Source organism: Microcebus murinus, chromosome 14 (assembly GCF_040939455.1).
Source record: "Microcebus murinus isolate Inina chromosome 14, M.murinus_Inina_mat1.0, whole genome shotgun sequence".
In the NCBI taxonomy this organism is placed as follows: Eukaryota; Metazoa; Chordata; class Mammalia; order Primates; family Cheirogaleidae; genus Microcebus; species Microcebus murinus.
In genome coordinates, this window is record NC_134117.1 from 66,505,509 (window position 1) to 67,641,890 (window position 1,136,382).

General features: G+C 46.2%; 2 protein-coding genes, 1 long non-coding RNA gene and 1 pseudogene across 6 annotated transcripts; 1 reads left to right on the top strand and 3 right to left on the bottom strand.

Annotated features, from left to right (window-relative positions):
• Positions 1 to 216,283: 216,283 nt before the first annotated feature.
• Positions 216,284 to 889,920, bottom strand: GRID1 (glutamate ionotropic receptor delta type subunit 1). Its single transcript, XM_012788001.2, has 16 exons — positions 889,439 to 889,920; positions 887,121 to 887,276; positions 743,941 to 744,225; positions 680,593 to 680,798; positions 474,398 to 474,451; positions 440,793 to 440,963; positions 427,956 to 428,117; positions 426,572 to 426,691; positions 326,211 to 326,312; positions 324,551 to 324,748; positions 321,186 to 321,510; positions 319,878 to 320,016; positions 257,789 to 257,984; positions 232,710 to 232,876; positions 226,696 to 226,936; positions 216,284 to 219,557 (listed from the first exon to the last, which is right to left on the bottom strand). Exons 1-16 carry the CDS (start codon positions 889,515 to 889,517, stop codon positions 219,129 to 219,131), a joined length of 3,030 nt encoding a protein of 1,009 aa, XP_012643455.1. The 5' UTR covers positions 889,518 to 889,920; the 3' UTR covers positions 216,284 to 219,128.
• A 38,479-nt stretch (positions 889,921 to 928,399) lies between these two features.
• On the bottom strand, positions 928,400 to 929,399 carry LOC105884257 (heterogeneous nuclear ribonucleoprotein A1-like; annotated as a pseudogene).
• Positions 929,400 to 967,080: 37,681 nt separating this feature from the next.
• On the bottom strand, positions 967,081 to 1,051,871 carry WAPL (WAPL cohesin release factor). 4 transcript variants are annotated; one of them, XM_076010193.1, is made up of 19 exons: positions 1,051,733 to 1,051,871; positions 1,048,107 to 1,048,627; positions 1,027,903 to 1,028,946; positions 1,023,784 to 1,023,902; positions 1,003,852 to 1,003,947; positions 1,001,625 to 1,001,777; positions 1,000,864 to 1,001,000; positions 999,980 to 1,000,091; positions 997,362 to 997,589; positions 991,709 to 991,820; positions 991,270 to 991,367; positions 989,948 to 990,024; positions 986,437 to 986,606; positions 984,693 to 984,808; positions 984,147 to 984,311; positions 976,339 to 976,546; positions 973,854 to 973,942; positions 969,789 to 969,884; positions 967,081 to 969,424 (listed from the first exon to the last, which is right to left on the bottom strand). In XM_076010193.1, exons 2-19 carry the CDS (start codon positions 1,048,603 to 1,048,605, stop codon positions 969,359 to 969,361), a joined length of 3,585 nt encoding a protein of 1,194 aa, XP_075866308.1. In that variant the 5' UTR covers positions 1,048,606 to 1,048,627; positions 1,051,733 to 1,051,871; the 3' UTR covers positions 967,081 to 969,358. The 4 variants fall into 4 exon arrangements, with proteins under 4 accessions (XP_075866308.1, XP_075866310.1, XP_075866307.1 ...); XM_076010195.1 differs by lacking the exon at positions 1,051,733 to 1,051,871 and adding an exon at positions 1,051,338 to 1,051,594 and having other exon boundaries at positions 1,023,784 to 1,023,884; XM_076010192.1 differs by lacking the exon at positions 1,051,733 to 1,051,871 and adding an exon at positions 1,051,338 to 1,051,594.
• Positions 1,051,872 to 1,051,887: 16 nt separating this feature from the next.
• On the top strand, positions 1,051,888 to 1,058,341 carry LOC105884253 (uncharacterized). The gene is made up of 3 exons (XR_012922911.1): positions 1,051,888 to 1,052,037; positions 1,056,788 to 1,056,848; positions 1,057,807 to 1,058,341. It is a non-coding gene; the product is annotated as an uncharacterized LOC105884253 (long non-coding RNA).
• The last annotated feature ends 78,041 nt before the right edge of the window (positions 1,058,342 to 1,136,382 follow it).

Genomic DNA, 1,136,382 nt, shown 5'->3' on the forward strand with positions numbered 1-1,136,382 from the left:
AGAAACAGATTCTAATAAATTCAATTAGAAATGAAAAAGCAGAGGTCACTACAGACATCAAGGAAATACAAAACATTATATTTGAATACTTTAAAAATCTACATGCCCCCAAACTATAAAACATGGAGGAAATGGACAAATTCTTAGAAATATACTTTTCTTTTTAGAAAACAATATCGCTGAGCTTCAGTGCTTGCCTTGAGAAATCAGTGAATGTAAACATTCCAGCAAAGATCCACAGAACAATAGGAACAATGCATGGCTTGCTCCTGGTAACGCAACCACATGAAAGAATGAGTTTAGTTGCAATTTGTTCCTCTCTAACTGGAAAGTGCTAATCCATTCAGGAGTTTCTCAGAGTGAGGAACTCTTAAAAATGCAAAGATTTCTATCCAAAGATTCTGTACGTACATAAAAATTGGATACATAAGATTGAAATTCTGCAAGTTTCCTTTAATTAAAAAAATTAAAATTAAAATTCTACAAGAAACTACACAGGAGAGATAAAAAAAATACAAGATGTGCTAAATTGGATGCTGACTATAGGGAGATTGCAGCCAAGTTTAAACTGCAATTATAAAATGTTATTTAATTTTAAACAACATTCAGAGTTTGGCCAAGGGGTCAATCTGGGTATAAGAAGTATGAAATAAGTGCTCACCTACCTTTTCCTGTTGTTTTATTGTTGCTAATCCCCAGCAGTTTGAAGAATTGCAGAAGTTTCATGCTTCTGAGAAGACCCTGAGCAAAATGCTTGACATGCACATCCCCCAACTGTTTACAAAATTAGTAAAGGACAATATGAAAATGGCTTATATTTTAATTCATGTTTTGTGACCCAAGCACTAGAAGTCACTGGAAGTCAGGTCCAACCCCAGCAAGCTGACGCTAAAAGTAGACATCCAAGAGAGAAGCTGAGATTTGTGACAACTAGTCAGGGATTGAGGGAAAATTGAAATTAATCCTGCTGAAAGGTTTCCCTAATTCTGTGGTTTTTGAGTTACATTAGGTTAAAAGCGGCATTTGTGATTCCCACAGGGAGAGTTTGGGAGAGAATCACTGGCAGTGTGCAGCAAAGAGCGCTGCAGTCCAGCCAGGCCTGAGGAATTTCTGGTCATCAGCTCTGGTCTTGAAGAGGAAGCCATGACTGTGAAGCATGATTTGCCCTTAGAATAAAATCCATACTCCTCATCCTGCCCCTGGTCTCCGTCTATTCCTCCAGCTGCACACTACACCATTCAGACCCTGTTCATCATACTTCAGCCATAGGAGTAGCCTCCTTTCAGTTTCAGTAGCTCAGTAATCATAAATCACTCCTTGATTCAATTCTTTATATCTAAAATCAATAGAATATAAGCTCTTTGCAGGCAGGACCCTGCCTGAATTTGTCACCTCCTTATGGCCCATGTATGTTAGAGTGGCTAACACATTACACTTGCTCAAGACATATTTATTGAATGAACGAAGGAATGGATGAATAAACAAAGATCTGCGATATGACACTTACCACGGCCAGCAGCTAAAGCACAAGGCATATATCCAAAGTCTTCAATATAGAACTTTACTGCAACACTAGGGAGAAATATATTATGAATTATCTTTAAAATTTAATCATAAAGTCTGTGAATATAGCCTTTTCTCCTCAGGATAACATAAACATCTCTTTACAGTTTCTTTTTCATTTTCCAAATGAACCTCTTTGCTGATTCCCACAGATGTTTATGGGTTTCTGTGCTCCCTTCTCTGCTTGCTTCTTTGTACTTTGCTGAAATTATGGGGTGGCAGCTTCAGCATTGCTTCGGCCTTGTACAAGTCTATATTCATCTGGGCAGTGGGCAAATCATACAAAGAAATATCAAGAAGTTGGGCCTTGTATCCAACTCGGGGAGCAGGCTCTCTGGAAAGGAACAGGCAGCAGAGAATGCATGCCCCAACGACATACTGGCAGTCAGTTCTGGACCTTCAAGCACAACTGTGTATAAAGGCTCTACTATTGCACAATTCATAAGAGTTCTTTCTAAAGTAATTTAGGGGGATAATGCTCCCTCGTAGGCCACCATCCTACTTAACTTATACCAGGGCTGAGGCCCTGGCCCTGAGTATTGAAGCAGAGCAGCCTCAGAGCCAGAAAAGTGCTCCCTGACAAGTATCGGTTATGTCCAGGGACAAGTCCACCTAACACTTAGACACTGTCTACCCATCAAGGTAAAGGACAAGAGACAATGAGGAGGGAGGAAGAGAAGTATTAAAGGAATAAGGAGATAGGGAATGTAGTATGACAACAAAGAGGCAGACAGAAAAAAAGGACAAAGAGAATGAGATGAGGGAGATAAAAAAAAAATCAGGAATCTAAAATGAAAAATGAGGGTTGAGTAACATTTAGGAAAACAAAGCAATGAATCGGGATAGCCATAAATATCTCAGGATTCCTGCTTCTCTCCCCCAGCATAGGGTAGTGGCCATGTTCACTTTCTGTATTTTTGTCACTTCTGGGGAAAATTTGGGAATTCACTTAGAATTCTCATTTACCTTCAGGTCCTCACATTTGGAGTAAAAGATTAGATGAAAGTGCAAGAGATGAGCTAGAGGATGCCTAAAGTTACTTCTCAGTTTTTCCCCAGGAATCTTAAGACCATCCTGCAGCCTGAGAAGAAGCTTGTTGGGAAAATTCTGACCAGGCACTTCACTCATGAGAGATCCAAGCACAAAGCTGCCCCAGGGAAGGGAAATTCTTAATGTAGAGGAGACATTTAGCAGCAACAGACCTCAGCTGGATATTCATTCTGTAATTTATCATCGATCCAACCCCTCCCTTGGTATCACGAGAGGAGACCCACACACCTACGATGAATCATGAAGCATGCCAGAGCTCGGCTGTCTGCCTGCACACTGGGGACGGCCTGGACAGAGGGATGATGCAGGCAGTTGGCCTTCCTGAAGGCTTCTCCCACCTCTTGGTCATCTTACGTTTCCAGCCAGCCTCTAATTCTGTTCATCCCAAGCATATTTTTAGGAGTTGATTACCAACTACTTGGTGACAACAGGGGAAGCCATTTTGCTCATATGGAGGAACCATGCAATTTATTATCTAAACCAAGCACTTTGGCAGTGAGAGAAGGTGCTGTCAATGACTAAGCTCGGATGACAGGCATGAACAGGACTGTCTGAGGCAGACCAGGATGCACAGTCACTCTGCTCATGACGCTTTCTACACTGATCACAGTGGCTCAGGTCAAGGGCCCAGATCTAAGCTGGGCCAATCAAAGGGATTTTGGAACTGGCAGTAAGTAGGACTGTCCTCTTTCTGATGTATGAAGCTATTGAGTGCCAACCTGTCAGAGGTCATGCTTTTTACAATGTGTCCTGGCGAGACGGGGAGGGCAGATACGGGGACAGAGCAAGAGAATCAGGAGCAACACAGACCCGCACATTTGGCTCCAAGGTTCCTGCAGCCCAGCTCCATGACACCTTGGATGCTCCTTTCTCTGTAACATCAAGTTGCCCTTTGGAGAGGAAGAGGAGGTAGTGAGAGATACCAGAAAGACTGAAAATGTCTTCCAAAGAGACTCACTTCGCACTCACCCACACTCATAATCACCTGTGCTTAAACATCAATGACCTCCAAGTTAACCCGAGCCTTCTCCTATGCCCAACACTGAACAAAAATGTTTTGAGAGTCTATTATACTCCCATTCCTGGGATAAAAGTGGTGAACAGAAGCAGAAGAGACAATTTCTCTGCCCTTATGCAGTTTACATTCTAGTTGCAGAAAACAGTGAATGAATAGATAAATAAAATATGCCCAGGTAGCAAAAAGCATTAAAAATTAAGTCAGGGTAATGGGAACTAAATACGTAGTTCTAAGTACTAAGTACTAGTACTTTGTTCAATAGAAAGTGACTACAGAGAGCATTTCCCACAGCTAAGGTGGTCAGAGAAACCCTCTTTGAGGATATGACACTTGAATTGACACCTTAGTGATGAGAGGTATTATTTTAACTGGCTCTACCAGGTGTTCAGCCAAAGTAGAGTTATCACATTCATTTCAAAAGCTCACCTGGGCAGCATCCTCCTCTCTACCTCAAATTCTCTTCTTGTAGGTCTCAGTGTCACCAGCTATTCATAATTCACCTTCAAACCAGAAGCCTTCCATTCCTCCCTTTTCTTTATCTACAGCCTTTTAATTGTCTGCTGAATACTGTTGAGTCTATCTCCAAAACATCTCAGCAGTCCTCAACATCTACTGTCGGGACACGGGACACCAGCACCTTGCTCTGTCCTTGGTCCCTGTAAGCATGCCCAGGTCAGGAAGCATTTCCAGGTTCTTCACCACTGAGCCTCCAGTGTCTTACGTGATGACATGATGCTTGACACAGAGTAGGCTCCAACCTACCTTGTTATTGACCCAAAGAGCACATCTGATTATGGAAATGATCTTAATTGGTTTCTGTTTCCTATAGGATAAAAGCTAAACCCTTCATGAAGAAACCGCAGATGATTGCCTATCCATCTTCACCTCTAATCACTCTAAATTGACCATTCCCTATGCATGCTCTGTTCCTTCACAATTCAATGTACTTTAACGCCTGATATTTTGAATGCCTAGTTCATCTGAGAACAAACACCCCAAAAAATCCAACTCTCATCTTAAGGATGCAGCTGAAATATCATGACCTGTATGGAGACCTCCTGGAATCCGTAACTGTATTCCCATATTACTAGATGTTGTAGCATCAGCAATTGTGTATTGCCATTGTGCTGTCTCGTTCATTGCAAATTGCTTTAGATAAGAAGTTTGATCCCTCACATTACTGGCTACCCAATATTTATGGCAGTGGCAGGCACAATAGTAAATGCTCAATAAATGCTCATTGAAGAGATAACATGAGGTTTCTGCTACTTCATTTCTAAAAATAATGACTATAGACATTGATCCAGTGGATCTATACTTTTAATAAATCATTGACTAGAGAAGCACTAGTTATTAAGACCTAATAGAAATCAAAACAATCAGTCACACAGCATGCCCAAAGGTGCCTTAAAAATCTTCCCTGTACAGTGCTTAGATACACGGTGGTTATACTTTTTCCATCATCATGTGACACCAATGAAATGTGGGTCACAGCATGTGAAGATTGGTTTGTGTTAATATTAATAAATACGCGCTCGCGCGCACACACACACACACACACACACATACTGCTGGCCCTAATATATTCTGGAATTTTTTAATATCAAAGACCAAATAATATCTATATTGCACAAAACATTTCAAAGTAAATTTAAAATATTAGAACTAATTTGCTCTCTTCATATTATGAAGCAAATGTGACTTTGACTCTCAAATATGATGAAGAGGCAAAAAATATGATAACAGACTAATTTATGACAATACAGGACTATTTTCTCAAACTTACCTTACCCAACCTATCAATCTGTTTATCTATCACGACCAAAATGACTTGCCTTTTAAATAGAAAGGAGCCTTAATGCAAGTATACTGCAATAATAAAATGTAATTCCCTGAGTGCCAGTTTGCTTATCTCCAAAGTGGGAATAATATCTCATGCATACCCACCTTGTGTATTTTATAAGGATTAGTGAGTTAATATATGTAGAGTCCTTTAAAATACTGCCTGGCAATTACTAAATACCAATAAATGTTAGCAATCATTATGGGTAGTGGTAATGTTAGCGATAGTCATAAGCACTAATGTGTCTCATACCTTATTCTAAATATTTTTTGTATATTAATTTAATCCTTTCAACAACTCATTGAGGTAGGTTATGGATGATGTTCCCTTTTATGAAAGGGAAATTAAGGCTAAAAGGCTTTAATTTTCCTAAGGTATCATTGCTAGAAAGTGCTAAAACTGGATCTGAATTTGTGCAGTCTCTTTCTGAATGTTCATGCTTGAACATCTAGTTATATTGCTTCTCAGAACAGAAGAAATGGACTTTTTAAAACTCAGCCTCCTATTCATTAAAATCTCACTATGTTTATTTGTTTTACTCTCCAAATAACTACTATTATATAATATAAATTCCTATATTTAGTGAAATGTAATAGTATAAAGTATATGTATATTACACATTTTACATGTATTTTATATTATATATGTTCATATATTAATATGTAAAACATAATTGTTATAATAAATAACATAATAAATTATAGTTGTAAAAAGTATATAAATAGATATTGCATTATGTACATTATAGATCATATAAATATACAAAGTGAAAGCAATAACATGAGGAGGAAATAACCAATGTTCATATTTTAAAATTTATTTTACATATTAAGTATACAGCAAAACTTTTCAAAGGTAAATATTCTTCTTAATAACAAAATTTTGATAGGCGATATGTTTGAATATGCATCATTATTTTTAAATATTATTGTTTAACTCTTGGTGATGTAGAGCTTCAAAAATCTAGTTCTAAGTTCAATTTATTTTGATTTTTGGTTTAATGTCTGTAGTATATAAAATATGTGGCCCACAAAGGTTCACCAATCCAAATGAAGAATGTCATCATATGCTGTGTGTAATTAATCATAATATGATTTTTCATCCCCATTATGCAGTGATATTTGCAGAAATTAAACTTGCATATTTCCATGATTCCTGAAGTCAATCAGCAGTTCTTACACACTGAGAAGATAATTTCATTTTGATATTTTAACAAATTGGTTCTGCACTCATTGAAACTCTATATTTAGAAAAATTTCTAAACACATAAAATTCCAATTCCAACTGACAAATAGATTTTATGATTTTATTTCATTTCTTTAATTGGTTTGTTAGGTATACTGATTTATTTTGTGGTTTTAGTAGTCACTTTGGGTTTACAGCATGCATCATTAACTTTGCACAGTCTTGCTTCTTGCAAAGAACCATACAACAATGTCCTTCCACTTCCCCTCTATTGCCTTTCTGGTACTTCTACACAAGTTATATAAACCATATAATACATTTTTTGCTTTAAATAATTAATTTTCTTATAATATAAAACAAGCAAAAATATTTTATATTTACCCACATATTTAGCCATTTCCAATGGTTTCCATTATTTCATGCAGAGCCAATTTCTATGTCATATATTTTTCCTTCTGTCATAAGTAGTTCAACATTTCCTTTAGTGCAAGTCTCCTGGCATAAATTCTTTCAGCTTCTATAGGCCTGAATTTTTTTTTACCTTCATTATTGTAAATGTCTTATTGTGTATAGAATTCTAGATTGATAGTTTTGTTTTATTTTGTTTCTTTTAACACTTTAAAGACATTTTTCACTGTCTCCTACCTTACATTTTTCTAAGGAAGTCTAATGTATCTTTTTTCTTTTTTGTTGTTTATGTTTTTGTACCTTATCTAAAAAAATCTTTGCCTAATCTAATCTAGGTTACTAAAATCTACATGTAAAACCTAAGCCTATAAACCTTTTACAAAAAGTATAGGAGACACTTTTGTGACCTGGGTTTGTTTTTGTTATTGTTTTTTGCTTTTTAAGTCACTACTAGTCAGAAAATAAAAATATAAGCCACAGATTAGGAGAAAACATGAGTAACACAAATATCTTTAACCAGAATATAAAAAGAACATTTAAATCTAAATAAAAACTAGTATTAAAAAAGTAACCATATGGTATATATACACAACGGAATACTATTTAGCCATAAAAAATAAAGTCCTGTCATTTGCAGCAACACAAATGGAACTGGAGGTCATTATGCTAAGTGGAATAAACCAGACATAAAAAGAAAAATATTGCACGTTCTCACTCATTGGAGGAGCCAAATCAGTAGAGAGTAGAACTGAGAGATACCAGAAGCTCAGAAAAAGTGGGTAGGTGAGAGGGGGGGTGAAGGGGACAAAGAGAGATAGGTTAATGTATACAAATATACAGTTAGATTAAAGGCAAAAGCTCTATTTTTTCAACAGCAGATAGAATCATTATAGATAAAAACATGTATTATATATTTCAAAGTAGCTAGAAGAGAGGACTTTAACTGTTCCCAACCACATAGAAATGATAAATACTCAAGGTGATAGATAACTCGAATACTCTCACCTGATCATTCATTACTCATTCTATTCATGCAACAAAATATGGCATGTATCCTATGAGTATATAAAATATCACGTATCAATAAAGAAAAAAATGAAAGAAAAAAATTTTAAAGCAACTAAAAAACAGGCAAAAATGTAAGTGGAAATTTGAACAATAAAAATATATAAATAGTAAATAAACAAGAGAGAAGATTCGCATCATCATTCAACATTGGGAAAATGAAAATTATGACCACAATGAGAAACTGCTATTACACAGTCACTAGGAAGGCTAAAATCAAAAAGACTCACAAAACCATATATTGCAATGATATGGAGTAACTGGCACTCCCCGATTTTGTTAATGGGAATGCAATTTGATAGTTTCTTATAAAGTTGAGTATGCACTTGCAATACTAGACCCTGCAATCTTACTCCCAAGTAGAGGCCTAAAGAAAATGAAAACTTATATCTGCACAAAATCTTGCATGCAAAAATTTATAGAAGCTTTTTAAAAAGTAACACAAAACTGGAAATAATTCAAATATCCACTCAGAAGGTGGATGAGTAAATCACTTGTGGCATATACACAAAAAGGAATGGACTAATGATGCATGAACCACATGACTAAATCTCAAAGCACTGGACACCATAAAAACATACCATGCTATCTGTCAATTTAAAAGAAAAAGAAGAAAAAGAAACAAAATAAATGGAAGAAATCAGATGCAAAATATTGCATTCTGTATGATTCCATTTATATTAAATTCCAGAAAAATCAAAACTATGGTGATAGAAAGCAAATCAGGGTTAACTAGGTCTGAAATATGGAGAAGATATTGACTGCAAAGAAACATGAGAAAAACCTTGGGAAATAATGGAAATGTTTAATATCTTGACTGTGGTGATTGGTAAATACTTGCTTGCATTTATGAAAACTTATCAAATTGTATAATTAAAATTAACACATTTATTGAGTTGTACAAAAATAAAGCTTTTTTTTTTAAAGATGAAACTCCAAAATGATGTTTTGATACAGACATACAATGGTAATTAATCAAATCAAGGTATTTGGGATATCTATCACTTCAGGGATTTATCATTTCTTTGTGTTAGGAACATTCTAATTCCATTCTTTTAGTTCTTTTAAAGTATACCCTAACTTATTGTTGATTATGGTCACTTGTGTGCTATCAAATATTGTTAATTCTATCTAACTTCCTATATTTTTCCTCATTAATCATTTCCACTTTGTTTCCCTTCTCTGCTACCCTTTCCATCCTCTGGTAACCATCATTCTATTCTCTGTCTCCATGAGATAGATAGTTTTTAATATTTAGTTCCCATATATGAGTAAGAACATGTGAGATTTGTATTTCTGTGCTTGGCTTATTTCACTTAACATAATGTTCTCCAGTTCCATTCATGTTGTTGCTAATGGCAGGATTTCATTACTTTTATGGCTGTATAATATTCCATTGTGTATGTGTATGACATTTTCTTTATCCATTCATCCATTGATGGACATTTAGGTTGATTCCAAATCTTGGCTATTGTTAATAGTGATGCAATAAACATGGGAGTGCAGGTATCTTTTCAATATATGAAATCCCCTTCTTTTGGATATATACCTTGCCATGGGATTTCTGGGTCTTATGGTAGTTCTGTTTTTAGTTTTTTGAGGCACCACCATACTGTTCTCCATAGTGGTTACACTAATTTGCATTCCTGCCAACAGTGTACAAGGGTTCATTTTTCTCCACATCCTTGCCAGCATTCATTATTATTTGTCTTTTTGATAAAAGCCATCTTAACGGGGGTGAGATACTATCTCATTGTAGTTTTGATTTGTGTTTCTCTGATGGCTATTGATGTTGAGCATCTTTTCATATACCTGTTGGCCATTTGTATGTCTTCTTTTCAGAAATATCTGTTCAGATCCTTTGCCCATTTTTTAATTGGATTGTTTGATTTTTTCCTATTGAGTTGTTGGATTCCCTTATATATTCTAGTTATTAATCCCTTATCAGGTAAGTAGTTTGCAAACATTTTATCCCACTCTGTGAGTTGTCCTTTCCCTTTTTATTGTTCCTTTTGCTCTGCAAAAGTTTTTGGCTTGATGTGATCTCATTTGTTTAATTTTTCTTTGGTTGTCTGTGCTTTAGCAGTATTACTCAAGAAGTTCTTGCCCAGACCAATATCCTGAACCATTTCCCCAGTGTTTTCTTTTAGTAGTCATAGTTTTAGGTCTTAGATTTACATCTTTAATCCATTTTGATTTGATTTTAGAGTTAAGGATCTAGTTTCATTCTTATGCATATGGATATCCAGTTTTCCTGGCACCATTTACTGAAGAGAGTGTCTTTTCACCACTGTAGAACTTGGCAACTTTGTCAAAGATAAGTTCACTATAGTGTGGATTTATTTCTGAGTTCACTGTTCTTCTCCATTGATCCATATGTCTATTTTTATGGCATTATGATGCTGTTTTGGTTATCACAGCTATGCAGTATAATTTGAAGTCAGGAAATATGATTACTCCAGTTTTCTTCTTTTTGCTAAGGATGGCTTTGGCTACTCTGGATCTTTTGTGATTCCATATAAAGTTTAGGATTATTCCTTCTATTTCTGTGAAATGTACCATTGGTATTTTGATAGGGATTGCATTGAATCTGTAGGTTGATTTGGGTAGTATGGACACATTTTAACAATATCGATTCTTCCAATCCATAAGCATGATATATCTTTCTATTTTTTGTTTTCTCTTCAATTTCTTTCATCAATGTTTTATAGTTTTCATTATAGAGACCTTTCATTTCTATGATTAAGTTTATTCCTAGGTATTTTATTTTATTTGTAGCTATTGTTAATGGGCTTTTATAACATTTTATAACCAATTATTTTAAACATGTGATAACTCTGCATTTATTGTAGAACATACCTTGTGTTAATGAAATCTCTCAGATTTGTTTATCTGGGAAAGTTTTTATTTCTCCTTCATGTTTTTGCAGGATATAATATACTAAGGTCAATGTTTTCTCCTTCAGGACTTTGAATATGTCATGCTTCTCTCTCCTGGTCTATAAGGTTTCCACTAGGAAGTCTTCTGCCAGACATATTGGAGCTCCTTTATATGTTTTTTTTTTTTTTCTTGTTTCTTGTTTCTCTTATGAGCTTTTCTTTATCCATGACCTTTGGGAACTTGATTATTAAATTCCTTGAGGTAGTCTTGTTTAGTTAAATCTCTTTGTTGTTTTATGACTTTCTTATTTCCTGAATATTGATATCATTCTCCATGTATGGAAAGTTATTTGTTATTATTTTTTTTTCAATAAATTTTCTACCCCAATATCTCTCTCTACCTCCTCTTGCAGGCCAATAACTCTTAGATTTGCCCCTTTGAGGCTATTATCTGAATCTTGTAGGCATGCTTTATTCTTTTTTATTCTTTTTTCTTTTTTCTCTTTTGACACTGTGTTTTTGAATATCCTATCTTCAAACACACTAATTTTTTCTTTTGTTTGATCAATTCTGCTGTTGAGAGATTCTGAAGTATTTCTTAGTTTATCCATTCAATTTTTCAGCTCCATAAATTCTGTTGATTTTTTTACTATTATTCCAATCTCTTTGTTAAATTTCTCTGATAGGCTTCTGAATTTCTTCTGTGCTGTCTTGAAGTTCATTGACCTTCTTTAGGACAGCTACTTTGAACTCTTTTTCTGAAAGGTCACATGTCTCCATTACTCCAAGATTGGTCATTGGTATCTCGTTTAGTTCATTTGGTGAGGTTGTGTTTTCCTGTATGTTCTTGATGCTTGAGGATGTTCTGGGCATTGAAAAGTTAGGTATTTATTCTAATGTTCACAGTCTGGGCTTTTTTGAACCCATCCTTCTTGAGAAGACTTCCCAGATATTCAAAAAGAATTGAGTGGAGTGCTGTGATCTAAATCTTTGGTCATTGCAGTCGTATCAGCACTGAGGTTGCCCCAGGCACAATAATACTATGACTTATATAGACCCCTGGTGGTATACAACCTTGGCAGAGTTGGATAAGGTGTGGGAGGATTCCCTGAATTATCAGGCAAAGTGTCTCACTCTTTTCCCTCACTTTCTGTGCTGGGCTGCTGGAGTTGGGGGGAGGGGAATAACATAAACACTCCCTTCTGGCCACTGCAGCTAGGACTGTGTGGTTGATCACACTTTAAGCCAGCCTAGTCTCACCCAAAGCCATGGTGACTGCTGCCTGGCTGCCTCTGATGTTTATTCAAAGCCCAGGAGTTATTTAGTCAGCAGGTGGTGAATCCTGCCAAAATTGGGTCCTTCCCTTCAGGGCATCATGTTTCCTTCTTGCTCAAGGTGAATCTAGAAATGCCATCTAGGAACTATGTTCTAGAATCTGAAGCTTCAGGAGTCTGCTTGGTACTTTACTGAGGCTGAGCCGGTATATAAGTTGTAAAATAAAGCCCTCTGAACTCTTCTGTTTCCTTTCCCCAACTGGAAGAAGACACTTCCTGCACTGTACTGCCTGGAGTTGGGGGAAGGTTGGCACAGGAACTGGCTTGGCCACCAGTGCTGGTGTCTCAGTGGGCCCACTGACTCTGAGCCAGCGCAGCCACAGGAATTGCCCAAGGACTGCAGCTGTTGTGGCCTGACTGCCTTGAGAATTTATTCCAAGCCCCAGGCCACTTTTTGTCAACAGGTGGTGGGGCTAGCTGGAACTCAGTTTTAGGATGGAAGATTTCCCTCTGGCAGGGCAGATCTAAATGCTCCTTCTGTGGGAGCTGCCAGTATCCTCTCTTCGCTCTGTTTCCCTGTGACAGAGCAGTCCTGAGTTCCAAGGCAAAGTCTTACAATCACTTTACTCTCCCTTCCTGAGTACACAGAGTCTCCCTCCAACCGCACTGCCCAGGGATGAGGCATAGGGACCATAGGCAATGCAAAACTCTTCTGCCTTCTTCAGTGTCTCTTTCCTTAAGGTTAAAACCAGGCACTGTGGTCACTTTTGGTTCTTCTGAAGGTGCTTACTTGCTTGGATAGTTGTTGAATTTGGTGTTCATGAAGAGGGACAATTGCCGGAGGGTTCTATTAAATATTTGGCCACCTTGCTCTGTCCTAATCCCACAATATATTCTTGAAAATGAAAAATAAAAATACTGATCTTAAAAACATAAAAAATACCATAAAATGCTAATATTAAAACATATAAAAACACTATAATGACTCACCAATATAGTTCTCATGTATATGAAAGCAGTTCAATGTAAGCAAAAAAAAAAAAAAATCCAAATAATAAAAACAAGTAAAATTTATTATATGATTACTGTAATTTCTGATAACTACTCTATATCCATGTAAACTTTGTTTAAATATAAGCTATAATAAAAAAAAGAAATAAAAGACACCAATTTATTGGTCTGAAAAATTCTCTAGCCTATATCATTATATTTTAACCTAAATAAGATCAGAAGGAAAAGGATTACTTTTTTGTCCCCTTAGTTCTCTCTATGACAATTAGTAAAAATATTTAATAGTTTTGTTCATTTACAGGTGTTTAAAAAAATTTAGTAAAATTAAATGGGTATGAAAGAAAAGAAAAAGAAAAGTACAAGAGAAAAAGAAAAGAAAGACATACACTATAGACACCAAGAGCTTTTTTATTAAGAGTAAAACAACAAAACTGTAAATATTAAGAATAAATGCCTTTCTTTACCAGATTTTTATAACATACAATTCCTTTAATGTCAAAAACAAGCTATGCCATATTTTAATTTAAACATAAAAATTAATATAATTAATATAGAATTAAAAAGAAGTCTAGATATATGCTGTATTTAGAAATAAAATTTAAAAACAATTTTATAAATTATTTAAAAATAATTTAAAAATTTTATAAATAATTTTTGAAACAACACATTAGAAGATATGCAACAGAAGAAGAATAGGCATTGGATATATTTTATTAAATTAATTGAATATTGAAGTGATTTTGACAAAATTTTTATGCTATATAGATGCAAGTATACCAAATACCCAAATTATACTAAAAGAAATGCAAATAATTTCCAGCTATTGAGAGACTTAATATTCCTGCCTATTAGAAAGTCAAAGTAACATCAGAAAGAAGTTAATTTTGATTTAGATGTAAATTCAGAGTTTTTAAAATTATGTGGAAGAAGTATACAATGGAAGGGAATAATTTAAAATTATAAACAAAATGACATAAAATAATTTAAAATGTTTCAAAAAGAGGAAAGTATGAATAAAGAGCTGATTGAATTCAGAAGAGAAAGTGAAACAAGAGGTGTTATCTCAGCATTGGAGACTAAATTACATGGCGCCTAAAGCACAATGAATTTATATAATAAAGGGAACATTGAAGAAAAGTATGAAAATATTCAACAATAGAAAAATGATATAAAGAAGTAAAAATGATTAGAGACAAAGTGATAGATACTGAAAGCAGGAAGATTATCAGAGCTAGATGGATAGATGACAGATATCCCCCTTCAAAACTAGTAATAAAGAGAAAAATCATAAATTGAGACAGGAAAAATAGGTGGTAAGAAGCATGCTAAGGACAGAACTACAAAGATAAAGATGACAGCAGATTTTTCATCATCTTTAAAAATCTTTAAAACACTAAAAGAAAAAAATTTATTGAGCAAGAATCTTACATCTTTTGAAAATATCTGTCAAAAATAAAAGAAAAATAAAATCTTTCTTCAGACATACATGTGAAAGAATTAATTACCAGCAGACCTATCCTATTAATATAAACATTGTTAAAGGAAGCCCTGCCAAAAAGCGCAAATAATATCAGATGAAAATAAGGATTTACATAAAGTACAAAATAAAACCAGAAATAGCTTATATGTGGATAAAAACACGGGAAATTTTTTGTTGTTATTTACATATTTTTAAAGGATAATTCATTATTTGAACAAATATAATAACAAGGTAGTTTGGAGTTTATAATATATGCAGGAGTAAACTGAATGACAAAAATAGGAAAAGAGCAGAGAGTGGGAGGATGGAAGTGTACTGTTTTTTTAAGTTGTCATACCACTCTTGAAATGCCAAGCCACTTAAAGGCAGACAGCAATAAAGTAAAGATGTATACTCTAAACTCTAGAGCGGTCAATAAAATAACAAAACAAAAAATTATAGCCAGTAACCCAACAAGGAGATAAACAGAATCATAAATAATATTCAATTTATCCAGGAAAGGGAACAGGAAAAAGAAACAAAGTAGAAAAAAAGTAGATGGAACAAACAGACATAAATAAGATGGTAAATTTAAACTGAAACATGCCAATAAACATGTCCAATGTAAAGGGGTCTACTGCTGTCTCCCACAAACACAAAGTGAGACAGAGTGAAACAGCAAGATCAAAATATATGCCACCTACAAAAAACTTACTTTAAAAATAATAATACATGTACCCCCATAATATGCCAAAATAAAAAAAAAATAATAATAATAATACAAATAGGTTAAAAGTAAAGGGATGAAAAAATACACAATGCTAAAACTAAATAAAAGAAAGCTGGAGTAGCTATATTAATATTAGATAAAGTGGATTTCAAAGCAAAGAATGTTACTGGGATAAATAAGTTTAGATCATAATGATAAAGGAGTCAATTCATTAAGAAAATATTACAATTATAAATGTTTATGCACCCAATAAAAAAAGCTTCAAAATATATGAAGCAAAAACTAATCTAACTGTGAAGATAGACAAATCCACAACTATAGTCAGATACTTCAATGTCTTCCTTTAGATAATTGATGGGAAAATTAGACAGGAATTCTGTAAGGATACAGAAGACTTGGGCAACCATAACAAAATTTGACCTGAATGACACTAATAATGCTCCATCTCATAACAGTGAAATACGTATTTGTTTCAAGTGCACACGGAACAGTTACCAGGATAGACCATATTCTGGGTCATAAAGTTGATATCAATAAATTTAAAATGATTCAAGCCATTCAAAGTATCTTCTCTTACCAAAATGTAATTAAATTTGAATAAAATAACAAAAAGACTATTTGGAAAATTCCCAAATATTTTATAATTAGGTAACATACTTCTAAATAGTGAATGAGTCAATATGTAAATCGAAAGGAAAGCTAGTAATCATTTTGAACTTCGTGGGAACAAAAATGCAAAATATTAGAAGTTGTAAGGCACTGCCAAAGCAGTGCTTAATGGGAAATTTATGGCACTAAACATTTATATGAGAAAAACAAGAAAAGTCTCAAATCAATGACCTCCACTTTCACTTTAGGAAACTACAAAAAAAAGAAGAAACAAAGCCCAACATAAGCAAAGTAAAGTTTGACAGTTTCTTAAAAAAATTATATATGCACCTACCACATGACCCAGCAATCCTCATCCTAAGCATTTACACAAAAGAAATGAAAGCATACTTTTATTCAAACATTTATAGAAGCTTTATTTGTAATAGCCCCCCCCAAAAAAAAAATCCAAAAGTCTTTAACAGATTAACAGATAAACCAATTTCTGTATGTCCACGAAATGGAATACTACTCGGCAATAAGAAGGAATTAATTATTGAAACAGGTAATAACATGGGTAGATTTCAAAATAATTATACAGAGGAAAAGGAACTGGATCCTCCCTCCAAAAGATTCCCACAAACATTGCACATCTCGCTCATTGTGTTTGTATATTCCCATCCCCTCTTCCCCCTTCCACCTGCCCGACACCAGATAAATGTTATTCCTCTATGTCCACTGAGGTGTTGATCCATTAATACCAATTTGCTGGTGAGTACATGTGGTGCTATTTTAGAGCAGAAGAAAGGTCTCTAATCATTGACCTACACTTTGAACTTATAAACTTAGAGAAAGAGGATAAAAGCAAACACAAAGCAAGCAGAAGGGAGGACATAAATAAACATTATACCGGAAATCAGTAGAATGGAATATAGAAAAAGGAAAAGAAAAATATTATCCAGGCACAGTGGCATGCACCTACAGTCCCAACTACTTTGGAGGCTGAGGCAGGAGGATCGCTTGAGCCCAGGAGTTTGAGGTTGCAGTGAGCTATGATGATGCCACTGCACTCTAGCCAGGAAACAAAGCAAGACCTTGCCTCAAAAAGAGAGAGAGAGAGAGAGAGAGAACACAAATTATCAAAATCAGACAAAATCAGGAGGACCGAAAGAGTAAGCATCACTACCTTCTATATAAATCAAAAGTGTTTAATGGAAATACTGCAAATAAATATATCAACAACTTGGCTGAAATATAACTTATTAGACAAAAATTATCACAGATGACTCAAGAAGAAACAGAAAATCTAAACAGGCATAGAACAAGTATATCAATTACATTAGTAATTTAAAATATTCTCACAAAAATAAGTTCAGGCCAGATGATTTCACTTGTGGAATCTATAAAATATTATAAGAATAATACAAACCTTTCACACATTGTTCCAGAGAATAGAGACACAAGGAACACTTCCCATCTATTCTGCCAGGCCAACACCACTCAGCTACCAAAGCTATGAGAATAAAAGAAAGTGACAAACAGATGCAAAAATCCTCAACCACATATTAGCAAACATATTACCAATGACACATAAAAATAATGACATACCAAACCAAATGGAATGTATACTAGAAATATAAGATTAGTTTCACATCCAAAAAGCAGTTAAAGAAATATACCACATTAATAAAATAAAGGACCAAAAATGATCATATCAATAGATGCAGAAAAGGCATTTGACAAAACCCCAACATTTATTTATGATAAAAATCTCTCAACAAACTGGGAATAGATGGGAATGTCCTCGACATGATAAAGGGCATCCATGAAAAACCTACAGCCAACATCACACTCGGTGATAAAAAACTAAAGGTTGTCTCGCTGAGATGCATAACCATGCATAGATGCCTGCTCTTGCCGAGAGAATGGCAGAAACATGAAGCCAGGTGCTGAGGAACAGAACAGCTACCTGACTCGGTAAATACACTCCACGGTTTTAGCCAGTTTGAATTGAGTCATGTGTTTCTTGTGACTTAAATCATTTCAACGTGTACAGGCTCTGACAAAAGCAAGTTTCTAGAATTGTAGAAATGAGAGCCTGTCTCTGGAACAGAGTGACTATGTAGGCTTCCTCCTTGTACAATTTTCAAGGGGTGCTCTCGACATATCTAAATTAGAAAAACAGGGTATGAGTGATAAAAAATGTTTAAAGTCAATGTTGACAAGACTGTGGAGAAACATGAACAGTGCACATTGTTTTTGGCATAGCAGATTGGTTCAATCTTTCTAAGGAAAAATATGTTGCTATGCAATAAAACCTTTAAAATTGTTCAGTTTTCACCCAGAAATTCCACTTGTGTGATTATATCCCAAAGAAAGTCTTCTGAATAAAAATAAATAAAATTTTTGGTACTCATAGAAATACAATGGAAAATAGAAAAAAAAAAAACTGGTAAATAACCCAATTACTGAGTAAATCAGGAGGATGATAAATCAACACAAAGAAAAACCATGTTGCCTTTCCAGATTTAAAAATATATATTGGAACTATGTCCAACTTGGAATGAATATGAAATGAAGCTAAATGAAAATAGTAGAACACAAAATAGTAAGAACATATTATTCCCTAGCACATCAGCCTCTATTCGTGTGCTCATAAATTACCTAATCAAATCATCTTCCACAGATGTCAGGGAAGGTTACTAAGGTTACTATCCTATAAACATTCTCACTCTCTCTCTCTCTCCCTCTCTCTCTCTCTCTCTCTCTCTCTCTGCCCCCCCCCCCTCACTCCTAGCCCCCAGCAACAGATACAACAGCAGCAATTTTGAGCCAGGCACTTAGCTATGCAATGGAGATACAAAGGGAAAAAAAGATAATATATGTCTTCATGAACTCATAGTGGAGTATGGAGCACAACAGATCATCAAGAAATCACAGGAATGAACAAGGTAGTCACAAGTTATGATAAGTTTGGTGGTAGTAAGTCAGTAGTGGGAGTGTGTAATTGGGTGAATGTGGTCGGATTATGTTATAGATTGAATGTGTCCCCCCCACACACACAAAATTCATATGTCAAAACCATATCTTCTAATGTGATGTTATATGGAAGTTGGGCTTTGGGAAGGAAATTAGGTTTAGATGAGGTCATCAGGATGGGGCCTCCGTAATGGAATTAGCGTCCTTCTGAGAAAAGGAGGGCTGGAGCTGGCTCTCTTTCCTCTGTGTGAGGACACAGCAGGAAGACAGCCACATGCAAGGCAGGAAAAGAGCCCTCACCAGAAGGCTTTATCTTGGACTTTCCAGCCTTCAGAATTGCAAGACATAGATTTCTGTTGTTAAAGCCACCTAATCTATGGTATTTGGTTATAGCAGCTCAGATTTCTTTCGATTGGGTGGCCAAACAAAACCAATTTGTCTAAGGAAAAGATATTTAAGCTGATATTTGAATAATGAGAAGAAGATTTTCGAAGAACTAGAGAAGATATTTTATGTACTGAGGTGGGGAAGATCTTAGCATGTTCTAAAGAAAAGCTTGTGCTGCTCCAGGGTAGCAGGGGCACACTGTGGCTTTCTAGAAGGAGCCTGGAGCCATATCATGCCACAGGAAATAATTGAATTTATATGAAGCATAATGGAAGCCAGTAAATGAACAGGGGAAGGAAATCATCAGATTTATTTTTAATGAGATCACTCTTGCTGCTGTGCAGGAAGTGACTGAATTATAGGGCCCAAGTTTGGAAGTAGGGACACAGTGAGGAGGCCACAGCAGTCCCAGCAAAATATGGTGGTGGCTGAGGAAAGGGTGGTGACGATGGCACTCAGGGCAGGAGAGCACATGTGGAGTAGCATCAGTTGGACACATAAATGGGTTCAAGATGGAAGCAGAAAGCAGGAGAATTGCTTCCAAGGCCAGATCCCAGGAGTGTGTCCTGCTACTTCACTGTAGTTACAGAGCCTGGAGTCTAAGGGACAACACTAATGAGTGAGCCCGCGTGATCTCCAAATGAAATGCACAATCTATATCTAGGGAGCTATGTGCAGAAAGCATATGATGAGAAGCATGAACCAAGACACTAAACTAATGGACTCTGGAATTGGAGAGTTGAAGCCCAGAGTGAATAGGAGGACCATGGATTCTTTGAGCTTTCCAGAAGCTGCACACTTGTTGTTGTTGTTGTTTTGGTTCCTTCTGCAGTGAGCAGAGACAGAGACTGAGGCAAGTTGTCCTCGGAAGAAGGTCCTTGCCTAGACTCCATCTCCCACCTTTGTGCTATAAGCTTCTGAATCTGCACTTGTACCCCAGAACTCCCTCCAAATACCCTGGGTCACAGTGAACAGTGTTCTCGTAGACACTTTTATCTGGGTATCCTGCTGGCATTTGATAATCTACATGTATAAAAGAGAATTAGCATCTTGTATCACCTTGCCCAACAGCTATGCCTATACACCTTACTTCGTTTAACACAGTCTTCTTGCACTGCTAGGTTTTTCTGTTGTTTCAAAGAACATTAATGTCTGCTGGACTTGCCATTCAAAGCTCAGAATTGCTTATCTCCCTGTAAATTTTCCCTGGTCTCAGGTCTTTTCTTGGAAGTGGCAGTCATTCTGTTCTATTCCCTGTCATGTAACCTGTATCTCTTTTTACCCTTCACCACGTGTTAACAACTATCTGTAGACTATTTCCACCTGCATCGTTCATCTCTGTATTCACAGAATCTGATAAGTGAGACATATTAGATGTTAGGTGCTCAGTACCTATTTGCTGAATGATTAGATGCAAGCAGATCTATTCACTAGCAGGCAAGGTCATCTGGAGAAATGAACTATCACAATTGGAACAACATGTTTGATGGAAATAGAACATCATGGGGATGAAGCTGCCCAAAGAGGACTTAGAAGAGGCTCTCACCGCAGCCATGCTGTGCAGTCCTTCTCCTGTGTTACGTGGATCCAGTGTACCAGGCAGGGCTCAGTTGGAGCCATAGAGCACTGGTGGTGTCAATGTCCTGTAAAATCCCAGGACCCTGGTCACAGGACTAAACACACACTTGGTCCAGAAGTCAGAGAAGCTGAAGGAGGACCCAGGGCAAGGTGGGGCAGGTGCAGGCCAGCTGCGGCGTCAGTTGATCAGCAAGTGTCCGCGCTCCGATATGGCCACTCCTTCCTTTCTGCCTCCAGCTCTCCCACGCATCTCCCTGTGGCCTGCCCTGCCCAGACACACAGAGGAAAGGGAGTTCTTGGAAGCGTAGTTTGGCATAAGCAAGCTGACCAAGCCACTGCCCCCAAGAATGTTGATGCTGGAGTTAAAGAAGGGAACCCTGGAAGCTCTGAGCTTTGATTATCTTACTGGAGCTGGTTACCTGATGCATCGAAAGGACGTTAGATTCCCTGCGACAGTCTCACGAACACATTATTTGTTAATCCTGCAGTCCCTCCATCACTCTAATAAACAACATTCAAATACTGAGCCTCAGACTTCACGGCCTCTATTAATGCCTTCAAGCTGCAGAAAGGCATGATCAAGGTCAAATTTGACAGGGCCCTTACTCCAAAAAGGGAAGAGTTGAAGGCCCGAGGGCCCTTGCTCAGAAGATGACGCAGTGCTCCAAACCCTGTGGGACGGGCATAGCCAAGCCTAATCGTAGCTCTAGGCTCTGCTTCCCTGCATTACTCTGCGATGACTGCATTGATTAATGACAGATGGTGAACGGAATGGATGGGCTCACACCTACTTACGTGCGTAGCTGACAGTGTCCACAATATAAAAACAAGATAATTGATCAAAATTATGACTCTTATTAGCGTTGAGAGTTTTTCCTGGGTGTTGTCATGCAGAGGACCATGCGTGAGTGTCCTCTGCTACATTCTGACAGTCCTTAACATAATAAGTTTCACGGGGCTATTCCATATAGTGCCCTTCAATTTAATCAACAGGCACCACACAAAAGCGCAGTTTAATAAAGTGGTTTACAGGGGCCCATGATGCTGTAGCTGAGCCAGAACAAGATTTTAATATATTAAACAATGTGCTTATGTTTTCCTGATACTGATTTTTATTCCCTGTCCTTACCCAGTTAAGCTTCACAGGAGGGTTATTAGAATCTTTTAGAGTTTAAAAAGTGTAATCCTTAGAGGACCAAGGTCATCCAATTAAAAAAAATATCTTGGGGAAGAATATGGCTGCCAGCTCCAGGCATATGTTCCCCAAGGTCCCCATGTTATGAAGAGGAGAGAAGCTAACAGGGACATGGTGAGGAGCAGAGGTTGCCAAAGGCAGGGCTGGGGTGACTGGCACTGAAGGGGACAAACAGGCAGAAGAGGAAACAAGTCAGTCAGAGCAATTGAGCATGTGCTGCAGTAACAAACAGCCCCTAAATGTCAGAAGCTTCAAACACCAGCATTTATATCTTAGTTCTTGTGCATGCCCGTGAGGGTCCTTGGCCGGACTCTGTTCACTGCAGGTATTCAGAGACCTGGGCTGACAGGGCAGCTGCCATAGTGAGTGTTGTCAGTTACCATGTCAGAGAAAGAGAAATCACTGTTCTCAAACTGGGAATTAAATGCTCCAGCCAAGAAGATACATATTCCATCTGATCAAAACTCACTGGACAGCTGGGCGTGGTGGCTCACGCCTGTAATCCCAACACTTTGGGGGGCTGAGGCGAGAGGATTGCTTGAGGCCAGTAGTTTGAGATCAGCCTGTTTGAGCCACATAGTGAGACCCCATCTCTACAAAAAATAGAACAATTAGCCAGGTGCGTCAGCATGTACCTGTAGTCCCAACTACTTGGGAGACTGAGCAGGAGGATAATTTGAGCCAGGGAGTTTGAGGTTGCAGTGAGCTATGATGCTGCCACTACACTCCAGTCCAGGCAACAGAGCAAGACTCTGTCTAAAAAAAAAAAAAGAAGCCACAAAAAATAAAAAAACCCTCACTGAACAGAGCTACCTCTGAGGTCCAGAGGAGCCATCCTACTCGAGACTGGAAAGAGGAGAGCAGTGGCTGTCTATGGGCAGCACTGATGGAAACCCCAGTCAGCACCCAGAAGCAGCACGCCCTCGTTTGCATGAGCATCTTGGAAGCACATCCCGAGCCCCCTGGCTTCAGTTTCCTTTAGGGGAAGTATTGGGCTTCGTCCACATGGAGGCGCTGATTTCAATGTCCTCCCCATTGCAGTCCATGAGGACCTCTCATGGACAGTAGCCAGTAAATTGCCTGCTGATTTTCATGCAGGAGTTAAGTCTATTGGCCCTATGAGATACTGCCAATTTACCTTCGAAAATATCCCAGGATTGTAAGTCCCTAAAAGAGAGACTTTGGTATAGGGCACTGCAGCAATGATGGAAAAGAGAAAGGTTATTCTGGGTGGAGTCCGAAGTATGCCCCATCAGGTAATAGCTTCACCCTGGCTGTAGTCATTCATTCACAAAATGTTGCTTTGGGGTAGTCTCTCTCTCTCTCTCTCTCTCTCTCTCTCTCTCTCTCTCTCTCTCTCTCTCAGTTTCTGTGGTAATGGTAGGCAACGAGGCATTTTGCTACACTTAAGAAAATTTCCCAATCTTTGGAAGATATACAATGAGGTTATATTAATTGAAAATTTCAAGATTTCTTTCATTTTAACAATTTCATGGTAAGTCTAGGAGCGCACACTATACATGCAAGCAAGCATGTGTGACAATAAAACACAGATTTCAAAGTCAGGCAGAATTGCATTAAATTCTTTCCCTAGATAGCCAGTGATATCTCTGGTAATATACTTTATCTCTCCTAACTTTTCTCATGCAAAATGAAAATGTTTTTATATTATGGGGTTGGCTTCACTTATCTTAAAATAGAGATATCATTTATATTAGTGTTGACACTTGGATTAGTATTTATAAATGTAAACTGATTAACACAGAGCATTGCACATTAAAGAAACTATTGTTATTACATTATAGCTACTCTATATGTAAGATGTGCATTAACTGGTTTCAGTGAACATTTATTCATTCCTGCTATTGATGAGGCCTTATAGAGGTGAATCGGCTGGGGCTTGGGGGTGCTTAGGATCTCCCTTTTAAGTGATGTTGGTTTAAGATGGGTGCAGAAAGGGGACCCAGTGGAGGAATCGGTGAGAACTGCAGTCACTGGTAAAAGCAGGTGAGGACAGGAGCTTAATAAGGACAAAAAGGAGGCATCCAATGTTGAAAAGAAGATACTGAAGTGTGAGTATATCCACTACAGAAAAGGACAATGCATAGAATTTGGAATGGATAAAGAAAAACTGATGGAAAGAAATTACTAGAGAAAGTTAGGTGAGCTAAATAAGTAATGTGGAAATAAACATTGGTTCAAATGTTTACAACTTTATAATGAAATAAGTAATTTGGGATGGAAAAAGCTCCCTGAATCTCAGCACCATACCTGAAAGGCAGGAGTTCTAAATCAATCTTGCAACATCTAAGACAATAGGTATTTAATAAGAGCATTAGATTTTTTGGTTCTTTCTTAATTGGCTTTGTTAGACTATGAGCATGTTATCAATGGAAATTATGGCATTTAATTTTCCCAATGTCTTTATAAACAGTAGAAAAGACATCACACATTAGGTGTTAAAGTCTTTATTAATATTAATTTTTACTCTATAATCCTGCTTCTAAAAATCCACCATTAAAATTAATCATATCTGTGCCCAAAGATTTACTGTCATGATATTCATCTCAACTGCCAAAAGGTTGTAAACAGTCCTAATATCCTCCAGCCCAGATTGGGGGGTTGGGGGAGGGATTTCAATAATTTATGGTCCATCCTATAAAATATTGTGCAGACGTTAACATTTAAGGTTTGGAATCCGTATTCCCAGGGAAGGTAAGGCGCTGTCCTCTTTACACGGCTGTGAAGCTGTGTTCTCATGCTGTCCCTGACAGCGAGCTAGCTGACCGCTCCTGTTTCTGTCCCCTTCGGTGACTTTTCCTTCTCCCACCAACTGCAGAATTCCTCCCAGGGTCTCCTGTGACCCTGTTCTCCAAGTCCAGGGCCAACACCAGTGCTGAGGTCGAGGCCCCACCTTCATACCTCCAGTCTAGACCTCTCCTCTGAGCTCCAGGGGAGCAGATCAAAACACCTCCTCAAAACTTCCGCCTGGCTGTTTCACAGCCTCTCGAACAGCACACGCCCAAACCCAAGGTGAGTCTCTGCGTTACCCCACGTCTACCTCCCCTCAGGAGTCAGTTCGAACTTAGCCCTCCTCAGCCTGATCCGTGTCAGTAAATATCACCACCTTTTAAAAAATTGTGAAGCTATAACTGACGTCCCATACCCAGCCATTGTCATAGACAGTTGGTAGACATCCAAAGTACGTCTCAAAGGTTTGAATCTTTCTCCATCTCTGATGCTAACAGCCCACGTGGAGCCACCATTGCATGTTGGCTTGATGCTGGCAGTAGTTTCACACTTCTCTCTGCTTCTGATTTGTCCCCTTACTGTGTCTTCCACACATTAGTCTTCCACACGTTGGTCAGAGGGATGTTTTTAATAAATGTATTAATATAAGATTAAGTAGCATGCTCTTTGCTTAAAATCCTGTCCTCCTCATCCAACCTGACTCCTTCATTCTCTCTTTCTGTCCCATATCCCTCCCTGTCCTTCATACAGAGCGAGTTCCTGTTCACACTGAGGCCTCCAGGTTGCTGTCCCTTTGCCTGGGACATTCTTCTCCTGGCTGTCCCATCCTCAAACCAGGTAATTTTGTTTCCCTACACTTAGGGTCTATCTTAGTTGATAGAGGGGCTTCTGTTGGGGTCTCTTAGATCACATGGTGAAAAGAGAAGTATGGAGGGAAGGATTGTGTACATGCATGTGTAAAAAGATTGAAACCCAAATCTTCACATTGGTAATTGATGAGTCAGATATTATTTATAAGTGACTTAATTTTTTTTTCTATTTTGCAAAGATTCTTCAGTGCATATATATCTTGAAAAATAAGGGAAAATGTTAGTTTTAAAAAGACATCAATTTTAAGTGAAAGTTTTCGGTAGGCACAAGTGACCTGGCCGATCCCTGGAGGTCGTTGGTAAATGCTCTGGTTCCCGAGAATCCCTGTCTCTCGCAGACATAATGAGCACATCCTTGAGTCTGGCCAATCTGTTGATTTTGATTTGCTCAGGAGTGAATCTGCTTCCCTGAGGCGTGACTTCTTCCCCCCACATTTCCTCCTTAGTGAGGTGAAGAGTCCCTGGCTTCCTCCTGCTTCTCTCTCACCTGGACTTTTTCTTATCTCTTGCAGTAATTGAAGAACGTTAACCCCAGATCAGAGGACAGAAAGGAGATAACGCCTTGAGCTTAATTCAACCTGCATTTTAACAAGCTGCCTTCTGGTTTCACAGGATACACCCCACAGAGGCGATTACAGAAGCTGCCTCCCTGCCCCGCTCCCTCCCACCGAGCCTCTCCTCTCTCCACCTGCGGGAGCTGTCCTGCCCCAATTCCCAGGGCAGTCAGGTGGCAGGGCCCTGAGTCACCCTCCCTGGGGACTGACCTAGAACGCAGAGTCCCAGCACGGACTGGCACTGAAGGCCTGGGCTCCTGTCTCTCAGTGGGAAGCGTGGGATGTCGCTCCAGGCCAGCCCTTTTGTTTCCATTTCATTTATGGGCACTTACCCCATGTTAATTACACCAGGAATGTGTGAGTCTCTGCAAGTGAGCTCAGGTAACCTCATGTTACTTTTCTGACTGCTTCTTCCTGTAATATGCATAGCTTTTCCCTGCCCTTGTCCAAATTAAAATTCTATTCATCCCTAACAGCTCATCTCTAGAACCATCCCCCAGATACGCGCCCCGTGTGCTCCTTTCTGTGTCCTCCACGTCCTTTTGTATGTCCGGTGGAGTAACTCACTCTGTCCTGGACAGGGGGGAGGCAGCTGGCCTCCTCACAGACCACACTAGCAACTTGCACATCCAAACCGGCTGCCAATTACTAGGGAAAGAGCATGCACTCCTGGTATCGGCTAAGATTGTTCTTCAACATAAGGATCCTCTATCATCTCCCTGGATCCTCTATCCTCTCCCTAACTCTCCACTCTCCTTCCAATATCTGGAGTTTCCCATTTCCAGCATCAGCTTTGACCCCATTGGATTGGGGACTCGAGGCTTGACTGGCCTTGAGGAATACGACTCCCAGCTAGACCCTCACAGTCGTCAGCCCTTCAGAGTTTGGAATTACTCTAAGTCACAGATGTTTTCTGTCAAAATGATACACATTCTTCTCTCTCCGCCAGGGGAAGAGAAATTTGGCCATAAGTGAGGTGTGTCTGTTTATATTTCTGATTCCCCCAGCGTACAGAGCTCCCTGAGGCCGAAGACCTGTCCCCATTCTGTGTGTGTGACATTTGCCTGGCAAAACACCAGCAGCTGGTGGCAGAAGGCTAGGGAAGATTTGGCTATGTCGAGGACAGAAAGGGAGTTCATGGTCCTAATTGGTCCCCCGTGCAGCACAGAGGCAGACCCCTGGTCCCAGCGTAGACCTGTGGGCTCCACCACCCCTGAGGGGAGATTGTCAGCATCATCTCGTCTCTGTGGCCATGTAGAGAAGGGAGCCTCTTTGTAGCTACAGAAGTGGACCTCTGTCTTGGTCCTGGTGCTAAGATCCCAGCCATCATACTGTGTGCATGTGTGTGCCTGTGAGGTATGTGCGTGTGTGTGTGTGCGTGTGTGTATGTACATGTGTGTGCATGTGCGTGCCTGTGCATGTGTGTACATGTGCGTGCATGTGCATGTGTGTGTACACGCATGCGTGCGTGCGTGCGTGTGTGCGTGCGTGCGTGCGTGTGTGAAGGGGGCTACCTGACTACTGAATTACTAAATCCTGGCCTCCTGCCTAGACTCTGGTTACTGGCTGCCTGCACTTTGACCTGGACCCACCTGTGGGTGTCCCCTCACTTGTCCCTCTAAATCACTAATGTTACTGTTTCCCTGGAGCTAAAGATGCCTGTGCAGTGAATTCTTTTTTTTAACATTCCCATCCTGTAATAATTTTCAGTATTAATCATGATAATAATAATGGCCAGAAATTTTTTTAAAAAAATGAATGGTTAAAATTCACTGTCTATTTGAGTATCTATTAATTACAGATTTTTGGAGATAAGTATAAAATGACTGTTTCTGTTTTAAAATTTAAACATAAATTCCATCAGAAGTAACTCGAGTTCTATTTTATTTGCTTGTCTCCAGAATTACTGTTAATTTCTAATCTACCATTTAAGCAGTGGTGCTCAGAGTAGCACAGGGCTGGGAGACAAGGGCTGTGCCAGCAGTGAGCTCAAATGACTCCAAACCTTTAAGAACTTTCTCTCAAAAAGCCAATGTGCAGCTGCGTTTACAGTGTGCCGGGGGCCAAATGGATAACTGGTGTTTCTCTAATTAAAGTTGATGTTGTTAGATATAATGTTTATTGAAGGGTAAGTAGAAAACCTCAGTAACAGCTGGAACAATCATTTATAACTTAGATCACAAAAACATTTAGAGGGGGTTATTACTGAAATTGTTGAGACTTGGTGGAGCATGGGCCTAATACAGTTGTGGGCTGAATTGTATCCTCCCAAATTGGTAAATTGAAGCCCTAACCCCTAGTACCTTAGGATGTGACTGTATTGGAGATAGGACTTCTCAAGAATTAATTTAGGTAAAAGGAGATTGTTGGGGCAGGCCCTAGTTCAATATCACTAATGCTTTTATAAGAGGATGAAATTTGGACACACAGAGAAACACCAGGGATGTGTGATCACAGAGGCAGGACCAGGTGGAGACGCGGTGAGAAACAAGCCACTTGCACGCCCCAGAGAGAGGCCGGAGAGGAAACTAACCTGCCCACGCCTTGACCTTTGACTCCCAGCCTCCAGACCTGTGAGCAAATAAATTTCTGTCACTGAAGCCACCCAGTCTATGGTGCTTTGTTCTGGCAGCCTGAGCAAACTGATACAGATATAAAGCAGGTTGATTTTCAGAACATTGCAGAATTCCTTTTACTCTCCATGGACAACGCAGCCCGGGGTGGACTCTGCCTTCTGCTTGGCCCGTCAGATGCTGCTGACCCTCTGCTCTCTGTGGGACTGCCCAGGAGCCCTCCAGCCTGGCTGGCAGCTCCAGCGCTAGGCAATGTCGATCCCCTCATTAAGGACAGAGCGGCTCCCTGATAAATCCTAACAGATTACTGGAACGTGCAATGTTCCGTAGAAGAACTCCACCTCCATCACAGAGGCAGAGACACATCTCAGGAGATACCTGTCCAGGGACAGCAGGAAATGAGGAGGCTGTTCCATGGGAGAAGCTCATTGCAGGTACCCCAGGACCACAGGCAGACCCTTCACACGCCTGCTGCCACGCAGGAGGTCACAGAAGCAAAGGCAGAATTGTCTACAGAGATGTTCCCTAAACACAGCCTTACATGTGTCGACAGATGGTGCAGAGAAAACGCCCCTGTCTGCGATCACACACTCACCCAGGGATTGACCTCAGGTCCAGCGCTGGAGCGGGAGCCAGCCGGACATCAGTGAGTCAGACACCAACAGGTCCTTCAGGAAACACACTCTAGCCTGGAGATCAAAGATGCCCTGCAGAGATGATCGCCCAGACTCAGGACAATGACATCCTATGGTCAGGGAAAGGAGCAGGAAGGCGCTGACAGCCAGCCTCCCAGAACCTCCCTCTTAGACGCCTGTCCCTCCGTCTACCCCCAGCTTACTACACAGCTGCTTACCTCTCTGTCTTCAGGGTGTAGGCATAATTTCTGAGCCTGTTTGAGGATGCTGTCCTCTTGCTCTCTGGCTTATGTCACAAGAGGGAAGGCCATTGTCACAGGCCTTGGAGCTGAGACATTTCATAGGGAACATTTCATAGGGAAGTTTGCCAAGGTCAGATAACACTCTAGACAGTGCACCAGGGTACAAGGGCCAGAAATGTTTTCTCTGAAACCTCTGACACTATCCTCTGCTTTTTTTCTATGCAAGTTAGTACTTCTCTAAAATGGAATGGGATTAGGAATCTTAAGCACTGACCCAAGTGAGGACTGATCAGTGAGAAAGGCAAAGAACAGAGGTGAAGGCACAGTTCACCCAGAAGGTGCTAGCTGGCCTACAGGGGAGCTCACACGCTCTGTGACCCTCTCCCCCCCCCCAGTGGCATAGCCATCCACACTCCCACCCATCTGCTCCCTCTCCCCATCCCCGACTCAGAGCCCCCCTCTCTCTCTCTCTCACTTGCCAGTGCACTGTCAATAATTGCATGTACAGTCTGGGTCATTACGCTGCCCCCGGGGATCCCACTGCTGAGCTCATTCTGGCTGGCAGTTGCTTGGGAGAGGCAAACACCCCAAAGGGAGCTCAGTCAGTTTTCAGTTATAGATCAGTAGAAATCTCCCTGCTGAGTGTGCTTCTTCAGAACACCTGTGGGCAACTGGCGCTGGCTGGCAGGTGGGAAGAGACAGGATTTTAGCTTCGGTAGATGCTACGCACTGGGAATTCCTATCCAGCTGCCCCTGGCCTCTCCATCTATTCTATTATGGCCTGCCTGCAGTGGCATATAAACAGTGGCGGGCATAGGGGTAGGTACTTCCACGGGGAGAAGGGTTTGTCACTGACATTAGGTTTTCAATTGCCACAGCATTATGGTAATAAAAAGCAGACCAACTTTTAGTTGATGTTACTATTGTGTCTAAATCCCCCCCAGGCAATGCATGCTCTAATGGTGAGCACCCAGGGCAGGCTTCCCCACTGCCGACTGCCGACCCTTGCTGCGGTGCCGCGCCTGGCTATCGGTGACATTGCACACTGGTAAATGCAGCCAATCACCATCTTGGGATCAGACCAGTCAGATTGGCATCTCTTCGCCCTCAGGCCTGGACAGAGGGGGAACTGCCACGAGAGGTGTCCCTTGAACCAGCAGGGAGCTAACAGCTCCTCTTCCCTACAGGACTTCCCTAGAGACCCTTCAGAGAAACAAAACCAAATTGTGGCCAAGAGAGACGCAGAGTGGGACCTGGAGCTCTTGCCGAGATAGCAAATGTGGTTTCTCAGTTAACATAGCAGCTTTCAAACCTGGATAGGTGTTCATCTATTTACTTCTAGACGATTTCACATGACTTTTTCCATCAGAACCAATAAAGGGTTCTGCTATGTGGATACTAAGGTTTCACTCTCCTCCCCAGGAGGTCTGCTTGGCAAAAGACAAGAAAAATAAAATAAAAATAAAAATACACACATAACAACAGAATTGAAGGAGGCAAAGAGGTTGAAAGGACTCTGGAATAAAAGAAAGGAGACCCGGTTTCTAATCCCGGCTTTCCCACTCACGCACTGGGTGTCCATGTGTGCTGGTCAGATCCGCCTGCTACAACACAACCACACAGACTCGTTGGCTTAAACAACAGAAATGTGTTTCTCACAGTACGTCAGCTCTAAGTCCGGCATCAAGGTCCAGCAGCGGCTGGTTTCTGGCGAGGGCTCTTACTGGCTTCCCTTCTCTCTTCTCCCCGTGTTCTCCCGTGGGAGGCGGGAAGTGGGAGGTGAGAGGTGAAAGGTGAGAGGTAGGGATGTGGGGTGGGGAGGGATAGGGAAAGGGAGAGATGGCTGGTGTCTCTTCTTTTGAAAACACTATCCTATCAGTTCAGGGCCCCACCTTTATGACCTCATTTACCCTTAATCACTTCTTTAGAGGGCCCACCTCCACACATAGCTGCACTAGGGGTTAGGGCTTCAACATAAGAATGGAGGGATGACACGAACATTCAATCAAGGACACCTTGGAAATTATTTTCATCACACTTAGCTCCAAAGATGTGGGGAAATACATACTTGCCTTGCTTAAATCACCAGTAAGTGAGAAAATAATGGAAAGAAACATAGCTAGAAATGCATAATACCGGCTAAAGAAACTATTGTCATTATTATGCCAGCTTCAGAATGTTAAAATCAGTGTGCTTTGAGGAACCAAATTTAAAGATTTCTGAGTCTCATCTTCACAATGTAGCACGGAGGAAAACTGAGGATGAGAATTTAGTATCAGGAACATGGACTTTGACAGGGGTTCAAATCATGATCTATTAGCTATGCGGTAGTGCAATATTATTACACTTTGCAACAGTTGCCTCATTTGTGTAAAGAGAATAGCTATTTTCCCATAATGATGATATAAGGTATAAAACTGGAGTAGTCATATCTCTTGTGATGGACCCTGATTTTTCTTGCCCACGTAGTTTGGATTGGGCTGTTCCCAGCCTGTGCATGGGAGATGGTCAGACAGACCAACCCTCAACCAGTCACCGCTCTTCACGTCTTTGGCCATAATCATTGGATTAAATATTGATAAACAAACTAACCTGATCCAATGAGTAGTATAATCCAAACTTTCAATGATAGAGACCCTCCCTTCTTCTTTCTGTTGCTTAGAGGAGGAAGATGCTCTCTAGGCTTGAAACTGCACCTCCATTTCGCCACCTCGAGTGGGGAGCCTGCCTAGTACAGAGGCAATCAGAGCAGTCAGGAAAGTAGAGCTGGGAGATAAGGACATATTTGTTCCAAATAACCTCGTTTGAGCCTGTGGATGCAGACATTCTAAAAGTCAGCTCTTTGCTGGCATTTCAGTTACACAGACCAATAAATTGCTTCCTTTTTTTTTTTTTTTTTTTTTTTTTGAGACAGAGTCTCACTTTGTTGCCCAGGCTAGAGTGAGTGCCGTGGCGTCAGCCTAGCTCACAGCAACCTCAAACTCCTGGGCTCAAGCGATCCTCCTGCCTCAGCCTCCCGAGTAGCTGGGACTACAGGCATGCGCCACCATGCCCGGCTAATTTTTTATATATATATCAGTTGGCCAATTAATTTCTTTCTATTTATAGTAGAGACGGGGTCTCGCTCTTGCTCAGGCTGGTTTTGAACTCCTGACCTTGAGCAATCCGCCCGCCTCGGCCTCCCAAGAGCTAGGATTACAGGCGTGAGCCACAGCGCCCGGCCTGCTTCCTTTTTTTTAAAGGATGTTTTGAGGATGGCACAGTGGCTCACAGTGGCTCATGCTAATCCTAGCACTCCAGGAGGCTGAGGCAGGAGGATCACTTGAAGTCAGGAGTTCAAGATCAGCCTGAGCAAGAATGAGACCCCATCTCCTACAAAAAAGAGAAAAATTAGCTAGATGTGGTGGCTCATGCCTATACTCCCAGCTACTTAGGAGGCTGAGGAAGAAGGATTGCTTAAACCCAGGAGTTTGAGGTTGCTGTGAGCTAGGCTGAAGCCAAGGCACTCTAGCCTGGGTAACAGAGACTATCTCAAAAAAAAAAAAAGATATTTTGAATTTGATTTATCTTAATAGCAACAAAAAAAACAAGGAACCATTAAATTAATTGGACTCAGGAGTGGGCTATTAAAAGTTACACACCCTAATATGGAATTGACTGTATCACTGTAAGACCACGAGAACGCTTCTATTACTGGCTGGAAATTTGTTCTTTCATGTCATGCAGACACGAGTTATATATAAATTCACTTGTATCCTGGGACTCAGGCTACATACCTACAGAGGCTCGAGTGGCAAGTGACTCCATGAGAAAAAATCAAACAATGAGATGCTAGCCTCTGGCTGTATCCGCCAGTCTTCACTGAGCTTGCATTGCTTTGAATCCCCTTAGAGCAGGACCGAAATGGAAGCCACTAAGGTCAGACTCCAGAACATCGAAGCCTAAAGCTTAGCGAGCAGAAAACCCTGGTGAAAGCTTTACATCCAAGTAGTCATACGAAGAGGGAAGAACTGAGAGCAGCAGATATGTCTGTGGTTCAGTGTTCTGTTTCTACAAAAGTCACAGCCCCCAGGCTCCAGGGGCCCCCAAATCTGCCCCTGCACAGCCACTTGCTGAAGTGAGATTTGCCAGGCAGGCCTCGCTCTAAATCCTAAATCCCAGTGAGGGAATGAGTTGTATCTCCATCGTCACTGCCCTAGCAGGCCCTGGAAGACAGGTGCATATCATTTTGTGGTCCACTCTGAACCCAGTGAGAGCAGGACAAGATGAACACAGGGATCCTAATTCCACCAGGAAATTCAGCCAGGAACCCACGGAGGAATTACGCTGAGGAGACACGCAACAACCGCATGTGTCGCAGACACTCGGACTGGAGCACAGATAAATTTGCAATGGAGATAGTTGAAATAAGTTCACTGTAGCATCCAATGGAAGAAAACAAAACTGTACAGTAAAAATCAGCGTAATTACATGCTCAGTTATGGCCAATCTTGAGGATTAAGTGCCCTAATCCAACAAAGGAGATTATTTTAAAGGACTTTAATAAATATTGAGACACAATGACTGGCATCCCTCATGCTTTTACCTTCTGACATTTGTTTTCATTGGAGAGCTGACTGTCAGGATAATCAAGCTGAACTAGTTGGAACCCTGGACTTTGGCCACTAACTGTTGCCCACGTAATTTGGCGGTCTATTCACCGCCCCCCCCCAACTGATTGCTTCTTCCCTTACAAGGGGGTAGTATATATAACAAGTATATTGCAGACTCTGACGTGCACTTTTTCTCACTCCAACCCCAGGGAACGGTCAGCAGGGAGGATCAGGGGCAGTTTAGGGCTTCCCTTGTCCTCGGAGGTGTGAGCTCAGTCTCTGTTTACCTTTCTCGGAGAGCTGAGGGCAGGAGCCACCCAGGGAGCTCTGCAGTTTCCATTCTCACCTTCCAGCTTCTGTGTGTCTCCCTTGTTGTGAGTACAAGACCAAGAAACCTTCACTTTTTCAGAATTATTAGGCTGCACCTTTGTTTGTTTTCAATCTATTCTCTTCGAGAAAAAGTGACCCTAGGAACATGGGTGTTCGGTGCTGAAGGGATCTAGGAAAATGACCTGGCACGGACACACTTTCCTTTTTACTTTTGCTCACCTTGGGGCTGCTGGATCTGGATACTTGGTGCCATTAACTCAGTGTAGTTTGCACCTTGCTGCCATGACCTCCTGCTGCAACTGCCTCTAACAGCCATGCTGTGCTGCCCCTTCACACCAGAAGGGGGCGTGCTGCTTGCCCCCTGGGAAGCGTCCACTCCTGCTCTCAAGGCAAGGACTTGCCCAGACTCGGGAACTGTGCTGAAGGCTTCAGGGTCAAGAGAGGGGGCCGGAACCAGGCCCACGGGGTTCCTGCACCTGTTGCGGAGGGGAGCAGTCTGAGTGGGCCTGCAGGGGGAGAAATCAACCCCAAACCCCCATTCTGAAGAGCTCTGCAAAGAAAGGAAATCTCACCTGCTGAGAGTAATTTCCAGACAAATCCGACAGAGGTCAGTGGATCCTTTGACGCTCTCCACTCACTTTCCTCAGCGAAGTGAAGGAGAGATTAGCCACGGGCAGGCAGGGAGATGCTTCCAGGCCTGCGGCACACATTCAGCCCAGCCAGCCACCAGGAGACCCCTGCGGTTACCATGGAAACAACTGTGGGTAGCCAAAGAGTAGATGGAATCCTTTAACTCAGTTTAAATGCAAATTCTGAGGGTAATTAAGAGGCAAACCACAGTAAGAGCATTAGAGGAGATATATAGTCACTGGAAAGGTAATAAATGCCTGCCTTGAAATGGATGTAATGAAAAATTTGACAGTTTGTCTCTGTAAGAAATTTTGTCTTTAAAAAACTTCAACCTTTTCTATCTTCTCCTCCAGTTTTAGAAATTGTCGTTCTAGTTTTTTGGGTTTTTTAAAATACTAAAAATTCAGGCCTGCAATGGTTTTAAACCTATTCTCATTAGCGAGTATCTCCTATCTTCTCCAGAGTTCTCTCTGGAACCTTTCATGAGCTGGAATTGCACGGACTTCAATTTTCTTGTTGTTGCTGAAGAATCAATTGGTTTGAAGGGAAATTTTCTCTTCCATCGATTTCTCCTCAGACTTGTTCCTTGGAGCGAGCACCCATGTGGGCTCCTCAATTACTAGGCGCTTGTGCTCAGCCCAGCGCCGGAGGGAGCCCCCCACGCACCCCAACTCACCTCCGCAGCCCCCAGTACTCTCCCAAGTAATCAGAAGATTCCTCTCAATAAACCCAATCAGAAGTGGAGGAGCGGGTCCAATCAAGGCATATTTTGGCTGGGAATTAAAACTTCAGCGACGTGCACCCCTCCAGCTGATTGGTCTGGATTAGGTCTGAAATGGCAGCAGGCTAGGCCCATGTGGCTGTACTTGAAACAGTCAGCAGCTCCTTAATTAGGGTTTCATTGCTCTTTTGCGCCTACGCACCTAATGAGGGGCACTTGGCTCTGAGTGGAAGAGACTGTGATTGCGGGCAGAACAGCTTTCCGAAGAGTGGCTCCCACCCCCACGCCCCGCGCCCGCGCTGCACAGGTGTGGTCCCTGCTTCCCCTAGGCCTGTGCCAATGAAGACGTTGGCCCTCTTGTGCCTTCCTAACATTATTAAACCCACATTTTAAACTTCACATACTGAAGCTGGCCACTTTAGTGCAGTAATAGAGTCTAGCTGAAGAGGCTGGGTTTTTAGAGTTGAATAAAATAGCAGAGATGGAGAGAAGAGTAGTTTTTTTCTTAACTCCTTCCTTAGAAATCTCATAACTTATGTCTGCATAATTAAAATTAAAAAGGAATCACAGGAGCTAAGAACTAGAAAGGATATTAGAATTTATCTAGCCTGTGATTTCTTAATTTAGGGCCCATATATTAGTGTCAAGGTAATCAGAAACACCTTGAAAACTAGGATGCTGCTTATTGCTGACATCAGAAGCTAAAATGGATCCATAACATTTTTAAAAAATGAGAGGAAGAACTATTGCTGTGACATCTAGCACAGACTGAATACCTAAAACTGTGTGATTAAGGCTGAATGAATTAGTCCTCCTAAAACACTTGTCTCTGTAGTATTGTCTCTACTTTTCCCTATCAGGCAGAAATAGTGCTGGGAAATTGGACAGTCACATGTAGAAGACTGAAACAGGATCCACACCTGTCACCTCTCACAAAAATCAGCTCATAATGGATAACAGACTTAAACCTAAGGCATGAAACTATAAGAATTCTAGAAGAAAATGTTGTAAAAACTCTTAAAGACATTGGCCTAGGGAAGAATTTATGAAGAAGACCCCCAAAGCAATCACAGCAGCAACAAAAATAAATAAATGGGACCAGATCAAATTATAAAGCTTCTGCACAGCCAAGGAAACTGTCACTAGAGCAAACAACCTACAGAATGAGAGAAAATATTCGCATTCTACACATCTGATAAAGGGCTGAAAACTAGAAGCTATATAGAACTCAGGAAAATCAGCAAGAAAAAATCAAATAACCCCATTAAAAAGTAGGCAAAGGACATGAACAGAAACTTTTCAAAAGAAGACAGACTAATGGCCACCAAGCAGATGAAAAAACGCCCAACAATTCTAATCATCAGGGAGATGCAAATCAAAACCACAATATCACTTAACTCCAGTGAAAATGGCTTTTATCAAAAAGTCCCCAAACAATAAATGTTGGCATAGATGTGGAGAGACAGGAACACTCATACACTGCTGGTAGGACTGCAAACTAGTGCTACCTCTGTGGAAAGTAATGTGGAGATAACTCAAAGAGCTACAAATAGAACTACCATTTGGTCCTGCAATCCCATTACTGGGCATCTACCCAAGGGAAAAAAAGACATCTGCATTAGAATGTTTACAGCAGCACAATTCACAATTGCAAAGATGTTAAAACGACCCAAGTGCCCATCGATACATGAGTGGATTAATAAAATATGATATATGTATATCATGGAGTTCTACTCAGCCACAAAAAATAATGGTGATCTAGCACCTCTTGTATTATCCTGAATAGAGCTAGAACCCATTCTATTAACTGAAGTATCACAAGTACGGAAAAGCAAGCACCACATGCACTCACCAACAAATTGGTATTAACTGATCAACGCTTAAGTGCATATATAGTAATAACATTCATCGAGTGTTGGGCAGATGGGAGTGGGGAGGAGGGGATGGGTATATACACACCTGATGGGTGTGGTGCGCACCATCTTGGGGCTGGACATGCTTGAAGCTCTGACTCAGGTGGGACAAAAGCAATGCATGTAACCTAAACATTTGTACCCTCGTAATTTGCTGAAATAAAAAAAAATAAAAAGGGGATGGAGACCCTGAAACTAAACACCTACAATGTATTTTACAGAAAATAATTAAATGAAAAGACAAAAGGAAAGCAAAATGGCAACTAAAAGTGGAGATAGGGATGCGGTTTTTGCATACCATCATATCACCGTTGCCATGTGAAAATGAAAATACTCTTGTCCACAGGGCATTTTGCCCCCTGTGGCTGGGAGAGTCCAGGGAAAGAGTCCAGGGAAAGAGTCCAGGGAAAGAGTCCAGGTGCAGTCTTCAGAGCTGGCCTCAGCAAAGATATTTTCTTTCCCCCCAAATTACCAAATAATGTCTTGAAAAGACATTTCTCATAATGTTAAATCCATCTGAAAGCAATCTAGAGAAAAAAATCCAGATAAGTAATTAAAATGGAAGTGAACAAAAACTGGCAACTCATGTTGAGAATTCACGGCAAAGAGCAACATCCTAAACCAAGCCACCCCACTGCAGCCCAGTACGGAGAGGAGGAGGATGGGACAGCCAATGAAGAGCTTTGGTTTGCAGGTGTCAGCCCTTATAACATGCCCCTGCGTAAGTCATCAAATCTTATTGAAGACCCAAACTCAGAGAAGGAGATGGAGAGAAGCTCTAGGAAGGACGTTCTGTCACCTGTGCAGGTGAGAGGTAATTTGCCTTTGAGAGATGAATATGTTACCACTTACAGTGGATCAAAAACCAGTGAAATCTCAAACCTTCACTGAATCATAGATCCTCCAACTTCACTTCGACTTCAGTTTTGTCACTTGTCAGATGCAAATACTGTCATTTAATTTGTTGGTCTGTTTTGTGGACCAAATAAATAATATAGGTAGAGGCTTGATTCCTCACCTAACGGGTGCTAAGAGCTTACTAGAAGGCATCTAGCTCTTCCTCTACCTATTTATCCTGAAATGATCCCCTAAACACCATTAGAGACCAGTGCTTTAGATGGATTGCTATTTATATGAGGTAGACCCTCTAGTGGCTCCAATTATGTTAAGAGGGTTTTTATTTTCTGTGGCAAAAATTAATTTTCAATTGCTTCTATTTGAAGATAAACTAGCTAAAAGAATTCCAAAGAGATGGCAGAATAAGATGAATAACAAGGAATGTGCTTCCCTTAATGCTCATCGTCATTACTGTTAAATCATCTAACTCAAGGAGTTTTTAGCAGCAACAGCAGCAGCGGCAGCAGTTACAGGGAGTAAGGAGGGCTCCCAGGAATGGAAGGCAGGTAACATCTTTTCCTGTCCGCCACTCCACCCCCCAGCTCTGGGGAGCTGCTGCTGTTCAGCCAGCCCCCCTCTTAGGTAGCAGCGATCTGCTCCCTCTCCTTGTATGTGCTGCAGCTGAGGATCTAGGAGACTGTCTAAGAGCACCTGGGCCCCTGGGCGGGTGTCAGGGGCAGCTGCCACCTCTCACCCAGCTGGCATCCAAGTAGAGTCCCTTGGCGCAAGTAGACAGCGATGATGTCTCTGACTGTCCTAGAGGCCTCCCGAGCCTTGCTCTGCAGCCCAGTCCAGGTAGCACTCCACACATGGACCGAGGCACAAAAGGACCTGAGCCTTGTGAGGCAGCTCAACCTGTTCTGCTTCCTGCCCCTGTGTCAGGATGGGTTCTTCATCAGCTCAACGTGTACAATAAAGAGAAAAGTATGACCTCTCCCATTGACGTCTTCTTTAGAACTAGATCATGTCTGCTGGGAACCAGCTGTAAAGGCACCTCCTGAAGCCACCCAGGGAAAAGTGAATATCAGCACATCACACCGAGGACAAAGTCCTGCTGCTTATAACAAACTTGGAAGCACAAGACACCACAGCCAACCAAATAAAAGCAATGCTGGAATAAGTAAAATGTGACTCTTCAGAGAACTAAATTGGTGATGAAAGATAAACTTAAGAAAAAACAGTCTACAAACAGCCCCGGCATCACCCGAAGCCCCCATCCTTTGTATTCCTGGTACAGTGGACAGGTCCCCATTCAAGCCCTGCTTGCTCCGGAAATCTGTGTGTCTTTTCACTACTGAGATCCTGAGTGACCAACCATCCACCTCCGTTATCTTTCACTCCCCAGTGTCTGGTAGTGCCTCTTTTGGGCAGGGATGTTTGGGGACTGTTTATTGAGTGAATGAATAAATTCCCAAATAAAGAAATGAGTGGATCAGGGAATGAATGACAAGACAGAACATGGAGATGCAGCCCCAGAGGGTCAGTATTCCCAAGGATAAGCATTGATAATTAAAGACCTAATAGAAGAAAACTTGGCAGAATGGAAAAAAAAATATTAAAGAGATCTGAAATAAGAAATTGAGAGGGATTATCACATGCTCAACAGAGTTAATAATAAGAAAATATGCCAAAGTATATCCTAGAGGGAGGGGGGAAAGCTTTTGATTTCAAAGATAAAGACTCCTTTAAGCTTTCAAGCCAAAAAACAATATATATATATATTACATACTGTCCTTAAAAAAGATTCTTTGACTTACAGGAATAAAACCCTGAGTATTTCTGATTCAAAATAGAAGAAAATGGAGCAGCTGATGTTACAGACAGGGAAGGTTTTGGGAAGAGATTGTCTTTGTTTTGGCATAACCTGTTATCCCTAGGAGGAGCGGGACTCCTCCACAGGACTCTCTTCAAAGGCTCCACCCAGTGCCTAAGAACCAGCTGTCTCTGCCTCTCTAGGGGTATGTGAGACCCAGGGTAACTTGTCACAGCCCCAGCACTCTGGGTTCCCACTGAGCCACTAACTGTCCCGTGGAACACAGGATCCACAGCTGTGCAGAAAAGAGTTAACGCTGCAGGTCTGAACTGTTGTCCTTGGAAAGGCCTGCTTGCTAGGTGGCCTCTTGGCTGGTGTTTAGGAACGTAGACTTCAGAGGATTCCCATAATTACCTGATAAGAGTGTCTCACTGTGCCTAGGCTGTTCGTGGTTTATATTGAACATCTGCTTTCCTTCTGAAGTCTGGAATTTTGGTACATTCTGGGCAGAGGCTGCAGACATGATTGGCCTGTGATAAAAAACTCTGCCAGTCTCTAATGAGCTGTTGTGATTAGCAACATCTCTTGCCTGTTGCTGGGGGAATTAAGCACATCCTTTGTGATGCCAATGGGAAAAGATTCTGGAAGCTTGAAGATGGTTTCCCCCAGATTTTGTCCCATGTGCTTTCTTCCCTTTGTTAATTGTTTATATCCTTTTGTTGTAGTAAATTATAGCTGAGTATGTGTTGGCTTCTATTAGTCCTCCTAGTGAATTCCATCCACAATTACTACACTTTTTACTTTACCACTGTACTGTACAGACTATTCTAATTGTCTCCATCTAGGCAAATATAATAATCTTTTAGAGCAATTGTCTCCATGAAATTCTACAGGCAGACAAACTGGAGACCAGCGTGGTAAGAAAAGGAGGAGCCAGGAAGAGGCAACCTCTGGGTCCCAAGACTATCGTGCAGACATCTTTGGCAAGAGAGGGGCCTGGAGACGATTCTCGAACGCTTCATCAACTTGTCAAGCAGATGCTCCACATTCTTCCTGAGCACCCCAGTGTCCTGCCAGGTCCTTGCCCACTCCTGCTGGGATGATAAAGAGCTTTATAGACCCTCTAAAACACAGACATTTTTTTCCAGCTGTGCCATCTGGTGGTTTTTCTTTTTACAGGCAGTCAGCAGAAAGACTCATCTGTTGAGACATAGATGGAGCCGTGTGTGTGTGTGTGTGTGTGTGTGTGTGTGTGTGTGTGTGTGTGCTCATCTCTTTATATGTTGGGCAGAAGAGTCTCAGGGTGGTATAGCAGGAAACACACAGGAAAAGTATTCTGAGACACATGGGAAAGATTAAGCCTCAGATGTTCCCAAGGTGCCCATGCACTAGTGCCAGGAGCTGGTCAATGGCAGTCTCCTCCCACCCCACCAGCCCTGCTCGGACCTCCCCATAGTGCTAGCTTTGCTCGTATTCTAAGAGCAAACCAAGGGTAGCCCATGACATCGCCAGCAGCAGGAAGCACTACACCTGTGACTTTGCAAGTCAAAGCTGGGTGCTGTGCTGATGAGAAACATTGCTGACCTTGGGGTGGTCACAAACATCGTACCCAACTCTCACAATCAACTGGCCATTATAATCTGTTAATTTGTGAGCACATCTGCTGTCAATATCTGCCAAACACATTGGAGACTGAGGACCCATTTTTTTCTTAGAAATATAATACTATGGATTCAAGAGACTATCTCCCTAACTTTGCCCATATATCTGAACTATCTCTGAAATATCCAAAATATTTTTCTGGATATATAATAATGGGTACTCAATAATGCTTACTGCTTTTCTGTAAGTTTCCAGGGAAGGCAGTTCTTCTACAATTGCTCGATTGGTATCAAGTATTACTGAACATTTACTGCATATCCAGACCTTTTGCTGGTCCTCATTAGGCAGTTCTCCAAAAATGGAGATTCACAAAGTCTTGTAAGGGTCACAGCAAGTAAGTGGAATTATCATGGTTTAACCCTATGTCCACTTGACTTCAAGCCTGTGTCCTTTCCCCTAAAGCAGGATTTCTTAACCTCGACACTATTGACATTGCAGGCCAGATAATTCATTGTGGTGGGGATTGTCCTGTGCATTGTAGTATCTGTAGCAGCCTCCCTGGCCTCTGCCCACCACATGCCAGTAGTACCCCCTCTAGTTATGACAGCCAAAGAGAGTCCTAGACACTACTACATATCCTCAGGATATGGGGTGGAAAACCTCCCATCCTCCCAGCCCCTACCCTGTGCTGAGAACCACTGCAAGATAGCAGACCACCTTTGAAGATTTGCTACTCAAAGTGTGGTCCAGGGACCTGCAGCTCCAGCAACAACAGCATCACCCCAGAGCTTGTGAAAGATGCAGAATCCCACACCTCTTCTCAGTCCTACTGAATCAGAATTTGCCTTTTTTACCAGATCTCCAAGGTGATCTGTGTGCACACTCAGGTTTGAAAGTACTATTACATGGTACCTTGTGATCACAGTTGTTCCCCACAAATTTTACCAGACAAGCTCAGTTTCTGGAAGTGAGAGTCCTAAAAAAGAAACACCTGTACATTAAATCACATTGTTTCAATCATATTGTTTACCAGATTTCTATTGAAAGATCATAATTTTTTAAAGTCTCTTTGAGCCAGAATAGCCAAAGCAATCTTAAAGCAAAAATAACTACAATATATTTTTAAAAAGCTAATCCTCTGGGTTAAGGCAAGTAGGACAAGGGGCTTTAATTAGTTCATCTATTGGTTAATTTGTTAATGCTTGCTGAGGAAGTTCATTGTGCAGAACACTAGAGGTGTGGGGGTACACAGAGCCTGGGCTGCCAACTGGAAAGCCCATCCTGTCATTCCACTTTCCATCGTGCCCAGAATATAGCTCAGGGGTTGGACACAGATGTTTCTCTGCTTTTCTCTGGCCTCAGCCAAAGTTCACAGTCCATACATTCCTGAGAACACAACCTGGACTCACTGCATCTCCACAGAATCCTACTGCATGGGAAGGGAATCTTGACTTTCAATCCCTCTGTTGCTTTACTTGAAATGCACAAATAAGGGCCAGCCAATGACCCTAAGGTGAGTGACTGTCTGAGTCACTGTAGCCCAACATACAATGCTCTAGAAAAAAGAATACTGGGGAGGGTTTAGGTTTGGAAATCAGGGTTATTCCCTTTTCCCTACCAGTAATTTGCTAGAAACCATTTAAGCATGGCACATTCACTGTCTATTAATGTGAGAATGTTTTAAAAATGAAATTTGGAATAAGGAGGAGGGAACTGTGCCCTTAGCAGCATAAGGCCAGTGTTATTATTCCGTGAGAATTAAGGATGAAAACTCGAGCAGATGGTCTTTAGAATGCAATTAATTCTCACAAAAATTAATATTTCCAGGCACAGCCCATGTTGGAAGTCCTCCCACCCCCTACCACCACCACCAATTTACCTGCCCAGAGATCATTTGGGGCCAACAGAGCTGTGGCTAGAGCCCATTCCCTCCTGGCCTCCAGCGGAAATCAAGAAGAGAATGAACTGAAGCTATGAACTTACAAGACATAAGAGCCCCTGAGGACCAGACTGAACTCTGCCCTGAAGTAGGAGGGATAACGTGTTCCAGGAAACTCAGAGGCAGAATCACTGGACAGGGAGGGCTGAAAGGAAGGGGAATATGCAGAGAAAACAGGAAACGGAAAGGTCCAGGGGAGGAGAAGAAGCATTTGGGGTAATGGTGGTAAAGCTTTCTGCTCCTTAGGAAGTTCAAGGCCAAGCGGGAGAGAGACTGGGAGCCGCGAGCCTTCTACTCATGCACGAAGACACAATATTCACCTTGCATGGCCTTGAACACAGTTCACTTTCTGCACCTTTCAGTCAAGACTGATGACTTCCCTTCTGGGTTAAGTATGTTTCCACTCCAAGATGGAAGGGAGAGAAGTTTCTCAGAATGGGACAACAAACCCACCCACGATCATCCAGTGGTATTAGCTCACATACTCTTGCCTGTCCTCTGTGGTACGGCGCCTCTGCAGACATGAGTATGTACAGTGAGCCATGATTTTACATATAAATACAATATTATGTATTTCAGAATGGGTCTATATTATATAACAGAATCTCAGAAATAGAGAAAGAAAGCTAGTGAAATTAAATGCTGAGCCCCCAAGTTGAAAGTCCATTAAAAGAATCAATAATGTCTCCAGTTTTCAATTGCTGATTTAGACTGGCGAAGCTCTCATTGCCCTTCCTCAAAATTCAGGAAGAAGAAATGACGTTGTAATTTTCTTCCTAAGACCCAATGCAATCTGTGCATGGTGCATGCGCAAGTTAGCAAGATCGAGTTGCATGATGATTAATGACAATTGGCCAAGGACATTCTTTTAGTCAAAACAGAAAACACTGGGTACCTACGTGCCAGGGTTCTGTACTTAGCATTAAGAATGCAAAGGCAAGAAAATCACACTTTCATCTGGAAGGGACGTGATACCATGGGGAAGACAGCAGTGGGATATGTCCGTTCTGACGCACACTCTGTGCTGTCATGGACATGCAGAGGTGTCACAGGCACCAAGAGCCCTCCATCCTCAACCGTACCTTTCGGTGGTCAGGGCTTTGGAGAGTCTTTGGTCACAGAAAGATGTTAAAAACCAGTCTGTACTGCAGTCACTTGAAAGCCTTATTTGTTTTATTCCTTTCTCTTTGTTTTAACTTTATGATCACCACTGCCATCATCAGAACAGTGAATAAGTCATGGAGCAAGTTTAGTACATTTTAGCAAAGTGTGTGAGTATTTATTCTTATATATGTGTGTGCACATATATACATATTTATATAGTTTATATGTATAGGTATATAATTGGTGTGCTCACATCCCATGATACATATGTGTATATACATGTGACTATATGCATATATATGTATGCATGCATTATATAACACATACACATGCACCCATCATGGTCTGTAGCTATTAATAATGGAAGGATATGCATATATATGTATATGTGCGTGTACACATATATCCCCTCGCATACTGTACAAGCCCCTCCTGGTTCAGATTTCTGCCATTATTTTAATACCCACAACCCATGATGAGTCCCTGGGGTGTTATCCAGATCTGGGAGCCTGAAATATCAACTTCTCCCTACTCCTTGACAAGATACCTGTGCTCAGAAGCCTCTCTGGGATCTAATTTGCCAACTTGAGGGCTATAGGCATTTTTGAAATGCAGCATGTGGCCAAAAGAAATCAGATTTTTCAGTGAAATGAGAGCCGTTTTCTGGGTCTCAAGTAGAGGAACTCCCCCAAAGTTCAGTAGATGAGAGGGGGATAAAAATGCAAAGCTGAGCCTGGAACCTGGGCACAGAGAGGCGCAGGCAAAGTCTTCCAGGGCGGAAAGCTGCAATGACCAGGGGTGGCGTTCTGTAACGGACGGACGGCAAACGGAGGAGGCTGCAGAGCTGTGACACGGCCTAATCAAAGGCAGGCATGTGCCAGGCGTTGCGAGCGCCAGCACAGAGACCAGCAGAGCTTCCCCACGTCTAGCTGGAGCCCTCTCAGCATGGATAAAGTGCAGTGGGATGAGAGGGAAGAATGGAGTGACTGAGGAGTCCTGTAATTGTGCCTCAAAAGAGGTGACATTTACAGCTAGGGGCTGTGATCCCTGTAAATGACTGGTAGAACTGATTACCCAGTAAAAGCAAAGGCAGATTTCAGGCTGCCTGGGCCTAAAAATTATGAAAGTAGATGTTGCTAACCCTTTCCCTTCAATTCTCCTCTGGTGTCCTCAGATGCTTCAATCCTATAAAGCAGTCATCCTTTCCTCAGTTTCCCCAGCTTCATCCCACTATCACTTCCACACTGGCCTTCCCTTGAGGCTCCCGGCTCACCTACTGCAGCATGAGCAGTGCTGGACTGATCCTCACACCCCTGGGGCCCGTCACTTCCTCCCCTGCCCATCCTGTGATCATCCCCCTTAGGACTGTCCTCACACCTGTCACCCTGCCCAGAACTCCTAGCAGCATTGCACAATCACCGAAGTCCTCATGCACCTCTCGATTTCCATCCACTACTGGTGGACTGGGATGGAGAAGATTTCATATCTGGGGCCAAGTGTGCTGAGAAGACCAGGTGTCTTTAGCGTTTGAACCGGACGTTAATAGGTGGGGAGGGGTGTGTTGGGTGGTAAAAAGGAGAAGGGCCTCCAGGCAGGGGAAGCAGCATGTGCCAGGTGCAGAGGGACAGAGAGGGGGAGGGGACTGAAGAAGCGGTGAGAGGAGCTGAGGGGCTGCAGCTCAGGGCTTCTGAGGAGACAGCGGTGAAACATCTGTAAAGTATAGTTATGACATCATAAAGAAAAGTTATGACATCATAAAGAAAAGTCACTCTGGGAGGAAAGCAGCTAGGGTTGTAAGCAACGCTTCTGAGATTAAAGCAGCCAAATCTATGATGGGATGGTTATCGGCAGTCAAAGAGAAAGAGAACTTGAGAGTGTCCCATGAGACTGTTAAACTGATTTAACTACAATTTATCAAAAAAGGGAACACCAACTGCTCCGCACCCCGCACGTTTTAATACTCGAGGTCTGTGCCTGGGAAAGTCCACGTGCTTTTCCTTAGTTGATGCTGAGGCTCTTTGCCTGCCAGAGTCAAGAATGTTCTGCTTGGTCAAAGAACATGCCAGGATTTTGGAAAAACCAACAGAGGAACAATTCATCTCCCCACAGAGTAGTCCTGAGTTTTGATGTGCTATATGCTATTCCACCAGATCCGGGGGAAATTATAGTAAAACTTTTTTTTTTGAGAATTGTCATGAGATATGTAGTCGACCAAGTCCCCTCCTTATGCTGAAGATGTGCACTGGCCTGGCCTGGACTCCTTGCTTGGTCAGTATTTACAAAGTCAGGCCAGGTCGTCCAGCTGCACTGGCAGTGGCCGGCCAGGCAGGGCCAGGACGGACCCCATTCCACTTGGGTCCTTCGTGCCAGGGCTCCTGCCCTGTCTGCAGAGGGACCTGGCAAGAAGCAGCCCCAAACGCTCAGTTGCAAGGCTGTAAATTTCAGCGAGGCTGTTCAATATTCATGTAATTACCCCGGAAAGCACATTTGACATTTCATAAATACAGTGGAATATTTAGCATTTGTCTCTCCCTCTCTGCTACCTAAGCATACATGGAAAAATAATTCCCTGGACCCTGCTGTCTGAAATGGCAACAGTTATTGAATCCATAAATTTGATGGATCAGAGTCTTCCCCCTTCATCCCTTCATAATTTACAAACGTAAGCGAGACCATGTAAACGAGGTGGCTCTCGGGCCTTCCCCACTGAGCACGGTGACGGTCCCTCGGAAGAGGCCGTCTCCCGCCGGCTCTGCCTGCAGCTCAGCCTTCCCCACAGACCCGCACAGGCGCGTGAGGGGCAGCGTCGGCCACAGGCTGGTGCTCCAGCCCCAGAGCCACTGAACACGAGCTCAGCTGCCCAAGCACTCTGGGGCTCTGTGGGCGAGTTGACAGGACCAAGGCCTTGCGCACGCCCTCCCCAGCCTCCTGCTGCCCACGCAGGCTCCAGAATAACCACTGCCGCGCCTCAGCTCCACACCTGAGAGCGCATCTCTGCGAGGGAAGCACCTTGCACGAACCAAGCCAGGTCTGCATGGGCCAGCGCTGAGGACAGAGCTGCTGTATAAGGAAAGCCCATCTCACGTCGCCTGGTGCCACCCCAACACAGGCCGGCTCTTCACCCCAGCTGGGGAACGCCCGGCTCCTCTGCCCAGACTGGGACGTAGTATCTCTCTTCCATGCCTGACGTGAAACAATGATTTCCTTTGCCACCAATAGGCTAATGAAGATGACAAAAGTTGCACGTCCACAGCTTGGGTGTTTTTCCCCAAAAGAATTAACAGCAGTAGTATTCCACACATGCGACAATAGGTTGGTCTGCCAGAGAGTTATTTTCAGAGCTATGTGGGAATTCTCTTGACTTGTCTCAGTATTAGAGATGGATTCTTACTGAGTAAAAAGTATATTTTATATAAACACATGCGCACAAAAGTACATAAGCTATATATATATATGTATATGTATGTCTGTGTCTAATATTGTGGTGTGTTTGAGAGTAAGTTGATGTATGTTCATGTATGTGTATGTTTAAGTGTATATTTATGTTATATATATATAAATAAGTGTAAATGTTAATGCTATCCATGGACACATATAAAATCATTGTATGTATTGGTATTTATCGCCGTGTATGTGCTCACATATATGCAAAGAGGTATGTGTGTATAGGAATGCATGCAGGCATGCATATGAATGAGTGCCTGTGGGTCTATGTATATGTAGTTTAATAATAGTTTATATTTAATTTGAATTTATCTATAGCTAAATACATGGCAGTTACTGGTTTTTACAGACATTATCTCAGTTTATTCTCACATCATCTTTGAAAATCCATAATTACTTTCACTTTACTGATTCCAAAAGTGAGCATCAAGACAGCTAGAATGGTTTGCTCAGGATCACACACAGGTAGCAAAACGTAAAGTTGGGATTAAATCCCTGGTCTGACACATGGTAAATAAATCCAATGTTCATAATATGTATGTGTGTGTGTGTGTGTTTGTCTAGACACACACATGCATGTTGTGCAGAGATGTGTTTTGTGTGTGGATGGGTGCATATGCACCTGCGTACAAAAGGGGCCCCTGCACAGGGTTTTCTGTGCCTACAGAGGCCCAGACAATTGCATGTAAACAGGATTCAGCTGCATGCTCTCGGAGTCTAAGCCACCTCCTCTAAGTGATCCATTTGTTTTCCTAAAAGCCTTTCACCTTCACCCAGCGTCTCTTCACAGGATGACTGTTGGTCTGTGCCCCCTTGGCCCCTTTACTTGAAGCAGCAGCAAAAGCAAAAGTCAGATGTGTGACTAGCCACTTTTGCAAGACCACCCCAATTTGTCCGCCACCTACTAAGGGCCTGCAGAGCCAGGGGCAAGGAGGACCTGGACGCCACGGGGTGAGCCTGGGCCACAGAGTAGGCCTGCCAGCTCGCTCCAGTTCCTGAAGAAAGTGGGCATCTTCAGGTTGAAAGTTGTCATAAGATGGGGCCGCTGTGTCTCCTGCCTGAAACGGCTGATGGAAGAAAGCCAGCCAAGCTAGGAGTGCCTGGCATAAGGCCACGCAGACATGGTGCTCTGAAAGCCAGTGTCCTCTCCTTGCTGTGGAGACACAGTGAACTGCATCAGTGCTGCCAACAGGATATTGTACTACTTATTTTCTTTCTTTGAAACTGGTACATTTTGTATGTGAGTCCACTTCCAGCCTGCATCTCTCTCTCTCTCTCTCTGAGAACTGTCCCTGTGCAGCAGGGAGCCCTGCAGCACTGTTGGCACCGTGATTCGACCTTCCTCCACTCTTGGAGTCAGGTGATTGGAGAGAGGGGGGACTCCCACAATGACACCGGTGACATCTGGGCCCCAGGAATCTAAATGGCAGTTGAGGGGTTCTGCCGGCCTCTGTGGTCCATTGGAACAGAGAGCCCAGCTACAGCAGGGCTGAGGCAGGGGTGGAGAAAGTTATATGTAAAGGAAAACAAAACATGCAACTGGAAGAAACAGAATAAAGAGACCGTGTGGCCCCTAGAGGACAGGCAGTGACCTTGATTCTTGACTCTTCCTTTCTGTGTTCGTTCTCTCCCAGACCTGACTGTAAGGCCTCACCTTGGGTTCCTTGAGGAACCGCTCCCTTTCAAAGGAGCCTCCTTTCTGCTCGTGCTGCTCTTGCTGGTTCTCTGTTCCTTGCAATTCAATGTTGCCTGAATAAAAAATGCTCAGCTATCTCTGAGGCACTGAGAGTTCTAGAACATTCCTAGAACCTTGTTCTGCTGTTGGTGAAGACACACCATTTCTGACAGCCTTATGATCTGGTACCATCGAGTTTACAGTCCCAGTGACAGCAGATGTAGAAAAACCTGGCTGTAGGCTGTAGGAGGCTGTAGAAAAACGTGCAAGACCAGGACATCCTAATATCACCGAGCAAGAAAGACAGCCCCCAAAATTAATGATATGCTTAAGGCTCCCACATTCAAAATATCCTCAAAATCAGCTGCCCACGTTTATCCTGAAGATGCAGTATCTGCATGCTGTATTCTAAAAAGACATCATGCATGCAAATATCATGGCAGTTGGCATCTCTCTGTTCTTTACTATTTAAATAAAATTTGTTCAGAAGTGTATGCTTTTCTGTTCTGAAGTTTAATATGTCCTCATATTTTTGTGGCTTCCCAGGGGCTTAGGGGTTTATGTCACCTAAAAGTGAGCAAGAACTAGCTTGTCCTCTTCTCAGCAGCTGCAAACACAAGCACCACCCCCGCCCCAGCACCAAGCTCTCTCTCTGGTCCGCTAGTGCTGCCCTGGCCCTCATCCCTCGCCTGGCTCTGCACCACCCTGCTTCTCCTCTCCTACCCACACTTCCCTTTAATTCCTCTATGCACAGACGTTATCTCTCCTCCACATCCCCCAACCCACTCAGACAATCCCCACGGGGCCTCCAATCATACCCAAACAGGCCCATTAAGCCTTGTTTTTAAACAAGCACAATTCTCTTGCTGAGTAGAATTCCACTCCCAACATCCAAAATAGCATTATTTCCCTCTCCCTTACACAGGCAACTAAGGGAAGCAAGCCCCGCTTGAAGAGCTCAGGGACCTCTTTCTGTCCCCGATCTCCTTCCCAGCTCTGTCCCCTGACACCTCTCTCCTGACAGCCTACCTGCCTTCCTGCTCAGTTTCTCCGGCTCCCCAGAACAAAAAGCAGGCCTTGGATGGCCCAGCTCCTTCCCACGGGCCTTTCCCTCTGCCTGGAATATCTGGTCTTTTCAACTGTCAAATTCCCCTCATGCTCCTGAACTCAACCAAATATCACCTTCTCTGAGAGTTCCCCCCAATTCCCTGCACCGAGGAGGAAGCATTCGTTAGTAATAGGTGCCATTGTCCCTGAGTTTTCTCGGGCCTTCCAATTCCTGTCAGGAACAATTGCCCCTGTGGATCTCAACATACTTGGGAATTTCCACCTTCCCCTTCCCACCTAGGATGCTTCCCACACAGGAGCCAGGATTTTCCCATACCCTTATCTCTGTCACTGCAGCTGACAAGTAATTACTGCTCTGAAAACAGATGTATGAATGATGAATAAGTGGCAGTTACTTGGTCAGTACTCTAAGCATCCAGCATGTTCTAACTTGTGTAAGTACCCACGTGTACTTGCTCACCACAACCCTATGAGGCAGGAAATGGTATTGGGTGTCTTACACATATGTGTCCTGAAGCTCATCAATGTTGAAGAACTTAAACAGTTGTCACACAGGTAGAAAGGACTGGAACCAAAGCCTGAACCCACCTAGACTCCTAACAGTTATACTGGACCCTAATAAATGAACATTTTTAAGGAGGGGCAATGGAGGGTTTTTTTTATGGACCATGATTTTAAGTTCACTCATTCATGCAACAGACATCTACTAGGGGGCTGTGTTGATATGGGATAAAAACACACAAAGACATCTGTGCTTTACTGCAGCTGTGGCTGTTACATACTCTGGAGTCAGGCAGCTTTAGTGGGGATTCCTAGCCTGTCTTTGAACTGGTGTAAAAAGCATCTATCATAAATACTCAGGACTCCATAAGGACAGCCATTTTTAATCTTTAATCTCACTGCTGTATAATAGAGTAAGGGAGAAAGACACACACACACACACACACACACACACACACACTACAGCAGGCCTACCAAATGATACAAGCCCCGCAGACTAATCCGAGGCCTTGGTTGTTACAGCAACCTAGGGTGGGCCTTGGCCATCCAGACAAATGCCCCTGGTGCTCTGGCTGAAACCGAGGAACAGAAGGACAAGAGCCCAGAGCCATGACCATGGGCCTCTGCCCTGTGGGGCTGGCCAGGCTGGGAGGGAGCTGAGCCTTTCCCTAACACTTTAATGTCACTTGAATTGTGTTCTCTTTGCCAAAAGAAGTGTCTGCCTCTTTGCTAAAATCAAACTCTGAAGCTCTCATAAAAATATTCCAGTTCCATAAGCCAATATTGACACAAGGACAATGAGCAGCATGTGTAAAGAGAGTTCATTTGAGCCCATGGGAACAAATGTTTCCTGCTATCACTTGTTAGAATCAGCAGCAGCAGCCTGCAGGGACTTTCCTCCATGAACACGTGGGACAATATGAGGAGTGAGCACATGAGAGTGCACATAAGGGAGGGAAGAGGGCACTACTCTGGATGTTGCTGATCATGTTTTTCTGCTTTCTGTAAGTAGCACTGATAACACGTTAATAGCTGTATCAGTTAGCTATTGCTGCATAACAAAACACACCAAAATTAAAAACTTAAATAACAACTATGTATTATTTCTCAGGAGTCAACAGGATGGCTGGGTGGTTGGCTAATCCCAGCTCATGCATCTGTGCTTAGCTGGCCAGCGGCTGGGGCTCACTGGTTTACAATGAGCCCGGCTGGGACGACTCTGTTCTGTTCCATGTTGCTTTTCATTTGCTAGCAGGTTAGTCCAGGCTTGTCCTCATGGTGACTGCAAAAGCGAACACGTACAAGGCTTTTTGAAGGTTGGAACTAATGAACTGTCACTTCTGTCACTTTCTTTCGCCTAAAACAAGCCAGGAGGCCAGCCCAGATTCCAGGGGTGGGGAAGTAGACGTCATCTCTTGATGGGAAGAGATGCAATCACTTTGCAATTCATTGTTTACACTGCTCAACGGTAATAGGTTGATGGGTTCACTAACATCTGCTGAACATTTAGGAGTTGCCATTACCTAGTTATTATTACCTCCACTTTCATGGTGAAGAAACTAAAACTCAGAGAAGTAACCTGACCAAGACAAGAAAGCTGGAAAGTGGGAGCACTGGGGTTTGACACAAGCAGCACTTGACCCTCAAGCCTGTGCCTTTTCCATTCTGCCAAACAGGCCTGACAGCTCTCTGTGCTCTTCAGTACTGACGTGAAGAAGCAATTGTACCTGACTCTGGGTGTTCACCAGGGACGTGTGACGGGAGGGAGGGTTAGCCTGGGCTCTGGGGAATAGGCAGTGTCCAGGAAAAATAGTCTGGCACAATAGAAAGAAAAATGGCTTTGGAGTTAGACACTGCCGGGTCCACACAGCTATAAATCTTTTCTTCATCTGCATGATGGTGATACCAGACCCTGTTCACAAGGCTGAGTGAAGAATAAATATGCTCTGGCCCCCCTAGTTCCAGATGCACAGTCTGCTAGTGGCTGTGTGTTTGACCTCAGGCAGGTTACTCTGCTGCCTTGTGCCTTGATTTTCTCATCTGTAGAATTGGCATAACAAGGGTACTTGTCTCATAGTTGTGAGACCTAAATGAATTAATTTCTGCAGAGCTCTTAGAATACTTGGCCGCCCTGCTATATAATAACCAACATGCAAATATGCATGTATACCAACAGTGCCACAGTTAGATGAGGTCATACAAGGGCAATGTGCTAAGCCTTATAGAGGACCTGGTGAAGGGCCAGGCACAGGGACCACTTTGTAAATTGCACCTACACATTTAGGCACTGAGGGATCTGACAGTTAAAATCAGAGCTGGAGACACACCCTGGTTTCAGGCCCTGTTTGAGGAGTCATTGCCACTGCCCAACTGAAAGGGCAATGATGTAGGTGGGTTTCAAAGTCATTTTATGTACAAGTACTTAGAGATATTTTGCTCCTTGCAGGAAATAATCATCATGCTCCATAGAGGTACACAGCTCGGGGGTTGCTCGTATGTAGTTATTGAAAAGTAGGGGGGACATATTATCAGGGAGCAAACTGGTCACTTCACATTCATCCATACACACAAACATGAACATACGTTTTCACACACATATGTATGCATATACACAAACATGCATACACGAACATACATATATATGTATGCATATACACAAACATGCACACATGAACACATGAGCACACACCTACACATACAAATACACATGCACACACATACATATACACATACACAGATGTGCACATGCACATACATATGCATACATACATACGCACACATATATACTTGTGCATATATGCACACATATGCATGTGAACATACACACATGTACACATGCTCACATATGCAGATGCACACATATGCACATATACACACATGCATATACACACGTGCACACATATATCCACATACACACATCTACATGCATACACACACATTTCTAACTGGGTAGTTGGTAGTATTTGAGGTGAAAATATACAGAATAAAATTAATGTTTTACACTGAATTGTGTCCCCCCAAATTCCTGTGCTGAAATCCTAACTCCCAGCACCTCAAAATTGACTGTATTTGGAGATAAGGCCTTTAAGGAGATAATCAAAGTAAAGTGAGTTCACATGAGTGGGCCTCGTCCAATGTGACTGGCATCTTATAAGGACAGGAGATTAGGACACAGACACAAGCACACAGTGAGGACACAGGGAAAAACAGTCATCCGCAAGCCAAGGAGAGAGGCCTCAGAAGGAGTGACACATGCTGACACCTTTCAGCCTCCAGAACTGTGAGACAGTAACTTTCTGTTGCTTAAGCCACCCAGTCTGTGGTCCTTCATCCTGGCAGATTAATTGGCCATTAACTTTATATCAAATTTCAGTAACAGAATCTGAGACTCCCAGGCCCAGTCTGCTTTCCCCAGGTCAGGACAGCTGTGACTTTTTTTAATAGTTGCATAATAATTGTGCGTATTTATGGTGTTCATGTGATAATTTTGTTATATGCATGGAATGTGTATGGTCAAGTCAAGGTACTGAGGACATTCATCACCAGGGGCTTTCGCCATTTCCCTGGAGCCATGGATTCTTGACCAGAGGGGTGGAGGGTGTGGCCCACAGAGCTGTGGGCAAAGGGCTGAGCTGGAGGCACATTCCCATCCTCCTCGCCACTCGAAGTCCTTCAGACACGACCATGCGCTCCTGGTCGAATGCTTGTTTCTGGGATTCTCCCCAGTCTGTGCTCATGGCCAGTTTGGCCTCAGCCCATGGCCTGGATTTTCCACCGTGGCATCCTGCTCCTCCCAAACCTGCCTTTCCCCCTTTCTCCCACTAGACGGGCAGCCCAGACAGGGAGGCTCCTGCCTGCCAGCCCTGCTGTCGGCACATCTCCCCACTTTGGGGCAATAAAGTGTGAGGACTGAGCACTATGTGCACGTCCATAATACCTGCTGATTCTGCAGGCCCCTTGGCTTGTAACTCACTTCACATTAGCATGAACAAGTTGACATTTTTAAGGTTGATGACCCAGTTGCTTATAAGATAGGAGGGGTTTGAAATCAAACTGGAAGCCTGTGAAACAACCTTCATTATGGTGCTCGAAATCATCCGAGAAGACCAACTCATCCTTTGGCACCAGTACAACCATCTAGGACCCATGTCCTCCAGCTAATTTGCACTTTGGAAAAATTTCCCCAAGTCTTCTTATTTCTGCAAGAGTCTTGTGGTTTTTTAAAATGATGTACTTCATGACTCAACTTGTTGCCACCACTGAAGGTGAGCGAGGGCTTGCTGAAATTGAAGGGTATAAATAAATAGCTCTGCAGGGAATGGCTACAATGGACAACATAGAGAAATTATGCTAATTTATAACAAATATAAAAATCATCCATTTTTTTACCAATGAATTAAAATTGAGAACTTTTCAACGGCACTGCAAGTTGCACATTATCAATTTCCTCATTTCTTCTTAATTTTAAGAGGCTGTGAAGTTTGCAATCTCCTTGCACATCTTCCTACCCCTGCCAGTCCCTTTCCTATTTGCAAGATGTATCCTGAATCAATGCAGCCAAAAATTGAAAATCAAAACCCCAAACTGATGTCTGTCAAAGACCAACTCTGCATGTTCCCAGGCCTCAGCTTGCAACCTGCTATTTCCTAATGCAGAAGGCTGTGCTGAATTTTACTTCCCTATTTAATTTTCTACTTTTTTCCTTTTAAAATTTGTTTTATTTTTTTAAAAAAATTAATGATGCACAGTAGTTTTAACATATTTTAAAATGTAAGGTTCTAAAAACATTAGTGTTGCCTCTTCTACCCACCTCCTAATCCCACTTGAGTTATTTGAGTTAAATAGCATTAGAAAGCTTGATTTGTGTGTATACATCCTCTCCTTTCTCTCTGATCATGTTGTCTTCCATTTCTTATTGTTTTACGGAAGTGTGAGGCTGCTATTCACATGACAGTGCACTTTGAGTTTTTCACTCAATGACCCCACAAGGCCATCCCTCCAATCCATACACACACACACCTCATTTTTCCTTTTTAACTATAGAACAAAATTTGATAGTAAGAGTGACCTGGGGTATAATCAACCATTCCCTTTCTGGTGGATATTTGGGTTGTTTTGTCTTTATGCTTTTTTTGTTTTGAATACTACAAACATTACTGTGATAAACATTCTTGTACTCTTATGTTTGTAATATCAACTTCCAAAAGGTCAACAAATATAGATATTTTTAGTTGCATTCAGTACAATGACCTTATTTTCCTAAAAATTTGCAGCAATTTATAGTTTATCAGCAAAGTGATCCCCACACCTTAAGTCATTCAGTTATTATCCACCTAGACAACATATCAAGATGCAGGAAACCTTGACATATCGGGAAATTGACCATTCATGCCATATGCAATTTCAATTTCCAGCTACCTATGAATGCCCCTAAATTTTCTTTCAACTTAAGCTAGTTTTACTTGTATTCTTTCACTTGCAAGAGACCTGGCAATTTTGCCTATATAGAGAATGTTTTATTTTATAATTTGAGTTTTCTTCCTAAAATGTGCCCACATCCAACAATTCTACAATTATTCTCCTAAATTTTCACTCAGAATTTTCATTTTTCAGGTAATTTTTCTGTTGGTGTATGGCTTTAGAAATAAGTATTCTAAGAGTTTAAGATGTTTTTTGATAGCACAAAGACATTAGGCATGTTCACACATCCATACCGTCCTCAAAGCTTTGTACTCGATATTTCACATAAGAGGGCTCAGGAAATATTTGTTGAAGAAAGAAGGAGAAAAGATTGAATAAAGAAAGGAAGAAAAGGAGGGAGGGAGGGAGGGAGGGAGAGAGGGAGGGAGGAAAGGGAAAAAAAGAGAAGAAGTTGAAAAGAAGGATGGAAAGATAACATGTTTCTAATTCTTTAGAAAAAAAATATTTTTCTATATTTCCTGAAATGGTTAGTCCCGAGTCTATCATAGCTTTCATGTCCATTAAGGTTGGAGGGGGAGGGAGATCTGCCCGTACTGATGATGACTGTTCTTCGGTAGCCTGGGCATGGGACTTTTAAAAGTTCTGGCATGCTCAAATTCAAAGCTCAAATTCAAAGTCAGGTGAATTTGAGCTTCAAATCCGTGATCTTTCACTTATTAGCTGGTTTTCCTTGGAAAAACTGTCTAGCATCTCCAGGGCCATTCTTCCCAGCTGTAAAATGCGCCCAGCAGCACCACCCTGAGAGCTTAGCCAGGGGCTTCACTGGGATTACAGGGGCAAAGGCTGCCTGAGCATGCAGCACAGACGAGCCCGTGCTGCCTCCGCCCGTGGTTCCTCTCCCAGATGGCCTGTGCTGGGCCTTCCTCTTGAGAAAGAGGAAACGCCGGAGCCTGAGGAGTTCCCCACACATCCCACCTCCTTGCCCCCACTCCCCCACTCCCCGGGTTTCCCGGAGCTCAGAGTATTCCAGGCACCACGCGGCTCCCTCTGTGTCCCGGGGTGCCCTCCAGCACTCAGAACCCCTTTGCTGTTCTCTGGATTACAGGGCTCCTTGAGAAACTGGTGAATGTTTGTATCCTACCTCAGAGGTAATAAACACAAAAGCATCTCATTATGACTGCGTGCAGTGCTGCTGTCGCAGACACCTCGCGTGGAGCCCATCCTCAGAAGTCAGATAAGGGCTGGATCTGGAAAGTGGTGGGCACCAGGCAAAGCCAGGCCCTGCCTCCTCCACAGTTGATGTTTTGAACCCAAATGCTCCCTTCCGTGGCCACAGTGTGTCCATTAGCCACAGCTGAATCGTACATGCTCGCCCCACAATGTGAGTGGCAGTGCCCATGTGAGCTTGGCAGAGGTGACTGCCCTGTCGCCATCAGCCAGGCCTGGGTGGAGCACTCTGCCTGGGGTGGGGAAAAGGTGCCCAGAGAGTTCTCCTGCTCTCTCCCTTGCTTATTCATCAGGTCATCAAATAATCAGGGAAAATGCAAAGTGACTACCTTGTTTAAGTGACTATATTATTTAACCCCCATGACAACTCTGAGCAAATTTGTTATTTTTTCCAGACTATATATGTGAGCGTGGGAGGGATGTGACTTGATCAAGGTGACATTAAAGAGAATGAATAAGAGTTAGGAGCCAAATCCACACCCAAAGCCTGTGCTTTCATATTCCAGAGCAGGTTAGTCCAAACCAGATTGGTGCCTGTTCTAAGGCTCAACAACCTACTGATAAAATTAGGATGCTAACCAAGGAGAAAGAAGGAGCAACTCTTTCTCACAGGTGGATTCCTATATATCCAGAGACACATCCAGAAGACCCAGTGTTAAGGTAAAATGTGTGAGGCCTCACTGGCTGCAAAGTCTCTGGGGGCGAGAATCTGAATGAATGAAACTGAGAGTGACCTCAGGGGAAAATCTCAGTAAATCTCACTGCAGACACAGCAGTGCCCAAAGCCAGCCTGTGCTGGTGCTAGAGATGGAAAGATGGATGACCCTTGACCCTGGTCTCCAAAGAGTCCACACCTCATGAGGATGATACGTGCAACACATAAGGTATCTGCAAAGTGCTGCAGTGGGGGAAGAGAACAAGAGATTATGCTTAAAAGTGATAGAAGGGGCGGAGCAAGATGGCGGACGAATAACACCGCCAGACAGAGGGTCTCTGCAGAAAAGACCGATTCTAGCAGAAACTAGAGGAAAGAAGCAAGAAGACGAGCATACAGCGGACAAGGGCCGGAAGGAGGGGTACCTGAGACCCCGGGAGACTCCACGGGAGGAGGCTGCGGAGGAGAACTGGAGGCTGAGACCACCGGAGCAGCCCGGAGACCAGCGGCAAGGGTAGGTGGATCTGCTGTTTCCCCTCCCCTGCATTCAGGACTGCTGGTGGGCTCCCCAGCGGGTGGAGAGACCTGCGGACATCAGCCCAGAGACTGCCGCCGCCTGCCAACGGTGAGCCTGTAGCAGACGTGGCACCAGGTTCCCAACTTCCTCCGGGCACCTCCGTGTGCACGGACCCGAGCCGCGCGGCAGGTGCCATATTGCCTCCTCCTCCCCTCCGCCGACCCTACCCGCGGCTGCCCAGAGAGACAATACAGCCACCAGCCGGAGGCACCTCCAGGGAACGGGACCTTCCCGTTTGGGACCCCGCCCGCCCTCCCAGGTGCTGCTGGCACCGTGTTCCCAGGAAAACGGTGCCGACTCAGAGGCTGAGAGACATAGACCAAGCTTGGGCTCCCTGTGGGTGAATTAGGACCGGAAATCCTCTCCCTGGTGGGAATACAGTTTGAACTCTGGGACCCAGAGGTCGGACCTGCAGACCAGACCAGATCCCCTGCACCGAGGGCTAGCATTGCCCAGGGCACAGAAGGGTTATATGTGAACAGCCTACTGAGGTCTGTGTGCCTCCAGGGGCGGATCGGGTCCTAGAGGGCAACCCTCCTCCCAGGAGGAGGCCGTGCGCCCAACCCAGGTGGCGTTCCTGTGCAGGGAATCTCCCCGCCGGCATCACAGTCCGGGGAGGCCTGGCGGCTTGTGGTCTGGCCTGCTGGCAGAGGCCCAGGAGTAGCTGCGGAGTTGGGGAGGGTGGAAAGAAGCGAGGCCTGCTGCAGACTGCGGGTCTCAGACAGCCCCACCCCCACACCCAGACTTTCTGGCTGAGCAGGATCATTCCAGCCCTGCCCTGACAGCTCTCCCTGGAAGCAGAGAACAGAACTTTGACCCCTGCTAACGGCCTGAGGGCAGGCTTACCCAACCCAGCTCCGCCCAGAACAAGAGCTGATAACAGGACTCAAAATCAACACCATAGCCTGTTCCTCCAAGCAAACGCCACCTACTGACAGGGACGGCATCTTGCACAGCCTTTCCAAGGCACCCACTGACTCAATATACAGGGAGTGGTCCAATTTCACCCACAGGCACCACCTAACGCCTCAGAAACTAAACAAGGTGTGTGAATACCCAAACAATAACCTAAGGAAAGAAACAACAACTGATCGACATGGGAAGAAATCAGAGAAAGAACTCAGGAAATATGAAGAACCAAACGGAAAACACACCCCCAAAGAGGAGCACCAGCCCCCTAGAAACGGACACCGACCAAAATCAGGCAACCAATATGACAGAAGAGGAATTTCGTATGTGGAACATAAGAACACTCACCCAGCTGCAACAACAACTCAATAACCAACACCAAGAAACCACAAAAAATCTCCAGGATATGAGAAAAGAAATAGACACATTGAAGAAAAGTGTAGCCGAACTCCTGGAAATGAAGAATCAATTCAAGGAACTACAAAATACAGTGGAAAGTCTCAAGAACAGGGTAGATGAAACAGAAGAAAGAATCTCAGAGCTTGAAGATAACACCCTCCAATTAAATAAATCAGTCACAGAAATAGAGCAGAAAAACAAGAGAAAAGAGCAAAGCCTACAAGAGCTGTGGGATTATGTGAAGAAACCTAATGTGAGGGTCATAGGGTTACAAGAAGGGGAAGAAGACAACACTCAAGGGTTGGACAAGCTGTTTGAAGATATAGTAGAGGAAAATTTCCCAGGCCTTGCTCAAAAGCTCGATATACAAGTTCAAGAAGCCCAGAGGACCCCTGGGAGATTCAATGCAAACAGGAAGACGTCACGTCATGCAGTCATTAGACTGACCAAAGTATCAACTAAAGAGGCCCTTCTAAGAGCTGTAAGACAAAAGAAGCAAGTGACATACAAGGGAAAGCCAATTCGAATAACATCAGACTTCTCTAATGAGACTTTACAAGCAAGGAGAGACTGGGGCCCCATTCTCACTCTTTTGAAACAAAACAATGCCCAGCCTAGAATATTATTCCCTGCAAAACTAAGCTTCATATATGAAGGAGAAATAAAAACATTCTCAGACAAGCAAAGGCTCAGAGAATTCACCAAGACAGGACCAGCCCTACAAGAAGTACTTAAAACAGCGTTATGCGCGGAACATCATAATAATAACCCACGGATATAAAAACAACCAAAACCCAAAGATATTAAAGGCCAGATATTACAATGGCTCAAGACAGAAATCATAGCAACAACATCCAACCCAACAGAATGAACAGTAATCTACCTTACCTATCAGTTCTCTCAATAAATGTGAATGGCTTAAACTCTCCACTCAAGAGACATAGGCTGGCTGAATGGATAAGAAAATACAGGCCAAGTATATGCTGTCTTCAGGAAACACATTTAACCTGCAAGGATGCACATAGACTAAAAATAAAAGGGTGGAGATCAATATTCCAAGCAAATAGAAGCCAAAAGAAGGCTGGTGTGGCAGTTCTAATTTCAGACGATTTAGTTTTTAAACCAACAAAAGTAGTAAAAGACAAAGAGGGTCATTATATAATGGTGAAGGGCACAGTCCAACAAGAAGAGATAACAATTTTAAATATATATGCACCCAACTTAGGTGCACCCAGATTCATAAAGCAAACCTTACTGGAGCTAAGCAAATGGATTAATAGCAACTCCATAATCGCCGGGGATTTCAACACCCCACTGACGGCACGAGACAGATCCTCCAAACAGAAAATTAATAAAGAAATAATGGACTTAAACAAAACTCTAGAACAATTGGGTCTGACAGACATCTACAGAACATTCTACCCAAAATCCACTGAATATACGTTCTTCTCATCAGCTCACGGGACATTCTCTAAGATTGACCATATCCTAGGACACAAAGAAAATCTCAAGAAATTTAAAAAAATAGAAATCATACCATGTACCTTCTCAGATCACAGTGGAATAAAACTAGAAATCAACCCTAACAGAAACTCACATTTCTACACAAAAACGTGGAAATTAAACAACCTCCTACTAAATGATTACTTCGTAAATGAAGAAATCAAGACGGAAATAAAAAACTTCTATGAAGAAAACGACAATGGAGAGACAAGTTATCAACTCCTCTGGGACACAGCTAAAGCAGTTCTAAGAGGAAAGTTTATCTCCATAAATGCCTATAACCAAAAGGCAAGAAGATCACAAATAGACAATCTAATGAAACGACTCAAAGAGCTGGAAAAAGAAGAACAGACCAACCCCAAACCCAGCAGAAGAAGTGAAATCAACAAGATCAAATCAGAACTAAACGAAATTGAAAACAGGAAAGCTATTCAGGAGATTAATAAAACAAAAAGTTGGTTCTTTGAAAAAATAAACAAGATTGACATGCCATTGGCTAAGCTAACGAAAAGCAGAAAAGAGAAATCTCTAATAAGCTCCATCAGGAATAAAAAAGGAGATATCACAACTGATCCCAAAGAGATACAAGATACAATTTATGAATACTACAAAAATCTTTATGCACACAAACTGGAAAATGTGGAGGAAATGGACAAATTTCTAGAAACACACAGCCTCCCTAGGCTCAACCAGGAAGAAATAGATTCCCTGAACAGACCAATCTCAACAGCTGAAATACAAACAGCAATTAAAAATCTCCCTAAAAAGAAAAGTCCCGGTCCAGATGGCTTCACACCTGAATTTTACCATACTTATAAAGAAGAACTAGTACCTATCTTGCAGAAACTATTCCACAACATCGAGAAGAACGGAAACCTCCCCGACACCTTTTATGAAGCGAATATTACTCTGATACCAAAACCAGGAAAGGATGCAACAAAAAAAGAAAACTACAGACCAATATCCCTAATGAATATAGATGCAAAAATTTTCAACAAAATCTTAGCTAACCGAATCCAGACTCTTATAAAAAAAATAATCCACCACGACCAAGTGGGCTTCATCCCAGGGATGCAGGGATGGTTCAACATACGTAAATCTATAAATGCAATTCACCACATAAACAGAAGCAAAAACAAAGACCACATGATTCTTTCAATTGATGCAGAAAAAGCTTTTGACAAAATTCAACACCCTTTCATGATACGAACACTTCAGAAAATAGGCATAGAAGGGACATACCTAAAAATGATACAAGCCATATATGACAGACCCATAGCCAACATCATACTGAATGGGGAAAGATTGAATTCATTCCCACTTAGAACTGGAACCAGACAAGGCTGCCCACTATCTCCACTTCTGTTCAACATAGTGCTGGAAGTCTTGGCTACAGCAATCAGACAGGAAAATGGAATCAAAGGTATCCAAATAGGGGCAGAAGAGATCAAACTTTCACTGTTTGCTGATGATATGATATTGTATCTAGAAAACCCCAAGGATTCAACCAAGAAACTCCTGGAACTGATCAATGAATTTAGTAAAGTCTCAGGATACAAAATTAATACACAGAAATCAGAGGCATTCATATACGCCAACAACAATCTAATTGAGAACCAAATCAAAGACTCAATTCCCTTCACAATAGCAACAAAGAAATTAAAGTACCTAGGAATATATTTAACCAAAGAGGTGAAAGACCTCTACAGGGAGAACTATGAAACACTGAGGAAGGAAATAGCAGAGGATGTAAACAGATGGAAATCCATACCATGCTCGTGGATCGGCAGACTCAATATCATCAAAATGTCTATACTACCCAAACTGATCTACAGATTCAATGCAATACCTATTAAAATCCCATCAGCATTCTTCACAGATATAGAAAAAATAATTTTACGCTTCGTATGGAACCAAAGAAGACCCCGAATATCAAGAGCAATTCTAGGCAACAAAAACAAAATGGGAGGCATTAATATGCCAGATATCAAACTATACTACAAAGCTGTAGTAATTAAAACAATATGGTATTGGCACAAAAACAGGAATATTGACCAGTGGAACAGATGTGAGAATCCTGATATAAAACCATCCTCATATAGCCATCTCATCTTTGACAAAGCAGACAAAAACATACGCTGGGGAAAAGAATCCCTCTTCAATAAATGGTGCTGGGAAAACTGGATAGCCACCTGTAGAAGGCTAAAACAGGACCCACACCTTTCACCTCTCACAAAAACCAACTCACGCTGGATAACAGACTTAAACCTAAGATATGAAACTATTAGAACTCTAGAGGAAAAAGTTGGAAACACTCTCCTAGACATCGGCCTGGGCAAAGAGTTTATGAAGAAGTCCCCAAAGGCAATCACAGCAGCAACAAAAATAAATAAATGGGACATGATCAAACTACAAAGCTTCTGCACAGCCAAAGAAATAGTCATGAAAGTAAACAGACAACCTACAGAATGGGAGAAAATTTTTGCATCCTATGCATCCGATAAGGGACTGATAACTAGAATATACTTAGAACTCACGAAAATTAGGAAGAAAAAATCAAATAACCCCATTAAAAAGTGGGCAAAGGACTTGAACAGAAATTTTTCTAAAGAAGACAGAAGAATGGCCAACAAACATATGAAGAAATGCTCAACATCTCTAATCATCAGGGAAATGCAAATCAAAACCACAGTGAGATATCACTTAACCCCAGTGAGAATGGCCTTTATCAAAAAATCTCCAAACAATAAATGCTGGCGTGGTTGCGGAGAGAGAGGAACACTCCTACACTGCTGGTGGGACTGCAAACTAGTTCAACCTCTGTGGAAAGCAATATGGAGATACCTTAAAGCGATACAAGTGAATCTACCATTTGATCCAGCAATCCCATTGCTGGGCATCTACCCAAATGATCCAGTGACACTCTACAAAAAAGACACCTGCACTCGAATGTTTATAGCAGCACAATTCATAATTGCAAGGCTGTGGAAACAGCCCAAGTGCCCATCAATCCAAGAATGGATTAATAAAATGTGGTATATGTATACCATGGAGTACTATTCAGCTCTAAGAAACAATGGTGATATAGCACACCTTATATTTTCCTGGTTAGAGCTGGAACCCATACTACTAAGTGAAGTATCCCAAGAATGGAAAAACAAGCACCAGATATATTCTCCAGCAAACTGGTATTAACTGAGTAGCACCTAAGTGGACACATAGGTGCTACAGTAATAGGGTATTGGGCAGGTGGGAGGGGGGAGGGGGGCGGGTATATACATACATAGTGAGTGAGATGTGCACCATCTGGGGGATGGTCATGATGGAGACTCAGACTTTTGGGGGGAGGGGGGGAAATGGGCATTTATTGAAACCTTAAAATCTGTACCCCCATAATATGCCAAAATAAAAAAAATAATTAAAAAAAAAAAAGTGATAGAAATTCCCTGCATGTCGGTGATAGGACAGCTGGGTATAGAAAAAAAAATGTAGCTGCTTACTGTGCAGCAAAGAAAAAGGGGGACATTCCAAGCAAAGGAAAGAGCATGAAAGTGAACAGTATGTACTAGTAACAACAATGTCTACAAGGTCAGTGGCTTATGACAACGAAGATTTATGTCAGCCTACTTCACACAGATAATGAGGGCCTGGGGTGGGGCTGGGAGCGAGGATGCTGCTCCACACAGTGATGATGGGACCTCGGCTGAACGCACAGCCTCCAGGGTCCTCAGGAAGGGGATGCGACAGTGGGAGGAGAAACACTGGCTGCTAAGAACTCAGTCCGGGAGTGACACACTTTATTCCCATTCCTATATCATTGGCTAGAACTGGCCGTTAGACCCCACATAACTCAAGGACACCGGGAAGTGTTTTCCTGCGAGAACTCCAGAAAGAGAGCAGAGCCGTATCTAAGTGAACGCTGGCTGTCTCGCCTGCAGTTGGCTTAGGAAAACGCGAATGGTTTGATTCGTTGGATCACAGCCATATGTTCTGAGCATACCAGGACAGTGTGCTCTGAATAAATGTTTTGGGATCCTTTCTGTCTCGACTCTCTGTAAAGCAATTTGCCCTGATAATTAATTGGGGAAGGACCATATGTGTTTGCATAATAAATGAACAAAAACAAAACATTCTAATTTGTGTTCACAGACCCTCAGAAGAGCAAGGAAACAAGTCTACGTCAAGCAAATGCCACATGTGGAGCAGGGCATGCAGGACAAGTGAAAAGAATGATCCTATCCTGAAAAATCTCCCAAAGACAAACTTGGTAACAGCTTGAAAAACCCAGTTTCCTAACGTGGTACCTCCAACTGCCCAGAAATCATCTCACCTTCCCTGAATTCCTCTCCAGCTGGAATCCTTGGCTGCAGCACGAGGCAGTGGCTCCTCTGATTCACTTCCCAGCTGGACCCAAGTCTGCTCAGCCCTGCAGCCCCTCCCCTCCCATCCCACCAGTGGCACCGACATTACCCATCCGTGTTTTGGTTTCTGTAGAGCAATCTGGCCCCTCCTAGACTCAGGGCTTTGGTCTCTCACCGCCAGTCTCTGGGGTGCACCTGCCCTCTCCTGGCCTGAATCCTCTTTGGATCCTCAGCCTCACATCTTAGGGATTTTCCTTCCTTCTTTTCTGCACGGTCATTTCATTCTCTCACTGTAGCTTTGCTTTCCCACTTCGGCCCCTCAGGTCAAAAGCAGTGCCATTGGGGAACCACCCCATGCTCCTGCCCAGCCCGGCCTCTAAGCCACTCAGACCCGAAACACTGCAGGAACCTTTGAAGCAGCCTGTCCACACCCAGGCACGCCCTGTCTAATCTATTCTCCATAGCTCAGCTAGAACCAAAGCGCAGAACACAGTGGGTAAAGGGGCAGGCTTCTGCATCATCTCGAGTCCTAGGCATTTCACTTCCTTGGGCCTTCCTATCTGCAAAGGACAGATAATCACCAGACCTATCTCAGTCATGTGTTGTAACTGGTAAATGCAATCGTGCACAGGGCACTTACCATGGTTCCTAACAAAGTGCACGTGTTCCATATATTTCACCCGTCATTATCATCATCATCACCGTTGCAGATCCTCTACGCTCAGAATTGGCTCAGCTTCTCCTGCTAATTGGACAGAGAACAGCATGAATCTCCATGGCTTCAGGCACCACAGCTCTAGAAAGGAGGTGTTCTTGCTCCAAGCTCCTGCTCACGGGGCCCACACTGGCATGTCAGCCCCTGAGACTGTGGCCAGCCTGTCAGGCGCCATCACAATTGCACAGCACTAGCTGGACGTTGGGTTGCACAGTATGACATACAGCACCATTCCTGAGAAGTCAGAAACCCTGTGTCCACGAATGAAGGTGAGTTTGAGAAGTGGCTCCTTCAAGCAGGTATCAGTGACAAGATCCCGTGCACAGATGTAGGACAGCCCAGACACTTGCGCAAGCCTCCGCAGTGTCTGCGACGTGTAGTCTACTTGTGTCACCACGTGTTATCTCAGAGATACAGCCAATCTCAGCCCCTCAGTCTGCAAAGCTTCCTGAATCCTTTTCTTTTGGATGAATACATTTCCTGGCAAAACAAGACCCAGGGGAAAGGTTTGAATCCATATAATAATATATCACTGCATTTGCCACAAACTCTTGATTCAACAGAACGAATTTTGTGTGCTTACTACTCGCCCTGGGGACAGACCGTGAACAAGAGAGACAAGGGCTCTGCTCTCACCACCCCAACCTTTAGCAAGAGAGATAGGTGATAGACTGGGAAAGACACAAATGAGTAATAGAGCTTCGGAAGGTGGTAAGAACAACAGATGAAATACAACAGAGTGACGAGATAGAGAAGGTTAGAGGGAGAGAGGACCTGTGAAGGGGGCTGCATGCGGCCACGGGGAAGATGACAATGGTTGTAATCCAAATTATCCAAATTATGTGTGCACGGGACAAGGACACACAAAGCAGGCTACTGTGTAGGAAGGACAAAGTGATGTGCGCTGGCACCGAGGAGCTCAACACATGATGGGTGTTATGTTTGAATATACTGGGTGTCACCAAGGGTGACCCGGGTACAGAGCTTCTGGACTCTGGGGAAAAACAGCCAGATAAGAAGCCAAGTTGGAGGCACCTCTTCCCAGGGGACAGCCCTGCGACAAGCTGTCGGTGGCCGTCCCCTGCATTCAGAGTCGCTGCCACCTGAGCTGCCAGGTTTCACTTGCGTGTGGCTGGCTGGGAACCAAGCGGCCTTTCTCTCATTAAAGCATCGCGGTCTATTCTGTTCTCCTGCCATGTCATAAATAAAGGCACCTTGATCTCATAAAATGGCATCTCTGGCTTTGGTGCGAGTGGGTGCCTGAGGACAGATGACTGTGCCTACGCAGGATAACCGAACACAGAGGAGTGAAGCCCCGCCCTGGGTCTCTGGGGGGTTCTGGAGGGGGCAGCCAGCAGCCCCCAGGGCGCTCTGGGAAGTGACATGAAAACAGCCAGCAGAGCATCTGGCAGGTCAGGGCCGAGCTCACACGCCTCGGAGCTCTTGTTCTTCCTCACTAATTGCACTCCCGCTGGTGTCATGGATCAGAGAGCAGCGGCCAAGGCCACGGGCACAGGAAGCGCAGGTTCACAAGGGCAGTCCGCATGCAGGGACAAGAAAAGTAATTAGGAAAGGCTGGCAGGTGACCGTGATCCACCTGGCCTTCAACCTCATCTTTCAGCACCTGCTCGGGACCTGAGAAAGGCCTTCCTGTTTCCTGTGGACTGAACTAGAGGCAGCTCCGAGGGCAGGAAAGCCCCTAATATGCCTGGCTTAAGATTCCGGGAAGGAGAATCCTAAAAGCGTGCACTGGCATGTATGGCTCAGTGCTATTCTTTTCTGGAGAAAATGTGCACAAATTTTACTCAGTCTCAAAAGCACCTATGGCCCCAAATAACGTTAAGAGACAGAGCTCTTGCAGCTCACTGTGCCAGATGGTATCCAAGCCCAGGGACCACCTCTCGGGAGAAGAATCTTACTACAGAAGGGACCGGAAGCAGAGAGGGAAGGGAAACTGCCTGGTCCCGGCCCTGTGTCTGCTGCTTCACACCCCATGTCTAGTGCACTCATCCTCAGTCAGTGTCAAGGCTGCCTCGGTTTCCCTACTTTACAGACAAGAGAACCAAAACTCCAGACAGTTAAGCAGGTTCGCCAGGATGGACATATACTGTGACAGATTTGGACTCAAAGTTGTCCTGTTCCAAGCCATGCCTTCTCCTCTTCCTCACAGTGATTCTTTCAAGTCACCAGCACCGTGGGGTGATCCTCATGGCCAGACCACATGAACACGTCAGGTCCAGACGGGCCAGCCCCACGCCGTCCACACGAACTCTGACACCACTTTTCCAGGGCAACATTGTGAATTCAAATCATCACCCTCTTCCCTCAAGCAAGGGCAGAAAACTCCAAATGACTGCAAGGGAAGAGCTCCCGGGAAACAAGGATTCTGGGGCAGATTCTTCTATTGAAGCTTCTGTGATTGAAATCTCACAGGGAGGGCTTGGGGGCTTCCCTCTCCTTAAATGTCTCTTCCAGTCCTGAGGTTCCACATTGGGTCCCCACACATTGTGGGTCTTCTGGAGCCCAAAAGTGCCTGGATGGATGAGTGAATAACGTTCCTGCTGGCATAAGATTTTAGCAAAGGCAACATGAATGGCATAGCTTCTACCCCATTCAAATCCCTGTGTCACAGATGGGAGAATTGGGGCAGGATTAGCACACAGCCTGCCCAATAGCAAACCCTATGTTTTGGTGCCTGCACTGGGCTCAGCTGGAAGGCAGATCCAGCGTGACATGCCCAGTGGGAATGGCCTTTTCCTTTCTGCCTGCCTTACCTTCTCATGCCATTCCCTAGCTCTGGCTCAAGCCTAGAGTGCCCTGTCTCACAGTTCAGGTGTGATCCCTGCACCTGTAACAAGGTACTGTGGAAGGAGTACGGCTTTGAAGTTAGATCGCTCTGGACTAATTCATCTCTGCCAAGGCTGAGTGTGTGACCCTGAGCAAATGTCTTACCATCTCTGACCTTCGGACTCTTCCTATAGAAAATGGGAATAATACCTATCCCCCCAGGGAGTTGCAAGAACTCAGGGAGATGGAGCATAGAGAGCACGTGGTGGGCTCCAGTGCATGGCAGGAATCTCTTATACTCCAGCCCTAATCGTGACTGCGGCTGAGCCAGCAGCGCCAGCCTGGAGTCGGAGACACGGCTCCGCTGGCCCCAGGTGGAATCGCCTGCCCTTGGGCTGGTCACGTGCTCTTCCCTTGCCGGTTGCTCTTTAAGAGGAACCAATTTCACACTTCCAGATAGATCCACACTCCAAATTGTGTTTGTTTTAAAATAATGAATAGTGGCATTATTATCCCCGCCGCTCTCCAGGGCGCTCTGTGCTGAATGTATTCCTCGGGCCTTAGCAGAGCTTCACTGCGGCGGATAAACGGGCCAGCGCCTGAGCTGAAACACATGAAAGAAAGGAAGTCTCCCTCCGCCAGTCTCCCGCTGCTCCTGGTGCAACCCTCCTGGGAGGCTGCCAGCAAGGCCCTGGATGCTCAGGGGAGCAGTCACATGTTTCAGAGGGCTCAGGAGTGCTGGGCACACAGGAATCACTTACTATCCGGAAGGATGGGCCTGCCTGGTATGTGCACATCATGTGCTGAGCTAAGGGCTACCAAACGTGTCTCTGTTTTGGATGCCACCTTCTCGCCACACTGCGAGGACGCCCATGGCTACGGCAGCTCTGAGTCATCCAGCGCCTGGAGACACAGGAAAACCACTGGGTGACTGCCTCCGTGATGAGGGGCTCCCAGTGCGCAGTTCCCGACGCATGCATGTGTCTTCAGTACAATGACACCCAAGTCCTACAGCTAACCTGAGTGGCTGAAGGAAGGAGACAACCCAACACACAAATTTAAATGTGCATTCTTTTCCTGAACCACTATCCCATACATAGTACTCACTACATGAGGTGTTTTGTTTTTTGTTTATTTCAATTGTGGGATTATATTACACGATGCTATCTCTGCTTTATTTTTGTTAAAAATACTAATTTGTTTAAAGTAAACATTTAATATCTATAATGTCTGTGACCATCTTTTCAATTTCTTCATGTTTTGTGACATACCAGGAGTCTCAAAGATAGACGTGTCTTGGATCTCTCTCAACCCCTCCGTGGTCCTGCAGGAGTGAGCATGCCCCCCAGCTCCCTTCCCTATCCTTTGCCTCATGTGGCAAATGCTTCCCATCTCAGCAATTCTTCTCTGCTTCTTCCTGCATGCGTGGCCTCCCCAGGACTCTGGAATAGAGTTCTGAGGCACAGAGGTGGGTTTTCAGGTGGATGTGGTCAGAGCAGGTGATCTGCCTGAGGTCAAGATCTCTGCAGGTCCAGGCGGGTGTTCTGCACGTGTTCACTGTGGCTGATCAGAGCTGTGCTAGGAATACAACACGGCTGCTTTGCTTGGCTTTGTTCTCTGCACATATATTTCCCAGGAGGCCTTGTAGGGAAAGCTGACTTGTCAATGGCATCTACAATGAGTTTGGTTGTTGCTGGATCCTTTTGTCAAATATCACCAGAATATCAGCTGGATATCTCCAAATAGCTTTGACAACCAGCATAGTGCCAGCTGTCATATGACCAAGATTTTGCATCTATTCAAAATCCCCACTAAAAGGGCCACCCACCAAGCCGTGGGGTTCTGAGGATGTGGAACTGAGCTTTGCCTGGTCTCTGCCTTAATTGTCATCTGACCCACATCAGACATCAGTAGATAGAAGCAGAGCCACATCCACCGAATGAGACCGAAGAGCCAGAAGCATCTGGCTGGTGAGGTGCCCTTAGGCCTCTTGTCTTTAATTTTCTTTCCTGTGGCCACTGGGCTGGTGTCCTGGTACATGTGCTGAGATCCCTCTGCCTGAGCACCTCCCTCGTGCCTGTTCTGTTCAGCAGTGGCTGGAGACCAAAGCTTTGGCAGGTTCCTCCAGTTCCTTGGTCTCAGAAATGAGGCATGACCTAGAGTCTCCTGTGTAGTCCTCAGCCAGGGCGCTGGCAGAGCACTAGAGGCTCATCTTAAAATAGGGACCTGAGGTCCCTGCAGAACTGTCATCTACCACTCTCTCCCTGCTGAGAACCCCTGGCCCTCCAGCTATCCAGCACTTACACTCAAAAGGTTTAGGTGAAGTTCAAAGAGAGAAGTGGAGCTTTATGTATGTAAATATCTTCTCTGTCCCCACACCAAGCCTCCAAGTCTCCGAGCTGTGCTGTCTTCCTGGAGAGGCAGTGAAGAGGGTACATCGTTTCCACACTGGCCTATGACACCCCTAGTGGACCTTGGGTACCAGTAGGAGCTGTACCCACAGATTACTCTAACTCAGTTGCTCCCAGACATTAGCTAGCCTCAGAATCACGAGTGGGCCTGCTCAAATGCCGATTGCCGGACACCTCTGTAGGTGAGCCTTATTCCACAGATCTGGGTTGGGCTTGAGAATTTGCATCTCTTAAAATTCTGGGTGGCCCTGAAGCTGTGGTCCAGGCCCATACTTTGAGAACCACAGTTGGAACTCACTTCAGGGTAGAGTCATGATACCTGCTGGAAGCCACACTGGGGCAAATCTGTCCCTCTCCATTTTGGATTTGCTCACTGTGCTCCTTTCCAGAGACTCTGGCCTTCCATGGCACCAGCTCCCTTAGAAATGCTCCTCACTTGCCCCAAGGCCATGTCCTTGGACCTCTCTCAACTACCCCTCCCTTCCCTAGGAATAACCCAGCATGGGGGGAGGTGGAGTAGAGTGGCAGCTTCATGTGCCAGGTGGGCTGGGGGCTGCTTATCCAGGATTCTGTCTCAGCCAAGAGCTGGGTTCCATTTCCCCACAGATCTCTCTGTGTCGTTCACTCAGAAGCTCTGCCTCTGTTTTCCAGAGAAGCTGTCTTTCCCAGACTGCCAATCAAACATCTCCATGCCTCTTGTGCCGAGAAAGGATCAGCATAGCCTTTGGGGAATTTTATCACATATAGGAAAACAGTGAAGTTTAGGCACAAATGAGACTATGTGACCCAAGTATATTATTCTGCCACTAGCATTAGACATTTCTGAGTTCCAACAGTTGCAGAAGAAGAGGGACACAGCAGTGGGTCTGATTCAGCTGGATCCCACCATCCTCTACTGAGAAATCCCCATGTGCCGAGTGCTGACGTGCCCCCGAGATGCCTGCTAGCCACTGCCCCACTTCATTAGAATGGCCATAATGGAGCCTGGTGTTGCATTACTGCAGGATCAGCGGCAGATGTGCTTGCGCATAGCCCACCTTCCCCTCCCATCACAGATGCCGGCTGGAGTCTTACGATCTGGGCACTGTGGATCTGGGGGGAGAAGAACACAAGTTCAAGGAAAAGTGGAAGATCACACTGTCTGTCAGAGTACTGGTAGGAAATGAATGGCACACTCCAATCAGACACTTTTTAGGAACATGCAATAACAGGACTATTTGCAAAGATGTAGGCAGGGTTTAGGAAAAGGAAAACAAAGAATGGTGCAATGTCCTGGCTGGTCAGTAGCAGCAGGATGGGCTCCCATTGTCGTGATACAGTGAGCAGAGGGCAGGGGAAGATGGTAGGTGCCTGAAAGGAGCTGTGGCTTTGGATAAAGGAAGCAGACAGCCTGCAATGGAACCACTGTAAGGAGAGGCCAGAACAAATGGCTCTCTCTCCTTCCCTCCAGTCTCCTACTGGGGCTGCCCATTGGATTCACTCAAACAAAGCTAGGCAGCAAAGGAGCCCATCGATGCAAGCCATACACTCCAGCCTCCAGTCCAGGGACATGGGACAGGGTGAAGGAGAGTGGGTAACAGAGTGAGAGAGAGAAACAGAAGATGCCTGGCACATTTCCCAAAGACTGAAACTACCTTTGAGAAGAAGGGAGCCCTGAGGGGGGACATTTAATCTCAGATGGGAAGGTAGGGAGAGCTGGCTAATACAAAAAATTCAAAAGACTCTAAAAATGGCTACTCAACTTGGTGTTCCAAATATTTTTTCGAATGAAAGAAGACAGGGCTACAAACCTTAAGGATCACAAGACACAAAATTATACCAAATGACTTGACTCTCACTACAACAAAAGCTCCACTGCCATATTCAATATTGGAAAATAGGAGAGGGCAGTTTAATAAGAAGGTAGGTAGGGACCTCATAAGGGATTGAAAAGGTGTTAGTATTTTCTTTGAGTCTGGAAGGAAGAGAAAGCACTTCAATAGGAAGAAGGTCATAGCATGTAGGACATAGTTTGAATAAAGGCAGGAAATCAGAAGAATAAAGGTGTATTCAAGGATTGGTGAATTGCCAAGAATGCACAGTACACTGAAAGGGGAGTGTAGTGAAATTCATACAAAAAAGCAGACTGTTGCCAAAGTGAGAAGAGTTGGGAATGCAAAAGAAGCACAGACTTTGTAGTGTATGCAATGGAGCATGTTTGAGCGGGGAGTGACTTGCTCAGTCTGAAATGTGCTGTGACACCAACCTGCCAGGTAGCTTAAGTGTAGGACAGGGTAGAGGACACTGAGGCTAGATGTAGAAGGTCAGCCAAGAGGCAGACAGTGAAGAAGGAAAATGACTATGGACAGTGGGCATGGGAGGAAGGGAAAGCTGCAAAAATGCTGCAAGGTTAGCAAGCAAAGCTCATGGGCCGCTAGACATCAGGGTGTGGCGGAGAGGAAGAAACCAATTTTGCCTGTGAAGTTTCTTGAGTATCTTGCTATGAAAATGTTTATGCCATTCATCATGACCATGTGGGGTGAGGTGAGGGGTGGAATTCAGTTGTAGAAGTAAGTTACTGTATGACATCCAAGTTGAAGTGCTAAATTTGGTACCTGGGAGTATGGATCTGATGTGAGAAGCTTCGATGAGGTAATGGGTTTTAAGGGGGTGAAAACTGAGGCAAGGTGGTCAGAGTCAGGGACCATTTAAGACCGCAACAGGTCTGACATAGGCAGCTCTGCCTGGGAATGGCTCCACAGATTGTCTGATGAGCTCAGGGATGAATGTGGAATGGGAGTAAAGAAGGAGGGGTCCAGTGGTGACAAAAGAGGGTTTAGAATTAGGCAGCCGGGTTTTAGCAGCATCATTCACTAGATATTGAAAAGCTCTGAGATAAAAGCAGTGGAGAACAGGTACGTGTCCCTGGTTATGGAATAAAGTGCATGGAAGACCAGGCCCCTTCCAGTTTAGAGTCCACGCACCTCTGTGGACCAGCTTCTGGTTCCTTCTCTTTAGAAAGTATTAGTTTCCTATGGTTGCTATAACACATCACCATAATCGTGGTGACTTAAAACAACAGACATGTATTATCTTTCAATTCTGGAGATCAGAAGTCTGTAATGAGTCTGGTGGGGCCAAATCCAAGTTATTGGCCAGGCTACGTTCTCTCTGGTAGTTCTAGAAGAGTTCCATGCCTTTTCCAGCTTGCAGAGGCTGCTGGCAATCCTCGACTCCTGGCCCCTTTCCTGTGTCTTCAAAGCCAACAGATTAATGTCTTCAGATTGTGGCCCATCCGCCTCCTGCTGTCCTGTATAAGGATGCTTGTGATTATGCTGGACCTACCTGGACCAACCAGGATGCTTTCCCCATCTCAAGATCCTTAACTTCATCACCTCTTCTATGCTTTGTTCACCTCGTAACATATTCACAAGTTCTATGGATTAGGACATGGACATTTTGGGGAGTTATTATTCTACCTATAATAGGGAATACACTTTGCCCTACTTGGAATGCCCTAGAATAGTCCAGAAATCCATTAAAATGCAGCTCACATAGCACCTCCTTGGGACTCATTTACTGACACCCCCAGGCAGCTCCTCCCTCTCTCCACCCTGCTCCTGCAGGATGGGGTCCAGGCCTTGGGAGAGCGTCAGGCCAATTCTACTGTCACCATGACCTTCCCCTCTGACAGCAAGAGCCAGAAATTGGTCCAGTCACTTCCATATGCTCAGGGATCTGCACAGGCTTGGTTTTTAAGATGGATAGATTTTTTTTGTTTTTTCTTTAGGAAGATAAGAAGGAAGGGGAAAACAGAAGAGCTAAGCGGGGGTCGGGGGAGAAAAATAGGAAGAGAGGTGGAAGTGGTGGTTGAGTCTATTAGATTCAGGTCTTTTCTACATTGGTTTTGGTTTAACTCCCAAACCATACAGTCTAGCAAGCATTATAACCTTCCATATTTTACCGCTGAGCAGATTGGGACTCGGGAAAGAGAACTGCCTTGTCCCAGGTTGTGCTGGGGAGCTGGGAGCTGTGGGCTTGTGCGGCCCTGTTGTCAACCGTTGTCCCCTGTGGCACTCCTCCTGCACCAGGCTGGACAGTGGGCCATGCTGTGAACACATCCCTCACACCCATGACAGCGTCTGCGTGCTTGCCACTCGCTCTGCTAGAATATTCTCTCCACGTTGTCACATCCCTTGCTCAGTAGCTCTAGGTGTCTGATCAACTGTCATCTCACCAGTGTGGCCTCTTGTGACCATTCTTTGTTTTCTTCCTTCAAAAACACTCTCAAACCCCTTGCTCTTGTGTGTTTCTCATCATAACATTTTTCACTAGCTGAAATCAAATGATTTTTTTTTTTAATGTAAAGGTCTAAGAAGGCAGAGACTTGATCTATCTTGTGAAAAATCTGTCCCCAGAACCTGAAAAGTATCTAGCCTAGAAAAGGTACGTCTCAGTCAGTGTCTATTGCGTGAATGAATGAATGAGGTGTGAGATACAGTAATGATACAGGAATGTTAAGAGGGAAACATGTGCTGGGGAAGAGGAACCATTAGGGGTAAGTTGGCACTTGGGGTGATTCTCAAAGTAAGCTTGGGGGTAAATATTCACTTTGCACCAGGACAAAGTGTGCAGCTTGGCAGCTGTGTGGGCCCTTTGGAGGAAGTGAAATACACACGTTGATGAGTACAGACATTTTGTTCCCTAATGGCCTACTTCGTTCTGGTCCGCGTGAGACCTGACATCTCAGACAGCAGAGTCCTGTGGCCGAGGACATGGCCCTGGAGCTAGGCCAGCTTGACCATCACAGCCACGCTTTGCCACTTGCCAAACTGCAGCAAGCCAGTTACCCTCTCTGACCCCAGTTTATTTCATGAAATTCAGATGATAAATTCTAGTTTCCAGCATTTCCATAAATGTACAAATTAGAGGAGGTATTTAAATCCCCAGGTATTTAAAGAGTGCTAAAGAAATCTCAGTTCTCCCCTTCCCACCTGCTTCCCTAACTGGCCTAGACCAGGTCTAGTTTTTTTTTGCAGAGTGTGCTGACATGTTTTTATTCTCAGTAATTTCTTTAAACTTCAGGGTCAGATCTAGAGATTATTATTGTCTCCTTCAGCTGCCCCAGGGGGATGACTGTGTTTTAATGGAATCACATTCCTCCACAGAGCCTGCCCTGTGGGGCTGTAGCAGGGTGGCCATCAGCACTCCCTGTTCCTCCTGACCTTGGCTAGAAAGGATGACATAAGGTTTCCCCTGGGCCAGCCAAGTACACAGGGAATCAGATGAAGTGAGGCCAGCCTGGCTTTGCTTCCTGTCAGCAAGTCTGCCTCCAGCATCCTTCCTCTCCCCACAGACCAAATGTGCTGCAGCGGGAAACCAGGAAACCGTTAGTGCAGAGCCACACGGGCCCTGGGGCGAAACTCTAATCCTATTACCCACCAGTCTCCATTACAATAGAGAAATTAGAGCTGGGAAGGTCCCATAGGGTGTCTAGAACTGTCGCCTCTTCTGTCCTGAAGAGGGTCATCCCACAGTCAGTCAACAGCAATAACTTCTTAGAGAATAACATTTTTTCATGAAAAAGTCCTTTTAAAGGCGTGTAGCTCCAGGCCCCTTCCATGTTTTCTTCTATCACTTTCTGCTGTTTCACTGAGTCACCTGGAAAAGGCCAGTGCAGATGCAGGACCACTTCTGAGCTATGACGTCAGGCTGGCCCAGACCACAGAGCCCAGCGAAATGCACATCCAAGTGGCTGGCGCCCCTGGAGAATCTCGCTGACCCTCTAACACAGAGAGAACTTCTGCTTCCTGCCACCTTTCTGCACAGAGGAGGGAATCCAAGATGGTTCTTGAAGCTGGGTTCTCAGACCAGTAACCTCAGAATCATTGGAGAGCTTGGTAGAAATGCAAATTCTTGGGCCCCAGTCTAACCTATAGTATCCCAAGCTCTGAGGGAGAAGCCCAGCCCTCTGTGTTTTAGTAAGCCATCCAGGTAACACATATGTGCACCCACTGGCCTGGAAATCCTAGCTCTTTGGAAAGTCACCAAGAATCTGGGGAATGCCTGGTGTAGGCAAAGAGGAAAACTAAGGAGGTAAGGACATGCAGTGAAGGATAAGACCTGTTTGCAGTGATTGACAACTGGCCAACCCAAGACAGGTCAGCTGGCTGACTCTGCCTGCAGCCCACTAGCTGCAGTCCACCCAGAAAGACCCTCGAAAGGAGAAACTCTCACAGCCTGGCTCCAAGTCACAATGAATTCCTTGGCATTCAGGTGATTCTATTACAGTCTGGGGGATGACAAATCATGACCCAATCTCAGCCTTCTGATGACCCTCGTGTTCCCAATAGTGCATTAACCAGAGGATAGGAGGGAAAAATGGAAAATTCCAACCATCCCAGCCCTGAGGTTTACTTGGGTTTTCTCTTTGACTGAATTTTTTTGGGGGGGTGGGGAATTTTGATGGAACGCTGCCTGATGCTACCACCCACAACTTCCCTCTCCAAGTCTTCCAAGTCTGTCTCCCAAACATGAACTTTTTTTATATTAGGAAGTTTACTGTGTACACACAGCAAATAAAGAAATCATTTAAGTTTGTTGCATTAGACAAGAAAGATGGGTTCATGCTGCAATAAGAAATGCCTATGTCTCGGTACTTAGCACACGATGCTCACACAAAGTCTATAAGGTCCAGAGGTTCTCCAGGGCACCCCTCTTTGAGCAGTGATTCAAGAAGTCTGGGTTGTCTCATCTTCTGACACAACCAACTCGACAGGGAAAAGAGTGCCAGAGAGGCCATGTGGTAGTTTTTACTGTCTCAGCCTGGATGTGTGTGATGCACATCACATGCCCTCACATTTCATTGACTACAACTGATGTTATAAGTTCCACTAACAGCAAGGGGCTGGGAAAGGTGCAGTTTTAGGTGCCCTGCAAGACAAAAAGTTTTGGTGAACACACAGTATATTTTCCAGCAAACATGGCTTAAAGAAAATAATAAAATGAATATACACACTTGCCATTCAGCATTCAGCATTCATTCAGCATGACAAAGAGACTTCCATGGTATCAGAGAAGCCCATTGCCTTACCCATTGCATCACCCTCTCTTAGGAAAACTCTGTCTTAAATTTTGTGTTAATCATTCGCTTCTCTTTGCAATAGATTCTAACACTTGCCTGAATTTCCTTAAGAAATATGTATAGATTTTCTGTTCTTGAACTTTATATAAACAGAACATAGTGTATATATTTTTTTTCATGGTTGCTTCTTGGCTCGATATTATGTTTTTGAGATTTATTCACACTGCAATGTGCTACTTTAATTCATTTATTTTCACTGATGCCCATTATTGTAGTGTGTGATTTGCCAATATTTATCCATCCTACTGCTTATATACATGTAGGTTGTTTCCATTTGCTTGCTAACTTGAATAAGGCTATTATGAACATTTGTATATGTATCTTCTCATGAACTTTATCAAGAGTATTTTAGGGTATACACTGTTGAAATAAATTGCTAAGTTATAAGATATCCTCCTTTTCAGTTTCACTAGAGACTGACAAAATGTTTACCCATAAATGAAATTGGAAACTAACCGATATTGGTAAGGATGTGTAGCAATGTAGACTCTCCTCTACTTTCAGTGGGAGCATATATTGACACAACCACTTTGGAAAACACTGTATAAATAAGTCCCATAGTCATAACAATGTTATTTGGGACAATAGAATAATTAATAAGGCATTCTAAAAATCACTGGATGGTGATTCTGGAAGAAGCATTAGGATATTAAGGCAAATCCATATCCAAGGATCTCCAGTGAGCACAAACACATCCATAATGAAAGGCCTATTCCTGACAGAAGACATCATTGCAATTAACCTGCCACTAGGTAGCTGGTTGGTTCCCCTGTGGAATGTGGCTGTATTGGTAGCTCAACATTGGTATCTGCCATTGTCAGATAGATGAGCAAACGAAAACATGTCCAGGTTAGTGTTGGCCAGGGGGAACCTATGTTGTTTAGCCCATATATACTGCTCATCCCTGCTGCTCTGGTCACTTCAATCTTTAAACAGATACTTTAGTGGCTGTGGTAAGATGTTGACTATATCCCCAATTTTGTCATTGTGTCCACCTGATTATTGAAAGACTCTACTATAGTGAATTTCTTTTGTTGTGCATTCACACAAAGAAAACTATCCTCCAATTTGAGTCCATATTGATAGATTCACCCATACATCTCTTTTTCAGATCTCTTTGTCACTGATTCTCAAATCTTGCCATTCCAAGTCACTGACCATTAGGCATAACCATTAGCCATTGCCCGTGAATCAGTGTATATCTATACCTCTGATTATTTCTTCTTTCAAGCAAAATGAGCAAACACATTTACTGACCAAAGTCTTGCCCAATGATATAATACATTTTCTCAATTGCAAATGATGGCTACCCCTGATTGTGGCCATAAAACTGGCCCATGTGAGCATATTGTCAAAACCACATATAAATTAGGACTGAAATATTTGTTCACAGGTGACTCCTCAGTTGGTTGAAAATGTGTGTTGAAAGAGGGATGTCAATGCAACAGAAGTGGATGCCATGGGAATCTTGTCTTTTCAGGATCTGCTTAAGCTGGATCTCACATAAACTACTTGCAGGTGATAGTCATAGCATGACAGGTATTACAGTGTGATGGATTATATAGCAAGTTCCACAACTGCTACAAAGTTCCAGTAAAAACCAGAAATGATTTTTTCAAAAGGAAATATTTGATAAGGGACATTAGCAAAATGGTAACGTTGGTAGCTACAAGCGCCTATGCCTCCACAGCAAGATTAAAAACCAAGCAGAAACTATAACGTGCAAATTTGCCAGAACTCTGAAAAACAGTCAAAAGATTGTAATAATCAAGAAAATACCAAATAAAGAAAAAGGCAACTTCAAAGTGGTAAGAAAACATTATATAATAGCATTTTTAACTTTTCTTTGCTCCATATTTGCCCAGTATAAGGGTGATCTTGAAGACAACAGCCTACATTTCTGGAAGGGGACCTGGTTTTGCTTCTAGATGGAGCACAGCAAATCTCACAAGTTATTATGTTTGCTCTAAGATGTCTGGGAACTACCTGGAGGACTTATACCAGGCACTTATCTCTGTTTGTCCTAACTTGGAACTCACACAGGGTAGGAAAGCAGAAAACAGTGCTAGAAAATGTCATAAGGTGAATGAAAGATCTGCAGTCACCTTGGACAAAAGATTACAATTAAGAAACACAATAAATCATCTAAAGTCTATAGGAAAAGCTGGAGAGGGAGTTTTTTTGTTTTTGTTTGGTTTTGTTTGGTTTTGGTCTTTTGTTTTTGCAGGACAGGGGAGTGTTAGGACATTCAAAAGCACCATGTACATGGCCAGGGTAGGATGCAGGCTCAGAGAAAGCAGCCTGGCATAGTGTTGAATAAACACCTAAACACAAAGCCAATTTGAGATGACTATAAGATGTGGTGATTTGGTTTGAATGTTTCTCCACTCCTAATTCCATGTTGAAATTTGATTCCTGGTGTTGGAGGTGGGGCCTAATGGGAGGTGTTTGAGTCCTGGGGACAGAGGTCTCATGGATAGTTTAATGCCCTCCCTGGGTTAGGGTGTGGTGAGTGAGTTTTCATTATTAGTTCCCATGAGAGCTGGTTGTTAAAAAAATTCTAGTACTTCCCCCATCTCTCTCTTGCTTCCTTTCTCACCATGTGATCTCTGCACCTGTGGGCTCCCGTTCACTTTCTGCCATGAGTGGAAGAAGCCTGAGGCCCTCACCAAAAACAGATCTTGGTGTTGTGCTTCCTGTATAGCCTGCAGAACAGTAAGCCAAATAAACCTCCTTTTTTATAAATTACCCAGTCTTGGGTGTTGCTTTATACCAATATGAAATGTACTAAGACAGGTGGTTTGTTTTTATTGTTGTTGCTTTATTTTTAGCTTTGGAATTCAAGGTAACCTTTGTGAAAACACTAGTTGAACACAAGCTGAAGTCTCAGACACTGTAGGGGCCACGTAAAACAAAGAACATAGTCTGCACAAAAATAGTTAGGAAAAGTTACTAAACAAATGGATAATTGCAACCTTAAAAAACCTAAAGTGACAACTCTAGGAAAGGGAGAGAATCTGATTTCCAGAATTACCACATCATAATACTTCAATGTTCAGTTTTCAACAACAGCAATAATCACAGGGATGCAAATCAACAGTTAAGTTTGCCCCATTCAAAGAAAAAAACAACTAATTAACATAAACCATCCCTGAGGAAGCCCAGACACTGGACTTATAACAAAACTTTAACTGTCTTAAATATGTTCAAAAAGCTAAAGGAAATCATGTACAAAGAACTAAAGGACACCAGGAAGATAAGGAATGAACAAAAATGAGAATATCAGTGAAAAGATAGAGATTACAAAACCAAACCAAATAAAAATTCTAGAGTTGAAAAGTACAATAACTGAAATAAAAAATTCACTAGAAGTATTCATCAGCAGAAATGGATAGGCAGAAAAGAGAATCAGTGAATTTGAATATAGTACAATTGATATTAACCAGTTTGAGGAGCATAAAGAAAAAAAGAATGAAAAAAAGTTAACAGAGCCTAAGAGACCTGAGGGACACCATTAATCAGACCTCAATATGCATTAGAAGAACTCCAAAGTGAGAAAAAAGAGAGAAAGAGAAATAATATTTGAATAAATCATGGTCCAGAACTTTGCATATTTGATGAAAGATATAAATCTATAAATCCAAGAAGCTCAATCAAGTCTGTGTAGGATAAACTCAAAGGGATTCATATTGAAACATATTATAATCAAACTTTCAAAAGCCAGAAAAGTAGCAAGAGAAAAGCACCTTACCACATATAATTGTAAGATTAATAGCTAATTTCATAAAAGAAACAAAGGAGGCAAGAAGGTAGTGAGATGATATTTAAAGTGCTAAAAGAAAAAAAACACCTGTCAATCAAGAATTTGATAGCCCAAAACTATCCCTCAAAAATGAAGAATAAATTAATACATTCCTAGATAAACCAATCTTGAGGAAGGTTGTTACCAGTAGATATCCCCTATGAGGCATAATAAAGGAAATCTTTTAGGTTGAAATTAAAGGACAAGAGATGGCAAATCAAAGCTGTACAAAGAAACAAATATCTTTGGTAAAGTTTTCTACAGAGGTAAATATAAAAGCAAATATTTTTACATTTTTGATTTGTAACTTCACTTTTTATTTTAAACATGATTTAAAAGATAGTCCCTTTGATAGCTCAGCTGGTAGAGTGGAGGACAGGAACTAAATCTTTAAAAGATAAATGCAGTTGCACCAGCAGTGTATGAGTGTTCCTATCTTTCTATGTCCACACCAACATTTATTGTGGGACTTTACTGGATAGCCACCTGAAAAACATCACACCATATATAAAAATTAACTCAAAATAGATCACCAAATCTAATCTAATCTAGATCATTAAATCTAAATGCTAAAATCATAAAATTCTTAGAAAAAAAGCATAGGGGTGAATTTTTACAAATTTGGATTTGGCAATGGATTCTTTCATATGACACCAAAAGCATGAGAAACAATAGAAAAAAATAAATTGAACTTTATCAAAATTAAAGTTTTATGCATCAAAAGATAATTTTCATAAATTAAAAAGACAACCTACAGAATGAGAGAATTTGCAAATCATGTATCTGATGAGAGTTTAATATCCATAATGCATAAATAAATCTTATAGTATAAAAACAAAAAGACAATCCAATTATTGGCAAGGACAATGCTGGAGAGATATTGGAATACTAGAGATAGTGGAATCAGTATTCATTGCTGGTAGGAATGTAAAATGGTCCAGGTGCTGTTGGAAATAGTCTGGCATTTCCCAAAAAAGTTGAAAATAAAATGATTATGTTACCCTGTAATCTTATTCCTGGGAATATATATATATATATATATACCCACAAGAATTAAAAACAGGGACTCAAATAAGTACATGCACATCCATGTTTTTAGCAGCACTCATAAGTGGAAACAGCTCATATGTTCTTCAGTGCAGTGGTCCTCAACCTTTTTGGTACCAGGGACTGTTTTCATGGAAGACAATTTTTCCATGGACTAGGAAGGGGGTAAATGGTTTCAGGATGACTCAAGCACATTACATTTATTGTGCACTTTATTCTGTTATTATTGCATTATAAAATAGAATGAAATAACTATGCAATTCACCATAGGTTGGGAACTGTTACCTCAGTGGATGAATGAATAAACAAATTGTAGTATATTCATACAATGGAATATCATTCAGCCATAAAAGGAATGAAGTACTGACACATGCTATCATGTAAAGGAATCTTGAAAATATGGTAAGTGAGGAAGCCAGACACAAAAGTTCTGGAATATTATATGACTATGGAACTTCCTTCATAGATAAATCCATAGAGACAGAATGGTAGTAGGTGGTTTCCAGTGGCTGTGGTAGGAGAGGGAGGAGAAATTGTTTAATGGATAAGGGCTTTTGTTTTGCAACAATGGAAAGGTTTTGGAATTAGAGAGAGATGGTGGCTTCACAACATTGTGAATGTACTAAATGCCACTGAATTGATCACTTTAAAATTGCAAATTTTGTTATGGGAAAGTATAAAAGGAACCAAGGGTAGTTGTCTGTAGAAGACATGCCTTTGCTCTGAAATCTTAATGATTTTGTGCTATACTTCTCCTATCATGGTCTTGCCAGGGCTCCATACAGCGTCCTTAGAGATCAAAGACACTTCAAGTTCCACTGGGTTTGCTGCATTGTAAGACACAAGTGGCAAAACAGGAGCCCAGTCCTGCTACAGAACTTCTTTTGCCCTGTGTTCCTCTAAAAGAACAGTGGATTTATGAATTACCTAGTAAACAGTTTCAAACAAATACTGAAATGTGGTATACATGGCCTCCATAATTCAAAATGGCCCACCAAAATAGCCTACAAAAATTTCTTTGTGTCTGTTTTTGTGGCTATGAATAGTATAACCTTCAATATGGAGAAAACTAATTCAACCATTTCAACCATTTCAACCATTTCTATTGGTTTTGCTTCCTACTTATTGGCCTTTATTTATATTCCACAATGGGTACTACAGTGATACTACTACTAATTAAACAAAAGTGAGAAGGAAAAATCTGAATAAACTTCAGAAACAACCTCAAAATTTACCAATTTTTTAAATGGTGCCATATGATGATTTTATGCATTTACTGCAGGAGTTGCATTTGTATAAAATAAAACATGACTTTTCATTTAGATCAAATGACTGCTGTTCAATTGAATTTCACTTATATTTGATTCTAAATTTTCTTATAAATATACAAAGAATATAGAAATTTGCTAATAAGTTGTCTTCTTTGATAAGAAAATGAAGATTTTGCAAGTAGTTACATGAGGTGAGACTTTTATAAGTACTATCAGATGCTTCAAACAGAATACTAGTCAAGTTAATTCCAATAATGGGTCAAATTTCAGTCCACTTAGAGAATCTAAATAAAGTGGTCAGAAGTTCATTTTATTGAGAGAGAGAAACATGATGTTATTGTAAACGTAATTCTAAATTCATCTAAAAATCTATTTTCAGAATTAATTTATTGTGTAATAAAAATACAAATACAAATTTTACTGAAGCAGAACCTTACATTCTTTAGTAAAAAGAATATTTTTACTAAACTAATGGACCGATGTAATAAAAATGTAATTGGAATTGTTTGTAGTACACACATAATTCCTAATTACTTTGAAACAAGCATCACTATTCTGATGATCTAGATTAAAAACTATAGTCAAAATATATAAATGTTTACATATACAGAGTAACTGAAATACAATTAGCGTGACAAAAATGTTGACTAGAAAAATTCAGCTTGGCAGCACATGCTTTCACTCTTTGTTGTTTGACATCAGTCAAATTTTAGAAATGTTTGAGTCTTTGAAGAAGTACTTTGTAAATCAACTTAAATGTCTTACAATGGTATTGAACACTGTTTAAATGAGTTCTCTAAATTGGGCATGTGTTTTATGAAAATCAGCTGTAAATCTTCAATCAGCATATTCAACAAATGGAGTACCAAAAAAAATCGGCTTTTGAGATTTTAGCAAATTGAGACTTTTGAAAGCAAAGCTTGCAAATAGAAAGACATTTAAATTTAATTCTATGGAAGCAAAAATGAAACTGAACAAATTAAACAAGAAGAATTAGAATAGTTTTCAAGATTTTTAAAAATTCTATAATTACTTTTCCAAATATCTCAACTTATGGGAATAATCTTCTGGTAGCAATTCCATTTTTATTTCAATACATTGATATTCAGTGACAGAGCAGAATAAAATTGAGATGAATGCTGGTTTTGCAGCATCAGCATTTTATGAAACAGTCAAGAAAATAAATACAGATAACTTATTTGATGATATTTTGGTTGTAAAAATATTTTTCAAAGAAAGGTACACTTGACTGAGGCAAAAAATAACAGTCTTGTGAAAATACATGGCCCAAAATACATGGTGATTTTAATACAAAAAAAATAGAATTATAAATAACTTCCATTAAGCAGTATTTTCTCTGAAATTAAAAGTATCTCAGCACTTGTAAAGACAGTACTTTTTCATTTAGACAATGACGGTCTACAGGGAAAGATTAATTGAAAATGTCAAGTTTGAAAGTCATTACCCATAAAATACAACTTTGAAAACTGTTCAGACAACTTTTTAAAAACTTAATAAACTCATACTAAAAATAAAGTCTTCAGGAAAAGTCAGTAATACAAGTAAGCCACCAAACTGATGAAGATACATGAATGTGTGCCAAGAATAAATTGCTTTATTTAATATTATTTATTTTACATAATATAAAGTTTGCCTTATTTTGCTTTAATGTACACAAAAAGATATCATTATTTTGTTTTAGAAATAATTATGGAAAATATTTTTTTAAAGAACCATGTTAACTTATACATCTACCAACAAAATTAATTCATCTTGCTAATTGATATACACATATTTCACAATGATATCATTATAATTCAATAAATTACATGGTGAGCCTAGCTATTAATTACCCTCCTTAATTCCTGACCTTGAGCTAGCAGTCACAGGGTGCCAAAGATGGATCACCATGTTATCTCCAAGACCCACTAAACAAACAAAAAAATAAATAAACATACGTATGAGAAAGAATATAACTTGGGGGTTAAGATAATGGATTCTGGGCCCCATTCTGGTGGCCCCAGAACTGCCACCCTCTGTGTAATCTTCAATGTCCTCATCTGTAAATGAAAGTAATAGCCCTGGCCTTGTCACAACAATCAAACGAGTTAACACATGCAAAGCACTTACAGCAGCGTGGGACCTAGTACTGTAAGAACAGGATAACCACTGTGGATCTTCCTTTTGTAATCTAAGTATTACAACTCCACTCAATTTCCCTAAGTTTCTCATTTTGTGCAACTTAAGAGCTGCCACTATTTGCCAGCTTGAATTCTACTAACCATCTTCCCTTCCCTGTATCTTTAGGGCTTTTGGGGGGGAAGGTTGTTTGTTTGTTTGGGGATTTTTTTTTGTCTGTTTGTTTGTTTTGGTTACTCTGTCTGACTCTTTCCATATTTCAGGCTGTCTGGTGGCAAACCAACCTCAAGTCCCAACTTTTCCTTTGCCTCAAACATAGCATGTCAGCAGTGAGGACACTCCTGAATGCGGTCCACCCGCGGAGTAGGAGTAATGCAGAGAAATCAAAATTTCTAGAGGAGAGTTTTGAAGGCTCAAACAGAAACTATGATGGGCTTCTGCTGCCACTCATCCCTAAGGTAGAAAACAACAGATTTATGGATAGTGTCATCATCCACATGTCCCCAGGTCAGTCTAGCAATTCTCTTGTTTGGTTTGAATCCGATGGCTGTTATAATTAATGAGATGGCTTCATGTATCATTATGCCAAACAGAGTCTTTATTTGTTTGTATTTAGAATTCTAGCAAAAGGGAAGCAAAAATGGCTTCTAGCCCAGGGATGCATTTGCTAAAAACCAAAGCAAACAAAAAGGGCAGGAAATGACTGGCCAGAAGTTTTAAACAAACTCTTCCCTTTAAGAACATTTACTGGTGAAACAAACACAGAATAGGATGACTGTGCTATGATCTCATGGAAAGAATCTGGCTAAGTGTTTTTAGCCAAATGGAGAGCTTAAGTTTTCCTAAGTGCCAAGCAGTGAAATCTCTTCCACACTCCAAGTCCTAAGGGCCCCTGGCTGTAGGCAACTGAATCACAAATGGCATCTGATTTTATAAAGGTAAAGTCCTACTAATAGAGGCAGAGATTATCATCTCTAACTACAGAATTATGGGAAATCCAGTAACAATTTTTTTCTCCTCTCTTCCTACAGGTCCTTGCCATGCTTGTTTTATCTGTGTTATTCACTGTATGGCTGACTGGCTTCCTTCTCCTTTGCTCCTTCTCGTGCTGGGTCCTCACTCTCTATTGGGGACAACTCTCTTACTTTCTCCTCCTCCTACTTGGCTTGACACTATGACTCTGCGGCTTCTCCCAGTCACAGACACTGGCCACATTACTTCCTGGTTTCCAGTTGTGATGCTCTTTTGTCTCCCACATTTATGCATCTACTTAACTCTCTCCATGACACCAAAGTAGGGAAAAAATCTCTTCTCTTAAACCCCAGAGTTTTCCTCGAGCAGAAGGTTCCTACTAGGCCACAAGCAGGGCTGCCATGTGCTCTTTCTAATCTCATCTTTGGAACTCAATCTGCATTACACTCAGAAAACCAGACTAAAAATTTCCCCGTTCCTCCTATAATCGAATTTTGTCCTAGTAGCAAGCTTAGATGCAATATCTTCCTTTTACTTTGGCCATTCATTCAACAATCATTTCCTTAGAATTCACCTTGTGCCATGCTCTGAGTTAGAGGCTAAATGCATGGATAAGAAAGATACTGTCCCTGTTTGTATTAGCTTCCTAGGCTGCTATTTTTAAAATACCACAAACCTGCAGGCTTAAAACAACAGAAATTTGTTGTCTCACAGTTCTGGAGGTCATAAATTCAAAATTAAGATGTCAGTAATGTGAGTTCATGCTGAAAACTCTGAGGGAGAACCTGCCCCATGCCTCTCTCCTAGCTTCTGGTTGTTGCTGGCAGTCCTTGGCATTCCTTGACTCATAAATACATCGCTCCAGTCTTTGCCTCTTTTGTCATATAATCTTTTTCCTCATGTGTCTCTGTATGTTTATATGGCCTTCTCATAAGGACACTAGTCACTGGATTTACGGTCCACCCCTACCCAGTACGACCTCATCTTATGTTAACTAATTACATCTCCAAAGACCCTTTTCTAAATAAGGTCACTTTCTGGGGTTCCGGGTGGACATGGGTAAAACGATTCAACCAAGCACATTTTTTGTTAAGGATTCCACAGTTTAGCAGTAGATAGAGATCATTAAGGAATAAATTACCACCCAATTTGATGTGAGATTTGAGAAAGATAGGCTAGTATGCCACAGAAACATGAAGGAGGGACACCCAACTAGCCTGGGATTAGGAAAAATCTCCCCTGAATAGTATGCTCTGAAATGAGGGTGGAATAATAAATATAAATCAGATAATACAGGGGAATATAGAAGGTTACTAGGAAATATCAATGCCCAGTAGATGCTGGAGACCGTAAATCTCAAGTAACACCAAGAGGTTTGTCTAATATTCTCTAGGTATAGCAAGCAGTCCCGAAGCAAGAGAAAATGAAGGAATATGTTTGTATTTATCTAGGCTGACGATGCCATGGAGGGCCAGAGGGAGAAGGGAATGAGGGTACTGATGATAACACTGCATAGAAAAAAAGAATTGAACCTGAGAAGACATTGGCAGATAGGAGAACATAAAAAGTGAGGGTATGCTGCCTTAATAAGTCAAAGGATTAAAAAAGGCATCTAGATGTCAGGAGGCACAGAACTTTAAGTAAGTTCTTTAAGTAAGTTCTCTTACTAAGAACTTTAAGTTCAGAGAGTAAGTAAGATCCAGAAGTTGAAAGATCCTAGGTGTCAGAAGGTAAGATGGGTATTTCTGCATGTGATCTGGTATAAAATCGTAGAGCAGAAGACTAGACCGGCGTTCAAGTTCCTTAAATTGTGACAACTGACCAAACAGGTAGTAGAAAAAGAGAGGTAGAAAGTTGTAAAGTTGGATGTCATGAGCTTCAATAAACCACCACAACTGCTAACATTTGTTAAGTGCTTTCTGTGAGCTGGGACTGATACATATAATAATTTAATCATCAAAATTGTCCCTATGGGTATCTACCATTATTTTCCTCAATTTACAGATTAGCACTATAAAATGGGGTTAAATAAATATTTAGCAAGTAGTAGAACAGCATTTTCATTCAGGTGTCTGAATGTCATGCACACCTAACTACCGCCTCAAATGAGGAGTCTGGTTTATTTGGGTACAGAGAAATAATTTGGAAGAGGCCCTGAGGATTTCCTACAATGAAATGAGCATCTGTTGAAGAAGACTGCCATTAATCAGTGTCAACAGAGTATATGGAATCTTAATTTTATCAGATAGAGGGAAAACTCAGCGAGGACTTTGACAATGGGCATGTGCTGATCTACCACACAGCAAGACATTAAAGGCTCCAATGATAGAGAAAGTTCAACAGTCTAAAGGTGGATTTTGGAAACAGAGAAACTCTAAAACAACATGGGGTTAAGAGAATGTGTATGTTTTATGACAGAATAAATAGCTGCAGGGATATGAGGCAGGAAGAGTTGGCTAGTTCTAAGATTTCTCAAAAGACCATGGATAGAGCTGTTTACTACCAACATGGACTGTAGCCCAGTGAGCCATCAGAGGCTTGGTGATGCCACTGGACAAGACATTGTATTAAGACTTTCTCTAATGCATTCATTATCTTTATGGTATCAGCTTTGCTATGGTATATTTATATTCATAATAAAGCTCAGCTTAGATTCTCTCTGGGTCGTAAGTAAAATTAAATAAAAGGTAAGACTGTACTCCATTTCAAGGCTACTTGTAGCCTGGTCTGGTCCTTCTTTGTCTTTGTCATTGGCTGATAAGCTAAGCTTGGCTATGGAAATCACATACCTGGCTTGCAGGTAGCTGAGACTTAAGGAGGCCTAGGATCATCCTCCAAGCTACCATTCGGAGCCATGGCAACCCAGATCTTATCCATTAAGTAGATGCAAGGAGGCAGGTCTGGTATGAATTCAAAGACAAGAGGACTCAAATAAGTGATATACTAGATTACAGAGATTTCCAGTATTGATCACATTCTTGTCCAAGGAGAGCATGGTTTTTCACATCAGATTCCAGTGAATGAGCTCATAATAATATTATAAAACCAAAATATCCAAAACCCTTACACAGGCAAAAACTCAAATATAAACACACATTCAAGACCACCTAAGACACAGACAAATGCACCATCTTCCAGACTATGCAGGATTGACTACAAATCTGCATACATATACACATGCACATGTGTACATGAGTGCGCACACACACCCACACACACATACAAGAAAAGCGATTGATCAGGTCTAATGCAAGAGAAGGGGAACCCTTAGCATGCTGACTAACTACAGAAGGAATAATAATGTTAGAAAATCTCCACAGACACTAAAACTAGTGAATAAATGCTTCATGGGGAAAAGGATATTTATGTAGTCTCAAAATATCTTCCCACAAATTATTTTTTTACAAAAGGGAAAAAGAGTAATTTCACAGTTGAGAAACCTGGTGAACACCATGTTATCCAAGAGATTAAAGTTAATATCACTAATATTGGGAAATCTGGAATCATGTGATTTTTGATATGATGCCTTGAGAAGGATACAACAGCTCTCCTGTTCCATTACTGACAAATAATAATAACATAAATATAATCACGAGAAGACATCTAACGAGCACAAATTGGTAGGCATTCTACACTGTGCTTGTACTTTTCAGAAAATATCAAGAAGAAGAAACACAAGGAAATCTGGGGCATGATTCCATATTAAAGGACACTGAAAATTCATGACAATTAAATACAATGCATTTAATATTGGATTATTAAACTGGGAAAACAACTATACCAAGGACATTATGTGACAATTGAACAAGGAACTTAACCATTCCATGCTTCATTTTTCTAAACTGTCAAACGTGGGTAGACCCATTCATCTCCAGAAGTTATTAGTGCATGAAATGAAGTATCTTTGTAAAGTATGTTGTACAGATCTGAGCATAATAAATATCTAATATATGGTCACTGATAGTTTCCTTATTCACAACAGCCCTCTTTCTCCACACTATAATTTATTTTTACTTTGTGGCTGGGCTCATTTTGCCAATTTAATTTATACTAACCACTTAACCATGGGGTCACTTTTACAACTGTCCTTCCCAATGTCAGGTGGTGATAACTTAGCTTTTGCTTACTTCCCCACCTATATACAATGTCCATGTCTGAGTGTCTCCGCCTTCCCTCCTGATATTATCTATATTTGTACTCATTTGTCTATCTTCTCTTGAAAAGTTGATGTCTTTTGCCCACTTTTTAATGGGGTGGTTTGTGTTATTCATGCTGATTTTTAGAGTTCATTATAGATTCTCGATATTAGCCTTTTGTCAAATGTATACTTTGAGAATAATTTCTCCGATTCTGTAGGTTGTCTACTTGCTCTGTTGATTATTTCCTTTGCTATGCAAAGCTTTTTAATTTAATTAAGTCCTATTTATTTATATTTGTTATTGCTCTGTTTGCCTTTGTGTTCTTAGTCAAAAATTATTTGCCTAGCCCAATGTCTAAAAGAGTTTTTCCTACATTTTCTTCTAGAGTTTATTATGGTTTCATGCCTTACTATTAAGTCTTTTACCCATCTTGAATTAATTTTGTGTACGGTGAGAGATAAAGCAATGGAAAAGTCCTTTTCCATTGCTCTTCAAATGGCTATCCGGGTTTCCTAGCACCACTGAGGTATAGGACTTCCTTTCCCCAGTGTATGTTATTATGTGCTTTGTCAAAGATTAGTTGATTGAAGGTATATGGTTTTATTTCTGGGTTCTCTATTTTGTCTCTACTTTATATGTCTCTACTTTTATACCAATCCCATGCTGTTTTTCTTACTATAACCTTGTAGTATATTTTGAAGACAGATAATCTGACACCTCCAGATTTGTTCTTTTTGCTTAAGATTGCTTTGGCTCCTCTAGCTCTTTTTTGGTTCCAAATGAAATATAGAATTATTTTTTCTAGATCTGTGAAATATAACATATTTTAATGGGTATTATGTTGAATCTGTAAATCATTTTGAGCAGTATGAACATTTTAATGATGTTGATTCTACCAATCCATGAGCATAGGATTTTTTTTTCCATTTGTGTCATCTATGATTTCTTTCATGAATGTTTTGCAGTTCTCCTTGTAGAGATTTTTCATCTCCTTGGTTAAGTATATTCCTAGGTATTTTATTTTCTTGGTAGCTATAGTAAAAGGTATTGAGATTTTAATTTGACTCTTAGCTTGAGTGTTATTAATATATGGAAATGCTATTGATTTATGTACATTAATTTTGTAACTGAAGATTCTGTTGGATTCATCAATTCTAGGAGTTCTTTTGAAGTTTCTTTGTGGTTTCCTATAATAAATACAAGATCATCCCATCAGCATACAGGGATAGTTTCACCTCCTCTGTCCCAATTTGGATACCTTTATTTTTTTCTCTTGCCTGATTGTTTTGGCTAGGACTTGAAGTACTATGTTGAATAGAAGTGGTGACAGTGGGTCTCATCTTATTCCAGTTCTTAGTGGGGGTGGTTTCAACATTTTCCTATTCAATATGATGTTGACTATGGGTTTGTCATATATGGCTTTTATTACTTTGAGGTATGTTCCTTCTATGCCTAATTTTTTGGAGGTTGTTTTATTATGAAAGGGTTCTATATTTTATTGAATACTTTTTTGTATCTATTGAGGTGATCATATGATCTTTGTTTTTGCTTCTGTTTATGTGGTGAATCACATTTCTTGATTTGTGTATGTTGAACCATCCTTGCATCCCTGGGCTGAAAGCCATTTGATCATGGTGAATTATTTTTTTGATGTGACGTTGGATTTGGTTTTCTAGCATTTTGTTGAGGATTTTTGCATCTATGTTCATAAGGGATAAAATGTCACTTTCTTAGTAATACTTTCTCCAACTACATAGTAGATAGAAAACTACTGTCACTCAGCAATCTCTAATCTCCTTTATTTTTCTTCATTTTTCCTAATATTTATCCTTTAACATATTTTACATATTTGTTTTGGAAATTTTTTGTCTCCACATCACTGGAATGTAACCTCCATGAGAAGAGATTTTTTTTGTCTGTTTTTTCACTGATATATCTCCACCATCTAGAACAGACCTGATACTTCACAGATACCCATTAATAAATATATGTAAATGAATAAATTTTTATCACTTCTTGGCAGATATCCTTATACTTCCTTTGGTGAGACCTATGTGCCACATACAGCAGCCACTGTGGACCAAAGTGGAAATTTATGGATGTTCATTGGGTTAATCAGTATTTCTCAAACTGAGTTTCACAAATAGAGACTTAATAATTAATGAGTTTGTGTAAAATTAAAAAGATAAATTTTCTAATATCTTTTTGGAGATAAGGAATTATAGAGATATGGGTAGAATTTGGCAAATATAAGAAAATGAAACTTTTCCAGAGGGTCTTTTGCTTTAAAAAAAAAAAGGTGGATTACCTTGTTGCATAGAAAAATGAGACCAGTAGACAGAGTCCCCATTCAGATGCTAGAGATAAAAGAAAAATAGAAATACAGTGATATTAAATGACTGCAAGGGGAAGAAATGAGTGTCAAATTAAACCTAATGATTTAGGTATCACTGTAGTAATTTTCTAAATATTTCAAAAAGAAGAATATCTTAAATGTATACTTCTAAAGAAAAATATGAACATGCTAATTTTTCTGTGCCAAGGAAACTCTCATTCACAATTTCAAATTAAACTTTAAAAAAATATGTTGTTGTAAAAACTGTTAATGTGAGACCTATTTGTTTAAAAATATTTTTAGTTTACAAGACCTTATTTTTAAGTCTAGGTACAATATTGTGCAGCAGATCTGTAGAGCTTATTCATCTTCCTTAACTGAAACCTTATGCCTATTGATTAGTAACTTCGTATTTATCTTCCCTCCCATCCCTAACAACCACCATTCTATTCTTTGATTCTATGAATGTGACTATTTCAGGTACCTCATAGAAGTATAATTATGATGCATACGTCTTTCTATGACAGGGTCATTTCACTTAGCATAATATCCTTAAGGTTCATCCATGTTGTAACATATTGCAAAATTTCCTTCTTTTTTTAAGACTGAATAGCACTCCATTGTATCTATATACCACATTTTCTTTATCCATTTGTCTGTCAACATGCATTAAAGTTGTTTCTATATGTTGACTATTGTGAATAGTATTGCAATGAATAGTATTGACATGCCAATATTTCTTCAAGATTCTGATTTCAATTTTTTTTGATAATTACTCAGATGTCGGATTGCTGGATCCTATGGTAATTCTGTTTTTAATGTTTTGAGAAACCTCCATACTGTTTTCATTATTTTGCATTCCCACCAATAGTGCACAAGAGTTCCAGTTTCTCCACACCCTTACTGATACTTGTTGTCTTTTGTTTCTTTGATAATAGCTATCCTGACAGGTGTGGGTGATATCTCATTGTGGTTTTGATTTTCATTTCTCTGATTATTAGCAATGTTGATCATTTTTTCATATTCCTGTTGACTATTTGTAGGTCTTCACTGGAGAAATATCTATTCAACTCCATTGCCCATTTTTTAACCTGGTTGGGAGATTTTTTTACTACTGAGTTACATGAGTTCCTTGATATTTGGATATCAGTCCCTTATCAGATATATGGTTTTCAAACCATATGTTTTCTTCCATTATGTAGGTTGCTTTTTCAATCTGTTGATTGATTCCTTTTATGTACAGAATCATTTCAGGTTTTTATATAATCCCATTTATTTATTTTTGTTTTTTACTTCCTATGCTTTTATTGTTATGTCCATGAAATCATTGCCAAGACCAATAACATGAAGTTTTTTTCCTCTGTTTTCTTTTAGTAGTTTTACAGTTTCAGGTCTTATGTTTAAGTCTTTAATCCATGTTGAGTTGATTTTTTTGTGTATGTTGTAAAATAAGATTAAATTTCATTCTTTTGCATGTTGATATCCAGTTTTCCCAATATCATTACTTGAAAAGACTATTTTTTTCACATAGTATATTGTTAGTATCTTCAGCAAAGATCAGCTGATTATATATATGCATAGATTTATTTATGGGCTCTCTATTTTGTTTCTTAGTCTATATGTCTGCTTTTATGCTAGGACCATATTGCGTTGATTACTATATTTTTGTAATATATATATTTTTAAATAAGTAAATATAATATCTTCTACTCTATTCTTTTCCAAGATTGATTCAGCTATTTGTGATCTTGTGGGATCTATATGAATTGTAGAATTGTTTCTCTACTTCTGTAAAAGATTTCATTAGAATTCTGATAGGGATTGTATTAAATCTGTCAGTGGTTTTGGTAAGTGTGGATATTTTAACAATATTAACTCTTTCAATCCATGAACATGATATGTCTTTCCATTTGTTTATGTCTTCTCTAATTTCTTTCATCAATGTTTTACAGTTTTAAGTATGCATGCCCTTCTCCTCCTTATTTAAGTTTATTCCTAGGTATTTTATTCTTTTGATGCTATTGTAAATGAAATTTTTCCTAATTTTCTTTTAAGATAATTCATTATTAGTGTATAAAACACAAGAAATTTTATAAATTTTATGTTGATTTTGTATCCTACCTCTTTATTGAATTTGTTCATCAGTTCCAACAGATTTCTATAAAGTCTTCAGAAATATATGTGTGTGTATGTTTATCTATATATAACAACATGACATCTGCAAACAAGGGCAGTTTTACTCCTTCCTTTCCAATTTGGATGCCTTTTATTTATTTATTTATTTCTTATCCAATTTCTCTGGTTAAGACTTCTAGTATATAGGCAAGAGTGAACATCTTTTCTTTGTTGCTCATCTTAGAGAAAAAGCTTTCAGTTTTTCACTATTGAATAATATTAGCTTCAATAATATATCAAAATAATATTTCACTATAGAATAATCATTTCACTATTGAATAATATTGAATAATAATATTAGTTAATATTATTAACTAATAATATTAGTTCATAACTGAAAAGTTCAGTTATGAACTTTTCATATATGGCCTATATTATGCTGATGTAATTCCCTTCTAAACCAAATTTGTTGAGAGTTTTTATCATATAACCCTGTTAAATTTTGTCAAATGCCTTTTCTGCAACCATTGAGATGTTCACATGATTTTTGTCCTGTCCTATATTCTGCTATCTTAGTTAGTCTAAGAGTTTATCAATTTTATTTATCTTTTAAAAAACAACCTTAGTTTAAGTGATTTTTTCTATTATTTTTCTATTTTCCCTTTCATTTATTTCTATTGTAACCTTTGTTATTTCCTTGAAGATAACATAAGAACATATGAAACTCACTGGTAAAGGTAAAATATAGACAAATATGGCACAAATTGCTATTGTAATGGTGTTGATTAACTCACTTTTAATTCAGTATAAAAGTTAAAAGACAAAATATTAAAAATACGCATAACAAAAACATGTTAAAAGATACACACTATGAATAGATGTAAATTGTGACAATAATAACATAAAGAATGAGGAGGGGAGAAGTTAAAATGTAGAATTTTTATATGTTATTGAATTTAAATTGTCATCAGTTTGAAATAGTCTGTTATAAATAAAAGACATTTTATATAAGCTCCAAGGTAAAAAAAAAAATACCTATAGAAATACCTACAAGAATAAGAGAAAAGAATCAAAGCAGATCAATATATAAATCAACAAAAAACAAAGAAGACAATAACAGGAAGACATACAAAAGGACTATAAGACTAATAGGAAACAGCTAACAAAATGGCAATGGTAATCCTTCTCTATCAAAAATTACTTTAAAAATAAATGGATTAAACTATCTAATCAAAAGACATAGGATGGATAAATGAATAAAAAAATATTAAGACCCAAAATAAAACCCAAATATATGCTTAAAAATAAGACCCAAATATATGCTGCCTACAGAAAGAGTAAAATACTTAGGAACAATTTTAACCAAGGTGGTAAAAGATCTGTAGACTGAAAAGTATAAAACAGCCATGAAAAATACAGGGCAAGATGGTGGACTAGAAGCAGCCTATGCATACCACTCTGAAGGAGAGAATTGAAAATTGCACATGAATGCCAACTAACAGAAGGACATTCTTGAAAGAGCATTGTGAATCATCAGAGAAGCAACTGGGGACATTCATAGTGAAGGAGAAGGTGAAGGGGCAATCCAGTCAGCAAGATCAGAAGGTATGTAGGGGAAGCATCTACAAGTGGGGAAGGACAGAAGAGAAAACTAGGGCTTCGTGCTCTACTCACAGACACTGTGGCTGAAGTTTTGTGGGGCTTCCTCTGCCATGACAGACCTACAGGCTGATCAGAGATCCACTTGGCATCTGCTTGGAGACACTGCACCAGAGAATGGGCACAGCATAGACCTGGTAGCTTCTGTTCCTGGGCAGCTACAACTGATGCCATTCTGAGCTCTCGGGTCCAAAACACCAGGTCTACACAGGGCTTAGTTTTGCTGTAGATACCTCCACATCACCCTGGCCAGGTCAAGAAGGGAGCAGGTAGAGTGGACTGGGAGCAGAAAATCCCTTCCCTCACAGGAGGATTTGAGAGAATGGGCATTGTAGATGCCACCTGAGAAACCCTGCAACCCCATAGCTCTATCCCTGAGGCTCCAGTGCTGCTGCTGAGCTCTACAGCCCTACCCTGGTGGTTCCTGTGATGTTGTCCAGCCCTGTGGCTCTGTCCCCAAGCCTGTCATGCTACCACCAGAACACATGGTACTGCCCCTAAGGCTCCTACTGGCCACCTGGTGGGACCTGCCCATGTGGCCCAAAATTCCATCAGTGACCCAGTAGCCTCCAGCTGCCGTAGCACCTGGACCCAGTTGAAATGAACACCCCCAGCCCTGATGCTCATGTCCACCACCTAGAGAGCCCTTCTCATCTGCCTCTGTCATGCCATAGGGAGACCTGGGCAAAGCCATCTCCAGCAATGTAAGTTTTGGTGGAGAGAGACTCGCCCAGCCCCTAAACTGAGCATATACAGGCACAGAGAGATATATAATTCATTGGAAACCAAGAAAGGGGGAGTGTGAGGGGTAAAAATTTGTCTATTGGGTACAATGAATGCTATTCTGGTGATGAGCCCATAAAAAGCTCTGACTTAAGCATTATAAAAGCTATCCACGTAACAAAAACATTTGTACCTTCATATTTTGAAATAATAAAACACTTAAAAAACCCTCAAAAACATTAATGAAAGACATTGAAGAAGATACAAATAAATTGAAAGCTATTCTGTATTTGTGGAGTACAATAATTAACATTGTTAAAACATCCATACTTCCCAATCTATAAATGCAGTAGAATCCTATCAAAATTCCAATGGTATTTCTCACATAAATATATAAAACAATCCTGAATTTTATTTGAAATCACTAAAGACCCTAAATTGCGAAAGTAATCTTGAGCAAGATAAACAGAGCAAGAGGCATTATATGTTCTGATTTGAAAATATATCACATAGCTATAGTAGCCAAAACAATGTTTCTGGATAAAGACAGACATAGAGACCAATGGAACAGAATAGATAGCGCAGAAATAAACCTTTACATAAATAGTCAACTAATTTTTAACAAAGGTACCAGGAATACCAAATGGAGAAAGAATTGGATTGGTCAAACTGGATATCTACATGCAAAAGAATGAAATTAGACCCTACTTTATATGAAACACAAAAACTAACTCAAAATTGACTAAAGACTTAAATGAAAGACCTGAAACCATAAAACCCTATGAAGAATACATAGAGAAAAACTCCTTTACATTGGTCTCGGCAATGATTTTTTGAGTTTTACACTAAAAGTACAGGCAGCAGAAGCAAAAATAAACAAGTAGAGCTACATCAAACCAAAAAAGGTTTTGCACAGCAAAGAAAACAGTTTACAAAATGAAAAGGCAACCCTTGAAAATGAGAGAACATATTTGTATACAATAAATTTTATAAGGAGTTAATATCCACAATATATAACTCATGTAACTCAATAGCAAATTATATGTATAACTGGAATTTAAAAGATGTCCAATTAAAATAAATAACATTTTTCCAAAGAAGACATACAAATTTTCCAAAGAAGACATACAACAGATATATGGAATGATGTTCAACATAACTATTCATCAGGAATATGCAAATCAAAACCACAATGAGATATCGCCTCACACCTGTTAGGACTGCCCTTATCAAAAAAGTCATCAGATATGAAGTATTTATCATTACATGTATATGTATATGTATATGTATGTGTGCATGCATGCGTGTGTGTGTGTGTGTGTAGCAACATCATTCAGCTTCAGAAAGAAGGAAATCGTGCCATTTGTAACAACAAAGGCAAACCTGGAGGATATTATTCTAAGTGAAATTATTCTAAGCCAGACACAGAAAGAAAAATACTACCTGATCTCATTTACGTGAAATTTAAAACAAAGTTAAACTCACAGTGACGAAGAGTATAATGGTGGTTATCAGGGGATACAGGATGGAGAAAATGGGATATATTGGTCAAAGGGTAGAAACTTTCAGTTATAAGATGAGTAAGTACCGGAGATCTAATGTACAGCATGGCAAAGACAGCTAATTATAATGTATCATATGCTTGAGATTTGCTGAGTGTAAATCTCAAATAGTCTCACCACACAAATGAAAATGGGAACTATGTGACATGATGCATTTGTTAATTACCTGAATAGTGACCATCATTTCACAATGTATACATATATCAAAATATCATGTTACACACTTTAAATACATACAATATTTATCAATATTACTTCAATAAATATAAAGAAAAAATCATTTAGCAAAATAAGATACACACAAAATGGCAAAAGTAAATCCTTTTCTGTCAATAATTACTTTAAATGTAAACGGATTAAACTTCTCTCTCAAAAGACAGAAGGGCTGAATGGATAAAAAATAAATAAACAAACAGACAAGGCCTGACTAAATACCATCTACACGATACTCACTTTAGATCTAAGGGCACACATAGGCTGAATGTGAAAGTACAGAAAACGATATTCCATGTAAATGGTGACCAAAAAAAGAACAGAGTTGGCTATCATATCCGTCAAAATAGACTTTAAATTAAAAAAATGTCACAAGAGACAAAGAAAGACATTATGTAAAAACAGGGTCAATCACCAGGAAGATACAATGATTACATATACACCAAACACTAGAGCACAAATTTATGCAAAGCAATACAACAATAACAGGAGACTTCAAAACTCCACTTTCAGAAATGGACAGAGCATCTAGACAGATCAATTAGGAGACAGAGGGCTTGAATAGCTCTACAGACCAAATCAACCTCACAGACATACACAGAACATTCCACCCAGCAGCAGCACAGTGCGTAAGCTCAGGTGCGCATGGGTCCTTCTCCAGGATAAATCACATGTTAGGGCACAAAGAAAGTCTTGACAAATTTAAGAAGACTGTCTTTTCTGACCACAACACAATGAAACTAGAAATTAGTAACAGAAGGCAAACTGGAAAATTCACAAATAAGTGGAAATTAAACAACATACATTTAACAACAATCGGGTCAAAGAAGAAACAAAAAAGAAAATTAGAAAATACTTCAAGACAAATGAAAATTAAACACAGCATACCGAAATGTATGGAATCTAACAAAAGCAGTACTAAAAGCAAAGTTCATAGCAATAAATAATTAAAAGAGTAGAAAGATCTCAAATAAACAGCTAATTTTATATCTCAAGGAGGTAGAAAAAGAGGAATGAACTAAGCCACAGTTAAATTCTTGTTGGGGAAATTTCTCCCAGTGCAGAGAAGTTCATGGATCATATACCACACATAACTGGAATAGACCCACTAGATGGAGTGACATCTTGGTGATGCTGACACCAAGAATATATTTTTCTTTTTCTTTTTTTCTTTTTCTTTTCTCCTCTATCTATGAGCCTCTAGATAGCAATAGGACTCCACCATGATCTTTGATTAACATTAGTAATGTGAGTCTAGATTATACCTGTACTGTATTCTAGGAACAAAATTTTAACAGAAAAATTATAAATTTCCTTGTTTTCTACGTTTTGTTCTTGTTAGATGGACACTGTGATTCTTATGTGATCTTGTGGGCTCTTCACAAATGTGGGACACATAAGAGGTGTGAAGACAGATAACTCAGTTATCTGTGGCTGGCACCACATACTGTCCATTACACCACCTTTCCTCATATTCTCTGCTGGGCAGCATGGGGGGGGAGGCTTGATATGGGGTGTATACTAGAATCATGGGTAAACTGTTTGATAAGGAACAAAACTGACTTTAAAATTTAATTTAATTAATAGACCACTCTAACTCATTTCAGAGTTTCCTGGGGACAAGGGATTCATATCTGAGCTTCCTACCTCTAATGAGGAAAGGTTTAATGAAAAGAAAAACAGGATTGCCCCTGGAAAGTCATAGAATCTTCAGCCTCTAAAAGGACAGCTGGAGTTCTGGTTGATCTTAACTGTCAAAGTCAATATAACAAGTTTAAATATTTTGGACAATGCCAGGGAGATCCAATATTTCCCTGTGTTCACTCTGTCCATAGAAAGCGTATTTTTATTTCATTCCCAGAAGAAGAAAATATTGGAGTGAATAATTTCAGCTCCTGCCTGCACTCTTCTATGTTCGCTTCCCATACTGACAGTCCAGGATACTCGCTAGGTTTGAAGAAATAATTTGCATCAAAACTGGGATCAGATTCCTGATCTCCCCCTTTTCACCTCCTGATATCTAGATCTAATGCAAAGATATTGAACTCTGTTTTCTCACCCTGTGCACTAAACCCAGGGACCGTCTTTGCCCCCTTGCCCTCTCCTTCATAGGAGAGTGACTGGTGGTCCTATTTTGGTTTCAGTTACCTGGAGCTCCTATATTTCCGGACTACAAGTGTATCCTGGAAACACATTGATCAGACAGATATCCATGTATTTTGCTTTTACTGTTAGAACTCAAGAGAGAAGTGGGGGGCGGTATATAAGTCACTCCTCTCAACTTTAACAAAAGCGATTCTATAATGCAAGCTTTCAGATGATCTAAAACAAATTAGGCATGCAACAGTATTTTGATATGGAAACACATCCCCATAGATCAGCTTTGCCTTCTGTGAAGACATGGAGGGAGAGCGAGGGAAGACATAGAAGGAGCTGCTGGAAAGGAGGGGGTGGGTGAGGAAACCTCATTTTTAGCAAGGGTAGTGCTGGCTCGCCCTGGCTGGGCCAGCCCTGGAGGGAGGCGTGTGGGCTGGCTGCAGAATTAATTGAATTTCACAACTTGCCTCACATTCCTGCTGACACAAAGTGTCTTGTAAGGAGGGAGGCAACACAGGAGGCCAACACAGTGGCAAGTCCAAGGCCGGGAACTGCTGTGAGCCTTTCTTTATACAACTCTTGGCTCAAAATAGCTTTCCTGTTATCACCCCAGCTGAGAGGCCCCACGGGCAAGGAAGGGAAATGTGTGCCGTCTCTAAGATACCGGCTAGCCGTCTGCTCCGGGAGGAGGCCCTGGACCTGCAGTAGCCCTTCCCTCCTCAGAGCTCGCAAGAACTCACCTATGAAGTAGGTATTTGACCACATGAATTCTAAGTTCCATCCAGCTGTGACACCATGGCCCTCTAATGTTCTGAGAATCAACTCAAGACCTCCTTTAGCACCAGACCCTCAGCCCCATTCATGTGCAGAATCCATGTGTACTCAGGGCCCGGCTTCTGCCTCAGTTCTCACCGCGATGTCAGCCAGGGGCAGAGCGCGGCTATGCACAAGACACCCTGCACGTCTCCACGCAGGTTACCATATGTAAAACGGCGTGAATGATGAGTCTCCTAACAAGGAGAGCTCAAAGATTTTAGGGGACTTGACTAATGCCAACAAATTTGTATAAAAAAAAAAAAAGAAGAAGAAGAAAGAAAGAAAAAAGAAAAGAGCTGGAATTTAAATTTAAGCTATACAACTCCAAAGCCAGAGGCTGTTTCCACAGAACTATTCCAGTCACACAAAACCTGAACTGCTTCTGTGACCATTCCCTCTCCCATGGTACTTTTTCAGTACCTGGAATAACACCGTTCCTAAATACATGTGTATTAATGAAAGGCTGTCTAAATTAATATACAATTTAATGGGCTAAGAATATTAGAGCATTCGATCAGTGAGAAGAAGCATTGTTGCTAATAACATTTCTTGCCAATAAATTCTGACTGCTTAGAATAATATCTCTGAGAATGCTTCTGTACAACCTTCTTTTATTCATGGATTCATGCATTCAAAAAAATGGCACCTACAAGCAAGAGGCTAAAAGCTCTATGCCAGGAGTTGGTTCAAAGAAGAAATACTCCCAGAATGCATAGCGCACACTCTTGTGGGAGGACAGCCTAGATGAAATGAATGTGCAGTTAAAACATGCATCTGTGCTGAGAGGGAAAGCTGCCCTGGGAGTTGCGAATGCGCCCTGGGCAGTCGGGGTGTGCTTTCCTGGGTGCCTGGCAACTCCCCCGGATATGCAGACATCAGCCAAGTAAGGGAGGCTGAGAGGATGTCACCGTGTGCAGCAGGCAGCAGGTGCACAAGTGCTTTGGCAGGAGGACTGTGATCCATCGCAGGAACAGAGAGAAGGCTCCAGAGGCTTGAGGTGAGCCTGAGAGTCTCGCTGAGGACGAAGACGGCCTTGTGGCCCTTAGACCTGCAAACCTTGTACTCACACTCATGTGGACCTTTTTCAAGCACCCTTCTCTAAGGAGCTCCTTCTTTTAAAGGCCACTCTATTCATGGTCTGAATCTCACTCCTGCCATCTTCAAGAATTTAACATTTTTGTAGTTTCCCCTGGGTTTAGCCTCACTGATGTCCCTTTCCCTTTTGCATAATTGCCATAGTAGATAAAACATGCCCCAATATATCCTACATAAACAAAGAAGAAAAGAAATTCTACCATTGCCCACATTCCCTTAACATCTATCTACCAAACTGCTTTTCTCTTTCTTATAGATAAAATTCATTATAAAGTTGTCTTCATTCGCAATTTCTCACCTTCTATTCTCTCTGTCTCTCTCCCTTTCTCCTCTCTGTATGTGTGCATGTCTCTCTCTCACACACACACACACTTTTTAAAATTGAGACATATGACACACATTTGGAAAAAGGTACTAACTAATTAATTTCCACCCAGGGCAAAAATACAGCAACAGAAAAAAGTTAGCCCCTCAGAAGCTCTCCCTCTGCCCTTCCCAATTCTTCACCTTCTCCACTCCAGAGTTAATCACTGTTCTTAATTTTACTTGTACAATTTCTTACTTTGCTTTGTAGTTTTACCACCTCTGTATATCTTCTTTTTTTTTTTTTTTTTTTTTTTTTTTGAGACAGAGTTTCGCTCTGTTGCCTAGGCTAGAGTGAGTGCCATGGCGTCAGCCTAGCTCACAGCAACCTCAATCTCCTGGGCTCAAGGGATCCTTCTGTCTCAGCCTCCCAAGTAGCTGGGACTACAGGCATGAGCCACCATGCCCGGCTAATTTTTTCTATATATATTAGTTGGCCAATTAGTTTCTTTCTATTTATAGTAGAGACGGGGTCTCGCTCAGGCTGGTTTTGAACTCCTGACCTCGAGCAATCCACCCGCCTCGGCCTCCCAGAGAGCTAGGATTACAGGCGTGAGCCACCGCGCCCGGCCTGTATATCTTCTTAAATACCATGGTTTAGCTTGGCTGGCACTGCCTACCGTTTTAAATTTATATAAATATAGCCATAAGCATGAGATTTTATTTAGCTTCTTTCCATCAACGTCACGCTTGCAAGAGTCATCCATGTTATTTCACAAAGCTATAATGTATATATTTTTTTCTGACAAAATCTTCCATTATGCAAACATACCTCTTTCTCCATTCTACTTCTGATGAATATTAGATTGTTTCCAACTTAGAGTTCTTATGAATAATGCTGCTATGAACATCCTTGCACAATTCTATTGGTAACTGTCAACATTCATTTTAGGGGTAGCTCAGTGTATAAGTGAGGGGTCGTAGACTTCACATATCTTTAACTTTAGTAGACAATGATAAACATTCTTAAAAATATTTATGCTAATTTACACTCCTACTAGTAGTATACAAAAAGAGTGTCTATTGTTTCACATCATATTTTCCAGCACTTAGAATCATTAGTCTTTTTCTTTTTCTCTTAGGCATTCAGATGGGTGGACTGTTGTACTGTGTATAATTTCAATTTGCATTTCTCTGATTACTATCATAAAATTGTGCATTTTTAAAAATATATTTATTGGCCTGCTGGACAAACACTTTGGTCAAATGCTTCTTCAGATCTCTTGTACATTTTCCTATTGGCTAATCTATTTTTGTTAGAGGTAGTTATACATTCTGTACATGAGTTCAGTATTTATTATATAGGCTGCAAATACCTTCTCCCACTCTGTAGCTCACTTTTTTCTTTTCTAATATTGCATTTTATGAACAAAAGTGTTTAATTTTAATGTAGTACCATTTTTCAATATTTTCATTTTTACTTACAGATATTTATGTCTTCTTTTAAACAGCTTTTCCTACACCAAGGTTATAAGCATATTTTTATATATTATCTTCTAGGAGTTTTATTGGTTTATAATTCATATACAGATTTGCACCTCCTGTAAAATTTATTTTTGTGTTAGGTACAAGATAGGGGTCAAATCTCATATTTGTTCATCTGAATATCCAGTTGACCCAGCACTCTTTACTGAAAAATCCTTTCTTTTCCTACTGCTGTCTAGTTCTTTCTTTCTTTAAAACAAGTGACCGTTTATAACTAGGCATAAATCTGGGTTGTTTATTATTTCTTTGGCCTACTTGAATACCTTCATAATAATATCACATACTGCATTATATATGACATTTGGGACTAAGATTCTTTATAGATATCCTTTATTAGATCAAGGAAATTCTCTTCTATTCTTAGTTTTCGAGACATCAAAGATGAAAAGGATATTAAATTTTATCAACATCTTTGCATCTTTTGCAATGATCATATAATTTTTCTACCTTATTGTATTAGTGTGGTAAATTACATTATCTGATTCTCTTCCAATCTTTAAACCACCTGGAATTAACTCAACATGATCATCAAGCTTCATATTTTTTATATGTATATTGAGCTATATTTGCAAAACTGTTTTAGGCTTTCTGGGTCTTTCTTCAAGAGTGAGATCATCTTGTAGTTTTCATTTACATACTCGTCAGACTGTGATATTTAGGTTATTCTGTATACATGCAACAGAAAGAGTAGCAATCTTTATGCTTCTCTTTGGATGAAAAATTTTGTTTTATTCCAAATTACATAAAGAAAGCTTTAATTTTTGCCATTATATTTGCCTAAAAATTTGTAGAATTTTCTAAGGACCTGTCCATCTGGATATGCACTTTTCTTTGTTGAACTATTTTCAATCACAGATTCACCTTCCTTAACATTTACAGGACTCTCAATTTTCTCCTTTAATCAATTTTAGTATTTTATTTTCCTAGGTATTTTAAAATTGAGTCGACATTGTCAAATTTATTGTCATAATGAGTAATCATATATTCTCATTATCTATCTCATAACTTTAGCATCTATATTACCACTTCATTTTATTCCTAAAAGTGAATATTTGAGTCATTTTTTTTCCTTGTTAGGATCTTAACAATTTTATTAGTATTTTCAAAGAACAACTTTTAGCTAGTTAATCCTCTTTCTGCATCCTGTATGGTGTCCACCGCTAAGCTGCATATAACTGCATGTAAGTGTCACCTGTTTTATTTTTTCTAGCTTTCTGAGATGGATGTTTAGGTCACTAATTTCTAAGGTTTTATTCTTTCATAATATCTACATTTGAGGTTATACATTTCTTTTTAATTATGTATTTACTTACATCCCAAGTATTTTGATATATAGTAGTTTCATTATCATGCAGTTCAAATATTTTCTAACTATATTTGATATATATTGATGCATGTCCTTTAGAACTGTGTTTCTTAATTTTTCAGACAAATGGGAACTTTCTAGTTATCCTTTTCTTATTGAATTCTAGCTTAATATGAGTGTGGTCAATGAAGCTAGTCTGTAGAATTTCAATACTTAGCAACCTGTTGAGAGTCCTTTATGGCCCAGCCTGTGGTCAATGTTGGCAAATGTTCTATTCTTACTTGAAAATAATGTTTATTCTGTATTTGTGTTCTCTTTGTTGCCTATTTTGTCAAATTTGCTAATCGTTAATCACTGTGTTCAAATCTTTTATATCCTTACTGATTATTTTGCCTGCTTGTTTTGTCAGTTACTGAGAGAAGTGTTAAAATTCTCAAATATGATTTGGATTAGTCTTTTTCTCTCTTCTATCAGTCTTGCATTAAATTCAAAACTTTGACATTAGGGACACATACCTTAGAATTTATAATTGAGCTTTTAGCATTATGAAATGTCTCTCTTTAATTGAATATCTTCAGACCTGACCACTCCTTTGAACTCTAGACACATAAGTCCAACTGCTCACTCAATAGCTCCACTTAATGGTCTAATGAGCCTTTAAAATATTACATATATGAAACAGAAGTCCCGATTTTCCCTCTTAAACTCACTCTTCCTCCAAATTTCCCTCTTTAAATAAGTAGCACTACCAGTCCTCCAGTTACTCAAACCGTAAGCATAGAAATACTTCATGATTTCCCCCTTTCCCTCAAGCTTTCAAGTCTTTGTGTTAATACCATGGCCGGCAAAGCCATGGATGACCCAATCTTGGTGTCTCCTACCTTGCTTTGCATCACACTCCTTTCTGTGCACTGTATTATACTACATTGCTTCGTTCAGTTCCCTGTGCTCTTTTCCAACACGGGGTATTTGCACACACTCTTCCCTATACTTAGACTTCTCTTGCCCCTATTCTTCTAGTGAGTTATTCCTTTTCATTAAAGGAAAGTTTTCAGGATGGACTTTCTTGTCTACTCATTTCCTTAAACTCTCATTGTCTTGTTTGTGCCCATTATTGTTATTATGCCTTGCAATTATCTTATGTCTTTTCCTTTGTTTTTGTTTCTCTCAGTAGTAAGTAGCTTCTTAAAAAGAGGAATTGTGCTTGCTTTGCTCTTTTCTGTAACCCCAGTGGCTTGAATAGTGTTTAGTATAGGGCAAGCTGTCCACAGATACCTGTTAAGAGAATGAACCAACAAATGGTTCGAAGTTGTTTAAACACTTTGGTTTTTATTCTAATAGTGAGGAAGATTTTAAAGGGAAAAAAATTGAGGAGGTTGGACATGGCTGATGTGTTAAGAATGGTTCAGAGGAAAGCAAGAATGGATGCATGAAGGCCAGTCCACGTAGGACCAGGTGCCCACTCAATCTTAACTTTTTGGTTTAAGAGTAAAGATGAGAGGAACTTTGGTTTCAGGGACAAATAGGTATGGAGAATGACAATTACATTTCTTCTCTATGCAACTGAATGTTTATGCTATTTCCTGAGTTAGGGAACACTGGAAGAGACTGCCTATTGACAGTTAGCTATAGGTTTAAACTTAGAGATACTGAATATGAAGTATCTAAGAGACATCCAAGTGAGGAAATCAAATAAGATATTGGTTATACCTTGGGTGACCACAGGTTTGAGTTTGCTTTGGACAGCTAGTTCATATCAATTTTTTCATTGTTATAATTGATAATGCCTTCTTCCCCTCTCAAAAATAGTTCTTTACTGTAAGTATATGGCATCAGAGTTTGGTCAGAGTTGAAGACATACGTGGTAGTCTTCTGCATCTAAATTTAAGCACTTGCGGTGGATGTTGTTGCTTAGGAGAGAGCATAGAGTGAAAAAGAAAAGGTTCAAGAACCACAGCTGAAAAGAGCAGTGCAAGATGGAGAACTAGAAGCTGCCTGCACACACTGCTTTCATGGGCAGGACAGAAAGTGGCAAGTAAATATTCATCTTTGGGATGAATCACTAAGACAGAGCATTAGAAATCAAAAGAGAAGTGACAGGAAGCACCCAAAGTGAAGAAGAGGGAAGTAGGGTGACCTGCTCGCCAGGATTGGAGGTACCTATGGGAGGAGCCCAAACATGGGAGAGGGGCAGGCAAAGAGAACCCCAGGGCTCCACACTCCCCCTTACAGACATTGTAATCTGAGCTACAGTTGGGTCCCTCCATCCCCTACAGGCCTCTGGACTAATATAGGGAGCTGCCTTGAGACTGTGCAACAGCATTGCAGAGCAGGGACCCACTGGCCTCTGAAAGCTCAGTGCCACAGCTGGTGCCATTCTGAGGGACTAGACCCAGAATGCTGCATCTGCCCAGGGGGCAGCTCCATTGCTGTAACTTCCTCATTACTGTTGCCAGGCGAGGGAGGGAGCTGGGAGGCTGAGTGCTCTTGTGTAGGAGCAGGTGCTGCATGCCAATGCCACTACTGGGGTTTCTGAGCAGACAAAATGTCTTGCACCTTCTGCCACCACTGCAAGCTACTACCTAGAGCTGCTGCCTAGAGCCACCATGACTGCCACCACCACTGCCATCACTGCAGGACATGTGCAGAGCATATGCTCACAGCTCCTGGCACCCATTACCACCATTGAGGTAACCAGCCCCAGGCACCATAGCTGCCACTGCCAGGGTCAAGCAAGCCCCACAGTAGCTCATCTCTACAAAGAGGGAGCCACCCTGCTCCCAGCCAAGTTGTAAGCAATGGCCTAGGGACAAGCCCACCACTCCACACAAATATGCCCCAGCACCTGCTTGGATTGTAACAACCACAGGGGAAAGGGGAGACACAGGAGAGCTATGTGCATCTACCCCCTACCATCTTATCAATTTTTCAGAATGGTACTCAAGTATGTCATCCAGGGACCTGGAAACTAGAGACTACATAACCTAGTCTACTACCACTGACATCTGAACACCCTCCCAGGGTTCTGAGTTCCAGTTAACCCAAATTGCCAGCAAAACCACAGTGGATACCTACTGGCATGAACCAAAATGCAGTTTACCTCTCCCTGTCTTCACTGAACAACAGAGTTTTCAGCAGAGGAGAACAGATGAAACACATAGCTATCTGTTTTGAACTGAGGGAAGAGATCCCAGATGAGAAAGAGAAAGCACAAACACTCTGGCAATGTGAAAAAAGAGGCTATTTGACACTGCAATAGGATCACACTAGCTCTTCAGCAATGGACTCCAACCAAAAAGAAATTTATGACATGTCAGATATGAAATTCAAAATATGGATTATAAGTAAGCTCAGTGAGAGTTGAGCTGATGAGTTGACTGATGAGAAAGTAAAAAACCAACACAAAGAAACCAAAAAACAATTCAGAACATGAATGAAAAATTTACTAAAAAGACAGTTTTAAGAAGTAATAGAACTTCTGGAAATGAAAGGATCATTTAGAGAACTACAAAATACAATGGAAAATTTTAACACAATCTAGACCGAACACAAGAAAGAATGTCAGAACTTGAAGGCAAGTCTTTTCAATTAACCCAGTCAGTCAAAAACAAAGAAAAGAGAAGAAAGAATGAACAAGGTCTTTGAGAAGTACAGAACTATGTAAGATGATCAAACTTAAGAATTATGAGTATCTCTAAGGGAGAAGAAGAAAAAACAAAAAGCATGAAAAACATACTTGAGAGAATAATGGAGGAACACTCTTATCTTCCTAGAGATTATGACATACAAATATAAGAAAGTCATCAAACTACTGCAAGTTCATTGCACACAGGACATCTCCAAGGTGCATAGTCATAAGACTGGCCAAATTCAAAGTGAAGGAGAAAATACTGCAAGCTATGAGATGAAAGCTCCAAGTAACATACACAGGAAACCCCATCAAACTAATAGCAGATTTCTCAGAGAAAATCTTACAAGCCAAAAGGGAATGGGATCCTATCTTTACTCTTCTTAAACAGAATAACTGTCAGCCAAGAATTTTGTATCCTGCAAAACTAAACTTCATAAATAAAGGAGAAATGCAGTCTTTCCCAGAAAAATAAACACTAAGGGAATTTGTCACCACTAGACTACCCTACAAGAAATCCTTAAAAGTGCATTGAATATATCAATACCCACCAGTGTAAAAGCAGGTGAAAGTAAAAACTCACAGTTCTTATAAAACAGTAACACAAGGGAGAAAACAAACCAACTAAGAAGCAACCAACATGATGTTGATACAATATCTCACATATCAATATTAACATTAACTGTAAACAGTCTAAATGTCCCACTTAAAAGATGTAGATTGGCAGAATGGATTGAAAAAACACAATCCAAACATATGCTGTCTCCAGAAAGCCCATTTAACTCATAAAGATTCTCATTGACTCAAGGTAAAAAGGTATAAAAAAAATTCCACTCAAATGGAACCCAAAAGCAAGTAGGAGTAGCTATGCTTATATCAGATAAAATAGACCTTAAATGAACAACAGTAAAAAAGACAAAGATAGTCATTATATGTACATCTAACACATGAGCTCCCAGAATCATAAAACAAATACTACCATACTTAAGGAAATAAATAAATAATAACATCATAATAGCTGAGGACTTCAACACTCCAACGACAGAATCACAGATCACTGAGGTAGAAAATCAAGAAGAAAACACTGGACATAAACAGGATTCTAGAACAAATAGGCCTAACAGACATTTACAGAACATTCTACTGCATTCATACTACAGTGGAATAAAGGTAGAAATCAATTTCAAGAGGAACACTCAAAACTACACAAATATATGGAAGTTAAACAACTTGCTGCTGAATGATCATTGTGTCAATGATGAGATCAAGAAGGAAATCAAAAAAATTTTTTAAGAATGGCAAACGTAAAAAAAAAAAAAAAAAAGAATGGTAAACGTAACACAAGTTATCAAAATTTCCAGGATACAACAAAAGCAGAGTGAAGACAGAAGTTCATAGTACTAAATGTCTAGATCAAAAAAAAGAGAAACATTACAAATTAATATCTTGATATCACACTTTAAGGAACTAGAAAAAGAAAAACAAACCAAACTCACAGTTAGCAGAAGAAAATAAGTAACAAAACTCAGAGCAGAAATAAACAAAATGGAAAAGAAAAAAGTATAAAAAGGATCAAACAAGAGTTGTTTCTTTAAAATGAAGAGTTGTTTCTTTAAAAAGATAAATGAAATTGATAGACCACTAGCTAGATTAATCAGAAATATAAGAAAAAGGATTCAAATAAAAATGAAATGAAAAAAGACACAGTGCAATTAATACCACAAAATAGAAAATATTATCCAAGAGCACTATGAAAACCTCTACACACACAAACTAGAAAATCTAGACAAAATGGATGAATTTTTGGAAATACACAACCTCCCAAGCCTGAATCAGGAGGAAATAGAAATCTTAAGAAAATGGTAACAAGTTGTGAGATTGAAAGAGTAATATAAAAATATCTCACCCACAAAAGCCCAGGACCAGATGAATTCACAGCCAAATTCTACTAGATCTTCAAAGAACTGGCACCTTTCCTACTGAAATTGTTCCATAGCATTAAGAAGGAAGGAATACACACTAACTCATTCTATGCATCAAATATCACTTTGATACCCAAGTCAGGAAAGGACACAACCAAAAAATAACACTACAGACCAATATCCTTCAGGAACATTGATGCAAAAATCCAAAATTCTCAACAAAATACTAGCAAACTGAATTCAACAGCACATTAAAAATATACTTCACCACAATCAAGTGTGTTTCATTCCAGGGATGGAAGGATAGTTTAACATATACAATATGTTTATGTGGTGAATAAACATGATTCACCACATAAATAGAAACAAAGACAAAAACCATATGATCATCTCAATAGATGCAGAAAAAGCATTCAATAAAATACAGCACCTTTTCATGATAAAAAACCTCAACAAACTGGGCATAGAAGGAACACAGCTCAAAATTATAAAAGCCATAGATGGCAAACCTACAGCCAACATCCCATACTGAATGGGAAAAAGTTGAAAACATTCCCCTTAAGAATTAAAACAAGACAAGGGTGCCCACTGTCACCACTTCTATTCAACATAGTACTGGAAGTCCTGGTCAGAGCAATCAGCCAAGAAAAAGGAGAAAAGGACATTCAAGTTGGGAAAAAGGAAATCAAATATTCCTGTTTGCTGATAATATGATCTTGTGTCTAGAAAACCCGAAAGACTCCACCCAAAAGATTCTAGAATTGATAAAATTAGTAAAGTCTCAAGTTGCAAAATTAATGTACACAAATCAGTAGCATTCCTATACCCTAATAACAGTCAAGCTGATAGTCAAATCAATAACTCAATACCATTAACAATAGTTGCAAAGAAAATAAAATACCTAGGAATAGACTTCACCAGGAGGTAAAGATCTCTACAAGGATAACTATAAAAAACTGAGGCAAGAAATCAGACAATACAATCAAATGCAAAAACATCCCATCCCATGCTTATGGGTTGGAATAATAAATTTTGTTAAAATATCCATACTGCCCAAAACATTTAAAGATTCAATGCAATTCTCATGCTATTTTTCTCAGAAACAATATCAATATTATTTTTCTCAGAATTATAAAAAAACAATCCTAAATTTTATGTGGAGTCAAAAAAGAACCGTAATGGTCAAAGAAATACTAAGCAAAAAGAACAAATCTGGAGGTATAGCATTCCTCAACTTTAAATTATATCAAAAGGCAATAGTAACTAAAACAGCATGGTACTGGTATTCTAAAAGACACATAGATCAATTGAACAAAATGAAGAACCCAGAAATACAACCATATACCTACAATCAACTAATTTTTTACAAAGCAGATGAAAATATACACTGGGGAAAGGAAGCCCTATTTAATAAATGGTGCTGGGAATATTGGAGTTGCCACATTCAGAAGAATGAAACTGGATCTCTATCTCTCAACATACACAAAAATTAACTCAAAATGGATAAAAATTGTAGAAGAATATATTAAAACTCTCTAGACATTGGCCTAGGCAAAAAAATTTATGATTAAGATCCCAAAAGCAATTACAGAAACAACAAAAAAATCAGTGAATGAGACTTAATTAAACTGAAAAGTTTCTGCACAGCAAAGGAAATAATCAACAGGGTAAACTGTCAACCTAAAGAATGAGAGAAAATGTTCTCAAACTAAACATCCAACAATGGACTAATACCCAGAATCTAGAAATAACTCAAACAACTGAGCCAGAAGAAAACAAAAGTGGGCAAATGACATGAACAGACATTTTTCAAAAGGAGATATATAAATGCCCAATAAACATATGAAAAAGTGCTCAATGTTACTAATCAGCAGGGAAATGCAAATTAAAACCACAATGAGATGCCACATTTATCTCTGTCAGAATGGCTATTATTAAAAAATCAAAATGGATGTTGGCATGGATGCAGTGAAAAGGGAATGCTTATACACTGTTGGTGAGAATGTAAATTAGTACCTCTATGGAAAACATCATGGAGATTACTCAAAGAACTAAAAGTAAACAAACGATTTGATCCAGCAATCCCGCTACTGAGTACATACACAAAGAAAAAAGAAGTCAGTATATCAGAAAGACACCTGCACCTGAATGTTTATTGCAGCATAGTTCACAATCATAAAGATGTGGAATCAACCTAAGTGCCCATCAACTGATGAGCAGATAAAGGAAATGTGGTATATATGTCAAATGGAGTACTACTCAGATACGAAAAAGAATACAATAATGTCTTTTGCAGTAACTTGGATGGTACTGATGACCATTATCCTAAGTGAGGTAGCTCTGGAATGGTAAAACAAATAATATATGTTCTAACTTATAAGTGGGAGCTAAACAACGGGTTCATGTCATCACACAAAGTGGAATAATGGAAATCAGAAACTAAGAAGAGGGGAGGATGATAGGGGGATAAGTGAGGGATCAAAACTACCTATGGGATACAATATATACTATTCAAGCAATGAGTACACCAAAATCCTAGATTTCACCACTACATAATTTATCCGTGTAACACAAAACAGTCATACCCTCTAAATCTCTTGGGAAAAAAAAAATAGTTTAAAAAATTCCAGTAACAACATTGAGAATGATGAACCTGCAAAGGAGATAAAGTCATATCTAGTTCTATTGAATACAAAAAAAAGAGACAATAATTTCTATATTTTTGTGTAAAAAAAATAGCAAATGACTCCAAGTTGACAAAACCTCAATAAAACTTAAGGTTAATAAACAATATTCACAGGTTTGATTCTAGGATCCTTTCATCTCTTCCAAGATATTGCTCTCTGAGGCAGCACTAGCATATTATGAGAAGAGAGCGATCAAAGTTTGGAGAAAAGAAGACAGGAGACAAAGAAAGAGCAATTTTGATCCAGGCCTGAGCCAGAGGGGAGGTCTGGTCATTCTATTTGGTGAAGCAGATTGTGGGGAAGTTTGGACAGGTGTGAATTTCAGGCTATAAAGACTTCAGGCCATCTTCCAGGGTCACTGGACATCCACAGCACACGCAATAGTGCCAAGGACATAGCAGCACCTTTATAAATGTTGGTGCATGAAGAAAGTGATTGGTTTGCGTGGCTTCTAATTAGATCTGAGTTTTTACACTCACTGGGATAGACAGAACAATGGACCCTCAAAGATGCCCACATACTAAATTCCCAAGCTGTGAATATGTTACCTTACATGGAAAATGTAACTTTGTGTAAGGGATTAAGAATCTTAAGATGGAAAGATTCCTCTGGGTTATCCAAATGCACTCATTATTATCACAAGAATCTTTACAAGAGGGCAGCAGGAATGTTATAGAGAGATTTAAAGATGCTAGTTAGCTGGCTTTGAAGATGGACGAAGGGATCATGAGCCAGGGCACGCACGCAACATCTAGAACAGGGGTCCTCAAACTTTTTAAACAGGAGGCCAGTTCACTGTCCCTCAGACCGTTGGAGGGCTGGACTATAGTTTAAAAAAAAACTATGAACAAATTCCTATGCACACTGCACATATTTATTTTGAAGTAAAAAAACAAACGGGCAAAAACACCAGCATGTGGGCCGCAGGCCGTAGTTTAAGGACACCTGATCTAGAAGCTGGACAAAATGAGGAAAGGAATTCTCCTCCAGAGCCTCCAAAGGAAACAGCCTGGCGTGACACCTTGGTTTTAGCCCAGTAAGACCCATTTAGGACTTCTGACTCCAGAGAAGTTTGAGAATAAATTTTTGCTGTTTTAAGTCACTAAATTTGTGGTAATTTAGTACTTCAGCAATAAGAAACTAATAATATATCCACACACCGAGGAATGCAAGCTGATACACACTTCTTCATGCTCTGAAAGTATAACAATGACTCCTTTTCAGGGAACGCTTTCCGAGGATCCAGGTTTCTGAATGCTAACTGGGGATGTTCCTCAGAAGATAATATAAGCAAATTCTACACATAAATTTAGACTTTTAAGCCAAGAAAGACTGAAAAATCTGATTCCACAGAAGAGTCACTTACCGTGACTCATATAGCCAGGCATTGCCACGTTGGCAGTAGAAGCCACATCCACTTAAATCCCCATCAGTGCTTACTGTTTTCTACTGTCTTTTATTTATTGATTCTGTGTACATTACACCAACTAAGCACATTTCACTTTGAAAGAATGTTTTATTCCTTTACAAGACCAATTGACGTATGATTTATGTTATAGGGTAAAACAATAATTAACAAAATGTAGTTCAGGGAATAGAAAAATTTTTACCAATTTATTAAGTCATTCATTCAACCCATTATTCACTTATTCACTCATTCATTTAGCAAGCAATTATTAAGTGGCTAGGATGTGCCAGACGCTTCCAAAGAGAATGGACATAGAATTGACTGGGAAAGCCAGAGTTATATTTTCACAGAATTTTCATTCTAGAAGGAGAAGGCAGATGACACAGACCCAAAATAAATAGCAAGCTGCCAAGTAGTGACAATGACCATATTGTGGTGGAGAGCACTGCAGGCCCGGAGTGGTCATAGAGCATCTCTGAGGAGATAAAGGTTTATGCCTGAATGAAAAGAAAAATCCAGCCACAGGAAAAAGCATTTCCAATAGAAGGAAAAGCAAGCTTTACGGGGAGCTGTGTGGCCACATGGACTGGATCTGCACTGTAGAATGCAACGCACTAAGACAGGCAGATAAATTACAATTTTATTACAAAAGAATATGTGATCATAAGCAAGTTACTTATCTGAGACCCAGTTTCTTTATTTTTAAAATGGGGTGATTAAACATACTCCATTGAGTCGTGGTAGACTAAATTAGACAATATTTGTGTAGATGCATAGCATACAGTGGAGAGCTCGGTGCAGTGTAGACTTTTTTCCTTTGAAAGAGAAGGCACATAATGCTTACTCTGGTACAATTCCTTATTTCAAAGACACCCTCCTAAAAGACTCAAGGGATATAGGGGAGTGGAGTCACAGAAGAAGACCCAGGGGGAGTCACAATCTATTCACAGCTGAGAGGGGAGACTGACTGTGAGGTTAGATGGCAGTCAGTCACGGCTGGGGAAACATCTCCACTCAAGGGGACAGAGCTCTGAGATGAAAAATGCTGAACAGAAAATAGCAGTTGTGCAGATCAGGTAGTCAGCAGCACAGAGGAAAAAAGTTTAATTTGTACAACATCCAACTCTAATTCACCCATTAAGAACAATGTCCTTCCATTGATTATTTCCCCAAACCAGCTAATTAAATATGTCTTCACCCAGTGAGATACCATGATTGACAACAACCATCTCTTAAACCTACAGCTGTTTAACAGCGTGTTTCCTTTATTCTAACATTTGCACTTATAATGGATGAATTGCCATCGCTCTGAAATTATATGAGCGCAAGCAACCTTGTGTATGTTGCAATGTCCTCCTAGTCTCTCCGGGATGGCAAGCAGCAAGCCCTCGCTGGTGAGCAGGCTGAGGTCAGCCGCAGCAGGGCTGGGCTAATGGCGCTCACAGCATGTCAGGCACCATCAGGAGGCACTGTCAGAAGGCCAACTGCAGGAAACTCAACAGCCGTTCCTAGGAGGAGCGCCAGGAGCGGCTCCCCAGAGAAGCCAGAGAAACCCAGACTCCAACGGGGCAAATGGGAGTGTTATTAAACATCTGTCACTTGTCAGATCCTCCGCAGGGGATGATCAGGATTGTGAAATTCATCAAGAAATGCTATCTTTCCTTCAAGTTCAGATTTTTTCATCGCACGACCACTGCTCAGCCAACACAACCTATCTTCCATTCCCACCACTCACTGACACTGACCTGCCTAATGCCAGAGTGTTGTCTGCATCTCAGACACCTACCAGGGCAAGTTCTTGACATTCCTGCCGTTTTCCTTTCCTATGGATATGACAAACAAAATATCATTGTCTTGCCACTGTTTCTCTGTTCTATATTAGTCCCATTCCTAGATCTTGGCTTTTACCTGACCCTTAGATACGTTGTTCTCCTGAGACTAATTTTGAGTCTCTTCCATTCTTTTTTGCATGCTCCTCCTGGCAACCCAACCATGTCCATGGAACCAACTGCCAACCAAATGTTGAACACTTTTTCTTGTGGAAACGCTTGTGCCACCTCATCATTCACAGATGTGCACAGGCTGTGAATAGACAAATGAGCAAGGGTTTTATTCTCTTGGTAGCTCAGAGCATCAAAGGGACATTCTACACCAGCTAGCTAGTCATCTTGCCACCTAAATACAGACTCCACACAGGGGCTGATAGTGAATCTAGAGCCACTTACCTAAATCTCTAACTTATTCCAAACATCTAAGCAATCTTACAATTTGAATCAGCGTAAGTCTTGATCCAATGGTAAGAAAAGCATGTGTAACTCGACTGGCCTCTCCTGGCCTTTTGATACCTTGTTAAGATCACCTCTAACCCTATTTCACATTGTGTGGAATGTCTAGCTTTTTCAAAGATTATTTTTAAATATGTAGGAGTCTGAGGTACTCATGGTGGCCTTTAGCTCTGGTTTCAGCTACTACTGGTGTTACATAATTTCTAGATTATTTTGCTTTGTCTAAATGTCATTTCTAGTTCCTTAGTATGATGCTGTTAAAATCATTCACTTGAATTTTATTTTCTGTTTCTATCTGTCTCTCTCTCGCACACACACATAAACACACTTGTACACACACACCTTTATTCTTATTTGGCAGTTCTCAACACACTAACAATTGTGTCCATTTGAATCTGTGGCGAAATTTATGGGAGTTGGTTGTAGATGGGAATAGGGAGGTTAAGAAAAGTGTTAACCTAGTAACAATGCAAAACAATAGACAATCTTATTCTTAGATTTTCTTCTCTTGAGGATTTCTTATCCAGACGAGATGTCATAGGCCAGTGTCTCCCTCATTCTCCCCACTAAGAACAACCTGAAAATAATGCAAAAGGCAATCAATGAGAACTCCAAACGATGGAAAGAGAAGGAGACTGGTGAAGGAAGCCAGTACTGGAGGAGCAACCTAATGAGAGGGCATCTGCAGTCCCTCCAGTCTACCCAGGAAAGGAAAGCAACCCAGGCCCAGCTTCTTCCAACCCTCAACCCAGTAACAGAAAGCAGCCCAGGTAGTATCATTCCTCTGCTGGATTCAATGAGGGTCCCTCTGACAACACCAGGAAAACTTGATAGCACCAGCTGTCAATTGCTGGCTTATTATTGGTTCTTGATAAAGAATGAGTACTGACAACGGGGCACAGAGTGACTGTGTGAACTTCACAAATTGGGTGCTCTGTGTGCTGCAAATTATGCCAATTATAGATGCATATGGCATTGAAAGATAGTGGGGAAGTGTCAGATTTTCAAGCGATGCATCTTTTATCTTTTTAACTAGCTTCACTTAAGGATACATGGTTAAATGTATAGATAGGTACTAATCCAATACAGTGGCTAATTATTTGGCCAACTGGCTAGGACATGTGCAGTTACTTGTTCCCTAAATGCAAAGCATCCACTGCAAAAGAAGCTTGCAAATAATCAGGTATGCAAGACAGCTCATTGCATGGATAACATGCCTCTTTCCTTGGCCATCCTTTCACTTGATCAATGGGTCCATGAGTAGAGTGGCTTTGGTGCCACTGATGGGGCTAAGCACAGCTTTAACAACTTGGATTTCCCTTGCCAGTGCTGACCTGGCTCCTGCTTGCACTGAGCACCCACCCTGCCAACAGCACTGCCCAGTGCTGAGCCCCTGAGTTAGCACTTTTCACTACCAGTTAGCAAGTTCATTGGATCCTTTCCATTACGGAAGGAGCAGGGCAACAGTGATTTATCTTCTTCACAAGGTCAGACATTTATTCTGGTTGTATTTGCTTTCTTTATTTGAAATGCTTCTTCCAGTACCACCTTTCACAGTGTCTTATGGTCCTTTCATAGCATTATTTCTGACCGAGGACTGTTTTTTGTAGCAGTATAGGTTTGCCAGTGAACTCATGCCCAGGAACTTCTCTGACAATATCACATAATCCGTCATCCAGAAACAGCCAGTCTGATAGAATGTCTGACTGAAGGGGCCAACAGCCTGAGAGTTAGGACTGCTGCCTGTAGGATGCAGTATACACTCTGAACCAGCAGCCAACATTTATTGGCACATTGCCTGGGTGCAGTACCCAAGGGGTACTACCTAACATGCCATTCAAAACCTTGTGACTTTCAATTCTTGTGACCTCAGGTTCTCTGGGTTTAGAGGTCTTGGTTCCCTAAGAAAACATGCTTCCACATGGTACTCACCAACAAGTCCATCGAACTGAAAGTTGAGGTTGCCTCCTGGATATCATATGCTCTTCAGGCCACTGGACCACTAGGTGGAAAATAAGATGCTGTCCTACCTGGAATTGATTAATACCAATTAGCAAATAAGAATTAGGATGCTTCCACCAGATAAAATTGTAGAAGGGAAACTCTGTGTGGAATTGTCAAGTTGTATGTCTGGAAACCTGGGGGCTGGCTAGAGCGGCCATATCTAAGAGCAAAAGTTAATAGAAGGTAACAACAATCCAACAGAGACAGGACTACTAAGAACTCAGACCTCTTATAAATGAAGATTTACATCAACCCTCACCTGATAAAGAACCCCAACCAGATGAGGTGCTGAGGGTGAGGAAAACATGAAATGTGTTTTAAAAAAAGAAACTACAGCCCATAGCTAAGTACATAAATTAAGACTAGCAGCTATGCACATTTTTGTTAAATATATCAGTATGTATCCATCAGTTACTTCTTTTCTACTTTCCCTCTTCCTTCATCACTTCCAGTGCACTGTGTAAGTGGTGCCTACATGTACATTTCAGCCCACACGCCAAATGACCATGCAAAGCCACATCTAGAACTAATGGGGGAAATGTTCTATCTCCTGCAGGTGGTAGCCTCTCAGAGGGGCACAGTCAATGACGGGTCATTGTGTTTCCTCTTTTGCCTCATGACGTGGCAATTGTATGCTACTTAAATAAAGGCAGGAGTGGGAGAATTGTTGCCGAGGCACAAAGGTGGACTGTGCCCATCTTATCTGTTTGTTTTCATTTCCTGCCCAGAGTCCAGATAGGAAGAAATGTGAGCAATGTGGCAGCAGGACTGAGGACAGAGAAGAGGAATGTTTTCAAATATACGGGGTGGGCTGAGGAGAAAGAGCCAGTATTGTAATTTCAGTAACATTATCAGGGCAGAATCAGACTGCTGGCAACTGAGCCATGAGTGAGTATTTCAGCCCAAGCAGGAGATTAAGATCCCTCTTTCAAGACAACTGTGACTGACATTCTAAGCAAGAAGCATGGTGCACAATGGGGACAGAAGTCTTGGCACAGCAGGTGGTGGCTGTAGACAGGGTGCCACTATGTGGGATGGAGAAAGAATGGACTTGGGAGTCAGGTAGGTCTTGACTGAAACTAGAAACAGCCACTCTGCAGGTGCCTTACTTGTCTGCATTTGACTTATTCACATTCAGGTGAGTTCAGTGTTGTGTGAGTTCAAACGAAGTACTGGATATGAATACTGCACAACTGCTGGCTCGTGAAATTAAAATACAGGTGAGAGTTGGCTCCATGGGGGTGGCAGTGAGAGGACCACCTTAGCAAGACTCGGGACTTTTTCTCTGCAAATCAAGGCACTTGAGAACAGAGGGAGAGGAATGGGGCACTAGAGGTGAAAAAGAGAGATGCTGAGGAACTGACATGAGCTCACAGAGCAGGGTCAAAATAGCAAGAACTAATGGGTGGAATCTCAGGGGCAAAGTCGGTTTCATGTAAAGCATGTGCACAGATAGAGTACTATCAAGTGATATCAAATTCACAGAAAACACAAAATCAAACACTTGGAATTTAAAAAATGGAAACTGAATTCCTCATACTGTAGAGCACACAGCTGCCTGCCCAAGCAAGTGGAATGGATTGGGGAAAAAAAGAAAGACCCAAAAAGGCAACCGGGTGAATGAAGCTCAGTAGGACTGCCCAGAAAGACGGAAGAAATGTGCTGGGCGAGCCTCGGGCACAGGGCAGCTGCTGGCCTGGGACTGTCCTGCTGTGTGGGGGAGGCTATGTCCATGGCCAGCAGGATTCCTGGGCACTGAGTTTGCGTTTGTAGAGAATGTTATTAGCTCCACCAAATAGGGAAAGCTCCCCTGAGCAACTACCCAGCCTTCAAAAACGACCAAATGAAAAGAAAGTATGTCAAGCTCCCTTTCACACAGACGTGGATCACACCCACTGTGCTCTTTGGAATGATTTCAATACAAAACGATAGCATTTGGCATATACATACACAAATTTCTCCCAAAAGCAAATAGTGCCTGAGCACCTACTGTTTGCCTAGTCCCACAGACCCCTGCAGGGAGGAAGGGAGACAGAGAAAGCCACTGTACGCTGGAAGGAAAATGTGACAAGTACTTAAATATGTATAAGGAAAAGCAGAAAGACGTAAGGCCACTGCAGACAAGGGAAACAGCGTTATTGTTCGAGCTCCTAGTACGTCTCAGACTGCCTGGAACTGCCATTTGCAGGTCCAGCTGGAGAGACTGATTTCTCTGCCCTGTGCTGCGCTTGTCTTCCCTTCGTACTCACTCGCTGCACCGGGCGGCTTCCCCATTGCGTCCGTGTGACCCAGCATCAGCCAGTGCACAGCCAGACCTTGCGCTGGGGCTCCTGGCTTCGCCGTGAGGTGAGGCTGCAGACATCACCCGCAGACCCACACTGTTAACAGTAGACCAGATCCAGCCCTACATGAGCTTTTAAAATCTTTCTTCAGCCACGGCATGGACAGCTTTACATAAGCCACTGCCGCAGGACAGGGGCCACAGCACCTTGTCAGCCTTGTGCCCAGGCGCAAGAACCCCGCCTTTACCCTTGCTTCACGCAACATGCTGGCTTAGGACCCACCCCAGGCAGCGGGGTGCGTTTGGCTTCCGTGACCCCACCGATGTCATGCTCCAAGCTTCTAGAAGCAGAGCCCAGCAGGCCTGTGACTTCCGCTCTGCTCACCATGGAAGCTTCAGTTACGCTCTGGGCCCCCAAGAGGCCCCTCTGGCTTGTGAGCGCAGCTCATCCATCATGGCTGTGTTTAGCGCAAAGGGAGGTTCGCGGCGTGAACTCCCAGTGCCATTCTGATCAGTGGTCTGTGTCATCCCGTTTAATCTCCACAATACTCTGGGGAGGCCAGGAATGCCATAAATCATAGACTATATTTCATATAAAAATTATTAGAATGAAACAATTCACAGGCAGTTGTTTAGGTTGAAGAAGCAGGAGTTAATATCTGTATTTTACCGATGAATACATTTGCTCAAAAAACTAAAACCTGACCAATACCATGCCTTTACCAAGGTTAGAACAGAAACTTGGCTCCACACCTGTTGGGCTGCAGATCCTGTAGACGATGTTGCCGTCCAGCTTTAGGAGAGTGCACAAGGACCTTATTAGTCCATGAAAAATGAGTATGGGATGGCAGCCTTTTAGACGGTGTGAACCTATATGTGAAAAGTTCTGGATATCAGAAATAGCAGATATATTTCCAAAAAAGGCCAGTTCTCCAAACCGAAGTATCCTTCCCTCCAGCTGTCAGTTGGCTAACACATCTACCCCATCAACTCCAATAAATTCACAACTTGTGTTGGGTATTACTACCTGCCAACCGCTAGACACTGAGCATGCAGATGATGATTAAATGTTGTCCTGTCTGTAATGTTCCCACAGACTGGTAAGAGAAAAAGACATTTTAACAAAAATGTTTACTACTGTCTATATGTTAAAAAAAAATGATAGCAAATGACCAGAACATATTAGAAGCACAGAGAAAGACATTATCAGTCCTCTGTAAGGAAAAAGGTAAGTCTTTATAGAGAAGTCAACATTTGAGCTGGTTCCTGCAAGATGTACAGAGCTGCAAGAGGAGCAAGGGATGCGGACTCAGGAAACAGCAAGTGCAAAGGCCAAAGGTGTGAACAGACTGGAATTGCAAGGGTCCTGTGGGTCAGATCCTTTCTCTCACCCCCTCCTGCCCAGGTGCAAAGACTGAGCCGGGGTGGAGAGGAAAAGGAATCGGTTCAGGCTGGAGGAGTAGTTTGGGGCTTGTCTCCCCGGAGACTGAGCCCCAGCTGAAGCTACTGCACCCACGGGTCAGAAGCAGGGGGACAGGGATGCTGTGGCTGAAGGTACAATGACGCTGCTCTCTCCGGTTGGTCCTAGGCTCATTGCTGGGCTCTTCCAAGAGCCCTCCCTGAGCTGTGTGTCTGTGGACATGGGTCCGACACACAAACGAGAACACTCATTTCTCCAACTGCTCGCGCCTTGTTTTCCTCTTCCCACGTCAGCAGAACCAGGAAGAGACGCTGGTGAGGAATGACTTCACACGGGAGATTTGTCAAAACACAGTGCGTTGTTGCAGAGACTTGCCACACAAACAACTGCCCTCTCGCCCTGTGCCAGTCTGGGCAAAAGGTAAGGTGAGGACATGCAGGGGGCACTCCGGAGCTGACACGGCTGAAAGCAGGGCCTGGCAGAGGGGCAGATTTAGGGAGGGTGCTGGCGGTGGGGGAGCAGGGTGGTGAGAAAGACACATCTTTCTTCAGTTTTCCGTTTTCTTTCAAATTCTTCACATTATCTGACTTCACAGCCAACACATCCTCCCAGGCCTGCTGTGGCTATTTCTAAATACCTATTTTTGTGTGTGTGTGTCATTTTTCTTTGAGTCCAGTTCAACAAACGTTTACCCAGCCCCTTCCCAAAGCCAGGAGCTGTGCTGAGAGTCGGGGTTCAAAAGAAAATAAGGCACGAACTCCATTCTCGTGGGACTCCCGATCTAAAGAGGAAGAACGTGACTCAATGCGACAAATAAATACAATACTGTAAGTGCAACAGAAGCCTGCGGTCTGGAGCCCGAGGGAGGTGTGCGCAGGGAACCAGGCACGCTGCTTAGGGGAGGTGCCTCCCCGGCTGTATATTTAAAGATAAGTGGGAAGTATTTTGAGTATTAATGACATTATTGATGATGATAACTGCTCTCAACAGAACATCATGAAGTGTTTATGCTGAATAGCACTGCGTCAGCGCAAATGTGACAACCGCTGTAATGTGAGGATAAATTAACAGAAACATAACCAAGTTAGGAAACTAAGCCAATTCTCCACATCTTTAACAGATCAAATAGACAATCATAAATGGGTTTTAGGAAAACAATAGTACAGTAAACAAAGTTAATCTGCTGAATGCGTATAGTTTGTACTCCACAATCTTTTTAAATGATTGTGGAATATCAAAAACAAATAAAACATAAGATTACATTCTAGACACACAGAGACCCTTAATTCAATCTAAAAGCTGAAATTATATTAAACTAAAACACAAATTAGAATTAATACCTTTATGAGTCTTTGTAAATAACAATAAAACAAAATTCTGACAGTTTTAACTAAGGGGCTAAATAAATGCATCAACTTTGGGATTATAAAATGGGCCCTGCTATAGATTCAATTGACTGGTATTTTAAGAATTTTTGAAGATATGTTCATGGGCAATACTGGTCTGTAGTTTTCTTATAGGTGTCTGGTTTTGGAATCAGGTCAATGCTGGATTCATAAAATGAGACAACCAGCATTTGCTCCCCCTCTGTTTTCTGGAAGACTTATCTATGATTGGAATTCTTTCTCCCTTGAATGTTTGGTAGAATTCACTGGTGAAACCACATGGGCCTGGCATTTCTTTGTGTCTCTTGTAAAGAGAAGAGTTGGATTTTGCTTTTTTTCAATCTGTGACATTCTGACATTTAATTAGAGTAGTCCATTTACATGCTATGTGATTATTCTGATGGTTTAAGTCTCCAATCTCGCATTTGTTTTCTTTTCTTTTTCTTTCTTTTTTTTTTGTTCTGTTTTTTTGTTTTGTTTTGTTTTTGTTTTTTTGAGACAGAGTCTCGTTCTGTTGTGCAAGCTAGAGTGCCATGGTGTCAGCCTCGCTCACAGCAACCCCAAACTCCTGGGCTCAAGCGATCCTTCTGCCTCAGCCTCCCAAGTAGCTGGGACTACAGGCACGTGCCACCATGCCCAGCTAATTTTTTCTACATATTCTTAGTTGTATGGCTAATTTCTTTCTATTTTTAGTAGAGATGGGGGTCTTGCTCTTGCTCAGGCTGGTCTCAAACTTCTGAGCTCAAACAATCCTCCCACCTCAGCCTCCCAGAGTACTATGATTATAGGCGTGAGCCACCACACCCAGACTCGCATTTGTTTTCTTGTGTCTTCTGTTTCTGTTCTTATGTTGTTGTTTTCTTGCCTTTTATTTTTTGGATGAGGGTAATACTGAAAACCAATAATCTTATTTCCTCTATTAATGTTTCAGCAGTACCTCTTTTACTGTTTTGTTAGTAGTTGCTCTAGGGTTAATAATGTACACTAAACTTTCAATATCTAGTTAGATTAATGGTGTACCACGCCATGCCTGACACTTGCCACTTGTGAAGCTTCATCTTTCCACTATACTCTTCCCACCTCCCACTTACCACTTTTCAAAGGTAATAACTAAAGAACAGTAAAATTTTATGTATACAACTGCTTTCTTTAGTGTTATCATGCCATTTTTTTATTGCTACACACATAATAAATTCTATCTTATGCTACTATCATTGTTTTAAGTGATCAGTTATTATTTATAAAAATTCTAAGCAGAAAAAATGCTTAGTCTTTTATATGTTAAGAACTTCTTTTCCATTTCTGTTGCCTTTCTTTACTTTCTGTGTATCTGAATTTCCTTCTGATATCATTTCCCTGTAGTTTTAAGGACACTATTTTGAATTTCTTTGATTGTAGGTCTTCTGGTGACAATTTTTCCCATTTTATTAACCCCTCATTTTTGAATAATGTCTTTAATTTTTATGGAATTCTGGACTGACCGATCCTACCCCACCCCAGCACATTAAAGATGTCATTCCGTGGTATTCTGACCTCCTCTCTTCCTGATGGGGAAGTTAGTGGCCATTCTCATCTTTGCTCCCATGTAAATAATGTGACTTTTTCCCACCAGATACTTTCAAGATTTTCTCTTCCTCTTTGGTTTTCAGAAGTTTGACTATAATAGTGGTTTTCCTTGTATTTATTCTGCTTGGGGTTTATTAAGCTTCTTGTATCTGTAAGTCAATGTTTTTCATTAAATTTTATAACTTTTCAATTATTACTAATATATTTCATATTGTTTTTCTATATCCTTATTTGTCTATTGTTCTGGAAATCCAATGTGCACATATTTTAGACCGTATGATATTGACTCTCATACCCCTGAGGCTATGTTGCATTTTTTTCTATCTTTATTTGATCTCTTCTTCAGATTAGATGATTTCTTCAGATCTGTAGTCAAATTCAATATCAGTTTTTTCTCTGTCTCCAATCTGCTGATATCACCATTCAATGAATTATTTCATTTAAGTAAATTCCAAAATTTGTATTTGGTTATTCTTTGTAGTTTCCATTTCTCTTCACATTAATATTATATTTTATTTAATTTTTAAACATATTTCCTCGAGTTCTCTTAACACTTTTATGATTGCTACTTTATAGAGTTTGTATGTTTATGTGTCTGTGCAAGTGTGTGCTTGTATTTCTGCTAAATTCATATTAAGGGCTATCTTGCGGTCTGTCTCTACTGACTTTTCTTCCCCCATGACTAGTTATGTCCATGTTCATCAGTTTCTGATTTTTACTAGATATTGTTGTGTTAAGTTGTATGAACTTTAAATTCTGTTATCTTTCTGTGAAGAGTGTTGGCTTTTATGCTAGTAGATGGTTTGAGAACTGCCTTGCTGACCTTGGAATTGAGTAGGTTTGGTGTACATTTTATTACGGAAGATCTGTTGAAAGCCAAATCTCTTTCCCTAGCCTCTCTAAGTTGGCAAGACACAACCTCCAAATGCTGTCTCTATTCAGAATCTCGTTAGAGTTTGCTTTCAGGTTTTGTTAGAGAGATCTAACGTGTGCCTTACTTTGGAGTTTAATCTTCCCTTGTGAGGGAAAGCCTAAAGGTGTCTCAGACAGATGACTGCAACATCCCTGAGTTCTGAGTGAACACTAGTATCTCTTCCATTCTCTACCCTACAGCAACTACATTTTCTAAGTCTCACTTTAAACTGGCACGTCTTAGCTCTTCATTAGGGACTCACAGGGACTAAAGAGGAAACCCCTGCTCAGCTGCTTACCCCTAGAGCCTGCCCCTTACATTCCAACACCTTTAGTTTCCTCAGGCCCTAATACCTGGCCCCTGTAATCGGTGACACTGCTGTTCTCTGCTTGGACTCCGGCTCACTGCCCTGCTATCAGGAAATTGTCCCCCATACAGAAAGCTGAGGCCACAGTGGGGTTAGTCTAATGAATTGCCCTTCTTTTCCAGTAGCTACCACGATGTTTTTAACAGTGGTTGCACCATTTCACATCCCCACTGGCAGTGAACAAGGCTTCTAATTTGCCACATGACTTGCCAACACTTATTTTCCATTTTTATGATAATAGCCACCCTAATGGGTATGAAGTGGTATCATACTGTGGTTTTGATTTGCACTTCCTTAGTAATTAATGATGTTGCACATCTTTTCATAAGTTATTGACCATTTGTATACCTTCTTTGGATGAATATCTATTCAAGTCCATTACCCATTTTTAATTGAGTTGTTCTGTGTTGTTGCTGTTTTGAGTTGTAGGAGTTCTCTGTATAGTCTGGTTATTAATATTCTTGGAAGAAGTCCTACTTTTACATAATAACCAAATGAATATTTTAAATATGTCAATTATATCCTGCCACTGCATTGCTTAAAACTCTTTAGAGGTTTTCTTCTGTATTTAGCATGAAGAATTTGCCATTGCCCGCCAGGTCACTGTCAGGCCCCTGTCTGCCTCGCTAGCTAAGGAATCTTATGATGCCTCCTTGGAAACTCTTTTTACCTCTGAATATTTGCACCTGCCAGATTCCTGCATTCCAACTGCCTCAGGTGTCCATTTGACCAACTCTCACTTTCCAGAATTCAGTTTAAACATAAGCTTCTCAAAAGCCCTCTACCGATCACTTTATAAAAATAACAACTCCTCCCCCAGGAGGATCCTGTTTATCCCTTTTGTGATAGCAATCACAGTTCAAATATTGTATTTACTTACTAATATATTACCTATTTCTCCTGCTAAGAGGGGAGATACCTACTTCCCTCACTGTGGTGTGTGATCCGTGAGTAAAGAACTGAACCTCTCTCACTCACTCTCTTGTTGCCTTAAGCAGAAATGCACAGAAGCTCAATATTCACAAATTTGTTGAGATCATTAACCATCTTTGTAGGTCAAAAATAATTTCAAAAGCTCCTGATAGAGGCTTTGATAAAATTAAGCATCTCTACTTGGCAAAACTTCAAAATCTGAAACAAGGTAAAATGATGTCAGTGTTACTGAGTATTGATCTGGAAGTGGAACCCAGTATGATTTGGGTGAAAACAAGAGTTGTAGATATTAGAAATGAGGAAATGTGCTACCCTAAATGACCTTACAGTGGGATTAACTGGCCCCCTTTTTCCTTGGCAGAGTAGGTTAATAGCCAAGATCCTGTACTCTGAAGTTAACACACGTTGGTTAGAAGTGTATATTTAAGGCATAAGTGAGTGTGTGTGTGTGTGTGTGTGTGTGTGCATACAAGTGTGCCTCTTACTTGCTCTGCCACACTGGTAACTCAGTCACTCTGAGTCTCAGCGGCAATGAAACGAGTAATTAATTCCCTGTGCTCAGGGCCTAGCAATCAAGTGGGAACTTAGTATCTTTTTTAATGTTTCTAGGAAGAGCTTTTATTTTGTGTATAAGAAGAAAGCCTATTAAAAACCGATATGAAAAAACAAAGAATGAAGACTAAAGAATCTTAAAAGTCAGGACTGGTGAAAACCCTGTCTGCTTCAATCTGCTATCTCTTGCTTAAACCTCCTTTTTCTATCAGAGTTTCACTCGATACTAGCACTGAGTCTGCAAGACACCTTAGCAGTAACAGTGAGGGAGAAAGCATGGCACGGTGGGGGGACGGGCATACTGGTGTCTCCCTGCAGCTACTGGCAGAGCTGTGATCTGACACGGGGTCTCTTCTAGGCTGTCCCCTCTGCCAACTGGTCTTTGAACTAAAGAGGGGTATTGTCCTTGTTTTTCCTTTTATGCTCAGTACGTAGTACCTAGTACCTTGTCCTTGGTACCTAGTTTGTGGCTTAAAAGGAAGGAGGGAAGGGTGCACAGCAACAGAGAAGGAGGGAGGAGCGGCAAGAGGAAGAAGTTTGCACAGACCTACTTGGTCATGTAACTAGTGGGTTATTATTATATTGAATTCCTCGCCCTTTCTTCTTCGGCAGCAATTCTTTAAATAACCAAAAGCTGTGATCCATGAAACTAAGCATGAAAAGAAGTCAGTGGCAATCTGCTTTTCCCCAGACTCCCTTCTCTATCTTCTCTGAGGCAACTGGGAACAACGAGAGGCTGTCCCAAGTGGGGGAAGTTGAGTGTGGGCTGCCAGAGCAGCGCCTGGCTTGGGACAGGGCCGTGCTTAAGGCAGGCCTTGTTGAAATTTCTGGAAAACAGTTAGTCTCCAATGTTCTCTCAATCCCCCGACAGCAGGAGAGCCATCCTCAGCGTGCAGGCGCTTCATCCCCCTTCTTCATTCTGTGCACCTCACGCAGCTGACGACAGACCTTCCGTCAGAGGTGAGAGCACTTAGCAGAATCAGTGGAAGTCTGTAAGCAGCCAGACAACGCCCACGTTATCCTGAATTGTTTAGATGAATTAAGGCACAGGCAAAATCTGAGTTCACAACAACAGAGACTCCCAAGAAGGTACTTAGAAGGAACCAGTCATAACACTTGGCTGTTGTGAAATGGGTCCAGCCTTTTGCTGGTTTGCTACGGCATAAGTGTGAGTGTGTATGTGTGTGCGTCCACAAGTGTGTCTGCTTGAGTGTGAGTTAGTGTGCACCTGAGCGGCTGGGAGAGCAACGGGAATAATAATAGAGCAACAGAAAATGCTAAGTCTCTCTCTCCCTTTTTCTTCTGTGTTCTATGTACTGTTCTAGAACATTCTGGAAGGGGAACAGTTAGAGGAGAAGGACATGCTGACTGTTACTCTTGTGAGTTGAGCCCTGTGCTCATCTGTGCTGGGGACGTAAAGCTCTGCCCCTGAGGGACAGACAGTCCCTCAGATAAGACAACTCCAAAACTGCTGGAACATATATCAAGCATGGTTTAGAGCTACTGGTGAGAATAAATATTAATAATACAGGAAAAAAAAATAAAGAAGATGAATTAAGAGATCTGTGGGCATTGAGCTGACCAAATGGATGCTTTCTGAGACTGGGAACAATTTGGACAAGCAGGAAGCAGCGGAAGGAGAGCGTGCCTGGAAGCGGAACATGAGCCGTGAGCAGTGAGGGATGGGCAGACTGAAGAGGCGAGGAGGGGCGAGGTGGGGCAGGGCTGCAGCAGGGCCCCGACAGGAGCAGCAGCAGGAGGACAGGTAGGGAGAGGCTGGGAGGAGGGGCACAGAGCACAGAGACTTGATCTGGGTTCCAAACTTTTAGATTTAAGACTCACACTACAAGTTGGAACATTTTTCCTTTAAACCTTATGGCACAGAGACCGATATTTCAGGAATATCCTTTCATTTAATTCCTTTCATAGCTCTGGATGGTGTTATTATTCCCATTTCACAAATAAAAAAACAGAAAAGTTTGAAGGAGGTTAAGGAATATGCCTATGGTGTGCACCAAAACCTGTGTGTTTTTATGTTGTTGTTGTTTTTCTTCTATCACATGACCTCTGTCTTGGAGAATCTGTCCTCTGGTTCTCCTGTCTAGGAAGTATGACAGTGACACTTCCTAGACAGGGGAGCCAGAGGACAGACTGTGGGGTGACTGTAAATCCCATCTTGCTCTAAAGTTCTAGGCTTCCCAGGTGGGGCCAAGGGGAGAGGACCCAATTAAAATGTATCACTAAAACATATAAAATTGAAGCTGATTTGTGGTTTGCTGTGTGCTAGAGCATGGTCATTAGAATGCAGAAATTGCCCCTTCAAATCCCAGCTGTGTCAGTAACTGTGTGAGCTTGTGCAGTTTCCTTAACGTCTTTGGGCTTCAGTTTCTTGATCAGGCAAATGGGGATAATTGTACTTAATTAAAACAGCTGCATGATCATCGCCTGAAACGGCCCTTCCATTCCTTTGTAGAAAGAAATGGCCGGTCTCCATGCACCTGGTCGGTCTGTTGCTAACACAGGGTGCGCTGAAAAATCAACTGACGAAAGGCAGATTAATGAGAGAAAAGGCATGCAAACTGTACTGATGTGCACAGTCGGTAAACTCGCAGAGGGATTACCCGAGAAAGCCAGTGTGGCACAGAAGCTGTTACACCCTTCTTCACAGGGAGGGTGGAGATGGGAACTGTAGACGGTTCTTTTGAGGTGCAGTAAATCAGGGGGTAGAATGAGTGGGCCCTGGATAGGGAGGCAGACACTAGGGGAAGGTGTGAGGGTGTCTTATTTGATGCAGATAAAGTCCCCAGTTAATCTCTGGGAGCTGCTCCCGAAGAGCAGATGCCATCTGGGCCTGGCGATGACTCCCGGTCTCTTCCCAGGTGTCTGACCTTTCCTGGCTATCGATGAGACTCCCGGGGAGGAAATCTTAAGAAATTGCATTTCCTTTGGAAAGAAGCTTTCTCAATCAGCTAAGAAAATTCCAGAGAGAGTCTCTCCTGATGCTTCAGGAAAGACGACCAGAGAGACAAGAAGGTGGGGGGAGAGGTCAGAAAGAGACCATGGATCAGAGGCTTATTTTTGAGACCTTTCAATTTTCAAAAGCTCTCAGCATGGAGCCCTATGCCGTGTTTTGGGGTATCATTTTCTGCACCCTAACATTAACAGAAAGGGCCCATCCTGGTGGATTCTGCTGGCCCCGTTCTCTGCAAAGTGAAAAGGAGTACATCCATGCCTGCAGACCCTCGCATCTCCAAGAGAGGGCTGAGCAGTTCCCGCAGATGCTCTGTAGTGAGATCCGATGAATGAGAGTGCATTCGGAGCTCAGAATCAGCTCTGGCTTGCTGGCAATACCCACGCACTCTGCAGGAGGTGTCAGTGGGAGGGTGCCAGGCTGGCGGGATTTGTACAGACCAGAAATGTTCAGAAGGTTTCAGAATGCGCAGGCTGGTGACACCACAGGCCCTCACGTACCACTAGGAGCCGAGCACCACTGGCCCAGTGAATCAGGATTGCTCATTTGGAGTCACTGACAGGTGGCGACCTCCACCGTGTTCTGCCCCGGGTTGGGGACACAGAGCTACGTCCAGTGTCAAAGGAGAACATCATTGCCTTTGTACGAGGCCAGAGAATGTCCAGTTCTGGGCCCCAGAGGGGACATCCTCACCACGGTCAGAATGTCTGAGTTAGAGAGAAGGAAACCAAAATATTCGTCTCTAAAATACTGGGATTGCTGAGCTGCAGAAGGTTAGGACAAAGGGGGTCCCTGCCCCTCCCACCACTCTCCTAATGGCGGGACAGCAGTTCGCAAAGGCACAGGCCCTCCCGCCCTCCTCCCGCCGTTCCTGCCTGAGGATGGGCCCCTCTTCCATGCTTGCTTATTGGCATGAAAGCACAGTTCAGCAACAACCATGCTAGGGGACTTTACTCTTCCCAAGATGTATCTTCCCACAGTTCCCTGCCTTTGGAAACCAAAGGTGCGCTCTTCTCTGTCTTGTCACTAGGTAGGATTTATGGGTCTTTGCTAAAGTACTGTTTAAGCAAGGTCCCCAAGCCGCTGCCTTGAAGAGAGAAAACCTTCTGCACCGCGGCCTTTTCTGGATAATGGGCATGATGCTTGCGGCATGAGAGCACAGAGCACAAACTTCTGCTTGGATTTTTCTTGTTAATCTGACTTTTGTTTTCAGCAGAGTGTCTTGACTAAGAGCCTCTGAAGGAAAGAAAATAAATTCCATTTCCTTCCTTACAAAAGGAGGTGGCTTTGTGCGTGGAGAGAAGATGAGGAAGGACACCCCACCTCCAGAAGCCTTCCTCTTTTGGAGCGCTGGCCCTGAGACGGGAGCGAGGAGAGAGGGAGGGCAACTGCGGCCCGCGCAGGCTGTGGCAGCTGTGAGGCCCAGAGAGCAGCGCGTGCAAGGCCAGTGGCACAAGCCCTCCAGGACTGCAGGAAAGCCCTGCAAGAGCCCCTGAGAAGACTGCTGTCCCCGGCCATGCCTGGGGGAAGAGGGCTCAGGGGTCAGGTAGGGCGCTAACGGTGAAGACTTGCCTGCACCTGTGTATCTCATTACTCTCACTCTGAGACTGAGAAGAGGTGATGAGGCTTCACGGTCAGAGACAGACCCAGAATCAGGCATTCTGTAGGCACTGGGAAAACATCCTTTAAATGGATGAACGAGATTATTCTCCTTTGCGATTCAGGATCAGATAGTCGCCAGGCAGCATCTTATTCAGTGGCAGGAGTCAGAGGTAACACGCTTGTCAGGGCTTAGTGAGCCCGAGGGCACGTCCAGCTGGTGACCAGGAGCGAGGCTCGGTCTAGGATCTGGTCCGAGGTGAGGCTCAGGTCAGACTAGGGGCTCATCAGCTTTGTGCTTCAGCATCTTCCTCCCACCCCTCAGAGTCTGTCCTGCAGACTCGGGTCTCATCTCCCGCCCACGGCTCCTCCTTGCTCACCTTGGAGTTGGCATCTGTGCCACCGTGCCTACTTCTTCCACATGCGTCCTCCCCCATTGCAGACCATGGCGGCCTGGCGTCGCCAGCACTATGCTCTGACGCACGCTCAAAACAGAAGAGACCCTCCACAGTGGCAACACCTGGATGATACAGGACACTGCCTCCTGGACAGCTCGTTGTATCCTCATACCTTCCACGTGTAAAGACGTGTGACTTTGCATAGCAGCAAAACACAACCTGGGGATGGAAAAGAACCCAATTAAATCACTGGCAATTTAATTGCAGTTAAATTTAACTGCAATTAAATTGCCAGACAAAATGTACTGAAAAGGCAACCTTGAGTGGGTCTTTTTCCCAGTCCCCTTCTGCGCGTCTCCTGGTGGCCCGCAGAGATGGAGGTGCAGCTGGAGGCACGGGGAGGTGGCTTCCCACAGCACTGGTTCCTCCTCTGCTGGCTCTTCCTCATTTCCTCCCTAAAGACATACAGACAGAATCCAAAACTACCGTGACCCAAATGTGTAACATACGGTGCAATTAGTAAAAGTGCATTAAGAACCAAATTGGTCCTCCACTGCCACTTTTCTGATAATGAGAGGGAGGAAAGACTAGGAGAACAATTGCAAAGCACTAGCTGGGACATGGCATGAACTTCCCCAAGGAAGAAGGCCCTGAGGCTGGGCTCAGTCTCAGGATCCAGGGCCACTTTTTGAGAAAGAAACCTTGTAAAACTTTCTTTCCAGAAAACAGCATTTCTGGAAAGAAACTTGGCAATGTGTAACAAAAGTCTTTAAAATGTTTAAGACCTTTTGCTCCACTACCTTTACTCCTAGGGGTTTATTGTATGGCAACAACAAAAAAAGTGTAAAAAACTGAGATTTATTTCAACATTGATCATAACAGTGAACACTTGAAAATAACTTGAAGGAACAGCAATATGGGAATAGTTAAGGAAATTATAATGGGGACAAACATAGGAAAATTATGTCACCATCAAAAATGGTGTTTACCAAGAATCCTTAATAACACAGGGAGATGCTTCTGACAGAATTTCACACCAATCACAGCACATAAATCTAAAAGTGCAGTGTGATCTCAGCTGTTTTATCTACCAGTTGATGTCTTCATCTAGTTTGAAATCTCATTGTAAATACATAAAAATTGTAAACAGTAGTTATTGCTAGATTTTGAGCTCTTGGGTGAGCTAAATAGTTTTTTTGTTACTTTAAGTATCATGCAAATGATTCATAAAACATATGCAATGCTTTAATAATCTGAGAAAAAATATGCACCCTTTGGAATAAAAAAATGCATCTCCTCCTCTGCCTCATCCTCCTCCCATACTAAGTAAGGCTGCCTTTGAGATTGTTAGCTTAAATAATAAGTGACTGAAACCGAGAGAGTCACACTCAATTGAGGTTTATTAAGCCAAGATTTTTAAAGACGTGGTCTGGAAAAGCACAGCCCACAAAGAATCTATTGCAGACTGAGCTCTCCATAGAAGAGGTTTGGAACTTCTCATTTAAAGGAAAAAGGGGGTGGGAAGAAGAAAGGGGTGACGGAGGTGAGCAGTGAGGCAGTTGATGATATTCTTGTGAAGTTCTATCTGGTGCTCAGTAAATCCACCTAAGCTACGATGAACATTCAACAAAGGGGAAGAGGAAATAGTCAATGTTGTGAACTTCTCAGGGTGGGTGGAAGACTGATCACATCTCTTCCTTGATTTGTATCTGTGGAGATAAACTTATAATCAATATTTAAGAATTTACTTAGGCTGTAGTCCCAAGGTTATAATTGACATGCACTGTTGTATAGGGGGTGTATATTTTGAAGCCCCCACCCACAGGGCTGCAGGGAATAAATATTTTAACCCCAGATATATGTCTTTGTCCTATCTGGACATGGCTATGGGCAAACAGAAATAATGTGGCGAGGCGGCTGTCCAGGTGGGGAGGTAGGGAAAGAAATGTGCATCTGTAGAGAATCTCTGTTAAAGGCACCCCACCCTGGCCCTGCCTATTTGATCTGGGACAGGTTTGCTGAGAGGCTGAGCCCCTTAAAGTCTGAGTAACAATATTTCCCTGAGGTCTATTGCAAGGCTTATCTGCATAACTAGACCACCTTCCCAGCCAGGCTTCCTTTCTCCCTCCCATACCCAGTGCACCAAAAACCCTGTTTAGTCATTATCTAAGTCCCTCATTTCTTAAAAGAGAAGCCCTGTACCTCACTGGGGAGAGGATTGCAGTGCTCGTGAGACTCAGTTCTCACTTTTGGCCTAATGACTTTTAAGGGGTCCTGAAATTTTTATTTTTCCTTTACAAGATCCAGGAACCTAGACTTTTTCTTGCAACCAAAGCCTTCCTCAGCTCCCAGAAGGAGGAATTCTGATGCCTCAAAATGCAGATTCTCTGAGGTTCTCCAGGGCCCAGCTCAGGGTGATTCTTTACCTTCATAAGGCCAGGTCACCTGCACATCCGAGTTAGGGCAGGGTGGTTAGAGCCAGCAAGATGAGGACCAGGTAGCAAAAACCTTTTGAAAGTGCTTTTCAATCTCCAAATAGGGACTGGAGAGACCAGGGTCACAGCCCCAATCTCCTAAAACCTTTTTGCAACAAGAGAGGTCCCTGAGTCCTCAGCATAAGCAACACCCAGGAGCAGGTTAGAGATACCAATGAGTGGTATCTCTAACCTCCTGATTTGAATCTGCAGGTGAATCTTGTCCACATAAAAGTTTGGGAAATTCTGTTCTGTAAGATAGGTTTGCAGCAAATGCAACAAGCACAAGATGATGAGACAGGTCACCTGGTCCTTGGTGCCAGCTCCATAACCAAAAAGCTGCACAACCTTGAAAAGCCGATGCCCTCTCCTGAGGGCTATCTATCTATACACATCTGGATTCTAGTTTCCACATCTGAAAAATGGGACTAATGCAATATCTCCATTATAAGGTTTGGACGGATCAAATTAGGTAGTGTGAAGCCTCTAGCAGACTACCTGGAACAGGGTAAGAATGGAATGATTTTTCTCATCATTATTATGATTAGACATGACAGTTGTAAGGATCAAATGAGATAATGAATACTCAAAGCTGCTACAGATGTTAGAGATTCTTACGCAGATGTGAAGAGAAATTATTTTACAGATGTTAGGAATCGTGCACATCCAGAAAGCCAACTGTGAAATGATGGCTGGGAAAAAGACACTGAAAATATAGGCTCTTGTGGGAGACTTTGGATTCCGGGGGCCTGATCTCACAGAAAGCATCTGCAGAGGCAGGCAGACGGGCGCAGCAAAGGCTTGCCAGGCTCACGGCTTCCTGCACTAATCTCAGTTCCTTCTCACTCAGGGAGAAGAAAGACTCCCTCGTTAGGAGAGTTAAAGGATTTTTCAGGGACTCTGCCCTCTCACTACCCCAGGGAGGCTCACTAGACAGCCTCCCGCCCCTGAGGCTGCCTGTGAGTAATCTTTGCAAATTTTCCCCATTTGGGGGAGTTAGGAGGTGCTGAAGTGGAACCTTGAACTAGAAGGAAGGAGAGTCTATGCTTTACACAAACCGTGTCAACGGGGAAATGGATAAAAGAAACGCTTTCAGAAATGGTTCACCTCCCCTCGGCTTTGAATGAAAGCCCCAGGAAGATGTCCAGGGAGGGGAATGGAGTCCTGGAGGCAACAGAATGGGCCCGCCTGGGGCAAAGTGGATGTGAAGTTTGACATTAGAGGATCAGGGATGGAAATTGATGGAAAATAGGTAACCAGCGTTCTCCCTTTAGACCTGGATGTTGACCAAGTAAACAAGATCTCAATTCTATTAGAATCCTAGTGGAGAAGTCAATAAAGCAAATTGACTCTAATGAACTTGGTCCTTAAAATTCTGAATTCCTGCCCATGCCATAGGGATTGCTTTTCTGGTACAGTCACTGGGCAGGACCTGATTTGCTTTTGTTCAGTGCTGCACCCAACAAATGCTTTAAATGTGCATCCCACCTGATCTGTCTCTGACATTGGACTTGCTGTTCACACTTTCCTCTTTCTGCTAAGCAGCCATGCTTTCTCCTGGCCTCACTCATGCCCTTCTGACTGCTCTTCCTCCCATCCTTTTTATTTAGTCTCCCCCAATGGACCTGATGTCTACAGAGTCCCATTGTCTATGCTCTGACAGAGGGGGTAAACCTAACATCGTGAGGGGCAGGGAAGGAAGATGGGTGTGTTAAAGGATCAGAATGGAATAGGCAGTGGTGTGGAGCACGGAAGACTGGAAATGGTATGTTCTGCTGAAAAGGATTCAGGTTTCCTTTTCTGAAACCATTGTCCCGGCCAGCTTTGTCCATCTCCCATCTCTGGCCATTGTCTCTTCTGAATGTCCATCCCCAGCGTTTAAGTCAAGATCCTTAGCCTGTCTCAAAAGGGAAACCAAGTTTGGATTTCTACTGAGGTCAGTGAGGTCCCAGGAGGCCAGCAGCCTCCACGGGACCTGAGGTGCAGTCATTTGAATGATTTTTTCTCCATTTTCTTTGGCCCTTTGGCTAGCTTATTTCAGGCCCCCCCTCTCAATTTTATCTTGATCTCAGCTGGGTCTTCTGGGCTTCCTAGCAATGCCTGGCAATCAAGGAAAACCTAGTCCCAAAATCACATGCGTGAACCATGTGTGACAGATGCCTCCAGCACTTCTCACTTCAGGCCAGCTGCAGTGGTTGGTCTGACGAAAGCTGAACCTCACCTTGCAGGGACAATGCCCCATTTCAAGCAGGAGCCAGGCATCTATCAGCTTTGCTTCTCTGCCAGGACCTTGTCAGACACTGTGGTCATCTGTTCAGGCTGTGTGTGAGCACAGTCAATAGTACCTGGGAAGTAGACCAACGTTTCTGTCTTCTTGTGCTTTGTTCTCACACAGCGACCTCCCATGTCTAAGCGTCTCAATCTGTCCCTTAGTGTAACACACTAAGCATATGCTTTGTCCTTCACTTCTTCTCTATCCACCTGCCTCATTTCTATTTATTTTTCACAATTACATTCATTTTTAGCTCCTATAAAAAGCCTTTTGTCATTCCCCTAACCTCTTCTTCCATCTGTGCTAGGTCCTTTGCTGTGTTTGTATTCTTCTCTGAATCTTGCCAACATAGAAGTAATTATCATTTTTTCTTATAATTGTGGGGTATAAAACATTTATTTTCTTTCCCTTTTTAGGTTACAGTTTTATTACTATATGTTAGTCAGAATTTTAATACTTAGTGACCTTAATTCAGAGTGAAAACTTAAGAAGTAAGCAATTTTCAACTGTCAGTCACATACTGGCAGTTTATGAATACACATTTTATAACTTTTAGAAACATAGGCTTTCTAATGGAAATTTTTTTTACTGTAGAATAGGACATATTTACTAACAGATCTAAATGTCTTCTGTTTCTCTGAAATAAGAAACCAAAAGTATGTAAGCTTAAACTCATATTTAGTAATTAATATTTTAATATTATATTCTATTTGAAAAATGATCTACATATTCAATGAACATCATTTATTTAATTTAACTTGGCAAAACTCTTAGGGTATAGTTACCAAAGATATTTGAGAAACTTTTTAAAGTAAAACTTATTAGAAAACATATTATTAAAGTTTATATATTATTAAAAGTTTGTATATAAATTTTTATCTCATTTTTTACATCTGTTTTATTTATTTAATTTTAACAATTATGTTTGGAAAGTTTCATGAGACATTAGGAAAATCTAACCATCATCTCAAGTGAAATTTTCTATTAACCATTTTTGTATGATTTTATGTTAGGCAAGTATCATAAAAGCAAGAACCTTAAAGTTAAATATATGTATATTTTGGTGATAACTCAAAAGATATAATCATTTTTATTAAGCCAATAATATGAAACTAGTTTTATTTAGCAAAAGATTTGCTTAAGTCACATGAACAGGAAAAATATTTGGACTTAAGTATTTAATTTATGAGCACTGATCTATCTTTAAGTTAATTTAGTACCATGTAGACAATATACAAACATGTATAAACATATATATACATATTGACACAACATATAACATACACATGTACACATGTATGTATATAAAAGCCAAAGAAATCAAGGAGTTTAATGTAAAAGAGAGTAAAGCTTAAACCAGAGAGGAGCCTGTCTATCCACAACTCTTAGAGTTCCATGAGGAAGAACGGAGGTTCCCCCAAAAAAGAGGAGTCTGTGGCACCTTTTCTGTTTTCCTCAAGGGGTTTCAGGGCTGTCATGAACTTTCTTTAGGTCCCCTCATATGGCATGGAGGGTGGCAGGAGGAAGGAAGGACATATGGAATTAAATAGAAGAACAAACCTTAGAGGCAAAAATTACATCAACAAGAGGAGAAAGAGACAGAGGGAGCACATATGGTTAGCAGGGGTTTAAGAAGAGAGGAATTCAGTCAACAGAGAAGCTTCTATAGAGAGCAAACAGAGGCCTTAAAAGTATGTATGCATATATAGCCCAAATATCAGCTTTTAATTAAGTCAACTTTTGACTATAGAGCTCTTTAAAAAATCTTTTTACCAGGTTTTAGCTGGACAATAGCAAACATCCTGTTTCTTGACTTTTCCTTTCTAAAATTTACACCAAGAAGGGGTCTTGAATGTGGGGCATATTTATTTATTAGAAGTTAGTGTAAGCACTATTTAAAGCTCTTTGTCTTTGAAGTGTTTTTTTTTTTTTCTATCTTTTTTTTTTTGCCTTTTCATTTTATTTATTTATTTTTTTTAATTATTTTTTTTTATTTTGGCATATTATGGGGGTACAGATTTTAAGGTTTCAATAAATGCCCATTTCCCCCCCTCCCCCCAAAAGTCTGAGTCTCCATCATGACCATCCCCCAGATGGTGCACATCTCACTCACTATGTATGTATATACCCGCCCCCCTCCCCCCTCCCACCTGCCCAATACCCTATTACTGTAGCACCTATGTGTCCACTTAGGTGCTACTCAGTTAATACCAGTTTGCTGGAGAATATATCTGGTGCTTGTTTTTCCATTCTTGGGATACTTCACTTAGTAGTATGGGTTCCAGCTCTAACCAGGAAAATATAAGGTGTGCTATATCACCATTGTTTCTTAGAGCTGAATAGTACTCCATGGTGTACATATACCACATTTTATTAATCCATTCTTTGATTGATGGGCACTTGGGCTGTTTCCACAGCCTTGCAATTATCAATTGTGCTGCTATAAACATTCGAGTGCAGGTGTCTTTTTTGTAGAGTGTCACTGGATCATTTGGGTAGATGCCCAGCAATGGGATTGCTGGATCAAATGGTAGATTCACTTGTATCGCTTTAAGGTATCTCCATATTGCTTTCCACAGAGGTTGAACTAGTTTGCAGTCCCACCAGCAGTGTAGGAGTGTTCCTCTCTCTCCGCAACCACGCCAGCATTTATTGTTTGGAGATTTTTTGATAAAGGCCATTCTCACTGGGGTTAAGTGATATCTCATTGTGGTTTTGATTTGCATTTCCCTGATGATTAGAGATGTTGAGCATTTCTTCATATGTTTGTTGGCCATTCTTCTGTCTTCTTTAGAAAAATTTCTGTTCAAGTCCTTTGCCCACTTTTTAATGGGGTTATTTGATTTTTTCTTCCTAATTTTCGTGAGTTCTAAGTATATTCTAGTTATCAGTCCCTTATCGGATGCATAGGATGCAAAAATTTTCTCCCATTCTGTAGGTTGTCTGTTTACTTTCATGACTATTTCTTGGGCTGTGCAGAAGCTTTGTAGTTTGATCATGTCCCATTTATTTATTTTTGTTGCTGCTGTGATTGCCTTTGGGGACTTCTTCATAAACTCTTTGCCCAGGCCGATGTCTAGGAGAGTGTTTCCAACTTTTTCCTCTAGAGTTCTAATAGTTTCATATCTTAGGTTTAAGTCTGTTATCCAGCGTGAGTTGGTTTTTGTGAGAGGTGAAAGGTGTGGGTCCTGTTTTAGCCTTCTACAGGTGGCTATCCAGTTTTCCCAGCACCATTTATTGAAGAGGGATTCTTTTCCCCAGCGTATGTTTTTGTCTGCTTTGTCAAAGATGAGACGGCTATATGAAGTGTTTTAATGTTCTTTTGCTTTTTTTTTTTTTTCTCTGAGTATATGGTTCCACTTAGTTTAGGAAAGAAGGCTAAACAAGTAAACAAAAAAGTTCTTATCACACTTTAAATATAAACCAAAATTTAAATCAAAGATATACCTTGATTATTTAAAACAAATAATTCTTATAAATATTTCTCTCCTGAGCTAAATGTATCCACTTATGAAAGGAATTTTGTGGTTGGTTCAAAGGACTTTAACTCTGTTTCAAATTCTATCTCAGGTGGAATGCTGCTTAGCTAATTCCCTGGATGTTAACATTTCAAAGTCAGGGTAAGATTTACATCTCTAAGGGACTGAAAGTCTCCTCTAAAAAAAATACTTTTAGATTAAAAGGCCCAAATTTCCAAAGGTATATCTACTTTAATTACAACTCAAAAGCAGTAAGCCTTTTTATGGTTTATAACCAGATGCAAGAAATAAGTCCCCAAAGAGGGTACAAAAATGCATTCCCCTTCAATATCTGAAGTTTCTTCCAAAGACAGCCTAAGAAAGGCAAGACCTAATTATTAGCAAAGCAATGAAGATTGAGACAATTGTGACAAATCCCCAAGAGCCAGCGCATTTGGACAACAGACGTTTGGGACCCGCGACTGGACTATTGGCTGGCTGCCTGACATAGCCTGACACCTTCTCCCCTCTAGAGTTGGGGAGTCCACAGAGTGCATCTGCTGGTAACAAAGCCAACCCACTCCAGAAATGAAACAAGATGAAAAAAGAATCTCATTATGATTTCTCACTTTATGGCAAACCATACAAAGGACAAAGACAAAAAGAACAAAGACTAGCTTTGGAAAACCAAAGGTAATAACCAAATAGGTACCTGAAACAAATCCACAAGAGTCACATACTCAAACAATTAGTTTGATTTTTAAATTTTTATTATTTACAAATATTTTTCTCCTGCCAACTTGAATCTGGAAAAGGAAAAATATTTACCTTTTCTCTCTCAACTGGAGACCACAGATGGCAGTCTGGGAGAAGCTGACTTTGCTAAAACCCATCTTACTTTTTTCCTGCTGGTTTCTGCCAGTGCTCCCAGGATTCCATCTCTAGGTCCCGGAGTGAGTGAAGTGTCTCTCTTGGACCCACATTGGGCACCAAATTGTAGAGGAGAAAACATAACTTCTTTTCTTACCCATTTTAGGTTCTTGATTGAGACACTGTCCTGAAAACAAAAGTCAGATTAACGAAAGTAAGCAGAAGTCGATTAACACATGCTGTACCCATCACAGGGAGAGGCCCCAGCGCACCAGTATTTCTCTCTCAAGGTAGTGGCTTAGGGGTCTTGCTTTAAATAGTATTTAAACAAAGAGCCATAAATCCTATGTAGGGACAAGATAAAGAAGAGAGTATCTTCAGGCTTCCACAAGGCAGGAAAATGTGGGAAGGTAAACTTATGGAAAGAGTAAAGTCCGATCCTTGCTCTTCTGGCACTGCTATCTCTGGACTCTGTTTCTGAGCTGATAAGCAAGTGTTATAAAGGGGCCTGTCTTTAGGTAGGAAAGGCAGAATGTGCTCCTGTGTGTTGACCTGTTAACTTTAACTGAAATCCTGAGTATTTTAGAGAGGATATTTTGGTTTCCTTCATTATCAATAATTTTTCTTTCTCTCCCACATATACTGGAAGCTCTGTAAAGAACTTTTCAATCATCTCTGTGTTTGCATTCCTAGTATGTGAAAAACAGCTAGCGCTAAGTAAATATTTGTAGAGTGAATAAATGAATGAATAAATGCATGATGTACAGTTATGCTCAGAATCCTACTGGCACCGACCAGTATCAAAATTAGTAAATATTTCTTGGGAATTTATTTGCCACATAGAAGTCATTCAATAAATGCTAAACCCTTATTTGAACTACAAAGAAAAAAAAAAAAAAAAAAACTCACCCAAGAGAGTGAGGGAAAGGAATATAAATGCAATAGGCCTGACCATAAGGGTTTTAATTATTTAACGAGTCTCAGAATGGGTAAGTGCATGACTGATTACTTCATAGAACCCACAGGGCTATGGGAAAGGGCCAGAGTTAGCTAGAGACCAATATTATTAATTCAAGAAATTCTTATGTTGTGCCTAGTTAATGCCAGGTGAAGTGTATAATAAGACTGAGCTTATATGATGAATGGCTCTGTATTCACCAAGTTGTAATTACTTTGAAAGTAAAATAATGTTTACTTGATTTTAATAAATTTTAAAACTTTTAGTATCCTGAAGGTAAAATTGGAGTTCAGGGCAATTGGAGATCCTAGCACTGAATGGTCCCTAGTTCCATCTTAGGTTTTGGTGACCACAGGCTGCCTGAGTCTAACCACTAAGGATAATTGTGAAATTAATTATTAGAATTAATGCCAAATTTGTTGATGTATATGGAAAGAAGAAGAATCAAAGCACTTAGAAATCTCTTAGGCAAAATCCTGAATTTGTTGCTGCATGATCTGAGCCCTAAGGTCACTGTGACAAAGGTAGAATTGCTGTTGCTGTAGTAGTGGTGTTGTTAGCTCTCTTCCTCACTGGTGTACCTCTGCAAATGTCTAGCGAGGCAGGTTTTGTAACAGAAATGTCATGGGCTTGGAAACAAACTTGAGTCTGCCCTTTATTTAAATGTTTGTTTTGCAAACTTGAACACATTAGTTTTGTCCTGGAACCTTGGTTTATTTACCTGAAACATGGGGCCAAAATTGCACCTTTTGCAGAACCAAATGAGGTCACAGTCAAGTAGGCCTGGTGAGGTTTCTGAAAGCAGTGGCCTGACAATGACAAAAGGTTCCCCCTTTTTCCTTAAAGAGCCCTTCCATAGGGATTCTTCACCTCAACTTCTAAGATTGTTGCTATTTCTGCTCCTTCCATTCGTCTGGACAAAAGTTCAAGGTAAGGAAGAATTAAGAGGCAAAAGAGTTTGGAGCAAAGAACCCAAAGTCAAGAATTCCTCGTCTCCTCTTTGTACTTCTAAGGTCTGCTGAGCTGCACATTTTCTTGCAGCTTGAAAAAGGAACAGAACTGGAGATTCTGGTTCGCTTTCATTTACGTAAAATATGAAAATATTTGAAATGGATGTGAAAATGTCCATTTTTTTATTATTATAATCTCATGCTTTATCTTCATTACTGATTGCTGTTTAGTCAGCAATAGCTTAGAACACTTCAATTTTTAGTTTCTTCCTCTGTTAAGCAAGTAATGATCTGTAAACAAACACTTCACTAAGTGCTACTTAAAGGGACCTTTCATCCTTTTGTAATGTAAAGCATCCTTTTATGGTGCAAATGAGTCCACCCTCTAATTTAGTTTTTGCAAGTAGGATATTCAGAGATTCCACTTACCTATTCTGTTTAGAACTTAATTACACATGAAAGAGATTATTATTTCTCTATTGCTGGTGTAATAAATTACTATAGACTTAGCATCATAAAAAAATATATATATATTTTTTCCTTAGCTCACACTTTTGTAGGTCAGAAGTCCAGTACAGGAGGGGCTCAGCTAGGTTCTACGCTCAAAGTCTCACAGGTCAGAAATCAAAGTATGGCCATACTGGGCCCTTTCTTAGAGGTTCTGGGAGAGAATCTATTTTCAGTGTCATTGAGGTTGTTGGCAGAATTTAGGTCCTTGTGGCTATAGGTGCAGCTGGGGCCGCCCTGTGCTCCTGGAGACAGCTTGCATTCCTTCTCCTGTGGTTTTCTCTGTCCTCCCACCAGCAGCAGTGCACTGAGTCTGTCTTTCTTCTTATATCTGATTTTTCCTCTGCTTTCCTCCTCTTCCACCTGTTAAAGAAAAAATTATTCAGTGACATTTGTTAAAGCACAATAAGGGACTTTATTCAGGACCATCATGGTAGGTGTGGGGACCACAGTGATGGAATTTTGCAGTGGGGAGAGATTGGACTTCACTCTGAGTACACCATGGGCAAGTGGAAATTGTATAGCAAGGAAGCAGAGTAGGTCAGTGGATGGAAAATTGCTAAGAGGAAACAGCAGGAATGCAGGAGACTGTGGCTAAACGGACCTAACAGAATTCTTGCTGGACACAGGCCAGGACGATCAGACATCACCTGGGAGATGATGCTTCTAATGGGATATAGAGGATGATAAGATACCAAGGTTGAGGAGTTCTTGCTAAAATTGGATTTTACAAGGAAGTACTCAGGTAGGCCTACGAGAAGGTTCAGGAGCCTGAATAAAGTTTGGTCAAGCAGAGAATGTCTTTCACACCAGGCAGAGAAATATGTGTGCATTTAAGGACTTATCATTATATTAGTTCAACCCAAATAATTTCCTTTTTCAAGGTCAACTGTGCTATATAACATACCATAGCCATGGGAATAATATCTGTTCCTAGTTGTAAGTTCCAGCATGGAATCTTGGCTGCCATTTTTAGTAATACTAGCCACCACAGGTAGCTCTCTACAGAGAGATGGCTTCAAGCTGTCTCCTCCGTCTCCCCTTTCATATTCTCGAAGAGGGTACTGACATCCCTGGCAAGAAAGACTGGGGAGGTGAATTAAAAAGCAGCAGTGGTAGAAGAGGAAATCAAATAAAAGCAGGGATTTCTCAATAGTTTCCTTGAGTTAACATCATTGAAAAATAGGACCTCCTAAGATTGAGCCCAAGTACTGAAGTATCTCCAAAGTGAAGAGGAATATGCACAAACTTAAAGTTTCCTTGTATTAGAAAGAGTAAATTCATTGTTAAAGAAAAAAGCAAACTCTGTAAAATAATTTAAAGAGGTTTAATCTAAGCCAACATGAGGGACTGCAACCCAGAGACACACAAACCCAAGAAGCCTTGAGTAAGTGGTCCTGAGGTGGTGGAATTACCGTTTGGTTCTATACATTTTAGGGAGACAGGAATTACAAGTAAAATTATAAATCAATACATGGAAGGTATACATTGGTTCAGTGCAAAAAGATGAGACATCTCAAAATAGGGACATACAACTCCTAAGCAGATTTAGAGATTGTCCAGTTGGCATTTGGTTGAGCAAATTAAGCTTTGTCTAAAAATTTGGAGTCAGCAGGAAGGAATATCTAAGCAAAAACAAGAAAGTTTGCTAATCATACATCCAACAACAATATAGGGACTCAAAGAGATCTGTTAAGCAAATCAATGGCTGCAGGCATGACTTAAACTTTGTCCTGCATGGCCTTAGGTCCTGTTTAAAATGTAGTGTCCTTGAGATTCTCAAATTGGGTTTAAAAGAAAAGAAAAAAATAAAATAAAAAAAAATAAAATGTAGTGTCTTATTGCTACAAAGAGACTGTCTTGTCAGTCTTATGGTCTCTGTTCTAACATTAATGCTGGTCATTTGTTGTTTCCAGACTCCAAAAAGGAGGGGATATGATGAGAAGTGTCTGACCACCCTTACATGAATGGGAATTTCAGTATCCTGGGCACCCTTCCCTTTATGGCCAGGAACTCAGTTTTAGGATTTTTCTGGGATCCCCTTGGCCAAGAAGGGGGTCTGTTCACTTGGTGGAAGAGCTTAAGGTGTTATTTTTAGTTTATATCATTGAGGTCCTAGATTATATATTTCCTGACAATCCCCTCTGGTTGAAGTGAGCACTCACCATTTGTCTGTGGACTCTTAGATTAATAAGGACTAGGGTACAGAGTTAACTGAGAAAACTGATAGGTAAGAAAGTTTTTCATTAAAACTAGATGCTTATTTCTTTATGTATTAATTTACAAATTTACCTGAGTTATCCATTTACATTTGAATATATTCCACAGTGTGTTGTAGTTAAAGCTGAAATAATTCACTAAAATTGTACACGTGCTGTGGGCAGACAAATCCTTCACAAGGCACAGGCTGAAAAGAATACAGGCCAACATTCCAGATTATCCTCATTCATTCTTCAGTAATTGCTGAGGGCTCACCTTGCCCCAGACAGCTATGTGAGTGTGGGAGAGACAACAAAGAACAAGACGTGCCCAGTCCCTGTCCTCACAGAGTTTGCATTCTAGGGCCCTGAAGAGTGAGATGCTGCACAGGTCCAGATGCACCGACCATGAGAGGCAAAGCTGAGTCCTGCAGAATAGTGACCCTGCAGGAGCAGGGCCCAGGGACCCATGTCATGTTGGAGATCATGTCAGGCTCAGATTTGGTCTGGAGAATTTACAGCTGAGCCACTGTCCCTGTTACACGTGGGAAGTACTCTGTCACCTCCTGCAAACTCCAGAGCTTATTGGTGCCTGCTCTGGGAAGGTGAATAGATTCCAACAGGAAGGCTTCACCTAGAGACAGCAAGGCTTAGGGGGTATATGAGCTTCATATCATTTAAGACATAAAACAAAATTTTGTCTTGCATGGGACTTTGGCTGAGATCGCAATTTGAGCACAGGCTTTTCGCTGCCTTTCTCTCCATTAATTCCATTAGAAGAATTGATAGGTAATAAAAAAAATCGGAAAAATTATCATTAGACCTGTGCTGTAATCAAAAGTGAAAGAATGAATTTGAAGGATTTTTAGATCACACTTTATTTTCATCCAGGGAAAGATAAAGAGGCGTGCCTAGGCCGGGCGCTGTGGCTCACGCCTGTAATCCTAGCTCTTGGGAGGCCGAGGCGGGCGGATTGCTCAAGGTCAGGAGTTTGAAACCAGCCTGAGCAAGAGCGAGACCCCGTCTCTACTATAAATAGAAAGAAATTAATTGGCCAACTGATATATATATAAAAAAAATCAGCCGGGCATGGTGGCGCATGCCTGTAGTCCCAGCTACCCGGGAGGCTGAGGCAGAAGGATCACTCGAGCCCAGGAGTTTGAGGTTGCTGTGAGCTAGGCTGACGCCACGGCACTCACTCTAGCCTGGGCAACAAAGCGAGACTCTGTCTCAAAAAAAAAAAAAAAAAAAAAAAAAAGAGGCGTGCCTGCATCTCCAGAGGGGCATCAGGTAGGCTGACAAGCACAGTCAAAAAGAGCACCGGTTCCTAAACAAGCTTCAGAACGTGAATTTGACAATCTCTTGGCTGATTGGGATTTGCAGAGGCCGGGAGAAAGCACCAATGACGCTGGAAATGCTCCCCTGGGCCTAGCAGTAAAGACAGCCCCCTGCGCCCAGGGAGAAAGCACAGCAGCTCTTCTGAGACCAACAGCAAGAGCAGCTCTCACTCAGCACACACTACAGGGGTACCACAATTGCTCCATTTTACAGATAAGGAAACTGAGTCACATTCACACAAAAAAATACTTCCTAGTAATACACAGTTAGTGAGTTATAGAGCTAGGAGTCTAACATGACAATTAGATCACAGAGGCCAAACTCTTAGTGACTACATCCAATTGCCCCTTTCAGGAAGAACGCTGGGCCCTCCTGGACTTACAGCCATGTCTAAGAGGAAGCCATTGCAAAGAGCTGGCCCTGGTGCTACCTCCCCAAACTAAGACAGTAAAGGGGGTCAGGACATGCCACCCCAAAATATTCCACTCTGACATATGGATAATTTTGATCTAAAGGCAACTGAGAATCAGCAGTTGCAGAAAGGACCTTTTTGGAGCCTCCCTTATCTGACTAAACGCAGAAACTTTTGAGAAATGAGCTGCTATAAATCCTCTCTCCAGTGGAGTTTTATGGCCACAAAGAAGATGGAAAGGCAGCACCAAGATGATTCTAGACAAACAAACTTACTAAAATAACCCTTACCTCCCATTTGTCTCCCCATATATTTACTTTCACACAATTTACTGCCCCTGGAAGCCCAACCCCCCTTTCTATCCATTCTATAGTCACTTCCCCATAATTTATTGCCCTTTATTGAAATAGTATATAACCTTCCAAGTTATACACCATTCAGTTCCTTGGGTTTTCCTTTCTTTTTTGTAAAATTCCCATTCATATAAAAATTAACATCAATAAAATTTGTATGCTTTTCTCCTACTAATTTGTCTTCTGTCAGTTTAATTTGCAGACCTCAGTTACTAATCCTAAGAGAGTAGAGGAAAGGTTTTTTCTTCCCTCCCCTACAAGAAGAAGAACTGCAGAGATGATTCAACCCTATAGGATTTCCCAAGGTCATAGCTCCCTCACCATTCTGCTCGGGCTGCAAAGTTGCTGGATTTGTTTTGTCAATTACTGGGACGTGAACTTCTTTCCCCTCCTTGTGTGGACTGGGAGGATTGGGTTAGAGGTAATCATAATTTCCTGACATAACCCACAGCAGTTCCTATTTCACTGGCAGATAATACTGGCTAATGGTGGGATTGGGTTTTAAGGGTGAGCAAACCTCAGGAAACTATACTTCTTGGGAAGACAGCACTGGAGAATCAGGAGGGAGGGAATCTCCACCTTCTGCCTGGTGTCTTAACCAGAAAATCAGCAAACCCAGGAGGGCAGGGGACTGTTCCCATTTGGCCGTGCTCCAAGGTCCCTGCCTTCTCTGATGCCACCCGGCATATGCAGATGTGGAGAGAGGAAGCAGCTGGCAGCTTTAACCCTGAGGGTGAGAGAAACGTATCTGGGCTCTGTTGCTCAAGAGAGGAAATGGAATGGATGGAGACAATAATACGGAGGCAATGACCCTTCCTGGCTCTTGAAAGCAGTTTCCACAGCCAGGCTGTTTGAGGAATGGAAGGGGAGATCTGGAGTGAGACAGCCCTGAGTTCACATGCCTGCTTCCCGTTCATGGCATGAGCAACCTAGAGCAGTGGCTCAAGTTGCAGACTGCTCTGCCACAGGAAGACCACCCGTTACCTGTGTCCTCCGCCGCCGTGGGATATCGTGCGGTGGGTGTGGCACGTCAGCACGGCAAGGGCTTGCCATGCACGCACAGGTCATTCCTAAGCTCGCTCATCCAGCTTATTCTCCACACCCCAGCAGGGCACCCAGTGTAAACCTTTTAAGTCATGAACAGAACTGTGCAGTTTCTCTATTTCAACCCTTCCCTGGCTTGCCATCTCCCTGGGAGCAAATCTACCATCCCCCCAAAGTCTACACAGTCCACCCATGGCTGCCGTCCCAACCTCCTCTCACCAGCCTCCCCTTTGCCCACTGGGCTCCAGTCCCGCTGGTGGCGTCACTGCCCTCACTGGCCAAGAGTGTGCCTACTCAGGGCCTCTGCACATGCCGTCCCCTTACTCAAAGCTCTCCCCCAGATGTCCACACGGCCCGTTCCCCCAGTTCCTCAAGTTCTCTGCTGAAAAGCCACATCTCAGAAAACACTTTCCTGAACAACCTAGCAAAAAAAAAATGTTTTAATGCTTGATCTCCATACCCAGCATTATACATTTATTTATCCATCTATTGTCTGTTTTCTGTGACACACTGTGGGTTCCAGTCCTCTCTATCCCCATGCCAGCTCCGCGCTGGCACACAGAGATAATCAGTAAACACAAGTTCCCGTCGCCCTCCTTTTCCATTCCCCGTCCTCCCCCCAACTGCAGAGTCTCATTTCAGAAGACAGGAGAATCGGAGCTGTGTTCTCGTAACTGCAGGAGCCCAGCGATTGCAGGCACTGCCGCGGTCGCCTGTTACACCCGCATGGAGAGTCCGCGCTCTGTCCTCCGCTGTGTCCTCACCACGTGAAGCTTCCTGGGCACTGCGATTTATCCCCTGCTCGGAGGAAGCTGGGAGTGACAGATTGCTTCACACAACTGCCTGCCCCGTCTTTGGGCCTCCAGCTGCAGCTACCCAGTAAGTGCCTAAGTGTCCCCGTGTGCTCTGCAGCCAATGGCTGGTGTCCTTGTAGGCACCTGGTAAGCTTTATGAGCCTTTATGGCACTCAATCCATAATAAATAATAATATACTGCCAGATGATTACTCGATGACTGCTGCTATGATGAACCATTCAGGAGGAAGTAATAACCATGAGCAAATAGAAAAGCAAACAAAGAAACAATCTGTTGTGCTGCACCTAAAAATAAATCTAGGAACAGAGAGAGATTCATCAGGGAGTGAAATATTTTGTTGACAAAGCCACGGGGATAATAGGTGTGTTTAAATGTGCCTTTTTCTGCACAGCTTTGCCGTGCTGTGCCAGCACGCTGTTCTCCTGCCCTCACGGCCACGTGGAGGGAGAGGGGCCACACGGGGGTGGGGAGGAGACAGACTCGGTCCCCTAGTGGCAGATTGTGACCTGAAGCCATGGGGCAGCTGGAAGTGGGTTTCACTCTGACTCCATCAGGCCAAAAGGCAGGTGCTCAGAAATGGACAATAACGGGGTATGTGGTCCTTTAACAGACCCTAGTGAATAAATATATCCTGTGCTGTAATTCCTTCTTTTTAAACTCCCATACTTATCAGAGAGACTTGGGGAAGGGGCATTATGTTACAGTTTTTGTGCCACTAACGGTATATTGCTGGATGTCTGAATGTCTAATAGCAACAAAACACATGGTGCCAAAGATTGGGTTCTGTTAAAAACTAATGGATATACTGTATGCTTCCATTTATAGAACAACCTTGAAATGACAAAATTACAGAGATGGAGAACAGATCAATGGTTGCCAGGGGTTAAGACTAGGGGGAGTGTGATCACATAGAGGTAGCATGAAGAAGTTTCTTTGTAGCAGTGGAAGAGTTCTATATCTTGATTGTGGTGGTGTCAACACAAATTTATACATGTGGTGAAATCCCACAGTACTATACACCACCACCAGCATCAGCACTACCAACAACAACAAAAACTGATGAAAACAAAATAAGATCTATAGTTTAATTAATAGTGCTGTACCAGGGCCACTTTCCTGGTTTTGAAAATGTACTCTGGTAGGTAGGACGTTATTGTCGGGGAAAGCTGGGTGAGGCATACATATTCCCGTACTATTTTTGTAACTTCTGTGAGTCTTAAATTGGCTCAAAATAAAAAGCTGAAAAAAAAAAATGCAAAAACAGAAAAAAACAAAACCCTGATGGATATGTTCCAGTTCTGTGTTCTTTGGAGTAACTACGCTCCTGTTGTCTCTCCCATGCCGTGACTAGTAAACCAGGACAGAATACACATGGGAGTTATTCTGGGGCAGTGAAAAGTAAACAGTAGCAGGTGGATTGGAAAAGAAGACCAGAATTCAAAGCATCACCAAAATGGGCTGAGTTTATGGGTTTCTCCTCCAGGGTCCTCTGGTCTGAATGCGATTCAAACTGAAACCCAGAGGTGGATGTCAGCACAACCCAAGAGGCCTCCAAGAAAAGTCCTCCAGCTCTGGCTTCAGGAGCTGGAAAGGCAACTCTAGGATCTCACAGAAAATGTGAAAATCCTCCGTCATTATTTATCCTTTTTTTCTGGCCTTTCATGTCCAGCCCTAAGCAACACCACAGCACCAGGGCAGAGGCCTCTCTAGTCAGTGGTATTGGAGAAAACTACAATTGCCTTTTTCCTCATGTGTCCTCCTTCCACTTAACCCCAGACAAAAGTGCAATTGTGGAAGTTCATGGCAGGGCAGACAAAATAAAGCCACAGCACTTTGTCTGGAGGACAGAAAAGAGGAGTTCCAGGGAGCCTTTGGAGTCTTCGTAACTGAGGGATGTACAGTGCCTGGAGGAGGTGACGAGGGAGAAGACCAAGAAAACACCCCATAATGCTGTTTGAGATCCCCTGGGCTCACCTTCAAACTGCGGATGAATGGAAATGATTCTACTGAGCATGCAAAAGATGTAGAGAACAGAACTAACAAACCCATCATTGTCCAAGTCTCAGACTGACCGCAGGGTGGCATGCAAGTGGGACAAATCTGAATCGCACTGTGAGGCTTTGAACAGTGAACTGAGATGGGATTCACAGCCCGCAGACAGCAAAATGAAACTTGCAGTATGAATGTCACCAGGACAACTGGCTCCTAAAAAACAGTATCAACATTTGCCATAGAATTTAAATAAGACCCGGAGTACAAAACATAATATTCAAAATGTCCAGGAAGCAATCCAAAATTACTTGCCACAGGAGGAAAAACACAAAAACAAAAACAGGAAATGCTCAACTTTCATGGGAAAAGACAAATAAAAGACTCACATGTCAAAATAACACTCATGTTGGAATTATCTGATAGACTGTATAGCATGTGTTACACAAATAGTCCAACAAGCAACGTAAACATTCTTGAAAAAACTGGCAAAACAGATCAGCAAAGAAATAGAATATGTAAAGAAAACTCAAATAGAAATTTTAGAACTGAATGGTACATTAACCAGAATTTACAGCTCATTAGATGGACTCAATAGGAACAACAGAGAGAAGAAAGATTAGGGAAAAAGGTGAACTGAGCCCCAAAGAGCTGTGTGACAATATCTAAAGACTTAACATTTATGTCATTGGAATTTTAGAAATACAGGAAAATCTTGGTAAATATAATCAACTGTTCTCTTGTCAAGTGTTCAAAATGTATTCAATGGCTGAAACAAAAATTATGACATTCAAATGATGAAATTTTTAATGTAGGTTGCTGTAATGTGTCAGAAAACTGTAACATAAAGGAAGGAAGGAAGGTAAGGGGATCTATGGGGTGATAGATCCACTTGGTGTGGTAAAATTCCTAGGTATCTATGAACAAGAAAGTATGCACATTTATAATTGTGAGACCAGCCACTAACGAACAGGTAAAGTAAAAATCACAATAGATAAATTAAAATTGGAATAAAAAAACATGAAAGTCACTCGATGAGGGCGAGAAAGGAGAAATGGGAATGATCAATAGAGGCATCAGTCAGAAAGAAGATAACGAAATAGTAGAGCTAAATCCAGACCTGCCAATGGTTATTTTAAATGCAACTGGTCTAAACACATTAAATAAATGAAAGAAATTTTCAGAATGGGATTTTTTTTTAAATGACCAAACTACATGCTTATTACAACAAATTCACATCAAAGATACTAAAATAGGCAAATTAAAATAAAAGGATGGACAATTATGTCCCATGCAAACATTAATCCAGAAAAGCTGGAGTGGCTATATTAACATCAGCAAAAGAACACTTGAGAGCAGAGAAAATTACTAAGGATTTATTACAAGTGTCATTGTATACTGATCAAAGTCTCAATTTATCAAAAAAAATAATTGTCCTATATGCATGTGTACTTCACAGCAGAGCTTCAATAGGCAAAAACTGATAAAATTAAAGAAGACATAGAAACATTCACAATTATATTTGGAGACTTTAAAACATCGCATAGTAATAGATAGAACTAGACAACAATCAGCAAAGATATTAAAGAGAGAAATAAAACTGCCAACCAACTGTATACAATTGGTGTTTATAGAACACTACACCCCCAAATAACAGAAGATCCATGCTTTTTAAGTCCACATGAAACACTCATCAAGATAGTCCACACTGTGGGTCTTATAGAAAAAAAAAACTTTAAGAAGTTTAAAATAATTAAATGCTACAAAGTATGTTCTCAGACCTTAATGGAATTAAGCTAAAAATTAATAATAGAAAGATAACTGGCAAATCTTAAATACCTGTATATCAAACACCACACTTCTAAATAATCCATAAGTCAAAGAAGTCCCAAGATAAATCAGAAAAAATTAGAACTTAAAGAAAATTAAAATACGAAGATATTAAGAGTTGTCAGATGTAGTGTAAACAAAGCTTAGAGTGAAATTCATAGAAATAAATGCTTTTATTAGAAAAGAAGAACGCTCTCAAATCAAGAACCTATGTTTCTAACTCAAAAAATAAGGGAAAAAAGAGCAAAGTACAAGATAAACTCAAAGCAAGCATAGGATGAAAATAATAATAATTAAGATAAAATTCAATAAAATTGAAAACAAAAAAATTAAAAATCAATGAAAATAAAGGCCATTTTCTTGAAGAGGTCAATATAATCAACAAGCTCCTATTAAGACTGCTAAGGAAAAAAGAGAAAAGACACAAACTGTCAATAGTAGAAATGAAAGAAGTGCTGTCACCAAAGATGTTATGCATATTAAAAGACTAATATGTGAGTATCCTGCCCAACTCTAAGGACTCTATTCAACCATCTATCTTAAATGATGCAATTCCTTGAAAATTATAAACTAAATTCATGCAAGATTAAATAGATAAATTAAATATTCTTATAAATATTAAAGAAAGGAAATTTGTAGTTTAAAAGTCTTCTAAAAAAGAATCCTCAATCCCTGATGATTTCACAGGTGAATTGTACCAAATATTGAAAGGAATAACACCAGTTGTACAAAATGTATTTCAGATAATAGAATAAAAACAAACATTTCTAAATCATTTTATGATACCTGCATCACTCTGTACCAAAACTAAACAAGGACAATATAAAAACGGAACACTACAGACCAATATCCTTCATTAATAGGCAAAAGTATCACTAACAAAATAATATCAAATGGCATTAAGCCATATAAAAATCATCATAATCATAATATACCATGACCAACTGAGATTTCTCCCAGGAGAGTAAGGCTGATCAATGTTTGAAAAGCAATGGATGTGATCTGCCTGAATTCTCAGAGTCCAAAGAAGACAAAGTATATTATCAAGTCAATTGATAAAGGAAAAGAGTTTGACGAAATTTAACATCTATTCATAATAAAAATGTTTTGCAGACTAGGAACAGAAGGGAACTCCCTGAATATACTAAGGAGCATGTACAAATAAAACCTGCAACTAGTATCATACTTAATGGTGAAAGACTGAATGTTTTCTTCTTAAGACTGGGAAAGGCAAGTATTCTATTGTCACTACTTCTATTCAACATAGTACTAGAAGTTTTAGCCACAGCAATAAGCAAAAAACAATAATTTTTTTTAAATGTAGATTAGATTTTTTCTTGCTGATTTTCTTTTCTACATAGATTCTAGTTATCAGCCCTCTATCAGATGTGTAGAAAGCAAATATTTCCTCCCATTCCATAGGTTGTCTATTTGCTCTAATGATAGTTTGCTTGGCTGTACACTCCAGTGAGAACAGATTTTATCAAAAAGTCCCCAAACAACAAATGTCAGCATGGATGTAGAGAGATGGGGACATTCATACACTGCTGGTGGGACTGCAAATTAGTATAATCTCTATGAAAAGTAGTATGGAGATGCTCAAAGAACTAAAAGTAGAACTACCATTTGATCCATCAACCCCACCACTGGGTATTTACCCATTGGTAAAAAAGACACTGTACAAAAAAGATATCTGCACTCAAATGTTTATAGCAGCATAATTCATAATCACAAAGATGTGGAAACAACCCAAGTGCCCATCAATACATGAGTAGATTAACAAAATGTGGTATATGTATGCCATGGTGTACTATTCAGCCATACAAAAATGGCAAACTACCTCTTGTATTATCCTGAATGGAGCTGGAGCCCATTCTTCTAAGTGAAGTATCACAAGAATGGAAAAACAAACACCACATGTACTCACCATCAAATTGATATTAACTGATCAACACTTATGTGCACATATGGAAGTAACATTAGTTGGCTGTTGGGCAGGTGGGAGGGAGAGGAGGGAGGAGGGGGTGGATAAATTCACACCTAATGGGTACAGTGTGCACTGTCTGGAGAATGGGCACGCTTGTAGCTCTGACTCAGGCAGCACAAAGGTAATTTATGTAACCAAAGCCTTTGTAACCCCATAATGTTCCGAAATTTATAAAAAAAGTAGATTAGAAATGAAAACATAAAACTATCTCTATTCACTGGTGACATAATTGTCTGCATAGAAAATCACAGAGAATAACAAAAAAGCTCTTAAAAACTTCCAAAAATACTATAAATAAGTTTACCAAGGTTGCAGGATGTTATTCAATGCATATAGAAAAAAATCAACCTTTTTTCTATATACTAATAATGTATAACTAAAATCAGAGACTAAAATAAAAAAGGTATCATTTACAATAATCCCATCAAAAACTGAAATACTTTGTTATAAATTTTAAGAAATCAAGTACAGAATCTGTATGCTGAAAACTACAAAGTACTGATGAAAGAAATTAAAGATCTCGATAAACAGAGAAGACTACCATGTTCGTGGCTTGCAAAATTCGATATGGTAAAGGGACTAATTCTTCCCATGTCAATCTGTAAATGAATGCAATACTAACAGAAATTCCAGAAAAACTTTTTGTAGATATAGACAAGATGATTCAAAAATTTTTGTGAAAGGGCAAAGAAAACTGAATAGCTAAAGCAATTTTGAAAAGAAGAATAAATTCTAAGAAATCACGCTGTCAAATTTTAAGTATTACCTAAGTGTGTATTAATCCAGACAGTGTGGTATTGGTGAAGGAATAAACATATAGATCAATGGGACAGAATAGAGTGTCCAGAAATAAATCCACACAGATATGGCCAATCGATACTGATAAAGCTACAACAGCGATCCAATGGAGAAAAGTACTCTTTTCAAGAAATGGTGATAGAACAAATTGACATACATAGATGAAAAAATAAACCTTAACCTACATCTCACACCTTATACAAAAAATTAACTCAGAATTAATCACACATCCAAATGCAAAGTTCAAAACTATAAAAATTTTAGGAGAAAATCTCCATGACTTGGGGCTTTGCAAAGAAATAGAATTCTTAGACATAACAACAAAAGCCTAAGGAATAAAAGAAAAAAAAAGATAGATTATACTTCATCAAATTTAACAAGTTTTGCTGTACACAAGACACTTTCAAGAGGATAAAAGGCAAGCTACAGATTGGGAAAATGTACTTATAAATCATATGTCTGACAAAGGACTTCTATTCATAATAAACAAAGAACTATCAAAACTCAGCAGTAAAAAACAATTTTTTCTCCAAATGAGCAAAAGTAGTTGACAGACACTTCATCAAAGACAATAACATGGATGGCAAAGAATCACACAAAAAATTGTTCAACATCATTGGCCACTAACTGAAAATTCAAATCATGATGAACTACCATTGCGACCTATTGAGTGCCCAAACTAAAAATGACTGATACTATCAAGTCCTAGAAAAGATGTGGAGCATGTGGGTCTCTTATACATTGCTGGCAGGAATGTAAAATGATGCAGCCACAATAGAAAAGGGTTAAGTGGCTTCTTCTAAAGTAATCATATACTTATATAGCCCAGCATCTCACTCCTGGATATTTACCCTAGAGAAATAAAAACTCATGTTCACACAAGAATCTATTCATGGATATTTATAACATCTTTATTCCTAAATGTCAAAACCTAGAAATAACACAGATGTCTCTTAATCAGGGAATGGATCAACAAACAGTGGTGCATCCATACAATGGAAGTGTCCCTTAGCCATAATAAGGAGCAACTATTGATACACACAAAAACATGGATGAGGCCGGGAGCGGTGGCTCACGCCTGTAATCCTAGCACTCTGGGAGGCCGAGGTGGGCGGATTGCTCAAGGCCAGGAGTTTGAAACCAGCCTGAGCCAGAGGGAGACCCCGTCTCTACTATAAATAGAAAAAAATTAATTGGCCAACTAATATATATCTATAGAAAAAATTAGCCGGGCATGGTAGTGCATGCCTGTACTCCCAGCCACTCGGGAGGCTGAGGCAGAAGGATCGCTTGAGCCCAGGAGTTTGAGGTTGCTGTGAGCTAGGCTGACGCCACGGCACTCACTCTAGCCTGGGCAACAAAGTGAGACTCTGTCTCAAAAAACAAAACAAAACAAAAAACATGGATGAATCTCAAAAGCATTATGCTGAGTGATAGTGGCCAATTTCAAAAGGTTGCATATTATATGATTTCATTCATATGGCATACCCCCAAAAAACAAAACTTTTGGGTGAGCGGGAGGTTAAGTATAAAGAGGTTACGCAAGGGAGTTTTTTAGAGTGATGGAATGGTTCTGTATGCTGATTATGGTAGTGGTTACATAAATCAGTACATGTATTAAAATTCATAGAAATAACAGTAATAAAGCCAGTGGGGTATTCTCAAAAAATAGACAGATCAATGGAGCAAAAAAGAAAACCCAGAAATAACCCACATAAATATAGTCATCTGATCACGGAGTGAAAGCAATTCCATAGAGAAAGGATAGTCTTTTCAACAAATGGTGCTAAAACAAGTGACATCCACATACAGAAATAAGTAAACAAATCTAAACAAAGAGATTACACTTTTCACAAACATTAACTCATGTGGATCATAGACCTTAATGTAAATGTAAAACTATAAAACATTTGGAAGATGCAAGATAACACGGGAGAAAATCTAGGTGGCCTTGAGTTTCATGATGACTTCTTAGACACAACACAGAAGCATAAGCCATGGGAGAAAAATTCAATATGCTGGATTTCATTAAAATTAAAAATTTGTGCTCTGTAAAAGACACTGTGAAGAGAATAAAAAGATGAAGCACAGACTGGGGGGAAATAGTTGCCTAGAAGATATTCAATAGCTAGCATCCAAAATATACAAAAGAACTCTTAAAGTTTAAAAACAAGAAAGCAAAAAACTAAGGGTAAATGGTCAAAATGCCTATAAAGATAATTCATCAAGAAGATATACAGGTGGAAAGTAAGCATTTGAAAAGATACTCAACAACATATGTTGTTAGGTAATTGAAAATTAAAATAACAATGATAAACCACTACACGTCTTTTAGAATAGCTACATTCCAAAACTCTGACAACATCAAGTGCTGGCCAGGATATGGAGCAACAGGAACTCTCATTCCTTGATAATGGGAATGCAAAATGGTACAGCCACTTTGGAAGACAGTCTGGTAATTTCTTACAAAGATAAACACAGTCTTAACATATAATCCAGCAATCACCAAATGAATTTAGCCAAATGAATTGAAACTAATATACCACAAAAACCTGCACAGGAATATTTACAGCAGCTATATTCACAACTGCCAAACCTTAGAAGCAACCAAGGTGTTCTTCAATAGGCGTGTGGATATATAAACTATGGGGAATCAGTACAATGGAATATTATTCAGACTATTAATAAAAAATGAGCTATCAAACTACAAAAAGATATGGAGGAACCTTAAATGCATACTAATAAGTAAAACAAGTCAGTCTGCAAAGGCCTCACACTGTATGATTTCAAGTATATGATTTTCTGAATTAGGCAAATTACAGAGACAATAAAAAGATCAATGGTTGCTAGAAATCAGGGCGATGCAAAGAAAGCAGGGATGAGTAGGTGGAGTACAGGCTTTTTAAGGTAGTGAAACTATTCTGTACAACACCGTAATGGCAGATACATAACATTTGCATTTGTCAATGCCCACAGAACTGCATAATCCAAAGAATGTATCCTAATGTAAAGCATGGAATTTAATTACTAATAATATATCAACATTGATTCATCAATGATAAGAAATGTACCACATTAGTGTAAGATGCTAATTGTGTGCAGGGTCTGGGGAGAGGAGTGGTATATGGAACTCTACTTCCTGTTCAATTTTTCTGTAAACCTAAAACCACTTTAAAAAATAAAGTCCATTAATTTAAATAACAGAACTGTACACTAAAAAAAAAAATCCATGTCACTACATTGATTCACAAACAAACTGAAATCAAAAGCAACATAGAGGAACAACAGGGGAAAGTTTGTGTGCATTTCCAGGCAAATCCACTCATTCATCATTCAACAAATATTTACTTAGATCTCCACGGACCTTTTGTGACACATTAAAGTAAAACATCTACTCTCAGGGTATCATAATTTTTTTCATCTCTTTTCAGTCAATTAATTACTGTCACTTAATCCCACCTCATGAGACTGTACAGTCCTGTGGAACTTTTTTCATTCTTCCATAGCCAGCTTAGGTTTTCCCACTAAGCTTTTCCTCCGCTCCCTTGCCATCACCCTTGCCTTGCTTGTCCTTTTGCCAAACCTACCTGTAGCCATTCCACTATCTTCGTTCTTCACCTTCACTCGTAGCACACTGAACACCGCTGGAGAAACCCTGGAGCAGATCCTTGGCATGGTGGTCGCTGCATCTTCTCTGATTTCGAGGAGGTGCGCAGTACTACCCGGACTCCTGTGCCGTTATCCCTGTGAGATTATCCTCCACAACGGTGATTTTAAATTTTCTCCATTTTTTAAAATCACTCTGACCATAATACCTTGCTTGCTCTTAGCAGTTAAGATTTCTATCACAACTGAACTAGGAGTCATAATATGAGATCTACCCCAAATTCTCACAACTAACCTGACACATGTAGGCTTGTCCAGTAGTCATCACTGCCTGTTATTCCCCCACGGCTGCTCTTGCTTCCTGCAGACCTCATCCTGCCATCACTTCTCTCTCTATTATCACTCTATTATTCTCAAAGGATCCCTCTCTACAAGCTTTTCCCCCAAAGCATTTACACTTTCCCAGTTTGGGGAAAAAAATCCCCCTTCAAATAAACACCAGAGTTTCTGTCCTATCTCCTATCTTACTGACAGCCACCTACTGTCATCATCTCTCTTTTCTCACTTTCCAGTAAATTCTCCACCAGGTCATCTCAATCTTTTCCATTTCTCTATGAAACTATTTTCAAAAAGAGACTAATAAGTGGTTTAATGATGATCTAATGGACAGTTTTTCATCTTTATTTTCCTTGATCTTTTGTCAGCACTTAAATTTTTCTTCTCTTAGTTGACGTGACTTCATACTCTTCTCCTATTCCTCATTTTTTTTGGTTTGCTCCTCCACAGACTCCAAGGTCAGTCTTTTATTCTTTTATCTTTTACTTAAATGGTGGTTTTAATACTCTACATATGCTCTCTGAATCATCTCTTTGACTCCTATAGATCCAATTAAGTATCTTCACTTCAGTGTACGTCTCTCTCCTGAATTTGTTTTATAACCACCCTCCTATTTTCAAGAATAAATTAAAATTAAAATTAAAATCTGAACTCTTTATCCTCTCTCCTTCTCCAATAGTTTCTGTTTTAATTGTCTATCCAATTATCTAAACCAGAATCCTGGGAGACATTCCTAACATATTCCTAAAATGCCTCACATCCAATCAATTCCCAAGCCCTCTTGATTTTACCTCCTAAATATCTCTTGAATACTATCAATTACTCCCCAGTGTCAATCACAACCTCAGTCAAAGTGTCATCATATCTCATACGAATTATGCATCTTATCCCTTAAACCGGTTTCTTGCCTTTAAGTTCATTTGCCTATGGCTTATTTTATTCACACAGCAACCAGGGTTATCTTTCCCAAGCAGGATTCTAATCACATCACTCCTCTGCTTAAAACAATTCAATGAATACTCTTGTGTTTCAGCTAAAATTTTGTCTCCTTAACAGAGCCCACAATCTTTCACAATGTGATCCCATCAGAACTCCCCTGACTCAGCTCTCACCAGGTGCTGTTCACACTCGATTGCCCAAACCATCTGAACTCTGTGCAGGTTCCAGACTCACAATTCTATCTCATGCTTCCAGGCCTTTGAGAATGGTGCCCCATTGTCAAAGAATGGATGCTCTTGAACTCTTTTTTCTTTTTTTAAACCACCCTAGCTTCTATTTACTCTTTACTGCTGAGTTCATATACCACCTTCCCTAGACATCTTTTTCTGGGTAAAGTCTGCTGTGACTTCAATCTTTCACAGTCCTGGTCACACTATGTTGTAACAATTGGTTACTTGCTGCTCTCACACCAGCGAAACTTCTTGAGGGCAAATTTAAAATGCTATGTCTTATTGATCTCAGTATTCTTGCTGTCTAGCCCAGTAGACAATCAAGAAATGTTTAAGAAGTTAGAATATCAGGAAGGAAGGAAGGAAGGAAGGAAGGAAGGAAGGAAGGAAGGAAGGAAGGAAGGAAGGAAGGAAGGAAGGATTGACTAACCAAGTACATGCCCCTAATTATAGCTATGTAAAGTTACATAAATAATAACAGATTATTTTTCCTGGCATAAGATTATGGGTGATTCTCTTCTAGTTATAAAACTTTTTAAAAAATGTTATAGTGTTTCTGTAATTAAAACAAACTGATTCATGTTCTACAGGTATATGACTGGTACTCCTGGTATTGCAGAGACTGTTCTATGTTCTTCTTCTAGGCACACACCTGGCTGGATTTCATGGCCTTCCTCTCTGTAAGTATGATAAGGAAGACCACCATCTATTACCTGGTGCATTAGCCACCTGAGACCCCTAGCCCTTGGAAGACCCTCATCAACATAATACTAACCTATTACCTGGTGCATCAACTAACCTATTACCTGGTGCATTAGCCACCTAAGACCCCACCCCTTGGACCACCCCAACCTAATAAAAGTGGGAACAATTGGGTAGACGGGGCTCAGAATTAGGTGGCAAGGCCCCTCTGAACCCACTGGCGAATGAACCTTGATTCTCCAAGTGCCACTCGGTTTGTCCTTGGAACCACCCACTGTAACACTTGCTGTAACAAGTATAGCCCTGTGACCAAATTCTTGCAAAGAGAGTGTGAACAGTGACAATATGTGCCACTTCAGGACTTGGTCCTTAAAGTCCCTTCACAGAACAGATCCTCTGTTCTCTCTTCCTGTCTGGAAGGTGACTAGAGAGAACTCCAAGAGCCTAAAGAAGGGAAAGAATAGGAGATGGAGGAAGGAAAGCCACCTTACCACACTCCACTGGACTTGACTTGTGTGAGAATTGGTTTCTGTTGAGTGAAATCATGGAGGTTTGAGGATTCATCTACATGGCAGTTAAGCTGAAGTAATACACCTGGTAAACAGTTTAATATGGCCTCAACTAGAGTCTGGGATCACCTTGATTTATAAATCGTTTGTTGTAGGGCACATGAGAAACTGACATCACCAAACCCGATTTCTATAGCTCTGGAACGATGAAATTTATAAATTAGTGAAAATAATTCTATCAGGTACTGTTTGAGTTGAAGGGGATAGTGGGACTAACACCGTCCGCCCCTCCACATTACACACGAGAACTCCCAGGCGTAGGAAGAGAAAGACTGAGTCAAATGTTGCTGTTTTACTCCATGTCTTGCTTCCAACTCTCCCAACTCACACGCTAGCACGCCTTGTCTGGGACAACTCAACATGTGTGTTCTGGCGGCCGCCAGGCGACCTTCTCCCTGATCCCCCATGGGCACTCCTCCTGAAACCGCCTCTGTGGTTGAGGATGCTCGTCTTCTCAGAGGAGAACCGTTCCTTGACCAAGCACATTCAAGGAGCTGAAATTTCCTGCTAGAACCTTTAGAACAATAAGCCCTCAGCCCAGAACAGTTCTTGTAACTTTGGGCTGAGAATGAGCTTCCTAAGCCAGGTGTAGAAGAAAGCAAATACTATGAGATGAAAATGAATCAATTGTGTTACATCATATTTAAGAATTTCTGTTCAGTAAAGGATGCCATAGATTTTGTTAACCAATGACAGACTGGGAAAATATTGTTGAAAAAATATAATTCCTCATCCATTTCTAGTAGAAGTGTAAAACAAGATGCCATTTGGAGCTCTCTGATTTAGAGAAGTCTGGGAGCGCCCAGGGAAGTTACTTGTGCACACACTCTAGGAGCCTGCAACACACAAGGAAAATTCCCTAGGAGCCCACAACACACAAGGAAAATTCCTACCTAGAGGTTGGGTAAAAGGACAGAAGGCATTTATTTGTCCATGGCTAGAAGAATAAAAAGTAAAATGGAAGGGATGAATATAGGAATACAATGCAGCACTCAGAATCACTGAAGATCTCATAGTGCAACACAGTTAAATATTATAAAACAAACAACCAAATCCTTGAAGGAATAAAGTATAAAACAAAGCTATTATATATATCTTGTGTGTATGTGATAAATATATATATATACACACACAGAGACATATCTATATATAATGTACATTTAAATACATACCAAATAGTATAAAATTATTTTTTTCTTTTTTATCAAGAACATTTTCAGTCATACAAAAGTATACATAATTTAACCAAAAAACCGAATACCTTCCACATAGCTTAAAAATAAAATATTTCAAATAAAATTGAGCCACACATGTAAGTGAAAATTAAACCTACAAAAATATGTTCCCTCGTCCCTTACCAGAGTATAAAATTAGCCCACCCTTGTTGATTATTTATACTTTTATACTCTTGCAATTTACTTATTCATGCAGAAATATATATGGTATTATTTTATAAGTTTAAAGCTTTCTAAAAAAATCATACTGCACATAGCCTTTTGCAACTAGCTTGATTTAACATTGTATTTTTGAGATTTACCTCTGCCCTTACTTATACATCTATTATAGTTTGTTCATTTTGACAGTAGTGTATTTCATTTTATGCATATACTATATATTATTTCCCCTGTCTTATTGATAGATTGTTTCAATTCTTTGGCATTACAAATACTTTTGAAATGAGCATTTTTTATACATCTCCTTGTTCATATCTATATGAGTTCACCTAGGTATAAAACTAAAAACTATGGTATAAAACTATGGCATTGGTGTTTGCATTTTACTGGATATTGGCAAATGATTCTCCAAGGTGGTAATTCCAATTTACAGGCTCATTGGTGTTGCATGCATGTTCCTGTTCCTTGTTCCTTGCTCCTTGTTGACTCCTTGTCTACAGATGGCACATTCAGGGATTGCTAGCTGCTCTTAAATTTTATTTATCTGATGAATATGAAAAGTCTTCTGAGGTTGAGAATCTTAACATATATTTATTGACTTTGGGGGTTTGCCTGTTCAAATCTTTTGTATATTTTTTCAATTTTCAGCTATTTATGTATTGATTTATAGTAATTTTTATATACACTGAATGCTAATACTTTGTCAGTTTTGTATATTGCAAATATCTCTCCTGATCTGTGGCTTTTCAATATGTTTATGTTTTTTGATAAAGAAACTTTTTTAATTAAAAATTTGAAATCTGTCTTTTCCTTTATTGTTCACATTTTTCTTGATGTATTGAAAAAACACTCTCCAATATCAAAGTTATAAAGATATTTTGCCACATTTTCTGCTAACCATTTTAAAATTTTACTTTTTACAGTTAGCTCTTTAACTGACTAGAATTGATTTGTTTTTATAGTATGAAGATAAGAGCCAATATTTTTTTCATATGGGTAAGCTATTGCTCCAGAACCATTTGCTGAAAAATCCCTTCTTCCCAGCTGGTTTGTAATGCCAGCTCTGTCACATATCAATTTTCCATTCATGTATCATGTTTTATATCATCTACCATATCTTCAACTCTATTCTAAGCATTAGTTATATAACAGTGATAAAATAATTATGCCTGAATCTCATTCTGGGTTCCCATTCCATTGCTTTACTTAAGTTGCTATCTCCGTGCCTAAAACCTTACTCTTTTAATAATCATTATGTTTATTTAGTCATGTTATCTACTCAAGAAGCTCCCCTCCCCTCAATTCTCCTTTTCTAATTATTCTGATTATTCTTGGCCCTTTTAGCTTATATATATTACTCATAAATATGAATCAAATTGTAATTTCTATAACAAGACTATGTCTTATGTTGGAATCCCAAAAAACAGAGCCCGAGAGAGGGTCCTTGTGAAAGCGCTTCACTTACAAAAGGAAGAATGAGGGAAGCAAGCAGCAAGGTGGGCAGGAGAGGAGTCTCCACGCAGCCAAGGGCAACACTCCAGTGAAGGGGCAGCTGGGGGTCTCCTCAGTCAGCATTCACGGCAGTCAGGGGATGTGGTGAGGGACCACCATTGTCCATTCTCATCTGTAGTATTATTTTGTAAGAATGAATATATACCCCAAAACATGTAGATTTTACACATTAAGGTCAATGTGATGGGAACAGACATGGAGTTAGGGATGGGTGAAAAAAAAAGTCAAAAGGGTTTTGTACTCAGGGTTGAATGGTAAAGTCCTATTAATAATGCATATCTCTGGATCTGCGATACAATAAATGACTGATATAAATGAAAACACAGTGATCAATAAATATGCCATGCCATCCCCAAACACACGCTTACCCTTTACAAGCATTGCTTTGCCAAAACCGAGGAAGCCTTGTGAACAGCTGAGGTCTATAATTTAGGTGGCTTTTGTTGAGCTTTTGTAACTCTCTACTAATGAGTCAGTGTTCAGCCACTGTTCAGTCGTAGCTTTTAATTGCAAACTTTAGGACACTCTAAATTAGAGGCGAATAAAGCCAAATTCACTAAAACCCAGTACATGCTGATGGGCTTAATTTTTTCCCTGGTGTGGACTTATTTTCAACCTCAACTCTTACACGGTTTTGCATATGAAGAGCAATAGTTTTAGTGCTCCAATTTACTGAAGCTTAACTCCACAGGCGCATTCTTTGCTAAGACTTGTATGAGAGCCAAGATGTCTTAGGAGTAGTGGTTTTCTATGCTGGCTATCTTGCAAACAGAGTAACATTTACGTTGCACAGTTTAGTCACTTTGTTCTGTTTCCTGATCAGCCAAGTGCATTGTTACCTTACTGTGACATCCAGATTAATACTGTCACCCTCACTACCTCATTTGAACCACACAAGTAAGACTCCAGTCTAACTTTTATAAAGGTAGCCTAGAGTCAGGACCTCGGCAACATGGTGGAAGGAGTTAGCAAAATCTCTATCCCAGTAGAGTATCTATTGTAATGTTTGAAAGCAAAGGAAGTCCAGAAACAATGAGTAAGGTTAATGGACTCATAAGCCCCTACGATGTCACTGCAGAAGCTTGGTGTGATGGCATGGCAGAGCAAGGCCTCGGAGGACCGGGGTCTCAGTGCTGTCTCAGAAACAGAACACTTAGCTTTGGGCCCAAATTAATCAGGGAGGGTGGAATGAGGCCCTGCTCAGAACCAGAACCATGGAAGGGCTGTACCTGAATGACAGGAAGAAAAGATGCCTGCACGCCCTCCTCATGACACTAGGAAATGAAAACTGAACATGCTCTGCCTAGGGCTTTGGGTGGGGAAAAATGTCTTCTAAATTTCCTATGGAAATTAAACTCATAAACCTATTTTCATGTATAAGAATAAAGTCAAAATTCACTCTACTCATACAAATGAAAAATAACTCGCAAATGGAAAAAAAAAAAAGCAAAATCTAGATCCAAGCTGTTGAAACTCAGGCTCTCTAGTAAAACTAAATGCAAAGCAAACCATATTAAGCATTATGCAAATTAAGGTGTATAGGATACAGACAAAAATAGTCTCTGCTGAAGATGTGCTTATATAATAAAATGATCTATCATGAGCTAGAATCAAAAGATACAACAAACAGCAAATTTAACCCCAAAAGAAAGCATGAAGGAAATACATAAAGAAAATCAACATGATAAGAGACAAAATTAATTAAGGAGAAAACAAAAATATAATCAAGAGGATTGAAAACAACAACAGAAATTGATTCCTTAAAAAGAATAAAAATATTATTTAAAATATTTTAATATTGAAGAAAAAAGGAAACGACAAATTTGCAAAATCAAATATGAAAAGGAGCACATCACATTTAAAAATAAAAGATATAATGATCAACTTTTTGGCAATAAATTTGAAAATTTAGATGAAGTGAATAGATTCTTTAAAAAATGGTAATTCATGAAAACTGACATAAGAACAAGAAAAATGCAAATAGTCCTTTCACTGAAAAGGAAATTGTATCCTTAAGCAAGCAAAGAAACAAACAAACTTACAAATAAAAGAGCCATTTCACATGATTTCACAGGAGAAGCCTGGCAAACTTTAAGGAAGGACTAACACTAAGCTTATAGAAATCTTTCCAGAGAAAGAAAAAAATGGAACATTGACCATTTTAAGAAACTAGAATTAAAACATGGTATTAAAATATGATGAAAGGATTAGACAAAAGGAAAATTACCAGCTAGTCCTACTTATAAATGAAAACTCTTAAAGACATATTCTTTAAAAATCTAATAGTATATAAAAATTATAACATATTATGTCCAATTAATATTTATTTGAGTATTAAAAAGTTGATTTAACATTTAAAAATCAATCAACATAATATTAATATATCTTATTAACAGAATTAAGGAGAAAAATTATATTATCTCAATAGATGTCCAGGTATTAATTGATAAAAGTCAACCTTTTTTGATGCAAAAATTAAGACTTATTTGGAATATAAGACTTATTTTAGAATATAAAGATTTTTATTAATCTATTAAAAAAGCTTCCAGGGAACACTCATTCTATGGCATAGAATGAAATGCTCTTCAAAAAAGCAAAAACAAAAACAAACAAAAACCCTTCTTATATTCATATTTACCAATCAGAATGTTCACTCATATTTCTGTTTAATTTTGTACTGGTTTTATCACATAGAAATGAAGGCAAGAAAAAGAAAGCAAATATATAAGGATCAGGAAGTAATAAATAAAACTATAATTATTTATAGATGATATGGAATTTAAAAATAATTTCCAATGGCAAATACTCATGAAGAATAGAATGAGAAAACAAATTCAAGATATCCTTACAATGGGTATTATACAGCTACAAAAAAAAAAATGGATGAACTAAGATATTACATAAAAACATGGTTGATTCTTACATATATATTTTTGAGCAAATAAGCCAGACCCAAAAAAAGTCTGTATAATTTTATCTACACAATATCAATAGCTGGCAGGACTAATCAGTAATGGTAAAAGTCTGGATGGTGGTTTTATTTGGGAAAAAAGCAGAGTGTAGTGACTGAAAGGGGACATGAGGGAGGATTATGGGTTTCTAGTAACATTTCATTTCTTGGAAATCGTAGCAATCATACCAATGTGTTCCTGTATAATTATTCACTCGGCTATATTCTTACTATCATCTGTATTTTTCTGTATTAAAGGATATGTTTTTATTTTTTTAAGCTCATAATCAAACAGGGCAAAGAACAGGTTTTAGAATCTGACCTTTGGTATAAGAAAGGGTAGAAATTAATACCTACCTATCTATATCATCTGTCGCACACACACATGCACGCACTGAACAAGAAGCAATGCACAGTTGTTATTTTTCAGAAAGAGTTAAAATTCTCACAGTATGCTTTTTATACACTTTCAATTTTGAACCAAGTAAATATTTTACATATTTAAAGATAAGATAGACTTTAAAAAGTAATTCCTAAAATGAAAAATCAACTGAAACAGATCTTTTTGGTCTGCAAATATTTAGAAAGTTGAACAAAACCATTGTTTGTATACTATCAATCAAAACAAGCTGTTTAAGCAAATATCTATATCTATATATATATATATATATAGAGAGAGAGAGAGAGAGAGAGAGAGATTCCCCCTCCCTAAGGGAGGGAGAGGGAGAGAGAGTTTTTTTTTTCAAAGCCTCTCATAAACTTAAGAATGCAAATGCACTAAATTCCAGAAAGGGATAAACACATTATAGGATAAAAGAGATCAATGGCTCATGAAGAAGTGTGAAGAGGAAAAATTTATGATGGATGGGTTTTAGGAGAGAGTACACAAACTCTTAACAAACTTGCCGTGGCCAAGCATGGGCCTGCATGCTAGTGTGGAATTCCAAGGCACTGCACCTGCAGAATAAGTCTGTACCAGCCACCTACCCTTTCTAGTGGGTCCCCACTGAGTGCTCCTGGGTAGCACATGAAAGACAGAAGGCAGGACAATTGGGGGGGGGGGGATGCCACTGAAGTGCGTGGACCCTCCCCCAGTGCAGGGCCGTACACTCCATGAGCAAAGGCAGGAAGGGAACTGAGAGATGTGGATCTGTCAAGGCAAGACAGGCTTTCAACAGCTGAATAGCTGAGGGAAGCGCAGAAGAGCCAAAAGAAACTGTAGTTGGATATTTTTATATTCCTCTCTGATGAATTGATAGAATAAGTATACAAAAATAGGTAAAATACAGAATTCGAAAGACACGATCATGCAACTTGACCTAATTGTTATTTATAGAACACCTCACCTCAAAACTGCAGAATAAAAAAAAATAAAAAGCAAAACCAGTTTAAGGAGAAAAAAAAAACAAAAAAAACCCCGCAGAATACCCATTATTTTCAATTGCATATGGAGCAGTCACCAAGACAGACCAACATTCTGGGTCAAGAAAGTTTCAATCAATATAAAAGAATGAAATCATTCAGAATATATTCTCCAACCACACAGATTTTAAATTAGAAAGCAATAGCATTAAGATATCCAGAAAATCCCCAAATATATGACAAGTTAGTAATACCATTTTAAATATCCCATTAGTCAAACAAGGAATAAGAAAGAAAATTGAAAGCTATTGCAAACTGAGTGATAATGAAAACACAACATAACTAAATGTGTGGATTATGACTAAAGTGCTTAGAGGGAATTAAACAGCTTTAAGTGCTGTCAACGGAAAAGAAGCCAAACTCTGTAAAATAATTTTAAGGAGGCTTATTCTGAGCCAAATTTGAGGACCATGACCCAGACCTACGCCCAAGAAGCCTTGAGCAAGTGGACTGGCTGTGGCTGGGTTATAGTTTGGTTTTATACATTTCAGGGAGACAGGGGTTATAGGTGAAGTCATAAATCAATACATGGAAGGCATATGTTGGTTTGGCTCAAAGAGATGAGCTATATAGAAGCAGGGCCTTACAAGTTAGAGGTGGGTTTGAATATTCTTTGACTTGTAATTGGTTAAAGACATGAAGCTTTTGTCTAAAGGCTTGGAATGTTAAGATAAGTAAGTCTGTAAATCAGAGACAAGCCATTGGACATATATTTGTTGTGTAAATTGAGGATCTGCAGGTTTGTCTTGCAGAGCTTTTGGCCTGTTAATGGATTACAAAGGATATCTCCAAGGGAGGAACGTCTGACCTTAGCTCTGCTCCTCCTGGCAGGCAATTTAGTTTTAAGACATCCCCTTGGCCAGAAGGGGCTCCATTCAGTCAGCCAGTGGGGGGAAAGCCTTAAGATTTTTAGTTCACAATGCTTATATTAGAAAAGAAGAAAGGCCTGACACCAATTATCTTAGCTTCCAACATAAGACACTAGAAATAAAGCAAATTACACCAATAGTAGGTAGACAAAAACTAATAAATGTTATAAATCAATAAAATAGAAAACTGACACAGAAAATATTAATAACTTAGATCTTTGAAAGCAATAATAAAATTGATTAAAATCTAGCAAGATGGCTTAAGATAGAGAGACAAAACAAATTTCCAACAGGAATAAAAGAAGGGACATAATTATAAGTTTATAAACTTTGAAAGGATAATAAAGGAATAGTATGAAGAATTTTATGACAATAAATTCATCAACATAAATGAATAAGCCCTGCAAAATAAAACTTAACCATAGTTAATAGAAGAAGAAATATAAAATCAGAAAAAACCAATATCTACTAAAAATGAACTCATAATAAAAAATCTTTCCATAAATAAAATTCCAGCTCCAGATGAATTCATAATAATTATATGAAACCTTAATAGAGATAATGCAAATTCTACACAAACTTTTTCAGAATAAAAAGAGAAAAATTCTACACAAAATTTTTCAGTATTAAAAAATGGGCTCTTCCTAACATATTTTATAAAACTGATAAAATACTGATACTATTACCTGAAAAAGACATTAAAATAAAAAAAGTTACATATCCATACCACTCATGAACATGGACATAAATCCTTAATAAAATGTTAGTAAATCTTTCCCAGAGATATATAAAAAGAACAATAAATCATGACCAAGTAGAATTTATCTCAGGAATGCAAGGTTGTTTTAACATGTGAAAATCAAGCAATACATTACAATGTACCATTGTACCATAACAGAATGAAAAGAAAAAAAATGATGATCGTCTTAGTAAATATAGAAAATCACTTTAAATTTGCAACCTCTTCATGATAATAACTCTCAGGAAACTAGGAACACTAGAAAAAATTCCTCATTCTCAAAAAGGACATTTACAAAACAAAAACAAAAACTAAAAACCACTACAGCTAATATCATGCTTAATGGTGAAATATTGAATGATTTTCCACTAAGAGCAGAAAGAAGGTAAAAATATCTGCTCTCCTAATTTATATCCAACATTGTACTGAAAGTCCAAACTAATGAAAAACAAGGGAGGAGGGAGGCAGAGAAGGAAAGAGGAAAAAAGGAAATAAATATTAGTTGGAAAGAAGTTAGTTAAGAATTAGTTAGAATTAGTTGGAAAGCTAAATTATTAGTTGAAAGAAGTTAGTTAAGAATTAGTTGGAAAGCTAAAATTGTTGACTGTTATTATTTGTGATAATGATTGTGTATGCATAAAACCCAATGGAATCTACTAAAAACTGCTAGAAACAAAAATTAAATTTATAAAGTTCACAGGAGGCAAAGTCCATATACAAAAACCAAGTATATTTGTAATACTAGCAAATATTTCTAATTTGAAAATAGGAATTGGCAAAAAATGTATAAAACAATAATATAATCAACAATAACAAAAATATTTAGGAAAAAATTAACAAATAATATGCAAGTCTTGTAAATTGAAGACTAAAATATTGCATTTAGTGATGGTTCAAAGAATTATAGAAAGAATCTTAAAAGCTTAAAAGTTAATATTATATCAGTTGATCATGAATGTAAAAAACACTGTGATAGCTTTATTTATCCTTGTCCTTTGAACTATTACTGTCTATGCACATAACATATATGTATATGTAGAATTTTTGCTTTAGAAAGTTATATCTTTTAAAGAAATTAATAGAAGAAAAATTATATGACCTTTCTCATTTCTCCATATACTTATTATTTCCTGGGATCTTCATCTCTTTGTATTAATCTGAATTTCCATATGATGTCAATTTTCTGCAGCCTGAAAGCAATTTCTTTAGCTTTTTGTAGGGAAGAGATGTAGAAACAAATTCTTACAATTTCTTTCTCTGACAATATTTTTGTGATGTTCTTATGAAGAATAAATAGTTTTTCTGGTTATATACGTGTGAGCGTGCACCTCCGTCTTCTGGCCTCCGTTGTTTCTTCTCACAAGTCAGCTGTCATTCAAATTATTGCTCCCTTTTGTGTAATATACATTTTTCTCTAGCTGCTTTATAGATTCTCCCTGCCCTGGCCTCAAAGCTTGACGATGATCCAAAAAAGATGTGATATATTTGTCCTGCTCCTAAGAAGTTGTCACTCTAGGGTGTCAACTGATCAACTAAAAGCCCAGGATTTTCACAAGGTCTTGTCACTCTGAGCTGTTCTAACTACCTATGACTGGCCATTTTGCAGCCTCAGAAATCTCTATTCAACCCACAGTTCCGCAGCACTTTTGTCTACCTGAGTGTCAACGTGACAACAACTTACTGTTTAGCCGACACTTCAAGAGGCCTGCTGCAGGCTTTTGAAGTTCCTTCTCTAGACAGCTCCCTCTTCTTCGGCACCCCCGGCCCTGCTCTCTGTAACCCGACTCAGCCTGTCAGAACACCTGATTTCTGACATCTCAGTTCCTCTAAGCCCCTGGACTTGCCTAGGTTTCTGACTCCCTGCATGGCAGTCCAGAGTGTCCCCAGGCAAAATGCCGGAGCTATCACAGGGCCTAGCTCATGTGTTCCCACTATCTCAGGAAGCACATCGCTGTGTTGCAATGTGATTCTGTAATCTAGCAGCTTTGTCTCCGATACATTTTGCAATTCTTTGTATTTGTTTATGGCAAGAAGAATTATCTGCTACTAATTAATCTATCCTGGCAGAGGCAGAATTTCACAAAGTCTTGTTTTTCAAGTTTTCAAACATCTAGAAATTGTGAAAGAATATTAATAGTGAGCATTTTGCTACTTTTTAAACATTCATTTCATATAATTCTTTACAAGGACATTTTAAATATTTTCAAACATAATAACAGTTCACTCATGAATGCTTCATACATTTCCTCTGAATAAAGACTTTCTCCAATATAATATGCCATTATTATACTTTATTTATAATCCCATGATAATATCTAATATCCATTCTATATTCAAATTTACCCATTTGTCTTCAAATAGGTGATTTATTTGTCTGTTTTGTTTGCTTATTTAATTATTTATTCCAGACCCAGGGTCCAATCAAGGTGCATGCATTACCATGCTTTTGTTTCTTATTTTTTTGTAGTATCCTTTAATCTAGAATAGCAATCTTATTTTTTTGTTTGTTTCTTTCTTTCCTTTTAAAGAGTTAGGCTACCAGTTTTCTTGTTGAATTTTCTACAATTTGAATTTTTCTAATTGCTTACTGATGGTACTGTTTAACATGTGCTTCTATTTCTGAATTTTAACTACACTGACCCTTAGAGCTGTGATTTGGCTACTTTAAGATGAAATATTTTTGTCAAGAATGCTTCATAGATGATATTGTAACCCCATATAACGTCTTATCAGGAGGCAAATGCTGTGAAGTTCCACATCAAATGATGCTAGTTTTGATCAGTTAGTGAATGTGTTACTCCCTTCTCTTCACTTTAAGAAAATATTTTCCCTTTATATTTAGTAAATAACTGAGAAGTTATATTTGTCACTGTGTGAATTTCATTTTTTTCCCAAAAACATTTCACCCAAAAGTTTTTGCATCCACTGCTAGTATTTGCTTGAATAAGTTTTTATTAGGGGGTTATAAATTAGAGATTTTCTAATTCTAGCTGACATTTTTATGAATAAATATTTTCCCCTATTTCCTATAATTTTGATACTTCAAGAAACTGAAAGGTAATGAATAAAAATTAGAAAAATTTATCACTTCCAAAATCAGCATCTGCAGGTCATTCATCCTTGCTGGGGTGTCCTATATAAAGTTGGGCTGCCAGGTGTCAGGGCAGTCTGGCTGCAGTGTCCTTCATCCCAGCCAAGATGGCAACTCCGTGCTCCGTGAAGTTCCAAGAGCCCTTCCCCAGGGCTCTCCCATGGGCTCTTCAGTTGCCATGGAGCTGGTTCTGTAAAGGGCCTTTCCTTGTTAGAAATGCCTAATTTTTGCATGGGGACATGTGGGCTTCTGGGTTGCAGTGGATCCTGAGGTGTGTGTTTTCCCACCTGAGTAAATGCTTGCCAACCAACTTCTTTAAAAACAGGTTCCATGCCCAACGGCACCTTCTCCTTTCTGGGCTGATTATTCTCTATCAAGGCTAAGAAGAAATAATCCCTGACAAGCACTCTTGGGCACGATGTAACACATCCTAGTCCATTTTACCTCTGCCCTTATTGGTTTGGAATGGTCATTCCTTCCTTAACAGAAATTTGGAGTGGTTACTTTCCTTTTTAAAACAAAAGAATAAAATAAAATAAAATTTCAGGTAAAAAGGTTAGCTCTTCTGAGAATCATTCCTGTATCTCAGACACTTCAAACCAGAGAGATGTCATCCCAGCCATTCTTCCAGGCAGGAGGGACCCCCTGGGGCAGTGGGGAACCCAGTGCCAGACTCCTCACAACCGCACGGTGAAGAAGCTCTTTCGACCACATCTAACTCCCTATTCCTACGCCCTGGTTTTCAAACGTGACTTCACTGCCCTCAGTCATGTAACTTGGGACAAACGACCCAGTGTCTCAACAATTTATTTTTTTCTTATTTCTAAAACAAGGAAAATGGTAAGAATATTCCAAGTGAGTATTAAAGGAGACATTATAGTGCAAACAAGTTCCAAGAGAATGTTCCATGATTTTAGTTCTTTGTTCTTTCCCCTCCAAGGCTCATCACACACCTGGCCTCACAGATACCACACAAGAGAGAAAGCCCTCTTCCTGCTTCATGCATAAGGACACTGGCTGGAAGAATGAATTGACTGCAGTGACAAGCACTGGGCAGCCCTGCCCTCTCTCCTAACCCTCGTCATGAGCCTCCCATGAAATCTACATCGATGACTCATTCCTACCCTACTCACTCCACACTGAAGTGTTTCCCGGAAGTAGGCCTTTCAGCACTAAATCCAGACAATCCTGGGCAAACAGGGATGGTTTTCACCCTGGATTTCGACTCCTGCACTTAACTATCATTCCGTGTTTATTTTTTTCTTGCTGAGGGGGCCTCCCATTGACTCTACCAGTTAACCCAATAAAATCCTTATTCTGCCCAGAGAGCATCTCTGCTGCCCTCATACATCCCAGCCCGATGCCATCCCTGTGTCTTGCTAGTCCTCAGCTATCTTCTCATTTAATTTGGGTTGTTTAAGCCAAAGAGAGAGATGGCTAGCTGCTTCCCTGCCATGCAACAGTCTCCCGTTAGATGCAAGAATGATAGACCCTGCTCTTTTATCTTCTTGGAACTTTTCCCCAGCCTTATTAAGGTATAAATGACATATAAATGGGTAAAGAAAATGTGGTATATATACATAACAAAATACTATTCAGACTTAAAAAGAAAGGAAATCCTGTCATTTGTGACAACATGGATGAACCTGAACACAAAAAGGTAAATACCACACGATCTCACTTACATACACAATCTTGAAATTGTGCGTTTCCAGCCCAAGGGAATCCATCCGCCCTAATAACATGCATCATCGCTTTCCCGATAGGCCTCGGGCCCATGAGCACCCAGTGCTCTGGTCTGACACACCAGAATCCCACCTTGGTCCTCGGTATTCCACACGTAGGTGGTCTTCCAAGCTATAAATATATGATCCTTTATGTAATTTGTTCAAACTTTCCAATAAGTTCCGCAAAAAACAAAGCTGAAAGAACACACAACACACATACACACAAAACAGGGGAAAAACACACCATGGAGCACGGAGGCCTTAGATTCCATAACACCTGGGTTCATATCACTTTGTGTGATTTTAGACAGGGCATTTACTTCTTTGAGTCTAGTTTTCATTGCTATAAGAGTGTGTGATGGTTAAATGATTTGCTAACAGTAACGGCTTAGTTCAGTACCTGCAGCACTGAGCACACAGTCGGTGCTTACTAATGGTGAGCCTCTTTCTTCTCTTAAGCTAGGAACCCAGACTCTTCTTCCCCAGGCCTTTCAGGCTATGGTGGGCACCCGGAAGTGGGCTTTACTGAGTTGCCAACAGAACTGGGGGGCCCTGTGGGTGCAGATGTGGCTGGTGCCGGCAGGGCAGCATGGGTGCTGTCTCTTAGGGGCAGAGTCTCTCAATCTCCCGGGCAGGACACATGGCGACCAGACACCCTGGGAAGCACCTAGAGTCACTCCCAAGTCCACCTGCGTCCTCCATGACCACAGTGCTGGATGCCCTCGTGGATACTGATTGAATAAAGCTTTCTCAGAATCAATATGGCTTGACTCCAAGGAAGCCTACTGTTTAAATAAGCAAAAGGAAATGCTACTCATTGGCCTCTGCTGTTTGTCTCCTAATTACAAACGTATTTGGCCAACTCAGAACCAATTTATGTGCAGAAACCAAACAATTACAAATGCCTCATTACTAAAACCTGGGCATCCTTTTATGCAAATGATCGCTGTGATACACCAGGATTTTCCATAAACAAACAAAGCTGGAGTTGAACGCACGTGTACTTCCAGTCAAAGGAAGGACCCAACCGGGAGAGCCCTGGCTGCCTTTGCTGTGCCTTTTGTGGCCCAGGGGAGGCCAGCAGCACCGGCTCCAGCCTACAGCCATGGCGCCCGCGTCGGCAACGAGGACAGAGCAAGGACACTGTGACCCACCAAAACAGCCATGTGAATGGCCCTTTCTATACTCCGGTCTCTATTCCAAACCTTCTTCATGCCAGAATTTTGCACTTCCACACATTTTCAGCCACTCCCAGTCACAGCCACACCTTGAGGTCATATCATGATGATCATAAAAGAGTGTAAATACCCACCTGCTCCCAGAGAGCTTACCATATACTACCCTGTGCTAAGTGCTTTACCACGTTTAATTCTTGCTATGAGCTTTTGACATAGGCACTATTATTATCTCTACTTTATAGATGATGCAACTGAGCTCCAGGTTCACACAGCTAATAACTAAGAGACAAGACTCATACACGGATGTGTCTAACATCAAAGTATGTGTTTTTATCGGTTTCACATTACTGTTTCTTTTCTACATGCTCTAACTCAACCTTTCAGTGTTTGATTAAAGTTTGTCCCTTCCTCTATCCCAACAAAACTGCCCCAGTGCAAGCTCACAGGGCGCCCCAGTCTCCCAGTTCTGCTTTGTCTTCCCGGCCCATCCACCTTGCCCAGCTTCACCTCCTTCCTGTCACCCTGGGTGCTGCTGTCAATCATTCCAACACTGTGTTTACCAACTCCCCAACTCCCCTGATCCCTTAATCTTTTCCTTAACAGACTGTGATGATGTCCAGGTCCGGATTAATACAATCACCTGTTTTTCCCATTGCTGCCCTAGGAGTGCGGAGGATAAAATCCACTACACGTGTTTGCAGTCTTCGTTGAGCTTTCAGTATCACTGAAAATCCTTTATCCTGGTGAAGCTGTCTCTCCTCTCTTTTCCCTTCAGCGATGGCTCTCAGCCTTGCCTTTGCCTTCCGGCTCCTCACCAGGCCCCTGCCCTCGTTCTCTCAGCTGATGAGTAAGTGCTCTATGTCACTGGGAAAATGAGATCCTTAAGCACAAACTCCTTCAACTTTCCTCTGAAAATACCTTCTGTCATTCTGTCCCCACCTGTAAGTCAGATGTCAAATGTTCTGGTCTTCAGCAGGACCTCACTTTGTCAAGCCCTCCTCCAGCCCCGTCCTGCCATTCAGTGTCCACTGCATTCTTATGTTTATTGTTGGTCACTCATTCCGTGCCTCCCCGAGTCCCCTGTGGAAAGACTGAGTCCTACTCCACTCCTCGCCTTGGTGGAGGGTTGAAGTTCCTCATAACCCTTACCACATTCTCCTCTACCACTTCCTCTCCCCGACCTCTGTGATGACACACTCTTCATCTCTGGATGGCTACTCAGGGTCTTCTTTTGTGACCCCCTTCTCTTCTCACTCTTCTCAGTCCCCCACTGGTACCCAGTAGATTTTGTTCACATCCATGAATGCAAATACCATCCATATGCTGATGACTCCAAATCAATGTCCCAAGCCCAGATCTCCACTGAAGACTAGTGATCTGCACTTACATAGCAAAAATTATGTGTCAAGAATAAACTCCACCTCCTCCTCTTAAATCTAGTTTTATGTAAAATCTCTGTTTTTGTTAATGGCATTAACATTGATCAAATCACCCAAGGCAGAAACTTAAAAATCACATCTTACTTTTTCTTATCAATTACTCCCACGCATATGCCTAACCAATATTAAATCCCATTGACTTGATCTCATTGAATCATTTATTCCAAAATATTTATTTGAAATTTCCTCCATGTGAAGAAAATAACCCCAGTTGCAGCGATGCACAACTCCAATGGTTTCATGCGTTATCTGCAACGTAATGACTCAGTGATACATATGGTGATACATATGGGGGATACGAATAAGTAATAAATGACATTCCCTGCCCTTATGGCTTTTAACATCGAACAGAGTAGCATAAACATAAATGGTAAGTATCACATAAGTGACAAATTGCAGGGCGACATCAGGAAATGATGATCGAGCCAAGAATTGAAGGCTATGGGGAAAAAGATAAAAAGTGGAATAGAAGAAAATAAATGGGCTCAGGCAGAGAGTGCTGTAGGCAAATGCCCTGGGGCAGGCGCATGAGGGGACATAACTGTCACCAAATGACCAGTTGGCTGAAGCAGAAATTGGGGGAAAATTGTGCAAAATGAGACTGGAAATTAGGGAAGAAGCAGACCATGCAGAGCCCAGACCACATAAAGGAGCTATGTTTCTGTCTGGTCTAACAGCACTGGCAAGACTACAAAAGCAGTTAGGGGTATTAAACTTGAGAAAGAGAGAAAGAGATAGAGACGGGAATTTGGGATTTTGAAAAAAATTACTCTGGATACAGGGTGGCAGGAGAAGGATAAATGTGGGGAAATGTTTAGGCAGCTAAACATTCTCGTGAATGTGAGCTAAACAGTCTCGTGAAGGCAGTGGGACGGGAGACAAGGGGATAGGTTGGTCAGTTATTTAGGAGGTAAAATCAATAGGACACAGTGATGTGCTGAATACAGGAGATAAAGGAGAAGATGGTATGTCAGGTTCCTGGCGAGATGGCTTCCTGGCTTTTATAATTGGATGGGTGAAGGTGCCATTCACTGACTCAGAGAACAAGGAAGCAGATTACGTGACGGAGCTGCACACTGGGAGACTGTTAGGGAGATCTTGGTTTCAATTCTGGACATCCTGGTTTGCGGGGACTTTCAGCCTTCCGAGAGGAGATACAAACCACAAGTCTGAAACTCGGAGGAGGGACGAGGCTGCATATACATGCCTGTGCTGTCTGCATATCGATGATAACTGAAGTCACGGTGTAGAGAACAACGTCCAGGGAGAAACTCGATTGAGCTGAGAAAAGAGCCAGTGACCAAACTCTAAGCACTCCATCATTCACTGGTTGGGGAGAAGAGAAGGAGTCCAGAAAATGAACCAAAAAAGTGGCAAAGGGAGTAGGAAAAAAATCAGGAAAGTCCTGGCTCGTGGAAGCCAAGGACAGAGAGTGTTGCAAGAAGCAGAGAATGATCACCTGAGCCAAAGGTGCTGGGAGTTCAGAAAGACATACGGAAATACCTGTATGCAGTAGAGCTACCTGGAGGTGGGATTATGGGAACGAAAGCCACATTGGAGTAGCTGAGGGATAAATGGAAGATGAAGAAATAAGAGCATTTTCTTTTAAGAAATTTAGGAAAGAGAAAGAGAGACAGAACGAGGCTAGGGTTTGACTTGTATTTAATGGAAAGGGCTTAAACACAATTAAAAGCTAGTAAATAAATCTGATAGAACAAAGCCATGTATAAGGAAAAAGAAAGATAATTAACCTGTGCTTTCATGCTCCTGGGGAAGCCAGAGTGGTTGGCACCTGACGTGCTGGACAAGGTGTGCCCTTAGCTCCCAGGAAAGACCCTCCTCTGTCATAACAGGGAAAAGGGGAGAGACTGGGGGATGACGCAGGTCATTCATAAATTTGTAATTAGGATGATAATCAAATTCTTATTTGGCAGCTTCTATTTTATTTTATTCTGTGAAGTGATTACAGAGTAAACTAAATTGAGCAAGGATTTATACATCCAGGAAGATGGAGTAGATGTACTTTTCCCTATTCCTCTTTCTAACTACAGCTAACGAAAATCCCTGGATATCATATATGTAAAATAAATAGAAGACTGTGAAAGATGGAGAGAAGGTAGCAGACCAGCTGAGGTCTTAGGATGTGAATAACACAATGGTGTTATTTTTGTTCATTGTCATTTTAGTTCATTGTTTTTTTGTTTTTTTAGACTCGTAGCCCAGACTTGGAGCTGAAGAAGCAACTGGGAAACAGCAATGGGCACAGACAAAAATAGCTTCCAAAAGGACTGTTCTCTCTACCCACAGAACCAGGAAACAGACGGCCTAGCAAGATAGAAGACTTTAGGCAGTAACTGCTCTACTATAGTGAAACATCACATAAAAAACTGCGACCCACATGAGCAAAATGAGGATTTTAGACTTCCACCCTTGTCAGGTTGTGATGAGGCGTCTCTCTCCCACCTGGGGTGCTACCAGAGAAGGGAGAGTAGGGAGCCAGAAAAGCCCCCCCTCCCCCCAACCACTGAGTAGGTGACGTGGTGGAGTCATGCTATTTATGACTACCCAGTAATAGAGAGGCTCCCTTCACACAGCATCAGTGGAGACCTAGGTGATAAATAGATGCCAACACTGAGATAACAAAGATGTTAGAATTACCTGACAAAGATTTTATAGCAGCTATCATGAAATACCTTTCAATGAGCAATTAGGAACATGCTTGAAATAAAGGCTAAAGAAATAAGGAAGGAAAGAAAGAAAGAATAAACAAAGAACTAGAAGGTCTCTGCAAAGAACTAGAAGGTATAAATAAAAACCAAATGGAACTTTTGGAACTAAAGAGTATAATAACAGAGGTGAAAATATAATAAAACAATGGATGGGCTCAACAGCATGTTGAAGGGGACAGGAAAAAATCAGCACAATTAAAGACAAAACAATACAAATTAGACAATGTGAAAAGAGAGAGAAAATAGACTAAAAATATGAGCAGAGGCTCAGAGATCAGTGGGACAATATATGACCTGGCATTCATGTCACCAGAGTCCACAGAGGATGAGAGAGAGGAGAGGATTTAAAAGTACCCAAAAATAATGGCTGGAAACTTTCCAAATTTCACAGAAGACATAAATCTACAGATTCAAAAAGCTAAAGAAATCAAAATAAGATAAACCCAAGGAAATCCACATAAAGACACATCATGGTCCAACTTATGAAAACTAAACACAGAAAATATCTTGAAAGCAGCAAGAGAGAAATAACACCTCAAAAAATGGCAGACTTAAGCTTTTGCAAATTAATAACCATAATAAAGAACAGATATTTTCAGAGTAGATTAAAATATGACCCAACTATATACTGTTTATTTTTTTAAAATAATAATATACAGGCAGTTTGAGAGTAAAAGGATAGAAAAGTTATATCATGCAAACTTTAATCAAAAAGGTGGTTATCTTACTATCAGATGAAGTAGACTTTAGGGCAAAGAATATTATCATTAGACACAGAGAGGGAGGGACATTATATAATTCAAAAAGGGTCAATCCATCAATAAGACAAAGCAATTCTAAATATGTATCTGTAAACATCAAACAACAGAGCTGCAAAATGAAGGAAGCAGAAACTGATAAAACCAAAAGGGGAAACAGATAAATTATAGGTAGAGAGGAGACTCCAACCCCCCACCCCCAGAAAATAAATTGAACAACCAGATCAAATATCAGCAAAGATATAGAAGAATGGTAAAACATCACCAATCAACAGGATTCAATCAACATTTATAATAGAACAACTCATACAACAACAGTGGAATATACATTCTTTCTAAGTGCTCACAAAATATATATGAAGATAGACAATTTCCTGGGCTATGAAATAATCCTCAACAAATTTAAATGAATTAAAGTTATAAAAGTTCATCCTTCCACCACGATGAAATAAAACTAGAAATCAATTACAGAAGTATAATAGAAAGAATCTCCAAACACTTGGAAACTAAACGGTACACTTCAAAAGTGTACCAAAGATTAAAGAGAAAATCTCTAGGGAAGTAAAAAAAAAAAGATTCATTGAATAGAAAAATCAAAATTTTGGGGACACACTAAAGCAGTGCTAAGAGGAAAATATATTGTATTAAATACATACATTAAAAAAGAGGAAAGTACCAAAGTACCACCTAGAGACCTTAGTATGGGGAAAAAACAAAATAAATCCAAAGCAAGCAACAGGAAGGAACAGATAAGAGCAGAAATCAATAAAATTGGTTACAGAAGAACAATAAAGAAAATGAGGGAAACAAAGATCTGATTCTTTGAGATAGCAATAAAATTTACAAACCCCTAGCAACACCGACAAAGACATAAATTACTAATGCCTGGAATGAAACAGAAGATATCACTACAGACCTTGCAAACATCAAAAGGATAATAAGAATATACTATAAACAACTCTACAGGCCGGGCGCAGTGGCTCATGCCTGTAATCCTAGCTCTCTGGGAGGCCGAGGCGAGTGGATTGCTCGAGGTCAGGAGTTCGAAACCAGCCTGAGCAAGAGCGAGACCCTGTCTCTACTATAAATAGAAAGAAATTAATTGGCCAACTAATACATATAGAAAAAATTAGCTGGGTGTGGTGGCACATGCCTGTAGTCCCAGCTACTCTGGAGGCTGAGGCAGCAGGATTGCTCGAGCCCAGCAGTTTGAGGTTGCTGTGAGCTAGGCTGACGCCACGGCACTCACTCTAGCCTGGGTGACAAAGTGAGACTCTGTCTCAAAAAAAAAAAAAAAAAAAACAACTCTACAGACATATATTTGACAACTAAGTGAAATGTGCCAATTTTTAAAAAAACACAAATTTTAATAATTTGTTCAATATAAAGTAGATAATTTTAATAACTTTATAACTATTAAGAAATCGAATTCATTATTTATTCACCACCTCAAAAATATGAAGTCCCAGAAACTTTTCACTGATGAATTCTACCAAATACAAAAGAATGATTAACACCAATTCTACACAATCTCTCTGAGAAAGCAGAAGAGCAGGGAACACTCCCCAATTCATTGTATGAAGCTCATACTACCTGACATCAAAACAAGACAAAGAGCAAAAAATGAAGCCTACAGACCTATATCCTTGATAAATATAGGTCTAAAATTATTAACAATGTATTAGTAAATAGAATTCAGTAATATATAAAAGTAATTATACAACACGAGGTAGGGGTTTAGTCCCAAGATGCCTTAATATTTGAAAACCAATCAATGTAACTTAGCACATTAAAAAGCTGAAGGGGGAAATATCACATGATCGTATCAATTAATGAAGAAAAAACATTGACTAAATTCAATACCCATTCATGACAAAACTTTCAGGAAAATAGGGATAGAGAAAAACTTCAGCTTCATAAAAAGCATATACAAAAAAATCGACAACTAACATTAAATTTAATGGTGAAAGTTTGAACCAAGAACAAAGAAAGAATGTTCATTTTCTGCAATCTTATTCAACATAGTCTAGGATGTTGTAGCTAGAATAACAAGATAAGAAAAGACAAGAAAAGTCATGTTGATTGGATAGGAATAAATAAAACTGTCTTTATTTACAGATGACATGATTGTCTACATAGAAAATACTAGGAAATCTACTAAAATCTTCCTAGATGTAAAACACAACTTCGGTAAGATTGCAAAATATAAGATCAACCTATGAAAATTAATTGTTTTGTATATCCTAGCAATGAACACATGGATACCAAAATTTAAAATATAATACCATTGATTTTTTAAAATGAGATACTTTTGCATGCCAAAAACTACAAAATGTTCATGAAAGAAATCAAATAACATCTAAATAAATGGAGAGATATATGTTCATGGGTTAGTAAAGATGTCAATTCTCAAATTCAGATACAAGTGTAATTTCTATCAATTTACTGCGAGAATTCTGTAGATATAGACAAGATTATTCTAGAACATATATGAAATGGCAAAGAACTAAAATAGCTAAAAGAATTTTGAAGAAGAACAAAATGTAAGAAGTCAATTTGTCTGATTTCGAGATACATCGTACTCACTGTCTTGGTGGAGGGATGCACACCTCCACTAATGGAACGAAATAAGGATCCCAGACATAGACTTAAACCAATATGTCCACCTGATTTTGGTGTCAAAAGTCAGTCAATAGGAGGGGGCGGAGCAAGATGGCGGACGAATAACACCGCCAGACAGAGGGTCTCTGCAGAAAAGACAGATTCTAGCAGAAACTAGAGGAAAGAAGCAAGAAGACGAGCATACAGCGGACAAGGGCTGGAAGGAGGGGTACCTGAAACCCCGGGAGACTCCACGGGAGGAGGCTGCGGAGGAGAACTGGAGGCTGAGACCACCGGAGCAGCCCGGAGACCAGCGGCAAGGGCACCACCTAACGCCTCAAAAACTAAACAAGGTGTGTGAATACCCAAACAATAACCCAAGGAAAGAAACAACAACTGATCGACATGGGAAGAAATCAGCGAAAGAACTCAGGAAATATGAAGAACCAAACGGAAAACACACCCCCAAAGAGGAGCACCAGCCCCCTAGAAACGGACACCGACCAAAATCAGGCAACCAATATGACAGAAGAGGAATTTCGTATGTGGAACATAAGAACACTCACCCAGCTGCAACAACAACTCAATAACCAACACCAAGAAACCACAAAAAGTCTCCAGGATATGAGAAAAGAAATAGACACATTGAGGAAAAGTGTAACCGAACTCCTGGAAATGAAGAATCAATTCAAGGAACTACAAAATACAGTGGAAAGTCTCAAGAACAGGGTAGATCAAACAGAAGAAAGAATCTCAGAGCTTGAAGATAACACCCTCCAATTAAATAAATCAGTCACAGAAATAGAGCAGAGAAACAAGAGAAAAGAGCAAAGCCTACAAGAGCTGTGGGATTATGTGAAGAAACCTAATGTGAGGGTCATAGGGTTACAAGAAGGGGAAGAAGACAACACTCAAGGGTAGGACAAGCTGTTTGAAGATATAATAGAGGAAAATTTCCCAGGCCTTGCTCAAAATCTTGATATACAAGTTCAAGAAGCTCAGAGGACCCCTGGGAGATTCAACGCAAACAGGAAGACGTCACGACATGCAGTCATCAGACTAACCAAAGTATCAACTAAAGAGGCCCTTCTAAGAGCTGTAAGAAAAAAGAAGCAAGTAACATACAAGGGAAAGCCAATTCGAATAACATCAGACTTCTCTAATGAGACTTTACAAGCAAGGAGAGACTGGGGCCCCATTCTCACTCTTTTGAAACAAAACAATGCCCAGCCTAGAATATTATTCCCTGCAAATCTAAGCTTCGTATATGAAGGAGAAATAAAAACATTCTCAGACAAGCAAAGGCTCAGAGAATTCACCAAGACAAGACCAGCCCTACAAGAAGTACTTAAAACAGCGTTATGCACGGAACATCATAATAATAACCCACGAATATAAAAACAACCAAAACCCAAAGATATTAAAGGCCAGATATTACAATGGCTCAAGACAGAAATCATAGCAACAACATCCAACCCTACAGAATGATCAGTAATCTACCTTACCTATCAGTTCTCTCAATAAATGTGAATGGCTTAAACTCTCCACTCAAGAGACATAGGCTGGCTGAATGGATAAGAAAATACAGGCCAAGTATATGCTGTCTTCAGGAAACACATCTAACCTGCAAGGATGCATATAGACTAAAAATAAAAGGGTGGAGATCAATATTCCAAGCAAATAGAAGCCAAAAGAAGGCTGGTGTGGCAGTTCTAATTTCAGACGATTTAGTTTTTAAACCAACAAAAGTAGTAAAAGACAAAGAAGGTAATTATATAATGGTGAAGGGCACAGTCCAACAAGAAGAGATAACAATTTTAAATATATATGCACCCAACTTAGGTGCACCCAGATTCATAAAGCAAACCTTACTGGAGCTAAGCAAATGGATTAATAGCAACCCCATAATCGCCGGAGATTTCAACACCCCACTGACGGCACGAGACAGATCCTCCAAACAGAAAATTAATAAAGAAATAATGGACTTAAACAAAACTCTAGAACAATTGGGTCTGACAGACATCTACAGAACATTCTACCCAAAATCCACTGAATATACGTTCTTCTCATCAGCTCACGGGACATTCTCTAAGATTGACCATATCCTAGGACACAAAGAAAATCTCAAGAAATTTAAAAAAATAGAAATCATACCATGTACCTTCTCAGATCACAGTGGAATAAAACTAGAAATCAACCCTAACAGAAACTCACATTTCTACACAAAAACGTGGAAATTAAACAACCTCCTACTGAATGATTACTTCGTAAATGAAGAAATCAAGACGGAAATAAAAAACTTCTATGAAGAAAACGACAATGGAGAGACAAGTTCTCAACTCCTCTGAGACACAGCTAAAGCAGTTCTGAGAGGAAAGTTTATCTCCATAAACGCCTATAACCAAAAGACAAGAAGATCACAAATAGACAATCCAATGAAACGACTCAAAGAGCTGGAAAAAGAAGAACAGACCAACCCCAAACCCAGCAGAAGAAGTGAGATCAACAAGATCAAATCAGAACTAAACGAAATTGAAAACAGGAAAGCTATTCAGGAGATTAATAAAACAAAAAGTTGGTTCTTTGAAAAAATAAACAAAATTGACACGCCATTGGCTAAGCTAATGAAAAGCAGAAAAGAGAAATCTCTAATAAGCTCCATCAGGAATAAAAAAGGAGATATCACAACTGATCCCAAAGAGATACAAGATACAATTTATGAATACTACAAAAATCTTTATGCACACAAACTGGAAAATGTGGAGGAAATGGACAAATTTCTAGAAACACACAGCCTCCCTAGGCTCAACCAGGAAGAAATAGATTCCCTGAACAGACCAATCTCAACAGCTGAAATAGAAACAGCAATTAAAAATCTCCCTAAAAAGAAAAGTCCCGGTCCAGATGGCTTCACACCTGAATTTTACCATACTTACAAAGAAGAACTAGTACCTATCTTGCAGAAACTATTCCACAACATCGAGAAGAACGGAAACCTCCCCGACACCTTTTATGAAGCGAATATTACTCTGATACCAAAACCCGGAAAGGATGCAACAAAAAAAGAAAACTACAGACCAATATCCCTAATGAATATAGATGCAAAAAGTTTCAACAAAATCTTACCTAACCGAATCCAGACACTTATCAAAAAAATAATCCACGACGACCAAGTGGGCTTCATCCCAGGGATGCAGGGACGGTTCAACATACGTAAATCTATAAATGCAATTCACCACATAAACAGAAGCAAAACAAAGACCACATGATTCTTTCAATAGATGCAGAAAAAGCTTTTGACAAAATTCAACACCCTTTCATGATACGAACACTTAAGAAAATAGGCATAGAAGGGACATACCTAAAAATGATACAAGCCATATATGACAGACCCATAGCCAACATCATACTGAATGGGGAAAGATTGAAATCATTCCCACTTAGAACTGGAACCAGACAAGGCTGCCCACTATCTCCACTTCTGTTCAACATAGTGCTGGATGTCTTGGCTACAGCAATCAGACAGGAAAATGGAATCAAAGGTATCCAAATAGGGGCAGAAGAGATCAAACTTTCACTGTTTGCTGATGATATGATATTGTATCTAGAAAACCCCAAGGATTCAACCAAGAAACTCCTGGAACTGATCAATGAATTTAGTAAAGTCTCAGGATACAAAATCAATACACAGAAATCAGAGGCATTCATATACGCCAACAACAATCTAATTGAGAACCAAATCAAAGACTCAATTCCCTTCACAATAGCAACAAAGAAATTAAAGTACCTAGGAATATATTTAACCAAAGAGGTAAAAGACCTCTACAGGGAGAACTATGAAACACTGAGGAAGGAAATAGCAGAGGATGTAAACAGATGGAAATCCATACCATGCTCGTGGATCGGCAGACTCAATATCATCAAAATGTCTATACTACCCAAACTGATCTACAGATTCAATGCAATACCTATTAAAATCCCATCAGCATTCTTCACAGATATAGAATAAATAATTTTACGCTTCGTATGGAACCAAAGAAGACCCCGAATATCAAGAGCAATTCTAGGCAACAAAAACAAAATGGGAGGCATTAATATGCCAGATATCAAACTATACTACAAAGCTGTAGTAATTAAAACAATATGGTATTGGCACAAAAACAGGAATATGGACCAGTGGAACAGATGTGAGAATCCTGATATAAAACCATCCTCATATAGCCATCTCATCTTTGACAAAGCAGACAAAAACATACGCTGGGGAAAAGAATCTCTCTTCAATAAATGGTGCTGGGAAAACTGGATAGCCACCTGTAGAAGGCTAAAACAGGACCCACACCTTTCACCTCTCACAAAAACCAACTCACGCTGGATAACAGACTTAAACCTAAGATATGAAACTATTAGAACTCTAGAGGAAAAAGTTGGAAACACTTTCCTAGACATCGGCCTGGGCAAAGAGTTTATGAAGAAGTCCCCAAAGGCAATCACAGCAGCAACAAAAATAAATAAATGGGACATGATCAAACTACAAAGCTTCTGCACAGCCAAGGAAATAGTCATGAAAGTAAACAGACAACCTACAGAATGGGAGAAAATTTTTGCATCCTATGCATCCGATAAGGGACTGATAACTAGAATATACTTAGAACTCAGGAAAATTAGGAAGAAAAAATCAAATAACCCCATTAAAAAGTGGGCAAAGGACTTGAACAGAAATTTTTCTAAAGAAGACAGAAGAATGGCCAACAAACATATGAAGAAATGCTCAACATCTCTAATCATCAGGGAAATGCAAATCAAAACCACAATGAGATATCACTTAACCCCAGTGAGAATGGCCTTTATCAAAAAATCTCCAAACAATAAATGCTGGCGTGGTTGCGGAGAGAGAGGAACACTCTTACACTGCTGGTGGGACTGCAAACTAGTTCAACCTCTGTGGAAAGCAATATGGAGATACCTTAAAGCGATCCAAGTGAATCTACCATTTGATCCAGCAATCCCATTGCTGGGCATCTACCCAAATGATCCAGTGACACTCTACAAAAAAGACACCTGCACTCGAATGTTTATAGCAGCACAATTCATAATTGCAAGGCTGTGGAAACAGCCCAAGTGCCCATCAATCCAAGAATGGATTAATAAAATGTGGTATATGTATACCATGGAGTACTATTCAGCTCTAAGAAACAATGGTGATATAGCACATCTTATATTTTCCTGGTTAGAGCTGGAACCCATACTACTAAGGGAAGTATCCCAAGAATGGAAAAACAAGCACCAGATATATTCTCCAGCAAACTGGTATTAACTGAGTAGCACCTTAGTGGACACATAGGTGCTACAGTAATAGGGTATTGAGGAGGTGGGAGGGGGGAGGGGGGCGGGTATATACATACATAATGAGTGAGATGTGCACCATCTGGGGGATGGTCATGATGGAGGCTCAGACTTTTGGGGGGAGGGGGGGAAATGGGCATTTATTGAAACCTTAAAATCTGTACCCCCATAATATGCCAAAATAAAAAAAAAATTAAAAAAAAAAATGTCAGTCAATAGACATAGGTAACCTTAGAGAAGAGGTAACCTTTTTAACAAATGGTGCTGGAGCAAGTGGATATCCTTAGGAAAAAAAAATAAAACTTGACCTAAATCTCATATCTTGCATAAAAAGTAACTCAAAATGGTTCACAAACTGAAATGTAAAACTATAAAACTTCTATAAAACACATAAAATATAATAGGAAATTTGAAAGACCTAAGGCTATGTAAAGCTTTCTTAAACATGACACCAAAAAGCTCTATAAAAGAAAAAGTTGGTAAACTGGACTTTTTCAAATTTTAAAACGTTTGTTCTGCGAAAGTTCCTGTGAAGAAGGTGAAAAGAGAAGCCACAGACTGAGAGAACTTATTTGCAAACCACACGTTTGATAAACGACTAGTAGCTGGAATATGTAAAGAACTCACAAATTGAACAGAGAAATAATAATACAATTAAAAAACCGGCAAAAGACAAAAATAGACATCTTCACCAAAGAAGTTGCAAATGGCAAAGAAACATATGAAAAGATATTCAGCAACATTAGCCATTAGGAAAATACAAATGAAAACCACAACAAGCTATTATTACAAACCTATCAGAATGGTTAAAATAAAAAATAGTGATAACACTAAATTCTAGCAAGGATGTAGAGAAACTAGATCAACTCTACATTGGTGGCGGGAGTAGAAAACGGTACAGCCACTCTGGAAAACACTTTGGCAGTTTCTTACAATACCAACATGTTACCTACCACAGCCATTGCTACCCAGCAAATTGTACTCCTGGGCTTTTATTCTAGAAAAAATTAATATTATGTTCACATAAAAAACTGTATGTCTACAGGAGCTTTATTTGTAACAGGAGAACCTGAAAACAAACCACATGCCCTTCCGTGGGTGAATGGTTAAAGGCACGGCAGTACATCCACGCAGTGGAATGTTACTCAGCAAAGGATCAAACTGTTAAAGCACAATGACCTGGAAGAATATCCAGATAATTATGCTGCTTGATGAAAACCAATCCTAAAAAGAGACATACTGTGTATGGTTCCACACGTATCACATTCTTGCAATGACAACACTATGGAAATGGAGACCAGCTTAGTGGCTGCCAGCGGCTAAGGAGCCACAGAGGGCAGTGGATGTGACTGTAAGAGGGCACCATGGAAAATCCTGTAGGGATGAAAATATTCTCTATCATGACTGAATCGAGGTAAAATCCTGGTTTTGATATTGTACTATAATTCTGCATGTTACCAGAAACTCAGTAAAGGGTATAAAGAATCACTCTGTATTATTTCTTACAATTCCATGCGCATTGACAATTTATCCCACAATAAAAACATTTTATTTAAAAATGTTGAGTGAGGGAGAGGAGGCATGTTTATGCATTTAAAAAGTGTGAACAGTTTGTGGGGAAAGTAAACAATGAATTGGCCAGAAAGCCCTGGTAGAATTTCCAGGTCTCTCTGAGATAGGTGACCATGAATTTATAACGGCAGCAGTCTGCTCTGCGGTGCTTTTGTCACCCGTGCTCCGCTGTCTGGGTACAGGAATAGAGAAAGCAGGCGGTTGAGTTGTTCAGGATACAGGTGTACCAAACAGGTGCGACAACAAAAACAAGAAACCAAGGACGACAGTTTTTCTCGAATCCATCTCTGTGCTTTCCATCCTCCCTGCTGTTGTCTTGGCTGAGAATTGCATTTTCCTATCTCCTCACGCTCTTCCTCGGGCTGGCTATTCCCGCATCAGCCTTGCAATTTAACCATCTTGCCCTTCAAATTTCTGTGCCCAGAAGAAACAACAGCTTCTGCAACTATGTCCTCATAGGCTTGTACAGATAGTAAGTCTGTTGTATTTGTCAGGGTTCCCCAGAGAATGAGAACCAGTAGGATGCGTGTTTAGGTAGATAGAGAGATAGCAATTTCGAGAGATAGTGACTGGTTGATGGATTAATTTTAAAGAACTGGCTCCCATGGCTATGGAGGCTGGCAAGTGCACACTCTGCAGGTCTGGAGTCTGGAGACCCAGGGAGGATGTTGGAGACCATGCTGGACACCATATTGCAGCTCGAGTCTGAAAGCAGTCCTCAGGCAAAATTCCCTCTTCTCTGGGAACCTTAGGGCTTTTCTCTTAAGGCCTTCAACTGGTTGGATGAAGCCAAACCACATTATGGAAGTTAATCTGCTTTCCTCAAAATCTATTGATTTAAATGTTAATCTCTTCTAAAAATAATACTTTCACAGTGACATGTGTTTGACTGGTGTTTGACCAGATATCTGGGCATCATAATCCCAGCCAAGTTGACACATAAAATTAACCCCACATCCACTAATAGCTAGAGTGACCACACAATTTATCATTCTAACAGAAACTACTAATAACTGCTAGAACACAGTGGGCATACATCTGGACTGTCTGTGGCAAACCAGGACGTAAGACTACCCTCATTATTACAGTCTCAGCACAATGTGTTTTGATATCTCCATGGGAGCTTCTCTGCATCTCTGTGTCCCCACATGCCCTACACATTTTTGTGTTTTATAAATATTGACTACCCCTGCTGGCCCTTCTCGGTTTTTATTTATGTCTGCAGTCTGTCCTCACCTCGAAGTCCATTTCAGGCACCCCCATTCATCTGAGATCTCCCGGGCTTATCCAAAAGAGAATAGATTCATAGATTCATTTCCTGAGGCTCTGCTGACACATCTGAAATGCCTCCGAAGGAACATTACTCAAAAACAAAGATAGAAGAAACTATTATCTTCAACTTAAGTGTACACAGGACATGTCCCCGGGCTCAAGAGTAGCTGCCATTTGGGCTGATGGCCGCTGCATTCAGGCCCCTGCCTGCCTGGCCTGAGAATCCCACTCTGCTCTGCAGACCCTTAACTTGGGGTCTGCGTGTCCCACCTGGGGGACACCTTGCTCCTAGGCCTGCTCACTTCCCAGCACTCCATAACCATGGGAGCCAATTCCTTAAAATCAATCAGTCAATCACTCTCTCTTGATACTGCTCTCTCTCTACCTATACCTGCATCCTATGGGTTCTCATTCTCTGGGGAACCCCAGGTGTTACTGCTCCCCCAGCTCTCAGGTCTTGGCATGAGCCTCGCCACACCTAAGTCTCTCTGTCCCTCTACCCTTCAGAGCCCTGTATAATCCTGAAATCACTATGACACAGTGCCCTGACTGCTAGTTCTATTCGGATCAAATTGCCTCTTCCTGCAAGCAGGAGCTCTGGATCATCCCAAGGACCAGACTAAAAACCCTGCCTAGAACATCAATTCCTCTGAGACTTGGCCCTGGCTCTTGAAAGTCACTCACTGTGAGTGCAGCTACCAAGCCCCAGGGGCAGGGTTCTGATGACGGCTCTGCCATATTGCTGGTTCTAGACTCTTGTGCTCTTGTGTCACTGTGCTGTGTCCAACAGTCAAAGAGCCACCTAAGATGAGCCACCCCACCACACCCCACCCCCAGCTTCCTAGGGCTTGCTCTTTTGCAGACTGGGCAATGGAGGCTGGCAAGTGCACACTCTGCAGGTCAGGAAGGAGGCTGGAGACCCAGGGAGGATGTTGGAGAAGATGCTGGGGCCATGACAGGGTCTATTTGCATGTCTCATGTGGAGCCACTGTGTGACCAGCTCCAGCACCAGTTCTTGGACTCCACCACACTGAGTTTTCTGCTCTCAGTAACTGAAAACCTGTCACTCCAATTACTCTAGATCTGTCCTCCATTTTGTGCTGCTGCGGGGAGGATATTTAGTGCAAAGATTTAAGAACAAAGATTTAGGGGTTAGACTGACCTGGGTTGCCATGCAGTCTTAAGTAGGTTGCATAAAATCTCCTAGCCACCGTGATCTGATCTCACAGTGTTATTGTGAGAATTAAATGATGGAACATATGCAAAGAATTTAACACAATGCCTATTACTGAGTCAGCCCTCAATATCTATAACCTATGCGGCTTGAAATCTGCCCTAGTTTTCTGCCACACGTATCTTCTAGGTGGTAGTATGTTGGTTAATGTTTTACAACCAGCTCTCTGGATGAAACAAAGCTCTGATTTATAATGCTTGCTGATTTCCATGGTGTAAATACTCCGATCACAGCCAATTTTGTGGCACTAATGTAACATTACTGAACACAGGGTTGCGAAAAGGCTCCTGTGAGCCGGTAAGAGCAGGAGCACTGGCGCTACCCTGGGCCAGTGGCTACGTCCTGCTTATTTCCTTTTACAAGGAATTTCTTTCTGGTCTATACCCCAAAATCTGCCTCTCCACGATGTCCATGTTAGAGGGCTGCCGCCTTCCTTCCCCTGGGAGTAACTCTGGATAAAGTACGTGGTAGTCTCATCTCTCCAAATAAGGTATTACAGATGATTCTGATCTGCAGAGAAAGAGAACCTCTTCCAATGTGGCCGTGGGTCAGCTCGTGATTTCGATGGCAAGGACTGTCCTCTGGGAGCTTCCCATAGTTATCTACATCTCCTCCACTTGTCTCGGACTTGCTATGAACTCCGGCCTGCAATTTTTCCTTCTTGTAACTAAGTGGCCCCAGAACTTCCATTTTGGAAGTATTTAACACCAATACCTCCAAGAGTAATGACTAGGAGAGCTGATTACAATAACAGGAACATCTGCTCGCAGCTCTTGGAGACCTACAGTAACAGCCCAGAGTCGAGGCCGTGATGCCGTGGGGAACCACCTGGGGCTTTTCCCATGGGCGGATGGCATGCAGGTGAGCAGCACACAGCTGAGAGGCCAGCCAGGAAAGGGCGCAGACCCAGGGAAGGCCATTAGCTAAGCAGAGCTTCCCATAGATCACAGAAGTGGAGAAACAAGAGCTGGAGTTTGGGCCAATCAAGGCACCCAGATCTTGAGGAGCTAGAATCCCAGAGAGCACCGTGAAAGGAGAACCTCAGCCTCACTGTGTGCCAGTTTTCCTGTGGAGACATGAGGTTATTTTTAAGTAGTGTAGGAAAAGAGACCAAAAAAGGGAGGAAAAAAGAAACAACAAAAAAGTGTAAGCAGAGTTTTTGGCCAGCTCACTGCACTGGGGAGACAAAATGGAAGATGAGAACAAGCCAGTAGGAGGGGTGTTGGGCAACATACCAGGTGTTCAGCCATGATCCCTGGAGGGCAACGTCTGGGAGTGGGATGAATCAGGAGTAGACGGAATCTTATAAAAAGTGAAGCACAGGCTCAGGTAAGATAGCTTGTTGTTGCCAGCTTTCCTAGTTGTTACTCCAGTCTTGTATGTTTCGAGTCTTGCCCGTAAGGAGCCTGGAGGGCATCACTTACAATTAGTAAACAACAAGCAAAATACTGAACAAACTGAAACACCAACTCATCATAGATCTGTCAGAAAAGTGAGGTCACAGGGCAAACCACAACCCCTAGAATTATGGAGACAAACCAGTGGATAAAGAGACTCACAACTTGCCATGTTAGAGACCCACAAGCAGAATCCCACAGCAGGGTAGGAAAATCCAGCTGTAAGCGCTGAATTGCTGCAGGCGCAGTGTGGACAAGCCTGAGTGTTTGTTAGAAACTCCAGGAGGCCCCTCACTCTTCATGAGTTTTACCTCCCGGTAGCTCTATCGGGTTCTCAAAGTGAATTAAAGAAAATTCCCCCCATACTTCCTAACAAGAGAGGGGAAAGGCAGCCATTTTGAAATATGCTCAGCCAGAGCATTCTGCTGTCCTTAAAAAGGCCTGCAGTCAAGAGAAACTGTCTTACCAAAGCCTGGTCTACTGGGGCTTTTATTTAAAGCCTAACCAACCTGGAGGAGAATAAATACCCAACTCTAAGCCCCTCTGATCACCCTGTCACATCTGGGGCAGGAGTGGAGGGAACTGAGAAGCACTTGTGAAGTTCATAGCCAAGGGGCATAAGCTTACAAAAAGGGGTAAACCTAATCCTGGGCCTGTGGAATGCTGCCCCTTCCCCACACCTTCCCAGCACATCACTAAAGGCCTATTTACCAGAGCTGCTTTTACTGAATACTTCATGTCAGGCTTACAACAAAAAATTACAAAGTATACCAAAGGCCAGAAGCACAATCTGAAGAGACAGTGCAAACCTCAGAACCATAGATCAGGAGTGTTGGACTTCCAGGACCAGGAATTTAAAACAACTATGATCAATATGCTAAAGGCTCTAATGGAAAACTAGACAACATGAAAGAACAAAGGGATAATGCCAGCAGAGAGATGCAAGTTTTTAAGAAACACTCAAAAAGGAATAATAGAAATCAAAAATATTGTAACATAATAAATAATAAATATTGTAACAGAAATAAATACCCTTGGCAGGCTCATTTTTAGACTGGACATGGCTGAGGAATGAATCTCTGAGCTTGAGGATATATTAACAGAAACTTCCAAAACTGAAAAGCAAAAGTAAAAAAACACTAAAAAAATGGAACATAATATCTAAGAATTGTAGGGCAACTGTAACAGGTATAATGAATAAATAATGGGAATACCATAAGAGGAAATAGAGAAGGAAACAGAAGAAATATTTGAAGCAATAACAACTGATCGCAAATCCAGGAAATTCAGAGAACACCAAACAGAATAACATCCTCCCCTACCCTGTGAAAAAAAACCCAAAAACTACACCTAGAAATTTCATATTCAAACTGTGGAAAATCAAAGATAAAGAAAAAAAAATGATGAAAGAAGTCAAAGGAAAAAACAACTTATCTATAGAGGAACAAATATAAAAATTACATATGATTTCTCACAAACTATGCAACCAACATAGTGGAGTAAAATATTTAAGGTGTTGAGAGATTCCATCAATCTAGAATTCCGTATATTACAAAATTATCTTTTAAAAGATAAGGAAAAATAAAAACTTTCCCAGGCAAAAAAATTGAGGAAATTTGGTAGACTTGTGTTGCAAGAAATGTTAAAAGGTCTTCAGGCTGAAGAAAATGATATAGATCAGAAACTCAGACCTACACAAACAAAGGAAGATCAAGGAGAAAGAATAAGCAAAGGTAAAATAAAAACTTCCTTTTTTCTTCTTGTTAAATAATCTAACAGAAAACAATTTGTTCAAAATAATAATAGCAACAATGTTTTAAATGATTCTAGCTTATGTACAAATGAAATGAATGACAGCAATGATTCAAAGAACAAAAAGAAGCAATCAGAAATATTTGTTATTGCAAGGTACTTGCACTGCCTGTGAAGTGGTATAATGTTATTTGAAAGAGGAATTGAATTAGTTGTAAACGTATATTGCAAATTCTAGGGCGATCGTTAAAAAAGAAAAAAGGAAATATAAATGATATGCTAAGAAAAAAGATAAAATGTAATTATATAAAATGCTCAATTAAAGCCACAAAAGACAGAAAAAGAGTAGAAGTTAAAAGTAAGAACAAAGACAATGAAGAGGATAAAGTAACAAATATGGTAGATATTAATCCAACTATATCAATAATAACTTGAAACATCAAAGATCTAAAAAACCCAATTAAAAGACAGAGATTGTAAGAATAGGTAAAAAAAAAAAACTCAGAAGAAACCCACTTTAAATATAAAGACAAATATCAATTAGAAGTAAAGAAATGTAGAAGCTATATTCTGCTAACACTAATCAAAAGTAAAAGGAGAAACGATTATACATTAATTTCAACAGAACAGACATCAGAGCAAGAAAAATTATCAGGGATCCAAATGAGTGAGATGTGCACCATCTGGGGGAAGTTCATGCTGGGGGAAGGGCATTTATTAAAACCTTAAAGTCTGTACATCCATAATATGCTGAAATAAAAATAAATAAATAAATAAAAAATAAAATGAAAAATATTTCTGAGCAAAAAAAAAAAAAAGAATGGCATTGGGTAATGATAAAAGGATAGATTTATAAGAATATGCCATAATCCTTAACATGTGTGCATCTAAAAACAGAGAATCAAAATATGTGAGGTAAAAAAATGACAGAACTCCAAGAAGAAATAGATGAACCCATTACTCACCAAAATAGACCACATTCTGGGCCATAAAAAATAACATATAACATATTTTTAAACAATAGAAATAATACTGTGCTCACTCATGGACCATAATGGAATTAGCCTAGCAATCAATAACAGAAAGATAGCTGAAAAATGCCAAAATACTTAGAAATTAAACAACAAATCTCTAAATAACACATGGATCATCAGGAAAATCTAGAGAGAAATTGAGAAATGTTTTAAACTAAATTAAAATAAAAATGCAGCTTATAAAATTTGCAGGATGTAGCAAAACCAGTGCTTTCAGAGAAATTCATAGTATTGAATCCATATACTATAAAATAAAACAGATCTAAAATAAATAATCTATGTTTCTACTTTAGGAAACTAGAAAAAGAAGAGCAAATTAAGTCCCACATAAGTAGAAGGAATAAATAAAAATTAAAGCAGAAATAAATGAAATTAAAAACAAGAAATCAATAGAGAAAATCAAAAACCCAAAAGGTGATTCTTTGAAAAGATGAATAAAATTGATAAGCCTCTAGTCAGGCTAAGAAAAAAAAAGAGAGAGAGAAGACACAAATTACTAACTTCAGAAATGAAAGAGGAAACATCACTACAGATCTCATGGACAGTTAAACATAATAAAAGAATATTATGAACAACTCTATGCCCTCAAGTTTGAAAACCTAGGAAAATAGACCAAATTCTTAAAAGACACATATGCCAAAACTCATACAAGAAAAAGTAGACAATCTGAATAAGCCTATATCTACTGAAGAATTCAAATCAATATTTAATAACCTTCCAAAATTGAAAGCATCAAGCCCAGATATTTCCACTGTGTCCACCAAACATTTAAAGAAAAAATTATAATAATCCGCCACAATCTCTTCCAGAAGCAAAAAGCAGAAAAAAAATCCTGACTTATTCTGAGGCCAGCATTACCTTAATATCAAAACCAAAGACATTATAAGAAAATAAAACTACAGACCAATATTTCTCATGAATATACATGTAAAAATCCTCAAAAAATTAGCAAATTAAATCAAATAATGTAAAAAAAATATACACCTTGACTAAGTGGCATTTATGAAAGCTGGTTCAAGTTTCAAAAATCAATTAAGTAGTCCACTCTATCAACAGCCTAAACAATAAAAGAAAAAGCACATGACCAAATCGATAGATGCAGGAAAAACATTTGATGAAATTCAATAAAATTCATGGCACACTAGAAATAGAGGGGAACTTTCTGAGCTTGATAAAAAACATCTACAAAAACATATACAGCTAACATACTCAGTGGCGATAAGCTAGAAGCTTTACTGCTAAGAACAGGAAAAAGGCAAGGATGTCCCCTCTCCACTCCCCTCTCCCCTCACCACTCCTTTTCAGCATTGTTAAAACTATGCAATAAGCAAGGTAGTGCACTAAGACAAGAAAAGGAAATAAAAAATATAAAGATTGGGAATGAAGATATAAAACTATCTCTGTTCACAGACGACACAGTTCTCTATGTAGAAAATCTGAAAGAGTCAACAAAAGAACTCCTAAAATTTGTATGCAATTATAGGAAGATTTAAGATATAAGGTCAATAAACAAATTCAATCAACTTTCTATGTACCAGAAATAAACAAGTAGAATTTGACATTAAAAACATAACACCATATACACTAGTGTCCCCAAAAATTCTTGGGCATAAATCTAGCAAAATACATATAAAATTTATATGAGGAAAACTACAGAACTCTGATGAAAGAAATTGAAGAACTAAATAAATAGTTATTCCATGTTCATGGATAGAGAGACTCAATATTGTCAAGATATCAGTCCTTCACAACTTGATCAATAGACTAAACACAATCCCAATCAACATCCCCATAGTTATTTTGTGGATATTGAAAAACTGATTCTAAAGTCTATATGGAGAGGCAAAAAACCCAGAATAGCCAAAACAATAGTGAAGATGAGAAAAGTCAAGAACTGATGTTATCAGACTTCAAGACTTACTATAAAGCTATAGTTTGGTATTATCAAAAGAACAGACAAATAGATCAATGGAACAGAATAGAGAGCCCAGAAGTAGACCCACATACATGTAGTCAGCTAAATTTTGATATAGGAACAAAGGCAATACAATGGAGAAAATATAATCTTTTCAACAAAGGGTGCTATAACAACTGGACATCCATTTCAAAAAATTAAAAAGTTTCAAAATGTAACCAAAATGTCTAAAAAAAAACCTCTTATTGAGAGGTGGGCAGGTGGGACGGGGGAGAAGGGGAAGGGTGTATACTTACATAATGGGTGTGGTGCGCACCACCTGGGGCTTGGACACACTTGAAGCTCTGGCATGGCGGGTGGGGGAGGGGTGCCAGGAGCAATATATGTAACCCTAACAATATTTGTACCCCCATAATATGAGGAAATAAAAGAAAAATTATTTTTAAAAAAGTCATTCAAACCAAACCCCTGATGTAGAAACTGACTACATTATGTAGCTCACAGTCTAATGTAAATATAAAAATAAAAGAAAATAAGATCATGAAAAAAAATTAAAAAGTATCTAGACAGAGACCTTATACCCTCTAAAAAATTAACTCAAAATGAATCATAGATCTAAGTGCAAGATGCAAAACTATAAAACTCACACAAAATACTATAAGAGAAAATCTAGATGAACTTGCATATGATGATGACTTTTTAGATACAACAGCAAAGGAAAAAATCTATGAAATAAAAAATGAATAAGTTGGCTTTATTAAAATTAAAAATTTCTGCTCTTCTAATGACACTTTCAAGGGAATAAGAAGACAAGCCATATTGGGAGAAAATATTTGCAACAGACATACCTGATAAAGAATTGCTATTGAAAATATGCAGAGAACCCTTTAACTCAACAATAAAAATGAACAACTATCACGAGAGCAAATGGACAACCTACAGAATGGGAGAAAATATTCCCATGTTACACATCAATAAAGAACTAATAACTAGAATCTATACAGAACTCAGGAAAATCAGCAAGAAAAAATCAAACAGCCCTATCAAAAAGTGGCCAAAGGACATGTACAGAAACTTTTCAAAAGAAGATAGACTAATGGACAAGAAACACATGAAAAAATGCTCAACATCTCTAATCATCAGGGAAATGCAAATCAAAACCACAATGAGATATTGTTTATCTCCGGTAAGAATGACCTTTATCAAAAAGTCCCAAAACAACAAATGTTGGCATGGATGTGGAGAGACAGGAACACTCCTACACTGCTGGTGGGACTGCAAACTAGTACAACCTCTGTGGAAAGTAATATGGGGATACTTCAAAGAGATACAAGTAGAACTACCATTTTGATCCATCAATCCCATTACTGGGCATCTACCAAACAGAGCAAAAGACATGCTATAAAAAAGACACCTGCACTCGAATGTTTATAGCAGCACAATTCACAATTGCAAAGATGTGGAAACAACCCAAGTGCCCATCAATACATGAGTAGATTAGTAAAATGTGGTATATGTATACCATGAAGTTCTACTCAGCCACAAAAACAATGGTGATTTAGCACCTCTTGTATTATTGTGGATAGAGCTAGAACCCATTCTACTAAGTGAAGTATCACAAGAATGGAAAAACAAGCACTACATGTACTCATCACCAAATTGATATTAACTGATGAACACTTAAGTATACATATAGTACTAACATTCATTAGGTGTTGGGCAGATGGGAGGGAGGAGGAGGGGATGGGTATATTCACACCTAATGGGTGCAGTGTGCACCATCTGGAGGATGGACATGCTTGAAGCACAGACTCGGGTGGGGCAAAAGCAATATATATAACCTAAACATTTGTGCCCCCTTAATATGCCAAAACAAAAAAAGAAAGTGAAAAGAAAGCAAAAAAAGAAGATAATTAACATAGAACAAGAAGGACAAATAGGAAAAATAATGATTATAGATGTAAACCCAAATACATTAGCAATTATATTGAATTTGAATGAACTAATTACTTTAAGGATTTTAAAAGACCATATTAAACACACACATACAACTTCATTCTGCTTACAAATGTCACACCTTAAACATAAGAACACAGAAAAGTTGAAACTAAGAAATAGAAAGGTGGTAATTCTCTCCAAATTTATCTATGGATTCAATGCAATTTTAATTAAAGTCTCAAGAGGATTTTTGTGGAAGATAAGATGGTTAATTCTAAAATTTATGTGTAAATGCAAAAGACCAGCCTATATAGCCAGATATGAAGATTGATTACAAAGCTACAGTAACTAAGACAATGTGGTATTAATGCAAAAGTAGACAGATCATCAGAGCATGATATGAAAACAAGTCAATGTATATAACATCACTTGATTTGTTATAAACCTGACACTACAATGTAATGAGAAAGGGATTGTTCTATAAATGTCCTGTAATCATCAAATACCCATATTTAAAAATGTATTATAACCTTATTCTCACATCACACTCAAAAATCAATTCCAAGCAGATTGCTGATGTAAAGAAGGCAAAACAAACATCAACAACAGAATATCCATAAGATGACAGGAGACTACCTCTATGGCCTTGGTCAGGCAAAGCTTTTAGAAACAGAACACATCTATAGCAACAAGGATAAAGAAAAAGTGTATACATAAACTTACAGTTTAATTAACAACTTCTGTTCATCAACAAACATCAGAAAAAGAATGAAATGCCAAGCCATGATCTGGAAGAAAAGAGATATCTCACAAAAGTGATATGCAAATAAGAATACATAATAGCATCAATCTCATTAATCATCAGTAAATGCAAATTAAAACCACAATTATGTATATCATATTCCCACTAGAAAGGCTGAAAATTAAAATATATCATAGCACCAGGGTTAGTGAGGATGTGGAACAGCTACAATTCCCAAACGTTGGTGGTAAGGTGCATAAATCAGTATGACTGTTTCTGAAAACTTATTAGCAGTATCTACGTACAGTTGAACAAATGCACACCTAAGACCAGCAATCCAACAGAAAAGCAAACATAAATTCACCCAACACCTGTACAAAAAATGTTTATTGGGACACTGTGTGTTATAACCTAAAACGGAAACAAACCAAAAGCCCATCAACAGTAGAATCCATAAAGTGTGGCGTATTCATGTAATGAAATCCTATACAGTGATGAGAGTGGACTTCATGGAAAAACACAGATAAATCTCTAAGCCAATGTTGAAGGAAAAAAAGCAGACCAAAGAAGTGGAATGAATTCTATCAACATAATTTCCAAAATACATGAACTTAATCAATGGTTCTGGAACTTACCGTATTGGTTACCTTTGGACTTCCTGGGGTGTCGGCTGGGAAGATACAGAGATTTCCCCAGGAGGGCTGGCGATTTTCCACTCTTGTTCTGAGTTTGGGACGTCACAAGAGCACTCACACTGCTAGAATGAAGTGAACTCTACACTTATGATTTATGCCCCTTTCTGTGTGTATTTTATATATTTTTATAAAGTATATTTTAAAACTGTGGCCTTGTATTTGGGCCTCTTGTGTCCATATTTCCTATACTAATAATTGCCAACATGATTGAGCACTTGCTATATATCAGTCACTGATGCTGGTACTAGTTGCTCTATTCCAAGTTTTTTTAGTTCGACTTTTGAGACAAAATTGCTGCTCTCATTGGAGAGATTTCATAAATCCAGAAGCTGGTGTTCAGAGAGGTTAAGTCACTTACTCGTGGCCATGGAATTAAGAAATAGCAGAACTTGACTTCAAAAGCACCTTTCTGATTCCAACATACTGGCTCCTGTGTAGTCCAGGCCTTAGTATTCTTTAGGAATCTGTTCAGAAGAGGGACCTCCCACAACCAAATTAGGGTTTTGCAGGATACAATCATGTAACCCCAACTGCGAAAAGGCAGACTGGTGTTTTCTCCACGAATGCTGCACTCCACTCTTGCACACAGGCTTGTAGTTTTTGGTGGCTGAAACCCAAGTCTAGGGAGGTGACCCTCTCCCTGACGTGCCTTGTGTCTACGTCTTCTGAACACGGGGGCAATCCAGGGTGGAAGGGGCATGGGCTTTATTTAGACTGGCCTACTAGTTGGATGGCCTTAAGCAAAACACTTTGCCTAAGTCTCATTTTCTGCATTTGTCACAATGAGATTTCTTAATTTTCCAGTGGGGAAAGAATGAGTTAATTCTCCTAGGACATGGCAGGCATATAATCCATGTGAATCGCTTTTCTTTCTCCCCCGGGCCCTGCTATGCTAAATGTCTTATTTCTCCCTTGCTGCACACCCATTCTCCATCTTTATACACCTGAACTGCCTCAGTGGGCTCCCTTGCCCTCTCCTCTTGGCTTGGCAGGAGGTTAGGGGGTGGGAGACCAGTGAAGCCAGAGAGTGTGTTTCCCCAGCTGGCTGCTTGTGGGGTCACTCTGGAATGGCTCGTCCCTGGAGCTGTACTTGGCTCCTGCCGGGCAGTTACCACAGTTAGAACATGTGCTCCTCCTTCCTCCCTTTCTGGGCCTTCAAGGTGGTCAGGGAGCAGGTGCCAGGTGGTCAGGGTCAGTCTCTGGCCCCAGGCTTCCCACCGCCCTCGTGACTCTCCTCTACCTGCCGCAGCTCCCGAGTAGTCCCCTCCTCGGTCCCCACACCCCGTCTCTCTCTCTCACCGTGCAGGTCCTCACCCACACCGCAGCTCGCTGTCATCTGCTCTGGAGTGCAACAAGCACCTTCCACACGAGATCACAGCCCGACCAGATGGCAAGTGGCCGCTGAGGAAGATTCGGCCACCACTGTGGCTTTGGGCCTAAGGTAGAAGCAGGAGCTAACAGACAGACACAGAGAGTAGATGTAAAGTAAATTCAGCACGCATACTCCTCACAGCTCTAAAATTCCCATAAAACCAAAGGAGTTGGGTCCGACCTCAGAAGCAAATGGCCGTCACCCCAGGAAGCCCCTAAAGCCTGGCATTTACAGAATATGTGGCCATGAACCTCACCCCTCCACCCACACTGTGGGGGGCTCGTTGGTGCCTCCACCAGCAGTAGCGACGCTGTCCCCTGGTGCCTTAGCGTCTGCATGTCCTCACGCACATGCCCGCAAGACGCTGAGAGGGCACAATCTACAACCGTCCTCACCCGGTGAGCCAGGCTGCTTTTCATTTGCTTTCTGGGAACAATCAGAATTATTCCCTGAGAGGGTCTCAGGGACAGAGGCGAGGGCTTGTGGCACCGTCAGCTCCCAGCAAGACAAGAACGAGGTCCATGGCACACATCCCAGTTAAATAGGGGTGGAAATGGAAGTGTCCCCTTCCTCTGTCCTGGCAGACAAGCTGGCAGGAAGTGGTCTGTGTGAATGTTATGGGTGACATGGTTGACTAAGCTCCAAGCCTGGGCAGTTCACACCAAGACGCGGGGCGCCACAGGTGTGCAGATCACAAGAGCTGCTGTCTATGAGAGCATATCTGCGCAGTCACTTTACCTGCATTGTCACTGATCCTCAACCCAGCTCAGGACCCAGGATCCATCTATAGGTGAGGGGACAGAACGGAGGCACAGAGACAATACTGATAGGACTCAGGATGCGCATCCAGTGAGTGGCAAAGACCGGATTTTAAGCCAGGTCTATCTGACCCCAGTCTGCCCTACTGAGTGAGCACTGGGCCCACTGCCTTCCACGAAGGCTATGTGGGAAAAGTAATTTGCCATTTAGCAAAGGCAAGCAGGGCCTAGCTTGTCAGGAGCCAGCTCTGGCCTTGGGGATCTGCTTAGGTTCTGCAAGAGGCTCAGCTGGCAGAAGAGGGAAGTTTATGAATGGGGAAAACATCATTCCAGCGGCCGTGAATCACAGATTCATTCGGATCACTTCAAATCCAAGATCACAAAGCTGGAAAGTCCAGAGCCAAAGTGCAAAACCAGGTCTCACTTATCTTTTTGACATTCAGCATTTGTCTAGCATTTGTCCTAGTCCGAGGAATACAGCTTTCCTCTTTCTGAACTCCTTGCCCAGGAAGCCAGGCCTAGGAGAACAGAGCAAGTGCTGACAGGCCCCAGGCTCAGCGCTGACGCTTGCACATGTAAGGTAGTAATACAACAGCATGCACTCAGGCTGCCTGGACACCACATCTCGTCACCATGTGCTATAGTCCGAATGTTTGCGCCCGCTCAAAATGCATGTGTTGAAATCCTAACTCCCAAGGTGATGGTATTATGTGTGGCCTTTGGGAATTGATTAGCTCATGAGGACAAGGGTCTCATGAATAGGATTAGTGCCCTTAATAAAGGGACCTGGAGAGACTACAATGTGAGGAGAACACAACAAGAAGGTGCTGTCTATGAACCACAAAGGGGACCCTCACCAGACTCCAAATCTGCCAGCACCTTGATCTTTGACTTCCCAGACTTCAGAAGTGTGAGAAATGCATTTCTGTTGTTTATAAACCACCCAGTCTATGCTACCTTGTCATACAGCAGCCCAAGCTAGGACGTCACACAAGCACACCTCTGAACTTTTCTGAGCCTCATTTTCCTCATTGGCAACCATGTACCAAACTAGCAGGAGCGAATGAGATGAGATGATACAGGAAAAGCTCCGGCACAGAGTAAGATTCACTAGCTTGCAGCAGTCATTAGGATTACCAACCGTGGAATTCTCATAAAACACAAAGAGATAGGTATTCTTGTCACAAATATATGAATGAAGCACTGAGACTCAAAGAAGTAAAAAAGAATGTGCTCAAGATGTCACAACCAGTAAGTGCCAGCAGTAGGATTCCAGCCTGGACCCGGCCAAGTTCAATCTACTTTCCTGCGCCGTGTCTCGGCCACCTTCCTGCATGCCAGGACCAGGCAGCAGCATCGCCCCATCACGCTGCATCTTGTGGACCCCAGGATGCCCTGCCGGTGGGTCTTTCCACCTCTGGGCCAGGTCTCCAAGGGCCCTACCTGCATGCATTTCCCACACTCCCTCCTTCTACCTGCCCTTTTGTTTTCCACCTTGCATGGGCACCAGAACAGGATGACACCTCAGCACTAACGTTGGAAGAGGGAGGCATGGAGGCCTGCCTGACTTCTAGCTCTTAAGGGCCGTGGCTTAGGGCTTTTATAAGAGAATTTTAAGAATATTTTGGAAGATATAAACCCCATTTCTGGAGAAAATGCACACATGTACGTGCACTCAGCAATTTGGAAAATAATTTTAGGAGGCTCTCAGCCACCTCTGAGGTCTATGAAGGGGTTTGGGGGAGGAATCCCTGCTCTGGGGGAGAATCCAAAAGCTTTCTAGAGCACTGATTAGCCTTAACTTAGCACTCCCGTTGGCCGATACACAGTTTACCTTCTGCAGAAGGAGGGGTGCTCCTTGGGCGTCAAGGGGAAGAGGCAGCCTCCTTGGAGGAACAGCCCCTCCTGTGAGCAAACCGGGCACGGCCTGATGGCCCGCCTGGCTGGGGGCCCCAGGACCGTAGCAACCCAGCCCGTCTCTGTGGTTAGCAGTGACCCTGGTAGCGCAGGCTAGCCACAGCCACCACAGGGGTGTGCAAGCAGACACTCACCAACTGCCCTGAGGCCACTGGAGAGGAGGCAGCAGAAGCGGAGGCTGAGGGACCTGGCGGGCTGGCGGCAGTGAAGGTCAGCACAGGTGCAGCGGCGGCGGCATAGCGGGCGTCCTCCCTGGAACAGAGAGCCAGCTGCGGGGCGGGAGCACACGCTGAGGAGTCAGACAGACATGAAAGCGTGAATCCCAGCACTCTCTCTTACCAGCTTTGGGACCGTGCCTTTTTGAGCTTCAGTCTCCCTGCCTATAAATTTGGATAATAATTTCTACCTTGCACTGCTGATTTGAGAATAAGAGAGCATTTATATTTACAGGGTATAGTACAATCCCTGGAACATGATACCTAATCAATACGTGGTTGTCGATATGGGTATGATGCACGGGCAGTCTCATTTCAAAGGAGTTACGATGACTTGGAGAATGCTTGGGACTTCTTTGCATATTTCAGGGATTCTGGTTGAAAATCAGGATGTCAGAGCAAGGTATGGATGACAAAGAAGGGTTTGCTGTGCACGCCAGGTAGCCTGGCAGGAGAGAGGCCTCTTTGCAGGAGGTGTGCCTCCCTCGTGGTGGCTGATTGCAGAGAACTGCTTGGCTGATTGCTGCATTGAGACTGCACTGGACAGGGACGCTCTGAAATAGCCTCTTTTCTGTTTTTGAGCTCCGATGAGCAGGTCTCCACCGGCTTGTGTCACCAAAGTGCATTGCTGTGTGCTTTCAAACTCCACATGCATGTGCCTGATATGGTTAGAGTGTCTGCATGGGCCCGGGTGTTTGTGCATGGGCATGCGCCTATGTGTACATGTGTCCGTGTACATTTATCTTGGGTGCCGGCAAGTCTCAATGTGTTGGGGAATATTTTGTTTTCCTCTGAGTTTGGACACCTCTGAGTTGCCCCTGGCAACTGTATCTTGAACCTGGCAGCAACTGAGCTCTCCTGGGGTCACATTTGATCGCTCACCCTAAGTGGTCCAGGCCTGTCTGTTGCCCCCACTTCCAGATCCCGGCCATTGGCTTTTGCAAATTTCTGTAGCTGGTGTTTCATTTCTCTTTTTGTTGTTTTAGAGCAGATAGAATTTCTACTCTCCTTGGAGCTCAGTGCTCAATATCAAGTTCAGAGGTGACAGGATAAAATCTGAGGGGGTGAGCAGAGGTTACAGACAAATGTTCCTTCTGATTTTGTAGGAAGTGACTATGAGCTCACCTGATTTATCTGAAATAGGTTCACTTCTTTCATAAAAAGTCTCTTCTGACTAAACACTGAGAGACAAAATAAATAAATAAATAAATAAGGCAATGATTAAAGTTACTGGCACAGGAAAGAGTGACTTATCTGAAGTTTCTTGGCATGAAGGATGAATGTGATAAGAATCAGACATAGTTTTGTGTATTCAAAACAGCTAATGGCATGAAATAAAAGGATGTCTTGGATATAAAAATGTGACACTAGGAACAAAAGTATTATGTCTTTTATTGTGTCCATAGCAATGAAAGGTCAGTTAAAATTTTTTTTGATCTTTTATCTCATCTTCTGTTGCCAAAGTTAGGAGCACAAAACAGGCTTTAGTTTGGACATGGATGCAAATCCATGAGCTTTACTTATGAGAGTGAAGGCTGCCTGACAGCGAAGGCAGCGGCACTTGATTAAGTGACCCTTAGCTTGGAAGCAGAAAGTCACGCAGAGACTGGAGCTATCCATTAGACACTGTCCATCTCTATTATTAAATAAAATGTTTAATTATATTTAAAATATAATGATTAAATTTAATATTTTAAAATATTTAATAACATCTCTGCCATTTATTATTAAATGGAGTGATTAGTAAATGAATCCCACATTCCTCTGTCATCATGGCCTTTGGGTCCAGTGGTCTTTTCTTCTCTAATGTGTCCCGAGTTTTCAAGAAGATTTGAGAGCCTGAAAAGGCAAATGTTAGGTAGGGAATTAGTTTCCCCTTGGCACAATTTGGGGGTTCTCGAACCTAGGAACTGGGCAGCTTTTCTTAAGAAAATAGAGACCTTTGGGAACCCCTGCAGCTGCTCCTGCCCAGCTCCCTCTGTCAGCTTAGTCTGGGGGCCCCGTCCCCTGACCCCCACCCTCTGTCTGGGGAGAAGCCCCTCATGGGCTCAGGGCAGAAGAACTAGGGCCATTCTCTTTTCCGTTCCTGCGAGATGAGATCTTGCTCATGGAAACCAGTCTCCCCGGGTCAGCCCCGCTGAGGGTCGCTCTGCCTGGAAGTTCCAGATGGCAGAGGGGGGACTCTGCCATGTCGGAGGTGGGCTTGGGGGTACACACGCCTGGGGGCCAGGCTCAGGGTGCTGGTTCCAGGCCTGTGGGACGACTGAGCATATGGGGTGTCCACTGGGAAAAGGAACCCACAGACCCCGTGAGGGCTGGACCTTGAAAAGCCAAGCTGTGGGTCCCCTAAGGACAATCCTTAGCCCCATGACCTAAGCGCTGGAAAGCGACTTATCTGACGTGAGAGTGAGTATAGAGCTGGGAGAAGAAACAAAGTTAGCTGACAGGAAAAGGATCTTCACCCTACCAGGGAATGGGGACAATTCTCTGTGTATCATGGCACCCTTCTCAGGTCTTCCAAGAACTTAGTGTTTCAAAGAAAATTGTTATGTTAACCAAAATTTAGAACTGCTGCTCGGCCTGTCTCTCACCCGTCCCTGCTTGACGTCAGGGGATTCTGGACGTACACTGAGGGAGGAGGGCATATCTGAGACCCTCCTGGGGAGAGCAGTTTCCCTGGTGCTGTCCACACCGAGGGGACAGAATTCCGCCGGTGACTTCGGCCTGCCTGGAAAGGAGCAGACAGTATTTTTCCATCCCAGAGAATAAGAGCGTAGGGAGCAAAGACAAGATTTATTATTAAACAACTTTAATCCAAATGCTGATTATTATTTGCAGTGTCTGAAGGCACAAAATATACCTAAAATGTATGGAATAGTCTAAACAGAGTTATAAATCCAAAGAGCAAAGCATGAAAAAAAGATACATTCTGAGCTGACACAGAAATCTCAGTTGGGAAGATTTTTTTTTTTTCCTAGAGAACTTGCTTGAATATCAATCATTTCCCCTCACGCCAAGGGTAGAAAATTCGAAAAAAAAAAAATTAACATAAACATGGTGAAGAATAATACCATGAAGTGTTGAGGATTTGTATAAGCAGAATACTGTTCTCTAGAAGATGCTGTCTCTCTGTCTCTCTGTCTCTCTCTCTCTCTCTCTCTCACATACACACACACACAGACACACACACAGACACTCCATCTCTTTCTTTCTTCTCCCCAGCACCCGTTCTAAGTAAAGCCATCCAAGAAGACAACATGCTATACCCCAGAAGACAGGTCATCTCAAGGGAAAACAAACCAGACTGAGGTGCGAGATAAGGCAATGAAACCGGAGTTTGATTGAAAAAATAGAGAGAGATATATATGAAAAATTGACCATCCAGGGCAGGGCCCCCAAAGTGCCGATGGAAAACAAAGCCTGCTCTTTTTCTGGGCGATGGCAGACCACCAGGCACGCCAGGCTCCAAGCTCCACACGCTATGATTGGTAAAATGCCAATGGATTGCCTCGGTAGCACGAACATCAGGCCATTCTCAGCATCCAGAGATAAATAACATAATTATAAACACTCTCTCCCCCAGGGTGCTTTTAGCTGACTGTGTGATGTGGCCATTCCTTACTGCTCAATCATGTCACTCAGGACTTTAGGAAAGAGATCAATCCTGGGCTAGTTATCGCCCTCATAAATACCTCTCTCGAGTGACCGTACAAGGCTGTAGGAGCGCCGATCAATAGGGCTTTGTATTTCTCCATGGCCACACGGCCGGCTCCCAGCTCCCTGATGGCTGCTGGGGTGGAGGTGGGAGCTGCGAGCTGCATCCCGACAGAGTCGCCTTTGCCTTCAGGAGAGCCACGGAAGTGGCGCGGCTCAGACTCCTCCAGTTCCACTCCTGATGGCTCTTTCCTGGTTCTACAGTTTAGTTGCCCGGGAAAGGGCGCCGGCCGGCGGCGGGGCTGTTGGGGTGTCCTAACCTCACGACACTGGGTTTCCCGGCAGGTCCAGCAGCACAGGGATGGGCCTGGGAATCGCAAAGGACGTGGGGTCCCTCATGGGGAAGGCCCTGGCTTTGGGGCCGGGGGGCTGCTTGAGGACTCCTGGTCTGGAACGTGGGGAAACGCGGAGAGAGGGTTGGGGGCTGCCTGGCAGAACGCCTGCGGGACTCTCAGCCCAGAGACACGCCTTTGCTTTTGGGACCACAAGCAACTTCCCTGGGGGCGGGGGTGGGAGTACCTGTTTCACATCACGCAAAGTCATGTTTCTCTCCTAAGGGCCAAGGCCTTTTCCTACCTGAACGCACAGTGTCCCCTTTCTCCCCCCGTCAACCAGGCCACTCAACTGGGACAACTCCCCCAACTGCTTCCAACAGGACCCTTTCACTGGAAACAGCAGAGCCTTCACTCCTGCGTCTGTGACCACGCTTTTCTCTCACTCGGGCCCACGGGCCCAAATCCAAGGGAAGAGTCTCCCCTAGCTGGCTTCTTGTCCCACTGCCACACCTGGGCCACACAACCAGCCACACCTCGCATTTCCCTGTCCTGCAGACCTTCCGCCAGGCCGAGCCGGCCTCTGCCCAGCCTCCCTGAGGCAGTGATGGGGCCTGCCCTCCTCCCCCTTGTTCCACGGCTTATTGATGCTTCTAATCTGGGAAAGAAAGTAAAAAACGAGGCCAACAGGATGACACTAGAACACATCGGCCCTCAGAGACTGTTACCTGAATATGGGCAGCTCCTCTCAGGCCCATGGGGCAGGTGCGCACTACAGTACACTGTGACACACAGTGAGGTCACCGTGCCGTCCGGGACTGCCCAGGACACCTCTGCAGTCCCAGGGTACCAGGAGCAGCTGATCACCCTACAGCACAGCGACCCGGCCGGCCAGCCCACGCCGGCGCCAGACTCGCTCTTTACCTATCTGCGTAGACCAAGGAGAACAGGGGCCAGGAGCAAAGAAGGGGCAGGAAGCCGTGGGCCAAGGCAGCAGACGGCATGTGGGGCTCAGGTTCCTCTCCCCCCGGCGGGAAGGGGGCTCCTTATCTGGTCACTCTTCCTGCCCTCAGAAAGGCCCGGGAACCGGGGCTCCTTTGGCACTTCAGAATGATCACAAGTAATTTGCCTTTTTATTCATATAGAACAAAATTTACAAAGTCATTCATACAGTTTTTGTGTTTTTTTTTTACTGACTTCGAAAATTGGGAATATTCAAAATACACTTTTACCCCACTCCATTCTGTCATTATTTACACGTATGTACAAGAAAAATGAAAGAGTCTCTGTGTGTGTGTGCGTGTGTGTGGTCTGTGTTGTCATCTTCTTGTATTAAAAAGCTCTGCTGGTCGGGTGGGTGGGCGGGCGGGCGGGAGGGCAGGCGGCGCGCTCAGATGGAGGTGCCGTGGGAGGTGTCCAGGGCCTCTGGAAGGACGCCTCCAGGCACGGGCTGGAAGGACATGGGGATGGGGGTCTTCACCGGGCTCTGCCGGAACAGCCCCCCGTTGGGCGACCTGTGTTTGCACTGCATGGAGGGCATGGTGGCCGAGCTGCTCAGCGGCAGCGGCAGGTTGCTGCTGGGCCCTGACGAGAGTGTCCGGCTCGTGCCGTGGCTGCTCTGCTCCGGCAGGAAGGTGCTGACCGACAGCTGGGTGTTCTGGTACTCCCGCGTCGGCTCCAGCGCCTGGCTGGGAGCCAGGCCCCCCATCTCTAGGGCCGAGAGCTCGATGGACGCGGGGGAAATCTGCTTGTGAGCAATGTCTTCGTCCATCAGGCTGTTCATGCGCCGGTGGACCTGCTCCAGATTCACCTCTTTGTCCTGGAGGGAGAGCACGGAGAGGTCAGGTCAACCCCGAACGGCGGGCCCAGGCTGGCTCGCCACACACTCCGGCTGTCTGAAGACCCCAGGCCTGTGCAGCCTGTGGGACTGCGGGTGAGCACCTTGCACCCCACAATGCTCCCGCCTCCCCCCAGTGGCACGGCTAGCCCACAGTTGTCTGGGGAAGCCACCAGCTAGGACCTTATCCCCGTAGCAAAGGCCCTGCCAGCAGGCCTGGCTGCATCCTGCCTCCCCACATCCAGAGGCGACCTTGGGACAAGATGTTTGAAGAGCTGGCAGAAACAGAAGGGGAAAAAAAGAGTCCCACGGGAATGCAGGGACTGGGCCTTGAGCCCCTGGCAGGCCCTGTGCATTAGCCCTTTGAGTCACAAGTCTGAAAAGACTCCAGGTGATCATTCCCGCCTTACACAAAAGGAGACTTAGGTTCGGGAAGGTCCGGTGACCTCCTGAGACTCATAAGCCCCATAGTGTTAGAGGCAGCCCAGAAGCCTGGAGCAGGAGAGAGTCCAGACTCACCTGTGACCACCTCCCCAGACATGCAGGGAAGGGGAATGTCTCTGTCTGGAAGGCTAGTGGGGCATGGGTTTCAGCGTGGGGAGAAGGGCCGGGGAGGGTGAAGAGACGGACTTCCCCAGGGCCAGCTCACTCCTGTGTCATGGGGGTTTGAGGCTGTCTAACTGGGTGACCCTCACACCCCACCCCACCTCACCGTGATGGGTGGCATCACAGGAAATTGTTTGCTTTGTTCATTTATTTATTTGCTTAAGAAAGAAAATAAAACAGAATATTCCTGCCAAACACTTAATGATTTGCTTACAATGTCAGAATAAACCAAGAAGGAAGATGTCATCTCCTTCCTTGGTTTCCCCCCAGTGTGGTGGGACACAGGACCAGGTGCCCAGCAGAGGAGCCGTGTGAGCCCTGGCGAGGCCGAAGCCGCGTCCTGCTGTGGGCAGCAAGGGTGCGGCCGTGCCCGGCATGGGATGACCGCGGCCCGTCCCTCCCTCAGGCCAGACTCCAAGAGAAAGACAGCGTCAAAGCTCAGCCCTAAGACGCAACCCCACAGGCGTGCTTGATGGTGATGTCACATACCGGAGAAAGGAACCTACCCCCTGTCAGCCTTGTAAGGGAATGAAAAATACCAAGAAATTTAGAAGCCCTGAATATGATTTCATAAGGAAAAGAAAGAACCATGTGAGCTGAAGGGCCATTCCAGTGACTGCTTTGAGCTCCATGGGGCTAGTGGAGGAGGATTTCCCCATGAGGAAGTCACCTGAATGATGGGCATGAGTCCCCGAGATGAAGGCGCCAGCCACAGGGCTCACCCCCGTGAAGGCTGAACCCAGAGTTTCTCAGGCAAGCAGGTGAAGTGCTCTGCAATGCACGCCTTGCCACAGTGCCCCCGGCATGGAGGAGGGGGCCACTGCTCTCCCCGCACCTCTGTGAGCTCACGGCTGGCACACAGAGCTCAGTTTCTGGAGGAACACCTGCTGCCGTTCCCAGAAACTTTCCCAGGACAAGGAAACTGAGAACACCCATAAGACACGGAGAACTCATTCTGGGCAGGAGGACATCTGAGCACAGGAGAGCTGGCTGGATTGAAGGAGGAGCAGACTATGGGATGTGGCTCTGTGTCGCAGGTGGGGAGGACAGCAGGAACCACTGGCACAGCCTCAGAGGCAGAGCCACGACCCCAGTGACCTGAAGCCCCACACAGGCAGGGCTCAGCCCGCTGGTGAAACTGAGAGAAGTGGTTGGAGAAGACCACACCTCTACTCTGGGTGGCTAGATATCGTTCGCACAGTGCTTTCACTGACCCCTTCAAAAGTTTGTAAAATATGTAACAAACCAGATTCAAGTTCTTTTCTAATTACCTTACACCATTGTTAAGCTAAATCCGGGTAACTGCCCCTTTTTGTGTATTTTATCTGTTTTGGTTTCATTTTTGCATGTGAAACTATTTTTACTAGTATTTCATAACTATTATATTGGGCATTAGTGGCTTGGACTTTTTCCTAAAGAAGTCCGTGGTTTATTTGCTTTTAGGGAATTACTATTCCTGGGATGGTAACAGTTTGGCAGGTGACCTGCCTACCTAGCCAAGAAACAGAATCATGACCCTAACAAAGACAGTAGGATTAAATCTGAATCCTGAACAAAGAGAAAAAGAGACAAAAAATGGCTGGTGCTTCATCTGTTCCAGCAGCAGTGCCCCACCACACTTTCTTGTCCACTGCCATGGTCTTGGCGCCTATGGGGGCTGGAGGGGAGATAAGAAGGACAGGAGAAGATGGCCTTGTTTGCAAGCCCTGGAAGGATGGTCTTGTATGGGCTAGGACCATAGATTTAGCACACATAAAGTGATGTCTAGCTGCACCTCTGCGAGTCCAGCCAGGGAAGGAGGAGGCAGGGGTAATAGGCCTACTCAAGGAAAGAGGCAGGAGTGATTTGAGTAATTATCTATCTTTTAGGCAAAATGGTGTATTCTATTATGTTATGCAAATTCAAATAATGGGCTTTCTTTTAATGTGAAGTACATCAGTTTACAGCCTCATTATCCCCTGGTTCAGTGTTCAGCCAGGTAATGACAGCTGTGGAAAGAGACCTGGAAACTTATTGCTGCCTTCATTAATTTACCGTAGGTAACTGACCTAGTCAAACACCCCTGAATCTGACATAAAATTCACCGGCTGTGTTTGCCCACGAAGCCGGCCGCACTGCAGCTCTGCGTCTCTCGCCCCGCGTTGAGCAGGGCAGGGTTACCGCGGAGCCTCTCCCAGGCACTGTCTCGCGGAGAGATAAATTCTGTAATTAAGCCTCTGTTCACCAACGTGGAAATAATACAGTGTATTGGAAAACGGTAATTAACTAAACTATCATCTCTGTAACAGCCTGTGGCACGTGGGACTCATTAGAACTGGCTTTGTTTGGAGTCCAGCGGCTCCTACTTTAAGTCGGGCAGGAACAAAACTAGAGCTGAGAGACTTCCCATCTGACGGGGAGGGCTGCGGGCAGCATTCTCCTGTTACCACTGAGATCAACCAGGTGGTAAATGAGACCCAGCGGCTGGGAGAGATGCCACCAACATGATCTTCTTAAGTGACGCTCCAAATACTTGCCTGACCCCAAGGAGCTGGGCCTGGGGTCTGAGCACAAGGGCCGGGCGAGAGCAAAGGAGCCGTGTCAGTGCAGAGATCTTGGGAGAGGGTGGACGGTTTCCCAAAGCAGCAGGAGAAAGAGTTCTGCTCGCTCAATCACAGACTGTGCGGGCCGGGCGACCAGCACCACCTCACCTCAGAGGTGGGAGCAGCAGGTGTACAGAGTGAGCTGAGGCTAGGGCTAGAGGGACTTGCTCGGGGTCACACGATGCCACAGTAAGTGGAGCATCAGGACCAGAGCTCTCATCACCCAGGCTCCAAAACGGGGCTCTTTCCCACTACACCCATTGTCAAGGAATCCATCCTCCCCACACCACCACTCCGTTACTCCCAGTAGCTTCTCACCTTGAAAGACTGGTGAACATCGGTGGTTTTCCTCCTTGGGAGGACACCAGAAGCACAAGTGGAGATTTTAGAAATGATATAGCCCAGCTCTTCCTAATTTGACCCATTGGGGAATGGGGCCCAAGCATATGTACTTCTAAACGGCTGCAGAATTAATCACCTCTGATGTGCGGCCAGAACTGAAAGCCATTGATCCAGCTGCAATGATTACACAACAGTTTAACATTAATAACGTTTTCTTTATCGGAGCCCAGACTGGTTCATTCATTCAATAAACACTTTTGAGCTCCTGCTACCAAATGAACTAATGTTCTTGGTAAAGCATCCATCTTGGTCCCGGGCACACAGAAGGTGCTCAATACTTCAATTATATCCATCACCCCTTAACGAGAGCTTCCGCTTTGGCGAAGAATGGGCAAATGGATGGGAATGCAGAGGTGAGGAGACTCGGGCAGCCTCAATGCAGAGACAGGCAGGTAAACAATTATCGCCAGTGGAATCACGCCGGCCAGGGAGGCGGCTGGCGGCGGGCAGGGGAGGCTTTGCCAGTGAGCTGCTTGTGAGCTGCACAGTGGCGTGTGATAAATGTCCAATGCCTTCTTACTGGAAGACCCTGGGCCGAGGGGTGAGACACACACGCTCACTACCCTCACCCTCCTGCCAAGCCGTCTGATCTCGGCAGCTCAGCTGTCAGGCCAGGCCCAGTTTCCCGCATAAAAGAGAGACTGCAGTTCAGAGCATGTAAATGTCTAGCCAGGAGCCAGGAGCCTGGCCCAGGGAAGAACACTGTGGCACACCCTTCATTTCCCAAACCCTCTGGAAAACGCTATGTAGGAACACGTGCTCACGCGCACACCCGGTGCACAGCCCGGCGCCCAGGCTTTGACGAGCCTGCCTCTGGGAGGCAGCGGGTGAGCGGAGCAGACACTCCATTCACAGCCCAGCTCCGCCCTTGCCGCTCCGAGTCCTCTTTCTCCACGCGTAATGGCGCCTTCTTTGAATGTTGCTGGAGAGGGATGAGAAGATACCGTGCGATCTGCCCGGCTCAGAGAAGGAGCCCTGAGCTGCTGCGCTTTGCCTCCCCGTAGTCCTCAGAGCCTCGGGCGGGAGTAGCCCCTCGGCTACCATTAACCAAGCAACCCCTGGCCCAGATACCTCCTAAGTCTCTTTACACCACTTCCCTGCTGAATCCGCAGTGCCATACTGTTGGGTTGGCATAAATGAAGAGGGGAAAGTGCAGGAGAGAAAAATCTTTCCATGCAGTTGAAGAAGGCGTCCCAAGGAAAGGTGTGGAGTGGAGGGGCCTGGGTCCGCTCTTCCATGGAGAGCTGTGTGTGGGGCCACGCCTGCAGATGCGGGCCCACGGCCCAGGGCGAGAGGCCTCCCGGCCACGCTGGACTCTATCAGCTCCTGTCTGTGATGGACACAGGGCCTGGGGAGGGCAGGCAAGGCAGGAAGCAACAAGAATTCCAAGCTCCCAGCCCAGTGATGGATGATTCATCCCTCACTCCTCATGCCATCTCCCATTTGTGCTGTTCTCATCTTTATTTCATGAATATTTTATTCTCAGAGCAATGGCTCCACATCCGCCATAAATCTAGCGGGCGGCTCTTTACTGCATGCACAGAGCTTGCTGTGCTCACCGCACTGGGTAACTACATAATCGTCTGATTCCTTAGAAAAAATATGAGTTCAAATCCACATGAATATTAAGGGGTTGAATGCACATTACTACTCTTCCTCAAGTAGGTGTCTAAACTCTGAAGACATCCCAGCGCGAGCCATTAAACACAACTTGGCTCCACCCTAAGACAGGTTTTCTCGGCTCTTAAGAAATATGGCCAGTGCCCCCAAATGCAACATTCTTAGATTAACCAAACACTGTCACCTAATTGCAAACGGTGCTCCATAAAACACAGGCAACCAGTAGCACCAAGCAGTTCTGGATTAAATGCCATCATCATTTTTCGAAGGTTTTAAAGATGTGCTTCTGAAATACTGATGTTTCGTCCCTTTCCTGGTTCTGGGACTGCCACACCCTGGCTGCCCACTGATGCCTCTGTCATATAGCCCTGGGTAGTGACAAGCAGGGTAGGGTCCCCTGGTGATGGCATGGAGGGGGCTGCCATGATGAGTGGGCTGGAGAGGGGAGATGTTTGTGGCCCTTCCTTAACTACTCGTCAGAATAATTCACTGTCCCTCCTGGTAACTTCTTCACACAAAATTTTCCAGTAGCTGAAGAAGTTTAGGGCAGAATTATCAACTGTTCCTTTTAGTAGGGTTCCCTCAAATTTCTTCCTTCCTTCTCTCCTGAGCTCCAGGGGTGACAGGAGAGCCACCAAGGCCGTGGCAGATCCCAGCCTCACATTCCCTTACATGGAGGAGCACAGAAGGCAGAGGAGGAAGACAGATGTCCCAGGAACATTTTGGATGCACTGAGTCAAGCACTGCCCTCCTTCCAGGGAAAAGAAAGTGTAACTGCAGAGAGCTCAGTGCCTGAGAGTCAGACTGGAGCGAGGGTGTCCTCTGTCACTGTCCTCATCCCCAACCCACCAGGAGCCGCCACAGACTGAAGAACGGATGTGGACCAGCCAGAGATGGTGGCCATGTGGCTCCATCCTTACTGCTGTCTCCTCTACCGCTGAAACTGTTTCCTGAACTGCCATGTTACCTGGGCCTCCAGCAAAGACAAAAACAAGACAGAAGTGATTCTGGATTTAATGCTGGTTGTTTCCCTGTTTCCTGTTTGAGACTGACATCTGTTTGCACCAACAGGATCTATAAGTAGAGGTGCAATTCTAGATGTCACTGAGGTATATACGGCAGGAAGTGACAGCCCTACACGCGGCGTGGCTGGGCTGGTGCCTGTGTGCAGCTTTCTGCCGGCAGAGAATCATCCCCAAATGACGCCCCTTGCCACCCTCCCTTGGGGAAAAGAGACCTTGGTGAAGGCTTTAAGAAAAAAAATATGAGCTTGAAGAAGAACAAAATCCCAATGAGAAGGAAGCTTCGAGGGCCAGATCAGCCTGTGGTCGGTGCACAAATCGGGGAGGAAGGTACCCAGAGCCTGGAGTCTGGACAGTGAGTGTGCCCCGAGCCAGGTGAGCCCAGGAGGGATGTGAGCAAGGCTGGGCCCTGCAAGGAAGGGGGAGAGAGGGAGGAAGGGATGGGGATCCCCCTACACGTGCGAGAGCAGCGCCCATGGCCCTTGGCGAGAAGTCAAAGAGAATCGGAAGGAAGGAGGAACGGGGCTCCTCTCTTACCCTACAGGTGGTCTCTCCAGGTCAGGGTGGAGGCACATGGGCGGGGCAGGGTGGGGAAGGGCTCTCTGGCGCTGCCCACGCTGTATCTGCTCTATAGATAAATACAGGACTTTAGTGGCCATGGCTGGCACCTCAGCACCTAGTTCAAGCATGAAAACATCCCCTATATTTTTTCTCTTGCTTCAAACACAAAATAAAATCATATCACAATACCCCAGCATAAAAACTGCTGTGTCCAGACAAGATGACTCAGGTAAATACTAACTGGGAAAAAACCGCCCTCCAAATGGCCCGGTGTGACTCTCCTGCCTCTAGGCTATAGAAAGGAGAGGCAGGACCCAGGGTACAGACCTCTTTGGGGGTCTCCTGGTGGCACCGGTTGCTGTTCCACCACAACTCCAGGGCAGCCACCAGGCAGGCCAGGAGGAGGCCGATGGCCAGGATGCAGAAGACCCCGGCGAAGCTGTGCAGCTTGAGGGACTTGCCGTCGGCCTGGGCGCTGGCGTGGCTGGTGAGGTCACAGCGGCCGGTGTGCGGCCACCACTTCTGCTTGAGCACATCCAGGTCCCCTGTGTCCTGCAGCTCCAGGATCCTGCAAGACACAATCCAGGTGAGCTACAGCCACTGGCCGCGTCAACTCAGCTGTGGGGCCCGGCCCTGCCCTGCCCTGCCGGGCTTCCACGGGCAACACCGAACCGTCCCAGCGGCTTTCTGCCTCGGCTCGTCCCCTCCCACTGCGAGCAGAGTGCTCGTCCGGAACATCAGGTTTTGCCACCCCCTCCTCGACAACCCCCTGCCCTCCCTCACGCCCCACAGCAAAGCACACAAGGCCCATCACCTGGATTCTGCGGCAAGAGCTCGGGATAAAACAAAGACAGAAATGAGGGAGGCAAACACCCAGACTGGCAGATTTAGGATGTTTGTGATGGCAAACACGCTTTCTTTCTAACTTCAGTAACTAGCTATATTCCAAGCCTCTCCCCTAGGATTAACCATATCATTCATCCATTGGATTTGAGGAGCTTCTGCACTCTGCCAAGTGCGATGTCCAATACTGCAGAGCTTATGGCCCAGAGATGCAAACACCAACCCTAAAAACTATTAGAGCAATCAGTGTGCAGACAGACGCCGTGATAAATACAGCCACATGAATGCAGGGGTTTTGGGAGGGGTGGCAAAGGCTGGGGGATGAGGGGAGACCTCAGTGAGGAGGTGACAGGTAAGTGGAAACGAGAAGGTTAACTCATCGTAAAAAAGCTCACACAGGTCTAGCAGGTTCTATGTGCTAGGGAATAGTCTACATCCTTAGAAAATAGTGTCAAATCCTCATGTCCATCCTTTGGGATGCTTATTTCTATTTTCCCACTTTTGCACAACCAGAAATCAAGGCAAAGAAGGGTGATCTATCTTGCCAAGCCACTGTGAGGGTGGCAGGGACGGCATTCAACTAGAGGAGGAAGAAGCTTCCTGAGACTGAAACCCTGTGCGAGAGTCTGGTCCGGGCAGAGCTCAGCGTGCTGAAGGAGCCGCAGCGTGGCCGGCGAGGCCGCAGTGTCTGTGAGGAGGAGCACGGCATGAAGGGACGACGGTGAGGCAGGCAGAGCCCAGACATGGGCTCCAGAGGGCAAGGGGGAGTGTGGGTTTATGCTGCATGCAGTGGCGGGGCAGCCCCTGCTGCGCACATGTTCCCCGCGGTGTGTTTCTTCTGTTGGGGTATCTTGGGGTCTCAACCATGAGCCAGTGGGAGCTGGTAGCATCCAGACTCCAAACCTCCAACCTCTTCCATTTGGGGCGTGGAGCTCTTAAGTCCTGGTCCATGGCGATATATTCAGCTAAAGACATCTGTAGTGACCTCTTTAACCCTCTGAGTGTGCGCAGTTAGAGGCAATTCTTCGCAGCCCAGAGAAGCGCACTGACAGCCACATGGTTGAGCGGTGCCCACCCTGCACCTGCCATGCAGACCAGTTGTGACCACAGGCCTGAGGCTGGGCTAATTCTCACGCATGAGCCTGTGTCTGGCGGAGACAAAGGGTCACAGCCCCGAGGGGTCCCCTGACCTGTCAGCACTGTGGACCCAGCACGGCATGGCCTCCTGCTGGCTAGAATGGCCTGGCTGAGTGCAAAGATCCGGCTTGGGGAGCACCAGACCTCAGCTGTGACTCCTGGACCAGGGACTTGCCCCTGCATGACCTCGGTGATCTCATCTGTGCTGCACAGGCCGCCAATCCCTCAGGACAGGGGCTGCGTGTCACTCTCCGTGATTTTCCCTGAGCAAGCACAGAGCCTGGCACCACTGAGGCTATCCACAGATGTTCGTTGTGTCAATAAATGCATGAATGCATTAATTGAATAATGAAAACTTAACAAAAAGGGTTGTTGTGAGATGGTGACATGGTGGCCACTAAGTGGTCAGGGCACTGATCGTCATGAAAGAGCTAGAATGTGGCTGTGCACGCAGAGACTTGGCTGAGATCAATGCATGGTTTACGGGGCATTTGTGTGGGTTTGGGGCATGCTCCTGAGCACCAGATCTCTCTCACATGCCACATTCCATGGTTAAGTGGGCAGCTGCAGTGTTGCTCCTCGTCTCGTGGCTCACAGCGTGCCGGGAAGCTGCGTGCCTGTATGTCCACTGGCCTTAATCAGCCTTTGCCGGTAGGGTGAGTAGGTTGGGCCTTCTGGCACCAGGGCCTCTGAGAAGGCCGGCAGCTGAATGACTAGCAGACTATGGAGAAACAGCAGAGCTTGGTGTTCATGGATATCAGCCTAAATCCCGGCTGGGAACCTCTCGATTTTAGCTTTCTCATCACTAAAATGTGATGTTTTAATAAACGCACCTACTTCACAAGGTTATTGGGACAAAATGAAAAGAGGGAACACACCCAGACCATTAGTGCAAGATCGGGCAGGTAATAGGAGCTCCATAAAAGTGGGTTAGCAGTTGTAGAGTCTGATGGCCACATAGACCGGCAGCCCCATCAGGCCAGTGTAGACATGAGCGACTGTGTATTGAGAACATGGTAGGGACTGATCGTTTTACACTGTTTGTATCCTCATAACAGCCTGCAGACTGGTTCTCATTAAGTCTATTTTATGTCTTGAAGACCCGAGGCTCAGACTCTAGATGACTTGCCCACGCTTGCAATTGGAAGGAGGCAACACTGACCGTCAGAGCTGGGTGGTTCTGACCCACGTGGACGTGCTCTTTCCAGAACATCAGTCTGTTCTCGAGGGCCAGGCTCTGGCCTAGGGGACAGTGAGGCTCCAGCCACACCGTGACTGTGGGGTCACACCCCCACCCCTCTGCTCCTTAGGCAGCTCCTGTGTGACATCAGGTGGCTGCTTCATTTTACTCACTGCCTCCTCTTCCTGCTACCCACAATCGATGCATTTATTATGCCCAATCTTATTCCAGAAATAATAGGAGACAGCACAGAACAAAAACAAACAAACAAACAAAAAAGGAAATTTGAATATGGAAGTGACAGAGGAAAGATAAACAGGTCACGGGTACAAAATGACTTTGAGAATGAGGCTACGCCAATGCGAACGCTAATATCCCATACTCCTGCTTATGAGTAAGCCGGAGTGATAATAGCCACTTCCTGAAGCCAGTTGTTCTATTTTTCAGACAGATATAATTGCAGGTGCTTATCTTGGTTCAATAGTTGTGGAGCCTGCTACACAGTAGGTGCTCAATAAGTGGCTATTAAGTTGCTAAACATTTATTGAATGCCCACTCTGCATGCCGTGGTCTGCAAGCCTGTTACAGCACATAACCCATGCCACACACACACACCCACACAACCTGTTCTCTGCCGAAGCAAAGGAGCGTATCTATATTCGAGGAAAGAGTTTAGTTCCCAGGATGAAGGGAAAGACAGCCGCAGCAGTTCCAGACAAGGCTGAGAGCTATTTATACCAGGCCCCATTTCCTACACATGGCAGGGAGCACTGCTCCCCGACCTCCCTTGCACTCCCCCAAGGCGTGCCCTGGCGAGGGGCAGCCCACAGCTCTGCACACCCCACACAACAAAGCCCCTTAGAGAACCACTGGCAGCAGGCAGTGGGCAACCTGAGGTCCAAGGCTTCCCCGGAAGCAGACGCCGCGTGCCGCGTGCCAGGAGGAGGGTGACCCTGCCCAGGAGGAGCTGCACCATGGAGGAACACGAGGACACTGTGGGAGCCAGCACAGCCCACCAGGGACATTTTCTTATAGTCACAGAGCACATGGCCTTCTGATGAAAGCAAACAGTGATAAACCACTTCTTTCCCAAAGACATGGAAATTGGACTAGCCACTTTTGATTATGGTGATCACTGGGGTGGGGAGGGCAGCCCACAGGGTGTCTGTTGGGAGAAATTTTGCATGGAGACCTCACGGTCAGCAAGCGGACAGGCAGCGGGCAGGCCTGGTCCAGAGCAGCCTGCTCTCTGGGATCCCGCCCCCCACACTGGTCCTGGCCCTTTGCCCTCTGGGGCCATGCAAAGGACATGTCATTCCTTTGGCACCCAGCAAGCCTTACGGCACTGGAGGTGGACAGCTCACCCCTGCCCACTCACCTCTGCCCTCTCCAGGTTGAGTTTTCCTGGTCCTCCTTTGACCTGGTGTGCGCCCCTCTGCCCTGACTCCACTTAGCAGCCCAGCAGAGACCCACACTCCCCGGCCAGCGTCTGCTCTGTCCTCTCTCCGGCATGCCAACGTCTACTTTGGCAGACTTATAGGGCGTATCTGAGCAGGGTGGGCACACGGGGACTCTAACCTTCCCTCACTGAGGACCTTGTGCTTCCATGAGCGGTGAGCGCTGTCTTGGGGCCCATTAGCCGTCCTGGTGTCGCTGCTGTGTTGGCCCCAGGGGCTTCCTTACCATCTGCTCTAGAGAAATGCTCACGGGTCCACGGTCTGTGGAGTCGCCCTGAGCCTCCCATCTTGGAAAATCAACTGGTGTAACCTCAAGAACACCAACGTGTTATAAATTCTGGAGAGAAGCTATTGTTTCTTCATGCCTTTAATCTGAGCAATTGATAAATCACCACTCCTCCTTCCCTCTTGTCATCTCTCTCTGCTCCAGGGATCAGAGGGAGGAACACAATGTATACTTGATTAAATCCAAGAGAAAACCCAAAGGCCTCATTTACCTTAATTAGTCCTACTCTTTTTTTCAGTTTTGCAAACAAACCACTGAATGGACTGGCCGTAGCCTTCCTCCTGGGCCTTCCCCTGCCGGGGCCAAGGCTCAGGTGCTCACGAGCAGAAGGGAACAGTGTGGACATCTGGGGGCAGGAGAAGGCAGGTGGACGTGCTTGGAGATCCAGCAGGAACACAGGCACAGCACCGCGGCTCAGGACACCTGAGTCTACTCCCAGCTCTGCCAGCAGCTGGCTGGGCGACTCGGGGTGTCAATTACTCTTTCGGAACTACAGAGTATTGGAGGCATGGTTTCTGAGTATATTCACCCCATAAAATAGATGCTCCTTAGTGTGGAATTCATGCGTAAATCAGGCCATTAGGATTGCCTCTGAGCCTGCCACTACTTTCACTTGGGTGCTCCTGCCTCATTTTGCGTTTAGGTGGACCAAGGCAGAGCTGGTCCTTGGGGCTTCTCACTGGGCTCTGCAGTTCCACTCCCTCCTCCCAGCAGGATGCCACCTAGCAGATATGTGCAAGAAGAGAGCCCAAGACTCAGACTTGCTTAGGGAAAGGACCCCTGCTGGGGCTGGCTACAGAGAAAAGGCCACTGAGCTACCCATGCCCTTCACTTCCACCCTCTCTGGCTTAAGGACAAGTCCCTTCCCCGCCCCAGCAGACCACCCCTCCTGGGACCAGGAAGCTGCTGCCCTGAAGTCAGCAGCCCCCACCCACCACGAGCACATGCATATGGAGGCATTTTGCTTCTCTGACTCTACTTTTTTGTCTACGTCTCCACATTGGCTATTGCCACTTTGCAGATGCATTTGTCTTTAGAAGTGATTAGTAGGTCCTTATCAGATCCTATACATTATTCATTTTTCTGGCTAACTGCCACTCATTCTCTAGGCCTCAGGTGTCACCTCTTCTGGGAAGTCCTCCTAGGTGTCTTGCACCCTGGCAATGTCCTCACATCCCATGTACGCTGGGCTGGCACTGCCTGCTCACATCACAGTCCCCACAGAGACCATGTGCCCTCATGGAAAGGGACCATATACTTCCTCTTTATGTCAGCACCCAGCACAGGACCTAGGTGGGGGTGGAGGGAGTATGCAGTGGTATACAGTAGGTGCTTAGGAAAGTGGGATGAATAAATGAGTTTTTGTTGGCTCCTCTCGCCTAAGAGAAAGTTATTCTCCTACGCCAAGTGTTGGAGTCGCCAGGCTGCCCCCGCCTACCTCTGGGAGAAGAAGTCCCTGTAGGGGCTGCCGTGCTGCAGGGCGATGCCGTAGCCCTTGCTGCTGACGCTGTTGCTGATGACAGTCACCGAGCAGTCGTCGTCCGTTAAGGCTGCGTACTCCACCACAGCCACGTCCCACAGAAAGGCGTAGTTCCCCTTCTTTGCCTGAAAGACCAAAACCACCAGGAAGTCAGACAGGCCAGGCCTGCTGTGTTAGTGCTGAGCAGGGAGGCGGCTGGAGGGTGGGATATGAGGGCCCCATCCTCAGGGTCCTCCTGCCCATCAGACAGCGCAGCCCGCTCTCCTGCCGTCTGCTGGCCTGCAGACGCCACCGCTGGCTGATGCCACTCATTGTGGTTAGATATAAAAGATGGGCAGGCTCCAGCCACAGCACGGCTCATGGAGAGGGGAAGGGCAGATGAGCTGGAGCTGGGCTGTAAGACCAGATTCCTGGTCACCGTGGCATGGGCCTATGTCCCAGATTAGAGGGGTTGCGTGAGCAAGGGCCCTGAGTTCAGTGCCCCCAAGTCATGGTGACTTAATATCAAGCGCAGGCACATGTCTGGAGCTCCTGTGCATTGGGAAGAACCCATTAAGGACAGGGCCCCAACTACCGTGCCCCGTGCCAGGCTTCCGCCACTTGCCTTTCACTGCCCACGTGTAAGGGTGTGCATGTGCCTGCACACACATACACATGCACATATACACAGGCACACACATACACGCAGTCATGCACACATGCATACACACATGCATGTTTGCATACATACATACATACACGCACACACACAGAGGAGTGGGTGTCCGCAGTGTCAGCGTCTCGGTGTCAGTGCGGTGGGTGCAGATTATTCCATAAGGAGTTTGCCTGAGGCCACAGTTAAAGTCCTACTCCATCACGCCCAGCCACTGCAGCTTTCGATTCTATCTTGAGCCACGATTCTAACTTTGCCTGGAGGTTGGGCACTCAGAGGGAACGCAAGCTGCTTTGCTTTCTGGGAGGAGATGCAAACTAGACATTGTCACTTGGCCGTCTTAAAACAGAGCATAATGTGTTTAGTGTAGCAGAGCGCCTGGCTTTAATTCTATAGTGAGGACACAGGCCCCTCTTTGCCTTCCCCGTCCCTCCTAGCATGGTGCACGCGAGATGCTGGAGGACCTCAGCATGGGTTGGTGATGGGGGTGACGTGTCACAGACAGCAACAGGCAAGCCGGCAAGCTACGGCCTCCTTGGCATGGTCAAGGGCATCGTCCCCGGCTCCTGCCTCGGTGTGGTTGACTCTTTGTGTCCACTGAGACTTCCCAGAGGGAGTGCCACAGCTCCTCTGACGAAGCCAGCCAGGATTTTATTTCTCTCAAGACCCTCAGTGCCCATGGCCTCAAATGGCCCATTTTCTCGTCAGGTGTCCATCAGAAGGATTTGTGGGCAGAGCGTGACCTCCCTCAGGGGAGGAGGCTGTTCCTAGCCATTCACACAACTTTGCCAATGACCTTGTGAGAAACGGCACACGGCTGTGCCCACCACCGACCTGCAGCTCAGGGAGCTGTTGCACCGACGTTGCACCAAAGCCTCGCTCCTCACCCAGTCCCTCTCAGCAGTCCTAAAGGACTTTGTTCCACCCAGCCTGCAACATTGCACACATCTCTCTCCTCCCATGTAGGAAGATAACAGTCTTTGAAATTTTTTCCTGCTGGCAAACAAGTTTTCTCACAAAAAGATATAAATTTTCAGCCTCTCAGTAACCAAGTTTCTCAGCAAAATGTTGACTTACGACCTAATATTTGGCTTCAGTCAGATTTTGGAGCATTTCACAGCCATGCTCACAATTCAACATGACAATCAGACATTGTTATTTGTACGATTTGAAAAGGGCATGTCACGTTGAAGGAAGAATTAAGATCAGGTTCATTTCTGCCTTTCAAGTGATGTTCCACGAAGGAAAACAAAGTGAGCTGGCTCAGACCGAGTAGGAGCTGACTCTGAGGAAAGCCCGGCGCGGCCACTCGAATGGGGCACTGGCTTCCCGCAAGGCGCGGGCCGGGGTGAGGCAGGAGAGCGAGCTGCCTGCGGGAAGCTGCATTTATAGTGCTGCGAGGAGGAGGAGGAAACATCCGGAAGGGAGGCTGGCGAAGACTCAGCCTCAGATCCCTGCTAGCCAGGAAGACGATCAAGAAGACAAGACAGAGTTGGGGTCTCCTTGACCTGCCAGGATGACCCTAGACACTCCATCTCCCCATTTGAAAAACAGGGACCGAATGTAACATTATATTTCTTTCTCTTTTTTTAAGATACAGAATCTCGCTATGCTGCCCAGAGACTCCTGGGCTCAAGCCATCCTCCCGCCTCAGCCTCCTGCGTCGCTGGGACTACAGGCGCGAGCTACCGCTCCAGGCTGCCGCTCTGTGCCGAGCGTCCACGTGAGGAAGCGGTGGCCGGATCCCTGGCCTACCTGAGTGCAACAGGGCAGGAGGAGCCGGAGAGCGAGCGTGGTGCGCACACTTTGTGGTGGGGGCCACATCCGAAGCTCCTGCTGCGGCGCGACAGGCCAGACCCTAGCTGTCCTCATGAAACACGCTCCATTCTCAACGCGTCTTCTTTGCTTCCTCGGCACGCCGGAGCTTCCTCGGCCCCTCTCAGGCCAACGCTGAGCAGAGGGCAGCACCCAAAGCTCCCCTAGGCTCCCAACGCCCAACAGCTTCCAGGGGAACGTCCCGCCCCTTGCAGACCCCTCCGCAGGCCTTCGGGCGAGCCTGTGCCACACATGAGGCTCCTGAGGGCTGACCTGCTGCCAGGAGCATTTCCGCTGCCAGCGGTAAGAAGTGAAAACAGCCCCACCCCGCATGGCTCTGTCACCTTCATAGGGACCCTGTGCTTGCCCTTTTGAAGAATCAGCTCTATCCCTCTCCCAGTTAAATAAATAAGTAAACAATGAAAAAATCTCTAAGGTGTGTTTCTTCGTTGTGGAGTCAGAACCAGTTTTCCATGTAGCCTCCAATGATTATGAATTCACCTCTTTACTGGGTGCTGCTTACCCACAGGCCTGGCTCCCCCATCAGCGGGGGCATGGAAGACATCAAGCATTTGTGCCCTGGAGATCCGAGCGTGTCGCCTCTTCCCCGACCCTCCCGTCACGAGCTCAGCGTCCTCTTCCTTGGTCATCGGCACCCCGCCCTTCGGCTCCTGGTGTCTTGTCTGGCGTTGGTTTGACCAGGACAGCATGCCTATTCCTCTCCCTCCATCCTCCACCCCTTCAAGTCCGTTTCCGAAACCTCTCACACCACGTCTGCCATTTCCTAGTTATGTTGGCTCTTTTCTGTTAAGGATGGTTTCCAGGCTCTTGGGAAGACAGAGCACAGGCAGAACCCAGCCTCCTCTCGACCTTGTGCCACGGCTGGTACTCGTGGAGGGAGAAGTGTGAACTCAGTCACCTCCTTCAGGTGTCGGGACAGATCTTTCGATTTGCTGCATTTGCAATCATGCCTGCTCATACCAGCCCTTGCTCCCTGTGTCTCCTGGCGCTGCCCTGTTCCCAACTCCCCGGCGGCGGCGGCAGCAGCGGGTCAGAGAGGGAGGTCTGAGAGCAGGCAGGTAGGTGGTGAGCTGCTTACAGATAGATCGTTGGCATTTTGTTTCATAATGTCTGAGAGATAAAAGGGAGGCCACAGACTTGGATTCTGATACTTAAGACAAAAACAAACACCGTGCTTTCAGTGGGCTGAATCACCTTTATCCGGCCAGCCCATTTATAATTAAATGCATTCTGAATTTCAGCCACTGAGTGAGCATGGATCAATGCGTTGGAATGTGGCTGTTGGGAAGTCAGACTGGAGATCGGCTGTGCAGAGAGCCGAGCCTCCCTCGAGCCCTCAGCTCTGTGCAGAGCCTGGGTAGGCACAGAAACACCACTGTCCAGCTCCTTTGACCCCAGAGAGCCTTTTGGGGCTAGTTCTAGGACTATAGCCTAGTTTTTTTTTGTTTTCCATGAGCAATAACGTATTTGCAGATTATGCAAGAAAGGAGAGGTGTGAAAGTTAGTATGGTTTAGAAATGTCATTTGGCTACTTACATGGTTCTATTTATTTTTAATTGATAACATCCTGTGGTGAAGAAACTATGGCAAAATGGACACGATCCTTCCTGGCTATCGGCATCGCAAAATGACACAACCCTTCAGAAAGTAAATGATAATACGGAACAGGGATGGTTAAATCTGCTCATGTGTTTTCCCTGGAAAATTGAGAGTTTAACCTAAAAAGTAACCTGAATGTATCCAAAATGTATGACAAATATTCTAAATCTAGAGTGGACATGCCAAATAGGGAAATAATTTCATAAATTACAGTTCATGAATGTGATAGCATTTTGTGTCACAGATAGTAATTATAAAGGCTTTGCAGAAACACTATATACATATTTGATCACTATATATATATACACACACACGCACATGCACATACACACACTTAATGAAAGTAGCAGAAAATAACAGGATGGACACACTATTAGTGATGGATACGGCATTATTGCTGTTTGTGTATGTGTGAAATGTAATGTGCCAAGAGATGGGCAGTATCATTACCTAATGGAGAGGCATAAGTGATGATCCTTAGGACAAGCTGATTAAAATGTTTTCTTTAATCTTGTTTTACAGTCTATACTATCACACACTACATGGGCACCAAATCTGACCCGCGTCCCCCTGGGTGCTCCTGGCTCCACTGGAGCTGTGCCCGGGCCCACCGACAGGGCACAAAGGCCTGGCAGAGCTCTCGAACCTCTCCGGGACACTGGCTTCCCGACAGCACCCAAGCACTTGGGAAAGCTCCCGGACATCCTTGGCCTGCTTCTAAACATTTCGCTTCATTTCATTTTCCTCTTTCCCCAAAAGAAAAAAAAAAAGGCTTTGGTTCAGACACAAAAACAATAGATGCAAGGACTTTAGGGAAAGGAGGAAGAACATCTATCTGTGGCATTGAAAAAAGTCAAGGGCATGTGGCCATCCATCCACAGTATGCCAAGACAACGGCAGCCAGAGAGACCGCCCCTGGCCTGACTCCCAGCAAGCATCTTAGCAAACAGAATCCAAGCCCAGCCCTGACATCCACTCCCTCCCGAGTCCACCTGAGCCCTGGAACATTCTAAAAAGGAAAGGAATTGAGACAGCGAGGAGGTCTGGGTTCAGCACTTAGTGCATCCTTCCTAACGTTTGGGGGACCATGATCAGCCTACGTGGCTGGAGGAAGGTTGGTCTCCCCTCACAAATCCACGGGTAAGCTGGGATATTAGACAACTTGCTCACTTTCCATCATCCCACACTGGTAATAAAATGAGACTGCACCGCCTCTCATTGCTCCACTGACTCCATGCCTTCCAGAACTCACTCGGAGTACAAACTTTCAGAGGCTTCAGCCTCTGAGGCAAGAACCTCATTACACCCTTCTATTCCATCCTAACTGCTTTGGAAAGGGACAAGCAACCCCATTGCTCCCCCAAACAAGAATGCTTGTGCTGCAAACATCAGTCACAAATGCCACCGGGAAAAAGCACTGAAGGAAGCCATGCATCCACAGTGCAGGCGCAGGGGAGGTGTGAGGCACCTGCCGGGTGCCAGGGCCTTTAGGAACCTGACGCCTTTTCATCCATGGAACAATTCTCAAGGACAGAAGATTCATCCCCTTTTACACATCAAGAAACTGAGGCTCAGAAAAATAAAGTGACTTGTTCCAAACAAGGCCAGGTAACGAACAGTGGAGTCACGTCAACCTGAGTTCTATTTTGCTCCAGAGAAGTATGTGCCATCCCCTCTGCCCCGCTGGGACTCAAGAAGGAAAGGCTGGGGGAAATACACCTACTGTCTTCACCCTTGGACCACTTCCCAGGGGACATTGCTGGTGAGAGATCACACATGAATGGCAGTGCCTGTCTTTCCCCAGTCTTACAAATAAGAGTGGTTCATGGAACCAGTGAAACCCTAGAAGGGAGGACACAGGGACTGCAGTGTTTCTGGACATCAGGGACTCCTTGGAAATCTGATGCATCCTCATGTGCTCTTCCTGTCTGTGTGGCACACTCGGTGCCCCCCCCCCCACTTACACCACCCTTCCTCCCAGCAAAGCAGAGCTCAGCCTTTTCAAACATCCCAAGTCTCAGCTCCTGGTTATGTTCGTACAATGGCAACACGCTGTCATACACAGCCTGAACCCTGGCTACACTGATACCTGTATTACATATGCACTGTGCCAAATTACAAGATGCAACAGTAAAAACCCAGACCATCTGCAGATAAAAAGACAATTTTGCAGTCTTCTGGTGGGAGTGTGGGCTGGCATGATTTTTCTGGAATGGCAATTTAGTGGGGAGAATTGAATGCTTTTAAAATGTGCATATGTAGCAATTCCACTCCTTGGGCATTATCCTAAGGAATTATTCGATTTTTAAAAAAATGTTTGTATAAAGATTTTCAGGACAACACTGTTTAAACTAGCCAGAAAATGGAAACAACCTAAATGTTCAATAATTGAGAATCAGCTAGGTAAATGCCAGGATTAGACGATGGAATATTACATTACCATTAATACAATGTTTCAAAAGAGCATTGATTGCTAAGAAAGAGTCCCCTGGTAAAAAAGAGGCAGCCCTGGGCTGTGAGCCAGCCTGGGTTCTGGAGTCTGACCGCATGGGTTTGAGTCCGGCTCCACCGCCTGCCGGCTGCGGGAGTGCAGGCACGCTGTTTAACATCTCTGGGCCTCGGTTCCACCGGGTGTAAACTGGTTCATATCTCAGAGTTCTGATGAGGATTAAGACTCCTCAATGTATGGCACATACTTTGGATCTTGCCTGGCATATGGTAAGTCTAAACATGACAACCAATAATATACTACTTAGTGGAAAAGAACCTGTTAGAATAGAGTACTGACACCGTGGTATCTTTTTAAAGATATTACGTGATATGTTTTTAAGATATTATGTGAAAGTTTTATGTTCATGAAGAATCAAAAGCAAGTACCAAATACAAACAAGGGTCATTGGGGGCAGTACCATCATGGGTGACCTTTGCTGCTGTTTTAGAATCTCCACGTTGTCCGTGTTTCCGCCAGCAAACACCTGCGACTGCCACGTCTAAGACGGTGATTGCAGAGGTTGGATCTCACTCTTTGCACAGAGCGCACTGAAGAGAGCAGAGTGACCGAGGCAGGCAAGCTTCCCACCCCTCCCCACCATCTGATCCCGGCTCTTCTGGGAACCTATAGTCTTGGGGGCAGAGAATCCTTCCTAGGAGGACGACTGTGGGTGGGAAATTGCAGAACGCCAAGCACTGCACCTGACACAGCATGAGGGCTCAACGCATCTCCGTTTCCTTCTCCTTCCTCAGTGTCCAGATGGACCCAAGGGACCAATCTGTCAGCTGTTCCTAAAGCACCTTTCTTTCCCCCGACTGCCCTCCCACCTGTCACTCTCCCTTTTCAAATCAACAGCCCAATCTGTGTGAGTGTGCAGAGTCTGTGTGTGAGTGCGTGTGCATGCATGAGAGTGAGGGTTTATGTGCATGAGAATTGTGTGTGCGCACATGTGTAAGTGTGGGAGAATGTATGTGTATGGGTGTGTAAGTGTAGACACGCGAGAACATGTGTGCATGTGGGCATGTGAGTGTGTATGCACGTGAGAATGTGTGTCCGTGTGTATGTATGTGTGCATGTGTGTAAGCGTGCAGGGACATGTTGGCATATGTGCATGTGGGATGGTGTGTACGCAGGTGTGAATGTGTGCGTATGTGTGTGAATGTACGTGAGGATTATTGACTGAGTGCATGTGTGTGTGAGGGAATGTGTGTGAGTGTGTGAAGGTGTGTAAGTATGTATGCATCACAGAATTGTGTGAATGTGTGTGCATGTGAAAATGTGCATGTAGCTCTGTGAATGTGTTTATGTATGAGTGTACATACGTGCATGTGTGAGCTTGTGGGCCACACAGCCCCCCGGGAGACAGCAGAGACATGGACTCAGGTACCTAGCACCTAGAGAAACACAAACAGTTCAGAAAGGATGGGCCTACAGCTGGAGATAAGGAGCTCACCTTTCCCTGGGCTCGCAGAACAGTGCAAGGTGGTGGCCCCAAATGACATGAAAATGTAAGGCAGGCCATCAGCGAGACACTCAGAGGCTGTTCACAAAGGCCAACCAGGAGGCTGCCAGGAAACCTGCTGTGCAGGGAGTGAAGGATAATGACCCTTTATCCGATCAGTCCCCGTCCCCGGCCCCGGCCCAGCAAAGGAGGCAGCCCAGCAAAGGCTCGGCGGGAGGGAGAGAGATTGCAGCTGAATGAACTCTCCACAATTACTGAAAAAGCTGCTCTCCCAAAGTGGCCATGGGGTGTGAAGTCAATTTGGCTCCTGGCTTCAGGCCACAGTGAACAGGATGGAGCTGGACAATGAGATGATGCAGCCAAAGGGGCAGCAAGGCCATCTGGGAGAGGGATGTCCCGTGGGTATGTGTGGCCACCTAGAGCACGGGCATGAGGGCAGCCTGCAGCTTTGTCACGGGGGCCCCAGTGAGGCCACCCACCTCCTGGACAGGAGGACTGAGATGACAGAGACAGCCCACAGCTACAGCAGTAGAAAGTGGCTCCTGCTGGCCACTCTGGTGTTCCTGTGCCCTGGAGTGACACAATCAGTAGTGAGGAGCACAGCTGGGACCAGAGAGAATGACGGTAATTTTGCATCTCAAAAGGCCACCAATGCCTTTTCTTTTATATTATCTGCTCTTTCATTTCTTAACTTCCTTTATAGAATTTTCTCTCCACTTTCTAGAGAGAATGACATAGTGTGTTGGTGAGAGCAAGGGTTTGGAGACAGGCAGACCAGGCCTTCCCCTTGTCCTTGGCCAGCCACCTGAGCCCTGTGAGCTGAGTGTCCTCACCGGGAAGACACAAACAGCATGCCCACCTCACACACACTTAGCCAAGGAGAGAGAGTGTGGGAAGTGCCTGGTGCGTTGGAGAAACTCAAACAATAAGACATTGTCCTCATGGTGATAATCATCACCAATATCATCTCATAGCTTAAAGTTTGGATCTTGAATAAAATGCAATTGCCTTGGAATAAATAACACTTGAAATTGTCCTCAGTCATCAGCCTGGTAAATTAGAAAGACTGCAAGACTGGGTTGTAGTCTTGGCCCAATTACTGACTCACTGTCAATTTATAAAAATGAAAGAGGAGCCAGATGGTTCTTAGGGTCTTCTCCAGGTGTGATGTTCTAAAAGTCTATGCTATTGACTAATGGTTCTCAAAGTATGTTCCCTGGATCAGCAGCAGAAGCTTCCTAGAGAATTTACTAGAGAGGTAAATCCTCAGGTCCCACCTAGATCCACTGAATAAGAGCCTCTGGAAATAGGACCTAACAATCTATGTTTTAATAACTCTCCAGGTAACCCTGATGCATGCTAAAGTTGATATGTAATGATATAGACAGCTAGGCCAATTAATTTCTGATCTTCTCTAGAAAGCAGGTTTAGAAAGAGGAAAAGTACTAAAGTTCTGGGGTCTTGGATTGGGACACTAAATGGAAGAAGGGGAGCCATATGGTAGAAAGACCAAAGCTACTGAAAACAAACTTTAAGGGAAAATCACACTGAACATCTTCTTCCCCAACAGTACTCTGCTGGTACTTCCCCATCCATTTTCTTCTTAGAAAGTTCAGGATAAACTTCCATGGTACAAACTGTGTCCATTTTCTACTCAAGGAAATTGAGGTTCAGAAAGAGCTATGCCCAAGGCCACAGAATTAGCTCTTGGCAGAGCTTGAATTTCTCCCCAGGTCTCTGTGACTTCAAATGGCCTTCCTCCCTGCCACTTCAAAAGTTCAATGTCAACACCCCCAAAGAGCCGCATAGAGCCTCCTTAGCAACTGGCTCTGTTCTCATGCTGTTTTGTTCTCTTCTGCTTCCAGATTCTGGCTGAGCTTTTGCTAATGACATCTGCCTCCAGCACCTGACCCTATGGAGGCATTATTCCTTTTGGGGCCTCTGGCACTCTGGGGAGAAATAGTCTTTTTAGTAAACCAAGAAGTATCCTAGTGGGAGACGGATTCTCACATCTCCAAGGGAAAAAAAGCTGGTTTGGTACAAAGAAAAAAGAAAAGTCCTAACTTGGAAGAATCAATGGCTCCTTTCTCAAAATCTGAAATTGTACACCATCAGCAAAACTTGAGGCCATAAACAACCTTCTCAGCAGGGCAAAGGGACACATTGATTTTCAATGAGTTGTCAAAATTTTAAATTGTCCAAAGACTATGATAAACAATAATCTAATCTGAGTTATTCCCTGGGAAAAATTAAGAATGATTTAAAAGAAAGAGTAATTTGGTTTGCCTAGATATAAAATAGATTACAGAGGGAAAAGAACACAGAATGAAAAATGCCATCTCAGGAAAATGAAAAAAACCTAAGAACACATGAATTCAGAGTGCACAGAAGAAAACATCCCTGTGGTCAAACATCCCATAAAACACAGAGCTAGGGCTGTGCGGACACTCTCTGTATGCCATGCACACACACACACACACATGCACATGCACACACACACGCACATGCACACACACAAACATCCAGGGAAGAATGCAGGTTCCTTGGCCCTGTTCACTCCCCTAGCAAGATGCTGGCATAGAGTTGATGATGGATAAATATGTGTAAAGTGATTGAATGAAAAGCTGGAGGGACCGAAACTATGATCCGGGAAGTCGGGTGGGGCTGGCCATGTGCCATTTGCCCCTCTGGGTCTGGCCTCCTTCTTCCTCCACCCTAAAGCCTCCTCCAGAGCCTCATGTTCAAGGACAGCATCAATGGGTACCCTTGGCCTCTAAGAGTCGCTTTCTAAAATTCAAAAAACATCAGGTCCTCATAAAACAACAATCGTAACACTAAGTGCCGTTTGTTCAAGCAGATGTTCTCAAAGTGGAGAAAGCATGAGGATCCCCGGGAGGGCCCGCGGGAACACAGATCAGGAACCTCCCATCGCCCAGCTTCGGGCTCATGAGATCTGGAGAGAGCCCAAGAATTCACATTTCTAACAAGTTCCCAGATGCTGCTGCTGCGGCTGGAACAAGGCCCACCCTTTGATAGCGGCCGTGTTAAAATACACTCTGCAAGGCACAGTGCTAATCCCTTCACAGCAACTCTGGCCAGTCCCAGTGTTATTATTACTATCTCTCAGGAGTCAGTTAATTTGCCCAAGATCTCACGGTTGGGAAAAGATGAATGCAAGAGCCAAACCCAGTCCTCACTGACGCAAAGCCCACGCCCTAGTCACCACGCTACGCTGCCTTAACTGAGCATTTGACTTCGCGGAGACCAGTTCAAGTGAGACTCATGAACGAACATGCGCCCTGAGGCTAGGGTGGCCTTGCCTTCTTTTAATGTCTCTTTAGCTATAAAGAGTTGTCGGGACTCGGACTATGCTGGAAGGCGGGAGAAGCAGCAAACTTTCATGTGAGCATAATTAATAGGAAAGAATGTCCCTTAATGGGTTGGCAAACCATCCCTGGGGGTTTATGTGGAAGAGCCTCAGTCTCTCACTCCATTTGTGGCTAATTATTCCTTTACGGACTTTGCTAAAATGTCAGAGCTCATACAACAGCCTTAGAGCACTTTGAAGGGCTATAAAAGTGGTCACATTCTGACCCGAAAGATCCAAATGGACTCCCATCCCTCACGGCCGAACAAGCTCTGGGCTCTGTCTGTCAGGGTTTACAGCTTTATAAAGTCAAAGGCATCATAAAAGTTACCACGAGAGGGGCCTGCAGGGGTGGCGGGTCACACCCCTGCACGGCCCTGCTGGGTGGCCCAGGGATGATGGCATCTCTGTTCTTGCTGGAGAGTCCTCTTATTACGACGTCCTCACCTCACTGACTGAGGCCCGGCGTCTGGGCTGCACGCAATGGGTCCAAGTCCTCCCCCACGTGAAGGCTCTTCAAATACTGGGGACTCCGAATGCTACCACTGGGGATGTTCTTCATTAAGCACAGCATTTCTGCGTCCTCTTTCTGATCCTCAGCAGGCATCTCTCCTCACATTTCTAGTACTTCTCCTGGTTTGAGTGGATCTGCCTCTCACCTCCTTTCTGTCTGTCTGTCTGTCTCTCTGTGTCACACACACACACACACACTCATACACACACACCAGTTTTAAAATGTAGAGCCCAGAGCAAATCTTAACATGCCCAAGTTGGAGAGCAGAGAGCACTATCAACTCTGTCAGAGGTCCCACCCCAGTGGAAACTACAACTTCCACTAAAATACGTTTTATCTTGTTGATGATGATGATGGTATTAATCATAGTAATAATGGTAAAACACAAGGATAGCAGAAAGAGTCAGATAATTTTAGGGCAAAGGGTTTAACTTTTCTGAGTTTTGCATTCATTATTTGCAAAATGGAAATATCACAAAACGCCCTCAGTGAAGGCAGAGTGCATGAGCATACTGCTGCACCTAATTATTTCTTTATAAATGTTATTTTCCTGCCTCCCTTTCTCCCTTTTTGTTCCTGGACAAACAACATCATACTAATAAAGTGAAAATAAAAATAAACCAAACAAAAATTGTCAACAATGTGGTTGACGTAATAAATCAAAATTGTTTTCACCAGCAATTTGTGTCTTCATTTTGATGTAATCAAATAACAAAACAATTCAGTTCAAAATGCAAAAACATAAGTCATAAAACCCAAAGCAATAATGCTCAGTGGAACAAACAGAATGGAATCGGCCCACATTTACAGCCAGTGCTAAGGTGAAGCATATCAGACCCGGGTACAAAGCAATTACAGGGCAGAGCAAATCTGAAAAATAAAATCAGATTTAGGGGGAGTCAACATCCTCCCACTCCCTCTAATGAGGAGCTTGAAAATAATCAAAGTTAGCATGATGGCACGGATATTGGTTTGATTCCAGAGCTTACCCTACCAAATTATAAAAAATCATAAAAGAAAGTAATTGAAGAATTCATAATGAGGTTTGCTTGGCAATGCTGAAAACCCAAAGCAAAGTAATTTAATAAGGGAGCACAGTGGGGGCTTTCCTTGATCTTTCGACTATATTATCCCAAACAATCATCATCAGGCAGATTTAAGCAGCAAGGAGTTATGAAGAGGCCACCTTAGTTAATGTGTGGTGACTGGCATCGGCAAGACTGACTGTGCCCCCCAGGCCCAGGGCAGAGGACCCCTCCCCTCCCGGGTACCCCTCCTCTCTCCTCACTCTCCCTGCGACCGGACCCCAGCAATCCTGCTGCTCATTCGTGCTTAAGAAAGACGCACATGACTGCATTTCCACCCACTTACACTGATTACTCGTTGAACATTTATTTCGTTTGATTTTAGAAAGGGTCGGAGGCTTCGAATGTCCCCGTGCTATATCTGCCCCTGTGCTGCCTGAGGCCGCCCTGGGGACAGACACATGAATAAGAGCCAGGCCCCACCCTAGAGCAGCTCCACGTCTGTCGTGACGGAGCCTGGCCCTGGGGCTCGGATGGCCGATGGCGAGGCTGCGCTCTGGGATGCCCAGTGTGGTGCGGGCACGAGGGCGCCCAGGGAAGGCTCAGGAGAAGCGAATGCTTCCGTTAAGGCTCCAGGGGTGGCCAGGAAGCAGTCTGGCAGACAAAGAAAGGGAACGGTGCTGCACCGCACCGCGGTGCACAAGAGGTGTGGAGAGGGGAGGGAACCCTCCGGCTCCGGTAACACGGTGGGCCAGTGGCGTGGGAGCTGAGCACGCGTGGGAGCTGAGCACGGGTGGGAGCTGAGGCTTCCTTCAGGAGTCTCGTCCATTGCCGCAGAGACTCACAGGGTAAGGACAAGGGCACCCGAGTGAGAAAAGCTCAGCCCGACTCCAGCTTGATCATCAGCAAGCCCCTAACCCTCCTGGGACGTTAGTTTCCTCACGAGTGAGGAGACCTGGTTGTGCTGAAGCACAGTCTCGTGGATGCGGGGGAGAAACTTAACCCCGGCCCCGGGCAGTCCCAGGCCTCTCTAACGGTAACCGCTATGATTCGATTAATCTCCTGATTGTCCAACCTTTGACAGGAGGCCCTGTCCGAGGAAGGCCGTGGTAAAGTAAGAAAAGAAGCAAAAATCTTTATTTTTGAAATAACATACTGTCCCAAATTGGCCTTTGTCTACTCTTAACAACTCAGGTTTAGGAATAAAGTGCCATGTCCACTTTTACATATTAACTGAGCTCAGCACTAGTAAATAAGTTGATGGATAAATGAATTAAAAAATGTATAAAAACCCAAATACTTTAAATAGTAAATCACTGCAGAAAGACAAATTTGGGGAAGGGGTCTGTACATGCATCACTTCTGAATTTTAAACTACTATAGACTTCTAACCATGATCTTATGCAATATCCCCAAAATCACCATAATTTTTTTATCACAGGTTATGGTGGCAATGTTCAAATGTGGTTCTAGGGAAAAAAGGATTGAAAAGAAAATGTTTGCTGCTTCACACTAGTCCCCAGAATAATAAAGCAAAATAAAGCAAAAATGCATGCACATACAAATGCATAACGTACATTTGTAAAGAGAAAGAAAAAAGTCACAATGAATAACATGAGAAAAATAAAAAAATACCAATTTATAAAAAGACTTCTATATAAGATAAATCACAAGAATTTGACTAAATTAATCAACTGAAACATGGATATTCTTTTGATTACAAAACTAATAATATAATTCATCCAAGCCCTACTTTTGGCAATACTCAGTGATATTTTGCCAAGAGCTTTAAATGTTTATATATTTTTGACACCATAATTCTACTTTTGAGAATTAAACCTACAGAATAAATATAGTAACTAGAAAAACATTAGGCATGAAAATGTTCATTACAATGTTATTTATATGTGGAAAAAATTGAACTCAAATGACAATTGAGGAGGGAATGCTTGAATAAATTTTTTACCTCAAATAGTTTATATCTATTTGATGAAGTATTCATTAGCCACTAAACAACTTTTATAAATTTTACAACAATGTTAGAAAAAATGCAAGTTAAAATATATTTTCTATAACACTATATAATTATATAGATTCTTTTTGGAAAATAAAAAGGGATTTCATGCAAATACACAAAAAATTTCTTAGAATTGTATTTAGGTGGTGAACAGAGATGTCTGATTAGTTTTCTTCTGCTTATTTTTATTTCTTATGTCCTGGAATATTTTACACTTTTCTTAGTGGCGACATATTATATGTAAATTATAAACATACAACTTAAAGATTTCTTTTCAAAACTGGTTATTCTTTTAAAGGTTGACACTAACTAGGGGATGTTTAAGCGCATTTGGAGTTGGGAGGACCACAGAGTTACGCATGTGAGGAAAAATCAGGTACATTTTACCTGGCCAGGGAAGGCATCGAGGACTTAGGAGGCAGAATCTCAAGACCAGGAAGGGATCCGAAGGCAGAAACAGTTAAGCAGTGAAAACACCACTGCCCTCCTTCTCCTACAAGGAGTTATACATTTAGCAGAAATGAAAGTGCATTTTGTTCACTTGACGTTCAACTCTCCGCCTCTCTGATTTCCATTAACTTTCTATTTTATTTTCTACTTGCCAGTTTTCTCCCACATTCCACACTTTTATCTTCAAAACAGAAAACAAATTAAGGCATGTGGATTATAAAATGCGTGTCCATGACAGCACTATCTTAGGAAGCTTCTTCCAACCACTAAGCAGAGTAGATCCCTGCTCTGGGCATGCACAGGCTTCTCAACGCCACACCACAGCCACGTGCTGCCCTCCGGAATTCAGCAGGGATACCCCGAAAAAAGGATTAAGCCCGAGACTTCAATTTTGAACTAAATGATAACGAATACACAAGATATAAAAATTCATGGGATGCAGCTAAAACAGTGCTTAGAAGGGAAATTATACCTCTAATGCTCTAATGCTTATATTAGGAAAGAAAACAAGTACAGAATTAATGATTTAAGTTTTAACGTTACAAAGCTATTACAGAAGAAGAGCAAATTATAACTAAAGTAAAATAGAGGTAATTTTTTTTTTTTTTGCAAAAGAGCTGAAATCAATAAAATATAAAAGCAACAGTGAAAATCAATGAAATCAAAGTTTTTTTGTTTTGTTTTTTTAACATAAAAACAATGTTCACAGACTGGAAGATTCAGTATCGTAAAAATATAAATTTTCCGGCCGGGCGCGGTGGCTCACGCCTGTAATCCTAGCTCTTGGGAGCCCGAGGCGGGCGGATTGCTCAAGGTCAGGAGTTCAAAACCAGCCTGAGCAAGAGCGAGACCCCGTCTCTACTATAAATAGAAAGAAATTAATTGGCCAACTGATATATATATAAAAAAAATTAGCCGGGCATGGTGGCGCATGCCTGTAGTCCCAGCTACTCGGGAGGCAGAGGCAGAAGGATCGCTCGAGCCCAGGAGTTTGAGGTTGCTGTGAGCTAGGCTGACGCCACGGCACTCACTCTAGCCTGGACAACAAACCGAGACTCTGTCTCAAAAAAAAAAATAAAATAAAATAAAAAAAAATATATATAAATTTTCCTCAAAATAATCGATATATTAAATGTAATAGTTACCAAAATCTCAAGAGGCTATTTTGAAGAAATTGGAAAGATGATTTTAAAATTTAAATGGAAATTCAAGGGATCTAGAGTTGTCCACACACTAGTGTAGAAGAAGAACAAAGTTGGAGAACTCAAACTACCTGATCTAAGGAATTATTATAATACTAAAGTGATCAAGACATTTTTGTATTGCTATAATAATAGATGTAGATAAATGGAACATAATAGAGAATCCAGAAATAGAACAATCTATCCATGGCCAGTTGACTTTTAATCTAGGTATATAGCCAATTTGTTGAGTAAATACAAGTCTTTTTAACAAATGGTACTGATTCAATTTGATATATGTGTGTGTATATATATATGCGTGTATATGTATATATAATATATATAAAATAATACAATACAAATATTTACAATATAACACAATAAAAATCTTTTTGACTGTAGACAATTTAGTGGGTGTAAACAGATATCTCATTATTGTTTTAATTTGCATTCCTGTGGTGACTAGTGAGTTGAGTACTTTTTCACATGCTTATTGGTCATCCATGTATCTTCTCTCATGAAATGTGTGCTCAAGTCTTCTGTAAATTTTTATTGGGGTCTTCATCTTTTCCTTGATGATTTATATTAGTCTTTTAAATATTTAGCATGTAAGTCTTTGACCAAATATAAGTGCTACAAATATAATTCTCAGTCTGTAATTTGCCCATTGATTTTCTTAATGGTGTGTTTTGAGGAATAGACATTTTTAGACTTAAAATTCCATTTATCAATTTTTTTAGGGTTATTACTTTTTGTATCCTGCCTAAAAAGTCTTCTCTATTCCAAATTTGCAAAGTTTCTTCTAGAAGTTTTTACATTTAATTCTACGTTGCATCTCAAATTAATATTTTGTGTATGAGATAAGAAAGTGGCCCAGGTTCACTATATATATATAATACATATATATGTAACTTTATATATGTAAATTTTATATATATATATAAATTTTAAATATGAAAGCCTTGATCTCCTGGGTCCTAGGTAGATGTGTGCTCACAATTTCATGGAATATCTCATAGACATTTTGTTGGATAAAGGAAGCCAAACACAAGCACCCATATTCTATGTGGTTCTATTTATATGAACTACAAGAGCAGGTAAATTTAATATGTGTTGCTAAAAATCTGCAAGTAATTGTCTCTGGGGAAGAGGAGAAGTGTCTGGCAACACTAATGTTGGTTAGAATGTCCAGCAACTGGAACTTACAAGTATGCAAGTAGTATGTTCCTAGCGCACGTATGAAATAGCATAATCACATTGGAGTGGTTAGGCAATGCACACAGCAGTGAACACACTACCTTAGGACCCAGGAATTCCACCCTTTCATATTTAGCACAGAAAAATGAAAGCTAAATACAAACACATATATTTTATATGGTTCTATCTAAATGAACTACAAGAGAAGGTAAATTTAATCTGTGGTGCTAAAAATCTGCGTGTAGTTGTATCTGGGGAAGAGTAAAAGTGTCTAGAAAGTGACAGGAGAAAGCTTTTGAAGGTGATGGAAATGTTCTATATCTTGTTTTACGTGGTTATTACATAACTGAATTCATAAAATAGACATGTGTGCATTTTACTCTTGGTCAATTACACCCCATAAAAAACTAAGTGCTATTTGTCTTTATTCTTTTAATATCATTTTCCTAACATGTATTGATGCTAAGAAAGTTTGCTGACGTCTACTGAATGCATTCCTTGTGCTACAATCCACACCAGATGCTTTAGCCCTTATGCAAAGGTAAACTCACAGCTAATCTGGGCAGGCTTTCTCCACTGTCACAGATGGTCTGGAAAGGTGAATTGACTTGTTCAACACCACGGATTAAATTAGGTTGAAAGTGGAATTTAAACTCCCATATCTTAACTCCTAGAAAGAAGAAGCTACTCAAACTACGTTTCTGGAAGGGGCGAATAAGTTCACAGGTGAATGAAGAAAGAGAAGATACCGTCCAACTTGCAAAGTGGATATAGAGCCTTTTCAGCAAGTAGGAAAGGTGTAGAGATGAACTATCGATCATCCAATGTGAGTGGCTGGGAAGGAAGGAGACTTATAAAATCCCCAATCCGCATTGCCTTGGAAGCAGAGAACGGACAAAACTTGTGTCTCGGATCATGCCTGCAAGGCCCCTGCTGTTGCTGAGAGCAGTGTTCTTGCTTTTCACTACACAGGGCTACCTAGTTCTTACTAGTCCCTTTCCAGGAGGGCCAAATCTGCACCCCTCCCAAACTCTCTTGATCTTCAAATCTGGCATCCCAAAAGTACAAAGAAGTATCATCCCGTACAAGCCTCTCCCCATTCCTCAGTACGTACTGCCGCATGCCTTGGAAACAGGATGCTGCCACATGTGTGGCCACCTTCCTCACCTTGCTCCTTCCAAATGGAGGGTGCCGTGGGGTGCCAAAGTTCCCGATCCTTCTGTGAAAGACTGCCGTCTTTTCTGAAGACCACACCACATTCTCTGCCACAGAGTTTGTTCCGTGACACTGAGCAGGGACTGTCTACAAGGAGAGCAGCCCCGTTACAGAGCGGGAAGAAGGGAACAAATGCAGGTGCTGACAGGTTATGCCCACATACAATCTGATGCCAGGGCAAGCTTTAGATCAGGGATAAAAATAAATAAGAACTGTGGGTCCGTTTTCTTCCTACATTTGCATTCACACTTTATGACCTCAGCTGTATTTACTGAGCGGAAAACACCACCTTCTGCTGTAACTGCTGGCCTCCAGAGCTACTTCCCTCTGAAAAATACTATCTCCAGCCACAGGGTCTGAAACAAGCTACTCACTTATTTATTCAAAGAACTCAATGAGCTGTGAAGATTGACATTTAAACTATTAACACTATATTCTATGTGACAATGTTATTAAATATTAGGTCTGATTTATGGAAAGGCTTAATCAATTGGTGGTCCAGGTCAGCCCTGGCACTGCACAGAAATTGGGTTATTCTGGATGTTGCTTGATGGAGTTGATCAAGTTAAAGAAAAAGAAAAAAAATCCCACCAGCATCATTAAAGTCTGACTTCTTATGACAAAGTTATTACCATATAAATTTGAACCACTTGCCAGCTCAACTCTGCATCTCAAAGTTTCTCTAATTGATATTTTAATAGTTTGAAAAATCGAAAGATAAAGTCACAGACTTAAATAACCTTTGCTATGACACATGGAAGGAGGGGTAAGGCCTTTAAAAATGACAGCATATATCTTGCTACTTTGGTGTCAAAGAAAGGAAACACAAGCACAAGTAAAGAGTACACAAGGGGGAGGGGACACACGGAGGTATAGAAAAGACAGTGCCACCCTGCGGGAAGAGGCAGGGTTGGAGCAAGGTTTTGATGACCATGTCACTACTTACTCCTGTCTGTGTGACCTTGGGCAAGTTACTGCATTTCTCTGAGGCTCAGGTCCAGTCACTACATAATGGGGACAATAATAATCAAGTAGTATACTTAGCATGAAAGCATGAACGTGTGTAAATCATCTGGCACAGTGCCTGGGACACAGAGGCTGCCCTATAGATTTCAGAGGGAGGCCAGGCCAGGCCAGGACTAAAGAAGGGTCCCTGTGCAGCGATGGAGAAGTTTCCAGGCCACCAGAGTCAGAACTAGGGACAAGCAAAGGCAGAGCCCACATGCCATTAGATGGTGCAGCCAGAACAGGAGCTCTGCCTGTGCACTGTGAGATGATGGAGCCTCAGAGGCGGTGCTGCTCACTAACGGGGCCTGTGATGAGGACGTGCAGCTAGGGCCAGCGCCCCTGGATTGCCTTCCTGTCTAAACCAGAAGTCCTCAAACTTTTTCTGTAAATGGCCAGATAATAAATATTTTAGCATTTGTGGGCCACATGGTCTCTGTCACAACTACTCAACTCTGCTGAAGTAGCAAGAAAGCAGCCATAAATAGTGTGTAAATTAATGAGTTTGGCTATTATCCAATAAAACTTTATTAACAAAGACAAGCTGTGGGCCAGATTTGGCCATGAGCCACAGTTTGTCAGTGCTTCATCTAGTCTTTCCCCAGGCCTGGTAGGTGCAGGTGGCTGAGAGGGATGAAGGGTGTCTCTCTTTGTGACACATCTTTCAGAACCCACTGGGAGGATTTCCTCCCCAGGAGCAGGTTACTAAGAGACAAGCCTGACAGGAATCCCAGAGCTATTTCTCTCATCCCTGCCGTCATGGGATCTAAGGAAGGTGATCTGCTAAGTGATGACAGGAACCATGGCCCCGTTTATCTGCCTCTGTTCAGTCAGACAGCAAACAGATGACTCACTCTGGAGCAATCCTGTATTTATTGAGACTTACTGAGTGCCAGGTAGGTTTGTCATAAGAATTGCTTGTTGTAATCTCTTAATAAATAAAAATTCCAATTCCCTCCCCTTCCAGATTCTTTCATATTCTTTTCACTAGGGCCCAGGAAGTTCTGCTCTTATCCCTACCTAAGTGGCCATTGGCATGAAGGACTGGGTCTCAGAGGCGGGGCAACCATGACATCTCTTCGGTTCTGACACTGTAGAAAAGTGATCACTCATGCTAGGCAACTCCCCAACTAAATTGGTTTCAAGTCATTAAAAGCCTTAGCACTCCCAAGGAAAAAGTAATAGCAGCTCTCCAGGGTTACCCTTGATACCAGGCTACTGGCTTTTGAAGCAATTAGACATCACTCCACTACTGAGCTCTCTCTCTGAAAACAGAGACAAGTCACCAAAGAGCAACTGAAAATTAGACGTGTGATTGTCGATCCATCACCAAGGAAGCTTCCAGGAGAAGCCCCTCAGTGTGCATCTTCTCACCTTTGCTGGGCTCCTGCACTGCCAGAAGTAGGCTCTGTTGGGATCCAGAGAGGTTGCTCCTCCCTGAATATTATTCTCAGGCCCATAATTCCCTCGATGCTGGATTTTTCCTATAGTTTCTGGATTCAAGTTGTTGACCTCACGTATGGCACAGCCATCCCCAGCCTGGTCTGCCCTTGACATGGGCCCGGGAACTCACAAGGTTGCTGAAGCCATGACCTGGGGGCAGGGATGAGAGGGCAGCTCTGCAGGAGTGGGGAGAGGAAGAATTCCAGACGAGCATGTGGGTGCAAGGGCCATCCAGCAGACACAGAGGAAGAGAGATCTGAGAGTGAACCTGAGCTTTTCTTCCAGTAAAAAATGCAGCACATTTCATTTTCTGACAATACTATAAACTCCCTTTTATGACACTAGTTATAAAACCCTTAACATTTTTCTAGTGCTGGCAGTCAGTTTTGCTTGTTTTTGTGTCTTTTTTTTTTCTTAGAGACACAAATGCAAGAGAGAGATTTGTGATCACGAAGCCGGCATGGGGTTTATAAAATGAAGGTGTCATAAAAGTAACACATTCTATGTACCGAAGAAAAGAGTAGATTCTGTATCATGATGCAATAGGCATTGATAAGGAAACATCTGCATCCTTCACAATTTTTAACATTGTTTTATTCATGAGTAAGAGCCTAGATATCAACAGAGGGTGAACGGTTTCTTACATGCCACCAATTGACTAAAAAGGATGACAAGGAGACATATCTCTAATGACCCATGTCCAGAGTGATCACCCTCCAGAGGGTTTTAAGTGCATGTGCTTGCCTTGCTGAGGCACACCAGGCTGGAGGAACAAGCGAGTCCATGGAGGGAAGGGGCTGGCACCTGTGACAAGCCAAACTCTACCTGGCTCGGTCTTGACTTACATATCTAGAACAGAATAGAACAGGTGAATCCAGAACAGGTGAACAGAATAGGATTTAAAACAACGCCTGCTATGGGACACCCATCCATTTGTCCAAGCATGGGCCTCTGTTTTAATTAACTCATTTATTATAAGAAATTTAAAAAATTAAAAACTCTCATGCTAATCTAAACTTAACACCGGCCCTGACTTACATCCAACAACGTGCTTCTTCCTGCTGCTCTGCCTCTTCCATCTGTAGCAAACACTGTGGATAATCTTGTATTTATCATCACTTTGGATGTGTGTATGACTGTATCTTATATGTTGTTAAAAGGGCATATTGTTCTAGTTTATTTTCTATTAGTTTGATCCATATGAAATTGACTTGGTTTTTGATGCAATATTATTCTGCTAAGATTCACCCATACTATTGGATGAAGATGTAGTCCATCCATTTCACGGCAGAAAATATTTTCTTACATTGTTAAAGGGTCATTGGATTGTTTCCAGGGTTTTGGTTCTATAAGCAATGCTGTCATAGCCCTTCTTGTGTCTAAAGTGCAAATGGACATTTATTTGGGGTGGATACAGTGGAGCGAAACTGCTGAGCCATAGGGTATGTGAATGTTCCATTTTTTAAGAGAATGGTAAACTCGTTTCCAAAGTGATGGCACTGAGTACACTCCCACCAGCAATTAACCACCTGTTACTCCACGTCCTCTCCACCACCTCTCATTTTTTACCAATCTAATTGGTGTAGAACGATACATCCTTATGGTCTTGATTTGCATTTCACAGATCACTAATAATTCTGAACATCTCTTCATATGATTATTGGTCATTCGTGTTGCCTCTTCTGTGAAAGGCCTGTGCGAGCCTTTTGCCCATTTTTCTTTTAAATTGTTTGAGCTTTTCTTATAGATTTGTAAAACTTCTTGATGTATTCTTCATATTAATCCTATATTGCTAACATGTTATAAATATCCCCTCCTCGTTCTTTAAAGTGTCTTTTAATGAGAAGAAGTTTAATAAAGTCAAAAGTAGCTATCTTTTCTTTCATAAGCAGCACTTTTTGTAGCATTTTGCAATGAATCTTCATGAGATCCGGTGTGGATGGGTCTGCTGAAGCTCTCTGAGCAGCAAAGAAAGCCAGAGGAGGGAACTCCAAGGCCATTTGGCCCAGGCCTTACATTCGCAAGAGGCCTTAAATCAACCTTGTATTCATTATCTCCAAATGAGGTCACTCTTCCACCACAAAGATTCACTGTCAGGGATGAAAGAAGACCCTGCAGCTCAGGGTTAGAGCGCCACCCTTTGCCGTGCTCCAATTAAGAGGTTCTAATAAATCCTGTACACACAAGAATAACACAGCTACATTGCATTCTATTAGTTTTGTTAAAGTGTCACTTGGTTAAATGTAGACATTCAAAATCTACCACAATATTCATATTTTGGATATTTTAAATCTCTAAGGAGACCCTGAACAGAAAGTTGCCAGGTCTTTCTCAACCCCGAGAGGTTCCAGATGGGAGACAGATGTGCTCCCTTCACACTGATGGTCAACTGTGAAGCTGGAATCCACACCCCGAGGTGTCAGGATCCAGAGCCTACACGCTTTATGCTGTTCAATGTGGCTAAATGGCAAGGAAAGGTCACCTCGAGACAAGGGCTGCAGGAGAGCACGTTCCCGGTGGGCACTCACTCCACAGAGCACAGCAGCCAGGGGACAAAGGGCACACTCTGTCCTGATGCCCACATGCTCCCAATGCAAAAGGGACTCAGGCTTCTCCCTGGGCACCCCCTGGGGCACTGCTGTAGGAGCTGGCCAATTGCTGAGCACCTTACACACCAGGAAGAGCAGCGCGGTGGGCCCTGGTGTCCCCAAAGCTTGCTCCAAGCTATCCTGACAGCCATTGCCCTCTACAGGAAGGCCAGGCAGTCACCAGTGGATGGGGAAGGGAGGGCAGGGGTGTGTGTGTGTGTGTGTGTGTGTATGTATGTATGTGTGCGCATGTGTAAGACAGACAGAGAGAGAGAGAGAGAGAGGAGACTGCACATGACCATGCATGTGCGAGTGTGTGAGAAGGTTCCACAGAGGTGAGGGGTGAGCAGAGTAGGAAAAGGCTGGGAGGAGACACTGAGGCAGCCAGTCTGCTCATGGTGGCAGCAGTGCTGGCCAAGGGCTGCACATCTCTGTCACACCACTCACTAATGACCTCAGGGAGAACAGCCGCCACATGTGGGGGCCACTGGACAGAAGGACGCCTCCAACAACAGCATCATGATGCCCGCCTTCACCCCACCACATTCCTCCTCACTGAAAGGGCTGTACAGCAGTACCTGGTGGGTAAGTGCCACATCCTCAGCCTGGAACCAAGGAGCCAGACCCTAACTTGGAAGCACACCTCTTCCCCACGCTGCTCTTGCCAAGTGCTCTCACCTGGGGTGGGCAGAGCCCTGTGCCACCAACCTCTGAGCCCATGAGGAGGGAGGGCTGAGGCTCAGGCTTAATCTGTCTGTTCTTCTGCAGCCAGCACCCTTTGGAAACTCAGAAAGTTCCCAATGAGCACAGACTCTGATCCTGCTGCCCGGAATGGGTGAACGGGCACCCACATAAAGAATGTGTGAAGATGGATGACCCTGCAGGTGACAGGCGACCAGAAGGCAGATGCCGATGGAGAGGTGTCTCCCACCAGGGCGATGACCACGCCCATGGCCCTGTCACAGTGCACGTGCCTGAGTGCCAGTCCCGCCTACCTTCCTGATGCCCTCCGAAGGACTGGACACGCAGTTGTCAGCCCCTCCGTTCTTGCTGATGGTTCTCCAGAGCTCAGCGAACGTGCTGTCCTGCTCCAGGGGGTTGGTGCCCTTGGCTCGGAAGTACTCATAGACAGCCGAATCCCGGACCGTGCCGTAAGACATCTCCACTTGTTTGGACAGGTCCTGGAACGTCCTGAAACGCAGAAAGGCAGCGAGGCATGGGTACGTGTCCCGCCCCACACGCTGCGGGGATACAGATGGGCTGCAGGGCGCTGCTGAAGCCAAGCCCGGCCACGGCCCACTGTCCGTGTTCTTCACTCCAGATGCCCCACTGCACGAGTCCCTCAGCCCAGTGAGGCTTACTGGAATCTCATTCTACCCCAGTGTGTTTCCCCAGGGTTAGATTAATTCAGCAAGGTCACCAAGCACCTAAAACTAGGCTCTATGCTGAAATCCAGGGATTCAGGATGAATAAGACATGATTCCTGCCCTCAAGGAGCTTACAGTCCAGCTATAGAAACAAACAGAGAGGGAGAATTGCAATATAGAGAGTCAGGGCTGTATGCTGAGATCTCCAACTCAGACACCTGCAGAAGCTGGGCAGTAAAGAGACTCATGCTGGCAAGACCTGCGATGACCATGGCTGGCCCCTGACACTCGGAACTAGCTTGGGGAAGAAGCCCACTCAGGGGCTGGGTGGGCTCAGAGGCATCCGCTCCAGAGCTTGCAGCTGCACTGGGGTTCCCGCCACTGCCAACTTTGAGCCCTGCTCACTACTGCTCCCAACCAATTTGGTTTTCAAAAATATAAAGAAAACTAGATTTTTATATGACATCTGATTTTTAAATGTTGACAGGTACTTAAAAGCTGATGAAGATTTACAAAGTGCTTCAGGGGGCCTTGGGTCTACTGCAGTGGAGGAGGGGCGGGAGCCCGGCGGGCGCACAGCGGCGGAGCCAGCACACTGTGCAGGCCGGGCACCCTGTGCACTGGGCAGGCCAGGCACCCCATGCACTGGGCAGGCCGGGCATCCTGGGAGCCGACTTCCCAGCTGGGAGCAGAGGAGACTTCTCTGGGGAAGGAAAGACAGCTGGAGCAGGAAGAACTGATTAATTGCTAAAAAGTTCCTACTTGCCCCAGAAGGGCAGTACCCGGCTCAGCGTGTTGAGAGAATGTCGCATACCAGATAGAACTGAAAAATAAGAAAAGCCCAGTGGGGAGCCGGGCTGTCTCTCCAGACTCCTACGTGTTCGCTCTTTACTGATTTCTCTTGCGGAAATCGCAATGTCCTTTATCAGCCTGCGTCACGATCACCGCCTTTCACTGAGTCACGTTCCCACGAGAAGAGCTGATCTTCCCAACCAGATCTACGCAAGCCTCCACCTCTGGTCTCAACAGGCTGTTGTCCCCACCCAGAGCACCGTGTCAGTCCTGAAATGAGAAATCCCCCACCTCTATCCGTGGTAGCAGGCAGGGGCGCTCCCTCTGCCCAGAACCCCTTCATCTCACCCAGCCACCCTCACACCTCTGCGAACCCCGGGAAGACCCAGCTGCTGCCTCTCCCCGTGAGGGCCCTGCTGGCCTCCGCCTCCCGGCGCTGCTCTGCGGTGTGCAGGCCCCACGGCAGCATGATCTCTCTGGGGTTTCAGAGCGTGGCGTCCCAGAGCAAGGACAAGCAGGAACGCCAGAGCCCGGCTGCCCGCCCTGCCTCCCAGCCCCAGCACCCTAAGACTGTGGGCCCCGGAGTGTTGGCTGACTTCTCTGTGCCTCAGTTTCCAAATCTTTTAAAAATAGGGAGAGAAGCAGAACCTGTAGCAGGGGTCACTATGAGGATTACGTGGGATCTGCGTTCAGCTCTTAGAGCAGGGTCTGGTGCAAAGTCAGTGTTTGATAGCTGGCAGCAACCGTTCTGAGCTAGGATTACCCGTCTGGGTCCCCAGTAGACCATGAGGATTGGGGGACTGGAGCGGCAGCCCCGTTGTTGCATCCACAGGGCTGACAGCGGCTGCACAGAAGCCCACAGAAGTCCAGCCCTGCAGCCCCCTCCCGCTTGGGAGACACACGCCCGGCACTGCTTGGTCCCTGCGATGCAGCCCACAAACAGAGCTCAGCATTCGTTTCAATACATTACAGATGAAAGGAAACATGAAATAATAAATTCAATGAAGAGATCTTTGTAATTATTGTTCATTATTTATATCTAATTGAAGCAAGATGTTCCTTCGCTTGAAGGGCCCCAAGGGTTGTAACTCTGTCGTGATTTGCCTGTAATGAAAGAAGGGGGGATCTTTTTTTCCCCCACATTTCTTATTTTTCTCATGGTAATGCAAACACACACAAGGCTTTGATGAATGGGAGACATCGGGATGAATTACACAGTTGGGTCTCAATACTGAACTGCTCTAAATTACTGCAGTTTCTATGAGTGTGGAACGAATGGGTAACTGCCGAGGAGCTAGGGCATGACGGTTGCATCCCCACATTTGAAATGGAGATTTCCTCTTTCCTCTTGGTATTTATTCATGATGGTGCCCACGGCCAGAGGCTCAGGAAACATCTCTGGATAACAAGCAGGCAGCCCGAATGTTTATGGCTCCACATACACTTCTGCCCCAGCATAGCTTATAGCTCCCACCCCGAAACGCCACCCGTCTTCTCTTCTCTGACTGCTCAGACCCAGGGGCTCCCTCCACCCATCACCTCTACATCACCAGCTACAAATCCACCCAGAGGGAACCCTCCTGTCTCAGATACACACTCTGTCTTTCGGCCAAGGCTTCCAAGCTCACTAGCATGCCTGGCACACAGTAGATTCTCCCATCCTACTTTAGGGTGAATAAGCTTATATACAAGGCTCTCTGGGGGTATGCACACGAGGGCCCAATGATGCATACCCCACAGCCACCATCTCCCTGGGACAGTCATCCTCTTGTCAGGTGCACAGTTTGGGAAGGGACACCCAGAGAGGAATAGAGGAGGACAGGGACAGGCCGGCAGCAGAAGACAGATGTTGAAGTCAGACAGGACACTCGCCAAGCAAGGAGGGAAGCTTTGCCAGGAGGCGGCTGTGTTAGCAGCACACTCAATTTAGCACTTTTCTGAAGTCAGTCTCTTCAGCGACCACTGCCAGAAAGTGTCTGGGCGCTCCCGCCAGACAGATGAAGGAGCCGTGCCCATCACAGGTGGGGTCTCTGTTAACCTGAAATGCATGATACGACACACTGAAGTCATTCACCCAGCTCTTTCACCAACAGTTCTGGAAAGTCTACCAGGTGAGGCACAGCGGTGCTAGAGCAAGGAATGCACGGTGGGCGTCCTCGGGAGGTCTATAGCGGCGGGTAAGTGAATGCTCAGAGGCGTAAACCAGCAAGGACTACGCAGTATGGGAGGGGTGAAAATCCAGGTCTGTATGGGGGATCCCGGAAGCACAGTGGAGAAAAACAGTCAACCATGGGCCGGAACCACGGAAAGGTTTCTGAGAAGAGGAATTATACAGCTGAGTCATGAAGGATGGGTAGAAGTGGCCAAACGGAGAACCAAGGCCTAGGATGTTCCGGGAAGAGAGGGTATTACCTGAGAAGGCACTGATGTGTGAAGAGACGTGGCCCATGTGGGACGCACCCCAGGGGCAGTTCTTATCGGCCAGAAGGACAAGGTTATGGAACCTGGCAGCCCTGGGTGTGTAGCCTGCCTCTGAAAACCTTAGCCGTCTGACATAGACCAGTAGCGCTCCAAGTGTGGTCCTTGGAGTTACAGCACTGGTGGCACCTGGGACCTTATGAGAAATGCAAATTCTTGATCCCCATCCCAGAGGTAGCGAATCAGGACCTCTGGGGGTGGTGCTCTGCAGTCTGTGTGTTTACAACCCTGAGGTGATTCTGACGCACACAAGTTCCAGAACCAATCATGAAGGCAAGTCATGTAATGTCTGAAGTCTCAATTTTCATAACTCATACCTACCCTGCAGGGTTGGTAAAGATTAATAATCACAAACATACACCCAGAGCATAGCCAGTGTTCAACAAATGCTAGCTCTTCTGTTAGATTGACTATTCGTAGTTCAAATGGTGGAAGCCAGGGGCCCATGTGAAGGGGTCATGGGTACACGGTCCAGGGTGCTGACATCTGGACAGAAGCAAGCATGGGCAGGTGGCATGTCTAAGCTTCAAAACTCATGTGACTGCAGCCCTCTGTCTCCCCAGGGAGGGGCAGGAGCCTATAGCCCTTCTTATGGTTTCCACTTTGCTTCCAAGGGACAAATGCTTCCCTGTCAGCCTGCAGTCTGCTGCCTTGTCAACGGCTATACTCCAGGGCCCAGGGCACCTGAACTGATGACCTGGGAAGTCTGAACTCAGGATGAGCCCACAGACACCAAAACTTCTCTGGCAGGCAGTCTGGGCCCTTTGCTTTGTGGACCATGATGGTAACGGCCTAGCAGAGGCCTCCCTGGGGAAGTAGTGAGCACCTAGGCAAGGAACTGCTCGGGGACAGTGGCTTCGAAGGCATCAGCCCCAGGCTTCCCACCAGGATCTGGATTGGCTGATGAAGCATCACAGCACAAGAGTGTGTACCTGGAGGCCTAGCCCACTTCTGCCGCCTGTTTTCTTACTTTACCTTTTCATAATGTTTTGCATTGGAATCTTCCCCTGGCAAAACCTACTCTCTCCTCCAATCTTACTTTTGAATCAGTATCTTCCACTCAACTGTGCTCTTCCAAAACTGGATTTAGTACCAACAGAAGCTGCTTCTATCTCCTGGCCTGGATTACTGATTTTTGGGGTCTCCCCAAGCTGAAAACATAGCTGACACTTAAGTGCACATCAGACTGTCTTGCAAAAGGACTTCACAAGCATCCCTTGCCTCTGAAAACAGTTTCCTCCCATTAAACATGCACCCCTGGAAGAACCACGAGGCCCCTTCAGCGGTGGCCAAGGACAGCTTCCCCAGCTCGGCACCGCCTCCCTCCCCTTTCTCCATAAATCAATCTTATTATTTCCTAGATACATTTTCATTAACAAAGAGATAAATGTGTTTACAGTATGAGAAAAATCAATAATACAGAACTTATAAATACATTTTTGCATGTTACAGAAATATTTACATTGGCAATGGAGATAAATACACTTGCAACAAGAGCAGAATCAATGCACAGCACATGTAGAACAGATTTCAACAATGCTGGGGAAGCCATCATCATGGCCTGATTCATCTAAAGCCCGACGCCCTATTATTCTTCCTCAAGGAGAACAGAGTGTGGTGGAGTGGCCCAAAAGACGCGGGAGGGAGGGGACACTCACCCTGGTACCGTGGCGCCGCCTTGGCCGCAGCCCACAGATGCCTTCGCTATGACTCCCGCAGTCTCGGCTTCCTAGCCAAGTCCGGCACCGCAAGAGACAGTGCTGCGCAAAGTCATCGGGAATGCCTGGCTAGGGTTCCACACCCTGCTTCCAGAAGGCACTGTGACACTCCCCTGTCAGCCCCTAGCCCCCGTCTGCTCCCATGCCCCTCCCAGGTTTCTTTCCCAGGGCTTTCCTGTGTCCACAACCTCTCTGACCTTTCTCCCAAGAAGCATAAGGCTGCCAGGGGTCTCCCTTCTCCATTCAGTCACCATCCAAACAACCCTATTTCCCGTGCACCTGCTGTCTCAGACGCCACTCTAGGCCTGCTCCTGTGGGGTTTACATAGTGGAGGAGAGGGGAGAGAAAGAGCAATGACAATGACAACACCGCCACAATTAGGTAAAGCCATGGTCAGCAAATTTCCTGGAAAAGGACAGATAGTACATATGTGGGCTCTGAGGGCCACATAAGACTGGGACATATTCTTTATTTTTGTGTTTTTTTCCAACACTTTAAAATGTTTAAACCCAGAAAAGCAGTCTTAGCTTGCAGACTGTGGGGAAACGGACTGCCGGCCCATGTGGCCTGGGGGCAGGGGTGGGGGGCGGTCGGCTGCCACCTGCTATCAGGGAGCAAGCGATGAACATGCTGTGACGATGAACAGACAGAGGAAAGGTTAGACAAGCGACTGGATAAAGTAGCGAGGTGGCCGTTTAGCCACTGGGGCTGATGTGTTTTTCCGGTTCCTTTCCTTGCTCTGAGAAGAGTCGGGGGGGGGGCATGAGTGTGCAGAGGCGGGACTGGGCCCACAGAGGCAGCAATGCAGGGAGCACAATCCAGTGCAGCTGGGGAGTCGTCTCCCAGCCTCCCCCAGCTCGAATCATTTACCCAGGACCTTCCGGGAAGCCTGGAGGAGGGGCTGCTGGGGTACACTCAGGCACTACGGTTTGAATATCTGTCCCTTCCAAAACGCTTGCTGAAATTTAATCCCCAGGGTGGTGGTATTGAGAGGTGACTGGGTCTTGAGGGCTCTGCCCTCACCAATGGACTAATTCGTTCCTGGTCTAATGGGTTTTCATGGGGCTAGAACCAGTATCTTTATAAGAAGAGAAAGACGGGTCTGAAGTAGGACATGAGTACACCCAGCCCCCCGCCACCAGCAAGAAAGCCCTTGCCAGAGGCAGCCCCTCCACCTCGGACTTAGCTTCCAGAACTATAAGAAATAAATTCTTTTTTTTTTTAAATAAATTACCCAGTTTAGATATTCTGTTAAAAGCAACAGAAAACAGACTAAGATAACGGGGCTCCTTTGTATTATTCAAAGGCTAGTTAGGGTGTGATTCTGAGTGGTCAGTAGAGTAACTGCAGATCCACTATGAGGACACTTGGTGACGCCCCAGGGTGAGGCTCATGTGGCCTGTGGAAGGAAAATGACACAAGGTTCTTCTCTAAACTTATGCCTGAAGGCCAGCCCTGGAGGGCCACGGGGTGTATGCCCTCCCTCCTTAACCTTCCTTCCCGCACATTGTTCTCCTCCAAATCCCACTTGTTCAATTACTATTGAAATTAAAAAGTACTCAACATAAATTACTCAAAGCCTTTGTACATAGTATATTTCCATTCAAACATTAATAAATGTAAATAAATGTAGAAACAAAAGTAAGAGGAATAAGCAGAGAACAGTTGTAAGGCTTCCACTTCTTACAAATGCATTTCTCTAAAATTTGCATTTTTTTAATTTTGTTAACAAAAGTGCTATCTGAATGATTTTAAATATCCACCTGCTGCCCAGCATCACTCTGAGCCTTGGGAACCTAGCCCCTTGCTCTCCTCTCTTCTCCACGCCCCCTCTCCTGGGGCAGCCTCCCGGTCAGCCAAGACCGCTGAGAGGAGGAAGCCTCTCTCTGGCCGAGTCAGTCACCAGCTGGCCACAGGGCTCCGAGGGGCTGTAGGTGCTGCAGCTTCAGTCTTCAGAGCAAGACACGCATGCCCAGGCTGACCCAAAGCGCTCCGAGGCCCATCAGGGCTGAGGCTCCCACACCAAGGCAAGCCGGACTTCCCTCACTTCTGCAGCCCCTGCCGGGGTTCAACCCTAGCAGACTCACGGGGTGGCCGGCATGAGTTTCTGAAAGGTGGGCACAGCATCACGTGCTCCTGATTTGCCAAACTCAGCCTAGTCAATCTTGAACTGAGCAGGGCTCCGTAATGGGAGCTATGAAATCCCCCAGAAGAGGTCAGGTAACCACGGACCAGGGGCCCAGCTGAGGTCCTGGCATGTGGCAGTGGCTCCATGCCCACAGTCCTCACTAAGCCAAAGCTGGGGCCTCTACTGCCCTCGGCAAGGGAGGCTCAGCCTGGAAGCCTCTGTGCTCCAGTGCTGCCTCCTCTAGCCTTTTGGGGGCTACTCTGCTGTTGGGGTGCCAGCCCAGCACACCTCGGGCTCTCTCAAGTCTATGAGGCTTCCCTCAGGCTCACTGTCTACCTGCTGCACTGTGCCCGGCTTTGTTTAGGTGACTAAAACCTACCTGCCATGGAGGACCCGGCTCAGTTTGTCACATCCTATAGGGAGCCTGGATCTACGCCTACGGGATCAAGCCCCACGGGCTCAGCCCCATCCTCACGTTCACACTCTGCTGCACTCTGCGTATTGTCCACCAGCACCCTTGGGGCATGGACTCCGGGTCTATCTCTGCATCCCCATCGCTCCACATAAGGCCTGACAGACAACGGGCTGAGTTCATGTTTTCTGGAAGAATCATCTCTGGTTTGGAACAACTGTGCTTATAGCTGAAGGGCTGAATATGGCTGTGGGAATCCAGGCTGGAGCCCAGCATGGTGAGGGTCTAATCACCCCCTACCCTCCAGTGGGCCCGGAATCCCGGCCTCTACCCTTCCGTGCACCCTCAATATTGCCTGGCGATCTTCTAAATCTCCCCGTGCGGTTCGTTCTCCCACTCTCAGATGACTCTCTGACCATGAGCCTGCTTCCCCCTTTCCTAAGAAGGGAGTGGCCACCAGTGGAGAATGTTGCTTTTCTAAAGAACTCCTTTTTCCAAAACCACCAGATACCCGCCTGCCCTCCCTTGAAACAGCAGCTTTGCTTTTGCTCCCATTTAAGTCCAACTCTGTCTCTTGGACCCCAGATTTCCTGGCCTTCTCAAAATGCATTGCTCTTCCTGTCTCCACCTCTGTCTCCCTCATCACGAAATTGCTCCTCTATACGGATCATTTCCATACGCTTCAGAACACATACATCTTCCATCTTACAATAGAAAATCCTGTGAAATCCAACCTCCTCCAACCACCCTTCCAGTCTTCCTCTGGAGAGCTATCTGTGGTCACCGTCCCCGTCACCCTCCCCCCATTTCTCACGGACCTCCCTCTCGCCACCTCCACCCCACCACTGAAAGGAAGCTGCTCCTGCCAAGGTCATCAGTCATCTCCCAAATTCGTTGGCCAATGTCCAGTCTTCACTTTCCCGCCCAGCAGCATTTGATGAGCTGACCGCTCTCCCCTTCTAGATGTCCATCCTTCCCTCGGTTTCCAGAACTTCACTAGGGCGCAGTTCTCCTCCCATCTCACAGGCACCTCTGAGTCCATCTCCATTCCTGATTCTTCTTTCTTCCCAGACTCTGACTCTCAGGTGTCCCAGGGCTCAGGGCATAGATCTTTTCCCTTCTGTGGTGACAGCCCCTTTGCTGTGATTTCATCCAGTCAGTTGGCTGAACTTCATCTATACACCTGTGACCCCAATGCCTACCTGAGCTGACCCACCCCATCCCCTCCAGGCAACTGCCCACCTGACAATTCCACTCAGATGGCTGACAGGTCCTCAGACTGAACATGTTCAAATTTTAGCTAATCCCAAACCTATCACCAAGGCTGCTCTTCCTCTAGTTCTCCCGTCTCAATCAGACATGGCCCTATTCTTTGAGACGCCGTGGCCGTAAGCCTTGGAATCACTATGGACTTCTCTCTTTCTTACAATATCGCACATGTAATTTCAGCACATCCAATCTCTTCTACCAAGGTAGTTCTAGAATCTGATCAGTTCTCATCACTGTCCTCATTACCCCGACCCTAACCATGATCTTCTCCTCACCCCTTTGCTTCTTACCTGGATATTGAGACTGTCTCTCTAAGGGTGTCTCCCTGCTTCTACCTTTAACCCCCACCAGTCTATCCGCTGGAGGGCAAACAAAATGAGCCTTTTGAAATCTATATCAGATCATGTCACCCCATTGTTCAAAACCCTCTAATGCCTTCTTGTCTCTCAGAGGAACATCTGAAGTCCTCACATGGCCTGAAAGGTCCCACGTGGTATGGACCCCAAATCTCTGTCCTCCCTGCCTTTTCACACTGGGGCCTTTGCACTTGTTTTCATCCTCATCCTGACACACTCTTCCCTAAGACCCCTAGTTGGCTCCTATCCCAGGGTCTTGGTTCTCTGATCAAATGTTACCTTCTCCATGACAACCCTAAACAAAACATAACCCTCCTTAAATTACACAGTACAAATAAACATATCACAGCCTGATATGTAATGCCAGTTCTCCTCATAGAATGGGACTTGGCTGTTTGCTTTATTGCTCTATCACCAGTGCCTACAACCTGGGTGACCAATGATCCCAGTTTGCCTAGGACTGAGCAATTTCCTGGGATACTAGACTTTCATGGCGCTAAAATCAGAAAAGTGCGGGGCAAACTGGGATAATTTCTCCCTACCCACCACAGTGCCCAGCTCATAGTAGACGCTCTAATGAACAGGGGTTATATGCATGAATGAATGCATATAGGAATGAGTAGCCTTCTTATTGCCTTTAAAACACCTTGGTTAGATAGTCTATCGGAAAAGTCTTTATCTTAGATTGACCAGTCTCCTTTCACGATAACTGTGTGTCGGTCATCTGCTGAGAAGCAGGCGTAACAGTGGTTTGAAGGGCTTGAATCAAAAAGCCCTTCCTTGACTTGGTTTCCTGGCCCCGAGCCAGGGGCGCAGCACAAAGTTGTGTGGTTTAGAGTCAGCCCAGGAATGGATCAGCAAGGAGCCCAGGAGTCAGGCCTGGTTCTTCACAGGGTTCCTCCACCCTCAGCGTGTTGAAACTTCTAGACCCGGCTTCCTCACGGATCAGCATCCACAGGCTGACAGAATTCTCCCGGGATATGGCCGCTGTCTGCCTCCCTGGCTCCTGTGTCCTGTGTCCCTGCCACGCCGGGGGAGCCCTGCACAAACAGCTCCGCCAGCCGGCAGCTCCTACATGCCAAGAACACAGCCGGCTCCCAGCTCTCAACACCCGCAAATATTTGCTGCCACAAATCAATACAAAAGCAGGATGCACCATTAACCTTTAATATATCAGTGCGGGGCTCTTAATCCATTATGAGGCTGTCATAAATGTCACTGAAATGCAAATCAGAGCGGCAACCCTTCGGGAGGCTGTGAAGGTGCCTTCCCTCCCCCTGCACAGCCTGCACCCCCTCTGCTCCAGAGAAACAGCCCGAGTCTCTTGTCTCCCTGTGCGGGTTTGTTTCCTCCATCCCTCCATCCCTCCGCTCCTCCTTGCAGATGTCTGCCTAAGCCCTCTGCTGTGTCAGTTCCCCGGCAGTCACTTGACGTGCTGGAAGAAAGACGCAGCAGGACTAACGTCAGGACCCCGTGCTAACACTCCCTTTGTATTGTTCATGTGACTTTGGCAATACCTTCTCCTGAAGTTATTGGGGGGTAATTATTGCTCTCCCTTCATTTCACAGATAAAGAAACCAAGGCTCCAGGAGAGTAAGGAGTTTATGGGAGGTCACACAAAACCCTGTATGCTTTAGTGTTATCCCACGGTGGTGCCAAGTAGCTCATAGCTAAGCAAGGGGGGTGAACAAACAAGTCCATGGATGATTAGAAACATCATGCAAAATGCAATGCTAACATTAAGCAGAGTCCTGGGCACACGACGTTGAACTGGTCCCTGCTTGGCAGATGAGCCAATGGGGGCACAGGCAAAACGGGAGGCTTCCTGGGGAAGGCGAGGCCAGGTTGGGACTTAAGGAGAAAGAGGGAACTGACATGTAGAGGAGAAGGATGGAAGATGCTCTGAGAAAAGGTAACAGTATGTTTAAATCGCCGATGTGTGTGAGACAGAGAAACCTTCTGGGAACTACTAACAGTTTACGAGGAGGGAGCAGAAATGGCACATAGCTAAGCACTAAGAATGGGATTGAGGGACAATTGCGCATAAAATACTTAGAGCATAGTTATAATGGAAGTTGTGTAGAAGTGCAAAGATAATGAGAAAGAGAGAAACTGCCAACGTCCCCCAGATAATTAGGAAGCTGGAGAATGTGTGAGCTCAGCAGGTTGGCACGTCCTGCACTCTGGACGGTGGGGAAGCCACCGCAGGAAGCATGTTCCGTGTGTTGTAGGAGGCAGAGCTGAGGTGGCAATGAGTACAGCGTGCACGCAGGCATGCATGTGCACGTGTTCAGGCTTGTGTGTGGGGTGGGGAGGTGCACTCAAGGGCCCTGGGGCAGGAGGTGGAGAGGAGACAGAGGAGAGTATTGCAAGAGAGACAGGACACTCTGACCGAGGGACATCATCTGCCATGACTGTGGGTTCCTCAGCAGTGGGATGGGGTGGGATAGGGACCTCATAAGAGGCAGATTTGTTGTTACAGAGAAGCCAACCACAGTAGCCGGCGCAGAGATCATGGCACATAAGACATCTGCCTGCCTGGGCTTGTCTACGGGTCTGAGCAGTCAACACTCATGGCACAAGAAAATATACCCAGCTGGAGGGAAAACACTGTGACTGACTATCACAGAGGAGCCAGTTATTAAACAATGCAAAACCAGCTGTAATTAAATACGAAGCTACAAAATGCTAGCTGTTTGCAGAAAGACCATTTTAACAAGGATATAGACTCTGCTGGAGAGGTTAGAAAGGGAAGTTGGGAGGATAAAGGCATGCTCTGTCACTGAGAAGTCATGTTTGAGTTCAGCAGATGGAAGGAGCCCTACTTTGGGCCAAGTGCTGTTCTATGAGTTGGCTCATCTCGTCTTCAGAACTACCCTTTGTGATAAGTTATTCTTCCCACCTCATAGATGAGCTTTTCCGGAGCTGGTCCATGCCAGCACCACGTTGAGCTTGCTGGGCTGTCTGGTGCTAAGCTTTCCAGGCCTGGATCTCCAAGATTCCCGAGACATCTTCCCAAACCAGCTCCAAGTGGGGATGCTGTCCATGTCATGGCCGTTCGGTTACAGCTGGTTTTCTCTTAGACAAAAGGCTCCTGTGGCACTATTAGCAATGCCCGCTGCCCGCAACACCACCCCAGGGGCTCCACAAGCCACAGAGCATCGACCTGGCACTCTCTGGCCGGTGGCAGAGACTGGCTGCTGCAGGTGCCTGCGCTCCCCAGGCGGCATCAGGGGGGCCGCCGGTGCCCCGATCAGAGCAACATTATCTACAGCTGCAGCGCCGGGATGCTGGCAGGACAGAGCACGGCCCTGCTTCTTGCTCTTTGAGGTAATTATTCATCCCATTAACTTTTTAGAGCTTGGGCAAGGCACTCAGGATAACTCTGCCAGTGTCCAACAATAGGCCGTCCCACGGGGGCAGAACGCCCGGCTACAGAGCACTGGATAAAGCACCACGGAAAGGTTGCGGGAAAGTCCATGGAAGGACACAAGCATCTGGGGGCATCCAAATACAGCCAGACCCGGCACTAGTCCCCCCTTCCACGGGATCCTTATGACAGCCCTGGGAGGAGGTTATCGCAGGACCCTGAGAAGTAAACCAAATTCCCTAGGCACCGGAGACTCGCACTAACTTACCCTGGACCCTGCAGCTGCCCAGAACCAGAGCTGAGCATGCACACCAGCTACTCTGGCTGCAAAGCCTGGCTCCACACCTTGAACCCCTTGAGAAGCAGGAGAAAACTGGGAAGAAACGCAGGCCGGTTCAGATGCTATCTTACTGGGAGTCCAGGGCCTGGGTCCTGGGCCCTGCCCAGGAGACACGGCACTCCTCTGCTCTGAAGAGCTCCCACACTGGAGTGGCGGTGCAGCGCAGGGGTTTGGAGCTTGAGCACTGGCATCCGGCTGTGGTTTTGAATATCACTCTACCACTTGCTAGCTCTGTGGTCTTGGACAGCTACTTAACCTCTCTGTGCATGAGTGTCCTCATCCACACAATGGGGACAGTCACAGATCAAGTGAATTCAGGCAAAGCACTGAACATAGCCTGTGACAAATATTCTGTAAGTGTTAGCTATTGTCACGAGCTTCGGTTATCTCAATTATTGAACGAGAAAATTGTGCTATGTCAGTGGTCGTAAACTGCCGGTCCGCATGAGTGGCTCGGAGGTGGCTGGTTTGGCTAGCCCACCATTTGTCTGTTTTGAATTTGCATTTTTTAGCCTGGGCATTTAATTTCTGGGGCATCACAGGCTTAGCACTCTCTTTGGTCTTAGAGCAACATTTATATTCTCTGCTTATCCCTGCAAACATTTGCAATGGAAACCCTGGACAGCATGATCTGTCAGGGCATCCTAGCTGTGCTATTTCATGATTCTGTGAATCATAGAACTAAAACTAAAACTGGTCTGGAACTAGAAACCTTATCTTGTTTACTATTCTTTCTTCCAGCAAAGCAGCACCATGGACTGTTTTCTCTGAAAACGGGAATCTCATTTTGCAGTGTCTGCTGGTACCCACAGCTACCATGGGGAGGATCTCACAAAGAATAGACCTCTAATGATTAAAATCCAGTTTTTCAGTTACCAGGAGCTTCGCCCCTGCAGGGTGCTGGCAGCCACCTCCCCAGAGGCAGGGCCCCAGGAAACTTGTCCCCAAGTCACCCCAAGGCTGCAGCCATACAGCACCCAACGGGGCAAAGCAAATTAACCACCTTCAAAGACATCAGCTCAGGCCACTGCAGGTGTCCCTGAAACATAATATTGTCCCCACTGTGCCTTGCAATAAAAGATAATGCACAAAAAACAGCCACAAACGCAAAGCCAAGCCAATGCCTTCTCAGTGAAGCAAGGATGACTTTCAGCAGGCAGAGTGGTGGTGAATTTTGGGGCAAAGCTACCTGCCAGTCTTCAGGAGAAATGAGCGTTCCATGGCAACCTCAAAGGACTGTATGCAAAGACGGTACTCTCTGTGCTTGCCGTCTCTCCAGACTGCTGTGTCTGCCAGATGCACGGATCTCTCTGAAATGTCCCCTGTCGTGCTCACAGGGCATCCGGACAGGTAGAACAGGGGTTCAGGGCCTGGAGCAGCAGGACCAGGCTCCACCTGGGTATTTGTGCCCAGGTCCCAAGAGCTGTGTGGCAGGCACAGGCACTGGCTTCTGACTGCCTGAGTGGATGGGCAATGTGTGAGCCATGCGGCTCACTGCCTCGGCCAAGCTCTCCTCCCCTCTCTTCTGTTCCCAAGGCTCCAGTCCGGTAGATAAGCAGAGATGCTTACAGTTGTCTATAAAGGCATTTCTGGTAACTCCCTTCATGGGTTTGGCCAGTCAGGCTGGAAAAGTAAAGGCAAAAGGACCAGAGGGCGCTTGGCTTGAGGAGACCAGCAGGTAAGAGGGTGTGGATACAAGGACAGGATGCTTCACAGGCCAAGTGACCGCAACGAGAGAAGCCAGTGAGCCAGTCAGGGAGCCGCAGCCAGGACAGGCCCATCCCAAGGGAGCCCCGCTCCCTGCAGCCCTGCACACCATATTTCCATCACTCCTCCCACCCCACGCAGCCAGTGCCAGCCAGAGACGGGCTCCCTTCTCCTTCCAAACCACAGGACTCCTCTCCCAGGAAAGAGGCCACATCCCCCCACCCCGTGCCTAAACCGAGCCTCGTACAGCCTTTTCCTGGTGTTAGGGAGTAACAGGGAAACGTGGCTGGCACAGAGCTGTGCAGGTTGTAGGAGGCACAACCTGCCATGCAGCCGTGACAAGATTCTCGGTGGGAGGTGGTGATGGACCCTGACCGTGACGCTGTCTGGACAAACCTTCACTGTTCCCCAGCCGCCCCAGGAGGAAGAGACCCTCCAAACATGACTCTAGGCCTTGCAGGATTTGTCCCCACTTAGTCCCCCAGCCACCATCCCGATAGTCCATGTGCTTGGCAAGGAAAGCTTTTGTTCTCCAAGCCCACAGCGCTTTCTCTGGCCCCTGGTCCTTCTCATCTGCCTCCCGGAACAGTTCTGCTTCCGAAACATGTGGGAGCTCCTCATATTCCAGGTCTCATGCTATGTATCCCTACCTCCAACACCCTGCTGCAGATATTCCCAGTATGGGTTGAATTGCACCCCCTCAAAACAGGCGTGCTCGAGTCCTAACCCCCAGTGTCTGTAAACACGACCTTATTTAGGGGATCTTTATCAGAGGTCATCAAGTTACACAAGGTCATCAGAGTGGGCTCTATTCCAATACCACTGGTTTCCTTATAAAAAGTTAGATAGAATGAGCAATAGTTGATAGCTCAGCAAAGTGACTATAATCAATAAAAAGTCAGGGTATACTTTAAAATAACTAAAAGAGTAGAAGTGGAATGTCCTTAATACAAAGAAATGCTAAATGCCTGAAGTGATGAACACTCCGATTACCCTGATTTGATTAATTCACATTGTATGCTGTACCAAAACATCACATGTGCCCTATAGATATATACAACTAGTATATGCCTGTAATAATTAAAAATAAAAAGTTTTTTACGAAACGGGGAATTTGGACGCAGACATCTGCACAGGGAGAATGCCACGTGAAAATGAAGGAAGAGTCAGGGTAACGCAACTACGAGCCAAGGAGTGCTGAAAATTGCCAGCAACCACCAGAAGCTAGGGGAAGGCCAGGGACAGACTGTCCCCGACAGCCCTCAGGAGGATCCAGTCTGCTGGCACCGTGACCTTGGACTTCCAGCCTCCAGAGCTGTGAGACAATAATTTTTTCTTGTCCAAGCCACTGAGTTTGTGGTACTCTGTTATGGAAACGAAGGCAGCCCCATGTGCTCCAACAATCCCAGACACTTCCCTAATTACAGCACGTGTCTCGAGGCACCGTATTGACTCACTCTGTTCCTCTGCATTGCCAACCGCCACTCCACGAAGGTGCAGACCATGTTTGCTCACTCACCTCTATATCTGCGGAGTCTGACACAATGCCAGGCATGTAATAAGAGCAAAGGATCTCTTCAGTGTAGAAATGTATAAAAGAATGAATGGATGAGATGAGATGAGATGAGATGAGATGAGATGAGATGAGATGAGATGAGATGAGATGAGATGAGATGAGATGAGATGAGATGAGATGAGATGACTTCTGACTATGGACAACCCTTGCTATATGGCATTATGTTGGTTACAAGGTGATGTCAGTGCAGTACTGTTACCCCACCAATGCCTAGCCCCATCTGGGTACCAAACAGGCTCAGTGACTGCATAATGGGTGAATAAATGAGTCGATTAACCTGTGAAGAGACAAGGAGACACCTCCAGGAGTGTAAAAGGCGCAGTGCCCCTCTATGTGAGTTCGCTCCTGGTGCCATGCTCCTGCCACTGGAATAGTGATTCCATCTTGACATGCAGCAGAGCATCAACACAGAGGTGCTGAAAGGTCCAAAAGGGAGCTCCTCACTGGCAGTTCAAGATTACATCTTCCATGATCCATTAGTCTGAGAGTCAACACGTAAGAGCCTCCGACAAGAGAAGCCATGCTGTTTAAAGAATGCCTACTACGTATCAGGCACTGTAAAACCTTCGTGAAACCCAAGACAGGCAAGTGTGAACATCTGCACTTCCCTAGGAGGAAGCTGAGGCATACAGGATGGTAGTTTACTTGTGGTCTTCTAGCTGGTGAGGGTGTAAGCAAAGATTTCTACCCAGCAGTGCCTAACTTCAAAACTCTATTCCGTTGGAATTAGAGCATTACTTTGAGGCTAACCTTACATCTCAGACTTCACAATCTCTGCTTTCAGTTCCTTATCTCTTGTAATGTCTGAATGTATTCATGTCTTCTTTCCTGCGTGGTTTGATGAGGCATTTTCAAAGTCCCAGCCAACATTAGCTTTGCTTGGGGGACCCAAGCGATGAGCTCAGTCTCTTTGCTGAGAGCCGAGCTCGAAGCCACAGCCATGAGTACCTTGGAGGTGGCAGGGCAGCGATATCAGAATCTGAGGTTTCATTTCCCTCAGAGGAAATGAAATGCAGGACGGCACAATAGGTCACCCCTCTACTTGGAGAGTTTCCTTTCAACTTTTCAGCATGAATATTTTATTAAGTGATGCAAGTTAGTGAAAAGTATTAGAGCATTGGCTTTGATTCAAACAAGCTTACATTTGAATCCAAGTTCTGCAACATACCAATTGTGTGGACTGGTTCTCTGCCTCAGTTTCCTCATTTGCAATAATAGCTTAATGTGGTAAAAATTAAATGATGTAATTAAGAAGAGAGCACTTAGGCAGTTCCTAGCCCATAACTGTATAGATGGTATGACATTGAATATACACACACATACACACACACACATACATAAGTATATAGTACATCGTATAATACAATGTAAAATAATAGTAAGTACTCAATTAGTGACACTCATTGTTTATGTCATTATTATAGCTATTATTATTAGTGCTACTGTTATAATTGAGGCAATTTCCCTTACAGGGTCAGGAAAACAGGTCTGACTCATGTATCAGTAGACTCCCTCTCTGTTGGGCAAATGCACTCCAGTTTCCTTTCCACATAAGCAAACCCCAGCAGGCCCAGGGTCACACCTGGACGGTGACCAGCCCACAACACAGGCGCAAAGTAGTGGGGCTCAGGACCAAGGGCATCACCATACAGACCCAAACCCCTCTAAAGAACCACACCGACACACACGCACACCCCCACTTTCCCCTCTTCCCGTGGTCCTAAAGGGTTAACATGGTAATTAAAGCATGGGATCCTAATTCTTGTGATATTAATTAAAGTGAAAACTGCAGATGGTGTTTAATAACAACTAGGTCCCAGTAGGTTCCAGGCACTTTACCTAAATCAAACATATTATAAAGTTGGCATGAGAATCGCAGAGCCTGGCCCTGTCACATCTGGCCAGGAACACGCGCTTTCACCTAGAGTGAAAGGAGCAAACCCTGTCTATTACTTATGCATATGTGGTCTTAGATTGCTTGACAGTCTGATTCTACCCCACCATCTTCTGGAGCCAAAAATAAAGGAGTATTGATTGCAAAGATTAATAACGGAGCTTAAGAAGGAAAACGGTGCAAAACACCTTTTTTCTCTCCCTCTGTGATGTAAACGCCTGCCACCCCTGCAACCTAATTTTGTCACCCAGCACATGGGAGTGTATTAATTAAAGTGACACTAGGGACAGGAAAATCTGAGCTCTTGGGGTGATGACTGGAAATACATAAATATGCATCCCCGGGATATGCTGTCTCGGGAAGGAAGGCACGTTGCCAGGCAAGATCAGCATAATTCCACCCAGGGGAGGGCAGAGACGGGTGTGCACAGCTCACCCCCGGAGGTCAAGGCTCTGGTTCTGGCAAACCCCTCCCACATGCAAAAAAGAAACTAGGCAAAGAGCAACTCTCTGATAGTCCACCTCTTTTGTAAAGAACCGCACCATCACTTTAGTGACACCCCCCGATACGGTCTGGAGAGGAGCTAATAGGTACTGAGTGTTTATTACGCACTCAATCTCCAGAACATACTGGCAGAGGTAGTGTGGTGCCATTCGAGAGGTGAGGAAACTGAGGCCCAGTGTGGTTAGTCAATGGCTCAGCCAGAATTCAAATCCAGGTTTCACTAAAACCACCCCCCCACACTGTTCTGACAACACAGGAGGCGTGGGAGGCCAGGATACAGTGAGCAGGTGTTTCCCAGGGGCCCAGTCCTGGAACAGTTCTCCTGTGCAGAGCCCCCCCCCCCCCCCGCTGCCTCTCCCCACAGCAGATTGAACTGGGACTCGACTCCCCAGCCAGGGAGACTCCTCACCCCAGCAAGGGGCAGGAACTGGAAACCTTGGGTGGAGAAGTAAGAGATTTAGCTGGGGTTGGCTTGTAAGGCGTCAAGGGATGTTGGATGATTTTAGAGACATTTGCGTTGTTTTATGTAGGTCAACTTAACTGTAATCAATAAATCAGTTTCAATAGCCAACTGTGCGTTGTGCCCTGATTTCAGCTACTGTAGCTCCCTCACTGTCATCACCTGTTGGGCATCTCCACCTGTACATCCCTGGCACCTAATACTCACCTGGTCCCAGCTAGACCTCATGGGCCCACCCAATCCACCCCTCCCCTGCACACCTCATGCCAGGTGCATGCCAGACATGTGCTCCCCATCCATCCAGCCCTCGAGCCAGGACCTGGGCTACCCGGCCCCTCACTGCAGCCCTTCTCCCTTCTGCCACGCCCCAACAGGTGTGATCCAGCTGAGCCCCTCAATCTTGCTCGGCTCTCCCTCCTCCCCCAATATCAGTGCTACTGCCCTCATTCGGGAAAATGCAGAGAACATCCCTTAGGCTGTAAAGAGAGAGAACTGCGTGCGCAGAGGCAGGGAGGAGCAGACACACAGAGAAGATCTGAGTCTCAATAATAGCAGAAAAGTAGGGTAGACCCCTCCCTCCAGCTCCTGGAGCTGCCAAAGGGACAGCGTGGCTACACAATCCACACGGGGGTCTTGGGTGCAAATGGGCACCACGTCTAGCTCCTAGGGGGCCTGCCTATTCTCCGTCGCCTGTTCTTCCTGGGAGAATGTTCCCTGGCGTCCTCTGTGATGCTCAGGCTGGGGGAGGCCTCCTGGTAGGTAGCACCCCCTTCCTTACCAAAGCCACACACACGTTATGTCTTCTATTTGCTTGCTCCCCTAATAGGTTTTATTTCTTGAAAAAAGAATAACGACAGATAAGAGGAGATTATTGCTGAGTGCTTACTATGTATGGGGCACGGCTCTGAGTATTTACAGAACAATTCTTCTAAGTAGAGCCTATTACTATAGTCAAGCTACGGAAGAGGACTCCGTAGCACGGAGGTTAATTAACTTGCCCAAAGTCACACGTCCATTAAACACTGGGCCCAGGGCGTGCGCCCAGACAGTCTGTCTCCAAGCCCGCTCCTGTGCTGGGAGCTGGTGAAGACAGGCAGCGGGTCTGGCCCTTCCCCGCTGTGCCCCGGATCTGAGCACAGCACCTGGCACAGGGAAGGAGGTCAAGAAAGACTTTGCGAATGAATGAGTGGATGAGTCCAGCCTGTCCCGTTGCTCTGCGTGTCACTGCTGGAAACCCCGACAACTGGATCAGGCTGTCTGACTCAGCTTCCCCCTCCACAGGGAAAGGCGCCTCCTCCCTTCCTGCTTCTCCAGGGACTCACGTTGAGCCAGTGCTCTCGCTGGGGGAGCACCCACGCCCCGCCCTGCCTGAGCCCCGAACACGGGCCAGCCGTGCAGAGCTCACGCGCCATCTCGCCAGCTGAGTCCCCTCCACGTTCAGAGGAAAATCCCCGCTAACCCGCTGTGCGCCGCGCCTGTTTGCGGGAGATGAGGTGCATTAACGGAGTGAAGGCAGGGGCTCGCAGGCTGCGAGGGGAATGCTCCACCGGGAGGCTCCAAGAGGGAATCCCAGGGCAGGAGCCGCAGCCCCAGCACAGCCGAAAACAGAGACCAGAGTGACAGAGAGCAAAGCAGAGGTTCCCTCTGCGCATCAGCACCAGAGCCCCCGGCTGTGACACTGATACTGGTGTGCGCGTGTGTGGCCACCCCTGAGTAGGCGCCTGTGGGCTGGCATGCGCCCCTCTGTGCAATCTGAATAGAAGGAAGGACGTGCACTTAGCCGTGACCCCAGACAGACGGAAGCCTGTTTTCCCAGTGGGCCGAGCCCAGGGAAGCCACGTCTGTGATGTCCTAACCGACTGTGTGGACCAGAGCTAGAGCTAAGTTACTGATAAGCGCATACACTGTCAAAGCGGGAGGCAAGTTTAGAAATCTTCCTATATTGTAAAATCCCCTTATTTTATAGATCAGGAAAACAAGGCCCAGAAAAGACAGTCACTTTCCAAGGACACACAGCTAAGGAGTAGGCCAGGGCTCTGGGCCACGCTTGGCGGACTTTGACAACGCCCGGGATGGCTGCAGGACCCGCTGCTGCTCACAGGCAGGCTCCGTCTCACTGCTCGGCAACGGCAGTAGGACACCACTTCTGAAGGAAGGCCACCGATACTCAGGCCCAAGTGGCACATCAAAGAGTCACTCTGGTTGTTGTGTTCTCAATGGCTCATGATCCCTCCCCTGAGTCTAGAAACTAAGTCAGGGCGGTGGAGTGTGGTCCAAGTGGCTCAGATCTCAGAAAGACAGAGAGAAAGTAAGTGACCCTGAGGACACATCAGCGACCACACTGGATTAGCACGGCAAAGCCAGGGGTTTGGAAAGCATCACCCAAAGGAGGAATCCCGCTGGCCCACGAGAGGAGGGCAGGCGGCTCGATAATCACAGCATCCCCCACGCCCGGCCTGAATGAGCATGCGCCTGACCCCACCTGGCTTGACTCTCGTGTCCCAGGGCTGTTCCACGGCTGATCCCAAATCCAGGGCAATGCCCCCCCCCCACCTTGATCCCACCAGGTCCGCTCCAGATGGGACAGTGAGGTGAACAGAGGTGGGGAGGCGGGGAACCTCCTGCTCAGCGAGGGCCGGGCACTGTGCGCAGCATGTCACAGAGAGCAGCCTGTCCACAGCCACCGCCGGCGGGAAGTCGTCGCTACATCACGGGGGAGCAAACCAGGGGTGTGACAGGCTCCAAGGGCTCCCCCGGGGGTCATGAGGATAGGCGTACAAGACAGGTGATTGCCAGCGTGGACAATTTGGCTGGGGACAACAAACAGCAAATCACATAAAGCAGCGTTCACGCTTTCTGCAGCCACACCCCTCTCCCCGGCTCCGGCCCGTGTTCCATGCCGAGCCTCCGCAAGGCTCCGGTCTGTTGTGGCCCTGGTCCTCACGGCTTGTCCTGCTCCGTGGGTCCTGATGTGACCCACCTTTAGGCCAGACTGTCGAGGGGAGCACGCCGGCTCCCGTCCCCACACGGATCTGGTCCTGCCACCACCTTCTGTGCCTTGCCCTACCTGGGAGCCACCTTTAATACCCAGGACGACCATCGGTGGGGAAGGCTGCTTTGAGGAATGAGATTGTTTGTGTGTGTGTCACTGAGGGGGTTCCCTGATCCAACCCTGCAGACTATGCCACAAGTTCCTTAAGGAAGATGTCTGAGAAAATGACAAAGCAGGCTACTTAAAAGGCGTTTATATGGGGGAGAATGAGCCCCCACCTCTCTTCCCATCTTCGTCTCTCTCACTTAGAGGGAACCCATAAACGCAGCGAGTTTCACATTCAAGCTTCAGGGAGAGGAATAGGGCCCTGCCAGTGTCCAGCGGGGCCCTCGTACAGAAGTGCCGCAGAGCTCGGTATGACATTAAACTGACAAAGGACACTGGAGGCATCAGCTTCAGTTGTTCACAAGAAGAACGGGTGTGGTTCTCAGCTGTTAGGCAAAGTCAGGGGCCAGGGTGGAGTCCATGTAGGAACTAAGCATCCAGTGGAGGCCCGGACTTGCGTGTGAGGCTACTATGCAGAACTGAAGACTGTTGTCAGTCCGAGTTCAGAATCTGGGCTTGTTAAAGGGCATTTGGAAAATTCTGCCTCTTGTCCTGTCCGTGACCAAGTGATTGTCACTAGAAAGGCTGTCCAGTGCCCCAGGGATCGGCCCTAGCAGGAGGAGGGGAGGTGAGCCAACCTGCAGGGGATACTGCTGGTGCCCAGCCTGGAGCCCCCTCTGCACGGATGTGCCCCGTGAGTGTTGACCACTAATGGTGCAGGAGCCTTGCCCTCCACCGAGGGCAGCTGCACCCCCTAGAAATGACCCCCACACTCATCTCTTCCGCAGGAGGCAGCCCACAGTCAACCACTGAACCACAGGGAGTGTTAAGGCAGACCCTTTCCCTGAGGGTAGGGCCAACTCTTTGACGCAACTTGCACTCTGGAGCTCTTGTGGGAGCAGACTGGAGCTATTATAGTTTCCAGCTGACACCACATTCTTGCTTAGCATTTTTTCTCTGCCTTACCATAGTTCCCTCATTCTGCTTATTTTGAGATTACCCCCTCCACCCAATAAACTGTTTGTGCAAGAATCCTCAGCTCAGGTTCCACCTGCAGGAACCTCAACCAGAGGAAGAGGCCTGGAGCTTTGTGGTCAAACACACCACATGGAGATGTAGCTTCCAATGAGCCTCGGCTAGCCCTAGGCTGGCCGCTGGAGGACAGAAAGAGAACGGAGCATGTCATAGCACCCATTAAATCCTGGAGGTCTGACTTGACTGATAAAGCTCCACAGTTTCATGTGCTTGGTCCTTTGCATGCCTGCATTTCTGCTCTCCCCAAGTCCTCAGGAGCCAGTCTCTGCAAGGACAGTTAATTTCACTTGCTCACCAGATTCAAGCACAATTAGTCACTGGGTTCACCATTAGTTAATGGCAGGCAGAGCTACCAGAACCATCATTTTACCTCTGGGGAAGGAACAAAATAAATAAAGGCTTAGGAGAAAATCTGAACCCATGGTGGCTGTTGTTTGCATCTGAGCAGAGGCACCAATTTGTCAGCCCCTGTGTTTGGACTGCAGATTCTAGGCTGCCTGATGAGTTTGGAATGCATGACAGATCTTCTCTGATAAACTCAGCCGGGCAATCTGGCCCCTGAAACAGCCAGAGCCTCTTAAGTGCTAAACCTGGGATCTATTTCAAAAACAAAATCTCAACTGCCATAGTGTTTAACAGGACAGGAGATAAAGTGGAACTAGGGCAGGTGAGTTTTAATAAGACCAGAGTCCAGGTGTGATGGCTGCCGGAAGGCCAAGAATGGCCACCCAGCCAGCGTGCCCAGCCCTAAGTGGCCAGCAAGCAGGGGGGTGGGCTGAATCACCCCTGTGATTCAGTTGAGGGGGGAGTATGAATCAGAGCTCAGTAAGTTCCTGGATACAGCGAGAACTGGGAATTGAGAAGAGGGAAAGGGAAAAGGCAGTGACTTTGATGGAGCACCCGCTGTGTGCTAGAGGCGTTCACGGAGCTGTCTCCATTAACCTTTCAGCAGCATTGTGCAGAAGGGATTCACTATCTGAAACTCATTCCTATCTGAAACTCAAAGGAAGCAAAGCTGAGGAGATACAAACCCACACCACTTGAGTACCACAGTCTACATGATTTTTCCCCACCAGGGTTTCACTCTCAATGTTTTCTGGAACCTTAGCTGGATGGGGCCTTCCCTGGAGAGAGCGGAGCCGTGGGTCTGAACCCGCGTCTCCCCTAGGAAGCGTTTATGAACTGAGCTGTGGATGAAAAGTAGAACGTTGAAGGCAAATAAACTACAAAGAACTTTCCATGGAGCAAGACCAGCAGGAGCAATGACGGGAAAAAGACACGATCCCTATTTAGTCTGGTGAGATTAAAGAGAAGTGGGTTCATAGAGCTGTACGTTGGAACACAAAACACAAGACACCTGAGAGAGCCATGGTGCCAGGGCCTCCTCCTCCACCAGGACTGCACTCGAGTCTGCAGAAGAAAGGATTTATCTAGGACACGTGCGGGCAGGACGTTGTTTCTAGTCTTTAGTTATTGGGAACTCAAAGGTCAAGAATCCCATTTCTCCCCGCCAGCACTCCGCCCGCACCCGCACCCCCGCTCTGAGTTGGCCACGCTGCGCCAGGCCTGCATGGGCTCCCTGGGAAGGATGGACCCACCCTCAGGAGCTCTTCAGCCGAGGGTGCCGTGGGGCCTTGCCAGACACTGAGAGGACTGATCACCTTACAGGCCAAGGAGCCCCAGGAGATAGCCTCAACTGGCATGATTCAGCGGAGAAGTGATTTTTTAATATATCCTAAAGGAAAAGATCACAGGCTGGACACATGCGCTACTTTCTCCTCCTCCAGCCTCCTTCACACACATACAAAGAGAATTACGGCCCCAGGCTGTGCTTCCCTGTGGCCTTTTCTCAGGCCCAGGAACAGAAATTGTTAACTGGGAAGAGTAGACTTCTAGAAGGTCCAGTGCCCAGAGACGGGGTCTGGCGCTTGGCTCCTTCTGTGGTTGGTGGCCTGCAGAGAGGTCTGATGTCCCAGGTGACCTCAGCACCTGTATTCCTGGTTCCCTTCGCCACTGGAGTCTCAACCTTATTTTCATTTTCTCTGATCGCTTTAGAGCAGGGGTCCTCAAACTTTTTAAACAGGGGGCCAGTTCACTGTCCCTCAGACCGTTGGAGAGTGCACACTGTGGGCCCGGGATGAGTCGGCTGCTAAGCAGGACAGGCAGCGATGGCAAAAACACCCAGAGGGCCTAGGTGGCCCCCGTGTGGCCCGTGGGCCGTAGTTTGAGGATGCCTGCTTTAGAGGCTTTCTCCCCTCCTACTGCTACTGCCTTCTCTCCCCGTCCTCTCAACAATGACACGTCCTCACTTCTTCAACTTTGGCTCATATACCTTGAAATTTAGATTACACCCTTAGCATGCAGCTAAATTTCTCTCTCAATGGATACAGGAGAGGGAACTACACTCAGCTAAGTCCCACGCTGCTGCTTAACACACATCGTTATAGGTAATCTACACCTGACATAAAACAGGCTCTCGATGCGGGTGCCTTACTCCGTCATACAATCCAGTACTCTTCCTAGCCTGGCATGCCCCGGCACATCTGGGGGTAGAACACCCTCCTGCTGTGACTGTCAGGGCAGTGATTCTCAGTGGTGGTGGGGAGATATTTGTTCCAGAAGCCCAGGGGAGTCTGATACCAACCCCAGACTGTATCCTTGCCCCTGCTGCATCCTGCAAGACCTGCTCCCAGACACCACAGCGTCCCGGCCCCCCGGGCCTCTGCCCCCTCCCTAACCACGGGCCTCCCTCACCTTCTTCTGCCCTACTCTCCATGTGCCTCCTGTCCACACCCTCCTGGGTTTTAGTCCACAGCATCTCCACCATGATGAGCGTATGTCTTTGCAGGGGACTCTGAAGGCTCTGGGTTTAGGAGCCCTGACTTTTCCCAGACCAACAGGTGCCTGTTTCCAGCTGTTCCTCAACCCAACCCTAACGGATCTGTGAAGGCCTCTTAAGGAGGGAACAACTGAATTGGGTCTTGTGGGACAGACACCAATATCAGCGCCCTGGAGAAGAGGAGAGCAGGGCCTTCAGGGGGAAGGCCAGGGTGCGTAACACAGGATGCAGAGGCAGGGAGCCCTGGCGTGTTGGCAAAATGTGTGACTGCTGGGGTAAGGAAGTGGGCGAGGCAAGAATGATGCCAGAGAAAATGCCACCCTGCCAGCTAAGAAGTAGCTACAAGAGGATCTAGTGATATGGCCAAGGCAGAAAATGTCCACAAACTAACATCTGGCCCCACTGGCAAAGTGCCTGTAGGAGTCACTGTGGGGATGTTAACACGCTCCAGGGCCTGCCTCTAGGGCAGCCCCACCCCTGCAGGACATGGCATGAGAGAGCAGGCAGGTGACGACTGTGATGGGCTCAGGGCGAGGCAGTGGGTCAGCATGGAGGTCACAGAAGGAGTTGAGCGGCATATACTGTCACCCGCCATGCCAGGCCCACACTGCCAACCGCTCCTGCTCTCAGTGCCCAGGCCTGCTCCTCCAGCTGCTCCAGGGAGGTCCTGGGGCTCCCGAGAATACTGAAGGGTTAACAGGACGGGGTAAGTGTGTGTGGAGGGGAAGGAGGGTGCAGAATGAGGCCAGGGAACTAGGCCCCAGGCAGATCCAGCAAGGCCAAGCTTGAGTCCCTCAATTCTCCCCTTTCCAGGCCACATGCCACTGGCACCCAAACTCCACCGGTCACCCTCTGCTGCATCTGCTTCCACGGGCGCCCTCCACTTGGGCTGCCTCCTGGAGACACGCCCTGGCCCCTTCCCCAGCCCAGAGTCTCCGGCTTTCCTCTCCAGCTTGTTCACACAATTCATCTCCCAAGTGTGCCATCTCAATCACAGCCAACCCCTGATCAAAACGCCCGCTCAGCGGCCATTCTGTGTGCGAACCCTTGATCTTGTACTCAAGGCCCCTGTGACGTGGCCCAACCTCGCGTCCAAGCGGGGCCCCTCTGAGCCCGTTCTCCCCCTAATCTGAGCCCAGGAAGAAAGCACTGAGTGTGTTCTCTTGCACCTCCTCGTGTCCAACACGGCACCAACATTTTAAAATGTATTCGATTTTTCTTTTCCTAATCCAAACAATCCTCATGAAGCAAATATTAGTATTTTCTTTATTTCTGGAACAAAGAAAGAAAGAAAAGAAACAGGTTTGGAAAAGTTAGGTTGCCCCAGGTTTTTTCACTTGCAGGGAGGGACTCGCTTCTTTCCCCACAACCTGAGACTTCTGCAGAGGTTTCACCTGGCGTGCTCTGCCGCTTTACCTGGAATGCCCTGTGTACCGTCACTTGCTAAATCTGCACCTCCTTCACGGCCCGGCGCCTCTCCTGCCGCCTCGGCTGAGGGTAATTATTCCCTCCACGCTGCCTTCGACCCACGCACCTGACACGTAGCTCCGGGTCGTTCCGCTGGCATTTCTGTTTCTTCTTCTTTCCTCATGTGAGACGGCAAGTTCCCTGACACAAGGACCTTTCCAAGGAGCATAGTGTGTGGCCTGCTCTCCCCACACGTGCTGGGTGCCGTGTCTATGCAGAACAGATGTGCAACCAGAGTTGAGTGAATGGCAGGTGCCCCCAGGCAATTCATGCAAACACGTGCTCTCGGCGCAATCCCGGGCAGGGCTGACAGCAGCAAACACCAGGAGAGCCCCCGTCCCCTGTCTCATGGCTTGGAGCATTCTTGAGTGGGGGAAGCAGCAGAGGGCAGCAGACTCTGGATGATGGGGACAGAAAAGACAGTCTTGCCCTCTCAGAACCAGCGGCTTCTCTGTAGCAAGGGACAAGGGTCCCAGGCAAGATCTTGAGGATGCAGGGAACAGGCGATGCACTTACGTGAGGAGTGGGCACAGAACAAGCCCAGGACCAGGGCTTCGGAGAGCTGTCAGGTAGCCGTGAGCAAGTCCTCATTTCCCATATCTTCTGTTTCCTCCTCAGTGAAAGGGGCATCAGACAGTACCCGCCTCCCAGAGAGCTGGGAAGACGACGTGAGACTGCGTCTGTAAGACACCACAGTCTAGCACAATGTGCGCAGCAAGTGTGGTCTGTGGTCAGCTGGGTGAATGTTCGGCAACAGGCTCTCCAAAAATAAGTAAGTAAATGAATAAAATGCCCTGGGCTGCAGAGTTTGCTGATGTCTAGGCTATAAACACTCCCACCACAGCCAATTGAAGCTGGCAATGTGATGTCACTGAGTTTGCGCCAGCTGGCTCCAGCACACCCTGCTTGTGGATCACAAAATACAGGAAGAACTTTGCCACTCTCTCCAACTCCCCGTAAACACAGGCAGACTTATTTTCTGGTGGGAAAATAAATTAACAACTGTGACTTCCAATGGGGCGCACAGGGGAGACAGAGACCTCAGGCACCCTTCCAGCGGGGCAGAGGCCTGCCTGCCTGCCCTGGCTCTGCAACACAGCATCGGGCGGGCTGAGTCACTGTGCTGGGGGACAGCCAAGCTCCCGGGGTGTAGGTGCTTGGAAAGAATCACAAGCCTGCTTGTTCTGAGAACCCTCTTCAGATGTGCAAGAAGATCCGCCTTCTGGCACCCTTCCCCAGGGAAGATTACTCATGGCTAGACAGCCTTTCAATTTTGGTCGGTTTTCACTTTCCAAGGATGTGAGGAACATCCTACATTTCTCCTCGTGATTCATTTCTGCTTTGTTTCTCTGCTTGCTTCATTCAGCCAGTATGGCAGAGCAACCTTTTCTTTACGATCAGTTACCTAAGTGATATCTGATTCCCATGGCAACAGGCTAGGCCAGCAGCCCTCCACCCAGCTCACCACCACCCTGAGATACCCAGCAATTATAACAGAGCTTCCTTCCTTCCACCTCTGCCTGAAACTTACCCACCAAGAGTGACCTCCCTTTCTAGAAAGTTCTAGAGGCAGGCATGCAGAGAAAAAATAGAAATGCAATTTCACTGGACAGAAGCAAAGGTCATCTTCCCCCTCTACAGACATATTTTGAGTGTCAAAATAGACAGGGTGAGCTCCATGTCTCTCTCAACAACAATATGCCAATCCAATTGAAGAGAAGATCTCTAGGCTTTGCCAGAGGAATTTTTGGAAGTATTGGCCTGACAAAGAAAACATGAACAAATCTTCACAATATTGTTTTAGAGCTCCTAGACGTGGTGTGGAACATGGGCAGGGTCCTCAGGACCTGTGAGCTAGGACATGGCCCTGTGGACCATACAAAAATCATGAAGCCATCTCTAAAGCAAACATGTTTTCTCCTTTCCCCATTAGAAGTAGCAGAGATAAAGAAAATTGCCACACAATCCTTGTGACTCGCTTTTCATGCTCACTGACTATGAACAAACACTTAAAACTGCATTGAAGATCTCTAGTAAAATCTGACATAAAAAAATTTAAAAACTGGAATAGTCCTATAAGTATTAAAGAAACTAAATATATATTTTGAAACCTTCCCACGTTGAAAACCTTTGGCCCAGAGAGCGTCACTGCAATTTTCTACCAAATATCTAAGAACTAAATCTTTCCGTTCTTCAACACCTCTTACAGATGATAGACAATGAAGATTCTCCCTGTGAGGAAGAGCTTAAATGCTCTTTAAACCTATTTCCTCTCACTAAACACAAAGGAATGTTACATACATTTTGCAGCCTCCCTGGCAGTTTGGTTGGAGCCATGGGACTAGATTCAAATTAATGGGATATGGGCAGAAATTATGTATAAAAATTCCAGACCAGGCCATAACACCTGACTCCATGTATTCTTTCCCTTTCCATGGCAACCTCAGAAACCACCCATTTCATGTGGGAACCTCACCAATGTGTTATACATAGTCTAGATCTCTCAGTCATCCCTATGATAAGAGAAGCTGCCTGAACTATTAATATATTGGACTGTGATGCAAGCCAGAATGAATTGTGCTAAGACATTTTGTTATACTTGTTACCAGACATGGCTTAGACTTAATCTGACAAGTATACACACTCCTAACATAATTTGTGAAATTGGCATAACTTTGATAACAAAATTTGATGAAATACATAGAAGAATGGAAAATTACAAGCCAAACTTACTTATAAATGTAGATGTAAAAATCCTAAATAAAATATTAGGAAAATGAATATATAGCAATGTTTTTCAAAGATAAACACTGTAACCTAACTGGGTTTCTTTAAGAAATGTAAAGTTGGTTTAACATTAGAAATATCAATGTAATTTGCCATATTAGCATATTAAAGTAGAAAAAACTATGATCATTTTCATAGATGTAGTAAAAGCAGTTAATAAAATATAGTGTCTATTCACCTTAAGAAAAAAAAAAAAAAAAAAAACCTCAGCATCATAGGAATGAAGGAATTTCTTAACTTAATAATGGACATCTATGAAAAATATCAAACATCATCCTAAATGGAAAAACACTGAAAGATTTCCCTCTGAGGCAAGAAGCAAGATGAATAGGCCCACTGTATTAGTCAGCTCAGGTTGCCATAACAAAATACTATAGGTTGGGTGGCTTATATCAGAAATTTGTTTTCTTACAGTTCTGGAGGCTGGAAGTCCAAGGTCAGGGTGCCCACAGGGTGAGGTTCTGGGGAGGGCTCACTCTGGCTTGCAGGCTGCCACCTTTGCACTGTGTCCTCACATTGAGGGGAAGAGAGAGAGAGAGAGAGGCACAGATCTCGCTCGCTCTCTTCCTTTTCTTACAAGGCTAAAATCCTTTCAAATTAGGGCCCTACCCTATGACCTCATTTAGTCTCAATTACCTCCTAAAGACCCTATCTCCAGATACCTGCCACACTGGGGGATTACAGCTTCAACCTACAAATTTTGGGGGGGGGGGTCACAATTCAGTCCATAGTATCCTTTAACATTGCTTTTATTCAAATTGTACTGGAGGTATTTTTTAATGCATCATCAAGAGGGAGGAAAAAGCCCTAAAGATTATAACAAATAAACAAAATTCTGATTTTTTTCATAAATGATATGCTTGTGTACATAGAAATTTCAAGACAATTTATGCTTAAATTATTAGAATTAATAAAATGGCTCATAAATATAACTGTATTTAAAATCAATATACAAAATCATTTTCTCTATATAAGCAACATAAAGGTACACAACAAAAATTTATAAGATATCATTTAAAATATTTTTAAAATGTCAAGCACCTAGTAATAAATCTAACAAAAGGTGTCTATGGCTTTCCAATAAAAACATTGTTGAGATAAACTGAGAAAAAGAATGCTTAAGTAAATGGAGAGGCTATCATTTACATGGATTGGAAGATTCAATATTATAAAGATGTAACTGCTTTCCTAGTTAATCTTCAAATTCAACACAATCAAACTACCTGCAGTAATATTGTGTAAAATTTAAGACCCTGATCCAAAAATGTATATGGAAATGAAAAGAGTGAAGAGTAACCAAAATACTCTTGAAGAAGAAGTTGGAGAAGTGGATATAACAGATTTATTAAAAAGTAACAGGATTTAAAATAGTGTAGTATTTTACAAAGATGGCTAAATAGACCAAAGGGACAGAAATAGGAAGGCTAGAGATATCCACACACACTTTATGACTAAATGGCATGGTACTGAGGGAAGGGCTATCATTTTCTGATAGGAGAGCAACAGTGTTTAGAAAATGTAGCAGAAAAAAACGTACTATTCATGATAATACAGATGTTATGATAGGTAGTGATATATCTAATAAAAGAGACACAAGACATGTTAAAAAACAATATAAAACATTACTGAAGAAAAAACTAAATGGGAAGGTAGATATACTATGTTCATGAATAGGAAAACTCATGTCATAAAGTTGCCAATTATCCCCAAGTATCTTGTGATTTTGCTTTTGTGAAATCTAAGAACCTGACTTTCAAATATTAATAAATATGAAAGAATAGAGCTTCCAAGCAGTTCTGGAAAGGAGAAACAAAGATGGGTGTGACAAGTGCAAAAATATGATAGTGCACAGGGAGAAACAAATGGATCACTGGAGGAGAGCAGGAAGGCAGAAAGCATCTCAGGTACCTGCAAAGCCTGCTTGTGTGATTTAGGAGACTGTGGAAGTCAATGGTGATTATCAAAATCCATAGACAGCACAAAGAGGGAACTTTAATGCATACATACAAATTTTTTTTTTATTTTTATTTTTTTTATTTCGGCATATTATGGGGGTACAGATTTTAAGGTTTCAATAAATGCCATTTCCTCCCTCCCCCCACAAGTCTGAGTTTTCAGCATGACCATCCCTCAGATGGTGCACATGTCACTCGTTATGTATGTATATACCCGCCCCCTTTTCCCCTTCCCCCTCCCCCATACCCTATTACTGTAGTACCTATGTGTCCACTTAGGTGCTACTGAGTTAATACCAGTTTGCTAGTGAGTATATGTGGTGCTTGTTTTTCCATTCTTGGGATACTTCACTTAGTAGTATGGGTTCCAGCTCTAACCAGGAAAATATAAGATGTGCTATGTCACCATTGTTTCTTAGAGCTGAATAGTACTCCATGGTATACATATACCACATTTTATTAATCCATTCTTGGATTGATGGGCACTTGGGCTGTTTCCACAGCCTTTACATACAAAATTTTTAAAACCAGCCAAGAATTCAAGGGAACCCAGGATGGAATGTAGACAGTGTCACAGGAATCTAACTATATATAAATTCATGACATCACAACTAAAGGGCATGGGGGAAATGAGCTAACCTAAGTAACATCAGAAAACAATGTTTTCACTGAATTGTAAATCTAAAGACAAAAGGAATTGTGCATAAGCATTGTTCTAGTTGGTAAATTTGTTTCTCATGAAAGGATATTTATTATTCCGAAATTAGTGTCCATATACACTAGGTTTGAACAAATAAGTAAATAGATGGTGGCTAGTGGGATCCAGGTTTCTGGCTGTTGCAGAGGCAAGTTACAGATAAGCCAGAGGAGAAAGCTAGAATGAAATACATAGTACTGGATTGGAGTCAGAGACAACAGTGTGAATTCGTGTGTAGTTTAGTAAATATATGCATTAATAGATAAAGACACAATCATAGGTACATGCGTATTCACGGGTTAAGATATGCACAGCTACTTCCTAGCTCTAACCTCCAAGAGGAGCGACAAGCTGTGATGCCCCACAGCAACGAGCATGACCAGAGCCCATGTCTTGGATTCTAATATCACTCTAAATAGCAGGAACCAAGCTTCTTGTAGAGACAGTTGACCCTAGGGCTGCAACACGGAATAGACAAGATGGGTTTGGAGCATCTTACAGTGTCAAGAGGCCAGGAAGTGAAAAGGCAGGAAGGGGAAGAAGAGAATTGGGATGTGCCAGAGGGAATCAGGAGCCAACCCAAAAGAGCTCCCGATGGCCAAAGCTGAAACAATTGGAGCAACAAAAGAAATATGGTAGTACTGGATTATAATTTGAAGAATAAAATATTCAAGGGGCTATATTGTTACAAATAACTACAAGAAATACACAGGGAGAGGAGAGATAAAACTCTCCTCTAGAGAAGAATTTCAAATAACTTATGTAGTTACTTCCTCCTCCAAGAAGTGGAACTTAATATCCCCTCAACTCTGAACGTGGGCCACACTTAACTGAACTGCTTCTAGAAAGTAGAATATGGGAAAGAGGCATAAGGACTTTCACACTGGAGAAACCTGGCAAACACTACCTGACCCAGAGAACAAGGTTAACATCACCCATGGTTAAGTCATGTCCACAGCGTGCAAACCCAATTGGATATGGGGAGAATAGCATCTCTCTTCGCTATGGTCTTCCTCCCCAAAACCCATAAACTCAGTCTAACCATGAAAAAAAAAATAGGTAAACCCAAATTCAGGGACATTCTACATTAATACCTGACCAATATGCTTCAAAAATGCCAAGGTCTTGAAAAACAAGGAAAGTTCGGGAAACTGTCACAGACCATAAGGAAGTAAGGAGAGATGATGTCTACGTGTAATATGGTATCCTGGATGGTCCTGGAACAGAAGGATGGGAACTGGTGAAATCCACATAAACTGTGGGGGTTAGTTGATAGTAATATACTAATTTGGATTGTAGTCATGACGATATTACCATTGTAATATAGGATGCTGACAATAGTGAGTGAGGGGTATGTGGGAACACTCTGTATGTTCTGTGCAACTTCTCTGTAAATGTAAACTGCCACATTCTAAATAAAATATTTATTTAAAAAATCAGAGGAGAAATCAAGGACTCTCCAATAAATGGCATTGTAAAAATTGTTTATCCATATAGGTTAAATGATATTCTCCAAATTAAATTCAAGATGGATAAAAGATCAACATGTGAAAATCAATACTGTACAATTTTTTAAATAAATTATATGACCTGGAGTTAGGGATGATATTTTTAAAGAACACACAAATAAAACAAACCCTAAAGGGAATAATTTATAGAGTTGACTCTATTAATATTAAAATCTTCTCACAAGAAATACACTGTAAAGAAAACAACATAATTAGCCACAGACAGGAAGACAATGTTTATGTACATGCAAATGTAAGATAAATGTAAGACTGATAATATTAAAACAAATAATGCAATTCAACAAGAACAAAAAATATGAATAGGAAATGTCCAAAAGAAGTCCAAATGGAAATAAAATTGTGAAAAAATGCGTAGCCTCACTTGCAATCAGGAAACTGCAAATCAATATAAGATGGCATGTGATACCCATCAGATTTTCATAACTGAAAGTGTGAAATCATCAAATATTCACAACACTGATAAACAATGTGTACTCTTATACACAGCTATTGGCAATGTAAATTTTCAAAACCACATTAGAGAGCAATTTGGCAATATCTAATAAGATTCAATGGGCCCATACCAATGAGCCAGCAAATCTATTTCAAGGTATGTATCCCAAGGAACGCATCCATGTGTCCACAAGATATATATAGGAGTCCACACTGTAGCACTGTTGACATTGGCATCCTGACAAAATACCGAATCAATCCAAATGTCAGTAGAGGGATAGATAAACATAATATGGTCGTATGGTCACAATATACTTCACTATATGGCACCTAAATAAATGGACTAGACTTATATGTATCAATAATAATTGTAAAAAGCAATACATAGATGGTTTTCTATTTACATATATTTTGAAGAAAATAAAAGTAATATAATGAATGTTAAATATATTAAAGATATAAGGCTATCAAAGACAATAAGATATTAAAAATATTAAAATATTAAAAATAATCCTATATTTTATTTAGTAGCATATTATCTATGGTAAAATTGAGAGACAGGGAGAGACAGAGAGACAGAGAGAGGGAGAGAGAAACTCAATATACTCTGAATCATGTCAATAAATGCCTGAGGGCAAAACAGAAAAAAATATAACTGGGTATAACTTCAAATGTGTAATTAACTGTATCTATTTAATGTAAGATTTTATTTCACAAAACATAATTTGAAGCAAACTGATTAAGCAACATTTGTTACATGTGGATGGTGATGCATAAGTGTTTGTTATATTATTTTTTAAAAATTTTCACATGTTTAAATGTTTGGTACAAAAACTAAGATAGTTAATGAAATGTAAACTATGACAAAAATACAAGTATTGAGGAATCCCTGAATCCATTTATATATAGAACTAATATTTAGCAACTCTGGGTAACTATAGTTATGGAAAAGGAATATAAATTAATAATTTTTTGCAATGTAAGGATGTCTAATAAAAAAATGAAAAGTAGTGGTTAGGAAAATAGGAGGATATTTGCCTGTGATAATCTTATCTCCCATAGTAGAGATTCAAAATGTGAAGCAAGTAGATAAAAGTACTCCAACTTCTTCAGTTTTTTTAGATTTGACTATGTAACTACAGAAAGATAATGTAGGAACTAATACTTTCTGTATTAAAGAAATATATATCAAAATTCAGCAGTACCTGTACTTTTACTTATAGTCATTTTTCCTCAAAGTCAAGTAAAAAGGAATGTAATGATTTTTACTAAAAATACATTTATCATATGATTTCTTTTTTTTCCTAGATTACCTCTATCCATCCATAAAGAGGCAGAGCCAGAAACCTAAAATGGTTTTCTCCAAATAGAAAACATTGATTATCTGGGAAAAGGGAATAAATGTTGGTGATTATTTTTTATTTTTTGAATTTAAACTTTTATGGTAAGAATAAGAAATATGATTAATAACAAAAATAAATACATCTATTATTATTGTAAAACGAATAAGGCAATAAGAATAAAGTACAACATGGTAGAAGCAGACAGCATGTGATGAGATTTTAAACAGAGGACAAAGTTGGAAAAGTTCAGGAGAGGACAAAGAGAGAGGACAAAGTTGGAAAAGTTCAGGAACAATTCAAGGAAGAGCAGGCTTTAACCAGACCCAGAGGAAACGTGAAGCGAGAAAGTTTAAAAAGAACTGAAGGAATGAATGCATGTTGGGGGCGGTGCAGGGAACTAATCTGAAAATACCTGGTTTGCAGACAGCGACATGACTATGTTTAAAAGCATAGGGAATAGGGCACATTAATGACATGATTCAGCAGAGGGAGCTGGCCAGTAATACTGAGACAAGTGTTGTGGAAGCACAAAGATACAAGGTTGCTCAGAGGCTGGTGGGTCATAAAGGATTCACAGAGGATGGAGCATCGGAGTGGATTCTCGGATGGAAAACGAGAGTTTTCCAGGAAGATGAAGGGAGTAAAGTATTCTAGGACAGAAAAATAAAATAACAACAAAAGCACAGAAAGGAGACACCTGCTGTGATTCACACCCGGGTGTGGAGAGGGACTGGAGAAGGGGGAGCTCGAAGGCCGGCCAGGGCTTTCAGTGGCTGCTGAGGCGCTTGGACTCTTTAGGTAGGGACAGTGACAGACTTTCTCTCAGGGAGGAGGGGTGGGTGCTGGGAAATCATGGGGTCAGACTAGTCTTTCACAAAGGCACTCAGAAGGTATCGGGTGAAAGAAAAGCAGAGAAGGATAGGTTTAGACACATCCAAGAGCAGGGAGGAAGCCGTCCAGGGTGTGAGCATCTGCTCCAAAAGTAAAGGGAGGAGGGGAAGATTTTGAGGAGTATTTATGAGGCATTCTGAATCTCTAGGTGGTAAGTGATGCCCTGTGGAAATGAGGCCAGGCTGGGGTTGAGGGTGACTGAGTGGCCACGATAGTGATGCTCTTCAGCTAATGTTGGTAGGATGGTTTGGGGTCCAGCTGATGAGCTCAGGGTTGAACAAGTGCAGTTTAGGGGCCTGGTCTGGACTAGAGCTCCACATGGCACACCCTCAGCATCTGGTGGTAATGGAAGTCTTCACCACGGGTGACATGCCCAGGAAGGTCAGGGAGTGAGCTGAACAGTGAGAAGGATGTATAAGCCTCGAAATACGCCAAGTCAGGCATCCCCTATCCTGTACTTAAGTGGCTGATCATTTTTAGGCAGCCTGTCATATTTCATTTATCCATTTGTTGGTTTCAGCACTTTGGTCCACCTTGTTGACAACATTTTGAATTTTGATTCTATCAGTCAACATATTAGCCATCCCAGGCTTTCCAGTTTAAATGCTTTCTGTCTAGCACCCGCTACTCTCCCAACTTCCTGATAAAATAGCCATAGAAAACGATAACATATCACACCATCACTCAACACTTACAACTTTGTAAAATAGCAAATGTGCCATTTCCTTACAAGCATTTTTTTGGAACTGGTACAGAAAAGCCAAGAAGAAAAGAACCAGACCTGAAGAGTCAATAGGATAATATGTGAAGGGAAATGGTTAATAAAATGAAGAATTGCAGGGGAAAAATTGAAATTGCTCAAATGAAATCCACATGGAGAGCAGAGAAAATAGAATAAGTTGTATAAAGGACATACTTCAAAAGCTGGCTCTGAATCCACAGTAAGAGAACAAAGAAATGAAATGAAAGTGAAAAGAAAAAGACAATAGTTACAGAGGCCAGGGAGCGGAGTGCCACCCTTACAATATAGGACTCGTTGAGATACACGCAAATGACTACAGTAGATGTGATAACCAAAGTTATAATTAAAAAGAAATCCTCAAATACAACAACAAATAAAAACCCCAATGAAAGAGACACATATTATTTGTATACATGCTAATGAAAATCTGTCATATATATCCTACAGGAATATTAACAAAAATGGAGGTGGGAGGGAGACAAAGGAAGAAAAATAAAGCAAATCATTTCTCTCCTGCGGAGTCCTACATGCTAGAGAATATAAACTTAGATTCAACCAGTCAAGTTATCCTTCTTATATGAAGAACCAGAAATGAAACAAAGCTGCAGAAATGTAGGAGTTTAGAAAAGAAAATGCCTGTGTTCTCTTGTTATTGAAATAGTTGTTGAAAACACAATTCAACCAGTCAAGAGTAAAATTGATAGCAAGAACCTAAATACAGAGAAACTGTATATAAAATGATTCTCAGATTTTCCAAAAGCACTATCAGCAGGAACAACACCCATCTTATCAAAATTATTTTAAGGAGAAAGGTTTTAGCACATCACCCCTATTTGAACTGGCCACGATTTAAATCTGCAATAAAATAATTATACTTTGAAATGTAATCTCATATTTTTGTACTTTTATTTTTATATTTTTTCTTTTGTCAAGATTTAATTGTTTTTAATCAGTATATATTTTAATAATAAACTTTATGTAAAACATATATGTCCTTCAAATTTTATATCATCTGTGAAATTGATTAGTATATCTTTGCTATCTGAATATAAATCTTTGATTATTGTTGAAAATAATGGTTCCAAGGTTAGAGCTTTATGACATTCAACTAAGCAACCATCTGCCAAGTTAACCCAAAATTTATTTTATGAATGTTCTAGGTCTGTTTCCCCAATTGTAAATCTATTTAAACATGTATCACATTTTCCTACCTATCCATAAGATTACTATGTAAGACCATCAAATGCACTGCTGAAATCAACATACCCAATGTATATAGAGTTATTCTGATTTACCAACCTAGTTAGTCTATAGAAAATAAAGAAAAACAAATTGAAAGAGGTTAGCATAACCCAACATGATTTGTTCTTGGGGAATTGGTACTGTCTCCTATGGATCAGTTTTCTTTTCTAAGTATTCACACATCTCCTTTCAAATAAATCATTTGTAAATGTTGCCATAGTTGCACATCAAACTCACTGGCGTATCAAATCAAAAATTCAATAATTCAACTGCTTTTCAAAAAGTTAGATATTTCACTGTCTCTAATACTCTGATACCAGTTTGATTTTCAAATGTCAGTAGTTTGCAGGTATACATTATATCTCCAAATTATTCCAATGTCTTGGAATCGTTTTCTAATTGAATCTCAAAGCAGCTTTTAAAAGTCACCAAGGGAATGATAGATTTATTTAATTATTGAGGACCAACTGAATGCCAACACCATGTTGGCTCTTACGATATCCAATTTCAGTAACTGACATAATCCACTATTGAACTGGTAGGATTGTGTCTATTTTGGAGGTGAGAAAGCTTAAGACTCAGATCCATAAGTGACCATCTAAAATGACACAGCCAGCAGGCCACTGTGCTAGCACAAAGATAGAACCAATGATTTTTACGGCAGCAGTGATTCCGCTTTAGTTTATTGCCTGTTAGCGCCACCCAGTATTACCTAAGCGTTGACCTTCTCTTCTACTAGGGTTTAAAAATCAAATCTGCCAAAACTTTACTTCTGCTTTCTTTAGCATTTTTCCCTCATTGAAGTGTATTCTGTCACTTGGCCCTACTAGCATGTGCTTTTGAGGGGGTACCCTGATTTGTCTTAGTACCCTGTGTACTAACCTTCTAACTTCTGCACTTGTCTTTTAGCCATCTAAACCCCGCTCTCTGAGCCCCTGGGTGTCTGCCTACTGTCCCCTCCTCCCTACCACTTGTAATTAGACTGCTACCATTTCATTATTTAAAGACTTTCCTGGCCAGCCCGGTGGCTCACGCCTGTAATCCTAGCACTCAGGGAGGCCGAGGTGGGAGGACTGCTTGAGCTCAGGAGTTCGACACCAGCCTGAGCAAGAGTGAAACCCTGTCTCTACCAAAATGAAAAAAAAGAAAAGAAAACAAGCTGGGTGCTGTGGTGCTCACTTGTAGTGCCAGCTACCCTGGAGGCGGAGGCAAAAGAATCGCTTGAGCTAGGAGTTGAGGCTGCAGTGAGCTATGATGACGCCACTACACTCTACCCTGGGCAACAGAGTGAGACTCTTGTCTTAACAACAACAACAACAACAACAACAAGAAAAAGTAACTGAGCACCATTCCTTACAACCCCCACCCCTTCATGTAAAAAAAAAAAAAAAAAAGACTTTCCCCTCTGGAACCACAGCCTGGGACCTCACAATGTGTTCCCTTTTCTGAAATTGCTGGGACTCTGCTTTCCTGTCAGCTGAGCTGTCAGGTCATGCCCTGCTCCGTCTTTTATTTCTACATTAAATTTAACGTCTACTACATTGCATTTCAAATTTCTTTCTCCCAAACTTCCCATTACTAGCATTATCAGCAAATTATTTTCTTTACCACATTTTTAAAATGTAAACAGGTCCACATAGCCCCAAATGTGCCCTAAATATTCTGACTGTTTTCCAAGACACTTGCCCAGGGCTTGTTCAGAGATAGATGGGTCCAGAGTTACCAAATACCAAAAGCAACGACCAGGTCACCTAAACCACCTTGTTTCCACTTCAGAGGATTCTGGAAAAAGAGTCCCCTTGGAACTGGCTGTGCTCACTCTCAGCTGTCCCTGTGTCCCTTTCAATAGTTCCACATCACACTGTGCAGAGAGCTGCTTTTGAGGCAGCTCATTCTCGACAGCTGCGATGCTTCTCCTGGTTCCACCGTCAGCTCCGTTTGTGCCACTTGCTCTCCGCACCTGCCCTTTTCTTCTCCTGGCTTGCAAAGCCCATTTTTACTATCCTATAGGACTGACTCTAGATGGCCTGAGTCTCTCAAGCTCTGTTGTCCATTCATTCATGAATTTACTCAACCTCTACTAAGTGCTAAGCTAAGTGTCAAGCCCTCTGCTTAGCATGGAGAATCCTAATACAAATGGGACATGGTTTCTACCCAAAAAGAAGTCACAGTCCAATGAAAGAGAGAACTTATAAATGAACAATAAAATTCAATTTAATATGTTCAATGATAGAAACACAAAGAGAACAAATAAACAGATAACATTCAATTTAAGGCATTCTATGTACGAGGTGCCATAGAAAAATAATAAGGAAAAGAAAATCTTAAGATAAAAAAATCAAAACAAAACAAAAACAGCATCCTGAAAAATTCAAACTGTTGAACTAACAAAGCGCAGGAAGTACCTGTTCATTGACATATTCCCCAAGGCTCGGCATTCGAGGCATCACGGATCGTGCATGTAGCTATAACAGCGAGGCTAGCAAGCGGCCGTGGACCAGAGAAGGTGCTGTGCTAGGAAAGCTCCACCTCAACCTGAGCATCAGGGCAACCCCTGGAGGTTTACATGCAAGGACTGACTGGATGGGAATTTATTTACAAATATTTTTCTACTGACAATATGGAGAAAGATTTGAAGGAGTGAAAAGAGAAGGACACAGGTAAGTCGGGAGGCTAGTGCAATACACTGATTGCTCATCAGGGCCCGAGTATGACACAGAATGTAGAAATGGCATGTGGTTGAGAGATTTAGGAGGTGGAATGGATAAACTCCATACTTATGGGGAGTTTGGAGCAGGTAGATATTTAGAATGATCCCAGTTTCTGCTTAGTTAAAAAAATATTTGGGAAGAGAGAGAGAGCAGGATGAATGGGTAGAGCACAGGGACTTGCTGTACAGTATATCTATGAGGTGTGATACTATAACAGTGGGTAGATATCGTTATACATTTGTCAACACCCACGGGATGTACAGCACAGAGAGTGAATCCTAAGTAAACCATCACCTTCAGTTAATAATAACGTTTCGATATTGGCTCATCAACTATAGCAAGCGCACCACACTAAGATGTTAATAATAGGGAAAAATGAGGGGAAGAAAAGATAGATATCTGGGAACTCTGTACTTCCCACTGAATTTTTCTGTAAATCTAAAACTAAAACTTCTCAAAAACATAAAGTTTATCAATTTTTTAAAAAAATAGGAGGTGGGAGAAATGCCCATTTGTGGTTTCCCTGCATGTTGAACATTCCAACTTTAGGTTAGCCGTAGGGGAGGGCAATCTTTTGAACACAGTTGCAGAGTGAGCCTGTGGAAGTGCTGTCTCTACACTGCCGCAAGAACTTAGCATCTGCTTCAGGGGGGCTGGACTCGATGCCTCTGACGTTACTTTGGCAACGGGATGCTGCAGGTGATGTGGGAGAAGTGGGCATGCACCCATCGCAGGAGCTGTACAGCACACTTGCCCCTAGGAACCTAGCTTTCTCGATTTATATAATTCTTACCAACATATGTGCATTCATAAGCCTGAACAGGAATACAAATTCTACATCCAGGTTGTGCATATGGATGACTTATCACGGCTATAAAATGTGCATGCTATCAATTCATGAATCTCACTGTTCAAATGTGAAACAGTACATAAACCGCAGACTGCATTTCACACAATTCTAATGGATCTCTGAATACAGGAGAAATAGAAGAATAAAAAGTAAGAAAAATCAAAAGATGTGGAAAATCTCCAATTTGACCTTTAGAAAAAGGCGTCCTGTCAACACTTTCCACAGCAGGACACTGATGTGTATACCTGACATAGGCATTTGTCCTCGAGCTAAAAATAAATAATTAACAAATAGGAAAAACCAAAGACAAACCAAAAAACCCACTCCAGCTCCTCCTTACAGGCAGAGCTATAAACGGCACGTGGCCCAAGGAAGAGGGAGCACAGGATACATGAGTTCAGAGTTTACAAGAGACTTTCAGGATTTCCCAGCTACTGCCGACATACCTCAGGGATGTGGAATTCATCACCTCTCAAGGGTGTTTACTCAACTTTAGACAGTTCTGAAACCAAGAACAGAGTTTATATTTTCCCTCTGAACTAAACTTAATCTTGAACTATCCTACCCAAAGTTCTCAATTCTCTATATATAGACCAAAAAATATAAGTCTGCCTTCAGTAACTAATTCATCCAATTAATATATGTATAAGGCATGTACACTGTGTCAGGCATTGTGTATACAAGGAGAAAACAAACTCAGTCCCTGTCCCTAGATCCATGAAGTTTATTATCTAGAGATATGAGTGCATATTAAACAAAAAGCAAGCATATAAATACACTACACATTTGCACACTATAAAAACTGCTAAGAAATAAAAGCACTAGGGTCTACATAAGAGAAAAATAGAGAAGGATGATTTCAATTGAGATGTATCCATAAAGGCCATTCTAAGGAGGTGACATTTGAGCAGAGACTTGTAGGATGAGTCAGAGTTCGTGAAAAGTAGAGAGAGAAAAGAGTGTTTCAAAAATATGGACTAACTTATGTGGAGGCCACAGAGCAGGAAACTACCCATGATGTTCAAGGAAGAGACTCACCTACTAGGGAAATAAGAGCATTGGGAGATGAGATTAGATAAACCTCAAGACAGGGCATGGAGAATGCCCCCATTACTATATAGAAAGTCTTGAATTCAGACAGTGCTTGTTTTCCAACTTTGTTCTTCTTTTTAAAAACATAACGAGTGAGATGTGCAATGCTTGGGGGATGGTCATGCTTGAAGCTCTGACTTAAGGAGGGAGGGGGGCATGGGTAATATATGTGTAACCTTAACATTTGTACCCCCATAATATGCTGAAATAAAATAAATAAATAAATAAATAAATAAAATAAAAAATTATTTTCTCTATTCTGGATCCTTTGCATTTACATATAAATTTTTGAATAATTTTATTATTTCTATTTTCTAAAAAAGTCTGCCAACATTTTGATAGGGATTGTCCTGAATCTATAGCTCAATTAGAGAGATATGCCATCTCAACAATATTGAGTTTTCCAATCTATGAATATTGGATAGCTCTCCATTTATTTAGATCTTCTTCAATTTTTCTCAGCAACATTTTATAGTTTTTGTACATATTTAATCAATTAAATTAATCATTACACATATTTTTAATGGACTCTTAAGAATTGTATGCTTTTGATGTTATTGTAATTATTGGATTTTTTGTTTGTTTGTTTTCCAGCTGTTGGTTGTTAGTATTTAAAAATACAATTGTTTCTTATATAATGACTTTGTTTCCTGCAACTTATGAAGATTTATTTATTAGATTTAATTTTATTAGAAGGTTGTCACCATTTTCTACAAAGACCATTATGTCACCATGAACTACTGTTTTACTTTCTTCCCTTCAAGTCAGTCTGTCTTTCATTACTTTCCTTGCTTGTTGTTCAGGCAAGGACCTCTGCCACAAGGCTGCTCCGATCTTGGGGGTGGTATGGGGGGGGCAATAGTCAAGATTTCATCAGTAAGTATATTATTAGTAGGCAGTTCACAGTTTATTCACTTTATTAAGCTGTGGGAGTTTCTTTTATTTCTTTATGATTATTTATTTTTAATCTTAAATAGGTGCTGAAGTTTTCCAGATGCTCCTCTGCATCAATGGAGATGATCACATGATATTTCTCCACTATTTTGTTAATGTGAATTACACTGATTGGTTCTCAAATGCTGAAACAAGCTTGTATCTCAGCGATAAACTTCACTTGAATATAATGTATTATATTTTTTATATATTGCTGGATTTCATCTGTTAATACTTTATAGAGGATTTCTATATGTAAGTTAATGGAAGATATTGGTCTCTAATTTTCTTGTACTATTGTTTTATGCTTTCGGAATCAGGGTTATCCCAGTTTTATTAAATGTATTAAAACAATCATTTTCTCCTCTATTTTATAAAAGAGTTTGGGATTGGTATTATTTCTTCGAATGAGGGATAGAACTAACTATTTAAACCATCTGGACCTGAAATTTCACAGGTGGCAAAGTGTTTGCTTACAAACCCAGGATCTTGCTTTGGAAGAAATTTGTCCATTTCCTCTAAGTTGTTGTGTTTATTGGTATATAGTTGTTCATAGTATTGTCTTATTAACCTTTTAATGTTTAAAGAGTATGTAGTAAAATCTCTACTTTCATTCCTGATATTGGTAAATTCAGTTTTTTCTCATTTATTTTTCTTTATTAGTTTTCTTAGAATTTATTAACTTTATTAAACTTATCAAACAATGAACCTTTAGCTTTGCTAATTTTCTGTGTTGTTGTATATAGTCTATTTCTTTATATCAGATTATTGAGTTAGGCTTATTCTTATTTTTTCTCTTCTTAAAGGGGAAACCAAGAATCTTGAATTTAAGCAAAAAAAATTTTTTTCTAATATAGGCATTTAAAGCTATAAACTTTCCTTTAAGCATGATTTTAGCTGTATTAGCTAAATATTTAAAAATTAACTAATGTTTTTCTAAATACTCATTAATAGTATTTAGCTAATCCTTTAGCACTATTTTACCTGAATTGTGTATTTAAATTTTAGTGTGGGTTTTTTAGGTTGTTTATTTTTATTCATTTCTAATTTAACTTAATTGTAGTGATAGGACCTACTCTGTATGATTTCGCTCTTTTGAAATTTATTGAGATTTAACTCAATGGCTCAACAAATTGTTTTTCCTGGTGAATGTTTTGCACATACTTAAAAAATGTGCATTCTGCAATTTTTGGGTGTAGTGTTTGTTTCATAAATGCCAATTATGTCAAGTTAGCTGATAGCATTATTGAGCTCTTCCCTAGCCTTAATGGGTTTTTGCTTACTTGTTATGTCAGCATCTAAGAGAATAAAATTAAAATTTTAGATTTTTCCATTTTCACGTTAGATTTGTCAGATTTCACCTCATAAACTTTGATGCCCCATTATTAGATGCATACGTATTTAGAAGTGGTGTCTTCCTGGTGAAATTGCTTCTTTTGCCATTATGCAATGACTCTCTTTACCCCCATAATACGCTGTGGTATACAGTCCACTCCGTCCGATCTTAGCATAGCCTCACCAGCTTCCTTATGCCTACTGTTCGCAAGGTATAACTTCTTTCCCTCTCAATCCATCTGTGATTTTTTTGTGTTTAAAATGCTTGTACGTAGAATTTTTTTCCAGTTTCTGTTTTTCCAATTTATTTCTCTTTTTTTTTTTAAATTCAGACTATTATGGGGGTACAACATTTTGGTTACATATAATGTCTTTGCCTCACCCAAGCCAGAGCTACAGCATGCCCATCCCCCATACAGTGAGCTCTGCACCCATTAGTTGTGAGTTTACCCATCTCCACCACCACCCTCCCACCGGCCCAGCACCCAAAGAATATTACTTCCATGTGAGCGCCTAAGTGTTGATCAGTCAGTATCAATCTGATGGCAAGTACATGTGGTGCTTGTTTTTCCATTCTTATGATACTTCAGTTGGAAGGATAGGGTCTAGCTCAACCCAAGATAATATAAGAGGTGCTACTTCACCATTCTTTTTCATGGTTGAGCAGTATTGCATGGTATACATATACTACATTTTATTAATCTAGTCACATATTGATGGGCATTGGGTTGTTTCCATATCTTTGCAATTGTGAATTGTGCTGCTATAAACATTCAAGTGAAGATATCTTTATTGTAAAGATTTATTGTCTTTTTCCCTTTGGGTAGATGCCTACTAGTGGGATTGCTAGATTTTAGTTCTTTGAGTTATCTCCAAATTACTTTCCACTGAGGTTGTACTAGTTTTCAGTCCCACCAGCAACTTAAGAGTGTTCCTATCTCTCCACATCCACACCAGCATTTGTTGTTTTGGGACTTTTTGATAAAAGCCATTCTCACTGGAGTTACATGATATCTCACTGTGGTTTTGATTTGCATTTCCCTGATGATTAGAGATATTGAGCACTAAATTCCAGTTTTAATAGTTGATAATGATGTGAAGTCTAGTTCCATACATGTTACTCTATCATGGCATGCAGGGGAATTCACACAGTATCTTTTTCATGAGCACCACTACTCTGAACCACCTTCCTTTCTGGTCTGTGGTGCCCTAAAGGCAGGCACTGGTATGTGGCTGTTAAAATATAGTTTGTTAGATAATACTTCAGGCCATCAGAATTTTATAGATCTTTTCTTTTCTAACCAGAGGCACTGCTTTGCAAACTTTTATGTAAATTAAAATCACGTGTAGATCTAGTTACATACAAATTTTTATTCAGGAGATCTGAGAAGAGGCCTAAGATTTCAGTTTATACCAATAATGCTGGTTTATGTGCCCCACTTAGAATAGCAGGGATTTATAATGCACGTTAACTTGCCAAGAGTCGTTCAGGTCTTCTGTGTTCGACGCTACAAACTTGAATGGTTGTACGGTGTGAGGTTGGTATGTGAGGATATGAAGCCAACAGATGTCAAAAAAACAAAAAAAAAAGATGAAAATCAGGGCAACCTCAAGAGTATAAGCACCACTCAAAACACCAAATTAAACAATTTAAAACACCTGTGCTACCAAAAGACAAAGCATGTGAGACAAATTCACATCATAGCCAGCTGTTTATAATTCCTGTTCAATGTCTTTGTCCATATATTCATTTAAAAAATGGAATCCTCTATGGAAAATAGACACAATGAAGAAAAGTGTAACTGAACTCCTGGAAATGAAGAATCAATTCAAGGAACTACAAAATACAGTGGAAAGTCTCAAGAACAGGGTAGATCAAACAGAAGAAAGAATCTCAGAGCTTGAAGATAACACCCTCCAATTAAATAAATCAGTCACAGAAATAGAGCAGAGAAACAAGAGAAAAGAGCAAAGCCTACAAGAGCTGTGGGATTATGTGAAGAAACCTAATGTGAGGGTCATAGGGTTACCAGAAGGGGAAGAAGACAACACTCAAGGGTTGGACAAGCTGTTTGAAGATATAATAGAGGAAAATTTCCCAGGCCTTGCTCAAAATCTTGACATACAAGTTCAAGTAGCTCAGAGGACCCCTGGGAGATTCAATGCAAACAGGAAGACGTCACGACATGCAGTCATCAGACTGACCAAAGTATCAACTAAAGAGGCCCTTCTAAGAGCTGTAAGACAAAAGAAGCAAGTAACATACAAGGGAAAGTCAATTTGAATAACATCAGACTTCTCTAATGAGACTTTACAAGCAAGGAGAGACTGGGGCCCCATTCTCACTCTTTTGAAACAAAACAATGCCCAGCCTAGAATATTATTCCCTGCAAAACTAAGCTTCGTATATGAAGGAGAAATAAAAACATTCTCAGACAAGCAAAGGCTCAGAGAATTCAGCAAGACAAGACCAGCCCTACAAGAAGTACTTAAAACAGCGTTACGCACGGAACATCATAATAATAACCCACGGATATAAAAACAACCAAAACCCAAAGATATTAAAGGCCAGATATTACAATGGCTCAAGACAGAAATCATAGCAACAACATCCAACCCAACAGAATGATCAGTAATCTACCTTACCTATCAGTTCTCTCAATAAATGTGAATGGCTTAAACTCTCCACTCAAGAGACATAGGCTGGCTGAATGGATAAGAAAATATAGGCCAAGTATATGCTGTCTTCAGGAAACACATCTAACCTGCAAGGATGCATATAGACTAAAAATAAAAGGGTGGAGATCAATATTCCAAGCAAATAGAAGCCAAAAGAAGGCTGGTGTGGCAGTTCTAATTTCAGACGATTTAGTTTTTAAACCAACAAAAGTAGTAAAAGACAAAGAGGGTCATTATATAATGGTGAAGGGCACAGTCCAACAAGAAGAGATAACAATTTTAAATATATATGCACCCAACTTAGGTGCACCCAGATTCATAAAGCAAACCTTACTGGAGCTAAGCAAATGGATTAATAGCAACTCCATAATCACCGGAGATTTCAACACCCCACTGACGGCACGAGACAGATCCTCCAAACAGAAAATTAATAAAGAAATAATGGACTTAAACAAAACTCTAGAACAATTGGGTCTGACTGACATTTACAGAACATTCTACCCAAAATCCACTGAATGTACGTTCTTCTCATCAGCTCACGGGACATTCTCTAAGATTGACCATATCCTAGGACACAAAGAAAATCTCAAAAAATTTAAAAAAATAGAAATCATACCATGTATCTTCTCAGATCACAGTGGAATAAAAGTAGAAATCAACCCTAACAGGAACTCACATTTCTACACAAAAACGTGGAAATTAAACAACCTGACTAAATGATCACTTCATAAATGAAGAAATCAAGACGGAAATAAAAAAATTCTATGAAGAAAACGACAATGGAGAGACAAGTTATCAACTCCTCTGGGACACAGCTAAAGCAGTTCTGAGAGGAAAGTTTATCTCCAAAAATGCCTATAACCAAAAGACAAGAAGATCACAAATAGACAATCTAATGAAATGACTCAAAGAGCTGGAAAAAGAAGAACAGACCAACCCCAAACCCAGCAGAAGAAGTGAAATCAACAAGATCAAATCAGAACTAAATGAAATTGAAAACAGGGAAGCTATTCAGGAGATTAATAAAACAAAAAGTTGGTTCTTTGAAAAAATAAACAAAATTGACACACCATTGGCTAAGCTAACGAAAAGCAGAAAAGAGGAATCTCTAATAAGCTCCATCAGGAATAAAAAAGGAGATATCACAACTGATCCCAAAGAGATACAAGATACAATTTATGAATACTACAAAAATCTTTATGCACACAAACTAGAAAATGTGGAGGAAATGGACAAATTTCTAGAAACACACAGCCTCCCTAGGCTCAACCAGGAAGAAATAGATTCCCTGAACAGACCAATCTCAACAGCTGAAATAGAAACAGCAATTAAAAATCTCCCTAAAACGAAAAGTCCCAGTCTAGATGGCTTCACAACTGAATTTTATCATACTTACAAAGAAGAACTAGTACCTATCTTGCAGAAACTATTCCACAACATCGAGAAGAACGGAAACCTCCCCGACACCTTTTATGAAGCGAATATTACTCTGATACCAAAACCAGGAAAGGATGCAACAAAAAAAGAAAACTACAGACCAATATCCCTAATGAATATAGATGCAAAAATTTTCAACAAAATCTTAGCTAACCGAATCCAGACACTTATCAAAAAAATAATCCACCACGACCAAGTGGGCTTCATCCCAGGGATGCAGGGATGGTTCAACATACGTAAATCTATAAATGCAATTCACCACATAAACAGAAGCAAAAACAAAGACCACATGATTCTTTCAATAGATGCAGAAAAAGCTTTTGACAAAATTCAACACCCTTTCATGATACGAACACTTAAGAAAATAGGCATAGAAGGGACATACCTAAAAATGATACAAGCCATATATGACAGACCCATAGCCAACATCATAATGAATGGGGAAAAATTGAAATCATTCCCACTTAGAACTGGAACAAGACAAGGCTGCCCACTATCTCCACTTCTGTTCAACATAGTGCTGGAAGTCTTGGCTACAGCAATCAGACAGGAAAATGGAATCAAAGGTATCCAAATAGGGGCAGAAGAGATCAAACTTTCACTGTTTGCTGATGATATGATATTGTATCTAGAAAACCCCAAAGATTCAACCAAGAAACTCCTAGAACTGATCAAGGAATTTAGTAAAGTCTCAGGATACAAAATCAATACACAGAAATCAGAGGCATTCATATACGCCAACAACAATCTAATTGAGAACCAAATCAAAGACTCAATCCCCTTCACAATAGCAACAAAGAAATTAAAGTACCTAGGAATATACTTAACCAAGGACGTAAAAGACCTCTACAGGGAGAACTATGAAACACTGAGGAAGGAAATAGCAGAGGATGTAAACAGATGGAAATCCATACCATGCTCGTGGATCGGCAGACTCAATATCATCAAAATGTCTATACTACCCAAACTGATCTACAGATTCAATGCAATACCTATTAAAATCCCATAAGCATTCTTCACAGATATAGAAAAAATAATTTTACGCTTCATATGGAACCAAAGAAGACCCCGAATATCAAGAGCAATTCTAGGCAACAAAAACAAAATGGGAGGCATTAATATGCCAGATATCAAACTATACTACAAAGCTGTAGTAATTAAATCAATATGGTATTGGCACAAAAATAGGAATATTGACCAGTGGAACAGATGTGAGAATCCTGATATAAAACCATCCTCATATAGCCATCTAATCTTTGACAAAGCAGACAAAAACATACGCTGGGGAAAAGAATCCCTTTTCAATAAATGGTGCTGGGAAAACTGGATAGCCACCTGAAGAAGGCTAAAACAGGACCCACACCTTTCACCTCTCACAAAAACCAACTCACGCTGGATAACAGACTTAAACCTAAGGTATGAAGCTATTACAACTCTAGAGGAAAAAGTTGGAAACACTTTCCTAGATATCGGCCTGGGCAAAGAGTTTATGAAGAAGTCCCCAAAGGCAATCACAGCAGCAACAAAAATAAATAAATGGGACATGATCAAACTACAAAGCTTCTGCACAGCCAAAGAAATAGTCATGAAAGTAAACAGACAACCTACAGAATGGGAGAAAATTTTTGCATCCTATGCATCCGATAAGGGACTGATAACTAGAATATACTTAGAACTCATGAAAATCAGGAAGAAAAAATCAAATAACCCCATTAAAAAGTGGGCAAAGGACTTGAACAGAAACTTTTCTAAAGAAGACAGAAGAATGGCCAACAAACATATGAAGAAATGCTCAACATCTCTAATCATCAGGGAAATGCAAATCAAAACCACAATGAGATATCACTTAACCCCAGTGAGAATGGCCTTTATCAAAAAATCTCCAAACAATAAATGCTGGCGTGGTTGCGGAGAGAGAGGAACACTCCTACACTGCTGGTGGGACTGCAAACTAGTTCAACCTCTGTGGAAAGCAATATGGAGATACCTTAAAGCGATACAAGTGAATCTACCATTTGATCCAGCAATCCCATTGCTGGGCATCTACCCAAATGATCCAATGACACTCTACAAAAAAGACACCTGCACTTGAATGTTTATAGCAGCACAATTCATAATTGCAAGGCTGTGGAAACAGCCCAAGTGCCCATCAATCCAAGAATGGATTAATAAAATGTGGTATATGTATACCATGGAGTACTATTCAGCTCTAAGAAACAATGGTGATATACCACATCTTATATTTCCTGGTTAGAGCTGGAACCCATACTACTAAGTGAAGTATCCCAAGAATGGAAAAACAAGCACCAGATATATTCTCCAGCAAACTGGTATTAACTGAGGAGCACTTAAGTGGACACATAGGTACTACAGTAGTAGGGTATTGGTCAGATGAGAGGGGGGAGGGGGACGGGTATATACATACATAATGAGTGAGATGTGCACCATCTGGGGGATGGTCATGATGGAGACTCAGACATTTGGGGGGAGGGGGGAAATGGGCATTTATTGAAACCTTAAAATCTGTACCCCCATAATATGCCGAAATAAAAAAAATAAATAAATAAAATTTTAATAAAAATGGAATCCTCACATCTAAAATGCCAATGATCCATGTGTAAACAGAACTTATGCTCAGTCTCCAAAGAGCAATCCATCCATCATAGCCCTTACGCAGTTCATGTTCTCCCCAATTTATCCACAAATACATCTTTTAAAGCCTTGACATAGGAGTTATTAAAACCTATATATATTTCTATTTATCATAAACATTCACTTTTCAACATGCATTTAAGTTTCCATCATGTTCTTTTGAATTTTGACAGCTCATATCTTTTCAGCATTGAATAATATTCCATAGTCTGGATGTACCACAGTTGATTTATCCATTCATCTACCTATTTTTTTTTAAGAGACAGGATCTCACTGTGTTACCCAGACTGGAGTGAAGTGAAATGATCATAGCTCACTATAGCCTCAAACTCCTGGACTCAAGCCACCCTCCTGCCCCAGCCTCACAAGTATCTGAGGCACACCACCAAACCCAGCTAATTCTTTTTTTCATTTTTTGCAGAAATGGAGTCTTGCTATGTTGTCCAGGCCCAAACTTCTGGCCTCAAGCAATTCTCCTGCCTCAACCTCCTAGAATGCTGGAATTACAAGCATAAGCCACCACACCTGGCCTCCATTCACCTATTGAAGTGCCTCTTGATCGCTTCCAATTTTGAAAATTATGAATAAAGATGCTATAAACAGGTTTTTGTGTGGATATGTTTTTCACACATTTGGGTAAGTAGCAATAAGTGCAATTGCTGGATCATATGTAAGAATATATATTTAGTTTTGTAAAAACTGCCAAACTGTCTTCCAAAGTGCTGTATCACCAAGAATGAATGAGAGCTCCTGTTGTTCCACACACCCTAACCAACATTTGGTGGTTGATGTCAGTGTCTTGGAGTGTGGCCATTCTAATAGGTGTGTTAGAATAGGTCATTCTAATAGGTATCCCAATGTTGTTTTGACTGGCATTTCTCTAAGGACATATGGTGCTGAGCATCTTTTCATGTACTTTTTTGCCATCTGTAAATCTTTGCTGAGGTGTCTGTTTAGATCTTTTATCCATTTTTCAAATGGTCTATTTGTTTTCTTATTGTTGAGTATTAAGAGTTCTTTGCATATTTTGGATGCTGGTTATTTATCTTATATGTGTTTTGCAATGATTTTCTCCCAGTCTGTAACTCATCTTCTAATTTCCTTAACAATGTTTTGATAAGAAAAAACATACCGAACAAACTAGGAAGATAAGGAAACTACCTCAATATAATAAAGGGTATATATAACAAACCCACAGCTAACATTATAGTCAATGATGAAAGACTGAAAGATTTTCCCCTAAGATCAGGAACAGGACATGGATGCTCACTTTCATCACTTTATCCAACATACCGTGTTTCCCCGAAAATGAGACCTACCCATAAAATAAGCCCTAGCAGGATTTCTAAGCATTTGCGCAATATAAGCCCAACCCCAAAAACAAGTCCTAGTGATGGGCATGGCTACGCAGCGTATCCATACATTTTGTTGCGGAGTGGTAAAGAAGACGAGCAGGTTACATGGATAAGAGCTGCTCATTTAATGAGAGCTCTATTGCTCAACATGAGAGATTGGGGCCAATGGTTCTAAAGGAAATAGAGTAACAAGAAATTCAGGATGGAATTCGGGGTTTGGAGAGTTATGATGATGTTCCAGAAGAAGATGACTTAACTATATTTGAATTAATGTACTTAAAAACAATAACACATCCCCTGAAAATAATTCCTAGGATGTCTTCCTGAGAAAAAGTAAATATAAGACCCTGTCTTATTTTTGGGGAAACACAGTAGTATTGGAAATACTAGGTAGGTAATTAGGCAATAAAGAGAAATAAAAGATGTTCAAATTATAAAAGAAGAAGTAAAGTATTACTATTCTCAACAACATGACTGTATAGGTAAAGAAAATAAAATCACACACACACACACACACACACACACCTGTTAAAACTAATAAACAAATTTAGCAAAGTTGCAGTATAAAACAATGCACAAAAATCAGTCTGTTTCTATACATTAACAATGAAATATTATATCTGAAAAGAAAATTACAAAAACAATTCCATTTACAATGATATCAAAAAATAAAATTCTTAAGAATAAACTTAACCAGGGAGGCAAAAGATATATATCCTGAAAAGTACAAAACATTCCTGAAAGAAATTAAAGAAGACACAAATAAATAGACATCTTGGGTTCAGGGACTGGAAGGCTTAATATTGTTAAGATGTCAATACTGACCAAAGTGATCTACAAATTCAATCCAATCTCTACCAAAATTTCAATGATGTTACTGAAATTTTCTATTGAAATAGAAAAATCCATCCTAAAATTCATATGGAATCTCAAGGGGCCCAACACAGCTGAAGGTTTCACATATCTTGATTTCAGATTGTACTCCAATGTCTAGAAGAGTATGTCCAACGTTTTCCTCTAGAATTCTAATAGTTTCACACTTTAGGTTTAAGTCTCTTGCCCAGCATTAGTTGATTATTTTGAGAGGTGAAAGGTGTGGGTCCTGTTTCAGTCTTCTACATGTGGCTATCCAGTTTTCCCAGGACCATTTATTGAATAAGGATTATTTGCCCAGTGTATGCTTTTGTCTGCTTTGTCAAAGATTAGATGGCTATATGAAGATGGTTTTATATCTGGGTTCTTTGTTCTGTTCCACTGGTCAATGTCCCTATTTTTATGCCAATACCAAGCTGATTTAATTACTACAGCTTTGTAGTAGAGTTTGAAATCTGGCAAATTGATATCTTCCATTTTGTTTTTATTGCCTAGAATTGCTTTTGTTATATGGGGTCTTCTTTGGTTCCATATGAAGCATAAAATTATTTTTTCTATATCTGTGAAAAATGATGTTGGTATTTTAATAGGGATTTTATTGAATCTGTAGATCAGTTTGGGTAGTACAGAGATTTTAAGAATGTTGATTTTGCCAATCCACGAGCATGGTATGGATTTCTATCTGTTTATGTCCTCTGTTATTTCCCTCCTCAGTGTTTCATAGTTCTCCCTGTAGAGATAAGATTGTACTCCAAAGCCATGGCAATCAAAGCAATATCAATATAGTACTGGCATGAAGACAGATATATAAACAACTGGAATAGAGATCTCAGAAATAAGCCCTCTCATGTGTGGTGAAATAATTTTCAGCAAGGGTGCCAAGACAATTCAACAGGGAAAGGACAATCTTTTTAACAAATGGTAATGGGAAAACTGGATATCCCTATGCAGAAGAATGAAGTTGCACATTTACTTTATATCACACAAAAAATTAACTCAAAATGGATCAAAGACCTAAACCTATAAAAATCTTTGAAGAAAATATAAGGGAACAGCTTCATGACATTAGATTTAACAATGATTTCTTACATATTATATCAAAAGCACAGACAATAAGAGACAAATAGATACTTTGAACTTCATCAAAATTATAAATTTTTCTGCATCAATGGACATTATCAACAAAATGAAAAGGCAACCCACAGAACAGGAAAATTGTTTGCAAGTCATATATCTGATAATAGATTAGTATCCAGAATGCATAAACATTCTACAACTTAATTACAACAAAAAAATGATCCAATTAAAAATTAGGCAAAAGACTTGAACAGAAAGCTCCCCCAAAGAGATATGCAAATGGTCAATAAACACATGAAAAAATACTCAACGTTTTAATCATTAAGGAAATGCAAGTCAAAACCACAATGAGATACTACTTCACACCTATTAGAATGGCTATTATTAAAAAAAACAGAAAAGAATTATTGGCTGGCTATCATGTAGAAAAATTGGAATCTTTGTGCATTGCTGGTGGGAATGTGAAATTATGTAGCAGGTGTGGAAAATGGTATGGTATTTCCTCAACAACATTTAGCATAGGATTACCAAACACTTTTAAAGATTAATCCCAATATTTCTCAAACTCTTTCAAAAAATTGAAGGGAACACTTGCAAACTCATTTTATGAGGCCACCATTACCCTGATACCAAAGCCAGACAAGGACACTACAAGAAAAGAAAATTACAGGCTAATATCCCTGTTGAACATATTAATAGATGTACAAATCTCCAACAAAATACTAACAAACCAAATTCAACAGCACATTAAAAGGATCATATACCATGATCAAATAGAATTCATCCATAGGATGCAAGGATGTTTCAACATATACAAATCAATAAATATGATATACCACACTAACAGATTGAAGAATAAAAATTATATGTTCATCTCAAAGATGCAGAAAAAATACATTTTAAAAAATTCAATATTCTTTCATGATAAAACTTACAACAAATTATAAATAGAAGTTATGTACCTAAACACCACACATCACAAGCCTACAGCTAACATCATGCTAAATATTGAAAAGCTGAAGAAAGCTTTTCATCCAAGATCAGGAATAAGATAAAACACACCACATGTATTCAATATTGTACTGGAAGTCCTAGTCACAGAAATTAGGCAATAAAAAGAAATAAAGGACATTTACATCAGAGAGGAAGAAGAAAAATTATTTATTCAGATGACATGATCTTCTAAATAGAAAACCCAAAACACTAATAACTGATTGCAGTAAATTTGTAGAATACAAAATTAAAATACAAAAATTGAGTATGTTTCTACACACTAATAACAAACTATTTGGAAAATAAATCAAGAAAGAAATCCTATTTAAATTAGCATACAAATTAAATTCTTAGGTATAAATTTAACCAAAGAGGTGAAAGATGATCTTTCTGCATGCTGAAAACTATAAAACATTGGTGAAAGAAATTGAAGAATATATAAATAAATGGAAAGATATCCCATGTTCATGGATTGGAAAAATTAATACTGTTAAAATGTTCATACTACCCCAAACAACCTACAGATTCAGTGCAGCTACTACCAACATTCTAATGACATTTTTCAGAGAAATAGAAAAAACAGTCATAAAGTTGCTATGAGGCTACAAAAGATCTCTGAATACCCAAAGCTATCATAAGCAAAAAGAACAAAGCTGGAGGCATCACACTACCTGATTTCAAAATACAGTTAAAAGCTATAGTAATCAAAACAGTATGGCATTGGCATATGAATAGATATATAGACCAGTGGAGGAGAACAGAGCTCAGAAATAAATCCATGCATTTATAGTCAATTGATTTTTGACAAACTTGCCAAGAATATACAATGGTGAAGACAATCTCTTCAATGAATGGTGTTGGGAAAATTGAATATTCACATGAAAAAATGAAAATAGACCTTTATTTCACACCATATACAAAAATCAACTCAAAACAAATTAAATGCTTACACATAAGACCTGAAACTGTAAAAATTCCAGAAGAAGAACGATATTTAACATTGGGCAATGATTTTTTGGATATGACCCCTAAAGCATAGGCAACAAAAGCAAAATAGACAAGTGAGTTTGCATCAAACTAAAAGTCCTATGCACAGCAAAGTAAACAATCTACAGAGTGAAGAGACAACTACAAACTGGGAGAAAATATTTACCAACCATACATCTGATAATGTGTTCATATGCAAAATATATAAGGAAATCAAGCAACTCAATAGCAAAAAAACAAGTAACTCAATTTAAAAATGGGCAAAGGATCTGAATAACATTTCTCAAAATAAGACATACAAATGGAAAACAGGTATATGAAAAGATGTTTGTCACTAATCATCAGGGACATGCAAATCAAAACCACAATGAGGTATCATCTCACAGCTGTTAGAATGGCCAGTACAAAAAAGATAAAAGATAACAAGTGATGTCAAGGATGTGGAGAAAAGGGAACCCTGTACACTGTTGGTGGGAATGCAAATTGATATAGCCATTATCGAAAAATATAATAGTATGGAGCTTCTCAAAAACTTACATATAAAACTAACATATGATCCAGAAATCCCACTTCTTGGTAGATATCCAAAGGAAATGAAGTCAGTATCGTGAAGAGATATCTGTGCTTCCATGTTCACTGAAGCACTATTCACAATGAACAAGATACAGAATCAACCTGTTTCCATCCACAGATAGCTGAATAAAGAAAATGTGAGATAGATAGACAGATGTGTGTGTGTATACATACAACAGAATATTATCCAGCCTTAAGAAAGAAGGAAACTCTGTCATTTGTGGCAAAAATGGATAAATCTAGTGGACATCATGTTAAGTCAAATAAGCCAGGCAGAGAAAGACAAATACTGCATGACTTCACTTGTATTTGGAATCTAAAACAGTTGAACTCATAGAAACAGAGGGTAGAATGGTGGGATTGGGTAAATGGGGAGCTTTTGGTCAATGAGTATGGAATTTCAGTTAGGTATGATGGATGAGTCCTGGAGATCTAATGTATAGTATGGTGGCGATAGTTAATAATACTGCATCATATACTTGAAATTTGCTAAGATAGTAGATCTTAACTTTTCTCATCACACACAAAAAACAGTGACAACTATGTGAGGTGATAAGACATCTTACTTAGCTTGACTGTGATAATCATGTCATAATATATATATTATAGTATATAAGCATATGTATAGGTAGTCAATGGAAGAAGGATAGTCTTTTCAACAGACAGTGCTGGAGCCATTGTGTATCCACAGATAAAAATATGGTGGTGTGGGGCTCCACCCTAAACCTCAAAGTTTATACAAAAATGAATTCAAAGTTGATTGTAGACTGAAATGTAAAATTTAAAACTAAAAATGTTTCAGGAAAAAAATAAATAAACAAGAGAAAATCTTCAGGGTCTCAGGCTTGGCAAAGTCTTGGCATCAAAAGCACACCCCATGAAAGAGTAAGTTTCTAAACTGAACCTCATCAAAAATTAAAAATTCTTCTCTGTGAAAGACTCTGTTAGGATGTTGAAAAGACAAGCTACAGAATGGGAAAGAATATTTGTAGACCACACATTTGACAAAGAACTAGTATGTAAAATATACAAAGAACTTTAAAAACTCAAAAGTAATAATCAAATAATCCATTTAGAAAATGGGCAAAAGATAAGAACAGACATTTCACTGAAGAGGATAGATAGATAGCAAATAAGTATGTGAAAAAGTGTCTGATATTATTAGTCATTATGGAAATGCAAATTAAAACCACAATATGATATCACTCTACACCTATCAGAATGGTAAAATGAAAAATAGTGACAACACCAAATGTTGGCAAATACACAGAAAAAACTGGATAATACCTTCATCTCTAGCACAAATGTAAAATGGTACAGTGACTCTGGAAAGTAGTTTGGCAGTTTCTTATAAAACTCAACAGGCAACTGTCACATGACCTAGCAATTGCACTCCTGAGGATCTATTACATATAAATGAAAGCTTATGTTTATACAAAAATGTGCACACAAATGTCAGTAGCAGTTTTATTCATAATTGCCAAGAACTGGAAACAACCCAGATGTCCCACAGTGGGCAAATGGTTAAACAAACTGGGGTACCTGGGATATGACTCATCCATAAAAAGCAATGAACTGTGGATATGCACAACAACCTGGATGCATCTTTAAGGAATTGTGCTTAATAAAGAAGCCAAAGCCAAAAGATACAATTCCATTTATGTAACATGTTTGAAATGACAAAATTTCAGAAATGGGGGACAATGAATGGTCTCCAGGGGTTGGGGACAGGGTGGCAGAGGAAGAAATGTGATAGAGGTGGGGGTGGTTATAAGAGGGCAACACAAGGGACTCTTGTGGTGATGGACCTGCTCAGTATCTTTACTGTGGTGACAGACACAAATCCACACGTGACAAAATTGTATAGAGTGAAGTGCACGCTTACATACATACATACACATAGAGATGAGCACAAGGGGAGAAATCTGAATAAAATCAATCAACTGCATCAATGTCAATACCCTGACTGTGATATGATACTAGAACTCTGCAAATTGTTACCCTCAGGAAAACTGGGAGAGGATCCTACGAGACCTTTCTGAGTTATTTCTCGTAACTGTATGTAAATCTATAATTATCTCAATAAAAATGTCAATTTGATAAAGATACTAGATAATATCATACTGAATCTTGAATCCTAGTCATGGAGTTTGAACTATTTTATTTTATTTTATTTCAGCATATTATGGGGGTACAAATGTTAAGTTACTTGGGAAACATAGAAGCTGGTTGAATACGATGGCTTGATTAGAGCTGTGGATCAAAAGCACCACATGATCATAGTGAACATGATGGACTGAGGGAGAGGTTACTAAAAGGCGGGACCTCAGGAAACCATGAGGGGAGCTCAAGTGAGAGTTAATATTGAAGCCAATAATGCACCAAATGAAGCCCAGAATAGATCCACGCCTGTGGCCACTTCAGCAACCACATGTCCAACCCACATCCACTTTGTTCAAGTTCTTTTGTAATTTACACTGACTTTGGGAATCTGATAATAAAATAAAAGCATTTCCAACATCACTTCTCTACATTAAACTCACTCTATTATACCATAATTTTAACATTTTGTAAAAATTAAGACAATTTTTAGTCTTTGGTTTCTATAATTTTATAAATGTAAGTGAAGTACGTTTTCTAATAATCATGATAACTGGCATGTTCTTAAAATCATTTTAAGGTATTTGAAAATTGGAAAAATACATTAGACTTCTGGTTTTAATTAATTTTAACTAAATGTTTATAAAATTTTTATTAAATGAGTTTGTAATCAATGTTTAAATGTCTGAGAAAATATAATTTAATTTTAATGTCTTGATTTATTAGTTTTGTAGGCAGCATTTCAATTTTAGAGAAATATTTAATGAATTTATACATTTATGTAATTATGCAAGAGATAAAACACAACAGGAGTGAAGCTCTTCTCCATGCACTAGAGATTCTGACAGATCATCAATCTGCAGACCCAGGATCCGAGTCTGTCTCTCCCCCGCCCCGCCCCACCCCCACCCCAGGCTCTCAACGACATATGGCTGCCCCAGAAGCCTTGTATCCTCCTTAACACCTCTCAGGGCTGATGGTTCCAGATCTAGAAGGTCAACTAGGCTTACCTTATGGGGTTGTCCATCCTGGACACTGTGAGGAAGGCAGCGAGATTGGCGGTGTAGGAGGAGCACACGATGAGGGTGAAGAGCCACCAGCTGCCCATCACGATGCGCATGGCCACGGAGTTCACGGACGATTCGCCACCTGCAGGAGGCAGGCAAGGCAGATTGGCCGGGGCCTCTGCTCTCCCAGCCCACGGAGACGCTCCACCCTGCGCCAGGCACGCAGGCCGCCACTGGCGATGGGCTGGGGACCAGGAAGGGACTGCCAGCTGGCGTGGGGGACTGCGCCAATTCTGGGAAGGGTCCTAAAACCATAAATCTTGGAAAGGCATGGAGGACCACAAAATATGGAAAAGTCAGGATTGGCCTTCTAGCTATATGAAGTTTGTTAATGCACCAAGGATAGAGTTATGAATATCAAAATCTTCCAATTAGAAGATTCTACCTCATAGTGGTAAGAACTTCTAGGTCTGCGACTCAAATTCACACAGAATAGACTTTGGAATTCTATAAATACAGAATTACCTCCTACCCAGAGGGAGCCCTAACTTTCTTTTAAACCTCGAAATGAGATGTGCCGTATCACTTTTCTTAATATTCAGCTCTCACTAGATAGCTTTGTTCCCCCAGGATTTTCAGAAATCACTGATGCGTCTTTTGGTCAGAAGCTGCCTCTTTGAGGTAAGTTATTTCTCCCTGGTCCCTCAGGTGGTAGCAAAAGAAAGCTTCTCACTGTCTATTCTCCTTATATAACTGTGCAAAGCTTTTGCCACAGTGCAAATAGGGCCAAGACTCACGTTAGGAACTTTGCAATTTGCTGTTTCCCGTCAAAATTGCACAACTCTGCAACTCACCACTGGATAGAAGAGCTATCCAGACCTCTCAGAGGCAGGAGAGTTTGTATCTCAAGCATGGCTGGAGTACTGCTTAGAGGATTGCAACACAATTGTCATTTTTTTCTCCATTAAGTCTTCAAATTTAAGCAAGGTTCATGGTTTCATTTGACAATCTCATGTGCATAGCAATCACTCTGATGTGGGAGGGGAGCAAGGTGCAAAGCAGAACTCCAAAGTTAATTTTATCTAAAGTGGAGAATCAGGATTTAAAGTTGAGTTTCTTGTTGTCATTTCATTTAATTTCTGTCTGATATTACTGAGAGAATTTGGGTGCAGCGTGATATTAGTGCTGTCCTAGAGATTAGATAAGATTGCATGTAAAATGACTTTGGTTAAACACGTCTGAGAACTTTGCCAATGGATAAGCCTCCCAGGCCGCTGCTGCTATTCGAGCATGGGGAAACCAGGAAGGTACCTTGCTGGACGAAGGCTCCGTAGACAATCCAGATGGCACTGTGCAGGGTGGCGGACGCGGACGGCCGGGGCTGGGCAGCACTCTGAGCCCTCACGGCCTGTATCCTGTTCAGCACGAATATCAGCACACCCACCACAGGGATGGCCGCGGCGATGCAGGCCCACACGGCGAAATCAAACGGGGCAAAAAGGGAGAAGATGCTGATTTTCTCCTCAGGCTTCCTGATTAGAATCCCCACGGAATAGTCCATGTACCGCTTGCTGAAGTCCACGACGCTCTCCCGCTCCGGCGTGATGGTGATGGCAGAGATGGCCAAGTCCGCTCTCTGAAAGGCAAACACGTCATCAGCTGCGGCAGTCGCGGGTTCCTGCGGGGTTCCTGCCTGGGTCAAGGTCTGCCCTCTGCCCTTCCAGCTGTGCTTCAGAAGTTGGATGGTGAATTGTGATGACTGCATGAATCCCGTTAACATATCGGTCCCTGATGGTTTTATAAGCAGCCTCTACACTAGAGAGGAAAATAATCCAAGAGTTAAGGGGTCATCTACCTATTTCTATCTTCCACCACCCTTGACCCATTTCCTACAGACACATGGGTTCATTCTTCCTACAGTAAAACCATGTTGTCAAGAGTCTCTGTGGCCAGGCGTGGTGGCTCATGCCTGTAATCCTAGCACTTTGGGGGGCCAAGGTAGGAGGATCACTTGAGGCCAGAAGTTAGAGATCAGCCTGGGGAACAGTGAGATTCCATCTCTAAAAAATAATTTTTAAAAAAATATTAGCCAGGTATGGTGGCATGCACCTGTAATACCAGCTGTTTTGGGAGGCTGAGGCAGGAGGATCACTTAAGCCCAGGAGTTTGAGGTTGCAGTGAGCTATAATGATGCCACTGCACTCTAGCCCTGGCAACAGAGCTAGATCCTGTCTCGGAAAAACAGAATAGAATAAAAAAGAGTCTCTTGGGACATGCTATACTGTGACCTCAAAATTATCTCCCCAAACTTTTGTTTTCCAAAATGGGTTTTATTATAAAAACAAAGACCCTGCTAAGGTGGATCTAGACTGTGGGATGAGATTACGAGGGTCATGCCTAGATGGGTGCATGGCAGGAAATAATGGGGCCTAGAGTCCCCCTTCGACCACAAGAACACTGAAAGGCACAGTCCGTCCTGATCTTGGCTCTTGGGACCCCAAGTAGAAGGCATCAGCAGAACCAGGTTTGCTTTAGAATAATCAGTTGTGACAACTGATCCAACCTACCTGCTCAAGTTGGGGAAACACATATAGAAACATTTTGTAAGGTTTAATATATGGCTAGGGGCAGATAGACTGATGTACTAAACTGAAATCCAACAACATATCTAAAGTAAAGAGAAAAGAAGTGTTGCAGGTGACCACATCACAGCTCTCCTCGTACACTTGCCGCATCTCCATCTCTGGCTCTTCTTGCCTCTCTTCTCAAAAACCCAGCCTCTGGGATCATTTTTAGGATTAGGACAGTTTGGAACATATTGAAAGGCTCAGAAAGAGATTTAGTGGAGCAAGATAGGTATACAATACAGGGTGGAAGGAAATCAATTTACAGCAAGGCCCAAAAGAGGCACAAGGGAATTGACTCATGACACAGGTGGAGGGCTCGGCTCATGACAGTGGGAGAAGCTGATGGGGGAGGGAAGGTGACCCTCCCTTCTGGAGGGGGTGCAGGTGCCTGTAGATGTGAATTTCATAGGAAGTGGAAGTAGAATTTCACACCCAGAAGTCTCAATTTCTTTCCCTGATATCTTTTTCTGTTTTTTAATTGAAAAGGACAGAAGATTATCAGGTAGCTCAAGCAGAGAGGTAAACTTAGTCTCTGCGAGACTTAGCGAAGAGGCCCAACAAAGGACAAGAGACTCAGGCTCTACTGAAGGTCCAGTTGACATTGGAGACCTCACATATTTTCTACATCAATCTGGACAGATTTGTAATTTTCTTCTCTAATTGCATACAGCAACCTGGACATCAGAGTCAAGAGGTTAGATAATAGAATCAATTCAGGGTTTGGGTGCAAGAACACAGGGAATCACAAGGGATGAAGGGGACAGGGGTTTGTCTGGTTAACCACGGAGGGCACACTCGGCCGGGAAGGATGCAGCATCAGAAAGGCACGGAAATAGAAGCAAAGGGTGAGCCTCGAATACAGACACTACACAGCAAGAACCAGACGTAAGAGATCACATCTCCCATGACTCCATTTACAGGAAATGTTCACTAAAGCAACTCTGTAGGAAGAGACTGATGGCTACCCAGGGCTGGGGTGGGAATGGCATTAACCGCACATGGGAATGAGCAATCTCAGTGGGGTGCTGGAAATATTCTAAACCTAGATTACGATGACAGTTGCACAATTTCCTACATTTACTAAAAATCATTGTACATCTAAAATGGGTGAATTTTGTAGTATGTAAATTTCATTACAATAAAGTTGTTTTATGTCTGCCTTTATAGGTTTAAAAAGCAAAGCACCTATGTTATAGGAGGAAAGGCTCAGAGGAGTCAGAAGGATAAGAAGCTGTGGTCATGGGGTGGGCTATGACGGTGCCAGGTAAGACACCGACAAGATGCACGTCACCAACACTGGAGCAGAGCGGGACAAAGGTCCCCACAGGCAAGGAGGTCCAAGCACCAGGAGCCAGGGCTGTCCTCAGGGATGGCAGAAATGGTCAGAATGGTGGCAGCAGCAGTATTGGAGAGGGAGGGTTTGAGTCAGGTGCCACCATCATAAACAGTCATAGGGAAAAGACCCAGAGGTCATGAGAGGACAAGGACAGGGACGGGGCATGATGAGTTGGCTTCCTGCCATGTGTTTCAATGAGGATGCAGATTCTGCGGGAGGGAGGAAGAGTGGCGATTTGAAATGACTGTGAGCTGCCGGGGAGGCCACTCCACCCATGCAGGGTAATGCGGACACACACACATGCACAAGCTCATTCACACACACGCGCGTGCACACACACACGTGTTCACACTCGCTGTGGTCTGCCAGGGATGGGAGAATAACCTCTCACCAGTACACCCCCCTGGGTTCCTGTCTCAGCCAACTGTGGGGGGGTCCCTTGAAGGGTGTATTGCAGAGCAGGCCCAGGGAATGGCTTCGAAGGAGTGAGAGCAGTGGGCAGGGAGGGGAAACAGCAAGCCAGGTAACAGGAAGCCAGAGAGCAGAGATGGGTATAGCAGGGGAGTTTGGGGAAAAGAAGCCTTGGTAAGTGGAGAATGGTGGCTGCAGCCTGTTGAGCTGGCCCCACGGTTCCAGCTGCATCATGGGCCAAGTTCAGATATTACCCCACATGCTGGAGTACCCCTCCCTGTGGACCTGCTTTGGGGACCTACCTTACTGATGAGCTCCCCGATCATCCCGTTCCAGGAGGTGTTATGCAGCTGGTGACCATACCTGCCGTCGGGGGCCTGGTAAATCTCATATTTGAAGCCCAGAGCCTTGGCCAGTGCATCCAGGACATCTATGGAGAACCCTTTGTAGCGCTTGGGCTGTCCAAGAATGTTCTCAGCCACCATCACGAAAGGCTCTTCCTGAAGACAACAGAATGAATGTTCTTCAATTAAATAACAAGTTCATTAATGCATATTTCCAGGGTATTGCTGGAGAGACCAATCTGATGAATCCTAACTTTAGAACATTTGTATTCACTCAATTCAGGACTAAATTTAGGACAAATACTCAACGTCACTTCCCTTTTCTAAAAGCCGTTTATGGACACTCAAGGTACTGTGCACAGGATGATCTCTCCGACCAGCAGATGGATATGGAGGAATGGAGGTTTACTTGTCTTGTGTTATGGTTAGCTGGACTCTGCCCCAAACCCCAGGTCCTGGAATAACACGGTTTGTTTCCATTCCTTCATCTGTAGCATTCATGAAGAACTAGGATTATATCCTTAGGAAATGCCAAAATTCAATGAGACCCACATAGGAAATATGACACTTTTCATCCAGGATAATAAATGCCAGTAGAGCTCTGTGATTTTAGATTGAGAGAAGAATTATACTATCAGGTTGTACTAGAAGATGAATACTGATTAATGGGCCAAGGCCAGACCAGAGGTCAAAGGGCAGGACAGGACCCAAACCCACAGTTCCTGAGCCCAAAGCCACGCCGTGTTCACACTCACACATGCTATGTGGCACCACACGCAGGGCAGGTGACCATCTAGAAACCACCCCAGCCCACCCCTCCATTCCCCTGCTTGCTTGTGTGAAACTAAGCAAGAAGGGGTTTTTAGCAAATGGCCACAGAGAATATGGATATATCACATTAATTTAGTTTTATTGGGAAAATATAAGCTTTCTTGGTGTTGTGCACACAGAGAATGCACAAACGCATCTCAAAGGCTTCTGAGCCAAGGAGGCACTAGTGCCTGCTGTGACAGAAGGGAACATTTGGACATGTCTGACCCAGGCAATAAGAGGTAAATCTAAAATACTTCCTATAGTTCTTTTAAAAATCTGAAAAAAAGAAATCGAAAGGAAGATGCATCTAAGGTCTCTTACAAATGGAAAGATCTGTGATTCCAGGACAGCCATGCAGAAAAATTGCACCTACCCAGTGGTCTTCATTCTGAACTTGTGCCACATGGCCCATCAGTGGTCCTGCGTGCTAGAAGACTGTCCTCCTCCAGCACCTTTCTAGAGACCTGGCCACCAGCACAGCTCTCCTAAGGACTAGCATCAGGTCAAGAGCAGTCTACATATAGGAACCAGTGGAGCAGCTGGGCCCCTCTAGCACTCAGAGTGGATGTGGATGATGGGGACTTCTCTAGAGGACCTCGTGTGGAAGGCCTCAGAGACCCTGGGGCAGAATCTCCAGCCCTACTCTCCTCTCATTATCCTCGCTGGTACTTAAACGAAAAGCTTTAATGAAAGCTGCAACCACTCTTCAAGACCCCCTTCTCTCCAAACCCTGCATTACATAGAAAGCAGCCACTGACTCAAAGGCCTGGACGGCGAAGCTTCCAGAATATCCCCATGATCCTACCAAGACAGTCACCACTTTGAGAGTCAGTCCTTGGAGGCGGCTGCCCATGGGCCTCTCTTGCAGGCTGCCGTTCAGGCCCTTCTCCGAGTCCCACGTAGCCAGCTGCGAAGGAAAACAGGGAGGGTGAGGGATGGAACAGGCCCTGTGCACACCTTAGGACCCTGACTCCTAAACTGCGTCCTGAATCAGACAGGGAGGTGGACAGCAGCGCTCTGGGTTTCCCAGAGGACAAAGCCACCTCAAACCCTAAAGAGAACAGAGATGGAACAGACGAAGGTGGCCACCTCCTCCGTCAGCTTTCCTGGATCTCTAGAACTCGGCACCCCTAAAAGGAAACCAGTTGGTGAGACCACGTCTCTAGCAGGAATGCTGATGTCCAGTTTTATTCTGTCCACCCATGGAGGCCAGGTCACTGTGTACCCCAGAAAGTACCCTCTTTGTTTAACTTACTCCTGTGACTTGCCCGGGCCACAGGGCACTTGAGTTTAGCCATTGTTGTGTCTGTGAACAGGATGAGGCTCAGCAGGAGAGCAGGTAACGCAGACGCAGGTGCACAGCTCACCTTGTACCCCGGTGACTATCGCAAGCAGGGCCCAGAGCCTCCTGCCTGTTTTCACTGGCATGCAAGCTCCATCAGTTCCCCTGATGTGCAGGCAGAGGCTAGTAACAGCACAAATCTGCTATAGTCTCCTCAGCCTGCAGGGTGTGTCCAATAGCTAACAGCATCTCTGACTGGCACCCTCAAGTGGCCAAGGAGACCCTAGCCTGGCTCAGAAACAACAGGGACACAGTTGTCCTTGGGACTGCTTTCCCTCCCTGCACCCCTGCAGCGTTTATATGACAATATCAAGATTTTTGTCTGGTCAATGATCTCAACTATTAACTGGGGAGACAGAAAAAGAAATGCAGACACCCAGCCCCATCTCAAGCCAACTAAGTCAGGACCTCAGGGCCTGGGCATGGGGAGTGATAATGCTTCCCGAGTGACCCTAATATCGAGACCAAGATTGAGGGCCCCTGCTCATCTAGGTTTCTGGGAGACTAACTTGGCTGCAGATCATGATTTCTTAAGGGAGCTTTTAAAATATACTGGAGGCTGGACCCCACTTCCAGAGATTCTTATTTAATTGGTCTGTAGTGAGCTAGAAATGGATATTTTAGCTCCCCGGGTGATCTGAATGCACAGCCAGACTGTGAACCACTGCTGTAGATTAAAGCAGTGATTCTCAAACTATGACGCACACTGCAATCACCTGGGGATTTCACACGCGCTTCCTCACTCAGGAGGCCTGAGGTTATTCACGTTTAACAAGCTCCCAGGCAACACCACTGCTGCTGGCCTGTGGACCACCATCTAAATAGCAAAGGGTTAAATGATCAAAGTGCTACAGGCAGCATCGACTGTTTGTCAAGGAAAATCCATAAGACCCCTACTTAACCCAGACAGAAGAAGTACCCGCTGTGGAGAGGTGCCACTGGGGCCCTAAAGGAGCCACCAATTGCAATTGCTCCACTTAAGGATGCTTCTACTGCCTTGGCATTTCACATAGTCCTGCCATCTGCAGCAGAGTCTGCACACTGCGCCCTGACCGTAGGCCACGGTTCCAGGACCTGAAGGCCCACTCCACCTGGAAGATTCTACAATCTGAGGCCTGAAGCAAAACCATCAGAATAAGGTATGGAGTTCCACAGCCAGTTGGAAAGGAACCTGCTGTCACTTTGGACATGATACCCACCAGCACCCACTCCATTCTAAATAGGATGCTTGGCAGTGATAAATGAGCAATTTAGTTAAGAGCATCGTCATGTACTCTGAAGAGCCCCCCCAACTACTAATTAATTTGGAGGGGGTGGCACTGCAGCAAAGAACAGATGAAGTTCTACCCAGAATTCTGCTCAAGGACATAAAAGATGCCAAACATACCACACTCTGGGAGTTGGTACAACAAGAAGGAAATATCATGGCTGTTTCTACCTTGGGTCTTAAGAAATAGCGCTGGGACAAAGAATCTATTCCTGCCTCTGGACTAAAATGTTCATCAAAGGGAAGAGGACAAACTCAGATGGATAGAGTCACAGAGTTGACTGCCAGCATTCTTTGGATGCTCCAACGTGGACTCGGGGAGCAGGAGTGGGCATGTATGTGGCTGCCTGCATCCACATCCCCATGATGCTTAGCCCAGGCAGGGCGTTCCTTACCCCTGACCTGTGGTCTGCTCCTCCTCCTGGGTGTGGGTGGCACTACAAAGGTCCTCGTCACAGTCGCCATGCTCATGGAGTCATAATGGAGGCAATTTTGTCAAAATGATGATGTGTCGGTACCAGAGACTAGATATTCTAACTTACATGCACCAGGACGTGAATTCCTAACTTCTGGTGCCAAACCTTGCTGGCACGGTGAAGGGGCATCTTGACTCCTTGCTCCCTGGCGTGGATGAGCGCCTAGAATGGGGCTTGGCTCAGCCTTGGTCAACCAGACATCACCTGTCTTTCTATTGGGATTGTAATCGGGGATGAGAATGGAGAACGGAGGCAGGAAGAAGCAGTTGGGGTTAAGCCATGTCCTGCTAGGGTTTCAGCTCAGCTCCAAGAAGGGCTCTGCCTCTCGGCGGCTCTCCACACCACCCTCTGCTGCTAGCCCCTGCCTGGCTCCAGACAGCACCACCTCTGCCCAGACCTTTGCAACAGCCTCCTCACTAAGTCTCATTCCCCCGACTCCTCTCTCTGCTGGCCCATCCTCCACCATGCTGTTATGATCTTTATAATAATAAACATGAACTATGTTAATGAAAATCTGCTAATGAATTTCCACTTCCTACAGAATAAATCTGAACATTTTTGTGCTGTCTTAGAAGAAAGGCCTTCCTAATCTAGAACTAACCCTGACTCTCAGCCTCATTTCAGTTTATGTAGCCAAAGTATACTACAGTCCCCACCAAATCCCTCACCCTTATCTCAGACACGTCATTTTTAAAAACAAACTTTCACTTTAGAATAAATTTAGATTTACAGAAAAGTTGTAGAAATTGTACAGATTATGTCTATATATCTCACAACCAGTTCCCCCCCTTTGTTGAGATGTTACATTAGTGTGATATAGTCATGGCAACTAACACATCTTTAGCCCAGTATCGGTGGCTTTTGCAGAGCTGCAATAGAAATGATGCCCAGGGTCTTCTACTCTGGGCCTATATCTGTGAGCCAAGTGTGGGATTGGGATTCTCGCTCTGTTCTCTGGAGTCACACCCTGTCTTCATAAGCTGTCTAGAAACTCAGGCTCCTGGGTTGGACCCTGTCTTGCTCACTCCTGTCTCAGGGTCTCCAACCTTGCCTCAAACACCAGGTTTTCCTCTCCAAGAACAACTTTTATAACTGGTCTAGAAAATGGGAAATTGGAAACATGAAATTAGCAGATGTCTATGAGTCAGTTGACCTAGGTTCTAGCTATTCTTACCACTTACCTGAGTGACAACACAGTGCTTGGAATGTAGGAGGCAGTCAACAAATATTTGTTCAATAAATTAAAGTTCACTGAGATTCCATTTTCTAATCTGCAAAGTGGAATAAAAATATCTCTTCTGCCTACCAGTAAAAGGATGTTCAAAAGAGAAAATAATCCTGAAATAATCTATTATAAAATATCTTAATTAAGAATCACAAAAATAAAGAATCAGGATATGCAACGGTGTGTACAATACAACCTTAATTATTTTTAAGCAGTGGTAAATATGGGAGGAGATACATCAAAATGTGGTACATGGGTATATGTATTACAAATAGGCAGTGGAATTATAAATAGTCACTGTTACCTTCTCTAAGCTCTTCATCTTTTAACAGGTTTCTCGCTACTTTAATAGGAAGGAAATAGGATTTTGATAAAAATAACTAGCACAGATGATTAAGCAATATCCCATCACATGTCTTTATATGACTGAAAACTGAATGTCAGGGAAATGATTGGAGTGAAATTATCTGTCAGTATGTCAAGGCCAATCTGAGAGTGAGACACCATTAAACCAGTGCTCTGGCTCCAAGGAACTTTGGCCTGGGAGTGGCTCATCTAGACGCGGCATGCTGTTGGTTTTACTAACCAGACAGCAGCTCCTGTGCTGAGAAACTCAGAGGTGGCGCGGGGCTCCACAAACCTGCAGGGTGGGAAGATGGGAAGTGGCCACAGCTGAGGCACAGACGCATGAAGATAAGCAATTTTTCTCCACTAACAAAGAGGAACAGTACCAACTCAACTCACCTAATATCCAGACAACCTGAATGCCAGAAGGCGCTTTAAATCAAAGTGGAACTTCATGAGAGGAAAAATAAAATTCCTCAAAACCTGTTATCATCCTTATCTTTTTGTCTAAAAGTGTTTAGAACCTAAAAGTTTTGTTGTTTGTTTGTCTTATTTTGTTTTAATACAGACTTCTCTCTCCCTGGCCTTTAGGCATCCTGTTCCTTGACAAAGAAAGAACAAATACTTCAAAGAGAAACCACAATTCTGCCTTAGACACACATCAAAGTGCAACCATGGTCCGGGATCCAGGATGGTTGGTGTTGGGCAGGAAGGTTTACTGTTCCCTCACGTCGGGCTGAGGCCGGTGCTCCAGGCAGAGCGAATCTTCCTATTGCAGCCAGCCAGGGTTTGGAAAGGCTGCCGGCACCTTTGAGGGCGCCCAGTGCCCCGTGCCCCGTCCAGCACGCTGGAAAATGTTTCAGTCAATAAAACCCAAATGAGGCTGATAGGCTTGATAAATGGGAAGCCAGAAAAACCTTTTACCCAAAGAAGTCCTGACACTTAGTCGTATGGCTGCAGACCATTTCATTTGTACATGAGTGTGTCTACTCTCACTTCCTCTTGTATTTTGCAGACGGAATGTGTTTTATGGGATCGATGAATTTATGGCCACAGACACCCACTTTTGACAGCTGACCTGTCAAGATCAGTGCCTGAAAAACTAATTTCCAGCACTATTAAACAAAACAAGTACTGCTGCTATTCGATAAGACAGCTATGGTTTTCATTCATCGCCAAGATCTGCTCTACCCAGACCAGAAATGTGGATGGAGCCAGAGGTTACAGCACAATCATCACTTGAACGGAGATATATGGTCTCAAAATCTGATTATGACAAACAACTGTTCAAGAGATCAGCCAGTTGGAGAATATATTTCATAAACCACTGGTCTCGGGAAAATGTATTTCCTGAGTCAATCGGGGTATTCTTCATGTTAATGTTTCTGACTTGTAAGATGTGGGGATTTGGGACTTTGTGGCCCTGTTCTTAATAAACACAGGGCTATTAAGCCTAATTGGGACAGGCCTCCTTTGGAAGATTGGGCTTTGTGATCTGCAACCCAGTTATAGAAGTGTCTTAAGATGTCATCTCTTTTCATGGGGAGGGAGGAAGGAAAGAGGAGGAAATCCAACTGCTTTATAGCCCAGACACAGAACATGACCAATTTCATACAGAGAGCCTTGCCCATTCCTGGGGAGGCAAGGAAGGAGGGGGGAGTGAGAGAATAAGGGAGAGAAGGAAGAGAAGAAAGAAGGACTTAACCCCAAATCTCATATTTAACACTATCCAACAAGACAATAGATCAATAGCCTGTACTGTCACACTTCCACAGCTAAGTGAGGAATATTTCGTTGGTAAGCTTGTCTCAGGAGAGTACTGGAAACAAGAGGTGAAGATTTTATGACCATGTTTATCTGACCTCACAACCACAGCTGAAGCCCCATGAGAGCTGTCCCCTTATCAGCTAGTGACTGCCATCCACCGAGGGCGATGGCCTCGGCTTCAGGAATGATGACCATAGTGGGTTTATCCTCTTGTCAGTACCATGGACTTTTCTAAAATACTATGTCTTCTGCTAGTTTTTTCCCCCTTGTCTATTTGTACTGGAAAACAAATGGGCTTAATATACGTTTCAAAGGATGACAGCCATGGATGGGGTTGGGGTGAAGGGGAACCCACTTTCCTGAATCAGCTTGAATTGCACATTCGGCCAGCACTGATTTCAGAGAGTTGATTACAAGTCTTCAGCTCTAGCTGAATGCAGGAACAACATGGTTAGACACAAACACAGCAGCTCATAAGGAGAGTGTAGAATCTGAGGGTAGAATATCATTATCTTGTAATATTATCTGAGGGTAGAATATTATCAGTGGCCAGGGTTCCTGGGGTACAGTGTAATGGTACAGTTTATTTGGGAATTCCAACACATCAGGGTCACTAATGCTGGGCCTTGGGGGGCATGGACCACAGCAGCTGGAGGTCAGTATCAGGGTCACGCACCTACCGAGGAAGGGGCCAGGACCTCTCCCGAAGCTCCCAGACATGCCGTGTAGGAAGCGGTGGTTCTCACTCTGAGATGGAAGAGATGAAAGTCTCATCTCAGCCAGGACCAGCTGCACAGGGAGTTGAGCCTTTGCTGAAAGTTGTACTATCTTAAAACAAGCCTCACAAGAACTTGCACTAAATGTCCAGAGGATAGAGTTGGAAGAAACTGGAAGAAGAATAAAATAGGCAGGAGGGCTATCACACATAGGGCTTATGAAAAACCTTTGGCAAGGATGAGAAAAAGATACTTCCCCAGTGGTGTCGGAGAGAAAGATAATGAAAACTGGCAGAAATGCCTTTGGCCCTGGCAACAGATCACTCGTGATGGAGGCAGTGAAAATGGCCATGCCTAGTCTCTGCTACTGAAACTCCAGGGCGGGAGGGGCTTGCTGGGCTCACAGAGGGCCAGAAGATGGACCAGCTCTGATACTGCCAGCAGCAGAGTCTGTCTGTCACACTAAGAGCGAGGATGGGGACAGCTCCACTTCTGCTTACAATACGTAAAGCAGAAAGAGGATGTTGCTCCCATTGTAACAAGAACAATAAAAGCCAGATAACCAACAAAACCATAAATGCTTTTTAAAAATTTAGCCTATAAGAAAGCTGTGGTCCTAAGACCACCTGGTGAACTGAATTTCACAGGGTAGGAAGTCTCTCCAAGGACAGGACATAGCTTCTATGGCAAAGCATGGGATGAAAGAGGTGGCAGTCACAAAAGAGCGTAAGAAGGAAAAACTCCTGAAATTTAATTGTCTTAAAGGCCGAGCGTGTGCCAGCAGGAGAATGAAGCCTGGGGAGCATCAGACTCAAGGGAAGTTACACCCAGTCATCAGCTCTCCTCCTCCAAATCTGCACTGGGGGAGTGAGAGAAAGAGAAACATTAACAGCAATGAAGTGACCAGACAATGTCAAACATATGTATGTCCAATACAGGGCTTATATCAGGTACATGTGAAGAAAACTCACAACTCAATTATAAGAAAAACGATTTTTAAAAATAGAAAACTGACTTATTTTTTCCAAAAAAGACATATGAGAGGCCAATATGCACATGAAAATATATATGTTTCATATCATGAATCATTAGGGAAATGCAAAATAAGATCACAAGGAGGTATTCTACCACTGAACTTCACTAGGATGGCTAAAACTCAAAGACTGACACTACTAAGTGTTGTTGAGGGTCTGGAAGGCAAAATGTGCAGCCACACTGGGAGAACACTGGGCAATTTCTTATAAAGGTAAACATATACCTGCCACACAACCAGCAATTCCACTCCTAGTGTTCCTACAAAGATCTGTATGGGAATGTTCACAGAAGCTTTCTTCATAATGGCCAAAAATAGTAACTCCCCAAGTGTAGATCATCTGGTGAATAGATGAACAAAGCATGGTATATTTATACAAAGAATACTATTCAGCAAGAAAAAGCAACAAACTATTAGCACATGCGACAACACGGACGATCTCAAAAGCATTGTGCCAAGTGAATGAGGCCAGACACAAGAGACCACACTCCGTGATTCTATGGATAAGGCCTTCTCACAAAAGCAATGGTTTAAAACCACTGAAAATAGATCAGTGGCTGCCTGGAGGTGGCACTGGAGGAGAGAGAGTATCAAATGCAAAGACAAAGAGGGGGTTTGGGGGGTAATAAGAATGCTCTATATTTTGAGTGTTCTGTATACCTACTACAGTATACATTTGTCAGAGATGATCAAATACTGTACACCTCAAATGAATGGATTTACTATATATAACTGCAGCTAAATAAACTTGATATGTATATAATAATTTTGAAAATGATAGAGCCATGTGCTGGGGTGGTGGGTAGTGGTATTAAGATGTCATATGACCCAACTATGACCCTCTGGCAAGGATGATTAAGACCCCCAAATTAACCTTAAGACTGACATTGGTACCCTCAGGTAATCGTACTTTAACTACCTGAAGCTCGTAGTATCAAATGGCCAAGAAATTACCTAACAATCTTAAAGAACTGGATGCATCTTCATAAGGTTTTAAGAAGAACTTAAGTGCAGTTTTACCTGTAAATAGTTCCATGGTGTGTGCAAAAAAAATAAATTACATAACATTATATATGGTATAATCCAAATTTTTAAAGCTTATGTCTTTGTGAGATGGCACATGTGTATGCCTAAGACACAAAAGTGGCTGTTTCTGGAATCGAGTGGAGCAATGGGATTACCGGGAATGTTCATTTATTGCATGATACAAACCTATAACGTTTGAATTGTTTTACAGACAGGAAGCATGGCTTTTATAATCAGAAGAAAAACAATGGAGCAGTTTTCATTTTGAAACTGCATTACAATCTAGCTTATGACTGTAATGTTGATTTTTGTGTCCCTCTTTAATTGTTTTAGGTGTATTGGTTCTGTCTCTCTAAATAAACTGCAAGTTCTAGCAAAGGCAGTCTTGGTAGCAGAACAAACCAGGCCAGAATTCTATTTCTTCCACTCGTGAGCAAGGGGACTTCTGGAAAATTACTTGAACTGGTCATATTTTTCCTCCAGGCTCATTTCTTCATTTGTAAGTTTCACTAAATACTAGTTATTGTTATTAACAATACATTTTTTTCCTCTCAGATCTCTACTATGCTGAGGCCCATACTAACAGCTTAAGAAATTCTTGTTAGATTGAACTGACTAGAATTAATGGCACTACATACACTATGCATCAGTCTGAAGTCTGACAAGACACTTGCAACAGCCAGTTCTATGAGTTCTTACATTGCAAAATGTGTCAGGTCTCTTCCATTATATTCTCTTCAAACTTTGGGCCATCTCCTCTCCCTGGAACAGCCTCCTCTTCCCTTGTTCTCTGACTCCTGGTCATCCTTTGATTATCATTCTAGAGGTCTTTCCTTGCACCTCCAAGAGCTAATATCTCCCTTTGCAAGCCCACAATGCCCTGACCACAGCCCCATGGAAAAGCTTTTCACAATATATTAAGATTATTTTTCTATCTATTCACAAATAAAGTATATCTCTGTAAATGAAAGACTATCTCTTCTTCATTTTTATTCACTCAATACGATCTTATTAGAAAGATTTATGAAACTGATCATCCCCTGGCAACCTCCTCATTAACTGGCTGGAATTTCATGCTTTTCTCAAACTCTAGATCCCAGGTTACGCCTCATATCCAAAGCTCTGCAAAAGGCTTTCTCGCTTGACACTTATTTACGGTGGTTGAAAGTTCCTGGGGGGATTTTCTCTTTGCATGATTTTGTGTTGCAAACTCACATTAAGACTTCTAGTTGTGAAAAAGTGTTAGCAAAATGGGTGATTTTTAAAATCCCACATTATATAAGTCTTTGCCTAAAGGTCCTGGTGAGTGTGTGGTCTGTGGACCCGGAACATCGCATCTCGGATCCATCCCACATCTACCGAAGCAGGGTCTGCATTTTAACAAGATGCCCCGGGGATGCACAGGCACAGCTAAGTCTGAGCAGCACAGTTTCTAGATCATACCATTATGTCTTACCTAGGAGTTTTATTAGCTGCCTTACCTATCTCTTGGTTTCTCTCTTATTCACCAGCTTTCTAATCCCCATCCCCAGCAGCCCATTTTCTTTCTAGCTTTTTCTTTTAAGAAAATTCTTAATTTTCTTTTAAGAAAAATTAATTCTTAAATTTCTTTTAAGAAAATTGATTTATTTCACTCTCCTTAGAATTCTCAATTGGCTTTCTATTGCACTTCTATTATCCTTTCCATGGCCTGTAAGTCTCACCCAGTCTGCTCTTCAAACTCGTCGTACCCATCACACTTTCCACCTTGCTCATGACACCCCACCAACACTGGCCACCTTTCACTTTCTCTCTCAAGCCAAGGTCCCTCCTGCACAGGAACTCTGTGCATACTCTTCACTGTCCCAATAAGTCACATTTCTACCATTCATATCCCACGCTTGGCTCCTCCTGATCTGGTGCATCATGCCTGATGAGTTTTACTCTTGAGAAAGCCTTCCCAGGTTACTCTTAAGTTTCTGGCCCACAGCATGCACTTAATGCATATTTGTTGAATAAGCAAATAAATTAAAGTATTATCCCAGAGATCAGCAAACTCTTCTGTAAAGGACTAGACAGTGAATATTTTAGGCATCTTGGGCCATATAGTCACTGTGGTCAACTGCTCAATGGGGCAGCTGGGTTCTAATACACTTTTCTTACAGAGTAAGTGGCAGGCTGGATTGGGCCCAAGAGTCATAGTTTGCTGATCCATGAATATCAATACCTTCACTTCTATTATTCCCTCTGCCTAGAATATTCTCCATACAATTGCACTTTCCAAAGCACTACCCTTCTTTCAAAGTTTGATTTGTCATTTTTAAAAATTGTTTAATTGCCATGTTTTCAGGAAACCCCATTTTACCTCTCCAAACAGAAGTGACAGATCCTCCTGCATCTTCAAGGCGTTATGCTTACCCTTTCTCAGGGCACCGAGCACATTCACATTTCCCTGACAGTTCCTGTAGCAGATTGTATTTTCTAAAGATGGTTGTGACAATATTCCCCATCCCACATGCTCTTCTATAATGTGATGCCTCTGCCTCCTAGCAGGAAGTGGAGTCTAACTCCCTTCCCTTTAAATCTGGCCTGAATCTGATGCTGCATGTCTTTCAGGCTAGGTCAGAAAAGGCCATGAAGCTTCTACCTGGTTCTCTTGGGATGCTCACCCTAGGACAAAGCTTTTCAACCTAGACACCATTGACATTTGGGGCCAGATAATTAATTGAGGGTCAGGGGGAATGTTCTGTGAATTGTAGGATTTTGAGCAGCAATCCCTGACCTCTTCCAACCAGATGCCAGTAGCACAACCACCACCCCCACCAGTGTGACAACCAAAAATATCTCCAGACATTGCCAAAAATCCTCTGAAGGTGAGAATTACACAGCCTACCCACACCATTGTTGAGAACCACTCATCTAGGAGAATCTAGCTGCCATGCAAAAGGTACAACCACGCTGAGACCATGATGCTGGAGAGACCACCATGCTGGAGAGACTACATGTGGATACTCCCGTCACTAGTACCATATGAGTCCAGCTTCCCAGCACCTCTGCCAAAGCACTGGACACGTGAGTGAAGCTACCTTAGAACCTTAAGGCCAGTGCATTAGCCAGTGGAGTGTCAATGAGTGACCTCAGCTAACATCAGAATAATCACCAAGACAAGCCTGACCAAATTTCTGACACATAGAATCCATGAGATATAATAAAAGTGTTGTTTATTATACTAAAGGTTGGATCATTTGTTATGCAGTAATAGAAACTTGAATGGAATTTGCTATCTGGAAATACAAAGTTACATATAAAAAAAATTATGTGGGATTAGCTTTGGAGCTATGTAAGGGAGGAAGCTAGAAGAACCTTAAGGAGACTTTGGTGAAAGCAGAACTCAAGAAAACTTACTGTAAGAGTGTAGCGGGGAATATAGAAGCTAGGAAAAAAAGCTACCTTTGTTATACAGTGGCAGAAAATTTAGGAAAATTTTCAACCTGCAGTAATACAGGAAGTAGACAATCTCTTAATAAACTGATGAATCTAACTAAAAAGATGTATCTGAAGGTGAATCTAACCAAGCAGAATTTTGGAGAGTCCTTTGTTTTCTCTTAGCCGCATATGACGACGCATGCATGGATGCACAGATAGTTCATAAATTAACGGAAGAAGGAATTCTGCTTTCAAGCAGAGTTCAGAGAAAATAAATAGAAGCCAGGATTATGTTGGATTCAAACATAAAGCTATTTCTCATCCTCAGTCTCTTCAAGCAGAAAAATTCCAAAATAAGAGAGGTGCTCAGTGCAAAGATCAACTCCTGCAGACTACTCAGAAAACACAGACCCATGAAATGAAGAATCTGAGTATAAAACTCTTTCTTAAGACCTCATAAATATTTAATGTTGTACCTTGGAGACCTTTCAGAAAGACAAAAGGCTTCCCACAATCTTAAAAGTGACTATCACAGACCCTATCAGTTAGACAATAGAACTTCCAAGAATCTGCACAGCCTATTTGAGAATGCAAGGTAAAGAAGACGCTGCCTCAAAGAAATGTGTAGGTGTGGCTTTCATCTAATGTGGTCAAAAACCAACAAGCTTAATTTAAAAACCCACACAGTTTTTAAAGGAAATGTAGTGACCGAAAGCACAGCCAGGTTACATTAAATGGTTCAGAGACAATGGGGAATGAGAGAGACTTTTAGATCCCTAAACTTCTATGGGCAGAAAGCAGATGGGAAAAGCATTCTGCAACAAACAGCCCCTTTTTATTTCATGGAAAAGTAAGGGTGACTTAGAAGGAATCAAGAGCTCAAAGGGCGGAGTCAAGAAACAGAGTCATTGCCCAGAAGCAGTAACAGGTCCTAATCCAGGAGTTAATGACCGCAGTCCAGCTGGCTGTGAGAACTGCTATAGACTAGTGATCAACATGTGCTTCCCAGCTCCTCCCTCCTTACGGGTGGGGATAGTTGCGGCAGTTACCCTACTGCTGACTTGCCTTTGTATACTGAATGTAGGGAATCATATAACTTGTCCTTTTAGACTGAGGTCTTCAGTTGAGAACTATACGTGGGGAGCTGTATCAAAGAATCTATATTCAAGGAGCTTCATTTGTACCTCAACCTGACTTAGATGAAAAGATGCCAAATTTTGAGTCGATGCCATAGTGGAATGAGACTTGAGGGTTCTCGAGGGAGGGAGGAAGATTAGTTTTCATTCAAGAAGGGTGTGGATCATGGTGGCCACAAGAAGCAGTATCGCAGATGGTGTCTTCCAAGAGTAGCAACAACATCATCTATCTCACGTGCTCTCCTGGACTGTGACCTTGTTACTCCTCCATCAACACACAGCGTCTACCCCCTCCACTCCTCCTTGAACCATGGCTGGTTTCATTTGTAATTTTTAAATTGTGGTGGAAGTGACACTTTGTGACTTCAGAGGCTATATTCTAAATAACCGTGCAACGTCCACTTGGTTCTCTTGTCACTTTTGCTCTGGGGGAAGCCAGCTACCACGCAAGAGATTCAATAGGCTGAGACCACCGTGATGAAGACATTCCCTAAAGAAACACCCAACCACAACCAGGCTTTGTGTAAATAAGAAATAAATCTTTATTGTATTAAGCCTCTGAAAATAATATAGTCTAGCCTATCTTGACCATAATCCATCTCTCACATAGGAGGAAGAGTGACATTTCAGAAACATACATCATTTCATATCACTCCTTCACTTAAAATTGCCATCCATTTAAAATAAGATCCAAATTCCCAAGCATGACCTACAACATTCTACATGATCTGACCTCTGCCTAGAGGTCATCCTACCACTTCCTCCTAGTTATCTAAAGCGGCCACACTGGCCCTCCTTCTGTTCCTCTGATATCTCAGAACTATTCCCAGTTTAGAGCCTTTGTGCATGCTCTTCTTCTAGAGACATTTTTAACCCAGAACTACTCTTAGTTGGCTTCTTCCATCAGTCAGTCTTCATTTTCTTCAAAGGGACATTTAATTGCTAAAATTTTTATAGATTTATTATCTATCTCCCCCCACACTGGAATATAAGCTGTATGAGGACAGAGTACTTTTTTATCCAGTACCCTTATAACTTAGTAAAATGCCTGGCACAGAGCAGGCACTCCATAAAAGCAGACCATTATTGTTACCATTATCATAAATAATAAATACCTGTTTTTACAGATAGCTGAATCCTGGCATAAGCATCTGTCCTTGGACAGGTGACTGAGGTCTGGGAGAACTCTAAAATAAGATCCCATGGAGTTCTCCCTCAACCAAAATTCAAAGAAGATTCAATTATGCTCAGAATCACAAGACTCTCCTGACACATTATCAAGTAAGAATTTGGGCATCCGATCATCAGCTATAATTAGTTGAAAGGTGTGATACTCTTGATTTAAGAACAAGGCTTTTGTCCCAGTCTCACAGGCAGAACAACTTGTTTGCAACATAAAACATGTAGAAACACTGAAAGAAAGGAAACCAGAACAAATACATCCACAAAAGAGAATATGCAATTGCCTAACAAGCAAGGACATATGTTCAATCTAATAACATAGAAAAGGCAAGTTGTAGTGATACACTATTTCTTGCTTTAAAATTTTTTTAAATGAAATATCTAGTGATAACACAGTGAAATGAGCACAATATTAAACAGGGCAAACTGATATTCTGCAGAGGGCAACTTAGCAGCATGCACCAAGAGCATAACAAATATACTTCTTATTAATTAATTATTTGTTGATTTTTTATTTTTTAGAGATGGAGTCTTGCCGTGTTGTCCAGGCTCATCTCTAAATTCTGATCTGAAGTGGTCCTCCTGCCTAAACCTCCTGAGTAGCTGAAACTACAGGCAGGCACTGCCATGCCCAGTTCAAATATACCTCCTAGGGAATATACATACCTTCTAGGGAACTTTGCTAGGGAAGAACGTCTGTGGCAAAAACAAAACTTACGCACAAAGGTGATCATTAGAAAACTAAACATAGTGGCAAAAACAAGAAAGGAAAATCAGCTGAAATCCAACCATATTAGAAATGTTAAGTAGTTATGATCCACCTTCTGGATATAACATTAGGCAGAATTATTAGAGATTGTATTAACATTAGAAAATGTCATGACCCTTAATGTTGAGCAGTAGTAGCAATGGTGGGTAGACTCTTTTAACTGGTGAAGAAATGTTTAGTTGGTGGAAATAGAACGTGTTGTGTTGGCAAGTTGAGGGGAGGCCCCGGAAGGAAAGGACAGGAGCTGCAGAGAGAGATTCTGGATGTTTACATTCTTGCAATCTCAGGAGACAGCAGAGCCAAGAGTGTATGAGAATCCAACCAAGTGGAGCGGAAAGTCTGGCTGAGTCTGAATTGCAAAGGCATCTCTTCTGTTGCCCTGGTTACAGGCCCCCTTCTCTTGGTAGTGATATTATAAATGAGACAAGTCACATGCAAACGAAGAAAGCAGAGCTTAGGATAGAGCCAGGTTGGCTCTGAGAAGCTCTGCCTTGGGGGCGGGTCTGAGGAAGAGTTTGGGAAGTGTCTGTGCAGGAGACGAAGGTGACCTTAGAAAGAGAGTATCACATTCAAAATAAGAATAGAGGGCTGCTGCAAGCTCGAGAACATCAGATCTGCTGCCATCCCACTGAGATGGTCCCCACAGCACCACTGAGCCACAGGGCTTCGCCTGTTCAGTCTGGTCCCTTTTGTTGCACAGAAGAGGAAACCCCAGGACCAAAAATTAATACAGCTCAATCTCTTTAGAGGCTTTTGGAGTAAATGTAGGTAAAAGGTAGGGAACTGAGATTACATAATTAAAAATTAAAAAATTAAACAAAAAGATAAATATATATTCATATTACAACCATATGCATATTTAATATTATATATTTATTATATATGTTATATGGGGATATATAATACACAGATAAATGGATAAATCCAAAAGTTAATAATTTAGGTAACAAATTTATTGCTGAATTTTTTCTTTAGAATTAAATGCATTTTTTAAAATATCTATAATGAGCTTGACTTAATGAGAAAAACAAAGTCTAATTTTAAATAAAGTATGAAATCAAATACTTGTCGCAAGCCCACAGTGTGGACTTGCACTGCCACGTCAGTGACCAGCTGAAAGTAATCGCCACGTCTGTGCTAGTCGGCTGCTCTGACGGCCAGGACAGAGCCACGCCCGCCTCCCCAGATGGTTTTCCTTTAATCCACATTCTTTAATGAAGCTTGGAATAGACAAACTGTACAAAGAGTCGATGTGCCTCTTGAGTGTGTCTTTATGATCCCTGTAATTGGTACAAGACCAAAGCACACACAGTGGCAGCCCTCGGGCCCTTTATGAGTTAGAATTGGTGGGACACGCATCCCTGGCGCTGAGCAAACACCCTTGGAGACTCACACTCCAACTGCAGGGAGCCCAGCAATCTTGACCTGCCCTGGCAGGGTAAATGTTGAGACGTGGCTGACCACCTTTGGGGCTTGGAAGGCCTCGGAGGGGATTGCACGCTGTGGCCTGCACCTTTCCTGAACACCACCCCTGCGAGAAAACGCTGCACCTCTCACCAACACACGGATGCTTGTTCACAAATGACATACATGCATAGTCTAACAGATTGTATATATTACAAAATATATACAGAAGATATTTTTACAAGTGGAGATACAGATAAAATAAGTTATTTTTATTGAGATCATATTGTCATTAATGAATATTTTAAGACCCAGCAGTACATGCTTAACACAAGGTTCATTATTGACCACTACAAATTTCATTTGCTATTTTAAATAGTTTTATTGCTAACCAACACCCTATACTGTCACTGTTTTTTAACCAACGTCCTATATTGTCACTGTTTTTACCTCATGGCATGGCTGACGAGAAGCTGAGACCGAGGCCTGAGAAACGCGCACTCACGCTCCATTCTCACGCGGTTAGCGGTGTTTGCCTTCCTGGGATCATCCCCACTCTGCCCGTTGTTCACAGGTAACCATTTTTTCCATCCTCTAAGGGTTATTTAACTTAAAACTCAATATTATCCATAAATCCTTTTCCAGGTAAATATGAATTACAGGACACTACAACTTATCGCAGTCAAAACTCAGGGCACTGTGGGAAACCGTCTGTGTGCTGGGATCCCTACTTTCCCCTTGGGCACCCCACATTCCACGCTTCAGCGCCACTTGGCGTGTGGCTCACGGACCAGTGTCACCCTTCAGACCATTTGCAGTCCTCAGTGAGGTAAGTGAATAAATCAAAAGTAAATGTTTATAAACATTTAAAAAAACTGACAGATTATACTGCATAATCTCATTCAACTAAAAAGGGGAGAGGCTTGTGTTCAGCTTGTATCAGGGAAGGACTGGGCTGAGGGAGGGATGGCACGACACGCTCACATTCAGGCAGCTGATGACTTATAGACAGAGAAACGAAGGGCAGCTGACGTGCCAGCTCCCCAAGTCCTTTGCCCACACCCCAAAAAAGATGACCCTGAAACCAAAGAGTGGATGGATGGCAATGGCTCGAGTTGTGGGACACCCCACTGCAGAGGAGCCAACTCCAGACTTCCCCTCCTGGTTTTGTAGCCTGCAGTCTGTCCCGAGAGGGGCAGGGCAGGAGGCTCGGGCCTCATCGGACCCCAAGGAGCAATAAGAAACGGACTCCGGCCAGCAGCCCAGTGGCTGGGGGACAGTGGGAGACGGCTCACAGCAGCGGCTCACGGGCCTGCCCCCTGGCGTGCCGGGAGGGGCCGAGGCGATGCACCAGGACTCCCGTCAGCGCAGCGCAGGCTTTGCCCGCGTGGCCGTCTGGATACATGCGACGTCAGCAGGGCACCGAGGCAGAGCCGTTCCCAGCGCCAGTGCCGATCCACACAGCAAAATATCGCAAAGCTTAATTTCCTTCTCAAACTTTAGGGAAAAAAACCCATAAATAAATTTTCTAATTTTATCCTCCGTAACCCAGTGGTGTGACCAGCCCACTCATGACACCACTGATCTTGTGAAATCTCCGTACGAAGCCAGAATCCACGTGCCACCAGCCTAAAGGACAACACAGACATTCAGCCAATGAGGGGAAGGGGACTCTCTTCCATCAGAGACGCCATTTTTAAAATCTGGGCAATGGTTCACAGATTTGTTCCTTCTATCAAATCACCAATATATTCACTAATTAAACAAACACTTACTGGAGCCTGCCACCGGCCAGAATCTGACCGGCGCAGGTCACAAAGACGAATGAAGCACATTCCCTGTCCTAGAGAAATGTGTGGCCTAGGAGGGGGAAAGGTAAATGAGAGGAAGTAGTTAAAATCGTGGGTTACACATGAGAAGAGGGTTTTTGTAGAGGACACGGGGGAAACAGAGAAGAGAGCAATCCTCTGAGCCTAGTGGACCAGGGAAATGCATGATGAAGAGAGTGAGATATGATATTGACGTTAAAGAATGAATAGGATTTCCCCAAATACAGGATGGCATAAAGGCCACTGCTTGTCAAAGAAACAACCTATGCAAAGCAATGGCGGTAAAGGAGAGCACGCTGTGCTTAGACATACTCCCTTCCCCTAGTCCCCCTCCCTCAAGACATAGCCAGTGGGCCAAGAGAGACACCAGGCATAACAGACAGGAGCTGGGATTGGGAGTCAAACGTTCTTTCAAACTCTATTTCCTCCCCTTACAGACAGTGTGACCTTGAGCAAACGGCTTATCCTCTTTGTTTCTATCTCTTCACCTGCAAAAATAATGAAATTAATGCCTACTTACCTTTAAAAGTTATTTACAGGGTTAGAGTAGGCTGCATATAAAATGACTGGCATATTGAGGGTACTAAATTTATTTTTATCATTGTTACATTTTCTTAGAAGATCTCGGGATGCTTTTGAGTCAACCTAGGCTCTCTGGCATGCGACAGCCTCTTGGTATGTGAAGCAGCCTCACTGTGTGCCTCTGAGTATTCAGCCTTTTCCTCTCACCAGTTCCTCCCACTGTGCCTTAGGAAGCACATGTTTGGGTCACCCGTTTTCTCATGATGGTAGAGGGGAAGCTGGAAAGTGGCCTAGAACTCCAGACCTTCTTAGACCTGGACAAGTGTTTCAGTCACCTATTGCAGCAAAACCAACCACCCAAAAAACCTAGTGGCTTACAACAACTAGAACTTATTTCTAACAATTCAGTGATCTAATGGGGCTTCCCCTGGGACATCATGCAGCTGGCAGACCAGGACTGTGCAAGGTCAGCGGAGTTGGCTGCGATGACCCGACCTTTCTCTCCACCTGGTTTCCATCCCGGGCTCCTCGGTGCCTAGCCAGCTCAGGGCAGCATCCAAGAGAGCAAAGTGGAAGCCACAGGGTTTCCTGAGGTTCCAAAACTTCCACGACATCACTTCCACCATGTTTTGTTGGTCAAAGCAAGTCGCAGTCAGCCCCGATTCCCAGAGTAGAGCAAAAGTCCCTCTTCTGGAGGCTGCTGACCTCATACCCTCACACCGGCACGGGGCGCGCATGCCGAAATGAGGGGTCTGCCGCTGCCGTCAGAGACCCTAACGCAGCAGGAGATGGCGCCGCGCTCATTTCTCAGGTTCTGAAGCGGCGCTTCTGCTTAGACACACCTGGGCGCCTCTGCAGGGAGCCCAGAAGGCAAAGCAGATCCAAAAGCACACATGGGGGCTCAACACCCAGTGTCCAAGCACCTCATTTTCTGATGACCTAGATGGAAAAGGTCTGGGATGAACTTCCTCTGTGAATTACACAGGCCCCTCCTGTGGCCCTGGGCCTCGGGCGTCCAACAAAGGGGCGGTACCTAGATGTCTCAGAGTCCATCCCACAGACAGAAGAACACACTGAGACCCTGAGACCCTGCCATGCACTGGACACCACTGGAAGTGGCTCAGAACCTTCCCTCACTGTAGTGATCTCTCCCACCCTGCCCACACCTGCTCTCCCTCGTTCCCCACCCACATGCAAGGCCGCCCTCATTCAAGGGGGATACATTATGCTCCTAGACCTACAGTGATGCCTGAAATCACAGACAGCACCGAACCTAATCGCTGTCAATTGGAACATGTTTCTGCTCATGTTTTCCTTCCATAAATGTAATACCCTTTTCATCTTAACTAAGCACTTATCACATACTGCAGCCATGACTTTTGCAGGTTTAGGCGTGACAGCAAAACTAGCATGAATTTCTTTTTCCTTCTTTACAATTTCACAGATAAAAGATTCACTCTCACCATGGAACTTAGAGACCTCAGGATAGGAATTTGTTTTCTTTCCTTGTTTAGAGTTTTCACCTTTTCACTTAAGGGAAGCACTTTATGGCTTCTTGTTGGTGTATCCAAATTGCCAGCATCACTGCTCTTGCACTTTAGGGCCATTATTAAGTCAAATAACGGTTACTTGAACACAAGCACTGCAATCCCAAGACCATTGATCTGATAACTGAGACCGCTACTAAGTGACCAACTGAGCAAGTAGTGTGTGCAGCGTGGATATGCTGGGCAAAGGGAGGATTCATGTCCTGGTCAAGACAGAGTAGGATGGCATGAGAGTTCATCACACTGCTCAGAATGGAGTACAATTTAAAACTTACGAATTGTTTATTTCTGGAATTTACCATTTAATATTTTCAGACCACAGTTAACCACAGGAATCTAAAACAGTGAAACTGTAGATAAGAGGGGGCTATGGCATATACACAGGCATTGAGCCATTTGTCCACGTGTCATTTACACTGAGCTAACACTTGCATAGGTTATGCCAGGTGCTGCTCTGAGCACCGTACACATATATAACAGCCCTACTCCTGCACCATCACGGACTCCACATACAATGGGGAGACTGAGGCAAGGGAGTGATTTTTAAGATTAAGGGTTGATAGCCTTTTTTGATCAAAATGACATAGACTGTCTGCTACTTTCATACAGCCCTGCCAAGGATCTAGCTTCTCTGATGTGCCCTGAGCTAAGTGCAGGATCTAAAGCCTGAGAAGCACACCAAGCCCTCAGAGGGGAATCCGGGCTCCAGGTGCACCCGCTCAGCAGACGCTTCTCCACTGGCCTCGGGCACAGTCTCAGTGCTTCTACTTTCCCTTCGAGGTGCTACCACCTCCCCTGCCCAGGAAGAACTAGCCTCTCACTTAGGAACACCTGCCTGCTCACTTTCTGTGGGTGAGAAGAAAAGACTTCCCCGAGGCCCAGCGGAAGCTGAATGTTCACACAGCTGGGAGACAGCCCGTGGGACCTGCCGCTGCTGTTGTGAGCACAGACTCTAGGATCTGAGAGGCACTGCCTCCCAACCTGCACAGCAGTGGGGTGAGGGCAGAAAATCCCCCCATCTGTCTGTCCACTATGGGAGTTGGCATGCACAGGAAAACAGAGGTAATGGTCTCTGATCAGGGACACGATAAGAGGCTACCAAGTCTTGGTGGTCACACAAACGTTCAAAGCATCTCCAGGATGGCGGCTGGCATTGATGTTGAAGGAAGGGTAGGAGGCAGCTCAATCTGAACAGAGTTCAGCAACAGCTTGAGTAGTGTGGCAGAGCCTGCTGGGTCATGCTAAAGGGTGGGGACAGGAGACTAGACGGGTCCATGTACTGTGCATGATGGTTGAGCTGAACCAGGTTCAAACTCCAGCTCTCCAAACATGTTATATAAACCCGAGCAAACTGCTTGAATCTCCATGCTTCAGTTTTCCTGCCTGCAAGGTGGGAGATACCATCCCTACTTGCTCTCAGATTATATGACTAGCCTGCTAAAAACTGCCCGGTACATTCCCATAGTTCTGCAAACGCTGCAGCATGCTCCTATGCTGGAGGTACTCCAAGGGGAAGTGTAGCTCCAACCAGAACAGGAAGGCCAGGCGGGCAGGGGCCAGGGCTTCCATATCATAGCACTCCTTGTGCATCCTCACGCAGGCTGCCCCTGATTAGACAGTGAGGAAATCCTTGCAAGTGCACCAACAGAGCCAGCAGAGAACGGTGGTTAGCGTGCATCTCTGCGCTCCCACTCCTTGATTCCATCTCCGCATCTGCCACTTCCTAGCTGTATCATTTGGGGCAAGTCCCATAGCCTCTTCATACCTTAAATCTTTTTCTCCGGAAAGTGAAGTTAATAACTATTTTAGTTATCTTTTGCTATATTATCAAACAATTGCAAAACTTAGTAGCTTAAAACAGCAATCACTTTCAAACATGGTATTTGCTCACGCTTTTGCAATTTGGACAGAATTTGGCAATAGCTTGTCTCTGCTCCGTGAGCCATCAGCCAGCAGGGACCACTGGGGGTGGGCAATCTCCTTCCAAGAATTTCCTTCCCTCACATGGCTGGCAGGTTGGTGGGGCTATCAGCTAGAAGCCCAGCAGGGGTGTTGGCTGGAGCCTCAGTTTCCCTCACTGCTGAGCACAGTGGCCTCAGGGCACTCAGACTATGTGCATGGCAGCTGGCTTTCCCCAGAGGGCAAAATGCAGGCTGCCAGGGGTCTTAAGGTTGAGGTGCAGCGCTGTCACCATATCAGTCCTGCCACATACTGTTGATTCAAGCAGGTCACAGGTCAGCCCGGGTTCAAGAGGAAGATACCACAAAGTTGTGTGACTACTAGGAGGTGTGACGCATTAGGGACCATCAGAACGGCAGCTCACCCAGGCCCATCTCCTTCATAGGACTGTGGACAGGACTAAACGTGTCCGGGCATCTATGTCCCTTGTCAAGTTGTGAGTGCCCTCCTGGCTGTGAAGGGCCAGAGGGGGGTGGTCGAAGGTGGTGGGGGGACTCCAGCCCAGCTGCTCCACTCTCACCACTTAGTCGGAGACAAGCTACTTCACCCTCATGTGCTTCAAATTCTTCATCTATAAATGGAGATAATAATAGCACCTGCCTTGTGGAACTGTTGTGAGGACGAAATGAGTTGATGTTTGTAAAGTGCTGAAAACCATGCCTTGGACTTAGCCAACAGGATGGCAGTGCCTGCTCTCATACTGCTAGGCAGAGCCACTCCAATCCCTAAGTCTCGGCCCTGATGTCTAAAGACACATTGTCTTCCCCTCTGCTTCTGGGTGTCCCTCAGGGCCTTTTCCTCTCCCTGCCACCCTGGTGCTCCCTGCCAGGCAGGCCGTCTGCTGGGCCGCAGACTTTTACTGCTGGGTCTTGGAACAGCCCTTGGCCATCAGGGCCTGGGCAGGCAGCTGAATGCATCTGCTCTTGCAGGAAGACCTGCAGCCACACCCAACTCAGCCCCCACCACTCTGTCTTACTGAAAACACTTATTGTGTTTGTGTTCATCAACAACCAACTCCCTCTCGGAATACGGAATACGTCTCCCTGACTTTCCTTTGACTGATCACTGCATGAAAACAACCTTCACTAACCAGAGAAAACTGTCTTCCTGGGTGGTAAAAGGCGATTTGCACAGCGATAGAAAAATAACATTTTTTATCTAATCCATAATTAGGTCTTGAAGAAACAAATTAAGTGAAGGCAAAATTATGTTTCTTTAAAGCATGAATACTGATCTGCATAATGATGTACATTTAATGGTTTTAATTTCCAAGGGAAACTATTTTTAAAATGAGTTTGGAAAATGTATTTTTCCCTTCAATTCCACATCTATAAAGTTAAATCTCCAGGCCTGGTACTGCAACATCCCAGCCTGCAATCCTAGCTAATTAGTGATGACATTTTAAACCTAACAGAGCAAAAGTGTATTCCACCTCTGAGGGCACCGTGCCTTGCCAGGTAAAGAATTAATGCAAGAAAGAAAGAGTCCCCAAAGCATGGTGCCTGGGGACCTGCCCTCTCTTTGCCCACATCACCACCACGTGCTCAAGTCTCCAGACCCAAGCTTTCTCACTGGGGCCCTTGGTAGTGGCAATTGTTGTTATGAATATATAAAACAGCACTCTGACATCCATTTTTGTTGGTAGCACTCTACCTCTTTGAGAGGTGGTGTTACAACAGGAAACTTGGAGTCAGGCAGCTCTGTCTGACCTAAGTTAATTCAGCCACAAATGAGGTACATGGGAAGTGTTGACCCTCAATTGTTTTTGACCTATACAGATGGCAACTTTATATTATTCAGGTTTATTAAATGCCTGACATATGGCAAGCACTGAATAGATTTTAGTTATTATTATTATTGTGGTTGGCATGATTTGGGAAACACAGTTGTAGATGGAGATAGTACACCGCCTGCTTCCCAGGTTGTTGGGAAAATGAGATGAAGGCAGATGAGATAATGTGCTTGAGATAATGAGTGTGCCAGGAACCCCACCCGGCACACCGGCCACTTTCAAAACAGTTTAGTTGCCTTCCTTTGCCCATTTTGGGTTTGCCCCATTTGTTTGCTGCCAGGTAAACTAGAGCAACTCAGCAGAAGTTGCAAGGAGCCCTGCACCCCTTTATCCTCAAGCCTGCTGTGTCTTGGAAAAGCACCTGAGATTGCCCACGGCCACTGAGTTAGCCAGTGAGATAGCAGTCAACAGCAAGAGTATATCTGCAACACATTCCATGGTTTCTCGAGCACGACCTCCCTAATTTCCCTGTTTGATCTCTCCTAAGAGCTCCACGAGGTAGGAGTTATGCCTAGATTTCCTGTCCAGTAGCCACTCTGCTCAGCTGTAGCAATGTGAGGGTTCTGGGCTTTGGTAAAAATGTCCCCGCCAAGGAAAACTGCATCTCTTGGATACCAAACCCCAACAGGGCATTGAATTCCACCTGAAGCTGTGAGGTTCTCAGTTGGAAGCACAAGTCAGAGGGCATTTCCTCAAGGTGGGCAGATTTGCCCACTGAGCACTCATACCTGTGAGATGTGGCTTCAGCACCATGGCACTGAGAACCCAATAATAGGCTTTTGGGTTCTTGAATTCTTAGCCAGCTCTTCAAAAGATCAGGAGACTCTGAGCTCAGCTGAGCAAATACAAAGTAACTTTTCATTGATATGCCAGGAAGAATGGACCACCCGCCGCGTGCCAAGCCCCTGCCATACACTATTTCAGGTTGTCCTCTCAGCAATGCCTGCAGCCAGTTTTACAATCCCCATGTGCCCAGAGAGACTAACCAGTTAGCTCCCGGGCAACATCAAGTGGAAGCGTCCTGTGTTAATAATGGTTTTATCACACTGCCAAGTCAACGATGGCAGGTTTGGAGGCAACTTGTTTGGGCTTTGGCATAGCTAGGAGGTGTAGAGAGGAGGAATGGACTCCTGTTCTTTCTGGTTTTTGATCGCCCATTAAGACGAACGTTTACTGAGCCCTTTCTATGCAGCTGCCACACTGGGGGCTGCAGAGCCAGTGCCGAGCCCGAGGACAAGGTCACTCACTGCTCTCTCACGGTGCCCATGACGTGCGGAGGTAACAAGCGTATAAATTAGCAATTACATGGTTGTGCTGTGCAAGCAAGCGCAGGGCAGCCGACCCAACCCTGGTCATGGGGGGGGGTTGGCTAAGGAAATAACAAGGATGGTTGAGTTCCAACAGGTGTTAGCCAGCCAGGCCCAGGAGGCAGACAGCCCTGACTTGGGTCCCTGGTAGGTCAGCGTCCAATAGAACAAGCTCTGAACACCTTGAGCTCCAAATTGCCACAGTCCATCTGTTCACCACTCAGTCCCTGTGCCATGCCCTCCAACTCCCCGCAAAACACACGCTTTCAAAGTCCCTGTTCAGAAGCTTCCTTGAGTATTCCAAACTGAATCTGAACCCTGCAATTCAGAAGAGGTGAAGACACCACAAGAACAGAGAACAAAAGAAATGCTTAAGACAGAAAAACATTTTTATCAGTCTACTTGAAATGTAGTTTGTTCCCCTCCAATATGTTGAAAACATTGAAAAGCCTTTCCAAATATCTCAAACATCTGCTGAGTAGGCCAAACGCCCCTCCATTTGCTCCACCCACAATGTCTGCATCCATCATGCCTCATATTAAGTGATGTTCAATTACAACCTGTATAATTTTGCACCACGCTCCTCAATTAAGGGCCCACGCTGGAGAAGTCCTTTCCCCACCATCTCCTGGGTGCGCATGGTGATGCGATGAAATGTACATGTATGATAATTAAATCTGGCATGATTACTTTTCCAAATGATCACTGGCACTCCATTGTTCCAGAAGGATTAACCCTCAGAGCCTTCCAAATGCAATCTGGAAGTTCCTGGATCTAAATGAGATTTCAAAGAATGTAATTTATAACAACACGATCCCTAATGCACACTTTAATATATCCTTTCTTTCTTACAGTCATTTGCTGGTAAAATCTAGCTGAATTAGAATTCTTCTGGGGTGACGAGCTACCTGTCTGGAGGTGCCAGCTGGGCTGTCACAGACATTCCACCATGGAGCTGAAACATGCGAGAGTCACTTCCTGATCAGCTCCGATCTGGGAACTGTGCCTCACCCAGCATCCTCTTTCTAGCTAAGCCCCACACTGCTCCATGTACCAAGGAGACAGGAAACGAACTGCTTGCTCCCTGCCTGTTGACCTGAAAAGGGACTGGGGCTTTGACAGTCATGAGACACCAGGACAGAGTGAAGGCAGTGGGGAAGAGAAGAGAAACCCCCTTCTTGACGTTGTAAAAATGCACGGCCCGTCAGCTTGGAGGATGGGGAGAAGTGAGTGCCAGCTATGAGCCTGGGGACTTGCCAGGTGCCTGATAGACATTAGCTCACTGATTAAGCACAATCACCCCGGGAGACAGACGGGAGGCCCCTGAGCAGCCTCAGGGTGAAACGGGGCACACTGTATGGGGGAAGGACACACTTGTAGCCCTGGCTTGAGTGAGGCAAATGCATTTCATGTAACCCAAATATCCTGAATTAAAAAAAAAAAAAAAAGCTGGGCAACCATCACACACGCAGCAGGGCTAGGACTTGCACCTGTCTGTATAGGACTACAGATCCCCAGGCTCTTTCTGGAAAGTAGGAGATTGACACAGAGCACAGCTTCTGGGGAGAGGTGGTGGGTGGAGAGCAAACAGGCAAGGGCCTCCTGCGGCCAGAGCAAGGGTGCTGTCCTTCCTTGGAAATGGAGACTTGGCTTCCACGAGGACAGGCCGGGCAGTGTGTCCGTGACCCTGAGCCAGCTGCACACCCTGCAGCCCTCATCATGTTTCCTCTGTGTTCCCGCCTGCCGTGTGCTCTGCATTCTGCTCCTTGGGGGAAAGGCAGTTAAGGTCATCTGCCGGAAGATGCCCACCGAGAAAACAGGTCTCAGCTATGTGGTTTTCTCTTATGAAGAAGAGCACATGCTACCATCAACCTTTGTGAGGTTGTGGGAGGGAAGGACGGGGGACCCATTCACCCTTCCTCTCCCTGCCACCAGTGCCACTGACACACTGATGTCTGAGTCTGCATTTTCCCATCACACCCTGACAATACTCCCCTACTCCCTTCTGATTTACAAAATGCGACTCCATTTCACAAAATGTTTTCCAAATCGTACGCCAGTTTCTCACAATAGTACCGATTTATCTAGCTTAGAAAACTCCAAGTGACAAAACATCCTGTGGACACCACCCACATGGCTCTCATTTATAACACACATTTGTACCTTATTCACTAGAAATGGATAGCACAAGTAACATTCACACGGGGATGTGGGTATTCCTGCTATTTTGAACAGCATCCTCTGCATTCATTATAATCTTCAGTATTTAGACAAATTTGAATATGTATAACATTTATTAACGGTAACATTAGCTCTGACATTTCAGCTTAATCAGTGTTACTACAGACAAGGAAAGTAATTCCCTTGTACTCATACATAAACAGTATTATCTTTTCATTTCCAAAAGGTACCATTTTGTGATCTAAGACGCTCAGGGAGTAATTTCGCCACTGTGTGGGGAGGCAGATGAGACAAATCCGTCCAGTCTCTGGGAGACCACATTTAAAGATTAAATAACACGTAAATTACAGATGAGGCCTCAGAGAAAGAGCCCACTGGAGACTGCTGGATGTTTCAACATTAGTTCTTAATAAAAGTTAAATAGATGTGCTTTGTGCCGTAGAAATCCAGTTTGTTCAGGGACAGGACAAGGAGCCTCTGAGACTTTGCATCTTTCATGAAGGCTGGTGGGAGGTGAAGGGGTGCTCCATAAATCCTTCCAGGACAAGGGGCAGCCACGTTTCCTAATCAGAGAGACCCAGTTTCGTTCTGTGCTGCTAGGCGCTGTTCCGCAAAGTGCTGGCTCTACAACAGCAGCACAGAGTCGCCCTGGGGAGGGCATTTTTAGTGGGGACACGTCCGGCAAATGAACCCAGCGCAGGGCCTCAGGAGTACATGTGGGGCTTCGTGTAGTCCTGCATGGCACCTTTAGGCAGCATTTGCAAGCCCTCAGTGAGATCCCACGGGGACAGAGAGAGCAAGCCCAGGGTGAATGAGGCTTCCATGGGCCCTGTAAGAACCAGCCTTCTTGGTATGGGGAAAACCAGCCTCCTGGGCTGCTGCAGGCGATCCCCAGCCCCACGGGGTCCAGCACAAAGCAGGGACCAGGAAATGATGGTTAATAGCAGCAGATGAATGTCCAACATGTGCTGAGGAGCCATCCAACCCCTCACAAACATCTGTGGGCTTTATTCCTAAATCTAAGTTAGTAAACTTGTGGCCTCAAGTTCACCCTCCTCTATGCTAAGTTAGCACCTTCGTGCCACTCTCGAAAAGCAAGTGTTTTGAAGCCACAGTTTGCCCTCCTTGTAGCTTGCACTCCTGGGTAACGTTGCGCATCAGCCACAGCACAGACCAGGTACGGTTCAAGGAAAAGAGAAGGGGAAAACTGAAAACAAAATTCAGTGTCACTAAATTCAAAATTCTACTTGTCCGAAAATAGGAAGGGTCATCAGACTATATAGCGTAAATGCAGCAGGGATTTTTCTTTTCCCAAGGAGGACAAAGCACACGGTTAGATGGTCTCTTTGACGATACCCAGTGCATCTTTACACCTGATATTTATTTAGAACTTAGGATGTTCCTGGCATTGAACACGGCAAATTATGTATATCTCATTTAATCCTCAAAACCACCCCATAACTTTGTGTTACTAATATGTCAGTCTCCAAACAGATGAAACTGAGGCTCATAGAAGTTGAACAACTAGCCCACAGTGACACAGCAAGAAAATAGCTCAAACAGTCCCCATGTCCTGCCTCTAAATCGCCAGCGTTAAGCCTCTCAGACGGCACCGGAGTGAGCATGGCTACAGGTAAAGAGCTCTGCGACCAGAGTGAGATTCGACTACAGGGGATGAGTTAGGCCTCATCTGTTACTGTCAGTTGCTAGGAAAGGGCCCCAGCAGTGTGTTCCCAAGTGTCTTAAGTTCTGTGAAATTTGCAAAAGCAAGATGCAATTTGAGCATCTCTAATCTGAAAATTCAAAATCCAAAGTACTCCAAAATCTCAACTTTTTGAGTACTGACATGACATCATAAGTGGAAAATTCCACATTCGACCTCATGTGATGCAATCAAAGTTTTGTTTTTGTATCATATTATTAAAACATTGTGTAAAATTACCATTGGGCTATGTGTATAAGGTGTATATGAACTATAAATGAGTTTTATGTTTAGACTTGGGTTCCATCCCCAAGATATTTCATTATGCATACGCAAATATTCCAAAACCAGAAAAAAATCTCAAATTCAAAACACTTCTGGTAGCAGATATTTGGTACCCGATACTCTTATTTCAGATAAGAGATTATCAACCTATACTAGACCACTCTTCCACCTAAGTTTCCTTTAGCCACATTTTCATGTTTACTGCTTTTATAGCAGCTGTTAGAAATTTTAGGAAGTTGAGTTTTGAATATGTTTGGTTTCACATTAGTAGTATATATTCCCATGGTCTAATGCCAGTTCTGTGCATAGATAGCTAATTGCTGGCTGGCCCAGGGTGGAAATCCAGGCATTATTTAACCACTCTGTGAACTGACTCACCTGTCCTCATACTATAGAGGTGCACAGGTGACGCAGTGTCGTGACAATACATATGCTGCGGCGCTGGCATCACAAGTATGTGGTAGTGGAGGAGAAACGAGGTTTAAAATAAACAAAGTTGGAAGCTAGCCATGGAAAAATCTTGCAAATCTTCCAACTCACGTATCCAAAAGAAACTTGGAAAGGTTTTCTTAAATTTGACAATACTTTTAAATTCACAACACATGAACAATGATGAGAAGCTAAATAAAACTTTTCTAAACAACTATTAATAAAAAAAAACTTTCAAGCGGCCATACTCGAGGAAAGATGTAGTAATCTTTTCATTTTCTCTACAGAACATTAAATTCAAAAGGACCGTCATATGACGAGAGGATCCAAGAGTGGCCCAAAAATGTAGGGGAAAAGTATTACAGAGCTGTGTGCAAAGCAGTTTTTTTTTAATATATCTGTCAACTTTTTCATGTTTTTAATGATTTTTTTACTATAATTTGTTTTCCCACTGAATAAATATTCACTTTAAAACCTGACTTTTACATTCACAATTTTATGGTCTTTTCCTTAAAAAAAAAAAAATCTTTGAAATTGTGTATGCACTTCATGAAAATCTGGATTCGCCCTCGCCCGTGAGGCTGACTGGACAGGAAGCACCTCGTCCTCCATACGGTAGGGACATGTCTATGCCGCGCCTGTTTCCTGTAGTCAAATCCACAACTGTGACTGTCAAATCCCAATGAGGTCTAGAACTTTCTTTGTACTGAGCATTTGAACCTTTGGCAGAACTAAGCCCCAGAACTCTGTGTCAGGACAAGCAGGGCTTTTCACGTGCAGTTTTCATCCCATAAAGGTCATAAGTAACATTTCTCTTTTTGCTTTGCCTGGTAGGAAATGTAGAGCCAAATTTGTGAGCAACGTAGCCATTGCACAAACTCACGTAATTTCCACTTCTATGAGCCTGTCCTCCTCTCACACTGTCAACGCCCCACCAGCTTTATTAATTTCTTGTCCTTCATTATCTAGGCTCCAGTTATGTTTTTTTTTTCTGATCCTTTTTGGTTTTGTAAGCTGACTCAAATTTTTTATTGAATCAGATTCATTAAAAATGCAAATAAGTTAAATAGCATATTTAATACTCAATGAGCAAGCTTATATTTATAATGGGAAAAAGAACTTTATGTAGAAACACAAAAATAGAGAAAAATGACCCAAAACACCTGAGTCATTTTCACTTTGCTGGAGATTTTAGCTTCTTGCTAATCACTCCACCCGCAGAGGTTGCTGGGTGGGGAGGATGACAAAGGGGCAAGGTGGAATTCAAGGGGAAGGAGTGGACATTTCTTCAGTTATTTTTTCATATGCTTGACAGCTGGCAATTTCTTCTGGCTTTATGCACTCACTTCCCAAATGTGGCCCTTATGCCACCTTTGCTGTTTCTGTAGGCTGGCAGCACCCATCCTGATGCAGAATCGTTTGGTGGAAACTGCAAAGCGTGAGATACCTGTTGAGAGCTCTCTGCTTGCAAATGGCTATGGTTGGTGCTGTAGTTGTAATGACTACCAAGGCACATCAGACTCATGGAGTCTTTACATTGCTGTTTGCAAAAACAGAACCCTGCTGGCAACGGAAGCTAACTACAAAAGCTTGGAAAGCAGAGTGGCAAAGTTAAGAGATGCATAGTGATCTCAAACAGAACAGGAAATGCAACACTAGGGGCTGCCACAAAAAGTTTTACTGCCAGTACCTTCCCAGCAAATCTCAGGCTAAAATCCATTCAGATGGTATAAAAGTTGAGAATATTTTTCTTCAGCCAACTCCTAAGGAGGTATAGACTATATGAAGTATTTAATAAATGATGTTGTAGTAACTGGGTTGCTATCTAGAAAAGGTATTAAGTGGAATCCATTTTTCATACAAGGCCCACAATCCATCAGGATGAATTGCAAAAGGATCAAGAATTTAAATGCATCAAATTGAAACTACAAAAATACTAGAAGATAACTTGGAAAAATTATTTAAAATTTAGGGTTCATAAAAGAAAAAAAAATAATTGGACTACATAAAAACCTTCCATGTGGCAAAAAAAATAATAAAAATGATCATAAGAAGAAGAAAAGTCAAAAGACCAACAATATTCTGAGGAAAATATTGGCAATGTACAATACAAAGGGTAATCTCCTTGATGTATAAAACTCCTACAAATCAGGGAGAAAGAGACAGATCAACAATCCAATTTTTAACATGGAAAAATTGTATGACTACCAGTTAACAGGAAAGGAAAAACGGCTCTAAAATATTTGAAAAGATACACGGCCTCACACAGGATAAGAAAAATACAATTTTCAATTATTCCATTTTTCACCTATCAGGTTAGCAAAAATCCCAAAGTTTGGTAAAACGCTGTGTTAACGAGACTGTAGGGAAACTGGTACTCCCATGCATTGCTGAGCAATAAGGAAATGAACTCAACCCCTATGGAGGGCAACTCGGCAATATTTAGCAAAATCTCACTCACACACACACACACACACACACACACACACACATCCTTTCAACCAGCAATTGTATTTGTAGGTGTTTATCTTAAAGTTATTCTCACATACTTGTGAATTAATATATGGTCAAAGTTATTCACTCAATAATGCTTTTAATAGCAGAAGGTCGGAAACAGCTGAAATGGCCATCGATTGGGTACTGGTAAAATAAATCATGCCCCATTCACTCAAGGGAAAGGATTATACCTGTAAACAAGCAGACAAAAAACCTGTAGTACTATACCTGTAAAACAAGAACCAATTCTTTTGGAACCAATATGAAAATAACCACAAGAATATTGGCGAAAATAGGAAAGGTAAGGAATATATATTCCAATTTATTTATGTGTGGTTTAAAGAACGGTACATGAGAAACTTACCACCTCTTAGGGTATCTACTCAGACAGGAAGGAAGTGACAGCTAAATACAGAGGAGTTACTCTATTTGTGGGGGGGAGCAGAATTTTCACTATGGAATACTTTTAAAAAATATTTTTGAACCATGTGAATGTATTACACAGTCAAATAATTTAAAAAATAAAACAATTTTAACCTGATGGATTTTTTCAAATAATATTTGCCTGAGATCAGAGAAACACATGACCACAAAAAGTCAAACATTCTCTGTTGGTGGTCTCCTTAGTGCGGTGTTCTAGTTATACACTACACACGGGAGACCGGTTTGTGTCCCAGCCTGCACACTGACCAACTCCACACTGCTGGCCACATGGCCAACACCCCTTGGCTCCGCGTGTTGAAGGAGATACTATGTAAGGTCTCTGCCGCTCTGAGATTTAGGAAGCAGCCCTTGATGTTAGAGGCCCCAAAATAAGCACTTCACATATGCGAGATGAAATAAAAATTAATCCTCAAAGCAATCCTGTTTTATAAGTGAGAAGAGTAAGGCTCTGATCAATTTCATGATTTCCACAACAAAGACATGGAACAGACAATTGATAGAAGATAAAATATAAAAGGTTACTAAATAAATAAAAACTCTTCCTCCCTCCCTCCACGAACTGTAGAAATAGAAACACACGTGTACGAGGCAGTGCCAGGGTCCTGGCTGGGGCGGAGCGGAGGCCAGCTCTGCAGACAGCAGTGATGAGGTGTGGTGGCCCGTGCAGAGCCCTCCAACGCAGCACCCAGGGCTGCAGGGGCAGCAGAAGGGGAGGCTGCTGCTCGCAAGCCAGACCCCAAGATGGAGAGCTCCCCCAAGCACACTGACCACAGCCCCAGCTCAGGTTGTCACGCCTGGACCCTCCAATGGCAACAAATAAATACCACAGGGGATCCAAGTGCCCAACACCCCCTCCCAGGGCAGAGGAGGTCACCCTGCAAGGGGCTTGCATCTCTGAACTTAGTGAGGAGAGGCAGGGATGAGGTTCACAGACACATTCCAGCATGGTCCTCACATCTCTGCAGTGTCCCCTTAACCCCACATCCACTTGTCCCTGCGTGGCCTGCTCACTAGCCAAGAGCTCTAGGGACAGAGGGATGAGGAAGGCACACTGCAGTGAAATTCCAGCAAGAGAAGTGCATTTGTTAGCCTTAGCTAAAATAGGTTGTGGTATCAGGAGCTAAAATCATTATCCAGATAGAAACAAACAACACAGCCTGAGCAAGAGCGAGACCCCATTTCTACAGAAAAATAGAAAAATTAGCCAGGAAAGGTGGTGTGCATCTATAGTCCCAGCTACTCAGGAGGCTGAGGGAGGAGGATCACTTGAGCCCAGGAGTTTGAGGTTGCAGTGAGCTATGATGATGCCACTGCACTCTATCCAGGGCAACAAAGTGAGACCATGTCTCGAAAAAAAAAAAATCTTGACAGCCTATATCAATAAAAGTCACCATTTCTACTGTAACAAGTAAGGGGCTAGTGCCAGCTCAAACCTCCACCTCCCTCCTTCTCCCCTTCATATGACCACAGCCGGGCACTGTCTCCTCTGGCCTGCCAACCCTGCCCTCGCCCCTAACATGTGGGCCTCTAAGCCAGGGAGATGGGGACATTCCCAGCATCCACAGGTGGGCAGAGGCCAACTCCCAACAGAAACTTGCAGCCGCTGTCTGTCCTAGGCCCTCCTCTCTCCCAGCTGGCCTGCAACCTTGCCACCAGCGCTTTCTCCACCTCCTGTCTATTCGACAATCCATCCACACCTGGAGAAGCCTGCACGGCTCCTTTCACAGCAGGTCCCACCTCTGCTGAACTCTGGGATCCCCAGAAGACTTTCAAATAGTGTGATGCCCGCTCCCACGCACAAGCTTATGATGTCAGTGGGTTGGGTAGGACCTGGGCATTGGGATTTCTAAGAGTTTCCAGGTGATTCTAATGTACAGCAAGGCCTAGAGGCCTATGTCTTATTGCTGTCTCATTCTGTTTCTTTGAAGTTCTTATCATCTGTCTTCATGGAAATTACAATCTAATGGAGGAGGCAGCCATGATGTGTACAGCAGCAAATACCTGACTTTACTTGCCTTTCATCTACTAAAGAGACTTCTCAACTGGCTGTAGCTCAGGATTGGAGGACGCACTGACCCTGGGACTCTCCCGGTTTTAGCACTGAAAGTCCCACTTGATGGGAAATCCCTTAGTCCCAGGCAAACTGGTAATGGTGGTCACGTAGCTTAAGATATGGGGTCACTGAGCAGTGGTGGGCAGACACTTAGCAATCACTGGACAGCCTTGTGTGCAGACGTTTAGCCCTAATTGAAATCATGGGGTACAATGAGGAAAGAACAAATCCATGCCCCAAATATATTTCTGTGCCTGGTCCATCATCTCATGGCACATTCATTTAACCAATTCTTGGGCACCTCAGCGCCAGGTTCTGTTGCCCTCGGGGTCTCCAGGAAGTGCCCTGTGTAGAATTCAAGGGAAGAGACGAGAATGGGATCCGGGCTGTCACAGAGGAGGAGGGAGTTCTGAGGAGCACACAGGGAGCACCTGCTCTGGTAGGGCCCTGGAGGTGTCAGAGCAGCAGTGAGAATCCAGGCTCCTGGGAGGAGACCACGCCTGGCACACCTGTGAGGCAGGAAGGAATTCCAGTGACACCTGGAAATGTCACTCCAGGGCCAGGATGGTAGGGACCATGTAGTATTCATATAGATAGATAGATAGATAGATAGATAGATAGATAGATAGATAGACAGACAGACAGACAGACGGACAGAGGTTCTCTTTCCTGCTCATCATCGTAGGTCCTCAGGATACTGTGATGAGCAAAAAGATGTAGTTCCTGATCTCAGGAAAGCTCAGTTGTTAGGATATGGGGGTGGGGGAGCATAAGAAATAACTTCCGGTCAACAGGACAAGCGCACCGTGTGTGCTGTGCCAATGGCTTGGATTTTAACTTGCATTCAATGGGAAACCAAGAATTCCCAGCAGGACGGTGACCTCAGCCGGTGATTGAGAAAAACATCCACGGTGGAGGGAAAGTAAATGAAAGGCCTCCAGAGCTGGGGCCTGACAGACGTCAATGGGGAAGAGTGTGGAGCGAAGACGGCATCTCCAGGAAATAGTAACACTGATATTTAGAGGAGGAGGAAGAGGGGGGAGGCACCTAAGAAGCCTGAGAAGCAGCCAACCGCTTAGGCAGAGGATTGTTCTAGAAATGGTGTATGTTGTCATTTTTCAAAGTATCTTCAGTGAAATAAAGTGCCTTTGCTTCTTCCTGCTGTCCACCTCACCGGCTGCCGTTGGAGAAGACGGGCCGGGGAGCGTGGGCGCGAGCTCCAGCCGGGAGGCCCGTCTCATTTGCTGGCGTTTCTCGCTCTACAGAGGCCTCCAGGCAAAGCACATAAAACACATCAAATGGAAACAAGACTCAATTTCTGTTCCCCTGCTTCACTCGATTGGAAAAATCCAAAGCCTGCCTTGGGAGAGTGAAATCCCTGTAGGTCGGTAACAGGGGGCCTTCTCGGTTCTCCCGCCCGGCCCCGCCCTGCCCCGCCGGCCGCGCTCCCACGCTCGCCGCCACTCCCCGATGTTCCAGAAGGACAGAGACCAAGAGAGCGATAAACTCCTTTGCAAATCAGAAAGGACAGGCTCAACCGCTCCTCTCCCTGCCCAGCCCGGGCTTTTCTGTTTTAATCAAAATCTGTTGAATACCAGAAAGATTGGACAGCGTTTGACAGCGGCATCCACGCTACAAGCAGAAATGTGACGAGGTTAATTACACCGTCTAAAGAGGTCCTAACTGCCCCTTCCAGGCATGTTCTCCTATCAGCGTGCCCCCAGTGAGCAGTCAGTAATTCCTCCTAATCTCACACAACAGGCACTGGCAGCACGGCCACGCGGCGCCAAGGACAGACAGGGAAAGGGACACTAGACGTGGAAGTGGCGGGTGGCTTTCATGGTGGCACCATGTTCAGGGAGGTGGTCCTTTGCACCGGGGCATGGTTAGCTTTGCACACTAGTGGGGTCTGTGGGATGACGGAAGATGCCTGCTGGGGAACGGGAAGGGGTGACACCTGGGGCAGGTGCGGCCCTGTGCAGACTCGCCATCCCATCTGCTCTGCAGGCGCTGGCCCAGGCTGTGTGCGCCCCTACAGCCCGGGCTGTGCCAGGGCAAGACTGAAGGAAACAGAAGGAGCAAAGCAGCTCCACCTCTTGTCATGCTCAGGGCTGGGAAGACGTCTTGGGACCCTGTGTACCCCTAGCCCCAGGCCCTCAGAGCCACTTGTTAGGCAGGAAAGGGGGTGGTCTGTCCACTCAGCACCCTGCTGCAGTGAGCACAGCAGCCCAGACAGACCAGAGCCAAGGCCACCAGCAATGGGACTCTGGAACATGCCCGGCTTCAACTGCCACCAGCTCTCCACACAGCCACAGCCCCAGGCCTGCTCAGAGGAGGCTGAGGAGGAAGAGAGACTGCAGGGAGGAGAACCAATGTGATCTAGCGTTACAGAGAGCCCGGTGTCTTATCCTGTACCAGCGGGTGCAAGTCCTGCTTCTCCTGATTACTACTCATGTGACCTGGAGCAAACACTACATGACCCAAACAGGCCTCCGTTCCTCCAGCAGTAAAACGCGGACAAATCCTCCAATGGGGCAGTCGCCAGCACTGAGAGTCACTGTGTGCGAAGTGCCCGGCACTCGGCAGACCCCATATGAGATCAGATACATCAGTGGCACCCACCAGCCAACTTTGTGAACGTCCGTTCTGGAGGCAGATAGTAAAGATCAGATCCTGTCTCCACCCTGCCAAGCTGTGTGGCCCTGGAGAGCTAAGCCTCCCTTCGTGTGGAGGCCAATGCCGGTCTAAATAATGGAAGCCAAGGCACAGTCACGGTGGTATTGTGAGTATTAAATTAGTTATTCAATGTAAGATAGTTCAAAGAATTCATAGTAAGTGTTAGTGTCTTATAAATATTTCTTGCTATCATGATTTCCAGGAAAGCAGGGACCCTGCTTGGCCCAGCAGGTGGTTCCATGTGGACCGTGCCTGCAACCCCAGCCGGCAAAGGAGGTCAAGCAGCCGCCCGCTTCGGGAGCTCATTCACCGGAGTGGGTGATTCTCTGCGTCACACAAGTTTCCTCCAATCTTTGCAGAGCTCCGGGGGCCTCATCTGGGCTCCCCATCCAGAAGGAAAAATGAAAAAGTAGGTGCTTGTAGAATTAAGAGCCAGCATTTGAATCTCTGCTCTCAGATTGCGTGTAAAGGTAGCAGAACCCAATTTTAAAAAATCAATATCGAATCAAGGATAATTTTTCCTCTATTCAAAAGAAATAAAAGCTAATTCCCCTGGACTCCTGAGTCATAATATCATTTGGGGAAGAATATTTCCCTTCAAATACTGAGACACCTCTGTCTGCTCCCACCACACTACATAAGCACTATTAGCATCGCCAGAAATTAATCCTTTGTTCTTTGTTGTTTTTTATGTTGTGTCTCTGACAAATTAATCATCTTAACTTTTGTAAAATACGACATTATTGATCACATAAGCTGCAATATGGCAGTGCTTAGCCAGTTGCAAACATGCAGTTCAGATGATAAAATCCTGTCTGATGCCGGATAGCAGTTAATAGCTGGGTTTGGGGGGTTCGAACTCTCCAACCAGAGGGTTCAGCTCAGGAAATGCTAACTCATTCCAAGTATCTTGAGGAAAACTTGTATTTAATGAACACTTACTACATGCTTGGCCTTGTTTTGGGTACTTTACACAAAAGATCATGTGTATAAGCCCATGAAGTAAAATCAATGTCTCCAATCTCCAGCAAAGAAACAGATTTATTACACATTAAAAAAACAAAAACAAACAAAAAAAAAAACCTAGTTCAAGGTCACACAGTCAGTAACTGGCTGGGCCTGGATTAGTACCCAGAACTGTCTGGTCTTAGAAGCCATGATCTTAATCACTTGCCCCTGAGAGACTTTAATGGTTATTTAGGAGGTCAGGAATTCTCCATAGTTTAACATTGGTTTGACCTATTTTTGTTAGTCTTTTGTCTCAAAATTAATCTTCCTAAAGGCATAACTTAAAAGTTTAATTATAATACATCCAAATTAATGTTCTCACAAGAATTTTATAACATTCCTAAGTGGAAAAGCCAGCCAGGTCTAGGAGCCATACAGTTAGCACAAAATGACAGTGACAGCCATAGTACTAATCACACCACTTAACAATTAACCCTTGGACCAGAAATGTGTGTGCGTGCATACACACACACGGTCACACACAGTAGTGCGAGTCTACATCATAACATCATGCCAAGGCAGTGCTTGGAATGTTGGCAATCAATGCTTTCCACAAGATCTCTGAGGGATGGGCGGTATTATTGTCTATTGACAGCTTGAAAACAGAATTTCTTCATTCATTCAACAAATGTTTATTGAGCATGTCAGGGCCTATTCTAAACCTTGGGGACCCAGCAATAATCAAAACAAGCAGCAATTGCTGCTCTCCTGTATGTTACAGTCTAGTGGAGGGAGACCAACACAGATGTTATATGGGAAGAGCGACGGGGTGTGTTAAAGGGTTGAAATTGTAACTAAAGTAGACAAAAAAGCCTCACGGAACAGGTGATATTTGAGTAGAAACCTGAAAGATTCGAGGCAGTAAGCCCAGTGAATATCAGGAGAAGAGCATTGCAGGCCTAAGGAACAGCAAGTGCAAAGGCCCTGAGGTAGGTGCATGCCTGGTGGGCATAAGGAGCAGCAGGAAGGCCAGTGCAGCTGCAGTGGAGTTGGGGGGTCATGAGCAACTAGGTCATATTGGCCTCAGGGGCTTCTAGAAAAGGTTTCTGTACAAGTCAGTATATGTGTCTGTCTAAACCTTCTTCCAGGAGGGATTTGGGGCAGTTGACCAAAGTTAATTGCAATAAAAGAGCATCCATTGACACAAGATCAAAAGAAGACATAAGATAAATAAGGATGGCGATAAACTTGAGCCAGAACCTCACTAGGGATGCCTACAGAGATGACCTCCACATCTCCAGCAGGTGGGCCTCACCTCTCCTCCCAACTTCCTAAGAGTCAGAACCTTCAGGAACAGGGAAAACCCTGTTAGTCACCAAATTCACGGTACCCAGAAGATAAGCGACAACAGCTTACTCTGGGGAATTACAACTGTTTTCGGCATTGTAATCGGACAAAGACTGTCTCCTGGGGGATTGTAAACCTAGACTCTAAAACAAAGTGGACAACGGCGTCACTAGCAGCACCTTTGCAATGAATGCAATGAGAAGCTCCCCAGACCCTGTTTCTTACACAGCAAAGTGCAAGTCACTCAAACCAGTTCTGCCAAGGGGACAGGGAGGGCCAGGCATGTGAGGGTGTCACCTCAGACAGGCAGAATGAATATAAAAAATGTCTATAATATCAAGATCAGAGGTGAGACCTCTCATCCTTCATGCATCCTGACCGAATGAAGTTCTTGCAGCATGCTTATGGGCAGAAAGCATGACAGTGAGCTCAGGACTGGCCCAGCACTGCCCCAAATCTGCTGGGGTACAGCTCTCGTGGTTGCTGGGTGAGGAGCAACCTCTGCGTCTTAGCAGAAAATAGAGTCAAGGTGGAGATGACACACTTTTGTAGAAGCCAAGGGTCCTGCAGGGAGCACATCCACTTGTGTCATGAGGTGAGCTGAGGATCGCCACCAGTGGGGACGGGGGTCACCTCAGAAATGCCAGTGAATCTGCTTCAGTGCACTAACAAATGAGAAATCAGGAACTGCCCAACACTCTCTTTTCTTCCAGCAGGGCTGGAATTGTTTTACTCTGAAAACATATAAAGCCATTGTCACCCAACACTTGAGACAAAATAAAACCCTCCAAGAGACCCAGAGAAGAGCAGCCTTTGAGAGAAGGCTGGCCACTCCCAGGACAGCACATGCCATGCAGGGGTTATTGGCCAGTGCAGCGTAGAAAGATGCCCCTGGCATCAGGGACAGGCCCAGAGCCTTTAAGACCAACAGCACGTGATGTCAATGTCTGCATAGTTTCCTAGATGGGGCTGCCATGTAATTTCTCTCCAGTTACATGTCAAACTTCCAGTAAAATCTGCTCCTGATGAAAAAAGACCTAGGAAATACCTAACAAAGAGAATAACATACATTTTAAGAAAGTTGAAATGTGTATATGTTGGAGGGCTTATTGCCTAACCAGGAAACTTCCAGCTCAAGATGTTAAAGGCATGTCAGATACATAATACATTAGAGCATCTGTACTCTCATGTCAATAGTGTGCATGCGCATCTATTACTATTTGCATGTGTGCATCACAAGCTCTGACTATAAACCGACCCACAAGCCCATAAACAGACATGCCCACTTCACATCGCCCATCTCAGATGTGTCCCTGGAGACCAATGGGGAAGGACAAACCCCCAGACAGAGGCTCCAGGGCCATGGAGGACAGGGGTCAGGGACGTTTCTCCCAGAGAGCAGAACCAGAGTCTCCCCAGGGAGCTTTGTCCCCTGCCAGGGCAGAGGAGCTCACGGGGCCTGCCAGGAACTCTGCATCACCCTGAATGAACCCTGTGTTCCTCCCGTCCTTTTCCCTCCCCAGCAGGAGCATTTGCTGCATTTATCTGTCAAGTCCAGGACTGTGTCTGGGGTGGTTTTGTGGGGAGGGCTACAGACAGCCAGGGGTATCGGTTCCTGGTTTTAGCTCCCAGGTCATGGTACAGCAAAGAGCCCTTCTTAGGCTAATGGAGTCTGGAAGTTCTGGCCTTTCCACTGGATCCAGAGGCTGGGTGGGATTTGGGGGTTGTCTGATTTAGGGGTTATGCTGCATGTAAGGGGAAAAGAAGGGAATCTTACTGAACAGAGGGCTAACTGTGGCAGCGTTTCAGCTGATCAGCAAGTTCCTGTTCGTTTCCGTCTGAGCACATACTTGGACTGCATTTCCAGCCTCACTTCCACTTCTGCCTGGCCGTGTGACTGAGTTCTGCCCAATGAGATGTGACAGGTGACACTTCTAAGCCTGGCTACACAATCGCACAGGAGATCCCTTGTCTTCAGACAAGACACTCTCCCCCAGTATGGCTTCCAAACAGTCATTTGATCTGGGGCTCAGCGTGACTGACTGACACGCACACGCGTGCACACTCTCTCGGGTACTGTAGCAATCAGGAACAATCCTTACACATTTGCAGGAATGAGAAATAAACTGGAATAGGATGGAGATGCTTTTAAACTTAAGAGGCTAAATACTCAGGTAAGGAATTCACTATGCTGGTCTCTGAACACCCTCACACCTTCCCTGAAATTCTGGGTTTGCAACAGCTCTGTGTGGGGAACACTTTTTGTGAATCAAAGGAAAAGAATCTGGGGGCAGAGGAAAGAGATCCACAGCTGGAGGCAGAATGATCCTGACGTGAATTCCATGGAGGAAGAAAGGCAGGGGCTGGAGGAAGCTCCCCTGGGCATTTCTGGAGCTCTGCTGGGGGCAGGGTCTGGGGTTCCATGTCATAAGCTGTGTGAGGATTCAAACCATTATTGAATATTGAAGGGAGCATGACTTCTGGAGACTAAGGCTCACGGGCTAGACTGAAACAGTTTGTCCCCCCCAGTCCCCAAGGACAGGGATGCTGGCTTCCTTTCTCTGTGTCCTGCTGTCTAGTAAAGGAGCCCCAGTGCACTCACAGTGAAGCCCTCAGTAATAAATTGTTTGGCCCGACTCTCCACCACGACCGTCACCAACCCCATGCTTCCAACCTTGGAGTCAGGAAAACTGCGTGGCTCAGGATAAGACTGAGGACAGATTAGCTCTCTTCCAACAGAAAAGAAAAAATGGCCCAAAATGAACCAAACAAAGGCATGTACCAACTATGCACACACATCCACATGCACATACACTATACATATACCACACATGTAGCACACCAGACACATGTATACACACACCACACACACACATACACACTCCCACCTATACACACACTATATATACCACACACACGCACACACACAGTCTCCAGCCCAGCTACTTTATGCTGTGTAAAATGAAATTTTTTTCCATAAATTATTCCCCCAAGCAATTATCTTTCCCAAATTACAGTGGCGTGAGTGCTGATTCGTGGATAGAAAGCTTCCTCAATCAATAGCCAGCCTAAGTGACACCATATTTTTCTTACGTCATTTCCACGTCATTCACCAAACACTCACTAGGCACCTACCATGTGCCAGACCCTGCATTTGGCATCAGAGAGACGGGAGTCGAGGACACCATGCCCGCTCCTGAAGAGCTCTGCGGCCAGACGGCACTGCTGCGGCCGGCGCTGGCCCAGGGGGCCGCTCCCTGGCACGGTAACGGCTGCCACTCTCGCTCTGGGGCTCAAGGCGACCTCTCCACGGGGAGTCCCTGACCCCTGGGTCGATGTGACAAGGCCTCTCCTTTCCCAGTGGCCCAGCGGCCCACCCCTGTGGGCACGCTGGAGCCCGCGCAGCGGGGCGTGCAGAGGGCAGCAGGGCTCCCAGGGGCACGCCGGAGCTGCTCGGCCTGTCGGCGGCCCTCCCCCACCCCCTCCACCCTGCTCCTCACCCAAGGGCTTATTTCTATCGGCAATCTCAGTAGTGCACATCCACATTTAGATAAGTGGCACTAAAATAAAATGGACTGTAATTATTGTTATAGATTACAGTAATTACAGACGGGGAAAGGGCCGATTAGATTAGCACGCCCCACCCCCCAGCAGGCCCCGGCTGACGTGAAGGAGATTTGTGCAGAAGGAGATGAACCCGCTGTGAGCGTCCGATGTCACTATGGCCTCCCAGGGCCCAGGCTGCAAAGGGCAGGACAGGGGAGGGCTGGTGGGAGGGAAAGGCGTTCGACCTGAAAGAAAACCAGCCATTAGGGAGCGGGGCCTCTCGCCAGCCTGCTGGGGTCACGCCCTCGTGAGGGGCAGAGCTGTGGCCGGGCTCGCCCAGGGCCTGGGCCTGGCGGTGTGGACAGGCTCTGCCCTGTCCCCCAGCTGCCGTCAGCCAGCTCCCTTCAGTGCCTTGCGGGCCTGGCTGGAATGAAGCACCTACCAAGGACAACCGCGACATTGAGCAAGTTACTTAGACTCTCTCTGAGCCTCCTTCTGCCTGCTGGTAGCTGGGGAGACCATTCCCATTCACGCAGCGTGCGGTGAGATCACAGACACGCAGCGTGCAGGCCGGGCGTGCCTGGCGAGGAGGAAGGGTCTGGGAAACGTGCCTCTCCTGCCCCTGCCCTGGCTGCGCCCAGTGCCCAAGTCTTGCCACGAAGTCTGCACGTCCTGTGAGTCTACTGTCCACTGGGGCCCCATTCACAGAAGGCCCTGTGGGTGAGGCCACTGAACTGAGCAGCCCCTGCCTATCCATGAGCTGGGCACCGCCTCCCTGCTGGACTCCAAACATCTCAGCCTCATTCCTGTCACCCATCCCTCCTACAGGAATGCGGGGTGGAGTAAACGGGGCTAGCGTCGTGGAGATCTCCTGCGAGGGAGCCCCGATTCCGTTCCGGGAGCGTGCCCAGCTTCTGTGACACCCACTACTCCAGGCCACCCACGCCAGTGAGCCAGGCATGTGCCCAGCCCGGCACTCCCCGCCACCCCAGGCCAAACCGTCCCCCAGCCAGCCTGAACAGGAGGGTGCGCTGCCAAGCCCTCCCACCCGGCCCCTCTCTGCTGCTGTGTCCTGCTGACACGGACAGGCAGGGCCCCCACGCTGCCAGCCACCCCCTCTGCAGTTTCTTCCTACTCAGGAGGCTTCTGCCTCTGGGTCTGAGACGGTCCCACCCACCCCCGGCCCACAGAGTCCTTTCCTGTGTGACTCCCCGGGTTTGGCCCTGGCTCCCTGCCCCGTTCCGATCTCCCGTCACCCCTGCAGAGCGCTTACCACATCACAGGATCTGCTTACTCATCGGTCACCCTCTGGAGACTATAAACTTCGTGAAAAAAAAAGTTATTTTGCCTTTTAATTACCCCTTAGCAGAGTGTCTGACACACAGAAGACACCAATTAAGAGTTGATGAATGAGTAAAAAAAAATCAGGAATTACTGACTGCCTAGAAGCTTGCCAGCCTTTTCCTTTCTAGATGTACGCCTTCTCTGTGGGGAAACTGGCCTTGTGGCAGAGGCAGACATTCCCGCGGTGCTGCCCGGAGAGGGGCGTGGGGCTGGGCCAGCGAGTCAGGAAGGAAGGGGGTCCTGGCCCACCGCACGGGCGGCCCCAGTTCTCTCTGGGCTGGAGATGAAACATTCAAATGGATCCTGAAAGCACAGGAAACTCTTGGCTCTAATTGTACCCCCTGGAGAGACGGTCTTAGTCTATGCAGGTAAACTAGCGGATCTTTATTTCCAAATGGTCTCCCCTCCTCCCTGCTAGCCATTCCTGCATGGGCGAAATCCCAAGACTTGACGTGGGGCTCACACAGCTTGGTCTGTGAGGTGGGATTGTCATCTCTGCTCCTGGCACTCTCCAAGAACCAGCTTAAATGCTTTCCTAAAAATCTCCAAGTTGCTACTGGGCTCGTTTTTGTTTTCAGGCTCAAAGGTTTGCCCCTCAGCCCCTGCCCTCTGGATAGCGAATCAGAGCACAGATGTGTCCATAACCCAAGAGCGTCGGCTGTGCGGCCAGGCAGCTCCAGCAGCCAAGCCCTCACCCTTCTCCCCACCGCCAGGCGTCTGCAGGCTAGCACACCCGACACACCTGACCAAACCTGACCTGGGGCCACCTGCAGCAATGTAGAACCTCAGAAATATGATTGCTTAGTGGACAATCTCAGGATCCTGCCTCCCATGGGACAGATCACACCAAAGGTGGCCTGTCTGCCCTCCACATCCACCTAATGTCCCTGTTGCTCTCTCCCAAAGCCAATATCTGATAAGAGAAGTAGAGTAAGTCCTATCTGGGTCCTTGTGTCTCATGCAATGCCCACAGTCAGAGCTCATGGGGAATGGGGCAGGCAAAGTCACTTCCTCCATGTCATAAATGCCTGCTTTGGCCTCCTGTCCTCTGTCTTGGGGACTCATGCTTCCCACTAATGGGTAAACTGAGGCAATGGTTGGTGGGGCGCTGCATACAGTTACTCACTGTGTAACCCTCTGAGGGCCCATGAGTTACAATGCATGTGCCCACCCTGCACATGCATTGTATATTTATCTTTCCACCAGCTTCATCTTGCATCCCTGCCCTCATTTTCTCTTTGCTCCGATTTCCCTCATTTCTTCATTAGGAGAAAAAAATTAATAATAAAAAAAAACCTCCAGTCGTACACTAAGTATTTCTGTAGGCTGCCATTAATCCTTTTCTGGAATGAGGCAGGGTATACATAAATAAATATAAATAAATAAGCAAGCTTCGTCTTCCCCAGGGTGCCCCACTCCATTTGGATTTAGGTCATCCACATGTCTATTTATGATCTATTTTCGAATTTCAGGATTCTGACTGTGTAAGCAGGAACCGCAGAGCTGGCTCTGGGGCCGAAACACCTGCCAAAGCTGACGCTCCACGGAGTGCCACCGCTGCGACCCCAGAGGCCTCGGGACGATGCTGGCGTATCCACAGAGCACAGGGCCTGCAGCACAACAGGGCCAGGGCAACACCGGGAGCCCAGAGCTGCTCTCTCGGGGTCTCAGCTTGAATTTATGAAAAACGAGGGTTTGGGACAAAGACCATCTCTGAGGGCGAAAGTGGCTCTCAGGAAGCCCCTGGCACAGCGCCTGGGGCCATGTGTGGTTCCTGTTAGCAAACAACTCATCAGGCAGCTACAAAGGCAGCAAACACTCTCAGGGTTCAGAATGGAGAGGAAGGGACCAGGCCAGCTTCAGACATGCCCATGGGGTGGGACAGTCCCCCAGGCACCCACGGGATTTAGGGGCCACACGGTCAGGGTGGCAGAGGTCCAGAGCAGGAGGTGAGCAATGCTCCAGGCTCCAGCCTCAGCTAGTCCCGAATGCCCCGGCACTGTGGCAGAGTGATCTTGTAAAACACGAACACGTACGCTCCAAACACAAGTACAGTTTGTGGGGAGTCTGAGTGACTGGGCCTTATGACCCTCTGCTTCCCCTGCGCTGAAGGGCCCTGAGTTCTGTGGCAGCAGCGCCCCTCCCTCATGCCTCCAGGCATCACACCTGCTCCTCCTCCTGCAGGGAGCCCTCTCCCATGCTTTGTCCAGGAGCCTGACGTGCGCCCCCCAGCCAGGTGGGGCCCACTGCCCCATCACAGCACGTGAGCATCACTGAGCCTCCCTCCCAAAGGAGACAAGTGCCGTCCCCTGAGCCCTAAACTCGGGGGGCAAGGCTGTGTCTCCCTTTGTCCCCTGTCATTTTCTAGCACCTAACCCCATGACTGGCAGATACCAGGAACTCAATAAATATAGATTGAGCAGAAGAATGATTAAATGAGGTGACACACAGTCTGCGTACCAGCAGTTTGTCACTAGGCAATTGTCCTCAGGGGAACTGGCTCTACACCCCGAGGCCATTTCAGGCCTTAAAAAAGGGAAACTGGCAAGAAACAAACAAGGTCTGCATCTGTTAGGAGACACAGGAAAGACGGATCATGGTGGAGATTCAGAACTGCGCAGAAAGAATGTTTGGCACAGGAGTGGCGGGGCTGGGCAGAGAGGTTGGGGGCTGGGGTTCAAGCCCCGTCAGTGTGGGGGTTGTGACCGTGCTGCTCTGTAATTGGGCATCTATGGTAGAGAACAGGCATCCCAGCTTGCATCCCTCTTTCTCCACCACCCCCACACCACCCCGCCCAAGGCCTGGTCATGGGCTACACAGAGCCCTCTGCCACCCAGGCTCCTGCTCTCCTGGGAGATAAGCTTGTCGTGACACCTGCCACGGCCATACTCTACCTGAGGCAGAGAAGACAAACTTGCTGGGCTTTTGTCTTCGTCCTCCTGAGGGTCTGGAGGGGACACACTCTATCGCCCCCAACCATAATCTTTTCCCCTCCTAATCCTGCCTTTCCCAGAGACAATGAGGGATGTTCCCCCCGAGAGACTCCAAATCACAGTGAAGGAAGTACACCCGCCGGGTGGTGACACCTGAGTGCTGAGGCAGACGCCGATGCTGGCCCTGGCAGCTCAGGCACCGAGCAGAACCAAGATGTCCCCCGACATCTCTGTTCTGTGTTGCAGGAGCCCAGGGAGTGAGTGAGTGATACCCCTGTGAGGCCAGGTCCGCCCCACGTGTAAGGCACGGCCATGTCATGGCCTCCAGCCACAGCCCAGGCCCTGAGAGACGTCCTGAGTTGAGATGGGACAGAGGAGCTGAGGGCAGAGAGCCCAAGTCATGACATGTAGGATGAGGATCTACTAAGAATTTTCTGTAAGTTCCCTCAAGTTTTGAATCCTGAAAATTATGGGGCGATACACACCCAGGACAAAGTGAATTGCAAACTTGGAGAGAGGTGGAGGGTTGCCCCAGCCGGCTCCCCCCGGCCCCCAATCCCTCCCCACGCTCTCTCTGCAAGGGAGCAACAGTGAATATATGAACAGAATTTCCTCAAGAAATGGGTAGAGGAAAGGGAGAAGCTGGCATGGGGAAGAAGGGAACAGCAGAAAAAGCAGGTAATGTAAAATGCATCACAAGGAATTATCTCTCAGGGGGAGAAAAAAAGATTCAGAGTTCAGACAAACATTCTCCCTAGTCTCTAAGAAGTAACAGATAACATGGTCTCTTGAAGGAAAAAGAAATCTAAGAAGTGATACAAGAGTTCAAAGAAGAGATTATAAAACAACAGACGGAGATGAAATGCAAACAGTTGAGCTCAGAAAAGAGACACAGCCAGGGGACCCCGGGCTTCTGTGCGGGGTCACAGAGGGAGGGCCGGGCATGGTCCAGCGGGAGGATGCAGCCCCGAGAGGAGAGGGGGCAGCTGAGCCCTGCGATCCAGGCAGGAGGCCAGGCCTCCGGCCCCAAAAGAGCCCCTGCCTCAGGCTCTGGACGCTGAAGTGCACCCAAGCTAGGGCCTAAGTTCAGGTCTGTTCCCAAGTCAGCCACCAGTGAAGCCCGCCCTTCCCCAAGTCCCTCTCCCACAGGCCCGGAATCCCGGCCTCCGTGGAACACTGTCTACCCCATTGGACAATCACGCCCCAACCGCCAGTGCCACCAGACAGCCATCTTGACACGTGAAGCTCAGATGGCCGCAGCAGCAAGAGACACGCTGTTGCTGTCAGCCCTGAAATGCAGTGTTGTCCCCACGGCTGGATGAAGCCGCAGGGCTGGGGGCCCAGGTAATCTTGTATCGATATTTCCACCAGTGGGGGGCACTGGCAAGGGGCTTTACAATATTCCCAAAATGATTTTTCCTCTTGGCTGTACTTCGTAAGTCATCAGACTTGCTGGAATGATTTATTCTCTGGCAGGGTGCAGGTGTACGACTCCGGAATCCAGCTCACAGTCGAAGCTGAGAGCTTCTCAAGGCCTCAGGACGCTGGTGTCTCTCTGTCTCTGTCTCTGTCTCTCTCCCCACTCCTCCCAATGCCGGTGAGATGAAGCCATGGCTGCGGCTCTGCCCAAGCACGGAGACCGACAGGTTCAAAGACAGGGCCATGCCAGACCCCCTGACAGGAAGCTGCCTTCTTCCCCTGAAGTTGAAGGTGCTTCCTCCTGCTGCCCCTCCCTCCCACCTGCTGCCCCTCCCTCCCTCCAGCTGCCCCTCCCTCCCTCCTGCTGCCCCTCCCTCCCACCTGCTGCCCCTCCCTCCCTCCAGCTGCCCCTCCCTCCCTCCTGCTGCCCCTCCCTCCCTCCTGCTGCCCCTCCCTCCCACCTGCTGCCCCTCCCTCCCTCCAGCTGCCCCTCCCTCCCACCTGCTGCCCCTCCCTCCCTCCTACTGCCTCTCCCTCCCTCTCTCCTGCTGCCCCTCCCTCCCTCCTGCTACCCCTCCCTCCAGCTGCCCCTCCCTCCCTCCTGCTGCCCCTCCCTCCCTCCTGCTACCCCTCCCTCCAGCTGCCCCTCTCTCCTGCTGCCCCTCCCTCCCTCCCTCCCTCCAGCTGCCCCTCCCTCCCTCCTGCTGCCCCTCCCTCCTGCTGCCCCTCCCTCCTGCTGCCCCTCTCCTGCTGCCCCTCCCTCCCTCCCTCCCTCCAGCTGCCCCTCCCTCCTGCTGCCCCTCCCTCCTGCTGCCCCTCCCTCCCTCCCTCCCTCCTGCTGCCCCTCCCTCCTGCTGCCCCTCCCTCCCTCCCTCCCTCCAGCTGCCCCTCCCTCCCTCCTGCTGCCCCTCCCTCCTGCTGCCCCTCCCTCCTGCTGCCCCTCCCTCCCTCCCTCCCTCCTGCTGCCCCTCCCTCCCTCCAGCTGCCCCTCTCTCCTGCTGCCCCTCCCTCCCTCCAGCTGCCCCTCCCTCCTGCTGCCCCTCCCTCCTGCTGCCCCAGCAGAACAGGGAAATGACACCCCTGAGTCCTGCAGGGAGGAAGCCACAAGCCCCCACTCCAAGTCCCTTTCCGACACAGCCACGCGAGTGCTGAGCTGCTGAGGACGTGGCGGGCAGAGCAGGAGGGGAAGGGCCGCAGAGGCACCGGCCCATCACAAGGCGGCAGCGAGGCAGCAAGACCTGGGGTCAGTCAGATGCCCACTCTGCCCGTCCTCAGCTTCGGCTCTGCCACACCCTCAGCCCAGCGCGCTCTCTGGAGCTCAGCACCCAAGGCCGGGCCTCGGCCGACTCTTCAGGCGTCTTCCACCTTCCTTTCCCAGGGCTTCTAGGATCCGGCCATAAGGAACCAAGCGCCGCGGCCCGCAGCAACCGCTGGCGCTGGCTGCACCCGGCCGGCAGCGCAGGTGTGCTCGCCCCGCCAGGCCGTACCTGAACCTCCGCCAGTCACTTTTACCCCGCTCCTGTGGCGCGCTGGGGCCCTTGTTTCTTCACGTGCCTGTCGCTGCTCTCCATCTTAAGCCCCTGGAGATGAAGTCTCTATACCTTGTTCATACCTTTATCCACAGAGTCCAGCGCAAGCTTGGAGGAGGTCGGGAAAGGTGTAAAGTGACAGGCTTTACCTGCTCTCCAACCGGCCGACAGCTGTCACCGGAGTCCTCCAGCCTCCTCAGCGCCCGTCCCTGCAGGGCCCCGGCGCGCCCCCACCCCATGCTCATGGATAGCCTTAACCTTCACAAGGCACAGCGCGAACCACGCCTGCCACAGCTACCACAGTAAAAGCAACAACATTCCAGACAGATCATAAGGAGTACATGAAAAAATAAAAGCATTATTATAATGGGAGTCAACCAATAATAGAAAGAAAAACTCACTGGTGTTAGCTGGGAGGATTAAACCTGGTATTTTCTGAACTGACTGAACCCCACAGAGCATTCCTGGGCTAGCACTAGGATGAGGGACAGGAACAGCAGCGACAACAGAAGCCCTGAGGTAAATGAACTTTGGAAGAAAAAAAATGGACACGACAAAAACTAAACAGATTTTTTCAACACAGATTTTTAATATGCTGATGTGTGTTGTGAATCATGATAAGATAGATTTGACATGCCGCGTTCCCACCCTTAGTTCTCCCCAGGGCCTTTCCTTCGGGAAGCTTCTCCTTCAAGTACTGTGGCTCAGAACACACTTTTGGAAATGCTGAATTAATCTCTCTGTCAGAACAGGTGTTTCAATGGACTGTTTTTATCCAAATAAAGACTAGATTTTCCACGGCTGAGGTTATTTGGTTTGCCTCTACCCAGCCTGCCATAATGATTTAAATATCAACTCTGTCACCCATCATTTTAGCTACTTAATATGATCAGTAACCTAATCATTTATATGATTTATAACATCGTAGGACAAAAACAAGCATAGCTATTTCCATCCCTGAATGAAATGAAGAGCAGAGCATCCGTGCTTAAGGAGAAAACAGGTGTCAGGCAGCCAATGTTTTCAGCATCACGCTCACAATAAAGCCAATGATGAGTCTCCTAAGCATATTTCTAGCCAGGTCCCTGAGTGGCAGCCAATGACATCACACCAAACATACTTGATGAAATGAGTCTCCAAGGAGGAAAGCAATTCTCATCAGAGGAAGCTCGCTGAATGCCCACCTTTACTTGATTATGAACATTAGCACCCAAAGGACTGATGGATTGAATAGCTTTCAGGTAATCTACTAAAAATATTGTTTCTCTCAACCTACCTTTGATGGGGATTAAGCAGTGGCAAGCTCAAAGTTTTACGGCTACACTAGTGCCTGGGGTATAGCCAGCAGTACTTACACCGCTGGGTGCCGATAGAGCCCAGTGCTGCAAAGGCAGCGTACACAGAGATACACCCTGCATTTGCCGGCAGTAATCAGGAGCCAGCACAGCCATGCCCTTGAGGCCAAACCCTCATGGAGAAGTGTGGAGCTACATACTTCCAAGGGATTGCTTCTCCTGCCCATGTGAGATAGCAAGTTCAGTGTAGATTATACACCAACTTCTCACAGTGTTTCCAAAGGTCTCTGGTTTAAAATGGCAGATGACACATTCTCCCCCAACTTCTAACTAAAATATTTACAAAGGCACAGAAATGATGAAAAAATAGGGGAAAAAAGGATAAAGACATTACTGACAGTCATCCTCTTGTCAATATTGCACATTTCCCTTGAAAATATGGGGGATGGATATGGGTTGAGAAATAAAATCATTGGGTGATGACCTGTGCTTTTCGACAAAAGACAGGGCAGTCTCATCACTCTGAAGCCCCACAGGAGGACAGTCTAACACCACTCATTCCCTCTTTACTTGTTCTCCAGATTGGAGGCCCAGGGTTTGTACCAAATTGAATAGTGCACAGCACTTCCTCTACTGTGTGCTTTCTGTCCTGAGACAGCCATTTTCTCTACCTCCGCAAACATGGGACAGCAACAGCCACCACATGTGCTCTGCAGAATCTATCAGACTTCCAAGATGTACTCCAGAGACCTTTGACCTTTGTCTATGCCCATCTCAAGGAGCTACAGAGCCATCAAAGGGTCTGGAAAGCCATTCAGTAAACAATCCTGTTGTGGTTTTGTTTGATTCAATATGTCTTAAATGCAATTGACTACATGGCATTTTTATTTTTACTTAACATCTATATACATCCTAAAGAACTAGTGTTCCCTGAAACATATTTTCAGAAAAATGCTATAAATCCATTTAGAGAAAACAATTTCCAGGAAACTGTAAGACAGGAATGGGAGGAGAAAGGAACAGGCAATGGCTCATTGAATCCTGGGAAATGCAATCCCCACCAGCAAAGCGCATTTGGCTGAGACAGACTTAGAAAGAATCTCACCATCTTACAACAGGGCTTGCAGTTGCTGGCAGAGTAATCCAGAGAAAGTGACCATGGATAGAACAATGAACAGTGTGGTAAACAACAGCTTCAATATAATTCAGAGAACCTGTTTTGTATGGAACTGTTACAATGAACTAAAACACAAAGCAGGCTAAAATGGAGAGTTGTGGGAAAAAGCAGAAAAATAACAAGTGACCTTAAAAGGGGAGTTGGTAAATTAAGGAAGGAAGGCTTGCAAATAAAACCAAACTTCCAATCCCAGCAGTAAAGTCCACATTGGAATTGACAAAGAGAAGAGAGGATGGGTGATTGGAGGCCTCCTCTCCCCAACAATTTGAAAGGTATGAAGGCAGCAAGGACCAGGACTGAAGTAAAAGAAATGGAGGGAGCATAAAATGCAGATCAAAGCCAGAATTATGGAAGATTCTGGGAAAACAAATGCACAAACCAGAAAATTCACAACAACTTTGACAGGACCAAACAAGATTCAAGTGAAGAAATATTTTTTTAATTTTAAAAGAATCAACTGTAAACCAAAGGGACATACCAATGCTCCAAACCAAATGTTAAAAATAAATCTAAACATATTCTGGTAAAAATATTGGAATTTAACAAAGAATACATAATGTAACCAATGTGTATGCAGAAAAAAAATGGTGTTGGCTAAAAATCTGCTTGATAATCTGCTGGATCCCAGGGTTTCCCTTTTCACACTACAAACAGAAAAAAGAAAGAGTAAATGTCTCCAGCTTAGGTGATGACACAAAAAGCACATTCTAGATTAAGAAGGACATTGCATAGACTCAGGAATTAATAAAAAGTGACAAACTTAGAAAAATAGGATTAAATACATAATGGAGCCACCCAAAACAGAGAATGGAATTAAGAAATCTAGATGGACAGACCACAGTAGGAAAGCAATGGCACCAAATAGTGGGATAATTTAAGCACACAGTTAATGTTTTAACTCAAATTTTTGATTTCTGATAATTGACTGCCAATCTGCCACTTTTTGCTTAAAAGTACATAGAATATCAAGAAGCAATGCTAACTACCCTCATTTGCAACACGGGAATGCAGGGCACAAGACAGTAACAGAAGCAGAAGGCACCACTGAACCAAGGATGGGGAGGAAGGAAACAGACAAGCGGTTTGTGGGGGAGGGCATGAAGCAAGGAGGAGGAGAAAGGAGAAAGAGGAAACCCTGGAGATAAACCTTCAGAGACTTCATGAAAGATAAATGGTCTTGGATAGAAATTGCCAAAGGATAAACTATATGGAAATAAGAAAATGTAAGCATTGATATCATAGTGAAATTTAAGAATATCCAAGACAAAGGAAGAGTCCTAAAAGCTTCCAGACAGAAAGAGCAAATAACTTTTCAGGACAAGTTGACATCAGACTTCTCAACAGCAACATTAGGTTCAGTAAAACAATGGGATCATGTATTTTAAAGCATTTTAAGTGAAGGAACATTAAACCCAGAGTTTTATATCCAGCCAAATTGCCTTTCAAATGTCGTAAAAATATTTTCAGACATAACAAGACTTCATTAGATTTGTCTCATAAAGACCCATTTCAGAAATACTTTGTAAGAAAGTAGTCAAATGAGAAAAGAAGCAAACCTAGCAGATTAGAAGACACATGAAGTACAGGAGATAAAATATCTTGAAAGTTTGCTTTTGTCTTTTAAAAGACCAAAAGCACCCTTAAACAGGGAAGAAAAAGTATATTCAAAGCAAACCAAAATGAAAATTATATATAATAACCAGATGATGTGGGGAACACTAATGGTATGAAGCTGCTAAATTTCTTATCATTTGAAAAAGGCAAAACAAATTAAAAATAGAAAAAGTTAGATAATTTAAATCAGCACTTCAAATGATAGAAAAATTCAAATTTTTAATAATAAATATTACCTCCAATTTAAAGGCAATGATTGGGAAAAATATCTGCCATATGTTGTTTTCAAATTGTGCTATAAGGACACAGAAATTTTCAAAATAAAAAAGATAAGAAAGATAATATCAAAGCAATACTAATAAAAAGAAAAACTAAGTCAGTATCAGACAAGACGGACATCAGTATAGAGGATATGTACCCAGTACTGGGGTTGTTGAATCATATGGTAGTTCTATTTTTAATTTTTTAGAAGCCTCTATACTTTTATCCATAGCAGCTGTACTAATTTACATTCCCACCAAAAGCGTATACAAATTCCCCTTTCTCCACATCCTTGCTGGCATTTGGAACTCTTGTTTGTTGGTAAAGCCATTCTAACTAAAATGAGCTGCTGTCTAATTGTGGGTTAGATTTGCATTTCCTTCATAACTAGTGACATTGCACATTTTTCTAATATACAGGTTGGCCTTTTGTATGTCTCCTTTTGAGAAATATCTATTCAGATCTTTTGCCCATTTTTAAATCAGATTATTTAGGGTTTTTTTTTTTTTTCTATTACTGAGTTCCTTATATATTCTATATATTAACCCCTGGCAGATGCATAGTTTGTGAACATTTTCTCTAGCTCTGTAGGTTGCCTCTTCACTCTGTGGATTGTTTCCTTTGCTGAGCAGAAGAAGCTTTTCAGTTTGATGTAATCCCATTAGTTTATTTTTCCTTTTGTTGCCTGTGCTTTTGAGGTCTTATACAAAAAATCCTTGCCCACGCCAATGTCATGAAGTGTTTCCCTTATGCTTTCTTCTAGTAGTTTTATAGTTTCGGGTTTTACATTTAATCTATTTTTAGTTGATTTTTGAAAGTGTTGAGAGGGAGAGGTGTAGTTTCATTCCTCTGTATGTGAATATCAAGTTTTTCCAGCAGCATTTATTGAGGAGACTGTCCTTTCCTTAATGTCAGCTCTTGGTACCTATGTCAAAAATCAGTTGGCTATACACGTGTGGATTTATTTACTGGTTCTCTATTTTGTTCCAATGGTCTATATATCTGCTTTTATGTCAGTACCATGCTATTTGGTTACTATAGCCTTGTAGTATTAGTTTGAAGTCAATTAATTGTAATGCATCCACCTTTATTCTCCCTTTCTCTCTCTCTCTTTTCTTTTCTTTTTTTTTTTTTTTTTCCTCTTTTTGAGACAGGGTTTCTCTCTGTCACCCAGGCTGGAGTGCAGTAGTGTTGTCACCACTCACTGAAACCCCAAACTCCTGGGCTCAAGCAATCCTCCTGCCTCAGCCTCCCGAGTAGCTGGTACTATAGGAGTGTGCCACCATGCCCAGAAAAATTTTCTAAATTTTTTTTTGTAGAGATGGCCCCATCTTTATTCTTTTTGCTCAAGATTGCTTTGCTAATTGGAGTCTTTTGTGGTTCCATACAAATTTTAGAATTATTTCTTTCCATTTCTGTGAAAAATGATTATGTTGAAGAGATATCTGCACTCCCATGTTTACTGCAGTGCTAAACACGACAGCAAGATATAGAATCAACCAAAGTGTCCATCAACAAATGAATGGATAAAAAATGTGGTATATATGTGTGTGTGTGTATATATATACACACACACACACATATATGTATGTGTGTGTATAATGGAACATTATTCAGCCATACAAAAGGATAAATCCTGTCATTTACAACAACATGGATGAACCTAGAGAACATTATGTTAAGTGAAATAAGCCAAGCACAGAAGGATATATATTGCATAAACTCACTCATATGTAGAATCTAAAAAAGGTGATCTCATAGAAGAGTACAACAACAGTGACTGGGTAGAGCAGGGAGCCAGGAGGAAGAAATGGGGAGAGGCTGGTCAATGGGTATAAAGTTACAGTTAGATAGGAGAAATAACTTCTGGTCCACTATTGCACAGTAGGATAGCTATGGTTAGCAATAATGTATTTATATATTTCAAAATAGCTGAAAGAGAGAATTTTGAATGTTTTTACTACAAAGAAACAATAAGTGTTTGAAGTGATGAATATGCTAATTATCATGATATGATCATTATACAACATATACATATATCAAAACATCATACTGTTCCTCATAAATATGCATAATTATTATGTCAATTAAAAGGAAAATAAAACTTAAAAAGTATAGTGAATAGTCATCATGAACGCTGAAGGATTTAATGAATCCAAAAGACATAATATGTCAAAACAATTATTTACCTAATAAATTAGCCTCGAAATTTATAAAGTAAACATGTGTAGAATTACAAAGAGAATCTTTTAAAAGATCTAGTAAGTGAATAATTTCTAAGGAACTTTCTCACTGGTCAAGCAAACCAAATAATCACCAAAGATATAGAAGATGTGAACAGCACAATTTAATGAACATATAGTTATTATGGGACAATTTAAAAATACACATTCATTTATAGATTTGCATATGTTGAACCATCCCTGCATCTCTGAGATGAAGCCCACTTGGTCATGATGGATTATTTTTTTGATAAACACTGAATTCAGTTTGCTAGGATTTTGTTGAGAATTTCTGCATCTATATGCATAAGGGATATCGGTCTGTAGTTTTCTTTTTTTATTGTGTCCTTTCCTGGTTTTAGTATCAGGGTGATATTGGCTTATTAATGTGTTGGGGAGGATTCCTTCCTTCTCAATGTTGTGGAATAATTTCTGCAGGATAGGCACCAGTTCCTCTTTGTAGATCTTGTAAAATTTGGCTGCGAAATCATCTGGTCTGGGACTTTTCTTTTTAGGAAGGTTTTTTATTGCTGTTTCAATTTTGGTACTTGATATTGGTCTGTTCAGGAATTCTATTTCTTCTTGATTGAGTCTAGAGAGGCTGTGTGTTTCTAAGAATTTGTCCATTTCCTCCACATTTTCCAGTTTATGTGCATATAGATTTTTATAGTATTCACAGATGATATTTTCTATTTCTGTGGCATCAGTTGTAATTTATCCTTTTTCATTCTTAATGGAGCTTATTAGAGTTATTTCTTTTCTGCCTCTCATTAATCTAGCCAGAGAATGTAACTCACCACATAAATAGAAGCAAAAACAAAGACCATATGATTCTTTCAATAGAAGTAAAAAAGCACTTGACAAAATTCAACCACTTTTTATGATAAGAAAGCGTGAGAAAATAGGCATAGACGGGACATACCTAAAAATGATACAAGCCATATATGACAAACCCACAGCAAACATACTGAATGGGGAAAAGCTGAAAGCATTCCCACTTAGAACTGTAACCAGACAAGATTCCCCTCTATCATTGCTCAACATAATGCTGGAATAGCCAGAACAATCAGACAAGGGAAGCAAATCAAGGGCATCCAAATGGGGGCAGAAGAGGTCAAACTATCTCTCTTTGCTGATGATATGATCTTATATCTAGAAAGCCCCAAAGATTTTGCCAGGAGACTACGGGAATTGATAAACAAATTAAGCAAAGTCTCAGGTTACAAAATCAATGTACAGAAATCAGTAGCATTCCTATATACCAATAAAACTGAGAACCCAATCAAGGACTCCATACTCTTCACAATGGCAACAAAGAAATTAAAGTACCTAGAAATATATTCAAATAAGGAGGTAAAATACTTCTACAGTAAGAACTGTGAAACACAAAGGAAAGAAATAGCAGAGGATGTAAACAGGTGGAAAACCGTACCATGCTCATGGGGTGGCAGAATTGTTAAAATGTCTATACTATCCAAAGTGATCTACAGATTCAATGCAATCCCTGTTAAAATACCAACATGATTTTTCACAGATATAGAAAAAATAATTCTATGCTTCATATGGAAACAGAGAAGAATAGAGCAAAAGCAATCTTAAGCAAAAACAACAAATTGGGAAGCATCAATTTATTAGATTCCAAGCTATATTACAAGGCTTTACTAACTAAAACTGCATGTTACTGGCACAAGAACAGAGACATTACCAATGGAACAAAACAGAGAACCCAGATATAAAACCATCTTTATATAAGCATCTAATCTTTGACAAAGCAGACAAAAACATACACTGGGGGAAAGAATTCTTATTCAATAAATGGTGCTGGGAAAACTGGATAGCCACATGTAGAAGACTGAAACAGGATCCACACCTTTCATCTCTCACAAAAATCAACTCACAGTGGATAACAGACTTAAACCTAAGGCATGAAACTATAAGAATTCTAGAAGAAGATGTTGTAAAAACTCTTAGAGACATTGGCTTAGGCAAAGAATTTATGAAGAAGATTCAAAGGTAATCTCAGCATAGCAAAAATAAATAAATGGGACCTGATCAAATTAAAAAGCTTCTGCATAGCCAGTGAAACTATCATGAAAACAGACAACCTACAGAATGGGAGAAAATATTCCCAAGTTACACATCTGATAAAGGGCTGATAACTAGAATCTATATAGAACTCAGGAAAATGAGCAAGAAAAAAAATCAAACAACCCTGTCAAAAAGTGGGCAAAGGAAATGAACAGAAACTTTTCAAAAGAAGATAGACTAATGGCTAACAAACATATGAAAAAATGCTCAATGTCTCTAATCATCAGGGAAATGCAAATCAAAACCACAATGAGATATCACTTATCCCCAGTGAGAATGGCGTTTATCAAAAAGTCCCAAAACAATAAATGTTGGCATGGTTGTGGAGAGATAGGAACACTCATATACTGCTGGTGGGACTACAAACTAGTACAATCTCTGTGGAAAGCAATATGGAGATACCTCAAAGAGATACAAGTAGAACTATCATTTGATCCAGCAATCCCACTACTGGGCATCTACCCAAAAGAACAAAATACGTTCTATAAAAAAGATATCTGCACTCAAATGTTTATAGCAGCACGATTCACAATTGCAAATGTGGAAACGACCCAAGTGCTCATCGATATATAAGTGGATTAATAAAATGTGGTATATGTATACCATGGAGTACTATTCAGCTACAAGAAACAATAGTAATATAGCACCCTTTGTATTATCCTGTATAGAGCTGGAACCCATTCTACTAAGTGAAGTAATCCAAGAATGGAAAAACAAGCACCACATGTACTCACCAGCAAATTGGTATTAATTGATCAACACTTAAGCGCACATATAGGAATAACATTCATTGGATGTCAGGCAGGTGGGAGAGGGGAGGAGGGGATGGGTATATACACACCTAAAGGGTGCGGTGTGCACTCTCTGGGGGATGAACACGCTTGAAGCTCTGACTCAGATGGGGAAGGGCAATATATGTAACCTAAACATTTGTATCCCCATAACATTCTGAAATAAAAAAGAAAAATAAAATAAAAAATACTATCCATTCATTAAAAAATAAATAAATAAAAATAAAAATATAAATTCTTCTCAGACACACCTTGTACATTTTCAAAACTGATTACATTCTAAACAAGAACTATGTTCTTGACCAAAAGTTATAAGTTAATAACAAAAACATAAATAAAATAGTCCTATATTTAGAAAGAAAAGTTAAAGTACTTCTGAGTAACTCAAAAACAATGGAAAAATTCATAATAGACAGTTCAAAACCACCTAGAACTTAATAATAATAATGATATCAAAAACAAACAAAACATAGCAAAATTTATAGAATACAGCAAGAGTAGTAAATTGAGGAAAATATGTAGCTTCCAATTCTTATATAAGAAGATCTAAGAATTTATAAGAATAACATTAATTCCAAAAATATATAGGATAAGAACAGAAATTAACAAAATTATTTACTCAAAAATCTTTATATATCACTGTCTGTGTGCCAGGCACATACATGTGTTACAATTATTAACTCTTCTAATTGTCATAACAACCTATGATGTGGATACAGTTACCATTCCCATTTTACAGAAATAGAAACTAAGGCATAGAGAGGTTAAGAAATTTATGCAAGACAGCACAGCTTGTAATTGCTGGAGCTAGGATATGGCTACAAAGTTTGGACATTTTACTTTATTAAAATAAAAAGACTTAAAAAGAGCTAAAAGCTATTTTTTATTTTTTTAAGATAGGCTCTCATTATGTTGCTCATGCTCATGTCTAACTCCTGGCCTCAAGCAATCCCCTCACTGTGGTCTCCCAAAGTACTGAGATTACAGGCATGAGCCACTGTGCCAGGCCATTTTTTTTTAAAAAAGAACAACAAAATAGATAAGTCTGTGGTTATTGATTTGTCAAGTAACAAAGCAAAAGAAAGAAGACAAATAATATTATAAGTGAAAAAGTGACACAATTACCAAACAACACAAATTTAAAATGAGAGACTATTATCAATTCCCTTATGCTAATAACTTTTAGAAGTTAGAAATATATATATATTTGTAAAACTAATATAAAAATAACTCAAGAAGAAATAAAACATGAAAATTCCTATAGCCTTTAATGAAATTAAAAATTTCCCACAAAGAAATTCTTAATAGTTTAACAGGCAATTTTTACTAAACTTACAAAGGATATATACTTTTAGAAATTTTAAGAAAAGGGAGCAAATCCTAACTTATATTATGAATCCAATATAACTTTGATATGAAAAGAAACAAAAATAGTACAAGAAGCAAATTTTACAGGATCATTAATTTTATTCAGAAATATAGATGTAAAATATCTTTAAAAAATCTAAAAAAACCTAAATACAACAGCATATAAACTGGATTAAACAAATTAGTGGAGAAAATCCATGTCACAGGCAGAGAAACCTTTCATAATATTTAATATCTATTTATGAGAAAAATAATACATTAGGAATAGAAAGAAAGTTCTTTACTTTGATAAAAGGGATCTACAAAATACATTTAATAAACATAATCCTAAATGGGTAAATAGTAAAGTAATTATTTAAAGTCAGAAATACGAAATGATGCTCACTATAACCAAAAATAGTCAACATTATATTAGATGTTCTAGAATATACAATATGCAGTAGTAAAAAAACAATCTAAGATTTAGAAATGAGAAAATATAAGTTATTATTTTCATATTACATGATTATATATGCAACAAATAAAATAATCTTGACAAAAATTTTATATTAGCTATGAGATGAATTTAGCTAAATTAATGAATATAAAATCTTTATATAAAAGTTGATTGTATTTCTATGTACCAGTTAGAAAAAAATATCTTTCAACGACAGCATTTACAACAGTAAATAAATATAAAATATGCGTAAGATCTGTATGGGGAAAATTAGAAAAATTACTGGAGGTCATTAAAGACTTTTTAAAAAAGATAGTTAATCCATGATCAAGGAAAGAAAAATATAATATGGTAAGGATATCAATTCTCTCTGAATTGATCTATATAGGCAAAAAAATGTTAACCAAAGAAGCAACATTTTATGAGAAACTTGGAAAAATAAAGACCTAACAATAGCTAAGACATTCCCTTAGAAGAATTGGAAGAGAGACCCAAACTTAACAGAGAGTATGATTTATACGATTTATTATTAAACCACAGAAATCAAGATAGCTCAGTAATGGTACAAGGATAGATTAATTTACCAACATAATAGAACACAGCACCCAGAAGCAGACCCAAATGTCTATGTATATGGAAACTTGCTTACAGAAAAGAGGCGTTGTGATAAATCATTAGGGAAAGGATTACTTGATAAATAGAACAGGGGTAAAATGCCTACCTATAACTTTTAAAAACAAAATTATATCCTCATTCATATTATGCACAAAAAAGATCTCCAGATGGACTGAGACCTAACCTTTAAAATTAAAAAGTTTAAATTGTAGTAGAAAGGACTCCGAATTCTGGCCACAACAGAGTAATTGGTACCATACTACTCTTTCCACCACAAGTAACTAAAAAGGTGGACTAAATATACAAAATGACTATTTTCAGGCATTGGCCAAGCAGCAGTACAAGACTGCAACCTTGAGAGAAGAGAGACAGATGAGGGCAGTCCGCCATCTCACCAGAATCCCAAGCAGGGTGAACACACACGCACACACACACATACACGCACGCAGGTGAGCACACGCAAGCACGCACATGCACACGCATGCGTGCACATCATCCATCATTACATCTTTCCACACCACAGCACATTAAAATCAAATTGCTTAAAAGAAGAGAAAATGTTAAAAATCAGGCAAAGAAAAAAGAAATATTATTTAGAAGAGTAAAAATATAAAAATTACTGTAGACTTCTTTCCAGTTACAACACAAACCAGAAAATAACGAAACAAAATGGGAAAAATATGTTTAATTATCAAAGTAGAATTCTATATGAAGTTAAAGTAAAACTCCTCAAAAAAAGATGGAATGATAAAAAACATTTCCAGACAAACAAATGTCCATGAAAAATTATTAAAGGAAGTTTTTCAGACTGATGAAAAATAGTATCACATGGAAATGCAGATCTCATACATCCATAAAAAGTGAAGGAAAATGTATACATAAAATGCCTTTTCCCATTTAAAAAATGTTTGAGTCTGTAAAACAAAATTTGAAATAATAAACTTTTTGTTTAAAACATAAGTGGAAATAAAATTATTGACAATAATAAAGTATAGAATAGTGAAAATTGAAAGTATAAACTATTGTAAGGTTTATCCATTATGTGTTAATTAGTACAATATCATGTCAGAGTAGGTTAGAAATGAAATATGCATAAGATAAATCCAAGAACAACTATAAAAATAAATTTAAAAATCAAAGACATATATTTAAAAACCAATAGAGAAATTAAAATGGAATACCAAATCATAATGGAAAAGAAGATAGGAAAAGAGAAAAAAAGAAACAACAATAATAAAAAAAAACCCAGATGGCATAAATAGACAGACCCAAACCTAACCATATAAATAATTACATTAAATGTAAATAAAATAAACACATAATCAAAAGGTGAAGACTGTCAGGATAGATGTTTTTAAAGCCAAACATGTTGTCTACAAGAAATGCCTTTTACATGTAAAGGAACAGGCTAACAATAAATTGACAGAAAAAGAGATACCAACAAAATGTTAGCCACAAAAAAAGGATATAGTGGCCATATTAATACCTGACTAAGTACACCTCAGAGTAATGAATAAGAATTTTCATAACAATGAAAGGAATAACTCACTAAGAAGCAATGATAATCTATGTATGGTATGCACCTAATTAAAAACATAAAAATACTAATACGTGAAGCAAAAAAAAAAAAAAGGCAGACATTCCAACACTTTTCTCTCACTAATTGGTATTTTTAAAAAACCAAAATACCAGTAAGAATATAGAAGACTTGAACAACATCATATACAAATTTAACTTAACTGCCATTTACTGAACACTATGTCTAACAACAGCAGTACAAATAGACTTCTCACCTAGATTAACCAGTAGCTGTTTTTCTATCAGATAAGTCTCATTATCTTTAAAAAGGCTAAAATCACACAAAGGATAATTCAGAAATTAAAAACAAAAGCATTTTCACAAAAGCTATAAATAATGAAATTTAAACAACATATGTAGATATAAGCAGTGGGTCAAAAAATTATAATAAAAATTAGAAAATATTTTGAGCCAAAAGTTAATGCACAAATATCAAAGTTTGTGAAACACAGTTAAAGCAGTACCTGTTTTAAAAATTATAGTTCTAAATATTTATACATTTTTATGAAGAAAAAGGTATAAAATCACTAACCCACACTTTTGATTTTGCTTAGAAGAACAGCAAATTAAACACAAAATAGTTAGAATTAATGAAATGCTAAAGAGGGAAAATCAATGGAAATGAAAAATCAATGAAGATAAAAAATTGTTTCTTGAAAATAACAATAAAAATTGATAAAACCCTCTTTAGGCTAATGAAGAGAGAAAAAATGAAAAAAAGCATAAATTACTCTCCTATGGAGTAAAAGAGAAGGCATCACTACAGATTCTACAGACATGAAAATGATAATTAAAGGATTGTTATAAATAATAATATGCCAATAAATTTAAAAACATAGAATGGAAAACATTATTTTGAGATCTAAATTACCAAATTGACCCTAGAAGAAATTAGAATTCTGAATAGATCTATATAACCTTTATAGAAATTGAATTGATAACTTAAAAGCTCTCCACAAAGAAAACTGCAGGTCTAGATGGCTTTATACAAACACCCATTTGCAGAACAAACAATAACCAATTTCACAGGAACAATTTCAGACAAAGCAGGGGAACTGGCACTTCCTGACTCATTTTATATGGTCAGCAAAATGCTCATTCAAAGCCAAAGGCATTGCAAGAAAAAAATTCATAGTTTAATACCTCTTATGTTAGTAAATCAAATTTACCTATATATAAAAAAATATAACAGCATCATTACTATATGGATATTTGTCCTAGAAGTATAAGTTTTCAAAAAATCAATCCATATAATTCACCACACTAATAGAATAAAGCAATAAATTAACATAATAATTATGATAAAATGCAAAAAACAAATTTTTATAACATTCAAAGCTCATTTATGCTAAAAAGTCTCAGCAAAGTAGGAACCAGATAAAGAACATGTTCAAAAAACCTCATTTCACATCATGCTTAATAGTAAAAGTCTGAATACTCTGGTTAATATTGAGAACAAGGCAAGGATGCCAACTCTTGTCATGTCTTTTCAACATTGTATTAAGACACGATGTCAATATACAGAAATCTAGTATATGTCTACATACCAGCAACAACAATTGAAAAATGAAATTTAGAATATTGTTTGAAACAGTGTTTAAGAACAGATTTGATAAAATATATGCAAGACCTGTATACTAAAATCTATACAATATTGATGAAAAAAACTGAAAGCAAACTGAAATAAATGTAAAGCTTTGCCATATTCATGATTAAAAGAATCAAAATTGTTAAGATGTCCAATAAATCCCAAATTGGTCAAAAAGATTTAAAAATCAAAAAATAATAATAATAACCCCAGAAGGTGTTTTGAGAAATTGCCAACCTGACTCTAAGAAATTATGTGAGTCTAAAAATTTAAGGAACCTAGAATAATAAAAATAATTTTTACCAAGGCAATAAAAGCAGAGAATTTACACCATGTGCTTTTAATATTTACTAAAAAGCTTCAGTAATGAACAAAGTGTGGTATTAGCATAAGGATAAATGTATAGAAAAAGGGAACAGACTAGGAAGTCCAGAAAAAGATCCACACATACATGCTTAATTGATTTTCAAGAAAGATCCCAAAGTAATTCATTAGGGCAAGAAAAGCCTTTTCAATAATTAAATATCACATGTAAAATAAACAAAAAGATAAATGGATTCATAATAATCTGATTCCTATCTTATACCATACAGAAAATAAATTCAAATTTAATCACAGACAGAAAAGTAAAAGGTAAAACTACAAAATTATAGAAGAAATATTTGTGATTTTGGAATGGGCAAAGAGTTTTTTATAGAAAACAAAAAGCACTGGCCATGAAAGAAAAATTGATAAATTGGACTGTGACTATCATGTTCTTTATAAAAAAAAAAAACATTAAATAAATGAAAGACAAGAAACCACGAAGTGGGAGAAAATATTCATAATATTAATACATACATACAACTAATGATTGATGATTGTTATCCAGAATATTAAAAAAAACATACAATTCAAAAGAAGAAGACAAACAACCCAGTGTTTTAAATGGACAAAAGATCTGAATAAACATCTTACAAAAGAACGTATTGGGAATTTCCAATAAGCACATAAAATGATGCTTAACATCATTAATCATTATAGAAGAGGAACCTGAAAACATAAAGAAATACCTATATATCCACTAGAATGACAAAAATGAAAAACACAGTCATACCAAATCTTAATGAGAATGTGAAACAAATGGAACTTCCATACATTTCTGGTGGGAATGCAAAATTTGGAAACAGTTTGGCAATTTCTTAGATTGTGTTCTTGAACTATGGCTAGCCATACACTTGTCATAAGTTCAGGTATTAAACCAAGAGAAATTAAAGCACAACTTCACATCCACACGAACAACTGTATGTGAATGTTCTTAGCAGCTGTATTCATGATAAAGCAAAATTGAAAAAAACCCAAATGTTCAGAAAATTGTGCTAATATTAATATAATGTAATACCGCTCAAAAAAAGGAACAAACTACTCATACACAAAATAATATGAAAAACTCAAAAGCTTTAAGCAAAGTAAAAGAAAGTTGATACAAAAGATGACTGAACTTTATTTGGATATTCTAACATAGATAATATTTATCTATAGCAACAAAAATCAAATCAACATTTTCTTATAATGGAAAGGGGCATTGAATTGAAAGGGGAAATGGGAAAAATTTTAGTTTCATGAAAAAGTTTTATCCTTCAAATAGGGTGGTAGTTACCTTGATGAATACATTTATCATTACTAATCCAACTGTGCAATTAAAATGGGTACATTTTAGTATTTGTAAATTATGTCTTAACAAAGTTTTAAAAAAAAACTTTACTAGAAAATATTTTAAAAATATCTTTTTACCTTGGATTCAGACAAACAGTACTAATATTAAATGTAAAAAAAAAATCTTACTTTATTAAATAGATTAAGAATTTGTTATTTTAAAGAAGCCTTAAAGAGATGGGAGGAAAAAATTTGATACAACTTCACGGGAGATAATTGCATGACTTAAATCCAAAAAGTTAAAAGCTCTAGACACACACGAAGAACTCTCATTAATCAATACAAACCAGAGAAATATCCAGCAGAAAAGAAACCAAGCAAAGGAAATTAATATTAACTGGAAAAACATATGCTAAATTAACATATGAAGAGATGCGCAATTTTCATAGTGATCAGGGATATGCAAAGTGTGATCAAAATGTGATACCATTTTACACTCTCTTGACTGGTCTAAATAAGAAGTCTAAAAAAGAATAAGGGGAGAAGAAGACGTAGATCAATGGGATGTCATATTTATTGCTGAAAGTATAATTAATATAACCCCACTGAAAAACAAATTGATATTATAATTATTAAGTTGATTTTTCATAAAAGTCAGAAATTTCATATCTGTACACAGTCAGGAAAACCTCTTGTACATGAGCACATATATTCAAGATAAATAATGTTAATAACAGTAATGTTTATTATAGAAAAAAACAACCATTAATAAACAAAGTGGCCATGTCCAGGGAAATATATAAATTATTAATGTATACTCAGAAAATAAAATGCTATACAGCAATTTAAATTAAGAAACTTAGCTAAGCACATAATAAGCTTCATTAACATAACAATGGTGAATTTAAATTAAGTCTGAGGAGAATATTTACAACATGATACCCTTATTTGAAAATTCAAACTATCTAACCTGCACAATGCTTTGAGGTAGAGTATAAATAAAAATATACTAGAATCTTAAAAATAAAAGAAGTTCTCATACTAAACAACCATAAAGTCTATTAAACTGTACGAAATAACTGATTTTAGGCTTTAGGTATCAAGCAATACAAGGCTACATTTGAGATAATGAAAATAACATGACAGGAGCCTCATATTCATACCGAATGTTCTTACTCGAGGACATTTTCCAATCAATTTTGCATGGAAAACAAGCATGAGCAAGGAATGTCAGTCTCACTAGGCAGAGGGAAAAGAGATGAGAGTTTATGGTACCAAAGTGAGAAAAAATTGTTAAGTATGTTAAGAGAGAAGAACAAGCTGAAATAAGTCCAAAATATCTCTGTAAAAATTGTGTTCTAGTTCTTAGATGACTCCTAAGAGGTGTCTTTTGTTTGCAAAGAGTCTAAGATGATGTAATTGACTGTTAGGAGACTTGGAGAAATAGGTAGATACTCCCAAGATCACAGAATCATGGAGATATATTAAGCTTTCCACCCAGGCAAAGTATAAACATCTTGATGATACTAATAACATTCAAATGAGACTTGAAGGAGGCAATGCCCACAGTGTAAGCATGTTCTAAAAGCACAGAAAAGACTAAAATCACCATAACAAATTCTAATACCCAGTATCAGCAAGATCAAGACAGTTTGTTGATAACATAAATGTCTGTTAGTACAGCATTTTAAAATCATTAGAAGAAAAGAACATAAGCCAAAGACACTAAAATATATCTCCCAAAATGTCCAATAATAAAAACTAACATAAATACTAACTAGCATACATGTGAAACAAACAGAAAATGACTGATAGTCAAGAAATCAAACAGTCAATAGAATTAAACCCTTACACGGAGAAGATATTCTATTTGAGCTAACAGGTCAGCATTTGAAAATAAATATTATGTCTATGTCATAACTATATGTTAAAATGAAAGCAGAGAAAATGAGGGACAACCTGAATGAAAACATGAAAAATTTGAATCCACAAAAAAGGATTATGAATGTAGTTAAGAACTGTAAAATTAAAATGTAAAATCAAATCAGTTTTGTTAATACCGATTCAGCTGGATAAAAAACATATGCTTCCTAGCTCTCTGGGAGGCCGAGGCGGGTGGATTGCTCGAGGTCAGGAGTTCGAAACCAGCCTGAGTAAGAGCGAGACCATGTCTCTACTATAAATAGAAAGAAATTAATTGGCCAACTAATATATATAGAAAAAATGAGCCGGGCATGGTGACGGATGCCTGTAGTCCCAGCTACTTGGGAGGCTGAGGCAGAGGCAGAAGGATTGCTTGAGCCCAGGAGTTTGAGGTTGCTGTGAGCTAGGCTGACACCACGGCACTCACTCTAGCCTAGGCAACAAAGCGAGACTCTGTCTCAAAAAAAAACAAACATATGCTCTCTTGAAATGGGCAACAATAAGACTGATGACTGACTTTTCAAAAAATAAAAAATCTAGCTAGATAAGAAGATTGACATCAGTAAGATGGCTAACTAGAGGCACCTGGTATTTGTTCACCTAATAGAAAAGAACCAAGGCAACAAATAACTAAAATTGGCCACAGTGGCAGGAGAGTTCTGAAATGCAACAAAGGAGTGGTGAGGTCCTTGTTGTGCTTAGAATCCTGGAAAGGCAGCATATAGAGAAGAATGAGACATCTTACCTCTGCCACCCAGTCTCCTTCACTAGGACTGGCTTGGAGTGAAAAAGGGCTTCCCTTGCAGGGAGAAGGTGAGCAAAAGACCCCTTCCATTCCCCATTGCCACTACAGACACTGGCAGTCCTTACTACAGGAGAAACCCACAGTCCTCACAAGCTCTGAGCCTAGTTTGGGGAGTTGCCTGAGATTCACACGGCTGCAATGCTCTGATTAAGAACACAGTTGTACACTCCCCACCTCCAGGACCCTCCATGACCCAAGCTCCTGTAGTATTGAGCCATGTTGAAACCAGAGCCACTAGTGGAGTATGCCCTGCCCTTGGGGCTCGTAGCAACTGCACCCCTCCAGCCTTAGAGCTCTGCCATCATTTCACCATGCCCATATAGGTGGCTACAATGCTATGGCCCTGGCTGTTCAGAGCCTGGGCCAAGCATCTCCATGACTCTCATACTGCACAGCAGGGAAACCAGACCCAGGCCAGTTGAAATTCTGTGTGCCCACACCCTAGGCCAGAAAAAGAGCCCAGCAGCCCCGCCCAGGGAAATCTCACCCTTAAGCCAACAGAACTACTGTGTGCCCTCAACCCTGAATGGAGAGGCAGTGTGGCAGACCTGCCCTCAAGAGACATGTTCTGAGCTTCTGAGCAGCTGCTGCCATGCACCAAGCAGGAGAAACAGTCCAGTGGACTCATCACCAGAAAATGAGCCCTTGAGTCAGCCAAGCAGCCATGCACCTGAGCCCCTATAAAATTTGAAGAAGCGACTATTCCACAAGATGCATAAATATCAATGTAAGGACACAACAAACATGGAAAAATCAAGGAAACATAATACCTCCAACAAAACAATAATTCTCAATAATTCTCTAGTAACAGACCCCAAATCAAAGAAAATACAGAAAATTCCAGAAAAGGAATTCAAAATAATAATCTTAAGGAAATTCAGCAAGATAAAAGAGAGTACAAATAAATAATGCAACAAAATCAGGTAAACAATTCATGACCTGAATGAGAATTTCAACAAAGATAGAGAAACCATTAAAAAAGAGGCAAAGATAAATCTTAGAGCTGAACACGTTAATGAATGAAATAAAAATACAATTGAGAGCTTCAAAGAAAGACTATACCAAGCAAAAGAAAGAATTTCTGAACTCAAAGACAGCCCTTTTGAAATAACCCAGGCAAATCTAAGAAAGAAAGGAAAAAAGGAAGAAAGAAATAGAAAAAAGAATAAAAAGGAATAAAGAAGAAAGCCTGTAGGACATCATTAAGCAAATAAATGTTCACATTATGGGGATTCCAGGAGGAGAAAAAAAGGGAAAAGGCATAGAAAACCAACTGAATGAAATAATAGCTGAAAACTTTTCAAGTCTTGAGAGGAAGATAAACATCCAGATCCAGGAATCTCAAAAATCCCCAAATAGATTCAACCCAAACAAGTCCTCTCCAAGGCACATTATAGTCAAATTGTTAAAATTAAAGACAAAGAAAGAATTCTAAAAACAGCAAGAACAACGCATTGAGTCTCACACAAGGAAATCTCTATTAGACTAAGAAAAGATTCTTAGCAGTAATCTTATAGGCCAGGAGAGAATAGGATGGTGCATTCAAAGTACTGTAAAGGAGGAAAAAAAGTTAGCAGCCAAGAATACAATACCCAGCAGGGCCAAACCTTAAAAATGAAGGAGAAATAAAGTCTCTCCAGACAATAAAAATTAGGGAATCCATTATAATTGAACTGGCTTTACAAGAAATGCTTAAAGGAGTCCTACATGTAGAAGAAGCAAAAAGATGGTAATTACCATCATGAAAACACAAAATTATAAAGCCCATTATTAGAGCAGATACACAAAGGAGAGAAAGATATTAGGCTTTGTTGTGATAAGAGAACAATTAAATTACATTTATAAAGTAATAAAAGAAAAATAAGTAGAAACCTAGAATTTTATACCCAGTAAAAATACCCTTCAAAAATGATGGTAAGGGTATATGTTTGATGATGGTATATATGTTGTGATAATGGCAGTGTTATACATTATTTTTGGATGCCCTATTGTAGATAGTGATTTTGAGTACTTTGTTATTTCTTTTCTTCTCAGTTTATTTAAAAGACATGACTGGAATTTCAATTCTGCTATGGTGGCATGAGCCTATTATAGCCCATCCTCCTGCTTATTGGAACTATAATTTCTTGAAAAAATGAAGGGAACAATTACCTGAGGATTTTAAAGTATGAAGACATGCAGACAGATTGTGGAAGGGAGTTAAAACCAGAGAAGCAAATGGGAGAAGTGCCTCTCTTCTCTCTTCTCTCCTCTCTCCTCTCTCATCTGTCTCTCTCTCTCTCTCCCCCCCCACCCTTTCTCTACACACACACACACACACACACACACACACACACACACACACACATATATATATTTCTCAACATTGTCCTTGAGGGCACTCCCATTGTGTATCAGCATGGTGGTGATGTGAACACTGGGTTCAGTGAATTCATTTTTTTCTTTTTTTTTTTTCCTTTTGTTTCATCATATTATGGAGGTACAAATATTGCTAGGGTTACAAACATTGCCCCTGTCCCTCCTCCCTCCCCCCATGTGTCCAATCCCCAGGTGGTGTGCACCACACACGCCATGTAAGCATATACCCCTTTCCTCCTCCCCCCTCCCGCCTGCCCACCACCCGATAAATAAAAAGTTAGTTTTTTTTCCTTTTTTGTTTTCTTGGTTTTGGGGTTTTTTTTGACATTTTGGTTACATTGTATATCCTTGCCTCTCCCTAAGAAGGGTTAGAGTTATGCCCTTCCCCTCTAAAAGGCTCACCACATCCCTAAGATTGGGTCGTGCCCCTGCCCCCCAATCCCTGGTGAGCATTGCCACCATTTGAAAACCATAGTTTTAATCAGTCAGTACATCTGCACCCGAATGTTTATGGCAGCACAATTCCCTATTACATGGTCATGGAAACAACCCAAGTGCCCATCAATTCATGAGTGGATAATTAAAATGTGGTATATGCTCACAATGGAATATTACTCAATCCTAAGAAATGACTGTGAGCTAGCACCGTTTATGCTATCCTGGATTAAGCTTAAGCCTGTTATCCAAAGTGAGGTGACACAAGACATGGAAAATGGGCTCCAGATCTACTCGCCATCAAATTGGTACTGACTGATTAAAACTATGGTTTTCAAGTGGTGACAAGGTTCAGTGAATTCAAATACAGAGCAATAGAAACTATTCAATCTGAAAAGACAAGAGGGGGCAAAAGACTGAAATATAAAGACCAGAGCCTCCAGAACCTATTGCACAATGCTAAAATGACTAATATATGTGCCACTGGAACCCCAGAAGAAGAGAAAAAGTTTTCCCACGAAAAATATGTAAAACAATAATTACAGAAAATTTCCCAAATTTGGTACAAGACATACAATTGCTGATTCAAGACACTCAGTGAACTCCAAAAAGTATAAACATGAAGAAAATCATGCCTAGATACATCTTAATTGAATTGCTGAAAAACAAAGAAAAAGAAAAATTCTTGAAATCAGACAGAAGAAAACAGCACACTACATACAGGAACCAGGACTGGAATTTCCACTGATTTCACATCAGAGAATATGGAGGCCAGCATGAAACGGAGCATCTTGTAATGTGGAATACTGAGAGAAAAGAGCTGTCAACCAGGACTTTATATCCTGTGAAAATATCTTTCCAGAATGAAGAAAAACTAAGACCTTCTCAGAAGAAGGAAAATATAGGGAATTTTTTGCCTGCAGGCCTACACTATAAAAAACGTTAAAGGAATTGTTGCCAGCTAGAGGAAAACAATACCAGAGAGAAACTTTTAACTTCAGAAACGAAAGAAGAATGAAATAAATAGTAAATATCTAAATGCTACTTTTTTTCAATCTTAAGTGCTTTTAAATGTTGAAATAAAATATAATATTACAATAAAAAACATTGAAATATAATGTTGAAATAAAAAATAATATATTATCTGGTATAGTTTTCAATATATGCAGATATATATATAATACCTATAATACAAAAACAACAGAGGTAATGGAGGAGAGTTATAGGGACCTATATGCTACAGGGTTTCTAAATTTTATGTAAAGTAGTACAATATTAACTCTGAATAAGCCCCTTAAATATTAACACAAAGGGATATACCCAAAAAGCAAATAAATAAAATGAAATATCAAAAAATATTCAAATAACCCAAAAGGCGGCAAGAAAGTATAGAGTATGGAGAAACAAAATATAGAACAACAGAGTTGACAAAAAGCAATACTCTGCCATACGCTGCCTATACGAATCACAATTTAAATATAAATACCAAATAGACTGAAAATAAATGGATGGATAATTGTACACTTATAAAATTTTTGTGGAATGTAGCCAAAGCAGGACTTAGAGGAAAATGTGTAGAATTAAATGTTTATGTTAAAGAAAGAATAAACATATAAAATAAGTAAACTAAGTTTACACTCTATGAAACTATACAAAGAAGAACAAATTAAATCTAAAACAAATAGTAAAAGGGAAATAGAATAAAAGCATAAATCATTGAAGTTAAAAACAAAAATAATACAGAATATCAATAAAACCAAAAACTGATACTTTTAAAAGATCAATAATATTGATAAACCATTTATCAGACTGGCAAAGAAATAAATAAAAGTGACCCAAACTACCAATATTTGGAATGAAAATAGGACATTACCACAGACTTTCAAATGATAGTGAGGGAATACTATTAACAATCCTATGCTTATAAATTAAACAACTTAGATGTAAAGGACCAATTTCTTGAAAGACACAAGCTATCATAGTTCACTCAAGAAGAAATTGGCAAACAGAACATCCTTCATATCTATTAAAGATATTGAATTTGTCATTAAAAACCTTTCAAAAATAAAACTTCAGACCCAGATGGTTCCACTGATGAAATCAGGAAGAAAGAATATCAGTTCTACACAGTCTTTCCCAGAAAATAAGAGAGGAGGTATGCTTACCAATTCACTTTATGAGGTCAGCATTATTCCAATACCAAAACCAAAATACATTACAGAAAAACTAGAAATCAAGATATCTTGTGAATATAGGTATGAAGCCATCAACAAAACATCAGCAAATTGAATTGAGCCATACATAAAATATATAATACACCATGGCCAAGTGGTGTTCATCCCAGAAATGCAGGACGGCTTTAACATACAAAGCTCAATCACTGAATTCATCATCATGTGATCATATTGGAAACCTGACAGAATATATATATATAATATATATGTGTGTGTGTATATATATACATATATATATCATATACCATCTCAATGGATGCTAGAAAACATTCAACAAAATTCAACATCTATTCATTATAAAAAAAAAAAAACTCTTAAAAAACTAAGAACAAAAAGGAACTTCCTTGACCTAATGGAGGGCATCTAGAAAAAAATCTACAGTAATATCATATATAATGGCATATATAATGGTAAGAGACTGAATGCTTTCTCTCCAAGACTGGGAACAAGAAAAATATGTTCTGTCTCACAATTCCTAATCTCCATCATATTGGAAGGCCTTAAGTAGTGCTATAAGAAAAATAAACAAAAAAAGCACAAATTGGAAAGAAATAAATAGAATTGCCTCTATTCACAAACGAAATGATCTTCTATGTAGAAAACCCTAAAGAATTACATTAAAAGTTACTAATAAGTAAACTAGTTGATTAGCAACCTAATAAGTAAGTTTAACAAGGTCACCTGATACAAACTCAAATTGGACCATAAACGTAAAACTTTAAAACTTCTAGAATAAAACATAGGATAAAATCTTTATGATCTTATGTTTCCAGAGATTTTCTCACAGGCACAATCCATAAACAACACAACAAAAAACATGATAATTTAGAATTTATCAAAATTCAAATAACTTTTGCTCTGCAAAAAAAAAAAAAAAAAAAAAAAAACACTATTAAGAAGATGAAAAGCCAAGTCAAAGATAGGATTTTTTAAACACTTATATAATGAGCAACTTGTATCAAGAATATAGAAAATTAACAAACATCTATAATAAGGTAAAATGCCACCATTTTAAAAAACTGCCAAAAAAGCTAAACATCAGAAAAAAAGATACACAGATGGCAAATGAGCATATAAAAGATGGCCAGCACCATTAGTCATTAGTTAAAAGCAAATTAATTCTACAATTAATTCTACTACTACATACCTATGATAATGGATAAAATTTCAAAAATAATAATAACCTGACAGTATAAAATGCTCACAAGAATGTAGAGCAACATGAACATTAATTCATTACTGATAAAAATGCAAAATTGCACAGCCACTTTAATAAAGAATTTGGCAATTTCTTGTGAAATTAAATACACACTTACTATATGAACCATCAATACCACTTCAAGATATTTATCCAAATGAATCAAAGCCTTATTTTTACATAAAAGCCTTTACACAAATGTTGATAGGGTCCGTATTCAGAATTGCCAAAAGCTAGAAACAATAAAGATGTCCTTCCAGTGTCCTCTGGATTAACAAACTCTGGTACATCCAGACAATGGGACAATAAAAGAAGCAGGAGCAAACATTCGACTCCACATCAGCATGGATGAATCTTACATGGGTTTTGATAAATTCAAAAAAGAAAGAAGACAGACTCCAAAGGCCACATATAACTCATTTAATGTGAAATTCTTATACAGTCAAAACTATAAAGACAAAAACTGACTAGTGTGGTTGGTTGCCTGGGGTTTCTAAGGGTAGGGAGTCAAATGGAAAGAGGTCACACAAGACAATTTTTTGGTGATGAAACTGTTCTTTATGTTAACATGTTGGATACATGATACTACGCATTTATCAAAATTCGTAGAACTGTTTGTATACCACAAAAAGTAAATTTTATTGTATTTTTTTAAAAAAAGTTATAGCCAGAATGTCAGTAGATTCCAGGATGAAAGCGGGCTGTAAAAATATGAATTTTCTTGCATTACAAACGTACGCCACACCCTCACTGAAGGTGGTGTGGGAAAAGGCAGGTGACCCAAGCAGCTTTGGGAAAGAGTGTTGTGCTTGGATACTGTGAAGCTGCATCCAAAAACAGTTGTATTAAAACACTGCTCTTTAGTTGGTAAATTTGTTTCTCACAAGCATGCTGATTAGCAATTCTGACACTCCATGAATCCAAGGATTGGACAAATAAGTAAATAATTCATAGACAATGGGAGCTGGCTTTCTTGCTGTCAGAGTGTGAAGTAACAAATATGTAAGGAGACAAGACTAGAATGAACCCTTCATGATGAAGGAGTTAGAAATCATAAACATTTTTACATGCATATGTGTGTGCTTGCATCTATCTGTATATTTCCATCTATTTGTATCTGTATCTGTGTGTAGATGTGCATCTACACACACACACACACACACACACAGATGGATGAATAGATAGGTAGGTAGGTAGATGATAGCTAGATAGATATACAGAGATATAGACGTGTATATACTCGGGTTAATATATATGCATATATTTCCTCACTCTGTCCACTGAAAAGGCCCAGAGAAGCAACGGTAGCTCAGTAAAAGCAAATACATTAATCACTCAGTTTTAGTTTCTAAATACCATTCCCCAATAAAATGAGCCAGAGATCCTTAAAGAAATGTCTAATTCTAGGGCAGAGTCAGGGAAAATAAAATACAAGATGAGCCCAGAGCATGTTATAGCATCAGAAAGAAAGAAAGTCCTCAAAAAGGAGGGGGGAGACATGTACAAAGGAGACAGGAGGCTACTTGGAACAGCTCCCAGTAACCAAAGCTGGAACAGTATAGCAATGGTCTTTGCTTAAACCCAAAGATTCACATAAATAGCCATGAGTTCATGCTGATATAATGCACGTTTGAGCAAATAAATAAATGGGGCCAGGGGAGAGACAAATCTTCCTTACAGAAAAGTAGAGTAAGAGGCACAGAGGAAATGGAAAAATCACCACAGAGAGCACAATAGTAATAATCGCTGTGTGCAGGATCTCCAGATAAATGCTAAAATGGGTGGGAAAATTTTAAAGAGAAATAGGTTATTTGCACAGCTTCAAATATCTTCCCCCAGTTGTTTATTAATTATTGTGATGATTTTGACAAATACCCACAAATTTTTGACACTCTTCATGCCAAGTGATGGAGCTTAACTCCGCTCTCCACAAGCAGAGTCTAAACTTAGCGACTTGCTCGTAACGAACATTGTATGAAAAAGAAAAACAGTAAGTTTACATTGGAGAACTCTCACAGATACCACTCTAAACACATGGTTATGGTTAACATGACCAGTAATGCCTAGATATAACACAGCCCCCGGAACGATGCAGTTAGAGGGCACTTCAACTCAGCGGTGTTCTTCCCCAAAATCCACGACACCTGTCTAGCATAAGAAGAAAACTTCTGACAAATGAAAATTATGGGACATTCTACCAAATACATAAACAGTACTCTTCAAAATTATCAAGGTCATTAAAACAATGAAAAATGGAGAAACTGTCACAGGCTGGAGAAGGAAGAAGACACAGGAGTGACTAAATGCTAGATGGCCCTCCTGGGAAAGATCCTGAAGCAAAAAAATAACATTGGTAAGAAAACAGGCAAAATCAGAATAAAGTCCATAGTTCACTTAATAATATTGTTTCAAGGTTAATTTCTTACATTTGATATATGTACAATTATCATGTAAGATGTTAAAATTAGGGGAAGCTGGGGAAGTACATGCAAGAATTATCCATGCCATCTCTGCAACTCTTCTGAAAATCTAAAATTATTTCAAAAAAATTTTAAATCACAATGTTATGCTACTATATTTCAATTATAATGGCTAAAAATGTTTAAACCTGCCCATACCAAATGTAGGCAAGGATGTGAAAAAGCTAAAATTCTAATACATTGCTTGAAGAATGATTTTAAAAAAAGAAGAAGAAGAAAATAGAAATGGAATTAGCAGTTTGAAAAACAACTACAAATTTTCTTTAAGAATTACATGTCAGCCTACTATGAGACCCAGCCATTCTCCCTCTTTGGTATTTATCCAAGAGAAATAAAAATATACGTTTATACAAAGACATTTTTTACACAAAGGCTTGAATCAGCTTTATTGAAAATGGCTAAAATCTAGAAACAACTCAAATGTCCATCAACAGATAATCTGATAAAGGAATTACAGTTTTCCCATATAACAAAAAAAGATTCAATAAAAAGAAAGGACTTTTTAACAAACATGAAAACACAGATGAGCCTTAAAATCCTTATTCTAGGAAAAAGAGTTTAAAAAGCACATCATAAATAATTCTATATTTATATGAAATTCCAGAAAATACCAAAATAACTGCTATAACAGAAAGCAAGTCAGTGGTTGGCTGGCAGTGGTGTGAGATGGAGAAATGGATGACAAAGGGGCAGAGGTAAATGCTAGGGCCATGCAAATGCTTGTTTTCTTGATTGCAATGAAACTTTCTTACATGTATGAGTGTATATATATATATATATATATATATATATATATGCATATACAGCCCAAAACTCATTAAAATGTACAGTTTTCAATATTCTCAATTATTTTATTTTATTTATCGCTCAACAGAGTTGCTAAGAGTCACTGAAGTATACACTTGATGTGGGTATATTATACAATGTATAAAATATGCCTCAATAAAGTTAGTGAAAAAATCATGATAATCTGCTCAGGAAAATAAAAGAAAAATTACAGAAAAGTAGAGGGAAATATAGGTAATTTGAGAGATAATTGGGATCTAGTTGAAAGATACGTAAACAAAGTTAAAATAAATAGAAAATAAAATGATGCGTAATGACTAAAAACAAAGAGAAGGGGGGAAAACATTAGCATGTGGGTTATGCTTAAAAGCTCTAAGGTGTGTAATCAGTGTTCCAGAGAGAAGAGAGAGATTCTCTCTTCCAAAAGCAATAAGATTAGATAAAAACGGAGAACTATCCAAAACTGACAATATATTTGAATCCAAAGAATCAAGCAAGTCTATAAATCTCAAGCTTGAGAAATGAAAAAGAAAACTATATCTAGGTACAATAAAACCACTGGAAACTTAAAAAACAGCCAGAAGAACAAGACACTGTCCCTTTAAATGAGAAACAATGAGACTGACAACAGCCTGGACAACATAGTGAGACTCTATCTACAAATATGAAAAAAAAATTAGCTAGGTGTCTTGGCACACGCCTATAATCCCAGGTACTCGGGAGGCCAAGGTGAGAGGATCACTTGAGCCCAGGAGTTGGAGGTTACAGGGAGCTATGATTGTGTCACTGCACTCCAGCCTGGGTGACAGAGTGAGATCCTGTCTCTGAAAAAAAAGAAAGAAAACAAAAAGACTGATAGAAATAATGGAATCAAGAAGAAAGTAGAATGATACTTTTAAAGTTCTGAAAGAAAAATAACTACTAACTTAAAAGTCTGCACCCAGTGGAAATAACTTTCACCAATGAGTGTTGGATAAAGTTATTTACAAACTAAGAAAGACTGAGAGGAGCCCCTGGTACCAGCAAGTCTGCATCGAAAGAAACAGTAAAGGAAATTCTTTGAGTAGAAAATGATCCTAAAGAAAAACAGGAAGGAACAAGAATCACTGAAAAAGTAAATATCTGGAAAAATGTAATTAAATAGTGATTAAATAATGTTTACTCAAAAAATAATAGCAATATCTTAAGGAGTTTAAAATATGCACAACTAAACCAAATGACAATAATAAGGCAAAGAAGGAAAGAATTTAAAAGAGATTAATGTTGAAAGGTGCTAGTGTTAGTGGGGAGGAGGTAAAAGAAATAATTAACATTAGACTGTAATGAGTTAAAATGTATGTTTTAGTCTGTGGAGTATTTACCAAGAGAATAGTGAAAGTTAATGTGAATAACAAGTTAACAGACAGGGAAAATAGCTCATTTGAAAAAATGATTAATCAAAAATATGGCAATAGAGAAATAGAACAGAAAACATAATCCAAAAGGGATTGAGCAAAAGACAACTGGACAGAAAAATACATGTGCAAAGAATATTGGTAGAATATTGATTGTATAAACTAAATATTAATAACATGAAGCATTTAAAATATAGTAGATTTAATAGTCATGAGAGAGAAAATAGAACAATATCAAATAGAAAACATAGGAAAATGATCATCATAAAGCCAAATAAATCAGTCACTACGGTGAATGTAAATAGGTAAAATACTACAAGCAAAAGTCTAGAATTGTCAGAGTAGATCTAAAAAAAATCAAAAATAACAGTAACTGTATGCTGCTTAAATAAAACATATTTTCAACATGAGAAAAATATTTAAAAATTAAAATATGTAAAATGATAGACCATGCAAATATTATATATAATAAATCAAATATGCTAGTTATTTAATGTATCATCAGACAAAATAGAATTTAAGCAATAAGTATTATTAGACATAAGAAAGGGCATTTCATAATAATAATAAAAGGTTAGTTCACAAGAAAAATACCAAGATTCTAAACATGTAGCCCCAATAAGATAGCTTCAAAGCAACAAACTAGACTTAGAAGGAGAAACTGACAAATCCACAGTCACAACAGGAGACATTAAGACAAAACACAGTGTTCTCAAGGGCACATGGAATATTTACCCAAGACAAGCAGATGGTGGCCATAAAGTAAACCATAATAGCTTTCAAAGAGCTAATATCACTCGCAAGTTCTCAGATCATGATGGAAATAGCTTAGAAACCACTAACAAAAGAATGACTAGAAAACTGCTTGAAAAATAAGCAATACACTTCGAAATAAACCCTGGGTCAAAAATAAATTTTTTAAAATGAAATAATATTTCAGCTGGATAACATGGAAAGTAAAATATATCTTAAGTATATGAAATGCAGCTAAAACAATACTGTGAAGAAAATTCATAGTTTTAAATGAACAGAAGAAAAGCAAAAAAAAAAAATAAATGATCTAACCACAGATATCAGAAAGCAGGAAAAAGAATAGTAAATCATAGTGAGAGAAATCAGAAAATGAAATAAATAAGAACAAAGATCAGTAGACTTGTTTAAACATAATAAAATAATAAATAAAGTCAAAATTTGTTTTCGAAAAGAACAAGGATATAAAGTATAAATAACAAAAATTAGGAATAAAAAGGACAATGTATTTTGTGCCATTATATTTGACAATTTAGATAAAGCAGACAGATTATTTCGAAATCACAACAAAACTGACTTAAGAAATGATATAAAATCTAAATACACATGCTAAGGTGTGTACATATATATACAAATACATATATTCACTGTGAGCTTGATTCACTAGTAAATTCTTACAAACATTTAAAGAAGAAGCTGCACCTACTTCACACAAAACCTCCCAGAAATAGAGAAATAGGACACACTTTCTATGTCATTTTAAGAGCCCCAGTGTCTGATAGGCTTGATGCTGAAACCTAAAAGGATATTACCACATGGGAAACATATAAATTCTCCATGAACATAAAGAAATTATGAATAAAAATATTATAAAATTAAATGTGGTGATATTATTACAAGAATAAGAAATTATGATCAAGCATAATTTAAGTAATGATAAATGGCCTTCCGAAAGTCCCTCAATGTGAGAGTTTCCGAATAAGATGGTATAGAATGATTTCTCCCTGCTCCTCCCTGCTAAGTACAACTATAACCACTGGAAATAATGTAAAAGACAACCAAGGAAGAACTCTGAAAGATGGAAAGCAAAAGACAAACCAGTAGAGAAATACAACACTGGAGGTAAAACATAGTGACAGGATGTCTTGTGGATTCCAACCAATGGAAAAAAAGGAACTCAGGCCTAGAATTTTCTAAATTCCAATTTAGCATCAGAAGATGACTCAGGCATACTCATGCTTCCCCCTGCCAGGCCAGCCCAGCAGCACCAACAAGGATAGTTAGGAGTTCCATTAAAAAACAGATGCTATAGCCCTGGGAATGGAGAAACACTGTCCTTCCACACCAACCTGAGATTCCCCTGACCCTCACAGAGACACTATGCAGCTGAGCAGCATTGGCAAGGAGATCACCATTGTAGGCACACAGCCCAGGAATACACATTGTCATTGTGGGTCTAAGACTCCACTCCCCCACTGAGAGACACTCGGGCAGCTAGGTAGAACAAGCAAGGGTGATTCCACCACAAGTGCTCAGTGCATGGAAACTCTTCGTCCTCATGGGCCTGAGTCTCTCCTCCTCCACAAAGAATCAGAAAGTGGCACTGGCAAGGGGGATCCCGGCACAACCAAGCCCCAGCCAAGAAAATGCAATCCTTTCCCTGTAGGCAGGAGGGTCTGGCCACAAGTGCCCAGCCTGAGAAGTGCTTCTCATCCTCACAGGCCAGAGACTCCCTTTTCAACTAGAGGTACCTGGTGGCCCATCTTGAGAAAACTCCTTTCATGCTCAGCAGGAAGCATGAAGAAGAAACAGTGGGAGCCCCAATAGCACCAGATAAACTAAGCAGACCAAAATAGCACCACAAAAATAACACTGGCTCTTTTTTTTCTTATTTTTGTTTATTTATTTATTTATTTATTTATTTATTTATTTATTTAATTTATTTATTTATTTTTAGCGTATTATAGGGGTACAAGTGTTAGTGCCCATGCCCCCCTCCCCCCTCGAGTAAGAGCTTCAAGCATGTCCATCTCCCAAATGTTGCACATCTTACTTGTTGTGGTTGTATATACCCATCCCTTCCTCCCCCCTCCCACCCTACTGACACTTCCTGTTACTTCTATATGTCCACTTAGGTGTTGATCCGTTAATACCAATTTGCTGGTGAGTACATGTGGTGCTGGTTTTTCCATTCTTAAGATACTTCACTTAGTAGAATGGGTTCCAGCTCTATCCAGGAATATACAAGAGGTGCTATATCACCATTGTTTCTTAAAGCTGAATAGTAGTCCATGGTATACATATACCACATTTTATTAATCCACTCATGAATTGATGGACACTTGGGTTGTTTCCACAGCTTTGTAATTGTGAATTGTGCTGCTATAAACATTCAAGTGCAGGTATCTTTTTCATAAAGTGACTTTTGATCTTTTGGGTAGATGCCCAGTAGTGAAATTGCTGGATCAAATGGTAGATCTACTTGTATCGCTTTCAGGTATCTCCATATTGCTAACACTGGATCTTAAAATTAAGTAGTCATTGAAATCACAGCAGACAAATGTAGGCCAGACCTATGTGCTAGGACTAACCAGGGTAACTCCCTACTAAAACAGAAGATTTAAATAAAACACAGTCTTCTAAGACAATTACCACAATGTTCAAGATATCAAGAATTACCTGTCATAACAAAAACCAGAAAAATCACAACTTGAGTAAGAAAAGACAATCAACAGATGCTAAAACCAATATTAATGAGATGTTTTAACTATTTGGTGAGAATTTTAAATAAGTCATTATCAACATGCTTCAACAAGAAATTACAGAATCTTTTGAAACAAATAAAAATGGAGAAAAATCTCAGCAAAGAACAAGAAGGTATAAAATAGAATTAAAAAGAAATTATGTAGCTGGACAAAATAATAAAAGAACCCCACTCATTGGATGAAATAAATCATAGTGTTTAGATGACAAAGGATAGAGTCAGTGAACTAGAGAACAGATCAATAAAATTTACCCAATGTGGAAAACAGAGAAAAAATAGATTTAAAAAGAAGTGAACAAGGCCGGGCGCTGTGGCTCATGCCTGTAATCCTAGCTCTTGGGAGGCCGAGGCGGGCGGATTGCTCAAGGTCAGGAGTTCAAAACCAGCCTGAGCAAGAGCGAGACCCCGTCTCTACTATAAATAGAAAGAAATTAATTGGCCAACTGATATATATATAAAAAATTAGCCGGGCATGGTGGCGCATGCCTGTAGTCCCAGCTACCCGGGAGGCTGAGTCAGAAGGATCACTCGAGCCCAGGAGTTTGAGGTTGCTGTGAGCTAGGCTGACGCCACGGCACTCACTCTAGCCTGGGCAACAAAGCGAGACTCTGTCTCAAAAAAAAAAAAAAAAAAAAAAAAAGAAGCGAACAGAGCCTCAGGTTTCTGTGGGACAGTAACAAAGGATCTAACACCCAACATTCATTCCACTGGAATACCAGAAAGAGAAGAGAAATAGAGTGGACTAAAAGACTATTCAAATAATTAATGATTAGCAGTTTACCAAATTTAGTAAAAGACATAAATCTATAAACTCAAGAAGACAGGAATCACAAACAAAATAAACCCAATGAAAGCCACATTAAGACATAAAACTTCTGAAAATTAATACAAAACAAAAAAATCTTGAAACTACCTAGAGAAAAGCTACTCAGAGGAATACCAATTTATATTACTATAGATTCCTAACATGAAACTATGGCAATCAGTAGAAAATGGCACAACACTTTTAAAGTGCTCAAAGAAAAGAACTCTTGGCCATAAATTCTATGTCTGGCAAAAAATCCTTCTAAAATAAGGGGAAAGACAAACATTCTCAGATGGAGAAACACCAAAAGAATATGTGGCTAGCAGATCAATCCTTCAAGATTAGTTAAGAAAGTTTACTAAGCAGAAAGGAAATGATAGTAGAAGGATTACTGGAGCATCAAGAAGTAAGAACAACAGAAGAGCAGAAATATAAGTATATGCTATTCTTCTCCCTGTGAGTTTTATAAATTAGATTTGAAGATTGAAACAGAAATTATAACTAAGAGAAAAATGCAAGTTTCCCACCACACAGACATAAACACTGAGCTGGTTGTGAGTGTTTAACAAAATTGTTACAAAATAAATTAAGATAGCCATCAGGCACAAGAGATGTGCCTCAGCACTTTCTTGCTTGAGGTGGCTGGCTTAAACCAGCCCTGACTGCTTTAGGACCACTTTAATTGTCCTGTAATACCTGTTCACTAATTGCAATACTAAAATCTTCACCCAGTGTAAAGTTATAATATCATTAACATAACATGGATTGTATGATGGCACGTGATGATTGTATTATACATGCTTGATTTGCTTCAATGTGAACATACAATGAAATACCATAAGAGCTCTGTGTCACTCATTGTGAAGGGATTTAAGGCAAAAACACAGGGAGGGAAGATGTGAGTTTTGCAAGCAAGAAAGCCCCTCTGGATAAAGTTCCTGTGCTTCCCAGGAGCAAGTTCCCTTGTAAGTAACCTCTGATAAACTCATCTAACTTACCAAGCTGGACTTGTATGAGTCATTTTTGGTCTCTCAACTCCATCTTAATTTAGGGGCAGTTCTTCCAGGATATTCCTGAAACAATATTGTCTGATACTGAAGAAAATGATATTCAAAAGTGGGGAAGGTAAAGAGATCTAATGGAAGTAATATTTCTACATTTTCCTCAAAGTGCTAAACCGTTGATACCAATAGACTGTGATAAGTCACAAATGTATATTATAATACCCAGTGCAACTACTAAGAAAACTATACAATGATATACACTAAGGAACAATATAAATAAATTAAGATTTAATCTTTAAAATATTCAAGTAACTTAGAGGAAAGTAAAAAAAAAAAAAGAGAAACCAAGAAATGAAAAACAGAGGAAACAAACAATGCAATTATGATTTACCACTTACCTAAGTGCTAAAACAATAATTACTTTAAATTTTAATAATGTAAATACACCATTATTACATTAAAATTTAATAGTGTAAATTTTATAATGTAAATAATGTAAAATGGAGAGATTAAAAGAGTGAATTTAAAATGATCCCACTATATGCTGCTTGCAAGAAACTCACTTCAAAGGCAATGACATAGAATTAAAGACAAACAATATAAAGATATTCCACACAAACATTAATGTTTGAAAAGCAGGAGTAACTGTATTAATATCAGATAAATATAATCACTAGAGATAAAGAAACAGATTATATAATGTTAAAAGGAGCAATCCACTAGGAAGACATAGTGATTCTAAGTGTATATACTCCAAACAACAGATCCTCAAAATGCATGAAGCAAAAATTGATAAAGCAGAGAAATCTACAATCATAGTAGGGGACATAAACAATCTCATCACAGTGTCTAGTAGAACTAATAGAAAATCAACAAGGGTATTGTAACTCTGAACAACACAATCAACCAATAATATCTAACTAACCCATGTAGAACATTCCCCCCAATAGCAGCAGAAAACACATATTTTTCAAATGCCCACTGAACATTCAACATGATAAACCATAACCATAAAGAAGCCCCAATAATTTTTTATATGTGATTAATATTTTTGTTTATTTCAGGTTATTATGGGAGTACAAACATTTTGGTTACATGTTATAACTTTCCAACACCCATGCCATGATTTGAGGTGTGATCTTTCCCCCTACAATGCTCACCGCTTCCATTAGTTGTGAGTTTACCCATCCCCAACCCCCAGAGATATAAGGTTGGTTCAACATATGCAAATCTATAAATGCAATACATCTCATAAATAAAAGCAATAACAAAGACCATATAATTCTCTCAATAGATGCAGAAAAAGCATTTGACAAAGTCCAGCACACCTTTATGATAAAAACTCTTAACAAAATAGGCATAGACGGGACATACTTTAAATTCATTAAGGCCATATACAATAAACCCACATCCAATATCTTACTGAATGGGGAAAAATTGAAACCATTCCCACTTAGAATTGGACTAGATAAGGTTGCCCACTATGCATTTCTATTTAACAAAGTGTTGGACATCCTTGCTAGAGCACTTAGAATGAAAGAGGGGAATTAAGGGTGTCCAAATGGGGGCAGAAGAGATCAAGCTCTCACTCTTTGCTGATGATATGATATTATGTCTAGAAAACACCAAGGATTCAACCAAGAGACTCCTGGAATTGATAAATGAATTCAGTAAAGTCTCAGGATATAAAATAAATACATACAAATCAGAGTTATTCATATACACCAATAACAGTCAAGCCGAAAATCAAATCGAAACCCAATAAATTTTTTAAAATTGATATCTTACAGAGTATTGCTCTAATCATAATGGATCAGACTAGAATTTAATAATAGAAAAACAAGAGGAAAATCTCTAAGCTTGTGGAAATTAACAACACACTTTTAACTAATCCATTGAGCAAACAGTAAATCTCAAAAGAATTTTTTAGAAAATATATAGAACTGAATGAATATGAAATATAACATATAAAAATACGTGGAATGCAGCCAAAACAGTTTCCAATAGGAAAATTTATAGCACAAAAGCCCACATTAGAAAAGGGTAAACATCTCAAATAATCTAAGGTTCTGCCTAAAGAAACTATAAAATGGCAGAGCAAAATAAATCCAAACCTAGCATAAAGAAACAACAAAGATAACAACAGAAATTATTAAGATTGAAAATAGGAAAAAATAATAAAGAAAATGAATGAAACAAAAAGCTGATCCTTTAAAAAAATCAATAAGATTGATAAATTTCTATCAAGACTAACAAAAATAATGAAAGAGAAGACAAAGCATCAAAGTCAGAAATAACACAGGAGATATTATTATAGATGCTGTAACAATTTAAAGGATAAAAGGGAATAATACAAACAACTTTACACTCATAAACTGGACAAGTTAGAAGAAATGGACCAATTCCTTGAAATTCACAAACTAATAAAATATAACCATCATGAAATAGATACTCTGAACAGACCAATAACCATTAAAGAAATTGGATTTGTAATTAAAAGGCTCCTAGAAAAGAAATCCCCAGGCCATAATGATTTCACTGGAGAATTCTATCAAACATCTAAAGGATTAAAACCAATTCTACATAATCTCTTCCATAAGATGGAAGACAAAGAAGTATTTTCCTACATATTTATGAGGCTAGTACTACCCTGATGTCTAAAGTAGGCAAAGATAGTACAATAAAGGAAAACTACACATCAGGATTCTCACGAGAGTTGAATAGAAATGTCTTCAATAATGTATTAGCAAATACAATCCAACAATGTACAAAAAGTTACAGTAATCAAGAGAGTATAGTATTGGCAGAGAAATAGGCACATTCCTCTAGTTAGTAGAACAGACTAGAGAACCCAGATACAGACCCACACAAATATGTTCAAATGATTTACAGCAAAAGTCAAAAGCAACTCAGTGGAGAATGGATAGCCTTCTAAGAAAATGGTGATGACTCAATAGGACACCCATATGCTAAAAAATGAACTTCAACCCAAACTTCACAATTTATAAGATAATTAATTCAAAATGGATCATGGACCTAAATGTAAAATGTAAACATATAAAACTTGTAGAAGACACATAGGAGACAATCTTTGGAATGTAGGTATAGGCAAAGAATTCTTAGACTGGACATCAAATGCATGACCTATAAAAAGAAAAAATGATAAGCTAACTTCATCAAAATTTAAAACTTTAGCTTTGTAATAGATCCTTAACAGAGAATGAAAAGACAACTACAGAGTGCAATGAAATATTTGCAAGCCACATATCCAATAAATGACTCGTATTTAGAATATATATAGGACTCTCAAAACTCAACAGTACAAAATGAGTAATCCAACTAGAAAAACAGGCAAACGACATGGACAGACATTTCATTGAAGAGGATACCCAGATGGCAAATAGGCAAATAAGCACATGAAAAATGTTTAGTAGCATCAACCATTAGGAAGCACAAGTTAAAACCACAATAAGATATCTCTACATAATTATTAAATCAAAATAATAATAATAAGACAAAAATACTGGTGAGGATGTGCAAAAACTTTCTCTTATGAATTTCATGGCTGAAGTATAAAATGGTATAGCTACTCTGGCAAACAGTTGGGCAGTTGTTTGTTTGTTTATTTGTTTGTTTTAAATAACACTAAACGTGCAATTACCACATGACCCAGCAATTGTACTCTTGGGCATTTATCCCAGAAAACCTGTAGACAAAAGCTTATAGCAGCTTTATTCATAATAGCCCAAAACTGCAAACAATTCAGATGTTCTTCATTGGGCACACGGTTAAACAAACAGTGGGACATCCTTCTCTAAAATATCACTTAGCAATAAAAGGAAGAAATGATTGATATATGCAACAACTTATATGAATCTCAAGGAAATTATGCTGAGTGAAAAAACCTGATAAATTATAATTCTATGTGATTCCATTGATGCAACACTTTAATAGGGAATAGAATAGATTATTGGTTGTCAGTAATTGGGGATGTGAAGGTCAGAGAGACGTGAGGGAGGTACACGTGACTATAAAAGAGCAAATGGGGAATCTTTTTGGTAGCAGAACTATTCTGTGTCTTGACACTGGCGGTGGGTACACCACCTTACACATGATAGCACTGAACAGAACTAAATGCACACAGACATGCAGGTACAAACACAACTGGGGAAATGTGGATCCACATCAGACCCATGGGTTGCATCAATGTCAGTATCCTTGTGTTATTGTACAACAGTGTTACGAGATCTTACCATTGGGAGAAACCGAGTAGAATTTCGGTTCTAATTTTCAATTCTAGAAGGTAGAATCTCTCTGTATTATCTATTACAACTGCATGTGAATCTATGCTAATCTTAAAGTGAAAATCTAATTAAGAACATTCTGAAAAGAAAGAGAAATCAGAAGATAACCTTAGCAAATATTAGAATATATTATAAAATATTAAACAGAACAGTAGAATATGTTGTTGATGCAAAGAAAGAGAAATGAGCAGCATCAAAAAGAAAAATCAATCTACATAATTTATATTAAGAAGAAAAATAAAAATTGCAAAATTAGCTGGATAGATGCTAAATAGCCTTTGACTAAACACAACACTTAATCTAGACAAAAATATTAGCAAACTAGAAATTTAAGGGAATTTTTTAATCTGAAAAAAGAACACCAATCAAAATTATGTAGTAAATATGTTAAAGAATGAATTATTAAAGGCTAGCTTGCAATAACAAGAAGATAAGGATGCCCACTATCACTGTGTCTATTTAATTTGAACTAAAGATTCTAACTAGTGCAATGAGATAAGAGAAAAAATAAAAGGAATAACAATTAGAAAGGAAAATATAAAAGTTTTATTATTCATAGTGGATATGATTATATATATAGAAAATCAAAAAGAATCTACAGGTAAACTAGTAGAATAAATCAGCAAATATAGTTGGTCCACTAGAAATACATTCAATATATAAAATGAACTATATTTCTATATACACATAATAAACAAGTAGAAAAATCAATTTGAAATGTACTCTATATAATATAATCATAAATATCAATATCTAGGAATAAATCAAAAGTTATTCAAATCTTCACAGTAAAAGCTACAAAACTTTACTGAGAGAAACTGAAGAAGCCATAAATCAATTGAGGAATATACTATATTCGAGAATTAGATTATTCAATATTGGTAAGACATTAATGCTCTCCAAATGGATCTAGAGTCAGCATTATCTCAGTCAAAATCCAAGGTTTTTTTTGTGAAAAATGAAAATCTAACTTTAAAATTTATAAGAAAATGCAAAGAGCCAAGAAGTCAGTCTTGAAAAGTACAAAACTTGCCCATCTTTTCCTCTGCCTCCTGACTGACCCTGTTACATCCCCATGTGGCCCCGTGTGGCCCTGTGTGGTGTGGTGTGGCGTGCCCCCTCCTCATGGGAACTGTGAGTAACAAACTGTCTTTTCAATGGTATCATCTTCTGATTCACTGGCTTCTCCATACCCTAATAATAATAAAACCCCCATATTCAAACACAACAAGAACAAGTGGTCCACAACTCTATAAAACAATAATAATTAGAAACATAATGTTGAGCAAAAGAAGTAAGAGTATAGAGTATTTGGTATCATTGATATCAAGTTAAAAATAGGAAAAATTAATAAAGGGCAGTAGACATTGAAGCTGGTTCTACTGAGTGTAGTGACCAAAAGGGGGCACAAGAGAGACCTGGCAGATGCTGGTGAGGTTTCTCTATGTAAGTGTTGATTGCATGGGTGTGTTTACTTTTGAAAACCCTCTATGATTCACTTCAGATGTAGGCATTTTTTTCTGTGACACTGTTACACTTCACTTTACATTAGGAAAACCATTAAGAATTCAGTCCCAACTATATTCAGAATAAAATATACAGCATTCCCAAACCAGAAAGAGTAAAATTAAATTCACTTACACCTCATACTAGAAGATTAAAAAAAAAACTAAACAACAATAAAACAAATACTAGGCAGTAGACAGAAAAAAAAACATAAATCAATTAGAGTAATACAAAATACAAAACCATTAAACAAATTATACCTAGTTATTTGAGAAAAATCAATTTAAAAAACTTGTATCAAGTCTAATAAAGAAATAAAGGGAGATAGAACAAATATGTAATAGTAGAATGAAAAGGGAGATATTTCAACAGCTAGATATTTTAAAAATCATTTGCAAATACTACGGAGACCTGTTAGTAATGACTTTGAATACTCCAGTGAAAGGCAAGATTTTCAGTGAAGTAGATTACTAAAAATGACACAGCGAAATGCAGAAACCAAGAAAGAAAGTTTCCAAGATATCAAAGTAATAGCTCCAAAACTAGCAACTAAACCAGATAATTCTGCAGTGAAATTATTTCCAGCTTTCAAGAGTTCTGTCCGTACAAGTGCAAAAGAATGAGCATTTCCTTATCCAGGTTATGCAAAGAGCAGAAGCCTAACACGAGCTGAACATATTCATCTGAGAGAGAAATTGTGTCACTGTTACACTGACCTAGGAGGAAACCTCAACTGCAGTCACCTAAAAGCCAGTGTGGATGACAGAGAAATGGGAAGCCAGGACCAACTCCTAGGAAAGGGCCCCTCACTGATGGAGAGGAGATACACAGAAAAGAGTAAATTTTTTTTTCCATTTACAGCTATCTTTCTGGGTATGACAGCTGGGATTGTCATAGTCATTCTGAAACTATAAGAAAAATTAAGACCATGCCCTAAGAATAGCCGGGCAGAAAGATGAAAAAGACCTAAGCCTTTGATCTTGGCACTGAATGGCTGAATTGGCCAACCCTGCAGCCACCCTTGCTCCAAGCCTCTTTAATGTGAGACAGTAAGTCTTCCTCATTGTTCAATCCCTTTGAGGTGGACATTGTTACCTGCAGACAAGCACATTCTAATAATGTACAAGAATGAATTAAATTTAAGCCAGGATAAAATAAAAAAGGAGATAAAAAAGACTAACAGTTTTAGAAAATCAATGAGAAGATATGCAAATTTTAGTATAGTATATATAAGAAAGTGTGACATTTTAGGCAATGAGGTAAGGAAGGTTTACCATATAAATAGTAATGGGAACCATTTATTGAAAAAATGTAAAAGCTAGGCCATGTCATAATTTACCCCAAATCCATTCCAGATGAATGGCAGATTTTGCTGGAAAAAAAAAATCAAAGCATAAAAATAACTAGAAGAAAGTATGAGTAAATAGTATTCACTTGGTGAATTGGTTATGACTTTCTAAGAAATACAAACAGAAAAACATTGCAAATTAATAATCTAATTATTTGACCACATAAATTTTTTTTTTTTTTTTTTTTTTGAGACAGAGTCTCACTTTGTTGTCCAGGCTAGAGTGAGTGCCGTGGCGTCAGCCTAGCTCACAGCAACCTCAAACTCCTGGGCTCAAGCGATCCTCTTGCCTCAGCCTCCCGAGTAGCTGGGACTACAGGCATGCGCCACCATGCCCGGCTAATTTTATATATATATATCAGTTGGCCAATTAATTTCTTTCTATTTATAGTAGAGACGGGGTCTCGCTCTTGCTCAGGCTGGTTTTGAACTCCTGACCTTGAGCAATCCGCCCGCCTCGGCCTCCCAAGAGCTAGGATTACAGGCGTGAGCCACAGCGCCCGGCCTGACCACATAAATTTTTAAATGCCCCTATGTAAAAATATTTTTTTAATTCAAAGACAATTTATTACAACAAAATATTTGACACAAATAACTATGTATTCCCTCTGAAAGAGAGGTTATATGAATATACAAGAAAAATTTCACCCCCAATATAAACATGCAAAGGACTTGAAGTATAATTTACAACATGCAAAATACAAATGATCAATAATTATATTTTTTAAATGTATACTCTCACAAGAAATCCAACTTTAGCACATTGTTTTTTTCATACTGCCACCAAATTAGCAAAAATGTTGACCATATATCAATCAGTTTCTTCAGCATAGGATGTAGCACAGGCATAGTACTTCTGATGTGAAAATTATCAAGCCTTTCTATAATCAATTTGAAAATATATATCAAGTACATTGAGTACCTAAAAGAATTATTATTTTTGGTCTGGTAATTCTACTTCTTAAAAAATATAAGAGAATAAAGTACAGAGATAATTAAAATTATATGTATTTTAGATGTTCATGATTACACTCTTCTATAATAATATGGTAAAATGCCCAAATACTTATCATATAGCAAGATAAAATAAATGATGGCTGCCTATAAGTTGAGTAATGTGTTTCCATTAAGAAAAAATTCATAGTTATAAAGAATAGTTACAGAAATGAGAAAATACTCTCAATACAGCATTTAGTGGGAAAGTCAGGATATAAACTATATCTACCATAAATAGCAATTTGATAAGTATACATATCACTACCTCTATCTCTATGTATAGAGGGAGGAAAAAAAATAAAGAAAAATGCACCAGAAATGCTAACAGTATTTATTTCTTGGTTTAAAGATTATAGCTGACTTTTATATTCTTCTTTTCATTTATCTGTATTTTCTAAACATTCTACCCTAAAAATGAGCATGTATTGATGAAATGTTACTTAAAATGAAATATTTAATTGCATTTTTTCCTTATCCCTTCACTCAGACAAAGCAGCAGTGTTTGTTTTGGTTCTCAACTCTGTCAAAAACAGTCTGCACAAGGGTTCAGAACAGTTGACATTTTACTCAGGATATACGCTGGAAGAATGTTAATCCATGAGGGGACTTTAGCTTTTTCTCTACTGAGACCCGGCGTGCACAGCCAGAGTCTCTCTGCGAGCAGCTTAATGGAGACGCTGCACAGTTCTGGGGCTGGGCCCTCCCAGCCCACCTCCACCCACAGCCCCTCCCCACACACGGCTCGCCCACTGCCAGGCTGCCACCAGGTAAAGGCAGCATCCGCTTCATTACCAGAGCTCGCCTTTTCAACCTGCCCTCACCTCTTGCGACTTCTGAACCCGGCGAATGTGGGACAATTTGTAACACAGTGTAGCAGGTCTGGGCGGGAATGTTAATGATGTACTTTCAAGCTCGGGAGGCCTGGGGTCCTGCCGCGTGGCAATCGCGGCGCGATGCGCAATTATTACTCCGTGAATTATCAGCAGCCACAAGGCTCTCCCAGGGACACGGCATCAAGGGGGGCATTTGATTCCCATCCAAAGCCAGCTTTTATAAAGAATCGAAATTGACAGAGAAGATAGAAGAAGCGTCTTAAACAAGTAAAGGAGAATGAGGCCCTTCCATTTCCCAGGGAAATTGCTGGAACGGGGAGGCCTAGCCAAGGGCAGTAGTGAAACTTTAAGTCAGCAGGCTCCACGCCAAGGAGAAGGCACGGTGACACTGATGCTGCCTCTGGGGGAGGAGAAGGGGTTGGGGTGGGGACGGTGGAGGAGACAGCGAGCTGAAGGGGAGGAATGGCACCACCTAGAATTCGGAAAAGATGTTCTAGGCCCTCTGCCAACCCCCCACCCCCAATCCCCCACCCCAAGAAACCTGCCTAATCAAGTCTCTCCAATCTCTGGGCCCAAATGGAGCTGCGCAGAAAACCACAGAGACGCAGAGCCTGTGAGGTGAGCCTCGGAGCTTCCCACCCCAGCCCCTGCCTGCTGCAACCACCACCTCTGTGCTTCCGCGGCTGTTTAATATATTTGGGTCCCAGCAGGATTCTGCTTGACCAGCCCTGGGCCAGGGAAAAGCTTAAACCCCAAAGGACTAAATACTTCCTCAGCCTCTCTGGGCCCTAACCTGATTCTTCTCTATAGGGGCAGAAATCAGCCGTGTCTTCTCACAGTGCACCAGGGGCTCCGCCACCCTGGGATGCAAGGCAGAAAGCAAACCCACGGCCTTTCCGGATGCACCCACCCACGCCCACCCTCCTGCCCAAGGACACCCGCAGCCTCCGCTGAGCCAGTGAATCGGGCGGATGCCACCCAGGGAAAAAGGGGGTCACATGGCCTGTGGGCAGTTGGCAACTTCCCCAGGGTTTTGCTGCACCAGGGACCCGGAGTCGGTGGGAGGGTAAGTTCCCCACAACACCAGGAGGGAGAAGGACAGGCAGCCTCAGCAGTCAGGTCATGGAAAATGCTTGCTTGGAGCTGTAACTGGTGCTGCCATCCAGGCACATCACGCTTGTGGGGAAACAAAAAGACAGCCGTGTTTTCCTTCTTCCACGGATCACACCGACGCTGGAACAGCCCTGAACATAAAGTTGCATCGGAAGTGAAGCCCCACAGCCCCCTCTCAGCCCTTGGTCTCTGCGAGGAGTGGACATCTGCTTGCAGGCCCAGAGGGGAGTCTGGCACTGTCCCAGCACCCGGAGCTTAGTGTCCCAGCTGCGCCTGCTCGGCCGCACGGCGGCTGCCAACTCTGGGCTCAGGCTTCAGCACGCGGAGGTGAGGAGCTGCGTGGCAGACGGCTGTGCTCTGGGCCTGCACGGCCTCTCTGCACCATGGGGCCTGGGGTGGACACGCTCAGAGAAGGCATACGGCCCCTTGTGCCACATGGGAGAGCTCTCACTGCCAAGTCCTGCACAGCAACATTACCCTGACTGACCCTCTCGTCAACAGGTAGGCTCAGATTACCTGCGCCTTGCACCTGAGTAAACTGCAAACTCTCAGGAGAGTTAGGTCTGGGAGTGACATGATGGCCCCCGGTCAACGACACAACATCCTATAATGTACCTTTGCACACAGTAGGTGCTCAGTAATTCCTGCTTCACCCCCTCTTGTCCTACATCAGACAGCTTCCCACACACCCCACCTTTGGAAACTTTACTACGGGTGGCCTCCAATAGATCTGTCAGAGCTCATGTCATGCGCTAAAGACATTTGCATGGACAAGCTCATGGGACCCTCCTTTGGAGATTTCTTTCTGAGCAAAGAGAAGCAGAGCCAAGTAGAAACTTTCGGAGCACCTGTTACAGTTCTGAGTCCTGAAAAAGCATGCCTCTGATAGGAAGAAGGAGGGACAGCCCTCCATACACTCAAGATAAATGTCAGGCCAACTCCTCTGCAAGCTGGAAGTGACTTTCCAGCAACCCCTGCCCCTGGTGGCAGACCCATGCCAGACAGCTCCAAGTACAGCACAGACAATTAATATTTTGCTTTGAGTTACACAGCAAGCCAGGGACATGGACCTTTGATTTTGCCATCCAGCACTTCCTCAACAAGAACGCACTTCCTGGATGAGATAATTGAATTAGTATTCGCCCAGCACCCTGCAATGCAGGCCGATCACCCACTCCTTCCCCCTGATGAAGGGGCTGAGTAATCCACAGTCTCTTGATGCCACTTAATCTAAAATATCTGGGTGACTCACCCTCCCCGAGATTTCCCTCCAGGGTATTTAGTTTAAGAAAATATCTATTTGCTTCTTAATTTAAATGAGTTCTATTTGTTTAAATCTTAAAGAAACTACTAGGTCTTTGACTGAATTATTTCCCACATTGTTTTGCAATCTATATTGAATGTATATGATATATATAATCTTTGCAGGGAACCCCTGGCCCTGCCCAGAGTAAAGCATGCAGGATCTGCCCTATTGCAGCTGTGCCCTGTGCATGGCCAACACAGCTGCGATTGCAGGTGTCCTCAGAGGGCTGATCGGCCCTTGTGTGGCTCAGGACCCTACCCTCAAATCTGCCACTCAACCTCAATCATTTCCCCTCTATGTGAATATGCTTTATTTTTAAGTCACCCTGGTTCCCCAGCCCCACCCCTCCCAGCCCCCTCTTCCACCAGGAGCCACGCTCAGCCCTGCCTTCAGCTGCCGCCTTTCCCTGTGGCACCGTCCTAATCCCCTCTCCTTGCTTCATCTGAAACCTTCCAGACCTTGCTTTAATGCACCCTGGGCCTGAATAACAAACATTTGCTAAGGTAAATCCCATTCCCTGCTTTCCAGATAACTTCTCTTTAATAGCGATAAGCTGCTAGGCAGACAGATAACAACTGGGATATGCAGTTATTAGGGGAAGATTTTCAAATGACAAAAGGATACATTTTAAAATAAAGCCCACTTGAAAATCAGTTTCCCTTCCAACTCAATTATGTTCAGGCCTCCTGCTCGGAAGCTCCTTATACTCAGAGATTCCAGCTCCCACTGGCTTCAGGGTTTTTGAGTAGCGTTGCCTTGGCAACATGGAAGGCTCAGACACCTGAAACAGGAAGTGCAGGACACAGGGCCTCCTCCTCTCTCAGGCACCTGGAGTGGCCAGCAAGGCCCCCCGCACAGAGCTCAAGAGTCAGCCGCCTAAGACTGCCCCCACGACCAACAGTCCCACCCACCTCGAGGACACTGGGATTATAGCTGAGCAGAAAGAAGGTGAGTGGGAGATAGCAAAGGAGCCAGCATGCTGGACCTGTCTGTCACTGACCTCAGAGAACACTGAGGATGAAGGCGAGCACCCCAGGCAGATGTGAATGTCGCTTCTGCAGGCAGCTACTCTCCGCAAGCTCCTTCAAGTCAATGGGACTGAAGAGCTCCCCTTGCCAGGTGGGAGTCCAACGCAAGCCAGCTTCTCTTGCGGTCATGACCCAGACCCATGCTGACCCCAGCCCCCACCAAACCTCCCTGCTTTGGCCAGCCTGGCAGCAACAGAGGCCTTGGCATCACAGGCCACACCCTGGCCCTCCAGGGGGTCACAGGATAGTCACGGGCTGACCCCCTCTAGGAGGCCACCAACAAACCTCTGAGCTCCAACATGTCATCAAGCCAGGTGTGTCAACCACTGTGTCATGACCAATTATTGAACCTTTTATTATTTATATGAGCAGCCAGTGACTCCATCTTCCATCTCTATCACAGGACTAGCTGGGACGTCCCACCCTCCCTGTCACACGCAGGCCCAGGGCACCTGGCCTCTCGCTGAGGACCATTCCTCCTCCCAGTCTGTCACCCGTGAGCCCTGTGTCACCTCCTCCTTGCTCCCCAGCCTCCCCTACTCCACCCTCCACACGTGTCCTTCTACCCTGGCCCTGCAAAGAAGCCCTCACCCAGACTCCCAGTACTCAGTGTCACTTAACACCTGCCAACCCTCCACCACCCCTGGCCATGCTGGAGACCAGGTGGAGGCCCTTTGAAGGGGGTACTTGCAACGACTTTCCTTGATCTCCCAGGCACTGTCACTAGTAGGGACAGCTTCCTCCTGAGGGTAGAGAAGTGCGTGTGAGAGTACACGAGCCCACGCCTGAGTGTATACCCACCAACTAACGCGCTCATTCTTTCCTGAGACACCTGAGCCCTGTGGCCCTGATGCCATGAGCACATGGGCTTCCTGTGCAGGCCATTTCTGGTAGCGCACCCAAGCCAGCCAGGCTGGCACAGCCTTTGGCAGCCAACCACTGACCCCCCTAGACTTCACCCCTCCAAACGCACAGTGACCTGAGTCCCTCACTTGGAAACTGACCCCTCGCTTGCCACAGTGACCTCCTGGCTTCACAGATCACCTTAACTTTGGGGACCCCCACTCTGGATAAAAGGCTCCTTCCCCACTATCTTTAATCCTGAAAAACTGTTCTCCACCCTACAAAAGAGGAGGAAGAAGAGGCAAAGTATCAGTGGAAGGACACCCAGGTGTGCCACCTGCACCAGCATCAAGTACAAAAGCCAAACCTCACCCCCCAAATCTCACCCGAGTTGATCAGCTCATCTGCATCTCTCTTCTCTCTCCACTGGGCTCTGGTGTCCCCACTTCCCACCCTCTTGTGGCTCATTTTTCTGTTCAGGGTCTTGTTTCACGCTTGGATCTGGTGGACACCCTGGCTGCAATCTCTGTCTCCTGCCTCAGCCACAAATTAACACCCGTCCCCACAGTTGGCTGATTTTACTGCTCTGGGAAAACACGCTGCCCCTTCTAGGGCCTCCAAGTGGCTCCCCTGGTACAAGCAGCAGCACCCAGTTGTGACCAGGGGCCCCTGCTGCACACAAAGAGACTACATTAGTAGCAATTTCTGTTTGGAAGCCTCTCTGTGCCTCCTCCCTAGCATGCCTGATAAACACCAGCCAACGGCAGCGCCAACACAGAGAGACCGGGATTGGGGATTTCCAGAACAGTGAGCAGTCATCGGGAACGTGGGGGTCCCTCGGGCCCCTGCTGTCTTCAGTGGCATCACAGCAGGAAGACTGGGAGGTGGCGACCCTGAGGCTTACCTTGCGCATGTCTTTGCCAAAAGTCTCGCTATAGGTCGTGCCAAGGATTTCAAACTGGACGTAGGGATTCGAGCTGTCCTCCCGAAACTCCATCACGCCAGTGAGGCCGGTGATGTGGCCCTGCAGGACAGGAGGAAAAACCAATGGAGGTCCAAAAAGTATGACTGGGGTAAAGGACAGAGTCCTAAAGGCTGTAATGAGGACAGAGTGGCTGGCAGTCCTAGAGCCTCGGAGCAGGATCCTGCTTCCCACGCCCTTTGCTCAGGAAATCCCTGAGGCCTGCAGTCAGTATGCTTGGATGGCCTGCTATGTTCCGGGCACTGTGCTAGCCACGAGAGTGGAGTGACAGCTTTTGTCCCCACCCTCCTGAAGCTTAGTCTTCCGCTTGCAACCTGCTCTGGGACTCACCTTAGTCTGACCCTAAGGGGAGTCAAAGGTCAACAAGGGCCATATCAGACACACAGCAGACAGTTGCAGGGCAGCAAGCATGGGCACTGGAGGCCCAACCCAGCTTGTGTCTGGCTTTGCCACCTGTGCCACCTTGGGCACATGCCAACCTACCTCCCAGCTTCAGCCTGAGCTAATTATCTCCATGACACGGAGCCTGCGAGGACTGAAGGAGAAAATGTGTACAAAGCGTGGCATCTGGCACAGACTGGCTGGGGGCCCTGCGCCTCTCCTTGCCGGCGCAGTGGGTATCACAGAAGCAGCAGGGGACAGAGGGCTGAGGGCGCCCTGGCGAGCCCCTTCCCTCGTCAAGACTGAGGGTCTCTCCAGCCTTGTCTCCCATAGTCTCTGGGACACAGAGGGGCCCCGCGCCTCCCGTGGGCACAGTAGACCCAGCCAACACCGGGACACGTTCGCTGCTACTGAACCACACGCAGTTTATCGTGAGTAAAATTCTTCACATTGCAGAGCTCCCTAAATGCTCTTTGGAAGCCTCCAAAAGCCAATTCACTCTAACAAGTCTTCCATGGATTATCCAATTCACTTCAAATCCAGTCTTCTCCCTTGGTGTCACTCCTGAGCACGTGGGACACATCACAAGTACAGTGTGTGGGCATGGCATGGCATGGTGGGGTATCGCAGACATGGGATCGGCAGCTGCCCCATTTTTTTACTTACTCGTGACCTTGGACAAGTTCCCTAACCTCTCTGAAGCCCAATCTCCTCCTATTAAAATGAGACAATACTAATAGCACATATAACAGCCTTCAAGAGCCAGGATAGGAAGAGCGGCAAGAAGAGAGGTTTGGAGGGGCCTGCCAGGGCAGCCACGCAAAGGGCCCAGGCTCAGGCCAGCTGCTGGTGGGGGCAGGGAGTGGGTGCTATGAGGAGGGGCCTGTCTTTGGCCTTGGCCTGGGCAGGGGTCCCTCACACTCACCTTTTTGATGGTGTCCAGCATGGACCGCCCTCCATTCCACGGCTTGGTGGACTTCCGTATGCAGTTCAGGCTCGCCATGCTGTGCCACTTCCGGTCCTCCAACTTCCTGTGGAAGGCGTTGGCCAGCATCAGAACGCTGTCATACAGGTAGAGGTTGGAGATCTGCAAAGACAGAAGTGGTAAAGCCCTTTCCACAGGTGCATTACAGAGAGAGCTGGAGAAACCCACAGAAAGCTGGGGAAATGTGGGGTGCCAACACTAAGATGTGGTGCCAGGATCCTCTGGCTTCCAGGTGTTCCTTCAAAAACCTAGCCCAGCGCTAGAGTCCTGAGTAGGATAAGACCTTGCTCTGTTTCAGGAACTAGGAGGCACATCCACACGGCAGCAAGGAGAACCAGCATGCTTAGCACCTGACTAAGCCATGCACACAGACCAGTTACCTGCTCAGGTAAGAAGGCTGGAGGGAAGAAAGGGTGGGAAGCTCAGGTAGAAGGACTAGCAGGATAAAGGGAGGGCACAGCATTTGCAAGACATGAAGGTATCAAGGAGCAGGACCGGTTAGGGCAAGATTCACCAGAACTCTCTGTAAAGGACCAGACAGTAGAGATTTAGGTTTGTGATCCTTTGCAACTGCTCAGCGCTGCTGTTATAACCTGGAAGCAGCCATAGGCAATATGCACACACACAGGGCAGCCACGTGTTAACAAGCATTATTTGCAGAAACAGGCAGTGTGCTGAGTTCACCCTGTGGGCCACGGTGGGCTGAGCCCTGGGTCAGAGGAACTGAAAACAGTTCAAGGTGACTGTGTCCATGGGTCTGGTGGGGAAGGGCAAGCCCGAGGAGGAGGCAGGGATCGGGCCATGCAGAGCCTGTGGGCTTTGCTAAGAAGGAAAGACAACAGGGGTAACTTTAGGGAGAAGGGCGCCATCGCTGAGTCTGTGCACAGGGAGCTGGCAATCAGACCTGGGCCCCAGAAAGATGGTGGCTGCACAAGCCTAGGGTGACGATGGCCTGATTGACCATCTGGCAACTAGGGAGGTGGTAACAAATGGCAGAGATTCTGGTGTCTGCCATGCAATGGAGTCACGGCCACCCAGGGGAACCCATTTGGGATTTGCAACCTTGCCCGTGTGAGCACCACCCTCTGCTTAGCTGTCTGCAGCGAGGCTGGACCTAGGGTAGACACAGCCCATGCCGGAGCTCCAGAGAGTGAGATCACGCGTGAGCGGCGGGAGTGATAGTATGAAGAATGGGACTGCAGTGTGCGGGCCGCTGCGGGATCCACGGGTGGACAGGCCGGCTCACCCTCCTGACTGTGACTACAGACCCAGTCTGGAGGAGCAGGGCGGCCCCACCTGCCCCCTGGGGGACCCAGCCACAGCCCTCTGCAGGGAGGAGGCACCCAGGCCTCTGCAGGGCACGGGCACACAGCAGAGGAGGAGGGCAGGGCTGAGGGAGAAGGAATGTCCACCCTGGGTCAGGTGAGTGGCCCCCGCTGGTAACTGTTGCACCAACAACCATCTGTCAAAGTGGGTCAGGGGGACCATGCTCGGAACACCTGAGCAGCAAGTAGCCTGCTAAAAATATTTCAGAAAAACAAAATCACCAGATAAAAATAGGAAACTATGCCGGCCTCACAGGACTCCTGGGAAGATCAAACAGGCTCCTTGGGATGCAGGAAGAACCCCTCTGCCCCCAGCCGCACCACCCACCTCCCCAAAACGTCCTCACACCCCAACTCTCCATGCCTTGTTCTCTGCACGCACTTTGCCCACACGTCTCAGTCTGGGTGCCCCAAAAGCAGAGCCCCAGACAAGAACTTGGGTGGTGGGAATGCTCCCCAGCAACTGGACCTGATGTCTGGGACATCTGCTGTGTCGCGCCTGTCCGGCCACCCACGCTGGCCCTCAAGGGTCATTCCCACCCTGTCATGTTTAACCAGAGCTGACCGTTTGCCCTGTAGGTCTCCCTGTGCACGGGCCATTGCTGAGGAACACTATTCTGGCTGACATCGTCCCGTGTGCCTGCTAGGACCACTGAGGGCCTAGTGCCTGTGCCTCCCCGTGTTGGAGTGTGAGAGCAGTGGGGCGTGGCCGGGTGTTGCAACAGCAGCAGGATGAGCTGACCCAGGGCCTCGGGCTGCCCCTCTGCTGTCTTACCTGACGACAGAGAGGAGGGTGATTCCCACCACCCGGAACTCGTCCCGTCCTGCAGAGAACACCGCGACACAACAGGACTGCGTCCTCAGCCCCCTGAGGCCTGGAAGAGCATGTCCTCATGAGCAAGGCCAACCGGTGCCCTGCTCCTGCCAGCTCCCCAGCCCCAGCAGCACGCACCACTGCAAAACTGCTTTGCCACGTCTCCCTGCCCTCTGGAAAACAAACCCGCGATGGAGATGTTGCTAGAAATGTCTAAAGTAAGCCATTTAGAATTGGCTTGGTTTTTATTCTTTTTTTTTTTTTTTCCCCGAAAAGGACAACTGGAAGCTGAGAGTCCTTGATGATGTGAAACTGTCTCTTATGAAGACATTCATGGGTCTCCCAGCCACCCACTGAGAGCCGACGCCGTTCAGCCAGCCGGGAGCGTCCGCCGGCACCCCACCCACGCACACTGGCAGTCGCAGAGCCCACGCACCGCCTCCGCCCAGCCCCGGCCAGCACCTGCAGGATTCCCTTTCTCCCTCCAGCACTTCTGTTCACAATGAATTAAGGTACTCAGCAAACACATGAATGCAGAGAGGCCTGCGACGGAGAGGAAAGAGCAGGACGAGACTCAGAAAGGCCAAGGAAGCCCTCAGTCCTCCCACAGCGTGTCTGCTTGCAGGGGGAGGGCACTGCGGTCACAGGAACAAGACTGAGTAATGCTCTTTTCCAGGCACGGATGGAAAAGAGCCCTCCTCCTGCCCTCACAGCACCCTGCATGCCCCTCTTCCATGATATTCTGCATGCTGTCAGCTCACAAGTGTGCTTACGTCAGCAAACTTTGAGCTCCTTAAGTGTTACCTCCAGAATCCAGCTCCTACCAGGCATATGGCTGGTGCTTAATGTACGTGTGATGGGTGAACGCATGGCAGATGCATGTATGCACGGGCACAGGATGGAGTGATGGGCGAATGGATGGCTCTTCTTCTAAGAAAGTACGTAATAACTGTGCTTTGTAAAAAGAGAAAATATTGAAAACAGCAGAAAAAAGAAATACGTTGCCTCCAACTTTGACTTGGGAGGCCTCCTTTGTTCAAATGGCAGTTTGCTTCTCATTTATAGCCTGTTCAAAATGTCTTCTTGATCCTCCCTGGGAGCTGTTTCCATCCACTGGTCCCCTGGTAAGATGGTATCTCCATACTCCCCCGCCTGGGGCAGAAGCTGACACTCCAGTATTGATCTGTGGATCTGCTATCTGCTCCTCAACCTCAGCATCCTCGCTTAGTTGCCCCACACCACGGTGCAAACAGACCAGCTGGCGTGCACTCGTGGGGAAGGCCCTACCCTCACAGTCCGGTTGGCCAGAGAAGGGATCGTTGGAGGAAAAGACCAAGAGGAGTTGGCAGAAAGGCAGATGCACCAGATCCTGCTAAACTTAAGAGAAGCCATTCCTCAGGGGAGATGCCAGGGCCAGGGTTGATAGTGCAAGGGCCAGGGTTGATCGTGTCAGGCCTGTGAGCCCGGAGGAGAGGTCTGGAAGGAGAGAGGCTCCCAGCTGCACAGACACTCACTCACCATCCACCACTCAGGGCCAACAGCTCCAGCTGGAGCCACAGGCTACAGGGGCAGTGTGGGAGGGGGCCTGGGATGAAGGACTCCTTGCCCCCCTCCTCACATCTCAGGTAAGGCATGACACTGAGTTCATCAGCAAAGGTAAGAGAAGCAGAGCAGACACTATTGCTATCTAAATGCTCATCCCCATGCAGGTGCAGGGCCTAGGAATAGCACAGCACAAAGTTACAGGAACCAAGAAAGCATTCCAGGCAAGGGTAAATTTGAGAAGCAAAAGAGAGGTCAAATGATCAAGACCAAGGGCAGAGGAGGGGGGGAACCCAGGGCAGACAAGAGCCAGAACCAGGAGAGTGGCCCCTGGCTTTCCCAGGAGCTGTGGGCGCTGCTCTGAGTGGGAGGGAGCTGGAAGCGGGACTGGCTGGTCCGTTTAGCCACCCTCGAGATTTAGGCCAAGTCCCTCTTTCACTCATTCTCATACAGCACAACCCTCATGCTACCGTGTCCAGCTTAGGCGGTGGCCTCGTAGGATCAGCAAGAGCTTTGGAGTCATCACAACCTGGGCCACCTCTGCTCACTGCTGGGCCCTGGTGTCTACAGCCATGCACGGGTATAGCAAGTACTCACTAAATGTTTCCTGAATGGGTGAAGTAAATCTCCACCACACTCACTTGCTGAGTGATGCTGAGCAAGCCATTCAACACCGTTATACTTATCCTGATAACAATAAAATACCATGGGACTGATGTGGAAAATGTCAGGCACCGGGACGTGGCCGCTTGCCGCCTCCCCGTCGCTCCGCACGTCCGTGGGCCAGTGCTGTGAGTGGCCAGTTGGAGGGACGCTGCTGGGGCCGCCCCGTGGCAGAGAGCCAACCCCTGTCACGCCTGCCCGAATGCCCCCAGGCCCGAGTGCCGCTGCCTGTTTCCGGCCACGCTTTGAATCTCCACTGTTTTTGATTGGATGTTAAAGCTTGATGCTGATTGGATGTTAAAGCTTGTAGTTGATTGGACGCTTTTTAAGCCCTACCAAGAGTATAAAATCAGGAGGAGAACAAGGAGGGGGCAGAAGGGTCAGAAGATCAGAATACAGGAAGAGAGCTGTAACACTAGGTGTGCTGGGCCTGCCAGAGGAATAAAGGTTGTTCTCCGAGTTTTCGTGTGCCGCTCGGTTCTTTCCCCAGTCAAGAGCTGTAACACTAGCTGTACACACTGCCACAACAGGACCTGGGTCCCTAGAGAGGTGCAGTGTGGCGGCTCTGATTTACTCGCCTGTAAAATGCAGATGGTATGCCAAAGACTGTCCCTGATATGCCAAAGACTGTCCTGAGCTCTTGGTGTGTATTTTCATTCTTGGAGGGATCAGGGACAAATAAAGGACCTAAGCTGGCTCCTGACTTCAATGTGAGGGAGCTGAGGGCTCTTCCTGGGTGTCCCCAGTAGCTGGGGCCCAACAGGGGTCTGGCACACAGAACATGGGGACGACTGGGAAAAGGAATTTGTATCTGCCAACATCATTCATCTCCCACCAAGGCCCCGTGGTCCTGACGCCTCCCAGGGGCTTGCAGGGGGGATCATGTCTGGCTTTTGCAGTTTGTGGATAAAGGATTGAGTAAGAATCAGGCATTAATCCCCAGACCCACTTGCAATCTGCTCACCTGGGCACCTGGGCATGTGTCCTGGACCTCTGGCCACAGAAGCACAGCCACAGCTGCCACCGCCCCCGAGGCCTGAGCCTGGCCTTGCAGGGCTGCCTGCCTTGAGGTGTTGCAGGGCTACCCTTTGAGGGAAAGGCCACTTCTCTGGCCCCTAGGATGTTTCCCAAAAAGTAACAATCCAGGAGGGCCCAGAGTGGGGTCAGGTGAAGCTGTACACTACCCTGACCCTGCTTCCTGAGAGGGAGGCGGCACGGCCCACTGCAGTCAAAGGCCAGGCACGTGCACTGTGGGGCTGGCTCAGCACCGCAGCTTTGGCACAGCGGATCCTGCAGTGAGACCACCCGGATGTGCAGGAGGGGTGGGCAAGGCAGGCAGGATGTGGCTGTAACAGGGGTCGGCTGCAGCCCAGCACCATGGAGGGCACGTGCTCTGCACTCTGCCTTCTGAACCCATCCCCTGCCGGCTCAGAGGCTTCAGCTCCAGGGAAGCCTCCCTGATGTCCTCACCTAATGGTCGCCTCCCACCACTGCAGCATGGTTCAGGCACCCTCATCACCTCCAGGGAGATGGTAACCACTGCTTCCCTTGTCTCCAGGGCTTTAAAAGCCCTCCCTTTAAAGCCACACTGCACAGAGCTTTCTTTCTGGAACCCACATCCTGACATATCACATCGCCAAGGGCTACACCTTTCTGGCTGCCCTCCTCTCCAAGTCACCTCCCAACGCTTCTCACCTCTCACCCCTTGCCTTGAGCACGCTGAACTCTGCCCCTGCTCTCCCGGGCCTCTGGGCCTCTGCACATGCCCAACTCCCCAGTCAGAATGTGCTCCACAATGGAAATTAAAACTCCCTATTCTGAAGGGTTTGTGAGAATGAAGAGAGAATATTTGTGAAATGTCTAATGTAAGCACTGGCACATAGTAAGTGCATAAATGAGTATTTGTGCAATTAGTGGAAGTTGAGTGAATAGCTCTAAACATGTTCTTAGAAACACAAAGGCAAAGAGATGTCAAGGTGTTTGCAAGATGATGCCTCTTAGAAGAGGCATGGTGGCTGATGGAGGCCACGCTGGGGACAGAGACGGCAGCTCTGTGCAGCTATAGTCCATGTGGAACTGCTCGTCTTCCCTCAGAACTCAAGGATATGTATTTCCCGAGATGGGAGGATCCTGGCAAGGCACGAATTTTCAAGGTCAGTTACCCTGTAGGAGGTGGGTCCTCAGAAAGGTAGCGGGAAAGGTAGGATGCATCTCTGGGAGGCAGAAGAGAGAACTCAGCCAGCCATGAGCTCTTGCTGGGGCTTGCAGCTCTTGAGAAACCCAGGCAGAGGACCAGGACTGGAAAAATGGGCTTTTTTTAAAAAAAAAAAGTTAGCCCCAGAATGCACATTACATCAGTAGCTATATTTTATTTAGGAAAATACCTTGTGTCAGCAGGAGCAAAGGCCACTGGTAAGATGGTTAAATTTATCTTCATGAGAAAATAAGAAGAATTTACTTTGGAGTCAAGACCCCGAGGGAGAACACAGAGGGAGGACAGGGAAGCCGGCAGACGGAGGGATGAGGGAGCACCCAGGCCAGGGAGCAGTGTCCGGGGCCACTGAGTGTTCCCAGCAGGAGGGCGCGTGGAACATCAGAGGCTGTTCGTGCAGCTGCAACCCGAATGCCCCGCCCAGCCCCCACACGCGCCACGCCGTCTCTGAGACTCACAGGCTGCCTTAGTCCACTCAGGCCACTGTGACGAAACACTACACACTGGCTGCTGGCTTACGAACAGCACAAACTTCCTTCTCACGTTTATGGAGTAAGCTCCACGGGCCTGCAGACCCAGTGAACGGGGAGTACCCGCTCCTTGGTTCAAGATGGCACTTTCTCTCTGTGTTTCCACGAGGTGAAAGGAGACACACTCTGGTCTCTTCGGCCCCTTAGAAAGGCAGCATTAACCCCACTGATGCGGGCCCCACCCTCACGACCAATCTCCTCCCAAAGGCCCCATCTCCCTAAGACCATCACCTTGCGGATTAGGTTTCAACATATGAATTTCAGAGGGACACATTCAGGCCATCGTGGATGTCTTGAGTGAATAGGGATTTGTTGTCCTGTTGACACCAGGAAGGCACTGATATTCCACCTGGGCAAGCACAGGGTGGGGCAGAGGCAGCCCCACCTGAAGCCCAGGTCCTCTGGTCACTAACTGGGTCCTTGGAGCAGGATTAGGATCAGAGGAGAAGAAAATATAAGCCCCTCGTGAGATGTGCTGAGCTCTTCAGGAGAGCCGAGAGCCCCCAAGACCACCTGGCTGTCAGCAGGCTGCGATCTCTGCCCCTCCACACTGGAAGGGAGGGCCCGGAGGACAGGAGGACGCACCTGCCTTGCAGCCGCTGCCCGCCTTCCTGGCGCTCAGCGCGAGTCCTCTCCGTGGCGAGTCTGAGACTCCAGTCAAAACACATTAGGGTGCTGCAGCCTTGGATCTGCTGTGCTCTAGGGCCCGGGGAGTTGTTGTGCATCCACATTACCACGGTAAAAAATCATCCTTGAAGGCAAAGGAAGATGAATCGCAGGCCAGGTCAGACCAGACCATTATCCTCCCAACACCAAAGCTGGAAGTGCGGGAAATGTTTTCATCGGGAAAAGCTGCATTTCCTCCAGGCGTCTACAGAGCTCAGTTTTCTCTTCCCTCCATCGTTAATCAAGCCAAGTGGACTGACTGTCCAGGGGCCACCACAGGGGCAAGCAGCAGGAGCTGACCCTGACCAGCCCCCAGACAGGCTCGGGTTGGCCGGCAACGTCAGACAAGCAGCGACAGAGGGTCCAGCTGGGCAAACAAGCTGACGCCCAGATGTCACAGCTTGAGGAATCCATCCCCAGGCGAGGACTCTCTGCCAAACTGCTGCCGACCCACCTGTCCTGAGACAGGGCACCATGGTCAGGCCTCAGGAGGGAGCAGCTGGTGGCAGAGGGCAAAGGGGACGCAGCGAGCTGTGCTCAGCAATGAATCTGGGTGAATGGTGTGGAGGGTGGAGGGGGGCATCTGTCCACACCATGACCCACACCAAATGCACACATGGCCACCTGCCATCAGGACAGCACCAGCTGCACCCAAGGAGAACACAGTGTGACTGTCACAGACAGTGTGACTGTCTCCAACAAAGGCTTCCCCGCTCTCCTGGTTAAATGCTCCTGTCTGAATCTTTAGGGTTAAGTACAACATTGAAAGTGACGTGAAATTCAAGGAAATGCTTCCACTGACAGGTTGATAAAAAACTTGTAGCCAGGGAAGAGTATGAAAGCCCTAAAGAAACAGGGATGTTGTGGGGAGGGGTGTTGAAATGCTTTAATAGATCGAGCTCGGGGGAGAAGTGATTCCATCAAGCCATTCAACAATTTTAAAATGCACAAAGAAGAGAAATTCCAACCTGAGGGAGCATTTTATAATAATGCCACATTAGCCCTCACAGCTTAATTCAGGGATCAGGCTCCACAGTGACCAGACAACACATTTTATATCATTTTGCCTGTCACCCTTTGGAAACACATTTGAATATAAACGGGGTGGTAGTGTGATAATATGTCTGTTACTTCAACTGCAGCCCTGAAGTCGCCAGGCAATGCAGTTCCAAAGACAGAGTACGCTGCAGATTCTCCTCTGAGCAAAGATGTCCGTGAAACCTTAGCAAAGTCTCCAGGTTCTGAGGGACTGGTTATCACTTTTATTACTGGCTGAGTCAGACAAGCCCTAAACTAACTTGCCAAGAAAACAAGAGTGAGAAAAACCCAAATAAGACAGTGCTTTGTAGGGAAAAATAAACAACAGTACTGAACGCCAGCAAATGCAATGTTTTTGGAGCCACTAAGAAGCCACATATTTAGGTATTTTTCTTCCAAGGGACTTTCTATCTGCTAAATAGGAACCAAATTGATTTGCTATAATAGCTCCTGGTTGGCACTAGAGCATAGAAAGCCCTAACCACAGGCCGAATAGAGGAAGACTGAGTTTCTGAGGCCAGCTCAGCAGAAGAAGCCAGGAGATGGATGATCTTCCAAAAAGTCCCTGGTCTTAAAGGTCCTCCCAGAAACTTCTAAATCAGAACTATCACCCTGTGTGCAGGGGAGAAAATCTAAAGATGGACTAGAGAGCTCCATTTCCAAAAGGATTTTCATTAATTTCATCAAGACGAAGTTAATAATCCATGACATAAATGGTTTCTTTTTTCCTTGAGTTAGTTGTTCTAAACATGTTAGAGCCTTCTCGATAAATCTCACAGCTAGAGGCTAGTAGAAATTAGTTTGCCTTCCACACTGTCATTAAGAAGAAAGAAGTGGTAATAGCTCCCGAGGAAACTGGAAGGGAATGGCTTGTAAATGAGATGGATCTACAAGCTGCCCGAGTGGTCGCTGGGCAGGATGAGTAAATAAATCCACATTTCCCTCTCATCATCCCTGCCTCACAAGGGTGCACATGCAACATGCAACAAATGGAGATAGAGATTCTTTTAATAAAGCATTTCATTTATATATATATTATATATATGGGGGGTGGTTAGCTTGTGTTACAACCTGCATCCTTAACAGTTCCACCCCGTAAGCCCGCACTAGAGATCTTCAACGAGCAGGATCTTAACTGCAGAGCTACCTGGGACTAAATGACATGTCCTCTCTTCTCCCAAGCACGGCAGCTATGATCAAGTGCCCACGGGAGTGATGTGGACAGGAAGTGGTGCACAAAGCCTGTGATAAGGCACTAGACAAATGGGACCTGCTCTCCCACCAGCAGTGATGCTTTTAAAAAGCATGCTCAAGAAGAAAGGGAAACTATATCATACCAAATAAATAAATAAACAAACGAGGCTATGCTCAGCCTTTCCATGCAAAGGAACCTGGCCATCTTGTCAGTAATGATAGTAACTGGTTGAATATCCCTTATCTGAAATGCTTGGGGCCAGAAGTGTCTCAGATTTGGGGTTTTATTTCAGATTTTGGAATATTTGCAGTATACTGGTTGAGCATGCCTAATCCAAAAACCCCAAATCCAAAATACTTGCAGGAGCATTTCCTTTGAGCATCATGTCGGTGCTCAAAAACTTTTGGATTTCACAGGGTTTCAGATTTTCAGATTAGAGATACTCAGCCTGTACTGCTAATAGCTCAGTCCTGTACTGAATGCCTTCCATGTGTTCTCTCATTTTATTTTCATTATGACTCGAGGGGGTAGGTAATATTCTAACATTACCTATTACTGGTAATAGGTAATAATCTAGGTAATAATCTAGTATTACCAATTTACAGAGGAGAAAACTGAGGCACAGAATGACAAATAAATAATAATGATGAAATAATTAGTTAGTAATTAGAGTTTCTGGGATCTGAACCCTGGCAATCTGGCTCTTGTTCTGCCGCTGCTGTCACCACAAGATCCCTTAGCGTTGCTCTTAAACTTTGCTCTTTACATAGTGCCCGGGTCTCAGCCGGCAAGAGAGAGGCAGGGTGTCCCTAGGGCTCCTAGGTCTGATGCCTCAGTTGTCTCATGCAATGATGTCCAGCTGCACACCTGAGAGCTGCACCTTTGTTTCTCCCCCTCCTGGGCGTGTGTCACTGAGTAAGCCCTTGGCTGGGCCCCGCAGCAGTGTCCTCTGTCTCCCTCTCTTTCTCCCCTCCAGAGGACAGATTCTTTGCATCCCACCTGTCTGACATGCAACCGCAGAGCCCATCTGCACCTCACAGCCCACTGCAAAAGGAGGCATCATAGCCCTTGGGGAGAAACACCTTCCCCTCCCCGAGGCCCACCTGTGCTGTGCACCCCTGTGCAGCAGACAGCGGCCCCGTCTTTGGGCTCCAAGTGGACTGAGTGCAATTTGATGGAGCAAAAACTGGAGGAATGAATCACAGGACACAAGGCAAGATGGCGTGTATCTGGGGAGGGATAAAGCCCTTTGAGGTGGGGAGAAGCTGGGGAGACCTTTCAGGTAGTGAAGGGATCCCCTCTCCTCCTGCACTGGGTGAGGGTGGGTGCACACTGCCACTGTCTAATGCCACCTCTGTCCACATAGAGTGTTGGAGCTATGGATACAAAGGCCCAAGGAGGGGACTTGTCTGGCCCTCGTTACAGCTTCCAAACCCCACAGAGGAGGAGGGCAGAACAGACCAGCAGCATCACAAAGTACAAAGTCTTTCATTGAGGGCCTGTCCCATGACCCATGTGCTCTGGGCACTCAAGTCGCCGGGTCCTGCAGAGGCCTCAGGTCCACTCTCTTGGCTGACCCTCCAGCACTTCAGAAATTCTCCAGACATTCTGATGGGCTCCTGGAGGATTGGGCACTGGCAGAGTGGGAATATTCCAGCTAAAATCAGTGTCTGCTGTGTCTCTCCGTCAACCAAGAACATATTTTTCATGTTTACCTTCTACTGAGGCATGTTTTGTTTTTTTCCCCTCAAATCTAAGACTACAGAGTAGATTCAATACTTTGCCATATTACACATGTCCACAGCCTGCTCAAGATTCCAATAATCCCCTCCCCAAAACGTGTGGGCCCCGATATGGTGATACTCAAATGTTCTGGGGTGGGGCTGACACTCATGTGGCAGATACAGCTGTCTCTGTCCTCAAACCCTGGTTTCTACTCCTCCCTCTTGGCTGGGTAAAGTAGCTGCGACCAGTTTCAAATGCTGACTGGCAAGTACATCCCAGGCACAAGCTTCTGGGTAATTCCCACAAATCTAAGTGGGAGAAATTTCCTTCGTCCTGTGGCTCCCACCGAGCATCAGCGAAAATTTTCTTATGCACGACAATCCTCATGGAGAAGCACTGGCCACACTCTTCCTCATTGCTCCCAAACATCCAGAGAAAAACCACCGCCCACAACAGGCACGTCGCTCTCCATCCTACCCGAAGTCCCCAGGGCAAGCTGATACAGATTGCACTCGTGCTGGGGAAGGGGGCGAAGGACTGACCACAGACACTGGGTATCTCTGGCCCTGGAAAGAACAGGGCAGGTGGGCAGGTCATGGTCTTGCTCTCTTGTCCCTCCCTGCCCAGCTGGGAATCCAGCAGTGTCCTGGGTGACCGAAGCCTCAGCACTCAGCAGATGTGCAGACCAGTCCCCACTTGTTTTGCAAGAGCCATGTCTGTGTTAGGAAGAGCCTTTTAAAAGAGGTTCAAAATGATGACTTCCTGAAGTATGACTCCATCCCCACAAAGCAGTCAGCACAAGGGCCTCGGAGACAGGCATCTCTTTACCCCCTAAGGATGTAAATTTTAAATACCAGAGGCACCCAGTGAGCCAATAGTCCCTGTCTGCCGGCAACAGGCATAATTGCCTGCTAATGCCGCTGGAGACACTGCCCAGGCGACCGGTTTCAATTTCAGCAAATGACAGAGTTAGGTAATTAAAGCCGGTGGGCAATGGCGCCCCGTGTCTCCCGCGGCAGGCCGAGGGCGTGGTGGGACGCCTGCGCGGAGCGAGCCAGCGCACTGACCTGCAGCATCTGGAGGTAGCCTTCCTGGGGGTCGCAGAGCAGGGAGGAGATGCGGTGGTTGTTCCTCATGCATTTCTGATTGTCCTTTGCAGACGGGAAGATTTGCCGGACCACGGTCATCCTGCCAAGGGCACTGTGGACCAGGTCCAGGATCTCCGGGTCGCTGATTTCCTAGAAAAACAACCAGACCCAGGCTTACCATCAACTCCAGAACCGCCTCTGCAAAAGGCCTGTGAGGAAACGTCTAGAGACCCATGGCCTCGGGATCCAATGCCTGAGAGGTTAAAGATTGGGCCCAGGCCACACAGTTCATTAGTTGCTTATTTACAAATAATACTTGCTATCCTCACGGTACAAACAGGATTAGTCAACATTCTCCCTGAAGGCCAGAGAAAGACGGCTAAGGATAAGCCACGGCACACCGGTTCCACGGTGTCAGGCTCTTAGGTGGCACGGCTGTCAGTGGCATGGCAGGCAGCGGCCAGACACCAAGGCCGCCTTTCCCTTTGGGAGCCCCCCGCCTGGCTGAGACAGGGAAGCTGCCTTTCTCTGAAATAGCTGATAAAAATGCAACGAGCTTCCCTGAACTCTTTCATAATTACATAATATTTTATTAAAACATTTGTATACAAATTTTGAAAATACATCCCTCCACTCCTTCGCTCCACAAAATCTTGCCCGCTCTCCGAGGCTGGCTCCGCACTAAGCACTGGGGACACGGGGGACACGTCAGCCTGACCCCACCCTGCAAACCTCGCGGGCATCACGGGATGGAAGGTGCCGAGTCCGGGGCGCGGGCGACCCCGCGCTTCCCGTGGCAGACACGCGCCAGGCTCTCCGCACACACCGGCCCACCTATTCAGTGCCCGCGACACCCCTAGGAGTGCCGCCAGGTAGACGCTGCCGCCGCTGCCATCCTGCCACGGAAAATGGGCGCCGCCAAGCACAGAGACAGCAAAGGGGCCGCAGGCCGAGGCTTCCATAGGGCTCAGACGCGCACTGAAGCCGGAGGATGACTGGTCGGGGAGTGCCGGTGTGGGGGTGCGGCTGAGGAGCTGGTGGCGCTGGAAGGGGGGTGGCACCCTGTCTGGGCAGCAGCAGGCGGTGTGCGGTGCCACAGGCCTCCCCAGCCGGGAGGCGCAGGGCGCTGGCTGGCCCAGCGGGGCCTGGGAGGGGCGCGGGAGGGGCGCTCCGAGTGGGACTAGAGCCAGACTCAGCGCCAGACGTGGGGACGGGGTCCGTACCCCAGCTAACGAGCCCACACCCAGGGAGAAGTAGAGCCCTTGAAAGGAGCTGGGCACGAACCAGCCGCCTCCGCTTTACATTTTTGAAAAGCTCTGGCTGTGACCTGGAGAGTCCAAGAGGAGGAAGCGAGGGCAGAGGAGAGCGCCAGGCTCCACCGGGAGGCGCACAGGAGCCACGGAAAGATGGAAACTGGTGCCCGCAAATGCTCCCCCGCTTACCACGGGGTTATGTCCTGGCAGACCCGTCCTAAGTTGCAAATACCATTTGATACACCTGATCCAACCTACCTACCACTGCCTACCGTCACAGCTCAACCCGCCTGCCTTAAGCATGCTCAAAACACTGACGTTCGCTGCGGTTGGGCAAAATCACCTAACACAAAGCCGAGTTTACAATGAAGTGTTGAATATCTCATGTAATTTATTAAATAATGTACTTAAAGTGAAAAACAGAGTGGTTTCATAGGTACTCATGGTATGGTTTCTACCAATTGAATCCCTATTGGCTTTAGCACTATCGTACTGTGAAAAAATTAAAAGTCAACCTGTTATAAGTTGGGGGCTGTTTATCTAAACGAAGGGTTTCAGTGGGGAGAGAAGGACAGTCGGTCAAAAAACGCTCTGGTTCATGGACTGCCTCTAAGAAGTGATTGGACCAGTGGTTGGTTGCAAGATCATATTTTTAACTGAGAATGACTATGTCTTAAAATAGATCTTAAATCCTTCTTTTTCCAGATGACACTGTCCAGCTTTGAGACACTGTGATGGTACAAAGGGAATTAACGAGGTTAGAAATTAGCGAACAGTGGTTTCAAAATCATTTAAACCAGAAAGTAACATTTTTAAGGATATGATGGTAACCAAAGCATGTCAGAACTGTCTTATTAAGAAGCTGACTGTGAGAAGCCTGGTCAGTTGAAACCACGTGGTACATCTGGGAGAAAGTAAAACTTAAGGATTGTGTCCTTTTAGAACGATCAATTGTTCCCCAATATACTGAATTACAAGGATTGCAAAAGAATTAAAGCACTATTACATATTGAATTTGGGCTTCAATTACTAAACTTTGTATTTCAGACAAAAGTCTGTTCAAAGGAAGATGATCTTGTATCAGAACCAACAGACAAGCCAAAGTGGGGCAGTTGGAAAATGTCCACAGCTCAGGACCAGCAGATGGAAGGGCCCAGAACACAGGTGGGCTTTGGGAGGGGGCAGAGGGGACAGCTGAGCCTGGAGGTGCAAGCTTGGCACCGCTCTCGGCTGCCCTGGTGGCCAAAGCCCTGCCCGAGCACAGGATGCAGATGAGAGAAGTTCATTGTCTGTGGTTCCAGTACAACAAGACTGTGGCTGAAGACACATGTTCCCCCTAAACAGGGGCAATCAGATCTCGTTCTCTTCCTGTGTGTCCTCTGCAAAAGGGACAATTTTGCTTTCAATCGGTGAATTAAGTATGTGCCATTTCTGGTTGTTGATATGTCAGGAGCTTCTCCGTGTTGGAGTCTGAGAAGGTCTGCTCATTCCTAAGAAGACCTGGAAGAGACAGCACTTTCTGCCTCTGGAGTCTCAGGTCATGGGCAGATTCGCCCAGGGACAGGGCTATCACACTGCAAAAACAGGGCTCCTGAGGATGCTGTCTGGACTCTGAACCATCCTGCCCTGAAATGTCATGACCTACCTCTGAGCATTCTATAAAACGAAATGATACATTCTGAGATCATTCAAGGAAATTTGATTCAGATCTTTCTGTTACCGTAGCCAAAAACAATTGGACTGATACTGAATCTATGGGACTTGTAATCGAGTGCAGAGCAGATTTCCATTGTATCTAAAATGGTCAATTTCTTAAAATATGAGATCTCAAATATAGCAAAATTTGACTGGTGGACATGTGGGTGCTTTCTTATATCTCTGTACCTTTTAAGCTTCTTAGAAATATTTTATTGAAAACAGAAAATTGCTGCAGAGGTCTGACTCCAAGCTGGGGTGAGTAGCAAAGAGGATAAATTTTTATAATGAGGAAAAATTTTCAAAATGGCAATTAAAGTGGTAAGGATATCTTTTATCTAAATATACATTTTGGCAAAGCTCATGCAAAACTCAAGCACAAAGAAGTTTTGTCTGATCTGTAAGACTTCAGTAAAAATTTCTGGTATCAGGGGAAAATATTATTAAACATTTATATAGATTTCTAAACTTATATAGGGCTATGCAATCACATTATTAGTCATTTCCTTTTATTTCTTAGAAAGACCTAGATCTATCAAATATCTGTGTGATACCAGCAGTATTCCATCTCTGGAGAAGTAATAAAGTTTATTTTCTTCCTCTGAACCATTGCATCAGTAATCTAAAGTTGATGAAGGAAGAAGGGAAGGGAAGGAGGAAAGAGCGAGGGGGAAAGAAGAGAGGAAGGGAGAAAAGGAAAAAGGGGAGGAAGGAGGGAGCTCTTCAGAATTACACACACACACACACACACACACACACACAAAATGAACCTCAAAAATTTTAATATTAAAACTTGACCTAAGTTACTATCCCCATAACACAAAGCCAATGCTTTTCATTCTGTTGTTAAATTTTTAAAAGCCAGTTGGGCCCTTTAATCTGCAGCTTAATCCCCAGGCAGATATTCAAACAGAAAAATAAATATAATAGCGGCTGATCCTTCACAGGACTCATTTGCTTGCTTGTTACAAACCACTTTAATTATTTTGTTTGTAATACCTATTTGTTTATCTCAGGGGAATATTTAAATCTGTTTCTATTTGTGCACCACTATCCCTACCACTAGGAAAATGAGACCTTATGTTTCACATTAACACCTCATGCTTTTTTATCCCCAAGGAACTGACAGAAAATTATAATTTTAATTGCATATACAACTTTAAATGCTGAAAAATTACCCACAAAATTTCCAAGGATGATTTGAAAATAAAATTGCACAGCCCAGAACCCTGAAGTACACGGTTCTGAAGTTTTCAGCCCTGTGTTTGACATAGCAAAGTCCTTCCATCTGAATGAGAACCAACTGTGTAGACCTAAGTGTAAGGATCTGAGAATATAAATTCAGAAGGACATGTAGCATGATGATTAAGAGTGTAAATGCTGACCACAATGGATTAATAGGGGCTGAATTTACCTATCACCTTAAATAACTAAAAACAAACAAAATATATGAAACAACAGTTTTCAGACACTGGACGACAAGCATAATTAGACAGTGATGCCCAAGAGAAGAGAAACAAATGAGGTGAGCCTGAGCTTATTGCTTCGAGAACTTTCTCTTTCATAGCACAGGAAGGAGAAACTCAGGAAGAGCCTGATGGTCTCCACGAGTTGAAGAGAGAATTTTGAGGTTTTAGGAGGCCAAGGCAGTTAGAATTCATAAGGCAAACCTCCAGAGAAAAGACAGCTACACAGAAAAGTTCTCCAGAAATCTGCTGGGATTTCTCTTTGAGTCTATGAGTATAGATCAGCATGTGTGTGTGAGGAAACCCTGATTCCAAGGAAAGGACACCTGAAAGGAACAGGTGCGGCATCCTCAGTAATGGCTCCAATCAGCAACAGACTAAAAAGATACGCCTAAGAAAGCTTCAAGCAAGTCTTAAAAAATCAAAATATTCCTAAGTAACTTAACTGTGTCCCAAGGGAAGAAAAAAGATATTTAAAGGAATAAAAATGAATAAAACACCAAACCATGTAAAATCACAATGTCTGGCATCTAATCAAAAATTACCAGGCATGCACAGAAGCAGGAAAATACAGTCCATAAAGCATAGAAAAACCAAGCAATAGAAACAGACCCAGAAGTAATACAGATGGTAGAATTAGTAAAACAGGACATTATAACAGATATTGTAAATATTATAAATCATACCATATGTTCAAGAAGATAAAGAAAAACATGCACATGATAGGGAGAGAAATAAAAGACATAAATTGAATCTCTACAGATAAAATACACAATATCTGAGATGAAAATACACTGGATAAAACTGACAGCAGATTAGATACTGTAGAAGCACAATCAATAAACTGGAAATTATGGCAACAGAAACTGTCCAAAATGAATCACAGAAATAAAAAAAGACTAAAAAACTCAACATAGCATAAGTAAGAAGGGGACAATTTCAAGCAGCCTAAGGCATGAGGGAGAGAGCGGGAAGAACTGAAAAAATTTTGAAAAAATAGTGGCAAATTTTTCCAAATTTCATGAAAACCACACACAAGCACATAATCAAAGAGAGAAAAAGAAGAAAAAAATCTTAAAAGCAACTAAAGGAAAAAGACATAATATGCAGAGAGAAATAATAAGAATGACAGCTGACTTTTCATCATAAACAAGGAAAGCCTCAAGTCATTGAAGTGGCATCTCTGAAGAATAGAAAGAAAAAAAAAATATTTACCCCAATTTCTATACTCAGCAATAACAAGGTAAAAGAAAGATGTTTTCAAAATAAAACCATATGGTAGAGAATTCATCAAAAAATATAGATTACCTGAATAGTCCTATATCTACTAAAGAAATCTGATTTGTGGTTAAAAATCTTTTCAACCTAAGTTACATATAGGAATAACATTTATCAGGTGTGGGGGAGGAGGGAGGAAGGAGGAGGGGATGGGTATATACATACATAATGAATGAGATGTGCACCATCTGGGGGATGGTCACACATGAAGCTCTGACTTGAGGGAGCTGGGGGGAATGGGTAATATATGTAACCTTAACATTTGTACCCCCAAATATAAATAAATAAATAAATGGATATATATATATATATAAATAAAAATCTTTTCATGAAGGGTCTGTAGGGGAACTTTTCAGGTCCAAATAACTTCTTGGTGAATTCTACATGCAATTATGGAAGAAATAATAACCAATTCTACACACATTCTTTCAGAAAATTAAAGAGGAGGAAACACATTGCAACTCATTTTAGGAGGCCAAAATTACCCTGATAACAAAACCAGACAAAGGGTTTACAAGATAGGAACACTACAGACCCATATCTTTCATGACATACATACAAAGTATCTTTAAAATACTTTAGCAAATACTTCAACTAAAAAAACTTTAGCTATTGTTGATTCTAATAATTAAAAAAAAAAAAAGGATAAAACATCATGACCAAGAGGAGTTCATCCCAGGACTACAGAATTGGTTTTACATGTGAAAATGAGTCAACTTAGTTATCCATACTAAAAGAATAAAAAAGAAAAAACAATCATCTCAATACATACATAAAAAGCATTTGACAAAATCCAACATGGAATTATGCTAAAAACTCTCAACAAACTAGGAATAAAATAAAACTTCTGCAAGCTGTTAAAAGACATCTATGATCAATCGACATCTAACATCATAATTAATGGTAAAAGGCTGAATAGTCTACATAGACAAGTCCCAGGAAATCTGTTCAGCAAGGTAAGGGACACAGGGATTCAGAAATCAACTGTATTTCTACATCCTAGCAACAAACAATTGCAAATTTAAATTGAAAAAGCAACACCATTTACAATTGTATCAAATATATTCAATACTTGTAGATGGATTTAACAATCAGACCTGTACACTTAACACTGCAACACATTGTTAAAACTAATTGGAGAGGACTTAATAAACAGAAAGACACACCTCACTCATGGATTAGAAGACTAAATGTTAAGATGTCAATTCTCCCCCAAATTATCTCTAAACACAATTGAAATTAAAACCCTAGCAAGATTTTTCTACAAACTGACAAATTAATTCTAAACTTTGTATAGAATGTCATGTCACACTCCTCTGGGACACAGCTAAAGCTGTTCTGAGAGGAAAGTTTATCTCCATAAATGCCTATAATCAAAAGTCAAAAAGATCACAAATAGACAATCTAATGAAACGACTCAAAGAGCTGGAAAAAGAAGAACAGACCAGCCCCAAACCCAGCAGAAGGAGTGAAATCAACAAGATCAAATCAGAACTAAATGAAATTGAAAACAGGAAAGCTATTCAGGAGATTAACAAAACAAAAAGTTGGTTCTTTGAAAAAATAAACAAAATTGACACGCCACTGGCTAAGCTAACGAAAAGCAGAAAAGAGAAATCACTAATAAGCTCCATCAGGAATAAAAAAGGAGATATCACAACCGATCCCAAAGAGATACAAGATATAATTTATGAGTACTACAAAGATATTTATTCACACAAACTGGAAAATGTGGAGGAAATGGACAAATTTCTAGAAACACACAGCCTCCCTAGGCTCAACCAGGAAGAAATAGATTCCCTGAACAGACCAATCTCAACAGCTGAAATAGAAACAGCAATTAAAAATCTCCCTAAAAAGAAAAGTCCCGGTCCAGATGGCTTCACACCCGAATTTTACCACACTTACAAAGAAGAACTAATACCTATCTTGCAGAAACTATTCCACAACATCGAGAAGAATGGAAACCTCCCTGACACCTTTTATGAAGCGAATATTACTCTGATACCAAAACCAGGAAAGAATCCAACAAAAAAAGAAAACTACAGACCAATATCCCTAATGAATATAGATGCAAAAATTTTCAACAAAATCTTAGCTAACCGAATCCAGACGCTTATCAAAAAAATAATCCATCATGACCAAGTGGGCTTCATCCCAGGAATGCAGGGATGGTTCAACATACGCAAATCTATAAATGCAATTCACCACATAAACAGAAGCAAAAACAAAGACCACATGATTCTCTCAATAGATGCAGAAAAAGCTTTTGACAAAATTCAACACCCTTTCATCATACGAACACTCAAGAAAATAGGCATAGAAGGGACATATCTAAAAATGATACAAGCCATTTATGACAGACCCATAGCTAACATCATACTGAATGGGGAAAAACTGAAAGCATTCCCACTTAGAACCGGAACCAGACAAGGCTGCCCACTATCTCCACTTCTATTCAACATAGTACTGGAAGTCCTGGCTACAGCAATCAGACAGGAAAGTGGAATTAAAGGTATCCAAATAGGGGCAGAAGAGATCAAACTTTCACTGTTTGCTGATGATATGATATTATATCTAGAAAACCCCAAAGATTCAACCAGGAAATTTCTGGAACTGATCAATGAATTTAGCAAAGTCTCAGGATACAAAATCAATACACAGAAATCAGAGGCATTCGTATATGCCAACAACAATCAAATCGAAAACCAAATTAAAGACTCAATACCCTTCACAATAGCAACAAAGAAATTAAAGTACCTAGGAGTATACTTAACCAAGGAGGTAAAAGACCTCTATAGGGAGAACTATGAAACACTGAGGAAGGAAATAGCAGAGGATGTAAACAGATGGAAATCCATTCCATGCTCGTGGATCGGCAGACTCAACATCATTAAAATGTCTATACTACCCAAACTGATCTACAGATTCAATGCAATACCTATTAAAATCCCATCAGCATTCTTCACAGATATAGAAAAAATAATTTTACGCTTTGTATGGAACCAAAGAAGACCCCGAATATCAAGAGCAATTCTAGGCAACAAAAACAAATTGGGAGGCATTAATATGCCAGATATCAAACTATACTACAAAGCTGTAGTAATTAAAACAATCTGGTATTGGCAGAAAAATAGGATTATTGACCAGTGGAACAGATGTGAGAATCCTGATATAAAACCATCCTCATATAGCCATCTAATCTTTGACAAAGTAGACAAAAACATACTCTGGGGAAAAGAATCCCTTTTCAATAAATGGTGCTGGGAAAACTGGATAGTCACTTGTAGAAGGTTAAAACAGGACCCACACCTTTCACCTCTCACAAAAATCAACTCACGCTGGATAACAGACTTAAATCTTAGGTATGAAACCATTAGAATTCTAGAGGAAAATGTTGGAAACACTCTCCTAGACATCGGCCTAGGCAAAGAGTTTATGAAGAAATCCCCAAAGGCAATCAAAGCAGCAACAAAAATAAATAAATGGGACATGATGAAACTACAAAGCTTCTGCACAGCCAAAGAAACAGTCATGAAAGTAAACAGACAACCTACAGAATGGGAGAAAATTTTTGCATCCTATGTATCCGATAAAGGACTGATAACTAGAATATACTTAGAACTCACGAAAATCAGCAAGAAAAAATCAAATAACCCTATTAAAAAGTGGGCAAAGGACATGAACAGAAACTTTTCTAAAGAAGACAGAAGAATGGCCAACAAACATATGAAAAAATGCTCACCATCCCTAATCATCAGGGAAATGCAAATCAAAACTACAATGAGATATCACTTAACTCCAGTGAGAATGGCCTTTATCAAAAAGTCTCCAAATAACAAATGCTGGCGTGGTTGTGGAGAGAGAGGAACACTCCTACACTGCTGGTGGGACTGCAAACTAGTTCAACCTCTGTGGAAAGCAATATGGAGATACCTTAAAGCGATACAAGTGAATCTACCATTTGATCCAGCAATCCCATTGCTGGGCATCTACCCAAATGATCCAGTGACACTCTACAAAAAAGACACCTGCACTCGAATGTTTATAGCAGCACAATTCATAATTGCAAGGCTGTGGAAACAGCCCAAGTGCCCATCAATCCAAGAATGGATTAATAAAATGTGGTATATGTATACCATGGAGTACTATTCAGCTCTAAGAAACAACGGTGATATAGCACATCTTATATTTTCCTGGTTAGAGCTGGAACCCATACTACTAAGTGAAGTATCCCAAGAATGGAAAAACAAGCACCAGATATATTCTCCAGCAAACTGGTATTAACTGAGTAGCACCTAAGTGGACACACAGGTGCTACAGTAATAGGGTATTGGGGAGGTGGGAGGGGGGAGGGGGGCGGGTATATACATACATAATGAGTGAGATGTGCACCATCTGGGGGATGGTCATGATGGAGACTCAGACTTTTGGGGAGAGGGGGGGAAATGGGCATTTATTGAAACCTTAAAATCTATACCCCCATAATATGCCAAAATAAAAAAAATAAAAAAAATTAAAAAAAAGAATGTCATGTCACAACTAGGGTAAGGCGCTGCCACAGACTTGCAAGTAAATTCATCTTAAACGTTCTGCTCTAGGTGCCTCACCTGCCTCCCTCTAGTCCCAGCCCTTGAAAATATGAAGGACCTAGAAGGGTCAAAACAAAGTTAAAAAAAAAAAAAATGAAAAGTGGAGAAATTGTTCCACTTGATTTCAAGACTAATGACAGTGCTATAATTACTAAGACAGTGTGGCAGTGATGGGAATTGGACAGATAGCTCAACAGAACAGAACAGAACATCCAAGAATAGATCCCCATGTTAGAGGCCAGTGTTTTTTTAGCTAAGTAGCCAAAAAAGAAAGTACAATATTTTTAATAATTGGCTCTGGAACAATGAAATAACTATGTAATAAATAAAATAAAAATTAACCTCGACCCCTACTTCACATCACATACCAAAATTAACCATCAACATACACAATATGAATGAACTTCAAAGTCATTATGCTGCATGAAATACGCTCAACAAAAAAGAGTGTACATTGCATATGACTCCATTGACATAAAATTCTAGAAAATGCAAATGCAAAGTAATCTATAAATGTCAGAAAGCAGATCAGGATGCCTGGGGAGTGGGTGGAGGGAAAATTGATTACGTGGAGCGAGAAGAAACTTCTGCGTGATACAAATGTTCGTATCATGATTGCGGCGATAGTTTCACTAGTGTCTATGTCAAAACTCCAAGGTGTACTCATTAGATTGTGTAGGTTTTTAAAATGTCAATTATATGCCAAAGAGTTTGTAAAATAATAACAGTATAGGCAGTGGAGTCGGACTACCTGAGTTCAAATCCAGAGCTTTCTACCTACATGAGATACCACTCTCCCCGCACACACCCAAAACCTCCATCTCCCTCCTTCTGCTTTGAACATTTGCAAGGTGCTTGCCCTTAAGCTGTTTGCCCTTTGGCATTTGCCCTCTCTGTGCGTCAGTTGGATCCACTGTCAGCAACTCCAGAATCTGAGTAAATATCCCCTCTGCTTGGATCATGCTGGTCCACGCCAGCATCATCTCTAATTAAAGGCCCTGAGTTTTTAACTGTTTTTCCTTTCTTTCTACCCTTTCCCACCCCAACCCCTGTGGTGCTTTTCCACACAGAAGTCAGGGGGGTCCTTTTAAAGCATAATTCAAAGCACATCAGTCCTCAACTCAGCGTGCTCCAGTGGCTCCTCAGCTTGGCCAGGATAAAGGCCGGCGTCCTTGTGGGAGCAGGTGCCACAGGATCTCCTCTCGCCCCTTCCCGCATTATCACCTGAAGGTCCTGCCCAATGCTTACATGTCGGCCCATAGTTTCGTCACATTTCCCAGCCCATGTGGCTCCCAGCTGTGACTGTTTCTTATCTGGGGGACACAGGCCCCCAAACTGTATAGTGTGAGCTGATGTACAGAAACTTAATGGTTAATAGAGCCCTTCTGCCTGAAGCCAATATTTGGGAGAAAAAAATGGCATTTCCTATTAAACTGAACCACTATGTTAAGTTGAAAATTTCCTTTGAGGCATTCAGCGATACGAAGTTCCATAGCGAAGTGCCTGACCCAAATGCAGATCGTCCAAAGGAAATGGCTAAGAATCAATCTCTTGTCTTCAACAATCCTCACTCACAAGGAGGACGTGCAAAGTCCAGAAGAGCCAAAACTGTGGGAAAGAGGATTTAGTGTGGAACATTTCTCTGGGGGGCAAGAGAACGTGGACACGATCCCAGTCGTGTACTGGCGAGGCGGTGCCTTCTCCTCACGGAGGTCTTCAGGCCGGGGCAGCACAAAGGCCACTGAAGAGCCCGCACAGCACAGCCAGGCTTAAAACGAGCAGGATTCTTTGGGTTTAATCATAAAAGCTACTTTATATTGTCTTCCATTGGCCCTTTGAACCTGCTCATTCATTCCCTTCTAGTGGGTGAAAATTTGGGCACATTTCATGATGTTTCTGTCTATTCTTAGTTAATAGAAAGTTAACTTCAAGTTACAAAGCCAAGTTTGGATTCAGAAATTAAAATGATCTACTCCAAAATAATAATCAGAAGAGTCACTCGGCTTAATGTGGAAATGTTGACCCTTAAAAGACATACATCAACACGTGTCTCCCATTGAGGCAGGACTGGGCTGGCTCCAAGGTGGTAAGAGATGAAGACAACACAGACTACCGAATCACACCAGCCTGGGCTTAAAATGCCAGCTTGTTTTTATATAGCTGCGATATCTGAGATTTTTTTCAGAGCCTCAACTCATTATCTGTACTTAATTTTTAATAATATCTCTTTTATAAGGTTTCATAAGGTTGTTGTAAGGACCAAGTTATATAAGACTAATACATCTGCACAAAGGACCTGGACAAACAAGTCACAAAATGAGAAGCAGACATGCTGGTCAAGAAATAAATATTACTAGTGTTTGATTTGACTAATAAGCAAACAAATATAAATTTTAAAAATATACCCTTTTTCATCTATCATGTTGGTAAAAATGAAGAACAACTGATCATACTCATGTTCACAAGACGCAAGAGTGAGATGAGACGGGCACTCTGATGAAAGTAGTCTAGGCTCTTTGAGAGAGAGTGCCCATACTTGGAAACAGTATTATTACCATCACATTGTTATTATAATACCATCATAAGGAGACATCAACAGATCAAGGTATAAAGATGTTGACTGCAACATTATTTTCAGTGGCATTAACCAACCTAAGTCTCCAACAATGGAGAAGATTTGCACAAATTATGATGCCTCCTCCAAATGACAGAACACTACAAGGTCATTAAATATGATCTCAAATGCGATTTACTGACATGATAAAATGTTAATGATATATTATTAATTGAAAACAGTAGGACAGAAAACGGAACACAACAGTGAAACCTCAATTTGGCAAAATAAAGCGCATCTATCAGGCTGTTTGAAAAGATAATTCACCGGCATATTAATTTACATTTTGTTTTACTATTAATAGAAGAATCAGAAAGAATTAGAGCACTATTTGCCTGCATTCCTCCTATCCGTGTCTCTCCCCCTCCGTGACGCACCCACCCACTCACACCCACGCAGTGGTAGGCGACACTTTACGCTCTAGAAAGTCTGCGCTCTTCTTTCTCCCAAGATATTCTCTTTCAAAACATACAACTGACAGTGACGGTTGGCTGGGAAGTCCCGTGAGCCGTGGACATGGGGGTGGTCAGGTGGCCTGACCCAAGGAACTTCTAGTTGAGGCGAGGAGGGAGACAGCTTGTGGGTCTACACAACCCGATACACACTGGTCCCCACGGTGTGACGTCGGAAAGGGGTGGCTGACGGCCAGCTAGGAAGGCTGGGCCTTAGGCATGGGTATCTCAACCTTGGAAAAAGAAATCACCAACCTGAGGCCCAAAGTGGGTTGGAGTTAATGTTATTGAGTACCTACAGAGGCTTTCTTTTTATATATTTTTAATTGACAAATAAAATTGTATATATTTGTGGTGTACAACATGATGTTTTTGAAATATGAATACATTGTGGAAGGGCTAAATCAAGCTAATTAATATATCTATTACTTCACATAGTAATCATTTTTTGTGATGAGAATACTTAAAATCTACTCTCTTAGCAAAACTCAAGCATGTGATGCATTGTTATCAACTATAGTAACCACATCCTGCAGCAGATCCCCTGAACTATTCCTCGTTTCTAATTGAAATTTTGTATCTTTTGACCAACATCGCCCCAACCACCACCCCCATCCCTGGTAACCATTATTCTGCTCTCTGCTTCTGTGAGTTTGGCTTTTTTGGATTCTATACACAATCATACTGAATGACAGAGATAACTTTTGAGAAATGCATTCTTAGAAGGCTTCATCCTTGTGCAAACATCACAAGGTATACTTAGACAAACCCACATGGTGCAGCCTGCTACAAACCTGGACTATATGGTACAGCCTATTGCTCCTAGGCTACAAACCTGTACTGCATGTTACTGCTCTAAATATGATAGACAGTCATAATGTAATGGTAAGTATTTGTGTAGCTAAACGTATCTTAACATAGAAAAAGTACAGTAAAATGCAGTATAAAAATAAGAAATGGTGCACCTGTATACGGTTCTTACCATGAACGGAGCTTGCAGGAGTGGCTGGAAGTTTTGCCGTGGGCGAGTCTGTGAGTGAGGCGTGAGTGAGTGTGACGGCCGAGGACATTGCTGTACACTACCGTAGACTTTATAAACACTGCACACGCAGCCTATGCTACATTTATGAGAATCATTTTCCTCCCTTCAATAATAAATCGGTCTTAACTTACTTTAACTTTTTTACTTTATGAACCTTTAAATTTTTTTAACTTGATTCTTTTGTATTAACACTTAGCTTATAACACAAACATATTGTATAGCTACACAAAAATACTTTATATATTCTATAAGCTTTTTTCTATTTTAAAAAAATTTTAAACATTTTTGCCAAAAACTAAGATACCCAGGCCAATACAGGGTCAGATCATCAATATCACTGTCTTCCACCTCCACATCTTGTCCCACTGGAAGGGCTTCAGGGGCAGTGGCAGGCGTGGAGCTGTCATCGCCTCTGACAACAATGCCTTCTTCTGGATACCTCCCGAAGGACCTGCCTGAGGCTGCTTTACAGTTATGATTTTTTGTAAGTAGAAGGAGTACACTCTAAAATAATGATAACAAGTATGGTACAGTGAATACATAAATGAGTAATGTGGCCATTTATTATCATTATTAGGTATTATATACTGTATGTAAACCAGTAATATAGTCATTTATTATCATTATTAAGTATTACGTACTGTACATAATGGGGTGTGCTACACTTTTATACAACTGGCCGCACAGTAGGTTTGTGCACAGCAGCATCACCTCACACCCCAGCGATGCACTGTGCTATGAAACAGCATGATGTATCCTGGGTTTTGTCCACGGTTCCTGGATTATAACTCCCATAGCCCTCGTTTCAGTCTTTTGTTACAATGTTGAGGGAGCTGACCTCAGGAAACAGAATCTCTCTCTGAGTTCTCCTGTCCTTCTTACACCTGCGACTTTTATCTGATCATGGGTCAAAAGCCCCTCATTTCAGAGAAGGTCCTGCCCCAGACCCTGGAGGAAGGAATGCTGCACACAGAGGCCAAGAAAAGTCTGAACAGACAGGCCTTGCTGGGTTTAGATCATGCACTTTTTGTCCAGTCACATTTCTACAAGATTATCAATCATGCCTGTGTAATGAAGCCTCCATAGAAACCCAAAGGACTGGGTTAGGAGCTTCCAGACAGCTGCACGAGAGGAGGCTCCCGCAGAGTGGTGTACCTGGGAGGGCATGGAAGCTCCGCACCCCTGCCCCACTCTCTCCCTGTGCATCTCTTCATCGGTATCCTTTGTAATATCCTTTATGAACAACCAGTAAACATAAGTAAGTGTTTCCCTCAGTTCTGTGAGCCACTCTAGCAAATTAGCGAAAACCCAAAGAGGGGGTCCTGGGAACCCCAACTTGAAGCTGGTCAGTCAGTGCCCGAGAAGACTCAGTCCCTCCAGAGGCACAGATTTGTGACAGGTGTCTGAAGCAGGGGACAGTCTTGGGGACCGAGCCCTCAACCTGTGGGATCTGATGCTATATCCAGTATCAGCACTGAGCTGGAGGACACCAAGCCGGTGTCCACTGCAGCACCATCGCCGGCTTGGTGATAGGGAGAACACACACACACACACACGCACACACACATTTGGTCACAGATCTTCTGTGCTGAGGGTTGCTGTGGCGTGAAAGCAGAGGGAAAATAGTTTGAGTTTTTTTCCAAAACACACTATGATGTTAGGGCATCTACAATATCACTAGGTGATAGGAATTTTTCAGCTCCATTATAATCTTATGGGATCACCATTGTCAATGAGGTTTTCTGTTGGCCAGAATGCAGTTGGGCAGCACATGACTATGTGAGTGAGATCACGCAGTGTCTGTCTCTCAGTGCCTGGCTAATTTCACTTAGCATAATGCCTCTAGGTTCATCCACGTTGTTGCACAAGGTTGCCTTCTTTTTTTCAAGGATGAATAGCATTCCATTGTTTATATATACATTTTTTTAATCCATTCATTCATTCTTGAACATTTAGGTTGATTCCATGTATTGGCCACTCTGAATAGTGCTGTAATGAACATAGGAGTGCAGGTATCTCCTCATTCACCTATTTCATTTCCTTTGCATATGTGCCCAGTAGTGGCATTGCTGGATCTATATAGATCTTTCTATAATTGATCTTGTTAGTATAAAATCCAGGCACCTTTGCACAACCTTCAGGAGGGGAGAGAAGAAACAATCCTATTATAACTGGGATAAAATTTCTCACCATCTCTTTGAGTTCATGGACAGATGAAATTTGTTTTAAAATAATGTCTATAGGCCAGGCACAGTGGCTCACGCCTATAATCCTAACCCACTGGGAGGCCGGGGTGGGAGGATCACTTGAGCTCAGAAGTTCAAGACCAGCCTGAGCAACAGTGACACCCCATCTCTATTAAAAATAAAGAAAATTAGCCAGGCATTGAGGCGCACACTTGTAGTCCCAGCTACAAGTGCTGGGAAGAATCGCTTAAGTGCAAGAGTTTGAGGTTGCAGTGAGTTATGATGACGCCATCGCACTCTACTGGGGGCAAATTTACTGGGGGTGACAGAGCGAAATTCTGTCTCAAAAAAAAAAAAATTCTACAAAGTATGCAAAGGAGGGCCCTGCACAGAGCAGGTATTTAGGGATGTGTGTTCCCTTGCTTTTGAGGGCAGCCACTCAGCTGGCTGTTCTTGCAATGCCCACAGCAAGCAAGCAGAAACGTGAGGGTCAGGAGGGGGTCCTCCAGAACCCACCATCCTCACAAGGTGGCTCTCGGCAATTCTTGACCAGGAGGAAGGTCAGGTATGAGAGTGGCAGCAGCCACTCCCCCACTGCCTGAGGAGACTCAGCCCCTCCTTGCTTCAGAAGCTGGCACGCTGCTCTCCAGGGCTGCCGGAAACTGCACGCTAGCTCTGATCCCGGCAAGTAGACGGTTTCTCCCTCCGCTTTCTGAACCTGCGTGGGATTCACTTGGGATTCTCCGAGCAGCTCTAGAGCCAGGCTGCCCCGGTGCACACAACACCCCCTGGTTTGAGGCGGCAGAAAAGAAGCCAAAGCTGACGCTACTGTCTCTGCGAGCCCTCCAACATCCTTCAGGACACTTTACACGAAGAAGTTCTGGTGGTTTGAACTGTCTCCTGCTTCTGCTTCTGTGTCTGTGTTCCAGCTTTGAAAGGACAGTCCGTGGGGAGCCCCACGAGAGGTCTGCAGCTCCCACGCTGTGCGAAGGCAGCAGCGTGTGTGCGTGCGTGTGCGTGCAGGCGTGCTGGCCTCTGCTCCGTGTGGCGCATAATGATTATCCAGCCTGGCAAAGGAGGAGTAATAACAGGGTAGAAGGCACAGATAACAGAGCTCTTCTGGCATACGCAGCAGGTTCATCCGAATCCACCCGAGCCCATTTGTGGGAAGAGCGATGCACGGGAAAATGCAGAAAGGTAGATACTAACCTTGAGTTTTCAGATCCATTTGCTACACATGGTAATTAAAACTATTTTTGAAACTCCCTAAGTGTCAGCATTCTCTTCCCCAAGCATTCTTCTGCCAAAACTCTGCGAAATGGCAACACACATGTTGGGACCCATTGACTCACATCTGAAAACATGGTCCGATTTCACAGCCGTGGCGGGTTGCCTGTCTGCAGGGAGTTTGAACTTGAATTGCAGGGGATCAGGAGAGGCTCCTGCAGCCCTTGCTCGGGTGTGTGAATAATTTAGTGATCCATGGACACATGTTTTTCACCCACAATACTATAAGCTCTCTGAGGGTGGGGGACACATTTTAAATTCTTATGAGCATTCCCAGTGTCTCACAGGTATTTAGGACATGTACGATGAATGGATGACAGCGTGTCAAGAGTCATATGTCATGGCAAGGAGACAGGACATAAAGGAAAAAGTTAAGGACCGCTGAAGAGTCACAGCCTGAGTCCTCTGGGCTGTGGGAAGGAGGGAAGGTATGGAAGACATCAGTAGGTATTGCAAAAAGGGTGAGGGGCAGTAACTGGAGCTGAGCCTTAAAGGGTGCGCAGGAGTTTGAAAGGCAGGGCTGGGGCAACTAAGGGTCCCAATAAGCCCAGAACACAGACAGAAATGCAGCAATTCAGATTCGTAACAAATAACAAAAGGAATCAATTCCTTAAGTCTCCGTGTTTTCTTGATCAAGATCCAAAGGCTAACTTTCCCACAGGAAATCAGTTACTTGCACTAAGAAGAGCTGCCTCTTAAGAGTGGCTGCTATCTGCCAGGTGCTGTGCGGGGCCACTTCCCGTGTGTCAGCTCATTGAATCTTCCTGGCTGTCCTAGGAGGGGGCTACTACGAACCGTACTGAACAGATGAGGAGAATAAGTGTCAAGGAAGGAAATGAAACAGCCTGTCCAGAGTCAGAGAAGTGGTGAACGCTGGAGTCAGAATCACATCCATGGCGTGTTCCCAAAGACTGGGATCTAAAACACAATGCCACACCACTTCTTCCCAGACCTGCTCCCCAAACCCACCATCTGTGCCGCTGCGTGGGGCTCTGAAAGAGCCAATGAATGATATTATGGAATAACAATGTCCTCATAGACCTGTTACCATAAATGCTAAATCTCATAGGCTCCTTCAGGGCTGAGAAAGGAAAATAGATGTACTCTGGTTAACGAATGGTAGTGTATTTCCAGCGAATATAGTTTCTTTCCTTCAGTTACTCCTCATGTGACATGTAACTTGTTTGTGTGGGCTTTTACAAGGTTCTTTTCACCTTTTCCATGAGAGATTTTTAAAATAAGCTACTAATATACAAGATGCATAAAAGGAAGAAATCTAATCAAAACCACAATGAGATATCACTTAACTCCTGTGAGAATGGCTCTTGTCAACAAGTCCCAAAACAACAAATGTTGGCGTTGATGTGGAGAGAAAAGAACACTCATACACTGCTGGTGGGACTGCAAACTCGTACAACCTGTATGGAAAGTAGTATGGAGATAATTCAAAGAATTAAAAGTAGACCTACCATTTGATCTAGCAAACTCACTACTGGATATTTACCCTAAGGAAGAAAAGACACCTGCACTCAAATGTTTATAGTAGCACAATTCACAATTGTAAAGATGTGGAAACAACTCAGGTGCCCATGAATACATGAGTGGATTAATAAAATGTGGTTTATGTATATTATGGAGTACTACTCAGGCATAAGAAAAACAGTGAACTAATACCTCTTGTGTTAACCTGGATGAAAACGGAGCCCATTCCTCTAAGTGAAGTATCATAAGAATGGAAAAATAAATACCATGTGTACTCACCATTAAATTGGCACTAATTGATCAACACTTATGTGCACATATGGAAGTAACATTCATATGAAATCGAGCAGGTGGGAGGGGAAGAAGGGAATGAGGAAACTTATACCTAAAAAGTACAATGCACACTATCTGGGAGATGAGCACACTTTGACTCAAATGGTACAAAAGCAATTTATGTGACCAAAACGTTTGTACCCCCATAATAATCTAAAAACAAAAAAATTAAAAATAAATTAAAAATTTTTTAAAAGAAAGAGATCTAATACAACAGTCCCCTCCCCTTATCCTCAGTAGATATGTGTCAAGACCCCTCCCCACCATGGATACCTGAAACTGCAGATAGTACCAAACCATATATGTACTGTGGTGGTTCTATCTGATAACCAACAGGGCTAAGTGACTAATGGGGGGGGGCGTCTACAACATGAACACACCGGACAAAGGGATGGTTCACAGCCCTGGGAGGTACAAAGTGGGACAGCACGAGATTTCATCAGGCTACTCAGGATAGCACCCCAATTTAAGACTTATGAATCATTTCTGGAATTTTCCATTTAATATTTTTGAGCTGTAAGTTGACCACAGGTAACTGAAACCACAAAAAGTGAAACCACAGATAAGGAGGGATGACCGTAATAAATAACAAAAGTTTCACAGTAAGACTTTTCATAATAAGAGCTATATTACTGCTTCCAAATTTTGAAAAAGTTAAATGTCGCTGGGATTCGGTCACTTACGCAGCACTCAGTTAGTGCTGGGTGCCAGGGGAAGGTGGGGGAGGGGCAACGTGGCATCAGTTGTATACTTCATAAATTCAGACAGCTCGGATCCCAGTTCAAATCCTGATTCTGCCCTGACTGATTATGTGATGGTGAAAAGTGAATCTGTCTCTGAGCCTCTGTTTCCCTTTCTGTAGGAAGGAGTAATATAAGCTGCAGTTCCGCAGGCTCAGTCCTCTGACATTTCCCAGTGCTCTCCCTCCAGGTCACGCACCCTCCCGGCAGCGGCCCCTGACATCAGTGACCTCTCCCAGCCTTTTGAAACGGCTTCTTCACTTGGCTCCTGGGACTCCACCCCTCCCTGTTTTCCTCCTCCTCCTCAACCTGCTCCTTCTCAGTCTCTAAGGCAGGTTTCTCCTCCTTCCTCAGGCTTGGTGTGCCCCCCAGGGGTCAGGGTTTGGGCTTCCTCTCATTTTTGGCAAGGCACCCCCTTGGTGATCTCATCCAGTGCCAGGATGTCAAGTATCCCCAAATGCAGATGGCTCCCAAATTCATACCACCACGTCACCCAGACTTACACAGCCATGCAACTACTCAACTTCTCCATTTGACAGTCCAATAATCACCTCAAAATTAACACAGTCAAACCAAATTTTTTATTTTGCCCCTCAAATATCTACCACTGCAGTCTCCTCATGTCAAGAAATGCCTCCTCCTTTCAGTTCCTCAAACTAAAAACAAATAAATAAAAACCCAAGAGTCATCCTTGATGTCTCTCCTTTCATAACTCACACCTAATCCAACAGTAAATCTTACCTGCTGCACCTCCCAAGTATATCCAGACTCGAACTACTTCTTACAACCTCAATTTTACCCCCATGATCCAAGACACCACACTCCCTCCTCTGGATAATCATAATATCCTGAAAATGGTTTCTCTCCCACCTTACCTCCCCAACTATTCTTAAGGAAGCTACCAGAGTATATTCTTTAAAAATAAACCCTATCTTGGCAATCTTTTGCTCAAAACCCTCCACTTGATTCTTACTTCATGCAGAATAAGAGTCACATGTCTTACGACGGTGAGCAAAGTCCTACGTGACCAGGCCACCTACCGTGCCTCCAATCTCCTCTCCCGTCTATCCCACCACTCACTCTACCTCAGCCACACCAGCCTCTGTGTTGTTTCCAGAACCTGCCCACCAGGTGCCCACTCAGAGACTTCACACCTGTTCTCTTCCTCACTCCCTCGCTTCTTCAAGTCCTCGTTCAAGTGTTACCTCACTGACGAGGTCATCCATAGCCACCCTATATAAAGTAGAAACCATTCCTTCTCCCTCCTTCCTCCTTACATGGTTTTATCGTTGTATACAGAATCTGTCAAATCCATCAAATTACATAGTTAATCATTACCTGATCATCTGTCTTGCTCCATTCAAAATATGCTCAACAAAACCAAGGTTTCTTGTGAATGAACTAAGAAAGATGATTTCCATAGTTGACCAAGAGGGAATAAGAAAGACTGGATTTACCCTCCTGCCTGAAATAACCAAAAGACTAGACAAAATATATGGAACGACAGTTTTCAAGACACCGGACAACAAGCAACAAAGGATAGTGACCATTCAGGACAGGAAACCAGGTGAGTCCCCATGACTGAACTAAATGACTGCCCTGAGAGAGCTTCTACGCCATGGTACACGGGGGGAGGAAACACACAGAACCTTGGACCTCATGTATTGAGGACATGGACCTGCGAGACTGGAAGGCCAAGGCAGTTAGAGTTCACAGGACAGAGCACCAAGTAGGAGAGAGGTGCATCGAGAGAGAAATGTGGTCATTTCGGTCATTTCCTTCATCCCCTGGATCCTCAACAGAGTTCTTACTGGGGCGTGCAGGGAAGGAAATTATCTGAAGCTAGAGAAAACACCAACCAAAAGGATTAGAGGAATCAGTGTTTGCAGCTCACACAGGGCTGGGGAAAATGCCTCTTCCCACCAGCCAGACTAGAAAACCTCATACTTCATGTGCATTGAGTCAAATACTCTGGAAGTTTAGCCCTGGTAGTGTGGAATGATCAGCCCCAAAGTGAGGCCTACTTGATAAACACCTTAAAAAATCACAAAAGCAAGAAGGTCAAAGTGTTTCCAAATAACTGCATCCTAGGGGAAAACTTAAGAATATAAAAATATCCAGCACCCAAGAAGGTAAAATTCAAAAAATTTGGCCATATATCAAAAATTACCAGGTATTCAAAAACCAGAGGATCAGAAGCCATAGGAGAAAAGTAACCAATTCCTCAAAGCTGACCCAGAACTGCAACAGAAATTAGAATTAGCAGACAATGACCTTAAATTGTTATTATAACTGTATTTAATATATATTAAAAAATATAATACAGACATTGAACATTTAAAAGACTCAACTTCTAGAGATCAAAAATACAATGTGTGAGATGAAAAACACACTGGACAGGATTATTGGCAGATTAAACATTGAAGAAGAAAATATCAGTGAACCTGAACACAAAACAATAAAAAATATGCAAATGAAACAGAGGAAGAAAAAAAAGAGAAGAAAAATAACATCAATGATATAGGTGGGACAACTTCAAACTGAAGTTGAATATATGTTGAAGCTGAATATATGTGTAATTGGCATTCTCAAATAAGAGGATGGGAGGCAGAAAAAATATTCGAAAAATCAAAACATGTACATTTTCATATATTTGACTAATAATGGATGAAAGTTTTGATAAAAAGTGTAAACCTACAAGTCTAAGAAGCTCAAAAAACTGTAAGCACAAAAAAAGGGGGGGTGGGAGAGAGAGAAGAAAACTACACCCAGGAATATCAAAATCAACTTGATCAAACCCAGAGAGAGGAAATATTAAAAGAAACCAGAGACAAAGAAGATGCTTTGTACAGAAAAACAAAAGTAAGGATAACATCAGAGTTTTTTCAGTAATAATACAAGTAAGAAGACAGTGAGGTGACATTTTAAAATTAGTGAAAGAAAAAAACAACCTGTAACCTAGAATTCTGTACCCAGCAAAAATATCTTTTAAAAATGAAGATGAAATTAAGTCATTTTCAGACATACAAAAGCTGAAAGATGTCAAGAGCTGAAAGGATTTATCACTAAAAGAGCTGCATTATAAAAAATATCAAAAGAAGTCCTTCAGACAAAAAAGAATTGATACCAGATCAAAATATGGATCTTCACACAAAAAAGAGCATCTGAAATGGTAGCTACATAGGAAAGTATGTAATTATTTTCTTATTACTTAAATATCTTTAGAAGATAATTGACTATTTAAATAAATATAACAGCAATGTATTTATCATATATAATATATATCAAAGTAGTATTTATGACAATAATGACATGAAGACCAAGAGAGGAGAAATGGAAGCATAGTATATACTGTACTCTATGTGTAGGGGTATACTATCACTTAAAAGCAGATTGTAGTGAATTAAAGGTATAGAGTATAAGTCCTAAAGCAATTACAAAATTTTTTTAAGAGTCATAGCTAATATGCCAATAAAAGAGTTAAAATGGAATCATAAAAAGTTCTCAATTCATCCAAAGGAAGTTAAAAAAGAGAAAAAAGGAACCAAAGGGGAAGAAACAAATAGAAATCATCAAGAAGACAAACTTAAATCTAACCATATGAATGATCGCATTAAATGTAAATTATTTAAGTTCCTTAATTAAAAAACAGAGATTGTTATAATGTATAAAATAGCAAGACCAAAGCACGTGCTACCTTTAGGAAATATACTTTAAACATAAAGAAAGAAGTAGGTTAAAAGTAAAAGAATGGGTAAAAACGTGTTATGTTAACACTAGTCAAAAGAAATCTGGAGTGGCTGTGCTAATATCAGACAAAATATATTTCAGAAAAGAAGAAGTTTCCAGGGATAAAGGAGGTCTGCTCATAATGAGAAAGGGTCAATAAAGCAAGAGGATGTAAAAATCCTAAACATTTATGCTGCTTGTAACAAAGCCTCGAAATACAGTAAGCAACAACTGAAAAAACTGCAAGGAGAGATGAAGAAACTCACAACTAAAGTTAAATGTTTTAATAATTGATAGAAAAAGGAGACAGAAAATCATAAAGGATACAGAAGATACAAACAACACTGTCAACTAAATTGGCCTGATCCCATTTATAGAACATTCCACATAACAACACATAATATGTCCTTTTCAAGTGCACATAAAACATCTACCAAGAAAAACAATATACTGGACTATCAAATTGGTCTCAACAAATTTAAAAGGATTTAAGTAATAGAAACTGTGTTCTCTGACCACAATGGAATTAAATTAGAAATCAATAGCAAAAAGATACTTGAAAAAAAAAATCCCCTAATATTTGGAAACTAAATAACACACTTCTAAAACCCATGGGTCAAGGAAGAAATCAAAAAGTAATATAGAAAGTATTTCAAACTAAATAATAAAAACACAACATATCAAAATTTGTGAGATGCCAGTAAATCACTTAAGGAGAAACAGCACTAAAGGAAAAGAGAGGTCTTAAATCAATGATCTCAGCTTCCCCCTAAGGAAGTAGAAGAAAGAAGAGCAAATTAAATCCAAAGTAAACAGAAAAAAAAGGAAATAATGAAGACAAAACTATAAATTAATATAAAAGGAAATAGAAAAGCTGTAGAAAAAAATCAATGAAACAAAAAACTGGTTCTTTGAAATCAATAACAGCAATAAACCTCTAATCAGACTGATCAAGAAAGGAAGGAAACACAGTTATAAATATTAGGAATGAGAAAGATCATATATCTACAGATTCAGAAAATATTAAAAGGACAATAATGCAATGTTATAAACTTTATACCTATAAATATGACAACTTAGATGAAATGAAAAAATTCCCTGAAAGACACAAATTACCAAAACTCACTCAAGAACAAATAGATAGCTCTATGTCTACTAAAGAAATTTAATTTGTAGCTAAAACATTCGTCCAAAGAAAACCGCAGGCCCACATGGCTTTGTTGCTGAATTCTAACAAACACTTAAGGAAAAAATAATAACAATTCTGTACAAATTCTTCCAGAAATGGAAAAGGAGAGAATACTTCCCAACCTATTTTTTGAAACCAGCATTACACTAATATCAAAATCAGAGAAAGACATTAAAAGAAAAAAAATATACATAAGGACCGATATCCCTCATGAACACAGAAGAAAAATTCTAATCAAAATTTTAGCAAATCAAGAGCAAAAATATATACAAAGGATAATATATCATGGCAAGTAGGTTTCATTCCAGGGATGTCGCATTGCTTTAATGTTAGAAAATCAGTCAGTGTAATATAGTATATTTACTGAAAAAAGAATAACCATAGGATCACCTAAATAGATGCAGAAAAAGCATTAAACAAAATCCATTATCAATTCCTTATAAAAAGTCTCACCAAATAGGAATAGAAGAGAAATTCCCCAATCTGACGAAAGTCCTCTATAAGCAACTTACAGCTAACCTGATCTTACTCGTGAAACATTATATGTGTTCTTGATATCATGAACAAGAAAAGGATGCCTGTTCTCACCATTCATACTCAACACTGTACTGGAGGCACTAATCAGTGCTATCAGGCTAGAAAAAGAAACAAAAGTATCCAGATGAAAAGGAAGAAATAAAACTGTCATATTCCCAGACGACTTGATAGTCAAGAAAATATTTTCAAAGAAAATATCGTGGAATCTATGAAAAACTACTAGAATTAGTAAGTGAGTTTAACAAGGTTCCAAGATACAAGATCAATATACAAAATCAATTGCATCCCTATATGATACCAACAAACAATAGCATCAACAATATAAAATACTGAGAGAGAAATCTGACAAGAACTATGAAATATCACTGAGAGAAATTTAAAAAGACCTAAATAATTGGAGAGATATACTTTGTGGGTATAAGAAGACTTCCTATTGTTAAGATGTCAATTGTCTCCAAATTGGACTACAGATTCAATGCAATCCCAAATAAAATCCCAGTCAGCAATTTTTGTAGACATTGACGAGGTGATTTTAAAATTCATATGACAATTCCAAGGACATAGGATACCCAAAACAACTTTGAAAATGAAGAACAAAGTTGAAGACTAACAAAATCTAATTTCAAATCTAATATTATAAAGCTATGGTAGTCAAAAGAGTGTGGGATTGGAATAAAGGTAAGAGAAAAATTGATCAGTGGAACAAAATAGAGTTCAGAAATTTTTCTGGTATTACCCTAAATTTTAGCACAATCCATTTTAAAAACTGACAAACTGGACTTCATCAAAATTAAAATGTTTGCTCCTCAAAAGACAGGGTTTGAATGAAAAGACAAGCCATAGACTATAAGAAAATATTTGCTGAGTATTTATCTGATAAACAACTTGTATCCCAACTATATAAAGAACTTTCAGAACTCAACAAGAAGAAAACAAATAATCCAATAAAAATGGGCAAGACATTTAAACAGATACTTCACCAAAGAAGATATATAGATATAGACAGCAAATAATCACATGGAAAGATGCTCAGTTTCTTTAGTCATTAGGGAAATGAACATTAAACTCACAACAAGAAGAACCATTGCACACCCATCACAATGACTGAAATCAAAAAGGTTGACCATACCAAGTACTAAAGAGGATGTGGAGCAACTAGAAGTCTCATCAACTTGGCAGTTTCCTAAAAAATTAAACATACATCTGCCATATGACCTAGCAATTTCACTTGTAAGGATAAGCCCCAGAAAAATGAAAGCACATGTCCATATAAAGATTTATACATAAATACTCATAGTAGCTTTGTCATAGCCAAAAATCTAAAAGAAGTCAAATGTCCATCCACAGGTGAATGAATAACCAAATTATGGTATATCCATACCATTGAATACTCCTCATCACTAACAAGGAAAGAACTATTGCTATCCATTGCAATAGAGATGACGCTCAAAATAACTACACTGAGTAAAATAAGACATACCAAAAAGAAAAAAGAGTACATACTATATGATTCCACTTGTATAAAATTCTAAAAGATACCAATAATCTATAGTGCCATAAAGAGATCAATGTTTGACTAGGGAGTAGGAGAGGATGGGGCAGGAGAGTGGGATACCAAGTGGCATGCGTACATTTTTCAGGTGCTGGATATGTTCGCTATCTTCATTGTGGTTATGGTTTCGTGGGTGTATGCACATGTCAAACGTAACAATTTGTACACTAAAATATGTGCATTTATTATATGTCAGTTAAACCTCAATAGAGCTGTTAATGTTTTTTAATTTCCTCTTACTTTATTCTGCTGCTAAGCCAGAAATTCACATTTCCTAGATCATTATTTATTGCCATGGAAATTGTTTTGTTACATTTCTTTTTAAATTTTTTTTAATTTCAGCATATTTCGGGGGTTCAAATGCTTAGGTTACATATATTGCCTTTGCCCCACCCAAGTCAGAGCTTCAAGAGTGTCCAACCCCAGACTGCTCCCATTCGGTATATATATACCCATCCCCTCCCCCTTCCATCTGCCCAAGACCAATGAATGTTATTACTATATGTGCACTTAAGCTGTTAATCTTAAAATAAAAAATAGATAATGAAGGTGATGCTTGAAAACAATGTCCGGCTCTAATGTCTGATAAATGGCAGCTCCTGTTCTTCAGTCAAGGGTTCTGGGGCTACAGAGGTGGGTAGGATGTGGTCCCTGTCCTCAAAGACTCCTCAGTTGGGCTGGGGAGAGAAACAAGTGAATAGATTACAATGCACCTAATTGTTTTTGAGTGTTACTAAATTAAATTTGAAGACGGTAAATGGCACAGGGACTGAATTTTCAAACAGAATTGGAATCTTCAAAATGAAAGGAAGAAAAAAAAAATCAACACTTTTCCCTTCCTCTCTTCCTCTGCATCCCAAATAGAGAATCTTAAAGCTCTGTGATTCTGCATTCACATCATTGTGTTTTTTCTTTTGTTTTCTTCAGTTAGAGCTTTAGCATAGTCTTCCTCCACACCTACTCTCATATTCATTTGTGCTGACTCAGCGTGTGCTGGGTAGGGAGATGTGAAGGTCTGGAGTGATGGCCATGGACTGTGGACAGAGCCCGCCCTGGGGCAGACCAAGGTCTGGCCGGCTGCGGGAGCCTCACTGAGTACTGGTTGGTGACACACCAGTGAAAGTGATAAGGTGGGGGTTGGGGGTGCGGCCTGAAGGCAAGAACAGGAGAACATTCTAGGCAGAGGGGCCTGCAGAGCCCCCCACACTCCGACCAGAGGACCCCATGCTTGGGGTGTACTGGATGATCCCTCTTAGGATACGGTCAGGCCATTTAACCCAGAAAAGTCCTCCATGTGTGAACCCCTCGTGCTGGGAACTTTAGGGAACCTGAGAGAGAGGAGACCTAAGCCCTCACCAACAGGTTGTTCAGGGAATCAGGCACGTGCGACAATTCCCCAGCACAGCAGGGCTGGGGTGAGGAGCGCAAGACAGCACAAGAATAACTCTACTGGGGAAATCCGGAAGTCTTTTTGGCAGAGACAATATTAAACAGGTCCCAGCAGGTAAAGGTAAGTCCTGGACAATCACAGATTCAAAAGGACACACCAGGTGGAAAGAAAAATCCTGGCAAAAGCTCAGAGCCAGGAGGGGAAAATAAACAAGGAAAATAAGAAGTCGCCAATCCCCTTGCAGGCATGAGCTGTGAGACAGGGAGCAGAACGGTAAGTAAATAACGGTGCAAAGGTGGGATCAGGGTCCACATGCAGCGGGCCGGAATGGGCTGCATGATGGGGGCTCTTCTCTCTGGCTGGGGACCCAGCCAGAAGGACAGGGATGGTGGTCTCTGAGATTGGGGAGCACTAAAGGAGACCCAGGTTTAGGGAGAATGGTGAGTTTGAGGTGGTGATGGGGCTTCCCAGCAGCCAAGTCAAGAAGGATCCTGAGTCAAGCGAGATCTCTGGGTGTGGGGCTCAAGGGTGAGGTCTGGAGTGGATGTGGGATGCGGAGACACTGGTGCACGCTGACAATGGGGGCAGAGAGCAGAGGGCCTGCTGACAGTGCCTCCTCCCTGCCGGAGCCCACCTCCTCCTGGCCCTGCTGGCCACACATCCCCACTCAGAGCCTCGCTCGCCGAGGAAACCCAGGCGGGTGCACAGGCTCTACGTGCACTTCCGCATCGCTTGTTAAGCTCTCAAGCCACTTCCACCCGACTGTGCTTTGGTTCCCTGTCTGGAAGAATTCACGTAACCAAGAGAGCTGCCCAGCAACAAGGAGAGCACTTCCGTCCCTGTCACCATTGGTTCTTCAAGAGGCTGGAGAGTCGCGCTGCATGTTCCATAAAAGAATTCTCAAGGGGCCAGACTCACACGATGAGGCACGTGTCTCCCGCCCAGATGCAGGGCCCCGTGGGGAGGGCACTGTCCTCCGCAGCCAGACTCCGCCCAGCGCGAGGACACCTGTGGGTCACGGGACCAGCAGGGCCGTGGCTGCCCTGGGACGTGCTGAAGGCGGCACAGGGAAGACGCGCCCCGCCCCAGCTGACAAAGGTGATAGAGCCGCGCAGCTCGCCCAGAGTTGAGTCTGACTGGCCTTGCACTGGCAGCTTCTGATGAACGGCCCAGAGCAGTCCCCTCTGTCTCCAGGACTCTGGTCTCAATAGTTGCCTTTGTCTTTGCTCTGAGGCAGATGGGGAAGTGCCTGTCAATGCAGCTCGCTCTACTCCGTGTCCATCGACCGGCCTTCAGCCAAGCCTGTTAGGAATCTGTTCTTTGCACAAGGCATTGCGGGTTCGGTGGTGAGCTGGAGCTGACCGTGCCCTCAGGGGACCCACAGTCTAGAGGCCACCATGACCAATGGTTCATTTTGTTTTCCACAAGTTCTTTTGAATTCCCCGCCTTCCTCTAAGGTAACTTGTAACTTAATCAATCAGTGAGAATATACTTTATACCTGAGAATGCATCTGCTTGCCTGTGTCCCCACAGAGGTGTCCAGAGACCCGCAGGACTGTCAGTGGGGCTCACAGACCCACCAGCCACCCTCTGTAGCCAACTCCTTCTCCAGATAACACAGGTCTGGAATATGCAACACCGATACTCACCCAGAAAACCGCTGCATGGGGAAAGCAAACAAAAACATGTGCCCGTGCGAGTTTATCTGGAATCCAGGAAAATGCACTGCGCAAGGCAGATACAGGGGAGGACACTGAAGGGCAGAGGCTGTAAGGAAGGAGGGAGCAGAGGGCAGGCCGGGGGCCACCTGGAGGCCCAAAGACGAACGTGGTGGGGGTGGGGAGGAGACATGGGCCTGCCTTTGAGGGACTGAAGTTCCTCCAGAGAAGTGGAGAGCTCCTTCAAGAAGTAGGAAGACAAGGACTCGGTGTAGCGGCTGGATTCTGGAGGCCACACCAGAAAGTGAGCCACCAAATGTCTGCTGCAACTCTGAGTTTTTTTTCTTTATTTCATCCAGAGTCATCATATATGACCAGCCCAAAGTGACTGAGAAACTACTAGTGCTTGTCTGGTACTCCACACTTCATAGCTTAAGAAATGTGCGCAGCCTGAAATGACGCAACACTGTAAGGAGAGTGTGAGGTGCCCTGCGGCAACAGTGGTCCCACATGCAGCTGGCTCCTAAGGACAGGCCACGTGTGACTTGGAGAACACCTCAGTCATCACCAGGCTGCACTGAGTCCACGGGCAGGAGCTTGATGGGAGGCCCTATCTTCAGACTGCACACTTCAGGAACATTCGTGAGCCGGCACCAGGGCCAGCCCAACAGTGTTCCCGTCAGTGTCATACCTGAGCCCCGCAGACCAGCTTTACTGAATCAGACAGTGATCATGAGTTAAGGATCTTTGCCAAGGTCATTGCATTATGGTGTCATTTGGTGAAGAGGGTTTTGGAACCAGGCAGTCTTCCATAGAATCCCAGATGCACCATTTAACAGCTGCATGACCTTGGGCAAGTGATTTATCTTCTGGGGCCTCTGTTTCCCCATCTGTAAAATGAGGATGACAATAACTGCCTACAGGGTTGTTGATGAGGACTAAGCCAGGCAGCAAATGCACTGACAAGTGCCTGGCATAGAACAGGTGACTAAGAAACATCAGCTGTTGTCCCTTGCCACTCAAGGGGAAGATCCCCCTCACAGAAGAGGAAGCCAGGAAAGGAGGCGCCGGCGCTTCCTGGAGCTCAGGATACTCGCACGGTCAGTGTGGGCTGCCGGGACAGCCCAAGGGGCCCTGCTGCTCACTGTGGCACAGAGTCACCCTCTCGGGTGAGGCTGCTCCTGGGTGGCTCTGACAGGTGCACCTCACATCTGACTCTGCTGGTGACACTGAGCCCTGGGTTCCAGCTGCCCCAAAATGCCAGTGTCCCTACCAGTATGGAATGCCGTGGGCATCTCCCACTGGTCAGTCTGAAGTAACTTCAATCCTAAAGGAGTCAGGAGAAACAGGGTAGCCTGGGGCGGGCAGGGATTCAGAAAAGGAGACTCATTAGGAATGTGAACGCGGAGCACTGGTTTGAAGACTGGCAACAGAGAGACACTGGCATTCAATTTGGATGAGTCATCAAAAAAGTAAAACCAACACTAGATATTTGGCTTAAGGGACACAAGAGATGCATCCTTTCTCTGGAACAAAGGAAATTGGATTTTGAAGAAACTGTAGAGAAGTCAGCAAAGCCCAGAGAATCAAAACTTTCTAAGGATCAAGGGGGCCTCAAGCAGACTCCAAAGAACAGGGGGGAGGTTGTTGTGTCCTTTGTAATTACCAGCACAACCATCACACCCCTCGATAAATGGACGGTTCCCACGCACGACCCAACTGGCCTCTGAGGACATGGAGCTAATAAGATGTGAATTCATGGAAGAAAACAATGAAAAGTGGACTTGCAAGTGGTTACTGATACTACCTGTACAATTATTAAAGTAAGCCACCCAGGACTATTTCAGCCATATTAGCACTGAACTAATGAAGAAACAGACATCATAAAAGAATAAATTACCTACAGAATAAACCTTGCGTCTCCCAGAATAAAGCCATTAGAAATTGATCAGCTAATTTGGAGCAGCTGAAGGCCACAGCCCTGATGAAAGCACATGCCAGGAATGCCCCCGAGTCAGCTCTGCGTGCTGGCACTGGGGTCACCGCGGCTGGCCTGGCTGGTGCTCCTGAACAGACATGTAGGCAGAGGGGATTCTTCAGGATAGTGGGGGCGCGTGGTCACAGCCACTGCTGTGCACGCCTGCAGCGTGGAGGAGGCCAGGGCCGGGCAGGGTGCAAGTACTAAAGAGCAGACGGGGCCCCAGCACACCTCGTGTTCCCGCTCCTACCGGGGCCAAACCCGAGGGATGGCCAGGCCTGGGGGAGACTTCCTGTTCACTCTCCTTGGAATGGGTGCACTGAACCTCGCCTGCACTGGCTGCACACACACATGCACACTCACACACATGCACATTCAACTCACATGTAACACAATCCCACACAAACACTCAAACACACATACACACACTCACATGTATACACTCACATACACTCACACATACACACCCTCACGTACGCTCACACACATATATGCACACACATGCAAACGCATACCCACTCACACACACATGCACACTCACATGCAAACCCACATACATATCATCACACACATAAAACTCACACACAAATAATCAAACTGGTATACACACACATACACGCACACCCACACATGCACACTCCTACACATACAACTCATCCACACACTCACACATACCGATACACTCACACATGTGCACACCCTCCACACACGCACGCTTGCTTACTCTCACACACTCACATAACCCTCGCACACACCCTTAACATCCTGCATGAAATGCGGTCTCGCCCCAGCCCCTCTGCAGCCCACTTTGTCACCTGCCCTGACTTCTTCCACTCCTGGCCCCCAGTGGCTGCCTGGCCTCGCCCCACACACCTCACACCTCACACCACTGCCCAGCCTTGGGTCATCCTCGTGCACTAAGGTCTCGCTCCTTCCCCTGGTTCCCACCTGCTCCAGGGGAGCATCCTAGAAGGTCAAGCCCAACGCCCTGACCTCGTGCCTGGGCAGGGTGCAGCCCCAGGCTTCCCGCCAGCCCCCACGTCAGAACAGGCCCTGAGAGGGTCGCCCTGAGCTTCCCCGGGGACAGGGGCTCACTCCATGCCGCGCCCCCCACCATGCTGGGACTCTTACCTCGTTCACAAAGACCCAGTGGCTGTCCTTGGAAGCCAGGTTGGTCTCCACAGCCTGCGGAGAGAAAAAGAATGAACATGAACGGAAGCAAGACAGACGCTGGCAGACATGCAAGATGATGCCAAGACAGGGCTTGATGAATATTGTTCTCGGAGGATTTTTTCCTCACAAAACACGCTGTCCCCCTGGGGCCTGCTCTGGCTGCCTGAGCCACAAGAAGCATCATCTGAACACAGACACCTCATTTCCCGCCATAGCGCCATGCGCTCCTGCACCGGCCCAGAGCGGCACGGGGCCACAGGTGCGGACACAGCCTCCCTCCCCAAGAAGGCCTGCAAACCCCTTTCTGCAGGTGCGCTTCTGGGAGGAGGCCCATCACGGCCTGAGGCTGCAGAATCAGGAAACTGGAATGAGGGATTTATGGTGGCTACTCCAGGCCAGCCATGCTGAGTGGCACCCAGGAAGACAGCAGCTCCCAGTCCTCAGGTCTTGAGGACCCACAGAACTGGGCTCTTTCAGCTCCCAGGCAGTGGTCGCGCCCTAACATTCCCTCTGCTTTGTTCTGTTTCTTTCTAGCACTTGCCATGCTTGTGCTGGGATGGTTATCAGTTTATTTCTTATTGTCTGTCTCCTCTAGGAGGCTGGGGGCTCCATCAGGTCAGGGTCACAGCTGTGACCCATAACCTCACACCATAAGCAGCACATAGTAACTGTTCAATAAATATTGTTGACTATATGAAGTAGGAGGCCAAGGCAGGCAGGACCCAGTTAATTATTTTGTCTCCTGTATGTGTTTATGAGTGCTTGGTCCCTCCTTTAATTGGAAAGGCAATAGACTGGAAGAATTGGAAGGGACTGATGGTTTTCAAGCATGTCCCGTAAGAATACGCCCAGCGAGCATGTGCCAAGCGCTTGCTGAGCCGAGGCACTGTGCCAGGCCTCTACCAGCCTGAGAGAGAGCGGAGTGCTATCAGATTATGGTCTTCCTGTTTCCCTTGTATTTTGTAATGTAATCTTTATTACTCTTTTCACTGGAAAAAAATACAGAAAAGTAAAAATGCTCAAAACCATCCCATAATCCCTCCTCATTTAAAAAACTTAGTGAAAATTCCTCACGTATCCCTTTAAATTCGCGCCGCCCAGGGGTTTTTTGAGTTGTCCCCTTCCGGGACCTTTCACAGTCACATCTGCAAGTACGTGACTGCGGAGGGATATCTGACAGGGGTTTTTATTAAAATCAGACCATGGCACACACATCAAGTTAAAGCCCTCATTTTTGATTTATCAATGTCAGAATGTATCTTTCCTCGTAGGTACACAGAGCTCTGGCTCATTCCTAACAGGAGCACGGCGGTGTTAGGGCCCGCCCCAGCGACCCAGACAGCCCAGGGCCCGGCCCGCGGCGTGAGGCCCCCACGCAGGCACCGCGCACGGTGCTGGGCCCTCACCGCTCTCAGGGGACAGGTGTGCTGGCGAACACAGGCACGTGGCCGAGCAGGGCCCGGCCGCGGCGTGAGGCCCACACGCAGGCACCGCACACGGTACTGTGGGCCCTCACTGCTCTCAGGGGACAGGCGTGCTGGCGAACACAGGCACGTGGCCGAGCAGGGCCCGGCCCGAATGCAGGCACCGCGCACGGTGCTGTGGGACCTCACTGCTCTCAGGGCACAGGTGTGCTGGCGAACACAGGCACGTGCGAATGGAGGCCGCGGGGGTGCCCCGGTGAGCTCTAGCACCCAAGTCCTTCACAGACCACACCCCGCAGGAAACCACGGGTGGGCGCAGGGGCATCCCTGGGCCTTGTCGGGGCCGAGGGACGGGGGGCACCAGCCCCTGTGAAGACCAACGGGCGGGAGTGTGGACTGGACAAGCACTGCTCCCCCTCGCTGTCGTTTAATCTCATCTGCAAGGTGAAGACAGCACCTGCCCCTCCCTCTCCGCCAGGGCACGTGACCTACTTTAAGCTCTCAGTCTCGGGAAGAGGAAAACACCGCACACCCACACCCGTGCTGGGCTTTTCCCGGAAGCAGTGACGGGAAGTTGGCCGTTTCCACCCTGTCAGGGATCTAGCCTCACTCGCATCCTAGCTAGTACCTGGGGACACTCCTCGAGCCCTCCCTCGTGCTTCCTGAGCCCGCCGCGGCGCGGATCCTCTCTGCCCAGGATACAGGCCGTGGGCCCAAACTCCCTGGCGGCTCCCTGCGCGCCTCCGCCAGCAGCTGCGGGGCCGTCCCCTGTGCGCCCCAGCAGCCGGTCCTGAAGACACTTTCTGCCCCAGTCTACACTCTCAGTGAACCGGGCTCTCTCCAGAGAAGCTGCGAGGACTCAAGAGCCAGAGGCTCTCGGAGGAGCCCTTGGTCCGGTGGAGATGGGAGGCACGGAGGGCGCTGTCCCGGCCACCAGCCCAGAGCCCCTCCCCCTCCACACGCAGATCGCGCACACGACTTCAGAAACCCAGGAAGGCCCAGGGCGCTGGGTGGTCTGAGAACGCTCTGAGCACGGCCCTGGGCTCGGCTCACCTCGACTCCCAGCAGTTCAGCCTTTCCTTGACACTCGCGTGAAGGACACTAGTGACACTCTTTCAAGTCTGCACATGATACCGAACTGGGAGGATGTCGTGACATCTCAGATGCTGGAACACCAAACTGAATCTAAAGAGATGCATTTAACAAGGCTGAACTCAAAGCCCTGTGCTTGGCTTCCAGTATCAGAAGCGCACACAGGGAAATACAATTTGAAAGCAAAACCCTTGAGTAAAGACTAAAGGTTCATGGAAAGGAAGCAGGTGGAAGGGGTTGATCTGAGTGGTCACCCCACTTGATGAAGGAGCCCAGTCATGGGGGTGGGGCGGCCTGAACCAACTGCCAGTTAAAGTGACCAAGGAGGCATAGAGGCTGGGACAGTACGGGTGTCTTTAAACACCGGCATGTGCAAGCGAGATTGAAGTCTCCCTGTGCAGCCTCTGAGAGCTGATTGAGAACCAATGGCTCCAACAGTCTGGGAAGCAGACACCACCTCAGTGCAGGAAAGAACTTTCTGAATCTCCACGTAGTTCAAGATGGAACAGGCTGCGTCAGGATCAGCAAGGTCCCATCACAGGAAGTGCCTGAGCAGAAGGTGGGCAGTGCCTTGCCACAGTGGCACACGGGTACCTGAGTGTCAGCACGCAGGCCGACCCCAGGTGAGGGGTGAGGCTGCGTCATGCACTGGCATTCTCAAGTCTGGCTGCACATAAGAACCTCCCAGGGAGCTTGTGCCGCAGGCCCCCCACCTGCATGGATCCTAATCCACTCATGATGGCGATGTGCCTTAGACCTTGTGTCGTTTCCGAGCTCTGCCCCTGACTCAGCCTCAGCGGCTGGGAGCCCTGCGTCAGCACCGTGCCATGACGTACCTGCCTGAAGGTGCAGGTACACTTGTGTGTGGGAGGCCCTCCGCTTGTCCCTGCAGAAGCCAACACTGCAGACGACCTCGGTTGCCAGGAGATCCCAGGGAGCAGGTGGGAGCCCGGCTACCCTAAGGCGTGTTCCCACCTCATGTCAGACTCACGCAGGGAAGATATTGGTAGAGAGAACTGATCAGAAAACCCCACAGGACAACTGGCCAACTTTCCTGCCCTACTTTTCCTCACCAATTAAGCATCAGCTAATTTGTTAAGCCTGTTTCCACCCCATGGAGATAAATAGCGCTTGACTGCAGCCTTTTCCAGAGGGTGCAACTCACGCAGAGCCTGAGATAGACGGGGAGAAGGAGTAGCTGCAGCAGACTCAGTGAGAACACCACCCCTCTCCGCCCCACGGTTACTGGAGAGCTGCCAGCTCTGCGGGAAGAGCCCTAAATGTTCTCAGTCCAGCGCACGATGTCCCGTCCCCTCTGCTCCCAGCTGCATCCCCAGGTAGTGGCAAGTCCCCCCTTTTGTCTGCAGGGTGAGGACAGTGTGCAGAGTCCTGCAGGCAGGCAGAGTGCTCTCCCAGGCCTGCCACTGCTCAGCTGGGCGCTCCTGGGCGAGCTGTTCCACCTCTCCGAGCTGCCGTTTCCACACCCATCAGGCATTGGAATGGCAGCAGTTGCCACAGATGCTCTGTCCATGCCCCCTGGAATCCTGGGAGAGTTCACTGACGCCCCATGTGTGTTCATGCCTGGCAGCCAACACCCCGACTCGGCCTGTCGGAGCCCTGCTTGGCACTCAGGCCATCTGAGAATTTACACCCTAACCAAGGACGGAGGGTGCCATGAACACAGGTCCCAGCTGCCTTGCTGCCTGATGGGGACTTCTCCTAGTGCGCTCCCCGCTGTTTCCAAAATTCCTCTGTAGGACAGAGCCAAAGTCGCCTCGCTTGGCTTCCTGTTCCAAATCTGCACACGTCTGCTGTCTTTAATTCCCCTAACTCTTAATAAATCATTGTCACCCAAATCCTCATCTCAAAGTTTGCTTCCTGGAACCCAACTTCAGACAAACACCTCCCACCTGCAGCTATTGTTAAAATAAAATGAAATTACATGTGACGCTTCCAGCCAGGAAGGTCACCAGAGATGATCAGTTTGTGCGGAGCTCCTCCCCACCCCTTCTCCACATGTCCCTTGTGAAAGTGGCCCAGTGCACAATCCATCCTTCCTTCCTTCCTCCCTCCCACAGACAGGCCCCCCCCGGCTCTGAGAAGCTGTCCTAACTCTCCTGGATGGGGAGTGACCATGAGCTTCGTCTCTGCCACCATAGAGCCACCAGTGGCACAAAGACCAGCTGTAAATACAGCCTTGCCAAGTGGTAAGACCACCTCCTCCATGAGCCCAGAGACCCTTCAAGGCAGCACAACGTAGCACGTTCCCCTATCCTGGCCATGGTGTGGGTCCACAGACTATGGTGTCTGCAGGGAAGTGCCGACCCAACAGACAAGCAAGGGCAGGTCCTGTGTCTGGGTCCCAGTCACTGGCCCTCAGCAGGTGGGGCGGCTCGTTCCCTGCAGCTGAGCTTCTCTCCTGGAGCTGGGCACCGTGGCTGGGGGACAACCCTCAAAGTAAAGTGAGGCGGGTGGTGGCGGCTCCCCTGGCTGGGAACTAGGTCTCAATCAGCCCAAAGGGTTGGCTGCGGTGGCCCGATGTCAACAGCTTCGCTCAGTTGCTGTGAATCCTGCAAGGCCTCACCAAACCCTCAGAGCCCGCCTGCCGCTCCTGCGCCCTGTCGTAAAGTGGCAAACAGAGAACTAGGGAGAAGAGCTGAAAAACTGGGAACTTCCAAAGGGCCAAGCTGACTTCTCTTCTAGGCCCTTTGGAACAGAGGAGGTGGCAGATGCTGGCGGTGGTGACTGGCCCATGAACCGGGTGGGAGGGTGGAGGCACCAGCCAGTAGTGAAAGGCATCACTGCATGTCCACACCCGCGCTGACTCGTGGCCATACACATACTGACACCCGCATTCCACTGCAGAGAAAAGCGCGCCGTCTTCGGCAGATGCGGCTAGGGGAAGCTGAGGACGGCTGACACTCCCAGGCCTGGGGAGGCCACGCGCGCAGGGGACTGTGTCTCCTCGTCTGTGAGCGGCAAGCCCAGTCTGAACCTCGGGTGCCTTTTCCCGATGGCATCCACAGAGCTGGGGTGTGAGTGACACTGGACACCCACATGCCATCCTGTGGACCCCTGCGTGCCAGAGGACATGTGGGCCCTGCTCTGGCCACCGTAATCTCACAGTTTTCATAGGGAAATAGATGCAGGCCAAGCACCATCTCCCAGCTCCCAGACCGGCTTTGGACGGAAAGCAGCCACTGAACGCTACGAGAATGGCAGGTGGGAGGGCCGCTCGCCTGGTTGGGGGCTGGGGGCCACGTGGTGGTCAGGATCAGCTCCAGGACCCCCCTACAAGGCAGCAGAGAGGACGGGGTGCTGAGTGCCTCAGAGGAGTCACCTCCAGCCTGGGCCCCTTTCCTCTGTTCATGGCCTTTCATGAAGGACCAAGCTGAAGCCATTGCCAAAGGTGACAAGAGCCTGCTTTTATTAATCACCCTCCTCGAGCACCTATCGACACTTAGATACAACATCGCCTCCACTTCACAGCCACAAGCCTCATTTACGCCCAGGAACCCAACAAGTCAGGCGCTGTGCTCACTCCCGCTCCCCAGACAGGGGCCCGAGACCTTGATCTAGATGCATATCTTGCAGTGGGTCCCTTAGCCAGTACTCAGCAGAGGCTGGATTTGAACACAGGTCCAACTCTCCCCAAAGCCTGTGTTTTTTCCCTCAGTCACGCTGCTCCCGAAAGACTCAAATGACAGTCCAGAAAAGTATGTAACTTTGGGCCTGACCCTGGCCCCTGATAATGGGAACAAAATGCTCTCTGTGCCCATACCTGAGAAAACACCATTATGAGCACGAGTGCCTCCTTCTCCAGGTTAACTGTTCATAATCCTGAGACCATTCTTCCACTCTCATTTCTTAAGTACGAGCCTGCTTCACTTGATCTTGGCCTAACGGAATAGTACATGGGGTGGAAAAACCTCCAGGCAGAAGCCTTACAGCAACATTGTTGAGGATTTATTTTACAAAGTGCAAATGTCACCAATTATTTATGTATGTGTTAATTGTTGGCCACTTATCTAGGCACACACCCCCCCAACGATAATGAAAGCTTGTCAGCAATTAGCATCTTTTTAAAACCCCAACTCTAACATTTGAGAACATTCCCTCCATGGAGCCCAGGGCCTGGCATTTTCCCAAGGACAGATCCTGAGCTAACTTTAAAGACCCACTGCTGCCTTTGCAACAAAACGCTATTTAGGAACAAGCCTCTCCATTTGCAAAGAAAGAGAGTAGCTGGCTGCATTGCAAGATGATGGATGGTTTGAGGAGCCCATTTATAAGGGGATCAACCACACAGCCACCAGGAGGCCCAAGGTTCAGAAGCTGTTTCCAGAGCCACGAGGAAATGCATCAAGAGCAGTTACCACTGACCGTCTTGGGCTGTCCTGTGCTTCCCAGGGCCTGCCTTCTTGGGAAAAGAGCCCAAGACGCTGGCCCAGCTGCTTCCCCTGTTTGCTCCCGCCTTGTCTCTGTTTGCTCCCGCCTTGTCTCTGAAACCTCTCTGGGCCTTGCCTTCCCCTGGAAAACTGTCCTGTCCTGAAGGTCCAAGTTTCCCACGGCTCCCGCCTCAGCCCCATCCTTACTCCCAGATCCCACTGGGAAATTTGGACCCAGCAGGTCTCGTTCCCAGCATCTCCTCTCAGGCCCTTCCCAGGAGCCAGGCCCTCCTGACCAAGTATAAGTCACCTGTTCCCACCTCACCTGTCTCTCTTCTGGAGCTCCCCTGAAGCCCAGAGCCCCCGCCCTTGGCAGGGACAGGAAGCACACAACCTGGGCACAGGGAAAGGCAGTGTAGCACTGGGGGGGGAGGGGCTGAAGGACGGTGGATACCAGGCAGTCAATCCCAGCTCCAGCAATGCCACCTGGGAAAGGGGAACAGAATGTGCCCTGTGAGCTCTAAACCATGGCTCTGGGGGATCCTAAGAGGCCCTTTTTGTTGAGAGAAAACTGAGCCTGTGTCCGGGAGCTCAGGGGAGGTGCCAGCTGGGAAAGGCTAGAGCTCCAGGCTGGTTGTGGGCTGGTCATAGGCTAGGGGCAAGTGCTGGCACTTAAAAGACGCCTCCTCCAGCCCAGACCCTGCGCTAAGCAAGCCCTCTACACACGCTCCCTCCCTGAGGCCTTACAACAGCCTGCCAAAAGAGGCTCTGATTTGCCGCCCACAGATGGGGAAACCAAGGCTCCAAAAGGTTGAAGGACTTGCCCAAAGTCTCCCAGCAAGTCAGTGTAAGCACGCCTTTCAGGTGTAACCCACGTGCCTTCTACTACATCCCACCAACGTGGGGACGCAGAGAACACAAAGCTCCTTCTCAGCACTTGCCATAGGTTCAGCGCGAACGCAACAGCCGAGACAGAGGCAGTGCAGCCGACGGCAGTGCCTGCAGAGTGGGGCCTGGGAGCTGCGGGGTCTTCTGCAGAGTCTGGTCCAGGCTCCCAGAGTTTCCTGCCACCCCCCTCCAGAGCTCCTGGGTCAGGTAGACCTCCGGTTGCCAAAGGATTTCTGCATATGGTAAGCAGCCTCTTGTCCCTCACTAGGAAGTGACTTCCCTGAGGTCCAAAGCCTGCTGTGATTACCACGGGCCACTTGTGGAACACAACACCTAGCAGACAGTGATGTCCAAAATGTGGCTATGGAATGAATGAATGGGTGATTCACACTCCTGCATATTTCCCTTGTGCCGAGTAGGAGGAAGGCTGGGCACATGAGTGGGAACCCTAGTACTGCGAAAATATTGACTTACAGACGGTCTTTGCTTGGCACAGTACCATGATAACCAAAACCTGCGCGTAGAGGACCTGTGTCCTCACTTTGCATGGACTTGATTGCCCCCTTGATTTTTGGTTAACACTATGCCATGCAAAGTGAACACTGCCTGTATTTGAAAATAACATCCTTTTTTCTACACATTGGAGAGAACCTGAGAATAAAACAAAGTGAACTTGAAAATGAATAAATGCAAGATGCAATGACCTTTGGGAGCTGATGGAAACATGATCAAATTCAGAGCTTTTCCACCGGGACACAATTGTTTCTTCTTCTGTGCCATGTGCCGATCCTCCTGGTACAAGTTCCTATACATCATGCTTAACAACACAGTAAGTTCTGGACTAGTTTGGTCAATCAATGGCATTTAAAAAGATATAACTGTAATACTAGAGAAAGAGTGTTCGGCATTGGATTTTTTTTTTTTTTTTTACATTGGCTAGGATCTCAGAAAAAGTATTATGTTGCTATGGGAAAAAAAAGCAAGAAAGCAAGCATTATGCTTTCTAATTCACATAAAAATCTGACAGACGTGAACAATTCCTAGCCCATCATTAGACCTCCCGGGCCTCGGGCCTCGCTGTTGACCAAGCCTGAGATAAACAGTGAGTCCGAGCAGCCTTTCTCGCGTGCACACAGACGGCAGGAGCGCCAGTTCACAGCCTCCGGGGATGAAGATTCATTACAGATCATTTGTGGATCCTTTAGATGAAATAGAGGCAGGTTCCAGGGCTGTGCAGGAAGTGCAATTTACTATAATAAAAAGTGAGAATATGCTACATGTGGACAATTTATGAAGAAACGTTAATATCAGCAGAAAAATGAAATGCAGTCTGCTCGCAGGCACGATCTGTTTAATAAGATCAACTCGGAGAAGTGAAGCCAGGCAGTGCCGATGAGTATTGGCTGATGGATACTTGGATTTTAATCAATGGCCCATAATTTCCCTGCCACCTGGAGGGCGAAGAAGCCAAAGAAGGCCCCCCGTGTTCTCACTCTTGCAGACACCCAGGCTGTGTGCTGATGGGAGACGAGAGCAGCCGGCTTTTCTACCCGATTTTGTCTCACGGAGGAGTGAGGCCTTCAGGCCCTTGGCCCCGGGGATGCCGTCACACGATTCCTTTCGAGGACCTAGATGTTCACTAGAACAAATCACTTGTGAGATTATTTATGCCCACTCTGCTTTGGCGAAAGCAGCTGCCAGCCTCTGCAGTGTGGGCTGTGAACAATCTCATGACTCGGTCCCCCGAGGGCAGGGGACACAGCCCTTGGGTGGCAGGCGGCGGCTGCCAAGCCATTTCTCATACACTTTGCTGTTCAGCTCCAGCTTCAAGCGATTTTCATATACAAGCAAAGCTAAGTTCAAAACTGATTAGAAACGTTTTCTTCTCCCTCCCACGGGTATTTCCGCATTCATGCTGGAGCCTGAGAAGCCGCTGCCCGCATCCAAGGGCCAGCTCTGGGAAACCACAGCACCAGATGCTGCTGAAGGGAGGTGTAGGGGCTGTTTGGGACAGAAGAGTCCCTCCCCTCCTGGTGCAGCTGTCAGCCCCAGGGACCCTGACCCGCAGGGATGTCCACTGGGAGGAGAGCTACACTGCCTCGCTACTCAACTAAAGCATCTGCGTTCAAGGTTAATTCCACGACCCCTTCAAATAGCGCTCAGGCAAGCCGCTTCTGCACTTGGATCTAATTCCTTTCCTCAACCCAAATTGTTTTTAAAAGATGGAAGATGTGAATTCTTTTTAAAGCAATAAAGTTGAAAGTAGCTATTCTTTACCGAGCTGATAAGAGCTGTTGAGTGTAATTTGTATTCTTTTTTATGAGCCTGACTTTTAGAGAATGAAACAGAAAGAAAAATACCTGCTATTCAGTTCTGGAGACAAGAGCTTCTTCCTCCTCGGGGTGCTGGGGAGGAGCTCCTGGCCCAGGAACTGTCAGGAAACACGTCCCTAATTTGTGACATGAGAAAGTGGGGATAGGAGTGGGCAGCGGGGACAGCTGGGGCATAAACAGCTGCTCACCTGGGCCACGTTGATGCTTAGCTTAGGACTCTGGCCCCGGGGAAAATGATGAAGAGGCCATAGTGGGCTCTGAGGTCTTGGGCACAAAGGAGGAGAGAAAATTGCAAATTTAGCAAAAAGAGAGTGTGGGAGAAGAAATCTATTTTCTTTAGAGTCCACAGTATAAACTGCTTTACAATCAGTAAGACTGCGTCTCTCCAAGCACAAAGCCCCATGCAGCTGAGTTCTAGACCTGATTCGGCCACGAGCTTAGTTTTGCCCAAAGCTTTCTGGGCCCCCCAGTAAAGCCACACAGCTCTGCATTTGCTCCCAGAGGAGGTAGAAACAGAATCAGGAACCAAATGTGCATCAGCTTAGTCCTCCGGGTGTCACCACCTGCCCCACCCCAGCCCTATGGCCAGCACCAAGCACCTGGCATTGGAGAGAAACTGTGAACACAGGGCTTCTAAGGAGACAGTTTGCAGAAGGCTAGAGGTGAGAAAGGGCATTAGGTCTGTGGGGACAGGCGTGGAGTCACATCTTCACGTGCTGTGAACGAGGATTTCACACGATGAGGCAAAATCAGTTGGGCAAAATTAGCCGTGAAGATTTCTAAACTCACGGATAATGTATGGTACAGAAAACATAATTTGCATAATATAAGGACACATGTATCTGTTCCCCTCACCTGTAGCAGTGACTATTTCTCTACTGCCCTCCGTTAGAACTTCGCTTTCTTCCCTGAGGGTACTGACTAAACCGTCACCCGCTTGTCCAGCCCTGCCCTCTCAGGTCACTGCTCTCTGCAAAGGGTCAGACCCCTCGGGAACCTCTTCCTGCCCTGCAAGTTAGGACAGGAAGTGTGTGTTCTGCTCTGCCTTCCAGGGAGGGCAGCCCGGCCCTGTGGAGAAGCCCTTGAGCCCACGCACACTTTCTCAGGGGTTTCTCAGGCTCACACTGTGTCGGGCTGCACTCCGCCCGCCACCTGCTGGGGCAGATGAGCACTGTCTGGCCTGAGGACCACTTGGCTGCAAGTTCAAAGTGCACACGAGGCATCTCCACCCTTGGTCCTGCTGTGGCTTAAAATCCAAGGGGGCGGATCCATAGCACGCGGCAGGAGTTATTCCCTGAAACGCGGCCAGGTCCCAATGCGCAGCGCCTTCTGCCAGGCAGCGGGGCCTGGTTCTCGCCCTGCTGTAAATCGGGAGTCCCCAGATTGTGTTCCATGGAATGGATGGGTCTTAGAAGATGCTAAAAGTTTCTTATAACAAGAAGGAAATCTGTGGTCAGAAAGTTTGAGATGCAGCACATTTACACCCCACCTCCAGAATCACAAAGCCCACTAAAAGAAAACTCTTTTCACAGAAACTTATCAAACTTGGTTGAACCCAGTGTTTATCAAACGCATTTCCCCAGATTATTAGCTTTCTTTATTCAAGGCACATATTGAACTTTTGTAAGACGCTAAGGTTACACAAGAGCAGAGCGGGGCAAGGCAGCTCCAGGCGTTGGGGGCCCAGGAGACAGGGTTAGGGTGGGGCAGGCCATGCAGGTGGGTTCCCCATGGTTTGGGGAACTTGGGGATTTGGGAGGGAGGGAAAGGGTGTCCCACATGGAGGGTGTGAGAGACACTCCCAGGATTTTGGTTACTCAATATCAGAGAGCCCCTGATTTGTGGAGATGCCACTGTGTGCATCTTGCAGTGGTTGCAAAGCGGGGACAAGGTCCCTCTCTCCAGCCCTCAGAGGCCGGCACAGGACGTAGGCTTAGCCTAAGGGATCCCTGGAATCTTGAGCGAGTGGCCCAGAGCACTAAATCATTCACAGTGAGAAAGGCAGTCTTGTGTCCAATGACGGTATCTTAAACAGTGTCACCTGAGGGTGATCCTGGCCGTCTCTGTGCCCATCCAGCCTCCCACAGTTTTCTGGGCCTAGCTATCCAGCATTCTGCCTACCTCTGTGAGTTGCCCAGTACCATTTGAAGAAATTCCTTTTATTTCTTATTAACTCTGTTTTAAAACTTAATACAAACAATAGGCAAAATAAATTTATTTTTTAAATTTGAATATTAAACACTAGTAAGACCAATGTGCTCAATAAGAGTATAATCAAATGTTTTAAAAGGGAAAATAAACTGAGTAATTTCAAAGCACAATGTGACAATTATAGACAATAGTTTATAAACCTATGCTCAATCATAATTTTTAAAAAGCAGAATTAAAAGCCTTCTATTGACAAATGGCAGTCCCTGGTCCTACTGCCACTCCTAGTCCTGCTCCCCAGGGACAAACACTTGTAACTCCTTCATCTATTTCCTTGAGATTTATTTCCATGTTTCTTAATCATAATCAATCAAGTTCACTCTGCTATACTTGGTTGATCAATTTTAAACATTAGCACTATCTAATATCTTCCTGATGTGGTACAAGGAATTTAAATCGCTCATCCAATCACTCACCCTTTTGTTTCCGTTCCCAATATTTCCATTTTAGTTGTATCACAATTTTTAAATTAAATCAAAAGTGTTGACTCTATCCTGGTTATGACACTGTTTGTTACTAAGCCAAATAGTGGACTACGATTATATCATTTCTTTGCTTATATAACTTTGGCTTTTCTTGCATTAACAGTTGCCTTGATTAGTAGCTATTTGTACAAGTCCCATAATATATTTTTGCAAATTCTCACCCATGTTAATAGGCTTTCATTTTCCCTCTGCCCTGGAGACCACCCCTCACAGCTCCCCCTGCTGCTATATAGACCCGCGGGTCCCCAGTTGGGTGACAGCGGCCGTCTGAGACTTGCCTTTCTGCTCCAGTGGTTGGATTCTCTGCACCTGCTGTGGCTTACTTTTATCATTTTGGGGTTTTTAACTCTATTTTTCTGAAGCCCATCCTAAGAAAAGGTGCATCGGATATACATTTTTGAGTCTTGTATGTATGGATTCTTTTTATTTTGATATGTTGATTGATAGCTTCACTTGGTACAGAATACGTTAATATTAAATTTTCCACAGAAACAGCACTTCCCCAGTATCTTCTAGCATTGGTGTTACTCTTAAACATCCTAACGCCATGCTGATTCTTGTTCTTTTCTCATCACCTGCCCTTCCTCCTCCTCCTCTTCCTCCTTTTTCTCTCCCTTTGCTCCCTGCTCTAACCTGATGCCTTGGTGTGGGTGTTCTTTTCAGTTACTTCGACTAAGAGCTAAATGGTTATAGGACTCTTTAGTCTGGAGACACGTGTCTTTTAGCTCTGAGACATTTTCCTATTTATTTCTTTGATATTTGCCTTTTTCCATTTTTTTCTGTTCTCTCCCTAGAATTTCTATTAGAAGAATATTGAACTTCCTGAATTGTGCCATGCATTTTTATCAACTTTTCTCTCCTATTATGTACCTCTTTGCCTTTTTGCTTTATTTCAGCTGGATTTTTAAAGTTTCAGTTATCATGTTTATCTTCAGTTGCCACTTTGTGCCCTCTGTTCTTTTCCATAGTATCTTGTTCATGCCTTAAGGGTACAGTATGTTTGTATCTCTTTAAGACTATCAATAAGAGGGTTTTGAAGTTTTCTCTTTTTCCCTACATTGTTCAGTTTGTCCCGGATCCCTTTTGTATGTTTACTTTGTCCTCTGTCTTTCATATAAGAGACATTCCTCAAAGGCACAGTGCTTCTTAAATGTCCTATCATATTTGAAGTAGGGCATGACAAAGCTCACTGAAGGGCAGGCTGTAGCTTGTGGGTTGGTGGGCTTCCTGGCCTTTGCACTGGAAGACAGCCCTCTCTTCCACAGTGCCAGCACTGGGGAGTCATTTCTCCAGAGTTATTCACTTTCTCCAGAAAAGATTCCTCCGATACCCTGTCTCAAGGGTGCACTCCAGCCACTGGTATTCTGGAGCAGATAAGAAAAAGAAGCCGAAGGTCACACTACCCAACACATAAATCTCTGCTTCATTTCCCCTGGTTTTCTGCCACGTGTCTCACCCCCACTTCCTGGGATCTCTGGTGCTGAGGGTCTCGGAAGCTCGGAGGCGGGAAGCAGCTCATTTCCCAGCACCTTCATTATCCAGCACTGAAGCTGGAACAGCCTCACATCTGCTGAACAGCTGTCCGTCCTCCATCCACTTCCCATTTCCCAAAAACTGGCCCTAAGCTCTCGTCCACTGTGGACTCCTCTCATGAACTCTTTGATCTTGTGGGTTTATAACATCTTAACCCTGTACTGTCATTTCAGCATAGTTTATAGGAGAGAGAAATAAATGGGGACAACCAATGAGAACTGTCTAACCAATCAGAAGTCCATAAATCCAAGGTCAGCCAAAAGGCAATACATTTTCCTTTTGCTGAAGCTGACTAGAGCAGGCTTGCTTAAGTTACCTGGAGCTAACAAATAGAAGGAGGCTGGAGGGGGCACAGCAGGGGCTGGGGCTGGCAGAAGAGGGCAAGTTAGTGGCCAAACCAGAAATAAAAGGAATACTGGTTTTCTGCACTGTGTCTGGAAAGCTAGCTGAGAACCCAACTCTAACAGTTCTTACACAGAACTTGCAATGGTCTGAGTGTTCCCCACAAAGCACATGTTGGAAACTTAATCCCCGATGCAATCGTGTTGGGAGGGGGCTGACAGGAGTTATTCCGGTCAGGGGAGCACAGCCCTCAGGAGTGGGTTAATGCCACATCGCAAGAGCAGTGTCCTTACAAAAGGATGTGTTCAGAGCCTCTTGCTCTTCCTCTCGCTCTCGCTGTCTCTCACCCTCTCTGGCTCTCCTGCCTTCCGCCAGGGGGTGATGCAGCACAAAGGCCCTCTCCACATGCGGGCCCCCTGACCTTGGACTTCCCAGCCTCCAGAATTACAAGAATTAAATCTCTGCTCTTTATAAACTACCAGGTCTCAAGTAGAGACCTGAGATAGAAGCACAAAATGGACTAGGACAGAACCTATTTTCATAAGCTTTGGGAAGGGGGGGCTTGTGGCCAGGCTTTGGGATGAGAGGAGGACAGCTCTCTTCTCTGCTCCAATCTGCAGGCCCTGAGGCTGAGGCTGTTCGGGACTGTGTGTTCTTAGGAATCGAGCAGTGGAACAGGCACGACTTCACAGGGAATTCTTGATCAAGCCCACAAGTCCGTCTTGAGCTCTGGCTCTGTTTATCACTCGTACAGGGGAAGGATGTCAGATTCTTATCCTACAACTTCATTCCATAGCCCATTTAAATGAACATCCATCAGGCAACCCAAGGTAAGGGAAGGGGAGGACCCATCAGTAACCTCAGGACTGACATTATATCAACAGGATGTGCACGCGGGCTGGGGATTTATAATAGCCTGTTCAAAGAAATAGTTCAAACATACTGGCTCACTTTGATCAACACATCTTTCTAGAAGGATGAATGACTTAAAAATGTACAGAACAGGGGACCTGAGCTCCTTGAGCATAAATACAGGCTGGGTGCTTCCTAGGTGTGCTGTCCTCAGTGACGGTGAGTGTGGGGGCACAAGGGACACTGTCTCTTTCCGCAATCAGATTTGGGGGCGAGAGACTGTGGGTGGGTGACCGGTCTCAAGGGGCCTCTGCTGGGAGAAGTGAGAGCAGGCTGGAAGAGTAGGAGAGGCTTCATGGAGGGTCTGGAAGGGTGAGGAGGTTTGCATAGATTTCAAGGAGGAAGGAGGCCACTGAAATCCTCTGAAGCCAAGAAAGAGCAAAACATCTCCCTGCCCTCAAAAATAACAATACATGCATGGATAAATTACTCTGAGTCCAATGCGCCCACAGGGAGTCCCAGAATAGGGACTGGAAGGACCCCAGCCTGCAGGGATTAGAAACACACAAAAAATGCAACAAAGATAAACAGCTTTCCAGTGACACACCGCCAGGCCAGCTGTGGATCAGAGCTAGGGTCTGGACTATACTGTAGGAGTTTGGCTTCTCATTTATTGCCCCAGCACGAATCGTACATTCTTCTCAACAAAACCACTTTACACATCACTATCTGTACAAATATGATGAAAAGTACTTAACTTTCCTTTCCTAATCCCTTTTTTGTCGAATACCTCTGTGTCTTTCAGAGCAGAAAATGCGGTTAGTGTGAAAAGGGCAGTGAGGAGCCACAGGCAGACAGAAGGCCAGTCCAACCAGCCAGGGTCACTGGCCAGGCACGGCCCAGGGCCAGGCAGCCCACCTGCTACTGGAGGGCCAGGTGGCAGGGGCTGTGCAGGGAACTGCTGCCACTCGGGGGGCAGGTCAGTGAGCACCAATCCCTGCCCGTGGTAAGGCCCGGGGACTTTGGTTGGGAAAAAGCCACTTTGTAACTCTAAAGCCTCCAGAGTTTTCCTGGCTGTTTTTACAAAGATGAGTTCTAAAGAGAGTTCATATCATGGATAAAAATGCCAGGTGTAGACTTCAGAGAAGTGGGTTTGCAAAGCCAAGAGCAAAAGCATTTAACATTGACTGCGTGTGACCACGTGCAGGTCCCAGCTAACCACTCTGTATGGATTGCCCCACTGAATCCACAGAGCCACGCATCACGGGTGCCACCATCACCTCTGTTCTGAAGACGGGACAGCTGGCGCAGGAGGTGCTGCATCACTCACCGGGGTCTCACGGGAAATCAGAGGCTGAGCTGGGAGAGGATGTCAAGTATGCTAGCACTCAAAGACTCCCCAGTTGACTTCCAAGGGCAAGCACGGCAGGGTGAGACACACCCGAAGGCTGGAAAGCCTCAGAGACGAAGTCCTGACCCAAGGATTACGAATGTCCTCCCACAAACCCGCCCCAGTGTGGCTGGACACAGGGCTCTGAGAAGGACGCATGGGGGTGCCCGACCTCCAGACGGAGGTGGCCTCGAGTGCCAGTATGCAGACAGTGTCAGCCCAGTTCTCTGCACACCGGCAGCCTGGGCACAGGGGCTGCTCTTGAGTGACCACAAAGTGGCTGTGTGCCAGGCCCAGCCCAGACCACAGCCCAGCCCCTCTGCCCACAACCCTGGCAAAAGAGCCAATGATAGCCAATTACATGGCAATTTCTGTGTGCCACGCACTGCACACGATATGTTCTCTATGGCAACTCCCTTAATCGCCTCAGCAAGTCTTTGAGGTAGACACTGCTGCTAGCCCCATATTACAGGTGAGTAAACAGAGGCACAGACTGATTCTTACTTGTCCAAGGCAGCAGAGCTAGACAGTGGTAGAGGCTTAAATTTGAACCTGGGAATCTGGAGCCAAAGCTCGGAATCTAACCTCTCTGCAAACTATCTTGCCTTACACCAGGAACTACTCTACTCTGGGCATGCCTAGTCAATATCTGTAAAGGCCTACTATGTGCCAGTGCCAGGGTGTGAACCGGAAATGCAAACAGAACTGAGATCCTGCCTACTTTTCAGGGTCCATCGTCTTCAACACAGACACATAATCAGGTATAATAAAGTGCGGGCTCTGAGGAGAGGGGTGTGCAGGGCACCATGGTGGCGCATAGTAGGGCCCCTAGCTCGCTCTCAGAGAGTCAGCGAAGGTTTCTTGAAATGGACAACAGTGGAGCTACATCTTAAAAATTAAGTGGAAGCTAGCCAGAAAAACAGCCTAAGAAACACCAAATTTTAATTCTTCTAAAGCTTTTAAGCTCTACTTTGTGCCAAGTCAAATCCCTAGGAAGCTCCAAGTCTGGATGATATCATTTCAGCTTTCCACAGAAAAATTCACGCTGAACTAGAGTATCACACTGTTTATGCCTTTGGCTTTCAGCCAGAGCTGATATAAGCAGCAGCCATTTGATCACATTTACATTGTTTGTAAAACTGCGAGCAAAGACACTATCCATTATGTTGTTCTGTGTCCCTTATCTAGAAACTGGTGTGATAAATGCCTCCTAAAAAAGCACAAAACTAAAAAAAAAAAAAAAGAAGAAGATAAAAAATAGAAGCCTCTCTCCCAATAGACTGGTATTCTTCTTTGTGGTAAGCATTGAGGGCTACACATTCTATACTATTCTGCTTGTTGCCTTGCCTGCCAGGAAGCTCAGGGCACAGTTCGATGTTAAGAGCTTCCTTTAACCTATTTTTTCTGATATAAGGATCCCTTTTGGTTATTTGGCTCTTAGTTATTTGGCCCTTAACATTGTAACTGTGTTTTAATGAATTTATGGTTTTATATCTTTTTGTAACTAGGCTTCCAGTTATCAGTACTGTTGCGGCACAGTGTAGCACATGGAAAACAGCCGAGCAGGCTTGCTTAACACTCAAAGCACAGCCTGCTCCCCAGCTCACCGATACCTACCACTTCTCAGTCTTTATTTCCTTCAAACTTGAGTGTCCCTTTATAACCTGAAGTGATGAGTCCAGATCTGCAGTCAAATATAAAGGTCCATGGGCAACTACCCCCATCTGCCGCCTGTGGGTGTCTCCCCAAGACACTCTTGGCATCTATGCCAAGGTGTCTCCCCCAGAACAGAAGAGAGACTCAGCCCTCACCCCTCTCCAGGCGTGACCCTGGCCACCCCAGGACTTCAGGACTGCTCTGAAGACTTGTTCCTTAGGAACTCCAAGCACCAGGGCCAGCTGCTGACAGGCATTTGAGGTCACTCTGGTGAAAGGGGGTATGTGGCCGCCTGTCAGAATGTGTATGTATGTCTCTGTATCACCCCAACTCTGATGCACACCTTGGCCTGACCCATGATTTTTTATCCTTATACACAAAATAAAGTTGCTATGAAGCATTACGAACATGATGCATGCGAAGCACCTGGCATACAGCTGGCACTTAATAAAGATGATCTCTTCCTTTGTCCTTTCTATGCTAGACTGCAAAGTCCATGGGGGAGGACAGGGTCTGTCTTACTGACTGTTGTCATCCCAGTGCCTGACGCACCCGTCCCCCGATGGCGTCTGAGTGAGCGGTGGGTTCCTGCCCGTGTTTGCGTGGAGGGGCCTCGGAGCCGATCGCTGTCCCGACACGGCTTCTCTGGTCTCGTCCTCCCCTGCTTGTGCTGGCCTCACTGCAGGGGTGGTGGCTGGGTCAGGCCTGGGGGCCCTGCCTTGGTGACTTGGAGCCCATGATTCTCAGACCCCTCTTGAATTTCTGTCGTATACTCTCTTGGGATACAGCTGGCACCCCCCACCCCAAGGTCCCTGTAGGAAGGACATTTCGTCCTTCTCCATGGTGGGTTCTGATCCAGCTTCCTTCTGCCGTCTCTAGGGGACATTGGAGAATGTTCAGATTCCTTACTCTTTTTCCCTACTTCCTGGCCTGGATGAATGGATGGACGGACAGACCAAAGGCACACATGTATACTTCTTGTGTCATATATTATTTCCTCAAGAAATTGTTCTTCACCTATCTGCCTCCCAAATTCTATGTGCTGGGCACATGGCAGGCCACCAGAGCTCTGTTAAATGGAAGTGAGCTTCGCTGAATGAAACGCAATGAAATTGGTTGAAGTGGATATAGATCACTCCTTATTCCCAAGTCTATGCTGAGGAAAACTGGAAAAACTACAGTTTTTTAAAAACTAGCTTACAGAACACATACAAGAAAAGAACTTCACCCTACCTTGAGAGAAGTGAACTTGCAATAATTTATATTGAATTATTTTGATATTAAATTTTAAAATATTTGATTATAAGTGAGTTTTAAAATGATATGAATACACACTCTCTCTCCTGGCCCTCAGTTTAAAGATCAGTTTAGTAAGTTCATTTTGATTCACACTTGTTTTTCAATGGAGTTTAATTTTATAAATGAAAACAATGCTCTGATTTCCTAGTGGAGCCATGACCCAACTTGACTGATGTGAACCAGCCCAGACGTAGAAGGAGCACTCTCCGGAGGGAGGTGCCACCGTTTATATCTTGGTCCCTTCGCACAAATCCTCGCTCAGGCTGTTCTCTCTTACTTGGGGCCACTGGTTCTCAACCCTGCACACCTGATTCACCCGGGCAGCTTTAAAACATCCCTGTGTCCAGGCCCCGTCCCCAGCAATTCCGGCCTGATTCGTCTGGGTGGGGCCTGGACAAGCATCAGCTCTTCTAGGGGACAGCAAGGACGCCAGAGATAGAGGCAGCCAAGAGCAGCAAGATCTGAAAACTGCCCAGTCCAACACAGAAAAATCCGACACAGAGGGTTCCGAATGTCAAGCAGCCTGAGGTCATTTGCTGCAGGGGCAAAAAGTAGCACCGTCCGGTTGGCTTCTGTGGGTATCAGGAAACCAGAACTGACCCATATGCACAAGAAAAGGACCGTTTCTCTTTGCATCCGGCAAAGAAGCTGTGAAGAAGGCCCTGCCCACACCCCCCCATCTCATCTGTGCTCCTGCTCAGGGTCGGCCGTGTGGCTGACCAGACTGTGCGATCATGGCCCACTGCTCTCAGGGTCTCTCCTGCTGAACTGTGAGATTCCTGATGCTAGGAGCTGAGTCTGATTAACTTTCGTAGCTGCAATGCCTGGACCAGTGGTTCTTAGCTGGGGACAATTTTACTGCCCCACAACAACCCAAGGAGCATTTGGCAATGTCTGCAGAGGTCTTTGGTTGTCATAATTTGAGGGGAGGGGTCTGAGGGGGGATCCAGTGGATGGGGGTCAGGAAAGCTGCTAAACACCCTACTGTGCACAGGATAGCTCCCCACCACAAAGAATTACCTAGCTCGAAATTGCAATAGCTTCAAGGCTGAGAAACCCAGGGCCAGCCCGGTACTCACACAGAGTAGACACTGCGTCTCAGAAGGCTGCTTAGTTCACATCAAGCACTTTCTTCTTCCCACACTGATTCATCTTCCAGATAAGGCCCAACATGATCTATCGACAGCCAGGCTCTTCACGCCAGACCTGCTGGCTGTCTGGTGCCAATGTGACAAGAATTTGAACTTAATGTTAATACATTCTACAACGCCAGCCCCCAACAGCGTTCCCGCAGGAGGTCTCAATGCCTCCCTTCCGACGATAACCCCACAGATCTTGCCAGGGGAAATCTGGATGGGAGAGCCTGGCTCTCTACACAAGCTCTCCAGGAAAATCCGCCAAATTCAGGAGGAAAATATCTGTGCGCGTTTATTATTTATCAGTAAGACCCAGTATTGCGGGAGAGGTTCAGCCACGCCCATTCCTCCCTGTGGCATCACCAGCGTCTAGACCCACGGATGGCATTAAAGTCCAGTCTCTACTCCTGCCCTGCCCTTCAACACAGCATTCTCCAATTTTCACATTACATATTCCAAAACTAGAACAACAATAAGCAAAATCTTTATTTTTATTGTGCACTTACTCCATGCAGAGTTTGCCATAGCTCGGCTCCTGTTATTCTCACAGCAACCCTGTGGCGTGGTTTCTATCCTGGTGCCCATTAGGCAAAGGAGGACAATGAGGCCCAGAGACATCATAAAATGCCAAGACCCAACACAGCCAGGATCTGACCTCAGGGATGTGAGTCAACATGCCAAAAAGGTATGAAAGGTTCTCCAGTTCCAGATCAGCAGTGTCCTGAGAGCCAAACAATTAACAGCCCAGCCACCTGTGGGACATCGCCAATACCAGCAGACTGGAAGCAGGCCAGGAAACAATTCTGCTGGCCCTTAGCCGGACCACTGCAGCAGTCTCCTAACCCTTGAGTCAAAATGCTTTAAAAAATTAAAACTTCCTAATGCCAGCAATAAAAATCTCTCCTATCAACCCAAAGAAATCATACAGAAATGCATTAAGTAAAATCCCTTTTTAAAGTTAATTTACTAAAACAAATTAAGTGAATAGTTGTTCAAATCTGTCAATAGTTGATTATTTAAAGAATGGATTATGACACTGGTAGCCCCCCGGAAAGCTGGGCCTTGCCAAATGGCTGTCCCCTAAAGCCAATCCTCCACAGGCAGGTGGTTGCCCAGTCCCAGCCCCCCCTGGTGCCTGGTCTGCAGGACGCCTCCCTGCCAGCCCACCTGAGCTGCCTCTCACCTGGACCAACAACAAGGTCAAGGTCTTTCCCGGCTCACCCCACTCAAGTAGGCCTTACTGGGCCCCGTGATGCAGACAGAGATGTTCTTAGCACATGGAAAGGCTACTGCCTGTGTTAGTTCTCTCCTGGTGCTGCAGCAAATTACACAAATTCTGTGGCTTAAACAACACAGGTTATAAGTCTGTAGGTTAGTAGTCTGAGATGGGTCTCACTGAGCCACAATTAAGGTGTTGGCAGGGCTGTACACAGTATTCCTCTCTGGAGGCCCTAACAGAGTCCGTTCCCTTGCCTTTTCCAGCTCCTAGAAGCCTTGCGTTCCTTGGCCCCTTCCTCCGTCTCAAAACCATCAGCAAAGCATCTCCCTGTGCCTTTCGCCGGCAGTCAAGCCGCTTCTCCTCTGCCTCCCTCCTGCACTCTGACAGTCACCTGGCATCACATCGGGCCCTCCTGGATAACCCAAGCTATGCCCCCTATTTAAGGTCAGCTGATTAGCGACGTTAATATTTGCAACCTTAGTTCTGTTCTTTTTGCCACGTAACATGACTTAGCCGCAGGTTCCCAGGGTTAGAACGGGGACGGCTGTGGGGCGGGGTCATTATTCTACCTATCACACTTCTTGGGTGGGGTAGCAAACTATCAGAGGAATCATCACAGTAATTTCTTGATTCAATTTGAATGCCCTCTGCAGTTTTACCACTTTCTGTCATCACTGCTTAACCCTCTGCCTGAATTTACATTATCTGCCTAGCCCAAAGAGGCTTCTGAGGTTTCTGACCCAGGTGTAGTGAATCTCCAAGAAAGGGCCAGTCTTGCTGAGCTTCAGCTAGTCTCTTAGGAAGCTGAGCTCACAGGAGTGACCTTGTACGCAGACCCTGAGCGCTCCTGGCACCATGCCGCCTGCAGTCCTCTAGTCCTCTCCAAAGCTACTGGGGTGAGTAATGAATGCAGATTCTGGGGTACACACTGATGTGGCTTCTGAAAAAAGAAATTGGAGAAACAACAGTGTCTATTGACGTTTGGGTGACTTACTGCTCTAGATATATATCTCTGGAATGATTTATCTGAATTTTATAGAACCTACACTTCTCCCAGCCGAAACCCAGTTACTGCCTCCACAATAACTCACTGGATGGATTGCTTTAAATTTAAAGGGGTGCTGGGAGAACTCTGCCTGCACAATTTAAATTTTGTCCCCTGTGGAGGTTCTGTCACACTTCCAGATGGCCTGGACAAAAGCATTGTGGACCCACAGTGACAAGATGGTGCCAGTGGGGTGGGAAACACTAAGGGATGGAGCCTGAGGCTGGCCGGACGTCTCAGCCAGGGCCTTGGAGAGGAGACGACCAAGGCAGAGACGCAGGATGCCACAGGGGCAGCTCCAGTGGCAAGGGCTTCCTCAGAAGGGCGGTTACAGACCAAGACTGACTGCCAAGAGGTGGAGAGCCTGGCGGAGCGTAACAATTGTCCTGTTTGGGGAAGGCGAGATTAGGAGTGGGGAGCGTAGACAAGAACTGTATTTATTAAGGACCCACATAAGTCAGGTGCTTTATATCACGCTGTGACATTTACTCATTTATTCTTCCAACCTTAGGAGGGTTGGTCTTAGTAACTAGGAGGACATAGGTTCAAATCCCAGCTGCACCATATACCTGCTGGGTGTCCTTGGGTAAGATACTTACCCTTCTGACCCTCATTTTCTCATCTGTATTTAGAAATTACAGCATATCCTTCAACAGAGCACATGCCTTTTAAAGGGTGTTTTCAAAGAGTATTTAATAGCATGGGGGAAAGCTCATTAACAGCATTAAAAGGAAAAAACACATGATGATAGAAAAAAATGTAATTCTCATTTTGTAAGAATATACACATTTGGAATATATGCATATCTATATCCTTTGGAGATATATACATAAATAGGTAAAAGAAAAGAAAATATTAACAATGGTTATTTCTACATGGTAGGAATTCAGATGATTTAATTTTCAAATGTACTTTGTATTTTCCAAATTGCCTACAATGAACATGACATACTTTGAAATATTTTTCTAGATTTGCATTTTTATTGCAAAAGTGATCCATGTTCAGTGTAGGAAATTAAACTTTGTTACCACCAGAAACAGCTTGTTATGAATCCTTCTGGATATTTTTCCATACTATCTAAATATATATATATATATATATATATATATATATACACACACACACACATATACACATACACATATATATGTAGAAGGCATGAATTTCACAGGCCACAAACTCAGGTAGTGTGAGAAAGAGCATCTTTAGTTTTTCACTACTGAATTTTATTTCTATCCCACACCCCCATTCCACCTAGTGGTGAAAACTTAATTTTAAGCAACGAGGAGTAATCTCAGGCACATAAGAATTATTTCAGTCAAACAAGGGTTTTCCCTGTGGATTTAACTCCCTGTCCCCTCCTTCTTCACCCTGGAATTGCATCTCACCCCAGGGAGCTCATGCTGCATCAAAGTGTGCAGTGGGGTACATGAGGAGCCAGAGCTCGCTCACCTCCTATCCATGCTAGTTGGAGCCAAGATCTACTTTTCCCTGCCTGTGGTCTTCAGGATCTATCCTAATTAACAGACTCTGAGATACCCAAAATTCCAAATCTACTTATCAGTCCATGCTGGATCCAACACTCTGGAGCACCCCTTTCTCAGCTGTGGGCCCTCCGTCTCTCAAAGGCCCCCAAGGGAATCCATGGAAAGCTCTCTCACGCTCCCCTGGGCAGGGCATTCACAGGCTCTCTCTGCCTGGACATACCTCCTACCCCCACCTGCCAATTTCTCCTCTTCTCATGCTGCAGCCCTGACTCGGGGTATGTGAGTGAGGGTGGCGGCCTCTACAGAGTTCAGATGGGGCAGACTCTCACGTTTCCCACCATCTAGGGCCTGTGGTCCAGACCTTCCTTCCCCACCTTAGGAGGACCTCAAAGACACAGCGCTTCTCAGGTGCCCATCCTGCACTCTCCACTCAGATTCCTCTCCGTCCCGCAGCCACCTCTGCACGGATCTGGCACTCAGTGAGCCTGGGTGTCCAAGGTTTGGGACATGAACCAGATGCCGGAGTACTTTGACTCTACCTTAAAGACTATGCAAGCCTTCCCTTCAAACCCCTCAAACCAGCGTTTTATCATAGATTATAAATGTCTATTGTGGAATTAAAAAGTCTGGATTGCCCATGTGACTTGCTTTGGCCAATGGTAATGATAACTTCAGTTCAGGCAAGGATGGGAAGAAAATATTTTCATCGTTGCATGCTGAAAATTAACTTTCGTTCTATGGTCATGTGTGTTCCCTGAAGACTGGGTTGGGGGAGAAGAAGTCAGGCATAGAAAGAACAGAAAAAGCAACTGTTAATATTTAAAACTTATCAAATACTATATATGTGCCTTTGGTTGTGTGATATAAAGACACACAGATCGTTTAGTGACAGTGTAGTAGTGGAATCATACCATACGTACTTTCTACAATGTTCTTCACTGAACAATATGTCTTCAGCTGGGGCAAGAGCAATATATGTAACCTTAACACTTGTACCCTGTAACATTTGTATGCTGATATAAAAAAAATAATTAAAGAGAAAAAAAGAAGCTGAACAATATTATCCTATTTGGTTATTTAATCATTTGTTTCAAAACTAGAGCTGTTTCCAACTTTTTTTAATTAATGCTGCAGTAAACATTTTTGTACATATCTCTTGGTCGATTGTTTCTGGAAGACAAATTCTTAGAGGGGGAATTTTTTTCCAGTGTTTCATGGGGGTACGAATGTTTAGGTTACATATATTGCCTTTGCCCCACCCAAGTCAGAGCTTCAAGCATGTCCATCCCCCAGACGTTGCGCACCGCACCCATTAGGTGTGTATATACCCATCTTCTCCTTCCCCCTCCCACCTGCCCAATGCCCAATAAATGTTACTACTATATGTGCACATAAGTGTTTATCAGTTAACACCAATTTGCTGGTGAGTACATGTGGTGCTTGTTTTTCCATTCTTGGGATACTTCACTTAGTAGAATGGGCTCCGGCTCTATCCAGGATAATACAAGAGGTGCTAGATCACCATGGTTCTTTGTGGCTGAGTAGAACTCCATGGTATACGTGTACTACATTTTATTAATCCACTCGTGTATTGATGGGCACTTGGGTTGTTTCCATATCTTTGTAACTGTGAATTGTGCTGCTATAAACATTCTAGTGCAGATATCTTTTTTATAGAATGTCTTTTGTTATGTCAAAGGATATTGCCAAGTAGCACCCTCCTCCCCCCTCCCACCAAAAAATTATTTACGGGAACTTTACCCAGATCAAAAATAATAAAAATAACATTTCACTTTCATGGGGAATAATGATGCTTTATTTAATAAGTAAGTTTAATAAAGAATACTAGAATAAATCAAAGATATATAAGATAAATGCAATATTTTTAAAAACTACATGTCAGATTAAATAGAAATAATAAAATAGCTATAATCTGACAAAAAAATAACAGAAACAAAAGTATTATCTTGTAACTAGGAAGAATTTCTTAAGCCAGATCATTTTTAACATAGTAAAAGATGCCACAAAGCCAAAAGATAAATGAAAAATTAGAGAAAATATTTGCAATGTACAGTTGACCTTTGGTATATGCTGGGGATTGGTTCTAGGACCCCACATATACCAAAATCTGCGCATACTCAAGACCAGCAGTCAGCCCTGAGGAAACCACACATGTAGTCAACCAGTGTAGTGCAAACCTGTGTTGTTCAAGGGTCAGCTGTGTACGGCAGGCAACTGGTTAATAACAGTAAATAATAAAGAACCCCTTTAGAGTTGATAAGGAAGAAAAGGACAAAGGATTGCAAAAGCAATGGGGAGAAAAAGAAATTGAAAAGGCTAATGCAGTAGATTGTAAACAACGGCTACACAATTTCCCCTTCCATCAGGAGGGATGTCTATTTCTCCAGCCCCTGAGTCTGCATTGGCCATGTGGCTAGCTTGGCCAAAGGGAAAGTAACAAATATAGCTGAGCAGAGAATTGAAAAGTTCTTGGCATTGGGGCTTATTCTGCCTCGCTGCTCTGAGAAACCTGGACACAGCCATCCCGTGAACAGGCTCCGGCTAGCCTGGTGGATGGGAGACACAGGCAAACTCGCCTCCCTCACCCTAGTCAACAGCCAGCCAGAGCCACCTAACTGGCCGCCAGCTGACTCTAGACCACTCGGGCAGCTGGGCCAAGACCAGTGGCAGAACTGCCCAGTGGAGCCCAGCCCAAACTGGTGACCCACAGAATCAAGAGCTAAATAAAAGGTTGCTGTTTTGGCCACCGAGTTTTGGGGTGGTTTGTTATGCAGCAAAAGCTGACTCAATCAGCTAATAAGTAAAAATATGCCCAAGCTCACAAGGAGAAAATTTAAGCACAGCATCATTTTTACCCATGAAATTGACAGAAATGAAGAAGAAAGATAACTTCAGTTCAGGCAAGGATGAGAAGAAATAAATATTTCCATTCGTGGCTGTGTGTAAATTGCAAACTTATTTGAGGAGTAATGTGACAGTACCTATTAGAACTGAAAATGCATACAGCCTTTGACCCCCTTTGGGGAATTTTTCTTACAGAAATAAAAAATATATGAAGATATTTATTGGAGCATCAAAGAAAGAAGAAAATAAGAAAGGAAGGGAGGGAGGGAGAGAGGCAAGAAGGGGTGAGAGAAAACCCAAAACAGACGTGTCTATCTCTCAATAACAAAATGCTTACTGAAATGTGGCATGTGCACATTATGGAACCCCACATAAATACTAAAGGACACAGCTATATCTGCTAATTTGGAATGATAAATATGATTTACTGTTGAAGTTTTTAAAGCAAGTTACAATGTAATGGAGATAGTATATTTCATTTTTCTAAAATAAAAAAGATGACATAGGTGCATGTGTTTTAGCAAAACAACATTGATATGTTTTAATTTGACTGACTTCTTTTATCCTGTGGCCCTCCTAAAGACATGGAAATAGCACGGCAGATTAAAGAAACAGAGGTTAATTCATGGCTTTTGAGTTCCGGATGCTGAGGTCCTCACCCTAACCATGACTACCAAACATCCCAACCACATACACCTATCAGTAAGACCTCTGAGGCAGATGCCCTACTATATGTGTACTTACCTACTAAAAAATTGCATACGTGAATTACGACAGATTATAAAACATATATGAAAATACAGGTATTAAAGGAAATCCAAAAGAGGAAATAATTTTAAATAAGTTACATATGATTAATAGCACAAATTATTTTTTCTATTACTAAAAACATATATGCTCCATCATAAAAAATTTAAGCCCAGCAGTATAATTGAAATGCTTTATTTTTTTAAAAAGTTCAATTTTCCTGCAGTAATTCAAAGCACACTTCCAGTTTCTATTTATTTCAATACTTGATTTTAATGGCCATTGTAGCTGAAAGAGATAACTCTCAGAATCGCTTACGTCCAAATTGAAGAAGTTCTTTGGTGGCACTGCTTTCTCAATCTTAGCTACCAAAGAATATGTCAAAAAGTTGGCTAACACATTTTTATCTTCCTAGATATTAATCAGTTCTTCTTGCAAAGGCCTTCAAACACACTGAAATTTCATGTTTTTAGGAAGTCATTTTGAAGCCTTTTATTCTAAAAGATTCTTAGTCATGGGTCAGAAAATTCTGTTTCCTACTGTTGGGGGATATTGAAATTTTCATAGTTTTAATATGTAATTTTAAAACACATTGAAACTCTTCACTGTGGAATATTTTTCTATATGAGTTAGAAAATTCTGTTTCTAAGGGTTTTATTCTTTATATGCAGACATATAAAAAATTTTAATTTTTTTTATTTCAGAAAATTACAGGGATACAAATGTTTAGCTTATGTATATTGCCTTTGCCCCACCTGAGTCAGAGCTTCAAGCATGTCCATCCCCCAATGGTGCACACCGCACCCATTAGGTGTGGATATACCCATCCCCACCTCCGCGCTCCCACCTGCCCGACACCCGATGAATGTTATTACTATATGTGCACTTAAGTGTTGATCAGTTAATACCAATTTGCTGGTGAGTACATGTAGTGGTTGTTTTTCCATTATTGGGATACTTCACTTAGTAGAATGGGTTCCAGCTCTATCCAGGATAACACAAGAGGTGCTAGATCACCATTGTTTTTTGTGGCTGAGTAGAACTCCACGGTATACATATACCACATAAGGGTTTTTAAATTATTATTTATGAGTAACTCTCACTGTTTTTAGAAGCAATAAAATATAGTGGAAATACTTCCAAATACTCATTTTCAAAACCTTTACCCAGAGCAAGAGTTTCTTTCAAAAAGCAAATACTTTCTCATGCATTGTTAAAACACTGAAGGGACAGATTAAAATATATTGAATTGCAATGGAAATGAACAGGAACTTTTCCAAAGAAGACAGAATAATGGCCTGCAAACATATATTAAAAAATGCTCAATATCTCTAATCATTAGAGAAATGCAAATAAAAACCACAATGAGATATCACCTAACCCCAGTGAGATTGGCCTGTATCAAGAAATCCCAAAACAACAAATGCTGGTGAGGATGTGGAGAGACAGGAACACTCTTATGCTGCTGGTGGGACTGCAAATTAGTGCAACCTCTGTGGAAAAGAATTCAGAGATACCTCAAAGAGCTAAAAATAGAAATACCATTCTACCTAGCAATAGCATTATTAGGCATCTACCCAAAAGAGCATAAAACATTCTATTATAAAGACATCTGTACCCGAATGTTTATGGCAGTACAATTCACTATTACAAGGGCGTGGAAACAACCCAAGTGCCCATCAATTCATGACTGGATTATTAAAATTTGGTATATGTTTACAATGGAATATTACTCAATTCTAAGAAATGACAGTGAGCTAGTACCACTTATATTATCCTAGATTAAGCTTAAGCCCATTATCCAAAGTGAGGTGACATAAGATCAGAAAAACAGGCTCCACGTGTACTCGCCATCAAATTGGTACTGACTGATTAACACTATGGTGCTCAAATAGTGGTGGTGTTCACCAGGGATCGGTGGCTGGGGAGGTAGACCCATATCTGAGGGATGTGGTGAGCATTGTGGAGGGGAAGGGCATACTTCTAACCCCTGCTAGGGAGAAGCAAAGATATAAAATGTAACCAAAATGTTAAAAAAAAAACACAAACATTTATCAGGTGTTGGGCAGGTGGGAGGGGAGGAGGGGATGGGTATATACATACATAGTGAGTGCGATGTGCACCATCTGGGGGATGGACACACTTGAAGCTCTGACTCAAGGGAGGAGGGGAGGCAAGGGCAATATATGTAACCCTAACATTTGTACCTCCATAATATGCTGAAATAAAAAAAAGGAAGAAGAAAAAAATATAAAAAGATATGAATAAAGTATGCTCTTGATTAAAATATATATATATATATATAGAGAGAGAGAGAGAGAGAGAGAGAATTGTAAAAAATATCTGCCTGGTAGCAGTCAACTGATATTATCTTATTATCACAAAAGAAGTCAGTATTCTCGAAAGTCTATTTTTTAATGAAAGAACAATAGCTTAGCATCAAGTTCCAGCCGTTTCGACACTTTGCCATGAGGCTGTTGGTGACACCCTGGATAGTACAAAAGAGTTAAAAATGTCCTCCCCATTTCATTAGAAGGTAGTGTAGAGTTTACCATTGAAAGGTCTTATTTTGTAAAAAGTGATCAGCTAATGGCATCCCACAACAGATTAAATGGGATGTGCTCGATAAATAGAGAAGATAAACAGGCACTTTACCCAGCTGCACACTCTCCTGGGCATCCAGCTCAAGTGAAATATTAAGACAAGAAGCTTCACTCCCTTGCTTTTTGACTTAAAGAAATAGAAGTTTTAATATTTTCCTTTTACACCCCCAGGGAATCAAGTGTGTAAGCCACTTTGGAGATCCCTGCTCTCGATAAACTCGTTTGGGAAAATACTTTTTATACCACAAGAAGATACAAATGGTTAAATATGAAAAGTCCGATTTCAAATCAGAAGTGTAGTTTATTATATCTCAAACAACAAGCAGTACAATTAATCAGTATGTGCCTAGGCTATCAACATAGTTTTGCCATCTTAATAGAAGCTTGTTTATGTCAGCAGCAAAGAAGCCTGGAGAGCCAGTGGCAATGAAATCATGAAGGGCGTTTTCCACAGCTTGTTGAGAATTGAGTATTTTTCCTTGCAAGAAGTGGTCCAAAGCCTGGAAGAAGTGGTAGTCAGTTGGTACAAGGTCTGGTGAATACGGGGATGACAAGAGTTTCCAAATCTAGCTTCTATAGTTTGAGCAGCGTTGTCTGTGCCACATGTGGTTTAGTGTTGTCTTGAAAGAAGATTGGCCTGTATATTGACCAGTCTCACTGCTTAATCGCAAGGATCCTCATCATTTCATCCAACTGGTTGCAGTAGACATCCGCTGTCATCGACTGACCAGGTTTCATGAAGCTGTGGTAGATAATCAGCGCTGGACCAACAAACACACACCATTAGCTTTTGTGATGAATATTTGGTTTGGGACTGTGTTTTGGCACTTCCTCTTTATCCAACCATTGTGATGAATGCTCACGATTGTCAAAAAGAATACATTTTTCAAAACACATAACAATACGGTATAAAGAGCGTTCACTTTTATGTCCGCCACAGCAAAGAAAGGCAAGCTTCAAAACGATTTCTCTTCTCATGCTCAGTTTAATTCATGCAGAACTCATCTATCCAGCTTCTTGCAGATTTGTTTCAAATGGTCCAATATTATTGCAAAGTAACGTCAACCCTTGCCGCTAATTCAGGTTGAGATGGATTCGCTTCCACTACAGCTTTCAGCTCATCATCATCCACCTTGGTCTCAGGTCGCCCACATGGCTCATTTTCAAGTTTAAAATCACAAGAATGGAACTTCTCAAACCATCGATGTACTGTGAGTTCATTAGCCACATCCTTCCCAAACACTTCGTTGATATTTCCAGCTTTCTGTGCAGCCTTAGTTCCATGACAAAACTCATATACTAAAATAACACTAATTTTTGACTTATTCATGATTTCACATAAATTGCTCTAAAAAAAAAATTTTAAAGATAATCACAACCCAAACCATGTGTTTGAAAGAATGAGGATGTACCTTTGCAATAAAACAAGAATTGTCAAAGTGAAATGTCAGAGATATCAACTGCCAAACCTAGTACTTAAGGAAATTGGACATTTCATACTTAATAACCTAAATAAAATGGCAAGAAGACACAGCATGAAAGATTTGAGTAACAGAGTCCAGCAGTGTCTTAGAAAGGGGTACTGTCCCCGCTCCTGGACATTGGCTCCAAGGCCAGGGAGTGGGTATTGAGGGACCCTCCCAGGCAGTCTTGGGTGGCTCTAAGAAAGGACAGTGGTCTTTAATTTCATCAGGCACTTATGATGCCAATAAACCTAGTGTTCCCAGGCATCCAGGAAGACAGACATGGGCTGTTTCTACAACTCCATCCACAAGCCCCAGTGTGGCCCCTGGAGTTGCTTGGTGACCTCAGAGTCCTGGAAAGGACATTCATAGGTGAGAATGAGAAGGACATGGTCACAAGCTCCAGTGACTAAAGACATGGAAATGCGGACAACTTGGAGAGATGACAGCAAGTTCAGTGCATAGCTCTTTGGGGGACAGATGATGACACTGTACGAAAGCAGTCCCACTGTCACTACCCTGCCCCACCACCATTCCATCACCAAATCAGAGAGGCTCCTCCAGGAGAAGAGAGGAAACTCAGCATGGCCACGACCGTGTTCTCTGCCACCACACAAAATGCAAGGTGAACACTGTCAGCTCTAGACATAGAAAGTTACATGAAAAACTTCCGAATTTGTGGTTTGAGACACGGACATGTACAAGGGTACATTCCAAGTTGTGAACACATTTCTGTAACTTCTGTAACTCAGATAAAATATAATTTTAAGGTATGGACTCAGCATTCACCAGCAAGGCAGCTAGTTTTGCAAATAAAGCTGTGACTACAGATTGCCCTAGAAGCACCAGTGTTGCTGCGAGCACTGTGGCTGCCCCACCCCCACCCCCGCGGGCACAGAGGGGTCCTACACGGAAAGTGTTTTGACACTTCCACAGGATGCTGTACCACAGGAAGGCGAACGAGAAGCAGCACCCGGATGCTTCAGTCAACTTCAGGGAATTTTCTGAAAAATGCTTAGTAAAGAAGACCAGCAAGTCTGCTAAGGAAAGAGAAACCAAAGACGCGGCAAAAGTATAAAAACTCGTTATGAAAGCCTCATTCCCTTCTAAAGGAGAAAGAAAGGAGGATCAAGAATCCCAATAACCAGCGAATAGCCTCCTTCGACCTTGCTCTTGTTTTGTTCTGTCGACTGCCCAGAAATCAAAGGAGAGCATCTTGGAGATGTTGCAAAAGGACTGAAAGAATACTGAATAACACTGCAGGTGATAAGCAACCTTATAATAAATCTACTAAGCTGGGGACATTTCTGAAAATGATATTGCTTTGCTGGGTTAAAGCCTGACAAAGGAGAACAGAAAGTTGTCCTAAATGCAATGTGGTATCTTGGATTGAATCTGAGAGCAGAGAAAGGACATTAGTAGAACAACCTGGTGAAATTCAAATGAAGTCTGGGGTTTAATTAATGGTTATGTATTATTGTTAGTGTTTTAGTTTTGACAAATGTACCATGGCAATGTAAGATTTGATTAGATAATTAATATCAAGGGAAACTAAGTAAGGGGACAGATGAAAACCCTCTGTCCTGTGTTTAATAATCTAAAATTATTCCAAATGAAAGGTTTATTTTAAAAAAGGAGAGAAAGTGTTTCCAAGGATAAAAAGAACAAGACCAAGGAAGAAGAAGATGAGGATGAGGTGGTTGAAGATGATGTTGAGGCATTAGGTATTTCTAGAGCAAGATCTTGTCTTCTGCAAAGGCATTAACTGCCGTATACCCTTCTCACATGTTTTTTCTTTAATTGAAATCATAAGGATGTGTAAGATAATTTTTTGTATAATAAACCTAGTATTAAGATTAAGACATTATTGGCCAGGCACGGTGGCTCACACCTATAATCCCATCACTCTGGGAGACTGAGGCGGGCAGATTGTTTGAGCTCAGGAGTTCGAGACCAGCCTGAGCAAGACCAAGACCCCATCTCTACTGAAAAATAGAAAGAAATTAGCTGGAAAACTTAAAATATACAGAAAAAATTAGCTGGGCATGTTGGTGCATGCTGGCAGTCCCAGCTACTTGGGAGGCTGAGGCAGGAGGATCCCCTGAGCCCAGGAGTTTGTGGTTGCTGTGAGCTAGGCTGATGCCACGGCACTCTAGCTCGAGCAACAGAGACTCTCTCTCAAAAAATAAATAAATAAATAAAGATTAAGATATTATTCGCCTGTCTTTTAGAGGTATTTTCAATAGCCATTAACCTTGTATCATATAGTAGGGCTATAAATTGGCATAGAAATTTAAAGCAGATCATGTATAACACAAATTACATAAGGCATGATAGTTTTGCTTTTGATACAGCTTATATCAAATAATTCTTCTGTTAAGTGAGTATCAGTCTATAATTGAAGGGAAGAAGTGCAGCTATTTTGTCATCACTCTGAATGCTTCTAAGTATGTATGATTTTTTTAAAATTTTTAAAGTAAAAACATGTACTTTAAGGGAAAAATAAATATATGTAAATTTTTAAGGAAAAAATAAATATATGTAATTTTTCCCCCAAATATCTTGACCATTCTGAAAGGTAATATATGTTGTTGTTGTATTAATTTACATTTTTTAAATTATGAAGTATTACTTGATAATCAGAAACAGGTATACAAAAAGTCGCCTTAAGCCCACATGGGAAATACACACACTGGCGAGGAGAGACGCCATCTGGACGAGACTGGGAGGTCTGAGCAGTGAGGACAAAGGGGAGCTTTCCCCGGGGGCGCTCTGGCAGGTGCGGCGGGCGGAGGGGACCGAGGATACCAGCCCTTCCTTGGCATCCAGATGTGCTAATTGGAAACAGGCCTTTCCATTTGGATGAAAACAATACCTATTATTAAAATAATAATATTTGTATACATTTCAAAACAGTTTTCATTGAAAACTCCTTTCTGTTCCCCACTCTCACCTCCCAGACGTAATCACGAGTAGCTGCACACTTGTGGGCATCCTTCCAGACTCTGCATATGTAAAGACATAAGTACAACTTTAACAGAAACAGGATCATAGCATAAGACCATTGTATAATTTTCTTCTTTTTGTCATGAAACAATAGATCATGAACATTTTTCTACCCTTTGTGTATACAGGTCTAATTCATTCTTTTGAGAAGCTGCATTGTATTTCATATTGTGGATAAATCTTAAATTATTTATCCAAATTCCTATTGATTTCCATTTGCAGTGTTGCCAGTTTTTTGCTATTGTAGATGGTGCTGTCACATTGTTTGTGCTCTGATGAGCACAATCTTTACATCAAACCCTCTGGGCTTTCTGCCTGGCACCTCCAAAGACTAGCTGTGTATTTCTGGACAGATTATTTAACCTCCCTGCAACTCAGTGAATTGAAGATAAGATTATCTACTTTATACAGATATTATGTGGATTAAATGAGTTTATATTAATGACCGAAATAAAATAAACAAAAATGTGTATTCGTTTCCCTGATACCTGTGTGTCTCTCTGTAAAAAGAGAAGTAAGAAGAGACAAAGAGAAAGAGGGATAGGAAAGGATGGGTGGACGGATGGATTGACAGATGAATAGATGACAGAATGAGAGATACCTGGTGGGTAAGAAAGCCTGGTAGCATTAATTCTTCACGAACAGGGCATGGGTGGAATTTTATAAATTAATGATCAATAAACTTAAGTTCCTTCCTTTTCCTTGCACAGAAATAAGGAGCAGAAAAAGATACAAGAGGAAATTTAGATCAACTAAGGTATCTGCTTGGAGAGCCATTAAATTCAGAGCAGTGCTCCTGGAGTGACAGTTGCCCGGCTTAGAAGTGACGGAGGAAATGCCACTGTTCTGGACCTGAGGAGACACAGTTCAGGAAACGGAGAGGCAAGAACACTGACAGAAAGTGGTCCTGTCATTTTAATAGCATGTGTCAGCCAGAGAGGATAAAGCTCAGTACAATCACAAACGCAGCCCAGACTGTAGCCCGAGAGAGCGTAAAATACCCAGAGAAAGCAAGATCTAACTCCGTGGTCTCAAGACTTAACAGTGACACAGTGAGAGACCTGGGAGGCTCCGAGAGTCCCAGCCTGGCCAGACTGCAATGAACGGTCTTGGCGAGGAGCGGAGGGAGAGGAGACCGCAAAGGCCTACAAGACAACAAAACATTTCAAAGCAGGAGCACAGCCTTGCAGACGCCTTTGATTCATCCTTTAACAAAATCAGTTCTCAAATCCGGAAAACCGTATGCCCTGTACAGACTTCCTGCCATACTGATCTTCCGAAACCCCACTGTCGGTCACGCCGGCCCCATCGTCCTCTGTGGCTCACAGGGTAGAGTCTAAAGTCCTGGCCCAGCATTCAGAGTCCTGCAAATCTGGCCCGGCCTGATTCGCTCCATGCTTCTCCACACAGCCTCGGCTCTGACCCCGGATCACTGATCCCGCCAGAGTCTTCTGCGAGTAACACGGCGCCGGCGCCTGACTTGTGTGCTGGGCCTGGAGTGGGGGGCCTGTCTGGCACCCCAGTTCCATTAAGAAACAGCCCCTACAGGACCCCATCTGGCTCTGCGTGGACACCGCTCACAGATCCCACTCCCACCCGCGGCCACAGGATGTTTCCATCCTCCTGTCCACAGTGACCAGCCCACACGATGGGAACATAACCCAAGCAAGGTCAGACCGGGTCACTATCTCCCCTGGGCTGGGGCTGATGGCCACCACCCTGCCTACCAAGAGGAGAAACAGACTCTGGGCTCCATGAGGGCAGAGGATTCCTGTCTCACATATAGTGCACACATGTTTGTTGAATGAATAAGTGAAAATGATAGGATGGAGTCAGCTCCACAGGCAAATGAAAGGACAGAGCTAGTGTGCAGAGAGAGAGCGAGAGCTCTAAGCATGTACCCAAAGACCTCCCAATTAAGTGTGCTCACACGTTCCATGTCTGCTTATACTAGCTTGAGTTGGGCTTCTGTCATACCCTTCCCTACTCACGCTCCAAAGCTCCAATCTCCCCAGGTTTGTTTCGCATGCTGGTTCTCCCATGCAGTCTTCCACATCAAACAAGCTCCCAGATCAAGCTAGTGTCTGCTCCTGCAGAACTCCCACTGCACATTATCTCATCCTAGTAATGCATTCAATTTTTTTGCCTTTATTTAAGGCTGTTTATAATATTTTTGCAGCTGCAGCAGACACCTCTGCTGTCCCACCTTACACACACCCCAGGACCCCTGTCACTGGCCCTTCCCCCATGGCTCCAGGTGCCAGCTAAAGGCTCACACCTGCAACCTGCCCCGGAGAAGTGAAGCCCAGAGGCACCCAGAGGGCCACAGCCCCACCCGGTGGCCAGTGCTGCTGGAGAGCAAAAGCCGGCCCTCACCTGGGGGTGAGGACACGCGGTGCCATTCTTGCTCCTGGGGTCAGGCCGGCACCTTAATAAACAGTAAATATATTTTTTCTCCCTTATGATTTTCTTAATAGCATTTTCTTTTCTCAGCTTACTTCATTGTAAGAATACAGTGTATAATGCACACATCATACGAAATAAGTGTTAATCAATTCTTTATGTTATCAGTAAGGCTTCCGGTCAATATTAGGCTATTAGTAATTAAGTTCTGGGAGTCAAAAGTTACACATGGATTTTCAAATACACAGGGGTCAGCACCCCTAACTCCCATGTTGTTTCAAGGGTCAACTGCAGATTCTAGGACATTTTTCTATCCCCCCCCCCCCACAGCTCCTTTATGAGTTTCCCCCTCCCTCAATAGTGCTCTTCAGTCTCCACGCCAGGCGCTGCTTCTAAGGAACCGTATCTAAGGTAACAAAAATCCCATCTTCCCAACAAACCTCTTAAAAACAAACTGCATGTCGACTCCCCCTTCTGCTCCTGTAGCACCGGGAGGAGCATCCCCTAAAACCCAAACAGGAGGGCAGTACACGGGTGAAGGAATGAAATAGCAATTGAATGGAGTTAATCATTTTTAGCAAACAAGGAGGCACAAATGTAAGGACACAAACCTGGAGACACAGCATCGGGAAGCAAACTCCTAGAACAGATCAAAACTGTAAAACAATTCAGAAGACAACCAAAAAACATGGCTTATTTTTTTACAGCTCTATCCAGAGGAAAACGTAGACATGGAAATTTAGAAATTCCATGTTTTAGAAATTCTTCTTTTCTTTCAGTGATCCTCTCTGATGTTTCCTAAATTCCCCAAATTTAGGAAAAATGATGAAATGGGCACATTGATATTCACCCCACTATTACTGCAATGCCTTCAGGTTTAAGTGCAGGATCTGCAAACAAACCTATTTTTTAAGGTTTGTTTTTCTCCAAAACTTGTCTCCCTCTCTAAATAAAGCCTTCTACCAAAAGAGAGAGAGGAAAAAAAAGAAAGAAAAAGAAACAGAACAGGGTCTTGCAGATTGAACTACATCTGTGTTCTGTGGGATCTCCCTGGAGTATGTGTCTTCCCCCTCCCCCCACTGATCTGGACCTTGGGAGAACTGTATGTAACCGCCCCTTGACCAACACGGGTTTGAACTGCACGGGTCCCAGGTCCACCTATACACAGATTTCCTCCCGCCTCCGCCACCCCTGAGACAGCAAGACTCACCCCTCCTCTTCCTCCTCCTCCTCAGCTTACTCAATGTGAAGATGACAAGGATGAAGACCTTTATGATGATCCACTTCCACTTAATGAAGAGTAAATGTATTTTCTCTTCCTTATGATTTTACTGATAACATTTTCTTTTCTCTAACTCGCTTTATAGTATATAAGAATACAGTAATAAATGTGTTAATCAGATATTGATGTTTTCAGTAAGGCTATCGGGCAAGAGTAGCTATTAGCAACTGAGTTTGGGGAGTCAAAAGTTATATACATGGATGTTCAAGTACATGGGGGGGGGCTGGCACCCCTAACTCCCACATTCTTTCAAGGGTCAACTGTAGTTTCTAAGATATTTTGTGAGAAGAGACTCCCAGCCTATGTGTAACTGAACAAGGCTTTCCCACTGTGCAGAATCCATGGCCTCTGGGGTATCCTAGCTTCCCTCCATCAACTCCACTGAAATCCTTCTCCCTTGCCTCAGCCCCTGACCGATGAAGTGTTTAACCATGTCACAGTCTGTCTGTGTGGGCCCACCCCTAACGCGCATGAAGGTCCAGGCATAGCTCCTTCCCAGGACGGCACAAGCACACTCTCACAGAAACATCACGGTCTGGTTTTAATATTCATCGGCTTCTTCTCCACCCTGAGCTCCTAATTCTCAGTGTGGGACAATGTTTTCCTATTAAGCATTTTCCCCTAAGCCTCATTACCTCTCTGTGGTAGAAAATCATTGCCGTGCTTTGGCTGTCTTAGCAGGAAAGGAAATTAATTTACAAAAGAGGGCAAAATAATCTCCAAATAACAAATCCTTCTGAACTTGGAATTTGGCACTTTACAATCAAGGCAGCTAGGAGGAGGGGAGCCCAGGACTGCTCTGCAATTTACAGCAGTTGCTGAAACTGACTTGAAATTAACAAACATACAAAATGGTGGGAAGAAAGGGACCCTGTGGGAATCTCTGGTCCAAAAACCATGCCATGAAAGGCCATTAATGAAGATAACAATTGGATGGCAGGTGGGCGGCAACAGAAAGAGGATATTTCATTAAATATAAAATCTAACCATCACTTCCTCTGCAAGTCAATGGCTGCCAATTATTGCATCAAACAAGCATGCCAAGTGGTTCTGAACACTGTCTCTCCTTGTCCTAACTAGTTAATGGGCTGAATGTAATTGACAGAGATGGGGAATCTTCAGAAATTAAGTCTACCTGAAAGCTGAAGTCATAAATACAGGAAATACAAATAGCCCTTTTATTAGCACTATAGACATGCACCAAAAACTTTATACCTTCTTTATATAGGAAATTATCTTCCAAAACACTGATAGTTGGCCCTCAATATATTTGAAAAAAGCTATCCCCAAATTTGACAACATCACTGTGTCCTCTGGATACACAGAAAATAGCAAAATCAGGTGATTCTTGTCCCTACATAGCCTCCCAGGTCCTTACAAGCTTGTGGAACTATGTTAAACCCCCCAAATGAAGATCAAGGTAGCAAATTACACGAATAAGTGTTGAAGTAGTGTGAACACTTACTCACCGTGTGATCTAGAATAAACCATTTAGTCCCTCTGAGCCACAGCTCAGTTCCCCATGTGTTGTTGCGAAATGTAAATGAGACCATGGATACAAAGTGTCAAACCTACTGCAGACACTTGTTGAACTTGTTTTTTCTCCTTTTCTAGTACATACTTTGAAATAGGCCTAAAAAAGTTTGAAATCTCCAGGTACAAGTATACAAAATGCTACCACATGTCATTGTCGGCTCTCAGCCCCTTCCCAGTGCTGGGCAGAGCGTGCGCATCACAGAGAGGAGACGCCAGATCCCCCTCAGTGTCCCCTGGTTTCAGATGATGAGCTTCCGGGGCCCGAAGGAGAGACTCCATCTCCCTGTCCCTTGAATGGTGCAGGGAAACACTTGCTCGCCCAGCAGAAACTGGGGCAAAGAAGCTTTTCTGCCTTTGCCCCAGAGTCCCAGCCCACAGGGACTCACAGCCAGCATCCAGGGGGCGAGCCTCTAGCCATGAGCAGGCAATACGTGGGGACACCAAGAGGCCCTCAGAACCTGCATCCCGGTTGCCAAGCTCCAGCCGTGAGAGGCAACCTATGGAAGAACCAACAACCTCCATGCAGCGGCCTCCTCTGGGAGTGAAACTAGTGAAATCAATGGTGGAGGGTCTGGCTGGCCCCTGCCCCAGCCCCTTCCCTAGAAGGGTCTCTGTAGCCAAAGCAGAAACAGCGAGGCCAGGGAACACGAGCGCAGCCTCATTAAGAGTATTGTTCTATTCAAAGATGCGGGGTGTAGTGAAAGAGGGAAAAGCTCTTCCAGGCCTTAGAGCAGGTGGAGACTTCAGGCTGCCCTTTTCCCATTACTCATCCAGTCAGTCGGACAGTCGGTCAGCAGCTTCCCTGAGCTCCTCACATGCCAGACACCTGCGCCGTCTGCCAGAGGCGCACTGGGTAGTGCAGCTGACCCATCCCTGCCACCCAGGAGGGGGACTCCTCCCCTTCTCGCTCCCGAGCACCCACCCACTGCCAGACCCCCCCCCACAGGCCGAAGCTCCTCCAGCTCAGCCTCCATGAGAGGGGAGCCACCCATCGTGCACCCCCAGGCCCTCGCTCATTCTCAGTGTGGGGAGGAAATTAGGATGGGACATGCACGGCAGTTTCTTGTGAGCGCGACCAGCTGGAGTCACTGCCAGGTGCCCTGGCAGCACTGATTCCAGGTTCCGGAAGTCGGGGGCGGCTGTCCTGGCGTGGTTACTCAGGACAGTCGATGCCCCTGGCCTCACTAGCTCACCTCCTAACTTCCAACTCCCATTATGCTCATGGTTTGTTATCCAAATACTTATTCTTGTTTTAATTTTAACCAAAATAATTTTCTGAATCAGACTGTAAACTACTGCCGCAAATGGTCTGCATCTGCCGGGCAAGTCCTGGACTCTGGGAGTCCAGAGGAATTTCCTCATAGCTGGGCACCACGGGCTACATGAGTCTCTAGTTGCCTGTATCAACTGCCTTCCGGAACAATCCCTACTCCAGCAAGCTCCTGCTAGCCCAGCCCCCAGCACTCTTCACTAGAAACTTGGAAGCTGCCCATGCTCATTACTCTCAAAGTTTGTGAGGATGTTGCCAACTTCAAAGAGAGGAGTTACAGAAAGGTCTTATCTTCAAAAAGTGTAAAATAGATGCTCAGGATTTCTCTTTCCAAATGGGGGCAGGTGGGAATTAAGTGCAGTTTTGACTCCAATGGCCCATCTTAGCCTGGTTTAGGCTCATGCATGTGGTCTGATTACCATAAGCTGACCAAACATTCCGTGGTAGCATGAGAACAGCCCCTTCCTATCCCAGCACTCTACAAACTCTAATCGAAAAAGGTCCCCTGAACCTAATTGAAACTGCCCCTTCTTTCATCAAGCAGTACAGAACAGGGCAGGAATGGGAAGCCCCAGTTTGAAATGGATCCAGCAAGAACGACTGGGCTCTTTAGTGCAAGCAACAGAAATTGACTCTAATTAAAATTGGGGAATTATTGGAAGGACTCTGGGAACGCACAGAATCACTGCCAAAGCTGGAGAATGAAGCCCGGATATGAGGCAGCTCCCTGGGGGCTTTGGAGAACAAACTACAAAAATAACTTCGGAGCAGGAATGGTGTGGCCAGAATGTTCCCCTGCTCCACACGCCCCGTGAATGAATTCCAGTGGGATCTCTGGTCCTCACGGTCTCAAAGCCCCATGAGAAAGCATTCGGCCAGCCAGGTTAGCTCTTGGTGCCCCCTCTGGTTGTACAAGGCAGTTTAAAAAGAAACATCTGGCCCCTCTGGCTTCTGTAAACAGGAAAATCCCCCAGATTATCCATGGGAGCAAGAGGGGGGTCCCCAAAAGGAAATCAGAGAGCTGTGGGAGGAGAGGATGGATGTGCTCCCCCGTGAAAATGAAGATGAAAGCATCTTGACACGCCAAGCCCACCTGGTGGGCTGCACCCCACCTAGAACAGGTTTCTACCAGGGCTGGCGCGGAAGGGCAGTGCAGGCCTCTCTCCCCCTGCAGCCATCCTGGAAGTCAGCCACACTCCGCTAACGACCCCTGCCCCACGTGGGCGATGAGGGGCTCCTGGCAAGGCTGGAGCAGGGACCTTCCCCACAGTGAGCCACTCTGATTTAGGCAAGAATGGAGCCTGTGAAACTCCCCCGAGGGAGGCTGGGAGACCTGGTGGCCAGTCAGGCTGACGATGGCAAAACCCAGATGCACACAGCAAAGGCAGACCTCACAGGCCCGGTGCCACTGTCCTCGGGAGCCCCTTCTGACCCCTGGCGGGTCAGGTCACCCAGGCTCTCCAGGACCCCACATGGCTCCGCTGTGAGAGTTACTGGTTTGAATTTTACGTCCGTGGGCGACTTTTGACTGACAATGGTCTCCCTCACTGGAATGTAATCTCCTCACAGACACGGACCTCAGGGGTTAATGACAAACTACTCTCCCCTCGCACACAGGTACCCCAGCACACTGAACCTGTGTGAACACACCAAATAACACCATACCCCACTGTTGCCTCAAGCCCCCCAGGCAACGACACTTGTGACAGTCAATTTTATGCATCTATTTGACTGGGACACAGGGTGTCCACACCTGCTAATCTGGCTGTGTCTGGGAAGGTGTTTCTGGATGAGATTATCATTTGAACTGGTGGACTGAGCACAGCAGATCCCCCCCACCCCATGTGGGTGTGCCTCGCCCAATCAGTTGAAGGCCTGAACAGAACAAAATGGCTGACTTAGCAGTAACTGGCTGCCTGACAGTGGCACCAGGACACCAGTCTATTACCTCAAACGGGAACATTCAGACTGGAAGTTACACCACTGGCTCTCCTGGGTCTCCAGCTTGTTAACTACAGATCTTGGGATTTGTCAGCCTCCAAATTTGCATGAGCCGATTCCTTATAATAAATCTCTTTCTCTATGTATATACACACTGGTTCTGCTTCTCTGGAGAACCCTGACTAATACAACAACCCCCAGTGACACCCATCCCCTGTCCTGGCCACAGTGGACTTCCCCTGGGAAACCTTGGGCTTCTCCATGCTCTGGCAAATAGAGTAAGATGAGGCACAGCTGGGGACTCTAGGATGTGGTCCAAAGCCCTGCCAGTATCTGCTTTGAGGTGTGCAGAGCAATGCACTGACAGGTGCGGACACCTGCACGCCCACCACGCCAGTCATGACATGGTACATTTCCATCACCTGGAGAAGTCCCCTGTGCCCTCCCTGGTCAGTCTCCCACCCACTCCACCCCAGGCAACCACTGATCTCTTTTCCATCCCTATAGATCAGGTTAGTATTTTCTAGGGCTTCGTAGGCATGGAATGACACACAATGCACTCTTTTCTTGTCTGGTTTCTTTTGCTCGACATAACGTTTTTGAGATGCGTCCTTGTGCTGTGTGTGTCCCCAGGCTGTTGTCTTTCCTTACTGCGTACTTTCCTATTACCTCAGTGCACCACAACTTGTTTACTACTCGCCTGTCAGTGTGCATTTGGATCACTCCCAGTGTTTTGCTGTTGTGATTAAAGCTGAGCTAAACACTCATGTCCAAGTCTTTGTGTGGATATATGTTTTCATTTCTTCTGGGTAAATATTTAGGAGCAGAAGAGCTGGGTCATAAGGAAATTTCATGCTTAACTTTCTAGGAAGCAGACAACTGTCCTCCAAAGTAGCTGCACTATCTTCCATCTCCACCAGCACAGTGTGATGCCACTCTGCCAGCACAGACAGGTAGACAGGTGCACAGATGCTACCTACAAGCCATGGGGCAGCTGTGACTGCATCACTGTACAGCAGGCCCATTCCCGGCCAGGTCTGCAGCCCTCTCCTTGTGGAAACCTTCTCTGGCCCTCAACTCCAAAGTCCCCTCTGTGCCTCCCGTGTGTGTGTGTGGGGGGCAGGTACCCATACAGCACTGGCCACACCAAGGCAGAGAGAGCCCTGTGTGTTTCTGCCAGCCAAGGGCTCCAGGGCAGGGCCTCATCCCACTGACCTGTGTGCCTCTTCCCTGGCCCCACCCCTGAGAATCTCACCCTATGCCTGGCATTGCCAATTGCTGATACATGTGGGTGAACCACCCAAGGGATGAACAGAAGGATGGTGCCTGCTTTAATCACTCCCGTCGCCACACCGGCCTCACTGGATTGGAGACTGCTTTCTCCCCTTGGGTGCACAGCTGTGAGCACTGACTTCTCTCAGGGAAAACATTTCTTTCCGTCTTTGGAGGAGAACCTGCCAGGCCTGCTGGTGGGGCTTGGGGAGGGCGGAGAGCCACTGCTAACCCACACCTTCACCTGAGGGCCCACAGGGAGGCTCCGTGGTGGAGTCGCTCTTTCTGCACCCGGGCTGGCCAACAGCCTCCCGTGCGGCTGTCCGGTCTCGCATGCAAGGCCCCGGGGCCAGTCGCACGACCCTCAGAAGTGGGCCCTGCCGTGGTAGAATGGCAGGACTATTCTGAGCCCTGGTTTTCTCCTCTGAACAGAGCAGTGCGGTAATAACACATTCACAGTGTCGCTCTGAGGACAGAAGGAGATCATGTACATGAAAGTGCTTTGAAAACACTTAATTGCTCCCCAAACGTAAGGTGCTGTACGCACGTGGCACTTGGCTCTCCGCAGCCTGCCCGCCTCCCTTCCCAGCGGCACCGCCAGGCGCATGCGCTGAGCCCAGCAAGCGCCTGCTCCCGCCGACCCAGCGCAGGACCCCGCCAGCGACCTCTACCACCAGCAGGAGCACGGTGACGCCAGACCACTTAGGAGGCTTCCGCCACTCGGGCCCCAAGGCAAGGGAAGAATGTGGCCCAAAGCCACGGACGACAGGACCACCGGGCCACCATCTGTCCCCCTTCCCTTCTTTCCTTCCGTTTCCCCTCCCTCTTCCTTCCCTTCCTCCCTTTCCCCCGTGATCTTTCCCAGCATCCCCAGGGGCAGTGCTCCCACCTACAAAGTTGCTCAGTCCAGCTGGACTGAGACGGGCCTCCCCTACAGCCTTCTCGCCCAATTTCCACTTTGCTTCTCTACTTAAGGAGACAAGCGGGACCTGCTAGTCCCTAAAATCAGAAAAAGCCCCAGCTCGGCTAGGTGGCACTGCCAAGTACCTGGCAAATGTCATGACTGCCCAAAAGCTCCACTTGACAACTATCCCCAGAGAATTAACAATTTTCTATCTCCCGGATCCATATCGGCTCCCTAAATGGAGAGGGAGGGAAGAACACACCATCCCAGATGTGTGTCCAGCACAACCTGGGCCTGCCAGGTTCCCTTTCCTCCCAGCCCTAGCCTGCCACACAACTGTTAAGCCCCGACTCTGGAACAAGCTGGTGACGCGGTGAGAAGTGAGACTTGGTTCCTGCGCTTAAAGCACTCACAATTTATAGAAAAACACTGGCAACAATGGTCTTTTTCAGAACAACTTTTTCAACAACAACTTTTTCAGAACTCTGGAAATTAAACAAAGGTGTGTAACAACCTAAGGAGTGTTTATGCAAGAAAAACTGCTGAACTTTGATAAGAATATCAGGATTTTGGATGTTTTAATTTGACCTCCATCACTTTTTCCCCAGCTCCAGGGTAGCCTTAAAAATGAGCAGTCTCTCAACGCAGAAAGTTACGAAGACCATCATTCTTGTAGCTACTGTGTTTCCCTGAAAATAAGACAGGGTCTTATATTTATTTTTCCTCAAGAAGACACCCTAGGGCTTATTTTCAGGGGATGTGTTATTTTTTTAAGTATGGTACAATGATCTACATTTATTCAGATATAGTTAAGTCATCTTCTGGAACATCATCATAACTCTCCAAACCCCGAATTCCATCTGAATTTCTTGCAACTCTATTTCCTTTAGAACCATTGGCCCCAATCTCTCATGTCAAGCAGTAGAGGTCTCATGGGGCAGAGGAGAAGGACTGCTCGTCTTCTTTACCACTCTGAGACTAAATGCATGGGTTGTGCAGATACGCTGCGTAGCCACGCCCATCACTAGGTCTTATTTTCTGGGTAGGGCTTATATTGTGCAAATGCTTAGAAATCCTGCTAGGGCTGATTTTATTGGTAGGTCTTATTTTTGGGGAAACATGGTACAAGAGGAGGAAAATGAGTGTAAAGCTCCACAAAAAGTTTCATTCTCCAGAGCACTGTCATAATTTGATATGTTCCGTAGCTCTGTGGAAGATCCTTATTCACAGGTATTGTCATTATTTGACCTGGCTCATAGCTCACTCTGTGGGAAAGACCCTATTGCTAAGGTGTTTGTTGAAAACAACAACTAGTCATTGTTTAGCATCACAAGTGCCTGAGGCTATAATAACAGCTGGGGCAAACAACAGCCTGGCCAAAACTTAAAGGGAAGACAGGGAGAATGAGATACCCACTGGGAGGTTTGAGATCTCTGATACATTTCTGGAGATTTAGAAATCTGTGTGAGGGAATGATCTGAGAAAGCTCCAGTATCTTACCTCTGGCTGACCTTGAGACCCTACACAAGCAGAAAGTGAAAAATAACACTGAGTTGTAAAGTGCCTACATGAGCATCTAAAGCATGACTAAAACACAACAGAACCAACTGGGAAAGGGTAAAAACCATATTGGCTAAAAGTATTTAAAGAAATAACTGACCAATTATTAGCTAATTACCAAAAAACTGAGCGGAGACTACAAGGATATATACTATATGAAATACAGACATCACAAAACTCGTCCATCAAAGTCACTAAACAAACGTACAACAGCAACAACACCAAAAACAAAGAAAAAGGCAACAAACCTTGTGAAATGGGGACTGATTTTCAGAGTTTGTTATCACATTAATTATCTAAAATTTCTAGTTTTCAACAAAATTTATAGAACATTCAGAAAAGCAGGAAAAATGTATTCAATATAAATCGTCCCTCAGGGGGCCAAGATGTTGAAATTAGTACACAAAGACTTTAAATAAGCTATTTAAAATATTTTCAAAGAACTAAATTAAATCATCTCTAAAGAATTAAAGAAAAGTATAATGATATTATTTCACCAAATGTGGAATATTAATATAGAAATTATTTTTTTAAAAAACTAAATAAAAATTTTAGAGTTGAAGAGCACAAAAGCTGAAATGAAAAGTACTCTAGAAGAGATGAACACCAGATTTGAACTGGCTTAAGAATGAATCAGTGAACTTGAATATAGATCAATGGAGATTATTCATCCTGAGCAACAGAAAGAAAAAAAAAAGAAAAATGAACAGAGCCCCAGATACCTGTAGGATATCATTAAGCACATCAACATATGCATAACAGGGGTCTCTGGAGGAAAGAAAAAAGAGAAAGAGAAAGAGAAAGAATTTTGAAAAAAGAATGGCCAAAAACTTCTGAAATGTGATGAAAAGCATTAATATACACATCTGAGAAGCTCAATCAATACCATGAAGGATTAACTCAGGGAGGCCTACATGTAGATATATCATAAACCAAAGATAAAGAGAGACTCTTGAATGTAGCAAGAAAAAATGACTTATCACTGACAGGGATAGGATTGTCATCTGACTTCTAATTAGAGACCATGGAGTCCAGAAGGCAGTGAGATGACATATTCAAAGTGCTGAAAGAAAAAGACTTTCAACCAAGAACTACCCAGGAAAAAAATGAAGGCGAAATTAAGACATTGCTAGGTAAACAAGAATGGAAAGAATCTGTTGTTAACATATTTGTCCTACAAGAGATACTAAAAGAAGTCTTTTAAGCTGAAATGAAAGGAATTAGACAATAATCAACATGAAAAAAATAAGCACTGATAAAAGTATAAATGTATTTGTAACTTTCTCCTTCCCCTATTGATTAAAAGACAACTGCCTAAAATAATACTTATAAAACTGTGTTGACAGGCTTAAAATGTATAAATATGCAATTTGTATGGCAATAATAGTATAAAGAAGGAGGAGAAAACAGCTATATTAAAGTTTTTGTGTAGCATTTGAATTTAGCTACTATTAATCTGTTCTGGTTTGTTTTAAGCTAAGATGTTTATTGTAATCCCCAGAGCAATCACTAAGGAAATAACAAAAAGTATACAGTAAAAGAAACAAGGGAATTAAAATGTTATGCTAGAAAATATAGATTTAATGCAAAATAAGGCAGTAATGGAGAAAAAGAAGAACAAAGATGTAAGGCATTTAGAAAACAAACAATAAAATGGAAAGTGCACAGTCTCCTCTATCAGTAATTACATTAACTGTAAATGTATTAAACACTCCAATTGAAAGGCAAAGATTGACAAAGTGATTTTTTAAAAAGATCCAACGAGAGGTAATCTACAAAATACACACTTTAAATTCAAAGATATAATAGGTTGAAAATAAACAAATGGAAAAAGATGTACCATGCAAACAGTAACCAAAAGACAGTTGGAATGGCTATACTAATATCAAAAACAAAATAGACTTTAAGATAAAAAGTGTTATTGAAAACAAAAAGGAACATTTTATGATGATAAAGTATCCATCCATCAGGAAGATATAACTGTTATAAACATATAAACATATATGCTAATATTAGTACCCCAAAAACACAGGAAGCAAAAACTGATGGAATTGAAGGCAGAAATAGTAATTCCACAATAAAATAATAAGAGGCTATAAATCTCACTTTTAATACCTGATAAAACAAGTAGATAAAAGTTTAACAATGAAGCAGCTTGAACAACACTATAAACCAACTACACCTAACAGACATCTTCAGAACACTCCATTCAACAAGAGGAGAATACTCATTCTTCTCATGTGCACATGGAACCTTCCCTTAGGACAGACCATGTGCTGTGCCATAAAACAAGCCTCAATAAAATTAAAATTATTAAAATCATACAAAGTTTGTTATCTTACCACAATATAATTAAATTATAAATCTATAACAGGTGGATATTTTGAAAATTCATGAATATGGGAAGAGTAGACAACAAACTCCTCAGTAATCACTGGGTCAAAGAAGAAATTACAAAACAAATTTTAAAATACTTTGATATTAAGATTCTAAAATACTTGTGAAAAATAATTTTTAAAAAGAAAGCAAAACAATAATAAAAAAATGAACAAAAAAAGTTTGATATGAATGAAAAAAAAAACTCATAGCATACCAGAACTTATAGGATGTAGTAAACGCAAGGCTTAGAAGGATATTTGTAGCTATCAAAACTGAAAAAGAAGAAAGATCTCAAATTTAGTTTCTTATACCTTAAGAAAGTTAAAAGATGAAGAGCAAATTACTCCCAAACAAGAAAAAGGAAGGAAATAATGGAGTGAAAATAAATGAAATAGAAAATAGAAAAACAATAGAGAAAATCAATACAAAAACTTGGCTCTTTGACAAAATCAATAAAGTTGACAAACCTTTAGTTAGATTTACCAAGAAAAAAGGAGAGAAGATTCAAATTACTAGAATCAGGATTGAAAGAAGGAACTTCACTGCCTATCTTACAAAAATAAAAATGAATAACTGTATGGTGGGTGACAATTTAATAATTTAGATGAAATGAACAAATTTCTAGAAAGACACGAACTACTCGAACTGTCTCAAGAAGAAAAAGAATGTCTAAATATACCTAAGACAAGTAAAGAAATTGAATTAGTAATTTTAAAACTTCACACAAGGGAAAGTCAAAGTTCAGATGTCTTCACTGATGAATTATTTCAAATATTTAAAGAAGAATTAGCTCCACGCCCTCGGAGGAAGTCTGACAAAGGATGTTAGACTTGCGTGCACGACTTCCTAGTGGCCAGAGAAGCCCCGGCCCCATTTCTGTTCTGCCTGGAGATGGCAAACTTTGGTTACGGGTTGTGCCTGTGCTGCCCTCTTTGAGCTGAATCTTGGGTCTCTCACTTCTGCCTTGGAAAGCACATGTGGTGATCCTGGAAACTGAGTGCTACCCTCACTCCCATTCCTACCCTAGAAAAATTCTAGAAAGCTGACTCTGATCTGGAATACATTCATTACAGGCTAGAATATGAAATCAGACTAATCATCCCAATTCAGCAGGCAAGAAAAATGCAGTTACACTCACCCTTAAAGGAATTGTCAGTGATAAAAGTCTCAACATCAAACTTCGTATGCGCGCTTTAAACCAGTTGCTGTTGAGCACAAAGAGACTAAGGGCTGCGTGTGTGCCACTGTGAATAAGCCTATGACCATGACACAAAAACCACAAAAGCAAACAGACCTGGAGCTGTCACTACTGGCTGAAGAAGAGAAAACTGCAGCCAAGCAACTGAAATCTCACGCTCCAGACTTAGGAAGAAATGGACTTCCGAAAGGGAACGCTAATGCAGAAGAGATCAATTCCAGAAAAACTTAGGAAGATGTCTCTTAACACTTGATGACTGGAGGTAGGGGTGTGAGGAAGGAGAAGGAGGTTTGGCTTGAATGACTGGATAATGATGCCTTTCCCATGAGAGAAGAAGGGGGGATGTATACATATAGACAGACTTGTAATTTTAGGCAAGGAAGTCCTTGAGGCTAGTTTGTATCTGTTTTCCTTTTGTGTGGTTGGGATATTGTAGATGTCCTGGCCTCTCATAAAGGAGTTTCAGCCAGTCAACATGTGACCGAGCATGCTTTGGAAATTAAAGGATAAGCAAATATTTGTGTTGTACATCATATATAATTTCATTTTTGAAAATGTTGATTGCAGATGTGGTCTGATTACTGGTGAGACTGCTAATGTCAAAACCACAAGGGAGTTTCAAATGGTCTGGCTCCATTTGCTGGCTGCACAGAGATCCAATTATTGAGTCAATGAGGACTGCCAAGGAAGAAAGGAATTTTTAATATGACAGACTTCTTGTTGTCTTGTTGGGAGAAAGGGGAGGAGCTGCCTCAAGTCCGTCTCTCTGACTAAGGGAGATCGTGGGCTTCCAAAGGAGGTGCCCCGGGCCGGGGCTGGTCCTGCTGCCTCTCACAAAGGGCTGCACACCCTGGGGGCAGGCTGCCCAGATGGCAGTGAGTCTTGGCGGGGAGTCTGCCCAGGGGCCTTCAGGATCTCCGCTCCACTGTCTTGGGGAAAATCTGCCATTTCTAAGAAACAACTTGAAAGGTCAAGTAGGTAGTTAAGGACAGAATTAGATAGGGGTCATTGAAATTTGTTCAGTGGGGGGTCTGTTATGCTAACAGATGACCTGCAACTTCCCACAAAACCTAGCTAAGTGTAATAAGCTGGATTTTCTGTGATAGCTTCACATACATTTATTCACTTATTTTTATAATTATTTATTTAATACCCTGGATGTGCTAAGAGGACTTGCTTTTTTTTTTGAGACAGAGTCTCACTCTGTTATCCTGGCTATAGTGCTGTGGCATCAGCCTAGCTCACAGCAACCTCAAATTCCTGGGCTCAAGCGATCCTTCTGCCTCAGCCTCCTGAGTAGCTGGGACTACAGGCATGTGCCACCATGCCAAGGTAATTTCTTCTATATACTTTTAGTTGTCCAATTAATTTCTTTCTATTTATAGTAGAGACAGGGTCTTGCTCTTGCTCAGGCTGGGTTGGAACTTCTGACCTTGAGCGATCCACCTGCCTCGGCTCCCAGAGTGCTAAGATTACAGGTGTGAGCCACCACACCCCAGGCTAAGGACTCGCTTTTATTTTTTTCCCTATTTCTTCTGCCTGCTAATGTTGAGTACTATGAGCTTTCTTTCAAATGTTATTTTAGATTTTCCCTGTTGTATTTCTTGTTCTAATTAATTATTTTGGAGATGTGGCCTCACTCTGCCTATGTTGCCTGGCTGGCTTTAAACTGCTGGGCTCAAGTGATCCTCTCCCCTCAGCCTCCTGAGTACCTGGGACTATGGGTGTGTGCCGCCATGCACGGCTTTTGTTGCAGCTCGGTAATACCTTTGTTCTCCTTCAGCCTTTATTATTGGAATTGTTCACTCCATATGAAAGCTAGGAAACTGAAATTAGAGGAGCACTTGCCTGCTACTTGCCAATTTTGTGTGTGTTGTGTGTGTCAATTTCATTATTTATTTAAAAATAGCTATTGACAAAAAGGTAATTGCCTAAAGTTGGGACAGCTCTTGATACAAAGATATTAATCGCAGGCTTATTTATAATAGCAATACATATACACAACTGGCGAACAGGAAAGTAAATCATGTTGTATTTATACAATAAGAGGTCAAGTTGCTAATACATTATTACTGTTAATGTTCTGGGAAATGCTGATGTTTATTAAGATGGGGAGAGGAGAAGCAGGTATTGAAGTTCTGTAGTTAATACCGGGCTTTGGAGTCCTACTTGAGATATAAGTAGCAGGTTTTAAATTTTAGCTGTTATCCTAAGCAAATCACGTAACTTCTGAGTGTCAGGATGGTTGGAAGGACGAAATATGAAGTGTTAAAGGGTTTGGTATTTAGTAAGCCTTCGATGAATGATATTTACATATACATAAGAAAAACTAGGCATTGAAAAGACTAGGAAAAATGTACCAAATATTAGTTCTTCAGGTTATAAAATTATACTTTTAAATTATAATTTAAACCCTTCTGTTATGAGCATGTATTTGTCCATTACAAATTTTTTTTCACCTTAGAAACTTTTTTTTATTTCGTCATATTATCGGGGTACAAACATTGTTAAGGTTACATATATTGCCCCCGCCCTTACAAAATTTTAATAGCTGAAAAATAGGGTTGTGAGAGTAACTTCAGTTAAAATTGCCATGTCTAATTTGAATATTTCAAGAACAGAAAGCCTCCCTTTTTTAAAATTACAAAGTAAGTTATACCTTAATATCAGATATTAATTTTTTTCAGTACTCAAACAATTAATATTAAGGAAGCTCCTGTCAAGGGATGACTCTAGGGTGTGATGTTGATTGGTGGGATTGAAAAAATGGTATTATCATTAAGAGAGCATAACAAATTCTTAATTCTGTAGTATTAAATTGGTTTTGCTTTCACTCTGGGGGAAAAATGAGATTATACTATTTTTCCTCTATGATTTCTGTCACAGTTATCTTCTAAATGTTCTTCTCCTCAACACCCTTAAAACTGTTCTCTACATATTTCTCAATATATTCTTTTGTTTCCCAAGCCTCAAGCCTCTTTGTGGATAACTACCAAATATAATTTCTTCCACTAGCTTTAGGTCCATAATTCCAATAAAAACCGCCTACATGAATATTCAAATTTAACATGTCTGGAATACTTTCTGATTTTATTATTATATTTTGTTAATAGCCACTACTCTGTGAGCTAAAACTGAAACCTGTACAACTAATTTTCATCCCTTTATCTTCTTAGTCAATGAAATCGTCTCTGAAATTGTCATAGTAAAAAAAAAAATGCCATGCCCTCATAAACTCTTCCAAAAAATAGAAAATTGATTTCATGCATTCATAGACTCTTCTAAACTCATTCAATGAGGCTAGTATTACCCTGATACTAAAATCAGACAAAGACATCACAAGCAGAGAAAACTATAAACCAATATCAGTTTAGACACAAAAATTTTCAACAAAGTACTAGCAAACTAAATCCAGCAGCATATGAAAAAGATTACACACGATGAACAGTGAGATTTATCCTAAGAATGCAGGATTTGTTTAACATCTGAAAACCAGTCAATGTAATACACCATATTAACAGAATAAAGGACAAAAAAACTACATGATTATCTCTATAGATGCAGAAAAAGCATCTGACAAAATCCAACACCCTTCCATGACAAACAAAACACACACACACACACATATACACACCAAGTTAGGAATAAAAGCAAACTCCTTAAACCTGATAAGGGGCATCTGTGAATCACCTGCAGTTATCATCATACTTGATGAACGACTCAATGCTTTTCCCCTGAGATCAAAAACAAGACAAGGATATCCACTCTTGCAACTTCTACTCAACATTGTAAGTTGAGTAGTTCTAATCACTGGAAGTTCTAATCATGCCAACTGAGCAAGAAAAAGAAATAAAAGACATACAGAAAGAAGGAAGAAGGAAGAAGTAAAGCTATCTCTATTTGTAGATGACATGAGTTTATATGTAAAAAAAAAAAAAACTCCCAAGTTATCCACAAAAAAGCGGTCAGGACTAATAAATGAATTCAGCAAGATTGCAGGATATAAGATCAGTATATAAAAATCAACTATATTTCTATATGCAAACATGAAGATGAAAATACAATTAATAAAACAAATTCATTTACAACAGCATGAAAAAGAATTAAAATTTAGGAATAAAATCAACAAATCTAAGTGAAAATAGGTGCAGGGATTCCCAGGTGACAATCTTTGCCCAGAAGTCATTTGTCTTCAGACCTAAATGTAAAAGGTAAAACAATAAAGCTTCTAAAAGAAAATACAGGAAGATAGCTTTATGACCTTAAGCAAGGCAAAGATTTCTTAAATAGGACAGGAAAAGCAGCAACCGTACAAAATATCAATTGTGCTTTATTAAAAATAACTGTTGCTCATCAAAAGATACCACACAGTAAAGACAAGGAAAAAAATGACAAGATATTGATAATACATATGTCCCCAAAAGACTCATATTCAAAATGTATGTTTTTTTTAAATTCTCCTACAAGTCAAAAAGAAAAAAGACCAACACCCCAATTGAAAAGTAAAGTGGGGAAAAAAATCTGAACAGGCCTTTTACAAAAGAGGATATCCACTTGGCCAGTAAGAATGTGAAAAAATGCTCAACATCTTTAGTCATCAGGGAAATGGGAATTAAAACCACAGTGATACTCCACACTACCCCTTTCAGAATAACTAAAATTAAAAGACTAACCACACTAAGCGTTGTCAAGAATGTAGAGTATCTGAAACTTTCAAGCATTTCTGGTGGGAATAAAAATTGCTGCATCTATTTTGGGACAATGTTTGCCAACAACTTCTAGGATTAAACATATCTTCTCAAGACTAAACTACTTTATAATCCTACAATCCATTCCTAAATATATATCTGAGAGAAAGGGATGCATATGCCCACCAAAACAACATGAATAAGAACATTAATAACAGCTTTATTCATCACAGCCTAAAACTGGAAATAACTCAAATGTCTATCAACAAGAGAATGGATAAATAAATTGCAGTATATACACACATTGGAATTCCACATGGCAACCAATAAGGAACAAGCCCCACAGACACGACGAAATCTCGAAGGTATTGCGTTGCTTGACAGAAGCCAGACACATCCTGTGGGTCTCATACTGTGTCTCAACAAAGGCATTCAAGGATTTTCTGGTCCTGTTTTCTACTGACCCATAATTTTGATGGCTCCTAGTGAACCTAAAGTCAACTAACACTCCTGAGTCTCTTTTTCCCCGTGCAGAGAGCTACAACCCATCGTCCTCATTCTGTTCTTTTGCCTCTTTTTTAAATTTAATGTTATTATTATTACTTGTTATTGTAAAATGTAACAACCCTAATTTGAAATCAAAGACAAGTGGGAAGAGGACAATTTCCCACAGGTCTAACCATCCCATAAACTGTCAAGTTCCAGTGCCCTCCAGTCCCGGGCCACTTACATATTTAATTTTTATGTACTTATAATCACCTCACAGATACCATTTTGCTATTTTAATACTTATTGTAATATCATAAATATTTTCCCACAGTCTTTGCAATCATTGTCTTTATTGGCTACAGAATAGTCTATTGTGCGGCTATCCCATAATTTACTTAGCTATCCCTGCACTGAACATTTGGGTTATCTCCAATTTTTCAGCATGGTAGATATCACTACAATAAAATCCTTATATACTCATGTTTTTCTCATTTAAATTACACTATTGGGATAACTTCTTACCAGAGAGATTATTAGGTCAAACGTATGAACACAGTAATGATTCCAGGTATGTTTTGCAAAATGGTTTCTCCAATTGCCATGGCCACCAACAATACATAAAGACACCACTTTTGTCACAACCTTGGCAGCATTATTATGACTTTTCATTGTATACAGTAGACATAAGATGACTGCATGGATTTCATTTTATTTTGCAATTTGTTGATTATTCTTGAAGATGTTCATTTTGCCCCCATTTATTTTGAAATCTTGGTATTTGGCACAGGGCTAGGCAGACAGCAGGAGTGTGCTACATGTCTTTTGAGGTGAACTGAACTTTAATTCTTCTGATGTCAGTTGTTCATTCACACATTTCATCTATTTTTAAATCAGGGTTCTGGTGTTGGCTTCACAAATTTGAATGAGGCAAGGCAAATATTCCCCCTCTTGTTATATTTGTAACAAATATTTTTCCCTCCATCATTTTTTCTTTCATTTTTTGTCTTTATAAAAAATTTTATAAAGTTGTATCCATTTACCTTTCTAATATTTTTATGACTAAAATTTAGGACATTATCTTGAAAAATCTTAGAGAAGTCTTAGAAAAATCTTATTTTTGCTAGTTTTTTGATAATTTTTTATATATGATGCCTTAAAAGGACTATTATTTACTTTTGGTTCATGATGGGATGTGTACCTATTTTTTTCCCAAATAACTAATGCATCTTCCAACATCCTTTATTACATAATACTTCCTTTCCACAGGGTGTTTGATTCTTCTTCATCTTCTCTTAAGTCTCTTAAGTTATTTTATGTTTTAGGATCAGTTTTAGGATCAAACTTTGCCTTTCTGTTTTCTGTACCAGTATCTCCCTGATTTAATTATAATTACTATTGGTTTAAATGTTCTAAAATCTGTTAATACTGGCCCCCTTCATTATGTCCTATTTCTGAGTATTTCTATATAAACCAGCTTCCTTTACTTCCTAATCATCTGGTAAATATCCAATAAAAATGTGATTGGAATTTTTTGAAAGATTGGACAATTACAAATAGAAAATAGATTTTTTAAAATACAACTACAGTGGGGAATATAGCAGGTCTCTTCAGTGCTCTCCTCTTACTTCTTTCAATGAAATATGGTAAAGAGCCAAAGCGCCTGGGCCCTGGGGTCAGATTAGCTGGATTTGGATCGCAAGTCAGCTGCAAACTGGCAATATAGATCGGTAGCGCTACTAAGTGACAAACAACCACAAAATCTCAGTGGCACATAACGTTGAGGGTACGTTTCTCACACTCAAAAGTCGCTGGGTCAGCTGCATGGCCCCACTCCACACACCTCATTCTTGTGCTCAGGTATGAGGACCTGAACTCAGGTACTATTACTGTTTTTAATTGTAGACCAAGCACTACAATTGACCTTTTGAACCCAAGTGGAAGACTTTCAATTTTTCCATGTCATATTTTACCTTGTTATCTCTGACACAGTGTTCCAGTCCTGGGAGATATTTGGGATCTTCATCTGTCAAGCAAATACACAAATTCTAGAGCACTACACTCGGTAGGTTTCCACGTATTTCCTGGTGGCTGCCGGGCACCAATGGCACTGCGACCCTCTGACGTCCTGCAACCTGCACGTTCAGTCAGTGCTCCACCACTCCAGTGACAGATGTGTTGAAGGGGACAGGAAGCCTTCTTTTGATTGACATCAGTCAGGGAATTAATAACCTCTGGGTACATGTGTTTAAAGCTACACATCAACCTAATTGTCCTGCTTAAAATTCCATGTGTCCCTATTTTCTCTACAAGGGCTTCACCCAGGGCCTCATACAAATCTAAACATGCTGCCTCATCGCCATTCCCATCATTTGCCCATCCCCTAAGTATGAATTTATCCAAAAATGTCTGTGTGTGGCTCTGTTGGTCTGTTCCAACCTTCCCTGTCTCCACTTAGGGCGTTCGTAATTATTTGCCCACGTTCAGTTCCAAGTCTATATAGCCAGAAGATCTGTCTTCCCTTATTTTTACAAAAACTCTGAGATTTCTTGGGGCTTTCTGAAACCCTCCCTGCCAAGATCTAGGGTGAGCAGTGCTTGCATATCTTTCCTTCCTGATCCTGGTAAACTGAAGGGTCACAGGTCAGAGCAGCCTGCCACTACACCCCTCTCTCCTCTAGCTGACCAAGTGGCTCCTCCAGGCCATCCACACCTAGGGCCAAGATGGCAATTGTCCTCAGCAGATCCTCTGTCATACAGGAAACAAAATAACATCAGAAACCTGTAAGATGCTTAATGAGACCTTGCAGGTGGCCTGTCTGTGATTGGGATTGGCTAGAGTTAGCAAACAGGAAGCCAAATGACTTCTCTGGATGATGAGTGGGGTCCAGGGAGGCTACCCTGGAACCCCAAATTCCAGGCACCGATATTCCTTGGTGCAGGCCTATGGCCAGTGGGTCTCCAAGTAGCCCTCCTTCAAATAAACTCCCAGGAGGCAGGAGACTGCCCAGAAGATGATCAAGAAAATCAACCCCCAAGGCCAAGCACTCCCATGGGCCATCTTTCCCAAAAACTTAGTTCATGCTCCCCAAAATAGATGACAGTGATTTCTTTACTATAAAAACTATTTCATCTACATGAAAATTATTAACATATTTATACGGTTTTCCTTTATTATTCTTCCAAAACCCGTCCTTGAGAAATAGCGTGCCGGGTGTGAGAACACCAGCAGCCCGAGAGCTCACCCGCGGCTCAGGCGCCCTCTGTCCGTGCGGCCAGCCGGGCACTGGGCTGGCAAGTGCTGTCCGATAGACGCTCATGCCTCTGTGTAGTGGGCTTTGTCTTTCTTACAATCCAAACAATGTTTGTGCAATTCTCTCCTCTTTTTCTCCTCATTAAATATAAAAGCATTTATTTTCTCTAATTTGATTATGGTTTTTTGTTGTTGTTGTGTTTTCAAGTAACAACAAAATGACCAGAGATCAAACTGTGATCATTTCCTACAGCAATTAATCTATCTGCAAGGCTGTGTTCTGCTGGGCACTTTGATCCAAGTTAATCAGGACTCTGAGGATGCTCCATCAATACGTTACAATTACTGGCATGGCCTACGGTCAAATGATTGGGAGTCACTGTCCCCGAGTAGCAGGGATGCTTCCAGACTGGGCGAAGGCAGGCTGACCTATCACTCTCCAGACACATGCCTGGCTCGCTCCAGAGAATGGCAGCTCCTTCCCAGCTCGCACGGACTTGAAGGAAGGCTCCAGATACTGGCTGGAGGGGGCAAGCTACTGCTTCCTTGTCTTGTCTTAGAAAACCTAACCACCACCCCCCATCTAGCTTCTCTACCCCTTGCCACCCCATGGCATCCCCATGTGTGTGCACCAACAGAATGGCCCCCACATCCCAGGCTGATACACATCAGGACAGCCCTCTTGTGCACCCCCCAACCCTGAACTCTCCCCCCCACATCCCTGAAGCAGCCCGAGAAGTGACAGCTGCTCTTGGCCACAGCCCTGAGCAGGCTTAACTCCTTCCCTCTGTGTATGCTCTTTGCAACATTCTGCCCTCAGGGCTGACAGTCTTCAAAAGTCCCACATGACAGGCAAAAACAGAAGCACAGTGTTTCCAAGGCCCCGGAAAATTGCAACATGTAGGCCCAGGTTTGCTCCAGCCACAATGGAACCTGATCACCAGGCTGTGGGACCATAAGTGATCTGCAATCACCAAAGGCACTGTTTTCCTTCTGCTGCCCCCCACGGAAGGCACTTAGAAGGAGGCAGGTCTAAGCGGCTGGCCCATGGGTTCCAGCACAGTCTTAGCCCCTTAGCTCCTGGGGAGAGGCAAAGCCCAAGAAGCCCATGAAGAAGCCAGGGCTGCTTGAATCTTGGGACAAACTCTCTTATGCATTTGATTTGGGGTTCAGTCCCCTCCATTGCAGATCTGATTAATGTCTACACTACAGGGTTGATATAAAGTGTGAAGAAGATTAGTCATAAAAATGCTTGGAAAAATGGCTGGCACATGATAGACGCCCAAGAAATCTTTTCCTTCCACCCTAAAGCCTATTGTGATCAAGGTTGTGGAGCTGACTATTGTAGTCAAAATGCAGGTGCTGGCATTTTGCCAGCAACACAGACTCTGTCCCAGGCAAGTCCCACAGTGAGGAGTGGGCAGAGCAGGCAGCGCCGAGCCTGCAGGAGGGGTGAGGCCTGTGCCTAACCCAAGGGTGCAGACCCCGCCCGCCCAAAAGCCCCCCAGCATTATAGAAAACACCGCGCCAGCCGCACAAATACACCTCTGAGCAAATTTTCAACTCTGGAGGAGAGAAGAGCCTGGAGAAGAAAGGACAGAATCATAGTTACATACAGTGAGGAGTCGGCCCCCACGCTCAGACTGGAGCAAGGCCCCACGCACGCTGCACAGCCTGGGAGCTCTCCCCGTGCACACACACGCCCGAGGCTGCCCCTCTCAGAACCAAGTGCGTGGGCCTGTCTCCCTCGCTGCCCTGGATTCCATCACAAGCCCCGTTCACATCCAGAAATGCCCGGCCAGTCGTCACGTAGCAGTCAGTGTAAAATCCTCACCTGCTACTTGAGCACGATGCCGAGTCTGACCCAACTGTGCCCTCGTGGGCCACGCATAGGAGCCTGGCAGACGCCTGCTCTAGCCAATGCCCCAAAGGACAGGCGTGATGGCAGAGGTGATAACAGATACACGAGCGCCCAGGTGAATTGGGGCCAGAGGGCCCACAGGGCCGGGGATGTAGCCAGCTCTCTGAATGCATACCGACAACCTTCTAGGGCCCCCACATACCCAGGTTATTCTTAAAGTTCTTGCTCGGTGTGCAAAGCCATCAATGAGTAACACGGAGAACATTTTCCCAATCCCTGCAACATCTTCCTTCCTCAACCCGCGATCAAGAAAATATCCCCCAAAGCACATCCTTGGGGTCCATGCAGATGCCAGAGCTGCTCCACTCACCTCCAACCATCTGCCGCCACAAAGGACCCAGGACGGCCAGAAGCTGCGCTGCCCGAAGTCCAAAAACATATTGCGTACACACAGGAACATTTCCTCCTGCGCTGGGCAGCTTACCACACAGAACATATTTAATCAACTCGCGCAACACAAACAAAGCATCATAAATTAGAACCAGGGGAAAGTGGAATTAAGCTGCACAAACGTAAGAATTAACGGACTTGACCTTCCCAGCAGCAATGGCAAGAAGGGAAGCACGTGGCCACACCGATCGCGCCAGGAAGGAGGCGGCAGACACTTCCTACATTCTGAAAGACGCTTCTCTGACTTGTGTCATGGACAATCACTGCAAGGGGAAAAGCAAACACCATGTGCCAGAAACACCGTGGGACACCCGACATACAGGCTCCTCCCCGCTCGCAGGAGCTTTTACTCAAACTAGAAGCAAACGCCCAGCGTGGACGCCTGGTAGCCGCGTGCTATGCGGTGCGGACCCGCCCAGCCACCCTTGTGCCGCACGACCAGCCCAGCCGCCTTGGTTACGAATACCCTCCCCGCACCCTTACAGTACCCCTCCCATGACATCGCTCCACTTCACAGATAAAGACACTGGGGCCCGGAAGGTATAAGTGTCTCGCCCGAGTTCGCAAAGCCAGTAAGGACAGCGCCCCATTCTCGGACTCTATGCCACTTGTTTGTTGGAGCACCCTTGACAGGAGCTGACTTTGTGCTGGGGGACTCTGTATAAAAGGGGTCTGGGGACACAGTGAAGGCCAAGTGCCTTCAGAGGTGTCTGGTGGTCTGGCTGCCCCCAAGGATAGAGCTGAGGCCCCCGGGTGCAAACGCGCAGGGCAGGACCCGCTCGAGACCTGCGCTCTCTGGCCCACCCCCGCAGCCAGGCCCCCATCAGCGTCACCCAGAGAGCCCCCACCGCCGCTGCTGCACCTGGTCATCTCCATGAGTGGGCCTCAGGTGTGCTGAGATTGTGGAGGACCCGAGGTTTCTGCAGGAAGAGACGGGTGGGGGGTGTTGTGCTAGGTCTGCCGTAACAAAGCACCACAGCCTGGCGGCTCAGACAACTGCATTATCTCACAGTTCTGGGAGCGTGAGGTCGGAGAGCAAGGTGCTGGCAGGGTTGGTTCCTCTGGGGGCTGGGGGGAAGGATCGTCCCAGGCCTACCTTCCTGGCTGGCAGATGGCCACCCTCTCATCTATGTCTTCACATGATCTTCCCTCTGTACATGCCAGTCACTGTGTCCAAATTCTCCCTTTTATAAGGACACCAGTCCTATTGGATTAGGGCCCCCCAATGGCCTTATTTTAACCTGATCAGCTGCAAAGACCCCATTTCCAAATAAGGAGAATTTAGTACGTGCTAAGGCACTGGGGTTAGGGCTCCAATGTATCTTTTTTGCAGGGGACACGATACAATTGATAACAGAGGGCTGCAGCACTGGGACCCTCCGTGGGGGCAGACACTGGTCCATAGGGCTCAGGAAGGGGCCTGAGAGTGGGTCTACCCAGCGCCCTATTCCAAGCCACCTTCATCTGTTGCCAAAACAATGTCGGTAGCCTCCTAGCTGGTCTTCACTCATGCACAATTGCTACCTCCCACCCAGGTTCCACATAGCAGAATGAACTTTCCAACCAAAACAAAAATTTGCTGACAGCAGTCACTGCTTAGAAGCCCTCGATGGCTGCCCATTAGTGTCAGGGAGGCACAAGCCGATCACCCTCTTTACCCTCCAAACGCTGTGTGCTTCCTGGACACTCTCCCTTCCTGCTCCCCACCTGGGACTTACCTAGACCTGGTGACCATAGAGTCCCAGCTCAGAGGGCTTGTCCTAGGGTGTGATTCCTCCACCCCGCGCCACCCCAAGCCCCGATGGGAGAGCATCAGGGCTGCCTTGCTCACCACCTGATGCCCGGCTCCCAGAACAGCGCCTGGCACGTGACAGTGAAGAAGTGGGACCGTGGTGCTCAGTGCGTCGTCCTGGGTGGCTTTTCCTCTCCCTGTGAACCTACTATGCATTAAGGCCCCACACTGGGAGCTTTAGATACAAGGACGGCTTCTATTTCCACACAGCAGATGAGGAACAGAGTGTCCCAGGCCAGAAAGGACTTGTCCATGGTCACACAGCCGATGCTGTCTCATTCCTCACCCCAAGTTCTCGGCCACAAACTTCAGGCTCCCCTAAGCTGGGGGTTCCCATCCCGCACAGATCCAGTACCCCTTCTTCAGCTCAACTCTGGGGGTGTCTGGACAGCACACGACCCTCCCTGCTCCTTCTTCCCATGGAAAACACGCTCGTGTTCCCACCCAAGGCCCTGGGCTGAAGGACAGGGCGTGCTGGCTGTCCCCAGGCGGGGTCAGGAAGAGGGGCATGCCTCCTGAATGCAGCGTGATGAATCAAGTGCTGAACTTGAAGTCCCAAAGTGAGACTTTAGCTTCTGCCACGTGATAGGCACAGGACCTAGGGAAAGTCCCGAGGCTTCTCTGAGCCCCACTTTCCTGCTCTGCAATACGTGAAAGAATATTGGAGCCCCCCTCACAGAGAGGACTCGAAACCGGGACAGTGTAAACGCCCAGCCAGGTGCCAGCCGCTGTGGGCACCTGGGCAATGTCAGCTGTCTCTTCCCATCCTCCAGCTGGGCCGGAGCTCGGGCAGCTTAGCGTGGAGGGGCCGCTCGCCCCCAGTGAAGCTATGGGACGGGGTGTGTGTGAGGATGAACCTCGGTAGTCCGCTGCAGGAGGGCACCGTGAGCACAGAGAATCGAGAACCGACCAACCAGCTCCGTGTTCTGGCCCAGGCCCTGGAAGAAATGAACCCCCCCGCAGCCGACAGTGGTGAACGTGCCCCTCCACACCCCGGGGCTCACCCACTCCTCTTCAAGCGCATATCCTCAGTCAGACACACAAGCTGAAAGGACAAGACCTGCTTGGTTTTGCTGTTTTATGTCTTGAAACTCGCAGGCAAAGGACACGCACCGCAGTCACTCCAGGGAAAAGCCCTGCGACTGTCAGCCTTTGTAGAAGGGAATCTGGAAGCAGCTGCTGCCAAGGACGCGAACTTCACAAGAGCCGCGTTGCTCTTTTGATGGAAGCCTGGTGGCCACTAGGAACCGTGGCAAAGGGCCTCATGTTGGCCTCCTTCGAACGGTTCCAAAGCCTTTCCTGCTCGGCCTTCTTGCCCCAGGCTCCCTGGCCACCCGATGTCCTTACCCCCAGATGCCCACATCTGGAAGCTTTGTCTAAAGGACACAGCTTTCCCTTTCCATCACCTTTGCTCTTTGCGTCTCCCCACCCCCACCGCCCCTTTGATCCTCTGTGCATTCGCCAAATCCTTCACTCCCCAGATGCTCTGAGAGCCCACCATGTGCCAGGCACTGTTGCAGGCATTGAGGGTACAACAGGGACAAGATGCACACAGCCCCTTTTATTACAGCCTGGTGGTGAGGAGACAGTCGCCATCCAATTGACATATGACACAATGTCTGGTCATGACAAATGCTTCGGAGTAAACAGGGCAAGGGCCAGAGCAGAGGGGGTGCTATTTTAGGAAGGGTGGGCAGGGAAGGCCTCTCTGATGAGGCAGCATTGTGCAGAGGCACCACTGGGGTGAGGAAGCTGGCCCAATGGGAATCTGGGAAAAGAGTGATCCAATTAGAGGGGATAGCCAGTGCAAAGGCCCTGGGGCAGGAGCTTGCTCGGCATGTCTGAGAACAAAACAGGAGGTGCCATTGAGCTCGGAGGGTGGAAGTTAAGAATGAGGCCAGAGGGAGCAATGGCCTTTTATGGGGGCCTTGAAGGTTAGGAAAAGGATTCTTGCCACAAAACGAGATGGGTTAACTATGTGAGATGATGGGTATGTCAATTGGCTTGACTACAGTAGCCACTTCACTATCTGCACTTATATCAAAACATCACACTGTATACCTTAAACATACACAATAGTTTTTTTAAAATGAAAAGACTTTCAATTTTATTCTGTGAGAACAAGAACTACTGGAAATATTTTAGAGCAAAATGATCTGACAGATATGCGAGGGTTCGTTAGTCCAGATGCTCTATGGAAAGTTGACCCCCAAGGTCAAGGGTGAAGTGCAGCCCCTCTGCCCCTCAGACTCCTGTGGCCATGGTCCACCAGGCGAGAGCTGAGGGCAGATGGGTGGTACTGTGGGCTGGTGAGGAAAAGAAGGGACCAGTAGTGAGCCGGCCCTTGGCAGCTGTGTGATTTGGCACAGTCTCCGACTTCTCTGAGCCCCAGAGTCTCCCTCTGTGCGGTGACAGCAATGCCGGCATCACGGGGGTTTCTAGAAGGACCATACTAGCTAATGTGTGCAAGCAGCTTTGCACTTGGCTCATACGAGGACCCCAGCAAAGGTGACTTTCCCTCCCCGTCTGCCAGCATCTCTGCATTTGGGGGGAATTTCTCCCCACAGTGGCTATTGTCATTGGAAAAGGGACTCCCTCCCTCCCAAGTTTCTCAGCAAGAGCGAGCCACAGGCAAAAACAGGAAAACTCAAGAACCTCTTAAATCAGGACTGTATAAACCATCATAAAAAAAAAACCTGGCACTTTTATGACTCCCTGAAAACACTTTAGAAACCCACGTGGCGTTTCCTCCCAAGGCCCTCTGTTGCCGATCCAATTAGCCGATCTGGGGCACACGAGCAACACAGAGTTCCAGAAACTAGAGGCCCCTGAGAGTGGGGAGCAGGCACGGGCCACACCCCGGACACGGGTCTCTGTGGGGAGCAGGACGGCAGCCCGCCCGGGCCGGGCACCTTGTCTGAAGGGAGGATGACTTACGAGCTCTGCTGAGGTCGTGGTTAAGGAAACGGAGTCTCTGCCACCCCAGTTAGCCCTGAGCCTTGGGTAGGACCCACTTCAACCAGGAAGGCTGGGAAGCCGCTGGCAGAAGGCAGGGAGGGGAGAAAGGAGCGGCACACGAGCAAATCCACCCGGTGAGATGGGCCGTGTGCCCCTGCCGGCTTCCCAGCTCCCAGCAGGCTCTCCTCGCTCTGCAGAGACTCCTGCGCTCACGGCAGGCACGCTCCCGGGCACAGCCCTGTTACTCTTCACAACTGCCCTGTGAAATGGACAGGGTGGCAATGATTGCCCCCTTTTAAGGAGAAGGGATGTGAAGACTTGATCAGGATGCGCCTCCCGCTGAGACCACCCACAAGGCCCCATGGCCCATCCTCTCATGGGTGTCACCTCCAGGGTATCCAGGCTGGAATGAGCCGGGGGCCCTGTGGATGCTCAGCAGGAAATCGCAGGCCATGGGAGCTCCCGGGGGGCTCTGAGGCAGCCCCCAGCCCTCCTCAAGGGCACGCTGCCTTGCTCGAGTCTTGGTCAAGGGGAGGAGGACCAAGACTCACCAGAGAGGTGACAGCCCTGGGGACTGCTGAGAGAAGAGGCCCCCTTTCCACCCTTCGCTGCACGGCACCATCCTCCCCATGCCCATGGGACCCTCACCCTCAGCATGGCCAACTGAGGTCCCCCTCACATCTTCCCCTTCTCTCCTCCTCTGTCCCCTCTGGACAGCAGGGTGGCAGCCTGTCTCCTCCACGCCCGGCCCCTGAACCTCAGGAATGCGACCTGGATCCCGCTCTCCTCTCCATCACCCTCCACAACCTCCCAGCAGCCCCCTCACCTCTCCCTGGACCACAGAGAGAGGCTCTAACCCATCTCCCTGGCTTCATCCCTGCCCCTCTAAGCTCCCTCTGTTCTTGCTGCCAGTGACTCTCATAGGCTCCTAACAGATGCCCTCTGCCCTTGGGACCCCAGGCCAGTGGCCTCAGAGAAGACTTGGAACCAGTTAACATAGAGCAAGGGAGAGACACAGGGTTCCCCTCCTATGGATGCACCACACCCAGCCTAAGTCCAGGGGTCTCCTTCCAGACTACACCAGGCGGGTTCTAGCATCCATCTACCACCTGCCCATCTAGGGCCAGGGCAGGAGCTGCCTGTGCCAAGAAAGAAGCCCAGGTGCCAAGAGGTCTGGGGAGGAAAGCCCTCTCCCAGCTCCTGGGCCTGCTCCCCAGCCGCAGCAGGCCGGCGGGGTGGACGTGGAGCTGGGAGGGTGGGCAGCACACACGTGCCAACACATGCAGGTGTGACGGAGCCTCGGCCTGCCAAATCCCAGCCATGCCAGCGCCTGGGAGGAAAGGTCAGAGCCAGATGGCCCTGGGAAGCTCTGTTGGACACCACTGCAATGCAGGCTGGGAAAGCAAGGCCCAGAAACGGGAAGGGAGTGTCCCCTCCAGACAGACCAGGACACCTCCCAACAGCTACACACAGGCACTTCTGCAGCCCACAGCCCGGGTCCCAGGGGCAAGCGGCGGGGTGCCAGAGTGCCTGGTGGGAGCCCCAGCAAGGAGTCCTCAAGCTCTTAACACTCTGTGTCGAATTCAATTCGCCTTGGTTAACACCCTCTTGGTGCCAAGCACTAGGTGACACTTAGTCATTTACACCAGGGTTTCTCAACCTAGCACGGCTGGCATTTGGGGTTGGACGATTCTTTGTTGTGGACAGCTGACCTCTGCATTGTAGGATTTTTAGCAGCATCCCTGGGCTCTACCCACAAGATGCCAGTAGCACCCTATCCCACTTGTAACAACCAAAAGTGTCTCCAAACACTGCCAAATGTTGCCTGGGAGACAAAACTGCTCCCTGGTGACTACCAGTAGCAGACACTACTTAATCCTCACAATAGCAATAGATATTTCTATCTCAAGCTGCAGGCGAGAAAACTGAGACTCAGAGAGGGTTCAGTGGCTTGTCCAAGGTCACTAAGCAAGTAGCAGACTCGTGTCTGAACCCAGGGCTTTCTGATTGATTCAAAGTCTAGGGCATTCTCCACTGTACGACTCCATTGCCTGACACAAAGATCAACACCAAGCTGCTGCCTACCTCCGTCTCCCCCCGCTGTAAGCTAGAGGGAGATATCTGGATTGGATCAATAAAATGGAAATTGCCCCTGTGAATCCAACTAGACTATGGCCTTCAGAGGCCAAAGGTAGGGCTCACCGCATGGTACCTTGATCTCATGGGCCATGCCCTCCTTGAAGGAGCCACTTAGAGCACAGGGCCAACACTCACTGTCCCAGGATGGCTGCTCAGTGCCTGAGAGGCCCCTGCAATGCCACCCCACCCACAGTTACCCACCTGGCTGGGCATCCCTTTGTGTCCGTCTCCCCCAGGCACCCCCACTGCAAGCTCCTCTGTTCACTGCATCTTTCCATCCACAGGGCTTCAGCCAGCACCTGGAGGACGTCCCACCTGCAGACACAGCCCCAGTAGGGTCCTGTATCCCGGGTCTGGCTGCCTGACCCCAGGGAAAGACAAAAGAACAGCTCAGCTGTTGGCTGCCTCTGTCTCCCCCAATGTCAGGTTCACATGGGGAAAAGAGCAAGGCCTGGTCTCTTGGTACAAATCCAGACAAATTCAGACTGCAGGGTTTCATTTCTCAAAGCATTAATTTACTCCCCCAAAGAGGAAAATAATAATACCCGTCTCACAGGGACGTGGCAGAAATAAAGGGAGGTGTTGGAGGCTGAACGCCTGGCGCAGTGTCTGTTGCATTCAAGGTGCTCAGTGAATCATTCGTCTAATAAAATTATGAAACGCTAAGTAGACAAGGAGAAAAGTTTTGCATGCCTCCCAGGAGTTTTCAACTTACAGATGGATTGGGTGGATACATAAATATATGCTAAGAAGTCCACAGTAAGTCAGTCTCCCGTATTTGAGGCAGCCCAAATTTAACCTAGAAAACCCTGGGAGGTAATGAAGTTGTCTCAGACTGCCTCTGTCTTAAAGGCAACTGCCTGCAGAGAGCAAGCCCAGAACATTTCCAAATGAAATGCCCTGGGTGAGCCCTCGGTGGGCACCGAAGCAGTTAGTCTGAGAGAAGAAAAATAACACAACTACAGGTTGTTGTCTGAGACATTTGTCTGCGCGTTCTGTTGGGGAAATAGCATTAGCTGCAGAGACAGGCCTGCGGGGCCAGCCGGGAAGCCGGCGCATGGCAGTCGGCACCTCAGCAGCGTGAGGAAGCTCAGCCTCACCCCAGCCTGCCCGCGAGCCGCCCCCCACCCCCTCCAGCCACGCCGGCCAGGTCTGAGCAGGCGAAGGCCCGTCTGTGCCAGGCCCACGGCGTGGGGACAGCAGGCCCAGACGCCCGGCCCCTGAAGCCCGGCGGCTCCCGGGCCGCTGAGCCCGACGCACCTGTGTGTGACTCGGGCGCGGTGTGCTCACCCCACGAGCACTTGCTGAGCGCCGGTTAAGGCCGAAGAATTGTTCTAGGCACTGAAGATTCCGCAAAGGACAGCACGGATGAGGCTGCCTCCTCTCTCGGAGCCTCCATTTGAGTGGGGAAGAGTAACCACAGAGTCCATTCGCTCCGTTCATCCCACAGAGACCCTTCGACTCGGCACTCCCAGAGGGGCAGCCGCACCCCGCCCGGCTGCATCTCCCGCCTTGGGTGCTGATTCCTAGTGAGCTTTTCCAGCCCGAGCTCTGGAAGGAGTCAGGATCTGCCTTCCCTGCCCCACCCTAACCGGCTCCTCCTCACCTAGGGCCGGTCGGGGGTGGTGGGGGGTGTGCAGGCACCCAGCAGACCCCAGGGCAGCCCTCCATGCCCTGCCTCAGAGTGGCCCCGGGTCACCAGCCCAGCAGCTCAGTGCTCTTTCTAGAACCCACCCTGCACTAGGACACTTGCCCCACCTTCTAAAGGCCACTACGACAAGGATCAGGTCCGGTCCTCACCTGGCACAGAGGCCTTGCCCCACCCCCACCCCAGCCACACCTGCCTCTCCCACCCCCCCCCTCCCCTTGCTCACCCTCCCACCCCCCTCTGCCTGGGATCCAGGACGCTCTCCCCCATCCCATCCCTGCCTTTCTCACACATTCTCACTTTCAGGACTGAGCTTACGTGGAACTCCCTCGGGCTTTCCCAGAGCCGCATCCAAACCGGCAACACCACGGCACAGCCTAACACCCGGACGGCCCTCCGTCCTCCTAACTGAGAACTCCACGCTGGAGGCTGACAATCAGGCGTGTTCAGCACCAAACCCTGCCCTGGCGCAGAGACTGGCGTTCGACTGGGGCTCAGGAAACAAACAGCGCTCAGCAGAAATGAAAGAAAGATCTGGGGCATTTCCTCTGCCCGTTACTCACTCATCCCTACTCATTCTTCGAAACTCAGTTCAAGTACCCTCCTCTTCTGACCCCCTCACCCCCTCCTGCCAGATGTGGGTGACCCCCTCACACCCTCCTGCCAGATGTGGGTGACCCCCTCACACCCTCCTTCCAGATGTGGCTGACCCCCTCACACCCTCCTGCCAGATGTGGGTGACCCCCTCACACCCTCCTGCCAGATGTGGGTGACCCCCTCACCCCCTCCTGCCAGATGTGGGTGACCCCCTCACCCCCTCCTACCAGATGTGGGTGACCCCCTCACCCCCTCCTGCCAGATGTGGCTGACTCCCTCACCCCCTCCTGCCAGGTGTGGCTGACCCTTCACACCCTCCTGCCAGATGTGGCTGACCCCCTCACACCCTCCTGCCAGATGTGGGTGACCCCCTCACCCCCTCCTGCCAGATGTGGGTGACCCCCTCACCCCCTCCTGCCAGATGTGGGTGACCCCCTCACACCCTCCTGCCAGATGTGGGTGACCCCCTCACCCCCTCCTTCCAGATGTGGCTGACCCCCTCACACCCTCCTGCCAGATGTGGGTGACCCCCTCACACCCTCCTGCCAGATGTGGGTGACCCCCTCACCCCCTCCTGCCAGATGTGGGTGACCCCCTCACCCCCTCCTACCAGATGTGGGTGACCCCCTCACCCCCTCCTGCCAGATGTGGCTGACTCCCTCACCCCCTCCTGCCAGGTGTGGCTGACCCTTCACACCCTCCTGCCAGATGTGGCTGACCCCCTCACACCCTCCTGCCAGATGTGGGTGACCCCCTAACCCCCCCTGCCAGATGTGGCTGACCCCTCACACCCTCCTGCCAGATGTGGCTGACCCCCTCACACCCTCCTGCCAGATGTAGGTGTCCCCCTCACACCCTCCTGCCATATGTGGGTGTCCCCCTCACCCCCTCCTGCCAGATGTGGGTGACCCCCTCACACCCTCCTGCCAGATGTGGGTGACCCCCTCACCCCCTCCTGCCAGATGTGGGTGACCCCCTCACACCCTCCTGCCAGATGTGGCTGACCCCCTCACCCCCTCCTGCCAGGTGTGGCTGACCCTTCACACCCTCCTGCCAGATGTGGCTGACCCCCTCACACCCTCCTGCCAGATGTGGGTGACCCCCTCACCCCCTCCTGCCAGATGTGGCTGACCCCTCACACCCTCCTGCCAGATGTGGCTGACCCCCTCACACCCTCCTGCCAGATGTAGGTGACCCCTCACACCCTCCTGCCAGATGTGGCTGACCCTTCACACCCTCCTGCCAGATGTGGCTGACCCCCTCACCCCCTCCTGCCAGATGTGGGTGACCCCTCACACCCCCTGCCAGATGTGGCTGACCCTTCACACCCTCCTGCCAGATGTGGCTGACCCCCTCACACCCTCCTGCCAGTTGTGGGTGACCCCTCACACCCCCTGCCAGATGTGGCTGACCCTTCACACCCTCCTGCCAGATGTGGCTGACCCCTCACCCCCTCCTGCCAGATGTGGGTGACCCCCTCACCCCCTCCTGCCAGATGTGGGTGACCCCCTCACCCCCTCCTGCCAGATGTGGGTGACCCCCTCACCCCCTCCTACCAGATGTGGGTGACCCCCTCACCCCCTCCTGCCAGATGTGGCTGACCCCCTCACCCCCTCCTGCCAGGTGTGGCTGACCCTTCACACCCTCCTGCCAGATGAGGCTGACCCCCTCACACCCTCCTGCCAGATGTGGGTGACCCCCTCACCCCCTCCTGCCAGATGTGGGTGACCCCTCACCCCCTCCTGCCAGATGTGGGTGACCCCCTCACCCCCTCCTACCAGATGTGGGTGACCCCCTCACCCCCTCCTGCCAGATGTGGCTGACCCCCTCACCCCCTCCTGCCAGATGTGGGTGACCCCCTCACCCTCTCCTACCAGATGTGGGTGACCCCCTCACCCTCTCCTACCAGATGTGGGTGACCCCCTCACACCCTCCTGCCAGATGTGGCTGACCCCCTCACCCCCTCCTGCCAGGTGTGGCTGACCCTTCACACCCTCCTGCCAGATGTGGCTGACCCCCTCACCCCCTCCTGCCAGATGTGGGTGACCCCCTCACCCCCTCCTGCCAGATGTGGCTGACCCCTCACACCCTCCTGCCAGATGTGGCTGACCCCCTCACACCCTCCTGCCAGATGTAGGTGACCCCTCACACCCTCCTGCCAGATGTGGCTGACCCTTCACACCCTCCTGCCAGATGTGGCTGACCCCCTCACCCCCTCCTGCCAGATGTGGGTGACCCCTCACACCCCCTGCCAGATGTGGCTGACCCTTCACACCCTCCTGCCAGATGTGGCTGACCCCCTCACCCCCTCCTGCCAGATGTGGGTGTCCCCCTCACACCCTCCTGCCAGATGTGGCTGACCCCCTCACCCCCTCCTGCCAGATGTGGGTGACCCCCTCACACCCTCCTGCCAGATGTGGCTGACCCCCTCACACCCTCCTGCCAGTTGTGGGTGACCCCTCACACTCTCCTGCCAGATGTGGCTGACCCCTCACACCCTCCTGCCAGACGTGGCTGACCCTCCTGCCAGATGTGGGTGACCCCCTCATCCTCTCCTGCCAGATGTGGGTGACCCCCTCACACCCTCCTGCCAGATGTGGGTGTCCCCCTCACACCCTCCTGCCATATGTGGGTGTCCCCCTCACACCCTCCTGCCAGATGTGGGTGTTCCCCTCACACCCTCCTGCCAGATGTGGGTGACCCCCTCACACCCTCCTGCCAGATGTGGGTGTCCCCCTCACACTCTCCTGCCAGATGTGGGTGACCCCCTCACACCCTCCTGCCAGATGTGGGTGTCCCCCTCACACCCTCCTGCCAGTTGTGGGTGACCCCCTCACACCCACCACTACTCTCCCTCCGCAGCCACAGCTGCCACACGGAGGCCCCATCGCTGACTGACCTTTCTGAGGATGGAGGGCACAGGCGGCCTAACCTGGCTCAGTGTCCCTGCCCTTCACACAGAGCCTGGCAGAAGCTCAATAAATGTTGCATGAAGGAATCATAAGGATGAATGAATGAATGAATGAATGAATGAATGAATGAATGCATAAAGTAAACATGCAGGGAGGCTTTCCTCAGGCTCTTCAGCGCAGAAGCTCTGATGCTGCGGCAGAGGCTCCATCATCACATAAACTATTTACAAGAAGGAAAGTGACGCTGTTACACTTTCTGGACGTCTGCTCCTCCCCCTCCCCCCCCGCCCCCCCCCCCGGCCTTCCCGCATCCCTGGGGCTGGGGGCTGGGGAATGACAGCGACATCCACAGAGAAAGTGTGGCCACTCAAGGTGCCCAGGGGCTGGGTGGCTCCGTGCTGGGGAGGCCCTGGGCCTGGGCCATGTCCCCAGGACACATGTGGATGGGGTGAAGGGGCCCTGGGGGGACTCCAAGTTTGTCCAATGGGGAGGTTTTCTAAATGTGTACCTGGGATTTCAAATTTATTGAGGCGTAGCAAGACACAGACACAGAAACGACTCTCCCGAAGGAAGAAGTCTGCCGCCCTCGCAGACCCCTAGGGCAGGAGGTGCCGACTCCTTGCAGGCCGCGCGGGAAGCCCCGGTCGGTCAGCCGGGCAGGAGCAGCAGGAGGAAGACGTGGACATGAGCCTTTATTGTGGTTTGGGGGAAGAAATGGGTGAGGCAGAGCGAGCAGGCTTAGGACCAGCTGCTGTGGGTGGAGGGTGGGTGGATAATTCCAGGGGCTCAGGGCTCTGGGGTGTCAGGGGCTGTCTGAGTTGGCTGCTGCCTGGCCCTGAGGCGGTTAGGGGAAAAGTGGCTCTGGAGGAGGTGGCTGGGCTGTGGCTTTGGATGGGTTGGTTTGCATATGAAAGCTGTGTAGGGGAGTTAGCTGCCATCTCTAGGATGCCATCCCTCTCTCTTAGCTGCCCTCCCTGGTAAGGGCAGTCTCTCCCAGGTTGGCAGTGCCCCAAGATATGAAAGCACCATAAAATACAGGAGATAAAAAAAACCATGATTGATACAGAGGTGTTCTATTGGAAGGAAAAAGAGAACACTGTTTTAATCTTACTGCCAGGGTTGGACTGTGTCTCCGCAAGATTCATAGGTTGAAATCCTAACCTCCAAGAGGCTGCTATCGGGGTGTAAGGCCATGAGGGCGGAGTCCTCGTAATGAGATTAGCGCTCTTATAAAAGAGCCCCAAAGAGCTCCTTTGCCCCTTTGGCTATGAGAGGTTACAGCAAAAAGACAGTCGTCTCTGAACCAGGAAATAGGCTCCTCACCAGATGCTAAATCTGTCAGTGCTTTGATCTAGGACTTCCCAGCCTCCGAGCTGTGAGAAATAAACTCCTGTTGTTTATAAGCCACCCAGTCTATGGTATTTTGTTATGGCAGTTCAAACACAAGACGACACTTACTTTTGCAAATTTTTCAAAAACACATGACCTTGTTGATCACATCGCCTTAGAGGGAACCCATGGAACAAATGGCCCTGAAACTCAGGTGTCATTAGCTTCACAACGCCCTCACCTCTGCTCAGCAGAGAGGTCAAAGTATCTTCCTACTCCGTGCCCAAACCCAGGAAGAAATAGCCCTTCACAGTGGCATCTGTGAGTCAGCATATAAAATGAATTTTATTCTTACCCCCAACAGATACTCATTAGCAGCCTCACACATGCAGACCTTGTGTTAGGCTCAGGAGGGACAACTGTGACCAGTGCAGAAATCATCTGGCCTAATGACTCACTAAAGGAGACAATAGACAATAAAACAAGGAATCCAACAAATAATCAAGTGACATGTGCTAAGATAAAGACAGAAAACAGATCATGAGAGAGGATTTATGTACCCATCTCAAAAACAAGAGAATTGTGGCTTGGAAAGTAAAGAGACTCACACGAAGTCCAAGGCAGGGACCCCTTTCCACTGTCGAGAATATTCCACAGATGATGTCTCTTTGCATGGCATCCTGACACAGAAGTTGTGCGCCCAGCGCTGCCAGGCAGCTGCCCCACCCAGTGACCAGTCCAGAAACAGAGCAGGAGCCCTGCCGTAGAGATGGAGGCCACGACTTTAAACCTCACCAGACTCTCACCTGCTGGGCCAGCTTCCATGATGAACCAGCTAATCAAACACTTCCCAAGCCAGGAGCTGCGAGCTGCTTCAATTTTTCAACCCACCAAACAACAGGAAAGAAAAATGAGCAAACTGGACCCAGAAGGAGGCTCGACCCAATGCCCCCACATAGCTCTTCCAGCTCAAGAAAACAGACCGTCTCTCTGTCTGGGCTCACAGATGCTGTGCGAGGACCCGCAGCCTGGCGGCCTGGCCCGCGGGGGCTGTCCTGAAGCTCCCCCAGCGTCAGCATCCATGGGCAGACAGAGGCAGGGCGGGGAGGTTCCAGGGGACACAGCTGGCCCGGTATCAAGTGGACTCAAGATTGAAACTGTCTAAAATCCAGCCAGTGATACCCAATAACCGCAGTCTCAGCACCCAACATCCCTGCCCTTAAGTCACACACCTGGAATCAGATGCTGGGGACCACACAGAGCCCCACTGCCCACTCCTGTGATAACATAAAACTGACCAAACCCAGAATAGACTGGGAAGTCCTGAGATGAACACATAGAGGTCCATTCTGGGCAGAACACCAGATACACACACCCTGCTACTTACTGATGAACTGTTAGATACTCAGCACATGAATGCATAATTGTGGCAGTGGACAGAATGCTTGGTCACCCCAATGGTCACCTGATGGTCCGTGAACCATGGCTGGAACCTTATGTCCAGCTGCCCATGTAAGAGTAGGCAAGGTGGCCTGTGATTTTTAAAAAGAGATCCTTCTATGAACCAGAATTCTCTACTTTAGAATTCAACTTAAAGGTTCTTGCAGCAATGAAAAGTACCTAATCTGGGAGATTTGTTAAAAAGAGAAGACAGTATCTTCAGTCCAAATGCCATTGGGCTTATATTTTTAAACATTTCCACCAGCCCAGACCTGGCTGAAACAACTGCAAATATAAAATTAACCTTCCTAGACCCTGTCGGGCTTCACATTCTTACTATAAAACTTTTTAAAGACATATATTTGTGTTTTATGTTCTTTTCATTTATTTTCATGTTAGGCTTAAAGATTTTTATTTTAAAAGTGATTTTCCAGAAGCAAAACCCTGCATCCATAGAGAACAAGGCTGCACCCATAGAAAATTGAAGCTTCTCTTATAAATTCAACTTAGAGGCATCTTTGAGGAAGAAAGTGATTTTCAATAATAGATCACTAGTTGTGGAACTTTGATGGAATAACCATCAACCGGCTATCCTATATTTCATTTCTGGGTAGACCAAGTGTCCTATAAATATGCTGCCTAGATGACAAGTCCCCAACTAGCGAGCAGGTGGATGTCCCTCCTCCCCATCTGTTGGCTCTGTCTTAGTTTTCAGGTACTTCCCCACCATAGCTACCCTGTTCAAGGGTCTCTAGCCTAAGGGGTGAGGAAGGGTTGTGAACTCCACTTAGAGAGCTCTATAAAAACTATGCAAGGGAAAAGAATGTTCCTTAGCTGATTTAGATGTGCACATCTGGTTAAGAAGCACTGGCCAGGTATGATGGAGCAATAACACACCACTATGACTCTCACCCTGAATGCAGTCATAAAATCTGGACAGAATGCATGGGGCATTCAAGGAATTTGACAAGTAAATAGCAGGCAGATGAGGAAAAAGAACAAAAATTAAAACTACACCAAACTGTCTCTAAGTTTATCAAGTTTATAACTTCTGATCTCCTTGCCCCTTGGGCCTGGAGGCAGGTGCTCATAGATGGAAAGGATCCTAATCAGCATATAAAAAACTGAGAATAAAATCTGAAGACAGATTACCATTGGGTTTCGGACTGGCCACTGGATGGCACATACAAGGAAACATTCAAAGAGCCCTGCAAATGCTCTGAAACCTGAGCTGACATTGGAAACAGCTCACAGACGACATGCTGGAACTTGTGGCCTGAACCCAATCTGCTAAAGCAAAATATCAACATGCTCCACAGGATATAAATGAAACCAAGAGTCCCATAATATTAAAAATTTTCAGGATAAAATCCAAAATTACTCAGAATAAGAGCTAGCAAAATCTCAACTCACATGGGAAAAGATAATAAACAAACATCAACCCAAAGATAACATAGATGTTGTAATTTTCTGGCAAAGGCTTTAAAACAGCTATTATAAAAATGTTCCAGCAGGCAGTTGTGAATATTCTTAAAAGAAATGGAAAAATTGAAAGTCTAGACAAAGAAATAGAAGAGCTTTTTAAAAACCAAACAGGAATTTTATGCTGAAGTATTCAATAACTGAAATTTAACAACAACCAAAAAAGCCTGCATTGAATGGGCTCAATAGAAGACCGGTGATGACACAGAAAAGAATCAATAAACTGGAAGACACATCAATATAAATGATTCAATCAGAATAGGGGAAAGAAATATTTTTTCATAAATATGAACAGAGCCTCAGGGAACTGTGAGACAAAAACAAAAGGTCTAACATTTCTGTTATCAGAATCCTAGAAAGAAAAAATATTTGAAGAAATAATGACCAAAACTTCACAAATTTGGTGAAAGACAAAAACTTACAGATCTAAGAAGTTCCGCAAACCCCAAACAAAATAAACCAAAAGAAACCCATGTTCAGAAACATTACTATCAAACTTCCAAAAACTAAACACAAAGAAAAAAAATCTTAAACACAATCAAGTCTACATATAATAGACTATTCCATTGAGTTATCTCAAATATATGTGACAATTAAAAGTAAAAATCATAACACTGTCTGATAAGGTTTTCAATGTGTACAGAGTAAAGGAAAATACATGGTGGTAAGATTCTACATTCCACCTGCAATGGTAAGTGATCAATTCTTGGTACACTTCAGAAAGATAAGTATGTATATCATTATCTCCAAGGCAACCATAATAAATATAATCAATTAGAGTTAAAATCACAATATATAAATGCAAAAGGAATATTAAAATGTTCTAAGAACCTAAAAGAAGGCAGGAAAGAGTTAACAGAAGGGAAAAAACAGAGGGAAAAAACAGAAAACAAGAAAATGGAAGACCTAAATCTAAACAAATTAATAAATGCATTCAATATAAAAAGTCTAAATTTAACAACCGAAAAACAGATGGTCAAATAAATTTTGATATAGAAAAAATAATTTTACGCTTCGTATGGAACCAAAGAAGACCCCGAATATCAAGAGCAATTCTAGGCAACAAAAACAAAATGGGAGGCATTAATATGCCAGATATCAAGCTATACTACAAAGCTGTAGTAATTAAAACAATATGGTATTGGCACAAAAACAGGAATATTGACCAGTGGAACAGATGTGAGAATCCTGATATAAAACCATCCTCATATAGCCATCTCATCTTTGACAAAGCAGACAAAAACATACGCTGGGGAAAAGAATCTCTCTTCAATAAATGGTGCTGGGAAAACTGGATAGCCACCTGTAGAAGGCTAAAACAGGACCCACACCTCTCACCTCTCACAAAAACCAACTCATGCTGGATAACAGACTTAACCCTAAGATATGAAACTATTAGAACTCTAGAGGAAAAAGTTGGAAACACTCTCCTAGACATCGGCCTGGGCAAAGAGTTTATGAAGAAGTCCCCAAAGGCAATCACAGCAGCAACATAAATAAATAAATGGGACATGATCAAACTACAAAGCTTCTGCACAGCCAAAGAAATAGTCATGAAAGTAAACAGACAACCTACAGAATGGGAGAAAATTTTTGCATCCTATGCATCCGATAAGGGACTGATAACTAGAATATACTTAGAACTCACGAAAATCAGGAAGAAAAAATCAAATAACCCCATTAAAAAGTGGGCAAAGGACTTGAACAGAAATTTTTCTAAAGAAGATAGAAGAATGGCCAACAAACATATGAAGAAATGCTCAACATCTCTAATCATCAGGGAAATGCAAATCAAAACCACAATGAGATATCACTTAACCCCAGTGAGAATGGCCTTTATCAAAAAATCTCCAAACAATAAATGCTGGCGTGGTTGCGGAGAGAGAGGAACACTCCTACACTGCTGGTGGGACTGCAAACTAGTTCAACCTCTGTGGAAAGCAATATGGAGATACCTTAAAGCGATACAAGTGAATCTACCATTTGATCCAGCAATCCCATTGCTGGGCATCTACCCAAATGATCCAGTGACACTCTACAAAAAAGACACCTGCACTCGAATGTTTATAGCAGCACAATTCATAATTGCAAGGCTGTGGAAACAGCCCAAGTGCCCATCAATCCAAGAATGGATTAATAAAATGTGGTATATGTATACCATGGAGTACTATTCAGCTCTAATAAACAATGGTGATATACCACATCTTATATTTTCCTGGTTAGAGCTGGAACCCATACTACTAAGTGAAGTATCCCAAGAATGGAAAAACAAGCACCAGATATATTCTCCAGCAAACTGTATTAACTGAGTAGCACCTAAGTGGACACATAGGTACTACAGTAATAGGGTATTGGGGAGGTGGGAGGGGGGAGGGGGGCAGGTATATACATACATAATGAGTGAGATGTGCACCATCTGGGGGATGGTCATGATGGAGACTCAGACTTTTGGGGGGAGGGGGAAATGGGCATTTATTGAAACCTTAAAATCTGTACCCCCATAATATGCCAAAATAAAAAAAAATTAATTAAAAAAAAATAATAAATTTTGAAAAACTCTGGAACCAATTTTATGCTCCCTACAAGAAACTTACTTCAAATATAATGACATAAGTAGATTAAAGATAAAATGATGAAAAAACATATCATCATATCATGTAAATACTAATCAAATGAAAGCTGGAGTAGTTCTATTAATATCAAACAAATAAGATATTAGACAAAGAAAATTACCATGGATAAAGAGGAACATTGAAGAATGACAAAAAGTCCAATTCCCTATGAAAACATAAAAATATTAAATGTATATGTACCTATTAATAAAAACAGAAGTTCAAATATGTGAAGTAAAACTGGAAGAACTGAAATAAGAAATAAACAAATTCATAATTTTAGAGACTCCAACACAATTTTCTCATTAATGGATAGAATCAGTAGACAGAAAATCAGCAAGGATATGGAAGAACTAGATAACCCCATCAACTTATTAAATCTTATTTATAGACTACACAACGGCAAAATATACTTTATTAGCAAATGCACATGAAATATTCCCCATGAAAGCCCATATCCTGTTTCATAAAACAAATCTTAATAAATTTAAAATAATTGAATCATACAAAGTAGGTTTTCTGACCATAATGGACTTAAACTAGAATTTGATAATAGAAAGATAATAAGAAATCTACAAATACTTGAAAATACACATAAATAATCCATGGTTCAAAAAGAAAATATAGATGAAAGTTAGAAAATATTTTAAATTATATAAAAAAAGAAAATGCACATTTCAAAATTTGTGAAATGCAGGTAAAACAGTACTCAGAGGGATATTTGTAGTATTGAAATATTTATTTAAAAAAAGAAAGATTTCAAAGCAATACTCTAAGTTTTCATCTTAAAAGACTAGAAAAAGAAAAGCATATTATTAAACCCAAAGCAATCAGAAGAAATGAAATAATAAAGATAAGATCAGAAATCAAAGAAATTGAAAACCTGAAAACACATAAAATAAATGAAACCAAAACTGGTTCTTTGCAGACATAAAAAAAATTGACAAACCTCTAGTAAAACTAAAAAAGAAAAAAGAGAGAGAAGACATAAATTACCAACATCAGGAAAGTTAAATGGGACATCACAGCAAACTTCACAGACATTAAAAGGATAAATAAGACAATACTACAGACAACTTTATATACAGAAACCCAACAGTTTAGGAGCCATAGAACACCATTTCATTGTGAAACATAAGTACAAACTTTATCCAATATTAAATCAATAACCTGACTAGTCTTATAAGAACTAAATAAATTTTATGCATGGTAAAGTCCTTCCAAAGAAATCTCCATTCCTAGAGGATCTTACTGGAAAATTCTACTGAACATTTCAAAAACAAAATAGCACCAATTCTACACAATCTCTTCCAGAAAATAGAAGTGTACACTCACCACTCATTTTATGAGGCCAGCATTATCCTCTACCAAAACAAAGACAGTACAAAAGCAGAAAACTGCACGTTAATAGCCCTCATGAACATAGACACAAAAAATCTTTAAGAAGATATTAAATATTAGCAAATTGAATCTAATATATAAAAATAACAATATGCCATGGCAATGTGGAATTTATCTCAGAAATACAAGACTAATTCAGTATTTAAAAATCAAGCAATATAATATACTATATTAAAGGTATAGAGAAGAAAACCACACAATCACATCAATAGCTGCAGAAAGGGCATTTGACAAAATTCAGCTTTCATTCATAATAAAAAAAAAATCTCTCAGCAAATAAAAAGAGAACATCCTCAACTTAATAAAGGGTATCTATTTTTAAAAAGCCCTATGGCCAGCATTATACTTAATAAAAGACTGAAAGCTTTTCTCATTAAGAACAAGAAGAGGAAAATATGTACACTTTCACCATTCCTATTTCCCATCTTATTAGAAACCCAAGCCAGTGCAATAAGGCAAGAAAAAAAAATCAAAGCATACAGATTGGAAAGAAAGAAATAACTCTCCCTACTCACAACAATATTGTCTATGTAGAAAGCCCCAATTAAACCACAAAACAATTGCTAGAACCAAAAATTAAATTTAGTAAGGTTGTAAGATCCATATGCAAAATTCTGTTGTATTTCTATGTACTAGCAATGTAGAACTGGAAAACAAAAATTTTAAAACAATACTATTCCTAATAATGCCAAAAGGAAAGAAATAAGTTATAAAGATCACATAACTTTACAGAATCTGTAAAAAACACTGATGTAGGAAATCAAAGACCTAGGTAAATGAAAAAATAACTTGTGTTCATAGATTAGAAGATTAAAAATAGCAAAAATGTTAATTTCCTCCAAATTGGCCTATAGACCTTAGGCAATTCTGACTAAAGTCCCAAGAGGAGTTTTCAAAATATAGACAAGTTGTTTCTAAAATGTACATGTAAAGGCAAAGGAATTACAATTTTGAAAAAGAAGTGGAAGGAATCATTGTAACCAAGTTTCACACTTACTATATAGCTATAGTGATCAAGACAGCATGGCATTTGTAAAGGGATAGATATCAATGGAACAGAATAAAAAATACAGAAATAGACCCACCCAAATATGGCCAATTGATCTTAACAACAGTGCAAAAACAATTCAATGCAGAAAAGATGGTCTTTTCAATAGTGTAGAAACAACTAGGCATCCACATACAGAAAAAAAACAAAAACAAAACAAAACAAAAAATCTTGACTTAAGCCTCACCTCTTACCCAAAAGTTAACTCCAAATGGATTCTGGAAAAGTTTGGCAGTTTTAATAAAGTTAAATACATATACATACTTATCCTATAACTAAGCAAACCCACTCCTGGGTTTTTACCATAGAGGAATGAAAAAAATCACATAAGGTAATACTCTTAGTGGCACTATTCATAATCACCAAAAAATGGAAACAACCCAATTGTCCTTCAGCAGGTGAATGGATAAATCTCCTAGGATGCATCCAATGAAATACTATCTGCAATAAGAAATGAACTATTGATACACACATCAACTCAGTTGATTCTGAAAGTCATTATTCTGAGTGAAAGAAGCCAGTCTCAGAAGGCACATACTGTCCACTTATATTTATATGACAGTCTCAAAATGATGAAACTATCATGATGGAGCACAGATCAGCAGTTGCCAGGGGTCCTGGGTAGGAAAAGTAGTGTGACTATAAACAATTTTTTGATGGAACTGATCCATATCCTTATTGAAGTGGTGATTCCATTAAATTTTTTGGGGGGGAAGGGAAGACAGAGTCTCACTCAGTTGCCCCAGCTAGAGTGCCATGGCATCAGCCTAGCTCACAGCAGCCTCAAAGTCCTGGGCTCAAGTGATCCTCCTGCCTCAGCCTCCCAAGTAGCTGGGCCTACAGGCATGAGCCACGATGCCTGGCTAATTATTTTCTATATATTTTCAGTTGTCCAGCTAATTTCTTTATAATGTTTTTAGTAGAGACAGGGTCTTGCTCTTGCTCAGGCTGGTCTCGAACACCTGAGCTCAAACGGTCCGCCCACCTTGGCCTCCCAGAGTGCTAGGATTGCAGGTGTGAGCCACCACACCTAGCCAATTCCATGAATTTTTATGTGTTAATATTCAGAGAACGGCAAAGAACAGCAAAACAAGCAAGCAAGCAAACAAAATCATGACATAAACCACACAGGGTACCACATCAACCCTCAATCAGTCTCTAAGGCCCTGAGTAAGAGCTTTTCAGGTTAAAAACTTACAAATGAGACCAAAAAAAACACACATTGGAAACTAGAAGACAATGAAGGAAGATTGAAAGGACAGAGGCAGGTCCTTGAGAACTTCTCCTGACTTCATGTCCAAATTTCTCCTGAGCCTGAACACCATTGAGCCAACATTCCCCGAACTTGGCAAGTCCTTAAAGCGCTAGTTCTCAAACTTGCTTATATGTCGAGAGTTTGCCAAAGATTTCCTAAAGAAATTTGGCCTTACAGAGGAAGGGCATCTGTGATTCTGCCACACAGCTTAGCACCCAATGATCCAGAAAGTCCCCTTATCATTTGTGGGATATGCCTGACAATTAGCTTGACTGTTGAAACCGATCAGCTACCTCATGTGTATTAGTTTGCTATGGCTGCTGTAACAAAGTATCACAAACTGGGTGGCTTAAAACAAACAACAACAAAAATATTCTCCCCCAGTTCCGGAGGATGGAAGTCTGAAGTCAAAGTGTCAGCAGGGCCATACTCCCTTCAAAGCCTCTAGGGCAGCAGTCGCCAACCTTTATGGCACCAGGGACCAGTTTTACAGAAGACAATTCTTCTAAGGACCAGAGTGGGGCTGGGGTGGTCTCGGGATGATTCAAGCACATTATATGTATTGTATACTTTATTTCTATTATTACATTGTATTACATATATTACATTGTAATATATACATAATGAAATAATCATACAACTCATCACAATGCGGAATCTAATGCCTCAGGCAGGAGGTGGAGCTCAGGCGGTGACCTGAGAGATGGGGAGCAGCTGTAAACACAGATGAAGCTTCGCTCGGCTCACCTGCTGCTCACCTGCTGCGCGGCCCAGTTCCTAACAGGCGACAGACCAGTACTGATCTGCAGCCCAGGGGTTGGGGACTACAGCTCTAGGGGAGAGGCCTTCCTTGCCTTTTCCAGTTTCTGGGGCACCAGGCACTCCTTGGCTTATGGCAGCATAACTCTCATCTCTGCCTCCCTCTTCACATGGCGTCTCCTACCTGTGTATGGACCATGACGTGGTGTTCTCCTCTGTGTATGTGTCTGTCTTCAAATTTTCCTTTTTATGAGGACACTATGCATTCGAGTCACCCTAATGAACTCATTTTAACTTGGTTATATTAGCAAAGACCCTATTTCCAAATAAGGTCACATTCACAGGAACCAGCAGTTAGGTCTTCAACATACCTTTTGGAGGGATACAATTCAAGATTTTATAGAAAATGAAGGGCCAAACGATAATGCTGGCATTAATTTGTTTAATGTACTAATAGCAATTGATCTTACAGAAGTTCATTGACATTAAGTCCATTCTTTCCTTATCCTGAATTGCATTTTCTAATTGCTCAGAAAAATAAAGCCTCCCCTGAGTTGTATGTTTTTACACAATACGGGTGGCACCTCTTTTTAAAGTTTTCAAACCAGCACTCACAGATGTAAAATCTAATGGGTTTTTTTTGCACTTGCATTCTCCTGTGTTTCAATTTTGCAAGCCTCAGCAAAATCCTTGTTTAACTGCCTGGCCCTTTCACAAAATTATCATGGCAGTTACTGGGCCTGGGAGGAGTATAAACAAATGTCTCTCCACTTACAACCCCCCAGACTCAGCTCCGTGTTCTACAGAAGAAACAAGCCATATCGATTCTGTGTTCTTTTGTTTAAAGGGACTGTGCTAAACTATGCATACATAAAAAGATTGTGGAATTAAAACTTTCAGTATACAGATACTAACGTAGCATTTCAAAACCATAGTTGATGAAAATCATTGCACTTTCCTCCACTGGTTTATTTATTCACTCGGTAAATATTCCCTGAGCACATACTATGTCCACAACCCATGTATTATGCTGGGGATACAAAAATGAATATGACAAAGCCATAAAAACTCATGAAAATTCAGTGTTTTAGGTGTCGTCAAGAGGTTAGCACAAAATAAATGGACATATAGGAGTAACATTTATCGGGTGTCAGGAGGGTGGGAGAGGGGAGGAGGGGAGGGGTATATACAACAACAACGAGTAAGATGTGCAACATTTGGGGGATGGACATGCTTGAAGCTCTTACTCGAGGGGGGAGGGGGGCATGGGCAATATATGTAACCTTAACACTTGTACCCCCATAATATCCTAAAATAAAAAAATAAAAAAATTTAAAAAAAAGATCTTGTGGCTGTCCCTAACTCATCCTGCAGAGCAGCAAGGGATGACTGCCCTCCCACTAGCTTGAGTCATTTCACCAAATCCACAGCAGACCCACAAGGGTGAAGATGTCTTCCCCTCCTCTGTCTTGCCAACCCAGTGCAGCCCAGAACCAGACTGATCCAGAACCTCAGGGACAATGGAGACACCCAACACATCCCTTTAACAAATGCAAGTGCACACTACACTGTGCCAAGCATGGTGCTGGGCAGGGGGGGCAGAGTGAGGGCGCAGAGCCACGTAGCTGTCCTCACTGAGCCTGTATCTGCTGAGACCTGCACTTGGGAAGCCAGGGAGCTGGGAGAACGGGGAGCCCTTGGCACATCAGCCGCTGGGAGAGCCCGTGAGGCAGCTGACAGCTGCTCATCCATATATAGCCCTGCTGTCCTGAGAACATGTCAGCTTCTTATTCAAAAACAAGAAGTATTTTTAATTCTCTGGCACTTGTGCCCTATTTAGAATATTACTTCAGTCACTAATCAGGGAAGCCCAACTAGTCCAGACTCCTGAGAGCTCAGGCAGCTTCTTAAAGCTACCAAGGGCACCAGAGGCCAGCAGGACGCAGGGCAGACAGCCCGTGGAGCCCTGGTGGGCCTGACCACCTCCCATCTGTTCCCAGCCCAAGTATGTGAAGAGGTTGCCATTAGCAGACACCAAATGTGAGGGCAGCTCTCTTTCTATAAGGCTTTAGAAGCCAATGGCCAATGAGCATCCAAAAAGACATTCAATCATCTATAAATGGGTAAATGCATGTTATAACAAGGCACCACTTATACCCATCTGACAGAGATTTCAAAGTGTAACCGTATCAACCAAGTATTTGCAAAGATGTGAAAAATAAAGTATAACTAACTTGGAGATCGCTTTGGCAACACCCAGGGAAACTGCCAGCTTGCCTGCCCTACACCGCACACACGGGCACGAGGAGAACGATCGGATGGTGCCCACAGCTCTGCCTGTTACAGCAAAGCATCAGGAACTCCCCTGTGTCGAGCAGTGCAGGAACAGAAAGGTAAACTCTTCATACACAGGAATCCAATCAACAGGTAATGCTCACTGCAACCCTGTGAGGAAGATGTACTATTTACCCTCATTTCCCAGTGAGGAGGCTAAAGAACAGAGAGGGTAAGTAACTTGGCCAGGTTTACACAGCTAGACAGAGCCAGGGTTCAACCCAGGCCACCTCTCCGAACCTGGCCTCTTACCTGCTCTGCAAACCTGCCTTTGCAAAAATGTGCAGGATGGACGAGGAGATTTGTTACAATTCTCCCTGATGTTTATGAATGTTTGAAAAATGACCTAATTACCACAGAAGAGATAGAAGCGCTGCAAAAAAAAAAAAAAAAAAAGAGCTTCCCAAAGCCCCTCTGTAATGGTTCCCTTTATATGTCCACTTGGCTGGGCCACAATGCCCAAATATTTGGTCAAACATCCCAGATGTTTCTGTGAGGTGGTTTTGGATGAGGTTTATATTTAAATCCACTGACTATGAGTAAAGCCGATTGCTCTGCATAATGTGGGTGGGCCTCACCCAGTCAGCTGAAGGCCTCACTAGAACAAAAGGCTGACCCTCCCCCAGCAAGAGGGAATTTTCCCGCAGATGGCCTTTGCACTTCGTCTGCATCTCTGCCTCTCTCCTGGGTCTCCAACCTGACGGCCACCATGGAGATTTTAGACTCTATAAGTGCATGAGCCAATTCCTTAAAATAAATCTCTCTTTCCACACATGCACACACACGCGTGTACACACACACATCCTGTTCACACACACACACACACACACACACACACACCCTGGCTCTGTTTCTCTGGAGAGCCCTGACTACCACGCTCCCTCTGTCCTTGCCTGGCACTGCAGCCGCTGAGGCACAGGTGGAAAGTGGCCTGTCCAGGCTGCACCTGCTGCCTCCTGTCTGGAGCCTGGGGAGAAGGAACCACGGGAAGTCGTGGATCACCATAACATCACACTCTGAGGTAGCTGTCATCGATCCCACCTTTTAAGAAGGAAAACCGAGACTTAGAGAAGCTGAATAATTCCCAAGGTCTCACATCAGGCAAGTGATGAAATACTTTCAGGCTTGAACTCCACATCTTTCCCTTGAAAGCATGTGACAAGGGCCTAGATGGTGGACATGCTTTGTCCCTGCAGCCATCAAACACACATGGGCAAATGCCATGAATCCTGAGAGCTGGTCAGTGTTGGTACTAGGGTCACTGGTTGGAACAGTTCTAGAGATGACCCTACAGTTGACCCACAGCTCCAGCCAGCCAACTGCAACAGCTCCTGCCCTGTGCCCACGGGGAACACATTTGTAATGGTTCGCAGTGACCAGCTCCACTCAAAAAGTACTTGTTAAATGAAAGGGAAACAAAGGCAAAAGGCATAGCCCCTCAGAAGGGGGTACCCCTGACATAGTAAAGAGAAAGACCAAAGGCAAGGGTGAATGTTGCAGGGTAGAGTACTGGTTAATCATGTAGATTAGGTAGCAGGTGAAAGAGGGTGTGGTGTGATTGAAACTAGAATATGTAATAACAAAGCACAGGATACCTGGACTACCAAGAAATACAAGCAAACGTCCATAAAAATCACTGATAAATGTACTGCTAGGCCCAGATAAGGGATCCCACAGCATGGTCAACTTCTGATGGGGGTCACAGTGAAGGCTCCAATTCACTCATAAAGACTCAGCCATCATTCAGACAAATATCACCATAATCTTAGGTAAGAGCAGGCACTGAATTAAGACAATATACAGGAATGTATAATATTATAGTGCATAGCTCATTGTATGACTATCAAGGTGTAAGTGACAAGGCTTTGTATGATAGCAGGCAAGAGAATTATTGAAACACAAGGCCCTATCCAGTCTCTAAAAATTGAAACAAATGAAGACATATACCATAATCTTGAATAGGAATATATAATCTTATATAGATGTAAATTCTTCTCAAATTGATCTGTATATTTAATGCAATTCTATTCAGTATTCCAGTAAGATTTTCATGGATGATAATTCTAAATTACATGGAAGAATAAAGAACAAAGAATAGTCAATACACTTCGAAGAAAGAAGAGTGAAGAGGCTTGTTTTACCAGATATTGAGAATCATTATGATGCTACAGCAATGAAGAAATGGTGGTACTAGTGCTGGAATTAATAAATTAACCAGCAGAATAAAATACAAAGCCCTAAAACAGATATTGTATATATACAGAAATTATCTAGGTATCAGAAATGACAGGTCAGATCACTAGACATATGAGAAATATTCAATAAATGGAACCAGAAAATATGATTATCCACTTGGGAAAAAAGTTAATCTCAGACCTAACTCTCTCCAAAACATAAAAATTAACTATAGTTGGATTAAGAATTTAAATGACGGAAGCCAACTTGAAGACTTTTACATGAGTGAATATCTCTCTGATCTAGGAGAAGAAAAATATTTCTTTAAAAACAAAAAGAAAAAAAACTATATAAAATAAACGGTTGATAAATTTTACAACATCCAAATTAAAAACTTTCTTTTAAGTTTCAGAATGCTACAGGGGTACAAATGTTTTTGTTACATGATTTGTTTTTCTGCTTTGAATCAAAGCAGAAAAGAATCAGAGATATGTGAATCAAAAATATGTGTGAGCCCATCATCAAGATAGTGTGCATTGTACCCATTAGATGTGAATTTACCCATCCCTTCCTTCCCCTTTCCACCTGCTTGGTTTCACTGAGTTTTACTATTATATGTACACATGGGTATTGATCAATTAGTTCCAATTTAATGGTGAATACATGCGGTATTTGTTCATTCTTGTGATACCTTGCTTAGAAGAATGGTCTCCAGTTCCATCCAGGTTGTTGCAAAAGGTATTAGTTCACCAATTTTTATGCCTGATTATACTCCATAGTATACATATACGACATTTTATTGATCCACTTATGTATTGATGGGCACTTGGGTTGATTCCAACTCTTTGCAATTGCAAATTGTGCTGCAATAAACATTCCAGAGCAAGTGTCTTTTTGATAAAATAATGCTTTCCCTTTAGGAAAACACCCAATAGTGGCATTGCTGGATCAAATGGTGGGTCTACTTTTAGTTCTTTGAGGTATCTCTACACTGCTTTCCATAGAGGTTGTACTAGCTTGCAGTCCCACCAACAGTGTATAAGTGTTCTTTCTCTCTGCATCCACGCCAGCATCTGTTGTTTTGACACTTCTTGATAAAGGCCATTCTCACTGGAGTTAGCTGACATTTCATTGTGGTTTTGATTTCCATTTCCCTGATGACTAGAGACTTTGTGCGTTTGTTCATACGTTGGTTGGCCATTACTCTACCTTCTTTTGAAAAGCTTCTGTTCATGTATTTTGCCCACTTTTTAATGGGGTCGTTTGATTTTTCTTGTTGATTTGTTGTAAGTTCTTCAGAGATTCTGGTTATGAGCCCTTCACTGGATACATAGCATGCAAATATTTTCTCCCATTCTGTATATTGTCCACTCACTCTATTGATTGTTTCCTTGGCTGTACAGAAGTGTTTTAATTTAATCAAGTCCATTTGTTAATTTTTCTTGCTGCTGTGATTGCTTTTGGGGTCTTCTTCATAAATTCTTTGTGTAGGCCAATATCTAAAAGAGTTTTTCCAATATGTTCTTCTAGAATTCTTATGGTTTCTTGTCTTAAGTTTAAGTCTGTTATCCACCGTGAATTAATTTCTGTGAGTGATGAGAGGTGCAGATCCCATTGCAGTCTTATATGTGTGGCTATCCAATTTTCCTAGCAGCATTTATTGATTAGGGATTCTTTTCCCCCGTGTATGTTTTTGTCTGCTTTGTCAAAGATTAGATGGCTATGAGGATGGTTTTATACCAGCATTCTCTGTTCTGATCCATAGGTCTGTGTCTCTGTTTTTGTGCCAGTCATATGCTGTTTTGGTTATTATAGCCTTGTGGCATAGCTTGAAATCTGGTGAAGTGATGCCTCCCAATTTGTTCTTTTTGCTTAAGGTCACTTTGGCTATTTTGGAGTCTTTTCTGGTTCTATAGAAAGCAAATAACTATTTTTTCTAGATCTGCAAAAAAAATCACATTGGTATTTTAACAAGTATTGCATTGAATCTATAGACTACTTTGGGTAATACAGACATTTTAACAATGTTGATTCTGCTGAGCCATGAGCATGGTATGGTTTTCCCTCTGTTTACATCTTCTGCAATTTTGTTCCTCAGTGTTTCATAATTCTCCCTGTAGAGGTCTTTCACCTCTTTGTTAAATATATTGCTAGGTATTTTATTTTCTTTGTTGCTATTATGAAAGGTATTAAGTCTGTGATTTGGTTCTCAGTTTGACTGTTGTTGGAATATATGAATGCTACTGATGTGTGTACACTGATTTTGTAACCTGAGACTTTGCTGAATTTATTTATCAATTCCAGTAGTCTCTTGGCAGAATCTTTGGGGTTTTCTAGACATAAGATCATATCATCAGCAAAGATCAATAGTTTGACCTCTTTTGTCCCTATTTTGGATACCCTTGATTTCCTTCTCTTGTCTTGTTGCTCTAGGACTTCCAGCACTATGTTGAATAGAAGTGGTGATAGTAGGCAATGCTGTCTGGTTCCAGGTCTAAGCAGGGATGCTTTCAATTTTTTCCTCTTCAGTATGATGGTGGCTGTGGATTTGTTGTATATGGCTTTTGTAATTTTGAGGTTAAGTCTCATCTATGCCTATTTTGTTAAGCATTCTTGTCATGAACAGATGCTGGATTTTGTCAAATGCTTTTGCTGTGACTATTGATAGGATCATGTGGTCTTTGTTTTTGCTTCTATTTATGTGGTGAATTACATTTATAGATTTGCACATGTTGACCGATCCTTACATCTCTGGTAGAGAGCCAACTTAGTTGGGGTGGATTATTTTGTTGATGTGAAGCTGAATTCAGCTTGCTAGGATTTTTTTTTTTTTAGAATTTTTGCAACTATATTCATAAGGGATATTGGTCTCTAATTTCCTTTTTTGTTGTGTCCTTTCCTGGCTTTGGTATGCAGGTGATATGGACTTTGTAAAATGAATTGGCAATGACTCTTTCCTTCTTGATGTTATAGAATAATTTCTGTAGTATAGGTACCAGTTCTTCTTTAAAGGTCTGGTAAAATTCGGGTGTGAACCCATCTGGTCAATCAGGGACTTTTTTTGTTGGAAGATTTTTTATTGCTGCTTCACCTTCGATACTTAATATTGGTCTGTTCAGGAATTCTATTTCTTCCTGGGCCTAGAGAGGTGTGCTTCCAAGGATTTGTCCATTTTCTCCATACAAGTTTATGTGCATAGAGATTTTTACAGTATTCTGAAATGATATTTTACATTTCTGTGGTATCAGTTGTGATTTCTCCTTTTTCATTTCTTTCTTTTTTTTTTTTTTTTTTGAGACAGAGTCTCGCTTTGTTGCCCAGGCTAGAGTGAGTGCCGTGGCGTCAGCCTAGCTCACAGCAACCTCAAACTCCTGGGCTCGAGTGATCCTTCTGCCTCAGCCTCCCGGGTAGCTGGGACTACAGGCATGCGCCACCATGCCCGACTAATTTTTTATATATATATCAGTTGACCAATTAATTTCTTTCTATTTATAGTAGAGACGGGGTCTCACTCTTGCTCAGGCTGGTTTTGAACTCCTGACCTTGAGCAATCCGCCCGCCTCGGCCTCCCAAGAGCTAGGATTACAGGCGTGAACCACAGCGCCCGGCCTCCTTTTTCATTTCTGATTGAGCTTATTAGAATCCTTTCTTTTCTGCTTCTAATTAATCTAGTGAGAGGTCTGTCAGTTTTGTTTATCTTTTCAAACCAACTTTTTGTTTCATTAACCTTCTGTATAATTTCTTTGTTATTGCTTTCATTTAGCTCTGCTCTGATCTTGGTTATTTATTTTCTTCTGCTGGGTTTGGGATTGGTTTATCTTTCCTTTTCCAGATCCTTGAGATGATTCATTAAATTGTTGTTTGTGATCTTTCTGTTTTTTGGATGGAGGCATTTAGGGCTGTGAATTTTCCTCTCAGGACTGCTGTAGCTGTATGCCACAGATGTTGATAATTTGTGTCCCCTTTATCATGTAGTTTGAAGAATCTTTTGATTTCCATCTTAATTTCCTTCTTTACCCAGCTATCATTCAGCAGTAGGTTGTTTAGTTTCCATAACTCTGTGTGTAGATGAGTGCTTCTATTCGGGTTGATTTCTAATTTTATTCCACTGTGGTCTGACAAGATACATGGTATAATATCTATTTTTTTAAATTTGTTGAGACATATTTTGTGGCCTAGGATGTAACCAATCTTGGAGAATGTTCCATGAGCCGACGAGAAGAGCATAGTGGTTTTTGGGTAGAATGTTCTATAGATGTCTTTTAGGCTCATTTGTTCTAGAATTCTGTTTAATCCCATTGTTTCTTTGTCTATTTTATGTTTGGAAGATCTGTCCTGTTCTGTCAATGGGGTGTTGAAGTCTCAGCTACTACAGTGCTGCTGTTTATCACTTTAAGTCAAGTAGGGTTTGCTTTATGAATGTGGGTTCTCCTGGGTGAGGTACATAAGTATTTAGAATTGGTATGTCTTCTTATTGAATGGTTCCCTTTACCATTATATAATGACCATATTTGTCTTTCTTTACTTTTGTTTATTTGAAGTCTATGTTATCTGATATGAGAACAGCTACAACAGCTTTCTTTTGCTTTCTATTTTCATGAAACGTTGTTTTCCCTCTCTTCTTCTTGAGTCTGAATGAGTCTTTATGGGTTAAATGTGTTTCTTGGAGACAGCAGATACTTGGCCTCTGTTTTTTAATACTTTTAACCAGCCTATGTCTCTTCAGTAGGGAGTTCAAGCCATTCACATTTGTTGAAAGAATTGATAAGTGGGGTGGATTTCTGTTCATCCTGTTGAGTAGAACTTTATTGCTGTCTTTTATCTCTTGAGCCATTTTGGTATCTGTGCTCTGACCTTTATATTTTGGGTGATTTTACACTGATGGGCAACTATTGCATTGATCCATGTATAATGATGTTCTGAGAACTTCTTGCAGGGAAGGTTTGGTCTTGACAAATTCCCCATTGTTTGATTGTCTGAGAAGGTCTTTATTTCTCCCTCATATGGGAAACTTAGTTTTGTGGGATACAAAATTCTACACTGGCTGGTATTCTGTTTGAGAAGACTGAGAATGGGGTCTCAATCCCTTCTGGCTTGTAAGATTTTAGTTGAAAAGTCTGCAGTTGGTCTGATAGGTTCTCCTCTATAAGTTACAAGATTTTTTCACCTTGCTGCTTATAGGAGTGCCTCTTTCATGTTTACTTTGGCAAGTCTAATGAGTATGTGTTAAGGTGATTGCCTCTTTGTGATGAATCTCACAGGAGTCCTTTGCCCTTCTTGTATCTGGGTTTCCAGATTTCTAGCAAGGCCAGAGAAATTTTCCTTGATTATTCCTTCAAATGATTTTTCAACCCTTATGTATTTTCTTCTTCACTTTCAGGGATGCCTACGATTATTATATTTGGCTTCTTTATATAACTCCACATTTCTTGTAGGATTTGTTTGTTCCTCTTATTTCTCTGTTCTTTCTCTTCGACTCAGTTGTTTAGTTCAAAGATGTTTTCTTCAATCTCTCAGATTCTTCCTTCTCCCTGATTTTGCCTACTGTTAAGGCTTTCCATTTTTTTTGTAAATCATTGAATAAATTTTCATTTCCACAAGTTCTGTTTGGTTTTTCTTTTATAATTCAATTTCTTTAGAAAATTTTTCATTCATTTCTTGCATTGTTTTTATGACCTCTTTGTGTTGGGTTTCTATTTTCTCTTATATTTCATTGAGCTTCCTTAAAATCCATATTTGAAATTCTTCATCTGTTATTTTAATCTTTTACTTTAGGTTGGCATCCATTGGTAAGGAGTTATTGTTTTTCTTTTGGGGTGTCCTTTCCCTTTGATTTTTCATATTTCTGGAGTTTTTCACTGGTTCCTTCTCACCAGGCCTCTCAGTCAAGAAATGGTATGCTAAGGCTGGCTTATTGACCTTCTCTGAGTCACCAAAGATCAGTCTCTGGCTGTGCCAGGGAGAGAAGTACTGGTTCTGAGTTTCCTTTGGGATGCTTTAGCAGGTTTGATGAACCTCTCAGGTTATGCCACTGCGGTGGCTCCACTCTCAGTGGCAGGCTCAGGCAGGAACATATCCCCACCGCTAAGTAACAGGCTTCTCAGCACCAAGTACTCTCGTAGTTGCTATGGGGACAAGAGGCCATGGCCTCCATGCAGTGCTCTCATGTCTGGGGGAGCATCAGATCCTGCCCACCTAACAAAGCCACCAGCAGGTGATCCCATAAAATGCCACTGTGGCCACTCTGCTCTTAGTGGCTGGCCCGGGTGGGAACAGGTTCCCACAGCAGAGAAACAGGCTTCTTTCTCAGTGCAGAGCACTCTTGTAGTTGCTATGGAGGAGAGGGGCCATGGCTCCAGGCTGGCTTGAGCCAAAATTACTTCCTGTAGTGCCAAAATTGGAAGAGGCATAGAGGATGAAGCATCTAGGTGTAAGAATGCCAGCTCTCTGGTCTCTCATGGCACTGTCCCAGGATGTGAGAGTTTTATGTCCTGCTGCTCACTGGAGTCACCCATACAGGGTAGGGGAACCCCCCCTTACCCTTTCACTGGGCTCCCATCCTCTCTGGATTTGGTCCACCACTGTCCTCTCTTTTCTCTTTTTCAGTTTCACAGCTTTTCTCAGTGGGGTCCACAGATGCCTCTGCTCTCTCTGTGTGTGATCCACATCCCAGCAGCAATTGTTCTCTGCTTTGCACAGTCCAACCTTCCAGCCTTCAGCTGGAACAATCTATGTCCCTAGTTGGCCATCTTGGCTCACTCCCCCCAAATTAAGAACTTCTGTTCATCAATGGCAACTTTCAAGAAAGTAAAAAAGACAAATGAAAAAATAATATTTGTAACAGTTACAACTGATCATGGATTAATATTTATAATACATAAATAACTATTACAAATCAATAAGAAAGGATGTCTAACCCAATAGAAAAATGAACAAAGACATAAATGGCCCTGTTCACAGAAAAGGAAATATCCATGAAAAATAAAACTATAAGACTTTACTTTCCTTGGTGATCAGACAGATGCAAATCAAGACCACAATAAAATATCATTTTATACACATTCTGTAGACACAGATTAAGAAGCATCCATATGTTTCAGAGTATGTAAATCAAGAACATCTCCCATACTTTGTGGTAGAAGGATAAATTGATATAATCAACTTAGAAAACAGGTTTTTGGTTTTACATAAACATTCATGTCCCCAACAATTCAACAATGGCCCTCCAAGAGAAAGTCTTGCATGTGTATAGCAAGAAGCATGAACAAGAATGTCCACAGAAGCACAGTTCATAATAGCAAAATCTTGGCATCACGTCTAATGCCCATCAACAGGAGAGTGGATTAAAAAGGAGGCACTATTCACAATAGCATCCCATTGTAATATTATATAGCACTCAAAATGCTATATAATGCTGGCCACACATAGTAATGATAAGAGCGTGTCGTGAACCAAGGATTGTGAATAATCCAATTCTGAGGTCCAAAATATGAGTGAAATTAAAGAGAACTTTTTCCAAAAGGATATTTATCATTCCCTGGTCAGACAAATGCTGTGATCTCATCATTGTAAGTGGCATAAATGTTTATTGCTGAAGAATTTTTTAACAACAATCCCTCTTGACATTTCTCAAACCAATACCATAAATGAAATTTTTACACCACCATCCCAGAGTGAGATAAATTGGGATTTAAATGGCAGAGGCTGGGGATTTAGCTACAGCCGTTTTTATTTATGCATGAATTCAGGTAGAGAGCTAAGGGAGAATTCTATGGTCCTGATGATAAAAGTTAACAGAAACACCAAGCTATGGAATTTGGGAAGGAAATGGCTTGCAATCAGTCGGTCTTCTGGAACCGATTGCCTGAGATAAAGCCAGGTCATGCTATTGAAGATGGATAGTCAGGAGTTTGGGGGACAAATGGAACAGCAGTGATAAAAGAGGTGATGTTGTTGCCACGAAGGAAGGTAAATATAGCCGGAACAACAGAAAAAGCTGCTATTAGATTTCAGTTTTCCAAACACTATATATGTTCTTCCCCTGCAAAGGCTTTCTTACCCCTCCCGCAAGAACTTTGGAGAACCAAAGACATGGACATATTGTCTGGAATTTTCCTAACCCAGCCTAAGCTAAGTTCTGTAAACTGCCTAAATTCTCTTCATAAGACAACAGAATGGAGAAAAAGGAGGATCAGCCTGAAAAGATGGCTCTTAATCATGAGCAGATAAATAGGCACAGAGCTTCCAAGGCTGAAAACCTTTGTCTCAATGATCTCCAAAGGGCTGATACAAAAATGCCACCTCTCCACTTCCTTGACTCCAAACAGTGATGTAAAACCAACAACCACCTTTTCCAGGTGTGAATAGCAGTCACAGAATAGGATCCAGAACAAAAAGACCCAGGCAACGGTAACACCCATTTAAAGACAAGATCAGTTCACTTCTTAGCTCAAACTCTTTCTCCTCCAGGAAGCCATCCCTGACTTCCCCTGGAATCCTTGAAGGGCCTCTTTCCCAACTGACAACAGTATCAGTAGCTACTCTTACTTTGGCACTTAAAGTCTGAGCAACTATTAGGATGGGTATGATGTTATTAATTCATTAGACAAATTGAGTACCACGTGCTGAACAGTGCACTGAGCACTGAGGATATGGCACAAACAAGGTACCTGGGGCCTACTTATTAGGAAGACAAACCCCTTCATCAGACTGTCATAGTACGGTATGTTTGATAAGAAATCAAAGAAAGGGCTATCAAGGGCTGGCAGGGTACTGAAGGACCAGCTCACGTTGGCAGGAGTGAGAGTGGGGATCAGGAAGTCATGTCTCAGTTAATTTCTCAAATATAAAAAATAAGCAATGAGCTGAAGAATGTGTGGGCAGAGGGACAAATAAGGCAGAGGAAATATGCTCAGAGTTAGGTGGTGGATGGACCATGAAGGCCATGTTCAAGATGCTGGCCTTTACCTTAAATTCAATAGAAATTCTGAAAGGAATTTGGGGTAGTAGAGGGTCAGTGCAAGGGATGACTTTCATATTTTGCACTCTGGATGAAGATGAGGGGTGGTCAAGGTGAGTATGTGAGGACAACGTAACGGCCTATTGCAATAAAAAATGGGAGGAATCTGAGGCTGATGTCCTGGCCCCCATTGGAGGTTAAAGTAATGAAAATCTTACTGGGATTAGGAAATGATAATACTTGGCAGTGATGAAATGAATCATTAAATTATCACCTGTGATCATCTGAAATAAAATGTCTGCTAGATTGGTTACTCCATGAGGGCAGGGATTTTTGTTTGGTTTTTTTTTTTTTAATCTCTGCTATATCCTAACACCTAGAACAATACCTAGAAAATTATAAATGCATATTAAATATTTTCTGAATGAATGAACTGAAGGCAAGGCTTTGGGACACTAAGGCTTCACTCCCAAAGAAAAGTATGAAAGGCATAAAGAGATTAATGACAATAGAATGAGTTAGGGTGGCAGCTTCTAACCATCCTGTATAAATGAAAGAGAAAAAAACCTCAAATATCTAAATTCTAAGCCCAACATATGAAGTGAACATAAAGGACTTTCTATTACTCTGCTAAAATAATCAAATTCTGTTATACTTTTAGGTAGCCAATCCAAAGCTATGATCCTATGGATGCTGAATTATAACATTAGTTGCATTTATAACCTAAGTCTCTTATGTTGAAGTTGGGGCATTGCCTGGGAATAAGCAGGGGCTGAGAGTTGAAACAGATATTAATAGGAGGATTTAAGAGGACAGGCAGTCTCACTGCCCCAACCTCAATCAGCCAGAGCAGTCTCTCCTCTCTTTTCTATCCATTCTCCATTGTTTGAAGACCCCATAACTCCCTTAATTGAGGCTTCTTGAGAAACAAAAGCTAGTCCTCATCCTGCCCTAACACTACCCCAATCTCAACTCTCTCTCTCTCTCTCACACACACATACACACACATGCACACACACACACACACACACTTCACTGTCTCTACATCTGTAACTAGAGTCTTATCCTGACATTTTTTGGAAGGCCAATCACAAAGGTAAGCTTAGAGAAGGATTGTTCGCACATAAAAATATAGTGGGACTTATCTCATTAATACCAGGAATATATACATAGGAATGAACCTGAGAGGACTGCACCAAAGAGGGAAGAACATAACTTCAGATCAGACTAAGTTCACGGACATGGAGGCATGTACCGGAATTCTAAATTCAATGCCCTAGCTCAAGCAGCCAAGAGCAGTTCTAATTGTTTGCCCAGCTATTTAACAGAAATAATCTAAACGCAACAGTGATGAATCCTATATGAAGCTGAGATGCCAGACCTTCTTGGACATAATATAGAGGGAATAATCCAAAAACCAGAGGAATACTAGATTCAACTCACCCTGCACACCCATAGCCACACTCCCAAAGCCACCCCCTTCACCAAGTGCTGATAAACACAAACGTTTTAGAAAAGCGTTTAGTGCCAGGGCTCTGCAGGCTGTAAAGTGCCATTCCACCGCAGTTGAACCTGGCCCCAGGGCAGAGGCTGAGGGCAGCACACACTCCTGCAGTGGAGGAGGCCTGGCACCAGCAAGGACCAGCGGAGCCGGCGGGGTCAGCTCCGACCCACAGGGACAGCTGGCAGAGGCTAACTGGCTGTGAGGTCCCCCAAACCAAAGATGAGCCACAAGACCCCATTTAGTTTGTTTAACTGGGGAAAGGGGTCTTATTAAAGCTAAATGATGGGGCATAGCCTGTTTTCAATCAATGTCCAAACACTGAGTCCTCTGAATGACCCTGAACGCTTTAGAAGAAAGGAAGCCCTCTACTCACCGTAAAGCATCACAATTAAGCATCACGAACACTCTTCTTAGCCTTCTTCAAAGGGACCTGAAGCTATTTGCTATGGGCTGAATGTTTGTGTCCCCCTAAAATTTCATATGCTGAGATCTTAGCCACCAAGGTGATGGTATTGAGAGATGGCACCTTTGGGAGGTGACTAGAGCGTGAAGGCAGAGCCCTCGTGAATGAGACCAGCGCTCTACGCAAGAGGTTCGAGAGAGCATTTCTGCCCCTCCTGCCCTGTGAGGACTCAGTGAGAAAACGCCTTCTGCGAACGAGGAAGGGACCCTCACCAGACACCCATCTGCTGGCCCCTTGATTGTAGACTTCACCGTCTTCAGAGTGTGAGAGATAAATTACTGATGTTTTTAAGCTACCAAGTTTATAGTAATTCGTAATAGCAGCCTGAACGGTCTAAGACACTGTTTATCAGGATAACTTCGTACCAGCGGAAAGGAAATACCATCACTTTTTAGGCACCACTGACTGCTGAATCCTGAGTAATCCTAATTGCTAGACACCTAAGTCTGCCCAAGGGTCAGAGCAGCGGTAATGGAGGTCAGGTGAAAAACAGAGTTTCAATCCTATTGAGTCTCACAGTAAGTCCAGGGGGACCTCATATCTACTCAATAATGTTTTCCCATATCCTGAGTGTGTGTCTGGAATAGATATTTTCAGCAATATGATGAACTTCCCAAGTGGCTCCATAGAAATTGAGCAAGGACTAATAAGGCCAAAAAGGCAAAATGTAAACCATTTCTGTCTTCCTACCAAAATAATAAGCAAAAGCACTACTACACCCCTAGGGAAATCAGAGAAATTAACTCCATCATTAATTTTTTTTACTTTGTTTTTCATTACTACATGTGCTCAGCTAATCATTAAATATGTGAAAGGTGCAAAGCAGAAGACTGCAGTAACTCTCCTGTGTAACTTTCTAGGTTGGCAGATACAAAAGATAATGAGTCACACAGAGTGACAGTGAATTATCATAAACTTAATCAGGGGGTGACTCCAACTGCATCTGCTGTTCCTGATATGGTCTCCGTATTGGATCAAATCAATATAGACCCTAGCAACTGATACACAGTTATTGATCTGTCAGTATTTTCTTCCTCTAGCCCAACAACAAAAACTACTAGAAGCAGCTCACTTCCTCCAGGTGAGTATGGCAATAAACGGTCACTACCCTGCCTGAGGTCCCTATCTACTTCCTGGCTTTGAGCCACACAGTTCATAAGAATTTGACTGCCCAACCATAACAGAACATCATACTGATAAGACGTGGAGCACAAATTAGCAGGTAGAGAGTGCCTTGGTGCGATACAAGTGTATATGGTAGAAAATAACTTCTATGAAAGTATGGGAACCTGCCAAACATGGCTCAATTTGTTGGAGTCTCAGTGCTGTGGGGGCTGTCAGAATATACTCTGCATATAAAGAACAAGCTGCTGCTCCCTGCACCCCACACCCTTCACAGAGAGGCACACCACCAGGGGAGACTTTCCAGATCTGGAAGCAGCAGACAGCACACTTGGGTGTGCCACCCCAGCGCACTCACGGGACGTGTTGAAACTCTGACAGCTTACAGTGTGCCCACATCCTTTCCTCCACCTCGACCAAAGGCCGTCCTGTGTGGGTCGATGAGGGCTGACAGAGGTGCTGCAGGGCCAGGTATACAGACAGTGAGACACCTTTGTGGCTTTTGCACCCGACCAAACATGACCATGTGTGCACCACTTCCTCCCAATGACACAGTGCTGACGCGCATGCCCAGACTTTTCACTCGCAACCTGTAAACATCCCGTCTACACTGGGCCAGCTCAGCCCACATAAAGAGCAGGCTCCCTGCTCTGTCTGGGCTGTGGCACAACAGCTCTGACACTCAGCTCCCTGACTGCAACCCAGAGTGGCCACACTGGTCAGGATGCTGTGTGGAGCCCACGCGGTGAAACACGCGGGAGATTCACAGGGCTTGGGAGCCAAGTCATGTCCTCTTTGGCAAGTAACTGTTCTCATTCTGCAAAGCAGCTCCTGACTCTCTGGCAGGTTTGGGAAAGAAGGAACGCCTTACAGTGGAAACTGTATCAACACGGAGGCTGCGCTGGCCCAGTGTAGACTGGATGTTTACAGAATGAAAGTGAAAAATCTGGGCATGTGCGTCAGCATCGTGTCACCAGGTGGAAGTGGCATATACGTGGTCATGTGTGGTCAGGTCCAGAAACCACGGGAAAGCCACGAAGGTGTCTCACTGGCTACACACCTGGCTCTGCACCCTGCCTCTCTCTCGGCCCACATCCACCCATACAGGGCTGCCTTTAGTTGGGGCAGGAGGAAAAGATTTGGGCAAACCATAAAGACCACTTGGCAAAACCTACAGACACCATCTGGAAGCGCGCTGCTACGGCACTACAGTCCCCCTCAGTCCACGGCTAACTTCCTGGCCAGACAGCCACAGACTACAAGGAGCAAGTTTTCAGGCGTAACGCTGTTACCTCCTCGACTTCATCTCCTCCTAAAACTCCCCTCGAGGCTCATGTGACCCCAGCCACGCCAGCTCCACGCCCTTTGCAGGGCACTCTGTCACAGTCCACACCCACTCAAGCTCCACCCCCATCGAGCCCCACACTAAGATCTTCACATTCACTGTGCCCGGCGCCCAGAACACCTTCCCCAGTGTTCAGGTAACTCATTTGCTCATTTCTTCATCTTTTAGGTCTGCTCCAGTGCCGGCTTCCCGGGAAGCCTTTCTTACCACCATGTTGAACACGGAGGCCCCTCAGAGCCTCACAGCTCCTTGTCCTGTCATTTTCCATGGCACTCACCTGACATAACATGTCACGTACTCACTCATTGTGTTTCTTGTCCATCTCCTCCAAGTCTCGTCCCAACAGGCATTTTTGTTTGGCTCACTCCCTCAGCCCCGAGAGCTATGCCAGTCACGAGGTAGGTGCTCAAAAGCACCGAGTGAATCAACGCACATGGGTGTTGGTCAGCCAAAAGGGGAGAACGTAGTCACCATCTGGCTGTGTTTTAACTGCCCAGCATCCAAACTCCCTTCCGGTTTAGGGGGAAATCCAACCATGGCATTAGTCTTCATAGAAGAAAGCTTACTCCTCACGATGCTGAATGAGATTAGATATTATCTCTCCCCACACTCTGGCAGCTACAGCAAAAAGCAGAAACTGGATAAGCTTACCCAGTCTCTAAATCTGGCGAAAGAGATACAAAGATGCAAGAGACCTAAGAGAGGACTGACGCCATGGCAGCGCAGTCCAGAGTCCGGCCGCAGCGGCAGTGGCAGGTGGACTCAGGGACAGGGCCCTGCTGCCTGACCAGACTGTGGGGGACGGGGAGGCTTCAGCTGGGCTCTCTGGGGCTCAGACTCCCTTGGTTGCTGCTCATTTTCTTAATCTCATTCTCCAGACTTCCCACTGATTCTGTGGGCAGCCCAATATCCTAACAATTCATCATTGTAACTGGTTAAGTCAGTAGGAACTAACTTCTGTTGTTTGCAATCAAAACCTTTGAGGTACAGCAGGCAAGGGGGGCAGGAATAATATTAAGGACACGGTCAAAAAGCAGGAGCCGGGAGCTGGAGTCATCTCAGACGATGCTAAGGACCACAGTGTGGCCATGGAGGTAGGAAGCTGAGGGGTCATGGAGGAGAGGTCGCTGGAATGAGGAGGTCAAGGGAACATGAGGTCGTGGTGTGGGAGGGTCACACGTGGAGAGTGGCATTACCCAGCATTATGTCTGGGCTCCGCTTACCAGGGCCAAAGTCTCAGCTGAATGACGGGAAGCAAACAGGAGGCCGCACTAAGCAGACCGACCCCAAAGAGCACCGTCTCTTACAGGAGTGTCCAGGATCGCAGGTTCTGAGTCCCCAGGGCCTAGAATGGCAAGTGGTTGCTGAGGACCAAATGGAGCCAAAACGAAAGTGAGGGCCCTGAATGACAGCCTGTTTCGGTGACTCCTCCCTAAGGTGGACACGGGCTCTTTCTGTCTTTTTTACTGTTATCTCCCAGAAGCCGAGAACAGTGCCCAGAACAAAGCAGGTCCTCAGTAAATATTAATAGAATAAAAAACAGATGAAGGAGCTTAAGTCTCATGTTTCTCCATTTCCCGCCTTTCCTGCTTCTACGATGATGTATTCCCAATGGATCCGAAGATCGGTTGGCCTCTCTTGGATCTCAGGCTCCCACTGTAAACTCACTGCCCCTTTCCTGTGTGCTGTCCCGTCTCCCCACAAAATGACGAGCGCCTTGGTGGCCACAGCCATGTGGCTGGGAGATTGTGGACTTCAGAGTCAGAGACGACATTGCTCGCGCTCAGCACCCACAGGGCAAGGTTGCTCAGATGAGGGACAGCAGCGGTCTTGAGTCTAACACTGGCTAACCCGTGCATTCAATAAACCTTTACCGAGTGCCGCCCTGTGCCCGTGATCTGCTCGGCCACAAGGTGGACCTGGTCTGCAGCCCCAGCGGGAGGTTATGCACAGGTGACTGCAGAGATCAGAGGATACGGAAAAAAAGGATTGGACTTGCTGATAGGTGTTCCTGGGCTCCAGTTCTACCCCAACCACTTACTTGTTGTGTGCGGTGAAACATTTATTTGAGAAAACAACCCAAACCCTTCTGAGACTCAGTTCTCTAATTCTATCTATGGGAATAGCAACTAAAAACAAAACTCCTGGCATGTGGGTTAGAATCAAGAGACGTCTACCACCTTTCCTGACTTCCCCTCTCCTTTCTCTGCATCGCTGATGGAGGTAATATGTGGCTGGGCACAGAGCAAGTGCTCAAAATTTGGATTGTCGGAAAGCTGGACTACAGGGTTGAGTGCTAGACTTGAGTAAGCACTGGCCCCACTTTAGGAAGTGCCGACTTGTGCTGCAGAGCTGCAGCCGTTGGCCTGCGGAGGCAGGACTGGGAGCGAGGCTGCCCTGTGCCCCAGCCTGGCTTGCAGGAGCAGGGGTTCTCCGGCCACTGCCCTAAAACCATTGAACAGGCACCCCTGGGCCACTGCCCAATGTCACAGTCCATTTGACTGTATTGGCCCCAACGTTTCCAGGACGAGGGGCAAGCACAGACAGCAGACATCCAATCTAGAGGGCTGTGCCATCCAGCAGACAACTCAGGTGTCCCCCACCCTTGAGTCATCTGTGTGAATCAAAGTAGCCAGTCCTGACCATGGCAAATGATTTGGTAGTTCCTAGCATATTGAAGCAAGAAAAACAGTTGTGGGGATTCCAAGCAGGGACGAGAAGGAAGAGGTGGAGAGGATGCAAGTCCTACCTGGGCTGTGCAAAGCTCCCGGGAGAGAAGGAGGGAGAAGGAGGGGGTGGGCACAGCCGACTCCCTCCTGTGCTCAGCTGTCCCATCCGCCTCTCCACGCAGCTCCTGCACCACCTCCTCGCTCCTCCTGCAGCCTCTCTCTGGAGCCGCACTCCTAGCTGCAAGGTGGCTTGCTTGCCCACAGCTCCAGCAAAAAGAGGAATCTGGAACCAGTGGTCACAGCCAGCAGGGCAGTCCACTCGCCTCTGTTTCAATTCAGGGGTGATCCAGACCTTGGCCATGGGGACACAGACTTCTTGTGTGCTCCCTCATGCCATGAGCCATAACCAAACCGTGGCATCAGAAACCTCTCCCTGAACTGCCAAAACCACCCAGCTGGGTCAGAGTTCTACAAGCTCCCGTGACCGATGTGGGGGAAGCAGACTGGCTCTCTGGCCTCCCATGATGCTGCGGGGAGAGGTAAGACAGGCTACATGAAGCATCAGCAAATGCTCCAAGACAGACAGTATCCCGTGCCAAAACGTCTGAGGGAACTCTATTGAGTTGCATATACAGCGTTCTCACACAGCATGACAGCCTGTCTCTCACTCCAACAAGTCCTAGGCTCCTTATTGCAGCTTCGAGGCCAAGAGCAAACAGCTGGCTTTGGTACGTGCACGTGACTGCAGGTGCCCACGCCTCTGCTGGGCTGTGCCTCTGCCTTCCAAGCTGCTGTCACTGCTGCTGAGGCTGTTCCTTCCAAATCTCCTCTGGAGTCCCCCAGCCCTAGACAGCCGGAATGCTGGGACTGCAGGCACCCTGCCAACCAAGACTTGCCTCTCAGGGGCTCTGGCTGGCCGCTGAGAGGAGCAGCCCCACTGCCCAGCCCCCCAGAGGCTGCCGGGTGAGAGGGAGGCTGCCAGATGTTCAATGTTCCCACCAGCTGCAGACCCAGCATCCTGACACCTTCCACACGATATTGTCCTCTCTTTCTTCATGATGCAACCAAGCAGTTTTTGCACTTGAGGAACGGTAAGAGAGCATGCACATCAGTTCATGACGGACCTCCTCCAAACGATACGTGAGATGGGGTGAGGAGTTTGCAACCCCCAAATCAGGACACATAGTCAGGTCACCTAATGCTGGATGCTGGACTGTAGGGAGCGTCCAGGACACGGTGGCTATTATTGGACAAGAAGGTGCCTCTGATCAAGGTGGAGCCTTCTCTCTCCTGGGGGAACACAGGGGAGGACAGAAGGGCAGTGTGAACAGATGTCTGGCAGGAGCCTCAAAGCCCATTGAGAAACTCACCTAGACCAGGTCTGGCTTCTGCACCACAGAGGGGCCACCACCCCTGCATGTCCCCGCCCACCAGCGCCGACAACTGCAAGCCCGGTCCCACAGCTGCCCCTCCACCCCAGCTGCCCTCTGCACTGACACGCACCCCTCGGTGTGGCAGTGCTCACCTGGGCTCCTCTCTACCAGCCCCCAACACCTCAGCCGCACGTTCTCAGCAGAATGCCCAGGGTGTTCCCATCAGGGCAGGGCAGCATCTGTGGGCTCCGGGGCGGTGTGAGGGCTTCAGGACGCAGGGCACTTCGCCTTTCCTGCCCACGATCCCAAGCCTATTCCAGCTACACCCCTGCTGTCCAGGGAAGCAGGTGGAGCCTGTGCTCACAACTAAGAGGAGAAAAGCAGTTCGCATGTGTGGACACCCGTGCTAGGCCCTTTTCAGAGCATCCATTGCATCCTCCCAGAAGCCCCCTGGTAGATAGAAGTCAGCATCCTCTCACTCACGGATAAAGAAGCAGAGGTCCAGAGACGTGTGCGACTTGCCCAGCCATACAGCTAGCAGAGTAATGAGCAGCGGATTAAGATTCAGACAGAGGTCCGACTCCAAGCCAGGTCCTCAGGGGCAAAAAGAATGCAAAAGCACACGTAGGCAGGGCCACGTGGGCTCCTGGGCGGCACGTGCGGGGTCAGGGCAGCTGCCGCCGGCGCTGGTGGCAGTGGCCACTCGGTGGCAGCCCCAGGGCCCAGCTTCATCCTAGCGGTGCGGAGGGAGCAGCCATCCCACACGCCGGAGCTCGGGACGCCCGCCCGAAATACACGAGCTCTCCCCTAACTGTCCTACCACGGGGGAAAACGTGACAAACGGCACACATCACCTGAAGCCGAACCCGATTTGCGCCCATTTACAGCACAGGCGTGTCTCAGGCGGCGCCGAGCGCTGGCGGCGCGGAGGGCGGCTCTGCCGGGCAGTGGCGCGGCGTGGCGCACATCGGCTGCGGAGCAGGCTCGTTCCCACGTGGGAGAAAAATCTGCTCACTAGCGGTGGTGAGGGGAGACCCTCGCACGTTTGTGAAGTGCCAGACGGAAGCGAGGATGGATCCTGGCAAGGGGTGGGGAGAAAACACGGAGCTGGCAGCCCAGCCCCCATAACAGACAGGACAGCTCCAGGGGCGGCGGACTGACGGCCATCCCTGGGGGCCACCAGGAGCCAGGCCACGCCACTCCGCTCCAGCCCACGCCACTCCGCTCCAGCCCGCTCCTGTGTGCTCCGGGCACAGCCCCAGCACGCCTGCAGGGCCCAGGGGAATCCGGCCGAACTGAGTTCAAACCTCCACGCCTCATTTGCTCAGTGACCTTGCTAAAGGCTGTGCCTCTCTGAGCCTCAGTTTCCTGCCTATTAGAATGAGGCCAGGTCTGTGAAGGTGACTGTGGGTCAGAGGAAGTAACAGATGGCAGGGGAGGTGAGAGTAGAAAGTGCTTTGTAGTTCATCTTCATTAGCTCCAGCCAGACCATTCGCAGAGTCCTAAGGCATCGCGTCGTGTCGGCCAGCACTTGGGTCCTCAGCGTGCAGAGACCGCGAGGACAGCCCGGCCCGGCTGAATGAGGCCTCCCCGGGGAGGAGGGAAGCCTTCTGTGAGTGGCAGCATGCTGGCTCTCGTGGGTTTGATGCCAGTGACAGCTACCACTGGGGCCGTTTGTTAAATCAACCTATGTTTATTGAAGTTTAATATACATGTAGAAAGTGCAAAACTCTTAAGACTGGTAAGCACACAGAGATGAGAAAATAGAATATTAGCACCAGACCTCTTGGGGACCACTTTGCAAGGTGTTCTTGTCCTCTCGGATTCTCATACGTGGTTCATTTACCCTGGCCCGCCTGCCCAAGAGGAGGATGAAAGCATCCGGAGCCACTCTACGATGCAAGGACCATGTTCACGATCAAAGCTTTGGAGGAATTGCTTGTCATCGCAGGGTAGGATCTGAGACCTTGATCTCCCAAATGGAAGCTGGCCAAATTAAGAAAAGGCATTCTCTCCCCTTCTGGGCTTCTCTGGGTTATCTGGTGAGAACCTCGGGAGCCTTGTGCTGCGGTGCACTCAGGCATGCTCCGAGCTGGCCTGGTCAGCTGGCACCTTCCCTGATTAGCAGGGATTCATTGAGCATATTCCCCCCCCCCAAAAGACATTGATGACACTCTGGGATGTCTGTTTCAGGGACTGTTGTTTGTTTGTTTTTCTTATTCTTCTGCTTGAAGTTTTTCGATTTATTAATGGACTTCATTTTTTAAGAATAGTTTTAAAGCTGGCTCAGTCCTTGAGCCCCACTTTCCACACAGACTTTCAGCAACCTGCTCCATGCCCACTGCTTCTCTAAGTCTGCTGTGCAGACTTCTCTCCTAAACACCGTTACTTTGTTACCAGCTGCTCACTACAGGACCTGCATGCATAAACCACACCAACACTACATGCTCGAAATGTCCAAGGCCGGACTCACCGTCTCCCCCAACCAAACACGTTCCTCCTCCTGACTTCTTATGATTCCTGAATCATGCACAGTTTACACAACCGTGCAAGCAGGACCCAGGCCTCCTCCCAGGCTCTGTCTTAGCTCATCAGTCTCCTGCCTCTCTAAGTTCAATTACATCTGCTCCCTTAACATCACTCAAGGAAGTTCCCTTCCCACCCCTGTGCTACCTATGGCAAGGGCCTCACCATCTCTCACTTGGCAAGTGAACAAGTATGCAGAAAATGATAGCAAGAATCACAACCATATGTGTGTGCCCAGTACATAATGAGCATTCATTAATTGGGTTGCATTAATGCCTCCCTCTTCTTCCTCTTCATTCCATACTCTGCAGCACCCATGAACAAGGCCAGGTGGTGAAGATGAAACAAGAGCTTTCTGATTTCCCTAGTCAAGGCCCCCCCTCCATCGCAGGTGGGGGAAGGAGGAGGTGGATCTCCACTCTGACAACCCATAAGCCACACACAGGACTGGAACGGGCAGTCCCAGATGAGACCACCCAGTTCCCAGAGGGTGCACAGAGACAGCTGGACCCAGTCAGCATCCTGCAGAATGACCTGCCTACTTTCTCTTGGCCACTCCCCTTCCACTATCCCCCGGCTGTCTGGTGCAAACGACCCATTTAAACATCTCAGCAGTGACATGATGAGAAGCAGGATAATAAGGTGGCCAGCCCCCAGGCCGCCAAGCAGCGATCACCGTGTGCAGGATAGAGTGCACGGGCCTCTTTGTCGCTCTCATCTGTCACACATCAAGTGAGAAAAGATCTATTTTTTCCCCAGGCAGCATGCCTACAACTTCAATTGGCCCAAAATAAGCTTGGCTAAATTTGCTTGTGAGACGCTCTAAATGGTACACAGTGATCCGTAAGAAGCCGTTGCGAGATGCCTCACCGTGACGTGGTGGGGGCCGGGGCTCCGTGAGATGAGCACATCTGAGACAGGTGTGGGCTCTTCCAGAAAACAGTGTCCCGGTCTGAGCTCCACTTCCCTGGCTGGCTGCTGTCCAGACTTCCTCCTGGCCACCACTCTGCCTCCCAGCAGCCTCCCAGGGATCCAGCTGGGCAGAGTCACAGCCAGCCCAGGCATGCGGGGGGCTGCCTGCTCCCCAGCACAGGGGACAGTGGATGTGCATTCCCATCCCCACCTGCCAAGACGTAAATTAGGAAAACACCAGAAGAGCAGGTGAGGTGAGCCTGGGCGTCCCAAGACGTCATCTGAGGTCCAGGGGTCTTTACACCAGGCTATTTCCAGCAAAGCAAGCCCGAGGAGTTTGCAAGGTCAGTCCCAAAGTCAGTCTCAAAACAGCACCAGTGGTTTGAAACTGCCTTAGACAGACAGCACGTGATGAGAGGGGCTGAAAACGCCGAAACACGTCCCCACGCGGCAGCACTGTTTGGGGAGAGGCCGCCCTGCTGGGGGAGTCGGCCACAGAGCAGCGTGCTCGGGGCCCAGACAGGCCGCACTCAAATCCTGGCTCCCTGTCACAGCTCTGTGACCGGGACACGTGGCTGCCCCTGGCTGAGCCGCAGCTCCTTAGCTGCAGACCAGGAATGGGAACGGCGCCACCTCTCCCTCTCGGGAGCACTAGGTAACAAAACGCACAGTGACGCGCTTTGTGCCTGGCACACAGTAGGTACTGGAAAATAGTGGTTACGGCGGTTTGCCAGGATCTGGGCTGTGTAGGGGCAGGGACAGCCCTAGGGGGCAGTGGCTGCGTCCGCCTCACCGCCCTGCCACTGACTTCGCTGGCTCCAATGCGCAGACCGTGAATCTCAGTGATTTCCACAGGGGTGAGTTACAACTAGAACGAGCAGCCTTCACAGAACTGGCTCCCCCTGTAGCTTTCCTACAAGGTAGTCACAAGAGAGGGGGCCGCCAGCTGGAAACACACCATGTGTACTAGGTTCTTCACAAATGGCATCGCTTTTGCCCTGACCACAACCCTGAGAGAGGAGCCATTATCTCATTTTACAGGAGGAAACGGATTCTCAGAGTGGTTGGGTGTTTCCCTAAGGTGCCACACAGCTAGTAAGCAGTGGGGTTGGGGTTGGAACCGGGGACACAGCCTGACATCTGTGCCCCACACGGTGTCTGTGAGGGGAGATCATGCAACTCAGCTGGTGAGACCCCGGCCCGGCAGACAGCCGGACTTCTCACCATGAATGAATAACCCCGTCTTGGGACTTGGATCGGTGCCTCTGATCCAATCGCTCCCTAGAACCCCAATAAAATTGAATCATGAGCCTGCCAAACTGAAAGCCCTGAGGAACTTGCCCCTAAGCCCTCTGCCTCAGGATACAGTCCCTCTGGGCCCAGGCCTGCGCTCTCTGGCTTGCAAATACAGCGAGACCTGCGCCGGCACCACCCCCAGGCCTGCCAGGGTGTTGCTAACACACTCAACACAAACCCAGGCAAGCCCAGAGTTTAGACGACAATTAGCTCAAACTAACATATGTGCAACATCTATATTATTGCATAATTTATATAAATTTCACACTGTTTGTGGGGGATATAAGCACCACACCACAAACTATTTGCATCTAGATGGTGGGTTATAAACATATGCTTGTATTCGATGAGTAGTATCTGAAATACACACGCACGCACGCACGCTGCTCTTACGAGTGCCGAGATGCTTGCTTTCTGCCACGACTTCCAACGTACACCGGTCCTTTAACAGTCTGTTAATTTTTAAAATTTACAATGCTGAATTGTCCATTTCTGAGCATACAAGTGATTTTCAACTGCTCCATGAGCTGTGGCTGCCAAGTATCAGGAGAGAGGAGGAAGAGGGCGTCGAGCTGCTCCCCTTCAGAGAAGTCAGGAGTCTGACTCGCTCTGGCTGAAATCTCTCCTATTGACAGTTGTCAGAGAGAAAGCCATTCCCTTAATCCAGTTCCCCATCTACCGCAAAGCCAACAGCCTCAGTGACAGAAACCTGACATGTATTTAACGAACACACACTCAGCTTCTGCCCTTTACTGGGTAGACACTGTGCTAGGTACAGGCGACCCACAAGGGACCCAAACGGTGAGAAGGCTGCCCAGACCTAGCCCGAGGCTGGCGTATAGTAAATGCTCAATAAATGACAGTGACTCTGATGAGTGACCAGAGACTGGCATTTGTGGTGGCAGGTGCAGCCCTCAAGTGGAGACATACACACACATGGGTGTGAGTCCCAGCTGAGCAACACGCCCTGCGGCTGGAGAAGGTGTGCAGCACGCTCTGAGCCCCCGTCCTGGCCTGTGAAGAACGGAGACCACCACTCTCAGAGCTGCTGCAAAGATGAAGAAACAACCCGTCCACCGCGCTCCGTGCGGGCTGGTCCACGGTGGGGCACTTGGAGACAGGAAAAAGAGGTCCACAAAGAGAGAGCAGCTGCTTTGAGGGGCTCCCTGGGAAGATCCCAGGTTCCCTGATTATTTTCTAGGTGTAGCAAAACACACATTACATAAAATTCACTGCTTTCCATTTTAAAGTGTACAACTCCATGGCATTTAATACATTCTCAGTGTTGAGCAACCATCTCCTCTATCTAGTTCTACAATATTTTTATCACTCCAAAAGAAAACCATGTATCTGTTAACAGTGACTCTCCACTCCCCTCTCTCACCTGCTTTCTGTCTCTGTGAATTTGCCAGTTCTGCACATTGCCTATAAATGGAATCACCCAATATTCATCCTTTTTCTGTCTGGTTTCCTTCAGTTAGAACAATATTTTCAAGTTGTGACCAAGCTATAGCACGTGTCCGGATTCCATTTCTTTTTGTGGCTGAATAATATTCCACGGCATGGATGTGCCACGCTCCGTTTGCCCCTTCCACGGCACACGCACGTCTGGATTGCGTCCACTTTTTGGCTACTGTGAACAGTGCTGTCATAAAACCTTTATTTAATTTTACCGGATGGGACAAATATTGCTTTTATTTTCCAAGTGTTGTGCTCAGGAACTCAGATCGCCGTATCATTTGCAGGGAGCCTGGAGCTGCTCTTCCCAACGTCCCTTTGAGACCAAGGTGTCTTCAGGTAAAGCCGGCAGCTGAGGGCATCCCAGTGAGCATGCACTGCCCCTGTTTACCTACACATCAGACGTTGCCTTGTGTGTCCCCAGCTCAGGTTCCCTAATTTATTGACATAAAACCAACCCTCACATTATCACAATAGTCATTACAGAAGCTGTTAATCATTAGCCCGTAACTACTGTCATCATGAATTTCTCGTTGGCTGCACAGAGACAAGGAAAGAGAACAAACATTGTGTGAATGCCAGGTTCGTACCAGGCTCTGCCCTGGCTCCGTGATGATCCTTAGCTGACTCGATCCTCCCAACCGCCCTTGGAGGTAGAGTTAAAATCCCCTGTCATATGGATGAGAAAATTCAGGCTCAAAGAGGTGAAGTGACTTGGCTCGGACCACACGGCTAATGAGAGGCTGAGCTGGCATTCAGCCCCCAGGTGTGTTTGGCGCCAGAGCTGCCTTGCGCTGCGTCACAACCCAGCACTTCCTTGATAGAGTAATTACTGACATTGCAAAGCACGCCATCGCGGCCTGCTCCCGTCGCATCTAACCCAGACTGCAGCCACTTGAGCTCCCGCCCTTGCATGCTGGGAGACGGGGCAACTCTGCCCCCTTCCTCCTGGGGAGGCTGTGGGACTTTACACTCTCAGGGAGGCTGTGGAACGGGGGTCCTGGGCCACAGGATTTGAAGCCAGGGTCTCTTGCATGCTCTGATTTACCGTCCGACTTCAGGCGAGCAAGTCCACTGCACTGACCCTGACCGTCCTGCCAACGAAACAGGTTGACTGCCCTGGAACGTTCCGGGAGTGATGAGATCGTATGTGCACATTCACATGCAAGACCTGGGCTCAAACCCAGAGAAGAGGAGGGTGTGTATGTTCGGAATTTCCAGAGACAGCAGGCTCAGGACAGCCAGGGCTCCCCTCGGCACACCCGAGAGCCACCACGCAGGGGCCCTGGCGTGTCCAACCTTGTCTCTGAGAAGCCACCTCGTAGCAGAGATCCAGGGGCTGTAGGAAAGGGGCATTTCCATCTCGAATGATGGGTTAGTGATTAAATAAAAGTTGCATTGCATCATCCTGAGCAAAATATTCATACTGTTAAAAAAAAAGTCCCAGGTCTTCCAGTAGACTTCCAAATTGGTCAAAATCCCCCCTGCACTCTGAGGGGTGGGCGAGAGGAAAGCTGACTGCCCTGTGCTCCCCCCTTCAGCCCTTGCAGCAGCCCTTCTGAGACCAGTCCCCAGACCTCGCTGGCCTTCACCCCTCCCCCAACAACCTTCCCTAACACGGAGGCTCTCCACCGCGTCCGTGCGACGGTGAGTCTCCAGGTTGTATCTGCAGCCCCAACCTCTCCTCCCATCTCCAGCGTGGTAGATCCAGCTGCCTCCTCCGAGCTCCAGATGGATGTGTAAGGAGTATTTCAGACTGCACATCTCCAAAACCAAGCTCCTGGCTTCACATCCCCCCAAACCCCCTCCTCTGTAGTCCTCCTAACCCCAGCAAATGGCCACATCATTCTTGTCACTCAGGCTAAAGTGACAGCATCATCCTTGACTCCTCTTCTCACAAGACTCACATCCAAACTCTCAGAAGATTCTGTCCATCTGCCTTCAAAATACATCTGGAATCCAGCCACTTTTCAGGTTTTCCACCTTTGCTCACGCCCAGCCCTGGGCCCCTGCCACCAAAGCCACCACCAGCTCTCGCCTGGGTTGTGTCCATAGTGCTCTCAAAGGCTCCCTCCTTCCTCCTCTCCTACCATGGTCTGTTCTTCACAGCAGATCTGCTCAAACTGTCTAACAGCTTCCACCCTGGAGTAAAATCCTTCCTTACAAGCCCCACAACACCCTACCTGACCTGCTGCCAGGGAGTTTCCCAAACACGCCAAATACACCTCCGCTCAGAGTCTTGGCACTGGCTGTTCCCTCTGCTTGGATGCTCTTCCCCCCTGTCCCTACAGCCCATCCACTCACCCCTGCATGCCTCCCATGTGCCTCCGTGTCAGAGGGTCCTCCCCTCCCGTCTGTGACAGCACTTGCTCACTCCTCCCTTTTCCCCTTTCAGCTATGTTTCCCTCACAGCATGTACCACCGCCAGACGTAGCATGCAGGGACATGCTTATCTGGTTGTCACCCGCCTCACTTATCCAGGAGGCAAGCTCCACGGTGAAGGGGGCTTGGGCTCACTCATGGCCATATCTCCCTGGATGGCATATAATAGGCACTTGTTAAATATTTATGGGAGGGAGGGAGAAGGAATTTTACAAACGTAGAGATGTAAGACCAGAAATTCAAGGTTGCCCGAATTCAAACAACCAGAAGGCAGAGAAGCCAGAAGAAAAGCCCAGTCCACTCAGCTCCAAGGCCTTTGCTCTTCAACAACAAATTGCCTCTTTGGGCCATGTTCTCTGCAGAAATTGAAATCACTACCCTGAGTCAAGCAAAAGAGCTGACGATAGATACCATTTCTAAGAAAAATGTGAAAAGTAAATGTTATGGTAACAAATTGCCCATGATCTAATTATCATCATCAAACATTTATATTAAGGGCCCATGAGCACTTGGTGCCCTGCTTGGCACACTCCTCAGAGGGAGAGAGAAACGAGAACAGCAGACCACAGGCAGCCACGGGCAGCCCACGACAATGAACGGTGCTTCAGCCTTCTGTGCCATCCAAGGGCTGGGGAAGAAATCAGAGTCAGAGCGGCCAGGAACTGGTGTAGATGAGATGAAAGCTAGGCTTCTTTTTCAAAACCCCAATCCAGGCCTGTACAGAGACCACCCAGATTCCTCGTAGGAGGACAGCGGCCTTGCCCTGCAGAAGCATGGACCACAGGACAGCCCGAGGAGCACCCAGGCAGGCAGGCACCACTGTGTCTCCATGGTCCCAGGCTGGTGGGCCACCCCTGAGCCCTCTCAGGTGGCAGCTGGTCTGCAGGTGGGACAGACCTCCAGGCAAGCAAGAATGCGGCGAGCTCTCTCCCCTCAGCCCACAGAGCCAACGGTCCAGTGGGGTCCCACGGGACAGAAATGGTCACCATCCCCGACCAGGGCAACAGGCACCCAATTCCCCTCAGCTGGCTCCAGTGTTAAGGTGCTGACTGTGCAGGTTCCCTCCGAGTTAGGGAGGAAGTGGGGGTGTCAGAGGGTGTCACCCTGTATGACCTTATCCCCATTTACCCTGAGACATTCCCTACAGAAAATGAGGATTCCATGTCTACACTTAGATTCATCAAAAAACGTCTTCAAGGGACAGTTATCCAAATTTATAACTTCAGAATTATAAATTAGCTTATTTTAAGTAAACTTACCCTTTAGAGTAATTAAACAGAAGCCCAAAGCTCCTGCTATGTTGTTAATATTTGATTTTTTTAACACGGTACTTATAGGTGTGCTAATGCAGCTAATGGCATTGAGGTAACAGATGTCCTCATGAGTGACCCAGAAAAGGGAAGAAATTTAACACTAAATTGAAAGTCTGGAAATCTATGTCTGTGTGTGAGTATGTGTAGAATATGGAATATATAAATATCTTTAAACAGGATATAAATAAATTGGCCAGAGAGAGGCCTATGCTATAGCACAGGACAAGTGGAGGAAAAGACACCAAAATTTACCCACCAGCTACTAATAGCAGGTATCTGTCCAGCCTTCGCAGACATCATCTCCCTGAACCTGCACAGACCCCAGGTGCATCCTGCTGTCTCCATTTCACAGGGGAGGAAAACGAAGGCTCTGAGCAGTTCAGTGGCTTGCCCGCAGTCACTCAGACCGTAAACAGCACAGCAAAGAATCAGATCCATTTCTAGCTCCAAAGCAGACATTCCTTCCACAACACCACCCTGTTCCCCAGGAGCCAGCTGAGGCTTCACTTCCTGGTAAGGCACCCCTCCAACCCTGCCGCCCGGGCTTCCTTTGGCATCTGGAAGTTCCTCTGTGATCACACTCATTATGTGATCACAATTACAATCGTCTGTTTTCTCTTTGGATGGATGGATGGATGGATTGATGGATGGCTGGATGGCTGGATGGATGGATGGCTGGATGGATGGATGGATGGATGGATAGATGGATGGATGGATGGATGGGTGCCTAGATGGATAGATGAACAGATGGACGGATGGGCACATGGATGGTTGGGATGGATGGGTAGATGGATGGATAAGGGTATGAAATCACAGGAATCTTACTGAATCTAGGTTCTAGCCTTCAGGGAGCATTGCTATTTGGGGAGGAGCTTTTGGGACTGGGCTGCCTTGGGCCAACGCCTCTTTCCCGGCCAGTCGAAAGGCAGTGTCTGTAACCACCATCTCACCAGCAGCTTTTATTTTACCTACTCTGTTCTAATAGGCTTGTTATCCCTCCATCATATCTGATGGTGAGATTCAACCTAACAGCTGAGGGGTAGATTTCTCTGGAAAAGGAAGCTCCACACCAACAGATGCTATTCTTATTCACAGAGCTTTCTAATCCCCTCCTTAGTCATGCTGAATTATTTGCCTCAGTGATATTCTGCAGAACTGAGTTCTAAAGGTTGATTAATTATATATTGCCAAAAAAGGGTTCCCATGTGTCTATTTTAAATTTTCTGCCTTTTAATTTCATCTAGTGCCCTTCTGACTACAGAAACATGGATGGTCTATGGCCATACCACCCTGAACGCGCCCGATCTCGTCAGAAGCGTGGATGGTGGGGACTGTGGGGTGTGGGGTCCAGCCCAGCCAGGCAGGTGCCGTGCACCGTGCCCGCAGCTGAAGTGCCCCAAAGCACGAGGAGGCCTGTGAAGTGCTCCCAGGGTCCCCCTCAGTGCTGAACTTTTTATTCATGCAACAGATACTTTCTTGAGCACCCTGGTGCCAGGCCTTGCACTGGGCATGGGGTTTGCCCTGGGGAACAAAACAGTATGGCCCGGGGGCAGGAGGTAGGTAATAAGCATAAACTAAATAAATAAATATGTTCATAACATGAGACACAAATCTACAAATATTAATAAATAGGTGTTTATAAGGTGAGATACACGTGTATAATGAAAATAGCAGGCGCTCTGAGAGAACAGCATGGGGCTGGGGAAATATCAGGACACCAACATCATCAGACACTTTGGGTGGAAGCCTCAAGCTAACGCTTCGGAGAGCCTCCTGCCGCCACCGCTGGCGCACCTGGGTGTGTCCTCAAACGGCAGGGCCTTTCTTGGCTGGCTACTGCGAGTTTGTCCCTGAGGAAGGAGTCCCTCTGAAGTGTGCTGACAAAATTGAGCTTCAGGGCTGACAATCCAAATGCCCAACACCGCTCCTTGGCAGATGTGCAAGGAATGCCACCACCTGAGAAGTCTTAGAAGCCAGGTGCTCACACTCAGACCACAGTCATGTTCATCTGGAGCCTGTCACCTCCAGCCAGAGCCAGTTGCTCCAGAGAGCCAGGACAATCTCCTGTGGCCAGAAGAAGCCATCAGCAGTGACCCTGTGCTGCCTCTGAGCCCCTGGTGGGCTCTGTCCCACCCCATGGGCCACCCTCACCACAACCCGGGTGGGCGTATCCACCAGCCGGCATGCCCACCGCTGCCCTCTCACAGGGAGAGCAATGGGCTGGGACTCCTGGCCTCACGGGGCGGACGAGGACAGACCGCGACACACACTCACAGCCCACGGCGTCTGAGCCCGGAGGGAACACGCTGCTCCCCCACGCTCTGCCGCTTCCCGTTTAGTGGTTAAAACAATGTGGGCTACATTACAAATCAAAATAAGCAGCACTGCATTTTATAATTAGGCATAACTTGACAAATTAATTAGTACAACAGCACAGTGTGTTCCCTGAAGCATGCCTTACTATATTTTGCTTAGAGAATATATGTCACAAATTACAGATGTATTATTCAAACTACTTATGCAATCAGAGCGAATTCTAAAGGTGCCCTTTTGATAGCACTTTCTGGGACAGAACAAGGGGCTCAAGGCAGCTAGAAATATCATCAAACCTCCCATCCCGGCTTCAGGCTACAAAGGTGTTTGCAGAGATGTACTTCCTCTCCGGGGAGGAACAAAGGCTGTCACGGACCAAGCTCTGGCCTCCGGAAGGAGTTACCAACGCCGAGTTACTGGGCGGTGTGAAGCAGCAGGAATGTGGGCCCGGGGAGCGGGAGGCCTCGTGATGAGGAACCCCAGGGCGGGATCCCCACCACCATCCATCACCGCCGTGTCGGGCAAGCTTCTCATCCAGAACCGCGAGGGGTAACGGCAGCGCCCGCCTCGCGGGGCTACGGGGAGGGTGGATGCGCTTCCGCATGCAGGTCCTGGAACCGGGGCGGGGCCGCGGGAGGAAGTCAGTAAAAGCCACTATTATTACTCCGAGATGCACTTCCACGGAAGGCTGGAGAGAACATTGTCTTGGGAAGCCTCGAGGTGGGAACTGGCTGCCCCGCAGAGACATCCGCTCCTCCAGGGGCCGGCCTTCTCCCGGCCTTGTTAGTTCCGAACGAAACTCGGAAACTATCTGTGAGGGCTCGCCGAGCTCACAGGAGCGGCGTGCTCACCAAAGGGCCAGCGTGACGCTCGGCCAGTGCTGTGCTGCGGACGCCAACACCCAGCTCCCGGGAGGGCGAGTGGGAACCTGAGTTGTGCGTTTGCCTGTTTCCTCGATACGAATACTGCCACTGTAACGGGTTGACTTGTGTCCCCCCAGAATTCCTATGTTGAAGCCCTAACCCCCAGTTCCTCAGAATACGGCTGTATTTGGAGACAGGATCTGTAAAGAGGTGATTGCATTAATATGAGGTCAGTAGGACGGGCCTTAATCCACAATGGTTGGTGTCCTTATAAGAAGAGGAGATTAAGGCACAGGAAGACCACGTGAGGACACAGGGAGAAGACAGACACCTACAAGCCAAGGAGAGAGGCCTCGGGAGAAACCCACTCTGCTGACGTCTTGGTTTTCGACTCCTGCCCTCCAGAACTGTGGGAAGGTAAATCTCCGCTGCTTAAGCCACCCAGGCTGTGGTCCTCTGATAAGGCCGCTGCCGCAAACCCATCCCCCCACCGGGGCCAGTTTCAAGCTGCCAAGTGATGTCTCTAAGTGAGACAGGTCGGGAATCGCTCTCATGAGCAGGCAAAGCCAGGGCCGGCACGAAGGCCAGCTGAAACTGAGTCTGGGGCCGGGGTCTCGCAGCCACGGACGTGCCCAGACTCTCCTTGGAGGCAGCCTCCCGCGCTGCTGAGTCAGAGGCCGGAAGTGACGAAGGAACAGGGGAGTTGGGCAAACACACAGCATCTGCAGAGCTGCGGCTGCTGCCTTCAGGCACCGTGTCCCCGCTGTCGCTGGCACTGCCGGTGGAGCCATGCCCCTGAAGTCCGGGGTCGCCCCCACCCCCACCCCGCACGGTGTTTGGACAGACACGGCCAACACTGGCCTCTGCCACTTGCCTTTGTCTCTGGGCAGACCAACCTCCACTTCTCAGTCCTAAATATCCCACTTTGTCCTTTCTCTTTAAGACAACTCTGTGCCCGTCTGTGCAGATCTATCTCATATTGGCTACCATGGTGACTCGCAGAAGACAGTCTTATTGCTCTTATAGTTCTAGAGCAGGTGACTCTCTACGTGACCCCTGAGTCACCTTGTAGCAGCCCCCACCCTTCTCTTCAGTAGGCTAAATGTGGGCCAAATCCACCTCCCAATCGATGTCATCCTTGCGGTGAACAAACCAAGCAATAAGCAAGTCCTGCCAACTGTGCCTTCCACACAGTTCTTACATCCATCCCTGCTCTCCCTCCTACCACCACCACTTCTTCCTAGGGCCTCGCCATGTTCTGCCACGACTACCCAGCTGTGTCCCAGCCAATCACTTTTCTTTCATCTCACTCCCTCCCTTCCTTCCCTCCTCCACTCAACCAGAAAGAGTATTCAAACTGCAAATCTGGGCCAGGTGGGGTGGCTCATGCCTATAATCCTAGCACTCTAGAAGGACAAGGCGGAAGGATTGCTTGAACCCGGGAGTTCAAGACCAGCCTGAGCAAAAGTGAGGTCCCATCTCTATTTAAAAAACAAAACAAACAAAAAAAAAAACAGAAAAAAAAGTTAGCTGCCAACTAAAAATAGAAAAAATTAGCCTGATGTGGCACATGCCTATAGTCCCAGCTACTGGGAGGCTGAGACAGGAGGATGCCTGAACCCAAGAGTTTGAGGTTGCTATGAGCTAGAGTGATGCCATGGCACTCTAGCCTGGGCAACGGAGTGAGACTCTCTCTCTCAAAGAAAAAAAAAATGTAAATCTGACCCTGTTATTCCTCATTCCTAACCTCACTAAGGTCATTTTCCCCTGATCCTCCAACACCTAGCCTTAACCTTGGCAATTCTGGATTATATGACAGACCCCATGCCAATTCACAATTCTGTGTCTTTGCATATGCAGTTCCTTCCCCCTAAGATTCCCTTTCTCATCCCCATTGGACTACCTGGACAACTCCTCTTCACCCTTCAAAACCCCTTTCTGAGTTTTCCCAGACAATGTTAATGAATCATTATGAGAAACTGTTTACACCCTTTCCCCATGTTCTATCCCAGATGTTAAAGAAGAAATTCCATCCCCTAGATGTATTAAGGAAAAAGCTACCGCCCATCTCTTACCTTCCGTGGCTTCTCCCCTTGGGAAGAGGAGGGTTTTACCTGCTTGGTGAGAGGGAGAGAGTTTGATGGCCACTGGGTCACCTGACCCTAGTGGCCAGCAAGAGTGAGTGGAAGGGTAAGCTGAGGCCCAGGCTGGGCTCTTTGCTCAGCTAACTGAGCAAAGGTTGGATCTACAGACCAACCGTCTCCACGTGTAGGGCCCAAGAAAGGCATTTGAGGAGAAATAGTTGAAAGCCCATTTTAGTATCAGCTCCAAAACAGGTCTTTAATCCAGCAATATAGCAGACATGTCTCTCTCTCTCTGACTCTTACGTGTGTTTCCAAATTGGTCCAGACCTCATAGAAGAGTTGGGTCTGAATAATTAGCCCCTGGAAGCCAGAACTTGTGGGACTAGTGCACAGAGTGGTCCTGATCTGCTGACTTGTCACTTGCCCCCCCTGGATCAGGAGCCCTGGAGGGGAGGGCTCAGTCTTCCCCCACCGAACAGTGGGCCCCTGAGAAGCGCCACGTGCCCACCCCAATTCAGGAGGGACATCCACTATTGTGGGGTCCACACACTCAGAAAAAGCAGAGTTATGATGATCTCTGAAAAGCAGAACTCATGTACTGTTGATGGAAATGTAAACTAGTGTAGCCATTATGGAAAACAGTATGAAAGCTCCTCAAAAAATTAAAACTAGAACGACCATGTGACCCAGCAATCCCACTGTTGGGCATCTATCCGAAGGGGAGCAAGCCAGCCTGCTGCAGAGAGGCCTGCAGTCCGCCCACTGCAGCACCAGCCCAGAGCCAACACGCAGATCGCCCGGGCGACCGTCCCGACGCACGGATAAAGCAGATGTGGGCACATGCAGTGGGACACTACGCGCTACAAAAATGATGGAATCTGTCATCTGTGACAACGTGGATGAGGCTGGAGGACATCGTATTAGTGAAATAAGCCAGACACGGCAGCACGAATACTGTAAGATCCCACTTATATGTGGAATCTAAAAAAGTCGATCTCACAGCACTTGAGAGTAGAACAGTAGTTCCCAGAGACTGAGGAAAACAGGGGTGAGGGGGGTGGGAAGGGGTTACCTGGTCAACAGGTGCGGTGTGACGTTAGGTAAGGGGAATAATTCTTGTACTTTATTACACAGCAGGGCAACTATAACTCACAATGACGTTTATTTCAAATAACTAAAGGAAGGATTCTGAATGTTCTCACACCAAAGAAATGAAAGTCTTTAAGGGGATGGATGGATGGGCTCATTGCCCTGATTTGATCAATGCGTAATGTATACATGTATCAAAACATCACACCATACCCCAAAATATGTACAATTATTATGTGTGGATTTAAAAAAGGACAATCTCTGGGCTACAGGATCCAAGCCCCTAGCAGCTCAGAGTGGGGCACCCGCGATGGGATCACGCTCTGGGCTCTGCCTCCCTCGGCCTGTCCCTCCTGCTCGGGTCCTGCTCGGGTCCTCTTCCTCGCTCTGCCGCGCTCTCTCACTCGCTCGCAGGTATCATCTGTGCTGTGGCTGGCCACTAGTACTGGGAGCTGACACTCCACTCCACCCACTCATCCACTCGGAGACCCTTCCAGAACACCTCGGACCAGCGGTGTTCAGGGCAGGTCTGCTGACATCCGTTTCCTGCAAACCAACCTGGGATGTGGGTGGCGGGGCAAGTTCTTGAGCCCAGTGGGGCCTCCTGCAAGGCCTGGAACCCTGCAAACACCGCAGCCGCAGGGAGAACACCCCTCTGCTGCCGCCACAGCCACCGCCAGGCCTCGGGGGAAACGCAAGTGTCTCTGAGCTGCAAGTCCGTGAGCCACGCCGTGTCCTCTGACCCACAGAAAAGAAGCTGAGCTTGTTAGAAACCTCCCTGGCCTGCGCTGTCTATGGCTGGTGACCTGAAGTGAGGCAGGAGGGGCCTGACTGAGGCTTTCCCTGGTGGGGCTAGCCAGGCGGAGCTGGGCTCTGGGGTCACGCTTCGCCCTCGCCAGATAGGCTGGGACAGGTCCCCTGATCCTCAAGCCTCAGTTTCCTAACCTGTCAAGTCACTGTGTTGCTCAGAGCTACTGCAGGGTGTCACAGAGAGCACTCATGTAAAGTTGGTGGCCCAAGAGCCACTTTGTAAACCCCAGGGCCATCAGCTTTGTCATCAGAGGGGAGCCTGAGCGTGGAGCTGCCTGCTGGAGCCTGGAGGAGGCCCAGGCTATTTCCATCTCTTCTCACCTGGGATGTTCCCTCGCTGTCCTCACTGCAGGCATCTGGCCTCAGGCCACCTGTCTGTGAGGCCTTCTCAGCCCCTCCGCCTGCGCAGGCCAGCCTTCCCCTCTGGGTTCCAGCCTTATCCTGGGGACCTCTCCGAAGAACCAGCCAAAGCCAACCACCTTGCCCAGTGTGCAACCCTCCAGGCCGGCTCTGCCCTGCGAAAGGGGCAGGTCCACCAGCCCCTCAGACAGCCCCTGAGTGCAAGGGGGACACGGGGAAGGTGGCCAGAGGGGGCTTATGAGGGCGTGGCCAAATCCTATAAAGACGTCTGTCTGGTCCCTAAGGCCCTGCCCTCAAGACGGCTGTCTCAGGGCCCCTGGGACAGACAGGAGGTTTATCTGCGTGCTTGGGGTTTCTCGGCTGGGAGAGGGCTCGGGACCCTGGGAGCATCAGCTGAAAGCTCAGTGGTCCAGGAACCTTCTAGGAGTTTTGAAAGTAGTGGAGCAGGGAGGAGAGGAGCAGCAGGCTAAGGGCAAACTCCAGATCTACAGGGCACCACCAGAGGACTCCACGGGAACCAGGGGACCCGCCAGGAGGAGGCAGAGGCCCTGCCCTTTCTGGACTGGTAAGCTACACTCCGAGCATCTTCTTCATCTCTGAGCTTCACAGAAAGCCCAAGACACCAGCACAGAGAATAGACTTCTTGAGAAGCCATCAAAATGTCCACTCCCCCGGTGGAGGGTGGAGTTACACACCCTTCACCCACACGCAGCCATACCTGAACTCCTCCCTAGCCCCAGCAGGGCCTCTCTCTCCCCGACTCTCTTCTCTCTACTTGCCCTTGGCCCTCCATATCCCCAGGTCAGAAGAAGACCTTAAGAATCTGAGGACCAAAAATGAGAAAAGAGCTTCCTCTTTATCCTGATGGAATCATCTCAGCATAGGGGCGGGCAGGGCCTGGAGGACGTCAGGGAGCCGGGGCAGTCCTCCCCTGGGGGTGTGTCCCGCGGGCCCAGCCAGCAGCTCTCCTGCACGTGTCCTGCCGTTGGCCAGGTAACCCCTGCCCTCCTCACTGTCTGGATGGGCACAGCGGCGCAGGTAAGGACACAGGAGGGCAGGCTGCAGGCTACAGGTAACCTACCTGGACTCTGCTCCCTGCCAGAGCTTCAGTTTGATCTCTGGCAAGTTCACAGCTCAACTGAATTCAATAAAACCCCCTCTGGACCTACATCCTGCATCATGAATAACCCAATTACCAAACTTTTGACCACTCTTACAAATGTTTCTTTTCACATCCTCCAATTTCTATCTCCCAAATGTCAGCCTTTATACTGAATTTCACAAATCTACAAAAACTTGTACTTTCTAGAACTTTAAATAGCTGGATCTTTACCTGCAAGGTGAATTACCCTATGTGATTTGAGCCTGTGAGATTTCAAATTTCAGTGATGATGAATGCACACCAATAGAAAATGAAAATAAAGATCCTTTAACACGATTATTGAAAGACTTAATAAACATCACCTACAGCATTGTACTCAATAGTAAGAAAGCAGCTATATATTATTATGTAATAGCAGCTTTACATTTATAACAGTCCACTAAAGAAATGTCAGATATTTTACCAAGCCTCAGTACAGAAACACAGCTCAAGAGGGAGGTGTGTCAAGGTCAGAGAGTGAGATCGACACTGTGTTAAGCTCTGTCCCCAGTGTCTAGCAAGTGCCAGGCACATAATGAGTGCCATGTAAATGTTTGCTGAATGGCAGGGTGAAGGAACTAATGGCTTTCCACTGCATTGAGAGTTTATTTTTAAAATCCCAGACAAAGACTTTCTTTCCCTACTTTCTAATTGTAGTGCATTAAGCTTATAAACCAGCATTGGTCTAACAGTTTTTGACACATCATTTGGTTTTACCTTGGTTATAGGTTAATTATCAGTCTCTCTGCAGAGCCAGGAAGGCCTGAGACGTTCCTGATCAACAGAAGATACCTAATTTGCATAGAAAAGAAGAACCAGGTATTCGTAAAACCAACCCTCTCTCTCCATCTGCACACCCACCGAGGGTGAATTACAGCCCACCCGGTCTCCCAGGGGTCCCGAGACCTCCCCTCCCCTCGGAGCTCTCTTTACTCAGAGGAGGAAAATCTACTAATCATCCCCCGTGGAATCCCCAACTCTTTGGGATGCGCACAAATGGCATGGGGCAGGGGAAGCGAGCAATGGGGGTGCGGTCGAGACTTTCAGGGGGCCTCACCTCGAGGAACCACGCGAGTATCTGCTAAAGGAGAAGCCGAAAGTCTTTGTTCTTGGATGGAACTCGGCAGCTCATTTTGACAAGTTATCTCCCACAGGCCCAAAGTATACTCTGTTTAGACTGCCGAGCCGGGCGCTGCAGTAAGGAGCTCGGTCCAGTGCAAGAGCCTCGTCTTGTGTCAGGCCCTGTGTCCCTGTCAGGCAGAATCACACACATGTGTTACATATTTGTTCCCCAGACACCAATCCTCGCCCCAGGGGAGACTGCAATCTAGTGGAACTTGTTCACACATGGAGAGTGTGCACTGCGTACTTGTCACGTGCCAGATACTGCTCCAGGGCTTAATGCATGTTGACTCATTTAATCCACACAACCACCCAACGTGGTAGATTCCGTCGTCATCTTCATTTTTCACATATGAAACTGGGGCATGGGGAGGTCGAGGCACTTGCCAAGAGCTGTGCGACTGTGCGTGGCAAAGCTGGGATGTGGATCCTGACTCCGATTCTCCAGTCTTCACAGCAACCACTGCAGGACCCCACGGGCAGGGGCTGGAGGCAGCGGTCACCCCGTGCACACGCTCTGCCGGCACTGCAGAGCCAAAGGAACACGCTGTGCGGATCAATAGAGTCATGACGCAGGGAGGTTACTTTGACAAGTAAGATGAGACTTTTCGTAGGAGGAAAATGGTCTACCTCTCTAGACAATCAGAGCAACAGATGGGCCACGCCAGTCCTGAGTGCTGGCCGGCCCCGGTGCTACCGCGGCGGGAAGTGCAGCCGAAGGAACAAAGCAGAAGCATGTGGGGCCTGCCACGGTCCGGGACAGGGGTCCTCAAACTTTTTAAACAGGGGGCCAGTTCACTGTCCCTCAGACCGCTGGAGGGCCAGACTATAGTTTATAAAAAACTATGAACAAATTCCTATGCACGCTGCACATATCTTATTTTGAAGTAAAAAAACACCCGCATGTGAACCGCGGGCCGCAGTTTGAGGACGCCTGGTCTGGGAGGTAGACGTTAAGAAGCAGAGACGGAGGGAGAGAGGGAAGAGAGAGCAAGACAGCAGGAGGCAGGCGAGCCACCGTCTCCGCACACGCCACGCGCATCTTGAGGACGGGCTCCCGGGCCCACGCCCACGGCTGTGATGGGGACGGCTGCTCGCTGTGTGAGCGCTGCTGCCATCGCTGGGACCAGCGAGGGCTCAGGTCCCCACCGGGAACCTTACAGGTCGGGGGCTGCACATGCTGACGCCACAGCTCAGAGAGAAGGAGGCCAGTGGGGCACAGACCTTGGCGACAGCTCCGGTGAGCTTCACACTTGCGCTGGCCGCGGACTTGGGGGCGCTTTGGGGCAATTTCACCTCCGTCTCAAGGCACACGGTGGCCTGTGGCTGAGTTCTGGGTCACAGCCAGCATGACCACATCATGTAGACAGTTACGAACTTCTCTCTTCGTTCTCTTCTCACAGTTTATTCCCCCAAAGAGTCGACGTGATAAACATTACGCATAATAGTTAAACCCTAAACTCACCTTGATCGTCTGGGTCGGTCTCCCCATGCCAGCAGAGGAAGAAAGGGGTTATTATCCCAACAAGTGAAACTGTCAAGGAAAGAAATGCCATTTGCTCGTCTCTGGACAATTATCCCTGTAAAACTCCCAATTATTCATAGATACTTTGCTGTCTTTTTACATCTGTAAGTGCTTTTAATCCCTGAAATAATGCTACAAATTGTCAAGGCCATTTCATTAAAAAGACACAGAAACTCGGAGAGGTTAAACCCTTCCTGAGGCCACATGGCTAGCAAGCGGTCACGTGGGGACAGCACCTCGGTCTGGCCGGGTCCTCTCCCCGGGCACGTCTCTCGAGTCAGGCAGAACTGGGGCCAGGGGTTGCAGAACTTCTCCATGGCTCGGTACCGTGTTCTCTGAGCAGCAGAACAAATGATTGCCTTGGAACTAATTAGCCGCTCATAATCAAAACCAATTAATCTTCGTTAAGCTCACTGAAGCCTCTCCCTCAGTAACTGGAAATACCAAAGCCAAGCTCATCACCAAAGACAGCTCCCCAGCAGGAAACACACGCGTCTGAATTTCTCAGCCTCCCGCGCTACCTGGGCCCTGGTGGGAGCAGGGCGTCTGGCGGAGGCAGAACAGCCGTCCGCGAGCGTGGGGCAGGGCCAAACCCTGCGCACCCCGACCCCAGCCGGGTGCACATTATTAGAACGTAAGCTGAAAATCACTTATTCTGCTTTAGGTGATTAATAGAGTTGGCTTTTCCCTGGGACGTAGCAGCAGCTGTGAGAAATGATGCAATTACTCCCGGTGAATGGGGACATTAAGGGACTTGTTGCTAACAGGGTGGTACGTACAATTTCATGGTTAATTAGGACTTTTGGGGGGAAGACTGCTACATTACGCAGCCTAAACAGAGTTCCTAACCCTGCCCTCTCCTTGATTTCAAATCTGCATGCAGTAAACTTTAAGGATTGAGGAAATCAAACAGCTCTGGGTTAATTGGAGCCCAGCAATGATGGCTGGAGATGATTTTGGGGTAATCTTGGATGAGCCAACTCCAGACAGCCCCACATCCGCACCCGAGCCACCTCGCTGCCCTGTGTGGTGCAGCAGAAGCACTTGGAGGCTGGGTTTCTAGGAAAAAAATGACTTTTAATCAAGACTGGGAAATGGAATTACATGTGTAATTAGATAGAAACAGCCACAAAACCACAAGCCAGGCAGCTCACTGTAATACTGAGCTTCCATTCTTAGAGGCTAGTGAGAACTTAGGCGTAAACTCTGCTGATGAAAGCACTTGAGTTCACATTCTCCGGTGGACTGGAACTTCCCAGGAGGAAAATAATCGTTGCTTTGTCCCCGGTCGGAAACGCCCCGCATGGCAATGCGTTGCCTGCATTCCCTCTGTCGCTGCTGCGTTTTGCTCTCCTGGCCCTGACCTCAAACTCACCACCCTTGCACGCAGAGGAACACAGAGGAACACGTGTACACATTTTCCTCTCTCTGGGAAGCAAATTCCAGATGCTGAGTGAAGAAACTAAACAGTTTGAAGGCTCCAGGATCAAAGATCACCAGTCAGGGGCTCTAATTTGCATTCATTTCATTTCAAGTTCATAGGCATATGAAACAGAGTACCGTATTTAAAAAAAAAAAAAAAAAGAATAGAAGACGTTGACTTCTTTGACCTCTACAGGATCACTTGAGTGCCCATCTTAGGCAAAAGTAGGGCAGAGAGGCAGCCACTGCCTTGGGATTACGAGTCTATTAATATAAACACTTCCCTTGGAGGCTTCAAAGCCTTGCGGAGGTCCCTGAAAGAAAAGGCACCAAACTCCAGCCCCTGCGACCTAACACTCTAAGTTAGAGAGACCTGTCTCGGGGGCGGGGGAGGGGCTGCAGGGTGGCTCTTCAGGCCCAGGGGCAGGTGTGCAGTAAGACTTGGAAATGCAAACATTTCAAGGACAAGGGTGTCTAGGCCAGCAGCCCGGGCTCCAGCCCCAGTGCAGTGGCCCATGGCAGAGCTCCCTGCTGCTGCCAACGGGCCTTCCCCTCCCGAGCCAGGATTCTATGTGAGCGCTTGTGCTTAGAAATGTCACGTGAAGGGGGGAGGGGAAGCTAAAAATTGTGGATCCATGTCGCCTAAAGCCACATTTGTTTTTATTCATGACACATCACACTGAAGACTCACTTTGTTCTTAATGTCAAAAAATAATAATATTCACATTATGGGACACTGTAGAACACGCTGGGAAGTTTCAAGCTCTAGATCCCTACAGACCAGGGCTCTTTGATTCCTTCCCCTTTCTCAGGCTCAGTTTCCTTCCCTATAAGACGGACATGGTAATTCCCCTCTCCCACAGAATTAGCGCAAGAGTTGAGCACAGAAAGAAAGAGCCCTTCTGTATGTCCAGCCTCACGCCACGCACCTTACATACACTGCCCTGTTCTCCGTGATTGCATGAGTCTGGCACTACTGTTAGCCACGTTTTACAGATGAGAAGTTGAGGTTCAGGGAAGTGAAGGAACCTGGTCCTAAAGCCATGAGCTAGTAAAAGGCAGAACTGAGAAGCGACACCACCGTGGGATTGTAGCATGTGGGAATCCACCAGCCCTGCAGCCGCTGCTGCAGTGGCAGCCACAGCCTCAGCCCCAGCCCCACCAACCGACCTGATTGGATGATCACGATGGGGGAAGATCTCAGTACACTCTGTATCGATCCATATCAAATATTATCATGTCAGGTTTGCCCCATCATTCCAGCAATGTAGATATTTTTGGCTCATAAAATTTCCTTCTTAAAGACATTATTTCCTGAATTAGAAAGAACTGGTGGAGATGGGGCTATCATGTGGCCCAGGAAAAACCTGGTCTGATAGTGAGATTGGGGGACTGAGCCAGAAAGCAGGTCTGGCCAGGAACAGACATGCTTAGTCCCTAGATAAGGCAAAGGCTGCTTCTCAGTGGCACAGGGAAACTCGAGCCAGTATCCAGCAATGGGGACCCCGCCAGCATGACTCTAGATGACATGCATTTTCCAGGACACTGGATCTGCTGGTGGGTATGGCTGCACTGCTTCGCTTTGACTACCTTTGGGACCAGACTCCATCCATGAGCCTTAATTGTCTGAGCCTTTGAGAAACACATAACCTCCTCTTGGAAACATATTTGGGCTTGGCCTGCAACTCAGTCCTTCCCTTCTCCTTATCATCATGAGACGGCCCTGCAAGCTGCTGTCAGTTTTTCTTTAACAGAAGAATGTCCACTCTTCTAGAGTCTGCTTTAAAAGGTGAGGCTCTCCTCCCACCATGCACAGGACACGTGGGCACATGGTAAGCACCTGCCAAAGAGCCCAAGCTCAGATTGTCTGCTGATCCCTCTGTCAAAATGTAGCAGGCAATGGAGAAATCATGGGATCCGTGCACACACAAAAACCCAGGTGTGCTCCTCCAAGACTCAGCCAGGTGTGATTCCACAAATAGCATACACCAGGGATCACTGGGAAATCAAGCCAATGCATTTCTGAGGGATGACTGAGAAGACACATCCACAGTGACACTTGGTAAGAAATGTCTGTATTGCTGATATTTAGTTACTTACGCTTTTAAGAATGAGGGCAAAATTTCTCTATTGGCAAAACCTATATGGAACTCACAATGCTCAAAAGTATCCATAAGAAGTATGTGTATATATACATAGTATTTACTATTTAATTAATAAATAATTTTATACATTTTGAGCATTTATTCAATAATGATTGGAAAAGTTTTTAGATGTGTAACTGTGGCTGAACTTGTATAAGAACTCTGAAAAACAAATGAAGAAACGCTGTCCCACTTCTGGTAAGCAAAAACCAGAAAATTTAATGAGAATGCAGTACAAAATCAATATAAAAAGGTCAGTAACTCTCATATATACAAACAATGACTAATTTGAAGATTTAATGGAAGGGAAAAAATTCACAAACACATTTAATTAGCAAGATACAATACCTAGGAATAAACTGACCTAGGATGCATAAATCGATATGATAGCAAAAGATGCAAAGCAAGTAATGAAAAACATGGAAAGACATACCAGCTCCTTGGATAGAACTCAACATCACAAAGACTTTGGTTTCCCCTAAATTAACCTATAAATTTGAAGCAATCCCAATGAAATGTCAATAGGCTATATTTTGGGCATCAGACAAGTTGATTTTAAAGTTTAAAAGGAAATATAATCAGAAGAGCCAGGAAAAAAGTAAAAAAAAAAAAAAAAAATAGTAAGAGGTGAAAAAAAGCTAATCCTACCAGGTATTAAAATATACATATCTTAAAGCTTCAATAATTAAAATAGAATGGTACAGACATATGAAAGATCATCAAAAAGATCAATGAAAGCCAATAGAAAGTCTAGAAATAGACTCAGATATATTCAATATTCTAGCATATATTTTTTAAGTGGCATTGAAAATCAATGAAGGAAAGATAAAATGTTCAATAAACGATATTGTAATAACTATACACAAAAAAAATTCTAAAGGGACCTCAAATTTAAATGTTTAAAATGGAATCTACTTGAAAGAAAAATGAAGAAAATCCTTTAAAATTTTGTACTGGGGAATTTTTTCCTATGAACTAAAATTCAGAAGCCAGAAACAAAACAAAACAAAAAAATCACTAATTTTACCATATATAAATCAAAAACTTTTTCATGGAAAAAAGTAAAGTAAAAAACAACAACAAATTGGGTTCAATATTTTCAAAGCATGCCAACAAAGATCAAGGCATACAATCCCTATTATAAAGAGCTCACAAAGATCAGTAGAAAAATAAGCAAAGAACACAAACACATGGCTCACAGAAAATAAAATACAAATAACTCCTGAGCATGTAAGAGGATGCTTAATTTCACTCAAAAGAGAAATGCAAATTAAAACTGTGCTCTCATACTATTTTTAATCCATCATATTGGCAAAAATCCAAAAGTTTGATAACGAATTCTGTTGACAAAACTATGGAAAAACAGGCACGCTTATACATTGCTGGTGGGAGTCTAAATTGGCACGATACATTTGGAAGAGAATTTTGCAGTATCTATCAAAATTATAAATGCAAAAATCCTTTTACTCTGCAATTCCATTTTTAGGAATTTATCTTATAGATATACTTGCAAAAATGCAAACTGACCTAATTACAAGATTATTCTATGCAGTACTGTTTTTCATAGCAAAAGATTGGATAGAATCTACATGCTATAATTAGGAAGCTGGTTACATTGGCTACGGCACATATATACAATAAAATACTGTGCAGCTGGGAAAAAGAATGGGCAAGTCCTTCATATACTCATATGGAAATATTTCAAAGATGGGTTATGGAATTAAAAAAAAAAGCAAAGTGCCGAAAAAGTATTCATAGCATGCCCCCATTTACATCCAGAGATGAAGGAATGTGAATTTATACTCATATCTGCTTATAATTGACTTTTTAAAATGCAGAAGAACCCCTCAAAATTAATAATGTGTTTATCTGAGGGACTGGGAAGGGGCGAAGCTGAGTGGAGCTTGGAAGAATTTTCATCCTATACCTTTCTACACCGTTGATTTTTGAACCATGTGAACACATTACCTATTCAAAACTTAAATGTTAAAGTTATTTCTTAAAAGAAAAATAAATGCTAATGTAATAGATCATACAGACCATAAAAAAATGAAACTCTAGAGCTACAGCAACAGAGAACAAATAGAAGGATGAAAAAGGGGAAGGGCCATTGGAGAACTAAAGCAAAGTGTCAGATGCTGGTGGTGTGCACTACTCAGTCCCAGCTACTCTGGGAGACTGAGGCAGGAAGAACAGGTCGCTTGAGCCCTGGAGTTCAAGTTCAGCCCAGGCAAAACAGCAAAAACCCCTCTCAAAAAAATAAATAAATAAGATGCAAATAATTGGGATTGTGAAGGAATAAAACATACACATATGCACCCACAATGTGTTTGAACTATTTGTATATATTATATAAACTCATATGTGTGTACATATATACATATTTCATAATTTAAAACATTTCAATAGGCAATGTCCCAGCAACTGTACATCTAGAAAACTTTTTCTTGAAAGTCATTAAGAATGCACTCAAAGCTTTAGGTACAAGGCTGTACCCCCACATGCAAATATTCAAAAATAGATGATAATTAAATAAGTCACGGTTTTCCATACAATGAAATGCCAAGAAGACACCAAAGTTATCCTACAAAATATTTAATGATACCAAAAGATATTACTCTCTGCAGCAAAGATATGCACTAACATATTCACTGCAGTTATCTCTGGAAGTAGGAAAACAGGTGACTTTAATTCTTTTGCATATGAATATTTCTAATTTTTATATAATGAATATGTATTACTTGTATAATAAAAAAATAAAAATTATTAAAAAGGAAAAAGGGGAAAGAAAAAGCCCAGCTTAATTGATGGATAGCCAAGAGAGTTACCCTAAAAGACATCAACTTGTCTAGATTCTTCACACCAATATTTTTAAAACTCTGCTGTGTTGAAATGCAAAAGCTTTCCTCGGGGCCGCTGAGGGCAAGAGGGATGGGGAAGGGGGGACATTCAGGACTGGAAGCTCTGCTCTGCCTGCCAGCCCGCCCACCCCTACACACACACACACACACACACACACACACACAGACACACACACACACACTCAGCTACAGTAGCTCCGCTTTCTGTATTATGCAAATTGAAATTGGTCTTCTGCTTAAGATTTAACTTTAATAAATGGGCATACAGATGGAAAAAATAAAACACTACACCATGAAGCTCTGTCCTTATGCTTAGTCCAGACACCAAGAAGCCACTTAACTCTCCTTACCCCTGAAAACGCCTCTCAGAACTCAGGTAGTAAGCGCGGAGGGCTAGCATCCCAGGCAGGTGAAAGAGCATCTCTGAGGGCCCAGAGGTGCGATCCAACAGGACAGCGGCTGCCTTTTCTGTCTACTAGAGTGGAGGCTAGGGACAGGGGCTAGGGACAGTCCCCTAGCAGGCAAGGTGAGACCAGACTGGGCCCTAGAGAAGCAGAGGGATACTGAGGAAGAGGACCACAGCCCCGTCCAGGGGTGCCACGGCACAGTGTGGGCTGGTCTTTGCAAGTGTGCTCAGGCACGTCTCTCGCCAAAGATGACTTGTTGCTAGAGATTCAGACTTGGGCTGGTCTTCCCTCAACTCTAAAAGAAGGTCAAGACCAGTGTCCTACTGACTCCACCTTCCGGGTGAGGGTCCCTCACCTGCCCACAGCTTATCTCCCCATGAGCATGAAGGAGGGGACAGCGTGCCCTGCAAAGACTCAGGCTGGATGGATGTCTCACTTTGGCCCCTGGCTGCGTAAAGCGGCTGACCCCACTTTAGCTAGCTCTGAATAGTCGGTCAGTCTAACAATAATGCAATAGCAGCTAACACTTGGAGTGTTTTCACTATTTGTCAGGCACCAGGATAACATAAATAATCTTATTTAAGCTTAACAGCAAGGCTATAAGGTGGTGTAGAAGACGCGATCTGAAAATGGCCCCACGTCCCCATGCCCTGCTCTCAGCCACCTGACTCCGCAGCTCTTCCCACTAGAAGCTGGAGTCTATACTGCACCCCTTGACTTTGCACAGAAGTTGTGACTTTCTTTTCCAATAGAAGGAGGTGGAAGTGATGGTGTGTTGATTCTAAGGCTGGATCTCAAGAGCCCTTGCCCATTACACTCCTCCTGGAATCCTGCCATTTCCCTGAGAATGAGCCTGGGCCAGCCTGTGGGGTGTGGGGGCCTGTGGAAGAAAGCCACACTAGCCAAGCCTGGACTCCCGCTGACCTCAGCCACGAGTGACCCCACCCAAGATCAGCCAAGCCTGGCCCAGGTGAGCAAAGGCAGAATAATACATGGTTGTTGTTTTAATCTTCTGAGTTTTAGGATAGTTTGTTATGCTGCATTATTACAACAAAAGATAAACTGGATACAGGTGAGTACCATTATTGTCACCAAACTCAAGTTGAGAAAGGAGAAGCTTTCCTGTTATGGACTGAATGTTTGTGTCCCCTCACAACTCATATGTTGAAGCCTTAACGCCCAGTGTGATGGTATTTGGGGGAAATGGGGTCTTTGGGAGGCAATTAACATTAGATGAGGTCATGTGGGTGGGGCCCTCAAGATGGGATTAGTGCCCTCACAGGAAGAGACACTAGGAGTCTCAGCCTCTCTCTCTCTCTGCCATGTGAGGACACACAGAGAGAAGGCAGCTGTCTGCAAGCCAGGAAAAGAGCCCTCACCACCTCACCAGAAACCAGCAGCACCCTTATATCAGACTTCCAGCCTCCAGAACAATGAGAAAAACAAATTTCTGTTGTTTAAGCCACCCAGTCTACAGTACTCACTATGGAGGCCTGAGCAGATTACGATAAGTGCTCACAGCTGGTAGGTGACATGAGAATCCAGGGCTTAACAACAGTTCCCGCCCAGCCTCACAGCTATGACAGGAGCAGGCAGACTCCGGACTCCACTGCCAGAGAATTTCCCAGTCACACCCACGAGGCCATCCCCTGCCTGCCCTAGAGTCCTAAATGTTCTAGGCACACGGAATTCCAAGGGTGGAACAGACTTGCAGAGCATTAACCCTTACTTCCTGGTCAATAGATGATGCTGCTGAAGACCAAATGATCCAAATGAGTGGATCAAGGCCAGACTGTATATTAAGGCAAAGAAAAGGCTGAAACCAAGGTCTCCTGGCATGCAGGGATCTGCTCATTTGTCCACACTGGGCTGATCTACCTTTCCAGGTGTAATAAGAACAGGAAGAGTTGTCCTTCAGGAATCCTGGTCTTGTTTCCAAGTCCAGTGTCCCAAGGGCCCCAGTCTTGAGTTCCAGGAGCCAGAACTTCCAGGACCTGCTTATGAGTTCCTACTCCAACCTGCCCCATCCCCAAAAACCCTTCTTCATAAATCAGCCTGGCGAGCCTCTCAGTTAATATGGCACGAACAGATGGTAGGACCTGGGTAGGTCCTGTTGGGCAGCCTAGGAAACGAAGCTGCTTCTGCCCACCAGCATCATAAAGGCAGCAGCACCTGGTGCCCACGGAGGACACAGAGCCCCCAGGTGACCCGCACAGCCTCTCCACAGCCACGTGGTGGATCTTGCAGCAGACACGGTAGCTTGAAGAAGTTGTTTGGCTGTTGCCCATACATATGGTGGCCTGGCAGCTGCTTCCAAGGGCTTGCAAACCGCACAGCAATCAGGAGGGCCTCGGGCTTGGGTCCATCTGCTGTGCAGACAGAGCCACATTGGAGATGACACAGAGTGGCAGAGGATGCTGCGTGCTGCGCTCAGAGCTAGAGGGCTGCCACGGCCTCTCAGCTGCGGTGGAGCTCCTCGAGAAGATGAAGTTCCCTCAGCACATCCACAAACAGCTGCGGCCTCTGGGGCTCAGGCGACACCCTGATGAGAAAGGAATGGTCCTGGCCCTCAAGCAGTCTCTGATTGAGGAGTCAGGATTCTGCCGAGGTGTGTACAGGGCTGGACGTACAAAGAGGGCAACTAATGCTGGCTTGGAGACAGAGAGACCTTAAAGGAATCTCTTGAGAACACAGCATGTGGGGCTTCAAGGAGATCTTGCCTGCAGTCACTTCTCTGGAGGCTGCCGGGAGTTATTTAGGATTCAAGTCAGGAATGAAGCAGATGAGAAACTTCCCTCCTACAGTACCGACCTCCTAGGTGCTTCAGATTCTGACCTTCAGTGACCAACGACATGGCCTGGGCCCCTGTCCTACTGAGTGCCACTATGCTGATTAAACTAAGCCCTGCCTTTCCTTTCTTCTTAAATGGAGATGATGGCACTCAACATGCTCCACGAGGTCCTGCAGGCTCGGCCTTCACCTGCTCCAACTGCCTTTTTGGCTGTTCCCTCCCTGGCTGGGTCCCAGGCACCCTGGCGTCCCTTCAGTCCCTGAAGCAACTTCTCCCAGCACGGGGCCTCGGCACAGATCCCCGGCCCTTAGGCCTCACCTCAGGAGCATCTCCCCTGACCGCCCAGGGTGGCACAGCTTCCGCGATGTTCTCCTTCCCAGAACCACGTCTTTCTTTCACCTCCCTTAAAGCATCGTGACTTCAGACTCCTGTTGATGGAACTGTCTCAGTAATGTCCCTCTTTCCCACGCGTCAGTAAATGCCATGAGAGTCGGAGCCGCGTGTGTGTGTGTTGCTTACACTTGCATGTGCACCATCTAACCTCGTGCCAGCCACACAGCGTGCATGCCAGAAATATCTGTGGACCGAATGAGCAGATGAATGTGATTGCAAGAATTCTAACTAGGAGCTTTGCCTTGGGCAATGGAAGACCCATAGTGTTGCAGGCTGGCTGTCCCCAGAAGAAGATCTTGGGATTGAAATTTGAGTATATGGAAAGTGAAACCAGAAAAGGCCGATAGGGAAGTGGGGAAGAGAAGGGAGGGAGGGAGGGACTCCAGCTGGGGTGCATAAAGGAGACCCCTGCACTAGAGGGCTGGGAGGAAGGGGGAGAGGAGAGAGCGAGCGGCTGGGTGGACACCTATGTGCACGACAGGTCGGACAGGAGCAAGGGAGAACCTGACCGGTTTCTGCCTGGCTTCTAGCTGGTCTGTGAAGGCTCCAGCCCCAGGTTCCAGCCTTGCTGAGATGAGTTATCAAGTCCAGCGTCTCCACGTTCGCTGCTACTGGTTCCCACAATTTCAACTCCTCCAGTACGGGGACCTTTTTAGGTAACTCTCAGCCCCCCCCCCCCTGCAGCTCCTGGGAAAACCAAAACTGGCTGATTAACTGAGAGGTCCAACTCATTCCCTCCAGAAGACTAAGTGGCATCTTGTACGGATTCAATGACTCATAGCCAGAAGTTCCGGGCAGCCGCGTGCCTTATTTTCCTGAGCCCGTCATATTTATGCAAAATGACAGAAACTGACATGTGCCAGAGACCAGGGGGAGGGGTTCCAGATCCAGGCAGGTCCAGATGTTACGTGCGAATGGCACCCTCATCTTCCGTGGAACTTGCCCTGTGTAGGTGCCACGCACTCAGCCAGACACGCAGCACACGCTTTCCTGAGCACCTGCTGGTGTCTGGCCCCGGGCTCAGGACTGGGAGCTCAGCTGCGAAGGCAGACCAGGTCCCTGCCCTCTCGGAGCTTACCATCCAGGAGAGGACACCGGCAGCAATCCAGTAACGGCCCGAATGCCTGCTGAACCACAGCCCAGGCGAATGCTGGGGAGGAGAGGTACACAGCCCTGCGAAGCATAGCATCCGACGGGGCAGATGGCCGATCTCATCTAGGGACCAGAGAGGCCTCGCGGAGGAAGAGATGCCAGAGACGGATACGAGCTCAGAGAAGAGGAGGAAGAGGAGGGGGCAGGGGAAGCATTCCCAGCAGAGGAAAAAGCGTGGCAGAGTGGACTGCCGGGGAGGCAGGCAGGGGAGTGAAGAGTGGCTGGTCCATGCGGGCCCTGGTCCCACTGCGCGGGAGGATGTCGGGGCGTCTTGTGCCAGGGAGCCTGACAACACCGTGAGTGAGCAGGTGAAGGTAACATCCTGGTCACCCCTCAGGCAAAAAGGTGGGAAGACACAGTGGGACTCAGGCAGGAGAAAAGAACTGGTGTTTACTGAGCACCTACTATGTGCCCGGCACTCTGCCATACACAGGCATTTATGGCATCCTTAGATTTATTCATTTATTCAATCCGACAATTATCTGTGCAGCCACTGCTATTCTCTACAACCAAGTAAAAGGCAAAGGTGATATTTTCCAACACCATCCTTCAAAAAGAAGAGCAAGTGAACTTATATTCAAATTCCTGACAAATGCTCTCCTATTAAAGGGCAGTTCTCTCATTTACTTTATTTTAACCAACAAAATACCATTTGGGGAAAATATATTAGCCTGAAATGACCTCAATCAATGAGAGTTTGGGATGCTTCTAAGAGGTTGCCTGATGGAATCGTTAAACGAGGAGGCAAAGATATTTAACCCACACTTAATAATTATTCCTGGGTTTGACCTTCAAATTACAAGCTGGGGATGTTGTTCTAAACAAGTCTTATACAAATCACTTTAAGCAGCAATATCATAAGTAGCTACACTGTGGAGATCATGAATATACACACGTACAGAACAAATGGAAAAAACCACTCTCCTAATACTATGCAAATGAGCAGGGGGAGCTTGAGCTAAATTCTCCAGGGACAGCATTTTTCACAGATCCACTGCTGCTGGATCTCAGGCAACTGCCACAGACGTGCAGATTATGTGCCCTGGAAAACGGGGTGACATGCTCCACACAGTAGCTCCAGCAATGACAGGGGCCCGAGGATGGCTTTGAATAAAATTGCTCTACAAATGCAAGGAGGAGGAAAAAAAGCAGCATTTCAAATTAACATACTATTTTACATAACATGGGAATTTAAATGTATATGTGTAACTAAATTAATAAATCAAATGCTACAAATAGACATTGGACTCTTTCATCTACTTCCCTAAGAGTTTATATGTTCAACTACAAGTTGGCCCCTCCTCTAAATACAGGATTCTCCCAGTGGGAACATTCAAAAAGCACTTTTATGAGTACTAGTTATAGGGGGTGGAGTGGAAATGTTCCCAGTTCTACCCACCAGCTAGATCTGGCCACCAGCCAGAGCACCCGGTACAGATACCTACACTTTGGGGCTAGCATATGCCCATATTGGTGACAGATCAAACCCAGAGGCCCTGGAGGCTGACCAGCTCTGGGCATAGGTACAAGGGGCACAGGCAGGACTGTAGCCACATCTGTCCCACTCTTAAGACCGGGTCACTTAACCATGTCCCTGCTGCCCCGTTTCAGCACAGGAAGAACAGAAGCCCGGGCTGGGTCTCACTCAGTACCCCCAGAGGACACTGCCCCCAGCTGAGGCTCAAGACTCCAGGCCACAGGCCCCAGCTTCTATGACTGGTAAGCTCCTTAGATTCCTTGTGTCCCCCACGGACTGGCGTTTGAACCTGTCCCCTTTCCACGGGCAGCTCCTTCCTTTCTTTACAGATGTGGGACCTCTGCGAGGCCACCTCCCAACAGAGCTGGGAGGTCTGAGAGCTCACCTCTAGGGCACCAGCACATCCTCGACTCCACAGAGCACCCCTTCCCAAAAGGAAGGGGCAGAGCAGCCCCCCACCCTGCAGGGTCCCCCACACCTCCCCAGCTGCCTGCACCATCCTTCTGGACACCCCCAGCCCCAGCCACATGGCACGGCCCTTCCTGGCACCTGGCCACCCGCGTCTCCTCCCCCTCCCGAGTGTGGGCTCAGAGGGCTTCCTCACCGCACGCACCTCCAGCTCTGGCCTCTCTCCCCACAGCGCTCGGGACCTTCCACCCGATGCCTTCAGGCAGCTCCACCAATCGAGAGAACTGCCCAAAGGCAGCTCAAGAGAACCAAGTGCCAGCTCCCTTCTGCTCCATGGTGCATCTTGGCAGGGCCACGCAAAGACCCCTCGAGCAGGAGGCCTCAGCAATGCCCCTGACCCTCCCTCTCCTGCCCCCTTCCAGAGAAGGACGTCCTGTCACAAGATCGTCTCTGTCCAGGACTCCCCCCTCCATCCTGAGAGCAGCCACCGCACACTGGACATCAGCCTTCGAGATGGCAGCCCTGCCATCTGGCTCAACCCTCTCTGCCTGTCCTGCTGCCCTCTGCCAGCTTCACATTCCTCAAAGCACAGTCACCACAGCTCCAGCAAGACATGGCCATGGCCCCTCTGCCTAGCAAGAAGAGGCGAAGCCCTCTGTCGTTATTCCAGGCGGTTACCAATCCCCCGGGCCCCTCCTCAGCCCCATCGTATCGGACCCGCCTGCCTCCCACGAGCCCTGCCTGCTTCTGTCCCTCGTGCCAGTGTTCCGAGGGCCATCGCTGCAGCCTCAGCTCACCAAGCACCTCCTCCAGGAGCCCCTCCCAGAATGCTCCCATTTCCCAAAAGCCAGATGCCCACCCTCCCTCCTTGCAGCGTCAGGGAGAGAGCCCAACAGGCTGAGCAGCAACCCTGGCTCTTCCACATGCTGCAGGTAAGTTATTCCACTTTTCTGTGCCTTAGTTTCTCCATCTGTATAATGGGGACAGTAACATTCTCATCACAGGAGGACAGAACTTTGTGCTTTCCTCCTCCACCACCCAGCACCCAGCTGGGGCTCCTGTTCTGGCCCTTGGGCTCCTGGAGCCATTTTGCCTGCAGGCACAGAAGTCTGGAAGGGCCTGAGCATCACCTACACCTACACCTACACACACACACACACACACACACACACACTCGGTGTGGGCACAACAGCCCAGCTCCCTTAGCCTCAGTGACACTCCCGGGAGGGACTCGCCCTCCAGAGCTCCTGAGGTCAGGCTGACACCTGTGGGACTTCTGAGCTCCCACCCGGGCTGCTTCCCTGTCCTGCCTCCTCCCTCTTTCCCAGGCTCCTCTGCGAGCACCTCCTCAGGAGATCACTTGTACCGGAATCCTCACTTCTGGGTCTGCTTGGGGGAGCCGGCCCTCAGACAAACACCTGCCTTGCAGAGCTGTCGTGAGTCCGCATATCCATGTGAAGCACCTGGCACAGTGCCCGCCATGAAAATGTGTTCCCAGAGCCACCGTCACTATTCCAGTCACCAAGCTTCGCTCATATCCTGGCAGTCCTGTGTTTCCTCTCCCCCACCCAGACCATAAGCTCCGTGGAGGTGGGGCTTCCACATCTGTGCAACACCATGCCCAGCACCCCTCTGGCACAGACAGGTCCTGTGGCCAGAGTCTGGTCTTGGCCCCAGCTGTGCTGACCATGTGCCCGGGGCCGTCAGGGGTGTCCCCTTTGGTGCCCAGGGTTTCCTTCACTGTTGCCCACCAGGGACAGATCGGCAGGATCACTCTCCTCTCTCCTGAGCCTCTGCGAGGTCTTCAGGTCTTCAGAACCTAGAAGGGACCCACCCTGGGGTGAGCACAGCGGTCCAGTGCACGAGGATGTCACAGGCCTGGCCTAGGAAGAGAGAAAGACTGGTGCCCCCACCTCCACCCAGCCCAGTGCCCACGTGTCTTCAGTGCTGAGGGGCAATACCATACCGCCCACACTTGTCCAAGCAGGACAACTGAGGCAACTGCCCTAAGACAGACTCTTCCAAAGCAAAGAGCAAATAAAGCCTGAAGCCCGCGTGCTCGTGCGCAGGTGAACTGGTGAGTGCACGTGATTCACATACAACGGATGAAGTAACAGTGGCAAACCCGTGGGTCATAGAGAAGCACATGCCAGTCTCTAGGAAGTGTAAAGGGGCTTGCAGCGAACTGGACAAAGGACAGCACGGGGCTGGTGCTGGTCCAAAACTCCAGAATGGGAACCCAGAGGGACCAGAGAGCAACTCACACGTCCTGAGTACCTGCAGGCCCAGACTCCAGACAGGTCACTTTAAAACGGGCAAGTGTGCAAACGGGTAGTACACATCTTGTCTTCAGTATCATGTTTCAACAAAAATAAATTGGAAAATCATCCTAGAGTGCCAGACTGGTTAAATAAACTATGAATAGAGCCATAATGGATTTAACCAATTTGCTATTGTAAAAAACACTTTGCATTTTAGAATTGAAAATATAAATGAATATATATTTATATGAAAGACATCCTGATATATTGTGATGTGAAAGGTCAGATCAAAGAAGAATAAGTATGAATGTTTCCATATTTATAAAATATAGAATACATGTAACTTTGTATAAAGTCTAGAACAGGGGTCAGCAAACTACAACTCACAGGCCTATTTTTATAAATAAAGTTTTAGTAGAACACGTCCACATCCATTCATTTATAAATTGTCTACGGCTGCCGTCAGGCTACAAGAATAGAGATAAGTAGTTGTGGCAGAGACTATTCATGCTGAAAACCAACAATATTTACCACCTGGCCTTTAAGAAAGAGTTTGTCAACATCTAGCCTAGAAGAATAGATACAAAACTATTCATGATGTTTATTACAAGGTAGTGGGAAGTTGGGTAATTTTAATTTTTTTTTGGTTTCTTTCTTTATGCCTGTTTATATATTTATGTTCTGTCTGCCATGATAATGTATAATCTCCTAAAAAAGCACATAGCTTAAAAAATAATCAGCCTCTTTACACTAAGAATAATTTTGTTAATGTTCACAAAAGTTTTCCCCATTTTATAGCTGAGGAATAAAGTTTGAGAAAGTTCTAGCAACTTTCCCAAAGTGCATGTGAGACCCCAGCCTGGGTCTGTCTGATCCTAAGACCTTCTCGGGACAGGATGCTGAGCACCGAGTCTACAGTGGAAAAGGCTTCCTGGCTCCTCCCCTGAGTCGACAGGGACGAGAAGTCCCTCCCCAAGCAAAGACACCTCCATAAACCCACAGCTGGCCTGGATGGGACACATGCCACCAAAGGATGAGGCATCCAAACTCTGCATGTGGACCCCTGAGTCCACAGTGTCCCCTCAGCCTGCGCTGCAATAGCTCTCAGACTGCTTCCTCTATCCCAGGACACAGAGGAACCAAGGCTGGCCGGGAAAGCTGGCCATGCTGGAGTCAGAGATCAAATCTAAACCTTCTCCACGCTCCAGCAGGCCCTTCCCTGCGGGCCTCCCACCGTCCCCTGCAGCTCCTCCTCTCCCCTCGGCGGCACCCACGACGCCCCCGTCAGAAGGCCTGGCTCTTCCGCACTCCCCTACTTGGGCGCTGTACGTGTCCGAGCATTTGCGCTTGTGCATTCCTTTGCATGAAAAGTCCTTGCCCTCCCCAGCCACCTGGCAAGTTCCTAGTCATTCTTTAGAAGAAAGGCCACAAACTGAAACCTCACTGGCCACAGGAAGCCTGCAAACGTGTTTTCTCAGACCCATGTGGCATTATAAAAATAAAAACATTTTATACAAAAAATTCAAGATTCCCAGTCTTTCCAGACCAAGATCTAGTAACACTCATCCCACATGCCCACGTGGCAACCACAGGCTGCAGCTCGGGAGCAGCTGTTCTTTTTCCGTGGGATGTGTGCATGGACCCCAGCAGTGCCAGCACCCAGCCTCCCGCACCGGCCCCTGTGCATGTCTGTCTGAGATTGCAAGCCTCTGGTAAATCCTCTGGCACAGTGGTTCCCAAAGTATGCTCCTGGGCCAGCGGCATCAGTATCACCTGGAAACTTGTTAGAAATGAAAATTCTCAGGCCTGTGCTAGACCTACTGAGTCAGGAACTCCAGGGCCAGGGCCCAGCAGTCTGTGTCATTATAAGCCCTCCATGGGACTCTGATGCCCACTTGAGTTTGAGAACTTCTGTTCTAACCCTGGCCCAAGCAGCAGGCCAGCCTGTGCCCTCTGCCAGCCTTTTCTATCTCGTGTCCTCGCCTTCCATGCACCCTTTCCCAGCGCAGCCCAGTCCTATGCCAGCTCATGGCCACACGCATCGCACTTCTGTTGCATGAACCCCTGCTCTGTGGCCAGGTGCGTTTTACCTGTCCAACTGTCTTCCTAGCTGGTAGGATCTTCCGAGGCAGGAATGAGCTCTGATTCCTTCCTCCCCAGCACCTGGCAGAGAGCCAGGCCCTCAGTCAGCCCTCAGGAACTTCTACAGACTGAAATCAACTCCCCTGGTTGATTATATGTCCCTCTAATTTGGAGAAGCAAGGGTGACCATGAGGCAGCCCCCACCGTCCTCTGGCATGACAAGGATGGTGAGGATCAAATGCTTGCAGCTCCAAGAAGAAGTGATATTTCAGCAGAAGATGAAGTAATTCCTATTCACAGTATCTGTTAATCACTCAAGATCCTTCTAGATGCAAGGGGCTATAGAATGAAAGGTGTTATTAATGAAAGCGTGCAGACTGGAAGGCAGTTCTGAATAGCAGCCCTCCTTCCTAACAATGCCTTTCCCTGCAAGTTAATCCCTTGACATTATTTTAAATTCTTCAAGTGCTAGAGAAGTCATGTAGGTTGTTTTCCCGAATAGTCACTTAGCTGACAAGCGTTTTCTAATTGACAGAACATTCTGAAAAGACAGATTAAAGAGGGGGAAGAGTGGTATTAAGATGGTGCAATTGCCCACACACAGCAGGAGGCTAAGTTGACTGAAATGTTAGATTCGATTCAGAAGAGAAGTTATTTATCGCACACCCCAGCCCCACAGCCCCTTCCCAGAGAGAGGAACTCAGAGATGTTCCTCCATGGTGACTTCAACCTGAGGACCCGCCCAGAGGATGGCACCCTCCCACAAGCTCAAACCCCAGCTGAGAACTGAGATCCAGTAGCAAGAATAAAAATAGCTACTAATTATTGAGCAGCTGATATGCATCCAGAACTTTCCAATAGGCTGTGTACCGGGGGGGCGGGGGGGTGTTGCACTTTTTATCCCTGAAAGGGGAGATCTGTCCCCATGTTCCAGATGAGGAGGCTGAAAATGTACCCAAGTTGACACAGCTTGCAAGTGGCAGAGCTCTGGTCAAACCCAAGTTTGCCTAAGTCCTGAGGCTCTGTGTGCTCGCCCTCCCCTTTAAGGAACTGTGCCTTGACGTGACAGCAGAGTGGCAATGGGCTCAGATGGCAAACACCCTGAGCCACAGCCCGAGCCCTAGGTGCTGGCAGGGCGCCCGCCTTTCTATGGGCTGTTTTCACACCCGCCCCGAAGCCCCTGGAGCCGCAGAGCGTCCAGACAGGACTCACCTATCAATCACCCCTCCTTCGCTATCTCGTGGAGCTGATGGATGCCCCCCTGATGGCCCTCAAACCATGCACGCTTTGAACAGCTAATGAGGCATGCAGGACGGCTCCACCGTCTAATGTTCTCAGATTTCCTGGAGCGAGATAATGCCGCTGACGAGGGAGTGTACACTGAGCCGTCCCAAGCACTGATAAGGTGTTAATAAACCTTAGCAAATGCTGATTAGAGGCGGCTCCAGCAGCACAGAGCTGTGCTCTGCACACACGCTGGGGGGTTGGCCAATTAAACCTGGGGAGCTTCTCGATCTGGAACTGATGCCCAGACCGACAGCAGCAGAACGCGTCTCCGGGGCCCTGCAGCTGCTGGCAGGCCAGGCTCACTCCAAGGCTGGCCCAGGGTGTCGAGTGCCAAGGGACAGCATGAGCAAGGCCTGCTTCACAGACCCCACCTCTCAAGCCAGAGAATCTGCAAACAGCCCCCAATGCCCCAGATAACTTTTAGGCATCAGATATTTGGAAATGTAGTCACAAGTTTCCTGATATTTATAGCTGATTAAAAAAAAATTAAAAAACTCTTGGGATAAGAAGTTTCAAACAGGCACAGGGAGGGCAGCAGGTGCCGTGGTTCCCACCCAGATCCACTCCACCAGCAGGTGCGTCTGTCCCCAGCTGCCGTGCTGCGGGCCCCTGAGGACCGAGAGGGCTTCTGCCTCACCTGGAAAGGCCCCGGAGGCTGTACCCTCCCCAAGGCGACCCACAGCCAAGGAACAACTGCTGCGGGACAAAAGGCACTGCCCTTTTGTCTCAAATTGGAATAACCCCGTGGTGCCTCCTAGGGCTGAGCTCCCCTGGCATGAGGCCGAGGCCAGCCTCGGCTGCACCCCGCTGTGCCGAGCTTCTTCCCCCACCCCGTCCTGCCACCCCCACACCCCCAAAGCTGTCACCTGCCAGCTGTCCCTGGGCAAACCACGAGTGCAATGCTGGCTCTGTTTCCAGGGAATCAGACGTAAACTAGGGGAGTGGAGAGGGGATGAGAACGACTGTTCTGGAACGCTGTCATGTGCAGGCCCCGTGCCAGACATTCCCGTTCACCATTTCACTGACTCCCTTAGCACGCTCTCGGGGTGTGGGGAGAAGGCCACCATCGGCAGATGAGGAAACAGAGGCTGTGAATGGGACAGTGACTGGGCCAAGGTCACGCGCTCATACATGGCACAGTAAATAGCAAAGGCGAGAGCCGCCCAGGTCTGGGTGATGCTGAGGTCAACGCAGGTAGGTTTCCACCACGCCAGGCTCCTTCCCCGTGTTTGCCATGAGCCGTGTGTAGTCAGGAGGGGAGAGAATGGAGCTTTAGAAAGATCTGAAAAGACACATCGGCTGAAAGCCGAAAGGCCAGCAGGGAGAAGGAAAACCTCCCCACACGGAGGAGCTCAAATAACCATTCTGTGCCTTCCCTGCCATCGCCCCGTGGAACCCACACGTATGCTTGGCAAGGAACTAACCGCTTGCCACCTCCCCGACCCCCAGCTACAAAACACACCCTGCGTTTTAATTTAGAGGGAACATTTCACTGGCCAATAGACTGAGGCAATGTTCCCATTGGGGCTCCTGCCTAAAGGGACCAACAGCTTCAATGAAGGCACAGAAGCCTCCTGCTGGCAACGGTGCCTCCCCACGCACGCACGCTCCAGCTGAATCCACATGTGCTCTGTGATGAACATCTGGGGGCGACTCGCTCAGACGGTGTCACCCAAGGACACCGTCGTCCCTAAGAAGGCATACAGCCCAATTCCAATCAACACAAAACCAACAGTGAAACGTGCCACCCCCGTGTAGGTGCCAAGGACTGTCCTCCCCGCCGACAGGCAGCGTGCCGTGAGCAGGAGGCGGGAGGAGCAGCAGGCCCCTCCTCACGGGCTCCTCTTACCTCCGCTCATGCCCTCCTGTGTCCTGCAAGTCCTGCCTCACCTGGCCACATCAGAAACCCCAGTCTGGTCTGCAGCCCCCTGGCCAACGGCTGGGTTTGGCCTGACAATTTCCCGGGGAGGCCGTGGGGAGAGGGAGCGTGTGCGGACAGCGGGGAGTTGGGTGTGGAGACAGAGGACGGGGAGGGGTATGGAGTATGGGGGTGCAGGTGTTTGTGTACTTAGGGCTCCCTAGTGAGAGCTGCGGGCAGAAGGGGCTCCGCTCACCTGGGCCGGGACTGCCGCGCACCTGCTGCTGCGGACACTGCGACGTGACAGCTGCCGAGGCCCCAGCCCCAGTGTGAGCAGAATTATACGCAGAGCCCAGCGTCCGGGGGCAGGGTGCTGGGCTGGGGCTGCTCCGACGGCAAAGCCGGGCCCTGGAGGCTGCACCCAGGAGCGCCCCCTCCCCCACCTGCCAAACAGCCCAGAAGCCTCATTGTCAGACCACACTGGGAAAACGCTGCAGACACCACAAGGCCAGCCAGTCCTCTGGGCAGCCTCTCCACCTCCCGTCGGCCAGAGCACTCCGCCGTGCCCTGGCTGGGGTCTGACGGAGAGACAAAGTCACGCCTGGTGCAGAAGACCCAGAAAGCCCGGAGCGAGTGGTGGGTGGGTGGGTGGGGGACTGGAGCCACTCGTTCCTGACCACGGAGAGACAGGGGTGCCCAGGAGGAAACCCCTGGGTGGCTGCAGGTCCTGATATGGTTCCTGCCAAGGGCAGTGAACTGGTAGAAGCCTGTTAAGGAGGTGCTGTGGCCGTCAGCCCTCTGCAGCTAGCGAGACCGCCTCGCAGAAGGCGTGTGGGATGGAAAGCTGGTTATGCACCCTGGGCGCGCCAGCATTTCTATTTGTGCCTCCCGAGTCCTGTACGTACCTCCCCGTTGGCCTGTTGTTCCTCTTCATAGTTGAGGAGGGTTTTGGAAGTTCACTTCCTCCGGGCGGGGCTGGCCAGAGGAGCAGCAGGCATGCGGGCTTGGGCGGGGCCCTGGGCGTCGGGCTGCCCAGGCCAGCAGGAGTGTGCAGCCCGCCGGGGGCAGGCGGTGCGGCCCGCGCCCTTCACCTCCACCGCACAGTCTCCTTCCAGAATCAAATCTCCCACAAGGGAGGCTGCTTCCTCCTGGCCCAGCCCTCGGGATTCGTACTGCTTCAATCAAGATAATTTTCTCAGACACCGTCCTGGCGCCTGGCTGGGCACAGGCTGCACATCCACCCTAACTGCTCCCAGGGTCCCCCCAGGAAGCCTCACCCATCAGCGCCTGGACCACGGCAAAGGGAGGGGAACCTGCCGCGTGCCCGCGCCCCTTCTCCCCACAGTGGACGCTGGGACGGCTCCGTCAGCCTTCCCAGAACCCCCAGGGCAGCAACGAAAGAAAGCGACTCTGTGATCTGACCCCAGCCACCTCCTGGCGCCGGGCCGTCCTGGCACACACGCCCAGACCCGCAAACTCACTTGTGCAGGAAGTCCTCTCAACACACCTTCACTGACTGTGCCAGGCACAGAACTAGGCCCAGCTGGTCCAGAGATTAACAGGATCGACTGGATTTCGTTCTCACCCTGGAGGAGCTCTCAGGCTAACCGACAGGGACCGGGATAGAGGGAAGTGTCTGGGAAGAGAACTGCCACACGCACATCCCCTCCCTAAAGCCTGAGAAAGCGCAGCCTGGGACCCTGCATGTCTGCCCCACCCCGGCTTCAAGCTGGCAACTGCAGGTAATTTGAAAACTCGAGGCAGCCCCTGGTGTGCAGCCCGCCCATCTGGTTCAGGTGCTGAGGTGGCTCGAGTGAATGTCTGTGGTTGCTGTGGCTGGCGCTGCATTCCCAACAGGTAGCATGGCTTGGGAACGCTCGCCTGGAGGAGCCGCCCCCGCGACTGGCCGCACAGGCCCCGCCCGCCCCGCCGGCCCGCGCTGCTGTCTTGGGAAGACTAAGCGAGTCCTAGTGCCACTCAGAATGCCCGCCCCGCCGGCCCGCGCTGCTGTCTTGGGAAGACTAAGTGAGTCCTAGTGCCACTCAGAATGCCCGCCCCGCCGGGCACACCTGCCCAGAGCCCAGACGGCGCCAGCTGGTGGCACACGGCCTTGGGTCCGGGGCTGCCCACCATGCTGAGAAGGCTCAGCAGCGTCCTCAACCTCTCGGAGTCTCCGGTCCCTCACCCACACACCTGGGTCCGTAACGCTCCCTCAGGTGTGCCGTCACAGTGTGTTCAACGCCCAGCGAATGGCAGCTGGGACGGCAACCTCTAAAAACACTCTCTTCAAATCCTAGCCATTCTGTTTTTCCAGTTTTAGCCTCACTCCATTAAACTCATGCACCTTCCACCTGACTACACCAGGACTGACATCTTACAGATGACAACAAACATCTCTGCAGCGTCAATTATGCACCAGGTTCTGTGCCACATGTGTCCTGAGGCGGGTGGTGGGAAGGCGGGGTGAGGGGCCGCCCTTGAGGGGTTCACAGTCCACTTATATGATATTAATGTAAGACGGGGATGGGTAAATGAGAGGGAGGCCCAGACTGCCACGACGGGAGCCACCCCAGCCAATGGGAGAGGGAGGAGGTCAGGGAGAGCTTCCTGGAGGAGGAGACAGCACCTGCATGACTGTCAAAGGATGGGAAGGAGGAATGAGTTGAACATCGGGGGGCAGAGACATCTGCACGATCAGAGGCCAAGGAGAAGTGGCAAGGACAGGACTGGGGGCCATCTGATGTCACCGTGAGGTGAGGGGAAGGCCAGAGGAGGGGGGGGTGGAGGAAAGGGGGTCTGGTCTTCAAGGGTCCCCTGGGCGCTACAGGAGCTGGACATTATTCTGTAACCATTGGGAACTGTGGAAGGGTTTTATGCAGAGGAGTGACAAGGTGAGTTTTATATTTTAGACTTTCAAGTTTAAGATAGTGTCTGGCAACAACCCATACCTCAGCCAACCTCCCTCCAAAGAAATCTCTCACACCTCAGACGAAGATGAAAACGGTAAACTAAGATTTATCACTAACCAAGGGCCAGGTGCCAGGAGAAACTTCTGCAATTTGTAACACGTAAGGAGCTAAAAGAAGACGCATAGGCGAGGCACTGCCTGGCCATTTTTCAGGCCAGTAGATTTTTTTTTCCTCAGACAATAACAAGTTATTTCCTCATCTTACCCAGAGGAATCCCTAGCCACTCTTTCAACATTTTTTTTTATTCTACTGGGTAAAGAAATACAAACATGTCTCAGGAAATATGGGCATGTTTTAAGCAGCAGAGGTAATTAAAGACACCGGCATAGAAATGAAGTGAGATGAAGCCATTCCAAATTAGCAGGGCAAATAACTACCTTGAGAGCTCAAATGGCCTCACACAATATAAAACCAAAAGAAATAGCGAGAAAACAAAAATGCCAAATGAAATGTCAGGAATAAGACTAAATATATCTTTTAGGGTGATAAACATAAATGAGTTCTCCCGTCGGGTCAGGAAATAAAACCCCGCCCAAGCCACCATCGGGAGCTACACCCAAAAGTGCAGCTAATGCATGTTTCTGTTGGTGCATTTCCATCAGTCTATCCCACACGTGCCCATGGTCTCAGACCTCACTCTACACCCGGGAGGTATTTTGGCCCCTTTGCTAGTGGAAAGTGTCAAGTGACTTATTTGTCCTCACTTCACAAGCACTACCTGGGAAAGACGCTCACTGCTGTCTACACGGCACGGAAGTGAGCTGAAATGCTTTTTAATTCTGTGACATCATCTACCCAGTGCCAAAGTCATGATATTTGGAAACATCGGGCTAACTGATAGAATTTTCCCAGAAATTCTCGTTCAGACGTGTGGCTTTGGCAGTCTGGAGAACGGGGAACGGATGGGGAGCAACACCGCCATCCACGTTTCCCGTTTGCAACGTATTAGTGATGGAAAACACTCTTTGCTTGTTGAAGGGCCTTAGGAGACATGAATACTCCCAGATATTTAAGTGAAATAAATTCCGATTAAAACAATAAGCGAAGCAGACACTCCATAAGCATCTAAACAGACTGACACACATGCGCACCCCACAGACCTTCTCTCCATCAGAGCGCCCCTGAGCGTGGCACCGACTCATCCAGCACAACTTACTCTTAGTCAAACCCCGGCTCTGTGCACGGGGAACACCCGTGTTTATTCCCATGACGCACTGCAACAGAGTGAAGCAAGACGCCATCCGTGTCCTGGGAGCATATCGACCAGACAGGAGCCACTGCCTTCTTCACGGGACATTTTTGTTTCCTATGTCCTCCCCGACAGCAGACCTTTGTCTGGAGGGTTGCACAGCCATGGGGCTATGTGGCCTGGCAACAGGGTTCGCTAGTGATGACGCTCTGCCTCCTACTGCAATGGCCCGGGGGGGAGGAGACTGGGGCCCTGCCCTGCTGGTGGGAAGCCAGAGTGGACGCCTGTCTTCCAGGGACAACTGTGGACACTCTCAAGTTCTATCGAGCTCTAGGTGACAAAGTGAGCTCCATGCAAACGCCAGCTTGAGGCCACACCACATGCCAGGAAATGCCGTCACTGCTGGAATCCTCAAAGCAAGGCTCAGGATCTGGGCAGAGCAGAAGGCCGGGGGGTGGCGGGGAGACACACGCCCTGCCCACTGACCAGCACGCACACCCGGCTCTATTCGTGCTCAGAGAGGTGTGGACAGTCAGGACAGCTGCAGACAGGCACTCTGGTAACAAACAAGTGTGCCCAGTTCAGAGATATTGTCCCTGCCAGTCAGGGGAGGGAGGGGGACATCACCATTCTTCTGAACAGAAGTAGCCAAGAAATCAAGTGTCCAGCCAACCTGTATATCCATTCCTCACCAAGTCAGTATTTTCCTTCCGTCCTGGAAAACCACACCACTTTGGAGAAATGGAGACAGCTCAACAGTTCAAAAACCAGTAGAGAAAAAAATCCCTCCCCTCTAAGTCCTGGGGAGCAGCCTGAGAGAAGGGGGTGGGCATTATTAAAATCTGACCTCAGCCCTAGCACAGAGATGGTGCAGGGGCGGGCTCCCTTACCTGCGAGGAGGGATCCAATGAATGAATGAATGAATGAATGAATGATGGAATGATGGAATGAGTGTTGATGTGTGAGTGATGGAAAGAAGGAGGGAACCACAGAATATTGTGGTTGCTGAACGAATGAATGAATGAATGAAGTGCATGAGTGTGTGAATGAACAAATTAGTGTGGGAATGAGTATTACCACACGTTGAATGAATGACTGAATGCACAAAACGAGCAAGTAACCGTCAACCCGTGCACAGCACCCCACAGTGAGAGACACAGGAGACACAGAGCCACAGGCCAGACGCAGCTCACCACCAGGGTCCTCAAAGGGGACTCCTCACTTGTCACCACCCTCCCCTGCCTCTTTGACTCAGTGACGGAGATTGTAGCCCATATGGATTGAATCGCCCCACCACCACCACCACCAAATTCATATGCTGGAGCCCTCGCCCCCAGAACCTGTGAATGTGACCTTACTTGGAAATAGGGTCTTTATAGAGAGAGTCAAGGTAAAATGAGGCCATTACGGGGGCCCTAATCCAATATGACCGGTGTCCTTATAAGCAGGAGAGATCTGGATACAGACGCAAGGAGAGCACCACGTAAAGCAGAAGCCAGAGATCGAGGGGATGCTGCCACAAGCCAAGGAAGGCCAAAGATTGCCAGCAAACCAGCAAAGGCCGGCAGAGAGGTATGGACACACTCCCCACACAGCCCACAGAAGGCACCAATCCTGCTGACACCCTGATCCTGGACTTCCAGCCTCCAGAACAGCGAGACGACAAATGTCTGCTGCGTAAACCTGCGGTCCCCAAGCGGAGGACTGGTGTGGGTCCGTGGCCTGTTAGGAACTGGGCCAGACGACAGGTGGGCGGCGGGTGAGCGGTGGAAGCTGCACCTGTGCCTGCAGCCGCTCCCCACCCACCCTCGCATCACCGCCTGAGCTCCGCCTACTGTCAGACAGCGGCAGGGTTGGATTCTCAGAGGAGCGCGACCCCTGCTGTAAACTGCGCGTGCGAGGGGTCAGGTTGCGCGCTTCTTACGAGAATCTGATGCCTGATGGTCTGGGGTGGAGCTGAGGCAGTGATGCTAGCGCTGGGGAGCAGCTGCAAATACAGATTGCCATTAGCAGAGAGGTCTGCCTGCACAACAAATGTGGTGCATTTGAATCATCCTGAAACCGTCCCTCCCCGCCACCCCCAGTCCATGGAAAAATTGTCCTCCATGAAACCGGTCCCTGGTGCAGAAAGGTTAGGGACCACTGGTGTAAGCCAGCCCATTTGCCCCACTTTGCTACAGCACCCTAACAACCCATCCCACAGCCACAGTGAGGTTCCCCCGGTGGCCAGGCGCTGCTGATGGCTGCCACGACTCCAGCCACGTGGAGGGTGTTTGGAACCAGATGCCCAAGGGGGAGGTAGGCACGTGGCAGTTCCCAGGGACAACACAGAGGAGCCCTTCACTCAGAGGCAGAGAGGAGAACATGCACACAGTGGGGTGGGCCAGGTGTGTGGGGACACCTGGACTGTGGGAGGCACGTCAGCCTTCCCTGGGGTCCCCCAGCGCTGTCACTGCTGGTGCCCTCACTGTCTCCACAGAGCCACACAAGGCGGGGCCCAGACTCATGCGGGAACCCCCAGGTCCTGCCCCAGGCCTGGCATCTAGTAGGTGCTCGATAAAGTTTTGAAGGTGAGAGGGAAACAAGGAAGAAAGACCCACGAAATCTACACCAAAACGGCTCCCAGTCCCCAGGGAAGGTTCAGCTTTTCTTCCCAACATGTTATCAGCCTCAGCAAGTTCCGTGAGAGATGACTTTGGATAAGACATGGGCAAACATTTTTAATAGTTATTTATTTAGTTTAATTAATTAATTCTAATTGGGAAAACATTTCCCACTACCACATCCAAGCCATGATTTCATGGAAATTATTGGTGAGGACAAGGCAGTATCTAAGAAGTGAATTGATTTAAAGAGCAACAGCAGGTAATTACCAGGTGGATGGAAGGCAGACAAATCACAATGGGAAAACTTCGGCCTCAGGCCTGCGCAGCCTACGGGAAACAAGGCATGGACGTTAAGTGACTCAAATGACGAGGAAAGTGGCTCACGTGACCTGGCTTGCAAAGCAAGCCCCCTGGGAAGGTTCCTGAGGCTTCTGGGGGCACCATCCCAGCCTGTTGCCAGGCTGGCTGCTTTGGTTGGTGCTCGAGGGTTCTCCCAGACCGGGGCTTAGCGAGCCCCGGCAGTGCCAGGGCCGGCACGCACCTGCGTGGCAGCCTGGCCCTGAGCACCCACAGGCCATCTCCGAGGAAATGTGTAGGGATTGATTTTGAACTGCACAGCTAGAAAAGGGCTGTGATCACACAGCTTGTCTTTCCCAAAGGCCAGGAGACAGTGACAACTCCAGAGATATGCTTAGCAAAGCCCTGGAACAGTTTTAATGGACAACACAATCGATCCATTTCTGCCTGGGCTTTTTGCCTCCTTCTAGTTTCCTGCTAAAATGCACAGCTGCTTCTTCGTTGCAGACACCCAAAGTGTAAAATCTGTACATTAGAAATGCCCTCGTGTGGACGGCCAGCAGCTGGCCGCCCTGGGCACACACAGGGTGGAGCAGGCTCCGTGGCCTGCGGCAGCTACTCCACGTGCCAGCCCTTCCCTGCCTCCCCTCACATCCTCCTCTTTCTCTCTGTCATGTGAACCAAGCGCTCGAGCCATCTTTCTCAAAAGCTTTCATCTTCTCGAAAGACTTGCCGCGTGCCCCTTGCCTCCCCTGGGCAAGGAACAGGACGCAGATGGGTGGTGGGAGCACGTGGCCCCGCCTTCGACACCAGCCCCTCCACCACTCCGAGTCCCGCCTGACGCAGGGTGCAGGGCTGTCTGGGCAGCAGGAGCCACGCATGAGGCTCTGGAGAGGCAGGAAGGCATCGGCCCCAGCCTTCTCCACGGAGCCCAGGACCCGGCCCCCTGGCCGTGCAGCTAAGCCCCTGGCACTGCGTTTGCCCTCTGCCAGCGCCCAGCAACGGCGGCTGCAAAGGGAACCAGCAAGGCTGACTGCAGTGGGTGCAGACAGGACTGGTAGCCGCCCTGGACCAGGCCTCTCATCAGGAGCTGTGTAGACTCAGGTCCACCCCCAAGGGGGCTCAACAGGCACAGAGGAGAAACCCCCTCCCCATGGGACAGAGCTACCCCAGACAGCACCACAGCACTGGAAAACCCGCTAACAGAGCAGCAGCCACTCATCCCCTTCATGCGGCGTGGAGCGACAGCCCCTGGACGCAGCGCCTGGTGCTGAGGAAGCACAGGTTTCAGAGCAGGGGTGCGGGAAGAGGGGGCCCATCACCCCCAAGAAGCCCCGTTATCAGCCTCACAGCACCAGCCAAATCGCGTCCGCAGCGGCTTGGTGAATTACTCAGCCCTGCTCCAGCGAATGGCCTGGGCGAGGGCTGATTACCCTTTGAACACAGTTCCAGAAAGGAATTTCTGAAGTTGGCCTGGTTCTCCCTGACGAAGGCGGAACGCTCCAGGCTGGTGGGGGCGAGGGCTGCCTGAGAGTCACTGGGGCTCCGCGCTATTGATGATTTAATCATCCGCTTTTCTCCAGGGCTCCGGCTCAGCCAAATCCAGGGCCCGGGGCGCTGTGTTGCAGGAAACAAGGCATCCATCAGCCCGGGAAGTGAGGGGGAAACAGGAGGGAAAGAAACCAGGGTCCACCTGTGCACAGCAGCCTCAGCCAGCAGCTGCATAAAGGGGAAAAGTGGGTCGGCCAGGCTTCAAATCCCAGTGCCAGCCCCGGGAGCCCCCGGCCAAGCTGTCCAACCTCTCCGAGCCTCTGTGTCCTCCTCTGTCCACAGTGATTAAAAGAACCTCCATGGTGGGGCTATTATCAGGATCAAACAGCTTAGCAGGTGCAAAGTACCTGGCAGGTCAGACACTTGATAAACGGGGTCACTTCCCCCCTCAACCCAGCAGTGACAGAGAAAATTAACTCCCATTCTTTGTAAAGTGGGGGTCATTTCCTCTCTGTACAAGCACTTTGGCTACTGTCCCTGGTATGGGTGCTGGGAGCAGGACGATGAGACGGGGCTAGCGAAGACATCTGAAAGGACCCGCCGCACGGGAGGAGGAAACTCAAAAGCGAACCATGTCCCAAAGTCCAAGTGCAAGGCTGTGTCTGCCGGGGCCAAAGGCCATTGCGAGAGGGAATAAGATGAAGCCCAGAGAATGACCACTAGGTTTGGCCCTGCGGTGCTCCCTGGTGACCACCCGGAGGCAGTGTCTGTAGGATGGTAGGTGTCCTCCTAAGGGGAGAGTGCCTGAATTTGGGTCCCCAGAAGCAAACTCCGAGACAAGGATTCGAGAGCAAGAGGTTCATTTGTGAGGCAAAGAGAAAACTGGCAGGGAGTGGGCGAGTGACGCAGGGGAGAGAGGGCGGCCAGCAATGGGTGCTAGTGGGAGGCTCCCACGTAGACGACTGGAGCTTCCTCCTGCAGGGAAATGGTGGGGAACGTGGGCCTCAGGATTGCCACCCGAGGGACAGGGGACAGGCACACCAACTCCAATCCACCTTCAGCTGGGGGCCACTCCCAGAGATGCTATTCATAATTCCCTGGCACTGCCAGCCGACTAAGAGTGCAAGCGCAGCACAGCCTTTGAGGTTCCAGAAAAGGCTGTGGGCACCGAAAGGCAGATGCAGGCAGTGACAGCAGCCAAACACCGACGCTTGGAAGCCAGTCCTTCACTGGGTGAACGGATAAACTGTGGGACAGCCAGACAACAGAATATTATTCATCACTAAAAAGAAATGAGCTATCGCAGCTTGAAAAAACATGCAGGAACCTTAAATGCACATTACTAAGTAAAAGAAGCCAATGAAATGCCGTGTGCTCCATGACTCCAATATATGACATTGCCAGGGGTTGAGGAGAAAAGACACATGAACAGGCAGAGCAGGGAGGACTTCTAGGGCATGAAATCATTGTGATGACACTACAATGGCGGAACGTGGCATTCTGCATTTGTCCAAACCCTAGAACCACAGCAAGAGTGAACACCATGGAAAGTGTGGCTCCAGGCAATAACGAGGGACAGTACTGGCTCGTCAGCTGTAGCGAACGTGCCACACCGATGTTAACAGCAGGAGAAATTGGAGGGAAGAGTGGGGAGGTATATGGATCTCTCTGCACTTCCTGCTCTATTTTTTCTGTAAACCTAAACTGCTTTAAAAAAGTAAAGGCTATTACTTTACTAAAAAAGAAAAAATAAATTAGCAAAACGTAATTACAGAAGAAGTTCTGGAGCTCTGAGAGGAGGAAACATGTGATATGACTCAGGGGAATGCCAGGCGGCACAGAGGACCCACTGGACTTGGGCAGCCAGGAGTTCCTGGTCCTGATTTCCTCCGACCACGTGCCGGGGCCCAGGTGCAGCTGCAAGTGCAGAGCGAGGGGGCAGGGAGTGGGAGGTAGCCGGCGTTGGGCTCACTCTGGAAAAACACGCTTCTTCAGAGATTCTCCTTTGCCACTTTGCCCCATCCTCATCCTCTGTCACCCAGACCACTGCCATAGCTTCCAGCGGGTCCCCCAGACTCCGGCCCTCCCCACCTTGCTGCCAGAGGGAGCTGCCAAGAAAGTGGCTGATGAGGGCCACTGCCTCTCTCCGCAAGTTCCGAGGGGGCCCACTCGCCTGCAGGATGAAGCCCAGGCTCCTTCCCACAACACACAAGAACCTTCTAGCCACCCAGGCCAAGCTGGGCCCTCCGGCCTCATGTCCCCATCATCCCCGCCTCGGCCCACCATGCATTGCTGCCCACACCACGACCATCCCCTCTGCCTACACTGTGGGCACCCATCCTCTGAAACCGGCACCCTTTCCTCCTCGTGGGGCCCTCCCGCGCCCGCCAGGCAGAGCCAGTGCAGGCAGGCGGTGACCTCACAGCCCTGGGTTCCTGTTTCTGTTCCCGCAAAGACTTATCTGCCTTCTCGCTCCACTAGACCAGGAGTTTCTGGAGGATGGAAGATATTACATTATTCGTCTTTGTCACCACACCTAACACAAAGCCAGACACATAGTGGGGCTCAGGACGGTCTGCGAAATGGGCGATGTAAGTGGACCAAAATGTCACCTGGCCCAGCTCCCACCTGAACTTGGGATTTCAAGCAGCAGTCTCTTCTCCCTTGCATGCTATGTTCTCATGCAGCTGTTTCTGAGGCATCACCGTCAGGAACTGCCCTCTCTGAGAAGGACACAGGGGCCGTCATGGGGGCTGGGGACTGCCAGGGAGGACTCGTCCCTGAGCGTGTGGCCACCAGGGAGTCCATGCTGCCGTTTCTGCCTCCACAAGGCCAGTGTGGTGCTGCCCCCTGCCTCTGTGCTGCCGTCGGATGCAGCTGGGTGAGGCGCGTGGAGGGTTTGCACAGTGCTGACACTCAGTAGGTCTCAGTTGCTGCAAGTTAATTCCCTTCCTCGCCTTAAGGGGACAATTGCTGCCAAGAAGCCTGCTCCTTCAATCTTGTTTCCAAAGCAGACACTTCCCCAGGTGATGAGGACAGCTTATATTGCTTTTTCAAGCGATAGTAAAAGGCCATCTTACCTTCAGATCCGAGTCTCTTGGCGGTTCTGAGAAATGAAGGGGCTGTCACTAAATCACAAGGAATATAAGTTATGTCATTATCTTCATCCCTGGGAAAAAGAATGATAAATCTGCCACCATTAGCTTCAGGAATCAGGTCACCTTGGCCAACATGGCCAATGACCTCCACTCAGCACGCACCTTACACACAGCTGTCTGCCTGTGCACCCTGCTCCAGTGCAGACCAAACTCCAGTTCAGCTCCTACACAGTCATGCTTCTGTGTTTTCAGCCATGAGACCCTGCAGCAACCTTAGGCTGCTTTCTAAGGTGCGCCTGCACCCACAAAACTCTCCAGGTGTCCTCAGGCCAGCAGTCTCAGGAAGGGGCAAGGCTCCCCTCCCTGCACCTGGAGTCCCTGCCGTCAGAACCTGGAGGCCAGCCTGGGTCTACACATCGTGCATTTGTGCTACAGAGGAGTCCTGCGCACCTGCTGTGGACAGGCCCTGGCATGGCAGGGCACGAGCACTGAATAGCCAGTGTGTCCCTCCAGACACCCACAGAGCAGCGAGGGAGGAGGTGTGCACACACTGCTGTCATCGAGGGACACCTGGGGGGCTGAGGGAGCACAAAGCACAGGCCCCTGGCCTGGCTGCAGGCACCAAGGAGAGTTTCCCGGAAGAGGTGACGGCTGACCTGTGTCTTAAAAAATCCAAAGGCCTTACACCCATTAGGGAAGCTACTATCGAAAGAAAGGAAAAGAGGGAGGATAAGAGGGAGGAAGGAAGAGAAAGAAAGAGTTGGCAAAGATGTGAAGAAACTGGACGCCTGTGCTCCGCTGGGAGCAGAGTGCTGCCGCCGCTGTGGAAGACGGCATGGCGACACCTCAGAAAGTCAAAAACAGAGCCACGCTATGACGCGGGAATTCTGCTTCTGGGTGCACACTCAAAAGCCGTGCAAGCAAGGTTTCAAAGAGGTACTTGCACACCCATGCTCACTGCAGCATTATTCACTAGCTTAAACGCGGAAGCAACCCAAGTGTCCATCGAATAAACAAAATGTGGTTTGCCCGTACCGTGGAATACAATTCAGCGTAGCAAGGAAGGAAATTCTGACCCTGCGAAGACACGGGCGAACCTTGAGGACGTTGTGCTAAGTCGCGAAAGGACAAATACTGCACCATCCCACTTACGCCAGGTACCGAGAGTAGTCAAAGTCATCGAGACAGAAAGATCGGTGGCTGCCAGGGGCTGGGGGAGGACAACGGGGAGTTATTGTTTCATGGGGACAAAGTTTCAGTTTGCGATGAAGAAAGTGTTCTAGAGATGGATGGCGGCGATGGCTATACAGCACCTTAAATGTACTAAATGCCATAAAATGGTAAAGTTTTATGTGACATGTATTTTATCCATACACATGTGATATGCATTTATTTACCTACATAAATAAATATGAAGAGGCGTCTCCAGGGGAGAGCATTCCAGGAAGAAACCCTGTGGCAAGCCTCTCGCTGCTCCTAAGGGCAGGAAAGCCGCCCGGGGAAGCTGGAGAGGCAGCCCAGAGCCCCAGGGTCCTCGGCTCGTCCCCTGGGATGTGCTCTGGCCGCGCACATCTGCCCGTGCAGAAGGACGGAGCAGGCAGCCCAGGGCAAGACGTCGGGATGGGACTGGCAGGTGCAGGCAACCAGGAGGAGACGCTGGGCAGACAGTGCAGGTAGGAAAGGTGGAGAGATGATGGCCAGGTGGGCTGGGGGAGACGTGCACACCCAGCCAATGATGCCCTCCGGGAGCCCGGTGGTCTAGGACCTGGGCGGGAAGATGAGTCCTTTCACAGGCGACCCTTGCCCGCCCCCTGGGCAAAGCAGATGGGAGTTACGTCTTCTCGCAGGACAAAACGCAGAACCACAGGGACAGTCTCCTTCATTGCCTGGCCATTACCAGCTGGGAGCTATCACCTCCACCTGACAGCCTCCAGGTCCCTGGGGGCCCAGGGGCACACGCGACTCGCAGGTAGGGGACATCAGCCCCAGACTCCCTGCTGATCCCATGTCCGGGGCACCAGCCAGGGAACAGGCAGGGCCCTGGTTCTCACGGAGCATGGCTCCCTGAGAGCAGAGCCCAGGCTCCCCCACTGCCATAGGGGCCCCAGCCCACCGGGCACTGCCCAGCACCCTGACCTCACTTCAGCCCACTTTTGCTCAGGTCTCCACGCCCCTGCCCCACTGGGCTTCCTTCTGCTCCTCGAGCTTGCCAAGCCCGTCAGAGTCCCAGGGCCTTTGCACTCGCTGTCACTTCCACCTGGAGTGCTGCTCCCCCGTCTCCCCAAGGCTGGCCTGATCACCTTCAGACCTCAGCCCAATGGGAATGCCTCCAAGAAGCCCTCCCCATCACCCAGCTATTCTCTGTCACATACCTCTGCTTCTTCCTTCCACAGAACTCACCACTCTCCACAGTTACCTACTCTACTTTCCCTGTTTATGTGCTTATTTGTTTACTGTGTCTCCTCCTGCCAGTGTACGGTTCCATGAAGGCTGGGGTCTTGTCTGTTATTTTTGGACTGACATCCAGATTTGGCACTAGGCACCTAAGAGTCAAAAATATCTGTAGAATGGGTGAAGGAATGAAATTATCTGCCAGGCACTTTTGCACCCATCGTCTTACCGGATCTATCAGGAAACTGCTTTGAAATAGGAATTATTGTCCCCACCCTACAGTGAGGAAAGTGTGGCAGGAGACTGCACGTCATGGTCACACAGGGAGGCAGTGGAGGGGCTGGAATTCTGAGCCATGTCTGTCTGAGGGTCCTGCAGAGCCCGCCAGGGGTTACAAGAAGCAAATGAAACAAGGTGTGTGAATGTGCGTGTATATACGTGTGCAAGCATGTGCAAAGTGTCACTGGGCCTGTGAAAGTGTGAGCCTGTGCACAGTGTGGGTGGGTGCCTACGTGCACAGATGTGTGTGAGTGTGTGCATGCGTGTGTGTGCACAAGTGTGTGTGCACCAGCGCTCCCAGGCTCCTGAACGTGACTCCACCTCACAGGTCCAGGAGCTCTTGGAACAGAGGGACCTCGCCTTTTGCATATTTTTGTGCCCAGGACATTCCACAGGCTCTGCAGATGGGCATCAGTAAGAGTTTGCTGAACTAACTGCAAACTCAAGAGCTGCGCACACACGAGCTGTCGTTGTTTCAAGTTCCTTCACTTTCTTGCGTGTGTGTCAAGGGAATGAAAACACCTGAGTCTCCAGAGATTAAATCAGCAATAGTTTAGGGGTAAAAAATGTACTTACATGGAGGGCATGGGGCCGGGAACCAACACAAGAATCGGATTTCTTTCCAATGGCTGGACACACGCTTGTAGTTCCTGCCTGGGCCACCTCCATCCTGCCTACTGCGGTCACTTCTGTACCAGAAGATGGACTGTGTGTGGGTCTTTGTGTTAGGATCCGTGTGTCTGTGTGTAACACGTCAGTGTGTCTCATGTGCCTGTGAATGTCCACGTGGATCTGGGCGTGTGTGTGAGTGAGTGGGACCTGGGCAGGTGCAGTCTGTGTGTGAGTCTGGGGGGTCTGTGTGTGCGTGCAGACCCCGTGTTACATGTTGTTGGGACTGTTTATGTCCATGAATCCACGTGCGGGTGTGTGTGTGTGTGTGTGTGTGCACGTGTGTTTGCTGCCTCCCCTACAAACTGTAAACTGTTGACAGGACGGAGGCCAGGCCAGCTCTTTCTGTCTTCCCTCACTGGCCACTCCTAGGTGTCCAACAAGTACAACCGACTCACTGGTTTGTGAACAGCAGGCGAGCTCGGAATTCACCTTCCCCAGATTCCCGTCTGCACGGCCCCCAGCAGCACAGGGACGAGCAGCCCTGCCCAGACAGCACAAGGGGAAGCCCCCTGCTCCTGCCACACACCCACCTGCCCCACCCCACCCCGCCCAGGACGGCTGACACCCCCCTTGTGAAAAGGCAGCCCAAGTTTTCATGGGTCTGCTCAGGACCGTGGTGCAGCTGCCAGCTCTGGTTCAGGTCCCTACAGAGGCCGGCTCCTCCCCACCCCCCCCCACCCTCCGTCCGTTCATGCAAGGCACGTCCTGCCGTCCGCGCAGAAGGAGGAACTGTCTGCAGAGCCCCCAACACTGGCCGCCTCTGTCCTCCCCAACAACCGCGGACTGTTCCAGCCCCACAAACGCTTCCGTGGCTTTGTCTCCATTAAAGGCACAATCTTGCTCAACCAATTAATGATGCACCTTCTCTCCCACAATTCTTAAATTTCCCCAGAGCCAAATGTAAAGTCTATACAATAATTACACAGTCACTGTTTGATAAAGGATGGCCTACATCTTTAATAGTTCTCAATGAAGGAACACCCTGTGAAGGGATTGTTTAATTAAAAGACAACAATGGGATAAAAGACAAATAAAAAGTATGGGGTGGGGAGAGAGAGGGAGAGAGGGAGAGAATGAGGGGGAGAAAGAGAGAGAGATCACATCTGTTAATTCCGAACTAAATAAATATCTTCCACTTGAGATTCCTTAAATACTTTCTTAGAAGCAGATATACTTGTTTAGCATGCAAATGAATTCTATCATTAAACACGTTTGAAAAATGAGCAACTGTACTTTGACTAATTTTGTATCTCCCTGCTTAAAGAACAGCTGTCATGTCCCAGAGAGCACGGGGATCCCGGCCCTGAGGCAGGAACTCCGCTTCTCCAGGGCAAATGAGGGACTGCTGGGAGGAACTGCAGCTCTAAACAAGAGGCTTTCATGGTTGAGGGCAGGCCAGAGTGAGGACTTCTGCTTCTGGGGAAATGGAGTAGACATATTTTCCATCTTCTTCCCACTAAGTGCAACTAAAAACCCTAAATGTTGTATAGAAAACAAACACAAGAAGAATCTGAACAGTGGAGAGAAGTAAGCAGACCAGCTAGGGGCCTCTGGACCCGAGGAATAACACAGTGATGAAGTCCCAGGTTTCCTTTTGCCTCATCTATCCCAGATTTGGAGCTGGAGACTCTGCAACCCACAAACACCAACAGGTGCAGGCAAGAAAAACAAAAGTCTCAACAAAAAGCCTGCTCCCTCTAGCCAAAGGTCCAGGAAAGGAATAGCCTACAAAGACAGAAATTTTTAAATAACAACCACCTGACTCTAGTCAAACACTGCAGGAGGAAAGTGTGGTCCCCACCTCACCCATACCAGCAAAGCCTGAGTGGAGACCCTTGACCCCACCTGCTCCAGGCAGGAACAAGGTCCCCATTCCCCCCACCCAGTGTTGTCAGAAAAGCCCTAGTGTAGTGTCAGAACTTTCACCACCAGCCAGAGACAAAGAGGTCATGGTCACACAAACATATGCCACCATGGTGTCACTGGATGCCATGTGGGAGTGGTGATGGTGCATCCCAACTGTGGTCACTGGTGGCCTTAGTGGGGAGCTAGAACTCCCACATCTGCCCAGCAGCAACAAAGAACCCCCACCTCCAGTTTCAACAGAAACCAGAGGACAACCTGGACTTCTACCCTCATTAGTAAGGAGACAGCAATCCCTCCTCAGGGGAGCATCAGAAGAAACCAGCTAAAACAGAAGGTGCAAGTAAGATCTAGACCTCATAATTTAGTACCCAAAAATGTCCCGGTTTCAAATAAAAATCCCTGTTCTTGCCAAGGACCAGAAAGAACCCAAACTGAATGAAAAAAGACAATCAATAGAGCCCACACTGAGATGATGGAAGCATGAAGAACAATCTGACAACAATGTTTAAACAGCTATCATGAAAATGCTTCAAGGAGCAATTGCAAATACATTTGAAACAAATGACAAAACAGAGAATGTCAGCATAGAAATACAAGATAGAAAGAAGAACCAAACAGAAATTTTAGAACTAAAAAATACAATAACTAAAAGTAAAGTTCAGTGGAAGGAGGGGACAGAGTAAAGAATCAGGGAGCTGAAAGACATAACGATATAAATTACCATGTCTAAACAACAGAGACAAAATAGACTGAAAATTTTTGAAATGAATATAGCCTCAGGGACCTATGGAACTATGAAAAAGAAAAAAGAAAAAAGATCTATCATTTATGCCATCGGGGTCCTAGAAGGAGAGGAGAAAGAGAGTGGGGCTGAAAAGGTACTTGAAGAAATAATGGCTAAAGGGGGCTACTGACAACTACAGATTGTTTCAGCCCCACAAACATTCCCATGACTTCAAAGGCACAGTCTTGCCCAACCATTATATTAGACCATTTCCACCACAGAAGGGGCAGCCCTTTGTCCTTACTGGAATAGCCACTTACTCTGGATATGGATTTGCCCTCCCTGCACACAATGCTTCTGCCAGAAGCAGCATCCATAGACTCCAGAACGCGTTACTCACTATCACGATATTCCGCACAGCATTGCTTCTGACCAAGGAACTCACTTCAGAGCCAAACAAGTACCGCAATGGGCCATGCTCAGGGAATTCGCTGGCCTTACCATACTCCCCACCATCCTGAAGCAGCTGGTTTGACAGAATGATGGAATGGCCTTTTGAAGTCACAGTTACAGCACCAGCTAGGTGACCCTGCAGGGCTGGGCAAGGTTCTCCAGGAGGCCGTGCGTGCTTTGAATCAGGACCCAGCATATGGTGATGTTTCTCCCACAGCCAGATTCATGGGTCCAGAAATTAAGGGGTGGAAATGGGAATGGCGCCATTCACCAGTACCCTTAGTGACCCACTAGCAAAACTTCTGGCTTCCTTCTCCCACAACTTTGTGTTCTGCTGGCCTAAAGGTCGTAGGTCCAAAGGGAGGAATGCTGCCCCCAGGAGACACAATAACGATTCCATTGAACTGGAAGTTAAAGAGGCTGACTTGGTTACTTTGGGCTCATTATGCCTCTGAGTCAACAGGCTAAGAAAGGAGTTATAGTGCTGGCCGGGTGATCAAGCCAAGGGAAGGGGAACTTGGACTACAGCTCCACAGTGAGGAAAGGAAGGGTATGTTTGGAATGCAGAAGGTCCCTTTTGGTGTCTCTTAGTACTACCATACCCTGTGAATACGGTCAATGGGAAATGACAATAACCCAATCTACACAAGACTCTTCTGAGATGAAGGTATAGGTCACCCCACCAGATAAAGAACCACGACCACCTGGAGTCTCACTGGAGGCAAAGGCAATACAGAATGGGTAGTAGAAGGCAGTTATAAATACCAGCTATGACCACATGACAAAATAACAGAAACAAGGACTGTAATTGTTATGAGATTTCCTCCTATTTTAAGAGTACATCTGCATTCATGTATATTAAGTATAATAAATATCTTATTGTTCATTCCTCTTTTATTCCTAACATAAAATTGATTGAATTTACATAAGCATGTAAGTATCGTTGATTTTAGATCATGGTATTTAAGTCATGGACTATAGAACAGCAAACATCACTCAAGAACTACCTCTTCTTCTGGGGAAGGGATCAGTGCACTTGTGGTTGTACACAGGACAGTTACATGACATGAGGCTGAACTATGACTTTGTTACTGTCTTAGTTGAAGATTAAGTATGGCTCAAGGAGAGGCATGTGGGGGCCAAGCTGACAAGGGGTGGACTTGTGACAGCTGATTTTAGACGTCGAATTGACCGGATTGAGGAATGCCTACAAACCTGCCAAAGCGCTATCTGGGGTGTGCCTGTGGCGGCGTCTCCAGAGGAGATCAGCGCGCGAGTCTGAGTGCACGTGGGGAAGATCAGCCCTTAACGTGGGCAGGCACCATCCGAGCTGCCGGGGGCTTGGAGAGAACAAGACGAAAAAAAGGCAAATATGTCACCCATCTGCTGGAGCGGGACACCCTCTTCCTGTCCTGACCTTCGACGACAACTCCAGACTTCCCAGACTCTGGCCCCCAGGACTTACGCCAGCAGCTCCCAGGTTCTCAGGCTGTTGGTCTGGACTGAGAGTCACACCCTCAGCTTCCCAGGGTCTGCAGCCTTCGGACTTGGTCTACACCACACTCCCAGTGTCCTAGCATCTCCGGCTCGCAGCCAGCCTGTGGTGGGACTTCTCAGCCCCCTAATCGCACGACCCAACTCCTCTAATAGCTCTCCTCTCATCTCTATCCATCTCCTCTTAGTTCTGTTTTTCTGAAAAACCCTGACTAATAAAAACTTAAATAGAAAAATGCCCAAGATATGTTGCTAAATGAAATTTCTAAGAAAGCAAATGCATACTATGACCCTTTATTTAAAAAAAAAAAAAGAACAATGATTACGGGACACCACGCATGTGGGGAAGGACAGACAGACACACACCCGACTGTCGAGAGTGGTCATCTCCGAGGGTGGAGACACGACGTGTCCACCATCAACTGCATGCGGGTCTGTCACGGTGGAAGTTCACACAACTTCCTCGTAACTTTGTAAACGGAAGAAAAACATTCCAGTTGCTTCTTAAGAAAAAGAGACAGTAATAAATAACAATAAATGTAAACAAAAGGAAATTTCCAGATATGAAGAAAATGCAGTGGGGTGGTTATTTTCCGGTGTGGCATATCTTCAGAAACCAACCCTCTGTCTTCCACAAAATGAGCTGCAGATGAAAATGCCACATGAGATACGTAGTTCCTTGACTCAGCTTTGCTAACTACAGCACCTCTGTTCTGGCTGCACCTGCGTCTCCTTTCACATCCCCCAGTCAGTGAGGTTACTACGCTACCATTGCAATAGGCAAGAAGTGACGCTCACTATTAAAGTGATGATTTAAAATCTCCTATGTTCATTCCACCCTCATACAAGTATTGTTAACATTTGTTGTTTGACTTTCTTCCAGATTTCGTTCTAGGCAAAGATCCCTATGGAATCTTACACAGTTGTAATAAAATATTGTGTAATCTCGTGCCTTGCTTTTTCCCTAATAACCTACACCGTCATCTGATGCAACCTGGCAAACCCTTGCAGGTCACTGCAGGATGCTTCCTCACGTGGCCATGCTGTAGTTTCCTTAACCACAGCCCCTAATGTTGACTCTGCAGATTATCACCATTTTTCCATTTTTTTATTCAGCTGTTTTGAACGACTTCATGCAGAAGGATTCTTATATAGTTAGGATAATCCCCTAGGAGAGATTCCTGGAAATAGAATTACCAGGTCAAAGGGTACAAAGAACTTTCATAGTTCCAGACACTCATTACTACCGTGTTTCCCCAAAAATAAGACAGGGTCTTATATTTATTTTTCCTCAAGAAGACACCATAGGGCTTATTTTCAGGGGATGTGTTATTTTTTTAAGTACGGTATAACAATCTACATTTATTCAAATATAGTTAAGTCATCTTTTTCTGGAACATCATTATAACTCTCCAAACCCCAAATTCCATCCTGAATTTCTCACAACTCTATTTCCTTTAGAACCATTGGCCCTAACCTCTCATGTGGAGCACTAGAGCTCTCTTGGGGCAGATGAGAAGGGCTGCTCGTCTTCTTTACCGCCCTGCTATGAAATGCAAGGATTGTGCAGATACGCTGCGTAGCCACACCCATCACTAGGTCTTATTTTCGAGGTAGGGCTTATATTGCACAAATGCTTAGAAATCCTGCTAGGGCTTACTTTATGGGTAGGGCTTATTTTCGGGGAAACATGGTAAATTCACTTCCGGAACGTCTCTACCAGGGCACAAAAGAAGACGCGAGTGTTCATTTGCCCAGTCCGCCCAGCACAGCATGTTCGTTAACTGCGTGGTGAAAAATGCCATCCTGCTTGCATTTGCATTGCTTTGATTACAACTGAAGTTTTAGTGGTTTTCCATATGTTTGTTAACAAGCCACATTTCCTCTTGTGATTTGTTAGATCGCGTTCTCTGCACATTTACCTACCGGGAATGATCAGTATTATATTTAAGCTTTTCAAAGCCCTCAGTTTTGTCACACTTCTGCTACCACTTCCCCATTTATCAACTGCCACTGCTGCCCACTTGAAATAATACTAGTAATAAAATTTTAGACCTATAAAGCACTCAACAGGAGCACACTCTGGTTTGGTTTTCATAACCCTCCTCTTTGCCGGACTGATGGGATTTGCAATCCCCTTTCACAGAGCAGAAAGCGAAGGCCCAAAGCAGTTAGATCGGCTCATCCAGGGTCACAGGACCACGAACCAACAGGGCCGGGACCAGAATGTGTCCTTCCATTTCAGGAGGCAAAGTAGTGCAGTGGTTATGAGTCCAGCTCTGTAACCCAGCTCTGCCCGCCCCAGGGACAGTGAGAGCAATTTCCCCCAGGGCAGGGGGAGAGTCACCTGAGATAATGGACATGGGAAGCTGAGCACAGTGCCCGCCCATGGCAACTGCTCTATCCACCCTGCATTTCATAAGCACTTGCTGATGCTGTTGGGGCCAAGCACCCTGCCGGGCCCTGGGGACATAGAGATGAGCAAGGAGTTCAGCGTCTGGCAGAGAAAACAGACAGACAAGCCGCTAATGGCCAGTCACCATGGCAGGGCTCTTGCGGAAGCCTGCACCAGGCACTGAGAAGCCACGACCCAGGCCCCTCGTCCCTCCTCCAGGGCAGAATCTGCCACTCAAGGTCAAATTCATCTTTCTGAAGTTCCACATTTGAGCGAAGTCCAGCTTCTCCACCCCAATGTCATCCATGAGGGTCACAGACCAAATGGAATGGCTCTCATAAATTTTCTGGCATCCCATCCATCAAGCCCTCCCTCCGTGACTCTCGCCTTGGCAGGAGGCGCCTATGCTGTTCCTGAGCTTGTGTGTCTGTGATCGTCTCTGCCCAGAGCCCAGCCGTCCATCCCCAGGGTCTGACCTGCAGGGTCTGCAGAGAGCGGTGCCCTGGGGTCTCCACGCAGGGCAGCCCACAGTGTCCCAGAGGCGCTGCACTGCCACCGGCTCCCAGGGAGCTGGGAGTGGTGGTTGGGGCTGCCCTTCAGCAGCCCGTGGGACTGGTGCTCTAATCTCATCCGCTACTCTGACTCCACTGGGACACCGTGTAGGGAAGAGGCCAGAGGCCGGTAGCCGGCGGCAGGAAGGTGCCCAGGCAGCGCAGCACGGGAGGGAAATGCACAGGCTCCAGGTCAGAGATCCTGGCTTGCGGGTGACTCTGGGCAAGTGATGGCCGCAACACCTTGTCTCTGAAGCCAGAATCAAAGCCGATCTGGCTTCGAATGGCTTACTGTGCAAAGTCCTGCGATCACATAAGTAACGGAGGCCCTCACTCTCCCGACAGCATTCAGGCTGCAGGGTAAAACGAGCCACCAATTACTGAGCACTCCCCGTGTGCAGGGCTGTATTTTAAACACATCTTATATATCATCTCAACAAAGTCTTAGCATAACCCTATTCAGTCATTTAGCCAAATATTTACTGAGCATTTTTCTTAGGTGCTAGAGATACAGGAGTGAACAAAACAGATGAATGCCCCTGCTCTGGTGAAACCTACGCGCCAGTGAGGAAGACAGAGACTAAACAAGATTAATAAATAAAATGTACAATAAGTTATACAGTCATGTGTTAAGGAAAACAATACAGCAGAGAGGAGGGATATAAACTGGCAAGCTGGGAGCTAAAGTTTTGGCAGGTTGGCCAGGGAAGGCCTCACTGGGAAGGTGACAGGGAATGTTTGGATTATTGGCAATAGTCACTCTCTCCCCATGGGCACAGCTCAACTCTCTATAGCCAATGGGATGTTAACAAGGGACTGTGAAGACCCAAGGGACCATGGCTTTTGGCTGTGGGAGAAGCACAAGAAGACAATCCCTGCACGTGCATATTTTGTTTATGTCATGTACAGGGAATTATCTTCTTGTGCTTCTGCCACAGCCAAAAGCCACGGTCTCTTGGGTCTGCACAGTCCCTTGGGTAGCTGCTGCTCCTCTAACCTTGGCCCTACTGAGGTGCTGGGGAGCAGACCTACAGCTGAAAGCAGAGGCCAGCAAGCCCAGCCTGGGTGAGGGAGCCCCACCAACTGCATGGGTGCATGAGACACTGGATGCCAGTGAGACTCGGGCTGTTTGTTACGCAGCGTGATGTGGTCATCAGTGACTGATAGGGAGGCTGCTGGGAAAAGACCTTAAGGGAATGAAAAAAGGAGCTTGTGACTACCTGGACTGGTCCAAGCAGAGAGGGGGGCAAGGGCAGGGTGCATGTGCAGGGCCCAGCTGGCAAATTCAGGGGACAGCAAGGAGGCCTGGTGGCTGGACTGGAGAGACCCAGTAGGAGTGCAGCAGCAGACGAGGTCAAAGAAAGCAAGCATGACCAGATCGGGTAAGACTTTAGAGGGTGGGTGACCATATAATTTATCATCTAAACCAGGACACATTTTTAAAATCTAAGTATAATTTACAGACAGTAAAATGCATTCTTTTCAGTGTTTAATTCTATCAGCTTGACAAATTTAGGCAGCCATGTAACTAACATCATAATCAAGACATAGAACAGTTCTAACTCCCACAGAAATTCCCTTACGGCTCTTTGTAGTGGCTCTCCCGCCTCATTCCTGACAAACTCTGGTTGTGCCTGTTCAGGGACATCACATAGTTGAAATTATAGATCAGGCATCCTTTGGAGTGGGGCTCCTGTCACTCGGCACGTGCGTTTGGGAGTCGTCTCGCATTGCCGTGTGCATTGGCAGTGTGTTCCTACGGAGCACTGAATACCTCATGGTGCGAACGTGCCACAGTTTGTTACCCACTTGCTGGCTAAAGGACATCAGGGTCATTGCCAGTCTGTGGCTATTATAAATAAAGCCACTGTGATCATTCACATACAGAAAACCAGGACGACTCTGAGCATGAGTAATTCTTCAGGGTCAAGAGGCATAAGTGGGGACCATCCCATGCAGACCAGGAAGTGTGTTTGCCGACTTGGGTAAAAGTAGGGACTCTGGCTGTCACCCTGGTGAGATGGGATGGGAGGTGACGGGAAGATTCTGAGCAGGGGCATGACACGGTCGGCTGGCAATTTCACAGGATCACTCCGGCTGCCTCGGAACAGCAGGCTGCAGGGGACAAGGTCCCAGGCGGGATGGCCAGTCACCAGGGAGTGGTTGCCGGGGTGGAGGAGTGATGGGGTTCTGGCCACACTGAAGGCAGAGCCGGCAGAACTGCTGCTGGGCTAGCTACGAGGGGTATGAGAAGGAAGCGTCAAAGCCGAAGCCAACGTGTTAGACCTGAGCAACTGAAGAAAGTGTGACTGGCCCATTTCACAGAGCAGGATTGGAGAGGACGAGGCACTCGCTCGGGCCACCCACTGAGAGGCAGAGCCGGGACTGGTGTTCCAGAGCCTCTGCCCGCCACCGCTGCACGTCTGCCTTATGTCAAGGCAGGACGATCGTTCCCCCGCTAAGAAGGAGCCCTCGCCTGATCTCAACAACACAAGTGTGCCAGTCCTGGAAAGGCCCTGCCCCGGGCACTGCCAAGGGGCCCAGGGGGGCAGGAGCTGAGGCTTCCCATGGGACTGTGCATGACCAGACTATGAGGCCTGGGGCAGGGCCGGGGACCAAGAAGACAGAGTGGGCAAGGCAGGCAGGAGGGGCTGGCAGCCCTGGCTGACCCCTCACTGACCCCTCGCTGAGCCTGCTGAGCCCCTATGTGCAGCACAGAGGCAGAGACCAGGAAAGAGGACAGTGTGAGTCAGCTGCCACTTTGCCATCTGAGGCTGACCTTCTGAGGTCAGCGAGCAGAGCTGGCGGTCAATCTCCTACGGGGTACAGATGGGGAAATCTAAGGCCCTCAGCAGTTCCGTGTGAGCCTGTGATAGAGGCCACAGCCCCTGCTACCCACTGGCTTCGGCTCAGCGCCCAGGGCTAAGATTCACAATATGCCACCTAAGGAGCCACTTCTGCACCCCCAGTGCATGGGACAGGCTCTCCCGAGCAAGTGTCAACCATGGGAGCTGGAGCTCATGTTGACAAGCAGTGATGCTGCAGACAAGCCCCGGAGGAGGGCGACTCCCACTGCTAATTCGTGCAACACCTTTGTCGGGGGCAGAACGGGCTCGCTCCATTCTTCAGCACCTCACGTTCCACCTGGCCACAGCTCTTAAATGTCTCCAACAGCCCGGAGTCCCTAGAAAGGCATGCACCCTGCTCCCCAAGGGCAGCAAGGACAGAGGGCAGAGCTACCCCCGTACACTGCCCACCTCCCCCCAAACCATGTCACTGGAGGGAGAAAGAGAGAGAGTCAGAGTCACTGCTAAGTACCATTAGCAGTGCTGAGTACCGTTAGCAGTGCTAAGTACCGCTAGTACCGTGCTGAGCCCTGCACACAGGGACATTAATCAGTCATGCAGTGACGGGCACAGGGCACATCCTTCATGGCGTCCCCACCCCATCTCTAGACAGATCTCCCAATTGTTCATGCTGGGCCTCAGTAGGACGCCTCCCCCTTCTGCATGAGCACGGCTCTCTCATGGCCCTCCGAGTGAACTCGCTACACACGCTGCAGCCTGCCAGAGAGGCACGTGTGAGCCCACTGCGCTGGGTAGGGCACCATCCCATCACCTGCCTGCTGCACGCTTTTCAGTATCACAGGGTTTACAAGCACAGGCTTGGAGACATGTGGGCCGGGGTTCAAATCCAAATCTGGCAGGTAGAAAGAGCTAACTTCTCTTGCAAAGCCAACCAGCCCCGCTCAAAACCCAGAGTGCACCTGGGCCTGGCCACGCCTGCTCTGTGAATCTCCTCTTCTTGGGGGGCCAGGCCTCAGCAAGAGCAGGGGTGGCAGGACCCTCCTGAGAAAGCCCAATACAGGCCACCCACATCTGCATCCTCCCACACCTGCACCCTCCCACACCTGCACCCTCCCACACCTGCACCCTCCCACACCTGCACCCTCTCACACCTGCATCCTCCCACACCTGCACCCTCCCACACCTGCACCCTCCCACACCTGCACCCTCCCACACCTGCACCCTCCCACACCTGCACCCTCCCACACCTGTACCCTCCCACACCTGCACCCTCCCACACCTGCACCTTCCCACACCTGCATCCTCCCACACCTGCATCCTCTAACCTGTGAGGGGCACAACTCGTACCCCACTTGTTTGGCCAGTGCCTGGGGCTCCCCCAGGGTTCATGTCCCTGCTCTGAGGATGGCCTGGACAGTCGCATGCCCACCAAGCCCAGCCCTAGGTGGCAGTGGACAGGTAGCGTGACACACAGAAACACCAGCTTCTCTGTGGCCAGAGAAAAACTCCTCGCGACACATCAGGGGCAATCCTCAGTAGACTGAACACCAAGAGCCGTTCACACCTTTTTCAGTGGGACCTGGCCCAGATGCCCCTAAAATCCCCGGGTCCTTGGGACCTTCAATTTTGGATACATCCCTGCACCAGGCATGCACCATATTCAGGTCCAGCCAAATTCAGCCTGATATCTTGTTCCCAGACCCCCAGGGCCTGGGGCGACACCTTGCATGGACCTTGCCATGTGGCCGGCGGGCAGACGGCATATTGGAAAGCAGGTGCCTGGGTGTGAAACAGAAGCTTACAGCAAGTGACAAGGCTGTGACAGGTCCCATGCCCCCACGTGCCTGCACTTGCTGCTAAGATTAATTTACCTGACAAATCAATCCTACCCACTTCTGACTTTATTATTTATTCACATAATTATATCCGAGTTTGGGGATTTTTAAAGAAGCGATTTCCAGTTGCTCTGAATCTGCATCAGGCTATTGGCATCTTCTTTCCCGGGAAGTTGAAGGAGCACTTTCAATTAATGGGCTGTGTTTTCTCAAGAATTGTCACCCCCGACACCTGAAAGCCGAATGAAATGGGCACTGGGGTAGCTTTAACACGCCCAGGGAGACAAGGCCATGCCCACGACCAGAGGGCCGGCGTGTGCCTGTCACACAGGGGAGAAAATGAGAGCACTCTGCCCCGGGTCCCACAGTGAGGAGTGCACAGGCGGTTGGGAGCACATCTCTCTGTCACAGAGGCCCTGACTGCCTCCACAGCACGCCACCTCCTGCCACCACTGCAGCTCTGCTCACTGCCCCTGCCTCTTGTGACTCTCACGATTCCCAGCCTTGCGCCCCGGCACACAGCAAGCTCAGGCAAGGACGTGTTCTTCAAGGAAAGTAGAGCTCAAGGGGCCGGCTGCCCCTTACCAGTGGTGTCCTGGGCTCCCCCAGCCTTCATTCCCACTCGCGAGCACGGTCATGCCCCCCCGTGCGTGCCCAGCGCTGGGGAGCGCCTGGGGGAGGGAGGTGGCCACACTCCCTCTCCAGCAGAGACTAGCGTCTAGCGGGCTAGGCCAGCACCAGTCAAATGAGCATGCGCCAGCTAGGGTCTGCAGAGTGAAGTCCACACTCCAAAGGAAAGGCGTGCCTGTGTCTGACAGGCCTGGGTGCCTGAGGAGCCACTCAGAGAAGATGAAAAGAATGACAGCGTTAGGAAAGTGCGCGAGAAGGGACGGGAGCAGTGGGGCTGCCTTCAGGGAGAGGAGGCCTTGGAGAGAAGCTTCTGGAAAGGCCATTGCTGCAAGCTGTAAAAGGAGGTGACAACACCCACCAGCCACCACTCTGCGTGGTGGCCAAGACCACAGCGACGCGGCCAGGAGCCGGCGTTCACCAGGCATCTGCTCCTTCCCTGACCCTTTGACCTCGCTCCAGAAAACTTGCCACCAGCAATAATCCAAGGAGAAAAATAAAACACGACACATGAAGGTTTTCACTGAATGCCGTCAAAAAAATTGACTGGAGATTGAAAACAGTCACAACGTCCAATAACAGGAAACATTAGGTAGGTTATGGAACATCAATTCTTCATCTCGATGAAATCATTAAAAATAATTGTTATGAAGGCTTTACAACCACACAGGAAATGTTTATGCCGGGATGTCAGGCCAAAAAAGCAGAACACAAAATTGCACCTAGATTATGAGTGCCTCCATATACAGTCAGTGTGCGTGTGGCCAGAGGAGAACACAGAAGACAAAAATGACAGCTGGGCTAGTTGTGAAACTCCTCCTGATAGTCGGATGTTTCAAAATAAGCAAAATAGGTGTGGGGTGGGAGGAAAGACACGTATTCAGGTGTGGGGTGGGAGGAGGGGCCCGTGTCCAGGTGTGGGGTGGGAGGAGGGACCCGTGTTCAGGTGTGGGGTGGGAGGAGGGACCCGTGTTCAGGTGTGGGGTGGGAGGAGGGGCCCGTGTCCAGGTGTGGGATGGGAGGAGGGGCCCGTGTCCAGGTGTGTGGTGGGAGGAGGGCCCGTGTTCAGGCGTGGGGTGGGAGGAGGGACCCGTGTCCAGGTGTGGGGTGGGAGGAGGGGCCCGTGTTCAGGTGTGGGGTGGGAGGAGGGACCCGTGTCCAGGTGTGGGGTGGGAGGAGGGGCCCGTGTCCAGGTGTGGGGTGGGAGGAGGGGCCCGTGTCCAGGTGTGGGGTGGGAGGAGGGGCCCGTGTCCAGGTGTGGGGTGGGAGGAGGGGCCCGTGTCCAGGTGTGGGGTGGGAGGAGGGGCCCGTGTCCAGGTGTGGGGTGGGAGGAGGGGCCCGTGTTCAGGTGTGGGGTGGGAGGAGGGAGTTTGGGTTCAAGTTACAACTGTCTTCCTGGACTGTACACCAGGGCCAAGTCCTTCACCTCTCTGATTCCTGCTCACTGGTCAAGGGAGGACAGGGGTCTCCGGGAGGGCCCAGGGCAGGGCTAGGAGACAAGGGAGCATAGTGGCAGTGAGAGGTGCAGCACTGGCAGGACTGGGCACGCTCCAGGATGAGGCGACCAGACTTGGCAGCTAAGATGGGACGCAGAACGGAGGTGAGGAGGTGGTGTAGCCATGAAGTGAAGAGGAAATGAACTGATGACGTTAAGAAGGAGGTTAGGAGAGAGGCGATGTTTTATGAAAGAAGGGTTTTAGGTCAAGAGCCTAGACAAGTCTTTGGGAAAATCTGAACGCCGTCACTGAAGTCCGTCACTGAAGTCCGCGGCTCCTCAGGCACCCAGGCCTGTCAGACACAGGCACGCCTTTCCTTTGGAGTGTGGACTGAAGCCCGTGACAAGTCTGTGGGAAAATCCAGACACCTGCAGTGGGCCAGGACCAAACCTGCCATTAGGAAACCACAAGTGACACAAATATTGCTCCACAAGTCTAGGACAAGGTTACCCAGTGCAGGCACAGCAGGAATTCCCAGGCCTGGAACCCAGACACTGGCCTGGTGACAGCTCACAGAGTGTTAGTGCTTTGCCTTAGTAGCACCAGACACTGTCTAGTGTTGACATAGCCGTGGGCCGACAGGCCTGCAGACTGCAGATTTTCACTTCTACCCCAGTCTGGTGGGCGGCTCTCTCCTCCAGGCAGCCAACGGAGGGGCAGCTCCTCAAGCTTGGGTGGGGGGGGCGCTGGCGCACCTGCATCCTGTGTCCTCCCCAGGGTGGTGCCCCCCACTCCTGCTGGGTCTTCCGGGAGGGACCCAGGCGTGGGCCGGAGCCCTGCAGCCCTACGCCAGCCCAAACAGCTATTCTGCTCGAGCCCCTTGACTGCCAGAGTGTGCCCTGATAGCAATCCACAGCCACAAGGACCACAATCTGAAAAGTGTCCCTTGATGTGTACAATGCACAAACCACACGACTACCCAGCAGGGCAGCCCTGACCCAGACTACGGGTCCCAACCTCCGCCTGGTTACTCAACCTCTTTGCATCTCAGTTTCCCCAAATAAACTAGAGATTTAAAACAAACAAACTCTACTTTGTAGAATTTAGGGGACAAGGTGCGCGCGCGCGCGCGCACACACACACACACACACACACACACACACACAAATATTGCAGACCCAACTCCATCTCCTCAAAGGCACAGAGCCCCAGGGTGGAGCAGCGCCAGGCTCTGCAATGACTTCCCCCGGGGTTATTTGCATTTCTTTATTTGCCTCACTTCTCATCTTTCTGATTTCCCATGTTCTTTGATTCGCCAGTCCTGTGTTTAACAGGAGAGGTCTTTGATCACTTTTTGGAAAAGGCCCAGGCATCAGAGGGCCCACCGGTGCCTGGGAGTCTGGCAGCTGCTGCATTTTGATCACTCGGTGTCCCCGAGTTGTCTCGGGCAGCCCTGCCGCAGTGGGCTTCCACCAGGGCCCACCCGGCCGGCTCCCCTCTCTGGGCCCCTCTGCCCCCGGCTCGGGGCTGCCTGAGCCGAGCCACCTCTGCCGGCCCGAAGGCCTCCCACGTTGAAGAAAGCCACACGCTCCACTTCCCACTATCATCCCTTTCTTTTGCTTTTCTCTGTGCCCTGTTCTAAGCAAATGCTCTTCCAGCCGCGGTTGCGGAGTGAATATCTTTCATAACACATACTCGCCCTCTTGTTCATCTTCCCCACTCTGTAACTCAAAACAACACTCCCTGAGCTCCAGTGAGGGCCTCTGCCTAGCAGAACAGGACACGGGAGCAACAGGAGGGAGGAGGCCGTCCGCCGTGCAAAATGGGGACTCTGTGTGTTCGGTGGATGGCGCACTGGCCCGGCTGCTTGGCGTGAGTGAGGCTTACAAAGCTCTCAGCAAAGGGGTGAGCCCCCAACAAGACAGGCCTCGGTAACCAGCTCGCAGTTGTCAGGCCCAGGGACAATGGCTGCCCCCAAGGTCACGGTGGCCACGCAGGCTGAAGACTCTCCCCGAGCCCACGCCAGCTTCCTCTCGTGCCATGACTCTGCAGAAGGACAACCACACGCTGCTCTGTGTCCTGTTGCCAGATGGGCAGAGCAGCTGCACCCCAGCTGCGACCCAGGCCTGCTACTGGACACAGCGCAGCGGTGGGGTCACAGAGGGCCTCGCCCTGGTGGTCGCCAGCTCACCTGGGAGGCTGTGTAGGTGTACCGCTGACTGCTCCCTCCGAGGGCTCCAGGCCTTCATCCAATCTGGAAGCTCCCAGATTGGGGGCCAGGGTGAGACCACGGGGCCCTCGCGAACTGGCACTCCAGAGCAGGACGGCCGGGATCCAAATCCTGCTTCTACAGGAACCAGCTGTACCCGGCGGGTTACCCGGCCTCACTGCGTTAGTGCCCGCAGGTATTAAGAGAAGAATCAAAATTGCACTCCTCACAGGTAAAGAAGAAAACGCACATGAAGAGCCTAGCGCCACGCCCACACTCAGTAAGTCTCCACTGTGACCATCCTCTACTCACCCTGGATCACCCAACGCCAGGTCTGCTTCTCTCCCCACTCCACCGCGCGCGATCTCTGCTTTTCAGAGAGAAGTGGAAAGGCCTGCTGGGCCTGCCTGTGCCGGGGGGACTGGCCCAGGCAGAAGGGAAGGTAGTTTGGGGCAGAATGCCTGACACAGGCCCCTCAAACACCCTACGAGAGCAACCACCTGTTGGGAAGAAGGTGCCGCTGCCAGGGCGATGGGGAAGGGGCACCAAGGGGGCTTCCTGCTGCACCACCCAGAGCCTGGGGTCAGCGCTGCCCAGCTCAGGCCACTGCCGGGACAGCCGAGCCAGGACCAGGCCTAGAGCTCCACGTCTGCTCTAGCGGCCACTCTTCTTCCTCCCTTTCCCCAGCTGTGACGCTGGGAAGGAGCCTGCTGCAAAACTTCCATCCTAACAAAATTTGGAAAAAGTCAACCAGATGAGGTGGGAACCCCCAACTGCAGCCCCCTCCTGCCTCGCAGTGTCCATGTGTGTCAACTTAAAGAAAGAATCAACACACTAAGATTTAAGACCAGATAAAATTCTTCACTCACTCATTGACTTGCTCATTCAGTAAACAGTTCTAAGAGCTTCCTCTGTGCCAGGCTGGACATGGAGAACACAGAAACAAATACAGCCCAATGTATCAGTCAGTTATTGCCAAAAGAATGCTGTGTAGCAACCCGCCCAAAACTCAGTGGCTGAAACATCATCGTCTATTTGCACAGATGTGTGGACTGGCCGGGCAGATCCTCTCCTCACTGAGGGTTTGCAGCTCAGCTCAGCGGCCCTGGTCTGCCCTTATGTCTCTCATCCACCTTGGACCAGGCATTTCAAGGGCCTGTTCCTCCTCCTCACGAAGGTGAAGGCGGTAGATGCTCTAGAGGACAGGTGGAAACATCCAGTATCTCTTAAGGCCCAGCCTCAGAACTGGTTAGGTGTCATCTCTACCTACAGGCCATTGGCCAAAGCAAGTAGTCACATGGCCAAACCCAGAGCCAAAGGGCAGAGAACTCCACTCCACCCACCAGGAGAGCCCAGCAAGCACGGGATGAAGGGCTGCACAAAGAATCGGGGGTGACCATTCAATCGACCACACCCGGCCCGTCCTTGCAGAACTCCTCCTGGCCAGGACAGGGACAGCCACGCACCAAGAATAACTGCAGCACAATGCAGTTTTGCCACAATCACTGAGGCCAGCTGAGTGTGTCCCCTCATTTCCTCAACATACGTGTCTCATACATTAGACCGCACAGGAGTTGCCACTCATTTGCCAGGCAGAGAGGGGACAAAGGTGTCGCCCAAGACACACTCAGGAGTTGTCCACATCAGCCCAGGTGAGGGCACAGCACCCAACCGAATGCCAAGGACTAGGGAAAAGGGACAAAGTGCTGGGACCTGGGGCCCCAGGCTAGGCCGGGCCACCAAGGAGCGGATGGACTCAGGACAGAACCCTCACGCCGTATCTGCAGGTGAGGAGGCCCAACTCTCCCTCAGCCTCCTGGGGCCGATCTCATTGGCCAATCGCAGAGGTACGTACTCTCTTCCCAGCGCCTCAAGTGAACATCTGTTTTTCTCAAAGCTGTGAATGTCACGTCAAGAATTTCCAATTACCTTCCCCTTGGTTTTATTTAGCATCAGTGTATTGGAGGCATAATTAGTCTGAGATGAAAACCTGTATTGTTCCCTTCTCCTCGGCAATGAAATAGGTTCCAAATGTGCTAACAGAGAGGATCCTTCTCCAAAAATGACAAACAGCAAGTGAAGGATGAAAGCAAGAGTGAAATACAGATTAATGACAACTGCGGCCGGGGGTGGGGGTTGTGACAGTGGCATCTGCCACGGAGCTCCTGCTGTAGATCTCACCTCCTAATGAGGGTGGGCCTTCTCCACAGCACAAAGTGGCGCTGATGAAGATGAAAGACCATTTCCCACCGAGATGTCTGCTGATGCTATATCACGAGAGCCCGCGGGGACTGCTGACGAGGTGAGGTCGTGCAGGGCTCTTCTCCCACGAGCCTGCCCATCGTCAAAGCCTGGGGCCGTGGCTGAGGCATGCGGGTTCTGCACTGGCCAGGCCTGCCGGGAATTGGAGACAATACCCCTAGAAGTTGGATATTTGAAGTACTGAGACTCAGATGCCCTCGTTGACCCCAGCCCTTGCCAGAGACTAGACCTTTATTTAGCCTCTGATCTGTCCAATACTTGTCAAAGCAAGTCTGCAAGGACCTTACTCATGTGATGCACGTGGTGATATTTGTTCTGCTTCCACGCTTGCCTTCTTAAAGGCTCGTCACAGAGCAGCCAGAGGGTTTGTTAAATAGGAATCGGGTCATGTCGTTGCCCTGTAGAAACCCTCCAGTGACTTGTGCTCACATTTAAAATAAACTCTCCACTCCTTACCTGGGCCACAGAGCCCAGGTGGTATCCCCCGCCCACCGCTTGTACCCCACCATGCCTCGACCTCCCTGCTCACGCAGGCATCCTCTTATGTCTCTAACGTGGCGGTTTTTATTTCCACTCTTGGACCCTGGCAGTGACAAAGGTCTCCCTTCTCCAGCCTGATTCTGGCAATCGGGTGTCGGCTCACACGTCAGAGAGGCTGGCCACACAGCCGGCAGCAGCCCCTGCCACTCCCCACCGCAGACTCCTACTCCGGGTTCCTTATGGAACTCCTCGCCGTAGATGTCGTCTTGCTTTTCGTCTCTTTTCTGTCATCTAAAATGTAAATTCCACAGGTGTGGCGCTCTCGCCTGCTGTATGCCCCACACCTCGCAAAGATTCAGGGCACCTGACACATAGGGCGCTCGACAACCGCTGAGGGACGGAAGGCCGGTGGGGGCGGGCGGGGTTTGGCTTACCGAGAGGACCACAAGGCATGCACATCTATCTTCAGAAAAGATAGGGAAAAGAAAGTAACATTGCAAGCGTGGCCCCAGAACACTGACCCAGATATAAAGCAGCAGCCACGGGACAGCTTTTGCCTAACAGAATTTAGAAGCTTTCTCACTCCACAACAAAGTGGGTTTCCTCAATAGATGGTGAGTTCCCCACCTGCAGAGGTGTGCAAGCAGAGGCCACTGCTGGAGCTGCGTAGCGGACAGGTGAGCATCCTTCTGAGTTCCAGAGTCCATGACCTTCACGGTAGTTTCTGCTGTCTCAGCTCCTACCCCTCTGAGGAAGGGCAGAGACTCATTCTCCAGTGGGGGGCGCCTCGCGCAGGGTGGGGCAGGGGTGTTGGGTGGCGTGTGTGTGTCCGCCAAACCTGGAGTGGGGTGTGTGCCTGACTCCTTCCAAGGTGCAAGTTGGAGGCTCCAGGCAGGGCTACCTCCATGGCCCAATGTGGGATGGGCACCTTCCCTGAGGGACCGAGCCTGCAACGCGGACCTTCCACCAGGGACACAAGCCTGGAGAGTGCAGGCGGTGCAGAGAGGTGGCAGCCACAGGACACCCAGCCTGCACCTGCCTGTTCATCTCAGGCTGCCCGCTCAGGCCCCACGCCCCACGAAGGGGGCATGACTCCTCCCGCAGGGACGAGGACCAGTTGCTTGTCCAAGTCCTACGGCGAGTCTGGGGTGACATGGGAGCGGGACTCCGACATGACAGAGGCCGTGGCCTGCGTTCTTGCAGCTTGACCCTGACGGTCAGGCAGCTCCCCTCCAATATCAGACCCGTCCAGCTGGACCTTTCTCAACTCCTGCCTTTTCCTCTCCACTGTCTTCTGGGAAAACGAGGCCCCTTCCACCTCCCAGGCCGCGCCCTAGCGGGAACCCCACTCGGTTCCCCACTCTGTCATCTGACCCAGGGCTTTTTCGGAGCGAAGCTGGTGGGACTAGCACACCGGCAGGCTCCCCACTCCCAGCCGTGCGCAGGCGCAGAGCCGGGTGCCGCAGCCCCCTCCAGCACACAGCCGCTCCCTAAGTCTGCGTCCTGTCCCTCGCCCCTCGCAGGTGCTCCTGTGGGCGGCACCCAGCAGGGAGGACACTGCTCTCCCTGCCCACCGCCAGGGACCCCATATTGGCCCACGTATCTTCTCCATTTCATCGGGCGTCCTGGGCTTTTGTGGGGGGAAAAAATCAGGGACAGAAAGAAAGAGGAGGGGGGAGGAGAAGCAAGAGCTCACGTGGGCTGTGAAGGGCGACATGTCTGGGAGTCTGGGGAGACAGTGCTCGCGCGAGGCAACAGGGGGAGAGAGAGCATTCCAAGAAGCCTTGCTGAGAGTTATGAAAAGCATTGTCTTTGACAGTCTTCAAAGGATACTAGTAAAGAACTGCTTTGCATGTCATTATTTTTTTCCTAATGTGACTCTACATACACACTGGGACATAAGGCACCACTATTTATATTTGGATTACAAATTAATGAAACAATAGATGAATGAACAAGGGAATGAAAACTCGAAATCCACTGTTCAGCTCCCAAAGTCCTAAGTCTCTCCTGCCTATGCTAGAAATGGTAACAGCCAGCACCAGATAAAGGCTTGCTCTGTGCTGGGCACCTTTTTAAGTGTACTGACTTTTATATGTACTAACTCCTTTAATTCACAATCTATGAGCTAGGTTATATCATTACACCCATTTTGCAGGTTAGAAGAGTGAGGCATTCACCTAAGTTTCTACAGTTAGTAAGTGGTGGTGAGCCAGAATTCCAACTTGAGGTTAATTCCAGACACATTTGTGTAGCCATTCTGCTAACCTTGGCAGTGATTTCCTTGCTGAAAAGGACTAACAAAGCCGGCTACGCCACCGCACCAGGCCGCCCCCCTCCTAGCAGCTCCAACAGAAGCAGCCTGCCAGGCTGTTACCCTGGGAGGTCAAAACATGTACAGCCATGCTCTGTATGATGATGTTTCAGTCAACAGGTTACATACACGAGTGGACCCATAAGATTATAATACTTAATTTTTACTGTACATTTTCTGGTTAGATATGTTTAGATACACAAATACCATTGTGTTACAACTACATATAGTATTCATATAGTAACATGCTATGCAGGTTTGTAGCTTACGAGTAATAAGCTATACCATATAGCCTAGGTGTGTAGTGGGTTACACCATCTAGGTCTGTGCAAATATACTCTGTGATGTTTGTACAACGAAATCGGCTAACCACACATTTCTCAGAAGGTATCCCTGTCCTTAAGCAATACTTAACTGTCTATCTTCTAACAGGTCAAGAATAAAGGGCAGAAAAATCAACCAAATGCAGTTGTTGCCTTCTTGGCTGAAGTCAGTAAATGCATATAGAATTTTATTTCGACCAGGCACAGTGGCTCATGCCTGTAATCCTAGCACTCTGGGAGGCCGAGGCAGTAAGACTGCTTGAGGTCAGGAGTTCGAGACCAGTCTGAGCAAGAGTAAGACTCTGTCTCTACTCACAATAGAAGAAATTAGCCAGGTGTGGTCGTGTGCACCTGTAGTCCCAGCTACTCAGAAGGCTGAGGCAGGAGCATTGCTTGAGCCCAGGAGTTTGAGGTTGCAGTGACCTAAGATGACACCACTGCACTCTACCTGGGCTGACAGAGTAAGACTATGTCTCAAAAATTTTTTTTCACAGAAACATAATGAAACAAAATGAAGAATAGTTACTTGGAATGGAGTGAGCCTGGAATGTTGAGGTCAAGGCACGTCTGCAATGTCTCTACCCCTACTATCTGCCAGGCAAACACCCAAACAGCTACGGTGCTGCTCTCTCCCCCAATTCCTCAAAAGATCACTCAGAGAAGAGCCCAAGGGGGAGAAGCTGCCCTTCCCAAGCAGCTGGCCAAATTTAGCTTGTCTTAGAGAGAGGCCAAGGGGCTGGAGACTGCTTCTGGGAGGAAGATGGTCACCCACAGGCAGTGGGCTTCTCGGGGGCTGAGAATGTGTCTGACTTATCAAGGTCAGCCCAGGTCTGACACACATACAAAAGGCAACATGCAAAAATGTTTGTGGGTTTGCCTTGAATCCAATTAAATTGAATCAAATGGTCTTCTTCTACTCATGGGGAGAGGAGCACCAGAAGCCTCAGGACAGACTGTGTGGCCAGGGGCTAAGGCTCACCCAAAGGGAGGCTGAGCCTTACTCACCTGGGAGCCCAGGATGCAGCCCAAGTCTTCAATCTACCACCAAGTGGACTGTCCCTTGGAGTGAGGTCCAGAGGGGCAGAGGTGGCCCAAAGACGGATTCTCAAGGAAACTTTGAGTCCTCCCCTGTCAGCCTGTCCACCACCACCACCATAACCACAATCACCATCACCACCATCACCACCATCCCCAACACCAACACCATGATCGCCACCACCATCACTACAATCACCACCACCAGCAGCAGCATCACCATCCTCACCAATATCATCACCACTATTACCACCATCACCACAATCACCACCATCACCAACACCAACACTGCCACTACCACCACCACCATCACTACCATTATCACCACCACCACCACCATCACTACCACTATCACCACCACCACCACCACCACCATTACTACCACTATCACCACCACCACCACTACCATCACCACCACTACCACCATCACCATTACTACCACTATCACCACCACCACCACCACTATCACCACCACCACCACCACCACCACCACCATTACTACCACTATCACCACCACCACCACCACCATCACCACCACTACCACCATCACCATTACTACCACTATCACCACCACCACCACCACCACCACCACCATTACTACCACTATCACCACCACCACCACCACCATCACCACCACTACCACCATCACCATTACTACCACTATCACCACCACCACCACCACCACCATTACTACCACCATCATCATTACCACTACCATCACCATGATGATCACCACCATCACCACCACCGTCACCATCACCATCACCACCACCGTCACCACCACCATTACTACCACCACCACCATCACCACCATTAAGCTCACAGACCACAACTAATTTGCCCTTCAAAAAGTGAATTAGAATCTCCCATGCTGAAGAATTCCAGACATGAGTGTAGATACTCCACCCTCAAGGAGGTAGAACATAACTCTCTATCTTTAAGTCATCACTCTCTAAGTGATCTCACATGGTAAGATCTTTCCAAAGAGTACAGTATGGAAAGGGGAAACAAAGACTAGCTTTACGATGGAGAAACCTGACAAATGCCACTTCAGCCAGGTCATCAAGGTCAACATCAACAGAGATAAGTCATGCCAACAGCATATCCCCTTGACATGACATGGTGAGAACACCACTTTACCACTATGGTCTTCCTTCCCAAACCCATAACCCGGTCTGATCAGGAGAAAAACATCAGATAAATCCCTATTGAGAGGCATTCTACAAAACACATGAATAGCACTCCTCAAAACTGTCAAGGTCATGAAAAGCTAAGAAAGTCTGAGAAATGAGCACATCCAAGAGGTGCCAAAGGCAACAGGACAACTAAGATGTGCTATCCTGGACAGAATACTGAAACAAAAAAACAACAAAAACAAAACAAAAGAACATTGAGCAGAAAGTAAGAAAATAAAAACGGACTTTATTTAATAATGTGTCAATATTGATTTATTAATTGTGACAAAGGTACCAATGTAAAAAGCTAATAATAGAGAAAACTGGGTGCAGGGTATGTGAGAACTCTGTGCTATCCTCACGATTTCTCTATAAATCTAAAATAATTCTAAAAGTTAAAGTTTATTCAAAATAAATTGGAGTCTCACACACTAAGGCCAATAGAATACACATCTAAAATAGTCCCCAAGTGTCTCCTCCTCCCCAGCTACGCCGGCCTCACTCACACTACGACGACACTCCTCCAGTATTGGCACCACCCTTCCTCCCTGGCCCCAGGCGCCCCATCCAATCCATCCTGGTTCCTGAGGCCACCCTGAGCTTGCGAGAACACCGCGCTGCCATGGCTCCCGCTGCCTAGAGGTGGAGGCCAGCCTCTAGCATGGCTTGCGAGACCTTTCCCAGCCCATCCCCCTGCTCCTTCTCCACGTGCCTCTCTGGACGCTGCGATATTCAGACACTAACAGCTCCTTCGCCCAGAAGCTCTTCCTCCAGCGTCCATGCTCTGGCCGTCCACTCTGCCGCCTGCTGCCCCAGTCGCTCCCCTGCCTGGCTCTCGCCTGGCCTTCAAGACTCAGCTCCAACACTGCTTCCTACTCAAAGCTCTCCTTCTTCCCAGGATGGACGTGTTGGCTTCGGGGACGCCCCCACGGTCCCAGCACTGACGTCTATCCTGTATTGTCATCAATGGCTTACATTCCCTAAGGACAGACAATGCTCTCCCCTGCGTCTCTCTAGTGCCAATCCTCAACAAATGTTTATTTAATGATGAGTAAATGACTTGGGGGGAAAAGGTGGCGTGAAAAATCATGGCCAACAATCCAGGGCCTTTGTTCCCTGTTTTAAATTACAAATTCTGCTCCTCAGAACTCCATTATTCTCACTAGAGCCCTATATAACCACATCCATTATATGGCAATGTAATGGATTACTAGATTCAATTATAACAGGATAATTAATGTCAAGGTATTGCCAGTTTGGACATAAATATTAAATATCACCTTCAATGCAACCATTCTCTAACTCTGTGACTACTGGGCTTAGAATTACCAATTTTTGATGAGAAGTGTCTTTGTCAGGGGGGAAGCGATGCCAAGAACATCTGGTTTGCGGCTGCCGCTGTCCTGCAGGTAGCACACCTCCTCCCTGGCTGGGGCCTGGGCTCCCGACACACCTGCCCAGGCATGGGCCGTCGCTCACGCGCCCCAGTGCAGACCACCACGCCCGGCCCGGGAGCTGCTGGAGGGATCTGCCCAGGCCTCTCGGGAAACCCCTGAGTTACATTCTCTTCATGGTCTCCGTTTGCCTCCAGAAGCACAAGGAGCTAAGCCAAGGTGGAGACTCTGCAAGTCAGGGAGGGCACACTGAGCTGCTGTGGACCAGGAAGCCACGCCTGGCCCCTACCCCCACCACACCCTCCCCTCCGACCACCTCACAGGCCCTAAAGGTGGCAATTTCATTCTGAATCTTAACAAAAGTATCGCTTCCTGTCAGTTACCTTTGGGCCCTTCTCAAATGGCAGGATTATGAATGCTCGTAACACAAAAGCCAACTACAAGACATGGCACCCCACCCTGGCCACTCCTCCCGCCCATGGGTCTCGCCAGGAGTCTGGGACCGACAGGCCCAAGACGCCTTCTGGCTTGCTAGAGCCCTTATGCTGGAGGCCTGAGCTTCCGTATAGGCTGTAAGAAGTCCTGGCACCCTTAAGCGGCCATGCTGTGAGGAAGCGCAAACCAGCCTGTTCACACAGACCAAGAAGAAGAAGATTGCCCAGCCAGCCTCCAGCTTCTCCAGCCCTTCCAGGTCTCACTGGAACCACGTGACAGATTCTGAGCCAAAATCACACAGCTAAACCCTTAACAAGTTTCTGACTCAAGAAAAATATGAGAGATAATGAAATGACATGATGATTTCAAGCCACCCAGTTTCCACATGGTCTCTCACACAGAAACAGGCAACCAGAACAAAGGCCCAACATCAGAGCCACTGCAGTAAACAAACAGCTCTCAGACCTTCTTCCTGCAGCAGACTTCAGCTTTCCGCACAGCCCTGATCCCACTGTGGGCAGAGAAGGATGTTCTGTCCTTCCCTGAGGTGCTGGCATTCCTGGCTCAAACATCTCCCTGAAATATTCATTCGGACCCCGAAACCACAAAACCTGGGATCCCCTGACCCCTGTTGACCTCACACAGCAAGGAGTGCTTGCCCCTACCTTCTGCCCACCCACCAACCCACAAATCAAGTAAAAATAGCCCTTGGGCCCTATAGGATTGAACTGAGACCTCTGGGTTACTTGTGTTTCAAAGCACGACAAAGGTGATGCTAGAGGCAGAGTGTTTCTGATGGAAAGCTGCATCATCACCATCCTCATCTTCATCTCCACCACAGCATCATCACCACCATCACCACCGTCACTATCGGCACAGTAACACCAGGGACATTTACTGAGCACTTAGTATGTGCCAAACCCTTGTTCTTTCTGCTATCCCCACTGCCCCCAGCCTGAGGACAGGTGCCCCCTGCTGAGCCAGGACCAAGGCCCCTCTGCCTGACCCTGTCAGAGCAGCAGGATCCTGCCTGCACAGTCACTTAAAGCAGGTAATGAGCCAGGGCTGCGTGTGCTCTGTGCCCCAGGGGCAGACAGCCACCCTGGGCAGGGCTCCCTCCTCTTGGGAAGAAACACCCAGTGGCTGGAAGAGGGGCGCACAGCCCTGGGGCCGAAACCTCCCCACTGAGCCTCTCCCTGGGACTCTGGAGCCCGGCCAGGTGCCTGAACAGCCTGTACAACTTCCCTTACTGACCTTCCTTTGGAAGCTAAAACTAGCCAGATGTGAAAGGACACTGTCCCTCACAGAAAAAAAAAAAAGTCATGATATTTTTTAACTGACCACTGAATTAAATGTGCAAACAGTGTTCCTCATTACACAGATAAAAGTCTTTTTCTCATCATTTAATTTGCTCTGAGGTCTCTGCCTGTACCTGGACCGCCACTGCCCTCCCTAATGGGACCAACCCTAAGGGCACCCCCGGGGTCTGAGCACAGGAGCACCCCGGCTGGCCAGGGAAGGGGGTGAGGGTGGGCTGGAGATGGGGGGACGGGGTCTAGAACTCACCTACTGCAGCTTGTTAGTGCCCTCCCTTGGCCTGGGCACAAGTCCAGAGTCCAGGGACCCAGGTCTTCAGAGCCATGGCAGGAGAGCCCAGAGACCCGAGTGACATTGGAAAGGCTCCTGGAGGCGCCCAGCTCTGAGGAGGTACCAGCAGCTGCTTGAGTTAGGAATCCAGTCCTGTACTGATTTTAGCCCCGTGCAAAGCCGGGTCCGCCTACTCCTCCACCCCAACCCTGCAGGTGCCCTGGGGGCTCTGGGACGAGTGGTGGGGGTTAGGGCTGGTGTCCACTGGGACACAGGAGGGGAAGGGGGACCACCCTAGCCTAAGGGAAAAGCTGTAGCCCAGACCCAGGGAGCAGCAGTCAGAGCTGCAGCCACAGGGCCATGGCCTGGAACCTCCAGGTGACACTGGAGGGGAAACGGCTAGGAGTAACAAAGCCTGGGATGGGCTGGGGGTGGGTCCTGCAGCGCCGTCTCCACCATGCCAGTGAGTCCTTCCTGGTGGGGTGCGGTGCCCCGCACAGGTTCAGAGGCCAATGTGGAAGCAGGCTCCCAGAGACAGGACACACGCACAAACGCTGCACCCGATGCACGCATGTGCGCAGGCAAGCGCACGCGGCAGCGCTGCTCTGTTACCTATTGGCACACATGCAAACAAACAGAACCTCTGGGGAGGCTGAGGGAAGGTGTGTTGTGGCTGGGGCTGGTCACTGTCGATCTGTTTCCCCGAATCCCTGCGGAAGGAAAGAGAGAAGACACGTTGCAAAGGGCATGTCCTCTCACAGCCCTGCCAGGAGGAGAGTCCTTGGAGCAGCAAGGCAGGCCCATTCACACGCACAGTAATAATGTGCAGAGCTCTTTCAGCTGATTACTTGCTGCTCGCAGGAAGCCGCCATGGTGGCTGCCAGCAGGCTGAGCTCACGCCTGCGAGCTCGCTCAGCAAGGCACAAAGCAGGGGCCAGGCAGGCAGCCTGAGTGCAGGGGTTGCCCTCCGGACCTGTGCCCTCGCTCTGGTCCCAGCAAGCAGAGGGAGCAGAGGGACACAGGTGGCACCTCCCAGGGTAGCCACGCTCAGCTCCACAAGTATCAGCTCCCTGTGGACTGGCAGCTATGCATTGCCACTCTCTTAGAATTTCTGTGTCCCTAGCTACTTGCTGTAGGGTCAGAGAATGGCAGAGACAATGCCTTCATCCTGGTCCTTTTCCACATCCTGCCACTCACCATCTCACAAAGCTTTAGTGACTTCCCATTAGATCGAAACCAAGTCCAAAATCCTACCATGGCCAGAGAAGCCCCCAGCGCTCTGACCTGGAACAACTCCCATCTTCCCATGCCACCACCCTCATCCTAGCTCACCTAGCACCAAGCACACCCTCCTCTTCATTCATCCTCCAATGTGCTGAGCTCATTCCAGCCTCGGGACCTTTGCACATGCTACGCCAGGTGCTAAAATCTCCGCAGCCAGATCTTGCTTGGTGGGCCCCATCAAATTCTTCCATTCTTTCCATAAATGCCTCCTCACTGGCATCATCATCCCTGACCATCACCCTAAACCACTCTCTCCTTACCTTCTCATATTTTCCCTAATTGAGGTTATCCATGCCTGAATTACTTTTGGTTTATTCATTCATTTGTTTAGTGCCTGAGCCCCACCTCCACTAAGATGTCACCTCTTGAGGACCGAGAACTTGTCTGGTAAAGGGCTCCATCCCTTTACAGCCTCAGGGTGTAGAACAGGGCCTGGTTCATATTAGCTGCTCAGTTAATATCTGATCCATCTCAAGACAGGCAAACTGAGACCCAGAAGGGAAGGCAGTGGTCCACGGTCACACAGGGAATGGGACAGAGTCAGGTCAGGAGCTTGTGTGAACCTTAGCCCGGGGCTCTACAGAGCTGCTGAGCATGGCACGGGAACTGGACAAGGCCTGGCTGGTGCACTCGGTGACTTGCTGAGCACCTACTCTGCATGGTGAGAAGCGAGGTTGGTCTCTCCCTGAAAATGAGATATGGTTTTAGAAAAACATGAAAATCGAGGCCACTGCCATGGCAGTGATGCCTGAGCCCTGCCCTAGGCAGGCTCTCTCAGATGCCACACCCACGGCAGGAACTGGGGGGTTGAGTCTGGCAGTGGAGCATATTGATAGAACCATCTAAGTGGCAAATGGCTGGTTTCCCATTGGGCAAGCCCTGTGCCACTTAGACCTTAAACAAGAAGCTACTTCTCATGCTAAAGATCAGGCAGGCCAAACCAGCCCAGAACAGAGAGGGAACCGGCAGAGCCTTGCGCTCCGAATGCAGAAAGGAGAAAGCTACAGGAGCCAGAACTGAGAGCTGCCAGTCCGAGGATAATAAACAACTAGCAGCAGTACTGTCAGAGGGCGCAAACCAAAACCAAGGAAAACATCTATCTAAAGAGCTGACCTTGACCCAGGAAAGACCAAAGATGCCGGTAATTATTAAAGAGCTTAGTTAGCATTTAGTGCAGACTTTGAGCAATGACAGATGATAAGAACAAGCGTTCCCGCAAATACAGTTGACCCTTGAACATCACAGATGTGAACTGACAGGTCCACTTACACATGGATGTTTTCAATACAGGTTACCCAAGTGTGCCTGCCTCCCCTGCCTCCCCTCCTGCCTCTGCCACCCCTGAGACAGCAAGACCAACCCCTCCCCCTTCCCCCTTCTCCTCAGCCTACTCGATCAGGAGATGAGGAGGATGAAGACCTTTATGATGATTCACTTCCACTAAATGAACAGTAAATATATTTTCTCTTCCGATTTTCTTTGTAACATGTGCTTTTCTCTAGCTTACTTAGCTGTAGGAATATAGTATATAATACAAATAAACATGCAAAATATGTGTTGATATACTGTTTATCTTGCCAGTAAGGCTGCTAGTCAAAAATAGGCTATTGGTAGACAAGTTTTGGAGGAGTCAAAAGTTATACGTGGATTTTCAAGTGCACAGGGGCCAATACCCCTAAACCCCACATAGTTCAAGGGTCAACTGTGCAAAGGAGAACCCTAAGGCAGCTCAGTAAAGCCCTTACTGACCACCAAAAACGAGAAAAGTGTTGGAATCACAGAAAATGCAGTTGGCACCTTGAAGATCCAAGGGAAGAACAAGAATTCTTAGGACCACCATGCTTAGGATGATTGCCGGTTCTTAGAAGAGAGACCAGGGTTCACGTCATACTGTTTCCATATTTAATAAGCTTAAGCAATGAATCAGACGCTGCCACTTTGCAGTCCACAAGCCTTATCAGGCCTGCCACAGGCAGAGCTGGCCAACAAAGAGTTAAAATTTTTGTAATTAGTTACAAACATTTAAAAATTAAGAGATTCACAGAAAGTCTACATTTCTGGCTGCTCTTGAGACACCAGAAGCAGTGACCACACCAAGCTCTCTCGTGGGACCCCGGTGCCTGCAGTTGCTTATAGCTCACCTGCTCTCTACCTTACAGCCCTGCCTGCAGGCTGTAGGCATTTGGATTTATGACCTGGCTGTCACTCCAAAGGACGGCTTAGCCATTCTTCTCTGACCCTTTGGTTGTCTTCAAAAGCCCCGCATTACAGAATTCTCCAAGAGTGGTTCATGCAGTTGCCAGGATTTGATGGCCCCCTTGGCCATCCGAGAGCACAGAGAACAGCAGATATGCAGCCCCCTTCCCACCCTGCTTTGCTAGGCCTGGAGCTGTCTCCAACTGGGTCCTCACAGCTCACAGTTCTTCCTCTCTCTCGTGCAGCTTGTTAGTTCTTTAGGAGCAGGAACCATGTCTTTCCCCACGAAGCACCGAGTGCAAGAAGTCCAAGGATGGCCCATTCTGTCCCTGTGCTGGGCTGGCCACCAACAGGCTGCTGAGAAATGCCTTCTCGTCCGGAGAGTGACTCTACAGGCAGAAAGGATCCATGTCTGTCCCTCCTTCTACTGGCCCAGCAACCTTGAGAGCCACCAGCAGCTGTGCCTGCTCAGATGGTCCAATGAGAGCCCAGATGGGCGGTGCCCTCCGAACTCCCACCCTGCTCCTGAGCACCAGCCAGCGCCCAGCCAGTAGCCCAGCCAGCGCCCAGCCAGCCCAGCCAGCACCCAGCCAGTAGCCCAGCCAGCGCCCAGCCAGCGCCCAGCCAGCCCAGCCAGCGCCCAGCCAGCGTCCAGCCAGCCCAGCCAGCGCCCAGCCAGTAGCCCAGCCAGCGCCCAGCCAGCCCAGCCAGCGCCCAGTCAGTAGCCCAGCCAGCGCCCAGCCAGCAGCCCAGCCAGCGCCCAGCCAGCGCCCAGCCAGCAGCCCAGCCAGCAGCCCAGCCAGCGCCCAGCCAGCAGCCCAGCCAGCAGCCCAGCCAGCGCCCAGCCAGCAGCCCAGCCAGCAGCCCAGCCAGCGCCCAGCCAGCAGCCCAGCCAGCGCCCAGCCAGCAGCCCAGCCAGCAGCCCAGCCAGCGCCCAGCCAGCGCCCAGCCAGCCCAGCCAGCACCCAGCCAGCAGCCCAGCCAGCAGCCCAGCCAGCAGCCCAGCCAGCAGCCCAGCCAGCGCCCAGCCAGCCCAGCCAGCAGCCCAGCCAGCAGCCCAGCCAGCAGCCCAGCCAGCGCCCAGCCAGCAGCCCAGCCAGCGCCCAGCCAGCAGCCCAGCCAGCAGCCCAGCCAGCGCCCAGCCAGCGCCCAGCCAGCCCAGCCAGCACCCAGCCAGCAGCCCAGCCAGCAGCCCAGCCAGCAGCCCAGCCAGCAGCCCAGCCAGCGCCCAGCCAGCCCAGCCAGCAGCCCAGCCAGCAGCCCAGCCAGCAGCCCAGCCAGCGCCCAGCCAGCAGCCCAGCCAGCACCCAGCCAGTAGCCCAGCCAGCGCCCAGCCAGCCCAGCCAGCACCCAGCCAGTAGCCCAGCCAGCGCCCAGCCAGCGCCCAGCCAGCCCAGCCAGCGCCCAGCCAGCGTCCAGCCAGCCCAGCCAGCGCCCAGCCAGTAGCCCAGCCAGCGCCCAGCCAGCCCAGCCAGCGCCCAGCCAGCAGCCCAGGGGCACTCGGCACGCTCCCCACCGCGCCCACCTAGACTAATATCCTCTCCAGCTGAGTGCCAGACAGTGGCCCAGTCCCCAACCCCAGCTGGGCCGGCTGAGGGCCATGAGCACTTTGTCACCTTTTGCAAGCCCTGCCCCTTCCCCACCCCTAGGCGCTCCCCAGACCTGGTCCGCTCGCTTGGCCCTGGGCGCTGTGCTTCCACCACTGAGGGGCGGGGAGCACCCTGCTGCCAGGCCAGCCGCGGCTCCCCTTCTGCGAGACACTGACACTTCTGACCTTGGCCCCAGCTGCCCCAGGTTAGCTCTAAACACCATCTGTGGACACAACAGTGAAAGAAAGTGCCACTGGCAGAGCCTCTCATGAGCTTTATCTCATTGAATTCCCACAGCAACCCCCTGGGAGGGTATTAATATCCCTCTCACAGGCCAGCAAACAGGCTCGAATAGACGGCCCCAACCGCAACCGCGGAGCTGGGGTCTGACTGTGTCTATCTGCTCCAAAGACAATGCCCCTCCCCCTGTGCCGCCAGCAGCCCAGCCCTGGAAGAAGCATCACAGTGTCCCCAGCTGAGCATCTAGAAGCCTCAGATTTCCTCCGTGAAGAAGAGCACGGGTGGAGTGGGTGAGGGAGGAAGGAGAGGAGGGGACACCCTTGGGTGCGCTGCCCTGTCTCTTGTTATTTAAATTACAATGGTTGAAGCCCTACACCATCCGTGGCAGGAAAGCCACCACCTGCCCTCGCCACCCGTCGTGTACCCGGAGCCTCCTGGGTGGCGTCGGGTGCACGTGTGCTTCTCCTGCTCGCACCGTCTCGCTTGTCTCCTGCGGCAGCCCCTTCCCCGCCACGCTCCGTGACTCAGCCATGGACCACAACCCCTGTTCCTTGCCCTCTCCCTGACATCACTCACGGCACACACAGGTGACATTGCAGACGCGAGGGTCACACACCATGGAGAAGGAGAGGCCACACCACACCCCGCACGGCAAAAGCAAGAAATGGGCAGATGCACGTGGTAACAGCCACCGGCCTTGCCACTTCTCTGCTAGGCTGGCTGAAGTGACCGACTCAGCCACAGGGCACCTGCTCAATGCCTGGTGTCAACCACTGGCATACCCCAAAATTTGGAATGTTGACCTTGCACAGGGTGACAGATGTTTCGTTCTTCTCAATGCCTCTGAGACTCTTCCACCTCCCACACGCACCAGACTGTGGGCACCTTCTTAGTGCCCATGCCACGGCAGGCACAGTGAGGGAGGAAAGAGGGCGCCCTGCACCCCTAATACCCTGTGCTTAATTCTTAGAAGACCCCCAGGAGTCGCGTCTTATTCCCTCCAGTGTGCAGATGGGAAACCAGAGCCCAGAAAGCTGCAAGGGGAGGCGGAGGGCAGGAGAGGGGCCCAGTCTTTCTGGAACCCCGCTCTTCCCTGCCCACACACAGGCTTAAGTAAAATGCTCTCAGGCTCTGGTGCCCGGAGTCCCACGGAAGCCTCGCTTCTGGTTGCCGAGGGGCAGGCAGAGGCAGCCCACCCATCCCGTGCTCTCCACGGGTGTGTTGGCAGACAGAGTCTGGGGGTGTCCCTCGTCCCCAGGTGAACCCAGAAGGGTCCAGCCCCTTCCCCATGCCCCACCTGCTGCTCCAGGGCAATGTCCTCCAAGTCTGCTCCATCACATTCTAGGGTGAAGATGGGCTTTCCCTCGCCTGTCGAGGGTAACAAGCCGCCTCCCATGGACGGTGTAGGAAAGAGCTGGGCTTTGAGTCAGGGGCTCTGAAGCCACAGCCCAGCTCTGCGACTTCCATCTGCGGGACCTTGAGCAAATCCCGGAATCCCAGCAGTCTCCAAGCTCCATCCCAGCCCTTCCCTCCAGCACTGTTGAGATCAACTGAGTTTAGGGTGTGAATGAGGCGAATTTGGCATTAGCATCCCTCCCTCTGTTCCACATGCCCCTCCCCCCACCCTAACTCCAAGGTTGAACAACATTAAAGTTAAGTACAGAGGCACATAGCCCCAGGTCACCTGCAGACCTGGTGGCCACCTGCTTCCTCCTGGGTGATGGCAGAGGGGTTACAGAATTGTCCCAATTCCCCACCCTGTTGTGACCTCTCCCTCTGTAAGGTGACTGTGCAATTTCCCCCTCAAGGGGACTCTTCCATCCACAGGAGGAGTCTCTTTCCCCTGCCTGCCTGGCTGACCTCGTGGGTTGCTCTGGTGGCCAAGAGACTGCAGCAGAAGCCACAGTGCACCAAGTCTGCGCCTGGGTCTCAGGCAGCCCTGAACACTCACGCTTGCTGTCGTATGAGGAAGCCTGGTCTAGCGTTCCTGACAGGCGTCACCTGTGGCCTGGTCACCTGTCACCCCAGCTAACAGCTGAATGCCCAGATGCCCGAGCCAGCCCAGCTGGGATCCACCCAGTCCGCCCCAGGGCTGCCGACCAGGAGGCTGGTGAATAACACATGCTCCCTGCCTCGCGACCTGCGTTTCAGGCTGCCTTGTTACGCCGCTGCAGCTAACCGACGCAGGGCCTTGTCTCCAGGGGGCGGCAGCTCAGGCACAGATGGCCAGCACCCAGTGAGGGCTCCATTTGGGGGACGCCACACGCAGAGGATGGCACCAGATGTGGGCTGCACAGCACGGACAGCTTCTGCGAGATGAAGTCACACCAATTTGGATAACCTCTCCTCACCTCTGCCTCTCCTGACACCGCCACCGCCTTCCTGTGGCTTCCTCCCCCCAGCCAGCCCCTCAGTCAACAGCGGGCTGACTCACCACCTCAGGGGAGGCCCCCCAGGCTGCGTGCCCTTGGGGATCCGGGGAGCAGGAAGGATAATTGAGTCATTTCAGCTGCTGCAGGCTGCCTCCCTTTGTAAATGCCTATGTCTCATGCCTGCCACCTCCCCAGCCAGAGGAGCCACCTGCTAATAAGCCACAGAGACTCTGCAGGGAGGAGCTGATACTTTGCTCAGCTAGTTAATGATCCAGGAGGAAGGAAAGAACACCCGGTGTCTCCAGGCCCATGCTTCAGGTTCACGGCCCCTCTCTGACCCCAGGAAGGAGCAGACAGGCCTCCCGGCAGCCCTGGTAAGGCCCCAGCGGCCCTGAGCACCGAGAATGGGATGGCACGATTCAAGATGTAACTCGGAACAGAACGACACTCAACCAGAAAATAGCAGCAGAAAGCCTAGCGGCCTGCAGGCGTTTTCCCTCGAGGATTGCTGGGATGCTCCTTTGAAATATCAAAAATCAGACATTAAATTCTTTCAAAACAATGTTCCAGGTGTCCTCGCTTGGCCAGAGCATTAAGGATGTGTTTCGTCTGCCCACTGGGCACAAGTTCTAGACAATGTTGGCCTGGGGACAGAAGTCAGTGTTCCCGGGACCCCACCCGTCATCTGTCCGTTTGCAAGCACCACGCACAGGCCTTGAAAGGTGATTAATAAAGACAAGCAGGACCCAGGTCACATGGGGTGAGATGGGACAGACAGTCACAGTATGAGCAGTGGGTACAGGGTTGGCTCCGGGACGAAGTGGCCATGGAGGTGTGTTCAGAATGCCGCAGGCACTGCGGGAGGTGACGGGGCTGTCACAGAGGGTGGGCAGTGGGCTGGGACGCCAGAGGCCTGCAAGACCAGTGCTGACTGGTGCTCAGGAAGGGAGCCCACGGTGCCTTCCCCAGCATGAGAGAGATGAGATTGGAAGGATGAGCAAGAGGGTGGGAACGAACAGAAGAGGAAGGGGACAGCGGCCATATGGAGTCTTGGACGCAGGCCCAATAGGACAGCTCTCTGTTCCCTTCCCCATCTCAGCCGGGCCCCAGTTCTGGCTGCCTCTACAGCCACTGAGTTCCAAACCCACCAGAACTAATTCTAGAAAACATCTCTTCCTTGTGATCTCATTTCTAAGAATTTCTAAAAGAAAATATGAATTTCTCAGACTGGAAGCACTTTTGCTAAAGTGCTAAAAGCTTTAAAATCTGTAAACAGTAGGATATAATTAAATGCAAATGTGGGGCCATATTTAAAAATTAATCTTCTATAATTAATTAGTAATTTAAAATATTCCAGTAAATGATACTTAAATGGCAAAGAATTATCCTAGCTCTGAGTGATAAAGTCATCTGCTAAAGATTTACCATGTTGGAGTGAGAAATATTTGCAGACATCATGTAGGACAACAGAACATTACCACTGCTTAATTTACCTTTGCTATAAATGTATTAAGAAACACAGTCTTTGTATTCAAATTGTGGAACCTGTGTGCAGGTTTAAACTCTGAGCAGCAATTGATTTGCAGCTGGGAGTTAACCCAGCCTGTGCATCTACAAAGGGTTAAACTGGCCTCCAGCCACACTCCAAACCTGGGAAGCCCATCTGAGCAGGGGCAGTACTGGGAGTGGCCCCTTTCGCCTTTGTCCCATCATTCTCACATACTCCAGTGAAAGGTGACGTCCACTCCCAGAGCGACGGCAAGCTGTCCTGCCAGCCAGCTGTTCTCACTGTTCTTTCTCCCATTCTCCTCTCTACAGAAAGAGGTTGCTGGCATCTAAGTGCAGAGGTCAATGCCATCTGCTGCAACCGTCACTGGGCAACTGCCATTTCTTTCCCAGAGACATCATGCCCCCCCCCAGACCACTGTGCCACCAGCAATGGCATCACCCTGGTAGACGAGTGTGTGCATATGGATGTAAGGACCTACACAGGTACATGTGTTTGTGTATGCATCCAAGCTGTTGGGCTGTGCTGGTCTGAGGGTCTGGTTGTACCGTGGATGTGGCTGTTTGGTTGTAGCATTGGATCAGCCCGTGTCTGTGTGTGTGCCCACATGCGTGCCCGGTCTCCCACACCTGCCCGCACTGCTCACCACACACCCTCCGCAGTGCACCCATCTCGGCACTCGCGCTCCCTGCCACGCGCTGCCGCTGGCTTGGGATCGTCCCACCTGCAGGAGCAGCCAAGGCCCCACTCGCTGGCCCACCCAGGCCCAAGACACAGTTCTTGGGCAAACGTAAGCCTTCCCAAAAGCCAGAGTTTTAAGACCAAAACCCTTGCTGACAGGCTGGCCTTTTGACCAGCCAAAAAGACAACCAAGGCGTGCACACAAAAAGCCTAGCTTTAGGCCCTTTCTACTGGGGATATGAAATATAAAATATCCATTCATTCATTCCCTCAATAGCTGCGTGGACCAGGCTTCATGCTGCTCTTGGAAGATAAAATGGTGAAGGCCACACAGCTCCTGGCCCTGGGGGTGGCACGTTCCAGGGGGAGGCACAGATTGCCCAATCTGCAGGACACAGAGAAACAGTGCCCGGCCGCCGGGGCTGAGCAGGCTGCGCCTGACTCCTCATGAGCTAGGAAGAAGGAGCAGCAACTCCTCTCCACAAGGTACACAAATGGCTTCAGATAGTCGATTTTTTTACTCTTTCCAGTGAAACAAAAGACCAAGAAGGAGAGAAACACTGAGGAAACCAGAGGAAAGATGGAGGCCTCTGCACAATAGAGACAGAGGCTTGGAAACCGTGAATGAGCAATGAAAGGTGAAAGGTGAGAGGTGAAAGGACAAAGTCCCAAATGCCCACACACCCTCAGAACAGGCCCTGGTGGACGAGAGCCCTGGGGCACAGCCTCTCTGCCAGCCCCTGGGAATGCCCAGCAGAAGCGTGGCCATGGCGTGGCCATACCTTTGACGTCATGCCTAGCCTCGGGAGGAGGCACCGCCCGTGTACTTGGTGATCCACTCAGTACTTAACGTGGTTCCTGGTTCGTAGGAGGCTCCCAATTGGCACTGGCTAGGTGGGTGGAAGATGGATGGATGGAAGGATGGATGAATAGATGGACAGATAGACTGACTCCCAAGAGCCAAAATAGACTGTGGACTAGAGTCTCTCCCTCAAACCTACCTAGAAAAGAACAAATGTAGTAAGACACATAAACTGTAGGCTGTTAATCTCTGACACCCTGAAAAGGACCCTAAGAAAAATCCAGTCCTGAAGTTTGGATTCCTCACCCCAACCTGGGGAGCTCTTCCTGCTGACATCCCAGAGTCAGCCCCAGCCACGCCCTGGCCTGCACACCACGGCTGCAACTGCATGCACACAAGTCCTGAATGCACTGGCGGCTCCTGAGCCCCCTCCCCGTTCCCTCGTCCACAGGGTTAGTGCAAGCGCATTCCTGGAGATCCAGCCCTGGTGTTACCTACTCCAGGAAGTGTGGCCCTCTGTCCCTCCCAGCTCTTCCTGGCCAGAGTAACTCCTGCATCCTTGATGCTCTCTCAAGACCCAGCCCACACCTCTGCCAGGCAGGTGAAGGGGTCTGTCCACACCTCTGCCTGCCCCACCAGGCTGGGAGCCCTGTGAAAGCACAGAACTTGGCACAGGCCGGGGCTCATCAAATGCTGGAGAAGTGGACAGAGGAACCAAGAGCAGGAGGGAGAAGGCTCCGCAGCCACCGCAGGACTCCCAGTCCAAGGCCTCTGCCCTTGGCCCCTCTCGGCAGCTGCCGCCTTGGTCCCTTCAGGAATCTCATGGCCTTGGAGTGCAGAGGCGACCCCACCTCTAGGCTGGTGAGCCAGCTGACAGGCTTGCATGAGAGAACGTCACAGGTGGTTGTCACTGTCCACTGAAGCCCACCTTGGCAGCCAGTGGCCCAGAGGAGAAGCAAGACCCAGCTGAGGACCCCACGAGTCCAGTCCACTCCCCCATGACTGCAAAGAGCCACCCACTCTCAGAGAGAGCTCCAAGGCCAAGCCCAGAGAGAAACGAGCCCCGCTGGAGGAGGGGCTGTGAGTGCTGTCACCCCCTGACTCAGCCTCCCCTAGGGTGGCCTCTCAGCACCTCTGTAAGCTGATATCCTGCTGCAGCAGCTGCTAAGACTGTGCTGGAAAGGTCTCAGAGGAGGGTGCGTGGGATCAAGACAGAGTGACAGTTGGTGAGGGGTCTTGAGGTAGGGCCTGTCCCACCAGCCCACAGGGCCGTAGGGAGGGCCCAGAGCCTCGGCCTGCTGCAGTGCCTCCCCCCAGCCACTGCCAAGGCCAGGCTCCCCAAACCTGCGGCCCTGGCCAGTGCGGCCCCTACTAACGTGGGATCTCGGAGGGTGCCATGCACCCTCCAGGCCAAGAGCCGCCCAAAGAACGGATGCCATTCAGCAAAATGTCAAAGAGTCAGGCAGATCCGTCTTCCTCCCTCGCTCCCACTTGGCCAGGTCTTTCACGCAGGGCAGGGGAGAAGCTACTGCTGGGAAGACCACGTACCCATGCCTGCTGCAGCTCATCCATGCCGTCCCGACCGAGCACCATATTGATTTATTAAATGTAATTGATGGCAGTGGGGGCTGAGAGGCCATTTACATCTCCATAACAGCGCTTTGAGTTTCAGAAAATTCGGGACATGTTCTAACAGTGAGTTACCCTTGTGAATACCGTCCATCCTTGTCACAACAAAGAGGAAGTTGGTCCAGTCTGCTCAAAAAACCCAAGCAATGCCTCCAGGCACTGACAAGCCTTCGTGCAGGGATGGCATTCCCAGGTGTCTCCTAGGGGACCTGCCGGGCTAGCCACCCAGACAGGTCATCGTCACCTCCAAAGTCCAAGTCCTTCCCCACCACACCAAGGGGATACATTAGAACTCTTTGCGCATAAGCACCCTAAACGCCTCTGCCAGACTCTGGCCAGCGGCAGGGGCCGCACCCTCCCCAGTCCGGCCAGCGCAGGGCTGCACGCGGAGTTCTCCGGGAGAGAGGGCTCTCGAGGGCCAGCTCTGGACCTGAGCCCTTTTCAGTCCCTTATTGGCTATTTGGGTGACCTTAAGCAAGTCACCAAACTTCTTTAGCTTTACCATTTGCTCATCTACAAAGTATGAGGATTGGAGAATGCACACAGAGACAGGCCCACCCACCGTGCTTCCTCCCCTCCCAGCAGCAGGCACATGGGACCCGACACCAAGACTCTCATCCACTGGAACTGAGGACAACAGTGGGGGCAGTTGGCCGCAGTCCAGATGTCGCCCTTCCCCTCGGTCCCCCCCAGGGACTGGCTAATGGACTGTAAGAGTGGCCACTCTGGAGTCACCCCAGCCCCAAAGCACCCAGCAACCCGAAGGCTTTGCAAACACAGCCTGGGGCTGAGAAGGCAAGCAGAGCTGAGCCAAGCGTATCCAACACTGCAGGAGTTTGCATAATTAACCACTAGGAAATAATATCTTTAGGCCAGTCTTAGTTACGTGTTAACTCCTCACAGAGCCCAGAAACAGGAAGGGGCCAAATTCCTCTGGAAGGGAAATGCACGAATACGTGCAGTGAAAAGAAAACTAATGCTTCTTGAGCAGCTGTGTGCCAAATGCTTTATCCTAGCTGTCATCTCCTTCATCCCCACTCTACAGATGAAGAAACTGAGGCTAAGACAGTGAGCCAAATAGTAAGTGGGGGAGTTGGGACTTTACCCCAGATCTGCTCACTCCCTTCCAGTCCCAACCTCCACAGCAGAGCGGTGGCAAGGGGGGGGGGAGGAGAGAAGGAAGGAGCCTGGTGATACCTGAGCAGACATTGTCACCAGGGGGGACCCCAGCTGGGAGCGCATGGCGAGAAGAAAAGCTGTCGCGTGAGCAGACTTTGGCAAATGCACTCCGGGCACACTCTGAGAAGGACACGCTGCTGGTCCCGAGCTGCCCATGACTGGCCTGAACCACTTCATCCAGGCAGACGTGTTCTGGTGAAAGTGCCCAGGGCCGAGGGGACATCACAGCCTGGCTGACCACCAGCATGAGCCAGGACCTGATTGGACACGACATCTCGGCCGCCAGCCAACTGCACCAACTTAAGCGTTCCGAATTTTCAGTTCTCCAGCAGTGGGCTTCGTGCTGGCGCCCGAGGCATGAGGCAGCATTTTGAGTAGCAATCAAGTAGAGGGGAGCGGAGTAAGCAAGCAAACTACGGCAGATGAAATTAGGCTGATGCTGCCTTTCACTGCATTCTGCTTTCAATCAGAGAGGACAACAAGGTGGCTGGGTTGTTTGGACAATCTGCAGGAAGCACTCGGCTGCCCCGTGACCCGTTCAGTCCGACCTGCCCCCAGAAACGCCACCTCCCCAGCTCACCGCCCCACCACAAGGCCACCCAGGCCAGAGAGAGACCTGCCAATCCCAGCTTGTCACCTCTCTGCCAGTAGACCACTGGGGCAGCACCAATCAGCCAGCTCATAGAGTACTTCTAATTTGTATGTTCTCAAATTAATGGATTCTCTGTTGAACTAGCAGGCCCTGTCTTCCTTAGACGGTCCTAACCCCTAACGGAGGTGTTTTTAAAAGAAACACACACTGATTAGTCCAAGCACCAAAAATATAAGCATGGATAATGTATCCAGTGACAATATGCAACAGATACCTCCTCCAGATGCTAACAGATCCCCAGGCAGACCTGCCCACCTCTGCAGAGAGCTGGGAATGTGTCTTATCCCTAGAGCTTACACCTGTCAACAAAGAGAGGAAAATTAAAAAGAAAAAAAGAACCAGCCTGCGTTTTGCCTCAGAAATTCTGGCGGGGACTTGCAAACAGACTCCGCTCCTGCCGGTGGCCCCACAGCCTCTCGGAGTCTAAGCGGCCTTGGGTCACCTGTTGGGGAACAGGCAGGAGCCAAGTCACGCTCAGCATTCCCCCTTTGTGGTGGGGTGCTGTGGGCCGAGCACCGGGTGGCCCCGGGTCCATTTCAGCCATGCGCAAGAGGACGGCGCCCTGCAGCCCACCTGGGCCATCCCCTGTGGCGCGCTGGGCACCAGGCCCTGCAGCCTGGGCCCCGACCTACCTCGTTGATGAAGGAGTGAGCTCCCTGCGGGCTGAGCAGCAGGATGGCGCGGCGCAGCGTGTCTCTGTAGCGGTTCAGCTCCTCCGTCTTCATGGTGGTGAAGAGGCTGGTGAACACGTGGCTGATGTTCTTGTCCACCTTCTGCAAAGAGACGTCGAGGCCCAGCCGCGAGGCCTGGTCCAGGAAGCTCTGGAGCCCACGGATATCTGAGCAGCGGGAGAAGAGAAGGAGGAGAGAATCGTCTGTAAGTGGGAAGGGCACCGGGGAAGGTGCCTGACTGTCACGCTCCCCACCCAAGCAGGCCTCCGCCAGAAACACGGCTGCCTGAGCAGGCTCCTGAACAGAGGGTGTGGGATGTCGATTTAGACCCAACAGCCTTCACCAGTGCCCAGCCTGGGTGACCATCTCCCACCACGGGGAGCCCATTCTGCCATCCAACAAGTCCTGTGGCCAGAACGTGACCCCCCTTTTCTCCCCGTACAGGCCTAGTCCCCCAATTCTGCCCTCCAGCCTGCGTGTGCTGGTGGGCCCAGCACCCAGCTGCTATATGCAGCTGAGGCTTCTCGACCCTCAAGGGTGACATAAGGCCATGGACTGTCCTGATGGGGGCTGGCCGGCCTCAGGAACTGCCTGTGCCAATCCTGTGACCACAAAGCCTGCACCACAGCACCCCTGCCCTGAGGCTTGGGATGCTGTCTTGCTTCAGGGACCTGATTTTCCTTGATGAAACATTCCTCCCACTCTTCCCAGCTGGGGTGACTCTTGCCTCCAGTCCAATCAGAAGCTCACACCCTGATTGGTTCAGGCATGAGTGGAGGGTCCACAGTGGCCCACTAAGCTCCATTCTGGCACTTTGGTGGCCTCCCTGGAGAGAGGCCTGCCAGAACCAGCTACCAGGGGATGGAGGTCAGAGGGGAACCCGGAGCCCAACTTTACCGCATGTTGGTACAGACCTATGCTTGTGAGGGCTGGGGCGTGGGGGTGAACTGTTTTTTTCACCAGGGCCCAAATCTTTTCTTAGCAGCAGCCCTGTAAAGCCATCTGGCTTCCCCGAAGGGAGACAGACATGCCTACGAATGGAACCGGCAGAGGAGAGCAGGTCTAAGAGCAAGACACAGTCCTGATGACGTCATTTAAGCCTCTGTGTCCATCTGTGTCTAAAGCCTGTTTCTCTGGAGCATTTCAGTTCCATGAGCCAGTGAATTCCCTTTCTTGCCTAAGTTGGGGCATTCGCAGCCCAAAGTCTCAACCCACAGGCCACTTTTTCAAAGCTCGGATGTTGCCTTCATCTGACCCATCCTTGCACTACACTCCAGAAAGCAGGACCCATACCTGAGTCACACCCTCCAAGAATGCTCAGGGTCCGCCCAGATTCCACAAGCTGTACTCCCCCAGCCCCCGGGCGCCCACACGTACAGCCCAGCCCGTCCAGTCACCAAAAGTCAAAATCAAAGCCAACTGTTGATTCAACCAGATTTTGTTCCCAACCAGTTCCTCTCCAAAACTTTCTCTTTGTGTCCGTTCCACTGCCTCGCTGAGCAGGGACCATGCAAGCTGCTGCCGGGGTCCCTAGGCTGCCTGTCTTGCAGGAGGAGGGCTCACCAGCAAGTCTGGTTCCAGCAGGACTGTGAGATTGGAGCCATCATGGAGAACCACACACAGTGGCCGGGAAGACAGCAGAGCACCCCCGCAGTCACGGCTGGGCACTGGGGGCTGAGCATGGGCTCCTGGTCCCCACTCGGGGGGGGGGGGAGCCCAAGCACCTGCCACAAACCCTGACGCTCAGGACTCAGCATAGTCCCTTAAACACCGTGGCAAATCACCTGTCCCCTTGGAGCCTGAAGGGCTCCTCTGCAAAGTGGGGATGAAAATCACCAACGACCATTTTCGTGGGACTCTGAGAAACCATAGTTCCCGTGACGGCCACCTACTTGTGTCTCAAGGAGCCAGCCTCCTGATGGCCCCTGGGGAAGGCACAGCAGTGTCCAGATGAGAACCTGGGAGCCCCTCTAGAGATGGCAAATGTGTGACTGACAGTCAAGCCACAGCCTCCGTGCTGCACGCTAGCCATGACGTGGGCCTGGCCCCTGGAGCACAGCCATGTACCCAAACCCACTTGCTCGGCAAATCACAGGGGTCTCGGTGTCGCTCTGCCCACCAAGTCAGACAGGAAGGAGATGCCAGGTCCAGGTAGCAGGAAGGGCCATCTTTACCAAGCCCCAGGGCTAGGGCAAGGTGGCCTTGCACAGGGCTCCCCCAAAATGAGGAAAGGAAACCAACTCAGGCCCACACAGTGCCCTACATGTGCCCCAGCATCCAGGGCCCCCAACACACAGGCCCCAGAATTTCAACACCCAACACTCTTGGGTTCCCAGAGAGGCCATTCGGGCCCCCTCAGCCTGCTCAGAACCCTAGAGATCCATAGCCCCAAAGTCTCTTATAAGAAAAGGTGAAGAGGTTAAAGACCCCCTCCGATGATCAGAGGGAGTGGCAGGGCAAATGTGCAAAGGGCTCAGGAGCCCCACCTGGAAACACCCAGCGCTGGCATCAGCCCCAGGCCCGCCTCCCCTGAGCACAGCAGGATGCACACCTGCCCATCATAAGCTGGAGAAGGCTCAGCACCAAGCAGCTGCCCGAGCCCAAACCAGCAGTGGGCTGCAGTGCCAGGCACACAACAGCCCTCCACGGGGGCCGATGAGGACTTGCCCCTCGATCTGGGCTGTCCAATACCCCAGTTGCCAGCCACACATGCCTACTCAAATTTAAACCTCAATTGATTAAAATGAAACACAATTACACATTCAGTTCCTCAGATCCACTAGCCACACTTCAACTACTCAACAGCCACATCAGGCTGGTGGCTAGCACGCCGGACAGTGCAGAGGTAGATCATACACACGGGATCATTGCGAAAGTCCTATTGCATGGCGCTGCCTGGAGAAACCACCTTTCAACCAGCACGGTGTAAACAGTGTTCCCAGGAAAGGGGGACTGGCTGCCTTCAGGCCCCTTGCAATGGCCTCCCTATTCCCAGGCTCTTTGTCTCTTTGAAGACCCTGCCTTGGCCACGTGACCTGCTTTGCCTATGGGACAGTAATAAGCCTGATGCAGAGAGAGATCTGAATCAGTGTTTGTGCATTTCCCTTTCTGCTCTCGGGCCCTGCCCCGCCATGGCACAGCCCGGGCCAGCTGCTGAAGGGATGCGGAGACACACAGAGAAGAGTCGGGCGGGCCCAGGCAGCCACCCCAGCCACGTGCCAGCCAAACTCAGACGCACGAGTGAGCCAGAGCAGAACAGCCCAGTTGACCTATAGACTCGTAAAAAATAATAAATGACTGTTGTTCTAAGCCACTAAGTTTTGGGATGGTTTGTTTCCCAGCAATAACTAACTGATAGCCCAAGGTCACTGGATGCATTGTATCAGGTGTAGCTCATGAAAACCTCAGTGAAAGAGCAGGGCCTTTACCTTAGAACGTCACCACACCACAGCTCACCCATGACGCTGTCCACACCGGGCTGAGCACAAGCCGGCCAGGGTGAGCCACATGTCCACAGGCCGCTTGTGCAGCTCTGTCCCTTCCTCTGGACACCAGTAGTCCTTATTGCCCAGTGGCCTTGGCTAGGACCCAGATCTGAGCACAGCTGACAGGACATGAAGGTGGGACCCGAGCCCCACCATGCCCCAGCTCCTGCTTCTCTTCCAGCACCTTTGAAGGCCACCGTGAGTCTTTAAAGGGACACACTGACCACATCTGCAGAGTGTGTCTTTCTGCACACTTACATGAGTGTGTGTACCTGAGTGCAGGGCCACTTGTATGGCCCCGGGGACCTCAGGAACCATGCCAGCATAGCCAGTCCTCTCAGGCTGGAGACAAAGTCCCTTTCAGTCTCCTTCCTGAGGTCCCTGTGCCTAAAACCATTGCAACCCACAGGGCTTGCACAGGGCTGTTTCATTTCCTCAGGGAAGAGCAGGTGCCATGGGCAGGTGGCAACTATCTTGGGACCCACAAGTACACATAAGGACAGCACACACAGAGAACACAAGCCCTCAGAACTCCTGCACAGCCTTGGCTGCTGTATTTCTGGAATCTGTTCGGCAGCTCCTGATGGGCCTGAGCTGTCAGCGAGAGTTTAAGCTCCACCAGCGGCAGCTTCTCTCACCGGAAATTAGTGACGCAGGCTGAAGGTGGCACTCCCCAGGGAGCACAGCCCCTGGCTACAGCCGCCTGCTCCCACGTGGCTGAAAAGGTCAACTCTCAGCCTCCTTTCCCTGAAGCTCTTGGTCAGCTTCACTGGGTGGGGAGCGGGCGGCCAGAGAGCAGTGCAGAGCACAAGCCAAGCTCCCAGCCCTCCTGTCACGGCCGGGAATGGGCCACGGAATCCCACTTTGCCCACAAAAGTCCTTTCCTCCCTGTAAGTGATTGGGATTGCAACCCCTCCCTACCCCATTGCCCCCAAAAGCCACTACCCGCTGTTGCTCCAGAGAATTCCCGAGACGGCAGACCAGCACAGAGCTGGGCTGCTCCCCTGGGCAGCAGGGTGAGCTCCCCGGAGTGCCCCGGCTCCCGCAGCTTTCTGGACCTGGTCCCAGGCCCCCCCCCAGCAAGCTCCCTGTGCAGACTGACCACCCTCCTGGATGCAGCTGCCCCCACCGGACGCACCCCCTGGGAGGGCTGCTGCTGGGCCCACATCAGGCCTCACACCAGCCCTGCCCCAGACAGGACATGAGGAGGCCCACGGGCACCAGCTCTGAGAGAGAGCGAGGAGAGGCGTGAACTGTGGGAAAGGCACTGGCCGCCGCAGTCAGGGACAGGCTCCCAGGAGAGGGGTCCTTCTCCCCAGAGAAAGGAGGCAGCTCAGGGAACATGGGCAAGTCCATGCCCACAAGAATGTGGTGGGACAATGCCCCAGGACAGGCCCCGGGCCACTTCTTCCCCTCCCGGCCACCCTGCGCCCTCTTTGGGCCCTCAGGGGCCTGGTCACCCAAGGTCTTCCCAAGACCCAAATGGACCAGGTCCTCCCACCGACGCTCCCCCACCCCCCTCTAACATTCCCGAGAGCTCTCTGTGCCGGCCCCTGCCCTGGGCGCTGGAAAACAAAACTGAACGAGCCCACGGTGTTCCTGCGGTCGGGGAACTTATATTCAGGGGCTGAGAATAGGCCAGAACAAATAAATGGTGGGATAAATAGACAATTTCCAACAGTGACAAGAACTCTGAAGAAAATAGACGTTGGGCTGGAGGGGACCTCGGGGTGGGGGTAAGGAAGGCCCCGGCGAGGAGGCATCCACAAGGAGGAGGCAGCTCTGGAGACCCCGCAGAAAAGAACATTTCAGACAGAAGCAGCAGCACATAGAAAGTTCCTGAATGGAGCCGGGCGCAATGTCTCAGGCCTGTAATCCTAGCACTCTGGGAGGCGGAGGCGGGAGGATCCAGGGCGTCCGGCCCGTGCCCGGCCCTCCTTGAAGCCCTCTCCTCCCTGGGCTCCCAGCACTGCGTGCCCCTCCTCTCCCCACTTCCCCCTCCTCCCGTCACACAGTCCCGGGCACGTTCCCACTCACCTGGGCTTCCCTCTGGCATCCCCCACCACGTCTATACTCATGTCCCCAAGATGTCACATGCACTAACAACAGACCTGGGCTGCAGGAAAAGAAGCTCTTCGCCTCCTCCCCAGAGACACCCCTAGACACTCTCTCTCTCTCTCCACCTGGATTCTCCCAGTTGGGAATTTACAGAGCCCTGCTCCTCCATCAAGACACAATTCAATTATATTTCCCCTCCAACGCCATCTCAGATGCTCAAGGTAGAATTCATGCCTCCCTCAAATTTAACACTATGAAATAACATTAGGAAATAGTAGTAAGTAATATTAGATAACAACCTCTGGGAAGCAGGAACTAGGCCTTCCTCACTTCTCTACCCAACCCCAAAGCTCAGTGCCCAGCACAGGGTCAGAGCAGCAAAGCCTGTGGAATCCACCGAACCAAAGCAAGACCCAGCGGAAGCCTGCGTGGCCTCAGCACCCACACGACAACCGTGCACTGGTGGGAGGAGAAGCCCCACTGGGCAAGGAACTGAAGTTGGGAAAAATTATTTTAAATCTAAGGTTATAGCTGTGACTGTCCCTCCACTTTTTCTGAAAAAAAAAAAGAAATTGGAGAGTAACTGGGTATTTTAAATTCTTTCTTAAAAGTAATTGAAGCAAAAGAACACATTTCAAATTCCTTCCCCTACTATTTTCAATTTCCAAGAAAGGTCCAAGCACTCGGAGTACTTATGAAGAATATTTTACCATCTGTAATGTGTATGTGTGTGTGTGTGTGTGTGTATACATATACATATATATATATATATATATATATGAAGGCTGCCACCTCACACTCAGAAGAAGTTCACAGTTAGAAGTGTTTTGGATTATTGGCAAATTTTCCAAAGGCTGAGGCACAACTTCGATTTGTAGACTTTTTTTTTAAACTTCTTTCCTATCTGGGCCCCAGCGATAGGCTGTGAATTCCTCCCCAGATGTAATCAACCCACATTCGAGCTCATTCCTCACAGCCCTGCCCAGGCCTCTCCCCCCACACACTGCCCGCCCCTCCCACCGCCAACTCGAACCTGGCTGTCACAGGCGTGGACCCCCTACGGCAATGGGTGTGACACGGGCTGGGTCTGCAGGGGAGGAGGCACCCACCTCCCAAGACGGGTCACAAAGACCTACATGCTGTGGCCCCACTCATAGGCGATATCCTCGCCCTCTGCCCAGAATCCATTTGGTGCCTCACCTCCCACCACAGTTCCCCCACTATGCATGCCCGCCCTTCTCCCTCCCTCCCTCCCTCTCCCCTTCCTTCCTCCCATCCTTTCCCTCGTCCTCCCTCCTGCATTTCCCGAGCACTATTCCGGGCCAGGCCCTACGCTGGGCACCAGAGCAGCAGCAGTTTAAAACTTCACAGCCTTGTGCTCAAGCTCTTGGTCCTGAGGGTGAGACTGACCCTAAGCAAGGAGCGGATCCCTTCTGCCACTTGCTGGGCACCTCCTATATGCCGGCATGTGTTCTGCTTGCAGACTGCATTTCAGGACTAAATTAATTCCTTGCAATCCATCCGTGTTGGTGACTCTCTATGGGAGTCAGGCAGGCCCCAAGCAGGCCCAGGGGCCATTCAGCAGAGGGAGGGGTGAAGACGCATACGTGTGGCACATCCAGTGGCTCTCCCTGTCGTGGGGTGACGAGGACCCCCAGAGCCCAGGCAGGAGCAGTGTCCAAGTGAGAATGGTAGCGCCCTGCCAGCCTCAGCAGCACTGGGCCACTGCTCGTGGCCTAGTCTTGTCTCGGAGGCAGGCCTCCCCTGCCCTGTTATAATTCCGGCTGCCCAGACAGGAAGTTAGGCAGGCCTGGCCCTGGGGGTCCCCCGGAGTGATATCCATCCTCTCCACCCCGAAACATCCCTGCCCTCTGTGTTAGCCGTAACTTTTATTTTCCCACGCTTTGACATCTGGGGACTTGCTGACCCTGGAAGGCCTATTGCTCCGAGCATGTTAGGCAATTCCTAGAGACAGTACACGACTCGGCCCACAGCACTCCTTTTACACGCAAACCAGCCAAGCCCGAGCCCAGACTCCCAATCACCATTTTTATTGGGGTCTCATGCTCAGGGCCACTACACACCCGCCCCAATACTCCAAGGCCAGGTACCAGACATCAGGGCCTGCTGAAATTATTCAGCAGGGACATCAGGGCCTGCTGAAATTATTCAAACCAGCCAATCCCAAGCCTGCGTATCCTGCTCGCCTCTTCCTTCCCCCAGAAACCATGGCAAAGGCTGTCACCCACAGCTCCCTCTCCCTCTTCCGCCACTCCTGGTGGCCCAGTGGCAGGGCATACCCTCCTCTCTGGGGACCTGTGACCCTAACAGACCATCTTCCAATGCTAATCACCTCCTGCCCTGTGGGCCTTGCCCTCCCTAAGTAATAATAAAACCTATATTAAAACTCCCATGTTTTAGGATAATCCATAGGCGCCAAAAATAATCTAAATAAAAATTTAAAAAAAGAAAGGTATTTTAATAAATTAAAACAATTAAATTAAAAAAATAAAATAAAATAAAAACTCCCATGTTCATTGCATCGCTATTCACAATAGCCAAGACAGGGAAGCAACCTAAGTGTTCACCGCCAGATGGATGAACACATACACGATGGATTGCTATTCAGCCTTAAAAAAGAAGGAAACCCTGCCATTTGCAGCGACATGGACAAGACTGGAGCACATTATGTCAAGTGAGATAAGCCCGGCACAGAAAGACAAAATACCGCATGATCTCACTTACGTATGGAGTGTGAAGAAGTTGAACTCAGAATAGAGAGTAAAATGGTGATTACCAGGAGCTGGGGGGGCGGGGTGTTAAGGAGATCGTTGGTCAAAGGATGCAAAAATTTCAGTAAGACAGGAAGCGTAAGTTCAAGAGATCTATTGCACAAATAGTGACGATAGTTAATAATGATACATTGCATATTTGAAAATTGATAAATGAATAGACTTTAAGTGTTCTCACCACAAAAAAGCATGTGAGATAATGCATATGTTAAAGAGCATGATTTAGCCATCACACTATATATATATATATATATATATCAAAACATCACGTTATATACCATAAATATACACAACTTTTACTTGTCCAAAAAAAATAAAAAACCTTCCTCTTCCGTAGTGGCCTGGGATGCAGAGCCGGGAAAGGGCACAGAGAAGCAGCCCACTGGCCCCCCAGGGGTGCATGGAATAAGCACAGGCCTGGGTGCTGAGCCCACGTCTTCTTCTGCAGAACACAGCTGACCCCACCTTCCTCCTAGGAGCCCTCGGATTCTTGGGTGGGGGCAGACATCACAGCTGGCGCAGTGCAAAATAGATGCTCGGCGCTGTCAGCTCCCTCCCAACCGCTCATCAGCAAGGGAACGCCCCCAGAAGGGTTCCCAAATGAGCAAATCATCTCTCTTGTTCTGGAGGCTCATCAAGAAGGGAGGTGCCGTCCTGACACAAAAGAAGCCTAAAAAGGTCGTCTCTCCGTCTGTGATAATGGAAATTCCAAAGTGGTAAAGTGGCTAAAGAGGAAGGTCTGTCATTGGAAACTCCGAGAAAGGAAACAAGTTTCTGCCTCTAGTGAGGGCTGACGGTGTCCAGGAGCCTTCTGTTCGGACGGGTTTCAGAACCAGCCGCAAAGCTGGGTGGGGGACAATCCAGGAGAGGGGAGTGGGCCATCTGGATGGCTCCTGGTGGTCACATTCACATGCATGTTCACACGTGTGCCACTTCAGACATGAACATGCCCTGCACAAGCCGTACCCACGCCCCCTGCCTGGGGCCCTGGCAAGGGAGGGCATGGGTTGATCGGAACGTGTTCCCTTTCTCACTAAGCCCTTATTCCTTCCGTTTAAAAAAAACAAACACAAGGGAAAAACATTTTAAATAATCAGGCTGGAAGATCGAGATTAAAAACAATTTAAAATAAACGTCTACTCTGGCACTTTGGAAAAAACATACCACGCTGCATTAAGTGCTTTGAATTAAGTAAATTACACCAAGTAACTAATTTGCATAATGATCAAGATTTGCATTTTACACATGTTATGATGAAAATGGGTTTATAAAATAATTCTTCACCAACTTCTGTTCCAAGCTGGGTTCCAGTATTTGGATAAAATTCTGTGGTGTTTATCTGCTACTGTCTTTCATGTTTCAAATCTCTGGCTCCTTCAATATTTTCTTTTAATCTGGCAGGTCCCTTATTCCCACTGCAATAAATAGTCCCTTTGATTTGCAATTCCCTTCTGTCAACTGAGTGAGATCATATTTTTAAAGGATCCATAATATGCTAATGATTTTTAGAATTTTCACAAATAAAATTTGATGTCCCTGTCACCTTTCACTTACGTGGTATTTGGCATTGATTTTAGCAGTTCTTCCTCCAAGATTTGTAGGAATGCTTTCTGAAGTCCAGGTGTTTTGATGCCATGTTTTCAGGACGGGGAATGGACACGGCGTTACCCAACAGGCCCCTTGCCTGTGCCCACAGGCCCTCAGCGCAGGAGCCGGTGCCGGCTGGGCGCCCCGGCAGGGGCAGGCAAGGCCCCGAGAACGGCCCCAGCCTCAGGAGGCCAAGCTCCTCTCCTCTCGCTGCTGGGCGCCCAGATGCTTCACCTCCACCTCCCTTCTCCTCTCTGCGGCCTGCGAGGAGGCTCAGCCTCCCATTTCACAGGAGAAAACGAAAGGCCAGAGAAGCTGGGCCCTCTGTCCACACCAGGCAGCAGCGGGCCACGCCACTTCCCTGAGGGAACGCTGGACGTCTCCCTGGACTTCTCTCTCTCAGAGAAAAAATCCCAAAGCAAATCTAGACAAGGGATTGGGAAACTTGGAAATGCTTACCCAAAATAGCCATGTTTGAATTTCCGAGGGGCTCCGAAGCGAACGTCTTTGGTTTTTGCTACTCCGTGATGCTGCAGGACCGACGACAGAATAATCACAACAGCATGTATGGGTTCAACGTCTGGGTGCCCCCAAATCCATGTGTTGACATTCGAACTGCCAGTGTGATGGTGTTAGGAGAGTGGCCTTTTGGGAGGCAATTAGGTCACGAGGGCAGAACCCTCCCGAGTGAGATCAGTGGACTTATAAGAATGAAAGAGACTCGAGATCTTTCTCCACCCGGTGAGGGTACAGCGAGAAGACGGCCGTCTGCAAACCGGGAAGGGAGCCCTCACCAGACGTCAGACCCGGCACGTGGGTCTCAGGGTTCTCAGCCTCCAGACTGGGAGAAGTAAACGTGTGTTGTTGAAGCCACCCAGATAAGGTATCTCGTTACGACAGCCACGCCAACCAGTACACGGCACGTGCTTATTAAGGTCTGACTTTCTGCCAGGCGCTATGCTAAGTCATGAGCACACACTGTCTCGCTGAATCCCCACGAGACCCTCGTCTCGCCCTTGGTCATCCAGGCAGTGAGAGGCAGGGCTGGGTTCAAACCCAGGGCCTCTACTCCAGGGCCTGAGCTCTTTAGCCACATTCACCAACAAGCTGAAGCACCTGGGAAGGGGCGGAAGGAGGGAGGTCTGCAAACCTGACCGCATGCAGGTGCTGAGCTAGGAGCCTGGCACACACACTTCACCTGAGCCGGGTACCCCTAGGGCATTACCAGATTGTGCCCACTTCGCAGACAAATCACCAGCTCGTAACAGAGCTGGGATCTAACCTCAGATCTGTCTACTGTAAGAGACTCCGCTCTCTGCACACCAAGGCAAGGGCAGCCCATCCCCACGCCAGGCCTGCAGAGCGGCCGTCCCAGGCACTTAGAGCCCCAGAGAGACCGTGCGGTGCGGCACGCCGGTCAAGCAACTGCAGTCTAGCTTGTAAGAATGGCAAGAAGACGAAAATGTGCCGCATGCTGTTATCAACTGTTAATTTGCAATCAGTATTAATAACTGACATTACACAGTGAAATGTAGCACCTGCATTAGTTCTGTAAACTATCACTCTAAGGAAAAGCCCATAATATTAGAAACAGCAGCCCCGGCTGAGTTGACTTGGAAGCAACCCGGGGCTGGGTTCCATGTCCGCAGACCTGCCCAGGGGCCGTCAACCACCCACCAGGCAGCCCCTCCTGATGCCCAGGACCACGGTGTCCCAGGTGTGTGAGGGGTGCCGTGGTCACTGCCCACACCTCCCCCCTCCCCACTGGCAAGGTTATGGGACTGGCGCACACTCACCCCTCACCCGGGCTTTCTCTAAGATGGTGTCCGTGCCCAGCCAGGCCATGCCTCGTGGGATGAAGTCATTTTCTGCCATGACAAGAGAGGGAAGAGTATTCCAGACCAAGAGGACATTAGGACCAAAGGCCTCATATGATAGAACCCAAGGGCCCATCGGAGGGACCTTTGGATGGTTCTGTGTAGGTATGAGGGGCATGAGACCGGACGTGCCCCCCAGGAGGATGGCTACGGTGGCATTTCTGGACAGGAGGGGTGGCAGGGCACCTTGCCTGTTACCTGACACCAGGGCCTGTGGCCCAGCCAGGCCCAGCCCACACTCCTGCCCACTACAAGACAAGTCCCAGAGGAAGGACGGACAACAGGAGAGTCACTGTGCTGGAGGGCGCGCTGCAGTCCTGCTCTGCACCTGAGCACCTACTGTAGCCCGAGCAGCGGCCACCAGGCTCATACAGAGCTGTTGCAGGGCAGGGCTGTGGCTCCCATGCGGGAGGACGAGCATGGGCTCTGGGGACTGACACACGGGAGACGGGCTCATCCATGGCTGTCTCTGGCTTAGGCCAGTCTCGAGTGCTCTGAGCCTCAGTGGCTACCTCTGTAAAATGGGCAGAGCGAGGCCTTCTAGCAATAGGACAGCAAACAGGAGGATGAACATAAAGCCCCTGGGACAGAGCGGGCATGTGGGTGGCTGCCCTCCGCGGTGGCACCTCAGCCTCCCGCGTCTCGCCAGCCCTGGCACAGGTGCTTCTGTCTTCACAGCTTCCCACTGACCTCGTGACAAGTGTTCTTTAAATTATGTATTGAATTCACATAATTACTCGCTGATATTTACTCAGGTTTAATTTGTCTCCTCTGGAACCTGCCTTTGAAGAGGCAGTGCCAACCAGAGCTGCAGGGGAGCCGCCGCAAGGGGCCCAAGATGCCACCACCCCAGGCTGGGGGCCTCCCAAGTGCTTCCTCAGCAGAAGGCCCCACTCGGGCTGAGCTCCAGGGCCAGACGGGTGCCAGGTCAGGTGGCATCGTGGCCCTCAAAGGGCTGACAGCAGGAGGAGGCAGGGGACACCTGCCCGAGGAACAACCCCTCTGTGCAGGAGCACATGTAGGCAGTGCCGGCAGGGAGCAGGCCAGAGCCCTCTGCCCAGGCTTGGCAGGGAAGGGGCCGAGCGACGTCAGGCTGTGCTGGAGTCGGGCTGGCCAAAGAAGGCATCCCTCAGAGGGCAGTGGGTGTGACGATGGCGCTGCCGGGGCCCTCCTTGTGGCAGCAGAGAGTAGAGTCCGAGGCAGGGCAGACCGCAGAAGGACTGAAGGAGGCCAGGGCAGTGTGGACGTGCCCTGGGGTGGAAGAAAGGGTTTGATTTGGAAAATGCATTTGGCAGTCCTGCGAGGGAAAGGCCTGGAGGCTGTGGGAAGCCAGGGCGGCGGCCCAGGCAGGACCCGGCAGAGCCCGAGCACCGGTGGGGAGAAGCACCAGGCTGGACAGGAGGCATCCTGGCTGCAGAGAAGGAAGGAGAGGAGGGAGCAGGGATGACGGATGCGGGGCCGTGCCTGCCAGGGCCAGAGGGTGGGAAGCCCATGACGGGAGGCGTGTGGGCCACAGGGGACCGGGCCCTAAGCCTGACGCTGGGCGCAGAGCAAGGCCTCCCGACCCACCTGCACCCCCGCGCACACTCCCGCACGGTGTGCCGGCGCCCATACCACCTCATGAGAGCCTACCGTTACATTTTCAGGAATTTGTGCTCCGGTTATTAAACATAGCCACCATAAATTAAATTATATAAACCTATAATTAAACAAATTATATTACAAACAAAATTGATAAGTACACAAAGCTCATCCCTCCCTAATTATTTCGCTGTATTTTACTACTATCTGTGCCCTGGAGGCTGTTAACGTCCGTCCCCGCTGAAATACACGGCACGAGGGTGCGTCGTCTCTTCCCAACTCTGCGTCCAGGCACGTCACGTCGCTCGAAAGCAGCCACGGCGGGAGGATTTTACCACGGAAATCGGCAACACAACAGGTCAGGGCTCTTGCTTTTCTTGGAGAGCTGGTTGTGGAACTGTTCACTAGCACGTCACAGCCCACGTGCTCACACATGTTCACACCCCACATGCACACATGTATGTGCGTGCACTCACGTACATCAGTACTCAACTCACACGTACACGCACTCCCACGCACACAGACACGCACACTCTCTACACGTGCTCGAGCATCCATCTCCCTGGCATGCCCGGGTCATCAGAAGCCACATCCACGCACAGGGAGGGGGGACGGAGGCGGCTGCAGGGCAGAGGTGGCCTGGCTCGCCCTCGGCCCTCTACCCCCCGCTGGCCCCAAGGGGCTGATTCCTCCAAAGCTGCCCCTGCTGCTGCCTCCCATGCTGCGTGGGGCAGTGGGAGCGGAGCCTCTGCACCTCTCCTTGGTCATTAGAAAGCAAGATGACGGATAGCAGAGGCCAGTCGTCGTGGGGCTGGAGGAAGAGCAGGATGGCATGGCTGGACGCCCAGGCCACGCAGCCGAGCCATTCTGGGAGCAACACCGGTGGCCAAGGGCCCCTGCGGCCCCACACAGCCTTCAAACATCCCTGCTAAGTCCCCAAATTAAACCCACATCTGTATTAATGAAGAGCCGCCATCTGCAGGCCTAATGGGGCTGCCTGCCCATCCATCACACACTCGTTACCTCCCGCCAGAACCTCTTGGGCCAGATTACAAATGGGAGGCGTGGTGGGGCCGGGGAAGCAGGGTATTATCCTGAAATATAATTTGAACTTTCCTTCCAAAATACCATCCTCGAGCCGATCCATCACACACCCGCACCCACCTGGCCCCACACAAACGAGGGCTGGACGGTGGGGCCATCCATCACCTGCCGCCGGAAGGGCCTAGAAATGCCAGGGCTGTCCTTGGGCTCCAAGGAAGGCTCAGACAACAGGACTAGTAGTGTGACCCATGCCAGTGGGGTGGGGCCTCCTCACAGCAAGCCTATGGAGGCAGGATTTTTGTTCCTGTTTTACAGATGACAAAACTGGGGCCCAAACAGCTTCAGGTACTCAAGTAACAGTGGTTGAGCCGTGTGGTCTACCTCCGCCCCGCTCTGCTGCCTCCGGAGAGTGAACACAGCAGAATGTCAAGCCCCCAGGACCACAGTCCACACTGGTCTCCAGGAGGGCCCCTGACTCCCAGGCCAGCCTCCACATGCAAGGGCGTCCACCAGCAGCAGCAGGTGACTCTGGGAAGCGGCCCAGGACCCTGCGCGTCTCCTTCGCCACTGCATATCCTTAGCTCCGAGCACAGAGCCTAGCACATAGTAGTAGCTCAATAAAGTCACACAGGAAAAATGTTTGAATTAACTAATGAAAGGCAATTCTCTGTCCAGGGTGGAAGTTCAGATCCAACAGGAGCCACTGGGTTGATGCAGAAGACCACACCAGGGCTGGGTTGTGCAAACTGAAGAGGAGGGACTTCAGAGCTGCCATCATGAGCTGGCCAGGAGCACACACCTGCTCTGCCCACTGCAACCTCTCCAGGAGCAGCGACCACAGGCGACACCCTCGCAGTGCACCAGGCACCGTGCCAAGCCCTGTGTGCTCCCTGTCTTATTTTCTAACCCAAGCAATGCCAGGAGGGTAGTTCTATTATAATCCCCATTTTATGGGTAGCAAAACTGAGTCTTGGAAAGGTAAGTGCCAATGCCATGATCAAGTCCAAGTCAGTCTGAATCCAAAGCACCTATCCTTAGCCTCTCTGGTATTTAGGAACATGTCTGCTCTACAGAAGCCCTCATTATTGGTAGCCCCTTCACCTTCCGGGAAAGTCAATAATAAAAATATATCCACACACTGCCAGGTGCCCCTTGCCCAGACTGGCACCATGGGCCGTACAGTTTGCCGAAGGCTGGGGGAGTCTCTACGGCCCAGAGCCCACCTGTCAGGCTCAACCAGGGCCGGTCAGCGGCCGACCTGCCGTTCTTCAAGGCAGCGACCACGCAGCCTCCTCTCGGGACACCAAATGGCTCTTTCATAACCCACAGCTGCCTTTTTCACCAACTCCACAAGAGCAATTGGAGATGCAGATTCTGATTCTGAGTCAGAGTTTTCACTGCAATTATAGTGATTTCCAGTTTAGGAGGAAATGAGCACCCCAGAAATCATTTAGAATTAATCCTACCATTCTGGAGTGGCAATAAAACTCTGTAGGAATAAAACATGAGCCGTTCATCACAAGCCCGCAGCCAGGAGAGAAGAGAGACCCACTTGTCTGTTGGTCAGCACAGGCTCCCGGGGCGTCGGAGGTGTTAAAAGCTGGGGTGGCAGTCGCTCCCTCGCACCTGCACTTCCTTGCCCTTTCCCCTGACTGATGCATCAGCCCTGAGCGCCCACAGGTTGACAGTCCTCAGGACTCTCCGGAGGAGGCGGGGGACGGTGAGTGCGCAGAGCAGGGAGCCATGAGCCCCCCCCTGCCCTGAGCCCTGTGTGGCCCGCAGGAAGGTCCGGGCATCTGGGGCGGGTCGCAGGCCTGAGGAGGAGAGGAAGGCAGGAGACCTCGGGCAGTAGGGCCGGTGTGAGGCACTCAAGGGTGACCAAGCCTGCTGACGGGCAGGACCAAGCTCCCCAGACACCCAGGGCAGGGCCCAGCCCCTGCTCTGACCTTCCCAGCTGGGCACTGCCAGCTAGCGGGCTGGGGGTAGTGTTAGACACGGACGCTGTGTCAAGTGGCAAAACTAAGAGCTCTATTGGAGGCAATGTAGGTGCAGCGCAAGCACGAGAGGAGGCCTCGCCTCTGTGGAAGCGTGAGCAAGGGAAGGAGAGAGAGGCAATGGATGCCGAGCTTGCCGTCTGCCAGCATGTTCCTCATCTCCTAAGAGCAACTCCCGGCTCTTGTCGGGAGAATGCCGCCTTCCCTGCCCCAGTCCAATCTGCGGCTCTGGTGGGGGCTGCCAGCCACGGCATTCTGTCTACGGCTTTTGGTCCAGGGCTGGTCACATGATTCAGGCCAGGCCAATCAGAGCCCTTCCCTGATTTTTTCCAAACTGGAACGAAGAGAAGGCTCACAATATGAGGCTCAGGAGATGACAGCCACCGTGTTTCTTGCCCTGTGGAGGGAATGAACCAATATGCAGATGGGGTAGCAAAGGGGGAGAAAGCCTTGGCCACATGTGAGTCCCTGACTCCACAGGGCCAGAGGCCCAGACGCCCTCCCGCCCGTTGGCTACGGTGGCCCCAGCTGGGTTTCTGGCACCCACTGCCAAGAGAGAACCACAAGAACAAGAGCACAGGAGCTGGAAACCGTGCGACTTATGACGAGTGGTGTCATGGGACAGTAGATGGGGAGAGACATGTCGGAGGGATGTCTAAAGTCAAGTCCAGGTGACCTAAAGTCTCAACGGCCAGCATGATGGGTCTGTACCAGGTCCCTGAGATAAGAGGGGCCCTAAAGTTGCAGGAGGACAAACACAGGGTGGGGCCGGCACAAGTAGACTGGACTGGCTGCGGCCAGGATTTGGAGCTGCTGAGATCGAGAGCGAGAGGGGCTGGCAGCCAGACCCCAGGGGCAGGGGCACTGGGAATGGACGCGGGGGAGGAGGAGAGGCGCTGGGGGGCAGGGTGGACAAGGTGACCGACCCCCCGGCAAGGGGGGAAGGAGGAGGCCAGGATGACTCAGAGGCTTCTAAAGTGGATCTCGAGAAACATGACAGTGGCAATTTCACTGATTCATGAAAACAAATCCATGAAACAGAGGAGAAGGAACAAGTTTAGGAAGGAAGCCATGAGTTCTGCTGGGGGCCTGCTGACCGTGGGGTGCTGCAGCACATCCTAATCAGATGCTTGAGAACCTGGGTCTGAGAAAGGTCGAGTCTGATGATGTAGTTTGTGGCGTCCTCAGCACAGAAGAAAAACTGAAGCTACAAATGTGGGTGTTGGCCCAGGAAGAAAAACAGCAAGAGCGGTGAGGGCTGAGGACAGCCCTGGGGTGAGACCCAGAAGGCAAATGCCCCCAGAGCAGGAGAAGGGGGCACGTCAAGGAAACAGGGTGTCCAAGACCACTGAGTACTTGGAGGGATCCAGGGTGACGAGCCCCCAAAGCCTCTGCCCCGTGTGCCGACAAGGCCCCCAGAGAACTTCAGTGAGGTGACAAGTGAAGAGACTCTAGGAAGGGGTCATATGCCACATTCGACCTTTTCTCTCTCAAAGCACGATCTATTTTCTCCTGCAAGAGGTTCGCCTGCAGAAGCCCCTCCCATGGGCATTTCCCAGTGACCTAACTCCTTAGGCCACCTCCATGGCCTCCATGGAAGAAAGCAGAGGGGAGTGCCGGGAGGTACAGTGAGTTAATCTAGGGATAACCTAGGATCCGCCCAACTTACAAATGCAAGCTGACAGTGAGCTGTCAATGAAGGTATCATCATCATCCTCTCCATAAGTATCAGTCTTTGGCAGCGGCATCCTCAGGACCACCCACCACCGACAGGGACCACTGCATCCAATCAAAAGGGCAGCTGTGTGGGGCCCGAATCCAGCTGTTCCCACAGGCTGGCTGGGGTCTGGCCCGGAAGGATGCCGGGCCCGAGGCACAGGACCAGCGCAGCCCAACAGTAGCAGTTACCCCGGGAGCCCCCGGAAACAGCAAGAGCTCTCGGGATTTGCTTCTCATGCCAGACTGCTGCCCGCCAACCTCCCTCCACCAGACTCGCCCCTCACCGTGTCTCTGCCCTGACACACCCCTGCTCACAAACCCCCAGGGCTCCCTGGTTCCTACAGGGAAGTCCCAATCATCAGCCAGAGACTGAGCTCGGACAGAGGGGGGGGGCCCGGCCTTGGCCGTCACACAGCCCCGGGCCCGGCCTTGGGCTCACCACCCACAGGCTGCAACGCCTCTAACCTCTCTGTGCCTCCGTTTCCCCACCGATGAAAACACTGATTAAAATTAAAAGTGGAAATATATCTACGTCAGAGGGTTGTGCGAATGTAGTGAACAATGTCAGGCGGTTCACACAGGTGCCCAGTAAACAGCAGCCACAGTGACACAACCAGAAACCGCCCGTCCTGGACTTGCATGCCTCACACCCGCTCGGGCCCCGCATGGGCTCTCCCCAGCACCTGACTCCTGGCCCTCCCGATTCTCTCTGTCCTGTAGGACTCAGCTCCAACCCAGCCCCGCCTGGCAGGGCTCTGAGGCAGAAGAGAGCACCCGTGTGCAGTCGCACAGGTACAAGAGAGAAACCCTGCAGAGGGGCAAGCGGGAGGCCCACGGGGCAGGTCAGGAGACGCGGAGACGTAGCTGAGGAGTTTGTGGGACGGAAGGGAAGCAAACGGATGGGGAGATGTCCCCCGTCACGTGCACCCTGTGTACCCTGAGAGGACAGAGGACGGTGGGCCGCAGTGTCCATGAGCCACAGGGGCCTGCGAGCACATAAAACGTGGCAATCCAATGGAGATACGCTTTACGTGCAAGTTAGAGGTCAAATTTCACATCGTAGTACAAAACAAAGCATGCAAAATGTTTCGTTAATTATTTTTTATAGTATTAAATAACTATGTGAACTGCTACCGTCATTCCTTGGTGTCAGCCATGCCAGTATTGCAGTCTGGTTTCCCACACATTCTTTTGCTATATCAAAACTATCCCCAAAGAGGTGTTTCTTGGAGCAGCCTGAACTTCTCTCTGGAAACACTGGGAGCATAAACACTCTGTATAAGCCACGTGTGGTTTGAAAGTGCTTATGATAGCCTCCTCCAGTTTAAAAAAAATCAATAAACTTGCATTAAATATTGATACCAAAAAAAAGTAAAAGAGATAACAGAAACAAAAATAAATAAATAAATGTGTGTTGAAGTGACAATAAGGGGCTAAATAAGATATACTAATTTCACCTGTTTCTTTTCACTTTTTAAATGTTAAATTGCATTTGTGACTCACACTACACAGCCCTGCACCACGTAACAACGCTGCTGACAGACGAACCATATACACAATGGGCCCATAAGGTTATATAATGAAGCAGAAAAATTCCTATTGCCTCATGATGCCATAGCCATCATAACCTCCCATGACCTTTTCTATATTTAGCTATGTTCAGATACACAAATCCTTACCATTGTTCCAACTGCCTACAGTACTGAGTACAGTAACGTGCTGTCCAGGTTCACAGCCCAGGAGCACTGGCCACGCCAGAGATCCTCGGTGTGCAAGTCCACTCTATGATGTTTGCACCACGTCAGAATCACCTAACGACACATTTTGCAGAACGTATCCCCGTTGTTAAGCAATGCATGATGGTTAGAGCCAGGCCAGAGCCTCGCCTGCCCCACAGGACACAGCCTCAGTCAGATGGCTGCTCATCACACTAGGGAGAGAGGCAGGAGGCTCAGTGGTCAAGTCAGCGGGATCCAACATCAGGCTCCACCCCTCAGCAACAATCTGACAAGGGACAATCTGCCGAGCCTCTCTCTGCCATTGTTCCTCATCTATAAAATGCAGATGACACTAGTACCAACAGGGTTCTTATCCTATTATACCAATATAGTACCAATAGTATAATAGTACCAATAATATAGTTCCAGTAGTATCAGAGTATTCTTGTGAGAATTAAATGAATTAACCCATGAAAAGCAGGTATATCAGTAACTATCATGTGGTAAGAGCTGAGCTGTCTCTAACATCGCCACCACCACCATCATCATAATCACCATCTCCTCCACCATCATCATCACCATCAGCATCATGTGAGCCAAAGCACACCTGCCCATCCCATGTCTCCAGGACACCAATCCCTAAGCTGGGAGATTAGGCCAAGGAGGGCCTGATTTCTATAGAGGGACCATTCATGGTACACAGTAGGCTCAGTCTTGCCAAAGCTGTGGCTGAGGCCCAAGGTGCCCTGCAAGTGCCCAGCATGTGCCTGTCCCCCCCTCCCTTCTGAGCACACTTCTCCCAAGCACAGATTTCATCTCAGCAGCATGGAATTCCCTGCTCAGTCCAGACCACCTGCGCTGCCCCTTCCTGCCTACAACCATGCCTGCTGCCGACCAACACTAGCACTGCCCCTCTCAAGTAACTCTCCAGGACCAATGACATCAAAGGTTTACACAGTCATGCCAACAGAAAGCTCAGTGCGTTCCTCCTGGCATTCACGGGGTTGAGGGGAGGAGGCATGGTCAACATAGGGTCAGGAGGCGGAGTGGCCAGGAGGTAGCAACCTGCTGTGGTCACCATTCTCAGGCCCAGAGCAGAGCTCATCACCAGCAACCCTCACTGCCACAGGAAGAAGGCCACCGGCATGCACTGAGGACCTACTATGTACCAAGAACCACGCACAGAATCATTTAGCCCATACAACAATCCCTCCAGGTGGGAACAGGTTCCTCTATCTCTATAGAAAAGTAGCCTGAGGCTCAGAGAGGTGCAGTGACTTGCCCAGGGTCTCACAGGGTGTAAGTGATGAAGCAGGGAATGGGGGGGGGGCGTCCAGCCCCAAAGCTCTTCTCTTGGAACGGCATAGCCCACTGTCAGAGCACACACTCCGCACATGGGAAACAAAGCACCCTCATTCTTGGAGGCTGATGGCCTGTATCAGTCTCTCGGCGTCTGTTTGCACGTCCCCCTCGATACTCAAGAATCAGGCGTTCACTAAGAAGTGTCTGCCAGCCAGCTCTAGGGAAAGCCATGCGTTGTCCCGGGCTTCCCACCTCTCAGCTGATGGTGCCAGCGACGACAGGCTGCACCATGTAAACCCCACACAGCCACAGCCCAGGAAAAGCCCCTCACCCTGGCCACCTGACCCCAGTGACCCAAAGAACCAGGGTGGGAGCCATGCTTTTAAGAATAAGAGATGGCACCAAAAAAAAAAAAATAGGCAAATAGCAAGGATGTCAGGAAAGCCAGGCTCTGACATCCTGGCATGCTCAGGTGGCTTGGGGTCTCTGAGGCTTCATGGGGTGGGTGGTCTAAGAGGGAGGTTGGGACACCCAGAGGAGTGACTCAGTCTGAGAAAGCAAGGTGTGACAGGCAGTTGCAGGAAGGGAATGGTGTTTATGAAGTTCTCACTGGGTGCCAGGCTGTGGGGCAGATTGTTGACATGTCACCTCTGATTCCTCCGTGGGAAATGCCCTAACCCCATTACACAGATGGGAACACTGAGGCTTGAGAGTACCCTGGGCCAGGAAATAATCTCAGAAGCTGAGGCTGGGGACCTGAAAGAGGGTCTCTCTAGGGTGTGAGTGCTTGAGGGCATCTCCAGGAGGGCTTATCTCTCATCACTCAGAATCTGCCTCCCTAAAAATGCTGCAGAACTCACTCTTAGCCCCCTCGCCCTGGTCCTGAGCAGTGCTCTGGCCAGGGGCGGCGATGACCGGCTGGCTGATGTGCCCGAGCCACAAGGCTTGCAAGCGGGTGACGGTGACCGCGGAGGACCCACATCACTGAGAAGGCCAGAGGTGGGAGGAACTGATAACAACATTTCCGTCCACTTGAAACCGAGAGGAAATCAAACAAAAATTATATCCAGCTTCTTCCTGCTAAAACCAAATCAATAGAGAAGACAGGAAAACAAGTGTGTTTTATTTTGTACCAACTTCTAGTTGTTACTCTCTGTTCATAGGAAGAAAATGCCAGAGGTCACCCAGGAAGAGCTTGTGGCGGCTGGCCGTGCGGGGGACAGCAAGACGCAACAGGGCTGGGGCCGGGAGGAAGAGCCACGGTGGCTGGTGGTGTCCCTGCGGCCCCACCCCCACCACCCAAACCCAGCCAAGCAGCTCTTCCTTTGCTGAGCCCACTGGGGCCAGGTAACTGGCAAACTGTGGGTTCTCCATCACCTGCACTGGAGAGGAGCCAACCTTGTTTGTTTCCGGAGCTTTCTATGGGTAAGGCTCACAGTGGTTCCATGCGCACCATCCTGCTTCCATTCGCAATTCTGCAAATCCAATCCTCACAAACAGGGGTTTCCTGTGCGTGAAAAGGGCCTTGGGGCCATCTTTTCACAGGCAGAAGAGGCAGGAGTTCTCTTTGGACCCGGAGCCGGCGGGCGCGCGTTGGCGGGCAGGCGAGGGTGTGGCGGGGGCTCTGTTCTGCCGCGGGCACAGGCGGGACGTGCAGGCGGCTGTGCGGAAGGGAGGCTCCGGCCTGGCTGCCGGCTCCCCTGGGTGCTGGAAAGGGCAAGGTCGGGCCTGGTGAGGGGCAGAGAAGGGCCCTTGCTGAGGTGCTGCTGGGGCAGGAGAAAGCCTGGACAGAGCTCCCCCGACTGCTGGCTTTCCCGGGACGGGGCAGCAACGTGCAGTGGTCCTACCAGGGAAGCCTGCCTGCCTGGGTCTGGGCTGAGGGGCCCAGGGCCTGTCACTTCACTGCTCGCGGGGTAGTGGCACAGGGTGAGAGGTGTGGAGCAGGGAAAGCAGGAGGCGCCATGGGCACACAGGCGCTGGCTGGGGAGGCAGGACTCCACCCGCCCGCTGGTTTTCCTGGCGAGGTCAGGGGCCTGGTAGCCACAGAGCCTCAGGCACCTGCACGCAGGAGGGTGTGCAAAAGCAGGTGCTAGAGATGGGGTCTGTCTCCAGGAGGAAAGGCAGACTGAGCGGTGTGAAGGGAGCTGTGTAGACGCTGGCCGAGTTGGAGCCCGGCTGGAGCTGGGGTGGGAAGTACAGAGCCGGGAGCCCAGGGCCCCCGAGGAAGGCCTGGCCTGTGGGCCGACCAGACGCCCCGTCCCACAGGCGTCTCCCTCCTGGCGCAGAGAGGCGCACCCGCCCACACTCCACGTCCACTCCGGGAGGGGCTCACAGGACCGGCCTCGGACCCGTGGCAGCAGAGCAAGAACCCTTCTCGCCCCTGCCCCCACCCCCACAGAGCAGCCTGGCCCACTGCATGGAGGAGACACCATTCCTGATGGTTTTATTATTATTCTCCAGAAGTGGCTTCGGGGATCTGTCCCAGCCCCCAGAGAGCGCCTTCGGGGTACACCCTGTGCCCAGAGCTGGGACGGGCTGCCACAGGCCGGTCCTAGGGGTTGCGGATTTCTCTCCCGGGTGGGCAGCCTGGCAGGGGACACACTTCTGATCCCTCATCATGGGTGTGAGCCTAAAGGGGGTTCCGGAAGCCAGTCTCGGGAGGCTGCCGGGTTGGAGAGGCCTATTCGAGGCAGCACATGGGAGGAAACGCGGGGCTGAGAGTCGGGACCAGGCCCAGGATGCTGGGGGCGGAGGAGGGGTCACTGTGCATCTGAAACGGGTCAGGGCCCCTCGGCCTTTCTGCCTCCCAGGCTGGGGTGGGGCGGGCTGCAGCCACTCGGGGCGATGGGCTGGGAGCAGCCACTGCGGGCCAGCGTGCTGCACCCTGTCCCCATCTGGCCGAGGCGAGGTTCTGCATGGCCCGTGGGCCCTACAGGCCACAGCAGAGGCAGAGTCAGGGGCTGCAGGGCACAGGCCCCAGAGCAGCTCCTTTCAGAACATTCTGGAAGATCCTCTGTTGATACTTCAGCCATTAAGCCCGAGACGAAGACAGCGAGTATGAGATTCTGGACCGACACTCCTGTGGCCGACAGGCGGGCGCAGAGGGGGAGTCGCAGGCTGAGACTGCGCCCTGGCCCGCTGTTGCACTCGGCTGCCGCCCTGGCCCAGAGCCACGAGCAGGGACTGGGAGCAGGAGGCCTGGGTCAGACGACGCCTGTTGCGTCTGTGCTCAGTGGCAGGGACGGTGGGCGCCCATCTGTGGTCTCTTACATAATCTTCTTTCCAGGGAGCTACGATTATCCCGACTGCATGGCTGAGAGGATGAAAGGTGGAGAGGATGGAGAGTGGCCCCAAGCGGCCACCAGCTGGTGTGTGGCTCTCTGCTCAGCCTGGCCTGTCCCCCAGCATCACACTGTCCCTCTCAGAAACTGCCGGAGGCAGGGAATGGTCTCCAGCCCGAGGCCCTGTACCCCCATCCTGCTCACTCCGCTGGCCCTGCAGCCCAGGAGGGGACCCTCAGGTGAGACAACCGGCAATGCTTTCGCGGGTGCAACAGCCGGGAAGAGAGGGAGGGGCTGTGTAAGCTCAGCGAATAGATTACCCGCTTCAATTATTTTATCTAACGATGACATTTGTACTGTAAAAGTCAGCACAAAAATCAATGAGTTTTAAAGGACAAAATCTGGGGGAGGCTCCAGCCCAGCGACCTGGAACAGCAGCCCAGGAAGCAGGAGGAAAGAGGCTCAGAACCAGAGGGTGACGGAGACTCCCAGGCTTCCAGAGCCTAGGTAGGCCCCCACCCCCTACCCCACCCCCAGCAGCACCTTGGTGCAGAGAATAAAAGAGCTCAGGGCTGAGGCCCAGCTTGAACCTCCCAGGGCACCGGCTCTGCAGGACCAGCAGGCAGCACTGGTCGCTGCTGTCCCAGAGCCTGGCCTGCGAGACAGGGGAGACGCCATCACTGTGGAAGCCCCGAGGCCAAAGAGGCTGCCGGCTGCTGGACCAGTGCGCAGAGAGGGAGATCCAGCATGGACTGGAAGGAGGGGCCCAGCTCTGGGCTGGGTTTAAGGTTAGGACTGGGGCTGGGGCCAGAGGTTAGGATGACCGCTGGCGCTGAGATGGAGGCAAGTGGCCGCCCCTTCCTGAACTCCGGCGCAAAGTGCAGTCTGTGCCACAGAGTGCCTCTCGGGAGGGTGCTCGGGGAGCACATGCAGGGCGGTGAGGGCAGGCCAGGGCCGTGAGCTGCGGGCAGGCTCCGGGAGCAGCTCACAAGCGGGAACTGGCGTTCAGCAGGGCCTGGGATTCAAGAGGAGAGACTCACCTCCGTGTTCACACCCCCAGAAACCCTGTCCTCTTAGCACCATTTCCTGAGCCCCGAGGTCCAGCTAAACCCAGGCTTTGCAGATATTTTCTCACTCAAGCCTCAGGAATTACTGTCCCACTTTGCAGAGAAGCACACTGAGGCCAGGAGAGGATGAGTAACTCAGCGCAGACCCACAGCTGGGAAGTGTCAAAGCAGGACCTGCAGTCAGGACAGCCCGACTCCTAGGCTCACAGTAGAACTGGCCTGTCAGACATTTCAACTTAGGTGGGACAAAATACTGTCTCTTCTTTCCTAAACCAGAAGGTTTTCCATGACCAGCATGCAGTTTCCATCGGTCCCCACAGCCTCTCTAACTTTTTGCTGGGCAATCTCTATTTCCACGTCATCTGTCCACCGCCCTGAGATGGACATGCCCACACTGCACCCTCAACCTCTTCACCTCCCAGACAGTAAGCCTGAGCCAAGCCCAAACCCAAAGCCCCAAGTCTCAGGCTCCGAACCTCCCTGCCTTTGGACCACTCCGCTCTCCTGCTGCAGCAAGGAATCTGGGGCCCAGGGGCAGGGAAGCTGAGTGAGGAGCACGCCCAGAAAAGACCCGGCCAAGGAGGGTGGGAGCAGAAGGCCCCTCCGTGCGGCACTGCAATCCTCCCCACGAAGCCAGGTGCCACCTTGCCAGGGAGACCACAGGTCATTCCACAGTCCCAAGGGCTGGACTGTCCGGGCACCAATCTAGGGCTTCCAATGTGGCAGGACAGAGGTGCCCAGGCCCTGAAAGGTGTGCAGCCACTGCTGGCCAGTTAGGGGGCCAGCCCCTCCCTGCCCTGCTCCTGCCTTTCGGAGGATGGGGGTGGGGCACAGAGGCAGCCGGAAGGCCTGTGGGGCCCCCGAAGAAAGCGTGCCGGCCCTCCAGAGGAACCAGAGCCCGCCCTGGAGAACCAGCCTCTCCCCGGGCAGTGGAGGACGGACGTCAGAGGCCACAGGCATCCCACGCCTGGCTGTTCCCGAGGACCCCAGAACCAGCACACGGAGCCGAGGCCCCGAGGGGAAAAGGGGCTGCCGGGCGTGGCAGCTTCCCGGGAGCAGCCCCCGGCACCGGTGGAGCTGTGCACCATCTCAGCTGGTCCTCGCCACTGGCAGGTACGTAGCTCTGTCCTTGTTCCACAACGAGGAAACTGAGGTTCTGTCTTCTCCACCTCACAGCTGCTGCGGGCCAGCCCTCCCCAGCCCGGTCCTGAGCCTCTGGCCTTGGGACACAAAGGCAGGGCTGACTCTGCCTTTCTCACCGAGGCACTGGGCTCACTCTGGGCCACTGCCACCCGGGCTTCCGCCTGGGCCTCTCGGAGACACCTGTGAGGTGGAGCACACTGTGCTCAAGCAGCAAGGACACAGGGGCAAACGGAGGGAGTGGCGGGAGGCACCAGGCCAGGCCCGCGGCGGGTCCTCAAGGAAGGAAGGATTACAAGGAGCCACACGGACCCCGTCGCACGAGCACATGGTACAGGCTCCAGAGATGGCTGTGTGTGGCGAGGGCCGGAGAGACGGGGAGCACGCGGAGTGGCGTCAGTGGTGTGAAATGACTGCAGGCATGCATGCAAGACAAAGAGGTCCGTGAGAGGCACCCAGGGACAAGGCAAGCCTGCGCCTTGGGGGACCTTTCTTCCCCTGCCTCAGGCAGTGTGGGGACGGTGACACTGAGCATGAGTATTCAAGTATGAGGCAAATCTTTCCCTGATGTTTGTGGGCTGTGTGACCTTGCACAGGGACTTAACCACTCTGAGCCTTAGTCTCCAGCACTGAAAAATGGGCACACTGCCTCACCAGGCTGTGTGGTGCCAGTGAGACAAAGCGGGCAGGGGCCCGGCCAGGGCAGGGTACAGCAAGCGGTCTCTGCCCTGGTCCACGGCCCCGAGCCAGGCACACCCTGCCCCAGCAGCGGGCTGTGTTCACTGGGGTGCAGCCGAGCCCCGGGAAGCCCTCAGCAACTGGGGCCCCAAGACAGCCTCCAGTGCCCAATCAGCCTGCTGCACCAACAGCCCGTGCTGGTGCAGGATCCCCTGTGAGGCGAGAGGGGTTCCGAGCCGAGCGCCCACCATGCCCTGGGAAGCTGCCCGCCCTTACACGCCCAGCAAGCCCTGGGCAGAGCAGCAGGGTAGGAGCGTCTGGTAGGGAGAGGACACACACACTTTGCACGCACACAAATACTCACATGTTCAAAGACACATTCGTGTGACATTAAATATCTGCCTCTGCAAAGACCTTCTTCTAGCCCATCCACTTCCCCCTGTGGGACAGGGGAAGGGGCCCAGGGAGGTGAGCATCAGAGGGAAGGGACACAGGAGGCAGCACCACTCAGAGAGACTCCATAGGCCCAGAGCATGAGCCGGACTTTGTGAGCTGGGCTCAGCCTGTGGGGAAAGGAATTCCAGCTAGAGAGCAGAGTACAGGCCCACAGCTTCAGCCAGGCCCTGCTCTGCCCTCACGTGCTGCCCGCATGGGCGCGTGCTGCTGGCTAGGTGCCTAGGCATTGCAAAGAGGTTGCAGGACAGTGGGTCTGACAGGGGAGGTGCTCTAGTGCACGGTCCAGGCCAAGCCCAGGACCAGCACAGCAAGAGGTAGGCCTGGTCGCAGCAAGAAGCCCTTGAGTCAGACATAGGGCTTCAGTCACAGCACACCAAAATGTGACCACAGGTGGCCTCTGGAAACACTGCCCTGAGATAGTTGGGGGCCCAGTCCTGCAATGACCCGAGCACTGCTGGGCTTCTCAGACCATCCTGCAGCCCCGGGGGCAGTGATGTGCTAGGAGAGATTTAACAACAGGCTCTCTGGAAGTAAATAAATAAGTAAACAATGCCCCGATTTGTAGCATTTGCCAATTTCCTTGGTGTAAATACTCCCATTATGGGAGATTTCAGTGACATTCTGAGCATAGAGTTAGGAAGCCAGCTTCTAGCACACCTGTGCCGGGGGACACCCACATGTGCCATGGAGAAGGGGATGTGAAGGAGACGCTGCCAAGGAGAAAGCAGGGGTGGGACCCAAAGCTAGAGACACACAGAAGGCCCACAGGGCATCCCAGGAGGCCTGGTGAGTCAGAGGAGCACGAAACTCCTCCAGCCAGTTCCCAGCAGCAGTCGAGGCTGGGATGTCTAGAATGTGGTCGCTCTCAAGCCAAGACCAGACCCCAAGCAAAAGGCAGCCCCCACCAGCCAGCTCAGCTCAGGAGTCCCCACAGTATGGCCCCAGTGCTAGAGGCAAAGCCACCCACATCCTACAGGAGGAACCCCTGAGGACGCCCCGTCCCAGAAGATTTGCTGCTCCAACAGCCCAGTGGCCACCCGTGCAGCTTGGCTGGGGCTTCAGAGGATCCCTCTTCTTCGAGGTACAGTCACCTTGTTTGTCCTGATGCTCAGGACACAATCAAAGCTGGCAGGGGCCTCAGGGAGGCAGGAGTGGCACCCATGAGCCCAGACGGTCTCCAGGCAAGCCTAGGACTTAAGGGAATCAAAGAGCCAAAGGGGACAGTGACAATGCCCAAGGTAGCACCTGGAGCCCATGTGGCTCTGACCTGGCCCACAGGGCTGTGTTTCTGCACCAGCTCACTCAGACAGCTGGGCTGTAAGCTCTGCAGCAGTCACTTCTATGTGCACCAAGCCCACCTCCTGTGCCCAGTGGGCGGGCGGCACAGTCCAGCAGGCACCAGTTCCGATCTGGGCTCTACCACCCACCAACTACGTGTCCGTGGACACATGCCCTCCAGCCTCAGTTGGCTCCCCTATGAAGCGGGGCCACAGCAGCCCATGTGCGGGAGCTAATGGGCTAGCACAGCGCCTGCCTCCAGAGGCCCCTCCAAACAGGCAAGCTTCTCTGAGACAGGCCGACACCCTGTTCTTTAGTGAACAAACCTATTCTTCTCCCTCGTGGCCCTTTCCTCCCCCGGGGGGCAGGCAAACCACAGGGGAGCACGCACACAGAGCCTGCCACGGCTTTGCACAACCTTTCTGCTGTCACACACATGCCAGAGGACATGTGCCAGAGGACAACTGCTGACATGTTTGGCTGACAAAGGAGGAAAAGTCCTTCTCAGGGATGTGTCAGAGAAGAAATGAAGCTATTTTAGTTCGCGTTCTAAAAACTGAATGGATTATTGGGCCCATGCTTCTTGTCTATTTTCAGCCGAATGCCAAATCCTTGAAAATAGCATGTTTACTCACAGGTTTTCCTCTACACTCAAAGTCAAGAAAAATGCTTACCCTTCACACTTCCTCCCCCAACTGATTAAGCACTTCTGATTTCCCACCCTCAGACCGCCACCTCCCTCCCGTCCAGCCCATCTTTCCTCTGAGGCTGTGGCTCCCAGACGTCATGGCATGTTAGAATCACCCAGAAGCTTGTAACAGTCTCTGGACCCCGTACCAGTTACGTCAGAGCAGGCAGAGGAGGGCTCAGGCATTTGTGCTCTTCCAAACTTCCCGAGTGATCCCAGCGTGCAGGAGTTGAATGAAAGGGAGAGCACTCATTCTACTCAAAGGAGCTCCTGGGGAGGGGCCTGGAGCGGCAGAAGGTGTTTCTGCCTGCAGCCCGGGGATTTGGTCTGCAAGCCTGAAAGCTGAAAGGACAAAAAAATCCCCCGATTCAATGCCGTCCTCGGTCTTTCTGGCAGTCGGCTAGCTCTGTCTCCCTCACATCTTCGACAGTGAAGGATCATTGAAAGAAGAAAGATAGATTAGGAGATGGTGAGTCAACTAGATTGCCTACTCGTTAGCTTCTGTCTATTAATGAAGGTGGGAACCCAAAGAGTGACGTTGTCACCAAGACGGACAGTCATGAAAGTCCCTGGGGGAAGAGGAGGGCCTAAGGAGGGAGGGATGGCAGCCAGCTGTGTAGGAAGAGGCCACCTTGTAGGCTGCCCAGAGGATTTTCAAGCTTCAAGAGGTTTTTTTGTTTTTTTTAATAGACCAAAAATGTGGAGCAATGTGAATAATCTACTTTAGGGCAGTTTAGAAGGCTTTTAATTCCAGACCAGTGTGTGGTCATTAAAATCTTGAAATAGTAATTCTACCTAAACCACTTACTTCCAGAGTTTTCATAGCATGATGCATATCGAGCATTTCAGAAAGCAAATGCTGGAGGAACGTGCTCTTCCCTACCGACTCCAGCAAAGCACCCGAATTACAAGCCCTGCGTGATGTGCCAACAAATACTTTACACGTGGTGTTTCATTTAATCCTTATCTCTGTGATTGGGGGGGTGGGGTTTTTTTCAGACAGTTTTATTGACATATAATTCATATGCCATGAAATTCACCTGTTTTAAGTGTACAATTTAATGGTGTTTATTATATTCAGAGTTGCACTACCATCACGATTTAGTTTGAGGACATTCTCATCATCTCAAAAAGAAACCTCATGTCCATCAGTGATCCCTCCCCCACCAGCTTCCCACCCCAGATCCTGACAGCCGCTTTCTGTCTCTATGGACTTGCCATCCCGGACATTTCATACGGATGGAAACATACAATGTGTGGCCTTTTGTGAATGGCTTCTTTCACTTAGCATAACGTTTCAAGGTTCACCCCCATTGTAGCATGTATCGGTACTTCATTCCTTTGTGTGGCCAAATAATACTCCATAGCATACGTATACAACAGGTGCTATCCTTACCTCATTTTGCAGATGAGGAGTTACCGCCCAGGGTCAGAGGATTATGAAGAGCGAGCCAGGAAGGCTGCCTCCAGAGCCCACACTTAAGCCTCTGTAAACCTCCCCTGCAAAGTACTGTCCTACTTAATCCCATGGTATGAATCATTTTCTACCAAAAAATAATATGACTATATTATATGCATGTAATTTTGCAGAAGTATCCAGGGATAAAAGCAATCTGTCCAGGAAACCTGATTGATCGTTTCCTGTTCTTGTTAATATTTGCTCGTTACTTATCCAGCCAGCCTGCCATCTGCTCCTCCCTCTAGCCAGCAAGCGGAAACTGCACCTAAGATTCCAGAAAAGTTAAGGCATAAAACCTAAAATTAAAAACAAACAATATTCCTCATATAGCTGAGGAAAAAATTGCTATTATATGATTTTATTTTACTTTTTCTTACGGAAAACTTCAAATATTGAGAAGAGGGTGGAAGCCCCATGCACCTCTCACCCAGCTTCAACCGTGACCACCTGCACCTCACCACCCCCAAACACACTGAAGGAAATCTCCAACGCATCTGTCACATGTACACGCTGCAACTATATCTCTAAAAGACAAGGATTTTTTAACATAAACACCATACCTTGCATATACCTTAAAAAGTTGAACAATCCTTTAGTATCATCCAATATCCAGTCAATGTTCAAATTTTCCCATGCTCTCATAAATCTTTTTTTTTTTTTTACCATTTTTCACATCAGAATCCTGACAAAGTCCATACATGTGGCCAATTGTTTGATACGTCTCTTAAGTCACACTTAGTCTCTACTTTGCCCTGTGTCCTTCTCTCCGCCCACCCAGGCAGCACACCAGAGCTCCTCGGGACCCGCGGAAATTGTGGACAGCTGTGCGTTGTGTGAGTGTGCACTGGGGTGAGTGTGCACTGGGGTGAGTGTGCACCGGGGTGAGTGTGTGCACTGGGGTGAGTGTGCACCAGGGTGAGTGTACACTGGGGTGAGTGTGTGCACTGGGGTGAGTGTGCACCAGGGTGTCTGTGTGCACCGGGGTGAGTGTGCACCGGGGTGAGTGTGTGCACTGGGGTGAGTGTGCACCAGGGTGTCTGTGTGCACCGGGGTGAGTGTGCACCGGGGTGAGTGTGCACCGGGGTGAGTGTGTGCACTGGGGTGAGTGTGCACCAGGGTGTCTGTGTGCACCGGGGTGAGTGTGCACCGGGGTGAGTGTGCACCGGGGTGAGTGTGTGCACTGGGGTGAGTGTGCACCAGGGTGTCTGTGTGCACCGGGGTGAGTGTGCACTGGGGTGCCTGTGTGCACCAGGGTGAGTGTACACTGGGGTGAGTGTGTGCACTGGGGTGAGTGTGCACCGGGGTGTCTGTGTGCACCGGGGTGAGTGTGCACCGGGGTGCCTGTGTGCACCGGGGTGAGTGTGCACCGGGGTGCCTGTGTGCACTAGGGTGAGTGTGCACCGGGGTGCCTGTGTGCACAGACAGACGGGCAGGAGTTGGGGCTGTAGCCACATGGCAGGGAGAGGACACAGGACGGATGCGATGGCTCCAGTGCTGGCCTGGCCACTCTCCTATATCTCCCCTCGTTCACTCACACCTGCTCCCCAAGGGCCATTTCCTCCACTTCCCCGTCCTCACCACAGCAGGAAACCACAGAGAAGACTCAGAGAAAGTGCTGACCTAAGTTAGAGCAGACTGGGCCAGTTTCTGGTCTTTTACTTCTGAGATCCCAGATGGGTCTGGCCTCGGGGAAAGTGAAAGTGAAGGCAGCATGAGCCCAAAACAGCAAACTGGGGGGGGGGGGGAGAAAGTGGGGAGAGGAAAAGAGGGGGAGAGGGAGAGGGGACAAGGGAGAGAGGGGCAAAGGGGCAGGAAGAACTCTCCACCAGAAAGGTCCCGGAGCAGAGAGGAGAGACTCTGAGGCGCTGACAAAGGAATCCCTCCCCACCAACCAACGGCCATGGACCACCATCCCTTAGCCATCCTGCACCCTCAAAAGACCCCAACCTGAGGGCATCGGTCACGGATACCCTGTGTGGGGATGGGCAACAGGGGGCACTTGGCCCAGCCCAAACAGAGATGAACTGCACCCGAGGGGCACTTGCTTGTCAACAGGGGCAGTGAGGGCCACACCACCCATCATGTATATGAGTGGGATTGGCATCTTCCCACGCACTTGGGAAGCCCCTTCTCTGCCACGCACTGGAAACAGGAAGATAAGTAAATGATGGGTCCAGATGGACAGATCAATACACCAAGAGACAGACATAGACACTGCAGGTTGCTGCCTGCACACACACATGCATACACACACGTGGGCCTGCACAAGCACATGTATACACACGCATGCACACACCAGCCAGCAGACAGCTCTAGATGGAACTTGGGGCAGATGCCACATACTCTGGGTGGACCTGACTCCCATGCGATGCTGCTTCTCACAAGCTGTGTGGCCTCGGACAAGTCGCTCGGCCTTCCTGTGCCTCAGCTGACTCACCTGCAACATGAGCAGATGACTCCCACCTCAGGACTGCCAGGAGAATGGTATAAGTGAAGAACGTGAGGTTTTTGGCACAGTGTATGGATGCTCAATAAATGGTTGCTGAAGATCAATCTCGCATCCATTCCACCAGGGACCCTGCTCTGCTGGCAGCTGTCGTGCCAGAGAGATGCAACCTCAAAGAGACGCAGCCACAGCGGTACAAACCCTGCTCAATGGCCCTGCCAGCTCTGACCTTCAGCCTCAAAGGCAGCAAGGCTTCCAGGTGAGGCCACAGCACACAGTGACGCTGCAGTCCCTGCAGCAGAAGTGAGGTGGCCGGGGAGGAGGGGAGCTCAGCACGCCACAGGCAGGCACACGGCTGCTGGTTTGGCCCAGGAGCTGCCTCCTTACTTTTGCCTGGGGAGTGGGCTCTGGACAGGGGTGGGCAGCCCCAGAGGCCTTCAGGGCGGGCAGGCCAGCGAAGGGCTGCTGTAGAACCCATGACCCACACCACGTGCATCCAGTCGCCCGCCAGGTTGGACTTGCATGCCGCAAAGCGCAGAGGCAAGATAGAGCAGCTGCTCTGGCCCTCGCTGGCCCCTGGGCTTTGCATCTCTCCTGTCACACACGCACACATGTGCACGCACCCTCTGCAGGACCCGGGACCCAGCCTGCCCCAGCTGCGGGGATTCAAGGAAGCTCAGCCCACCCAGAGCCTCAGCGTCACACCCTCCAATGTGAGCATCCCGCCACCACTGGAGCCTGAGTTGTTTGGCCCCCTGGGAAGGTTCTTTAGGAATGTTCTTTAACTGCTCTAAGCCCCAGTTCCTCATCTGTGAAATAATATCTGCCCCAAGAAGTTACAGACTAGACGGAGAAGCACTTGCTGAACAAATGGGTGCATGAATAAGCAATCTATCAAAGAGCCTGGCACATGAAACCCATGCCTGTGAGTCCCTTCCCCACGCTGATCTGGCACAGATACCGTGTGACGATGCTGCTGAGTGAGCCCAGGCCTGCTCCCCACGCTGCTCCACACGCCCCACGACAGCACTTCCACCCCTGACCCCCACCCACTCCCACCCCGGCCTGTGCACCGCCTGGCTCCAGGACAGCTCGGGCTCTGACTTGTCCTGACTCTTCCAGCCTTCCTTGATGGGAGCCCTGGCCTGAATGTGACCTTGACCTGCTAGTGTCCTCACCAGCCACCCACGTGGACCCTACCCCAACTGCTACCATCACTCACACACCTTGTGCACACTTCTCTGCAAGCAAACCACAGTCAAACCTGCCCCCGGCCCCACCCTGCCCGGACTGTCCTGTCACCAGGGCTATGTCTGCCACATCCATGGAGCCCAGCATGGCTCTGCCCTGCACCTGCTCCTGGCAGGACCCCTGTCGGTCAGAACCACAGCACTCACACACGGGGGGAAAGGACAGCCCCGAAATGTGCTGAGCTCCTCGGCAGCCAGCTGGTTAACGGTGCCAGAAGCCAGACAAGGCTCATCTCGCTTCCTTCAATGAGTGGCACATGCGGGGACACCAGACCCCGTCCCTCTCACCAACTCAAGGACGTCAGTCCCCCAGTTGTCCCTTCTCTCCTTTACGTAGCCTGCTGTCTGCAGGGTCATTCCATCAGGACACACACACTGCCTTACCTCCCATCTTAACAATAACATCTCTCTCTCGACACCACGACCCCTCTGGCAACTGCCACCATGTCTTTGTGCCCTGGGATAAAGCGACTTCATATGAGGGAGGCCTGTGCCTGCTGGCCCCACTTCCTCCCTTCCCGCTCTCTCTCGAACCTGCTCCTGTAGCTCTGGGCCCACTGCCCTGCTGCACCGCTGCCGCCAGGGACGCCACGACCTCTCCGCGGTGAGCCCAGCGGTCAGATCCACCCGCGCCAGGTAGACACTGGCGGAATGAATGCATCTGGGGGAAGGAACCACCGTTTGTGAAGGCCAGTTATTGGGACAAGTCCTGGGCCAGATGCTGGTGACACAGAAATAAAGCATAGTTCCTGCCTTTGAACATCACAGCCTGGGACGGGCGGAGGAGGAGAGTAGGATATGGAAACAAATGAATAATAGCACAGTGTTAGAAGCATAACAGTCATCAAAAACAGAGCAACATAAATAGCACAGGGGAGTGTATCTAATATTACCTAAAAGAACAGAGAAGATGCTCTCTGGGATGGAACTTGGCGGCCTATTAAATTCACAGGGGCACAAGCCGAAAGGAAGGCACTCCCAGGCAGGAAGACTGGCATGTGCAAAGGCACTGAGGCTTGGGGAAGAGAGGCCCTAGCAGGGAGCCCTCTGGCATCGCTGGAGAACCAGGCAAAGAGAAGAGGAAAAGACGACATTACAGAGGAAGGGAGGGGCCGGCTGGGACGGGTCTTGTAGGCCTCGCTGTTTGAACTTGACCCTGAGGCTGTAGAGATCCACCCAAGTGTTCTGGGCTGGAATTCACTAATCAGATTTGTGCTCCCAAGTCCCTCTGGTGACCACGGGGATGTATTAGAGAAAGAAAATACTCATGGCCAAAAACCCGGATACGGTCGCTGTCTGGCTAATCTAGGTGAGAAACGATGAGGGTCCGTCACGGTGGGATGGAGAAGGAGCAGACCCCGGGAGGCTCGAAGGGCGTGGTGCTCAACTGGCTGAGAGCCGTGAAAAAGTGGCACAAGTAAGGAATGTCACCTGGCGACAGGAGTGTCACCAGCTGAGACAGGAGGGGCCCAGATCTGGAGAAGTGGCGAGTCGGACACAGGCCCTAAGGCCGCCCCAGGCACACGCGTCCAGCTTCCCCCAATCACCCGGCGTCCTCCCCACGCCGACGGCTCCCAGGGTCCCCGCCGCCCTCAGGAGAGGAGACAGCACCGTCCCCAGAAATGAGCACCTCCAAAACAGCAAGAAAATCCAAGGAGGAAAAGCCGCGTCTGCTCCTGAGAACTTATTTGCCTTTAACACTCAGCGAGGAGGGTCATTTAGACCAATCACAGCGCGTCGTCTTCCCTGCTCCCCCCGATTTCGCTGTCGTGGGAACCACCCGTGGGAAGGTCTGCCCAACACCCGACTCAGACAGGTGTGTGTGTGTGTGTGTGTGTGTGTGTGTGTGTCTGTATGAGACAAAGAGACACAGAGAGAGATTCCAGTGTGTGCATGTATGCCTGAGAGAGACAGAGGGCAACACGTGTGTGCACGCGTGAGAGAGACTTTAGTGTGTGAGACTCTGGCGTGTGTGTGTGCACGTGTGTGTGTGTGACAAAGAGACACAGAGAGAGATTCCAGTGTGTGCATGTATGTGTGAGAGAGACAGAGGGCAACACGTGTGTGCACGCGTGAGAGAGACTTTAGTGTGCGAGACTCTAGCGTGTGTGTGTGTGTGTGTGTGTGTGCGTGCGTCTGTGACACAAAGACAGAAACAGCGAGTCTGGCATGTGTGAGAGAGCCGGAGAGTGAGCCCCTGGCCCACCGTGGTGAAGGACGTGCCACGCCCCCCTCTGGGTGACAGTGAGTCCCAGCCTCGAAGGGCACAGCGGCTGAGGTGTGACATTTCAAACGAGGAGGACTCCACTTCCTGTAAACCTTTGAGCTGAAAAAATCAGCTCCACGCAACAAAAACCAAATCTCCAAAGTCAGTTCCCCAAGTGACAAAATCTGCGAGTGACTGGTTCTCCTAGTGGCCAGCTCACCAGAAGCTGAGTCACAAAATCTCTTGCCTCCCAAATGCCCTTTGGCTGATTTTCCAAATCACCAAATTATTGCAGGGTTCTTCCTTACATTTTACGTTCATCTTGCCCCTTCCCCTTGACACTGCCCTGAATCTCCCCTGCCTGATCCTCCGTACGTAAAAGGGGGAGCAGCCAGGGGCAGGGAGGCAAAGGCTGGGGTGACACCAAGTCACCCAGCAAACTTGCTCTTGAGTGGCCCTCCGCCCGGCTGCAGCTCTGCCCCTGCTCCTCACCCTCCTGGGTCTGTGACACATATTTATTCCGACTCCGCTCAGGTTCTCCCTGACAGCGTGCCAGCCAGCTTGGCTGAGGTGACCTCTCTGGTCCTCACCACGGTCCCAGCAGCGAGTCACTTCCATCTCAGCTTCCAAGGGAGGAAGCCATGGCTTAGTGTCACTTACCAGTCCAAGGGCCGCAACTTGCAAGAGGAGAGGTACATGTAACTTGGCGTTTCACTTCCCTGGCAGATTCTGTGGGGCTCCCAGTCCCTTCTCCTCCCTGGGTCCCCCAGCCACTGCTCCAACTGGCCACGGGACAGCGTCCTTCCATCTATGAGACGGCCTCTATGACCCGGGGCCACAGCTCACCCCAGGCCCAGGTCACAAATGACGCTCCCAGCCCAAATCAGCGAATCATGTCCACCAGGATTGCAGCCCCTTTAGCCAAGAGAGGTCTGACCATGAAAAGCTGCAATGTGATCCTCCCCTGGGGCCACCAGGTACTTGCTCCCCAGGGGCTCCCCCGGTGCTTGCTCCTCACCCACCTCCATTGGAGCCTGTGCTGCTCGCAGGCGGGCAGGGGCCAGGGCTGGTGCTGAGACACTCACAGACGGCTCTGGCCCCTCTCAGAGCCTGGGGCACCCCTGAGAAACGGGACACCCTGAGAAACGGAGAAAAAGCCCAGAGTCTGGGACCCCACAGGCAGGACAAAGCAGGAGCAGGCTGGACAAAGGGAGGGGCAGCCAGGCTGTGGCCGCAGCCAGGTGGCCCAACAGCAAGCCTGTGAGAGGAGGTTCCCACTGGTGCGCGAGAGGGACGCCCAGAGAGCCCTGCAGTGGGCACCCCACCCGGGCTGCAGAGAGCACTCGCTACTCCTGTCCTGATGCTGCAGGCAGGTGCCCTCCCCACTTGCTAACACACAGCAGGAGGACAAAGTGACCCAACAGCTGCCCGGGGCCATGCTCTCTGTGGGGAAAGTGACTCTGGAGCCCACAGCCTATCCTCAGCGTGCCCTGCACTGACCGCGACCCAGCCACGATGAGAACCTGTGTTCTGCTGAGCACAGGGCAGGTCTTGGGGCCCAGGACAACGACCATGGGAGGGACCAAGGTTGCCAGCCCCATGTGCCCCTATCCCGGGGGGGGCACCAGAGCCCCACAGGACAAAGCCCAAGTGCACCCAGCCCAAGCCTTCCCCACATGCCCCAGGGGCTCTTCCTCCAAGGGTCCCACCTCCACGTGGGCCACAGGCAGGAACAAGGTGTCCCCAGGGGCTGCACCACCAGCTGAGGTCAGGCCCCGGAACTAAGCTGTGAAAGTCCTCTGAGACTACGGCAGAAACACTGACAAGGCCCTGCAGCCCCCTCCTATGTTGGGGCCGAGGGAACCCAGGGCCAGAGAGGCCACAGGCTCCATCAGGGACGAAGGGAGCTCTGAGCTCGGCGAGCTAACCCAGAGGAGCCACGGTGGTGCTGAGGACTGGTGCGGGCAGGTGTGGTCCTGGCTTGCACGGGGTCATGAGAGGAGCCGGGCCCAGGCCGAGCCTCCCACAGACACATTCCATGGGCAGAACACAGCCACCTGGCTGTACCAGGCCCCACAGTGCAGAGCTGCAGCCACACTCAGCACAGGTGCCAGCACCAGTTCCCTCACGTGCCCCAGGCCTCAAAGCCCTCAAGATGACCCCACAGGGGAACTTAGTTACCTGCACCCACCCAAGGCCTCCCCCTGCAGCCATTGCCTTGCAGGTCCAGGAGGCCAGGTTGGGGGGTGGCGGTGCTGAACAGTCCCCCATCTGGCAGCCACTGAAGTCGTGGCACCCAGGACCTTGCCCTCCCACAGGAAATGGAGACGCCGTCCTCACAGGTACAGGGAGACGCCAGTGGAACACAGGTAAGATGCACCTTGCAGGAGACATCACCGTGCTCCCAGAAAGGGAAGCAGCATTTCAGAGCCCAGCTAGGGTTAGGGACCCCAGATTTCCCTGGGAGTGAGCTGACTGGGAGAGACAGGAGGAGATGGTCACGGTGGGTCGAGGAGAGGGTTAGGAAGGCACATCTGTGCCCGTGGACGTGTCAGGGCTGCTGAGCTAGAGTCATTGTCCACCCTTCCTTGGAACGTGGACATTTCAGGAATCTGGTGAAAGGAAGGGACGTTCTCTAGAGAAAAAAAACAGAAACATGCACACACACTCCATCCCAAACTATCGCCAGGACTTTCCGGAGTCTCTATGAACCCAACGAAAGAACCTCTAACTAAGAGAGAGGTTTGGGCATTAAGTGATAACAAGGAATACGAATGACTTAGTGGTACTCATCTTGTTGGCTCCCTCATGCGTTTACCTCTGTCTCCCGTGCCAGACCAGGCTCCAGGAGGGCAGGAAGCTTGACTCCCTTTCCCTGGGAGTCCCCAGAGCCTGGAACAGAGGCTCGCGCACGAGGCACAGGATAAACACTGGGTGAGTACATGGTTCACAGCCTAGTGCTTCAGCCCTCAGAAGTGGCTGGTGCGGGGCAAACCACAAAAAAAATGGAGTGGGCTTCTTTAAGAGCTTGGCAGGGTGACTCCAGCAGCAATTCCAGGCCAGTCTGTGCAGGGCTCGGAGAGCCTGCGGCTGGGTGCTCCCGTCCCATTGGGAGCGAGCCCGAGACGGTGGCTGCGAGCAGAACTCCGGGGTCTGTGCCGGCAGCCCTGGTGAGCAGCCGGGAGCTGACCCGATACCTCTGTCTCCCAGCCCCAAGCAGGGGGCGACTCCAGCCGAGGAGACTCAGGCACGGTGGGGAGCCCCCACACTGCGTGCCATTGATCCTCAGTAATGAATTTCTTTGTGGAAAGGAACAAACCGCGCCACAGTGAGACCGGCCAAGGCCGCCCCAGAGCGGCAGCCTGGTGTCCCAGGCATGCTAATTACCATGCTGTCTGAGTTCATCTGATCGGCCTCTCCTGCCACTGTTCCATAACTGACACGCTAATCTGTCCCCACCTGATGGCGTCCAAGCAGGCCGGAGACTCACTAATGCAGACGGATGATAAAGGAAGAAAACTATAACATGGAGATTAAAACCGTGATGTCAGCTTCTAGAAGATTGCAGTGCACTTAGCCCCTTTTGTAGTGCGTTTCAAGGACTATTAGTTGGAATCGCTCGTTGCATTCGGGGCCCCTGCTGTAAGATAATCTTGACTGCTCTACCCCCTCTCCCGTGTCTGACAGGAGCTCCAGCAAGCCGTGCAGCTCGCTTACGCGGTGGAGGTTGCACAAACGCATTCTCAAACTAGTAAGTCTCTGGAAACCATGAGGGACGTGCAACGTTTGAATGAGTTCAGGCACGATGGTTTCTCTGGCGTGGACAGAGCCCCTGGGACAGGCAGCATGGCATCAGAAAAAGGCAACAGGCTTTGTTTGGCAGCTTTATTGGGGTATAATCGGCATACAATAAAGAGCACATAATACAACATAAAATTCTCAACGCACTTTTGACATATGCATCCCCACGATCAGGACCACGAACACATTCACCACCCCCAAAGTCGCCTTATGCTGTGTGTGGTCCTTCTCCCCCGCCTCTCCCTGGCCCCTACCCCAGTCCCCAGGCAACCACCCGTCCGCAATCTGTCACTACAGATGAGTCTGCGCGTTCTAGAGCCGCAATTCCCAACCTTTTTGGCACCAGGGACCAGTTTCATGGAAGACAATTTTCCCAGGGATGTGGGAAGGAGAGGGTCAGGGACGGCGAGTGACGGGATGAAGAGGAAGCTGCAGATGAAGCTTCGCTCATCTGCCCACCTCTCACCTCCTGCTGCGAGACCCGGTTCCCAACAGGCCACAGACCCGGACCGGTCCGCAGCCTGGGAGTTAGGGGCTGCAGTTCTAGAGTTTTATATACATGAAACCACACAGTGGGTCTTTTTGCCTGTCTTCTTTCACTCGGCCTAATTCTTTTGAAATTCATCCATGTTGTTGCTTGTACTAATAATTGATTCCGTTTTACTGCTGGATAGTACTTCATCACGTAAATGTACCGCAATTTATTTATCCATCCAGTTGCTGATGGATATTTCAGTTGTCTCCAGTTGTGGCTATTATGAATAGAGCTGCCACATATGTCTTTGTGTGGACATATGCTTTCATTTCTCTGGGGTAAATACCGAGGAGTAGAATGGCTGATAGGATATAGGTGTACGCGTAGCTTTTAAGACACTGCCGAAGTATTCTCCAAGGTGGTGGTGCCACCAGCACCAGCAGTGTAAGAATTCCAGTTGCTCCAGAATCTCACTAACATTTGGTACATTGGTCACTTAAATTTAGCCATTCTAACTGCTATTCTGAAATAGCATTTCATTGTGGTTCTAACTTACGTTTCCCTGATCAATAAGAAGTATGTTTTCATCTGCTTATTTGCCATCTGTATATCCTTTTTTGGTAAAGTGGCTATTCAGGGGGATGGACACGCTTGAAGCTCTGACTTGAGGGGGGAGGGGAGGCAAGGGCAATATACGTAACCTTAACATTTGTACCCCCATAATATGCTGGGAAAAAAGTGGCTATTCACATATTTTGCCCATTTTTCACTGTGTTGTTATTACTCAGTTTTAAGAGTTCTCTATATTCTATATGAGATCCCTTTATCAGATATGTCATTTACACACATTTTTTCTCAGTCTGTGGCTTTTTATTTTCAGTGTCTTTCAAGGAGCAGAAGTTCTTAATTTTAATGAAATCCAGTTTATCATTTTTTCTTTTTTTAATTGGGCTTTGGTGTTACATCTAAGAAATCTTTGCCTAACCTAAGGCCACAGCCATTTTCTTTTTTTTTTTTTTTTTTAAGGACTGATGCTTTCAAATCTGTTTTCTACTATGTTTTCTACTACTAGTTTTATATTTTTAAGTTTTACACTTATGTCTGTAATACATTTTGACTAATTTTTAAATATAGTGCAAGGTAATTGAAGTATACTTCTTTTGTTTGCACATAGATATTTATTAGTTCCTGTACTATTTGTTGAAAAGATGATTTATTCTGTCTTCACTGATTGCCTTTGCATCTCTGTTAAAAATCAATCATCCTGGCCGGGCGCTGTGGCTCACGCCTGTAATCCTAGCTCTTGGGAGGCCGAGGCGGGCGGATTGCTCAAGGTCAGGAGTTCAAAACCAGCCTGAGCAAGAGCGAGACCCCGTCTCTACTATAAATAGAAAGAAATTAACTGGCCAACTGATATATATATAAAAAAAAATTAGCCGGGCATGGTGGCGCATGCCTGTAGTCCCAGCTACTCGGGAGGCTGAGGCAGAAGGATCACTCAAGCCCAGGAGTTTGAGGTTGCTGTGAGCTAGGCTGACGCCACGGCACTCACTCTAGCCTGGACAACAAAGTGAGACTCTGTCTCAAAAAAAAAAAAAAAAAAAATCAATCATCCATTTAAGTGGGGGTCCATTTTGGGATTGTCTATTCTGTTCCAGTGATCTATTTGTCTATATTCACACCAAATGCACACTGTCTTGACTATTGTTGCTTTTTAATGTTTTGAAACTAAAACTTTGAAAAACTAAAAATTTTTGGTTTATTGATCATATGACCATTTATGTGCAAAATTCAGTGAGATCTACAAAAAAGCTACAAGCACTAACAAGTGAGCTCCACGACATTACAGTATAAAAAAATCAATATACAAAAATCCATTGTATCTATATACTAGCAACGGATAATTGAAACCAATTGAAATTTAAATTAGGTAGTATTAGTCCTCCAAGTGAATTCTTCCTTTCCAAAGTTGTTTTGACTACTGTAGTTACTTTACATTTCCAAATGAATTTTAAAATCAGCTCATTAATTTCTATTTTTAAAAAAAGCAAGCTGGGATTTTTGTGATCACAATGAGTCTATAGATTAATTGGGGAGGGGCTGATATTTTAACAGTAATGAGTCTCCTTTTCCATGAACACAGTATATCTCTCCACATGTTTTGGTCATCTTCAATTTCTCTCAGCAACGTTTTGTAGTTTTCAGGGTACAGGTCTTGCTGATTTTTGTCAGACAGACCCCTAAATAGTTCACATTTCTTATTCTATTGTGAATAGTATTCTTTTTTATTTTGATTTCAGTGTTGCTAAACTCACATGTTAATGCTAGTAGCTTTTGCAGGTCTCACTGAACTTTGCACATAGAGATGTTATAATCAGTAAAATAAAAGGTTTAATTTTTCCTTTCCAATCTGGGTGACATATATACATACATATATTTATTAATCTACTTTTTTTTTTTTTTTTGCCAAATTGCACTGGCTTAAACCTCAGGTAAAAGGTTAAGTAGATATGGTAAGCATGAACATCCTGTGTTACTTCTGATCGTAAAGGGAAAGCGCACAGGCTTTCACTAACCACAATGTCAGTCGTAGGTTGTTCATAAATGTCCTCTGCGAAGTTAGCAAGTCCCCTTATATGCCTAGATTGCTGACAGTTTTAACATAATTGCATGTTAGATTTTGTCAGATGCTTTTTGCTGCAACATAATCATACATTTTCTTTACAGTCTGTAATCGTGGCAAATTTCGTCAACTAGTTTTTTAATGTTTAACCAGCCCTGCATCACTGGACAAGCCCTGCCTGCTCATAATGAAGTATCCTGCTGCTGATCTTTTGTGAAATCTTCATGTGTCTGTGTTTATGAAGGAAATCAGTTCAGTTTGCTTGTAATGATTTGGTCAGTTTTAATATCTTAATAACACTGGTTTTATAGTATGAGTTGGGAACTATTCTCTTTTCTTCAATTTTCTACAAGAGTTTGCATAAAATTAGTAATATTTCTCTCCTAAATATTTGGCAAAAATCAACATGATGCCATCTGGATATGGAATTTTCTTTTTCAGAGATTTTCCAACTACAAATTCAATTTCCTTAATAAGTATATGACTATTCAGACTTTCTATTTCTTCTTGAGTATTCTTTAGTAATTTGTGTCTTTCAAGGAATTTGTCCATTTCCATTTAGTTGTGAAACTTTTTGATATAAAGTTTTTCAAAATATTCCTGTATTATTTTTTTAATGTCTGTAGCATCTTTATCATTCCTGAAGTTGGTAATTTGTGTCTTCTCTGTTTTTTTTCTAATCAGTCTATCTAGAAGTTTATCGATTTTATCTTCCCAAAGAATCAGCTTTTTATTTCATTTATTTTCTCTTTTGTTTTTCTGTCTTCTATTTTGTCATTTTCTACTCTAATCTTTATTTTTTTTCTTTTCCTCTACTTATTTTGGATTTCATTTACTCTCTTTTTCTAGCTTCTTAGATGCTGAAATAATTGAGTTGAGGACTTTCTGTTTTTCTAAGAGGCAAGGTAACTTGAAGGCACATAGCCATCAGATTTGTCTTCCTTGTTGAGTGACCTTAATCTAGTTTAATGACCTGCCTGAACCTCAGTTTTCCCATTTGTAAAATGGGGCTGAAAGTACCTAACTTATAAGGCTACTGTGACAATTCAATGACATAAGTTTTTAAACAGCCCAATGCTGGCATACAGTAATTGCTCAATAAGTGCTTTTTCCTTCCTATCCCCATGACAAGCAACCACCTCCATCACCTCCTTGGGTGACACCCCAGGGCACATAAAAGTACCCCACACATTCACCAAACACAGAGGCTGATGCAACTACAAGATCCAGCAGATTAGATCTATTCATTTCGAGAGAAGCAAACTGAGGTTGAGAGACTAACTCCCAAGCAAAACCACCTATTCCTTTAGATCAGCTTTAGAGGTTCAAGCTGGGAAAACAGGAACAGGAACAGGTTTTCCATGACACTCAAGGGCTTGGTAGACAGCCCAAAGAATAACAATGAAACAGCAGCCTCAGGTCCCCGTTAGCTTTTCCCTTATCATTTGAGCAACCCCAGAAGACACAGATGCAAGTGGGTTGTAGTAGGAAAAGCATGGCCATTGTAGTCAGACCTGTTCTGCCACTTGCTGGCTGTGACCTCAGAAAAGTTTCTTAACCTCCCTGAGGCTCCATTTCATCACTGGCAAAATGGGGTTGATAATAATACTAAGCGTCTGATGAGCACTTTGTATGTGCCAGGCGCTTACTGTCACCCCAGTGCCAGCTCCTCTAAACCGCACGAGACGGCTATGATGTAGATGTCTGTGGGCAATTCGGGACAGATTGAGCACCCTACTCAAGTTCACATTACCTAGAAAGGTTGGAGGTGAGATCCGAACTCAGACAGTCTGCACCAGAGCCCGAGTGCTAAACCCCATCCCCGGCTGCTAATTACACTATCCTCCCAGGGTTTGGCAAAAATTAACGAATATACCCAAGAGGCCCAGCACTGAACTAGACCAGGAAATGTGAGGTCCCCAGGAGCAGGCAGGGCGCCGGGGAGCTCCAGGAAGAGCAGGTGATGTTCCTCGCATCTGTGCGTGCTGAGAAGCACTGGGGCCACTCTTGGGGCTGCCCTAGTTCCCGGGGAGGTATTTATAGTGCAGGAGGCATCATGCCTGCTCAGGCTGAGCTGAGCCTGGAGCTGATTTGCACATGGAATTGGCCATTATCGGCTCATTTCCATATGGCAGCTACATGGGAGGAATAATTCAAGGAGAAGCCCCCAGCACCCATCTCCTAAGGAGCTTTTACTTTGCAGCTGCTACTTAGACACATGACTAGAGATGTCAGAGCCACAGGGACCAACACCCCCACCCCCCACCCATCCTAACTGGTGGAAGGGAAATGAGTCTCAGAGGAAGAGACCCACCCAAGGCCTGCTGGTTGGCAATGGCAGGGCCGGGTGGAGACTCCGGGAGGACTCCAGGCCTTGGCTGTGTCCTGCCCACCGATCCTCCACAGCCCCTGAAAGAGCAGACCTTCGTTAGCCCTGATGAGTGACACACACACTCATACTGACACATGGCAAAGTGAACGGAGGTATATGGCCCCTACGTGGGCTGCAGCAAGTTGGGCACTGGCTCTTCACTGTACAGATGGGAGGATAAATTAACCCAAGGGCACCTAGATAGTGAGCAGAAGAGCTGCATGGGCTTGAACTGCACTCCTGCCCCAGCACCAGGCTGCGGTCCCCTACTGGGGCCGAGGGCAGAGGCCCCAGGTGGTTAGAACGCTGCTTGGCTATGCTGACGGCCATCCGCAGGCCAGCAAGGGTTCAGGCCCCTGCTTCCTTCAGGGAAAACCAGTTCGTTCCCCTATACACCAGCCCAGAGGGAAAATGGGTGCTGCAGCCCCCCAGGAGAACAGCTCCTTACTGGGCCTGGCCTGCCCACACCTCCCACCCTGCCAAGCTGTCCGATCCCCTCCCCAGACACTGCCTAAGCCTAACAACAGCTTCCTTTGCCAAGACCCACTTCCTGAAGAATACAGATGCCTCTGTGCCCGAGGCCTACACCAGGGTACCAGAGGGCTGGGTGGGGTGAGACAACCATTCAAAGCACCTCCCTCTCCCTTGGGGCACCAGCGGGCTGGCAGAGCTGCCCTGCGGCTGTGGGACACACATCCATCTACCCGCCATCCATCACCCGCCACTGCACTGCCATTATTTTATTATGTTAAAAAATAATCAGGCCGGGCGCAGTGGCTCACACCTGTAATCCTAGCACTCTGGGAGGCCGAGGTGGGCGGATTGCTCGAGGTTGGGAGTTCGAAACCAGCCTGAGCGAGACCCCGTTACTACTAAAAATAGAAAGAAATTAATTGACCAACTAAAAATATATATACAAAAAATTAGCCGGGCATGGTGGTGCATGCCTGTAGTCCCAGCTACTTGGGAGGCTGAGGCAGGAGGATCGCTTGAGCCCAGGAGTTTGAGGTTGCTGTGAGCTAGGCTGACGCCACGGCACTCACTCTAGCCTGGGCAACAAAGTGAGACCCTGTCTCAAAAAAAAATAATAATAATAATAATAATAACACTCACCCAAATGCGCCAGGCCTTGTGGTAGGCACATCCATGATCTCACTGAATTCAGTGGACATGCTATGGTATAAGTAAGTACCAGCATTATCTCTGTTCAACAGATAAAGACACAGAAGGTCAGAGTGGCCTGGCTGGGCAAGCTGCACAAGGGGCCACAAGGAGCCACAGGGGGAACCGGGTGTCTGTGGAGAGGCTGCAGACAAAGCCACATTTTTACAGCCCAGGACTCTCCTGACACCTGCCAGGGATGCAGCAGGTGGACTCATTTCTGAAGCACCCATTTTCCACTATCCAAAGGCACCTCCCTCTGACTTCCTGCTGTCTCAAAACGCACAGGTACCTTCTGGCGCTTTTCAGGGCTCTATCTACTCCCCTTCTCTGAGAGGAAGGGTGGTGCACAGGCTCATCTGCTGCCCTGGCATCCATGACTCAAACCAGACTCACCACCTCTCCTCTCGGCTCTCCCGCCACTCTTCGCAGCAATGGAACTGCTGGCCTTCTTGCTGGGGATGGGACCCTGGGGAGCCTCTGATGTCACCTCCCCACTCCACCTGCCCTAACCAGTCTGCTTTCTACTGCTGTCACTTCCTGCTGCCCCATGGCCTCCCCATGTCCCCTCTGCTGTGATCTCACCACCACTACCCTTAGCCAGGCCTCATTACCACCCCCAGATGTCCTGGCAAGGCCTCCTCATATAACCCTGCCTATGGTCTCCCTGTGCCCGGTGTCGCCGCCCCCTGCACGCACACCTGTGTGCACACACACTCACACCATGCACACAGACAAATACTCACTTCCACTCTACTGTACAAACTGCATCAAAAATATGACCTATACATCCTTGACCTTGAACCTGCAACTCTCCCCATCACCTAAGGCAGGCTCCCAATTACCTACTTCTCATCACCTACTATTCACATTTGGGGCCAGAAAAACCGTTCATTGTCAGAGGCTACCCGAAGGGGGGAGAGGCTGTGTGAGGTTTAGCAGCACCCCGCCCTCTAACCACCAGGGCCACCGGCACTCCCAACTGGCTTCCAGGCCCTTCACTCGTGCCTGCAAACCCGCCTGACCTTCCGCCCTCGGCTCCCCAGTCACAGACCCCTGTGTGCTCGGTGCTGAGGCTGCTCCCCTCCTGGGCACCTCTGCGCCTCTGCCTGAGCCCTCCCTGCCTCCAGCACCTGGCGCAGGGCCACAGCACCCCTTCCACGACTGAGCCCGGCTCCCCACCCCCCTTGGCATACGTCATGCCATTCATCATCCCGTGTTGCCATCTGGTTCTCCACCCCCACGCAGGTCACACACCCTGCACGTGGGACACATGGAGTGGTGCTAACCTGGCCCTCTGGAATGAGAAGCCTCATGTGTGCCACTTGCTGGTTCCCATGATGTAAATACTGCCACCAGGACCAATTTCTGGGCACCAAAGTGAGGGCACCGAACATGGAGTTGGGAAGAGCTGGCCCCTGTGCACAGACTCCAAGGCACCCCATATGCCTCCCCTCGCTGTTCCCAGCCCCACAACAGGTGCGGGGCCCCCAAACCCTCGCTGTGTGGCGCCTGGGCCCTCTGCAGTGTCAGGGAGGCGCTGGCACAGCACCCGATGGCCGCAGCCTGGCTCTGTCGCCGGGTGCTCTGACCGCAGTAACCGTAGTCAAGGCCCAGGAGGTTCCAGGTGGACCAAAGGCGACCCAGCGTGCTATCCCCAGCTGCAGGGCGCCTGATGTGCACCCTGCTCTCCCCTCCCCACACAGGTAGTGCTAACAGGAAGTCCACGGGAAGAATTTCACCTTGAGCTGCCCTAGCCTTCCAGCAAAGCCTTGTGCCGACACAGAAGGAAGGAGGCAAGTTGATTGATCTTCCTTAGTGACTGTTAGCAAGATTCATAGCTGGCCACAGACTGCATTCATCTGAGCCTTGACTTTAATCACCACAGGCACCTGAGATGTGCAGGTATTTGCAGGTGCATGCGTGTGCGCATGGGTGCGCGTGCATGTGTGTGTGTATAACACGCATCTATCTGTGCACGCTCAGGTGCGTGTGCGTGCATGGGTGCGTGCATGTGTGTTTAAAGCTCCAGATCTCTGGGCTTATTATTTCTGTTACTTCCAACCCATGTGTTGAATCATGCAATAAGCGTCTGCTCAGGACTGTTACATGCAAAGCCAGGCCTTTGGTGCCAGGGATTCAAACTCAAGTAAAGCAGGATTTTCACCGAGGAGCTTACTGCACAGAGGGAAAGAGGAAAGGAAGTCAGTAATTATGGCCCAGTGACCTAGTGTGAGACGCAGAGGGCTATGGAGCCCAGACAAGGGACAGCCTGTCTGGCCGGGGGACGAGGGGAGGAGAGAAGGGTGCCCAAGACAAGGAGACGCTGGAAGGAGGCTTCGGGATGGATGACTAGCTCAGGCAGGAGGCACTGGGGAGGACTGGGAGCCGTGGTGGGGTGGGGACAGGACACATTCAAGAAGGTGGGTCCCTGCGTGGAGGTGGCCAGTTTGCACTCACATCCACCCCTGCCCTCTCCTATGAGGTGACAATCACCCCCCACAAAAACTTCCCTTCCCAGACTCCGTGACCTGCAGTTGCAGCCGGCTGGTGAGAGGCCTCGTCAGGAGACTGGGGGGCAGGGGCTGCCAGAAGCCCGGTATTTCACCCTCTCTCCACCTCAGCTGTCTCTGGCCACGGCTGGGTCTCCCCTGTGCTCCCAGCCCCCTCAGGGAGGCCACTCTGGGAGGTCCCAGTTCCCACTGGGCAGTTCCAGCTCTAGGACCATCTCTTCCATTTGTCCCTCCAGCCCTGGGGTTTCAGTACCCGCAGTTGTTAGTCTGGGCTGCTGCCGCCGTTTGCACCTCTGCTCACACCTGCCAGCAGCTCCCATGTTAAGTACCCGTCTCTGACCCACCTGGAGGGCCGGGTTCCCCTGACCGGGCCCAGCTGATGCATCCCGTGTAGCTGGGACACAGGGGTTTTGACCGTCATGAGAGAGACGCCAAGAAGGGAGGCCAGGCCTCAGAGGCCCCATGCGCTGCACAAAGGGATCTGAACTTGATCCTTAAGGAGAGGGGAGCCATCGAGGGCAGCAAGTTAGGAAGGTGACTTTGATGGAAGAGTGAAGAACGAACGGATATCTTCCAAAAGGGGTAACATGCAAATACACACCTCACACATACACACATAGGCGTGCAGCACATGCGTGCACACACACACACACACAAAGACTCCGGAGAGATGGCGCTCCTCTCCCACAGCCCTCAGACAGCCAGTGGACAAAAGACAGAAGCAACCCAAGTGTCCGTCAGCAGACGAACGGGTGGATGGCAGGTGTCTCTGCACAGCGCAGAGCGTGCGGCCGGAGGGGACAGGGGCTCTGGCACCTGCCATGGCGGATGGACCGTGAGGACGATACACTGAGTGAAATAACAGCCTCGAAACGACAGACGCTGTGTGATTCCACTCATACAGACTCCGGCGCAGTCAAAGCCACAGGGACAGAAAGGAGGGCGGTGACGGTGAGGGGCGGCAGGAAGAACGGGCCACTGAGTTGCAGTGTGGGAAGACGAGAACGTTCCGGAGACGGACGGTGGTGGCTACACAACAATGTGGACGTACTTAATGCTACTGCATTGTTTACTTAAAAAGAGTTAAGATGGTAAATTTTGTATTGTGTATGTATTTTTTCCAGAATAAAAATACTAAAAAGTCGAAGTGGGAATTTCCCAGAGCACAGGCAGAGTCCTGTGTGTGGGGTAAGGGCCAACAGGTGACATTCACATCTGTGTTTGTGGCAATGCCACGGAGCCATGAGTCTCCAGCAACAAATCCTGAAAACCCCGAGCTGGGCGTGCAGCCTCCCAGAGCCCCAGTCCCCAGCCTAAGGCTCTGCTGTGTCCCTGTGAGAACGGCTGGTGTGCAGGCCGGAGGGTGGGTGCCAGGCAAGCCCTGGAGGAGGACGGGAGGCAGGGAGAAGAGAAGAGGCAGCCGGGCCACCCAAAAATGCCTCCGGGTCCCCAGAGCCTCATCCAGCTCCAGCATCTCCGGATTTGGGGCCCTCGAGACGCTGTCCTACCCCACCCCCCACCTGCCCCCTCCTGCCCAGGGCCCCACACCTGTGGCACACTCACCTGCAGCTCAGGCAGCCGCAGAGGGAGGGCTTGAGATCTAAATAGCCACTATGGGTGAGCCCCGCCCAGCCTGCTCCTGCGCAGCTGGTGGCAGATGCTTACCTGGCCGAGTTACTCTAAGCCTGAGAAAAGGACTGTGGCTGTGCCGGGCGCAACACAACTGCACAATAACTGTTTCATCCCCTTCCTTTGGGAGAAGCAATGCCGGGCACATCATTCTCTTTACATCAGCAAAGCTCAGCACCTTCGGTAAGCCTGCAAGCCCGGGGAGACCATGCTGGGAGGACCCTAGTTTGTAATGATTTGTGATGACCATGCAGCCAAAGATGCTGTGTGGAGGCCAGAGCCAAGGACCCTGACTGCCACCACAACCCTGGGGCTCCCTGGGCGGTGCAGGCCAGCCCCCTCCAGCTCAGACACTTGGAAAGTTCCTTCACATATTGAGTCCTGCTCTATGTACCACCTCCCCCTTAGCCCTGGTCATGCGACCTCTCCACTCACATCAGCCTGGCCCCAGCCCCAGCCCTAGGCACATCAGCAACTCCTCCGAGACCTCAGGGTCCCTCCTCTCTGACACTCTGGTCAGCCTGGTTCCATCCCATAGAGAGGTGTGGTCCCTCTGGGCAGGACACCCCACAGGGACTATCCCCACCTCCCTCCTCCGATGCTCACTCCACCTAGCCGCAGGGGACTCAATCCCCAATCGCTTCTCACAAGAGCTGTTGCAGACCTAGGAGGGCCCGTGCTACATCTCATTTGGTTCTCTGGTTTTTGGATTTTGTCCCTGACTTTCTGCCTAATCGCACTTCTCAGCAACATGGCACCCAAGAATTTCTCTTCCTCCAAGTCACTGAAACAAGCAGGGGCCAGAAGAGGGTCTGTTCCCCAAATACCTCCCCTCCTCCTGTCCTATTTTGGTAATTGGCATCTCACCACCATCCTCTAGCTTCCCCATTTGACAACACAGATTCCCCTGCAGCTCAGCAGCTCTGCTTTCTAGCAATCCACCCCAGGGACGTACTCGGATCCATACTCCAAGAGGTATGTTCCAGGGTGTGCACCACAGCACTGGGTAACAGCGAAGAACTAGAAACCACTCAAGTCAGGAAACAGGCAAATAAAGCCCACAGGCATCCACCCCACGAATGTCGTGCAGTAGGTGAAGATAATGAGGCAGAACCAATCGGCTGCCATGGAGAGAAAGCTCCGAAGCCCACCCAGTAAAAAAAGCACATCATCACAACATAACACACGAGGCACGGTCCCACTCCTGCTTCTGAAAAGCACTGTGTAGGGCAAGGGGACCTCTGTGCATGTCGTGGCACACCCAGGAGAGAGGAAGGTGGGTGGTGGGGGACAGGGAGAAGAAGGGCAAGAGGACTCTTGCTGTAAATGTCCATGTTTTAAGTTTTTCAACAACAGGATATTCGTGTTTTACATATATGATAAAAAATAATTTCAAAGCAAAGAAAGCTGAGTGGGCTACCTTTCCACATTTTCCCACTGCCCTTAGAGCACAAGGCAGCCCCACTGCCCCTTCTAGAGCCCTCCTCATTGCCTCCCCTCTGATCAGCCCTCCTTCACCCCATCAGGACTCGACTTGGCCGCCAGTGCTCACAAGGGCCCTCCCAGGCCCTTCCACAGCTCCCGCAGGGACACGGCAAGGCCTCATCTGGCTATGACGGTCGCTGTCGAGTCAAAAGACAGAGAGCCCAGGCTCACGTGGAGCCTCCTGCCCTGGCCGGGCAGCTGGCACAGGTGAGCACCCACAGCCGCGCCCTCAGGTGGGCTGGAGGAGAACTTCCAGCCAAGAATTGGATACACGCAGGCCTTTAGAGGGGACATCATCATGCTACATGCATGGAAACTGCTGTCTAGACACGACCCTCACCTCTGGTTCTAAATGGCCTTCCCACCACTCCCGGGGCCTCCAGTGGGCAATATGGGTGGGGACATGCCACCCAAAGCAAAACCATCAGGAAGAACTGGCCACACAACGCACAGGCAATTTTATCCTTTTCACATTCCAGGGCAAGCCACCCAAAGAGGACCCGTCTCCTTTCGTGAGCACCCTTACTGGACAGGAGAGAGCTGACACAGCGGGACAAGCCTGGATGTCACAGCACATGCCTCACATCAGAAGAGGGAAACCCTACCACGCACACGCCTGAGTCTACGCAACACGCTCAGCCCCCTTCCCACTGACGCCTTCCGTCGCCGTCCCAGCTGCGCCGTGAGCTGCTGGCCCTCCCGGAACCTCCCCCGTCACACACGGCGCTATTCGCACGCCGGCGTCGCACACGCGCTCTCCTCTGGCCGCTGAAGCCCTCCTGCTCCCAGCTGTCATTCAAAACCCACTGCCTCCCGGGACAGAGTTGGGCCCCGGCTCCAGGACCCCCAGGGCAGCTTGCTCAGCGCTCAGCTCAGTCACATGCCGTCCTGGGCACTGAGGAGGAGTAAGAGGAACGGGAATGGTCTCGGACCGCAGGGAGTGCAATGGGTCTCACAGCCACCACTTCATCCACCCCTTTTCAGCCTCGCAAGAGCCCTCTGAGTTGGGTGTTTTCATTATCCCCACTACTCAGTGTGCCCAGAAGCGCGTTAGAAAACGAGCGAGCCAGGAAGGGAGCCCAGTGCCCCAACAGAAGCCGGGCTCACCTCCCAAACCCAGCGGCGCTGCGCCATCGCACCGAGACATAAACGCGTAGTTCCTGTCCATTCTTGCACGAGCTATGGGAAGGGCTGGATGTGTCTAAACCACCATCCAGCCCTGGCCTCCGGTGTACACAGGTACACCTCACACGCTCGCCAAGGAAGAAGGTGTAGACAGAACCACTGCAGGCTGAACAAGCCAGTTCTCTGCTGGAAACGGAGGGCCGCCTCTGCCTCCGCACACCCTCCCACGGCACAGGAAGCCCGAGTTACTGCTGTGATTAGAAGTCGCAAACAAAGCCACGACTGCTTCCTGGGAGAATAAATGGGCAAGGAAACATCCAAATACCAAGTCAGTCATTCAGTCATCAGAGATTCAGTGAGCACGGACTAGGATTTCGGTGCGGCTCTAAACGCTGAAGGATCCAGCGTCATCCAGCAAAGCAAAGGAAGCTGCCTGTCTGCATGGAACTCACCTTCTAGTTGAGGAAAGACAGACATCGAACACTGAGCAAACGCACCATGGCGGAACTTATATAAAAGGAAGAAAACTGAGTAAATGGGAATAAATTCAATGGAAAAAAATAAAGCAAAAAGGGGGAAAGGGGTGCCAAGAAGAAACAGACTTCCGTTTTTAAACGACATGGAGGCCTCCCGAGACGGGCGGAATTGAAGCAAAGCCCCTCAGGTGAGGAAGGAGCTTGCAGACATCTGCAGGAAGAGCATCCCAGGCAGGGGAACAGCCAGCACGACAGCTCTGAGGCAGGACTGTTCCCAGCATGCTCACAGAGCAGCAAGGAGCTGGAAGGGAGACGGGGTGCGGGAAGGGGTGCGAGGGTCCCATTTGGACCAATGGTCCTTCCAGAAGTTGGGAGCCACATCTCGTTGGTGCCCTTACTGGAATTCTGGTATTTCACAACACAACCTCTTCCCCGTGTCCTCAGGTGTGTGGGGCCAAGGACACCCGGGGAGGCGGGGTCTGGCGGGAGGAGGATGTCAACGGGAGCCCAGCCCTGCCCTGCGAGGGCGCCGCAGCGCGGTGGGAAGAGGAAAGTACAGCGGGTCTGGCCAAGTTCTCCTGCCTGTGACCCCAGGAGCCAACGGCTGGAAGGGGCAGGCGTGGGAGCCGGCCCGGCCCCGCTTTGCTGTCCGTTATCCTCGCCTGCGACAGGCATCTCCAAACGTCCCTGGAGTCTGATGCAGGGCGAGGGAACTTCAGCGTTAATGAACCTTCATCTCCTTGCACACACTACAATTAACGCGCCCCAAAGTGCAGTTACTTTGTAATTAGATTGAAGAACAAAACCCAAAACACTCGTCCAGATAAAGTTATTGTCAAACTTCTTCCGCAGGTTCCCTAGCAATTAAACTAATTTACTCATTTCATCTGGAAACAGTATTTATTACTTCAATTTAAACTAATGCCATAATGACACCAAGTGGGTTATTAATGAGAGTGGTCGCCTGGCCTGCTCTGCCAGGGGCTGGGAAGGAGGTGTCGTCAGCAAGGAGCATTGATTAAAATAACATTTGTCTAATAATTCTCTTTCTTCCGCGGGGTTCACTTCAGGAAGACTCTGGGGGTGACGTCCAACAGCTGACAGATATTTGCTATGAAAGCCAGTCAGGCCGTCCGGGTTGGAAGGGCTCAGGGGGCCACCTGTGGCTGTGCAGGGAGGACTCGGGGAGGCCCAGGCAGCTCACACCACCCCCCACGGGGCATGGAGTGCACCCGCAGGGGAAAGAGCTGACCCCCAAGCTCTCTCCGCCCCCCGAGCACCGAGAACACACCCATGCTACAGCTGTATTCCTGACTGCTGAACAAGCCGGCACTGAGAGTGGTCAGGCTCCCTTGGGAGACCAAGAAAGGGGACACCACTGGGCACAGTTCCTGAGCAGCAGGCCTCACCGAGCTACGCCCTTCACAGGTATTACCTCATTTAATCCAGACATTGACCACATCAGGCAAGGATGGTTATCTTATCCCAATTTTACAAATGAGGAGACTGTTGCACAGAGAGGTTGAGTGACTTGCCCAATGTCACAAAGCTATGGAGGCAGAGCTGTGATTCAACCCAAGAAGATGGCTCCAGAGCCCATGCCCCTAAGCACTAAACTGAGGGGTTATCCTGAGCCAGTGTGGAGGGGAAAACAGCCAAATCTCTTGCCCCAAGACTCTACTGAGGCTGCCTAGTGCCTGTACCCACCGCTGTGAGGAAAGGATGCTGGTCTGCCACTCCCGCCCCCGGCCCCACACGTGGCCTGCTGTGATCGTATGGACCCCCGCCACATGCCAGGCACTCTGCTGGGTGCTTTACCCTTACAGTGCAGAAATTCTCCTCCCAGGTCCATGGAGGAGGAAGCTGAAGCTCAGAGAAGTCGCCATGGGCAGTAAGTAGGAGGGAGAGAGGCGTGGCAATCATGCTTGCTTTCTTATTCACTTACTTATTTTTTGCACTTGATACAAAACTCGAAAGGCACAAGAAATTACGCATTAAAAAATAAATCTCCCACCCCTGACCCAAGCCACTGGGTTTCCCTCCCTAAAATGGAATTTCCTTAGAGTGACCGTGTGTGTCCTCTCAGATACACATGCACATGAGCTTGCTCTGCACAGAGTGACGCCCGCACCACCGTCTCACTTTGCTATTGTCAGCTAACAGCACCATGTTTGGGAACTACTGCCTCTTAGTACATAAAGAACTATCATTTTCTATTAAATGCACATATCATAATATATTTAACCAATTTGCTGAAGGTGGACATTTAGGTCGTTGTCAATTTCTGTTGTTACCAACAATGTCACAGTTAGTAGTAAGATACATTAGGAAAGGCTTTACCCATGGGATGTTCGCTCCCCGTAGCTTTGTCTTGAGGCCACAAGCAGAGCTGTGAACCCAGGCTCTGGGAGTCAGACCTGGCCAGCGCCCCGCCATGACCTAGAGCAAGCCCTTTACTTCCCTGAGCCTGCGTTTCCTCCTGCGTAACGCAGGGACGGTACAACCCGCTGCACAGAGTTGCTGTTGGGATGACATGAGTAGGGCAGCTAACGCTCTCGTGTGGTGCCCAGCACCGAGCCAGGCTAGAGAGACGACAGCTGTCACTCACTGGCACAAGGCCCAGGTCATCTGAGAAGTTCAGGCCCTGCCTCTGGCTCAGACCCTGGGCCTGTGCTTTGTCCTCAGTCAGATCACGGCTCCTGTGCATGTGTTAGCTTCTTCTCTTTTGTTTGCAGCCAGTGAGTCTGGACAGGAGGTGGTGAAGGAGCCAGAGCCTTCTGGACATGAAGACCTCGTCTCCTCTGTCTGCCCTCAGATCTCTGGAGTGAGCATGGAGAACAGGACCCAAGGGCACCACCCGCTGTGGCAAGGTATGGCTCTTAGGGACTCCCGGGGATTCTGAGCTTGCCAGTGAGGCCTCTAAAGCCTGCTCCGACCCATCTCTCCAGCCTCACCCCCAGCCATTGCCCATAATTCAGCCATATGATCTCTCTCCTCTCCTCTGCCCCTAGGCCTTCCCTCTGGAAAGAGGGAAGCTAGTCTTCCTTCTGCTTGGCGCACTCCTCCACACCCCCGAGTGCTCCTTAGTTGCCTAACTCCTACTTGTCCTTTATGCACCCTCTTAAACATCACCACCTCCAGGAAGCCCTCCCTACACCCTGACATGGACTGTGCTCAATCAGCATGAGCCTACTTCAGTTACCACCAAGAACAAGATGGGCCCCAGGACCACGCGGGGCAGAGTAGTGTCAGGGTGGGAGGAAGGTCAGGGCAAGCTGCAGGGAGGGGTAGGCTCACAGCAGGGCCAGGCACAGCTGAGGCCAAGGCCCTGCTGTGGACACCCAGCCAGGTGGATGACATCTGTTCTTCGTGCAGAGAGGGAGGTTTCGGCAGGAAAATATCTTTATGGCATTTGGATAGGGAAGGACTTCTTAAATAAGACAAGCGAAAGAGCTAACCATAAAACAGATGAATACATTTGACAATGATACAATAAAGAACTTCTGTTCATTAAGACAAGCAATTAGCTGAAAGAAGATATTTGCCACACTTAACTTACAAAAGAAAAGGCTCAAATTTAAAATGGGCGAAAAAATAACAATTACAAACAGGTGTTTGATAAAGAAAAAACAAAAATAGCCCATAAAAACATGAAAAGGTGCTCCACCTCCTCTGTCATCAAGAAAATGTAAATTAAAATCACAGCAGGATAACATTTTACACTGGAAACTTAAAAGTAAAAGCAATACAAAGTGCTGGTGGGGTTGGGGGACTCGGAGAACTCTCCTGTATTGCAGATGGTAGTGAGAATAGGTAGGAATGCTTTGGAGGACAATTTGGTCTAACCTAATAAAGTGAAATGTGTATCTACCCAAGAATCGGCAATTCTGCTCCTCAGAATAAACCCTCAAAAGCTCTTGTGCAAAAACACCAATAAACAAATATGAGAATGTCCTTATCTGCATTATCTGCAATAGCAAAAACCCAGAAACAACCCAAATGTCCATTGACAATAAAATGAATAAATAAATCATGGCATACTGTATGGTAATAAAAATGATTGATATACCCACCTACATCTCAAAAACCTCATATTCAGTGAAAAAAGTAATCACAGAAGCATGTAGAAGTGTTATTCCACATATATTAGATTCATTAAAAAACCAACTAAACCTTGTGTATTTTAGAATCCATACTTGTGTGATAAAACTATCAAGGAAAGCAGGGACAGTGGTGACATCCCCTGCCAGGGGAGGACAAAAGCAGGGTGAAGCACGCAAAGGCTCCCTGATATTTTCTAAACTGATGGTGGGCTCACGAGCATTCACTTTATTATTATTCTCTTTATGGGAAATACATTATAACCATGTATAACTTTCACATTTTTAAGACATAATTTTAAGACTAGAACAAATAGACAGCAGTCTCTCATAAGAGCCCTGACACTTTGTTTCTACAGAATCCCAACTCCCTACCCATTCTAGGCCTGCGAGCTGGCCCAGAGGCCAGGAGGGGTCCACCACACCCTGGAGCTGCTGGGGAGGGAAGAGCACCGGGTCCCAGTTCCGATCCCAGCCCTGGGCAACATGAGCCGAGCTACCCCACCCATCTGTGTCTCTGCCTAAAAATGAGTGCCTAGCAAAATACATGGCACACAGGAGGGACTCAGTGAGTATCTGTTGAATGAATGAGTCAACCGTATCTAAGATCCCATCATAATTACAAGCCTCCTCCGAATGTATTCAGTAGAGGGAAATCATGGCTACAGCTACTAGCACCACCCTCAACACACACACACACACACACACACACACACACACACGCATGCACACTCACACACGCACGCGCGAATATCCCAGCATTTGAAGTGGCAAGTCAGAAAGTCCTCTGTTCTGTTTGATCCAAACTTCTGGTATTTTAATCTTACAAATTTTCTCTCCAAAAATGTCAGCTTCTCTTTCATTTCCTGTCGCTGTCACAACAAGCATACAAGTATTTTCAATGGAATTTTACCAAATGGCACATCACATTTTGTAAACCACACACACACCCCAACTCCTCTCTCACCCCTCTGCCAAATTCGGTCTCTGATCCCCGACCCCTGACCTGGATGCACAGGGCTCAGGCTCCACCTGGGGCAGGACACTCCTGGGTTCAAAGAGAAGCTGGCGGGCAAATGAGGAAGCATCAGGCCTCGCCCTGCAAAGGTGGGAGCCTACGTGCCAGTTCACTAAGGTGACTGACTGCACCAGCCTAGGGCCTGCCAAGTCCCTTCCAAACCAGCCCCCCCTTCTTGGCATCGAGAGAGAAAAGCTAGAGCCTAGTGAGCCCCAAATTACAGAAATAAGATGATGCTTTGACTAAATGCACGGGTCTGAAAGTCAAAACGAATTTCTCTCAGCCTCATTTTCCTCATCTGAGAAACACAGCAATAATCTCCCCTCAGAGCATTGTTGGGTGGCTAGCATGAAATATGTGTAAAGATACTTGCAGATCAGCATCAAAGAGTCGCTATGTCCCTAACCACTTCTGTTTGACTTTGGAAGAAATGAAACAGTCCTTACACTCAAGTTGCGTTTTACCCGGGCTCATCTGCAGCCAGCGCTGCGGGGCGTGGGGTGGAGGCGGGGCCCTGAGGGGTCTGGAGGCCGCCTGGGCAATGCAAATTCACCCCTAGTGCCACTGGGACAGGCCTCTGCCAGCGTGAAGAGGGAGCGGCCACCCCCCACCTTCTGAGGGCCAGGTGGGCTGCGTCCAACCACATGTGGGCTGTGACTGCCTTGGATCACCTAACACGAGGCATGCTGGAGAGCAGGCCAGAGGCTGGGCCATGCGTGAGGGCAACGCCAGGACAAGCAGTGGCGCTGGGGCAGCTAAAGTTTTACAGGGACTATGCAGGGGCAGAAACCCAGCCGCAAATGTTGTCAAATCGGGAGGCCAACAATCGGGGCAGGAAAGGCAGGAGGTCCTCCTGCACAATCCAGTACAAGAGCTCTCTGGCCTCCAGAAAGCTGGAAGCCAAATGGGTCAGCACCCTGGACAGCGCTGCGGGCACCCAGGCTCTGCGGGTCTCCCCACTGCGGGTGGCAGCTCCAAGGCTCCTCACTCACCCCTCCTCCCGGGTCGGAACCCACCAGCGGCAGATCTCCGACAGGCTCCCGCTTGCGCCACGGAAGCCTCACGGAGTGAGCGTGGTGCCCTCTCTTGCTGAGCCACCTACAGCCTCAGAATCCTTCCCACCCCGCACCGAGGGAAGCTCACCAACCACCCACAGCGGCCCACCAGGTGAAAGCTACTGGTCCCCCTCATCCTTCGGAATTACTGAGAAAAGGCAGTCTCATTAGAAACTACCTTCAACGCCACCCAAGGCAGCAAAGGTGCCCATGTCAGGAAAGAGGGCACACCTTTTGGTCTGGCAGGAGGTTCTGAATAGGAAAGAGAAGGGTGGCGGGGCAGAGTGTCTGTCTCCCAGCCCACCACCCCAACTCGGACGCAGAGGTCAGGCCATCAGGGGCCCTGTCTTTCTCCCCATTTCTCCTTTGTTTTGTGAACATTGTTTGAAAACTCCGTGTCATCCACGTTCATTCCCAGGGTGACTATTCCTTGAGGGGCTGCTCTGTGCAGGGACAAGCACAGAGCCCCTTTCCTGGAGCTCAGCGCCCGGCCTGGGCGTCCAGCGCTCATCGAGAACCAGCCCCTGTAAGTGTCAGGACAAGCCGAGAGCAGGTGAGGGCAGAAGTGCGTCTGGGAGAGGGTGGAACCACGGTGCCGGCTCTGCAGGACAGGTGGGGCTCAGGGCGACTTTCTTTGAAGAATTGCTTCTTGAGTAGAGTGGGGGTAAGGGGTGCAATGAAAACACAGGGTTCAGGCAAGTGTCACCAGGCTCGTTCATCTGCAGGATCACAGGAGCCCAGACGGGGTGGGCAGGCTGGAGAGCAGGTCCTCTACCCTCCCAGGGGCCGAGGCCCCCATCGAGACCCCTCCCGGGCCCCAGGGAGAACTGTGTCTGCAGGCCAGAGTGAAAGGGGAGAAGTGGGTGGGAAGGGACCGGGCACACTGGACCACAGCATCCCCAGCCCTGGACACCTGCACCCCTCCCCACAGGGCCCAGACTCAAAGCAGATGGACTTTGGGGGTGAGCTGCAGGCAAGGGGGTTGTCAGAGGAAGGCCTGGCCCCTAAGAGATGGCCGTGTGCACCTCCGGGCTGTTACGGGGTCTCCAACTCCTCCCCAAGGGCCAGGGACGGAGCAGGAGTGAGAGGGTCGGAGAGAGAGGCCAGGTCCTGGACAGAGTCCAGTTTCAGGTCTCCAGAGTCTCGGGCCACCCTTGTCCCCGTCACCACCTCATCATTATTTCAGCACTGTGACTGTTTGCTCTTTCAATTCTTCCTGGAAGACTCCAAATAGCATATTTGCTCAAGAGCTGAGGACAACATTCCGGTCTTAGAGCAGCAGAGTATTTAGGCAAATGCAAACATATGCTGATTTCTTTTCTTAGTAACATTCTTGGCAAAGGAATTATTTCACCAGGAGACAAAAATGGAACTTTTGAAGGGCCGCCCATTCCATTCTGGCCCTGGCCACAGGGCTGCCAACCCTCACGAGTGCCCCACACCTTCTAACACATGCTGGGGGGTGGGCGGGTCCTAGTGAGGAGTGTCTGCGTGCTGACCGGTGGTCCCGGGAGTCTGCTCATGTGATAACCCTGCACAGGAGCAGATCTGCACGGCAGTGTGGTGCATGGGAGCTGGTGACACGTGGACAAGGGTGCACCCCTCCCCACAGGGCCCAGAGCTCCGAGCCAAGTCCTGGCTGTGACACTGCATTGGACCTTACCACTGGGGAACCTGGGCACACGGGATCTCCCCGTATTGTTTCTTATGATTGCATGTGAGTCTAACTTTTCTCGGAATGTTTCTTACATTTTTTTTAAAATAAAACACAAAACTTGGACACCATTTCATCTCAGGTCTGTTTCTACAGAGCAGCCATAGAAAACCTGAAGCCATTCCTCCAAAGCCCAGTTTTGAGATTTCCTAACAAGCAAATTACGACTGTCTTCTTAGGAGAGGTCTTCAAAGAGGCCATGCCCAGCCATGCCCAGCGTCCCCAGACCCTGCGTCCCCCGGGACGGCCCTGGCAGCCTGCGACCCTGAAGCCAGGGGCAGATCAGGCGGGTGGGGCCGGGGCAGAGACAGCCGGCGACCGTCCAGGGTGAAGGGCAGCTGCCATAGCGGAGGCATCTGGGAGGCCGTGCTGCAGCCTCCGCCCCTCAGATCCCTGCCAGCGGTTTATTAATATTTTATCCAAACCTGTACGCTGATTCAAACCTCAGCTGCCATGACAAGGTGTGGTTGCTAGGCAACTTCAGTGCCTGTCTGTGGATCTGTTTTGCAGATCCCCCAGCTCCTGAAGCCCACGGTGGGCCCTGCCACCCCGAGGCCCGCTCAGCTCTGACCACCTGGCACCTGCCGCGGCCCCAGCCCCTCTTGGGCCTCCCCACCCCTGGCCTGGCCCCGTACCTCCGCCCACCCGCCCACTCACCGTACTCGCTGTCGTAGAACATGACGAACTTCTGCCAGCGGAGCTCGGTCACCAGCCTGAGCATGACGTCGTTGAGGCGGACGGGCGGTCTGGAGGCCAGCGTGTAGGCCTCGCCGTCGGGGCTGGGGTTCAGGTGGCAGGCGGTGCGAGGCGACCCCCCCGGGTTGCGCTGGACGAAGAGGTGGGGGATGTGCATGGCGTCCGTGAGGGACTGCAGGGCGTTGGCGGACGCACAGCCGGTGGACGTGACCAAGGCCAAAATCCCCTGGGTCATGAGGTCACAGGCTGGAAGAGAGGGGAGAGAGATGGGTCAGCATCCAGCGAAGCCGCGCCCCACGCCCGGCAGCTCACGCTGGTGCCACCCGAAGCCCCTGCCCCCAGAGAAGCTGCCCCCCTTTAGGGACAAGAACCCATCCCCGGCGAGGCCGGCTGCTCTCACGGGCACAGTCTCACTGAAATCCTTGGGGAAATGCACGCCAGGTGTTTCTGTGCCCATTTAACAGATGACAGGATGGAGGTCAGAGGGGGCAAAATCATTTGCCCTAGTTACTGCAGGAGGGGAGGCAGCACGGGGACCCACCCCAAGTCCGCCTGACCCACCCCCCGAACACAGCTGCGACATTATCATCCTGTTTCCCAGCTGGGACCGTGAGCCCTTTAAGGGCCCAAAACGCATCCTGCTCATCTGTGTCCCCGTGGCCTAGCCAGGGGTGGAGAATATACCTCGTGCTCCACAATAGCTGGATGAACTGAACTGACTGGGGACACAGGGACTGAATGACACCAGAAAGTCAGGGAGACACTTACCCCAGAGGACACAGGTTGTAGGCAAAAAAAAAAAAAAAAGGCAGAAGCCCTATGTCTTCTGGCCAAGTCTGCTTGATTCACATCACAAACATTCTGGGTCAAACCCCCGACGAGGCAGTCGCCCCTGAAGCCCAGGATTACTGAAAAGCAACAGAGGAGGCGCCCCCACAGCTCGAGCGGTCACCTCGGTGCGGAGGAGGAACAGGACAAAGGCGCCACAGCCGGCCGTGTGCAGGGCTGACGTGCTCAGGGGCTCATCTTTAGAAGTCCCCCCGTAACCACGAGGGGCGCCCCATTTAGCCGCCTGCCCACGCCTTCTTGGGGCATCACACCGACTAATAGGAAGACGCCCCTCCCGACGCCGCGACCTGCTGCACCAGTTTGGAGGCAAACATTTCTTCCTAATGGCTTCTGTGATGGCAGGAACGTGGGGAAGCAGATGCAGTTTCAAAACACAGCCTGTGAATGGCAGCCGGCCATCTGCTGCACACGGCAGACTCTGAACAACTTTGACAATGCAGTCCTTCCCGTCAGCAGCCCCTGGGTTTATGTAACGCCTCGACAGGGCCGCGAGAAGGGGAGAAGAACAGGGCAACCAACCCCAGGAGCAAGGCAGGGAAAGGGAGAGCCCCAAAGGCCGGCTGCTCCCCACACGAGCCGCTCACCTTGCACTGTCACCAGCAGAAGCAGGACCATAACTCACACACCACAGTCCTCCCTGCCGAACCCTCAGCCTCCAAACGCAAGGCCAGGGGCAGGGGTGGCCAAACGAGGGACAGTGAAGTCTCTCTTGGGAATCTCATAGCCCCCCAGGCACCCTGCACACCGCCCACCCGGGTCAAACATGGCCGCGTTCTCCTCTCGACAGAAATCTAGTTGTGTCGCGCCCTGTTTAAAGCCCCGTGGTCCCTCCCACGATCCTTGGAGATGAAGCCAGACTCCTCACGCTGGTCCTGCAGGCTCCCAGGCCTGCTGCCCAGCTCCTCGCCACAGCCCGCTGCTGGGCTCCAACCAGCCGGCCCTCCGACTCACCTTTCACCTTTCATGCTCACGCTTGCTTCAGGACGCAGACTCCACGTCCCCAGACTGGCTCGGGACCCTCGTGGTATGACACCCCTTCACCGAACCAAGGCACCACATGTTGCCTGGTAACCGCCTGGCTCTCCCACTGGCCCCGAAGCTCCAGGAGGACGAGGGTCCCTCCCCAGACACATGCCAAGCCCTGTGCATGGCGGGCAGGGAGACCACGGGCCTTGACGTTTCCATGCCCCTGATCAATAAGCCCTCTCTGGGCACCTGTCCAAACCAGGGAACAGCACTAGATCCAAAACCATTCAGAAGACACTTATCCATACTCTTGGAATATTGCTAATGACCTAAAAGATGCAAATTGGCACGTGGTTGTAAAAGTGCTCCGTTTGCTGAACGCATAAGCAGCTCTTAAAACTATTCATGAAGATACTGCAGCAACTCAGAAAAGTGCTTGTCATAAAAAGGTATGTGAAAATAATACAAAATTGTACATATTTTATGATATCAATTAAATAAAACATCAACATGCATAAAAGAAAGACCAGACAGAAGTGCTGCACGATGTTTAAAGTGACTGCAATTTAGAAAAAGCCTAGAAATGGTTTTCTTTCTTTTCCGTATTTGCCAAAATTTCATGACATGAACAGATAATTCCTTTAGAAAAAGAAAATAATCCTGTAAAAATGGATAAGTAGGAAAGCTATAAAGGAAGAGGGACTTTCATGCAAGAATTTACTGTGTCAAATTTTCTGTCCCTTATATATGTGAATTCACATATCCATGTAGAATAGGGATCACTGCGCCCATTTTCCAGAAAATGAGACGGGCGGCCACGCAGTGGCCTCCTTTCCCATGTGTGTAACACACGTGGGAAAAGTGCTACTGAGAGGTGGCCAAGTAAGAAAACCAGTGCACAAAATTACATGCTCACCGTGATTACAGCTAGATAGAAAGCACACTTATGCACAGGGCAGGAGAAAATACCAAACACTAAGGTGCTATGACGACGAATGGATTTTTTTCTTTCTTTTTTGTGCATGCTCTCTTCAATACCAACACGTGGCAATTCATAGTTTTTAAAAGCATCTTACAAAATAAACTGTACATCACTCAGGCATAAGTTGCCCAGGAGCCCCCACGCTTGATTGTGGAGGGATGGCCCCATCCCAGGACCCGCAAGGGACGGCCCTCCCTGTGGCCATGAGTCACTCCTGGCTCTTGTTGCCCCACCTGCTTGGCTCCCTCCTAAGTCTTCACCTGACGTATAATGGTAAGTCCTGTCCCCACTCCATACACACCAGGTTCTGAAGTCACAGAACCTCTCTGAGCCTCAGTTTCTCTATCTGGGCACATACGCCACTGCTCACTGCGGACTGCTCCTTTCCGCCTGAAGGTTTCGTCCATACGCTCAGCACCCCCACCACACACAAGCCGCTGCCCTGAGCATGGTGGCAGGAAGAGCAGGATGACCACAGGTCCCATCTTTGACGAACTTGGGACCCACGGAGGAGACAGACCCCACGATTCAGCCAGAGCAAAGAGAGAGGAAGCTGCCTGGGGTACACAGGAGGGTGAGCTCATGAGGGGTTAGGCTCAGTGGAAGGAAAGGGTTTTGACCCCTTTTAGGGTCCCCCACAGGGAGAGCAGCATAAAGGACAAAGTAACAATGACACGAGACCAGGTAGCTCCCTGACCAGCTGCCACCTCACCAGGGGCAGCAGAAAGACCATTAGAATCCCACAGACCCAAGTTCCAGTCTTGGCTCCTCTGGTCAGTGGCAGTTCACCCATGGACACCCCCTTTCTTAGCCTCTGTTTTCTGTTAAGTAGAGATAAGACTCTGTACCAGCAGAGCCTGGGGGCGCACTGACTTAGATGCGGGCGGCAAGTGCCAATACAGGAAAGATGCTAAGCAGATGTCAGTTTCCTGCCGCCTTCCTTGGACATCCCCATCTCACCACCAAAGCCATATCTGGGGTCTTTAGAAGTCCTAGTGGCCACAGCCCTTAGTGCTGCCAGCCCTCCCCCCGGAGGCGGGCACCGCTGACCCGCCCCTCACGCAGCCACCTGCAGCGCCATGAGCGGCCGGCCTCCGTTCCGGGAACGGGAGCAGGCTGGGTAATTAAGGCTGGAAGACTCTCCCAGGCGCTAATGGAGAGGCCCGATGCGAGTCAATTTCCAATCCACTGTGAATGGCCTGCTAATTGGGGCACTGTTGAAATGATGGTTATTTGGAGGCTTCTAACATAAAAATAATAAGATCAAAATACATCAGATCAAAGCCAAATCAGCTATTAGCTTAATCAAGGTTGTGTGAGATGGGACGTTACACAACTCATGCCCTGGTTGTGGCGGGAGGTGCTGAGCCCGGTGCAGGCAGGGGTCTGTGTCTGGGCCTGCCGCGGCCACAGTGCGGACCGTGGGCAAGGGGTCGGTCCCCTCTGGGCTTCTGGTTGGTTTGGGTCCCCCCACCGTCAAATACAGACGATGGCTCCCGCTTCCCAGGGCTGCTGCGCATCCCCCAGGGAAGGTCTCTGTGTGTGAAGAGCCGTTCGCGCTGCCCGGCGCACAGTAGGAAGCTGGACGTCGTTGCCCTCCAGCTTCATGCTTGCAGGTGTTTTTGCAACTCTCGGGAGGATAACGGCTTTTGTTATAATCCTCTGCCTCTAATATCGTATGGTCATAAAGCTGATTTCTCTCTTGATTACAATGCAGGCGTGATGGATTGATAAGGGCTCCCTGAGAATGACTCATCAGCTGGGAAGGTAAAGAAGTAAAGATGAACGGCAATAATGAGCAGCTCTAAGCCCCCTGGCCGAGTCTGTGGCCCAGGAAAGCGGAGGGTCTCTGCAAAGGAGAGAGGCTGCACAAAGCTCAGGGTGGGCCCCGAGGAGAGGAGCCCTGGGGAGGAGAGGAGCCAGCCTTCCCAGACAGGGCTCCACACCCCCGTCCCCAGTGTCAGCATCCCACCCACCTGGGCTTCCCGAGACACAGGGCCTGTCAGGTGCAGTACTGGCCGCTGCACAGGCCACACTCAGCAGCTCTCGCCCCAGCTGAGCCTCCCGATCCCCTGGGGAGAATCGGAGGGCAGAGTGCTGCTCGCTCGGCCAGGGCCACACAGCCAGAGAGCATCAGAACCAGACCCCAGAAAGCTCTGTGGCCAGTGCTGGGAAGACACAGTGGCCAGCAGGGGACAACCCAGGATTCCAGGCTGGCTCTCCCAGCCCGTCCCTGCGTGGAAATTCCCAGGGCAGCTGCAGGCTCAGCGCAGGCCTGAGTCCCTGGGACCTGCGAGGGGCCCCTGGAGATGAAAAGTGCTCCCGACACTGAGGTCACTGTGGGCACCGCCACTGATCCATGCCCACTCTTCTCCATCCCCATGGGGATTTCTGGAAAATTGTCAGGCCAAGGCTGGGGAAGCAATACCACAGAAGGCTTGTGCTAGGAGAGACCCACAATTCCTGGTGCCACCTCTGGTCATGACTCTGGCCACTGCCAGCACAGCCCTCCCCTCTGTCAGATACCCTAGACGCTTCGTTCCACAGGCTTGCCCCCTGCAGAAGCCCACACCTAGTCCCCAAATGGGTGAGATCCACTCATGCAGCCCCTGCTACACTGAGATCAAAAGCTCGCACCCAGCAGCTGTCTCTTAACTGGCCTCTGGGTGCCACCTTAAAGCACAACAGGACATTTCCAGACGGACGAGGCAAGAGAGGCAGCCAGGCTCTCCACCTGGGTACAGGTAGCTGGGTATAGGTGTCCTCACCTCCGAGAAGCCAGGCAAGGTTCAGCTGGTCTCTGCAGGCAGCAGAAAGCACAGCCAGGCTCGGGGCAGACCTGGGCTCAGCCTGCCTCCCCAGAAGGAACAGTCTCCCAGCGGACTCCAGTGCCTCTGCCAGCCCGAGGCTGCTCCCGCCAGCAGGACTCCTGGGGCTACCTCGTTCCGCCAATAATCGTACCCAGCACGAGCGCCCACCCTCCTCCCCGCCACTCTCATTACCTGTGCCCTTCCTTTCCTCCTTTCCTCCAGCCTTATTAATATTTGAATTTCATTGGCTAATGCTTTAAATTAAGGTAGCATTTATAAATACTTTATAGTCAATGAATAATTGACCAAATTTAGTATTGTCATAACTCACAGTAAATTATTGATCTATGGAGAATAAATATTTTTCATCTTTTATTAAGACATTTAAAAGGTAACCAAACCATCAAGGGGGGAGTGGGTGGCGGGGCCGTAAGAGGCCCGTGCTGGAGTCGGGCCTGGAGCTGCTCCCCGCCACTCCCACGCCTCCCTCCAGAGCACGGGACACACCGTGACAGGCGTCCGTCCTGTCCTGCGGCCTGTGTCACTCAGCAACTCTCCTGCCTGCTCCCCAGCCTCCCGGAGACCTGCAGTCCCCCACCTGCCCTCACGTGCGCGCTGGTTTCCTCGGTCACTCCCTCACAGGCTCTCTAGCCACCCTCTCTTTGCTTCTGTAGCTCAGCCAGCGAGATCCTACCCAAGGTCAGCCCAGGGTGCATCCCCCTGCCCACCACCTTCCCCACACCTGCGCGCAGGCAGCGGAGAGTCACCGAGAGCGCCACGCACCTGGCAATGTGGTAGCCTGGCCACATCTGGTCACCAACCTCAGCAGGGCCCCCCACCCTGCGCCCCCATCACTGCCTCTGTCTGCCACCTTCCTCCCTCCCCATTCTCCTCAAGCCACTCAGGTTTCTCCCCCAAGCTCGACAAATGACCTTGCTTCATTCTTCATAAATTAGAAGCCACCAGCCCAAGTCAACTCACTGACCTCCTGCTGCCAGATCTCCACACCTCTCTGCGTTTGTGCTGGACGCTGAGGAAGAAAGCTTCTCCAAGGCTTCTCCCTGCTCCCGAGCTCTGGGTGCCCCTCCTCTGGCCTTTGCCACAGCCACGTCAATTACTTATGTCCTCTCTCTTTAGAGTCATCAACCTGCCTTGCATATTTGACCCCTCCTTTTGAACAATAACCCCTGGCCTTTGGGTTTGCCTTCTGGCGAGCATGAGCATCATGGGACCCTGGTAAGTTTGCAAACTGGGTCTCACCCATGAAATCTGGACCTAATAGTGCTTATTTTCCAGAGCTGTTAGGCGCATAAATAGTTCATTGCTCTGCTCTGCCACGCCAGGCACTGGGCTGGCCAGGCACCAGGGGGGCGAGCAGTGCAGGCGCTCCTGCTCGTGGGCTCACTGGAGAGAGAATGAGACCACTGGCAGTAGCCACACAAAATATTCCAGGCTGAAGGTCCCACAACCCTCCCCTGAGCCCCTGACCACAGCCAACCACCCACCTGACATCTCCGTTCAGCAGCTCAAACTTGGCGTGTCAACACCAAGCTCCCTGGAGAGTGAGCTGCTCCTCTTGGGCTCCGAGTCTCAGTGAAGTGGCACCCCAGCCACCCACTTGTCGTGAGTACTTCCCTCTCACCGGCCCTCTGCACCCAAGCCATAGCCAGTCCTGGAGGCTTTTCCTCCCAAATAATTTTGAATCCATCAGCTTTCCTCCACTCCACTGCCATCGCCTTGTCCAAACCACCATTGCCTCCCAGCGGATCCAGCCTCCCCACTCCAATCCACACGCATCCATTCTACACGCCACAGGGGACTGGTCTTTACCAACCAGACTGTGCCATCCCTGCTCAAAACCACATTAGCTTCCCACCACCCTAAAAATAAAATGCACACCCCTAAAGGACCCATAAGGCCTGTGTAAGCTACACCCTGTGCCCTGCATGCCGGGCGGCCAGCCTTGAGCAGTAATTCAAGCACCCCAAGCTCCTGCCCACCGCCTGCAGTGCTCCTGCCATGCATGTCTGGCTAACTCTCCTCCTCCTGTGCGCTTTGTGTGCAACCATCCCTCCTTCAGAGAACCTTCCACGACCTCCAATCTTCCCTCACCATGGTTTGCCTTCATACCACTCACCAACATTTCCCAGTGTGAGCTATGTTTCGTGGCCACTGCCAGCAGTCTCATTCTATGAGCCCCAGAGCAGGAGCGCCTGCACTATTCACCTTCCTGCTGCCCGGCCGGCCCAGTGCCTGGCGTGGCAGAGCAGAGCAACGAACTATTTAATGCTCCTAACAGCTCTGGAAAATAAGCATTATTAGGTCCAGATTTCATGGGTGAGACCTAGTTTGCAAACTTATCAGGGTCCCATGATGCTCATGCTCACCAAAAGGCGAAGCCATATCCCACAATTTGGAGAAGGGGAGTTAGTTTCTTCAAGCCAGCACTGCACTTTAAAGTGGAGCTCACCGAGACCTTGCAGGGGGTCAAGGGGACTGTGAGGAGGAAGGGGGCTGGGCCCAAGGCCTTGTCCGGGCTGCAGGACGCAGGTGGGTGTCTCACTGGGAGCACCACCAGGCTGGGAGCCCCCACGACTCCCTGGCCTCCATCTCAGCCCAGCCCAGGGAGGCTGTGGGGAGCCGTCCCACTGGGTGACCAACTGTAGCCCAGGACAGATGGACAGTTGGCGGCGGGACGCACAAAGCCAACCGGGAGGGTAGAGAAGAACCCGCAGCGCCATGGATCTCTGGGCCTCGCTCCTGTGCCAATTAATGAATCAAAACCAATTCCCTGCTCCCGCGGATTGGAAACACAGGGAACACTGGGTGGGATCGTGCTCGCTTATTTATAGCTCTCCAGCTCCTCGTTAATGACTTTTACTGCGCCGCCAATGGAACGCTAGGCTCCCCAGCCGAGATTCACACGAAGCGACACTGCGAAAGTTAAGTCAGGACAGTGCGGAGACCCGGGCACGCCTGCACAGAGGAGCCTCGCAGCACCTGGAAAGCAGCTGAGCACCCGCTTCTGTGGCCCCCGAGCCCCACGGCTGCTCCTGGGCTCCCCACCAGCCCCTCCGCCAGCCCACGAGAGGTCACCCCCTCGCCTGCCTCCAACCGGTCTCCCTGCCTCCCAGCCCTTCCCTCTCCAACCCACTGTACAGACTGCAGGTCAGCACCGAGCGCGCCCCTCAAACACCTGCCGTGCTCCCACTGTTGTGAGCCAAAGTGCAGCTCCTGAGACCCTCCGTCACCCCCGCCCCACACGTCAGGACGCACCGCCTGTTTCAGCCTCCATGTGCACAGTGCTGCCTGTTCGCATGCTGACATGCCCATCCCTAGTCTCTGAATTTGTGCGTGCTGTTTCCACTTTCCTGAATGCTCTACCTCGTCTACTCTGTCTTTCAAACTCCTACTCATCCCTCAAAACACACCCCAAATGCCTCCTCCTCTATGGAAATTTCTTTGACTTCCTTCCTTGCTAGGCAAAGTTAACCACCCTTTTCCTGCAGGTGCAGGGACACTATCCTAGCACACTTCTGCTGAGTGTCTATCACACCATCTCACGCTTCGTTCCTAAGGTCCCAAGAAGAGGGATTAGGCTCACGGCTTCCTGTGTCTCCAGGCTCAGGGATTCACGCAGAGAAGTGCAGAGGATGCTGGGTGATGGAATGAGTTAAGTGAAAGCACAGCTGCATACACACTAACGAGGTCATCTGAAATATCAGTGCTACAAAGCAAACGAGTAACCCAGAGAGTCAATGGGATGGGGCTTATTTTAGGAGTGAGGCAATGGCAATTCCGCCTTGTCCAAGAACAGGGCTAGCCTTGGGCAGCACAATGAGAAGAAAGATCTTGGACTTTGGGGCCTCCTAGACTTTAGCCCATAATCCAGTCTCTGAATGGATAAGCCTGGGTGGGGGAGGGGAGACCCTGAACAACTCACTTCATCTCATTCTGCCCAGGAAGGTGGGATTGCTTATGGGTGAGCCAAGGACAATGAGAAGCTTAAGAGAAAGTAACAGTGCTGTCCTGGAGCTGGCAATGAAGGGAGACAAGTGGCCGAGCTGAGAACTGCTGGTTCCAGGGCCCGAGGCCATGATGCAGAAGCCACTCAGGAAGGACAGGCCTGGAGACCCCGGGCACAGTACAGGGGGCTCCAGTGCACTCAGCTGTACCCAGGACATGACCAAAGGGGGAAGGGATACAAGAGAGACATGGGCCACCCTTGTGTGGCCACAGCCAGGGTAGGCTGGGTCCAGAAAAGGATCCCCGGGGTAACCAAGACAGTGCTTCCAGCTCTGCTAAGAGAAAGACTAAAAAAGAAGAAAAAATGGTGGCAGTGCTTAGGGTGGGTGGGGTGGGGACACAGCCCCTCTGCCCCAGACAGTGGCTGAGGACGAAGGGAGCCCCTTCCACAGACCACCACCAGGCGCCAGGCCAGGCCCCACCCAATCGCTGAACCCCGTGGGCTCCCTGGGAAGTGGGTGCTGCCGCCACGTTCTAGACAGGAGGGACAAGAGCAAGACCCAAGGTCGGGGCACTGCCCAAAGTCACGGAGAGCCTGGTTCAAGTCCTGAGCTGCCTCTGACCTCACAGGTAAAAGCACAGCCGGAGGCGGCAGAGCTACAGTCACAGCTGTGCACCCTCCGGCAGCTGCTCACCCCCCAGCCTCAGCCGGGTAAATGGACAACAGCCCCCACCTCCCAGGGCTGCCGTGAGGACCACATGAGCTAATTTACGTGAAAAGTTTAGAACATTTGGTGCATGGTAAATGCTCAAAAAAGGGTAACTTCTGTTGTTAGTGCACAGCCCTCTCAGATGGGGCCCTCCCTTTCAGAGTCCGCCGAGTAGGGGTGAGGGGAGTTTGAGGCCGGGTCCCTCATTCAGGGTGTCTCAGCCGGCCAGGGCTTAGCATCACCGAGCAGAAAAGCCCGGGTCCGGGTCCCTCTCGGCCACACACCAAGCGCAGTCTGGCCCTGGGGCAGAAGCAGGGCGGCCTCCCTGAAACCCACATGCCCGTGGGCTGGGGCCTCTCCAGAAGCCGCTGCGCGGCGGGCACAGAGAGCAGCCGCTGCCTCCACAACAGGCTCGGAGGAAGCAGCCGGCGATCTGGCCGTCCTCAGGCCAGCACGGTCTCCTAGCAACAGACTGTTCAGAGGCCCCTGGACCAGGACGGAGGAACCGGAGCCCACAGTGACACATACAGGGACAGGCCGAACCACGGAGCCTGCCCTCCCTGCACCCCAGGCCCCCGGGCCAGATCAATGCCCTCCTTTCCCACTTGTCTCCTAAAAAACAAGACTTCCAGACACCAGGCCCCCACCCCAGCCTGTGCGCTCCTTCCCAAGCCCCAGTGGCCTGCCCAGATGGGCACTGAGGCTCAGTGAGGTCTCTCGCCCTCCCTTCCCATCTCAGCCCACGCCTGGCTGTTTCTGGCCTTCCCTGGCTCTTTCCCATCCTCCTCATCACTGCTTCTTACCTCCCGACTGTCAGTTCTGGTGGGGGGGGAGAACCTCACTCCCCCCAGCCTGTGCCCTCTCTCCCTGGTGGGGCTGACTGCTCCAGAGGGTCAGGGCTCCTGTCCGTTTCTGGGCTCATGTCTCCTCCCTGTCGGAAGCTAACCCAGGATGCCCTCCTGCTAGGCCGTCGGCTGTCCAGTCTCTCCCATCCCAGGGGATTAGTGCAGAAGAACACTTCACCTCTCGGCCAGTGGCCCCTCCAGGAAAGGCTGAGTGACCCATCCTGCCAGCCCCACCAGCCCCCAGCCCCAGCTGCAAGGCCCTGCACTGTCCCGCAGCTTGGCCGGCAGACTTCCATGGGCAACCTGCAGGCACAGCTCGGGGGTTGGAGGCTCTGCTGTGCCAGGCTTCCTGATCTCCGCACCTGCCGCTCCTCTGCTGGAGACTCGCGCCTCCGTCCCCTCCTGGGTCCTTGTCCACCTGGTGAAGCCCCCTCATCAGCCCACACCCAGCACAACACGTGCCCTTCCTCTGATGTCACCCCCTGCTCTAGACACAACTGCAGCTCTCGGTGGGTCTCTGTCATCGCCTTCACTGAGCTCCCTGAGGACCTCTCTGCCCCAGTGCCCAGCATGGAGCTGGGCACCCGGAGGGCTCTGAGCAGCAGATGACAGAACAACACTAGGTGGACATGCCCTTGGCCCTGGCCCACCTGGCATCACTGGGGCAGCCCGAGATGGCTGCACTCACCAGGCAAACCTTAGGCGATGCTGGTCACCACCCTGCGGGTCTGGCTCTGTGGGGGGGGCATCCTCTGGGACACCCACACCCACTCGCTCCCTCCCTGACTGCCTGGACGGGCCAGGTGTGTGTGGACTCGACCCTCTGCGCCACTCCCTGGCCTGTCAGCTGGTGGGGGCCAGGACCAAAGCACTGACCTGAAGCCTTCCAGTGGGCGGGCCTAGCCGCTCCCTCGAGGGGAGGGTGGCACCCCTGAACCTGATAGGCTCTTGACCTCAAAGGGTCCCCAATCCATCCTCCACCTTTCCAGATCCCAAGACTGGGAGAGCTATGCCCACCCTCTAGATGCGAGCCCTGAGCTCCACACTGCCAACTGCATGACATCCCTTCAGCAAGGTGTCTGGGCTGCAGATCCCTCCGCAGGGCCAGCCCTCCACAGGCTCAGCCCCTCCTGCACTCAGCCCAGACCAGCTGCCCCACTTAGCTGCCGCCAAGCCCCAGCATGCCTCGCAGCCAAGCCCAGGGAGATGGCCATGGAGGGACAGCTCCGAAGCCCCTCACTGCTGCCCCACAGCCCTCACCACACAACCCCAGGGGTGAGGGCAGGAGGGAGAGGGCAGGGGTGGTGGGAGCTCCTTTCTGTTCTTACATCCTCCTGTCATGGTCCTGTGTGGCTAAGTCCCAGTTGGCTGTTGTCCACACTTACTGGCCAAAACCCCCATTCCGGGGACTGTGAACAAAACAGCAGAGGACAAAGTTGCTGGAGGCGTCCCTTAAAGCACACTCTGTCCAGCCAGCCCATGGGTGCTCCCCCTGGGAGGCAGCCCGGACCATGCAAAGAGCACAGACTTGACAGTCACAGACCTGAGCTCCATCCTGGCTCTGGCACTTAGCACCCTGGAGCCTGGGCTGGTCACTCCACTCCATGTGCCTTATTTTGCAAAATTGGGGGAAGGCAGGGAAGAACAGATCATGGCACCCACATCACACACAAGACATGAAAACACAGCCTCTGGCACAAAATGTATCTTGGATAAGTTCTAAAATGCTGATTCCTTCCCTTGGGGAAGTGTCCATTCATTCATGGACCAAGAGCTGAGCACCCTTCTTCCTGGCCCCTTTGAAACTGAAAGTCACATTAGTGCAGGGGACATTCAATGACAGAGGGAAGGTGCCAGGCCCCTTTGGGGGCCGAAACAGAAAGTAGTGAGGCTCTTTCCCCATCGAGGAGAGCTGGGCTGGCCAGCAGTAGGAAGACAGGTTCTGGCGCCACACTCCCTGGGCTGTAGTCCCTACTCTGCATGTGGCTTTTGGGCCAGTCCCACCCTCTCTGTGCCCCACTCAACACTGGGCTTCAGACACTCCTGACCGCACAGGTCAGTAGTGAGAATGGAGTTAGCACCACAGAAGCACTTGGGCCAGACAGGCGAGTTATCACCATCACAGGAGGAGTGAGCTACCACCAGAGAAGAAAGCAGCCCGGCCAGGCTCAAAACCACAGGGCAACTCAAACTCAGACCAGGGGCGTGAGGCCTGGGCTGACGGTCAGCCCGGTTCGCATGTCTAAGACCACCCTCAGCTCATCGGTGCTGTCCCCAAGCAGAGCACCTCCAGAAGGAGGCCACACCTAGGACCTACCTGCTGCAGCTGTTCTCATTCACCCCACACCTTGCATGGGCCTTGTTTGCCAACACCTCATCATTGCCCTAAAAGCCATCTTGACAACACACAGCCTCTGAAGTTGTTCAGATGCTGCCTGTTAGAGGATGAGTCAGGGGAAGGGGACACCTTGCACCTGCGCCCAGCACCAGCGTGTGAGGGGAACACACAGGAGCCAGAGAGAAAAGGGGGTGCAGGCACTGACCCAGCCCCCAAAGCTAGTTTTCTCAGCTTGCCCAGTCCTGTATCCCAGGGAGATGGAGCCATGGCTAATGCCTCCCTGGCCACCACTGAAGCCAGCCCCACGGAGCCCCAGCCAGGGATGGCTCAGTCTTGAGATCTGCTGAGAAAAAGCCCAGCTGGCCCAGGGACACTACCCATCCCAGCCCCCAGGTGCTTCGGAGCAGACGGGGAGAAAAATCAGAAATCTCCTGCAGCCAGCGGTGATGAGAGGGAACCTTTGCCAGTGATAATGAAAATTTTCACAGTAGCAGATGCTCGGAGAAAATTGAAAAAATAATACAACGAAACCCACAAACCAGAGAGGAACTTCAGAGAAACCCGATCGGTGAGGCTCGATTTTCCCCTCAGCACCTTTCCAGCCACAAGAAGACAGATTGAGAGCCATGTCCTCCCCAGCAGGTAATGAGTCGCCTCCCTGGAGCCTGCCACACATCTCTGTAGCGCCTACCACGCACCCCGCTGGGCCCAGGCTGAAGACACAAGCGAAGCAGCCCGGGCCCAGGCCCGGCAGGCGTGTCTGGAGAGGGAGCCGGGCTGGGGGCTGGCGGTGTGCAAGGTCCGGCAGGAGGAGTCGGGATGGGCGGTCGGGGGCCTGGGGTGGCAAGAGGGTTTCACAGAGCACAGCAGCTGATGCTGGGCAGAGAGAGGGGACACCCTAGGCTAGCGGTTGGTGTGAGCAAAGGCATGGCGCCATGGCCTTTGTGGATCTGCCAGGAATGGCCCCTTACGTGGGGCAAGGGGGCAGGCAGTGGCCGTTAGGAAGGAGGGGAAGGTGGGGCCTACAGAGAGGCCTTGGATGCTCAGCTGAGGGCTTTGTTTTGATCCCAGGAGCAGCAAGAAGCCTTGGAAAGCTTTTGAGCAAAGGCAGGGCCTCCTCAGAGCTGGACTTTGGGAAGGTGGCCCCAGGGAGTTTGCAGCCAAAGGGCTGAGGCCTGAGCTACTCCTCTTCCTCACCCCGGCAAGAACAGAGGCAGGGAGTGCAGGGGGCAGAAGCCTGCAAGGACAGAGTCAGGGCCACTACAGAAACAGGGGACAGGGTCAGCCAGAGCCCCAGGGTGGGAGGCAGGTGGGCAGGCCAAGGAGCAGACGCCAAGCTCCAAGGGCCCAGGCACCACCCCAAAGCCGGCAGGACTGGGGCAGGGCACCTGCTGCTTGGCAGCTCGTGCCACCCTACACACATCTCGTGGCATCCTCCTGGTCCTAACAGGGCACCACCCCTTTGCAGAGGGGAAGCTGCAGCGGAGTGCAGTGAGCTCTCTTGTCAGGCATGACCTGCCCATGGCTAGTGGGGCATGAGCTAGGCCAAGGGCTCAGGCCTTCTGAGGGGCACACACTGCCCACCAAGCCTGGGCTCCCTGCCTCAGGCCAGACCAAGGGCCCAAAGGACAGGCCAGGATGGGGGCCTGGAGCCTCCAAGCCCTGGGTGGAGCATGGTCAGCCTCAGCCCTTGGCAGCACCTGAGCTGTCCCCAGAGGCTTGAGACACTCAGTGCAATCTGAATGCCCAGGGTGGGGGAAGGGAGGGAGTGGTTCAGGAGAGGAAGAAAAGAGGGACCCCTGAAAGACGATGCACCCCAGGAGGGGTGGCCAGACAATGCAGGGCATCAGAGCTGCCGGAGACCCTGAGTGCAGGGGCCCATCACTGGGACTGAGCACACCCCAGACCCTGAAGGGGGCAGGGGTGTGAGCATGGGCAGAACTGTGCCACAAGACTCTCCAAGGTGCAGTGGGCAGGAGCCCCGCAGCCTGAGCCCTTCCCTGGAGCCCAGCTCTGCAGCGGCAGGCACTCCCTTTCTCACCACCGGGCACCAGGGCCACAGCTACGCAGGAGAGAGAGTGCCAGGTGCACACCCAAACAGCACCATCACCAGTGGGCACACAGAAGGTCGCCTCCCCACCAGGGCGAGCTCAGCTGGAGTCACAGGGTCCCTGCCCCGCTGTGAGCTGTGAACTGCTGGCCTGGCCAGTAGAGGGGCCTGGGGATGCCGCTGCCATGGCAGGCCTGCTTCTGAGGGCACCGTGGCATGTGACACCAGGGAAGGGAGGCTCTGAGAAGACCCCCCAAAAACATAACACACTGCTCACTGGTTCCTAGTCCCACTTTCCTGCTGGGAAAGAGGCACCATGCTGGTGGCTGGGCCTGCCCTGGGCACGGAAGGCAGTATCCCCTCTTTGCCCCCTGCCTGGACGCCTTCCCTGGAGAGAGAAAAAGGGACAAGGAGGCTGGAGGACACGGTGCCAAAACCCATATCAGAGGAGGGACAGGGCAGCTGCAAGGCTGGGGCTCAGCCCCTCCAAATGCCCTGCCTGGCACACACGCCCTCCCACCAGCTGCACGCATGGCCCCGCGCATGCACACGCAGGCTGCTCTGCACTGGAGGAGTTCCCATGGCAGTGCAGGAAGCTGCCCTAGTCACAGCCCAGGCCACCAAGCCTCTCAGGGATTTGGTGGGCTGATTCCAGGCAGTTCTGGAGCTATGGAACGGGGCTCTGTGGCTGCCTCGGTGCTGCTCCCCTCTCCACAGGGGCCTCCAGCCCAACGGAGGGCAGCTCGGCTCAGCCCTGCAGGCAGGGGCCTTCCCTCCCTTAGGCCCAGGAGAGAGGGAAGTCTCCAGACCAGCTTGGGTCTGTTCTCCAAGATGCTATTGGGGTGGCACAGGCAGCAAGTGACAACCACATACTGTGTCTCATCACAGGGACACAGTGATATGGTGAGAAAAACCTCACTTACTAGGCAAATGGCCCTTGTGCCTGGCAGTTCTCCTTGCTCATCTCATTCAATCCACCTGACAATTACAAAGTAAGCCCATTTCTCAGATGAGGACACTGAGGTTTAGAGAGGAAACATCATTTGCCCAAGATCACACAACAAGAAGGCAATGGAACCTGATTTCAAACTCCAGTAAGCCCAATTCATAGATCCTTCTCTTCCCACTCTCCCAAGTGGCACAGGTGAAGACCAGGTACCAGCAGGTGAAGACCAAGAACCAGCAGGTGAACACCAAGGACCAAAGGTGATATATAGGCTGATATTCAAAGTCACATGAAAGAAGGAAAACCTTCCTGCTCTCACCCCAGGCACATGTTCCCACTAACAGGACTCTAGTTTCCCCCCTCCAACCTCCTCCTGAACCCCCAGAATCCCCATCCTACCAAGCCCTGCCCACAACACTCCCAACATACAGACTCACACATCTATTTTCTGCACCTACACAAAGCATAAATGTATTGGTTGAGGGAAGGTGTGCTGACTGGCTGAGTGAGCCCATGCTGGCACCTATCTGGGCAGAGCCTTATCGGAGAGGGGGTATCAAACGCAAACAAGGGAGACACACTCCATTCTTCCCAAAGACGCCTCCCCAGGTGGCACCTTCCTGCAGCTCCATTGACCCCCAGGACCCTGGCCCCACCTGGGGAGACAAACAGCTGATATCCTTAGTGCACAGGCTACACCTCCCTCCACACTGCCATCCAGAGCACTGGCCACCAAAATAAGCCTGGCCATTGTCACAACACCACCCGAGTCCATGGCTCCCTGTCCCTCCTCCTCCCCCTTCAAAGCTTAGCTCAACGATCCTCCCTCCAAGAAGGCCCGGGGCCTTCCCAGCCCCACAACGCCAGAGCTCAGCCCACCCAATGCCTTAACACTCTGAGCAAACTCCCTCTGTCTCCAACCCCAGGCCGTGAGCTGTTGGAGGTCAGGAACCATGTCGAGGCCACTTCAGGGTCCTCAAGCACAGGTGCTGGACAAATGTTTATTGAAGGAGTGAAGGAAACTGTTGAGTTAGACCAAGTGCAGGTGCCGAGGGCTAGATTCACACGGAAAGTATCCATTCTCCCAGCTGGGGCCCCTGGTGTGAGGACAGAGGGGAGGGGAGGGAGGTGGGGTGTGCCATTCCCAGTCCCGCCCTCGAGCAGGGCAGCGGCTGAAATGCTCAGCAACTCACGGGGCCAGGTAAATCACAGACTGAGACCCCAGCGTCACTACCTGCATTTCTCCAGCTGTGACACCAGCAAAGGCAGCTGCCCAGAATGAGCTCAACACTTTTTTGCCTTAAATGGTTGACTTCTCTAGTGGTTTTTAAGAGGATATAACACCAAGGGAAGCAGTACTCGAGGCTGAGAATTACGAATATTTATAGTGTTTGAGCATAATCGTATTCAGATGAGGACTATATATTGCTCACTGCAATTTGCTCTCTTCTCGAAGCACATATTTCTGCAGGAAAGGACGATGATCACTGGACGTGGACCTGGAGACAGTAGGGTCTGGCATGCACATGGAGAGGTGCTGGTGTCCCAGCTCCAGCCCACCTCGGCCTGAAAGACCGCACCTGCCCAGGCACCCTGCCCTGGGGGGGACCCAGAAGGCTGAGGGGTCCCAAGCTGCCCGGGAGATGAGCAGAAAGATCTGCTAGGATGCCGTCCACGTGGCTTAGAGGCCCCCATGTCTCTTTTATAAGGTTCAAAAATGGCTCCTGCATGAAGCAGATGTACTTTAGTATCCACTGGCAGAGAACATTCATCATGACCTGGAGCGGATGTGCCTTCAGTAAATGAACCTGCCTCTTATTATGTCAACCGTGACAACATTGCGACCGTGTGAGGGCCAGGCCACCGTCAAAGCTGGTGGCACTCAAGGAGTCATGGCCCCTTGTACAGAGCTGGGATCCACTCGCTGGGGCTCTGGGATTCCGGGCCCGATCCAATTCATAGTTGCCTGATGAAAAAGACAGGACCCTGCGGGAAGGCAGGTGGGCTAAGGGGGCCCAGGGCAGAGGCATGAGGACCAAGAAGAGTCTAAGGACCAGAAAGGAGGAAGGGCATCCCAGAAGACCCTCAGAGCACACACCTGGAAAGGGCCCCTGTCTGCCCCTGCATGGACCTTCTGGCCGCCTACCTGCCCTCCCTGAGCACCGCATGCCACACACAGACACACACAACTCGCTCACATGCAAAGCTACTGAAGAGCCACCTTCCTGAGCTGACAGCCTTGGAGCGGGGCACACCCTCCCACCCTCTGTGCTGGTGTCTGCAGCAGCAGCAGCACCCTGGTCAGCAGCTCGGGGAGCAGTCCCAGCAGAGAAGGGCCAGGCCCAACCTGACCCCAAACCAAGCCCGCCCTTCCTAAGCTCAGCCAGCTTCCACACGCTAACGAGGAAACTGACCCGCAAAGGCCACCTGGAGACAGCTGGGGGATTACCAGGCTTGGCCTCGCCGTGCTCTCCGATCTGGCCCAGGCCTCGCACCCTGCGGCTTATCCTTCTCTGCATCGTCACAATCTGCCAGAGGAGGAGCCCCCACGCTGTGTGTATGCAGCCGGTGCAAAGAAGAAGCACAGAGTCAGGAGCGTCTCCGTGATACGACTCCCTGGCTCCCCCCGCCCAGCCTGGGTGCAGCCTCCCCGTCGGGGAGAGGCCTGAGAGCGACACTGAGCCCAGGGAAAGGAGAAGCTTGGGGGAAGGTGGAGTCAGGAAAAGGAGGACAGAGGACAGTGGCAGCTGAGGCCACCCTCTCCCATGCCACAGGACAGGCACTCAGGGGCCAGGCCCAAGACCCTCTCGAGCTCAGCGCAGCCCTGCTCTCCAGGCCCTTCCCAGTAGCGCCCGCCCTTCCTTCCTCATGCCTCTGAGCCCCGTCCCCTGCGGCCCTCTGCCTGGAGGACACTCTGCCCAGCTCCCACCTGGGAAGTCCCTGCATGGACCTGCTCGACACAGGTCAAACGTGACTCCGTCCCAAGGCCAGCGCTGCTACAGTGGCCGTCCTCCCTCCACCACGGCCCCCTGTGCCCTGCCCTGCCGCTAGGCTGCGAGCCCCTGCAGGACCTAGGCCAACCTCACGGTCCCAGGTCCCAGGTCTAAGCATGGCACCTGGCACATGGTAGATATAAAGTGAATGATGACCACAGAAGGACGGACGGACGGGTGGGTACTGGATAGGTAGATGGAAGGATAAGTGTACGGAGGGAAGGAAGGATGGGGAGAGTGGCAGATAGACAGGAAACGTAGACAATCAGAGGAAGTCTGACCTTGCTCCGGCCTTGGTCCCCACCCACACCCCGCAGAGGCACTTAGGAGGATTAAGCCTCCTTCGCACAACTGGAGCAGCTGGAAATAGCTCTGTGCAGCCTGCAGCCGCCACCTCCCAGCAATCAGCCTCAATCAACACCCACTGGCACCCTGGCCAGGCATCCCAGAGCCACCAGGTGTCAGCCCCAAATGAGGGATCGTAGGGGGTGGCCAGCAACAAGATCACTCTACTGGATCCCTGATACCCAACAGGGACAATGGTGGCCCAGGAGCTGCAGCCCAGAGCAGAGCGTGGAGACACCAGGAGACCACCACCCCCAGGGAGCTGGGCAGACCCTCGGGAAGTGGACATGTGGGTCCCCTTGGACATGTCTGCCTGGGCCACTCTCCTCTGGTACTCACCTGACAATAAATCCGCTGCTCTAAAGAGTGGGTACCTCAGGAGGGACCTTTAAGGGCTCTTACACTGGAATAGGGCGGTTTCTTCAACACAAAGAGTCTCGGTCTCTCTGCCAGAGAGTGGCGGCAGTGTGTGCCTTCCCAATGCCCCACCTGCCAGAGGCACCTGAATAGGGTGGGCGGCACAGAGGCCGCTGGCACACCAGTGGGGAGGGGCTGCCTTGGTCCAGAGGGGGCCCCGTGTCCTCACGGAGGGGCTGCTTGAGGCTCAGGAAAGGGTCCCCCTGTGGTCTCCTCTGGGCCTTCTGCTTTGTGACACCCTCCCCTCCCCCTGCTCCCTCAACCTCCCCAGCCACATACCTCTGTGCCTCCCAGGCTGCCCCTCCCTCCCGCAAGTGCCTGGGCCCAGCCAGCCAGTCTCCCTCCTCCCGGGCAGAGCAGCAGCTAAGGCACCTGCTGGGGCCCGAGGCCCCCAGGACACCAGGCTCCACCACAAGCCGCAAGCCGAGTGCGGAGTTCAGAGTAAGGACACAGGAGCCAGGCTGCCAAGGTCAAAGCCAAGCTCTGCCACTTAACTAGCTGTGTGACCTTGGGCAAGACACCTCACTTCTCTGTGCCCAGTTGCCTCGCTGGCAAAATGGGCTAATCACAGCCCCACCCCACAGGGGAGTAAACAGCGCTGAGAAGGAGCCCGACTCGCAGGCACCCTCCCGAGCTCGCCTATGGTCACCCCCGGGGGTGCGCAGGCCCAGCCGTCCCGGGAGCCGCGGAAGCGCCATTCCTAAGCAGGTTCCCGGAGCCGCCGCGCCAGGGAGGACCATCCAGACGGCTCCTCGACACAGCCGGGGTCACGGGTTCATCCCGTGTTCTGCTTCTCTGTGGGGCCCCAGGAGCCGCCGGGCGGTTCTCTGCCGCGGGGCTCTTCCCGAGGGCACCCCGTTCCCTGCCGCACCCCGCCCCTCCCCAGACCTCGAGGGTGGCACCAGGCAGGGCGGCACAGGGACACGGTGCCCGCAACCCCTGCCTGGGGGTATGGCCAGGCCAGTCCCGGCTCAGCCCTGGCACCGGCCGCAGCCCCTCCACACCTCTCTTCACCGAGTACCGCCAGACGCCTTCTTCAGGCGGCTGCCCTGGCTCCCTAACTGGGCTGTGTCCTCCTGCAGCCCTGTCCTCGGGGCACCTGTCTGGCTCGCCGCGGGGTCCCTGGAGCCTGGCAGAGCAGCCCTGAACGCGTGGCCGTCAGTGAGTGAGGGGGCTGTCACTCTCCAGCCATCCTGCGCCCCCCAGCCCAGCTCACGGCAGATGCCCCCGCCCCGGCCAGCCTGCCTGTCTCGACCAGCCAGCCCCCACGCAGCCACTGCCAAGCCCGCCCTGCCCCTGCTTCCTGAGCCCGGCCCCCAGCCCAGCCTGGCCATCCCGGTCACCTCCCCCAGCCCACCCAGGGCTGGGCAATGACAACAAGAATGACAGAGGAGAGAGGCCACCACGGCCCGCTTGTCTCGGTCCTGCTCACAACCACTGGGGGAGCTTTTGTCACAGTTTCCGCCTCACAGATGAAGAATGCGTCGCAGTGGGACAGGAGCACCAGAAACTCCTGTGCCACAGGTGGATCCCGTGGAGCTGGAGCCCCGCCCCTCCCAGAAGCGACTCGGGAGGGGCAGCTGCACACACAACACAAGAACTGCGGACAGAGCTCGGACGGTTTCTCCGGGTGTCCGGCTCAGCACCAAGCCCAGTGCAAAAAATATCCACTCCCTTCTGTCTCCACACCTGAACTTCTCACTGGCCCCCGAACCACCTCACCTTTCAAGATTTTATTCATTTTTATGTCCTGTTTCATCCACCTGCAGAACTCTCCACTGGCCACTATAAACTCCTACTCACACTTTGCTTAGTTGCCACCACCTCCAGGGAGTCTCCCCTGATTTCTCCCAGGTCCATCTTCTGTGTTCCCAGAGCTGCCTCACTCTCTGGTCCATGAGCTCCCCTAGGCAGGGCCATGTCTGAGCCATCCATTCATCCCCCATCCTTCCCTGGATGGCTGGCAGGAAACAGCCCCAGCAGACATGAATAATGCACACCCACCTCTCTGCCCTGCAGTGTGGGTGGCGACAGGCCCAGGTGGCCATGCATCTGCCCACGCTGCCAGCCCAGGTCCCCCAAGACCTTCCTGAGGACCGAGCGTCTCAGCACAGCCTCTTTCCAAGGTCTCTAAGCACGACCCTGGCTCCAGCGAACCCAGACATCTGTGGAGATGGCCGGGGACGGAAAAAGCACTGCCTGCCCAGCTAGGCTTCCAGAAGGGGCCTGTGATGCACATTTTGCAAATGGCAGGAGACATGTGTGTCAGAAAATTGTCCACAATCAATTTCAAATTCCAAAAGGAAACGGTTGGTTTGCTGCTAATTTGCCTGGAATCTGAAGACAGTGTCTCCTGGGAGGGGGCAGCGGCCCGAGCAGGTGCCGGGAGGTCAGAGATGCCCTCCTGACCCCCATATCTCTGCACTCCCAGGACACAGCCCTGCGCCTGGGAAGCAGGCCCAGTCCCTCTGCACCCAGGACGGAGCTCTGGCGCTGACGGCCCGGCCCAGCAGGCCACAGGCAACCCCACGGCGCCCCACTAAGTGGACCCTCGTGCCCTGAGCCAGGGCGGACCCAGGCAGCCCCAGGGGCCTGTAGTCAACCATTCTCTCACTGCACAAGTGTCTGAGCAATGCCACATCTGCAGCTTTGTGGGAAGAGCAGAATCGGGGTGGTGGTAACACAGCAGGCCTCAGTATTCCCACTCAACAAATGGGAAGAATGAATGGCCTATCCCGCTGTGTCTTGGAGAGGGTATTTGTGCTAGGAAGGAGCAGGGGGTGAGTAGCTATTACCAACCCCACGGGGGCATTAGATACTGACGTCAACCAAACCTATTCTCTGCCTCCCACTGTGATCGAAGACCCAGTGTCTTCATTTACTCACCGCAAACCCCTCCAAGGTAACCTGCACTTACAGGCGTCTCCCCAAGGAAGCAAGTGGTCCCAGACCTCGGTGCGACCGTGGCTCCCCGAGGCGGGCACACAGCACCCGCTGGACAACGCCGTGGGCGAGGGACGCAGTGAAGCTCGGCCGTGCTGCCAGCCCCCCCGCACAGCGGTGCTACGTCTGTCCTCCCTCCCAAGGGCTGGGGTGCCCAAGGGGAGGGAAGGGGGTCAGGAGCCCTGAATCCCAGCTCCTCTTCCCTGTTTTCTCCTTTCTCATCCCCAAGTGCAGTGAGAACAGAGCACCCCAGTGCTCAGGAGGGAGACAACTGGGAGCAAGTGGGTGGCCAGAAAGGACCCCAGGGTAACAGCGCAGCCATCATATTGGGGGCCAGGAGAAAAGGACAGCTGAGCACGCTCTGGAACACTGCTCCTTCAGGAACTGCTGCACTGGCTGGCAGTCACTGGGCATCTCTCTGAGCCTCAGTTTTCCGGTCTCTATAATGGGCGTGCAGTTGACACAAAGATCCCGTAAGGTTTCACAAGCCTGGGTCCTGCACAGTGTCGGGACAGGTAAGGCTTCCTCTCCGGCTCATTTCCCACCCACACTGCAACGACTACGGCCACCACCACCACCCAGAGCAGAGCAGAGCAGACTCCTAAGGAGAGAGACACTGAGAAACAGTGGCAATAAGAGGAGGGAGAGAGTTTAGCAAAGGGAAGTAGAGAATGCACATTATAGTACAATGCCCATTTTTAAGTTTTTCTCAAAGAATAGAGAATACTTTAGCAAGGCTCAGAACGAGGCTTCCTTTTCAGGGTATTACCAACTTGTATTTCTCACTATCCATCTTCCTTGCAGTCCTCTGCAGGGAGGGGGAGTCTATAAATATTTTTTTTAAGAAACAACTGCATTTTGATGAACTCGGCTAAGCAAGCGCTTTGCATATGAATGGGGCCTGATTAGCTGGCACTTTCCCACAGCAGAGTGCAGAGTGGCCTGCAACTTCCAGCTTTCCAGAGAGTTAAAAAGTTGAAGCGGCCACATTTATGTGGCTCCTCTAATAAAAAAATCATGCGGCATTCATTATTAATGCTCGGCTCTGATAAATACCCTCATCTAAAATTCTTCACTCGCAGGAACCCTTCAGGGTAATTTCTCGGGATAACCAAAAGGAGTGCTCCAGCGGGACCCTCACGGGGGCAGAGGTGTCCCTGTCGGTGGCAGGGGGACAGGAAGCAGGCCCCCAAAGTGGCCGGCTGGTGGGGGAGAGTGGAGGCGTCTGCTGCTGTCGTGACAGCCTCGTCCGGGTTCAGCGCTGCTTCTGAGAAGACGTGTGCTCAGATCAATTCCCCAGGTGAGGTGGCTGGGGACTGAGGGGCCGGCTTCCATTATGGGGAGGCGCCTCAGTCCCCCTGTGGTGTGGGGGCCGCTCCCGATGGGTGGCCATGCTGTCCGTGTCCCAGCCCGGCCCTCACAGGCAGTGCTCCTGGCCCCCTGCTCCCAATGTGGGTGGCCAACGTCGCCTCCGCCCCTGCCTCCAGCCACCTGGCTCCCCGAGGCTATGGCCCACCCCACCCAAAAGCGGCTCACAGCCAAAGTCAGACAGGGGTGGCAGAGGAGGCTGCCCCTCCTGCCCTCCACTCGGGACAACTCCATGTGCCAGAGTCCCCAGGTCAGGACAGGCTAGACTCACATGACACCGTCCTTGCTTGGCCCTTTCTCCTTCTCTAAACTGTTTCCCTTGATAAATCACAGGCACCAACCCCTGACCCAGGCTGTGCCTCCAGGGACCCCACCCAGAGGCAGCCTGCCCTCCGGGTCCACTCCCAGTGCACGGCACTCTCACTCTCCTGTCCCCGCCCTTATGGGAGACACGAGCGGGAAATGAGGGGGTGGGAGGAGAGAGAGGAAGGGTGCTCCTCCCCGCCCGCTCCTGGCTGGGGTGGCCACGCCTGCATCCCTGCTCAGTGGCCACATGCCCTGTGTCCCTTCAGGACTGGGATGGGCACAGCCCCAGGGTGCTCCAACCTATCTTGCTTGGTTTCCCTCATCTTGCCCACACGTTTGTAAAAACTCTTTTTAGGGTCTGTTCTCTGCCAGACCTTGACTGGCCCAGACGCAAAGCTCCAGCCACCCCTCCCTCCTCCACGTAACGCGGGGATCTCATCCGAGCCGCCCCAGGGAGAGAGGAGTACGTGGTCTCAGGGTTACTGGGACACAAACACCGGGAACTTCTGCTCCCAGCTAATGCCGCACCCAGGTGGCAGCTCCCTGCACTGTCACACAGCCCCTCCTTTCCTCTGGTGCCAAGAGGGAGCACCAAACAAAGGCACTGGCTTCCCCAAACCCCAGATGTGTATCCAGACACACAAAGCGTGTGCACCTCACTCACCAGCTCCTGAGTCACTAACAACGCAGGAAGATGCAATGTGAAGCAACAGATTAAAATTTCATACATTTTGCTTCAAAAACCTACAAAAAAAACTAAGTTTCCTGGAAGAAAATAGAAAACCCTTTTCTCCAAGCAACACAGAAAGCAAGCCGTGGTCCAGGCTCTCCCAGGTTGGTGTTGCAGTGTAAATCTTTAATTTCATCTGGTCCTCTGACCCCAGCGGCATTCCATAAATATTTAGGCAGCAAGCACCAGGCTTGTTTTCCACTTTGGAATGCTAATGACAAGAATGGGAGGGTGAAAAAGCAGCCTCCGTGGTCCAGCAGGCTCTGGGCTGATCAGCAAAATACAACAGGCACACTGGAGAGCCAGGGAGCCTTGGCTTCCTTAATGAGCCGAGATGCAGCTCACCGGGAAAATCGCTACCTGCAGGGCGCACTGATGGTGGAACCAGCAGCCCAATCAATGGTGGTGGAAAGACCAGGAAGGGAGGGAGATGCAGGGTAGAGGAGAAGGAGCCCCACAGGCAGACAGACTTTCCCCAAAGGAGCTGGGGCTGTGAGGGGCAGCACTCTCGGCCTCCCTGCCCCACCCCCAGAGCCTTGCCAGCTGCTCAGGCCCTGAACGTGCACACACATACCCTCCCCGAACATGCAGGCCCTTGAGAAGGCCCAATCCCAACGTTGCAGTCCTCCACCCAACACCAGATGTACTGTGACACCTGCTGGGGCTCCCATTTTTTGGAGGGCAGAGGTCTCTCAACTCCTGCCTGGCTGACCTCTCCAGCAGCATGGACCAGAGACCCAGGGCCCGGAGAAGGCTGGCTTTGGTCTGAATCCTGCCTTGGCCATTTACTTACCAGTTATAGTCTTCAGCAAGATTTCCTTTTAAACAGTTTTATTGAGGCATAAATTCCATCCTATGAAATTCACCCATTGTGCAGTTGAGTTTTAGCAAATTTCTACAGTTGTGCAACCATCACTACTGCCTAGCTTTAGAATATTTCCATTACCCCCCAAAAGTCCCCTCAGACCTGTTTGCAGCCACTCCCTGCTCCCACCACCAGCTCCAGGCAACCACTCCTCTGCTTTCTGTCTCTATAATTTTGCCTTTTCTGGAAATGTAACATAAGTGGAATATACAGTACGAAGTCTTTGTGTCTTGCTTCTTTCACTTAGAATAAGGTTCATCCCTGTCAAGCATGTGTCAGTGCTTCGTCCTCTTACACTTCTGAGTAGTATTCCACTGAATGGACATACGCAATCTGTGTGTCTGCTCACCAGCAATGGACATTCGGCTGGAGCCAGTTTGGAGCCGTCATGGATGGACATTTGGTTAGAGCCTGTTTATAGAGATCACGGATGGACATCTGGTTGGAGCCAGTTTGGAGCCATCATAAATAAGGCTGCCATGAACATCCGTTCACATACAAGTCTTTGTATGGACACGTGCTTCCATTTCTCTTGTGTAAATTCCTAGGAGCGGAACTGCTAGATGATGGTGTGAAGTAGCTGTTCATCTTCCTAAGAAACTGTCAAAGTGTTTTCCACAGCAGCTGCACCATTGTGCATTCCCACCAGCAGGGTGTGAGGGTTCCAGTTGCTCCATATCCTCAAACACGGGTCACTGTTTCTTTGACTGTAACTATCCTAGTGGGTATGAAGTGGTACCTGAGTGTGTTTTTATTTGCACGTTCCCCAATGACTAATGGTGCTGAGCATATTTTTATAGGTTTATTTGCAATCTGTATGAGGCATCTATACAAATCTTTTGCCCATTTCGTATTGGCTGATTTGTCATCTTATTGAGTTGTAAGAATCATTTATATGTTCTAGATACAAATCCATTATCAGATATGTGATTTGCAATTTTGTTCTCTTAGCGGATATTTCAACCTCTCAATTTCTTCCCTGCAAAATGGAGCTACCGTAACACTTTGCCACGTTGGAGTGAAGAACTGGGATGATGGGTACTAAGTGTCTCACACCAGACCTGGCACACAGGCCACCAACAAATGGAGCCACCACCACCATCGCCATCCCCATCTCATTCCTGCAAGTCAGGGTCTGCATGGTCTTTACCTCCAACTTGTAGCACCCAGTCTAGGGCCTGGTGCAGAGGAGGATCTAGGCCAGCTCAAGCCCTCAGCCACCGCCCCCCACCCCCGTATGTTCCCTGTAGGGCCCCCATCCACCGTTGGCGGCACTAGTGCCAGTCCTTACACAGCAAAGTGCAGGGGCAGTGGGCAGGACCCACTGTGGGAGCACCGAGAAGGGAGCGTAATCTCAAAGGTGACAGGTACCAGTAGGGGGAGACAAGATGTCCTGGCAGAAGGGACAGCACGAGCAGAAGCACAGGGAAGCATGGCAACATTCTGGGAGCTGGGGACCCCAGTGAGCACAGCCAGGCCTGGCTCTGCAGGCCAGACCATGCAGGAGTGCCCGGTGCTGCTGCTGAGACGGTGAAATGGCAAGACGCACGCGCTGCCGGGACGGCACAGTCCCTGCCTCTGCCTCAGCACGCCTTCCCCCAGAGCCCCGCAGCCCGGGACAACTGGGGAGAGCCCTGTGCCTGGAGCTGTCTCATACACACGGTGTTCATTCCGCACTGCAATCCTGGGGGGAGGTGACATTACCTCCCGTGTTTAGGGTTGCACTGTGCCCCCCCAAAATCCCTGCATTTAAGTCCCAACACCCACTACCTCAGAATGTGACCTTATTTAGAGAGAGGGTCCTCACAGACCTAACCATTAAGTTAAAATGAGCCGCGAAGTTGGGCCCTAATCCAGTATGGCTGGTGTCCTTCTAAGAAGAGATTAGGACACAGACACTCACAGAGAGAAGACCACGTGAGGACGCAGGGAGAAGACAGACACCTGCAAGCCAAGGAGAGAGGCCTCAGGAGAAGGCAGCCCTGCTGACAGCTTGATCTCACACTTCCAGCCTCCAGGACCCTGAGACGACAAATTTCTGTAGTTTAAGCCCCCAGCCTATGGTGCTTGGTTGTGGCAGCCCCAGGAAACCAACACACCCCATTTGCAGATAAGGAAATTGGGGTGAAGGGGGCGTGAGGCCCCAGCCGGGGAGAGGCAGGCCCGGCTATCTGGTTCAGGCCCTCGGCCTCCGCCCTGTCTGCCCCCCTCGCCCAGCACAGGCCGCCAGGACACGGGCTTCTGGGAGCTGGGACAGGCCGGGGACTGCGCTGGCACATGCGAACGAGGGTGCAGCTCCGCGCTGGAGCGGCTGGGAGCACCCCAAGCGGGGAGCAGGTTGGGAGCAGGCTCCAGGCAAGACGTGGGGTCCTGGCTGTGCTGTGGGCCCTGAGGCAGAGCCAGGACCCCAGAGAGTTTCCAGCTCCAGGGGCGGAGAGGCCAGCAGCTCGCTGGTGGAACGTGCTGCCGGTGGAAAGTCGAGCCCCAGCCCTGGCACCCTGGAGGGCCCCACCCGCTGGGAGCCGCGGAGATGCTCTCAGGCGGCCTGGGCTCCAGGGCTGTGCCGAGTGGGGACCCCCTGCCGGCCCTCACTCGGGGCAGGGCCACCGGGCACGCCGGGGTGAACCAGGAATGTGCGCCATCCCAGTCATGGCATCAAGGCTGCTGCCCAGCAGTGGCCCCCATGTCCCTGCAGGTCCCACCCTCCACAGGCAGCAGGACAGGAGCCCAGACCAGCCTCAAAGCACAGGGCTGCCTCCTTACCCCGCCACTCAGGAGACTCGCCCGCTTGCTGAAGTCCAGGAGAGGGCGGCCACTGCCTCGAGATGCACCGTCGCCTGCTTTTCACCATCCTCAGCCCTGGCTCTGGAATCCTGCCTCAGCCCGACCCCTCAGCCCCTCTCGTCGCCTCGCCCGGGCCGTGTGTTCCCTTGCAGTGACCTTGGCTCCTCTCACTAACTCGGGCCTCCAGGCCTTCTAGGGAAAGGTTCTGCCCTCTGGCCATGGGGACCCCTGCGTCCCTGGCAGGTTAGGATGGGGCCCCCACAGCCCAGACGTGGGTGCAGGCCCTCTGGGCAGCACCCCTCCCGGAGAAGTGGCACCATCAGTCCGCACTACCTGCGGAGGGCGGGCCGGGTCTCCAGGCCTCAGCAGGCCACGCCCCCTCAAGCAGGATCTTCCTCACCACCGTCTGCCCATCAGGGAGTTAACACCACTGACTTAATCCCAGACAGAGTTTGCATAGTTATTTCCACATTTTTGTTCAATTAATTGTTACAATATCAATAGACCTTTAATTTTCTCATCAGTGAGTAATAGGATTGAGTCTCAACTTCACAATATAATTAATTAGTTTTGAGAGATCAAATGCAAGTTCCTGCTCAAAAGTCCTGCTGGAACAAACTCCCAACCACTGTCCCCAGGAGGCCTTTGCCAGCAAGAGCTTGAGGGCATGTGGCCCAGCCTGCCCCATGGGGTAAGAGATCCCCCCACCTGACCCAACCTGGTCAGAGCCCCGGGATATTTTGCTGAGTTCAACAGATCTTCAGGAAGCACCTTCTGCATGCCAGTGCCTATGTGGGGCCCCTGGACATGGGGATCAAATGGCCCCCACCCTCAGGGAGGGCCCTGCCTCAGGGCTCATGTGGAAAAGGCAACAGAGACACGAAACATACTATAATAATATGCACTCATTCAATTACACAGTTTTTGTTGAGCATCTACTATGTGCCAAGCCCTGTGCTACGTTCTGGTGACACAGTGGAGTCTGATGGAAACAACGACCCCACCTGGCAGAGGTGTGTGGTTTCTAAATCATGAACTGAGCCTTCTAAGGCTGAGCCGGACTCACCAAGTAAAGAATAGGCCAGGTGTTCCAGGCAGAGGGAACAGCACAAACAAAGATCCGGAAACAGGAGGACAACAGCAGTCCAGAGGACTGTGCCCAGTTTTTGGATCATGGCATGTGTGGGGCACAAGGTCCCACATGACGCCGAGAAGGGGACAGGGAGACGGCCTCCCCACGCTGCACCTGCACCTGACAGCCTCAGGGAGTCCGGCTGAGGGCTGCCACACCTCACTCCCAGGACATCCAGGAGAGAGCAGGGCCCCTGGCGAGCTGCCTGCCAGTGGAGGGACGCCCCACGGGAAGCCTCACCCTGACAAGCACTGGCTCGGCCCCACGGGGAGCACTTCTGCAAGCTGAATTGGGGAAGGCAGCCGGCTTCGTGCAAAGGCCCAAGCTTAGGAGACCACGTAGTAAGGAATGAGGCCAACCTGGAGGCCCTATCCACGCCCGCCCCCAAGACCTCGGCACCAGCTCCAGGCCACCTCTTCCAAGAGGGCCTCTCCAGGAGGAGCACATTCCAGGAGGAGAACTCACTCTGTCCTCTCCCAATGATGACATCCCAGGCCACAGATGAGGAAACCCAGGCACAGAGAGGCGACATGCCCACAGTCCCAGTCACAAGTGGCAGGGCAGGGAATCTGATGCTGACAGCTAGGACACTACCCTCCATCAGTGCCTCTCCTATCCCTCCCCACAGCCCGGCCAGCCCCACCATAACCCGCCTGCAGCAGGCATGGCCCAGGACCAGACTCCAGCTCCCTGTGCCTCAGCTTCCTCATCTGTAAAGGAAGGTAACAGTGGCCACTTCCCGGGGTGGGGGTGAAGATGTAAGTCCCAGGGACAGTGTCCAGCACGTGCTATGAGCACAGTGCATATCAACTATAACTCTTGGTGCCTCCATGCCACTATCATGGTGGTAGTGCTGTTTGTAGCGAGGAACCTGGTCCAGGTGTGGGCACCAGCAGGAATAGGTGCCAGCACAAAGGAAGAAGACAGGAGCTGCCAGTAGGCAGTGCCACCAGTGCCCGGGGGTGGGCTCTACAGACTGGTGCTCAACAGGACAGGTCTCACTGGGGGAGGGTTGCAGGGGGGATGGTAATCCTCAGACGCAGCCTTTGGGGGCTCAGTTTACGCCTACCACAGGCCTGGGGAACCAAACGCCGCCAGGCTGTGCCCACCCTTCCCCATTCATCCACACGGCCCAAAGCCACTGGGCCGGCTGGGTCCTGTGTGCCAGGTGCCAATGGCACTCGGCTCCTCATACCACCCTGTGAGCTAGACAACTCTACTGAAGAGGTGAGGAAACTGAGGCTCAGATGGTAGAGAACAAAAAACAATAATGAAAAGAGGTAACAGGTGGTGAGCAGTTCCTCTATGCCAGGCCCTGGAGAAACAGCATCAATCGTAGTATCATCCTCCTTAATTTTTAAAAATAGCCTAGAGTTAGGAATTATTGCTGCCACTTTACAGATGAGGAAACTGAAGCCTGGAGATGAAAATCACTTGCCCAAAGTGCCACAGCTTCCCATTAGCAGATGTGAGAATCACACCTGTGCGCCTGACTTTGGCCACCCTCCCTGCACCCACAGCCCCAGCACGACGTGCCAAATGCCAGGGCCGAGCAGGGGCCACGCTGATCCTTCAGGACATTTAATCTAGCCTTCCCCGGCCCTCACTGTCATTCCTGCACACACACACGTGCTACACACATGCATATATACACAAGTGTGCTTACACATGTGTTCGCTCCCATACACACACGCTGCACATGTGCACACATGTATATATGCACATACATGGGCATGTGTGCACACAGCTCCTCTCATCTCTCTTGCCCAACTGGGGCCATTATCAGGGTGAAGTTTGATGGTGGGACCTAGACAGGGAAGTTTTTAAAGCCAGCCCCACTTCCTACCAGGCCCACCAAGAGAGTGACAAGTTCACAGCAACCCTCAGTGAAGTCAGTAATCCCGCCATAGCCCCAGGTTGGTGGCAGTGGTTGAAGGGAGCAGAGTCAGGGGCCCGCTGGGTGTGCCAGGCCAGGCCAGGGGCTCAGCAGAGCCAAGGCACTCCCCGCCCCGCTCTGAGGCCCTGCCAGGCGCCAGAACAGGAACTACTGTCTGGTGAGAGACACGTGGATCTGATGCCCCAGCCCTGCTTGCTCTGACTGCCACAGATTAAATTGGGGATAATGTCTCTGATCTAGGAACCGGATTCAATGCAGCTTAAAACCTGCTCAGACACTGCACCATTATGCTAAGGAGCGCACCTGGGAGGGGCTGGCTGCTCGGTAACCATGCCTGGCAGCAGAGGCAAAGCCAGTGCCCCACCACCACCCCTGGTGGGGAACAGGAGGGGCAGCCAGGCCTCCACCCCGTTGGCCTCTCCTGGACCTACAGATGCACAGACAGAGGCGGGCAGCCCTGTGCCCCCCCCCCCAGCCCCACAGGCCCAGAGAAACAGCCACAGTGAGACAACATATTTCAAGACATCATTTCCGACAGCCTGAGCTGAGCTAGTCCTCGAATATCCTCAGAGATGTAAATTATGTGGGTTGAACTAATGAGCTATATATGTATCTTTCATCCCCTAATTAACTGCGGTTTAATGAATTTCTCAGTGCATTGCTGCCAGAATAGCCTTGCAGCCCAAAAGATTTTTCCCCTCCATTGCAGGTAAATATTTAAACACCCCAAATTAAAGGGAGCACCAGGGCCCAAAATTGGAGCCTTGATGCTACCCAGGGTAATTAGACCCCCTGTCTCATTGATTCAGTGTTTTCATTTTTCCTTTTCTCCTCCCAAAGTGATGGTGGGGACCTTAGACGCTAGGAACCTGGGCTGCCACAGAGCCTGGGGCTCCTTGTAGACTGACAGGCCTGAGTCCAGCTCTCACCACCTGGACGCTCCTCTCCTGGCCCAGCAGCTGGTTCAACCCAGGGGAGGGAATGGGAGACACTACCCACCGGCTGGTGGTTGGCACAGACATCCCTTAGGGCAAGGGGCCCAAGACACCGCGGGGTCACCGGGTACCCTGGGGGAGTCAGGACACTGCCCACCCAGGGGCTCGCATCCCAGCACATGCTCCTGCCTGGGGGGCCGGGGCGGGGCATCCTCCCCTCAGATGGTCAGCTATTGCCAACGAGCATGGTTACCACCATCTCCACAACTCCTGCTAGCACCAGCTTTACCCTAGAACTCTAACTAACTCGCCCCTGATGCTCACAGCACCCTCTCTTTGTGGTGGCCTCTATAAAACAGAGAAGACCTCAACCCACAGGAACCACCTGACAGTGCTGTCCCCAAGTCATGAGTGGGCACCTTGGCGTGGTCCTTGAAGCCACACGAGTGGGCAGCCACCGCCCACCTGCCCGAAAGCTGTTCTTCCCGCCCTTTCCCACGGATAGGTGGGCAATAGGAATCAAGTTACCTTGCCCCTGAGAGGCCCAGACGGAAAGGCAGGCCCTGCCCCACGGTGTGCCGGCCACGGCACCCAGGAAGCCACAGGTCAGAGGTCAGCGGGAGAAGGCTGGTGCCAGGCAGGAGCCCAGGGAAGGCAGGAAGAGGGCTGAGGAACCCATCGTGGTTCCCCTTCCAGCTTCAGCGCCGCAGCCCTGCTGAAGCAGACGTCAAGAGCACTGGCGTGCAGCCCCACGGACCCACCAAGGCTGCAGGACGCACGCAGAAGAGCAAGATGAACCAAACGCTGGGACAGGGGCCAAGAAGATGGAGGGTGGAGAAGAGGCACAGTATTCTGTGGTCCCTCCCCGCTCTGCGCCTCCCCAGGAACCACATGCTGAAAGGGTAATGCCACCACAACCTGGGGACTAGGGCCTGTGCCACCCCGGTGACTTTCTGGCCGTGGCTGAGAGCTGGCCTGGAGAGCAGAGGATGCTCTGCCCTCATCTGTCCTCACTGGCCCTGCCACGTCCCGACACTTGGACTCCCCCAGGGCCCAGTGTGGCCTCTCTCTACTGAGCAGGGTGGTGTGTCTGGTGCCTGGGAGAAGGCCAGGCCAGGCCAGGGCTGGGCACTGGCCACCAACAGAGGGAACAAGCAAGGAGAGCTCCTGACAGTGACTCCAGTGGCTCTCGGCTGGTGCAAACCCAGCTGCACCTGGGCCAGCTCACCTGGAAGACGAGGAGGCTGAGGCCTTCCGAGCCATCTTGCCTCCCTGGAAACCCCCACCATCATCCCGGCACACCCTCACATCCACCTTAAAGCCCCTGCCTCCCCCAGGTCCCTCTCTCCTCCCTTCACTGCCCAGGACCCCTGCCCCACCCCCACACACCTGCACAAGAACACCCCTTGTCCTCCTGACACCCTGACAGCCACACCAAATGGCATGCCTAAGCCCCCCAGCTTAGTCCAGGCCTGAAGTCCTCACCGCAGCTGCCTCTCTAATGCCACGCCCCACACGGGGCCTCCCCAGCTGGGGCCGACTCCTGCCTGCCCCTTACACCCGGCTCACGCCACCTTCATTACAACCGCCGTGAGGAGGCCCACTGTTGAGAGCCCTCGGGCAGCTCGCCAAGGCCTGTGGCAGCCTTGGATCACTAAATAAGCCACGCCACATTCCCATGAGAGTGACTGATGTCCCCTCTGCGGGTCACCTCTTCAACTAGAGATAGGTCTCATCTATTTTTGGGTCCCTGGTGCCTGACACTGTTCCTGGAACACTATAGGTGTCAACAAATACTTATTGGCTGAATGACTGGATGGGCTGACAGTCAGGCAGATGGACAGATGGACAAGTGGGTGGATGGATAGATGGATGAATAGATAGATGGATGGATGGGTGAGTGGATAGATAGATGAATAGATAGGTGGGTAGATAAAAGGATAGAAAGATGGACAGATAAATGAATGGATGAATGGATGGATGGATAAACTTTCAAACTAATCACCAAAGAGAGACCAAACCAGTCCCATAAAACTGAAAGTGTGGCTGGCACTATCTCCGAGGGCAGCAGGCCAGGAGAAAAGGCCCTGGGGCTTCCAACAAGAGGCAATGACTGGCAGGTCTGCCACTAAGAGTCTTTCCAAAGTGGGGGAACCAAGATAAGAGAGGCAGGAACTAGAGTCTGAGATTGGGAAGAGGAAGGGACTCAGGAGCAAGGGAACAAGTGGCACTAGGCAGAGCAGAGACTAGCAGGGGCTGGGCCCCAGAGGCCCAAGGAGCAGCGGCCCATGAGCTGGAGAGAGGGTGGCCCAGAACTCCACCCTGAGGGGCCTGGCGGCACACAAGGCCAAGGCAGTGTCTGAAAGGACCAAGTTGGGGCCAATATCGGGCCCTCTGAACACTCGGCATGAGTTGACAGTTGTGTCCACCCATCTCCAGGTCCTTGGGCAGCCCAGAATGTGGCTCTGACCACTCTGACAGCCAGACCCTGCCACAACCTCCATAGAGACAGGTGACCAACAAGTGCCGCCCCGGGGCCCTGCTTGGCTGGGCAGTGAGGGGCACTGTGCGAGGGTGCAGATGAGGTCAGCATCAGCCTGGCTGGGGAGCGGGGGGTGCACCCCAGAGCTGGAGCCCTCCTTTGTACAGAACAGGAGGCCGCAGGGCCCTGAGGGCCTGGCCTCAATCTGGATGCCATTTCTGGACCCTGAGAAATGAGTTCTTAGGCCCAGGGACCTAATAGAGGGTGCCGCCCACCCCTCAAACTGCCTCCCACTCCCTCCAGAATGTACACAGTTCCTGTCCTTGCTTATTAAATTCCCCCCAGTAACCCATAGCCACTTCTGCAGAGCAGGCAAACGGCGCACAGCGGCCCCAGATGGCCCAGGACTGTGGAACGAGGCAGCTCCTGCCAGCAGCGAGGCACCTTCACCTGCCTTCACTGCCTCACGCGCCTCCGCGTTGAGCCCCCACCCGTGGGCCCACCCCGCCTTGCTGGCCCGCCCCAGCAGGTGGTCATGTTCAGACAGAGCTGCAGAGCCAACCGGGGAGGGGAGGGCAGGGGCTGGCAGCCTGCAGAAGCTAACACAACAACGAGGATAACAGGGATCAGCAAAAAATCACCAGGAGCTCCAGAATTAGCAGACTTGGAAGAAAGCTGTTCGTTCCATGCCGACTGTATGGCGCTGGATAAATCCCGGTCTGTCTCCACCTCTGCTCCCTGTCTGTAAAATGGGCGTGGCGAGCCTTCCTCCTGGTTGCCGTCAGGATCCAAGGAGCAGAGGAAGCACATCAGCTCTGGGCGCCCTGGCTGCCACAGGCACGGGCCGCGGCCCACACCCACCCTCACGTTCCCGGGGGACGGGGCTGCCTCCCTGGTAGCTGCCCCCTCTCTGCAGTAGGAGCCAAGCCACCAGGGGCTGAGGCGGGCACTTAATTTTGGCGCAAGGCAGTCCACAGGGCTTCCGGAAAACCCTCCTGCCTCCAAGCACTTTCCCCCGGTGACGGCCACGGTGCCTGGAGAGAGGGAGAGAGGCTCCCACGCTGAGGCCTCCCTGCTCCTTAGAGGGCCGGGCTCCCCAGGCGCCCCTTCCTTGGCAGCACGACCTATGCCCTACGGCTGGGGCTGAGATCAGAAAGGGCCCAGCACTTGGCCACGCACAGGCCAGCTGGTCCCCAAGTCACCAATGGTCCTGCCTTAGAGGGCTTCTCTAGACCCGAGTCAGAGCCTCCCCTGGATCTACCCTAGGACTCTCCCCACCCGGCACCTCATCCTCTCCAGGCTCTGACATCAGACGACTCCACCCCCGCCTGGCCCTCAGCCCGGCAGGACGACAGTCGGCACCCTCCTCAAGGCCCCTCTCCCACCACCATTTGTCCTCCACTGATCCCGACTCACCTCCCTTCCTCCCCCCGCCCCACCCCCTCGGGCAGAGAGCTGTTTCAGGCCTCTGTGCCTTTGCCCAGGACGGCCCTCTGCCTGGAACTCCTTTCCCTCAACTACTGCCTTGCTGAGACAATGCCTTCTTCAATTTCAGACTCAGCCCCCACGGCCCACCTCGAGAGAGCCTCTGACTGCCACCCCCATCACTGGGCCTCCAGGTCCTCTAATGATGTCTGTATGTGTGTATGTCTCCCCACAATAGACCCTTCCAATTCCCGGGTACCCATACAGGGTCTGACTCATATTAACAGAAGAGGCTCATCAATGTTGGATGGATGGATGGATGGATGGATGGATGGATGGATGGATGGATGGATGGATGGATAAGTGGATGAACAGATGGATGGATAGAGGGATAAATGGATGCATGCATGCATGAACGGGTCTAATAGGAAGGCTACATAAAGAAGAGGCAAAGTCAGGAGCCAATGGGGACAGTGACTCCAGTGGCCAAGATCCCCTCCATGCAGTCTCCCCCAAACCATGAATAGGGTGGGTTCCCCTCTGTTCAGAGCATTCAGGCAGCCCCAAGCAAAGGCAGAGGGGTGGCCAAGGTGACCTCTCCAGCATCCCCTCAACATTAAGCTTTCCCCTCCTGCCGTCTTCAAGCAGCCAAATGTTTCCACAGTCACCTTCCAGTGTGCAGGCCTTCCTGGAAGAAGAGCCTTTTGGGAGACCTGGGCACTGGATGTATTCATCAGCCAAGAAAAACAGTCTCTCTGAGCAGCAGGAGCTTGTGTGAGTGTGCTGCATCTCGGCTTCCCAACAGGGCACTCCAGAGGCTGGTCCAAGGAACATTTTAAAATTGCATGTATTTTTGTATGCAATATGAAAAAACTATGCCAAATTACTCACAGCCTTGGGACTATGACCAATCCGTGCATCCAAGGCTCACAGGCCCCTCACCTCTCCCAGGAACTGGTCCCCCAAGCCTTGCAGGGCCATCACCCCAGCTTTCCCTGAAAAATCCTAGGTTTACACCCTTCTCCTTGGCTCCCCAGAACGTCAGGCCCCAGACAGGAGTGGCCTGCTGGTCTGGAGTCAGGGCTGTGCACTGATCCACTGCCAGGAAGGGAAGCACAGACAATACCCCTCCCAAGTTCTCAGTTCAGAATGTGTCTGCCAATCACTGCTGACACGGGTCAGAGCCAGGACCAGGGGTCACAGCCAGGGCCAGGGATCAGGCAGAGTGAAACGGCCATGGCCGGGGCAGGGAGCACAGACTCCTGTGCAGCATGACATTCACACCCAAAATGGCTCTGCCTGGCTCAGAGCAGCTCAGCACTGGGCACCTGCTGAGGTCCTCTGGGTCCACCTGGGCCAACTTAGAAAGCTCTGTGAGCACAAACCTCCCAGGGATCGGTGCTCACAGGTGCCTGGAGCAAGACCTGCAGCAGCGCCTGCATCCTGGGCCCTTGTTTTGTCTCATCCTCACTACCGCTTTGCAGGAGGTGGGTATGGGCGTCTACATTTCACACATGAGGAAACTGAGGTTCCGACCTTACCTGAAGTCGCCCCACTACCAAGTAGCAGAGCCAGATCCAGAGCCCAGATCCCGCTGAGCCCAGGGTCTACAGATGCTCTCCCTCCACCTGGGACCTCTGACGCAGTGGTGGGCTCCAGGGGAGGCAGGGCGACATCAGTCCTCACTGCAGCAGGATGTGGGTGTGGCCAAGAAGAGCTTTGACATCACGTCCACCTAGGGCAACTTCCTTCAGCCTCAGACCACCCAACTCTGTCGCATGGACCCAGGCCTGGTCCAACATCACCTTCCCTGTGGCCTGCGGGACTCCCCAGACAGATCACCTCCCCCCACCCCTGCTTCCCCCACGCCAGCAAGCCCGGCACATCCCTCCGTTACAACAGCCCCGCGCTGAGACGATTATTTACGGCTCTGTGTGAACGCCTCCACAAGGTGCATGAATAAATGGATGGATGAATAAATATGTAGTTTGACACCAACTCGACTTTGGTGTGCAAATTCTATATGTCTCCAGAAACAGCGAGGAAACTCATCTTCCCCCTAACAAGCTGCAGTCAATGACTTCCATTTTTCTACACCAAAGACGTTCAGCATCTGTCACCTTTGCTGGTAGCCAAGTGACACCGCCTGACACCTACTGTGGTCGGGTGGTGGAAGGATGTATTTACATAGTTTGTGCTCCCCGAGATAACATCTCTGTCCCTGGGGGCCTGCGGCCGGGCGTGAGATATTGGCGCACAGTCTGGATTACCTCCTCGGTGATTTCATGCTGAATTTGCTGAGTCTCCAAGCTAAGTCATAAATGCGAAGGAGGAGCGTTTCCCTGGGCCTGTACCACATCTCTCATCCAGAAAATAAGTGGCGATAATATTTATAATATGTTTACTGACAGAACCAGGGGCTCTGTGCAGATAACTCTTTTATGACACAAAGTACTTAACTAAGATGGAAAATGGCATTACTCATGTTAAATTCAAAATGAGCATTTTGTCCCAGATTGCTAGAAACCCAGTAAATGTCATTAGCTCTCTGAGGTTACAATGAAATTCCGAAAAGGGTTACTCTTCGGTAATTACATTTACTGTAGCTATAGAAACGACGGAGATCAGACTCAGCCTGGCTGACAGCTCCGTCTTTTTCCCCAAGAACGGCTCATCTACATGTTGCCATCTCCAGAGACGGGGCTCCAGGTCCTCGAATCCCGCATCGGAGGCCTGCTCCCGGGAGAACTGTCTGCCCCACAGGCACGAGGCCGGAGCCCCAGGACGTGGGCTGCTGTGATTCTCGACTGGACGAAAGACGGAAGTGGGATGGCTCCTCCCGTGGCTCCTGCATCGAAATGTGCCTCCCGCACGCTGCGGGAAGTGGGGCTTCCCGGGCCATCCTTCTGTGGCGGATGCGTTATCCACAGCCAGCGTGGCCTTGTGCAGAGCACTGCCCCACCACACAGCTCCACGCCGCTGCCTCCCGGCCCACCCGACACGCCTCCCCACCAGCACTCCTCCCTCCCGGGCCAAGAGGCACGGCAGCAGACAGCCAGGCCGTGAAGCTCCGCTGGCCTTCTCGGACCCGTCTACACTGCAGCACAGCAGGACAAACAGGCCAGACCCAGAAAGGGGAACTGGGCGGACATGCAAGAGACTTTGGCAGCTGAACACAGCTTAGCCTCAGGAGGAAAGGGGGCCGCTGCCCCTGTTAGCCAGCTCGGAGGGACAGCCCCCTCCCTCCACCAGCAGCCATCGCCGCCTTCCCTCTCCACCTGTAACCGTGCACACCTCGTCTCTAGCGTACACCTGCCAGCACCTGCCCTCGCCATCTGGGACAGCCAGCACCTGCCCCCACCATCTGTGCATAAAGCGGACAGCTTTCCCCACCGCCCACCGACACTGACGCCTTGCCTTACCACCTGTCACAGCCAGCACCATCCCTCGACACCCAAACCCACAGCCACAGCTTTCCTCAGTACCTGATGTCACCAACACCTTCCCGCACCACCTACCGTACAACAGCAAACACCTCTGCTTACCACTGGGCAGCAAGGAACCTCTTCCCTCGCCACCTCTGTGCCATGCCCGGCACCCACCCTGGCCACCTCTGTGCCCCGCCCACCACCCGCCCTGGCCACCTCTGTGCCACACCCACCACCCGCCCTCACCACCTCTGTGCCACGCCCACCACCCGCCCTCACCACCTCTGTGCCATGCCCACCACCCACCCTCACCACCTCTGTGCCATGCCCACCACCCACTCTGGCCACCTCTGTGTCCCGCCCACCACCCTCCCTGGCCACCTCTGTGTCCCGCCCACCACCCGCCCTGGCCACCTCTGTGCCCCACCCACCACCCGCCCTGGCCACCTCTGTGCCCCGCCCACCACCCACCCTCGCCACCTCTGTGCCACGCCCACCACCCGCCCTCGCCACCTCTGTGCGACTGGCCACAGCCTTCCTCACTACTGTATAACACCAACACCTGCCCTCGCCACTGGGGAGCTGACACCTGCCCTTGCCACCTGGGAGCACCAGGATTTCCCACATCATCTTCCTCTAAGCTAGTGGTTCTCAAAGTAGGGTCCCCAAATAGCACCGGCATCTCCTGGAAACTTATGATTCGATTTCTTACAAATTCGCAGGCAAACCTACTGAATCAGAAACTTCTGAGGTGGAGCCTCATAATGTGTGTTTTCAAACAAGACTTCCAGGTGATTCTGATGCACATAAAACTTGAGAACCACCATCCCCCCACCCACCCACCACACCCCGGACCAAGGTGTGAATGATAGCCAGGTACCGGGCTCCCAGAGTCATTTGGATCACAACCCTCCCCTCTCCTCCAAGAGCAGCTGTGAAATAGAAACTGCCTGCTCTGCAGTAGTGGGCACAGCTCTTTCAGCCCCACAGGTGTGTCATGTGAATTTTGTCTGTCCTGCCCTGGACAGCCCTGGGCAGGGGAGTGACTTCATGGGTAGGGGCTCTGCTCCCACCAGGAATGGCCCAGCTAGCTCCCCCGGGCACTGAATTCACAAAAATCATGTAAACGTCATCATATCCCCATGACTACAGTTAAACTCACCCCATTGGCAAGAGGATCCAAACATGACAACAGAAAAGTCTTGTCTCCACTCTAGGGGATCAGTGCCCCTAAAAAATATTCAATTCACAAGACTATTTGGGACATTAATAAGTAACTGAGAGCAGCACCACATGGAAGTTAGGCAGCACTTTTAGAGAGGCGACGGGATCACAGCCTGACCTGGTGAGCTGCCCATTCTGGGAGCACTTCCCGATCCACCTGTTGCATGTCCTGCAGGCCACTAGGGACTCAGCCCTGGGCTCCCTGGCCCTGGCTGCTGCGTGGCTGCAGCCACTGGAAAGCATGAGAGGGAGACCGGGGGCTGGGCTGGGCCTGGTTTACGGCAGCTGTGTCCCCCATGAGGGCATAGCTCCGCCGGGCAGCCCCTCCCTGCCTGCTGCATACCCGCCCCAGGCCCAGCAACAGCACCCCAGCCCAGCCCGCAGGGCCAGGCATGGTGCACTCCCTGCAACTGCCAGCCCTTGAGTGCTTCCCTGTCCCTGGCGGGCTCCTTTTTATACAACTCTGTCCAATGACCCTTTGGAATGTGCCATCTGTTTCTTGCCCAAACACTGGCTAACTCACCTGAAAAGTCAGCACCTTTAGGCTTTGGTATAGAGTTGGATTTCGATGAGGTATTCACACAATCCTGTCTGAGGTGGGCTGGGTGCTAGCATAATTAGGTGGATACGAAGATTGAGTTAACTGGATTTAAGGTCAAACAATTCATAACAACTGTCAGAGTCTCTAGTGATGTGCCTCAGGGCTGTATCCTCAGACCCGTCTGTTCAACAGTTTTATGAATGACTTAGCAAAGGACATGGATTACTAAAGATCCCACTTCAGAGACAGTTCATACAGCATTGGAATCAAGAAAGATCTCAGCCGCTGGGAGCAATGGGCCACTCTGAGCAAAACAGCTCCGCAGAGATAGATGAGAAGTCACAGATGCGGAACAGGTGGGAAAGACTCAACGAGAAGCTGGTGGGAGACAGACTTGGGTACAGCCACCTTTAAGTTCACCATGAACCAGCAGACTGATATGGTCACCACGGGGTGAATTAATAGTACAACACCCAGGATCAGGAGGGAGAAATCCCTGCTGAAAAGGCCAGAGGTCAGCTGGGATCTGAGTTCCATTCCAGGTGCTACGTTCAGCAGGACAGCCGGGCTGGGTTAACAGGACACAGAGCCCACCGCAGAGCAGAGATGAGGGAACCAGTGAGGGCCGGAGAGGAGGCAAGCTAAGTGTGAAGACGACGTGAGAGCCAGCTCCAGACACCTAAAAGAATTAGCTCCAGGAAGATAAAGAACACGGAGCAACGCCAAGGATGTTCTCCCTCTAATCCAATTAAAGCAGTCTGCAATCCACTGAAACAGACACCCCCAGCAGCACCTACGGCAATGAGCAAAACATGCAAGTCTCCAACCACAGGCCTCCTGCCACCAGCTGGATGGTGGCTGGGGTTCCCTCTCCAGCCCCACAACTTAGCTTTCTATCCCAATGAGGCTATTAAACCCCTCAGCAAAACAGGAAAGAACAATAGAGAAAACTCAAAGAAGAATAAAGAGGTAAAAGAAATAAAAATCCCTACACTCTAATTTTTTAAAAAGAACAGTACAATTTCAGAGGAATAGCCAATGCTAAAATAGACTTACACATAGAGCATAAGAAGACTTTCAAAAAAATACTACCAGTTATTTTCAAAGAAAAAAGAAACACATCAACCGAATAATAGAGCTCCAAACAAAATTAGTATCTCTATAATTCCAATAGAACCACCGTTGGAGGCTGTAAAAATAGAATTGATACTGTAAAAAAATTGTACCAGTAAAACAAAAAATACATTTGAGAAATGTATTTGTCAGTTTTAGAAAAGATATGCTGTTGTAACAAGCAACCCCTAAATCTCAGTGGCTTAAATCAACAAAAATTGTTTTCCCCCACACTTTATGTTTTTGCAGGTTGGCTGCAGCTCTGTCCCATGGCACCTGCATTCCAAGACCCAGGCTGAAGGAGCAGCCCTATCTCTCATGGCAGAGGAAAAACAAACATGGCAGAGCTATGCCAGGCTCACAGAGCTTCTGTTCAGAAGAGGCCTCTTCCACTCTCACCTCCATTCCATTGGCTCAGGCAAGCCACACGGCCAAGATGACGTCATCAGGGCAGCCTGTCAGTCCTTCGCAGAGAGAAGCAGTGGCTGTTTTGAACAATAAGACACATATCTATAGAATAAGTGAGTGGAGCCTTTTTTAAAGAAATGAGAAAAATGACGCAGAAAAGGGAAAGTGTAGGAAGAATCCAATTACAGGGACATGATTCCTAAAGCGGACATAAGAAACTGATCATATCTGATCTCCACAAACTCAAAAGAACAGTTCCCGGAACTGAACTAAGAACTGAGATTAGAAATCAAAAGGAAGCACTCAGCCTAAGGAAAAGTCTACGCACAGAAATTAGTGCTAAGCTTCAGGACTGAGCAATGCTTAAATTTCAAAAAGAGAGACACTCTAATGAGGAAGACAGAGAGCTGTGTTTTCACAAAGCTGTGCTCTCAAAGCTTGGGGGAATCCACTAGAACATGGGGTTGTTTACTTTGATGACCCAGCTGCTGCCCCAGGGCAGGCGGCCTGGCCTGACCTCTTTGCAAGCTGTCATCTCTGCAATTCACCCCAAAAGTGTAGAGACAAGACTGTCTGTTTCCAAACCTCTGCAGGCAGTGTCTCTCTCTCTCTCTCTTTCTCTCTATCTATCTATCTCTTTCTCTCTCTCCTTAATCTGCATCTGTCCAGGTTCACTGACGACAGTCTAATGACTGTCCTCCCTCATATATGTACGGAAACTATTTGTGTGCAGAAAACTAATCATCTCTGAATTATTAAAGAATATTAAATTATATAAATACACATATAATTATATATGAAATTGCATAAATATAAATATATTCATTTAAAAGTATACATTATCAAGGAAAAACTGGGAAACTTGGGCACCACCAACAGAGGGAGGGAAATCTATAAGTTCAAATCAGAGATAGAGTTAATTATTTCAAATTTAATCAAGTGCAGAGTCCAGCTAGTTGTATCCCTAATAACGCACATCTGTGCGTGTGTGTCTGTGTGTGTGCTCACACAAGCATGCACAAATGGGGGGTGACAGGCAAGAGAGAGAGCAGGAGGCAGAGGGAGGAGAGTCCAGTGAGGAAAGTGAAGCAAGAGGAGGCCAATTTGAGGCCACACCATGACCTCCTTCCACAGCAGGCTCCTAAGACCCACTGGGGGGTCCCTCTCTCCGGTGGTAAGCACCTGGTCACCCAGTTCACTGGGAGTTCCCAATGTGGGAGCATGTGAGAGGCCAGGCAGGGGTGTCCCCTGTGAATTAATACTCTAGCGTGTGTTCAACAAAAGTCAGTCTGTCATGAGTTTGGTTAGTGTGAGTCAGTCCCCACCAGGTGCTGAGACACCAATAAGGCTGCTCCACCCCTCAGCTGGCAGAGCCAACCTCCACCCATGGGACACCTGTGCAGAGTGGTCTTGGCAACAGCCACCCTTCCTCTCCTATACCCTGTTCTCTGCTCTACCTTCAACAGGGAGACCTGAGTACCACCCACGTGGCTTCTTGCCACTTTGGAGCCAGCATTGCCAAGCACTGACTACATGCCAGGCACTAAGCTATACGCTGTGGACACTACCTCACGACAATACTTACAGCAATCCTTGCAGCCAATGGTACCAGTATCACCCTCATTTTAGAAAAGAGGAAAACCAAACTCAGAGAAGTTAGGTAACTTTCCCAAGGTCACACAGCAAGTGACAGAGCTAGATTTAGAAGAAGCCAGGTCCACTTCTAAGACCTGCTCTCCCCCCACCCCGATGTTTCCCGCTCTGCCTTCCGAACTGGAGCTTCTTTAATGGGCCCTGGACTCCAGCGGGGTCTTCAGGAGCTCCTAGTCTTAGTGGGGACAGACGCCAATGCCAGGTGACCCTGCAGAAGGCTCAAGGTGGCTGCTAGGAGCTCGGCCACTGAAATGAGTGAACAGGTGGAGGTCGGATCTGAGCCTCCGGAAAACAGAACTCCCCAAGCAGCTGCGCTTCGCCGGCGGCTGGATGGGACTGAGAGCGCCATGGTAACAGACAGGGACAGCGATGGAAAGCGCGGCGCCCGGGGAGGCCGGGTCCGACTCCGCAATCCCCATCCACGCACTCGCCCGGGCTCCGCTCCGGCGCCCATGAGACAGCTCCTTCACCTGTGATGGAGGACATGTCTTCTGTTCTCCACTTTGGCTTTAATTTGGAGCTAAACAGAGCCCCGGCGGGCGGGAGCCGGAGTGCTGCTGAACAGCCGGGAGCGGCCGTAAAGACTAGGGGCACCTGCGCCGGCTCCACGGGGACCCCACAGCACTCCAGGCTCTGTGCTTGATGACTTCCTCCTCGCACCCCGGGAGGCGGTAAAATGATTATCCCCATTTTGTGGATGTGGAAACTGAGGCTCAAAGGGTGTGACTTGCAAGATAATAGGACAGGAGCCAAGCCTGAAGCCCGTCTGAGCCCAGAACTCTGTCCCAGAGAGGCTAGCAAGACGTCTGGGGTAGAGAAAGGGCACACAGGACCTGCCAGCATGGGAAGTGGGTGGGGTTCAAACCTGGCATGGACTGTCCATTTTGTGGTGGGGAGTAGATGGGAAAAGCATTTAGCACCGAGCCCGGCACTGGGCAAGTGCTCAGCAATTGTCATTACTCAGAAGACCCTAAGCTCCACGAGGACAGGAGCCTCATCACTGCTCACCTGAACCCCAGTGCCCGGAGAGCACCGACGCCCCAGCTGGGGGTCGCCCCGTCCACGATGGGGCCATGTTCCTGCTCCAGGCTTCCTCTGACCAAGGCCGGGGCTTTTCCACACTTTCCGAAAGGTGGCCTCACTACTAACCCATCTAACAGAGGAAAATAAACTATCAAACAGAAAGTAAAAGAAACAAACCCACAGCACATGACGGCCCCTTTGAAGAGAAAACTCACACTACCCCCTTTGTTTTGTTTAATTTGAACACCTGCGGCCTAACTTGTTCTCTCTAAGAGTTTCATTTTCTCAGCCTGAAAGAGCCGCAAACGGACAGTCGGGGTACGAACTCCACGCTCCTGCGCCCCACCTCAGTTCCCGACAGAAACAAATTCGAAGGACTCCGACAACCCAGCCTCACAGAGAAAAGACAAAATAAAGAACCTGCGGCAGCTTCACCACCGCTTCTGCTGTCAGTCTCTGAAACGGGGGGAAAGGCCACTTTTGCCCTTTAAAACTCCAGGCAACTTTCCTCAGCTGCCCACATTTTCGCTCCTTCATTCGTGTGTCGTGGCCACTCCCTCTCTCTCTCTTTCACTCTCTCTCTCTGTCTTTCTTGGAGATATGAATAAACTTTTGCTTCTGTGTATCCTAACCACCGTATGAGAAATCCTTCTCTGCCCACATACAAATTTCACACCCTTTCACTTTCCTTCTCCAACTCTGGGCTAAATCAGAGAGGAACTCTGGTGCAACAGGTGAGGAGGAGGAGGAGTGGAAGGAGGAGGAAGAGGAAGGAAAAGGCAGAACAAGACAGAGGCAGCCCACCATCCAAAGGACAGCCCCTGCCAGATGCCACAAACCCCAGGGCCCACCCTAACCGGTCCTGGGCAGGTGCACATAGATGGCACACATGTATGCATCCAGGGGGCCACCAGCATGCAGGTCATCCTGCTGCCCAGCTAACCGGTGGAGGTCACACATGGCCGCCTCAGCCTGCTCACCACTGTATCTCAGGGTGCACAGAGGGGTGCTCCACAAGCACTTGTTATAAGACATTACTGCTCAAGGATCCTACTATGTGCCAGACATTGGTCCAGGAGCGCCATTCTTCATGACCAGCATTGCAAAACAGAAGTATTATTCTGGCATCCTCAGGTAGCAAGATTAAGGCTCAGACAGGTGAAGCAGTTGTCCTGGCGTAATACAGCCAGGAGGCGACAGTGGTGAATCTGGCCCCAAAGCCTGTGCTCTTTCCACTGCCTGAGCCCTCTCCTAGGAAGAGGAAGGAGGAGGAGGAGAGGGCTAACCTGAAGCAGAAAGCAATTTGTCTGTGAACAGCCCCTTGAGCCCTGTTGCTACTGTGCCCAGGATACCCAGGCAGGAGCCAAGCACAATGGCTCAGGGAGGCAGTCACTGTCTTTAAATTTGGCCCAGGGCAAGGCCCAGCTCTCCTCTGAGACTCTTGTCCCAGCCAGCCAGGGGCCTTCCAGGCACTGGCCAGACGGTGGGGACTCAGGAAGGGTGGCTTGTTCCCCCAGCACAGCAGCCTGCTGGGTCCCCACACCCCACCCTCTGCTTGGGCATCGATGATGGCATAGAAAGAAGGGAGCCTGGCAGGGCTGTGCCCCCAGAGGGGGCTGCAGCGGGCACTGTGCGAGCCCTTCCCTCATCCACTGAGCTATCCCATTGCAGGCGTCCCACCACAGCCTTGTTAGGAGGGGCCCGGTCCCACCTCACTGTTAACAAACTGAGCTCAGAGAAGCTAAATAACTTGCGTGAAGATGGCATAGCTGGCCAGTGACATGCAAACCCAGGGACGCTCAATGCCAAGCCCTAATCGCAAGGATCGCTGCCTCTCCACATACCCTCATTCCAACCGCACTTGCTCCAGAGGCTCGAGCATGGGCCACACAACTGCAGGCTTGCTCCTTTGCCCAGCGCCACACAGCCCAGGAGCAGAGGCCCCCAGGGCTGGCCCCTGGCCCTCCCAGCAGGAAGCTCCCAAGCTGGGTTCCCAGGCCCACACCGCCCGCCCTCCCCGGCAAGCCCAGCCCGGCATAGGCTGCATTTGTGGGAAACCAGGGCTCAGCGTGCTGAGAGGGAGTCGATTTATTCTGGAGAAAACATCTTTGTTCTGCGAGTGAGGGGGAGCCTTTTCCCACAATTTAATGCTCTGTTCACGGGCCCGGGTGCTGGGGTTGCAGCACGAGGCTTGTTCTTCGAGGCAGAGCGGCACATAATGAGGCTTCTCACTGCTGCTCCCCGCCATCGTGCCAAAAACCAGAACAGTTATTTATCCATTAATCTGACATTACACCCTCTGCATTTTATCTGCTTAAAGAAATTTGGTGGTTAGAATGTGGGCCTGGCGGAGAAACTCCCGCGTTCGATTTCCTACGCACCAACACGCCTTTGACGTCGCCGGGCCCAGCTGGGAAAGGCTCGCCCAGATCCAGACCCCACTGGATGGCTCCCCCGAGGCTGGCTGCCCGGGGTCCCAGCACGTAGCCGCAGCCTGAGTCACGTGGGCACGTGGCCTTTCTGCTGCAGCACAAGCCACTTCCTCCACCAGCACCTCCAGGCAGCGGGGACAGTGGGCACCCCCGATCCCAGACACCCCTGCCTGGGATGGGATCCTGGCTGTGCCACTCAGTAGCTGTGTGACCTTACCTCTCGGTGCCTCAGTTTCCCCACCTCCTTCCTAGGGCTGTTATGAGAACTAAGTGAGTCAATATTTATAAAGTGCTTGGAACACTGCCTGGCACATATCAAGGGCTCAATGAGAGTTGGTTTAAAAATGTTAACTTTTAAAATCTAGGACAAGTGTTTGTGCTTGTAAGTGGGGCTTCAGAGATGGGCTAGACCACGGGGTCACCCCACCAACCCCGACCCGCTTGACTCAGTTTAAAAAGGTGGGTATCGTGGAATATTTCATTGGAACAAAGGGTCTCACTGCTTGAAAATGTTTGGCTCACATTTTGCAGAGGAGCAAACGGAAAACCAGGGAGGAGAAGAGACTTGTCCAGGAGCCCCAGCAAGTTCGCAGCAGGGCTGGGAGCAGGATCCAGGCTTCCCGCTTGTGGGGTCAAGGGTTTTTTGCAGCATGCGATCTTGGGGTGCTCATTCACCTCATTGTCACTGAGGGTCTCCCCAAACTCTCCACCTACTGCCAGGTCACACTGACCCAGGGAAGATACTGGCTGGGTACCCTCTTCTCCCACCAAGCAGCTACAGTCCTGCCCCACCCTGGAGCTGAGAGCCCAGCCCCTCAGCAGGTGGGACCCCAAACCCTCAAACTGAACACCCTCCCCACTCCAAAGTCTGGCAACCCCTTGCTCATTTGTCCTTCATTTGTCTTTTCCTTTCATCCTCTGGTTCTCTGCCACATCTTCTCGGCCTTGAAACTTGCTGGAACTCCCTGCCTCTCCCTCCTGTGTCTTTCTGCCCCTTGCGCCCTGTCCCCCTGTCCCCAGGGCTGGAGACCAGCCAGGGCCTGGGAGACCCCGGGCCCCGCCGCCCTCCCACCACTCAGCCCTGGATGTGGCTCTGCCCGGCTCAGACGTGGCCCGAGCTCACCGCACCCCTCTGGGGCCATGCCCCGAACACCTCCCAGAGGCGGCCGTTCCCCCTGGAGAAGGAGACTTGCGCAGTCATCTCGCTCAGGAGAGCCTGGCCCGACGCCGACGCCGACCGGAGGCGAGTTGGGAGCGAAGCGGTGAGTCTGTGACCAGAGAGGAGAGCTGTGTCCCACGCAGGAGCCGCTCTGCCCAGGCAGCTGCAGGCCCAGCCCCTGCCTCCTTCAGAGCAACAGAGAGGCAGGCATGCGGGCAGACAGACGCCCAACACAGAGACCTCCCCCACGCTCGGCTGCGCCACCACCGCCCTTCCTGCTTGGCCCCACAGTCGAGGAAGCCCCTCCAACCTGCAGCCAACCGTGCTTTTTGCTGAACAGAGGCTCCCAGGGTAGAAGTGCTGCTCCCTGGCCCCCAGGAGACCCCCTGAACCTTGTCATCTGCCACCAAGGCCTGGGACGGCCAGGCAGGACCTGCACTCGCCCTTTTCTTACTAGCACATCTAAGCAAGGGAGGCGTCGCGGCAGGGAGGGGCCCCCCTGGCCACACGCCTGCAGCAGAGGGGGCTGCTCCTCCCTCCCTGCCCAGCCCCACGCCCCTGCCTAGGGCACAGTCCCACCTTACAGAACCGTCCTCCCTTTCCTCCCACTCTACTTCCCGCGCTGCCTCTCTTCCGACGCCTGTCCTGCCCTCACTCTCCCCTCCCGCCCGCCCGATGCTGCTACTGCGAAAGCGACCCAGTCCTGGATACGCCGGCTTCGGGCCGTTTCAGCTGGATCCAACCCTGATAGCCTGTGCCAGGCACTGTGCCAAGTGCTTATAACCTAGGACTCACTTAGGTACAGCCCCGGCATTTCGCAGATGAAGACACTGAGGCTTGCCCACAGGAACAGAGCTTTTAAGTGGCCCAGCCTGGATTTGAACCCAGATGTGTGTGAATCCACAGCCCCGAGTCTCACCACCAGCCCTGCCATGGGGCTGGCGCGCCCTCGGATCTGTTCAGCCCCATGAATAAAATCGGATGCCAAATCGAGCTGCTGCTGCAGCCACAGAGCAGGGAGGAGGAAGAGCGGGGCCCCGCAGGTGACGTTTTCTGTGGGTTCTGATCAGGGGTCTGTCTTCCTTCAGTGTCACTAAGACTCACCTGTCACTGGCAGCGAGAGGAAATCAACATTTTACAGCAATAAAAGGCTGCTCCTGGTTAGACATCAAACGAATCAATCTTCTCCGACAGTTAATTTTCATTTTGCAACTTTCCCTGGCAACAACAGCAAGTAATGACCCTGAGGATCTGCAAAGTCGTTGATCAGCAGCCCAGCCTCCCATACCTCGGCTCCCTCGCCCCCGGCACCCACCGCTCAGCCCCCCGCGCCCCAGCCCCAGCCTTCAGACCCTCCTCTCTGCCCAGGGACCACTCGCAGAGGCTCAGGCCCAAGCTGCTCCAGGGCACTGAGACAAGAAGCAGACACACCAGAGCTCCAACCTGAAGCCACCCCGCCAGGACATCGCTGAGGATGCCCCGGCCAGCAGCACGCCGCCTCCCTGCTGGCCCCACCCCACCTCATCCCCGATCCTCTCCTTATGAGCATCCCATCACCACTGCCTCCCAAGCACACCATGACCCCAGCTATGACCCCAGGACCTGCCACCAACCCCCAATGCACAGCACCAATGACCCTTTCAGAAAGCTCCCCCGGCAAACCCCTCTACTTGCACTAACTCCGCATAGAGCATTCACACACAGCGTCCCTGTGCCTTCAGTAACTCCAAAACCACCATGTCTGCCCCCCAAGTGTGCTTCACAAATTCCCAGAAATTCCATGCAACTGGGGAGCACCTGGGCTCTGCACCTGTCTCCAGTCATGCCCACATCTGGCCCAAGGCTTCCCCCTCCTCAACACAACAGCCTTCCCAGAGGAGGGCCCTCCTGCCCCACTTGCAAGATCCCAGGTCCCTGACGACTGTTATGCCGCCTCAGAGCCTCCAAGCCCAATTCTCCAGAGCCTACTCTATGACCTGCTAAGAGAGATGAGGAAAAGGCCCACTCAGTACCTTGGCTGTGGCTTCGTGGTGGCCCCAAAGCCAACTGCAGCAGCTTTCACTGGCTCAGGAAACCCCCCGGGCCCCTGCACCATGGGACTCACAGCCCGGGTGCACCTTCAGTCCACAGGGTCTTCCTGTGAGCCCCACCCATTTCCAGCTGGGCTATGAGACGGGGAATGGGACCTCCCCTACCCCTCCACTTCCCAGAAATGCTCTTGGGGGGCCTGTCCTCAAGAACAGCAGCAGCTACTATAATTAGTGAGTCTGTCTGTGTGCCTAGCACGGGGCCAGTCAGGCCCCGCCCAGCACAGGGCCACGGCAGCCCGTCCCAGCCTGGATTCCCAGCCCTAGGACAGTGCTTGGCGCACCGCAGACAGCAGCAGGCGTTTATGAATAAATGAAGGGACGGAGTGCTTTTCCCCTATTACCTCATGAAATATCTCAGCCCCCTGCAAGCTGGGCATTGTCCCAACAGGCTCTAAGAGGGCAGAGCCAGGGCATTAAGTCACGTGGCCATGCACTGGCAGAGCCCCCTTCAAACCCAAGTCTGTCCAAACCCAGAGCCCCCGCTGTCTCTGATCCACATAGAGCCCCATTCAGCAAGAAGGACCTCGGTGATGACGCTCCGCACAGCCCGCCCCCCTCAGGACGGCTCCACGGGGCTGCTGAGAGCCCATCTCTTCCTGACACCAAACTGCATCTCCAGGAAGTGCAGGCAGCAGCCCCTGCATCTCCCTGGCAACCCAGAAGCTTTTGTTCAAGAAGAATGGAGCTGATTCATGCCCCCAGGGTGAACAGCAGGGGCTGCCGGCAGGGGACCAGGGTCTAGACTCCTGACTGGGTCTGGAGCAATCCAGGCTGGACTGGTGCATGCCGGGACAGGATCTTTGCCGGAGTTTCTGGCAAGGCAGTGAGTGCCCAGTGCCCACCACACCTACTGGCCAGAACGCCACGGCCATAGCTCAGCAGGCAGACAGCGAAAGGAACGTAACCTCCTGCCCACCGCAAAGAAAGCCTGGCTACTGGCCCTGCTCACATCTCCAGCAACCTCCCCTCCCCCCCATAAGTCCCAGGCTCCAGAGACACAGGTCCTAGCACGCACCTGGCACCGTGCTCTCCACTCCCCTCGCCCCTGCACACTCTCCCTCGCCCTGCAGAGCCCCTCCTTCTTGTTCCTCACTGGGGATTTCTGATCTTTGGACTGGGGGCTCACACACTGCCCCCTCTGCAGGTCTCCCTGGGTACCCCACAGCCCTGTCACACACAGTCCTCTCACCCAGAGGTGCCCCTTCCCTGGGCTATGACTGCCCTACTAGACACTGAGGACCCCGAGGCAGGGGACAGGGCTCCTCTTTGCTGGGCAGCCCCAGTTCCAGCAGAGAGGGGCTCTGAAAGCTGTCACTGACAGGAGTGCTCAGGGTGTCCACTGTCGCCTGCCACGGTACCAATGCCCGACTCACCCCCAGGCCACAGAGCCAGGCCTGGCCAGTGACCTGCTCTGCCTATGAAATGGAAGTGGCTGTGATAAGCATTTGCTCCCGGCAGAAGTTTCGGAGCTAGTTCCTGCTTCCCCGTTCTCTCCCCTCTACCAGTACCACTGGCAGTGTCTGGTCAGCCCTGTCCTGAGGGGAGGAAGAGGATGACAGGGCGCATCAGGACAGCCCACGGTGGACAGGTAGCCCCAGTGGGAGGTCAGCCACGGAAACGTGGAGGCTGTTTGTTGCTGCCACGTGGGCAACCTGTTCTGATCTGACCAACGCACGGGGTGAGAGGACAAAGCTCCCTGCGGCATCCAGGCGAGCACAGGGGTCAGGGCCTCCAGTGGGAGGCACTGACACGCCCGGCTGGCTCTCTGCATAGGCCTAGTGCCAGATGTGTTCCTATGACAACCACACGATGAAGTCTGAAAAAGGAAGAAAAACTGTGGGCCATGTGAGAAAGAATTTGGAGGGCAGACAGACAGGTGCAAATACAAGCTAAGCCATGCCCGTGACCTTGGACAAGTCCCTTCACCTCTGCAAACCTTAGCCTTATCCAAAAATGAGAGAAACAAAACGTACCTCCCAAGGCACACATACAATAACAGGAGCACAAACACTGTCTGTAAAGCACCTGGCACACTGGGAGCCCTCCATTGCTCAGGGTTGCTAGTAACTTGGGTTAGCTCCGACATGCCTGGAGGGCTGGGGAGGAGCCAGCCCGAACCCCAAGCCCTGGTATGGGCAGGCCCAAGCACCGTCCAGCTCACTTAGGACAGGCTGTATCTGAGACAACGCCATCCTCACCCACACTGTCACAGAGAGGCCCTGGCTCCTGGTGTGCTGGGCTCACGGAGGTCACCAAGCCAATGCTCCAAGTCATGTTCCGCCATTGCCCTGCCCCCCACCCCCCCACACACACACATTCTGAGAGACGCCATCTCTGGCTCTTCTGAAGCAGACGTCCACCCGCACCCCGTTACCACGCACGTGGGCACGCAGGCTCCCGCTGGGGAAGCGCCAACGGGCTCACAGGTGAGTCTTCTGACTCTATATCTCAAGCTCCTGCCTACAGCTTCCTCACCAAATTAACAATCCTCTTCCCCTAGCAGCTGAACAAATCTATCTTGATTTGTCGGTCTTCCTGGAACAGTGTTTATAATTGCATTCAATGAAAAATGTTTTAAATGAATCTAATTCTTCATAGTTTGGAAACATGGAGCATCTGTTTTGTCTGAGCAGCTGTATCTCCTGATTAACACAACCATGAGGCACTTCTCTCGCCCTTCCAGCCTGTGCGCTCCTTGAGGGCAGGGCTCCGAATCGTCCCGCTCAATGCTCACTGAAGCCTGGCACGGAATTGATCAATAGTGGATTAAAGAATTAAACTGTCTCTACCCGCCTCATTCTAACAACTGCTTCCGCTCTGCCATGCCCCACATCTTCGCCCTCTCCACTCCCCCACCATTAAATGAGCTCTAATTACCAATATTAAAAATAATGATCATTTTTACATCTCCTTCTGACCAAGTAACGGGGACCAGATTTACCCTCACTCCTGGAACACCAAAAAGAGGTGTCAAATACACGAAGACATTGGACATGAGGCAATGAGGACAATGACACCAGAAGGACCAAAATCAAACAAGGTGAGCCCTACAATTGCTTCAGCTTTCTTAAGGGACTTCCCAGGGTGACACTGGGACAGTGGGTGCAGGCAGAGTCCGGCAGATGCCCTGAGCTGTGGATTTGAAGCTGAGTGTCCAGGGACACCAAGGCAGCAGGAGTCCACAGGACAGAGTACCAGAGAAGGGAGATATGCACACAGAGAGAGAAGCCTACTGAGTTTTCATAAGGTCCCACTCAAGTATTCAGTGGAGTGTGAGGAAACCACCCAAAGCCAGAGAAAAATCATCTGAAAATTTGAGCAAATAGTGCCTGGCACTGAGTGCCTCTTTCTAACCAGATGAGCAAACTTCATGATTCGAAGGATGTGGGGTACAGTGCACAGAAAGGTCCTGCCTCAGCAGTAGCAGCTCTGTCCTGCCTAAAAGCAAGACCCAGAAAGATCAAACTATTTCCACGTAAATTAACTGCACTGAGAATAAAGCTCAAGGATATTTCTAGGAATGCAAAAACAGCCATCACAATGTCTGAAATCCAATCAAAACTCACTGGCTACGTAAAGAGGCATGAAAAAAAAATCTACCCATATAAAGAAAAAAAGTCAATCAATCAAAATCAAACCAGAAACTGACACAGATGTCAGAATTAGCAGACAAAAATATTTAAGCAGTCATTATAACTACATACCATATGTTCAAAAGTTAAGTAGAGACATGGAAGATTTAAGATTTAAGATAGAATGAAAATCAAACTTCTAGAGATAAAAAAAATACAATGTGTGAGATTTAAAAAATAAACCGAATGGTATTAATGTCATTAGATATAGCAGGAAACAAAGATTAGCAAATTTAAAGACATGGAAAAATAAACAATCCAAAATTAAACAGAAAAAAAGAAAATCAAAAAGAGCAAGCAAGAAAGAAAAGAACATTCGTAAGCTATGAGACCACTTCAGGGGGCCTAACATACGTGTATCTAGAGTCCCAGAGGAGAGGAGACAGGGAGGGAAAAGGAAAAATATTTATAGAAATAATTCATGAAAAATGTCAACTCTGACAAAAATTGAATGCACAGACCAAAGAATCTCAAGAAATCTCAAGTACAAGAAACATGAAAAAGAACTACATCAAGGTGCCTCATAATTAAAACGTTCAAAACCAAGATAAAGAGAAAATCTTAAAAGCAGATAGAAATGACATGTTATATTCAGAGGAACAAGGATTAGAATGATGTAAAATTTCTTAGCAGAAACAATGGAGAAACATCTTTAATGTATTGAAAGAGAAAAACCATCAACTTAGATTTTTATACCTAACAAAAATGCCTTTCAAAAATGATGGTGGAGCAAAATGGCAGAGTAGGCAGCTTCAAGTTTTCATCTCCCTACAGAAACATAAAACAAGAAACTCTCATGGCCAACTTTGTCAGGACTCTAGAAAACAGCCAAAGGTTTACAACAACCAAGAGAACACTTAAGCAAGAAAAAGGCAACTTTAAAACAGTAGAAAGGCACTGTGGCATTTTTATTTTCCCTTGCCCCGCCTCACCCCCAGCATGGTGGTGTCTTGAAGTGGTGGTATCCCATTTTCCCAGTGTAAGACCCTCATCCCTGGTTCCAGAGGGAGTAGAGCAGATATTACTCACAAATTATTGTGACTACATGTGACAGCCTGCCTGAGGGCTACCTGAAGGATTCAAAGCACTCTTCTTTGTTTCTCCTAACTCGGAACTTGGACCAAAAAGGGGCAGGCATTACTCAAAACATTGCAAGGCAAACTGACCACTCACAGACACCTGGGACAAAAGACACGGTCGAGACATACAATTGACTGCTGGAGGAAAAGGTGGGGAAGATACTTTGAGAAATTAGAACATTCAAAAGTACCCATTTATCCTGGGAAATTTAGAAAGCTACACCATGCATAAGGCAAGATGCATACTCTGAGAACACCCTAAACTTTCACCTCAGGCTAATACCGAGGCTCAATGCAAGCCTGGCTAAGTGTTGAAGGAGTTCCCCGATATAGATCCAATCTTCAAAGACTAAAAAAGATGTTTGGAGTTTTGTTTGTTTTTTTCCTTTTTGTTTGTTTGGCTTTTATTATTGTTTTGTTTTGTTTTTGGCTCATGGCATTCAAGGAACTATCTACAAAAACTTACCTAAACACAAGCTAAAGGAACAGAGACTTTGGTGATCACACAAAACAAGAAATACAGTCTTTGCAAAAATAGTTTCTAAAAGTTACTAAACAATGGAGTATATATCATTCAAAGATTTAAATAAAACAGCAAACCTGGGGAAGGGGGAAGAATCTAATTTCAAGAGTTACCACATTATAATATTTAATGTCCCAGTTTTTAAAAAATACAAAAAACTGGGAAAATATGGCCCATTCAAAGGAACAAAATAAATTTACAGAAGCCATCCCAAGGAAGCCTGGACATCAGACTTACTAGATAACAACTTTAAAATAACTGTCTTAAATACGCTCAAAGTGATAAAGGAAGACATGGACAAATAACTAAAGGAAATCAGGAAAATTATATATGAACAAAATGAAAACAATAAAAAGATAAAAATTATTTTAAAGAACCAAACAGAAATTTGGGAGCTAAAAAGTATAAAAACAAAATGATAAAACTAGAAGGGTTAAAGAGCAGCTTTGAGTAGGCAGAAACTCAGTGATCTTGAAGATAGGACAACTGAAATTATCAAGTCTAAGAAGCAGAATAAAAAAGAAAGAGGAAAAGTGAACAGAGCCTAAGTGACTTGTAAGAAACCATCAAGCAGACCAACATAGGCATTCATTATGAGTGCTCTAGAAGAAGGAGAGAGAGAGAGAGAATGAATGAATGAATGAAGATATAATAGCTGAAAACTCCCCAAATTTGATAAATATATAAATTCAAAATCCAAGAAGTTCCCTCTATGGAAATCTTTTATTAAAATGCCCATACTACCCAAAGTGATATACAGATTCAATGCAATCCCCATCAAAATACCAATGTCATTTTTCACAGATCTAGAAAAAATAATTCTGCACTTCATTTGGAACCAGAAAAGAGCCCAAATATCCAAATCAACCTTATGGAAAGAGAACAAATCTGGAGGCATCACTCTACCAGACTTTAAGCTATACTGCAGGTCTACAGTAACCAAAACAGTATAGTACTGGCACAAAAATAGAGACATAAAGCAATGGAACAGAACAAAGAACACAGATTAAAAGCCATCCACATATTGCCAACTGATCTTTGACAAAGCAGACAACAATATACAAGGAAACAGAATCCCTTGGGGAAAAGAATCCCTATCCAATAAATGGTGCTGGGAAAACTGGATAGCCACATGCAGAGGATTGAAACAGGATCCATATCTCTCACCACTCACTAAAATTAATTCAAAATGGATAACAACTAAATTCAAGACATGAACCCATAAGACCTCTAGAAGAAAATGTTGGAAAAAAACTATATTGGCCTAGGCAAAGAATTTATGAAGAAGACACCAATGGCAATCATAGCAACAACAAAAATAAGTAAATGGGATTTGATTAAACTAAAAAGCTTCTGCACAGCCAAGGAAACAATGAACAGAGTGAATAGACAACCTACAGAATGGGATAAAATATTTGTATGTTATATATCCGATAATGGGCTAATAACCAGAATCTACAAAGAACTCCAGCAAATCAACAAGAAAAAAAATCAAGCAACCTCATTATAAAGTGGGCAAAAGATATGAACAGAAGCTTTTAAAAAGAAGATAGACAAAGGCCAACAAATATATGAAAAATGCTCAACATTGCTAATCTTCGGGGAAATGCAAATCAAAACCTCAATGAGATATCACCTAACCCCAGTGAGAATGGCTATTATCAAAAAGTACCAAAACAATAGATGCTGGCGTGGATGCGGAGAGAAAGGAGCACTTATACACTCTATTGGTGGGACTGCAAATTAGTACAACCCATATGGAAAATAGTACGGAGATTCCTCAAAGCACTAAAAGTAGATCTACCATTTGATCCAGCAATCCCACTACTGGATATTTACGCAAAGGAAAAATAGTCATTTTATCAAAAAGACACTTGCACTCGAATGTTTATTGCAGCACAATTCACAAACATGAAGATGTGGAATCAACTCAAGTGCCCATCAATTCATGAATGGATTAATAAACTGTGGTATATGTATACCATGGAATACTACTCAGCCATAAAAAATGAATTAATACCTTTTGCAACAATCTGGATGGAACTGGAGACCATTCTCCTAAGTGAAGTATCCCAAGAACAGAAAAACAAACACCACATGTGCTCACTATTAAATTGGAGCTCCAATGAGCACTCATGCACATATGGAAGTAAAACTCAATGGAAATCAAGCAGGTGGGAAGGGGGAGGAGAGGATGGCTGAAATCAAACCTAATGGGTACAATCTACACTATCTGGGAAATGGGCATACTTACAACTGTCCCAAGCAGTACAAAAGCAATCCATGTAACCAAAGCATTTGCATCCCCATAATATTCTCAAATAAAAACTAAAATAATAAAAAAATAAAGTCCAAGAAGTTCAATGAACCCCAAGTAGGATAACTGTAGAGACCCAGATAGAAATCCATTATAATCAAGGTGTTGAAGACAAAGAGAGAATCTGAAAGGCACCAAGAAAGAAGCAAAATGTCATATATAAGCGATGCTCAGTCTGTTGGTTTACTGGGGATGTGGTAACAGATTATCACACACTGGGTGGCATGAATGGCAGAAATTTATTGTCTTACAGTCTGGAAGACAGAAGTCTGAAACTGAGGTGGTTGGAAAGGTTGGTTGGTTCCTTCAAGGACTGTGAGGAAGGGACTATTACAGGACTGTCTCTTTGGCTTGTAGATTGTCACCTTGTCTCTTCACACTGTCTCCCCTCTGTGCATGTCTATCTTTGTGGCCAAATTTCCCCATTTTATAAAAACACCAGTCATATTGGATTAGGTCCCACCCTAATGAACTAATCTTAACTAATTATGTCAGCAATGACTCTATATCCAAATAAGGTCACATTCTCACTACTGCAGGTTAAGACTTCAACATATGAATTTTTGAGACACAATTCAACCCATAACACTCAATAAGATTTAACAGCCAATTTCCCATCAGAAATCAAGGAGGCAGTAAGATGACATTTAGAGTGCTGGAAAAAAAAAAAAAAAAACCTAAAAACTCAACTAAGAATTCTATATCCAGCAAAACTCTGCTTCAAAAGTTAGAAAGACTGGCTAAATGAAATAAGCCAGTCACCAAATACTACATGATTCCACTTACATGAGGTATCTAGAGCAGCCAAAGTCATAGGGACATAAAGCAGAATGGTGGTTGCCATGGGCCAGGGGAAGGGAAGAATGGAGAGATATCAGCTAATAGGTACAGAGTTTCAGTTTGGGAAGACAAAAATGTCCTGGAGATGGAGGCTGGTGATGGTGGCACAACAACGTGAATGTACTTAAAGTCACAGAACTATACATTTAAAATTGTTAAAAATGTAAAGGTTATGTTATGTACGTTTTACCATAATAAGAAAATGAAAGAGAACTTAAGACATTCTCAGATAAACAAAATCTGACAGTGTTACTATTAGTCTTCTCCAAAAGAAAAGCTAGAAGGAGTCTTTCAGGTTAAAATGAAAGGACACTACACAGTAACTCAAAGATGTATGAAGGATAAAAGTAAAGGTAACTACATGGGCAAACATAAAAGTCATTATTGTATTTTTGGATTCTAACTCTACTTTTTATTTTTACATGATTTAAAAGACAAATACATTTTTAAAATTATAAATCAATTTTAACAGGCACACAATTAATAAAGATGTGATTTGTGATAACAATAACATAAATGGGGGAACGGAGCTATTTAGGAGCATAGTTGTGTATGCTACTGAAGTTCGTATCAATTCCAATCAGACTGTTATAAACTTAGGATGTTAAGTGTAATTCCCATGGTAACCACAAAGAAAATGTCTAAATAATATACCAAAAACAAAAATGAAAAGGGAATCAAAGTGGCTTGCTACCAAAAAAAAAAAAAAAAAATCAAAACAAGAAAAGGTAGAAATGAATAAAATGAGAGACAAAAAAGCTACCAGTCATACAGAAAACAATTAGCAAAATGGCAGAAGTCCATTCTTAACAATAATCACTTAAAATGTAAATGGGTTAAACTCTCCAATCAAAGGCAGAGGCTGGGATAATAAATTTTACAAAACATGATCCAACTTTATGCTGTCTATAAAAGTCTCACTTTACATGGGACATAAGTAGGTTGAAAGTGAAAGATTAGAAAAAGATATTTCATATAATTTGTGATCAAAAGAGAACTGGGATGGTGAGAAGATTGCTTGAGGCCATGAGTTCAAGACTTGCCTGGGCAATTGCAAGACCCTGCCTCTACAAAAGATTTAAAAATTAGCTGGGCATGGTGGTGCACACCCATAGTCCCAGCTACTTGGGAGGCTGAGGTAGGAGGATCTCATGAGCCCAGGAGTTTGAGGTTGCAGTGAGCTATGATGTTGCCACTGCACTCTAGCCTAAACAACAGAACAAGACCCTGTCTCAAAATAATAATAATAATAATAATAATTGACTTTAAATCAAAAATGTAAGAAAAGACAAGGCCAGGCGCAGTGGCTCACGTCTATAATCCTAGAACTCTAGGAGGCCAAGGCAGGTGGATCGCTCAAGGTCAGGAGTTCAAGACCAGCCTGAGCAAAAGCGAGACCCAGTCTCTACTAAAAATAGAAATTAATTGGTCAACTAATATATATAGAAAAAATTAGCCAGGCTCGGTGGCGCATGCCTGTAGTCTCAGCTACTCGGGAGGCTGAGGCAGAAGGATCGCTTGAGCCCAGGAGTTTGAAGTTGCTGTGAGCTAGATTGATGCCATGACACTCTATCCTGGGCAACAGAGTGAGACTCTGACTCAAAGAAAAGTAAGAAAAGACAAAGAAAGACATTATGTATTTATAAAAGAATCAATGACATGAATCTCTACTTTAAGAATTTGTTTTAAGAAGAAGAGCGAATTAAGGCCAATCTTAGCAAAAGAAAAGAAATAACAAAGAACAGGAAAAAATTAATAAAACAGAAAACTAAGAAAATCAATGAAATGACAAGTTGGCTTTTTTCGATCAATAATCTTGATAAACCTCTAGCCACAGTAATCAGGATAAAACCAGAAGACACAAATTACCAATATCAGGAATAAAAGAGGTGACATCTCTACAGATTCTATAGATATTAAACAGATAATAAGAGCATATTATGAACAATGATAAATTCATCAATATAGATGTAATGGACCAATTCCTTGAAATATACAAACTACCAATGTTCACTCAAGAAGAACAGATAATTGACTACCCTTAATATTTACCAAAGAAATTGAATTTGAAGTTTAAAACTCTCCAACAAGGAAAACTCTAGGCACAGATAGCTTCATCGATGAATTCTACCAAACATTTAAGAGAGAACTAATACCAATTCTACATAAATTCTTCCATAAAATTTTAAAGGAACATTTTCCCATTTCGCTCTATTAGAAAAAAATTACCCTGATAACAAAACCAAAGACATTATTTTAAAAAAAAAATACTTCATGTGCAATATTTTATCCCCACAAAATTCACATGTTGAAACTCTAACCCTTAATGTGATGGTACAAGGAGATGGGGCCTTTGGGAGGAAATTAGGTTATGAGGATGAAGCCGTCATGAATAGGATTAGTGTCCTTGTGAAAGGAACCCCAGAGAGCTCTCCTGCCTTCTTTCCCCTACGGGAGGATACCACAAGAAGTCAGCAGTCTGCAACCCAGGAGAGGCCCTCGCCAGTCCCGGACCCTGCTGGCACCTTGACCTCAGACTTCCAGCCTCCAGAACTGTGAGAAATAAATTTCTGTTGTTGATAAGCTCTCTAGTTTATGGCACTGTGTTACAACAGCCCAAACTGACCAAACAACATGTACTATCCCTCGTGAATACAGATGCAAAGGCTTTTAGCAAATCAAATCCAACAATACATAAAATGATGATATGTCATGACTAAGTCAGATTTAATTCCAGGAATGCAAGTTTAACTTAACATTTGAGAATCAATTAATGGAAATCATCATATTAACAAAAAAAAAGCATAAAGGATCATCTCAATAAACACGGAAAAAGCATTTGACTAATTCCAAAATCAACCCTAATAAAAATTTTCAGCAAACTAGGCATAGAGGAGAACCTCTTGATTTGATAAAGAACATTTAGGAAAAACCTACAGCTACCATCATACTTACTGGCAAAAGAAGTTTCCCCCTAAGATCAGGAAAATGGATGTTCACTGTCATCACTTCTAACAGTTTACAGAAAGTTCTGGCCATTACAATAAAGCAAGGAAATTAAAGTCATCCAGACTGGGGAAAAGTAAATCTGTCTTTCTTCTCAGGTGGCATGATCATTTATTTAGAAAATTGGATGGAATCTACCCCTTAAAAGGCATTAAAACCAGTAAGTGAGTTTAGCAACATTGCTAGGTACAAGATCAATATACAAAACTCAATTGTGCACCACACACTGAAATATTTAAAAACATGATTCACGATAGCATCAAAGATGGGAAGTATTTAGGGACAAGCCTGACAAAATTTCCACCATGACAACCTCCCCCTCCTCCTCCTTCCTCTATGTGCTGCTCCTTCGATGATGGTTGCTCTTCCATTTCAGGAGCAGGGTCAAGGTCAAACTCAACAAGCCCCTCAGCATGCCCAGCAGACTCAGAACAGCAATGGTGTCTGTGCACACAGAGCTTTGATAGTTGAGCTGGGGTCACTCACTGCAGTGAGAACGCCGTGTGAAAGTTGGGGTGCAAGGCCCTCCTGTCTACGTCCCTGTCGCCTGCATTGTGCAGGCTGAGCAGCCCTCCCCACTCTCTACCTCTCCTCTCTGCCTGTGTCTCACAAAAACTCTCATCACGTCCCTCTCCACGGAATCAAGCCCAGACTCTCCAGCGTGGGCTCCAAGACCATGACCGGGCCCCAGCTGCCTTTCCAGCGTCCTGCCTCTGCCCTCCACGCATGCGCCCTTTCCACAGCGAAGCTGATCCACTGCTCCCCACCCGCCCTCCACAGCTGCCCTTGGGCATAAAATATCCAAGTATTTTCTCTCTCCCATCCTTCTTCCACCCTTTCTGGCCCATTCCCCAGCCTCAATTACTCTTCCTTTTGCTCACATCCAAATCCTCCCCGGTCCTCAAAGACAAGCTGAAAATGCCTCTTCCTCCAAGAAGCCTTCCCTGACTCTACCAGCCAGGGGGACCACCCTTCCTCAGCCTCAACTGGGGCCAGGGGCGTCTTCTCTTCGGAACCTGTTTCTCATCTGACCCCCATACCAACAGAGAAGGCAACAGACGGGGGCGGAGCCTATATGTGGCTCATCCGCAGGACCCAAGCATCTCCAACAGGGCCCAGCACAGACAGAAGAAGCCATCAGTAAGTGTTGGGAGGAAGGGAGGGGAGGAAATGGCTTGTTCTGGACGGAGGAAGAGAATGGAATGCTTCAATAAAGAGAGGTAGGACACGGTAGGGAGAGGGGTCTGTCATTTATTTTGCACCTGACACTGAGCTGCTGGGAAGGGGAGGGGCACGGTGGAGCCAGAGGCTGCTCATGGGTTATGAGGTGCAGCAAGGTGGGCCAGCTCTTCAGCGAGAATCTCTCACCAGGGCTGTCCTGGGCTGGAGGGAAACTGTGGCATTTCTGCTGTCTCATCTACCCTCCTCTGCTGCCCACTGGTCAGCTGGTTGGGCCTAATCCAGGCCTGTTCAGAATTCATCCGAAAATTCAGCATGGGGAACTACCGCCAAAAGCAACTCTGATTCATGAGAACTTTCAGATGCAAGAGAGCCACGTCCAGCAGCCAAGGGGAGGGAGCAGGGGAGCTGGACTCCCTGCTGCCCACGCACCCACGGCCTGAGGCCTGGGACAGTGGTCCTACACCTCCACCGGGCATCAGAATCAGCTGTGAAGGTTTTTAAAGGTATAGACACCCATGCCCCACTGCCAGAAACGCAATTTCAATTGATCAGAGCTTGAGAACATTTTGAAAGCTCCCCAGATGATTTTGCTGGGCAGCTAGGTTGAGACCCAGGGCCTGGGAAGGGCCCCACCTTTCCAGCCCACAGGTGCTCTGGGATAGGGGTGGAGCACTGCTCAGGGAGGGGCCTGCTGCTATCTGCAAGGCCTGCTTAAATGCCACTCTTCCTCGGACTCTTGAGAATAGCCCAATGGTTAGGTGCAGACAGACCCTAGCATGTAGTCACCTGGATTTGCATCCCAACCCCACAGAGTAGGACTTCAGACAAGTGACTCCACCACTTAAAGCCTTGGTTTGCTTATCTGAAAATTGAGAAGAGCATCCTCACGTTGCCTGGCTGCTGGAAGAAGGAAACAGGAAGGTGACTTCAAGAACCACACAGGTCCTAGCTCACAGCAGATGTTCGAGCAATGCCCTCACACTCCCATCCTCTAAAGGCAGAAGCAAGAGGCCTGGGTGTCCCCCTGTATCCCTGGTGACTAAAGTGAGTCACTAGACCTCCCAGGGCCTCTGTTGCCTCATCTGTACAATGGAGAAAGCACAGGAGGAGCCAAGCCCTTCTTTCCTTCAACCCACTGGGGAGATCAGAGACAGGGAGCCTCCAGAGCACAGCCCTTCCATGGGGTCTCAGGTGCTGGCTGGGCCTGTCCTCAACAGGACCTGTGGGCCACCTCAGGGAGCAGGTCCAAGAGTGGAATCCCCTTAGCAAGCCCCTGAATCGCCACCAGCCCAGGAAGAAGAGAGGCAGCACTGGAGGAGTTCGATGCATAATCAGAGCATCACCATGAGCAGCACGAGATGATTTGGGTACAATGGTGCCCAAGGGCGAGCACAGAGGGCTCTTCCCAGAGCATGGCAGGGGGTGCTGATCCCATCCTCAGACACACAGCAATCCGGGCATCTTGGTCCCCTCTGCCTCCTGCCTCATTGCAGCAGTCCCCAAGCCCTCCTTTGAGTTTCCCCTCCCAGGTCTGCGCCCCCACTGCTATGGCCCCAGATTAGCCATCATGTCTCTCCTGGACGTCCACACCAGCACTGGCTCCCGCCCTTTCTTCACCCTCAGCAGGGGGACCCTCCTAAGAAGTCAAGTCTGTCCCTGTCAGTCCTGCCTGAAGCCACTCAGCAGCAACCCACGCAGCAACCCACTTGGCTGGCAGTCAAAGCCAAGCTCCTCTGGGGGGCACAAGAGACCTTCACGGTCAGAGTCAGGCCGCTGCCTACCAGGGCACCCTCACATGTGCCAAACTGCTCACACTCTTCTGAAACACCATGCCCTGGGCACCTCTGTGCCTGTCCTGCTGCCCTCTTGGTCCAGAAGGCCCTGCCTTCCCTGCTGTGTGCCCGGCCAACTCCCCCACCCCATCCGCGTTGGCACCGCCCCTCCAGGAAGCCTTGCCTGCAGCCCCTCCCCAGGCTGGGTCAGGAGCTCTCTAGGCCACCGCAGTCCCCGTGCCATCCCTTCCTTTGTGCAGCGGAGGAATCAGACCCCTTCGAGGTGGGGCTCAGATTGTTCACATGTGGTAAGGACTCCAGGGTCCAGCCTGCTGCCTGGCCAGAGGGAAGGGCCCAGCAGAGCTGAGCAGATTCCAGCCGAACGGGCCTGCTTAGAGGAGAGACTGGCTCAGGCACTTGGTTGAACAAGCTATGGCTGTGTAGTTTGCCCACATGACACATACATGCACACATATGCCCTCACACACACTGCATGCACACACACCTGCACATCACACCTGCACATACATCCATCTTCACACACACTTGCACACATGTACCTGTATACACACACCTGCTCTCATACATGCAGGTGCACACACTCATCTGCTCTCACACGTGCCCTCACACACACCTGTGCACACACACCTGCCCATGTATGCACCTGCGTACACACATATCTACCTTCACACTCACACCTGCACACACATGCATTTGCCTGCCCTCACACACACCTGTGCGCACAGCCCACCCTGGCTGATCACTGCCACATTTTCAAGTGCAGACAGAGGCTCCTCCAGTAGGTCAGCCACCTCCTGGTCAGGCCCTGCTTCGCTCACGCACACGGGAATTTGGAGACTCCATCTCCGACCTGGGGAGACTACAATTGCTCCTCTTTGGACAAAACCAGAGCACCAGCTGCAGGACAGCACCCACTTCCCTTGCCACTGGGATGGACCAGCCCTTCTTCAGCCAGCTCCACAGTGGGGTGCAGAAGGCCACCACACCCCATCACTCGCCCAGGCCATTCGGAGCAGACCCTGAAGTGACACACACGGGACCTCCCAGCCACAGGCTCTAGTGAGCTCCCCCCGTTAGGAGCAGATGCCGTGGAGAAGGCCAGGATGCTGTCCGCCATCAGGTGCCCACATCCTGGGGTCAGAGTCTTAGGAGGGGTAGGGTTACAGCAGAGGGGGCTGAATGTCATAGCAGAGCAGGCCAGTGGGCACTGTGGAATGGGGGAGAACATGGACCTGTGGTCACTCAGCTCAGGCTCTGCCCTGACCCACAGCGGGGCCTGGGACAGCTTTGTCACCTCTCAGGCCTCAGTGTTGTGACCTGCACCATGGGGACAATAGTGGGCTTGCTTGAGGGTGCAACAAGGCCAGGCCCGGGCCTGCTCCGAGCCCCATGGTCACTCAGCTGGCTGTACAGCCCACGTGTCAGCAGTTCTCCCGCCACGGTGATACGGCGTCAGGAGGAGAGAGGACTGGGGCACCCTGGTGCACCCGGGACCTTTGCCTCTGCCTCTCCCCAGCCCAGGGGAAGGGTCCAGACCGTTGCTGCAAACGCCGCCCTCAGCACCCGCACCGTCAGGCTCCCAGCTCGGAAGGCCCTGCTTCCCGCAAGCCAGGGCGCTGCCGACATCAGCGGACAGTGATGGCTCTGAAGCCAGACATCGTCTCCCCGCCTGTCTCGGGCTGCCAGCGGGGGAGTCCCTGAGTGGCGCGCTCAGGATCAGCCTGTACACGACACTCACAGTGCAGCCCTGAGGTGACATGCTTGCCTAAACCAAATGTGACATTCTTAATGACCCACAACGAGGATGCAGCCAGGGAGAACTCAGCCACCGAGTGTCACAGAGACAAAGGGAACAGCTTCTAATCAACGTGCTGTTTAAATGCCCGGGCCCAGGGCCCCTGCCGACAGGGCCAACAAAACCTGCGCCACTCCATCTGCGAGTTCGGCCTCGGGCAGTACAGGCCAAGGAGGAGACGGGGGGCAGGGGCAGGGGGCCGTGGGGGGTATACCCGGCGCAGGCAGTGGAGTGTGAGTATGCCTCCAGCCCTCCGAGACAGGACTGCACCCCAGCAGCCGGCCTCAGTCAGCCTCGCCTGCACATGCGTCCCGGGTGCCCAGCTGTCGTGAGACAGCCACACGCACCTGTGGGGGCGCAGGTGCCGCTGCCGGTGCAGACGTAGGTGTGGGGCCAGGTGCGGGTATAGAAACAGCAACGGGAGGAGGGATGAGCATGGATAAGACAGACAGTAAGCCTTAACCTAACGTCACTGAGAGGTTTTTAGAAACTGCAACTTTAAGCAAGACAACATACAGCAAAGCCAATCTTCTTCTCATCAGCATTATAACAAAAGACATTGAATGAAACATTATTCAAGGCTGGCCCGGCCCACGCCTGTAATCCTAAAACTCTGGGAGGCCGAGGTGGGTGGATTGTTCGAAGTCAGGAGTTCGACACCAGCCTGAGCAAGAGCGAGACCCCGTCTCTACCATAAACAGAAAAAATTAATTGGCCAACGGACATATATAGAAAAAATCAGCCGGGCATGGTGGCGCATGCCTGTAGTCCCAGCTACTCGGGAGGCTGAGGCAGGAGGATCGCTTGAGCCCAGGAGTGTGAGGTTGCTGTGAGCTAGGCTGACGCCACGGCACTCACTCTAGCCTGGGCAACAAAGTGAGACTCTGTCTCAAAAAAAAAAAAGAAACATTATTCAAGGAAAGTTCCCAGAACCTACCGGCATTGTTAAGTGAGGCCTTACAGTGCATATAGGTACGCGTGTGCAAACACAGGTTTAGATTAGATATAGGTACAGGTGGGCAGGCAGATGGGGTATAAACTAGACACAGATACAGGCGTATACACACATGGAAGTACAGATGTACAGATATGGGGTCATCTCTATCCTCACCACAAGCCTATAAGGGGACAGATAGTCATTCTCCCTTTGACAGGGAGCAAGGAAGGCGGTGACCTGGACCACCCCAGTGCCGTCCTGGAGGCTCGGCCTCCACTGAGGACCTAGGCAGGAAGCCTGGGGGCAGCCTGTGTCCCCAGCACAGAGATGGTGTTGTCACCATGACCCCATCCTCAGTGGAAAGATTCCAGGCCAGGGCATCTTTCCCTCCTGTGTCTCCTCACCAGGTTTGGGGACACCACCATGGGTGTCACGGTGCCCCCACATCCTCCCACGAGTGAGGCCACAGGAAGCCAGGCAGGGACCTTCAACACGGGATGATGGCCTGCACAAAGGGCCTCTCCCGGCACAGTGAGGAGGAAGTGCCTCTCGACAGCTCAGCACACGGTAAGGTCCTGGAACGGGGCCAGACAGAGGCAGGACTCTCCGCAGCCCTGCCAGGCACTGGCCATGACCATCAGAGAGATTCCTGCCTTCTGCACCTCGCTTCCTCCTCTGCAAAGTGGGGTGACGACAGGGCCTACCCCAGCGGCAGAGCCTAACAGCTGCCTCGCTCAGGGCCTGGCACTTGCCCACCCGTCAGGGCTGGGCAGTTTCCACTGCGACTGGGAGGGAATCAGGGCCCATGCGGAGAACCAGAGGGCAAGAATCAGGGCTCCCGGGACCCCTCCCAGCAGGAAGCCCACTAGTTCAGCCACCAGTGCTGGGGCACCTGTAAAGTCGCAGGCCCCAGAACACAGAAACGGCCACCTGGTGTTTGCTCCTGCAGGCTGTGCTCTCGTGGGCTGGTGTGGGAGGCAGACACACGGCTCCCGGCTGTGCAGCAGGGGCTTTGGGGACACTAGAGAGTGGTGACTCTGCCTGGGACTGGAAGGCTACACAGAGTAGGACCCCGAAGTCTGAGAAGGTGAGTTCCAGAAGGATGGCCAGCCCTGGAGGTGTGGAAGTAGCTAGAATGCCTGGTGAGGAAGGAGCTGCAGATGAGGCTGGGAGGAGCCAGACCACACAGACAGCAAAGCTGCCACACGAGAAGCTTGAATTGCAAAGTGTCCCCAAGTTCCCCACAGAATCCCTGAGGGACTGGAAGCTCCTCTGGTCAGGTCAGTAACTAATGCACCCCTAAATAGAAACTGGGTGCCCACCTCAAAGCAAGAGATAATCAAGGGAGAGCCCTGGGCAAAGTTCCTGGCCCCAGTAATCTTTCACCCAACTAAAGGCAGCTGCTGCTATTGTGCCTTTTGCAACAAAGGAAAAAAATGAAAATGACTGACTGCACAGTGCTTGAGCCAGCGCCCTGGTTCAATGGACTGTATGTGCCAGGACCAAAGTCCTGAGCACTAGAGATCAGGCCGACCTGGCACTTTGGGTCCTTACCTCCCAGCCCCTGACCACAACCAGCCGGGCCATCCAAGAGACCACAGGAGAAAGCTGGCCGTCCCCCTCTGCAGAGCCTGCCTGAGCAGGGTGACCACAGGTCCAGTTTGCCCAGCACAGCCTGGTTGTGCCTGTTGTGTGGCATAATTATTAACCGCATCACCTTCCACTCTAAAAATGTCCCCGGTTTGGATGGGATCTCAGTGGTCAACCTGAATTCTGAGCCCTGTGTTTTCAGCCTGACTTCCTGTCGTCCAGGGACTTTCTGAGGTTTCCTGGACACCCCGTCAGAAGGTGGCTGTGATCAGGATCGACAGGAGAGGCAGCGACAAGACTCCAGGAAATCCCTTCTTAGTCCACAGGTTCCTCCCCGAGCTCCACCTGCTTCTGCAGACCGAGCGCCGCCCTCTGTGGCCGCCCAGCCCGCCACGTCCCGCCTCCCGAAAGGTGCTCACGGCCACGTCGGCCATTGCCTGTGTCTGTGCCGCGGCAGCCGGGGGACGCCGGCCCGCGTGGCTGAGCCGCGTCTGTGCGCAGAGGGAGCACTCTCTGCCCAGGGCCGCTCTCGACGCGGGGCAGCACCTGCTCGCCGTGCCAGAGCCGACACACGGCAACCCTCCGCCGGTGACCTGGCCCTGCCAGCAAGAGCAACTCACGGTGACCAGGGGAGCCCACAGGCTCCAGTCAGGGCTTCATAGGGACGAGAGCGGCCTGTCATTTGGAGAGCGTGTGATCGGTCACATTCTGAGGGAGGGGGTCTCCCCAGCAACACGGTAAAATGCCCACAGCGAGGCTTTTATGGGGCGACCACCCTGTTATTCTTAAATGTGATCAGCACGCACGTTAGCAATCTGGTCTGCAACTGGCTCAGAAACAGGTGGAACTTTGTGAGGGCCAAGGGGGCCTGCGGAACAGCCCACACGAGCCTCTCAGGTGTGTTCTGGGAGGAAAGCACGGTAGCATTGTGGGAGGCGCCTCAGAGTGGCACCTGGGTCTTCAGGTTCCCTGTCAAACCTCCCTGCAGCCCCAGACAGCAGCACACGGCCCGCCGGATGGTGTCGATGGCTGCCACCTTGCTTAGGTGTGCAGACTCAGCCCAGAGGGGCTCTTCCCCAGCACGGCTGCGAGCTACGCAGGCGCCGAGGCACGGGACGCGCACAGAGCGACAGCTGCGGGAGGAGAGCAGGCCCGCCCGGCGCCTCCTGCTCAGCGGGGCCTGGCCCCACCTGCGCCTCCCCGCTGCGTGCACCCAGGCTTCCATGCCAATGAGAACCCGCGGGGACACCAGCGCTCTGCCCTTTACGCTCACAAGCTCCACAGGTGGGCTCAGAAGATCCCTGTCACTCAGCTCAGCAGACAGACCAGTGGGTCCCCCCACGCTGACTGGGAGAGGCAAGGTGAGGCCCAGAGCACCCTCAAGTGGCAGACCGCCTGGTGAAGACCAAACAATGCCCAGGAAGGTCAGCCGCAGCCATGGGAAACAGAGTCCCCAAAGCACGCACCAGTGTGCGGAGGAGAGGAAAGGCCCAGGAGACCGGTGCTGACGTCTTGCAACCATGAATCCCTGGGAAGCAGAACGTCAGTGAGCGGAACCAGCCATGACTTCCGATCCCTACAGAGCCCTCCGCTGCCCTTGGGGATTTGGCACAGGCAAGTCCAGTCTCCTGCCTCAGCCATTCCTCCGCTGCTCCTGGGGACCCACGATGCTAACTCTAGAGGGCCCAGGGCCACCCGCCCTCCTAACTGCCACTGGACTGATCTTCCCAAAACACTGCCCTGGTCTCCCCACGTCCTGCCCACCGAGCTCTCATGGCTCTAGCTGGGCCAACCCCTGCTCTGGCCTGCCCAGCCTCCCACCCCATTTTCTTTGGCAGAGCCTCCCGGCTCTCCTGCTAGTCTGTGACTCCCGGCAGGCTGGCCCACACCCCTACGCCAGTGGCGGCCAACCCCAAACACAGAGTGTCCTACCCACCCTGCCTGGTTCAGGGATGGGCTGGTGAGCCCTGCTGGGCCAACACGATAGCCCTCAAGCCTTTGCTAGAGCTTTACAAACAGGGACCCTGAGATTGTGGACATCAAAGAGTAGATAAGCTGGCGCTTCTGGTGGTCACCTTTGTCACCAGCTGGAGAGGTCTTTCCTAAGCATGAAGCCAATTGAGAGGAGAAGAGAAGCAAGATACCCAGAAGGAGCAAGAAAGAAAAAGCCAAAGCAAGAGGCTGGATGACAATATGTAACTGCTAGATCCAGCCATGCCTGAAGCCAGAGATATCCTTACACCAACACGTCATATAAGCTAAAAAAAAAAAAAAAAATTCCCTCTTTTACTTATACCAGTTTAATCTGGATTTCTGTCACCTACAACCCTGAGTCCCAATTAATACAGCTCGCCATGCCTGCAAAAAGAAGTGGACTTAAGGATAGATAAACAACTAATTATCCTAGAGCTTGGTGCCTCACAGAACAAAGGGGGCTGCAAACTGCTCCTGAGAGCACTAAAGAGGCAGTGCCCGCCTCTGCCTGAGAGCAGGGGCTCAGCCCTGGGAGGCGGCACTAATGCTGACCCTTAAAGGACGTTCCAGGTGAGGGAACCGCGAAGACAAAGTGTGCAAGGCCGGGATGTATTGGAGGAGGCGGGAATAGGAAGTTGCATGAAGGCTGAGGCAAGAGGTAGTTGTGGGACGTGAAGAACGAGCTGCACCCTGGAGTAGGGTCTTTCCCCATCTGCTACTGAACCTGCGCTCTACTCCCCCGGCCTCAGGAGGGAGCACGCCCTCCGGCCCCTCTGCCTCCCTGAGGCCAGGCCAGAGGGTGGTCCTGGAGAGGAAACTTCCCCGGGTGGGCAGCGAGACCCTGGCGGTCCCCTCCCAGGCCCCGCACAGACCAAAGGGAGGGGCAGCAAAGGCTCCAGGCCCCACGAGTCTCACAGGAGCAGGACAGCTGGAAAAGATCACGGGTGTCACGGCCACTCTGCTCCCTGCAGCTCGGAGCCCACCAGCAGCGTGTCCGCTGGCCCCGTGATGGAGCAGAGAAGGGGACCGGTGGCAGAAGGGTGGGAAGTGGTGCCCGGAGAGCCCCCAGAGCCACCGCACAGTGCACAGCCCACATCAAAGGGGGCAGACGGGGACGAGAACCCGGGCTCCCCAAGGCCAGCACCAAGTGACCATCCAGTAAATGCTGGCACCGTATAGCCCACCCCAGGGCACACAGACACAGCACACGGCTGAGGTCCTGGGAGCAGGCCAGCAATTCAACGTGCAGCGCTGACACGGTGGCCACCTCCCATCTGACAGAGGAAGCCGAGGGCAAGTCACCCAGCCGGGCCCACAACTAGGACTCAAACCCAGACCGGTCCGACCTGAAAGCCAACACTGTTTTCCTCCTCCACTGTCTCTGTCACCGGGGGTCCGGTGCTGCCAACCCTGGAAAGCAGGACAGAGGGAGGCTGTGGGGCGTGCACACCGGGAGGGGAGCCCCTTCAGGGCAGGCCCAGGGGACAGGAGCAGGAGAGGAGAGCTGACCCCAAGGGGAGGAGCCGCCCACAGGCCAGTGTCCCGCTCTGGGGAGGGTCACCCATCCCCCCGCTCCGAGCCAAAGGGAGCTCTTCTCTGCCCGTCTGCAAGCTCCATTTCCAGAGTCCGTCAGGACTGACAGCAGCCAAGACGCACAGGGGGACTGCATGACAGGGAAAATGGATTCCCGTGTCGCCCTGCAGCCACACAGCCCAGGGAGTGTCGCCATCCTGGGAGGAAAGGCTCGGTTCTCAGGCACAGCGACTCCTTCTGCATTTGTTGGTAAACTCCAGGTGACAGCTCAGAGATGAGTGTCTGCGGGGACCTCCCCTGGGCCCCCACAGCAAACTGCAACCTGCTGCCCCGGGGCCAGGGAGGAGGCCACCTGCACTCAGCCTCCCTCCACCCCACCTGCCTCCCTCTCGGGGACAAGGTGTTTCTGTGTATGTGAGAGGGTGTGCAGGGGGTGTGAGTGTGGCAGGTGTGAGTGTGAGTAAGGGTGCCTGTGTGAAGAGAGGGATGGGGACACGCACGTGGGGACGGGGCCATTGTGGGAAGGAAGCAGGCAGTGCCTGGGCACTAGGAAAACCACAGAACCCAGAGTCCCTGCTGCCACCAGCCTCTGATCTGCTCCTGTACCTGCACCTGCACCTGCACCGTGCCAGCCCAGGACTGGGTGCTGCACCCCAGCTGCGCACGCACTGCCTCCTCCCACCCGTGTGCCCAGGCCGGTTGCTGTGGGACAGTCTCATGAAGCCCTGGCCTTTTCCTCAGACATGCCGTCATCCCCTCCTTCACTCGGGTCCCCTGCAGGGCTGCTGGAGTCTCTGGGGGCCCGGCGCCAACGCCAGGCAGGGACAAGAAGCAGTCGCCTCCTCCCCACACGCTTCCAAAAGCCCCAGAGCCACTCCTGGGTGCCAGCAGCACCTTGGGGAAGGGACGGACATAAAAGAAGAGCCATTTGACTTGATTGCTTAGCCCTGCCAAACAGAGCAATTTACATGTTAAAGAATTCTCTTTTATTGTTATTATTCTCTATATTGCATTTCAAACAAAAACTCCAAACCAGTGCTCAGAGCAAAACCCTTTTGTATTCCCCATAAAGAAACCTGTTGCTTCCAGCCCTGGGCTTGTGCCATCAGGAGCAGGGACGCAGATCCTGACCTGTGTCCACACCAAAGACACTGCCCTGTGAGGGTGCTATGACAAGAGGGAGGAGGGGGAGGCACAGCAGGTGGAGCGGGACACCTTCATTCATTCGTTCCCACTCATGCATCCCAGAAACACCGCAGCGCTCACTGTGGCCCGGGCACCGCGCCAGGAGCCGTCTGCACCAGACGAAGACCTCTGTAGTCTTGGAGCAAATGCTCTACTATCAAAAAAAATTTTTAAATGGCTAATGAATAAGAAATAAAAATAAAATGATAAATAAAGTTTGAAAACCCAATGAAGTCAAATAAAAAATTTTAAATCAATTCTTAAAATGGCTAAGTAGATGACAGAGTGTATCAGTGGGTGATCATTGTGTTGGATAAAACCAAACGAGGGCAGGGATGGGGAGAGCCGAGGACGGGGCAGGGGGAGTGTGGAGGGGGGCCAGGCAAGCCTGGTCCAGGAGGTGCCAGGAAAGGCAGGAGGCGGTGAGGGCCAGGCGCCCGCCCTGGCGGGACAGTCAGGGAGGGAGGGGTCTCTGTGAGGGCTCTGGCTTTAGCCCCGGCCGATGGGAGCCATCGGGGCTGCTCAGGGGAGCGGCATGCTGTGGGCCCCGTGCCTCGGCAGCGCTCTGTGAGGGGACAGACCGAGGGTGACGGGCCAGGCCGTCCCAGCACTGGGGGACAGGAGGCAGCAGCAGGCTGGGGTGGTCAGTGGGGCGAGCTGGAAGGACGGGCAGCCGGGGATGAGAAAAGAGGAGAGCGCGGGGACCCCAGGGCAAACCACCCAGCGAAGGAGAGCATCGGAAGAGAAGGCGCTCAAGGTCGGAGCCATGGGACACCCAGTGTCTGGGGGTCACAGACAAGAAGGACCCGGAGACGGGACTGGGAAGGAGAACCGGCCGGAGGGCTGGGACAAAGAAGCCTGCTGTCCCTGAGCCCCAAGAAGAAGGGGAAGGTCAGGTGAGGAGAGGACTGAGACTGGGCCCCTGGGCGAGCCACGGGACAGCCAGGAGGCCGCGCAGAGGAGCAGTCGACAGGCGTGAGGCAAACGCCCGGCTAAGCGGAGGGAAGGCTCTGGACACAGAGCTCAGGGCACTCTCTCGAGCTGCCCTCCCCGAAGGGAGGGAGGCAGGCCCCGTGCAGGAGTCTCGGGCAGGTGCATCGCAGTGCCCCTAAGCCAGTGGGAATGGTCCCGCAGAGGAAGAAACTCGATGGCAGAGCAGAGGAGGGAGAGAATTGCTGGGCGACAGCCTTGACCAGGTGCAAGGAGACGGCCGGCCGGGAGGTAGTGCCCAAGGGAGGGGCTGCTCAGACCGGATGTGGCAGGTGAGCAGGGACCCAGAGTGCCTTCCAGGGCAGCGGCGGCGAGTGTGCCAGTGGAGCATGGGACAGTTCTCTGCCGTCGCCTGTCTTCTCAGTGAAGCGCACAGGGAGCGAGTCCGCTGCTCGTGGGGTGGGCGGCATGCCGGAGACAGGCGGTGCTGGGGAAAGGGGGACGTGGAAAGGGGGACAAGGTCAGGGGGAGGGAAAGGTGAATGCACTAGAGACGCGAGGCGGCACGGGTCAGTGTGCATGTTCATTTTTCTCCAGCAGTAGCAGCAGGTTGGGGTCTGACTCAGTGCGCCTGCAGGTCACACCTGAGCTTAGCTTGGCCACCTGTACCCTCAGTACCTAACAGCATTCTACAGATGCTCAGCAAGCATTTGCGAGAAAGAATGACCAGAGAGAGGGAGAAAGAACAAATGACCCCGTGCCCACCTGGTACCAAAGCCAGAGATCTGGAAAGCACCTGTTCACCTGGCTGTGGAGGGGCAGCCTCCGCCAGCTGATTCCAAAGTCACCGCACCCATCTCTCCTCAGATAGTAATCCTGCTTTCTTGTCCCTCCTGCTGCGGGGGAGGTTCACAGAGCTGGGGCCAGCCTAGCCCTGGCAAGACTCCAGGAAGTGGCCCGTCTCCCCTGGTGCCACTCCACCTGCCCTGAGCTAATCCCTGTCTCCTGAGTCCCTACACATGCTCAGCACACCTGAGAACTAACACTCCATCCCTTGGCTCACCGTTAAATGGGACCATGAGTGAAACTCTGTGGCACAGAGGAAAACGCTATGATATCACCTAAGAGAAGCCGCAGGAGGGAAACAGACCACCTCTGTGATACAGCTGTGGCCAACGTCTGTCTATCTGAGGACAAGCTCTAGAAGGAACCACAGAAAAATTAAAACTATTTGCGGCCCAGCAAATTACAGCAGATTACAGCTCATGCCTGTAATCCTAGCACTCTAGGAGGCCAATGTGGGAGGCTTGCTCAAGGTCAGGAGTTTGAAACCAGCCTGAGCAAGAGCAAGACCCCGTCCCTACTAAAAATAGGAAAAAATTAATTGGCCAACAAAAAATATATAGAAAAAATTAGCCGGGCATGGTGGTGCATGCCTGTAGTCCCAGCTACTGGGAAGGCTGAGGCAGGAGGATCGCTTGAGCCCAGGAGTTTGAGGTTGCTGAGAGCTAGGCTGACTCCAGGACACTCTAGCCTGGGTAACAGAGTGAGACTCTGTCTCAAAAAAAAAAAAACTATTTGCTTGTTAAAGTCATGAGGTTGTGGTTACTCCTTTCTTTTTAAAGTCCTCAATTATTTCCATCTTGGTTATATAAAAAATAGAAAGTATGATTTTTAAAAATTAATTATCCTACTACTGTATTCTAGATTGGTAAAAATATAAAATAAAATGAACAAGGAGATCTCATTCACAGAAGCAACAAAGAGTATAACTACTTAGAAATAAACTTCACTAGAGATGTGCATGACCTACATAAAGAAAACTACCAAACTTTATTGGGAGTTATAAAAGATGACTTGAATAAATAGAGAAAATAACTGTTCCCAGATGGGACTTTATGCTATAAAGGTGTTAATTTTCCCAAAAGTAATTTATAAATTTAATTCAACCTCAAAAAGATTTCTTCAAGGAATTAAAATTATTCTAAAATTATGTTGAAAATAAATAGACAAGAATAGTAAATAAAATTCAGTAAAGGAAGAGAAATGAGAGGAAACTAGATATCAAAAATATTATATTACCTTGAGGAGGAAACAATGTAAAAAATATATTATAAAGCAGTAATAATTAAAGTAATGTAGAACTGGCACAAAAATAGAAATATGGGTAATTTAAAAATCCAGAATAGACCTAACTGCATATAAAAATTTAATGTATTACAAAGTAGATATCAACAAGCAATGGGGCCTGGGTACAGTGGCTCACGCCTGTAATCCTAGCACTCTTGGAGGCTGAGGCAGGAAGATTGCTTGAGCTAAGAGTTTGAGACCAGCCTAAGCTAAAGCAAGACCTTGTCTCTACTAAAAATAGAAAAATTAGCAGAGTGTGGTAGCATGTGCCTGTAGTCTTGGCTACCTGGGAGGCTGAGGCAGGAGAATTGCTTAAGCTCAGGAGTTTGAGACCAGCCTAAGCTAGAGCAAGACCCTGTCTCTACTAAAAATAGAAAAATTAGCAAGGCATGTGCCTGTAGTCTCAGCTACCTGGGAGGCTGAGGCAGGAGGATTGCTTTAGCCTAGGAGTTTGAGGTTGCTGTGAGCCACAATTACACCCCTGCACTCTAGTCAGGGCAAAGGAGTGAGATTCTGTTACAAAAAAAAAAAAAAAAAAGCAACGGAGGGGGGAAAGGAATTCTTGATTTTAAATTGTGCTGGTAGCGTTGAGGGAAAGTAATTAATTCAGAAACACACCTAACCTCACACACCAAAAAAACAAACTCTGGAGAGATTAACAAGCCAAACAGAGTAGTCAAATGAAAGAAAAACCTAGCAGGAAATAGAAGGAAATTTTTATCTGTTCTTTGGAGGAAGTGATAACTTTTCAAGTTTCATACTGATAAAAGAATGTACAAATAAAAACGTAACAAATTCAACAATATAAAAAGTATAAAAGCTTCGTAGGAAAGAAACAAGATAACTAAGATAAAACTAGTCCATGAAAAATATTTGTAGCAACATGTCAGGCAGAATGTTGAGCTATAGCATGAAGAGTTCACACAAATCGTTATGAAAAACTCCAAGATGCCAACAGATGAATGGGCTGAACAGAAAATCCACCCATGGGAAGGGACTGTTAGTAAACACATGAGAAGAGTGTCATCTCTCTGGGAATCCAATGGGAGGTCACTTCGTATCTATTAAAATAGCAAAAATAAAACCAAAGGCTTGTAATTGCAACCCAAAATGCTCACTGATTGTGGTAAAACTTGATCTTCTTGCACACTGATGAGAAATGATCTTTTTTTGAAAGCAACTTGGCATTACCATTGTAAGAACTACAAAAATGCCCATACTCTTTGACCCAATAATCTCACCTTTTCTGAAAAAATATTTCATTATAAGGAAAAGACTACTTCAAAAAGATGTTCGACACTACATGATTTATAATATCCAGAAACAGAAAACAATCTAAACCGCTAACGAAAAAGGATGTTTAAATAAATTACAGAACATCAACTTAATGGCCAATTTATGTAACCATTGAAATGATAATTAAGAAAATTCTGTAGCAACAGTGAAAAATGTTTACAGTATAATAAAGAAAGCCATAACCAAAGCTGTAGTTGTGCAGTGATTAAAAATATGTCTATGGACCAAGAACTGGAAGGGAATGTAGAAAATGAAAATGGAACCATGAAGTCTGGTTCTATTATTCCATTCTAATGTAATAGCATTTTTGTGCATTGCATAAATCTCAGATAAAGGAGTCTCTTTGGCTATGAGGTCAGCCTCACCTGACGCGTGCTCCCTGAGCTCCAGAAACCCTGAGCTGGGGTGCAGGGCCATGGGGAACCTCTGATCGTTCTCAGGAGCCACGCAGACTCAGCCTGCCCGGGCTCAGCAGAGACCCAGACCTCTGCCGTGCCTTCCCTGGAGTGCCTGAAACACCCTCCACTCATTTCTAGAAGGCTCTCATCTTTCAGGACTCACCTTGGAGCTTAAATTAACATGCTGAGGCATCCTCAACCCCTCCCTGTACCTCAAACCCACTTCCCCATCACAGCACCTACAACTCTACATGACACAGGGTTGCCACATGTCCTGAGTCCTGCTCCCAGCCTGGGGGACTCCTGTGGGCAGAGGTTCTGTCCCGTTTGCCTTTGTGCACCCAGTGATGAGCTCCAGCCCGGAAGGGAGTGGACATCGATAAAGGTCTGTTCATCACTCCTGCATCCTTGGCCCCACCTTTATGCCAAACCCTGGGTGGGGCATAGAAAAGGAGGAGGGGCAGCGTCCTTCCTTCTAGAAGCTCACAGATTAGCTGGAAAGGAAAGCTAGCTCGCATTTCTGAGGCACTGTGGGGCACTGTCCCTGTAAGAGGGGACTCTCATCACTGCCACTTTATAGACACCCTCACAGGATCAGGGAGGTAAAGTCACAACCAATTGTGCCTGTGTGTTCCACCTGGTCCCTGCAGGACAGCGACTGGCTTTCCACATGGGCAATAAGAATTCGGTAACGCTTTGCTAATGCTGACTGTGAGGGCTCAGCAGAAAGCCAGCAAAAACTCCAGAGTTTGTGCCTGCCCCACCAATGCCCATGCAGAGTTGGAGCCCACCAATCACACTCCCTGCCCCCGAGAAACTCTGCTTCCCATTAGCACTCTCACAGCATCAATGGCCACCCCAACTGGACAACGGGACAGACCTGCGGGCTGCAGGTGATCCAGCAGGGGTGGAGAAGCTTCTCATGTTGGAAGGTCCCATTAATTTAGCTATAATCAAATAAGGCTGCATTCAAGAAACTTCAACTAGATACACTTTAAAATGTACATTATTTTATAAACATCTAACTACTATGTATTTAATAATTTCAAAAAATGGATACTATTTGTTAATTTTAAAGTTAACTAACCTTGTAATGACTTTGTTGTGTCTGCTTTTTGTTGGGAAGCATGTGAATATTTGGTTGCAGCATGGAGGTCCGCAGAGTCAGCTGATCCGCTAGCTGGGTATCAGTCACTTGTGACTATAAGGGCGTCTTGATTTGGGGTAGGTAGGAGAGTGTGTATTCACAGCAATAAGTGGTTGAAAAGCAAGAAAGCATTTTTCAGGCATGTTGCTGAAGCATTCTCTTGGTCTTCTTTGGCATGACGGGCTGTTAAGCAGACAGAATTTAAAAAAAAAAAAAAAGACTGTCGAGCTGTGCAACTAGTCACAAATTCCACTTCAAACAGAAACACAGCACACCCTTGTCAAAAGTTGGTAACAGATTGGCATACATGACCCTCCTAAACTCTCACCAACCAGCCTCGTGTGGTAGTAGCGCCAGTCAGGCGGGAGAAGCTAGGCCTAAATCATGAGCATAGCAGTCATCAATTTAGCCCTTATGGCTTACTAATGTTCTTTCAATAATTCACAATGCTAATTCTGTTCTTCATAAGATTTAACTATCTGTTCTTGTAGAGATAAAATTTTGGCTAACACTTGTCCCTGCAATAGCAAATGCACTTTACAATGCATTTAGCAAATCCACACTAAATATCTCATCATTCAACTTTAGCATGTTACAAAACTGATGATGCCATGTTGCATTTGCACAAATATAGTTAACAATACTTATAACTTGTTGCAAAGTGTCACTTAAATTTAATAGTAGCTTTAGCACAGAGATTTTGCTGCTGCAAGATATAAGGAAAAGAAATAAGATCTTCTGGATCCGTTGATATATTTTTTTTATCTGTGCAATAAACCCTTCATGGTTTCCTGTCATGGAAGGTACACTGCCTATACATACCCTTACTAAATTTGCCAAATTCAGTCCAACTTCACATTTGTCTTGAAAATTGTTGAAGATATCTATTCCACTTGTTCTGTCTGCAAAAGTGCCCAAAGCAAGTAACTCTTCATAGCAAACAAAATCTTGTTATGACCCAAATGAAATATAAAACCTCTGCCGAGTTAGTAGTATCAGCTGATTCATCCAAAGTGACTGGATAATATATATTTTCCTTTTGAAGAATTTCATGAAGTTGTTAAGTTGAAGCTAATTCATGCTGCCGATCATTTATAGTTCTTGAAAGAGGTAGTTGTTTGTACTTTGAAACGTTATCGATGTCTAAGCATCCTACAACTTCCACGATGCATCCTTTCACAATTTCTACATCACTGAATGGCTTCCCTTTTTTCCTGTGTATATAAGCTACTTTGTAAGTTGCTTCAGTGGCATTATTTCCAGGTCTTACTGCTGCTTGAAAGAATTGTTTTTGCTTTTGCTTTTCATCTTTGAATTTCTGCAATGCCACCTTTCACACCTCTTCCTCTAATTTAAAATATTTGTGTCATCGCATAATATTCAAAAATAAATTTTAAAAAAGTATTTGTGGTCCTTATGAATGTTATAATGCTGATAAGCATTGAATTTCTTTAATACTGATACCACAGTATCACAAAGCAAGCAAATCATCTTATTTTTAGCAGAAACAGATAATATTTCAACCCCTAATCTTCATTTAAAAATCTTTTTTCTTCCTTCAGCATTCTCTTGGTCTTCTTTAACATGATGGGCTGTTAAGCAGACAGAATTTTTTTAAAAGACTGTCGAGCTATGCAACTACTCACAAATTCCACTTCAAACAGAAACACAGCACACCATTGTCAAAAGCTGATAACAGATTGGCATACTCCACCCCCATAAACTCTCACCAACCAGCCTCGTGTGGCAGTAGTGCCAGTCGGCAGGGGAAGCTAGAACTAAATTATGAGCATGGCAGCCATCAATTTAGCCCCTATGGCTTACTAATGTTCCACTTGTGCCAGTCAATCTCGGATGATTATTTGTTCAAACTTGCTTTATTCTTTGGTATTTTTATTTTATTCTATTTCATAGTATTATAGGGGTACATACATTTTGGTTACATATATTACTTTTGTACTTTTGAGTCAAAGTTATAAGTATTCTTTGGTATTTTAAGTACATTCATTTTAAAAATGAAATAAAAACACAAAAGACGAACAAAGATGTGTTAATAAACATAAAAGGATTTGTTCTGTAAAATTTGGATTCAGTCAAAAGGCTGAACTTAAGGACCGGGAAGGCCACATGTGGCCACAAGGCTGCAGGTCCCCAGCCCTGCTCTTGAGGACGCTGAAGTGCCAGCACCACTGACCCATCCCACCTGGGACTGGCCAGATGGGACATGTCCTGGGCTAAACAGTGTCCCCAAAAAAGGCATGTGTACCCAAACCTCAGAATGTCACCTTATACAGAAATAGAGTATTTGCAGATGTAATTAGCTAAGATGAGGTCATATTAGATTAGGCTGGGACCTAAATCCTGGTGCCCTTATAAGAAGAGGAGAAGACACATGGAGGCACCCAGAGGGAAGAAGCCCCTCTGAGGACAGAGACAGAGACTGGGGGTGATGCACCTACAAGCCAAAGAATGCTAAGGAATGCCGGAAGCCACCAGAAGCTAGGAAGAAACAGGACGGTTCCTCCCAAACTGGGATAAGAATACATTTCTGTTATTGTAGGCCCCCAGTTTGTGGACATTTAATATGGCAGCTCTAGACAACTAAAACAGGATACTTGGGAAAAGCCTTGTCTTCCACAGAGTTTCCTGGAACTTCCACCCTCAGTCTGATCCTGCAAGGTCCCCGGGTGCCACCCCGAATGAGGAATGAAGCTATGGTCACTGTGGGGCAGCAGGGGCAGAGCCCGCCTGAGCTTGGGCCTGGGACTCCAAGCACAGCATTTCCCTGGGCTCTGCCGCCACAGGCAGCCCTTCCCCTCCCCCACTTGGAGAATGTCCTGAGAGTCCAGGGTGTGGCCGGGAGCCTGGGCCAGGAAGAAAAGACAAAGAGAAGACAGCCCCACACCATCCTGGGGCAGTGGGAAGAGCACGGAGTGGGAGCTTTGAGGCAGAAAGACTGGGTTCAAATTCCACCTCCACCCTTTACCCAGTGGGTGGTCTTGGGAAAGCCACTGAAATGAAGCAAAGCTGTGCCCACTCCCCTCTACTGCTGGTCCATTCTGCACAGGTCAGCATGTACAGGCCCTGGAGGCTCCTCCTGCCTCCAAGGAAGGCTAAGGGAATAGACCCTTTTTTGAGAAGTGAAACAGCACACCCCATCCCACGGGAGCGGAACAGAGACAGTGGGGCTGGCTCAGCAGGGAACCAAGCCACAGGCCACAGGCAGGCTGGGAGGTGCCCTGGCCTGTGACCCAGGGGCCCCTGCACCCCACCTTGGACCTGCCTCGCAGGCCCTGACAGATGCTGCCTCAGGGGGGCTCGCTGACCGTATGCTTTGGGTTACACTGAAGAAAAGCCCAAAATCAGTCAGCTCCATCTAATCTATCTCTGCCACTGACACCCTTCATTTCTGTTCATTTTCCTTCCTGTTGTGCTAATGGTGTGTGGCTGAGCCACAGCATAAAAGAAGATATAAAATTACACAGCATTATCTTTCCCCTGAGCCGGCACACATGCGCCGTTCTCTCGGCTCTGCCAACTCTTTAAAGAAGGGAGCAGGAACACATCGCACCAGATCCGGACCCACTTCCAAGGAGCCACCACCCAGCAGACGACCCTCGGAGCACCTTTCCAACCTTGTGTCCCAACCTTTGCAAGCAAAGGGCAGCAGGGGCCAGAGGCCTCAAAAGGAGACCACCAATCCATTCAGCCCCTTGGCTCTGAGCAGTGTTTGCCTAAACTATTGTCACCAGTGGTTGACAACTGTCACTGATAATAGACCCCAAGGCCCCTTTCTCCAATCAGTTTATTTACCCTTCTTAAGGACTCACTACCGTTTGTTTGTTTGCTTGCTTGTTTGTTTTTGAGACAGGGTCTTGTTCTGTCGCCCAGGCTGGAGTGCAGTGGTATCATCATAGCTCACTGCAGCCTCAGATTCCTGGGCTCAAGTGATCCTCCTGCCTCAGCCTTCTGAGTAGCTAGAACTACAGGTGCATGCCACCACACCGGGCTAATTCTGTTATTTTCTGTACAGACAGGGTCTCACTATGTTGCAGAGGCTGGTCTTAAACTCCCAGGCTCAAACAATGCTTCCACCTCAGCCTCCCATAGTACTAGGATCTCAGGCCTGAGCCACCATACCCAGCCCCTCACTACTATTAAAGAAAGCGGATATTCATAGCCCTTGGGTAACAGCTATTCTGATTCAATAGGGCGAACATATTTCTGGGGTCTTAGATGGCTTTGCATTTGAAAGAGCCTCCTAAACCATCAAGGCCATATTTACATCCCCCAAAATGGGCTCAGACACAGGCCTGCTGCCCATCTCCCCAGGCACCTGACTGGCCTGCACGCCACTTCCCACCCTACCTGGCTCCTGACCCACCACTCGCTTCCCTGTCGAAAGCCTTGCCTGGCTCACACAGCTCGTTCCTTTGGCCCTTAGCTTCCGTCCTCACCCTGGCACATGGACTAGCCACACCAAGGTGGGGTCCCTGAAGGACTGGCGCAGAATGGCAGGCGCGTCCCAGACGCAAAGAGCAGGTGCTCCCTGGGACTCCTCCACAGGGCGAACACTCCTCCTTGGAGACAGCGCTGCAGCCAGAGGGGATGGTCTTCACCCAGCCAAGGTGTTTCTGAGGGCAAGGAGATAGGGACAGAGAGAGGAGACAGGGACAGACAGGATGCCTGCTGTGAGTGAAAACCTCTAACACCTCTTTGAGAATCTGATGGAACCAACGAATCCTTTTCCCACCTCCCCAAAATCTACCTGCTCACATCTACAGAGCACCTGCCTACAATCCCAGTGGCCAAGGACGCACTGTCAGGAATCAAATTGATTTTTTGCTGTGCTTCCTGATATGATGCAATATGAAACACACAGCATCGATCCTGTGTTCCTGCCACACACGTCCCACCTGGGTCACACTCGCCTCCAGGCCCAACTTCCAGTTTACACGCAATACTGGGGGTAGAGGGACAGGTTAAACGTCACCATGAGAAAGCAACTGGCCAGACCCAGTAGGTGGAACCTCCTCCAGGACAAGTGACTCGTGCTATACAACAGGTCAATGCCATAGGAAAAAGGGGGGATGGGGAGATTATTTTAGACTTTTGTTACTCAAAGTGCATGCCGAGGACCAGCAGCAGCAGCAGCATGAAGAGCTTGTTAGAAATGCTGACTCTCGGCCTCTGCCCCAGACCCCGAATCAGAATCTGCACTTTAGCAAGGCCTCCAGGGGACCTGTGTGCACACAGGACAGTCTGACATACACTAGTCTAAATGAGAAGAGATCTGTGAGAAATAACAGCTAATCATGTGTTTCTTGAATGGGATCTAGGGAAATGTGGACATGGGTGAAGTGTCATTCATTATATTAAGAAATTAGGATTGTCCTACTAAGCACGATATGTAGGAAAATATCCTCCAATGTTGAGGAACGCATGATTAAATATTTAGGAGTAAAATGTCACAATGTCTGTAATTTACTTATAAATATTTTAACCAAAAAAATAGATGAAGAAGACATATGGCAAAATGTTAACAACTACTAAAACCAGATGATAAATATGTGGTGTCCATTATCCTAGTCTACTACTTCTCTGAATGTACAAAACATTTGCAATAAAAAAAATCAGAAATATGAGGAAAGAATCACTTACCTCATTAAAGAGTTTTTCTAAGCAAAGAGAGCGTTGCTCAGGCAGGATTCAGCCAGGTTATTTCCCCACTTGCCAGGGATTAGGCCCAGCAGGCGGTCCGTAGGTGGGGGAGGATGGCATGCCTTTTCTGAGCACCTAGTACCTACCAGGTAGGCGTGACAGCAACTGACATGTATGTCTTCCTCATTTACTTCCACAACCTTCCATGAGGTAGGTCTTATTAGCCCGATTCTACAGATGGGGAAACTGAGCCATCTAATGGATTCTACATTGCCCATCACACAGCTGTTAAGGGTTACGGGTGGAATTCTGGTGCCAGCCCAAGTGCCCTGCAACACACCAGCAGCTCACCTGGTTTCACAGGGAGCTATTGGAGAAGCCTCACCTGACCTCCCTTCGGGGAGCCAGGTGCTGGCAGGGACAGCAACAAGGCTCATCCTGAGCCATCCCCACCTTTCCTGGGGCTCTCCTGGAACTCCCTCTAAGACCTGCCTCCGCAAGTTAGCTCCAGGCTTAACTAACTTCTCTGACCACTCCAACCTTTTAAAGACCCAACAAATTTTCCCTTTTTAGTCTCATGTCATTGCTTGTTGTTCCACTGCCCTTTTACATCTCCAACATTTCCTCCCCTCCAGCTGGCTGCTCATACCAGGCATCTGCTGGCTGTGCCATGTGGGCTGTCCAGTGCCTGGCCCTGGGAGTGACCTTTCTGATCTCACGTCGCTCAGAAGAGGCATCAAGAGGGTCCCAAGGGTCCAGTCCCCAGCTCGCTCCACTGCACTTCTCTGACCCTCTTACCTGCCCTGCCTCCTCAACAGCTGCTTCAAAATGTACTCTGCACCTTGGCACACATGCGTTCTGTGCTGGGGAACCCAGAAGCTTCATGTTTAAGATGCACCAAGACGAAGGAGCCAGTAGCCCGACTGCGATGAGGAAAACATCTGGCAGAAAGGCTCCCTCCCCTGCCCGCCCTGAACACATACCCCACACGTCCTGTCCTCAGCTGCGCCACTTGGTTCCCTGTGGATCCGGGTCTTTGCTCACCCCCAGCTCTGCTGCGGGGGTTCCACAAGGGTCCCTGACCAGGATCCACAGGAACCTGCTAGGCCCCACAGAACTGTGCTTCTCTCCACTACCCTGAGCCCTGAAGCCATGGCAGGTACCGGGGCTGAGCCCCCCCAAAACGCAGAAGGAGAAACTGGTAGGAAACCAACATACTTAGGGTACAACTCATGGTCTGGCACTGTGCCTGATCCTGTCACATCCATCATCTCAGCCAATCTCCAACACCCCTGTAAGGTACAAGGTATTATCTCCATTTTACAGATGGAAAAACGAAGGCTCCAAAAGGGACAAGGTAACTTGTCTTTTCAGGGAACTAGGGAAGCAGGGGTCAGAATCCAGGCTGGCAGACGCCAAAGCCACACTCTTTTCATGGTCAGGGTGTGGGGTGTTCTCAGATCTGAGCCTCCTGGACCTAAACCTGGGCTAGAAGAGTATTTTAAAACCATTGGATGGCAGTGTCCCCATCTGTGATGGCTAATTTTATGTGTCAATTTGGCTAGGCTGCTGTGGCCAGTTGCTCGGTCAAGCACTAGTCTAGGGGTTGCTATGAAGGCATTTTTCAGATGTTATTAACAGTTAAATCAGTAGCCTCTGAGGAAAGCAGATTACCCTGCACAGCATGGGTGGGGCCCATCTATCCAGCCGAAAGGCTTAAGAAAAGAGACTATGTCCCCTGAGAAAGAAGGGCTTCTGCCCCAGACTGCCCTCGGACTCAAGGCTGCAACATCAACTCCCCCCGGTCCCCAGCCTGCTGGCCTGCTCTGCAGATTTCGGATTTGGAGAGCCCGCAATCATGTAAGCTAATTCCTTAAAATTAACCAACCAATCAGCCAGTAAATATCTCTTCCTCTCTCCTTCCCCCAGACTGACACACACATCCCCTGGGAGAAGCCCTCGCTCCATCTCCCACCATTGGGCGGGAGCACGTGGACGCTGAGAGACAGGCAGGGAGGCAGGGTCTGTCCTGCTCTGAGGTGTGTCCCATACACCTTTATTTCTCTTAACCTGACTGGAAGTGACGTGGCTGAGCACTGATCCTGGCTTTATGGCTGTGTGAAACCCAGTGAAAGAGCTATCAGTGTGTGACCATGCGACTCTCAGGCCTCACTGCCCGCCCTGCTCCCCTGTGCCCAGAAAGCACCGGAACACTGAAGTCCACCTCAGCGGCCCCAAAGGCTAGAGGGCAGGAGCAGGGCAGGGGAGGTCTGCACAGGGAGCTCCCCCTGCAGGGAAGGGCAGGAGCAGGGCAGGGGAGGTCTGCACAGGGAGCTCCCCCTGCAGGGAAGGGCGGGAGCAGGGCAGGGGAGGTCTGCACAGGGAGCTCCCCCTGCAGGGAAGGGCAGGAGCAGGGCAGGGGAGGTCTGCACAGGGAGCTCCCCCTGAAGGGAAGGGCGGGAGCAGGGCAGGGGAGGTCTGCACAGGGAGCTCCCCCTGCAGGGAAGGGCGGGAGCATTCACTCTCAGAAGCAATGGAAACTGGCCATTCAGTAAGTTCCGCCCCAGGCAACAGGTGGTTTCCCTGGGGACCGTAGAAAGGAGGATCACAGAGCACCTTGGGTCTTCTCAGAAGAAGGGAGGGGCTGAGAGTTCCACTGAGCGCTTTCTGTACTTTGTCTCCAATTTTCACAACAATTCTACAAGGTAGGCAACACTGTCCCCATTTTACAGTTGAAGAAGCTGAGGCCCAAAGAGTCAGTCAACAACTCTCTTTCCAAAGACCTTGCAACAAGGCATTTACAAACAGGGACTGTAGACATCAAAATGCATGCTCTTATGTTCCAGCCCAACTCCTGCTACCATAACTTGGATAGAGATCAGTGACCTAACACCTACCCTGACTACATCTAGGAACGCTTCTTCGTCCTGTCTCCCAGCCGTGGGAAGTGATGACTCCACCTGACCTGGAGATTCAGAGAAGAGGAAACACCATCAGGGGTCATGTCATCTAGACCCTTCAAGAAGTGGGTACCAGCCTCTTCTCCAAAACTTGAAAGGAAGAGTCTTCCTCCTAGTGTAGGTACCTCGCTTGGGGGTCCCTCATGCTAGAGCCCCATACCCTGCCTGGTCCCTTGCTGTGGCCCTGGCTCCCACAAGAACTGTGAGTGCTAGTGGGCCCTGGTGGCTTGTCTAGGGCTCCCTCAAGCCAAGGCCAATGGAGAAGTCTCTTTGCTCAGGTAACCTTTCCCAGTCCCTTTCCTCTCCCTGATTTAAAATAGTTCCTAATCACATGTGACACTTCCTTATCTGATCAAGACAACTTCCAAATCCCAGGGAGACACAGAAGAATCTAGGAACTCCCAAATATAAACCTGTGGTAACCTGGGCTCAGAAAACAAAGGGTCTCCAAGCTGGGAAGGCCTCCTGTATTGGGCTCAAGTCCCTCCATTCTCTGCCTCCTGTCCTTGCTATGAATCTGGCTTCCAGAAGCCAAGAGGCAGAGCAGCGAAGAAAAAGAGGAGGGGAAGAGAGGGAGAGGGAGGAAGGAGGTTCAAGACCCAGGCTAGGAAACAAGGGACTCCCCCACACACAGAGATCCAAAATCCTTCGCAACCATGCTGATGTTGAAAGATGTAAGGACCCTAACAACTAAAAGCTCCAGAGAGAGGGCAGAGCGCCCATGGCAGTCTGAACCCCAAAGCCGGACAGTTCTGCCTCAGAAGTGTTTAGGATTACGGTGCTGCCCTGACTTGCCCACAGTCTGCCTGGACTTGAGCAGGGAAGTGGGAGAATCACCATTCTTTTTTCTTTTCTTTTTTTCCACCTCTTTTCAAGTATAATTGGTATAACAAAAAACTGCACATAACCAGTATATACAATGTGGTGAGTTTAGACATACCTATACATTAGTGTTACCATCACAACTGCCCAGGTATTCAACATATCCATCACCTCCCAAAATTTCCCTCTGTCCCCAAATGATAACGAGCATTGGCAAAGAACCTTTGCACATTGTTAGTGAGATTGCAGAGCGGTATAGCCATTATGGAAACCACTATGGAGGGTCTATGAAAAACTTAAAATAGAACTGCCATATAGTTCAGCAACCCCACAGAAAATGCAATCCGTATCTTGAAGAGATGACTGCGCCCTCCTGTTCACTGCAGCACTATTCACAATAGCCAGCTATGAAAACAGCCTAAGTGTCCATCGACAGGTGAGCGGACAAAGAAAATGTGCCGTATATACACAATAGAATATTATGCTGCCTTAAAAAAGAAGGAAATCCTGCCATTTGAACATGGATGAACCTAGAGAACATTACGCTGGCGAAATAAGCCAGACACAGAAAGACAAATACTACGTGATGTCACTCATATGGGGAGTCTCAAGAAGTCAAACTCACATAAGCGCAGCACAGAAAGACGGGGTCCAGGGCTAGGGTGGAGGGAATGGGGAGATGTTGGTCAAAGGATACAAACTTTAGTAATGAGACGAGTAAGCTCTGAAGCTCCAATGCACAGCATGGTAACTGCAGTTAACAATACCGTACTGCATACTTGCAGCTTGCTAAGAAAGCAGGTCTTAGGTGTTCTCACCACACACACACAAAAAAGTTAACATGAGATGATGGATACGTTGATTAGCTTAATTGTGCAGAACACTTCACTATATATATATATATATTAATATATCAAAACACCATGCTGTATATCATAAATATATAATTTTCATTTGTCAAAATATTTTTATTTATTTTATCTGATAAAGCTAGAGAAAAAAATAAAGACAAAAATGTCCTTTGTCCTTTGGTGGGTGTCTAGATTGCTTCTGTTTTGTGTGTATGTGTGGTAAGAACACTGAACACGAGACTACCCTCCCAACAAACTCAATGCCTCATTGTTGACCACAGCACCGTGCGGTACAGCGAACCTCGGGGACTCACCCATCCTGCGTCACTAACTTCATACCCATCAAACAACAGCTCCCCGTCCCCTGCCCCAGGACCACCGCTCTTCATCCCCACTCCCTGCTGCCACTTCGGCATGAATTCCACTGCCCAGGGTTCCATCCTCATTCCTGCCACCGTGCCCCTGCCCCTCTTGGCTGTGCTGCCCCAGACACCCACTTTCCAGCCTGCCTCAGCCCCCAGAAGTTGCTCCTGTCTCTTTACCTCCACAGACAGACAAACTGAGCCCACCTCTGAGTGCCCAGCTGGGTCCCCCACCTCCAGACCTGAACCAGGAACCACCAAGCTTTGGAATGAGGGCCTAACCCTTGGCCCCGGCCTCAGAGCCAGTTACAGAACATTTGGTTGAAACAGGCCGTTGCCCCTGCACACCCTGACAAGTTGGAGAGGAGGGGGACTCTCTCTGGCCAGATGAATTGGTGGAATCAGAACACCAAACACCCAGCCTCAGAGCGCCCTTGGGTCACTGTTCACAAGCCGCGGGCTCTCCAGTGGAGTGGCACTGATCAAAAGAGAAATCTACTCTGCTGCAGAAAGAAAATGTATCTGGTGCAATAGCAAGTATATAAAACATACTTGGTTACAGGGTGTTTAACCCATTTCGTGTTGCTATAAGAGAACACCTGAGACTGGGTGAAGAACAGAGAGGTATTTCCTGCAGTTCTAGACGCTGAGAAGTGCAAAGCCGAGGAGCCCACATCTGGCGAGGGCTTTCTAGCTGCCCCTCCCCTGGCAGAAGGCAGAAGGGCAAGGGAGGGCCAAGCTCGCTTTGTTAACAGCCCACTCTCCAGGGCAAGCCCCCGCCCTGGTAATGACACTAATCCACTCAGGAGAGCACGGCCCTCGTGAACTTTTAATGGTCCCACTTCTTAATATCATCGCAATGGCAGTTAAGTTTCAACACGAGATTTGGAGGAGACATTCAAACCACAACGGAGGGCTGCTACAGATATATTTGTTCAGTTATTTACGTTTGGGAATAGCCTGTACTCTATGTCGATAGGAAGATGATACTGTAAATTAGTGGATATAAAAGAGCTTGTCTTAGTACTTAGGATTTATAAAGTCACTGCAGAGATAAAGGATAGGAAGCCGCGGAGCATTAATTTTCTTGAGACCGCAAGAGTGAGGTGAGTCTTGAAGACACACAGTTGGGGTTTGACAGAGTGAAAACAGAGTCCAGATGGTGCCGCTGGACATCTTCTGGAGAAGAGCGTGCGGACGCCGCTCTCGGTCATCCGCTGAGGGCCCCTTCTCGTGCTAACAACATGATAATTAACAAGATCATCGTATATACGAAGCCCCCCTGGGTCTTGTAAGAACTACCCCGGGGGAAGTACTGATGTAGTCTGCAGGGGGCTGCGTGGGGGACGGAGAAAGGCACATACAGAATAAAGGTTGACTCACACGTCCTGGGCGTGGCACCTGCCTGGCGTGTGTCCCCGGAGCACTGTTTCAACCACAAGAAAGAACAGGAGTCCACACTGCCTCCTCTATTCTCCTGGGCAGCATCCCCAGGTGGAAGGAGCCCCCGACTGGAGGAGGCTGTGTTTGTTCTCAATGACTCTCATGAGCGACTTGAATTGCTAACAGTGTGGCCTCTGGCCTCCATGGTTACTGCCATCAAAGAACCACCCAAGGGACATCCAATAAGTGGAAGGGGGTCAATAACCTTCAATATGCTTCCTTCTGAAATGCATTTGTGAATGAGCACACACAGGTTGCACTGAAGTCCCTCCACCTACAAAGCGCCCCTGCTGGGAGAGACGCCCTAAGAGAGGCCTGGACGCAGCGCCTCGGCGAGCTTGGCCTCCACCCAAGACAGAGCTGACTTCTCTCTACCTCTCCACTGCTACCTTTCCAGAATACCGCCAGCTCTGCTCAAGCCCACCACCACCCCCTCAGGAGCAGGCTTGCTGGGCCGGCAGCCTCAGCTCCCCATCCACACACTGTGACATCACTTGCATGGTTTGCTGAGCCCAAGCCTGGTGCACAGAGTGGTCCCCCCCTCTCACCCAGCTCTCCTGCTGCTTCTGCCCTGACCCACAGCAATTGCAGGGCAGCCCTCACACCCTCCTGGCCACGTCCCCAAGCACATATCCTTCTATCCAGGCACACGGCCACTAGTGGGCCCCACTGTGAACAGACACAATGCCCCAAGTCTTGCCCCCCAACGCCCTTCCCAATGGACTGTACCCCAGGGAGATGCTCAGGACACAGCCACACAGGGGCTCTTCATGCACTTGGCCATGGTGCCTCCCCATCCCCAGCACTTCCACGAGGGCCATCTGCCATGGTGCTCCCAGCCCGGGGTGGGCAAAGGGTGAGGGTCAGGCTCCATCAGCTTTCAACTGCACCTGATACCACCAACGTGCCTTGGGCCCCCAGGACCCCAGTCATGGCTTAGCGCATCAGCCTGTCAGTGTCTTTGCTGGGGACCCAGCTGTCTGCGTGTTGTGGGGAGAGGCGCATACCAGTCCCATCTCCAGGCTTCCCACTGCCCACCTGCGGTCTCTGCAAAGAGGATGAAAACTCCAGAGAAGGCAGCTGAGCCCGTTCAGACCCAGCCAGACATGCCTGCTGCCCTCTCGTCTTGGCCCAGAGACTCCATGTCTGCTGGACTGCTCCAGTCTGCTGGAGACTGAAATGTCCCCACATTTATGTTTGGAGCTTCCAAAAAGCCAAAGTCAGAGGAATTTACAGCTTGGCTGGCTTTGCTAACACCGTGCAGCAGTCTGCTCAGTGACAGCCTGCTATCTCTGAGCTCAGATCTCTCCGTCCCAGGCAGCAGAGGGTATGGGAAGGTGAGCGTGATAGATTTCCAGCCAATCCATCCTGAAAGAGCCTCATGTGTCAAGATGGAGCAGGAGCAGCGTGAGGAGGACCCGGCAGGAGGAAGCGGAGGGGGCAGCTGAGGACACGGAGAGGAAGGGGGGGAGGGGCAGGCCAAGGTTTTCTGAGCATGTCCTCTGTGCCAGCCAGGGAAATAAGACATCCCATGGTGATACCTTGTCCAATCCTTATCTCCTCCTTACCAATGAGGAAACCAGGGCTCAGAGAGGTTATGAAACATGCTTAAAATCACACAGCGGTAAGTACAAACTCAGACTGTAGGACATGGAAGTCTATGCTCTTTCCACTCTATCATGCAGCTTCCAGCAGGCACTGGGAGGAAACCCTGGGAGACCCAGTGGGGACAGCACATGGGTGTCACCCACATGCATGCTCCCAGAAGCCTTCATTGTACATGAGTGTGACCCCACAACAAAACATGCCCACAACAAAACATGCCTTCCTCAAAGCCCGAGGGTCTTAGTGGTTCTCATGTAGACCCCTCAACCAGGCAGGGCAAATACCTAGACCACATGCGCGTGACCCAACACCTAGAGAGGTACAGGGACTTCCCAACTCCTGAGAACACCTGGGCTACCAGAATAAAGAAATGTTCTCTCTGTCTTTCCATCCAACCAACCTGGGCGTGGGGTTCAACAGCTGAGTCAAAAATCTCCTAGCAGTACCACAATCTGTTTCACTTAGCTTGTCTAGAAACCCTTGAGTCTACAGGTCTTAGGGTCCCCCAGATTAGCAGTCCCCAACCTTTCTGGCACCAGGGACCAGCGTCATGGAAGACAGTCCTCCCACAGCCCAGCAGGAAGGGGTGGTCCCGGGACGACCCAAGCGCACCACATCCCCTGTGCAGTCAGACCTCTGTGCCAGGGACAGTCTGCACTTGCAGCCGCTCCCCAGCGCCGGCTCCGCCACCTCAGCTCCACCCCCGATCATCAGCACCAGACTCTCAAGGAGCCACAGCCTAGATCCCCGCATGCGCAGTCCACAGCCGCGCGGGGCTCCTGCGAGGATGCAACTGCAACGCCACCGCTGACCTGACGGGACTGGGACGCAGAGCCCACCGCGGTGCGGTGCGGGCGACGGGAGCCGCAACACAGATGAAGCCTTGCTCACCTGCCCACCGCCCACGTCCCACTCCAAGGCCCGGCCCCCAAACAGGCCATGGACTCAGCACGCGTCCGCAGCCCCCGGGTTTGGGGACCTCAGACCCAGATGACTGAAACCAGGGTACCCGCCCACATCAGCGGAACTGGGGAGCCCACTTCTCCCTGGCCTGGCCTCCATCCCCTAGCACTTGCAATTTGTGCAAAGTGCCTTGTGGCTGCCTGCCACCTCGCAGGCTCTTTCTGCTGACAGGACACTTTGGTAAAGTTCAGACCGCCTTGGCTACTGTTAAGTTAAATGTGGGTGCAAACAAGGCAAACCTATCTCCAAATGTTTCCAGGTGGCTTAGCTCCTTCATGCCCAGATAACATCAGAGTCATTTCACTTTCAAAACAGAAATTCCCCCAACCTGGGAAAATGACTTTCGGTGGTGGTGCTGAGTGAGAAGTGACAGGAGGAAAGGCACCCTTTGTCCCCCCTCCCCCCAAACACACCGTCCCTTCTGTCCCTTCTCTGCTGGAGCCAACGACAAGAGCGCTTGCTCACTGCCTCCCAAGGGGCAAGCCCACCCTCATTGTCAGCAAAGCAGCAAAGAAGAAGCGATGGCTCCCTTTCCTCCCCAGCCGCTCCCGGGGAGGAGTTCTCCCATCGCCTCTGGCAGTGGACGCAGAGGCCGTGCCCCACCTGCCCCCAGACTGCAGAGCCCTCCTGGCACTGCTCCGGCCGCGAACAGGTAGGAGCTGGGGGCACAGGCAGGGCCGTGGGAGGAAGGTTCCCATCCTGGCTCCACCACCTACCAGCCCTGCAACGTGGGCAAGATGCTCCGCGTTCTGGAAATCACCACGGATCACACCTCGCAAGGTGACGAGGGAGACGGGGCCCGTTGTGAACCTTTACATGCTTTGACAGCTGCCACCTGTGCCGCCCCAGGATGCAGGGACTACGGTGAAACCCCAGGGCAGACCACAGACAAGTGTCAGTGGGCCCCAGGCCTGCAGTCCCAGGCTCAGCTACAGCCTGGGCTCAGGGACTGAGGGAGCAGCCGTCAGGGGTTGGGGATGGCGACAACAGGGAGGAGGAACCCAGACAAGAGGCTTGTCCTGTGGAGGGGACCGGGGTGGGGGCTGGGCAGCACCAGAAGCTGGAACTTGGCAGGCTCTGCTTAACCCCCCTGCCATTGATAATGAGCACAATAATACTAACAGTTAGCAGCAGCCGGCACTAACCATGCGCCGGGCACCAGCCCGAGTTCGTCACACACATCTCCCAGGCCATCCTCACGACAACCCTGAGAGGCTGACAGGTGTGGATACAGGGGTTCCAAGAAACACAACTTGCCCAAGTCGCTCAGCCACTAATTTATAAGGCGAAAATTGGAACCCAGTCTCTGTGGCCCTGCCATGGCACCTCTTGGGCACAGGAGCTGGGCACAGAACGTTGGTGCAATGAACAGAGAACTCCCCAGGCCCTGGCCCCCCTGCTCAGGCCCCTTTCCCCAGATCTCACAGTGTGCCACAGGGGAAGGAAGAGCCTTGGTCATGGGCACAGTCTTATGCCCTTGACGTTGGCACAAGATGAATGATGTCCCAGAACTCACCTATCTGTCACCAAAGCCTCCCCTAATCCAGAACCTCAATGCGGAAGCCCAGGAAATTCATGGGATAGGAAGAGTCTCCTCCCTGGCTGGGGGCAGGTGAGAGCTGGCCTGCAGCCCCAGCTGGGGTGTCCCACTCTTCCCGCATGTCCCCACCCCGCAGATTGGCGCTCCTGGTGGCTGGCTCCCTGATGGACAGCTGGGCCTGCCAGCACTTGTTGTTTCTGCTAAACTCCATGCTATTACAACAAAACCCCTGTATTTCTTGCAAACAATTTTCTCCTTTGCAATCTCATAAATTAATTCCCTCCTTTCGAGCTGACTGGCTTCCTGCTAATCTAACCACTAACCTATCACCATCCGTAAACTAAATGATCCGTAAACACTCTCCCATCTCAAGCCTAATGCACTAAAATTACTTTTCGGTTTTTCCTGCTTTATCTTTCTTTGCTAAGGACAGCTCGGGTCCAGCTTCCTCTCTCCTTCCTCCCGAACTGAGAGGCTCCTGGCTCTTCACTCCTGAGGCTCCACTTCCCTGCCCCTCAGGCTCCGCAGCCAGGAGGTGGGGCTGCTGCGTTTAGCTGCCGCCCAGGGTCGCCCCGGCCTGAAGCCCACCAAGAAACAAGCCTCGAATGAGTACAGACAGGGTGGGGCCAAGGGCTGGCCCAGCCATAGTGCCAGAAACCCCAGATGAAGGCAGGTGGCATGGAGGGGGCTCAGGTCCCTGAGAGGAGGGCTCCTCCCACTCCTTGGGCTCCGGTGGCCGGTGGCCACCTGCTCCCCAACCCTGAGGGGTGGGTCAGCCATGCCTAGAGGCCCAGCCTGGGGAAGCATCGCAGGAAGTCCCAGCCTGGCCCAGAGGTGGGCAGGAAAGCTTCAGGTGTTCTGGAAATCCTGGCAGGGGTGGCTTAGAAGGAAAGGGTCGAGGGCTGCAAGAGGCACCCGCTGCTCACCAGGAGAAGGCCCCTGAGGAGGCAGTTCTCTCGGGCCAGCAGTCCCCTCTGCCAGCACTCCTCAGGGGTACAGCTGCCCAGCCCCCCATGCCGAATGCCGGCGTGCGAGGCTGCAGTTCGGGCCCTGGCCGGTGCCCTGAGACCTGCTGCAGAGCATCAGAGGACCAGGACCCATCGCTGAGCCTCCGTGTCCTGTCCTCCTCCACAGGAGCCCTCCCCGGGCCTGCAGTCAGGACCCTCCGCCCAACGTGGCCTGCCCAGGACTGGCCTCTTGCCCCGGACCCCCTGCCGGCATCTGATCCTGTTCTTGGGACAGGCCTAGTTCAGAGGCCCCACTTCCACCGGGCCTCCAGGACCTGCCTCTGCCAAGTGGCACGAACCTGGGCAAGTCACCTTCAGCCTCCTCATCTGTGGGGCCCACGCCTCCTCAGCGTCGCGAGGATGGAACAGCAACGGGCTCAAGGCACTCAGCACACTGCTGGGGGGCTCCGTAAGGCGAAGGCCCACTCTCTGCCCTCAGCCTCGGTCCTCCAGGCCCCTCTGGCACGGCTCTCTCAACCTGTCACCCAGGCCAGGCACGGCCACATCCTGCCAGCACTCCCTGACCCCGGACGGCCACACCCTGCAGGTGAGGATAACTGAGGCACTGGAGCATGAGACAGAACATGGTCTGTGTGGCCCAGGGAGAGGGCTGGGCTGCATCCTCTAACAACTCTGGGGCTGGGCTCTCAGAAGCATGACAGCCTCTGAGTCACACGAGGACCTGGACTTTCGCATATGCGACTGCAGCTTAATTTTATATCACAGAGCCCGGTCACCCACCCCTCTGTGTCCTGCCCCACAACACTTCCTTCCACCCCACGAAGCCACCCACTTGCAGATCCATCCCTGCACTCACTCTCCCCTTCTTCCATCCATCCTCCCACCCGCCCACTCATATACCCCCATGAATATCTCCCTCCAGCCACCCGCCTAGCCATCCATCTACTCCTACTCACACTCCATCCACCCAACCATCTATCCGACCATCCCCGTCCTCCAATCCATCCATCCATTAATCCAACTCCAATCCCATCAATCCATCCATTTACACATCCTCCCACTGGCCACCCACCCAGCCAGCCAGCCACAAACTCAGCCAAGTTTTCACTCATCCATCCTTCTACCCGTCTGTCTCTTATCTGTCAACCTCATCCATCCATCCATCCATCTACAATGCACCCATCCGTCACCTATCCACCCACCTACACAGCCAGCCGACTCCACTCCCCTGCTCCTTTGGTGAGACTGAGCAAGAGCATCACAAAATACATGACACTTCCTCGCACCCTGATTCTAGACACTGGAGCTGGCACTGGCCACAGATGCAGCCTGTCCACTCTGGTTACACTGGGGACCTCCACTCAGCCAACACGCCCCACAACCTTCAGGTGCTACACTCTGGAAGTCCTCCCCAGTCCCTGGCAGACTCAGGGCTGCACAGTTGACCACTGAGGCAGGGATCACACTGTGCTCACTCTCCACGCTCCCAGCTTGCTCCACAGCCAGGACTGCCGGCTCCTGTTGTCAGGGACCTTGCAGCCCTGACTTACAAGTGGATCCAGCATAAGCTGGTGCCCTCCAGAGCCGCAATGTCCCCTGCCCTGAGCACAGCCTGGCCTCTGAAGCTCTGCACACTCCTGAAACCAGATGGAAGACCCTCTCCCCAGAGCTGCCCAGCCAAGTTGGAGCAGCACAGGCTAAGCCTCCAGGCTTGGGAGGTGCAACCCAATGGAAGATGGACACACATGGTGGAGCCAGAGCCAACTCCCACAGCGGCAAGGGGCGCCTAGCCTAGAACGACCCAGCGCTGTGAGCTTGAATCCCAACCGCCCCTGAGCACCTGCCTTGATCCTTCCGAGGGCACGCCTCCTGGGCATCACGTGACACACAAACCCCAAACTGACCTGTTCGGCTTCCAGATGAGATGCTTGTCTTGGTTTTATTGAGTTTTCCATGAGATAGGGACAGGCTGGAGTTCAGATGCACTTTATTCCAAGCCAGTGCCTCTCACCTTTGAGTGTACATGAAATCACAAGAGTCACCCCTGCTAAAATGCATATTCACGGGCCCTTCCCCAAGAGATTCAGTGGGGCTGCTGGGGGCATGGGGATAGAAATTCGTATAAAAGTATAGCCTTGGCGATCCTGATCCAAGTGGCCCGAAGGCCACATCTGATTCCCTTCAGAAGAGAACCACCTGGGTCCTCAACCCTCACCTCCCTGTAGGAGGCAGACCCCTGTGCCCATCCAGCCCACCGTGGGCACTTGCTCAGAGCATCAGGGCTCGGTCCAGAGCAGCCCCTGTGTCCTGACCTCCTCATACCCTGACCCTAACCCCTGGGCTTGCAGCTGTCTCCGGGACCAAGGCTACACCTCCTGGCCAGGCTGCTCCTGCCTGCCGGGCCGGCCCACCCACAAGCCCCCCGCCCCTACTCTGAACGAGACAGACTCCTGCAGAGTGGAGGAAAGCACTGGAGTGGGTGCTCCATGGACTGTGAGTTTCTGGGAGTGTTACGAACGACCCAGGAAGAAAGCACTTGTTAAAATTATGACAAATAGCTTTGATGGTGTTTTTCAATTACCCACAATTACATCTCACCTTCTGAAAATGGATTCTCCACACTGTCGTTTTTCTTGCAAGCACCCATCTGGCATCCTCACACCCTGCCTCTGCTGGGACGGCAGGAAGAGGCGGGCAGGCCGTGGGCAGCAGGGGCCCTGCACCCCATTATCTCAGTGGGCACTCCTAGCTGAGGCCCAAGGGCAAGGGGGTCCCATCCCTGGCTCTGAGCTAGAGGGCAGGAGGCCAGGGAGCCTCCCCGCAAGTGGTGTCCTTAGGCTCATGCAGTCTGAAGGGCTGGGCGGGGCTCCACTGCCTGCCTGCTCTTCAGAGGCCCGAGGTACAGGCCTGAGAGCAGGTACAGGCAACGACTCGGTACCCGAGCGCTGGATGTGGCTGCCCATCCGCCCCTGCTGCTGGAACACAGCTGGCCCCAGAGGTCTTGTCCCCACTCTGTGTTTAATTCTGCATGGTGCATTAAACCTGGACAAGCTCATGGCCACCGCTGCCACACAGAAGCTGTGCCAGGACTGGGAAATGCCCCTCCGTCACTGGTCAAGGTCTGTGCTCTGCTGCGTCGGCTACTCTGAGCCTCCTGCCCCTCCACCTGCCAGCACCAGCCCACACCAAGGGTCCACAAAGGCTGACTCGCTACGGATAAAGCTCAGATGTTTCCCCTCCTGCTATGAAAAGCCCACTCCTCCTGATACCCTGGAAATGCTCTGGGGCTGGAGAACAAGAGAACCGAGCAGGCCAGGCCTAGCATCCTACCGGTCCACCCCCTGCAGGGACAGGGCTTAGCCGGGGCTGGGCCTGAGGACACGGCAGAGGGAAAGAGCATGCAAGAAGGAACTCACCTGCTGAGATCCTACCATAGGCAGGACAATCTACTAGACATTCATTCATTTATTTACTCCCTCATTCATTCATTCATTCAACTGAGCACCTACTGGTACAACAGGCACTTAGGATTCACCTGAGAACCGGACATAGAACCTATACTCATGGAGCTTACATTCTTGTGGAAGAGCATGAAATAATAAACAAGTCAATGCATATACATCATGTGTGCTAGGTAAGAAGCTCTATGGGAAAAACAGAGCTAGGAATAGGAAATTGGGGTTGGCCAGGGGGCTTTAATTTAAGATGGGGGGGTCAAGGTAGGCATCACAGAGACAGACATGGCAAACACTCAGAGAAGGCAGAAGGGAAGCCATGTGGGTGTTGGAAAGGCTGCTGCAGGCAGAGGGAACAGGCAGTGCAAAGGCCCTGAGGCGGGACCATGCCTGGCGCTGTAGGAGCACGGATGAGGCCACCATGGCTGGAGCAAAGGGACCCCAGGGAGAGAGGAAGGAGACAGACCCAAGAGGAGATGAGATCATAGGGGCCTTGGGGGCCTCCACTCCAAGGGAAATGGGGAGCCAGGGCTGTGCTAAGCAGAAGAGTGGCAGTCTCCCTTGGTTTTCAAAGGCCACTCTGACAGCTGTGCTGGGAACAGCGTGGAGATGAGCCCGACACCCTGGCCTCACCCAACCTGGCCACACCCCAGAGAGCTTTCAGCGACTGGGGCTGAGGCTCAGAGATGTTACGTAGCTGATCCCAGGTCACTCAGCCAGGATTGCAGAGCCAGGAATCCAACCTGGGGACCCAGCTTGTTGCCTGGAGGGCCCTGCAAAGGTTCCTTCCACCCCTACCTGGCCGGCCCAGCCAGCACATTCCCCAAGCAGCTGCTGCAGCGGGCAGGGGGGAAGACAGGAGCCTGAACCAGCCACGCCCGCCGTCCCGTCCAGGCCTGCTCTGGGTGAGCCCCGAGGACCCAGCAGTGGAAGCTCATGGGAAGTCACAGGGCTGGGATCCCCCTCCCTCCACTGCTCCGGTGAGGACCTCCCGCTGCCCTCACCCCTCCCCTCACTCCTGTGGACAAACACACCCCACCATGAGGAGCAAACGTGAGCTGTGACTTTGGGCAAAGAGGCTTCATTTACCCGTCTATAAAATGGTCACAATAACGGCTCCCAGCCAGTTCCATGAGATAATCAGGGACGGGGTAATCGTGGCATCTGCAGAAGTTGCTGACGAGGACGGAGAGTGGCAAAGACACTGCTGAGGGCTCAAAGGAGGATTTGGTACCCAGGATGTTATAGGGGCTGTCCCCTACTCCTCCTCCTCCTCCTCCTCCTCCTCCCCTACTCTGCAAGTTCCCTCCTAGGATCAGTTATAACAGCACAAGCTGCAGTGAGAAGCAGCTGCACCAGGAGCTCCCTGGCTCCCTCGGTGACAGCAGCAGCAGTAATCAAGCAATAAATGCAATTACACGTTGAAACTGCAGCCCCTTGCCGCCACCACCACCCACCAGCCCACAGACACACAGCGTCCGGGGCCTCCCCTCACCCTGGGCCCCGGTGTGGCACTGCATCTGGCAGAGCGGGAGAAACAGAGCAGGCAGAGTGCAAAAACTCAATTTATAGATTACTGTAAAGCAAGTTTATGAGCACAAACTTTCAAACCAGCCCTGCTGGGAATGAAATCCTATTTCATTTGGCTCTAGCTCTGAGATGAATCACTGAGCGAATGAGGATGGCAGAGTCTCCGGGAAGAATCCTTCGGCACACGAATGAAGAGAGACACCCAGGCCGCCTCCTAAGAGATCACCGTGGATTCCCGAATTTGCGGTGGGGAGGGGAGTGTCAGAGGGAGGGCAGCCAGGGAAGGAGGAGGACAGCGGGGGCATTTCAAACAAACAGTTGAACACGATGAAGCTGGAGAACATCATGCTAAGGGAATTACGCCCGTCACAGCAGTGCTATAGGATTCCATTCACACGGAGTACCTAGAACAGCCAAATTCATACAGCCAGAAAGGAGAACGATAGTTGCTGGGGTGAGGGCAGAAGGAATGGCGAGTTATTGTTTAAGGGGTATAGTGTTTCTGTTTGGGAAGGATAAAAAGTTCTGCAGATGGATGGTGGTGACAGTTGCAAAACAATGAGCATTAATGCTACCGCGCTCTTAAAAATGGCTAAAATTGTCAATGTTAAATTATGTATATTTTGCCACAATACACACACACACACACACACACATATACACACACACACACCCATCTCACACACACACACACCCATCACACACACACACACCTACTTCCTTCTTTAGGATTCTATCTCAGAAAAATAGTCCCAAATGTGGACAAAGTTTCAGGCACAAGATGTTCATTGCAGCATTGTTTATTATAGTAAAATCATGGGAAGGAAAGGGAAATAGCTATGTCAGTTAAGGTCTAGCCACCAGAAGAAATATTATGTAGTCATTAAAATACGATTATGAAGAAATTTTAATGACCCAGGAGATAATTGCCATATCATGCTAAATACATGGAGTGATGAGCCACATTATAAATCTCTTCTGGAACAAGGTTGTCCATAAAAAAACGGAGAGAGACTGGGCCCAAAGGGTGGCCTAAGGACACATTCAGCCTCTTCTTCCCAACACAAAACCCTGAAAGTGACATAAACAATAAATAATTTTTTGAAAATCCCAAGCAGTGCTGGAAAACAAGAATGAGGTTCTCAGTAGGGCAGAAACCCTGAGAAATATGTGGAAGCCAGAGGCTGATGGGTTTGGATTGGAAATGGGACCCAGATCAAAGCACACCCAGGAGAGGCCACCAAGCTGGTGTCCCCAAGCCGGAAGCCGCAGATTAGACGAGAGAGTGGCTGAGGGCAGGGCCGTGACACTCAGCAATGAGCTGCAACAGCGACTGCCCACAGGCGGGAGCAAGGAGTAGGAGACTTGGTTTCCAGGGCAAGGCAACCCTGTCGTGCACCAACACTCAGGAGGAAAGTGGAACCCCTACACTCAAAACACTGAGCCTGGTCCAACCAATGCATAGCCCAGGGCCACCCCCACCTCAAGGCATTGCTGGGGACATTGCTGAGCCTCACACACAGGCCAGCAGAAACTTTCAGACACAAAGACAAGTACGCCACTCAGAATCACCCACCTCATTCAAAAGATGTACACACTGAAAGAGACGTGCCCAACTCAGGCACTAAAAGAACCAACCGGCACCTGAGGACTTAGCGGACTAGGACAAACACAATGGCACTTTGAACAAGAAAACTCAGAGAGGAGAGAGGCTGTTGCATTTGTGAAAAAAAAAAAAAATAGAATGAACTAGATCAGGGAACCAAACATTTTATCATTAAAGTTTAAAAAGGGGCTGAATAGCAGCATGGAACAGATGAAGATCAAATTAGTGGCCTGGAGGGCTGAAACAGGAATTCTCCCAGATGGTGGCACAAAAACCCAGAGATGGAAAGGAGAAAAGGAAATTAAAAGGACATTGAGGCTATAATCTCCCACCACCACCTAAATGAAATTCCAAAAAGAGACCTGAGACAATATAGGAAATCAGTAACATAAATACATATAGAAATAATTGCGGAAAGACACGACTCCTCAGATTGGCAGAACCCATCATGTGCAAAGCAGAACTATGCTTAAAGAAAAGAACAACATTTAGGATCAGAGTGGTGAAATCTCAGAACCCAAGGGGAAAAGGAAAAACGTCAAATTCTTCCAGGGAGAAAACAGCACAGACTGCCGACAGGGGAACAGAAGTCAAAGAGGTGGGTGGGTGTCGGCCTGGGTGTGGACTGCAGCCTCCTCCGAGCTGGGGGCCTCTCCACGCTGCCTGGCTTTCCTGCCCACTACGTGGGGAGCAGTACCTTCCTCCTAGCGTTGTCATCAGACTTACACGAGCGGATATGTGTAAAGCCCTGGCGCAGAGCACGCGCTACATCAGACTCAGCTGCCACTGTTCCTGAGAACACGGGTGCACGCAGGTGAATGAACCCATTTCTCAACAGGGCTTAGGAGGGAAACGGTAGAAACCTTAAATTCTCTATGCAGCCTTTGGGAAGCAGACAGGCATTTTCAGAAATGTGAGCACACAGAAAGCTCACCCCCCACAAACCCTCTTGGAAAGAATTACCCAATGGTGTGCTCCAGCAACCACAGAAGAGAATCCAGAGGGCAGGCAGATGAGTGGCTGCCCAGGGCTGGGGGAGGAGGAGAAACGGGGAGTGACTGCTCAGCGGGCGTGGGGTTTCTTTTTGGGGTGATGAAAATGTTCTGCAATTAGATAGTGGTCATGGTTGCACAGCATTATGAATGTACTGGAAGTCGATGAAGGATACACTTTAAAATGGTTAAAATCATATGAAGTGAATTTTACCATAATTTAAAAAAAAATCACTGAATCAAAGAACAGGATGTGGAATACAAAAGCAGACGTTAGAAAAAAAAAACTATGCTTAAAAGTATTTACTGACTCTTATTAAGGATTAAAATTTGGAACTAAAATCGCAGTCGGTCTCATGTTAGACAGTGATAAGGTTCAGGTGTAGAAAGCAGTTAAGGTATATAAAGGTCTTGATTTGTTCAGGGAGACAATGTAAACACTGATTATATGGTGAGAGACAAATATCAGCTTATGTATCTTAGAAATATAAGTAATCACTAGAAAACAAAAAATAATGCATTCGCTTTGAACCCTCAGTAGATGGTTATCCACCGGGAGAAGAGGGGAGGGGATATTTTTGGTTGTCGCAATGGTCAGTGGGATCTGCTGTAACTTAGTGTCCAGGGCCAAGGATGCAAACGCCCTGCGATGCAGCAGAGAGCGCCACACCCCACGCATCAGTCTCATCCAAAAGGACAGCAGTCTCCCTATTGAGAAAACTGCTTTAGAGAACAAAAACTAGGACAAAGAAAATCCAAGCAATCCAATAAAAGGCGAGAAGGAAAAAAATAGCACACGAAAGCATAGTAAGTAAAAAATGCAAAGTAAAATGGCAATAAAAAAATCCAAGCATCACAGCAATGTCAATAAATGTCAATAGGTTAAATTCCCCTAATAAAGTCATCAATAAACAGATGGTTTTTTTCCATCATGGCATAAGTTTTTACAAAAGATACAAAGATAAACACCCAAGAAGGTTAAAAATAATAGGATGAGAAAAGCAACACCAAGCAAAAGATAACCCAGAAAAAGAAGGTGTTTATCAGACAAAATAGAATTCAAGGTGGAAAGTGCTCAAAGGAACAGAAAGATTTCATATTGATAAAAGACACAGCCCACACCAAAAATATGACAGTTGTGAGACAACATGAACCTTACAACACAACTTCAAAATAGATAAAGCAAAACTGACAAAAATTGAAGAAGAAACCAACCAGTCCACAATCATAAAGATGATTTCGACATTTTCTTTCAGAGTCAGTAGGCAAAAATAATAACATGAAAATTTTGCACATCTCACTTTGATATGTTTATCTAATAAATACTTATTGTGTTAAATACTTATTATGTTCCAAGTTCTGGTTTAAGTTTTGCATATATTAACTAGCGTTGTCCTTACGTGATGCTGTAGGCAGGCAGCACTACTGTGCCCATTTACACATGATGGAACTGGCCCTTGGGACAAGGCCCACATTCCCGCAGCCAGGGGGAGGCAGGGCCGGCGTTCAGCTCCGGAGCTGGCCTCAGAGGCTGCGCTCTCAGCCTCCACTTCTCCCGCTCAGGGACCCCAGCGGAGGCAGCACAGTGTTTCCCACGCACACACAGCTTCCACAGAGGAATCTCAGTGAAATCCTTAAGAAAAAAGTATTCAGAACTTCATCGTACAGTAACCAAGTCCAATGCAATAAGACCAGGAGTTAACAATACAAGGAACCCGCCTCCCAATCTCCCTACCTTAGGACACTTAAAACATTGTTTTTTTGTAACTACTGGCTTAAGAGAATATGGCAACAGAAATTCCAAACTATTTAGAACTTAATTCAAATTGAGCACATATTGGATTTGACTGAAATCGTACTTTTAGTAAAACCTTCAGTAACTCCTGGTAAAGTAGGGATCAAAAGTAACTACCCTAACCTGATGAAGGACATCTCCTAGAAACCTAGAGTTAGCATCATGCTTAATTGTGAAACTTTAGAATTTTCTACCACTATCAATATTTAACATTATCCTAGACAATGTGATAACACCTGAAAAAGAAATAAGAATAAATGTTGAAAAGGAAGAGACAAAATTGTCATAATTTGTAGAAAATATGAGTATTTACCAATGAGTTCCAAGAGAATCAACCAATAAACTATTTGAACTCATAAGAGAGCTCAGCAAAACTCCTGGATATAAAATCAATACGTAAAAATCAATGGCTTTCGTATATGCCAGCACTCCCAATTAGAAAATGTAATCCAAAAGAAAGCTAATTCATATTAGAAATAAAATCTATAAAATCCCTGGGGATAAACCTAATAAGAAATATGCAAGACCTATATACAAAGAAAAATGTAAAACTTTACTAAAAACATTAAAAGGACCCCAAATAAGTGGGGAGACACACTATGTCCCTGGACGGTAACTGTCAGTATCATGAAGATGACAGCTCTTGCCTTATTAATCTATGTATTCAAAGCATCCAGTGACAGACACTCCTTTTCATTTATAATTGCTGATGCCGGTGGGTGACAAGTAGCTAATGACTATTCATGAGAATTGCAGGCATTTTCTGAGCACTTATTTACTTAATCAAATGTTTGAAAGTTTTAAGAAGGGTAAAAAGGTCTGAACCACATGGACAAACTCTAAGAAATCAGAGGGACAATTTTAATGAAATAGTAGGAGGTAGTTCAAATAGTCCATGAAACCAAAATCTAGGGTCACAGAGACATCAAAGGGCATAAAAGAAAAAGAACAATTGGCTATTGGAGGAGAACTGATAGAGTATGATGGGACCAAGCAAATGGCGCCAGGCCCCATTAATCAGTTAGTTGACGGTCCAGTGGATGTACCTAACTCAGGAGTTGTGGGCCACAGCTGTGGGCAAGTCACACGATAAATTATAGGCAAGAGTGGAGCAGGTGCCAGGTTACCCAGGAGGCAACCAGCAAAGTGGGACCCTAAAACAAGAACTGTTTTTAAAAGAATTTTATTTCAAATTAATTCCTATGAAAACTAACTCCTTTGTTGGACAGTCTTCCATTTATACCATAGTTTGTGCTGTTGTTATTCTGCATTAGAATCAGAGAGGTAGGGCAGCCTAAAAATGCCAGTGTTTGGAGGATCCAAGTGCCTTGCTGTCACCCTGTTTAGATGCTAGTTATCTACGCCCAGCATGCTCCTGCAAGAATGGCAGACTTTATACTGCCTGATGCCAGAGACCCTGCCCTTGGACAACAGCATCTTAAAGAATTTACACAAGCAGCAGAAAATCCATGAGAACAACAGCACTCGCAATCAGTCAATACCAATATTGAGTCATGGACAACTATATACTGCTCTTTCGAAAGCTTCATCATTGGGCTCATTAAATGTTGTGTCTTAATAGAGGAGAATGCCATTGCTAATTGTGTTTGCAATGAACTCTTTGAATAAATAAAACAAGATATTTTTTATTAACAATTAAGATTTGCTAGAATGGCATATGTTAAGTAGGTAGAAGAAAAGACCACGGTAATTAGGTAAATGCAAATTAAAAGAACAATGAGCTACCACCTATTAGCCATCAGATTGACAAAAATTAAAAAGCTGATAATATCAAGTGTTGGCAAGAACATGAGAAGGTGGGTGCTCCTCTTACCCTGTCTGTGGGAGTGCAAATTGATTCAGCTTTCTGGAAGGTGATTTGGCAGAAACTCTTTAAAACTTTAAATGTGCATGCTCATCAGCCAAGCAATTCCACATCTGAGAATCTACCTAGATACAAACTCATAGGCATGTATAAGAATTTTCACTATGGTATGTTATTGTGGAAAATTAGAAACCACCTAAATATTTATTAAGAGGTGATCTGTTAAATATCTATTAACATGAGATTCTGTTTAAAATGCAGTGGGTTTATATGAAATAATACAGCAAGTTCACCAAGACAAATTGGTGAGTGAAAAATAAGCAAGGTACAGAATAATATGTGTCAGCATTATTTATATTTTCAGGACACACGAGAACAAAGCAAAACTCTGTATTTGGAGTTATGTGCGTGGATAAATGTAAACACAGAGGGAAAGTTCTGCAGGAATATAGAGCAAGATGACTTCAGTTTTTCCTCTAAGGAGAGAAATGGGACTTTTATTTAATTATTGCTTAAATCCTTTATAATGAGAGGTGTTTGTGTATTGTTCGTGACATTTAAAGGAATGAAAGTGTTAAGGTGGAAGGTCGAAGGCAACCGGAGTGAACAGTCTGTGCTCAGCCGGGAGGGGAGTCTGCTAAGAGGGGCTGGGAGGCGCAGGCAGCAGCGCGGCTGGATTCCTGGCAGCGTTTATCTTGCCAGGTCCTGAAAGCACTTTCTTGTGCTTTTCAGTATGTCCTAATTTTTCTGTGATGCCTGCATATTGCTTTTCCAATCAGACCATTCGGGAGGCATTTTTATGTGCAGATGGCTGGTGACCCACTCTTCCATTGGGAGAGATTCCCTGCAGACTCCCACACACCCCCAGAATTGACTCGGGTCGGGAGGGAGCCCGGAACTCTGTGTGCACCTGGCAAGACCCCCGCGGCCCCCGAGGACACTCTCAGACTCACCACTGCTGTGGGCTGGGAGACGCCTGGGCCCAGGGACTGTGCGTGAGGTCTCAGCTCTGCTTGTGCCCCTCAGCAGGACCCCAGCAGCCCCACCCCCAGCCTCTATCTGGAGCCTGTACCACCCAGCACTCGGCAAGGGAATGAGTTTAGGGTTTGGGGGGCTGAAGTGGGGACCCCCAAGGGTGCGAGGATTCAATGTCCCCCATCCCCCACAAGCCCCGTCACTATGGACGAGTGGACAGATTCAAGCAGCCCCAGAGGAAAGTAAAGCGCCAGCTCGGGAGAGACGCTCGGGTGTCTCCTCCCACGCACAGGGATGGCGGCAGGCCACCCCTCTGGACCCCTCAGAAGCGACCGATAAAGCGGCTGCCTGGTTCGCCTGCCCAGCCAGCCCCTCTGGCCACGGACGTGCACGCCGCCCACTGCAGGAGCCGCCGGGCTGCGAGGCTGCGCTGCCTCTGCCCCAGGTGGAGCCTCTCCGTGGCCCTGCACCCGCCATGGCAGGACTTCAGGGACCCTCGAGGCAAGTGAAAGTGCCGTGGTTACAAACGGCAGCCAATCCCCCACTAGCCGGGGGTCTGTGGCCCACGTGGCTGGAGGGTGAGTACCCCGCTGTGTCACCATGCAGGCCAGGAGAAGGCAGACAGCTGGTGTCCAGGAGCCTGTGGCTCTGCCCTGGGACAGGCTCTGGCAAGGGACCCCCGCTCCTGGTCAGAGGGTGGGGTGGGCCAGGGGAGCAGATGCCCTCACCTGGCAATGAGAGGGTGACCCAAATGACCCTTCAGCACACATGCCACCTCCTGCGGCCACCCCCTGCCCTAGGTGCACTGACACACCACTGCCCGCCTGACCACTGGCAGGACCTGGAGTCCTAACCACAGAGTCTCAGAGGAGGGGCCCTGCCGGGGGTCTCTGCTCAGCCTGGTCTTCCAGGGTACCTCGGCCCACACTCTGGACAACTCAAGTTCAACCCCAAGGACCTGGAGGCCGCGTCTTCCGGAGACGCTGGAGGAAACTGCTACAAAGCAAAGCGGCTACGTCACGGCTTGGCAGCCACGTCTTCAGTACCCGCGTAACCAGCCTGCGTGGCCCGCGTCCCGACCCGGCCCAGCCTGGCCACCATGGCCTTCTCCTCGGCTCCTGTCCAGGCCCCTCCCCGACGCTGAGCCGAGCAGCAGGCCTGCCCCCTTCCCTGCCCTCCGCCATCCCAGCAGCAGTTCCTGCATCAGGGCCGGGTCACGGTGTGACCAGGACTCCCCAGAGCAGGACCTCTTAGGCTGTCCTCTGGCCCCAGACTCACCATTCCCACCGGGGGCTGCGCACACCCTGCCCTCTTGGAGTACACCAGTTTTCCCTCCTCCCTCTGCCCTCGCCAGCCTTCCTAGGGGCTCGGGGTCCCCTCCCCCAGAGCTCCCCGGGCAGGCACAGGAGGCCCTCGCAGGACTCCTGCCCACCCCCACCAGCCTGTACCCTGGGTGCAGCAGGCTGGTGGCACCACCAGGGAGGGACCAGTCTCCCTGTCCCAGCGCCCCCTGCCACAGTCCCACCACAGCCTAGGGCTTAAGCCAGCGGCCGGGGCAGGCCCCTAGAGATGCACAGGAGCAACCACGGTGGCCGCACCCCCTTCCCAGCCTGGCCAGAGCCTCACACAGATGTCACCCCTCCTCCCCCAAGCACGTGAGGAGGCCACATCAGGGTCCCACTTGGCAGAGCAGCAAGAAAAAGCCGAGTAGCCAGGAAGAGGAGAAACTGGGAGTTATCCTGGTGAGGCTCGTGGCAAAGTCCAGACGAGGCCAGACATGGGGAGAAGCAGGTTTCCTGACAAATGTCAGCCGTATAAGACGGGGTGACACAACCACAGAGCCCACTGCGAGCTGGACACGCCCATGGAACCAGAACCACCACCCCGGGAGGTGACGGTCATCACAGCACAGGGCCCGCAGCCAGGGCAGGCTGGAAGGGCGGAGGGTAGCACCGGCCACCTCAACCCACTGCGCCCTGTCAGAGGGGAGGAAAATGGCAGGGCAGTGTCCGGAGGGGCGCAGGCCGTGTGGGGCCTCCGCGGGGCACCTGTGACAGGAGGGCCGGCCGGGTCCTGCTCTAAACCACCCGGGCGGCCGGGGCCGGGCGACACTTGCAGGAGAGGCCTGGAAGCCAGTCTCTGATAGCTGTCGCCAGTGCAGAGCTGCTGGCTCGGCGTGGGGGGTGTGCAACAAACTCCGCCTCTGCCCCACTGTGGCCTCTTTAAGTGCCCCCCAATCCCCACTGGGCATTCTGGCCTGGGGCTCCCATGCTGGACACCCTGGCTGGGGCAGGGAGCACACCCAGGGCCACCCTGACGGGGTGTCCTGAGCTGCAGACATCCAAACCCACCCAGCCGGGAGGGTGGCCAGGAGGGGTGTGAGCCTGGTTGCCACGGCAACGACCCCACCATCCGTGAAGTGTACAAGGGGCCCACAGCCCCACTGCAAGCTGTAGGGCTGGGGTCAACCCAGTGCCCCCAGCTGGCAGGGCGGAAGGAAGGGAGAGACAGCCCTGTGCTCTCCCAAGTGCTGCCTCGGGACTCTGGGAGCAGGGACAACAGAGAAAGCCCAGACTCCGGGGTGGCCAGGCCTGGGTTCCCAACTCAGCAGTCACTTCTATCCCAGCCCCGGTCCCTGGGGCAGGTACCAAGAGCCCCTGAGTCTCAGCTTCCCCACCTGCAGACAGCCCTGGGAAATAACTGCCCAGTGCTTGTAACGGCCTGACACAGACAGGTGCCATGTGAAACCGCTTCTCCCGAGCAACAGGTGTCGGGCCACGGTCACTGGCGGATCGGGCTGTGCTGTGTGGTGGGCAGAGATGCACTGGACACGGGGCCACCGCCTGAGCCAGCGCCTGAGCCAGCGCCTTTTGGACGGGGACGACACGGAGAGCAGACATGGACGTCGGGGGTCAACCAGGCGGATGGTGGGGAGCTCGGGGCAGGCCACACACCTGCAATGGGAGGACACGCTGGGTTCACTTCAGAGAAGGAACACCTGGGGCTTGGAGAAGGGAGGCTTCCCTGAGGTCGCACCACTGGCTGTGGCAGGTAGGGCACAGAGTGGGCTGTCCCTGCCTTCCCTCCCCCACAGTTGCACTGGCTCCTTCGAGGCCCTCCACCAGCCGTGGAATCAAGGGCGGCTTCCTGCCGGAGGAGACAGGCTGCCCAGGAGGGCGGAGGGGGTAAGAGGGCCCTGCAGAGGAGAGGGAGCATTCCAGAGAACTCAAGACTGACAGGCCAGGAAACGGCAGGAACGGGGTGGCGAGGGGCTGGGAGGCCAGACTGGGTGTCCTCTTCTGCCTCCTCAAATGCCAAGTGTGGTGGACATGGCCTTCAGACAGGCCCCCAAAAGGGTCACCCCAGCTGACAAGAAAACCCTGCACCCAAGCCACTTCCCAGTGATGAGCAGCCCACGGCATGAAGGGCCTGCCCCCCTCCATCCCCCAACTCATAACGGGCCATGGCATGTCATCTGCAGCGTCCCCAGGGGTCTGCCAGGGCCTCCCCTGGGATGGCCTCCCCCGTGACCTGCGGCCAGCCCCACCTGACTCCCTTCCCTGCCTTCCCCAGGTGCAGATCCCAAGGGCACCCCCAGTGAGCCTCCTGAAAGCCAGACTCCCTGGGGTGCTGGTTCCCAGGTCCCGTCTCATCCTTGCTGACTGGAGGGACATCTCCTCAATGACTCCCAAGTACTGCTGCCAACACAGCCCTCTCCTCCTGCCATCTCACCTGGAAGGTCCCCCAGGAACCCCAAACCCCGTGGTCTACGCCAGGCAGCCTCAAACTACGGCCCATGGGCCACTTGCGAGTATTTTCGCCCGTTTGTTTTTTTACTTCAAAATAAGATATGTGCAGCGTGCATAGGAATTTGTTCATAGTTTTTTATAAACTATAGTCTGGCCCTCCAACGGTCTGAGGGACAGTGAACTGGCCCCGTTTAAAAAGTTTGAGGACCCCTGGACTACACCGACCTCATGTCTTCCTGTCCCTCCCCGACTCCCCATCTCAAGGATGAGATGGCCCCAGCCCAGACTTGACCTTCACCCTGGCCTTCACCTTCCCTCACTCCAAGAAGCCAACCTCCACCTCTGCCCCACCTTCACGCAGCCCCCCTCTCTTCTCCCCTGGTGCCTCTGCAGCCCACCTTCCTGCAGGATGAGCTCCCAGAAACACAAACCTCATGGCACCACCCCCAGCTTCAAATCCTCCCCAGCTCCTCTCTGCCATGGGGATGAGGTCCAGATCCTGCCCTTGGGAGACCTGCCTGCTACCTAAATCTCTAGCCGTATCTCCTACAAGATCCTCCCTCAGACCAGCACTCCAGAAAACCACCCACACTCCCTGCACGCACCCCACACAGAGGCTTCTGACCTCTGCCTAAAATGCTATCTCCCACCACCATCTCTTATTCCTCATCCTAAGCAACCTGGTCAACTCCTATTCACACTTCAAAACCCCAACCTAAGTATCCTCCAGAAAGCCTTCCCTGACTTCACTAGAAAGCAAAACTTTACTTTTAGTCTATGCTGCTTCTAGAATAACTTCCCATTTATCTCATGAATTATGATTATTTGTTCCCACATTTGTCCTCCCCCCTCCCCACTAAAGCGGGAGCATGTGAAGGAAGGAGTTGTGCTGGGGTCCTCTGGAATCCCCTGCGTTTAGCACAGAGCCTGCTCTGCAGCAAACGCTCAGTAACTGTTGAGAGTGCAGCTGATGCAAATGACGCGGGGTTAGGACCACGGACCACCCCACGCAGTCAAAAATCCGAGTACAACTTCTTACTCCCCCAAAACTCAACTACTAACAGCCTGCTGTCCACCAGAAGCCTTACTGATAACCTACATGGTATAAATGGTTGAGTAACGCATTTTGCATGTTATGTTACATACTGGATTCTTGCAATAAAGATACAGAACACAAAATGCTATTAAGAAAATCATAAGGAAGAGAAAATATATTTACTATTCATTAAGTGGATCATCACAAAGGTGGTCATCCTTGTCATATTCTGGTTGAGGAGGAGGGGGAGGCCGAGGGGGTGGTTTTGCTGTGTCGGGTGGCCAAGGTGAAAGGAAATCCGCAGTGCGTGGCCCCACGCAGCTCAAACCCATGCCGTCCCAGGGTCAGCCGTAAGCTGAACGAGCGAACAAAGAGCTCCGCCTAGCGCAGGGTGCCAGCCGCCACCCCTCCCTGCCTGCCTGCCTCGGGCTGCGCTCTCTCTCCCGGGGAGCCCCTCGCCCCCACATCACTCAGGGCAAAGGCTGCTTCCCCTCCCCGTCGCCCCTGGCCCGCTGGCCTAGCCACCTGCTTGATTAATGACTAGAACAACCTGTGCTCCTTTTCAGGGGCAATATGCCTGCCTTAAACTGCTTTGAAGAGCACAGCACCTGCTCACATATCAATTAAAATTATAATTAGGCGGCGAGAGTATATAATTAAAATAACACGTTCCATCTCCCTCACTTACTGCTGCTGCTGGCTGTCTAGGTGGAGTGAGCCAGGTCTGCAAAGCAGGGCGGGGGAAGGGATGCCCGTCTCCGCACACACCACGCTTCCCTCCCAGGTGTCTCCTCTGTCACAGGAAGCAGCTCCCCAAGGCTGCCCTAACCAACACGAGTGAAAAGGGTTGTGTGTCACTTGCTTTCTGTCACTTGCTCAGTTATGACGAACACACTCCCTACCTGGTTATGGTTCCTGTCACATGTCGGACTCTTTTAGGCCTGCATGCCTCTGTACAGGGAGTGCTATCTTCCTAGAATGCCCTTCTCCCACTGTATGCCTAAGAAACTCTTATTCATCCTTCAAAACCCAATTCTGATTTTTACCCGTGCTGGGTTCTGGGGACGCAGGGGAGAGTCATCCCTACTTCAAGGCACACACAATGCAGGGCACAATGGTCCCCATGTTCCAGAGGAAGAACGGGCTCCCTGATTGGGCACCATGGCTGGGAGGCTGAGGGTGTGGCAGGGCCTGCAGAGCCCCCTGTGGCCTCCGCAGCTTCATGGTGGTGGCCGCACAGGCACCTCTTCCAGAACACAGGCCTGTTAAATCTGCTGCCATCTCCTCATCAGCCTGTGGTGCTGGCAGGTAAATCTGGCAAGTGGCATGTCCTGCTAATAAGAACAGGAGGATGGCTCGGGAGGAACCATTTGTTACTGCGTGGTGCTTTGCAGAGACTTTGCCCAACCAAGAGATGTGCCCAGCACTTAGCACGTCCTGCTGCAATCTTTATGAAGCCCCATTCTGGCAGAGCATGGGGGAAATATTCCTTGCCTTTTAAAATTAAACTCACTTTGACTTTTGTTGCTGTAAACCATTAAAACCGGAGTGTGTTAGCTACTGTCAGCTTCACCAAGCTGATTTGCAGCCAGCCGGGGCTGCCTCGTCCCTGTGCCTCCTCCAGGGCACCAAGTGGGGCCGACTCACAGTTGCCGAGTGCTCCCAGGTGCCGGGCACTCTGCGGGCTGCTTCACTTATGCTGCCTTGGCGTTTCCAAAATGGGTTTCGCAAAGCAGTAATTACACAGGATGTTAATAGGTGCTCTGCCAAAGAAAGTCCCATGTTCTAGTGAGCCTGCAAATGCTGACTTCACAAAAGTTAATGGGCTTCGTTACTGCAGGACTTCTCAGAGCCTTAAATAGGCTGATGCACGTAGTGATGTCTCCAAGAGAAGCAGCTAGCTGGGCCCTATGTATTCTGCCACAGAGCCTGTTTCTCCCACAACATTCTGTAGGACTAGGTGTGCAGAATTCAATTTGGGACATGCTGTTTCGTTCCCCCTTCTTGGAAATGAGGAAACAGCCTCGTGAGGCCTCTCCCATTCACCACTCTACCCCAGCGCCCAGCATGGAGACCGACACACGGCAGGCCCGCGACCAACACTTGGGAGCTATGTGAAGACATGCCAAGTCCCAAGAGCTGGGACGACACTCAGGAACTATCTGACTCCAAACACTTTAAACTTCCCATGGCCAATTCTCCAAAAATGAGGACATGGCCCTCCCAACCCCACTCCCAGAGGACTGAGAGGGGACTGGATGTGCAGGACCCTGACCTGGCCCTGGCTCCAGGCAAACCCTTCGGGGGCCTCCCCCAGGCTCAGCTGGGCATGGTTTCCGCAGGGCCTCACCAGCCAATGAAGGGGCAGGAATCCAGGGGCCACCTGTTGACCCCAAACATCGAGGACAGGAGGGTGGCAGTAGCGATTCCACCTTTCTGGAGCCTGTTTCTGTCACACACTGCCCGAGGCTGCCCCCTAGGAGTTCGATCACTGGACTTATTGGTCCAGTGTTGTGTCTAAGAAGGAGAATTTCCCCATCGTGTCCACAATAAAATGTACACGTGACACACAGAAACATTAATGGGGTGCACAGTGGCAGAGGCAGATACTAAAGGTGGGCGTCCACTCTAATCCCAGCCCTTACCCCCAGGCCAAGCACACATTTAGTCACTGGACAGGGCTTGGTCACTGGATGCAAGAACCATGACATCCGAGAAGCGGGAAGGCCAGGAGTGGGCGTCCCCAGGAACGGCAGAGCTCCGGGCAGCAGTGGCACAGCGCCGCCGGCTCCAGGCTCTTCTGGAGCTCAAGCAGGCAGCCCAAGAAGAGGTCTGAGCAGGTGGCCGGCCACAGCCTGGCCTCCTCCACTGTGAAAAGTAAGGCTGCTTCCCACCCGCACGGCCGCGGGGTGCCCGGAGCCCCACGGTGCCTCCGCCCAGCTGGCTCTAGGGCTGGCTTTCACATCAGGTACTAAAGCGCTATGATTAGGTGACAAACCTCATTTGCCAGGAGGCAACATGCAGAGTCATAACCAGGCCTGGCTCCATGGGAACATGGCTATAAATTGTTTCTGACAGTTGTGTTGTTTCATGTAAGCATCGCCCACTCATCCGTACACGTTTCTAGAAAGACCCTGACACACATCCCTGCTGACTGCCTGGCCCACTCTCTATCTGACCGACTGACTGGCCAGCACTGACTGACCACAAGCCAGCCAGCAGGAAGGCAGCCTGTCCCCTGCGAGAGAGAGGCCACCAACAAGCCACCTTCCCTCCAACCTGAGTGTGGGCAGGAAAGGCTGCCTCGGGTGTGGCCGTGTCGTCCCAGACAGGAGCCGGGAGGCTCTGGTTCTTGACCTTCTGTGCCAAGGAGCCTGGGGCCAGGCAGTTCCCACAGGGCCACACCCCTGTCAGGGGCAGGCAGCTCCCAACCACACTGGGCCCCAGCCCAGAAGACCAGGACTGGAGGAGACACGGACCCAACTTTGAGACTGAGCTGAAAGGGGTGAGTGCTGTCCTGAAATCAGGGAACCCCCATCAGCAGGGGTGCGCCCGGCCTGCCCTGAAAACAGCGTGGGAGGACGCCAGAGGCCAGAGACTTAGAGCTGCCGAGGAGGAGCTTCTCCTGGGGGGCCTGGCAATCACAGTTCTGAGTGACCAGCACATGTACTCATTCACCTTATTCCACTAACAGCCTTTCTCTTCCCCTTTGGTCCTTTTCTCCACCTCCAGTGGGCCTTAAACCAGGGTCAGGCACATGGCTCAGGCTGTTCAATGAAAATACCCCTCCTTGGCCGGGCGGTGGCTCACGCCTGTAATCCCAGCATTCTGGGAGGCCGAGGCAGGAGGATTGCTTGAACTCAGGAATTTGAGACCAGCCTAAGAAGAGCAAGATCCCATCTCTACTAAAAATAGAAAAACTAGCCAGGTGTCATGGTACATGCCTGTAGTCCCAGCTACTCAAGAGGCTGAGGCAGGAGGAGCCCTTGAGCCCAGGAGTTTGAGGTTGCAGTGAGCTATGATGACACCACTGCACTCTAGCCAGGGTGACAGAATTAGACTCTGTCTCAAAAAAAAAAAAAAAAAAAAAAGGAAAAAAGAAAATACCCCTCCCTGACTCCCTGACAACACTGGTTGGTTCTTAGATGAACACATGACCCAGGCTGAGCCAATCAGGATGCCCCCAGCCCTGGTAGCAATGATTGGCTCTTGGATGGACATGTGGCCCAGGCTGAGCCACTAAGGATAACCCTGTCCCTGGTAGCACTGACCACCCAGGCATGGGCAGGCACATGATGTGGGCTGGGTCAATCAGAGTCCTCCTCAGAAGACTTCTCTTTCCCTTGCCATTTTTGCTAAACAGGAAGAGTGACTGTCATGTGGAAGGAGCCTGGCGAAAAACGAAGTCATGCAGAGTCACGAAGAGATACTCCACAGCCCAGGATCCAGCCTTTCCTGAATGCCCTTACAGCAAAGGCCAGGGTGAGTTGGATCCTTGCCCTGTACATCTGGAGTACCCTGGCTGGCATTCATTTAGGAAGCTTACTGTTCCTCCCTGTTGGGGTCCACAGCACCAGCCCCCCAGGATAGATGCCATCAGCACCATGATTACACCCACCCCACTCTTCTTTCTTGAGCCCAACTCAACCCTCAAAGTCCAGCACAACAGGTGTCCCTGGCAGGAGGGACCCTTGAGGCTCCAACTGGCCCCAGGACCCCTCAACTCTGTCCTACTCCATTATTATTTTGTCCCTCACAGCTCTCACCTTGCCCTCCCCTCCTCTCCCCTCCCACTGTGAGTTCCGAGGAACTCTGCGGCCAGGTCCCAGTCACTCCTGCACACCTCAAAGTGCCCAGCACATAGTAGGTGCTTGGCCTGAGCTTGTTGTGGGGGTGGGGTTGAGGCCACCCACAGTGAGCAGCTCCTAGCATGGCACATACTGTTCCCATTTTAATTCACACAAATACCCTGGATGGCAAGTTCTATGCTTATCCCCATTTTATAGATGAGGAAAGTGAAGCTCAAGGAGCCTCCATAAGTTACTCAAGGTCGAAAGCTGGTAATCGGCAGAGCTGGGGTTCAGATCCCGCTGCTCTGCCTCTGAACTGCTGTCTCTCACATCCTCTCTCCGTGTGAAGGTGAGCTCCATGAACCCGCCATGCCCACCGCCCACCCCAGCACGCCACACAGCGCCTAGCCCAGGAGAGACTCCAGGGAGCATCTGTGGCAGTGAACAGATGCTCCCGCAGCACCACACCTGGGCATGGGCCAGGAACCACTCGGTAGACCTGCCCTCCAGAGAAACAGCTCCTGAGCCACAGGGGCAGCAGGAGAGGAGGAGAGGGAAGCGTGCGGTGAGAAAAGCTGCCGAGGCTGGCAGAGGCCAGGCCAGGCACCTAACAGCCCCCCACTTGAGGGCTGGGGGTGGCACGTGCCCGTCCCGGGAAAGTGGATTCGGTCATTGCCAGTGCTGGCCCCAGCCACGCTAATTAACGTGCTGCTCCCAGGGGTGCAGTAGCTCCCGCTGCGCCGGTGGCTGGGCCAGGCGGGCAGAACTGCACTGCAGGATGCACACCGAGGACGAAAGCTCAGCCTTTGCCTCCTGCCTGGGAGGAGAACCTAGAGCCGACCCTCAGGGACGGCCACGCAAGCACGCTGGTGGGGAGTGATGAGGCCAGCTGCATCTTGCTGAGGGGCCCATGAGAACAAAAGAGGGAATGGGCAGAGGAGGAAGGCTGGGAGTCAGCAACCACAGGTGACCTCAGGAGGGAGGTGACTCGGGAGGATGCGCCAAGGTCTGGGGTCTGGCAACCAGTTAGTTCAGAGATATTCAGTCGTCATGCGACCCACATCGGCTGAGCACCTGCCGAGTGCCAGGCACGGAGCTAGAGATGGGGACTCAAACCACGCAATCCCTGCCTCCTAGAGCTTCCACTTGGGAGGGGTGGACAAGCAGTAACAAACAAGGTTCATTGGTCATCTAGCCAAGTGGCCTGTTAGAAGCAGAGCTCGGGCAGAAAGAAAGACGGCAGCACGGGGAGGGGCCGGGTGGAGTGGGGAGCCAGGTGGAACCCTGCATGGGGACCAGGGAAGAGCTCGCAGAGGCGGGGACTGGAGGAGGGGAGTGTGCACCTCACAAGCGTGGGAGGCAGCACCCCTGCAGCAGGCGAAGGCTCCAGCGAAGGGTCAAAGAGCCAAGCAGTGGAATGGAAACCGCACGAGTTGCAGAGTGCACAGCGGTGCCGAGGGAACACCGGACGGCCAGCTGAGAGCACGGGGCTGAACTAGTGGGAAACACACAGGAAACAAAGCCCCAGACCACCAGAGAGTCAGCCGCTAACTCCAGGGGAGATGACACCTGAGACAGGAAAGGCAGCGGCAACGCTCCCCGAGCTCAGCTTGTGCCGCGGTGACACGGGCCTCATCCAGAAGACGTGGCCACTGATCTGACCAAAGGACGAAGCACCACAAAAACACTCCCGCCCGGAGGACAGCAGATGAGAGGGAGGGAGAGCCCACATCGCCCCCTCCAAAGCGAGAAGCCAATACAGACGCCACACCTGGAAAATCGAAGGCGGAAGCCAGGCATGCTCTTGGGAACTACGCTGGTAAACACACAACGTCCCCTAAGAAATGGCACAGAGAGTCACTGTTTTTCTAGACCTTGTGAAAATCACGGACTCTTGAAACCATCTGCATGTATAACTTTGACAAAACCAAAAACTAGGAGAGGGAGGAAAGAAGAGGAGGGAAGAAGAAAAAGGGGGTCCCGAGCTCCCTGCGTGCTGAGGCCATGAGGGCAGCCAGGGCCTGCAGCGGCCGAGCAGAGCAACTGCGCTGAGGACTGGGGGTGGCCCTGGAGGAGCACCTGCAGGGTGTCGAGGGAGGAAGGGAAGGGCCTGCACGCTCTGCCTGCCACAGCCCACCCAGCTCGGGCCTCCACCTTCCAACACCCTACCCACATCGACGCTGGCCTCTCTGCCCAGTCCCTACAGCAGACAGATCCGGGCCAGCTATCACGATCCCCTCACTCTCAGAGGGAGGTTTCCCAGGCTCTCAGGGTCCCCTCCCCGTGCGCACGCACTCACACACGCTCGCACGCACACTCTCCTGCCTTTATTTCCTCCCGGGCACATGCCCTTTTTGCCTCTGCCTTTGCATAAGCTGTGTCCCCCCACCACCAACTCCCCTGGCAACGTCCTTCTTAGCCTTCAGGCTTCACCTAAGAAATCACCCGCTCCAGGGACTGTACCTGATCCCCCAAATCTGTCCTTTCCACAGGACCCCTGTTGAATGCAAGGACAGAGGGAGACAGTGCCCGACTCTGAGCTCCAGATGTGAAATGCTCGCGGATGCCCCAGGGGTTCCCTGCCCACTAAACGAGCCAGAAGGATGGCAGAGAAGATTGGGACGGGGATGATGTCCCGCATGGGCCCCTGAGCACCCACACCGTGCCCCTCCCTGCCCCCTCCACGTTTCCAAAAGGACCAGCTTAACCTGAAGGCCCTTAAAGGTGGCTTTTCTGCAACCAGCAGGGGTGGGCAGCATCCCCTGCAGGGCTCCCAACCCACGAGCCTCCCAGCCGAGCATCTCCTCGTACAGCTCCCGGAGCTATGAGGCTCCTCCACAGCTCCAAACGCCAGACACGCTGCGAGGGACCACGTGCTGTGAACCTCAGTCGCATTTCCCAGCCGTGGTCTCTCACCGAGGGCCCAGCATTTATATCTGTGGAGCCGGTGACCCCACAGCGGGCGTCAGGCCCAGTGGGGACACAGCCTTGAGTTGGGGCGGGCCCTGCGCCTCTTCCTACCTGAGGAAGAGTTTTTGGGCGTCATGTGTATAAACGTCTGTTCCTCTGGAAAGCACGAGCTCTTTAAGGATGAAGATCAGGGCCTTCCTTGCCGTGCACGCCCAGGGTCAGGGCCAAGCCCACAGCAGGAACTCAGGGAATGAACGAATGAATGAATGAATGAATGGACATTTCCGTTCTAACATCCTCCCTGACGGATCAACAGAGGACTCTCTGCAGCAGCCTTTCGGCCACACGAATGTTCTCCCTGTGACGGCGCTGACATCACTTGTGCTCCTAAGTCCCTGTTTCGGAGACAAGAAGCTCAGATTCCATCCAGGCATCTGGGTTGGTTTCCGCAGACGTTTATCCGCCTTCCTCTAACACGATGCAACCGCCCAGGGCTCATCTGAAGCTACCTCATAGCTAATTTTCTAGATTTCTATATATAAAATAAATCATTTAACAAAAAATCTGTATCTACAGTGTATGGAACAAAAGAAGATTTCAAAGCCCATTAACTCACAGAGATGGTATGTTACTGGGAGAATATGGGCTGTATAATTAAAACAATTTAAATCCGATTATAAAAAGACAGTGGGCTTTACTGCCTGCCACCATCTCACTAATGGAAAGAAAACCAATATCTTGGGGTTTTTTTTTAAATTACTGTAAAATTATGAATTAGAACGTGCATGTACCATCGCTCTACTGCTCTGTATCACTGATAAGATGAAATATTCCTTACAGAGAGCGCGAGCCACCTTCAGCTCAGAGCTCTGCTGGGTGTGCACAGCCTCTCGTGGCTGAGGCCCCAAGTCGGAAAAGGAGGTGCCAGAGTGAGAGATGGTCTTTCTGGAGACCCCAGTGTTGGAGTTAGTGGTGCCTGGCTTCCCCACCTCTCTGCTGACCCACAGCGTCCTGTGGCTGAGGAAGTAGAATGGCCCTGTGCAGGGGATGGACCATGGCCCAGCCAGGGACCCCTCGTTGTGGTGCAAAAGTGTGTATTTTGATCTGAACGGGGGGGGGCACAACTGGAGCTGTGATGAAGGAAATCAACAGTGGCAGCACCCCAAGCACCAGCTGGGAGCCAGGGAAGGAGGACGTGCGGCCGCGCCCAGCACGCAGCATCCCATCTGCATCATGAAGGGCTGCACACGGGCACCGCTCAGGAAGCTCCTGAGAATACCGGTGTCTGAGCCCTCGTGGGCTTGTGAAATCAGGCTCTCTCGGCTGGGGCCTGGGACCGACACTTGGTGAGTTCCCTGCAGCCAGGGCCTGGGTCTGCTATGCCCACCGTGCCTAACACAGGGGCTGGCACAGGGTCAACCCTTGGGAGACATGTGGACGGGAATGAATGGACCCTACCATACCCATGCCCTGTATACATACCATTGCTTTGGATTCTCAAAACAATTCTTCAAGGTAGATGTGAGTATCCCCATTTTACAGAAGAGGAAACCGAGGCTCAGAGATGTAAAGGAATTTACACTGAATCAATAAGAGGGAGAGGAGGGATTCAGCCCAGCCACAGCACTGTCTAGTGCCAAAGGCCATTCAGGGTCTTGCCGCCACCCCAGCCCACCCCCACCCCAGCCAGAATTGGCCAAGGGCTATATCCGCCATGCTGGACCAGCAGCTGTGGGAGAAACAGGGACAAGCAAGAGACAATTGCTGCCTCGGAAGCTCCAGTGGTCCAGGGAGGCCTGGGGGAGATCAGGGCATCAGCCCCTCCTACACCAGCCTCGGTGTGAGCCAAAGCACACTTGCAGGATATGGTTTCCACACACCGGGAAGGGCCCTGTCCTGATGCCTGAAATTCCACCACTAGCTTCCTCTAGTCAGTCTGGCAGAACTGGGTCTCTAGACTACTTCTGTAGTTCACATCACCTCCTCTGAGCCCACCTTTTGACCTGTTTGATGCTGTGGCGACTGGCCGCGTGCAAGTACAGCAGGCCGGCACCTCACCTGCACTCACAGGGCCTCTCTGCTAGCACTAGGTGGGCACCTGCCAGCCAAGCTGCTGCAAAGACCTGGAACAGCTAGGGAGGGGGTGCCGCCAGGCCCCTCTGCCCAGTGGGGACTGGGCTTGTGGATAAATACCCCCTCTTCCTTCACACAGATGGATGACCCAAGAGGAATTCTGCATGGCTCCTTGGAGGGCCACAGCAGGAATGAGCCCCTGTGGCCCATGGCAGTGACCAGCGTGAACTGGCTTTTCCTCCTGCCCTGGGTCACACTTCCTGTTCCTTCGGAACCTGTTCCAAAGCACACTGCCGGCACATGCACCCATAAGCCTTTGTCTCTGGCTCTGGTCTAGGTGGAGGGGGCCTCGAGCTACGATATCGTATGAAATGCAAGTACTCTTGTCATAGCCACACCGTCTCAACAGTACGTGCAATAATGTGACTCTGAGAGGGGCCCGGCTTGGGGGGACAGAAGCAGGGGGCCCCGGGATGGGGAGAGAGAGTGGTCTGGGGCTACCAGACCTACCACCAGGCCTTGGGCAAGTGTGGGGCTCTGAGCCCTGCTCCCCAGCCAGGGAGGGGCTGCCTATCCTGGCAGCCTGCTCCTCCCCGCCCCCTCCATGAGGACCAGGCTGCTGTGGCCGTGGGAGGGAGGGACAGGCTGGAGGCATGGGCCACAGCCATGCAGAAATCCCAAAGCCTCCCAGATGGCTTGCTCTGGGCCTGGGATCCTCAGACACCAGCCCCACCCCAGCCCCTGAGTCGAAAGCCTGCAGAGGCAGGGTCAGGGGAGCTGACGCTTCCCATCCCATGGGGCTCTCTCCTCACCACTCGAGGGCCTAGATGGAGGTGCACAGCTCCGGGCTCTGATGTCCCTCTTCTTCTAGGACCAAAGGGGAAGCCCTACGGCCGCTACAGGCCTCGCAGAGCAGTCAGCACGCTCCTCCAGCTGTGCCCAGGGACCCTGGACAGCTCCCAGGGACCACAGACCCTGCTACTTCACACTCAGCCTTTGCTGCAGCTGTCCCGCCTCCCCAAGTGCCTGCCTCCCTTTGTCACCTGACCAACCCCACTCCACTCTTAAGACTCAGCTCAGGAGCCACATCTTCCAGGAAGCCCCCCCTGGCTGCCCGCAAGCCCGGCTGACCTAGGCACCACCTGTGTGCTCCCTCTGTTCTCTCGTAGCACACATCACACTCTTAGCCACTCGTCTGTCCCTGCCACACCCAGCTGTGTGGCCACAGCACGCAGGGTGGGCAGCCAGGAGGCCAGGCCCTTGCCCCCGGGAAGCAGCCTGCCAGCACAATCCCAGGGCACGGGCTCTGCCAGCCGACATCCACCCTCCCAGCCCCAGCCCCTCTTACGCCCCATAAGGAGGTTCCCACTTCTTCTTGGCCCACCACCACCTGCTTTCTCCAGCTAAAGTTAATAATTTTAAAGTAATTAAGCCTAGCAAAGCGTAACCGATTAAGTAAGGACTGGTGGTGGCGGTGGAGCTGCCGCAGGCTCCCCTCTGCCAGGCCTGTGCTCGGAAGGCAGCTGGGCAAGGCCTGGCCCAGGTCCCGCCCCCAGAGGCCAGACCGTCCCGTGGCAGAGATAAACCTCTCTGTGCAGCCAGCCGCCTAATGAGACTGTCAGGGGACTTCTTAATGAGATTAGGCAGGACCTGAGCTCTGTCTCGCGGCGTGGAGCACCGTGGTTTCTATTCAATTAGTCGTCCAGAGTGGGGCAGGCGCTGCCCGGGAGGAGGCAGCGGGGCCAGGCCTTGATTCTAAGGCAGCCACACCCAGCAGGGGCCCAGCGTCCTGTGGTCCAAAGCAGCCCTGGGCCGTGTCCCCACTGGGCAGAAGAACAGACAGAGGATGATCCAGGGCATGGGGTGAGGCTGCCAGCCGAGGACTCCTCTCTGTCCCTTGGAACCTGAAGGGAGCTCTCAGGGCCCCCCACAAATGTGCCCATCCAGGGCAAGAAAGCAGAGATCCCCATCCACAGAGCAGCGTGGGGATAGGAAAGACCCTCCCGGGTGGGGAAGGCTGAGACCAGGGCCAAGGGCATGGCTCGCAGCTACATATAAGGTGAGGGCCAGTGTGTGAGGCCCAGACCCTGTGCCTGCACCCCTCCTGCAAACGGGAGCACATGTCACCACTGTGGCAGGTCAGGGGGCCGTCCCTGCCAAAGCCCAGCGGGGAGAGGCTCTGCAGCCACCCTGGAAGCTGAAGGAGCCCAGGGAGCAGCGGGTCCACCTCCCAGGCATTAGGCCCCGTCTCCCGTCAGGCCTTGGGGGTATAAAGCGAGGCCAGGTCATAACATGTCCATGGGGACCCTCAGGATGGGGGCTCAAGGCTCCAGGTCTCCTCCCCCTCTGACCGCCTCCCCACTCCTGTCCCCACCAGGCTGGCCCCCTCTTTCCTCACTGGCCCCAACACCCCCATAGTTCAGCTGCCTCCAGCCGGAAATGCACACTCCCCTCTCTCAAAGCCTCCTGGCCTGCAGCCCAGCACAAGTGTCCCTCCCCTAGAGAGCCACCCACTGCCCAGCCCCCAACCTCCTGCCCCTGCACACCCATAGGCCCACCCCAGAGCTCAAAGCCAAGCCCTTCCCCTCCCAACCCCGCCTTCCCCAAAAAGAGGTTTCAATTTCAAATTGTCTTGGTTTCCAGGAGCCCACTGGAACGTCTTGTCACTGGATATGACCCCAGGACTCCCAGTCCAATCCCCACTTAAGGTGACAGGCCACGTCCCGAGTGCCCGTGGCAGAGAAGACTCATGCTGGTGGCTGCCCCGGGTGAGGGCATGCTGTTGTTCTGTGGGCCCAGCTGCCTTTCTCTTTTTTGGGTGACACCACCCATGTCTGCTGTGCCCCATTCACTTTCAGGGGCTGGCACAGCCCCCAGGCATGGCCACTCAGTGTGTTCCACTGCTCCGGCACCAGGGTTGATTCAGGGAGCAACTGATTCGGCCCCAAACCAGGTGAAGGAACAGCAATCTTGGAACCTTGTGAGACTAGTTAAATGATCCCCCTCTCCCCATGGGGGGACCAGGGCGCTGGGCTGGCTACAGATCAGCCTGCAGTGGCCGGGGACGCCTGGGAAGGAGGCCCAGCCCGGGAGGAGCAGGACGAGGGGTGTGGAGACAGGCAGAGTCCTGTGGGTGCCACTGGGGACCCTGCATCCAGCCACACCTGAAGTCACACAACCTCCAGTCTTGTCCCTCACATGGCCTGATCAATGTCGCTGTTTCCCTTAGGCCAGTGTGAGCGTTTCTGACACCTGCATGGTCGCGAGGACTGACTGGAGAGTGGCTCAGGCCACAGCAGGTTCCCCGACGTGGGGCCTGGGGTGGAATTCTCAGACGGTCTAACATAGTGTTCTGACGAACATGTGGGTAACAACAGGCTGTGACAGGCAGGCACCCTACACCGAACGCAGGGTGCCAGGGCTCACCCACCTTCCCCAGGGTCCCAGGGGGTACCCCGAGTGCGTCCCCAGCTGCCACCAGACATGCTCCACCAGGCAGGGGCCCTCTCAGGAGATGACCCTGGACCGCCTGCCACTGGGGCCTCAGTCCGTCTGCAGAGGTGTGCCGTGAGCTCGCCGGAGCACACAACTATGCACGTGGTGTGAGTGTGCAGGTCCACTTGTGTACATGTCAGAGGTACAGTCAGACAGCCGCTCAGCAAACACGTGCCCCACCCCTGCACATGTCCAGGCCCATACAGACCTGGGAGTCCCAAGATGCCGAGTTGCTGGTGCCGGAGCTCACAGACCTCGAGGCGGGTGTGGGAGCCAGACACGGACTGAGACATGATGGGATGGGATGGCAGCAAGGTGGCCCTGGCCTAGGCAGAGGAAGCAGAGTGACCAGAAGAGCGAACCGAGCTCAGACTGGGAAGAGACGGGGGTCTGAGGTGCAGGGTGCGTGGAGGCAGCCAGGGAGAGCAGGGATGAGGCTGGACACCTGGCCAGGGGCAAGGCCCTAAGGGCTGAATGCTAGGCCCAGGAGTCATCCTGCAGGCGAGGAGCCACAGGGGCCTGGCCTGGCCCAGTGTCAAGAAGACATCCTGGGGGGCTCGGCGGGGCAGGCTGGGGCAGGCCATGCCACACAGTGTCCCGGAGGCGAGGCCGGGACAGCACCCAGGAGCTCCCCTGGGGCACTGGCTGGTACTGATGGGTGGGTGCTGAGACCTCACTGTCTTCCCCTTAATGACATTAATTTTCTTGGCAGGAGCTAAATAACCTGACACAGTTGGACCCCCAACCCAGCCAGGCTCAGCTGGCTTCTCCTGATGAAGTTTTGATCATGAACAACAGAGCTTCAAAGCTCTCCAGCCCCTGCTCACCAGGAGGGTTCCAGCTCCTGCTTCCTCAGCGGCCAGCGTGGTGGTGGCAGTGCTGCTGGCTACGTCCTTGCAAACAGGCGATGCTCGCCAGCTCCTGGCGTGCCGAGGGAGGGGCTGGTGGCGGCATGTTGGCAGTGCCCCTCCCCGCCAAGCACAGAGCCGCCTGGATCGCCACCCCAGGCCTGCAGTTGCTCCTCCTCTCTCCAGCCAGGGCCCCTCCTCCCGCCCTAGCCCAGACAAGGCAGTGGCCGGGACCACGTGAGCCCCATTTCACACACCAGAGGATCCCTGGGTGGGAGAGGAGAATGGAAACCCATGTCCCGGCGCACAACCCCTGCCCTCCCCCAGCCAGCGCCTGGGGCCCAGGGCAAGGGTCTATTCCCCAGCAGGGCCTCCCCGCCCACCCACTCCCACCCACACAGGCACCCTCAGGCACACAGAGGCATGGGGCCTCCAAAACTTCCCCCCTCCGGATGTGTGTTGGAGACATCTTCACTGCAGCTCTACCCTTTGCACGGGGCCTAGGAAGGCCATACATGAGCAGCCACTGCCAAGGGGAGGCAGTGCTAGCAACTCCCATCTCTTCTTTCCCAGAGGGTCTTCAAACCCAGAAGCTGACCAGGAGGGAAAGGCAGCACAAGGGGGGCCGTGGGTGGCAGGACAGGGCTGCTGCAGAGTTAGCTGTGCAACAGGACGCCAAGAGGTCCTGAGTGAGAAGGCAGGACCAGGGGCAGCAGCATGCACAGGCTGCAGAGAGCACAGCCCCAGGCGCCTGGCCAGCCCGCCACCCACCCACAGACCTGTACTGGGCACCTACAACCGGCTGCACACCAGGCTTGGCTCTGAGACTTAACAGTGAACAAGACAGACACTTCTCTGCCCTCACAGACCTGGTGATCTTCGCAAATAAGTGAACCGCAAAACTGCAGGTGGGGAAGCATGCAGGAAGAAAAATAATGCTTGGAAAGAGAACAGCGGGGCCCTCTGGAGGCAGGGGAGCCTCTCTGAGAAGGTAAGAGCTAAGGCAGCTGAAGGCTGGGAAGGGGCACCTCGTGCAGAGCCTTCCAGACCATAGGAACCGCACGTGCAAAGGCCCTGGGCAGGTGCATGCTTGGTTTATTGGAGAGACGGGGAAAAGGCCAAGGTGGCCAGGGCAGTGATGTCAGAGGACAGGCAGCACAGCAGCAGGTGAGGTCAGCCTTTGGCAGGGTACTCAGGGGTTGGCAGGCCCTGGCATGGAGTCTGGATGTTACTCTTCATGCAGTGGGAGCCACCGAAGGGTTTCAGCAGGAAAGGGAGGTGATGGGATTGATTTTTCAGATAACTAGCTGCTGCACACACGCAGTGGAGATGGAGAGACCTGGTCAAAGGCCAAGTGCACAGTGCACAGTGGGAGGCCAGGCAGGGACGAGGAGGGTGCTGCCCTGGCCGCGGAGCCTCCACTATGCGATCCGAGCTTCCCTGTGCCCTGTGTAATGCCCTGAGCTGCCAGACTTGTCCTGGGAGAATGCACATGCAGCCCCGGTGTAACGTGTCAACAGACACAGGGTACGGACAGATGCCTCTGCTTTCTTTAATTGACACATAATAATCGTACATATTTAGGGGTACAGAGTGATATTTCCATACATGTGTACAAAGTGTGATGATCTAATCAGGGTGATTAGCATACCTATCCCCTCAGACATGTGCCATTTGTGTTGCACACAGGGCTACTTGAAACCATGTACTACTGTTAACTGTAGTCCCCCTACAGTGCTACAGAACACTGGAGCGTACTGCTCCCTAGCTGTGATTTTGTAGCCGTTAACTGCCCTCTCCCCACCAGCTGCCCTGCCCTTCCCAGTGTCTGGCAACCACCATTCTACTGTCTACTCTACGGGATCAACTTGTTTGGCTCCCACGTGCGAGTGAGACCACGCCAGCTGATAGCTCTGCTTTTAACAGGCGACCACCAGGAGCCGGAGGCAGGACCGATGCTGCCAAGCCCACCACACCCCTTTCTCCAGTGAGATTCCTGGACTGGCTCCAAGCACCACCCAGGTGACCACCCAGGAGACTACTATGATGGAGGGAAGATGCACTGCAATGGCTCCATGTCTGGAGCAGACTCTGCTGTCCTGTGACTCCATGAAACATACACAAGACTGTGTCCATGGACAAAAACCGTGTGGAGGACCAAGTCAGGTACAAACATGCACCAGCTAATGGAGAGTGCATGATTCTCATTGATGAAACCCTGTGGGTGCTACAAAACCCTGGGCCCAGATTGCTGGGCATCTGTGAGGCCGGTGGAGGCAGCACAGGCCCCCTGCAAGGTGGCTCAGGGCTGGGAAGGAGAGCCAGCCCTCTAGAAGGTTGGCGTGGGGTTCACAGAGCCCTGAGCACACTGGACTCTCTAGAGTCAGTGTACACTCGACATGAGTCAAATAACCAGGGACGTCTGATGCATCCTCTTTCTTGGGAAAAGGTTCCAAGGGCCTGAGGACCAGAGGCCACCACAGGAGGTGATGCTGGGAGCCAGTGTCCACTCAGGCTTCATTAATGTCAGCAGAGCATCGAGAACAAGCGGTGGCCGTCCCCATCCCTCTACACTGCTCAGACGACATTGTGAGGACCATCACAGTGGCTCTTCTTTTTTTGTTGTTGTTGCTCAGGCTAGAGTGAGTGCCATGGCATCAGCCTAGCTCACAGCAACCTCAAACTCCTGGGCTCGAGCAATCCTCCTGCCTCAGCCTCCTGAGTAGCTGGGACTACATGCATGCGCCACCATGCCCGGCTAATTTTATCTATACATATTAGTTGGCCAATTAATTTCTTTCTATTTATAGTAGAAACGGGGTCTCACTCTTGCTCAGGCTGGTTTCGAACTCCTGACCTCGAGCAATCCGCCTGCCTCGGCCTCCCAGAGTGCTAGGATTTCAGGCGTGAGCCACTGCGCCCGGCCTGGTGGCTCTTCTTTACTGAGTGCCTCCTTGGTGTCGGGCACAGGCTAAGTGCACTGTAGCCATGACTTCATTTGTTCCTTAAATCAACCCATTAAGGGAGGCACGATTATCCCCACTTTACAGGTAGGACAACTGAAGCTCAGCAAGTTAAGTCCCTGTTAAGGTACATCAGGGATGCTGTGTATTAAGAGGGGTGATAAAAAAATGGAACATATCCAAAAGAGAATCAGGTGAGAAGTAATCAGTGTAGCCAGAACATTCCTGGAGGGGCACAGTGACTATCTGGAAACATTTAGAGGGCTAGGGGTAGAGACAACCTCAGCTCAGCACAGTCTGGTCAGAGATAAGAACCACCCATCCTCAGAGGCACCCAGATCTGCAGCGCATCGGTCCAAGCGCCTGATTTGAGAGCTGTGGGCACTGCGGCTCTGGGAGTGCAGGGCTGGCCCACGCTCCCTCAGGCGATCTGCGCCCGGCCAGGTGGAGGCGCAGGCCAGTGTCCGCCCACAGCCCTTGCCCTCCCGTCTTACTCTGCGTGGGCCGCTATAACAAAATACCAGACTGAGTGGCTTACACGCAGGCATTTATTTTCTCAACAGACAGTCCTAGAGGCTGGAAGTCTGAGATCGGGAAGTCCGCCAGCACGGTGAGTCCCCGGTGAGGGCTCTTTTCGTGGCCTGCAGACAGCCGCCTTCTCGCTGTGTCCTCGCGTGGCAGGGATGGAGAGAGTTCTCTGGTGTCTCTCTTATAAGGCCACCAAGTCCACCATGAGGGCCCCGCCCTCCTGACCTCATCTAAACCTAATTACCGAAAATAAATAAACAAACAAACAAACAAACCTAATTACCTCCCAAGGCTCTATCTCCAGATACCATCATGTTAGGAGTCGAGGGCTTCACGATGTATTTCTGGGGAAAAGAAACGTTCAGTCCATGCCACTCTGGACCTTCCCTCGGGCTGGCCTCGGCTTTGCAAGGCCCTCTCAGCTCTGGACACCAGAACTCTGGGTCATCTGCTGACCTGCACAGCTGAGACCCTGAGAGGGCCACTCCCTGGGGTGGGCGGGCAGGCTGTCTCCCACCCTCTCCCACTGGCTGCCTTGGCCACTGGTGCTGGCTGCCCGAGAGGGGCACCCCTAAGACAAGCCCAGCCCAGAACAGGTCCCAGAGTTCTGGGCCGAGAGCCCAGACCAGAGGCCAGAGCGAGCCTCCCTCATTCACCGTGCCTCTGGGCTTTCAGAGGAAAAGGCGGGAGAAAGCCTGATGATCCCGATCCGGGAGCAGAGCCGAGGAGAACCTCAACCTCCACCTTACCCCAAGCAGGAGGAGCAGCGTGGGTGGCAGAGAGCACGGAGACAGCCTCTCAGCCCAGGCACGGCCCGATTCACAGGGGCTCGGGCCATGCCAGGGCCAGACCATGGGCCGGCTCAGCCAAGGGCTCCAGCCGTGTGTGGGGCAAGGATGGTGTCTAGCCAGTGGAGCTCATGTCTCCATCCTGACCTGGGAGTTGCTAGCGCCTGGGCAGGGCCCAGAGACCAAGAGATATCATGTGCCCTTGGCAGGGACCCAGGAGGACAGGGAGGGGGCCAGGACACAGGGAGAGCAAATGCCCACTGAGCATACTATGAGCCTGCCCCTCACCCTTGATCCAAGCATGAACCCCAGGGCGCCAGGCAGGCCTCTGTTGGGTGCCAGTGGACTGCTGCTGGCCCAGCCTCCTCCCGCCAATGTACGACATCTCTCCAGATCCATCACAGCAGCTCTAAGGCAGCCCCACCTCACAGACTTGAGATTGAGGCTCAGAGAGGGGAAGTGAATGTTTTAAGACCACACAGCTAATCAGTCCCAGAGCTGGGATCTGAGCCTGACCCGTTTCCACCAAACAGAGTAGCACTGGCCTGCCCTGTGGCCAGGCCTGCCAGACCCTGGCCACTCGGTGCATTCAGAGCAGGCAAGGCTGCAGCAGGATTGGAACAGCACGCAGCGACGGGGTGCAGGTTCCCGGCCCCCACACACGGCCCGAGCCGCCTCCGTATGAGCAACGTTGTCAATCCCAACCTCCTTCCCTGCTCTCCTGGGACATCCAGAAGGGCTTGGACTCAACTCCAAGCCACACACTTCAGCTGTCCTCAACCTGCTCACACAGCCCAGCCCAGAGCAGAAAACAGGGGGAGGTTGAGACCTCCTCTGGGGACCACCAGGCCAGTAATATAACCACCATCTCCACCTCTGCGCCCAGCACCTGCCCGGGGCGTGGCTCGCTGCTAGGCACGCTAGTGTATTTCTCAACCGTCCCTCTCGGCTGTCCTCTGTCCCACTGCACAGTCAAGGAAGTAGAGGTGACCTACCCAGAGTCAGCAGGGCAGAGAGGAGTACCCCAGTTTGTCTGAGGAAGAGCACCTGCCCCCCACTCAGCTGCTGCAAACCCGTCTGTTCTCGGGTAGAGGTGTGGGGAAGGGCCAGGGGGGCACAGGCTGAGGACAGGGGCAGGGCAGGTGGAGATGCAGTGTGGTGTCCGTCTGCCTCCGCTGGGGTCTGGAGAAGAACTGATGTGAGGGGGGTGAACTGGAAAGACAGGGTCAGCAGGGCCACATGACCCTGACCTGGCAGGAGGAGGGGAGCAGCCTGAGAACCACCACAGGTGACAGCCCACGCCCAGCCTCACCAGCTGGGAGCCTGCTCACAGCTCACACCAAGAAACAAAGACAAGGGGGCCATCTAACCACCTCCTAGCCACCCTACCTGTGCGTCGGGTGCAGACGGGAGAACTCTGGGTCTTTCTCTTCCCAACCATGGCCACTGGCCAGGAAACTGGCTGATTAAGGGCCAGGAGGAAGAGCTTGGAGAATCCAGGGGAGGGGATGTTGGACACAGAGCCGGCTGCCTCCCTGGCCCAGTGCCTATCAGAGAGGGCAGCACCCAGAGCAAGGGCTTGTCACAGGCCAGCCACAGTAGAGAGAAGAGTGGTCTCTGCCCCAGCCCACTGCCGTTAGCAAGAGAGCGTCGCTGCTAGGTGGGACGCGGGTGAGAAGGGAACGGGCAGAGGCAGGGGCAGTCTGCAGGAAGGACAGGACCATAGGGCTAAGGCAGTAGGAAGTGCAGACTTGCCAAAGTCCAGCTGCAATGGGCAGGGAGGTCACCGGAGCTGGCCTCATTGCTGGCTGGGCCATGAACCCCACCTTTGCCTCATTACTTGGAGGACATCTCACTCAAGCCTTCTGAGAGCTGGGCCTGGCAGCCCCTCATTTACAGAGCACAAGATTGGCAGACACAGAGAAAAGTATGGGAGCAGGGCTGGGGACCCAGGATTCCTGACGTCCCACCACACCCCAGGGCTGCCCAGAGGGCCACAGAGGAGGGATGAGGCAGTGAGCATGCAAAGGGAATTGATGGGAGCCATGGACTTGGTCCAAACAGCATCCAATGCCTTGTTTTTTAGTTTTTTAGTTGTTGTTTTAATTATTTTTTAGTTTTTGTTTCTTTATTGCTATTGTTTTAATGAGTCGCCAAGGAAGTAGGAGGGATATTTTGACATGAATGGGGAGTAGGCACTTGTGTGGCTCATGAAATATTTCCAGTTCTCCCTGCTACCATGCAGATAGTAGGACTGTGCTTCCTGGATCCCTTATGACTGGCTGGAGCCACATGGCTAGTTTGGCCAACAAGTCGCAAGCAGAAGTGATGAGGGTTGGGTCACATCCAGGCCAAGTGCCCCCAGACCTCTTTTTCCCTCTGACACAGCAACTAGCAACAAGCCGAGTGACCCTGAGGAGCCCAGCTCCCAGCTGACCAAGGATGGCCATACGGCATGACCAGGAAATAAACTGTTGTCACGTGAAGGCACTGAGATTTGGGGATCGTCTGTTACTGCAGTATAACTTCGTCTACTCTGACTGCTACAATCGGAAACAGAACAAAACCAAAGGGTAGAGACCAACAGGCACTGCCCTAGCTGGCCCAGTCTAAATAGAATCACATCAGAGGATCAAACTGGGTTGGAAATGATTTGGGAAGCAGAATAGACTGCATATTCTGAGCTTTTAGGTGGCAGCAGCTCCTGGGTAGGGGAAGGCTAAGTGAGAAGGGAAGACAGCTGCTGGGGGCATGGCTAGGGGATTTCGAAGTGGCAGCTACAAGAATGGGAAAAGAGTCCGTCTGCCCCTACAGGAAGTGGCTGTAGGTGCTGAGGGACAGTCTTGGCCGGCCTCCCCGAGGGAAATGGAGAGCTGTCAAAGTCTGCATGTCACCAGAGAGGGGAACAGCAGCAGCACAAAGGCAGCGTGGGGGACAAATGTCTCACCAGACCCATGACCTCTGCACACACACCTGGTGTGAGGTACCCATCTGCTCCCTGCCGGTTAAGCCCAACCTCCCAATCTGGGGGCCTGGCTTGGGGCAACAGGGAAAAGAGAAAGAGAGCCTCTTGAACCCAGTTAAGAGGATATGGGTGGGACAGGAGCATAGGCTATAAAATGAGAAAGTGTGCATGCTCACATGTATGTGTGTGCATGTGTGTGTTCATGTGCGTGTGCATGCATGCATGTGTGCACCTGCACAGCAGTGACCCTGGGATGAGGGAGAATGCTGAAGCCTGGGAGTTCAGCTGAGGGAGGACCGCAGCCATTGAGCTCCACGGCCACAGGCTTGCGGGAATCCAGAGAGGGAAGCCCCGTCACAGCTGCTTGTAGGTTTGCGGCATCACTGGCAGCAGCCCCTGAGGGGGCCAGGATGAGCAGCTCTCTGTGGGGGGCAGGGCAGCAAAGCAAGACTGACTTCAACAAGGGCCCTCCCATGGGCTCTAGGTGGGCACAGGGTGGAGGACAGGACACAGAAGGTGAGGTTCTAAAGAAGAACCTACCCAGGCAGAGGAGAAGGCCAGGGGTCCTTGTGGCAGCACCAACTTGTTGCCTGGTTATTTAAGCAGCAGATTCCTCTGGCAACTTCCTCATGTACAAGCAGCATCCAGGCCCAGGGAAGGAAGTCGGTGTGTCATTGGAGAACATAGGCAAGTCTGCAGAGGCCCCACAGGCTTCAGTGTGATGCCTCCAAAGTGAGCTCTATAGAAACGGAAACACAGCCGTCCAACCCAGGTGTCTTAGCAGGTCTGGCTACGACAAGAAGATGCCCCCCGGCAAGCAAGAGTGCAGCCCGCCATGCAGAAGACTGTCAAGGTGGAAAGCGGGTGGAGGGTGGGCAATGCGCCTTGGCTACCATGGGCACAGGCAGGTGCGCCAGCATGGTAGCAGAATCATGGCCCACAAAGACATCCACGCCCTAATCCCCACACCTGTGACTATGTCAGGCTACATGGCACAGGTTGCAGACAGAATTAAGCTTGCAAATCAGGAGAGTATCCTGGATTATCCAGGTGGGCCCAATACAATCACAAGGGTCCTTGGAAGAGGGAGGCAGAAGAGTCAGAGAAGGAGATGTGATGACAGAAGCAAGGTCAGAGTGATACAGTGGGAGAAGGACCTGACCCACCGCCACTGGCCTGGCCTTGAAGATGGAGGAAGGGGCCGGGAGCCGAGCAATCCAGCAGCCTCCGGAACTGGGAAAAGGTGAGGAAACTATCCTCTCCTACAGCCTCCAGAAGGAAGTAGCACTGCCAACACCTTGACTTTAGCCCAGTGAGACCCACGTTGAGCTTCTGACCTGCAGGACTGTATGATAATACATTTGTGTTGTTTTAACCAACTAGAGTAACATTTGTTCCCGCACCAAAGAAAAAACCAGTGCAGCTGCTTGGATGGGAATATAGACATATATTGTCTATATGCTGGGCCTATAGACATCTTTATGATGACACCAACGTCAGGCTCAGAGAGACCCTGACAGTGTCTCGGGACGCTGACAGCAGGCTGCAAGGGTGTGGCCTCGGTGAGACCTATAATTCTGAATGGAAGCCAAGGAAGCCACCAGAAGACATCAGAACACAGGGAGAGAGACCCTCTAGCAGAATGTCTAGATTCTGGCGTGGCAAGTAAGGGGCAGGATGACCGCCAAGGAGGCAACCAATATAAACTGATCAAGACCTTCAGACGGGCATCAACAAGCTCACTGTGTTTCATTTTTATTTCATTGTTTCATTCTGTAAACAACAAGCTATACTTGGGTAATTTTTTACCCTGTCTTCCTAAAACACTTTTGTGCTTATGATAACTAAAAGGAATACTGCCTCACATACATTCTTTTTTTCTGCCTCTTCCCTAAACTATTATCCTTCCACACCATGACAAATGTATCTACAGCATATCCAGTAACTCACATCTTCCACTCATAGTAAAAGATAATATATGAAAGAAGACTCGTGTTCAGCTAGTTCTTTTATATAAATTATATGCATTTATATAATCTTTACCTGAGCAGGCATTTTAAAACAGAACGGAATTTTTAGTTTAACAAATTAGTATCTCTTCTGGTATCTAGAAGACAAATCTTCACACTTATTATTAATATGGACTTTGGCAGCCAAATCTAAGATGCAACATTTTAGAGATTTAAATGTTCTTTCTGTGTTACTTATTATTTGCTAACTTTAAATCCTCATCAAATGTATTTTTTATTAAGAGTGATCCATTCTTTTGCATACACTGACCATGTCCTAAAAGGTAACGTTCGTATGGATCTTGTACAAAATCAGCCTGAAGAAATTGTCAGTATAAATCTCAGGACCAACATGTTAAAGTACAGTTGTTTTCTGTAGTCATACTGAATTCTGCATATCTCAGCAAAAATTATTCCTTTGTTTAAAAAAGTGTTTTGAATATTGGGAAATATATGCAGCCATTAAAAGTAAAGTTTACAAACAGTTCATAGTGCTTTCAGAAAAGGCCAATGATATGCTAAATGGAAAAAGTAGGATATAAAACTGAACAGAATGGGAGCTCTCAACATTTATAAAATACAGCAGAGGGAAAAAAGACTAGAAGGAAATAATAACAGTAGTAGAATTCAGGACAGTTCTGTTCTGCCTCCTGCTGTTTTCAGGTACCTTCCCCATTTTATGCGATGAGCATGTATTGCTCTTTTTCCTTTTTACGTTTTTAAATTAATACATGCTCATTGTAGCAATGCATTTCTTTTATAATCAGGGGGGAAAAGCAGAAGCTAAAAATGAAAAGGTCAGTTTGGGTCCTCTCTTAAGGAATTCACTAGTTTAAAAAATGATGTAGCTGAAAATATCAACAGCCTCAAGAGAAGCTGAAATGAATTCACAGTTGGGTCAAGGAATGGAAAGGGAATTCGTGTTTACTGAACACCTACCGCAGGCCTCATGCAGACAGTTTATACATGTCTCATCTCATTTAATCCTCACGTAAGGCAGATACTATGATTATTCCCTTTTAACAGATCTGGAAACAGAAGCTCAGAGCAAGGCCCCAGGGTCACACAGTGAGTGAAACAGCAGGATCTGAACTAGAACTCTTCAGGTTCCACCAAGTTCTTATCTCTACATGGTGCTGCCTCTCAGACCAAAACAGGGGAGCATCCCCTCATTGGGAGGCCAATGGGGGTTGTTCAGTTGATGATGGAGACTGAGCTACCAGCTGTCTTTTTTGTCCATCCCTGGCCACTCCCCTACTAGAAGTCTTTTTCTTTCCCATCCAAACTGTGTCTACTACCCATGTCCTGCTGCAATGAATGTCCAGGCCCTGGAGTGAGAGATAAGGCACCCATCAAGTAGGGGTCAAGAAACATGATGGAAAAGCACCCTACAAAACAGAGCCAAGGAAGGACACCCAGAGAGCTGAGCACCTGCTCAGATGAGCACCAGGCAAGGGAGAAGGAGGCTGCTGAGCATTGCTCTGCCCCTTCCAGAAGCCCTCCAGGGGCTAGCTCCTGCCATCCCTTATAACCCATCCAAGGGCTACACAAGGTCACAGGACAGCCATGTGGATTTCTGCCCACAGGACTCACAAGGTGAAAGCACATGCCATTTTAACCAGCACACACTCTCCGGGCAGCAGACAGCCCAGCAACACCTGGCCAGTGTCCCTCTACCTAGACAACTGTCAGCCATCAGAATATAACTCCCTAGTTCCAGACATGTGGAAACACTCTCATACCCTTCGACTGGACCCGCCTGCCATCCTTGAAGCCTAAAGACATTTTTCCAGTTATACAATGGAGAAACTAAGACCCAGAAAAACAGAGTCTCAATCAGGAAAGCCCCTGGGTGGAGCCTCTGTCTCCAGAACAAAGTTGTATGTGGGGTGAAAGGTTGAATGACCCAGAACTAGGTTTTCTTTGGCTTCTACTGTGTTGTTTAAATTGTTTCATTAGTTGACAATAGTTCAAAATCAGATTTTACATTACAGTCCAGATTTGGAACTCCTCTTTAAAAAAAAATAAAATCCAGCACATCTATAACACTAGGATTTTCACTCCCCAATGGCAAAATCTGCAAGAACTGTGTGACAGCCACTCCTTTTAACACAGATGACCTCTTCAGACTCTGTGGTCCAGTTCCCACAGAGACCAGCTGCCCAGTTCATCCGTATGTGTTACCTGCCTGGGGTTGTAACCCCTGCAAGAGTCCTGGGAACTGCTGGTGGGAACTTTCCGGTCATCATTCAGGGGCAAAATGAATGAGCATGGGATGCTCAACACTGTAGAGGGAAGAAAACAGAAGCAAGGTGCCAACAGAGGGTGTCACCAGATGTGGAACACAGGCAGGGTCCTCACCACACTGTGAGCTCCTGGATACAGGAAGTATGTGCTTCCAGAGTGTGTCCCCAGCTCGCAAGCACAGAGGATGAATGTCCACAGACACAGGGTCTATTGAGACAGTGCCAGGGGAACAGGATATGCTGTGAAAATTGTGGGATGTCACGGGAGAAGCCCATGTCACCCCAGATCCCCACCCTCATTAGGGTCACTCTTGCTAAGGAGGCCCTGCCATCCCTTGCTAGAGCCCACCCCAAGCACCTGCCAGGACCTGTGACAAGAGTACACAGAAAAGGCGCAGAGGGCATCTGGAGACTGCTGGTGGGACATGACCAGACACCAAAGAAGAGCAGGAATTCCTCCTCTCTGAACTTCAACTGGCGTCAGACAGTGGACTTCTGCCAAGGCTGGATGCAGCAGTTCCCACTATAAGCAATGCCAGCCTTACCCCACTCACCATCACCCCAAAAAACACTCAGGACTCCAGGTTTGTACGGCCACCTCAAGACATCCTTGGACTTTCTGGTGCCAGAACTAGGCGGCCCCCACCCCTGCAACTGACCCCTTTCCCTCCTCTGCTGCACCCAAGGATAGGAGAACCCCAAAAGGTCTCCCTCCAGCACAAAGACCTTCCCAGCACCAGCTCTGACCTTCTGAACCCAGACCAGAGTCATTAAAAAGTCACTCTCTATCCTTGCAGGTACCCAGGAGACTGGCAGGCAGTGCATGCCAAGACAGCAGGATTCTGGGCCCCACAGGCTGGAGGAGGGAGCACGGCCCCAGAGCGTTAGCCAGCCACCTCCTCCCTCCACCACTGCCCTGCCAGTTGCTCCTGCAAGGAATCCCTGCATCCTGTGCCGCCGGCTGTGCCCCTGTATCCTCAGCACTCGGGGGCGCTGGCCTCTGGGTCCAACCCGTGGTTGTGGGGAGCAAAGCAGAGGGAAGGGAAAGCGAGCACGCTGGCAGGTGTCAGAGGCGGACGGAGCCTTAGGCCCTGACCAGGAAGCGAGAGGAGTGAAGAAGGAACCGGGTTCCAAAGTCGCAAGGCAGGTGGGAGGGGAGGGACTGGCAGGGGAGGGAAAAGCAGGGGTGCTGCTCTTGGGAAGCCCTGGCCCCGCACCTGTTGCCCCCGCCGCGGGCCCGCCCCGAGGCCGCGGCTGCGGACGAAGGCCGCGCGGGCGTGGGCTAGGATTCCCTTCAGCCGGGCGGCCCTGCTCCGCTCCTTTCCTGGGCAAACAGCGCCCACCTCCGGCCCTGGCGGCGGCGCTTCCGCCCGCTGCGCGGACAGGGAGACAGAAACCGGCTCCTCCAAAGCCGGAGGAGCGGCGCGGCCGAGCAGCGGGCGGGGCTCCGAGGGGCCGCAGGCTGCGAAACGCGGCGCCCCCGGGCTGTGCTCCCAGGGCCGGAGGGCGGGCTCGGGCCGCGGGGCGCTGCTCCGCTCCAGGCGAGGAAGACACCGGCCGTCAGAGATCAGGGGAGGTGCGCCCGACACGGTCCCGGCGCGCAGACACGCCCACCCGCAGACACCGGGGAGACAAAGACAGCCGTGAGCCACACACGCCTGCGCCGCCGCGGCGCACACTCGCGCCCACCGAGCCGGAAAGGAGACGCACGACCCGCAGGGCGCCCAGCGGGCCGCGCTCACGGCTCTCCGCTCCGGCTCGCCGCCCACAGCGGTCCGGCGCCGCTGCCTGGGTGGGCCCGCAAAGGAGCGCCACCGCGCGTGGCACTGAGGCCGCCCGGCGCACAGGGGGCTCGGCGCGGCCAGCCCGTCGCAACCCGGCCGGTACCCACTGCTGCTCTGCCTCGCAGGCCGCGGCCCAGCAGGCCCTGGCGCAGCGGCCACTCACCTTCCTGCACGGCCTGGAACGGGTTGTTGGCCTCGATGACCTTGATGGAGTAGGTGATCTTCTCGCTCTGCAGGATGTCATCGTTGAGGCTCAGGTCCGATACGGCCAGTTGGAACACCCTGTCGTCCTTGGCTGCGTTCTCCTCAAAGATGGCACCTGCAGGAGACGAGCGGTCATTACCGGGGCCTGGACAGGAACTCTCCCCCACTTCCTTGGCCCTCGGGCCAAGTCACCTGCAAGACCGCTAACAGCAAGGCGGTGGGAGGTCTAGGCTGGGATTTCCGCGTGGCAGAGCAGTTTAAGGCACTCTCAGCGCAACCTGCACAGGATCAGGCTCTCCCCCCCCTCCCCCCAAGCGCACACGTGCACACAGTTGACATGAGTTACACATGCACATCCCACATGCTGCCACCAGGTCACACACGTGTCTCTCAACCAAGACACCACATGTCCCAGCCATGCCCCACACAAGGGACTGAGCCAAGCTGAGGTGGCCTCAGGCAGCACCCAATTCCCTGACAGGGTCCCATAAATCCCATCCCAGGGGCCAGAAAGTCCCCTGGGAGGGCAGCAACCTCCACCCCAATCCCGGCATGGAATAATGACTCTTTTCTGCCATGCGCGTCCCCTGCTGAGTGGAGCTGAGCAAAGCAGGTCTACAGTTGGCTTTCCTGAGCAGAAGGGACTTCCTTCTTCAGGCAGGGGACTGGGATGGCCTGCAGCTTCAATCGCTACACGCTGCCCAGCCTGGCGCCCTGGGCTCAGCCTCCTGCTCTCCGTGCCTCCCCACTCCCTCTTCCTGGATGTATGTCGAAATGAGTGGAAGGAAGGGACTGTCCTCCACGTTCAGCTCTAGCAGGGCTGAGGGTCCCAGACGGAGCTGCTCTTTAAAGGGCCTTCTAGAACAGCGGACAGCTCCTCCAGGGCGCCCTCCAGCTCGCGCTTCGCCTTTGCGCGGGCAGCACTGCTTCGGCGGACCCTGCGCTTCCAGCCGAGATCCGCCGGGCTCGCCTGCGCCTGGTCCCGCGACCTGAGCAGCACTGGAGTCCCCACCCCCACGCAGCCTCACCAGGCCCTGAAGGTCCCCGAGATCCTGGGGCGAAGCCCAGTGATCCCCGAGCTGGGGGCTGGGCAGGAGGAGGGAGGCCCCGTTCCTCGCCACATCCGGAGCCGCAATGCTGACCGCGAGACTCGCGCCCTCTCCAGGGCGGGAAGCAGGTTTGGCCCCGGGGCCCTGCGGGGGTCGCGGCGCTCTCGGAGCCTGGGCCCAGTCCCACACCACGGACTCCACCCCCCACCGCGCCTGTCCCTTCATCCCCGCCTTCTCACACATCCCAACCCCCGTTTCTCCGTGCTCACTGGTCTTTCCCAACTTCCGGAAAGGCGACTGCGGAGGGGCTCCCCCAAAGCAATGGCTGTCAGCCCCCCAACACGGCCCAACTTCCCCAGATTCCTCCCAAGCTGCTCCCGACTCCCACCCGCTCCCCTCCGCGGCCCCTCCTCCTCTGCTCTCCCATCTTTCTCCCTCTATCCATCTCTTCCCTCTCAGCGTCCCCGCCCCCGCTGCCCACGCTTCTTCCCTCCGCTCCCACCACCCAGACCGTCTGCTGGCCCCAAGACTTGGACCACGCAAAACTCTGGGACTGTCCAGGATTGGGCTGCAGTCGCCACAACCAGATACACACACACCCACACATACACCGAGAGCTACACAGACACACACTGGGGAGCAGGCAGGCGCTGTGTCCACTCTAACAGGCTGACAGTCGTGCACGCACCAACACACGCTCAGATGGCCCCACACACCCCAACGCCCTCTCAGTAACACCAACACTGGGCCAGCCGCGCACACAGCGACACACGCTGACAACACCCCCCACCATGTTCACACACGGCTCCTGTCCGGCCTCTTTGATCTTGCCCTGCCAACTTAGCGAACCCCCGGGCCGTGCCCGCCGCCGGCACCCCGCTGCTCTGAGAGGCGCTGAAGGGCCCTCCGGAGCCCGTCGACGGCCCGGGTAGCGGCGCGGGTCTCGACGCGCGTCCATCCCGGTGTTCCCCGAAGCCGCGGCCCTAAGTGCCGGCAGAGGCCGCGGGGCCCCGCGCGGAGATCAGAGCCCCGGGGAGCCGCGAGCAGCCCGCGGGAGCGCGGCGCGGCCCGTGCACAGCTCCTCCGCGGGGCGGCGCGGCGCGGCCCTTCGGGGGAGCACCGCCCGCGGAGCCCCTCGGCCCCGGGAACCGCCAAGTTTGGACGCCGCGCACCCCCTGCGCCGTTGGGGCCCCCGCCCAGCCCCAGCCCGGCCGCCCGCCGCGCTCACCGATGTGGATGATGGAGTCGGCCCGCACCGACACGCACTGGCATATCCAGGGGAGAAGCCACAGCGTCAGCGCTTCCATGTCCCCCGGGCGCGCGGCTCATCCGCCCGGGCCCGGGGCGAGGCCGAGGGCAGCGCGGAGCGGGGAGGCGCTGGTCCCGGTGCAGTCCCGGGCCGCTCCCCGGGAGAGCCGAGCCCGCCCGTGCGTCTTCCCCCGCGCGCCCGCCCCTGCGCCCTGCGCCCGCCCCAGCCCAGCCCAGCCCAGCCCAGCGCGGTCGGGCTCCCGCTCCCGCTCCGGTGGTGGCTGCGGCGGCGCTGGCAGCTTGAGCCCAGGCCGGCGCGGCGGGGGCGGCCCGCGGCGGTGGCAGCGGCGCTTCCCGCGGCTAGAGCGGCTTCGGGGGCGGCTGAGGCGGTGGCGGCGGCGTCCGGGCCGGCGTGGCGGCTCCGGGCTGGCTGTGTGTCTGAGCCCCGGCGAGGAGCGAACTGCGGAGGACGCCCCCTCCCCTCCCCCTCCCCCTCGGCTCCGCTCCCCCTCCCCTCCCTGCCCGCCTCCCCTCCGCCCTCCTCCCGACCACGTGACTGCGGAGCCTCAGCCTCGCCGCGCGGCGCTAGCCCGCTCGCGGCTCGGAGGGGGCGCCGGGTGCTCCGCGCTCCTGGCCCGGGGGACGCTCGGAGGCCGGCACGGCGGCGGGGACTGGCCTAGGCTGCAACGCGCGGAGACGTGGCGGTGGGGGCCTTGTTCCCCTCCTGGTTAGCGAGGGGCGGGAGGATGGAGGAGGGACTGCTACTGACTGCCCTCGGGGGGCTCCCGGAGCTCCCGGGCGCACGCCGACTCAGCCGCCAAGCGTCTCGGGTCTTGCCCCGGCCGGAACAGGCAGCCCCTCGCGGAGCCGGACCCGCCTAGCCAGGAGAGAGACGCGGGCGGGCCGCTGGGCCAGTCACCGGGATGCGAGAGGACCCAAAGGGGGGCCGGCTGCGGCTGAGCGTCGCGGAGCAGAGCCCTGGCTGCGGGCTCGAACCCTGGCTGTTCGCGAGGACCTCGGCGGGCGCCCATCCCCCGCCCCGCGGGCGGCGCGCTCGGACTCTGAAGCCCAATTCATGGCCGGAAACCAGCGCAGCCGTGACCGCGGCGCCTGGACGTGAGGAGCCTTCCAAGCGGCCGGCAGGCTCAGACTCCGACCCTGCGCGGAGCTTTCACGCGCGAGCCTGAGCGGAAAGCCGGCTCCCTGCGGCCGGAGCGGAGCGGGGCTCCTCCGTGGTCCGTGCATGCCTCCGGCCGGACGCGGCGCAACAGCGTTAGGCTGTTGTCGGCTCATGCCTGCAAGGGGGAGGCGAGCCAGACGCGCAGCACCCCTACACACACACACCCCAAGTCCCAGACGGACTGAGCTCCACGTGGCACACCCAAGATCCAGGAGACAGCTGAGCCCTCCCGGGCCGGGCCGTATTCCGTGGAAGCTGGCTCTGGGACCTTTTGACAGAGCCTCATTCGAGGGCTGCCCCTCCAGCGAGCCCGGGAATGCCCCGCTGGCCTGGTCGCCTGCTGGGCCCCAGGACCCCTGCCGCGCGCCAGGCAGTGCACTGGGCGTGAGGAAAGGCTAACTAGAGCCCTTGCCTAGAGCTCCCTGCGCAGTGGGAGAGGCAGACACCTAAACAGTTCATTAAACGATGTAGGGAGGACTGTGAATAAGCTATGCATGCACAAGCGCCTGGACCCTGACCCATCTTGGGAGGAAGAGTTAGGGATGGCTTCCTGGAGGAGGTGACAGTTCTAAAGGCGAGTAAGTGGAGGTTACCAAGGGAAGAGGAGAGGCTTCCAGGCATTGAGCACTGCTGAGTGAGCCAAGGCAGGAAGAGAAGAAAGAATCGTGTGTGTTTGAGAGAGAGAGAGAGAGTGTGTGTGTGTGTGCCCCAAGCTGCCAGCCACAGAGTAATCACTGGCAAATTTCCTTTGGAGAGGCTGGGGAGGAGGCTGTGCAGTGGGGGCCAGTGGAGGCGTGAGAGCTGTGAGGAAGCCCTGATGGGGCTGACTGGTGGGCAGGGGCAGCCTGGGGGGAAGGAGCTGAGTTGCAGAAATATCAAGGAATCCCACAGTCTGCAAGGTAGCCTCCAGGATGAGGCCACCAGTGGGCAAGCAGGGAGGAATGTCCACGCCCACGGCAGACTGGGCTTCTGGGCTGAGTGTGGTCTCACACACACGCAAAACAACGCATGTCTTCTTCGAGAAACCTTAGAGGCCTCCAAAGGTAAAACATGCCCCACCCAGCTCTCCAAACCTCCCATGCCTCCAATTCTCATTCTTGCAAAATTCCACTCTTCACTGGCTGCAAAGTTGTAGGGAGAAGAGAAATAAAGGATGGATTTTTTAATATAACAATGTGGTTCCTATGGGAACTGTCTCCACCTTGGAAGTTTGGTGGTATGGTCTTGACCTGAAGTCAAGAGCCACAGGGTCAGGATACCCTTCACCAGAGGGCTCTGTTGTTTGGGCCCCTGCAGCGTGTTTGGAGAATGGGCATGTGATACACTCAGTTGTCCTTTGTGTATATTTTGCTAGGTGGAGGTAGCATGATTGCAGCGAGACAAGCCTTAAACCTCCTTCCAAATATTAAGAATATAACTCACCAACACACACGTACACAGTTTTGGAACAAATACTAGTTTGCATGATGAGGGAGATGATGGGGTTTCTGCGGTTTGGCACGTGAAGGTCACAACTCAAGGTGGATCCCCTCTGGAAGTCGCTGGCCTGTAGCCACCTCGCCTTCTGTCTCAGGTGCTCCCTTGCCCCCGCTGCCAGGGCATGTGGCCACTCACCATCCCCAGGTGATCACCCCACCCAGCCGGGCCAGTTTTCCCAGCCATTTTAGAATGCCCTGGACATCCCTTCTCTGGTCACTGTGGGCACTGTGCATGCCTTCTCCCAGAGGTGTTTCTGGACTTGTTTTCTGAAATAGAAGGCAAGCCCAGAAACCACTGGGGACCTATACAGACCCACCTCAGGCAAGGTGTTTTTAATCCTCTGCCACCTGAAGTTGGGATTGCCAGGTTCCAGGGGCATTGGCCAATGTTGAGGGCTCAGTCAGATTCACCAAGCCCTTCATTACTCATTGCTCCTGGTCCAGCCCAGCCCCCTTAATCCCTGATGGCCTCTGGGGCTACAAAATCCGCCTCCCTAAAACCAGCCCCCACTCCACCAAACCAGGGGGAGCAACTCTACCCAATAAGCGAGTTCACCGCCACTGCAATAACCTGGCTGAAGAACATAGATTAGCAATTTCTGGGTCATATGGTGCACACCCACTTCAGAGAGGGAAAAACTGAGGCTCAGAGAAAGGCCTCAGGTAAGCTGCTAGCAGAACAAAGACTCAGTCCTCTTGGTTTGCTCCTCACTACATAAAGACATATTCACAGAAATTAAAGACGAGTCAGTAAATCCTTCCTTTACACAGAGTTCAGCCAGCACAGGTGATTGCCTTTTCTGAAGAGTTCTTCAATTATACTGATTCTAACTACACTTCTTTAGCACTCACCACATGCAGGCACTGTGCTCACCACCTAACATCTCACCCAGGACATGGCTTCCCATTTTACACACAAGGAAACTGACAGGGGGTGCAAAAAGAGAAACCGAGCCCATCAGGAAGGTCAACGAAAATACCACTGGAAGCAAAAAGTTTGCCGCTGAAGCTGCAGGTAAAATGCCAAGGCAAAGAGAGAGGCCTCACTGGTCCACTTGGAAGCCACGGTCACTGTGACTTAAAGCTTTGTCATTCCAGAAATGCAGACCTCTCCTTTCTCCATCACCACCTTTCTCACCCAGCCAAGAACTGCACTGAGGAAGGGCCAGCTGGAGTCCCAGCCTCCTAGCAGCCTGTCACCCTGGCACAGCCCACTGTAGAAACACCACTGCCGGCCCCTGCACCGGTGCCACTCCTGAAGCATGCCTCTGCTCATGCCCCCGCCACCCCCGGACTGTGTCTTCCTCCCTGCCCCTCAGTACAGAGCCCACCTGGGATTTCTAGGATGGTTCAGCCCAGGCCCCACATGAAGGGGACTGCAGACAGAGAGACCACGGCCCAGCCTGGGGGTCCCTCTGCAGGCTTTGGCATGGAAGACAGGCTCTCCTGTGTACACTGGGAGGGGCCAACCTGAGTCCTGGGGCCAAGTCCCCAGGGAGGGGTCAGTTAGCATCTTGCAAGGAGTCTGAGTGCCAGGTTCAGCCCTACCCACAGACTCCAGGGAACATCCCACTGCTACCTCCCTCTCATAACCCACTGAATGTTTCCTTTCCTTTTTTAAGAATACCCTTATTTACTGCTTATCTCACCTGCTCCCTCAGTGCTGCCATTGGCTCTCCTGTTGAATGATAATTGTCCCTCTTTATTTTGTCCTCCCTACCACTCCTTGCCAACCTCCGTGATCTCATTTTTACTGTTTTCTCAGCTTGTACTTATTTCATTTGATCTTCTTTGATATTCCTGTATTTTTTGTTTATTTTTACTCTTGGCACCCTAATGGGTTTTCACTTTAAATTTCCCAGGCCAGCAATCTTTTGCATCACCCATTCTATTATCTGAGCCTTCTGTAGATTTAATCCTTGGTTTTCCTGAGGCTGGGGAGGGCGGAGGTGGCATCCCTGCACCACCTTGCCTGAGCCACCAGGGCAGGACCCACTGTTGTGGCCCTGCCCACACCCTCTGCACCCTTCCCGTGGCACTGCCAATGGCACAGTGCAGACGCCCATGGCTGGCAGCCCGGGTCGGGGAGGGCAGACTGGAACCACACCCCACTGGAGCCATGCCCCCGGCCAGTGAGGAGGGAGAGACTCACACGCCGTGTGTCCCCCCTGCGTGGGAACACCCACCCCGTCTTTCCACGGCAAGGCCCTCTCTTTGTCCCCATCATACAGCCAGGAAACCAGCGCTTGGGACAGGTGCTCAGTCTGCTTAGAACCGATGAATGCAAAAAGTTACCTGTATGGCCAGGCGCGGTGGCTCACACCTGTAATCCTAGCACTTTGGGAGGCCAAGGCGGGCGGATTGCTCAAGGTCAGGAATTCGAAACCAGCCTGAGCGAGAGCGAGACCCTGTCTCTACTATAAATAGAAAGAAATTCATTGGCCAACTAAAACTATATAGAAAAAATTAGCCGGGCATGGTGGCGCATGCCTGTAGTCCCAGCTACTCGGGAGGCTGAGGCAGGAGGATCGCTTGAGCCCAGGAATCTGAGGTTGCTGTGAGCTAGGCTGACGCCACGGCACCCTAGCCCGGGCAACAGAGTGAGACTCTGTCTCAAAAACAAAACAAAACTTACCTGTGTAAAAAACCACTTCCTTCACAAAAGCAAGGAACCCCAGAGGTCTGGCCCCTGGACCCAGGCTCTCCAGGCAAGGGTGGTGGCAGGACCAAACAACAGCTTGGGCCCATCTGGGGCTCTCATGCTGACACTCAGAGCTCCCCTTGGCCCCCAGCAAGCTCGGTCCCTTCCTCAGGGCCCTCCAAAGGTCACATAACACAAGCTGCAGTTTGCTCAAAAGCATCAACAGGCCAGGCGCGGTGGCTCACACCTGTAATCCTGGCTCTCTGGGAGGCAGAGGCAGGCGCATTGCCCAAGGTCAGGAGTTTGAAACCAGCCTGAGCAAGAGTGAGACCCCATGGTGGCGCATACCTGTAGTCCTAGCTACTTGGGAGGCTGAGGCAGCAGGATTGCTTGAGCCCAGGAGTTTGAGGTTGCTGTGAGCTAGGCTGACACCAAGGCACTCACTCTAGCCTGGGCAACAAAGTGAGACTCTGTCTCAAAAGAAAGCATCACCAAATGCCAAGAGACAGCAATAGGGAAGTAAGGTTCACGTCCCAGGGACAACCTGTGAGAGCTGTCATCTCAGTCCAGGCCTCCTAGGGCAGCCCATGTCTCAACCGACGCCTAAAGCAGAGATTCTCCAAGTGTGTGCCCCACAGCCTGTATCTAGGAGGTTCTTCAGAGGATGCTCAGGATTTCTGGGGCTCTGGACCCCACCGCACTTCCACTGTCAGCCTTGCATATGGGTGCTGCGAGTCCAAGTGTGTGACAGAAAGGCTTCGCTACTGCAATTCAAAGGTTTGACACCATAACCCTGAAGAGGTTCTCCCTGAGCCCTAAGGCTGGCCCAGTTCCCTCCCAGGTTGTTCCTAGGTCCCCTGCTTCCCAGCCACAAGGCCTGCCTAGGGTGCCTCCCCTCCTCTCTCCCCCACCACTGAGCTCTGGCAAATCTGCCATTTTGCACTTTGGGGAGCACCCAGTTCCCCAGGTGACTGGCAGGACCTGAACCCTGGCCTGTCTGCCCTCAAAGCCAAACTCAGGCCCCCACAATCTCGTCAGCCACAGCCCAGCTGACCCAGGACATGGAGTGCCACAGAGCGCCCCCTCCCCCCTGCCCAGAGCTCCTGCTGCCCCTGCCTCCTGCTGTCCCTGCCATCTAGTGCAGTGTGTCCCCAGGCTGAGCTGAGACCTCTAGCTGAGTTAGGGAGGGGTGCACATTCCAGGCAAAGAGGACAGGAGGGAAGTACAGAGGGGGAAGCAAGTGCAGGAAGGCAGAGGGGACAGCAGCAAGATGGGAAGTAGGAGCCAACAGATGGGCGGGGTGGAAGCTGTCTGAATGGTCCTGGAGGGAGATGCTCAGGCCAGAGGTGCTCCTTCCCAGACACATCTCTACAGAGCAGGGTCTGGGGTGGCTCCGTGTCAGCCAGAGACATGTCAACCATTGTGTCTTCAGTGAGCACCCCAAGGAAGCCAGAAGGCCACTGACACACAAAAGTAAGTCCAAACAGGGGCGTGAAAGGCCCTTGCCCCCTGGCTACCAGGGAGCTCATGGGAGAATGTCCCATCTTGGTTCTACATGTGATACTCTGTGCTAGTCACATGTCCTCTGCCCTCCCCAGGAATGAGGCTGCAGGTGTCCACACATGGGGTGGAGCCCTAGGGCTCACCAGACCCAGTCCTAGCCTGCTGCTCGTCTATGATGCGGTACCTGAGGGTCAGCCTGCACACAGGGCCAGCTACACAGCGGAGGCCCCAGACATTTGAGAAGTGGACGTGAGAGCTCCACCCCACCGCACCCCTCCTCATCCCATCCTAAGTCAGGTGCGGCCCAGGACTCCCACCAACGCAGGCTTGCAGTGTCTGAGAACCAAGCCCCCTCGCCCTCAGGGGGCCAGGGTAGGGGAGCTGCATCCACCTGGAGCCCTCACTCTTCCCACAGAGTCCCTTCCCCAGACCCAGCCCTCCAGCCAGGTGCAGGCCCTAACAGCCGTGAGCACCCTGCTCACGGACACACCCATTTCCAAGAGCAGGTTTTCTGGCCTGTAAACCTCTTGCCTTACCCAGCAATGAAATGAAATTGTGATTGATTTTCTCTGTCTGGGCGTCACGGTGCATTTAGCACCCTGTAAACCTGAAGAGAGGAGGTGCTACCTCCCAGGATGCTCCTGGAGACTGGGCTTGGCGCAAGAGCTGCCCGGGGTCCTTCAAATGAGGCAGGGACACAGCAAGGGCCCCGAATCCACTGCCCATGTGCTGGGCAACCTTGGGCAAGGTCCCTAACTTCCCAGAGATTCATCTGGAGAATAGAGAGGGACTCAGGACTTTGACATGGGGGGACAGGAGAGGGAGTGGGACGGAGCAGAGGCCCCAAAGGGAGGCCCCCAGAAGAGGAAGGGGACTTGCATGTGCCTAACTGTTGCCAAGCACCAAGCCTGTGCACCGCAGTGCCACACACGCCTTACTGTGGGGACAGACAATGGAAGGAGAGGGAGGTGGAGTCAGGGACAAGGGCCTGAAGATCAGAGGCCCACAGGGTGCAGGCCACCCGGGATCAGGACAGATCAGTGTCAGAGGGGGAGGGAGAAGGGGCCTCAGAGATCAGAGGGCAGGGGCAGGGCCCAACCACAGAAGCACACGTGCTGTCCTCCTGCCACCCACTCCTCTCCTGTTCCCTGCCTGTTCATGACCTACACAAGACTCTGTGAGAATGGGGTTCTTATCCCCACTCTACAGATGAGAACATTGAGCCTCACAGCAGTAAAGTCACTGGACACTTAATGAGTATGGAAGGCTGAAAATGCCCCCAAAAGAAGTCCATGTCCTAATCCGTGTTACCTGTAACTGTGGCCTTCTTTGGAGGAAGCATCTGCAGATTTGATTAAGTGAAGAATTTAGAGATGAGGGTGTCCTGGGTGGGCCCTACCCGCCATCACGTGTCCATGGAAGAGAGGCAGAGGGAGACTCCAGGGGAGGCAGTGTGACTGCAGAGACAGGCTGGAGTGGCACAGCCACAAGCCAAGGAATGCCAGCAGCCACCGGCGGCCAACAGAGGCAAGGAGCGGATTCTGCCCTGGAGCCTGAGCGGAGCGTGGTCCTGGCAGATTTCAGACTCCAGGCCTCCACAACTGTGAGAGAAGCCACGCTGCGGTTCGAAAGCACCCGTGTGCGGTGCAGTAGGTCCCCCTGTCCACAGTTTCTCTTTCCTCAGTTTCAGTTACCCATGCTCAACTGTGGCCTGAAAATATTAAAGGGAACATTCCAGAAATAATTATAAGCTTTAAATTGTGTGTTGGTCTGAGTAGCATGAGGAAATCTCCTGCCATCACACTCCATCCTTCCTGGGACGTGAACCCTCCTTCTGTCCAGTGTACCCACACAGCAGAGGCGACCTGCTGTCTCAGCCATCAAGTCGAAAACACAGTGTATGTACAATTTGTTCCATCTTCAGTTTCAGGCATCCACTGGGGGTCTTGGACTGTATCCTCCAAGGGTTAGGGGGTACCCCTGTAAATTGATACAACAGCCACAGGAAATGAACATAGTGAAGAAATCAGGGCAAGAGCCCAGATCAGCCTGGCATGAGCCACCAGGGCCTGTGTATGGAGACAAACTCCAGCTCATTTGAGGAGAAAGACCCAGGACCAGCAGACCGAGCTCTGCATCAGCTCAGGCCTTGCACACCTTGGCAGCCACACACCCCGCCCCAGGCCAGGGTCCTGCACCAGCCTGAGGGGGCCCACAAGACGCAGGGGGTGGGAATTAGTGGCACAGGCCTCAGGGACCACAGCACGTGTGTCCACGGCCAGCTGCAGTGGCCTCCACTCTACACTCCATCCCCATGTAGCAGTCCACTCCAGCCCTATTTCTTAAAACACAAAAGGTCCTTTGTTTCCTATATATAAAAGCTTGTTTTAATGTCTGGCTTGATTTAGAAAATGCCAGAAAATGTGGAGAAGAAAATTTTGATAACCCATAACACTACCTCCATGTTCTTCCCTTGTGGCCCTTTCAGACCAGTGAGGCGCTGGCTGAAGCTCTGCTCCGGCTGATGAAGGCAGAGCCTCAGGAGGAGGAAGACTTCGCTCCTCTGCCTCTCCCTTCCTCCTACCTGGAAAGCAGACGGGCCATCCAGAAGACAGGCTGCCATCTCATGACCTTGAGAAGCCAAGCGAGGGACGCACAGCCTACGTTCCAGGACGGGGGGGGGGGCAGGGGCTCGCTCTACCAGCCCTGGGTGCATGAGCCCGCTCCACCCTCATCCTCGTCAGCTCTGCAGTGACCTTCCCAGTCACCTGTAACTGAACACAAGTCCTCACTGATACCACCAACCAGAAACAGCCGCCGCGAACACTGTGATGTTCTTCTTCCTGTCCTTTTTTTCTATTCACCTATTATTTTGAAAGAGAAACAGACAAAAGTATCACTACCTAAAATTAATTTTTTTTCACTTCTTTCTTGCCTATCTCCATCTAAAGAAGGAAAGCCCAGTAAAGAGAGGGATAGTATTTGTCTTGTTTACAATTTTAGTCCCAGTACCTACAAGAATACCTGGCATGTCTAATACATGTTCAATAAGTGTTAAGTCAATTAATTAGTGAGTGAATGAACATTTTAATGTGAGCACTTCCCCCTACTATGGAATTCTTTTCTGAAAATATAATTTTTAATGGCTGATTACATTTCTAGCTCATGGATCTAGCATACTTTGTTTAATCATTCATTTGCTATTAGACATTTTTCCCAATTTTCACCATTCTACACGATGCAACCATAAAAATACTTATACATGCATTTTCAGCTTTTATGCAATTACTTCTTAGAATAAATGCCTAGAAGTGGAATTGCTAGGTCAAAGGTTATACATAATTTAATTCTCTTAATAGATATTTCCAAAATTGTCCCCAAAAGCTGTTTTTAAACCTATTTACACTTCCATGAGCAATTCATGAAAGTGTTTGTTTCTCTGCACCTTCACCAACATTAAGCATTATTAATTTTTCATTCTGGTAAGTGAAAAATTGTATCTCAAAGTTGTTTTAATGTGCATTTCCTGCTCGCTGGGAACACTGACCATTCTTTTGCCTGTTTGTGGATCTTCAGCAGGTCACTTAAGGTAGGTGGCCTGCATCTGCCATCATCTGCAGATGTGTGACCACAGAAGGGTTGGGTCCCCTGGGCCTACCTGCCAGCCTTGACGGGTGTCCAAGCCCCTCCTGGAAATGCGGGGAGGGCAGCCAAGGGCTAGACCCCTGAAGTCCATGAGATTCCTGGACTAAACCATGACAGGAAGCTGGATCCACGCCCCTGGGCCCCCGCTGAGAGCCATGGTGGGTGAGACAGAGCGTCCTAATGTGAGGCTCTGAGCCTGGGTGTGGGGGTTGGGGTGGGAGGAGGCCCGGGCTGTTGGGGCCTGGCAGGGAAGGGAAGCTGATGCCAGGCCCTGAGAAACCTAAAAGGCTGTTAAGGACTTCTGAGATACCCAGGCTAGGCTTGACTAAGGTGGAGGGGAAGAAGGCTTGGGAAGGAAGTGGGGGCGGGGATGGAGACATTCCAGGAGGCAGGCCTGCACACCCCGCACAAGCAGAAGCACGGAGCAGGGTCAAGCTTGGATGGGCACCCCACAGCCAGCAGGCGCCTGGGCGCGTGCATCACTCTGGCTCCGTCCCGCCCGGCTGGCCCAGAACCTTCTGATGCAGGCCACAGTGGGGGTCCTTAAAACATCTCCCGACCCCCACTCTGTGCCTGGCCCGGGCCAGCCCCTGAGACACCATGCAGTCACCCCATTTCACAGACGGGAGAGTCGTGCACCGCGCGAAGGGCACAGTCGAGGCCCTCGGGGCTGCGCAAGCGGCCGAGAAAGAGCCACGCGGACGGGGAGGCGGGCGCCCTGTCCCGAGAGCGCCCCCGGCTGGACGGAGACAGCGGCGTCCGGCGCCCGTGCCCACCGTGCGGGACCCGAGGCGGCGCCGCCAGGCGCGCAGCGAGGGCGCGGCCGGGCGCGGCTTCCCAGGCTGAGCCGCCTGCGCCGCCCGGGGCAGCCACGGTGCCATGCTGCCCCCTGCTGGCGGCCGGGGGAACGGCCGGGCTGCGGCCGCGCGAATCTCCCAGGAGGGAGGACCCGGGCGAGGACTTCTGACCTGGGCGGAGAGCGGAAGGCTGCTGGGCGGTGCCACGCCGAACAGAGACTGGTCTCAATGGAAATAGCAACGGCCAACATTACATAGCATTTACTCTGAGCCAGACACTGTTCTAACTCTTTAGACACATTGTTGACTCATTAAATCCTCGCTCAGTGCTTTGCAGGGAGGCGCTCGTACGATTCCCATTTCACAGGCAGAAATGAGGTGCAGAGGTTTTGTGACTTTCCCGCTAGTACGGGGCAGAATAGGATTTGAACCAGGCCATTCAACCATCTGTCAGTCAGCAAGGCCCCTGAGGGAGCCTGTCTTTACATACCCGAACAGGAGTCACTTCCTGCGCGGTTTTAGAGTCCTACCCCATGGCCAGGCCACTGCTGAACAACAGCAGGCAGGTTACAGTCCTGTAGCCTGGACTGTTAACCACCCTCTGCTTGGGCCACATGGATGGGCCAGGCCTGGATTTCCCTTGGGTCTGTTGGGGACTGCGCTTGAGCCTTCCCTGGGAGCTGTAAAAGGCCAGGATCCCAGTAGATGCCAGAATCCAAAGTAGTGACTCCAATATCCTCTTCGTGGGCCACCCAAGATCCCAAGCAGGAAGAGGGCCTGGGTGGGCCCCAGCCTCTGTGAAGAACTCACTGTGTGAGTGTCTGTCCTGGAAGCCTCAAGTTCTTGCTTCTTCCCCTCTCACCCTGATTACTGCAAAAGATTAAGGCTCAGCCCTCTCAAAACCATAGTTCCAATATGACAGTCCTGTTTAAAACCCTCTATAAAACTCAACAGCAAAGAAACAAACAACCGAATTAAAAATTAGGCAAAGGACTTGAATAGACCTTTCTCCAAAGAAGACATATGAATGGTCAATAAGCACGAGAAAAGATGCTGTAACATCACTAGTCATTGGGGAAATGCCAAGGAAAACCACAATGAGATACCACCCCATGCCCATTAGGACAGCTACTATCAAAAATGAATAAACAAACAAACAAACAAAGCAAGGATGTGGACAAATTGGGACCCTTGTGAGATATTGGTGGGATTGTAATATGGTGCAGCCACTATGGAAAACAATATGACATTCCTCAAACAAAAATAGAACTACCAGATGATACAGCAATTCCACTACTGGGTGTGTACCCAAAAGAATTGAAAGCAGGACCTCAAAGAGATACTGTACACTCATGTACAAATATCACAGCAGCGTTATTCACAAGAGTTAAAGGGTGGAAGCTACCCAGGTGTCCATCAAGAGAAGAATGGATGAACAAAATGTGGTCTATACATACAATGTATTGTTCGGTCTTAAAAAGAAAGGAAGTTCTGACACCTGCCCCCACATGGATGAACCTTGAGGAAATTATGCTAAGTAAAATAAGACAGTCACAAAAAGACACGTACTATATGATTTATTCATGTGAGGTACCTAGAGTGGCCAAATTCAAAGAGACAGAAAGTAGAATTGGGGTTCTCAGGAGGAAGGAGAAATGGGAGCTGGTGTTTAATGGGGATAGAGTTTCAGTTTGGGAAGATGAAAAAGTCTGGGAGATGGATGGTGGTGATAATTACACAACAATGTGAATGTCCTTAATGCCACTGAATTGTTCACTTACAAACAGTTAAGATGGTAAGTTTTATATTATATATATTTTATCACAATTAAAAATAAAAGTAATATAAAATAAAACACACTATTTGTTGGCCTCTCTGTCTGCAGAGAAAAGGTCAGACTCCTTGGCATTTCCCCTGCAGTGAACATCTGCAGGCCTGGCACCCAGCAGTGTGCCCTCCCCTGGGACCTGCACCACCAAAAACACACAGGGCTGTAGCAAGAGTAGCCAAGTTCTTATAAGACCTCGCCCCTGACTTGTGCCCAATGGGTCTGGAGATGGCCATCAACTCCAAATAAGCCAAGCAGTGCCCTCCTCCAGAATGCTTTTTACTAGAATAAAGAGAATCAGGCCCTCTGAGGCCATGGGAATGTAAGATGTGAACTCAGGCCAGGTGGGCAGACATGGTCCCTGCTGAGTGGAGGGAACCAGAGACGCAGAGACAAGAGGTGGTGGCTGTTCCCCTGCCCTCCATGCCTTTGCAGTGTGAGTTTCTGCCGTGTGCTCTCATCACTAGCAATCAAAAGATTACTGCCTAGAAATAGAGACCTGCCCAACTCCCCAATGTCAAACAATTCGGTAACACTAATGAGCCACTGTATTTCCCTCCTCTATTTCCTAGCCTTTGCTGTTCCCTCTCCAAGGAATGCCTTCACTCCTGAGTAGTCCTATAAAAATCTACTCAGCTTTTAAGACAAAGTTCAAGCTCCACCAACCAGGAAACCTTTGTTACCCGCACTCCCAATCCCACGTAAACATGACCCATCCTTGTGCTACCTGTGGCCACGACATCCACCATCACACACGTGACTGCTTCCACGTATGCCTCCCCACCCCGGTGGAACAATCTGAAAAACTGAGGCTCATCTTCATGTCCCCACTAGCCAGGCACCTGATGTGTGCTCAGTAAAGGCTTACTGAATGAATACGTAAACGCGAATAAACATCATCAACCTTCTTGTGCAGTACAGACAACTGAGGCTCAAAGATGTGGAATCCCAGGTCAGGCCCCCACAAACTCTATGCACCCCCTTGTCTGATCCTAAACCCCAGCCCTCTCCAACCCCTGAAGCCCACACACTGTACCCTTGCAATTCCTGGTTGGTAAGAAATTCACAGTGGAACAGCGGAAAACCAAAGACACAGAGGAAATTTGTAAAAGCAGCCGAAGAAAAACAAAAGATAGATTTCTTAGACTGACAGCTAACTGCTCTATAGCACACACACGAAAAACCAGAAGATAATATAATAGAATGATAGCTTCAATGAGCTGAAAGAACATTTCTACCCTAGAACTCTACACTGAGGAAAAAAAATATCTTTCAGGAATGAAGATGAAATGAAGATTTTTCAGGCAAACAGAAGCTCAGAGAATTCAATTAGAAGCAGATATTCACTAAAGCAGGGGTCCCCAACCTATAGTGAATTGTATAATTATTTCATTATATATTACAATGTAACAATAATAGAAATAAAGTGCACAATAAAGATAATGCACTTGACTCATCCTGAAACCATCCTTACCCATCCCCGGTCCATGGAAAAATTGTCTTCCATGAAAACAGTCCCTGGTGCCAAAAAGGTTGGGGATCGCTGCACTAAAGGAGATACTACTAGCAGAAGGAAAGTGATCTCAAATGGAAGGGCCCATACACAAGAAGAAATGAAAGGCAAGGACCATTTAGATACGCAGGTAAATATAGATGAACACTGTGTAGAACCGTAGTGCCTACGGAGTAAAAACAAATCAGAATTAAAATATAAGACATCATATATATATGTCTAGTATTATAATAAAAGTATTGACTAACTACAAACTTTGGTTAACTAATTATAGGACCTTTAATTTTGAGGGAAAACACATACACATGCAAAGGAAGACAGGATAACTTCTGAGGGAAAATGGTATGATAAAATATGGTTAAACCCAAGAAAGCAAGAAAAAAGAAATATGGAACACAGTAATAGCACAAAATAAAATGATATTTTTAAAACACAAATACATTAAGTATAGCAAATGTAAGAGAAATAACTGCTTTAGTTAAATGGCAAATGATAGTAAATTGGATTTTTTAAAAAAACCAAACTACATGTTATTTATAAAAGTCACGTCTGGAACATAAAGATAAGGAAAGAGTGAGAGTAAAAGGAATGAGAGTAATATAAGAGTAATATAAGAGTGCCATGTGAGCACTAACCAAGAGAGAGCTAACATCAGAAAAAATATACTTTAAAGCAAAAAAGTACTAGTAGAGATAAAGAGAATAAATATGATGATAAAAGGTTCAGTTTACCAAGGAGATATAACAATTTAAAATTTGTATGCACTTAATAACATAGTCTCAAAATATATAAAGCTCCAAATTATAGAGCTACCAAAAGAAATAGACAAATCTAAAATCACGGTGGGGAATTTAACACAAGAGTGTCAGTACAGATAGAAAAAGCAGTCAAAATCAGTCACCGTTCAGTGAAGAAAGAAATAATTTCTACACTATTATTAACACATTTGATCTACTGGACACATATAGAATTCTGCACTCAACAAGGGCAGACCATATGTTCTTTTCAAGCATAAAGAGAAGTTAACTAAAGATCCTACAGACATCAAAAATAATATGAAAATAATATGAACATATATTTGAAAATTCAGATGAAACGGAAAAATTTCTTTCCAAAATACAATTTACCAAAACTTATACCAGAAGAAATGGAAAATCTGGACAGTCCTATAATTATTAAAGAAATATAAATCCTCTAAGCCCAGATAGCTTCATTGGTGAATTCTACCAAACGTTTAAGGGAGAAATAATGTCAATTCTATACAAATTCTTCCAGAGAATAGAAAAAAAGGAAACACTTCCCAACTTGTTTATAAGGACAAAAATTCGACAAAGACGTTAGATAAATGAAAATTACAAGTCAAATCACTTTCATGAAGGTAAATGCAAAAATTCTAAACTAAACATTAGCCAACTAAATCAAATACTATATAAACAAAATATAAATATATAAAAATATATACTATATATAATCCATCATGACCTAGTTTTATTTGTTCTAGTAATGAAACCTGGTTTATCATTTTAAAAAATCAATGATATTCATTATACTGCAATGAATTGAAGGAAGAAATGAGGTAATATTTATAGTTGCATCAAAATAATGAAAACCAAGACAGGCAGAGTGGCTCACACCTGTAATCCCAGCACTTTGAGAGGTGGAAGATCACTTGACTTTGAGACCAACATAGCAAGACCCTGTCTCTGCAAAAAAAAAAAAAAAAAAAAAAAAAAAAAAAAAAAAACTAGACGATTGTGGTGGCGCATGCCTGTAGTCCCAGCTACTTGGGAGGCTGAGGCAGGAGGATCGCTTGAGCCCAGGAGTTTGAGGTTGCTGTGAGCTCTGATTGTGCCACTGCATTACAGTATGGGCAACAGAATGAGACCTGTGTGTGTGTGTGTGTGTGTGTGTGTGTGTGTGTGTTACATATATATGAAAGCATATGGCTTATATGAAACAAAAATGCACATGGAAAAAATTATAAGACTTTATTGAGAAGTACTAAAAATAGGTGGAGAGATATACTATGAATAAATATTGGAAGAGTAATATGGTACTCTAATATGGTCAATTTCTATCAAAAACCCAACAGATGTTTTGTGGAACTTGTCAAGTGACTCTAAAATTTGTAGGAAAGTATAAATGACCAAGATAAAGAAAAACAAGGTGGGAAGACTTCTCCTACCAAATATCAAGACCTGTTACAATGCAATAGAAATTCAGACAGTGTAGCATTGACCCAAGGATAAAACAACAGAATAGAACAGAGAGAGAGCCCAGAAAGGACCCTTGCATAGGCAGACAGCTGTTACCTGGCAGAAGTGGCACTGCAGAGCAGAGAGGGAAGGACATCTTGATAAATGACACTTAGATATCCATATGAGGAAAAAAATTAAAATGAATCCCTACTTCACACCACACACTAAAGTAAATTCTGGGTGGATTGAAGACCTAAATAGAAAAGACAAAAGTGATAAAGCTTCAGAAGATTAGAAAGTTAGAAAGCTCCTATGACCTTGAGGGAGAGGAAAACTTCTTAAACAAAATTCAAAAAGCATTAACCACAAAGGGGGGAAAAGCTAGAAACAGTGAAAACAAAGCCGTGATGGAAGAAAATATTTCCAACTATATAACTGACAATAGACTAAAAGAGAATATACAGGCCAGGCACAGTGGCTCATGCTTGTGATCCTAGCACTCTGGGAGGCCGAGGCAGGAGGATCGCGTGAGGCCAGGAGTTCCTTTGAGAACAGGCTGAGCAAAAGCGAGACCCCGTCTCTACAAAAAATAGAAAAATTGGCCAGATGTGGTTACACACATGTAGTCCCTGCCACTCAGAAGGCTGAGGCAGGGGGATTGCTCGAGCCCAGGAGTTTGAGGCTGCTGTGAGCTAGGCTGATGCCACGGCACTCTAGCCTGGGCCACAGAGTGAGACTCTGTCTCAAAGAGAGAGAGAGAGAGAATATATAAAGAACTTCTACAAATCAGCATGAAAAAAGCTACACAATCATGGGGGATGAAAGACGACTACAAATTCTTTGCTATTCCTCTCATTGAAGGGTGGAATCTAATTTCCCTTCCCTTGAATCTGGGCTGGCCTTAGTGAATTGCTTCCCTCAAAAAACACATCTAGGACATTCAAGGTTAGGTCAGAAGAAGCCCTGCAGCTTTTGCCCAGGCCTCCTACAATACATGTTCTGGGTACACCAGCTGCCCCCAAACGGCCCTGTCGTGAGGAAGTCATTCTCCAGCTATGCCAGCCCCCAGCCCTGGAGTCGTCAAGCTGAGGACAAGTCCTGCCCAAGTTGAAAATCCAAGAGCAAAAGAAATGGGTGCAGCTGTTTCACCTCTCTAAATCTCAGGGTGGTTGGTTATGCAGCAATAAATAACAACCCAACAGAAAAATGGACAAAAGACTTGAACGGGCACTTTTCGCAAGAGAAAATCTATTCGTGATTAAAGAAATGCAAATAAAAACTAAAATGGAGTGCCATCACACACCCATCAAAATAGAGGAGTGTAAATTCATATATCCACTTTTGACAAAGTTTGTCCTCCTATATTCAAGCTGCAGATACACATACCCTCTGACACAGCGTTTCCAGTCTACCCTAAGGAGACTTCCACACATGAGCACACGTGATAGACCCACAAACATTCTCTGCAGCACTGTTTTTGAGGGCCAAAACCTGCAAACAGCCCCAATTCTCACCTCAGTGGAATGAGTAACTCATGTGCCATCTATTTCTACAATGGAACACTATGTAGTCCTAAAAAAGAACAACCTAATGCTATAGAAAACATGAATGACATTAACAAACATAATGTTGAACAAAAGATGACAAAAACAAAGCAAAAAGACTATATATACTAGCCTTCTACTCAATGAAGTTAAATAACAACCAGAACGGTTTAGGAATGCATTTAGATGGTAAAACTGTTTTTTAAAATATTACTAATGAGCCCTGTAATATTTTGAAACAAAATGTATGTCTATAGATATCTAAATCTATATCTATTTTTTTATTTTAGCGTATTATGGGGGTACAAGTGTTAAGGTTACATATATTGCCCATGCCCCCCTCCCCCGTCAAGTAAGAGCTTCAAGTGTGTCCATCCCCCAAATGTTGCACATCTTACTCATTGTGGTTGTATACACCCATCCCCTCCTCCTCCCTCCCACCCTCCCGACACCCGATAAATGTTACTCCTATATGTCCACTTAGGTGTTGATCCCTTAATACCAATTTGCTGGTGAGTACATGTGGTGCTTGTTTTTCCATTCTTGAGATACTTCACTTAGTAGAATGGGTTCCAGCTCTATCCAGGAATATACAAGAGGTGCTATATCACCATTGTTTCTTAAAGCTGAGTAGTATTCCATGGTATACATATACCACATTTTATTAATCCATTCATGAATTGATGGGCACTTGGGTTGTTTCCATAGCTTTGCAATTGTGAGTTGTGCTGCTATAAACATTTGAGTGCAGGTGTCTTTTTCATAAAGTGACTTTTGATCTTTTGGGTAGATGCCCAGTAGTGGAATTGCTGGATCAAATGGTAGATCTACTAGCATCGCTTTGAGGTATCTCCATATTGCTTTCCACAGAGGTTCAACGAGTTTACAGTCCCACCAGCAGTGTAAGAGTGTTCCTCTCTCTCCGCATCCACGCCAGCATTTGTTGTTTGGGGACTTTTTGATAAAGGCCATTCTCACTAGAGTTAAGTGATATCTCATTGTGGTTTTGATTTGCATTTTCCTGATGATTAGAGATGATGAGCATTTTTCATATGTTTGTTGGCCATTATTCTGTCTTCTGTTGAGAAGTTTCTGTTCATTTCCTTTGCCCATTTTCTGATAGGGTTGTTTAATTTTTTTTCTTGCTGATTTTCCTGAGTTCTAAATAGATTCTAGTTATCAGCCCTTTATCAGATGTGTAGCTTGCAAAAATTTTCTCCCATTCTGTGGGTTGTCTGTTTGCTCTCTTGACAATTTCTTTGGCTGTGCAGAAGCTTTTTAATTTGATCAGGTCCCATTTGTTTATTTTTGTTGCTTTTGTGATTGCCTTCGGGGTCTTCTTCATAAATTCTTTGCCTAGGCCAATGTCTAGAAGAGTATTTCCAACATTTTCCTCTAGAATTCTAATAGTTTCACACCTAAGGTTCAAGTCTGTTACCTAGCGTGAGTTGATTTTTGTGAGAGGCAAAAGGTGTGGGTCTTGTTTCAGTCTCCTACATGTGGCTATCCAGTTTTCCCAGCACCATTTATTGAATAAGGATTATTTTCTCCAGTGTATGTTTTTGTCTGCTTTGTCAAAGATTAGTTGGCTATATGAGGATGGTTTTATATCTGGGTTCTCTGTTCTGTTCCACTGGTCAATGTCCCTGTTCTTGTGCCAGTCAAAAGCTGTTTTAATGACTATAGCCTTGTAGTATAGTTTTAAGTCTGGTAAATTGATACCTCCTATCTTGTTTTTATTGCCTACGATTGATTTTGCTATACGGGGTCCTCTCTGGTTCCATACGAAGTGTAATATTATATTTTTTATATCTGTGAAAAATGATGATGGTATTTTGATAGGGATTGCATTGACCCTGTAGGTCACTTTGGGTAGTATAGACATTTTACAATGTTGATTCTGCCAACCCACGAGCATGGTATATTCTTCCATCTGTTTACATCCTCTGCTATTTCCTTCTTCAGTGTTTCATAGTTCTCCCTGTAGACTTCTTTTACCTCCTTAGTTAAATATATTCCAAGGTACTTTATTTTCTTTGTTGCTATTTTGAAGGGAATTGAGTCTTTGATTTGGTTCTCACTTGTACTGTTGTTGGCGTATATGAATGCCTCTGATTTCTGTGTATTGATTTTGTATCCTGAGACTTTACCAAATTCATTTATCAGATCAAGGAGTCTCCAAATTCATTTATCAGATCAAGGAGTCTCATGGTTGAATCCTTGGGGTTTTCTAGGTATAGTATCATGTCATCAGCAAAGAGTGAGAGTTTGATCTCTTCTGCTCCCATTTGGACGCCCTTAATTCCACTCTCTTGTCTGATTGCTGTGGCCAGGACTTCCAGCACTGTGTTGAACAGAAGTAGAGATAGTGGGAAACCTTGTCTTGTTCCAGTTCTAAGTGGGAATGCTTTCAATTTTTCCCCATTCAGTATGATATTGGCTGTGGGTTTGTCATATATGGCTTGTATCATTTTAGGTAATCCCCATCTATGCCTATTTTGTTGAGCGTTCTTATCATTAAAGGGGTGTTGAATTTTGTCAAATGATTTTTCTGTGTCTATTGAGAGGATCATATGGTCTTTGTTTTTGCTCCTGTATATATGGTGAATTACATTTATAGATTTACATATATTGAACCATCCCTGCATCCCTGGGATGACACCCACTTGGTTGTGATGGATTATTTTCTTGACAAGCACCTGGATTCGATTGAGTAGGATTTTGTTGAGAATTTTTGCATCTATATTCATAAGGAATATTGGTCTGTAGTTTTCTTTTTTGTTGCATACTTTCCTGGTTTTGGTATCAGGGTTATGTTCACTTCATAAAATGTCTTGGGGAGAATTCCATCTTTCTTGATGTGGTGGAATAATATCTGCAGGATAAGCACCAGTTCTTATTTGTAGGTGTGGTAACATTTGGGTGTGAAACCATCTGGTCCAGGACTTTTCTTTTTAGGAAGGTTTTTTATTGCTGTTTCAATTTCAGTACTTGATATTGGTCTGTTCCGGAATTCTATTTCTTCCTGGTTGAGCCTAGGGAGGCTGTGTGTTTCTAAGAAATTGTCCATTTCCTCCACATTTTCCAGTTTGTGTGCATAGAGGTTTTTGTAGTATTCATAAATTATATCTTGTATTTCCGTGTCATCAGTTGTAATTTCTCCTTTATTGTTCCTGATAGAGCTTATTAGAGATTTTTCTTTTCTGCTCTTCGTTAGTCTGGCCAAAGGTGTGTCAATTTTGTTTATTTTTTCAAAGAACCAACTTTTTGTTTTATTAATCTTCCGTATAGTTTCCCTGTTGTCAATTTCATTTAGTTCTGATTTGATCTTAATGATTTCACTTCTTCTGATGGGTTTGGGGTTGGTTTGTTCTCCTTTTCAAGCTCTTTGAGATGACTCATTAGGTTGTCTATTTGTGATCTTTTTGACTTTTGGATATAGGCATTTATGGAAATAAACTTTCCTCTCAGGACAGCTTTAGCTTTGTCCCACAGGTTTTGGTAACTTGTGTCTCCTTTGTCATTTAGTTCAAAGAATCTTTTGATTTCCATCTTGATTTCCTCATTTATGAAGTGATCATTCAGCAGAAGGTTGTTTAGTTTCCATGATTTTGTGTAGAAATGAGGACTCCTGTTAGGATTGATTTCTACATTTAATCCATTGTGGTCTGAAAAGATACATGGTATAATTTCTATTTTTTTAAACTGTTTGAGATGTGCTTTGTGTCCTAGGATATGGTCAATCTTAGAGAATGACCCATGAGCTGATGAGAAGAACATATATTCAGTGGTTTTGGGGTAGAATGTCCTGTAAATGTCAGTCAGGCCCATTTGTTCTAGGGTTCTGTTTAAATCCATTATTTCTTTGTTGATTTTCTGTTTGGAGGATCTGTCCTGTGCTGTCAGTGGGGTGTTAAAATCTCCAACTATAATGGTGTTGTTGTTTATCCATTTGTTTTGATCAAGTATAGTTTGCTTTATGAATCTGGGTGCACCAAGGTTGGGTGCATATATATTTAGAATTGTTATGTCTTCTTGTTGGATTGTACCCTTAACCATTATATAGTGACCTCCTTTGTCTTTTATTACTTTTGTTGATTTAAAAACTAAGTTATCTGTAATCAGCACCGCCATGTCAGCTTTCTTTTGGCTTCTCTTTGCTTGAAATGTTGTTCTCCACCTCTTTACCTTAACTCTAATTGCATCCTTTCAGGTTAGATGTGTTTCCTGAAGGCAGCAGATACTTGGATTGTGTTTTTTTATCCATTTGGCCAGCCTATGTCTGTTGAGTGGGGAGTTCAAGCCATTCACATTTATTGAGATAACTGATAGGTGGGGCAGATTTCTGTTCATTATGTTGATTATGTTGGGTTGAACTTTGTTGCTTTGTTTTCTCTCTTGAGTCATTGTGGTATCTGGGCTTTGATCTTTAGCTTTGGGTAGATTTACATTGGTGAGTGTTTATTGTGCTGATCCTTGGGTAACAATGTTATGAGTACTTCTTGAAGGGATGGTCTTGTCTTGGTGAATTCCCTCAGTCTTGCTTATCTGGGAATATCTTGATTTCTCCTTCATATACTAAACTTAGTTTTGCAGGGAAGAAGATTCTAGGCTGGGCATTGTTTTATTTCAGAAGAGTGAGAATGGGGCCCCAGTCTCTCCTTGCTTGTAGAGTCTCAGTATAGAAGTCTGGTGTTATTCGGATTGGCTCTCCTTTGTATGTTACTTGCTTCTTTCATCTTACAGCTCTTAGAAGGGCCTCTTTAGTTGATATTTTAGTCAGTCTGATGATTGCATGTCGTGAAGTCTTCCCATTTGCATTGAATCTCTCAGGGGTCCTCTGAGCTTCTTGAACTTGTATCTGGAGATTTTTAGCAAGCCCTGGGAAATTTTCCTCTATTATATCTTCAAATAGCTTGTCCAACCCTTGGGTGTTTTCTTCTTCCCCTTCTGGTAGTAACTCTATGACCCTCACATTAGGTTGCTTCACATAATCCCATATCTCTTGTAGGCTTTGCTCTTTCCTCTTGTTTCTCTGCTCTATCTCTGTGACTGATTTATTTAATTGGAAGGTGTTATCTTCAATCTCTGAGATTCTTTCTTGTGTTTGATCCACCCTGTTCTTGAGGCCTTCCACTGTATTTTGTAGTTCCCTGAATTGATTCTTCATTTCCAGGAGTTTGGTTAAACTTTTCTTCATTGTGTCAATTTCTTTAGTGAACCTTGTTCCAGGTCCTGTAGGCTTTTTGTGGTTTCTTTGTGTTGGTTATGGAGTTGTTTTTGCAGGTCGTTGAATTTTCTTATGATCCACATTCGAAATTCCTCTTCTGTCATTTTGGTTGCCTGATTTTGGTTGGTGTCCATTTCTAAGGGGCTGGTGCTTCTCTTTGTGGGTGTGGTTTCCATTTGGTTCTTCATATTTCTGGAGTTCCTTTGCTGATTTCTTCTCATGTCGATCAATTGTTGCTTCTTTCCTTTAGGTTTTCGTTTGGGTATTCACATGCCTTGTTTAGTTTCTGAGCCGGGAGGTGGTGTCTGTGGGTGAGATTCGACCACTCCCTGTATGATGAGTCAGTCAGTAGGTGCCATGAAAAGGGTGTGCAGAATGTCCTCCCTGTCAGTAGGTGGTGCTTGCTTGGAGGAACAGGCTACACTGTTGTTTTTGTGTCCTGTAACCAACTCTTGTTCCTCTAGAGAGGCACTCTAGTTCCTCAGGTGGTGAGTGGGGCCCTGGGACTTCCAGGTGTGTCCTTTTCTCCCCTTTAGTGAGGGCTGGTCTGGGAGAGAGTCTGGGTGGAGCTGGGTTTGGTAAGCCTGCCCTCAGGCACCACCAATGCCATTTTCAGGGGTCAAAGTTCTGTTTTCTGCCTCCAGGCAAAGTTGCCAAGGAGGGGCTGGAATGGCCCCACTCAGTCAGAGAGTTGCCTGTGGGGTGGGGCTGTCTGAGACCCGCAGTCTGGAGCGGGCCTCGCTTCTCTCCACCCTCCCCAACTCCAAGGCTACTCCTGGGCCTCTGCCAGCAGGCCAGACCTCATGCCACTGGGCCTCCCCTGCCTGTGATGCCGGGGGGGAGGTTCCCTGCGCAGGAATGCCGCCTGGGCTGGGCGCACGGCCTCCCTTTGGGAGGAGGGTTGCCCTCTAGGACACTGATCTGCCCCTGAAGGCACACACACCTCAGTAGGCTGTTTACGTATATCCCTTCTATGCCCCAGGTAATGGGAGACCTACGTGCATGGGATCTGGTCTGCAGGTCTGACCTCTGGGCCCCAGAGTTCAAACTATATCCCCACCAGGGAGAGCAGTGCCAGTCCCCACAGAGAGTCCAAGCTGGGTCTATGTCTCTCAGCCTCAGGGTCTTCCCCGTTCTCCTGGGATCACCGTGCTAGCAGCACCTGGGAGGGCTGGCGGGTAGGGAGCTCACAGTCTGAGTTCCCCTCAGTCAGCTGTAGGGCCCCAAAAGGGAAGGTCCTGTTCCCTGAAGGTTCCTCTGGCTGGTGGTTATACTGTTTCTCTGGGAAGCCGCAGGTAGGGTCGGGGGAGGGGAGAATGAGGCAATATGGCGCCTGCCACTGGCTAGGGTCTGTGCACAGGGAAGTGCCCTGTTGGAGTTGGGAGCCTGGTGCCGCATCCGCTACAGGCTTACCGCTCACGGGCGGTGGCCGTCTCTGAGAAGGTGTCCGCAGGTCTCTCCACCTGCTGGGGAGCCCACCAGCTGTCCCACATGCAAGGGAGGGGAGAGTTAACTGCTTCACCTACCCTTGCCACTGGTCCCCAGGCTGCTCCGGAGGTCTCTGCTTCCAGTTCTCCTTCGCAATCTCCTCCCGTGGAGTCTTCCTCGGTCTCAGGTACCCCTCCTTCCGACCCTTATCCGCTGTATGCTCGTCTTCTTGCTTCTTTCTTCTAATTTCTGCTAGAATCTGTGTTGTCTGCAGAGACACTCTGTCTGGCAGTGTTTCTCCTCCGCCATCTTGCTTCTCCTCCTAAATCTATATCTATAACCAGTGAAGCCAGAATGGTGGTTACATTTAGGGCAAAAGGAAAGGATTAGGGTTACAAAGGAGCATAGGGAAGACATTTGGCGTGTTAACAATGCCTTATTTTTTTTAACCAGGGTGATAGGTACATAGGCTCCTACTATTCATAATATGATATATGTGTGTTTTATGTGCGTTTCAGTAACTCCGTTATAGTTTACAAGTTTAAGGGGGGAAAGGAGAACCTCCACGAGTCCCCAGCTCATTGGGCAGCGTGCGGCTGTGGGCCCGGCGCACTCGCTCCTGGACGGCCACACTCGCTCCTGGACGGCCACGGTCTGCAGCGCAAGGGCAAGGCCGTGTCCCGCAGTACCCCTCTCCCGCACCTGCGTCTACCTCTCTGCAGGACCTGGCCTCCCTTCCCTTTCCAGATGCTCGCCATCTTCCCTTAAACGATATAAGAAGGCTTTACTAGACTTGCTGTCTCCAACTGTTCTCTTCCCAGTCAGGCCTTGCCCCCACCGTTCGCCCACACTGCTGTGCCAGGTAACCGATGACCTCTGCGCCGCTAACCCATGTTCCTTCCCCTCTCCATCCTCCTCCTGCCTTGTCAGCAGCATTTGGGACAGCCGACCAGCTCCTCTTAGGAACACTCTCTGCGCTTGGCCTTAGGGACCACCCTCCCCACCTCCTGGCTTTTCTGCCGTCTCCTCCACTCCCCCGCCCGCTACCCCATCCACCTTGTCGCCCGCACTCTGGATCTCGTCCAGTTCCAACCCTTTAAAATGCCACTTCTACCCTCATGACTCCCAAATCTTGAATTCCAGCCCTGCTGTGAAATCCCGTCCTTTACCCAATCTGCGTCTAGCCCGCGTCGCCACTGAGCGGTGGGACGTTCGTCTCTAACCCACGTGTCCCCAAGTGAGCTCCTCATCTCGCCGCCCTCAAACCTGCTCCTCCCGCGCCTTCCCCACCTCGGGCTCCTCCGTCCTTTCTGGTGCTCAGGTCAAAACCCTGCCAGCCATCCCTGACCCCTCTTTCCCTCCACCCCCACATCCAGGCCCGCGGCAGATCCTGTCTGCGCTCCCCTGGACGTAGGCCCCTTAGCCCTCCCTCCCGGCAGCGGCCCCTATCTGGACGCCCTGCAGTGGGGTCGCCCAGCCAGGACTCCAGTCCAGGGGGCCACCCTCACTCTCTGCCGGGCTCGCCGGGCTCCCCTCCCCCGAGGAGCAGCCCACCTCTCTGGCCTCATGCCCGCTGCTCCCGCACACCGGCCTGTTGTTTGTTCCCTCGAACTCGCCTTTGCACCAGGTGCCCGTGGTTCTTCCCGGAAAGCTCCTCGCCCAGACAGACACCTGCATCTTCAAGGTTTTACTCATGTGCCCCTCCAGGGAAGACGGCCCAGACCACGCCACTTAAAACTAACTCCTCTCTCCCACGACCCCTAACCCCCTCTCCTCTTGTATTTTCCCTTACGGATGCATCACTATCTAAAATCCAGTTTTTAGGCCAGGCCCGGTGGCTCACGCCTGTGATCCTAGCACTCTGGGAGGCCGAGGCGGGCGGATAGCTCGAGGTCAGGAGTTCGAAACCACCTGAGCAAGAGTGAGAACCCTGTCTCTACTAAAAATAGAAATTAGCTGAACAACTAAAAATATATAGAAAAAATTAGCCGGGCATGGTGGCTCATGCCTGTAGGCCCAGCTACTCGGGAGACTGAGGCAGAAGGATCGCTTGAGCCCAGGAGTTTGAGGTTGCTGTGAGCGAGGCTGACGCCACGGCACTCTAGCCTGGGCAACGGAGTGAGACTTTGTCTCGAAAAAATAAAATAAAATAAAATCCAGTTTTTAAAAACCTACTTATTTCATGGGTCTCCCCACAGGAGACGGCAAGCTCCAGGCAGCGGCCCCCGCTGGAATAAGCAGTGCCTGGCACGTAGGAGGGGTCAGTCCACGTTAATTAAAGGAACGAAGGTGACTTGCACGAGCTGCGCTGCGCACTAAGGCGGCAGGGCGAGGATTTGCACCCCGTGTCTGACAGGGACCCTGCCGAGACCCACCTGGTCACCTGAGCAAACGGAAAGGGGCGGGGCTTCCAGCACTGGCTTCTGGCCCCCGCGTCCTGGGCGTTGGGACTCGCTTAATTCCCGGCGCGGGGAACGCCCGCCGAGTGGCCAGGCTCCGCAGCTCCGGGTCTCTTCTCCGGGCCGGGCGGCGCCAGGCCCTGCCCGCTGGAGGGACCAGAGGCCACAGCGTCGCCGCCGCCAGGGGGCGACAGAGCCCGCCGGGCGCCCCGGTGCGGGCGCCGGAGGTCCCCGCCCGCCCGGCCCGCGCGCTTCCCGGCCGACCGACGGCGCCCGCTACCCGGCCGAGCGTCGGGGAGGAACGCGGGCCCAGGGCGAAGCGCCCCGGCGTTTGAGCTGAAGCTGAGGATCGAGTTACCGCCGGGCAGAGCGCGGGCGTCGCGGGGCCGAGCCGCGGAAGGGCGGGCAGAGGCCCGGATTCCAGGCTGGATTGGGGAGCACCGCCAGGCGGGCTGCCTGGAGGAGGAGGGCTCGCGGCCCGGCGGCGGCGGAGTTGGGCTTTTCCCCAAGGTGCCGCTGATATTTTTAATTGTTGGCCAGCAGAGTAGCAGGGTCGGATTCGTCTCTTAAAATCTCCCTCTTGGATGGGAGAGAGACAGAAGCAAAGAGCAGGAAGCAGGGTCGGCGCCAGGATGGCCGGGACAGACGGGGTGGAGGGTCAGCTACTTTGGAGTTAGCATAGACGGACTGTGGGGGGCCACTTGCACGGGAGGAGAGACAATGGCCGGGCTGCTGGCTCGAGCAGCTGGGGCAGGGGCAGGCGCTTCCCGAAGGTGGTTTGGGCCCGTTAACCCCGCCACTTGTGAGACCCGGGCAGATCTGATCCCGTTTCACACTCAAGTCAGGGAGAAACCGCTTAAGAGGGAACGTCCAGTGAAGCTGCCCGTAGAGGATCTTAGTCCAGATGACAAAAAGGCTGTTGTGCCGCGTGAAGCTGCACTCTGCCTAGGCTGCGGCCGGGCCTGGACAGAATGTCCCAGCCAGCCTCAGTCCTGGGAGGAGGTATTTAAGGACAGGAACATAAAGGCAGCAGCAAGTGAGCTTGTCAAGTGTATCCGAGTGGCATGCGTCATCTGCCTGCCTGTCCCTGCTGCCCTGTGTGCCCAGCCATGGAGCCAGGTGTTGTTTCTGTAAAGACAGCAGGTCTTGCTGCAGCCAGCACTATGGTTAGGAGTCTGCACTGAGGGCTTTGCAATGCCACCTCCTCCTGCTACTTGCATGGCCTTGGGCAAGTTTCCGTGTCTCTGCTTTCCTTATCTGTAAAATGGGAATAATAGTATCTGTGTCCGGAATTGTGGGGAGGCACTCACCACATTATAAAGGGTTTGCTATTTGATTAGGGGGAGGAACCACTAGTCTATGGGGGCAGCAGGTCCCTTGGACCAGCTCGAACTGCAGCCACCAGATTTCTGAGTAGCATGTTCTGCTCTTCCCATGCCAGATGGAGCTGTCACACTGGCAGCTGGCGCTCAGCAGAGGGGTCGGGCTGGGAGGCAAACGTGGCGCCCTTGTGGGAAACAGTCTTGGTGCCTTGGGAGTGGAGGCGGCATGAGGGACCTGGGAGCTTGAAGAACACCAGTGCCCTTGCCCCTCCCCTGGGTTGGAACACAGTCGGCCTGGGCATCAGCATCTTACAGAGCCTCCCGGTGACTCTGGCGCGAGGCTGGGGTCGAGACCCTCCAGTCTAGGGGGAAGGCAGAGGGAGAAGAGGGCAGGAGTCGCCTCAGAGGCCAGCTGAGGAGGAGCGAGCCGGGAGACAGACCACGGGTTCCCAAGGTAGGAGCCAAGCCTGGAGCTGCGCAGTCAGGGAAGACTGGGCCAGGACTGTGGAAGTGAGATGTGGTGATTCTTCATGGCCCAGAGGTCCCTGGGGACCTGAGGAGACAGGCCTCTGGTGAGATAGTAGAGGCACCCAGCGAACAGGCAGGGAGAGCGCTGGTGGTTGGAGGGAGTGGTGGGGCCCCAGAGGTTTGTTTTGGGGTTTTTAGGGCAGGGCCTCCTGGGCACGTTGTGAGGCTGGGGGAGCCTCTGGGAAAGGGAGGGGGAGAGGGGAGAGGGAGCAGGCGTGGAGCAGGCCACTGAGAACAGGAGAAGATGCCCCCCAACCCAAGCCCTGGAAGAGAGGGGAGGTGGCGGCCAGAGGTGCTCACACACATGGGACGAGTGGCTCCACGGTGGCTTCTTGGTCCTGCCAAGACCAGAGTCAGGGGTCTAGGGTAAAAGAGGGGGAACTGATGGAAGGAAAGGGGAAGTGCCCTAAAGGCAGCAGGGAGGACAGACTTCATTTCTCCTTGGAGACAGGGCACAGGCTGTTGGTGGGGAGAGGAAACAGCACCCCCCATGCTGGAGGGGGCGGGGCCCAGGCCAGCCTAGTGTGTCAAGGCATGGGGCAGGATGCTCAGAGGAGAACGTGGAGGGAGGGAGTTTGAGCCTTTGGGGGGCCCTGGAAGGGAAGAGGAGGGAGGGGAGGCTGGTGGCAGGGCAAGGGGGGAGCAGGGGCAGGTGGGAAGACAGGGCAGCCCGGGACTGTGCCATTGGGCACGTATCATCGCTGCAGCTGGGCAGTGACAATGCAGCCCACCTGCCCCCAAACCTGGCCAACTCCAGCCTCCAGCACCGCCTGCCAGGCCCAGCCAAGCACTCCCTTCCTCCTGGAAGTCTTTCCACACCCTCCTAGAAGAGTTTAGGTTCTCCTCCTGGTGTCCCCCATAACCTGAGCCCACCTCAGGTAGAGCCCTGTGAAATCTTCCCACTGAATCACCATCCTGCAGCCCAGGTCAACATGGCCTAGCGGGGCTGGGATGGGTGGATGAATGATGCTTAAGAAATAATATTTGACTTGTAGTCCTGGCACTTCGGAAGGCAGAAGTGAAAGGATCACTTGAGTTCAGGCGTTGGAGACCAACCTGGGCAATATAGCAAGACCCCATCTCTACAAAAAAATTTTTAAAAATTAGCCTGGCATGGTGGCAAGCACCTGTAGTCCCAGCTACTTGGGAGGCTGAAGCAGGAGGATCTCTTGTGCCCCAGACTTTGAGGTTGCAGTGAGCTATGATGACACGACTGCACTCTAGCCCAGGCAACAGAGCGAGACCCTGTCTCAAAAAAATAAAAAAAAAAAAAGGAGAAATAATATTTGAGTGTCTCAGGGAGTCTGCTGAGATGAATGAGTCAAAGCAGCAAGAACTTTATAGTCAATGAAAGGGGAAGACCAAATCCTGACGCCGCCTGCCTCTGCTCACCTCCTCTGTGGGGGTTAGGGGAGGGGAGAGACGGGCACTGTCACTGCTCAGGCAGATCGAAGCGGCAGGTAAGTGTGCAAGTGCTGCATGGTCAGTGAGCACAGCCCCATCCAAGCACTGAAATGCTGGGCCAGGAATGTAGACATGGCTGTTGGGGTGGGGGCAGGGAGCTACCAGTTGATCTTTTCAACACACACAGTTTGTGACTGTATTTCACAGGGAGATGCACAATGACATCACGCGTGTATTTGCAGGACTGCTTAGGGTCGGAAGTGAGGACGTGCTGGGGCAGGTGGAGGGGAGCAGAGGGTAAGCCAGGGGTGAGGCTGTGGTACGCAGGGTGGGGACGGGACGGCACTGCCTCGGAGCAGGACATGCAGGTGTGGTGGGAGAGGAACACCAGGGAAATCACCTGCTGGGCCAGCCTCTCACCTCCCCTCAGCACTGGTCGGGGAGGTAATTTTTAGATAGTCAGGGAGACAACTTTGAATTACACTGAACTGCTGGGTGGTAAAGTTATTTCATTCTTATATCTTTTCCAACTCTCTGATTAATTCACGGGGCGGGGGGGGGGGGAGTATCCATACAGAGCTAACATATTTTGATTATAAAATTTGTAAACATGCAGAAAGGCGATGATGTAACAGACACCCACCCCACCGTGCAGACCCCTTTGCTTTGTAGTGCTCGCTCTGTCCATATACCAGAGAAAACCAATACAGAGCTAGCTGAGGCCCTCCTCCCTCCCCCAGGCCTGCTGTTGATGTGTAGTGCCGGGTTTTGCGTTAAGTAATCTGCTACAAGGCCTAATTGGCTTTTGTGCACTTTGATTTATGTGTATGTTCCTATTAATGATGTATATTAGTTTCAGTGTGTTTTTCACTTTGCATAAATTATTATAATACTGTGCATATCGTGTTGCAACTAGCTTTTTTCTTACATCATGTTTTTGATGTGTAGATGCCCCAGCAGATGGAGCTTCTTACTTGCTGGCTTTGCTACTCTGGAGCACTTAATGACACGGCAATTCCACAGTTCGCTCACCCGCTCCCCTACCAAGGCAGTTGGGTTGTTTTCACTTCTCTAGACTGATCCACAGTGCCACAGTGGACATCTTGGTACCCGTGCCCTTATGAACAGGCTTCTCTAGAGCAGACACTTACAAATGTCTCTCAAAATCTTGTTCTGCCCTTACTCTAGAATGATACTTTAGAACGAAAAGTATTATCAGACTTTTATATCTCATTTTTTCAAAAGGGCATTTCCCTAGTATTAGCGAAGTTGAGCCTATCCATAGCCAGCCCTGTTTTCTCTTGCAAATTGCCTACTCTTCTCCTGCAAGCATTTTTAATTGGGTTGCTTATCTTCTTTTACTATGAAGTTTGTTATAAATTTGTATATTAATTATCAATGATATGCACTAGAAATACTTTCATTATAAATGATCATTCAAGAGTAAAGGCAAAACAAGATTTCCAGATAGGGAAGCTGGTGAGAATGTGGCGGAAACGAAATTATACACTCTGCTCGTTGGAGTATGAATAGCTGACCAGCGTGGAGAACACTTTGGTAATCCTATGTGGATTTCTGCATACCTTGTGATAGAGATGTTGTAAGTGTCTGCCTTTTCTCTTTACTTATTTTTCGTTTTTAAATTTAATATGGTCAAATTTATCCTTCTTTCATTTTACCAGTTTTGCTTTTTGTGTCTTGTTCTTCCCTACCTCTGGTATCATAAGGTAGTTTCCTAGATTAAACATTTTACAACTTTGCTTCCCATAGTTAGGTGTCTAATCCACCTGGAAATTTCCCTGAAACCAGGGCTTTAGCTGCATGACACACATTTTGATACACAGTGTTTTCACTGTAATTTTCTTTTAAATGTTTTCTAACATCCATTAGGATTTCTTTCTTGACCCCTAGATAATTTAAAAGTATGCTTTACATTTCCAAATGAGTGAGAATTTTTTCTACTTTTTGTTTTTACTTTTTAATAGCAATTACATAATCTTCGTGGTATAAACTTTGGGGTTTGTTGAGACTTGCTTGGTTGCCTAGTATGTGATGAATTTCTGTGTCTCATAAGGGTTATATATTTCTATTTTGTAATGAGTGTTCTTAAATTTTTAATATGCTCACTTAGCAAAGTCTAAAGTTAATCAGTATTTCTTCCTCCCACACAATACAAAGACTTGAGAAAGCTTTAACGTCAATCACCCCTCACTCATCTGACATATTATTTTTGTCTAGCATTCTTGGTTCTGTTTCATGTTAATGCTTTCTAATGTAGTTTTGTTTTTTTGTTTTGTTTTGTCTTGTTTTTGTTGTTTAGACAGAGTCTTGCTCTGTTGCCTAGTCTAGAATGCTATGACGCCATCATACCTCACAGCAACCTCAAACTCCTAGACTCAAGCAATCCTCCTAACTCAGCCTCCCATATAGCTGGGACTACAGGCATGTACCACCAGGCCTGGCTAGTTTTTTGTACTTTTAGTTTTCCAGCTAATTTCTTTCTATTTTTTGTAGTAGAGATGGGATCTCCCTCTTGCTCAGGCTGGTCTCAAACTCCTGGCCTCAAGGGATCCTCCCGCCTCAGCCTCCCAGAGTGCTGGGATTACAGGCATGAGCCACCATGCCCGGCCCCTAAAATAGTTATTATTTTTATTCCTACTTCTATCATTGTTGCTTTCCATAGTCAATGGCTGGACTTAGTCATGCATTTTCCTATTTCTTGCCCTCTCTTTCTTTTACCCTCCTCCTTCTGGGAATAATTTACTTCTTCCTTAAACATATCCTTTCGAACCTGAAAGTGGAAAACTTTCTTACTAGTTCCCTATCTAAAAATCTTATTCTTATCCTGAATGGTGGTTTTAGAATGCAACAAGTCTGAACCATTTCTGTGATTATTCCTTGGCACTGTGGAGATATTATTCCATTGCATTCTGCCCTTAATTGTTCCTACTAAGTAGTCTGCCATTTAGTCCCGTTGTTCTTTTGTGTAGTCTGTCTTTCCTCCCTTGTTGTGATTAAGTTTTCTTCTGTCTTTAATATTCTATAAGTTCATTACCATATGTCAAGGTTTGAGTTTCTAAAATTTCCTTGCTCAGGACCAGAATCTGCAGATTCATGCCTTTCAATAACTCTAAAATTTTTCTTCAAATATTGCCTTTTCACCATTCCTTGCATTTTCTCATCCTAAAATTCTGATGTATATTAGACTCTCTTTCTATGCCTCATGTTTCTTATTGTACTCACCCTCTTTTTTATTTTTTATCACTTTATCTCTCTGCAGCATTGGGATTCATAAATTCTCTCTTCAACTGTGGTTAATCTGCTATTTAATCCACTGGAGTTCTAATTTCCATGGCACTGGTATTTTTTTTTTTGTTTTTTGTTGTTGTTGTTTTTTGTTTTTTTGAGTTCTAGAACTTCTTTTTATCTTATTTTGTTTTTTTTTTTTCTAATTTTGCTTTTCCTTTTTCATAGTATTTTATTTTTTCATGGTTCAATGCAGTCTTCTTTGGTCTTTAACCAAATTTAAAGGAATTTTAATTTATTTTATAGTTTCATCAGACTATTCTATTTTCTCAACTTCTTGGGGTTCTAATCCTACTGTTTGTGGTGTCTGCTGACATCTGTTCATGTTGGATCATTTCAGGGTATGTTTTGGTGACAGTGAATTCCTGTTAGCTTTGGGACTGAGGTGTGTGTCTTTTTTTTTTTTAATCATGCTAAAGAAATTTCTATGTACTCCCATTTTGTAAGTGTTATTTTGGTGTTTAATCAGAAAAGGATACTGAATTTTCTGGCCCTATGAAGATTAACATAAAAAAATTCTCCTTAAATATAATTTCCTTCACTCTCCTCTTCATACAAAGACTTCACTTATCGCCCTAATTAAAATAAAAGGGCCCCACTCCGTAACCTCCTCCCCTGTTTAATTAATCTCCGTAACAGTTATCACAATCTGACACTAAGAACTGATAAGAGGCTTTTTCACTTTTGTATCCTGGGTGGCTAAAGCATTCCCTGACATTTTAGCTAGAATTTTACATCATTTTCATAAGGAGATGGATTTTGATTTAGGGGACTATCTTTGTGGAACCAGCTTTACTCAGGAGCCCTGTGTTGAGGAGCAGTTAGGGCCTTGTTCCAGGCTGGCAAAAATTATATTATCTTGAAGACCCAGAGTTTTGCCTGTGAATTATTTTAGCCTTTACTTCCCCCCAGCCAGTGGGGAGGCCCCAGCAGATGTTTTAGGGTTCCTCTCAATGCAAAAGCCCTTCTCTCCTCCACACAGAGGGACTGCTCCCTGCAAATATGGCAGCCCTCTGTGTGGCTCTCCACTTGACTTCATCTCCTCTGCTTTCTGGAACCACACCGGATCCAGGGAAGATTCTGCCCACAGTCTGGGCTCCTTATTGCTACCTGTGCAGGAGAATCTGCGCCTCAGAGTGTGCCCCTTGCCCTGAAGCTGCTGCTCTGCCAGCTCTGCGGTCCCTGCGAGGCTGTCTCCACTGTCTCCTTCTGACCCGGTCCCCACTGCCTTTGCCGGTCTTCTCACCTAATTTTTGTAGGTCAGAATTTTAGCTGCTTCCTAGTCCAACATATGCAGTCTGTGTTTCTGTTTCTCGTTCCCCTTGTTGTTCTTAGGAGACTCCAGGGGGAAAGGAGGCTGAGTGTGATCTTATTCCTCATCTTAAGCCTGGGAGCCTCCGTGCACTGGGCGCAAGCCCGCCAGCTTCTCTGTCATGGGGCATCACTGAGGGACTGTGCTGCACCTGGGTGGTGGCAGTGGATCCCTACAGTGGCTTTATGTTTGCTTCTTTCAGATGCCCCAGAAACATCACCAGACTTGGCAAAATTTACAGTAAATTCTTGAGTGTTTTCAAAGCCAAATTTTGATCCCAAACCTTATAAAATTATAGGACCTAGGAATTTTTTCCCCCTCAAAAGAGTCTTTTTCTTCTTTTCCCAGAGCACAGACAATAAAGCCTTCTTGGAATGTAAAATATTTTCTAGTCCACTTTCTATTAGGTGTATAGTGCTCCCAGGGACCTGGCTTTATGTGTGTACCTCCATCCCTAATCCCTACCTCCTCTCCTGTCACAGGAAGGCAGTGAACTCCATGGCAGTCACTTTATGCACCAATAGCAGGACCCCCGCCCTGGCAGTGCAGGGCTAGATCACAGGCATGCACCTGGCTTTCCATGCCCTCTTCACTCAGAACCTTTGCCTTGTTCTCCTCTTAGCTTAGCCAGGCCATCACATCTGGGTGTTTGTAGCATGAGGGTGTTGAGACTGCCTGGCCTGGACCAGGCGCTATTGAGTCCCTAGCAGGTGCCAATCTCCCTGGTTAACAACAAGAGCACACACCTGTTATCCTAGTACTCTGGGTGGCCAAGACAGGTGGATCATTTGAGCTCAGGAGTTCGAGACCAGTTGAGCAAGAGTGAGACTCCATCTCTACTAAAAAAATAGAAAGAAATTAGCTGGACAACTAAAAATATATAGAAAAAATCAACCAGACATGGTGGCACATGCCTGTAGTCCCAGCTACTCCGGAGGCTGAGGCAGGAGAATCGCTTGAGCCCAGGAGTTTGAGGTTGCAGTGAGCTAGGCTGACACCACAGCACTCAGCACTCTAGCCGGGACAACAGAGTGAGACTCTGTCTAAAAAAAAAAAACAAACAAACAAAAACAAGAGTCAGGCAGGGCTTTGCACAGACCGCAGTCTCTGATGTCACTTTGGTTTTGAGTAGTTATTTGCTAATGTCTTCTATACACATACTAATTCTAAATATCCTTTTAAAACAATCAATTTAAAACAAACAATTTAAAAATGAGCAAAAGACCTGAATAATAGACATTTTTCAAAAGAAGATACACAAATGGCCTACAGGTATATGAAAAAATGCTCTACATCACTAATCATCAAGGAAATGCAAATCAGAACAAGAAGATATCATCTCACCCCAGTTAAAATGGCTTTTATCAGAAAGATAAAAATAACGAATTTTGGCACTTTTGCTATGACAAGGAGTCCGGTCATCTGGGACATATGTATCTTGCTCTGTAAACCTATATCTAGCTCTTGCTCTATAATCCTATCTTGCTCCCCCTCAATAAATTTCACCTTGTGCTCGCCTTAAAAAAAACAGAATTCTAGTGAGGATGCGGAGAAAGGGGAACACTCATACACTGTTGGCGGGATGTAAAGTAGTACAGCCTCTGTGGAAAACAGTAGGGAGCTTACTCAAAAAACTAAAAATAAAACTACCATATGATCCAGCAATCCCACTACTGGATATATATACCCAATGGAAATGAAATCAGTATGTCAAAGAGATACCTACACTCCCACGTTTCCTGCAGTACTATTCACAATAGCCAAGATATGCAACCAAGCTAAGTGTCCATCAGCAGTGGAATGGATAAAGAAAATTTAATATGTACACACAATAGAATATTATTCAGCCATAAAAAAGAATGAAATCCTGTCATTTGCAGCAATATAGATGGAACTAGAGGTCATTATGTTAAATGAAATAAACCAGGCACAGGAAGGCAAATATTGCATGTTCTCACTCATATGTGGAAGCTGAAAAAGTGGATCTCATGGAGGTAGAGAGTAGAACAATACATACCAGAGGCTGGGAAGGGTGGTGGGGAGGGTAGATGATGAGAAGTTGGTGAAGGGTACAAAACTGCAGTTACATAAAAGGAAGAAGTTCTAGTGTTTGATAGTACAGTAGGGTGACTATAGTTAACAGTAACTTAGTGTATATTTTTAAATATCCAGAAGAGAATTGGAATGTTTCCAACACAAAGGACAAATGTTTGAAGTGATAGCTATCCCAATTACCCTGATTTGATCCTTACATATTGTATGCTTGTATCAAAATATTACATGTACCCCCAAAATATGTACAACTATAATATGTCGATAAAAATAAATAAAATAAAGTATCCCTTTTAAAATAAATTTAATCTAGGCAGATGGCAGTGGTGGCAAAACCATAGTCTATGCTTTCTGGATCCCCATATAAACACAGGGCAGCAAGGTATTAAAGCCAAATCTCATGGACAATATTTGCTGCAAAACTAAGTGCCAAAGAATCCCCCTGCCACTCTAGAATACAAGTGGGTGGGCAACAGCAACGAGACCTGCACGGTAACAGCCTGAGAGTAGGGTCAAGCCAAAGGAACACGCTCCCTGGGCGCCTTGGGCCCTGCGCATGCCCAGTGCAGGAGCGGAGTGAGGACCGGAAGAGCGCGGGGCAGGGGCCCAGTGAGGACCAGCCGGAGTACGAGTCCCGGGAGGGCTTGGTGCTCTCCGCCATCGAGGGAGGCCGGGGTCTGCGATGGCATCTGAAGGTCTGTGAATTCTCACACTGACCTGCCAGGGTTCCTTTCCCAGACTGCACCCAAAACTGGACAGCTAGGAGCGGAATCAAAGTTGAGCGACAAAGAGCAATAAAGACAAAGGAGACAGAAGCTCCAACTCAGGGCGAGGACCAGGGTGAGGCAGGTGAGGAGAGACAGTCTCTGGCCTCGAAAATGTCAGGGGGCACCAAAGAATTCAGGTATGGAGATAAATGAGATTTTAATGCGATAATTTTTAAACCAATTTTTTTTCAGAGAATCAAACCATTTATTGATTACACATGATAATGGTTGATACACAAGCTTCGTTCCCATCTATAATTTTTATCCGGTACCATTATTCAATTTAGATATATTGCATAGGATATGCCACAATCATCTTTATAACCAGTAATTCCATGATTTTTCCTTGTTTGAGCCCTTTTAATGGTGAACTTTAATGGTGAACTTCAGGTCTATGAACCATCAGTTCAACTACACCAAGGTTTCTGAAGACAATGGCTTCTCCACCCCAGCAGGTTGTAAATGAATTTCAAATAGAACCTGGCATCACCCTGAAGGAATTCTCTTCGCACTTTGGGGAAGTTTACCAAAATGGCTTCAGAGTAGACTAACTTTTACACAGCACATTCAAAAATTTTAAAAAAGACACATTTATTCAGCATCATGATCAGACTATTACATTTAGCAATCAACAGCATGGGGGCAAAAAAAAAAAAATCTACATTAAAACCCTTTGTTGGAATGCTTTACACTTTCCACAGAACAGAAACTAAAATAACCTGTTATACAATTAGTCATAAATACAGTCCTCAAGTTTTTTGCCCATACACACGAGTATTGTCTAAAACATGTCTTCTTTGTAGCAGCTAGGCCCTGCCACCACTGTGCTTGGCTGAGTTCCAAATCTGTTGTAACCTGTGGCTTCCTTGTCACTTCTCTGGCTCTCCTCTGCTGCTAAGCTTTGTTTCCTGGGAATAATTAAAACCTTCTGCCACTGCCATAGCTACTGCTGCTACTGGAACCACCATAGCCACCTTGGTTTCGTGGTTTGGCAAAGTATTGGCCTCCACCACCATAGGGGCCAGAGCTTCTGCCTCCAAAATTTCCTCCCTTCATGGGTCCAAAATTTCAAGACTGATTGTTTTAATTTCCAAAATCACTGTAGCTTCCACCACCTCCAAAACCGCTTCCATCATTACCAAATCCATTGTACCCATCCCCACTGCCCCCATATCCACCACCACCACGGCTGCCACCAAAGCCACCTCGACCACTGAAGTTTCCTCCACGGCCAAAGTTGTCATTCCCACCAAAACCACCTCCACGACCACCACCAGAGTTTCCAGAACCACTTTGACCTCTTTGGCTGGATGGAGCACTAGCATCTCTTGCTTTGACAGGGCTTTCCTTACTTCACAGCTGTGGCCATTCACAGCATGGTGTTTCTGAATGACAGTCTTATCCACAGAATCGTGGTCATCAAAGGTTACAAAAGCAAAGCCCCTCTTCTTGCCACTGCCTCTGTCGGTCATGATTTCAATCACTTCAGTTTTCCCATACTGTTCAAAATAGTCTATAGGTGATGCTCTTCGGTGTCTTCTTTAATGCCATCAACAAAGACCTTTTTCACAGCTGAGTGGGTCTTTGAGAATCTTCTCTGGAGGCAGCTCTCTGGTCCCACAACTCTTCCATCCACCCTGTGTGGCCATGCATTCACTGCTGCATCGGCCTCCTCCACAGTGGCCTATGTGACAGACCCCAAGCCCCTGGAGCGCTGGGTGTTTGGATCTCTCTCCACCACGGTCCGTGAGCGGTCCCCATTGCTCAGAATGGCTCCTCGGACTCTTCAGTCGTTTCAAGGCTCAACCCTCCGATGAAGAGCGTCCGCAGCTGTGCGGGTTCTTTAGGGGACTCTGGCTTAGACATGACGGCAGTGGGAAGAGAGACTTCAACGACGCTTCCTCGGCAGCGTCCGCGGCCAGAAAGGAGTAAGGGAATGTATCTCTAAACCAATCTTAATACCCAAAAATTCATGACGAACAAAATATCGAAAGTTGAAATAAAGATAGGATCGTTAACAGTCTTGTGCTAAGCCATACCGCAGCCTGGGGCCAAGGGGTAATTAGTAGTGCTGATCCCGTGTTTATTAGTGTCACCATGGCGTGTTCCGCCAGCACTTCCTGAGGATCTACTAAAGAATCAGCTTCAGAAACCAGTAACTAGAGAGCTGCCACACTGAGGATTGGTGATGATTAATACATGCGTTAATTAATACTTGTACAGTTAAGACTAAATGAGAGTTTAAAAGGATGGATTATAGTATATAATGGCTCTATGATCTGAGAATGTAGTTATGGTACAAATGGTGAATGGATAGAAATAATAGAGGCAAAAAAATTTTAAGTGTTTTTAGAAGTCATAACTAGTTATGGTAGTATTAATATTATTCTACACCTGGTGTAGTGGCTCATGCCTATAAGCCCAGCACTTTGGGAGGCCAAGGTGGGAAGATCACTTGAGGCCACAAGTTCAAGACCAGCCTGAGCAACATAGCAAGACCCCATCTCTACAAAAATAAGAAAAATAATCAGGGTGTGGTGGCATCAGGCTGTAGACCCAGCTACTCAGGATGCTGGTGCAGGAGGATTACTGGAGCCCAAGAGTTCAAGGCTGCAGTGAGCTGTGCCACTATACCCCAGCCTAGGTGACAGAGCAAGACCCTGTCTCAAAAAATAAAATATATATATAGTTATTCTGAACCTGTGTGTACATAAATTGAGATAAAACAAATGACTAATTGGATATTCTAATTCCTGTTTCCTTAAGAACCAGGATTTCCAGTGTGAAAGAAAAGAAATACAGGTATAATAGGGAAAAGTAAAAACCCTCCAGTCCTCAATTCAAATTAGATATATCAGTATAAATTCCCAGATATAATATCATATATATAATTTCTAGCTGCTTCCGCTGAAAAGACCTAGAAACAATGATCAACCAAGAAATGAAGAGGATTCCCAGCATCCCAGCATCCCAAACTGGTAAGACTTCTTGTCATACCAGATAACAAGGACACATTCAAAGGCTACTAGGGTTATGTGTAAAGGGCTTGAGAGTTAACCTGAAGAGTCTCCAACTGGCCAAAGATGGGACAGTTTGTACATCAGTAATGATATCAGTAATGCATCAGTAATGATGCAGTGTATTGAAATCTATGTAGTATGTTTAAATCCTTGACTTCATGATGGTATTTTTTAAAACTAATTCATCTTCTTGGGAGGATGACAGGGTAGCAATTCATTATCTTGAAAGTGGATAAACAAATGCAAAGAAACAAGCATTTGTTCTGCTTTCCTTCTGTGAACTGTTCCACTGGATAATCAAAGACTAGATGAGAAGTGTGTCTATAAAATTAAGATAAGCTGATACATGAAAAATAAATCACATAATTAGAATATCACCATTTTCATCCTCCAGCAAAGCAGTGAATGTAAACATTGAGCATCGTCTCTGTTCTCATCTCAAAAGACGGAAAACCAGGCATTATGGGCCTTCTAATAAAAGAGCACCCCATCCCCTGAGTCTCACCAAGAACCTTGAGTGAACCTAGTGTGATCAAGCCTCTGGATCCAGTTGTTGATTTGCAGGAAATGCAGAGCGCAGGGACACGTGTTGGATTCCGTGAGAAAACAGCCAGATAGATCCAGACTGGAAATCTCTGCAGGGGACTGGACACATGAGAAGGAAAAGAAAGAGATGGAGAAGAAACCTACAGATTAAGAGACTTAAAAGATATCGACAAAAGGAGCAAGTCTAATTTACAGCCTCTAGAAACGCTTAGGTAATAACAACCTTTTAAAACTCAAGGAAGTCGTTACTATGTAAGGCAGGACACTGGCTACTTTGGGGAGGAGGGAGGCAGGTGCTATTGAAGGACAGGGAAGGCATTTTGGGGTGGCCGGGAAAGAACTTCCTGTTTCTTGGCTCGGGTGGTGGTTATGAAGGTGTTCATTTTATAATTCACTGAGTTTCACGGTTGTGTGGCTTTCTGTGTATTGCGGATGTAATTCAAACTAAGAACTGCTAACGTCAGCGCCTAGGCAGCTGCCCAGAGGCGCACAGCCGGGTGGGGACGGTGTCCCCGACACCCGTGCCGGGGGCGCGCCAGGGACACTCGGGAGGACGGCAGTTCCCGGGCCTGGCCCCGAGACGCCCAGAGGCCTCTTTCCCGCCCCACGCGGAAGGCGGGAGCGCGGCGGAGAGGGCACCCCCCGCCCAGAGGTCGGACCGGCGGGCTCCGTCGGCGGCTGCGCAGCGGAGAGTGGGCGCGGAGCCGCGGTCAGCGGGGACCTGCGGCTGTGGCCCTGCGGGGGCCGCGCGGTGCAGGACCAGGACGAGCCAGGGATCCGGGCCTCGCCGCGGTGGGCGCGGGCGCCGGGCGCCGGGCAGGGACCGGCGGAGCCAGCCCGACGGGCGGCCGGACGCCAAGGGCGGGGGCGGCGGGCGGGGCGCGGGACGCCTGCAATCCCCGAGGAGGCCGCACCCCTGCGCGGCTGGCCGCCCGCCGCGTCGGCGTGGCCCGGCGGCTGCTGGGGTCGGGCCTACTCTGTCCCTCCCAGGCTTCGGCTCGCCGCCGCCTCCGGGAAACTTTCTGGGCCTTCTCCAGGCCCCGCCTGGGCGGGCTCCCAGCCTGGCTCTGGGCTGCTGAGCCGGTCGCGCTGGATTGGGTCGGGCTCGCCGTCCGCGCGTCCCCCGCACCCACACCTTCGGGCGAGGAGGCAGGGCTGCGGCGCCTCGCCGCCGGAACGCTGGAGGACGGGGTGCTCCGCCGCCCCCGGACTTCAGGGTCCCCAAGGCGGCTGGGGTCGGTGGCGCGGGGATAGAGGAGATCCAGACTGGGGCTGGTGAGTTCCCCCAGGGGGCCGTGGCGAGTGAGAGGCAGCCTGGCCCGGCTTCCCTTCTCTGCCCACCCCCTTCTCGGAGTGGGAGACTGAGCCCGCGGGCATGACCGGGCCCTCCGCGGTGCCGGCGCCTCTGGAGGCCGAGAGAGCGCCTGGAAGGCGGCGCTCACTCCGCGTGAGTCACTTGCCCGTCTACTAGCCCAAGCAGGTGACACCCAGGAGCCCCGGCCGCGCCTCCCGCCCCAGGGTGCAGGAGGGAACAGGACACCCAGGACACCCTCTGCGCCCGCCGGCCCCAGCTACGTCTCCAGGGAGTGGGCGGGCGTCCCCTCCCCGGCCCCGGATTCCACGGCTGAGCCGCGCCGAGGCGGGAGCCCGGGCTGACCCGGACGGGACGGCGCCGCAGTTTCCTCCGCTGTCCAGCCAGCCGAGAGGCGCTGCGCGCTCAGGGACAGGCGCTGCACTTGGAGTCCACGAAGCGCAGGCTCCCGCCCTCCCCTCTGCCCGTGCCAGGTTCGGGCTGGTCCCGGAGCAGAAGGGCCAGCCTGCCCGGCTCCACCGGCCCGGAAGAGGTTGCCGCACCCGGCGGCGGGTCAGGACGGAGAACACACCAGCCAGCCGGCCTGGGCAGCGAAGTGCCCTAGAAAACCGCAGGCCCGACCCAGGGCTCTCCCCACCCCACCCTGACGTCCTCCTGACGCCTTCCTTTCCCGCCTTCGCCCATGGACCTCTGTCCCTGTCTTCTGTCCCCTTCCTCGAAGGACACCTCCCCACTCCCAGAACTGTCGCTGCCGCCCCTGTGGCCGCCTCCCCGCGCGCCCACCCCACCGCCGCCGGCCGGCAGACCCCCGACCCGGACAGGCATGGACGCGACGAACTAGGTCTGTTCTCTCTTGGGGGCTTCCAGTCAATGGGGAGACAGCAGAAACTGGCACATCTACTTATGTCAGCTGGCGACAAGTGCCCTGAGAACAAGTTAAGGGCTGGGGGATGTCGCACAGAGAAGGCCTCCCAGATGACGGAAGTGGAGACTTTTCATTGTTCATCCATTTCTACCTTTTGAGTGTTGTACTCAGATGTCATCAACTCTTTCTATATATTTCAAAAATATATAGAGTATTTCAAAATATTTCAAAGAGAAAATATTTCCAAATAAACAACAATAATTCAGATAGTAGGGGTCATCTATATTTAAAACATTAACAGTTTTATGGCAAAAATTAGCAAAAATTTATTTCTGTCATCAAAAGACATCCCAAATAGTTGAGGTTACCCCAGGGCGCGGTTCCAGATTTGGGGCCGGGGATTGATAGAACTTCAGCTTTATTTCTGTGCTTTTAATTTTTACTAAAAAAAGAATGTGTTTTATGCATTATTCATGAGCCTGAACATATGCCGATAATGATATCTGGTAGGGAAATCTGAAGGAAAAAAGGAAAGGCACTTATCCTGGGGAGGGGGAGGAATCCCTGGGAACTGCAGGCGTGGAGCTGCCCACGGGCCCTTTTAGGGAGAGGGGCGTGGGCGGAACCCCCAGGGGCTCAGCGAGGCCTTCAAAAGCCACAGAAGGAAGGGCAGGACTGCCAACAGGGAACCGGAACCGAGGCACTCTGACTTCAGAGGGCTGGTCACCACTGCTGAGAGGTGTCCTGATGTCCCTGAGTCTCAACCCCAGAGACCCGAAAGGGTCGTTCTGTGCAGGCTGAGAGGCTGCAAGGAGCAAGGCGATAGAGACCGAGCGATCACAGACGCAAAGAACAGGGCTGACAGGAGTGTGAGCACAACGAGTCCCAAAGCAGGACAGCGTGGGTGCAGTTTAGGTCACCTGTAGCCAGGAGGAGTGAGAAGTCTGAGAGGCAGTGAGAAGAAACCACCGTCCCTGAATGCTGCGATGGGATGGTCAGACTTCCAGAGGGCCTGGCAGCCCTGGCCGGCTGCTCCTAGGGTAGGAGCAGTTTCAGAGCTAGGCTGGCGAGGGACATATGGTGGAAGATGATTTACCTAAGCGCACAGCTACACACTGGTTTGGTGTTAGTCTGAGAGCCCCTGTGCTAATGAAAAGGCCCCAAATGAGGTGATGAAAATGGAGCAGCGGAGGTCACCGTGACAGGTACAGAGCAGGCCAGCCTCCGGGATATGGGTCAGGCTTGTTTAATCCTGGGGAGAAGCCCACTCAGGCCACTTCCAGGAAGGGCGTGTTTGGTAAGGGCAGAAATGAAGCAGAGCCAGGCCTGGTGAGTCGCAGGCAGAGATCCGGGAACCATTAAGATTGGAGGAAGGCCCTCTCTCCTCCAGGTGTGTGTCTCTTGTGTCTGTGACTCTACCCTGTGCTCTGCGGCTCCAGGTTTCTGCTTCCCGAGACTCCACCCTGCAGTAGGCATCGGTTGCCATGGAGCCAATTCTGACCTCTCTGTGACCTGGACGTTCCCATTCTCCACACTTATGGTCACACTTTAGGGCCTTGGCATTGAAATAATGGGCCAGCATTGGCCCATGGGTGCATTGGGTCATGTGTTCACTCTTAGGTGAGGTCACCCACGGCTGCCCCCTCCTGCTGCCATGGCAAAGCGGATTAGTGTGGAAGTTGACTGACACATGTGGTAGCCATGCCAAGGAGAAGTAGTCAGAGACAACAGGGGGGACAATTCATCCTTACTGGAAAACGCTGGTGGTGTTCACGGTGAGGAAAACATGAGGGGCACATTTGATGAACTCAATACTAGGTCATAATCTTTAACCACTTAAGGACGGCGCTCACCAGCCGCGAAACCCTGCCCACAGCCGGCACTCACAGTCCCCACGACAGTCTGTGCTGTGCATTGACGGCGGATCCCTTTTGCTCTTGTGTGATGAGGAAAGCTTTAAAGCACTGAAAGCTTGTTTTACTTTACAAGCAGCTTTCCTTGTCATGTAAATCAGAATAGGTAACATATACATATGTGTTTTCATTATGTTATTTTTAAATGTTCACAATTTTATTTGGATAAATGAAAGATTAAAAAAGTCATATCAGGGCTGTCGGCTAAAGTCGCTGTGCGCGTTCATCTGTGGCTGTCCGCTACAGTCGGCGCTGGTATCGAAGTGGTGAAGGAAGAATCCTATTTTATCCCCTTTCCAGCTTCTAGAGACAGCCTCCACGCCTTAGCTCGTGGCCCCTTCCTCCATCCTCAGAGTGCATCGCCTCAGTCCCTGAGCTGCTTCTGTCTTTACTTCTCTCTAATTCTGACGCTCCTGCCTGCCTCTGATGAGGACCCTTCTGATTAGACTGGGCTCACCCACATAATCCAAGAAAATCTCCCCTTCTCAAGATCCTTAATTTAATCATACCTGCAAATTCCTTTTCTCCATATAAGGTAACATATTCACAGGTTCCAGAGATAGTAAATGGGCATCTTTGGGGAGCCATTATTTAGCCTCCCACAAAGACCAGCCAGGAAGGGACAGAGATGGTGCTGGGACAATTATTTGTTCATATGCAAAAAAATAAAATTGATGTTTGTAATACCAAAAAAGTATTCCAAATAGGTCAATTAAATGTGAAAATCAAAGTTTAGTACTTTTAGAAGATAATATAGGAAAATGTCTTTATCAACTTGGATAGAGAAGGATTTATTAAATAATATATCAAAATTCTAGTCATAATAGAAAAGATTAATAAATTTAACTACATTAAAATTTAAAAATTTAAAACTTTTAAAATTTAAAAATTTAAAACTTTACAGTGTCTTTCTTGAAAGACACTGTAAAGAAAATGAATCCCAGCCCACAAACTGGAAGAAGATATTCACAACAGACATAATCAACAAAGAAATCATATTTGGAATACATATAAAAATCAATAAGAAAAAGATAAACAACTCAATAGAAAAATGGACAAGAGAGCAGCGGTCTGTAAATATAGTCAACTTCATCAGTAATCAGGAAAATGGAAATTAGGATGACAATTGAGATGCTATTTTATGCCCAGCAAATTGGCAAAATTTTTTAAATCTGATTGTTAAAAGTGTAGGTGGAAGTAGGGAACAATGCATTTAACTGCACATGAAATATAAATTGATACAATCACTCTGGAAAACAATTTGACAGTATTTTGTAAAACTGAATAGGCACATATCCTATGAGATAAATATTCCACCCTTAGGTACCTATCTAGAGAAACTCTTGTACATATGCATGTCATAATAGCATTCTTTGAAATAAAAAATACTGAGAACATTCCATATTTCCACAGATGGGCTAATGCATAAATAAACTGTGGACAATTCATGTAATGGAATATTTTCCAGCTTTGGAAATGAATAACCTGTGGCTACGTGCAAGCAATAAAGATGAACCTTGGAAAGCATAAACGTGAATAAAAAAGAAAACTTCAGAAGACAACACATAAAGTACTATCTTTATAAATGTCAAAAATAAGCAAAACTGAGCAACATATTATTTAGAGATTGTCTTAGTCTGCTTTGTGCTGCTATAGCAGAGTACCTGAGACTGTGTAATTTATAAAGAACAGAAGTTTATTTCAGCTTTGTAGGTGGAATTAAGTTAAAGATCTTGAAACCATCCTGGATTACCTTGGTGGGCCCCAAATCCACTGACAAAAATCCTTATAGGAGGCAAAAAATGACAAGACCCAGACATATGAGGGAGGAGGTGATGTGACCACCAATGCAGATGGCTGTGATACAGCTGCAAGACCGTAAGTCAAGGAATGTGACAACCACCAGAAAATAGGCAAGGGAAGCAAGAGATTCTCCCCAGGGCCTCCAGAAGGAATGACACTGATACTTTGAGTTCAGACTCTTGGCCTCTAGGATTATGAGGGAAATAAGAGAATAAATTTCTGTTATTACAAGCCAAAAAGTGAAGAAAAGAAAAGAAATTTCTTTCTTATAGTTCTAGAGACTGAGAAGTCCAAAATCAAGACTCGGGCAGGTTCAGTTTCTGGTTCCAAGATGGCACCTTGTTGTTGAGTCCCCCGGAGAGGAAGAACACCATGTCCTCACGTGGCAGAGGCAGAAAGGGAGCAAACCCACTCTGGAAAGCCCTTTTCTGTAGCGGCATCAATCCATTCTTAGAGCAGAGTCCTCACAACCCAAACAACTGCCACTAGGCCCCACCTCTCAACACCACTGAATTGTGGTTTAAGTTGCCAACACATGGATTTTGGGGGACACATTGAGACCATAGCTGAGACATACTCATGTTAGCTAACAGTATTTTTAAAAGCAGGAGAATGATTTTAAAAAATGTAAGGTAGTAGTCACTTCTGAGGGAGCAAGGAGGGAGGCAGTGGTTGGCTTAAGGAGGCGCATATTGCCACAAAGTAGGGGTCATGTTCTAGAGCTAAAGTTTGGGGAGGGATTGTAGTATTCATTGTATTATCGTTATAACTTACATATATACATTATATTTTTAAAAGATAAGTTATACTTCATTATAATTAAGTACTTATGTTAAGCAAAAGACATCATTAACAGGCAAGCCAGCGACTGGGAACATATATTCTCAAAACATATATCTGACAAAAGATTCATATCCAGAATATATAAAGAACACTTATAAATCAATATAAAAGACAACTTGAAGACTTTTCAAGACAGTGGACGACAAACACCGCCATGCAGAGTGTCTCTGCAGAACAGACAGATTCTAGTAGAAAATAAAAGAAAGAAGCAAGCAGACAAGCATACATCAGGCGAGGGTCGGAAGGAGGGGTACCTGAGGCCACGAGAAACACAATGGGAGGAGGTTGTGGAAGAGAACTGGGAGCAGAGACCTCCAGAGCACCCCAGAGACCAGTGGCAAGGATAGGTGGAGTGCTTAACTTTCCCTTCCCTTGCATCTTGAACTGCTGGTGGGCTCCCCAGTGGGTGGAGAGACCTGCGGACACCAGCCCAGAGACAGCCACTGCCAGTGAGTGATAATAAGCCTGTACAGGATGCAGCACCAGGCTCCCAACTCCCACAGGGGACCTCCCTGTGCACAGACCTGAGCCACGGGGCAGGCAGCATATTGCCTCCTTCTCCCCTCCCCCGACTCTACCCGTGGCTGCCGAGAGAGACAATATAGCCACCAGCCGGAGGCAACTCGAGGGAAAAGGACCTTCCCGTTTGGGGACCTACAGCTGACTGAGGGGAACTAGGATGGTGAGCTCCCTGCCCGCCAGCCCTCCCCAGTGCTGCTGGCATGGTGATCCCAGGAGAACAGGGCAGACCCTGAGGCTGAGAGACATAGACTCAGCTTGGGCTCCCTGAGGGTGAAATGAGATTGGCACTCCTCTCCCTGGTGGGGCTATAGTTTGAACTCTGGGGCCCAGAGGTCAAACCTGCAGACCAGATCCCGTGCACCCAGATCTTGCATTGCCTGGGACACAGAAGGGATATATGCGAACAGCCTACTGAGGTGTGTGAGCCTTCAGGGGCACATCAGAATCCTAGAGGGCAACCCTCCTCCCAAAGGGAGGCCATGCACCCAGCCCAGGTGACATTCCTGCACAGGGAACCACCCAACCTGCATCACAGCCAGGGAAGGCCCGGTGGCATGAGGTCTGGCATGCTGGAAGAGGCCCGGGAGTAGCCGCAGAGTTGGGGAGGGTGGAAAGAAGGGACGCCTGCTCCAGACTGCAGGTCTCAGACAGCCCTCCCCACACATAGACTTTCTGACTGAGCGGGGCCATTCCAGCCCCTCCCTGACAGCTTTTCCTGGAAGCAGAGAATAGAACTTTAACCCCTGCTAACAGCATTTGTGGTGCCTGAGGGCAGGCTTACCCAACCCAGTTCTGCCCAAATTCACTCCCAGACCAGCCCTCACAGAGGTGGAGAATAAGGACACACCCGGAAGTCCTAGGCCCCACCCACCAACTAAGGTACTAGAGTGCCTCTCCAGAGGAACAAGAACTGGATACAAACCTAAAAACAACAACGTAGCCTGCTCCTCCAAGCAAGCACCACCTACTGACAGGGAGGACATTCTGCACACCCTTTTCACAGCACCTACTGACTCATCATACAGGGTGTGGTCTAATCTCACCCACAAACACCACCTACTGGCTCAGAGACTAAACAGGGCATGTCATTATCCAAAGGAAAACCTAAAGGCAAGAAGCAACAACTGATCCAGATGGGAAGAAATCAGCAAAGGACCTCTGGAAATATGAAGAACCACATGGAAAGCTCACCCCCAAAGAGGAGCACCTGCCCATAGAAATGGGCACCAACCAAAATCAGACCACTAAAATGATAGAGGAATAATTTCGAGCATGGATCATAAGAAAATTCAAAAAGACTTGCAAGAACAACTGGATAACCAACACAAAGAAAACGCATAGAGATTCCAGGACCTGGAACAAAAATTCACTAAAGAAATTGAAACAATGAAGAAAAATCTAACCAAACTCCTGGAAATGAAGAATCAATTCAGGGAACTACAAAATACAGTGGAAAGCCTCAAGAACAGGGTAGATCAAAAACAAAAAAGAATCTCAGAGACTGAAGATAACACCTTCCAATTAAATAAGTCAGTCACATAGATAGAGCAGAGAAACAAGACAAAAGAGCAAAGCCTATAAGAGATGTGGGATTATGTGAAGAAACCTAATGTGAGGGTCATAGGGTTACCAGAAGGGGAAGAAGAAAAAACTCTAGGGTTGGACAAGCTATTTGAAGATATAATAGACGAAAATTTCCCAGAGCTTGCTAAAAATCTTGACATACAAGTTCAAGAAGCTCAGAGGACCCCTGGGAGATTCAATGCAAATAGGAAGACGTCACGACATGTAGTCATCAAACTGACTAAAATATCAACTAAAGAGGCCCTTCTAAGAGCTGTAGGACGAAAGAAGCAAGTAACATACAAAGGAAAGCCAATCTGAATAATGCCAGACATCTCTACTGAGACTCTACAAGCAAGGGGAGACTGGGGCCCCATTCTCACTCTTCTGAAACAGAATAATGCCCAGCCTACAATCTTATTCCCTGAAAAATTAGGTTTTGTGTACGAAGGAGAAATCAAGACATTCTCAGATAGGCAAAGACTGAGGGAATTCACCAAGACAAGACCAGCCCTTCAAGAAGTACTCATAACAGTGTTACCCAGGGATCAGAACAATAAACACTCATGAATGTAAATCTACTCAAAGCTAAAGGTCAAAGCCCAGATACCAAAATGGCTCAAGAGAGAAAACAAAGCAACAAAGTTCAACCCAACATAATGAACAGATCTCTGCCCCACCTATCAGTTATCTCAGTAAATGTGAATGGCCTGAACTCCCCACTCAACAGACATAGGCTGGCCGAATGGATAAAAAAAACACAATCCAAGTATCTGCTGCCTTCAGGAAACATCTAACCTGCAAGGATGCATACAGACTAAGTAAAGGGGGGAGATCAATATTTCAAGCAAACAGAAGCCAAAAGAAAGTTGGCGTGGCGGTGCTAATTACAGATAACATAGTTTTTAAATCAACAAAAGTAATAAAAGACAAAGAAGGTCACTATATAATGGTGAAGGGTATAGTTCAACAAGAAGACATAACAATTCTAAATGTATATGCACCAAACCTTGGTGCACCCGGGTTTATAAATCAAACGATACTTGATCTGAACAAATAGATAAACAACAACAACATAATAGTTGGAGACTTTAATACCCCACTGACAACACAAGACAGATCCTCCAAACAGAAAATCAACAAAGAAATAGTGGATTTAAACAGAACCCCAGAACAAATGGGCCTGACTGACATACAGGACATTCTACCCCAAAACCACTGAATATATGTTCTTCTCATCAGCTCATGGGGCATCTCTAAGATTGACCATATCCTAGGACACAAAGCATGTCTGAAACAATTTTAAAAAATAGAAATTATACTATGTATCTTTTCAGACCACAATGGAATGAATGTAGAAATCTATCCTAACAGGAGTCTTCATTTCTACACGAATTCATGGAAACTAAACAACCTTCTGCTGAATGACCACTTCATAAATGAGGAAATCAAGATGGATATCCAAAGATCCTTTGTACTAAATGACAAAGGTGACACAAGTTACCAAAACCTTTGGAACACAGCTAAAGCAGTCCTGAGAGGAAAGTTTATTTCCATAAATTCATATATCCAAAAGTCCAAAAGATCACAAATAGACAACCTAATGAATCATCTCAAAGAGCTGGAAAAAGAAGAAAAGACCAATCCCAAACCCAGCAGAAGAAGTGAAATCATTAAAATCAAATCAGAACTAAACGAAATTGACAACAGGGAAACTATATGGAAGATTAATAAAACAAAAAGTTGGTTCTTTGAAAAAATAAACAAAATTCACACACCATTGGCTAGACTAACGAAAAGCAGAAAAGAAAAATCTCTGTACAAAGCAAATGTCTTTCTAAAAAATAAAAAAAAAATAAAAAAAAAAAAAAAAAAAAAAAAGAAAAATCTCTGATAAGCTCCACCAGAAACAATGAAGGGGAAATTACAACTGATGCCATGGAGATACAAGATATAATTTATGAATACTACAAAAACCTCTATGCACACAAACTGGAAAATGTGGAGGAAATGGACAATTTCTTAGAAACACACAGCCTCCCTAGGCTCAACCAGGAATAAATAGAATTCCTGAACAGACCAATATCAACTACTGAAATTGAAACAGCAATAAAACACCTTCCTAAAAAGAAAACTCCTGGACCAGATGGTTTCACACCTGAATTTTACCACACCTACAAATAAGAACTGGTGCCTATCCTGCAGAAATTATTCCACAACATCTAGAAGGATGGAATGCTCCCCAACACATTTTATGAAGCGAACATAACCGATACCAAAACCAGGAAGGGATGCAACAAAAGAGAAAACTATAGACGAATATCCCTTATGAATATAGATGCAAAAATTCTCAACAAAATCCTAGCCAATCGAATCCAGGTGTTTGTCAAGAAAATAATTCATCAGAACCAAGTTGGCTTCATCCCAGGGATGCAGGAATAGTTCAACATATGCAAATCTATAAATGTAATTCACCATATAAACAGAAGTAAAAACAAAGACCATATGATCATCTCAATAGACTCAGAGAAAGCATTTAACAAAATTCAACACCCTTTTATGATGAGAACATTCACCAAAATAGGCATAGACGGGGATTAAAAATGATACAAGCCATATAGGACAAACCCACAGCCAATATCATATTGAATGAGGAAAAATGGAAACCATTCTCAGTTAGAACTAGAACAAGACAAGGTTGCCCACTATCTCCACTTCTGTTCAACATAGTGCTGGAAGTCCTGGCTACAGCAATCAGATAAGACAGTGGAATTAAGGCCGTCCAAATGGGAGCAGAAGACATCAAACTCTCATTCTTTGCTTATGACATGATATTATACCTAGAAAACCCCAAGGATTCAACCATGAGACTCCTTGATCTGATAAATGAATTTGGTAAAGTCTCAGGGTACAAAATCAATACACAAAAATCAGAGGCATTCATATACACCAACAACAGTACAAGTGAGAACCAAATCAAAAACTCAATTCCCTTCAAAATAGCAACAAAGAAAATAAAGTATCTTGGAATATATTTAACTAAGGAGGTAAAAGACCTCTACAGGGAGAACTATGAAACACTGAAGAAAATAGCAGAGGATGTAAACAGGTGGAAGAATATAACATGCTCTTGAGTCAGCAGAATCAACAGTGTTAAAATGTCTATACTACCCAAAGTGACCTCAGAGTCAATGCAATCCCTATTAAAATACCATCATTATTTTTCACAGATATAGGAAAAATAATTTTATGCTTCGTATGGATCCAGAGAAGACGCCGTATAGCAAAATCAATCCTAGGCAATAAAAACAAAATAGGAGGTATCAATTTACCAGATTTCAAACTATACTACAAGGCAATAGTCATTAAAACAGCTTTTGACTGGCACAAGAACAGGGACATTGACCAGTGGAATAGAACAGAGAACCCAGATATAAAACCATCCTCATATAGCCAACTAATCTTCGGCAAAGTGGACAAAAACATACACTGGGAAAAAGAATCCTTATTCAATAAATGGTGCTGGGAAAACTGGATAGCCACATGTAGAAGACTGCAACAAGACCCACACCTTTCACCTCTCACAAAAATCAACTCACGCTGGGTAACAGACTTGAACCTTAGGTGTGAAACTATTAGAATTCTAGAGTAAAGCATTGTAAATACTCTTCTAGACATTGGCCTAGGCAAAGAATTTATGAAGAGGACTCCGAAGGCAATCACAACAGCAACAAAAGTAAATAAATGGGACCTGATTAAATTAGAAAGCTTCTGCACAACCAAAGAAAATGTTGAGAGAGCAAACAGACAACCCACAGAATGGGAGTAAATTTTCACAAGCTTCACATCTGATAAAGGGCTGATAACTAGAATTTATTTAGAACTCAGGAAAATCAGCAAGGAAAAATCAAACAACCCTATCAAAAAGTGGGCAAAGGACATGAACAGAAATTTTTCAAAAGAAGACAGAATAATGGCCAATAAATATATGAAAAAATGTTCAACATCTCTAATCATCAGGGAAATGCAAATCATAACTGCAATGAGATATCACTTATCTCCAGTGAGAATGGCCTTTATCAAAAAGTCCCCAAACAATAAATGTTGGCATGCATGCAGAGAGAGAGGAACACTCCTACACTTCTGGTGGGACTCCAAACTAGTTCAACCTCTGTGGAAAGCAATATGGAGATACTTTAAAGCGATACAAGTAGATCTACCATTTGATTCAGCAATTCCACTACTGGGCATCTACCCAAAAGATCAAATGACACTCTACAAATGGGACACCTGCACTCGAATGTTTATAGCAGTACAGTTCACAATTGCAAAGTTGTGGAAACAACCCATCAATACATGAGTGGATTAATAAAATGTGGTATATGTATACCATGGAGTACTATTCAGCTTTAAGAAACAATGGTGATATAGCACCTCTTGTATATTCCTGGATAGAGCTGGAACCCATTCTACTAAGTGAAGTATCTGAAGAATGGAAAACCAAGCACCCCATGTACTCACCAGCAAATTGGTATTAACATATCAACACCTAAGTGGACATATAGGAATAACATTTATCAGGTGTCGGGTGGGTGGGAGGGGGGAGGAGGGGACGGGTATATACAAACATAATGAGTGAGATGTGCAATGTTTGGGGGATGGTCATGCTTGAAGCTCTGACTCAAGGGGGAAGGGGGGGCATGGGCAATATACATAACCTTAACATTTGTACCCCCATAATATGCTGAAATTTTAAAAAATGGAAAAAAAATAAACTTAATCACTCCCCCCCAAAAAAATTACTGGGCAAAATGAAAAAAAAAAGACAACTCAATTAGAAAATGGGCAAATGAGTTAAACAGGTACTGCATAAAGGAGATATCCAAATGGCCAATGAATACATACAAAATGTGCTCAACCTCATCAGTCTTGGGGAAAATGTACATTAAAACCACTGCATACCAGCCAGGATGATTAAAATGTAAAAGACCAACAATATTAAGTGCTAGGAAGACTATGGAGCACTTGGAAATCATCATTAATTGCCAGTGGGTAAGTAAATTGGTTTCCGTATTTCAGAGAAATGTTGGATTATTTACTAAAGTTAATGCCCAACCCTGTTGATCCAGCAATTTCACTCTTAGATATTTACCCAAAAGAAATAAGTTCATCTACCCATAAAAGACATGCATAAGATTGTTCATGACGGCTTTACTCATAATAGCCCCAAACTGGAAACAATCTAAATGTTCACCAAGATAAATAAATTGTGGCATCTTCATACAATTAAAAATAACAAATTACCAACACTCACAATGACATGGACAAATCTCCGACATTATGTTGAGCAAAATAAGTCAGACACGTACATTCTATATAATTCCATACATATGAAGTCCAAGAACAGGTCAGTTCATCTATGATGGCCGGGCACAGTGGCTCACACCTGTAATCCTTGTATTCTGGGAGACTGAGGCAGGAGGATTGATTGATTGGGCTCAGGAGTTTGAGACCGGCCTGAGCAAGAGTGAGACTCCGTCTCTACTAAAAAGAGAAAAAATTAGCAAGCACCTGTAGTCCCAGCTACTTGGAAGGCTGAGGCAGGAGGATCACTTGAGCCCAGGAGTTTGAGGTTGCTGTGAGCTAGGCTGACACCACAGTACTCCAGCCCAGGTGACAGAGTGAGACTCTGTCTCCAAAAAAAAACCACACACACTTCTAATATTAAACACTGAAATATATGTACATTTAAGAAAGATTAATGAAAACAAGTAAGAAAATTATTTTTGAAAAAGTTAATCAATGATGGCAGAAGTCAGTGTAGTTGTCTCTTGTTGGGGGAAGGTCTCTCTTGGGAAGAAGCATAAAATAACCTTCTGGGATGACAGAAATGCTCTAGATCTTGATCTGAGTGGTGGTTACATTGTATATGTATGTGGAAATTTTTATCAAGTTGTACAGTTAGGATTTGTGTATTCTAATATATGTAGGTTATACCTTAAAAAAAAAAAAAAATGTCCCCTTATAGTCTCTTTCACCCAGGTTTCCCTTCCCCAGCATGCCCTGCATAAGAATTCTGGACCCTTTGACATCTGGCCCGAGGAAAGCCACTAGAATCACAGTGAACAAACACGGCAAAGAAACTGAGTATTATTAGGAGCATCAAATGGCTCCCAAGATAAACAAGGACCCAGCTGGCACAGTTGAGAGGAATGTATTCTGCTGAGGGAATGGAGATACGTAGAACAGGAAAGCTGCCTGCATCATGAATTCATATGTGTATTCAACAAATACTGTTTGAACTTCTGCCACGTGCAGACACTATGCCACGTACTCCTCTAAAGGGTCAGGCCAGCTTACTGACTTTTCAGCAGCAAAACTGGCTTGACCCTCCCCTTCATATTGACTCAGTTTCCCTCTGCACCTGCTTCACCCTCTCCTCTGTGGACCTTTTCTGTCTCATGAGTCTGGCTTACTTGGATTCAACCATCATCTATGAATCTATGAATCTTCTCAGCTTCGGCTCTTCCTATAAGTGTTTGTCTCAGTCAACTATAGCTGTGTAACGAAGTACACCAAAACTTGGTAGCTCCAAACAACAGTCATTTTGTCACTCATGATTGCGTGGGTGAGGAATCTGGGCAGGGCTCAGTGGCCATGGCTTGTCCTTCTCCACCTGGTACCAGCTGGGGTGGTTTAACAATGGCTGAAGGCTCCCTGTGTGGGCCTTGAAGTAGCTGTCATCTGTCTAATCATATATCAATTTTTGGATGAAAGGGGAATAATAACTTGGCTCTCTGCCCTCTTCTCAACAATGACAACTCACTAAGAATTGCTGTGACACGTCCTCTCCTTTCCCAGCGAGCTCCTGTGGAGCCTTCAGATGATGCCTTCCACAGTCCCTGCAGCAAACACAAACAAATGCTAACCCAGGGCTCTGGGCTTTCACGAGCATCAAGTGCCCTCTGTGTTTCTAAGAAACCAGGCGTAAGGCAATGTGCAGGGATACTGTGCAGTCTATGATTAGGAGACTAAGGCTGGTCTAAAAATATTTTATTTTCTTTCTGCTAAGGAAGAAAAAAACTTTACCTTGTATAAACCCCAGATTAGACAGACAAATCAGCCCCTTCTCTTGGCACTGTCCGCCACTACACCCACCTTCTTCCTGGATTTCCCATTCAGGCTAGATCTTCATAAATCCAAAGCATCCGTACAAATGTAGGTGGAGCAGAACAGAAGTGAATGTCCCAGACTGCACAGATGACACGCATCAGCCTCGGACCCGGTAGATTATTTGGGGAAACACCGCAGTGCTCAGACAGGAAGTTCTGTGTGCTCCAGAGCTGTCAGCTCCAAGCTGCGGGGAGCATCCCTGTCCTGGGCCTGACTTGGAGAATTGGAGTAAAGCACTGATTTGGCCTTGTCCGCTAGCTGTGACCTTAGGCCACAGTTCCCACAGCTGTGGAAGAGGCATGCCTACCAACGAGACAGTGCACCTAAACCCCTAGCTCTGTACGTGCCACCTGGCAGACGCTGGATCCCACAGGGACAAGTGGAGCCACCCAGCCCTGCAGAAAGGCGGCCTATCCCCCTTCTTCATTAAACCACACCCTTGAGGGCTGTTCCTGCCCGACACTCTGCCTTGCAAAGGGGCTGTTCTTTTTTCTACCACATAAGTCTGTACACACGTGTGGCTCACCCCGGTTTGTTATATCACTGCCAAATCACTTGACCAGATAGAATAAGATTTGAGTAAAATGCCATTGTATTAATTTGGTGTGCATGAGATACCTATATGCTATACATAAACAATTCATATACTTCCAGGCAAGGCTCAGAGTAAACCTCTATTTCCTTTTTCAACTTCACACTGCCTTGAAAATTAGGTAAGAGTTAGCCTGTTCACACTTTATGAACTTTCAAGCACAGACCTGGAACCCCAGAACTGAAACATAAACTCTTCTGGAAGTATCTAAAAATTGAAGGCTGTGCCAGGCACATTCTAGGTGCTCATTAAATGTTAGCAATTAATACTGAAACATTTGTCAAAATATCAACCTGGGGTGGACAGCAAGATTGGGTAGTAGTTGGGAGAATATAACAGGTGCTTAAGTAAGATGGTTCTTTTATTCCATTTTAGTTTTTCTTGTGTATAATTTCACTATGCCACTTACTCCTAAAGCCCTAAAAATAAATGCTGTGTTTCATATCAGTCCACTCGAACTATTTCTGTATGGACATGGTAGATTGTACAGTAAGTCATGCTCACTGCTTCAGAAACTGCTCAGGGATCCAAAGGTTAAACGCAGGATGTGGTTTCCACAGGGTCTGGCATATATATAGCAAATGTTCAGTACAAGTGAGCTATTTTTTATGAAAAAGCTATGCTTAAATTTTCACCTTGGATGACAACAACATAAAACAAGTTGGAGTAGCAATTGTGCTTACGGAATATTTGGTGTGTCTTGTTTTAGTTTCCATGGCGTGCTCTGTAACTATAGCATGGTATCCATACAAGTTTGTTTTTTATTATTTCAGTTTAGTCACCAAAAATTATTTGGTGCATCATGTGGCCAATCATGCAAGAATTCATGCTTAAGTACCTCCGAAACTGTTCCATGGTCTGAAGATTCAACTCAGGATGTGGTTTCTACCCCAAAGCCAGTCCCAGCTGCCTCTCACTTTACTTTTATAACTTGAGGTTTATCGCTATCAAAAAAATATGAATGCATACCTTAAAAGTAAAAAAAATACAGCGAAAGGGCTCACAATGGAAACTAACAGTCCCTTGGATGCCCAGCTCCCCCGACGCCCAGCAGCACCACTTCCAGCGCTGGCAGCTGTTTCTTCTGCCAGATAATTTACAATAACTCTGCATTTCTAAGCAATATGCTCATACTGCTATTTCATGATTTTTCCCTTGACGCTCTACCCTAGAACAAGGATTTCACTCTCAGGCCCACATATGCTTGTCGCCCCACTACAGCTCTATCACAAGTGTTGGGGAGATGAACATTCAGTATTCACTATTCATTATTACAACGGCGTAAATATCACCCGGGCTGAGCCATAGATATTAATACTATACTGTGGTTACGTTTATATCCTCATGGAACTTTGTTTCCTGTGAGTTCATGATTTGCTTAGTTTTCTAAGCACCCCTCTCTATTCCATCATAAAATGCCAACTGAGGAGTAAATCGCTTCTCGAACATGCAAACCCATAACGTTTACTCTTACGGTTGATTTTTTTTTTTCTTTACTGTGGTCCCTTCTGGAACCCTCCTGCTTCTAATTTCTCTTTTCCTTAGAACTTCATATGTTTTCCCCCTTGCTCTGAGGAATCAGAATTTATTTTAGCAACGGGTTGAGACAAAAATAAAAAGTTATTTTAAGCTAGTTTCATTAGTGCGATGAATATTCAAACATGAAAAATCCCGGCTTCCTGCCCTCACAAACTCGGTGTGAACAGGGCAACCCGTGAACCAGAAAGAGGCAGGGACAGGTTCAGAGGCAGGGCCAGGAGAGCCGGGGCGGGGACCCGGCCTGCCGGGAAGTCAGGCCGTCCTGGGTTGGACACCTGACCCTGCACCCTGGGTCTGCCCCCGGGTGACCTCAAGTGGCTGACTCCAGCTTGCAGTGGCGCCTGGACTTACTGCTCTGTGACACACGACACCCCTCATGCTGCCCGGGGTTGTAGAGGTTACACCAGAACAGAGACTCGAAAACACCTGGCGCATGTCAGCCCCTTGGCATGGCCGTGTCCCCTCCAACCTCAGCAGTCGAGTCCAGGAAAAAACTCTCCAAATAAAACCCAAGGAGTCACGTACCTTAGGATCTGTGCCCATTTCAATTTCATTTTGCAATCGTCCTCCCAAAATTTATTTCTAGAGCCAGGGGACATGGCTCACGCCTGTACTCCTAGCACTCTGGGAGGCCAAGGTGGGAGGATTGCTTGAGCTCAAGAATTAGAGACCAGCCTGAGCCAGAGACAAAGTCCATCTTTACCAAAAATAGAAAAAATTAGTGGGATGCAATGGCACACACCTATAGTCCCAGCTACTCGGGAGGCTGAGGCAGGACGATCACTTGAGCCCAGGAGTTTGAGGTTGCAGTGAGCTAGCCTGATGCCACAGCACTCACTCTAGCCTGGGCAACAGAGTGAGACTCTGTCTCAATAAAATAAAATTATATATATATAATATTTGACAATGAGAAGGGGTGGTGAGAAGTAGTCAGATTCTGGGTATATTTTGAAGATGGAGGTGACTGGGTTATCATGAAAGGAGGATGGTGGCAAAATCATTCCAAGTTTGGTGCCTATGAACTCAGTATCTCAAAGGAACTGAGATATGGAAGACTAATGGGTTAAGAAGAGGCTGGAGTCCAGGAGGCATCCAGAGGTCAGTTTAGGCATATGAGGCATGAGATGCGGTTAGACATGCTGGGGTCAGGGTGAATAGGGCATGGCTGTGTACATTTCAGGAAAGGTTAGGATTGAAGCTACAAATCTGGGAGTCATCAACACACAGATGGCATTCCAAGCCATGAGTTTGGATAAGACAACCAAGAAGCGAGGGAGGAGAGAGACTGGGCCACAGCCTGAGGTCAGGGTGTACAAGAAGCTTTTAAACACACACTTGGATTGGCTGTTATCCTAATATAAATGCCACTTGATTGTGAGATATCCACATTTCTATATTTTGCTAGAATTGACGACTGGCTAATATTTTTATTACCACTTCACATCTAAGTCGTAAAAGATTGGATTACGGCATAATTTTTCTTTCTTATAATGACCTTGTCAGGTTTTGGTATCAGGTTCAGTCAAGTCTCATAAAATGGGTTGTAAAGTGTTTACTCTTTTTCTGTTTCCTTAGCGACTTAGGTAGGGCACTCACCAGCCGTGAAACCTTGCCCACAGCCGGCGCTCACAGTCCGCACGACAGTCTGTGCTGTGCATTGAGGACGGATCCGTTTTGCTCTTGTGTGATGAGGAAAGCTTGAAAGCACTGAAAGCTTGTTTTATTTTACAGGCAGCTTTACTTGTAATGTAAATCCGAATAGGTAACATATACATATATGTTTTCATTACGTTATTTTTAAATGTTCACAATTTTATTTTGATAAATGAAAGATTAGAAAAGTCATATCATGGTTGTTGGCTAAAGTCGCAGTGCACGTTCAACTGTGGCTGTCGCCACTCGTACCAAAGTGATTAAAGAGTTTGTATACGACTATGTTCTTTCTTTCTTAATATGTTGTAAAAGTCACCAGTAAAGGTAAATAGGTTTATAACAGATTTATAATTGACATACAACGAACTACATACCAATAAGTAGTGCAATTGTTAAATGTTGTCATATTTATCTACCTGTGAAACTATTAAATATCACCACAATCTAGATAATGAGCATGTATGTCAGCATCCCCCCAAATTTTCTCATATCCCCTTGTAATCCTTCCCTCTGCTGTTCCCCATCCCCTGCAAACCTGGGCAACCACAATCTGTGTACTGTTGTCACAGATTATTTTCCCCTAAAGATTAATATGTTCAGGATTTTCTTTAGCATAATATGGGGGTACAAGTGTTAAGGTTACATATATTGCCCATGCCCCCTCCCCCCTCGAGTAAGAGCTTCAAGCATGTCCATTCCCCAAACGTTGCACATCTTACTCGTTGTGGTTGTATACACCCATCCTCCTCCTCCCCCCTCCCACCCTCCCGACACCCGATAAATGTTACTCCTATGTGTCCACTTAGGTGTTGATCAGTTAATACCAATTTGTTGGTGAGTACATGTGGTGCTGGTTTTTCCATTCTTGAGATACTTCACTTAGTAGAATGGGTTCCAGCTCTATCCAGGAATATACAAGAGGTGCTATGTCACCATTGTTTCTTAAAGCTGAGTAGTATTCCATGGTATACATATACCACATTTTATTAATCCACTCATGAATTGATGGGCACTTGGGTTGTTTCCATAGCTTTGCAATTGTGAGTTGTGCTGCTATAAACATTCGAGTGCAGGTGTCTTTTCCATAAAGTGACTTTTGATCTTTTGGGTAGATGCCCAGTAGTGGAATTGCTGAATCAAATGGTAGATCTACTTGTATCGCTTTGAGGTATCTCCATATTGCTTTCCACAGAGGTCGAACTAGTTTGCAGTCCCATCAGCAGTGTAGGAGTGTTCCTCTCTCTCCGCATCCACGCCAGCATTTGTTGTTTGGGGACTTTTTGATAAAGGCCATTCTCACTGGAGTTAAGTGATATCTCATTGTGTTTTGATTTGCATTTCCCTGATGATTAGGGATGTTGAACATTTTTTCATATGTTCGTTGGCCATTATTCTGTCTTCTTTTGAGAAGATTCTGTTCATGTCCTTTGCCCATTTTTTGATAGGGTTGTTTGATTTTTTTCTTGCTGATTTTCCTGAGTTGTAAGTAGATTCTAGTATCAGCCCTTTATCAGATGTGTAGCTTGCAAAAATTTTCTCCCATTCTGTGGGTTGTCTGTTTGCTCTCTTGACAGTTTCTTTGGCTGTGCAGAAGCTTTTTAATTTGATCAGGTCCCATTCATTTATTTTTGTGGCAGTTGTGATTGCCTTTAGAGTCTTCTTCATAATTCTTTGCCAAGGCCAATGTCTAGAAGAGTATTTCCAACATTTTACTCTAGAATTCTAATAGTTTCACACCTAAGGTTCAAGTCTGTTACCCAGTGTGAGTTGATTTTTGTGAGAGGTGAAAGGTGTGGGTCATGTTTCAGTCGTCTACATGTGGCTATCCAGTTTTCCCAGCACCATTTATTGAATAAGGATTCTTTTCGCCAGTGTATGTTTTTGTCCACTTTGTCGAAGATTAGTTGGCTATATGAGGATGGTTTTATATCTGGGTTCTCTGTTCTGTTCCACTGGTCAATGTCCCTGTTCTTGTTCCAGTCAAAAGCTATTTTAATTACTAAAGCCATGTAGTATAGTTGGAAGTCTGATAAATTGATACTTTCTATTTTATTTGTATTGCCTAGGATTGATTTTACTATACGGGGTCTTCTCTGGTTCCATATGAAGTGTAAAATTATTTTTTCTATATCTGTGAAAAATGATGATGGTATTTTGATAGGGATTGTGTTGACTCTGTAGGTCACTTTGGGTAGTATAGACATTTTAACACTGTTGATTCTGCCCACCCAGGAGCATGGTATATTCTTCCATCTGTTTACGTCCTCTGCTATTTCCTTCTTCAGTGCTTCATAGTTCTCCCTGTAGAGGTCTTTTACCTCCTTGATTAAGTATATTCCAAGGTACTTTATTTTCTTTGTTGCTATTTTGAAGGGAATTGAGTCTTTGATTTGGTTCTCACTTGTACTGTTGTTGGCATATATGAATACCTCTGATTTCTCTGTATTGATTTTGTATCCTGAGACTTTACCAAATTCATTTATCAGTTCAAGGAGTCTCTTGGTTGAATGCTTGGGGTTTTCTAGGTATAATATCGTGTCATCAGCAAGAGTGAGAGTGTGATCTCTTCTGCTCCCATTTGGACACCCTTAATTCTGCTCTCTTGTCTGATTGCTGTAACGAGGACTTCCAGCACTATGTTGAACAGAAGTGGAGATAGTGGGCAACCTTGTCTTGTTCCAGTTCTAACTGGGAATGCTTTCAATTTTTCCCCATTCAGTATGATATTGGCAGTGGGTTTGTCATATATGGCTTGTATCATTTTTAGGTAAGCCCCATCTATGCCTATTTTGGTGACTGTTCTCATCATAAAAGGGTGTTGAATTTTGTCAAATGTTTTCTCTGAGTCTATTGAGAGGATCATATGGTCTTTGTTTTTGCTTCTGTTTATATGGTGAATTATATTTATACCTTTGCATATGTTGAACCATTCCTGCATCCCTAGGATGAAACCCACTTGGTTGTGATGAATTATTCTTGATAAGCACCTGGATTTGATTGGCTAGATTTTGTTGAGAACTTTTACATCTATATTCATAAGGGATATTGGTCTGTAGTTTTCTTTTTTGTTGCATCCTTTCCTGGTTTTGGTATCATGGTTATGTTCGCTTCATAAAATGTGTTGGGGATTATTCCATCCTTCTCGATGTTGTGGAATAATTTCTGCAGGATAGGCACCAGTTCTTATTTGTAGGTGTGGTAAAATTCAGGTGTGAAACCATCTGGTCCAGGAGTTTTCTTTTTAGGAAGGTGTTTTATTGCTGTTTCAATTTCAGTAGTTGATATTGGTCTGTTCAGGAATTCTATTTATTCCTGGTTGAGCCTAGGGAGGCTGTGTGTTTCTAAGAAATTGTCCATTTCCTCCACATTTTCCAGTTTGTGTGCATAGAGGTTTTTATAGTATTCATAAATTATATCTTGTATCTCTGTAGCATCTGTTGTGATTTCTCCTTTATTTTCCTGATAGAGCTTATTAGAGATTTTTCTTTTCTGCTTTTCATTAGTCTAGCCAATGGTGTGTCAATTTTATTTTTTCAAAGAACCAAATTTTTGTTTCATTAATCATCCATATAGTTTCCCTGTTGTCAATTTCGTTTAGTTCTTATTTGATCTTAATGATTTCACCTCTTCTGCTGGGTTTGGGGTTGGTCTGTTCTTCTTTTTCCAGCTCCTTGAAATGATTTATCAGGTTGTCTATTTGTGATCTTTTTGATTTTTGGATATAAACATTTATGGAAATAAACTTTCCTCTCAGGACTGCTTTAGCTGTGTCCCACAGGTTTTGGTAACTTGTGTCTCCTTTGTCATTTAGTTCAAAGAATCTTTTGATTTCCATCTTGATTTCCTCGTTTATGAAGTGATCATTCAACAGAAGGTTGTTTAGTTTCCATGACTTTGTGCCAAAATGAGGACTCCTGTTAGAATGGATTTCTACATTTATTGCATTGTGGTCTGAAAAGATACATGGTATAATTTCTATTTTTTTTTAATTGTTTTGAGATGTGCTTTGTGTCCTAGGATATGGTCAATCTTAGAGAATGACCCATGCGCTGATGAGAAGAATATATATTCAGTGGTTTTGGGGTAGAATGTCCTGTAAATGTCAGTCAGGGCCATTTGTTCTAGGGTTCTGTTTAAATCCATTATTTCTTTGTTGATTTTCTGTTTGGAGGATCTGTCCTGTGCTGTCAGTGGGGTGTTAAAGTCTCCAACTATTATGCTGTTGTTGTTTATCCATTTGTTTAGATCAAGTAGAGTTTGATTTATGAATCTGGGTGCACCAAGCTTGGGTGCATGTATATTTAGAATTGTTATGTCTTCTTGTTGAACTATATACTTCACCATTTTATAGTGACCTTCTTTGTCTTTTATTACTTTTGTTGATTTAAAAACTAAGTTATCTGTAATCAGCCCCACCACGCCAACTTTCTTCTGGCTTCCCTTTGCTTGAAATATTGTTCTTCCCCCTTTACCTTTAGTCTAATTGCATCCTTGCAGGTTAGATGTGTTTCCTGAAGGCAGCAGATACTTGGCTTGTGTTTTTTTTATCAATTCGGCCAGCCTATGTCTGTTGAGTGGGGAGTTCAAGCCATTCACATTTATTGAGATAACTGATAAGTGGGGCAGATTTCTGTTAATTATGTTGGGTTGAACTTTGTTGCTTTGTTTTCTCTGTTGAGCCATTGTGGTATCTGGGCTTTGATCTTTAGCTTTGAGTAGATTTACATTCCTGAGTATTTATTGTGCTGATCCTTGGGTAACACTATTTTGAGTACTTCTTTAAGGGCTGGTCTTGTCTTGTGGAATTGCCTCCGTCTTTGCTTATCTGAGAATGTCTTGATTTCTCCTTCATATACTAAACTTAGTTTTGCAGGGAATAAGATTCTAGGCTGGGCATTGTTCTATTTCAGAAGAGTGAGAATGGGGCCCCAGTCTCCCCTTGCTTGTAAAGTCTCAGTAGAGACGTCTGGCATTATTCAGATTGGCTTTCCTTTGTAAGTTACTTGCTTCTTTCATTTTATAGCTCTTAGAAGGGCCTCTTTAGTTGATATTTTGGTCAGTCTGATAACTGCATGTCTTGACGTCTTCCTGTTTGCATTGACTCTCCCAGGGGTCCTCTGAGCTTCTTGAACTTGTATCTGGAGGTTTTTAGCAAGGCCTGGGAAATTTTCCTCTATTATATCTTCAAATAGCTTGTCCAACCCTTGGGTATTTTCTTCTTCCCCTTCTGGTAACCCTATGACCCTCACATTAGGTTTCTTCACATAATCCCACATCTCTTGTAGGCTTTGCTCTTTTCTCTTGTTTCTCTACTCTATATCTGTGACTGATTTATTTAATTGGAAGGTGTTATCTTCAATCTCAGATTATTTGTTGTGTTTGATCCACCCTGTTCTTGAGGCCTTCCACTGTATTTTGTAGTTCCCTAAATTGATTCTTCATTTCCAGGAGATTGGTTAAACTCTTCTTCATTGTATTGATTTCTTTAGTGAATTTTTGTTCACGGTTCTGGAGGCTTTTTGTGGTTTCTTTGTGTTGGTTATGGAGTTGTTCTTGCAGGTCATTGAATTTTCTTATGATCCACATTTGAAATTCCTCTTCTGTCATTTTGGTTGCCTGATTTTGGTTGGTGTTCATTTCTAAGGGGCTGGTGCTCCTCTTTAGGTGTGTGGTTTCTGTTTGATTCTTCATATTTCTGGAGTTCCTTCGCTGATTTCTTCTTATGTCGATCAGTTGTTGATTCTTTTCTTTAGGTTTTCGTTTGGGTATTCACACGCCTTGTTTAGTTTCTGAGCCGGGAGGTAGTGTCTGTGGGTGAGATTCGACCACTCCCTGTATGATCAATAGATGCCGTGAAAAGGGTGTGCAGGATGTTCTCCCTGTCAGTAGGTGGCGCTTGCTTGGAGGTACAGGCTACACTGTTGTTTTTGTGTCCTGTAACCAGCTCTTATTCCTCTAGGGTCAGTGGGGCCCTGGGTCTTCCAGGTGTGTCCTTTTCTCCCCCTCAGTGAGGGCTGGTCTGGAAGTGAGTCTGGGCGTAGCTCGGTTGGGTAAGCCTGCCCTCAGGCACCACCAATGTCGTTAGCAGGGGTCAAATTTCTGTTCTCTGCTTCCAGGAAAAGGTGCCAGGGAGGGGCTGGAATGGCCCCACTCAGTCAGAACGTCTGTGTGTGGGGATGGGGCTGTCTAAGACCCGCAGTCTGGAGTGGGCCTCGCTCCTTTCCACCCTCCCCAACTCCTTGGCTACTCCTGGGCCTCTGCCAGCAGGCCATACCTCTCGCCCCCGGGCCTCCCCTGGCTGTGATGCCGGCCCAGAGGTTCCCTGTGCAGGAACGCCACCTGGGTTGGGCGCACGGCCTCCCTATGGGAGGAGGGTTGCCCTCTAGGACACTGATCTGCCCCTGAAGGCACACACACCTCAGTAGGCTGTTCACGTATATCCTTTCTGTGCCCCGGGCAATGCGAGACCTCGGTGCATGGGATCTGGTCTGCAGGTCTGACCTCTGGGCCCCAGAGTTCAAACTATATTCCCCACAGGGAGAGGAGTGCCAGTCCCAATTCACCCACAGGGAGCCCAAGGTGGGTCTGTGTCTCTCAGCCTCAGGGTCTGCCCCGGTCTCCTGGGATCACTAGGCCAGTACCTGGGAGTGCTGGCGGGTAGGGAGCTCACCTCTGAGTTCCCCTCAGTCAACTACAGGGCCCTAAATGGGAAGGTCCTGTTCCCAGGAGGTGTCTATGGCTGGTGGCTATATTGTCTCTCTTGGTAGCCACGGATAGGGTCGGGGGAGAGGAGAATGAGGCAATATGGCGCCTGGTGTGAGGCTGGGATCTGTGCACAGGGAGGTGCCCTGCGGGAGTTGGGAGCCTGGTGCGGCGTCCACTACAGGCTTACGCTGGCAGTGGCCTCTCTCGGCTGGTGTCTGCAGGTCTCTCCACCCGCTGGGGAGCCCACCAGCAGTCAGAGATGCAGGGGAGGGGAAAGTTAACCGTATCACCTACCCTTTTTGCTGGTCTTTGGGCTGTTCCAGAGGTCTCTACTTCCAGTTCTCCTCCACAACCTCCTCCCTTGGAGTCTCCTGTGGTCTCTGGTACCCCTCCTTCTAGCCCTCATCTGATGTATGCTCATCTTCTTGCTTCTTTCTTCTAATTTCTGCTAGAATCTGTCTTTTCTGCAGAGACACTTTGTCTGGCGGTGTTTCTTGTTCGCCATCTTGATTCAACCCCAGGATTTTTTCTTATATTTAGTGATAATGATTATATTTTCTTTGGTGGAGCATCTGTTGAAATCTTTTGCCCATTTATATTGAGTTGTGTGTTTTCTCTTTGAATTTTGAGAGCTCTTTATATATTCTGGGTACAATCCTTAATCTGATAGGAGATTTGCAAATATTTATTCCCAGTCTATGGCTTGGGTGTTTATTCACTGAGCAGTGTCCTTCTAAGAGTATAAGTGCTTAATTTTGGTAAAGTCCAGCTTGTCACTTTATTTATCATTAGGACTTTGGAAGTTATTGCTTCATATATCTTAAGACTATATTATTAAGTGAAAAACATTTTTACTTTTTATATCTGCCTGATGAATTGGCCATTTAATCATAAGGAATGACAATGCTTATGACTAGCAATAGTTTTTGCCTGAATGTTTCACTGCTGTTTTTTCTGGATCAGCAAATCCCTCCAATGCAAAAGTGACTGTGAGTGCTTGGTTCTTCCTACTGATTAATACTTTCTCCTAATTAAACCAAGAATTGTCTTCTTATCCTATTAGCTCTTCAGTGCATTTTAAAGACAATTTCCTCCAGTATTTTGTCTTCTCTTCAGCAAGATGGTTGGTCTGAACTCTTCGTGTCTGTTTTCTGAAAAAATATCTAGCCATATTGCCAAACTCTCTTTTTATTTGTAAAATTCTCTATGAACTTATTTGGATTTTCTATGTAGATAATCATATCATCTGCAAACGTTTTCAGGTTTTGTTTCATCCTTTCAAACTTTTCTCATTTGTCTTGCCTTATCACATTAATTAGGACTTCTAATATAATGTGAAATAGAACTACTAACACTGAAAATCTTTTCTTTGTTCCTGATTTTAAAACAAATACTTCCAGGATTTTACTATTAAGATATAATATTTCTGTAGGTTTTAAATAAATACTTTCAATCATTTCAAGGAAATTCGCTTCTATTTCTGTTTTGCTAAAAAAATTTTCTTTGAATATCTTGGAATTTGTTTCACTGATATCATATCTTTAACCACTTCGGCATGAGCATCGACTACAGTCAACAGCCACAGATGAAGGTGCACAGCCGAGCGTCGACTGAGGCCGACAGCCGTGATATGACTTTTCTAATTGTTCATGTATCAAAATAAATTGTGAACATTTAAAAATAATGTAATGAAAACACATATGTATATGTTACCTATTCGGATTTACATTCCAAGTAAAGCTGCCTGTAAAGTTAAACAAGCTTTCAGTGCGTTCAAGCTTTCCTCATCACACAAGAGCAAAACAGATCCGCCGTCAACGCACAGCACAGACCGTCGTGCGGACTGTGAGTGCGGCCGTGGGCAGGGTTTCGCGGCCGGTGAGCGCCACACCGAAGTGGTTAAATAAAAGCTTTCTGGCCGGGCGCTGTGGCTCACGCCTGTAATCCTAGCTCTTGGGAGGCCGAGGCGGGCGGATTGCTCAAGGTCAGGAGTTCAAAACCAGCCTGAGCAAGAGCGAGACCCCGTCTCTACTATAAATAGAAAGAAATTAATTGGCCAACTGATATATATATAAAAAATTAGCCGGGCATGGTGGCGCATGCCTGTAGTCCCAGCTACCCGGGAGGCTGAGGCAGAAGGATCACTCGAGCCCAGGAGTTTGAGGTTGCTGTGAGCTAGGCTGACGCCACGGCACTCACTCTAGCCTGGGCAACAAAGCGAGACTCTGTCTCAAAAAAAATAAATAAATAAAAAATAAAAGCTTTCTTTTATTTAGTTCTTATTTATTTCAAACTTTTGTTTTTGAGACAGAGAGTCTTGCTCTTCACCCAGGCTGAAGTGCAGTGGCATCGTCATAGCTCACTGCAACCTCAAACTTTTGGGCTCAAGCAATACTCCTGCCTCAGACTTCTGAGTGATTGGGACTACAGGCACACACCGTGACCCCTGTCTAACCTTTTCTATTTTAGTAGAGATGGCGTCTCACTCTCGCTCAAGGCTGGTCTCAGTGCTAGGATTACCAGCATAAGCCACCGCACCCAGTCTATTTGGAGCATTTATCTTTGAATATTATTTAAATTTAATCAAATGCTTTTTGTACATCTATTTCTTGGTTTTCCTCCTTATGTGATGAGTCACATTAATTTTTCTAATGTTAATTTACCATTGCATTCCTTTAAGAAATTTGACTTCAACATGTATTATCTTTTTATAAATTTCTGCACTTACTTTGCTAACATACTGTAGAGCATTTTTTATGGTTATGAATGCAATTACCCTGAAATTTTTCTGTCTCTTCTTGTCCTTTTCGTATTTTGTTATCAATGTTACATAAACTTCATTGAATATTTAGGACAGTTCCCTCTTTTTCAATGCTCCAGAAGAATTTGTATAAGTTTGGAATTGTTTATTTCTTGGAAAATTAATAGAAATAACTTTCAAAAGTATGAACTTTGTGTTATGTTTTGAAATCCTTTTAAAATGCTGATTCAATTTCTTTAAAAGTTATAAAGTCCTTCTACTTTCCATTTCTTTTTGTGTCAGCTTTGGGCTTTTTTTTCCCAACAGTATTCTAGGAATTTGTTCAGGTAAGTCATCAAGTTCATTAGCATATATTTATTAGAGTATTTAATTAGTATCTTTTTTATCTCTAATGTTTCTGAATTGATTTTTACATTTAATTTTGTAATTTGTACCTTATTTCTTCCTTCTTGATCAGTGCCTCCAAAGGTTAGACTTTTCAAAGAATCAGTATTTGGCCAATTTTAAAAAAAAAATTCTATGACCTTCTTCCTTCTACTTATTAAATGTTTATTCTATTGCTCTTATTCTATCTCTAAGATGGGTAATGTGTACTTTAGAATTTTCAATCATTCTTTTTTTCATATGTAAGCATTTAAGGCTAAACATTTCTCTGTTGATACTGTTTAGCTGCATCTCATTACTTTTGGCATATTTTATTTTCATTTTTAAAATTTTTTCTTCACAGTCCAGAGATAATTTTTACACCTATTATGCCATGAATGCAGAGAATATTCCAGCAGCTCAGGCTCCTTTGCATTGGTTCTCACAAAGTGTGCTGCTCTGGGTGGTGTAAACAGTGTTTGTTCCTTCACACATTTCAGGATGGCATCTTGACTCTTGGGGTGCTTAATATGCTCAATGTGCACATTAATTTTCTTGCCAAGAACCTTGCCCTTGTTTGATCGGCTAATTTTTTCTATATATTTTTAGTTGCCCAATTAATTTCTTCCTATTTTTAGTAGAGACGGGGTCTCGTTCTTGTTCAGGCTGGTTTCGAACTCCTGACCTTGAGCAATCTGCCTGCCTCGGCCTCCCAGAGTGCTTGGATTACAGGCGTGAGCCACCACACCCGGCCTGTAGTTCTTTATGTATTCTGGAGACAAGCCCTTTGTCAAACATGTGAGTTGTGAATATTGTCTCCCAGTCATCGCTTGTCTCTTCATTTTCTTAATGGTGTCTCGATGAACGAAAGTTCTTGATAAAGTCATTTTTAAATTGTTTTTGCATTCTGTCTAAAAAATTCTGGCCAATCCCCAATTCATGAAAATATTCTCTCATGTGTTCTTATAATAGCTTTATGGTTTTAGCTTTTACATTTAGATATGTGATCCATCTGAAATTAATTTTTGTGTTTGGCATGAGTAAAGGCCAAATTTTAAAAACATATGGGTATTTCAGAACCATTTATTAAAAATATTTTCATTTCTACATTGAATTGCTTTGGTGCCCTTGCCAAAAATTAGTTGTCCATGTATGTGTATGTCTATTTCTAGGCTCTGTCTTCATTTGTATTGATTTTTGTCCTTGTACCAGCATCACATGGTCTTGGCTACTGTACTTTTCTAGTGACACTTGAAGTTCAATAGTGTGCATCATCCAGCTTTGTTATTTTCAAGATCATTTTGACTATTTTATGCCCTTTCATTTCCATGTGAATTTTAGAAGCAGCTTGTCAGTTCTACTTTAAAACAAACAAAAAGTAGAAGTGTTGATACTGGGTGCTTCTGCCTTCTTGATCTTCAGAGGAAAGTATTCAGTGACTCATTAATTATATGTTCTGATCAAGGTAAGTTCCCATCTATTTCTAGCTTGCTCAGAGGTTTCTTTTTTTTTTTTTGTCATTAGTGTTGCATCCTCTCTATCTAAAGAGAGGATTATATGATGTTAGTCCTTTATTTTGTTAATATAGTTGATTTTACTGATTTTTGAATGTTCAACATTCTTTGATAAACTCCACTTAGTTGTATTATATTTTTTGTATTAATGGATTTGATTTTCCAACACTTTGTTAAAGATTTTGCATCTATATTTATAAAACGTTGGTCTCTAGTTTTTTTTTCTTGTGATATCCTCGTCTATTTTTTGTATTGGGGATATACAGGTAGGTTCAAATCAATACATACATTAATTTTAAAAGTATTTCCTTCTCGCTTTCTAAATAAGCCTATGTAAGATTGATATTAATTCTTCTTTAAATGTTTTGTATTATGCACCAATAAAGTCTTTTGGAACAAGACTTTTATTTGTAGGAAGATTTTAAAATATACATTCATTTATTTTCTTTTTTGTTCTTTGAGACAGAGTCTCACTCTGTTGTCCAGGCTTGAGTAAGTGCCATGGTGTCAGCCTAGCTCACAGCAACCTCAAACTCCTGGGCTCAAATGATCCTCCTGCCTCAGCCTCTCAAGTAGCTGGGACTACAGGCATGCACCACCATGCCCGACTAATTTTTTCTATATATTTTTAGTTGATCAATTAATTTCTTTCTATTTTTAGTAGAGACGGGGTCTCGCTCTTGCTCAGGCTGGTTTTGAACTCCTGACCTTGAGCGATCCTCCCGCCTCGGCCCCCCAGAGTGCTAGGATTATAGGCGTGAGCCACTGTGCTCAGCCTAGGCTTCCTATTTCTTGGAATCAATTTTGATAAGTTTCATTTTTCAAGGAATTTGCTTATTTAAGTTGTAAAACTTACTCATAAAATTATTATTCTTTTAATGTCTATAGACTCTGTAGTGATAGTCCATCTTCCTTCTTGACATTGGTAATTTGTGTTTTCTTTTTTCTTTTTTTTTTTTTTTTTTTTTGAGACAGAGTCTCGCTTTGTTGTCCAGGCTAGAGTGAGTGCCGTGGCGTCAGCCTAGCTCACAGCAACCTCAAACTCCTGGGCTCGAGTGATCCTTCTGCCTCAGCCTCCCGAGTAGCTGGGACTACAGGCATGCGCCACCATGCCCGGCTAATTTTTTATATATATATATATCAGTTGGCCAATTGATTTCTTTCTATTTATAGTAGAGACGGGGTCTCGCTCTTGCTCAGGCTGGTTTTGAACTCCTGACCTTGAGCAATCCGCCCGCCTCGGCCTCCCAAGAGCTAGGATTACAGGCGTGAGCCACAGCGCCCGGCCTTCTTTTTTCTTGATTAGTCTTGGTAAGGATTTATCAATTTTAACTTTGCAAAGAACCAATTTTTGGCTTTGATAAAATGTCTCTATTGTCTTTTTTTTTTTTTTTTTTTTTTTTGAGACAGAGTCTCACTTTGTTGCCCAGGCTAGAGTGCCGTGGCATCAGCCTAGCTCACAGCAACCTCAAATTCCTGGGCTCAAGTGATCCTCCTGCCTCAGCCTCCCGAGTAGCTGGGACTAACAGGCATGCGCCACCACGCCCGGCTAATATTTTTTTGTATATATATATTTTTAGTTGGTCAATTAATTTCTTTCTATTTTTTAGTAGAGATGGGGTCTCGCTCAGGGTGGTTTCGAACTCCTGACCTCGAGCAATCCACACGCCTCAGCCTCCCAGAGTGCTAGGATTACAGGCGTGAGCCACTACGCCCGGCTCTATTGTCTTTTTTATTACATTGATTTCTGCTCTTACTCTTCTTCAACTTTGAGTTTCATTATTCATCTTTTTCGAGCTTCTTCAGGTAAAAAGTAAGATAAGTGATTTTAAGCCTTTTTCTAAATTCCCTCTGAACACTGCTATGGATGCATCCCACAAATTTTGGTATGTTGCATTTGTCATTCAGATGATATTATTTTCTAATTCCCCTTCTGATTTTTTTTCTTCAATTCACCGGCTAAAGTGCATTAATTTTCAAATGTTGTTTCCTAGATATTATAGTTATTGATTTCTGGTTTAATTCCTTGTGGTTAAAGTATATTCTCCGTAAGATTTCAATCATCTGAAATTCATTGAGACTTATTTTATGATACATCAGATGGCCTGTCTTGGTGAAAATTTCATGTGCATTTGAGAAACTTGTTGAGTGTAGCATCGTGTAAATATCAACTAGGTCAAGATAGCTGATACTGTCATTCAGATTTTTTTTTATCCTGATTTAAAAAAAAAATATCCTATTAATTCCTAAGGAAGTATTATCAAACTATAATTGTGACTTTCTCTATTTCACCCTTTCATTTTTTTCCAGTTCTTGCCACACATATTATAAAAATCTTATCAGATATTAGATACATAGACATAATTGTTCTTTCTTCATGATAGAAACTTCCATCCTCCCATGGCCAGGCGCGGTGGCTCACCCCTGTAATCCTAGCACTCTGAGAGGCTGAGGCAGGTGGATTGCTCCAGGTCAGGGGTTCGAAACCAGCAAGAGCGAGACCCCGTCTCTACTATAAATAGAAAGAAATTAATTGGCCAACTAATATATATAGAAAAAATTAGCTGGGCATGGTGGTGCATGCCTGTAGTCCCAGCTACTCGGGAGGCTGAGGCAGAAGGATTGCTTGAGCCCAGGAGTTTGAGGTTGCTGTGAGCTAGGCTGACGCCACGGCACTCAATCTAGCCTGGGCAACAAAGTGAGACTCTGTCTCAAAAAATAAAAGAAACTTCCATTCCCTTAATAAATATGGTAGTATTCCCTTGTTTTCCCAAGTCTATCTTGTCTGCAACTTTGTGATTAGTGTTGGCATGGTCTACCTTTTCCCATCCTGTTACTTTCACACTATTTGCATATTTGTATTGTATGTCTCTTGGTTATTCAGTTTGACAATCTAGATTGTCTTTGACTGGAGTGTTTACTGCACTTACATTAATTATAACTATTGGTATCTAAAGATTTAGTGGACATCATTGGCTTATTTCCTGTGTTAGAGGTAAAGTTATTTTTTTATTTTATTTATATCTATTTGTTCTCCCTATTTGTTACTTTTCTTGTTGGTTTTTCTTACTGTTACTCCTTCCCTGCCACCTTCTGGTTAATTAAACAATTTCTCAGTGCTCCATTTTGATTCCTCCAGCAGTTCTAGCTGTATCTCTTTGCGTTATTTTTTACTAGTTGCTCAAGGGATTATAATTGCACTTTTAACCTATGACAATTCTACTGAATATTAACGAATCTTGTAATAGTACAGTTCCATTTATCTATACCTTCTGTAAAATAATTCTAGATAGCAGACAGGTTCTTATAGATAACTAAAAACTAGGTAGTATACAGATGAGGTTTTGTATATATGCTCCTTAAGCCAGTACATGACATTTGGAGTGTTCAGACTGCACACACACAAAGGTTAGAGAGAGGGGATTATTCAAATACTTTGTTCAAAGACATTATACATGAAGTTATTCACCTACACACCCAATTATCAGAAGACCATTCACTGACAGTGAATTGTGCAAATCCTTTCTTTCTAGGCTGGGAGTGGTGGCTCATACCTGTAATCCTAGCACTCTGGGAGGCCAAGGAAGGATTGCTTGAGGTCAGAAGTTCGAGACCAGCCTAAGCAAGAGTGAGATCCCATGTCTACTAAAAATAGAAAAAATTAGCCTGGTGTGGCAGTTCAGGCTCTAGTCCCAGCTACTTGGGAGGCTGAAGTGGGGGATTGCTTGAGCCCAGGAGTTTGAGGTTGCTGTGAACTAGGCTGACACCACAGCACTCCAGCCTGGGTTATGGAGTGGGACTCTGGCTCAAAAAAAAAAAAAAAAAATCCTTTCTTCTAATGTTAAAACAAACAAAATTGAAGGATATTATTTGAATCATTTTAATGATTACTGAAGTTTGTTCAATTTTCCCCTGCTTTATTAGTCTTTACTAAGATACTAAGAAAACCAATTTTGGAAACAGCAATTTTAGAGTTGAAATAACCCAAACCTAATGAATGACCTCAGTGGTATGAAGCAGCATCACAGGTATCCCTAACAGTTACAGTATTCTACTCCACTGTCCAGAACATTTTAAATTCCCCATAGAGTGAAAACAGTAAAATGATAAAAGCTACCATTTACCAGGCCGCCTTCACTAAGTTTAGAACATTGTCCTAATGCTTCATATATACTTATTTAAGCTTCACATAAGGTAGGTACTATGCCCATTTCTTAGTTGAGGAAACAAGTTAGTTCAAGAATTTGCTCAAAGTCAATAAACACGAATCAGAGATAGAAATCAAAATTTATGTGTAATTTAGGACTTCCTATATCCAAATCCTGCAGCCTTAAACCACTCTTATACACTGCCTGTACATGGGGAGAACAGATGGGAACTCCCAGGAAACATTCCTCAATCTAGTTTTGCTGATTAAAAACAGAAAGGAAAGGTTGAGGAATCTATCTGTGGTAAAGGCAGGGGGCTTAAAGGGTGACAACTAAGAAGGCAACTGGAAAACTTAAAAAGCAGTTGTAAAACCTCAGAAGGAAAATAATCTTAAATCATATTCACAGGGGCAAAAAGACCTAAAGCAACACAGTAAGTACACCAAAGGCCTAACTGTACAACTATAACGATTAACTATCCCCAACTGACCTGAGTTGCAGGGTATTCACATTGATTATTATTAAAAATATGACCATATAATATTTTTTAAAAATTGGCTAAATGTTTATGCATATGTAGTCAGGTGGAAATTCACAAGTGACATAGTGTGTTTCCCATTAGTCATGTTTCCCACTGGAGTTGACTGTATCAGGTTTGTGAGAGACTTCTTCCTCCAAAATCGGTCAATAGACTTACGTTAAAGACAACATGTGTATTGAAAGTAGCAATTTTATTTGAGTTAAAATTATTTACAAAAACCCAAAGACATACTTCATGAAACTGGTACAAACTATTTTTTTCCTGCCGTTGGCTTTTGCTCCAAAGATCACAGCTGAGAAATACTGTATAAAATAAAAATAGGATTGGATTCAGAAAAGTACTCTACTATTCTAATTTCCAATTGGTAGTATTTACAGAAATATTTACAAAGGAAAAAAAAAAAAGGTTACTTTAAAACTTTAGTTAATTTGCAAGTCAGCCTCAAGTACCCTAAAATGCAGAGTTCTCTGAGGGTTAAAAACACACAAATGCACTACAGTTGGTGAGGTGGTATCTCCCCCACCGCCTCCCCCACCAAAATCTGCATCTCTATCAGTGCTTGACAATTAGTTATTAAGAAACAAAACAAAACAAAAAACTGTTAAACACTGAGGTAAATCAATTCCCAAATGATTACCAGTGTAACAGAAAAATGTAGTTCACCCTGATTGTTCTCATCCAAATGTTTCATAATATTCTCACCATTTGCCGCAAGTCAGTTTTACGAAGTCTATTCCTTTTCCTAAAGCCAATGATTAATAAATATCAATGTACTTTAAAATAATTAAAACATCTAACTAATTTTATGGGTTATCATTTACCGATTTGCTTTTAAAATAGTTTGCTAAGCTAACTTTTATACTCAGGGCAAATACAATCTTAATCTTTCCCATGTTACACTGGTATACTATGTTCTTAAAAGGTGACGGGGTAGGGGTTGGGGTGGGTTGAAGGAAGAAGAAAACAATTTGCCTGGAATCAGTTACTTCCTTATAGATTTCCCAACAATCTGCATTATCAAAAATAGGAAGACAATAGAAGGCAGCCACTGCATTAAAAAACATTACAGCTGGCACTGATACAAGAGCCCCGATTTGTCACTTTATACAAGGAAATAACAAAGTCTAAATGGGTAAAAATTAGACTTTAAGCTATTTTCCCCAATACACACCAAACTAATATTTTTATGGCTTTAAGTTTTACAAATCCAATGAAGAAACATGATGTAACTACCTGAAAGGTATTTAAAAGTATTCATGAAACATCTCTCTAAAAAGCCTGTATTCAGGCCCAATCAATAAAAAAGAAAAAAACTGTATAACCAGTGGTCTGAACAATAATAAAAGAAAAATTTGCAGTCATAAAATTAAATCTACAAAATGTTTTGTGTTCCATAACTGCTTTTTCAAACAACTGTTCTATGAACAAAGAATCTGAATGAAAAAAGGGTCTTCTCTAAACCAGCAATTTAAGGCTTTGCACTTATGCAATTGATCCTGTCATTCTATAGAAGAATATACATGTTATCTGGAAACATGAATTCCACATTGGTGTTTTAGCTTCCTTATATTTATTGTATTGAACATTAGAAAATATATCTAGAGAATCCTCCCTCATAACTTAATGTTTCAAGAGCCTCCCTAGCATTAAGTGTAAACTACCCTGGGTTTATTTTGCTTACTCCTTTAACAGGGCACATCATCTTATATACTATTCCTTCGACTGTGATTTGTTTTCTTGTGTCTACAGCTATGACACATTATGGTATGATATTGAATATGGTTGTGGTCACAAAAGTGAAAAACAGTTCAATAACCCAAACCTAATTAAGAATAAAAAAATATACTATTAATCCCTTGTGTCTTTGGATTCCATCTAACTTTAAATATAGACAGTAGTTCAGGGAACAACAACCAAAAAATTCACAAAATTATTAAAAGCTTTATTTACGATTGGAATCATTCAACAAAAAAGCAAAAAGCAAATGAGCCTGAAAAAGGAACTAAGCTGTTGTCTAGAATGTCCTCAGAACATTCGATACCTCAGTAGCTAAGCTGCCTTTGCACCTGGCTGGCATGACAACAGTGGCTCAACATACACAGCAGTTGCACTAACAGCAGCACAAATTTTCCCCCTAAATCTTGCCCAGAATAAAGCAAGAAAACAAGAGGAGGGTATAAACTCTGCCAAAGTAAATGTATTTAAATACTGCATGGAATTGTTAACAGCCTGAACCTTTTCCCTCATTTTTGATAGTTGCAGATTGATGTAGTAACTGTCATTTAGCAAATGCAGAATGCATGACGAAGAAATCAGGTGGTCTTAAAAATCCAAACACGAATGATACTGATGAATGTTCTTGGTATATCTTCAAGGACTTCTTTCATGACTTTTCTTTGTCTAAGGATAGCTCCAGCATTACCGAGCACCTGAAGCGAAGGTAAAGCAGCTAGCAATGTTCCAAATATTCAATCACTCTAGAGATAGATTTCTGGCCTGTTGTTCCAACAGCACACTGAAGGGGGGGTGAAACAGGGAAGGAAGTAACAGTTAATATTTAACAAACATTAAAAAGTATAAAAGCAAAATTTAACTCCTTTATATTTACTAAAATGAACGCCACAAATCAAAAGTACACTGATATTAAATAGTGGCTTCAATAATAAAGTGTTTTGCCATACCATACAATAATTATTAATAATTTGAAGAACTAAAATTAAAATTAAAAGATAATCTCTTTTTGCTTCCACTCACTGTGGCCACAGCATTTTTACTACTGCATGTTTACATGTGGCCATAGCATTTGTACATAGCATGTTTTACATTGACAGTTACTCTTAAAATTTAAAACCACATATGCTACAATAAAAGCTACTTACAGTAAGATTCATGAAGCTCAAAAATTTTTTGAGCATCTCTGTCATTATTGAAAAGTCTCCTTCTGGCAGATATTCCCGCACAGTGGTTACATTGATCTGAGGAAACAAATCAAAGAAACATTGGTCAGTGAACAGAAGACATGAGATGGCACCCTGTGTTGTTGGTTCTAGAGCACACCCTGTTGCAAAACAAACTTCTACAAGGTTCTTGGAACACTTAGGTTATTCCCTTTCCACACTCACTCACTCTGCGTTAGCATCCATTCCCTACCCCAAGCCCACCCTCAGAAAGGAAAAAGGCACGGCTGGCAAAGTATACAAAGAAGCATTTGTGTGCATAATAACCTTTGTAAACTTCAAAAAAAAAGAAGCCTGAAATAATGCATGCTGCACTGGTGAGTGTGTGTCTGTGTGTTGGGGGTGGGTGAGTGAGAGAGAGTGTGTGTGTGTGTGTGTGTGTGTGTGCGTGCGCGCGCGCTGGGGGTGGGTGCTACAAAAGCGACTGGGAGAGGAGGGGAGGGTGTTACACTGAGAACATACTCATAGAGTTGCTCATGAAATAACACTTCTCATGCTCTATAAGTGAATTCAGCCAATTATGTAGGACAGGAATTAACTAGAAAGATCTCTGATAAAGACAATCTTGAACAATGCCAGCAGACAAGAGTTAAAGTGTTTCCCTTCATTATTAGCAAGAAACAGCCAAACTATTAATATATATAAAACAATCCATTATAAGGAAAATATTATATGACCTGCTTTAAAAACTGTCCTATTTCATTACATTAAAAAATGCTTTAACGGTTCAGGAAGAATAAAAAGAAAAGCTCCTCTAGTACGGTGCACCTATAATAAAGAGCACAAAACAATGCTGTCCCAAGTTTGAGGATGCAAAGTAATGGGCCAAAAAAAGCAGGGGGGGCCCGCTTCCAATTTGACTTTTGTTAGTGGAGATAAGGAAAAAGAAACTACGTATTACTCTTCAGTCATCTGCCATCAGCCTCTCTCTCCCTTTTTTTCTATTCCTTCCACCAGGACAGTCATGAAATTATAAAGCAAAATAAAGTGCTCCCATGATTTCGATGGAAGTCCCTCATTCCTCTTTTTTTTTTTTCTTTTTCAGACAGGGTCTTTCTTGCTCTGTTGACCAGGCTAGAGTGCAGTGGCATCATCACAGCTCACTGCAGCCTCTACCTCCTGAGCTCAAGTGACCCTCCTCCTCCTGCCTCAGTCTCCCAGTAGCTGGGACTACAGGTATGTTCTATTATACCTGGCTAATTTTTCTATTTTAGTAGATATAGGTTATCACTCTTGCTCAGTTTGGTCTGGAACTCCTTACCTCAAGTGATCCTCCCATCTTGGTCTCTCAGAGTGCTAGAATTACAGGCATGAGCCATCACTCCCAGCCGATAGGCCCTCATTAATCTAAATCAAACCCTTCTCTGTCAACACATTACAGAATGCAATACATACAATGGCTGAGGCAATAGAGAGGACAGTTATAGCATTTATTTTAAACAGCATAGCAGGTACAAAAAGAAAAGGCTTGATATAGTATGGACTATTTGAAAATTTAAAAAAATATGTAAGGGGTATTCTGGTTTGGAAATTGGGAAGCAGTCTTAAGTTTGCAATCCTGAAGCAGTAAACAAAGTCATCATTCCCTCAATGCTGGTGAGGAGTGATGTGATCAGCAAGTACTCTGAAGACAGATGGCCTTGGTGGCAGTGTGCAAGGCCCAGGAATGGAGAAAGGCAAGAGAACAGAAGAGTTGGAAGAAGACTGATCACTGCAATACACCAGATGCAAAGTGGTAAGAAGTCATGGTGGACAACTGAAAATGAGACCAGATTCTCCTGGGCTTCCTAAGTATGCTGCCCTTGCCCACAAAGCAGCGCTTGCTACATACAACCACCTGCTTTCTTGTCTATTTCTTCCACTGACACAATGCGCAGACCAATCTCCTTTACATTTTGTGGGATCAACTAGCTTTTTGAATTCACAACAGTGCCCACAATTTAAGAACCTTCTCTCTTTCCAGATAAGATACAAACATAAATAGGACTTAACATAGAAAAGAGGGCCCAAGATAAATCACATGTTGTAATAACACAACTTCAAAAAACATTATGTAAGAAAGAACATGACTTAGTATGATTAAACCCAGCATGTGTAAAAAAGAATACCTAAAAAGATTTCAATTTAAATATTACATTATTTGAGGCCTGCCTCTTCCTTCTTCCTTTTTTGTTTTGTTTTTTGGGGGTTTTTTGGTTATGTTTCTCATTTGTTCTTAAAATCCTGACATTGGAAATAAGGGGAAAGGCTGAACTGAAGAGGTTACAGGAAAGAGGGATAAAGCAGGGCTTCCAGAGCCATGACTCAAACCTTGGTCTTAATCCTGAAAGCTGTGGTGCCCAGAGGGGGTTCATGGAGCAGGCTGGTATGCATTTAGATTGAATTACAATGTAAGTATGGAAGAGATAGATTAAGACTGATTTGTAAAACTACACAGGACTTAGAAAAATAGACAACACAGAGAGCTAGATAGAGGAAATGTGATTGGGGAGATGGACTCAGGCACAAGATGCCTGCATGAGTTACTCCTCCAGTGAAGCTATTCATGTAACATTAGTCTTTTTTTCCAATCCTCTAGCTTCAAAAAGAGAGATGGCTCTGACTTCCTACAAAGCCAACTCTCTTGCTACACTTTGTCTTGCCTCCTGAATGCTCAGGGAAGGAAGGAAGGAAGAAAAGAAACAACGAAAAGAAAGGGAAGAAGGGGAAAAAAAACTTCCTTTTATTTAAAAATCTGGCTTTACCACACTGGACCTTCCACTTAAAAATATGCATGTGAACCCCATTTTAAAGGGAACACTCACAATGATTCTGCCATTACCCCCTTTACAGACTGATTTACTCTTCATCTTTGTTTTTCCCATGGCAGCAGATGTCCCAATAGCCATAACCTTCCACTTTTGTGATGACTCAGTCAGATTATCTAGATACTCATATTTCTCATATGTAATGTGACCCAATGCTGGCTCAGACGAAAGAAAGTCTACTTGGTGAAGAGTGGGGTACAGTAAGGTCCTAGGGGGAAAAAACTGTTGTCTTAAAAAGAAACATTGAGCAAGAGGCACCTATTAATGCTGGATATTATTTAACTTAATGAGCTATCTAGTTACAGTCAGCATAGGGTCATGAGAACTAGCAGTGGATAAGACAACGTGTGGAGGGCAACAGTTTAAAGACAGAAATTATCTGAGTTCCTTGTGACCTTGTTGAGGCACTGAAATAACCCAAATTAGACTTTGCCATCTTGGTTAAGCCAGCTAAATACAGGTTTTATGCTATCTCTTCTTTTATTCCAACAAAAGGCATATGAACAGATTCCTCCATCAAATAACTTTTTCATTAGACTAGTGTTCTCCCAACTTTGGGAAGTACCTTTAAAAGTTCAACAAATAGCTAAAAGTTTTTAACATCATACACTATCTTAATTTTTAATTTAATTTCAGGTATGTAAATTTTCCTTTTTCATTAAATGAGACTAGCTTGTTTTTGACATCTGCTTTGTATTAAACCTTAAACAGTATAACTCCGACAGACACATCAGTTCTTAAAAAAGCCATAAGGATCAACACATTACTTTTAAAACATGAAAATCAATTTATTTCACTCCAAACCTCAATTAGTAAAGCCTATATTGGAAAGGGAATAAACTTGTCTAGAATATATAATAAAAAAAAAAATGCTAGATAAGTTTATTCCCTTTCTAACATAAAATCTACTAAGAAAGGTTTCTACTTAAAACTAAAGAAAACTATTGGAAATATTAAGGCATTTTCTTGCCATTTTTCTTCCACAGGAAAATAATTTAAAAATTGTTTAAACAACCCTATAGCCAACCAATAGTCTTTCTGGAATAATGTGGACATGAATGGGGAAAAATTAAAGAAACAAATAAGTGAAATGGGTTGGTATGAAAGTGTTCCACTGGAATTTTTTTAAGAAAAGATTTTAAAGATAAAAAGATAAAACATTAATGAACTATTTACTCACTGGACTTTCCTGGCAGAGACACCCGAGAAGTAGTGCTGTGTAGGAGGCCACGATGCAATCCTCCATGTGTTTGCCAGCATGCTGAAGGGCTGAAAATGTTAAAGAATTATATCAGTATATCCATTAATAACCACCTCGCAAAATCAACTATTTCTATTAGTTATCTTTCCTTCAAAACTACTAAACATCAACAAATGGTTCTAAGACAACTAGATAGTCATAAATTAACAAAAATTAGCTCAAAATGGAGTAGGGACCCAAATATAATGGCTAAAAACCATAAACCTTTTGTGTTACAAAGGACACCATTAACAAGGTGAAAAGATAACCCACTGAATGGGAGAATATATTTGCAAATCATGTATCTGGTAAGGATCAATAACCTATAATGTATAAAGAATTCTTATAACTCAACAAAAAGACAACCCAATTAAAAACTGGGAAAAGGAACTGAATAGACATTTCTTCAAAGATGATATACAAATGGCCAATGAACACATGAAAAGATGTTCAATATCACTAGTAACAGAGAACTACAAATCAAACCACAACATATCATCTCACACTCGCTGGATGACCTAAGACAAATAATGGAACCCTCACCCACTGCTGATGGGAATGTAAAATAGTGCAGCCACAATGGAAAACAGCCTGGTTTTTTAAAAAATGTTAAATATAGAGTTAATATATATTGCAACAATTGCAACTCCTAGGTATATATCCAAAAGGAATGTAAATATGTCTACAAAAAATGTACAAAATTGTTCACAGTGGCATTATTCATAAAAGCTAAAAAGTAGAAACAACCCAAATGCCTATCAATGGACAAAACGATAAACAAAATATGGTACAATAATACTATGGAATATTATTTGGCTATAATAAGGAATGCAATACTAACATATGGTATGTCACTGATAAATTCTTAAACACATTCTGCTGTATGAAAGAAGCCAGTCACAAAAGGCCACATACATTATATTACTCCTTTTATATGAAATGTCCAGAATAGGCAAACTCATAGAATCAGAAAGTGGATTAGTGATTTGCTAGTGGCTGGGGGAGGAGAAAATGGGCGTCATGGCTGTACAGTCTCACGAATTTACTAAAAACTACTGGACTATTCACTTTAAAAAGGTGAATTTTGCAGTATCTGAATTATATTTCAAAAAGCTGTTTACATTTTTAAAAGATAGCTAAACAACCAAAAATATCACTATGCCCCCCCCCCAAATATCAAAACCAAAAGAAAAAGAAATGTCTGACAACATCAGAACTAATGGCATTAGGTTTCGGGAGAAGCTCAGAATGAGACATTGCTGGGTATTCCTACCTAGGTGAAGCTGAACATACTACAGCTGTCCCTCGGAATCCACAAAACATTGGCTCCAAGAAGCCCCCCCATACCAAAATCCAAGGATGCTCAAGTCTCTGATACAAACTGGCACAGTGTTTGCATGTAACCTATGTACATCCTCTCTAGATTACTTATAGTACTATACTTTTTATTTAGATTGTTTATATTGGATTTTTTCCCAAAATATTTTTTATTTACTCATGGTTAGTTGACTCTGAGGATGCGGAACCCATTAATATAGAGAGCTGACAATTTAAATGTCCTAACCTTAGTGACAGGAAATTCAAATGGCTATTCTATAGAACTTGTATGAATAGTAAAACAAGTATCAGAATTACTGACAATAGTAGATACTCTAAGATTTGATTAGTGAAGATATTACCCCCAAAGTAATCCTTCCTGTGTTTGCCACCTAGTACTAACCTTTGACAACTATTCTTAGAATTTATGACCATAAAGCTCAGTTTAAAGTGCAACTGACAAAACAATCTAAAGAATTCAAAACTGGAAAAACCATTTTGTGTAGCTGCTTTCCAAACAGATGAGCAAAGAAAAGAAGGGCCCAGGAAGGAAAAGTGACTCGATCTTTCCTGTCGCTAGCATGTGTGCCACCGACATCCACCTTCCTAATTGCTAGGAAGAACAATACTTAAGTATCAAAACCTGTCTGGGCTGAACTTGAAAAGCCCTAAAGTAACAGCTAGATTATGACAATATGTGAATTAAAATACTTTAAAAAAAAACAAAATCAGTCCGGGCGCAGTGGCTCACACCTGTAATCCTAGCTCTCTGGGAGGCCGAGGCAGGCGGATTGCTCAAGACCAGGAGTTCGAAACCAGCCTGAGCAAGAGTGATACCCCGTTTCTACTATAAATATAAAGAAATTAATTGGCCAACTAATATATATAGAAAAAATTAGCCGGGCATGGTGGCGCATGCCTGTAGTCTCAGCTACTCGGGAGGCTGAGGCAGGATTGCTTGAGCCCAGGAGTTTGAGGTTGCTGTGAGCTAGGCTGACGCCACAACACTCACTCTAGCCTAGGCAACAAAGCGAGACTCTGTCTCAAAAAAAAAAAAAAAATCAAAGCATTATGCTCAATTTGACTATACTATTCAAAATAAATATACCTTTATTGAGGTCAAGTTCTTCATCATCCTCCTCCTTCTTATGTATCTCTTCTGTACCATCAGTCTTTTCAGTTGACACCCACTGTATTTCTCCACTTGTTTCTTGCCACTCTCCACTCTTATCATGCTGAGTGGTGGGAGCATCTTTGATCAACTCATCTGTTTTACTTTCGGCCAACTGGGCTGCTCGTTCTCGTTCAAGGAATAGCTGATAAAAATTATTTTTGAAGATCATTAAAAACAAATCAACTAACATACAGACACCTAAATTCAAGGTTCTGATTTATTTTAAATATATCGCTAACTCTAAAGAAGGCTGTCTGGTAAAAAGTGAGTGTAGGCCGGACGCGGTGGCTCACGCCTGTAATCCTTGCACTCTGGGAGGCTGAGGTGGGTGGATTGCTCCAGGTCAGGAGTTCGAAACCAGCCTGAGCAAGAGCGAGACCCGTCTCTACTATAAATAGAAAGAAATTAATTGGCCAACTAATATATATAGAAAAATTAGCTGGCACATGCCTGTAGACCCAGGTACTCGGGAGGTTGATGTCGCGCCCGCCTCGCCAGCAAGGAAGACGCGGCAACCGGAGTTCTTCTGACAGCGCTTTAATGGGGATTGCTTAACTGGTTACATGCGGAGACGCCGAGGCGTTCTCGGCGGCTGCTTATAAAGGCAGTAAGTACACTGGGCATTGTCTGATTGGATAAGGCACTTGGAAGGGAGGAGACAAACTCTGCCCATGCGCTGAGCACTTGTTTGTCAGACTAACAGGGTTTGACCAGGAAGCGGGCGCCATCTTGGAATGGCGTTGCCACCGCGCCCCACAGGTTGAGGCAGGATTGCTTGAGCCCAGGAGTTTGAGGTTGCTGTGAGCTAGGCTGACGCCACAGCACTCACTCAAGCCTGGACAACAGAGTGAGACTCTGTCTCAAAAAAAAAAAAAAAGAGTGAGTGTAAGTAAAAGGTTTTAGTCTGTATCTTACTGAAAGCCAAAACAAAACTATAAATGCTGCTAGGACTTAATCAAGTAATCTATTAAATTATGCAAGTACTGCTTCTAAGAATGAAAATTTCAATTTCCTTTAATTTGGATAATACTAACAAATTCAAATAAAAAACAAAACAAGACTCAATTCAAATTAACCCAGGCAGACTAGATGAGTTAATGGGAAAGGAAGGACACTGAATTAAACAACATGATGTTGAGGGGGAGAAGCAACATGGGTTCTTCTAAGAATTTAAGAGATAAATAATCAGCAAAAGTCAAAAGCAAAAGGTCTCAGAAAGAACTGGATCTCAACTAACATTATTAGCATTTTTACCAAGTGAAGTACTCAGGGAAAGTCTAAGTCAAAAGGAACACACCAGACCAGATACAGTAGCTGACACCTGTAATCCTAGCACTCTGGGAGGCCAAGTAGGAGGATCCCCTCAGTTTGACAACAACCTGAGCAAGAGTGAGACCCTGTCGCTAATAGAAAGAAAAAAACTAGCTGGATATGGTGGTACTCGCCTATAGTACCAGCTACCAGAAGGCTGAGGCAGGAGCGCTTGAGCCCAGGAGTTTGAGGTTGTTGTGAGCTAGGCTGAAGCTGTGGCACTCTAGCCAGGGGGTGAGGGGGAACACCAAACTCCTTTGCTTCACTTACTTTATTGTCCTCTATGCTGGTACAGTGCAGAACACATAGAAAGCATTGAATATACTCAGTTTCATGGTTTGGGAAAAGCTCCAATTTACTAACTACCTGAAGATCAAATGCCAAGCAGCCCTCAAAAATGTGCTGAATATATAGAAGATTGGTATATAAACTTCAAAGACAGCTAGTATAAGATAATATCCTAGAGAAAATAAAGTTTAAGCTTTATATAGAAAAGCTATTCTGAAAACTGATCCAGGAATCTCTGGGAGTCCTTGAGACCCTATCAAGGATTCTGGAAGGCCAAACTTACATTCATAATATTATTAAGGTCATTAAATATGAAATGTCTGATTTCCTTAAGTATTAAATTTGACAGCTGATATCTCTGACATTTCCATTTTGACACTTGTTTTATTTTTATTGTGAAGGTACACTCTCATTCTTTCAAACACATGGTTTCTGGTTTGTGATTATCTTTCAAAAAAATTTTTAGAGAAATTTTTGTGAAACCATGGATAAGTTAAAAATTTGTGTTTTGTTTTAATATGATTTCCATCATGGAACCAATGCTGCACAGACAGCTTGAAATATCAGCAAAATGTTTGGGAAGGATGAGGCTAATGACACACAGCACACTGAAGGTTCCAGTAGTTTTGTTTTGATGATTTTAATCTTGAAATGAGCCATGTGGGTGACTTGAGACAAAGGCAGATAATGATGAGCTGAAAGCTGTAGTAGAAGTGAATCCATCTCAATCCCTGCATGAATTAGCAGCAAGGCTTGATGTTACTATTCCAATAATATTGGATTATTTGAAACAAATGGGCAAGGTAAAGAAGCTGTATAGATGGGTACCAGTGAATTAAACAAGTATCAGAAGAGAAATCATCTCCAAGTTTACCATTCTTTGTTGTTATAACAAAAAGGTAAACCAGTTTTATACTGTATTGTTACGTGTGATGAAAAGCAGATTATTTTTGATAATCACATGCATTCGGCCCAATGGTTTATAAAGATGAAGTACTAAATCACAGCCCCAAACTGAATATTCATCAAGAAAAGCTAACGGTGTCTGCTTGGTGGTCTAGCACTGGTATTATCCACTACAGACAGCTTCATGAAACCTAGTCAATCCATTACAGTAAATGTCTTCTGCAACCAATTGGATGAAATTTTAAGGATGAATGTGATTAAGCAGTGAGACTAGTCAACAGGACAATCCTCTTGCAAGACCACATGTTGCAAAAAGCAATGCTGCTCAAACTACAGAAGCTGAACTTGGAAACTCTTCTGTCATCCACTATATTCACCTGACCTTGCACCAACTGACTACCATTACCTCCAAGCTTTGGACCACTTCTTGTGAGGAAAAATATTCAATTCTCAACAAACTGTGGAAAATGCCTTTCATGATTTCACTGCCATTTGCTCTCCAGGCTTCCTTACTGCTGGCATAAATGAGCTATCGTTAAGATGGTAAAAACTCGAGGTGGGCAGATCGCTCAAGGTCATGAGTTTGAAACCAGCCTGAGCAAGAGCGAGACCCCATCTCTACTAAAAATAGAAAAATTAATTGACCAACTAAAAATATATAGAAAAAATTAGCCGGGCATGGTGGTGCACACCTGTAGTAGTCCCAGCTACACGGGAGGCTGAGGCAGAAGGACTGCTTGAGCCCAGAAGTTTGAGGTTGCTGTGAGCTAAGATGATGCCACGGCACTCTAGCCTAGGCAACAGAGTGAGATTCTGTCTTTAAAAAAAAAAAAAAAAAAAAAAATGGCAAAACTATGCTGATAGTTTAGGCATGCACTTTGATTAATTGTACTACTTCTTGTTTGAGATATAATAAACTATAACTTTTTTGTTGTGTTTTATTTTTTTATACTTCTTTAAATTTTTTTTAAACGTTCTTACCTAGCAAAGTTTCTGCATGTATAAACTACAACTTTTGATTCAAAATTGGACCTAATACTAAGAAGTCAGCCTTCCTAGCAATCATTCTTGTGAAAAAAAAAAAAAAAAAGAAGTCAGCCTACTTCTTTCTCTCATAAGGGTACAGTGGAATTTATAGTCTACATGCCATGTGATTATGTCACCACTCTAATGGCTATGTATTTTCCTAATTTTAATTTATAAGTCAGTAAATTTATAGTAGATATAAACAAAAGCTCTTTGGGTTTCCTAATAATTTTTAAGAAGACCTGAAAGGAAATTATTTAAGAGAATGATAGGCTCCTAGTCATGACTCAGGAAAGGATCAAGTTTTTGTAGATTAATTTCTGAAGACACAACTTCAAGCATTATTGGTTTCAAAAAGACAAAAAGAGGTAAAGAATTACAAGGGCTTTGGAAAAATAAAAAGGACAGTGCAATCCATTACTGTTTCTGGACATGTGCAAAATAACATTGAAGAAAATACCAAAAACATCTAGAAACCTGTTAGACTGGCAAAAATGCTGGCATCAAGGCCGGGCACGGTAACTCATGCCTGTAATCCTACCACTCTGGGAGGCCAAGGCGGGAAGATCGCTCAAGGTCAGGAGTTCAAAACCAGCCTGAGCAAGAACGAGACCCATCTCTGCTGTAAATAGAAAGAAATTAACTGGCCAACTAAAAATATACAGAAAAAATTAGCCGGGCAAGGTGGCACATGCCTGTAGTCCCAGCTACTCGGGAGGCTGAGGCAGAAGGATTGCTTGAGCCCAGGAGTTTGAGGTTGCTGTGAGCTAGGCTGATGCCACAGCACTGTAGCCGGGGCAACACAGTGAGAGTCTGCTTCAAAAAAAAAAAAAAAAAAAAAAGGCATCAGTATGAAGAAACAAGGAATCATAAATAGTTTTGGAGGAAAGTATAATTTGAGGGCAGAGGAAGCATGTGTTAGAGTGGGAGGAATTGGGCACAGCAATTTTAAATACAGGATGTATATACTCTGACACAATTCCTTAAGCCACGAAATTACCCAACAGACAAACTTTGAAAAGTATGGCCCTAGAGTACTTATCTCTAAAATATTTGTAACAGAAGAAAACGAAAAACAAAACAAAACAAACAAAAAAAAACAAACAAAAGTACAACAATCAAAAAGTATCAAATGGTATTCATCACAAAGAAAGATAAACCTATGTGTTGATATAAAAAGCACACGAAGACGATGTAAACAAAAAACAGTATACACTAATGTCTATGTATAGTAAGATTCCATTTATGTAAAAAAAATTGCACATTTATTTTTATACATGCATAAACACTAACTTCTCAGGACAGATACAAAACTATTACAAATGGTAACTTTTCAGGAAATAGACTTAAGGATTTTAAGCCATTCTGAATGTAATTTTTTTAACCTACATACATAAATTACTTCTGATTTTTAAAATAAACAGATCAATTAATTTTTCAAGAGTAAATTAGAAAAACACTAGGCAGAAGAACGTTTGGTCAGTAATCAGAACTACTTAATTTGAAAATTACTAGATTAAGATCAATGCTATCAATACTACTAAGGATATAAATCTGAATGTTAATTTTCCCACTATATCTTTGAATTTGAGAATTAAGAGCCATTTCTTTTTTTTTTTTTGAGACAGAGTCTCACTTTGTTGCCCAGGCTAGAGTGAGTGCTGTGGTATCAGCCTAGCTTACAGCAACCTCAAATTCCTGGGCTCAAGCGATCCTACTGCCTCAGCCTCCCAAGTAGCTGGGACTAAAGGCATGCACCACCATGCCCAGCTAATTTTTTGTATATATATTTTTAGTTGGTCAATTAATTTCTTTCTATTTTTAGTAGAGACAGGGTCTCGGCTCAGGCTGGTTTTGAACTCCTGACCTTGAGCAATCCACCCACCTTGGCCTCCCAGAGTGCTACGATTACAGGCGTGAGCCACCATGCCCAGCCAGGAGCCATTTCTTGATACTTAAGATAATTGAGCACTCTAGCGTGGGCAACAGAGTGAGACTCTGTCACACACACAAAAAAAGATAACCGAGTAGAAGGTGACACAATTCTCTAAAACAAGAGTAACAGAACCTACCACTCGAAATGTCTTACAGTCTAAAAACAAAAACTTCAGACGGATTAAAAATTGGCAAATGCTAGCAGGTAAAAGAAAGCTAGGCATGATATAGGGTGATACCCTGAAGAACAAGCCACTTCTACAACACGTAGTACAAAAGAGGAATACTGGGCTGGATATACCAAACATTCCCAGGTCAATCAGTCAGAGTAGGAAAATTTGTGACTATTCCTAAACTCACAAACAGGGGTCTCCTGGAGTGTGGGAATATTTTCTGCAGATTAATCCCTACTATGGGAATAATGCAGATCAATCTTCTATTTCTTCAAAAACAACTCCCAAAGCCATTGATGGTATATTTTTATTCATTTTGGGTTCTATTAAGCAGGCGGCAGAATGATTGAAAAAACTCTGGTACAACCATACAAGGTAATGCCTACTTAGCAATAATGATAAGTGCAAGAATCTGGATAGACTGCAAGGACATATGATTAATGAAAAAAAGTCAAACTCAAAAGGTTACACAGGATTCCATTTATATAACATTCTTGAAAAGACTGGAGATGGAGAATAGATTAGTAGTAGGTAGGAGATAGGGAAGGCCAGCAGGCTAGGTATTGGGTAGCACAAGGGAATCCTTCTGTGGTGATAGTTCTGTACCTTAGTGTAGTGGTGAGTTCATGAACCTAAACATGGAATAAAAATGCATGAAAGTATTCATGTCACACACACACATATAAATGAACGCAGGTTAAAATGATGAAACTGAATAAAGGCCTTAAGTCTAGTTAATAGAAATGTAAGAATGTCAAGTTATTGGTTTTGATATTGTACTACAGTAATGTAAGATGTCACCATTAGACAAAGCTAGGTAAAGAGTAAATGGGAATCTTTGTACTATTTTTGTAACTTCCTGTGAGTCTATACTCAACTCAAAATAAAAAGCTTAAAAACAGAATTACACAGGAAAAAAATGCTTCTTTTAGCAGAAAAATAAATCAATAAGTAAATGAGGTCTACAAAGAAAAAATAGTCTATTATTACCAATTATTGTTAATGAATTACTACTACTGTTTAGATATTATTATCATGATAATTTATCACTGGTTTCACATATCATTTTATTTTTAATAACTAAGGACTAAAATTTCAAGGCCATTCAAAACTGATTATTCTGAAGCCTAGGAAAAATGCCTAGGGATTATATCTCATCTATAGTCAACACTCAATTATACATAACAGAGAAGAGTAAGAGGAAAATGAAAAATTAAGACTTTATTTTTTATTTATTTTTTTTTTTGTGAGACAGAGTCTTGCTTGTTGCCCAGGCTATAGTGAGTGCCGTGACGTCAGCCTAGCTCACAGCAATCTCAAACTCCTGGGCTCAAGTAATCCTTCTGCCTCAGCCTCCCAAGTAGCTGGGACTACAGGCATGCGCCACCATGCCCGGCTAATTGTGTATATATATATATATATGCCAATTAATTTCTTTCTATTTATAGTAGAGACGGGGTCTCGCTCTTGCTCAGGCTGGTTTCGAACTCCTGACCTTGAGCAATCCGCCCGCCTCGGCCTCCCAGAGAGCTAGGATTACAGGCGTGAGCCACCGCGCCTGGCCAAAAACTAAGACTTTAAATGGCTCAAAGAAACTGTCTCTTCCCAAGATTTCTCATGCTCGGCCACTTTGTCACTTTCTATACTTGTTAAAGAACAAGTGACGAAGCACTAACAGTGTTCTGGAAACAGATCAGACCAGTAAGTAAATATTGGAGGGCTGGATAGGATGGGGCTGGATTCTCAATTTGTTTCATTTCCAATTTGATTCATAAAACAAATGAGCCTTGTTATCACTTCTTGAGGAGTGATTACAATAGCTGAGTAAAGCCAGTGGTCTACAGAGAAATTGTACATTTTTCATTGGTTAAGAATACTGGTTATAATCAAGTTTCATCCTGGAAACTATGACTATTTAAGAATTGGTCAGGTCTAAAAGACATTCCCTCCCCACCCCAGCAAAGATATCCTTCAGAAGTTCTAAATTTAAAACATTAAATTAAATTTAAAAAGGACAAGGAGATAAAAAGGTACAATTGATAAAGGAATTGGAAGATGCAACAAACTACAGGTGTTAGTTTGTTTTTTTTAAGTTGTTCTTACCTGCACTAAAGCCTGAACGGCATGAACTTGTCCAGCTATCCTTAAACTATCATCTCCTTCTCCACTACAGAAAGAAGAATCAAAAGAACACGATGTTTCCATGTTGACAAGACAGTGCCGATTCCGAGCACTATACTCCACTAGATTTATCAGCAGACCTAAGCCCTACAAAAATTTTAAAAGATACATATTATCATAGGTGAGAACTTATAACAAATGAACACAATATATGTAATTTTTATTGGCAACTTATAAAAACCTGGTAATCAGTGTTTTATCCTCTGAAAAATGGCTAAAAACCATTATGTAACATAAGAAAGATTCCAAAAGAATCATTCCTTTGGTTTTTAATCACCACTTTTAGTTTCCATATTTTTCATTTTTACATGGAGTCCTTCATGGCTGTCTTTTGTACAGTAAGAGGAATGTTCATACAGAATTTATGAATATAATCCCATAACATATTAAACAACTAGTTCTTACACTAAGATGAATGTTTTCATACTAGATAAAATACACACTTTTAAAACAGCCATTTCAACTTACCAGCACTCGAATATCAAATCTCTGCTCCTGAGGTAGGTACTTTGGAACCTGAAGCACACAGTTCATTGCTGTGCCTATGAGGCCATCCTGTTCTCCTGTTTTGGTGCTGCCCCACTCTGACACAAGAAATGGAAATGGAAAAATTGTTGCTAATACTTCCTTTTGAAAATAAACCAGTATTTATTAAAATGGACATTAACTTAGGATTATATAGTTATCCTTTTATTGAAATACACTGTTGATACTTCTGGTCCAAGCTACCAGGCTAATTCTAAAATTATCAACTCCTGGTATTGTGCAGTGCCTCATGCCTGTAATCCTACCACTCTGGGAGGTCAAAGAGGGAGGATCATTTGAGGCCAGGAATTTGAGACCAGTCTGAGCAAAGGCAAGACCCCATCTCTACTATAAATAGAAAAATTAGCCGGGCATGGTGGTGTGTACCTATAGTCCCAGCTACATAGGAGGCTGAGGCAGGAGGACTGCTTAATCCCAGAAGTTTGAGGTTGCAGTGAGCCACTGCACTCTAGCCCAGAGACAGAGCAAGATCCTGTCTCAAAACAAAACAAACAAACAAAAACCCCAACAAAGTTAAAATGATCAGCTTCTGGCCAGGCGCCGTGGCTCACGCCTGTAATCCTAGCTCTTGGGAGGCCGAGGCGGGCGGATTGCTCAAGGTCAGGAGTTCAAAACCAGCCTGAGCAAGAGCAAGACCCCATCTCTACTATAAATAGAAAGAAATTAATTGGCCAACTGATATATATATATATATAAAATTAGCCGGGCATGGTGGCGCATGCCTGTAGTCCCAGCTACTCGGGAGGCTAAGGCAGAAGGATAGCTTGAGCCCAGGAGTTTGAGGTTGCTGTGAGCTAGACTGACGCCACGGCACTCACTCTAGCCTGGACAACAAAGCGAGACTCTGTCTCCAAAAAAAAAAAAGATCAGCTTCTAAAAGCAGTTTAAACCTACATATGGGTAAGTCAAGTACATTATGGCAGTTAAAAAATCACTACACTGACCCGGCCCAGTGGCTCATGCCTGTAATCCTAGCACTCTGAGAGGCCGACATGGGAGAATCACTTAAGGTTAGGAGTTCGAGACTGGGTTGAATAACAGCCAGACCCCTGTCTCTACACAAAATAGAAAATTAGCCAGGCCTGGTGGCACATGGCTATAGTCCCAGTCACTGGGGAGGTTGAGGCAGGAGGCTCACTTGAGCCCAGGCGTCTGAGGTTGCTGTGAGCTAGGCTGACGCCATGGCACTCTAGCCCGGGCAACTGAGTAAGACTCTGTCTCAAAAAAAAAAAAAATATTACTACATTAAGAAAAGAAACAAAGGGGATTAATTTGTTTTTACATATAATATACAATCTTTCTTTTTTTGAGACAAAGTCTCAATCTGTTGCCTGGGCTAGAGTGCCATGGTGTCAGTCTAACTCAGAGCAATCTAAAACTCCTGGACTCAAGCAAGCCTCCTGCCTCTGCCTCCCCTGTGGCTGGGACTACAGGCAAGTGCCACCATGCCCGGTTAATTTTTTTTCTATATATTTTTAGTTGGCCAATTAATTTCTATTTTTAGTAGAGACGGGGTCTCGTTCTTGCTCAGGCTGGTTTCCAACTCCTGACCTTGAGCGATCCTCCCACCCTGGCTTCCCAGAGTGCTAGGATTACAGGTGTGAGCCACCACGCCCAGCCCCTATACAATCTTTCAATGAGAAAATATGAAGAAAATACTACTTACCATTATCATTAGTTAAATTGAGCAACACCCCAATGATGGCCCTCATGCAGTCCTCCACTGCTTTGCCCACATGGTTAGTTACATTCTGGTGCGGCTTACTGTCGGCTAAGCATATGCTATCTTCAGCACGATTATACTGCTGAATCAGTTCTTCACAATGCTGTAACGCTCTTAAAAAAAAACAAAATGTGGACTATTATGGTAAATAAAAATAGTACATAATAAATTTTTACTTACTTGAACCTAAATGCTGTCAGATTAAATCTCATTTTATTTTGCAAAATATGATAATTTAAAAAATTTCTCTACAGAAAGGTAAAATTAAAACTCATGGGAGAAGTTTATATCTGTACTAACTACATCTACCACTAGTAAACTCTTTATTTCCCAGGAGTTGTCCCCCATTTTACTGAATTCTCCGATACAACAGACAGACCTCAACCCTTCCCCAAATAGGTAAACCTTTAAGAGCTAATGTTGGACACCTCTGACTCTCATTTAAATATTTTTCGTTTAGAAAGCAAGTTGTTAGCAGGTAGGGATTGTTATATATACTAATATTATATAATAAATAACCTTGTAAAGGACAGGTATCAAATACTTCATATGCATTAGAGCAAATCATTATTTCTTAACTAGAAGTCAGACTGCCATGTCTCCTGGCAGCCATCCAAGGGTATATACTGAGCTGTATCCAAGGATTCTCAAGATACCACCCAAAACAAAAAGGAAATATAATCCTTAAACCACTCTACTATTTCTAAAGAATCTCTTTAAATCGCCAAGACCATTAAATTTACTTTTAAGTCTAATGTAAATCAAGTAAGCTGACTCTGTCAGTTGATTTTTCATGTGTTAATATTATATGCCATACAAAACCATTAAAGAAATCTACACCACATCTAATCTACCCCTAGGTGCCCTGTACAACACTGAGGAAGTTCTATAAGGTTCCTTATTACCCTTTATTTAAGAAGATGTTCCTCATGACTAACTTAAAATAATTTGTTCTGATGTTTGGTAATGTTGGCCAGAACTACCATGCTGTTATTGATAACTCAACTGTCTTTAATACTAACCTAAACTGTAGCTTCGAAGGTAAGGGGCAGTTCAGCATTTACTATTTAATCTATCAATATGCTATCGTTGCATAAATTGTGGTTCTACTGAAAAGCTCAAAAACCTAGATCAATGCTCTTTCACAAATATCCAATCCTGACCTCTTCTGCCACTTCTAAGACATTTGATCTAAATTTCCTAATCAAAATCAAAGAGCTAAAAACCTGTCATACTAAATATCTCCTTTTGCAAGGGACTTGTCATGGTTTCTGAAGTACACAAAAGAGACCTTTTAAAATCAGAAACAATACATAAAATTATTTGTCAATTTAAAAAATAAAAATAATATAAAATCAGAAACAGATTAAATTTTTAAGAACATTCTTTGGTGTAATCCTAGCACTCTGGGAGGCTGAGGCAGGTGGATTGCTCAAGGTCAGGAGTTCGAAACCAGCCTGAGCAAGAGCGAGACCCCGTCTCTACTATAAATAGAAAGAAATTAATTGGCCAACTAATATATATAGAAAAAATTAGCCGGGCATGGTGGCGCATGCCTGTAGTCTCAGCTACTCGGGAGGCTGAGGCAGAAGGATTGCTTGAGCCCAGGAGTTTGAGGTTGCTGTGAGCTAGGCTGACGCCAAAGCACTCACTCTAGCCTGGGCAACAAAGCGAGACTCTGTCTCAAAAGAAAGAAAAAAAAAAAAAGAAGAACATTCTTTGGTAAGGCAGAATAAAACAGAGTAATAAAACAAGTGGAATGTATGCATTAAGAGTACTAATTGTGATGTGAAATTTTCAAATGCAAGACAAATGAAGAAATGGAGAAGAAATCTACAGATTAAAAAATCTACTGGTAAGTTTGTGACTAGTGGTAATTTAAGATTTTTATAAATTTGAATATTGATTAAACATATTAAGCAATTAATAATTTATATTATGTGAAAATGGTATTGTGCTTATATTTTTTAAGAGTCCTTTTCTTTTACTGCATATTTATATGATAATGGCATCTGGATTTGCTTTAAAATAATACAGGAGGGGAAATGCATGGGGTTATAGACAGAAATAAAACTGGCCATAATTGATAACTTTTTTTTATTATGGGAAGAGGGAAGAGGGAAGTTCACTTTTCTTTTTTTCTAATTAAGACAGAATCTCAGTCTGTCATCCTGGGTAGAGTGCAGTAGTGCCATTAGAGCTTACTGCAACCTCAAACTCCTGGACTCAACTGATCCTCCTACCTCAGCCTACCAAGTAACTGGGACTACAGGTGCATGCTACAATACCCAGCTAATTTTTCTATTTTTAGTAGAGATGGGGTCTCACTCTTGCTCAGGCTAGTCTTGAACTCCTGAGCTCAAACAATCCTCCCACCTTGGCCCCTCCAGAGTACTAGAATTACAGGCATGAGGCATGAGCCACAGTGCCAGGCCCATAATTGATAATTAAGCTGGTAAGGTGTATATACGGGTTTATTATACTATGTTGTGTATTTCTGAAATTCTCCAAAATACGAGGTTAAAAAATAGATAAAATGGAGTCAGAGTGCTGTGGGCCTTTGCTAAGGCTCACGTCCTAAGAAAATTGCACATATATCCAAAGATAATAAGGCATCAAAGAAATGTGGAGTATATGATTATTTTTTCAAAGTAGAGATTTGAAGAAAGTTAACTCCATGTGGTATTGTGCTGGATAGGCTAAAGGCCAGAGAACTAGGGCAGAGGTATCAAGAACTAGGACAGAGATATCAGAAAGAGGCTGCTGTAATAAGGTAGAACCAGGACTGGAGAGGTACTTGGGAATCTTACATGCACTGAGGTGGTAACATTAGCCTAATTGTGATGAAAGTTGGGCAGGGAGAATGTGGAATGGGAGAAACAACATATAGATCTGGAAAAACAAGTATTAATATAAATAAAGGACAGAAGAAGGAGGCTAGAAAAGTCTGCTTATAACAAATATAAAGACTAATGCTTTTTGTTTACTATATGCCAAGCATTATTGTAGGCTTTATATATTAACTAATTTAATTCATTAATATAATATGCACAATACATAAGCGATATTTTTTAAATAATTTAAAATTTTAAAATGTTTTATATATATATTTAATACATACCATTTTTAAATCTATTACATATAATATGTAAATATATTGTCTTTTTATTGTAACAGTAATCATAAGTGGATGGCATATAATTACTAGCCTCCTTGTAAGGAACTTGTTATCAAGCAAGTGACTTGTCCATAGCTGTACAATTTAAGTTAAAAAAGTGGAATCCACAACCCAATCATTTTGGCACCAAAATCTATACTCTTTAACTTTTGTTCCATAATGTACTCTGATTCATGGAACTCAATAGAGCATTTTCTGAAGAAAGGTAGTGCAAGTTTACTCCCGTTATCGTCAATTCAAATGTTTTAAATAATGGTAGATTTTAGAAAAACTTACCTAGCTGATGAAACAATGAGTTGTGAATCTTTATATGCTATCAAGTAGCTTTGATTCTCTGGATTATGCACTGTTACCTAAAAGGGAAAAATAAAATTGTGACAATCCATAACTTTCATTCATTCACATAATACCATATTCTGCCTGGTGCCCTAAAACAGGGGTCTCCAACCTATGGTGAGATGTATAATTATTTCATTATGTATTACAATGTGATAATACTAGAAATAAAGTAAACAATAAATGTAATGTGCTTGAATCATCCCAAAACCATCCCCTCACCCAGCCACTGGGTCCATGGAAAAATTATCTTCCACAAAAATGGTCCCTGGTGCCAAAAAGTTTGGGGACCACTGCTGGTGCCCTAAAAGATAAAAAGATGAGGACAAAATAGCCCTTGTTCTCTAATGGAATAACTTCACAACCTATGTGTTTGTTCCAGTATGTAAAATAAGAGAGCTTTAGTACAAAAGTAAGAATACTAATATAATTGCTCATTCATCATTTGTGATTTTTATATTCTAGATTCTCTGTAACGAATTACTGAAAGTAATTCTGACATTACTTTAAATGTCAGAAAAAAGCAGTCCTCAACTTAAAAATAAACTAATACATTAAAGTTCATAAGTGGATTCACTTACAATATATTTTTACAAAAGAGTAATTATCTGTTATGTAATGTACCTGAAGCACTCTAAAATAAAGCAGCACTCTAAAACTTCATCTACACCAGCATCATTTAAGTGGCACTACATTATTTTCTCCACAGATGCTTTAGCTAATCTAACCTGGTCTACAACCTATGCATTCTGAAGTTCACTGGCAGTATAAATTCTAATCTATACAGAACTGGGTTAAGTCATTCATAAAAGCCAAAGAACAAAATGTTCTTAATGCAGTTCAACAGTATCATTCTCTAAAGCAAAATATTATAACAAGCTGTGCCTACCAACAATCTGCTAAATAAAGAAAATGCTCATTAATTAAAAAAAAAACAAACAAAGACGTGGCTTTATTTAACTATTGTTTTCTGCAAACAAGTTAAAGTATTTAAGCAGAAATCCACACTAAGGAAAGAATAATAAAGTTTGGCACATATAAGCAAACTTGACATTTTATTTGGAACAATAATATAGGTAGTCCTAAAATATAAAAATCATTTAACTTGTTCATTAACAACTGGTTGCTCAAAAAATGCACTGCAAATTCAATTTGGAAAAACAAAGGTGAAACCCTATATAAAAAATATCTGGCACTCTCTCGCATACACACAATCACAACTATGACTGAATAATTTTCTCCAAGTAGCTGTCCATACTTACACTTTCTAAAACTCGTAAACATCTCTCTGCTCCCCATAAGGAGGCTACTAGTTTCTCTTCATCCTCATCTCTACTTAAATGATCCACACATTCTTTAACTAGGTGAAAAAAAAATGGACATGAGTTAGTATCTATTGCCTGAATACTTACCCATTAGCTAACATTACAAGCCATCTGCACATATAATATGAATAGAGCCTCTCTGAACATTAGTCTAGGTTTCATACTGTGAAACTTTGGAATGTATCATACTGTATATATATTTCCATAACCACCAATACCAAAGTGTTAATACCCTTTTCTTTAAAAGTAAGAGATTTGCAGGATGCTACTAAAAGAATAGACCTTTTCAACCTGATATAATTATTTTTTGAAGTATGTGAATATTTTTTCAGGATTTAAATAATATGTAAAAATATTATATGTGTGCATATCATACCTTTATCTACAATATGATCCAGACCACCCAAAAGCCGCAGTTCTTCTTTAAACCAGTCTCCTGCTCGTTTGGAAGTGAGAGACAGTAAGGTCTCCATAGCTAAATGCCCAGTCTAAAAATCAGAAGCATCATTAATGAATATTTACTCTTAGCAATAATTCTGAGGCAATTCTAGAGATTTTTTCTTTACAAATATTCACTGTATACTATCAAAATATTGGGTTTTTTAATAGAATAGTGTTACAAATAAAATTGAACTTGGCCAGGAGTGGTGGCTCACACCTGTAATCCTAGCATTCTGGGAGGCCAAGGCAGGAGGATCGCTTGAGGTCAGGAGTTCAAGACCAGCCTTAGCAAAAGCAAGACCCCGTCTCTAGTAAAAACAGAAAGAAATTAGGCCCGGCATAGTGGCTCAAGCCTATAATCCTAGCTGCTCTGGGAGGCGGTGGCTCATTCCTGTAATCCTAGCTACTCTGGGAGGCCGAGTCGGGCAGATCGCTCCAGGTCAGGAGTTTGAAACCAGCCTGAGCAAGAGCGAGACCCCATCTCTAATAAAAATACAAAGAAATTAATTCACCAACTAAAAAAATATATATATATATAAATTAGCAGGGCATGGTGGTCATGCCTGTAGTCTGAGCTACTCGGGAGGCAGAGGCAGTAGGATCGCTTCAGCCCAGGAGTTTGCGGTTGCTGTGAGCTAGGCTGACGCCACGGCACTCTAGTCCGGGCAATAGAGTGAGACTCTGACTCAAAATAAAAAAGAAAGAAATTAGCTGGGCAACTAAAAATAGAAAAAAATTAGCAAGCATGTAGTCCCAGCTACTCAGGAGGCTGAGGCAGGAGGATTGCTTGAGCCAAAGTTTGAGGCTGCTGTGAGCTATGATGACGCCATAGCACTCTAGCCCAGGCAACAGAGCAAAATTGTCTCAAAAAAAAGAATTGAACTAATTTTTAATTTTATCAGAATAGTCCTTGTTAAACAAATGATTTTCACCAGCTTGTTTTCATAGAGAAAACTTGTTATTAAAAATAGTCTAGGCCGGGCGCGGTGGCTCACACCTGTAATCCCAGCACTCTGGGAGGCCAAGGCGGGTGGATCCCTAGAGGTCAGGAGTTCAAAACCAGCCTGAGCAAGAGCGAGACCCCGTCTCTACTATAAATAGAAATAAATTGGCCAACTAATATATATAGAAAAAATTAGCCGGGCATGGTGGCACATGCCTGTAGTCCCAGCTACTCGGGAGGCTGAGGCAGGAGGATCACTTGAGCCCAGGAGTTTGAGATTGCTGTGAGCTAGGCTGACACCACGGCACTCACTCTAGCCTGGGCAACAAAGTGAGACTCCGTCTCAAAAAAAAAAAAAAAAAAAAAAAAAAAGTCTACCATTTGTCAGTTCAATATAATATATACAGGTCCTATTATTTCCACAGAGGCTCAAGTGGGGCACTGTTCAATCAAAGTGTGCATGAATTTAAACTGTAAATCAATATATCAGGGCCGGGTACAGTGGCTCTCGCCTATAATCCCAACACTTTGCAAGGACTATGTGAAGCCATGGGTTTGAGACCAGGGCAACAAAGCAAGGTCCAATCTCTACAAAAAATTAACAACATAAAACCAGCCACACGTAGTAGCATGTGCCTCTAGTCCTAGCTGCTCAGGAAGCTGAGCTGGGAGGATCTCTTGAGCCTAGGAGTTCAAGACTGTTGTAAGCTATGATTACCCCATTATACTCCAGCCTGGATGACAGAGCAAGACCTGTCATTCAATCAATCAATCCTATACACATAAGATTAATTTAAGATAAAAGACGTAACCAGTAACACTCCCAGGAACAAAGTATGGGAGTGACAGTTGCTCTGAATCTTCAAAAGCACTAGTTACCACTTTAAATTTGTACCGAGGGTACAAAATGGTAAGTTATTGCTTATATTTTTCTGAGTAGAGTAAACCAGAAAATTTTCACAGACTTATTAGTTAGCTGTATTTCTTCTTCTATAAGACCCCTGCTTGCTATTCTTTCCTTATTTTCCTAAAAGGTTGTCTTTTCTTATTATTCAGTATATTTTCTTATCTATTCTGTATATAAATCTTTTGTTCATTTTAGTGTTGCATATTGACTGGCCTTTATAGTGTAGGGTTGGCAGCTTGGATATTCAACATGGGGTGGTAAACAATGATGACAAAATTATATGTAAATAAGTAAGGCTTCAGGACCACCACTAGAGGGAACACAAAAGAGCCATATTTACAACCAGATTGGTTTTTCTTTTCTCTTTGACATTCTATCATTTTTCTTTAAAGCATAAAGCCACCTCCCAATAAAGAGCAATCTGTCTCCTGTGGAACTTCAGCATGACAAAAGAAATACTTTAATTAGCGAAGACAGAAAAGACCTCTCTTTCTTCCCAAAGCTTCTGCCCTTCAAAAGATACTAGAGTTTATGGCCAGTGCAGTGGCTGAGGCCTATAATCCCTGCACTCTGGGAGGCTGAGGTGGGAGGATTGCTTGAGTCCAGGAGTTTGAGGTTGCTGTAACATAGGCTGATGCCACCACACTCTAGCCCAGGCAACGAAGTGAGACGCTGTACCCACTGCACCCCACCCCAAAGAAAGATGCTAGTTCACATTAAGTTCTCCTGACCTATTTGGAACTGCATATAATCTACATATTTAAAAATATAAACAACAGATATTACCAGTGAAAATCTTAGTATTACAGATTTAGAAGAGATCTAGAAAATTTCAGTCTATTTTTTTTAAGTTGTTATCCAAGATGGCAAATACAGAACTAGAATCTTTTGAATACTTCAAAAACAGAGTCATTCTGTCCCTCGAAGAGTAATTTAATTAGACTGGTTCAGGTATATCAGCTCATGAGTCATAGTACTAAAGCTGGAGCCTGATAAGGTAATCTTTGTTTAGAAAGAAAAGTGATAGAAATTTGACATTTAGTAAAAATGCATACATTTTTAACATTCCTTTTTAGGATGTTATTGTTTCTATTGGCATAAAATGTAATATTTGATATTTTAGTCTTTATTCAGTATATTATAAGCTAGCATTTAAAACATCTACTATTCAAGCATTTTATATGAAAACTGGAAAAGTCTTCCACAAGTTAAAGCACAAATCATTAATCAGAATACTACACTACAATGATTAGCTCTCAGATATTTGAATTCTATCTAAAAATTCTGTCTCATAATACAGTCACACTCCACAAGATAATGTTTTGGTCAATAACAAATGACATTTAACAGTGATCCCACAAGACTATAATGGAGATGAAAAATTCTTACAGTCTAGCAACATCAGAGCATAATGTGTTATTACTGATGTGTTTGTGAAGATGCAGGAAAAAACAAACTTACTGCGCTGCCAGTCATGTGAGTATAGCACATATAATTGTGTACAGTACCTAATAGGTGATAATGATAACTATATTACAGTTTTATGTATTTACTATACTATACATTTTATGGTTATGTTAGAGTATACTTCTACATATACTAAAAAAAAAGTTCATTGTAAAAACAGCCTCAGGCAGGTCCTTCAGGAGGTATTCCAGAATGCATTGTTATCACAAAAGATGACAGATTCATGCATGGCCACTGAGAACCTTCCCATGGAACAAAATGTAGAGGTGAAGACAGTGATACTGATAATCTTCTAAAGAGTAAAATAAATAAATAATCTTAAAAATAGAAAAAAACCTTTCAGAATAAGGATATAAAGAAAACATGTTGGCTGGGCCCGCCTGTAATCCTAACACACCGGGAGGCCAAGGTGGGAGGATCATTGGAGCTCAGGAATTCCAGACCAGCCTGAGAAAGAGCGAGACCCCGCCTCTACTACAAATAGAAAGAAATTCATCAGCCAACTAAAAATATATAGAAAAAATTAGCTGGGCATGGTGGCGCATGCCTGTAGTCCCAGCTACTCGGGAGGTTAAGGCAGAAGAATTGCTTGAGCCCAGGAGTCTGAGATTGCTGTGAGCTGGGCTGACACCACAGCACTCTAGCCTGAGCAACTGAATGAGACTGTCTCAAAAAAAAAAAAGACTTTAAAAAACGTGAGTAAACTAAAACAGTGCAGGACAGTTTTTATACTGATATTTACCATCCTAATAAACTCAACAAAACATAGAGCAATTCAGTGATCAGATTTATCACCATGTTCTTTAACAGTGAATACCTAAAATTAATCTCAATGTTGAACAATATACAAGACAAAAAATAGAAGTACGTTCATTCAATTATGCAGCAAATAAAAATTATGGGCTCAGATTTATTTTCCCAAGAATGAAAAAATTATTGATCATAAAATGTTGAAAGTAAAAATTACAAATATGGGTTTGTTTGTTTGTTTGTAGACAGTCTCACTCTGTCCCCCTGGCTAGAGTGCAAAAGCATAATCATAGCTCACTGCAACCTCAAACACCTGGGCTCGAGAGCCTCAACCTACTAAAGTAGCTGGGACTATATGCAACCATGCCCCAGCTAGTTTTTTTTATTTTTAGTAGAGACACTCGCTCTTGCTCAGGCTGGTCTCAAACTCCAGACCTCAAGCAATCCTCCTACTTAGTGTTAGGATTATAGGCCTGAGCCACCAAGATCAGCCACATATAGGTTTTAAAGGTAGTACACAGGAAGTGTGGTAACATGGAGAGATCACTGTGTCTGTCATCTGAACACAATAGCTATTTCCCTCAATTTTATAAAGGGAAAAGTACTAAATATATGTCAGTTTTATATCTAGCCTTTTAAAGTTAACTTGCTTTTCCCCATCTCCCAGAATCTATTACTAACTCTACCTTAATTCAATAAAGCAACAGCCTTAAATCATCTGGCTAGCACAAAGCATTCCATCAATTTTTGTAGCAAATGCTGCACTCTTAAGTAGGCAATAGAAAAAATGTTTATTAGTTCTGATGTTGGAAATGTCTGAAAATCAGGTTATTATGATAAATAATCTTATTTTTTCAAAACCTAGCAACCAATATTATTGGTTACATGTGGAATATTATTGATTCCACATGTAAAAAGGACAGAAGAAAGCAGAACTGGAATCAAGCACAAGCGGCATGGCCACCTTAAACACAGGGAGTTGTGTTGAGCATGAGGGTAGCCACTGGCCATGTCTCTATTAGGATGGACACTGTACCCAGGAAAGGCAGGTAATGAGGAATCTTCCTTCTGAATCTCTGAGGTTGTTCAGGTCCCTTGAAGCACTTAGTCAGACACCCTAAGATACTGTGGAATAAATAAAAGCTTCCTCATCGAAAATAGCCCTTGCAAATCCTTTGGAATTTTTATTCCTGAAACCCACAGAGAATAAGAAGTCAAATTCCTAATAGCCTAAATGTAGTTTCTACATTTTAAATGAAAAAAACTCAAGACAAAGATTAGGCAAAACACAACAGAAAATGTACATATTGGTCAAAAACCTAAATACAGAGGAGCTAGTTTAAGAATTTCAGGTGGGGAATGGAAATATGTTAACAACTACACCTTATAAGAATTTGTCAAATTGTAAACCAAGGCTAGGAAAAGTTAAATGATTTATTCCAAGTCATACAGCTGTTGTGACTAACCAAAGTATGAAAGTAATTTTCATGTCACAACAAAATAAAGGAAGAAGGAACCTACCGTTATATTTTCTAGATCAAGATGCTTATTGTGTACAGTTTCACAGAGTCTTCGGATTTTTTCTTTAATTTTGTTCATGTCTTTTTCATTCAGTAGCTTAGCTGATGACGCATCTTGTTCCAGTTCTAAAAGTCGAATCATTAGATCTAAGCTAGCTCTGTCAAGATCCATGTTCAAGCGATCTCTACTCAGTATATACATAAGGGCAGCTGTACATAGGGATAGATTCTTCAAAAGACCAAAGAAAGAAAAGGAAAAAAGTTCATGTAAGCAATTACTGACAATCTCAGGAAATAAGATTATTATTAACTTTTCATTTTTTTAGAAATAGTCTTGCTTTTTTTGCCCTGGCTAGAGTGCAATGGTGTCGTTGTAGCTCATTGAAACCTCAAGTTCCTGGGCTGAAGTGATCCTTCTGCCTCAACGCCCCCAGCAGCTGGGACTACAAGCTCTCACCACCATAACCAGCTAATTTTTCTATTTTTAGTAGAGACAGGGTCTTGCTCTTGCTCAGGCTGGTCTGGAACTCCTGAGCTCAAATGAACCTCCTGTCTCAGCCTCACAGAGTAGTAGGATTAAAGGTGCGAGTCACCATGCCCAGCCTGTTACTGACTTTTGTTTACAAGTTAAAACACCTAAAACTGTTATTGCTGACCATGTTGGAAACCTTGAATATGTTTTAGTCAGAGGTCCCCTTAAAATATTCTAGGAAAACATGGTTAACTGTTTAAGAGATAAACAGCTATTGTTTAAAATTTTCCTTTCTATCAACCTTCCCTACATGAATGCCCTGAAGCTGAAAAGAATATAAGCTGAATTGCATAATTCTTTGGTCATTTTGTGTTCAAAGAATTGGTAGAAATGTTTTACAGCTCATGTGTGCAAGCACGCTCTCTATGCTTTTATATATATATATACATATATATACACACATATATATATACGTACACATACACACACACACAAACCCTATTATCATATACTTCATTATTTATTATTCATGATATAGTAGTCAAATTTCAGTTTAAAATCCATTAATATAAATGTTTTAAAATCTCCACTAAAAACTTAGCATATATTTACATCAGTATATAAACACAGGATGCTGAAATAAACATATTTGCATTCATTTCTTTGAAATAAACCAATCAAATCTGGTTGAACCAAGTAATTAAAAAAATTAATAAGATGTGCTTTTAAAATCACATCAGGTGGTTATTAGCATACTCTGCTTTAATAGGTACTTTGATCTACAAGTACTAAAGCATCTTCAGATAAATGTTAATACAACAAAAAAGGTCATTTGCGATATTCCAACACTTGAGATTTTCTGTACTTATTTCAATGAACAAAAACACAATTAATTAACTAGCTAAAGATTTAAACTTTGAGCCCCCAAAAGTAAAAAACTTCAGACTAGGTGTCTGGTTAAATGTGTACAGAGCAGGCCTGGTGAGGTGGCTCACGCCTGTAATCCTAGCACTCTGGGAGGCCGAGGCAGGAGGATTGCTCAAGGTCAGGAGTTCAAAACCAGCCTGAGCAAGAGCAAGACCCCGTCTCTGCTATAAATAGAAAGAAATTAATTGGCCAACTAATATATATAGAAAAAATTAGCTGGGCATGGTGGCGCATGCCTATAGTCCCAGCTACTCGGGAGGCTGAGGCAGAAGGATCGCTTGAACCCAAGAGTTTGAGGTTGCTGTGAGCTAGGCTAACACCACGGCACTCACTCTAGCCTGGGCAACAAAGCGAGACTTCTGTCTCAAAAAAAAAAAAAAAGTGTACATAGCAAATTATTTTTGGAAATTAGGATGCCATAGTAAAGGCCACAGGGATCCAGTGCCCACAAAAGCACACAGTAATGCCTTTGTCCACTCTTTTAACTGTGTAACAAAGCAAATCTCTCTCTTTTCCCTTGTTATTCTGTATCTGCTACAATACAGTAAGGGAGTTATGCTCACTCAGAGATAAGTATGTTACTTTCAGTTTCAGAAAACTCTATAGCAGATGAATTCTGTGTCACCTAATCTGTATTTACCACATAATTTCTTTGAGCAAAAATATGCTGAGGACATCTCAAAACACCACTATTGATAATGATTAGCAATAATGATTACTTTCTTCTAACTGTGGACAATGTTAAACCTACCTTTTGTTATGTATGCTTTATTACTAAGACAAAGAATCAAAGGCAGGAAAATAAAGAATTTATATACTTCCCACAAGGTTTTATAAAAATTAGGAATATATTTCAGAATCAGTTTTTTGCCATGCTATTATGTTAAATTATGTTAAAAGATCCTTCTCAGTACTTTCTGATTAGAGGAAATCCTACTAAAAGAATCAAATATCCAAGTATTGTATATTAGCTATGATAACTGAATAAAATTGATAGTATAAATTGACAAATTTAGGAAATATAAGTTGTCATAAGAAAATAATCAAATAGCTTATTAACCAAAAATTTGTGGCATCAAACTCTACATATTCAGTAAATAAAATGAACCCAATCTATAATTACAATATATTTATAGAATATTCAGCAAAGGGTTTTTTTGGTAGCCCAACAGACCAGAACTTTTCAGCACAATTTCTCAATCCCAGAAACTTAAAAGTACCTGATGGTGCTGGCAATCATCCAAGGTTTTAAAGACCATTGCTACCATTCCATGTGCTCTCAGGTGCATTCGAAAACTGGGCATGGCACATTTAGTAGCCAAGCTAATAACACTAAAAGAAAATAAGACTAAGTTAGAATGACTGAAAACAGCTAGTACATTAGTTTTTGGAATACCAAGCAAAACAAACAGGGATGGGGTAGCAGGTTCAAAGCATTGCCCATACAGATTACAATGCAAAAACCATGGGCAAACCAAATTAATAAAAACATACTGATACCTAATATGTGATTAGTATGTTATATTTAAAAATGTAAGTAACACATGATCACCTTTAGTGCATTCCTTAGATTATCACTACCATTAAAAGCATAAAGTATTAGTTAGCTACCTTTCATAATGTTTCTGATATATAAAAATTATAAATATAGATAATTATATTTGATTGGATATACTCTAACAGGACAGTTCAATCAAATTATAGTAGTCAATCCATTATAAGACAGTCAATCCATTGCAAGACAATCAATCCATTATAATACGAAAAAGATGACTCAGATCCCAACATGCTTAATTAATCTAATTTATCATTTGAATGTCTGAAATTCTGAGCTGAGAAAGAACTTAGATTCTTTAGCATAATGTTTTTACTTGTGAGCATCCGGAAACTGAAGCCTATACTATGCTAAAAAGGCTCTGATCACCCTCTTTTCCCTCCATCATACAGAATCAAGTCCATTATGAAGAAACTGATCATATTTTAACATATCACTGGCTATATACTACAACCATGATAACAAAATGAAAAATGTTTGGCTTTACCTAGTTGGAAAAATTTAGTAGCATGCAGCGTGCACATAATTATAAAACATAAACGATCTTACCTAAGGCAACGTGTGTTTAGAGGCTGAGTGCTCTTTAAGCCACTTAACAAGTACTCAATGTCGTCAGTGAACTCTTGATTTTCACCAAATTCCACCACATCATTGAAGTGCTTCACATGCTGAACAACAGTATATAACTGCCAAGAAAAAATAAGTCCACCTCTTTTGTAACTCTGAATTAGCATATTTAAATCTATGGGCTCATTGTATTTTATATAAAAGTATATAAAATACTTTATTGCATGGCAACAAAAAATATGTTAAAAAACAATGACAGGCCGGGCGCGGTGGCTCACGCCTGTAATCCTAGCTCTTGGGAGGCCGAGGCGGGCGGATTGCTCAAGGTCAGGAGTTCAAAACCAGCCTGAGCAAGAGCGAGACCCCGTCTCTACTATAAACAGAAAGAAATTAATTGGCCAACTGATATATATATATAAAAAAAAAAAAATTAGCCGGGCATGGTGGCGCATGCCTGTAGTCCCAGCTACTCGGGAGGCTGAGGCAGAAGGATCGCTCGAGCCCAGGAGTTTGAGGTTGCTGTGAGCTAGGCTGACGCCACGGCACTCACTCTAGCCTGGACAACAAAGTGAGACTCTGTCTCAAAAAAAAAAAAAAAAAAAAAAAAACAATGACAGTGGTAGGAAGTTCGTGGTTCAAAATTGTGATTATCAGTGTACTGGTATTTGTTCAAGACATTAAAAGGCTAAATTTTACATATAAAAATCTATCTACATGCTGTAAAACTGTATATGGCTGCTTACTTCTTTGTCTTCTCTTCTGCATTTCAGTGTAGTAACTATATCTTGGTAGGGCTGAGTAGGTATTGTCACAGTTTTTATCACTTTGGATGGTGGTGCGGGAGCCTTGAAAACTCCATCATCTTTTTGATTTGGTTCCTTTGAAGACAGCCTCACCTATTAATAAAAGTATTAAATTAGTTGTTTTAAATATATATATATATATGAAATTTTTGTCTATCTGATAAATTTAGCTTTAAAAAAAAAAGTAGATAAAGCTTTATAACGGTGGAGGAGGAGGAAGGCCTCTGAACGGTGTTCAGGGATACTTTAAATTCCATGCACTAATATTAATAGGTTAAGACATATGTTTTACACACAAAAAACCACTGAGGAATTTCTTCTGGTCTTCTTCAAACTTGTATTTCACAAAATTTGTCTCCAGTACCATTAGAAAGACTAAAGAGGCCGGGCGCGGTGGCTCACGCCTGTAATCCTAGCTCTCTGGGAGGCCGAGGCGGGCGGATTGCTCGAGGTCAGGAGTTCGAAACCAGCCTGAGCAAGAGCGAGACCCTGTCTCTACTATAAATAGAAAGAAATTAATTGGCCAACTAATATATATACAAAAAATTAGCCGGGCATGGTGGCAAATGCCTGTAGTCCCAGCTACTTGGGAGGCTGAGGCAGGAGGATTGCTTCAGCCAGGAGTTTGAGGTTGCTGTGAGCTAGGCTGATGCCATGGCACTCACTCTAGCCTGGGCAACAAAGCGAGACTCTGTCTCAAAAAAAAAAAAAAAAGAAAGAAAGACTAAAGAATAGCAATTGCAAGCATAAATAGCTTTCATAAGAAGCTAGGAATGGAAAGGTAAAACAATAATAAAGGCAGTGGGATTGCTTGAGGCCAGGAGTTCCAGACCAGCCTAAGCAACACAGCAAGATCTCATTTCTACAAAAAATAGAAAAATTAGCTGGGTGTGGTGTTACATGTCCATAGTCTCAGCTAATCAGGAGGCTCAGGCAGGAGGATCATTTGAGCCTAGGACTCTGAGGTTGCGATAAGCTACAATGACACCACTGCCACTGCACTCTAGCCCCAGCAACAGAACAAGGGGAGGTAGGGACTATAATAGATAGGCAAAAGAATTTTAATAGCACAAGAGTCTAACGTAGTTAGTAGTTTCAGGTAGAAATAGCAATAACAAGATCATGGTATACACCATCACAATAATTCCTAATATACACAATGATGATTACATACTATCGAAAGGAATTTAATGTTATCGATTTAAGAAGATAGGGAACTAACTGTACATTATGTTTTAGAAATGTCTCTATCTTCATTTTTGTTGTTACAAAGAACTCATTTGACAGCTCCAGATGACTGAGGCTGTACAGTTAACCTACAAGTATTCGTGTATGACACTATCGTTCCTTCTGAAGAAAATAATTTGCTAAAAATCTTTTCTCAAATGTGTTTTGGATTGAAAAGTGTCATTGGAATGTAAGAAGAGGTTTGTCTCTGGAAAGCAAATTAATAAGCACTGAAAGGCAGTTGGAGATCCATGTAGGATATAATTTACAATATAGCTCCTTAATGGTTGATACAAACATCAAATAAGAACTAATTTGCTCTTAAACACTAAATTTCCATAAAATGTGGATCATGAGGGGAAAAATCCTGATATTTTAAGGCTTTAATTTTTAACCTATCAGCATTAGAATTTCTGATGTCCTATCCACAATCCCCACTTTTCCAATGAATTAAACTGAAAACATTAAATTTCAGTGAAGATAAACTGTTAAATAGAAAAGTTCAAAGCTGGGCACGGTGGCTCACACCTGTAATCCTAGCACTCTGGGAGGCCGAGGCGGGCGGATTGCTCGAGGTCAGGAATTCGAAACCAGCCTGAGCAAGAGCGAGACCCCGTCTCTACTATAAATAGAAAGAAATTAATTGGCCAACTAATATATATATAAAAAAAAAAAAAATCAGCCGGGCATGGTGGCACATGCCTGTAGTCCCAGCTACTCGGGAGGCTGAGGCAGGAGGATCGCTTGAGCCCAGGAGTTTGTGGTTGCTGTTAGCTAGGCTGACACCATGGCACTCACTCTAGCCTGGGCAACAAAGTGAGACTCTGTCTCAAAAAAAAAAAAAAAAAAAAAAAAATTCAAGACTTATAAATTAAGACAGTAACTGCTTAACTAATTTATAACTTATTAAACACAAAATAAAGAAATACAGTTCACTTACCGTGACACTCTGAGGTTTTATTACTGGTGGTCCAGGCAGTTCTTCTGAATCTGGATGGTTCCAATGTCTGGCATTATATACAGCTTTTGTAGGTGACTGGAGAAATGAGAAAATGATCAACTGCTTCCATCCTTGTGTAAGTGCCTCACTTAATAAACTAAAAATCATAAATAACAATATAACGGCCCAGCACTCTGGGAGGCCAAGGTGGGAGTATCACTTGAGGCCAGGAGTTCGAGACCAGCCTAAGCAAGAGCAAGACCTCATCTCTGCAAAAAATACAAAAATTAGGCAGGAGTGCTGACACATGCCTATAATCCCAGCTACTTGGGAGACTAAGGCAGGAGGATTGCCTAAGCCCAGGAGTTTGAAGCTGCAATGAGCTATGATGACACCACTGCACTCTAGCCTGGGTCAGAGTGAGACTTTTGTCTCAAAAAATAGGCCGGGCGCTGTGGCTCACGCCTGTAATCCTAGCTCTTGGGAGGCCGAGGCGGGCGGATTGCTCAAGGTCAGGAGTTCAAAACCAGCCTGAGCAAGAGCGAGACCCCGTCTCTACTATAAATAGAAAGAAATTAATTGGCCAACTGATATATATATATATAAAAAATTAGCCGGGCATGGTGGCGCATGCCTGTAGTCCCAGCTACCCGGGAGGCTGAGGCAGAAGGATCACTCGAGCCCAGGAGTTTGAGGTTGCTGTGAGCTAGGCTGACGCCACGGCACTCACTCTAGCCTAGGCAAGAAAGCGAGACTCTGTCTCAAAAAAAAAAAATAAAATAAAATAAATAAATAAATAAAATAATAATAATTAAAATGCATAAACACATATCCTAGATGGATCAGGACAGATGCTATCTGGGTGTATTCCCATCATTCTCCCATGCCTATGACAGACATAGTCACTGTGGTATTCAGCCACAAAATCAGCAATTAGGGCTCAGTGCAACTATGACCAACCAAGAGAAGATGGCAACTGGGGATGATGGCTCACGCCTGTAATCCTAGCACTCTGGAAGGCCAAAGCTGGAAGATCACTTGAGGTCAGTAGTTCAAGACCAGCCTGAACAAGAAAGAGACCTCCTCTCTACCAACAAATAGAAAAAATTAGCCATGCACCTATACTGCCAGCTAGTCAGGAAGCTGAGGCAGGAAGATTGCTTGAGCCCAGGAGTTTGAGGTTGCAGTGAGCTATAATGCCACTGCACTCTAGATGAGGCAACAGAGTGAGACTCTGTCTCAAAAAGAAAAAAGAAAAAAAAGATGGCACTTGAAAGTAAACTTCTTGCTAGGCTAGTATTAACTTAGTAATGAATATATTTAATTCAACATGTTCTTTGGCAAAACCTTTATTCTTCATACTACTGATTCATGTCCCATAATCTTCCAAAAGTTGGAATCAGGTAGCTTATGATAGGTAAATTCAGGTCCATGCTCACTTAAGTAAAACCACTGGGGCCAGATATGTGCCATCATTCAGAAGCTTTCAAACTTTATAAAGGTAAATGGGATATATATACCTTATATTACAATATAGAGCAGGGTCTAAAGGAGTATCAGGTAATACATATATGATTTCTGCAGCAAAATGTATAAATGTGCATGGTAAGCAGGACAAAGATGTAAAGTGCCTCATGTCAATTCAGGTTATGGTGCTACCAAATCAATTTACTTAAACTGACAGAGGGAAAAAACCTTTCAGTTTTAATGCTCTAAATTTCAGAACTGAGAATAAATAATCGTCAACCAGCAAAATCAAATCCATAGGATTTAATCTGTATAAAAGTAAAGTAACAAAACCTGCACTTTCAGCTGGGCACAGTGGCTCACACCTGTAATCCTATCACTCTGGGAAGTCGAGGCGGGAGGATCACTTGAGTTCAGGAGTTTGAGACCAGCCTAAGAAGAACAAGACCCCATCTCTACTAAAAATAGAAAAATTAGCCGGTGCACAGTGGTGCACACCTGTCCCAGCTACACAGGAGGCTGAGGCTGGAGAATCCCTTGAACCCAGGAGTTTGAGGTTGCTGTGAGATAGGCTGATGTCACAGCATTCTACTCAGGGCAACAGACAATGTCTCAAAAAAACCAAAACAAAACAAATAAACAAAACCACTTCACTTTCAAGAGGAAACTGACTAAACAAAGATTGAAAACATGGAAAAGGAACACCTCATCTTTTCCATCCTCTACAAAAGCGATGTTAAATTATGTCCTTTGAACTTCAAATAAATGGTTTGACCTAATTAGAGATTTTCTTTGTTTATAAATCTGTAATCTTTATATTTTTAGCACTATGCACAAAAAATGAGACTAGCTCAAAGCTGGCCAAAAATCTACATTAAAAAAAATTAACCATCTCCCCTTGTTATATGCAGTGAAGCAACAAAACTTGCATTAAGTGTCACACTAATAGCGTGTTATGTAAGTATTATCCTTAAAAAAGAAAAAAACCCAGGGGAGGGGGGGAATGGGCATTTATTGAAACCTTAAAATCTGTACCCCCATAATATGCCGAAATAAAAAAAAGAAAGGAAAAAAAACCCTCATTTGCACTGTGTATTCAAACTCATTATTGTTATACACCAGGTTTTCATAAAATGATGACACATTAGTAATCTGAAACAAATTATGCACTGAGGCCATGACTTGATCTGGCTTTCTGAGACACAACACATAGGATGGGGTCAACATAAATTTTAAAACTTAGCCCTCTATTCCTTACATTCCTCTCAAAGATCGGCTAGGTGATCTGTGTGTCTGCTAGTTATTAGATCACTAACCTGAACACCCTCTAGTACTCCAAGAATAATTAGAGCCCAGGCTGTGATAATAGCCTTTTAGTAAGAACAAGTGCCTCAACGGTCCAGCATTTTACTTCTTTTTAAAAAGCACTGATTACAGGTAATAATCTAGTTACATAGTTGCACAGGTAACAAGATAGCAGAGCAGCTCAAAGTTCTAAATTAAAACACTAGTAGAGTACTTGAAACAGTATCATTATGTATTAAATATTATTGATATAATTATGTGATGATGTGCCACTCAGTTTGATTCTAACAACTTTCTAAGCATATCAGAATACATGGTCTACCTACCTAACAGGGACTATGATAAGCAATGGAATAACTGACATGAAAATACTCTGTTAACACGTATTATTATTATTATAAAAGGCAGACTTGGAACACACTATTCTAGTCATCTTAAAAGCCACTGAATAGGATGTGTAAATCTTAGAAGATAAAATAAATCACAATAGGTCGGGCCCGGTGGCTCACGCCTGTAATCCTAGCACTCTGGGAGGCCGAGGCAGTCAGAGCGTTTGAGCTCAGGAGTTCCAGACCAACCTGAGCAAGAGCGAGACCCCGTCTCTATTATAAATAGGAAGAAATTAATTGGCCAACTAATATATATAGAAAAAATTAGCCGGGCATAGTGGTGCATGCCTGTAGTCCCAGCTACTTGGGAGGCTGAGGCTGGAGGATTGCTTGAGCCCAGGAGTTTGAGGTTGCTGTGAGCTAGGCTGACGCCACGGCACTCACTCTAGCCTGGGCAACAAAGCAAGACTCTGTCTCAAAAAAATAAATAAATAACAATAAAAAAGTAAATATCATAAAATATTTTAAAGTTTTTTAAAAAGCCACTGAAGCAAAATAATATCCAGAATCATTGAATAACTTACATTGAGTAAATTTATTTATACTCTGTTTAACAAGGCGAGTCAGTAACACTATTATTTTTAAAGTGTTTTATGATTTTAATGCTAATAAGCAATCTAAAAGCAGATATAATCAACTTTTCCTTGACTCTTATTTTCAAAGTCTTATAAGATTAATATAGTGTTTATTATGAAGAGAAGGGGGCTGCTGATGCAGCCTACGATCTAAAAATTAAAATAGATAATTATCTATCTGTATGTGTCTAATATACACCTGGGGTGGAGGGGAGGAAGAAACAGAAGAAGAAAAAGAAGGAACACTGAGCTCTTTACATCATTTGAAAATAGTACAATAACTAAAGTAAGTAAATTGTGTGTATGCTTGATAATGACAAGGTGATAAAAAAAAGTATACATAAAACATACAAAGATGGTATGTCACATGCTAATTTCACTCTGTGTGACTGTGTATAGGATCTGTAAAATTACCACCTCGCAATCAACTTTTTATGGAAAATCAAACTCACTCTTACCACTTAGCAACCTAGCTAAGCTTTAACTAGGTCATTCTGATTAAACCACCAAGCTTGTCTTTTCATCTTATTAATTTTATTCTGGTTTAAAAGCAGATATAGGCCGGGCGTAGTGGCTCATGCCTGTAATCCTAGTACTTTGGAAGGCCCAGGAGGGTGGATAGCTCAAGGTCAGGAGTTTAAAACCAGCCTGAGGCCGGGCGCGGTGGCTCACGCCTGTAATCCTAGCTCTCTGGGAGGCTGAGGCGGGCGGATTGCTCGAGGTCAGGAGTTCGAAACCAGCCTGAGCAAGAGCGAGACCCCGTCTCTACTATAAATAGAAAGAAATTAATTGGCCAACTAATATATATAGAAAAAATTAGCCGAGCATGGTGGCGCATGCCTGTAGTCCCAGCTACTTGGGAGGCTGAGGCAGAAGGATTGCTTGAGCCAGGAGTTTGAGGTTGCTGTGAGCTAGGCTGACGCCATGGCACTCACTCTAGCCTAGGCAACGAAGTGAGACTCTGTCTCAAAAAAAAAAAAAAAAACCAGCCTGAGCAAGAGTGAGACTCCATCTCTACTAAAAATAGAAAGAAAATAATTGGCCAACTAAAAATATATAGAAAAAATTAGCCAGGCATGGTGGCACATGCCTGTAGTCCCAGCTACTCGGGAGGCTGAGGCAGTAGGATAGCTTGAGCCCAGGAGTTTGAGGTTGCTGTGAGCCAGGCTGACGCCACAGCACTCACTCTAGCCTGGGTAACAAAGTGAAACTCTGTCTCAAAAAAATAAAAAATAAATAAAAAAAAACCCACATAACCATTTTAAACAAGACCAAATTTATTTATCAGTTTTACAGAAGACCATGTACTAAATATGGATAAAAATAGTAAACTAATTAGAATTCACCCAGCCTTACCCACACAAGGATATCATGAAAACAGAATTATACTCTCTTCAGAAATTTAGTCAGCATGCAGTACAACTAACTGAACTACAAAGAGGTAAAGTACCCCACATAACTGTTCGTGTCTGTGCATAGTATTTTACTGACAATTTAAACAGGGAAAAAAACCACAATCTGGGCCAGGCACAGTGGCTCACACCTTTAATCCCAGCACTCTGGAAGGCTGAGGAGGGAGGATCACCTGAGCCCAAGAATTCAAGACCAGCTTGGGCAATATAGCAAGATCCTGTCTATAAAAATAGCCAGATGTGCTGACATGTGCCTGTAGTCCTAGCTACTGTGGGAGGATGAGGTGGGAGGATCCCTGGAACCCAGGAATTTAAGGTTGCAGTGAGCTGTGATCTGCACTCTGGGTGATGACCTGTCGAAAGGAAAAGAAAGGAGAAAGGAAAGGGGAAAGGGCCAACGGCAAAGGAAAAGAAGTAGAAAAAGAAAGAAAAAGAAAAAGAAAAATGGGCCAGGCAAGATGGCTATAATCCTAGCACTCTGGGAAACTGAGGCCGGAGGATCACCTGAGGTCAGGAGTTGGAGACCAGCCTGAGCAAGAGCCAGACCCCAACTCTACTAAAAAAACAGAAAAAAAAAAATTAGCAGGATAACTAAAAAGAGAAAAAAATTAGCTGGGTGTGGCAGCACACACCTGTAGTTCCAAGTACTAGAAGGCTGAGGCAGGAGATCACTTTAGCCCAGGAGTTTGAGGTTGCTGTGAGCTAGGCTGACACCATGGAACTCTACCCCAGGCAACAGAGCAAGGCTGTCTCCAAAAAAAAATGAAGCGCAAAAGAACACATATACATGCTATTTTTTATATAAGAAGAGAAAAATAGAAAATGTCCGCTTATTTTTAAAAAAGAAGTGCAGATAAGAAAATCCAGAAAGCAATAAAATTGGTTCCCTGCAGATTTCACATGAAGTGACCCTTCACTGACCTTCCCTTTTTGTACAGTTTTGACTTCTGGAAGCATGGTAATGTTGTACATATTCAAAAAAAAAAAAAAAACTAACATCAATAAGAATGGAAGAGGAAAAACCCTAAAACTTAAAGCAAAGCAGAATAAAGAAACCTACCTGTACTTCCAGTGAAGAGCAAATACATAAAAGTGAGGGAAAAATAGAAAAGAAAGACCTACCAATCAAGACATAGGCAGACAAGAACTAATCTAAGTAATTTGTGAACACAGTATTTGACTTTATACTCTCAATCTTGGGCAGGGAGAGGGGAGCAAGTGCAGGATTGCAAACAAATCCTGAACACTTTAATATATTTCCTTAATGTAACAGACTGGGGAAAGCAATTCTGTACCTACTTTATTATATTAACAGGTTTAAGTAAATATGTTGCTGTTGTGCACTGTGAAAAAAACACTAAGCCAAGAAATAACTCTGTGGGTATGGGTTAATACTGAAGATATCAGTGTGAACTCACGATTTCTAAATCAAATGTCATATGCATGAATCTTTATACATATGTTAATGTATATTTGCATGTATGTGAATGTATATACATATGCATATGCATTTCCTATCTCTGTCTGCTAAAAAAGCCAAGAAGCAATGAGCATATCTAGGGCACAGATCTTGATCTCTATTACCATTCCCCACAAAAGGGAATCAGTACTCCTCAGAGAACAAGCCTTGTACCTTCTAGAGCTGAGCAGGTACAAGGAAGGTGTACCTGGAACACTGTGTTATGCCAGAAAGTAAAGTGTTATTTATAGAATGATATGGGCATGGCACAGGAACAAAATGGCCAAGTTGAAGAGGATCTACTAGCCAAATCAGAACAAATTTAGCTTCAAAATAATTAAGTAAAGTAATGGATTATAAACCATTAGGAAAAAAATAGGGAGGGATTCACTAAAGTCAAACTCACAGGAACAAAGAGTAGAAAGGTAGTTGCCAGGGACTAGAAGGTAGGGGGAATGGGATTTTGATCAAAGGGTACAAACCTACAGTTACAAGATGATTCGGTTTTGGAGATCTGACTTATAACATGGTGACTGTAACTAATAATAATGTACTATAAGATGGACATGCTTGAAGCTCTTACTCGAGGGGGGAGGGAGGCATGGGCAGTATAAGTAACGTTAACACTTGTACCCCCATAATACGCTAAAATAAAAAACAAAAAACAAGAATTGGCCAGAAAAGGCTTATGGATAACTAAAAAATAATAATAATAATGTACTATATACAGTCATGTACCATATAACAAGGTTTCTGTCAATGACAGACTGCATATATTATGGCGGTTCCATGATTCTAATGGAGCTGAAAAATACCTATCACCTAGTGACAGACATCCTACTACAACACATTACTCTTGTATTTATGGTGATGCTGATGTAAACAATCCTACTGTGATGCCAGTGATACACAGGTACACAGCACATACAATTATGTACAGTGCCTAATATTTAATAATGATAATAAATGATTATATTACTGGTTTATGTATTTACTATACCTTTTTTTTGAGATAGGGTCTTGTACTGTCTTATAGGCTAGAGTTCAATGGTGTCATTAGAGCTCACTGCAACCTCAAACTCTTGAAGCTCAGCCTCCTCAGTAACTGGGAATGCAGGCATGCACCACCATGCCAGGCTAATTTTTCTATGTTTGGTAGAGACAGGGTTTTGCTCTTGCTCACACTAGTCATGAACTTCTGTCCTCAAGCAATCCTCCCACCTTGCGCTCCCAGAGTGCTAGGATTATGGCATAAGCCACCACACCCAGCCTACTATACTATACTTATGGTTATTTTAGAGTATACTCCTTCCATGTGTAAAAGCAAACAAAAAGCCTCAGGCAGGTCCTTCAGGAAGTATTCCAGAAGGCAGCATTGTTATCAAGACAGATGACAGCTCCATTATTGTTACTGCCCCAGAAGCCCTTCCAGTGGGACAAGATGTGGAGGTGGAAGATAGTGATATTGATGATCCTGACTCTGTGTAGGCCTAAGCTAATATGAATATTTATGTCTTAGTTTTTAATAAAAAAGTTTAAAGAGAAAATAAAATTTTTTAACAGAAAAAAAGGTTAAAGAATAAAGATATTAAGAATGAAAACATTATTGAACAGCATAATTGTGTTTTAAGCTGTGTTATTACAAGACTCAAAAGGTTTTAAAAAATTAAAACATTTTCATGAAGTTAAAAGGTTACAGTAAACTAAGGTTAATTTATTACTGAAGAAAAAAATACTTCTTTATAAATTTAGTGTAGCCTAAGTGTACAGTAATATACAGTAATGTCCTGGGCTTTCACATTCAGTCAACTCACTGACTCACCCAGAGCAACTGGGTTGCTTTCAGTCCTGCAACCTCCATTTATGGTAAGTACCCCATAGACAAATTCTATTTTTTACCTTTTGTATTGTATTTTACTGGATCTTTTCTATGTACAAATATTTACCACCATTGTGTTAGAACTGCCTATAGTATTCACTACAGTAGCATGCTGTACAAATCTGTAACTTAGGAGTAATACAGCCTATCAAACCTAACACACACACATTCTCTCTCTCCCTCTCTCTCTCTAATGGATGTCGGTTCTCAGGCTCTTGATTAACCTATTGCTACACTTTCTCATTTCAGGCCTATGAATTATAGTGGAATATTTTGAACTTTCAAACTTTAAAGGCACCTTTAGTAATAGTACTTTCATTCCTTATTAAAATCTTTTGGGAATAAAATACTAAAGGAAAAAACATCAGAATGAGATCACATAGAGAAAACAATTTACCTTTTCCTAAGTCTTTTTGACTTTGTGACTTAAATAAATTAATGGTTTATATGCCTGACTGGATGTTTAACTACTTACTACCCATATAAAAGACAGATATTTCTGATTTGGGGGGAAAAAATAACAAAACACTGAGGAAATACTAACTCAAAATTCCAAAGGGGAAAAAACATTCTACCTCACCAGACAGCCTTTTAAAGATGCTCCTCTTATTCCTTTTTGTATCCCCAGCACCTAACACAGTGAAGGTCATGCAGCATATACTAAATAAAAATAATGACAAAGAAATGACAACTAAGACTGCCTCTGTCTTCCAGACCAGGCTCAGCCAGAACCTGCTCAGTTTCAACAACTTTTTATATTGCCAATTTAGCCAATGAACGGTAGTGGCTTTAACTTTTACACTCTGGCCAGTTTCCCTAATCTCCAGACCAATGAATGACTAGTCTCTCTTCTTTTTTCAGGCTTCATATCAATTAATATCTCAGATTTCTAATCCTTGAGAATATGGTGGATATCATTATACCACCCTGATAACTAGATCCAAGATGGTCAGTGAATCCCCATACAAAGAACAAAGGTAACACTGGTAAAACTGTTTCACAGAAAAAATAAATAAGCTGTTTCATTTTTTTTTTTTTGGTAGAGACGGGGTCTCGCTCAGGCTGGTTTCGAACTCCTGACCTTGAGCAATCCGCCCGCCTCGGCCTCCCAAAGTGCTAGGATTACAGGCGTGAGCCACCTCGCCCGGCCAAATAAGCTGTTTCATGAGAGTGGGTTCTAACTGCTAAAGGAAGATACTGTTGGAAGGAACATTTGTTCTTGGATGAGATGTGGGAGTACTTGTCCTTTAACATCTCTTCAATTGTAAGATTCTGCTTTTAAGTTGACAACCTACATACATTCATTTTATGAAACAAAAAATTGAGTCTATAAAACTATAAAGCTACATACAACTTTAAAACTACAGGTGTATGTAATTACAACATTCTGATATAACTAAATATGTAATCATGATTTATACTGACAAATGCATTTTAATTCAATTGCCCAAAAGCACACTATCCAGTGTCATACTGAAGGACAGATGGGAAGAAAAAATTAAGTCCAGAATGTTCCTTAGAGAGTCAGATAAAAAGATAATGCCAGAAGGACCTAACATTAAACCACAAAGAAATGATGAAAGTAAAGGTATCAATGTTTGAGAACTGAAACTGAGACTGACGTTATGATTAGTTCTATCAATGACCCCGCAGCAGTCTTAACTGCAAAACAAGATGGCCAACATCCCAGGCAGAACATAAGTCTCCAAGTACTGAAGTTAGGCTGATCATATACAGGTAATGAATGCCTTACAAGCAGAAAAACAGGCAGTAGTTGAACGAAAACGAAGAAATCAAACCACAAGCAGGGCAGGCAGAAGAAATAATCTAAGTATATCAGCCCATACATGACAGCTGTAAATACTGGAATGTAGGGAAACCACAGCCAGAAATCAGAAACAGGATGCATTTTAACAACAAAAGCACTAGAATGATCAGTAAAACTTTACCTAGAAATGACATTAGTTTAATCCATATATGTTCCAACCAAATTCTATTTTTACTTTTCTCACTAGCAAGTGACAACTTTTCTGAGTCATCATTTCAACTATGTTCTTACCACAAGTTTTTTTCACCCTCCTCATCTTCTTTCTGCTGTATGTATTCCTGCAGCCAGCACTTGATCCTGATATAAACAACCCTTCTCTACATTCCTAATGAGGTGTCAAAGAAAATTCTCACAGATAGCATGCTTTAGAAGCTAATGCTTTCTAATGTGGAGGTGGGGAAAGAGAAGGGGAACTCTTAGTCAGACTATATCAGTGGCACCACACTAAGATGAGAAAGATGACCTGTGTGGTCAGGAAATTGATTACATATGTAGAAATTGAGCTAATAAGTAAACATGTGGAGGATAATGGGAAACAGATTTCTTTCTCACTGTTAGCAAAGGAAGTAAAATATGGAAAATGGGAAGGCCAGGATAAAACATGGTTATTAGACTAGAACTGAGAAGTATCAGTATGAACTCATGGTGCTATATATACATAGAATGATTAAAAAATAGGCATGTGTCCATGTGCATGTAAAAGAGTACAGGCATATTTTTACATGTTGTTAGCTCTGTCTACTGAAAGACAGCCTAGCAGCAATGATACCTCAGAAGAAATAACCATACCTGGTGACCAGATCTTTATTTCTAAATATCATTTTCCACTAAACAGAAACAGAAATCCTCGGGGAAAAAAAGCTGATTCTAGGACTGGGAAAGTATAGGAGAAGCCTGGAACATCTTAGGGTGTCAGTAAGCAGGGAAATCCAAAATGATAGGAGACACTAAAAGCTAGCATGAAAGAACATCTACCAAATCTCCACCAAATCTAGACCAAATACTTAGATTGAATCTAAGAAAATCTGAATATCAAATTAATGATAGAATTACCATGTAAATATATAAGGGCAACAAAATTTTTTAAAAGATTAAAAACAGAAAAAATAGGAAATAGATGGTCCAGTAAAAAATTTTAAAAAAGGAAAAAATATAATAGTAACAAATGATTGAATAAAGCAAAAATCCATGTTTGTACTGACATAATGAATGAATAATATATAAATATATACATACATTCCTAAATACGTGGACAGGAAGAAAAAATCTACCTTACAATAGAAGGCCAAATACTAACTGTAGAAGGAATGCTGTAATTAGGAAATCACAGTTGGCAAGCATCATAGTAAAAACTGATTCTGGCAAGAATCAATACTAAAACCAGCGGATAAAAGTGTGATGAGGAAAGCTGATGAACCTGACAGACATCACCTTAGCTAAGTAAGCACTTTAAATCAACAGTACAAAGTGATATTGTGTACCACCTTATATGATAACAGTGAGAATACAGCATCTCCTCTGTGATATTTCCACCAAAAATGTGTGGCCTAAATCTAATCATGAAAAAGCATCAGACAAACTCAAACTGAGGTACACTTCACAAAATAACTAGCTTTAACTCGTTAAAGATGTCAAAGCTATGAAAAGACTAGGAAACACAGATAACATGGCAGATTGCAGGAGAGTAAAAACTTGTAACAACTAAGTGCAACATGTGATTCTGGATTGGATCATGGGCACTTTGTTTAGGAGACATAGGGGTGTGATTTATTTGTTTTGCTATAAAAAACATTAGCAGGATAACTGATGAAATCTGAGTGGGATCTTTGGATTAGATAATGGATTACATCAATGTTAAGTCCCTGGTTTATGATGAGCATCCTGTAGCAATATAGTACAGCGCTCTCTTTTTTATAGAAAGTGCAAACTGAGGTCTCCAGAAGTAATGGGCATCATGTCTGATTTATTCTCAAGTCACACACACACACACACACATCAATAGGAAGGGGGTGCATTTCACCCCCCAGGAGACATTAGACAATGTCCTCAAATATTTTTGGTTGTAACAACTGGGGAAGAGGCGGGTGCTACTGGCAACTGGTGGATAGAGGCCAGGGGAATATCCTCCAATGTACAGTGTCACCCTCCAGAAACAAGAAGTATTCAGTCCAGAATGTCAATAAGTGCTCAGGCTGACAAACCCTGATAGAGAAGGAATAAAACTCCTGCCACTACAAGTCATGAGCCACCTCTTTACCACTTGGAAACTGGGTCATTGGTGCCTTTAAATCTAATCAGATTAGAGAACCAATTCCAGAAAACCCAGATACTACCACTGGCCTATCAGCTATATGAGGGTGTTTCTAGAATGACTGCTGAGAGTATTTCCTACCTATTCCATCTCTTTTTTCTTCTTAGTATTTAGGGAATAAACCTATGTAAAAATTTGTTGGCAAACTGAGCTTTCCATGAATCCAAATATGTCACACATCAAACAAATCTGTGACATTTACTTAAGTAAGTCTCGTCAGAGAATAAAATGTTAGCACTACTATGTTAAGACACAGCTTTACCCATATTACATCTTTCAAATGAGTTCAATTCCATAGCTTAGATTTATAAACTAGCAATACTGTTCTTAATTTTCCACTGACACTATCATGTCGCATCCATCAACAGTAAATAGGTCTGCTGCTGACTTGGTTGCCATGACCTGATTTACTTTAGGCCACATAGATTCCTTCATAATCAGGTCAAGTACATGCACACTGCAGCCTTCTAAGCTATGTTAGTAGCAAAAAAAATGGCTCCAATATTAAGTTTAAAACTAAGTTAAAAAATTGAACAAAAAAAGGTACAAGTGAACTCAACTGAAAATTAACATAAGTAGACAAGAGAAAAATTATTATTATTATTATTATTTGGAGACAGTCTCTCACTCTGTTGCCCGGGCTAGAGTGCCATGGTGTCAGCCTAGCTCACAGCAACCTCAAACTCCTGGGCTCAAGCGATCCTTCTGCCTCAGCCTCCCGAGTAGCTGGGACTACAGGCATGTGCCACCACACCCAGTTAATTTTTTCTATATATTTTTAGTTGGCTAATTAGTTTCTATTTTTAGTAGAGAAGGGGTCTTGCTCTTGCTCAGGCTGGTTTTGAACTCCTGACCTTGAGTGATCCTCCCGCCTCGGCCTCCCAGAGTGCTAGGATTACAGGTGTGAGCCACCGCGCCCAGCCGAGAAAAATTATTTCAAGCATCTTTGAGACATATTATTATGGCTGCTCATCCTTAATGAAATATAATCTAAGGACAAAAAGAATTGCAGGCCGGGCGCTGTGGCTCACGCCTGTAATCCTAGCTCTTGGGAGGCCGAGGCGGGCGGATTGCTCAAGGTCAGGAGTTCAAAACCAGCCTGAGCAAGAGCGAGACCCCGTCTCTACTATAAAATAGAAAGAAATTAATTGGCCAACTGATGTATATAAAAAATTAGCCGGGCATGGTGGCGCATGCCTGTAGTCCCAGCTACTCGGGAGGCTGAGGCAGGAGGATCGCTTGAGCCCAGGAGTTTGAGGTTGCTGTGAGCTAGGCTGACGCCACGGCACTCACTCTAGCCTGGACAACAAAGTGAGACTCTGTCTCAAAAAAAAAAAAAAAAAAAAAAAAAAAAAGAATTGCAAAGAAATCTTAAACTTAACTTATTGTTCATAGTAATATGGGCATTATAATTTTGATATTTATGTATGCTATGATAAAGCAGGCAAAATAAGTACGAAATTCTGTAATGTTAAATTTTAAATGAAACTATCAATATAAACTCATGGCTTATTTTTCAACATATTTCCTAGCTCTGTCCAATGAAAGAGCCTAGAATTAACGAATACATCCAGCACTCAGATTTGGTTTCTAAGTACTAATCTCCACAAAAAGAGCCAACGTCATAGGAGAAATGGGTGATTTCATAACTGAAACAGGTAAACTGTAAGATGAGCCTGGGTCATCTTATCACACAGAAGGCAATGAACATGCTCAAAGATAATAGGTTTTATTAAAAGGACACATTGGTATGTTATTCCTTCAGAAAAAAAAAAAATAATAAAAAAATAAATAAATAAAAGGACACAAGAGACCACTTGAAATGGTTCACACTGGCCAAATCTAAAACAACTTTTAACATTTTTTTAAAAACCAAAACTCTATTGTAATACATTTAATAAGTAAAAATTATTTATTCTTATATGTATTTAAGGTACAAAAGATGTTTTGATATACACGTAATGAAATTACTACTAAAGGTAAGCAAATTCATATATCACCTTCCAGTTACCTTTTTGTGTATAAGAGCACCTACAATCTACTCACTTAGCAAATTTTCAATACACATGACGATATTATTAACTATAGTTCTTCTGTACATCAGACCTCTAGATCTATTCATCCTGCATAACTGCAAGTTTGTACCCTTTGACCAACTTCTCTTCATCTCCTCCCCCTTCCCACACCTAGTAACCACCATTCTATTCTGTTTCTATGTTCTCAACATTTTTTTAGATTTGACATACAAGTGAGATCATGCAGTAATACTCTGTCAGGCTTATTTCACTTGGCATAATGTCAGTATGTAAAAATGCCATGCAATAAGTTGAAATTACTGATTCTATAGTGATAAGGGAAGAGGAAAAAAGAAAAGAGGAAGAGGAGCGAGGGAGGGAAAGAAGGGGAAGGAAGAAGATTCCCCTTTACAGAATACCAGCCATTAAATGTGGAAGAAATAACAATTAGAAAACCCACCAATCTGCAACTCTCAGTGTACAGGATGCAGGCAGAGTTCAACAATCATGAGGTGAGACAATATTGGGAACAGGACATTCACAAGGTAAAGGCTAGCACCCTGAAGCTTACTCATTAATTAAATTATAAAAGGAACAATGTACCTTTATTTTGGTGAGAACTGGTGATCACAACTTTAGGTGGCCAAATAACATTGAATGGAACACCAGGTATTACCTAGCTTCTGATATAAAGCAACATAGACAATATCACCACTTAAGTATTCTTGCCAAAAAACGTTTAGCCCGAATCTGATCAAGCTTCTGACACTATATTACTATAATATAGTAGAGAAACAAGTTAAATGACATCACCAGGAAAGAATTAGATAAATTCTGAATGTAAACATTCTATAAAACAAATATCCTGAGCTTTTAAAAAAATCACTGCCAAAGGGAAGTTTTTAAAAATGGGGGGACTGTTCAAAACTAAAAGAGACATGGCCAGGTGTGGTAGTTCACACCTGTATCCTAGCACTCTGGGAGGCCAAGGCAGGTGGATCATTTGAACTCAGGAGTTTGAGACCCCATCTCTACCAAAAATAGAAAAAATTAGCCAGGCATGGTGGCACATGCCTGTAGTCCAAGCTACTCCGGAGGCTGAGGCAGAAGGATTGCTTGAGCCCAGGAGTCTGAGGTTACCGTAAGCTAAGCTGACTCCACAGCACTCCAGCCCAGGCAACACAATGAGACTTTATCTCAAAAAAAAAAAAAAAAAAAACTAAAAGAGGTATAACAACTAATGATTATGGTTTAGAAAAAACACACTAGAAGACATTTTGAAGATAACTGGGGAAAAACTGAATATAAACAGGATATCAGATTATATCAAAGAATCGCTATTAATATTCTTGAGTGTTATCATCATATAAACCAGTTAAGTATGAGACTGTCTTTTTTTCCTTAAGAAATGCATGCAACTTACTACAGCTTACTCTCAAGAAAGCATATATTTTTCATAAGTATATACTTATTATATTATGTATATTACAAAAGGATATATTATATAGAGAGGGAGAGGAAGGAGGGAGGGGACCATGTGTGTGCAACTATGGCAAAATGTTAACTGGAAATCAACCTAGGCAGAGAGATATGGGTATTCATTTTACTACTCTTTCTCATTTCCTATGTATATTAACTTTCCCATAATAAAATGTTGGGGGGATAGAATAAAAGTAGAATGGTATATAAATTAGCAGTTCTCAAAGTGTGGTTCACTGACCCCTAGGGATCCACAAAACTCTTTAAGGATGTCTATAAGTCAAAACTAATTCCACAAATACAATAAAATGTTACTTGCTTTTTTCACTGTTGGATGGTACAAAAGTTAACGGTGGGTAAAACTATTAGTAACTTAGCATGAATCAAGGCAGGGCCTCTGAACTATACTAGCAGTCATATTCTTCACTGCCATATACTATGCCAATTAAAAACTAAAATGCCAATTTCACTTAAACCCCATGATGAAGGAATAAAAACTGTTAATTTTATTAAATTTCCACACCTTAAATACAAGTCTGCATAAAACACTTCTGTTGCATATAAAATATGGTGATTTTTTTTTTTTTTTTTTTTGAGACAGAGTCTCAACTCTGTTGCCCAGACTAGAGTGCAGTGGTGTCAGCCTAGCTCACAGCAACCTCAAAGTCCTGGGCTCAAGCAATCCTTCTGCCTCAGCCTCCCAAGTAGCTGGGACTACAAGCACATGCCATCATGCCCACCTAATTTTTTCTATATATTTTTAGTTGACCAATTAATTTCTTTCTATTTTTAGTAGAGTCCAGGAGTTTGAGGTTCCTGTGAGCTGGGCTAACACCACAGCACTCACTCTAGCCTGGGCAACAAAGTGAGATTGTGTCTCAAAAAAAAATGTTGATAAACAATGCTCTGAAAATTAACACATGCCATACATATTTTTATAGACACTAAAAGCCTCACCCAAGCAGCTGGGAGTGTAACAGTACAGCACAACTACTGCCAAAGGACTCTTCACATAGGTTAAGAGGAGAAAAAAATAAGACCACAAAGAATAGACAGACTCAGTCTTTAGTTACTCAAAAGTAATTCAATTTACAAAAATAAAATGTATTGACAACCTCTAATTGTAACTTTCAATAACAAAACAATATAACAAGCCACTTAAATAAAAGAATTAATTTTTACAAAAAGGTAATAACAAGCAAATTATTCTCAATATCTATGCTGAACCATCTTAAATGCTGGGCCCTAACCTTATTACACCATACACAAAAATTAACTCGAGGCTGGTGGCTCACACCTGTAATCCTAGCACTCTGGGAAGCTGAGGTGGGCAGATTGCTCAAGGTCAGGAGTTCAAAACCAGCCTGAGCGAGACCCCGTCTCTACTATAAAAAAACAGAAAGAAATTAATTGGCCAACTAATATATATAGAAAAAACTAGCCGGGCATGGTGACGCATGCCTGTAGTCCCAGCTACTTGGGAGGCTGAGGCAGGTGGATTGCTTGAGCCCAGGAGTTTGAGGTTGCTGTGAGCTAGGCTGACGCCACGGCACTCACTCTAGCCTGGACAACACGGGGAGACTCTGTCTCAAAAAAAAAAAAAAAAAAAAATTGGCCGGGCGCTGTGGCTCACGCCTGTAATCCTAGCTCTTGGGAGGCCGAGGCGGGCGGATTGCTCAAGGTCAGGAGTTCAAAACCAGCCTGAGCAAGAGCGAGACCCCGTCTCTACTATAAATAGAAAGAAATTAATTGGCCAACTGATATATATATAAAAAATTAGCCGGGCATGGTGGCGCATGCCTGTAGTCCCAGCTACCCGGGAGGCTGAGGCAGAAGGATCACTGGAGCCCAGGAGTTTGAGGTTGCTGTGAGCTAGGCTGACGCCACGGCACTCACTCTAGCCTGGGCAACAAAGTGAGACTCTGTCTCAAAAAAAAAAGAAAAAAAAAAAAAATTAACTTGAAACAAATCAAATACCTAAATGTAAACTTTTTTGCATCAAAGGACAATATCAAGAAAGTGAATCTGGGAACAGTGGCTCACATCTGTAATACTAGCACTTTGAGAAGCTGAGGCAGAAGGATCACTTGAGGCCAGGAATTTGAGACTAGCCTGAGCAAGATAGCAAGACCCTGTCTCTACAAAAATAGAAAAATTAGCCAGGTGTGATGCCATGTGCCTGTAGTCCCAGCTACTTGGGAGGCTGAAGTAGGAGGATCACTTGAGCCCAGGAGTATGAGTTTACAGTGAGCTATGATGACACCACTGCACTTTAGCCAGGGTGACAGAGCAAGACCCTGTCTCAAAAAAAAGGAAAGTAAAAAGACAACAAAGTGGGAGAAAATATTTGCAAATCATATAACTAATAAGGAATTAATATCTAACATACAAACAACTCAACAAGCAACAACAACAATAAAACCCAATTAGAAAATGAGCAAATTGCCAGATGATTGCAGTCACTTAAAGAAAAAAAAAAAGAAAAAGAAAATGAGCAAAGTATTTATGGCCAGGCACAGTGGCTCACGTTTATAATCCTAGCATTCTGGGAGGCCGTGAGCGGGAGGATCGCTCAAGGTCAGGAGTTTGAAACTAGCCTGAGCAAGAGCAAGACCCCATCTCTACTAAAAAATAGAAAGAAATTAACTGGACAACTAAAAATATATAGAAAAAGTAGCCGGGCATAGTGCTACATGCCTGTAGTCCCAGGTACTTGGGAGGCTGAGGCAGGAGGATCGCTTGAGCCCAGGAGTTTGAGGTTGCTATGAGCTAGGCTGACGCCATGGCACTCTAGCCGGGGCAACAGAGTGAGACTCCGTCCAAAAAAAAAAAGAGCAAAGTATTTAAATAGACATTTTTCCAAAGACAATATACAATAGCCAATAAGCACATGAAAAGATGCTCAGTATCATTAATCATTAGCGAAATGGAAATCAAACCATGATGAGATACCACTTCATGTGCATTACGATAGCTATTATCAAAAAACCAGAAAATATTACTAGTGAAGATATGGAGAAATTAGAGCCCTTGTGCATTGCTAGTAGGAATGTAATATGATACAGCCACTGTGGAAAACAGTTTGGCTGTTCCCCAAAAAGTTCTAGACCTATAATATGACCTAGGAAATCCATTCCTACGTATATATCCAAAGAATCAAAAGCAGTGACACCAACACATATATAAGTCCACCAATGTTCATTAGCAGCAGTATTCACAATAGCCAGAAGGAGAAAAAAAATCCAAGCATCTATCAAGAGGAACAAAATGTGCTAAATGTGCATGTACATGTATGTATGTGTGTGTGTGTGTGTCACACAATGGAATATTATTCAGCCATAAAAAGCAATAAAATATGGATGAACCTTTCTTAGAAACATTATCTTAGAGAAATAAGCCAGACACAGAAGGACATATTATTCTATTTATATAAGGTATGTAAAATAGGCACATGCATAGAAACAGAAAGTAGAATAGTGGTTACTAGAGGTGAGGGAGGGAGAAAAGGGATTTATAAGTTAAAGAGTACAAAGTTTTTATTGGAGATGATGAAAAGATTTTGGGCATAGATAATGGTGATAGTTATAAAACACTGAAAGTATTTAGTGCTACTGACTTGCACACTTGAGAATGATTAAAATAATAAATATCATATTTTACCACAAATTTTAAAAAATGGTTATAATGTTTGAAAAAATGACTTACATGTATCCTTTGAAAGACATTTGCTATGATGCTTATTAGTAACTTTCAAATAAAAAGTTAACAGTTGAGCTCTCCAATAATAAAAACCACTGGTAGTACTTTACTTACCCGTTTGGGGCCACTAAAAATCTTTCTGGTATTTTCCTTTGATTTATCTCCTTGTTTATTTACGGGCTTCTTCACACTTTCAGGCACACCAGGCAAGTCCTCTGTAAAATCCAAGTTTTCTGAAATGGTAATCAAAACTAACTAGCTTACTAACATTCCAAATCATCTACCAGACAATCTATGAAGATTTTTTTTTTTGACATTCTGGGGAGAAAAGGTTAATGGAATAAAAGCACCACAGAGTTAACAAAATACTCCTAAAAAAAGTTTCATTCTCCCCTTACTCCCTGCTTGTCTCTTCCTGTAAGAGAAACCTGGTTGTTGTGTATGCGCTCTAGGCTTACTTTGTGTAAATGACAAAATCAAATCTTTTCCAAAATAATTTTCTTAATTCACAGGTCATGTAACCTCTGGAAATCTGTGAATACTGACACTGGTGTGGACTAGTTTACACACACACACACACACACACACACACACACACACACACCATCAGGTGGTATCTACCTTTAACATTTTTCTGGACTTTAAATCCACTGAATTTTTTTGGCCTTCAAAGAATGCTTGCTTGGCAAGGCGCAGTGGCTCACGCCTGTCATCCTACTACTCTGGGAGGCCAAGGCAGGAGGATCACTTGAGCTCAGGAGTTGGAGACCAGATTGAGCAAAAACAGGACCCCATCTCTACCAAAAATAGAAAAAATTAGCCAGCATGGTGGTGCCCACCTATAGTCCCAGCTACTAGGGAGGCTGAGGCAGAAGGATGGTTTGAGCCCAGCAGTCTGAGTTTGCAGTAAGCTATGATGACACCACTGCACTGTAGCCAGGGCGACAGAGGGAGACCATCTCCAAAAAAAAAAATGCTTGCTTGCATTTATTACCAAGGCCACATTAAAACAAAAAAAAAAAGAGGATAGATACAAAATGGCCTAATATAACATAGTTCATCAATTTGTGGGTCTTTATACAAACTAACCAAAGAGAAGGCGTTGGTGGTATAGTGGTGAGCATAGCTGCCTTCCAAACTAACCAAAGAATTAGATTACTTCCTAAATGGTTCAAAATATTTATTTTTTTCTAACCTAAACAAAAAAAAAAAGAAAAATAGGCAGACTTTTCTCTATCCCAAGCCTTAAAAATATTTGCTGTTTCACACATGTTAATATTTCACAGATTAGGCCGGGCGCTGTGGCTCACGCCTGTAATCCTAGCTCTTGGGAGGCCGAGGCGGGCGGATTGCTCAAGGTCAGGAGTTCAAAACCAGCCTGAGCGAGACCCCGTCTCTACTATAAATAGAAAAGAATTAATTGGCCAACTGATATATATATAAAAAATTAGCCGGGCATGGTGGCGCATGCCTGTAGTCCCAGCTACCCGGGAGGCTGAGGCAGAAGGATCACTCGAGCCCAGGAGATTGAGGTTGCTGTGAGCTAGGCTGACGCCACGGCACTCACTCTAGCCCGGGCAACAAAGGGAGACTCTGTCTCAGAAAAAAAAAAAAAAAAAAAAAAAACCAACCTGAGCAAGAGCGAGACCCCGTCTCTACTATAAATAGAAAGAAATTAATTGGCCAACTGATATATATATATATAAAAAAAAAAAAAATTAGCCGGGCATGGTGGCGTATGCCTGTAGTCCCAGCTACCCGGGAGGCTGAGGCAGAAGGATCACTCGAGCCCAGGAGTTTGAGGTTGCTGTGAGCTAGGCTGACGCCACGGCACTCACTCTAGCCTGGGCAACAAAGCGAGACTCTGTCTCAAAAAAAAAAAAAAATTTCACAGATTAAATATAGACTCAAATTTCAACTTTGGGTATATCAACTAAATTGGTCTCTAATATTCAAATGTCATTTAGTATCTACTTCAAGTTTCTGAAAGGGAGCCTAATTTCACATTTTAAAGTTTAAAAGGTTTCATTACTCCAAGATGTGGATTTCAGCCACAGATTTTTCAAGTGCAGATTAAGATAACCTGCTATCCAGGTTAGTATAACAGCCAAGTAAACTGCAGCAGGACAAGAGCTCAGTTATTGTACACTGTAACTTATTCTCCTAAGAAAGCAACTATAAAGCTTTCTGCCCAGCGAGATCTCAAGACTAGTAAGGGTGCTACAAACTTCCATTCTTCAGAAAGGATTCAAGATGACATTATATGAATACTGACAATACCCTTTTTTGTTTTTGTTTTGGCAGCAGGGAGTAGGGGTTAAGCCCCTTGAACTCCTAAGGGCTACTCCTATATAATTCTAGTTTTGAAGATACGAATCATTCTAATGATTCTAATACAGTAAGGTTATTTTTAGGCCAAATATGGAAAAAATGGTAGGTAGTCTCAGGTATGACTTGTACTCTACAAGAGATTCTATATTTAAGAATACTATTATAATTCTAATTCACCATAATGACACTTCTTCTATGGCCCTACCAGGACAAAAGCTTTATTTAACATGTAAACTGATCTATAAAAACTGTATTTGGAGGCCGGGCACGGTGGCTCACGCCTGTAATCCTAGCACTCTGGGAGGCCGAGGCGGGCAGATTGCTCAAGGTCAAGAGTTTGAAACCAGCCTGAGCCAAGAGCGAGACCCCGTCTCTACTATAAATAGAAAGAAATTAATTGGCCAACTAATATATATATATATATAAAAATTAGCCGGGCATGGTGGCACATGCCTGTAGTCCCAGCTACTCGGGAGGCTGAGGCAGAAGGATTACTTGAGCCCAGGAGTTTGAGGTTGCTGTGAGCTAAGCTGACGCCACGGCACTAACTATAGCCTGGGCAACAAGCGAGACTCTGTCTCAAAAAAAAAAAAAAAAAAAAAAAAAACTGTATTTGGTTAAGAAACTCTGTATCCAGAGGCTTTCACATATTCTCCCTCACTAGACAATCAATCCACTTCACAAAGCCCTTGTCAGGTAATGACTTAATTACAGCTGAGCTAACCTGTTTCTTTTGTTTGTCTCTCATGGTGGAGACTGAACTCCTTGAGGACCTCTAGTCATTACTGGGTCTACTATCTTGAGACAAATTAAATTTTCACAGTTAAGAGTGAATAAATAGGCCAGCAAGGTGGCTCACGCTTGAAATCCTAGCACTCTAGGAGGCCGAGGAGGAGTAGGGCGGATTGCTAGAGGTCAGGAGTTCCAAACCAGCCTAAGCAAGAGCAAGACCCCATCTCTACTATAAAGAGAAAGAAATTAATTAGCCAACTAATATATATAGAAAAAATTAGCCGGGCATGGTGGTGCATGCCTGTAGTCCCAGCTAATCGGGATGGCCCAGGAGTTTGAGGTTGCTGTGAGCTGGGCTGACACCACAGCACTCACTCTAGCCTGGGCAACAAAGTGAGACTCTGTCTCAAAACAAAACAAAACAGTGAATAAATAGGCCAGGCATGGTGGCTCACGCCTGCAATCCTAGCACTCTGGGAGGCCAAGGTGGAGCAGATCGTTTGAGCTTCGGAGTTCGAAACCAGCCTGAGCAAAAGCAAAAAGCAAGACCCCATTTCCTATCCTTATGTCTCCTCAGCATTTACATTTTCAAATATCAAGATGTTTGGTATCCCTGCCCTACATACACTTTAAAATTTTCAAGTGCTAATGGCTGAATTAAAACACAAATATAAAGACTCTAATCTATAAACTGGTTCCATACAACTTGAAACCTGATCATTAATATCTAAAATTATGTACCTTTGAATAAGGTAATTTGTGGTTCTAAATAGGTACTTTATTAAAACTAAATATAGCAAGCTAAAATTAGTATCTAGGAAGAAACTAAGTAGCTGTTGATTTAAGCCTGAAAAACACATTTACAGTAGTACCCCACCCCACTTTATTCTCAGGGGACACATTCTAAGACTCCTAGTGGATGACTGAAACCACAGACAGTATATCAATTAGGCACAGTAAGAGATTAACAACAATAACTAAGAATAAAATACAATAATTATAACAATATAACATAATAAAAGTTATGTATAGCATGGTCTCTCTCAATCTTACTGTATTGTACTCACCCATTTTCAGACTGTAGTTGACTAGGGGTAACTGAAACCATGGAAAGAAAAACTGTAGATAAGGGGGATTACTGTACTTAGTGTAATTTAAAAAAATTCTTACCTGCATTATTAGTACTAGACTGACTGTCCTGGGAATTATCATTGCTTTCTGGGAGAGGCTGTAAGGAGGGTGATGGCGCTGTTTTAGTTCTTTTTTTGTTTGTCTTTCTTTCCACTTGACAGTCATCATCTTCATCATCTTCACTTTCACTGAGATCATCAAAGCCAAAATATTTAATTTTGTAATTAGAACTTCCAGAACCTCCTTCGTCACCTCCTGTCTCATCATGATCTTCAAAACCAAAAAATTCAAGTTTAACATCCTTTTTGGATTTAGTATTACTAGGTCGAAATCTAGTAGTGGTCTTAGAAGTTGCAATATCTGCCTTTTTTCTGAGACGACCAGCTTCTCCCAAATCTGCAGGAGTGGCTGCAGTGAACTCATCCATGCTGCGTTCCATAGTATCCTGTATGGTAACGTTACAAACTGACAAGCATGATGGATGTAAAACAGTGTAATCTCTAGTCCGTCCAACCGTCCCTCTAAAACTGGTCCCACAACTTACACCGCCTTTCTTTGCCTGATTCAGGCCATCTTTACTTGATTCACTGTTTGCTTTGGCTAAGGCCTGACTGGTACCATCCATTAGCTTATCAAAATTTGATGCTCCTTGTGAGGATTTTGCTTTATTGGCCCTACAGTACGTCCTACAGTTGCTTGGCCTAAGAACACTTTGCACAATGTCTTCCTCAATGGCTTCATTTAGATTTTCCAATCGATTTTTAAAATCCTCATCCTTCATCTCCAAAAGGGAATCACTATCCAAACTTAAAATACAATCTTCTGATCTGATATCTTCAAAATCATTATCCCATTCATACAAACCAGTTCTGACAGATCCCTTGATTGGAGGTATTTCTGATGGAGATTCAGACCTTTTCCTAAACTGGGAGTTCCAAGTGTCATTTGTTTCCTTGATTTCATCAGCTTTATATCCAGAAGCCTCTGCAGTTTCTGCACTGGGTTTCTTAGCACTGTCTTCAGCATTTTTGTGAATGTGGTGACTATTCTTTTCATGTTCTTCACGGAAATTCTCCATCTTCTCTATAAAAATAAATGAAAGGATAAAAACATGAGTGGTAACAACATAAAGTTAACAAATAACAGTGACACTTGGCTAATTAATATATAATCGATTAATCTTGAAATAATTACAATAAATTAATGTTTACACATCAGACATTTCTTGTCCTACCCTTTCAGGATATAGCTCTCATGTCTTCTGGTGTGACCTTTCTCCAGGCATCTAAGTTCCTTGTAACTGTCACCCTCAACTCCTCAAAAGAATTGAATCAATTCAGAATGACATGCAAATGACTTAGCCCAACCTTCTCAGGGGTATTATGGACTTTTCATATAAAGATGCTTAAATTAAAAATTAAGGCCAGATATAATGGCTGACACTTGTAATCCCAGGACTTTGGGAAGCCAAGGCAGGAGGATAACTTGAAACCAGCCCGGGCAATAGAGAGAGACCGTGTCTCTGGGAGAAAAAAAAAAAATTAAAAATTAGCTGGGCATGGTGGATGGTCTCCAGTTACTCAGGAGACTGAGGTGGAAGGATTGCCTGAGCCCAGGAATTTGAGGCTACAGTGAACTATGATCATGCCACTGCACTGCAGCCTGGGTGACGGAGCAAGATTCCATCTCTTAAAAAAAGAAATTATTTAGTAGAACAGTAAACATTTAGTTATTTAGTAAAATTATTCTACTAAAGTAGAACTAAGTTATTCTACTAAAATTATTTAGTAGAAACACAATTAATGAAAAACTTCCAGCAGTGATTGTATTTATCCGGGGTAAAGCTGCCCATAAGGCATACTAGTTCTATCTAGAAACCTGCCCACAGATCAGATTTCTCTAGCTATTTCTGTTCTTTTTTCTAATCCTAAAAGCCAAATAACCTCAAGGAATTTTTAACAGTAGTTCTAGTAGCTAAGTGACTACAGTGGATATTTAAGCTTATTAGCCAGAAGTAAACCTTAATCTGCCTATTCATTTTTTACTGGGGCAATTCATTTTTGTTGCCTTTAATTTTATCAGAAACTTTTTTAACTTTCCAAATAAAGGATGGAAGTATCATTCAAACTGGTATTATGATTAAATCCCTCAACACATACTGACAGAAAAACACTGGCAAAATGTTCACTATATGCCAAACAGTAAATGACTTTTTAAAAAAGCGTCCACATTCAAGAAATGCTGTTTCAGGCATCCTCAAATTATGGCCGGCCGTGAGCCACATGCCGCCGTCTAGTACATTTATTCGGCCCGCCAGGTATTTTTGCCACAGCCTGTCCTGCTTAGTAGCCAACTTGCCCCGGGCCCACAATGCACACTCTCTAACAGTCTGAGGGACAGTGAACTGGCCCCACTTAAAGTTTGAGGACCCCTGTGCTATTTACATATCTCAACTGACAAATCATCAAATACAGGGAAGAGGAATGCTTTTACATGGACTAATTACTGTACAGTTATTAATGCTACTCAATGGTTGAAATATAATTTAACTGTTAAGATTTGTATTACTTATCTTTGGAATCTGGAAGGTAAGTACATTTATAAACAAAATTTACCTGATTTATTCATAGATATTTCCCAGCTAAAAGCAAAGAACTATAGTTTTCATATTTGCACCAACCACTAATCATAAGATGCTGGAAAGCTAAAAATTAAAAGGTGACTTTGATATTTAACACTTTAAAAGGGGTATAAGCAAAATCAATTATAAAAACAAACCTTAAGAAATAATACTACTACTTTGTAGCAATTAGAAAGAGCACTGGTAGCTGAGCCTGGACACTTGTATTGCCCTGGTTAAACTACCCCTGCAGATCTAAGGCAAGACTCCTTAATTTTGTAAGTTTTCCTAAGAGTTTCTTCATGTTTCATAAGACTAATCTAGTCTACTTGACAGTGTTACGGAATGAATTACTGGAAATAAATACCTATGGAAATGCTTAATAAATGCTTGGGATGATACATAAAGGTCTATGAGACATCACTAAATGTTCAACTAAATTATTTTTACAGTTGTAAAGCATACCACCGTCTTAATATCACAAAATTTATTTAGACTGTTTCTAATAAATTCATGTAATAAACCTCATTCTGACTAAAAAAGTTTATGAAAACAATATAAACTTTATTATCTATGGTTTTAAAATTTACTACTGCCAAGTTTTATTACCCCCATTTCCCCTAAAATCTGAGTGTGTTGTGTTTGTGCATTTCAACAGTCATTATCTTCATCAACAGGTTACCTCTCATGTGATAAGAATCTAACTTCTAAGAGCTTTCTCTTATAAATTCATTTTTTTTTTTTTGAGACAGAGTCTCACTCTGTTGCCCGGGCTAGAGTGCCATGGCATAAGCCTAGCTCACAGCAACCTCAAATTCCTGAGCTCAAGCAATCCTTCTGCCTCTGCCTCAGCCTCCCAAGTAGCTGGGACTACAGGCATGTGCCACCATGCCCGGCTAATTTTTGCTATATATTTTTAGTTGGCCAATTATTTTCTTTCTATTTTTAGTAGAGAAGGGGTCTTGCTCTTGCTCAGGCTGGTTTCAAACTCCTGACCTTGAGTGATCTGCCCGCCTCGGCCTCCCATAATGCTGGGATTACAGGTTTACAGGCATTAGCCACCACGCCCTACCTATAAATTCATTTTAAGTACAAAGAATAATAAAGAGCCCTATAGAAAGTATTCTCACTGAAGGAGTTGTGTCATTAGCAAACATGATCTATCCATGTATTCAACTATATAACATAAACAATCCTACAGGTGAATTATTGAAGTACATATTTTTTTTAACTTACGAACATAGTACATAAGCTAAAATCTAATTTAATCAATAAAGAGTTCTACGTAAGAAAAAACACTCAAGTTCTCCATAGCAACATTTTAATATATAAAATAAATTTTCTATAGTCTTCCATAATTTAACTTCCTAACAAAAAAAATTTTTTTTGTTTTTGTTTTTGGAGATAGAGTCTCACTCCGTTGCCTACACTAGAGTGCCGCGGCATCAGCCTAGTTCACAACAACCTTAAACTCCTGGGCTCAAGCTATCTATCCTCTTACCTCAGCCTCCCAAGTAGCTGGGAATATAGGCCTGCGCCACGGCACCCGGCTAATTTTTTCTATTTTTAATTGTTTGGCTAAGTTCTTTCTATTTATAGTAGAGACGGGGGTCTCACTCTTGCTCAGGCTGGTCTCGAACTCCTGAGCTCAAGCAATCCTCCCACCTTGGCCTCCCAAAGTGTTAGGATTACGGGTGTGAGCCACCACGCCCGGGGCCCAACAAAAATTCTTAACTATGCTCTCAGAAAAGAGCAAGGGCTATCTTATCCTAAAATGCAAAATACCAACTACATTCAACCACCCAGTTTTTTCTGTCAGATAAAATCACTTAACATCTCAAAACATCAAGTACATAAAGAGAAAAAAGAAAAAAGAGAAAAGCAAAGATGAGTTTTTCTTTTCTTACAGAGAAGCTAAGTATTTATTCTGCTTTTATAAACCGGCTATATAAAAGAAACATATTTTCAGCAAAACTAACAGTTAAATGGACTGAGTCCCAACTCTGTCACTTCCTGGCTAAAATCACCTAGTGGGGCAAGTCACCTTAAGTTCATGCCAGGCAGGGCAGTGGCTCAATCTTCCAAACACTCTAGGAGGCCAAGGCAGGAGGATCACTTGAGCTCAAGAGACCAGCCAGAGCAAGAGTGAGTCCACATCTCTACTAAAAATAGAAAAATTAGCCAGGCGTCAAAGTGCAAGCCTGTAGTCCCAGCTATTCAGGAGGCTGAGGCAGGTGGATCGCTTGAGCCCAGGAGTTTGAGGTTGCATGTGTATGATGTGCACTGTGTGTGATGACACCACTGTACTCTACTCTGTCTCTAAAAAAAAAAAAATAGTAGTTCATGCCAAAAAACATCTGGGTAAAAAAAAAAAAACAATACAACAGTTCAGACATTCTCACCTGAAAAAAAATTAGATAAAATTTGCCTCAAGGGCAGGTTGAAGAGAGAAAAAGGTAATATATGTAAGGATATTTTGCAGGTTATAGATCATCACTTGAATGCAAATTATTGTAGTTATTACAAATTTGTCACAATACAGGACATATTTTTAACAAGTCTTTTAATAAAACTCTTCTTACTGAAATCTTAACCTGTAAATTCATCAATACTCTCTCATGTCCTATATACTACAGCTTCAAGCAAGGAATCCAAAGCCACATTCTAGGGCTTACTGTTCTTACTCAAGCTACAGGATGACGACTGGATGTGCAGAAAGCTCTCAGTACAACACTTAGAACTCAGCACCATCTGCAATCCGATACTTATTAAATGTCTTTTTAGATTTTAGAAACACTAGATTAGTACTCAATCTTTTGTATATGAGGTACCATGCTAATGAAGAAGACTACATGGAACTTAGAATTTGAGAAGCATGGGGCTAAGGCTGTAATTGAATATATGAAAATTTGGCAAGTGGCCAGGCACGGTGGCTCATATCTGTAATCCTAGCACTCCGGCGACTGGAGGATCACTTGAGCTCAGGAGTCTGAGATCAGCCTAAGCAAGCCTGAGCAAGAGTAAGATCCTGTTCTCTACTAAAAATAGAAATATTAGCCAGGCATGGTGGCACATGCCTGTAGTCCCAGCTACTTGGGAGGCTGAGGCAGAAGGATTGCTTGAGCCCAGGAGTTTGAGGTTGCTGTGACCTAGGCTGATGCCATGGCACTCTACCCAGAGCAACAGAATAAGACTCTGTCTCAAAAAAAAAAAAAAAAAGAAGAAGAAGGCCGGGCGCAGTGGCTCACACCTGTAATCCTAGCACTCTGGGAGGCCGAGGCGGGCAATTGCTCGAGGTCAGGAGTTCGAAACCAGCCTGAGCAAGAGCGAGACCCCGTCTCTACTATAAATAGAAAGAAATTAATTGACCAACTAATATATATAGAAAAAGTTAGCCGGGCGTGGTGGCGCATGCCTGTAGTCCCAGCTACTCGGGAGGCTGAGGCAGCAAGATTGCTTGAGCCCAGGAGTTTGAGGTTGCTGTGAGCTAGGCTGACGCCATGGCACTCACTTTAGCCTGGGAAACAAAGTGAGACTCTGTCTCAAAAAAAAAAAGAAGAAGAAGAAAAATAATTTTTTAAAAAATTAAAACAAGATTTGAAAATAAAACTTTTAAATACTTAAGCATTTCAACTGGTGATCTAAAATACTTTTATATTTCATAAAGCATACCTATAAAACACAAGATTTACATGCAATTTTAAAGATAAAAACAGTAAACTACAAACAATTTCAAAAATACTACTTAGCTGGGCCCACTACACACAACAGGCCAAGTTAATATAACCTCCCCTCACCCACATCAACACAGCCCATGGAGAGCCTCACTGACAACTGCCACAGCTTATAGGCACAGGGAGGTTGCTTGTTTGCTCTATGGTTTCCAGCTGAAACCACCTCACCTCTCTCCTACACTTGCAGCAGTAGGAAAACAGGAAATACAACACACATCCCAGCCACTCCTCAACCAGTGGGCCTTGGGCCTCCCTTCCAGGTGGGAATTAACGCTTCAAAACTAGATACACATATGCAGGGCATGGTGGTGCCCAGTGATGCATGCCTTTAGTCCCAGCTACTCAGGAGTTTGAGACAGGAGGTGTGCCTGAGCCCAAGAGGCCAGCCAGGGCAACACAGCAAGACTCTGTCTCTTATGAAAGAAAAAAAAAAAACTAGATACACATACCCCTGGAGGTACACATACATCTTCCAAAACATATATGTATAATTATATTTTAAGGAAATTCATTTCTACATCCCCAATCTCCACATGTATTGTGGTCCAAAACCTGATTTGCCAACACACCTGGGATCAATCACTCTTATATTACAAATAATGCCATATCACTCACCTATCCCTAATCTTATTATGGTACATTTCTACAACCCGGGCATGACCTATAAAGAAAGAATGCGACAGATTGCTGGTTTCTGTGCTTCATAATAAAGTAACTCATGTCCGATTAACAAATCCTTTCATGACAGGTGGTTTTCATTAATTGCTTTCCACAAAATTGAAAAGACCCAATAAACTGGTTCATTATTAAAACTAATTTTGTATTACCTCATGATTTGTGGCACTTAAGAATTCAAATAAAAACTGCTAGCACTCTGGGAGGCCAAGGCAGGAGGATCACTTGAGATTTCTGAGACCAGCCTGAGTAAGGGTAAGACCCCATCTTTACCAAAAATAGAAAAATTAGGCAGGCATGGGGGGGGGGAAATGCCTGTGGTCCCAGCTACTTAGGAGGCTGAGGCAGGAGAATCGCTTGAGGCCAGGAATTTGAGGTTGCAGTGAGTTCTGATCACGCCACTGCACTGTAGCCAGGGGCCAACAGAGCAAGACTTCGTCTCAAAAAAAAAAAAAAAGAAAGGAACTGCTATAACAAAACTCCTCTTTCCATTCTTATTGTCAATTTATGATTTCTCAATAGTTACAAGTATTAAAAAATAAGAATAGGCCGGGCGAGGTGGCTCATGCCTGTAATCCTAGCACTCTGGGAGGCCGAGGCGGGTAGATCGCTCAAGGTCAAGAGTTCAAAACCAGCCTGAGCAAGAGCGAGACCCTGTCAGGAGTTCAAAACCAACCTGAGCAAGAGCGAGACCCTGTCTCTACTAAAAAAATAGAAAGAAATTAATTGGCCAACTAAAAATATATAGAAAAAATTAGCTGGGCATGGCGGTGCATGCCTGTAGTCCCGGCTACTTGGGAGGCTGAGGCAGGAGGATCGCTTAAGCCCAAGAGTTTGAGGTTGCTGTGAGCTAGGTTGACGCCACGGCACTCTAGCCTGGGCAACACAGTGAGACTCTGTCTCCAAAAATAATAAGAAGAATAGAACTGATGACAAAACCTTTGTTCCAAGACTTTTTCTAATTCTAGCAATAATATTTATTTACATATACATAAACTAATTGAAAACCCCCATCATCTCTTAAAAGGTACATTTCCAATAAATTTTATCCTTTAATATGTATTGCATTCATATTGCTTGATCAATTATGCACTAATAATTGTGGTCACAATGTAGGCCCAAATAATTTTTTAAATAGTTTAGAGCATTATCATGACAGAAAATTCTTAAGAGTTTAAATCTAAATGCATATACATATTTTCATGCCAAGAATTATGAAAAGGATGGCCACTAAAGACTAAACAAAGTCTATACTCATTAGAATAAAATCCTAAAGGGGAAGTTGGATAGAAATACAATTTCAAAAATAAAAAGGAGTGTTGTAAATTTTCTGGCTACTAATGAAGAGCTTGTTATTGTATTTTTTTTAATGTATGAAAGTGAATAGCAAGTAATTATGGCATTTGTAAGCAAGAAAGTAATTATGACTAAAGACAGAACAGCAGCTACTTTGAGGGTGAGGAAGGGGGAAAGGATGCATGCAAGAGCTTCTGAATTGGCCGGCACAGTTCTATTTCATAACCTAGATGGTGGTTACGGGAGTGCTGCTCTTATAACAATTCACTAAGCTAGACATGTTTTGTGTGGTGCTCTGTGTCCGTTGTAGTTTACAATATAAAAGTTAAAAGAAATTGCTGATACCAAAATTGCATGTTTGTTGTTTTTTTTTTTTTTGAGACAGAGTCCCGTTTTGTTGCCCATGGCTAGAGTGAGTGCCATGGCGTCAGCCTAGCTCACAGCAACCTCAAACTCCTGGGCTCAAGGGATCCTCCTGCCTCAGCCTCCCAAGTAGCTGGGACTACAGGCATGCGCCACCATGCCCGGCTAGTTTTTTCTATATATATTAGTTGGCCAATTAATTTCTATTTATAGTAGAGACGGGGTCTCGCTCTTGCTCAGGCTGGTCTCGAACTCCTGACCTCGAGCAATCTGCCCGCCTCGGCCTCCCAGAGTACTAGGATTACAGGCATGAACCACCGCGCCCGGCCTGCATGTTTTATTTTAAAATGTCAATATCTACAGGAAATTATATCCTCTGCAAGTATTTAAATTTAAGATGAGTATTTTCATGATCAGCAATCCCATACCTAGGTATTTATTCAAGAGAAATGATGATATATGTCTACACAAATACCTAAATGTGAAGGTTTATAATAGCGGCTTCATTCACAGTTGCCAAAAACTGGAAACAACCCAAATGGCCTTCAATCAGTAAATGGATCATGGTACATACATACAATGAACTACTACTCAGCAATGAAAAGGAATGGACTGCTGACATGCAAAAAGCATGTTATACTCTTAAAAGCATTATGCTAAATGAAAGAAACTAGATTTTAAAAGCCTACACACTGTGTGATCCCATGTATATGACATTATGAAAAGACAAAACTACAGGGACAGAAAATAGATCAGAGGAAGCCAGGAGTTAGAAGTGGAAAGAAGGGACTGTCCGTGAAGAAGCACAAGAGAACAAAAAGGTGATGGTGACAGAAACAGTCTACATCTCAAGGGTGTTGCAGTGATTACCTAACTGCAGACATTCTAATAGAACCTTACAATGTTTTTCCTCAGATATTGTACCAGATATCTTCCATTTGTCCTTCCAGATCCTCTCTCCACCTTGACCTCAGCCCCACGAAGCTGATCTGTATCAAAAGGTTTCCTTACTCTCAGGCTTCCATTGGGTTCTACCCAGGAGTTCCCCAGCAGGACAAAGAAAAGGAGGAGAGTTAGGCTCCAGTATTTTATCCCTACAGGCTCCTCAACAAAAGGACACTGCTCCTCTTAAGGTGACATCCCCTGCACAGCTGAGGTAATCCCTTGCCCTTTGGGCCTGGATGATAACAGAGCTAGGGCACCAGCCCTTGTGGTTTTCCTACATTCATCCCACACCTTTGTAAACAGCCCGTTTAATAAGTAAATCCTCGTATCATTCTAATTTGGGCATGCCACTTGTTTCCAGTTGGGACCATGACTGATATAACCATGAACTTTAAATATACATGACAGAGGGTAAAATGCATGAAATGGGAGACAGTTTTTGAAACTTCTTAGGTGATGTGTGAACAAAAAAGGTTTATAACCACAACTTCAGGAAAATGTGGTGCCAAAGCCATGACTCTCATCTGCTTCTCTGGGTCATGACCCAAAATATAAACACAGCTTGTCAACTACATTCTCCTATACTCTAATTCTCACAACACATCTGTACTTCTTTCTCACCTCTTAATCCAACCCACTATCACCATCCACATGAGTACCGAGGTCTCAGTCATCAGCATACTCCAACATGCATATACTTTGGGTTCATTCTCTCTACTACTTCCCTGTCCTAGCTGACACTTGACGAAAGGTGCCTCTTCTGCAGCCCTTCCTGCCATCTCAGAGTAGGATGGTTTGGGGTCATTGGCATGCTGACTCAAGATTATTCCTCCACCCTATTATAAAAGCCCCTTATTTTGTGGCTTATCCCATCTAGCTAGTTACCATCTTCCTAATATCTATCATCCAACAACCTCTTATTCACCCTTCATTTATTTAAGGATTTTACACTAGATTTATAATCTATTCACCAGCTTTGCTATCATACTAATTCCAACCCTCTGACCTCCCAGTTGTTTAACCTTATCTCATCATCAATAATCTTCTCCCACCCACATTCCACCTCCTATACCAGTTTTCAGTTTCATCTAGAAACCTGTGATGTCCTAAAATGCTTCACCTCTTAAATATTAAAATCAGATAACCCATTGCCTAAAAACCAACCATCCAATTTGCTTGTTCCAGTACTCCTATTCTTGACTTTTATTTAACAAGACTCTAAATGTACTGCTCCCTTTCTCTCCTTTCTACTATCCATCAGCTTTGCCTTAATTGTTTAAATTCCACAATCCATCACCTCAATCACTCTCTGGGCAATATCCTAAATTCTCTTCCTTCTCTATCTCTTCATTCTACATGCTGACAAAATGCCAACTGGGAAAATTCTAATTATCCTATTCTATATTCTGTGCAGGTTCTGGATATGGAGCCTACTAAAAGTGGGGGAAAAAACCATACTCACAATGGGTAGATTAGTAACCATGAGTTTTTAGTAACACCAACTTCAACTAAGGCCTCAATAGTGTCCAGAAATTCTACAGCCTGCTCTTCCAAATTAGGTAACATCTGTCTGAACCCTTTTCTGCTCCCTTTGATCCCCCCAAGTTACCCTGCCCTTCTTTCTCCCTTTCAAAAATAACCTCTTCTGTCACTTTATGAAAAAAACTTTAAAAGCTTTATCTTTTTTATTTATTTATTTTTTTTGAGACAGAGTCTCACTCTGCTGCCTGGGCTAGAGTGCCAAGGCATAAGCCTAGCTCACAGCAACCTCAAACTCCTGGGCTCAAGTGATCCTCTTGCCCCAGCCTCCCGAGTAGCTGGGACTACAGGCATGCGCCACCACAGCCGGCTAATTTATATATATTGTTGTTTTGGTTTTAGTTGTCCAGCTAATTTCTTTCTATTTTTTTAGTAGAGACAGGGTCTAGCTCTTGCTCAGGCTGGTCTCAAACTCCTGAGCTCAAATGATCCGCCCTGCCTTGGCCTCCCACAGTGCTAGGATTATTTATAGGTGTGAGCCACTGCAAAGCCAAAGCTTTTTTTTTTTTTTTTTTTTTTTGAGACAGAGTCTCACTCTGTTGCCCAGGCTAGAGTGCTGTGGTGTCAACCTAGCTCACAGCAACCTCAAACTCCTGGGTTCAAGCAATCCTCCTGCCTCAGCCTCCCAAGTAGCTGGGACTACAGGCATGCACCACCATGCCCAGCTGATTTTTTCTATATTTTTAGTTGGCCAATTAATTTCTTTCTATTTATAGTAGAGACGGGTCTCGCTCTTGCTCAGGCTGGTTTCGAACTCCTGAGCTCAAATGATCCGCCCACCTCAGCCTCCCAGAGTGCTAGGATTACAGGCATGAGCCACCGCACCAGCCCAAAGCTTTATCTTTTATCTATATCCATAAACCACTTTTATCTTCTATCCTCCCACTAAGCTCACATTTTTCTCCACCTTTCCTCCTATCTAGGAAAAACAGCATCTCTTCTTTCAAGACCACTCCCTCCTATGCTTTGGATCTCATGCTTCAAGACTCTTCCAGGCATTAAACCTTCCAGAACTCCTCATATCCCTCTTGCTGCCCTTTTTCTTCTCTCCTTCAAACTTCTAACAAGTTGTAAACACTTACTACCCCCATTTGGTCCTGAGACCACTCCAATCCAAGATGCAAATCCAATGCCTGCTTTGCAGTCCTTTTAGTTGACTTTGCAGCATTTTGATTCAGTTGATCTTTCTGTAACACTTTTCTGCTGGCTTCTATAATAAATCACTTCCTTGATTTCCCTCTAGCAGCTCTAGCTGCTCCTATTTAATTTCCTATTCTCATTTCTTCCTCCTCTCTCCAGCTATTAGTATTGGAAGTTCTTCACAGCACAGTACTAGTACTTTTTCCTCCTCCTCTCTCCAGCTATTAGTATTGGAAGTTCTTCACAGCACAGTCCTAATACTTCTTCCTCCTACACTCTCCTTAATGACTTCAACTAATCCTACATTTTCTTTTCTTTTGAGACATCTTGCTCTGTTGCCCTGGATAGAGTGCAGTAGTGTCATCATAGCTCACTGCAACCTCACTGGGCTCAAGTGATCCTCTTGCCTCAGACTTCCAAGTAGCTGGGACTAGAGGCACAAACCACCACACCTACTTTTTGTAGAGACAGAGTCTCACTTTTACTCAGGCTGGTCTCAAATTCCTGAGCTCAAGTAATCCTCCCACCTCAGCCTCCAGAGTGCCAGGATTACAGGTGACTGGACCTAACCCTTTGTTTTCAAATAATATTTTATACTGAATTTTAAATTTATCATCTCTAATCAAGACTTATCTCAGCTTCATCCCAGCAAATCTGCCACATAAACATATTTCACAAACATCTCAAATCCAATGTTCCCAAAACCAAACTCAAACTTCTCCTCAAAATGTTCCCTATCTCAGTAAGTGACATTACCATCTGCTCAGTTGCTCATGTGACATACCTAGGAATCACTGTTTGGAGACAGAGTCTCGCTCTGTTGCCTAGGCTATAGTGCCATGGCATCAGCCTAGCACACAGCAACCTCAAACTCCTGGGCTCAAGCAATCCTCCCTGCCTCAGCCTCCGGAGTAGCTGTGACTACAGGCACTCGCTACTTGCCACCATCCCCAGCTAATCTTTTTGTTTCTATTTTCAGTTGCCTAGCTAATTTTTTCTATTTTTAGTTAAGATTGGGTCTGGGTCTTGCTCTTGCTCAGGCTGGTCTTGAACTCCTGAGCTCAAGTGATCCTCCCCGCCTCGGCCTCCCAGAGTGCTAGGATTACAGGTGTGAACCACCACATGCAGCCCCTGTAATCACTCTTGATGTCTCCTTCCTCATCATTCATGTTACCAAGCTCTGCCACTTTTATCCTTTCTCAATGCACGAACATGTCTCAAGTCACCCTTGCCTACAAACCCTCACCCCCAGACCAGGTGAATAAGCCTAATACACACTGCCACAGACCCTGTATTTTTCCAAATTTTCAGCACATTTGTTATTCTTTATTCTATCTTCACTAGAATATGAAAAAGGCAAGAATTGAGTCCATCTTGTTTGTAGACACTAAAATAATAACTGGATGGTTGCACACAAAATATCCCCCAGACCTTCCTATGAACAAATTCATTCTCCTCTCAATCAGGAGTCTACGAAAGTTGAAGACCATTTCCTAAAGGCACAAGGGCTGGACCAGAAAAATTCATGAAGTATCATCAGGCTCTAAATTCTAAAAGTATACATGTGGAAAATGCTCTGAAAAGCATAAAATCTTAAATAAATGTATCGTCATTGTGTTTAAAGCTGGTTATTCATCATGACCAGTAGGAGTCATCAGCTCTATTCCTAGAGGCAGCAACTATATTTATAGTTTTCACATATTACCCCACAGCTGGTATTCAACCTGGATCTGAGGAGAAACCTGTTAGTGGTCTCCCATGCTTTTATTTATTTTTTTTATTTCAGCATATTATGGGTGGACAAATGTTAAGGTTACGTATATTGCCCTTGTCCTCCCCTCCCCCCTTGAGTCAGAGCTTCAAGCATGTCCATCCCCCAGATGGTGAGCATCGCACTCATTATATATGTATATACCCATTCCCTCCTCCCCCCTCCCACCTGCCTGACACCCAATAAATATTATTCCTGTATGTCCACTTAGATGTTGATCAGTGAAACCAATTTGCTGGTGAGTACATGTGGTGCTTTCCCATGCTTTTATTAATGCTCAAACCTTGAGAATGATCACCTTTTTACTCAGAAAATCTTCTATAGGTAAAAGTTCTGCTTTAAAACAAAATGAATTTATTTAAAATTATAGTGCCAATTTCAGAATATGCATATTGTTTAATTTCCATTTGTATAGACACACAAAAAAAATTAAAAAGTGGAAGATATTATCTGTAAAATTAAGGTCAGCTTTATTTGGTAATATTAAGAACAGTATTGGCCGGGCGCTGTGGCTCACGCCTGTAATCCTAGCTCTTGGGAGGCCGAGGCGGGCGGATTGCTCAAGGTCAGGAGTTCAAAACCAGCCTGAGCAAGAGCGAGACCCCGTCTCTACTATAAAATAGAAATAAATTAATTGGCCAACTGATATATATATAAAAAAAAAAATTAGCCGGGCATGGTGGCGCATGCCTGTAGTCCCAGCTACTCGGGAGGCTGAGGCAGAAGGATCACTCGAGCCCAGGAGTTTGAGGTTGCTGTGAGCGAGGCTGACGCCACGGCACTCACTCTAGCCTGGGCAACAAAGCGAGACTCTGTCTCAAAAAAAAAAAAAAAAAAAGAAAAAGAAAAAAAAAAGAAAAAGAAAAAAAAGAACAGTATGGCCATCATTCTTATTAAAAAGAAAATAACTTAAAGAAGAGGGAATCTATAATTTGCCCTTTGTTAAAATAACTTATTTCCAACATCAAGAGAAAACTGATCTTATTATGCTAACAGTCTCTTTTAAATATATACCTTTGAATAGGACAAAATTAATCTCATATCAGAATACAGAAGCACTGTATGAAAAAAGAATACTTTGGATGTTTCACAGAGCTTTCACTTAATAGTTCAAGTTATTCAACCTCTGAACTATGCTTTACCCTCTATGTAATGGGAATAAAGCTCGCTTTACTGGGTTGTGATTAAGGATTAACTGATATGTAAAAGTAGGAACTTAAGTCTCTTATCAACTTCTCTTAAAAAGCAGCTGATTTTAGGTATAACTTAAATATATTCTATACAACAAATATATTCAACAAATAAAGGCAAGTAACTCTTGCTGATATTATCCTTTCAGGGTTTTTAAAAATAATCCTCCTTAATCACCTGTACTTTACCCAACAAGTAGATGACAATCTCATCCCAGGTCACAAGTTCTTGGCCTACTTTAACCTTTCAGTAATAGAACAATTCATTTCCCTTTCTAAAAATCACTTTCAGTTCTAAATCAAAGTTCATAATTTCCTGACAAAATCATCCCTCTAACTTACATAAATAATCATTACAGCTTTAAGTAAATGAAAAAGATTTACTGGCTACAAAACTAGTCACGCAAATTAAGAGCCTATGCTGTAGTTATTTCAATATTTGGCAGAGTACGTAGACTGAATCCCAGTTGGCTGGCAAAGTGTGACAAGCAGAAATATAAGTCTTTGCATACTTTATTCTAGAGTCCAGATTAAAATCCTGTAGCAGACAGCAAGAAGACAGAAAATGGAAGTAGCCTCACATAAAGGGGAAGAGAAGCCTTCATTTATATCTAATACACGCTGGATTCCAAACTTTAAAGAATAAAAGATCTCTCAGAAGGGTGAACTTTTAGCTCCTGCTAACAGTCACTCTTAAGTGGCACATCTGGCCAAGAACTCAATGGCTTTAATAGCAACTGAAATCAGAATCTTTTGTTTTTAAAATTAAAGATTAAATAGGGAAGTGTTTGCAGATGAAAATCAAAATTCTGAATTTACTTTAAAAATAATCTGGGGGGGCAAAGGACAGGAGGTGGAGAGAGCAGAGTGTGAAACAGATAAAACCAAGATTTGCCATATACTAACAAGTGTCGAATACATGAGGTTCTTATACCATTCTATTTTTGTATACCTAAAAAGTTTCATCATAAACATTTCCTTGCTATTGTTTAAATTAAGGATTAGAACATTTTTTGCAACTCAGCCCTTCCCTGTAGTACTTATTCAGTCTATAATCTCACTTCTAGTTCCCTTATCCATCAAACATCTGTTTAGAAAATGGCAACCATTACTTTTATCATGACCTCATCCTAAGTTTCCTCTTCAAATGAGCCACAATTTTTTTGAAAAGTACTAAAAACAAAGTATTTTAAAAGTATGAAAGGATTTACCATATATTTCCCTATAGAGAAACAGAGGCACTTAAAACATGATGCCAAGACAAATGATATGGTGATTCTGAGCTTGGATAAGCCCTTTTCGCTGACGTGATATAATTCTACGGCAGAAGGATACAATGGAACCTAACCTGTTCACATTAAACAAATCATTGATAAAATTGCTAACAGGTTCTTAAATAAAATGTCTGAACATGACTTGCAAAAGACTGCTAAGGTTTCTGAGACCCAAGTAAGTATACAAGCGCTTGCATCTGAAGAAAAAAGTTCAAAACTTTATCATTCTCAGAAAGGCCCCTAAAGAAAAAAGTTAGGAACCACTTAAGATTTACAGACCCCTTTTATCAAAAACTTAGATTTGGGTTTTTAAACTTCAACTAAAATTACAAGGCTTTCCAAGAGAGAAAAGGCAATCACGATCTGACAGACATAACAAGAGTCTTAGGCACAAGGGAAATGTCCAAAGTGTAAAGGAGTGAGGCAAAAAAAAGGTCATAAAATACAAAAGCATTCCCACAAATATAACCAATATACAAATTTAGAAATGGTTCATAAGAACAACTAATTTGCACACATTAGGGAAAGGATAAAACTGCTATGAAAATTAAATGCACTCCTACCACTAAGAGGAGTATGTATAAATAAATAAATAAATAAATAAATAAATAAATAAATAAATAAATAAATAAAAATTAAAAGCAAAATTATAGGCACTTCCTCAAAGTTTGCTTCTTATCCTACAGGGAACTGCCCTGTCAGGGTTGTTGCCAGCTCTGGGTGGCCAACGGACAGGAGGAAAAAAATATTCATAGCGCTACACCATTCCCTTCTCACTAAGGGTCCCTTTGTGAAGGAAGAGAGAACCACCTATTCATCTATATTTTGGTATCCATTTTCTCCTCACAAACCCATGATGATGGAGTTTGGATTCACAGTCAGTCCACAGTACCAGTACCAGAACTACAATCTGACTACATTAGACTGGGAAGCTATTATCTCATTCTACAAAAAACTGTTTTTCCAGTTCCCCACCAACCAACTTTCAACAGCAATTTGGACATATATAGAAAAATATCATCAGCAAAGCTACAAGAGCAATTGCTGCTTATATTTAACTTCCACATCTCTGTTCCCCCTTACCTAAACATTCATTCTTATTAATACTCTCTGCTATCAAGTCCTCTGCCTGCCAATGACACCCGATTCCCCAAAAGACAGCACACAGGGAAGCCAGCATCAGCCTTCCTTGAGCACCTCCACCACCTGCCCAGCTTCACCTTCCTTCAGCCTGCTTGCCCCACACTGTAGATTAACTGCCTGGAAACAAGAAATGGCAGTAAAAACACTAGATAACTCAAGTATAACCGCATTCCCAGTCTCATACAGTGTTTTGACAAACAGTAGGTGCTCAATAACACTGAAAATCAATAAATGAATCTTGTTCCAATTCTGCCACTAGCTGACCTTGGACAGTCACTTAACCTCTGTGAGCCTCATCTATAAAATGAGGAGAGCTAAGCTGAAATTCATTTTAACTCAGCCGGGTGCGGTGGCTCACGCCTGTAATCTTAGCACTCTGGGAGGCCGAGGCAGGCATCGATTGAGCTCAGGAGTTCGAGGCCAGCCTGACCAAGAGCGAGACTAAAAAAAAAAAAAAGTAGAAAGAAATTAGCTGGCCAACTAAAAATATATATATAGAAAAAAATTAGCTGGGCATGATGGTGCATGCCTGTAGCCCCAGCTACTCAGGAGACTGAGGCAGGAAGATTGCTTGACCCCAGGAGTTTGAGGTTGCTGTGAGCTAGGCTGATGTCAGGGCACTCTAGCCTGGGCAACAGTGTGAGACTCTGTCTCAAAAAAAAAAAAAAAATTAAATTAATTTTAACTCAAAAGTCCTATGATTATAATACATTTTTAGGAGCTGACCTGGAAACAGTTTTATGCTGTTCTTTTTCATGAAAATTTAACCTAGCCTTAACTCATAAACAAAAGGAGAAATGTGGGCAAAGCGGTAAGGACAGCCAAATTAGAATTAACCCAGAGGATCAAGGCAATGACAATAACAGCTGGCTCATCCTCTCATCCAAGTGTGAGAAAAAAGTAAAAAAAATGCTCAGCATTTTTAGTAAAACTATGCAAGGCACAGCCCATTCATTGTACTATTTGATGTGCCTTATATTAAGCCTCCAAAGGACAAATTCCTCTTAAGTGCTAGGAAAGTTTTCACTTTACTTCCTTTCAAAACATGAGATCTATATAACTTTTCATTATTGCTAAACTTTGCCAAGTTGTCAAGAACCAATATTTAGGCCGGGCATGGTGGCTCACGCCTGTAATCCTAGCACTCTGGGAGGCCAAGGAGGGCTGATTGCTCGAGGTCAGGAATTCAAAACCAGCCTGAGCAAGAGCGAGAACCCGTCTCTACTATAAATAGAAAGAAATTAATTGGCCAAATAATATATATAGAAAAAATTAGCCAGGTATGGTGGCGCATGCCTGTAGTCCCAGCTACTCAGGAGGCTAAGGCAGGAGGATTGCTTGAGCCCAGGAGATTGAGGTTGCTGTGAGCTAGGCTGACGCCATGGCACTCACTCTAGCCTGGGCAACAAAGCGAGACTCTGTCTCAAAAAATAAATAAGAACCAATATTTATTTTCAATTACAGTATAGTGCCATCTTAATCCTACTGATAATAGGGTGGCTCTCCTGCCCCACCTCTACCCTGCCACCTTCAATCTTAGCTCTTTAGTCTTTTAGTTAATTGCACCTACACCATTATCATTTATCAAACCCCTTACAGAAGTGAGTGGGGGGTATTAACAAAATATTGTTATAGACAATATTAGACCTCATATTTACAAATTTACATTCAAGTTTTGTGGATTAAAATCTATCAATATAAACTGCTATTGGCCCCAGACTTCAAACTAATCTCAATTGCAGTAAGTTCAATTCTTTTTTTTTTTTTTGAGACAGTCTTGCTTTGTTGCCCAGGCTTGAGTGAGTGCTGTGGCGTCAGCCTACCTCACAGCAACCTCAAATTCTTGGGCTCAAGCAATTCTGCTGCCTCAGCCTCCCCAGTAGCTGGGACTACAGGCATGCGCCACCATGCCGGGCTAATTTTTCCTATATATTAGTTGGCCAATTAATTTCTTGCTATTTATAGTAGAGACAGGGTCTCGCTCTTGCTCAGGCTGCTTTCGAACTCCTAACCTCGAACAATCCACCTGCCTCGGCCTCCCAGAGTGCCAGAGTGCTGGGATTACAGGCGTAAGCCACCTCGCCCAGCCAAGTTCAATTCTTTACTGTCTCCACTCAATACTTCTTTAATCTTTCTGAACTAGTTTTGGAAGAAAGGTCTAACATTCCTACCTAATCCTCACTGTAAATGCTCATCTCATTTTTATTATCAGTAACCATCCAAATCTCAACAGTAATAGAAATGAGATACTGTGTAATCCCAACACAACAAAATGAGATGTTTTTTATCAGAATTGAGTTTAGGGATTTATGAAAGACTGTTCCCACAATGTATGCTGGGTAATAGTCTAGAAACATTAATATCCAAATTGTTTAAATTTCAACACCAATGGATTTCTTTAAAATTCTTAAATCTCTTACAAAACTATCAATAGTCCTCAACCATAAATGAAGAAAGAAAACACAAGTTATATATATTTTAGAATTTAAGTCCTTTAAATAAATTGCTTGTACAAAGCACTCTTGGCTCAGAATAAAGAAAATCAAAACTTACCTGAAGTCATTAATTTAGCACAGCTACTTATGCTTGCATCATCTTCTAAGATTCGGTTTGTGCTCTTTTCTTTCCCAAGGAAAGTATCCTCCAAAGGTAAGCATTTATCAGATACAACACTGTCTTCACCCACCGCATGACTGCTTTTGCTATTAGCTTCAAGTACTGAAGTGACTTCTTCCAGCTGAGCAGCTTCACTAGATTCTGAATAAGAGGAACCCTTAACCTGGGCTAAATTCTTTGAAGAAACTGGTAGGGACTCATCATCACTATCAAATCCAAAAGGATCTCCAGTATTTTCTTCTTCCACTTTAGGTTTTTTTGGAATTTCTTGAATATCTGGTTTGAAATTGGGTCGCTTCTGCCCTAATTTAGCCATAAATGTGGTCTCTCCCCATTTTGTGCTAAGGGTTGTCCGTTTGTTGGAAAAGACTTCATCAAATTTTGAACTGCCATTTCCTCCTTTCCTACTGTATGTTTTCCCAAATCTGGATGTCATTTTGACACCTGTTTCATATTCTCTGTGAAAAAAAATTTAAGGAAATATATAATCATAAATACTTAACAAGTGTTAAACACTGCATATAAAAATAAGAAACTAGGGATTCTCCCCCATATGACTTTTTGACATTCACTATACAAACATTTAAAAATGATTAAATAAATATGAGGAAGGGGATAAAGAAGCTCATTTTTTACTGTATATGCTTCCATATGTCAACTTTTTTTTTTACGATGAGTACATAGTCATCCACTCCTTACAAAGTAAAAAAAACTTAACGACAAACCAACTTATAATACAACATCCATAAAATCAACTTATCATGAAACATTTTAAAGTTCCAAATGAACCAACTATTCAATAAACAGTTTCGCCTTTAAAAAAATAATGTGAATTGGGTAATTACCCCTAATATAAAATTTTAAGCACAATATGTTAATTTTTTCAGGATTGCAGAAATGTCAAATAGTTGACTAAATTTAGCTCTTTGAAATTTCACAGCACTTATTCATATGAGAAAAAAGGTCAGAAAAACGGTGCTATTTTCTTATGTATTACATACAACTTGCAGCTTTTAATCCAACCTTGAAGATTCTCATTCTTGGTGTAATATAATCTGGACTGTGATTTAAAAAATATTCCTTAGGTGGTTATCTCCCTAAGCGCAAGAAACCATCCTTATTCTATCTTCCTTGTCCCTATAGTGCTGTGCTCATTTGCTGAGTTACATTTTCTGGTGAACTCCAGCATATCACCCAGTTCCATGGATTACTACAGGAATAGAAGCAAGCAACCTTTATTTTCCTCCCCAATTTATAAATGACAAATCAATTCATCTGATTTATCTAATTATTAACACATAATGACATAATAAGACAAAAAAAATTTTCAGGATAGTAAATCAAGAGTCAAACATTTTTAAAAACAAGTTATAGTACTTTTTGAACACTATCAATCATTACCCATTTCTTATACTTTGACCTACAGTTTAAATATCAATATATGAAATACAATTAAAAACAATGAATCATCTAGTGGCCTGAAAAACTTCATTACTTTGAAACTTACAACAATTGAAATGATAGTTGATCTACACTTTTGAATATGGTTTCATCTATACTTTTAATGTTTTCCCTTGATTAACTTAAATTCTTACAACTTACAATGAATCACTGTCCAAATTAGTTTTATGTATACTCAGTGGAGAATTCTCCCCTCAATGTTCGGTAAAAAGCCAATTCTAATTTGACAAAAAATATATAGTCATCATACACCTCTGTGCTACCAGAAAACAGTTTTCCTGAGGGAGACTTATTTCCCCTTCTACGGTAGATTTAGCGGATCTTATTGTCTTTCTTGTTAAGTATAACCTATACAAAACTACACTGGGCAGCTACCAAGACAACAAAATAAATTGATTTCTCTTCATTCCTTCAAGGATGTAGAGATCTGCAGACCTACGTTTACAGATACACCAACAAAGCTAAAATATTTTGGATACATTTACGAGGTAATCATCTAAAAATGCTGACTAAAGGCCAAACCAAAAATCTAGACTTGAGCTCCCTTAAGCCAACATCAGAAACACTCGTCAAAATGATCCTAGAATCACAAAGCATTCACTGTCAAAAGTTTAAAGTCTGCAGATGAATATCTGATACTAATGAGTTAATTATTTTAAGTCTGACAAGAAAATTGTAGTTTTTCAAAAAAGAGTCCATGTCTTTCACAAATATGTACTGAAATATCGATGAAATAACGTCAGCAATTTTCCAACATCAAGGAATGGGAAGTTTATAGATGAAATAAGTTTGGTTAGGAGTTAATAACTGCTGAATCCAAACGATAGGTACATGGGAGTTCATTATATAATATTCCCTACTTTTGACTGTCTTCATCGTTTCCCACAATAAAATGTCTTTTTTAAAAAGTCAGCAGACTTTTAAAATGGCATTATCTAAGCGTAAAGCACTAATAAACTCAAAAGTAAGTGTGCAGACATATTTGACATCATATTTTAAGTATACAAGCTATCTTGCCTGATCAGGCTTCGAACTCCAAAAACCGTCCTAACTAAAAAGGAAAGAATGATTCACGACTAGATCTTTTCAGTCGTTAGGCCTTTGCCCCTCAGCCAAAGTCAGGTCGCATTTTGAAGAAAGTGAGCTGGGGTTATTACAGACAAAAAAAGTCTTCGCACTTAACTTCCACCCGAATCTGGCGTCTCCCCAGTTTCCAGGGACTTTGAGGGCCAAACCTAACCACCCAGAAATCCTCACCTGGGGGCGGCCGGTGAGCCAGGAGGCAGTGGAAGAGGTGGCCCCCTCGGGCTGGAAGCTCACGCAACTTTTCTCCTCCCTACCCCCACCGCCCAGGAAAGGGATGTCGCTTTCGACGCCCCGGAAGCCTCTGCCACCGAATCCCTAGGGCAGTGCAAGGCCTCGGTGGCGGCCAGGGGCGGAGGAAACCACGGGAAAGGACTCAGGGCTGAAATCAACACACTTGACTGGGTTTGGGGAGGGAAGTTAATCAGAAGCCACCCGAAAAAAAACTCAAAAAAAGGAAAATAAGAGAGAAAAAAAAGAGTTCTTCAGTTCGCCCCCATGCCCAACTTCCTCAGAGGCCGGTGGGCAAGGCAGTGAGACTTCCATCGCCCCCTCCAGCTCCCCGGCTCCCCTACCCTCCTTGGCTCCCTCCCGGCCTAGGCAGCCGCCCGACACCTCACTTACCCTCGGCGCCTGGCGGGTGCTTTGGCCACGGGCCGCCTCCGCCTCTCCCGCTCCCAACGGCCCGCGGGCGGACGCGAGAGCCCCGCGCCAGAGAGCAGGGCCGGCTGGTGCGCCAAGGGAGGCAAGGGGCTCCGCTTTCGGTAAATAGGAAGCCCGGTGGAGGGGGGGAGGAGCGGCGGCCCCGCAACTTCCCTCCCCGCCTCGAGCGCCACCGGCCGGGCCCGGGCCTAGCCCTCCCTGGCCGCCGCCGCCCGAGCTGGTGCCGGAGCCCGCTACGTGCCCCTACTGGGCCGCCACCGCCTCCTGCGCCGCCGCTTCCGCCAGTGAATGGTCAGCGCTGGAGTTTGAACAGGGCCCTGAACCATCTCAACGCCATTTGCGCTCCCGGCCCCCACCTCCTTCCTCCAACAGCCGCTCGCTCCGTCACTCCGCTTCCCACAGGCCCCGCGCGGCCGCCCGACCCCGCAGCCAATCGCGCGGCCGCTTACTCAAACCGCCGCGCAGGCGCCGCGCCCCGCATGATCCGGCGCCCGCCATTGGCCCGGCCGCGGGGCCCGACGGGAGTTGTAGTCCCGGTCCTCGAGGTCGCGATGCTGAGAACCTGGCAGGGGACCGGGCGGCGGGCGGCGCGGTAGCAGCGGGCCTGGCCCGCACGGGCTCGGGAGCCGTGTCAAGCTCCCGGCCCCGCCGGGAGACGCAGGTGCCCGCGAGGGTGGGCGGGGGGCGCAGTGCAGGCAGCTGTATCAATCGTTTCCCCTCCAGGGACCCGCCGGTGTCTGGGGACGTTGGGGTGTGCAGCTGCGCGGGGCCTGCAGGGGCCGCAGCTCGGGAGCAGGGAGGCGGGGAGCTCGCGGCTCGGGGCCTCCATCGACCCGGCATTACCGGTCCTGGCCTGACGCAGATAACAACGGCGGGAACGCGGAGGCGCGGGACGCCGACTGCCCGACCGCCGTGGCCGCGAGCGGTGTCTGCCCCCGGCGTTTTTTGCGCCCCACGCCCAACCCTTCAGTCCTGACCCTGGAGTTCTTCCGTCTGCCTCTCACCCGTTAAAAGTGACCCCGAGAATATTGGATGGTATTAAGGATTTATCATTAACCTTGTTAGGTGTGATAACGGTAATGTGATCATTTAAAAAAAAAAACATGCTAAAGTTGTGACATAAAATGATCTGGTGTCTGGAATTTACTTTAGAAGACGCCCAGGAAAACTGAGGGGGGAGGGGGTTGGAGAATAACACTAGCTGGAGGAATGTTTTTCATTGTTGACGCAGCGTGATGCAAACACTTGCGCCAATCCTATCTGTCTTCTACTTGTATATCTGAAATTTTCCATAATAAACAGTTTAAGTAAATGAATCAGAGATTGCCTTTGGGGAGGATGGGGAGCTGGTGGATGATGGGAGGCAGGAGTATTTCTTTTTCCCTGCACGCCTTTTTGAGGTTTTTTACATGTCAGTGTACTACCTAATTCAGAAAATTGGGAAGTTGTTTTTTTTTAAGGCTGCAATGGGAAAACAATGTTCTAGATCCCTCTAAGAGAGGTGCATGATTTATCGGACTCAGACAGCCCTGCTGTTACGCGGTTAATGGAGACCCACCTGGGAAATTAGAAAACTACTAATTGCTTTCAGTGAAAAGCCTGCCCCTTCCACAAATTTGTTAGGTCTTTTTTTTTTTTAACTCTTGAAGGAAAACAGCAAACAAATGGACAATTTGCTTTGAATGCACCCAGAAGTTATCAAGCTTCCTCCAATATAATCGGAAACCTCCGAATAAAGAAAAAATGGTTCAGAGACCTTGCAGCCCTTCCCAAGAGATTAAGGTGGATTTAGTGTGGTTGAATTGTTTTACGTGACTGCTTGCAAAATTTATATTCTGACATTTACATTTTCCGAAATACTGTATCAGTATTTCCTCTTGTTTCAAAACAAATCAACTTCTTCCATAGCTTAAATGAATGGAAATTATAACAAGTCTGTCTCTTCCTCCACTGTGGTAGTACTCACATGACTGTTTTATTTGGGTCAGTTTTTTTCTTTCTTGAAAAAATCGGTGGTTTAGGATCTTGTTTTATTGCTTTGTTTGAAGATCACTGGCAGAGGTGCAGACTTACTATAATTATTTAGATGACATGGTGGTGGGTGCTAATTAAAGGGTAATTATCATCAGAGGCAAAAGGTGAGATCAAAAAGCCAAAAGAGGTGGCCAGACAATTGCAAGGTCCTATAGGAGGGTACTGTGAACGTCCAAGACCAAAGGATGTATTCATTATGCCTGGCCTCTCTGGTGCTGGACACTTGGCAGGGTCAGTGACTGCATGAAGTTCTAGTGGAAGGGTTAATTGTTTAAAGAAATAGTCTGTGGAGCCGTTTTGAGAGCTTTTTGTGCGGTAGTTGTGTTAAGTAATGGAACTTAGTAGCGTCAGATTCTTGCCAAAGAATAATCCTCAGTCAGCAGTATAAGGGTAGGCACCTGCCTGGTCCAGAACTTACACTTTAACAGGATTCCCCCAAGTGATTGGTCCACACATAAAAGTTTGATAAGGGCCAGGCAGGCGCAGTGGCTCACGCCTATAAGCCTAGCACTCTGGGAGGCCAAGGGAGGCGGATCGCTCAAGGTCAGGAGTTCAAAACTCAGCCTGAGCAAGAGCGAGACACTGTTTCTACTAAAAAAAAAAAAAAAAAAAAAAAGAAAGAAATTAATTGGCCAACTAAGAGAAATATATAGAAAAAATTAGCTGGGCATGGTGGCACATGCCTATAGTCCCAGCTACGTGGGAGGCTGAGGCAGGAGGATCTTTTGAGTACCAGAGTTTGAGGTTGCTGTGAGCTAGGCTGACGCCACGGCACTCTAGCCCGGACAACAGAGTGAGACTCTGTCTCAAAAAAATAAATAAAAGTTTGACAAGCACTGATTTAAAGTAGACTGATAGCATTTTACAACAATTTAATATCTTTTGTGAGGATAGGGAGGGAGAGGTAGAACATTAAGAACCTGTGCCGGGTGCAGTGGCTCATGCCTGTAATCCTAGCACTCTTGGAGGCCAAGGAGGGAGGATTGCTTGAAGTCAGGAGTTCAAGACCAGACTGAACAAGAGCGAGACTTCCCCCCCCCCATTTCTACTAAAAATAGAAAAAATTAACTGGGTATGGTAGTGTGCACCTGTCTCAGCTACTCAGGAGGATGAGGCTGGAGGATCGCTTGAACTCAGGAGTTTGAGGTTGGTGTGAGCCAGGCTAACGCTCTAGCCTGGGCAACAGAGTGAGACTCTGTCTCAAAAAAAAAAAAAACATTAAGAATCTTTGCATCAAGTATGATGCTAGGTTCTTCAGGGGCCTTCTCTGTGTCCCAAGCTGTTATCCTTGTCTTAAAGGTAAGGAAATTGAGAGGCTTGCACTTGCTCAAGGTATTGCAACTTATAAGGGAGCCGAACTTTTTCTTAAGTTGGATACCCATTAGTGCTTGGGGACATTCTCAGATTTGGTAGAAAGTATTACATGATTTGAAAAGGAAAAAATTGTGTGTGAATGTGTGTGTATTTAATATGGAAGCTTAATATGTGAATATTAACCAGAGCTATGCTAGGGCTCTCTACTCTCATGTGCCCCATACTACAGACAGGTAGAGAGCCTACCACCTCTAGGTAGGGCTCCTCATGGAGGGAATTCTGACTCTCGACCCTGCAGGCTGTACCACCACCTTAACCCTTTACCTCCCAGGTTTGCTGAGGCAGGCAAATGCCCTGAAGGCACCCCATTCCCTTGCCATGGTCCTGAGTTCCACACCAGAATGAGCAAACTGGACTCCAGTATAGATACCATATGAGCCAGCAAGCAGCTTTTGGTTGTGTTTTTGTTCTCTTAGTTCTCTCAGCTCATGTTCCACTCACCTTCCCCTATCCCAACCCCTTCTTAGAATGGCTATCTTCCCTTCATAAGAATCTACTTCAAACAAACACCAAGTAGCAAGTAGTAGTACTTTTTTCTTTGCTAGAATGCCTCTATGCAAGCTTTCAGATGTCTGATTTTTTTTTCCTACTAAAGGGGTCATATTTATGCAAGAAACTGAAATCATGGATTTGAGCCAAGTTTGTATAATAGTACCCTTTGATGCTGTAGGTGGCCCTGCCTGGGGGAGAGTAGAACCCCACTACCTAGCCCCACTTGAGTGGGTTCATGCCTGTACTTTCCTCCAGCTGAGAAAAGAAAGCTCTGCAAAGAAAAGTAATGGAAGGCATCTGTTCGGCCATTGCTGTGTCCTGTTCTAGCCCAGGCATGGGAACTATCAGAACTAGAGTTGCTAAATAGGCCTTTTAAATCTTTTTCTGATCCTGTACAGTAAAATGTGTTACAACCTATAGAATTCAGTTCAGAGGACTCAAAGTCAGGAATTACCATATTGGCAACAGTCAATTTTTCTTTGCCATATAATGTGGAATAAAATTATAAATTGGGCTGAGCACAATGGCTCATACCAGTAATTCCAGTACTTTGGGAGGCCAAGGCAGGAGGATCACTTGAGGCCAGGAGTTCAAGACAAGCCTAGGCAACATAGGAAGACCCCATCTCTACAAAAAATAGAAAAACTAGCCGGGCGTGATGGTGCATGCCTATAGTCCCAGCTACTCGGGAGGCTGGGGTTGAAGGATCTCTTCAGCCCAGAAGTTTGAGGCTGCAGTGAGCTGTGATCGGGCTATTGCCTGGGCAACAGATCAAGACCTCGTCTATTAAAAAAAAAAATTATAAATCGTAACTTGCATGTTATAGTAGTTATGTCACAAAGTCTTACAAGAGCTACAGGATGTGGGCCAGAACCTCGCCTTACCTCTCTGACACAGTCCCCCCTTTCTTTCTGTTCTGCCACTACGCTGACTCCTTCCGGCCTTTGCATTTCCTATTCCCTCTGCCTACTGCTTACTTCCCTCACATACCATTCACTTCAATGCCTCACCTTCTTTAGGTTTCCATTCAGATATCTTTTCAATAAATCTCCCCCACTAACCTATTTTAAATCGTTGCAGCATACCCACTCCCAAATTCTCACTGTTCCTGCTTCATTTTTCTCCATGGCATTTATTACCCCATCTAACATATAACATGTTTTGCATGTTTGTCTTTCCTCTGAGCATGGATCTTTGCCTGTCTCATTTTCTGCTATATCCCTAGCACATAGAATAGTGCCTGGCACAGAGTAGCTGCTCAGTAAATATTTGCTGAATAAAGACACCCATTTATTTACTTCTTTCATGTAAGCTTATGGCTTGAAAGTGACTTGAAACTAACAATAGTTTCACATAACCTGGTGGCTCCATAAAGTGTTGACTGATTGAGTTTTCCCAATAGGGAGGGGAGTGTTTTCTGGAGTTACCTTTTGTTCTTGCCTTAGATAGATTTTCATTCTGAGAATTGAGAAGATGAATACTATCATAATCCCAATTACCTTATTTTCTAGGATAATTGGAATATGTTCTCTGGAGATAGCAACATCCTTTGGGGAATAAACTGCTGTCTAGGTAGGTGAAGACAAAGGAAGGAAAATTCCCCTGGGCATGTTGCCTGACAAGCAACTCAAAGAGCAAACTCAAAGAGGTCTGGCTTCCTGACCCTTGTCTTGGGAAACAGCCCTTTTCTCCCCAGTATCCTCACCCCTAATGCTGTATGATGGGCTCCTCCCACCCCCTTAAAAACTCTCCATTGGCTTCCCATCACTAAGACTAAAATCCAAAATCCTTACCTTAGCCAAAAGGCACGTTCTGGCCCCTGAAGACCTCTATCCCATCCCACCTTGCCAATCCTGCTTCTGTCCACTAGAACATGCCAAATCAGCTCCTGTCTCAGGGCCTTTGTACTTCCTCTTCCCTCTGCTAGTCCTCAAGATATGCTCATGACTCATTCCCTCCATGCTTTCAAGCCTTTGCTCAAGTGTCTCCTCCTTGGCAGAGTCTTCCAAACCAAGCTATTTAAGTTAAAACTCTCAGCCTGCCATCTAGCACCCTGTATCTCCATTCCCTGCTGTTTCCCTCCATTGAGAGTCATATTTGTCTTAAATATTAACTTGTTTATTATCTATTTCCTTTTACTAGAATATAAACTCCATAAGGACAGGGATGTTATATGCCCAGCACACCTAGAATAGTGCCTTGCACACAGAAATTATGCTGTAAATATGAGCTTTAAATTGTGTTCAGCTCTTCTATATCTTTACTAATTTTTTGTCTGTTTCATCTATCAATAATTGCAAAAGACACATTGAAACCTCCCACTATGAGAGTAATTTTGTCAATTTCTCTCTGTAGTTCTAATTTTCTTTCTGTATTTTGAGGCTATTTTATTGGGCACATAATGTACAAGTTTAGAATTGTTATATTAATAGTTTCCTGGTGGAATTGAAACCTTTTTAAGTAATATGGGAGGTTAATTGCAAAAATTGCCTGAATTTTCCACCCCTCCCTATTGCCACACCTTTTGCAGTGTTACTTTGCAGCTCCTCCAAGAATCTCAGGTGGATTTGTAACTTACCGTGGCCAAAAGAAAATGACAGAAGTGATATCAGCCTGAGCTTTGAGAAACCTTGAAAACTTCCACATTCTCTTTTGGATCCCTGCCTTTGCCATGAGAACAGGCCTGGGCTAGTTTAATGGAAGAGGAGAAGCCACAAGGAAAAGAGCCCAGGTCTTCCCTGACCTGTCAGCAGCCAGCAGATCCCAAACATGTAAGCCCAGCTAGGATCGGCATAACCACCTACCTGACCTGCAGCTGCTCAGAGATGTACGTATGGTCCCCTCCTGGGACCTGAAGACTGTCCTGCTGGCCTGTGGACTCAAGAGCAATAATAACTATTTACTATGTTAAGCCTCTGAATTTTGGAGTGGTTTGTTATACAGCATTGTGGCAATAGATAGTTGGCACAAGTAGTGATTTTCCTATGGATAATGCTTCCTGCTTCGGGTCTCAGCCACAGAAAGGCTTTCCTGACTACCCAGAAATCTGAAGCAGTTGCCCAGTCTCTATCATAAGACCAGCATATTTGCATTTTTTTCTTTCTGTTCTCTTTTTTTTTTTTGGAGAGCGGGGGGACAGAGTCTCGCTCTGTCCCCCAGTCTAGAGTGCAATGGCACAATCATAGTTCACTACAGTCTCAGACTCCTGAGGTCAAGTTATCCTCCTGCCTCAGCCTCCCGAGTTGCTGGGATTACAGACATGAGCCACTATACCTGGCTTATTTTCTTTTTTTTTTCTTTTTCTTTTTTGAGACAGAGTCTTACTATGTCACCCTGGGTAGAGTGCAGTGGTATCATCATAGCTCACAGCAACCTCAAACTCCTGGGCTCAAGCGATCCTCCTGCCTCAGCTTCCCGAGGAGCTGGGACTACGGGCACATGCCACTACGCCTGGCTAATTTTTCTATTTTTGGTAGAGACAGGGTCTCGCTCTTGCTCAGGCTGGTCTTGAACTCCTGAGCTCAAGTGATCTCCTGCCTCGGCCTCCCAGAGTGCCAGGATTACAGGCGTGAGCCACCATACCCAGCCTCCTTACCTCTTTACTATGTCTCCCACACTAGAATGTCAACTGTGTGAAGGCAGAAATCTTGTCTGTTCTGGTCCCTGCTGTATGCTCGGTACCCAGCATGGTACTGTACAGTCCAGTGTGGTAGCCAAGAGCTGTGTGCCCACTGAGCACTTGAAATATGGCTAGTCCAAATTCAGATGTGCCAAAAATGTAAAATACACAAATGGGTTTCAAATGCTTAGTACCAAAAAAGAATATAAAGTATCTTGATGATTTTTGTATGGATTAAATATTGAAATGATAATATTGATATATTGGGTTAAATAGAATATGTTATCAACATTAATTTCACATGTTCTTTTTTATCTTTTATGTGACGACTAGAAAAATTTAAGTTACATTTGTGGCTTGCATTATGTTTGTATTGGCAGTAGTGCTATAGAAAGAAGCTCAGTAAATATTTGTTGAAGGAAAATATAAACAATGAATACTCCAAAAGAAATGGACTATCAAGCCACAAAAAGATATGAATTCACATAACTGTATCAACTCCCTTTAGAGGCAAAAAAGAAAGAAAAAAAAGATAATAAAATTTTAAATTTAAATTTAAAAAAAGATGAAAAAAGATATGAATTCATAGATTATTCATATTGCTAAGTGAAAGAAGCCAGTCTGAAAAGGCTACATACTATATGATTCCAACTACTGTATATGATGTTTGGAAAAGGGGAAGCTATAAAGATAGTAGCAAGATCAGTGGTTGCTAGAGATTTGGGGAGGGGGTGAGTACAGGGTAATAGGGTGGTAAAAGAATTCTATCATACTGTAGCAATGGATACATGTCATTATACATGTATCAAAACCCATAGAACTTGGTGGCTCACGCATATAATCCTAGCACTCTGGGAGGCCAAGGCGGGAGGATCGCTCAAGGTCAGGAGTTGGAAACCAGCCAGAGCAAGAGCGAGACCCCCATCTCTACTAAAAATAGAAAGAAATTAATTGACCAGCTAAAAATACATATAGAAAAAATTAGCCGGGCATGGTGGCACATGCCTGTAGTCCCAGCTTCTCGGGAGGCTGAGGCAGGAGGATTGCCTGAGCCCAAGAGTTTGAGGTTGCTGTGAGCTAGGCTGACACCACGACACTCTAGCCAGGGAAACAGAGTGAGGCTCTGTCTCAAAAAAAAAAAACAAAAAAACCATAGAACTATGTAACACAGAGTGAATTTTCATGCAAAATATGGACTTTAGTTAATGATGGATGTATCAATATCGGTTCACTAACTGTAACAAATATAGGCAGCTGGGAAGGGGGTTGAGGAGGGAGCTATATGGGAACTCTATACTATGTGCTCAATTTTTCTGTAAACCTAAAACTGTTTTAAATAATAGTCTATTTTTTAAAAAAGAAATTCGCTTTTGTACAGCCCCTAGAATGATATTTCTAAAACATACATTTGATAGGTCACTCCACTCTCCTAGAAAAAAATATCTTGGGTGGCTCCGCACTGTTCATGGGAGATAAGTCCTCATCTACTATCACTGGCATTGGCATTTACAGTTGTTTGCCGCTTTACCATACTTCCCTTTCCCTCCTCTCCTGACTACAGGTAGCTACAGCAGACTACTCAAGGGTCTCAGGACTCCTTGCCTGACTCATGCAGTCCACTCTGCCTGGAACCCCCTGCTCCCTCTGCACTGGCGGAGCCTTATCACAAGTCACGCCCCTCCCTTACAATCATCCTGTAGTCCTGTTTCCATAGGCCATATATTAAAAGCAGGTACAGAAAAGCAGGTATGTGGCATTTTGGTCATTTTTGTGCTTCTTTCTAATAAGAGTTTAGAAAATGGATATGATGACTGTTTATGTTCATCTTGGAAATGCTGAAAAAGAATTCTGATAGCTTTGAGTGGCTAGGGATTAATAACCTTGAGATGGAAACTGGAAGCAGACAAGGCTATTGAATGTCAGTGAAGATCTGCCTGGGCTCACCTCCTAGGCAAGAGGCAGCAGGATACCCCACTAGGAGCAAGATCCCAGCAGCAAGGCAGTGCCCACCCACAATGACGACAAGAGAGAGGCCTCTGGGGTGTCACCTGCTCTGAAAGCCAATCTGCCTCTGACTGCTGCTTGCCCAAGCCTGGGTGCCAGGGCCATACAGTTTCAGGTATTTAACTTCCAGGGCGTGACTCAGTGTGGGGGCAGAGGTGGCGGTGACATTACTGTCTGTACCATCCATTGTCCTGTGGAGCTTCAGGAGAGCTTGTGAGAACAAAGGCATGCAGACTCCCAGGTACGGAGCTGTTCTATTCTCACCAGTGGAGAAGGCTACCATTTATTGGGCCCTACACTTTGCCAGCCACAGTGCAGATTTCCCTGCATTGCCATTTACAGTATAATTGGTGTCTCTTCTCCTTATCAAGGATGTCTTATCCTACCACTTTGCTGATGGGAAACTTAAGGAATACCATACAAAGTTAAATGACTTGCTCAAGGTCACCCAGCTGGTTAACAGGTGACACAGCAAGGATTCTGAACCAGGTCTTTCTCCAAAGTTACAGACACAAAGTATGAGCTATCCTGGGCCCTAAATATCAAGCCAGGTAGAGGAAGCCATCTTCCTGTAGTCCTTTCAAGCCAGAGGTTCCAGCCTGGAGGAGTGAGGAGTCGGTTGAGACCTGAGGGCTGTTTAGAAGAAGAGGTGGAGTTTGAGGAGTGAGGAATGGCAGGTGGAGAGCCTGAGGGAGATCATGTAACTGTGAGAAAGGGAGGCAGAGGGGAAGATAGTTGAGTACAAGGCCAGACTATGGAATCCAAGTCCACAGCATCTTGTCTTTTTTTTTTTTTTTTTTAGACAGAGTCTCACTCTGTTTCCGGGGCTAGAGTGCCGTGGCATCAGCCTAGCTCACAGCAACCTCAAACTCCTGGGCTCAAGCGATTCTGCTGCCTCAGCCTCCTGAGAAGCTGGGACTACAGGCATGTGCCACCATGCTTCTTTCTATTTTTAGTAAAGACTGGTCTCGATCTTGCTCAGGCTGGTTTTGAACTCCTGACCTTGAGCCATCCTCCTGCCTAGGCCTCCCAGAGTGCTAGGATTACAGGCGAGAGCCACCATGCGGGCCTCAGGGCACCTCGTCTTAACCAGGCAGTGGGCAGTCTCTTCCCGCCCTACCCACCGGGTCCTCTGACTGCATCCAGATGTATTACTGGGACCTAGTGGGAGCCGCTCTACCATAAACTACTCTTCGTTCCTGCCCGGGCGATCCACTACTGCCCTGGGGACAGAGAAAAGAGAGGAACTAGGATTTCTGAGAAATGCTCACCAATAACCTGGGGCGGGGGGGATTTCTTCTGGGTGAGGAGCTCCAGCCTTTGGCAGAGTAGAAGGTCTCCTCTGCACCCCCCAGCCCTCCGTATGCACCTCCCACCTGGCCCCTAGTTTGGGCGGCCCTGCGGGTTCCCGGAGCCCAGGGGCCTCTCCCGGGAGAGCGGGAAAGAGTTCTGTGCTTTGTGTGACTTGCTTCATTATGTATGAGCGTTGGCTCCCCTGGTTGAAAAATGATCGGTCCTCTCTTGGGTTTTCCCAGCTTGAGGCAAAAGCTTTCGGAAGATGGGGCAGTGCCCGCTCGGAGGGTTTAGTGCTTTAGAGAATGTTGAAGTTGGGGACGGGGAGGGGGCGGACGTGTCGCAGAACCTGACGACCTGCCGGGCCCCTCTCCAACACACGGGAGCGCTTGGCCCGTGGCAAACATTCTGTGCGGTCCGGACCCCACATCCGGCAGGCGAGCGTGCCCCAGTTTACTCCCATGCTACCGGGCGATGGAGAGCAGATGACGTCCCCTTTCTAGGAAGAATCGAGACAGTGCCTTTGGACACCTCATCACAGGTTAATCCACGTGCCCTCCACGGGCGCCGTGGCCTTCCGGCAAGCGACACCGACCCGCGTGGCCAGGGCTACCCAAGGACGTCCCGAGGCCCAGGGCGACTTAGCGGCGGAGCACAGGCGGGCAGCCCCTCCCGCACCCCCCACCTGTGACCTGGATTCCGCACGGCCCGCGAGGGTGTCGCGGGACGTGGCAAATAAAGGTCTGGTGACTGGGAAAACTACTCCAACCCCTGGAATCGGCGCACAAAGGAGACTGAAAGCGAGCGGTCGGGGCTGCGCGATGATTCACCTGCGTCCGCCTCCGACCGCTCGCGGCCTCTCCCGCCCAGACCGGCTAATGATTACCCGCTCCCCGCCCGAGCCAGGGCCACCAGTTCGTTAACCCCAGAGGCTTCGGCCCGCTTCCCAGGAGAAGGGTCTGGGCGGAGAGGAAGCTTGAGGACATTAACATTTCAAATGAGTGCGCTCCAGGGTCCGGGGCCGGGCGGGGTGCCCCGGGCAGCTTCTCCGCGGGGGCTCCGGTTCCCAGCGGACCCGACAGGTCATTACTAGACAGAAGGCGCCGCGGGGAGCCGCCTTTGTTGTGGCGATGACCTCGCGGGCTCCTCCGGGCCGGATCAGAGGCCAGGCCGCGCCGCGGGACAGTCCGGCCCGGCGCGGGGAGCGGATGCGGGCAGCGCGCGGGGCTGGCGGGAGAGCGCGGACTCGGCGGTCTGCTGCGCTCCGGCCGGGAGCTCGGGAGCCGCCGGGACCGGAGGGCAGCAGCGGATTAGCCCGCCCGTCCCCACCTGGGCTTTGATCGCCTTATCTGAGGCTGTTGAGCCCAAAGGGGCTCAGCAGCGACGGGAGCTGCGCCAGCCCCAACTAGGGGAACGCCCGGCGCCTCCGTGCCTCCCGCCCGCTGCGTCCCTCCGAGGCGAGGCCTGTGCAGCCCGAGGAAGGGCGCAAAGCGGCCGTCGCGAGCGGGCGCTCGGTGCTGGAGGCTTGGGGTGGGGCGTCACGGGGCTGCAGCGCGCTACCAGCCGGCCCTGCAGCCAGCCGCGCGGCTCCTGCGTGTCCTCGCTGCGCTGGTCTTTTCTCCTAAGCTCTCCACCCAGCTGAAGCTGAACCACACGGCAAACCCGACGCGCACTGGCCTGTGGCCTCTGCTCCACCTCCTGGTGCCCTCGGTCAATCCCGAAAACACTCGAGTACGAAATAGTAATTGCAATTATAATTAGCTGTGTGCGGCCTTGGCTTCCCCAGGTCTTGGCTTCCCTGGGGACAATGTCCCGGGTCTCCCCATCCCGGGTGGCCCTAGTTCCCAAGAAACGTTCACTGAATGAATGAATGTGTGCAAGCTGCATCTCTCGTGCGTACCCAGCCTCAGGCTGTGTACTCCTTTCTCCAGAAGCTGGGATATTCTTCCGGGCAGCCTGGGGGATGGTGGAAAGGGAACGGGTTGCGAGGCTTGGTAAATGAGAACAGTTATACTAGTCCCTTTCCCCTCTCTGGCCTCCCCACCCCCGCCAGGTTTCCGGAGGCACAAGTGAGTTAAAGGCCCCGCGCCCTGCTGATAAACTGTAAGGTCGGATTCCCGGCAGCCTGAGTTTTATCTCATGCTGCCCAGAAGCCGCAGTGGGTCTCCTTGCAGAGCCTCCACGGTCGTCCCAACCTTTGAGAAGCGGATATACTCTCTTAACTCTTTGTGCCCTGAAAAGCACACCGTTTCAGTCTCCTGTGAAGTTTGTCCGGGTCTAAATTTAAGAATCTCGGTCAGGCCGGTCCGGTGGCTCACGCCTGTAATGCTAGCACTCTGGGAGGCCCAGGCGGGCCGACTGCTCGAGGTTAGGAGTTCGAAACCAGCCTGAGCAAGAGCGAGACCCGTCTCTACTATAAATAAAAACAAATTAATTGGCCAATTAATATATATAGAAAAAATTAGCCGGGCGTGGTGGCGCATGCCTGTAGTCCCAGCTACTTGGGAGGCTGAGGCAGGAGGATTGCTTGAGCCCAGGAGTTTGAGGTTGCTGTGAGCTAGGCTGATACCACGGCACTCACTCTAGCCTCGGCAAAAACCGAGGCTGTCTCAAAAAAATAATAATAATAAAATAAAATAAAGAATCCTGGTCAGAACCTTTCCAAACCCCGTCTCCCTGCTTACTCTCCTTGCTGGCCTGCCTGCTGTCTCCCAGCAGATACCTGGGCCATGGAGCGTCAGAGCTTTTACTAGCAGTGGACTCGAATGTCCCTATGTCCCTTTCCTCACCCACTCCCCGGGCTTCCTCTTTCACCCTCCCTCCACCACAGTCAGGGGTCCTCCCTCCCAATCTCCCCAGCAACTTGGCGAGCCATTGCTGTGGTGTCCACTGCGTTTGTTTTGACTGGGTTGTGTCAGTCCCCATGGCTGACACAGGCTGCACTAAAGCCTTTACTTCGCTTTTCTCTGTTCTCCTCACCCCATTGGCCAAGGGTTTCTCAAAATTGATAGCCATTGCCTTGCTGACTTGGCAGTGCTCCACAACACCTTTGGTGACTTCATTACCAAAGTAATCCCCCAAAGGTTCTTTGGGGGTTTCGTTTGTTTTCTGAGACAAAGTCAGGCAGGCTAGAGTGTGGTGGTGTCATCATAGCTCACTGCAACCTGTCAAACTCCTGGACTCAAGGGATCCTCCTACCTCAGCCTCCCAAGTGGCTGGGACTACAGTCATGCCACTGTGTCCTGCTAAGTTTTTTTTTCCCTATTTTTTGTAGACATAGAGGTCTTGCTCCTGCTCAGGCTGGTCTTGAACTCCTGACCTCAAGAGATCCTCCTGCCTTGGCCTCCCAAAGTGCTAGGATTACAGTCATGAGTCTCCATGCCTGGCTCCAAATGTTCTTGTGCATGGTGATGCCATCAAGGATGATTCAGAAATCTCCAGGCCCTGGAAGGCACATATAATAAATCCTAGGACTCAAAAAACTCTCAGGATTCTTCCATATAAGACGAGCAGTAGGGCTGGAGAACTATTTGGGGCTTCCCAAATTGAGGGCTCTGCTAATATTCTGTGGGCTGCTCTTGTCAGTGGAGTGAGACTGTCAGCAGTGCTAACGGAGGCCTTCCACGTGCCAGGCAGCTAGTTGGGGGTTGGGACTCTCCAGAGCAAGTTAGGGGGAGGAGTCTACAACAAAGGCGACAGCCATAGGGTCTGCTTTCCAGGAGTACTTCCTGTTCTTCCCGAGCTGCTCCCAAGGCTCAGGATTTCTTCCAGGTCCTCAGCATAGCATTAGTTTCTCCTTCTTTTCTGCAGGTGCACTTTCCTCTCTTTGAGCACGTGTTTTCTTAGTGCCTGGCTGAGCCAGTGCAGCAGCAGGTGGCCACCTGAAGGAGGGCCACAACCAGGTGATAGTAAGATAGTCACCCAACCCTAACTACCAAAGGCAAGGCAGGAAAAGAATTTCAAGGTTGGGCATATGCCAATCTGGGGTGTCTGACCCTGGGGCCTCTAACAGTTTTTACATTTGGGTCATGTTTTTTTTGAGACAGAGTCTTTGTTGCCTGGGCTAGAGTGCCGTGGCGTCAGCCTAGCTCACAGCAAACTCAAACTCATGGGCTCAAGCCATCCTGCCTCAGCCTCCCGAGTAGCTGGGAATACAGGCATGCCACCATGCCCGGCTATTTTTTTCTATATATTTTTAGCTGTCTAAGTAATTTCTTTCTATTTTTAGTAGAGATGGGGTCTTGGTCTTGCTCAGGCTTGAACTCCTGAGCTCAAACAATCTGCCTGCCTTGCTTGAGCCCAGGATTTTGAGGTTGCTGTGAGCTAGGCTGATGCCATGGCACTCTAGCCTGGGCAACAAAGTGAGACTCTTGTCCCAAAAAAATAAATAAATAAAAAATTTAAAAATCCACCTACCTCAGCCTCCCAGAGTGCTAGGATTATAGGTGTGAACCACTGAGCCCCACTGGGTCATTTTTTTTTTTTTTTTTTTAGTGTAGAAAAATATAAAACTTACCCCTGGCTCCCAGATCGTGGTTCTAATACCATCCTCCAATAAAAGGAACTAGATCCCCTAGAAAAAATAGGTGATTCTAAGACTGGGACAGAAATAATACAAGATGAGCCTACAGCTTCTTGTAGTGCCAGAAAGTAGGGAAGTGCTAAAAATACAAACAAACAAACAAAACCCAACACTGGGAATATGTCAAAAGAAGACAAAAACCAACTGAAGGCCGGGCTCAGTGGCTCACGCCTGGGAGGCTGAGGAGGGCGGATTGCTCGAGGTCAGCAGTTCAAAACCAGCCTGAGCAAAAGCAAGACCCCGTCTCAACTATACATAGAAAGAAATTAATTGGCTAACTAATATATATAAAAAAAATTAGCCGGGCATGGTGGTGCATGCTTGTAGTCCCAGCTACTCGGGAGGCTGAGGCAGGAGGATCGCTTGAGCCCAGGAGTTTGAGGTTGCTGTGAGCTAGGCTGACACCATGGCACTCACTCTAGCCTGTGCAACAAAGCAAGACTCTGTCTCAAAAAAAAAAAACAACCAACTGAACAGCTGGGACAATTTGAGGAACAAAATAAATAGTATCAGATTATAATCCAAAAGTATAAAATAAATATCTGTGAGTCCATACTGATATAAATAAATGATTGAATAAATAGGGAATTACAGAGAAATCTCCCACATGGAAGAACTGCAAATAATTCATATGGATACTCTGCCCTCAAGGAGGGAAACATAGCTCCACACTAAGTGGCATGACTGAGTGACTTCCTTCTGAAGACCATAGATGGGAAGGGGGAAAAGACTACAGTGGAGAAGCCTGACAAACTGGCAGCCAAGTGATCAAATGGTAAGTCATGTTGATAGTATGTACCTTAGATAAGAGGTGATAGAAATGGGACTTTACTCAGCTACTCAGGAGGCTGAGGTGGGAGGATCCCTTTGATAAGAAAACCCCTATCTATCTCTTGGCCATCAGCCACCTGAGACCCCCACCCCTCACAGAAGACCGCATGAGCATAACACTAACCCTATTACCTGGCACATCAACTAACCTATTACCTTAGCCACCTGAGACCCCACCCCTCAGACTGCCCCCAACTTAATAAAAGTGGGAAAAATCTGGTAGACAGGGATCAGAATTTGGTGGTGATACCCCTCTGACCTGCCGGCAAATAAACTAATAAAGTTGGATTCTCTGAGTGCCGCTCCGTTTGTCCTTGGAACCACCCGCTGTAACATTTACTGTAATACCTTGAGCCCAAGAGTTCGAGGCTGCTGCGGTGAGCTAGGATTGTGCCACTGCACTCCAGCCAGGATGAGAGAGCAAGACCCTGTCTCTTACAAAAAAAAAAAACAACAACCAAGCTGAGCGTCGTGGCTCATGCCTGTAATCCTAACACTTTGGGAGGCTGAGGTGGAAGGATCACTTGAGGCCAGGAGTTCAAGATCAGCATGAGCAACACAGTGAGACCCCATCTCTCTCAAAAAAAATGTATATATATTTATATATGTGTGTGTGTGTGTGTGTATATATATATATATGTTGTAGGGCAGAGGAATTTGTAGGATAGAGGAAGGGCAGAGGAATTCTTCCAATTGTCGGGAATTTACTTGGGTGGGGCAGTGAGCTAACTGCAAACCTTTGCTTCTGGTCATTGCTTGCTTGCTACACCGCTGTAAGGGGAATTATGGGATGAGGTCATTGAAGCACGGGCGACTGGCCCATCAGGCAATAGAGGGCAACCAACCCGCCAATTATTTCAAAAGGCAATAGTGGGCAACCAATCATTTTAAAGGTCAACGCGCTTGTGCGCAGCTTGTGCACCATGGGGATAAAAGGCATGCCGTTGTTCCGCTCGGGATCCTTGCCTGTGAGAGTGGCCACTGCGTTGGTGCTCTGGGGCTTGGACCCTGGCTAGCCAGAAAATAAACCTCCTCTTGTGTGATTGCATCCTCGATGTCTCTGCTTTTCTGTCCGGTGGGGCTGTGGAAGGTCGGTCCCTAACAGTGTGTGTATATATATATATAAATTTAAAAAAGAAAACGAGATTTTTACCTCTGTGATCCCACTCCTAAGACTCCATACCCCAGTTAACCATGAGAAAAACACCAAAGAAATTCTAATAGAGGGACATCCTTAAAATTGTCATGGTCATCGAAACAAGCAAAGTCAAAGAAACTGTGACAAGCCTAAGGAGGCATGACAATTAAATGTAATATGGTATCTTGAAAGGGCTCCTGCAACAAGAAAACAATATTAGGTAAAAGTTAAGAAATCTGTACAAAATATGGACTTTAATCAATGTCGGTGTATCAGTGTTGGTTCATTAATTGTAACAGCTATATCATACTAATCTAAGATAGTAATAATGGGGGAATTTGTAGCAAGGTATATGGGAACTTTCTGTACTATCTTGTCAATTTTTCTATAAATCTAAAAATGTTCTAAAAAATAAAGCCTATTATTTTAAAAACTGCATATCTTTTTTTTGTTGTTGTTTGTTTGTTTGTTTTTTGAGACAGAGTCTCACTTTGTTGCCCAGGCTAGAGTGAGTGCCATGGCGTCAGCCTAGCTCATAGCAACCTCAATCTCCTGGGCTCAAGCGATCCTCCTGCCTCAGCCTCCTGAGTAGCTGGGACTATAGGCATGCGCCACCATGCCCGGCTAATTTTTTCTCTATATATTAGTTGGACAATTAATTTCTTTCTATTTTTAGTAGAGATGGGGTCTTGCTCTTGCTCAGGCTGGTTTCGAACTCCTGACCTCGAGCAATCCACCCGCCTTGGCCTCTCAGAGTGCTAGGATTACAGGCGTGAGCCACCACGCCCGGCCAAAAAAACTGCATATCTTAATAGGCATTACCTAGCAAATGGCAAGAAGAAGGTAGGCTGAGGGGAAGTCTTGGTGGGCCGAAGCCTCAGAGAGCATCCATCTCTGCTGGTGTAGCCAATATGCCTGCCATAGAGAGTTCATTTTGGAAAAGAGGGATACTATCTCCCCTTGAATGACTGGCAGTTAGGCTTGTTTGTTTTGTTTTCAGCAACCATAAAAGGGCAAAGTCACACGGCTTGGAAGGGCAAGAACGGGTCATGTGCTAAGCTGTGCCTTCTCCCTCAGCGGCCGGGCCTGCAGGGAGCCGGGTGAGTTCAGGCCCTGCTCAAAGATGCTCTCAGGTGACTATAGCTACCGGAGAGAGAGAACCAAGGACTGCTAGATATTTCCATATTTCAAAAGAAACAATTAATCTGGATCTTCAGGTGAAGTCTCCTGATTTTTAGAATTAGTTGCTAACTAATTCTAATTTTGTTTAAATACTGCTCACTACACAAATATCATACATCCAGCTTGCTATACAAAACACATGTAGGCCACATGCGGTCAAGATCAGTGCTTGTTTGAGTTACTCAAGAGCAGGATAATTTGGTTTAATTCTTTCTGTGCCTCCCATGTCCTAACATAGCACCTGGTATGTAATTGGTGCTCCAAAATATATATTGGCCAGGCGAGGTGGCTCACGCCTGTAATCCTAGCTCTCTGGGAGGCCGAGGCAGGCGGATTGTTTGAGCTCAGGAGTTCGAGACCAGCCTGAGCAAGAGCGAGACCCCGTCTCTACTATAAATAGAAAGAAATGAATTGGCCAGCTAATATATCTAGAAAAAATTAGCCGGGCATGGTGGTACATGCCTGTAGTCCCAGCTACTCGGGAGGCTGAGGCAGGAGGATTGCTTGAACCCAGGAGATTGAGGTTGCTATGAGTTAGGCTGACGCCATGGCACTCACTCTAGCCTGGGCAACAAAGCGAGACTCTGTCTCAAAAAAAAAAAAAAAACAAACAACAAAATATATATTGAATAAATGAACAAAATAATAGAATTATGGAAATAAGATATTCATATTTTGACAATTAATGGCCAGAGAAATAGAATGGGTTGTGATGGAAATCACCATGTATCTTTGTGATTCTCACAGTAATGTAGTATTGATTTTTTTTTTTTGCCCTGGCTAGAGTACAGTGGCATCATCATAGCTCACTGCAACCTCAAATTCTTGGGCTCAAGCGATCCTTTTGCCTCAGCCTTCTGAGTAGCTAAAACTACAGGTGCTCGCCATCATACCCAACTAAGTTTATTTAAAATGTTTTGTAGAAACGGAGTCTTGCTATTGCCCAAGCTGGTCTTGAACTCTTGGGCTCAAGTGACCTTCCTGACTCGGCCTCTGAAAGTGCTAGGATTACAGGTGTGAGCCACTGCACCTGGCCCTGTAGTATTAATTTTGATTTATAATTTTTTTTTTTTCTTTTTGAGACAGAGTCTCACTCTGTTGCCCGGGCTAGAATGCTGTGGCGTCAGCCTAGCTCACAGCGACCTCAACTCCTGGGCCCAAGCGATCCTCCTACTTCAGCCTCCCGAGAAGTTGGGACTACAGGCACTTGCCACCATGCTTGGCTAATTTTTCCTATTTTTAGTAGAGATGGGGTCCCACTCTCTCACTAAGGCTGGTCTCAAACTCCTGACCTCAAGCGATCCTCCCATTTTGGCTCCCAGAGTGCTAGGATTACAGGCCTGAGCCACCAGGCCTGGCCTGATTTACAATTTTTTTTTTTTTTTTTTTTTTGGAGACAGAGTCTCGCTTTGTTGTCCAGGCTAGAGTGAGTGCCGTGGCATCAGCCTAGCTCACAGCAACCTCAAACTCCTGGGCTCAAGCGATCCTTCTGCCTCAGCCTCCCGAGTAGCTGGGACTACAGGCATGCACCACCATGCCCGGCTAATTTTTTTATATACATATCAGTTGGCCAATTTCTTTTCTATTTTATAGTAGAGACGGGGTCTCGCTCTTGCTCAGGCTGGTTTTGAACTCCTGACCTTGAGCAATCCGCCCGCCTCGGCCTCCCAGAGAGCTAGGATTACAGGCATGAGCCACCGCGCCCGGCCTGATTTACAATTTTTGAATAGAGGATTAGTTCTAGTGGTTTCCACTTGGATGTCTTTACTCTGTGGATCAGGGAGCTATTGTGGGGATTCTCTCAATGGTTAAATGTGGTTATTCAGGAGCAGAGGAATAAATAGGATAGGTTTGGAGTAAATGTCAGTCAGCTTAGGTGAAGTTATACTGAAGTAACAAATGACCCCAAAAATCAGAGGCTTACAACAATAAAGGTTTCCTTCCTTCCTTCCTTCCTTCCTTCCTTCCTTCCTTCCTTCCTTCCTTTCCTTTCCTTTCCTTTCCTTTCCTTTCCTTTCCTTTCCTTTCCTTTCCTTTCCTTTCCTTTCCTTTCCTTTCCTTTCCTTTCCTTTCCTTTCTTTCTTGTTCATAGTATGTGTCCATTTTAGGTTGGCTTCAGCTTCTGCTCCAGGCCATCTTTGCTTGGATACCCAGGCAGACAGAGCAGTCCCCATCTCAATGTTGCCAGAGGAAAAAAAGACATGGCAAGCCACACATGTGTCACTCATGTTCACATTGCATTGGCCCAAGTAAGTGTGTCCTCTGCAGAGGAGGGATGTGTGCTTCTCGCCCAGGGCAGTGACGCAATATTTCACAGCTGGCCTTTCTGGCCTCTGAAATCTGGACTATCTTCAGGCCTGATGTCACTGGGAGGAGGCGGGCCTGTAGTGGGGTCAGAATCAGGCTAAAACACCACTTGTCGCCTGACCACTGTAAGCTCAACTCCTACCAGTGTCTCAAAGAGGCATACAGGATAAAGTTAGAGCTCATTATTGTGTTTAGTAAACTCAGAAAAAATTAGTTCCTTTCTCTACTACACAGTTAATCTAGAAAAGGCCTGTAGGCCTGTGATAGCTAATTTTATCTGTTGACTTTACTGAGCCATGGGGTGCCTAGATATTTGGTCAAAAATTATTCTGGGTATGTCTGTAAAGGTGTTTCTGGATGAGATCAGCATTTGAACCAGTGGGCCTAGTAAATCAGATGGCCTTCCCCAGTGTGGGTGGGCCTCTTCCATAAATAGAGAACTTGTTATCTCTGCTTGACTGTCTTTGAGCTGGAACATCAGTCTTCTGCCTTTGGACTCAGATTTGGACTGGAACTTACTCCACCAGCTCTCCTGGGTCTCTAGCTTGCCAACTGAAAACCTTGGGACTTCTCAGTCTCTATAATATGTGAATAAATTCCTTATAACAAATCTCTTTATATATATATACATATATAACTATATATATTATATTTATAAACAAACAACTATATATAATTGTTTCTGTTTCTTTGGAAACTCCAAACTCATAGAGATTTTATTGCTGAGAAGTGGGGGTGCTATGCTGCTGTAACAAATACCTAAGTATATGGAAGTTGGCAATGGGTAGAGGCTGGAAGAGCTTTGAGTTGAGCACTAGAAATATGTACACTAGGCCAGGCATGGTGGCTCACACCTGTAATCCTAGCACTCTGGGAAGCCGAGATGGGTGGATCGTTTGAGCTTAGGGGATTGGAGACCAGCCTGAGCAAGACCAAGACCCCATATCTACTAAAAAAAATAGAAATAAATTAGCTGTACAACTAGAAAATATATATATATATATATATATATATATATATATATAAATTAGTTGGGCATGGTGGAACATGCCTGTAGTCCCAGCTACTTGGGATGCTGAGGCAGGAGGATCCCTTGAGCCCAGGAGTTTGAGGGTGCTGTGAGCTGGGCTGACCCCATGGCACTCTAGCCTGAGCAACAGAGTTGAGACTCTGTCCCCCCCCAAAAAAAAAGAAAGAAAGAAAAAAATATGCACATTAAAAGCAATTCTCATGAGATCTGAGACAGAATAAGGAACATGATATTAGAAACTGGAGGAAAGATGATCCTTGTTATGAAATGGCAAAGAGCTTAGCCGATTCTGTTCCAGTGGAAGGAAGCTGATTCTGTTTGTGGAAGGTACAACTGTGAGCCATGAAGTTGGGTGTTTAGCTGAGGAGACTTCTAAGCAAAGTGTGGAAGGGGTGGCTTGGCTCCCCCTCACTGCTCATGATAAAATGTGAGAAGAGAGAAATGGATTAAAGAAGGAATTGTTAAGTGAAAAGGAACCAGAACTTGAAGATTTGGAAAATCCACGGCCTGTCCATATTACACAAAATGAGAAGCTTGTCCGAAGGGAACACTATACTATGGCTGGACCACACTTTTTTTTTTTTTGTTTTTGAGACAGAGTCTCACTTTGTTGCCCAGGCTAGAGTGAGTGCCGTGGCGTCAGCCTGGCTCACAGCAACCTCAATCTCCGGGGCTCAGCGATCCTACTGCCTCAGCCTCCCGAGTAGCTGGGGCTACAGGCATGCGCCACCATGCCTGGCTAATTTTTTGTATATATATTTTTAGTTGGTCAATTAATTTATTTCTATTTTTGGTAGAGACGGGGTCTCGCTCAGGCTGGTTTCGAACTCCTGACCTTGAGCAATCCGCCCGCCTCGGCCTCCCAAAGTGCTAGGATTACAGGCGTGAGCCACCACGCCCGGCCTGGACTACACTTTTTAAAGAGCTTATGGTATTACATGAGCAGAAACACTGCCAGTTTGAATCAAAGAGTACAGAAAAGGGACACAGTGAAGAAAGACTGTTGGACTTCCTAGATCCTACAAGACAGGACAATACAGCTATCTGGCTTGCAATGTTTGCCCCTAGCCCTATGCTAGGTCACCCTCCTGGGAGACACTCTCCTCACCCAGCTCAGTTGTGACTCTGCTGGCCAGGCAGCCCTCCTACCCTAGTGCCCTCCTCACCCCACTTGGGCTCCAGTATCCCACTCTGTGCCTCCATAGTTCCCTCCCCTCCAGGCACAAATGCCTTCCTTGCTCTCTGCCACCTAATGCCCTCAGGACTGAATTTTTCAGGAAAGGAAGGGAAGAGAAGAAATGGGAAGCATAAAGCAAAAGGAAGTAGAAGAGAAACAAGAAGTTGTGACCCTGTACTCATCAATCTCTTTCCTTAAATTGTACAGCAGAGTTCAAAGCAATGGTGACACCTATAGACCTTAAATTGTTCATTTCCTAGATGCTGTTTTTGGTGGCAGCCACTGGGTCCCCCAGAGCCTTACCTCAGTGGACACTTCACTAAAAGCAATTCTAAGCAATAGTTAGATCACTTGTTTTATCACCACAAGCTTGTAAGTTCCTACCCCTAAATGATCATCGTATTAGTTATCTATTGGTGTTTAACAAATTACCCCACAACTTAGGGCCTTAAAACAACACACACTTGCTATCTCACAGGGTTGGTGAGTCAGGAGTCTGGGCACAGTGTGTTTTCTACGCCAACATCTCTCACAAGGTAGCAATCAAGGTGTCGGTCAGGGCTGTGATCTCATCTGAAGTCTTACTTTCTTTTTTTTTTTTTTTTTTTTTTTGGCTTAGCTCTGCTGCTGTATCATCTGAAGTCTTGACTGTGGAAAGATCCTTGTTCAAGCTCACTCACATGGTTGTTGACAGGATTCAGTTCCTTATGAACTATTGCTCAGAAATCACCTGAGTTGCTTGCCATTTGAAACTCTCCAACATGTCAGCTTGCTTCATCAAAGTGTGCAGATGTGCAAGGCAATAGAACAAGACTGAAGTCACAGTGTTTTATAATCTAATCACAAAATGATATCCCATCAATTCTGCCATGTTCTATTCCTTATATACGAGTCACTGGGTCTGGATTACACAGTGGGCTCTGCAGAGCCCAGAGCAGTGTAATACTAGGAGGCAGGGATCTTTGGGAGCTACTGTAAAAACAACCTACCACGACCATCTTCAACCCTATCTGGGGAGGATGGCCGGTTTCAGATTTTCTCCATTTCCCTGAGAGTCTATTGCTTATATCTCATACCTCATATCAATTGCTGTTCTATGCAGGATTCTTAGTGGTAAAGGTAAAAAAACAAACTCTGGTTAACTTAAACAAAAATGGTCTGTATAAAATTAGGCTTGAAATTCTACAAAGTTCTTGATATTTTCAAGAATGATCTCTAGGTATGTGGTGAACACTTCATGGTTTTTTGAATGAGTGAGTGAGAGAATGACTGTACAAATGAATGAACTAACAAATTCTCCAGGAGTAAGGCATGTTATTTGGTGACATATTCAGCTTGGAAAATCCCTTAAAAAGTACAGATCAATACTATGAAGCTGTTTTAAAAAACAGGATGTCTATATTCACACACTTGGAAAGTTGTCAATGATACATTACTTAGTGAAAAAGTAAGTTCTAGAACATTTCTTAAAATTCAAGTACCTTTAATTCCAAGAAGTTACCAACATTTCAAGTGTCTAAGAACAAAATCCAAGACAAGGTCATGATAGGGCTATCAGTTGGAGACTTGGAGATTTTTTTATAGAGAATTAGAGGAGAGTAGTCTTCCGGGAGCCATTGAACATTCCAAAGAGAACCAACACTGGTAGTTCCACCAATACTATGAAGAAGGGATTTTTAAAAATTTTTTATCGCTGTGCATATACTATCCCAAAACTTAGTGCTTAAAGCAACAGCCATCATTTCATTCTCTCTCTCTGTTCCTGGAGTTGACTGGGTGCAGCTGGGCAGGTCTCACCAGGATTTTTCACGCAGCTGTAGCCAACCACGGCTGGACCCGAGGGCTTCCTCACAGCTGGGGATCCAGCTGGACCACCTGTGCATGCCGTGACATGTGGCCTAGGTTTCCTCACAGCACAGCGGCTGCATTGCATGTATGAGTGTCCCAAGAAGGGAAAGCCCAAGTATAAGCCGATCTGTTTTTATGACCCAGCCCCAAAAGTCATCGTACCTCATCACTTCTGTATTTTATTCATTAGAAGCAAATTACCAGGGGCAGCTCATATACAAGGATGGGAAATTAGATTCCACTGCTGACGTGAAGAATCTCCAAGAATGTGTGGTCTGTTTTAAAGGCCACCACACGAGCCAGTAAGTTGGCTGCTTTGGGCTCTGCAAGCAGAGGCCTCTTGGGCAAGTGCAATGACCGGCTGAAGAAGGAGGAGGGAGCACACCAACTTTAGGAAAGGCAGCCGTGGCATGGGCCCTGTGCATGCTGTGAGTGGTCTGGGCTGTGGAGCAGGAAAAGGGTTCATTTCCTGAGCCCGGTGCTGGATCTTGTCCCACGTGCCCCACTTATTTGATCCTCAGGCAGACTCCTTCTTGGCCAGAGCAATCTGATCTGGCAGAAGCAGCACAGGCTGCAAATGCAGACAGACCTGTTTCCAGGCCCAGTTATGCCACCTACTAACACTCAAACCTGCGTGAGCTACTCCCTGTCTCTTTGGGGACTGGAGCAGTCAGGGTCCTGGCAGAAAACAGATGACACACTCGATTGGGTAACTTGAGGAGAGTTTCATAAAGGGACTATTTACAAAGGTGAGGGTAAGGTATAGAGTAACCACAAGGGACAGTGCAGTATTTGGGACTGGGAACAATAAGGCTGTCACTTCCCTTGGGCCCGAAGGGGCCATAGAGGGAGAGGTTTCCAGACCTGGAGACAGAGAGGCTGTGTGCAGCCCCCCCCCCCCAATGCAGAAACAGGGTCTTTGGTGGCGGCCACAGCCAGTGAGTGGAGGCTCTGCTGAGGGAACCAGTGAACTACCACATCCCCAGCTCTGCCTGTCACCTCCTGCTGGTGCCAGCAAAGCCAGAGGGAGGGAGGGAGGGAGGGAGACCACTGGGGCTGTCTCAGCTGCTCAGCCTCTGGGGTTGGGTGGAGAGCCAACCTGGAGGGGCCAACAGAAGACTCCTGGCGCAGAGATTAAATGAAAAAATGTATAAAAACTGCCTGGCCCAGAGAAGACACTCACAGACCTTAGTGCCAACTTCCTGCTCAAATCTTTACTTAATAGAGAGAGCAAGGGAAGGGTAGAGAAGGCACTGGGCTTTACTTTGCATAAAAATGCATGCAAGTGTGCCTTAACGCAAAATAGTTCAACGAACATTTGTCATTTGCCCACAAGAAGGAGGAAAGGCAAATGTATTCTGTTTAGTAGGCACGACACAGTCTAGAGCAGCATCTAGTGGTTGTCTAATAGGAAAACGTGAGGATTTGGGGTTCCCATCAAACCAACTGTTACAAACCTAAGTAATGGTTTCCACGCACACGTGACAGGTTTGTCTAGCCCTCCTAGAATTTGGACGCCATGTTTTTAATCACGCTTTTCTTGGAACCTATCTGAGGATGTAAGCAGGCAAAAAGATTCAGAAGATTCAGATAAATTTAAGAATCACAGTAAAACCTGTTGCCTGACAAAAATGAGAACTGATATGTGGTTGTCCCATAGTTACAGCAAGTGTTACAGTGGGTGGCTCCAAGGACAAGCCGAGCGGCTCTCAGAGAATCAAGGCTTATTCCCCAGTGGGGTCAGAGGGGTCTTGCCACCGAATTCTGAGCCCCGTCTACCTGATTTTTCTCCCTTTTATCAGGTTGGGATGGGGTCTCCGGTGGCTGCAGCGCCAGGTGATAGATGGGGGTTTTCCTTATCACCATCGCCGACCTCAGTGACGTGTCTGCTTCACTTCTGTCCTTCCCTTTCTTATTGGAAATACAACATAAGGACGTGAATGGTGTTTTGTTAAAAAGGAAACCACTGGCCGGGCGCTGTGGCTCACGCCTGTAATCCTAGCTCTTGGGAGGCCGAGGCGGGCGGATTGCTCAAGGTCAGGAGTTCAAAACCAGCCTGAGCAAGAGCGAGACCCCGTCTCTACTATAAATAGAAAGAAATTAATTGGCCAACTGATATATATATAAAAAAATTAGCCGGGCATGGTGGCGCATGCCTGTAGTCCTAGCTACTCGGGAGGCTGAGGCAGGAGGATCACTTGAGCCCAGGAGTTTGAGGTTGCTGTGAGCTAGGCTGACGCCACGGCACTCACTCTAGCCTGGACAACAAAGTGAGACTCTGCCTCAAAATAAATAAATAAATAAATAAAAATAAAAAGGAAACCACTTTATAATCCCACGCTATAAGACAGCCACTTTTGGGGGAGCGAGGATGTGTTGGCCTTTGTTCATGTAACTTCATATTATTGTAAAGCTGTCCACCACTTACTCCACGGGCAGTTTTCAGTGGATCAACAAAGACTTCATAATTATGAATCTTTAAACATTGTATAATATACATTGAGAAGAAATTCATAATTTATCAAATGTCCTGTTATACAGTTACTCTATTTAAAAAAAATTCTTTTTGCTTTTATAAAAAGATGTTCTCATGAACATGTTTATATTTCAAAGTTGGTTCTTCTTGGGGCTTATTTTCCCGAAGTGCCTGCAGTGGAGGTCGGGCCCCCGCTCTGGGGCTGGCCTCCCCCCTCCCCGCTCCCCCAAGCATGGCGGGCCCTTATTCAGCTCAGCCACACACCCCACCCTGTTCAGCGGCCGCTGGGACTGCACTGGAGGGGAAACAAAGCGCCAAATTAGAACAAACGGCTTAATTTGGGGACTCGAAACAAACACATTATTTGACTTTACAGAACCCCGAGCCTAAAACCTAAAAGTTTTAAAGCACAATACCCTCCCTCCCCAAATCCCACGACTAATTAAAAAGTAAAATTGGAAGGCCGGGCGTGGTGGCTCACGCCTGTAATTCTAGCACTTTGGGAGGCCGGGGCGGGCCGGATTGCTCAAGGTCAGGAGTTCCAAACCAGCCTGAGCGAGACCCCGTCTCTAACAAAAATAGAAATAAATTAATTGACCAACTAAAAATATATATACAAAAAATTAGCCGGACATGGCGGCGCATGCCTGTAGTCCCAGCTACTCAGGAGGCTGAGGCAGCAGGATCGCTGAGCCCCGGAGATTGAGGTTGCTGTGAGCTAGGCTGACGCCAGGGCACTCACTCTAGCCTGGGCAACAAAGTGAGACTCTGTCTCAAAAAAAAAAAAAAAAGCAAAATTGGAGCTTCAGGTCCTTCTCTCCAGCAGCCCAGCCCTGAACTGGAGTTTCCTTGGGTTCTGGTTTCTGATCTTTAGACTTGTTGCACACGGGTGACATTTCCCAGTGAGAAAGAATCTAGGCCTGGGGAGCCCTGAGTATTTTGTTTTCAACCTCATGGAAGAAAGCTGGCCCGCATTTCTCTCGTCACAGGTGTTCCTGCCCCTGCCTGTGGTTAGTGCCCCGGGCAGGCTGGGATCTAAGGTCTGGGTGTGATCCTCAGGCACCTCTGGGCCCCATACGGTGACAGGACTCCCTCCTGGTCCAGACCAGAGTGCAAGTCTGCACCATCTCAGGGAGGCCTTAGAGGAGGAAAACAGTGTCCGAAGTCAGCCAGGCCTCTCTTCAGGGCTGGGCTCCAGACACCCTGAGAAGGGCTGAGGTGCTCGTCTGGCCATGAATGCGCCGAACGGGTGCAGAAGTCAGCAGGAGCTTTCTGGGAGCTGCATTTAGGAACTGTCCCTGTGCCTGAACACTGGCCTGGCCTTGGCTCAACTGTCCTGCACTCAGAGCTGACTCCTGAGAAAACCCTGCACCCAGGGTAGTGTTTGTGTGCAGCTGGCCCAGAAGAGGCCCTTAGTCCTGAGGTTCCCCACATGGCTCTACAAAGGAATCCTCCAGAAGCCTCTAAGAATATGGATGTGGGGACCAGGATTGAAGCAAAGGCAGCTAACATGTTGCCTTTTGGGAATCCTGGCCCTGATTAGCCTGCTCTGCTCTGGATTTGTCTTATCAACTGTGCATGTCCCACTTAAGGAGCCTTGGGTTGCCTCAGACAGAAAGAGTCTGCCCTACCACTTCCATGGCCCAGGGACCTCTGATGCCAAGTTTGGGGAAACGCTGCTGGGTCAGGTCACACAGCCTCCTTCTAGCCAGGGGCTCCGTTCACACTACCGTCTGGGCTGAAAGATGATTCAGGGGTGTTTTGCGTTTCTGGAAGGAGAACATGCAATTAGGCAAATCCTGAAAACCAGTTACGTGGCATTCAACACCAAAGACTGAATATTTAAGCTAAGTCCTACAATGTTGGATAAACATTCTGTTTTCTTAAAACAGATGTGCTTGGGCCTCAGAAGGACCAGGGTATGGAGAGAAGCGCAGGGCCAGGCAGATGTGGGTGTGCATGCCTAGCCTTGCGAGGTTGTGCACTGAAAGATACTATACCACAGTGGGCTGCCTCTTCATGCCCAGTAGGGTAGCTATTATACAAATTAAAAGTGTTGGCGAAGATATGAAGGAATTGGAGACTCATACGTCGTTGCTGGTGAAAATATAAAAACACAAGCTGCTGTGGAAAACAGTATGGTGGTTTCTCTAAAACTTAAACATAGAATTACTGTATAATCCAGCAATCCCACTTCTGGGTATATACCCCAAAGAATTGAAAACAATGACTCAAAATAGATATCTGTACAGCAATCCTCAAGCAGCACTATTTACACCAGCCAAAAGATGGAAACAACCCACGTGTCCAACAGATGAATAGATAAACAAAATGTGATATATACATATAATAAAATATTATTCAGCCTTAAAAAGGAATGAGATGTGTTTTGTTTGTTTGAGGTAGAGTCTTACTCTGTCACCCCCGACTAGAGTACACTGGCATTATCATACCTGACTGCAACCCCAAACTCCTGTGTTCAAGCAATCCTCCTGCCTCAGCCTCCCGAGTGGCTGAGACTACAGGCATGCCCCACCATGCCCAGCTAAGCTTTTTAAATTTTTGTAGAGATGGGATCTTGCTCTTGCTCAGGCTGGTCTTGAACTCCTGAGCTCAATTGATCCTCTGGCCTTGGCCTCCCAGAGTGCTAGTATTACAGATGTGAGCCACCACACCTGGCCTGGAATGAGATATTGATGGGTGCTGCAATGTAGATGAACACATTGTGCGAGGTGAAGTAAGTTAGCCACAGAAGGACAAATATTACATGATTTCACTTATATGAGGTACCTAGAATAGGCAAATTCATACAGACAAAAAGTGTATAGAAGTTACCACAGGTTGAAGGGAGGGAGGAATGTGGAGTTATTGTTTAATGGGTGTGGGGATTTTGTTTGGAATGATGAGAATATTCTGAAAGTTGATACAGTGATGGTCGAACAACATTGTGAATGCACCTAATGCCACTGAACTGTACACTTAAAAATGGTTAAAATTATAAAAATGCTTATTATGTATATTTTACCACAGTAAAAAGATACACATCCAAAATTTTACTTATTTTATTTTATTTTTTAGACAGAGTCTTGCTCTGTTGCCAGGGCTAGAGTACCGTGGCATCAGCTTAGCTCACAGCAACCTCAAACTCCTGGGCTCAAGCAATCCTCCTGCCTCAGCCTCCTGAGTAGCTGGGACTACAGATATGCGTCACCACACCTGGCTACTTTTTTCTATTTTTAGTTACCCAGCTAATTTCTTCTATTTTTAGTAGAGACTGGGTCTTGCTCTTGCTGAGGCTGGTCTCGGACTCCTGACCTCCCACCTCGGCCTCCCAGAATGCTAGGATTACAGGTGTGAGCCACCACACCCAGCCCATATTCAACATCGTAAAAGTGATGATAAATCCTTTTAGTTTTATTGGGGATTCTGGAGGGGTGCAATTAGCGTCACATGTTAATTCACTTTTATATCTGCTCAGTGGCTATGTGGCAAGTAAATGAATGAATCAGACCTAATAGAAGTCTTTTTGGATATACACAGGAAACAATCACACATATGTTCACCCCTGAAGTTTTTCCCTGTCTTTTGAATTTCTTTTAAATTTCAAAAGAAATATATAAATTCATGGTTGTCATTTTTAAAAAAAAGATTTCAAGAGGCGGGCGGATTGCTCAAGGTCAGGAGTTCAAAACCAGCCTGAGTGAGACCCCGTCTCTACCATAAAAATAGAAAGAAATTAATTGGCCAACTAATATATATAATATAAAAATCAGCCGGGCATGGTGGCTCGTGCCTGTAGTCCCAGCTACTCGGGAGGCTGGGGCAGGAGGATCGCTTGAGCCCAGGAGTTTGAGGTTGCTGTGAGCTAGGCTGACACCACGGCACTCACTCTAGCCTGGGCAAGAAAGCGAGACTCTGTCTCAAAAAAAAAAAAAAGATTTCAAATTGTAACTATGTGAAAGAATGTTCGCCATAAGTCACACATTCTAAATCCTACAACCACCCTTGAGTTTGACCTCCAATTGCTACTTGATTGAAACCATCACCTGCTTGTACCTGTGAAAGCTTCCCAGCAACTTCAGTTATCAGCCTAAGTTAGGACCCAGGTCTAGCAGCCTTTTCACATGAAAGTCTCTTGTGTTCTCATGGCTGACTACCTCGCCCAGTACTGGTCTTTCTCTTTCTCTCTTTCTCTCTCACTCCCCTCTCTCTCCACCCCCCCCAGCTCTCTGTTATAAGATTGGTGGTACTTCTATACCCTTTTCTCCTTCCTTCCTTCCTTCCTTCCTTCCTTCCTTCCTTCCTTCCTTCCTTCCTTCCTTCCTTCCTTCCTTCCTTCCTTCCTTCCTTCCTTCCTTCCTTCCTTTCTTTTCTCTTTCGAAAGGGTCTCACTCTGTTTCCGGGGCTAGAGTGCTGTGGCGTCAGCCTAGCTCACAGTAACCTCAAACTCCTGGGCTCAAGGGATCCTTCTGCCTCAGCCTCCCAAGTAGCTCCTTCTGCCTCAGCCTCCCAAGTAGCTGGGACTACAGGCATGTGCCACCATGCCCGACTAACTTTTTCTATATATTTTTAGTTGGCCAATAAATTTCTTTCTATTTTTAGTATAGATGGGGTCTTGCTCTTGCTCAAACTGGTTTCGAACTCCTGACCTTGAGCGATCCTCTGGCCTCGGCCTCCCAGAGTGCTAGGATTACAAGTGTGAGCTACCGTGCCCGTCCCTGTTATTGGATTTTTTTCTTTTCCATCAAAGGTAGATATAGGTTTGGAGATCTTGGCTAGGTTGTGGGTTCTTTTAGTTGCTTGGATTTCCATGTTGAGAACCCCTAACAAAATCCAGACGCATCAACCAGGGTTTGTTGCATGCAAACAGAAGCAATTCTGACAGGTGTAAGGAAATGGAATGCATAGAATGAATACAGGAAGGACTGGATACCCAGGTCTGGGAAATAGGCAGGTCCAAGGGAAGCTATGCATCCAGAGCACAGCAAAAATTATGCTATAAAATAGATCAGTGATATAAAATATGGCCACTGTTACTTTTCCTTTGTGTCAACATTGGACCTGGAACATTGCCATGAGACCCATTGTCGACACTGGACTCCCTACTAACACTGGTCCCAAGACATTCCCACTGTTCCAGAGCATGGACAGTGCAATTTGCTGCTGTGGATGACCCTGGAAAGGATTTGTTTAGATTCTGGGGAGGAGGCAGCCAACTGGCCAAGCCTGTTTCTTAGATGTCCATGTCGTATTTGCAAACACAGTGGGAAAAGCAAGTGCCTGGTCTTCATGGCTTCCATAGTAGAAGATTATGGTCTCTGTCTCCCACCGTAAGTTAGTTTAGGTACACGTGGAAAAGTCAAAGCTCTATTCCGCCCATCTTCACCTAGATTTTCCCCAGCCTCCTGAGTTTCTGTGCCAGTCACTGCCCAGATGGCATCACAGTTGCTTGCAGTGCACAGCAGAGTTCCTGAGATTTAAAGGAAAAATCAACTAAAGAATGATCTCTGATGCTGGCAATGAAAGATGCTTGCTAGGATGGAGGTGAGGCTTGTGTGTGTGTGTATGTATGTCTGTGTATGTGTATATAATAATATTATTGCATCCTCTCTAGATTTGATGATATTATTGTTATTGGGTTTTTTTTTTTTTTGCTTTTTGGGGTTTTTTTTGAGACAGAGTCTCACTTTTGTTGCCCAGGCTAGAGTGAGTGCCGTGGCGTCAGCCTAGCTCACAGCAACCTCAAACTCCTGGGCTCAAGCGATCCTCCTGCCTCAGCCTCCCGAGTAGCTGGGACTACAGGCATGCGCCACCATGCCCGGCTAATTTTTTGTATATATACTTTTAGTTGGTCAATTAATTTCTTTCTATTTTTAGTAGAGACGGGGTCTCGCTCAGGCTGGTTTCGAACTCCCAACCTTGAGCAATCCACCCGCCTCGGCCTCCCAGAGTGCTAGGATTACAGACGTGAGCCACCGCGCCCGGCCTGTTTTTTTTTTGAGACAGAGTATCACTCTGCTGTCCAGGCTAGACTGCCATGGTGTCAGCTGTCAGCCTAGCTCACAGCAACCTCATACTCCTGTGCTCAAGTCATCCTCCTGCCTCAGCCTCCCGAGTAGCTGGGCTACAGGCACACACCACCACACCCAGCTAATTTTTTCTGTTATCAGTAGAGATGGGGTCATACTCACTCTTTCTCAGGCTGGTCTTGAACTCCTGAGCTCAAGCCACCCTCTCGCCTTGGCCTCCCAGGGTGCTAGGATTACAGGCATGAGCCACCACCCCTGGCCCTGTTGTTGGATTTTTTAAATTTATATTTTTGTATAGGTAATACATTTATCTGGTTCAAATATCGAAAACACTATAAACAGATTCATGCTTAGAAGTCTCGCAAATCCTCCCCTACTTGCCCTCTGAAGAGAACCACTTTATTCGTTTATTGTGAATCCTTCCAGTGTTCATTTATGCAAATAAAAGAAAGCATAAATACATATATAAGGCTGGGCGAGGTGACTCACATCAATAATCCTAGCACTCTGGGAGGCCAAGGTAGAAGGATAGCTTGAGGTCGGGAGTTCGAGAGCAGCCTGAGCGAAAGCGAGACCCTGTCTCTACTAAAAATAGAAAAAATTATCTGGCATGTTGGTATGCTTTTGTAGTCCCAGCTCCTCAGGAGGCTGAGGCTGGAGGATTGCTTGAGCCCAGGAGTTTGAGGTTGCTGTGAGCTAGGCTGATGCCATGGCACTATAGCCAGGCAACAGAGTGAGACTCTGTCTCAAAAAAAACAAAAAACAAAAAATTCTATATGTATTCTTATTTCCCTCTCTTAAAAAATCAGGTAGCATGTTATCTTTACTGTTTTGTGTTCTGCCCTTTCATTTGACAGTATTTTCTAGAGAAATTTTCATGTCAATATATAAAGAGCTTTCTTACTCTTTAAAAAAATTTAAAAAAAAAAAAAAAATTTTTTTTTTCTTTTTCTGTAGAAACAGTCTCACTATAACCCAGGCTGGTCTTTAATTCCTGGTTTCAAGTGATCCTCCCACTCCGACCTCCCAAAGTGCTAGGATTCCAGGCATGAGTCACTGCGAGCAGCCTTTTTATTTGTTTTAATACCTGCATCTACGGTGTAGATGAACCATGGCTTATTCAACCAACAGATGGGTATGTGGGGAATTTCTAGTATTTGGCTGTTTAAAACAATCTTATAGGCTGGGCGCTGTGGCTCACGTCTGTAATCCTAGCACTCTGGGAGGCCGAGGCGGGAGGATTGCTCGAGGTCAGAAGTTCGAAACCAGCCTGAGCAAGAGCGAGACCCCGTCTCTACTATAAATAGAAAGAAATTAATTGGCCAACTAATATATAGAAAAAAATTAGCCGGGCATGGTGGTGCATGCCTGTAGTCCCAGCTACTCGGGAGGCTGAGGCAGCAGGATTGCTTGAGCCCAGGAGTTTGAGGTTGCTGTGAGCTAGGCTGACGCCATGGCACTCACTCTAGCCTGGGCAACAAAGTGAGACTCTGTCTCAAAAAAAAAACACAAAAAAACAAAAAAAACAATCTTATAGGCCAGGCGAGGTGGCTCACGCCTGTAATCCTAGCACTCTGGGAGGCCGAGGAGGGCGGATTGCTCGAGGTCAGGAGTTCGAAACCAGCCTGAGCAAGAGCGAGACCCCGTCTCTACTATAAATAGAAAGAAATTAATTGGCCAACTAATATATAGAAAAAATCAGCTGGGCATGGTGGCGCATGCCTGTAGTCCCAGCTACTTGGGAGGCTGAGGCAGCAGGATTGCTTGAGCCCCGGAGATTGAGGTTGTTGTGAGCTGGGTTGACGCCACGGCACTCACTCTAGCCTGGGCAACAAAGTGAGACTCTGTCTCAAAAAAAAAAAAAATCTTATAATAGATAAACTTTATCTTATAGTATACAAACTATAGTAAATATAGTAATGTAGTAGATAATCTTATCGGCAAATAAAATTTTTAAGACCAAATCTTATAGTAAATACACATGATTTTGTCCGTATGCAGGAATATCTGTCAGATACATTCTCAGAAATTATACTTGCATTTGTAATTTTGGTGGATATTGCCAAGTTCCCTTCGATGGAGGAGGTGCCACTTTGTTCCCAGACCAGCTTTGTAGGAGCATGCCTGTTTACCCACAGTCTCAGAGAGTGTGTTGTCAGCCTTTTGAATTTTTGCCAATCTGATAAGTGAGAAATGTGATTTCAGTGTTGTTTAGATTTGCATTTCTCTTATTATGAGTGAAGATGAACATTTTTTTCATATGTTTAAGGATAATTTGTGTTGCTTTTTCTGAAAACTATGTGCATGTCCTTTTTTTATTTTTCTATGAAAGTATTGGTCTTTGACATCTTGATTTCTAGAGTTACTTTTTTTTTTTTTTTGAGACAGAGTCTCACTTTGTTGCCAGGCTAGAGTGAGTGCCGTGGCGTCAGCCTAGCTCACAGCAACCTCAAACTCCTGGGCTCAAGTGATCCTCCTGCCTCAGCCTCCCTAGTAGCTGGGACTACAGGCATGCACCACCATGCCCGGCTAATTTTTTCTATGTATATTAGTTGGCCAATTAATTTCTTTTTTATTTATAGTAGAGACGAGGTCTTGCTCAGGCTGGTTTTGCACTCCTGAGCTTGAGCAATCCACCCGCCTCGGCCTCCCAGAGTGCTAGGATTACAGGCGTGAGCCACCGTGCCCATCCGAGTTACTTTGTTATTAGAGAGATTGACCTATGTATTATAATGAGTTGCAAATATTTTTTTGAGTTGCAAATATTTTCTAAACAAATTTAAAAATTCAAAAATCAGCTTAATTGAGGTAAAATTTACATACAATAACATATACCTATTTTAAGTTTAGAGAAATGTGTACACTTGTAACCAGCACCACAATTAAGATGTAGAACATTTTCATCGTCCCTAGATGTTCCCTTGTGCTTCTTTCCCAGGCAATCTCCATCTATTGCTCTCAGACCCAGGAAATCACATAATTTCTTTCTCTGACTGTAGGTTAGGTTTGTTTTTTCTACATTTTTGTATAAATGGAATATACTGTATGAACTCTCTCTGTCTGCCCACTTTCACTCAACATGTTTCTGAAATTCAGCCATGCAGTTGTGTGCATCAATAGTTCATTCTTTTTTTAAATTGCTGCATAATAGCATAATATACCATTGTATGGCTACACAATCATTTGTTTATGCATTTACCTGTTGATGGATATTTACATTGTTTCCAAATTTGGGCTGTTATGAATAAAGCAATTATGAAAATTCATGTGTAAGTTGTTGTTTAGCAATATATTTTCTTTCTCTTGAGAGTACAATTGCTGAATCTTATGACAAGAATATGTTTCATTATATGTATATATATATACATTTATATATATATATATATATTTAAAAACCTGCCAAACTCTTTTTCTCATTGGCTTTAGTATTTTACATTCTTACCAGAAATACATGAGAGTTCTGGTTCATCTCTGTAGTTACAAACGTTTGCCAGTCTTCGTTTTCATTGATCTGGTGAGTGTGTAGTACTATCTGATCATAGTTTTAATTTCCAATTCCTTGATAATGAAAGATGCTGAGCGTCTTTTCCTGTGTTTATTGACCATTGGTATGTCTTCTTTGGTGAGGTCTTTGTTCATATTTATTGAGTTTTTCTCTTACTGCAGAACTGTGAGAGTGCTTTATGTGTCCTGTGTCCAAGTCCATTCTCAGCCTTGCGTATTGCAGATACTTTCTCTCAGTTTGCAGCTTGCTCTTTTGTTTTCTTAATGGTCTCCATTAAACAATAGCTTCGGATTTTTCTAACACCCATTTTATCATTTTTTTCTTTTATGATTTGTGCTTTTCGTGTCCTATCTAAAAAGTATTCGTTTACCCCAAAGGTTGCAGGTTTCTTTCTATGTTTTACATTTAGTTTATGATCCATTTTTGTTTTTCTGAGACAGAGTCTCACTTTGTTGCCCGGGCTAGAGTGAGTGCCGTGGTGTCAGCCTAGCTCACAGCTACCTCAGGCTCCTGGGCTCAAGGGATCCTCCTGTCTCAGCCTCCTGAGTAGTTGGGACTACAGGCATGCGCCACCATGCCCAGCTAGTTTTATATATATATATATATATTTTTTTTTAATTGTCCAGCTAACTTCTTTCTATATATTTTTAGCAGAGATGGGGTCTCACTCTTGTTCAGGCTGGTCTTGAACTGCTTAGCTCAAACAACCTGCCCACCTCAGCCTCCCAGAGTGCTAGGATTATAGGTGTGAGCCACTGAACCTGGCCCACACTGTGGTTTTGATTTGCATTCCTCTGATAACAAATGATACTGAGCATCTTTTCCTGTGCTTAGTGGTCATTTGTACATCTTCGGAGAAATTCAAGCCTTTTGCCCATTTTTAAATTAGATATTTTTTTATTATTAGATTGTAAGAATTCATTATATATTCTGGAAATAATCAGTCTCTGTAAGACATATGATTTGCAACTATCTTCTCCCATTTTATGAGTTGACTTTACACATTCTTGATGGTGTCTTTTGAATCCCCAAAGTTTTCAATTTTGATGATGTCCAATTTATCCTTTTTTCTTTGTTTTCTTGTGCTTTTGATGTTACTTTCTAAGTAACCATTTTCTAGCCCTAAGTCACAAATGTTTCATTCTATGTTTTCTTCTAAGAGTTTTATAGTTTTAGCTTTTATAGTTAAGACTCTGATCCACTTCGAGCTGATGTTTCTATGTAGTATGAGATAGAGATTCAACTTCATTCTTCTGCATGTGGATAACCAGTTGTCCCAGTCACCATTTGTTAAAAAGACTATTCTTTTCCATTGAATTGTCTTGGCATCTGGCCAAAATCAAATGACCGTAAATGTAAAAGTTCATTCTTGAATTCTCAATTCTACTCTTGATCTCTATGTCTAAACTTATGTCACATTGTCTTGATTCCTGTAGCATCATGGTGAGTTTTGAATTTGGGAAGAACAAATCCTCCAACTTTGTTCATCCTTTCCAAGATTATCTTGGCTCTTCTGAGTCTCTCATTTTAGGATTAGTTTTTAAATTACTCTGGGGAGAAAAGGACACTTGGGACTTCGATAGGGGTTGTGTTGAATCTGTAGATAAATACGGAGAGTATCTTCACAGTATTAAGTCTGCTAACCCATGAAAGTAGAATGTCTATTTAACAACAACTCAGATTCCTTTGCTATCTGTGCTCACCTGAAGTCATTTCCTTCACTGGAGGCAAGATTAGGGGAAGGTCCTGGCCGACTCTGCTCGGGAGAGCCACAAGACACTAAGACATGAAAAATGAAAAATCCATAGATTAATATCTCAAACATGCTTCTGCCACTCCCTCTGTCTTTGCATTCACTGACCTACCAGCTCAGTAGCCCCATCAGAGGAGAGAATCACATGAATTTGATACTGCCTCTTCTTCATTTGGGGGCTCATTGCCTTCTTAGGTGAGCTTAACAACCCACCTCTCTGAAAAGTGTGCTTGGAACATGGCCTAGGGGCTGCACGGAGCTCACTATGGAGAATTATTTTTGGAAATTGGAAAGACTGACTGCAGTTTTGTTAGCTTATTTGCAAGTTTTTGAGAACATAATTAACTGGGTCAAGAGACTTGTGTCATTTAGAAGAGTTGTCTCACTGGAGTCTCTAGCCATCTTTGGCTCAACTCCCTCTTGGCGGGCCTGTTCTGTACTTGCCAATACCATAAGAAAAGGCTTTCTCACAGACATCTATCAATATTGTACTTTCAGTTCCAACAGAAGACTCCATTTATTGCACCATGAATTATTTGAAATCAAGTTTTGTATCCCTTACCTTATTTGAAATATTAGTTGAATTCACCATTTTATATGTCTTTTCTTTTTTTTTTGAGACAGAATCTCGCTTTGTTGCCCAGGCTGGAGTGAGTGCCATGGCGTCAACCTCGCTCGCAGCAACCTCAAACTCCTGGGCTCAAGCAATCCTTCTGCCTCAGCCTCCCAAGTAGCTGGGGCTACAGGCATGTGCCACCATGCCCGGCTAATTTTTTCTATATATATTAGTTGGCCAATTAATTTCTTTCTATTTATAGTAGAGACGGGTTCTCGCTCTTGCTCAGGCTGGTTTTGAACTCCTGACCTCGAGCAATCCACCCGCCTTGGCCTCCCAGAGTGCTAGGATTACAGGCGTGAGCCACCGCGCCCGGCCTTTATATGTCTTTTAAAACATTAACTTGCTTTTCCTTCTTGGGGGCTTACTTTTTATTTCTTGTCAGGCAGTACTATCTCCATGAGAATAAAGTGACCTATTAGTATAAAAGTGACATGGAAACCTTGTCATGAGCTTGGAAGCTGGGACATTCACTGAGTGCTTCACTGTCAACAGGGATGTAGGGAGTATTTTCTCACTTTGCTATATAGACAGGAAACTCCCAGGCAGAGAGCGCAGCTCCTGGACTCAGAGGGTCCAAGGCAGCAACTGGCGCTGCCTCCCACCCAGCACCCCAGGCTAGGCTGATGCTGGCCCAGGGTCACTGAATGACAGCCTGTGGGCCAAACTCAGCCTGCTGCCTTTTGCAAATAAAGTATTATTGGAAGATAGTCACATCTATCCTTTCACATATTATCTATGACTACTCTTATGCCACACTGGCAGAGCTGGGCAAGTGCAACAGAGACCAAAAGGCCCACAAAGCCTAAAATGTTTATTATCTGGCCCTTTACAGAAAAAATTTGCCAAATCCTGTCCTGGAGAACTGGAACTGTGATGGAAGCTCTGTATTCTCTTTCTCGGCAGATTCAGAGCCCTAACCTGGCATTGAGGAGCCACTTGGGTGTAATTATTGCCCTTGGACCCTTTGGCTTCTCCATCCTGGCCAATTCTCATGTCCTACTTGCTAATGAAGCACAGTGCCTTGGTTTGAGTAACCCCAGAAGCAGACTCTGAGACAAGGAGCTAAGTGAAATTAAGTTTTTGGGAAGGGTTCCCTGGGTCCCTTAGTAAGGGAGTGAGAAAGTGAGAGAGGCAAGGAAGTTAATGCAGTTTCTTACCAGCGAGTTACCATGTGGGCAACTGGGGCTCAGTTCCACCGTGGACCCCTGGAGGCCGGAGTAAAACACCTGCCTCACTGTTACCCACCTGAGGAGTAGGGAGCTGGAGCATTTACATTTAGTTGAAGAGGTGTGAGCATGAACTTCTCTCTGTGTGATCCTGGCCATGCTCCCTGTACTCTTGGGGGTTCTTGGTGCCCATCTGAGACCGAAATGACACCTGGGGAGGGGCCAATGACTCCTCAGACATTCAGAGATATAGGGATTAAAAGTGTTGGAATGTTTATTTTCTCCCCAAATGGGAATTATGTTATGTGTTTTTTTTTTGAGACAGAGTCTCACTTGTTGCCCAGGCTAGAGTGAGTGCCGTGGCATCAGCCTAGCTCACAGCAACCTCAAACTCCTGGGGTCGAGCAATCCTTCTGCCTCAACCTCCCTAGTAGCTGGGACTGCAGGCATGCGCCACCATGCCCGGCTGATTTTTTCTATATATATTAGTTGGCCAATTAATTTCTTTCTATTTATAGTAGAGACGGGGTCTTGCTTTTGCTCAGGCTGGTTTCGAACTCCTGACCTCGAGCAATCCGCCCGCCTCGGCCTCCCAGAGTGCTAGGATTACAGGCGTGAGCCACCACGCCAGGCCCTGCCTGACTCTTTATTTCATACTTTTAAATAGTAATTATTTAGGAGTAAACAGAGGCAAAGAGGAGTGGGGCAGGAACAGAAAGGACTTCATCTCCCTTGATCCCCATCAGCTCCCCTCCAGCCATTCTCCTTTCCTCCTCACTATTCAAATAGATAATTGCTTAAGTTTTCTGTTGTTTTGTAGTAAAATGTATAAATAAAAGAGTCTTTGGGGCGGGTGTATGCCAGTAATCCTAGCACTCTGGGAGGTCAAGGGGGTGGGTGATTGCTCAAGGTCAGGAGTTCCAAACCAGCCTGAGCAAGAGCCAGACCCCATCTCTACTATAAATAGAAAGAAATTAATTGGCCAACTAATATATATATATAATATTATATATTAATATATATGTAATATATATTAATATATAATATAATATATATATATATATGTAGAAAAAATTAGCTGGGCATAGTGGCTCATGCCTGTAGTCCCAGCTACTTGGGAGGCTGAGGCAATAGGATCACTTGAGCCCAGGAGATTGAAGTTGTCGTGAGCTAGGCTGACGCCACGGCACTCACTCTAGTTTGGGCAACAAAACGAGACTCTGTCTCAAAAAAAAAAAAAAAGAGTCTTTGTAAAACTGCAATTTGTATTGATCTGTAATAGACTATGTAAATGGAAAGGCTGGGCGTGCTCTGCAAACACAGCTTGGAGCAGAGCCCTGGATGCGTCTGTTGGACAGCCACTGGGTGGAGGGGAGCAACCCCTCTAACAGGTGACCTGGGCTCCCCAGTTGGGGTGGCCAAGCCTGGCTCTGGGACTAGACATCGGTGGAAGGGAGTATAAGGGGAGCCCCCTTTTTGCCAAACCCTCGGATCCGTGAGACCCTGGGTACCTCCAAGCGCCCCATCACCTCTGGCCAGTATCACTTGTAAATGGCAAAAGGAGGTGTGGAGTATCTGCTTGAAATGCCAGCCCCGGTCTTGGCATGCAGCCTCGCTGCTGAAAACTCATGGGCAAAACAGGAACCCCTTCCAGTGATGGGTGCATGCCAATGAGGGTCCACCAACCCCTCACCAACTACCTGGGTGAGCTTGAAAGCTTCTAGTTGCAAACTTCAGCCAGTCCATATCTGATTGTATTTTGTTTTCTGGAAGAAGACTATACTTAGTTTGGATGTGTGTTTCAACACCTTAATGGGTTAACTTCTGAAAAGAAAATTTGAAAATATAGAGGCTTTGTTCCATTTTCAAAGTTTAATGAAAATGTATCTACTAGGCATGAAGCTACTTCCCCTGCTGCAAAGCTTGGCCCATCAGGTTTTACAGAAGTTGCAGAGAGGATGAATTGTTCTCCAAGGACAAAGATATCTTCTGGCTGCCCAAAGGGCCCAGCCCAGAACTGAAGGGAGCAGAGGAGAGTCTGCCTCCCCCAGCTGTCCTGGCCCCCTGCAAGGAGACCAGGGTGTGCCTTCAGATCAGCGGGGAAACTACTGAGGCTTTTCTGATCTGTTCTCGACCTGTGGCTTTTGACTAAACTTTTTCATTTTTCAATGTATTTTTGCACACAGAAGAGCATTTTTACAGATGCAGTCACTTAGCTCTGAGACCTGCAGTGTCCAGGCCCAGGTCACACAGCAAGCTGGGACCAGAGCTGGGACTCTTGCTGCACCTTCCGGGGAGGTCAAGTCTCGGGAAGGTACAGCAAGAGAACAAGACACCAGTTGTCTTCCTTACCTGCTAGTTCCAGAATTTTCTAGTTGCCCTAATACCAGGACCTCTCCTCCATGTCCCTTAGCTAAGTGCTCTAATGGAGATGAACAGCACCGGGGATGGCCATGCTGAAGGGGTAGGGCACAGAGGCCCACCCTTCTGCCACTTGGGACACAGTCCCTGCAGGCAGCCCTCCTAGGGACTCTGCAAAACCTTCCTGGGCTCACCCCACCCCCCACCTCCCACCCCCCACCTCCCACCCCACCCCCGTGGCGCAGTGCCCTGGGAGCCTGCACCATCTGAGCCATCCTGAACTTCTACATTAAGACTCAAATGCCGCCTTTTCCCCTGGGCCACTCCGTTGGAACCAGTTGTTCCTTGCACTTGGAGCAACTAATTACCTCTATTATTGGAGCAATTAATTTGTTAACCACGTGACTGTTCCAGTGTGGGCTCCTGGAAGGCAGGAACTATTTCATGTACCTCTTTGTAACCCTAGCTCCAAAGCAACTTGCTCAGGACAGGGGCCCGTGACGCCCCCGACCCCAATCCCTTCGAGTGACAGTTTCAGACGGGGTCCCTTTCCCGAGGCGCCGCAGCGCCACCAAGTGGCAGGATGGCTGTACTAAGGCTGCCCGCGGAGGGCCCTTCGCCCCGCGCTCCGGGTGGGTGCCCCTTACTGCAGAGGTCGAAGGCGACTAATGCGTCCCCCTCCTGTCCTCCACAGCTGAGTTCGAAATGGAGGTGAAAGCAGGGAGAAGCACGCCCCGCGCCTTTGGGGGTTTGGGACACAGGGAGTTGGCCCAGTGTACTGTGACATCTGCCTGTGCTCGTGACGTTCCTCTCCCTCTCTTCTGACCTCTCTCCCTTTCCAGTCTATCCAAATCCGCTCCCCAGGCTCAGCTTAGACACCACCTTCTCCCCTTGCACACCACGAATATCTAGCTTTTGCAGCCCAGAGTCAAGACCCGGCGTTGCCTGTCATGCGGACTGGGGCCTTGGGCGCGTTACTTAACTTCACCGTGCTCAAAATACGGGATAACAGTAGTGTCTGCCCAGTGGGTTGTGAGGATAAATGGGTTCCCACAGGTAAAGTGTGTGGAGGAGAGGCGCTGCTGTTCCTCAGTCGGTTACGCTGCCTGGCACAGGGCCATGCTCTATTCTAGCCTCGCAGCTCTGGCTTGTGGTGGGACTCAAAAGGCACCACACCTGCCAAATGCATGAGGACAGGCAGCTCTTGACTTGGGTCTCGGCGGGCTGCGGGGGACAGGGCAGAGCACCCAGCATCTGGCATGAGAAGACTCTCATCCGAGTCCTGGCTGTGACGCTTTCTCACTGTATGGTCTTGGACATGTCCCAGCCTTTTCTGGCCTCAAAAGAAGTCGAGGAAGTTGGGCTAGACTGTTCCAAGGCTGTTCTGACCCTCCCGGGGCCCCAGGACGCCTGACCTCAGAAGATGACCTAGTTTTTCCTCCCTGAACTGTCCCTATCCTCAAGCCATTTCCCCAGCTTGGTGAGAATTTTAGTCACAGGATAAAAGGCTTCCCTGCTGAGGGAGACAGACAAGAGCGGTGCACCAGTGTTCCAGAGAGGAAGAGGGCAGCTGGCCCCGGAGCAGGAGGAGCGGCCGTGGGGTGAGGGGCAGAGGGAGGAGAACCTGCTTCCCCTCGAAGCATGTATCTATCACAGAGTGAAGCCCGGGAGCAGGGACCTCTCAGGCCTTGCTCAGATGGACAGCAGAAAGGGACCCCAGCTGTGCAAAGGAGTAGGGCCACCACTGCACACCAGAGGGGACTTACCGTGGGAGGGGTGGGCCGTAGTGACGCAAAGTCAGCTTCCTGCATTTGCATCCTGAGTCCAGGCAACAAATATGTAGCATTGTTCCCAACAGTGAGGGACAGCTTTAACAACAAGAAATCGAGTGATTCTTCACCTGGGGAGGAGGGTGGTCCTGCTGTCTGGGAAGAAATGCCAGAGTGTCAAATGGGCATAGAGAGGCTTTCAAAGTTAAAAAAAATTGGCCAGGCACGGTGACTCACGCCTGTAATCCTAGCACTCTGGGAGGCCAAGGCAGGAGGATTGCTTGAGGTCCGGAGTTCAAAACCAGCCTGAGCAAAGAGCGAGACCCCGTCTCCACTAAAAATAAAAAGAAATTAATTTTATGTCTTGTGAATTTTTTATCTCAGTTAACAAAAGGTTGAGAACAGGAAAAGAAGCACCTGACAGCCTCACTCCTGCTGCTTGTGCTGGTCTCCTGCCGGTGCCTCCTGCTGGCAGAACCCACCTGGGCCAGGTGCCATATGCTCATCTGGGTCTGCTTCTCCAGGAACACAGCAGGGTGGAGAGGTAGCAAGGGTCCATCTGGAGAGGCAAATAGAAGGATGTTCAGGAAAGCTCCCTTGGGTAGCATTTTAGAAGTTTCTAGCAACACTGAAGCTGTGCGTGTAACACGACTCAGCAATCATTGATATAAGCAGCCTCCCTCCCGCCCGGGAAAGGAAGGGATGAGGGGTCAGTGAAACCAGACCGACTTGGAGACCTCCCAGAGTCCAGGTGTTGGCATGCATTAACTCTCCCTGTTGATTCAGTCCTTGAGTCACTGGGCTCATGATCCAAAGTCCTGAAAAGAATGAGTTCTCCTATCAGACAGCCAGGCCCTGCCTGGTGAAGAATGGACACCCTTACTCACATGGCAAACACAACACCATGTGCTCTCCAGACTGGTGCACCTTTCTCCTGTGCACTCAGGAGAGCTTCGCTTCCCAGGCCCATAGATAGCCCATGACGTCTAATTCTGGCCAGTGGAATGTGGGGAGGAGTGACATGTACCTTTTCCAGGGCTGGCCCTTAAAACATTTCATGTAACCCTCCATGTTCTCCCATTGCTTTCAGCTGGTTAGATGCAGGAGGAGAGTCCAAGAGCCCTGGTGACATTAGAGTCACTGTGTGGAGAGAGCCTGAGTCCCTGACTTACTGTTTGCAGGAAAGCTGCCCAACTGGGCACATCTGGGTTGGACTGGGCAAGAAGCAATGGTGACAAACGAGGTTTCAAGTCAACAGCCAATAGGGGGAATTGAGGCCTGCCAACAACCACCTGAATGATCATGGAAGTGGATCTTCCTCCAGTTGAATCCTCAAATGACTGCAGTCCACCGGGTGTGGTGGTGCAGGCCTGAAGTTCCAACTGAGGCGGGAGAGTTGCTTGAGCCCAGGAATTTGAGACTGTAGGGCTCAATGATTGCACCTGTGAATAAGCACTGTACTCCAGCCTGGGCAACACAGCAAGACCCCATCTCTAAAAAAAAAAAAAAAAAAATTACTGCAGCCTAGGCTGACGTCTTGACTGCAACCTCACAAGTGCGACTGAGCCAGAACCACCCAGCTAAGCTGCTCCCAATTCCTGACCCTCAGAATCTGAGCAAATACATGTCTGTTGTTTAAAGCTGCTAAATTTTGGGTTAATTTGTTGTGCAGAAATAGATAATTAATACAGTTCATTTGTCATTTGTTTGTTAATATAGGCAAATCTTGGGTCCACTCAGGAACCTATTTTCACTCACGGTATAAGGTATAGACAACACTTTTTCTCCTAATGGTCTCAAAATTATTTAATATTCTATCCTGTCTACTGAGTTGAAATTCTACATTTTGATTCACTACCTTACAGTATTAAGTGAGGCTCTTGGTGTTTCGGTGTCTAGACTCTCTGTGAGGATGGTACACCAGCCCCCTTGCTTCTGGGGCCCTTGGCTGCTAACAGCTCACACTTGCATTGTTTTCAGGAGGGTTGACCTCCACTGATGGGAGCTGCTCTGTCCAGGGATGTCTAGGAGGTCACGTCCTACCCCAGGCACGTCACTGAATGAGTGATGCAGGGTATACCAACTCCCAGCACTGAAGGGGGGAGCCCCCTCTCTGGTGCCAGTGACGTTCCAGAGCCTCTGGGGATCACAGGGCTAGGCTTCTCTTGAATCCACAGTGTTGCCCAGCTGCCTCCTCATCCTATCCTAATTCCCTCACTCCCCCAGAGCTCTCCTTCCACACATCACTGCACAGGAATCTGAGGCAGGCTCTGCTACTAGGGAACCCCCTGAAGTTGTGTGTACATGGGGCTTTGTTTCTGGACCGTTTGCTCTGGTCCATTGATAGTATTTCCCGCCCCACACCAGTATCGCACTGTTTGGATTCTGTTAGCTTTTTGGGTCTGATCCTATAAGTTGCCTCTCATCGTTTTTAAAAAAATTTTTAAATTTTCTTTTAATAGGTTTAGGAGTACAAGTTGAATTCCATTACATATATATGTGTGTGTGTATATATATACACACACCTGAATAATGTACATTGTTCTGTACAAAATAGATAATTTTTCATCCCTCACTTTCCTCCCCCCTTTTGAGTCTCCAATGTCCTTTATATCACTCTGCCCCTGGGTAGCCATAGTTTATTTCCCACTTATAAGTAAGAATGTGTGGCACTTATTTTTCTGTTCCTGGATTACTTCACTTAGGTTAATGGCCTCTAGTTCCATCCAAATTGTTGCAAAAGGCCTTAATTCATCCTTCTTCAGGGTTGTGTCATATTCCACGGTATACATATATCACATTTTGTTAATCTACTGATGAATTGATGTGCACTTGGGTTGATCCCACATCTTTGTGATTAAGAATTGTGCTGTAATAAACATTCACATGCAGGTGTCTTTTTGATAAAATGACTTCTTTTCCTTTGAGTAAGTACCCAGTAGTGGGATTGCTGGATCAAATGCTAGGTCTACTTTTAGTTCTTTGAGAAATCTCCATACCAGTTGTATTAATACTAATTTACATTCCCACCAACAGTATATTAGTGTTCCCCTGTCACCGCATCTGTTCCAACATCTAGTGTTTTTGACTTCTTAATAATGCAGTAAGATGGTATCTAATTGGAGTAAGATGGTATCTCATCGTGGGTGTTAAGTTGCATTTCCCTGATGATTAGTGATGTTGAGCATTTTTCCATATGTTTGTTGGCCCTTTGTATTTCTTTTGAAAAATGCCTGTTCATACCATTTGCTCACTTTTTAAGGGGATTGGTTTATTGTTGGTTTGCTTTTTCTTCCTGAGTTGTTTGGGTTCCTTGTAGATTCTGGATAGTAGCCCTTTGTCAGACACATAGTGAGTTTTTTCTCCCATTCTGAAAGTTACGTATTTACTCTTTTGATTTTTTCTTTTGCTGTGCAGAATTTTTTTAGTTTACTTCAGTCCTATTTGTCTATTTTTTTATTGCATTTGCTTTTGGGATATTAGTCATAAATTCTTTGCCTAGGCCAATGACCAGATGAGTTTTTCCTAGGTTTTCTTCTAGGATTTTTATTGTTTCAGGTCTTACATTTAAGTCTTTAATCTATCTTGAGTTAATTTTTTGTACACGGTAAGAGATAGGGATCCAGTTTTAGTCTTCTGTATATGGCTATCCAATTTTCCCAGCACCATTTATTGAAAATGTGTCCTTTCTCCAGTATATATATTTTTGACATTGTCAAAGATTAGCTGGCTATAAGTATGTGGTTTTATTTCTGGGTTCTCTGTTCTGTTCTATTGATCTATGTGTCTATTTTTATACCAATAAAGTGTTTTGGTTACTACAGCCTTGTAGTATAGTTTGAAGTCAGGCAATGTGATGCCTCCAGCTTTGCTGTTTTCGTTTAAGGTTGCTTTGGCTATTTGTTATTTTTTTTTAATTAACTTTTTAAAAAAACTGTGATAAAATATACATAACTTAATATTTACCATTTTAACCATTTGTAAGTATACAATTCAATGACATTAAATCCATTCACAATGCTGTGTAACCATCACCACTACCTATACTTTTTCATTATCCCCAATATAAACCCAGTACCCATTAAATGATAATGGTCCTAGCAACCCCATCCTGCTTCCTGTCTCTATGAATGTGCCTATCCTAGGTACCTCAAATAAGTGGAATCTTACAATAGTTCTTCTGTGTCTAGCTTGTTTCACTAAGCATGATGTTTTCAGGGCCCACCATATTTAGCATACACAAAAATTTAATTCCTTTTTAGGGCTGAATAGCATTCCACTGTGTGTATATACCACATTTTGTCTATTCATTCATCTGTTGATGGACACTTGTACTGTTTCCACCTTTTGGCTATTGCGACTAGTGCTGCTATGTATATTGGTGTACAGATATCTGTTCAAGTTCCTGCTTTCAATTCTTTCTTTCTTTCTTTTTAGACAGAGTCTCACTCTTTTACCCGAGCTAGAGTGCTACGGCATCAGCCTAGCTCGAAGCAACCTCAAACTCCTGGGCTCAAGCCATCCTCCTGCCTTAGCCTCCCAAGTAACTGGGACTACAGGTATGTGCCACCATGCCCACGTAATTTTTTTCTATTTTTAGTAGAGACAGGGTCTCGCTCTTGCTCAAGCTGGTCTTGAACTCCTGACCTCAAACAATCCTCCCACCTCAGCTTCCCAGAGTATTGGATTACAGACATGAGCTACTGCACCTAGCTTTGCTTTCAATTCTTTTGGATATATATTAATATCTAGGGGTAGAATTGCTGGGTTATATGGTAACTCTATGTTTAATTTTTTTGAATTGTGGTAAAAAAAAAAAAAAAAAAAAAAGAACATGCCAGGCATGGTGGCTCACGCCTGTAATCCTAGCACTCTGGGAGGCCGAGGCGGGCCGATTGCTCGAGGTCAGGAGTTCAAAACCTGCCTGAGCAAGAGCGAGACCCCGTCTCTACTATAAATAGAAAGAATTAATTGGCCAACTAACATATATAGAAAAAATTAGCTGGGCATGGTGGCACATGCCTGTAGTCCCAGCTACTCGGGAGGCTGAGGCAGCAGGATTGCTTGAGCCCAGGAATTTGAGGTTGCTGTGAGCTAGGCTGACGCCATGGCACTCACTCTAGCCTGGGCAACAAAGCGAGACTCTGACTCAAAAAAAAAAAAAAAAAAAAAAGAACAAAGGCCAGCAAAGGCCAGGTGCAGTGGCTCACGCATGTAATCCTAGCATTCTGGGAGGCTGAGGTGGGCGGATTGCTCCAGGTCAGGAGTTCGAAACTAGCCTGAGCAAGAGTGAGACCCTGTCTCTACTAAAAATACAAAGAAATTAATTGACCAACTAAAAATATATATACAAAAAATTAGCCGGGCATGGTGGTGCATGCCTGTAGTCCCAGCTACTCGGGAGGCTGAGAGGCAGCAGGATTGTTTGAGCCCCGGAGTTTGAGGTTGCTGTGAGCTAGGCTGACTCCACGGCACTCACTCTAGCCTGGGCAACAAAGTGAGACTCTGTCTCAAAAAAAAAAAAAAACCCGAACAAAATTTGCCATCTTAGTCATTTTTAAGTATATACTTCAGTAGTATTATGCTCACAGTATTGTGCAACTAATCTCTAGAAAGTTTTCATCATGCAAAACTGAAACTCTATACCAATTAAATAACCCCCCATTTCCCTTGTCTCAGACCCTGAAAACCACCATGCTACTTTCTGTTTCTATGAATTTGATCACTCTAGTTACCTCGTTTAAGTGAAATCATACAGTATTAGTCTTTTTGTAGCCGACTTATTTCACTCGGCCTCATGTTTCAAGGTTCATCCATGTTGTAGCATGTGTCAGAACTTCCTTTCTTTTAAAGACCGAATAATATTTCTATGCTTAACTTTTTGAGGACTACCATACTGTTTTCCACAGTGGTGACACCCTTTTATGTTCCCACCAGCAAGGCACAGGTTCCAATTCCTCTGCATCCTTACCATACTTTGTATTTTCCTTTTTAAAAAAAAAAAAAAAAAAAAAGTATAGCCATCCTAACGGGTGTGAAGTGATATCTCATTGTGGTTTTGATTTGAATTTCCCTAATGACTAATGATGTTGCCATTCATTATTTATACCTTTTATTTTTCTTGTAGTCTCATTTGGAATTGACTCTGTAAGTGCTCCCAAAATTCAACGCAGCTTTTTCTGGAAGTGTGTAACATCTATGGAATAATTTTAGGGGACTTGGTAAATTTACAGATTTGACTGTCAGGAAAGTAGCCGGTTTGGGAATGGGGTAGGAGGTGGTTGTAGCTTTTCCCTGTGTAGTTCAGGCGGTACAGCCTCTCTGACAGGAATTGGCCATTGCTCCAAGGCAGTGGTTCTGGAACTTCGATGAGTGCCAGAATCACCAGGTTCCTAGTAACGAACACAGAGGGCAGCCCCCAGCCCCTTTTTAGTAGGTAGATCCTTGGGTCTCTGCAATTTTACCAAATTTCCAGGTGATTTTGACATCCATCAAAGTCTGAGACGCACTGAAGAGTCAAAACGCTTTGTTTCCAGGTGAAGGGGAACGGACACACTCAGTGTCGCCATCTGCGCGATCGGTGCCCTCTGCTCCCCGTCCGCTGGAGACCCCGGGAGTGTCCTGTCTACAGGGGCGACGGTACCAAGCAGGGACGCGGTGCGCCGGGTTCCGATATGCCACCGCTCCGCAACGTGCTTCTTCCTTGGGATGCACAGTTGGACCGGGCGGAGGGTGGGGCGCCTCTCGCCCTTCCCTTCCTCCTCCCCCGCAGACCGCAGGGTCCAGGACACGATTCTCCTCCACCGCCCCCGTCGGCCTGCGGCCTGTGAAACTCTCTCTTGGGGGGTGGGGGGCGGGCTAGAGCGGGGACGGGAGCTTCCGCGCGCCTGCGCAGGGCACGAGCTCAGAGTCCCCCGGCGCTGCGGCTGGCGCCCCGCGTACTCTGGGGGACAGGTGCACCGTCGGGTTGCTGTCGCCCTGTCCCCTCCGCCCACCGCTGTCCTCGCCCCCGCCACAGGCGAGCAGGTGAAGACAGTCTCCGTGGGGACCCGCACGCCTTCCCGCGGCCCGCGCAGCAGCGTAGGTGCTGTCCCCGGTGGTGCGCGGGGAGGAGGGACGGCCACCGCCGCCGACGCCGCCGAGCGCTGGGCTCCGGCCGGACCACGTGAGCCTGGGGCTGCGGGCCCGCTGCGCTCCGCCTGCGCCCGAGCCCCGACGCCGCGCGCGCCGTGGCCCCGCAACTGCGGCGGACCGAGGGCGGCGAGCGCGAGCCCCGAGCCTCCGCCGCGCAGGCGCAGCCCCAGGCGGCGCCCCCAGGCGGCGGTCACCCGGCGGCCGCGGCGCCCAGCCCCGGTGGTGCGCCCCCGCCTGCCCTGCGACGGCCGCTGTCGCTCCTTTCAGTCGCGTTCCTCGCGGACTCCCTTCAAGGCACCGTGCTGCTGCTTTCTCTCTGTCTTGTTCAGGAGAAAGATTCAGGTTCACAGCGCGGTGATCACGGAGTAGAGAGCCGAGGGACGAAGACCCTTTTCTGACGAGAGTGTGTCTCTGAGCGCTTTGCTGCAGCAGGGCTGCAGTAACACGAGGCGCCGGCGAGGGGCGTGGGGAACCGTGGGTGTTTGTGCGGAAAGAAGGGTGTCTGGGCGCAGTAATTGCCCTGCCCGAGTGTTCTCACTGCAGCGTGACCACATCACCGGCAGCTGTCTCCTGTCTTGCCGTCTCACCCACAGAAATTCGGAAGTGCTTGCATATTCAAGACATTCCCAGCTGTAAGATTTTTTTGGCTGACGTAAATACATAAACTTTTTTTTTTTTTTTCTGGCTAGCCAGGGTCCAAGCCCCAGAGCACCAACGCAGTGGCCACTCTCGCAGGCAAGGACCAATACATAAACTTTTAGGCGTGGTGTTAGTCAGTCCTGGCAGGAAAAAGATGGTGCCAACTGGGTAATTTGAGGAGACTGTCTACAAAGTTGTGGGCATGAGTTAAGGAAACCAGCAACTGCTGTAGTGCCTCAAGGCTGGTAATGGCTTGGCAAGGAGAGGCAAGAGATGGAGGAGATTGTGGCAGTAGAGTGTAGCGTATGGAGAGGGACACCGGACAAGAGGTGGAGCATTTGGGGAAGGGACACAACCAGTCCACGGCAGAGGGCACAGCCTGGCAGGGGGAGAGCTGGAAATATTCCCTTGCCCTCACTCGCTCTCTTTGGTTCGTCTCCTGAGGTCCTTCCCACTGGCCAAGCCCAACTGGAAGCCCTTTGGTGCAATCCACAGAAAGGGTTCGGAGGGGGAATGAAACTTATCTAGCACAGACAGGTGGCTGAAAGAAGCAGACAGCTATCAATACTTGTGTACTATTTAATGTATGATTTAGTTACTCCTAAAGAGTAAACAGTCACATATGTTGGACATAGTGCTTTTCTGCAAAATGCTTTTATTTGCTTAGAAATCATTGGGATGAGATTTCAAGAACATTGAACACTGAAAAGAACTCATAGGTAGATATCCTCATGGAAGAAGATACATTTGGGACAAGGTCTCATACATGTCTGTGGTTGTCCTGGGAGGAGGGGCCAGGCCTCAGGTTCCCTTCGCTGTGTTCTGACCCTGGTGCCAGGCCACCACAAACCCTCCCTGGCTCTCTTTCACAGAGAGGGCAGGCCCTGGTGCTCACTGCCAGCCTCCCTGGAGAAATTTGAGCACTGGCCTTTCTCTCACTTCCCTTTGGTCGGGGCTTTGTCAGGCGGCAGAGACAGGGTCCTCCACCAAGGGCAGACATCAGACCTTGAAGTCTGACTGTTCTGAGCCCCTGAGCTCACTCTGCAAACTTTTGGGCACTCTGTTTCATTGATCAAACCCTTGTTGAGTCAGAAGAGGCCACTCTTGCCCTCCTTGCCTGTATCTTGGACATTGGGAGCCAACAGCCCAGCTCTGGTCACATTGCTTTATGTGACCTATGCACTGTGTGACCTATGGGACCTAGCTCAAAGCTCAGCTCTAATGCACCTTCCTTCCCCTAATGGGAATTAGTCACTTCTTGTACCTGAACTGAAGCTGTGAATTTGCTGTTCTGAGTCATTAGGTGTCTGTCTTGCAGCATGAGCTATGGGGAGCACAGACACCATGTCATGTCCATTAGTTTGCCTTCTTTCTTAGACCTGGGAGAGCCTTGGATTACCATATGAAGCTCGTGGGATAAAAGCCATATTCCAGAGTGGAAGGAGCATGATTGCCTTTGAGTGGAGAGAGTGAGGGGGTCAGCCTGGGAGAGGGGGCGGGCCAGCGCCTGTATTGCAGGAAAAGCACATTTCCTGCCAGTTAGGTCAGATTGCATAGACATCTCACACTTGGCTTCAGGTGGAGGGACAAAGGGGACCACCATGCTGTGCTTACAAGAGAATGGACAGGGCTGGGCTACCCTGGTGTCTGCAGCTTTTGAGCTGGGTATGGCTTCCCTGACTTGTTAGGAACTGATATGAAACACTCTAACCAATGTGGTAGATGCTGTCTTGGTCCATTTTATGTTACTTAAAATATGTGAAATTGGGTAATTTATAAAGAAAAGGAATTTATTTCTTGCAGCTTGAAGGATGAGAAGTCCAAAGTCAAGGGGCTGCATCTTGTGAGGGCCTTGTTTTTGGTGGTGACTCTCTGTAGGGTCCTAAGGTGGCAAAAGGTACCACGTGGCAAGGGGGCTGACTCCTCTTATAAAGCCACCTGTTCCACTCCCATGATCACCCATTAATGTATTAACACATTAACCCACGAATGGATAAATCCATTTATGAGGGCAGAGCCCTCATAATCCAATCACCTCTTAGAGGATCCTCCCTGTCAATATTGCCACATTGGGGATGAAATTTCAACATGAGTTTAGGAGGAGTTAGGAGTAACTCATTCAACATGAGTTAGAATGTTTCATCTTACATTCAAACCATAGCACTAACTTAACAGCCAAACAGGAAAGCCATCTCTGATGGAAGGTGCAAAGATCTTGGAGGATATGGAGGCTGTAAGTAACTGAAAAATCATATTAAATAAACCTAGGATTTTTATAACATAACCTGGAAAGTAAAGCTCAAAAGAATCTTCCAAGCTGATGGAGTTATGCAGAAGCTAGGGTGAGCAACTCTGGGAGAACAGGAGGTTGATCAGGCAGGGTGTGGCAGGAAACAGTGACACACTGAAATGGGATAATTGAAGGGAGCCTACCAAATGAGAACATTTACAATGGCATGGGTAGGTTCAAGGGAACCAACAAGGATGGTGCAGCATCCTGGCCTAGCAACAGCAGTGAGCTTTTAGCACCCCTGGGCCTGAAGGGGTAGGGGTTAGAGGAACCTGGATAGAGCAGCTGTAGAAGAGGGCCTCCTCAGGAGAGGATGTAGCAACCATGGCACCCTGGCACAGAGGAAATTAGGAAGATAAATATTCCAGCCTCACTCTCCTCTTGCCCTCTGCTCATTTGCCTGTGTCTCCAACTAGAAGCAAAGGAATCTGTAGCTATAGCCCAAGAGTCAGCCAAACTACAGCCTGAGGTCCAAATCCAGTTTGCAATTTTCATGACATAAAAATTAAAGGAAATTTACATTTCTATGCCATAAATAAAGTTTTATTGAAACACAACCCACTCATATGTTAGTATTGTCCATGGCTACTTTCAGGCTACAGTGGCAGACCTGAGTAGTTGCAATGGAAACCATATGCCCACAAAGCCTAAAATATTTATTAGCTGGCCTCTTTCAGAACAAGTGTGCCCTAGTCTATCTGTTTTCCAGGGCACAGAGTGGATTGGATCTAAAAAGACAGATAGAACATTTCCAGCTGGAGCATTGGTCACAAGGCTGAGGAACTATATCAGGTAGTTGTGATGCTCTTGCTTTTAGTTTAACCCACACAAGTTGCATGCAACTTTTATATGGTTCCATGCAAGTTAACAGAATCCCATTTAGGCACTGAGGTCTCTTTGCTTTTCTGCCTCAGGGCTTACAGTCAGTAATGTCCCCGTCCTTTGGTGGGCTTCTAATACAAGTACTTTAGAGGATCTCTAGAGGGACTGAGCCCAGTTACCACAGCAGTAACCAGCTCATCACCTTGCCCTTAATTAGCTTTCCTGCCTTCGCTGTCTCTCTTTCCCTGTCCCTCACTTCTGTTTGCTGGCATGATTTCCCAAGTAAACTACATGCAACCAAGTACCTTTCTCAGGTCTTACTCTTATTAAAACTCAAAGAGAAGAATGTTGTTCTATTTGGTTTAAGCTATTAATTGTCTAATTATTTACAATTCTTTTTTTTTTTTTAGATTTTTTTTTTTTTGAGACAGATTCTTGCTTTGTTGCCCAGGCTAGAGTTAGTGCCATGGCATCAGCCTAGCTCACAGCAACCTCAAACACCTGGGCTCAAGCAATCCAACTGCCTCAGCCTCTCGAGTAGCTGGGAATACTGGCATGCACCACTATGCTCGGCTGATTTTTTCTATATATATATTAGTTGGCCAATGAATTTCTTTCTATTTATAGTAGAGATGGGGTCTTGCTCTTGCTCAGGCTGGTTTTGAACTCCTGACCTTGAGCAATCCGCCAGCCTCGGCCTCCCAGAGAGCTAGGATTACAGGCGTGAGCCAATGTGCCTGGCTGGTAACACTGTTTTGAGTACTTCTTGAAGGGCTGGTCTTGTCTTGGTGAATTCCCTCAGTCTTTGCTTATCTGAGAATGTCTTGATTTCTCCTTCATATACAAAACTTAGTTTTGCAGGGAATAAGATTCTAGCCTGGGCATTGTTTTGTTTCAGGAGAGTGAGAATGGGGCCCCAGTCTCTCCTTGCTTATAGAGTCTTAGTAGAGAAGTATGGTGTTATTTGGATTGGCTTTTCTTTGTACGTTACTTGCTTCTTTCATCTTACATCTTGTGGAAGGGCCTGTTTAGTTGATATTTTGGTCAGTCTGATGACTGCATGTCATGACATCTTCCTGTTTGCATTGAATCTCTCAGGGATCCTCTGAGCTTCTTGGACTTGTATATTGAGATTTTTAGCAAGGCCTGGGAAATTTTCCTCTATTATATCTTCAAATACCTTGTCCCACCCTTGGGTGTTTTCTTCTTCCCCTTCTGGTAACCCTATGACCCTCACATTAGGTTTCTTCACATAATCCCACTTCTCTTGTAGGCTTTGCTCTTTCCTCTTGTTTCTCTGCTCTATCTCTGTGACTGATTTATTTAATTGGAAGGTGTTATCTTCAATCTCTGATATTCTTTCTTCTGTTTGATCTACCCTGTTCTTGAGGCTTTCCACTGTATTTTGTAGTTCCCTAAATTGATTCTTCATTTCCAGGAGTTGGGTTAAACTTTTCTTCATTGTATCAATTTCTTTAGTGAATTTTTGTTCCAGGTCCTGGAGGCTTTTGTGGTTTCTTTGTGTTGGTTATGGAGTTGTTCTTGCAGGTCATTGAATTTTCTTATGATCCACATTAGAAATTTCTCTCCTGTCATTTTGGTTGCCTGATTTTGGTTGGTGTCTGTTTCTAAGGGGCTGGTCCTCCTCTTTGGGGGTGTGGTTTTCATTTGGTTCTTCATATTTCCGGAGTTCCTTCACTGATTTCTTCTCATGTTGATCAATTGTTGCTTCTTTCCTTTAGGTTTTCGTTTGGGTATTCACACGCCTTGTTTAGTTTCTGAGCTGGCAGGTGGTGTCTGTGCATGAGATTCGACCACTCCCTGTATGATGAGTCAGTAGGTGCCATGAAAAGGGTGTGTAGGATGTCCTCCCTGTCAGTAGGTGGCGCTTGCTTGGTGCTTGCTTGGCTACGCTGTTGTTTTTGTGTCCTGTAACCAGCTCTTGTTCCTGTAGAGAGGCACCCTAGTGCCTCAGGTGGTCAGTGGGGCCCTGGGACTTCCAGGTGTGACCTTTTCTCCCCTTCAGTGAGGGCTGGTCTGGGAGTGAGTCTGGGCAGAACTGGGTTGGGTAAGCCTGCCCTCAGGCACCACCAATGCTGTTAGCAGGGGTCAAAGTACTGCTTTCTGTTTCCAGGAAAAGCTGTCAGGGAGGGGCTGGAATGGACTCAGTCAGAGTCTGCGTGTGGGGGTGGGGCTGTCTGAGACCTGCAGTCTGGAGCGGGCCTCGCTTCTTTCCACCCTCCCCAACTCCAAGGCTACTCCTGGGCCTCTGCCAGCAGGCCAGACCTCATGCCACTGGGCCTCCCCTGGCTGTGATGCTGGCCGGGAGGTTCCCTGCGCAGGGATGCCACCTGAGCTGGGCGCACGGCCCCCCTTTGGGAGGAGGGTTGCCCTCTATGATGCTAATCTGCCCCTGAGGGCACACACACCTCAGTAGACTGTTCCCGTATATCCCTTCTGTGCCCCTGGGAAATGCGAGACCTGGGTGCATGGGATCTGGTCTGCAGGTCTGACCTCTGGGCCCCAGAGTTCAAACTGTATCCCCACCAGGGAGAGGAGTGCCGGTCCCAATTCACCCACAGGGAGCCTAAGCTGGGTCTGTGTCTCTCAGCCTCAGGGTCTGCACCGTTCTCCTGGGATCACCGTGCTAGCAGCACCTGGGAGGGCTGGCAGGTAGGGAGCTCACCGTCTGAGTTCCCCTCAGTCAGCTGTAGGGCCCCAAAAGGGAAGGTCCCGTTCCCTGGAGGTGCCTCCTGCTGGTGGCTGTATTGTCTCTCTGGGCAGCCGCGGGTAGGGTCAGGGGAGAGGAGAATGAGGCAATATGGCGCCTGCCGCGCGGCTCGGGTCCGTGCACAGGGAAGTGCCTTGCGGAAGTTGGGAGCCTGGTGCGGCATCCGCTACAGGCTTACTGCTCACTGGCGGTGGCCGTCTCTGGGCTGGTGTCGCAGGTCTCCCCACCCACTGGGGAGCCCACCAGCAGTCCAACATGCAAGGGAGGGGAAAGTTAAGTACTTCACCTACCCTTACTGCTGGTCTCCGGGCTGCTCCGGAGGTCTCAGCTTCCAGTTCTCCCCCGCAACCTCCTCCCGTGGAGTCTCCTGTGGTCTCAGGTACCCCTCCTTCCAACCCTCATCCGATGTATGGTCGTCTTCTTGCTTCTTTCTTCTAATTTCTGCTAGAATCTGTCTTTTCTGCAGAGACACTCTGGCAGTGTTTCTCATCTGCCATCTTGCTTCAAGATCCTCAGACACATTTTTAATGATGTTGATTTGCCAATCCATGAGCAAGGGATTTTTTTTTTATTTGTTTGTGTCATCTGTGATTTCTTTCATCAATGTTTTATACTTCTCCTTGTAAAGGTCTTTCACCTCCTTGGTTAAGTATATTCTTAGGTATTTTATTTTCTTTGTTGCTATTGTGAATGGTATTGTATCCTTGATTTGACTCTCAGCTTGACTGTCATTAGTATATAGAAATTCTGCTGATTTGTGTACATTGATTTTGTAACCTGAGACTTTGCTGAATTTATCAATTCTAGGAGTCTTTTGGTGAAGTTTTGAGGGTTTTCTCAGTACAAGATCATATCATCTGTAAACAGGGATAGTTTGACCTCTTTCCTAATTTGGATCCCCTTTATTTCTTAGCCTGATTGCTCTGGATAGAACTTCTGGTACTAGAAGTGGTAACAGTGGGCAACATTGCTTGTTCCAGTTCTTAGGGGGCATGCTTTCAACTTTTCCCAATCAGTATGATGTTGGCTGTGGGTTTGTCATATCTGGCTTTATAATTTTGAGGTATGTTCCTTCCATGCCTAGTTTGTTGAGGGTTTTTAGCATGAAAGGATACTGGATTTTATCATGTGTTTTCTGTAATTATTGAGATGATTATATGGTCTTTGTTTTTGCTTCTGTTTATGTGGTGAGTCACATTTATTGATTTGTGTATGTTGAACCATCCTTGCATCCCTGGGTCAGAAGCCACTTGATCATGGTGGGTTATCTTTTGGATTTCTTGTTGAATTTGGTTTGCTAGTATTTATTTTTGAGGACTTTTGTATCTATGTTCATAAGGGATATTTGTCTGTAGTTTTCTTTGTTTCTTGGTTACTTGCAATCCATATTTTGAATTTTTTATCTGTCATTTCAAAAATTTTCCTTTTGGTTGGGATCCATTGCTGGAGAGCTATCATGATCCTTTGAGGGTGTCAAAACAGCCTTATTTTTCATACTTCCTGAGTTCTTATGCTGGTTCTCTCTCATCTGGAGCAACTATCACTTCTTGATTTTTAATTTACTTTCACTTGGAGGGGACTTGTTTGTTTGTTTGTTTGTTTGAGACAGAGTCTTACTCTGTTGCCTGGGCTAGAGTGCAGTGTCGTCATCATAGCTCACTGCAACTTCAGACTCCTGGGTTCAAACAATCCTCCTACCTCGGCCTCCCAAGTAGCTGGGACTACAGGCACATGCGACCATACCTGACTAATTTTTGTGTTTTTTTGTAGAGACAGTGTCTCACTATGTTGCCCAGGCTGGTCTTGATATCCTGGACTCAAGCAATCCTCCTATCTTGGTCATCTAAAGTACTAGGATTACAGGTATGAGCCACTGTGCCTAGCCTAGATAGGACTTTTTATTTTTTGTTGTTTTATTTTATTATAAGGGTGTGAGTATATTGTATGTTGTGTTTGGTTGTTTGGCTTTGATTTTGTGTGCTTTCAGGGGCCAAGGCTTGTATGTGTTCCTTGGTCATAAAGAGCCTTTGTGTGGTGGCTTTCTCAGATGCTCATTGTAATAAAGATGTCCTGGGCATATGAGTAGGCTCACTACCTTCTGCAGTAGTGGAATTTCAGAGGTCTCAGGAAGCTTGTCCTTTTTCCCAGCACTATGTCCTTCTAACAGCAGGTATTAAATTGCTGTGTGCATTTCAACCTCCAAGGCCAGTAGGTGGCACTTACAGGTATTAGTAAGAGCCGGCTATAGCTGAAACCAGTGGGTTGGTGTTTGAACTTAACCATGAGGGGTTCTTTGTTGTCTGAGATGATGGACTAGTCTATGGTAGGAAAGCAATCCACTTCCCTATCACACCCCTGTCCCGAGGCTCCTGAGTCCCAGTTCAGCCAAATCCTGAATCTATCTCTAGACCACAGTGTCACTGAGATCTGCAGAAAACACCTTTCTGATAGCTCTCTGCCTAAATGATTTTGGAGCAGAACCTCTTCCCTCAGCTCAAAACAGATAGCTTTGCAGCTTACTTGTTCTCTTCTGTGGGGACGCTGCTGCTCTGTGTGGGAGGGAGAAGTGTGCACTGCCTTTCATCTCGTGCAGGTGGCTCTCATGTGGTGTTGCTGGCAACTTGGGTCAGCTGGACCTCAGACCCCTGGGGGAGACTTCAGGTGCTATCAGTGGTGGACTAGGTTAGGTAATCCCCAGGCCCTGGATGGTGTGTTTGAATTCTGGGGGAACCAGGTTGATTCTGGGCTGGTGAACTTGTCTTCAGGCCTCCCTGGGTTCAGGCACTGGGTGTGATAGGGAGGAGCAGGGTGATCTCCTGGCCTGGCAGAATTAAACCTAATGTTAGTTGGAATTTTGCCCCCTCCCAGGAATGCAAGGACCTTAGACTATTTTAACTCCATTCAACAGACACACGTACACACACACACTCTTTTTGTGCTATCATTGTGATATATTTTAATTCTACAGTTCTTTTAAACCCCTCAAGATATTACTATTGTTGTCTTTTATAGTCAGTGTTCATTAAAAATATCCACATATCTACCATTTCATTGTTTTTCATCTCTTCCTATATCTCTAGTCTTTCTTCTGGACGCATTGTCCTCTGTCTGAAGAGCACTGTCTAGTTCTGCCTTCGGTGTGTTCTTTTGAAAGCAAATTATCTAGTTTTTGTTTTCCTAAAAATGTGTTTATTTAACCTTCATTCTTGAAGGATAGTTTTGCTAAATGAATTCTAAGATTTCTAAATTGCTCATTATTTCTTTCATTACTTTAAAGATAGAATTCCACTTCTGCTGTTGGTTCTGTAGTTGCAAGTAAGAATCAACTGTCAGTCTGTCTATTCCTCTAAAGACAATCTATTTTTTTCCCTTCTACTTGTTTTCAAGATTTTGTCTTTATCTTTGGTAAAGTAATCCCCAGGCCCTGGATGGTGTGTTTGAGTCCTGGGGGGACCAGGTTGAGTCTGGGCTGGTGAACTTGTCTTCAGGACTCCCTGAGTTCAGGCCCTGGGTGTGATAGGGAGGGGCACCAGTAGTGGGATTGCTGGATCAAATGGTAGTTCTACTTGTAGCTCTTTGAGGTATCTCCATATTACTTTCCACAGAGCTTGTACTAGTTGGCGGTCCCACCAGCAGTGTAAGAGTGTTCCTATCTCTCCTTCTCCATGATTGCTGAGGTTTTCAAATTTAGTTTCTATCCCTATTATCATAGTAAGATGATATTTTTTCCATCTATGACTAGTAGTTCCACAATCTGTGTATCTGTGGGTCTCTTTCTATTTTCTATCATTTATGCTGATTCTTGTGCTTATTTTATCTCCTTTTATGCCTGGCTATCTTTGATTATGTGTTGGAAATTATATTAATATTTAAAAAATTTATTGGAGTAATTTTAAGACGAGGGTGGTGTCATCTTTTTCCACAAAGGCTTTTCTTTTCCAAATGTGTAAGGGTATTAGCAATCCAGTACCACTGTAACCATTTCAGTATTTGAGATTTTTCTGAATCAGACAGATTCCTTGAAACCGAACTACAGTAAAGGGTAAGGACAGTTTACATTAGGTTTAGTTTTGCTTGCAAGGTGCAGTCAATTAGGATTCCACTCTTACTTATGGGGTTTTTCAGAGTTACTCCTGCCTTGGAAAGCCCTAAATTCCAATTTATATGCCTCCACCCTCCCCAGCCTTTTAACCCCCTCTTCTGATTGACAAAAGTGGCCCCCAAAAATGCTGATCTCTCCTCTCTAGGTTTCTATATTTTCTGGGATATTGGCCATTGACAATAATTGGCAAGGTAGGCCGGGCACGGTGGCTCACGCCTGTAATCCTAGCACTCTGGGAGGCCGAGGTGGGTGGATTGCTCAAGGTCAGGAGTTGGAAACCAGCCTGAGCAAGAGCAAGACCCCGTCTCTTCTATAAATAGAAAGAATTAATTGGCCAACTAATATATATAGAAAAAAATCAGCTGGGCATGATGGCACATGCCTGTAGTCCCAGCTACTTGGGAGGCTGAGGCAGTAGGATTGCTTGAGCCCAGGAGGTTGCTGTAAGCTAGGCTGACGCCATGGCACTCACTCTAGCCTGGGCAACAAAGCAAGACTCTGTCTCAAAAATAATAATAATAATAATTGGCAAGGTAATTCTCTACTACTTGTTAGCTTTTTGATGTTTTTAGGAAGAAGCTTTTTATATTCCATATGGATTATTTTAGCTGTCTTTAGGTGGGAGGGTAGTTTTGACTAATCTAGTTCATTATGTCTGAATGTGAAAGTTCTCTACTTGCTTTAAAATTAGACCATAACTTGGTATCTTTCTAGAGGATTGATGAATTCAGGAAGACCAATAGGACAGATGATCTGGAATCACACATTATAAAATAGATTGATTTTGTGTATTTTTCTTGTTTTTTTTTTTCTTTTTTTTTTTTTTGAGACAGAGTCTCACTCTGTTGCCTAGGCTAGAGTGCTATGGCATCAGCCTAGCTCACAGCAACCTCAAACTCTTGGGCTCAAGCAATCCTCCTGCCTCAGCCTCCCAAGTAGCTGGGACTACAGGCATGCGCCACCATGCCCAGCTAATTTTTTCTGTATATTTTTAGTTGTCCAGCTAATTTCTTTCTATTTTTAGTAAAGACAGGGTCTCGCTCTTGCTCAGGCTGGTTTCGAACTCCTGACCTTGAGCAATCCACCCACCTCGGCCTGCCAGAGTGCTAGGATTACAGGCATGAGCCACTGTGCCTGGCCTTTTTGTTTCAATACTGTGGCCCTTAAAATTGTACACAATCATTTGTTCGAGAATTTCTGATCTGAGAAAGCTGGTCTATGGGAATAATTAATTGTGGATGTTTGAAATTATTAATTTTTAAGGAAATTTATAATAGAATTGATAATGAATAGCAGGCCAGTTAAAATAAAATAGGCTCTTCCCACAGGATATTGTCCAGCTATTAATAATATAGAATAATACTTAATGGCATAGAGAAATAGTCTTACTATATTGAGAAGTGAAACTAGTCAATGGTAATATGACTTTTAATATATTTACATATACTAGAAATATCACTAAAAATATATTCACTAAAATGCTAAAAGTGGTTATCTCAGGGTGGCAGGATAAAACTAGTGATTTTTATTTACTGCTTTTTGCTTTTCTATATTTTTGTAATTTTTAAAAAATGAACATTTATTACTTTTATAATAGAAAGTGAATTACAAGGGGGGGAAATGGGCATTTATTGAAACCTTAAAATCTGTACCCCCATAATATGCCAAAATAAAAAAAAAAAAAATACAAAAAAAAAAAAAAAAAAAAAAAAAAGTGAATTACAAAATAAAATGCTATAAATGAAACCAAATGTTTATATTATGTTGTGCTGTAAAACTTATCAATATAAATAGCACATGATTTAGATTGAAGAAGTCTTCATCAATATGTAGTACATGTCAACCTTTTTCATACATATATTTTCATTAATGCTTATAAGTGCTTAAGGTTCAGTCACAAATGCAATCAGGGTGAACTAAAGCAATCTGGACTCTGTTCAGAAAGAAGCCAAGTGAACAGATTGATTGATTCAGGGTGAATGATATGACTTTCATAGTCAGCAAATCTGTCCAACACACTAAGGGCCAGACAGTAGACAAGGTGAGCTCCTCCAGACACTATAATTCACTGTAATGGAATAAATTTTGAGTTATAAAAATGACATAAATGCTGCAAAAAATGGAAAATATGAGAATGGAAAAATAACAGCAATATTCATACACTACTGCTGCAATAGTTAACTTCTTTGAATATTCAGGCAATTGAATTATTGATGCCAACCATCTGCTTTCTTCCTGGTGAGAGGATTATGCATGTGATCTCCAGAGTGTCTTCCTAAAGGTAGAGCATTGTTCCTTGACTTTCTCTGGTCAATGGGATGTGGACAGGAATAACATACACCACAATTGAGCCAAAATGTGAATCAGTGGCAGTAGTTCTGCTTCAAGTCTCATCCCAGTGGCAATGTCCCCACTCTCTTGCCTCTTTTCCTTTGCCATAAGAGTGGCATGTCCTAAATAGGGGCTGCTCCTTCAGGCTAGTCCAGGAATGGGATGATACTTGAAGCAGAACTACCGCCACTGATTCACAGGCACCAACATGCAATGTGAATGAGAAATGAATGTATATTAATTCTTAAGTATTCTTAAGTAAATTCTTATGTAATTAATTGTTAAGCCACTGAGATTGGGAGGGATGTTAGTTACTATAGCAGAGCTGACATTGTTTCCTAAAAAATACAATAGCAACTCTCTTAACTAACTCTCCAGTTGACAAATGTTCTCCTATTTTTCCTTGAAATAACATGTACTGACAATGCCCGTGGCACACTGAATAGTCAAGATGGTAGGCCAGTCTCCAGCACGAGTGCTCACTGCTGTCTGATTAACTGACCAACTACGAGTCCTGCTCCAGCGGAAGACAGATGAGAGGCCTGTGGCATGAGCTAGTTGGTTGAGTCTGAAGTGGTTGGCTGTGACTCAGTATCACGTACTTGTCAAGGGAAGGAGTTTGGGAGTGAAGCTGCCAAAGACCAAATCCCAACTCTACTATTTCATAGATTTGTGACTTTGGCCAAATTACTAACACAGACACCAATATTGAGAATGCAATGTTGAGACACCAGTTATTATTAGTTTTCAGAGAATCTTTCAGAGAAGAGGGAATCATTATCTAGTCCTTACAATGCCTCTCACATTACAGATGTTCTCTAAATTACTTCAGTTTAAAAAGCAAATTTTGCAAACACTTAATTTTATTTGTTTTATTTTTTATTATGGAGGATGTCATACTTAAAAGTAGAGAGAGTGGTGTAATCCTCCACCCAGCTTGACTAATTATCAGCTGTGGCCAGTCTTGTTTCCTCTTTAGTGTCCCCACTCCCCAGCACGCAAGCACTTATCCTTGTCCTCTCTTCAACCCTTGCACTGGATTATTTTAAAGAAAATTCTAGACATTGTATACATGCAAGAGAAGGACTCATTTAACATAACCACCATATAATTATCTCATTTAAAAAATAAACAATGATTCCTTAAAAATATCTAATAACCAGTCAGGGATCAAATTTCCCAAATATTGGTTTGAGTCACACATTCTCTTGATATGACTCTTACATTCCTTTTAATCTATCAGAGTTTTCCTTTTTCTTCTTCTTCTTTTTTTTTTTTTTAGCATAAGCAACTCTTTTAGATCCTTTGTCCGTAACCTGATCTGTTGTGACTATGCTGCAGATGCCAGGGTCATCCGCTTTTCTCACCCGTTAGTAAGCAGCACTTTGAGTGTCCCCGATGTCACACCAGCCTCACGCCCCCTCTGGGGGGTCACACGGGCCCCCATTTCCAGCTAGGATAAGTGCATCATCCGAAAGCTGCTTTCCTTGAGACCTTTATGGTTGTAAGCAGGGAATTGGATTTCTCAAGGCTTATGTGGTCTTGTTCTCAAGAAACATGGTTTTCAAGAAACCTGTTGGGTGACTCAGCAGGGGGCTCAAGGGATGATGAAGATAGTGTAGCAGTTTTAGGGATCAAAGTATTTCAGAAAATATGGAATGGGTAAAAGCAACATCTATAAATGGAAATATCACTTTTTAGGATATGTGGTTTAAAGTGTAACTAAATTCATAAATTACTTAATACTAATACATAGACATAATTACTTCTCCACCTCAGAAGTTTCGCATATTTATGATGAACAAATTGGACAAATCGAGACATGTGAATAAGGAGCTGTCTTGAGTTGGGTTCTGAAAGGTGCTTTTCCAGTTATAGGACAGACTCATTTCCTGAGAAGGCCTTGCCTCCCCTTGTCCTTCTCCTCCTCCTACTGCCCTGGATCAGGTCTCTCACCCGTTCCACACAAAGAATCTGAATATGCTCTGGATTTGGTCTCCCATAACCAGCAATCCCTAGGTACCCCCAGCTCTACCCACTTTTATCTGAGTCTCTGCTGGCTTCTTGTCGACTCACTTCCCCGGATGCACACACACCATCATGCTCGGGAGAGCAATTGCTGACATGACAATTCGAGTGCAAGAGAGAAGGCAAATACCAGTCCCATGACCTCAGACCTCAGTATTCAGGAGCTGGCTTCCTTTTCATTTCCTCCCTTGGCAAGGAGGGGTGCTCCGGTGGCTTCTGCTTTACTTTTCCTTTTACAATAGACTTAATCTTTAAGTCAGGGAGCAATTCCATGGCAATGAGGCCATCTGCTCCATCCACACAGCCAGAAACTGGCGACCCTGCAATCGTTCATGACTCTGAATGATTGCTGCCCCATGGGGGCTGTTGTTGACTCTGGTCAAAGCTTCTGTTATCAGGCCACTTGTGATGGCTCATGCCTATAATCCTAGAACTCTGGGAGGCCAAAGTGGGAGGATCACTTGAGGTCAGGTGTTTGAGACCAGACTGAGCAAGAGTGAGACCGTGTCTCTACAACAAATACAAAAATTAACCAGGTGTGGTGGTGTGCACCTATAGTCCCAGCTACTTGGGGAACTGAGCCAGGAGGATCACTTGAGCCCAGGAGTTGGAGGCTGTAGTGAGCTATGATGATGCCACGGCACTCTAGCCCCAGCAACAGAGTGAGAACCTGTCTCAAAAAAAAAAAAGAGAGAGAGACCCCAAATAGATCCCTCACTCCTCCAACCACGTGAGGTAACAGAGAGAAGATGGCTGTCTATTAGGAAGCAGGCCCTCACCAGACACCAAATCTGGTGGTGCCTTTATCTTGGGCTTCCCAGCCTCTAAAACTGTGAAAAATAAGTTTTTTTTTTTAATTTATAAGCCACCGAGTTTATAATACTTTGTTATAGCAGCCCAAATAAACTAAGAAGAACACTCTTAACCAACTAGACCTAATAGACACATACAACATACCTAAGAATACAACATTTTTCTCAAGAGCACATGGAACAATCTCCAAGAAAGATCATATCATAGGTCACAAAACAAGTCTTAATAAATTTAGTTTTTTTATTTTATTTTTTTTTTCTTGAAATGGAGTCTCATTCTATCACCTGGGCTAGAGTGCTGTGGCGTCAGCCTAGCTCACAGCAACCTCAAAGTCCTGGGCTCAAGCGATTCTCCTGCCTCAGCTTCCCATAGCTGGGCCTATAGGCACATGCCACCACCCCTGGCTAATTTTTCTATTTTTAGTAGACATGGGCTCTTGCTCTTGCTCAGGCTGGTCTCAAAATCCTGACCTCAAGCGATCCTACTACCTTGGCCTCCCAGAGTGCTAGGATTACAGGCATGAGATTGAAATCATACAAAGTATCTTTTCTGATCCCAATGGAATAAAACCAGAAATCAAAAGCAGGAGGAAAACTGAAAAAGTTACAAATATATAGAAATTAAGCAACATATTCTTAGATAACCAAGTCAAAGAAGAAATCTCAAGGAAAATTAGCAAATATCTTCACACAAATGAAAACAAAATACAGCATACCAAAATTGATGGGATGCAAAAAAGCACTCCTATGAGGGAACTCTATAGCTGTAAATACTTACATTTAAAAAGATCTCAAATCGGCCGGGCGCGGTGGCTCACGCCTGTAATCCTAGCTCTTGGGAGGCCCAGGCGGGCGGATTGCTCAAGGTCAGGAGTTCAAAACCAGCCTGAGCAAGAGTGAGACCCTGTCTCTACTATAAATAGAAATTAATTGGCCAACTGATATATATATAAAAAAAAAATTAGCTGGGCATGGTGGTGCATGCCTGTAGTCCCAGCTACTCAGGAGGCTGAGGCAGGAGGATTGCTTGAGCCCAGGAGTTTGAGGTTGCTGTGAGCTAGGCTGACGCCACGGCACTCACTCTAGCCTGGACAACAAAGCGAGACTCTGTCTCAAAAAAAAAAAAAAAAAGATCTCAAATCAACAACCTAACTTTACACCTTAAGGAACTAGAAAAAGAAGAACAAATTATACCCAAAGCTGAAAGAAGAAATAAAATAATAAAGATTAGAGCAGTGATAAATAAAACAGAGACTAGAAAACATATAGATCCCTGAGCCTTGGGATACTTAAAAAATTAAAGAAAAAGAAAGAAAACATATAGAAAATCAATGAAACCAAAAAGACAAATATCATATGGTTTCACTTACATGAAGTAACCAGAATAGGCAAATGCATAGTAAAATACTCGTTACCAGGGCCTGCAGGGTTGGGAGGGATAGGTAGTTATTAATAGGTGCAGAGTTTCAGCCTTTTAAAGTTCTAGAAATGGATAGTGATGATGGTTGCATAAAAATGTGAATGTACTTAATGCCACTGAACTGCACACTTAAAAATGGTGAAAATGATAAATTATATGTCATGTATATTTTACCACAATTTAAAAAAATTTATTCAACAGAGTCATAAAATATTCTTGAGTTTTGGTCTATGCTTTGACGTGAGAATTTAGGGAACTGATTTTGTCATCACGTTCTAAGTTATACATTTGTAGGCAATGATCCTACTCTGGATTATTTGAATTCCTCATCCCACTCATACAATCTGTGGAAGATGATATGTGTTCTTCTAGAATCTTGGCCTCAATTGGACACTTAATTTTATTTGACTAGAAGCAAGAACTTAATCAACTCTTTTGTAACTAGGTACAAAAGGCTGCTGGATTCCACCGTGGACCATGCGTGAGAATTTCACTGCCCTATCGTCATGGCTGCACGATTGCCAAAAACCTCCTCTTCGCCCGGGCATCTGGAGCCCTCAGCCCATTCTTTTGCACCGCTTGCTGTGTCATTTAAGATTCCTGGGCACAAGAAACAATAGCCAATTCTGGATAACCGAAGCAAAGTATATCTATTAATTGGAGAGATAATCAATGCTTTCAAAATGGATGGGGCTTGTAAATAGAGGGGACCAAAAGAGCTGCAGAGTATGAAGAAGAAGGAAGGAGGAAAGGCAGCACATGTCCACTGCTGCTGCAGCTACCCTGGCCATGCGTGCAACGTCAGCTCAATCTCTAGCTCAGGATAAAACCCTGATTGATTGAGCTGAGCTGATGTGTCCAGCATCCTGGCTCTACCAAAATTCATGTACTACTTCTGTAATTATAATTTTTTAAGCTTCATAAAAAGGAAAAACAATGATGTATTTCCTATAGGCATCCAAGAGCCCTTATGCCAATGTGCACTGTGACTCTCTGAGAAATGGAGATGGTGCCTGGCACTTCCCACACTTATGAACAGGTAGGAAAAACTGAGTGAGGAAGTAATTGGACTTTTCCTTCCACACCAGGCCTCTGTCCTAGTTGCCTCCCTACATGGAGTAGTTCTGCCCAGCATGCACCTGGGGAACTATTGGGAAACGCAGAAATGGGCAAAGGACGTTACTCAGGGACTTAGCTTGTGCAGGTCTCCCAGCGGGCAGTGCATACAATGGCTCCCTTCCCCTGCTGAGGCCACCATTTGTCTGGGGCCACTGTGCTGCCCCATGTTGTACAGAGTCCTTAGCTGATTCCGATACTCTGGCCTCCAACCTTGCCACTGATCTTTTCTTAGTCTTGCCTCACCCCTTATAACTGAAACTTGAAACTGTACTCCTCACTTCCACTGTTGTCTGTTGAATAATTGGTCCCAACTCTTCAACTCTGCCTATACTCCTATCCTTGCTGGGCCACATTTTCAGGAGTCAAAAATCTCCAAATCTGACTGTGAATTTATCTATTTACTCTTTTATTTCTGCTTTGTTATTAGGTACATCACATTTAGGATTGTCATGTTGTCTTTTTCTTTTTCTTTTTCTTTTTTTTTTTCTTTCTTTTGAGACAGAGTCTCTGTTGCCCAGGCTACAGTGCCATGGCATCAGCCTAGCTCACAGTAACCTCAAACTTCTGGGCTCAAGCGATCCTCCTGCCTCAGCCTCCTGAGTAACTGGGACTACAGGCATGCACCACCATGTCCAGCTAATTTATTGTTTCTATTTTTAGTTGACTGGGTAATTTTTTCTATTTTTAGTAGAGAACGGGTCTCACTCTTGCTCAGGCTGGTCTCGAACTCCTGACCTCAATGGATCCTCCCACCTCGGCCTCCTAGAATGCAAGGATTATAGGTGTGAGCCTCTGCTCCTGGCCACATCTTCTTGATTAGTTAACCCTTTTATCATTATGAAATTTCCCTCTTTATCTTTGGTAATACTCCTTGCCCTAAGATCTCTTTGTCTCATAGTAGTATAGCCATACCAGCTTTTTTTATGATTAGTGGGGGGAGGGTTGTTTTTTGTTTTGTTTCATTTTGTTTTGTTTAAAGACAGGGTCTCACTCAGTTGCCCAGGCTGGAGTACAGTGGCACAATTATAGCTCACTGTAGCCTCAAACTGCCTCAGTGTTCCAGGAACCTGGGACTGGAGGCACTGCTAGGATGATTTTCTTTATTTTTTTGTAGAGGTGGGGGGGGGTCTCACTATTTTGCCCAGGCTGATCTTGAACTCCTGGCCTCAAGCAATATTTCTGCCTCAGCCTCCTGAGATGCTGTGATTACAGGTGTGAGCCCCCACTCCCAGCTGATTAGAGTTTTTAAGGTAGATCTTTTCCATTTTGTTTTCTACTTGTCTCTCTTGTAAACTTTAGATGGTCCTATTTTGCTTTATTATCCAATTTCACAATTTCTGCCTTTTAATTTAATTTTCATTTAATGTAATTTTGGTGTGGCTGGATTTAAGCATATCATCTTGCTATTTGTTTTTTTATTTGTCCCACTTGTTCTTTGTATTTCCTCTCTTGGTTTCTTTTGGATCAATGGAGCATTTTTTGTGTACTACATTTCATCTTCTTTATTGGTATTTTATCTATAGATCTTTGTACTATATTTGTAGTAGTTTCTCTAAGGATTATAATATATAACCTTAATTTATCATATCTACATTGAATTAATATTATACCATTTCAATTATAATGTAAGAATCTTATAAGATTATAATCCCACTTACCCTCTCTTTTCCTTCAAATAATAAATAATATTAAGTTGAAATTATTCAAATAATTTTTCTCCCTCCCTTCATTTAATCCTTTCCTTCCGGGGCTCCAGTTATACATATAGTACATGGCTTGACAGTGTCCCACAAGTCATTGAGATGCTGTTCATTTTTTTCTGTTCTTCAGTTTGGATAATTTTTATTGACTGTTTTCAAGTTTATTGATCCTTCTGCAGTGTCCAAACTACCTTTAAGCTCTTTCAAAAAAATTTGTATTTCAGGTATTGTATATGTTCAGTTTTAGGATTTGTATTTGGTTCCCCTTTTTGGAGTCTCCATTTATCTCCTGAATTCTGGTTTCTTCCTTTTTATATTTATCTTTTTCCATACATACTTTAATATATTTATAATACTTACATTAAATTCTTGTCTGCCAATTCCAACACTTGTGTGATCTGTTGATCTGCTTCTAGTGATCATCTCCCTGTGTATTGTGAGTCACATTTTCCTGCTTTTTACCATAGCTAGCAAATTTTTGCCTTCTGAATATTTTGGTCAATACATTTTCAAAACTCTGAATTCTGTTATCTTCCACTTAAGAATGTTGAGTTTTGTTCTTAGAAGAAGTTAAATCACAGGCAGATCATTTTGATTTTATGAAGACTTGATTGTAGACTTTTCAGAGCAGTTCTACTTCAGTTTTGCCTGTGGTGCTCAGGTGGAGTCCTTAGAAGTGGTTTTTACTTCTGGGGTTTCAGTGGCAAGCCAGAGTGTTTACCAAGCTCTTTCTTTTTTTTTTTTTTTTTTTGAGACAGAGTCTCGCTTTGTTGCCCAGGCTAGAGTGAGTGCCGTGGCGTCCTAGCTCACAGCAACCTCAAACTCCTGGGCTCGAGTGATCCTTCTGCCTCCGCCTCCCGGGTAGCTGGGACTACAGGCATGCGCCACCATGCCCGGCTAATTTTTTATATATATATCAGTTGGCCAATTAATTTCTTTCTATTTATAGTAGAGACGGGGTCTCGCTCTTGCTCAGGCTGGTTTTGAACTCCTGACCTTGAGCAATCCGCCCGCCTCGGCCTCCCAAGAGCTAGGATTACAGGCGTGAGCCATAGCGCCCGGCCCAAGCTCTTTCTTTTTATAAAACAATTAAAAATTTTAAATTGACAAATAAAAATTTGTATATATTTGTCATATACAACATGATGTTTTCAAATATGTATACATTGTGGAATGGATCATTTTTTTGTGGTAAGAACATCTAGAAATTACTTTCCTAGTGATTTTCGAGAATACAGTATTGTACATTATGAACTATAGTCACCATGTTGTACAATCGACTCTTGAATTTATTCCTCCCGTCCTACTGAAATGTTGTATCCTTTGACCACCTGCTCCCTCTACCCCCACCCCACCTCCCAAGCTCTTCTAATTTGATGGGTTTTGAGCTCTGAACCCTGTTTCACTGGCATCAGACAGCTGTTAACGCTTCTGGCCAGCTCTTGCATTCCTCTGGATTCCTTGGATTCTTGCCCTATACATGTGCAGCTCAGGAGTCAGCCAAGGATTTGAGAGGAGTTCATATACAGATTTTGGGATTTTCCCTGTTGCTCTCTTCTGTCTGGGATTCTCTCCCCTGCCCGCAATCTCAGCTGCTCTGGAAACCCTGAGCTCTGACCTCTGAGTCCTCATCCTACCACACTGGCCTTCTGCTTGGGTTGTACCCCATGCTTCCCCCAGCCCCACCTGCCCAGCACTGCGGAGACTGGGGAGTTAAAGCTGGGTGATGGGAGAAAAGCTGGGTAACGGCGGTCTCACCCATTTGCTCCCCTTTACCAAGGGTGACATCTCCTCCAGTTTCTGCCTGTTTTTGGTTGCTGTCAAATGCCTTCAAATAGTTGTGTGATTTTTACTATTTTGTCCAGAATTTATAATTTTTTTCTTTTCTTTCTTTTTATTTATTTAATTTTTTAATTTCGGCATATTACAGGGGTACAAATGTTTAGGTTACATATATTGCCTTCGTCCCACCTGAGTCAGAGCTTCAAGCATGTCCATCACTCAGACAGTGTGGCACTGCACCCATTAGGTGTGTATATACCCATCCCCACCGCCCCCCTCCCACCTGCCCGACACTCGATGTCTGTTACTACTCTATGTGCACGTAAGTATTGATCAGTTAATACCAATTTGATGGTGAGTACATGTGGTGCTTGTTTTCCATTCTTGTGATACCTCACTTAGTAGAATGGGCTCCAGCTCTATCCAGGATAATATAAGAGGTGCTAGATCACCATTGTTTTCTGTGGCTGAGTAGTACTCCATGGTATACATATACCACATTTTATTACTCCATTCATGTATTGATGGGCACTTGGGTTGTTTCCATATCTTTGCAATTGTGAATTGTGCGGCTATAAATATTCTAGTGCAGATGTCTTTTTTATAGAATGTCTTTGTTCCTTTGGGTAGATATCCAATAATGGGATTGCTGGATCAATTGGTAGTTCTACTTATAGCTCTTTGAAGTATCTCCATATTATTTTCCACAGATGTTGTACTAGTTTGCAGTTCCATTTTTTTTTTTTTTTTTTTTTGAGACAGAGGCTTACTTTCTTGCCTGGGCTAGAGTGCAGTGGCGTCATCATAGCTCACTGCAACCTCAAACTCCTGGGCTCAAGTGATCCTCCTGCTTCAGTCTCTCGCTCAGGCTGGTCTCGAACTCCTGGCCTCAAGCAGTCCTCCCACTTCGGCCTCCCAGAGTGCTAGGGTTACAGGCATGAGCCACCGTACCCAGCCCAGAATTTATAATTGTAATCAGTGGGACAGCTAGTCTGATATAAGCCACTGTTCTAGAAACTAAAACTCCTGAAGAGTTTTAAGCATGCTTGTTGCTTTTTATTATTTATTTATTTATTTATTCTTGCACTCAGGTCTTTTTAATAAACAAATTTGTTGACAGTTCCAAGGTACAACAGCAACCATCTTGTTGCTTTTTAAATGTACATTTCTTTATCAGTAAGATTTAGTGCTTTTTGTATCCTTATTAGCCATTGTATTTCTTCTTTTGTGAACTGGCTGTTTCATATATTTAGTCCAGATATCTGTTAGGATGTTCATTTATTTTCATTAGGACTTAAATATTAGTAATAGTAATTTCTTTTCTGGCATACATATCACAGATGTTTTGTCCTGGCTTGTCATATGCATTTTGACTTTGCTTATTATATTTTTTTCATAGGCAAGATTTACAGTTTTGTGTAGACAAATCTGTCAATATTTTTCTATGTGGCTTTGCTTTTGCTGAAATGCTTGGGAAAGATCTATAAGATTATAAAAATATACTCCCATAATTTCTTGTTTGGTTTGGTTCATATTGTTTTTGTTATAGCTAATGTGTTTTTAACTTTAAAATTTTTGCTCTAGGTTAGTATCTGAAATTTTTTGTGAATGAGATGAACATCAGCTATTTAAATGTTTAACATCATTTGTTGAATAATCTATCCTTTACCCACAGTAAAAGTGTAGCTCTGTCTCACTCATCTGACTAGATATGTGGGTCTATTTCTGGTCTCTATTCTTTCTCTTCCCTTAATCTGTTTGTTTATCTTTCTGCTAGTTTCACAGTGTTTTATTACAGCAATTTTATGGTGCGTATTTTATTTGTATCTGGCAAGATGTGGGCCTTGCTCTGTTCTTTTTTTATTTGTTTCTTTTTCCAAAAATTTCTCCATGGTTTGCATGCATTTAATCCTGAAAGTGACATTTACAATCAATCTCTCAGGTTGTAAAAACTGTTTGCACTATGTTCACACTGCATTAAACATAGGGTTATCTGGTGAACAGATGCCATGACACACTTGTGTTTTATGGTTGGGCTACAGTCTGGTGATTTGGGCCTTGTAGGAGAGTAGAGCGGCTGGGTTGGGCGCAAAGCTGTGAACGGGGATTCCCCTGCCTGGTTGGGGCAGCAAAGCCTCTCTAATGGGATCGCCACTGCTCTAGGGCACTTGCCCCCCTTGTTCACCGCGGTGGCGGCAGACTCCGCAGTCCCCAGGCGGTTGAAGTCGGAGAGAGGCAGGATTCTGGCCAGACTGGGGCCTCTGCGGAGGCCTTCGGTTCCCCGAGGCCCGGGGGGCCGGCCGCGGCCTCCGCCTAGGGCTGCTGTGACTGAGCAGGGGGCGCGGGGGATACTCTGGGCGTCCGCCTGCGTCCGCGTGGGGCTGTCCTAGCTCACGGGGAGCCCGGGACGTCCAGCGCCTCTACGCAGCCTGCCCCAGGCCGGAGGGGCGAGTGGGCGCGGCTGTGGGGCAGCGTGAGGGCTGTGGGTTCCAAGCACCGCCTCCGGGCAAGGACCGACCGGCCGGCCCCCGGCTGTACGCGAGGGCCTTCGCTCCCGGGCGGGCTAGGGAGCCTGGGCCCCTCCCGGGCCACTGCACCCAGGCTCGGTCGCAGACGCCCCAGGCCAGCAGCGGTCAGTCCCCCGCGCCTCCGCCTCCGGCGTGCGTTTGACCTCATCTAGACCCCAGCGCCCTCCTTAGGAACACGTGCTCCCTGCCTCCTGCACACGCACGCACACACACGCACACGTGCACACACGCACACACACGCACACGCACGCGCGCGCACACACCACTACCTGAAGGCTTAGACGGTGTTCAAACTGTGCACTGTAAATGTCAATTCCCCCCACACCCCTTCTTAAAACTGTGCGCTCGTTAAAGGAAATAAGATTTCAGTCTAAATATTTTGGGAATTGGTTTCAGACTGTGTAGTGGGACCTTAGAGCAAGGATTTTGATGTGCTAAAATCAACAGCAAATATTTCCATAAACGGTGAGGAAAAAAGAACCGCCTCAATTAAAACCGGGAGCTGCAGGCAGACACCAACTGTCACCCCTGGGGGTAAATGGGGAGGGCTCTGCGCTGGGGGCATCGGAGAAAGGAGGGAAGCGGGCGCTGAACCCAGACGGGGTACCCCGCACCAGCCCTCCTCCCCACTCAGGTCCTATTTGGAAAACGGACATCAGGGGTCCCCCAGCATGGCCTGAAGAAGCGGGGGCAGGAGACTCGTGGGACACCCAGGCCCAGGGGGGCAAAAACGCCGGCACGCTCCCCCCCGACGCGGGGGCGCATGCGCAGGCCCAAGGGCGGGTCTGGGCTCTCCGAGGTGGCCGGAGGGCGTGGAGGCGCTCTCCGGTTCCTTCCGGACTGCGGGACCCTAAGCCTCTTGGCTTCTGCTTTGGGGCTTTAGCAGGCAACAGGAAAAGCTCCTTTGCCCATCTTCCAAACAGGATTCAGCAGCATAAGCCTTTTACTTAAAATTATGAAGATAGATAGAAGAAGAAAAGGTTGCTTCCAGGAAGTCGAACTAGACAGCGGGAGGGAGGGCACGGGGAACTGGATTTCACGTAAGCCTCTCGGTGCTGTTTCGTTTTTTAAAGGATGCGCTTGGATCAGTTAGATCACAAATAAAAACTACAAAACAGGCCGGGCGCGGTGGCTCACGCCTGTAACCCTAGCTCTCAGGGAGGCCGAGGCGGGTGGATCGTTTGAGCTCAGGAGTTCGAAACCAGCCTGAGCAAGAGCGAGACCCCGTCTCTGCTATAAATAGAAAGAAATTAATTGGCCAACTAATATATATAGAAAAAACTAGCCGGGCATGGTGGCGCATGCCTGTAGTCCCAGCTACTCGGGAGGCTGAGGCAGCAGGATCGCTCGAGCCCAGGAGTTTGAGGTTGCTGTGAGCTAGGCTGATGCTACGGCACTCACTCTAGCCCGGGCAACAGAGTGAGACTCTGTCTCAAACAAAAACAAAACAAAACAAAAAAACCGTGCACCATCTGGGGGATGGTCATGATGGAGACTCAGACTTGTGGGGGGAGGGGGGAAATGGGCATTTATTGAAACCTTAAAATCTGTACCCCCATAATATGCCGAAAAAAAACACCCTACAAAACAAACCCGGAATTCCCTTCCCCCACCCGAGCTCCGGCTCCTCAAGGCGAGGTGTGGTGACTCGGCCCTGCCCCCTGTGGGGCGCGGAGACCCAGCCCCGCTTGGGCAGGGGTGCGCGGCGGCTCTTCACACTGGCGTGAAAGCGCAGGGCTCTGGTCCCTGGAGAGGAGCTGTGAAGTTTTGTTAGCAGAATGAGGATTCCAAGAAGCTTTTAGGTGATCAGGGAAAGGCCGAGGCTCTGGTGGGGACCACAGGCTTTCCGCGTCTATACAGCAGCGGGCAGGGCCGCGGCAGGGTCCGCACTCTGGGGCGGGGTTGGGGCCCAGCTCTGGGCCTCCGTTCCTTTTGTGTCAAATAGGAGGGGCAGTCCCAGGTGTTGGAAGTCACCCTGCACCCTGGCTGCTGCCTCTTGGTCTCTGTCTCCCCCACGGCGTCCTGCCCAGCCTCCAGGTAAGACCCCACAGCTTCCTGGGCCAGGCCTGCGGTTCACCTTCAGGCTACTCCTGTCCCTCCAGGGAGGCTCTGGGGTCCCTGATCTCCAGACTGCCCAGGCATCCTGGAAAGTCCCCACCCAGACAGGATGTTGGTCAGCTCTGCTGGCTGCAAGGAATTGCAGTTTATCTGAGGAAACAGGAAGGCAGGATACAGCCAGGCCCAGGGTTCAGGGGTCTGGATGGAAGGTGTGCCCTTGAGGACCAGGCAGTTCTTGTGGAACTCAGGCTGGCTTGGGGGACCCAGACAAAGCTAAGCAATTGGGCCTGCAGGGAGCCAGGGGCTTAGCACAGGCAGGAGTCTAGGCATGGAGGTGGCAGATCTTAAGACCCCTAGGCAGCCTCTGGGGAACCCAGAGGATGCTGCCTCCAGCCCCCACCCCAATCATGGCTCTGAACGCCCCCATCTCATTCTTCTGTGAATGAGAAGCTCATAACCTTTTCTGTGCCAGGGACCCCTTTGGAGTCCTGTGCAGCCTACAGAGCCCCTTACAGGAGTACTTTTAATGCATAAAACACGTAGAATTGCAAAGGAAAACAATGGCATTGAAAAATATGGATACCAAAATATTAAACAATAGGTTTGTGATTGGGTAAACTATATGCTTCTTTTTTTTTTTTTTTTTTTTGAGACAGAGTCTCGCTTAATTGCCCAGGCTAGAGTGAGTGCCTTGGCATCAGCCTTGTTCACAGCAACCTCAAACTCCTGGGCTCAAGCAATCCTCCTGCCTCAGCCTCCCCAGTAGCTGGGACTACAGGCATGTGCCACCATGCCCGGCTAATTTTTTCTATATATATCAGATGGCCAATTAATTTCTTTCTATTTATAGTAGAGACGGGGTCTCACTCTTGCTCAGGGTGGTTTCGAACTCCTGACCTCGAGCGATCCGCCCGCCTCGGCCTCCCAAAGTGCTGGGATTACAGGCGTGAGCCACCGCGCCCGGCCTATATGCTTCTTGATTAATAAATCAACCACAGAATCTGGTGGCAGGTCAGAGCAGGACTGTGATTTTGAAGTGGAAATTTTGAAGTGCAAAACCAATATTGCAAATAATCTGCAACAACTCTACTGTCATTTAGAAGTAACAGTGATTCCCATTGGTCACAAAGTCACGGGTAATACTTCTGTGGGGGTTTTGCTCACGTTCATAATGGAGGGAAAAGCTAGATTTCAGCTAGAGATTAATGGGAACAACAATATGATTTTTTTCTCACCTGAGTTCATGGATGCCCTGAATTCTACCCAGATACCCTAGGCTTCTCCTGCCCCTCTACCTCATAGCTTCTGCTCCTGTGCCCTCTGCTTTCAGCACCAGGTGCCTGAACCCCCCATTGCTACTCCTTTCCCCTACTTTTCAGGGGCTCAGACAGGCCTGCGAGAGATCTGAATCCAGACTGTGGCCCCAAGCAGCTGCAGGTCATGGAACGTAGGAGAGTCTGCTCCCAGGCCCAGCTGCAAAGCAGCAGCCACAACCAGCACAGAGATGGAGCCAGGAGCCAGAGGACCAGGAGCAGTGCGAGTGAGGGTGGGGAGGAGCTGCGGAGGGGAGGGCTGGGCCACAGGGACCAAAAGGAGTTTGGAGCATTAACAGGACCACTGGTCACACGGCTGGTATGGAACTCCTGAACTCAAAGGATCTTCCCACCTTGGCCTCCCAGAGTGCTAGGATTACAGGCAGGAGCCACCACACCCGGCCTTCACTTGTCTTTTATACCTCTGCTCTCTACAAGGTCAGAAATGGCTCTGGGCTGTCATAAGTCAAAGTGGGTAACTTCCTCCCCTCCCGTCTCCCTCAGACAAATGTCCCACTTTGTAGGAAACGACTTGGACATTTGGTTATGATCAGCTTAAATGTTTTGAGGAAGAAAACTGCTGTTCCGGCATGTTATAAAAAGGTCAAGAAAGTATATAATCCCTGGGCCTACACCTCTCTCTGCCTACCCCAATTACAGTGCTCTGTGCGCAAACAAGGAAATGTCAAAGGCTCTAAGGAATGAACTTCTTCTTTAAAATCCGGCAGCAAGCTATTGCTTTCTGTTGGGTGTGCCCATGGTATGTGAAATACAGGCCCACCCACTTGCTGGGTTTTTTTCACACCCACATGCCTCTCTTGGGTGTGTAGTCAATTTTCAAGTTAAAAGTTTGTGCTTTTGGCTTTACTCTGGTATTCCCTGGTCTTTCTCTTTCCTGCCTCTCATCTGATGCCCTTGATGAAGACCCCAGTTAAGGAAGGAACAGGCTGCTTTCTGGGGCATGACTGTGTCACCCCTCTCGATGGTACATCGAGCTTGCCCAGGGCAGTGGCTGTGTCTGAGGCCCGCCTGGGCTGTGGCACACTGCTGTAGGAGTTTAACTAGTGCATGGCACTGGGGACAGCCCTGGGTACCCAGGGTCAGCATCCCAGGCTAGGAATGCGGGCACCAGCAGTGGGAAACTAGGAGGTGACACAGGTGCTCCTGTAGGGACAGGAAACAGCCTCACATGCTGTGTAGACTCTCTGTCCCAGTGTCCATCCCTTCGGGCCCCCCTCGGGCCGTGGCTGTCCCCTTTCCTGCTCCCACTGGCTAGTGCAGGCTGCACAGGAATGAATCCAGTGGGAGCACCTCCCCCCCAGTGCGAGTGAGGGTGGGGAGGAGCTGTGGAGGGGAGGGCTGGGCCACAGGGACCAAAAGGAGTTTGGAGCATTAACAGGACCACTGGTCACACGGCTGGCTCCCGGTGGGCATGGGGGCAGTAGGGATGGCATCTCCAGGCCCGGAGCAGGAAAAAGGGCAGAGCTGCACATGCTGTTCTGTGGAGTAAGGCAGCAGAAAAGTAGGGGTTTTCTGGTTTCTGCGTTTCTAATCCCTCCCCTCAGGCCACAGGCAGAGGGTCCCATCAAGCCAGGGTTTGCTAGGCGAGGAGGCCCCAGGTGAGCTGTTGGCCTGGTGCCTGCAGGACTACGCTCGTCAGGACATTTAATATTCCCCTGGTACCAGCTCCTAGCAGTCTCCCAGGAGTGTCTGGGTAAGCTGATAGCCTCTGCCAGCCCCAGGATGAAGAAACTGATCCCCAGAGGTGGGCAAGGTGGGCGTGGCAGGGGACTGGCATTGCAGCGCTGCTTGCTGGGCTGGGCTGGGCTGGGCCAGAGGGTGGGGGTGGGGGGACCTGCCTCCCTAGGTGCTGGGTGCTGTGGCCAGAAATACAGAAACACAGGAGCCAGGAGCCTCCTGCCCTCCTGGCTTTCCTATCAGCTTTTTTTGCAAGGACTTTTCTACACAGGATGGGAATTCTGGGGCCCATAAGGCCTTTAAGTAAATCAGCATCAGTGGTGTGGGGAGGGGGCACAGGGGCAGTGTCCGGGACAGCTGGTTGATTCCAGTCTCCCAAAAGGCTGTGTGTCTGCTGTGGGCCCTCCACTGAGCTGCTGTGACAGGGAGCTCCCTGCCCCCACCATCCCCGCCCCCACCTGGCCCTGCTACTCCCCTGAGGGTGAGGGGCAGGAAAGCTTTTCCCACCTCTAGCCTTGCCAGAGAGGTGTGAAGAGCTGGCGGAGTCAGGGCGGTGCTCTGGGCAGGACTGCAGATACGCCATGCACTCTTGGCCCCCTGGGTCTCCCTGGCATGGCGGGAGGGGGGTGAGTATGATTGCTTGCAGACTCCTAGGCCAGGCTGAGCAGAAGGGTGGCTTGGACCAATCCAGAGGCACCACAGAGGCTGGCCAGGCAGAGAGCCACCACTGCTGCCCACACAAGAGCACCCATAGGCCACCCGGGAGGGTGACCTGCCGGCCACGGCACAGGGAAGTCCACACGCTCTACTGGCTACAGCAGATGCGGGTGGGGGTCGATGGAGGGAAAGGCATGTGTGTGGGGACAGCTGCTCTGTGCTCTGTCCCCCTTCCCTGCTCTTCTCCCTGTTGCAGGGATTGGCAATCTCTCCAGCCCCCTTAGCAGGCTTCCAGGTGGCTTGACCATGGTGAGCCACCTGCAGAAGGCAGAAGGCCAGAGAGGGTGCAGTGTGGGTCCACACCTGGCTCTGCGCACCACACCCCTTTCCAGCAACCCAGCCCCTCGGGAGTGCCCCCACTCTGTGGCACCCACTGGACAGGCCCAGCCCCCAGAATCGCAGCAACGCCTCCGTCCTGTGGCCTTTCTAGCCTCGGGTGTGGCAATGGGTCCTGCTGTCACTAATCTCTGAGTTGCCTCAGTGTCCCCCTCAAACTGGCTCTTCCACCACCTGTTACCAACCCAGACAGTCCTCCCAAGAGTCTGGGAAAGCTCCTGTCCCCTCTATCGTGAGGATGGACCCCCTGGGTCAGTAGGTCTGGGGAGTCTGCACTTCTTACAGGCCCCGGGGAACACTGATGTGGCCAGTCCTTGACCACACTTTGAGAAGCAAGGACTGGGGAGATTTGGGTTCCCCTGATACAGTGTGTCAGGTGCTCTGCTGGGCAGCAGCTGCAAAGGTGAACAAAACAGACCTGTTTGCGTTCCAGGGAGGCAGACAGACATAGTGAGATGACAGTCGCTATAAAGGACACCACTGGTGAGTGTTCCCAAGGGTGGACAGGACGGCCTTGACGAGGTGGTGTTTGAGCTGAGACCCACGGCAGGGGACGGGGAAGGTTTCAGGAGCAGCGTGTGAGCAGAGGCTGGGTGACCAGAGGGACTGTGTGCTTTTGTTGGTCCGAGAGGAAGCCAGCCTGGTCACTAGGCACGGAGCTAGGCTGGGTCAGTGGCTCTCCCCACCTCCCCCCAGCAAGAGAGGCTGCACCTGAATGGGACTTCTCGAGCCTTCGGGACTCCCCTTCCCCTATGGCCTGAATCCAGCTTCCAGCAGGGTGTCCGGGTGCTGGCCGCTGGTGCTCTCAGACACATCCCCAGCGGCTGGCAACACACTCAGACTGCCTGGTGCTTAGCATGGCTGCTCATTCTGCCAACAAGGCCATCCTGGAGCGAGGACAGGTCCCTGGGAGGCCCTCAGCCGCCCAGAGTGACAGCAGCCTAGCCCGTGCACACGGACACTAAGAGGGGACAGCATGCCTCTTCCTGCTGACCCCTGGGGTTTTAGTTTCCCCACCAAACCCTCTTTCTATCCCTTCATTCCAGGTGACATTGTAATATTCCCCGTCACCCATTCGCCACACTAGGGCTCTGGCTCTGTCTTAGGAGACAGAAGGGGTAAGCACGAGGTCCTCTGACGGGACCCCTTCAGGCTGCAGCAGGCAGGGGCTGTAAGGGAGGGGCAGAGGAGAGGGGGAGCCAGGGAGAGGGGAGATGGGTGTGGGTGCCCCAGCCCTGCTGTCAGCACAGGGGCTCTCCGGGGCCACAGGACACACTGGCACAGAGTGCAGAGGTCGGGCTGCCCTCGGGACGGGCACTGGGAGAGGAGGCGACACCTGGGCCCTGAGACTGTGGGCACTAACCAGGGTGGGGGCTGTGAGGACCCTTCCCACCTGTGCCTGTGCTGAGACTCCTGGATGGCGCAGGCCCATGGGACAGCCATGGGGTGGCCAAGAGGGGCACTGAGAGGCTGGCCCCAGTCTGGGCCAAGCCTAGGGGCAGTAGTAGTGCTCAGGGGAGGGTACACAGCCAGGTACCCGGGAGGACAGGAGCCACCTGGTCCAAGGAGAGGGCTAGAAGGCCACAGGTTCCCCTACCCTGGGCCGTGGCTTGTGGCCAGGACAGCTTAGGCAGTGGTGGCCAGAAGGGACAGTGGCAGGCTGAGCTGCCCACCCAGCCCTCCTGGCTCAGCTGGACGGCAGGCTCCGGGCAGGGGAGCTGCCTAGTGGCTGTGGGTGCAGAGGTGAGGAGCACAGGATCAAGGGGAGCCCTCTCCAGAAGGGTAGGAGCACAGAGGGGGGATCTCAGTGTCACCCATCACACACAAGGGCTGCTGTGCAGTGTCGCCATGGAGAAAGGTCGCTGTCGAGGGAGCATGGGGGATTCCATTCCCTGGGCCTTTCTTTGAGATGCGGCTTTGAGGCCTGTGGCTCCCTGGTGTGTGACTCCCTGGCCTGTCTACCTGACAGACACTTTCCTGGACACCCCCACGCCACCCTCCTGCCAGCTACGTCAGGTCGGAAAGTGGAGTTGGATGTTGACTGGGACTTCATGTCCACTCAGAATTGCTGCCAGCTGAGAGGAGCTGGGAAACCCTCATATTCAAAGCAAGCAGCTGGCACGTCCACCTGCCACGTCCACACGGACCTTAAGGACAGAAAGCAAAGACAGTCCCTCAGCCTCACCCACCCCTCAGTGAGCGCCGGGAGCCAAAGGCCTGAAGTGGAGGGGCCTCAGGAGGAACTCTGCCTGAGGGTGGCCATCTGCTGGAAGCATGCCCCCAGCCCACCTGGGACCCTAGGAGAGCTGTTTGCAAAGACTGGGGGGATCCTCGGGGACAGGATGTCTTTTCTGCGTATCTTTCTGCTCCAGGACTCCATGCATTTCCGCAGTGTCTCAGGACACGGCCCCAAGTAGGACGTCCCTGGAAGCCCTGCAGACCCTGCCCAGTTAGCCCCCAGAACGCGGCCCGTGGCGGGCCCAGCGGAGCAGCCGTTCTGGAAAGAGTGCCCAGCCCCAGGCTCCCCACTGCCAGCTCCTGCTGCCTCCTGTAACAGGGGGTGAGGTCTGGGCCTGGCGTCCCCTGGCGTCCCCACCTGACATTCGGTCATCTGGGGTCAGGCCTGTAGGCCTGGGTGAGTTCCCAGGTCTCTTCCAGTTGGTTCTTTTTAAATCTTTATACTTCCATTAAAAAGTTTGGGGGTTTTTTTTTTGTTTTTTTTTTGAGACAGAGTCACGCTTTGTTGCCCAGGCTAGAGTGAGTGCCGTGGCGTCAGCCTAGCTCACAGCAACCTCAAACTCCTAGGCTCAAGCGATCCTGCTGCCTCAGCCTCCCATGTAGCTGGGACTACAGGCAT

Coding starts and splice junctions, on each gene's coding strand:
- GRID1 (XM_012788001.2), bottom strand. CDS start 889,517: ATGGAAGCGCTGACGCTGTGGCTTCTCCCCTGGATATGCCAGTGCGTG. Junction 887,277..889,438: donor CGACTCCATCATCCACATCG/GTGAGCGCGGCG, acceptor CGTCTCCTGCAG/GTGCCATCTTTGAGGAGAAC. Junction 321,511..324,550: donor TCGGGGAGCTCATCAGTAAG/GTAGGTCCCCAA, acceptor TTTGCCTTTCAG/AGAGCGGACTTGGCCATCTC.
- WAPL (XM_076010193.1), bottom strand. CDS start 1,048,605: ATGACATCCAGATTTGGGAAAACATACAGTAGGAAAGGAGGAAATGGC. Junction 984,809..986,436: donor CAATTTAACTAATGATAATG/GTAAGTAGTATT, acceptor TTCTTGTGTCAG/AGTGGGGCAGCACCAAAACA. Junction 984,312..984,692: donor GATTTGATATTCGAGTGCTG/GTAAGTTGAAAT, acceptor AAATTTTTGTAG/GGCTTAGGTCTGCTGATAAA.